Source organism: Narcine bancroftii, chromosome 5 (assembly GCF_036971445.1).
Source record: "Narcine bancroftii isolate sNarBan1 chromosome 5, sNarBan1.hap1, whole genome shotgun sequence".
Taxonomy (NCBI): Eukaryota; Metazoa; Chordata; class Chondrichthyes; order Torpediniformes; family Narcinidae; genus Narcine; species Narcine bancroftii.
Window position 1 is genome coordinate 109827793 of NC_091473.1, and position 1052500 is coordinate 110880292.

Below are 1052500 nucleotides of genomic sequence, written 5' to 3' on the forward strand. Positions count from 1 at the left end.
TGATTTCATTGAAATATTTAAGAGGGTTTGATAGCATGGAGGCTAATGGGCTCTTTCCCCTTGCTGAAAACCCAGAGTTAGGGCCTTCAATTCAGGAACAAGAGTTACTGTTGCTGCTGGGGTCCTAGGGACCCATCCTCCTTCAAGCGGTTTTCTCAGTTTAAACTCCATTCACCTCTCACTAGTCACTGCCAATATCCTCAGGGCATCATCAATTGCAAACATTTTCCACCAATCTCAGCTAAATTGTAGCTTTGAGCAAACCCTGCCCAATATGATCCACAGGTAATTGACTCTCTTCTCTCACTTTGGACCAACAGAGTTACTATTGGTCAATTGCATAGTGCACAAGGCCAAAAGCTTTGCGCGTTACAGGATATGGTTGTCAGTAGGGAGCTTTCCACAAAATCTCGTGATATAGCGTGAGAGTAACAACCTGAGTCTCCACATGGACAAGATGAAGGAGATGATCACAGACTTCAGGAGGACCTGGAGTACCCTCCACCACTCTGTAGTGGTGAGACTAGAGAGCACCAAGTTCCTTTGAGTTAATTTAAGAAGTGACCTACTTGTCAGGATGGTGCAACAGTGACTACACTTCCAAAGAAGACTGAAGGGGCAAGTCTACCAGCCACACTTACATTAATTTCTACAAGAGCTCCCTCAAGAAAATCATGGCTGGCTGCATCACGGTGTGGTATGGTTGCCTCAGAGAAATGGATCAGAATTAAATGCACAGGGCCATAAGAGTGGCAGAGCAGATCACTGGAGTCTCCTACTGGGATTGTTGCCTGAAGAGGGCATGCAAAATTATTGAGGAACCCTTTCAACATGCACACAGCAACTTTAAGCTCCTTCCATCTCAGATCAAGTTCACAGCATTCTCAGGAGGGAGGGTGAGCAGCCAGATGCCAGGGTCCATATAGTGACCAATGACATGGGTAGGAAAGGAGAGGAGGTCCTGCAAGGAGAGTTCAGGGAGTTAGGCACTAGGTTGAAGGACAGGACCTCCAGGGTTGTGATCTTATGATTGCTACCTGTGCCACGTGCTAGTGAGGTTAGAAATAGGAGGATAATGCAGCTTCACAAGTGGAGCAGAGAGAGATTCGGGTTTCTGGATTATTGGGCTCTTTAGGCCCCAAAAGGGCAAAAAATGTGTAAAGAATTTACTTATCTTGTTAGGTTGGCATTCTGTTGGTCCTTGTGTGGTCATTGGAGGCATCCTGAATTAGTTTTTAGATTTCGCAGACATCTTTGATAAGCGCATACAAAGATGCAGTGCATTCGAGGTTTGCGAGCTGGCTGGAGCATGCACGAGCGGATGTTGTAGTGCCAGTAGGAGCATGCATGGTGGGGCAGCATGCAAATCTGGAGTTTTAGATATAATGTTATAAAACATGGTGGCAACATAAAGAAGGGTGAGTGAGTTCACCATAACTTTAATTGACTGTGATCATAAATGTTACTGAAAGTTTATACAGATGTTATTTATGGATATTTCATTTCAAGGTTAAAGAAGATTATGTCAAGTTTATGTGTTGGAATAAAGGATTTAATACATCTGGACTTGTATTGAAACAAATTGAAAACATGTCACTAATAAGTGTCTCTCTTAGCCTTCAAGCGACTATTTATTGGATCAAATTCACTATATTTAGTCAACAAAATGTTATTGTTTGGGACAGAAGATTAAAGTTTAGAAGATAGAAGAAACTCCCTGTGGTTTGGATTGATACTGAAAGTTATATGTAGCCATCTTGGAAAGGCCTCAACTTGGGGGCAGTTTGTAATGCACATCCATCCTTTATTAATATTGGCCAGAGGATAATTTAAAGCCTCTAATCTAATAGCAAAGCATCTTATAATCAAGTTGGTGAAGCCATTTCTTTAAAAATCAGCAATATTATTGTTGGATGGTCCAGTGGAAACTCGTTTGTTAATAGGAAAAGAGAAGTATGGAAGGTTATGGGCTGGATGTGGGTCAACGGAACTAGGTGGGAGAAGGTATTTGGCATAGAATAGAAGGGATGAACTGGCCTTTTTCTGTGCTGTAATTGTTAAATGGTTATGGTTATATGGTTATCAGTACATTACAGCCTTTAGAAGCACTAGGCTTGTCGGTGGATTCCTTCTGTGTATTTGTGTAAAGTCTAAATACAGTTTGGATTTTGCTGCCACTAGTCCATTGGGGTTTGTGTAGTGTGAACTCGATGGACAGTGGAACAAGATGAATAAAAATAGCTGAAGCAGCTGCAGACTTTGGTATTAAAGAGTAACATATTAAAGACATGAAGGTTGTAGAACTTGGAGAAGAAGTGAGGATTGGAAATTAGATGCACGTGTTCTCATTGAAAGACTGAAGCTGGTAAGAGAATAAAGCCAAGGCTTTGGTTGATGGGAATGAAGACATTGCAAAATCATTGCAGAAAGGAACAATGGAATATGAAAACATCAATGTGGATTTGGCTGAATAAGTACCACCAAAAGATGACAAAAAGGCTGAAGATGCAATGGATGTACTATTCAAATTAGATAAAGAGGTAAGTAAGGAGACAACAATCAATCTGCAGGAAGAAATACAGGCAGATGACAGTGCGTCAAACGTGGAAAGCAGGAGAAGCAAACAAAGTTCTTCTAGAACAAGCTCCAGAATTTCCAGTATAACATTAACATGTTTAAAATTAAGAACTGAAAGGGCTACTATTGTCAGAAAAGATAAATGGCTTAAAGATAGATATGGCTTGGAAGAAATGGAGGAAGTGCAGGAGCAGTTGCTATGAAGTGAGCACGAGCATCTACAAAAAGAAAGGAAGCTGAAACAGGAGCAGCTAAGGAAGAAGCTAAGAAGGCAAAAGTAGCAAATTAAATTGAGAAAAAGAAGAGTTGTTATTGATACCTTGTTGAATGCACTAGAAGGTTCAGAGGTATCTGGTGCTAGAAGTAGAGTACCTAAAATGTATGATGGCATGGAATCATATTTTAAGAAAGTATCACAGGAAACTAGACCAATTACTAAGGTATCACAGGTACAAGACATGTATATACAAGAACAAATCCTTCCAGAGCATGGTGTAGCCAAGCCACATGTACTAGTGGTAAAATCTGCTGACAGAGCAGCGGCTTGGGTTCAGTTAAATATCAGAAATATGAGTGGACCTACTCCAGTGAGGTTTCCAGATACATTACCTGCTACAAGAGGTGGTTAACAGGACAACAAACTATTATTCATGAGAAGAAACAATGAAATAGCTGCATCATTGATCCAGCTACAGTCTCTCACTTCTTTGCCCAAGGAGATTCAAACTTTTGATGGAAACCCACTTCAGTACCAAGTATTCATGAGATCTTTTAGGCAATATTGAAAACAAGTGTCTAGACCTTGAAGATTGTCTTTATTATTGTAAAAATACACGGAAGGACAGCCAAAGGAAATTGTATTCAATAGAGCTAAGTGTTTACTAGAGAAGAATTTTAGCAACAAGCATCGAATTGCTTTAGCTTATATAAATAAAGCTCTTAAATGGTCATCAATAAAACAGAATGATGCAAAGGCTCTACAAACATACATTTTCTTTTTAAGAAGATGCTGTAATGCGATGGAAGATATAGATAGTATTTGTGATCTTGAAGTGCCTGGTAATATGCATTTAAATTTGTATTTAAAATTTAAGAATTATAAAGGTTAATAATCAAAAAAGGAGCATCATATCTCCGAGTCCGTTCACCGCATCCAATCATTTCACAGGCAGCAGAATCAAAAGGTCAACTCAAATATTGGCAGCACAGTCTGAATGCAATAATTCAGCAACCAAAACAGGTGTGAAAGGAAATAAAAATAATAAAAACATCAGCACCTTTTAATTAAACATTAAAGTTAGTTGAAGGGAGAAAGAAAGCATCAGAGTCACATTTATGTTAACTTAGGGAAGCAAAATGTTATAATCCTACAGAATTAAGCTGTTCTCTGTAGAAACTGCACGAAAGAGATCCACAGCATGGGGTGATTTGATGGTTATATTCGTACCTAAATTTATTGTAAGAATTTCAGTATTTCATAAGTAAACTGCCCATAATGCAACATAAAATCTAATTTTAATTGAGCTACTGTACTTAATTTAGTAAGTATTATGTTTAGATATTTGATATTCTGGTTTGAGTGCAAGAGAAATTTAAATAATCTTATAGTTTTGTAAGATGGATTATGTTAAATCAGGAAAGTAGAATGGGAAGTAACATCTAAATGTAGCATTAAAAAAATCTGCTGAAAGAACTCAGAGTTGAGCAGCAGTAGGAATGTAGAACCAAGAGCAGGGTGAAACTGGGTGATGTGTGGCTGGAGGGGTGAGGATAGGAGAGGGGATTAAAATGGGAGGATCAGATGTGAACCAGAGAAAGGGAGAGAGTAGCGGATGGGGGAGCACAGAAGGTGTGAAATTGAATAATTTCACCGTTCAAACTATTGAACCATTCATTACACCATTCCTCCCCACTCAGTCCCTCTCTTGATTTCATCCATCTACTCTCCACACATTAAACTCACTTGATCATCTGTCAATCTATTCCAAATCTGGTTCCCTCTGATTCCCACCCCGCACCCCCCTCCCCCAAATATGGTACCATCTGCTCCTCACCTCTCCCCTTGTGGTTCTCATTATCCCTGTGGGTACCCCAATAGGCCCCAGCTATGCCTACCTTTTTGTTGGCTATGTGGGGAAATCCATGCTACAAGGATCCTGAACTCTTCCTTCACCGAAGATTGCTTCGGTGCAGCCTCATGTACCCATGATGAGCTTGTTGACTTTATTTTAAAGTAAGTAACTTCCACCTTGACCTCAAGTTCACTTGGTCCATCTCGAGCGACACTCACCTTTCAATCTCCCTCTCAGGAGACAAACTGTCAACAGACATCTTCCACAAACCCACCAACTCCCACAGCTACCTCAACTACACCTCTTCCCACCCTGGCCCCTGAAAGGATTCCATTCCTTTCTCTCAATTCCCCTATCTCCATTGTATATGGTCCCAGGATGAGACTTTCCATGCCAGAACATCAGGGGTGTCCTCTTTCTTCAAACAACATCACTTTCCCTCTACCACCATCAACTCGGTTCTCATCTGCATATCCTCCATAGTCCCAACTTCTGCCCTGGCCCTCACATTACAGGATCTCCCTTGTCCTCATCTACCATCCCACCTGTCTCTGCATCCAATGCATCATCCTCTGCCATTTCTGCCACTTACAACATAATCCCATCGCCAGATATGTCTTCCTTTCTCCTCCTCTCTCTGCCTTTCACAGGGACTGCTCTCTCCCTGACTGCCTTGTCCACTCCTCCCTTATAACTAATCATTGCCTTGGCACCTGTTACTACAGGAGATGCCTCCCTTGTGACCATATCTCCTCCCACACTGCAATTTGAGGTCCCAAACAGTCCTTCCAAGAGAATCAACACTTCACTTGGGAATCTGCAGGAGTCATCTACTGTATCCAGAGTTCCTGTTGTGTTCTACTCTACCTTGGAGAGACTGGATGAAGACTGGGAGTTCACTTCATTGAGCACCTCAGCTTGGTCCACCATAAGAGCACGGATTTCCCAGTGGCAACTTATTTCAATTCCCCACGCCATTTCCTTGTCAACATGTCTGTCTATGGTCTCATGAATTATCAGACTGAGGTGACTCGCAAAATGGACGAACAACACTTCGTATTCCATCTGGGCACCCTCTAACTAGATGGCATTAACATCGACTTCTTTGGTTTATACCCCCTATCCTTCTCTATGTGTCCTTTCCTCAAGGTCTGTCTCTTCCCTTTTCCCTCTATCTCCCTTCACAGAACCAAAAACTATCCCCCTGCCCCTATCAATTCTCATCTTTCCTCTTCCCTGTCCTCTTATCCTATCAAATTAACACCTGTTGTCTGTTGGTCTGTACTCCTTCTCATCCTATTCTTCCCTTTGCACCAGCCTTTTACTCTAGGCCCCTTGCCCGCTACTTGCTCATACCTTGAAGAAGGGCTAAAGCCGTAATGTATCGTTGCCTATGGACACTGCAAGACCTGATGAATTCTTCCAGCATCTCTGTGTTTTTACTCCCATTATCACTTTCCTTGAATATCAGATTACAGCTTTGTTAGCTATTTTGTTCTTGCTGTCTCCACCTTCACCCTCCCCTTCCCTCATCTGGCTTCACCTACCTTTATTCGTCCCTTCTTCATCTGTCTGCTTCCAACTATCATCCCCTGCCGGTCTCCCAAATCCATCCCTCTGCCACCCTTCCTCATTCTTTCTTGGTCCACCAATCACTTCATGGCCCTGCCTCATCCTGACCTGTCTGTTCTTTATACTGGCTACCTGCCCTCTCCACACTCGGATATGATGCAAGATCCTCACATGTGCTCCCCGACCCACTGTGTTCATCCATTATTTGTTTTTTTAAAAAAATTGCTCTAGAGGCTCTTGGTTTTGCAAGTTAAATGGAGTTGGGAAAACAAGTCACGTCAGACATTAGTTTTATTGAATTGCTGCCAACAAGACAATCTTAATTTACAGACTGGGTTCAAATGAACTGTCTGATGTTTCTTTTTATTGTAATAAGGAAACTTGGGTTCTGTTAAAACAACTATACTTAATTAGCTATAGGCTCAAGTCCGTGAGGAGGCATCCATCTTAAATCCAACTCAAGCTGCCACAAATAAGTTTCCAACTCCCTCTATTGATCAGGAAGATCACTAGGCACTCTAATATTACACACTGAAGGTTTTTTTTTGCCAAAAATAGATTTTATTCAAAATAACTTAATTACTATAGAACACCATTCAAAGTTTCTTCATGCCCTTAGTTTTGTATCCATACATTTCCATCATTATACACTGTTACATTCATTTTTATGTAGCAGCATTGCTAACACTGTGGCACCTTGTCATTGCTCCTCTCTGTTGTTTAAGGGGCTTCACCGGTCTCAGTCCCTCAATGTCCAGTGGCAGAAGGACTCCAGATTGTGCACCCTTGTGTTGGCTGCACCAAGCCTCAGTACATCCCTCAGCACATGTTCCTGCAGCCTGGAATGTGCCAGTCAGCAGCATTCCCTCACCGATATCTCCGCCTGCTGAAAGACCAATATAACCATGGATTCAAAAGGAGCAGAAAAGCAGGAAGACAATATACGACTTGAATTTATCTTATGGTACAAAGACCACAGTAAGATAATGAGCCACATGATTATCCTTTAATGGTGAATTGTTCATGTTTTTACTTTTACCATTGTCACTGTATTCCTTTCTGCTAATGTATATTCTCATACAGCAACACGTCATCATAAATACCTGCAACGTGCAAATGTATATAACTAATTGAATAACAATGGTGAAGGAAACAAGATAATTTTAGAATTGGAATCTTCCGAATGAAGGTATTACTTTGTGTTCCTCTTTAAAGGCAAGGTTTTAACATTGCACATATTAAGTGGTCAATGAAGATTTCTCTTCCCGAGCACTTTTGGGTGTATTTAATGGATTTTGGCTGTTGAACACAAAAGTCTCCTGAATATTCTCTTATCACATACTGTTTTTCAGATATAACATATTTTTGTGATTTCCTGTCATATTTTAAGTCCACTTCAAGCATACAAGATCACAAAGTGCAACATGTCATTGAAAATTCATATTCTGCATTCACACTTGGACGTCTTCCCTGCTGATCTTGTAGACAGTGATGGACATAGCCACCATGGAAAAGTGGTATCAAGGCCACTGGAATCCATCAATGCTGGCTGACTATTGTTGGACACAGACACAAGGGGCATCAGATGCTGAGTACAAAAGAAAATCAGTAGGAAAACATTTTTAGGTCAGTTGAACTAACGCAATGTGTCAGCGTCATTATGTGGTTAAACATGTTAAAGTCAATAAAAGTTAATTTATTGTTTCCCCAACTTCCTACGTGATACAGCAAAACTGAAATTATCCTTGTGTTCAGCTTGAAGTTGTCTACCATAATCTACAATTTTATTTCAGGAAGCAAATCTTTTGGAAAAAAAAGAGTTTTCCATTGTTTTTTTACAGCCTGATATTAAAATAATTTTTACTAAGTAAGTGGATTACTGCTAATTGTATGTTTCCCTTCTAGTTAGCATTTGAGACTAGAACTAAATGGTTGACTCGTGAAACTTTGAACGTGAGTAAAATCATCTTTGGTGAGTACTTACCATATTTATTTCCGATTATCCAAAATGGTCAGGACCAGGCTATTTCGGATAAATTATATTTTTGTAGAACTGGTCATTTTTAAAAAAAAGCCCAGTAGCAACAGTAAATTACTTACATAAATGTTTAAACAACAACAGACAACAAGGGAAGGCTTTTCAAGCATGAAATAACATTTAATTTTCACCTAAAAACAACCTGAACAAAATAAAATAAATCCAACACCAAAAACTCGAGATTCTACTCAGAGGTTTTCCAGGGTTTTTTTCAACCTATGATGACAGTTTGGCTCTGAGAAAATTCAGATAACTGAGGGTTTTTTATTTGTTTCAGATATCCTCATTTATTCAAAATTTTTGGAGGCTAAATGACATCATTTCGGCTTTGAAATTTTTTGGATAAATGAGGATTTCTGATGATTTTTGTTCTGAAATCCTCAATGATCCAGAAAAAAATTTTGGAGCTGAACAGATGTCACTTCACTTCCAGGACCAAAAAATTTGGATAACTGAGGATTTTGGATAATTGGAGTTGTACTGTAGTATTCATTGATTCACTTAACAATATCTTTATTTTTATTTTTAGTGCCAAGTATCCAGTTTTTTTTAAATCAAAATGACTTTCTTTCTGATGCATTACACCAGATTTTTCACATTTCTGTCCCAAATTTAATGAGTATATAATTCTCAGCATCTCTTTGACCACATAACTCTGAGTCTCAGCATGGACAAGATGAAGAAGATGATTGTGGACTTCAGGAGGACCAGGAATGACCATCCTCCACCACATATCTCTAAATTTGTTGTAAAGAGAGTGGAGAGCACCAAGTTCCTTGGAGTTCACTTAAATAGTGACCTATTGTGGACACTCAACATCTCCTCAATTGTCACGAAGTGGCCACAGAGACTGCACGTCCTGAGAAGACTGAAGTGGGCAAGGGTACCAGCCACCATTATTTCAACCTTCTATAGGACCACTACTGAAAGTGTCCTGGCTGGCTGCATCACACTGTGGCATGGTTGCTGCAGAGAAATGATTTGAAAGTCAATCCACAGCACCATGAGAATGGCAGAAAGGATCACTGGAGCCTCCTTCTCCACCATCAAAGTGATCTTTCATTATCGTTGTCTGAAGAGGGCGCACAAAATCATTGAAGACCCCTACCACCCTGCACACAGCATCTTTCAGCTGCTCTCGTCGGGAAAGAGATACAGGTGTAGAAGAGCCAGCACCACCAGGCTGAGGAACAATTTCTTTCAGCGGGCAGTAAGAATGCTGAACAACTGCTCACACTCACCATCCAAGACCCTCATTTGTACAAAACAATATTTATGTATTTACTTTTATAGATAAAATACTTGCCTTGCATACATGTATTATTTGTCTATATATGTGTTTTGTCTGGTTGTGCGTCTACACGTTTTGCACTGAAGACTGGAGAAAGCTGTTTCATCGGGTTGTACTTATCCAATCAGATGACAATAAACTTGACATATTTAGAATGCAGAATATTCAATTTGAATTGTGATTTTTTTTCAGAAGGTGCTGAAACTTTGGAATTCCCTATCCTAGAGGCTATGAGACTCAAATGTTCTGTTCATTCAAAACAGAGATGAGGAAATAGTGTAAAAACTATCATTGAGGTAGAAGATCTGCTATGATCTTTATAAATGGCAGAGCAGGTTTGAATGTCCAGATGCCCTTCTCTTGATCCTATTTCTTTCATTTTTAATGTGTTTAAGCTTAGATAAGATGATAACATATGTACCTGGATAATATACATGTTCCCCATTTTATTCACACTCTGGTTCTGATCTAAACTTTCTATCAAAGTTAAGAGGCTTTCATTGAATCTAAGCACCTGCCACTCAACTCAATGCTTCACTTTGTGGTTGAACTGAACTTGAGACAAATCTTTGCAAAAAAATGCAGTATATGATTGCTTTAAAATACTTGGGGTCTCCTTCACTCCGTGCAATGAAACAACATAAGTGCAACTGCCATCCTAAATTCAACATGCAAATGATGTATCTTATATTGAGAAAATATGAAATCATATTAAATAAATCAATATATCAGGAAAGTTGGTCAAGATCAATACGTATTAGAGTTCAGTGCGCATGCACAGATGACATAGTTACATTTGGTCAGTAGTCCATTCATAACAGAAGGCTTCTTTGTAGAGTACACAAAAACATTATTAACTACCTTTTGAATGGAGAATGAGCTTTATAATTGCTGTAATTAAATGATCAAGAAAATATTGTCAAAGTATTGTAAATGTCAGCTGTTCAATCATTGCAACAATGATTACTCTCCTTGCTCAACTGGAATAGAAAAGAGCTAATTATTTGCTATTGCATGTCTCCTTGCTGCCAAATAGGAGTCATGGACACAGACTGATTTTTTTTCCACTTTAAAATTTGTAGTCTGAATTATAGTTAATTCAATTCCAAGAGCAGCTATCCCACATTTTGTAGTTAGTTTCTCTCTTTCTGTATATTCATATATTTTTCACTATTCATAACTAATATTGACACGGCATTATTCAATGCATGCAATTCACTGTTGTCTGGAAATATCTCAATAAGCCAGGTAAATTCCTTAGAATTTTTATGATGTCCTTGTTCAAAACCAAATATGTGTATACACTTAAATCAACATATACTTTACTCACAATACAGTTTCCATATCAGAAAATGCAGATGCATTTGGGGGGATGATGGAGAGGGGGGATGATGGAGAGGGGGGATGATGGAGAGGGGGGATGATGGAGAGGGGGGATGATGGAGAGGGGGGATGATGGAGAGGGGGGATGATGGAGAGGGGGGATGATGGAGAGGGGGGATGATGGAGAGGGGGGATGATGGAGAGGGGGGATGATGCATATGGTGTTCCTAAATATGTCATTGATATGTGCATCCAGTGTAATTTTTTCATGATACCAGAGTCACACTGTTGAACAAAGTACAGCTGCTGGTACATTCTATGAAATGGCATATTTCCAATTTAAATGGAATCAACAGTTAGTGAAATGCTCATTGTTCCTTCTCATTTTTTTTCTCTCCAGCATATTTTTCAGAAGGAATTGAACCACTCACACCACTCCACTCTTGCAATAATTTCAGAATGACATGGGATATTTGGAACATATCCACAAAAGTTTTGCATGTCATAAACTAGTTATTAAGAGGGAATAACTGAATTTTATGTCATAAATTAGTTATTAAGAGGGAATAACTGAATTTTATGTCATAAACTAGTTATTAAGAGGGAATAACTGAATTTTAAATGAGTTGAATGTTTCCCCATTTACCTTGCATTTATACATCTTTTCCTGGGCTTTGGCTTGAAGTGAAGGTTGAGCTTGCAGCGAACCAGCCCCCAGAAAGAGGTTCAATGTTGGAAACCTGCAGTTAGACGAAGCGAGAGGAAACTTCCAGGCAAACCTCAAAGCAAAGCTCGACGTTGCAACCCGCCTCACGGACCCGTCCCCTGAAACCCTCTGGGATCAGCTGAAGACTGCCATACTGCAATCCACTGAAGAGGTACTGGGCTTCTCCTCCAGGAAAAACAAGGACTGGTTTGACGAAAACAGCCAGGAAATCCAGGAGCTGCTGGCAAAGAAGCGAGCTGCCCACCAGGCTCACCTTACAAAGCCGTCCTGTCCAGAGAAGAAACAAGCCTTCCGTCGTGCATGCAGCCATCTTCAGCGCAAACTCCGGGAGATCCAAAATGAGTGGTGGACTAGCCTCGCCAAACGAACCCAGCTCAGCGCGGACATTGGCGACTTCAGGGGTTTCTACGAGGCTCTAAAGGCTGTGTACGGCCCCTCACCCCAAGTCCAAAGCCCGCTGCGCAGCTCAGACGGCAAAGTCCTCCTCAGCGACAAGATCTCCATCCTCAACTATTGGTCAGAACACTTCCAATCTCTTTTCAGTGCCAACCGCTCAGTCCAAGATTCCGCCCTGCTCCAGCTCCCTCAACAGCCCCTAAGGCTGGAGCTGGATGAGGTTCCCACCCTGGATGAGACATATAAGGCAATCGAACAACTGAAAAGTGGCAAAGCAGCAGGTATGGATGGAATCCCCCCAGAAGTCTGGAAGGCTGGCGGCAAAACTCTGCATGCCAAACTGCATGAGTTTTTCAAGCTTTGTTGGGACCAAGGTAAACTGCCTCAGGATCTTCGTGATGCCACCATCATCACCCTGTACAAAAACAAAGGCGAGAAATCAGACTGCTCAAACTACAGGGGAATCACGTTGCTCTCCATTGCAGGCAAAATCTTCGCTAGGATTCTACTAAATAGAATAATACCTAGTGTCGCCGAGAATATTCTCCCAGAATCACAGTGCGGCTTTCGCGCAAACAGAGGAACTACTGACATGGTCTTTTCCCTCAGACAGCTCCAAGAAAAGTGCAGAGAACAAAACAAAGGACTCTACATCACCTTTGTTGACCTCACCAAAGCCTTCGACACCGTGAGCAGGAAAGGGCTTTGGCAAATACTAGAGCGCATCGGATGTCCCCCAAAGTTCCTCAACATGATTATCCAACTGCACGAAAACCAACAAGGTCGGGTCAGATACAGCAATGAGCTCTCTGAACCCTTCTCCATTAACAATGGCGTGAAGCAAGGCTGTGTTCTTGCACCAACCCTCTTTTCAATCTTCTTCAGCATGATGCTGAACCAAGCCATGAAACACCCCAACAATGAAGACGCTGTTTACATCCGGTACCGCACGGATGGCAGTCTCTTCAATCTGAGGCGCCTGCAAGCTCACACCAAGACACAAGAGAAACTTGTCCGTGAACTACTCTTTGCAGACGATGCCGCTTTAGTTGCCCATTCAGAGCCAGCTCTTCAGCGCTTGACGTCCTGCTTTGCGGAAACTGCCAAAATGTTTGGCCTGGAAGTCAGCCTGAAGAAAACTGAGGTCCTCCATCAGCCAGCTCCCCACCATGACTACCAGCCCCCCCACATCTCCATCGGGCACACAAAACTCAAAACGGTCAACCAGTTTACCTATCTCGGCTGCACCATTTCATCAGATGCAAAGATCGACAATGAGATAGACAACAGACTCGCCAAGGCAAATAGCGCCTTTGGAAGACTACACAAAAGAGTCTGGAAAAACAACCAACTGAAAAACCTCACAAAGATAAGCGTATACAGAGCCGTTGTCATACCCACACTCCTGTTCGGCTCTGAATCATGGGTCCTCTACCGGCACCACCTACGGCTCCTAGAACGCTTCCACCAGCGTTGTCTCCGCTCCATCCTCAACATCCATTGGAGCGCTTACATCCCTAACGTCAAAGTACTCGAGATGGCAGAGGTCGACAGCATTGAGTCCACACTGCTGAAGATCCAGCTGCGCTGGATGGGTCACGTCTCCAGAATGGAGAACCATCGCCTTCCCAAGATCGTGTTATATGGCGAGCTCTCCACTGGCCACCGTGACAGAGGTGCACCAAAGAAAAGGTACAAGGACTGCCTAAAGAAATCTCTTGGTGCCTGCCACATTGACCACCGCCAGTGGGCTGATAACGCCTCAAACCGTGCATCTTGGCGCCTCACAGTTTGGCGGGCAGCAACCTCCTTTGAAGAAGACCGCAGAGCCCACCTCACTGACAAAAGGCAAAGGAGGAAAAACCCAACACCCAACCCCAACCAACCAATTTTCCCCTGCAACCGCTGCAATCGTGTCTGCCTGTCCCGTATCGGACTTGTCAGCCACAAACGAGCCTGCAGCTGACGTGGACTTTTTACCTCCTCCATAAATCTTCATCCGCGAAGCCAAGCCAAAGAAATACATCTTTTCCACTAAGGCAGGGGTGTCAAACTCAAATTCACCGAGGGCCAAAATTAAAAACTTGGACTAAGTCGAGGGCCGAACTAAATATTTATTGAACATTTTCAACAACATTTGCATGTTTTCTCTCAACATATGTAATGTTAAACTTTTTCTTATTAAAATAAATGTTTAATAATAGTTTTGTTTAAACTCTTTCCATAAGAAGCATTAACAAATAAGAAATAAAATATTCAATAAATAATATTTCTCTCTAGCCTTTAAGCTCCTTTTAAATGTATTGTTTTTCACAACCCAACAAGTCAAAAAAATAACAACTTGCTTCAATGAAAATCCAATCTTTCAACTATGAACAGTCCAAAGTTAACCAAAGAAAATATTAATCCAAGCTTAGCTTGCTACACTGTGATTTACTCTGATGCACCTGGGTCTAAACCAGATACTTGGCATCTCTTCTTAGATGCAAGTTCATCAAACTCTGGTGTCAGACTCTGAGCTGAGGAAATCCTCAGGACTGAATGAAGGTGCTCGTCAGTAAGACGACTCCTGTGTGGTGTTTTGTTTATCTTCATCAAAGAGAAGAGTTGTTCGCAGAGATACGTGCTGCCGAACATTGACAACATTTGAGCAGCTTGTGTACGGAGTTGGGGCAATGTGTCGGGAAGGAACTGTGGGAACTGCTCAGCACCGACAGAGTCATACTTTGACTTGAGTGTGTCATTACACTGGAGCTCAATCAGCTCCATTTGGAGGTTGGTTGGAGCGCTTGTCACGTCAACCGCAAACGGATTGCTGAGTAGTTCAAATCTGCATTTCTGGGCTTCAAAGTCAGCAAATCGTCGGAAAAACTCCGCACGAAGTACGCTTAGTTTTTCAGCAAACTCTGCACTGGGCAACACGGCAGGTGAGATCTGTTCTTTCATAATTTGGCAGCACAGAAAATGAGCCATGTTTCCCTGCAGCATCTGAGTCTCCCACAAGCACAACTTGGTTCTAAAAGCCCTCACTGCACTGTCCATGTCTGTAATGATGAGCCTTCGTCCCTGAAGCTGCAGGTTTAGCACATCGTGATGGCTCACGATGTCACACAGGAATGCCAGCTCACATTGAAACTTTTTATCCCTGAGCTCTGTTGTATCTTTGTCTTTGCTCTCCATAAACAGACATATTTCTTCACGTAGCTCAAAGAATCTCTTCAGTACTTTTCCTCGGCTAAGCCATCACACCTCTGTGTGATAGGGCACGTCTCCGTATTCTGACCCTAACCCCTCCAGAAAGGACTTGAATTGGCGGTGATTTAAACCTTTGGCTCTTATGAAGTTAACTACTTGAGTTACAGTGTTCATAATATGCTCAGTTTTCAAGGCTTTGCCACACAAGGCTTCCTCGTGGATTATGCAGTGGTAAACTGTAAGCTCACCTGCATGATTCTCCCACATCTTCTCCCGAATCCTGCCCACCAGTCCATTTTTCTGACCACGCATCGCAGGTGCACCATCTGTCGTTAGTCCCACAAGTTTATCCCAAGGCAGCATCATTTCATTGAGACATTTGGACACCTCCTCAAAGATTTCTTTTCCTGTGGTTGTGCCATGCATGGATTTTAATCCTAAAAGTTCCTCTGTAACGGAAAGTTTAGTGTCCACTCCACGGATGAATATTGATAGCTGGGCAGTATCTGATGTGTCGCTGCTCTCGTCTACAGCAAGTGAGTATGCCATAAAATCTTTCCCCTTCTCCTTTAGTTGTTCTTGTAGATTAGTAGCAAGTTCACAAGCACGCGCAGCCACGGTGTTTCAACTCAGGCTCACATTTAAAAACGTTTGCTTTTTATCTGGGCAAATGACATTACAGACTTTGAGCAGGCATTTTTTAACAAACTCTCCCTCCGTAAAGGGCCTGGCTGATTTGGCGATCTCTGCGGCCACAATAAAACTAGCCTTTATAGCAGCCTCACTTTGGGATTCTGCTTTGGTGAACATAATTTGCTGTAAAACCAGACTTTTTTTCATCTCCTCCACCTTCTGGAGCTTTTGCTTCTCGTTCAGATCCTTATACCTGTCCTGGTGTTTTGTTTCATAGTGTCATTTTATGTTATATTCTTTAACCGCAGACACACTGGCTCCACACACAAGACAAACAGGTTTCTCTTTTAAAATGATGAACATATAGTCAGCCTCCCACTTGTCTTGAAAGGTCCTGTTTTCTATCTTTCGTTTGGCCATTTTTTGTAAGGGGTTTATTAGATGTGAGTTAGGCAACAGGACCTCGCAGATGTTAATGAAAATAAACAGAGGAGGTGGGGGCGCCAACGCATTTGCAAGGCATTCTGGGATTCAATTCAAATTCAATTCAAATAGGTTTATTGTCATTGTACAAAGTATACAACGAGATTAAAAGACAGCAGTTCAAGGTTACCAATGCAACAACTCAACCACAGAGAGCACCACGGAAGTTAAATAAACAAAGAAAAACGCCGCAGTTCTTAACATAACGGTCATCAGCCACCCGAAGTTCCAGCTCGTCCATTTTGCCTGCCAAGGATCGCACGTTGCCGAGAAGCATGCCAGGGAGCGGAAGTCTGCAGGGAGCCCTCCCCAGACCAGCCAGCAGGCCCGAGCGGCATCCCCCCTGCCCCCTCTCCCTCCTCTGCCCTCGCCTCCGCCCGCCGCAACCACCGCCAACAACCCAAGGAGTCCCCGCTGGTCTCGCCACCTCACTGGGAATACTGTGAGAGTGGTGGAACTCATCCGCGACCTCCAACCCAGCGGAAAGTCCGATGCCCAGCAGCACCCGCCCACAGATGAAGCTCAAGGAGACGCGGAGGTGACCTACCACGTCCAGCCACATGGAGCTAGGCGGCGGGTCCGTTGTAGCTAGGCGGCGGGTCCGTTGCAGCTAGGCGGCGGGTCCGTTGCAGCTAGGCGGCGGGTCCGTTGCAGCTAGGCGGCGGGTCCGTTGCAGTTAGGTGGCGGGTCCGTTGTAGCTAGGCGGTGGGTCCGTTGTAGCTAGGTGGCGGGTCCGTTGTAGCTAGGCGGCGGGCCCGTTGTAGCGAGGCGGTGGGTCCGTTGTAGCGAGGCAGCGGGTCCATTGCAGTTAGGCGGCCGGTGCTTTGTAGCTAGGCGGCGGGTCCGTTGTAGCTAGGCGGCGGGTCCGTTGTAGCTAGGCGGCGGGTCCGTTGTAGCTAGGCGGCGGGTCCGTTGTAGCTAGGCGGCGGGTCCGTTGTAGCTAGGCGGCGGGTCCATTGCAGTTAGGCGGCCGGTGCTTTGTAGCGAGGCGGCGGGTCCGTTGTAGCTAGGTGGCGGGTCCGTTGGAGCTAGGCGGCGGGTCCATTATATCGGCGCCGCTGTGAATATCTAATTAACGTTCCCGTTAACTATATCGGTGTACTGCTGTCCCTGCTGTGGAAGTGCTAAAAACTACTACGGTAGTGCTTGCTGCTGTGCATGTGCTATACTTGCGCGGCGGCCAGCAGGCCAACTCTAATATATATTTAATATGATCTTGCGGGCCAAATATAATTATATCGCGGGCCAAATTTGGCCCGTGGGCCAGAGTTTGACATGTGTCCACTAAGGAGAGTAGCTGTAACGCAATGATTGGTAGCTGTTAAAGTTTAATCTGTGTTGCTTTTTGTAATCAGAATACTGCTTGAATCTACACTCTGAACTTTATGATAAGTAGCAGCTGGGATTCAACTTTGTCAATTCAACCATTCGCAGTCTTGTCTTTAGAAGCAGAAGCTTGTTCCAGTCCCACTCTCGAGGCTTGATTTCTAAACTTCAGTGCAATGCCAGAGAGAGTGCTCAATTTCCAATTGTCCTCATATGGACAAGATAGACTTTATATATTTATTTATTTATTTAAATTTAGATATACAACACGGTAACAGACCATTTCAGCACATGAGCCCGTGCCACTCAATTACACCCAATTAATCTACAACCCCCCGGGACGCATTGAAGGGTCAGAAGAAACCAGAGCCCCTGGGAAAACTTCATGCAGAACAGGGAGTTTACAGACAGCGAAGGATTCAAAATCTGGTCCTGATCACTAGTACTATAACAGCATTGGGCAAACCGCTATGCCAACCGTGCTGGCCTATTATTTCTTAATGTTGCGGTACAGTTTGGCTGCAGCAAAGAATAATTTTGGTGTAAATCTACATTGTACTTATGTATATGACAATAAATTCATGATCATTATCATTTTGATTCCAGTACCCAAGAAGTGTAGTGTGAGCTACTAATAGCACTAACTTCTACTGTGACAAAATGCTTTGAGAGGCTGGTCATGGCCAGAATTAACACGTTCCTCAGCAAAGATCTAGACCCACTGCAATTCGCTCATTATCATAATCATTCCATGGCAGATGCAATATCGCTGGCTCTCCACTCGGCTCTGGATCACTTCGAAAACAGCAATTCATACATATAACTGCTCTTCATTGACTACAGCACAGCCTTGAACACCTTTATTCCGTCAGTGCTGGTCAAGAAGCTATAAACTCAAGGCCTTTGTACCACTCTCTGCAACTAGATCCTTGACTTTCTCATTGGAGACCACAGTCAGTACAAATTGGAAACAAAGTCTTCTCCTCCCTGATTATCAACACAGGGCCTGTACAGAGCTCTATTGTTCTATGTTCCACTACAGTCTGGTTTGGAAATTTAAGTTCCCAGGAATGCAGAAGGTTTAAAAAAATAGCCAAGTCCAGAACAGGCTCTGACCTCCCAATCCATTGAAGACCTCGATGTGACACACTGCCTCAGGAAGTCAGCCAACATCAAAAAGGACCCCCACCACCCTGTTCATAACCTCTCCTCACTGCTACCTTCGTGAATAATGGACAGATGCCAGATATCCAGCCCCAACAGGATCAAGTACAGTCCTTTGCACAACTGAGATAAGGCTCCTGAACTCCCATTACTGGCATCTATTACTTCTCTCTCCTACTGGCCACTATTACTTCTCCCCGCTACTGGCCAATATTACTTCACCCTGCTACTGGCCACTATTATTTCTCCCTGGTACTGGCCACGATTACTTCTCCCTGCTACTGGCCACTATTACATAACCCTGCTACAGGCCACTATTACTTCTCTCTTCTACTGGCCACTAATACTTTACCCTGCTACTGACCACTATAACTTCATCCTGCTACTGGCCACTATTACTTCACCCTGCTACTGGCCACTATTACTTCTCCCTCCTACTGGTTATTATTACTTCTCCCTGCTACTGGCCACTATTTCCTCACCCTGCTACTGACTACTCTTACTTCTCCTTCCTACTTGCCACTATTACTTCACCCTGCCACTGGCCACTATTTCTTCACCCTGCTACTGCCCACTATTTCTTCTCCCTCCTACTGGTCACTATTACTTCACCCTGCTAGTGGCCACTGTTACTTCTCCCTCCTACTGGTCACTATTACTTCACCCTGCTATTGGCCACTATTACTTCCCCCTGCTACTGGTCACTATTACTTCTCCCTGCTACTGGCCAATATTACTTCCTCATTCAATATCACAAACAGATCCACTGCACATTATCATTTTGGTCTTTATGGGACTTTGCAATGTTTGCTTGCAAAATTATAATAAAAGACTATATTTCAAACTGTTGCATTCAAGGCATTTTTCCCCCTGACTTTTAATGTAAAAGTGCAATGTGAATGGATGTCATTACATTTTGGAATAGGTTCAACAATTGCTCATCTACCTTAGAATGCTACAGCACAGAAAACACGCCATTCGGCCCTTCTGGTCTGTGCCATCCATTATCTCGCTAGTCCCATTGACCTGATCTGATTCCATAATCCTCCAGACCTCTCCCATCATATCTATCCAATTTATTCTTAAAACACAAGGTCAAGCCGCATTTACCATATCAAATAACAGCTTATTCCTCTTTGGAAAGAATACCTGGTAGAGACTGGCTATCCATCTTCCTCTGAATTCTGCACATAGTCACTTTTAAATCCATGTTGGTCAATCCTCTATTGGCTCTATGTGCTGTTGATCATCAATTCCAAAATTCTCTTTCAAACCCCTCTATGGCCACACCACTTCCATTTTCTGTAAATTCTTGGGCTCCATATTTGTCAAAGTTATTTACACTCTTTTAATTCTCGTCTCTTGATCGTCCCCGAATTTAGTTTCTCTGCTAATGGTTGCCATGTTTTCATTTGCTAAGATTCTGTGCTCTGGAATTCACTGTCTGAAACTCTTCATCTCTCTCCTATTTTAAGATACTCCTTGAAGCCTTCCTTCTTGACCAGGCTCATGTTTATCTGCCCAAACTTAATATCTCCAAATGAAAACCAGTGGCAAATCTTGATGGACTGACATTCTCGTGAAATGATTTCAGCTGTGTTGCTAAATTTAAGATACTGATATAAATCAAATTGTTATTGTGAGGGCCTTGCATGTTTTACTAACAGTAATAGTTTCCATTGCTGTGAACTGCCAACCAGATTGGAGAGTAATGCAAATATGAACAGATGTTAATAATACAATCAGTAATAGTTTACAGAAATTAACCCTCTGGTAAGCTGCTATCAAATCCACATTAATGTTCACTCAGCTAACATATTTTGCTTGATGCACGATCTCACCATACAACTCTTTGCTTTGTAATGCTGTAGATTGAACTTTCTCCAACCTTTTGAAGGTATTTCTTAAATATATTTTAAACAGTGTCTTTTTCCTCTTAAATTCAGACAAATTAATACCATGTCTAGCCAAGGGAATGCAGACACCTGTTGTGCAGGATTTTTCATTTGTGGCATGTCAAGCAGACATCCTTCAACTTGTGGTCCTGTATGAGGAACATTGACTTTTGGTTGTAATACACTGATGAGCACCATCAAATACAAAGTCTTCTCTCTGATTAATTGCATCAGTTGAAATTAAATATTTTCATTTTAAGATACAGTTTGATTCCTAAATGTGTGAATATGAGTGTATGTGTCTACATCAATGTATGTGTGTGTGTATGTATTTTCTTAAAGATTGTAACCTTCAGCTTACACAGAAATGTCTGAGAATCTTGCTTTTGTCTGCTGAAATATTAAAGAGTGTAATTTAGCAGAAATTTCTATCTGAGAAATAATACCATACATGAAAATAACAAATTGAATATCATCAAATATTTTTACATGATGATTTTGAGTGTTTATATAAATACAATGTAAGTATTGGATGAAGCTTTGTCTATATAAAGGAAGTTGTTGTTGAAGGTTTTTATTTCTTGATATTATCTTAAAAATACAAATATTTTGTTGGTCTCCAAGAAATATAGTTGGATTTGTTTGTATGTCATTGCAAAATTAAACCATTATTTCTCTATAACATTGGAAGGCTCTTGAAGGATGTTGGCTAGAAAAGTGAATAACAGAGATGGCTCCATCAACACAACATTCTTTATTGAAGGCAGCCACAGTCCGAGACAAAATCAATATCACATGGTACATTTTTGTTCTTAAAAACTTGGAGACAGGAGATTGCAGCTGCTGAAATCTGCTGGAGGAACTCAACAGGTCAGGCAGTATCTATGGAGTCAGAGGGATGGATAATGTTTCAGGTCATAATCCCGCATCAAGAGTGAATGTAGAGGGAAGATAGCCAGAATAAAAAAGTGAGAGGAAGAGACAAAATGGATGGGTGATAGTTGTCACCAGGTGAGCTAAGAATAGTGGAGAGATGAAGCCAGGTGAGGTGGGGGTGGGGGACGGGGGGAAGGGGGACATTTAGAGACAGAAGGTAATGGGTGATAGGTAGAAATTGATAAGGCAAATAAAAGCAGTGGACAGATGGAACCAGATTGGAGACAGAGGCAAGAAGATAAGGGAGGAATAATGGGCAATTGCAATCTAATGGGAGCATGATGGGAAGTTGAGGCCATGAGAGAATAAACACAGGTAGATGTTTGTTGGTGATGGGTAGATGGAAATAGGAAAGGAGACAGAGAGAGAAGGAAACTGGATACACTTGTTGCTTCACTATTATTAATGGAGTATATGTATGGAAATACTTTCAAATATTCACCAGAAATAGAATCCTGAGCCACATCACATCTAGAGTAGTAAATATGAACATATATCTATTCAGAAATGGCATCCATGCAAAACTTTTGCATTTCTTGTGTGAAGGGATGGACTTAGTTCAAAGAATGACAAGGGATTTTGGCAGAATTTACATTGAACTCATACAAATCATGGCAGAAATATGGGCTGAAATTTAAAATGCCTGAATATCATTAATTCCCAAATATGCTCCACTAGTTTGTCAGAAATCTGTTTATAATAATTGCTTTATAATACCAGCTAGGTTTGCATTGACAATCTGGCCCTTGCAAGCATAGTTATTTAAATTAAAAGCACCATTGGTTCTCCTTTAATTACATTTTTGATCAGTGCATTAAGGAGCTGTTGAGATGAGCTAGTTATTTAGTTCCGTTAATAGATCACTTAAGTTAGTTATTACCTTAGAAATGGTGGCTTTGCACCTTGGTGACCCAGGCAAAAAGAGGAAAGAATATTTACCTCTACATAATATCTATTCGGTAACAAAAGCAACAGATAACAGAACAAAGGATTGCTATGTACAGTATAGCATTATATTCAATTGCTAAGCAATCCATGAGTAACCTAGAAGATTTATGGCATTAATATTGATTATGCAATCAATTCTATATTATTAGCAAATGTTTTATATTGATTGTTCATTGTTTACCAAAACAAATGGTGGTAATGCCAGCTTCCATTAAAAATGCATTATTTATTCAGTAATTTTATGAATTCCTCTCAATTTCAGATGGCACATAACAAAATATGTTGTAATATATCAAAATTGGAATTGAAGTATATCACTTCAATGAGAGCATGAAAGAGAGGGATAGAGCCAGTAGGTGTCTGCATTCCTGTCAGAGGAGAAATCAGTCCAAATGAGGAGGCATTCTGTAAAAATGAAGGATGAGATATTATAGAAATTCACCATCTCTTACCCCATCAGAGAAAAGGGAGAACAGGCTCAGTTTTAATTACCAAAGAGGGATCTTGCTGACGATTGAAGTATCTCCACACCTAACCTTGATCTACTATAGAATTAGCTATGGTGAGTAGTATCAAAATAATTAACTATCCTTGGCTATCTTGCCTCATCATAATGTTGATGCCAATCCTTGTTTAGTATTTTGAGTGCATTGCATAATAAAATTCATGCCAAAAAAGGGAAGTAAATGACATTCTTGCATAAAGCAATGACACCAGGTTATATCTTAAATTTTTGGAAATTTTAATTCATTATAAGCTGGAGGGTGAATCGAGATTCATCCAAGATCAACAAAAATAGTTATAGAGCAATAAAATGCCAGAAGGTTTTTGGTCTTGTAGTGTATGTGTAGTGTTGCATTGAAGTTTCATCATGGACCATTACCACAATCTAAAGTTTTAGGTTTGTTATAAGCTTCCAGGTTGTTTCCGCTTGATACATCCGTTAGTTTTTAAAAAAAATCAACCTTGTTTAGTGGTAGGGGATTTGAATTTTTTTGTAATTTGTATCTCAATATATAATTGTATTGTTTAATTTTTGTTTTATTGCAAACTTCAATAAAAATATCATTAAAAAAGTTTCATTAGTCTATTATTCACAGTGACTTAATTGAAGTTTTTTTAATGCAGAAATTGACTTAAAAATTAGAGGGTTAAGACATTTTTTTAGTCCAGCAGAGCAGAATTACTTCACTCATTTCCTTTTCCAAAATGGCTGGTCATCTAAATAAATTTGCTGTACTGCTCCATCGTCATGAATTTATAAAAGATGCTGGGTCCCTCTGTGCTAGGAATTATAACATTGTTGAAGATGTAGGTTCTGCAGTGTTAGAGTCTTTTGAAAAAGACGTTCATTCCTAGAAAACTCATGTAACTGCCACCTGAACTCACGTTCACTCCAATGGAAGGGCCCACGGATCCATTGCTAAATGCATTAACAAGTTAAAATCCCTCTGTGCAACCTGTGAAGCAGACTAGAAATTGATGGGAGGACTGGAATTTAGCAGGCCATTCCTGTCCATATTAGCAAACAACCAAATTGAAATTTACGGGAACCTTACTTGTAGCTATGAATGTTTTAGTGATTTGTGGTAAGATTCTGTGGATGACTGTTTATCACCGAGTTAGATTTCTGCAAAAGTACAATGCTGTTAACTAAACGATAGAAGGTTTGGTAATGCCTGGAAACTGGCATGTAATCCTTATATAATGCAGTCTCATATCTGAAACGTGTCCTTTAACTGTACACAGATGGTTTAGGAATTTGAAGGGTCTGTTGTTAAGTGTTCACACATGTAAAATAAAAACAAAACAAAGGAAAATTCACAGCTGTTCAAGTAAAGAAATGCTACTTTTATTGATCTGCATTCTCACGCATCAGAATGTGTTAAAATATTTAAACCTATATGAAACAGTCAAATTTGGCTAAAGGCCAACTTGGCGCTGAATGTGCATCTGTGCACTGTTCATTGGAGTTCAGATTTTTCGCATCTGTAATACTTTATTTCCATAACTTGATATTCATTTATATTTCATAATTACATTAAAATAATGGCTCTTTCTGTTCAACAATGGCAGTGGTTATTACTTCTGAAATTCAGCAATTTACTCCATGTTCCATGAAACATACCAAACTATAAAAGCTGTTAAAAATTGATCACAGAATTAACACTTCTCAAAATATTTGAATACAAGAATATTACATCAAAGAGAAAAGCTGAAATAAATGTTGATTGACTAGTGGAATGGCAGAGACCTTGAATAAACACGTTGTATCTGTCTTCATGGTACACAATACTCTTTGAATATCGGGGAGCAAAAGGGCAGGAGGAGCTTAAAGCTCTCATTTTTGCAAAAGATAAAGTACAAATTAATACAGACTGGCTGCAATTAATTAGCAGGGTCTGAGAAGAAATTATTGCAAAGCCAATTGATTTCATTGGTGGTGGTCTTTTAAAATTTCCCAGATTCTGGAGGGTCTTTGTCTGGAACTGCCATCTTCTCCATATGACTATTTGTAAAAATTCTGTGGATAGCATGTCCATTCGGGCATGATTGGTATGAACGGCATCTCAGAAAGTATTAAGAACTTAATGTTAAAAGTGAGATAGTGAAATCAGTCGAAAAGTTGTTAAGTGATAGTTCCTGGAAGGTTAAACTGATAAGACAATTAGATGTGATCCACTGAAACACCACATAAAATTGTGCCTTTTAGAGGAAAAAAGTTGATTCTTTGATAAATCAAAAAAATAATCAAATGTATGAAATATCTAGTTTTGTAGTGCCCCTATGTGACTTTCTCAGGCCAACTGTATTTGTGATATATTGGGTAAAATATTCACATAGGAATTCTCTCAATGTTAATCTATGTGGAAAGAGAGAATTTGCTTAAACGTGATCATTCATCCTTCCAAATCAGCTAAAACATGGTATGAATATCAACTTTCCACATGTAATTTTGACACCTGGCTCAGAATAAATACCACTGCAATTGTTTTGAGTGATCCATTTGTGGTACTTGCTTTTAATGACTGGTGATCAACATATCAGCCAAAGGAGGAGTATTGCACACATCAATACAATAAAAGTTTATTTATTTTACATTGATTAACTCTTTTGAAACAGCTTCATCATTCATTCCAAAATCTATCAATGCAATGATTTGTGGCAATTAAAGAACAGGATATTGCTCTGGCAACATGCTGTAATGTTCTATTGATTTCTTTGCAATGGCTGAGTTGGGCAAACTTCTCTGAATGGCTATCAGTGGAAGGTTGTAGAATTAACGATATGATTCACATTACGTTTGTGGACAGTTCATAGTATCTATGAGTCACTAAATTAGGTGATTTAATTAGCCAAGGGTGCTTTGATTTACCAAGCTGGTTTCCAAAATACACTTTGATCTGACTAACTTTAAAAAGGTATACTGGCAGATAGTCAGTGTTAATCTGAAAAGTATTATTTTAAAGGGTCATGTTAGAACTACTCAGCAGATCATGGGGATTGTTGAATGGATAAGAGAAGGATAAGTTAACGTTTCAGTTTGTTCATCTTTTTCTGCAGATACTCTCGGTTTTCATGATTTCACTGTCAATTTTTTGCTGGATTATTTTGCAGTATTTTGATTTGATGAAGATGAGATGTTGAGAGTGCAGATTAGTGCGCACTTTTGCACAGGTTTATACTTGGTGCCTGCCACATTGACCAAAATCGCCTCAAACCATGCATCTTGGCGCCTCACAGTTCGGCGGGCAGCAACCTCTTTTGAAGAAGACCGCAGAGCCCACCTCACTGACAAAAGACAAAGGAGGAAAAACCCAACACCCAACCCCAACCAACCAATTTTCCCTTGCAACCGCTGCAACCGTGCCTGCCTGTCCCGCATCAGACTTGTCAGCCACAAACGAGCCTGCAGCTGACGTGGACATTACCCCTCCATAAATCTTCATCCGCGAAGCCAAGCCAAAGGAAGGAAAGGATACTTTGATGCATGAAAATATTTTATAACAGTGGAACTTTGAGCAAAAATGCCATATTATGGTCAAAATAGATGGACCATATCATATGGCTACAAAGTTGCTTCGAATGACTATAAATGGTATCTTCGTAAACAACTTTTGTTCTAAATTATTTAAATTTGCAACTGACATTTATACTGCTAACTGAATCCAAGTTCAACACTCCTATTACAAAGGAACATATGAGTTCTGTGCAGAAAGTCACAGCCCCTCAACTCTGCATCAAGCTTATCTCATTGGGGCCATGACTCTGTATTCTCCTGATATATCAAGAGTCTTTTGTTAGAATAGTCACAGAATTCTATAGCATGCCAACAGGCCATTTGGCCCCCACAGAACTACCCTGACTATCAAGCACCCATTTACTCTAATCCCAAACTCTTCCTCCCCGTTGTCACCAATCCAGATCCAACCACTCACCATCACACTAGGGACAGTTTACTGTCTCATCGTTATTTGAGTTCAAACACGAGAATCTGCAGATGCTGTGATTGCAGTCAAAACGCAGAAATGCTGGAGGAACTCAGCCAGTCTCGCAAGGTAATTGAGGAAGGGATCAGGCCCAAAATGTCGCTAATATATCTTTACATCCAATGGACACTGTGAGACTGGCTAAGTTCGTTTCATCATTATTTGACGCCTATCCCCACGACTGTGGTGTCATCAGCAAATGTGAAGGTGGAGTTGGAATGGTGTTTAACTGTACAGTTTTGGGTATAGAGGTAGTATTGTAGGGGACTGAGTACAAATTAATAAACAATACCTTCCATTTATGAACAAAAAGTTCATATTTTTGAAGATTTTGTAGTCATTCATCTCTAACTACTGTACAAAGACACATCTGGAACATACAGCACACATGCTGCGTGCATCCTTAACTGAGCTACTGCACATTGACAGTGAAGGATTTGCCAAATGTGTTAAATGTGACAATGGCACCTCAGTTCTACAGTTTTGTGTGAAAACAGCTGCAATTCTTAATACCCAACAGCTGTGTGAATTGGTACATTTAAACAATCTTCAGCCATTTAATAGCCCAAAAACTTTTAATTAACATCTTTTCAGTTGATAGCCTTTCCTACAGAAATATGTGCCTAAATATGGGTTATTCAAGAGCTTAAGTTACATAGCTATTATTTCTTATTCATCAGAAGATTGTAATTCAGCAATACAACCAGAACACAGATGAGAGTGCACAGCATCAGTCAACCAAGAAAGATTGCAGAGGCTGGAAAACTGGAGCCACTTACAAAATGCTGGAGAAACTCAATGGGTCAAGCACCATACAAGACCATACAGTCAACATTTTGGCGCAATCCTTGACTGTCTATTGTCTTCCATGGATATTGCCTAACCTACTGAATTGCTTCAGCATTTGGAGTGTACGACATCATCAAGTCAAGTTGCGTTTATTTGTCGTTCATACCATAAACCTTGCAGTGAACAGTGAAAATGAGGTAGCATTTCTCCATTCCATGGAACTGGTTATTTACTCAGCTTGAGGTCAATGTATGTGGAACATTATGGATCATAAAAGCGTACAGCATAGAAGAGGCCACTTGGCCCATAGATACACACCTTCCTTTTTCAAATATTTTCCTTTCTAATTCACTTTTTAAAGATGCTGTTAAATTTACTCATGCTTCTTTAATCTCGCACATAACAGATCATCACCATGCCTTTCCACCAAGGAGAACATTATCAGCTTCTGCAATCTTTCCACATTGCTGACCTTTACCACACCAGATATTCTCTTTATAACTCCATAATATCCTTCCTTCATGTGTGGTACTCAGAACTGGAGATGATATGTTATCCAAGGCCAGTGATTCACAAAACTTCAACATAATATCCTCATTTTTGTGTCATCAATATTCCCATTTATAGAGCCATCAATTCCTTATTTTAAAAAAAACTTTATTAACATTCTATCATCTGAATGGATTGGTATTAAGTGAGCCTTCAATCTTCTTTGGTATTAATTTATTTTAGTATTTTAACATTAAGCTTAAGTTGATTCTTCTCAATATTTCAAAGTTTAATTGTTAATATAGCATATTAGACATATGGCATGGTAACCCTTATCTTAGAAGGGGTGTAATTATGGAGAGAGTACAGAGGAGGTTTACCAGGATGATTCCAGGAATGCAAGGGCTAAGATATGAGGAATGCTTAGTGGCTCTTGTACTCTATTCATTGGAGTTTAGAAGAATGAGAGGGATCTCATCAAAACATTTCGAATGCTGAAAGGATTGGAGAGAGTAGATGTGAATAAGATGCTTCACTTGATGGGTGAATCCACAACAAGAGGGCACAGTCTTAGAATTAGAAGTTACCCATTTTAATTAGAGATGAGGAGAAATTTCTTTAGCCATCGATTTGTGGAATTTGCTGCCACATTCAACTGTGGAGGCCAGATCGTTGGGGGAGTTTAAGAGGGAGATTGAAAGGTATCTAATTAGTCAAGGTACCAAGGTATATGGGGAAAAGGCCGGAACTTGGAACTGGATGTGAGAACAATTTAGCTCAGGCTGGATTTGCAGAGCAGATTTGGTGGGCCAAATGGCCTGCCTCTGTTCCTTTTTCTTGTGATCTTGTGATCAGGCCCTTTTAGCCCATGAGCCTTTACTGCCCAATTGCACCCAATTGACCCACAACCCCTGTATGCTTTGAAGGGTTGGAAGAAACCCATGTAGACACTGGGAGAATGTAGAAACTCCTTACAGACAGTGGATTTGGTGCTGTAACAGCACTGAGCTAACAGCTACACTAACTGACCTGCCCAAACTGCATTATTCCAAAATGCATTATTTCACATTCTCTGCATTAAAATGGAATCCTAAATTTTTACTCTGCTTTTTATCTGCACCATTATTCCACCTGAAATGACCAGATATATTGATTTCACTGCCAGTTTGATCAAGGTTTGATGCCTTCCTGCATGAGTCTGGTGGAAAGCCCTGAGCTGTGTTTTCATGGTGCAAGTCAATCCAGTTGAACCCTTGTTTTCCTCCCCATGAATACATGTGTTGTGCACCACTCATGTCAGCTCTGGCTCAATGTAGTCCCATAAATCCAAAGAAGTCAGTTTCCACTTTCAGTCCTGTTGTATAAGCCCTTGATCTGGACTGATTCCAGTGCAGTACAAAGTGAGTAATTCAAAGGAAGAGATGCTGTCTTCCACACTTCAACCTCTTGGTGAATATTAAAGATCCATGCCTCTATTTGGAGGAGAGGTTTACTATTGCTTTAGTCAATTATATTTATACTCTGAACTATGGTCACTAAAATTGACTATCAGATCATTCATCTTGCTACAATTTATTAAATGAGGCTGTATTTCTCTACTTTTCAACAATCTTAGCACTTCACAATTACTTAGTTTACTGTGGGGCTCATTGGGATGTCCTGAAGTCATAGAAAATATGAGCCCTTTCCCTTCCTAACCTTTTCTGTAATTAGATCTGCAAGATATTTCCATATTCAGTTCCATTTATTGGCAGAACTGCAGCAGTTTGTGTGATTCCACTGTAACTGCTAATCTCTCAAAAGGTTTCTGCACGAGTCTGCTGACTATTACCCGAGCTTTACTTGGCAGGATGTGATTTTTTTTAATGCATTGGCGAGAACATGATGTTCCTGGAGAAATGTAATCTTTCCTTTTATTTTAGGATAATGACCCCTCCATTTCAAAAATGTTAACTGCGGCTAGTGTAGTGTTTTTGCCATGCTACGTTGCTTGCATTGTCACATGGTTAATCCAAACAAAAAAGCAATGAATCTGCAATAAAATATTGTAATTCTGGCAAATGTACGATTCTCAAGTTGTTTACTTTTAATGACAAGAAGGCTAGATTTGAGAGAGTGATTTGAGTTAAAAAATAAGGGTAAATAAATAAAGTTTTATTGCAAAAATAAATAAATCACAAATCCTATGTTAAATGCCTTAAAGGTCCATGGAGTGGTGCAGCTTCGAAACAGGCCTTGGAACCCAGTTCTCTGGCAACCAGAATGTCAGTCTAATCACATTTGTCTGAATTTGGCCCATATCTCTCCTAACATTTTCTATCCTGTCCAAATGTCTTTTCACTCTTATCATTGTACCTACCCACCATTCTCTGTGTGGAAAAACTTCCCCTAAATTCACTTTTAAATTATTCCTCATCTTAAGCCCATGCCTCATGATTTTAGAGTCCCATACCCAGGGAAAGATTATGTGTATCTACCCGATTTGTGCTTCTTGTTATTGTCTCTATAAACCTCTATAAGGTCACACCCTAGTGAGTTCTACAGCATGGAAACAGGCCTTTCAGCCCAACTTGGCCATGCCGACCAAACTGGTCTCATTACCCTACATTCAGCCTATCAGATCTCCCCTGAGAACTCTTGCCATCCAGTAGAGGCAACATTCCTGCACTTTTACTAGCTTAATAACATCATCATTAAGTGTGGCAATGACAATTGCACACAATACACTGACTGCTGCCTAACCATTAATATGTACAGGTGTAACATAATGTCTCAACTCCTGTACTCAATGCTATGGCCATTAAAGATAAGGATACTACATGCCTTCTTCACCACTGTCTCCTTGTATTGGTACATTTAGGGAACCAAGATCTTCTGGTTGAATAACATGCTCCAGAGCCTTACTATTCATTGTGTTGTATCTCCTCATTTGACTTCCTAAAATGCATCGTTGATCTTGTCTGAGCTAAAAACCATCAGCCATTGCCCTTTTCCACATTCATCTAAATCAGTGGTTTTCAAACTGCCCCCCTGAATTCACATTCCACTTTAACCAATTCTGATGCCATAAGTGCTCAGTGATTAGTAAAGGCTTATTTAAGGTGGTACGTGAGTGGTAAGAAATAGTTTGAAAACCACTGTTTTAATTGCATCTTATTGACTCATTATGTGCACCGTTTCTTAACTCCAAAGGAAATGGGCCTATGACAATTATTCTTGAACAAAATATTTCAGTAACAATTGGGTCCAGATCAGTGATTCTTAATTTTCCCTTCCTACTCACATACCACCTTAAGCATTCCCTTACCATTCACAGAGCACTTATTTCATAGGGATTGCTTAAGGTGGAATGTGAGTTTAGGGGGCAGTTTGAAAACCACTGATCTAAATCTTCTTGTAACTTTGAAATCTTCTTCCCTTTGCACTATATGACCAATGTTGTTGTAATCTGCAAATTTATTAATCATGGCACTCAAATTCTCTTTCAAGTCACTAAAATATGGTGAATCTTGTCTGCACTCTATCCAGTGCAATCACATTCTCCCTATAGTGTGGCAACCAAAATTTGCTGGAAATATCCAATAGGTCAGGCAGCATGTTGGAAGGAGAAACAGAGTTAATATTTCAAGTTAAAGAAGCTTCATCTAAACTATTTTCTGTCTTTATTTAAGATTTTCAGCACCTGCATTATTTAAAATGTTCAAACTGTATTTAAAATATTCCAGTAGGATTTCACATAATGTACTGATCTGCTAGGTGCAGAAGCCATTCATTGACCAGTCTGTGGATGGACCCATAGTGACCCAACCGAAGCTGAAATTATTTGTACATCCCCAAATAGTTATAGAGACATGCAACTGAGAAAGAGGATCTCCAGGAGTCATGTCAATATTGACCATCAGCCACCCAATTATACCCATCCTTCAGTAGTTCAACATTTTAAGGATTCATGATGAGATCTGATCTTATAACATGACTTACTAAAAGTTCACAATATATGCAAAAATATATAAAGAACAGCTACTTTAGGAAGCAAGGAGCATCTCGCCTTCATAAGTTGATTTGAGCACATTATATGGCTATTACAGTTTTCTTTGGAACACAGAGTAGCTGTTGAGGAAAAGGTTTGGGTGTAAATATTATGTGAGCTGGCCAACCAGTGACGTCAGCAGTCAGCGCTCTGACAGAGATTCTCAGAGGTTTTGACTCTGACATTCCACAATTATACAGATGGGAATTGTGAATGTGTATACAATTCACAAACCTCTTTAACTGATTGTCAGTGACATATCACACAGAAAAAGACAATTTGGTTCACTGTATCTATGCCAACATCTAGCCCATAGCCGTCAAATGATCATCTAAGTACTTCTTAAATGTTGTGAGAATGTAACCATGGAAAACTACAGAACAGAAAAATGGGCCATTCATCCCTTTTAGTCTGTGCCAAAACATCATTCCTCTAGTCCCACTGACCAGCACCCATTCCATAACACTCTAGACCTCTCCCATCCATGTATCTATCCAATTTATTCTTAAAATTTAAGAGTGAGCCCACATTTACCATGGCTGGTAGCAACTCATTCCAAACTCTCACCACTCACTGACTGCCCCCTAATGTTCCCCCTAAACCTTTCAACCTTCACCATAAAGCCATGTCCTCTTATATTTACCTCTCCCAATCTGTGGAAAGAACCTACCCAAATTTACTCTGTCTATATGCCTTATAATTTATCAAATCTCCCCTCATTCTTCTACACTCTAAGAAATAAAATCCCAACCTGTTTAACCTTTCCCTGTAACTCAATTCCTGAAGTCCCTGCAACATCCTAGTAAATCTTTTCTCCACTCATTTTTTTCTTACTGATATCCTTCCTGCAGTTTTATGACCAGAACTGCACAGAATATTCTAAATTTGGCCTCACCAATGTCTTATACAACCTCACCATAACATCCCAACTCCTGTACTCAATACTTTGACCTATGAAGGCCAAGATGCCAAAAGTTTTCTTTAAATCCTGTCTACCTGTGACTACCACACTCCTCTGTCCTGTAATTTACTATGCATGTCCTACCTTGGTTTGACCTTCCAAAATGCAACACCTCTCACTTGTCTGCATTAAATTCCATCTGCCATTTTCTGGCACATTTTTCCACTTGGTCCAGATCCCACTGCAAGGTTTGAAAGCCTTCCTCGCCATCCACAATGCCTCCAATCTTAGTGTTATCTGCAAACTTGCTGATTCAATTTCCCACATTATCATCGAGATCATTGTTATAGACAACAAACAACAATGGTCCCTGAGGCACACCACTAATCACAGGCCTCCAGTCTGAGAAGCAAACATCCACTACCACTCTCTGTCTTCTCCCATTCAGCCAATTTCAAAACCATTTTACAACCTCTATGGATACCTAGTGTCTGAACCTTCTGAACTAACCTAGCATGTAGGACTTTGTCAAAGGCCTTACTAAGGTCCATGTAGACAACATCCACAGCTTTTCCTTCATCTACCTTCTTGGTCACTCCTTCAAAAAATTCTATAAGATTTGTTAACCACAACCTACCACACACAAAGCCATGCTGACTATCCTTAATCAGTCCTTGGCTGTCTGAATACTTGTATATTCTTTCTCTCATAATACCCTCCAATAACTTACTGATGACAGGCTCACTGGTCTGTAATTTCCTGGTTTAGTTTGGAGCTTTTTTTAAACAACAGAACTACCCTCCAATCCTCCAGCACCTCACCCTTGGCTAAGGACATTTAAAATATTTCTGCCAGGGCTCCTGCAATTTGTACGCTAGCCTCCCTCAAGGTCTGAGGGAATATCATGTTAGGTCTGGTGGATTTATCTACTTTTTATTCACTGTCAGGCAGCAAGCACCTCCTCCTCTTTTATCTCTATATGTTCCATGCCACTATTGCTTGTTTCCCTTCCTTCCTTGTGCACAATGCTAATTTCTTGAGTAAATACTGATGCAAAAAAACTGTGAGGGTCCACACATAGACGACCACGTTGATCTTCTAGGGGACCAATATTGTCCGTTACTATCCTTTTACTATTAACATATCTTTAGAAACCCTTTGAATTTACCTTCATATTGTCTACCAAAGCAACCTCATGTCTTTGTTTTGCTTTCCTGATTTCCTTCTAAAGTATTTTCTTACATTTTCTATACACTTCCAGTACCTCATTTGCTCCTTGTTGCTTATACCTGCTGTACACCTCGCTCTTCCTCTTTACCAGATTGCTAATATCCCTTGAAAACCAAAGTCCCCTATGCTTGTTAATTTTGCTTTTAATCCAAACAGGAACATGCAAACTCTGCACTCTCAAAATTTCGCCTTTGAAGGCTTTCATTTACTGAACATATCTTGCCAGAAAACATCTTTTCCCAATTCAGTCTTCCTCGATCTTTTCTCATTTCCACAAAATTGGCCTTTCTCCAATTTAAAATTTCAACTTGAGGACCAGACCCTATCCTTGTTCAGAATTAATTTCAAACTAATGATATTATTGTCACTGGACCCAAAAATGTTTGCCTACGCATACTTTTGTCACTTGTCCTGTCTGGCTCCCAAATAGGAAATCAAGTATTGTCCTCTCTCATTGGTACCTCTATATATTGATTTAGAAAACTTTCCTGAACAAATTTGATGAATTCCAAGCTATCCAGCCCTTTTATAGTGTGAGAATCTTGATCTCCAACAGGCATCCAGGACATTTTTCAGATTGCAACCATACTCTGGGTGAACAAATTCTTTCTCAAATCCCCTCTAAATATGTTGCACCTTAACTTAAACCTACACTTTATGGCTATCGACATAACTGAGAAGGAGAAAGATTTCTCAAAATCTACCCAATTAATGCCCATATATTTTTGTTTACTCGTTGATGAAGATACTCCAGCAATCTACAATGACAGATTCTGTGCACAATTTTATTACCTTCTGATAATCTGATGCACATTGCAGCCACACTGAGTTGTGCAGATCTTCCGAAATTGGCAACAAATCATAGAAATTGAATTGGAGCTGTCCTTGATTTAGGCCAACAAACTTTGTTTGTTGCCTTGTTATAAAAACTCACCAACCATTGGTGACCCCTGCACTGAAATACTCATTCTGCATTTATTGAGCCCTTTTCAATTTATGGATTTTCATCTGACAGCATTTTTCAAGAATGCAAATTTTGAGGCGGAGGATCTGTCCAAGGTAACAAGCAGTTTGAGGGGTGTTTGGCAGATGTGCAGTGGAAAGTGTACTGACTGGCTGCATCATGGCCTGGAATGGGAGCACCTATACCTTAAAGAAAGCCCTTCAAAAGGTAGTGGAAACAGCCCAGGACATCATAGGCATCCCTCCCCACCACTGAGAAAATCTATATACGTTGCTGTCAGAGATCAGCAGCAAGCATCAAGGATCCACAACACCGAGGTCATGATCTGTTCCTGCTGCTGCCATACATGGTTCAAGACTCGTACCACCAGGCTCATGAACAATTACTGCCCCTCCACCATCAGACTCTGGAACAAGAAACTCAGATTAATTTAAGGACTCTTACTTTGCAATATTTATTTTCTGTATTGCATTTGTTTGTTTGCTTTCCTTCCTGTTTTCATTTCTATCTTTTGAATACGCATCTTTGCATAGCAGCTTTTTCTTTTGCACTACTGTTAAGTAGAAAATTTGTCGAGCCCACAGGGCTGCATGTGATGTCATGTATGTACTCTGACAATAAATCTGAACTTTGAACTTCGATGTTGACAATCTACTGCAAGGCACTATTATATTTTATGGCAAGAACTGCATGCAGTTGATATGAGAGGTAACAAGAGAACAATTAAAATCTCCCATGCCGTTAGGTATTGAACTTTTATGTTCAGGATGAGCTTAGCACTTCTGTATGATTGTTTTTCAGAGCGCGGGATTAGGTTTGCAGAACTTTTAAGGGGAGAACTACTCATGTGCTTATATCTGGAAAAGAACAGCCTTTTACAGAGAGCCTTTGAAATTCTGCCCTAACAATGTAGAACTGAGTAACTTTGCACCTATTGTCATGGGTGAGGATCTGAGAGAAAGGTTTGCTAGCCAAAGCATCTCAGAGACTTGGTGTTGGATCAGAGCTGTGTATTGAAGCATAGTCATTTATTTGAAGTAGTTCAGTTGCATAAACATTAATGCATGTAAGCTTCGTTGAGAATACTAGAACACCGGAGTATTTGTCTTCATTGAATGTTGAACACACAGAAACAAATACAGCCACTCCCTGACTATGTGGCTTACGAAATTCTGTACATATGACAGGGAAAAAAACAAAACATTCGTGACCATCTCTCAGTTGCAATTCGGTGAGCACAGTAGGCTCTCCAAAGAAGATGGCGAGCAAGAGGAAAAACCCATCCCCTGCTGATAGATCTTGGAAGATGCTTGATTTGGAATTGAGAATGACTTGATTCACGACTTCCACTTGCCTTGCTAACGTACTTCCGACTTACGTCCGTTTCGAGATACGGCCAGTTGGTCAGAATGGAGCTCAGGCTTATGGCAGGGAGTATCTGTAATAAAGAAGGACTGTAAAACTATGTACAGAACCTAACATGGCCTCATATCAAGAGAAATAGTAATCATCAAGTATTGCTCGATCATTGGGTACTGCCAACTCGTTAGTGATCCATGAATAATAATAACATGACTCATTGAAAACCTGCAGAATGTGACAGGATGTTCATTATTTAAAGAAAGGACAGTTACTAGAGGCAGTGAGCTGCAAATGTGATAAAGACCAGGTAAATGCTAAAGAAGCAAGAGAGATTCAGAAGGAATTTCATCACTGCCAGGAAAGCATCCAGAATATGGTTCTGCTGCAGCCAATAGGAATGGATGTGGAAAAGGAACTACAAGAGAAAAAGAAGCCACAAATCTTGCTCTTTGCTATAGAGCCCTCCAAACCCATCTTAATATTTGATGGACCAGGAAGAGATGCATTCACGTTACTCATTCCAAAGGTTCTTGAGGACAGCATGGCTGACATAGCGATTGGGACATCACCTTTCCAGTACCAGCGATCAGGAATGGGGTTCGAATCCCACGCTGTCTGTAAGGAGTTTGTACATTCTCCCCGTGTCTGCATAGGTTTTCCCAAGGGCTCCAGTTTCCTCCCACCATTCAAAATTTACTGGGGTTGTAGGTTAATTGGGTGTAAATTGGGCGACATGGACTCAGAGGCTGAAATAGCCTGTTAGCATGATGGATGTCTAGATTTAGACTTTAGAAGATTATATTGCATGGTTTCCAGGCAAACCAGCCAATTGGATACAAAATTGGCTTCCCAGTATGAGATATGGGACAATGCTGCCGGGTTGTTTCTCAGAATGATGGCCCGTGATGGTGGTACACTGATGGCCCACGACGGTGGTACACTGGTGGCCCATGGCAGTGGTACGCTGGTGGCCCGTGATAGTGGTACATTTTGGTTTATCATTTATATTAATGATCTGAATGAGAATGTAAGTGGTATAGTTAGTGAATTTGTGGAGGATATTTAAATTGGTGCTATAGTGTAAAATGAGGAAGGTTATCTAAGGTCATGATAGGATCCTAATGAACTAAGCTATTGGCAAGTGGAGTTTAATTTGGATGAATTACAGCTGTTGCATTTTGTTAGACAAATCTGGGCAGGACTTGCACAGAAAATGGCAGTGTTGAAGAACAAAGAGATCTAGGAGTACAAGTACATAGTTCCCTGAAGGTGGCAGCATAGGTAGAGAAGAAAGCATTAGGCAAGCTTGCCTTCATTGTTCAGGATATTGAGTACAGGAGTTGGGGCAACATGGTACTGCTGTATAAGACCACATTTGGACAGTTCTGGTCATCTTGCTATAGGAAGGGTGTTATTAAACTAGAAAGAATGCAAAAGAAATTCATGACGACATTTCCAGGACTTGTAGGTTTGAGTTATAAGGAGGGGCTGAATATTTTTCCCTGGACTGTAAGAGGCTGAGCAGTGACCATATTGAAGTCTATGGAGTCATGAAGGGCAAAGGTAAGATCATAGCCTTTTCCCCAGGTATAGAGAATAAAAAACTAAGGGTATAAATGACAATGTCTTTATAGAATGAGGAGCTAGAGAAAGCTGTGGAGGTGTGTACAATTATAACATTTCAAAGCTATTTTGACTGGTACATAGAAAAGGGAGGTTTAGGGGGATATGGGCTAAATGCAAGTGGATCTAGCAACTTGATTGGCGTGGATAAATTGGAACAAAGCCTATTTCCATGCTCTATGTCTCTGTAACACTAAGGTTCACTTATCATCAAACTTAAGCAAGAGGATGAACTCAATAACATCCCCACAGATAGGCAAACTGATTGGAAGACCACAGAACAAGCCATCATCCAGAACTTCCTGTCCTCTACCTTGGAAGTTTTAGATGGCAGCAAGAGGCAAAGAATGGATCAGCCATGCATCCAATCAGGTCTATCAGTTCCTTTGAGGCAAATAAATTTCCTGAAATGAATGACATATTGGCTGAATTGTAATTTGCTCTGTGGAATTGGATGGCCCCAGTCCTACTGAACATGTACAATGCAATGATGCTTTCATCTGGCATTATGTCAGAATGCATAACAAAGCTGTAGGGGTAGATGGAAAAGATTAGAACTGATGACTTATTGTGTTATTTGAGACTGTCCAGGGCCATTGCCAATCAAGTTAAGTCTGCATTGGGGAGATCAGACCTACATTGTATTCACCAGGGAGATATCTGACCGACAGGAGACATAAAAAACTGCAGATTACATAATTTGAAGTAAGAAACAAACTACCGGAGGAACTCAGTGGATCAGGCAACACAAATTATTTTCTTATAACTCATTCTAATCCACTTGCTTTTCAGTGGATGCATGCATTATGTTTGGCATCACTGAAGGACCAAATTTGAAAAGCTATCTCCAGAAAAAATATCAAAGTATAATCTACGATCACTTACTGAAGCATAAGATTTCTTTGTTTAATCCACATTGAATAAACAAACAAACCCAAATTTGTGTCTGGGCCTTGATCTAATTGTTGGCCCTGTGGAAAGAGGTTGAATATCTCTGCAAATCATACAGCAGAGATGGGCAACTCATCACAGAGAGAGAATTGGATCAAATCATTCAGTGATGTGCCACTACTTCTCGTTAAAATAATGCAGCACTCACTGTTTTATCTTTTTTCCATTTACCAAGATACATTTATTGGATTTGGGGAACTAAATAGGGCATCAGAATATAATGTTACTTTCAAGAATGTACTTAAATAGAGGGTCCGGAGTGCAATGGCGTAGGGGAAGGAAGTGGACTTACAACTCTCCTGGAGGATTAAAATATTAAGCCCAAATTGAAAATTGATTTCAAATTTAAAATATATTAAAATCCTTCAGAATCTACCTGGAAGCTGTTGGATTTGGCATCTAGAGGGAGGAAAGCAGCAAGAGAAAAGAAAATTGTAAGTAAAGAGACTAAAAAAATCAAGGAAGAGCAGCCTACCTTACAGTGGGAGCCTCGGCCTCAAGTTCAGAAGCCTCCACAACTAACTCAGGCGATGATGGCTTACTTTCAGCCAAAGCCAGCACCAACTCCTGTGGATACTGGGAAGGATGGTGCCGGATTGATCCAGATCTCCCCTGAAGAATATACTAACCTTATGCACATGAACAAAGGTTTACCTCCACACATGCCTGGAGAGGAATATTATGCTTTGGAATGGTTGCTCCATAGCATCATTCCCAGTAGTGCTGGACGAGTGATGGAACTGCAGGCAGATATGCCAGTGTGCAATTTTTGATAGTACTTGCAGTTTTGACAGCTGGTGATCAAGAGAAGAAGGGAGATCAAGAAGAAAAAGACCAAGATGAAGATGATCAAAAAGAAATATCAGGGGCTTCAGGTCTTGGGAAAAAAGAACCAGCTATGAAAGATCTTTACTGAATAATAATGGGTCAATATCAAGTTAAAAGGGCTGATATTAAATATATCTGATCTGATATGAAGAAGGTTAAAGGTGAAATGTTGAGGTGTGTTCCAGAAGTGAAGGAAGTTAAAGCAACAGTGCAAAGAGTTGGATCTGCAGAGAGTTAAAAATGATATGAGCATCTACATGGATAGAATTGAAAGGGTTGAAAATTCAGATACACTTTGGGAAAAGCAGAGGAAAGAAATGATGGATGAGATGGATATGTTGGAAAATTAAAGTAGACGGGATAATATTAAGATTGTAGGACAAAGAAAAAATTGAAAGAAGGGGCGATCCAGTGGAATTTTTTCAAAAATGGATTCCAGGAATCTTAGGATAAGAAATTTTTACAAATGGAATTGAATTGGAAAGAGCTCATAGGAGGAAGCCACTGCCATTAGAGCTATATTGATTAAATGTCTGCAATATCGAGACAAAGAGAAAATTTTAAGATTCGCGGTCCAAAAGCTAGGCAACACATGGGACCTTTGGTCAGTGATGGAAATAAAATGTTCTTTTATGCAGATTTAAATAAAGCAGTGGTGGATAGAAAAAAACAAATCTAGTGAAGGCAATTCTTTGGAAGAAAGGGCTATATGTTTACTTTCAGATATCCAGCTACGTTGAAGATGCTTTTGGTAAATGAACAACCTAAGTTCTTTATGAATGAAGAAGAAGGACAAAGATTTGTAGGGTCACTTCCTACTAATATGAAAGAGCAGCAAGAATTGTTGAATTTAAGTCTTCAATGAGAAGTTCAAAGAGAGGTGCTACAGATCCAAATGACACAGAAGAAAGATGTGCCAAAGCAGATTGTAACCTGTCAAAAATAGTCTCAGTTGAAGCCAGAAACCCAGATGGAAACATCTTTAATTGACGATGATCAAGTTAATGTGTACCTTGTCTTGGTGGATGATTTATTATTTCCTAATGTGTAATTAATTGATTTTTTCCCTTAGGTGGGTTTGGATGTTTGTCCTTGCTTGCCTGAACCATTATGTGCCACAACTAGTACAGAGGAGGAAAGTAGTGTTGTGATAATTTTATTCAGCACTTTTTGCAGTTTTCAAATAGTTTTAAAAAAATTATATTTATTTTGATTGATAACAAATGAATTTTTCCTTTTCTAATTCTTTTTCATTTTTTTCTTAAGGGACGGAGATGTACACAGGAGTCAGTTAGACTTGATAAAGAGACCTGGGAGAATTGGATTGGAAGAGATTTTGGTCTGGGATAACAGATGATAAAAAGAAATTAAACTTTTCTAGTTTTAATGTTAATGGGCTAAACAATACAATTAGAAGGAAAAGAGTATTAAGTTATATGAAAAAGATGAAGGTGAATATTGCATTTTTACAAGAAAACTTTGACAGAAAAAGAACATTCTAAATTGAAAAGGGATTGGGTTGGCCAAGTTATAGCTTCATCTTTTATTCTAAAGCAAGAGGAGAAGCTATCTTAATTTAAAAAAATACCAGTAAAAATATTTGATACTATAATTGTTCATGTGGGGAGATATGTTTTGATTAATTTCCAGATATATTCTGAAATGTGGACTCATGAATATTTATGCACCAAATGTAGATGACAAACATTTTATAAAGAATACTTTTACTTTTGGTGGAAGTGCAGGAAAAGGTTTTAATAGGAGATTATTTCAATTGTTGTATTGATCCATCATTGGATAAATGAACTAAAACAGTACTAAGAGCTAAAGTGGCAAAGGCTATATTAAGTTTTATGAAGCAATTAAATTTAGTTGATATTTTGTGAAAGCTTTCTCCTAGAGCAGGGGTGTCAAACTCAAATTCACGGAGGGCCAAAATTAAAAACTTGGACTAAGTTGAGGGCCGAATTAAATATTTATTGAAAATTTTCAACAACATCTGCATGTTTTCTCTTCTTTCAACATATGTAATGTTAAACTTTTTCTTATTAAAATAAATGTTTAATAATAGTTTTGGATAAACTCTTTCCAGAAGCATTAACAAATGAGAAATAAAATATTCAATAAATAATATTTCTCTATAGAGGATTTGTCAAATGTTGCTAGTGTGCTGTCGAATAGTAAAATCTGAGGGCTATTGAGAATGTGGGAGAATAACATGATTCCTGAAACAATCAAATTGTTGACTGATTGTGGGCATGAACTCTAGCAGGGTTATTTGCCATGCCCTTTTTCCATTGGTACAGATATCCTTCGATTTACACACTTTTCAAGTTTTATGCCTAATGAGCTTGTATCCAGGTGCAGGACCATTTTTAACCAGGAATATATTTATCACTGTGACATGAAACTATTGGAAGATCATTTTATCCTGAGATTAAAGTTCATAATCCTTACTCAGGCCTGTGTGTGGGAGGGTGGGATTTGTGGGCGGTCGGGTTGGACAATGACAGTGTGGGGGCATCGGCTCTCGCTGCAGGGCGGCATCTCGGCGGATCAGCGGCCCCGTCACCGTGATTCACGGGTCGGCCTGCGGCAGGGAGGGGGAGTGGGCAATGGTCCTGGCGAGGTCAGGCCCGAGGCCTCCGGTTCTGGGTGCTGGGAAGCGGCCTTGGCTTCCCCTGACACCGGCCAGGCCCCAAAACCAGAGTCCACGGTGAGACCCTGCAACGTAAACAGAGGAGGTGGGGGTGATTAGCGGGCTGACGCCAATGCATTCTAGGATTTGTAGTATTAGCTGTGCATGCGCTATACTGACGTAGTGGCCTGCGGGCCACCTCTAATACATTTTTGAAATGATCTTGCGGGCCAAATATAATTATATCGCGGGCCAAATTTGGCCCGTGGGCCAGAGTTTGACATGTGTGTCCTAGAGAAAGAAATTATACTTTTTATTCTCATAGACATGACTCTTATTCAAGAATAGATTTTTTTATTATCAGCACAGTTACAAGGAAGGATTAGTAAAGTTAAGTATAAAGTAAGAATACTTTCTGATCATTCACCACTTTTATTGACATGTTCAACTTCAGAGGAAAAATATATACCTTATAGATGGAAGTTTAATACTGCATTATTAAAAAGAGTAGATTTCTGTGATCTTATAAGAATGAAAATTCAATTATTTTTGGGTGAATTTTAATTCAATAGATAATGTGTATTATTTGGGATGCATTAAAAGCATATATGAGATCAAATAATAAATTACTCAGCTAAAATTAAAAAGGAAAATATAAAAGAGACAAATCAATTAGAACAGGACATAGGTAAATTAGAAAAATGTTTACAAAATAATTCTTCTGAAGAAAATAAAAAGTAATTGATTAATACAAAATGTCAATATAATACTATTCACACATATAGAAGAGAAAGGTTAATTCAAGGAACTACACAAATATTATGAATTAGGAAAAGAGCTCATAAAATTTTAGATTGGCAATTGAAAGCAGAAAAGATATCTAGAGTGATTAATGCAGTTAAGAAAAATCTTCAGGAACTATTACATATAAACCACAAGATATAAATTGTGTATTTAGGGAATTTTATTCTGAATTACATCATTTGGAATCCGTACAAGATGAAAATAAGATTTACAAGTTTTTTTATCTCAGTTTGAATGATAGGGAGCAGAAAGATTTGAATGTGGTATTTACAGCAAGGGAAATTTGTGAGGTAATGAGTTCATTGCAAAATAACAAATCAACAAGAGAAGATGAATTTCCTGTAGAATTTTATAAGAAATTCAAAGATCTTTTAATACCTCCTTTTATGGAGATGTTAAATTATACTGCCTGAATCCTTCTTAATGGGAATTATTACAGTAATTCTGAAAAAGATACAATGAAACCAGTATCTTATAGACCAATTTCATTATTAAATGTTGATTATAAAATATTAGCTAAAATATTAGCAATTAGATTGGCAAAGTATTAGCCAAAATTAATACATAAAGATCAAACTGGATTTGTTAAGGGTTGGAAATCTGCAGATAATGTAGCGAGGTGATACAATTGGTTCAAAAAAAGGGGAGACCTGAATGTGGCAGTGACTTTGGATGCTGAAAAGACATTTGATAGTTTAGAGAAATGTAGATTGGGTTCAATGTTTATAGATTGGATTAAAATGTTGTCTAAACAACCTATTGCAAAAGTAGTGACAAGTGGACAGACTTCAACACCTTTGAATTACAAATTGATAGTTTAGAGAAATGTAGATTGGGTTCAATGTTTATAGATTGAATTAAAATGTTGTCTAAACAACCTATTGCAAAACTATTGACAAATGGACAGATTTCAACATCTTTTGTATTAACGTGATCAAGTAGACAAGGTTGTCCATTGTCACCAGCCTTATTGTTTTAGCAATAGAACCATTAGTGAATTAATAAGACTAGATTCAAAGATTGTGGTTATTAAGGTGAAGCAAGAAGAATATAAAAAAAAAATTATTGCAGGTGATGTTTTGATTCATTTAACAGATCCTTGAAATTATTTGCAACAACTTAAAATTAAAATAAAAAAATGGAGACTTATAAGGTAATAAAATTAATTGGGAGAAAAATGAAATTATGTCTAGTGAATGAGATTATCAAAAATGTAAGGAATTAATTGAATCTAGATGCTCAGATCTTGGAATAAAATATTTAAGTATTCATATGCAAACAGATTTGACAGTTATTTAAATTAAATTATTTATCTTTATTGAAGAAAATTAAATAGGATTTTAAAAATGGAATATGTTACGTATTACTTGGAAAGGTACAGTAAATTGTATTAAGATGAATGTTTTCCCTCAAATACAATATTTATTTCAATCAATTCAAATTTGAATTCCTCAAAAATGTCTTAAGGTATTAAATGTTTGTGTTAGAACATTTTTATGGAGAAATTGATGTGGAAATATGATTTAGGAGGTTTTTAGCTCCCCATTTTATGAATTATTATAAAGCAGCACATTTGAAGTTTATCAATGATTTAAATAATGTTCCCGCATGGCTAAATAGAGAACTTGGTAAAATAGGAGAAACATTCTTAACATTTTATTTATAAATGAAATGCAAGATTGTAAATAGCTAAAACATTTAATTTGAATGTTGGAATTAAGTTGATAAAAAGATTGAAGAAAGAGGTTTAATGTCTGGAAGAACATTTTTATTTCAAAATAGATTTATTCCATTTTCTATGGAAAATATTTTTTTTTAAATTTGGCAAAATTGCAGTATTAAGAAAATTAAATATTGTTTCGAAGCCAGAAAATGTATTACTTTTAGTGGAATGAATGAAAAATTTAAGACATTGTAAAATACCATATTTTGTTATTATCAAATAAAGAGATGTTTTGTGAAGTACTTGTTCAAGATTTAATATTACCAGCAGAGAAAGAAGTAGAACTATTATTAAATAATAGGGAAGTAAATAAATTTATTTTAGAGATGTATAAATTATTATAATAAAAAGCTTGAGAAGTTCATAAATCAAGACATAAATTCACTGACAAAAGACAAAGGAGGAAAAACCTTAACAATGTCACCATCTGTGGCCATGACCTGCAGGACCATGACGCCAACCTCCAAAAATTCCTCAAAGCTGCCAGGCTCCTCAATCTCGCGTACAATAAGGCCAAGTGCATATCTCTCACAACCCACCTTATGTCATTGAAAACTGAGACATTGTCCGGACCCTGACCATATGCACCCATTTTTGGAAATCTCCCTCCCCCACAGCCTTAAGGCCCTAAAATGGTGCCTGGGCTTTTTCTCTTACTATGCCAATGGCTTTCCAATTATACAAACAATGTCTGCCCCTCATCAAATCCACCACTTTTTGTTTGATGCCAGAGGCTTGTGCAGCCTTCAGCCGCATCAAGGTAGATATTGCCAAGGCCACAATGCAGCAGTAGATGAATCCATCCCATTCCAGGTGGAAAGCAATGTGTCAGACTTCACTCTGGTTGCTACCCTTAACCAGGCGGGCAGACTTGTTGCTTTCTTTTCCCATACCCTCCAGGGTCCTGAAATTCAACTCTCCTCTGTTGAGAAGGAGGCCTAAACTATTGTTAAGGCAGTGCAGCATTGGAGACACTACCTGGTCAATAAAAAATTCACCCTGCTAAGTGACCAATGGGCTGCTGCATTCACATTCAATAATCAGCAGTGGAGTAAATTCTAGAATGACAAGATATTGAGATGGAGAATCGAACTGTCCACCTACAATGACGATATCCTGTCCAGGCTCGGGAAACTCAATGAGCCTTCTGATGCCCTTTCTCACGGAACCCGTGCCAATGCACAGATTGACCACCTACAAGCCCTTCACGATGATCTCTGCCAACCCGGTACCAGGTTCTTCCACTTCGTTAAAGCCCGCAACCTGCTATACTTCACTGAAGGTATTAGATCAATGACCAAAAGCTGCCGGGTCTGCGCAGAGTGCAAACCACACTTCTACTGGCCAGACAGAATGCAGTTAATAAAGCCCACCTGCCCCTTTGAACACCTGAGTGTCAACTTCAAAGGACCCCTGCCCTCCACAGACCACAATATGCACTTTCTCAATGTTATTGATGAGTACTCCTGTTTTCCATTTGCCATCCCCTGCTCTGACATGACAGCTGCCATAATCATTAAGGCTCTATGCAGTCTTATCACTCTATTTGGCTTCCCCAGCTATATTCATAGTGACCAGGGGTCCTCTTCCATGAGTGTTGAGCTGCGCCAGTACCTGTTAGCCAGAGGCATTACGACGATCAACACCACCAGCTATAACTCCCAGGGGAACAGGCAAGTGGAAAGGAAGAACACTATGGTCTGGAAGGCCATCATCCTAGCCTTATAGTCTTGGGGCCTTCCAGTCTCTCACTGGCAAGAGGTCCTCCCAGAGGTGTCCATTCCATCAGGCTTCTCCAATGTACTACCATGAATGCCACACCGCATGAACATATGTTTTCCTTTCCCAGGAAATCTGAGACTGGGACCATGCTGCCAGCATGGCTGACGTCCCCAGGGCCATTCATAGTCCAGAAAAGCCATAAATCTGACCGTCTGGTTGAAAGAGTCCACCTCCTCCATGCCAACTCCAAAAGTGCCTACGTAGCGTATCCTGATGGACATGAGGACACTGTCTCCATCAGGGATCTGGCACCCTCAGGGGCTCTGGAGACCTTCACTGATCACTCCAAACACCCCTCACCCCTACCCATCCATGATGCACCAGGGCTATGACACATTACCTCACCCCCAACAGAGAATACGCCAGACTTGTCGCTTCATAGCCACCAGCCCAACGCTGATGATTGCACACAGATGCCCCAGACTGCAACCGCAGCCCAAATCACGAAGGTCACAGTGAAAAACCAGACCACCTGATAGATTTAATTTGTAACTGTATTATCACCACTTCACCCTGCAAAGGGGTCAATTTAGTAAACCACTGTAGGTATATGTTTTTCTGTTTGGGCACACCCATCGCCCGACTGTGCCTGAACTTGCTCCAGCAAGTTCCACAGCCCCCTTCCCAGTGCAGACCAGTCGAGCAGAATGGACAAGCTTTTTTTCAAAAACTTAAAAAAAGCCTATCAGTTTGTTCTACTTCAGTCTTTTGGAGTAATTGATAGTGGATCAACATTTTGTTTCTTTTCAAGAGCAGAATGATTTTTTTCTTGTGAGTGACTGTTACCATCTCAGCCATTTTGCTTTGCACTCTGCAGTGTTGTGAATTGTAATTCAGCATCATGTATGACATAAATTTATTGAATTATCATGGCTCATTTTGTTTTGACCTGGAAATATAATGTCCATTTTTATACTGTTTTCATAATTTAATTTTTTTTCCATAATTTCTTAATCTCTATGTTTAACATAATGTATGTCTCTTGATTTTGCATTTTGAAATTATTTTGTCAACTTATTTAAAATTAATCGCATCATTATAATGAAATTTTAAATTGTAATTATATTTTTATTGATCAGTTTAATTGTATCAGTCAAATGTTCATATATTCTTAGCATTCTGTATCTATTGATAAACTACACACTCAGTAAAATACAAAGGTAAATGTAGGAAATCTTAAAAATGTCCCTTTGCAGTTAAAAAATATATATTTTAATAGTTTTATAATTTCTTAGGAACAAGTGAAGTTAATTCTAGATCAACCCCATCTTTCTTTCATTGAATTCCTTTTCTTTTGATTATCCATCCAAACAATGAGACGTTTGAAAACCACTGGAAAGCATTGAATGCCACAGGATGTCTTTGTTCCACTGGAAAGGAAGGATACTATTTACCTGCTTTTTTGTTACACTATGACCTTCATCTTACTTTGGTTCATAAGGGATATTAATTTTCTCATTTTAATGTATTTTCCTCATTAATGCTAAATCATAATTCTAGCAAGGTTTCTGTGCCCTGTAAAGGCTTGTCAATCAATGGAAACCTTTTTGTTTATCTGCACAATAATTACAGAGCTTTTATCTGGAATGATCCTCATCGAGGCCCAGTTTGAGTGCAGCTTGAAGAAAACATAGTGCTGTTACCCAGTGGTAGCAATTTCCCAGCTCTTCCAACACCTTCTGACCCATCCAATCCTTTAGTTTCACTTCAGTATTGCTCTGTACCTCTGACTGTCCTCTCAGCTGTTTACTGAATAGGGGAATAAGTTATTGGCTTAGTTTGTCTTGAGAACAGTTTGAATTATTGGCCTTGTACTACTATATCTTTATGCAAGTGAAAGCAGAAGAATCATTGCACATGTAATGTTTATGATAAAATACACAGTTTGGAATGAAGAGTAAATGGAAACCACAAGTCATTGATAACGTGTCTTTGCCTTGAAAAAAGGGGGGAGAAAAAACAGAGCATAATTCAATTTTTTCAGAATCTGAATCAGAATTTTATGTCTGAACAAATCCCGAAACTTGGTGGTTTGCTGCAGCGTTACAGTGCGGACATTCATATTTTATAAACCTTCTTGCAACACTAATCTACAAAAAATTTAAAATAATCTTGCACAAAATGTAGGGCAGTGTTTTCACATTTATATGATGCTTTTTATTTGCTTTCAGGGCATTCTGGCCATTTTTATGTGTTATTGATTCTTGTGGCTTTAGTGAGGAGCTTGATATCTTTGGAATTCTATAAAGAGTTTAAAGACTTGATAATTCCTTAACTTCTGCAAGTAATAGAACAAGCTTCAAATTTACATGTTCCTTCAGAGATTATTTTAAGTTATAATCAAGGTTATTCCTCAAAAAGAGAGATCCATTAAAACCAGCTTCATAAAGACCTACTTCATTGTTGAATGTTGATTATAAAATTATAGCAAAGATTTCAGCAAACAGAATTAATAACTGTTTACCTGAATTATCTTAGAGCAAAATTGTGTGAACTTATCCCACTCCCAGGATGAAAGGTGCTGATTACCTCAGTTCATTTTATTCTCTCTGTATTGCAGTCAGTTTGTTTACATTTGTTATCTGTTTACAGTTCTTTATTTGTTTACATGTAAATGGCGTGTACAGTTTTTTTTTACACTACCAATAAGTGGTAATTCTGTCCCATCCACAGGGAAAAAAGAATCTCAGGGTTGTTTGTGATGTCATATACGTACTCTGTCAATAAAAATGAAATCTGAAATCATTTATATATAAAAATAGTTAATACACACACCAAAGGATTTACACTTGAATTAAAATTAAAACCCAAATAAAACTTGTTAAATTAAGCCAGATATGCTGTTAATAATTCACATGAGTCTATTTTCCTTAGTCAAGAAAGGTTGGAATAAAAAGAATAGACTCAAAAATAGTTAATATTCTAGAAGGGGCACACTCCTCCTTTGCGATAATCCTCTCCACACCCATCCAGTGACAACTGTACACAATTAATGTTATGATATTTGATACATTATCAAATCTGGGCACTTCATTACTTTGGTTCCAAAATACTTCCCTGAAGGGTTTAAATAACAAGAGAAGGACACATGCATGAGAGCTAAATAACTGATGGTAGTACAAATCCTCCAAAATTTTGTAACACTGAAGATGAGATTGTGGTTGGTTTTCTTAATGGGAATTTAACACCAGTAACTAACATTTTTTTCCACCATGCTCCCTTCAATTTATTTCTAATCTTTTGCATTTAATATCTTAAATTAGATTGTATCTAAGATTTTTAATCTTTGAATATATGAAAGAGCAACAATATCTTCACTGAAAACACATTTGTGGTAAAAATGGGGATTCTCTGAAACAGTTTTACATTACTTGATTACATGGCTAACCTACTCAGAGGTCCTGATGGAGACGGGCAACTGTATGTCAGACATGAAGTTACAAAAATCTATACGGGCTGAGATGACCTGGGATGTATGTGATGCCATGTATGTACTCTGACAACCATTATGTTGTTGGCTGAAATATGCCATTTCTCGTTGAACTTCTAATGAATTAATATTTTAGAATTTATTTAAACAATCTCTCTATAGTTTGAGTGAGTGAAAGGCACTGAATTAAAACTCAGAGAAAATTTAGTGTTAGGAGACCAGGCAAAGTCTTAGTCCAGAGCAACTGGAGATGCTTGTCTGATGTTGCACTGCTGTATCTTGTAACCTTCACATTCTTTCTTCCATCTTGAACCATCCTAGCCCTAGATTCCTTCTCAGAACAGGCTACTGTAACAGAAATTAAATACCAATGACCAGACTCCCTATCTAGTCTGTATCTTGTGCACAGCCCTTTAGCGATTATAAATAATTATTTATATTATCAAAACTGGAATACGAGTTGAAGTCGACAAACTGCTCATGCTAAAAACTTGCAACAAAAACAGAAAATAGTGGGAATGCTCAATAAATCAGGCAGCATCTATGGAAAGAGAAACAATCAATCTGTCAGGTGTTAGTATGGAAAGTAATAAAACATTGGCTTTCACTAGAAGAGAAGGTGAGAGTGGGATGGGTAGAAAAAAAGGAGAATTTCTGATAGGGTGAGACCAAATGAACAAATGTGGCAATGGATATCTTCAATATCTCACTCCAGCAGGGTGTGGTATCCACCTTTTTCAAACATGCATCAATCCTACAGGTGCCCAAGAAGAGTGCAGTAACCTGCCTTAACAACCAGTAGCACTTACATCTACAGTGATGAAGTGTGTTGAAAAGGTGGAGATGAAGCATATGAGCTCCTATATGAGTGGTGACATGGATCCATTGCAGTTTTCCTATCGTGGAAACAAGTCTATGGTGGACGCTATCTCACTGGCTCTACACAAATCCCTGGAACACCTGGACAGCAAAGATGCATACATCAAGATGCTCTTTATCGACTACAGTTAGGCATTTAACATCATCATCCCCTTAAAACTGATCAGCAAATTCCAAGATCTGGGAGTTAACACCCCACAGCATAATTGGATCATGGATTTCCTTGCCTCCAGACCACAATCAGTGAAGATTAGTAAGAACTTCTCCTCCTAATCTCCATCAGTACCGGAGCACCACAGGGTTGTGTTCTTACCCCTCTGCTCTACTTACTTTACACCTACGATTATGTGGCTCAATACAACAATAACACCATCTACAAATTTGCTGACAATACCATGGTAGTGGGTTGTATAAAGGAAAGGAATGAGTCAGAATACAGGATGGAGATTGAAAACTTGGCTGAATGGTGCAACAACAACAACCTTGCACTCAATGTCACCAAAACTAAGGAACTGATTTTTGACTTCAGGAAAGGAAAGCCAGAGGTAAACAGTGTTAGGTCTGCTTTGTTCGAGAATGAGTGAGTCAGACACCAGACTGAGTCGAAATCAAGGTTCTTTATTACTGGATTGTAACACTTGCAACTAACAGTGTTAGTTGGAGAAGGCGCATTCTCCTGATATCAGCAAGTGGTGTTTTTTTATACCTCAGGACACACACTTAGTAAATTATCATACCATTACACTGTCCAATGAATAAGCTGTTGCTACCCTTCACTGTTAGTCTGCTGCTCATCAGCTTGTTAGTGCCAAACTTATCTTGAGCGTACAAGGTCACACCTGCATCCTGTTACTCCTTAGTACTGGGTGACTCCTTCTCCGGTCCCACCTCATGATGTTTTTACCTTACAATAGTCCAATGATTAATGGGGATCAGAGGTGGAAAGGGTGAACAAATTTAGTTTCTTAGGAGTCAATATCTTGGAGCATCTTTCCTGGACTGAACACACTAATGACATTGTGAAGAAAGCTCATCAATGCCTCTACTTCCTCAGGAGTTTGCAGAGGTTTGGTATGACACTAGAAACCCTGTAACATTTCTACAGAGGTGCAGTGGAAAATATGCTGACTGGCTGCATCATAGTCAGGTATGGGAACCCCAATACCCCTAAGCGTAAAACCCTCTAAAAGATAGTGGATACAGCCCAGGACATTACAGGCAAAACCCTCCCCATTATTGAGTACATCTACAGAGAACGCTGCCGTTGGAGAGCAGTAACAGTCATCAAATACCCACACCACCCCGCACACACTCTGCTCTCACTGCTGCCATCAGGAAAGATGTAAAGGTGCCTCAAGGCTCACACCACCAGGTTCAGGAACAGCTGTTACCTCTCTACCATCAGAATCCTCAATGACAAAGTCAATCAAAGACTCATTTAAGGACTCTTACTTGTGCACTTTATTAATTTTCTTTGCTCTCTCTGCATTCCATAGTCAGTTTGTTTACATTCATTATCTGTTTGCAGTTATTTTATTTGTTCACATGTTTATGCTGTGTACAGTTTATTTTTTGCACCACCAATTAGTGGTAATTCTGCCATGCCAGCTGGAAAAAGGAATATCAGGGATGTATGTGATGCCATGTATGTACTCTGACAATAAATCTGAAATCAAAAGTAGCAATTAGAATAGGATTATGCTTAATTTATGATTAATATGTTGCTCTTTATTAATGTAACGTGGAATTAATGAGGATTTTTATGTCTTTAGATTACAGTATTTTTTTGAGTTGCAACTTTGGAGCAATGGAGGATGAGAGGTGACTTAATAGAGGTTTCTAAGATTATGAGAGGCACAGATAGTCTGCACAACAGCATCTTTTTCTTGGGGTGGCAATAGTGAATATGAGAGGATATCTGTTGAAGGTGAGTGGATGTGTCAGAGGTAGTTTTTTACACAGTAAGTGGTAGGTGCCTTAATGCATTGCCGGGGTGGGGGGGGGTGGTGGTGAGGGAGGAGGTCTGTGGAGGTGGTGATTACTGGTACAACAGTGATATTTAAAAGAAAAAAATAGAGGTTTATGGACTGTGAAGTTTGAAAGGGTTAGATTGATACTAGAATAAGTATATATAGATTGGCACAGGATTGTGGGCTGAAAGGCCCATACCGTGCTGTCCTGTTTTGTGTTCCACGTCCATAACATTATTCCTCCAGTGTTCATTCACATTTCCCCTACTCATTCAGCAGAAAGGTATATCACATGCTGGCTTGTCACTGCTTCTCCTTGGAACAAACTCTCCATTTATTCTATCGCCAAACCTTGAAGCATCAGCTGCCTGTTTTAATACATTATAAATTCTGACCATAATCAGTATATTAACAAAAAAATATGGTGAAAGTACGTGATATAAACTTGATATTTTCAATAGAATTGGAGCATCAAAGCTTGATTTAATGCAAGCGTTAAGGCGCTGTGAGGATAGATGATTGTGAGTGAGATTGTGGGAGACCTTTCCTGGACCCATCATGAAGAAAGCACAACAGCACTTTTACTTTCTAAAGAGTTTGCTGAGGTTCGGTATGTCACTGGAAACCTTGGAGAACTTCTACAGATGTGCAGTGGGACGTGTGCTGACGGGCTGCATCACAGCCTGGTATGGGGGCACCAATACCTCTGAATGGAAGGCCCTGTAAAAGATTGGATACAGTTCATCAAATGCAAAACTTGCTTCACCATCGAAAACATCTACATGGAACGTTGGATTCGGAGATCAGTAGCAATCATCAAGGATCTATAACACCCAGGACATACTCTGTTCTCATCAGGGAAAAGGTACAGGTCCACAGGATTCGTACATCCAAGTTCAAGAAAAGTTACTACCCCCCTAACTATCAGACTTTTGAACAACAGACTCCCTCAAAGACTTATTTAAAGACTGTTGCTTTGCTCATTGTTTATTTCTTAATATTTATATTTCTGTATTTGCAGTCAGTTTGTTTACATTTCTCTTTTGTTTTCAATTTATTTCTTTTGCATACATTTCTTCCTGAGTACAGTTTACAGTTAACAGTAATTAAAAATTCTGCCTAGTCCACATTTATGTATTCTGACAATAAATTTGAATGTTGAACTTGAACTTTGAGAAAAGGAACTGACTGGCTACGAGGTGAAAGTAAGGGAAGTGACATCAGAGCCTCAATCAGGATCATTTTCAGCAATGAGTGGGGCATCAACTCTTGGACAAAGTCAATTCTCTGGAACAGTGGGGTGTTTTTGTTAATCATTGATGCTAGTGAAGCCTGCCAACTCATGTTGTAAATAAATTTGACCTTTAGGGCCAATAAAATTCTAAGCTATAAAGTTGCTTGAGCAGTTATAATGACCTTAAAACATTGTCACATTTCCTAATCCAATAGTTGCTTGCTGACTAAGTGATTGAGTGCCAATATAATTCCCTCCACTATATCCATGGAAAATTAAATTGATGCAGTGCAATCATCGAGTGACCGCAAAACAAGACCAAATTGACAGCCCTCACTTGGTAATGGATTAATGCTCTTGTGGTTCAACATCAATTGAAACACCAGTGTTACATTCTACACTGGTTGCTTTAATATGAAAGCTTTGCCATCTACTTTCCACTGATCTATATTTATTTGGTTCCTTATGTATCTGACAAGTAATTGGCTAAATGTGTTTTGATGGATGTGGTGCAGTCTCTCTTCTACACGAACAGTCCATAATAGGAGCAGAAATAGGATCTTACTCCACCATTCAGTATGAACATGAATAATCCAGCATCAGAATTTTTGTCATGAACAAGTCACAAAATTTGTTGTTTTGCAGTAGTGTCATAGTCCAGACTGTTAGTAAATTTTATTGTTAGTAAAAGAGTGAAGGGAGCATGCCTAGGGGAGGGGGTTGGGGGTCCTTGAGGTTAGAAGCTGCTTTCTTAAGATACTGCCTCTTGTCAATGTCCTTGGTAGAATGAGGACGAGTGTTTGTGATGACACAGGGTGAGTTAACAACCCTCTGGAGTTTTTCCTTCTCCATACCAGACAGTAGTACAACCAATCAGAATGCTCGACACCTGTAGGAGTTTTCTAGAATCTTTAGTGACATACCAAATCTCCTCAAACACCTCACATTGTGATTGCATCGACATGGAGGCTCTAGGACAGATTTTTGTAGATGTTGACACCAAGGAATTTGATGTTCTTTTTTTTAAAATTTTTAAAATTTTTCACACTATACACCATACTGACCAAAATACATACAGACATTTTTCTCTTGAATATATACAGTGTCATTTTTTTCCCCTTTTCCCCCCTCCCTTCCCTCACTCCCTCATCCCCCCTTCCCATTTATTCAAAGTTCAATCTATAAGATACATTAAACCCATTAAACAATGTCATCACTTAATAAAAATAAACAAGAAATTTTTGTCTTACTTTTATATACTGAGTCAGTTCATTTCATTGTCTTCTCCTTCTGTCATTTTAGGTGGTGGAGGTCCATGGTAGGATTTCTCTATTGTGTTTCATGTATGGTTCCCATATTTGTTCAAATATTGTGATATTATTTCTTAAATTATATGTTATTTTTTTCTAATGGAATACATTTATTCATTTCTATGTACCATTGTTGTATTCTCAAGTTGCCTTCTAATTTCTAGGTTGACATAATACATTTTTTTGCTACAGCTAGAGCTATCATAATAAATCTTTTTTGTGCTCCATCCAAATCGAGTCCAAATTCTTTGTTTCTTATATTACTTAGAAGGAAGATCTCTGGGTTCTTAACCCTTTCCACTACTGAGCCCTCTATGAGGGCTAATTCATGTTCTCCTGACTTCTTCCTGACATCCATAATCATCTCCTTGGTTCTGCTAATGTTGAACGCAAGGTTGTTGGTGTCACACCACTCTATAAGCTAATCTGTGTCTCATCTTGTCTTATCCAAGATGATTTATCCAATTGATCTATCCAATCTTGGCTTCTTGTATTCCCTGCCTGATGCCCATAAACTTTGACCTGTATATGCTAAATATCTCATCTCAGCAGAAATTCAATGCTTCAATCTCCACACATTTCTGCAGCAGAAAATTCAAAAGGTTCAGAACAACGAAATACACATTCTTGTGATAGAAATGAATTCTTCTTGCTCTCTATCTGAAATGGCTATTTACTCTGGAACTAAGACTTTTTTTGGCAAGACAATTCTATGATAGAAAAACTGAGTAATCCATTAACTTGATGCTTAAGATTGATATAGAACTAGAAGCTAGAGGGGGGTAGGGTTTGAGACAGTGTGAATCTCAGGCTTGCAACTCAACTCAGGACTAAATGGATGTTAAACATTAAATCAAGAAAATTGTGGTCAGGTGAGTTTCTCGGGTTATGCAGTTTATTTTCGATTTTTCAGTCTAATTGTTGGAAGTTGGAGAGGCACAATGTTGTTTTGAGCCTGAATATTTTTAGCTGGCTGGAATTTTATGTACTTGTAGACTGGCCACTCTCACCTAATGGCTGGATGTGAAGCAAAAGCAAAGCTCTAATACTATTTGAAATATAAAACTTTGGATTAATATTTTGATTCTAATTTTTAAAATTTTAATTCCAGTAGAATCTTCATCCTCATTATAATAATCAAAGCCAGTGGTTCTCAACCATTTTTTTCCACTCACATACCACTTTAAGTAATCCCTTACTAACCACAGAGCACCTATGGCATCCAATGGATTACTTAAGGTGGTATGTGGGTGGGGAACAAAGATTGAGAACCACTGATCCAAGCAAAGTTGGTGCATCAGACATGTCCTTCCATCTTGTAAGATAGTCACTCATTGTATGTATGATGTTTTACTTAAATCTCTTAATAATTCTGATCATACAGTGTTCCTCCTCTAATTTCCTCTTCTACACTGTACATTTCACATTGGCGGCTCATTATATTTCTTAAATAGAGTTGCTTTTAAATAAAACTGCAAGGCATCTAAAGATTAAATATATATTTTCCTCTGATTAGAATTATAATCTTTTGCACATCCTAATACTGTATATTGAATGATGCATTCATCTTCCTTGTTAATAAATGCAAGTAAGCGAATAGTCTTGTAGAGCTAATGATGAAACGGCAGATAGCCAGGGACTGCCAGGATTGAATGGTCATGGTGGCATTGAATGAGGATGGAAATATGTGCTGCTTTTATTTGTTCATTATTGGTATTTTAACTAGTTTTGGAGTGTAAGGCTCAAAAATTACATACCCCAAAATGGGGAGGACAAAATGATTTAGCAGACCATCACTAACCCGAAACATACGCTTAAAAAATGAATAAACTTTTTAATGGAGGTATCTTAAAAAGGCTTCGTAAATATTTTTGAATAGGTGTTTAGGTAGTGAAGAATTAATAGATTAGAAAGAGAAAAATTATCATATTTCAGAGAAATAGCCATGAATTGATCAATTCTTATTGCTTGCTGTGCTGTGGAGCACAAAGCACGTGGTGGTGAGGATACCAAGAAGCCAACATCCAGGAGGATTTTGATTTGGAAGAGGGAACTCTCCTATCTGCCAGAGATGTTTACGTGTTCATTGAGTACAGTTTTTTTGTACTACCAATAAGTGTTAGCAATGCCTCGCCCAAAGGGAGAAGAATTTGAGGGTGGTGTGTGATGTCATGTATGTCCTCTGACAATAAATCTGAAATCTAGGCAGATTATTAGTCTGATGTTTTCATTGAATGCATCCCTTCCTCTAACTACATCATCACAATTCCTGAAATTTCAGGGCTGTCATGAAACTTTAATGTGAAAAGATTTGTCTTTTGTTCTCCTGGGTCATCAAGATTCTGAATCCAAACCCGGAAAACTAATAAACTAATTTAAATGCAGAAAACAGTAACTTCTGTTAAGATGTTATCCTAGAGGATTTGTTCCACAAAGTAAATCACTGTATTTTAGTTATTTAGACATACAGCACAGTAACAGGCCATTTTGGCCCACATATCGGTGCCGCCCAATTAACCTACACACCCTGGTACTTTTTGAATGGTGGGAGGAAACAGAAGATCCCGGAGAAAACCCACGCAGATGTGGGGAGATGGACAAACTTGTGACAGATAGCGCAGGATTCGAACCCTGGTCCTGATTGCTGGTGTTGTAAAGGCATTGCGCTAACCGCTCTGCCAACTTTGCCGCATATTTTCACTGGGTGCTGAGGTGCGGCCAAGTGGTATCTGGAATGGCAGCTGGTAACCTCTTAGAATCACTTACTGCAGAAATTAATCTCCAGTGATGTTTAATGCGTGCACAAATGAAGCCAAGTAATCAGCATTAACTTCAAGAGTTTCTCCCTTCTTCTCATCAAATCCTTGTGCATTGGATACTCTTACGTTTAGGTATCAGCTGTGGGTTCTTCGAAGCAATCTTATCTCTGACTCGGAAGGTTTTGAGTACCAATCCCATTTCAGAGCTTTGAGCGGCTGCTGAAGAGCAAGGGGATCCACTTTTTGAGATGAGATATTAGGCTAAGATTTCATGTTCCCTCCAGTGCGAACATAAAAAAGAATCCTGCTGTGGAGGCTAATTCTGAGTATCCTGACCAACATTTATCTTTGAACAAAAGCATCTTATCTGATTGTTGCTTCTTTGCTGTTTATGTCATACTTCCTGCATTTAAAGACTACTTAACTGATTGTAACTATTGAGGATATCCTAAGGTCACAAAAGGCATAATGCAAGAGAAAGTACTTCCTTCTTTCTTTTCTAATCCATATAATTCCAATAGGGATCAGCAGTTTATATTACTAAGGATGTACTTCAGTTCAAAGCATTTGCATATTGACTCATGAACAGCATCCATGAAAGCCCAGAGATATACTTGTAAATTTGCTGTTTCAATATTTCATTTTATTCCATCTTACATAGAAAGTTGCTTATAAACTGGTTTGTCAGATCATTAAATATATATTCATGTGGTGTCCATCTAAAGGATTAAAATAAAGCTGACAACCACTTAATTCCAATGGAAATTAGCTGCCAGCTCCATAAAGTATATTCAAACCTATTAATGTCCGTGGAATAATGTCTGTGATTTTACAATCTGCTATGAATTTTTTTTTAAAGTTCACACATTGAGGAAAATTTGATCTTAAATTCAAACAGAAATTTCAAAGGCTGGAAGTGTACATTGTTTCAAATTAAGCTTTAATTCACCTTGAGAACATGTTGTTGGCACTGTTGCTTGGAAACTAATTCAATACCTCAGTGTATAGAGAAAAAAATAGTTGCAATGTGCACTTTAGTTGTTGAGACACTAATAACATTCTTGTCTTTGAATGAAGGAAATCTGTTTGGTTGCACAATAATTCTTCTTGTAAAGTAGTCCCCCCTTATCTACGGTTGATATGTTCCAAGAACCCCGGCAGTTGTCTGAAACCATGGATGGTACCGAACCCTATTCTGGGTATGCTCTACTTATGTCCATGATACATTTTGTGAAATTAGGCATAATGTGATGTGGACGTTGGGAAAACACCATATTATATACTATATATACTAGTGTACCTGTAAACTTTATATTTGTAACTAGAGACCAACATGGAGCTGTGGTCAGAGTGTACAGCATTGGGATCAGTGTGGGGAATGTCTCGGGGCTGTGGGGAGAGTGTGGGGCAGTGGGATCAGTGTGGAGACCGACCCATGGCTGTGGGCAGTGGGATCAGCATGAGGACAGAGCGGGACAGTGGGATGTGGGGGACTGAAGCAGGGCTGTTGGATCAGTGTGGGGACTGACACAAGGCTGTGGGGAGAACACGGGGCAGTGGGATTAGTTGGGACTGATACAGGGCTGTGGGGAGAGAGCGGGCAGTTGGATCAGTTTCAGGCTGCAGTTGACCGAAAACTGAAACCATGAAAAGTAAAACCGCAGATAAGTGGGGGGGGGGGGGGGTTAGGGAACCACTGTACTTGATTCTTTACCACTTCATCAAATGATGGATGATCAATTCATAAATAGCACCAAACCAATTGAGTTATAGAGATCAGCTTTAGGTTTGTAGACATGTCATTTGCCAGTGAAACTGTTGATGTACCACCACACAACAGCTGTGACTTTAGGATTTCTGCTTTTGTGTCAAAATGTGGTGGTCATGAGGCTCCTGTCAGCAAATAGTCTTCATTTTGTGACATGGAACTCAGTTATGGACTCATTGAACAGGTTCCCTACCACCTACTATGGGAAATCCACAGATTGGAGATGGGACAGGGAGTGCTCTCATTCATTCCATTGGAAGAAAAATGCCATGGACCTCATACCATGTGGGAGTCTCGATCTTATCTATAGAATCTTTTGCCTCTTGTGTGTGGGAATTTATAAATGCTACCTTTCAATCAAAAGGAGACGATGACCAGATGGGATTAGTGTATGTTGCATCCTCAGCTCATGACGTATTTAATATTCCAAAAGTCCCTTGTCCTTTTTAGTGGAGTGAGCAAATTAGAAACAATATAAATACCCAGTCTCTTCTCCAGTTTAAACCATAGCACCCACCTACAGACAAAATTCCATGTTGTCCTTTTTAATTATTGCAAAAGGCTAGTGCAGTTGCTCGTGGATTTAAAAAAAAAACTATTGTTAACCTTTAAAGAGATTTCAAAAACAGGGTTTTTTTTTGTGAAAGCTTAGGGCAAGGCAGGAAAAAATGGTGATCAAAGCAAAAAACAAATCAAATGAATACTGATACTCTAATGCCGGCCACAGCATGTTGTCATCTACTTCACATCGACTGGATTATTATGCACCTAGAATATCATCGGCAACAAGAACAACAAATCGACAGATTTGATAGATATAACATCAGACTACCATTTATGTTATCAAGATTGTTTACCTACTCAGGTATCCTACTTTGCATTCTTTTCCCATTTTTTTATTTATCTTATTTAAATGCAGTTCAATTTTTCATTGAACTGCAGTGAGTTCTCCTGATCTTATCCTCATGCTCTCATTATATTAAGACGAAGGTTTTGTGCGCTAATTTATCCATTGTTTCCTTTGTTACATACCAGACAGCAGCAATAGAAATGAGCCCAGACTAATATTTTTAATTAATAATAAACAATAATATTGCTCTTTACCTAATTTAATTAACTTATCTAAATGTACCCAACTATGTGCAAATATACTGGGGTAGGTGTGTGGGGTGTGTGTGTGTTTGTGTGTGTGTGTGTGTGTGTGTGTGTGTGTGTGTGTGTGTGGGGGGGGGGGGTGGGGTGTGTGGAATACCCCCAAGCCACTCTAGCTCAAGACACAATTCTTGGAAGGCAGTTCAAATTTTAGTTTCAGAAATTCAGTGTTGACACATGGGTTTGAAATTGATGCGGCTCGCAGGCTTTAGATGGATGAAAACCACAGGCCTTAGATGGATGAGAAGCAGTTCATGGAGTAGGTTGGAGAGACCGGGGGGAGGAGTGGGTGACAGAATGTTTATTAACTCATGAAATCCTTGTTGAGATGCTTCCAGCGAGATGTCCTTTTAAGATGAGTGACAACCAAAACTCCCTTCTTTTTTGGCATCGAGGACACAAAGTGAGTGATGCTCATGATGCTAGCAAAACCCTTTTCATAGGTTAGCGAATTCAAGTAACATTCACAATGGTCACAATCCAAGCTCAGTATTTATTCTGGTTCGAAAACCCTTTCCGTGGGTCAGCTGATCAAAGTGACCTTCACTTTTTTCATCACAGAGTGGTATTCTCATTCCCATATAATTTGATGAGATCAGACAGTTTGTCTATAACCACATGCAAGGACACAGTCAGCTGAGTATCCCTTCAAAGGATGCTTCTCCAACTACTGACTCCTCAAAATGGCCACACTCATTCCCCTATAACAAGGGGAAATCAGAGAGATTGTCCAGTATTCTCATTTCTCTATAATAGACAAAAGGAAATCAGGCAGATTGCCTCTATTCATATGCAGCTAATCTTGCGCAGTATTTCTTCCAAGAGCTGTATGGTTCTGTGCTGTCTCCTTAAAATGGCCCCCAAACAAACCTGGTACTCAGTCTTGAATCTGTAGGTCACGTCATTTCTGCACCTGGGTTTTTCTCTCACTGCCAGATGTATTCAATTTAGGAATATGCTGTTCAAAGCCTGCTGCCAATTCACAGTCAGTCTCCAAAAGCCTGCAGGGCTGTCCAAAATTTATTCTCTTATAGTGACAGACCCACACAAATAAAAGAAAACTGTTAAATGGGAGCACATGGGAAACTCAGAAATTACCCGAACTCAGAAATCACCCGAACTTTCACCTGGACAGGCGCCAACTTGCCTTGACCAACAACATTACCACAATATGTCATAGTAGCATGGCCACACATTCACCTTTCACTAAATTAACAGTAAGGTTGGTTTTTGAAAGTTTGTCAAATAGTTTCTCTTGAGCCTATCTACAGACTTTCTGCAAACGATCTTTAAATTTCAAGACGTACTGTAACAATTTCAACTGGAAATCCTCATTGTTCCTTCAACCACCCTAACAGTTCTCTAACTTGCCGTCCAAACCCAAACTCAAAATTGCTAAAACCTAATGACTCTTGTGCAGACTCTCTTACTGCAAACAAGAGCAAATTGACTCCCTCATTGCAGTCCTTCTCATCCTCAGCACAATAGGTCCCCCATCATGGTTTTGAGAGTCAAATGAAACCTCTCCAAGTCCCCTTGAGAGTCTGGATGATGTGCAGATGATGTGACCTGGTTAGTTTGCAATTTATAAGCTAACTGCTGAAACAGTCCCAACATAGAACTATTTCCTTGGTCTGACTAGATCTCTTTAGGCAAACCGAACAAAAGGAAAAACTTGACAAGAGCTCTTGACACAGTCTTAGCTCTAGTGTCATGTGACACTTTCTTAATTTCCTCCTCAGAGACAGCCTTATCTCTTACCTCAGCACGATCAGGATCTCCATTTTTCCCCACGCAAACTCTTTCCAGGACAATGATGAGTCCTTACTATCAGATTTTCCACCAGAATTTTGTCCAAACTATCTGCACAGGCTGGATACATACCCGAGTCATATCCACAATGACTGGCTTGGCAGTCGACTTTACTGCCGGGACAACTTTAACTTCTGCAAGGTCATTTCTCAATTTGCTTTCTAACTTGCATGGGCATTCCACATTACCCCTCTGGAAGGCTTCACCTAGCATAAACTTTACCCTGTGAGTTAAAGCATGCTGGTCCACTGCTTCAGCACATTCCTGCCAAATTTCCATTTCTTTCTCAAGCTGTCTTGGTTTCTCAGCATCTCTACATTTTCCTAATTCTAACTGCCGTTGTCTCTCATCTTTCTCAGCCTCAAATCTCTTTTGTTTCTCTGCATACTTAATTTTTTTCAAATTCATTTTGCTTTTTCTCTCCTCTCTGCATTCGCTAATCTAAGTTTTTTCAATTCTAGCTCAAACTCCAATCTCCTCTCATGCGTACCAGAGAGGAAGATACAGCACGGGACTCAAGAAGACCAGGTCAGATGAACAATTAAGAGTAGGTGCATCTAGGTTATGTTTAACATGTGGCTGCACCAATTGAACTATTGCCTACACAACCTGCTTATTAGAATAACAATTGTAATCATCAAGGTTGCATTAATGAAACCAAACCATAAAACTGGCTTGGGACTAACTTTGACAAAGGGGAAAAGTGGGACAAAATTAACTATTTATGTTTAATTCAAAAAATATTCTTACTTTGTGCTTATGGTGAGTTACACTGAACAATGAAGATTTTATTTCCTGAACACTTCTGGGTGTATAATGGATTTTGGGCTGTTGATCATAAAAATCACCTTAACATTTTCTCATCACATACCATTTTTTACATATAACCTATTTTTGAGATTTCCTGTCATATTTTAAGACTACTTCAAGCAGACAAAGCCATGAAGTGCAACAGATCATTGAAAAATAATTTTCTACATTTGCACTTGAACATCTTCCCTGCTGAACTTGGTGCAGTCAGTGTCAAACATGGTGAAAGGTTTCACCAGGTCATTGTGACCATGGAAAAGCAGAATCAGAGCAACTGGAATCCATCAATCCTGGCTGACTATTGATGGACAGGATAGGCATCAGATGCTGAGTACAAACAAAATTTAATGACAAAACATGGTTTAGGTCAGTTGAACTAATGCAATGTGTCAGCATCATTTTGCGATTAAGAATGCATTATTCAATAAAAGTTAATTTAATGTTTCTCCACCTTCCTACATGATAAAGCAAATCTGAAATTATCTTTGTGTTCAGCTTGTAGTTTACTATCATCATTCCCAATTTATTTTCAGGAAGCAAATCTTTTGAAAGTTTTTGGTCTCCTCTCCATCGGAGAGACTGGACGCAGACTGGGAGATCGCTTTGTTGATCACCTTGGCTCTATTCACCACAATCTCCCAGTGGCTACCCATTTCAGTTCCCCATTCCATTTCCTTACTGTCATGTCTGACCATGTTCTCATGCACTGCCAGACTGAGACTACCCCCAAATTGGAAGAACAACACCATATCTTCTGACTGGGCACCCTCCAACTGGATGGCATTAGTATCAACTTCTCTGGCTTTCATTAACCACCCGCCCCAGTCCCCTCCCACTTCTTCCCTGGTGCCTTCCCCCAGCTCTGTCTCTCCCTTCCTTATCTCCTTTTGCACAAAGTCTTACCTCATCCCTTATCATATTCAGTTATCATCTTTTGTTGGCCTGGATTCCTCTGATATTACCTGATTCTGGCCCTTTCTGCTTATTCCTTGAAGAAGGGCTCAGGCCCAAAAAAATTAGCAATATATCTTTGCTTTTTATGAAAAGACCAGCTAAGTTCCCCATATTTTTACTACAATCACAGCGTCTGCAAATTTTTATGTTTCACCCAACATTTTGAAAAAAAAAAGTGTTGTCCAGTGTTATTTGTAGTTATTTAATGAGATTTAATTTCCAGAATTTAACTGTGTTTTTTTTAAGCACATTGCTGAGACTCAAGTTCACCTGAGGAAAGCCAGAAAGCTCCAAATTATATTTTAATAGATTTGATAAAGATGAGTTATTTTTTTTAAGATTAGTAGAGCCAGGCAAGAAAGATTAATGTTTACACTTGTTTTAAACAAAATTGAACAGAACCTTTTACAATAATGATTTTTCCCATGCATTAACAGTGCATGTTCTTGTGCAGCACCATCTGGCCTTCCTTGGCCAGAGGCCACAATAATCATTTTAAGCTAACACATCTAAACAGGCATTCATTGTATTATAGAGTGTGATTTGTTGGTGCAGTTAATTTGATTATGTTCATGCCTAAATATTGCCTTGACTTTATAAACTAAATATTTACACCAACACTGATAGCTTTTCCATATTCCATAAAACTAAATTTACATCCATGTACTGATTATCAAGCCAGTTAGCCAGTTGGCCAGATAGTTCTAAAGGTTGTCATAGCTGAAGGGAGGTAGTGCGGACGAGCTCCCACTACTACACAAATGCTCTTCATGGCGTGTGTCTCAAACAGTCTGGCACCAAACTGTATCGACTTTCGTCACTCCTTTGGACCTGTCATTAACATGGAGAGGGGGCACCCACTGCATGGGCAACATATGGATCTCCATATCAACTCTGCCCTGGCTTGCACCCTGGAGAGGTTTGGCGCAATGCCTATGGTCAACCATGACCAACAGATGCCATGAAAAAAGAAGTTGGCCAGACTCCTGAATTACTCAAATCCAAGTAGCATTGCTGAGATTTAGGAAAACTGCAAGCATGTATTTTATTGAATTGTAAAATTTGCTTCTAGTGCTCCATTTGGCCTACTGATTTAACATGTAATGTTGCACAGTTTAAGACCAAAAGTGCAAAGATAATTAAAGCAAAGAATGCATCAGCCAGAAATGAGCTTTTGCATCGAGGTCAATTTACTCTTCAATGAAGCATATTGCATGTACTGTAACTACAGATTTATTAATCAGATCTTTTATTTGAAAACAGGCATATACTTCACATATTTAAAACAAGTAATGTGGAGTCAGTCATATTGCACAGGAACAAGTCTTAAGGCCCAAGCCATCTATGTCAATCAAATTGTCTGTCTGAGCTATTAGCAATTGCATGCATTTGGCTCATATCCCTCCAAACTTTTCCATCCAAGTCCCTGTCTTAATGGCTCTTAAGCAAAACAATTGTACCCATCTCCATAATTTCCTCTGGCAGCTCATTCCATATAGCCAGACCCTCTGTGTGAAAAAAAAAGATACCTCTCAGCTCTCGATTTTTTATCTTCATTTTAAGCATATGCATATTTGTTTTGGACTCTCCTGCCCTGGGAAAAGGAGTATGACCAATCAACTTATCTATGCCCTTTGTGATCTTACATACCCCTCTATAAAGTCGCCACAGCCTCCTGTGCTCCAGGGTAAAAAGTCCCAGCCCATCCTTGTAATTCAAGCCCTTCAGTCCCAGTAATATCCTCATGAATCCTTTCAGGCTTAATGATATCCTACCTGTAGCTGGGTGACCAAAATTTCACAATACTTCAAATATAGCCTTTCAGATATCTTGTGTAAAGTGATAGCCCAACTCCTGTAATTAGTACCCTGATCGATGAATAGGTATGTGCCAATGGCCTTTTACGCCACCCAGTCCAGGTGTGTCACCATTTTAATGGAAGCATGTATCTGTAGCCTTCTTCATTTTTACTATGCCACTAATTGTGAAGTTATTTTCACACTTAATAACTATGCTAACTGCATTTTTATTCAAATCATTAATGCAGATTAGTGACTATGGTGAACTCGGCTGCAATCCCTGCAGCATTCAAATGCTCACAGGCCTTCTATCTGAAAAACAGACCTCCACCACAACTCTCTGACTCCTTTCACCAAGCCCAATTCTGAATTTAATTCATTAGTTCATCCTGGATTCCATATGACCTAACTTTCTAAACAAGCTTTTCATGCATGGCCTTGTCAAACCTTTGCTAAAGTCTGCACAGACAGTGTCCATCTCCCTGCCCTCATCAATCATGTTCATAACCTCTTCAAGATAAATTGTGATTTCCTGTCCTATATTCTTCATAAGTCCCTTGAAACTTATAACCGTTTATAGTGCAGAAACAGGCCATGTCGGCCCTTCATGTCCGCACCGGTTCACTTGAACAACTCCACTAGCTCAACCCTCCCACTCTCCGCCCATAACCCTCCAACCCCCTCACCTCCATGTACACATTCAACCTTCTCTTAAATGACAGAAGGAACCCTGCCGCAACTATCTCTTTTGGAAGATCGTTCCATTCTGCCACCACTCGCTGAGTGAAAAAGCATCCCTTAATATCTCTCCTAAAGATTTGTCCCCTTACCCTTAACTCCTGCCCTCTTGTTCCAACATCCCCATGCAGATATGTCAATTTGGTTTCCCTTCAATTTGTATTGAAAGCATTCTCCTTAAAAAAAGTGTATTTGCATTTTTAAATTTACACAGTAACAGGTCATTTTGGCCCACGAGTCCATGTCACCCAATTTACTCTCAATTAACCTACATCCCCAGTACATTTTGAACGGTGGGAGGAAACCGGAACCCCTGGGGAAAACCCATGCAGACATAGGGAGAGCATACAAATTTTCAGAGAATAGGCATCAGTTGTTATGGTCTCAATTATTTCTCTTTCCTTCAGGCAGATTATATCAGCTTTATCCTGAAAAGTTTGCAATAGCATTGCTTTCAGATTATCTACCGATGTGGTTAGGCTGTGCAATATTAAATGTTGATTGTTGTTATAAACGTCTAAATTTTCACCTTTAGTTTCAGCTTCACTATTTCATCAGAGGCTTTGTTTAAAAATAATGTGTCACCTTCTGCTTAAAGGATAATTTCTGATGCTCTCCAGTGAAAAACTGCTTATATTTGTCTCCTGCTGTGGAGTCCATGTTAACACTAATGGAACAAAAGTCTTGGCTCTGTGTTCAATATGTTGTGACTTTAGTCAGGTTAAATACAGGTTCATGTGCATTAATAATTGGCCAACTCTCCATGGATAGAAACAGTTTCTCCTTCAAAGATAGACTCCACGTCTTGTTTAAAATTTGATAATCTTGTGATGGATTTGATCAAATAACCTATTGAGGATCCCACAGAGACCATCATTTGTCAGCCACTAAAGCTGATCTGGATACAACTCAGAAATTCAGTAAGGAACATTTTGTCAGTATTTTCCTTCTATTAGTCTGCGTGCAGATAATCAATCAGGTGAGTGAGATCACTCAATGGCAATTTTAATGTGATGCCATTAGCTGAAAAAAATGAGGCATGATTTTTTTCAAAAATGTTGATCTGCTTTTCTTTGTGTTTGCAATCACAGTATTATAGAGGCCTATCATTTGCAGTGTACGCCATCAGGTTCTTATGTAATCAGTTTAACAAAATTCTGACAAGCACACTGTCAGCTTTCTCCCTCAATACAACTTTTTCAGCTTCTATTACAATTAGCAGTGCAAAAGTTAATGATTGTCTCCTTTTTTATAGTTCGGAAACAATCAGTCATACATCATCTTCCTGTTTTGTTAAAACCAATGCATCTTTTTCTACTTTAATGGATTACTTCATAAGGTCCGATGATCCTAGAATGCCCTGGTTTTCATAATTTTCAATCCCTTCTGCAGGATGTTTAAATATCAAACTTGATATGATTTATCCGCTATTTTGTGATTGTTAGACCAAGATATTTATCAATGCCTATGCATAGGTCCATTTATTAAAATTTCAGTTGTGGTTGACGCCTGAAGCTGCAGACCAATCTGAGCTCTGAAAACCTAACTGGCACAACAACAGTCGCATTTCAGAAATATATCCGCACAGATGGTGCAATTCAGTGACTTCAAATGACTGTAATTATGTTCCACTTTGGAAAACATATTGCTACATTTTCAAATTTCTGGGTTAGAGTCCTTGGTTCTCTGGACGTCCTGCACAGAGCAGATGCAAGGCAGACGGAAAGGAATTAAAAAGCAATCTGCTGAAGAATGTACCATATCGGGCAACGTCAGTGGGAGGAAAAACATTGTTGACTTATTATGACTGATAGATAGGCACTATGCAACCAATTAAAAGAACACACTCAATTGTCTTCAGCACAAAAATTGTCGTCATGGATGTGTCATCAGTGGCGACCGGGCCTACTCAAAGTCCACATAAGTATAGAGTCGCTACGCAACCGCCCACCACCCCCTCCCCTCAGCGTCTGCGTCATGCAAGGAGGTGACTGTTTGGATCTGTCCTGCTCCATAATAGTCTGGTGGGTTGACATTCTGGCCCATGCAGGTCCGTTACATTTCTCAAGCGCTGGCACGGATGTGTCACCATAGGTAATCGGTCAAGCTCAAAGTCCATTACAGACTTTTTGGGTCGGAACCCTTTATCATGACTGAGCATGCAATAGGGGATAGCCAATGTGATAAGGACAGGGTGGGAGGGTTAGACAGGGGCTATTTGTGGAATGGTGAACCAAGGAGGTGTGAAGGATGATGGATAGGTTGGTAGGGTGAGGAAGAGGATTCATTACATGACGTCTTAATCCTTATTGCATGGGGCTGACGTACGGATGCATTTAAGTAGACAGAGTAGTTTTTTAAAATCTCTCTGCTCATTTTGTTGTCACTTTATTTGTTAAGACAACCAAAGACCAGACACTTCTGAAGAATTTATGTCTTGAGAACATAAAAAACAGGAGTAGGACTAGGTCATCTGGCACATCAAGACTGTTCTGCCATTCATGGCTGATCTGATGATAGCCTCATCTCCACCTCCCTGCCTTTTTCTCAGATCCCTTAATTCCTTTACTATGTAAAAATCTATCCAACCTTGTCTTAAATATATTTTATGAGGTAGCCTCCACTGCTTCAATGGGCAGCAAATTCCATAGATTCATCAACCTCTGAGAAAAGAAGATCCTCCTCCTCTCCCTCCTAAATCTACTACCCTGAATCTTGAGGCGTTGTCCTCTCGTGTCGTGAATTATCCCAAGATTCCAAAAAGTCCTCTGGGACTTTGGCCAAAGATAAATCTAGATGGTTTTAATCCCTCCATAAGCTTTACCTGAAAACACTGCCTAAAACATTGCCAATTTCCATTTATTCAGGTCTTGTAGGTGCCCAATAGAAAATGCATGACTACCTCGCAACTGAAGCACATGATGATCTAATGCCTTTAAACACCACTTATATAAGAGCATTATAGTTGGAACTCAACTACTTTTGAGAGGCAGAGAAATGTTTTTAATGTCATGGTTTGGACTAAAGTCTGTGTGACTGGATAGGCTGACGGAGCTCTGGCATTATATCCAGGGGCACTCAATGACTCTGGGGGGACTCTCTTTTGTTTCTCTTTCTTTGACTGTAAGGCACGTCTTGCAATTTCTGCTGATGGTGAATCTTTGTCGCAATTTTTGTGTAATATTAAGTTTTCTGTTTTTTTACATGACAACAAAAGAATCTTGAATTTAATCATAGGCCAACCATTCTCAACAGGGGCCACACAGACCCTCCTGGGGGGCATAGCACATTTAAGGGAGGTCACAGACTGAAATCATAAACTATTTTTAATGTGCTTTATATAGTTGGTAGGAAAGAAATACAGGTAAGAAGAAACCAACTAAACTTGACTGTTTCATAGAGAAAGGGGCCTATATGACCAGAGTTCTAAGGAGAACATAGCCAAAAAATGTTTAAAAATGACTGGTCTAGGCCACACTTCTGATCCTCTGTGCAGCAAGTCAAGCATATCTGTGGAAAGTAGGGCTATTAAATAGCACGTGCAGGGAACAGTACCTACTGCTAATGTTAGATCTCATATGATCTTAACACTATGTGGTATGTTCATTGGTGTGGTCCAGTTTTACAGAGCTGGCAACAGTTCAGGATTCCATGAGGGCTGATGTCATCCATTAGCTTCCATCTGCAACTGCATTTTCCAAATGACCAGTCGTGATTTGTGGTGAAAATATCCACTATCTATTTGCAGATACAATTAGATTCATTTCAGCAACTGGAGCATTGATAAAACAAATGAGAAGGAACCCAATTTCTCTCTCAGAAAGTTGAATGTCAGGAAGTGGCCACGATACATAAAACCTTGTCACTGCTTTGATGTTCAGACAACATGTTGCTGGATAGTTCACTTGTTCAAAAGACGGCAGTAAGAGTTGATTGGACTTCGTGAAACTTGAAATGGCATTAATGAAATCCGGACTGAATATGTAGGCCTCTGCTGAAGTTTTTGGTTTATTGCTCTCATTAATCAGCTTTCACAGGACAAGAACACTTCAAGTTAAACCAAAATGTAATGATTAGCCTGTCAGAGATTTGATGACTAATGGTGCTGAAGATGATGATTTCTGAGAAGCCCGCACATGAAGAGAGGCTAATCCTGGAGCAGCAATTGAGTCTGGTGATGGGATGATGGAAAGAAAAGCATTCTAATGGAAGGGCGAGATGAAAGGAAATGAATGCGTGGGTGGTTTAAGGAAAAGTAGCCTGTCACCCAATTCAACAAACCACATTGTGGCTTTGTAACAGTGCACTCATTTCTGCTGAATCTGGGAGAAATGGTGGAGCAGCAGTAGAATTTTATGGCTCACTGTATCATTTTTCATAAGCGTTCTCATGTTTTTTTTCCCCATCGTGGTTTTCCAACAACTCTTCCAAAACATTGCAACTCAAGGTCTGGAGGAATCTGCCAAAAAACAGGCAGAATATGTGATGTCTGAATCCTATGTGCCTCAACCAGCAGAAATTATTTATTAAATTGAGCTATGTATTAGGTCTCAGCAGTTTGATTCCAGAGATGAAGGGTTTAGCTTATGATGACTGAGAGACTGGGGACCACACTTGATGGAATTTAGATGAATGAAAGGGGATCTTATGGAAACATATAAAATTAGGAAAGGGATAGATAAGATCGAGGCAAGAAAGTTGTTTCCACTGCTAGGTAAGACAAGAATGAGGAAACATAGCCTCAAGATTAGTGGGAGGGGATTTTCGGATGGAGATAAGGAGAAATTGCTTTTTGCAGTGAATAGTGAATCTGTGCAACTCTCTTCCCATGGAACTAATAGAGGCTACCTCATTGAACATATTTAAGATATAGTTAGATATAGTACAACATAGCTCTACAGCTCTGGATGTTGTGCTGACCCATACATTCCTTAAAAATGTACTAAACCCTCCCTGCCGCATAACCCTCTTAGGCAATCTAAGAATCTCTTAAATGCCCCTAATGTTTCTGCCTCCACCATCATCCCTGGCAAGGCATTCCAAATACCCACTACTCTTTGCATAAACAACATACCCCTGATGAGTCTAACAAACTTCTCTCCCTTCATTTTGTGCTCATATCCTCTGGTGTACGCTGTTCCTGCCCTAGGAAACAGGTGCTTGGCTGATCACCTTATATATGCCTCTCATAATCTTGTAGATCTCTATCAAGTCTGCTCTCATCCTTCTTTGCTTGCAAGCTTTGTTAACCTTGCCTCATAACACTTATTTTCCAATCCAGGTAACATCCTGGAAAATCTTTTCTGCAGCCTCTCCATACCTTCCACATCCTTCCTGTAATGAGGTGGTCAGAACTGAACACAATACTATAAGTGTGGTATCACCAGAGATTTATAGAGTTACATTGACCTCTCTACTCTTGAACTCAATCCCCCTATTAATGAAGCCCAGCATCCCATTGACCTTCTTAACTGTCCTATTAACTTGTACGACATCCTTGACAGATGTATGGATTTGGACCCCAAGGTCCCTCTGTTCATCCACACTCTTTCATAACTAACCATTAACCCTGTACTTATCCTTCTATCTTGTCCTTCCAAAATTCATTGCCGCACACTTATCCGGATTGAACTCTATCTGCCCACCGCTTTCTGCCCAACTCTGCATCCTGTCTATATTCTCTTTTAACCTTTGACAACCCTCAGCTGCATCCACAACTCCTCCAACCTTCATGTCATCTGCAAATTTACTGATCTATCCTTCTGCCTCTTCATCCAGGTCATTTATAAAAATCACAAAGAGCAAGGGTCTAGGACAGATCCTTGCAGTACCCCACTAGTCACTGACCTCCAGGAGGAATACTTTCCTTCCATTACTACTCTCTGCTTTCTACCTGCAAGCCAATTTTTTGTGCACATAGCCAAGGTTCCTCTGATCTCGTGCCTCATGGTTTCTGGACGAGTCTCTCATGGGGGACCCTGTCAAATGCTTTGCTAAAATCCATGTCGACAACATCTACCACCCTCATCAATTTATTTTGTTAACTCCTAAAAAAACTCAACTAGGCTTGTGAGGCATGATCTTCCCTTTATTAAGCCATGCTGATTATCCTTGAGTAGATTGTACTTCTCTAAATGATCATAGATCCTATCCTTAAGAATCCTCTCCATAAGTTTGCACACCACTGATGAAAGAATCACCAGTCTATAATTCCCAGGTTATTCCCTATTACCTTTTTTAAACAAGGGGACTATATTGCTATTCTCCAATCCTCCGGCACCTCCCCTGCAGCCAAAATGGATTTTAAGATCATAGCTATTGCCCCAGGTATCTCTTCCCTCACTTCCCACAGCAACCTGGAGTATATCACATCTGGCCCCGTGGACTTATCAATCTTAATGTTTTTAAGAAGATCCAACACTTCCTCTTCTTTAATCTCCACATTGTCCAGCACACGAGCCTGTTCTATCTCAATCTCACCCTTATCAAGGACCTTTTCTCTTGTGAATACTGAAGCAAAGTATACATTTAGGACTTCCCCAACCTCCTCTGCCTCCAGGCACATGTTGCCTCCTTTATCTTTTAGCAGACTACTCCTTCTTCTTGTCATCCTTCTGTTCTTTATATATGCATAGAATGCCTAGTGGTTCTCCTTAATCCTACATGCCAAGGCCTTCTCATGTTCCCTTTGAGCGCTCCTTTCTTAAGCTCCTTCCTAGCTACCATATGCTTTTCATGAGCCCCTCCTCTTTCCAGCTCCTTGCACCAATTCTTCAGCCACATATTCATCTGTCACAACTTCGTATTCCTACCCTCTCTGGTGCATGGTACAGGCAGCAAATCCTAAGGTTACAACCCTTGAGGTCCTGCTTTTTAACTTCTTTCTTAACTCCCTCTTCAGGACCTCATCACTACATCTGCCTATGTCGTGGGCCACAACATCTGGCTGCCCACCCTCCCCCCTCCAGAATGCCAGGTTCTCGATCAGAGATGTCCCTGACCCTGGCACCTGAGAGGCAACATATAATCCAGGAGCCTCGATCACGTTCACAGAACCCCCTATCTGCTCGTCTAACTAATGAGTCCCTAATCACCATAGCTCTCCGCTTCTCCCCATTTCCCTTTTGAGCTGAAGGACCAGGCTCAGCCCCAGAGACTTGACCATCACTACTTGTGCCTGGTAGAACATCCCCTCCTTCAGAATTCAAAACAGTAAACTTAGTGTTGAGGGAAATGGCCACAGAGGTGCTCTGCATTGTCTGCCCATTCCCCTTCCCTCTCCTAACCATTACCCAGTTACCTGCCTCCTGACATTTGGGGGTGTCTGTCTCCCTCAAGCTCCTCTCTATCATCACTTCCATCTCACAAATAATCCGGAGTTCATCCAGTTCCCTAACTCAGTCTCTCAGGAGCTGCAGCTGAACGCATCTCTTGCAGGTCTAGTCATCAGAGACAATTGTACTGTCCCAGATTTCCCACATGCTACACTTGGAGCATTCCATTGCATTAGCTACTGCCTCCATGAACTCTTCCTAATGTAAATACAAAGATTGTACCTGGCCTTACCTCACTTACCTCAGCTTCTGCTTGCCAAAGCATCATGAACCAAAGCTTCTAAGTCCCATTCCTACTCTGGGCAACTCACACTATGGACACTCTCCACTCTATTTTTATGTAGTATGGTGAAGTAAAGTTTTTGGGGGAAGGTATGTAGGTAGAGCTGAGTCTACAGCTAGATCAGCCATGATCAGTTATCTATTCAAGTTTGTTTATTATCAAGGCTGGCATAATTAGCATGGTGGTTAGTGCAACGTGGTTACAGTACCAGCAACTGGAGTTTGAATCTGGTGCTGTAAGGAATTTGTCCATTCACCCCATGTCTGCATGGGCTTCCTCCGGGTGCTCAGGTTACCTCCCACCACACCACCCCCCCCACCCCCCCACAAAATGTATCAGGTTTTAGGTTTTAGGTCAATTGGCTTGTGGGCTGGAAAGGCCTGAAACCGTGTTGTATGTCTAAATTTAAAAATACATTTATGTGAATTTGAATTAATTTGACCATGATCAAAGAGAAGACAAGAATTTAAAAGATGAAGGTGTATAAGGTAAAATATAGGAAAATTGAAATCCCATTAGGGAGATTTTTCTGATTTAGGATTTCTCTACAATAGCCTTATACCATGTTATTTTTAAGATTCAGATGGTTTGTTGCTTACACAGAAAGGGAATATAAATGCAATCATTTTTTTACATGATAAAACGATGTGTGTATTGCTTTGAACAGCAAAGCCTGCCCAGATTTTCTGGCTCCAGTGTCCATGGCCTGCCACTGATCTGGCATAGGTCCAACCATCAATTTCTTTGTATCTGCATGTTCATCCAAGGCAATGTCAGGAGGGGGCAGATGGGTAAGTTTTTATTCAGCTTCAACATTGTGTGCACACCATTGATCGCTGGAGTTCCATGATTGGACCAAAGCCAGATCCTTCTCTTGTTTTGCTTTCATTCATCCAGTACATATTATTGAATTTTCCTTTCAAATGCAATCAGTATATTAAATGTTATTTTGCCATTTTTTCGTTTCACTGACATACTTTTTCAATTGCTGAATTATTTATTTTTACTTTTTAGTTTGATGTTTTCCATAAAGTTAATGCTGGCACTAGGGTTTTGAATTCAACCAGCAAATTCAAACCAAAAGCTGCAGTGGCACATACTGTTCAACACTCCCTTCATCCTGCAGCATCTACTCACTCCCACACAAACAAACCATTACCCTTTCCCAATGTTTGTTATTAATCTTTATTGCCTGAGAAATGTTGTGAATTTTCTGAAGCTCTAAGTATGTATTGTGCAATCTCTGTTTCTTAAAGGAAATCACTAATGCTATTCCTAACCCTACCTAGGCTGATTGCATTGGCTGGAAAGTATACATATCCTTTATTGCAAGAATTGGTCCCAATTCTTTTCTGATACTGGGGTATGATCTGATTGGGTGGGATTGGTTGAAAAAAATTACCTTCACTTGGTAGGCTGAATTAAACTCTTTTAATCAAAGTACAATTTATCGATAAAAAGGGAGCATTATTTTGTATCCTACTGAATAGGATATCATCTTTAACAAGTTTAAAACACAGTAATTTGACCACTTACATAAAATGATCATTAAATTGTTTGTATTTATTTAAATGCCATGCTTTACCTAATCAATTTATTATTTGGACCATGTAATGGTTACTTTCACATGATATCAGTGCAACTGTTACCTTTTTGGTTTGTTATTTTCAAAGTCTTGATTTTGACATTCACAGACCCATATATGTTGCCCCAGAATTATGTACCACGTGTTCTAATGTAGATGAAGAATCTGCTCCATTTATTCAACCAAGTGGCTCAATCTAAAAAAATTGTCCCTCAATTTTTTTCACATTGATTTGCAATGATACTGCACCCATCAAGAATTTAAAGCCAAGTAGAACACATTAAAAATAAACAATAAATTGGTCTAAAAATGACTTCAGATTGTACCTCCACTGCAAGAATTCTAAAATAATAACAAATTCTTTTCAAACAATGCAGTTAAACTATAATCTGTTCCATTCTGAATATTGTTTCTGTCTTTGCCACATGCCAATGGGGAACACAGCAGTGGAGATGCAGAAAGTGCTATTTAAAACATCCAATAAAAAAAAAGTAGAGTTGGTGTGCCAACATCTGAGTCTAGATTAGATACATGGGTGAAGGGAAATGTAGTGAATAGATCTGGGATCAGTGGGTGAGGATTAATGCATGTGTGGAGGTTAATCACCAACATGCTCTGGATGTGCCAGACTGCCTGACTCCATGTTTTAACTTTAATGTGATTCTATGTTAAGCACTGGTTATGCAACAAAGCTGGAATGTTTCAGTTTGTAATCAGTATCAGTGCTGGAAAATTGCCAATATTATGGAGTCACTAACTGTAAAATCTACCAATTACAACTGCGGGATGTTTTCTTTCTTTTAAAAATATTTTTATTGAGTTTAACATATAAGCTTACATACAGAGTTTTAGAAAAGAAAGCAGATAGCAAATCATTTGTATACATGTAAGCACACAAAAAAAGGAAAATAGATGAAACTAAGTCAAGAATTCCTGAATAAACATAACAAAAAATAATTTGAATTGATCTGTACAACCATGTTAAACCAGCTTGCTGAGTTAAGCCAATTTTTTTTTTAATGAAAAAAAGAAAAACTACATCTAATCTACCTCCTTCCTCTAATCAAGGCTACCTTGTATAATAAATAAAAATGAAAATATGGATTCATTGGTGACACGATGCTTTCTGATTAAGCGTGAGAAGTTTTAAAATGGAATAAAAATTATACAGTGGATCTTATGCAATGACAGTATTGGTGAAAAGTACTGCAATTCTGGCCGCCAGCACCTGAACAATGCTGGTCTATATTTGATGTTCTTCCAGGTTACCAAGGCTCTGATCTCTTGGTGTGGAGATCTCATGGACAGAATAGAATTTGATTGATTTGTGTTACTGGAACAGCACAATCATGTAAAGTTCATGTTTATTATCATATGTACTCAGATCCAGTGATAGTTTTGCGAGCAGACCGATAGATATCTCATACATAGTACAACAAGTAAGACACAGTACAAACATGTGGTGTTACAGAGAGAGATCAATTAGAACAGAGCTAGATACAACTTTATTAATTTGGGGATCATTCAAGAGTCTGATCATGACAGGAAAGAAACTGTCTTGAATCTGGTGACACATGATCTCCTGCTTGTGAATATTGATCCCGATGGGAGGAGGGTGAAGGGAGTGTGGTTGGGGTGGGCTGAGTCCTTTAATTTGTTGGCTTTTCCAAATCAGCAGGAGTTACAGATGGAATCAACAGAGAAGAAAGGGCTATGCATGTTGTACTGAGGGTTCACAATCCTCTGCAGTTTCTTACAGTTTTGGGAGGAGCTGTTCCAGTGCTATGCAGTAACAGGATGCTTTCAATGGTACACTTGTAGAAGTTGTTAAGAGATACAGGTGATTGCCACAGTTCTGCAATCATCAGATGAAGTAAAGATGCTGCAGCACCTTCTTGATCATTGCATTGTCTTGGGGGAACCAGGATAAGTCACCTCTTTGAACTTAAAGCTGTCTACTATCTTCATGTCATCCCTGTTGATGCAGATCAGGAAATGAACTTCACCCCTCTTCCAGGGGTCTGTGACCAGCTCATTGGTCTTATCAACATTGAGGGAGATGTTTCTGCCCTGGCACCAAGGTACACATTCTCTCTTCTGTGCTCCATCTTTTAAATTTTATATTTTAAATTTAGATATATAGCATGGTAACTGGCCCTTTTAGCCTACAAAACTGCTGCCCAATTACACCCAATTGACCTCCAACCCTTAGTACATCTTGCACTGTGGGAGGAAACTGGAGCAGCCGGAGGAAACCCACGCAGACATGAGGAGAAAGTACAAATTCTTTACAGACAGCGCTGTAGCAGAGTTACTCTAATCACTAAACTAACCATGCTGCCCTTGTTAGAGATCCTGCCAAAGCAGTAGTGTCATCTGTGAAAATATATATGGAGCAGGACTGGCATTTGGCCATGCAGTCATGGTTGTACAGGGAATTCAGTAGGGGGATGAGTACACAGCCTTGTGGTGTCCCGGTGTTGAAGATGATCATGGAGAAGCTGTCATCCAAACCTCATTGGTTCTGGCCTGCAGGATAGAAGATGAGTATTCATTTGAGTGGGGGATGTTTGGACCAATGTCATGTAGCTTGCAGATTAATTTGTTTGGTAGTAATGTTTTGAAAGTGGAGCTGTACTCGACAAATAGTAGTCCAAGCTGGGTGTTCTTGTTTTCCAGATGTTTCTGGGCTGTGAAGGCCAGGGAGATAAGATCTACCACAGCCTTATTTTGAAGATTATACAAACTAATGTGGGGCAAGAGTTGGTGGGAGGTTGGAGTTAATGTGAACCATGACCAACCTCTCAAAGGGGGGATTTTGAATTAAAGTTGAAGGTAAATTTTTGTTAATAAAGTAATTGTTCATCTTTACCCCTGTGTGATATGCCTTTTTTTGTGGTTGCTGGTTTGATCTTGTAACATAATGTGGATTCAAAATCCCATCCCCCCCTTTTATAACAATGCCCACTGGTTACTATGCAAATTTCTATAACAGTGTAAAACTAATAAATTCCCCAGCCTAAATATAACATACGTAATTAAAGTCTCAGTTATATTTCCAACCAGCCCACAGAAAAACTTGGACACAAAACAATCACAAAACACACAAGACTCACAAAACTTCAATCTCAACCGAAGCAAAGATCATAAACAAAATTCAGTTTGTTTCCTTCTGGCTGCCTTTGGAATGTTCATCCTTTTTGAAATCCCAATATTCTAAACTGTCCTCCAGACCATGACTCATGCTCTGGGCCTCCTTCCACTCCACACCACCAACCAGTGGTGGTTTATCGTCCAAGTTCAGAAATTTTTAGATCAGTTTCTGCACATGCTCAGTCCATCTCCCACTCTCTCAACAGTCCACCTTCACCTTGGTGAATTGTCACTTTTTAACATAAAACCACACAACACATTGGCCAATACACAACACAGAACTCTGTAACAGATATGCTCTTATTTGAAAATAGCAGAAGATTGTGTTGTTAAGAATTCTGTACTTATTTTTTAATTGTTCAAATAACATCAATTGTCCCCACTCATAACAATCTTGAATATATCTGATTCCTTTATGAAACCAGGTTTCAAAAGTTTGATTGCCCATTGTGCAAGGTATAACCCTGTAATTGTCAGAAGAGTTTTGGAAGAGAAGCCTCCACTTGTTCCAATATCACTATTTATTTTATACCAGATATTGATTAAGTGTTTTAGCAAAGGGGTTTCTCTCTCACCAGTTATTAATCTCACATCCCATTTATATATCAAGTCCTCTGACATTCTCTCTCCTATTTTATCCAATTCTATTTTTACCCATGCATGTTTATATCCTCCTCAAAAAATAAAATAAGAAACCTCATTTGAGCCACGATAATAATTTAAAAAAATTGCAGTTTATATTTCCTGATTAATTTTTTCTATGGAGACCCTCGACATCTTACCTTTCCAAATAAATTTTCTGACATATTTATTTAACTCCTGATAAAACTTCTGAGATAATGGTATGGGCTGTGATTGAAAGAGATATTGTACTTTTGGAAATATATTCATTTTAATACAATTGACGCATCCCACTTGTGCTATAGTTTAAATCTTCAATCTTTTTGAGATTGAATAATTCAATTTGTATAATTTTTAAAAGTTATTATCTGTACTTATTCCTAATTAGTTTATCCCATTTTCTGGCCTTTCAAATGGGGTATCTCTTTGACACTGAGTATAGTCTCCTCCTGTAATGGGCATAATTTCACTCTTATCCCAATTTATTTGCTAACCCAAAACATTCTCATAATTTTCCAATTTTGAGTACAATCTCTGAAATGAGTTTGCTGCTTCTGTCAAATATCATTATCATCAAATAAATTAATTTTATTTTCTTCCTGGTTAACCCTAAATCCCTTAATGACTGGATCCCAACAAAGTTTGCCAGTATTTTTGGCATCATACCAAGCCTCTGTAAACTCCTGAGGAAATAAAGGCACTGATGTGCTTTCTTTACAATGCCATTAGTTTGTTAGATCCAGGAAAGATCCTCTGAGATAGTGACTCCCAAGAACTTAAGGCTATCTTGCCATTTAATCAGCTCAGGATGGTCATGGAAACCTAGTAGGCACTATGGCTAAAACTTTGACTGCCTGGAGGTCTGCACTCATAGCCAACCTGGACTGTCGGTATCTTCATGGCATGAAGGTGAATGGAGAATCAAGATCCTGGCACAAAACACTGGACAGGGTGTTTCCCCACCTCTTCATCCGAGGCATTCAACTACGAGCAAACACCCTGGGTACTAAAGTCCGGAGATGTCAAGCTTGTCCTGAGGGTGCTGCTCCCGAGTCCTTGCATCATATCATGCAGGCGTGCACTATAACCCATCATGCACACTGCTCAAGGCACAATCAGGTGGCTCACTTTCTGGTGAAATCCATTCAATGGGAGGGACTTGAGGTGCTGGAAGAGCCCACGATTCTGACAAGGAGAACATCTTGTAAGCTGGACCTCATTATCCGTGATGATCTGACATCATTAGTGATGGACATCCCTATCCCCATGGAAGAATGGATGTTGGGGTCCCGGGACAGTAAAGTTCTTAAATACAGTGAGTCCTCAGTTCAGGAGGCCATCTTGAACTTCGTTAAGAGCATTGGCTGGGATATCCAAGCCATAAAGCATGGGCCAGTACCATGGGTTTTTGGCATCTCGCTCTTCTTCAGTGCTTGCAACCTTTGGGCTATCATGCACGGTTTGAGCTGACATCACCCTCCTTGTGATCCATGGGTTGTTGATGTGCTATGGCACCTACATGCGGGACGCAGGGGATGGGTCCTTCTTGATTCTGGATATATGATTGTGATAATACAGATTCTATCACCAATGTGTATATGTATAGATTGTGGTATAGGATGGTTGTGATTGGCTGAGAGTGTAGCCACGCCTACTAGCAGGACTTAAAGGGTTGCTCCTAGCCAGACCAGATCATTTTGGACTGGTCGACCTACATGTGATACACTCCAGTCTTCTAGTTAATAAAAGCCTTGGCTTGGATGAACAAGCCTTTGATTCTTTTGACGTGCTCTACAATGATTTCCGGATGAAGTGGGCCCTTGACAGGGCCCCTGATTGGTCTGGTACTCTGGTCGTTAATACATTTAGGAGTCTCTCGGGGTAAATGTTCTTTTTGCATTGTTGAATCACTGCCCCGAAAATAAATGTTACTTGGTCACCCTTTCCACCCCTTATCCCCCAATTATCACTGCATCATACGCAGTTTGTACATTTTCCCTTCCTGAAGTCAACAATCAGCACCTTGGTTTTGGTGACATTGAGTGCGAGTTTGTTGTTGGTGCATCATTCAGCCAAATCTTCCTCCTGTATTCTGACTCATCGCCCCCTTTTATATCACTATGTGAATTTCTATATGGTCTTGTTATCATATTGAGCCACACAGTCATAGGTGTAAAGTGAATAGAGCAGAGGACTAAGAATGCAGCCCTGTCATGCTCCAGTACTGATGGAGATTGTGGTGGACATGTTCTTAACAATCCTCATTGATTGCCATCTAGAGGTGAGGAAATCCAAGATCCATTTACACAGTGGGCATTGAGTCCCAGGTCTTGGAGTTTGCAGATCTGTTTACCTGGCCTTGTACCGGGTCTCTTGTATCGGGCTGGCTTCAGAAGCCAGAATGCCTCATCAGCAACTGGAGACAGGGGGTTGATGGGGTGGTGGGGGGGGGGGGGGGGCGGGGGTAATGGTACGCAGATTGTTGACATTGGTATGCAGTTATCTACATATTTGCTGAAGAACAGTCATGGTGGCTGAGTCCTTGAATAGTCTACTGACTCAAAGCAGTTAGGCAGAATGGAATCTCTGCTTAGCCCAGTGATGCACTACTGAATCTTCCCATCTTAGCTTCTCCTTATCTCAGGAAGGAGTCAGAGGTACCCATATCCAAGAATTGCAAGTAATTTTTTTCATATTGGTTGCTGTTTGAGCTTAAGACAAGCTCATGAAGTACAAAAATAAAATTAAATTAGGGGAGTACAACAAAATCAAAAGACATTTTCAAGTAGTTCAAGTTTATTTTTCATCCAGTTGCACCAATACAATCTAACGAGCACTGTTCTCTGGTTCATGGTGCAGAACAGTGCAAAACATGCATACGGAAGACAGATACATGTACGCAGTACATATCTACATACATTAATATTCTTGCCAAAGACCAGAGTCTCAGAGTTGTTTGAGCAGTCATTCAGAGTCCCACTACCTGTGGGAAGATGCTTTGTGTGAGTGGTTGGGATCCTCTTGTTTTTGCGAGTCCTCTTTAAATAACAGTCACAGTAAATCCAGCTGATAGGATAGAAATCCAATTGATTACCTGAATGAGGAATAAGATGACAATGAATTCCTTGACGCAAGTTAGCAAATGCACTGTCCTTAAGTGACAAGCAGATTGAATACATTGGTGGTTCTCATCCCAGGGTGTGTGAACGTCTTGAGTCTCAAGGAGATCAACATTTATTGGCAGTTCTGTGATAATGTTTAGGTTGTTTTGGAGTGAGCTCACCAAATAAATATATATTTGGCATTTTAATTGATCTGATCATAGGGCTATCAGCAGATAGCAGAATTTTTCAAAACAAGCCCTTGATGCCAAAAGGCTTTGAAGATGGAAATGAAAAGGGAAGTTGTGTTTTACCAAGGTTGGGAGCCTGAGGCAAAATCTTCGACACAGACGGTGCCTCACCCGATGTCAAGAATGGAGTCACCGTCACTAACTCCAGCTGCAGCCGATACTGAAGATTTGGACCCAACTCTGTTTGGCATATTCCCGGCCAGAAGCAAAGATTTCATTTTTTTCTTACTGTTATTGTAATCACTTGCTTAATTTACAGGTTTATTACTTGCTGATTGGGGTGTTGAAACAAAGTTTGGGTTGTTTCCGGGAGGCCAGGACACCAGTTTCCAGCATGTTCCTTGCAGGAAATTGGCAGGTCATCATATGCAACTGATGTGAGCTAAATCTATGGAATTCAGGATGAAATTGGGGTCCTGTCTTATCTGCTAAAGTATATGGAGGGTGGATTTCGAACCCTTCCCTGTTATTCTGTGATGTTGATTAACAACAAGGTTACTTAACCGATCTTGATTTAATCCATAATGCTGTACAATCTGGACAGATTTCATTTGGAATGGGGATGGAGTGACAGTGTTATTGGTATTACAGGCTTGTACTGAAATTTCGCTGGTCAATTTTTTTCAATGAATGCTTCTGCGTTAAGGTCAGATTAAATAAGATCCTCAATCTTGATGACTTCATGGAATATCTGCACCAAATTCATCAAGTGAAATTGTTAGCATAGCGGTTAGAGCAGTGCTGTTACAGCATCAATGACTAGATTTTGAATCCGACGCTGTCTGTAAAGAGTTTGTACATTTTCCCTGTGTCTGTGTGGGTTTCCTTCGAAACATACCAGTGCTGTGGGTCAATTGAGTGTAATTGGGTTCGTGAGCCAATAGTGCCTGTTACCGTGCTGTAGGCCTACATATAAATTTAAAATTTAAGTATGGATTAGATGCAACAGCAATAGCAACTTCACGTCCCTTTTGCATATGAGGTAAATAAAATAGTGCTGATTTTAAGCCATTTTATGAAGGTAACAGAAAATCATTCTCTTGACATTAATGAACAACTAAATAATATTAATATATGAATGATTAAATAGATACAATTTACATAAGTTGGAGGTGTAATTTAGCTTGGTTATACAATAAAATACAGTTTGAGAGAAATTAGATGAAAAAGAAACACAGCACATGAACTGCTTTCAGGATAATTAAACCATAAACTAGAGAGATGTCAAGAATTTGCCTAAAGATCCTAGAAATAGCTGTGTTCTCAATAGACATAAATAATGAAGATACTATTTTGCTTATTCTATGAGCGTAAGAAAAAGTGCTAACAAAGCTAATTGTCCAGGCTGTCACAGGGTTCACAGTTGTGGATTCGAGAGCAAGAAAGAGAAAGAAAGATAAATAGATCTTTCTGTTGTGCTTTAATCCTGTGAGAATGTAGTTTTGGAACGAATTCTTTGATGTTGGCACCCAAACATCCCCTTTGAATGAATTAGTAATTGGCTCTTGTAGTTGCCAGTGACATTATTTATGATTTTGATGAAAGGTCATTGTCTTAAAGCATTACCTTCATTTTTCTCTCCACATCTGTGGAATATTTCCTGCATTTTCTGCTTTTATTTCAGATATCCAGCAGGCTTTTAAATTTTGTTTTACATTCTACTTATGTGTGGAACATTTATGATTAATATCCCATTTTATTTAATAATTAACTCTTCAGTTCAGAACGACAGCCAACTTGTTCCAGCTCGCTGGCTTACTCCTGGGAGAATTTTACCTCAGAACAATATTTCAGTTTAAATAATTCAACACAGCCAGTACAAGCAATGCAAGCACAGTTTGCTGGAGAATGGAAGAAAAAGTGATTTGGTTCATGAATTATTTTAAGCGTAAATAAAAGAGTAGACCACAGTTTAGCAGCCAAAGAAGTCAGTTTGATGAAAATTCTTAGAACTCTCATTCTTAGTAGTCTAAGCTATCAGGAATGTATTGTTGATAAACAGCACTGATTTAGTGTTGCATATCAGTATAGTTCCAAACTAGTAAATTTCTTACCACAGGTCCCAAATTATACAGTATTGTTTGATTTTTAATCATTTAACTGTAATTTAATATATTTTCAAGGGTAATAGATTTAGGACAGAGATGAGGAGGAACTGTTGTTGTCAGAGGGTGGTGAATCTATGGAATTTGCATTGAAGCAGTGGAGGTTACCTTAGTAAATATATTTAAAACAAGGTTTGATAGATTTTTACATAATAGGGGAATTAAGGGATATGGGGAAATGGCAACTCTGTGGAGATGAGCATATCATTAAATCAGCCAGGATCTCATTGAATAGCGGAGCAGGCTCGACTGGCTGAATACCCTACTCCTAATCCCATTTCTAATATTCTTATGTTCAAAATTTTAAGTAATTGTTATTTTAAAAATTATTCCATTTATTTCAAGTGTCTCGAATCTGCCTGGGACCAAGTGGCCACTTGTCACTCAGGGCAGCAGCCTGAGCTGAAGAGGGTGAAGGCTCCAAAAGCCAGTACAGTCACAGGTCTAGTGTGGGAGGGTCTATAACATGTGGGCTGGATCAAACACAGTCAAGACCAAAAGCTCCAGAAGTTGCAGTGTGGGGAAGGAGAGAGGTTTTGATGCTGTTTCAGGAATTTCAGATTGGTTGGTATTCCCAAGTCTAAGGCACAATTGACTTTCTGATTAACCTGGTAAAGTTATAGCACCCATATCATCCTTCACATCTCTAACAGGATAGCCCAAACCAATTTACACCTAATTTACATGATAGAAAATCTGTCTCATTTCAAATGGATCAGAGGTTCATCCACAGTACCATAAGAGTGGCAGAGAGGATCACTGGAGTCTCTCTCCCTCCCATCCACGTGATCTATCAGGATTATTGTCTGAAGTGGGTGTGCAAAATCATTGAGGACCACTTCCACCCTGCGCACAGCATCTGTCAGCTGCTCCCATCAGAAAGTGTTAACACAATGATATAATTTATTATAGAGGACATCAAGAACCCTGCCGTCAATGTTTAAGGTCACTGTAAACTATCAGTCTTAGGTTTGCTAATCAAGGTTGTCTACTGATTAAACTACATCTGATTTTCTTAAATGTTCATTTTTATTTTCAGTCCTCTGCACAGTCTTATCCTTCACTAATTCTTGTGCCTTCTCCAGACCTGCAATGCAATGTGGTGAGATATCTGCACCCTTCTGCTCTGGCTTATTGATCAACCTTGAATTTAATGTCTTTACCCTTGGTATCTGTACACTTACCTGTCAAAATCCAAAGATTTCCCAGACTATGTGGCAAATTTGCCAAGTAGACCATTTGCTGAAGCATTGTAGAACTTAGCAATTTACACGGTATTGGAACTGACTGAATGTTAAGCAGTTCTACAAGTGGATAGATAGCAGTCAGTCATAAGATAGAAGGGCTGATGATCTCTTACTGTATAGAATGAAGCAAGAGTTAATGGGTGGTACTTCTTTCCAGGGTTAAGGGGAGAGGGTTGGGAAATGGAGGCCATTAGATAGCGTTTCCTAAAAACTGGGATAAGCATAATCCAACAGTCTCTTTCCATACCATGAACTTCCATTATATGAAAATCACCAAGCAACAACAAACCTTCGGGAAGAAGCTGCAAAGTTGAGCCGACCTTAACTGCTGTGAAGACCAAGCTGGCTGCTGTGAAGATGAAGCCTATGCTGTGGGGATGAGACATTTTTGTGACGACTGAGCCTCTGCCATGGGGACGAGGCCTCCAGTATTCAGCAATGCTATAGGGACTGAGCCTCTGCCGTGGGGTCGAGGCCTCCAGTCTTCAGCAATGCTATGGGGACTGAGCCTCTGCCGTGGGGTCGAGGCCTCCAGTCTTCAGCGTCGCTGTGTGGACCAAGCCTCTGCCGCGGGGACGCCTCCAGTCTTCAGCGTCACTGTGGGGACGAGGCCTCCAGTATTCGACGTCACTATGGGGACCGGGGCTCTGCCATGGGGTCAAGGCCTCCAGTCTTCGGCGTCGCTGTGGGGACCGAGCCTCTGCTGTGAGGATGAGGCCTCCAGTCTTCAGTGCCACTTGTTGCTGGTGGCCATAGTGGGGATGTCCTGGGGTGTTCTGTGGAAGTTGCGCCATGGTGTATAAAGCGACAGTGTTGTGTGCCTGGTTCGGGAGTTCTGGAGGTTGCACTGTCTTGGATCGTGGAGCCCTGTGGCGGATGGTGTCAAGGCTTTCGGGCTCCTATGGATTGTGAACTGTGTGGTGGTTTCTTCATTTAGCTATAAGACTTTTAAAATTTGAAAACCTGATCCAAGATGGTGGCATGGCAGCAGCCTGCAGCAACCTCTACAGACCAGGTGGTGGTTTCTTTACTCAAGCTATCACTCTTTTAATATCCAGAGTATTATATTGTAGGTTGTTTCTACTGTGCCTTTGGTCTGGTTTTTTGTTAATTATTGTATTGTTGCATTGTTTTTATTCACTTTACATAGCTTTGTCTTGTGCTGAAATAGTGTAATCTTGTGTTGTCTAACGCTGTTTTTGTGTAGTCTCGTGTCGATTAAATGTAGTACCATTGTGTTTGGAGGAACATTGTCTCATTTTTTAACTGTGCACTGCATTTGTAGTTGGGTTTTCAAATGACAAATAAAGGGGGCAAACTTGGACTTGAACTCGAAATACTGTTTAGTGTAAAAGTACTGTACTTAGTAGGGAAAGGTTAAAGTACAAGAAAAGCCGATTCATCATAAGTAAAATGATTAATTTAATTTTAATTCAAATATTTTAGTCCTTATGTTTACTTTGAATATAATAGAATCATGTTATTTAGTTTTATTTTCATACCAAAGGTATATAAAATAAGAAAACCCTGATGGACTCGAAGGCCAGTGAATTCCCTGAAGCTGAATGTTTATATTATACTGCACAAGAACAATTTATGGGAAACTTTGCCTCAAGTAATTCTTCTCGTCACATTCTTGAATGGGGGAAGAGCTTATTCTCTTTACTGGAGAGAGGGGTTTGTTTCATGAACAAGTGACATTATAAATCAAAAAAGTATTTGTAATTAAGACCGTGACATAAAAATTTTCTGGGCTTATTTTGGTAAAGTCATTGAGCCAGTTGGCATACTTTGAAAAAACAGTTCTGATATATCTTTGTGCACTTCACCAAATTGATATTATTCCATATTCTTTAGTGAAGAAGACAGAATTGCATGAATTCAGTGACTGGGGTCTAAAACTTGCTAAAAAGGTGCAAGAGTAAACCTTTCAAATGATAAAAGTTCACTCTATCCGAGCGAACATGTATTTCTCTTTTTCTACAGCTTTCAGTTTCAGTGCTCGCCCTCCTGAAAGATATAACAAAAAAAAATGGATAATCTCTGGAACAATTCTAATTAAGTCCTCTCCAATTCTTGGAGATCATAATTAAACATAATTATTATCTAGGTGACTTAAGCTAACCACCATGCCACATGAACACTAATTTCTTACAAAAGATTACTTTAAAACTATTGATGCAACCAAATGTTTAGGACCATTTCTTTGTTCTAAATTGGTTGCCTATTCATAATGTCATGATGAAGTCAATTAAATCTATCTCTTAAATACTTTATAGACTTCAATTATATTTCACTGTCCATTGCACAGAAATAGAACTGCTTTTTTTGGGTATTTGGCATCAACAAAAAAATCAAATTTGCAACAGGGGTTAGGGGGCACAAAACACAGGAAGATATGCTTGAACAGGATCCAGATAGTTGCTGGTGGGGAAGGCTCAATTGAAAGCAATTTCTGACACTTTGCTGTAAACACTAAAGGCACACTCGCCACTGCAGCCAGATGGCAGCAACTCGTAAAGTGGATTCCATAGCAAGCAATAATACCATCTACAAATTTGCTGACAATACCACAGTAGTGGATTGTATAAAAAATGGCGATGAGTCAGCACACAGGAGGGAGATTGAAAACTTGGCTGGATGGTGCACCAACAATACCCAAACCAAGGAGCTGACTGTTGACTTCAGGGAGGAAAAAAACGGAGGTGTACAATCCAGTGAGTATTGGGGGAAATCAGAGGTGGAAAGGTTTAGCAAATTTAAGTTCTTGGGAGTCACTATCTCGGAAGATCTTTTCTGGACCTATCACACTGCTGGCATCATGAAGAAAGCACATCAGCACCTCAACTTCCTCAGGAACGTGCAGACATTGGAAATCCTGCAGAGGTGTGGTGGAAAGTGTGCTGACCAACTGCATCACGGTCTGATATGGGGACACCAATACCTGTATGTGTAAATCCATACAATAGGTAGTGGATGCACCCCAGGACATCACAGGAAAACCTCTACACCATCAAGAACATCTACAGGCAACGCTGCCATCAGAGAGCAGCAGCAAACATCAAGGATCCACACCACCTAGAACATGCTCTGTTCATGCTTCCACCATCAAGAAAGAGGTATAGGTGCCACAAGACTCATACCACTAGGTTTAGGAACAGCTGCTATCCCTCCACCATCAGACTTTTGAACAACAAACTCAATGAAGGATTCTTACTTTTGGACATCATTAATTTTTTTTTCTCTCTGTACTTCACAGTCAGTTTGTTCACAGTTCTCTATCTGTTTACATGTATGTTGCATACTGTTTTTTTGCAGTACCAGTAAGTGGAAATTCTGCTTCCCCCATAGGAAAAGGAATCTCAGGGTTGCATGTGATGCCATGTATGCATTCTGACAATAAATCAAAACCTGAATCTAAAGTCTAAAGAGACTGCTGGCAAGATTGTGACCGCTTCAACTGTTTCTGAAACAGATGTAGACATCCTCATTAAAGATATTTTACACTCCTTGCAGAATTCCTTCCCTCCACAAACTCTTTCACTTCTCCTGAAGTAGCTTTTAAACACATTTTTAAAGATTTCTGGTGTGGCATAACCTCTCTGCTAACATTGCTACCAGCAAACTAAAATTAAAGTGCATAAGAGGAAGTATGATTAGGACAGGACAGACTAGGTGCAGGAAGAATACTCCTAAAGTCTGGAAATAGGAGACATTTTATCAACCAAAAAAAAAAAATGAAACTGTGGAATTCTCTACACAGAAGGCCAAATCATTTAAGAAGGAGCTAGATGTAGACTAAAGTGATCATGGGATGTGAGGAGTCATCTAGAGCAGAGTATCGAATTTGAAAGATGTACAGTAGGGTCTGTAGAGTGCATTAAAAGAATCAAAGGCTTGTTGATCCAAATCAAGACTTTTATTAACTAAAAGACTGGAGCATATCACAAGTAGGTCGGCCAGTCCAGAATGATCTGGCTAGGAGCAATCCTCTAAGACTTGCCAGTAGGTGGGGCTACGCTCTCAGCCAATCACAGTCATCCTACACTACCATCTGTACATATACACATTGGTGATAGAATCTGTACTATCACAGGCTCAAAGGGTCAAATAGCCTAATCCAACCCATAATTTCTGTTTTAATGATACTGTTTAAAGTGTAATTTTGGCACCAGGAGAATCCCACTGGATTTCTTTGTAATAACGTCATCAACCAAGAGGTCAGACGATAACTCAGTTTCACATCCATCCACTGCACTGAATTTCAACTCATTAGATGGTTAAACTTCGTTGCCCAAGTAGTTCAAATTATGGCAGCAACAATTTTCTTTTCTTATTATGATTCTTATCATCATTCAGTTAAAAGAAAGCAGCACTTCCATGACACTATATTAGTGTTCGGAGTCTGGCGCCCTAAGGGTACACAATTACAAGTAAGACTTCTGTAATAACTTTAACTGTGTACAGTGTGAAGGAAAAGCTTGCAAACTGAAAGCCGGAAGGAAATTATTAAAAACCAAAAATCCGCAAGCTATTTTACTTCCTCTTAAAACATAGGAAGCAATGTAGATGAATATGTTTAGGAAGTTGATTATATAAACAACGCACTCACTAAGTGAAACTCTTGTCATGCATTGGTTAAGGTTAAAATAAATCAGAAACAATGTGTCCAAATGGTGCTCTAACTCAGCCATTCTCAACCTTTTTTCTGCTCTAGCCTCCTGATACCCTCACACCAACCCCCCCCACCCCCCACCCCACCCCATCCAGGACTCTGCTCAAAGTTTATGGGGCCTTTTGCCGTGAAGCAGTCAAGTTTTGGTTTCTTCTCTACTTCTCTCTGACCGACTACACACAAAAAATATATATTTATGTTAAGTGAGGGGAAGAGAAAACAAGGCTTTTATTTAAATGCGCTGTAGGGCTGGAGGGCCTCCATTTAGAATATTACTCTAACTGGTGCTATCTTGTCACCTTATAATGTATCTTACTGGATTGAAGTACATTAGCTAGCCACAGGTAGCCTTACTTTCATGGCATGCTTGGGTGGAATATTTCAATTTCCCACTTAACCAAGAAGTGTAGATGATATTTCAAACCACGAGACACACGTGGCATTGAGGCACTGGAATTAAATTATCGCCCTTTCAAATCAAGGCTTGGAAATAATTTCCTGGAATGTGGTCATCTCATAGGTTTGACCATATTAACTATCTGGATAAATTCCAATTGGAAATTTGATCTATTCAGTATTTAAATTATTGAATCGAAAGACTAGAAATAAAGCACACATTGTGTGCTAGACCAATATTCCATTCTTTATATCAATCTCTGATATCTGTGTCTTCAACATGTAAATAGTTAAATATTTAAATTTAGACATACAACACGGTAGCAGGCCCCTTCGGCCCACGAGTCCGTGCCACCCAGTGACATCCAATTGACCTACAACCACCGGTACATTTTTTTGAAGGGTGGAAGGAAACCGGAGCACCTGAAGAAAGCCCATGCAGACATGGGGAGAACGTTCAAGCTCCTTACAGATATTGAGATTTGAACCCCGGTCACGATCTCTGGTGTTGTAATAGCTTTACACTAACCGCTAAACTAACCATGCCACCATAGTCATGTTAAAACTGAGCATAATTCTATATGATTTATTAAAACTGCATATATTTTCAGAAATAAAATGAGCTGTTATAACAGGGATCATTGTGCATGTGTACTTCCTACTGCTGTAGTTCGGGGCTATATCTTTGACTTCATGACCTGGGGAGAAGATGGAAAGTCAAGTGGGCAAAGGCACAAGCCTTTAAAATCCCTAGCTGATTTTCATTCGAATGAAATAACATGAAATTGAGTTGCTTCCATAAAATAAATGCACAAGTGTGTGTATGTTGGATTTCTGTTCCTTGAGGAGAGCATTGATTCTGTTGGTCACTTTTATCTGTCTATCTGTCGATCTTACCACCATGAATTGATCTCTTTGCTTGGGAAGCTGAAACACATCAGCCAAGGGGAGGACTCCTGCCTTTCTGCCTCTTACCTCCTCTGAGAAACAGCCCATGTAGCCAGGCAACATGACTGCTACCTTAAGCTCCTCCACCCCAGTTTCAATCCTGATCTCTTGGGCTGTACATGTGGAACTTGTGTTGGTTTCCCCAGGATAGTCTGGTTTCCTCCTATATTTGATGAGCATGCTACCTGATATGTTAATTGTTTGCAACTAATTTACCCTAGTGTTGGTGAGTAGTGGAAGAATTGAAACAGTTTTGATTGGCATTGAGAGAGTTTAGTGGGGCAAAGAGATTGAAGGAAATGCTTTGAGAGCTGGATTGAATGTCTTCGATGTGCTCAGGAATTACAAGAAAAAGAAAGAATATGAATTTGCTGGGAGGAGATGATGGTTTTGGTGACATTTTGTTGACACCAGACATAAAATGAATAACTGCCCCAGTGACCCTATGAGGCACAGTGCAGACACCATCTTCCATCCATTTTCTCTATCTCCTTACACTGATGGGACAATTCTTCCCCAGGTCTGGCTTCTACTCTTCCTTTCTGCAGATGCTCACAAAGGTGGAGAGTGTAGGAAGAGCAAGATGATGGAGGGGATAATGAGGGCCAAAACAATCTGGGATTGTGGTTGCATAGTTTTTGTGTAGAAAGTAATACTGTAACAATCAGGTCCATGATAAACTGGGAATTGGTGTCTATTTCACACAGATGGAAACAGTATTTTCACCAAACTACTTCCTGCCACAGATTAATTTTCAATCAGGACAGTAAGGAATCTAGCCCTGCACAGTGTATGAGGAGGTCAGTTGGCTCATTGCAAACATGCAGGTTCCTTCAGAGAGCTCTTTGATTTGGCCCAATCCCTTGCTTTTCCCAGAACCTTTTAAGATTGTCCAATACCTCATTCATTTCTCGTGTGTACTTTACATTCAATTGTTTTTTTTATATATAATTCCAAGGTTAAAAGGAAATTATTAAAATTTCCAATGCTTAATTATATTGGTTGGATGGTTAAATAAAACTATCATATCAACATCTATTATTATGAATGTCAATTGCAAAGGAACTAATGAGCTTTCAGTATATGACCCTAAATTAGACCTGTCTGCAAATTATTGCACAAGAGAAATATAGGGAAATAGAAATATTTTAAATTGATACATTGGATAATAAGGTTTTTATTTAGATTTTTTTCATTCATTTTAGTGGACATCAAATGTACTTAACAATCTGAGATCACATTTTCTTTCTATCTTTTTATTGTTGAAACCCATTATTAATAATCTGGTTACCTTCAACTGGACATGGGTTTCCCTGCCACTGATAGATCTGTTGAACCCTCAACAGTGCAGAAGCCATCCCACAAAATCCATTATAAAAAAAAGATGTTTCCATGTGGCTAACATCTTGTTGAAAGATGTCATGATTTCAACATTGATACCTTTTCGGTAGGATGCAGTGAATTACCCCAAGTGTTGGTGAGTAGTGGAAAGTTTGAAGTTGTTTTGTTAGGCATTGAGAAAGATTCGTAGAGCAGTGGGATTGAAGGAAGTCCTCTGAGAGTTAGGAGAGACCTGATGGATTGAATGTCTTCGATGTGGTAAGGAAATACAAGAAAAAGAAAGAGGGTATAAATATGCAGAGAGGAAATGGTGGTTTTGATAACATTTTGCTGACACCATATACTGAAAGATTAACTCTGCCCCAAGCTGCCCACTTTTTCCAAACTCTTTTTTAGTTAATTTTCTCCAAACTGAAAGTACAGTAGAAAAAAAAAACACTTCTCAGAGTGTCTAATTGGTCACATGGACACTCGTTGTGGAATTGTTGAAGTTGTCATCTTTGGGTTCTCTGTGAGTTTTGTATTTAGTTGCTGGTCAAATGCTGATACTGTTTTGGGATGGGTAGGTATGAGGATAACTATGTGATGGGTCATATCATATTTTTGATTATATATAAATATGTATTTTAAAGAGATAAATTGTGGGGGTTTAGAGTAGGTCACTTCACAAACAGACATTAATACTTCACAAAAGAGATCTCATTTAAAATGCAAGAGCTTTGTTCAAGCTGGACACAGAGGCACCAGTGATTTTGCAAAGACAATGAAACTGCTTTGCTAAAGAATGTCAAAAGCAGGTGCAAATAGAAGAGTCCAGGCTCAAGAGGGTGATAAGCTCTTTCAAACATTGGGTCTGGAGCCTTGTGGGTAATGTGGCTTTTCAAGCAGAGATAGAGGGAAAAGACCAAACAGGCTTTCTCTGTGAGAGAGAGAGAGAGAGAGAGAGAGAGAGAGAGAGAGGAAGCTGGCAGCTTGTTGAAGACCCCATTTTGGAAGATGGGTTGTGAGTTCTGAGTTCAGCCTGTTGAAAACCCATGTGGTCCTTACAAAAGGAAATGGCTGGTTAGAGTGTTTCACCTGAAATTAGGGAAACAAGAGGAACTCTGAGGTGACCTGGAAGAAGAGTTTATCATTTGGAAAACCCTGATGGGGAAAGTTTCTTCGGTAAGACACTGAAGTGACTGATGGAAGTAAATCAGTTTGTGTGTGTCCAATGAGCAACGGATTTCTCTCTGAAATCAACATGAATCTTCCTGAGCAGTAACTATTTAACTTCAAGCACCAGAATAAGAATTTTCTGATACCGGTGCACTTGGAGAAGTAAGAAGTGAGATTGAAATGTGAATCAAAGAACTTTCCTGAACAGAGACAAATATTACATACACATGGGCTTAGTATTAGAAGCGAGTTAATTTAGGCTGATTTAAATGAATAATAATGTTAAATTTTGATCTTTTATTTATGTTTAAGTAACCATTTTTCTTGACTAACTATTATTGCTGCTGGGTGTTGGGGTCTTCTGGACTCTAGCATTTCAATTGGCCTCAGTATTCTCAAAATAGAGAAAGGACCTGCACCTGATGGCAAGAAACATCTGCTGGAAATCTGCTACTCCTTTCAATCAAGTAGCCTGGCAAGGCTCAAATGTGAATAGTTTGCAATAGATATTCTGATAATAAAGGGTTAGAAGACAATTGGCAAAACAAGTTATTGAATTCCCTGAGAGCTGTTCCATTAGTATGGTGACAGCTAAAACAAATATTCCCTAGTAATCCACAGAAGAGAAATTTCACCACAATTGGTACTCCACCCTACACTACTTCAGGGATAATTTCATGTTAAGATAGCTTTAAAAAACTTCAGAGAGATTTATAGCAAGCAGTAGTTTTTACCCTAAATGTGTCATATGATTCAGACTGAAAATTAATCACCCAGTACTGAGAAAATTATCTCAGTCTGCTAGCCATATGACAGATGGATTAATTGTCTGATATAAAAAAAGTTATTGTAGAATAATAAAGAAACTTTTTACTAAGAGAAACTCCTGGAGTGAGCTACATAAAATAAAGTAACATTTGCCGAAGATGAGTTATACATCTATCTTCCATTAGTTGCTTAGACACTAATGTAGTGAGTGCCAATGAACGTGGCTGGTTTGCTCTTCTGGAATAACTTGATAAATGTCTGCAAAAGTGATTATCAGCAAGAAGCATTCGGAACAAGGTAGATGAATTAGCTGTGGAAATTGAGATAAACAAATATGATTTGATTGGGATTACAGAAACATGGCTTCAAGGATGGCAAGCCTGGGAACTTAACATCCAAGGGTATACAATATTTAGGAGGGATCGGCAAGAAAGAAAAGGGGGTGGGGTAGTATTGATGGTGAGAGAAGGGACCGATAAGATTGACAGGAAGGATGTTAACTCAGAAGATGCGGAATCTATATGGGTAGAACTGAGGAATAGCAAGGGGTGGAAAATGTTAGTGGGGGTGGTATTTAGGCCTCCAAATAGTGTAGAGGTGACGGGAAGGCATTAAAAGAGAAATTAGAAAAGCATGCAATAAGGGAACAGCTGTCATCATGGGAGATTTAATTTGCATATAGATTGGACTAGTCAAATTGGTAAAAATACAGAGGAGGAGGAATTCCTTGAATGTTTACGGGACGGTTATCTAGACCAATATGTCGAGGAACCAACTCGGGAGCAGGCCATTTTAGATTGGGTATTATGCAATGATAAGGGGCTAATCAGCAATCTTGTTGTGCGAGGCCCTGTGGGTAGGAGCGATCACAATATGATCGAATTCTCACTGGACATGGAGAGTGATGAAATTAAAACCGAGACTAAGGTCCTGAATTTAAATAAAGGGAATTATGATGGTATGAGACGGGAGTTGAGTAAGATTGATTGGGTGGTGTTTATGGGGGAGTTGACTGTGGATAGACAATGGAAAGCATTCACAGATCTAATGGAGAAATTGCAAAAATTGTTTATACCGGTTTGGCATAAAAATAAACCAAAAAAGGTGACTCAACCATGGATAACAAGGGAAATTAGAGACAGCATTGGGTCCAAAGAGAGAGCATATCAATTGGCCAAAAAAAGTACCGCAACCGAAGACTGGGAGCAGTTCAAGATGCACCAAAGGAGGTCAAAGGGATTAATCAAGAGAGAAAAAATAAATTACGAAAGTAAGCTTGCGGCAAATATAAAAACCGACTGCAAAAGCTTTTATAAATATGTCAAGAGGAAAAGATTGGTGAAATCCAGAGTAGGTCCTTTGCAGTCGGAATCAGGGGAATATATAATGGGGAATAAGGAAATGGCAGACCAATTCAATTCTTACTTTAGTTCTGTTTTTACAAGAGAGGATACAAATAACCTCCTAAGGATGTTGGGAAACATAGAGACTAATGCAAGGGAGGAACTGAAAGAAATCAGTATCTCTAAGGATATGGTCTTGGGGAAATTGATGGGATTGAAGGCAGATAAATCCCAAGGGCCTGATAATCTACATCCTAGGGTACTCAAGGAAGTGGCCATTCAGATAGCAGATGCTTTAAGAATTATTTTCCAGAACTCAATAGACTCAGGATCAGTACCCATGGATTGGAGGGTAGCTAATGTTATCCCACTATTTAAAAAGGGGGTAGAGAAAAAGCGGGGAATTATCGGCCGGTGAGCCTTACATCAGTAGTGGGCAAAATTATGGAATCCATTATTAAGGATGTAGTAGCGGAGCATATGACTAGCAGAGAAGGGATCGGACGGAGTCAACATGGATTTACAAAAGGTAAATCGTGCTTGACAAATCTATTGGAATTCTTTGAGATGGTGACAGGTAAAATAGATGGGGGAGAGCCAGTGGATGTGGTGTACCTGGATTTCCAAAAGGCCTTCGATAAGGTCCCGCATAAACGACTGGCTTCCAAAATCAAGGCTCATGTGATTGGGGGAAAAGTATTGATGTGGATTGAGAACTGGCTGGCAGGTAGAAGACAGAGAGTTGGGATAAATGGCTCGTTTTCTGAGTGGCAGGCGGTGACCAGTGGGGTGCCACAGGGATCTGTACTGGGACCCCAGCTGTTCACAATTTACATTAATGATCTGGATGAGGGGATTGGATGTAATATCTCCAAATTCGCAGATGACACTAAGCTAGGAGGGGTTGTGTGCACAGAAGAGGGGTTTAGGAAGCTCCAGTGTGATTTGGATAAATTGAGGGACTGGGCAGACACATGGCAAATGCACTACAATGTGGATAAATGTGAGGTTATCCACTTTGGTAATACAAACCGGAGGCAGATTACTATTTGAATGGCAATAGATTAAGAGATGGGGAAGTGCAGAGAGACCTAGGGATACTTGTACATCAGTCTCTGAAGGCGAGCATGCAGGTACAGCAGGTGGTTAAAAAGGCAAATGGTATGTTGGCCTTCATATCAAGAGGGTTTGAGTATAGGAACAAGGATACCTTACTGCAGCTATGCAGGGCCTTGGTGAGACCCCACCTGGAGTATTGTGTGCAGTTTTGGTCACTTTATGTAAGGAAGGATGTTCTTGCAATGGAGGGAGTGCAGAGGCGATTCACCAGGCTGATACCTGGAATGGCAGGAATGACTTATGAGGAAAGATTGCGCAAATTGGGATTGTACTCCCTGGAGTTTAGAAGATTGAGAGGGGGATCTCATAGAGACATATAAAATTCTGGCAGGACTGGACAGAATGGATGCAGATGGGATGTTTCCAATGATGGGAAAATCCAGAACCCGGGGCCATGGTTGGAGGATAATAGGCAAACTATTTAGGACCGAGATGAGGAGGAATTTCTTTACCCAGAGGGTGGTGAATCTGTGGAATTCATTGCCACAGAGGGCAGTAGAGGCAGGTTCATTAAATATATTTAAGAGGGAATTAGATCTATTTCTTCAGTATAAGGGTATTAAAGGTTACGGAGAGAAGGCGGGGACGGGGTACTGAACTTTAAGATCAGCCATGATCTCGTTGAATGGCGGAGCAGGCTCGAAGGGTCGAATGACCTACTCCTGCTCCTATCTTCTATGTTTCTAAACATGAAATACACAGAAATCGAAGTACGAGACAGGGTAAGGACAGAAAGCATGTACTCTGACGGAAAGGGCATGGTCACCAGCAATTTCTACTGCCTCCTTAACTGTTATCAAGATATAGTAATAACTTTAGGAGAGAGTTATACATCCAAGTTTATACATTGAACACCTGTCTTATCCTTTACATGCTATGAATAGGAGTCAACATTTGGCTTATGTTTAGATACTAGGGGGTGGTTAAGCTGTCTATTTCCTCCTCATGAAATAGAAACCTATTCCTGGCCCTTTTTAATAGCGCCATGGGCATTTCCTTATGATGGTGTTCCACATGGTCTGTTCAAAAAACAATCCTGCTGTTTTCCTTGGTTCTTGTGATAAGAATTCAGTTTGTATTCCTCCGTTCCTCATTTTCCCTCGAGCAGAGCCAAAAAGTAACAAGTATCAAATAAATTATTTGATATGAATAGATTGACCGAGAGAAAATCTTCAAATCTCAGGAAAATACTAATGCTTCCTGTCTAAGAGCAAAGCTCTTATAAAATGTTGCTAATATTTCTCTAGAAGGAGATGTGCATTTATAAATGTACCGATTGAATAAATAGCAATTGTTCTCCTTGGGAGTTGAGTTATGTTCCATAAAACATAACTGGTCTGATCTAATGTACAAGTTGTAAGAATTACATTATTTTTGCCTAAAATGAGATTAAATAACAAAACTGATGTCTGCATCTGAACTAGACATACAGTGCCCTCCGTAATGTTTGGGACAAAGACACTTTTTTTTCTTTATTTCCCCTCGTGCCCCACATTTTTAAATTTGTAATCAAACAATTCACATGTAATTGAAGTGCACATTCCAGATTTTATTCAAGGTTAATTGTATACATGTTGGTTTGATCAAAAGCTTAGAAGCTTAGAAGCACTCTTATACTTGCATGAATGAAGTAATTAAACATACCTGAGTCCTCACAAACACGTGTGAAGCCACATGTCCCAAACATTTTAGTGACCAGAAATGAAGGGGCTATGTACAAAAAGTGCTGTAATTTCTATATGGTAAAACTAAAATGTATACAAATATCCTTGAATAAAATCTGGAATGTGCATTTTAATTACATGTCAATTGTTTGATTACAAATTTAAAACTGTGGGGCACAAGGACAAATAAAGGAAAAAAAAAGTGTCTTTGACCCAAACATTATGGAGGGCTCTGTATTACCAGTGTTATCAATTATGATGCAGTTACTGCAAAAGATGCAGTGTCCTATATTATTGGCTGGGGTATCCATTGAAGAGGTTGAAAGTAGCTAAATCCATAGATTTTTATGAGCAACCCAGAGATGGCAAAGATAAATACGTGAAGAAAGAACAATTTCAAACTTAATTGATAAAAGTAATTAAATCTATTGTGACGTACTCCCATTTTTCAGTTCATTTTCATTTCTTTGGAACTGTCACTTTAAGAGAATAGACTTTTTATTAAAAAGAATGCAGGTTTTGGAAAATGACTGTGAAATGGCAGCAGGCTTTTAAGACAGCATGTTCCTAAAGTTGATACATTTGCAGAGGGATGGGAAGAAGCCCTGGAGAAGCCAGGTGCAGAGGCCATGTGACCAGCTTATTGAAAAGACAATGTACAGTTTACTCTGGAGGCCATTTTAAGAAGGCAGCACAAGACCTCTTTGTTGGAATGATAAACCCACTGGGTCTCATTGTGTGGTGATTGACAAAGTGTCAGATTTCCTCCTGCAGTTACAAAGTTATGAGTACATTGGCAACCTGTCTGATTCCACCAGCGTTGTCTCTGCTCCATCCTCAACATTCATTGGAGCGACTTCATCACCAACATCGAAGTACTCAAGATGGCAGAGGCCGACAGCATCGAATCCACGTTGCTGAAGATCCAACTGCGCTGGGTAGGTCACGTCTCCAGAATGGAGGACCATCGCCTTCCCAAGATTGTGTTATATGGCGAGCTCTCCACTGGCCACCGAGACAGAGGTGCACCAAAGAAGAGGTACAAGGACTGCCTAAAGAAATCTCTTGGTGCCTGCCACATTGACCACCGCCAGTGGGCTGATATCACCTCAAACCGTGCATCTTGGCGCCTCACAGTTCGCCAGGCAGCAACCTCCTTTGAAGAAGACCGCAGAGCCCACCTCACTGACAAAAGACAAAGGATGAAAAACCAAACACCCAACCCCAACCAACCAATTTTCCCTTGCAACCGCTGCAACCGTGTCTGCCTGTCCCGCATCGGACTTGTCAGCCACAAACGAGCCTGCAGCTGATGTGGACATTACCCCTCCATAAATTTTCGTCCGCGAAGCCAAGCCAAAAAGTTATAGAGGAATGAGAGGACCACTTTGCGACCAAAAAGAGTGAAGATCACTTTTGTTCGGCTGACCCACGAAAAGGGTTCTACTTGCAGAAGAAATAATGTGCTTGGATGATGACCAGAGTGGGAATCACTTGAGTTCGGCTGACCCATGAAAAGGGTTCTGGAAACTTTGTGAGCATCACTTGCTTTGTGTCCTCTATGCCAAAGAAAAGGGGAGTTTTGGTTGGGACTCATCCAAAAAGGACATTTTGTTGGAAGCATCTTTATAAGAGTTTCATGAGTTAATCAATATTCTGTTCACCCCTGGTCTCTTTCACCACTTCATGAACTGCTAATTTCATCTAAAGCCTACATGTCGTATCCAACTAAGGCCTGTGTGTTTCATCCATCTAAAACCTGCGTGTCGCTTCAATTTCAAGCCTACATTATCAACATTGGGATTTTCTTGGAACTGCCTTTCGAGAATTGGGCCTTGAGCTGTTGTGGTTTCGGGTATTTCACATGTACCAGTATATTCACGCATAATTTGGAGTTATGTTAGCTAAGTTAGTTAAATTAGACAAAGTGTTATATTATTGTTTATTGAAAGTAATATTTTAAAAATAGCACTGTCTGGGTTTATTTTTATTACTGCTGTCTGGTATGTAACATTATACATTGTTAATTTTAATAATGAGGAAAATAGAACAAATGGAAAATTGATAGAACAGTTGATCCCAATAATCGCATTAATTAGTATAATCTTGATCCCAAAATCTTTAGGAATTAAAAAGCATTTTTTCTTTCTTCAACAGTAATATAATTGAATAGAATGTTTTAGTGGGCAGCCAAATGATCTTATGGTCACTTGATGGTTTATAACTAATATTATTGCCTGTCCTATAATGTTTGAAAACTTATATTTTGTGCGTTTGCCATTGAAAATCTCGCTTGTGAGATGAAATGCTAATAATGCTTTTAACATGGAAGCATGATGTCATTCTGCGAGTGTGCTTGCAAATCAGATTATCTATTAGGCAAAGTCACCAGGAGACAATAGTACAGCCTGGGAATATCAATTAATCAATTGAAATCTATCAGGCATTAATGGACTCCTCTCATACATTTTGCTTCTAATTATTTCTGTTCTTTTTTTAAAGTTTACCTTATACATAATTTGTTCAATGTATATAGTTAATCAAGCACAAAAATTGTATCAAATTCCTCCATATCCCATTCCCCTTTCACAAAGCAACCTCTAGGGTGACAAGAATCTGAAAAACAGAATCTGAACACAGCCGATCTGTAATTGCAACAATTTGTGTATTTTCACAGTTTCATTTGTTGAGTTTCTTGAAAACTTGGTTGGAAAGCACCATGGTATAATTTATTCTCTCTTGATATTTTCTGTTGTGTACTTGAATGGTAACTGCTGCTGTCCTCATTGGGCGTATTAGCTGGGGAAAGGAATTGATCCTGCTGTTTGAAAGAGATGAATTACAACATCCTTTTAGCAACTGCAAGTATCCAAGCAACTTTTATCCAACCATATTAAATATCTTTGTGGCACTGTCTCACTTATTCAGTCTTGATGAAGAGTTCTGACTGGAAAGTCGACAATTTTTCTTTCTTCCACTGAGTTCCTTCACAGATTATTTTTTTTGCTCTTTTTAATGATTTAAATTTTATTGAGTTATTTAAAAAAGCTTCCCCAAACCCTTGAGTTATGTATATCATAAGTTACAAAACATAAACTTATCCATAAAATAGAAACAAACATGGCAGCAAAAAATATCAATATAAAAACCTTCTATGTCTATTTAGACCTCTAATTAGAGAAAAAAAAACCATTAATATGTTTCATCGCAACATCCACCACTGTTTCCCCCTGGGAAACCTAGATTTTTTCCTTATTTTTGTGTTAAGATGTCCAATTTATCAAACTGTTTGTAAGGCATGCATTCAAATACTCCCACTTTGGCCATTTCTGAGCCCTACTTCTGAAATGATGGTCCCTTCCCAAATTCTTCCAACCTCTAAGTACAATTTGTCTTCCTACCATTATATACTTGTCTGAATCCGATATTGTTTGATTGTCTTTATCCCCTAAATAACCCAAGTGTGTTTCCCAAGACACAGTGTCTGGGGCTAAAAGGAACTTGAATACCTGAAACTTCACCAATATACTTGTGTATCATAATCCAAAATTCTTGAATTCTGGGACAAGATCAAAGCGCATATACTAAGTCCTCTTTATCTGCCTCACAGCACCAGTACTCAGGGGTATCTTAAAACTTAATCTATGTAACCTTGCTGGTGTCCAATAAAAACGATGCATAATTTTAAAAATTGAATTAGGCGGACTCTCAGGTCTCTTGACATTATTTTGATATTTTTACAAATTTTGTCCCATTCATCCGTCTCAAAAAACATACTCAAGTCTATTTCCCACACTCTTTTAAGACGCAAGAGAAGTTTATCCACTGATATTTCTGTTAAAGCTGAATAATAAAATGAGGCTCTGTGACCTTTACCATATGCAGCCAGTACAGTAGAAAATATCGTAGCAACTTGTGGGGGTAGCTGTGCAGTTATTTGTTTTGCCCATTAGTATATTTTTAGCAGGCTGAGCGACCGTGCAAGTAAATGGGCCAAATTGCCACAACACACAGCTGGTCCAAGATGGCGCAGGCTCCCTTTCACTGCCAAGAAGGAGCCTAGCTCTCTACTTCCATATAGCAGCCCGCTGGCCAGAGATTGACACCATAATGCGATGATGTCACTTCTGGAAGCCGGCAGGTACATCACCGGAATTCAAACTGTGATGATTATAATATTTTGGGGAATTTGGTAAGATTTAGAGTAGGTTACATACATACACACATTTTAAAACAGATCTTATTTGAAAGACTAAAGAAATATTGAAGATCTCTGGAGAATGATATGCACCTTTCACAAGTAGGTATTAATTGAACTGACGTCATAAAATGAATGACCATTGTTTGGAACTGGAGCCAGGATAGCTACAAGTACCTTTCTGCAGGATGCTTACAGGAAGGTCACCCCTGGGTTTTGTTTATCTAACAACAGCTTGAGCAGAAGAAAGAACTCCTGTTGTTTGCTGAAGAAGGTGGGGATTTTGCAAGTGAGTGAATCACATGTTTTTGGCTGGAAGATTCAGTTGGAGAGAGAGGGAGGGAGAGAAAAGAAGCCCTCTCAGCTTGTGTGTGTGTATGAAACAGTGCAAGCCTGGAAGAGCTGGTTGAAACTGATGAAACTGATGGCTGGAAGTGCTATCTGCATGATATTTCTCTTGGAATAAGAAGAACAGAAGGAGCTCTGTCATAATCTGAAAGAAAGAGGTTACCATCTGGAAAACCCTGATGGGGCAAGTTTCATCAGTAAGAGATTGAGGTGACTAATAGTGGTACTTCAGTTGTGGAAATCCTGGAACACCAAATATCTCTATGCAAACCCTACAAGAACCTTCCTGAGCGGTAAACATTTACTTTCCAAGCACAAAAGCCTGGTGAACTTTATACATGTTAAATTCTGTGCACAGTATAAGCATTGCCTGCATCCAGAGAACATGGAAGAAGAAGTGAGATTGAACTAGGAACCAAAGAACTTTTCTTAAATTTACATAAAAGTGCACTTAGAATTAGAAGGGGGATAATTTGGGTTAGTTAAGTATAGAGTTAAGTTAAAGTTTGATTCTATTTTCATGTTTAAAGTTGATTTAAAATAACTTTTATTTTAAAAACCACTTGTCTTGGTGAATGTCTATTGGTGCTGGGTTTTGGGGTCCTTTGGGCTCGTAACAAAACCAATAAAGTTATTCTTTGGTTTACCCTTGCACTGTGTGGACGTCTCTTTACTTGGTAGCGCTGCCGCAGCAGTCGCTATAGTGGTGACCACGACAGTTCCAGCATTTTGGAACCGCATCAATCACACGAGAATGCAGCAACCAGCTGAATTCACAGTCTCAGCGCCTTCGACCAATGTGGTGGGCGTATATCTCCCGCCGTTCTGGGAAAGCCAGCCCAAGAACTAGCTACAGCTGGCTGAGTCACAGTTCCACATCAGGGCAATTGTTTCAGAGGACACCAAGTTCTGGCATGCTGTCAGTACCCTGGACGCTGCCACAGCTGCCAAAGTAAGCTCCTTCATAAAAAACCCACTGATGGAGCGTAAACACGAGCAGTTCCGAAGTTTCCTCCTCGACACCCTAGAGCTCAGCTGGCCGAGTGCAGCATCAGAATTCTCAACATGCAGGACCTGGGCGACAGAAACCCCTCCAAACTGATGCATGAGATGGTGGCCCTGGCAGATGGGCTGACAGACCGTTTCCTGTTTGAGGCCCTATTCCTTTTAAAACCATCAGTACACATATCGTCAGCAATTTTGAACATGGATTTCAGCGCCCAGCACCTTGTAGCCAAGGAGGCAGACAGGCTGTTCTGCACGCCACAGCATGAGGCTACAGGGCTGCAGGGTATTCTCCAAGGTGCACCTGTGAAGGGGTACCACCAAATCCTGGTACACCCCAGCGACATCCAGAAGATGGCCACCTTCAGACCCTTCAGCCTCTTTGAATTCCTAAGAATGCTTTTCAGACTCAAAAACGCGGCCCAGACATTCTAGTGTCTAATGTATGTGACCTAGACTAGATGACATCCTCATGGCCAGCCCCGATGCCAGCACCCATAGGACGCACCTCACCCACATGTTCGACAGACAGCAGCAGTTCAGGCTTATGGTGAACCTGGCCAAGTGCCAGTTTAGCCAGCAAACAATAGACTTTTTGGGGCACCGATCATCCCAGAGGATCCCACGCCACTACCCAACAAGGTAAAGGCTATTCAGAACTTCCCTAAGCCGAGCATGACCAAAGAACTACAAGAGTTCCTGGAGATGGTAATCTTCTACCATTGCTTTCTCCTGGGAGCAGTCACCCTCATGCAGACCCTGTTTAGCCTCATCAAACTGAGCGACATGATGTTGCAATGGACAGTGGAAGCCATGGAAGCCTTCTTCAGCAGTGGCAAAAGTCATACCTGGATCCTACCTCCCCCCTGGCCCTCACAACGAACACTTCAGACAGAGCGGTGGGCGTGGTGCTAGAGCAATGGGTCAATGAGCACTGGCGACCTCTCACTTTCTTCGGTAAGCTCCTTTGAACACCAGAGCTCAAATACAGCATGCTCAACTGTGAACTGCTGGCCTTGTACCTGGTGATACAGCATTCCGCTACATGCTAGAGGGGAGAGTGTTCACCGCCTACACAGGCTACATATCATTGACCTTTGCACTGAGCAAGGTCTCGGACCTATGGTCAGCAAGACAACAAGAGCACCTTTCCTATGTATTGGAATTCACCAGGAACATCCGCCACATCGCTGGCAAGGCTAACATAGTAGCCGATGTGCTGTCCCGGCCCACGGTCACCACAACCTGCAGAGAACTCAACATCGCCTGGTTCATCAAGGACCAGAGGGAGGATGCAGACGTCCAGGCATACTGGACAACCATCACCAGCCTGAAGGTCAGAGATTTCTGCCCCACACCAGGAGAACCGAATTTGCTGTGCAACATCTCCATCGGGTCCCTAAGTCAATCCTACATGTGGCCTGGTGATGGCGGGTTTTCAACCATATCGATGGCTTATTGCACCCCTCCATGGTCCGCCTGCTCTTGGACAAGTTCATGTGGCATAGACTCTGCTGAGATGTTGCCCTGTGGGCTCGAACCTACTTACAGTGCCAGCGTGCCAAGGTGCATCGCCAGACCAAAGCCCACCTACAGACTTTCGAGCTAGCACAAAATAGGTTTGAACATGTCCACTTTGACATTGTCAGCCCCCTTCCAGTGGGCCAAGGTATGAGGTACCTGTTCATGACCAGCAACAGATTCACCTGCTGGCCAGAGGCAATACCCATGGCTGCGTGTGACACAGAGACATGCACCTGGGCTTTCCTCGCCACCTGGGTCATGCGTTTTGGAATTCCGACCCACATCACATCAGACTGAGGAGCGCAGTTCACTTTCTCCATCAGGTCAACCCGGTGAAATTCTGCGGCAGCCAAGTCCACCATACGACAGCCTACCATCACCAAGCAAACAGACTGGTCGAGTGTTCAACCACCACCTGAAGGTCGCATTGAAAGTCCAACTTCACCGGGCTGAACTAGATGGTCGAGCTCACATAGGTACTGCTCACTCAACCCCCCCCAGCATGTTAGACATCCTTCACAGGCTGACAGAGCAAGCAAGTGAACAATGCCCCACCCACCCCCCCCCCCACCAGCCATCGTCCAGCTACGTTCCAGTAGATCTGCAGTTCACCCACTATGTTTCCATACACAGAGGACAGCAGGGGACTCCCCCCAACAGTGCCTGTAAAAAGGGCCCTTCAATGTATTGCGGAGAGACAGCGTGGTGTTTACATTGGACATTGGTGGTCGACTGGACAGATTCATAGTCCACCACCTCAAAGTCACGCACCTGGACCCTGACCTGCCAGCCCCGGACCACGGTTCAAACAGAGAGGTAGACCGCCCAAAGACTATAAGTCAGACCGCTCGGAGAGCAGCAGCGATTCTGGGGGTGGAAGGTGGTGGTGTAGTGGGCCGAGCGACCACACAAGTAAATGGGCTGAATCACCACAACACGCAGCCGGTCCTAGATGGCACGGGCTCCTTCTCAGCAGTGCCTTGTGCAGGCTAAGGAGCCCTCCACTACCGCGCAGTAGCCAGCCGGCCAGAGAGTGACACTGCAATGCGATGACGTCACTTCCGGAAGCCAGCGGGTATGTCATCAGAAGTGGGTGGGTGTGGTGAATCTCTGCTAAGCTGCCTGTCTCCCTCTGGCAAGCCTTGCTGTACTAACATTGGCTGTGCATTATCTCTACAGTTAAAGACACTCCCCTTGGGTATAACTGTGTATGCACCCATTGTTTTTCATTATTGTACCATAAGTTTCTGCTAATAAAAGCCATGAATATTGTTTGACCACATCATCTTTGTCTACTTCATCAACTGGCACTATAGTGGGCCAGCCGGAGACGTGGCGAATTCAAACTAATAAATGCATTCTTTGGTTCACCCTCACGCTGTGTGGAAGTCTGCTGCAGCAGTTGCTACGTTGTTCATTAATGTTTAGTCTGGATTGCAAAGGAAATAATCATTCCTATTGATGTCTCCTGTTCTTCCATGGTTTTTTCCTCTGATTCCGTAACCATTTCAAATTTTCAGCACAAAATCTTGACTAACACTTCCATGTCTTTTGGAAGAGACAACAAAATGAATGAAGAAAAATAAGGAGAGATTGGATGAAGGTTTACAAAATTATGAGGGATATAGGCAGAGTAAATAGAACATTGCAGCATAGAAAACAGGCCTTTCAGCCCTTCTAGTCTGTGCCGAACTATTATTCTGCCTAGACCCGCGGACCTGCACACAGGCCATAGCCTTCCATACCCCTCCCATCCATGTAACTGTCCAAATTCTTCTTAATGAAATTTCTAGTCTCTTTTACTTTACTCATGCTCATCTCTTAGTAGGTCTCAACTATTAATTTGACATCAAGCCCTGATGGTATACCTGGCAGGTTTCTGAAAATCTGTGCCAACCAACTAGCTAGACATTTTCAATCTCTCACTACTGCAATTGGAGGTTCCCACTTACTTCAAAAGGTAACCAATCATATCATTCCCAAATAAGAGCAGAGTGAGCTGGGTCAATTACTATTTCCCAAAAGCACTCAGATCTATTGTGATGAAATGCTTTGATAGGTTGATCATGGCCAGAATTAACTTATACCTAAGAAAGATCTGGACCCACTGCAATTTCCCAATTGCCAATCGTTCCACAGCAGATGCAATCTCACTGGTTCTCCATTCAGCCCAGGAACACCTAAACAACAATTTGTACATCAGGCTGCTTTTCATCGATTACAGATTAGCGTTCAACACCATCATCCCCTTAGTACCGCGGTTAGCAAGCTTCAAAACCTGGGCCTCCACATCTCCCTCTGCAAATGGATCCCTGACTTCCTCATCAGAAGACCACTGTCAGTACAGATCGTTAACAATGTCTCCTCCTCACTGACAATCCCCAAGGATGTGTGCTTCACCCACTGCTTGACTCCCTCTACAACCATAACTGTGTAGCTAAGCGCAATTCAAATGCTATCTACAAATTTGCCGACAGCACCATGGTTGTTGGCAGAATCACAGACATCAGTGAGGAAGCTTGCAGGAGTGAAAAGGATCAGCTAGTTGAGTGTGTCACAACAACAACCAGACTTCATCAAGGGGTCAGCAGTGGAGAAGTTAAATTCCTGGGTGTCAACATTTCTGAAGCTCATGTCGATGTAATCATGAAGGAGGTACACCAGCAGGTACATTTCATTGGGAGTCTGCGGATATGTCAGCATGGACTCTTGCAAATTCTACAGCTGTATCGTGGAGAGAATTCTGTCTGGTTGGACAGGAAAAGGCTACAGAGGATGTTAAACTCACCCATGGGAATAACAAGCACCATTAAGGACATTTTTAAGAGGCGGTATCTCAAGAAAGGAGTCTCTACTATCAAGGCCCCTCACTACCGAGGCCATGTCCTTTTCTCAGTGCTACCATCAGGAAGGAAGTACAAGAGCTTGAAGACACACACACATTTTACAAAAACAGCTTCTTCCCTTCTGCCTTCAGATTTCTGAATGGACAATGAACCTATAGACACTATCTCACTTTTTTCACTTTTTTGCACTATTTATTTTTTAAAACTTTGTATTTACAGAACTCCAATTTACAGCAATTTTACACCTGTAACGCACAATGCTGCTGTCACAAAACAACAAATTTCAAGACACGTTCATGACAATAAAACTAATTCTGATGGCTCTGAAATAATTTGTTACCTGGACAACCTTGGTTTTCACCCTTTTGTTCTCTCCACCTATTCTTCTCTCTGCAACTTAAAATAAACTAATATTCTCAATTTCCTAGTTATGATAAAGAATTATTGACCCAAATGTTAATTGTTTTTCTCTCTTTCCACAAAATGGTAATTTTGTTCCCATCTCTTTTGAGCACTGCTTGTGGAATTTTAGTGTGTCTAACTTGAGTCTGGCATGTAGGCTCTTTCCACTAAGATTAGGAAAGATAAATATGAGAAGACATGGCTTTAGGGTGAAAGGGGAAAGGTTTAGGGGGAGCTTCTTCACTCAGCGAGTGGTGGGAGTGTGGAACGAGCTGCCATCTGATATGGTGGGTGTGGACTTAATCTTGAGTTTTAAGAATAAATTAGATAGATACATGGATGGGAGAGGGCTGGAGGGTTATGGAATGGGAGCAGGTTATTGGGACTAGCTGAACAATGGTTGGCACACACTAGAAGAGCTGAATGGCCTATTTAATGTGCTGTAGCATCTCTTGGTTCTATGGTCCTATATCAAATACTCCATGGCATTTTTCCAAGAGAGTAATGGAGCTTTATCCAGGGCAATATTTATTCTTTAATCAATTATCTTTACACTATTCTGTTTGCAAGACAAATAGCTGAAGTGTTTCCCGTGTTACAACAGTGACTTTGATTCTGAGGTATTTCATTGATGCAAGTGTTCAAGATATCCCGAGATTGATGAAAAATACTGATCTAAATTCTTCCTGAATATCCTGAATTTTAATTTTTGTGGCTGAAAATGATGTCTTTGCAGTGACCCAACTCAGTTTGAATAGGGCATCTGTTTTTATCATGTTCGATTTGATTTGAGAAGAGATGAAAGTTTATACATTCAGTGTACAGACACAGTGAAATTATTGCTGCAGCTATATAAATATGAAAAGCACATCAAGAAAAAAAAATATAAATATGAAAAGATATATAAATATACACAAAAATGTGCATGTTAGCATGTGCACCATGGTCCAGAGAGTTGTCAGGTTGCACATGTAGTCAGATGATAATAAACTTGATTTTGTTATACTGCTACTGACTTATGAGTTTATTGATCATTTTAGAAATGTTTCCTTCTGAATCTCAGTCAGTTGAAATCAAAGTGCACAAAATTGTGTGAGCTTGAAATGTACCTTTACAGTAAAACTATTATTTAAGAACAAAGAGAAATAATCAACAGCTAAAGACTGGATTGTCTATTAAGTTGATTTCAAATCTGGTGCCTTGCATCTTAATTATCATTTTACTCTCACCTCTCCTCTCCATTCATGAAGAAAAGTACAGCTAATGTATTACAATTTAAGTTGTAGAAAGAAGAAATTGATTGCCAAAATACTATGTTCATTTATATTTCACTCTTTTAATTTTATTGCAATCAGGTTCCTTGAGGATTGAGATGCCTTGCAACAATTTTGCCAGTAATTTAAATCAGTCAAGACAATGCACTCAATTTCTGTGGCGATTTGCTGGCCCAAAGTGTTCATTGGTTTGAGTGCGACCAGGACTTCCAATAGCACAGTGGACAATTACTTCACCTGAATGTCATCTAACATCTTTCCCAGCAGCCAAAGCTCATGCAATGTTTTAATATTTGTCGATGTCTCTGACTTTCAACAATATTCAAAACAATTACAAATAAATAAGGAATTTAAAACTAAAAAAAATGATATTTAAACAAAATCATCAAAAACTCAAAATGCTTCCCAATAATTAAAACAATCAAGAAACTAAAAAATAACAGAGAAAAATGGACCTAACCTAACCTAGCCTAGGTCTTCTAACCTATCTTCTCCACAGTTTTGTAAACTCCGATTAAATCAGTGGACTCACTGATTCAGCAGCAGGTCTAACCAGATGCAAGGTTTGAAAGCTGATTTCTAGGTGTAAGTTCTGGGGATCCTCAACAAGATCTAGTTATGTGGCTGAAGTTTATCTGGTTATTAAGTGGACAAATGAACAGTTCCTTTGGAAATGGCTAGCACTTATCAGAAAAGAAAATCCAGGTTGTTGTAACATTCCACATACAGATCTGAAATATTGGTATGTTATTTTACTGTGACGTCTGTATATATTTTTTCTTTTCTCAGTTAATGGCTCTTATTTTAAAGATCCCATAAGTGGCATTGTTAGCTTTCGGATTCATCTCCTTAATGTATCATTTTGTAGAAAATTGGCTTTGAGGTAAAATGGGGGAGAGTAGACAACAGTCAAATTGTTCATACTTCAAGGAAAAACATTAAACATGGTTTATAATGTGGTAAAATACATCCAAAAGGACTGGGCAATGGTAGATACAGTGTAATAAATTAATTTTGAAAAAGCATTTGCTATTTTGCCATTATATTGTCCTTTGCCCTAATACTGCATTTGGCCATGCACTTCAATGTTATTCTCAGAGCTGCAGCAATTATTGATGCAATAATCTTGCCATAATTGTTTTTCTCATGGCTTTTTGTCACAATCCTCAGGTAGGGAGAGATTAAAGCTATCATCTCTTTCTCAGTTAATTAGGAGTGTACTTTTCGAATTATATGAACATGTGCCCTTGATCAACTCTTGGTCTGTATAATTGATATTCCAATTGCTTTTAGAAGAATTCTGTGTGCTTAATTGCTCTGTTATTTGATAAGTTAGCAGTTTAGGCAAAGTACAATTTATATTTCATGCCATTGTCATTGCAAGGCTTGACATCTATTCACTTCTGTGACATGTTAAAATAGGTTCACAGTCAGGAGTTTACTCTAGGCACTGTGGAAGGAGAGACATGGCAAATTTGGCATTCTAATAAGTGTTACAGGTTATAATAGCATGGTTATGGATAAATATATCTTTAGAAGAGATTGTGAGGGTTTAGTATAGGTCACTTCACAAAAAGAGTAACACTTCACAAAAGACATCTCATTTAAAATGCAAGAGATTTGCTAAAGCTAGATGTTGATTTTGCAGAGACAATGGAACTGCTTTGGTAAGAATTTCAGAAGTAGGTACAAATGAAACAATGACAGGCAAAGATCAGCATAAGATCTTTCAAAGATTGGGTTTGGAGCCCTGTAAGATCTGGTATAGTTTTTACAAGCAGAGAGAGAATAAATAGTCAGATGATTTCTCTTTTGGGGGAGAGAGAGCGGGAGAGAGAGAGAGAGAGAGAGAGTGAGAGAGAGAGAGAGAGAGAGAGAGAGAGAGAGAGAGAGAGAGAGAGAGAGAGAGAGAGAGAGAGAGAGGTCAGTTCTACAGTAGCAGTTGAGGCTGCAAAAATGGCAAACTGGCAGGTTTGTTGAAAAACCCCATTTTGAAGATGGGTTGAGAGTTCTGAGTTCAGCCTGTTCAAAACCCTTGTAGTCCTTACAGGAGGAAACAGCTGGCTAGAGTGTTTCTCCTGAAATAAGGGAAACAAGAGCAACTCTGTGGTGACCTGGAAGAAAAGGTGAAAAAGCACACAAATGCTGGAGAAACTCAGTAGGTCAAACAGAGCCTTTATGTAGCAAAGATACATCACCAACATTTCATCAAGGAGTGGGGGAATGTGAGAGATGTCGGAACAAAAGGGGGAAGGGGAGGGGAAGGAGGGATAGGTGGAGGGGGGACACTGCAGGAGGGTGGAGAAGGAGTCCAGGCTACGTGGAGAGAGAAAGGAAATAGGAACTGGAATAACTAGTTAGGTGGGGAGGGGGGAAAAGGCTGTGGAATGCAGTGAACTCAATGTTCATGCTCTGGGGTTGGAAGGTGCCCAGACAAAAAAATGAGGTGTTGTTCATCCAATCTGCGGGTGGTCAGGGTGGGGTAGTGTGAAAAGCCATGGACAGACATGTGAGCTTGAGAGCGTAACTCAGAATTGAAATGGTTGGCTATGGGGAGGTCGGTTTTGTTGCAGATGGAGAGGAGGTGCTGGGCAAAGTGACCTCCTAATCTGCGATCTGCCTCTCCGATGTAGAGAAGGCCACAGAGGGTCCACCGGATGCAATAAATTAGTTCTTGGGAGGCACAGGTGAAGAGTTGCTTCACCTGAAAGTTCTGTTTAGGACCTCGGACGTGATGAGGGAAGAGGTGTGGGTGCAGGTATTACACCTCCTATGACCACAGTGGAAAGTGCCGGGGGGGTGGGGGTGGTGGGCAGTGGGTGGGAAGGGAAGCATTATCATTTGGATGGGGCAAGTTTCTTCAGCCAGACACTGAAGTGACTGATTGCAAGAAATCAGTTTGTGGGTGTTCAATGAACAACAAATATCTCTGAAACCAACAAAAACCTTTCTGAGTGGTAACCATTTAACTTTAAACACCAGAGCCTGGTGAAAATTCATAAATGTTAAATTCTGTGCACAGTAGAAGAATTGCCTGATACCAATGAACTTGGAGAAGTGAAAAGTGATTGATTGAACTGTGAAACAAAGAACTTTCCTGAACATATACACATTACATATACATGGACTTAGAATTAGAAGGGGGTTAAGTTAGGTTAAGTTGATAGTCATAAGTTAAAGATTGATTCTTGTTATTATGTTTAAAGAAAATTAAAAGCAAATTTTGTTTAAGTATTCATTGTCTTGGTGAATTCTATTGCTGCTGGGTTTTGGACTCCTCTGGGCTAGTAACATAAGTAATATTAGTTATCTCAGTTATTGCAACATTTAGAACTCATTACCCATTATGGGCAATCCTGATACAGCTTATGTATCAAGATAAGAGAACACTGTTTATGCACTCAACACCAGAACTAATTTTAAATTGTCATATTGAAAGGCACCTCAAACCACTTCACCAATGAAATGGTTTTGAAATGAAACATATCTTCAGATAATCTCTTTAAGTATTATATAAAAACTCTAGAGGAAACTTTTCTGGTCTTAAAAATACACTAATCTACTTTTTACAGTCACTTGAGATGATAGGTTGACACAGTAACCTCTTCCAAAAGACACCTTTCCTGACAGCACAGTTTTTTTCTCTCTTTCTCTCTTCCACCTCTCTTTTTCCTCAAGAATCTCTTCCAAAATATAATTCTTTGACTAACCTTTAATTTAATTTATTGCTTGGCTCAGAACAATTTTTGATTTGTTTCACTCCTGGGATATGCCTTTGGTGGGTCTACCATATTAATGATATTAAATAATCTTTTGCTGTCTGGGTAAAGGGAAAGCAATGATACATGCCAAATACTCAATAGTAGAAGAAAATATAATTTTACTCTTTCTCTTTCTAAACATAGAGTAAAACAGGATCAGGCAAGAAAAAGACTGATGGTAAATATTTGTTGACTCCTTTTCCCATCATTAAAATGGATATGGTCTTCCAACACATTACATATAAATTTTGTACTGCATTAACCTTACCAAACTATACACTATTTTTGCACCTCCACGACAGTCATCTTGAACTTGTTACAAATAAATGTGATTGTTGAATCGTCCATTATCTTACTGAATCTTTTAAACCTGCCTATGCATTTCCTACTGCAGAGTTTCTTGATCTTTCTTTAATCCTATTACTAGGTGCTGGTTTTGAGACATGATAATGTGTATTGTAAATTCTGAAAAGCCAGATCAAGGCCAAGTCAGTGCAGTCATATATATGCTTTATTCAGTGCAGGATTGGGTCATGTGCAATGAACCTGGGGTTATTAGGGAGTTAAAGGTCATAGAACCTCTAGAAAGCAGCAAGTTGAATTTAATTTAAAATTTCAAAAGGAAAAAAAATTATCAGATTTATCAATTTTTCAGTGGAATAAGGGAAATTACAGTGGTATGAGAAAGGAACTGGCTCAAGTAAACTGGGAAAGCAAACTAATTGGACGATCAGAGCAGAACTGGAAGATATTTTTGCAAGTAATAAAATGCATGCAGGATAGATATATTCCAAGGAATATTGTCCAAGGAAAGATGGTATCATTGTGGCTAACAAAAGAGGTGAAGGCTAAGATAAAAGCAAAGGAGAAGGCATACATGGAAGCTAAAATTAGTGGGAAATCAGAGGACTGGAATTCCTTTCAACAATTCGAGAAAGAGACAAAGAAAGTCTTTAGGAAAGAAAAGATGAGCTATGAAAGGAGATTAGCTAACAATATTAAAAAGATACTAAGAGCTTTTTCAAATATATAAGAAATAAAAGAGAGACCCGTGTTGACATAGGACTGATAGAAAACGATGCTGGGGAAATTGTAATGGGTTATAAAGAGATGGCAGAAGAACTTAATCAAAATTTCACCATGGAAGACATTAGTAATATCCTGGACAGTCAGAGGCTTCAGGGAGTAGAGTTAGATCCAGTTAGGGTTACTAGAGAAATTGTGCTAGGCAAACTAAACAGATAAATCTCTCGGGCCGGATAAGATGCGTCCACGGGTTTTGAAAGAGGTGGCTTTGGAGATTGTAGATCCATTTGCGATGATCTTCCAGAAATCGATGGACTCTGGAGAGATTCCAGAGGATTGGAAGGTTGCAAATGTGGTTCCACTGTTTAAGAAAGGTGGGAGACAGAAAAAAGGAAACCATAGGCTGATTAGTCTGGCGTAGGAGGTTGGGAAGATATTGGAGTCAATCCTCAAGGATGAGGTGATGAAATACCTAGAGATGCATGACAGATAGGTCCAAGTCAGCATGGTTTTTTAAAGGGTAGATCCTGCCTGAACAACCTATTGGAGTTTTTTGAAGAAATCTCAAGTAGGATGGACAAAGGAGAGGCTGTGGGTGTTGTCTATTTGGATTTTCAAAAGGCTTTTTCGATAAGGTGCCGTATATTAGGCTGCTAAATAAGATGAAGGCCCATGGAATTACAGGGAAGTTATTAAACTGGATAGAGAAGTGGCTGAGAGGCAGGAAGCAAAGGGTTGAAATTAAGAGTTCCCGTTGTGGATGGCTGCCTGTAATTAGTGGTGTTCCGCAGGGGTCAGAATTGGGGCCGCTGCTGTTTACAATTTATATTAATGATTTGAACTGTGGTATAAATGGTTTTGTGGCCAAATTTGCAGATGACACCAAGATAAGTGACGGAGTAGGAAGTGTAGTAGAGACTGTAAAGTTGCAGAAGGATATAGACAGATTAGGAGACTGGGCAAAATTATGACAGATGAGATTTAACATAGATGTACATTTTGGCAGTGGAAACAAATGGGCAGAATACTATTTGGATGGGGTGAAAATTCAGACCTCAGATGTGCAAAGGACCTGGGTGTCCTTGTGCAAGGAAACCTAAAAGTTAATGACCAGGTGAACTTGGTAGTGAAGAAAGCGAATGCTATGTTGGCATTTATTTCAAGAGGAATAGTTTACTAGAGTAAACATGTGTTGATGAGGCTCTATGGGACATTGGTGAGACCCCATTTGGAGTAATGTGTGCAGTTTTGGGCCCTCTATCTTAGAAAGGATGTGATGTTATTGGAGAGGGTGCAGAGGAGATTTACTAGGATGGTTCCTGGAATGCAAAGGCTAATGTACGAGGAGCGTTTGGCAGCTCTTGGGTTATATTCATTGGAGTATAGGAGAATGAGAGGAGATCTCATAGAGCCATTTCGTATTTTGAAAGGTTTAGATAGGGTGGATTCAGGAAAGATGTTTCCCTTGGTGAGTGAATCGAGGACAAGGGGTCATAGTCTGAAAATTAGAAGTTATCCATATAAAACAGAGATTAGGAAGAACTTCTTTAGCGAGAGGGTGTGGATCTGTGGAACTCGCTGCCGCATACAGCAGTAGAAGCCAGATCACTGGGAGTATTTGAACAAGAAATAGACAATATCTCATAAGTGAGGGCATCAAGGGATATGGGGAAAAGGCCGGAAATTGGAACTAGTGTAGAATAGCTTAATGTAAATTTACGGAACAGACTCGATGGGCCTAGTGGCCTGGTTCTGTTCCTTTGTCTTGTGATCTTGTGACTGAACTCGAGAGGGGCTGGATGTGTCTTATATCCCGGGCGGCTGATTAGCAGCCGACGGGTGGGGTTTGGTCAATTCAGGTTGACTGATTGACAGCCGGCCAGGTGTTGCCTGTCCTTCGGTGATCTTCCTGCAAGTACAGTGGTTGCCCCCTGCAGTAGGCTAGTGGTGTATCAGTACATCCCTCTTTCCTAATCCCTATGTTTTCCATAATCACCCCTTTTTCCTCATTTATCCCACACAATTCCATATCCTTTTCCCTAGTGAATACCGACGAGAAGAATTTTGATACTATTTATGATGAAATCAGTTGTGAAGTAAGTCCTCAGGTTGTTTGGGCTGTGACATCTACAAATGTCAGACTCTGCTGCAGCTTGAGGCTTGACAGTGTAAAACCTGGATGAATTAATTATTTAACAGAGCAGAGTCAGATCATTTTGTGATTAATTGGAGGCTCCAGATGATTTTTCATAATGGACTTGAACCTTCATTTCATATATTATTGCTGAATCCAGCAAACATCAGAAAATACATACCACCCCAATAGCAAAGCCTCAGGAAAATTGTTGAATTTACTAACTGAAAGGTGATGACCTCAAGTATAGGACTCCACGAGCAGGTTAGTGTTTTTTTGCTCCAGCTTACAGCATCTGCAGTCTCTTGTACCTCCCTATTTTTGTTAATTTGCATGACTCTCTGATTTCCTGCTTAATTCCATTCCATACATCATCATTGCTTTTGGATGCAAATGATTCCATGGGATAACTGGAAGGCCAGGGAACTAAGCACACGTTCTCAAGGACACCAACCATCCATGCCATCTTCACACTGCTACCATCGGGAAGTAGGTATACGAGCCTGAAGATGAACACAAGGACAGGTTCTTCCCCTCTGCCATCAGATTTCTCAATACACAATGAACCATAGATACTTTTTCACTTTCTACTTTTATTGCACTATTTATTTATTTTGAACTGTAATATATTGCAATATTTACACTGTGACGCTGCCTCAAAACAATGAATTTCATGACACAGACATGACAATAAATTCTGATTCTAAAACAGCAAATTGATGGAAATACTCTTAAACTTAAAACTTCTTTTGCTCCTAATTTTCCATGGTTCTGACAAAAGATTACTAACCTGCAGCATTGACTCAGTTTCTTACTCCACAGGTATTGTCATATACATGGCATATGTCCCCAATTTTCTGCTCTATTTCTGAATTACAGCATCTGCAGCATTTTAATGGAAGTACAGGTACACAATCCTTTATCTGGAACTCTTGGGAGACAGTGTGTCCCAAATTTCGGATCTTTCAGGATTTCAGAAAGCCAGATTTAAACACAACTAAATTGTGCTGCCGTATCCACCCCTACCCCCTTCCAGTGAGCTGCCATCTCCCCTCCCTCCACTCGCCTGCCCAACTCGCACTGCTGGTCTCTCACCCGCCCGAGTCGTGCTGTTGTCTCTCTCCCCACTTGCCGGATTTTGGAGCTTTCCGGATTTAGATGTCCGGATAAAGGATTGTGTACCCTGTACACCCAAAATCTGGGTTGATACTTATCCCTCAACTAACATTGAAAGGAATAGCAAATTGCTGGTCATTGTGAGATTGTTGGAGTTTATGATGGTCTTATTGGCTGATGTTTTTTTCTATATCACAATTGGGACTAAACTACAGTAATTGGATATAAACAGGAATTCAGTTTCCATTGCATCAAGGCAGCAAATGTAACAGAGGTCAATTATTTACAGAGCAAAGTACTGTTGTTGATTTGGGAAACAATGTCCAATCTGGTACAGGCTAGAAGGGCCAAAGGGCCTGTTTTATGTGCTGTAATGTTCTATGGTTCTATGGTTCAAGGTTACTTTTATTGTCACACATTAATACATAAAAATGTAATTATACATTATATACTTCAACTTTGCTGTAAGCATTGCCTCGTGCCCCTAACAATAAAAGAAAGAGAAGCTATCTGATTACAGGTTCCAAGCCTACTTAATTGGAACAAACTATCTTCTTGAATATTTCTTATGTGTCTTTTTTTAAATTAAATAAACCTTCAGCATTTCATTTCTGCCTACATGGTTTTAAATTAGTCTCATTTTTATACCTTTCTTGATAAAGAGGCGGCATTAAACTGGGAATTAGTACTCCTCCTGAGCACACTTTCCAAGCATCACCATGTGAAAAGATCAAAACCTAACACAATGTTCCAGCCTGGGCCCAACCATGATCATGTACAGTCTATTCAATGCATATAGTATGTTGATATTACATGAACCATATTCTTACAAGAGTTCCGTATAAAGAGAAGTGGAATGCTTTATATGTTGAACAGTGTGACAGATTATGTGGTGTTTGTATTGTATATAGAAATGTTTTTGGGAGATAAATTGGGGCAGGGTTTGTTAGTGTAGGTCACAGACAAACACTTTAAAACAGATCTTATTTAAAATACTGGAGCTCTGATATGCTAGGCACATCGGGGCCAAGATCCTTTGCAAAAGCTTTGGAGAGTGCCCAAGAGACTTCACTAATGGATTGTTGTTTACAAAAAGGCAACAGATGAAAGAGCTTGTCAGAGCCACAGGTTGTCTGGAGTGGAACTTGCTGTTCTAAGAGGGTCATGTGGTTTTGCAAGCAGATAGAAAAACAGGCTTTTTCTCAGGGAAAAGAGAGAGAGAGATCAGTTCTGCAGTTTTACAGTCAGCAGCAACAGTTGGGACTGGAATAGAACAAGCTGGCAAGCTTGTGGAAAATCCCATTTGGAAGATGGTTTGTGACTCCTTAGTTCAGCCTGGTCAAAGCCCTTGTGGTGCATGCAAGAGGAGAGGACTGGCTGCCTAATGTTTCACTTGGAATAACAGAAACCAAAAGGAACTCTGTGGTGATCTGAAAAAAAGAGGTTATCATCTGGAAAACCCTGATGGGGCAAGGTTCTTCAGCAAGACACTGAAGTGGCTGGTTACAAGGAATCAGTTGCGGGTGTCCAGCAAACAACAAATCTCTCTCTGAAAACCAACAAGAACCTCCCTGAGAGGTAACCATTTACCTTTCTAGCACCAAAACCTGGTGAACTTCAAAAATGTTAAATTCTGTGCACAGTGTAAGAATTGCCTGCAACCAGTAAACTTGGAGGAATGAGAAGTGAGATTGAACTGTGAATCAAAGACCTTTTCTGAACTTACACACACATTGCATACATGTAGGCTTAGAATTAGAAGAGGGTTAAGTTAGGTTAAGTTAAATTAATAGTAATAAGTTAAAGTTTGATCCTGTTTTCATGTTTAAAGATCATTTAAAGCAACTTTTGTTTAAGTAACCATTTGTCTTGGTGAATATCTATTGCTGCTGGGTTTATGGGTCCTCTGAGCTGGTTTACAGATAGAAAAATAATTTAGATAAATGACTGGAGTTCTTTAATTTTTTGCAGAACATAATAATGAGATCTGATTAGCATTAATTCAATTCCAAAGAAGCTAACTCTGAAACCTACACAAAGGGACATCAATCCTCTATTTCCTACAGAACTTGATGGCTGTATTTTTGACTCCTGGAGTTTATTCAGATTAAGCCAAAGGTATTTGGAAGAAAAAGCTTTCTCAAGGCTGTAATAATTAACATGATTTAAGTTAGCATTGAAATTTTGAAGGAAAAATAAGAACACTTTACTGGGAGCAATTTTGACTGCAGTTGATTCTTAATGATATATTTGAGTTGGCATTGACAATGTGGCATTTCTTTCCCTGGGCAATTATGCCAACAGTTAACAACTTTCGCTTTAGAGCAAATATTATCTTTCAGCCCTGGTATTTGTCACTGAGTAGAAAGTGTATTGCTTTTTGTCAGCATGTAATGACTTTGATAAAAGAAATCTTTTCTATAAAAGTGTTGAATAATCTGTGAGTATCCAATCCTATTTTGTGTTCCAATTACTGTATTCCCACTGACTATTTTTAAATCTGTCAGTTTAAGCTGTACCTTTCCCATGTCTCACAAGGTTCTAATGTATCAGGTGAATAATATGAGTCTATTTCTGTTGAAGGCTAATGCTCATGAGGTTTTAGAGCTGGCATGTTTACAACGGCTGTGTAGAATTCAACAGTTCCTTCTTTAACTGACATCAAGTTCTATTCACCCTAATTCCTGTCCTGAGTGGCTTCCATTCTTCAAATAACCCCAAGTCCCCAACCCCTATTAGAATTTACAGCAATATGTTTTAACTCCTTCATTGCAGTACCCATCTACTTTTATAACATTTCTATCAGATGTAGTATTTCCCTAAAAATCTGCTTTTTGAATGGTTCTCATTTTGGTGGCCAGCCCTAGATGTGCATGAGCTGAGAACTATGGGATTCCATCTTCAGCAGGAGGCACTGAGTGGATGAGCCATCTTGGGTTCTGAGATCCTCACTTTGCAAAATTTGATTCAATCATCATTATCAAGAAACAGGTGGACACATCAAAGTCTATGAAAGCAGATGCTATCCCATGTGTAAAATGAGACACTTGTTCTCTGGTGGTAGCCACACCTCCAGACAAACTGTCCCAGAATCATTATAAGACCTGTAAAACATTGCTTATCTATGTCTTTAATGAATCTGCCAGTTTCCGACCATCAGAAAGGTGATGGAAGATGTTGTCAATAGTCAGATCAAGTGCCTATTTTCTCCAATTACTTGCCCATTCTAGATTTCACCGGCACCAGTTAGTTCCAGAATTTACCACATACTTGGTCAGAATATGAAAATGAGGGAATTAAGGCATATGGGATTGGTGCATTAAAATGGTGCTGAGGTACAAGATCAATTATGATCTCGATGAACACAGTCCAAGGAGCTGAATTCTACAGTGAGGGACTAGTAGCTACCCTTGACATCAAGGCAACATTGACTGAGATTGCCCATGAAGAATTCTGTTCATGGGTATTAGTAGGCAAACATGCCCTAAAATGGGATTATACCTCACATAAAGCAAGACATTTGTAAGGGTTTGAAACCAATGATCTGCACCTCCACTCCAGGATATCTCTATAGAAGTTCCACAGAGCCTAAATATCTTCAGCAAGATTTGTACTTTCATTGTAAGGTCAGAAATACCCTGTAAAGCTACTGAAAGTAAGAATTTCAGTGCATCTCTAAATTGTACTTCAAAGAGTGGGGATTGTCACAATTAACCTACAGCTCCCTATATTTTGAAAGGTCAGGGGGAGCCCACACAGACACTCGGGCAGAATGTAGAAACTCCTACCAGGGTGTGGGATTTGAACCCGGGTTGCTGGAGCTGTAATACCTTTGCACTAACCACTAGGCCAATTGTGCCACACAAAAATAGACCAAAGAACTAAAGAATTTAAGTTTATCTGTCGCAGTGAGGAAGGTTCTTCTGTGATCACTAACGTTCATGCAGTCATGTGATGAGCACAATTTACAATGGAAAGAGAAATTGATCAGTACCAATAATGAGGGGCAGATGAGGGCACTATTATGGGGTTCAATCGAGAGCCTGACAGCTGCACAGAAGATACTATCATTAAGCCTGTTGATACATGCTTTCACTCTCTTGAACCTTCTCCCCAATAAGATAAGGGAGAAGAGAATGTGTGCGGTATGTGATGGATCTTTCAAAATATTGGCTGCTTTTCTTAGGCAGAGGTAGACGTAGATGGAATCCAGAGGGAAGGGAAGTTTGTGTTATGTTCTGAGCTGCATGCACTACCTTTTGTAGCTTTTTCCAGTCTTGAGCAGAGCAGCTCCCATGCCATGCTGTGATCCACCTAGCAAACATGCCATCAGTGGGGCACCTTTAGTAGATATCCCTCTCTATTATCATCATAGATACCGTGTACATATCTTTTTCTCCTATGGATGCTGCGTGACCTGCTGAGTTCCTTCAGCTTTTAGTGTTTTTACAGCAATCACGGCATTTGCAGACTTGTGGAAGATTTTGTGGGATAAGATTATATGCTGGGCTTCCTTAACCTTCTAAGGAAGTAGATGCAATGGTGTGCTTTCTTGACTATTCTGTCAAATGGTTGACCCAGGTCAGGATATTCTGAAGTATTTCTCTTTCGACTGTTACGGGTCAGAGGACCCCAAAACCCAGCAGCAATAGAAATTCACCAAGACAAATAGTTACTTAAACAAAAGTTGCTTTTAATTTTCTTTAAACATGAAAACAGGATGAAACTTTATCTTATTACTATTAACTTAACCCCCTTCTAATTCTAAGCACATAGGTATGTAATGTGTGCGTGGTGTGCTATTGGTTAGAAGCAAACAGACAAAATCAAAAGACTGTACAACAGGCTTTATTTGACGTAAACTCCACAGAACCAGCTGTGAGGAGAGCTGCTGTAAACTCTGAGAGTGACTTCGAAGGGCTGGCTCAGGCTTATATCCCAGAGGGTGATTGACACCTGACCAGGTGGGGCTTGGTCCATTCAGGGCGGCTGATTGACAGCCGGCCAAGGGTTGTATTGTCCCCATGCTCTTCTACAGGTACAGAGGTTTCCACCTGCATTAGGCCAGTGGTGTACCACCACAGTGAGTATAAGTTTAGAAAAGTTATTTGATTCACAGTCCAATCTCACTTCTCCAAATTCACGGGTATCACGCAACTCTTATACTGTGCACAGAATTAACATTTATGAATCTTCACCAGGCTTTGGTGCTTGAAATGTAAATGGTTACTGGTCAGGAAGGTTCTTGTCGATTTTCAGAGAGAGATTTGTTGCTCGTTGGACACAAACTGATTCCTTGTAATCAGCTACTTCAGTGTCTTGCTGAAGAAACTTGCCCCATCAGGGTTTTCCAGATGATAACCTCTTTCTTTCAGATTACCACAGAGTTCCTTTTCTGTTTCCTTTATCTCAGGTGAAACATTATGCAGCCAGCCATCTCCTCTTGTATGGACCACAAGGGCTTTGACCAGGCTGAACTAAGAACTCACAACCTATTTTCAAAATGGGGTTTTCCCACAAGCTTGCCAACTTGTCCTGTTCCAGTCCCAACTGCTGCTGCTGAACTGTAGAACTGAATGCTCTCTCTCTCTCTCTCTCTCTCTCTCTCTCTCTCTCTCCCTCTCTCTCTCTCTCTCTCTCTCTCTCTCTCTCTCAGAGAAAACTATATGACCCTCTTAGAACAGCAAACTGTAATCTATTACTCCACAGCATGTCCAATTAACACCTACTTGTGAAGTCTCTATAAGCATTCTTCAAAGTTTTTGCAAAGGCACGTGGAGGCTGGACTGTTTGGTTTGAGCAGAGCTCTTGCATTTTAAATGAGATCTGTTTGGAAGTGTTTGTATCTGTATGTGATCTAACTAAAAACCCCACAATTTATCTCATTTAAAACATATCTATATACAATATAACATATAACATAATCTGTCATACTACTTCAGTGTCACTGTTGAGGACAGGGATATGGCTTCTTCCCCTCTCCTGAAGTCAGTGGTATTCTCCTTCATCTTACTGATGTTGAAAGAAAGGTTTTTCACCTTGGCACCATGATATGAGATTTTCAATTTCTTTGCTGTATTTCATCTCATCATTATTTGATACCCAGCCCACTGCTGTAGTGTCATCACTGAATTTAGAGATGGGAGAGTATTTGGCTGTACAGTCGTTAGTGTAGTTAGTGTAGTACCAGACCAAGCACATGTTCTCGAGGAGCACTGGTGTTGAATATGATCGTAGTAGAGATGTTGTTTCCACCTGACAAATGGGAAACAATCCAACTCAAAAAACTGAGAATTCTGGGTTAATGTGTTTCCTGTGGGGATGTAGGACAATGACAACAAGTGCAAGGAACCCTGGATGTCAATGGATGTGAATGATTGAATAAAGATTTAAAAAAAGGAATAATATGGCATTCCCTTCAGGAGAATCATCAATATAAAATTGAGGAAAAGAAAGGGTATATCATTGGTTGAAATATTAGGGAAAATGTCAGAGCAATTTATAAGTACATTAATGGCAAGAAGGTAATCAAGGATAGAATAGGCCTTCTTGGCATCTCGGGGGAAATCTGTCCATAAAGCAGGAGGGTGTAGATGAGGTATTGTGAATACTTTTTATCTATATTCACTCAGGAGAAAGATGTGGTATTTGGAGAAATGAAGGAGAGGGATGGTGAAATTCTTGAATATGTCACCATAAAGGGGTGATATTAGATGTGTTAATAGGCTGATAGGCAGATACTGTAAATCCCTAGGGCCTAATGAGATATATTCCAGGCTACCATGGGAGGAGATTGATGGGATGCTGAAAGAGATTTTTACATTTTTTTATGTCAGATAAGGTGCAGATGACTGGAGGGGACAAAAAATATGGTATTTATTCAAGAGATAGGCCAGGAAACAGTGGACAACAAGGATTTTTCTTCCTGAACACTTTTGGGCATATTTTATGGATTTTGGGCTGCTGATCTCAAAAATATCCTTAATATTTTCCTATCATGTACCATTATTTTAGATATCACCCTTCTTTGTGATTTCCTGTCATATTATGTCTACTTCAGGCGTACAAAACCATGAAGTGCAACGAGTCATTGAAAATTAATTTTCTGCATTCGCACGGACGTCTTCCCTGCTGATCTTGGTGCAGTCAGTGATGAACATGGTGAAAGGTTTCACCAGGACATTGTGACCATGGAAAAGTGGTATCCAGGGCAACTGGAATCCATCAATACTTGCCAACTATTGTTGGACACTGACACAAAAGCCATCAGATGCTGAGGACAAATGAAAATCAGCGGCGAAACATTTTTAGGTCAGCTGAACTAACACCATGTGTCAACATGATTAAACATGCTACATTCAATAAAAGTTATATTAATGTTTCTCCAACTTCCTATGTGATACAGCAAATCTGAAGGTACCTTTGTGCTCAGCTTGAAGTTGTCTAGCGTAATCCTCAATATTTTTCAGGAAGCAAACCTTTTGAAAAAAATTGTTGTCCAGCGTAATTACAGGTCATCAAGTATGAAAAGTATTGGGAAGAAACCTAGGGGAGAAGATTAATCAACATTTGGAAAGGCAGGCATTCAGGAGGGGGGTGGGGGTGGTGGAGGTGGGGGGTGGAACAACAATCTTAGCATAACTGGTTGGCTGCTTCATAAGAGGATGTAATGTTAATTCAAAGGCTTGTGGATATTAGGAGTTTTCTACCCTAGAGGGCGGTGAATATGCTCATTCACTGAATATATTCCTGACATCAATCCATAGATATTTTGATAGTCGTGGAATTAAGGAATATGGGGAGATAAGAGATTTCCATTGTCTTACAGAGTAATGTATGCTCATAATGCCTTATAGCTAATCCTCTTTCGACTTCAAATGTTCTTACTTTTTAGCATTGATATTTTACTAATCCACAAAGGCCTGAGAGATAGATTAATGTCATTTTCTTTACAAGTCTGAAAAATTATGGTACTAATATTATTTTTTCCCAGTAATATTTTAGGATTCAAAACTTGAAACGATTGTATAATACCACTGGGAAGAGAACTATAAAACTCTTCAGGCAAGGATCTTTTTTAAGACATCAGAATTATGAGGATTCCATCAGAGAACGGTGAAGCAATTGGCAATTCGGAGCAATCAGGACTATCACGCCACAGAAAGATTATTGAGATTATCTGACGCAGTGTAGTTTCTGGCATTTTGAAATCTGATGTTACATGCCATCAAAAGAAAAGTTTTCAAACAGATTTCAGAAGTTCACATAGGAGGGTCATTGGAAATGCTAACCCTGTATATGCTGAGCTGATTTGTTCCCTGATACTTTTTACATAATGTATTTAAAATAAAACCAACTGTGGAAGGGGGCCAATGGACTGTAATAAACTAAATCACATTAAACTTTGATGTTGGCACTGATCTATCTGTTTTAAACCAAAGAAAATTAAGATACTTAGGGATGGATGAAGTGGAAGAACTGTGGCAGGTATGTGGACAGATTAAGTTATCCACAGCAGTTAAAGCTAGCTGTATTCACATTTAACACTCTCATGTTTGCTGACATTATAAGGAGCAGAAAGCCCACACCTAGATCTGTTATGTGCAAATGTAATGGTTCTGCATTCAACATAGAAAATAGAGGGATGAAAATAAATTGTAGCCATTATTGGAAACATCAAGAAATTGCTGTGTTTTAGCTCCAATGTGCAATCAAATCCTTCACAAAAACAAAGTGTAAAATTAGCCAATTTCCAGTTTTATATGGAATTAGCATGGTTTCCAGCCCGGAAAATTGCAAAATTAGACATTCATATTTTCTGAGGAAATATTACCTACTTTTTATGCAATGCACAGTACTTTACAGTCAGAGCCAGCCATCAGCCTTTTAAGGCAGAATTTGCTTGATTCACATTCAACAGAAGTGTCTTTCAACAGAAGTGTCTGTCATGGAATAAACAGAGTCAGGGGCCAACAGCTCCCACAGTCATTTAAAGGGACCTGAAGGTACTGGTCAGCAACATGCATACCACGAGGAACGCCCTTTGCATCAGTGAGACCAGGAAATCAGGGAACACCCACCAGAAGAATAATCTGGTAGGAGAGGGCTTAGTTGTTTCCTCCAGCCATGACAAATCCCACAAATTAAAGCTTTGCCGAAAAGGCATTTCACGATCTCACTAAATGAATCAAGGTGATCTGCACACCACCCTTTGCACTGCAGAGTGCAAATCCAAGCTCAAAATGCCCTTTAATGTAGAGGTCTAAGTACTTTTAAGAAAGGTGTTGCACATCATTTAGTTAAGAAATGTTCCAGAAGGCCAATAAAAGAATCAAAAGCTGGAGTCATTCATGGACGTGGTTGGCCTCAGCTTGCCAGTGGACGAAGCAGAGAACAGAGTTTGAAGTGGGGCTAGGAAGTGGAGTTAAAGTAGCTTACAACATTGCAAGTGACTTACTGAATTCAATTTCTCGCCTTGACTCTTTTGCAGAGATACAGACTGAGAACATTTTACCATGGTAAAAAACAGATGGTTGTCATATGTGGTAAGGGTTTCCCAAACTCTTTGCCATTAGCTAGGTTTCTGCTTTGCAAAATGTTCTCTCACTTCTTCTTATAAAAGCAAAGGAATAGAACACAACCATTTATTTATTTTACTCTTTTCATGGCTTTCAGATATACTTCACAGGCCTTTTAATGGTTTTGGTGTGAATGTTTGAACAATTGGCTTTCTAATTCCAGAATTAATATCTTGCATAAAGACGGTCATGACATTAAGTTCCATGACACTTATTCAAGCAATTATCCAATGAAAATTTTTTTTAATGGTTCAATTTCTAGAACCTGTTTTGTGACACGCAATAATAACTTGCTTACACTATATTTTTATTTTAAAAAGAAAACAGCTGCATATCCAATGACTGAATGAATGAATTTGGCTGCTGTACCGAGCTTTACTATGCAAGTTGATTCAGTCTCAGACCACTGGAGAAGCAATGTGCATATAAGTCGATTGTAAAAGGCAAATGAGGAAAAACCCAACACCCAACCCCAACCAACCAGTTTTCCCTTGCAACCGCTGCAATCGTGTCTGCCTGTCCCGCATCGGACTGGTCAGCCACAAACGAGCCTGCAGCTGACGTGGACTTTTTACCCCCTCCATGAATCTTCGTCCGCGAAGCCAAGCCAAAGAAGAAGAAAAGTATGGGAACCAATCCTAAAATATGATTCAGCAGATCATAAACTAATAGATCATGAACTGAGGGTAGTGAAGCGAAATGGCCTTCCCTTTTAGTAAAAATAAACATTCTGACTGAAAATTAGTCAGTAAATATTTTATCCAGGCAGAGAGAAATGAATAGTGGGAGATTTGAGTGCACCTGTTAGGTAGATAAGGAGGCATGTCTTGTGGAAATAATCAGAGAATTGTAGAAAATAAAGAGCGAAAAATATAATTAAAATAATCAAAAGTAATAAGAAAAAAGTTAATTTTAAAATTCATTGACAGGATATGTATCATTGATAAGGTCAACAGTTACTACTCACCTCTGGTAGAAACAGAATGCTGGAGAAACTGAACAGGTCAGACAGTGTACTTTATGTAGTAAAGATAAAAATACATAACCAACGTTTCGATCTTGAGCCCTTCATCAAGGTATGAGCAAAATGTTGGCAGGTGCCTGAATAAAAGGTTAGGGGGAGGGGCAGAATGAGGATCACAGGCCCACAGGCAAGAGGTAATAGGTGGATAAAGGAAGGAGGGCACAACAGTAAACAGTAAAATTGGTCTATCTCCAGCGACGCTCTCCCCTTTCTTGATCTCTGTATCCATCTTGGGAGACAAACTTTCTACAGTTTTTACATACCTCCCAACACCCACAACTACCTCAACTACACTCCTTCACATCCTGTCAGGATTCTATTACTTTCTCTCAATTCCTCCATCGTTGTCGTATCTGCTCCCAAGATGAGGTCTTCCAGTCTAGATAATCAGATATGTCCTCCAAAAAATGTGGCTTCTCCTCAACCACCATCAACGCAGCCCTTTTGCATCTCCTTCATTTCCATACATCTGCCCCATACCCTGCTCCCCTAAGATGCAACACAAACAAGATTCCCCTTGTCCTCACCTACCACACCACTAGACACTGCATCCAATATATTATCCTTCACAATTTTTATCCCCTACAACATGATCCCACCACCAGATGTATCTTCCCCTTTCTGCCTTCTGTAAGGATCATTCCCTCCATGACTCCCTCATCCACTCATCCCTTCCTACTAATCATCCCATTGGCACCTTCCCCTGTGACCTGCTGGAAGTGCCACACTTGTGCCCACACCTCCTCCTTCACTACCATTTGGGGTCCCCACAATCCTTCCAATTGAAGCAACACTTCACTTGTGATTCTGCAGGAGTCATCTACCGTATCTGGTGATCCCGTTGTGGCCTTCTCTACATCGGAGAGACTGGATGCAGACTGGGAGATTGCTTTGCTGAGGACCTTGTCCGCATCAATGACAGGGATCTCCCAGTGACCAACCATTTAAATTCTGCGTCCCACTCCCATGCTGACATTTCTGACCATGGCCTTACGCACTGCCAAAACCATAAAGTGGACGAGCAACACCTAATGTTCCATCTTGGCCTTCTCCAACCAGATGGCATTAACATCAACTTCTCCAGTTTCTGCTAGCCTACTCCCCATTCTCCCTCTCTTTACTATCTCTCTGTCTCCTTTCCTCCAGCTTTCACAGTCATTCCCCCTTCCCCTGTATGCCGGTGTGCCCTCGTTCCCTTATCTGCCTACTACCTTCTGCCTGTGAGACTGGACTGTACTCCTCCCTCCACCACTTTATTCGGGTGCCCTTCTACATTTTGCTCATACCTTGATGAAGGGCTCAAGCCCAAAATGTTGTTGATGTATCTTTATCCCTGCCATATTAAGTATGTTGTTTTCCCTTCTGAGTTTCTCCAGCATTGTGTTTTAACTTAAATCACTGCTCCTGCAGACTTCTGTGTTTAACCTCTAACTGCCCTTCAGAAACCAGTGATGAACTGCCTTCTTTTGAAAATATTCCCTCTTGGCTGTTGGATGGAGAGTTTCAGGATGCATGACAGTGTTAATGTGCAATTTATCCTGAAAATGAAATGGTGGCAAAGTTGTGAGAAAATGGTCACAAAGTGGTGAGAAAATCAGATGGAATGTCATATTTGCAAGAACAAATCATTCTGTCATGTAATGCACAAACAATTGTACTGCTATAAATTCAAATTCACTTTCCAGCTAACTTATGTTATGTTTTCTGCTATTGCTTAATGTATGAACATAGGTGTAATTGTATTTTTAAAATCAGCATTATGGTAGTTTACCCATGTTCTAGAAGAAAACTGATGTGTTCCATTTGTGTCTTCACTGCACAGATTACTGGGAAGAGAATCTCCTCATGATATTTGCAGCACATCTGAAATACAAGCTCTGAATTAGAAAACAGAATCGCCAGGAGGATGGAAACGTGGTAATCTCCTGTGTGTTTGGCCACCCTCCATACCACCAAGAGGCACAAGTTCATCTTGGGGCCAGTGACAACAGCATGAAGCTCAGATGCAATTCGAGAAAAAGTCTGGAGTCAATTAGGATGTAACCCAATGATGAGATTTCCATTATCCTGAGCTGGGAAAACTAAGACTGTTAAATGCAGATAAATGTTGTTAAATGTTCATTTAATCGATGGCTAATAGGGAATCCAGAAAACATTAAAGGATGCCCCCAAACCCTTCAATTTAAGCCAGGAATGATAGAAAAATAGGATGTGTGACTTGTTTTTATCATAGGTGTATGACTGATACTGAGAAGATATCAGCCACATAAGATGTAAAACAAACGATTCTGTTGACACCATGGTTAAGTGAAAAAACACACAAATGCTGGAGAACAGTGCCTTTAAGTAGCAAAGGTGAAGCAACATCACCCACATTTCGGGCTTGAGCCTTGATGTATCTTCACCTTTGACTTGCTGAGTTTCTCCAGCATTTGTGTGTGTTTTTTCAGGCAGCCACATAAGATGACTTGTCCAGGCCAATTTACCAATGGGCACGATTTCACATGGAAATGATGGCTAGCACAATATTCTGGCAAAATGACTTTCATGTGTAATTTATGCACTTTAAGTCAATCCAATTTCTAGGCATTCGTGTCTGTTTCCTGCAAGGTTTAATAAAAAAAGTAAAACACAAAATTTTTAGACACCATGATTGAAGTAAAAACACAATGCTGGAGTAACTTAGTAGGTCAAACAGTGTCCTTTATAGAGCAAAGCTAAAAATACATAAACAACATTTCAGTTTGATCCCTTCACCACGGTATCATAACTGATGCTTCGGGCTTGAGCCCTTCAGCGAAATATCAGTTTTGTATTTTTAGCTTTGCTACATAAAGGACAAGGTTTAATAAACATTGGGTGAGGTCACAGCAAAATCACTAAAGAAGCTGCAGAAATTCTGCTTCTCATAACTTCCTTGCTTGGATTTATGGCCTTGCCTTTTCCTTCTGAAATATGGTACTTGAAGTCTGACAAATCAATCATGTGCACTCGATACACTACTTATATAATGGGGATGGATGAATGTGAGTGAATTTTCTTTCACGCAGTGTCTGTGAAAATACTGTTAGGTTATACAGTATCTGATAAGGTTAGGAATGCTTTACCACCAGTTTTTCTGTTGTTAAAATACGTTGCATTCCTGAGTACCAAAAAGTTTCATTCAATTCTGAATCTTGGGCCAATTAACATTTCATGATCTTTATGGAAATTGTAACAAATAAATCAACGAGCATCTCTAAATTTGAAGACATTTCTCATTAATTTTTCATTCAAAAAAAGGACTTGAAAATTGCCTAGAAACTTGTTGCAAATAAATTTGATTATTCTTAAAGAGAAGAAGAAATGTAATAATGCCAAGGGGCAGCAAATTAAGCTCACACACATGCACTACTTTTTATTGTGGGTATATAATCATTCATCTTCACACAATATCCTCTTCTTTGGCAATTATCAGAACTGAGCATGTTATTTCTGTACTGGTTTAATGGGTTCTGAGTTGGCTAATGAGGCCAAAGTGGGAGGTGCAGGCTGTTCCACAGATGAAGACGGTGGTGATTATTCTCCTTCCACTGTTACCACCATTTCTACTTCATGCACTCCCAAAGCATAGATTCAAGATTCTTAATACCCTTTATTTTTTACTACGAGTGGTCATAGATTAGAGATTCTTTGGAATATTGTATTTCTTCAAGAACAATTTGAATGCATCTTTGAATCTTTTCCTCTATCCAGTTGATGATCGCTTCCCCTTACAGCGATCAGAAAATAGAGTTTGATTCTAGAGTATATGAATGATATGGCTTGCCCAACCAGGACAAAAGAGTGTAACCAGGACCTTGATCATGTGGATTGTTGACCAGGGAGAGGAGACTGACATCATTGCTTAACCTTCCAATAAATTTGTGAATTTTTTCAGAGATAGTATTGGCTGTATTTATCCTTGCTTTGAAAGGCCTATTTAAGTAGCTTTGTCTCAGAAACATATCAGAAGACAGGGTTCACTGTTGCCTTGTAGACCATGTGTTAGGTATCTGGTTTGATATCTTGATCTTCATGTTTACTTTTCCTCAATCAACCAAAAGCTGTTCTGGCTCACAGAGGGTGAATTTTGTCACCGTTATCCACCTTTACTGAGGATCTGGGAACTATTCCTTGATTTCTAAGGTTGCACCATGAACCTTTATTTTTAGAAAGCAATTGGTAGAGAACTTTGAGCAAATTACTGGGGTAACACAACAGGCAAAGCAGCTTCTTTGGGGCGGGATGGGGGGTTGTTGTTGCTTTGGGTCAAAAGACTGGATTGTTCTAGATTCCAGCATCTGCAGTCCCATGTACCCTGGCAGAGAACATTTATTTTGTGGATGTTGACTGTAAGACCCACCCTGTTGTGTGTTTCAGTGAAAATATTAATGATAACATGGAGCAAATACAAGAATCGAGATTTAAGTAACCTTGGTTCTAGCGTATCAGTTAAGTAACTTCCCATTAGTTCCAAAGAGTAACTCCACTGTTGTGGGAATTTTGTTGGAGGTGAAGTGCAACAAGTAAACCACTGGGGAGATGGCAGTGTTTGACACCAGTTTTTACTGAGACCGGTTCTGTTGTGGATGGAACAGTTAGTAACATGACACATTGTGGAATAAAAAGGGGACATGTTTCTGTGGGCAGCCAAATGTGAGGGGAGTGATCCATAGTCCCTTCCGTTAAGGTCAAAATGACAATGTACAGTGGGCAGACTGCTCCCTGCATCTTTCTTCGACTTGTGTGGAAATGATCATGATTCACAATATAGGAGCCTGTAACAGCAGTGATTTGCCACAGCTTACAAACAAATAAAGAATACACTCATTAATTTCTTTCAGCATACCATGAAGTCAACTTTCTTTTTTTATTTTTCACTAGACAAAACATTTCATTCTTCAACTCCCCAAACACCACCCAACTAACCTTTTCATTGGTTCACTGCCACACGGGTGATCTTGACACTCACAGTCTCCTCCTCCTGCATCTGAGATTCATCACCTGCATTACTGACGCTTAACACACCTGTGCATGCATGCTATTGTTCCTGTGCATCACATCGCTTTCATCCTCAGCGGCGGCTGGCTCCGCTCCCTATGAAGATATTGTAAATACCCGACTGCGACATGCCTAATACACTTTCTGCAAGGATCTGATTGTTACATCCTTTTTACTGCTTTGATTGAGGTTGAAGCCTGGAGAAATGTATTTAATCCTGAATATAAATGATTGAGGATCATTATTGATATCAGAATAAAGCAAATAAATTTGTCTCAGAAACAAGGTGAATGGATAACTTGTTCCAACCTTAATTTAAATTCATAAAGACATAAGCAGGTACATAAATTCTCATTGGAGCATTATTCACCATACAGGGTCTTTCACATTGAAGACAGCCGATCAGTTTTAGTTGATGTGAAAATCAACAGTATAGCTGCTACACCAATCCATGCCTACCCAGTTATTGTAAGTATATATTGTCGACTCCAACAACATTTCCCTTTTGTGGCATCTGAGGAATGTAAATATAACTATCAGATGACATGTCCATCAATGTCCAGTGAAATCCTACATGTACATGAATATATGGTAGCAAATACACTTAAAATTTTTGTGGTCTGACACCACCTGTTACTGGCATCTTGTTTAAAAGTCTCCAGCAGTGAACATTCCTAAGATTAGTGAATCCACTACCTAGTGTGTATTTGTAAATGTCTCTTAAATTTCATTAAATCATCCCTCAAATGAAATCTCAGAGGACCACCTATTAATTCTTGATTAATAGCCATAATCTGCACCAACTAAATCTATTTGGTGGTCATCCCTTTCTTGCTGAGATGATTGAGAAATATAAACTGTACTTGTCTGATCTTGCATCTGGTTTTGGATCTCTGCAAGAGAATTGTGAAATGATTGACCAGATTGTCCGTAAGTGACAAAACAAATAGAAGCAAATGAAAGGAAATACAGGGCAGCAGAAAATGGGCTCAGACCCAGAAGAATGAGAATTCAAAATAAATTATTTTAAGGAATGAGATTTGAATGTCCTAGCATGAGTGTTGATTTTTCCACAGCTGCTTAAAATACATCTAAATGGATTATCTTATTAAAGGCTCCAAATTTCTCTTCCACTTTGCTAGCAGAGGAGTTCACTGAGATGAAGAAATGCTGATAAATCAATGTTTCTGTCAGCTCAGAGATTTGCCAAAGCACAAACATTGTGAGGCCTTCTGGCCAGGGAAGAAAACTGAGATAATTTGTTCAGTACAGGAGAAAGAAAAAGGCCAATGTCAACTTCTGGAACATGTAACTGTTTTTGAATGATGCAGGATGCAGCATCAATTATTGTGCCAACTACATGTTGTTCTGCCATAGTGTTTGTGCATCAGAAATTAAAGTGACGATTTACATTTCATTTCTTGATAAGACACAGAAATTTCTCTTTCTTTATGTTTATTTGTAAATTACTTATTGTCAATGTATACTGAGATGAAGTGAAAAACTTTGTTTTCATACCATCCAGGCAAGTCAATCCACAACAAAAATAAAACCAAAGATTGATGATGTGTTCAAAGCTTCCTTGAAATAATTGTCACATTTACACTGACTCCTTGGGATTCCTGAAGCATGAACATTAGTAGTGCAGAAGGAACATCTCAGATTTTAGAGTCCATTTTAAGTGCATCCAGAAGCCCTGTGGAAGTGGAGGAAGGAGTGCATCATCTCGCAACCATCCCCTGTCCAACCAATCAACTATTTCCTGTCCTATTGGTGGAAGAACGGAGAAGCAGCTCACATGCTCTTTGAAGCAACTTTCTATTAGATCTTCCCAGCAATATTTCCTTGTGACTCTGGAGCTTTCCCATGCATGTTTTTCTCTCTTTGCCTTTTGAACGTTACTTTTCAATCTGATCCATCAGCCATTCAAGTAGTTCTTCCCAGATCTTGACACGTTTCTGCATGAAACAAAATTGTTCCTCTTCCTTCTCCTGACTATCTACCTTATATATGGCATTGATAAAGGCACATAGTAGGAACAGGCCCTGATACACCACCAATAACTTCAAAGACTAAAAGTTGAGAGAAATTGCTAGGCTTTTATGTAGAACAGAATGGTGGCATGTCCTTGCTGGTTGACTTCCTGGACTGAGGAGGGGGCTGTGGCCTTTATTCAGGGGTAAGTGGGCAGAGCCTCGGGCACAGTCAGCAAGGGGGCGTGTCCTAACACATCCAAACATATATACAGTGGTTTAGCACAGGCCCTTAGGCCCAACTTGTCCACGATGACTAAATTGGCATTTTGGGCTGTTCTCATGTGTCTGTATTTGGTCCATATGCTCTAAAACCTTCATATTCATGCATTTTCTCAAATGTCTTTTGAATATCATAATTATACCCACATCTATAGCTTCCAGTATATTTCATTCAAGATACAGGCCACCTTCTGAGTGAAAAGGTTATCCCTCAGGTCCCTCTTAAATCTCTCCTTTCTCATGTCAAACCTATACCCACTAGTTCCAGAATCATGTACCCTGTGAAAAGATGGTGCATATTCACTTTATTCATGCAGTTCCTCTGAAAGGTATCCACATCCTTCTTCAGCCTCCTACCCTCCAAGGAATAAGACAAAGCTTCTCCAACCTCTCATTATAACTCAAACTCTCCAGAACAAGTAACATGGTGGTGTTGAAAACTGCACACAGTGTGGTCTCATAAAGCCTCGTATAGTTGAATCATGAGATCCCAACCTGTCCAGTGAAGGTAAAAGGGCAAACACCTTCACCATGCTGACCACATGAGTTGCCATTTTAATGTGTTTCTATCAAACCACCATGTCCACCCTCTTCATTTAGCTGATACTTTCTAATCCAGGCAGCATCCTGGTGAACCTTTTCTAACTATCTCCAAAGCCTCCATATCCTTACTGTGATGTGGTGTCCACACAGTTTTGTAAAACTGCTGCAAGACTTCCTGACTTTTGTATTCAAAACCCCAAGCAATGAAGGGATGTAGATTATGCACCTTCTTTAACACCTTTTTTACTTGTGTTGTCATTTTCAGGGAGCTTTGCCCAAGATGACTCTGTACCTCAATGCTACTAAAGTGCTGTGCGATGTAGATCTTTGATGATTGCTCTCTGATGACAACGTTACCTGTAGATGCTCTCAGTGGTGGGGAGGGTTTTACCTGTGATGTCCTGGGCTATGTCCACTACCTTTTGCAGGACTTTATGCTCAAGAGTATTGAAATCCCCATACCAGACCATGTGCCGGTCAGCACACAGTGTACTTTCCACTTACATTTAACCTCCCTCAAACCAGTAGTACAATACCTTACACTAGTCCACATTAAATTCTATCTGCCATTTCCCACCCTCTCTGTGTGTGTGTGTGTGTGTGTGTGTGTGTGTGTGTGTGTGTGTGTGTGTGTGTGTGTGTGTGTGTGTGTGTGTGTGTGTGTGTGTGTGTGTGTGTGTGTGTGTGTGTGTGTGTGTGTGTGCATATATATATATATATATATCCACTTTACAAAACTAGAGTGTTACGACAGAACTTTTTGTAAACCAAAATGGCATAAAGCGAAGAAGTGATTTCTAAGGGAAATTTTTTGAGCTTTCCCAGATATTAAAAAAAAACCTACCAAGTCATATCAAATAACACATAAATCCTAAATAACACTAACATATAGGAAAACCAGAAATGAGATGATAAATACACAGCCTATATAAAATAATGTATGTACAGTGTAGTTTTACTTTCCAGAATTCACCAGTTTTGCCGGCTGCCCTGTGACTGCCACACCGGCCACACACTGACAACCCCACCAGCTGCCCTGTGAGCGCCTCACCAGCCACATGCAGACAGTTCTGCCGGCCTCTCTGTGACTGCCACTTGGCCACGCGCTGACACCATTGTCGGCTGCTCTGTGACAGCTCCACCAGGTGCTTTTTCATAAAAGTGAAAAACCTTTCATAAAAGCAAACACAGGTTTCTTCGTAAAAGCAAATTTTGTTATTCAAGTATTTGTAAAGTGGATATACCTATATGTATATATATATATATATGTGTGTGTGTGTGTGTGTGTGTGTGTGTGTGTGTGTGTGTGTGTGTGTGTGTGTGTGTGTGTGTGTGTGTGTGTGTGTGTGTGTGTGTGAGAGAGAGAGAGAGAGAGAGAGAGAGAGAGAGAGAGAGAGAGAGAGAGATCCCAGCAATAATCTCGGTTCATTTGTGTCACTTCTTTTAAAGCAATATTTTAAAGGGCATCGCCAAATCCAGATGTCACTCATTCCCCTACATAATTTAATAACATCAAAAATGCATATCATTATACATATAACATTGTTCAGTCAGAAAGTGCAGAAATTATTCAACAAGAGAAGCATTATCTGTAAAGGGTGAAAGAGTGTTTAAGTGTCCCATTTCTAATCATTCATCTAAAACAGAACGAATTAAATTTAAAATCTCCCAAGAAAGGAGAAAATAAAACTTGAAATTGATTTAATTTAATCAGAAGCTAGGGTCACCAACTTGAAAGAAGTAAATTTGAAGACAAGATGTGAGTTGACTATGCTAAATTGGAAAATACATGAAAATTTATGACACAAAAAAAGCAGGGGTAATCTTTCAAACAATTAATAAGAAGTTTCCCAATTATAGGTATCTTTAAAGGCAGCAGGAAAATTGGTCCAGCCCAATGATAAGAAAATGTAAAGATATAATTACATTTTAAAGAAAGCTTTCCAACTTTGCATGAGGATTGGAAAATTTCAAAAATTAGCAATGGATGATTAATGGATGGATTAAGGAAAGGGGCAATAGAAAACAATCAGTGGTTGGGCACCTGGTTAGCATAACATGTCCTTGATCATGGTGGGAACACCCAGTGCACCTTCTCCTCCCACCCAGAACAATTATAGGGCTTACCCTTGTTCTCAAAATCTAACCAACCAGATTACATATTAAACAGAACATCTTCCATTAATTTTCATCATTTTCAACAAGATTCCTCCACTCTTCCCCTCCTGCGCTGGCCACTTTAACTATCTATACAGCTGTTATTCTGTCCTCTTTTGTCTTTGGCCTCTGACATGAGGTTTTGTGAGGGCGACTGCTTTCAAGAAAGGATGTTCTCTTTTTAACTCAATCCCTATGCTTTCAACCTACTGACACTACAGAGGTCATCCTTGAAGATTATCTGTAGCTTCTCTATTCTATCTACAAATTACCACCAGCTCTGCTGTAGCCACTGGGAGACAGCTGTGTCGATGAACACTACAGCCAATAGGACACTTGACGACAACTGAATACACGCTTCAACAGCTCTCCTGCTGCTCTAGCTATGTATAAATAGATCTTTCTCATTGTAACCCTATGCTCTATAACTCTGCCCTTGCCTTGCTACTTTTATTGTCTGTATAAATTCTGGAGTTGACTTGCTCAACTTCTCATGTAAGAACCTTCCATAGAACACTACAGCACAGAAAACAGGCCATTTGTCCTTTCTAGTCTGTGCTGATCTGTTCCCATTGTATAACCCTCCAGACCTCCTATTCAATTTATTCTTAAAACTTAAGATCAAGCCCACATTCACCACATCTGATGGCAGCTCATTCCACACTCCCACCACTCTCTGAGTGAAGAACTTCCTCCTAATGTTCCCCCTAAAACTTTCTCCTTACAGCTTAAAATGATGTCCTCGTGTATTTATCTCCCCCAATCTGTGGAAAAATCCAAGTTGCACCCATTCTGTCTATATCTCATAATCTTGTAAACCGCTATCAAATCTCCCCTCATTCCTCTTTGCTCCAAAGAATAAAATCCTAACCTGTTTAATCTTTCCCTGTAACTCAGCTCCTGAAGACCCGGCAACATCCTAGTAAATCTTCTCTGCACTCTTTCAATCTTATTGATATTTTTCCTGTAGTTAGGTGACCAGAACTGCACATAATATTCCAAATTTGGCCTCACCAATGTCATAAACAACTTCAACATAACATCCCAACTCCAAATCTCAATACTTTGATTTATAAAGGCTAAGATGCCAAAAGTTTTCTTTAAAACCCTGTCCACCTGCGATGCCACCTTCAGGGAACATTGTATCTGTACTCCCAGATTTCTTTGTTCTTCCTTACTCCCCAGTGCCCTACCATTTACTGTGCATGTAGTATACTGTGTATGGTTTTCCATTCTAAAATGCATCACCTCACATTTCTCTGCATTAAACTCCATCTGCCATTTTTTGGCCCATTCTCCCAGTTGGTCCAGATCCCTTTGCAAGCTTTAAATATCTTCCTAGCTGGCCACAGCTCCTCCAATCTTTGTGTCATCAGCAAACTTGCTGATCCAATTTACCACATTAACATCCACATCATTGATATATATCTATATATAGATGTATATATATAGATATATATAAAACAAAAAACAATGATCCCAACACAGATCCCTGAGGCACACCACTAGTCACAGACCTTTCTTCCTGTATCATATACAATATGACAATAAATCTGAAACTATATCTAAAGTTTGAATTTCATTTGACCCAATGGAGTTGCAAAATTCAGGGCAACTCTCTAACCATCTTATTAAGTACAGAAGAACAACTACTCAAAGCACATATATTTTATTGTTTCTGCCTGGATAGGTATTGGATGCTCATGCACCTTTCCTCATGAAAGACTTTTTCCTCCCCTTTTCATTGATGAGATTTAATCACTTTAATTTAGGAATGAAAGAGACGAATGCCCATCCTACCATTCCCCAATTGTATTACTGGGCTATTGAATAACCTACTCTTCGAAAGGTACAAACAGTTGATTAGTCATAAGAGGAATGTTCTTCCATTCACGCCATTTGATTCTGTAAAAGCAATTAAATACAATGATGGTTGTTTGTGCAGTCTGTTGGATGAGAACTGCACAGTCAGCTGTTGAGGGCCTTTGTGAGAGATTCCATCACAGCATTCAGCATCAGCCAGATTTTAAAAGCAAGGCTGTAAATAATGCTGGCTTTAATGTATTTCAAGTGACAGGAAGGCACAGTTAAGCTGACATCAGTGGTTTGCTGCAGAGGCCACTCTCAATTCCCTTCTTGACAGTAAGGCTGTGCAGCTTGGAAAGATGCACGAGAATTTTCTGCTGCAGTTCCATTTTACTACTTGCCACCACATGTCAGCTGCACTGTTTTGTAGCTCAGTAAGAGAGTTCAGAGAACGTTGTGAAATTTCGTATTAACCATTTTTGTTGAGGTTTCCATTGCCTCAACAATTATCGCCCAGTAGCACTAAAGGGTCTATCTCACTGGCCTGGAGACTAGGTGGAGACCTGCTGGCGACTCAGGTCTCTAGGGAGTCATTGGAAAATCGGACAGTGTGATCAACAGTCATGATTATGCTGAACCCATAGGATTCCTGCTAAGTTTCCAGAGAGTGATGCAATAATTGGATGTTAACCATTGAGAATGGGTGGATTTCGTGGCAGGTGGAAGATTAAATTGGAGAAACAATCAGCAAGTTGGAAACCTGGCAAACCAACATGTTTCTATATATATGTGTAAATCATGATTGAGAACCCCTTGAAGGAGAGGTCAGCTGGAAATGTTAATGTTAATGGTTCTTTAACAACAGCCTTAATTGCAGTGTTGGGATTTAACCCAGCTTGCACCGCTTCTTGAATGCTATGAAAATGCCAGTGAAACCCGCTAAAGAGCAGAATGCTCTGAACAGATCCTGAGACACTGGCAATACAGTCTCCTCCCCAAAAAAGAGTTTAATAATGGCTCTCCTGCGTAATGAATGAAAGAATTTCTTTAAGATAAGTGCTATCAGTTCATTCTTCAGCAAATTTCAGCTGAAACCTTTAGTCATTTTTCCAATTGTATTGTTCAGCACTGACCTTTCAAGGCTGCCCACCCGTTTATTGAGATTACCAAATCATCACAGAGTCCTGAAGATGATATTACTTATATGGCAATGTTATGGGGACCCAAAGAAGAAGCACATGGGGCAAGCTCCACCTCCATAGGCAAATGATAAAAAAGTCTTGCTGGCAGCTCTGGCACACCACAGAAGGGGAGGGCCAGGTCCACTGGATCAATGAATTAATAGCACTGATCAAAAGTCCCATCACCATTCATAGCTCATCTAAACTTCTTATCTTGCAAATGGAGATGGATATTTTTGTTTGAGGTCGACCAGAACAAATGTTAGAGGGGTGTGTCAGTGTGCTAGGGTTCAGCAGGGGAGTGGTGCTATCCGGGACCTACCTGAAATTAACACCATCCGCCCCTCAGACAGGGGAGACAAGGGCACTCCTTTTATTGCGTCAAGTGTCACTAGACACTATAGATGCTTGATGCAGGCTAGTGACGAGGCCGGGGGAAGGTGGAGAGTCGCTAGCGTGCATCAAGCTAGACGCTAGTGACATGGGAGGGGGTGGGAGCCAGTCTGATGGCCAGTGATGGGTGCAACCATATGGGGGGGGCACAGCACCTCATTTGGGGGCCAATGCCCATGGATGCTCCCCTTGGCACCAACCCTGCAGGTGAGTGGGGTGATGAATGGTCTCAGCTGTGAGCACAGTGATCTCTTTTCCTATTGAAGGTATGATTTATTGTGTAAAAGTCCCTGGCAAGACTCTTCATGCTTTCAATTGATTGTTTCTCCTTAGTAGAGATGAGTTAGTCCACTGCTGTGATGGCTTTCCATCATTGCATCATCTCTTCATCATGTCCCTCAGGTTTAAAGCAAAACCCTTCATACTCTCAACAGGGTGAAGAATGCAGCTGTGCTGTTTGCATACATCTGCCTTGGTGGATTTATGAATCATTCTCCCTCAGCTTAGATTGTAATTTAGTTTCTTCCAGTTTTCTCCTCTTCATCATTTACTGTCTTGACAGCTTTGATGTCGAGCTGGGCCACAGTAAGAAAGCCCAGCAGCCCCTCTACTGCCAGTGAAGGCTGAGGAAATTTCATCTCCCACCCTCCATCCTCACTACATTCTACAGAGGATGTATTGAGAGCATCCTGTGCAACTGCACACCGCCTGGTTTGGAAACCGTATCTCCTTGGACCGCAAGACCTTGCAGAGGATAGTGAAGTCAATGGAAAAGATCATTGGGGGATCTCTTCCTACCATGAGGGACATCTACAATGCTCGATGCAGGTGAAATGCAATTAACATTGTGAAGGACTCCACACACCCCTCATGTAAACTCTTCTCCCTTCTGCCATCTGGTAGAAGGTACTGCAGCACTCGGGCCCTTACATCCAGATTCAGCAATTGTTTTTTTTCCCCAGCCATGAGGGTCCGGAATTCCCAGAACATTTATGAATAGTGTACATCTTAATATTTTAATGTGGTTAACTTCTATTCTAACTTACATTTATGTAAATATGCTCCATGGTCGTGGAGAAACACTATTTTGCCTTTATCGTGAGAGCATGTTATGAATGATAAATAAAGGTGACTTGACTTGACAGTTTGTTCAATTAGTTCTTCTGACATGTAAATTATTGGAGATAAAATTCAGTGACCAATACAACGTATCAAATAATTCATTATTTCTAGCAGGGAGCTCAGTAATTCGACTGAAGCCAAGCGTTTCACTGCAAATTTGGAAGACACCAGTGGGAAATGGGCAGATGGTTTGAATTTATGTTTCACTCTGATAGGAGCTGCAAATCAGGGCCCTAATTGACTTCATAAAAAAAATCATAATTCGGGGCATCATGGTTAGTGTAGCAGTTAGTGTGATGCTATTGCAATGACCTAGGTTTGAATCCGGCACTGTCTGTAAAGAGTTTGTACGTTCTCCCCTTGCCTGCACAGGTTTGATCCAGTTTTCTCCCACCTTTGAAAACATATAGGGGTTATAGGTTAATTGGGGTATATGAATGGCACAGGCTCGTGTGCCGGAAGGACCTGTAACTGTGCTGTCTGTCTAAATGTGAAGTTTAAAGATTTCAGTCAGAATGCTTGATATGTTTCTAACACTCACTCAGAGGCTTTCCTTGATGTAGTTCGGCTTAAGGTCTGGCTCAAGAGGGTCTCCCGTTTGTCTAAATTAAATGAAATGCATTCTGAGACGGAGCCATACATTTTCTACTGGACTGTTTTGGACAACAAAGGATGGCTTGCTTAAAGCATCAACTGGAAAACTCAGGATTGGAGTAACAGTGAATTTTCAGGTCATTTTGCCAAGTAGCCTGTTGTGGCCATAGGTTGCCGTGTAGTAATGTGGGCATGGTGTCTCATTGACAATAACTTTGAAGCAATAATATGAGATGGGGGTTGAGTGAATAGAAATAGGATCATAGATCGTCTCGTGAAAGACGCATGTTCCACTAGTCTTTGACAAACTGATAAGTGCAGCTTAAAATAGGGGGCAGCTGCCTGCCTTGTTTATGCAAAGAGAAGAATACCTGAATAGGGTTAGCAACAGTGATGCCTATAAAGTAACTAATATAAATAGGTGGTCACTTGAATAGCAAGTATTGATTGGATGTCAAAAATCAAGCTCTCAGAGACATACAGTGCAGAAGCAGGATCTTCATCCTGGCTGAGGTATTTGCTAGGGCTACTCAGGATCCTTTAAACTAGAATGGTTGGGGGAAGGGAACAAAATAGTACAGAACAGTAAGAAGGTTAGAATGCAAACAAAGAAAGTTTGTAGTAAGTATTTGAATATGGATGGGCAGGTGATAGAGAAGGGAAATGCTCTGGAAGAAGATGAAGGGCAATTGGCAGGAAAAGTAAATAATGTTGTTCTTAAAGATGAGGGAAAACAGGGATTAAAAATTGGGAAATCTCTGAAATTCATATATTTTAATGCCAGGAGTATTGTAAAAAAGGTGGATGAGCTGAAGGTGTGGATTGATACTTGGAAGTATGATGTGGTAGCGATTAGTGAGACATGGTTGCAGGAGGGATGTGATTGGCAACTGAATATCCCTGGGTTTCGTTGTTTTAGGTGTGATAGAGTCGGAGGGGCAAGAGGAGGTGGGGTTGCATTGCTTGTCAGGGAAAATATTACAGCGGTGCCTAGGAAGGATAGATTAGAGGGCACATCCACGGAGCCTATTTGGGTGGAACTGAGGAGTAGGAAAGGAGAGGTTACACTTGTAGGGGTGTATTATAGACCACCCGGAGGAGACCGAGACCTAGAGGAGCAAATCTGTAGGGAGATAGTAGATATTTGTGATAAGCACAGGGTTGTAATTATGGGAGATTTTAATTTTCCACATATAGATTGGGAAACACATTCTGTGAAAGGACTGGATGGGTTAGAGTTTGTGAAATGTGTGCAAGATAGTTTTTTACAACAATATGTAGAGGTGCCGACCAGAGAAGGAGCAGTGTTAGGTCTACTGTTGGCAAATGGGATGGGTCAAGTGACGGAGGTTAGTGTTGGCGAGCACTTCGGGTCCAGTGATCATAATGCCATCAGCTTCAATGTCATTATGGAAAGAGAGAAATCAGGGCCAAGGATTGAGGTTTTTGATTGGGGAAAAGCTAGATTTGAGGAGATGTGAAAGGACTTGCAGGGTGTGCATTGGGACAATTTGTTTTATGGGCAGGATGTAGTAGAGAGATGGAAGTCTTTTAAAGATCAGATTTTGAGAGTGCAAAAGCTTTATGTTCCTGTTAGGTTAAAAGGAGGGGCAAAAGGTTTGAGAGAGCCGTGGTTTTCAAGGAATATTGGAAACTTGGTTCGAAGAAAAAGGGAGGCGTACATTAGATATAAGAAGCATGGAGTTAAGGAGATGTTTGAAAGATACATTGAATGTAAGAGGAATCTTAAGAGAGGAATTATGAAAGCTAAAATAAGGTACGAGAAAACTATGGCAAGCAGGGTGAAAACTAATCCAAAAGAGTTCTACAAATATGTTAATGGTAAGAGGAAAGCTAGAGACAAAATTGGTCCCTTAGAAAATCAGAGCGGAAAACTGTGTGTGGAGCCTAGAGAAATGGGGGAGATATTGAACAGTTTCTTTTCTTCGGTATTCACTAAGGAGAAGGATATTGGGAGATGTGAGATAAAAAAATCAAATTGGGTAAATATGGGGAATATAGAGATTACAAAAGGTGTAGTTTTAAGGCTTTTGAAGAATATAAAGGTGGATAAGTCTCCGGGACCAGACGGGATCTTCCCCAGGACATTGAGAGAAGTGAGGGAGGAAATAGCAGAGGCTCTGGCAGTAATTTTCCAAATGTCATTAGATATGGGGATAGTGCCGGAGGATTGGCGCATTGCGCATGTGGTTCCGTTATTTAAAAAGAGTTCAAGGAGGAAGCCTGGCAACTATCGGCCTGTAAGTTTGACGTCTGTGGTAGGTAAATTAATGGAGAAAATTCTTAGAGATAGTACTTATAAACATCTGGATAGACAGGGTCTGATCAGGAGCACTCAACATGGACTTGTGGGAGGAAGGTCATGTTTGACCAATCTGATTGAATTTTTTGAAGAGGTGACTAGGAATGTGGATGAGGGTAGCGCAGTGGATGTTGTCTATATGGACTTCAGTAAGGCCTTCGATAAGGTACCACATGGAAGGTTAGTTAGTAAGGTGCAGTCTTTAGGTATAAATTTTAAGATAGTCAAATGGATTGAACATTGGCTGAAAGGGAGAGGCAAGAGAGTGGTAGTGGATAATTGTCTGTCAGGTTGGAGGCCGGTGACCAGTGGTGTGCCTCAAGGATCTGTATTGGGCCCATTGTTGTTCGTTATATACATTAATGATCTAGATGATGGGGTGGTGAATTGGATTAGTAAATATGCAGACGATACTAAGATAGGTGGAATAGTGGATAATGAAGAAGTTTTCGAGGATTGCAGAGGGATTTGGACTGCTTAGAAAAGTGGGCTGAAAAATGGCAGATGGAATTTAATGCTGATAAGTGTGAGGTGCTTCATTTTGGTAAGAAGAATCAGAATAGGACATACGTGGTAAATGGGAGAGCATTGAGGAATACATAAGAGCAGAAAGATTTAGGAGTAATGGTACATCGTTCCCTGAAGGTAGAAACTCACGTGAATAGGGTGGTGAAGAAGGCTTTTAGTATGCTGGCCTTTATCAATCATTGCATGGAATATAGGAGTTGGGAGGTGATGTTAAGATTGTATAAGACGTTGGTGCGGCCTAATTTGGAGTTCTGTGTGCAGTTCTGGTCACCTAATTATAGGAAGGATATAAACAGAGTGGAGAGAGTGCAGAGAAGGTTTACCAGAATGTTACCTGGGTTTAAGCATCTAGAGTATAGGGAGAGATTGGACAGATTAGGTCTTTATTCTTTGGAGCGTAGAAGGTTGAGAGGGGATTTGATAGAAGTATTTAAGATTATGAAAGGGATAGACAGAGTGGATGTGGATAGATTATTTCCGTTAAGAGGAGGAAAGATTAAAACAAGAGGACATGAGTTAAGAATTAAGGGGCAGAGGTTTAGAGGTAACATGAGGAGGAACTTCTTTACTCAGAGAGTGGTGGCCATGTGGAATGATCTTCCGGGAGAAATAGTGGCGGCGGAGTCAATTGTATTATTTAAGAAAAGGTTGGACAGGTATATGGATGAGAAGAAGATGGAGGGTTATGGGCATTGTGCAGGGAGGTGGGACTAGAAAGGGGTGTTTGGTTCGGTGCAGACTAGAAGGGCCTAATGGCCTGTTTCCGTGCTGTAATTGTTATGTTATGTTATGTTATATGACCATCAAGTGCCCATGTTCCAACACTTGGTCCTATGCCCTGGTAATTCAAGTGCTTATCTGGAAACAAATATTTTGAGATTACCTACCTCCACTAGCAACTCAGGTGATACATTCCACAGCCACCATCCTCTGGTGAAAACAAGCTCTTCCTCAGATCCCCTTTGGATCTATGCCCCTGAGATCCAGATACTGAACTAGTTCAAGAGTGACATGGTTAGGTTAGCACAAAGCTGTTACAACACCAGCAACTGGGATTATATTTGGCGCTCTCTGTGAGGAGTTTGAATGTTCTCCCTGTCTCTCCGTGGGTTCCTCTGGGTGCTCTAGTTTCCTCCAACTGTTCAATATTGTATGGGGTTGTAGGTTAATTGGGTGTAACTGGGCAGCACAGGCTCGTGGGCCAAAAGGGGCTGTCACTGTGCTGTGTGCCTAAATTTTAAAAATATATAAGTGTAGCATCTCAAAATATCATAGGTTGATAAAAGATCATAAAATTATGAGTGATATTGATAGGGTGGACAGTCAGAATCTTCTCTCCAGGATGAAAATGCAAAAAATTAGATCTGTGTTCAAAGAAAGGGAGAGGGGAGTTTAAAAGTGATATGTTTGGCAAATCTTTTACATAGAGTGTGGTGGGTGCCAAGAACAGACTGCCAGGACAGTGGTGGAAGCAAATACAATAGTAGCATTTAAGAGATTTCTAGATAGACACATGCATATACAAGGATGGACGGACATAAATCATATACAGGCAATTTTAGTTTAAATTTGGAATCATGTTAGGTGCAGACTCATGGACTGAAGGGCTTGGGCTGTGCTGCCATGCTTTATGTTCTATATACCTCTGCTATGAAGAAAAGTTTCTTACTATCTACCCGGCCTGTTTCTCTCCTAAATTTTGTATAGCTTTTTTCATGACCCACCTCCCCCCACCCCCAGCATCTATGCTCCAGATTTTCCAGTCCCTGCTTGTGACTGAAGCATTGTATTGCAGGGAACATTTCAGTAAATCTCCTCTGCACCATCTCCAGGTCCCTTTTCCAGGGTAGTGGCTGGAACTGTACACAATGCTTCAGCTATTGACTCACCAATCTCTTATACTCTTTATTCTTTATTCTGTGCCTTGGCTAATGAAGGTGATTATCTCATTTGTCTTTTTCAACATCTTTTCTATTCATGCTGTCTACTTTATGAATCTTTGGTCTTGTGGTCTGAGGTGCTGTAATTCTTCAATATCAGAATTTATTGTCATAAAATTTGTTGTTTTGTGGCATTATTACAGATGCAAATATTGCTATAAATCACATTTTTAAAAATCAACTATATTGCAGGGATTCTATCTTCCTATCTTTTTGAGCACCCTGATGAATTAACTCGGATGTGATACCCCACTGGTGCCGAAGAAGTGATATCAGTAACCATAGCGATCCCCCACAACTCCTCGCCGGCTTTGGGAGACCAGGTGATGCCCTATCTTATCTTCATTGAGATCTAGCCTGCCAAGCCAGCTGACCGGCATGACATAGCTTGCCAGACATGATGCCAAATGGCTGAACCCCTGATGGTCATCAGTCCACCCAAAGATTTTATAATCTGACCCCGGAGTCCCTTCCCTATCTGTAGGTTGCCTCCTGCTGCCCCTGTTGGTGAGTAGGTACACAATCACACACGCAGAGTTACAAAAGAAGAGAAAGTGAGGTGGTGTCTGTGGTTCATTGTCCATTCAGAAATCTGATGACAGAGGGGAAGAAGCTGTTTTTATAGCACTGGATGTTTGCCGTCATGGTCCTGTACCTTCTTCCTGAAGTTAGGTGGGCATGGCCTTGGTAGTGATGTTCTTGAGGATAGAGGGTTCTTTCTTAAGACTCTGACTTGTAGATGTCCTCAATGGAGCTAAGACTGGTGCCCATGACGTCACTGCCTGAGTTAACAACTCTCTGGAGTTTATTCCACTCCTGTTGCATTGGCAGTCCATACCAGACTGTGATGCAATCAGACAGAATGCTTTACATATAATATTTGAAATATTTGAGTCTTGGAAGACATACCAAATCTCCTCAAACTCCTCATGAAGTATAGCTGCTGGCAAAACTTCTTCATGATTGTGTCAACATAGAGGCAGGCCCTAGGATAGATCTGCAAAGATTTTGGAAATGAGGATCTGTGAGTGAAATTATTGGAAGTGCAGAGGAAGCTACGTCTGACATGACTTAGTGACTAAAGACCTTGGAAATGTTAAACTCTTTCCCCAAGAAACTAGGAGACAAGACCGACAGATAATTATTGATAGTGCAATACACAAAGCACTGGAAAAACTCAGCAGGTCATACAGTGTTTATAGGAAGCAAAGGGATATCACCAGCATTTCAGGTCTGAAGATTATTGAGAAAGTATGAGAAGGCAAAAGAAATCATGGTGAAATTCAGATTTAAAACAATCATTACTTGCTTAAAGGATCTATTCTTGCTTCTGTGGCCTTAAAGCAGGGGAAAAATTTTAATTTTTATGAGTTGCTTGAAAGAGCATAGGTACTTATCTAGGAAAGTTTTAAAGAGGTTTATTTAGCAATAAATAGTTCAACAAGCCTTAGGTTCACATCTCAAATCCATATCCACAATGTTTTCTTTTTCCATCTTTTAAAGTGCTTTTAAGCATTTTGCTTATCTGTTTATCATGCAAATTAATCTGGTTTTACAAATTGGAAAAAATGAACACACTTTCTCTTTCCTTTAAATGCACTGTATTATTTTCACTGAGGTCATCAAAGATGATTCTGTCCTGAACTCCAGAGGATTAAGTGTGTGAGTCAATGGCAGATGAAAGAGTGATGAGGTTTGAAAGGCATTGGAAAGAAAAGGGTGGTGGGGGGGGAATAGAGAAAACCTGAGGAGATTGAGAGAGGAAGGAACATAGGGACGTGGGTTACCTGAAATTGGAAAATTCAGTATTCATTCCATTGAGTTGGAGACTACTCTGTTGGAATGTGAGGCGTTGCTCTTCTTGTTTGAGTTTTGCCTTGTCACAGCAGTGGAACGGCCAAGGACAGACAAGCCAGTGTGGGAATGGGAAAGGAGGTTGAAATGACATGAAATAACATGGGAGCTCGAGATGGTCATTGTGGTCAGACAGCAGGTGCTCGGCAAGACAATCTCCAATCTGCATGTGGTCTCGTCAGTGTTGAACAAACTCTTTATTTGGGAAGACTAAATGAAACAAGGTACTAAAAGGTGAACATGCTGTTAATGTTTGAAATGTAGAGGAGGCCTCTTTGGCTTTCCTTAGAACAATGCAAAATCAATTCCCTGTTCCTGCAGCCCTGTTCCAGATGTCCATCCAGTATATGATCAGATTATTTAACTGGATTACACTTGCACAACTGGATGAGGCATATAGTGAGCAGTGAGTAGAGCTGAACCCTTCAGGGATACAGACATGTGTGATTGAGTTACAACAGAAGCAGCTGATTTGAACAGCTGGATAAATAACTTATTTGAAATGAGCTTGAAGATGCTTGAGACAGGTGTAGATTTATAGTCTGGTTCTTCTTGGTCGCTGAGAACATTTTCTCACGAGCAAACTTAATAGCCAAGTTTAAAAACAGAAATTCAATATCAGATTTTTTGAAATGTAGTCACCAGTATTAATGAGCATTAGCAGTCTGTTGTATCCGCTCCAGATATTCTATTTGGTTCTTGTAATTTTTACCAGAGGACTGCAAAATAGTACATTCTTCTTGGTCAGAAAATTATGGTGTTTATTGAATGATTCAACAAATTTGCACATATACTCTGCAAAGCACTCTAATGTAATTTATAATTGACTATACCTAACATAGGGCCCAGGTTTGAAACATTGGTTACCCTTTACTTCCTATGACTGCTGCACACCTGCTGAGTTACACCAACGCATTTGTGTATTGTGCAAAAATGATACTAAATACATTAATCAGACTTAAACTGGACTGATCACAGGGACGTGATGAATTGTATTCAAGAATTATTCTCTAAAATGAGTAAGGACCAAAGGTTTCCCAAGTCCTATTAAAAAGAGAAGCTGGAATAGAGCAATAGAAACAAGTGAATAAGGCACCCATATTCAAAACAAGAATCTGACTCAAGGCCAAAATAATTACAGTTCTTCCAGTGTTAATTCAGATCTTTGTAATTTACCGGATTCCAAAAGGAAAACTTACTAAATACTTAGGGAAACATGTCAAGTCCACTGGGATCTGATTTGAGCAATTCTTGCTTAACTAAGAATCTTTGAATCGATCGGAGAGGATTCAAAATATGACTGGCATATGGTTACCTAATCAAAGCAGTTCTTTCTTAACCCACCCAACATGATTCCGTGAAGCAAAAAGAGGATATTTTCTTATTGAAGTAACAAGGAAATAGGGATGAGGGTAAGGCACATTGGAAAACAATTAGAGTGGTTTCTCAGCATAGAAAATGTAATTCACGGGAGTTCAACGGGCATCCTCACTTGAAATGACTTTGCTTATTGTATACTCCCAATAAGGGAACTTTGTTGAAAGTTTGATGAGGGGCAGCACAGTCAGCGTGATCCTGTTATAGTGCCAGCGACACAGATTCAAACCTAGTGCTGTCTATAAGAAGTTTGTATGCTCCTCCTGTAACCTGTGTGGAGTTTCCCTGGGTGCTCTGGTTTCCTTCCACCCTCCAAAATGCATGGGGTTCTAGGTTAATTGAATGTAATTGGGTGGCATGGGTTTCCATGGCCAAAATAAGCTTGGACCATGTTGCAAATATATATATATATATTTTTTTTAAAATTTAAGACATCTATTGATAACTAGAAGGATTATGAGGTTATGAGGTCTTGCTGTTCTATGTAGAGGAAGGTGAAATTAGGAAGGAGAGGATTCCATCACATGCAGATTATTCACTGGAGGCATCAATAGGAATCTATAGATCCTTTCCATCCAGCCCACAGTATCTTTGATCCACTACCATCAAGAGGGAGGTACAGGAACATTAAAATCAGGACTGCCAGGCTGGGAAATAGCTTCTTTCCGCAGGCTGTGAGATTGATGACCAATATCCTGTAACTGAGTAAATTATCCCCAAATATTTATATATTTATTTTAAATTATATCTTTATGTATACACGAGGTGTGATTATTATGCACTGTGTATTGTTTGTGTACTGTGGTCTGGATAAACGCTGTTTTATCAAGTTGTACAGCTACAGGTACAGTTAAATGACAATAAACTTGAACTTGAAACCAATGCAATCACACAAAATGATAACAATAGGTCTTTGCGTTAGTGGGCAAAAAATCCAGACTGGAAGTAAAATTAGATGGACACATTGGTTAAAAATGCCAACAAGGTCATTCTTAGTAGTCGTGTTTTGCAAAATGTCTCTGGGCATGGATTTTTGTGTGAATCATGTTTGACCTCACAGCCATTTGGTGAGATGGAGCAGGTCATGAGTGTAGATGGAGCAATTCAGGAGGTGGACCATGGGCTCTTCTCCCAGAACAAACTCATGACCATTTGACAGCTCATTAACAGTGACATTTAAAGCAATTTAAGTAGAATAATATATATTTAAATTATGTTAAAAAGAAAGCAGTGCAACAATACTTTTTCTTAAAATAAATTAAGTGCTGGAAATTTATGAAAAAGTATAAATTAAATACATCATTCTCAAACATCTTCCATTTTAATCAAGGAAAATGGATGTACCTCTTCAAAGGAATGGACGAACTGTAGGACTGAATGTTTCCTTACTCTCATACATCAATGTCCTGATTGCTGATTCCAGTGATGGTAAAGTAAAGCAATAAAGCATCAGTAAAGGGATGTTATTTACAAACAAGATCAGCCAGTCGATATAGCTTTGCATTACGTCGCAATACATACAAAGTAAGAATTGTGACTTCCGATTTCAGATTTGTTGATGGAGCATATACATGATATCACATCCAACCCTGAGATTCTATTTCCTGTGGGAGAAGCAGAATTGCCACTTTCAGTAGTGGAAAAAGAATGTAGACAATATACACATGTAAACAAATAAAGAAATGTAAACAAACTGACTGTGCAATACATAAAAAAACAAATGATCTATAAAGTGCAAAAGTACGAGTCCTCAAATGAGTGTTGTTGAGAAGCCTGATGGTGGAGGGGTAGCAGATATTCCTGATCCTTGTGGTGTGAGTCTTGTGGCACCTATACCTCTTTGCTGATGGTAGCAGCGAGAACAGAGCATGTGCTGGGTGGTGTGGATCCTTGATGATTGCTGCTGCTCTCTGATGGCAGCAATCCTTGAAGATGTTCTCGATGGTCCGGAGGGTTTTGCTTGTGATGCTCTGAGCTGTATCAACTACCATTTTCAGGCTTTTATGCTCAGGGGTATTGGTGTCCCATCTCTGATTTTACCATGATGCAGCTGGCCATCACACTTTCTACAACACATCTGTATAAATTTGCCAGGGTTTCTGATGTCATACCAAACCTCCGAAAACTCCTGATGAAGTAGAGGTGCTGATGTGCTTCCTTCACAATGCCATTCATGTGTTGGGTCCAGGAAAGACCCTCTGAGATAGTGACGCCCAAGAACTTAAATTTGCTCACCCTTCCTTCTCTGATTCCCCAATGATTACTGGATTGCATACCTCAAGTTTTCCCTTGCTGAAGTCAACAATAATCTCCTTAGTTTTGGTGACATTGACATCAAAGTTGTTGTTGGTGCACCATTCAGCCAAGTTTTCAATCTCCCTCCTGTAGCTGACTCATCACCCCCTTTTTAAACAATCCACTATCGTGGGATCATCAGTGAATTTGTAGATGGGGTTGTTGTCGTACTGAACCACACAGTCATAAGTGTATAGTTAGTAGAGCGGGAGGGGGGGGGGGGCAAAGAAAGCAGCCCTGTAGTGCAGTACTGATGGAGATTGTAGAGCAGGTGTTCTTACCAACCCTTACTGATTGTGATTTGGAGGTGAGGAAATCCAGGATCCAGTTACACAGTGGGGTGTTGGGTCGCATGTCCTGGAATTAAGATTTTAGAAATGTCAAGGATGGGCATTGATCTAAATGACTGCATAAATCTAGTTGATGCAGAAATAGGTTGAACAAAAGCAGATGAATTAATCTTTTATGTTCTTGAAAGAAAGGTGTCAGCACTGCTCCAATTGTGCCAAAGCTGGGAGGAGTGGAGACACATCTTCCAGCTTTCCTTCGTAGGGTACTACAACCTGGTCATTATACCAGATGGCTCTTTAAAACGGGACGGGTGATGTTTATATTACATTGGAGAATCCTTGGAGGTCCATGCCCAAGATTGTGACACCCATACTTAGCAGCCCAGAACATGAGGGTTTTGGGCTCAGGGGAGCAGCAGATCAGTACAGGGGTCCAGAGCAGGTGAACAGCACCTACTCAAGAAGGAGAAGAGTGTGAGAAGTCCCTCAATGTAGGTGGTGACAGCAGTGGACTAGCACAGGGCTTGATGATCGAAGCACTCACACTTGGCCACTGATGCTGGAGACTGGCTCATTCGAACCAGGTGTCGGGACTGTCTTTCAGGACGGTGTTGATGGAAAGCCAGATGCCCAAAAGGCTTTGGGCTTTGACAGTTTTCTTAGTGTATTGGGATTCAGAACCAGGGGTTGAGGATGCTTGGATCTCAGGTTGACCAATGAAATGGATAAGAGGCTGTGCATTTATGGGAGGGCAGGAGTTGGTGGCATCAGAGGAGGTGGGATCCATGGACACTCAATGTCTCTGAAGGGATCCTCTTTTGCTTTTCTTTCTCTTGTTGGTAGGGACCTAGACTAGTGTCACCTTTTTTGTGTGCCTTTACGAGCAAACTAAAGTTAACACATTTTGTGTATTTATGCACATGAAAAGAAAGGGACCTTGCTGGGAAAGTTGTTGCTTGATCGTGTGCCTTTTTCAGCTGTATAATAGCTATCCATGAACTTCAAAGTGTGTCATTATGTGAAATGCTTTCAGATGTCTTTGATGAGATAAAGTTGAATTGAAATGCAAGCAACTATTTGAGGACTGGGAAGTGGAGTGAAGAGTTAATTGTTTCGCTTTGGAGACGAAAATACAGTCTGATTTGGAGAATGAAAATATCCTTTGCTGGTTTTAAAGATGCTTCACGAAGTGATGACATAATTCTGACTCCTTGCAATCTAGTTTTTAGAAAGATGACAAATTTGCTTCATTTAGTTCAAATAGGTAACAGCACCTCAAGGTGAAAATATAGCTGGTCTGAAATATGGGAAGCTTGCCAGATTATTCTCATAATGCTAAACATTAGAGGCCATGGTCTTTTGATAGGCAGAGAAAGGGAGGCTTTACGTTGAATCTGCCTTTGACATGCTTGAATTTGGAGCATTTAATTCTGGCACTGGTACATAACTTCCAGTTAGAACAATTGGGAAAGTTATCTTTTTTTACTGTTAAAGAGTCTCCTTAAGGCCAGATTAATATCTAACTAGTTCGTTGCCTACCCATGTTAATATAGTATTGGACCAGACTTTGTACTCTGGCCTCTCCTGCATCACAAAGGAAATATTTATATTTAACTTTTGTGATTGCTGCTGAGAAGTTAAAAAGAGTCTGGAGGGTCCGAGTAGGTCAAATAGCACTACTGAAGAGAAATGGAAAGGCAATGTTTTGGGTCAGGGGGTTGTTAGGAGAAATGTTGACTGTCCATTTCTTTCCATGGATGCTGCTTGACCTGTTGATCCCCCCCCCCCAACCCCACCATCCTCCACCCCACCCTCCACCCCCACTCCCCCACCCCAAGCTTCTCTTTGTTTGCTTGAGATTCCAGCATTTGCCGTGCTTATGGTTCTCTGCTGGGAATTGAGTTGGCTGGCAGATTAACATTTCTTGTTACAAGCCCAGAGGACCCTAAACCCAGCAGCAATAGATATTCACCAAGACAAATGGTTACTTAAACAAAAGTTGCTTTTAATTATCTTTAAACATGAAAATAGAATCAACTTATTACTAACTTACTTAACCTAACTTAACCTCCTTCTAATTCTAAGCGCACATGTATGTAATGTGTGTTTAAGTTCAGAAAAGTTATTTGGTTCACAGTCCAATCTCACTTCTCATTCCTCCAAGTTCACTGGTTGCAGGCAATTCTTATTCTGTGCACAGAATTTAACATTTATAAAGTTCATCAGGCTTTGGTGCTTGATAGGTAAATGGTTACCGCTCAGCAAGGTTCTTATCGTTTTTCAGAGAAAGATTTGTTGTTCCAGGACATCCACAACTGATGCACTTCCATCACCCACTCCAGTGTCTTGCTGACAAAACTTGTCCCTTCAGGGTTCTCCAGATGATAACCTCTCTCTTTCAGGTCACCACAAAGTTCCTTTTTGTTTCTCTTATTCCAAATGAAACATTAGACAGCCAGTCCTCTCCTCTTGCATGAACCACAAGGGCAGCAGCAGCTCCAGCATGCTCTTTCATCTGTTGCCTTTGGTAAACAATAATCTATTAGTGAAGTCTCTTGAGCACTCTTCAAAGCTCCTTCAAAAGCTGTGAGAAGCCAATATGTCTAGCATTAGCAGAGGTCATGATTTTAAATAAGATCTGTTTTAAAGTGCTTGTTTGTGACATACTCTAACAAACCTTTCCCAATTTATCTCACAAAAGCATATTTATATTCTCTATATACTCTGTATACTCTGTCACATTCTCCATTGGGATTCTCTTTGAGTTCCACAGCTCCAGCCATCCAGGACAAGGGTTCAAATCCTGCACTGTCTGTAAGGAGTTTTTATGGTCTTCCCGTGTCTGCATGGGTTTTCTTCGGGGGCTCCAGTTTCTTCCCACCCTTCAAAAATGTTCCGGCGTGTAGGTTAAGGGGATGTAAAATGGGTTGCACAGACTCATAGGGCCTGTTACCATGCTGTATGTCTAATTTAATTTAAAAAATAAAGTATACTTGTGAGATATCTACCTGTGTGAAGCAGGCATCTGAGCCACCAACATTAAAACTGACAAAGGGCATCATTAGATTGATTAAAAAGACACATTCAATTTGAACTCTCTGAGAACAGTTAAATAATTCCATCCTGTTGCTCAAATTAGGTGTTTCATATGAGTAGAATTTATTTTCCTTACACTAACATCTATCATCCTCCATCACCATCACAAAAATGGCCACACTGTCAGAGCTGCTGTAACAGCTTTGCTGCAACTGGTACAGGTAGTGAAGTTCAGCGCTCCCCCGAGGGATACATTCACCCAGTACGACCACTGTTGGCTCTGTTAAAGGAGCTCTGTTAAAGCAGGGTCTGGGCCCAAGGTGGCAGCACCTATGATCAGCAGCAGGCCACAAGGAGATGCAACCTTTGGGGAAGCAGATGACTGGCACTGGGCACCAGAAAGTGGGGAGCCCACCCTCTGTAAGAAGAGCAGAGGAGATGACCCACAGGGCAGTGACCTTGGCAGCAGACCAGTAAAGGTCTCTGAGGCTGAAGAACACGAAGGCTGTTGGCACGTGAGGCGAGGACCCACATAGGCTGCGGGCTGTTGGCGACTGCAGTCAAGGCTCTCACATCAGGCTGCAGATTGCTGTAGACTGGCTTGAGACTGGCTGAAGGGGTAGAGGTTTCAGAACCTAATTGCGAGAGGGTGCAAGAGGCTTCCTGATCATGTCGGAGGTGTACATCTGGAGCTCGGGCTTGCTGATGGTTTGGACTGGAGGCTGCAGGAGGACTGAAGGTGAACCATGGACATTCAGTAACTTTGGGAAAGCTCTCTTTTGCGTCCCTTTCTCTGGCTGCATGGGGCACTGGGCAATTTTGCTGATAGCGAATATTTGTCTATTTTATGGTAGATTAAAGAAAATTTTGTGTGATATCACATTTTCTGTTTTATTACAGACAATAAAATAATATTGAATCTTAAATCTAAGTATATGCAATTGTTAATAAATCTGATTGTTTCCATGCCCCATAATAGTTAACCAAGGAGGTTGGGCACCATGTGACAACTAACTGAATGGTCTTGAAAACATTAAATGTGTAAATATGTACCTGTAAATATGTACTGGTTTTAAATAGGAAGTATGAACGGTTCAGTCCTTTCCTTGGTGCTTTTCAGTTGCCTCAAGTCACAGTGTCATGTTGTTACATAATACTGTATAGGATAGACAATCAGAGTCTTTCTCTGCAGGTATGACTGTAAAGACTAGGGGATATTGGTTTAAGGTGAAAGTGTTAATATTCAAAGGGGATTTGAGTGGCAAGTTTTTCCATACAATAGGTAGTCGGTATATGGAAGTAGTAGAAGCAGGTACATAGAAGAGCACAGCCCATTTGACCCACAATGATGTGCAGACCTATATAAACCTATTTCAGCATCAATTTAACCATCCCCACTTTCACAGACAGTAGCCTTCTATGTTTCTTTATGTGTCTATCTAGGAGTATTTAAATATCCCTATTTATCAGCCTCTGTTACCAACTCTGGCATCCACCATTCTGTGTCAAAACGATACCTCTGACGTCTCCCCTAAAGTTTTCTCCATTCACCTTAAGCAGATGGTATTGGCCATTGCTGCCTGGGGAAAGATGCTAACTGTCCACCCTATCTATTGTACACCCTAATGTTGTACAATTATACAATTAAAAAAAACATTGGGACAGGTCTTTGGAAGGATTTAGGCCAAATGCACACAAATGGGGTTATGCATAGATAACTTGGGCTGTAGGCCCTGTTTCTGCGCTGTATAACTCTGTGAATCTACAGCTCGTAAACACTTTTTCAACAGGGTTGTCAGTCTATCAGGATAACTTCTGCTTTAGTAAGAGCTCAACCCACACCTACCCCAAGTAGGAGTGACGTTGGAACATTGCGAATTTAATAGGAGAAAACTTCACTAACTCTAGGTTCTACAACTATTGAGAAGTGCCATCAAAATACTGGAGTTACAGAAAAATAGGCTTTTATTTACAATAAATGAAGCTCATCCTGTTCTGCGACCCAGGCTTTGCTGGGTATGCTCTTTGGGTGCCCCTGCGCATGTGAGGTCCTGGATGGAGACAGTTTCCTTGTTGTTGGACCCTTTATACAAGGTCAAGAGGGAGGAGCCAGGGGTAGAGTCACAGAATGGGGAGGACCCAGATAAATTAGTATTCAGCAGATCACCACATTCATCTCTTGTTTTTTTAAAATTTTGTCCAGCAGGGTGTCATGGGACACAATGTCTTACAGATTAAGTATGTCCATTGTGATCAGCAGAGAGCTGGTTGCTGTGCTGAATTGGCTGCTGTTGTTTAGTCCTGGACTTCCAGCGCTGTGTCAGCCTGCTGGGGACGTGGCAATTCAACCAGAGTGACTGGGGTGGGGGTGGGGTTAGGGAGCAATGGTATGTAGTGTGCATCCTTGAGAGGAGAGGTGCTGTTTGCTGGGCACGCTCTTTGGGTGCCCCTGCGCGTGTGAGGTCCTGGATGGAGACAGTTTCCTCGTGCCTATCCAAGTAGGCATATTGGGGGTTCGCATGGAGGAGATGGATCTTTTCGACCAGTGGGTCAGTTTTATGGCCCCTCATGCGTTTCCATAGCAGGACCAGCCCTGGGGACCAAACAAGATGGCAGGGTAGTCCTCAACTTGGACTTCCTGGGGAAGGAGAAAATTCATTCATGAGGGGTAGCATTGGTAGAAATGCATAACAGCAACCTGACAGTGTGGAGCATCTTGGGAAGGACCTCCTGCCACTGAGATACTGGTAGCCCTCTGGACTTAAGGGCAAGGATGATGGCCTTACACACAGTGGCATTCTCTCTCTCCATCTGGCCATTCCCTCGGGGGTTATAACTAGTGGTCCTGCTGGTGGCAATACCTCTGCCCAGCAGGTATTGGTGCAGTTCGTCACTCATGGACAAGGACCCCCAGTCGGTGTGGACATGTGACGGGCCTGAACAGGGTGAACAAGTGGTGGGGTCATGTCCAAGCAGGGAATGGCAAAGGGGAAACATGAATACTCATCGATGACCTTGAGGGAATACACATTGCAGTTGGTGGAGGGAAGGGGGCCCTTAAAGTCCATACTCAGGCTTTTACCAGGTGTGCTGTTTCTGGCTGGCAGAAGTGCAGTTTGCACTCCACACAGACCCAGCAGTCCCTAGTCATGTCTCTGATATCCCTGAAAGAGTACAGCAGATTACCAGATTTGATGAAGTGGAAAAAGCTCGTGACACCAGGGTGGGTGGCAGAAGTTATTGTGGTAGGTTTTGAGGCATGTGGGGGCATCTGGGGGCTTGTTAAGCTTCCCCAGCTGATACAGAATATCTTATTTTTAGGTGGAGAGTTCAATCCTCCACCTCAAAATGTTATCATTCTTTACCTTACCCCGCTGTTAGTTGTTAAACATGAATGCCACGACCCATTGGTCTATGAGTAGGATAATATGTCTACCATCTAGGTATTTGCCTCCAGTGCCACACTGCCTCAACTATTGCCTGAGACTCCTTCTCAATGGAGGAGTGTCGGACTTTGGGGTCTTGAAGGGTATGGGAGAAGAAGGCCACGTGCCAACCTGCCTAATCAAGGGTGGTGGCCAGGGTGAAATCGGACGCATCACTCTCTACTGGAAATGGGGCAGATTCATCTACCACATACATTGCGGCCTTAGCGATGTCTTCTTTTCTGTGACAGAAGGCTGCCCAGGGGGAAGGATGTGGACTTGATAAGGGGATGGGCTTTGTCCACATAATTAGGGACCCACTGGCCTCAGTAGGATAAGAACCCCAGGCACCCTTTCAGGGACTTGAAGCTGTGGGGGAGATGAAGCTCTAGTAGGGGCGCTTGTGATTGGGGTCAGGGCCAATGACTTCATTCTCCACAACACAGCCAAGGATCGCCAGGCGTGTCATGCGGAAAACATATTTATCCCTGTTGTAGGTTATATTGTGGTGTTTGGCAGTTGTGAGGAATTTCTGGAAGTTGGTGTCATAATCTTGCAGGTTGTGGCCACAGATCGTGATGTTAACCAGGTAGAGGAAGGTGGTGTGCAGGTCATTTTGGTTCATATTCCTGTCCATCTCCAACTGGAAGATGGAGACACCGTTGGTAACACCAAAGGGTACACTGAGGAAGTGATACAGATGGCCATCTTCCTCAATGGTGGTATACTGGCAGTCCTCCAGGTGGAAGGGGAGCTGGTGGTAGGCGGATTTCAGGTCGATCATGGAGAAAACAAGATATTGGGAAATTTAATTGACCATATCCGCAATGCAAGGGAGGGGATACGTATCCAGCTGCGTAGAGCGGTTAAAGGACTGGCTATAATCAATCACCATTCTGTCTTTATCCCCACTTTTGACCACCACTACTTGAGTTCTCCACAGGCTGGTACTAGCCTCAATGATCTCCTCATTCAAGAGTCAACAGACTTCCACTTTAATGAACACTCTGTCCCCTTCACTGTATCACCTGCTTTTTGTAGCGACTGGTTTACAGTTGGGGATGAGGTTCGCGAACTGCAGTGGGGGATCGATACGAAGAGTAGAGAGACAATGCATCAGCTGGGCCAGCTGGGGGGCGTGGGGAGCAGGGCGATGAACTCTGAGTTGCCAACTGTGGTGGGGGGGAGAGGACCGTCATATAGCATCATAACTCTCTTGAGATGGCACTAAAAGTCCAACCCCAGAAGCCTGCGACGCAGAGCTGTAGAATGATGAAGAGTTTAAAGTCCCTGTAAGTCCGTGCCCTGCATGGTCAGCATCACGGTGGTGTAGCTGTGGATCTCGGCTGAGTGGGACTTTGAGGCCATGTATATTTTATTAGCTACTGGCCTTGCTTAAAAGGAGTAACACTGCACCATATCGGGGTGAATAAAACTCTCAGTTCTCCCACTATCAAAAAGGCATCTTGTCACCTGATTGTTGATCGAGATGTCCACATAATTAGGGACCCACTGGGCTCAGTAGGATAAGAACCCCAGGCACCCTTTCAGGGACTTGAAGCTGTGGGGGAGATGAAGCTCTAGTAGGGGCGCTTGTGGTTGGGGTCAGGGCCAATGACTTCATTCTCCACAACACAGCCAAGGATCGCCAGGCGGGTCATGCGGAAAACATATTTATCCCTGTTGTAGGTTATATTGTGGTGTTTGGCAGTTGTGAGGAATTTCTGGAAGTTGGTGTCATAATCTTGCAGGTTATGACCAGGAGAGTTGATATGGGCTGTTCTGATCCAGTACCACAGAGGCCAGTGTCGGTTTGTGGTCTGCTCCGTGCTGATTCGTAGTCTGGGAGCATAATTGCGGTGCCCATCCGGGGCCTGGTTATCCTCAGATGTTGACATTGTTCATGATGGTGGTCCCCATGTTGTGGTGTGGTCACCTCGGGAAGATGACGGTGGTTAAAGTGATAGCCCCCATGCTGCACACATGGCAATGCTGGGACTGGAAGGCAGCTGTAATCGACATACCTTCGTGTAGTGTCCCTTCTTTCTGCACTTTGAGCACATTGTGTCTTTTGCTAGGCAGCTTTTTCAGGGTGTTTTGATTGGCCACAGAAGTAGCAATTTGGGTGCTCCTGGGAGAGCATGGCTGTAGTGGGTTCAGTCATTGGACAAAGTAGTGGACTGCTGGCCTATAGACCCATGTCTCAAGGTGGTGGCCCCTGTGTGGACCCTGCGCCATTCACTGAGTAAGCTTCCATGTTACAGAGGGCGATCTCCAGTGATTTCGTGAAGTCGATCATCCCTTTTAAGTCCAACTTACTCTGCTTGAGTAGCCTCTGGCTCACTTAGTCTGAGGCCTGTGACATAGGCATCCCGGATCATGTCCTCAGTGCTTTGGGCGGCCAACACCGACTGGAAGGGCCCAGAGGAACTCATCGCTTGATTCACCAAATCGCTGTCTGCGGGTAGCTAGCATGCGCCTGGCATTGGCTTTTTTCCTCTACTGTCCTTAAGTATGTCTATTGCCTTCAGGTACACTGAGGCATCCCTGATCATCAGGGACACGATGTCCGACCTGGGAAAAGAGTAGGTGAAGCTTGTTTGCCTTCATGGTCATGACTCCGGAGGAATTTTGCAGAAAGATCTCAAACCAGTGTAGCCAGAGTTCAAACTAGTTTGAGGCTTCTGGCAATTGTGGATTGATCTCCAGCTTATCAGACTTTGAGAGTTGTTTCATTGTTGGAAAAAATTATTGTAAATAAAACAAAAGACTGGAGTTACAGAACAATGGCCTTATATTTACCATAAACAAAAGTCATCCTGTACTGTAACTCAGGCTTTCTGGGGAGGGGTTATGGCATTAGAGGGAGGAGCCATGGGTACAGTCACAGAGCAGGGCAGAGCAGTTCACCACATACTGTGAATCTTGTCCACGTGATGTGTACACCAAGAATCTGCAGATGTACTAACTGGAACCTTGAATGCATTTTGCCTGCTTCTAATTTGTAGTTAACATGGGAATTGTATTTCTTTTAGACTAAGGGTTTTCAATATGTTTTTTGTTCCTTGACATGCAGGATTCAGGATTTAATGTCAAAGTTTTTCAGCATGATGAATTTCTCTAGGCAAACATCAGCCCAGCACCCAATTTATGTCAATGTATTGTGGCATTTAATTTACCAAGTATTTGGTGGTCCAAAGCTGATCCATTAACTCAGAGACAGAACATCTGAAAATTCAGCTTGCTTCAGAAAAGATTGTTTTGCTTAATAAGGTATTTATAAAGAAACCAGGAGTAGTCTGATATTCAAGGGAACAGAGACAAGTCAATCACATGCTTGAGCCTGAACCTCAGCTCTATGGAGCTGCCTATGTTCTGCATCCCTTGTTGCTGTTATTGAACAAGTATCTACGACTCTCAGTGTTGGAAACTCCCATTAAACCAGGATCTATATACTGATCAGTTGGGCAGATTAAGTTCCAGATTTCCCTGAACCAGTGTGAATAAAATCGCTTAATGAGTTGAAAAAATTCCTTAGAGTCTGTGCTCCAATTTTACAATAATGTTGCCTCATTCTTTAATTTCCCTCACCTGATTTGCCTCATTATCCTTGATAAAATGCATGGAAAACAAGGCAAGGTTATGCAATCTATCCTATTAATTAAGACCTTAGGCTTTGCCGAATATGAATCCTTCTCAGAGAACATTGCCAGTATTATAGCATCTTCACATATGATCAATATACAGCAGAGGAAACCATTAGAGGACACATTCAGAGATAGAGTTGGATGTATAGAGCTGTTGAAAAGGCAGTAAATTCTTACTTTATAACCTGGATTTGAGGGTTTAGAGTTTCCACTCATAGCATTGCAGTTCAGAGACTTATTCTCCAAGGGACGAACACTCCAAAGCCAGAAAAGGAATGAAACATGGCCACTTCCAGTGTTGATGCAATTTCAAGTAAACCTCAAATCAAAAATTACTTCTGCTAAGAACAGAGAAGTCCCTGATGCTTTTGCACTGCTGGGCAAGATCTGAAGAGTCTTAGTTCTAACATTCTGTGCTGCTTCCTACTTCATTTCTCCATGACCCTTTGCAAAGATGGGGGTCATTGACAACAAGCTTGTGTCAGCCACACAGTTCAGTTACTTAAATTCCAGACTTTTTCAATTATTGTTAGAACAAAATTTAAGCTTTTCTGTTAAAGGAACTTTTGAAGTTACTTTCTTCACTAATGTAACTTTGCATTCACAAACCAAACAGCCGAAATCATACAATACAAGCTAATTATCAAATGATTTACATAATTGCCGGTTTAGATTGATTCTTCCAGTGTCTTGAACAAACACATGAAATCAATGAGCAAAAGAGAACTTTTACAGGAAAGACACAAAAGAAAACAGAGGAGGGAGAGAATCAGGAAGGTAGAAAAATTAATTGGAAAATAGATCAATCAACTGATCAAACCAGGTTATGAGGAAGAACAGAAATGGAATGAGGTGGAAGGAACTAACCCTGATCACTCCAAATCACTGCCTGCCAAAGGGCGCCTGTCAGATGAATACAAGATCACAAGATAAAGGAACAGAAGCAGGCCACTAGGCCCATCAAGTCTGTTCCATGACTCTACCACTAAGCTAAACTATGCTCACACCTAGATCCAATTTCCAGCCTTTTCTCCATAACCCTTGATATCCTTACTAATGAGATACTTATCAATTTCCTGTTTAAATTCTCCCAGTGATCTGGCCTCCACCACTGTATGCGGCAGTGAGTTCCACAGATCCATGACCCTCTGACTAACAAAGTTTTTCCTTATCTCTGTTTTAAATCGATAACTTCTAATTTTAAGACAATGACCCCTTGTCCTCAATTCATCCATCAAGGGAAACATCTTATCCGCATTCACTCTGTCAAAACTTTCAATATTTGAAATGTCTCTATGAGATCGCCCCTCATTCTCCTATACTCCAACAAATGCAACCCAAGAGCTGCAAATGGTCCCCATATGCCAGCCCCTGCATTCCAGGATTCATCCTGGTAAATCTCCTCTGCACCCTTTCCAACAACATCACATCCTTTCTAAGAAAGGGGCCCAAAACTGTACACAGTTACTCCAATGGGGTCTCACCAGTGCCCCTCAGAGTCTCATTAACACCTCTCTACTCTTATATACTATTCCTCTTGAAATGAATGCTTGCATAGCATTCTCCTTCTTCACTACCAATCCCACCTGGGCATTAACTTTTAGATGACTCTGCACAAGGACACACAGGTCTCTTTGCACCTCTGAGGATTGAATTTTCTCCCCATCCAGATAGTCCTCTGCCTGTTGATTTCCACTGCCAAAATGTAGAACCAAACACTTCTCAACATTGTCCTTCATCTGCCATATTTTTGCCCAGCTTCCCAAATCTGTCTGTATCCTTCTGCAATTTTACAGTTTCTTCAACAGTTCCTGCGCTGCCACCTATCTTAGTGTCATCTGCAAATTTGATCACAAAACCATTCATTCTACAATCCAAATCGTTAATATAAATTGTAAACAGCAGCGGCCCCAAGTCCAACCCCTGTGGAACACCTCTTGTTACAGGCAGCCATCCTGAAAGGGATCTTAATTTCAACCCTTTGCTTTCTGCCTATCAGTTGATTTCTATCCAGTCTAATAGTGTCCCTGTAATTCAATGGGCCCTCATTTTATTTAGGAGCCTAATATGTAGTGCCTTTTGAAAATCCAAATATACAACATACACAGCCTCCCCTTTGTCTATCCCACCTGAGATTTCTTCAAAAAACTCTAATAGGTTGGTCAGGCAGGATCTACCCTTTAAAAAGCCATGCTGACTCAGACCTATCCTGTCATGCATTTCCATGGATTTCATAACTTCATCCTTGAGCATTGTCTCTAACATCTTCCCAACCACCGACATAAGACTTACAGGTCTATAGTTTCATTTTTTCTGTTTTCCACCTTTTGTGTACAGTGAAACGACATTTGCAACCTTCCAATCCCTTGGAACCACGCCAGAGACTATTGATTTCAGGAAGATTGTCACCAATCTCCAAAGCTACCTCTTTCAAAACCCACGGGTGTATCTCATCCGGTCCATGAGATTTATCTATCTTTAATCCATTCAATTTAGCTAGCACAAATTCTCTAGTAATCTTAACTGTATCCAACTCTTCTTCCTGAAGCCTCTGTCTGTCAGGGATATTATTAATATCTTATTAATACTGATGTAAAATATTGATTTAATTTTTTCTGCCATATCTTTGTAACCCATTATAATTTCCCCAGCATCATTTTCTATCAGTCCTATGTCAACACGTGCCTCTCTTTTATTCTTTATATATTAAAAAAACCTCTTAATATCTTTTTTTAATATTATTTACCAATCTCCTTTCATAACTCATCTTTCCTTTCCTTAGGACTTTCTTTATTTCTTTCTGTAAGTTTTTAAAGGAGTCCCAGTCCTCTGATTTCCTACTAGTTTTAGCTTCCTTGTATGCCCTCCCCTTTGCTTTTATCTTGGCCTTAACTTCTTCGGTTAGCCACATCGGAACCATCTTTCCTTTGACTACTATCCTTTTTCTAGGAATATATCTATCCTGTATGCTTTTTATCATTTGCAAACCTGCTCTGTTCTTCCTACTAGTTTGCTTTTCCAGTCGACTTGAGCCAGTTCCTTTCTCATACCACCATAATTTTCTTTATTCCACTGAAAAATTGATACATCCGATAACATTTTTGTCTTTATCAAATTTGAAATTGAATTTGACCATGTTATGGTCACTGCTTCCTAGAGGCTCTAAGATTTTTAACTCCCTAATGACCTCAGGTTCATTGCACACGACCCAATCTAGAACTGTGGATCCCCTGGTGGGCTTCTCAACAAGATGTTTGAAAAATTAATCTCTTAGGTTTTCTACAAACTCATTCTCCTGTGATCCAGTAATTTCCTGTCCTTCCCAATCCCCTGCCATGTTAAAATCCCCCATAAATTATTTTGATATTATCTTTGTGACATGCCCTGTATCAAATTATCCACTTCCCGACTGCAGTTTGGGGGCCTATATATAACTGCTAATATGATCTTTTTACCCTTGACATTCTTAATTCGACCCATACTGATTCTACCGCTTTAGACCCTATGTCCCTTCTTTCTATTGATTTAGTGACATTACTTATCATCAGAACCACCCCCCCCTCCATCTCTACCCTCCTGTCTATCTTTCCTATAGACTGTGTATCCTCGGATATTGAGCTCCCAATCGCACACCTCATTAAGCCACGTTTCAGTAATGGCCACCTTTTTAGTTGAATCTGAGCAACCAGTCATCCACTTTGCTTCTAATGCTACGTGCATTTAAGTAAAGTGCCTGTAAGCCCGTTATCAATGTCATTTGTGCTGGATTCCTCTTGAACATCTCTTTCTGCTGTCTGCTCACCTGCCTTTCCTTTATGTCATTATTGACCACCTCTTTACTATTAATTTCTTCCTCTGATGTAACTCCCTGACTCGCTGCTATCCTATTCTCTTTCCTCTCATTATGATTTCCCTCCCCCTGCAAAGCTAGTTTAAGCCCTCCTCAACGGCTCTAGCAAACTCTCCTGCCAGGATATTGGTCCCTTTCCAGTTAAGGTGCTGTCCATCTTTTTTTTGAGGTATGACCTTCCCCAGAAGTGATCCCAATGATCTAGGAATCTGAAGCCCTGACCCCTACACCAACTCATTAGTCACGCATTCATCTGCCATAATTTCCTATTTGTATCTTGTCTAGCGTGTGGAACAGGCAGCAATCCGGAGATTACCACTATCGAGGTCCTGTCTTTTAACTTTCGATCTAACTCCCAATAATCCCTCTTGAGGACCTTGTCTCTACCTCTATTTATGTCATTGGTCCCCACGTGGACCACGACATCTGGCTGCTCTCCATCCCCTTCCAGAATGTGCTGAGATGATTTGACACATCCCTGACCCTGGCACCTGGGAGGCAACATACCATCCAGGAGTCTCTATGCATTCCAGCAAACTTTCTGTCTGCCATCCTAACCAACGAGTCCCCTATTAATAATGCTCTCCTCTTCTCAGCCCTTCCCTTCTGAGCTGAGGAGTCAATCTTTGTACCAGAGATTTGACCACCTTGACTTGACCCTGTTAGATTGTTGCCACTAGTGGTATCCAAAGCAGCATACATATTGGCAGTGGGAACATCCACAGGGGTACTCTGCATTACTGGTCCCTTCCTTTTACCTCCCCGACAGTCACCCATGTATCTGCATCCTGCCTATTTGGGGTGACTACCTCTCTGTAATTTCTCTCTATGACTGCCTCAGCCTCCTGAATAACCCGCAGTTCATCCAGTTCCAGCTCCAGTTGCCGAACTGTTGTGTCTGGAGGTTGGTGTCAGGGAGAGACTACTGAAGATGGACTGAAAGGGCATAGGGCATCAAATCTGAGCAGCTGGATCTTGAGGTAGGGATACATCTTAGATGAAGAGCTGGAACAATCTTGTCAACAGGTCACAGGTCCTAGCAGAAATCGACTCATAATTCTGGGAAGAGAGGCCATACCATAGGCCTGAAACTTGAGAAGCAGCAGTTTCCATTGTGATCCCAACAAGCAATGAATCTGCAGACACTAATATCAGCTGCTGGCTGAGGTCTGAAGTCAGCTGCAGCCAAGGTCTAGAGACCCCAAGTCATCCAGAAGTTTAGTGCACTCTTCAAATTTCCCACCATAATCCAATCTTGCCATTAACTCCATGAATACTCTCTGAGCTCAGATAATTGATTAGTTATATTCCTGATAGTACTTTGAATGCATTTAGAACATTCATCTTCAGAGAGGCAAACACAAGGCCATATCTTGAAGGATAGTTTTGAGGTGAAGTGAAGAACCATAGCTTCAGTGTGAGGTTGATGATAGTGTTACGCTCTCTCACTGTTTTGGAAATGCATAATGCATATCATCGGGTTTTGCAGGTATCCTGATAGGGAGATATTTATGTGAATTTAAACTGCAAACTGATTGACTTTACAGCACATCTAGTTCGCTTCTAATTGGCCAAATCAGATTATTGTGTATTTAGGTGAGTTTCTCCTAAAACTGGCACAGTTAGCACATTCTGCACTGCTTGCACTGTGAGGGCAGCAACCATCTCGCAGTAAAAGGCCTGTTATCAGACACTCGCCATCTGGCTGTTTTTAATAAGACTGCTCCTCTGTCAGCAGTTTGAACATTTGAGTATCCAAGTCTATCCTGCAGAAGAGCATTATCAGTGACTGTCCTGGTCAGGTTTGTTATTCTGTACAAAGTTGTTCTGGGATCCATATGTTGACAGAAGTTGCAAGTTCTCACTGACAACATCAGTGGCTGATAAATTACTTACGTAATAAATGCCTTTAAAAAGCTGAGTAAAGATTGAACTGGGATATTACGTTCATTTGTTTGTTACCTGCAGGCAGGCTGTTACAGTCAGCTCAATTAAATACAAGGCAGAAAAATGTCTCAATGCAATGTCAGAAAAAGAAAAAGAAGCCTTAACAATTTCATGGACTGTTTTGATTTTGAGGAAATTATTAAGTGGATGGATGAAGATAACCTGTTTTATGTCAATCAAGTTTCAATGGGACTACCATGTTCAGGCCATTGTCAACTGTGTAAACAGGTCATCAACTGTGTAAAAAAAAAACCCTCTTTTGGACAGAACCTCCCTGATCTACAAAAATCTGATTTGCATCCCCCACTTGCATAACTGTAGCCAATTGGGGAGGAAGATGATGTGAAGCAGGATTTTGGCCATTTCCCTTCACAGATGCTGTTGGGTTCCTCCAGCAGTTTGTTATTTACTTGAGATTCCAGCATCTGCAGCCCTTTGCTCCTCCATTAAAAGCATGTAATCCCTTTTTGTAACTTTGAAAAGACGGTTCCCCAAATCCTGAAGTGAATGATTCACTTCTTGATTCTCCACCAAGTACAAGGCACAAGACAAGAGTCTAATGGAATAAAATCCTCCAACCTTTTTGGATCCAACATCAACACCACTCAAAGGGTTTCTGGTGAAATATTTTGGCCCAAAACATTGACTATTACCTCCCATTGAGTATCTACTACCTGACTCTTTGATTTTCTCCAGCATTTTGTGTGTTGCTTTAAACACAAGGGAAAAACTTTGACTCACACCTTGTATCTCAAAGTAGCTACTGGAAATTATACTATTTTTTTCTGTTCTACTTCAAGGAGCTCTCACCATTACAAAAATTGAGCTGAGCTTATTGATAATTGTAGGAATGAAGAAAACTGCAATGTTTATTCCTTGGCTCTGAAAATTTCCTCCCTGCTGTTATATTGACAAGACATTAATAGTTTAACCAAAAACTGCCTTAACTAATATGAAAACACTAGTATGTAATGGAACTATAGTTACAGAAACCACCTTTACGTAACAAAGCAGGTTCTCATTAAAAAAAACAATAAGAAACTCCAACCTCTTGATGTAAAGTGAGCACAGTTGCTGATCATTTCCTGAGACAAGGACATGGACTCAAACAATTTTCAGTGCCATGGTTGATTGAAATGCATAATTGGAACCATGTTTTGTTCTGAGTACTTTTGCTGTGATTAATTTGATAAGATTGATGAGTGATGTGCAATGTGCCAGGAAAGCATCAGCAGATCAGGGGAAGGAATGGAATTTGGTGAAGAATTGGGTTTACCGGCACCGTGCCCATTTCTTGTTCGATTATAATCCAAGGCTGGATTTCTTTTGTTGAATTGAAACACTTGCTCCAGTTTCATTCCATGCCGAGGTGGTTGAACTGCATTTTGTCATCTTTCTACATTTTGGATTTAAGAACATGATCCCTTCCCCAACTCCTGTTCATTTCATCCTTCAAAGTGCTGCTTAAAACTCACCTCTTATCCCTATTCCTCTAGCTCTTTATCCATTAACGTTGGCTTCCCTATCCATGAAATCTGTTGGAAATTTTCTTCTCCTTCACTGGCACTACATTTGCATTTGTTGTAACAAATATAGTCCATGACTTGTGGATTGACTTCCAGCCACTTTAACCCCTGTAGATGCATCTAGGACACAGTAACTTTTATCAGCCATACAACGAAAACAGGCTCCAGGAAACCTGGAGATAGATCTTCGTATTAGCTATCAAGGCTGACGTGTGGCCTCAGAACCTTTAGCATATCCCTGTGCTGCATCCATGCATTTTAAATAGTTCCCACTTTTTATAGCATGAACTTTGTACCCACTGAGGGCAAGCTTGATGGTGAATATTACATTGCCAATGGTCATGTCACAGGACTGGAGCTAATCTGTGGAACTAATGGAAAACTGTTCAACCTATGACAACAAAGCTCCAATGTGACCTGCTGAGTTCTTCCAACAGATTGTTGCTTGAGATTCCAGCATCTGAAATCTCTTGTGTATCTATATATAGTTAATACATTTAGCGAAGCAGGCAATCAAACAGATTAATGGTCACCATTTTGAAAATGTTAAGACTTATAAGACTTTGATAATCGTTTTAAGAATAAGGTTCAGCAATCTTGAACTGTGACAACTTGTAATGCAGTATTTGAAAAGACCTCCTTTATCATTATTTAACCATTTAAGAAGCTGGTGCTAAGGCTAATGTATTACAAGTTAAAACACACATCACTCTGATAAGTATCATACTACATGTCCAGCATGAAGCATTCTCTCTCAGAACTTGGCTTGGAGATTGTCTGAGGGTTGTCTGGATTCTATTAGACTGTCAGTGGGTTCACATCTAAACTTACATACAGTTAAAAAAAATCCCTGATATTGGCACCTATGTGGATAAGTGAATTTTCCAGTTGCTGGAGATTGCGTGCGATGTGATTGGCAAAGTAACGGCAAGACACGCCAATTTTAAACTTTCGTATTATTTACCTAATTATTTTCCGTGAATTATTTGCTGATTGCTTGAATTCGAGAGAGCAGAGGTTTTACTGTTTATCTATTCCTTTCTGTGACTATGGCTTTATTTACACAAAATTTATTTATGAAAGCAATATACTTTTCATTATAAGCTTCATCTAATTCCTACCATTTTTTTTTGTCAACGCTAATGAAAGCTCACTTTCAATCTAATTATTCTGAAGCTAGTTTGTTGGTTAAATAGTAACAGAAAATTATGAAAATAAATTAGAAGGTGTGCAACATCTATGGAGAGACGGGGTTAATATTTCAGGATCTTCTAACATTTACACATTTTGTGTTTTCATCTCATATTTGTAGCTGAAGTACTTTAACATTTCCATAAGTAGTTCAAGTTCACTGAACCATTTTTAGTGTGCTGTTGACTTTGACCTTGTGTGCGTGTGAGTGAGGAGGAAAAACGGATGAATACTAATAATACTTTGAATCTTTACTCAACTTTGTGTACTTTAAGGATTTCTCTGCCAAGATGATGGTCAAAGTGTCCTCTAATGTTGTTTAAGCTTTCAGTCTCCAATGTTATCTAATTCAGAACACCTCTGATCAAAATTCTAATTGGCTGACCTATCTCAGAGCAATAACCCTTTATACACAAATCATGTCATTTTAAACCGTATCAGAATATGAATGACAAAGGCACATCACTGACTTTCAGTGTTGTGAACAAAGAAGAAATACAATTCGGTCTAAAATTGCATTGTAAATTTTTAATGCTCAAAAGTGCTGGAAAAACTCAACAGGTCATGCAACATTCTTTATGGGAAAGATACAAAACCACCATTTCAGGCCTGAGCCCTTTGTGACGGAATGAGCAAAAACCTAGGCAGGTGTCTGAATAAAATGGTGGGGGGGGGATGGGCAGGAGGAGGAGGAGGAGGAGGAGGAGGAGGAGGAGGAGCACTGGCCCACAGGCAAGAGGATATGGATGGGAGGGCAGAAGAGAAACAATTGGTATTTGATAGGGGTAGGGAGGGATCTGAATTGGGAGCGAAGGGTGTGGGGAGCAGGAGGAAAGGAGACAGAGGGATTGAGAAAGAGAGAGAGAGAGAGAGAGAGAGAGAGAGAGAGAGAGAGAGAGAGAGAGAGAGAGCGAGACAGAGAGACAGAGATAGAGAGAGAAGAGGAACCTAACAGTCGATGTTAATGCCATCTGGTTGGAAAGCACCAGATGGAATATTAGGTGTTGTTCCTCCAATTTGTGGATGACTGGTTTGGCTGTGCATAAGGCCATGGACAGACATGTCAACCTGGGAGTGTTGCACAGATTTGAAATGGTTGCCCACAAGAAGATCCTCACTATTGTAGGGGACAAAGTGAAGGTGCTCAATTAAACAATCTCCCAATCTGCATCCAGTCTCTCCGACGCAGAGGAGGCCACAACAGGAGCATTGGATGCAGCAGATGATCCCTGCAGATTCACAAGCGAAGCATTACTTTACTTAGAAGGACTGTTTGGGGCCCTGAATGCTGGTGAGTGAAGAGGTGTGGGTGTAAATGTAGCATTTCCTGCGGTCACAAGGGTAGGTACCAAGGAGACAATGAGTGGGAATGGATGAGTGGACGAGGGAATGGTCCCTGCAGAAGGAGGAGATGAGAGTAGAAGGAAAACTGTCTGGTGGTGGGATCCTGTTGTAGGTGATGGAAATTGCAGAGGATAATATGTTGGACACAAAGGCTGGTGGGTGGTAGGGAAGGACAAAGGGAATCTTGTCCTTGCGACGGAGGAGGAAAGGCAAATGTGTGGGAATAGAGGAGGTATCGGTAAGGTAAGGCAAGAAATTGTAAATTTCAAAATATTTTTCAACCAGCTCGGTGAAGAAAATGAATATATTCATTCTCCTAAACACAATGAGAAAGTTGTTTGTCAATTGAGTGGTTTTGCATGATTTCCAGTAAAAGAGGTACTTATTTCCTTCATGAGTCTTGGACATTTAGCTACTCTTCACACTGAGTCCGTTCATTCATCGCAACCTTGAGAGTTTCAAGTTATCGTGGTATTTAATTCCAATAGTACTAGAGTACGGTTCATTGTGTAACTCATAAATATTAACTAATTAAGCCAGTTCTGTATCTCATGTAATTTATAACAATTTTACCCCTGTAATGTGGGTAAAACATACCATGTGACACAAGGCACAACAAATTTCATGACATGTCCATGACAACAAATTCTGATTCTGATTATGGTGTTGAAAGAGAAACAGAAAATGAAGAAACAAAGATCATTAATATCTTGGTTTGAATAAGTAATTTTGGGTGACAAGCAAAAGGTCCAGAAATTCATTCAACAACAAGCATTGAAGATTACATGAACACAATGTTCTACATGTTTCTCTGTATGTAAGAACAACCTCTCTATTTTTACAGTAAGGTTTTTCATGTTTTGGTTTGCAACTTCACAAATAATGTCAAAAATTGTCAAATTTATTCTCATCTGAATGTCCAAGTACATTCTCTGGTCCTCGATGCAAAAGCATGTAGACACACAACCAGATATAACACACATACAGGCAAACAATACATATGCAGGACAAGTAACTACATCTGCAAAAATAAATAAACAAATATTGTTTTGTATAGATAAGAGTTTCAGGTGGTCAGTGTGAGCAGTTCCTTTGGTTGTTCAGCATTCTCTTTGCCCGTGGGCTGCCCGTGGGAAGTTGATCATCAGCCAGAATTCAGAGTTTTCTGCCCATTCTGATCTGAAAAATGACACTTCCATTAAAGGTGACCAGTTGTCTGTCTCTGAACCCTGCTTCAATCCACATTCACAGGCAGGCAACTGCATGGTGGCCTGTAAGTCTGGACACTGCTTACACAGAAGAATGAGCCTTCCTTGCACCTCCCAACCATTGTTGCTCAATTATTGGTGCATTATAGTGGGAATTTGTGCAGTCCTGCCTTCTGTGATGGACAACAGGGACCTTCGACTGAGACCTCTGAGGGAGCAAATGTACTCGCAGTGACCATGTGAAAGGAGGCATATGACATCCACACCTCATGCACCCATGGTTTACAGTGAATCATAGAGTCATATAGCACAGAAGGAGACCTCTCCATTGATCAAATCTGTGGCCACCATGAAGTTCCCATTTAGACTTACTCTTCCATCAATCCCCACATTTCCCTAAACTTACCCAGATTCTACTATTCACCGACAAGGACCTATTAAAGTACCAACCCACGCATTTTTGGAATGTGGGAGGAAACCTGTGCAGTATCAAGGAGGGTGGGATCGAGTCTGGGAGCTGTGTGACAACAGCTCTAATCATTGCATTTTACTGGAGCACCCTGACAGCTATCCTTTTATAAAAATCTCCAAGGAATAATGTTAGTGCTTGCTTATATTTCTATTGTATTTATACTTGTGATCCATGATCTCATAAAGCCCCAAATACAAGCTCACAGAAGTTATTGTCTTGCTTTTGCTGGCAGAATCTCTCCTCAGTCTCAGAACGAATGTTCTGAACCGCAGCCACAAACCGATGTCACCTTTTCTAGTCTTCATCATATTACAGGTCGTCATTGGCACTCTCTGCTCCAATAGTGAAGACTCACTGATTCTTCCCACAGCAGACAGGAATAGGCAGACCGAATGCAGATGTTGATGGCTAATTTTCCCAAACCACAGGCACTTGTATGTCTCTCATTCACGGCCCATAGATATTGGCTAACGGGGATGCAGGCCATCCTCACAAAATGCCCCAACGTGCAGTGGGTAGTAGTCACTGGAAAACCATTCAACCAGTCAGTTTCATGCATTCCGTCAGTGCACAAGTGTTACAAACCAACAAATTTTGTTATGAATTAAGAAAAGAGCATCTGACAATGGTAAATTCAAAATAATAGTTTTGATTAAATGATTAATAAAATAATGTAAAATGTGTGTGTGTGTGTGTGTGTGTGTGTGTGTGTGTGTGTGTGTGAGTGTGTGTGTGTGTGTGTGTGTGTGTGTGTGTGTGTGTGTGTGTGACTCTCTGTCTGTGTTACAGTTTAGGCATAATTCTAAAAAGTCAACTTTAAATTTCAGCATCTTATGTCGAACTTCAAGATTATTAAATTGCAGTTCAGAAGTAATTATGAAGCATTTTGAAACATTGTGTCTTCAGACCTCTTTAAACTCGCGATGAGCTATTTTTCAGAGAGATATTTCTTCATGCGAGTGATTTCATAAACTCCCTCTGATCTTGCCTAAGAGTTACAGAGTCTGTTTTCCACAATGATTTCTTTCTTAATCAAGAGTGACCCTTTTTTTTCTTGGCACACAAGGCCGCCCTCTTTTTAGAGGCAGTCAGAGTGGCTGGTTCTTTTACAATACCATTTTTGGTGTTCCCCCTTTTATTAAGGAGAGAGTACAGGCAGCTTTCCTTCTCTAAAGGAAACATTGCTGCTTTTTCAATCCTGTGTCTCACAGGATGGCCAAGTCTTCTTCATCAGTTTCAAAAATGACTGCTTTTGATAATATCTTCCACACAAATCTTTCATGTCACATGGTATGACAATATAACATTCTTAGAAGTTTTTCTGAACCTTTTAACATCTTAATGCTAAAAAAGCATAATTTAATCTTTGTCCTCTTAAATGCAGAATCAAAGTAATTATCCTTGTTTGAAAAACATTGCTTTTGAGATGTCTGGTATCGACCAGGAAAATGCTTCTCAAGTAAACAGTCCATTGTTCTACTTCTCCAAAACTATCATAAAAATCTTTTCATCTCTCTGCTTCAGATGCAACCAGCGGACTTTCTGACTTTCAGAATGGTTTCTGTGTGTAATTGTGTTTAAAATGCAAAGGCATCTGTTGATAATGAGGCCATCTGCCATTTTCAAAGAATCTTTCTCTCTCTCTCTCTCCGTGTTTTTAAAATGCAAATATGTTGTTTTTGTGCCCCTGAAACCAATCCCACAAATAATTCATTCCTAGGTAGTCACAGCTGCCCATCATCTTTCCATATCCATGTTGGACCATGGGATTGCATTTGGGGGAGAAGGCAATTCCCTGCTCATATGGCTTCTCCAACACAGCACATGGCCAGCACTGCAATGGCAGCCACACCATAAGTGTAGTGAACCTTGCAGTGGGGTTGCTGGGATGTGATTTCACTGTCTGCACCACTCTGGCAGAGAGTTGGTCAAAAGTCAATTCTTTTACTTTTGTCAAAGTCTGCTGTATCTGCATTATTTAGCCATTGAATGATCTCAGCCATTTTCTGTCTAGGTAGGAGGAACATGACAGGGAAAAAAGGGGAAAGGTCAGCTAGGAGGAGATGGTTGAGAGGAAGAAGAAAAGGATGTGGAGCCATTTGGCTCAGAACCTCAATCACAGAAACCTCATGCCATATTTCCCAGAATATCTTTCTGGGTGACACACAGTGCTATTTTGAACCCCCCCCCACTCCAAAAAATTTCCTGCACACCCGTTCTCAAATTGTTAACATATTTCCAGTGCTAAGTAGGTCAAAACAGTATCTTAGAAATAGTCCTCACAGTGGAATTCAATTAATTACTACTGCCTTTGCACTAGATCCTTCTGGAGCGATTAATGCTTTGAATAAAATTACTCAACTTGAAATATATGCAAACATTCATAAACAGTGGACGGATGCAGAAAGGTTCTTAGGCTTAGCCAGACATTATCACATCGTGTTATTCAAACATGGATGTAAATAAGTCAATATTATCATCCCAGCAAAACCTGAACAGATACTAATGTATTCTTCGTTCTCAATAATCTGCCTTCACTTTTTGTGCAGCTTCTTAAACCCATCTCATCAAAGTCTGAATAGTGTTGGAGCAATGGGCTTTCTAATTTATTCATCTTACAAGTTTGCTCATCAAATATCTCAGTATATTTTTTAAATCAGAACAATAAATAGTTACTGTTTAATGAGTTCGGAAGGGCACAATAATAATCTATCGATTCAGTGGAATCATTAGGAAGCAGCTGTGAATGATCATATATTTTATTTAATCGAGAAATGCAGATAGCAGCATTATGGTCTCATGTGAAGCTGCAGCCAGATGTCTCTCCTGCAGCCTGCTTGGCCAACCAATCAAAGCAAATAGGGGCCCCTCGGTTAGTGTCGCGGTTAGCGCAATGTTGTTACAGTGCCAGCAATCGGGACCGGGGTTCGAATCCCGCACTGTCTGTAAGGAGTTGATGTGCTTTCCCTGTGTCTGTGTGGGTTTTCCCCGGGGGCTCCGGTTTCCTCCCACTGTTTAAAATGTTGTAGGTTGTAGGTTTAATTAGGTGTAATTGGGCAGCAAGGGCATATGGGCTGAAAGGGCCTGATACTGTGCTGAATAGCTAAATTTATAAATTTAAATTTCAGATCATACTTTGACAATCAAGTCCAGGTGTTCTGACTGAACCTCTGCAAAAGAAATACTTCATTGTGGGTGTGCAATGACATGCTTCCAGCACATCTATCTACTTCTAAGCAAAAATAACTCATCTCCTAACAATGACTTTTGAATGACAGGTATTTCTTAACCACCCAAGCTTGAAGCATGGTCGCGGCTTTAAAATTTGCAATGTCAAAGCACAATTGAGTCCATCCTCATTTTTCAAATGCATTTTAGTCACTGGCTAGTTTCTCTGCCTGTAGGATTGGGTTCAAAAGTGTGCGATTCTGTACTGACGGAACCTAAGAAAACACCACATCCAAGGAAAGACACAATGAAAATCTGCATGAGTCCTGAATTATTTCTGATATTAAGTCATTCAGTAGGATAGCTAATGGTACCATTCTGCTGCTGTCAATATAGATTGTCTTCTGATGCAAGGCAACATCAAATAAGCTGGGCTAACTTTATGTGGCACCATAATATTCATAATAGATTCGCTTCACACAGCGAGACACGCTAGCATCTCCCACAGCTTATCTGTGGAGCACGCAAGAGTGACCTGGGAATGAACTTCACGTGCATGAAGACAGAGTGTGGTGTTGGGACAATATGGATCAATAAACACTTAATTTGTGCTTTGCTGTGACAGATACACAGATTCTACAATGCAATCAATTGATGTGCCCTGGTTTTTTGGAAAAGTAAGAAACTGGGGCATGAAAAAAATTAAAACGATCAAGAAGTCAAAACACTCAAAACTTCAACATTCAGGGCAGCTTGGCTGTATGACATGCCAATGAACAGTAATGAGGGCAGGAAATCCCACTTCAGTTGAATTGACTTTTGAACAATAACCTTTGACCAGATTTTACTTAAATATATTTTGTGCACAAGGAAGCCTACCAAATAATTTACCATTTTTTTGATCAATCTTTCCCCTCCCACTTTAAATTTGTGCTCTCTAGTTTTAGATTCCTTGGGAAAAAAAAAGATTATCACTTATCTCTCTACTTCATCATTTGATAAACTTTTATCAGATTCTCCTTGGTCTCCTAAACTCCAGAGGAAACAGTCTCATCCTATCAGGCCTCTCCTTATAATTCAAGCCTGGCAGAATGGCACCATTCTTGTGAATTTTTCTGCACCTTTCCAGGTTCGTGTATCTTCCTTGCAGCTGGATGATCAAAATTGCACTCCAAGGGTGGTTATTTCTATGGGTAAATAGGCAGATGAGTAAATAAGGAGGGAGATTTATTGTTCTCTGATCCTCTGATGAGATCCACGGCATTTTTTACCTTCGCCTGACTGAGGGTCTCAAGTCCACATCTTGTCTGAACAATGGCAATAGGGATTTATTAAATTACTGACCATTGGTTTTGATTATGTTCCTGGATCTCCGTAGTTCAACTGGACAAAAATAACATTACACTCAGAGATGTGAGTGCTACATCATGATACACATATGCTTTTGAGATCCCAATAAAATCTGTGAGCACCAAGTTTACACTTATTTTTAGCTTTTATTAAATTGCCTTGAGGTGTAAGTAGTTCTGCAGCCTGCCAAAATGAACTGCTCGCAACATTTCAGCATTCGTGCTGGCAGTCCATCTGTTCTGATAATCTGATGTCCAATGATTTCATGGTGGGGGGAGAAGTGGGATATTGGGGGGGGGGGGAGGGACGTAGGAGAGGCAGTGGGACATGAAAGGACAGTGGGATATGGGGGGAAGTGGGATGTGGGGGGGCAGTGGGATGTGAGGGGAAGTGGAATGTGAGGGTGGTAGTGGGATGTGGGGGAGCAGTGGGATGTAGGGGGTGTGGAATGTAAGGGGGAAGTGTGATGTGAGGGTGGCAGTGGGACGTCAACAGCAGCGGGATGTGAGGGTGTCAGTGGGATGTCGGGGGCAGCGGGATGTGAGGGTGGCACTGGGATGTGAGGGGGGTGTAGGAGGAGGCAGTGGGATGTGGGGGAATGTGGGGGGCAGTGGGACTTGGGTGACATGGGGGTTAGTGGGATGTGTCAGGAGGACATGGGGCAGTGGAATGTGGGGAGTGGTGGGATGTGGGGGGACATGAGGGGCAATGGGATGTAGGGGGTGTGGAACATTAGGGGGAAGTGGGATGTGAGGGTGGCAGTGGGATGTCGGGGGACAGCGGGATGTGAGGGTGGCACTGGGATATGAGGGGGATGTAGGAGGAGGCAGTGGAATGTAGGGGGCAGTGGGTCTTGGGTGACGTGGGGGTCAGTAGGACGTGTCAGGAGGATGTGGGGGCAATGGGATGTGGGGAGGACAGTGGGAGTGGGGGTGGGACATAGGGGTGTAGTCAGACATGAGGGGGATGTGGAGCTGGATGAGATTACAAAGATAGTGAGCTGAGTCCAATAGGAAATTAGGAAGAATATGGGCCATAGTTGGATGCTTTGTGTGAGCAGGTCAAAGGACAAGGGAAGATGAAATAAGCTGGTGCGCAGGCAGCAGTATTTTAGAGTCTTAGAATATTTCAGGATTCAAATAGCTGTCAATGTAATTATCACCTTTGTACAATATCCCTCAATCTTTCTATGAATGGCATCCAGTGCCTCCTGAAATGAATTTCCAGTGGCCTATTTCACAATACTTCTGATCATTTGGGTAAAGGCGTACCTCATTTCCGTCTTTCACACAATGTTCTTGTCTTAAATTTGTGTAAAAATCACTTAATCATAATTATTATCAGAAGCGGGTCTCGCATTTGGACACAGGCTGTTCCATATTGATCAGCCATAAAAATAAAACTTCATAAATATGTTCTTCCATATTGTGGATGATAGGATTGCAGTAATGTGGGCCATCACCAAAACAATTCCTGAAATATGGAAATCTGTTTGACAGATGTGTAATCAAAACATGTAGGCCAAAACAAATAAGGAGAGGGTGGGGTGGCCAGAAGTTTGGACCGAATAGGAATGTTAGGGCTTCTCTTGAGGAGAGAGAGAGAGAGAGAGAGATAGTTTAGGACACACATGTCAAACTCTGGCCCGCGGGCCAAATTTGGCCCGCGATATAATTATATTTGGCCCGCAAGATCATATTAAATATATATTAGAGTTGGCCCGCTGGCCGCTGCGCAAGTATAGCACATGCACAGCAGCGAACACTACCGTAGTAGTTTTTAGCACTTCCACAGCAGGCACAGCAGTACACCGATATAGTTAACGGGAACGTTAATTAGATATTCACAGCGGCGCCTAGCTACAACGGACCTGCCGCCTAGCTACAACGGACCCGCCGCCTAGCTACAACGGACCCGCCGCCTAGCTCCAACGGACACGCCGCCTAGCTCCAACGGACCCGCCGCCTAGCTCCAACGGACACGCCGCCTAGCTCCAACGGACCCGCCGCCTAGCTCCTTGAGCTTCATCTGTGGGTGGGTGCTGCTGGGCATCGGACTTTCTGCTGGGGTGGAGGTCGCGGACGAGTTCCACCGCTCTCACGGTATTCCCGGTGAGATGGTGAGACCAGGGGACTCCTTGGGTTGTTGGCGGCGGTTGCGGCAGGTGGAGGCGGGGGCGGAGGTGGGAGAGGGGGCGGGGGGGGGGGGGATGCCGCTCGGGTTTGCTGGCTGGGCTGGGGAGGGCTCCCTGCAGACCTCCGCTTCCTGGCATGCTTCTCGGCAACGCGCGATCCTTGCTTAAAGGCTAGAGAGAAATATTATTTATTGAATATTTTATTTCTTATTTGTTAATGCTTATTATGGAAAGAGTTTAACCAAAACTATTATTAAACATTTATTTTAATAAGAAAAAGTTTAACATTACATATGTTGAGCAAAAACATGCAGATGTTGTTGAAAATTTTCAATAAATATTTAGTTCAGCCCTCGACTTAGTCCAAGTTTTTAACTTTGGCCCTCGGTGAATTTGAGTTTGACACCCCTGGTTTAGGAACAGGATTCAGGGTGGTGCAACATGGTTATCAAGACAGGCAGTGGGAAGAGCTACAAGAGGTTGAAATTAAGGTGACAAGAGGGATGCAAATGGTAAAGATGAAAAAGTTGAAGAGGCAAAGGAGTGGAGAAGGACATTAATTACAAAGAAAAGAAAATTAACGAGGCACAGGGCTACTGCGAGTCAGGGGGAACATCAGTAATGGATGAGCATGCTTTCGCGTGGACACAATGACTTGTAGAAAATAATCTATTTCCCATTTACAGCTGCTCTCTTCAGTATGTTCGCTAAACAATTGGCAGTCAGACTGAACCAAACAGCCAGTGCTAACCAACACAATAGACAATGTCCTCCTCACAAACTCTGAGGCATGAAACATCAAGGCCATTATGATCAGAGACAGCTTGTTCAAGATACAAAGTTACCATTGAAACTATGAAGGCTCTTTGTTAAAAAAAGAAAATAATCAGTTCAGGAATTGGGTGGGAGAGGTGAACACCCCCCCCCCCCACACCAATCTTGTCTGGATTGTACAGTAACTGCCGCTACAATAATGCCAAATTTGTCCTTATTGTTGGTTAGTCTATTGGTAGATGTGAATCACCTTTAGCCACCTTGAGTATATGGCTCTTTGACCCATTGTTTCTTTATTCATTCATGTTAAAATCTTGAACATTGATAAATTGCTGCCTCAAGCAGTGTAACCAGTGGATTCTACTGTTTCATAATACTCTTTCATTGTTTTAAACAAATTTACTTGTATCTGTTCTTCTTGTTAGAATCGTCGGGTCATAGAGAGATACAGCACAGAAATGGCCCCTCACCCCATCGAGTCCATGCTGACCACCAAGCCCCTATTTTTCCAAGACCTACTCCCCAAATTCCCATCAACTCCCCCCAGATTCCATCACTCTCCTGCATGCCAGGAAAAATTCATAGTGTCCAATTAACCTACCGAACTGCACATTATTGGGATGTGGGAGAAACCTTAGCACACAGAGGAAACTCAAGTAGCCACATGAAGAATGTGTGAACCCAGATTGCTGGAACCATGAAGCAACAGGCTACTAGCTTTGCCATTGTGCCATTCATTCTTGATTATCAATTCGTGGAAATAGTCTGCTACCAAAAAGCTCTGTTGGAATTTTGGCAGCATATTATGTAATTTTCCACTATAAATTCCCACTTCCTTTTTTGATTCTATAAAACTTATTTGCTCAATATTATCTCTTTCTCAATTTCAACATTTTTTTCTTTACCACACAAATGGGGCAGTGCCTTCCCACTGATTTATCAATTTATCAAATACTTACTTGAACATTTTGCACTCTGTGGGTTTACATCTTAGTTTTTCAACCAAAGATATTTTTATCACTTTGCAGTTTTTCCTTGATTAAGTCTGATACTTTAGCAGGTGGCTATGGTTATAGCTCGAGGAATGGTGTGGTTATAGAAAGGAGACTCTCATATGAAGGGAGTGTAGTCGACACAAGTTTATTGAGATCCAGCTCTGCATTTTATAGGCAGCCGGCTGCGTCACCACCAGGGAGGACGTGGCTTGAGAGGACCTGGCTGCCGATTGGCCATCTCGGATCCGCAGGCCTGGATTGGACCCATAAGATCCGCTGAGGGTGATTGGTTGATTCGACCGGTATTACTGAGGCCTAAGGGAGTGGGTCTCTCATCCCGTGTGCTGCTTGCTCGATTGCCGTGTTCGACAGCCATTTCCTGTGTCGGCCCAAGGAGTGGGCTGCAGGCCGCTACAATACTTTCATTTCAGATTCAGTTTTCACTTCTCAAATCTCATATCAGATTCAATTATTTCATTGCCATTATTTACAAGACACTTAGAATACTCACAGAGTGGTGCAGCATGGAAACAAACCTTAGGGATTTTAAATTGGCTGCCCCATAGATGGCAGGGAGAGGTGGTGAAAAGGTGTTGTTCTGGCTGCTGCTCCAAGACTAGTGGTGTTCCACGGGGATCAGAACTTATCTGCAGAGGGATCTGAGGGTCCAGGTTCATAGCTCCTTAAAAATGGCCATGCAAGTAAATAGGGTGGTAATGAAGACATTGAGGATAAAAGTAAGGAAGTCATGTTTCAGCTGTATAAAACTTTGGTTAGGCTGCTTTTGGAATATTGTTCTTGCTGCTACCATCAGGGGGGAAGGGGTATAGGTGCCACAAGATTTGCATCACCAGGTTCAGGAACAGTTGTTATCTCTCCACCATCAGACTCTTAAGCAACAAACTCAATCAGAGACTCATTTAATGTCTCTTTTTTTTTCAATTTTAAATTTAGATATACAGCATGGTAACAGGCCCTTTTGTCCCACGAGCCCGTGCCAACAAATTAAACCCCCCATTATATTTTAAAGTTTAGGAGGAAACTGGAGCCCCAGGGGAAAGCCACACTGACACAGGGAGAATGGCAAACTCCTTACAGACAGCACGGTATTTGAACCCCAGTCCCGACTGCTGGCGTTGTAACAGCATTGCACTAATTGCTTCACCAACCACACTGCTCCTGACTGAATGCTTATTTTCTGTATTTCACAGTTTGCTTGCAATTCTCTCTTTGTTTCCATTTCTCTCTTTGTTTCCATTTCTCTCTTTTGTATACATATCTTGAGTTCAGGTTTTTGCATTACTGATAAGTAGAAATTCCACTTGGACTGCAGGAAAAAAGAATCTCAGGGTTGTCATCTATGTATTCTGACTACAAATCTGAACTTTGAGTTCTGGTCAGCCACTTTCATGAAGGATATGGAGATTTTGAATAGAATATGGAAGAGATATGCCAGGATGTTGCCTGGATTAGAGGGTATGGGGTGAAGTCGGCCAACTTGCTTACTTCCTCCAGAGCATGTGTCCCTCACTTAGATGAATGGCCTGATGAGGCTAACGAGCCCCATCTGCCTGTGATTGAAATCAGAGTTTTCCTTCTCTTGGGCTGGCTTCCAACCAAGACTAACAAGCCCAGTCTACACATCCAGTTATTCCACCGTACACTCGGTCACGCCATGACATAGCAAGCTCAGTGAAAACAGAGGTTACCAATTAAAAGGTGTTGTTACAGATGCAGCAATATAGGAGAGGCCATTTTGCAGTCACCTCCTGCCTAACAAGCCAGACAGTGGCCACATGGTGATCACTACTCCGAGAAAGGAGAGGCAATGTTCTACATGGCCATTTTCCCTGAGTGAGCAGGATATCAGGCCCAGACTTCAGCAACACCCCCCCCCCCGCCCCCTATGTAGGGAATAGAGGCATACATATCATGTGCAAGTAATTTATTCTGGGCATCATGTTCAATGTAGAAATGTAGGTTAAAGGGTCTATTCCTGTGCTCTACTGTTCATCTATATTCTATGACTCCATTCCCACTGAGACACCTATCTACACTAATCCCACTTGCCTTTATCCTGCTAAACCTTTCCTGACCATTCACCTGTCCAAATGCTTTTTAAATGTTGTGATTGTGCCTGTTTGTACTACCTTGCCTGGCAGCTTGTTCCATACACCCATTACTATCTGTGTGCAAAATGCCCCTCACATCTCCTTTGAATATTACCCTCTCACCTTAAACCCGTGTCCTCTAATTATAGACTCCCCTGACCTTGAAAAAAATACCATGACTATATACCCTATCTAGATTTCAATGAGGAAGGTTATCTCAGATTACAATGGGATCTTGATCAACTGAGTCAGGGGTCGAGGAATGGCAGATAGGGATTAATTTAGATAAGTGTGAGGTATTGAATTTTGATAAGATCAAACCAGGGCAGGACTTGCACAGTAAATGGTAGGGCCCCGAACATTGTGGTGGAACAGAGACCTAAGGTTTCAGGTACATAGTTCCATGAAAATGACAATGTAGGTCGACGGGGTTGTAATGCGCGTCGAAAGAACCAAAGACTTGTCGATCCAAACCAAGGCTTTTATTAACTAAAAGACTAGAGCATATCTCAAGTAGGTCAACCAGTCCAGAATGACCTGGTCTGGCTAGGAGCAATCCTTTAAGACATGCCAGTAGGTGTGGCTACACTCTCAGCCAATCACAGTCATCCTACATTACCATCTATACATATGTACATATACACATTGGTGATATAATCTGTACTACCACAGGGTTGATGAAGAAACTGTTTAGCATGCTTATCTTTATTGATCAGGAGATTTATTACAGCAGTTAGAATGTCATAATGCAGCTGACATTGGTAAGGTCACATTTGGAATACCCTCAACAGCTCTGGTCACCTTGCAAGAGGAAAAATACCATTAAACTGGAAAAGGTTCCAAAAAGATCCACAAGATTGTTAGTGAGATTGGAGATCTTAAATTACAGGAAGATACTGGATAGACTAAGACTTATTTTCCCTGGAGTGTAGGAGGCTGAGAGGTGACCATATCAAGATATAGATCATGAGGGGCATAGATAAGGTAAATAGTCATATTATTTTCCCCAAGGTAGGAGAGTTTAAAACTGAAGGACATAGGTTTAAGTTTGGGTGGTGGGGGAAGTCTGCCCAAGGGGAAAGCTTCTCACACAGAGGGAGGTGGTATTTGGAGTGAGCTATCAGAAGAAGCAGATTAGGCAGATACACTAGAATCACTTAAATGGGACATGGACAGATAGTTGAATAGGAAAGGGTTGGAGAGATATGGTCCACCACAGGCAAATGGGTCTAGTTTAGACGGATGTCAATCAGTAAGGAAAAATTAGGCCAAAGGTCTTGTATGATTTAATGAACTCTATGACTAATCTCTCCTTGTGAGTAAAAGCACACCATTCCAGACAACATCTTGGAGATCATACTTTGTTATTGACTTTAATATGTGTTTATGAAATTCATGTATGTGACCAGATTTTTTTTTAGAATTACTGAAGTGTACCATTCAGAGATCTGGATCATAAAGGTAGACATAGAACTATATTTTGTTTGTCTATACAGTCACGACTCGCCCAGTTCTTACTATCTTTGCTTTTACCCAAATTAATAACAATTACTTTCATTACATAGTAATTTCTTATGGGTACCCGTCACAAAATCACTCATTATTTTTGTCTCAAGTACCGAACTGAAACAGAATCAGAATTTATTGTCATGAACGAGTCACGAAATTCATTGTTCTGCATCAACATCGCAATGCAAACATTCATATAAATCACTTTTACAACAATTTTAAAAAAAACAAAAGAGAGCATGAAAAGTAAGGCAGTGTTCTGGGGATCCTCAACACGATCCAATTATGTCGCTGAGGTTTATCTGGTTACGAAGTAGACAAATGAACAGTTCCACTGGGAATTGCTAGGACTTATCAGAAAAAAATCAACGTTGTTGTAACAATTTCACATACACATCTGAAATATTAGCATGTTATTTTTCTGCGATGTCTGTTTATATTTTACTTTTCCCAGGTAGAGGCCCTTATTTTAAATTAGAATCAGAATTTATTGTCATGAACAAGTCATGAAATTTGGTGTTTTGCAGTGGCATCACATTCATATAACCCACTTATACAACAATATTTTTTTTAATAGTGCACGACAAGTAAGGCAGTGTCTTTAGTTCATTGATTATTCAGGAATCTAATGGCAGATGGGAAGACGCTGACCTTGTGCTGCTGAGTACTTGTCTTTAGGCTCCTGCACCTTTTCCCTGATGGTAGTAGAGTGAAGAGGGCATAGTCTTTGGGGATCTTTGAGGTCTGAGGATGCTTTATTAAGCCATTGCCTCCAGTGCTAGTGCAGGCTGAGTTAGCAACTCTCATGAATTTATTCTTGCCTCGAGAGTTGGCACCTCTATACCAGACAGTGATGCAGCCAGCCAGAATGTTCTCCATGGTACACCTCTAGACGTTTTCGAGAGTCTTTGGTGACACACTGAATCTCCTCAAATATCTCACAAAGTATAGCCACTGGGGAGCCTTCTTCATCATTGCATTGACATGGATGGTCCAGGACAGTTCATCGGAGATGTTAACACCCAGGAATTTGAAGTTCTTGACCCTCTCTACTATTGACCCCTCGATGAGGACTGAGTCATGTTCCCCTGACGTCTTCCTGAAGTCCACAATCATCTCCTTTGTTTTGCTAATGTTGAGAGCAATATTGCTGGCATGATATCACTCAATGAGCTGATCTGTCTCCCTTCCTGTGCTCTTACTCAGTGCTGTTTGTGATTCTCCCAACAACTGTAGTGTCATCAGTAAATTTGTAGATAGCATTAGAACTGTGCCTGACCACAAAATTATGGGTGTATAATGAGTAGAGCAGTGAGATAAGCATGCATCTTTAAGGTGCGCCTATGTTGGAGACATTGTTTCCAATTCGTACTGACTGCAGTTTTCAGATGAGGAAGTCAAGGATCCAGTTGCAGAGAGGGTTGCAGAGGGCTAGAGTTTGACCAGCAGAAAGGAAATAATGGTGTTGAAGGCTGAACTGTAATCCTTGAAGAGCAGCCATATGAAAACATCCATGAACATTCCGGCTAGTTGGTTGGCACAAATTTTCAGTATACTGCCAGATATGCTGAAAGGTTCTGAGGCCTTGCGAGGGTTCACCCGCTTGAATGATGCTCCTCAGAGTCAGATATCACAGGGTCCTCAGCCTTTGCAGAGATTCTAGAAGGCACTGTTTGGTTCTCCTTCTCAAAGATGTTCAGCTCACGAAGCATCACAGCCATCTATGGTGTTCACCCTGGTTTTTGTAGGCTGTAATGGCCTGCACTCCCTGCCATAGCTGATGTGTATTTGTCTCTCGCACATCTATTGGGTCTATCCAGAAATTCAATGATCGAGCAACAATATCCAGGAATTTGAAGCAATTGGCTGCCAAATAACATCAATGGATATAATTCTATCCAGGGAATGGGCGTTTTTCCATAATACCCATTTGACCAGTTTTTATGTGGCTCTGATGCCAAAAGTGCTTTGATGTCAAGGATCATCCTTTCTTTCTATTACTAAACTCTTATTCTTGCCTGGATATCTGCATTTAATTCTAGTCTTTTTTATTGCTAAATTTAATTTCTCTGCCTACATCCGTTAGTGGTGAAGACTTTAAGCTCTGAAAACCTTTTCTCTTTTTTGTCTATCTTTAATGTGCATAATAAAATTTGCTTCATTTATTAAAATGTTGGCCTTAATAACTCATTCCGTTCAGTGTAATTAATTAAAAAAAAAACTTCTCAATGTTTTGAGAATGTTTTGCTACATTAAATGTGCAGAAGCTGTATTTCACCGCTGGAACCTCATCCCTATGTTTGGCTCCAGGCTGTGATGAGCTGTATTCCTTGCAGAGCTCCAAATTGATTGGTCTGATGGGGTTGGTGGTAAATGGCTCAATTGATGTTGTCCAGGTTTTTGTGGGCAGTAAATCCTTGGGAATTTTACTCATCATTACATAAATACCAATCTTATGGTGGTGATGAAACAGATGGTTACACATGTTCCATACTTGGAACATGAATTCAGGATAACAAGAGAGACATCCTCAAGTCCCATTGCCTTTTCTGAATGCAGAGCTGTCTATCATTTCTTTAAGTCGCACGAAGAGAATCAGAATCTGTTTGAATAGTTACAGTGAGGTCAACAAACATCCTTTCCCAGAATGCATCAGTGAACCTGATATGCTTTCACAGTAATCCAGAGATTTAACTGCCATTACTATTTTTCAATTATATTTTATTTAAAAGCAATTAACTAAATTGTAATTCCTCAGATGGCCTGGTAGGATCCGAAGTAGTCTTTACAGAGCTGGCTTCTTAATCTTGCAAAGTATAGGAGGCTTAGATAGGGAGATAGGGTTCCATCCTGTAACATTACATTTTTCATGAAACTAAAACCTGCACATGCATTTTCTCTCAGTGGTTGTTGCACAGGTTGGTAGGACAATTGAGTTCAAGTGCAGCTCTCGAAAACTCGAGTTAGAACACAGTTGAAATATTGTGTTCAGTTCTGGCCACCTCATCACAGGAAGGATGTGGAAGTGATGGAGAGGGTGCAGAGGATGTTTCCTGGATTGGGTAATGCATCTCACGAGGCAAGGTTAACAGAGCTGGGGCGTTCTCTTTGGAGTGAAGAAGGATGAGAGATGACTTATAGAGGTCTACAAGCTTATGGACAGGCAGCACCTTTTTCCCCAGGCCAAGAGTCGTCAACACAAGGATATTTATACAAAATTAAGTTTAAGGGTGACATCAGGGGTATGATTTAAAATAAACAATACAGATACCTGGAATGAATGGTCAGAATGGAGGTGATAGGTGATAAAATAGGGACACAAAAGAAGTGTTCAGGTTCTTTAAAAAAAATAGGTCAGAATAACATGATGGAATAAAACAACTGTGTTGTAATGTTCTCTGTTAGAAATCTAAAATAAAAACCGTAAACGGTGAAATACTCGGCCAGTCAGACTTCATCTGAAGCAGAGTTAACATTTCAGGTTGAAGCCTATTGGTCAGAATTTCGATGCATCTTCCACCTCAAACGTCAATGACACTTGATCTTCTCATGGATGCTTTTGACCTGCTGATTTTCGTTGGGTTTTAAATGTTGATTTAGTGACCGTACAAGCGTTTGTGCTGTGACTTATACAGTTTTAATTAGCAGATGCTCACGTTTTGGTTTTTTTTGCCCTGAAAACACTTTAATTACAAATCTTTCCCCAATTAAAAAAAAAACCCCAATCTTGCAGATGATTTTGCCGTTTCTTTTTCAAGACCCCAGAAGTTGACTGAAGTCTTCGTCCACGGTTCAACAGGCTTCCACACAGCTGCAGCAGTGGCTCCACCCCAGTCGGTGAACCAGATTCTGCTCCTTCCCGGGGATGTATCCACGGATCCTGCAGCAATGCAATGAATGGCAATTTATCACTGGCAGGAGGAGGGGGGGGGGGTGTGGTTAGACACGTCACGGTATAAATACTGGCACTCTGGCTGGGTGAAAGTGACTGCAATGAACAGTCCAGGCAGCGGAGTTTCGGATGCATCAGCCAAGGTACAATTGAAATAAAGCAGCCCCCCCACCCAAGAAGACATGGAAAGGCAGTACGCGTCACCTCCAACACACCGTGTGAAGAGGTCTTCTCGCTGAATCCCCTCCAAGAGGCACTAAACAACCCAACGATACACCGCCCTGGCACTTGGAGAGGTAAATATTTCAAGCTCAAATAAAAAAAATGGTGAAGGTCCTGGAATAGTTTTATTTTAACTTGGTGTTTCTGCTCGCACATTTAAATAAAAAGGGACTTAATCGGCGTAATTGTTCACTTTCTCTTTGTATTTCAATGTTCAGTTTTTGGAAAGGGCGATAGATTGGTGGGATTTGGCTTGAACCCCCGCGTGTGATTGCAGAGAGCCGAGTTTTGTTGTTCCCCCCCCCCCCCCCCCCCTGCCCAGCTGTGACCAAACGCCGCTCCCCTCCGGCTTCTGGTGCCTTGGTCCGGAGACTGTAACAGCCCCTCTCGTCCCCTCCTCGGTCGGGGACCGCACGGACTCCGTCGGGGCTGAGACCGAAAAGACCACCACGCAGTCGGCACACTTGGTGGAAGTTTCACCGCGTCGACCAACTCTTCAGCCCCGCTGAAGAGGATGGAATCCGCAACAAGTGGACCAGCGGGCATCTCACACGGGACGGTCTTGGTCCTCAGGAAGTCCTAACCTCTTTTTAAAAGACATCTATCCATATAAAACCTTGGTTTTCTTCCCTAGACCAACAATGGGCACCGAGGGTTTCCAATACCGGGCTCTGTTCGAGTACAAGAAGGAGAGAGAAGAAGACATCGACCTCCTGCCGGGTGACCTGCTCACCGTGAACAAGTCGGCGTTGCTGACCGACACTTATCGAGAAGGCGATGAGAAAAATCCCAAAGGATGGTTAAGCGGGGTTAACGAAAGGAACAAAGACAAAGGAGACTTTCCTGGAACCTACGTTGAGTTTGTGGGGCCGATCCGAATAGTGCCTCCAACTCCGAAGCCCCGGCCAAGACCTGTCCCACCAACACCAGGCGGCTCGGCGGCGCCGTTCTCCGGTAGGTCCCTCCTCGACCCTTCCCATTTGCCGTGGGAGCAGCAGCGGGAGCTTGGGGCCGGCCAGTGGGCACGGCTGTTTTGAAGGTTTACTGCAAGCTCTCAATGATGGACCCACCGATGTTACATAGTGGTTTAAGTAACATGGGCTATGTGCTCAATTCAAAATGATTTCATGCTTTGATTTCTTTTCAAGAATATTCCTTAGTTGGCTCAACTGAGCATGAAAGATATTCAAAGTTTCATGTGAGAGAGAGGGAAAAAAAACCTTTTAAATTCACTTCTGATCTTGTATATTCTGGGTTTTTTTTTAAACAAAAACTTGTGCTTTGGAAATGGTGGATTAAATTCCATTTAATAACTTCATATTTTTCATATGTAGCTTCCATATATTAACCATATAACCATTTACAGCACGGATATTCTTAATGAATGTTCTCAGATGGGCTGGAATCAGATGTGTGGCCTGGCCCCCCCTCCCAGTTTTTAGATGAGGCAAAACATACCATTTGTTATATTAGAATGGTCATCAATGTTGACCATCATCGGGAAATCTGAAGGAAGATTGAATTTTATTTTTGGCGTGTCCTGCTGAGTTTCTCCAGCAGTGTGTTTTAACTTCAACAGTGGCATCTGCAGACTTTCATGTTTTACTTTGCTCAACACTAAGTGTACTCATTTTTTAAATAAAATGAAATTGGGGTGCATTAACAATGAGTTAATGCTCTTCAAAGTTCACCCAGATGAAACCGGTAAAATAATACAAGGTTTTCGGATGTAATTGCAAGTGTACTAATAAGAGTTACAGTTTGTTTTCATAAACTGATGATGTAACTGTCTCCTCTTTTTCTGCCCAGAGATTAATCCTGAGCATCACTGCTTGGGTCTGGTATACTTGACTCTCAATTACTGCAGCACAATGAAAATCTCTTTCCAAATAGTTTTGAAAATCCATCAAAGTTGAAGTTCAAGTCCTGAATGTAATGTTTGGTGGTGTTTTTAATTGACAAAGCTTGCAATGCTGCAGGTTCAAACCGTCGCAATTCCCCAGCAAATATAAAACAAGCCAATTCCTCTCGAGAGAAAGGTGTAACAAAAATATTTAAAATGTGCTTTTTAATATAATTAAATTTCAGTAGGTGCCTTGCATCAAAAGTTACTAGACTAAAATTAATGATTTCTTCTAACAACTTGATAGACAACTTTTATTTGAAACAAATTTAATACTCTTTTGATTTGGTGTATATTTGACTGGATCCATCAAAGCTTTTAATTGCTGTGAAATGTATTGTAATTTATTCCATCAACTCTGCAGAAAACGTGCATTTTTAATGGAAGGAGAGTTTTTATTGTAAACTAAAAGCATTAGTGGCAGTCCTAGAGGCCTATTTATGTCTATGGTGTTGATCACAATCCAACTTTTTAAATGATTAGTTTATTGTGTGTGTTTACTGCTTTACTTAAGAATATTTATGCGAGAAAAACTAATTGTTTTTTCTTTTTAAAAAAAATGCTGGGTAAACTCAGCAGGTTAAATTGTGTCCTTTATAGAGCAAAGATAACGATACACATTTGAGCCCTTCAACAAGGTATCTTTGGTCTATAAAGGATACTGGTTAGACTTGCTGAGTTTCTCCAGCAGTGTGTTTTAACTTCAACAGTGGCATCTGCAGACTTTTGTGTTTTACTTTGCTCAACACTAAGTGTACTCATTTTAGCATGTTGCTAATTTTTGAAAGTGATTAATTGGGACATGTGGGGAATAATTATACCAGTGTGACAACCATGGAAAAGAGTGCAGTAGTTTATTGGAGGGGAAAAAATGGGTTAAAGAGAGTTGGATTATGTTAAAGGTGGTACCTAATGGGTATGAAACGCTGGCATGTGCACACAAGATACTGAGCTGTTGTATTCACGCATTTAGTATTTAAAAAGAAAATTGTGGCATGATGATTTATAACAGGTCTTGTTTAATTGAGAGGCAAGTTAAAATACATATGTTATCAGAAACAATAAATAAGTGAAAGAGTTAAGATTTGTGCTGTTAAAATGCATGGAAATGTCAAAAAATAAGTAGAGCTTTTCAGAGAAAAGATGGAAATGGTATGTTTTTTGACATTATAAATTTTGTGGTTAAAATTTGTGGAACCAAGATTTTTAACTGCACAGTTCACATTTAGAAGCCACTTTTCTTTTGAAATTGAATATATATAATCCAGCATCTTTATTGCTGGACAGGTATTTTGCATACAATTTAACTTTAGATTATGTGAATCTTTGTTTTGGATAAAAAAAAAATGAAGTAATAAATTTTATTTGGCATCTTTTCTATAGTGGAGCTTGCAGAATGTTTGACTGCAGAATATTTTTGTATTTGTGTCCTTGCATCTATTTCTATTTTTCTGACTGGAACAAAACTGGAAAATAATAACATAGTGTTTCAATAATACCCGTTTGGCATGTGTTGACGTTTCAATTTTTAAATATATTTTCAATTCACTCCAAGCAAAAGGTTTTCAACAATACGTGGCTTTTGAACCGATCAATAAAACAGAGCGTGAAGCAGAGGAAATGGCTTTCATTTGGCTTCTCTTTTTAATAGTAAAGAACTTTTGAGGAAACCTTGGGGATAGGTTCTCAAAAACGAATTAAGAATACTTAACAGAAGAGAATAAAATACGGAGTAAACAATAAAATGCTGGAGCCACTCAGCAGATGTGGCAACGTCAATGAAGACAAATGGGCAGTTAATATCTTGGGCTATGTCCCTTTTTCAAGACTAGGATGGGAGGAGGAGATTTTGAACATAAAAAGGAGGTGGAGGTCAAATGAAATATTTGCCTATTAGGAAATGAGAAATATTTCTGCTGAATGCTGTTGGGATTGCATCTTAGCACTTGAAGCAGATTTGTCTTTCTCTTCAGCAGACAATTTAAAGTATTTTCCCTATGTAATTTTTGTTGCTTGGAAGAAATTTAGTTTGTGAAATTGGTTTTAAAATGAAATGTTACATTTGTTTTAATTTAAAATCAGCAGCCCTTTATATTAAAAGGACTTGTTAATAATCATGCTCTAATAGATAGGATTTCTTCATTTAGGGTTCACTTGGGTAATTTTTCTCCTGGTTCAAGAGATATTTATTGACATTACTAAATTTTGCATTGTTAGTTTATCTATGGAAAATGAATCAGAATTTATTATGAACCTGTCACAAAATTTGTTTTGCCGCAGCTTTTACAGGTGAAAATGACTATAAATTACATATTAGAAAAAAAAAATTGGTGCAAAAGAAGAGAAGTGATTTAGTGTCTGGTTCATTGTCCATTCAGAAATCTGATTGCAGAGGGGAAGAATCTGGGTTTTTTTTTTGTATTGCTGGGGGTTCCTCTTCAGGCTCCTGTACGTCTTTCCTGATGGTAGCGGTGAGATGAGGGCATGGTCTTTGAGGATGGAGGCCGCTTTGAGTCACTGCCTCTTGTAGACATCCTTAATAGAGTGAAGACTGATGGCACTGGCCAAGTTCACAGCTCTGTAGACTTTTCCTGTCCTAATCATCCATACCATAGTAAACCAGTCAAAATGTAGAAATTTATGATACACCAAATCCCAAACTCCTCATGAGTATCACCATGGGTGAGCCTTGATTGCATTGACAAGGAGGCCTCAGGACAGATCTCCAGAGACTTTGGCACCCAGGAATTTGAAGTTCTTAACCATTTCCAGTTCTGACCCCTTGATAAGGACTGGTTTGCCTTCTCATTTTTATCCCACCCTCCTGAAGTCCACAATCAGTTTCTTAGTCTTGCTAACATTGTGTGAAAGGTTGTGGCACCACTCAAGTGGCTGATCTGTATCACTCCTGTACACTTCCTCATTGCCATCTATGATTCTGCTTGATGAGCAGAATTTGTAGATGATATTTAAATTGTTCCGAGCCACACAGTAGTGTGAGGCACAATGCATTTACATATTCAGAACAACTTTTGAATCATTTTGTGGTAAAATGATACAAATTGAGCAGTCTAAAATTTAAAAATTCTGTATTGTCGGAATTGAATTTTTGACTTTCTTGGCCCATTGTAGCTTAGGGAAGTGGGATTGTGTAGCAGCAATTTATGTCCTAATATGTAAAATTGTATTTGACTTAATATTTGAATTTCTATTATGAAGTTCCTTTCTCAGTAATGAATACATTAGAAGTCCAAAATGTGTGAATGCCAGAAATCCTGACCACCCGCGAATCGGGAGTTTTTTTTTGGAAAACTTTTAAAATTTATCAGGCTTTTGTGTTCACGCATAAACACCACAGTGGCAATAAGTATTGACTTTATTTTTCTTTCTAACTGATCCTTTTGATAAATAAAGTGTGCTGGGTTTGTTAATTAACAAGCTATCAAAATTTACCTGTTCACATCTCTCTACTCCTCCTTAAATTTGATTTTTAAAAGTACTGCCTGAGAATCTGGACTGACCCAATCCCCGAGCAGTCTGTATTTTCAGACTTCTGCTGTATTTTAATGGGAATGTTATCTGTTGTAACTTAACTATTGTTCTAAATGTCATGGTAATGCATATATTGACTCAATCTCAAATATACGTTGTGTCATTCTTTTATTTGAATAAATCTGACCAGTACAGTAACCAAGTGATTTCAACCAACATTTTAGCATTCTCACAAAAGTTCGATTCCCATTACTATCTAGCCTTCTTCCTCTGCTGCATTTTGTGGTAAAGATCAGATGTTTTGATTGGCCTGATTCTAACTTGTAAATTTTGAAATCTAACACTAGCTTTTTACCTAAGTGATTAATTTTACATTTTAAATCATAGATGTTGAAATAATTTAAGACCCTTGCAGTCTTGAACTCCATTTTGATTGAAAATCTGTGTTGTACTTGGTAGATGTTTCTTTTATTTCTATTGCCAAAATAATTTCAAATCTGAAGTCTTTAGTGTTTTAAGTTTTGGTGTGAAAATGTATAATATTAAAAAAATTCTAAATGGTGACTTGCATGTGCAAATTGTGTTCTTTTTTGTGACTTTAGGAGGAATGTGCTGATGTTAGTCTGCATGTTATCTACTTTGGCTTGGTATAGATGTTATTAGGAAATTGCATTCACAGATAACTTATCTACTCCTTAGTAAGAGCCATCTGACTAGGTTAAAAATTAAACTAGCTTGTAATTTACTAAGTTTGTTTGTTTAATGAAATATTTTGCTGTTTTTATTTTGCTTCAAATAGAATATCATTGTTATGCTGGATGACTGCCAAATTCTGCAAATAGTAATAAGATTTCTATAGACTTGATCCTAGACCCATTGATCAGATTCGGCCTCTGCAGTCTTGGTAAATTCAGTCATGAATAGCAGTGAATGACAACTAATGGGCGAGGGGGTTTTCCTGATAGTTTTGCCCAGCAAGTGAATGCAAATATATAGAACATTTGAAAATCATTTTAGCTAAAATGGCTCAAATTTGTAATCTAGCTAAGCTTTTGCTGAGGTCACCGCATTCAGAGAAATGAGATTGCAAACTTACTAAAGATAGCTTTAGATTATATGACAGCAAGACCTGAAAAGACACCACTTCAAATTTCAAAGATATTAAGACTTTTAAATTATTGTCTATTTGTCCTAATTTCTGTATCTATTCAAAATGGAAAGCAACCCAGAAGTAATACAGATTGAAGACTCAGAGGGGAGCGTATTACTTGAAAAAGGATGTACTGGCTTTGGAGGTGGTACAGAGGAGGCTCACCTGCGTAATTCCGGAGATGAGGGAGTTGGCCTATGAGGCCTATTTTGTTCTTGTTGTGAACACAAAATACAGTACTGAATGTGTCTAAGCTTTTTATAAATATTTAAATATTTTGAGGGCTAACCCTAAGAACAAGATTCTGAGATGTGGAAGTATTTACTTTTAGCAGATGCTGAGACGAGTAGCAGAGTCACCTGTGACTATACTTGCTGGAATTCAGATGAATGGGAGGGGATTTTGTGGAAACGTATAAAATTATGAAAGGGATAGATAACATGGAGGCAGGCAAGTTGTTACCACTGGTAGGTGAGACGAGAACCATGAGACGTAGACTCAAGATTCAGAAGAGCAGTTTAGGATGGAGATGAGGAGGAACTGTTTGTTGCCGAGTATCTGTGGAACTCTCTGCTGAGGAAGTAGTAGAGGCTGTCTCATTAAGTTTATTTAAGACAGAGTTGGGTTTTTCATAGTAGGGTAGTTAAGGGTTATGAAAAAAGGCAGGTTGGAGCTGTGTCCATGGCAATTGGCCATGATCTTATTGAATGGTAGAGCAGGTTTGATGGGCCAGATGGTGGCCTCCTATTATGTTCTTGTTGTGAACACAAAATGCAGCACTGAATGTGTCTAAGCTTTTTATAAATATTTAAATATTTTGAGGGCTAACCCTAAGAACAAGATTCTGAGATGTGGAAGTATTTACTTTTAGCAGATACTGAGACGAGTAGCAGATGTTGAGCTGATTAGCATACTGAAAATCCCTCTTCGTTCGCCTGCAAGGCGATATCCAATAAAGAAAATCAAAATCAAGTTAAGTGCTTGTATTAAGAAATAAGCACTGAAAGAATTGTGTAATCAACTAAATGCATATGTTAATTTGATTTTGAAAATTATTCTTCAATGTATTAGTTAAAATTTTGCCCATGCTTCATGAACAGAGCAAGTCTCGGCAAGATTTCTTGGAATTGGCATGCCTGTTTTCTGCAAGAAGCAATAGCACAGGTCAAAGGTTACTGCAACATCTGGCTCAAATGGGTTTGAGAAACCTATTCTTAAAATTCATAGAAGCAATTACCGATTTTTCTGTTGAGTGCTGGTTATTTTTTTCACTAGTAATGTCCGCTGACATTGTACTGATTGTGGAATTTGACATCTCTCTTAACCATAACCTTATAACCATAATGGAATGATCTTCCAGAAGAGATGGTCGCGGCAGGGTCCCTTTTGTCATTTAAGATAAGGTTGGTTGTGTACATGGATGTGAGGGGGTTGGAGGGTTATGGGTGGAGAGCAGGGGGGAGAGCTAGTGGTGATTGGGCATACCCTTGTGCTGCAGGGTAATTTAAAAATGCAGAATTTTTTTTCTTAGTAATTTTGCTGATTTTAGTTGCTCCTTTTGCTTAGTTGTTTTAAGAGTGGCTGGTCATCTTTCCTGGAGTGGAAACAGCCAACTATCTTTTTCCAGACCCAGGTTCCTTTTGTTGTCATGTAATAATACACAAAAATGTAATGTGTGTGATATACTTCAATTTTTGTAAAAGGAATTTTCCCTTAAGATAGAGAGAGTTGCCATGAGTTTTGCCTGGCACCCTGAACAATAGGAGAATGAGAAATGAGTCCCTTCAGAGTCACTGAGGCCTCTGTGGTCTCAAACACCTGTTCAAACCACTGACAACCTGAGTTCCAGATCCAAACCTCTGATGCTCTCAGCACCCTCTTGAATTCTGGTACATGAGCTAGTCGCCAGCAGCCCACAGCCTCAGTAGGTCCTACGTTCATGTCACCTGCAGCCTGTATGAGTCCTTCGACCGCAAATCACCAACTGCCCAAAGCCTACATGGGTCCTTCGGCTGCTGATTCCCTCACTGGTCCACTGACGAGTCACCTACACTGTAGGATTGTCTCCCATGCTTCTCAACAGAGGGTGTTCTTTCTGTTTCTGGTGCCCTGCACTGGTCCGCAGTTCCCACAGAGTCTGCAATTGCTCGTGGTCTGCGGGTCAGACACTGCCATTTTGGTCAAAGGCCTCCAGAATTGCAAAATTTTAAAAATCTGCCCTTTCAAAGGCTGTTTTAAAGCCTGTATAAAGCCATAGGATGAAGATCTGGCCAGTAAGTCCTTGTGGACGTCACTGTCTTCACTCTCTACTCTTCTGGATCTGCACCAGCAGCTCTGGCATTGCTGCATTTTTTTTTCTTGCTTTATTTATTTTCCTTTTGAATGGATTAATTTTTTTTATATAAACTGCTCAAATGAAAATAAAATTTAAGAACGATTAAAGGATAGATTGTTTTCACTTATTTTGCAAATTGATCACATTTTGCCATCACCAACTAAAATTTAGGAGATTTTTAAAAAAAAAAAATGTCCACACATTACACATGTCAACATGAATATCAATAAACTGATGAGCTTTCAATTCAAGCTTTTTTTGGTGATTGCAAAATACTGTTGAAATATGAAAGGGCAGTCAAATAAAGTTGAATTTGTAATACACATTTCTCAACCTGATTATGCAAAAAAAGCTGGCAATTTTGAAGGGCAAGTTCAATTGTACTCTGGGCTCCTAACATGCATAAAAAAATAGTTTTTTTTTCCCCTGTAAAATCATCCTTGTCATGTACACATAATTAAATACTGCAGGTGACGGAGCCTTTTGAAGCACATGGAGAATTTGCTGCTTATCATCATTGTTACAGGGATCTTTTGCATTCACCTGAGAAAGCAAATGAAGTTTTTGTGTGACATACCAATGATGCTATATTGTGAAAGGTTGTGGCTGTCACGTGACAGCACTGCCCACTACCTGGTTGGAAGACATACTAACTGCCAATCAAGGTTTGTCCCTGCCCCTTCCATTAGTGCACACTTTGCCATTGGCCAATTTAAATTCCTTTGCACCTGGCCTTTGGCCATTGACTGCTGTAATTAGCCATATAACCATATAACCACTTACAGCACAGAACAGGCCAGTTCGGCCCTACTAGTCCATGCCATAGCAAATCCCCACCCTCCTAGTCTCACTGACCAGCACCCGGTCCATATCCCTCTAGTCCCCTCCTATCCATGTAACGATCCAGTCTTTCCTTAAATGTAACCAATGATCCCGCCTCGACCACGTCTGCCGGAAGCTCATTCCACATCCCCACCACCCTCTGCATAAAGAAATTTCCCCTCATGTTCCCTTTTAATTTTCCCCCTTCAATCTTAAACCATGTCCTCTAGTTTGAATCTCCCCCTTTCTTAATTGAAAAAGCCTATCCACATTGACTCTGTCCCTTTTAAAATCTTAAACACCTCTATCAAGTCCCCTCTCAATCTTGTACGCTCCAGAGAAAAAAGCCCCAGTCTGCACAACCTTTCCCTGTAACTCAGACCCTGAAATCCTGTCAACATTCTCGTGAACCTTCTCTGCACTCTCTATTTTGTTTCTATCTTTCCTATAATTTGGTGACCAAAACTGTACACAGTACTTAACCTTGCTTACACTGAGCCATTATTACCCCTAAACATTGTTACCCAGCCCTCCAGCTCCATAAAGGGTACCATGTGTGCTCAAATTGCCCTCTTTTCCATCTTTGAGGGATCACCCTGCTTCACTCTAGGCTGAGAACCATGGAGCAGTGCTGGAGAAGTTGTTGGTAATGTGTGCTCTGTTCAAGGGTTGGAAGTGCTTTAATTAGTGTCCCTAGTAGCATAGAGCCATCCCAGCACCGAATCGAGGGGTGGCAGGTATTATTGACTTTTCTTTGATTATTGTATGTACAGTTTGCTGTGAATGTTTTTCATCCCCACTGCAATTTTCCCCCCCATTTGTCTATAAATTGTACAAGTGTCTTTTATTGTCGGTGCAACTTTCCCACACTCGCTATAAACTGCGTGTGTGTTATCCTGCTACCATTTTCCTACTCCTGTCTTTTGTAAATAAAATCACTTACTACAAAACGGCATTCAAAGTCCTTGCTTTTGAGACTCACCAAATCTGTTTTCTCACTCATGACAGCCTGCCTTTCCTGAAAAAGCAGGAAGGGGATGATGTCTCAGCCTTCATTTTGTGCTCTTGGCTTTGCGGTGCTGTCTGAACTCTAACAAACATTTTTGATCTATCCCAAACATATAAGGAAAGTGATCAGAATCAAATTTACAAACTTCTCAGGGAGGTGGTGCTGCTCCAATTAAGGCATGTCTGGTTGCTCTACATTAGTGTAAATGCTCTGGAATTAGATGTATGAATTAAGGTATTCCAGTTAAAAAAAAATTCGGATGCTAGACCTGCAGAGATTTAATTTGCTTTTTTTCCACTAATTGATGCAAGTCTTGAGCAGTTTCACATGCGGATTCCTATTATTATAAATTTAAGGCTATTTCCTTCTTTCTAACGAGTTCAATTTTGTAAATGTGGGGTAAAAATTGAATTCACAGTCAGAAGTTGATCTGAAATATTGCATTTATCACCACAAAACCCATCTTTTTTTAATTCCATTGTTAATATGTGAACAAGTCCTGTATAGATTCAAGATGGTGAAACTGTGAAGCTCAAGGTTCAGGCTATTGTTCACGGGAAGAATTTTCAACAGTGAGTTGGTACTATTTCACTGAGTGTTGATTTTGGTGTGGTGGGGGGGAAGGAGGTAAAGACCTATGAATTTCTGGTCTTTTGTATTTTCATATATTTCTTATGAATTTAGCTGTTAATGCATGCCTAGCTGATGGAATCTAATTGCACATTGTTTTTGATCAATAGAACAAGTGAGTGTATGAAATTTTGTTTAGGAGCTGAATAATTTATTTATTTTCCCCTTAAACTGAACATTAAATTACTTTTCTTAAATGTAGATTAACATTGCAGTTCCTGTGGTTGTAATTTTTAGCTGACAGCATGGCTCAGGATCCAACCTATGCTAAGGCACCTATGAAGTGCCAGTTGATGAAGTAGACAAAGATGCTGTGGTCAAACAATAATCGTGGCTTTTATTAGCAGAAACTCATGGTACAATAATGAAAGACAATAGATGCATGTACAGTTATATCCAAGAGGAGTGTCCTTAACTGTAGAGATAATGCACAGCCAATGTTAGTACAGCAAGGCTCACCAGAGGAGAGACAGGCAGCTTAGCAGACATTCACCACCATCTCTTCCCCCATCCCCCCGGCAGAAGAAGGGTTAAAATCAAAAGGGCAACTGCTGGGAAAGACTGAAGCAACAATACATCGATACCAAGTTGGGCCTTGAGATACTCTAACAGCCAAAATATCCCAGTATCTAGCAAGCAATCGAAATAATGAGATGTTCTATAAATATGTCAACCTATCAGGTTGTTTACAAATTCTGGTGCTTCTTCTCAAAACAGGTGGCTCCTTTGCAACCTTGGGAACTAGTACAGTCCCTGGGTCTGTAGTGTGGGAAGAACTGACTTCTGGACCTGCTCCAGAATTGCCAGCGTGAGGCAGTGGAGCCTCAGCATAGCCATCTGAAAGCTTACTAGGGGTCTCAGGCTTGGGGGGGGGGGGGGGGAGAGCCCAATCTCTCAGGGGTGCAAGGAAGGGGCAAACCAGGTGAGGCCAGATTTCTTAGGGGTACAGTGTCAGTACTCCCGTCTGGGAATTTAGCATGAGTGTAGTTGGGGTTGGTATGCAGTAGCTGAATTGGTTGGACTAGGGGGTCTGTTTTACGCACCCGAGCGTGGCTCTTTAGCAGCACGGTTCCAGGCTCAGATAAACAGGCTGGCCAGTCAGTCCATCACAGTTCCTGATTTCTGGAAAGGCAAGCAAAGGTTCATGAGATGTTTGATTTGTTGCAGTACACAATAATGATCGAATAGAATGTAGCGCCTCAGGCAGCACCTCCTGCCACTGGGTAACAGGATAACCATGTGCTTTTAAAGCAAAATTAATAGTCTTCCAGACTGTAGCATTAGCCCTTTCGACCTGCCCATTGCCCTGGGGGTTATAGCTCGTGGAACAGCTGATGGCAATCCCCTTCCGTAGCGGGGCTCGCCGCAGTTCAGTGCTCATGAATGTTGAGCCCCTATCGGTATGAATGTAATTAGGAAAACCAAAAATGCTCAAATTTCTGTCAAGTGACTTCATGACAGACGCTGATGAGATGTCAGGGCAGGGTATCGCAAAGGGAAACCTGGAATATTTGTCACTTACAGTAAGAAAATGTACATTTTTGTTGTTGGAAAGTAACGGCCCTTTAAAATCTAAGCTAATCCTCCCTAAAGGTTGGGTTGCCTTGAGAGTGGCCTCCAGAGCTTTGAAGTATTGCAGTTTGCATTCTGCGCAAATGGGACAACTTATAGTCAGTTTCCTGATTTCCAGAGAGTAAGGAAGGTTGTTAGCCCTTATGTAGTGGAAGAACCCTGTGACTCTTGGGTGACACAGTCTGCTATGGATCTCTTTTAGCCCCTCCAGCTGAGCACCAGCAGCAGATCGTGACAATACGTCAGAGGGATCATTTAAACTGTCTGTACTGGATCTCATAATTATAAGTTGAGAGTTCTATTCACCAGTGTACCATCTTATCGTTCTTGATTTTACTTTTGTGTTTAGTACTGAACATGTAAGCTACAGATTTCTGATCAGCGACCAAAGTAAATTTTCTGCTGGCTAGAAAGTGTCTCCAGTAGTGAACAGCTTCAATAATAGCCTGGGCTTCTTTTTCAAAAGCAGGATGTTTAAGTTCAGGTCCATGTGACGTGCAGGAGAAGAATGCCACAGGTCTGCTCTTTTGATTAAGGGTTCCTGCCAAGGCACAATCTGAGGCATCAGTTTCCACTTGGAATGGGACATCCTCGTCAATGGATGAGAGAGCAGCTTTGGCAATATCAGCTTTAATTCTCTCAAGCTTTCAAGGCCATTGGAGAGAGAAGAAAAGATTTAGTGTCAAACAGAGGGCGTGCCTTCGTGGCATAGTCCCAAACCCATTTGCAGTAGTAGGAAAATAAGTCTATCCACCTTTTAAGGTCTTTTGCTGAGTCTGGGGGTGGTAACTTTTTAAGATTTCATCCTTGCGGACAATGTAGCTCAGAATGGGTAGTCCTGTCACGTTGAACACACATTTGCCCTTATTAAATGTAAGGTTGAGTTATTTAGCTGTTGCCAAAAATTTCTTTAAGTTGTTGTCATGCTCAGCCTGTGTTTTCCCACAGATAGTGACATTATCCAGATAGGGAAACATACCCTGTAACTCATACGTCCTAACAATCTTATTCATTTCCCTCTGAAACACGGATACACCATCAATGACCCCAAAAGGTACCCTTTTAAACTGGTATAACCCTCCATCAGCCTCAAAAGCCGTATCGGGCCGTTCCCTTTTCCTAATGGGGATTTGGTGATGAGCTGTTTTGAGGTCGATAGTGGAGTACACTTTGTATTGCGCTATCTGATTAATCATTTCATTGATGCATGGCAGGGGGTAGGCATCCAGGTTAGTGTAACGGTTGATTGTCTGGCTGTAGTCAATAGCCAGTCATCTCTTAGTATGATTTTTCATGACCACCACTTGGGCCCACCACGGACTTTTACCTGGTTCAATTACTCCCTCTTTAAGCAATCTCTGGGTCTCCGCTTTGATAAACTCACGATCCTCTTTGCTGTAAGAATGGCTCTTAGTGGCAATCGTCTGACACTCGGGAAAAGGGAAGGAGCTTTGATCTTTAATGTGGACAGATCTAAGTAACTAGCGCGGGGGACGGTAAGTGTGGGTAGTGGCCCACTGAAATTTAACACTTTACTGTTCATCTGAGATTGAATATTTAACTCCAGTAACACCGGGGCACAGAGCTCTGGCATAATAAAGAGCCACACATCAGCAAGGCAATGTCCTTGCAAATTTAAAGTAACTTTTCACTTGTCCCATACAGTTTTTGTAAGTTCATTACAAGCCATTGATAACTTTCGGTTTGCTGGATATCTCTGCAAGTTTAAGGCTCTGACAATTTGTGGATGTAACTGACAGTCCTTCCCTGAGTCTATTAGACAATAAAGAGTCTCACCATTCACCTCCCACTTCATAGTTGACCACTCCAGTCCATAACATCCCCCAAGCTTTACAGTCAATTGAGCTATCACAGGATCTCACCTTGCTGTCACTTGAAGTTGATTCAGCCTGCTCGTCTGAAGATTCCCCCTTTTCACAGTTGTCTTCCATTCTTGTAGCTCCAGGATGCATTTTCTTGGTGCTTCTCTTCTTATCAGTGGGAGTACTTTTTGCCTTGCACACTTTAGCGAAGTGGCCGAGTTTCCCACAATAGCTGCAGGTAGCAAATCAACCCGGGCACTTCTGTCTGGGGTGCCAGCTCTTATCACAGAATTAGCATTTTTCAGGAGTTTGTCCTTTTCTGTCCTTCGGGGTTCCAGCACTTCTGGATGTTTCCTTTTCGGTTTCTAGCATTTCACTGGACAGCATGGCACTTCTCAGTGTTTTGGCTAGAGTGACTGCCAGTCGTAGGTTAAGGGCTCCATCTCCAGCAGCCTCTGTCGGATGTAACTGGAGTCAATCCCATTGACAAAAGCATCCAGCTTCAAAGCATTGCGGTGTTGTTGCACATTGATTGCCCTGACATCACATTCGTTTGCCAGTGAGTCGAGGGCCAATGTATAGGCAGCATCACTTTCCGCGGGTTTCTGGTGTCTAGTCAGCAATTGGTGTCGAGCAAGCACCACATTCCGTGGCGCCGCATAGTAAGCAGTGAGACTTTCCCGGGCTATAGTCAGAGTGGTAGCTCCTTGTGTTACAGCGAAAGGGACCTCACCCAGCAGGGAATTCAGGTGGCCCCACTGTATCACCTCATCGACCACATTGTTTCGAGTGATGTAGTAATCGAAACAAGCAATCCAGTGGTTGAAAATTTCTCTGGCCCTTTGATTATTGCTGGTTGATTATCAGCCGCTCTGCCTTGAGGGCTACATCCACTTCTGCTAATAAAATTGAAGTGCCAGTTGATGAAGTAGACAAAGATGATGTGATCAAACAATAATCATGGCTTTTATTACAGAAACTCGTGGTATAATAATGAAAGACAATAGGTGCATATGCAGTTATACCCAAGGGGAGTGTCCTTAACAGTAGAGATAATGCACAGCCAATGTTAGTACAGCAAGGTTTGCCAGAGGGGAGACAGGCAGCTTGGCAGACATTCTCCTCAACCTAATAGAATTTCTTATTCGATTGAGTGCAAATTATTATCCAAATTTTTTTTAACCTTTCAAGTAAAAAATCTTGGTCAATTTCGTATGAATTTCTCCTTCGGAAAGATTCCAATGTTTTGTGAGAATCTGTGCACAAGTAACCCAGAAGTCATGAATTTAAAACCCATGATGGCGAATTATGAAAATTAACAAAAGGAAATTGTAATTTATGGGAAAATACCAAAATAAATTGGCCATGTGCAAAAGTGCTGGATTATTGTAAAACCTAGAGTGGTTGAATATTATTTTTCAATGAAAGCATCTATGGCATGTACCTTGCCTGCTCCATATGAGACACCAAGATTGCAAAATAGTTCTAAAATGTGGTGTTACATCCAAGAAATCTATAATATGTGCTAATTTAAATACTCACTGTATTAACTTTTGGATTGTAGTTTTCACCTGGAATCTTTATGGAATTAGAAAATAATTTTAACATTTAAAGCTCCAATTGCCTCTAAAATAGCAATTCATACAGCTGCTCTTCATCGACTACAGCTTGGCCTTCGATCCCATTATTTCCTCAATGCTGGTCAAGAAACTACAAACTCTAGGCCTCTGCACCCCACTCTGCAACTGGATCCTTGACTTTCTCATCAGAAGATCACAGTCGGTACGAATTGGGGGGGGGGGGGTGGAAATAAAGTCTCCTCACTGATTATCCACATAGGCACACTCCAAGGATGTGTGCTTATACAACTGCTCTACTCATACACCCATAACTGTGTGACCAGGCACAATTCCAATGCTATCTACAAGTTTGCTGATTATATTATAGCCATTGGCAGAATCACAAATGGCAATAAGGAAGCATACAGGAGGGAGATAGATCAGATTGTTGAATGGTGTAACGATAACAACCTTGCACTCAATTTTAGCAAAACCAAGAAGATGATTGTGGGTTTCAGAAGGAAGTCAGGGAAACATATCCCAGTCCTCACTGATGGCTTTGTAGTGGAGAAAGTCAAGAACTTCAAATTCCTGGGTGTCAACATCTCAGAGGATCTGTCCTGGTGCCTCCATGTTGATGCAATCACAAAGAAGGCTCGCCAATGGCTATACTTTGTGAGGTGTCTGGGGAGAGTTGGTATGTCACTGAAAACTCTCAAACTTTGACAGGTGTACGGTGGAGCTGTAGGTCAGGTCATGGTCTAAGTGCTACTGGTACCACATAATCCAGTACTACCTGTCACGTGGTCGGGTGTTTGGTGACTAAACTGGCTCCCCCACCAGACTTGCTTAGTGCAGAGGGTGGTGAGACACCATGCAGGATGAAATAAAAGACCTGTGAAAGGGTGGACAAACCCTCTGGAAGGGTCAACAGCCATCTAGCAAGCACGCACAGTGAGGTGTGGAAAGGGCATCCCTTGCATCAAAGCTTAGTTTGGCCATTCACTACAACAGAACTTCACTACCGTCTTAGACCTCATCATACCGCTGGATCTGGGAGGGGATGTTGAAGGTAGGTCTGGACCTGTGGGAAACCCCCCCCCCCCCCCACTTGCCTAAAATCCATTCATGCACATGCTGCTCTTTTCTGCAGAGCAGGGTATCCTTCCCACAAACTGACAAAGGATTATCATCCTCTGGGATGGATAGCTAGAAGAAGAACCTTGGAGACCATTCTGGCTGTTTTCATCCCTGGTATGGAGACGTCAACTCTTGAGACAAGAATAAAATCCAGAGGGTTGTTAATTTGACCTGCGCCACCATAGGCACTAGACTTCACTCCATTGAGGACATCTGCATGAGGCAGTGTCTTTAAAAAAAGCAGCTTCTATCCTCAAAGACACCCACCACCCAGGCCATTCCCTCTTCACTCTGCTACCATCAGGGAAAAGGTACTGGAGCCTAAAGACTAGCACTCAGTTGCACAAGTTCTTTCCGCTACCATCAGATTCCTGAATAATCAATAAACAAAAGACCCTGCCTTACTTTTCATGCACTTTTTTTTGTTTATAGTGATGTTGTAAGATTATTATAATATGAATGTTTGCACTTTGAAGCTACCACAAAACACTAAATTTCATGACTTGTTCATGACAATAAATTTTGATTCTGATTGAGTTTAAGGATTAACTATTTTTCACAGGAGGGCTATTAACCACAATTAAATAAGCAAAGTTTCCTTTTATACTTTTCATGCAAGGGTAAAATTTACTGCCTGTAAAGAATATTTGAGGCAAATTCTATAAGAATTTTTAAAACGGGATTGGAAATGTACTTGAATTTTCTTATTGGGAAAGGCTTAATGAGAACTAATTGGTCAGCTCTTCCAATGTATAGCAGAGGGTCATGGGGTTAAAAAGTCTACTTCTGTGATGTGGAAGTTTATGACGACTAAGTTTAATTCATTTTTTTTTATTAGTGGATTCACTCTTCTGCTGTTCAGCTTGGTTGTTATCAGGAAAAAAAATTATATGGTCACTTATTTGGATTGTTTTAGTTCCTTAATGCAATTCTTAATCTAAGAACAATACCAAAATCTCAGACACTATTTTAAAAATAAGCATTAAGCAGGCAGTGAGAAGTGTTTGAAGTCCTGGCAACGGAGGTGTTCTACGTCAATGATCATGGAGTTCTCCATTATGTAAGACAAGTGCAAGTTGAGAAATATTTTTCAGAATTGAAGGGTAAAGTAAGACAACAAAGCACAATTTATTAATTTACTACATAGGCAATGACTATTTTCTATATTAGGGATGGCCAAACTTGCTTAACACCAGAACCAAATATGATAAACTTGAGATGTTTGAGAGCCGCAAGGCATGAAAAAACATTATATACAGGTTTTTACTCTTGTATGTGTTTTTTTTACAAACATTTTGTAAATGAAGAAATTCCTGTATGTAATATTTATTCATGTATGTATTTTTAAACTGCTAATTTGTACTAGTTTCAATAATCAAAATGTGAACATATGACATGTACTCATGTTACAGTTGAATTGGGTGGACAAATTTTAGGGGAAAATTTAGGGGGATGATTGTTGCACACAAATTTTGACCATGTTGTTTGAGACATTGGGAGCTGGGATGGCAGCTGGGACCAGGTGATAAGCCTGCTTTAGAGACAGTGGGTGGGAGGGTGGCCGGGACATAGACAAGAGTCTGCGGTCGATACGTCAGGAGCTTTGGCAAGTGGCAGGGGCCTAGGTTAAAGTCTGTGGCCGGGGTGTCAAGAGCTTAAATGGGTGGGAGGCCTAGGTGAGGATCTGCAGGCAGGACACCAGGGAGCTTGGCTGGACGGGAGTCCGGGGCACTGGGGGCTTGGCTGAACAGACGGTTGATGTGAGTATCTGAAGTCAGGATGTCAGAAAGTCCGGTGGGCGAGTGGCTGGGGTGTCAGGAGGTCGGATGGACAGGTGGTATGGATCGCATTTGTGCTCAATGAATTCCACGTGCACCACAATCATGTGATCGCAAGCCACACCTACTAACACTACACGTCCAAAATACCTCTGCAAGCCGCACATTCTTGACAAAGAGCCACATGTGGCCTGCGAGCCGCAGTTTGGCCTATATAGTAAATCAAATATTTAAAATTATTTCTATAATTATTTTGCTTGCTTTGAGTGGTTATAATTCTTAATTAATGGAAGCATTTAATCTTGGTTATGGTAAAGAACTTGCCAAACCCAACTATGATTTTTGAAAATGAATCAGCATTCTTTAGCAGATAGCTTGTTTTGATTGTTACCTTTCGCTGATGTTTGTCTGAGATTGTCTGCTACATCACTTGACACTGCTGTGTGCTGAAGCAATCATGGATAGCTGCTGAATGCTGCCATTGTACAGCTTTGTACAACCATGGTATGCTTTGGCTGGCTTCAGTTCTATCTCACAGAATGCCAAATTATGCCAAAGATTGATCACTGCAACTGTCGTAGAGTGAAAGAAGAGCTTGTGTTTGCATTCGAACATAACTTTTGGACAGGGCATAATTGTTCTGTCACTTGCTATCATCTTGCATTTTACATTGTATATTAAAATGTTTATGCTTTTAATCAACCCAATCATGTAAAATAAGTACTTCGTACAAGTATCAAACATGATACCTTATGACTAATTCCATAAAAGTCTGGCATGAATTTAGATCAAAGGCGATGGTTTTCCAAGAGGCTATTATAATCACAGTTATATCTCAACATTGCTCTTTCCTAAATTTGTCTTTGTTTGCACATTAAATTATCTCTTGATCCTGAGAATAGGGGACAGAAAGATTGAGATGCAACTTTAAATCGATTGAAATGTCAGTGATTTGGAGAAAAATGCACAATACCTTGGTTGCTGGAAGTCTGAAATGGAAAATTCTAGAAATAATCAAAGTCAATAGGCCTTTCATTAGAATCCATATCTCTGGGTTTAATAATATTGAATAATATGGCTTTGCACTTGTCGAGATGTAGTGGTATATTGAATGTTGTCTGAGATGTCTCCCTCTCTCTTATTCTGAAGTACAGAAACCAAAAGTATATTTGGTTTCCAATGTGCACTGGATAGAATGCCCGGAAGCTTTCTTGCATTCACTTTCTAGAAAACATGAGGTTTCAGATCACACACCATATTCCAGTTTGTTACTTGGCCTTCAACGGGTTTGGAATTGCTTAACTTCTTCAATTTCAGCAGTAACCTGCTGAGTTTGGAAATTACTGATTGAATTTACTTTGTGTCACTTTACCAGTTTCTTTTTTTTTGTCCTTGAAGTTTCTATTGCATGATATATGCACATGATTGGCTCTGCTAGAACTCGTGCTTTCTAAAGGCCCTTTCGGGTAGCCTGAACACCCCAGTGTAAAGCTGTATAATCTTCCCCCTTGTGGCTAAAAACATGCTCATCTGAATGCAGCAGAAGCACCGACGCCAACCCTCGGGGAGGGACCTGAATGTGCAGCTTCTTACAGAAGCTGCCTGATGGTGAACTGATGACTCTATCAGGTGGCGATCCAACTCCCCGCTGCCTAACAGCTCCACCCCCCACCCCCACCCCCACCCCCCCCCAGGCCTGGCTGGCTGCTCCTGCACCAGAGCCGTTCTCTGCGGCTCAAAATGCGGCACAGCAATGGCAATCTTTCCTACCCATAATCCCCATTGCAGCTGGAACTGTGTGAGAAAAAGCAGTTCCACCTGCATGGAGGATTGAGTAGGGAAGACCGTCATTGCTATGCTGCATATTTATATGGGTGGCGCTGTGGTACCAGTCGCCTCGCCTCCATCAGATCAGGAAGCTCTCCTGGATATGAATAGACCCTTTCAGGTGGACCAAGCGACGCTGCAAGCGGCCTTTTAGGGCTGCCACCTGAAAGGTGAGTTCACAAGTTGAGATCTGCTCCTGCTGCTGCCCTCAAAGCTGAGGGTCCACTTGAAAGGGCCTTCTGGTTCATACCAATAATTTAAACAAATGTTTCACCCTTATTTAAAAAGTTTGCAGATGAAAGCAAAGATGGCAAGATAATTGGTGAGGAAGAAAAACTACAGTCAGCAGGCAAATATCAATGGACTTGTAGGGTGAATAAAAAGCTTGCTGATGAGACAATGCATTAGGAGAAGGCAAAGAAGTGGTAGACTAGCTTTCTAGAAGAATATTAGGGAAAGTTGAGGCAGAGAATATTAGAACAAAGTGTTCATGCACCATTTGTGATGGAGTCATTGAGTGCTGTGAACCAGTCTGGTTATCATATTCCAAAAGATTATAGTAGTACTGCAAAAAATGTAGAAGGAATTTAGGTGACCTTGCCAGGGCGAAAGAATTTCAGTTCTGCAAATAAAATGTCCAGCAGAAGCTTTTTTATAAAAAAAAAAGGATGATTTGATAAAGATGGGTAAAAATTCTGAGAAATCTTGACAGGATGAACAATGAGTATGTATTCCTCAACACAGGACTCCATAATTGGGGGATAGATTGCAGAACAAATAAAGGAGAACTGAAGAAATATTTTTCATCCAATGTGGTGGGGATCTGGAACTTGCTGTTTGAAAGGACAGGGGCAGAAACTGTACACCATTTAAAAAAAAACGTGAGTATTGGAGGTGCAATAACCCACAAAGTTTCCAACCAGAGCTGAAAAGTGAAAAAAGTTGTCTCACTTTTTTTGACAGGTTCAAAAGAGGATCTTCTTGCTGCAAGATTCAGCAATTCACTAAAATTTTCATCTTTAGAAATCATGCTGAAATTATTTCATGTATTTTCTATGATTATATCTGATACAAATCCAGACCATGGAAAGGGGTACAGATTAAAACACCACGACTAAAGGGTTTGAGTTGCAGGGATTGGCTGGGTCTTTTCCCTGGAGAGAAGGAGGCTGTGGGGTGACCTAATGGAAGTTTGTAAAATCATGAGGGATTTGGATGAATTAAATGTTCAGTCTATATCCAGGGTACATGATTCTGGAACTAGAAGGACATAATTTGTGGTAAGAGGGCAGAAATTAAAGAAAGACCGGAGGGCAACTTTTTCCACTTGGGATGGGCTGTTTATTTTTAATTAACGCAAAATCCTTTTTCTTTTTCCAGTCTTATTTACTCGGAGTTTTTCGTCTTTGTTATTCAACACATTCAGAAAGAAATTGAGTGGCAAAAAATAATTCTGATCGAACTGTGTTTCGTGATTCTGTGCCTTAAAGTGTAACTGATGCACATGTAAAATAAAAGGAGCGGTGATGTTCAGCTACTGGATTTAGTCTATTCTTTAGAAACATTTTATACAACACTGTATACATTTTAAAATTAGGTATTTTTGTTGATAGTGTTGATTATCTGAAAAGTCCTGTTGTAAGCAAACTTTTATTTCTGTTGAATATATCCACAGATGATGCAAAATATTGGCACAGCTGTTGGATTGACTTTCACATTTAAAATGTTTTGCATTCAAAAGCAAAGATGCAATTGGACAGAATGAGACCTATTCAGAAATTTAAGTCCAATGTAATGCTTGATTAACTCTCTGCTGAACTTTGTTCTAAGATTTGCCTGAACGCAAGTGATGTCATTGATAAATTTCAGATATTCTCTTTAGCTTACCAGTAATTCAATTTGAAGGATTAAAAGCAGTGCTTGGAGTCCATGTGGGGATCTGGCCTTAATAGGGGCAGCACAGTTATAGTAGCAGATAGCACAACGCTGTTAGAGTACCAGCAACTGGTGTTCAAATCCAGTGCTGTCTGCAAGCAGTTTGTATGCGTTCTCCTCATGTCTGCATGGGTTTCCTCCCACCATTCAAAACATACTGGGAGTGTATTTGGGTGGCATGGGCTTCTGGGCAAAAAGGCCTTATTGCAATGTTGTATTTTAAAATTTAAATAACATTGTGGCATCAATTCTTCCACTTTGATCCTGCGCAATGGATGTGGAGGATCACTGAGCTTCTCCTGTAACTTATGGTATACACACTCAAAATAATCTTCTATGTACAGATTGAACAGGAAGACAAGAACTTTAATTTACCTCAGTAAATCACCGTGTGGCTTTCCAATGAAATTTAATAGTTTTCCTTCATTTTATTCAGTTTGACAGAAATATTACTTTTGTTATCTCTATTACATAACCATTTGATTTTTTTTTCTAAAGATCTGCTGGTTTCCCGGAGAACATTTGTTATGAGAAATATCAAGAAACACTGTTGTTTTGGAATTGAAAGACCTTCTAAAAAATTTCTGCATAAATTTGATTTGAACATTTTCAGTGTGTTTCGAAGCAATTTTTCCACCAAGAAAAGGAGACTCTGTGGCGGCCTGCAATTGCGGAGATCGGGCCGGCACATCGCGTGATAGCAGACGCGGACAGAGATCGTTAAAGCGACTCCCAGGACAATGAACTGGTGGGGGTAGAAGCTGGGGCAGCATCAGACCAACAGCCCTAAAATGGCGTTGGTCAACCTGCCCAGCTAACTCAGCAGAAACAGGCTGGGGAAGAAGGGCATTCATTTGCATGGAAGTTCCCACCCGATATTTTTTTTTTCATATGGACGACTCAGTCAATCTGCAAAGATGGCGGGAACTTGAACAGTATGAAAGCAGCCTTTCCAGCCCTAATAAAGGAGTGAGTTTAATCTGCCACACTGTGTGTGAGTGTTTCTTTGTTGCGGTCGGCTACAACTCCATCATTTACTCATCTTAATAAATACACTAAATTTGGCTGTTAAATTGTCTCTCTTCTAAAATGAATGTCCCTGTGGTAGACGTTTTAATGCACTGATTTAAAAATACTCTTAATATTTCACAATTATTTCATGCAGCTGTTGAGCATGGTGGACTTGTTCAATTCATCACAACTGTGGGATCTGGCCGTAATTCACAGAACATCTGCTTGTAATTCTTGAAGAGCTTGTATGAATATTTTTATTGGAATTGTATTCTAATCAACAAAAGGTGATGCTGTTTGTTTTCCCTTCAGTCAGTCAACAATCTTCTAAAAGCATAGTTGGACTGTCATTTATGTGACCTGTGGTTTTTGAACAAATTGAAAATAATAATTTCAGAAAATGTTCCTATAAACACATCTGAAGTGCATATAGAAAATGCTTAATGCTTGGTCTTTTAAAATGCACAATGTTGCTGTAATTTTACAAAAATGACATTTTGACAAGTGTTTTTGGGACGAGGAAAATGCAAGGCTCTCTGATTAGAAGTAGTGGTTGATATTAGACTTTCCATTTACATTACATTGGCCAGAATACCAAGAATGTATTCACTCAGGAAGCAGGCACAGGGTCAAGGGAAGTAAGGAAAACAAACAGTGAGGTCATAAAGATTAAAGAGGAGGAGGTGCTTACTATCTTAAAACAAATAAGGATGGATAAATCCCCAGGGACTGACGAGATATTCCCTTGGACCTTGAGGGAGGCTAGTGTAGACATTGTAAGGGCTCTGGCAGAAATATTTAAAATGTCCTTGGCCACATGTATGCTGCTGGAAGATTCGACGGTTGCTCACATTTTGTTCTGTTGTATAAAAAAGGCTTGTAACCCTGGAAATTATAGGCCAGTGAGCCTGACATTTGTAGTAGGTAAATTATTGGAAAGTGTTCAAAGAGATTGGATACAATTATTTGGATAGTCAGGGACTGATTAGGGATAGCCAACATGGCTTTGTGCATGGTACATTGTGTTTATCCAATCTTGTTGAGTTTGTTGAGAAGGTTATCAGGAAAGTTGAAGAAGCTGTGGATGCTGCCTACGTGGTCTTTAGTTAGGCCCGTGACAAGGTCCTACATGGGAGGTTAGTCAGGAAGTTTCTGAAACTAGGTATGCCTGATGAAGTAGTAAACTGGACTTGACAATGGCTGAACAGAAGTCAAGTAATGGTGGATGACGGTTTCTCAGATTGGAGGCCTGTGACTAGTGGTGTGTTTCAGGAATCAGTGCTGGGACAATAGTTTGTCATCTAATGTGGTAAATTGTATCAGCAGGTTTGCAGATGACACTAAGATTTGAGGTGTTATGGAAAGCAAAAGGTTTTCAAAGCTTTCAGAGGGATTTGGACCAGCTGAAAAAATGGGGGTGAAAAATGGTAGATGGAATTTAATTCGGACAAGTGTCTGCTGCATTTTGGAAGGACAAACCAAGAAAGGATATGCATGATAAATGGTAGGGCTCTGAGGAGTGCGGTAGAACAGAGGGACCTGCGAATACAGATGCATAATTCCCAGAAAGTAGTGTTACAGGTAGATAGGGTTGTAAAGAGAGCTTTTGGCATATTGGCCTTCATAAATCAAAGTATTGAGTAAAGGAGTTGGGATGTTATGGTAAAATTGTACAAGACAAAATGTGGAGTATTGTGTGCAGTTTTGGTTACCTAACTACAGGAAAGATTTCAATTACAGAAAAAAGTGCAGAGAAGATTTACTAGGATGTTGTGGGACTTCAGGAACTGATTTGCAGGGCAAGGTTAAACAGGTGAATGTAGAAGAATGAGGAGATTTGATAACAGTATTTGAAATTGAGGAGGATAGACGGAGTAAATATAGGGAAGTTTTTCCCACTGAGGGTAAGTGAGATACAAACCAGAGGTCATAGGTTAAAGGTGAAAATGGAAAAGTTTAAGGGGAACATATGGGGAAACTTCACACGGTGGTGGGAGTGTGGCATTCCCAGTAGAGTGCTCAGGGGATGTTCTACTCAGCTAGCAGAAATTCTCATCGACATTTTAAAAAACTTCCTAATAAGCGCCGAGGTCCCAACGTGCTTCAAAGTTGCCACCATTGTTCACGTGCTGAAGAAATCATCTGAATCCTGCCTCGATGACTACCAACCAGTCGTGCTCACGGGCATCCTCCTCTTGCACCTTTCTGTTGATAGAAAAATATCATTTGGTTTCACTGTCTCCTGGCCACTGATTATGTTACACATCTCCTTGTTCTCTTTTGTTGCAGAGAAAACTAACTCTGCCTTGCCACGCCCTGTTATTAAGATTCTCCTCTTCTGCACAATTTTTCATCATTACTGCTGCGATGTAACCAAATATACAAAGTACAGAAATGATCTGACTGATGCTCACGTACCTGTAATGAGATCTTGGTTAAATAAAAGCAAGTATTCTGCAATCTTCACCATCTAATCTGCATATGCATTCCAGTTTCTCATTACCTACATCTTTCTTGTTTCCACTTCTCAACAGCATTACCTCACACTTCCTTGAACTAAATAAACCCAGCATATTTTAACAATCAAATTGATTTGTCACTCTCTGATAAATAATTCAAGCCATTGGCTGAGTTAAAAGTTTGCATTTTTGGAATGATCTATTCAACCATTGCTCTCCAGTTTCTGTATTTCTTTATGTTGGAATGGACCCAATTCTAAATCATCTTATTTAATAATGTTGAAAAACAGTCAGCAATGAACTAAATTATCATCTCTTCCTTGGCATAAGCCCTAACTGCACTGAATGTAAACACTGAGGTATGTGTTCTCCTGTATTTATTCCTTTAGCCATGGTTCTACTTTTCATGTTCCCATTTTTTTCATGTTTCTATTTGATACAGTTTAGTCTAGAAATAGCTATCAGTATATATAATTGTTTAAAAAACGTTATTTTAGTGGAGCTCCATAGCTTTTCAGCTAGTAGCACTTCACATCTGGGAGACACTACTGCAACTCTAAACCCATTCCTGAAGCTTTAATATACAACAATGCAGCTGAGGGAAAGTGTTGTACTATTGGATGCCCTCTTCCATTCCACAACAATATTTTGCTGGTACTTGTCTATCAAGTAAATTATTTTAGCTTTGACACTTTGATATTTGGAAATTAGTTGCCATGTTGCAAAGAATATAGAAGTGTTTCGATGACACAAGATTTTCATTTATTGTTAAACATATCAATATGTTCTGAAGTTAGAAAAAAAACCCAATGGATTCCCAACTTGAAAAGTTGACTGGCAATTTCTCTCAATCAATGCTACCTGATCTGCTGACTTCATTCTGCTTCTCATTGTTCACTCAGATAAAGGTTATAGCCTTAGGTGAGACTGGAAAAGATCAGGGCGATTCTATCAGACCATGTCTATTCAGTGATCCAAGCTTTAAAAAGTGTTAAGAAATGGCTCTGTGAGTAGACTGGTGAAATTCACTCTTCTGAGTTGAATGCAACAGGAGTGGGATTCTACAGAGGGGGGAAAAAAACATTGATTATATTTGTCTGGAAACCTAATTAAAATTGAATATTGGATTTGACATTGCCTTTGGAAAAGCGAGAGAGTGGTAATGGATGATGGCATCTTTGACTGGAGGCCTATAACTAGAGGTGCGCCTCAAGTATTTGTGTGGAGTCCATTGTTGTTCCATATTAATTATCTGTAGATGAAGTGGTAAGATTTGAGGAGTTGTAGGGAGAGAGGAAGGCTTTAAAAGTTTGCATAGGGATTTAGACCAGCCAGAAAAGTGGGCTTCAAAATGGCAGATGAAATTTAATATAGACAAGTGGAGATGTTGCAATTTGGATGGACAACCCAATGTATGACATGCACAGTAAATGGTAGGAGATTGAGGAGTACAGTAGACGAGAGATATCTGGGTATACAGATACACAATTCCCTGAAAGGGTTGTGAAGGGAGCTTTTAGCATATTGGCCTTCATGAATAAAAGTATTGAGTATAGGAGTTCTGATATTGTGGTAAAGTTGTATAAGACTTGGGTGAGGCTAAATTTGGAGTAATATTTGCAGTTTTGGTAGCCTACTACAGGAAAGATGTCATTAAGATTGATAGAGTGCAGAGAAGATTTATTAGGATGTTGCCAGACTTCAGGAACTGAGTTACAGGGTAACATTAAACCAGTTAGGAATTTATTCTCTGGAGGATAGAACAATGAGTGGAGATTTGATAGAGGTAGACAAAATGATGATGGGTGCAAATGGAATAAATGCAAGTCGACTTTTTCCACTTAGGTGAGATACAAACCAGAGGACATGGGTTAAGGGTGAAAGGGAAGGTGTTTGGGAGTAACATTAGGGAAAATTTCTTTACTTGATGGAGCTTTTGTAGAAAGTTAATAAGATGGTGGCCAGTACCCTTGCCTGCCTCAGTCTTTTCAGCAAGTGCTGACACTGTTGAGCCTTCCAGACAAGTGACTTGTTATGTGTACAGGATAGGTCACTTAAGTGGACTCTGAGGAACTTTATGCTCTCTACTACTCTCCACTACCGAGCTATTGGAGTATAGTGCTGGGTGGTCATTTCTGGTCCTCCTGTCATCCACGACCGTCTCCTTCATCTTGTTCACATTGAGACTTAGGTTGTTGCTGATGAGTCCAACCACTATTGTCATCTGCAAACTTGATTCTAGAGTTGGATCTGGTGTCAGGTGCATGCTGAGCATACAGCCCTGATGTGTGCCAGTGCTCAGCGTAATACTGCTTGATGTTCTGTTACTGACCCAGACAGACTGTGGCCTTTTTGTTTAGGAGGTCCAGTTACAGAGAAGGGTGTTGAGTCCTAGCAAGGATAGTTTGCCACTAAACTCTGGGGAATGATTGGATTAAACGCCAAGCTGAAGTCTATGAACAGAAATCTGGCATAAGAGGTGTCATTCTCCAGGTGGGTCAGGATGGAGTGGAGGGACAATGCTACAAGCATCATCTGTAGAATGGTTCTGACAGTAGGTGAATTGAAGTGGGTCTGTATGTGGTAAGTGCACTTTGCAGAATTCTCATCTTGCAGAATGTGGGTCATCGTGGAAGCCAGCAGTATCCTTGGTGACTTCATCTGCGAGAAATGCATCCAGCTACAGCTCCTGACAAGCTGACTTGAGGAATTAGAGCTGGACTTGGATGAACTCCTGATCATTTGGGAGGCAGAGGGGGCGATAGATAAAAGTTGCAAGGACACTATTACACCTAAGAGGCAGGAGGAGAGTAGATGGGTGACAGTCAGGAGAGGCAAAGGGTACAGGCAGGCAGTGCAGGGCACCCCTGTCGTCATTCCCTCAATAACAAGAATACCATTTTGGATACTGATGAGGGGGGCAACCTGCCAGGAATAAGCCACAACAATGAGGTCCATGGCACAGAGTCTATTCCTGTGGCTAATGAGGGAAGGGAGAAGAAGAAGCAAGCTGTAGTGATAGGGGATTCCATAGTTGGGGGGGGGGGGTGGGGCAGGTGGGATGGATAAGAAATTCTGTGGAAGAGATGAGTATCCTGGACAGTATGTTGCCTCTCTAATGACAGGGTTGAGAGAGATCTCAGATCGAGTTCACAGCTTTCTCAGGAGGGAGGGTGAGCAGCCAGATGTCAAAGTCCATTATAGGGACCAATAATGTGGGTAGGAAGGGTGAGAAGGTTCTGCAGGGAGTTAGGCACTTGGTTGAAGGTCAGGACCTCCAGGATTGTGATCAGAACTTATTGTCATGAAGTTTAGTGTCTTGCAGCAGTATCATAATCCAAATATTCCTATTATAACCATCTTACAACATTGCTCTTTAAAAATAAATGGATAGATATAAAATAATAGTGCATGGGAATGAGGGCAGTGTCTTTGGTTCATTGATTCATCAGGAATCTGATGACAACTGGGAAGAAGCTATCCTTGTATCGCTGAGTGCTTATCTTCAGTCTCCTGTACCTTTTTTCCAATGGTAGCAGAGTGAAGAGGGCATGGCCTGGGTGGTGGGGGTCTTTGAGGATCATAATGCCATTAGTTTCAAGTTAATTATGGAGAATAGGTCTGGTCCTTAGGTTGGGATTCTAAATTGGAGAAAGGCTAATTTTGAGGAAATGAAAGGGTATAGAATACGTAGATTGGAATAACTTGTTTTCAGGCAAGATAATTGGATGACATTCAAAAGTGAAATTTTGAAGATAGAGGGTGCTTTTTTCAACCTTATGTAGATATCCTCTATGAAGTGAAGTCTGGTGCCTGTGATGTCACAGGCCGAGTTAACAACCTTCTGGAGTTTATTCTTAACCTGAAGTTGGCACCTCCATACCAGGCAGTGAGGCAACTAGCCAGAATGCTCTCCACAGTAAACTTTTGGAAGTTTGAGAGTCTTCAGTGACAGACCGAATCTCCTCGGACACTTCAAAGTATAACCACCAGCGAGCCTTCTTTGTGACTGCATCAACATGGAAGCTCCAGGACAGGATCTCAGGATTGTTACTTGTGCCACATGCAAGTGAAGTTAGAAATGGGAGGACACGATGCAGGAGGGAAGGCTTCGGGTTTCTATATCACTGGGCTCTCTCAGGGAAGGTGGGGCCTGTTCCAACTGGACAGTTTGCATCTGAACTGGAAGGGAACTATTATCCTTGCAGAAAGGTTTGCTAGTGCTGCTCTGGTGGGTTGAAGCTAGAGTGCCAGAGGAGTAGAAGAGGGAAAAGATGTGAAAATTGCATGAACTGTAAGAAGTTGATGGGAAAAGTAGATGTATGAGAGCATGTGGAATTATGACATTGTGACTATTAGTGAAACTTGGTTGCAGGAGGTGCAGGACTTGCAGCTCAATGTTCTGGGCTTTCATTTCTTTAGATGCAATAGAAAGGGGGGTTGAAAGGGGGAGGAGTGGCATTGCTCATCAGGAGAAATATCACAGCTGTGCTTGGGCAGGACAGATCAGAGGGATTGGATTGAGGTTATATTGGTAGAGCTGAGGAATGGGAAATGTATGACCACACTCATGGGGTTGTATTATATACTGCCCAATAATCAGTGAGAATTGGAGGAGCATATCTGTAAAGATGAAGCAGACAGCTACAGGAAACATAAGGTTGTGATAGTAGGAGATTTAAAATTTTCACACTGACTGCAAGAAAGTCTGGATGGCTTGGAGTTTGCCAATGTGTCCAGGTAATTTTTATAAATCAATATGTAGAGGTACCAGCTAGAGAGTTCAATACTAGATCTCCTTTTAGGGAATGAGACAGGGCAGGTGACTGAAGTATGTGTAGGGAACATTTTGGGTTCAGTGATCCTAAATGCCATTAGGTCTGGGCCTCGGGTTGAGATTCTCAATTGGAGAAAGGCCAATTTTGAGGAAATGAGAAAGGATCTAGGATAAATTGTTTTGGGGCAAAGATGTGCGAGGTAAGTGGAAAACCTTCAAAGGTGATATTTTGAGGGTGCAGAGTTTGTAATTTCCTATCAGGTTTGAAGGCAAGGTTAAAAGTAATAGAGAACCTTGGTTTCTGAGGGATATTGTGGATCTGGTTTAGAAGAAGAGAGAGGTGTATAACAGATTTAGGCAACATGGAGTAAGTGAAGTATTTGAATATTTAAAAAAAGCAAAAGAAACCTCAAGAAAGAAATCAGGAAGGCAAAAATAAAAAGACGAGCAATGTGAAGGATATTCAAAGGGTTTCTATAGGTATATTGAGAGCAAGAAAAATAGTAAGGGACAAAATTGGTCCTCTTAAAGAACAGAGTGGTCAGTTTTACATGGAGCTAAAAGAGATGGGGAAATATTACTTTTTTTCATTAGTTTTCACTTAGGAAATGGGCACAGTTGTTGGAAGCAAGGAAAATGAGCAGTGAGGCCATGGAATCTATACAGATTAAAGAGGAAGAAGTGCTTGCTGTCTTAAAGCAAATAAGGGTGGATAAATCCCCAGGGCCAGACAAGATATTCCCTCAGACCTTGAGGGAGTCTGGTGTAGAAATTGCAGGGGCTCTGATTGAAATATTTAAAATGCCCTTGGCAATGGGTATGGTGCTGGAGGATTGGAGGGTAGCTCACTTTTTTTTTAAAAAAAAAAGGCTTCAAACATAACCCTAGGAATTGTAGGCTGGTGAGTCTGACATTAGTATTAAGTGAATTATTGGAAGGAGTTCTAAGAGATCAGATATACAAGTATATGGATAGCCAGGGACTGATTAGGGATGGTCAACATGGCTTTGTGCATGGTAGGTCGTGTTTAACCAATCTTGTAGAATTGTTTGAGGAGGTTACCTGGAAAGTTGAAGGAAAGGCTGTGGATGTTGTTTACATGGACTTTATTAAGGCCATAGACAAGGTCCCACATGGGAGGTTAGTCAGAAAGGTTCAGAAGCTAGGTATTCATGGGGAAGTAGTGAACTGGATTTGACTTTGGCTACACAAGTGGAGCTAAATAGTAGAGGTTGATGTTTTCTTCTCAAACTGAAGGCCTATAACTAGTGGAATGCCTTGGATTGGTGCTCAGACCATTGTTGTTTGTCATCTATATCAATAATAATGTATTCAATTGGATTTGCAAGTTTGCAGATGATACTAAGATTGGAGATGTTGTGGACAGCAAAGAAGTTAGACAAGTCTGAGGTGTTGCATTTTGGAAGGGCAAACCAAAAAAAGACATGCATGGTAAATGGTAGGGAATTGAGGAGTGTGGTAGAACAGAGGGATCAGGGAATACTGGTTTTGGCATAATTGGCTTTCATAAATCAAAATATTGAGAATAGTAGTTGGGATGTTGTGTTAAGGTTGTACAAGACATTGGTGAGGCCAAATTTGGAGAATTGTGTGTAATTTTGGTCACTTAACTACAGGAAAGATGTCAATATGAAAGAAAGGGTTGAGAGAAGATTTACTAGGATGTTGCTTGGACTTCAAGAACAGAGTTGCAGGGAAAGGTTAAACAGATGAGAACTTTATTCTCTGGAGTGGGTTAGGGTGGTAGAAGAATGAGAGGAGATTTGATAGAGGTATTTAAAATTGAAGCGAATAAACAAGAGTAAATGTAGGCTTTTTCCACGGAGGGTAGGTGACGTATGAACCAGAGGACGTGATTATGAGTGAAAGGAGGGAACGTGAGGGGGAACTTCACACAGATAGTGAGAGTGTGGTGTGAGCTGCTATTTGAAGTGGTGAATGTGGACTCCATTTTCACTTTTTTTTTAAAGAAGACTTTGGTCAGGTATAAGGATGCGAGAGGTGTGCACTGGGTGTAGGTCAGTGGGATTAGGGAAAAAAAATGGTTTGGCACAGACTGGAAGGGCCAAAATGGCTTGTTTCTGTTCTGTAATAAGACCTACCTACAACGATTTCTTTTGTTACCTGCTCAATTAGGCTTGTGAGGCATGGTCCTACGTTCACAAAACTTTACTGGCTATTCCTGAGTGACTGTATTTTCTAAATGCTCATAAATCTTTCCCTAAGAAACCTCTCCAATAGTTTGCCCACCACTGACATATGACTCACTGTTCTATAATTCTCTGGATTCTCCCTATTTTCTTTTAACAGAAAGCCACATTTTGCCATTCTTCAATCCTCCGGAACCTCCTCTGTGCCAAGGAAGATGCAAAGATCACAGCCAATGCCCCAGCAATATTTTTTCCCCCTTCCCAGAGAAACTGGAGGTGTATCTCATCCGGTTCCAGGGACTTTTCAATCTTGATGCTTTATCTCAACATAATTCAGCACATAAGGTTGTTCTATTCTGCCCTCACCTTGACAAAGATATTTTACTCTGGTGAATACTGAAACAAAGTATTCATTTAGGACCTCTCTAACCTCATCTCGTGTATTCTTCCTCTTAACTTGCTGCCTCCCTTGTTTTATCAGCCACTGTTCCTTTTCCTACCATTTTGACTCTGTGAGACAAACCTCCTGGCAAATTCTGCCCCATTACTCCCTCTTGCAGTAAGGAGATGCCAGTCAATATTTGAGTAGTTGAAGTCTTCCCATGACAGCAACCCTGTTATTTCTTCTTTTTTCCAAAATCTGCCTACCTATCTGTTCCTCAGGTTACTTGGGGGCTGGCAGACTACTCCTAATAAAGTGGCAATTCCCTTCCTATTTCTGCAGCTGTGATACTATCCCTGACCATGTTTCTGTAATAACTGGAGAGCAGCAGTTCTTTCTGGTTCAGATAGAGCCTCCTGTAATCCATTTTCTTGTCTAGCGATTTTTTTTTTTTTTTTATTTTTTTTTTTGGGTCATTGAGAGGGTGGGTCTGAAGGGATTAATTCTCAATCTCCCCAGCATACATTTGTGTGGAACCATTAATACTGTGGAACTTGTGCAGGACATTGGATAACTTTGGGAATTGCTGCTTTTCTCCTCATTTCAGCATGGAAGGAAGTGCTTACTACAGGTCAGAGACGATGATGAAGCTCCTGTGAGTCTTGCATGTGGCCCTAACATTTGTGCACAAATCTGTGTGGCATTCCCATTTCTGGTCAGTATTGTGACTTGCTAACATTGAGTGCAAGGTTGTTGTGTTGCCACTCAATTAGCTGATCTTTCTCACTTCTGTACTCTTCCTGATTTCTATCTGTGATTCTGCCAAGGACCATGGTGTCATCAGCAAATTTGTGGATGGCATTTGAAACCTCTTAATGCTTCTTGTCTATGTAATATATCTACATCTTCCACAGGCTTCTTTGAATTCTGAAAGTTTAACACTTTCTAGAATCCATATTTGTTATGCACATTTCATAAAACTTGATGTTTTGCAGGTGCCATAATGTACATTTTTTTAAGAATTAGTTGGTGCAAAAGGAACAGCAAGTGAGGTGGTGTCTGTGGTTCATTCTCCATTCAGAAATCTGATGACCATGAAAGAAGCTGTTTTTGTGCCACTGGGTGTTTGTCTTCTGGCTCCTGTGCCTCCTTCCTGATGGTGGCAGTGTACAGAACCATGGCCTGGGTCGTGAGAGTCCCTGCGTATAGAGGCTGCTTTCTTAAGACACAACTTCTTGTAGATGTCCTCGATGGAATGAAGATTGATGCCCATGACAGATGAGTTCACAACTCTCTGTGGACTTTACATGTCCTGTGCATTGGCACCTCCTTACCAGAGAGTCCTGCAACCAGTCAGAATACTCTTCAAGATACACTGTAGAAATTTTCAGGAGTCCTTTGTGACATCCCAAATCTCCTCAAACTCCTGACAAGATAAAGCTGCTGGCAACCTCATTTTTAAATAATGGTCTTTTTGTTATCCTTACCAACGTTGACGTTGTTGTTTGGTAGGAGAGTCACTATGATATTGAAGGAAATTAGGCTGCCAGTTTGTTCACTTAAGTTCTACACAATAATGTAATAATAACCAAATAATCCATGCTACTGCCATTAGTGAGGGCAAGACGCTAGCTTGAATATAATACATGTTAGCTTGAATATAATGGGCGGCAGGATTAGCTCAGCAGTAACATTGCAGCGCCAGCAACCCGGGTTTGAATCCAGCACTGTCTGTAAGGAGTTTGTATGAGTTTACCCTTGGTGCTCAGGTTTACTCCCACCCTTCAAATCATATGAGGTTAAAGGTTAATTCAACTGTAATTGGGTGGCATGGGTTTAAATGGCTGAAATTGGCTTCTACTGTGCTGTAAGTAAAATAAATATTCTATCATAAGTTAGCTACCATGATTATTAGGAGATAAAATGCTACATCTTTGAGTCCCTAAAGAGCAGTAATTATATCCCACCATAAAACTGAAACAAAATGCGCTTTTGAACAACGTTTCAATTTGTAGGGTCTTTTTTTTAAAAAAAAGACCAATTGTTTGTTCTTCCCCTACGATATTCCACTTTGGACAAAGTATTCCCATAAACTCTGCTTTGGGCTTGATCTTGCCAACTTTCTATATTTACTCAGATTCCACATTTAATTGAGCTTAATTAATGGGTAGAGGCTGGAAAGGCTCTATGAAAGGAAATGCACAACAAGGTTCAAAGTTCAGACTTGTTGTCAGAGTACCTACAACCTGAGATGATTTTTTTTTCTGTGGGCCAGGTAGAATTTCTATTTGTCAGTTGTGCAAAAAAATGTACTTAAGAAAATGTATGAATACAAAAGAAATATAAACTTTAAAACAAACTGCAATAAGAAAAATACTTATTCAATAATAAATAATGTGCAAAATCTTAAATGAGTCTCCAAGTCTTGCTTAGTAGTAAGGTGGAGAGGTAGCTGAATCTGGTGGTTTGAGTCTTCAGTTATGGCATGATCAAAATATTTAACTTTTTATGGCACAATAAAACTTCAAGCTTGATATTTGATGCCAATGTTTTATATGATTCAGAAATAAATGCATCTGTCGTTGCATTTGTCAGATTAGTTAAACTTTATGTAAGTGGCCTTTAAATCTTATCCATGTCTCTCAATTCTCCTTCATAAGCCACTTTCAGGTACATTCTCTGCCAAGAATGCACCTGCAGAAGTGGATTCAGACCTGTGGAATGGTCGATCAGGTGGCAGCGCTAAAAGCGCAGCGCTGAAAGAGACAGCTGCACGGGAGGGGCCTCGGAGCGCAATCCGGCTCCTTTCGGGATGTCAGCACTGGGGCGGCTACCCCTGCCCTGACCTCCCGTGCCGGGGGGCAGGGGCAGCGGGGAGGGGGGCTGTCAGGTGCTCGCCAGCTGATTGTCATCCCCATAACAGCCGCTTTCAGGCGGCTGCATTCAGGTGCCTAGGGGGACTTCAGTGCTCCGGCGATTATCCCTCTCGGAGGAGGGTTGGAAAGTGCGCCTCAGAAGTGCCTCCTGCTCTTTCAGGTGGCCTCCCGACAGCTGCATCAGGGTAGAATATGTGGCTTTATATCAGACTATTTTGGCCACCTGAAAGTGCCTGTAGTCTTTATTACTGCCTTAGGTTTTCATATCTTTGGTACATGTTCTATTTATCTAGACATTTATTTGTTCTTAGAAAGTTCTCGCCTTTCTGAGACATTCATGTCCTTTAGTTAGAAGTGACTGATTCTGCTTAGGTCTTCAGATATTAATGAAAGCAGGACTAAAGGAAATAGCCCTTCACTATATTAACTAATATCCATTTTATTTGTTCCTGACACATTTTGCTTTCCTCAGTCCTTTGTTTCTCTCCTAGCCTCTGGGTGCTGGCTGGAATCTTCCTGGTAATTTACCTTTTTTAAATGATGCAGGAATGTAACCACTGCACCTGCACTTTTCAAATTCTGAAGCCTTGGAACATTTGACAGTTCTGTCAGATTATGTTGCTCTTGGACTCTCCTTCTGGAGCCATGGTAGACTTGTGGCCCTAAGTGCATTCATTTCCACGGGGATTAGGAGACGATGTTCACTTTTTAAATCATTTCATTGTGTTTCTTGGGTGTTCATAATTAACAATTTTCATTGAATGAATTCCTTTTCAATTACTCTTGATTGTTTTCAAATAGCTACAAATCTTAAAGGATGGACATGCTCAGTGCAATTGCCAGAGGGATTGTTGCCCCACTTTTGAAATTCGGGAAGCTTCAGGTTAATGATGCAGACCCTCCACATTCATAGCAACTGGATATGTCTGGTCTTTGGAATCCACAGGCAACAATTCCAAGTGAGAGGATTGGGCCATCAAGATCTGACCTATTGCCTTGTATCTGCACCTGTACTTTCTTGTTTTCTTTATTTCTCCAGTACCCAAAATGTTGATTGATAGCTTTTTTTTGGATGCTGCTCACTTGCTAATATACTCCAGCACTTCTTTTGTGGGTGGTAACATCTAACATGATTTTAGAGGAATGAAGGGCTATATTATTTAACTCCTCTGCTCCTTTTCCACGCCTATTTCATGCCTTCAACATTTCTTCAATACTCCCAATGATCCAACCTCAGTAACCCTGTTGTAATGAATTTAGATACACCATCCTTTGCAAGAAGAAATTCTTCTGCCCTTAATTTTCAATAACTTTCCCCCTCATCTTGTAGCTATATTCCTTGATTGATGGCTCTCCAGTAGAGGAAACATCTCCATCTTTAAATAGCCCTTTGTTCCTCTAAATTTGGAAGAATATAAGGCTTATTTTAAAAAAAACTGCTTGTAATAAGACCACCCTCTTGTACAAGGAACTTGCCTCTTTTGTACAAGGAACTTGCCTCTTTTGTACAAGGAACTTGCCTCTTTTGTACAAGGAACTTGCCTCTTTTGTACAAGGAACTTGCCTCTTTTGTACAAGGAACTTGCCTCTTTTGTACAAGGAACTTGCCTCTTTTGTACAAGGAACTTGCCTCTTTTGTACAAGGAACTTGCCTCTTTTGTACAAGGAACTTGCCTCTTTTGTACAAGGAACTTGCCTCTTTTGTACAAGGAACTTGCCTCTTTTGTACAAGGAACTTGCCTCTTTTGTACAAGGAACTTGCCTCTTTTGTACAAGGAACTTGCCTCTTTTGTACAAGGAACTTGCCTCTTTTGTACAAGGAACTTGCCTCTTTTGTACAAGGAACTTGCCTCTTTTGTACAAGGAACTTGCCTCTTTTGTACAAGGAACTTGCCTCTTTTGTACAAGGAACTTGCCTCTTTTGTACAAGGAACTTGCCTCTTTTGTACAAGGAACTTGCCTCTTTTGTACAAGGAACTTGCCTCTTTTGTACAAGGAACTTGCCTCTTTTGTACAAGGAACTTGCCTCTTTTGTACAAGGAACTTGCCTCTTTTGTACAAGGAACTTGCCTCTTTTGTACAAGGAACTTGCCTCTTTTGTACAAGGAACTTGCCTCTTTTGTACAAGGAACTTGCCTCTTTTGTACAAGGAACTTGCCTCTTTTGTACAAGGAACTTGCCTCTTTTGTACAAGGAACTTGCCTCTTTTGTACAAGGAACTTGCCTCTTTTGTACAAGGAACTTGCCTCTTTTGTACAAGGAACTTGCCTCTTTTGTACAAGGAACTTGCCTCTTTTGTACAAGGAACTTGCCTCTTTTGTACAAGGAACTTGCCTCTTTTGTACAAGGAACTTGCCTCTTTTGTACAAGGAACTTGCCTCTTTTGTACAAGGAACTTGCCTCTTTTGTACAAGGAACTTGCCTCTTTTGTACAAGGAACTTGCCTCTTTTGTACAAGGAACTTGCCTCTTTTGTACAAGGAACTTGCCTCTTTTGTACAAGGAACTTGCCTCTTTTGTACAAGGAACTTGCCTCTTTTGTACAAGGAACTTGCCTCTTTTGTACAAGGAACTTGCCTCTTTTGTACAAGGAACTTGCCTCTTTTGTACAAGGAACTTGCCTCTTTTGTACAAGGAACTTGCCTCTTTTGTACAAGGAACTTGCCTCTTTTGTACAAGGAACTTGCCTCTTTTGTACAAGGAACTTGCCTCTTTTGTACAAGGAACTTGCCTCTTTTGTACAAGGAACTTGCCTCTTTTGTACAAGGAACTTGCCTCTTTTGTACAAGGAACTTGCCTCTTTTGTACAAGGAACTTGCCTCTTTTGTACAAGGAACTTGCCTCTTTTGTACAAGGAACTTGCCTCTTTTGTACAAGGAACTTGCCTCTTTTGTACAAGGAACTTGCCTCTTTTGTACAAGGAACTTGCCTCTTTTGTACAAGGAACTTGCCTCTTTTGTACAAGGAACTTGCCTCTTTTGTACAAGGAACTTGCCTCTTTTGTACAAGGAACTTGCCTCTTTTGTACAAGGAACTTGCCTCTTTTGTACAAGGAACTTGCCTCTTTTGTACAAGGAACTTGCCTCTTTTGTACAAGGAACTTGCCTCTTTTGTACAAGGAACTTGCCTCTTTTGTACAAGGAACTTGCCTCTTTTGTACAAGGAACTTGCCTAATTCAATACCAGCATAACCTTTTTAATAAAGCAACCAAAACTCTGCACAGTAATCCCGATGCAGTTTGCCAGTTTCAGGGTTGTGCTTGCCAGCATTAGAAAACTTGGTCAATAATTAGGCACAATTGATCTATGTCTGAGATGTGCATTGAGTCACGAGTGGCAAAAATTAACGAGATCAGCTGAGGTACAAGACCTAAACAAATGAAATGTTTCACAACCAAAAACTGTGTTTCAAGAGTCTGAAGAAGACGGGTAAGACTAGATAAGTGAATGTACTGACTGAAAATTCTACTGTCGATTCATTTGATGCAGCTGTAGTCTTAAATTTTATACATGGCTGCATAACATGATGATTCTTCAGTTTTCTACACTTTGATTGCAGATTATTGCTGGTACTGAATCAGCTTGGAATGTTGAGCCTTCCTTTGAAGGGTCTGGTGTGATTCAATGTGTAAAGCGCGGCAGCTCGTTAAAAGTCCAAGCCAAGGTAGAATATAGATCCTGCATTCAGGATGGAATTCCACAGCTACCCTGCTTAGTACAAATTTGCTCAGTCCTATGAAGGAAATGTGCAACTTGCAGCTGGCACAAGAATCCATTCCTTTTATTAATTCGTGGACGTCTAGTGTATAGTTAGGGTTTATACTTTAGAGGCCTGTAACTACAAATAGGCTCAGGGTATTTATCTTCGCCAGATCTTAGTTTTGAATCTGTAGGTTAGCAAGTATGGATGCTAAAGCTACCTTACAACAGGACACTAATCAGGTTAATGGACTTTACTTGGTTGATGAGAGAGGGATAATTCATTCAACCAGTCATTTCCTACAGAACCACAGTTGGAGATCGGGTTAAAGAATTTTGTGTTGCTATATTTGCAGGTTGCCTTGATTATATATTAAACTCTTCTATTCAAACTGTCTCATTATATTATATCAGATAATTTTGTCTTTGTGTCTCATTTTTCATCTAAAAGTAATGTTGGCCAAAATGTTTTAGATGAGTTGCAAGGAACATGTCAGCGTTTTACGTTCCACGATTGCCAAAGCACATTATTTTAGCTCATAGTCTTGTATTCAGATTTGAATAGCGTGGATGCTTAAAAAGAACTGCTTAAAAAAATCAGTGCATTCCTTACAATCTCCAAAAATTGAACTGTGAGTTTGTGGGGTTTTAATTTGTTGGAGGGTCCAACGCCTTTTGGTCTTCTGAATTTGATTGCTCTGTCAATGGTGACTATATTGTAAAGCCCAAGCTTTACAATTCACTCAATAAATATTTAAAAAAAAAAGCTATTTCCTATTGTCTACTACTTGAGCTTTTGCCCTGGTATGTAGGTTGGTGTTGCATTATATTTGATAATGTTTCAATGAAGAGGCTGGAGATGTTGAAGGCAATATATTGAAGTACAAGCTTATATGGTACAACTTGTATATAAAAAAGCAAACATTCTATTCTTTAATGTATCCACATAAAAAACCGTCTATTACACAGTGATAATTGAGTGCAGTATATTCCACACCAGGTACATGTGCACAAAAGCGAATGGAATTAATGGCAAGTACTCAATACAGTAGTTTTGTTTTGTAAATGAAGTCCCTCTCAAGTGAGAAAGCTATGTGAGGAGCATTTCTTGTGAAATGCCCAACCTAGACACAACAGCAAAATCTAGGGAGGGGTAATTTTTGTCTGAGGTGCCAAAGTTGATTTTTTTTAAATGCTGCAATTCTGTAATGCACATTAATAAGCTAGCACTTGGAAGACAAATAATGTATCTGCAGATGCTGAGGTTCAGTGCCGTACACAGAAGTTCAAAGGTCCTAAAGTGCTCAGGACAAAAATGCCCACTGTTTTTTGGTTTCTATGTACACTGCATGACCTGCTGAGTTTCTCTGGCACTCTGGATCTAGTTCACATTAATGATTATGTATTCCCTCTCATTTTTTAATCTGCATTTTCTTTATTAGCTGTACGATGGATATGGAGGTGACCAGTACAATGCATAAACTTCTGGTTGATTTTGCTTGAAGCTTCAGATGCTTGGAGAGTATTGTGTGCTGAGCGCAGGGAACATTGAATATTTCATATAAAGTATTGTTTGTATCTGGACTGCATTATATGATCTTTTAACTCCAAAAAAAATGTTATTTAGAACCATTCCAGGTACAAATATGGAGATGGTATTGATGTCTGTACCATTTACAGGAGTTTTGATTTTTGGTTGTGATTTCATTTCTGAGAAATATGAAATCTTCTAAAAATGCATCATTTTGCAAGAAAAACTGAAAGCCGGTTTCCAAACTTGTACTCTTTGAAGCCTGTCAAGCCTCTGCCCAATGAGAAGATTGAGGAAGTGTTGGTGAGGAAAAACAGAAACCCTAACGACATGTGCTTCTTTCTGTGTTATTGAGCCAGAAATCTGAACATTTCTACTGTGATTTTGGATAAATCTCTATAGCAATGCCTGATTTTGCTCTATGGAGTAGTGGTAAACTTGCTTTCTCCAGTCCAAGGAACATCACCCAGATTTAGATGGGCTCAGATCAGAAGCAGTGCACTTCTGAGGATGGCTGCTATCTATGTGGCAGGATGGGGTAAAATCAACTGTTGACCAGTTCATGTACAGGGCACTGGTATTTGATTTATTTAGGATATTGTCACGTGCGTGAGTACAACATACAGATGTACTGAAAATTTGCAGTAGCCACACAAGCAAAAATGGTACACCAACAACAATAGTACAAATTATGTTACCATAATATGCCATGGGATGAAAAAGATGATGATATCTATTCTGCAGGCGAATACCACAAAATATTCTAATGGGATTTTTGAACAGATTTCCTATTCATATATCCTTGTTGATTCTGTGCAATGTGTTTTTTTCCACGCACATTCTTAAAAGATTTCCCTCTGTTTCCCTACCATTTGAGGAAAAGTGGTCTTTAGTCCTTTTTCTTTTCTCTGACCCTCTCTTTTCTTTAAATAGTGGAATTACATTGGCCACCTGCCAGTCTCTGGCAACCATTGTAGAATCTATAGCCACTTTCAGGTGACCAGAATACACCACGCACCTGAAATTGGAGAACCTGGCCAGGAGGAGCACTTACATAACCCTTCTCCTGTAGGTATATTCTCCAGCTCTGAGAATCCCCCGTTGCACCTGAAAGCAGCAGTGGGACTATGGTCACAGGAGCAGGTGTTTGCTCTGATGCGGCTCTCCTTTAGCCGACATATTCAGGTGATAGAAATTCTCTGTGGCCACCTGAACGTCCCAGCTGTACTCCCCCAGCCGCGCCTGCCTGTGCATTATCTGCATCCGAGCTCCTGAAAGCGGCTTATAGAAGTTTAGAAGATGACTCCGAGCATCTATTATCTGCTAATATTTCTTAGATATTATGATACAGTTCATTATTGCCTCTGAATCTCATTATTTTTTTTCAATACTAGTTTGTAACTAGTGCACATTTCATTTGAGCTCATTCTTTTGAGACCTGCAGTCCTCTATTCTCCTTGGGGAGTGTATTGTTTGTTTACTTATAATGTTCAGATTCTTTGCTATTTCTTTATTCCTTGGTATTATTTCTCCTGAGTTGATGTGAAGGATCCACATTAGCATTTGTTAATCTTTTCCTTTTGCATATTGTGAGAAAATCTTACAAAAGTTTGTTTCTTCCTAACCTCCTTTGTTCCTTGATCCTTGTTGTTCCCCAATCTGTAGGCTTATTGGGATATGTGGAAACTTTTTCTTTTGTTGCAAGGGATTTAAAAAAAAATACATAGCATATTATTAATTGCAATTTGTCATTGTTAGTTAACTATAATACTTTTAATCTTTTTACAGTCTTCCATAACTATTTCATTTTCATCATTTATTTTATTTAGATTTGAACCATGGTTTCAGATTGAATTTAGATTGCAATGAAATTTTAGAACAAACTAAAGCACTCATTCCCTCGCAAACCTGGCAAATTTCTACTGATGTGTGGTGGAAAGTGTGCTGACTGGCTGCATCATGGTCTGGTATGGGGGATCCAATACACCGAACAAAACGTAGTGGACACACAGGCCAGGACATTGCTGGCAAAACCTTCTCTATGAGTGAGAACATCAACTGGGAATGCTGCTGTCGGAGAGTAGCAGCAATCATCAAGGATCCACATTACTCAGCACAAGCTCTGTTCTCACTGCTACCATCAAGAAAGAGGTATAGATGTCACAAGACTCTCACTACCAGGTTCAGGAACAGCTGTTATCCCTCCACCATCAGATCCCTCAACAATAAACTCAATCAGGGACTCATTTAAGGACTCCTGCACTTTATTGATTTCCCCACCCGCCCTCTCTGTATGGCACAGTCATACATTTCTTTAAGGCGGTATATGAGTGGGAAGGTTGAGAATCACTGCTCTAGACCCATTTGTTAATGAAATATTTTGCTTGAGTAAAAATGGTCATTGGCCCATTTCCTTTGGAGTTGTGAAACTGTGCACATAACAAGTCAATGATGTATGATTAAAATGGTATGTGAGTGGAAAGAAAAAGGTTGAGAACCACTGGAATAGACCATGAGGAGAAATTTCCAGCATATGTTTCCCTTCCAGACCTTTATCTTGTCCTATGGTAACAAAAATTAAAACCTTTTTTTTCTGGCATTTTCAGGGAAAAGAACAATGTCATCACCTTGTGTGTCTGCAGAATGTCATCAGAAAGTTGCATGCATTTCTGTTCTCATGGAAAACGTGCCACAGAGTTTATGGGAGGGGTGTAAGTAAAATTGAAACCAGATTTTTAAAGAACTTTAATCTGAAACTCTAGAACAGTTATCGTCTCCTGATAGAGGGACTGAACTCTGCACTGTTTAGTGAAAGAATGAAGGACTTTGTTTCCAGTTTGTGTAACAGCTCCAGTATTTTATAATAAATTGCCAAGAACTTGGGATATTATAAACTCTCAGAAGGGATATCATTCATGCTGTACTTGTTATAGTTTGTGGGATAAGTAATTTTTGCAATCTTTGAGATGAATGAACAATATATTCTGACTGTTAGCTGGGTCCCATTTAAATTAAAAATTAGCAGTCACCCAACTTCCCCCCCCCACCCCCGACATTGGGCCAAAATCTAGCTCCTAAAATTCACAGCCGTTTGAACCACCACTGTATGTTGGAGTGGAATTTTTTTCTCGGTCCATTTTCCCCATGGTGAACCTGTTAGAAATCCAGAGATCAGCTCATTAGAATAAAGTTGGGCCAGACACATGGGAGTCCTGCCAGCCATTGAAGAGTCATGCCTGGGAAGCTTGAATGTGTTGGAGTGTATTATTTGTGGGCAAAATTCAGATTTCCAATGGAAGAGTCAACATCTCATAAAAAGGTGAAAACACAGCTCAGTGGACAGAAACTCGCATACACAAATCTGACAGTTGTGAACATGGGAATTTCAATTAGATAGCCTTGATCATTTGTGTTGATTAGAATGCATTGATTTTCACTATCTCTGCTGGAAACTTGAACTTGTCATGGATGTGAAAAGATATTAAAGATCCTGAGAAACACAATGATCTGGCACTCCTGTAATGCATGCTGTATTCTGAAGTGTAGTGAATTTAAATTTTATGGTGTTGTGCTTATTATACATGCTTCACAGCTACAGTTGACAATGACAACTGAATTATTCTTAAATATTTTATGTCAGAGCTAAAATCTTGCAACTTACTGTTAGTTACTGTTACCTAGTGAGGATTGGTAAGGGCATTTCTTCCACAATCTCCATCAATACTCCAGTACTGGAGCATCACAGGGCTGAATTCTTAGCCTCCTGCTCTACTCACTTTATACCTATGTCTGTGTGGCTTGATGTGACAATGTACTGACGATGCCACGGTCTTGGGGTGTAGAAATAAGGGCAATGAATCAGCATAACAGGAGGGAGATTGAAAACTTGGCCGAATGGTGCACCAGCAAAACCTTGCTGTCGATTTCAGCAGGAGCTGGTTGTTGACTTCAAGAGGAGGGAATACCCCTGGCTGTCTCCTGCTCTATCCAGGTTTGTTGGAGGATCAGAAGTGGAGAGGGTGAGCAAACTTAAATTATTGGGAGACACTATTCAGATTATCTTTCCTGGCACTGGACCCAACACACTAATGGCATTGTGAAGAAAGCTTGTCAATACCTCTTCTTCCTCGGGAGCTTGTGAAGGTTTGGTATGACATGAAAAACCTAGCAAAAGATATGTGGTGGAAAGTATGCTGACCAGTTGCAACATGGTCTGGTACAAGGACACCAATAACCCCAAGTGTAAGGCCCTGCAAAAGGTAGTGGACACAGCCCAAGACATCATGGGTAAAACCCCTCTCCGTCATTACAATATCTATGGGCAATGCAACCATTGGCGTGCAGCTGCAATCAAGGATCCACACCAGCCAGCACATGCTCTGTTCTCACTGCTACCATCAAGAAAGAGGTAACGATGCCACAAGACTTGCTCCACCAGGTGCTGGAACAGCTGCTACTCCTCCACCATCAAACCCCTCAATAATAAACTCAATCATGGACTCATTTCAGGACTCTTACTTTGCACTTCATTGTTTTTTTTTAAATTTTCTGCATTGCACAGTTGGTTTGTTTACTTTTTTATTTGCACATTGAGTACAGGTTTTTTTGCACTATCAATAAGTGGTAATTGCACCTCACCTGCAGGAAAAAGAATCTCCAGATTGTATGTGATGTCATGTATGTATTCTGACAAATTTGAAATCAGATCCTGGTAAATACTTCACCTATCCAAGTACTCCTGAATACATTGGATCATTTTCTTTGTTTTCTCAGTAGGATTTTTTTGAGAGAATTAAATTCCAGGGAATGCAGAGAGACACCATAAAGCATAAGGCTGTCTCCTGCTCTATCCAGGCATCAAAATTGCTGTATAAGCATGCAAATATCCTTATTAGTTTTAAACTGACTCTGGATCACTGGTTTTCTTGGTGCAAAAGTATCTCCAAAAAGTGCAATGAACCCATGCCCTAAATTGAGAGTAATTTAGGAAACTAGATGGCGAAGGGACAAAACATTGTGATAACTGCCTTCTGTGATGCAAGCAATGGCTATTACTGCACTCCTGTGGAATCACTTTGTTGTTTCTAATTTTCAGGACTAGTTGGCCATAATAGTACATTTATGACTAAGTACGGATTGAAGCCCAGTGATCTGATCAAAATTGAATGGTTGCTCACTCAGTCGGCTCCTGTGTCAAATGCATGGAAGTGGCAGACAGATTATTATTGGCCTTAATGCAAGTTCTGACACCAGCAGTCACTTGTTGTTGGGAACTGAAATGCTGGGACCACCTTTTTTTTTTTAAAAAAAAAAGGAATGATCCAGTTTCTTAAAGTTTGCATACACACTGCCAAACATCATTTAGGCCTGTCAACTCAAGAAAAAAAAATATCATGAAATAATATTTGCTGATGACTTGATATCTGCTGAAGGTCTAGATCTCCTTTGCTGCCACAGCAACTCAATTTGTTGAGTTGTTGACAGTTTTTCTTTTTCAACTATGCACAGTAATGGGAGATGGATTTTTGAATAATAGGGGAATTAAGGGTTTTGAGGAAAATGTGGAGCTGCATCCATGGCTGGATCAGCAAGCTCGATGGACCAGATGGCCATTTCCTACCTTCTGTTTCTTATTCTTAGTATCTAAAGGGAAACCTCCACTGGGATGTAGCTAAAAAAAAATCTCCAAGCGACATCCTCATTGGGGTGTATTTGAGGGTTCTTTCTAAAGAATGTTTTAAGTTGGACTCTCGAGTAAATCTGAGCCTTTGAAAAGTTTTGACAAAAGGCTTATCCAAAAGGAAGTTCAGAATTTGGATCTCAAAAAAAAAGAAAGACTAATTGATCCTTAAGATTGGCAGTGCAGTTAATAGTATTGCTATTCTCACAGCTCCTTTAACTGGTTCAATTCTAACCTCTGGAACTGTTGTGTGGTGTTTGTACATTCTCTAAGAGCATGTTGACTTCCTATTGGTTGCTCTGGTTTCCTTCCACTTCCCAATGATATCCAGGTGTGGCTACAAGTTGCCCCCTAGTTTGTACTTGAATGTAGTAGTGATGGTAGAACCTGAAGGGAGTTGATGGGGATCCTACGATGGAACGTGTAAATGGGTGTTCAATGGTTAGCACAAACGTAGAGGGTTGTAGGACTTATTTCAGTGCTGTGTGACTCTGTGACTCTATCTCAGCATTGGGTTTCACTGGCTAAACTGTTTCTACTTTAAAAATATAAATTTAGATCAGCAGAAGTGATGGAAATTGTGGCCTAGGCTGTTGTCCAAGGGTGAGTTCATTCTTCCTGCCCTTTCTGCTGGCAGAACATAGAATTTACCTTAAGTCAGATCATTAAAAGGATTTTTGATGTATGTGTAGGGGAATTTGGAACTTGTTGACCAAAATGAAGCAATCATTGTGCTCTTTTTGAAATATTGGAGCCTGCACGCTCAGGTTCCCTATGCTTATCCACTGTGCTGGCAGTAGATGCGTGGGAGAGCTTCTACAAAAAATTAACCCGGCAGTATCTCTTTACCTGCTGTATGACACTAACTCGTTCCCAAATCATTGTAAAAAGATATCACAGCCTCATGTGTGTGACTTTTTAGTTTCCTGTAGGAAAAGGAGATGTGAAAAATCGTGTTACATTGAATTTATAAAGGGAAGAAAATTGTAACCATTAGAGTTTTTGATTTAGTAGCACAGGTACTGGAACTACTGCTTAAAATAAAATCAAGTCTTGCTACTGCCTATACTATCTATTAATGAGGCTACTTGTTATTTGTGAAGCAAGTTCCCTTTATAGATTTCATCTAACTTGCCTCTAGCTTCTTCACACCTCACAGTTTGGCACTGACAACATATGGGTACAGATTTAGAACCTCATTAAAATTCCAACTGGCATCTATGCATTCACCCTTTTTGGCAACTGAAAGCTCTCAAATTTAAACTTGGGACACTGGGAGAATTCAGTAAGTGTCTTTGTATCTCAACATTCTCTCTAATCATTAAATTAACTGTCAGAAGCTCATTTGGAAAGATTTTTTTAAATGGTCTTAAAATGGTTCAAGTTTAATTGTATCCTGACCTCAGTGCTGTATCAACTTGTCAGAAAGTCTTTATATAAAAAAAAATAGCTCCAAGACTGAGGGAGAAAAGTGGAGGTGTTCTATAGATTGTATCTTTGGTTGCAATAAAATACTGTATCTGATAGTTTAACTCTTAGATTGGCAAATATGTTGTAACCTCTGAACTCTATAGCATTTCTCTGGATTGTTATGTAGACTTACAAAAATGTATGTAAAGTAAAAAGAATAATAGCTCACATTTTAGGGGTGACTATTAAATAACAAAAATGTTTAATATTTCAAATGGAAATAATAGAAATAATTCTTGCAACTTAAGTGGATTTAGATATATCTACTACAACTTGAGACCCTTGAATGCCTTAGAAATGCAGCAAATATTTCAATTTCCACAAATGCGCACTTGGGGCCCTATCTTGTGGTTATTACCATGGACATCCCAATAAAGAAAAAATGACTTTGGAGGCTGTGGGGAATTTGAGAATTCCTGATATATTACACACGCTAATCTTCCCCACTCAAGCCAGCCATATGGACATCTGGCATCCCTTTCTGAGATAGGGATTCAACTGTCAAAAAGGAGGAACTGCAATCTTTTTTCTATTATTTTTATCCAGCCTTGAACCTGGGACTCTAGTCTTTGTAACTCTGTGGCTTGATGCTTGAAGGATGACACCACAGGTTGAAGTCTATTTTCCCCAGTGGCAAAGCGCCTCCTCCTGGTTTGGTTATAAGAGGAGGGATAGGAATTGTGTCCTACACTCGAATACTGCACGGTGCTGCCAAACAAATCTATTTCCTGTGATCTGGGTTTGATTCTGACCCACTTGGTATGTATGGAAATTGCATCATCTTGTGATTACATGGGTTCTTCAGTATGCTCCAATTTCTCTCTGATCTCATTGATGTCCTAGTTGGTTGGTTGGTTAATTGAAATGTTTAAATTGCCCTTTAAGTAAGTGAATGGCAGTAGAATCAGGGTGGATTTGATGGAAATACTTGGGGAATGGGATTAATGTGATGCTCTGAGAGCTGGCATACTTTTGGTGAACCAAATAGCCTATGCGGCAAGAAAATATGAAAACTATTCAGAAGCTGTCTTGGTATTCCACTCCCTCCCTGTATATGCACACAATGCTGATAACTTTTAACTTGTCATTCTCTGGGAAGTTAATGTCATTTTGAAACTGCATCTTCTGTGCATCATGCAATAGTCTTCAGTTCGTTTTCTATGTTGCAGATGTGTATGTGTGGGTTTTTTTCTTAACTATTAATAACATGCATTGGGAATTGAGGTCAAACAGGATTGCTCTGAGAAATGTTGACCCCTCCCAGATATTTTTAGCAAATCCCAGTTCAGTTATGAATTTTGCTTTAAAGTTGCATTTGAAAAAAGAAAAAAATGCAGTTAGAAGAGAGCTTGGTTGTAAAGAAGAGTTGCATCCAAACGATCTGTCATTTTAAATCAGACCTGTGAAAATGTCACAAGTTCACAAGGTAAACCGCTGCGACCACGTCTGCCTGTCCCGCATCGGACTTGTCAGCCACAAACGAGCCTGCAGCTGACGCGGACATTACCCCTCCATAAATCTTCGTCCGCGAAGCCAAGCCAAAGAGAAAGAAGAGAGGTCCAACAGCCCATCGAGTCTGCTCTGCCATTCTTTTTAAAAATATTTTTAATGATTTTAATAAAGAACATGCAAACAAAAAGTACAATTCAATAAGATGCCATGAATATTTACACAAACTAAGACATTCTGTATAACACAAACCTAAATTGTAAATCATATCCATAATTCATTCTAAATAGTAAATACCTTTTTAGGAAAAAAACTCTAATGCAAAAAATGTGAACAGCTCAAACTGATGCTTTTTAAAATTTTAATCAATCAAATGAGAACATAATGGTAGGAGGGGACTTTAATTGTTGTTTGGATCCACTGTTGGATAAATCTCCAAAAATTGTTAAGACTAAGATGGCTAAAAGGCTGATAGAATTGATGGAGGAGTTAAATTCAGTTTAAATATGGTGACATATTCATCCGACCGAGAAGGATTATTCATTTTATTCTGCTTGTCATTATTCATTTTCTAGAATAGATTTTTTTTTGGTTTCAGCTCATTTACAAGGAAGGGTTGACTATGCAGAATATAAGAGTAGAATATTGTCAGATAATTCATTGTTGTTGATTTCTTGTGAGATTGTGGAGAAAGTTGAAATAACTTACTGTTGGAGGGTTAACAAGATGTTACTTAGATGACCTGAATTTGTTTTGATTTTGAGAGATCAGATTAATTTTTTTCTGGAAATGAATGAGGGGTCAGTACAAAGTAAATTTATGTTGTGGGATGCTTTGAAAGCATATTTGCGAGGTCAAATTATTAGGCATACAGCTAAAGTGAAAAAGCAATATACGGCGGAACATTTGGAGTTAGAGAAAGAGATTGCAGATTTAGAGAGAAAGTTTCAAGAAAATGCAATGGAAGATTAGATAGTTATCTAATTTGAAACTTTGTTACAATATGAAGCAAACTTATAATTATGAGAGATTGCTTTTGAGATCAAAACAGCGTTATTACGAAGTATTGGCATGGAAATTGAAAATTGAACAAACTTCTAGAACAATTAATGCAATATGGGGAAATTTAGGGGTCACTTTTAAACCACAGGAGATTAAAAAGCACAAAATTTCTCATTATCGAGATTTGAATGCATCTAAAGGGAATGTAGATACTGAACAGATTGATACATTTTTGTCCAAACTGAATTTATTTTCTTTGGAGGAGAATGATGCAAAATTGTTAGATGCTTCATTTATGGATTTTGAACTTAGAGGCGCTACAATCTATGCCGATTGGTAAATCACCTGGTGAGGATGGATTTATGGTAGAGTTTTATAAAGAATTTCATGATTTGTTGTTCCCAGTATGTATGGATGTATTGAAGCAGGTTACGGATACAGGGTTGTTTCCTGAATCATTTTCAAGAGCATTGATAACAGATTTAAATTTGGACCATCTTTTATTGGCTGGGTTAAGGCATTATATACGAATCCTTCTGCATGGGTGGGGACAAATGGTCAGATCTCAAGTATTTACTTTATCTAGGTCAAATAGACAGGGCTGCCCATTGTCACCAGCGTTATTTACGTTGGTTATAGAACCTTTAGCCCAGGTAATTAGACAAAATATGAATATTCAGGGTATTATGGTATTTGTGGATGATGTGTTGATATATTTATCTCAATCTAAGAATTCTTTAGAACCTTTACAGGATTTGTTAAAATTTTATGGATCAAAGTCAGGATATAAAGTAAATTGGTATAAAAGTGAGATTTTCTATATCTGTTGCAGATTATTCAGATTGTATTCAAATTAATAAATTTAAATGCTAAGATAAGATTAAGCAATTATGTGTAATTATTAATGAGAAGTATAAGGATTTATATGGTTCAAATTATTTACTATTGTTAAATAAGATTAAGTCTGACTTATTTCAATGAAAGGATCTACCATTAACATTAATTGGTCGGGTAAATTTTATCAAAATGTATACATATTCATGTATTCAGTATCTGTTTCAATCAATTCCATGTCCTATACCAGGGAAATTTTTTAAAGAATTAAATAAAATGATATGTTCTTTTTGAGGAAAGGTAAATTATCTTGAGTATCGATGCAAAAATTGACGGACATTGATTTGGGAGGCCTTCAGTTACCACATTTTCAAAATTATTATCAGGCAGTGCAGTTGAAAATTATTAGTAGATTGTTTGATATTGATCAATCACCAATGTGGGCTTGTGTGGAAATGGATCAGATACGGGAAAGATCAATATATCATTTTATATATGAATAAAGTTTTTTTGGCTTTACAAACATACAAGTTACCCGTATTGAGTAATTTCAAAGGATGTACGTTCAATTAAAACTCCACTATATCAAAATCAGTTGATTCCATTTTCTATGCATAATTCTTATTTGAAGGAATGGGATTCAAAGGGGTTGGTATTAATTGAAGATTGTTTTGAGGCAGGTTTATTTTTTCATTTGATAGAGAAGTTTGGAATATCACAAAATACATTGTTTTGTATTTTGATTTTGATTTTTTTTAATGAATAGTTTTAGTCGGGAAATGATATTACCAACACAATACAAGTTTGAAATATTACTTGTGGATAAGGGAAAGAAAGGGTTTGTTTCAGAAATGTATTTGTTGTTACAGGTAAAAATGAAGAAGGTAGGTGTATTGAGATAAGAGATAAATGGGAACAAGAGTTATCTACTTCTATTTCTGAGGAAAAATGGTCAGATCTGTGTTTGCATTGTGTTACAAAATTAGTTAATGTGTATTATAGTTAATTATAATTTACTACATCTGTTATATTTAACTCCTGAAAAATTAGAGACAAGGTTTTAGTGGTTCTGGTTTGTGTTTTCAGTGTAGAGATCAGATAGGTACGTTTCGTTCATTCTGTGAGGAATTTTGTTACGTTTAAACCCTTTTGAGAAAAGATTATAAAATTTTTGTGAGATTCATTCCAAATAGATTTGTATGTAGATCTGTGGTTGTGTTTATTACATTATAGGAATCCATTAACAGCGTGCCTGGATAAATTTCGGATTGCATTTATTCGATTTAGTTTGGCAGTGGCTAGGAAATGTTTGGGTTAACCTGGAAAAATGATGTGGAGTTGAGTATTGTAAGGTAAAACATCATGAGATGGGAATGTGTAAGGAGTTACCCTGTACAGGGCTGTAACAAGATGTGAATGCATCCTTGTACTTACAAGATAAGAGAGACATTGATGGATTGAGAGGCAGGAAGCTAGCAGGGAAAGGATAGCAACAGTTTTAGTCATTGGACAAGTAATGATATGATGATGTTCTAAGCACGTATCCAAGGGTATAAAAAATCACCATTTTGCTGATAACGGCAGAATGCATTCTCCGACTAACATGGTTAGTTGCAAGTGTTACATTCCGGTAATAAAGAACAAAGAACCCTGATTTCGACTCAGTCTGGTGTTTGTCTCACTCATTCATGAACAAAGCAGACCTAACAGTATACAGAGATGGCATAATGAAATTCAATCATGTTTATGTTTATAGAAAATTACACATAATTTGAGAAATAATTATTCTTTTTTGAAAAAATGTTGACACCATATTTGAAATGTATGAATTTAGATGTCAAGTAATTTTTTTATTCTTGTTTAAATTGTTGAATTGATATATTGCAACCTAACCCACATTGTTTGTTTTTAAATACTCTTCTGTGTGTATGTTAAGCTCTGGGGGTGGGGGGAGGGATAGTAGGGGATGGGGGTATAGAGGGTAGACTTGGATGTTTTTTGTATTTTATATTTCTGTAAAATTTTAAATAAACTTTAAAAAAAAACCCATACTAACAAAAAGTACAATTCAATAAGATGCCATGAATATTTACACAAACTAAGACATTCTGTATAACACAAACAAAAATTGTAAATTATATCCATAATTCATTCTAAATAGCATATACCTTTTAGGAAAAAAAACACGAATGCCAAAAAAAAAGAAAAGCTCAAACCCCTTACCTAGCCGCATTGCTAGACGCTATATATAATTGGTATTAAAAGAAAAAAAGTTTAAAAAAAATAATATAAAGAACATGGAAAAGGGGCAAGTCAATTACATTGGAGTAAAATTTATAAAGTAAAATAGTCATAAATAATCTCCATAACTTATGGAATCTTGTATCTGAATTATTAATTGAATAATGAATGTTTTCCATATTCAAACAAGACGTGGTTGCGCAACCACTGATCATGAGTAGACAGGGCAGTATTCTTCCATTTAAGTAAAGTTGCTCGCCTCGCCAAAAGAGAGGCAAAAGATATGGTGCAACTTTGAATCTGAGATGGTCCTTCCCTCCCATTGAAGAGGCCACCAAAAGATTCAGTGTAAAATCTAGATTGAAAATGTTTGATAAAGTATGGGAAAAACCTCTCTCCAGTATTTTTCTAGACTAGGACAAGTCCTGAACATATGAATTAATGGCACTTAGGAACATAGGAAGTAGGAACAGGAGTAGGCCAAAAATGGCCCATCGAGCCTGCTCTGCCATTCAATAAGATCATGGCTGATCTAATTTATGACCTAACTCCACCTACCTGCCTTTTCCCCATATCCCCTAATTCCTCTATCATGTAAAAAAAATTATCAAACCGAATTTTAAATATGTTTAATGAAGTAGCCTCAACCACTTCCCTCTCTTGCACCTGTCACACCAGGGAGTCAGATTGGAGTAAAGCAAGATAATTTGGCCTTAGACAAATGTGCTCTTATGGATCACTTAGAATTGTAAGAGACAATGTCAAGCACATAATGAAGAGCTATTAACCAACTTAAGAATTGTGTCCCAATCCACATCTGATATAAATCCTGTTCCCAAACATTTTTGATTTTAACTAACAAAGTCTGATTTAAACATAACAATTTCTCATAAATAAGAGATATTAAACAAGAGCTTAAAAGTTAGGGGGCAAAAGTTTAGAAATAACATGAGATGGAACTTCTTCACTCAGAGAGTGGTGGCTGAGTGGAATGACCTTCCAGAAGAAGTGGTCACAGCAAAGCTAATTTTGTCCTTTAAGGAAAGGTTGGATAGGTATATGGATGAGAGGGGATTGGAGGGTTATGGGAAAAGTGCAGGTAAGTGATTGATACGGGTTAGAGGGACTGAGATGGCCTGTTTGTACTGTAATTGTTATATATCATTATAATATTCTGATTAATGAGATTCAATGCCCCCCTAGCTTTAGCTTGAAAGGAAGAATGATATTGCTGCCCTTTCCTCCATGATATGGGGGCGAAACATCACTGCCACACATAGGTTTCTTGTTTAAAAAAATATATAATCACAGCGTTAAGTTGTTTTAAATGTGAAGCCACTTTCCTTAGTTTTACTGGATGATTTTAATCCTTTCTCATTCCAACTCAGGAACTTAGTAGGATTAGTCATGATCACTGAATTATAAAAAAATATAGACTCAAAGTAAAACTAATTTCAGAAATCCCAAAGTGCAAGTGCAATGCTGACTTCCTTCGGTATGTACAATGACCTCCAGCCTGCAGATAGCCTCATTAAACTGTAGAATACATAAGCTGGAACCAGAAAAATATAAACAATTAAACACCAAAACACCCATGCTCCCTCCCTCATTCGTCTCCAGTCCCACCACCCCCCCCCCCACCCCAGGCTGATTAATTCTAAAAACTCACTATCTCCCAATTTTGATTAGATGTTCTTGCTCAGAAGCAAAACAATAGCATTCTCAAACCCCTGCAGATGTTCATAGTGAACCAAAGTAAGTCGTGTTTAATCTGAATACGTTAAACATTGGAAAAAAAGTTAAGTATTTCTCATGCGTATAATATTTTTTTTAAACAAGATATACAAAATTGATTTTTATCCCATTTTAATTAAGTAGACTTATCTGTAAATAGAATCAAAATGTGTCAAATTCTTTTCCTAACCACTCCAGATTAATTCAACTCACACTAACAATGCTTTATTTGTAAAAACTGTAAAAAAAAAAATCAAATGACTGAACCTTTAAGATATTAAATTCTCGTTTAACAGCAATCATTCAACAGAAAAAAAAATGATTCAGGAGCAGGTAGGTTGTGAATGAACCTGATGCAAACCACTGATGATTCACTGATGCAAACCATTTCTTACTCCTGTAGGGGAGAGAGAGAGATTCTAAGATGAGCTGGAGACAGCAGAAAAGGCTTCCACCTACATTGATATAACTCTGACATAAGTTCCCTGTAGATGGCCCATTTTATTTCATAACTTCAGGAGAATAATCTTCTATGTTCCTAAATGTTTTGCCTTGGTATTGCAAGGAACCTTTGCAACAGTAATCAGTAGTTCCTTCGTTTGATAATAAGGGTGTGGAGAGCTGAGTGGCTGTGTAACGCAGTGGGCCAAACTGCCACCTGTGTACCTGGCTGTGCAGTCACACAGTGCCACGGGCCTAATTGCCACTCACTCAGCTGGCCTAAAGGCTGCACAGTGCTGCGGGCCAAATTGTACCACACTAGGAGTTGGGTACTTACCTACAAGATGGTGTAGGGCTCCCATTGTCTTCACTTTAAGCCATGTGCCATTCGAGCGCATTGCAGGGATGTGATGACATCGTTTCTAGTCCTGGGTGTCCGGGCCAGAAGTGATACAAGAGGAGGAAAGTTTGAATAAACAGTCTTTGCTGACTAACCACTATGTCTGGTGAATTGCTTTAGTAGTTCTACTGGTGGCAGCGCTACAAGGGTCTATAATCACAGAATGGAGTTTTTGCCCTGATTTAGACTTGGGCAATAATGATGAATGTGTTCTATCAAGCTCAGGTGGTTTCAGAAATCACATATTTCCAAACAGTGTTGCCAACAAATCAGAGAAATATTTAGTTAGGACACTAGACTCAATGTCTTCAGCTAAGCCTGCAATGCACAGATTTTGTCACCTACTTTGACTTTCCATATCAATAATTCTAGTCATTAGCCTCTCATTATTGTCTTCCAGGTGGCGGACCTGTTCGTTCATTTCCTTTAAAGCAGATTCTGCTATGGTCAAATGCTCACCTTGTTGTTCTATGAAATCACAGATGAGTGCAAATTGATTTTTCCAGTGCCAAAGCCTTTCACCTAGACATTTAAATCCTACATCAATAGATTCTTTAATTTGTTCAAGTACATGGGAGGAACTCTCAGCAGCCGGATTTGCTAGTGGAGTAGGTAGAGTTTCCTGTTTCTTTCTGTTTTTCCCACTTTTAGCCATCTTTCCAGCTCTTGTATCTATTTCAAATGTAGAATATGCCATTCGAAAGTTACAAGAAAACTAAATGGGGAAAATATATACTGAAAGTGAGGATCTAGGATAAGGATGTCTACTCCATACCATAGCCTATCCAGAAGTCCTGCTCTGATGAGCTGATCCATCCTCCCACTCAGCCCCATTCCCTGGCTTTCGTCCAAAACTATTGCTGCTTTTGGAGCAAAATGCACTTTCCCTCTTCTTCCCCATATAAGATTTCATATTGTAACTTGCCCAACTTCTGTTTAATCTTTAAAAATGACTTTATCAACCATAATATTTGAAATATTTACAGTTCACTTTATTTTGTAGTAACTCTCTGTCTCTTCAAGAATTCTAATCATAAATTACAAAGATTTTTCTGATTTGGTAAACGACTTTAGGGATTCTTTCTTTGGGCTCCAAACACTAGGCTACCCTTTTACTTTGCCTAACCCTAATATGGCGTATAAATATAATGCTGGTGAGATTTGTATTTTTGATTTGCCATTTTTGACCCTAATGGTATTTATATGTATTATTCTGACTCGTGTTTCAAAATTAATTTGGCAACATTCCCTTTCATTGCAATGACATTAAGTAGGTTTCTTTAGGGATTGACCTGATCCTCATGTGGCACAGTTTAAATATATGTTGTCCAGTTCTTGAAATAGAACTGTTTCCAGACATTGAAAATATATCCCTCTTATACCAGTATCGTTTAACATTAACTCAGCTAATGTCAGCTCGAGGTCATTTCATCAGTTTTAAACAAATCCCATCCACCAGTCTATCAGTGGTGTGCAGGTTTTATCTTATTGGCCCTAAATTTGCTGAATGTTTCTTGCCACTTATACTTACGATTGAGATCATGCACTTAACTGGTTAACATTTGGAAAGCTTAACTTGCTGGATACAAATATTCAGAGGGGCCCTATGTGGTGGAATGGCTTCATGTGAAGGAGTCTGATTATGGGTGTTGGACAGCAAGAGTGCTGCCCACAAGATAGTTGTGAAAATCATTGACAGAATGCAATGCACCCCACCTTGTCAAACCTGTTGGCTTCTGATTGATCCTGGTATTCTGAAACATTCCAAAAAAAAGTGCAAGGAGATTAAAGCACTTGTATATAACTACAAATATTCTGAATACAAATGATTAACAGGATTTTATTTTGTTGCAAAATCCAGTAGGTTCAGGCTCTGCCCTGGGGTTCCATGCAGAGCTCAGCATCAACTTTGGGTCTTAACATATTGGACTGGCTTTCGCTTTAAAAGCAGATCATCTGGAGCTTCATCCCAGTTTCCAGCCAAATATTTCAAATAGTTTTCCATGCCAAACTAATAATAGCAGTAACTGAGTTTGATCACTGGTGATTGAAGCGAAATTCAGCATTTCCTGAAAAGATCACTAAATGAACATTACACCTGTCCTAATCCATACTATTACCAGTGTGGAATGGACATAGGAAACCATAGGTGTGTCCACAATCTCTGCTGGGTCCACTTTTTTTGTTGTTGAGAATATGGACTGGAGATCAGGAGTTGAGTTGGAGCTTCAGTTGATTTGGATCAGGCATTGCCCAGGCAGTCAGCTTGGGTCAGTATCCCATTTTCTGGCCAGTCAGGGATTGGACTTGGGAGTTCAGTCATTCCAGGAGCCAGAAGGCATATAGGTCATGGTTGGGGTTTGGTTAACGATTGGAGTGAGAGGCCAATCAGAGTAGTTGTGAAGGTCAGTGTCCTGTAACAGGGGAGTTGGGAGTGAGGTTGGTTGAGGGGAGGGTTGGTACTGCAACTATTCTGGAGGCTGAAATAAAGGAGGTACTTTATAAATTAAATAACTGTTGATTTCTTTATATTTGGCATCTCAGTTGTTTATTTTACAAAATCTGTTTACTTGTGTAAAATTCAAATTTCAATAAAAATATTTAGAAAGAAAATAAACAGTATTGTGGGGAAATTTCCTTGATGGTCAACTGTTCTGAAATGTCAAATGGTACAATAGGAATGTTTTTTTAATTTTAAAAATTGTCACATTTTTGCTTTTGCTATTATAAGCTGACATCTTCTGAATTATTATTACAGTCCCTCAGTCCATAGCATAACCAGCAGTACATTGCTGTGGTGCTCATTTACAATATTTTAAAATCTGTACATATAACCATTAACGGAGCGGAAACAGGCCATGTTAGCCTTGCGAGTCCGCACCGGTTCACTGATTTTGTGCGCCCTCTTCAGGCATTGGTCTTGGTAGATCTTCATTTTTAAATGGTGATAAAGGAAAGGAAATGTGATATTAATCTGATGTTGCCCATTTTCCACCCTGACAATTTCAGCTTTTCTGTCTTCGATTCTAAGAATATTTCTTTAGATTGCTACAAGTGACCTTTGCAATTTGAATGCGGTCAGCAGTAGTTGTCAGTTGAGTTTATAAATCTTTCCATGGGTAAATGGCTGGAGGCTTGATCTTTATCACTTGTCAAGTGTCTGCAGAAGTGTATAGTTTTCAGCTTGGTGATGAATTCCAGTGCATGGATCCAGTTATAGAATATTACAGCACCTAAGGAAGCTGTTCATTGTGCTCTGCTGGCCTTGTGAGTATCCAATTAATTCAATTCACCTACTTTTTCCTTCTCAAAGTAGTTAACCAATTCTTGTCTTGACATTATAATTAGATGTGCTTCCACCAGTCTTTAGGGTCATGTTAAAATAAAAGCTTCCATTGTGTAATCTCTGATTCTTTTGTCAGTCATCATAGATCTATGTCACCTATCGGAAAAACACTCCCTTTATTTTATTAAAATGTTCATTTTTGTAAGCATTTGCATCAAATCTCTTAATTGCCCCATTTCGCAGAATAGCAACTTTAAATGATCTAGTCTCCCTAATTAACAGAAATCTCTCATATCTCATAACAGAAACCCTCTCTATCTCCTTCCAAGCATATGGCCCAAGATCTTACCACAGTCTTCCCAAGATAATTTCATTCCTTTCTGCCCTGAACTTTCATTAATAAAGCCAAAGTCCTTGTACTTTTGGAACACTCTTGTCAAATTATCCTGCCAATTTCAATTACACATCCTGGGCCCTTTACTAATAATGAACTCTATCATTAATTGGAATTGATTGGAAGAGTAAAACTCAACTAGAATTGCATTGTCATAATATGAAATTGATCGACCTTGCTGAGGAAGCATGATGCTGTACGTACTGATGCATAGTAATCGTTGGTTATGTGGCTTTGATGTTTCTACCCTACACTAGACTTTGGCTCATGACTGCTCAAAATAGCATTTGGAATGGGATTGCAACCTCAGATCCATGTTCTGGTAACAATTAGGTTAACTCAAATTAATTAACTCAATTCTACTTCACCTGCAACCCTGGTTCGGATCTGATGCTGTCTGAAGGAATTTGTACGTTCTCCTCATGACCTGCTTGGGTTTCCTCTGGGTGCTCCAATTTCTTTCTATCCTTGGAAATGTATAGTTTTGGTAATTGGGCAGGACAGATTTCATAGGCCAGAAAGGCCTTCTGTATCATTAAATTGAAAATACAGCAGTCATACGAAGTTGATGGAAGGAGCATATCTCTGCCAAAATGCTGATGCCCAATGCACAATGAACTGAGCATTGGATTCATGGATTGGAATTCAAAGATTGCTTTCATTGGATGACAGGACATTTAGAGTGGATGTGGGTGGGGTCCTTGGAACACTGAGAAAGTAAATGAGTTGCTGGATTTGTACTTGGGTGGCACAGCTTGCAGAAATTGATGTTAAAATAGCAAACATCAAACAGAAGAAAAGCAAATCTCCAGCCTCCCATACAGTGAACATTTGCATTTTGAACAGATTTTGTATGTTCTGGACATCTCAAAATCACCTGGTTGCTTTCATTTTGTGGGGAAATAGAGCGCTCAGGCAGTGTGCACACAGCCACGTTTCAGCATGTATTCTTTATGACTACTACTGTTGGTGAGGACATTTCCTTTTAGCCAGGGGAATGAGAAAACTCCTAGCCCTTGTTGAATTTTGCAATGTGATCTTTACTTTAACAGTCCTCAAAAATAGAAGTCTGTTAGGGTTGCAGTGCAGGATCAGCAGAGCTGGTGGTTTGAACTTAAAGTCTGCAGTAGATATGTAGACAGACTCTCTGACTGGAAACTTAAAATATCCCTATCTTGACATGCAATGTTGTTGAGAGGTATGGCATAGAAAAGGCTCCTCCTCTTTGACCTCAGCATCATAGAAGTATATTCCCTGATCAACCATTTACTACAATCTTTGGGGAATTTTTAAAAATTATATTTATTGAGCCATTCCTGATTATGTTGGAAATTGAATGCAATCAAAGATTTCTGCATTTTAAATTTTTTTAATATTTAGCAAGGAATTGTTAAAGAGAATATAATTTACAACATGAATTAACAAATTTAAAGGATAATTCCAGAAATGTATTTATTCTATGTGATTGCTTTGATCTAAAAAATAATTTAAATACTGCACACTTTGCCACAGAGGCAAAGTTGAACAATGACTTTAGTTTGCTGTAGTCAAATAAATCAGCTCAGAAGGTGACATTTCTCTATCAACTCAGCAGAGAGGAAGGCCATCTGCATTTTCACTGCACACCTGGAACACACAAGTTGTCAGCGAAGCATTTGAATGGACTTTTTTTAAAAGAACTTTATTTATTTGTTCAAAATACAGATAATAAGTAACATATATAACAATAAACAAAGCATGAAGGATATATTATATCCTTGTATATTAAAAAAAAAGAAGAAAAAAAGGAAACCCCCCTCCCCCCTTTCAGCCAACTCTCCTAAGGAGAGCCATAAAGAGAGGAAAAAAAATTAGATCTTAATATGTATGCATAATTTTTCTTTAATCAATGTAAATCAAAATGTAAATATTAAGTATAACAACCACTTATTAATAAAAAACTATAGTTATCACGTGAAACGTGTAATTTTTTTCCATTATTAAATGATATTTCATCTCATTATGCCATCTATTAATATCAATCATATTTGTATCTTTCCACATACTAGCAATACATTTTTTCACTACAGATAATGCTAAATATACAAAAGCAAGTTGAAATTTATCTAATCCCAGACCTTTCAGAGGTTGCAAACTACCCAATAAAAATACTGTCAGATCTAAAGGTATTTTAATCTTATACAGGTATTCCAGAAACAATTGTACTTTCTTCCAAAATTTTTGTACCATCCTGTAATATTTGATACATAACTGAACTATAACCCTTCTCTGGTACCTTCATAAGAAAAGTCTCAAATTTAGTCATTTCAGGTAAAGTCGTATCTCTACCAAACACATGCTTTACCAAAGATCGAATTTGATAGTAAAGAAACAAAGAATTCTTATCAATACCATAACTATCCCTCATCTGATCAAAAGATAAAAATTTACCTTTTTTAAAACAATCTCCCAAATTTTCCACAGCTTTAAATCTCCAATGTAATAGCATTTGAATGGACTTTCAGAAACATTAGACATGGATGGAATTAAAATTGTTTTATTTTGCATGTTGCAACATTGAGAGCATATCAGGTATCAATCTGTTATTACAAAATACTGTTGTTGAATGGCAGGTAAACAGATGCAACTTTTCCAATTGCCGCTGTTTTTTAAACAGCCATTTAAAATATAGTCATAAATTGGAAACTATCAGAGTATACAGGATCAGTTTTCAATAAGTTGTACAGAAATTGGCAGGCATTGTTAGAGATAAAGTTGTAGCAATGATATTGAATCTGTAAGTATCTAGCTTTGTAATGATACAACATGTATATGAAGCTGTAGCGGCGAACCGCAGAGGCTTAATCGAACCGGCTCGAGAGGTTCTAAGTGATGTCATGATGTTGCAATATGATGTCATTTGGAAAGTGTGGGGTTTTAAAAAGCTGCACGAGACTGCTTGAGTAAATGACTTTTACCGAACTTTGACTCTATTTCATCTGATCATTTTCTCGTTCTTCATTTCTCACTGTGACACAGTTGCTACAAAGCAAAGAACCATAGAATATTACAGCACAGAAACAGGTTGTATGGCCTTTCTAGTCTGTACTGAAATATTATCCTGCATACTGACCTTCACCCATTTCATATCCCCACATACCCCTCCCATCGATGTACCTGTCCAAATTTTTTTAATATTAAAATTGAGCCCACATTCATAATTTCAGCTCTAACTACACTCTGTGTGAAAGAATTCCCCCTATTGTTGCCTCCAAACTTCTTCCCTTTCACGCTTAACAGATGTCCTCGCCTAACCTCAGTGGAAAAGCCTACTTGCATTTATTCTATCTATACCCATCATAAGTGATCACTTTATCAAATCTCCCCTAATTCTTCTATGGTCAAGGGAATAAAGTTCTAACCTGTTTTACCTTTGCCCGTAACTCAAAGTCTGGAAACATCCGAGTAAATTTTTTGCCCTATTACAGTTTTATTGGTATCTTTCCTATAGTTGGGTGACCAAACCTGCACACAATTCTCCAAATTTGGCCTCATCAATGTCTTATATGACTTTATCATAACACGCCAATTTCTAATACTCAATACTTTGATTTATGAAGGCCAATATGACCCTATCTACCTGCGGTACCACTGTCAGGGAATTGTGCATCTATTTTTCAAGATCCCTCTGTTCTAACTCACTCCAAATGCCCTACCATTCACTATTTTTCCTACCTTAGTTTGTCCTTCCAAAATGCATCATCTCACATTTTGTCTGCATTAAATTCCGTCTGCCATTTTGTAGCCCATGTTTCCAGCTGATCCAGATCCCTCTGTAAGCTTTGAAAGGCTTCCTCACTTTCCATTACATCTCTAATCTTTGTGCCACCTACAAACTTGCTGAATTTACTACATGTAGATCATTGATATAGATGACAAGACAGTGGACCTAGCACTGATTCTTGCAGCATTCTACTAGTCTCAGGGCACTAGTCAGAAACAATCATCCACTACCACTCTCTGGCTTCTACCAGAAAGCCAATGCCAAATCCAGTTTACTACATCATCTTTACTACTTCATTCTGAGCGACTGAACCTTCCTGACTAACCTTCCATGTGAGACTTTGTCAAAGGCCTTATTAAAATCCATGTAGACAACAGCCTTACCTTCATCAACTTCCCTGGTAACTTCCTCAAAGCTCTGTTAAGCACAACCTACCAGCCATGTTAACTCTCCCTAATTAGTCCCCAGCATCCATACACTTGAATAATTTATTGAACACTAATGTCAGACTCACTGGCCCATAATTTCCTAGGTTACTTTTGGAGCCTTTTTTGAACAACAGAACAATATGAGCTATCCTTCAATCCTCTGGTGCATCACCAGCGGCTACGGATGTTTTAAAAATATCTGAGAGGGCCCCTGCAATTTATGCATGAGCCTCCCTCAAGGTCCAAGTGAATACCTTGTCAGGTCCTGGAGATTTCTCTACCTTTATTTGCTTTAAGACCACAAGCACCTCCTCCTCTTTAATCTACATAGACTCTATGACTTAACTCTGCTTACCTCTGCCAGGGAAACAAGCAGTAAAGAATCTACTCCAACCATTATTATTATTATTATCAGTGACTTGTGTTGAAATGAGTCCTTTGATGCATTTGCTGCAAAAGTGATTGACCTATCTTGTCTGGTGGATTTCTGGGTTGACGCTTTTCCTGGGATTTAGTTGATATTCAAGCATGCTTTTATTGGTGGAAATTTATCTCTGCTTTTCTTGGATGGAGCCTCAAACCTTAACTCATTTTGTGATGACTCTTGGGACGTGGATCAAAGGTACTCTCATTTTTGCAAGATTTACCACTAAACTGGCAGCTTAGACCCCCTCCAAAAAACCTGCAGATGATAGAAAACTGAAATAAAAGCGAACTACTAGAAACTCAGCAGATTATGCAGCATCTGTTGAAAGAAAGCAGAGTTAACATTTCAAGGTGCATTTTTTCTCTCTCTCTCTCTCTCTCTCTCTTTCTCTCTAATTTCCTCAATGTATTAGAGATAGCTCAAAAAATCCCTCTAACCATAGCATCATCTGACCAACTACTTCCTCATTGACTTACCCATCCCTCCCCTCGCCCTCTCTGCAATTTAAAACTATTTTCTCACCTTAGCGGATCTGATGCAAGGTCATAAATCAGCTGGGTATTTCTGTATTGATTGTTGTCAACATCATCCACGATTAAGCAGGTTATGAGGAGAATGGAGGAGTTACAATGCTACATTTGTGGGATTCTTCTAAAGATCTGGGTAAAATATTTCTCTCGTAATGTGGTTGTAATCATCCATTTTAATTTTTAAAATTTAGATGTACAGCATGGCAACAAGCCTTTCTGGCCCACAAGCCCGTGCCACTCAATTACACACAATTGACCTACAACCCCCGTATTTTTTTGAAGGGTGGGAGGAAACCAGAGCTCCTGGAGAAAACCCATTAGATACAGGGAGAATGGACAAACTCCAAGACAGTGCTGGATTTTACCCCAGTCACTGGCGTTATAAGTGTTGCACTAACTGAGCTTCCCTTGCAACTTTAAAAAAATAAATAATTTCTGTAGGAGTTTAGAATTATAAATGCTAATACTATGTCTGATGTAAATCATCATTCATTCTATTCCCTAATTGTGTCCAGAAATGGATTTTATCCCATTTTTAATCATTCCACATTTTTCTTAAAGAAAAAGGAATCCTATTTCTCGTTCTCAGTTGAAGAGCTGCTGAACTTCCCTTGCAGACATGGATTCAGACAGATGCCCTTAAAGCCCACCATGTTTATGGCAACCTCTTTGTTCATCTGCAGCACTTTCGAGGCATTAACAGATCCCTTTTAAAACTACTTTATCCACTGTGCCCTTTTGTTGTTAATAGCTCTGGAATGTGGAAACTATCTGTCCTATTTATGTCTCTACCTTGACTACATTGCCCTCTCAGCCTCCTTCACTCCAATGAAAATAAACCCACCAATCCAACACTCTTTGTGGAAGTGGTGAAACTAAATTTTTGCTCTGCTATTTTAATTTCTAGAATTATTTTTATTTTGCTTCTGTGATTGCCATTTGAACATGGTATACTAATTTCTGGTGATGAAACCTATCTTTTTATGAACAGACGTGCTCACTTTGTTAAATCATTTTATGATCTTTGTTTATGTGAGACAAATGTATAGTGAGCCAGTTATCTTAAGAATAGGAACAGGTAATAGAAAAATATTGGAATATGCAAAGCTTGATATTTCTGTTATTCTCTCTATTCTTTTCACCCACTTCACAACATTTGAACTGATTAATTGTACCTGTTCCTCCTCTCTATCATCAATTCACTGGTGTACTCTTGTCTGATTCTACTCTAATACCAGCTAATGATTTACTCCAGAGATCTATAGTTAGCCCCTCTATTATTTTCATTTTGTGAACTATGTTATTCCACATATATTACTGCAGCCTCGACCCAACCTTTGCCATTTACTCAAATTCACAGCAGATATCAGCACTGCTGCTATGGATGGGAATTTCCATCATCTGTTTGGGCCACAAAGTCTGGAATTCCTTCCTTCAACCTCTGGTAAGAAGTGACCAGACAAATTTCTATTGGATTCTTTCTCTCTTTGCTCCTAGATCATCTTTCTGGCTTTCTCCATGAAATTAAATTGTCATTATTAGGGAATGTGATTTGAAAATTCATTCTGACCTTTCTTTTTGTTTCAGTAAAACTCTACCAAAATTTTGCATTTTACTTGCTAGTCATTTCATCTAATTTGCAAAACTGTGTATTTTTGGTATACAAATTCAGAGAATTGATCTGTTCTGATCACTGGGATTTAATTTTTATGGTGATTCTTTCCATTATTTGGTGGATTATGTGAAGATCCTAGGAAATTGCAGAGAAAATTGTCCACATCATTTGGGAAAATTACCCAGTTGTATACCCATAAAAATGATGGCTCCTTCTCTCCCCGTCCTCTCTCCTAAACACCTGCCGCAACACCCACGTCAACTTTGAAAAATGTTTTTTGGCAAGCTTTTTCTTTTTAAATATTTTTATTGGTGTTTATAATACATTATAAAAACTTAAACAGTACAGTTATATATTGTGCTATAAGATTCAAAATAATATAAGAAATTAATACAAAAAAGTTTTTCATGTTAAAAAGAAAATTCAAAGCACAATGCTGTTGAAAATGGAATTAACCACAAAAACCATCCCAAAAGGGAAAAAAAACAAAGAAAATAAAAATCCCCTACCACTAAGCAAGGTTAAAAAAGTTCGGCGGGCAGCAACCTCCTTTGAAGAAGACCGCAGAGCCCACCTTACTGACAAAAGGCAAAGGAGGGAAAACCCAACCCCAACCAACCAATTTTCCCTGCAACCGTGTCTGCCTGTCCTGCATCAGACTTGTCAGCCACAAACGAGCCTGCAGCTGACGTGGACATTTATCCCCTCCATAAATCTTCGTCCGCGAAGCCAAGCCAAAGAGAGAGAAAAGAGAGATAGGAATCAGGTGACAACTACTTGGAAATGGACAGCATATTTAAAGTTATGATAATAGTCCATAAACGGGCCTCATGTCTTTTGAAAATTTGTATTTGAATCTTTAGTGGCATATCTATTTTTTTCTAAACTTAATCAAGACACAATATCATTTAGCCATTATGTAAGTATAAGTGGAGTATTGTCTTTCCATTTAATCAAAATTGCACATCTGGCTATCAATGAAATGATCATTAAATTTTGGTTTTGCGTTGGAATCTGTGACGAGTATTTAGAAGTGGTTTGGGAGGAATTGTTAGAGCAGATTGCACACACTTTAAAACATAGAATATTTGCAGGACTTTTGCAGAATGCTTTTTGCAGAAAGCAACAAAGTAGACAGCAGCTTGCCTGGGAGAGCATGTGTTCTTTGCAGGCAGAGGAGAACTGTTTTGCTCTTGGACAGGGAGGGTGTCAAACAGAGAGAGAGGACACAGAAATCAGTTCCTGAAGGACAAGCTGGCAAACTTCGGAAGGCTGCCTGATCAACGGAGAAGACTGGCATTGTGAAAGGTGACCTGAAAGAAAGGATCATCTGGATAACCCTGAAGGGGGCGAGTTTTGTCAGCAAGACTGATTGAGAAGGAATCTCCTGGAAAAGGAATCTCTCTCTGAAAACCAACAAGAACCCTCTTGAGTGGTAACCATTTGCCTGTTAAGCACCAAAAACTGGTGAACTTTGTTAATGCTAACTTCTGTGCACAGTACAAGAATTGCCTGCAACCAGTGAGATTGGACTGTGATCCAAAGAACTTTTCTAATCTTAAATATACATTACACACCTGTGCTTTGTATTAGAGGGGGGGATTAAGTAGTTAGGTTAAGTAGGTTAAGTAATAAGTTCAATTCTGTTTTCTTGTTCAAATATAATTAAAAACTACTTTTATTTAAGTAACCTATTGCTGCTTGTTTTTGGGGTCCTCCGTAACAAATCAGTAAAACATCATCAACTTGAAATGAACCAAATAGAGCAATAAAAGGACAAAGTTCTAATTTAAACTTGAGAATTACCACTAAAGTTTGAAAAATGTCTTACCAACATTTTTCTAAACCAGAGCACATCCAAAACATGAGAACCAAAGAAGCTTCACCAGTTTTACATTTGTCACATAGATGATTTTTATCTGAATAAAAATGAGACATTGTAACTTTTGACGTGTACTTTATGGACCACTTTAAATTGCAACAAACATTGTCATGCACGATAGGAGGTCGTATTAATCACATTACAAATAGAGTCCCACACCTCATCTGAAATAAAAGGTTAAAAGCTTGTTCCCATTCATTCTTAATTTTAACTAATGAGACTATCCTTCAATCAAGCAAATTATTATAAATAAGAGATATTAAACCTTTGAGAAATGCAGTAAATTAAAAAGTGTGTCAAGAATGTTTGCCTCGGAAATTTGTGGAAGTCAGGAATCTGACACTGAGCAAAAGGTCTAACTTCTAAATATCTTTAAATTCTCGTTTGTTAAGTTGCATTTTACCACCAATTGTTTAAAGGAAGCAAAATTTTTTCAAATAAAAATGTCTTTAAAACATTTAATACCCAATCTATGCCAGCCATTAAGGACCATAAGCAAGCTTTTTTTTAAATGTTATAATAGGTATCTTGGAACTCATTCAAGGTTGGCTAATTTACCATTTTACTTTGCACATCTGCAATATTATGTGTTTTGAGAATTGGGTACTGGAGTGAGCCAAGTCCCAACTGGTTCCAGTGAATAAAGTCTTAAATTGAAATGCAAAGAATGATGTACAGCTGGGCAGACTGATCTCTTCCCCCCCCCCCCCCATATAGGATCTAACTGGTAAAAATATAAACATTTGCGAAAACTACAGATTTATTATGCTACAAACATGTCCATAAGGACAAACTAATGGATGTGTGTGGTGTTTGGAGGTGAGGGGGGAAGAGAGAGACTTCCTCATTTATGTTATATAACTTTTTTTCTGAGTGGAAGGCTAAACAAACAGATTAGGTTTTTTAGAAAAAAAATATGAAGGACAAGGTCACTGGGGCTTACACTAAGACAAAATGAGAATAAAAATGACAACATAAATTGGCCGGGCATTATTTGTTGCCAAAGCATTTTCCAAGGTGCTTCATAAAACTTAATCAGTCAAAATGTATGCAAATTAAAGGAAATCTAGCAATGAGGATTACTTGTTCTTTGTTGCTTGCAATGTAGGAGATCTGTGTTTTCTGTAGATTTTGAATGAGGAACAACAGAGGAGATAGAGGATCATAATCCTTATTCTCAATCAAATCTTAATGCTAAGGGGAAATTCCTGGATTTGAATATTGAATTTAATAATTTCATATATTCGGATTCTCTTGAAGTTAGAGCCTGAATGACTAAAAGGAGTCACTGACTGAAGAGTGAAAAGATTGGGAAATCTACAGGAAGCCAGAATTGAAGGAGTTGAAATAATTGTTCAATGTTATAAAATTTTTCCAGTTGTGACAACTAATAGGTATAGATCCTTCCTTTGCTGTGAATTCAGTATCAGAGATGGATCACGTAGAACAATTAATTTGTCTTCAAAAGTTTCATGGTAACCTTCCAAATTGGGCAAAATTGTACCGATGAACCAAATTGGCATTAAATCTTAATACTGGATTACAAGTTGAATTGTTTGGGAACTTTGTATCTTCAAATGTTTTTGGCATTTTTACAAAACTTCAGCAGCTGTGGAATAACTTTTGAAAATCTCACTGGAGCCAAATTACAATTTACTGTTGATGGTTATGGCCAAGTAAATTGTCATCCCAAAATCCTCTAGGTATTCCCAAGGATGCAGTTGGATATAATGGATTTACGTTCAACATCTGGTCCCGAAACTCTAGCTTGTTTTATCTGTATCGATTAACAATATTTCTTCAATAGCATCATGAGTCTGAATATGATTCTCAACATGGACAAGACAAATGAGATGACTGTGCACTTCAGGATGAAGGTTGACCATTTTCCATTACACATTAATAGTTTCATGGTAGAGAGCACAAAGTTCCTTAGCATGCATATAAAGGACAACCTATCCTAGACCCACAACATCCTCATTAGTCAGGAAGATGCTGCAGCAGCTAAACTTCCTAAGGGGGTTGAGGGCACCCATCTTGATAACTTTTTACAGGAGGCTGCATCATTGTGTGGTACTGTAGCTGCAAAGCATCAGACCTGAAGTCAATGCAGAGGATCATCAAAATGACTGAGGGGATCACTTGAGGTTTTCCCCTCTCCTCCATTAACAACATTTACTGGGAGTGTTGATTAATAGGGCTCAAAGAATTATAGAAGACCCTTTTCATCCAGAACACAGTATCTTTGACTCACTACCATCATGCTCCCTCTTGTTTTTTTATTTTCTCTTGGTTCTGTTGTCTCTTAATTAATGGGGGTGTTGAGGAGAAAATGGGGGGAAAAAAAGTCACTAGAATATATACACGTACAAAGTTTGTATAAATATTGTATACATATTGTTAGAGATTGGTTATATTGTGACCTATTAAATAAAAAAATTTAAAAAGGTACAGGAGATGGTACAGGAGCATCAAAAGCCACTTTCAGGTGCTCGGATGCAGATAATGCACCGGCAGACGTGGCTGGGGGAGTGCAGCTGCGACATTCAGGTGGCCATGGAGAAGACGCCTTTCTGTCACCTCAACGTGCCAGCTGAAGGATAGCCACGTCTGAGCTAATACCGTCTCATGTGGACTTTGGCCGTAGTCCCACTGCTGCTTTCAGGGGATTCTCAGAGCTGGAGAATATACCTACAGGAGGAGTGTTAGGTAAGTGCTACTCCTGGCCAGGTTCTCCACTTTCAGGTGGCCACCTGACAGCTGGATTGGGGTAGACTAGGCAGCTTTACTGTCGAGTATTCTGGCCACCTGAAAGCAGCTAAAGTTAGAATTGCAAGGGTGGGAAATAGCTTCTTCCTCCAGGTTGTGAGATTGAATAGTATCCTGTAACTGAGTAAATAATCTCAAAATATTCATATTTATTTTAAATTCTATCTTTCTGTATTGTATGCTTTTTATATACTCTGATGTGTGTGCCTGTGGACTGGAAAAATGCTGTTTTTGGGTTGAATATGTGGTCAGATGATAAAGTTGAAGATGATGCATGTTTCTTCCTTGATGCATTTTCTTTCTATTCCAATAGCAAGCATTAAAACAGCAGGAAGTGGGTTAATCAACAAATCAAACATTGATCTATTGCTGATATGAGCTGAATTAACATACAGGGATGAATTGGTACATGTTGAAACCACAGTGCTATTTATTCCATTTATTTATCTCTCAGAGCATTCTGAATACTTGTTGGCATTGCTGTCAATTGCTGATCCAAACATTTATTTAAAAAGTTTAAATATATATTTTTTAAAAAAAGTGTAGAGAAATTTGTGTGTGGTCCAGGTCAAGGATTATCCCTCAATTTGGAATATCACATCAGATTATAGGCGATTTATTTCATTGTTTTATGTGTGAATTCTGGGCAATTGGCTGCAATCAGAATGTCAGAATTTATTGTCATGAATATGTCACAAAATTTGTTGTTTTGCAGCACCTTTATGGTTGCAAATATTGCTATAAATTATATTTTAAAAAATAAATAAACATCTGCAAAAGATGATGAAATGAAGGAGTGGCTGAGGGAAGAAGCTGTTTTTGTGCCACTGGGTGTTTATCATCAGGCTCCTGTACCTCCTTCCTGATGGTAGCAATGTGAAGAAGGCATGGCCTGGGTGGTGAAGGTCCTTGATGATAGGCTGCTTTCTTAAGACTCCACGTCTTGAGGATGTCTTTGGCAGAGTGAAGTCTGATGCCCGTGATGCAGCTGGCTGAATTTACAACTCTCTGTAGCCTTTTCCTGTCCTGTACTTTGGCACCTCCATACCAGACAGTGATGAAACCGATCAGAATGCTCTCCACTGTACACCTGTAATAACTTGCAGGAGTCTTTGGTGACATACCAAATCTCCTCAAGATCCTCATGATGTATAGCTGCTGGCGGGCCACCTTCATGATTGCATCAGCTAGAGGATCGAGGACAGATCCTCAGATATCTGAAGATGGTGATGGTGCTTGAAAAGACATTTATTAACTGTGAATCTTAAGATGTACTGAGCTATGATATAAATTATTTCTGTGGAATAAAACTTCAAAAAAGGAAGTGGTCAATTGTAAATTAGAGTTCATAAGAATGAGAATTTTATTGAAATCTTGGGGGCTTGACTGGATAGACATGAGGTTTTGATGAATAGCCATTTAGTAGAAATGTTAACTATATTTCCTATTCCACAACAGAACCTAAAACTGCTGCCAATTTCTAGCATTTCTGCACCCTTCAAATTCCGTTATCTGTAGAACTTTGCTTTTCATTGCGAGGATGCTTCCACTTGTGTGGCAATTTGAGGGGCAGACTTTCTGAATGGGGGTTCAGTCCTTCAAGTCTGAGATGGGGAATTACTTTTCCCAGGGGATCTTTGAATCTTTAAGAGTTCTTCACCTAGAGTTCTGCAGCGGCTGAATTCAAAGCAAAGCTGGGCAAAATATTTCATAAGAGGGAAGTTAAGGAAATGGGAATAGGTAGGAAAGGAAATTTGAGGATATGATTGAATTGCGATCTTAGAGTGGCTTGAGCGGAGTTGTGGCCAATTTCTTATCCTATTTCTTCATATGCCAAATATTGTGCAAATCTTGCTTCAGCTTACCTTTTTCCTGAAGGATGAGGAGATAAATGATATTCAACCTATTCTGTTGGACCTGATGAGCCAAATGTTGAAGAGCCATGGGAATATATTCTGTAGCCCTACCAGATTACAAGTCATTGCACTGAATCCATTTCACAAGTCCCACACACAGCAGATGCATCCCTTTGCAGTTCCCCACATTCTAAATCATCAATATGTTGTCTCCACATAATGCAGATGCATTAATCTGCAGTCCTCTCTCACTGTGGACACATCACACTCCGAAGTACTGACCCTGCTCCAACATAATGCTTTGCCTTGTACTGACATCGGAAACCCTGGCAAATTTATACAGATGCATGGAGGAAAGTATGCTGACTGGCTGCATCACAGTCTGGTATGGGGACACCTGAGCAAAAAGCCCTCCAAAAGGTAGTTAACAAAGCCCAGAACATCACAGGCAAAACCCTCCCCATTATTGAACATCTACAGGGAACGCTGTCATTGGAGAGCAGCAGCAATCACTCGTATTCAATGGTTATATGATATCATGTCTTATCTAAGTTTGGAAAAATATATTGGAGGGTTGAATTTGAGAAGTGATGGGAAGGCAGTGACACGAAACGGGGTAGGATTGGACCTCAGATGCAATGTGGCAATGTGAAGGGAATGCAGATAGTATTTTTACAGATTGAGAGGTGTGCAGAGAATTGTACATTGCAGGACATTGAACTTGAAATCTTTACAAAGATGTAAATTTTGAATTTGATCAAATGTGGGGTTCTTTCATGGATTATTATCACAACTTTTAAGTTTTAAGATGTACGGATGCTCTGGAGGCTCTCTGGTATCTGAAAGTCATTATTCGATAAACCTTGTTTAGAGGAAGAGGTTGGATTATTAGGGTTTTTTTTCTCTTTGCTTTTTTTCTTTTTATCCATTGAGATAAACTAGGTTTAATTGGATTGTTAATATTGATCATATCATAAAATTAGATGAAAATACCTGAGTAGTATAAAACTTTTTAATATAAAGGAATCTGTGGTTCTTAATTTGATCCAATCTATTGACTATTCAACATTAATTTTGGCCACATTGTGAGGAATGGATTAACTGTTAACTCCTGCATAATCATAGAACTCGATGCATTGAATGGAATAAGTAAATAATTATAGTTATACTTCTGATTTGCAATTTTAAGGTAATATTGTATATGATTTGATATTAATTAGAAGACCATGTAGAAAGGAGTTTTTCTATTAAAATATTTTGAAAAGAAAGAAAGGGACTTGTTTAAGACTCTGACTTTTGCATTTATTGATTTTTTAAAAATTCTCCCTGTATTGCAGTTTGTTACTTTCCTTTATCTGTTTATAGTTCTTTATATGTGGACATTGTGCACTTTTTTTGCACTACCAATAAGTGGTAAATTTTCCTTGCCCGCAGGAAACAAGAATCTCAGGGTTGTATGTGATGTCATGTACGGTATGTACTTTTATCAATAAATATGATTACATGAGCCACGCTGTAATCCTATTGTAATTCCAATGCTTGGCAATCTGCTCCTTTTGCAAGCCTTGATTTCCACCCACATTGCAATCCAACATTCTAAACTCAATTCCCATTGGCATTCTCAGCAATGTTCGCTGCAATATCCAAACAAACTCTGACCCGTCACATTTCAAGTTCAATGTCCTGCAATGTACAATTCTCTGCACACCTCTCAATCTGTAAAAATACTATCTGCATTCCCTTCACATTGCCACATTGCATCTGAGGTCCAATCCTACCCCGTTTCGTGTCACTGCCTTCCCATCACTTCTCAAATTCAACCCTCCATACTTGACTCAAATTGCAAGCAGGACAGTCTGCTCACATGGCCACTGCGAACGTCTACTGTCCCTCACAACATAACATGAACAAATTTGGCCACTGACTGTGATGTAACATTGTGTTAAATTGTGTTTTATTTGATGGTTATAATATGTTTTTGTTTCAGATTGAGACTTTTTTAAAATAAGTGAATTGTCAGCAATGGCGCAAGGGTTAAAACACCAGGAACTTCAACCTTTGGGCTGTCTGCATTGTTAAACGTGTTTCTTACTGGTTTTTTTTGTTTGTTTCCACCCAGTTAGTCTAACACCGGGCTAGTTGTTCATTAAATTAAAAAGAAAAGCAAGGACATTCCCAATTTCCTTGAAATGCTTCAATGTATCACACACCCTATTTGCATAATCGATTACATGACTGGTAATGCTCATAGCTTAACATGAACCTGAACCAAATTTAGCAAAGCAACTAGGCTTGCCTTGTAAGTTGTGTCCCAAGTGCTTTGATCATAATTTATGGAAAACAGCTTAAAAAATAATTTTCATTAAAGCAGAAAGATGAAAATGGAAAATGTTTCCTCTGTTGTCGGTTAGTTCTCTTTGGGTTAGATTTAAATAATTTTTTCTCCTTCATTACAAACAGCAAACAATAAAACAATTCATAAAGAGTTTACATTAACATGGACAAAGAGATAAAATACTGAATGTGTTGTACATTAGTAGAGAAAGCATTTGCCACAGGCAGGGATTTATAGATTGCTCAGCATATGACATTGTCAGAGAGAGTCTGGCATAATACACTCAAGCAGTTAACAATCACATCAATTTTTGACTGCAAATAATGAAAACTGTATTTAAATAGCAAGTTTAAAAATATATTTTTCATATTTTGAAACCAGTGCTGAATGATGCTTATTCTTGGTCAGTGGTTCTTAACCTTTTTGTTTCACTCAAATATCACTTTAAATATTCCCTATGCTATAGGAGTTCTGTGATTAGTAAGGGATTGCTTAAGGAGGTATGTGGGTGGAAAGAAAAAGTTGGAAAACCACTGTTTTAATTGTATCTAATTAACTCGTTATGTGCACAGTTTCATAACTCCAAAGGAAATGGGCCAATGACAATTTTTCTCATGCAAAATATTTCAGTAACAATTGGGTCCAGAGCTGTGGTTCTCAACCTTCCCTTCCCACTCACAAACCACCTTAAGCAATCCCTTACTAATCATAGAGCACCGATGGCATAGGAATTACTTAAAGTGGTATGTGAGTGGAAAGAACAAGGTTGAGAATTGCTCTTCTAGGTTGTACTTTTGAGAGCAAGTGTTTACGATTTATGCTAGACTGTTAACTAAAGTCAATGAGTAATTCGGTGCAGGTACCTAGAGTCCTGGTATGGTCTTAGCAGTATCTGAATGCGGTCTCCCAATAGCCCATTTAATTAGCTTCATATTGCACAAAATTTAATTATATATTTTCTCTGCTGAGGTCTTAATTTTCAGTTCTTTGTTCTTGGCCATATTTGAAATTTCATATTTGGATCTACAATTAGATATTAAATAGTTAAGCTTCAACATCTAAACTCAATTATATTATAATGATATGGGTTAGTGGAGTTGGCACTTCAGTTAAATGTTTCTTGTTTGTCTCCAAATATCTTTCATTTCATTTCTTCATAACATGATTCACAGTTCAAGGTTTTAACCAATCCATTTTTGCCCCTAGAAATTAAAGACCTATCTAATTCAAACTGTTGGATGGCTTGTACATTGGTGTTTCTATGTTCATGCCAATTCAGAAATTCCCAGTCTTTGGCATGCTAATAATGAAAGGCATATTGATATATTTTCAAGTCAAAATGGTGTCTGATGTGAAGAGGTATTAATGTATCCAATACATTACGGTTCTTCACTCTCTTTCTTGAGGACATATGTCATTAGGCCAGAGGTGCTGTTGAAATTAACTTGATGAACTCAATCATATCGAAGCAATTGTGCATTAGGAACAGAGAGGGTAGATATTGAGTCGAGTGGCTGAAATAATCAATTTAGAAGTCTGCTTAACCTGGATGATCTTCTGGGCTTTCTTGAAGATTGTGGTATTACACTGTACATGCAGGTGGATGTTCAGTCACACTCATTGATGATACATTGCAGTATCAAAGGTGCTGTGAAGGATGAGAAGGTGCTGGAATTAGCATCAAATGAATGTTAATTGAGCCATAGAGTCACTTTAGAGCGAAAGCAAGGTTTTAATTTACCAGAGAGAGAAGATCAAGTGAAAATAAAAATGTTTTTAAGGATGTATCAGGGTGGGCTACCTTTAATTTTTTTAATTTAGTTGTGCAGTAACAGGTCATTTCAGCCCACGAGTAGTTACTGGGGGTGTAGGTTAATTGGGCGGCACGGACTCGTGAGCTGAAATGGCCTGTTACCGTGCTGTATGTCTAAATTAAAAATAAAAAGGTTGCCCACCTCGAGTAGATGGTGTTTTTTTTCTCTTCAGAAATCAATTATAGATTTATCCATATAGAATATGGAAACTCAGATCATGCTATGGTTAGTCCAATCAAGATTTTAACCAGCTGAGAATTCCCAAATGCAGAGCAGTTGCAATGTAGTTGAACACTGTAGATACACACACGTTACTCCATTCCTTGCATTATTATGGGAGTGGGTTGTTGAAGTGGTTGATTGACTTGCCTGGACAACATGCAAACCAAAGATTTTGTACATGACTGATAAACAATAGTTTGGTCATGGACAATTCCATGAAGAACTTTGATACCACACATTTTTGATGATTTGTGAAACTCAGGCCACAGGAATTTATTTTTATTTTTTCAAACTTTATTTAAAGATGGAAAAAACATAACACAGTCCAATAATAATCAAAAAATAATTTTACAAATGTATATAAAACAAAAACAAAAAAAAAGACAAACATCCAATAAAAAAAAACCCAGACCAGCCCTCCCACCCCTTCAGCCAACTCCCTTAAGGGGAGGCAAAAATATAAATTATATACAAAAAAAATTATAAATGTTGAGAACAATTCAAAGTATATCTAAATGCATATATTCCAAATACAGAGACCATTTGCTAACAAAAAAAGAATAATTATCATGTAAATTATAAGAAATTTTTTCCATAACAATACAAATTTTCAATTCATTTTGCCAACGTAGTATATTAATCTCTGTATTGTCTTTCCAAATACTCGCAACACATTTACGCACTACTGATAACACCAAATGTACAAAAGCAATTTGAATTTCATCCAAACCTAATCCCCTCAACGAAATCAAATTACCCAGCAACAAAATTGTTGGGTCCAATGGCAATGTAAAATTATACAGTTTTTCCAAAACCACTTTAATTCCTTGCCAGAATTGTTGAACTTTTACACAAGTCCAAACAGCATGTTAAAAAAAGTTCCAATATATGAATCACATCTACAACCTAAGTCTGAATTACTAAATCCATATTTTTAGTTTTTCTGAAGTCCAATATAATTGATGTAAAAAAAAAAAAATATATATATATATAATTAACCATTCCATATCTTACATTAGTCAATTTGATTACATTGTCCTGACACATATCCACCCAATCATCTTCAGGAAAAATTAGCACTAAATCACTCTCCCATTTAAGTTTAGATTTATCCCAATCTGGTTTATTCATATTATCTTGTAACAAATTGTACATAACCGAAATATAACTCTTCTTTGGTACAGAGGAAATCAAAGACTCAAATCTCGACAAAGTAGGTAAATTCATCTCTCCACCATAATTATCCTTTACCAAGTCTCTAAGTTGGTAATACACAAACATAAAATTTACAGATATATCAAATCTCACTCTCAATTGATTAAAAGAAAGAAATTGTCCCTCTTCAAAACAATCCTCTATTGTCTTTATACCCTTTAAATCCCATCTCTTTAAATAATTATTAAACATTGAAAAAGAAATAAGTTGGTTATTATACAATGGAGTTAAAATTGATAATTTATCTTTTGATCCCAAAACCCTTTTTTTAAAAATCCAGATCTTTAATAAATGTTTCAATGTTGGCATATTATATTTCTGTAACAAATTCAAGTTCCAACAAAATATAAATTCATGTACCTCGACCTCAGAAATACATGCCATTTCCACCTTAGCCCAACTAGGAGGTTGATCTAGATCCATCAACCTGCTAATAAACTTCAACTGGGCCGCTTCATAATAATTTTGAAAATGTGGTAACTGAAGTCCACCTAACACATATTTCCATTTAAGTTTATACAATGCCACTTGAGCTAATTTACCTTTCCATAAAAACTCCCACACTACCTTATTTAAATCCTGAAAAAATCTTTTGAAAGTAAACAAAGTATTGACTCAATTAAATATTGAATTCGGGTGAAAATATTCATTTTAATACAATTGACCCTACCAATCAAAGTCGATGGAGGATCTTTCCACTTAATCAAATATGCTTTAATCCATTTTAATATAGGCACAAAATTTAACTGATAAATTGACTGATAATTAACATCTACAAGCACACCTAAATATTTAATTTTATTTGTCCACCTTAATTTTGTAATAATTTTAAATTCTGAATAATCTCCTATTCCAACTGTTAAAATTTCACTTTTATCCCAATTAACTTTATATCCTTACAATTCTCCAAATTTTGACAAACACTCTTGTAACTGCTTCAATGACCATTCTGGTTCTGTCAAATATATCAATACTTCATCTGCAAATAAATTAATCTTATATTCTTCATTCATAGCCTTCATCCCTTTATCACTTTGCCTAATCTGAGCTAATGGTTCAATAGCCAATGTAAATAAGGCTAGTGACAATAGACAGCCTTGTTGAGTTGAACAAGTCAACCTAAATGGTAAAGAGATCTGATCATTTGTCACCACCCTAGCAATCGGGTTTGTATGTAAAGCTTTAACCCAACCAATTAAAAAAAAGAACCAAATTTAAACTTTTCTAACACCTTAAATAAAAAGTCCCAGTCAACCCTATCAAAAGCCTTTTTCTGCATCTAGTGCAACTACCATAAGATGGTTAGGCTGCTTTCGGTATGCATTGACCAAAGTAATTAATGGAAGAATATTATCTGATGCATTTCTGTTCTTACTAAAACCTGTTTTATCAATATGTATCAACTTTGGTAAGTACATAGCAAGTCTATTAGCTAATACCCTGGCTATAATTTTATAATCTACATTTAATAAAGAAATAGGTCTATAAGAAGACATTTTTAATGGATCTCTATCTTTTTTGGAATAACAGTTATTAAAGCACTTGAACAAGATTCCAGCAACTTATGTTCTTTATTAATTTGTTTTAACACATCTCCAAATACATTAGATAAAACATCATTTAAAAATTTATAAAATTCTGCAGGAAATCCATCATCCCCTGGAGACTTTCCATTTGGCATTTCCTGTATAGCTTCCTTAATTTAAAAAATCTATAAATAGAGATTCTAATTCCTGAATATCTTTCTCATCTAGTGCCGGTAACCTTAATTTAGATAAATAGGATTCAATAGAACCATTATCCTGCTTCCCCTCAGAAGTATATAATTTTTGATAGAATGAATAAAACTGATCATTAATTTCCTGAGGCTTCTAGGTAATTATTGAATTCTTTTTAATGGCATTAATAATCAGAGATGCCTGTTCAGCTTTCAATTGCCAAGCAAGTACCTTATGAGCTCTTTCTCCCAACTCATAATAACGTTGTTTAGTTTGATTAATTAAATGCTCAAACTGATAAGTTTGTAAAGTATTATAGCATAATTTCAATTTTGCTAATGCAGCTTTTTTTTTTACCTTCAGTCACATCCTTCTGAAAATCTTTCTCTAACTCAGCAATCTGGTTTTCCAACTTTTAACTTTCTGCCATATGTTTCTTAACTTTCGTAGAATAACTAATAACCTGTCCCCTCAAATAAACTTTTAATGCGTCCCACACTACAAAATAACTATCCACTGAATTAATATTCTCAGTCAAAAATAAAGAGATATGCTCTTTAACAAAAGTAACAAACTCTGTTTTTTTTCAATAACATTGCATTAAACCTCCATCTATACGATGAACTTCCACAGGAAAAAAGTAATAATGAATGGTCTGATAGAACTCTACTTTTATATTGAACTTGCAGTGCTCTACCCTGTAGGTGTGCTGATACCAATAGAAAAATCAGTCCTAGAAAATGAATCATGTCGTGATGAATAAAAAGAAAAATCTTTATCTGTAGGATTAACTTTCCTCCAAACATCTACCAGATTTAAATCTTTCATCAATGCTTTAATCTATATTGCCATCTTTGAATTCCTTATACTCTTGGGTTTCTATCCAATAAAGGTTCCAAAACACAATTAAAATCTCCACCAAATAAAATATTTTCATTAGCTTGAGTTAACAATAAAAAAGCTGAAATAACCGCTCATCTTCTATATTAGGCGCATAAAGATTAAGCAAAGTCCAAGATTCAGCAAAAATTTTACAATTCACCCATAAAACTCTACCTAGATTTCCCTCTGAAGTTTCCAATTCAAATGATATTTTTTTACAAATTAAAATTGCCACCTCTCTTGGCTTAGAATTAAAAAAAAAGAAAAAAAAAAACACATGTCCAACCCAATCTCTTTTCAATTTCAAATGTTCCTTTTCAGTCAAATGTGTTTCTTGTAAAAAGCCAATATCAATTTTTTTTTATATATAAGCCAATACCCTCTTCGCTTAATTGGATTATTTAATCCCTGAACATTAAAAGTTGCAAAATTCAAAGTAGACATTTTTACTAACTACTAATATATTTACACTCTATAAAAATTATGCTCCCCTTATAATCCTTCAAAAAAACGCACAAAAAACCAAAATGCATTCCTCAATAAAATTTTTTTTTAAAAGACCATCCAAAGGTAGTAACACCCTAAAAATTTGGGTGTGGTAAGCCCATTAGTGGCAGATGACAGTCAAAGCTTTCAGTGTCATCCACCACCCCTCCCCCCAGCCAGAACACATTCATTATGTAATTAAAAACAATCAAATATAGTAAATATATTCAACCCAATGATTCCACGCCCAATGATTGTTCCGGATCTTCAATTTCAAGAAGACTTTGTATCATCTTTCTTTCCATTTCCATTTACCCTCCTCTTAGGAGATGATGATGAAGACCACCCATTTCTTTAGAATTCTGGTAATGAATTAGCAAAAACCAAAGCATTGTGATTGTTCTCAAAAAATTGAGATTGAAAGTTTCCATAAAAAAACCTTCAAAATTGCAGGATAACAAAAAGCAAACTTATAGCCCATTCGCCATAAGACATCTTTAGCCGAATTAAATTTCTGCCATCTTCTAATAACCTCTTGACTCAGATCGACATTAAAAAAACTATTATTTTGAATCATCAATGGGGATTGACTCTGCTGCGCTTTCTATACCACCATTTGTAGAATAATTTCTCTATTTTGATATTTCATACAACGAGTCAATACTGCCCTCTGTGTTTGTCCTGGAAGTGATTTTTTTTCCTCAATGCTCTATGGGCCCGATCCAGTTCCAAACCTTCAGGAAAAAGCTCTTTACCCAGTACCTCTGGGATCCAATGCTTAAATTTTTTTTCTTGGATCAGAACCTTCAAAGTCTTCTGGAAGACCAACTATTTTCACATTATTTCTCCAGCTTTTATTTTCCAATAAATCAATCTTCATCAATAAATCCCTTCTTTGAATCCCCCAATCTACAAAAGGACCTTCTACTTTTTCTTTATTACATTCCATCTGATTTTGACATTCAGAAAAGGCTTTCAGTTTTTTTAAAGTTATCTTGTAGAATATCAACAGATTTTATACATCTGTTAATATCACTCTTAACTATAGTAATTTCTTGTTTCATAGTTGACATTTCTTCACACAAAGTATTTATTTTTGTTTTCACCTCTATAAATCTTTGGGTCATTTGAGTTGACATTTGTTTTGACATATTATTGCATTTGAAAAGCAATCCTTTTCAATAGAGTAAATACCAAGTCCAATCCAGATTCCATAACCATTTTTTGAGATCTACCTTCTTGAACTGCAGGCTTCTCCTCCTGGGCAAATTCCAATAAGGTAAATTGCTCTTCTCCTTCAGTCACCATAGGTCCTTTGACTGTGCGGCTGCGGGTCTTGGCACCCCAACTTCATCGGGGCACCAGCGCTCAGGCTCCCCCACAGCCCACACTTTTTCCAGAAGATCACGGACCCAGGATGCTCCGCGCATGCCTGGCAGAACCGCCGGACGCGCAGGAGCATCCTCTGACGCTACACTGCATGCCCCCGTGCCACCCAGCAATGTTACGGGCCCCTTTGTCAGTCGGGCCACCCGTGCGCATGGCTTCACATGCATGCAGGTCGGCTACGACCGAACTCACCAAAGAGCCGGCGCCATCTTGCGACTGCAGGATCGGTGCCGAGGTCAAGCTAGAATGGGCAGGAGTCCTCTGAGGTTTGGAGACTCCCGACAATGACTCCGTGGATTCAGCTGTACAGGTAGGCCTCAAATCGTCTGTACTTATATATGGTAATTTCTTCTGAAGTTGAGTTTTAGATTTCTTCACATTGGTAGCCATGATGAATCACTGTAACTCAAAAAATTGTAAATATTATTTTTAACCACTTTTACACTTTTTAAAATTGGGTATTTAATAATCCAGCTGGGGAAAGGTGGAACACACGACTTTCTTTTACGCCATCTTGCCACACCCCCAGACCACAGGAATTTGAACCAAATGTCATTGCATGTTTAGGGCAGCTAACATTATCTTTCACCTGGCATTCATCCTTTGAATGCTTCTGTTTCTAGACTGTGCAAATTCTGGAGCTGTGTGCTTTGGGCAGGTCAAACTGTGTAACATCAAACAGTTTATTTAAGACATTGACCCTGCAGCTTTACATGCTCATTTTTGATTCTGACGAAGGGTCATCGACCTGAAATGATGATTTCATTTCTCTTTCTACAAATGCTATGTGACCTGATGAGTATTTTCAGCAATTCATGTTTTAGTAAAACAATGCTGGATATTCCTCCAGCATTGTGCTTTTACTTCAATCGCGGTGCCTGTGGACTTTGGTGTTTTACAATTTGTTTTAGTTTTGGTTTTCCATCATCTGTAATGCTTTGAATTTCACAAGCAGTTTATTGGTGCATTGATACCACCTGGATGACTACTTTACCCATTTTTATTAGACTGGTAGGTTAGGATTCTTGTACGCTGCTATAAAAATGGAGCTGCATTGAAATTTTAAAACAATCCCACCTACAATGTTTCTGGTGAATTTTCTAATTTTTCCTGAATGATTATTTTATTTTTAAAAAGTAGAAATTAGAATTAGAAACAATTAGAAAAATAGGTAGAACATTGGGACAGAAAGGATACTTAAATATCAGGTCGTTATGTATCAATCATGGGTCTGCGTTTAACATCATAGTCCCAAACAAACTTGTCTCCAAACACCTGGACATAGGACTCAGTACCCCACACTGTAACTGGATCCTTGACAGCTGACCTGTAGATTATCATCAATGAGGAGTGGCAACAATGCCACCTCTAGATAATCATTAACACTGGTGCCCTGGATGGCTGTGTATTCAGCCTGTTACTCTATTCCCTACATACGCGTGACTGTGCTCCAGCCAAATGTTACTCAAACTCCACCAGCAAGTTTTCAGAAGACACCATCATTTTAGGGCCGTTCTTAACTAATAACAAAACCAAATACAGCAATAAGAATGGGAATACAGTGGCAAGATGTCAGGTCTTCAAACTCTGCCTCAAAGTCAACAAAACAATAGAGTTGGCCTTAAACTTCATAAAATGGAACGAAACACACACCGTGGTTAGTAGCAATGGTGTGGAGGTGAAGATGCTTTAAGGATTTAGGTGTAAACATTACCAACAATCTGTCCTAGTCTATCTGCAGTGAAGCTACAGACCAGAAAGTGTGCCAACACCGTTTTGGAAGCCGAAAGAAATTTGGCATGTCCCCAATGACTCTTGCTAAGTTTTTAAAAATGAAAGTATCCTGTTTGGATGCATCCCTGTTTGGTCTGGGAACTGCTCCCCCTTCCATTGACCACCCCCCATCATAAGATTTGAAAATGTGCACCATCAGATTCAAGGACAGTTTCTTTCCCAATGTCATCAGACTAGTGAATGGACCTCATCAATAAAATGATGTTGCTTTTGCACTGTCTTAACAGAACTTTTATCCTGTAACATTATACTCTGCACTTTTGTTTTATTTTGCACAATCTGTTGTACTCCGATAGGTTGACTTGCCTGGATAGCACACAAAACAGTTTTTCACTGAAGCTTGATTATTTTTATTGCTTATTGTCATCTGTACTAGGATATAGAGCCGAGGAATTGTGTTATGCCACTTATGTGGTTCTTTCTATGTAACACTTCTTGATATCCTCAAATTGTGATAAAATGTTAATAATACATTACTGTAAATTTGCATGATGGTGAAGTGATGGAGTTTGTGATATTTTTTAAATTATTAACATTAATTGTACTTGGATGACGTGCTGAAATGGCAAACCAATACCAACCAGAGTGAATCAAAGGCCTAAAGAAAACATTAGCAAATAATATCTGCATTTAAATCATTGATTTAGTTGTAGATCAGCTGTTCTTAATATCTTTGTGTCTCGCTTAATATCATTTGATTATGTATTTAGTAAAGGAATGGTCAGCAGCAAGAAAATTAAGATTGAAGGTGATTTTGATTGGACCTGTTGGAAAGAGGACATGGATGCCATTCTGGTTTCCATAATTGTTATGGAAATATTAATTGTTCTGGAAAAATACAAAAGAGGCCTAATATAAGCAGAATGCAACAGAACTGAGAACTCTGAGATAAGGCTTGCGTTGTTTTGTATAAGATAAGTGCCTCATTATAATTTGGCTTTCTAACTCTTTAGTATTGTGATTCTGGATAAGTCAAAGTAAAGTAACAAATTTTAAAATTTCTAAATCCTTTGTGCTGAATAATTTGTTGTAACTTGCTTTGAAGATGTTGGAAAGCATCTTATTTGATAAATAACAAAGAAAATTTAGTTAAATATAATGTAGATTAAAATAATTTACAAAATGGAACATTCTGAGAGTAGTTTGCCTCAAAATTTTACATTACAATCAAGATTTTAGTAAACGAGTAACAGTGTAAATCCTAACCTCTTTGCAGAGCACCTTTTGTTCAGTTTGCAAGGGTGATCCTCAGTTTTTATTCTCTGCCCACTTTCAATCTGAACTTTGTCTCTGACCTCAGACTGTTCCACTGTTGCCCATTATGAGTTAAAGGAACTTTTTTTGACTAGGGCACATTTTAACCCTGAGTATTTCCAAATTTCAGGTAACTAGTCTTTTCATTTTGTATCATATCTGGTAAATGTGTCATGTTGCTCCGGTGTTTCCTTCTCTCAATGCTGTCTGACCTGCTGATTATTTCCAATATTCTCCATTTCAGATTTCCAGCCCCTGCAGTGATTTATTTCTCAGTTCTAATATTCTTTTTCCTATCTCTCCTCCAACCTCATTCATCCCCTCCTATTTATCTCTTTCAGATGGATCGACAACTGATATCAAGCCTCACTACCTTTCTCAGAAGGAACCAACACCATCCATGACATTCAGTCACTTGGGCTTCTCCTAATCACAAGCATTCCCTTTTCTCTCTTTACCTCCCTGATTGAATTCTACTGTTTCTTCATTCTGAAGAAAAGTTATGGATCTAAAACATTAACTTTATTCCATAGGCATGGCCTGATCTACCGATTTTTCTGTTTAAACTCCGGGATTAACTATTTCAATTAGCTCTACTCTTTACAAATTTGAAATCCCCACTTTTTATCTTCAGTAAATCCACTCACTGTCCCACTGACCTATTTTGCCTCTTGGGTTGATTTTAAAATTTAGCCCATCACATGATCTTGTACCTCTCCATCTCTAATCTCTGTATATTTCTACTTGGTAAATTGAATATTTCTATATTTTCACCCTGAACCCTGGAATTCCCTTATGCTTTACAGTTATTTCCCCTCTTAACCTCCTTCTACCCAAAATCTACCACCTTGTCCAGGTTTTGTCATCCAATATCCTCTTTTGCATTTGGCTTTCCTGTAAAAACACTTTTGGGCAGTATTTTGTGCATTAAAGGTGCCACATATATTCAAATTGTTTCTATCATTATTGGTGTATGTACAGACTAATTGCAAATCTCCTTTAAGGTGTTTAAGAAGGCTTTAATAAACCACAAATGTGAATGTTTCTTTTGAAGATACTGAAGAGGGAGGAAAAAAAATACAGGGAGGTGAGTGATAATCTCCAAAAGTGCATTAGATTTCAAATTCTTAAACTGGAAACAGGTTATTGTTAAAAGGACACAAAATCAAGGTTGGTTTCTGCTCATGCATTATTATCACAGAATGAATGATCAGCAATAAAAAAATAATCTGAAAGATAGAGGATCTTTGTCCTTAATTTGGCCCCAGATGAGTTTGAACTGCAGAATATCTAATATTGGCTGTAAATAACAGCAATTACATTTAAGCTGTTTAACCATGTTCTCTTTAAGACTATTCCATGGACTCAGGACTGTGACGAGCTGTATAGAAAGATCCTGAGACTACAGGGGAAATTGCTCACACCCCAGGTGGAGCTCCTAATGTTCCCCATAAGGCTGCACTATACAATGGTCTTCATTTAAGGTTGAGAAGCAAAGAAGCTCACATATTTTACAGACATAGTAAAAGATACCTGAATAGTTTGATTTATTTATTTGGCATGATGCTGGCTGCTACTGCCAAATGTATATGGAGTATAGGATTAGAATTTCCAGCCCCAAGTGATGATGTGTATTTTATTTTGCAGAATAAAATACTTTTGTTATTTTGCTAATACAAGTTTTCTTTCTTGTCTTGGTGGAAACAATAGTATTGACTTATTCACATCCAAAATAAAAACATGTTTCAGTAAGTAACATTTTACACTATAGTATGTGAGGCAATTTAAGGTGTATAGCAAGCTTGAAAGAGAAAATTGACATTGGATCTATAGCTGCAAAAACTCTTTCACAAATTGGATTTTCTTTTCTAATTTTTGCTGCCTTTGCAGTAACATTGTCAGTGGATTATTCCCTTGATTAGTCAATAGTTCTGTAATTGTTGTACAGGCAATTACTAGGATGGTGAAAAGAATATAGGATAAATTGTTTGTTCCTATATCTTTAATGAATCTTAGCAGAGTGTATACTAAAAATATTTCCATCTCATTAACCTGGTCCATGACCACATCTGACCATCTCAAAGAATAAGAAGTTAAAATGCTACGAAAAGCACTTTCAAAATATAATGTAAATATCTTTGCCATGAACACAATAATCCTGTTAGGTCTGGAAATAGCACACAACGTACAATTTCTGTTTTTAAAAAAAAACATTTTTTTTCAAAGGGTATGAGGGTCAGGAGCAGCGTTTTTTTCCCCAAAGAAAGAATAATGTGTCTCACTAATATGTTGGGTATTATAAATTAACATGTGTGTGTTTTGCAGTGTCCTGTCCCTGCAGTGAAGTCCTGAAGGTGTCATTCAAATTCAGTTTCTCAAAAAAAAATTTTTTATTGCAATATGTCCAAAAGAGAGGTCATTAGCCTTAAGAACTGAATAGAGGATTTATTTAGCTGAGATTAGAGATGTTTCTAATTTCCCTCTGGACTATAATTGGCTAATTAGTTCTATTTACTTTCATTAACTACTGAAGTTAAAGGTTTTTAAGCAGGTGTCAGGTGGAGAAAAGAACGAGCTGCTGATTTTATTTTCAAATGATGCTTTAGGCCAATGCAATAATTCATGAGGGGACAGTAATAAATTGTTTATTAAAGCTTTCCCTACAAGCTGATAGCAATGACATTCAGCATTTCCTACTGTAATTAACCTGGATTGGAATGACCTTCTGTTTCAAAACATAAACACTTATTACAGTTCTGTCTTTCTCACCACTTTAATCCAATAAAACAAGGATAAGGAATGTAATTCAACAAAATTACTGATTAGAATACATCCCAGAGAGATTAAAGGGACTTTCCTCAGCTCCTGTGGAAGATCACAAATGAGCAGCAAAGCACAGAGTGCAGGACAGTGATGATTTGACTCTTATTAGCTTTAAACACATCTCATTAACCTGGTAATTTACTGCTCATCAAAATCAAGACATCATGTAAAATGGGAAGGTCCTGGAGAGTTATGGAACAAATAAGCCTAGGAATACAATTGCATAGTTCCCCGATTTTAAATTGACAAATCGCACGGTTACAGGCCCTTTTGACCCACCCAATAGACCTACAAACCGGTATGTTTTTGAAGAGAGAGAAGAAACTGGAGCACCCGCAGAAAACACAGACACAGGGACAATGTACAAACTCCTTACAGATAGTGCTGGATTTGAACCCTCTTGCTGTCGCTTAAACAGTGTTGCGCTAACAGTTTCATTTTAAGCTTATTCTGTAAATTGTGCTCTTTACTCGACTCTCAATGATGTCCGAGATAAATTATTGGTCTGTTTGCTGAAGAGCATGTAGTGATAGAGAGCTATTGATCCTCCTGACCAGTAGACAGATTTGGAGACTGGTTTATTGCAGCTTGGCTCTATTCAAGATGGGTGCCTCCACACAGTCCAGAGTGAATTCTTTAGCTAATAAGGTATAGTTGTTTTAAATGAACTCCAGTCACTCGGGACCAGGAGTGTGCAATGAGCACAGGAGTGGAAGAAATACCAGGAGTGTGCTGAATATTTATCAGTCGATGGCAGCAGAGAAATGGAAATGTAAAGGCACTTGACGCTGTAAATTGGACTGGAAATGTTGACTATTCAAACAAACATTTATTCTGTACTTGCAAGCCTCAGGTGTCTATTAGCAAACCTAATATACAGACGATTACACTGCTGTTTACCATGGTAGGACCTCAAGCACTAGAGGTTTTCAATACATTTGTTTTTGCCAAGGCAGAAAGACCAGGGCAAGTTTGACAAGGTTATCAAGATGTTTGATGAACACTGTTCACCAAAGAAAAATGAAACATTTGGAAGATGCATGTTTAATGGACTTGAAAATTGAAAGCAAGAACACGTAATTTTGGATTGCTGTCCGTGATCAAATTGTGTTTGGGTTTAGTGATAAGAAAGTGAGAGAGAGGTTGCTGCGAGAGACAGATCTTAGCTGGAGCTGTGAAGATATGCCACGCCAGTGAATTAGCTCTGCAGCACGTGAAAAAGTTCTGTGAGAGTGCAAAACCCAGTGAAAATGAAGGTGTAGCCGTCACCACAGTCTGTGTCCATGCACATAAACAAAAAAGGAGATATAGGAAACAGCAAAAAGATGGAGAGACATTCAAGTGCAAACAATGTGGCACTCAACATGCAACAAAACAATGCCCAACCTCTGGAAAAATCTGTAATAACTGCAAAAGGCAGAATTACTAAATGCAAAGCAATGTTTTTCTGAAGGAAAATAAAACAGTCATAAAAGCATGCACACTGTATACACTTTAGAAGAACTGCCCTCAGTGATAAACTTTTCATTGGTATGGTAGCGCAGGAAGATTATGAACCAACAGACACTGAACAGAGTCAATCAAGATTAGTGTACTGTCATTGCATACAAATGGAGAAAATATTCCTTTCAAATGGGACACAGGGCAAAGGTCAATTTGATCTGTGAGCATGACATCAGGGCAATGAAGATAAAGCCTTACATCCATGCAAATCCTGTTCAGCTCAAAGCCTACAATGGACAGAGCATCAATACAAAAGTTGCGTGTAAACTCAAGGTGAAAGTGAAACCCCCACCCCCAGCTCAGGTTCACAGTAGTCCCAGATAGACATGAATCACTGCTGGGTTACAAAGTGTGTGAAAACTTAAGACTACTCAAGAGGGTATACACACCAGGGAAACCTATTGAGTTAGGTGATGGGTTATCCAGGACAACGATGCAGAGTGAAGCACACAATGAGAGTTCCACAGAGACAGATGTGAATATCCATGTGAATCTGATCACTGAATCTCTTCCCATATCTGACGCAAAATCCAAGCAGATCACAGCTGAAACAGAAAAGGAAATAGTTCTACAGAAGGTCTTCAAGAATTTGAATGAAGGATGGCCAAGAGGTGAATCTCAGCCAAACTACAACATCAGAGCTGCTCAGACTGAGCAGAATTGTCATTCCTCAATCACTGTGACAAGAGATGCTGAAAAGGGTGCACGAGGGGCTGTTTATTGGCCAGGGATATATATTGACCTTAACAGAATGGTTTAAATCTGTGAGATCTGTTTGAAACATCACACAAAGAAGACAAAGGAACCCATGATAATAACAGATGTACTAACAGAACTATGGCAGAAAGTTGGGACTGATCTGTTCCACATGGATGGAAAGAATTACTTGCTGGTTATTCACTATCGAACTATCTAGAGATTGCACTGCCTCCTAATATGTCTGCTGCTTGTGTGATCAAATATGTTAAGTCAATCTTTGCAAGCCATGGAATGGCACAAATTGTCTACAGTGACAATAGACCATGCTACAGCTGCAGAGAATTCTAGAACTTAGCAGAAGGGTATAATTTTTGACATGTGACCTCAGGTCCTCTGCATCCAGTTAAATGGTAAAGCAGAGAAAGGAGTTCACAAAGTTAAACAGATGCTAAAGAAAGCACTAGGCAGTGGCTCAGATCCGTATCTAGCTCTTATGTGTTACAGAGCTTCACCACCTGAACATGGCATGTTACCCACAGAGCCTCTGATGGGATGTAAACTATGCACTATACTTCCCTGCTTTGCAGACCCACACTAGAACATGCATCTCGAATGGAAAGAAAGGTGTTTGCAATGGAGTCAAAAAGCAAGGTGTGACAAATTAGCAAGAAGTTTATGGTCCTGGCACAACATGACACAGTGAGAGTCAGAGATTCCAACACCTGGGCCAAAAAGGCCACTGTTCTGGAGGAAGTAAATCCAAGATCCTACATGGTCAGGACAGAGGATGATCAAATACTGAGGAGGAATCAAAAAAGCCTGCAAGAGATACTGCAGGAACAGACAAATGCAGAAGATCCAGCCTGTACAGCAACAATGGAAACACCACCAGTGCTAGACAGTAGTGAACCAGCAGAGCCAACACAAGCACCTGTGTTAAGAAGATCCATACATGTTATCAATGCACTTGACAGACTGAATCTCTAAAAGAAAAACAACAAAAAAAATTGTGCTTTTTGTGTTGAACTTTAAATTAAAATGAATATTGTATTAATGTGCCATGTTGTTAGATTAAACATCTCAAGGACAGATGATGTTGTAAAAGAGTGCTAGTGATCCTCCTGACCACTAGAGGGAGTCAGACTAGTTTGTTGCTGCTTGGGTAGATTCAGGATGGATGGCTCCACATGGTCCTAAGTGAGTTCTATAGCTAATCTTTGGCTTGGCTTCGCGGACGAAGATTTATGGAGGGGGTAAATGTCCACGTCAGCTGCAGGCTCGTTTGTGGCTGACAAGTCCGATGCGGGACAGGCAGACACGGTTGCAGCGGTTGCAGGGGAAAATTGGTTGGTTGGGGTTGGATGTTGGGTTTTTCCTCCTTTGCCTTTTGTTTTAAAAGGACCCAAGTTTCTGTATTACAATGAAAGAAACATCACAGAGCCCTTCTCATTATGCTAGGTATTTTTTTATCAAATGTACTTAAAATTGAAAGTGATGGCACAGGTATAATGGTGCACGCTTGTCTTCATCAGTTGTAGTACTGACTGCAGGACTTGAGATGTCTACTGCTGTACAAGATGTTGATAAGGCCACATTTGAAATACATTTGCAGCTCTGGTTGTCTTGCTAGAAGAAAGATGTCATTAAATTGGAAAGGATACAAAAAAGGATTTATGAGGATGTTACTGAGACTGGAGCGCTTGAGTTGTAAGGAGCATCTGGATAGATTTGGATGTTTTTACCTGGAATAGGAAGCTTTGAATGATCTTACGGAGGTACCAGCTGGCACTCGTGCATGCACGATGGATTTGAGTACCAGTGCCAGCCAGCGCATGTGTGGTGGACCTGCACGCATACAGGGAGGAGGATTCAGGTTGGACATTTAGCACATGGGCCAAGGCACAGGTGTGTACTGTTGGCGCGAAAATTTTTCGCTGCGCGTGATAATGGTAGTAAAATCATTTCAAGTGTATGTTGTGTATATAAAGGTCTGTTAAATCTTAAAACATACTCGACTTCATACATTAAAACAAGATGGGAAAAGGAAGGAGTGATAACTCTGAGGAAGAATGAAAAATTATATGGAGCAATGGAGTTATCAATAGAAGGTAATATGCAGAATGATAAATCATTGAATAGGAAAGCAGATCATTCCTGATTTATGTTGAACTAGCAAGGTTTTGCTAAATTTTTAAAAATTTTCATGTTAGAATTTTTATTTAATAAAATAACTAAGATGATCATCTGTTTGCATTTGTTGTTTTTGCCATACAGTTTAAATTTTATAAAAAAAATCTTTTCGGGAACACACTGTGCGTGTATATATCTATATATCTCGACACACATATCTAGCTATATATCTATGGTAATCTATGACCATGTCCTCGGGGCAAGTGCCAAAGGGGGGGGGCATTCACCAAATGAGTTAATGTGCCCCCCACCCCACCCCACAGCACTAGTGTCAGCATGCAACATAATCATATGAGTTCTATCGGCGGGAGGGGTAACTGTGATGGTGGTGCATGGAGGTTCATGGTGGGTAAAGGATCTGTACTTCCCCCCCCCCCCCCCCAACTTCTGCTGAGACCCTGCATGTCCTCCTTTTTGGTAGTTTGGAAACGGTCATCCTACCTAGCGATGCTGCTTGACCTGTTCCTCAAGCGGTTCTTCCAGTTTTCTTCTGTCCAGGATCTGCAGTTTAGCAAACGGACACCCATTCTTCTTTAACTGAGGTGTACCAAGCTGAGAATCTTCCAAGGAGCTACCAAGTCTGTAAGATTATAAACAGGAGGAAGCAGGCTCATGGGTTTTGATTTCAACACATTAATGCTGTCAGATACTGCCATGCATCAAACAAAAAAGTTTATGGTGCCTGTAGACATAGTAAGGTTGTTCAAAATGTTGACAGCAGTGACAGGGCCAGGAAAGTTTTTCTCGAAGACAGAGAAATAATAAAATTTTGAGTTTACAGAGAATTAAGGTTTGCTGAGGGAAAAAGAATTGTTTGAAGCAGGTCCTGTATCTAAGGCACTATTATGAAAGTGGGTGATTCAGTTGGCGTACTCTGTTCCTTCAATAACATGCATGGGAAGTGGTATTTTATCTTACTAGCCATTGCATAGCCTGCACTGAGACATTTGTAATTATTGTTACAGGACAGTTTATTACTGTTCACGTCTCAACAAGGGACATTTGATACCACAAATCCAAAATACTACTGGAGTTGCAAGTTTAAAATTGAAACAGCAAGTGCTGGATGTCCTCAGTACGTCTCTCTGAAGTAGGGATGGTGATTCAAGCACCTTTTATTTTTTTAATCCCAGAGTTGTGACCAAAATGCTACTGCTGGTTTTATATTTTTATAGGGTTTTCAAAATGAAAATGCTAAATATTGTCTTTTTGAATACTCATCAAGGCCACTGCAGTTTGAAAGTAATTGGTAATGCAGGGAGTTGGAACCCTTTAAGGAAATACAAGGAAAAATATACTATTTATTCACACAATGCTCATTTAATGAATCTTTCAATTAGTGTGAGGAAAGCCCAGAAACCTTGTTAAACTATAAAGGAAACTGTCAATGTCCGTGTATCATTAAAGACGTGATACTGTCAAATGTTTCTAATGGCAAACGTTATGTTACAGATCACTAAATGTGAGTTTCATAGTTAATTATTTTACGTCCATGTTGATCTATAAAATTTAATGCTATATATACTTGGTGAGATTCCTTTTGCTCTTCATCTGTAGGAAGCTGGCTTATTTGAACATATGACACTTGCAATGTGAGAGGGGAATTAGAAGGTAATGAAGTGTATCAAGTGTATTTGTTCCACTGTGATTTCTTAGCATGTAGAAAAATAAAAGAACTTTCAGAAGTCTGATTCATAATTGTTGTGTAATGATTCTCACCCCCTTTGAATGTCAGAGGTTGTGTGGGTGGGAGGGGTGGGGGGGGGGAACCCTTGAATAAACTACCTTGTCTAAGCTACTTGTATCTCACACAAATCGGTCCTGACTCTATCAGAGGGCAAGAACTAAGTGAGCGCATGTAGATAAAAGCTTATCAGGAAAGAGTTCTGATTCCTTTGGTTAAAATTGCATGAAGCCAAGAGGGAGTTTGGTTAATCTATTTGATAATAAACAGTTCCCAGTATAATTTAGGCAGTTATTATTGCTCTGCAACAGCATATTGATTTAAAGTGGAGTGCAGCACAGTTGGACAGCTCGTAAAATTGATGCCTCACACCCCCCCATCGACCTGGGTTCAATCCTGAGCTGCAATGCCACAGAGTTCTCCCTATGACAGTATGGGTTTAATTGGCTGCTCCAGTTTCCCCTCGCATCTGAAAGAAGTACAGATTAGGAGGCTAATTAACATTGTAAATTGTCCCAGGTGTGTAGGTGAGTTCATAGAAACCAGGGAGAATAATAAGACATCACTGTAGGATTTGTGAAGGTGATCAGTGCCGATTTACTTGGCCAAGAAACATGCTTCCATGCTGTACTCCGCAGAAGTGAAGTTCAGTGCAAACTCGTACATTTATATTTAAAATGCACACCAACAACTTATCACGGTAAAGCTTCTAAGACCCAATTGAGTGTTGAAGGATTTACAACTGTTAGGAAAGATTCTGAAGGATTTCTTTAAGACCCTCTCGTGACCTTGCAGAATAAATCCATAATTTCCTGGAAGGTTGGTCCAAGGCAATAACATAATCTTTACTTTGTTTAGCTAGATTATAAGAAAATAAATTAATCATTCAGTGAAATAGTGTACATATTCTTGTTCTAATATATTCACATCAGGCATTTGGTGTTCATGCACAGTTTATGATTTTAAACTACAATGTCCCTGAGATATAACTTGCAGGCAGGTATTTTTTACAGGAATAGTTGAGCATATGTTGGCATTGTTGAGGGATTATGTTATTTTTTGATTTTGATAACTGCCCCAAGTTAACACTGCTCAAAGCTAAAGCATTAATTCTCTGCTTCATTCAGAGGATGCTGAAGTCCTGCACAAAATGAATGGATCCATTCATTTCAGTGCAGTGGTTTTTCCTCGCAAGGTTTGGCTGTGCATTGCAAAAACTTAAGTCTATTCAGACTCACCATTGTAAATGGGCTTCAATCAAATAAACCACTGATTTATTGTACTAAGAATAGCAGCATGAAAAATCAATGGCTGTGCACTGTTTATCGCCGATTGAAAATGATGTTTTACCAGAGAGAAATAGTATAGCTACATTTCCGGGTCACTTTCTGTCACTATGGAATCTAAATCTTACTTCATAGAGTAGTCCTAGGATGTTTTGAAAGATTCCCTATTTGGAATGCTGTGGGGAAATGGGCACACATTGTCATGGGACTTGCCCAGGGCCGCCATGTCCTCTCAGTTTATTTTCAGTCTAGGAACCCACTAAGGCAAGTCCCATACTTTCTGTCTACCATTTGGGCTTCTGTAACCTTGCCTCCCTCACGAGCCACACCACCCCTATCCCCACATAGCCCATCCTTTCAATTTGATCAGGCAAAGTCCAATGTCTCTGGCCATAAAGCTGTCCTACTCTAGACATGATCCTCTGCTGATTTACCCAACCCTCTCTGATCATTGACCATTCCTTCTTGCCAACCCATCTTTTAGTATGATGGTCCATCAGGCCATCACAAATTCTTTGTAGATTTGTTTTCAGAGAAATGTTTCTTCAAACGAATGCTTTTCCACATATCCCCCTCTCTTGCATGGAGGTTTTGGAATCTGTGTTTCATGTAATGATTTTGCAAACGTAGGCAAGGGTTAAATGAAGTGATCATTACAAATAGAACTGCCCTCTTTTGACAAAGAGACAGTGAAGTGGCTCTTCTTCATTGCCACTGATTTTGTGCATCTCCCATGATAGGGAGAGCAGCACAACAGGACCTCTCACTGAAGATGTCTCTGAACTTTCTTGACTTCAGGGCAATAATAAATATGCTTTCCTGTCATTGTAATCAGATGACGTGACATCACTGCTGGCCTCTGTTTCACTTCTCCAAAAGCATGACTCATGGTAAATGACCTCTTGCTTGCTTATACAAATTATACAAGTGTCTCTGAGTGTTTAAAGTTTCAACTTTTCCAAAAGTTAATAAGAAAATACTTCTGGGCTGTCTACTCAGCTAACCAACAGATGACTTCCTCGTTTACACAGGTGTTTCTCTGAGTAAGTGGCATTGTCTTTAATTTCAATGGACAACCACTTCAGTTTTAGAGCTGTTTACATAGTTTCCACTAAACAATAGATTAGCAGACATTTAATGGTTTTCCATGTACAAATGTCTTTTTGTTTGTCCCTGTTCAACCCACAAAATAACTTCACTAAAATAATATATTTTGTAACTAAAGATTAATAATAACACAATTCCATCACATCCTGGAGAACAGATGAGCTCTGTTGATGCTATTCAGACCAAACCGAACAGTGGGAGGATCATCACAAGCAGAGGTGGGGATAACAGTATGCAGAGATAGCATGAGAAAAGGTAGAAAGGGGGGGGGGGGGGAAAGAGCATCTTCCAAAGGATTCTCCCGATGGCCAGAGGTGGCCTTGACCCTCCACCATCAAACACAGTTCAGAAGTTCACAGAAGCCTCCATTTAACTCTGTGCTGCTGGCAACAAAGCTTTAGATGAAAGAAATGTAATCAGGGATGAGTTTCAAATAAATGAAGACGATATTAGAGTCATAGCATTTTATAGCACAGAAATGGACCCTTCAGCCCAAACTTGTCCATGCCAACCAAGCTAGTCCCCTTTGCCTGCATTTAGCTCATATCCCTCTAAACATTTCCAACTTTTATGTATGCAGTGACTTGAAAGTGTAATAATTATACCTACATCAACCACATCCTCACACAACTCATTTCATGTACCCGCCTCCTCTGTAAGTCTCCTTTTAAATGATCATGCTTGTGTCAGAGATTGGAAGAAACTTGTTTGGGGTGTTTCACAACTCGAAGCATCTTCCAGCCAATTAAGTATTTTTTTTAAATTCTGGTCATTTATGTAGGAAATGTTCTGAGGAGACACTTTAAATCATGTAGGTTTCATTATTTTAAGTTTGAGGTCATCCTCCTTGAACAGTATGCTCCTAATTCCTATCATAAATTCCACATTTCTGATTTATTTCTTCCAAATAAATTATTCAAATTTAAAAAAAAAACTATTTGTTGATATCATTCATTGTATGAAATGACATTTGCATTGGTGTGGATCATGCCAGGAATTGCTCATCCCAATTTCTTGACAGGTGGGACTTTACCTGGATATTTCTTCAAACACTGTAAACATGTCTAAAATTACATACTACGCACTATTTGCACATACAGAATGACCACAGATTGATTTCATGTTATCCAGTTTATTTTTCCACCTGGCTATGAGTGTAATTTCTTGGAGAATAAATAAAACATTTAAAATAAGGCTGAAGTGATATAGTGTTAGGGTTCCAAAAGAAAATCTTTTCCAGAGTAGTCTTGCAATCTAATTCTCTGCCTGAATGTTTAATATTGTGGTCTGCACGTAGATTAAGATGAATCATTTTACAACTCTGAATCGGTCTCAAAAAAATCCTGTTTTCTCAGATTTTTATTTAATTAACATAAAACACTACAGCCCTTTGGTTATTCCTACCAATAAAATACTAAACCCTTCCTACTTCATAACCCTCTTTTTATTTCAACCATGTGCCTGTCTTAGAGTCTCTTAAATGCCCCTATTTTCCAAGCCTCCACCAACAACCCTGGCAAAGCATTCCAGACATCCATAGCTCTGTAAATTCTTAGGTGTGGTAAGAACATAAGAAATGGGAGCAGGAGCAGGAGTAGGCCAGCTGGCCTGTCAAGTCTGCTCTTCCATTCAATGTGATCATGGCTGATTTGATGATAGGCTTATCTCCACTTACCTGCCTTTTCCTTATATCCCTTAACTCCCTAACTATGTAAAAATCTATCCAACATTGTCTTAAATATATTTACTGAGGTTGCCTCCACTGCATCAATGGGCAGCGAATTCCACTGATTCACCACCCTCTGGGAAAAGCAGTTTCTCTTCATCTTTGTTACTATACCCTGAATCTTGAGGCTATGTCCCTAGTTCTGGTCTCTGCTACCAATGGAAAGAACCTATCTACTTTAATCTTATCTATACTTTTCATAATTTTATATGATTCTATCTCATTCTTTTAAATTCCACTAAATTTCAACGAGTACAGTCCCAAACCACTCAATCTCTCTACAGAGGTCAACCTCTTCATTCTTGGAATCACCTGGTGAACCTCCTCTGCACTGCCTCCAAAACCAGTACATTCTTCCTAAAGTAAGGAGACCAGAACTGCATGCAGTACCCAAGATGTACCTTGTACAGTTGCAGCATCACTTCTCTGCTCCAAATTCAATGTCTCTAGCAAGGAAGAGCAACATTCCATTTGCCATCTTGATAGCCTGTTGCAACTGCAAACCAACCTTTTGCGATTCATGCACAAGTACCGCCAAGTCCTTCTGTATGGCAATATGCTGCAGTCTAATGCCATTTAAATAATATCTTGATCTTTCATTTCTTCCTTCCTAAGTGGATAACATCACATTTGCCAACATTGTACTTCATCAGCCAGACCTTTGCCCACTCACAGAACCTATCTATATCACTCTGCAGACTCTCTGTATCCTTTACAAAATTTGGTTTTTGACTCAATTAAGCGTCATCTGCAAACTTAGATACACTACACTCTTTCCCCTCTTCCAGGTCGTTGACATATACTGTGAACAACTGTGCACCCAGCACTGACCTTATGCAGCACACCGCTCGCTACCGATTGCCAATTCTAAAATCAACCCTGCAACCCAACTTTCTGCTTTCTATGGTTTAACCAATCCTCTATCCATGCTAATATAATGCAAAGATCTTGGTGAAGAAACCATTCATCACCTAAAGCAGCATGCCCAAATCATCTACTGCCTATTGCTTTCTATAAATATGGCATGTCCTGCTGAGTTGCTCCAGCATTTTAGTTCATGGAAAAAATTCTAAATACTTCCTCTCTTGACTCTCAGAAAATCACTAACAACGTAACAGTAAAATGCTGTGGTGATAATTCTGGTGCTCATGTTGTTATTGGCTATTTAGCGCAATCGTGTCTGCCTGTCCCGCATCGGACTTGTCAGCCACAAACGAGCCTGCAGCTGACGTGGACTTTTTACCCCCTCCATAAATCTTCGTCCGCGAAGCCAAGCCAAAGAAAGAAGAAAGAATGCTTATTTTTAATGACTTGTGCCATCTATAGATTAAAGAATGGAGAATATGGGTTCCTGAGTGGTCACGTACTTACTGGCTCAGCAAATAATTTACACAACAACACAACTTTAATGTTGTGTTCATATTTTGTAAATCCTAATTTGTATGTTCCTACTTCTGGTAGTTGATGTTTGAGGTTTTCAGACTACTGGACATTGGCTATCGCCATTCGATCAGAGTGATTCAGGGGACCTCAGAGATGACTTGGAACAGGATGAAAGGAATAGGGTAGTTTTGTTAATTGTGTCATTCAGATTTTGACAATTAAAAAGAGAAATGCTGAGAAACGTGCGCAGCTCTGGTGCCATTTGTATAAAGGGAAATAACGAGTGTTTCAGATCTAACCTTTAATTTATAAGCAGTTTTTGCTACGAGTCGTTCTCATTGTATAATAAGGAAAGAGGCCATTCAGTCCACCGTATCCACTTCTGTCTCCTGTTTGAAATCAAATCAGAGTTTAATAATTTTAATCTTTGAAGACAGCAATTAAATATTTGAGGGGCCTGATTTTGATGCAGATGAATAAAGAAAAGTTATAGGACACAGATGGTGATTTGGCCCATTGATAAGAAGAGGACAATGGTGACTGTGGGAAATATGCCATGAAATCTTGTGTGGAATACTAACACTGGCATTGGTCAGTCTGCCCTGTTACTAAACTTTGTTTTATTTATATAAAACTTTGACAATGAAGTCTTTGTCTTTCCAGCATTTTCTATTTAAACCTTTTTGTAAAACACTGCCCAATTTTTGCTTTTGCGTAGTTAATTGAAGAAACAAAATTTAATTCTAATTCCACCCTATTTCAGTTGATTCAGTTCGAATCAAGACCAAACGAGGACCAAAATGTATGAATCATTTTTGGGAAAGAAAGTTTCAGGTACTTTCATTGTCTCCAACGAAAATGACAGAAAGCCTTCATGCCTTAATGGGCGGTACATTCATTGCCTGAATCAATTGCACTTTGTCATGGGCATTCATGTCAATTAGTTTAATCCGTGTCAAACTGTACAGAACTTCACCCATTGCTCTTCTATACCTGCATAATGAGGTCATTAGATGCATGAGGATCTCAATGTAAAAGAACTCATTGCGTTCAGATTCTAGAATTTTTGTGATCGAATTGCAATTTCTTTGAACATTTTGCTATAATCGACTGGCTTGTTGCAGTCTCAGCCCAAGCAAATAGAGGGGGTGGGGTGGGGTGGGGGGGGGGGTGGAGTGGGGGAGGAGGAAATTTGAGTAAAATACATAACTTTGTCTGAAATTAAAAGTTAAATGCTATCTTTTGAAAATAATTGTTTTCCATGGCATGGTGCATGTTTGAATCTGTATGTGGACCTCAAAAAATAATCCAGAAAGTAATTATAATGCTTTCAACAAAAGTTACTCAAAATCAGTTTGAAACTCATCATAGACTGAGAAGTGTCAGTCACCAACTGCAGGCAAATACGGTAGAATCAAGGAACAGGCAGATCTGGAAATAGAGAAAGACTTCTAAACAAGTATACATATACAACCAGATGAAACAGCATTTCACTGGTCCAAGGTGCTCATAGACACACACAGTTCTCAGCGCATAATCACCTAAGTGCATAAAGATATAATTTCAAATATATTGGGGTGATTTATTCATTTATAGGATATTGTTCATCAGTCTCACAGCCTGTGGGATGAAATTGGCAGTCCTGATTTTTATGCTGCTTTACTTCCTTGATAGTAATTCTATGGGATATAATTAAAAAAAAATATTTGTTTTAGTAGAGTTAGTCATAGGAATTGTACATACATATTCAAAGAACTTCTGTTTTACCATTCCTCAAAGTAATGCTTTAAACAACATTCCAGTTAATTCATTGTTATACTTCATTGTTTGATGTTAAAGCTTTATAGATTTTCCTAGTATTAGTTCAGTGATTCTGCATGGCACATGACAGTTGGACAATTGGTCATCAAGCATATATCATCAGTTGGACCATTCCCACTACTTGATCCACCTTGACCAGCATTGATCAAATGAAACTGCTCCAAGCCTCAATATTTCCTGCTTCAATTCCACCTCCCCACCCCCACTCCCCCCCGCCCTCCTCAACCCCCCCCCCCCCAACCAAGGTGATCTAGGAGCAGAAATACAATGCCAGTCATCTATGACTTCATGGTCCCATCTATTTCTTTTTCCAGGCCATGGATAACCTGAATACCATAAAAGGAGTCAATGAATCACCAGCTTCTTCTCTAGTGCTTAACTACAATTGAGCATCTGTTTCACAAAATCCTTTCTTCCCATTCTCTTGTCTGAGGTGAAACCATTACCTTTAACTTGGGGGGTTGGGGCAATTGGAATCCAACTCTCTCATCTGTCTTCTGCCATAGATCTGAGCCCAAAGTTATCTTCAACCTAATTGAAGCTACAGCTCTTGCTCCCTTGCTACTACTTCCAATAAACTTCATCAACCAACTCCTTTTTCTCACCTCTATTGTAGCTGATACTGCAATCTGTTAATTCTCCTCACAACTCTGAATATATGAGCATTGGAGTGGTTTAGAGGAAAATGGGCCAAGAGCAGGCAAATGAGACTAGCTTGGTCAGTGTGGGAGAGTTCTGCCAAAAGTTCTGTTTCGAAGCTGTACAATTCTATGACATGAAGGGAACACTGCAGGACAGAATGCTGGCCTGTGAATTCGCTTGCAGAAGCCAAGCCTTTTCCAGTGTCCTTGTCAACATTTATTTAGCGTAAGGTTAGAATCCCGCGGCGTCTGTAAGGAGTTTGTACAATGTCTGAATGGGTTTTCCCCAGGGACTCCGGTTTCCTCCCACCATTCAAAAATTACCACAGGTTAATTGGGTGGCACAAACTCATGGGCCAAAATGCCCTGTAACTCTATATAAACCAACATTGACAAAACAAAATAGATGAACCTATTGTTATGTTATTGAGTTTCTAGGCATCAAATTACCAACCACCTTTTACTGCAAACATCTGCCTTCATTGAAGGTCCAAAGGCAGCAAGGGCATGGAAATAATCCTCTGCACATTCCTCTCTAAATAATATACCATGCTAATACACAAATACATTGCTGTTTCCTTGTTGCTGTTGGGTCAAAATCCTACAATTTCCCATCTTGCATCACTATCACCAGAAGGACTGTGTCAATTCAAAAGGCAGTTTAGCTTAATATTCAGGTGGCCAGTTTGTGTTGGGCATAAAATGCTGGCCTCGCCAATAATGTCCAAATCCAATGCATAAATTTTTAAATTAAAATATGAAAACAAATGTGACTGCAGTTGTTGGGATCATGAACAAAAGCAATATTGGAAGAACTCAGTGGGTAAAGTAGCATGTGCAGAGACAAAAGATGTATGTCAACATTTTGGATTGAACTGTTTAAATGTGATTATCTGAAATTGGATTCTCAAATCCTCATTTATCTGAAATATTTAGAAAAAAATCTCAGATAAATGAAAATATCCGAAACAATTAAGAATCCTCATTTATCCAAAATTTTTTCAGACCCGAACTGACCGGGGGCCTTGGGCTCTGGGGCAGGAGTGGGGCCTTGGTGGGGAGGTTTTGGTGATTGTCAGCAGCCAGCATTGGTGAAAATTAAACATTATTTTAATACTTTTAATACTGTTGTTTGTTGTATTTTAAGCACTGCTACAAATTATTTGCTGTTGCTACTGGACTGTTTTTAAAAATGATCAGTTCTCCAAACAAAATGTTTACCTGACTTCGACCTGGTCCCGACCATTTCAGATAATCTGAGTTGTACTCTATGTTAGTTCTAGTTGCCCATTCAGGGCCAGCTCTCCAGCGTATGACATCCTGATTTGCGGAAACTGCCAAAATGTTTGGCCTGGAAGTCAGCCTGAAGAAAACTGAGGTCCTCCATCAGCCAGCTCCCCACCATGACTACCAGCCCCCCCACATCTCCATCGGGCACACAAAACTCAAAACGGTCCACCAGTTTACCTATCTCGGCTGCACCATTTCATCTGATGCAAGGATCGACAAAGAGATAGACAACAGACTCGCCAAGGCAAATAGCGCCTTTGGAAGACTACACAAGAGTCTGGAAAAACAACCACCTGAAGAAACACACAAAGATCAGCGTGTACAGAGCCGTTGTCATACCCACGCTCCTGTTCGGCTCCGAATCATGGGTCCTCTACCGGCATCACCTATGGCTCCTAGAACGCTTCCATCAGCGCTGTCTCCGCTCCATCCTCAACATTCATTGGAATGACTTCATCACCAACATCGAAGTACTCGAACTGGCAGAGTCCGCAAGCATCGAATCCACGCTGCTGAAGACCCAACTGTGCTGGGTGAGTCACGTCTCCAGAATGGAGGACCATCGCCTTCCTAAGATCGTGTTCTATGGCGAGCTCTCCACTGGCCACCGAGACAGAGGTGCACGAAAGAAGAGGGACAAGGACTGCTTAAAGAAATCTCTTGACCATTGACCACTGCCAGTGGGCTGATCTCGCCTCCAACCTTGCATCTTGGCGCCTCACAGTTCAGTGGGCTGCAACCTCCTTTGAAGAAGACCGCAGAGCCCACCTCACTGACAAAAGACAAAGGAGGAAAAACCCAACACCCAACCCCAACCCACCAATTTTCCCTTGCAACCGCTGCAACTGTGCCTGCCTGTCCCGCATCGGACTTGTCAGTCACCAACGAGCCTGCAGCAGACATGGACATTACTCCTCCATAAATCTTCGTCCGTGAAGCCAAGCCAAAGAAAGAAGAAACATTCCAAAGCGTAATCAATTAGGTTGTTGGCACTGAGAAACTGCATCCACTATTCTTGCTTAATTAATGTGCTGAAATATGGTTTGAAGGAACCAGCCCAAATGTTTTGGAATTTGAAGGCCAATTCCTCTTCTATGTAGACCACTGGTTCCCAACCTTTTTCTTTCCACTCACATCCCCTTTAAGTATTCCTTACTCCATAGGTGCTCTGTGATTAGTCAAGGATTGCGTAAGGTGGTACTTGGGTGTAAAGAAAATGTTGAAAAGGCAGTGTTTTAATCGTACCTCATTGACTCGTTATGTGCACGGTTTCATAACTCCAAAGGAAATGGGCCAATGACAATTGGGATGACTCTATCACTTCTGTACCCCTACTTCAGCTTCTTTCCCCCTTTATATATGAAAGACCGCAGAGCCCACCTCACTGACAAAAGGCAAAGGAGGAAAAACCCAACCCCAACCAACCAATTTTCCCCTGCAGCCGCTGCAACCATGTCTGCCTGTCCTGCATCGGACTTGTCAGCCACAAACGAGCCTGCAGCTGACGTGGATTTTTTTACCCCCTCCATAAATCTTCGTCCGCGAAGCCAAGCCAAAGAAGAAAGAAAGTCTTGATAAAAGGTTCCCATTCCAAATCATTGACCATTTCTACCCAAGAATATTGTTTGACCTGCTGAGTTCTGCCAGCAACTCCATGTTTGCTCAAGATTTAGCACCTGCAACTTTTGTGTGTCCCAGTAATATCTGGGACAACACTGAAGGAAGATGATGGCACTTAGTATACTCAATTCTTAGAGGTACATGACGTATATAAATAAATAAATATATATTGAGATATTTATATATCTATATATATCTATATATATCTATATATATTTATATATCTACATATAAAAATCTATTTATTTATTCATTTATTTATTTATATATACATAATGTGCCTTCCATTTTAAAAAGGCATCAATACTTTGTATATACGAAGCCAAACAATGTTGATATTTGCACTATATCTTGTCCAACAATGTTTTAGGAAAGTATCCTAAAACTCAAATCGGTGTTTGTCCTGTGCATCCTGTTCTTGAGCACCATCTTCCTGAGTATTATGAGCATATATCAATTGGTCTCAAGAACCCATTGAATGATATAGCACAGATATAGATGCTGACCATTGTACCTATCTATACTAATCCTATTTGCCTATACAATAAGTTTCCCCTTATCTAAAGTTTCGTTAAGCAAAATGATCCATTAACCAAACTTTTTTTGTGGTGTCAACATGATGTCACAAGTTGAAAAAAATGTATTACCCGACTTGCCCATGTGCAGTTCTTATTTTGTAAGCAGAGATCAAGTATTTTTTTTGGCATATATTAAAAATTATTTCATGCTCAAATCCTGCTGTTGCATTTTTATTGCTTAACTGCTGACGCTACTGAGCTACTGAAAGCCATTGCTCGGTTAACCGAAAAAACCCAAAACCGTCCAGTCCCAAGCTTTTCATATATGGGGAAACATACTGTATTTGGCCTGTAGCTTACTATGCCTTGATTCATGTGTCTGTCTGGACACTTCACAATTGGCCTTTTGTTGCCAATCTTTCACCATATATCTTCTGACTGGCCCCACGTCTCCATTTTGAAATTCGTTTGTGACCAGATGAATGGAGCTCTCTATCAGTGTCTCCCACTTCTGGATCAATGAAAAGCATTCATGGTTGCTTTGCCAGTGGACAAATTAAAAGGATATGGCATGGCTGGCTGTTAAAACCTTTTGAGCTTTTTTTGTGTGCAGGACGTGTTCTGGCCTTCCCACTTAATGGTTGTTGTGTATAGAAGGCACCACACTGTGCAGGCCATGTTTGGTCTCTGCCAATGGATCTGTACAGACTAGGTATAGATGTTATGGGATGATGAATGGCAAGTTGGTTTGTCACTGCCATGAAATTCTGACCTATTTATTTCTAAGGTGTAAAATTAACTAGTTGAAGAAAGGTGAATTGGTGGTGTCAACTATGAAGCCACATTTTAAATGCTGAGATTCTGAATTCTGAGCAGCTGAGAATAAATGGTAAAGCATTCTTTGACATTAAATAATCAAATGTTATTGACAGTGGACTGACACCTAGGAGAACAACTTAACCTGTTTGTGTGGTATTAAATGATCAAATGTTATTGACAGTGGACTGACACCTAGGAGAACAACTTAACCTGTTTGTGTGGTATTAAATGATCAAATGTTATTGACAGTGGACTGACACCTAGGAGAACAACTTAACCTGTTTGTGTGGTATTAAATAATCAAATGTTATTGATAGTGGACTGACACCTAGGAGAACAACTTAACCTGTTTGTGTGGTATTAAATAATCAAATGTTATTGACAGTGGACTGACACCTAGGAGAACAACTTAACCTGTTTGTGTGGTATCTGGCCAAGAGCTTTATAATCGAGAGTTATTTTGCTGGAATTCAGCAGAAGAAAGAAAAAAATGTTTTGGCCACTGGCTCCCAGATTGTGTTGTGAACAGGTTCTTCCTTAGTCAAAGTAAAGAGGAATAATTGTAGGAACATTATGTCAAATCTCTGCTTTGTTCACAAAATATTAATAAAATGGACTGAAATAACACTGGGGACTGAACATCTTTCAGATTGTAAAGAACGTGGTTACTGAAAACAAGCTCTCTCTTTAAGCAACTCAGCATGAATTCTGCAGTATTTTCATACATTAATAACCCTGTGACACAATAATATTTTGGCTCCCAGTAAAAGTCTAGATTATGTTCTCATTAAAGTGTCAGTGCAATTTCCTTTGAATAGAGAATATACAAATGATTTTGTTTCTAAATTGAAACCAACTGTTCCAAACCTAACAAAAAAAAATCCCTTAAGAATTTTGGGTGACCCTAAATGCCAATTGTTTAGTTATGTCATATTTTATCCACAGTCTGAAGTAAATCTTCTTGGAGAATGTTGAGTTCATTCTTCCCATTGTCACAGCCCCTGTCCCTGACTAAAAGCTAATAGTTCTCTTCAGCCTACCTTTTGCCATAATGGGGTTGTTGCAACTTTATTGAATTGTTGTTTCTGGCATCTTATTAATAGCCTCCCATTTATTTCATGTCACAATGTTAACTGCATTTTAAAAAGGTTTGCATTATTGGTAAAGGATGTTGCGAATGATAGGATCAATTAAACACAAACTTGTGCCTTATTCCTTTTGACTCACTGTGATCCATAAGGTGACTTCACTGGAGAAGTGAGGGAGGGTGATATGTTCCCTGTTAGCTCTATGGATATGAATACTTGAAAGCATAAACTGAGAAGGCTTTGTCAGTTAGCTTGAAGCAGTGAAGGAGTAGGTGCAGCAAATTCTACCCAAGTCCCTGTTGCGTATGCACTCACACAATTAAGACTCGGAGACGTGATGCTTTCTCATCCTTTACTTCTATTAGACTAACGTGGCTAACGTGACACCGCAGGATTATATATATGGAAGGATTACATCATGACTCTGGCATCATGATATCCAGCAGAGGGTGGGCTTATGCCCAACAGTCCACCTCCCATGGGTTTGAGGACAGGATGCTAAACTCTCTGTTCTATATCTGAGTGTTATTCAGCATCTCCAGGAAGTGCATGAATATTAGGGGTGCAAACTCTTCTGGATTTTCCAAGTGGTTTGATCTCCCAACTCAACCAAAGGTTTGCTTTGGCAGTTTGAGCTGATAGGATTCTGGAGCACTGAAGGAATACAGATTGCTCACTCCAGGTTTTTTTTCTTTCTCTCATTGTGGGAATCAAGTCACAGAAATATGTTCAAACCATCATACTGTTGAAAATAGTCAACCCAGTAATTTCATGAACAATATGGACTATTTTGGCATCCATCTAGAAATTTGCCCTCAATTTTTAGTACACTTTTCATTATTAATCCACTCTAGAATTTGTCAACACTTGGGCAAGAGGTTATAATTCTGATCCAAAAAAAGAGTACAGCTTGTATATTCTCAGAACTAACAACCCTTAATAACCCTTTTCCTCTTAAAACCAATCTAATTTCAGATCCAATGCTCAATCTGCATTCTTTATATTGACTAAGAGATGTGATTTCCAGGAAACAGTTCATACCTTCAAGACAGGTGGTGAGAAATTTGATGATTTCACTTTAAAAGATGCTGTACTCTTCAAATTTGCCATCTACAATATTGCTTTCATTGGTACTTTCTACTCAATGCATCTAATCCTAATAGTAAATGCATCAAATGCAGAATTAATTTAGGACTTGAGGTTGAAAATTGTTCTCATTTGCTCGTAGAGATAGAGGTGCACCTGCATTTTGTATTGTTTCCAAAATTCAGATTTGGGTACTAGAAGTGGACTACAGCAAGGAGAAATTATTTAAATATCGCTCTGGACAGATTTTCATGAAAGCAGGAAATTCAATTTGTTTTATTTTTGCTTTGATCACTTGCAGTTTGCTAATTTTAGGGCTTTATTGTGTGATAAAGAAGCTTCCATCCATCCTGTATGTAGCTATCTGAAGTCCAGCTACTTTTGCCCGTGACAGTTCGGACAATGAACCATGTTGCTGGGACTTTGTCTCATAAGTAACTCGCCACCTTTTGACAGTGTTAAAGGTTTTACTAGTCAATTGTGCAATTGTGCATTTCAAGTAAATAAATTCATGCATATGAATATAGAGGGGGGATAGATTCCTGATTCATTTGTATATAATTGTTGGGAACATTACTTTCTGCAAAAAAAAAACTCTGCTTGCAGTCATATTTTACATTCAGCTACGTTTCAGGAATGAAATGTGGTTTAGGGATGAGTTGAAATGGGGATTGAGGATTTTTGAAAGATATAGTTCCTGAAGTCAGGTTGCCTAATACCATTTTCCCAGACCAGGGTGTGACTTGTTTCTATTCTAGCGCAGTAGACACTTATAATGTTGACATAGTACTCAGCAAATCATCTTGTGTTGTGAATGGATTGCACACAGATGCACATAGAATAAACAGGTGACGTTGATCCTTGTGTGGTGCTGATTGGAGACCTGCATGGGCTATGGTGGCCCTGCATGTAGACACCATGTTTGACATGTGGCTTTAGTGGGATGCCACCCATCCCGTGTCTCCACATCTGTGCAATTTAAAGAGACCCCTTTTAAATTATGAGGGAAAGTACAAACTGCAGGAAGAACTCAGCAGCTCAATCCACATCGACATGCTGTTTGATCTGTTGATCTTCTTGAGAAGTTTGTCTATTTTCTAATAAATTCCAACAGCTGCAGTGTTGTATGACTCAATAAATTGCAAGTGGGCTGAGCAATAATTGGGAATAGAGTTGATATGCAAGAGCGATCAGATAATTGGAGAAAGTGAATGCATAACCGTGTATCTGTGGTGTTGGCGGGATAATAAGGGTTGCTTCATCTTCAACATATTGATGCATTGGTACTGGACCCACTGAGCCGGAGGCATAAAAGAGAGGAGTAAGTCCAAAGTCCAGGTCGAGTGGCCAGGAGGGTACAAGCATGGCTGTCCAACTGGTAAATTGGGGAAATGTTGTTATTATGCCCCTTTCTAAAGAGCAGTGCCCTTAGAGATTGATGTTGTTAAAGGAGGTGGTCCCAGAGATTTTCCATTTGATGTAAAGAGTGCATCTCTTTACATCAAAAAAAATTGAAGATGTCAGTGGTCCCTAATATTTATGCAAATAGCTTCTTCCAGTCAGGAGCTGCAGCCATCATGCTGTTGTGTAAAGGGGGCAATAGAGGTTCACCACAGTTTATTTCCTACTGGGACACAGATGTCCCTGCCATTATTATCCATTCTTTACTGAGTGAGAAGTCAAGAATCACCAAGCTAGTGATGCCGGAGTCACTAATAGCTGAGGTGTGCAAGGATGACCGATTTCTTGCTATGAAACATACTGGTGAGCCAAGAGGTTTTAACAGCAGTTACTGGATTTGTGTCTGAAACTGGCTTTAAATTCAGATTAATTAAGTTTCTTGAAGTGATATTCGCATGTTCCTCGGGTAGGATACAAACTTGCGTCTCTGGATCAGTGATGGGCAACTCTGACTACTTGTACTGCATCATAGCTACAATGCCCCTGTTTAACCCATACAAGTTGAGAGGGAATTCAATTGCTTCTAAGAGAGCAGCAGGTAGTGCAGGCATGAACTTCCTGTGTACTGCGGGCAAATCCATTTGTGTAGGATTAGGAACAATTGATTAGCTCAGGGGTAATTAAAACCAGAAGGATTTCACCTCTTGATTTACATATTGTGCGTAATCACCCTCAGGAAATCTTCACATGGCATTTGGGGATTTATATCCAAATTGGATTTCTTATATTTTCTATGTATTGTGCTACAGCTGTGATTTCCTGGATGAAGGGTGGCTTTCTCTTGTAAATCTGGCCACTGGTTGGTTAGAGTTGCTGAAGAGTGCATTTTTACAGTGTAGACCTCCACCGAGCTAAGGTTGAGATACCAGGATAAATCTAGATGTGAACTGCAGAGTCCCTTGTTGCATTCTATGCAATGAGGTCATGATGTGGCCACAGGAGGAGGTGGGAAGGGAAGATGGGACAATGAGAGGCCCATTTTGAATGTGCTGTCAGATTCTCTTTGCTCTTCATCTCCAATGAGAGGCCTGAGTTACATCAGCAATTTCATTATCATCCAATTGTACAAATACAGTCCGACAAAATGTCCGTTCCTCGGTGCAAAAACATGCAAACAAAATCGTTGGGGTCCTCAATGATTTTGCGGTCCCCCTTAAACAATGATTCTCGTAGATCATGTCAATGAGAGGGAAGGGAGACCCCAGCGATCCTCTCTGCCATTTTTATGGTCCTGTGGATTGACCTCCAGTCCAATGCTCTATTGCAGTTGTACCAGACTGTGATGCAGCTGGCCAGGACACTCTCATTAGAGCTCCAGTAAAAAGTTGATAGAATGGTGGCCAGAAGCCTTGTTCCCTCAATCTCCTCACCAAGTGCAGTCACTGTTGTGCCTTCCAGACAAGTGAGGAGACGTGTGCCCAGAATAGATCACTATTTAAGTAGGCTCTAAGAAATTTGGTGCTATCTACTCTCTCCACTACCATATTATTAATGTGTAGTGGAGGGTGGTCATCTCTGTTCCTCCTGAAGTCCATGATCATTTCCTTTTTCTTGTCCATGTTGAGACTCGGGTTGTTATTTTCTGCACCATATCATGAGATATTCTACCTCTTCACTGTAGTGCGACTCATCATTGTTGCTGATGAGGCCAATTATTGTTGTGTCATCTGCAAACTTAATGACTCTGTTGGAACTGGATATGGTGTTGCATTTGTGGGTCAGAGGTGGGCTGAGCACACAACCTCTAGTGCTTGGCGTGATGGTGCTCAACATTCCGCTGCTGACCCTACAATCTGTCATCTTTCCATTAAAGTCCAAAAAAAATCCAGTTTCAGATGGATGTTGAATCCAAGTAAGGACAGTTTCTCCACCAGCCTTTGAAGAATGATCATATTAAATGCAAAGATGAAGTCAATGAACAGAAGCCTGGCGTATAAAGTGTCATTATCCAGGTGGGAAAGGAAAAGCTTATTAGCATCATCAGTGGAACGGTTTTGTCTATAGATGAACTTAAATTGGTCCAGTTTCTCTGGGAGATGGGCTTTGATGCATTGCATCACCAGAAGCTCAAAGTATTTCATAATGGTGGTCAGTGCATGGCACGGTAGTCATTGAGACCTGTTACTGTCACCCTCTTGGGCACTGGAATGATCATGGCTGTCTTGAAACTCATGAGGACAATGGAGTGGTGCAGTCATGTTTTAAAGATGTCCTTCGTCAGATGGTCTGAGTAGTCCCTCACTATCCGACCAGGTATATTTTCTAGTTCTGTGGCCAGAAGCAATCTATCAAAGGAGCTGAATTAGGCCATTTGGCCCATTCAAATAAAGGCTCATTTTTTCTTTCCTTTCAACCCCATTCTCTTGGATTCTCCTTAAAACTTTTGACACAATCAAGAAATTAGCATCCTCCTCTTTACATGTATCAGTGAATGATGACTTCAACTTCCTTCTGCTTTTTGTATCACCATTGCTAAATATCTAAATAGGGAAAGATCAATTTGGAGTTCAGGTTGGGATTTGGATTAAAGGGGGCAAGTTGGGTCACTAAGGTAATTTTTCTTTCGTGTTTGTAATTAGAGCGGAGAATGGAGCAAACTAAAAAAAATTTCTCTGAAGTTGCATGTATCAAAATTATGAGCAGCTCTTTTTGGTCCTCCTACTGCGATGGTGAGTTTCAGGTCTTACCAACACTAGGTTTGTCCAGTGTAGATTTATCGCTTTACCTCTCAGTTCGTATTTTCCAGTGCTGTTCAATTACTCCCACATAACTTTAAGTTTGATTTTGAAACAGTCTGAAATGTAAAGATTACAATTTTGGCAAAATTCATTGCCAGGATGAAATACTGTGCTTGCAGCCATGAATGGTCCAGTAGCTGCAGTCTGTACGTTGAACATATGGACTATCGGACTTGGAACTAAAAATTCCTTTGGGAATCTCCCACTTGGATGCCTGGTAAATAGGATTCCTGCCACATTTTTGCTGTCAATCAGCAAGCAAACATCTGGCATGTGTTTTCAAAATCAGACCCTTCTAGGACCCAAATATTTGTGGTTGATTTTATATCCTGCTTTAGAAGCATGATTAAATAACAAGTAGCTGCACACAAGGCATTTAATAGTGAAACATCTTGCATCAGTTTCTCTACCCCATTGACCTCCTCACCTCCAGAAGAGTTCAAGCTTGGGATCAGAAATTGGACTAACCTTTCCATTCACTCTCTCCACCCACCACAACAGAGCCTTAATAGTGGCAGAATGAGATAGTAGGCCTTGGTTCCTTCTGTTAAAATCATTCATCCAAACTTGGTAGATTTCCTTCACTGATCAGTCAGTCTTCTTGGGCAGAGTAAAGTGGTTTAGTTTGGAAATGTAGGATAACACAGCTAATAACAAAATGTATTTCATTTTCATATCTCTGTTGTGTGGTGCAAGTAATCATTGTGTTGAAGCAGTCTATGTAATTAATTACACCGGGCAAGGCAAAGTTATGAAGCTGAAATCCTTCTGGACTAGCTTTATCCAAATGCTAACTTATAAACATGACAGGGAGATAAAAATAATTAAAACATGGTCTGCACTCATGATTAGTCACTTTGCAAACCCAGAACCTGGGACAGAATAAGATGCTCAAAGCTGATAGGTTTATAAAATTAACAGAAGCATAGCTGGAGTAGACATAATTGTTTTCCCAGGGTAAAAGTCTCATGTACTAGAAGACAGGCATTCAAGGTGTGGGGGAGAGTTAGAGGAAACTTATGCGGCACTTCTTCCATCAAGAGCAAATTTGTCCAACTGCTAGTAGAATTAAAATGTAAGGATCCTTTAAAACATGGTGGCACTGTTGATGTAGTGGTTAGTGCAACACCTTTACAGCACAAACGATCGTGACTGGGGTTGGAATCCTGCGCTCTCTGTAAGGAGTTTGTATGTTTTTTCTGTGTCTGTGTTGGTTTTCTCTGGGGCTCCGGTTTCCTCCCATTGTTCAAAATGTACCAGGGTCTAGGTAAATTGGGGGCCACAGGCTCATGGGTTGAAAGGGCCTGTTACCATGCTGTATGTCTGGAAAAAAACCAAATCACCAGTAATTTTAAAACTCAAATTATTGTAACCTAGCAGTTGATTGAGGTCGAATACCATCTACTTTGCAATTAAATTTCACTGGGATGCCAATTACTAAATGTGATCCAGGACTCACCATATTTGCTTTGCAATTCATGGTTTTGTTTCTAGGTTGCGAATGTGCATAATGTGTTAATGCCTGGAAATTATTGAACTTGAAAGTGTGCAGTGAAGGTATGAATGCTAAGTTCTGCAAAGTTTCTTTACAGCCTGTGGAGTATCTATCTGAGAACCAGCTGCAGAGTTAAAAACTTGTGCCTCAATGGGACTCTCGCTCAGGAAACCCTGATATTGTCAGCAGAATTCAAACTCCTGCTCATTCACACATTTGTAACATTAACTACCTCCTCCATCATCCATCCTCATCCCTCCATTTGCTTTGTAACGGCAAAACAGGAGTGATTATGTATCTGGAAATCAAAGATGTGTAGCGGCGCTATGGTGGCACTACAACTCCCAGGAGGCATCGAACTGGCCATATGATGTAGTGTGATGACATCAGTGTGTGTCGAGCATGTGATTCTGGCTTTTAAAAGGTTATGTGGATGATGAAGAGTAAATCTGTTTGATTCACTCTAGAAGTGCCTTGTGTGGTCATTTTGTCATGTCCACTACGATTCCAGTGACCACAGGTGCATGTAACATCGCCATAAATTGACTATGAGGAAGTAATGACTGACATTTAAAGAAAACACAGGTTTCAAATAACATAAATCATTTTAAATCCAACAGATAACGTTATCCAGCTACAGCTGGATAGTAATATAAAAAGAGATGTTTTTTTTAGAGTTTTCAGAAAATTTCAGAACATGGCAAAGGAGGGTCAAGGCATTGGTTAGAAGATCAGAACTAAAAACAGAAAATTCTGGAAACAGCAGATTCGGTAGCAAGGGTGGAGAGAATTATAGAGGCAATTGTAAGGGTTAAAATGAATTGCAAGTTGCAAGCAGTCTAAGTAGTGACTGTTTACGTTTTCTTTTGAATGTCATCAAGCCAAGGTTTGTTCGAGATTGCACATTAGATTAGTTTCCTTTGGTCTATGAAATGGAAATAATTTGTTTAGTTCTGACAATTTTATTGACTGTTTAACAAAGTTTTAGCAGCATTTAACAAAGTTTTACTGGCTTGTAACAACGTATAGCAACTGATTATAATACTAACAATGTTAAACTCTGGAAAACTCAACTTTAGTATGGATTTGTTTGAATGAGTCACAGACAACAACAACAACAGCAACATTCTAATATCCTCTAAGTGATTATAAAGGGAAATAGTCTTCAGGTTGAAGACCCTTTGTCAAAATTGATATAGAAAACTTTCCAGAAGTGATCTTGATGAGAGTTCATTATCAACTGCACATATACAATGTGCAGATTTTTGCTTGTTAGAGCTACACAGGTTTATAAAACATACTAACAAACAATAAGTATAAATTAAATTCACACAATGTGCCATGAAAGAAAATAAAAAGATAATAAATATAAAAGGATAAACAGGTGAATATTGCATAGTTGTAGTCATGCAAAAAATGTGCTGTTTTACTCATGCAGGCGAATCTGTGATGGTCTTGGAATAGTCAGGATCTTTTTCCAAACAAAAAAACATTGGTGAAAAGGTAGTATTGGAGAAATAAATGGCACTGAAGGACAATAAATAAACAGGTACTGTTAACCTGCATCCTGGAGAATGCCATAGCTATGGAGACAAAGGAACACTACAAATGGAACACTACAATATAGTACAGTCCCTTTGGCCCTTGGTGTGCCAACTCATATATTCTTTAAAAATGTACTAAACCCTCTCTACCCCATAACTCTCTATTTTCTTTCATCTATGTGCCTGTATAAAGGTCTCTTAAATGCCTCTAATGTTTCACTCTCCACCACCATCCCTGGCAGGGTATTTCAGGCACCCACAACTCTTTTTAAAAACTTTCCCCTGATGTCTCCCCTAAACTTCCCTCCCTTCACTTTGTACATGTGTCCTCTGGTGTTTGTTATTCCTGCCCTGGGAAACAGGTGCTGGCTCTCCAGCCTATCAATACCTCTCATAATCTTGTAGACCTCTCATCCTTCTGCACTCCAAAGAGGAAAAAGTCCCAGCTCTGCTAACCTTGCCTCTTAAGACTTATTTTGCAATCCATCTGCAAACTTACTGACCCATCCTTCTGCCTCTTCATTCAGGTCATTTATAAAAATCACAAAAAGCTGGGGTCCTAGAATAGATCCTTGCGGCACTCCACTAGTCACCAACCTTCAGGCAGAATACTTTCTTTCCACTACTACTCTCTGCTTTCTACCTGCAAGCCAATGTTTTATCCACACAGCCAAGCATCCCATGCCTCATCACATTCTGAATGAGTCACTCATGGGAAACCTTGTCAAATGGCTTACTAAAATCCATATAGACCACATCTACTACCTCACCCTCATCAATTTCTTTTGTTCCATCCTCAAAAAGATGAATTTGGCTCGTGAGTCACGACCTTCCCTTCACAAAGCTCTGCTGACTATCTTTGAGTAGACTGTACTTCTCCAAATGCTCATAGATCCTATCTTTAAGAATTTTCTCCAATAGTTTGCACCCAACTGATGTAAGACTCACTGGTCTATAATTCCCAGGATTTTCCTTATTACCTTTTTAAAACAAGGGGACTACATTTGCCATTCTCCAATCCCACAGCACCTCTCCTTCAGCAAAAGAGGACAATGATCATAACTTCTGCCCCAGCTATCTCTTCACTCACTTCCAACAGCAACCTGGGGTATATAGGCATCTGGCTTCGATGACGTATCGATCTTGAGTTTAAGAAGATCCAACACTTCCTCTTCCTTAATCTCCACATTGTCCAGCCTGTTCTATTCCATCCTTTTCTCTTGTGAAAACTGAAGCAAAGTATTCATTTAGGACCTCCCCAACCTCCTCCACCTCCAGGCACATGTTGCCTCCTTTATCCTATAATGACCCCACCTTCATTCTCATCATCCTCCTGTTCTTCACATATGCATAGAACACCCTGGGGTTCTCCTTAATCCTACATGCCAAGGCCTTCTAGTGCTTCCTTTTAGCTCTCCTAACTTATACTTCTCATGGGCCCTTCCTTTTTCCTATAATCTAACATATGCTTCCATCTTCCTCTTGACTAGCTGCCTCACCTGCTTTGTCAGCCACAGTTTCATTTTCTTACCATATTTTCCTTGTGTAGCTTGATGAACATTTAGACATGAAACCTCCAGCACATAACTACATGCTTCAAGGCCGGATCCAAGGCTGGAATTGAAGGAGGAGACTAGGGCTCTCAGCCTTTATTGGGAAACTATGGAGGGAGAGTTACCAGGTTAGAGGTAGCCAGTTCAGTGAGGTCCCCACCTGCATTACCGCATTCCACCACATTCACCCCTTCATTTTTGGATGAAGTCTTGCGGGGTGAAGTGGCACAGTGTCTATTGATTCCTGTTATGTAGTTCACAGATTCAGCTGGTCTAATGGCTTTATCTTCTGCTGCGATCATCGCAGCACTGGTGGTGTTATCATCGGCACCTGCGGTGCGGCGACACATCTGGTGGGCTGAGCATCTTGGGGCTGAGCTGTGGCAGTGTGGGATCATGGGTTGTTCCACTGGGAATTGCAGGCACGTTGGGGGTGGGGCCTGAAGGGCCGAATGGTGATGGCGGTGGTTGTAATAGATCATTTACCTGGATGGTACCTGGGGCCAGCTGGTTGCTGACAAGGGCTTCTGACTGCACTTCCTGTGCTGGTGCCCCTGCTTGAGCCAGTACTGGATGGACACCTATCAGGGTACTGTACGTGAGTGTACCGGGGGTTAGCATTCGTGACTTTACAGAGTAGGGATCTGGTGATGTGTTGCCATTGCGGGAGATGGACATTCCTTTTGACTTGAGGGCCAAGAGGATTGCCTTCCATATAGTGGCATTCACCCTTTCCATCTGCCTGTTCCCGCAGTGGTGGGGGGGTGGGTTGTAACTGGTGGTTTTATTTGTGGCTATCCCCTTGGACAGGAAGTATTGATGCAACTCCTCACTCATGAATGAGAACCCTCAGTCACTGTGAATGTAACTGCATTATCCGAACAAGGTGAAGAGGTTGCAGAGGGCTTTAATGACCGTGGGAGTGGTCATATCAGGGCAGGGTATTGCAAATGGGAAGTATGAGTACTCGTCCATGATATTCAGGAAGTATACATTCCTATTTGTGGAAGGAAGGGGGCCCTTTGCAGTCATACTGAGATGTTGAAAGGGACAAGTGGCCTTGATCAGATGAGCTCTCTCCAGCCGGTAGAAGTGCAGCTTGCACTCCACGCAGACCAAGCCGTTACGGGTCAGCTCCCTGATCTCCTCCACGGAATAGGGGAGGTTGTGGGCCCTCACAAAGTGGTTGAGCCTGGTGTCCCCAGGGTGGCAGAGGCTATCATGGGGGGGGGCTTGGAGGCGATCTACTTGTGCCCTGGTGCAGGTCCACCTGGACAGAGCATTGGGTTGCTCATTGAGCTTCTCTGGGTGATACAAAATCTCACAATTGAAGGTCGACAGCTTAATTCTCCACCTCATGATCTTGTCATTTTTGATTTTTCCCCGCTGTTTATTGTTAAACATAAAAGCGATGAATATCTGGTCCATCAGCAGGGTGAAGGGTCTGCCAGCCAAATAGAGTTTCGAGTGGCACACCACCTCCACTATAGCTTGTGCCTCCTTCTCTATGGCTGAGTGTCTGAGTTGAGGCCCTGGAGAGTTTGGGAAAAGAATGGTTATAGGGCTGCCTGCTTAGTTCAGTATGGCAGCCAGGTCTAAGTCAGAGGCATTGCTCTTTACTTGGAAAGGGATGGATTCGTCATGGTAACCTTGGTAATTCCCTTTTAATGCCTTCAAATGCCTCTCAAGCCTGTGCCAATGGAGGAAAAGTAGTTATTTTTACTGGAGGTGGGCTTTATCTGTGTAGTTGGGCATCCACTGGGCATAGTATGAGAAGAATCCCAGGAACATTTTAAACACATTGGGGTTCTGGGGCAGTGGGAGTTCCTGCAGGGGGTGCATGTGCTCAGGGTTGGGGGCAATGACACCCTGCTCCACCATACCCCAGTATTGCCAACTGTGTGGTACTGAACACACTTTTTCTGATTGTATGTTAAGTTCAGGGTTCTTGTGGTGTCCAGAAACATTTGTAGGTTCTCATTGTGTTTCTCTTGGGTACAGCCACAGATGGTGACATTATCATAACAGGGATATGTGGCTTTTAATTTGTTGTCATCCACCATGCAGTCCATTTCCCCTTGGAACACGGACACTCTATTCGTGAGGCCGAATGGGACATGCAGAAAGTGATAGAGGCAGCTGTTGGCCTTGAACGCCATGTAGGGACAGTCTTCTGGGCGGATCAGGATCTGGTGGTACACTGACGAGATCTATGGTGGAAATGGGCAATCTTGTTCACCGTGTTGCCTCTGCCGGAAGGGGGTAGGTGGGGAGTAAGGTGAATCTATTGACGATCTGGCTATAATCGATGACCATCTGGTCCATCTCCCCACTCTTAACTATCATCACCTGTGTCCTCCAGGGGCTGTTACTGGGTCCTATGATGCCCTCCGCTAGTAGCCACCCCACTTCAGCTTTTATGAACTCCCTGTCCCTGGGGCTGTATCATCTGCTTTTTGTGATGACAGCTTTGCAGTCAGGGGTGAGGTTCTAGAACTGTGGCAGGGGGAGGAGGATGGAGTGGAGCGACCAGGAGGGAAGCCAGCCCACAGATCAATTGCCCTTGACCGTGTTCAGGTGTGTGTTTGGCCATATTTGGAAGTGGGGCCGGCCCTCCAGAAATTGGTTATTTCTGACCATGATTGGGAGGAGGGGGTGTAAACGTTAAAACCTTGTGTTTATAATTCTTAATTAGTTTTGTGCCTGTCTCTTTAAGAGACTATTTTTTTTTGTAGTGTTGCCATACTATGATATATGTCATAATTTCCGACCATACTAATGGCTTGCTCATTATTCAACAAGATGTAGTGGAAGCATGAGCATGAGAATTTTTTCTTTGCATTTTTTTGTCTCTTTAAATACTTTTCTGTGATTCTCTTTAAATATCATTATGTATCTCTTTAAAGTTTAAGCTTTATATGCATTTTATATCTTTATCATACAGTAAATGCTTTGTTATTCATCATTATGAAGGTCTTAATGTGAAGTTATGCAAAATGTGTATCTGTTTTATCAACTAATTGACACTACATAAAGTAATAGCCACAAAGTTTGATTTGTTGGATTAAAGAGATCAAAATTTGGAATATTGTAGCTCATGCTTTTGGAACATGGTATTTTGAAATTAGGATATATTAGAATAAGGAAAGTGTAGTCTAGTGGGGCCCGTCAAACTGCATCAGCGCACTCTTAAACTGACACTGGAAATCTAGCCCCAGTATGACTGGCATGCAGAGATGGGGTGTTACTAGCAGTCTGAAGTTTTTATACAGTTACGAGCCCAGAGAATGCCAAAACCCAGCACCAATAGAAATTCACCAAGACAAAAGTTACTTAAACAAACATTGCTTTTAAATTTCTTTAAACATAAAAAGAGGATCAAACTTTAACTTATTACTATTAACCTAACCTAACCCCCTTCTAATTCTAAGTGCACGAGTATGTAATGTATATATGTTCAGGAAAGTTCTTTGATTTAATAGTCCAGTTAATTACTTCTCACTTTTCCAAGTTCATAGGTATCAGGCAATTCTTATACAGTGCATAGAATTTAACATTTATGAATTTTCACCAGGCTCTGGTTCTTAAAGGTAAATGGTTACCTCTCAGGAAGGTTCTTGTCGGTTTTGGAGAGATATTTGTTGCTCGTTGGACACACACAAACTGATTTCCCCTGATCAGTCACTTCAGTATCTTGCCGAAGAAACTTGCCCCATCAAGGGTTTTCCAAACGATAACCTCTTTTTCCAGGTCACTATAGAGTTTATCTTGTTTCCCTTATTTCAGTAGAAACACTCTTAGTCAGCCATTTTCTCTTGTAAGGATTACAAGGGTTTTGAAAAGGCTGAACTCAGATCTCACAACCCATCTTCAAAATTGGGTTTACAACAAACCTGCCAGCTTGTCATGTTGCAACCTCAAAAGCTACTGTAGGACTGACTTCTCTCTCCCTCTATGAGAAGAATTCTGTTTCCTTTCCTCTCTTCCTGCTTTTAAAATCCAGAACCCCTCTCAAGGCTCCAAATCTAATCCTTGAGAGATCTTTATCAGCACTTGAGCCCGGACTTTGCTCCATTTGCACCTACTTCTGAAGTTCCTTCCAAAGCAGTTCCATTGTCTTTTGCAAAGCCACTGGTACCTGAATGTCAGCAAAGCTCTTGCATTTTAAATGAGATGTGATATGTAAGTATCTGTTTGTGAAGTGACCTACACTAAACTCTGCACAACCTATATCTTTTAAAAACATATTTATATATTATGTAATATATAATATAATATAACCCATAACAATACTTCTATAGTGGAGAAGACCCAGAACTGGGTGATCTCGTTCACCATGTCAGCTATATGGGGGAGGGTGTAGGCATCGAATAAGGCATCCTAATGGTTAGCGTCATGGTGCAGCACCTGCAGATTTCTGTGAAGTAGGACTTCGCTGGCCATGCTACCTTGCGCTTGGCAGTGGACACAACAGGATGCAGTGGTGGACTGTGGCCAGGTGTATAAATCTCTAAGTACTCCCTTGTTGAAGATCCATCCCATGGTGAGGCCATTTACCTTGCTGTTCATTATCGATTGCACCAGTTGGTGGGGCCTGTTCTGATCCATCACGATGGAGGCCAGTGTCAACTTGTAGTCGGAATAATGATGGCCACCTTGGGGATCTCGAAGATGGCCGCCACCAAGGATCGGATGCAGAGGGGTTGGAAGGGAAGCCAGATATGATGATAGTCCATTTTGTTGGTCTCCCATTCTCACTGTTTGGTTCTCGGCTGCCAGAAGTGACTCCGAAAGAGAGTCGAGCCAAGATGATGACGAGGGTTGCGGGCCGCATGTGGCACTGCTGGAAGAATTTTGGAGTGGCATACCTTAGCGTAGTGCCTCTTACTCCGGCAGCTCGAAAAGGTCGCATTACGGGCCAGGCAATATTTTCTCGGGTGTTGGGTTGGCAACAGTAATTGCACTTTGTGCACTTGACGGCTGCAATGATAGTTAGGGTCCTTGAGTCCCAAGATGGCAGTGCCTGTGCACCCCATCTGGCAATGCAAGGTTTGTTAAGTAGGCCTCCATATTCTTTTGGGCTTTTTTTTAAACTATCGAGCCAGCTGTATGACTTCCTGGTGGGTCCGGTCGCCCTTCTCCAGGAGTTACTTGTGGTTGGAAAGGAGACAGGCCATTAACCTGTCATGGATGAGTTCTTCTTGGTAGGCTGCATCCTCCTCTGTGCTTGCCTAACCAATGAATCCCCAATCACCATAGCTCTCCCTCTTCTCTCCCCTTCCCTTCTGAGCTGAGGGGCCAGCTACCACAATCAATATACTTATTGTTGAGGGAAAGGCCTCAGAAGTGCTCTGCATTGTCTGCCTTTTGCCCTTTCTTCTCCTAACAGTCATCCAGTTACCTGCCTCCTAACATTTGAGGGTGACTGTCTCCCTGAAGCTCCTGTCTTATCACTGCCTCAGCCTCCTGAATGATTCAGAGTTCATCCAGCTCCATTTCCCTAACTCAGTCTCCCAGGAGCTGCAGCTGGATGCATCTCTTACAGGTCTAGTCATCAGGGACAATGGTGCTGTCCCAGATTTCCCACATTCTACACTTGGAGTATTCCACTACCCTTTCTCCATTAACTCTTCCTAATTTAAATACAAAGATCTTACCTGGCCTTACCCTGCTGGAAATAAGCTCGACCTCTGCCTCTTCTCATCGAAGCCTCATGCATTTCTAAGTCCTGCTCATACCCTGAGCCACTCACATACTTGCCTCTCCTCGTCAGTGCCTCTTATCTTTATTACTCCTCCCAACAATCACCATTCTGTTTAACCCTTAACTTGCCATCTACTTCCTTTTTAAATGCATTCACCTCAAGCTGGTTCTCGACACTCACAGCTCTCCCAAGTCCCACGCTCCTCCTATTCCAGTAACAGTCCTGAGATGACATCTCCCAGTATTTCCCAGTATAGCTGCTACTTCACAGTTCCAGTGACCCAAGTTCAATCGTGACCTCTGGTGTCTGCGTGGTGTTTGTATTTTCTTTCTGTGACATGTGCAATGTGGGAGTGGCCCCAGATCTGGGAGAGGATGCTGAGAGGCTTCAGGCAATGTCGACAGGTTAATTGAATTGACAAATAGATACAATAGTAGGTAAAAGAAAAGGTAACCCACTTTGATCAAAAAATAGAAAGTTGCAGTATTTTTTAAATGGTATGATATTGAAAAATGTTGGTGATGCGTGAACTAGGAATTCCTTGCGCACAAATTGATAAAAATTAGGATGCAGAAATATTGAGAAATGGAGAAGGTATGGTACGTTGGCCTTTATCACAAAAGAATTTGCAGACAGTAGATGAAATATCTTGCTCCCATGCAGAGAGCACAGGCAAAACCACATCTGGAATATTGTGCATGGGTCTGATCTTACAACACACATAAGGAAATATTTAGAATAATGGAAGGGTGGTGTATGTGTACTGGGTAAAAACATTAAGCATTGAGAGATCCTTCACCTGTGCGTACAGTAATACCATGTATTTCTGCTTTTGTTTTGGAGGACAGCTTGTTCTTTGATGTGACATTGAAGTATCGATCACCATTATAGCAAAGCTAAAAAGAGCGTCCCCATGTCTGAGACAGATCAGTTGGATGATTCTGCTGTTTTGAGTGTGATGGCTTCTGGGATTCATTTCATTCAGGTGCCTTGCAGTTCAATTTGGGTGATCTTGTCTCTCCATCCGTCACGATCTCTGACCCTTCGAATTGTAATTGTTGCCTCTCCTGTTCTTCTTCGGTGAAGGCTCCATCTTTGACCAGAGACCGTAGTCGATGTTGAGTTCATGATTATACAAGGAAAAAAATACTGCCTCCTTCCGTTGCAGTGTCAATACTTGATGGGTAGTCCTGGCCATTGATCAGCAGATTCATCTGCCCAGAGTTTTTAGTTTTACAACCAGAAATTCCAATTTATAGAATCTGCTTGTAAAACCCATCCACCATCTGCTTCACGTCACCCTAATTGGGAGGCTAAACAGGTACTACACCTTGCCCAATGGCTATTGTGGAGCAATTGCATAGCACCAACACTGACATCTGGGATAAATCCTTGTATTTTGTGCAAGACTTTTTTCATAGTGAAGAGATTTTTAGGTTTTGCAAAGGATAACTGGAGAAACCGTCCCTGCCAATTTTGCTCTGCATCCTTGGGTTGCTCTTCCCTGTTTCTGATCTCCTGGTTGATATTAGAATCTCTGACCATGGAAATTCACATGGCAGAGCCATGCCATATTTAGCACAATTCATCAGGTCAACACACCGTCAGGTTGAATCATCATTAACTTTGCTATTTTGGGTAATCCTATAGCTTCCTCCCTGCTTGCAATGTCACTCCAGCATCATTGCACATTACTGCAGATTCCCAGGGGAAATAGTGAATCTACAAAATGCCATGGATTGGCGAGGAAAAATCAATGTAAAATAATAATCAACGGACTAATGTGTGGTTAAGAAATGCAATCAAGTCTCCTACTACATGCCTCATCACTGGAAAGATTTTGGCCAGTACTATGTTGTAACTTAACAATATTTCAGGAGTCTATTAGCTCATCAACTACATTGGAAACATTCTGTTAATGTGTTCCGTCGACAGCTTGGGTGTAGTTTCTTTCTCTCTCCAATGTATAATTAAAAAGATCATAAGTTGTACCAAGAAAGGTTGGTTGTAAAAACATAAAATGGAAGAAAATATGCAAAACTCAAATGAGATGTTCTCTTTTGTTTTATGATCTCTGAGGAACATTAAATTAAATTTATCCATTTTATGACACCAGGACAGGCAGGAGTAGGCCTGTACACATTGATTTGAAGCATTCTATTTACAGCTGTCTGCTTTTCACTGAGTAATTAAATAAAAGCTTTTGAGTTTGACAGATGACAATGGACCTAGAATCTCTCAAATGTCTGCTGACCTGGGTTCCCTGCACAGATGAGGCACACTTATTTAGTGTGAGAAGATATATGTGCGATTTGAATTAGTTTCTGCTCATGTATGGGATGCTTTGGTTAGTCCTTAGAAACACAAAGGAAGTATTTCCAACAGGGATGGGGGGGCGGGGGGGAGGGGAGATGTGCTATCCAGATAGGCCTGAATCGGGAATTTGATATGCTGATAATTTCCAAATCAAAGATTATTTTTATGCTATTTGGTCTATGTGTTTGTGATGGTGGGGGGGGGGTGTCATTAATATACTAGTATATATTTACAAGTGAGTGCACACACACATGGATTGAACTCTGGGTAGGGTTTGCATCATCATTTATAAATTCTTAGCTATTCTTGTTGCACAGTGGTGGTTATTTCTGTGTCATTTGAATAAGATCCTAATACATGTGAACTGTTGCCCTGTAAGTGCTTTGCTTTTCACTTGAAAAGTCACTATAAGTCAGCTTTCGCAGCTAGCCTTAGTGATGGTAGACATTAGCTAAGAAGTTAAATTTGGAATCAAAATGTATAAAAATACTTTGCTAAATTCTAAAAGATATTAATAAGTCTACTTGTGCCATGGTGGCCTTTTAAATATGCTTCACAAGGTTTCATGTCATAATATGATACCATGTTATGATAAAAATGTTAGTCCCTGAGGAAGTGGGTGGCTCACATGATCATTCACCTTTTGTGCTATGCTTGAATCCAGAACAGAGCGATCAACTCAGAACCTAATTCAACCTTTTTGGGTTGAAGCCCTTCATGGAGTCTTGATAAAGGGTTCAACCTGAAATGTCAACAATTCTTTTTCTACCACTGCTTCTGCTCCACCCACTAAGTTCCTGCAGCAGGTTTTGTTTTCTTTGTTCCAGATTCTAGGATCTGCATTTTCTGGTGTCTCCTCAACACTGATACAACTTGTCCTAGTGCATTTTATGGAAACCAAAAGGGGGAAATATTCATCTCCAATTAATTCTAAAGAATTTATCTAAAATCACTGATCTTGTACAGTAAATGAATGCACTGAACCAAACAGTGTCAAGTTTAAAGCAAAACATTTGTAGAGAAGGATGGGCCAAGCAAAGCTGAATTTTTGTTGTTGCTGGGACTGTGATAAACAATGTTTCACTTTCAGACATTTTCTATATTAGATGCCAAGGATCATGCCTTATTTTGCTTTGAAATAAGGTTTTAAGGGGAATGTTGTAGAATACAACCTGATGAAACACCCTTCTCCAGTCAACAGTGCAGAACAACATATGACACACATACGGACAAACAATACAAGAGGAAGTAGAAGATCTTACTGATAACGACAACAAGCTATGAAGTATTGAACCCACCTGCATTGAATTCGTCCATCGTTATTGAATGAAGATCTACCGGGACCAATGCCTGAAGAGGGCGCACAAAATCAGTGAACCGGTGCGGACTCGAAAGGCCAACATGGCCTGTTTCCGCTCTGTAAATGGTTATATGGTTAACAAAGACTGGGTTCAGACACGCAGTGCCACGAAAGTGGCTTCAGATGACAGGGAGGTGAAAAATGTGTTTGGCTAATTTTCCTTCATTGGTCAGCACACTGAGTGCAGGAACAGGGATGTCATGTTACAAGGAGTTGATGAGACTGCATTTGGAGTACTGTGTGTATGGTTTTGATCACCCAACTACAAGATATATATCATTAAGCTGGAAAGGTGCAGAAAAGATTCATGAGAATGTTATTGGGATTGGTAGGCTTGATTTATACACTAGGACTTCTCTCCCAGGAATGTAGGAGTCTACATTTTTAAAATTTAATTTAGACGTTCAGCATGGTAACTGCCATTTCGGATCACAAGTCCATGCTGCCCAATTTACAGCCAATTAGCCTATACTCACAATACGATTTGAATGGTGGAAGGAAACGGAGCCCCTGGGGAAACCCCACACACTCACGGGTAGAACGTTCAAACTCCTTACAGACAGTGCAGGATTCAAACCCAAGTCCCGATCACTGGCACTGTACAGGCATTGTGCTAACTGCTATGCCAACCACACCACACTTTATAGAGGTTTAGAGATTAAAGAGGGGCACAGATAAGATAAATAGTTATAAGCACTTTTGCAGGATAGAGGAATCTAAAATTAGAGGTCATAAATTTAAGGTGAGGAGGGAAAGATTTAAAATGGCCCTGAGGGCACCTTCTTCTCACAGAGGGAGGTGAGTATATGGAATGAGCTGTCAAAAAAAGTGGTAAAAGCAGGGGCAATTATGACCTTCAAAGGACATTTAGACAGGTACATGGATAGAAAAGTGTTAGAGGGAAGTGGGCTGAACTCAGGCAAATGGGACTAGCTTGGTCAATATGAATGTTGAACTGAAGGGCCTATTTGCATGATGTAGAACTGTAAGTTTGGAAGAGCTAAAGCTTGCTATGATTTGGAATGGGCTGCATTTATCAACTTTATAGTGAATGGCCCTGGACTTTATAAACTAACAGGTCATATCAGTGATTCATGTTCCATCTCTACACTTAAGCTTAGTACCATCACTCAGGAGTTAGATTCCCTGAGAAAATGCTTCTTAATATATACAATAGTTGTATATATGTCTAAATACAATCTGATAAAATCAGGGTAGAATCAACCTCAATGTGAAGCTTTCTAAGAAATAAATAATATAACATGAAATTGCTGGATTAGTGCATCATTTACATTCATCTTGGCAATGGTTATTTATAGTTGGTAATTCATGCTTTGAAAGCTACCAGTCAACCTACTCAAAGTCTCAAAGACAGCAAATTGTTGTTTGAGGTTTAAAACTTCTCTGTCAACTTTGACAACATTCTGCCACAGAATCCATCTTCCCAAATGGTAGAAGCAGAATTAAGTTGATTGTTCTCATTTCTTGTCTTCAATAACCAAGTTATAGTTGAAACTGTTGTTCCTGGTGATGCTATTTCAATATGACATGACTGAAGAATGTTTCTGCATTTCATGCGCATTCCTTGATATTCATTCACAATCTTAAGCAACGTTTTCCCCTTTTCTTTTAAATGTCCACCTTGCTTTTTTTTTTAATCCTTCTTGTTGAGCTCAATATCTTGCTCTTTAAATCCCTTCCTGATTTTTACTTGTGGACTTCGCAGTGGATCTGATTTAGATGAACCGAACTTGGTTGAATGAGTTTCCTTTATCTGTAATGGTATGAGCTCTTCATTTTAATTCGGAGCAGTAATACTCCAGAAGTTTGCATTGGTGGTTGAAAGGCAAGGATTCAAATTTTACCATGTTAATAAATGTGTCTACTTTTTCAGTATCTGGTGCTCTAATATTCATGCAGGCCACTTGATTTCGGGGCAATCATTGACAAGGTTGAGTTACGTTTCCTACCAATGATCAATATTCATGAATTTCATCACTTAGATTATCTTGGTTTCTACTGATACCCTTTGTTGGTAGCAATTATGAGTAATTTTTTTACTGGGCATTTCATCCTTGTTTTGTTCCTTTGGCAAGATTGGCATCAAATGGTTGAAATGAGGATGAAGAGGGAAAAGCCAAAAAGGAACATTTGATCTTAGTGAGATCCTTTATCTTTCATCCTTGGCAAGGAAAAAGGGTGTACAACCTACATCAGTGGACTTCAAATTTTCTCTTTCCACCCACATTCCACCTTAAGCAATCCCTTACTAATTACAGAGCACCTATGGCATAGGGAATAATTAAAGTGATATGTGAATGGAAAGAAAAAGTTTGAGAACCACTGATCTAAATGATCAATCGGGATCACGTCGAATAATACTAAGAAATGGAATACAAAATTTTAGGATTTTAAATTTAGACATACAGCACAGTAACAGGCCCTTCTGGCCCACAAGCCCTTGTTGCTCAAATACCCCAATTAACCGACAAGCTCCATTTGATTTTGAAGGGTGGAAGGAAACTGGAGCATCCAGAGAAAGCCCATCCAGACACAGGGAGCACATACAAGTTCTAGAGAAAGCATTGGATTCGAACCTGGGTCGCTAGCACTGTGCTAACAGCTAAATTAACCTTGTGACCATATAGTGCTCAAAGGAAATTTGTTGTTTAATCTCAAAAGTATATTTAATGGTAGAAGCAAATCTGACCAAATAATTCTGCACACGGATTTAGAAAATAAATAGTGTGTGTTTGAGATAAGCTGACTTTTTTGCCATTAAGTGGATGTTGAAATGCAAAGCGGAATGTTTTTTTAGATAAACTTGGCAGTCTTACCCTCTCCACCCTCCGTACTTATAAATCTGATTGGCTGAAAGAAAACTCTTAACAGCAGAAGAGAATGTTAATTATAGCATTGTAACAGTCTCGATGCCTAGATAACTATGTCTGTTTGGCAGGAGTAGAGGGTGCTTGGCACTGGTAGTTGGTGTGAATGCTTTATGATTTCAGGAAAAAGACACTGAAGAAATCCTTTCATTTTCATTAATGGCTAAAGTCAATTGGTGTCAGAACACCTTCCAGATCTCCAATGAACTTGATGTTAAATAGCAAAATGGTAATGGTGAAAGACCCATTAAAACTCTGATAGTCCAGGACTCTCAGGCTTTTGAAGGGTTTCCTGATTATCAGATGTTACTTCTATTAATATCCAAATGGAGTTTTTACTAATTTTAACACGTAACATGATAGTATAATTAATTTTCCAGTGAACCTGATGGGTTTAAAGGGTGTGGGATAATGAATCCCATGAGTTTCAACTTGTATGTAATTGATACATGATGATAAAATCAAGTTTGCACATAATGGAACTCTAAAGCAAAAATGGAAAAGGCAGAAATATTTAATTGGTCAGGCTGCATCTGTGGGAAAAAGAAACATGGTGAAAGTTTCAAGTGATGGAATGTTTTGTCAGAACTCCTTCCCAAGCTACAGCTGCACACCTATCCTACAGTGCAGACTCCAGCCTTGGATGCATCCTGCGTCCCAGTTCTTGCCATATTGGCTTACACTCTGGACCAATAAGTAAGCCAGATGCCAAGCCATCAGGATTTCCAAACAATCAGGTGCCAGATTACAAGAGTTTTACTGCAGTTCCAGATCATCACTGTCTTGAATCTGTTTGAGATGAGTGCATTTGTTTTATACTGAAGGAATCAAAGTCAAACAAGCCTTAATGTGCTTTTTTAGACTAATGACAGTTTGTCTTGTTCATATTTGTTGAACATTTTCCCAGTATTTTTGGGATAATTTTAATCAGACATATTCTACTATCTCAAAAAAATTTTTAAATAGAATGAACTTGGATAATTAAAGCCTGGATTTAATTCCAAGGTTGGGTGGGGGGGATTGATTCTGAAAATGGCAATTATTAATTAACAATTTGTATTAAACCCTCATATCCAACTCCAAGGGATTAGACTCCGCCAAACTGCAAGTATTCAATTTGAGCTAGTGAAAGCTTCTGTCTCAGAGCAATGCATTAGATAAATGGGGTGGAATACTCAGTACTGTATTAGCACAAGGAATAAAAGTAGAAAATATTGATCCATTCTCCAAAACAAACATAAAACCAGAACTCGGTAAATCTTGGATTTTGGAATGGTAAATCTAAGGGAGAAGATATTGTTACATGAAACAAAGTGGCAAAGATTATTACCCAGAGTGAAATTTCAGTGATGTGCCAGTGGCCAAGAATTTGTTCTTCACTTGTGATATATGATGTTCCCATTGATTTTTTTTTGCCAAAAATACATTTTCATTCAAAGTACTTCTCCAAAAAATAAAAACAAATGACTTCTAAATTTAGGCCCATGGTTCAGTAGAACATCAAAGATTATGATACAGTATAGGCCTGTCAGCCCATGATGTTGTGCTAACCCATACATACCTACAAAAAACTAAATCTTTCATACTTCATAACCCCCTATTTTTCTTTCATCTACCTGCCTAAGAGTCTCATAAATGCCCCTATTGTCCCATCCTCTACCACCATCCCTGGCAATGCAAGTATACCAAGCATAATAATAATTATTAATATAGTTGATATTAATAATTTTAAAAATTGTGGAGCAAACAAATCTCTAATTTATAGCTGTAAAAATTTCATTATGATATAATGTTCCAGATTTACGGTGCATTCATTACTATATTTTCACTCATATAACGTGCACATGCATATAATGTGCACAGGCATATCATGCGTCGAAATTTTTAATCCATGTAAAAATATTCTTGTGTAGCATGCACTGTGTGGGTGTAGTATTCTGCATTCCAACTCACAAGAGTAAGTTGCATTTACTTAGTACGGAAGACAATACACATTCCATAGTCCCACTATCTGCCACAGTTAATCTCCCATGATTTATAACCCATTCAACCTCCTCCAGGTGTCAATTGTCCATCATACAGATGATTTCCTCCTACCTTTGTCTGAGAGGCACTTGATATATTAATCTCCTCCCTCAGGGGACAGGTCTGGACAATTAACATTGATAAGGTGCAGTGCCCTAGCCAGAATATCCTTGTTCTCAGAATATCATGTCATGCCCATTAAAAATTGTATGCATGTGTTTTATGGCCACTATCAATTTCCCATGCTTGCTATAAATTGTGTACATTGTTTTATTGGCACCACTGCTTTCCCATCCCCACAATAAATTGTGTGCATTGTTTCAAATGTCAAAATTTCTTGTATAGTGCATGCATGAATTTAACACGTGGTGGGTTATCCAGTTTGAAAAAAAATGCATATAACACGCACGTTATAAGCATAAAAATATGGTAAATAGGTCACAGATGTGTTTGCTTGCTAACACTTTGGATGGTCACAACTGGGAGAAATGAGAAAGAGTGATCTGAATTGTAACAAGAACATTTATGTTCTGTGTATGTAAGGTTTCCTACTTTACATCTTGCTACTAAGGTGAGTTGCTGACTGCAGGTCAGGTTCCTTCTTGCAGGAAGTCACAGCAACAGTTGATGGTCCCCAGAAATGACTGACTTGTTCCAATCCTTATTGAATGATGCCTGTGCAAGGATAGAGATGAAAAAAGAGAAAAAAAACTAGCTTCCCAATGTTATGAAATAAAATCCATTATAATCTTTCGTAGTCTCACACCTGCTCATATTTTATTCCATTCAGTCTGGTGGAAAGTGCTACCCAAATGCAGACAGCTACAACCTGCCCTCTCCCTCTTTTTAACTCCCTTCCTCGTACTCTTATTCTCACAAAACTTGCTTTCTTCTCCTTTCTTCTTTTCACACACCAACATTGACACATATTCCGCCATCTCGCCTCTCACTGATACAACTGGGGACAGATAAAGAAGTCCAGGAAATTTATGATTAATTGACATCTGTAGTGATGAAATTGACTTTTCATTCACCCTGTCGCTATACTAAGTACAGAAAATAAATATTAATGTCCAGACATACAATTTTCAATTTATTTAATGGATTTACCTTCAAATATGACAAAGAATGCTGTAAAGCATGTATCCACCATCAGCACATGGGCAAGCTCTATATTTACCACTTGGAAATCTATTGTGTAATTTTATGTAAAGAATCTCCACAATTTGGGGAATGCATCTAAAAAATGTTTACATTTGTATATCAGGATTTCCAACCCTTCAGTTGTATCCCAAACTGGTTCTCATAATGCAGGTAATGTGGCAGCTAATCAATTCAAGATTCAAATTCTGCTTATTGTTATATACCTGAAATACAGACAGTTTTTCCTTTGTTTGCCCTGTAAAAGTGCAGAAAGAGGCACCATCAATATACCAGCACTATCAAGATAAGAAAGAAAATAAAATGAAAGTCCCTTCAGAGCTGTTATGTATCACATTGCCTTCAATGCTTCCATCTCTTTTGCCTCCTATCCCATCTAGGGGTAAATCAGACCTTGAAGCAATTAGGAAACTGGTCATACCTGAGGCTCTTTGAGAGTCCTGTGCTGAATTACATCTGTCATTCCTTAGCTCAGTCGCCCATCTGATCTAGATCATGTTGCAACCACAAGAACCTTTATTTACTGTTCACCATAACAAATATCCTCTTTCTTATTTTATTTTTATCATGAATTCCATGAATGCAGTGACAACTTGATGTAAGTCAGCTTCCACCAGACTTGTGCATTTTAAAACAGGAGAGGAAAAAGAATTAATCTCAGCTGATTGAGGCAGAGCATTCAAGCTGACTAGATTAGCATTCTGGACCAGTCTCATTTACCTGCATTTGGTCTGTATCCTTCTAAACTAGGTATAGTTTTTACACACCTGCTGCATAATGGGAAACTTTCAAAAAATTCCTGAAATGCAGGCTGTGTAAAAAGTTCAGAAAGGGAATGAGCGACTCTTAAGTATATTTTTTCAACTGTCTATAATTGATTAAGCATTCTCTTTTTAGAAAGTTAAAAGAATAATTTTCAGATTTTTTTATAGTTTGTAGCTTAATGTTGTTTGAACAATTATCCAATAAATATAATATACCCAAGCCATTTTTTAAAATATTTCCAAATTAGAAATTTACTGTCTTAACTTTCCAACATTGTACCAACCAGATTTGATTTATACTTTTTATTTCTCATTTGAACCCTTCTCATAAGGGTTTAATAGGTAATATTTATAACAAGTTATTAAGATTGAATCAAATTCTAATGACATTAAAAAGGCCTAGGAAGAGGAACTTCAGTTACATCTTCTAGAGGAATTATGGGAGAAGATTTTTGGATTGGTTAACACCTCTTCAATATGTGCTTGTCATTCTTTGATTCACTTTAAAGTGGTACATCGGGCTCATATGTTGAAAGACAAATTGGCCCAAATTTTTTCTAATGTTAGTCCTATTTATGATTGATTTAAATCAGAAATGGCATCTTTAACCATTATATTTTGGTCATGCCCTATGTGGAGAGGTATTGGATAGAAACTTTTAATACTTTGTCAGCTATATTAGATATTAGTTTGCAACTTAACCCATTAACTGCTATTTTTGGAAGTATAGTTCCAGAAGTGGGACGAGTTCCCACTTCCACACATCGGGTGTCGTCTTTTCCACATTGTTGGCTAGAAGAGCTATTTTATTTAAGTGGAAAGATACTTTGACTCAATGGCTTTCTCAAATTATGTCCTGATTAAGTTTAGAGAAAGTTAGGAGTCATACATTGGATACTTATGTTAAATTTGAAAAGGCTTGGTTACCTTTTATACAATATTTCCACATGACTTAGTATAATTATTTTTCCTTCCAGGATGGGCTGCCCAGTCTTTTTGTTTGTTTGTTTGTTTTTATTTTAGATTAGGTGGGATTTTATATATATTCTTTTTTGTTGAAGATTTCAGTTTGAGGAGATGAGAACATATTTGTTAATTGTGATGTAATACAATATGAAATATCATCTGATGTCATGTTGTAATTTTTTTACTTCTTGATTACGTACTCCCATTCTCCTCATGTATATTTTACCTGTAGTATGATTAATAAAAAGATTAAAAGAGAAAGAAAGAGAGGTCAGGATCTGAGCCACTCACTGCAGAATCCTTGGTCTTTGCTCTGATGCTTAGTTGCGATACTAAGAGAGATCAGCAATGGTAAAACCAATGAAGATTTGGATGGGAGGTTGTGTGAGTGTTTCCTTTTAGAAGTGGTTAGCATCAAGTATATTATCTGCCAGTTCTCCACTTGAATTATTCAAAATCCATTGTAGAATGTACGAGGTGCTTTCTGATTGGAGTTAACCATGTGGAACCATCATTGCATATCCTGACTCCTGTGCCAGTAATGGATGTATTCACTGGGCTTTCACTGATATTCTGACAAAATGTACTGGACTATCAATGTGGCTGAAATAATTTGGCTTCTGAATACATGATCCTCTTCCTATTAGTGCAACAGTGCCAGCATGAACTATAATCCACCAATGTTAATGAGAAGTAATTCTCAAGGGCCATCTGAAATGGTTCCAGACAGGCTCATGTCCTCGATAGTTTGCTTTGCCACTACAGAGAGCCAATGAAAGTCCAGTATTTTGTGTCAAGGAATCAAATGTGGGCTAAGAGGCAATGGTTTAATATTCCCAAAGTAGCATTGTAATGACTTGCACAGCTCAAACCAAGCAATGACAAATTTATTGAACTAATTTCCTCCCGTGTCCATAAGAATTTGAATTCTCAATCTCTGAGGTAGTTGTCCAGTTGCACAGTCTCCACACCACTTGACCCCTGCAATGTGAGCATTAAAGAGCTTCATGTTTTATCTGTACTTCAACGTATGCCTCATTAATCAAAAAAAAAATCACTGGGCCATTTACTCCTAATGTTTTCTAGCTGCAAATCCTTTTAGCACGTCAATTTTTAAATTTAACATATTTTGCAATAGCATGCTGTATCTTGCAGCATATTACTGTCTGTATTCCATGGCTGATTGGAGAGCGAGTTCACAAAGGAGCTGCCTTGGCAATAATAGAGTATGATTAAATCAATGATATTTTTTGTGTTGGAAAATTCCCTATAAATGTAAAGCATAAATCAGGAAACAGCTGGGAATTAAACAAAATTTGGGTTTTAATGATATGACTTCAGCTCCTGTCACCAGCTGAGCATTGGTTAAATGTAAGATTTTCTTTTAAAAAGTGATGAGAGCAGCAAAAGAGATCTGTGATGGAATTTTTTTTTTCAAAATAGCAATATTTTTGGCATCTTTCCATGGCAGGGGATAAAGGCCCCTATTTGAATCCTGTTAGCATATGTTTGCGTGCTGGGGCTGCTTTAATTTGCTGCTGAATGCCATTTGAGGTTTGTTTTCCCTGAAACTGATAGTGACTGGGTGTCCTTGGCACAGCAGGGCAGCGAATACTGGCATGAATATTTAGAAAGCATATCACCCAGTGGAGTGTGAGAAAAAAGCTTTCTGGCAGAAGACAGCTGAGAAGAAAAATAAGGCCAAGGACACACAATCACTTGTATGTTTTGACCAAGAGACATGTTTGTGAAAGGTAGCTTTATCAAATACAAATGTTGTCAAGATTTTATAAAATAGCAGCTTTATTTTCCCACTGAATAGTCCACAAATTCAGCACATCTGGACAACTCAAAGCATGTTTGTGTATTGTTATGTCGTTTTGAATGTTTCCACCTTCAGAGTATTTGTTCACATTTCTCTTTTTCTTTGTGGTCGTATACATATTTTCAGGCCCCACATGGTTCTCTCTTTTCTTTATGTTAATATTTATTCCTGCATCCTTATCTAATAACTGCTACAGCAGTCTCAAAATTAAAATAACATAATTTACCATGTATATACACGCATGTTGAATATGATCCCAATACTGAACAAATATGAAACAGTCACAAGAATTGAACAGTTGATATGGCTGTGAAACGAGACATGGCAATGCAGAAAAAAACATTCTCTTTTGCCCAAATCAGTGCTATCCAGAGCCAGAGGAGAAGAGGGAGTCTGCTCTTCACCAAAGCTAATCCAGAGCAGATGGTTCAGTTTATAACAGCCATCCGGGCCAATATTATTAAATGTTATTGGGTTCTGTGAGCTTGAGTTTGTTGTACACTGGGGGTTGATTTAGAATGCTCTGCGTGAGATCACTGACCTTTCACCTGTCAGATATGGCAGCACAACAGTGGATGATCATTTTCAAGACATTGTTCAGCAAAAATGTCGACAAAATGCATTTGAAAACATGAAGTGCAGGATGATAAACGACAACACTGTAACTAATAAAGGAACAATGTCAAATATGTAGTCCAATGGTCCCTAAAGCTCACTATACAACATTCTGATAGAAAATTGCATGCGCTGGCACATAGAAACATAGAAAATAGGTGCAGGAGTAGGCCATTTGGCCCTTCAAGCCTACACCACCATTCATTATGATCATGGCTGATCAGTACCCTCTTCCTGCCTTCTCCCCATACCCCCTAATCCCTTTGGCCACAAGGGTCAAATCTAACCTACACTTAAATATTGACAGGGAACCAGCTTCAGCTACTTCCTGTGGCAAAGAATTCCACACATTTACCACTCTCTGAGAAGAAATTTTTCCTAATCTCAGTCCTAAAAAACTTCCCCCTTATCCTTAAACTGTGACCCCCCCCCGGGTTCTGGTTTTTCCCAGCATTGGAAACAACCTTCCTGCATCTAGTCTGTCTAAACCCTTAAGAATTTTATGTTTCTATAAGATCCCCCTAATCCATACAAGCCTATGTGAGTCCCTCCATCCCCGGTATCAGCCTAGTGAACCTTTTCTGCACCCCCTCCATGGCGAGGATGTCCTTCCTCAGATAAGGCGACCAAAACTGCACGCAGTACTCCAGGTGTGGTCTCACCAAGGCCCTGTCCAGCTGCAGCAGGATCTCCCTACTCCTGTATTCAAATCTTCTCGCTATGAACACCAACATACCATTCACCCTCCCCATCGCCTCCTGCACCTCCACGCCCACTTTCAATGACTGATGCACAGCAACACCCAAGTCTCGCTGCATCTCCCCTTTATCTAAACAGATACCATTTAAATAATAATCCTCTTTCCTGTTCTTACCTCCAAAATGGATAACCTCGCATTTATCCACATTATATTACATCTGCCATATCCTGGCCCACTCGCCTAACTTGCCCAAATGACCCTCCACTCTCCTAGCATCCTCCACACAGCTAACCCTGTCACCCAACTTCGTATCGTCTGCAAATTTTGAGATACTGCTATCTATTCCCACATCTAAGTCGTTGATATATATCGTAAACAACTGCAGCCCCAGCACTGAGCCCTGCGATACCCCACTAGTCACTGGCTAGTTGCTGCTGGGAAGTAGATGATGATTTGTCGGGTTGTTTTGTGTTACATACAGGATGAATGTAGCTCAATGGAAGCCGGTTACAAAGTTTTCACATTTTTATAAATAGACACTACATTCTAGAAACTTGTTGACAAAACTCTGAAAAAAGGTTGAGCTGTTGAAAATCACCTTAACTAAGAAAAAGACAACTTCACACATATTTCTGTGTCCTATCATTTATTCACAATGAGTCTCCTCTTATCAATGGGATTTCTGTTAGCCCAAAGGATTTTCCCCAGAGAATGATATCGCCTGTTGTTTTAAATTTTAAATTAAGACATACAGCACGATACCAGACCCTTTCAGCCCACAAGTCCATGCTGCCCAAATACACGCTGGGAGTTGTAGACCCAGTACATTTTGAACGGTGGGAGGAAACTGGAGCCCCGGGGGAAAACCCATGCAGACACAGGGAGAACATGCAAACTCTTTACAGGCACTCCAATCCTGATCGCTGGCCCTGTAACACCATTAAACTAACCACTACACTAACTGCGAAACACACAAAATTCATCCATAGAGATTTTCAACCCCACTGACCTGAAAGGCAACTGTAACCGGCCCTGTTCCCCTTGAAATGATGCAATGAAATGGTTTAAAACTCAGCCTTCTTTTGCCTCACAGATCTGTAGACATTTTTGACTCAACTATGATTTCACAAATGTGCCATGACTGCTTGATAATATTGTGAATCATTGCTAGGTTATTCTACCGATCTCTGCTGCATCTCCACAACTTGCTGCTCACTGATGCATTAGGAAGCTATCCAAAGTCAACACTTGACGAGAGGAGGCCACTTTTTCCCTTCAGGAGCAGCTTTCATAGAACTCGCAGAGCTGATGGGCAGCGTGGTGTCTCTTGATACTCTGGCCTTGTTGAACCTCTACTTGCAAGGCGGCTGAAATCTTTCACACCATTTTGAAAAAGAATTGAGGAACAATCTCTGCAATACCAGCTAATACCCTATCCCCACTCAATCTCACCAACGGTGTCTAGTCAGGATGCTATGTGCGCATTGGCTACTGAATTTCCTACAATGCAACAGGGCAGAGCTTTTCATTGGCCATAGAGCACTTTGAGACAACCTGAAGGTGGTTTCACAAACCTTCAGAAGGCCGGAGCAGAGGACTGAGTGAATCTTTCCTCTGCCCTGCATTGAAGTTGCAATCTTTCTATGTGAATTAATGCCTCTACCTTGCTTTCAGATCCAGTTCAATAAGGAGATGAGCTGGCTCTAGTGGCTGGTGATTCTTTGCCTCTCCAGGAAATCATGCTTATTTATTTGGTGCTGGAGCTGTTGTGGCTCCACTGTGTGGATACTGAAAGCATTGCAGATGCTGTGAGTCGTGTGCCACAAATTTCGAGGATACCAGATCAAACACTTTCTGCTCTGTCACCAAGTGACTCCTTAAAACATGCCAAGTTGCCGACAAGAATGAAGATAAACTCAACAGTACATTGTGGGGTACCCCACAATGTGAGAGGTACTGTGAGTTTATCCTAACCATAAAAAAACAGAATCATCAAATGTAAGGTAATACTGTCCTATCCCTATTCTCCCATTCTTGAGTAAACTGAAAAAATGTCAGCAATAAGGTGTGAGCAGACACTTGGCTAGTAGTAGTTTATTCAGTGACGATCTGTTTAGGATTTAACCCCGCTTCAAATCTCACCTGTTACAGCACTGATTTACCAACAGCTTACAAACAAATAAAGAATACACTCAATCTTTTCACTACGAAGTCTACTTTATTTTTTATATTCACTAGACACAACATTGCATCCTTCAACTCCCCAAACACCACCCAGCTAAGCTCCTCTGACCCTTTCATTGATTTACTGCCACATGGGTGATCCTGACACTCACAGTCTCCTCCTCCTGCATCTGAGATTCATCACGCGTATACAGACCCTTAACACACCTGGGCATGCGCGCTATATCCCCTGTGCATTGCATCAGTTACATCATCAGCGGCGGCTGGCACCGTTCCCGACAAAGGTAAGTATGTGACCGTGACACACCTTGAACTAGATACGGGCAAGAAGAGAAGATTTAAAGGCCCAAGAAAATCTTACAGCATTTTGATATTTTTCAGTATAATTGGGCATTAAGGAACCATTAGCAAACATGAGAATCTAGCACAATCCAGCACCAGGCAAGATCGTTAGGAGTATCTGAACTAGTCAGGGAACCACAGATGGAGTATCTTATCCAGCCATTGAACCACGGGGCTTCAATGCAAGAGTTCCTAAGCTGTATCATTGCCAGACTTCAGCAGGTGGTAGCTTCCTGATAATTCAACACTTTTCAAACATTTACAATCCTTGGATAATGAAGTAAGCTATGCAAACAAAAGGATAAGATTAGGTCTAGAAATGTGCAAGCATGTGTATAATAATATGTACATGTAGACTATATAAGAAAAGACTATCTTCAATGAGTCCTTCTTTAGCAGTCAGCATTGATCAAAGGCTGAGCTGAGTTATTCCGATCAATACTATGTCTGCAACAGCAGTACAGGTTGAAGCTACCTGACAAAATCTGGCGTGTGTTCCTGTCCTCTAAAATTTCTTCAATGTCTTCATCAATCACTCTGGAGAGCTCCAGCCACAGCACTCGTCAAGCTTAACTTCTCCCAGGAGGGAGCAACTCAGTTGACAGCTGTCCCTCAGTAATCACCTCCACTAGTTGTGCCTGCAGTCTCTGGTACAATATGTAACAACTTCATCCCTGTGACTCATCAAACAAATCTAGACAAATGATGGTGTAGGAGCACCTCTATACATAAGAAACGTGAGCAGGAATAGGCCATCCGGCCTGTCAAGCCTGCTCTGCCATTCAATGAGATCATGCTAATCTGTTGATAGGCTAATCTCCCTTAATCCCCCTACTTAATTCCACTATCTTGAAATTCTCTCCAAATCACACATTGTCTCACTTTGAAGATGTCATCATTACTGGGCTAGTATTTTGGAATTCATTTTCATTTTGGAAATACCATTACATCTTAGAAAAGTGCTTGTGTCATATAGTCATATAGCTCAGAGCAAGACCTTTGGCCCATGGATTCATGCTTACCATCACTACCTGTTTACATTAATCCCATTTTAGTTTTATCTTGCCCACGTTTCCATAGACTCTCCCAGATTCTACCACCGACCCACACATTTAGGGAAATTTACAATAGGCAACCTGCATATCTTTGGCATGTATTTGGAAACCAGAGCATCTGGATAAAACCGACACAGTTACAGGAAGGACATGTGAACTCCATATTGACAGCAATGGAGACCATGATCAAATCTGGGTTGCTGGAGCTGTGGGGTAGCAGGACTATGGTTACCAAATTATAGTGTGGTCATTGTTTTAATTCAATAATCATTAAGGACATTGTTATACCACAAATGTGATCATAAAACTGTAGTGATTTTAATGTTAGTGTATTGTAACAAATGGCTAATCAATCACACTCCAAAATAATTTCTCCCAGTGACCCGATTTGCAAAAGCAGTGAATAACAAGAGTCTGCAGACCAGTCAAATCCCAGTGTCTGTTCCTGCATTATGCTGAGTTCATTAAGGTTCTCATTCCTGCTCCCTTCCAGTGACCCCTGCTGGAACTCCATTGTGATGTTCCTGTTCACTGAGATGCCAGCCAAACCTCAGCAACAGTTAATGCACAAAAAACAACCAGTTCAGCAAAAAATTTGGAGCCTTATCAATTGCCATGGAACTGGACTCCAGCCAAGAGTCGAAATTTTTAGGCAAGTAATCACCACAAAGGCATTAAATAATTGTATTGAACAAAAGGCAGCGCAAATAACTTTGGTTTGGTCTGTTGTAGTAAAATAGAGTAGAAGAATACCTTCTGCTGTAGGACACAAGTCCTGTTTTGATTTGTAAAGTGTGTTTTCATGTGTTTCCAATGAAATCAAAGTGGCAGAGCAGGAGCAGCTGCAGGGAAAATTTCCTGTCTGAATAAACCAACCCTTTGATAGTGGTGAGTAGCAAGTGCCTTATACAACAGTGTGGCAACTTGAGACTTTCAGAATGAGCCAAACAGAGTGTAGGTGAACTGCACTGATCAGAAAGAGAATTAGTAGTTGTACAGGAATGTAAATTGGAACATTATAATTGGTCTTACTCACTAGGTGTTAAAATTTGATAAGATCTTATAAAGGGGTTGTCCCCTCCAATTTCATGTTTTAAAGCACAGTGAACGTTGGAGGAACTCAGCCGGTCTCACAGTGTCCATAGAGGTAAAGATATATTACCGACATTTCTGGCTGAGCCCTTCTTCATACCTCCTATGGATGCTGCGAGACCAGCTGAGTTCCTCCAGGATTTACTGTGAATTTTTACTGCAATCTCAGCATCTGCAGACTTCCATGTTTCACTCCCCTCACGTTTTAAATATCTGTTTATGTGGTTAGCAGTTAGTGTAACACTATTACACCACCAGCCACCTGTCCGTATGAAGTTTGTACATTCTCCCTGTGACTGAGGGTTTGCCCTGGGTGCTCCGGTTTCCTCCCTTTTCTCAAAATGTTCAGGGTTGTAGGTTAATTGGATTTAAATAGGTGGCAGGGGCTTGTGAGCCAGAAAGGCCTGTTATCATACTGTACGGCTCATTTAAATGTGGTCTGTTTCATTTCACAGTACTTGTAAAAACAAATACATTTTTAAATATAATTTCAATTTTTTATTTAAATTGCTATATTTATAGCAAATCTTTTTGTGGTGGAATTAAAAGCAGTATGATAGTATAAGTTGAGGTGAGCAGAATTTTATACAGATCTTCCTCATCAATAGGAGAAAAATTGTGAAAGCATCTCCTCGTACTGGCTCCATCGGGATAGTGGGAGTTATTGTAGTCCCTTTCACACCAAGCCTACGCCTGGAGGCCGACTACAAGTGTGGATGGAAAAATATAAATTTACCTTTCATGGAGCAGCCCTAAAAGGCAGCTCTTGCATTGCATTCATGTTGAGTGGCACCTCATAGTGCCCTCCGGAGATGTCGAAGGCGGAGCGACTGGTGCAGTGACGCTGCCTGTCATAAATACGTGGCAGAGCTATGGCAGTCTTCCCTACCCATAATACCCCATGCAGCTGGAACTGCTCTGTGATTCCCAGAATAGTTTTAGCTGTGTGGGGATTATAGTTAGGGAAGATGGCCATTGCTTTACTGCATTTTGAGCCACTGATAAGTGGCCCCGAAGGTCCAAGTGGCCCGGTGAGGTGCCAGAGTGGCCAGCGGGGCTGCCCGCACTGGCCCTCACCCTGAAGGCTCCCGCCGGCTGCCCCTGCCTTGACGACCCTGCCTTGATGACCCTGCCCTGACAGCTCCCACCTGCTGCTGATGCGCTGACAGCCCCCACTGCCCTGACAGCTCCAACTACCCCATTTCCCCCCCCCCCCCGACTTGACAGCTCCCACCTACCATCCCTGCCATGAGGGTGTCATGGGGTGAGTGGGTGGGAGAGAGAGGGGAGATAGGTTTCTGGTTGACAGCATCATCGTGATGTCATCAGCCCACCCCTAGCCATCCGCTTGCATTCAGATGGGGTGGCAGAGTGCAGCACTCCACAGATGATTCTTCCCCAAGAGGGATTGTAGCCGGCACCTTGGAGCAGGCTTCAGCGTATTCATAGAGGTAAGTCTCCCAATGTAAGGGCAGAGAATCTCCGCCTTTACAGTCGAGCTTTTTCACTGCATGAAAGGGCTCTCTGTGGCATCAGGATAATGGGACAACAGGAAATGGAAGGTGGTTCAGAGGCCCAAAATAACTGGTAGTATATAGATCATTTATCACCAACCCATCCAGATGATATTCCTATTCAAATTGAATGCCACTCAAAAGACCATTTCTCTGAAAGCATACTTACTAATTCATCCCCTAATTCCTTGTGTGTCCGACGTACCAGCAGTAACATCAGGCATGTGTCTTTCATTTTGCATTTTCACTGCACTCACCTTGTGAAGTTTCCCTGGAGAAGGTGTAATGCCAGATACTTGGGGTTTCATGGACTGAGCTCAGAGATCCTTCCCAGTTTATTGTCTCCGACTTTTATTCAATGTTGTGTTATGATTAGCACTGAAGCATTGACTTGAATTTGTTTGTTGTTATAAATTTTTGAAAGTATTCCAAGTGGTTGGTCCTTCAGGGTACCAGATGTATATGTCTTGAGAGTCCAAGGACTTGGCTTTGCTTGAAATCTCATTAATGCTATCTTGAGGGAATTGAATGTATGCATATATTGTGAACATGCTGAGAAATGATAGACTGAAGAAGAAATAATATGACACAGAAAAAAAAAATCCTATCTTGTTAAAGGACTTTTTTCTCCAGCATTTTTTTAATTGATGCACGTTCCAGCAACTGCCGTATCTTGTGCCTCCATTAATAATAGCCAGTTTATTTTATGTAATTCTTTAATTCTCCCTAACCCTAATCTAATGTGAAGACTTTGGAAAGGTATAGAAGAAATTTGCCAGGATATTTCTTGGTATAGAGGGTCTGAGTTATGGAGAGAAGCTGGACAAGCTTGACTTGTTTCCTCTGGAGTGTTGGAGTCTGAGGGGTGACCTAACTGTCCCGCATCGGACTTGTCAGTCACCAACGAGCCTGCAGCAGACGTGGACATACCCCTCCATAAATCTTCGTCCGTGAAGCCAAGCCGAAGAAGAACCAGACTGTGTCCACTACCTTTTGCAGGTGTTTACACTCAGCAGTATTGGAGTCCCCATATCAGACCATGATGCAGCTGGTCAGCACACTTTCCACCACACATCTATAGAAATTTGCCAGGGATTCCAATGTTATGCTGAACCAATGTAAACTGAGGAAATAGAAGTGCTGACGTGCTTTCACAATGCCATTAGTGTGTTGGGTCCAGGAAAGATCCTCCGAGATAGTGACTTCCAAAAACTTAAATTTGCTCACCCTCTCCACCTCTGATTCATAGCTCTGGTTTTCCCTTCCTGAAGTCAACAATCAGCTGCTTGGTTTTGTTGACATTGAGTGTGAGGTTGTTGTTGGTGTAATATTTGGCTAAGCTTTAAATCTCCTTCCTATATGCTGACTCGTCACCCCTTTTTATACAACCCACTACCATGATATTGTCAGCAAATGTGCAGATGTTGTTGCCGAACAGAGCTACACAGTCATAGGTGTAATGCAAGTAGAGCAAGGGGATAAGAGCACAGCCCTGTGGTGCTCCAGTACTGATGGAGGTTGTAGATAGATGTTTTTACCAACCATCACTAATTGTAGTCTGGAGGTGAGGAGATCAAAAATCCAATTACACAGTGGAGTGTTGAGTCCCAGGTCTTGGAGTTTGCTGATCAGCTTTGAGGAGATGGTGGTGTTAAATGATGAACTGTAGCTGATAAAGAGCACCCTGGTGTATGCATCTTTGCTGTCCAGTTTGCCAGGGCTTTGTTTAGAGCCAGTGAGATGGCATCCACCATAGATCTGTTGTTGCGGTAGGCGAATTGGAACGGATCCACGGGAGCTGAAGATGCTTCATCAACAGCCTTTCAAAACACTTCACTGTTGATGTGAGGGCCACTGGTTGGTATTAGTTAGACATTCAGTTGTAGAATTCCTCTTTTAAACCACCTATGCTGCTAGAAGTAGCCAATCAGGTTACTTGTCAGGAACAATAAGAATACGTGCCAGACGACAGGATGTTTTGAAGCTTGTTAAATAATGGTCATGATTAAATATTCAGTTCAATTGATGGTCAGAGGAGGCTTCAGGCTGGCATAATTGATAGTCTTTCTCTGTTCTACATTGACAGTTCCCTCGGGGCAGGAGCTAACCGAGCTGTTAACTTTGACGGATCAAGCACCACAAATTGTGATGAAGCTGATTGAGGCCTTGGAGAAGCAAGGTATGGACATTAAGAATTCTCTCACTTACTTTGTTTTGGTAAATTGCAGATGTATTCTAGCACAGACACAAACCAGTAAGGTCATCACCAAAATATAACTTAATTGTTTATTTTTTTGCATCAACGTTAGAGGATTTGTGCTCCATTCCACACAGAGGGCTGCAACACTGGTCTTCAAGTTAAACCAGGAAGTGCTAGAAGCCCTCAGAAGTTCAGCAGGTTACCCATGAAAGGAAAAATAGAGTTAGTATTTCAGGTCAAAGATTCAATCAAGTTGGGAACACCCACTTGGCCCCCACTAGATCTTTAAAGGTCAAAAAAAAAACAAAGCCATATGGCAACGTGACTAAATTCTGCTGAATGTCTGGGCCGCTGAAAGATTTCTGCCATTTCTTGCCTTGAAGAAAAGTCTTTACCTGGACAGGAAGTGCATTACAAGGTTTTGTCACAAAATGATGGAGCCAAAAGTTCCCCGCAAAAACTAAAAATTGTGAACATTTGTTGTGTTGGGAAAATATTAGGTTCGGTGGGTTCACAGAGAGACGGGTCTGGTCACCAGTGTTACAAACAAAGTTAACTTCATTCAACATAAAGGAAACAAACAGGAGACATCAAACATTACAATTACTCTACTACATATAAACATTCACGTCGAACCCAAGTTGGACTCTGATACTAGTAGCCGCCTATCTTCTACGTTGTGCAAGACAAAAACTATAACGGTGTCTCCGATACCGGTGACTGCTTACCCTACCACACTCTCCTGCATGCTCACAGACAGGGACTTCAGCAGGCACTCCCAATCCCTGTACCTTGGTTGTAGTTCAGTATTGATTAATATACAGTTACTATACTCTAACAAGACAGGGACTTAAACGCACGCTCTTGGTTCTCTGTACCAACTGGGGGGATGGGGGTGATGTGCTGGGACAGCAATGCCATAGTCCCTCTCTAAGTGTAGAGCACACCTTACCAACTACTCCTCCAGCAACGTCCACAGTTAAGTGTCCTGGGGTGTTCGTAGTCGGGACCAAGGTGCAGAGAGCACGAACTGTTGCATGTGTTAGGATTTAGATAGATCTAAGCTGGGCGTATGGCCAGTGATGACGCCGCATCATCCAGATGAGCCAATGGTAAGGTGTGCGAAGTCAAACCTTGATTGGTAGGTGATGCGACTTCCGACTAGGGAGGTCATGTGATGCCTTGGAAGACATACCAATCACTAACACGCAATTACTAAAGGGTTTCTAAACTACAAAATCTTAATGAAATGCTGTAATTACAGAAAGTGTGCCTAAAACTGTGCAAATTAAGAGAAATGGTATATGTACAAGTGCCTTCTGTATGAGCAATAAGGTGCATTATCAAACTAATGTATTTGAAAATGACAACACCTCACCAGCTCCCCCCACCCACACCAAACAGGGTCATTGTGTTCCCGTTGGAGCAGGGTGCTGGGAACTGCTCCCCAGTGTAAGAGGGGAGAGGAAAAGAAAGAAAATGGTCTGTTCACATGCCTGGTTTCTCCAGCTTAGCTGGTGTATATGTGCACCTGTGCGACCAACATCTGTAGTCATCCATGAGGTGGCAGAGACTTCTCTTGGTCAGCGCATCCCACGCTTTGGCTTCACATTTTGGCATTCCCTTGGCACAGATCACAGGTGCCCATCACCGTAATATCCCATGGTGAAGCAGGGGACAGGCCAGCTAAGAAATGAAAGTGACGATGTTCTAACAGGCCACAGTTTGCCTGTGGTAGTTTGCCAACCCCTCCATCCCGAAACAAAGGCCTGCCCACTTGAAGCACCCATCAGCAACCTGTGTTCCTGTATCTCCTGGGAGAACCCCATCTTTCTGGGCTGTTGTCTGATACCAGGATGCTGCTCCTGCTCATGTTCCCTTTCAATGGATGCCCTATATGCCTGTGTTGGTTCTCTGTAATGATAGCCAGGAGGAGCCAGGGCTGCGAATTGGCTGTGAATAAAGGTTCCTGAAGCACCCACCCCATGAGGAAATAGTAACGAGGCCTTTTCAAACTGCTGTGTAAAGTGGGGTTAACCAGGCAGTTAGAAATGGTCTGACCCAGTTAACCCCATTGGAATCTAACCAGGTTCCTGACCTACCTCAGAGGTAGTCAGGGAACTCGGTTAAACTTAGCTAGGTCGCGTCCACAGCCGATTTGAAAACAAAAATTGCTGACTCGCTTATTCCTGAGACATCAGCGCTTACGTGCGTCACCGGGCAGCTAGCATCCAAACATCCAGCAGTACTTCCAGTGAATAAGTGACACATCATTGCCAGGTTGGTGATTTAATTGGTAGATCCCCCTGCAATTTAAACTGTTATGGGGAGGACGGGAGGGATGTTGCCATTACCAAGTGGTTACTATATATATATATATTTACAAACATTTCCTGGTAGTGGATGATCTGCAACATGGTAATTAAAAGCTGATATTACAAGTTCCTGAGACTCAGCTGAGGTGAAAGATGTTAGTGAAGAATAAATGCCACAGCTCAGGTTTCAATTAAAAAGCTCCATAACAAAGGCTGTAATTAAAAGGTGCAAGACAAAGGATGTGAATGTGGTTCAGCTGAAAGAGTCTGTGAAGTGAAGTTCCTGTGTAAAAGGTTCATACCAACATCTTCTGCTGCTAGCTGAAAGTTTCCTATACAGTTCATAACAACAGCAGCTCCTGCTGCTATAATGAGCTGGGGCTGATGGCTGGAAGATCATGAAAATCAGTGAGGGAAATCACAGCAGTCTGTTTGGTGCTTGACTCTCGAGCATGCGCCAACTGAACGCCAATATGTGAACCCACTGAGCATGCACCAACCAAAGACTCGCACATTTTGGCTTTTACATTCCCTGTATCCCTGTTATAGTTTGTGAAATACAACATTTGATTAAAAAGTTTGCTTTAAGTCTTTGGTGCTCCACGCGCGTGGGCAAAATTTCGACTTATGTCCATTTTGAGATGTGACCGCTCCTTCGGTCCCATTTACAGTCCTGACTTGTGGACTACCTGTATAGACATTCACCTTGGACCTAGGTTGGACTCTGATACCATTTGCTGCCTATCTTCTACATTGTACAAGACTAAATTATAATGGTGTAAGCGGGCACAAGGACTCTGATACTAGGGACTACTTATCCTATCACACTTTCCTGCATGAGTACACAATCACAGACAGGGATTTCATCAGTCTCAATCCCTGTACCTCAGGGTACAGCTCAGTATTAAGTAATATACGGTTACTATCAACAGGGACTTAAACCCACACACCCGGTTCCCTGTACCAATGGTAGGGCAGCTCAATGTTAAGTACTGCCAAACAATACTGTAGTCTTGCTCTAAGTGTAGTGCACAGCTTACCAATGACTCCTCTTGCAATGTTCACAGTTAAATGCAGTATTCGTAGTCAAGAACAAGGAGCAGAGAGAGCAAACTGTAGCATGTGTTAGAATTTATAGGGTTCTAAAGGAGGCCTGCTTCCTTCACCTGCCATGTGCCACTGGTGGCATAACACTGCTGTTGGGCAAAGGTTGTGAGCATTTTCCACTGCTCTGGTCCCAGGCTCTACCAGGCTTTTTGTATATCTTTGTATTGTATATACGTAAGGAGCACTATGTTTGTGGAAGTGGCTCACTAAGATCTGAGTTCATACCACAGCTCTGCAGCTGGTTTCTGGAAAGTGTAATTGTGGTGCGCCATCGGGCATAAAATCAGACACAAAACATAAACTTCCACAGAGCTGGCTGTGAGAATGGCTGTGCTGGCTCTAAGACTGACCTCGAGGAGCTGGATCGAGCTTATATCCCGGAGGGTGATTGGCAGCCAACCGGGTAGGACTTGCTCCATTCAGGTCAGCTGATTGACAGCCAGCCAGGTGTTGCCTTGTCCTGCAGTGTTCTTCTGCAGGTACACAGGTTGCCCCCTACAGTAGGGTAGTGGTGTAGCACCACAGTAACATGTTTAAAAACTCATTGTGTTGGATGGATGAAATTTCTTTGCCAGTTGTTAGAAGGGAATTATTGTGCCCATACATAGTAGATAACCTGGCATTCTTCCAGCATCGCTTTTTATCCCTTTTCTAACTGAATTTGAGCTTGACAGCAGCACCCATTGCGTTTCCTGGCTGCCACCTTTGTGAACTCACGTTTCACTCCTTTCAAGATTCAAGAATAGCCATGCTAATAAAACAAAAAATGTGATGTTACACAAATTTCCTTTAGTGTACCATAAGATGGACAAAGATTTGCTATCAGTGGTTATTGCACAGTGCCCCTTGCAGCCAGAGAAAGAGAAGAAAAAGAATGTCCACCCACCGCCCAAGTCACTGAATGTCCATGGCTTCACCTCCAGGGCTCCTGCAGCCTCCACAGCCTTCAGTCCAAACCATCAGCAATGCAAACTCTGGACGCAAACCTCTGATACAAGCCTCCAATACCCTTGGCACCCTCTTGTATCTCGATTCTGTTACCTCATTCCCTTTCAGCCAGTCTCTAGAAAGATCAGAGCCTGGTGTGAGTCCTCTGACCACAGTCGCCAGTAGCCTGCAGCCTGTGTGGGTTTCCTACCTTGAGTCACCAAGAGCCTGTGAGGTTTTTCAGCCTCAGAGCCCCTCACTGGTACTCCGCCGAGGCCACTGTACTGTAGGTCGTCTCCTCTGGCTCTCCTTCTCAAACAAGGGGGTTGTCTCCCCACTTGCTGATGTCCTGCACCAGTCCTCTGCTTCCCCGAAGTCTGCAACCCATCATGGCAGCTGGTGAACACAGGAGCAGCCATCTTGGGGCCCAGACCCTATGATAGCGAGATTTTAAAATAAACCACTGTCAGCTCCTTGATCATGCCATTTAGAGTCTTCACAGAGCCAATGGCTGACGGACTGGGCAGTTGGACCCTTCAGGTGAGCACTCTATCTCCGGTTCTTGCTATCTATGTGTCTGTACCAGCAGCAGCGCCACCATTTAAATTTTTTTTAACATTTATTTTTCCTTTAAATATCCGTAAACCAAATTGATGCCATTCTCTGATGTCTGTGATATAAAGAAAACAGAGAAGAGCGCTGACAAATTGACAATCCTCAACAATGCAGTGTCTCAATAAAAAATCCTGCAGGTGTTACAAACCATTGAGGTTGTCTGAACTTCCATCCTCTCAATGTTGTGAGGAGAGATACTGAAATGTCATTTTCTGCTTTTTCCCTTCCTTAATTTTGCATTTTAAATGTCAGTCTGTGTGGAATTTCTCTAAACGTTAATGTAATGAACAGGGAATTCTCGATCGACTTATTTTCTTCCTTCTGCTTCTCCTCGTATTGTCTGTTCTGCCATGGACCTGTCCCTGATGGGATGCTGAACAACTCCCTCAGTCCTCTGAGAAAGATGTGTCAGTAACTAGCAAATTTATAATCATTTGTTAATCTGTTATGTAATGTCTTACTGAATTTTCAGTAAGACATTGCTGAATTTTCACTCTCCTTTTTGATCTTCCTATTTATGATCCCAGACAATCAGTCCTTGGTTGCGACTTCATTGTTATTCCCCTGTTTCCTCATCTCAGTGATGTCTGACCCTCACGGTACTCCCTACTTCTGAACCTACAGTATTCCAGTCAGCAACTACTAACACTAGCACTTCCACTACCACCAAGTTTTCTGACAAGAACAATGCTGTTGTAATCTGGTAAATTTACCTCTACCTCACTGAGGCTGAAGACCAACTCAATGACATGCCCTCTTACCTCCCACTAGACCATAACTCCATCATTGCACATCAGGCCATTGCCTCCTTGACGATGACTGACATTTCCTCTGGAGATCCCACCTCCTCCACAACCTCCTGCATCATGTTATCCTGCCCCACACAGCTTCCCGACAGCGTTCACAAGCAGGACTGTTTGGGTCGACACACCACTTCTTATTCCACACATAGAACTTTGGGAGACAGCTATTTGTAGTGAGATACAATTTTAATTATAATGGTGTGGTGCACTGTTAGACAGAATCAGACACACACAAGATAAAGACTGTACAACAGGCTTAATCCACAAAGACTTCCACAGAGCCAAGCTGGCTGTGGCTGCAGCAACTCTGTGCGAGGCCTCGGGAGGCTGGCGCAGGCTTATATCCTGGAGGGTGATTGACATCCAACTGGGTGGGGCTTGATCCATTCAGTTCAACTGATTGACAGCCGGCCAGGTGTTGTCCTGTCCCCTTACACTCCTGCAGATACAGTAGGCCGGTGGTGTACCAGCACAAATGGATAGGGCTGGTGTTGAGGTGACAATGCAGAAAAATATTCATTTGCTGTTTCCTCATTTCTCTCACAAAAAAAAACAAAGACATGACAAAGTAAATTTTAACCAGCTAATTCAATTTTCTGAGAAAATTTGAAAGGGGGACCTAGGTCTCATGTCCAAAGTTATAAAGTGGAACTGTGGTGCAACAAAAGTGCATTCCAATTGTCTTAGAATATATATGGGATCCACCAGAGACTGTTCCCAAACACAAGACACTATTGTAGTTTTTCGAATACATTGCCGTCAGGAAGAGCAGTCAGTTATGTTTTTTTTTTCTATTTTGAAAGAACAGTACATTTTGATCAAGTTTATTTCCATCATGTGTCACTTTATAATTGTGTGGGGTTAGAGGTTTCAGGTAGAACAGTGGATGGATCAGATTCTAGACTTGGACCTGAGCTGGAAACTTAATGGAAGAATTTTAAAAGGGAAATTATTCTGTTCATGTGCACCTGAATCAGTCCCAGGGGCGCATCCATGCATTTTCATTGACATAGAATAATACGCTGTGAATGTGTAATATTCTAAGATGTAGATCTGCCGGATGAGATTCTGTGCCAGAAGAGCAGAAACAGCTGACATGCCCTTCAAATTCTTCAACCAGTCTGAGATTCCAGTTCAAAAAGTCCTGAAGGGAGAAGGCTCCATCTGAATGACTGCAACGCCCACTCATATGGGCAGAGACCTTTCCAACATTTAGGGTGATATGGGTAATTATTTTAACTTGTGGCAATTTGAAGTGGTTTCATGAAATCCTTATAATGGCACATTGTCTTCCTCATATTTATTATGTAGCTAATCTTGAGTGCGAAACCTACCCTTAGAGGTCATTTCTTTGGAATCAAAATACTGCACATTCAAATAAATGGACCTGCAGGGTTCAGACTAAATGGCAGACCATTGAAATATAGTATCTACTCCGCTGTAGAAATCTTGTAGTTGACATTGCATCCTCTGTTCAATTGATTATTTTCTCGGTGACATTCATTTTTAGAAACCGAAACAAGAAGAATGAATGTAAAATGTATTTATCACTTTCAGATGTACTGTAAAAGGTAATTTGAAGTCAATGGGGACTTTGAGCGATGTGACAGAGCAAGTAGTATATTGAGTATTATAGCATAGTGCGATCATATCTAATAATCAAATATTTCCCACTGTGCCAATAATCTGTGGGCTTATTTGCCCCAAACCTAAATGTAGCCTCAATGTAAAAGGAAGTGGTGATGACTGGTGTGAGGGTTTCCTACTTTCCCATACTTCACCGGAACTATCCAAAGTGAAGGACCACAGTTCAAGCCTGATAAATCCAGGCAAAAGACTGATTAATCCTGGCTGTCTATCCCAGGCACCCAAGGAGTAATTTAAATGTGCAGGCACCCGTCAGAGGCAGTGAGCTTCATCTATCTAATTGTGGAAAGTTCATGGTGATGGTGACTGCGGGTTCAGTTGATGTTCTTATTTCTATTGTTGCTCCATGTATTGATTTTATTCTCACAAGAATTGAACTTTGTTCACTTTCCCTGATAGGTGCAGACAATGAAAGTCTCTACAGACCTCCTCCTGGATCACCCAGTGGTTTGGAGATCAAGGAAGCTCTAGAAATTGGTAAGGTATTAAGGACTGCAAATCAGCTAAAACTGATTTCTTTAATTTTGTAAGGAATCAAACTGGCCCTTAAAATTGGATTTGCCTCTGCATTGTTCTCCTCCTTGGATATAACACCATGCAGGTTAAAACCCTTCCTGTAACTTGTCCAAAATGGCACTATTTAATGTTTGAACCTGATCATCAAATCATCAAATTTGTTGATTTAATAACCTTTATTAATGCCAATTTAAACCAGGGTTGATTGTCTCCTGTATGATGTTGTTCATCATTTATTCTTGAGTAAGACCATGATATCTCATGTTTAAGCATTGGGATGTGTACAAAGGTGACTGATGTGGGTAGAAAGATCTATGCACATCCATTGGCTCCTGTACAGCTATCCTGTAGCCATCTGGATTAACAAAAGTGTTGTCGTTGCTCAAGTCTTACAATGCACAGAATGAGAAGCAAAACTAAGCCCCCCAGTATAAACTAAGACCCCAGTATAAACTAAGCCCCCCAGTATAACTAAGACCCCAGTATAAACTAAGACCCCAGTATAAACTAAGACCCCAGTATAAACTAAGACCCCAGTATAAACTAAGACCCCAGTATAAACTAAGACCCCAGTATAAACTTCTTTGGCTTGGCTTCGCGGACGAAGATTTATGAAGGGGGTAAAAGTCCACGTCAGCTGCAGGCTCGTTTGTGGCTGACAAGTCCGATGCGGGACAGGCAGACACGGTTGCAGCGGCTGCAGGGGAAAATTGGTTGGTTGGGGTTGGGTGTTGGGTTTTTCCTCCTTTGCCTTTTGTCAGTGAGGTGGGCTCTGCGGTCTTCTTCAAAGAAGGTTGCTGCCCGCCAAACTGTAAGGCGCCAAGATGCACGGTTTGAGGCGATATCAGCCCACTGGCGGTGGTCAATGTGGCAGGCACCAAGAGATTTCTTTAGGCAGTCCTTGTACCTTTTCTTTGGTGCACCTCTGTCACAGTGGCCAGTGGAGAGCTCGCCATATAACACGATCTTGGGAAGGCAATGGTCCTCCATTCTGGAGACGTGACCCATCCAGCGCAGCTGGATCTTCAGCAGCATGGACTCGATGCTGTCGACCTCTGCCATCTCGAGTACTTCGACGTTAGGGATGAAAGCGCTCCAATGGATGTTGAGGATGGAGCGGAGACAACGCTGGTGGAAGCGTTCTAGGAGCCGTATAAACCAAGACCCCAGTATAAACTAAGCCCCCCAGTATAAACTAAGCCCCCAGTATAAACTAAGCCCCCCAGTATAAACTAAGCCCCCCAGTATAAACTAAGCCCCCCAGTATAATCTAACCCCCCCAGTATAAACTAAGACCCCAGTATAAACTAAGCCCCCCAGTAAAAATACTTGATACTGAATTGAATGACCTCAAGATTTCACTTGCGATATTATCTTACTTGATTCAAAAGTCATTTGTAGAAGATAGTTGTGGAATAAGTGCAAGTTCCATGATGTCTGCAAATTTCTGCTCAGGTACCCCCATACATCTGAAGAACCCCTCAGAATTAGAACTTATTGCCATGAAATTTGGAGTTTTGCGGTGGCAATCACAGTGGAAATATTGATATTATAACCATCTTATTGCATTACTATAAAAAATAAAAATAATAGTCAATAAGGGGTATTATAGCATAGTGCGATTATTTAGGAATCTGATGGCAGTGGAAAAGAAACTATTCTTGTCCCACTGAGTACTCATCTTTAGGCGCCCGTATCTTTTCCCCGATGGTAGCAGAGTGAAGAGAGCATGGTCTAGGTGGTGGGGGACTTTGAGGATAGAAGCTGCTTTTTTAAGACATCTCCTCATATAGATGTCCTTGATGAAGTGAAATCTGTTGCCTGTGATGGCGCAGGCCGAGTTAACAACCCTCTAGAGTTTTTTCTTGTCCTGAGAGTTGGTGCCTCCATACCTGGCAGTGATGCAACCAGCCAGAATGCACTCCACGATAAATCTTTAAAAGTTTTCAAGAGTTTTTGGTGACTTACCGAATTTCCTCACACACCTCACAAAGTATAGCTGCTGGCAGGCCTTCTTTGTGATTGCATTGACATGAAGGTTTCAGGACAGATCCTCAGAGATGTTGACACCCAGGAATTTGAAGCTCTTGACCCTCTCCACTATTGAGCCCTTGATGAGGAATGGGTCGACTTCCCCTAACTTCCTTCTGAAGTCCACAATCATCTCCTTGGTTTTGCTGAGGTTGACCGCAAGGTTGTTGTCATGACACTATTCAATGAACTGATCTATCTCCTTTCTGACGCTTCCTACTTACATTTATGATTCTGCCAACAACTGTGGTGTCATCGGCAAACTTGTAGATGGCACTGGAATTGTGCCTGGTCACACAGTCATGGGTGTAATAACAAGAAGAGTAGTGGGCTAAGCATATATCCTTGCGATGCGTCTGTGTGGATGATCAGTGAAGAGGTGATGTTGTTTTCAATTTATATTGACTGTGGTCTTCCGATGAGAAAGTCAAGGATTCAGTTGCAGAGTTAGGTACACAGGTTTAGAGTTTAAGCTTTTTGACCAACACTGAGGAAATAATGGTACTGAAGGCTGAACTGCAGTCAATGAAGACCATGTATGAGTTGCTGTTTTCGAGGTGATCCAGAGCTGAGTGGAGAGCCAGTGATCTTGCATCTGCCGAGGAGCGATTGTGAAGATAGGTGAATTGCAGTGGGTCCAGATCTTTGCTTACGTATGTGTTAATTCTGGCCATGACCAGCACCTCAAAACATTTCATCACAGTAGAGGTTAGTGCTACTGGGCGATAGTCGTTGAGGCAGCCCATGCTACTCTTCTTGGGTGCTGGGATGATTGATGCCCTTTTGAAGCAGGTGGCAACCTTTTACTGCAGAAATGAGAGGTTAAAAATGCCTGTGAGCACTCCAGCCAGTTGATTGGTGCAGATTTTCAGTACCCTGCCAGGTACGCTGTCGGGGCCTGATGCCTTGTTAGGGTTCACCCTCTTGAATGATGTTCTGACGTTGCCTCAGAGACAGATATCACAGGGTCCTCAGGGGATTCTAGTAAGCACTCTTTGGTTCTTCTCAAAGCGGGCATAGAAGATGTTCAGCTCATCGGGTAGTGAAGCATCACAGCCAACTATAGTGTTTGCCTTCATTCCTTGCCATAGCTGGCGTGCATCCATCTCCACTTTTAGCTTCCTCTGGAATTGCCCCTGATAAGAACAGTAAAATTTGAAAGCTAATAATAATAGCTAGAAGCCATGGAAGTGATCCCCACATTCACCACTACTCCTGGATGACCATCCCTTTGATAACTAGTCTGGTCCTGTCCGAGACCAACTCTGATTTCCACTCCTTATCCCTTGCTTACATTTATTATTAAGCTTCCCTTTGCTATCTCTGCCTCAAGCTCCAGCAGTCAGCCCATAAAAAGTAGGAAGAAACCAGAACACTAAGCAGATGCCCATGTGTTAGTATAAATAATTGCAAACTCCACGTGGACATCATTGAGGACAGTGTGGTGACTGCCAGATAGGTGCTACGTTAACCATTAAAAGAACACACTCATCTGTTCTTCACTACAAAAAAAGCATTGACATTTGATTATTCTCTTGATAATCACCTCCTTCTCTCTAGACCCTGTGTAAGTGTGTAAACTCTATGCTGTTCGAACTCCCTATGCCAGCCTATTTACATTTCTTGCGTGTTGCCCTGTGCAAGTCATCAGCGGCAACTGGGCATGTGCATTATAGCAGTGACAGGCTCTGCTCTAGATCCATGCAATCCCGACAGCTTCCCACCCCCACCCAAGTCTCCAGGTCATGCGACAAGGCAACTGACTTGATCTGTCCCATTAGATAACAGTCCAGCAGGATGACATTCCAACCCAATTTAGTCCAATACCGCAAGACTGCCGGGGTCCAGCTGTTTCTTTGGAGTTAGTAGTGACGAAGTAAGCTGATGGTCAATATATGCTGGCTTCACCTGATTAATGGAGACAGTCAGGCTTCCCATTCCACTGGATCATAAAACTTTTTGGGTGACATTGTATGCTCTAATAAGGGCCTTGGTAAACAGGTTGGAGGTGCTAGCGAATGGTGTCATGTCTAACAAACACATGTGCAGCATTGTAAGTCATCCAGCACCTACACTGCAGTTGATGCATGTGGCATAGGTGTTGCTCTGAGCAATCTCATGCACTCCCATAGTTGGTCGACATAATTGGATGGTTCATAGAATGTAGTTACAGTATACAGTTCAACAAATTCACCAGGCAGTCATGCACCAGTTCTGCACCAGTCATGAACCAGTCCACATTGCGCATGCCAAGGAGGACCCAGTGGGCAAAGTGCTTGCTCTACAGAGACACATCGTCTCCTACTGTCAATGCTGTTATTAATTGGAGGTGGAAACACTCAATGAGGCCATTGTCCTGCAGGTGGTAGGCCATAGTTTGATGATGGGTGGTGCCCAAAAGATCAGTGAGAGCTTGGAACAATGCTGACTCGAATTGAAACACTTGGTCAGTCTTAATGATATCTGAAACACCAAAAACTAGAACCAAAAATCAACCAAGGCCAAAGAGATAGTCTCCACAGAGATGTTGGTGACAGGAATGGCCTCCTGCCATCTGGTAGCTTGGTCTTCACTCACGAGTAGATAAGTTAGCCTCTTGATGGTGGAAGCAGACTGACCCCAGTGAACATGATTGAAAAGAGAATCTGGAACAGGAAAATCTCCAAGTTTGGATTTCATGTGTCTGGAGACTAGAACACTGACATGGCAAGCAGGTCCTTGTCCATAATCCAACATCCTGCTTGATGTGAGGCCAGGTAAACTACTCAGTAGTTACTTGTCTGGATGAGACAAGTTATGAAGGGCACAGAAAACCTCCTGGTGCATTGTTGCAGATACAAAAGGCCTGGGTCCACCTGCGGAAAAGCAACAAACTACTGTTTCACCTGAGCCACTCAGGCATAAGTCTTTCAAATGAAGCCCTGTGTTGAACTGGTGGTACCAGATGAGAGCAGGATCAGTTGAGCCATGGTAGTAAAGTCGATAATAGTTGTCATTTGTAAGGCCTTTGTGTCTAACCTGGAAAGTGCGATGGCCATTGGGTTCACCTTCCCTTGAATGTGCCATATGTCCGAGGAAAATGATTGGATGAAATCCAAGTACTGGAATTTATGTGGAGCACAGTAGTGTGCGCTTGTTCATGAGGTTTATGTAAATTTGGTGGACTGAATAAATGTAAAAGGATGGCCTTCCAGCAAAATACAAAAGTGCTTCACTGCGAGGTAGATGGCTAGGAGTTCGCACGTGAGCATAGTGTACCTGGCCTGTGTAGGTGACAGCTTGGCTGAAAAGAACGCCAGAGATTCCAACCTCCCCCTCTACTGCTCCCATGGTGAGAAAGAACAAGGCGCTGGGTTCTGGTGTACAAGCATCTGCAAGTGCAGTCTTCACATTGTTGAAAGCACAATGGCCTTTTAGAAGCTGATTTATCTGAGCCCTTGAGTAAGAGAGACACTGCCTATTTGGTAAGAAACAGCAGTAGAAATTCATCATCACTAGAAAGTGCCATAATGACCAAACGTAATGGGAGTAGTAAAATCTTGAATTTCCTGTACCCTTTGTTTCTTCTGACAGGGTGTCATTCTTTGTAACTTTATGTCTGAAGAATGTAAGCTCAGCGGCATCAAAATCACATTTAATCGGATTGATTACAATGCCAAACTCAGCGAGTCTCGAGAGAGTCAAAAGATGGTCCTTATGTTCCTCCATTGGTGTTCACCACAAAAATATCATCAATCTAGGTATAAATAAAATCAAGGCCAGAGAGGATATGGTCCATAAACCGCTGGAATGTTTGAGGTGCATTCCACAAACCGAATGGCGTTCAAATGTTCCAAAAGGAGTAATCACCGCTGTCTTGGGAATATCGGAAGGTTCCACCAGAATCTGATAATAGGCCTACACCAGGTCTATTTTTATGAATACCGTTTGCCATGCAGGTTCGCTAAGAAATCCTGTAAATTTGTCATGTTGTATCAATCTGGAATGGTGGCATTGTTCAGTGCATGAAAATCACCACAAGGCTGTTAGTCCCCTGGAAACAACTTCAGAACCAAATGCAGCGCAATGCCCAGTAACTGTCAGATGAACTATTCACAACTCGTCCATGCGATCAAACTCAGTTTTTGTGATGTTAAGGCCATCTGGAGGCAGCCTACATGCAAATGCTGCAACTGGAGGACCATGGATCTCTATGTGGTGAGTCACTGCATGCTTGATGTCCCTGTGTAAATGTGAGGGAAATGCTTGAACAAACCTCAGAATGAACAGGTGTTAGGTTGGAGAGTGCTCAGGTGGGTAATAACCCTCGAGGGATGACATATGCAGCTCACTTCCATACAAGTGTGGTGGTCTAATATGTGTCGGTTCTTCACGGCCACTATCAGGGATAAGTGTGACACAAAATCTGCTCCAACAATAGAATTCACTACATTTGCGACTGTGAAAACCCACTGAAAAAACTTACTGAGACCGAACTCCAGCGTAAGCGACCTCTGGCCATATGTCTGATTATGAGAATTGTTTGTGGTGGACAGAAAGCCTGACATGTTAGGGTGTCTGTGTTCTTGAGGAATTGGAGGGACGACTGAAATTTCTGTACCAGAATCGTCAAGAAATTGAGTATCCGAGAGACAGTCCTTGAGGAAAAGATAGTGGCTGATTTGCCAATGGGCAGCAGATGCCACTACTGCCGGGCCTCGCTGTTTCCCAGGGTTCTAGTACATTCAACAAAAGAGCTGACCCTCATTTCTGCAGCATCCTCAACCTGTACATTTCCAACAAGGCTGGAAACGGGGGTAATTCCGTTGGGTGGTTAAAGCCTAGACTTGCATACTGAGGGCTGCCATTTGTTGCTGCAGCTCACTTTTCTCCTGCTGACTGGGGGTAGTTGCCTCCAGCTATACTGCAGAGGTCATGGCCATAAAGAGGTTGGCATGTCACACTCATTCTTCAAGGGTGGACACCTGAAAGACACTTACCTTGAAGTCAAGGAGGAAAACGGTGGTGGAATGTCTGCTTCCATGCTTCCCCTTCAATAGGCTCTTCTCCAGCCAGCGTGCACCATCTTCTCAGCATCTGCGATGGCCTCCTGTCTCTGAGGCGGTTGTCGCCTAGCAGCTCTACAATGCAAAATTCCTGGGACAGCTGCGCTTGCTCCAAAATAGCAGCCTTAAGGATGTCATAAAGGAAGTTGTCGGCTGGATTAATTAGTACGTCTTCCACTTCACAAGCAATCTGCTCTGGAAGGCATGCTGCACGCACATCAAATTTTGTCTTCTGACGTCACAGTTAATGAGGAGAAGCGTGCCTTTGGGATCAAAAACCATGCCTGCACAGTGATTGTAAAAAGTGAGGAAACTTTATTTGACTTTGCTGACTGCTTTTATTGATCCTCATGCCTCTCCATTTTTACTTAGAAGGTGCTGTTCACCAATGGTATCACCACTTGTAGTGACTGCCAGATAGATGTTAAGTTAACCATTAAAAGATCACACTTACCTGTTCTCCAGTACAAAACAAATGGCATTGACATTTTATACTCTTCACTACCACCTCCTCCTTCTCCCTGGACCCCGTGATACATGTAAACTCCATGATATTCAAACTCCCCATTCAGCCCCGCGCATGTTACATTGCTTGTGCATCAGCCTGGGTGAGTCATCGGTGGTGACCAGTTCGCGCATGCGCTTTACATCACCAGTGATGTCTGGCTGTACTCTAGGCCCACGCAAGTATGTGATTGCAACAGAATCGAACGTGTGTGCCTGGAGTTGTGAAGCACTGATCAAAGTGTCACCATCTTGCCCATCCCTACTCCAGATGTCTGGAGACAGATCTCAAATATGTGCTGGTGTGTTAATTGGCCACTGGAAATGACCACTAGTACAAGTAAATGGGAAAGGTATTTGGTCAATATATTTCATAGGAGTGTGAAGTTGCAAGGCTGCAGGGAAATTAGAACAGGAATTGACTGATGGAATCAGTCTTTTCGGAGCTTATGTAGTCCAGACTAGCAGATTGGCCTCCTTTAGGTCACAATAAGTAAACCCCCACTTTATTTACTCGTACTGTTTCTTGCACTTGCCTCAACCCCTGGAAGGCCTCATTACCTGGGACTTTCAAACTACCCCTGCTAACCCTAATTTATTCCTCCTCTTTTCTGCATTTGACACAGTTGTTTGACTAAATTTCTGTAGCTGCAGTCATCAAATAAAATGTTTCTTAACCTGCTACCTGCTGCAGTTTACTTATTAATGTATCTTTCATCTCTGCAATTTAATTTTGACACCATTGGCTTTAAAAACCATCTTCCTTGACCTGTCACATTTCATCAGAAAATGTATTTTTTTGGTTTGAAAGTACTGAAAAAAATGTGGTCCACGTCACGATGAAAAGCTATGTTTTAATTTAATATGTTAACAAAGATCCCTTGTTTTTCTGACAAGCTAGAGTAGAATGTTTGTGGGACACCTATCAATATCCTGCAGTGTCATCAATTTGAAAATCGAGAGAAACAGAATCAATGGCTATTTGTTTGCCTACCAGAGTCGCTGGGAAATCAGGCAATCCATAATATTTCTGAGTTGCTGTATAGAACAAAATCATATTCCAGCTTTCATTATTTATGATTGTGCTTGCATTTGTGGTAAATTCCAATTTATTCACTCTATTATCAACTGAGTAAGGCAATTGAGTTGGATACAATGAAGGGGAGCAAGGCACAGCTGCACATTTCCAGCCACCTCAGTCCTGTTGAGTGACACAGAGTGGGAGACAGTTGTGAAATAGGTGCAACATATTTGAATTAGAAATATTTCTTCCTGTAAAAATCTTCCTGTTAACCAAATGTTATTTATAATTGAGAACTAGTAATGCACCCATCAAAATGATAATGCAAACAGCACATGATGGTGCTTGATCACACGTGAGGTTGGCATTCCAATTACCATAAATTTTGGCGTATCAGTCAACCTTCAGATAAGACAGGTTCCCATTTCAGCCTAATTTTCATTGTTTTATCATATAATTCGATTCCCCAAAAATCACATTGACTGAGCTGTTGAGCATTGTCGAAAGGTGGCTGTTATCATGGAGCCTCCAGCAAAATGATAAAAGTATGTAGGTTGGGTTCTTTTTTGGTGTTTCGGGTCGTCTTATAAGCTGAATCGACATCGAGCGGTTTATTTCTGAGTTTTTTTTTGTGTCTGGCATATAATCGACCCCTAAATTTTGAGTGCTTTTTGAGGGTTTCAAGACAACTTATATGCCGAAATATACAGTAATTACAAAGGGAGTGGCACCTTGTTGGAGCAATTTTTCAATGAGAGATGTTTAATTGTTTGTGGACAGCATGTTCCCCTGCCCCACACATGTATTCAGGATCCCTTCCTGCTTAAAGGCACTTGCTGGAATTTAAATTTGACAGCTTTGGAAGGACATGTACAGCATGCTTCCAGGTTATTAGATAAGTGGTGTCGCGAGTAACTATAGCCTCGTCATTCACATTGTTGAAGTAAGACATTTGCTCCTTACCCTTTAAATGTGATGCATTCCCATTATTAATATACCAAATATTCAGGTGGCCTGAACTACATTTCTCTGTTGAAAATTAACTTCTTTGCTGCTTTTGGGATCCTACCATGTTAGTACCTTACAGTAACTGCATTTCCAGTACTACATTCTTATATGTGAAGCAGGGTCGATGCTACAAGAAGTCTTAGTGGGGGGCATTAGGGGAACTGCAGGGGGCACAATCTGACCTTCAAAAACTTGCTCAGCTCGCACTTGTCTGTATTAAATTCCATCTGGTATTTTTCAGCCCATTTTTCCAGCTGGTCCAGATCCCTCTGGAAGCTTTTAAACCTTCCTTGCTGTCCACCACGCCTCCAATCATAGTGTCATCAGCAAAATTGCTGATCCAGTTTACCACATTATCATATAGATGACGAGGTACACCACTAGTCACAGGCCTCCTTCCAGTCTGAGAAGCAATCATCCACCACTACTGTCTGGCTTCTTCCATCCAGCCATTGTCAAATCCAGTTCACTACTTCTCCATGAACACCAAGCTTTTGAACCTTGCTGACTAACCTCCCATGTGGGATCTAGTCAAAGACCTTACTAAAATCCATGTAGACAACATCTACAGCCTTTTCTTCATCAACTTTCCTGGTAACCTCCTCAAAAAACTCTACAATTAGTTAACAGACCTTTAAAGGTCCTCCACTTACCTCACACATCCTTGCCCTAAAACATTTATCCCAATCCAGGCATTCTAAATCCTTTCTCATTTCCTCAAAATTGGCCTTTCTCCAATTTAGAATCTCAACCTGAAACCCAGAACAACCCTTCTCCATAATTAACTGAAACTAATGGCATTATGATCACTGGATCTAAAATGTTCCCCTACACCTACTTCTGTCACCTGTCTTGTCTCTCTAGTTGCCACCTCTATGTATTGATTTATAAAGCTATCCTGAACACATTTGACAAACTCTAAGCCATCCAGCCCTTTTACAATTTGGGAGTCCCAGTCAATAGGTTGAAAATTAAAATCCCCCACCATCACAACCTTATGTTTCCTACAGATGTCTGCTATCTCTCCATAGATTTGCTCCTCCAATTCTCGTTGACTCTTGGACTTTCTAAAATACAACCCTATGAGTGTGGTCATACCTTTCCCATTCCTCAGCTCCACTCGTATAGTCTCAGTAGCTGAGCCCTCTGGTCTGTCCTGCCTGAGTACAGCTGTGATATTTTCCCTGACAAGCAAAACAGGTGCAAATATTGTTATAAATTAGATTTTTTTAAATAAATAAATAAATTAGTGCAAAAGAAGAGAAAGTGAGGTAGTTCATTGTCCATTCAGAAATCTGATGACAGAGGGGAAGAAGCTGTTTTTGTTCCGCTGGGTGTTTGTCTTCAGACTCCTGTACTTTCTTCTTGATCATAGCAGTGTGAACCAAAGGTCTACAGAGAGATAAATTAGCTGCTATAAGTTAACCCATTGTGCATTCAATTGACAAAATAATCAAAGGGGAGTTGGTGGGCATGGGTGAGGGGTATAAGGAAATAGATACAATGGGACTAATGAAGTTAGGATGTTGGACACCATGGGCTGTATGAGTTCCTGCATATCATGACTTGCAAACTAATATCTACAACTGCAGATTCCTGTCACATTACAGTAGCAGAGGTCCAAACACATCCAGAGTTGTAGAGGGCCCAGTATCACCCCTTGTTACTGTGGTCCTGATCACATCCACTGAAATAGGAGTCCCGTGATTGGCCGTAACTCTAACTGTGACTTGTAATTTGAAACTGCAGTATTTCCACGCTAACACCCTATTGATTCTATCAATCATTTCAGAACCTCTTCCAGTATGGTTTTTGGCATTTGATCACAATGAGCTCATTAAAAATGGAAGTTGCAACGTTAGGTTGCTACTGCTAAATTCCCATGACCTATCTGTCTCCTTCGTGGTTGGGTTCCTGCCTTGTGCTGCCAATATAATTTAAATGAGCTGACTCCAGAATTCCTGACCAAGCCAGCCTCCTCCACTTTCAATGTACAGACCTTCCAACTGCCAGAGAAGGGACCCAAGAGTAATGAGATTTAAAAAAAAATAGCATGTGTGTCAGATATTTTTCTTGGTCGCACTACATGGTTAGATTATACAGAATTGTATAAGATCTCAAAATCTCGGAGGAAAAAAGGTTCCTTGTCTGCAGTTGTTTTGGCTTTTGCTGAGGAGCACAAGTTTATTGGATTCAACGAAAAGGTCTGTACCTCCAGCAAACTATTTGAAATTTGCATTCTTTTGTCAAGAGGAATGAGAACTCTGGGCTGTTAATATTCACTGTTTCAATCCTGAGGGCATTCTTATAATTCCAATCAACGTTTCTAACTGCTGGAGCTGGATGCTAAGAGTTGCAATGAACTATGTATAATAAAAACCATGGTTACCTTTCACTCCCTCTAATTCAATATATTTTGTTACTTGCTGGATTTTTGTAAATAATGAATTTGATTTGTTGCTCTAGCCTGCCAAATCTTTGCATTTGTGCAGTACCTGTTTGAAAAGACTATAAATGTAGATTCCAGTTTGCAATTTATGACAATTCAGATAATTATTGATCCAGAGATCTATTCCAGCTGCAGGACTGAGAATGATACGATTAGAAGCAACACAGACTGCAAATGGAAACTAATCATACATTCTTTCTTTGGCTTGGCTTCGCGGACGAAGATTTATGGAGGGGTAATGTCCACGTCAGCTGCAGGCTCGTTTGTGGCTGACAAGTTCGATGCGGGACAGGCAGACACGGTTGCAGCGGTTGCAAGGGAAAATTGGTTGGTTGGGGTTGGGTGTTGGGTTTTTCCTCCTTTGTCTTTTGTCAGTGAGGTGGGCTCTGCGGTCTTCTTTAAAGGAGGTTGCTGCCCGCCGAACTGTGAGGCGCCAAGATGCACGATTTGAGGCGATATCAGCTCACTGGCGGTGGTCAATGTGGCAGGCACCAAGAGATTTCTTTAGGCAGTCCTTGTACCTCTTCTTTGGTGCACCTCTGTCTTGGTGGCCAGTGGAGAGCTCGCCATATAACACGATCTTGGGAAGGTGATGATCCTCCATTCTGGAGACGTGACCTACCCAGTGCAGTTGGATCTTCAGCAGCGTGGATTTGATGCTGTCAGCCTCTGCCATCTCGAGTACTTCGATGTTGGTGATGAAGTCGCTCCAATGAATGTTGAGGATGGAGCGGAGACAACGCTGGTGGAAGCGTTCTAGGAGTCATACATGATGCCGGTAGAGGACCCATGAATCGGAGCCGAACAGGAGTGTGGGTATGACAACGGCTCTGTATACGCTAATCTTTGTGAGGTTTTTCAGTTGGTTGTTTTTCCAGACTCTTTTGTGTAGTCTTCCAAAGGCGAGTCTGTTGTCTATCTCGTTGTTGATCCTTGCATCCGATGAAATGGTGCAGCCGAGATAGGTAAACTGGTTGACCGTTTTGAGTTTTGTGTGCCCGATGGAGATGTGGGGGGTCTGGTAGTCATGGTGGGGAGCTGGCTGATGGAGGACCTCAGTTTTCTTCATGCTGACTTCCAGGCTAAACATTTTGGCAGTTTTTCGCAAAACAGGATGTCAAGCGCTGAAGAGCTGGCTCTGAAAGGGCAACTAAAGCGGCATCGTCTGCAAAGAGTAGTTCACGGACAAGTTGCTCTTGTGTCTTGGTGTGAGCTTGCAGGCGCCTCAGATTGAAGAGACTGCCATCCGTGTGGTACCGGATGTAAACAGCATCTACATTGTTGAGGTCTTTCATGGCTTGTTTCAGCATCATGCTGAAGAAGATTGAAAAGAGGGTTGATGCGAGAACACAGCCTTGCTTCACGCCATTGTTAATGGAGAAGGGTTCAGAGAGCTCATTGCTGTATCTGACCCAACCTTGTTGGTTTTCGTGCAGTTGGATAACCATGTTGGGGAACTTTGGGGGGCATCTGAGGCGCTCTAGTATTTGCCAAAGCCCTTTCCTACTCACGGTGTCGAAGGCTTTGGTGAGATCAACAAAGGTGATGTAGAGTCCTTTGTTTTGTTCTCTGCACTTTTCTTGGAGCTGTCTGAGGGCAAAGAAAGACCATGTCAGTCGTTCCTCTGTTTGTGCGAAAGCCGCACTGTGATTCTGGGAGAACATTTTCGGCGACACTAGGTATTATTCTATTTAGGAGAATCCTAGCAAAGATTTTGCCTGCAATGGAGAGCAGCGTGATTCCCCTGTAGTTTGATCAGTCTGATTTCTCACCTTTGTTTTTGTACAGGGTGATGATGATGGCATCATGAAGGTCCTGAGGCAGCTTTCCTTGGTCCCAGCAGAGCTTGAAAAACTCATGCAGTTTGGCATGCAGAGTTTTGCTGCCAGCCTTCCAGACCTCTGGGGGGGATTCCATCCATACCTGCTGCTTTGCCACTTTTCAGTTGTTCAATTGACTTATATGTCTCTTCCCGGGTGAGGACCTCATCCAGCTCTAGCCTTAAGGGCTGTTGAGGGAACTGGAGCAGGGCGGATTCTTGGACTGAGCGGTTGGCACTGAAAAGAGATTGGAAGTGTTCTGACCATCAGTTGAGGATGGAAATCTTGTCGCTGAGGAGGACTTTGCCATCTGAGCTACTCAGCGGGCTTTGGACTTGGGGTGAGGGGCCGTACACAGCCTTTAGAGCCTCGTAAAAACCCCTGAAGTCGCCAATGTCCGCACTGAGCTGGGTTCGTTTGGCGAGGCTAGTCCACCACTCATTTGGGATCTTCCGGAGTTTGCACTGAAGATGGCTGCATGCGCGACGGAAGGCTCGTTTCTTCTCTGGCCAGGACGGCTTTGCAAGGTGAGCCTGGTGGGAAGCTTGCTTCTTTGCCAGCAGCTCCTGGATTTCCTGGTTGTTTTTGTCGAACCAGTCCTTGTTTTTCCTGGAGTAAAAGCCCAGTATCTCTTCAGTGGATTGCAGTATGGCAGTCTTCAGCTGATCCCATAGGGTTTCAGATCATACATTACAAATGTAATAAAAACACGAAGTTTGTAAGTTGTGATCTCTGGTAGCTCGCCAGAACCTCAATTTTTTCTCAGGCAATCCCTTAGGATTGAGGATGATTTCCCTCTGCCCTGGTTTGGTTGGCTCTCAAAGTGTCAAATAATCATACAAGGCAGAAACAGCTCCTTCACAAACAGAGTCCATGCTGGATATCAACATAGAACAGTGCCAACCATTAGACCCTGCCTTCCACATAACATTCCACCTTAAATTCAATCTTTTTCAGTATTTTTTAGTGGTTTCTAATAAATTAATGTTACATAGATGCATGACAATAAAATATTAATAAATCTTGTATAGTAATAAAAATGGTACATTGAAAAGAAGTTTTTTTTAAAAAAAACCACTATACTAATTATCGATCTCCTCCCTTTGGAGACGATTGGCTTAACACAAACAGTCCACCACTATTAATACAAAAAGGTAAACAGTGGGGTAAAAAACCAGAAATTAACTAATCTTAGAAAGTTTGAAAATAATTAAGAAATAAATCCCATAAAGAAACAAAGTTAAGTAATGGAACATCTTTTTTTTTCCAAAGTCATACATGCCATCACCTCAGAGATCCACTGAATATGAGTGGGAGGGACAGCATCTTTTCACCTCATTAAAATGGGCCTTCTAGCAATAAGGGAGGCGAGGGCAACTACCTGGGATTGTGAAGCAGTCAATATAAAACCCATTGGCCAACTTATTCCAAAGAGAGCAAGAAAAGGATTTGGAGTCAAAGTAATGTTAACAACTAAAGGCAAGGTATGAAATACCCCTTTATATTGGATAGAGAAGGACATAACCAGAACATATGATACAATGTACCTTCTTCAGTTATACATTTATCGCATTTAGAAGAGAGATTATAATAGAATTTAGCCAATTGGACTTCGGAATAGTGGGCCGGGTGTACTATCTTAAATGGTATTAATGAGTGTCTAGCATAAAGAGATGATGAATGCATTCGCTTCAGAATAGAATCCCATGTAGTTTCCGAGAATAATTGTTGAAAATCTTGTTCCCATATTTTTTTTAAATTCTGTCCGTGGAACTGTCCCATGAATGTAGAAGTTATTCATAAAGGCCAGGTACCACCACTTTATAATTAAGTTTGAAATTATATTAAGTTATATCATATTAAGTTCCAGATCTTTAGGGAGCTTCAAAATTAAAGAATTCAATAAGCTCCTAACCAGTAAATAACAAAAACATGATATCTAGTTATTAGAATTTTAGTGAACTCAAAAGAGGCAAGATTTTCATCAGTAAAAATATCTTAAAAGAATTAGCTACCGAAATTTGACAATAATGGTAACTGATGTCTTAAAAAGAGTTACCTAAAATAGGACTAATTAATAAGAATCTATAGTACTCAGCCCCTACTCATACACAGAGACTATATGATGTAATGTCCTATTAAAATCTAGAGAAAATTAGATATAATAAAGATAGAAAGTTTCAATTTATGACATTATGCAGCCCATTCTGAGAATTTTTTTTATAATTGGAAGAATTAACAATCATTGCCTGTTCTCCAGGGGTCAACAGTGGTTCCACATTATTGATTTTTAAAATTAATTTATAAGGTAATCTTGATCAGAGGGCGGGGGGGGGGGGGAGGGGGGATAGATTAGATTTAGTTTTACTTTTTAGCTTTTTTTCACCCCTTTATTTTATACAAGTTATTTCAACAAACAGGTTTAACATGGTGGCATAGATCATTTCAATTAAATGCTTTTGAGGTATAAGCAATTATTGATGTAGTTTTATCTTTTTTTCATTGTTTTTTTGTGTGTGCTTACTTGTACACAAATGAGTTATTATGTAAATGTAAATTCTGTATTTATACTTAATAAAAATATTTTAAAAAATCCATGGTACTCAAAATGTTTCCTAAATTGAAACCAGATTCTCAGTGTATGACCAACAACAAAACTATCAGTTAATTTGGAGGCCAAAAAAAGGTAAAGGTGCTCCAATTATCAAAAAAAGAGAATACCTTTTGGCAGATTTAATTTCTAAATGAATCCATCTTGAAGCATGTAAATTTTCCTTGTGATGAATTAAAAAAATAATGTATCTAATATTAGCTGCCCAATAATAAAACCTAAAGTTAGGTAATGCCACACCCAGATTCTTTTTTAATATTTTGAAGGAAAACTTTTTAAAGATGTGGTGCTTATTTTTCCATATAAAAGAAGATATTGTGGTGACCCACTTACCAGCAAGCGAACTGGCTCTCAAAATGGTGGGTGTGCTGTGGAAAATGCGGGAAATTGACTAGCATCCAAAACAAATTTTAACTGGACTGATAATCTCACTTCCTGTCCATGTGACAGAAGCAGTGATGTATATAGCCCAGCATGCCAGTCTGGAAGTGTCAGTCTTGCATTAGATTCCACAGTGTGTACATTGGCTGCACTGTGTATGCATCAACTTGACAATGTGTACAGTGATCTCTATTAGTAGCTCAGTATAGAATATTTTGTTACATTATGATGGAATCCAATGAATTGAAAAAGGATTTGAGAACATAAACAGCTTAAAAATATATAAAATTTTAGGAAAGATATTCATCTTGATAATATTGATACATCCAATTAATGCCATTGAAAGAAGGGACAACTGTGTCAAGGACTTATTTCTGTGCTGAGAACATTTTCTTTAAACAAATTATTGAATTTTTTGGTAAAAGTAGTACTTAGATAGTTGAACTGATTTTTAGCTATTTTAAAAGGAATAGAGGAATCTAAGGAGCAGGAAGAACCCAAAATGAACACTTCACTCTTCTGCAAATTCAATTTGTATCTGGAAAATTGCCCGAAGTGATAAAATAGATGGAATTGATCAGACAGGATTTGATGTATACAATAAAAGATCGACTGCATAAAATCAGACCTTATGAACACTTCCTGTTCTTGTGATTCCTGAGATACAATGTACAGCAGAGCATCCTTAAACACAACATTCCCCCCCTCCCCAATGTGTTGACTGGGCCCCCTCTAAGTCCCATTACTATATTGGGCCCATGACTACTAGTGAGAATTAGGGTACATATACTGAGTGATTATAATACAGAAAGGAACTTGATAGTTGTGAACGTAGTCCTTAAAGCACTCGGGTGGTCTTCTTTCTCTCTTGGAACTCCTCGGCGTGGCATGCTGGATCGGTATTTAAGGGCTGTTCTGGGTGGCACTCATAGATGGTCGGGTTGATGACGACTGATGAGGTCCGGCGTTCTCTGTGCTGGGCTGCTTGTCGCTATTACTGGGCTACTTGTCTCTGCCCCTCTTTCACTTGGCCCAAGGGGTTGGATTGCTGTGGCAGGCCACGACAGGTCTGGTTCTACCTCCTCCAGACCATGAGGTAGTTCATGACAATGAACTAGTGGTAGTGTCAGACAATGCTTGCAATTGGTCAATGTGTCATTTCACAATCTGTCTCCCACTAGAACAGAGTATGTGCACGGGCTCAACTTTTGTAGGATCACCCCTACCACCCATGGGTCTTTGTATTGTCTGTAATCTTGTGCCAGTACTCTCTCACCCACTTCCAGCGCTCTAGGTAAAGTTTGCAGTGATGTGGATTTTTCTAAACAGAGGCCCAGATCTGGCTGAACTGTGGACAGTTTTGTCCGCAACTTGCAGCCAAACATCAATTCTGCTGGGGTGCATTTTGTGGTAGAATGTGATGTGCTTCTGTACCCTAATAGGAAGTCTGCCTTCTTGAATGCACAAAGCGTTCTGCATCCACATCAGTACTTGGGTGATAAGTGTGCCAATAAAATATGTCTGATATTGTTGTTGCACATAAGTCTCTTTAAAGGTTTTGATGTAAACTGGGGTCCACTGTCCATTACTAATTCGTGAAGTAGTCTGTATGTGGCAAACATGGCCCTTAGACGTTCAATTGTGGAATTGGTTTTGGTATTTTTCATATGTGACGCTACTGGCCATTTGGAATGTGCGTCCATCACTATAAGGAAGGTTTCTCCCATGAATGGCCCTACAAAGTCTACACAAATCCAATGCCAGGGTCTGGAAGGCCATTTCCATGGGCTAGCCAAAGCCTGCGGCATTTTTGGATGCATTGTCTGACATATTTTGTATTCTCTCACTGTTGTTTCAATGTCTCTGTCTATTAATGGCCATCATACATGCATCTGGGCCAGCGCTTTCATTCGTACCATTGCTGGATGGTTGTGGTGCAGCTCTGATAATATGGTGGCTTGCCATTTGGCCGGGATAATTGTACAGGTACCCCATAGTAAGCATCCTTCCTTCTTCATCTGATAGTTCATGGCGGCGTGTGAAGTAAGTTTTCAGGTCTTCTGGTATGACCTCAGATTCTGGTCATCCATTAAGGGTGAAGTTTAAGACTTTGCTTAACGTTGCTTCCTTTCGGGTTTCTTTGCTGATCTCCTGAGCTGTAATGGGGAGTTGTAGTTGTTCTTGGTTGATCGCTGCTGCTTCCGCTGTCCATTTAATAATTTCTTCTTTTTGTTCTGTTTCAGTTAGTGGTAAGTGTGATAAGGCATCTGCATGGCTGTTGAGTGTTCCCGGTTTATGTTTTACCTTGGAGTTTTATGTGGCCAGAAGCATGGCCCATCTTTGAATTCTGGCTGCAGCTAATATTGGTATCCCTTTGTGGGGGCCCAGAATTAAACTTAGAGGTTTGTTGTCAGTGATTAGGGTGAAAGTTCTTCCGTAGAGATATTGGTGGAATCTTTTTACACCAAAAGTTATTGCTAATCCTTCTTTTTCCAGTTGCGTGTAGTTAATGTCCGCGAAGCAGATGCCACTGGTTGCTCCTCCTTCTCTGTGATTGGGATAATATTGCTCCAAGTCCTACTGTTGAAACATCAACAGCTAGAGTCACTTCCTCGTTTGGGTCGTAGTGGATCAGAACCTCATTTGTTGACATTAATATTTCCTTTAGTCGGTCAACTATGTTTTTAGTCTTCGTATCCCAGTACAATATCTGATCTTTTTTGAGTAAGCGGTTTAGGGGGCTGCATAGTGTTAGGGATATGTTTCCAATAGTGATTTATAAGCCCTAGAAGGGACTTTAATTCCGACGTTGGTTGGATAAGAGGATTTGTAAACTATTTCTGTGGCCGCTGGATCCATTCATACCCCCTCCTTGTCGATTGTAAATCCCAAGTATGTTACTGAGGGCAGCATGAAGACACACTTATCCTGTCATCATCATACATTGGGCTGTTGTAGTCTGCTTAAGACCTTTAACGTTTTGTAAGTGTTCTGTGTTGTTTCGGCCCATGACGATGATATCATTAAGGTAACATCCTACTGAGATTCCATGTAGTAATTTGTCCGTTTGTAGCTTTAAAAATTGCAAGTGCTGCTGAAATTTCGTATGACGGGTCTGTGAATAGGTGAACAGTCCCAGATGGGGATTGATTATTAATTCTTTGTCCAACTCTATTTATTGGTATGCCTGTGACAAATCTAATTTTGTGAACTTTTGCCCTCCATTTCGTGCTTGGAATAGTTATTCTGTTTGGGTATGGGGTGTTCTGGTGCCTGATTGATGGTGACTTTGTAATCGCCGCAAATGCGAATCTCACCGTTTGCTTTCTGTTCAGATATGATGGGCGCTGCCCAATCGCTGTATTCTATTGGTTCTAATATGCCTTCATCTTTTAGTCTATTTAACTCTGCTTCAATTTTTCCTTTAATTGCAAATGGAACTGTTCTGGCTTTGATGAACTTTGGTTCCACATTCTCTTTTAATTTCAGTTTGGCTTGAACCCCATTGATCTTTCCCAACCCTTGTTGGAAAACCACTGCGTGGTTGTTGAGGATCTGGCTGAGTTTGGCTGGTTGTTGCCTGTGTGGTTTACATTCAGTATTGAACCAATTTCCAGGGCAATGTGTTATAGCCAGTTTCTTCCAAAAAGTGCTGGTCCCTGGGTATCTACGATGTAGAAAGTTAGTGTTTTTGGTTGTTGTTGCTTTTATTGTACCTTGACCTTACATTTCCTAAACACTTTGATTTTGTCTCCAGTAAAACTCCAGTTGTTTTCACTGGAAGGTGTGGTAGCAAGCGCTGCTTTAAATGTAATGGTATTAGAGACACTTCCGGATGTAAACAGCGTCTTCATTGTTGGGGTCTTTCATGGCTTGGTTCAGCATCATGCTGAAGAAGATTGAAAAGAGGGTTGGTGCGAGAACACAGCCTTGCTTCACGCCATTGTTAATGGAGAAGGGTTCAGAGAGCTCATTGCTGTATCTGACCCGACCTTGTTGGTTTTCGTGCAGTTGGATAATCATGTTGAGGAACTTTGGGGGACATCCGATGCGCTCTAGTATTTGCCAAAGCCCTTTCCTGCTCATGGTGTCGAAGGCTTTGGTGAGGTCAACAAAGGTGATGTAGAGTCCTCTGTTTTGTTCTCTGCACTTTTCTTGGAGCTGTCTGAGGGCAAAGACCATGTCAGTAGTTCCTCTGTTTGCGCGAAAGCCGCACTGTGATTCTGGAAGAATATTCTCGGCGACACTAGGTATTATTCTATTTAGTAGAATCCTAGCGAAGATTTTGCCTGCAATGGAGAGCAACGTGATTCCCCTGTAGTTTGAGCAGTCTGATTTCTCGCCTTTGTTTTTGTACAGGGTGATGATGGTGGCATCACGAAGATCCTGAGGCAGTTTTCCTTGGTCCCAACAAAGCTTGAAAAACTCATGCAGTTTGGCATGCAGAGTTTTGCCGCCAGCCTTCCAGACCTCTGGGGGGGATTCCATCCATACCTGCTGCTTTGCCACTTTTCAGTTGTTCGATTGCCTTATATGTCTCATCCAGGGTGAGAACCTCATCCAGCTCTAGCCTTAGGGGCTGTTGAGGGAGCTGGAGCAGGGCGGAATCTTGGACTGAGCGGTTGGCACTGAAAAGAGATTGGAAGTGTTCTGACCATCGGTTGAGGATGGAGATCTTGTCGCTGAGGAGGACTTTGCCGTCTGAGCTGCGCAGCGGGCTTTGGACTTGGGGTGAGGGGCCGTACACAGACTTTAGAGCCTCGTAGAAACCCCTGAAGTCGCCAATGTCCACGCTGAGCTGGGTTCGTTTGGCGAGGCTAGTCCACCACTCATTTTGGATCTCCCGGAGTTTGCGCTGAAGATGGCTGCATGCGCGACGGAAGGCTTGTTTCTTCTCTGGACAGGACGGCTTTGTAAGGTGAGCCTGGTGGGCTCTTCAATCTGAGGCGCCTGCAAGCTCACACCAAGACACAAGAGAAACTTGTCCGTGAACTACTCTTTGCAGACGATGCCGCTTTAGTTGCCCATTCAGAGCCAGCTCTTCAGCGCTTGACGTCCTGCTTTGCGGGAACTGCCAAAATGTTTGGCCTAGAAGTCAGCCTGAAGAAAACTGAGGTCCTCCATCAGCCAGCTCCCCACCATGACTACCAGCCCCCACACATCTCCATCGGGCACACAAAACTCAAAACGGTCAACCAGTTTACCTATCTCGGCTGCACCATTTCATCAGATGCAAGGATCGACAATGAGATAGACAACAGACTCGCCAAGGCAAATAGCGCCTTTGGAAGACTACACAAAAGAGTCTGGAAAAACAACCAACTGAAAAACCTCACAAAGATAAGCGTATACAGAGCCGTTGTCATACCCACACTCCTGTTCGGCTCCGAATCATGGGTCCTCTACCGGCATCACCTACGGCTCCTAGAACGCTTCCACCAGCGTTGTCTCCGCTCCATCCTCAACATCCATTGGAGCGCTTTCATCCCTAACGTCGAAGTACTCGAGGTGGCAGAGGTCGACAGCATCAAGTCCATGCTGCTGAAGATCCAGCTGCGCTGGATGGGTCACGTCTCCAGAATGGAGGACCATCGCCTTCCCAAGATCGTGTTATATGGCGAGCTCTCCACTGGCCACCGTGACAGAGGTGCACCAAAGAAAAGGTACAAGGACTGCCTAAAGAAATCTCTTGGTGCCTGCCACATTGACCACCGCCAGTGGGCTGATATCGCCTCAAACCGTGCATCTTGGCGCCTCACAGTTTGGCGGGCAGCAACCTCCTTTGAAGAAGACTGCAGAGCCCACCTCACTGACAAAAGGCAAAGGAGGAAAAACCCAACACCCAACCCCAACCAACAAATTTTCCCCTGCAGCCGCTGCAACCGTGTCTGCCTGTCCCGCATCGGACTTGTCAGCCACAAACGAGCCTGCAGCTGACGTGGACTTTTACCCCCTCCATAAATCTTCGTCCGTGAAGCCAAGCCAAAGATTAGAGACACTTCAGCTCCTGTGTCAAGCTCCATTTTCAGAGGTTCGTTGTTTATTTTCAGCTGAATATAGATTGCTGTGCTTTTTCCGTTTATTTCTCAGATGTGTTAGACTTCAGCTGTTGTTTTGTTGTCCTCAGAGCTGTTGCTATCCTTGTTGCTAGGGCTGCTCTCTCTCTGCTAGTGCTTTGACTTCGGCTGATGATCACGATTTGGAGTCCACCTGTGTTTTACTGTTTCTTTAATTGGTGGACATCTAGCTTTGATATGCCCTTTTTTTGTTGCAATGGTGGCATTTGGAATCTTACAATTTTCTGGGTGAAGCGGAAGCATTGTTGGTGGGAAAACCTCCCAACTTTTGTCTCCCATTTCTGAGCTGCAGGCAGTTCTATAAGTGATCTCGAGCGTTAATTCATTGTCCATTGCCAGTAATTTTTGCTTTGCCTGGCGATCTACCAACCGCATCACCAATCTGTCTCAAAGTGCTTTGGTTAGAAACTGCTCAAAATGACAGTGCTTGGACAGTTTACGCAATGCTGCCAGGTATTCACTTACTGCCTCCCCTGGCATTTGTTTCCTTTCATAGAATTGTTGCCTTTCTGCCATAGCCGAAGTGCTGGGGCTTAAGCGATTTCCCAGTGCTGTGCATAACTCAGTGTAGGTCTTCATCCCTGGGTCCTCCAGGGACAGCAAAGTTTGAAGAAGATCAAATGTTTTGCTGCCCATTATACTGAAGAATAGGCCATGTTTTTGATTTATTGGGGCTTCAATAATATTATGGGCTAAGCAGTAGTGGTTAAACTGTTCTACTGCTTCGTTGAATTCTCCAAACTTTCCCTTCACCATCTTGGTGAGCTTTTGCTTTGATCTTTTGGTGGGAACTCATTTAGCTCATTAAGTAGTCCCCTTTTACTTTTATCCTTTTGTTTCCTTCCTCCGCTGGGTGGATGGAACACACATAGAGTTCATTTTGTTCCTTGTTGCCACTGTGGTGTATGCACTTACATAATTAGGTCTTGGAGATGTGGTGCTTTTCTCATTCTTTAATACCATCGGACTAACATGGCTATTGACAGCGCTTGACGTTCTGTTTTGCGGAAACTGCCAAAATGTTTGGCCTGGAAGTCAGCCTGAAGAAAACTGAGGTCCTCCATCAGCCAGCACCCCACCATGACTACGAGCCCCCCCACAACTCCATCGGGCACACAAAACTCAAAACAGTCAACCAGTTTACCTATCTCGGCTTCACCATTTCATTGGATGCAAGGATCGACAATGAGATAGACAACATACTCGCCAAGGCAAATAGCGCCTTTGGAAGACTACACAAAAGAGTCTGGAAAAACAACCAACTGAAAAACCTCACAAAGATTAGCGTATACAGAGCCGTTGTCATACCCACACTCTTGTTCGGCTCCGAATCATGGGTCCTCTACCGGCATCACCTACGGCTCATAGAACACTTCCACCAGCGTTGTCTCCGCTCCATCCTCAACATTCATTGGAGCGACTTCATCCCTAACATCGAAGTACTCGAGATGGCAGAGGCCGACAGAATCGAATCCACGCTGCTGAAGATCCAACTGCGCTGGGTAGGTCACATCTCCAGAATGGAGGACCATCGCCTTCCCAAGATCGTGTTATATGGTGAGCTCTCCACCGGCCACCATGACAGAGGTGCACTAAAGAAGAGGTACAAGGACTGCCTAAAGAAATCTCTTGGTGCCTGCCACATTGACAACCACCAGTGGGCTGATATCGCCTCAAACCATGCATCTTGGCGCCTCACAGTTCGGCGGGCAGCAACCTCCTTTGAAGAAGACCGCAGAGCCCACCTCACTGACAAAAGACAAAGGAGGAAAAACCCAACACCCAACCCCAACCAACCAATTTTCCCCTGCAACCGCTGCAACCGTGTCTGCCTGTCCCGCAACGGACCTGTCAGCCACAAACTAGCCTGCAGCTGACGTGGTAACTCCATAAATCTTCGTCCGCGAAGCCAAGCCAAAGAAGAAGAAAAAGATATGGAGGGGTGACATCATGAAATGGGTGTTATGGTGTACAGCAGGGTGGGCTTATACACAACAGATTTAGTAAAGATTGAAGCTGTAGGAGAAAAATATATCCGTTTAATCCAATTTATAAATTGGGGACCAAACTTAATTTTCTCTAACACACTGAATAAGTATTCCCATTCTACTCTATCCCAGTCTTTTTCAGCATATAAATAAATAATACATTCAGAGGACAAAACTGTAGGAGAATAAAGGATATCTAATAAGCGACGAATATTAAATTATAAGTAACGTCCCTTAATAAACCCAGTTTGATCCTCAGAAATGACTAGAGTCATGATATTCTCTAACCTATTGGCTAAAATCTTAGATAGTATCTAAGTGTTAATATTTAAGAGGGAAATTGGTCGGTTGGAAGAACGGTCTAATGGGTTCTTATTCTTTTTAGCAATAAGAGAAATTGAGGCTTCATAAAAAGTTTCTGGCAACTTCCCACTAAGGTTTGAGTAAAGACAGAATCCAAATGGGGTATCAATAAATGGGAAAATGATTTATAAAACTCTGCTGGGAAACCATCAGAACCAGGGTCCTTTCTGGACTGCAATAAGTTAATAGCTGCTATAATCTCCTACTCAGAGATAGGCTGTTCCAGCTTTAATTTATTCTCTGAAGAAACTGTGGAAGTAGTCAAACTATCCTGAAATTGGTGTATAGACTGTTGGTCTTTGATTGAATCAGAGCTGTGAAACTTAGAGTAAAACTAAGAGAAAGTGTCATTTATTTCAACATATCATTGTATCTTTGAATCTCAGTAATAAGCCATTTCGCTGAATAATTTTTAATTTAGCTATAAGTTTTCCTGCCTTTTCTCCATGTATGTAGAACTTAGATTTACTCTTTAAAAGTTGTGTTTGTATAAGGTAAGCCAAAAGTAATTTGTGCTTAATTTTAAATTTGACTCTTCTTTTAAAAATCTCAGGTTTCGGAGTTAAGCCTGATTGGCCAAATAATCTCTCTCAGAATTAGCCTTCTTTTTAACGTTAGGCATAAATGAAATTATTTGACCTCTACTATAAACTTTAAAAACATCCCAAATTACTAAAACAGAAACCTCCAGAGAGGAGATCAAATTCATCCATATGCTTGTCTAGTAATCTTTTGAATTTCACCTGCCTCCACCACTGGCCCAGGCAGTGGATTCCACACACCAGTCACTCTCTGGATTAAAAAAAAGCTTCCTCTAATATCCCCCTTGAACTTCCCATCCTTTACCTTAAAGCCATGTCCTCTTGTAATGAGTAGTGGTGCCCTGTGAAGGAGGTGCAGGTCCATGTCCTCCTTTAATCCCTGCTCATAATGCATACTCTCCAAACCAGGTAGCATCCTGGTAAATTATTCTGCACCTTTTCCAACACTTTCACATCTTTCCTATAAGAGGCGACCAGAACTGAACATAGTACACCAAGTGTGGTCTAACCAGAGTTTTGTAGAGCTGCATCCCTTGATTTATGAAAGCAAACACCCCACAGATCTCTCTGCTCTTCCACACTACCATGAATCCGTCCATTAACTTCGTCATTCCAAAATGTTTCATGTCACACTTCTCTGGATTGAACTCCATCTGCCACTTCTCAGCCCAGCTCCGCATCCTATCAACATCCTTCTGCAATCTTTTACATTCCTTTACACTGTCCACAACACCACCAACCTTTGTGTTGTCTACAAAGTTGCTAACCCACACTTCTACCCCCTCATCCAAGTCATTAATAAAAATCACGTAGAGCAGAGGTCACAGAACCAATCCTTGTGGGTCACCAGTAGTCACAGCCCTCCAATCCGAATATACTCCACCACAACCCTCTGCTTTCTACAGGCAAGCCAGTTCTGAATCCACATGGCCAAGCTTCCCTAGACTCCATACTTTCTGACTTTCTGTATAAGCCTACCATGTGAAACCTTGTTAAATGCCTTACTAAAATCTTTGTAGACTACATCCACCTCCCTACCCTCATCAATATGTCTGGTCACCTCCTCAAATAACTCTATCAGGATTGTGAGACATGATCTGCCCTTTACAAAGCCATGCTGACAGTTCCTGATTAGATTATGATTATCCAAATGCCTATCAATCCTATCTCTAAGAATCCTTTCTAACAGTTTGACCACCACAGATGTAAGGCTCACTGGTCTATAATTAACTGAACTTTCCCTACTACTTTTTTTGAACAAGGGGATAACATTTGCCACCCTCTAATCCTATAGTACCATTCCTGTGGATAATGAGGACACAACGATCCTAGTTCAGCAATCTCCTCCCTTGCCTTATGGAGCAGCCTGGGAAATATTTGATCAGTCCCTGGGACTTATCCATCCTAATGCATTTTAACTGCTCCCACACATTCTCTCTCTTAATATCAATATGTTCTAGAACATTTTCCCCACCCATATTGTCCTTATCGTCATCAAGCATCCTCTCTTTGGAGAATACTGAAGAGAAGTATTCATTGAGGATCTTACCCAATTCCATAGCCTCCAGGCACATCTTCCCACCTTTATATCTGATCGGTCCTACCTTATAAATTTACTTGCCAAGGCGATCTCATGTCCCCTTCTTGCTCTCCTCAGCCTCTTCTTAAGCTCCTTTCTTGCTCCATGACATTCCTCAAGAGACCTATCTGATCCTTGCTGCCTAACCTCATGTATGCAGCCTTCAATAGTAATCCCAGTTGACAGCTCTAAAACAGAGGTCTTTTGTACCATGGAAATTTAAATAGACAGCTAGATATTTCTTGAATGTTTTGCATGATGAGTACATATGTCTGCACCAGTCGCTTGGACAATGTGTTCCAGATTCCAACCTCCCTTTGTATGGAAAAGCTCTTCCTCAGATCCCCTTAAAACCTCTTATTCCTTAAATCTATTACCTCTATACAGGAAAAGGTTTCTCACTCTACCCTATCTATGCCCCTCATACTACCACATAGTGCAGCTCCACAGAAAACCAACCCACCCCATCTAGTTGCTCCACATAACTGAAACATTCCATCTTGGCAAATCTCCTCTGCAAGAGCTAATACCTTCTTCCCATAGTGCGGGAAGGATGTAATTGTTTTGGGAAGGCTGCAGAGGAGATTCGCCAAGATGTTGTGACCAAAACTCCACGCAGGATGCCAGTTGTGCCTAACTAATGATTCATGTAATTGTAGTATAACCTTCCTGCTCTCCTTTTCTATACTTGCCTCAGTCCCAAAAATGCCACTTTAACCATCTTACCTTTTGGGATCCTTGGGTGTGTGCACCAAGGACCCACTATTCTTCAGAAATTACAAGGGCCCTTCCATATGCAAAATAAACCCTCTAAAATGTATAATTTCATCCTTACACAATTAAATTCCATCAACCCACGTTATCAACAGACCAATGTTATTACAGGTACTCCCCAACACATGTTCGAGTTCCGTTCTGATGAACGGTTGTAGCTCGGAATGGTTGCATGACGGAATTGCCCTACCTGTAAATTTCCCCACTTCTCCTCAGCCTCTGCCAACCTTGCCTCAATATTATCCAATCTACCATGTCATCGGACATATGAAGTGTGGAATGTTAACTTCCCTTTGTGAGCAGTTCTAGGCTCATTTAAGAAAAGATGTGCTGAAGTCAGAGATGATTTGAAGAAGATTTGCTAGGATGATTCCGGGAATGAAAGGGTTATCCTATGAGGACCTATTTCCAGCTCTTGGCCTGTCTTCTTTGCCATTTAGGTGAATGACGGGGGATCTCACTAAAAAATTTTGAATATTGAAAGGCATGAACAGAATAGATGTAGAAAGGTTGTTTCCCATGGTGTGGAGTCAAAGACAAGAGGGCACAACTTCAGGATTGAAGGGTGTCTGCATAGAACAGAGATGCATATGAATTTCTTCAGCAAGAGGGTGATGAATCTGTTATATTCATTGCCACAGGTGATTGTGGAGGCCAGATCATTCATCAATGGTTGTGGGGAGAAGGCTGGGCAGTGGGGCTGAGTGAGAAAATCAATCAACTCATGGTTAAATGGCAGGGCAGACTCAATGGGCTGAATAACCTACTTCTGCTCCAATGTCTTATGGTCTTTGCTATAATTTTCACCAGATTTGCATAGATCTTCACCTTCCTCCTCCTGTAACTGATGTACAAGCTCTCTGTGTTCGTCTTCTAAATATTTTAAAAATTGATTGCATTAGCTCCATAGCTGAGTCCGTACTTTAAAAATTAATCTCTGCAAAGTCTGAAATCCTTTTGTGATCTTGTCATTTTTGTCACCCATCAGGATTCCTTAAGAAATTGGCATTACAGATGCTGCGTGGGCAAAATATGTGGATGTTTTAAAATGCCTCAAGGCACAGGCAGAGATCGCAATTTAAAAAGCTATAAATCTGTTGATTCGTGAGAGGAGAGTGGGGGTCAGTGAAAGCGAATGCTGTGTCAAATAATTTTGAAAGGAGAGCATTCGTTGGCCTACAGCATGTGATGGTTTCCTCTGTTTCCAAGTTGTATCTCTTTCCTTTGATCTGTTCTCTTAACTCTAGGTCAGCGTTATAAACTCTAAATCATCAATACATGGTTCTCAGCAACTAGAGTAGCACAGGAACAGAAATAAGGGAACCAAGTTCATTACTGAATTTAAAAATAACATACTACAGCAAAGGAGAAAATGGTTGGTCAGTGCCAAGATTTTGCCAGTGCATCAAACAACAGTGCAATTCAAGATCACTGTTAAGTCCTGTATCTTGTAACATTATTCAAAAATCCACTCCAATCTACTATTAATTCATATGCAGTTTTCTCGATGGTGGAGTTTATCTTCTTCGTCCGCGAAGCCAAGCCAAAGAAAGAAAAGAAGAGTTTATTTATTTGGAAGTAATAGATGGTTATCTGGGGTTCGCCACTAGGGGTTGCTGTTTTACCAGTTTTCACCACCCTTTCCGCCACGTCAGGTTGTAATCTTGAGTTCCAAATAAAGCTCAATTGTGTGATAATTAAAATGTATTCCCTTTGCATTATTGTTACAGTAGAAATTCCCCTTTGAATGTGAAAATAATGTTTCTGATTATTGCTTGTGTGAGCCACTAGTGAGAAGTATATATCCCTGTAATTGTCTTGCTTTCCCATCTGCCACCTACAAAAACAGGAGACCATCTGGGGATTTTAAAACATACCTTTGATCTTTTTTTCCCTTAGTATATATTTTTTTTCCTTTACCATGCACTTTTGTCTAATAAATGTATGTCTAAGATTTCAAGAATGTGATGATGATATATATTACTGCTGCCAAATAGATTCACTGACTTACTTGAGTCTCTGACTCCAAAGCTACTGACTACATAGGGTACAGATAAGGTTAATCAAATGGTCTTGTGGTTTAAAAGATGATAAGGAGTCGAGACATCAAATTAATGAACATTTTTTGTGATTTTAATTGTGACCTACATCCTCTGTAAAAATAGTTTTAGTAGCAAATAAGTAATCACTTACAAATTGTTAAACACCTGCATTTGTTACACTGAAATTATAATAATGCACATCTATATCTGGAAAGGCTTTTTTTTAATGTGTTTAGTGCCAGAAATGGGTGTAACTTACTTGCCCTGTTTTACTGCTGAGTAGCGCTAAATCTTAATTTCTTGCAAAGCTTTTTTTTCCTAAATGTGTCTTTCAAACCCATTAAACACCAATATAAATTGCATGCAAGTGTCAGAAACGTGCTCTCACATATCCAAGTTAAGGGGAAAAATGTTTCTTAAAAATTGGTGCTCTCTGTCTCAAAGGGCAGGTTGTGTCAGTAGGGAACTTAATTATTTATTGCATTTGAAAATAAGAAATAAATGAGCCAACCTGTTGTGAATCTCAATATGATTCAGTCAATAAATTATTTTCTGAAGGTCGTTGATACTGTTGATCATTGTTGCTAAGAGGGAAATAATATGCTTAGCAAGGTCCAGCTAATGACAGTGTTTTCAATGGCTGCTTCATTTATTTTTTTAAGGTTATAACTATGGGGCGATCACTGGCTGGGGAAAAAGAAGAGGGAGATGCACAGATCCTCAGACCTGATGATAATTACTCTTTCATTATACACTGTTGCTTATTGTTTACTTTCAGATTGGACCATGGATAATTCCCTTGCTAAGGTGAAGCTTTGCTCCTTGAAGCTTACATGATCTATTTTTCTTGCTAAACAAATAGAGGTTTCAGTCAGTCAAACTTTCAATTGATATTTGGCTAGGGAGCTTTATGGATTCAGGTTACAGTCCAGGAGAACCTGGGATTTTCAAATTATTCGGCATCTGTAACAGGACATAGCCTCTGGAGTGCACTGTGTATAAAACAGTTCCACACATAGACGTTAAGTCCTTATTTCTCACAGAGGGCCTAGGCCTGAAATGTTGAATGCCTTTTACACTTGCTATAAATTTTGCATGACCTGTTGAGTTTTTCTAGCACTTGTGTGCTGCACTAGACCCTAGCATCTGCATATTTTCTTGTTTACTTCCTGAGTTAAGTCCTTAGTTAATCCCTCCAAACAAAAACCTTTTGTTGATTTTTTGTAACAACTAGCCTGTCAAAATTCAAACTTTTATGAGGTTAATTTTAAAGACAATATATAGGCAAATGCAATCAGTATGGATTTATATTGTCCTCAGATCATGAGAACTGAATACAATCCACAGCTTCCCCTGCAAAGTCTTGGATAGTGGGAAAATAAGAGGTTCAAGGACCTCTTGATCAGCTCTTGCATCTTTTGCAATAGCATGAAATAGTAAGGACCAAGGGAGCTCATCTTTGCCCTGTTGAGATGGGTGAGAGTAGAGAGGCGGAATGAAATGGACCTGTTTGCACAATGCTGCCTGTGGATGTTGGACAGTAGGCAGAAAAGGGCTGCGCAGGTTGAGAGACCAATCGGCTGTGCAAGGAAAATCTCCCAAAGGTTTTTTTTTAAAAAGAGGAAGGCAGCTGCTGGTCCTTGTTCAGATGAAGGAATGGCTGAGAGTTGATATTTAGTCTCTGTGAGATCACTCAGTAGGTGATTGATGAAATTGACTTCTTTATTGATCCTGCTTTACACTGACTAGGAAAGGCCAGCATCATTGAAGTTGGGTATTTAACAAACTGACAAGGCAGCCCTGTCAATCAAAGGGACAACTGTGGAAATATCACAGTAACATACTTTTAAAAAATACAACTGGACCCTCCTGGGGTGAATTAAATCATGACCTGAGTGAAAATGAAAATAAAACTATTAACTGATGGCCCAAATAGCTATCAACATGGCTGAAATTAAAACAACAGTGCAGCAATTAGTGCACAATCTTCTGGGCTGCACAGTATTTTGGGGCCTACAGTTCAGAAGTGCTTGTTAATCCCTTTGAAATGCTGCCAGGTTTATAGTTTGTGCCAATGGGCACTGACATAATGTAATCCACTATTCTGTGCCTACAAATGAAGACACGAGGTTAGATGAAGACACACTGTTTATCATTGCATCAGCCCCCAGCTTGTCAATGCAGTCATGGGTGCGCATTGCTGCAATTCCTTTAACCCACCCACAGTACGAACAATGAAACATCCAAGAGTGATGTTCCACATTTAGTAAATGGATCAACTTTGTTGCTGTTTTATCAGATTACAGAATAACTCTGTGGGGTGTAGTAGGAAAGGCTTAAATGTTGATGTGAGCTGTTGAAGTCCATCAAGTAGGTAATTAATTGGTGACTAGAGATTTTTGTAGTGCAGGTATGTGTTGAAGCTGCTGGTTGGAGCTAGGAGTGCACACAAAGGGAAAGGGGATGGTCAGCAGAAGCGAGGACCCCCAAGAATCGTGATGCACGTTGGGGACATCCACCTGTGTGAATAATGTCTTTATATAAGTGGCTCTCCTAAAGCAATCAGATTTAAGCTCCTGTTCAGGTCTCGCGTTGGGGTTTCGGGTCAAGGTTATGTAACACTGATAGAGGAAGATCCTCCAAACATCCATGGCAAGCAGATTCAAATACCAGCCATCTCCGTAACCCTGTAGCTTTTTAATTACTTCCTTGAAAATTATTAATAAAACTAGCATCCTCTACTTTTTGTCAAACAGCATTCCACTCAGCTCTCAGCCCATGTGTGAAGAGCTGTTTCTAATCTTCTTTCCTGAATGGCCTGCCTTTAATTTTAAGGTTCTGTCAGACACAATTCAGCTTGGCCCTTGTCATTTACTTTCTCTGCTCTCAGTGGAAATATTATTCTGTTTCTAACAAGTTGGGCGAATGGCTCCTCGTAAATAGAGGAATTTAACAAATGTATTTATTTAGTATTATTTTACATTATGCAAATTTATTTTTTTATGTTTGTGGAACGCAATGCAGTCCATAGGACAGTTGGCTGTTTGCAGGATAAAACACAAACTCTACCTTTGGATGTCAGGCTTCAAATGCATTGGGGTTTCTGAGGGTCAGATGACCATTAGCGATAGTGGATGGCTGACTTTGCAAGATTCTAGTTAGATTGCAGGGGCTGTCAATCATGATTGATTTTTGGGGGAAATCTGAGATATTCCCAGATGCATATGTGCATTCATTCTTTTAGGCAGCTGACAAGTGTAAAATCTGGATAATTGGTGTCTAATTCTCAAATCCACAACTTTAATTTGGTCTACTTGTTAAGGATATCTATTGTATAATATATATGTTGTGGGTGGGTGAAATTTCATTCTCCTTTCTTTCACAGTCCACATGTTTTCTCATTGAGGCACTGATTCATTGGGAGCCTCCTTCAAATGGTATGAGTCTGCCAACACACTGTGAGGAAATTCCCGTCAGGAGTAACATCTGATGCTGCCTTTCCATGACAGCTTTCTCACAAACAGCACCAATCACGGGGCGTAATATCTCTGAGGCAACGGCGACATCTCTGACAACTCGTCAGCTGAACAGAGACCTTTCATTTAATCCCTGCAGCTGAAAGCATTTGCGAACAGATACTGGGCTGCCCTCTGCTTTTTTTTATAGCCTCAACTTTGCTGTCTACTTAAGCATTAAGGAGGGCACCCTTGTTCCTTCAGCAGAAGAGACGTGTGCATTGGCAGTTAGGAATGATGATGCCAAGAGGAAACTTAAGGCTTCAGTCTGAAGTTTGTTCACTCCCACCAGTTATATGAATTTCTCCCAAAATAAAAACAGAAGAATTCAGATTCTACAAACAGACTAAATCTGTGATTTCCTGCAGCAAAACTGTTTATGGCCTCATGGAACTGACGGGGGTGAAGGCCTAACTATCACAGCCATTCTCCAAGGCAGATTTGGATCTGAGTGATGACGAAGCCTCAGATGGTGGAGCCTTGAGACCAGTCGCAGATACGGTGGGATGTACCTGATAACAGGCATTTGAATGCAGATCAAATGGATTTAATAGTTTAAATAATAAAAGTAACAAAATTACAGCACTTAACACTAAAGTACTAGAAATTATACATGAATACAAAGGTGAAGTGAAATAAAAACGAAACCTTTTTCTTCTCTCTACTTGGCACTTTAATCAAAGTTAGCAGGCCCTATCAAATGAATGGTGTAAAGCAGAGAGGCCAGATGTATGTGCATTCAACCGTCTCTGCACAGGAACTGTCTCTGAGTCAATATGGGAAATCAGGTGCCGTGACCTTTAACATCCAGCTCTTTTCCGACTTCTAAATGGTAAAGCAAGGGCTGGCATGGAGATCAGGAATACAGTGACCTGCGAAGAGGACTTCACAGTAACATCACAATCAAAAAAGTTAATACATTTAGGCCCATTATAGAAATTGATTTGTTGAGGAAGTTCTAAGATATATATGTATCATACTTGAATTGATTGAATTATTTAATGTTATTCAAGTTATCCCAAGAATACTATTGCTGATTTACAGTGAGTACCTTGTATGTGGATTTGGCCAGGTTTGTATCAGATCGATGCTTTATTTTATATATGTATATCTATATAGAGAGAGAGAGAGAGAGAGAGAGAGAGAGAGAGATATTTGTCTATTTATTTATCTCTCTCTCTCTCTCTCTCTATATATATATATATATATATATAGATATTTTCTTTTTTTTCTTTGGCTTGGCTTCACGGACGAAGATTTATGGAGGGGTATGTCCATGTCTGCTGCAGGCACGTTGGTGACTGACAAGTCCGATGCGGGATAGGCAGGCACGGTTGCAGCGGTTGCAAGGGAAAATTGGTTGGTTGGGGTTGGGTGCTGGGTTTTTCCTCCTTTGTCTTTTGTCAGTGAGGTGGGCTCTGCGGTCTTCTTCAAAGGAGGTTGCTGTCCGCCGAACTGTGAGGCACCAAGATGCACGGTTGGAGGCGAGATCAGCCCACTGGCGGTGGTCAATGTGGCAGGCACCAAGAGATTTCTTTAAGCAATCCTTGTACCTCTTCTTTGGTGCACCTCTGTCCCGGTGGCCAGTGGAGAGCTCACCATATAACACGATCTTGGGAAGGCGATGGTCCTCCATTCTGGAGACGTGACCCACCCAGCGCAGTTGGGTCTTTAGCAGCATGGATTCGATGCTTGCGGACTCTGCCAGCTCGAGTACTTTGATGTTGGTGATGAAGTCATTCCACTGAATGTTGAGGATGGAGCGGAGACAGTGCTGATGGAAGCGTTCTAGAAGCCGTATCTACACACACAATTAAATATATTCAAAAATGAATATATAATTTCACAGTAGAGATGTCATGCCACCAATCTCTCTATTGTCTTCTCAGCAAGGTATATTTTGTATCATCAAATCAAAATTCCTTGTGTACATCACCAGAGACACATGACAGTGGAACTGCTGTAGTTACAAAGTGTGCATGTGTGTCGTTTGTGCAAACCTCATTTAGCAGTGAAGAGTGGAAGACAGTGTCTGCAGAGCCAGACAGTGAGCAGGCAATTTAGAATTCTTACATGAATAGTGGTTGAACCACGAGTAACTGGAGGCCTCCTGGTACTGTTAAAGAGAGCATATAAAATTCAAGCCTCAAGGGCATCAGCTTTCAGACACAACACCCAGTTTCTAAGTTTGTTTTAGCAGTTGAGAATATTTGAGTGTTTTCATTATCACTTCTATAAATCTGCCTGTTTTCAAATAAAGTCAGATACCTATTTTAATTATGTACTGCAAACAATTCTGACCTGACTTGAATAACTTGCATTTTCCCACTAACTGGGACTAATGGATTATTATTGGAAATTCCCTACTGAGTATGGGACAATATTTTCACCTTGCATGCAGCTACTCTTGTGTTGTAATAATTGTCTTTAAATCTGGGGCAAAAACTCAAGAGTGGAGGGAAGGTAGGAGATATCACTCCAGCTGTGCATAAACCAAAATTCAATTTAATGTTATTTTTATATTAAGAAACTATTTTATACTTCCTCACTCATGTGTATTTTTTACAATTATCATCAATAAAACCAAAATTCAGAGGGCAGATATGGTACATGTTTGATCTTTATATCTTTAAGAGCACATCATAATGATGTAAGGAATAGAGAAAAAAAGCCATAAGATTTACATATTGATAAACTTCCCTTGGTGTAATTCACAATCCTGCACACAGCATTTCAACAACACGACCTTAGGAAATATTTAGACCTCACTCTATTCTGGCACTGCACCAATTTACTTTATTAGCTCATTGATGCATTTATGGAAGGCATGCTGTAATAGAAGACATTTACTATAGAATGATAAATTGTACAAGTAGGATGGGCAGGAATGATGAGGCATTGAACAAATGAAGAGATTTCACTATGAAAACATAGAACTTTATTTTTGGCAGTAGATCAATTGAATTCATTCAGGTTAGCAATGTAAACTTTCCACACTGTCTTAAACACTTGCTAAAAAAAAAGACACAAGCTGATATTGGTTAGAAATTACACACAATGCTGTTTTGAGGCCATGATGCAATCCCAGATTACACCCCTGTCATTTATTTAAACTGGGTGATTAATAGGTGTAATTACGGAACTATCAACTTTTCCTTTGGAGTTGATGGGTGAGCAATATCTTTCCGTGTGTTTCTCTGGCCAGAGTTGAAGGTTCTCAAATTAGTGACTGCACTGCTTGCATAATGCATGCTATTGTGCCACAAAATAAATGTTAGCTGTTGGTCAAGATCTTTTAATCTTTGAACAGTAGAAAAAATATGGTTTTAATAACCACACAAGTCCAAAAATATCTAGGAAAAAGAGAATTCGGTGGTCTCCTTTAATTGCATATAAATAATTTAATTAAATAGAATGTCTTCACTTTTCCAACCTCTCTTCCTGCTGGTTTCACTGAGGTAAATTTCCGTGACTGGTAACTTCCTTTCTTTTCATTAGCTCAAGGTGAAGTGAAGAGGCAGCTGTTTGTGCGATTGGGGGAATATGGCCAAGCCCATTCCTGCCATCACTGCATGATGCTAAAGCAGGGGTTTTCAAACTTTTTCTTTCCACTCACATACCATCTTAAGTAATCCTTATGCCATAGGGATTAGTAAGAGATTGCTTAAGGTGGTATGTGAGTGGGAAGAAAAAGGTTTTAAAAACCACTGTTTTAATCATACCTAATTGACTCGTTATGTGCATGGTTTCATAATTCCAAAGGAAATGGGCCAATGACAATTTTTCTCAAACAAAATATTTCAATAACAATTGGGTCTAGAGCAGTGGTTTTCAACCTTTCTTCCCCACTCACATCTTCTTTTCTTTTCTTTGGCTTGGCTTCGCGGACGAAGATTTATGGAGGGGTAATGTCCACGTCAGCTGCAGGCTCGTTTGTGGTTGACAAGTCCGATGCGGGACAGGCAGACACGGTTGTAGCGGTTGCAAGGGAAAATTGGTTTGTTGGGGTTGGGTGTTGGGTTTTTCCTCCTTTGTCTTTTGTCAGTGAGGTGGGCTCTGCAGTCTTCTTCAAAGGAGGTTGCTGCCCGCCGAACTGTGAGGCCCCAAGATGCACGGTTTGAGGTGAGATCAGCCCACTGGTGGTAGTCAATGTGGCAGGCACCAAGAGATTTCTTTAGGCAGTCCTTGTACCTCTTCTTTGGTGCACCTCCGTCTCAGTGGCCAGTGGAGAGCTCGCCAAATAACACGATCTTGGGAAGGCGATGATCCTCCATTCTGGAGACGTGACCTACCCAGTGCAGTTGGATCTTCAGCAGCGTGGATTCGATGCTGTCGGCCTCTGCCATCTCGAGTACTTTGATGTTGGTGATGAAGTCACTCCAATGAATGTTGAGGATGGAGCGGAGACAACGCTGGTGGAAGCGTTCTAGGAGCCGTAGGTGATGCCGGTAGAGGACCCATGATTCGAAGCTGAACAGGAGTGTGGGTATGACAACGGCTCTGTATACGCTAATCTTTGTGAGGTTTTTCAGTTGGTTGTTTTTCCAGACTCTGTGTAGTCTTCCAAAGGCGCTATTTGCCTTGGCGAGTCTGTTGTCTATCTCGTTGTCGATCCTTGCATCCGATGAAATAGTGCAGCTGAGATAGGTAAACTGGTTGACTGTTTTGAGTTTTGTGTGCCTGATGGAGATGTATAAGGCAATTGAACAACTGAAAAGTGGCAAAGGAACAGGTATGGATGGAATCCCCCCCAGAGGTCTGGAAGGCTGGCGGCAAAACTCTGCATGCCAAACTGCATGAGTTTTTCAAGCTCTGCTGGGACCAAGGAAAGCTCCCTCAGGACCTTCGTGATGCCATCATCATCACCCTGTATAAAAACAAAGGCGAGAAATCAGGCTGCTCAAACTACAGGGGAATCATGCTGCTTTCCATTGCAGGCAAAATCTTCGCAAGGATTCTCCTAAATAGAATAATACCTAGTGTCGCCGAAAATGTTCTCCCAGAATCACAGTGCGGCTTTCGCGCAAACAGAGGAACTACTGACATGGTCTTTGCCCTCAGACAGCTCCAAGAAAAGTGCAGAGAATAAAAACATCACCTTTGTTGACCTCACCCAAGCCTTCGACACCGTGAGTAGGAAAGGACTTTGGCAAATACTAGAGCGCCTCGGATGCCCCCCAAAGTTCCTCAACATGGTTATCCAACTGCACGAAAACCAACAAGGTCGGGTCAGATACAGCAATGAGCTCTCTGAACCCTTCTCCATTAACAATGGCGTGAAGCAAGGCTGCGTTCTCGCACCAACCCTCTTTTCAATCTTCTTCTGCATGATGCTGAAAGACCTCAACAATGATTACGCTGTTTACATCCGGTACCGCACGGATGGCAGTCTCTTCAATCTGAGGCGCCTGCAAGCTCACACCAAGACACAAGGGCAACTTGTCCGTGAACTACTCTTTGCAGACGATGCCGCTTTAGTTGCCCATTCAGAGCCAGCTCTTCAGCGCTTGACGTCCTGCTTTGCGGAAACTGCCAAAATGTTTGGCCTGGAAGTCAGCCTGAAGAAAACTGAGGTCCTCCATCAGCCAGCTCCCCACCATGACTACCAGCCCACTCACATACCACTTTAAATAATCCCTGACAGTGTATGTATGGCATAGGGATTAGATAAGGTGGAATGTGATTGGAAAGAAAAAGCTTGAAAACCACTATTCTAAAGGAAGTCAAAGCAAAATTTTTCTGTGGTCTTGAGTCAAAATGCAGAAATTGCTGACCTTGATAGACAAGCAGTGAACTCTGTGACCTGTGACGCACATTCATTATTTAGGTGTGCTTGCTGTTGGGGGAGCTGATTGTTAATTTCACAATAGACCAACATCTGTTTGCGCAGCACATGAAGCAACTTGAATTAAGTATGAATATGATTTTACCCCTGTCATCACGAAGGCATTTTGTTCCATCTTTGTGGATGATGAATAGTACATTTACAGTTTGGTTCAAACAGATGGTTTCCATGGTGTAATTTCTATGTAATTTTGGAAGATGTGAACGTTGCCATTATTAAGAAATTGCAGGGTTGTAAATTCATAGCCACAAACATTTATATTTCCTAACAACATAGAAGGACATCCAACAAATCTTTGCTGGCTCTCAGAACAATCCCATTCCCACATTTATTTCCCTATAATTCATTAATTTGCCTCTCCATTTTCCCACCTAATACTGGACAACATTTTTTTCAAATGGTTTACTTCCTGAAATAAAATAGGGGATTATGATGGACTGCTTCAAGCTGAACACAAAGATAATTTCAGATTTGCTACATCACATACGAAGTTGGGCAGCGCGGTTGATGTAGTGATTAGTACAAAATCTTTAATGTGCCAGCGATGGGGGCCGGGGTTTGAATCCCACAATGTCTGTAAGGAGTATGCACGTTTTCCCCATGTCTGTGTGAGTTTTCCCCAGGGGCTCCAGTTTCCTTCCACTGTTCGAAGCATACCAGGAGTCGAGGTTAATTGGGTGTAAATTGGATGACATATACTTGTGGGCCGAGTGGCCTGTTACTGTACTGTAGGTCAAAAAAAGTGGGAGAAACATTTAATTAACTTTTATTGAATTTAGCGTGTTTAATTGCATAATGATACTGACACATTGCGTTGTACTCAGCATCTGATGCCCCTTGAGTCAGTGTCAGACAACAGTCAGTCAGGATTGATGGATTCCAGTGGGCCAGATACTGCTTTTCCATGGACACAATGTCTTGGTGAAACCTTTCACCATGTTTGTCACTGACTGCATCAAGATCACCAGTGAAGAAGTCCAGGTGCGAATGCAGAAAACAAATTTTCATTGATGTACTTCATGGTTTTGTATGCTAGAAGTAGACTTAAACTATGACAAGAAATCACAAAAATAGGTTATATCTAAATAAGTCTATATGCTAGGAAAACTGTAAGGCAATTTTCGTGATCAGCAGCCCAGAATCCATAAAATACACCCCAAAGTGTTCAAGAACAAAATCTTCATTGTGCAGTGGTCAATTAACTGACCCCTTTGAGTAGTGGAAGGAAATTATATCACCCTGGGGGAAACCCTCGCGATAGCAGAAAAAATGTTCAAACTCCACATAGACAGCAGCAGAGTTCAAAATTGATACAAGTCATGTAAAAGCAGGGAGAGCATCTCAGCAATAGTGAGCAAGATAACAAGTGGAAGTCAGGAGAACATGACCCAGTCCTCATTGAGGGCTCAGTAGTAGAGAGGGTCAAGAACTTGGGTGTCAAAAATTCTGAGGATCTGTCCTGGAGCCTCCATGTTGATGCAATCATAAAGAAGGCTCGCTAGTGGTTATACTTTGTGAGGTGTCTGAGGAAGTTCGGTATGTCACCGAAGACCCTCATAAGTCTATATAGGTGTGCCGTGGAGAGCATTCCAGCTGGTTGCATCACTGCCTGGTACGGAGGCGGCAACTCTCAGGACAAGAATAAACTCAAAAAGGTTGTTAACTCAGCCCACGACATCACAGGCACCAGACTTCACTCCAATGAGGACATCTACATGACGCGGTGTCTAAAAAAAACAGCCTCTATCCTCAAAGACCCCCCACCATGCAGGCCATGCCCTCTTCACTCTGCTACCATCAAGAAAAAGTACAGAAGCCTAAAGATGAGCACTGAATGGCACAAAGACAGCTTCTTCCCCGGTGCCATCAGATTCCTGAATAATCAATGAACCAAAGTCACTCCCTTACTTCACATGCACGATTATTTAAATTTGCAATAGTAATGTAATAAAATAGTTGAATTTTGCTTTATGATGCTGCCACAAAACCCCAAATGTCATGACCTGTTCATGAAAATAAATTCTGATTCTGAATTGAGAATTACCATCTTTGACAGAGACAGTGTAGCAGATAGAAGAAAAGTTATAGGCCAAGATGAAGAAAAACAATGAAAAGCATTTAAATATATTAACATCAATATTACCATGGATGAATAAAGACCTTAAGGAATAAAATAGCAGAGCTTGACCAGAGGGATGAAGGAATGATTGCAAGAGAAGTCAGAATTCACTTCCAAAGGCAAAGAGAAACTTGCAAATGCACATACTAGGCACCTTAGAAAAATCGTGAATATTTATAAGCTCTTAATTTAAAACCAAAGAGATGGGAATTGGGTCATTAACTGATGAACTGGTTAAAATCATAGGCAGGTAGTAAAATTCATTCCAGACGGCAACCCAATCCCTACTTTGGGGGGTGGTGGGGGGGGGGGGGTAGGGGGAGTTAACACTGAGGACATTTGCAACAAATTAAAATAATATTTCAAACTTGTAGAATAGGTACATAATTTACGAAGTAAGTTCAATAAAGGGAAAGCAAATTTTTGATTTCAGATTTATTGTCAGTACATACATGACATCACATACAGCCATGAGATTCCTTTTTCCTGTGGGCACAGCAAAATTACTACTAATTTGTAGTGCAAAAAATAAACTACAGAGTGTAAACAAATAAAAGAACTGTAAACAGATAATGAATGTAAACAAACTGACAGTGCAATACCAAGAGAACAAAAGAAAATCTATAAAGTGCACAAGTAAGAGTCTTAAGTGAGTCTCTGAGTTTGTCATTGAGGAGTCTAGCAGCTGTTCTTGAACCTGGTGGTGCGAGTCTTGTGGCACCTATACATCTTTCCTGATGGCAGTAACGAGAACAGATTTGATGATTGCTGCTGCCCTCAGACAGCAGTGTTCCCTGTTGGTGCTCTGAATAGTGGGGAGAATTTTGCCTGTGATATCCTGGGCTGTGTCCACTACCTTTTGGAGGGCCTTATGCTCGGGTATTGATGTTCCCATACCAGACAGTGATGCATCCAGTCAGCACACCTCTGTAGAAATTTGCCAAGGTTTCTGGTGTCATACCAAACCTCCACAAACTCCTGAGGAAATGGAAGCACTGCCGTGCTTTCTTCATGATGTCATTAGTGTATTGGTCCAGGAAAAATCTTCTGAGATAGTGATTCCCAAGAACCTAAATTTGCTCACCTTCTCCACCTCTGATCCCCCGACGATCACTGGATTGTATACCTCTGGCTTTCCTTTCCTGAAGTCAACAATCAGCTCCTTCGTTTTGGTGACATCGAGGGCAAGGTTGACACCTTGATGAAGGGCTCAAACCTGAAACATTGGTGATGTATCTTCACCTTTGCTACATAAAGGCACTGTTTGACCTGCTGAGCTTCTCCAGCATTTGTGTGTTTTTTTCACTTAACCATGGTGTCAACAGAATCTTGTGTTCTACCTTGAGTGCAAGGTTATTGTTGGTGCACCATTCAGCCAAGTTTTCAATCTCCATCCTGAATGCGGACTCATCCCCTTCCTTTATGCAAACCACTATCGAGGTATCGTTGGCAAATTTATAGATTGGTGTTATTGTTGTACCTAGCTACGCAGTCGTAGGTGTGAAGTAAGTAGAGCAGAGGGTCTGTGGTCCTCTGATACTGATGAAGATTGTGGAGGAGGAGTTCTTAATAATCTTACCAATATTTAAACGGATTATTACTTTAAAATAATTACCTAAAAGAGGTAGAGGAGCAAAGAGATATGGGATTGCAAATACAAATCACTCAAATCTGTAACGTAGCTCGGATGAGGCAATGACAGAAGCAAATCCATCCCTGGAGTTCATTTACGGAAGGAATGGCAACATTGGAAAGTGGAAACATGATGCCAATCTGTTGTCTATCCTTGGTGGGATCATGCTTCAAATACCATTTGTAGCTCTGGGTTGTTACAATATAGGAAGAGTGTTAAAAGGCATAGAAGGGAGTTACAAAGTTCTGTTCAAAATGTGATGTCAGGACATGAAAGAGTAAACTGGCTAGGTCTCCTTCAAAAATAGACAAAAAATAGAGTTGATCAAAAGCACTTTATTTTCTGAAAAGCTTGGCTTTAAGACTAATTATGGCAAAAGGCAAAAAGGCCATGCTATCCCATTAGGATTTGATTTGGATGAAGGCATTTAAAGCATTAAACATCTTAAGTAATGCATTATGAAAAATTTACAAAGAAAGGTGAGTTCTGCAATGAGGTGGTGAGGCAATTTGATCAATAGACACAATGGAGTGTTAGATGGGGACAAGACTTACCATTCAGGGAATTTATTTTCCACATGGAAACACATGTCTGTCACTTTAAAAACATGCACATATATAAGATTAAGATACTAATTACAACTGATAATCTGACTCACAATAAGGAAGTTAATGGTAACAGCATGGTAGCTCGGATAATAAAAGGTATGGTAGTCAAGTGCATGTATTACTCAAGGTTAGATAATAGCAAATAGCTTACTATGAATGCCAAACATTGCCTAGGATGTTATCCCAGATATATCATCAAATAAGTCTCATGCCATTTGTGGGGAAATGCTATTGAAAAAGAAGCAAATTAAATGATGCTAAATCAGATTTGAGATTCGGCAGAGAAAAGTAGAATGAAGCAATAATTTGTCCTCTCGTTGTGATGCTTTTCCAAGAATAAATGCATTATGTTTAGACATAATAGATCCTTTACTTCTATGTCATTACCAACTGAAAGGAGAATAATCCTGAAGAAGCATCTGGGAATGTAGAAGAAAGCACTCAGTCTTGAAAATGAATAGGAAGGGGAGAAATGGGTCAAGAGATCACTCTCTGAAACGGGCTGTGGATAATGTTTTGATGGATGTGTGAGACAAGATCATTAAAAGGCACTGTCCACCTTCACTTTGCTTTGTCATATTCATTTGGATTGATTACTCATGTTCTTTAATAATCCCGGCAATTGCTTGGATAGAGATAAACAAAAGGGTAATTATGAAAATGATGATTCTTCAAAATAGAACTAAGACATTTGTTTGAGAATCATTACCCATAAGTATTGCATCATAAAATGGTTAATTAGATGTTGCTATATCACCAAGATTCAGTCCGTGACAGCATTTTCATCAGACGTTATTTTGCATAGTTTCTAAAGCACGAACTTCACAAAAGACGTTAAAGGTCCGGGGGGGGGGGGGGGGTCTCCTTTTAAAAAGAACCAAACTTACCATTATTTTGCTGTGTATTGTGTCATCTCTCTGCTTTACCATTTTTGCAACATCTTGACATTCAATGCAGTACTTTCATATAAATATCTAGATGGCCTGTGGTAACAATATAGCAATTATCAAGGGATAAAGCCTATATATGGCAATAAATCAACTGAACTGAAGCATAATTGAGAACTCGAGGTTGTGAAAAAGTGAGGAAAGTACATTCACATCAAACTGTACTATCTTTTCTTAAAATTTAAATTTAGACATACAGCACAGTAACAGGCCCTTCTAGCCCTTGAGCTTGTGGCCCCCACAAATACCCTAATTAACCTACAACCTCCAAATGTTTTGAAATGATGGGACGAACCCATAGCACCCAGAGGAAACACACGTGAAACACGGGGAGAACTTACAGAACATGGGTCGTTGATGCTGTTAGAGCATGTGCTAACCGCTACACTAACCATGCTGCCCACATGCGCATTAGATTATACCCGATGCACATTAAATCAAGACACCCAGAGGTACCTGAGCTCAGGAAGAACTGAAAATGAATCCATGGACTTTGGAATCAACTCAGTAACTGAATGGAACTAAGAATTGGTGTAAATAATCTCCATATTTTGGCAAAGAAAAATTAATTTTTTTATCATGTAGAAATACACAAAAATATTGTTTATGCAAGTTTGTAAGCTGTCAAGAATGTCAGAAAAATTGAAAGGCAATAAAAATCAATAACCTAGACAGTATGGTTGTAAAAAACCTGCAGTGTTTTACTGTTGATTACAAGCACACTGGAGAAAGGTTCAAATCTGCTTCAGCATTTTCTAAGGTTCTATGTTTGGTTAATATTACCATTGTGTTCAAGGTTGAATTCAGCAAAGTTAGGGCTACACCATATATGTTAATACAACTGTTTACCTGGAAACCAGCTGTTAAAAATTGATAAGATGCAAGCAAGTGTTATTTCATCACACGTGCTTAATTACTGTATTTAAAAAGACAATCAAATCAATTCATTCAAAACTTTATCTCAGAGGGCGCTATTGCAGAATGTCCTATTTTTAATACAATATAAGTCAGATCCTGATCAATACTTAATGCTACTTTAAAGACATTTAATGCAAAGATTTTGTGATTTGCAAACCCTCCTGAATTAGTCAGTTGATTTATTCCATTTTCTTCAGCCAAATATTATCCCACCATTCTTCTCCACACCATTGCAGTAACTGCCTCTCGGCTCTGCCCCTATCTGCTCACATATAACCCTGGTTTCCCGCCTAAACCCAGAACCCTTCTGAAGACTCCTGTGAGACCCTACCCTTAGTTACAAGCTAATAAAAGTGTTTGTTCTCCCTCCGATTGTGATAGCTTTTTTCCATGCTACAACCATTTAACGCATTGCACTGCAACTGCTTGTCTTACGACACCAATACCTGTCAAGCTATTCCCAATGGCAGTAGGTGAGAATTTGTGGTTGCAATGATGGAACCTCAGCAAATGCTCTTTGTCACTCTATGTAAAACTAACTGCAGCTTTTGGCGCTAATAAACGATAGGCAGTATTCTATCAGGAACAATCCAGTCTTCTATGGTGCTCTATATTGAACATCCTCTCTAGTTCTGAATAATTACATCAAGATTCAAGCTTCAATTTATTTTCATAGTAATAAAAAAGTGTCATATTACATAAAATTTCTTTTTGACTGCGGCTGCCTTCTGCAAGGCAGACAGATTCACCACTGGCAGAAATTGCCTAAGCATCTCATACAGTCTGAGAGAGAAGCAAAAGAGAGTCCCCAGAGTCACTGAGTGTCCATAGATTCACCTCTAACGCCCCCACAGCTACACAGAGTCCAGTCCAAACTATTGGCAACCTGAGCTCCAAATCTGAACCTCTGACATGTACAGGAACTTTTCAGTGCCCTCAGCACCTCCTTGCAATCCAGTTCTGATACCTGGTATTCCACCAGCCATTTTGAGCTAGCTTCTAACAGTCTGCAGCCCAGCATGAGTCTCCCAATAGTCCTCTCCAGCAGCCCACAGCTTCCGTAGGTTCCTCGCCTCGAGTCACCAGCAGCTCACCACCTGCACTGGTCCCTCAGCCGCAGAACCCCCTCACTGGTTGCCACCGCTGTGGTTACCATCCCTGTGAGTCATCTCCTCTGCTTCTCCCTCTCAGATGGGTGGGATAATCTTCCTGTCCTCTGGTGCCCAGCTCCAGTCCTCTGCTTACCCGGAGTTGACAGCCCCTCGTGGTGCTGCTGATTAATAGGCGCCGCCATCTTGGGCACAGACTTCAAATAAAACCATTGTCAGCTCCCTCAACGGGCTGTTCAAAGCCCATGCGGAGCCAACGGCAGTCGAATGGGTGGCTGGACCCTGTGGGAGCGCTGGGTCTCTGCTCTCTTGCTCTCCACGGGTCCGCACCAGTGGCAGCGCTGCCACTACAGTGGCTTCGGCAGTCCCTTCGTCTTTTTTCTACTATGTATGTGAAATATCATTCCCACAGAACATGAACACATGAAAAATTAACTTTGAAATTAATGATTTAATCAATTAAATCTTATCTTTTAAAGTTTGTCTCAGTTTCACATTTATTTTTAAATTTTTATTTTTGGTTTATGATCATTAAAGTGATTTTATATCACACATTTAACTTCCCATTTTGTTGAATGAGAATCATTTAATCTGACTGGTCAGATTATCAGGCTGCCTGCTGTCTCTCCCATTGCTGGGAGTTTGCAATTTAGCATTTTTTGAATCACTGAGGGCATCTATTATTGGGGCCAGAAGTAAACTCAGTTATATTTATAAAAAAATAATTGATCTTTAAATAACTAACTAAATAAATAAAATTATTTTATTACATTTTATTTGATTATAATTATTTATTGTTTATTAATATTAAAATTGTCAGTATATAAACTCAAACAATCTTTGGTTATGTATAATTAATGCTTGCTTTGTGCAGAAAAATTATGTATTGGGGAATTCTGGTTCCACGTCCTGTTATAATAGGTGCACCATTTGAACTTGAACGTGGACTGTTCGAAAGGAAGCAGGCTTTCCCAGCCTCTTGTGCTATTTTTTAATGCTAGCCCTTGTCATATGCATTGACTTTTATAATTGATTTGATTTTCTCTTATGATTCAGCTGTGATTAAAAGCTAGCAAGAAGATTTGGAACTAATCTAGACACAGTTTTTTTTAATGCATTTGCATCAAGATCACGTGCATTACTTCAACAATGTCATTAACTTGTTAATGTCAAAGGAATAAATTTTCCAAAAAAACGCACTCGAATGTCAACTCTGTGCTTTTCTTAGGTGAGAAGAGAGAAACTTATTTCATCATTAAATTGAATTTCAGAGATTGGTCTGCTATCCAAGAGGGGATTAGAAATGGAGCTATATTTCAAAAGGAAGAGAGTGGCAACAATTGTCAAAAATATAATTAGGGGAGGCCGTTCATCATAATGTATTATTTGAAGTCTTTAATAAAAGCACTATTTCAGCAGTAGAATATCTTTATGCTTTCACAGGAGTGAAGAAAGTTGATACGAGGCTTCTCCTTGAAATGAAAATTTCATGCAGTTATTCTCATCTCTCTCAATTGAGTCAAATATCAATGGGCTTCTTGTAAACATTTACAAAATGTACCTTTACTACTCCAGGCTTATTTTCTCATAATGATAAATAGACATGTGTTCATTTCTTTTGGAGTTAAGAGAGATTCAGATGCATGTTCTATTAAGCCATTCGGAATCCAGAATCAATTTCGTGAAAATTAACGTAGCAAAGCTGAATGTGAAATGTTGAGATTGCAAATGGCAATGACAAATGCTGATCTAAATTTTATTGATTGGCTTAAGTATACAGATTTAAAAAGCATCTATCTTTATGGTAAAATAATTGTGTTTTTTTTTAAAACGTGTCAGAGGAGGTTAGTGGTATGTTGTACAGATGCATACCAAGAATTTCCCAAATTAGCCTAATCTTTGTTTTGGTCATGTTAATGGAGGCATTGTTTCATAATTTAAATTATTTGAATTATAGTAGTCCACTTTAAATTTTGTTCCCGCTGATTTGCATTTGTCATAAGGAGAGCTTGAGATACCCACTTCCCTGTGTGAAGTGTTAAACCTGTCATTCCTGCACAAACATGATCTGATTGCAAAACACAGAGAAGCTACGCTGCCAACTGCTGCATCATATAATTAATCAAATTAAGGCTAAATGCTGAATAACACAACCATATAGGTCAGAGTATTGCATTTATATTCAAGATTAGGTGGCAAAATAAACTCATAAACTCATGACAGAGCATGCACCTGGAAGAGCAGCTGAAGGGGCCTGTTCCTTCATATTATATTCAGGTGCAGGAGTTATCATTGAAATAATTAATAGCAACTTTCTGGTGTTCAGTTTTTCTCTTTCAGAAGCTAAAGTGCATCTCATATAGTGTATTCATATAGTGTTTGTGCCACTTGCGTGTTTTACACCAATCTTTATGAAGGTGATCTGGAGGCAGGTGCATTTGACTCTGACAGCAATAGTAGAAGTGAGCATTATTCTGGCCATGTGTAAATGAAATCCCACCATCATGGTTAGGCCACTATCCATTGCCTTGTGTTCATTGACAATCACACTAAATATAACAGATTCAGAACAAATCAGACAATTCAAAAATGGGCATCCAATGAGCTGTTGTAATTAATCAACAGCAGAAGAACTGTTCAATATGGCAGATTGTCACTGATGGTTCAGTATAATCTTTCACTCTATTCAAACCAAGAGGACAAATTAAGTCCAATAGTAATGCAGAAGGACATACCAGCAGCAAAACCAGGCAAATCTTAACCAAGAGGTAACAATCTTCGATATAGCTGCACAAAACTACATGCAGGTTACAAAAAAGCAGCTTGCTAAGAACATAATAATCTCTTCACCAAGAGATCAAATTGAAACTTTGCAGTCGTGCCTCATCAAAATATGGGGTCACCAGTGACCAGAACCTCAACTAAATCAGTCTCTGTGGCTGCAAGAACTGGATGTACTGCAGCCAAATGTCTCAACTCTTGAAGATCCCAGAGATATCCCATCATCTGGAAGGCACAAGTTAAGTGCTATGAATGGTGTTAGGCCATTACACAGATTACAAGGCTCCACGTACTTCCCTAACCACAACAGTGGGAGGGCACTCAACGTTGTTCAAAGTTCCTTTTGTTGTCACATAATAATACATTAAAAAATGTAGCATACTTGATATACTTTAATATTTGTCTGTGCCTCCAGCACTCCTGCAACCTTTGCAGCCATAGACTCCTGTTTGATCCAATGGCAACCAGAGCTCCAGATCCAAACCTCCAATGTGATCAGGAAACCCCCACGGCCTTTTGGGAGCCCTCTTACCCTCAGCACCCCCTTGATTCCTGGCTTTGATACCTAGTTCTCATGAGCCAATCTTCAGCAGCTTGTGTAAGTCCATCTTAGGATAGACCATTCATAATCATTTAATTTAATTTTTTTTTAGATATACAGCACAGTAACAGGCCATTTCGGCCCATGGGTCTGTAGTGCACAATTAACCTATACCCCCCCCCCCCCCAGTACAGTTCAAATGGTGGGAGGAAAATCAGAGCACCCAGGGAAACCACAGAGACATGGGGGGAACGTACAAACTCCTTGCAGATAGCGTGGAATTTGAACCCCAGTCATGATTGCTGGCGCTGTAAAGGCCATGTACCAAGTTGATGATACAACTTGACTTTTTCTCTAGATTCACACAATCACATAATCCAGTATTTACTCAATTTGATCAACTCCATGTGTTATCAGGAAACATCTGAAAGTGCCAATTACAAAAAAGCTATGGGTCCAGGTAATACCCCAGCTGTAGTGTTGCACTCTAGAACTAGGAATGCTTATAGCCAATCTGTTCCAGTTCAGTTACAACACACGCACTTGCCTGACAAGGTAAAAGGTTGTCTTGGTGTATCCAGTTCACAAACAGATCAAATAGAATATTCTAGCACCCATAGAATCAGTCTGCTCTCAATCTTCAGCAAAGTATTGCTCATGTCATCAATTGTACTGTCAAAAGTATTTGCCTGCCTATAACCAGCTCACCCACATAGAGTTAGCATTTACCAGGACTACGTAATCCAGATCTCATTGCAGAAATGGTGCTGATATGGACCAAGAGATTGAATACCAGAAATGAGCTGAGTGTAACTGTGCTCAACATCAGGCATAACACTGAGTATGGTTCCAAGAAAACTGAAGTTAATGGTCATCAAGGGACTACATTTCAATAGTAGAGTCATATTAGAAAGATTAGCTCAGCTCAGGATATCACTGCAAGAGTTCCTCAGGGCAGTGTCCTCGGCCCAACTATCTCAACTGCATCATCGATGGCCTTTTCGTTCACATTCTACTTACAGCTCCATTCAAGCTCGCAGCAAGACCTTACTTACATTCATGCTTGGGATGATGACAAGAAAATAAGATAAGTGGCAAACCATGACTACTTTCAACAAGAGAGAGTGTGAACAACCACTTAACTATCGGCATTCAATGGCATTACTATTACTAAGATCCGCTTCATCAAAATATGGGGTCACCAGTGACCAGAACCTCAACTAAATTAGTCTCTGTGGCTGCAAGAACTGGATGTACTGCAGCCAATGACTCAACTTTTGAAGATCCCAGAGATATCCCATCATCTGGAAGGCACAAGTTAAGTTTGTGAAAGAATAATCATGGTTGTCTGGATGAGTACAGCTCCAACAGCATTCAAACATTTCAACATCATCCAAATTATGAGAGGCATTAATAGGGTTTAGTTGGTGGTTATCTACCATCCTGAGCATTTATTCCCTCCACTATCAGTGGGAAATGACTGCAGGGTATACGTTCTGCAAAATTGCACTGCAGTCAATCGCCTACATTAGCACAACAGAACTTTCCCAAAACCCAGCAGGACAAAGGCCAAGAATGACAAGAGCATTAAGCAGACACAGTGATACATATTCGTTGTCCAAATTGCACATAGTTCTGACAATATGTTGATGTTCCTTTATCTTCACTGGATCTAAATCCTGGAACTCCCTGTTTGACCACCTAAGTACCCTGAGCAGAAGGTCTGTAACAGTTAAAAGAAAGGCTCACTATCACCTTTCTCAAGGTTAATTATGGAAATGAAATAAATGCCAGTAAAATCAGATTTTAGAAAGTTATCCCTGGGCCAAGATGAATTCCAGGTTGTAGTTTGGATCACAGTTTTACTTTCATATGGAGAATGCAGACAACAAATTGTTGGGTCGGATGCAACATTGTCACACTTGCTTTTCGAGGCTTTTGTTGCCTTGACAACTGTGCCATGGGTCAAAATGCTTGTGAGCTGTGACTAAACCTCAGATGGCAGATCCTGAGACCCCTCCCCAAAAATATCCTGATGGGCTATCAATAGATCTAGAACATATTTAGAACAATGAAAAGTATGGCACTGGAACAGGTCCATGGGCCCAAGAGTCTGTACTGAACCTAATGTTCAAGCTAAATTTTAAAAAACTACCTCTTGCACTTAATACATATTCCTCTGTTCTCTGCTTTTTTTCATGTGTCTATCTATAAGCATCTTAAACACTATTATTGTATCTAATTTCACCATTATTCATCTCAGGCATCCATGCACTCTTTTTTAAAAAAAAACACTGTCCTGTGCATCTCATTTAAACTTTTGTCCTGAAGTATGTGAAATTTTACCCTGGGAAAAAGATTACATAGGAACATAGGAAGTAGGAACAGGAGTAGGCCAAAAATGGCCCATCGAGCCTGCTCTGCCATTCAATACGATCATGGCTGATCTAATTTATGACCTAACTCCACCTAACTCCACCTGTCTTCTCCCCATATCCCCTAATTCCTCTATCATGTAAAAATTTATCTAACCGAATTTTAAATATGTCTAATGAAGCAGTCTCAACCACTTCCCTGGATAGAGAATTCCAAACATTCACTACTCTCTGGGAAAATCTATTTTTCCTCATCTCTGTCCTAAATCTACTCCCCGAATCTTGAGACTGTGTCCTCTCATTTTAGTTTCCCCGGCCAGCTTAAAAAACCTTCCTACATCTATCCTATCCATACCCTCCATAATCCTATATGTTTCTATAAGATCTCCTCTCATTCTTCTGAACTCGAGCGAATACAATCCTAGATGATTTAATCTTTCATCTTAAGTCAACCCCTTCATCCCAGGGATCAACCTAGTAAACCTCCTCTGGACCGTCTCCAAAGCCAGTATATCCTTCCTCAAATATGGAGACCAGAACTGGACACAGTACTCCAGGTGCGGTCTCACCACTACCTTATACAGTTGCAACGCCACCTCCCTACTCCTGAATTCAATTCCTCTAGCGATGAAGGCCAACATTCCATTTGCCTTCACCTGCAACCTAACTTTTGGCGATTCATGCACAAGCACTCCCAAGTCCCTCTGCACAACAGCATGCTGTAGTTTTTCACCCTTTAAATAATATTCAGCTCTTTTATTTTTCTTGCCAAAGTGGATAACCTCACACTTACTAACATTGTACTCCATCTGCCAGACCTTTGCTCACTCATCCAGCTTAACTATATCCCTCTGCAGACTCTCCACATCCTCATTACAATTTGCTCTTCCACTCAATTTGGTGTCATCCGCAAACTTGGCTACACCACATTTTGTCCCCTCCTCCAAGTCATCAATGTAAATGATGAACAGTTGTGGGCCTAACACTGACCCCTGCGGCACCCCACTTATCACTCTCTGCCAACCTGAAAAACTCCCATTTATCCCGACTCTCTGCCTCCTGTCAGACAACCAATTTTCAATCCAGGCCAATATACTTCCCCAGACTCCACTTTCCTATAACTTACTGATAAGTCTCTTGTGCGACACATTTTCAAACGTTTTCTGGAAATCCAAATATACAACATCAACCTGTTCCCCTCTATCCACCGCACCCATTATATCCTCAAAGAATCCTAACAAGTTTGTCAAACAAGATCTTCCCTTTCTAAAACCATGTTGCGTCTGTCTGATTGAACCCTTACTTTCCAAAAGTTTCACTATTTCATCTTTAATGACGGCTTCAAGCATTTTTCCAACTACAGACGTCAAGCTAATTGGCCGATAATTTCTAGTCTTCAGCCTACATCCCTTCTTAAAAAGTGGCGTGATATTTGCTGTCTTCCAGTCTGCCGGGACCTGCCCAGAATCCAAGGAATTTTGGTATCTGATCACCAATGCATCAACTATAACTTCTGCCATTTCCTTCAGAACCCTTGGATGCATATCATCAGGACCAGGTGATTTGTCTGGCTTTAGTCCCATTAGTTTCTCCATCACTACTTCCTTTGTAACAACTATTTTATCAAGGCCCTCCCCAACATTCGCATCCTTAACTCCGCATTTGGGCATGCTGGACGTGTCTTCCACCGTGAAGACTGACACAAAATATTTGTTTAATGCCTCGGCCATTTCCTCATTTTTTGCTACTAGTTTTCCTTTCTCATCCTCCAAGGGTCCTATGTTAACTCTGGCCACCCTCTTCCGTTTTATATATTTATAAATTTTTTTGCTTTCTGTTTTTATATTTTGTGCCAATTTACTTTCATAATCCTTTTTCCAATTTCTTATTACCCACTTTGTAACCCCTTGTTGTGTCTTAAAGTTTTCCCAATCTTCCAGTTTCCCACTGCTCTTTGCAGCTTTGTACATCTGCGCCTTCAATTTTATACTCTCCTTTATTTCCTTTGTTAACCACTGTTGGTTTTTCCCTCTCTTGCTGCCCTTTTTCCTGACCGGAATATATTTTTGTTGAGCATTACAAAATATTTCTTTGAAAATCTTCCACTGTTCCTCAACTGTTTCATCAATTAATCTGTGCTCCCAGTCCAATCTGCCCAATTCCTCCCTCATCCTATGGTAGTCACCCCTGTTTAAGCATAATATATTAGTTTTAGATCTATTTCCCCTTCCATCTGAATGAGAAATTCAATCATGCCTCTCATAATTTGGTAAACTATCAGATCGCCCTTCCACCTCTGAAGATCCAGAGAAACCACCCAGGTTTTTCCACCCTCTCCTTGTAGCCTCTAATCCAGGTAACATCCTAGTAAATCTCTGTGCTCTTTCCAAAACCTCCATGTCCTTCCAGAATTGCACACAACACACAATATATTTACAATACACAATAGATATACTTACAAGAAGCTTGAGCTCATAGAAATTATTTTAAAATATGAAGATAAAGTAATAGTAATAAACTACGGTATTTAGCAACATTTGCAATGCACAATGATCTGGAGAAACTCAGCAGGTCATGCAGTATCAATAGGAAGTAAAGTGATACTAAGCACTCAGGCCCGAAACATTGGTTAACCTTCATTTCCTGTGGAGGCTGCGTGACCTGCTGAGTTTCTCCAGCACATTTGTGTATTGCAGTTGATCCCAGCATCTGCAGACTTGTAATAAAAACAGTCATACTACACGAAATTGCTTTTTGTCTGCTGTAAGGCAGACAGATTCACCAGTAGAAGAAATTGCCTGAAGCGCCTATTACAGTCAAGGAAGGAGAGTGTGCGTGGATTCACCGCCAACCAGTCCACTCCAAGCTATTGGCAACCCGAGCTTGAGATCCAAACCTCCGGCACAGATAGAAACCCTTCAGCTCCCTCAGCATCTTCTCTTCTCCCATTCCAATACCTGGTACCCCTTCAGCCAGTTTCAAGCCATTCTCCATCAGGCTGCCACCTGGAGTGAGACCCTTGACAGCAGTCTCCACCATCCCACAGCCTGCATGGGTTCCTCTCCTCAAGTCACCAACAGCCCGCTGCCTGTGTGTTCCTCAGCCGCAGAAACACTGGTTCACTGCTCTGGTCATTGTCCCGTGGGTTGTCTCCTCTGCTCCTCCTTCTCAGATGTGGGGGGTGGTCTCCTGTTTTCTGGTGCCCTGCACCAGTACCCCGCTTCCCCGGCATCTGTAACCCCTGTGGCTGCTGCCGATCGTAGGTGCTGCCATCTTTGATGCCAACCAAGCAGTTGTGGGATTTTAAATGAAACCACCATTGGCCCCTTTAACATGATGTAGTCCACCAAAGAATTGAATGTCCAGATCATACCACCAGTCAGTTCAATACATTCAAGTTCCCACCTTTGAACTCAATGGAGTGGGAGGTAAGAGATATCACCATTTTGCAGTGCACAGGTGGGGAAGTTGCATTGCATAGATGGGGAGGTTGGAGGCAAGCTGACCTTGCAGAAGATGTGGCTCTCTATGAAACTGTTGGCAAGATCCAGCTCTTCATATATTTTCTGTTTTGAAATATATAGAAGTGCAATAGTTAAAGTAATTCAAAGCTTTATGCAAGTTGCTGTCTTTACTTCTAATAAGAATGGACAACACATTTTTCAAAAGGTTTGCTTCCTGAAAAAATAAATTGGGGGTTATGATAGACAACTTCAAGATGAACACAAAGATAATTTCACATTTGCTGTTTCACGTTAGAAGTTGAAGCAACATTAAATTAACTTTTACTGAATTTAGCATGTTTAATTGCATAATAATGGTGACACATTGAGTTAGTTCACTGACTTAACAATGTTTTGCCACTGATTTTCATTTGTACTTAGCATCTGATGCCTTTCGTGTCAGTGTCCAAAAATAGTCGGCCGGCATTGATGGATTCCACGTGCTCTGACATTGCTTTTCCATGATTGCAATGCCCTGGTGAAACCTTTCACCATGTTTGTCACTGACTGCACCAAGATCAGCAGGGAAGACGTCCAAATGTCATTTTCAGTGACATCTTGCACTTCATGGTTTTGTATGATTGAAGTAGACTTAAACTATGACAGAAAATCATGAAAATAGGTTATATCTGAAAAACGGTATGTGATAGAAAAATTTTAAGGTGATTTTTGTGATCAGCAGCCCAAAATCCATAAAATACACCCAAAACTGTTCAGGAAGAAAAACCTTTATTGTCCAGTATAATTGGTGATTCATGTCTGAAATATACTCATGAAGTATATTTCTGCTGTCTCATCTTTAAGGAATCAGAGTCAAATCCAATTGGCTAAATATAGTAACAAGGCTTATTGATTGATTCCCGGACAATGCCATATTACCTGTGAAAGTCCGAGCTTTTGGTGTCGGCAGGCAAATGAGAAATAGTTAAAGTAGAAAAATCCAATAAAATGAGAAATTCAGGTTCAAATCATGAAGCTCCAATTTCTACCTTTTTCTTTCCTGGGCACCTGTACAGTCACTTATCAAGCAATAGCAGAAAACCAGGAATAAACAGGGCTGAACCAAGAGTAATGTTTCTGAACTTGTTTGTTCACATGGAGCCCTGTTCACTTTTAATGTGAGGTCCACAGATTCGATTACACTCTGAAACCATCGTGAGAGATTCACTATTAATGAGTGACAGCGGCAGTGAGGGGATGGGGCCCAGTGCCTGGCTTACTAGCAGTCTTGGCAGAAACTAAGAGCAAATTGCCTTCTCCCCCTCAAACGAGGAAATCGAAGTGGGATGGAGACAGGAAAACAAAAGGGGAGTTTTATTTTAATTTTCCCAATCTACATCTGGCAAAGCTCTGCACAGGTCTTGGGAGAGAAAAATAATTTGGTAAGGTGCAGCTGTCCTTGGGATTAGGAAACAGTTGATTGTCTAATCTTGATCCAACTGAACTGATGCCAAACGCCCTGAACAATCTCCCAACAAAGACACATCTTTGGGGTCTCAAGCCACATTTAATTGTGTTGATTTCTGGTCCAACACAGTAGCCAACTAAACAATCAGATCCTTTTGAGCTAACACCTTCCATTAAAGAATTTACAACTTCTTTCAGTTAGAAGCCATGCACAAATGTATTGGGGCAGAATTTAACATTGTCATTTCACTGTGTGTCATCAGTGTAAATAAATGATGAAACAGGCTCAAAGAAATAGCTTCACACCGGGCCTGATGTTCCGAAGCTATTTCCAGCTTTCATTAGCTGCTACAAATTTTCCATTCTAAAACAAATATGCTAGAATTTGCCCATATTTAAGAGCTGGGTCAATTCTTGACTTGTTTTATAGAAGCAGGCTGATTACCACAATCAATAATTTAACATATATCAGGTTTTAATAACACGAGAAAGAAAAACAGAAAGAGGCCATTTGTCCCCTTGAGCGTACCCCACCACTCAATGATCATCACTGGTCTTCAACTTCAAATGTCATTTTCCAATCTAACCCCCCATTACTTTAAATATTAAGTATTCATTGTTTCACCATTTGAGATCTCAATAGTAATTATGTTTTCAGAAATAACCAAAAAATATACCTTAAAATATAAAAAATCTAACAGGCTCTTCTGCCTACCATGTCTGCACTGACCATGATGCCAAATTAAATTAACCTCATCTGCCTGCACATGGTCCATTACACTCTATTCTTTACTGTTTATGTGTCTATCTAAATGTCTCTGATGTGTTGCTATCATATCAGCTTCTACTACTTCCCCTGGCAGCATGTTCCAGGCACCAACTGATCTCTGTGGAAAAAAAAATGCTCTGAAATTTTTAAACTTTCCCAATCTCATCTTGAATTTGTACCCTCTAATTTCTACATTTGGTAAAAAGACTATCTCCCGTTTTACACCTCTCTCAATTTTATATACTGCTGCACCTCATCCTTCTGATTGAACCATTTGCTATTATTTAATCATGTGATCATCAGTAAGACACTGTCCTCATTCCTTTTATTCTTCCCAGCTATTTGATCTCTTTTGGATTGATAGATTTCAAGAAAATTGCATCTCCTATATTAATCTTTTCAATTTAATTAAATATATTTAATTTTAAATATCTTCCCTAGTACATTTGTTCTTCCACAGTTCAATCTTTATTCCAGTTGATCTCCAAACCTCCGGTTGTCCACAGTTGTAGCAATGTGTTAAATAATCCCTCTGCTTTTAGAATGTGAATTCAAATTTTTCTCAAGCTCACAGGATGAATGTCTCCCTTTTTTTTTTGCCACTGCAAGAGTCCCAAGTGAAATGTGTTTGGGACAATTAAAAACCAGTTACTGGTGAGTTTGTGAACACAAGTCAAAATTCCTCACAATTTGGCACAAGATTGATCATCACATTTTGGAAAACATAGCCGAGGCGATGTAGAGAGAGGAAAAATATCACAGAGTGAGCTATGATCAGTGTATATCCAGAATTACTTTCCTTCTAAAAGATTTAAGAAGTAATGGAATATTACTGCTGAAGATTTAGGGCATGAATTGATACTTTATAAATGCAAAATATTTGCCTTTCCCTTTTCTCTCTGATTCCAATGAATAAAAGCAGAAGTTGAAACTTCAGCCTTCAAACTGCACTTGCCTGAGATTACGATCATGCTTAAAGCTGTTCTTTTCCCAAAAGGAAATATGATAATGACCATTTCTGGGTTGCTCTGTTTTACTGTGGAAAAGCAACCTTTCCTGACGTGAGTAACAATTGTGTATCTGATGGAATTTCCATGCAACACTCTTTCTATGAGTGAGCATTATTGGGTATTCCCAGGACAGCCAGGTCCAAGAATTCTGTGAAGGAATGGAACTCTGGAAAGCTCTGTGTTAAATTAAAAAAGGATAAAACAAATGAAAGTAAGTCCAATCCAAGCTCCCAAACACTGGCCCAGCAAATTGCCCTGAGGTCATCAGTGAAAAACTTGATCTCCAACCATAGCCTCGGCCATTTAACTGATTTCTGCTTACGATACTTTGTACACCACCCCAGCAATGTATTGGTCCATCAGCTTGGTGCACCATGTCCTAATCAATTCTCTTACCATTGGCCCTCATCTTGTGGCCTCAGTCCCAGGCAGCACAATACTTGTGATCACAAAGAACTGGAGAAACTCAGCATGTGACCCAGAATCCATGGAGAGAAATGGATAGTCCCTGTTCACGTTGGCACCCTTTTTCATGAGCAAGGATAAAGGGTTTCATAAAAGAGTCCTGATCTATCAAAAAGTGAAAGGCATCAATATTTCTGGAGACAGGAGGGTGTGGGAAGGGAGAAAAGGAAATGCCCCAGGAAACTGCCCAAGGCCAGGTGTGCTGACAAGGTTTCCATATTTTTTCCCTGTTTCCTGTGGCCAGGCAAGAAGCTAGCAGTGACAGCCTGGTGGGAATGTCTTGTCCATTTTACCAATTTTACCTTGCTTTTCCCCTTCTTGTGCTCTCCTGCCTGTTACTATCAAGGCCACAGCTAACACTGAACTGAAACAGGGACTGTGCCCTTCCCTTTTATGGAGAGTATGTGTGGAGGTGGCAATTATTAGTCTTAATGATCATCAGTGGTCAAATAAAGAACTAATCCTGTCAGAAAATGGTTTGAAATTCCAGTCAGCTGTTTAGCTTTTTCTCCCCTGAACTGAAAGCACACAGCTGGATGCTTCAAAAATGAAAAGAGATACTACTGTACTGAGATCTTCCTTGGATGTTAAAGGTAATTAGTGCACTTGGTGAAGGATACATAAATGTGGATGATCTTGTATGGAGTATGATGAATACATTTTTTTAGTTTGTTAAATAAACTCTGAAGTACAATGTCAAGTTGAAGGGCTATGTGCTAACCCCTACGATAACGCCCCTGAGCATTGGCAGTCAGGGAAGACCTCTATTTTGTTGATTAGCAAGGGTCAAGACTCCCACTCAACAGGAAGTAATGAAAGATTTGCGATGAAATCCCAGAAACTAATGCTCTTGAGTTATAGTTTCTCCTGTATTCAATACGTTAATAATGTCATTTGATCAAGTAAGTGTGAATTCCATTTACAAAAGATGGCATATGACGTGCTCAGATTTTCATGTTTCAGCAGGTTTGGTTTTTGCACTTTTCCATCTATTCAGCAATTCTTTTACAAACTTCACACAAATATGTATGAAGATCCAACTCTGTTGAATTCTGCTGTTGCCTTTCCTTTTGATGGGTATAGAGGTTTCTGTTCCATTCTGTGGCATCCATTAAATCAGAGGTGAGATTGCACATGTCCTTGGGCAGCAGCTGAATTTCTTGAATCCAATCTGGGTGGTTGCTTCATGCATTTCTGTGTAAGGGCCCTTAAAACCTGCTCAGGTGCCTATGCCACAAGTTAAAGCAAGGCCTAGATTATTTTGAAGCCACCAGTTGCCTTCATTTGAAGAGAATTGACATGCTCCCTTTTGTTGCTACCTTATTCCAGGCCAGGTCTTATCTCTTCAGGTCAATGCTGGAGATGGAAAGGATGCAGCATATTGATGAAATAATTAATTTTTCATTCTTGGTGTGTGTGGCATCACAATCCAGCACAGATACCGATATTTCTGGTTACGTTAAAACATATAAATGCTACATTTGTTATTGATCATTCACCTCCTCATTGCTTCACTTGTATTCCCCACATTACTTGACTCAGTCCCCTTGTTCTGGTCCTGTTGCTACATCTTCACTGCTCCTTTCCATCTCCTTTCTGATCTAATGTTACCAGTCCAGAACCCCAATGTTATGCTGTGATAAACCTATGCTCACCAGTACTGTACCACAGAGTTTTGCAGTGATAAACCAATACTCACCAGTACTCTTCAGCAGTGTTGTGCAGTGATAAACCTATGGTCTTCAGTGCAGTACCACAGAGATAAACCAATATTCACCAGTATTGTACCACAGTGTTATTCAGTAGCAGACGAATCCTTCAGCTCTATGCCCAAGAGTCAACATTAGACCTGTACCCACCAGTACTGTATTCCAGTGTTATGCAGTGATCAATCTGGGCTCACCAGTACTCTTCCTCAGTATTATACACTGACAAAAATTAAAAATCAAGAAACCACAAATTGTGGAAATCTGAATTAAAAACAGAAAACATCAGAAACACTTAGCAGTTCAGGCAGCATCTGTGGAAACAGAAATAGAGTTAATGTTTCAAAGTTGATAACCCTGTACTCATTGGTACTGATTCTGCTACTAAACAATAGCAATTCTGAGGCAACCAGTAGAAGTTTACCCTGTCTTATGAAAATACACTTTTACGAAGAAACCTGAGTTCAGTTTTATGAAACAATTTGAATGGGTTTTCACTTTTACAAAAATAACCTTCAATAGCAGTAAATAGGTCTTTGCTTGACATCACTTTGGCTTACAAAAGGCTTCATAGGAATGCTCTAGTTTCGTAAAGCATGGTATACCTGTACTGTGCATTATCAGGATGTAATGACAAACCAGTCCTCATAAATACTGCACTTGTTTGATAAAAATAAACATTTACCCCTTGGTAAAATATACTTGGTTAGTCCCAGGGACCAGTGCTAAGTGTTGGATGGGTTCAAGGGACCTGGGCTTAGACTTTTTTTGGGCCCAAGTAGATGGGCTTGGTCTTATGAATATCTGGGCTCAATGATGGTAGGCACTTACAAGACTGGAGTTCATGTTGTTTGAGTCCCGGGGACCTGAGCACAGTGTTAGATTGAACCCATGTTCCTGGAATCCCCCATCTTTTGGAAATGTTTCAAGGGAAAATCACAATGTATTGAACTTTAGCTGTTGCATGTATTCCTTTTAACAGAGTTCTAAACAATCCAAAGACAGGGTCTTTTATGTAATTGCATAAATATTTTGTACTTGGTTAGTGCAATGCCTTTTCAGCGCCAGTGATCGGGACTGGTGTTCGAATCCCGCACTGTTTGTAAGGAGTTTGTACGTTCACCCTGTGTCTGTGTGGGTTTTCCCCGGGGGGGGAGGAGGCTCTGGTTTCCTCCCATCAATCGAAATGTACTGGGGGGGTGTAGGTTAATTGGGTGTAAATTAAGCAGCACGGACTTATGGGCCAAAATGGCCTGTTACCATGTGTTTTTTTTTTAAAAATTGCCATATAAAGCTAGACGCCAGGAAGAGATACTTGCACAATTTGCTGGGATACATTCAAAGCCAGCTGCCAGATGTGAGAACATGAAAGAGTTCATATTTTCATGTCAAAGCAAAGTAGGCAGAGCCCAGACTTGTGTTGGATCCTTTGTTTCAGTCACTTTTCCTTTACAGTGTCTATGATGTAAGAACTGGCGCCAAGCACTGGGCAGACAAGGGTAAAACATTTTAAGAAGGGTGGAACAAAGAACTCTTGTGGTTCAATTGATGACATCAAGACCTAATTTTAGAAATGGTCTCCAGCCTGATTTGTAAGATCATCTGTTTGGGTTGTATTTCCTACATTGCATGCACACCAGAGGAATTATTGATTTTTATGTGTATCTTAGTAAAATTCTGCACATTATGCTATTAACATTTGTCCACTTTTGTTTGATTCACTCTGTGGGATGAAGCGGTCATTGGCAATGCCAATATTTGCTTCCAAACCCCTATTGTACAACTCCTTGAAGTTGCAGGTGGTGAATGAGAACCAACAGATAATCCTCTGATTAATATCAGAGATCCAGCATGTTTTCATGAAGCATTCATCCTGAGGCAGTTTACTGTGCCCTCCATCTGCCAGTTGGAAGAATGTCTCTTGCGGGCAAGGTCTTTCTCATTTTTCTTTAACTCCTCACAGCAGCTTGGGCACCTGGTCACTTTGGTAAGGACTATTACAATTGCAATCTTTAGGGATGCTAAGAGATTAGAAGAGGGTTACTGGGATTTATGGGCTACTACAATTCCCCAGTCTGGATTGTTGAAAGAATGGTCCAGGGTACTCTGCCAAAAGGGATTTCAGCTGTTTTGTCTGTAGTTTGGCATCATGTCTATTGTGCAGCAGTTGATAACAGGAGAAGGTGAAGGGAGAACATGTCAATCCTATGCATGACATGATGTTGGGACATGCTTTACACCTCTACAATTTACTTTGGATTTGTCTCACTAATTCCAGGCATGAGCAAAGAAGTAACTAAATCCAAAATGTATCATGACCTTTGCATATATTGGACATAGCATGTTATAAATTGCTTTACAGTTGTTCTTGGGAATGTCGGTCGAATCAAGTGGAAGTTTATTGCTTCTCCTTGATGTTCTCTGACATTACCAATGGTCAATTCTCCAAAATAAATATCCTGACAATCACCAATGATCAGAAAATGCTCTGTACCAGGCATTTAATTACCTTGACTGGAACAGTATGTTGGAGATTGTAAACGTTTCAGTTACGAATCAACACCTTTTTTGGAAGCCATTCCACCATCTGAATGGTTAAAAAGGCTTGTCTGCATAAGAAGTTGTTTATCGATCCAGAGACGGTGAACAATGCTCTACCTTCTATAATGTTGTTTATCGATCCAGAGACAGTAAACAATGCTCTACCTTCTATAATGTTGTTTATCGATCCAGAGACGGTGAACAATGCTCTACCTTCTATAATGTGAAGCTGCCATTTTATTGGAAACCTGCACTCACATTGTAGTCCATCATTGATGAAATGCCTGCAATGTGTACCATTTCCTGACTTGGTATAGTAGTTCAAACTGTAAAACTTTCCTCCCCATCTTGAGAAGAAAACAACGTGGATAAACTTTAACGTGGGGAAGGATCATTCTAATTTGGACAACATACATAGTTAGAAATATTTTCCCCTTGTGCTCACTCATTCTCTTTGTTGGTGCCGCCTGTGGCTATAGAGCATTCAGATGCATTGCCAGTGGCCAGTTCCCATAAGTTATGGCACTTATCAAATGCTAATGGGGATAACCTCATAATTGGCCCTTCCAAAAATTTTGTGCTTGATTGGAATTTCCAAGTAAATGCTGTCCACCACCAACCCTCGTAAATGACTGGCGCACATTCCTGCCCCCAAACCATTTTAGTGCACAACTTCAGCATCTCATGAATTTCTAGTTTGCTTTATTTTTTTAAATGTAATATATGTTGATGTTCAACTAATTTTAATGATTTCTGATACTGAAGGAGAGGAGAAAAAAATGGTTCACAAGAACACATTGTTAAAATTCATGGAAGTCACAATAAATGAGGATCCATTCAAGCCATCTGATAATGACATCTTGATCAATAATGTGTGTGGCAGTCAATTTGAAAGAATTCAGTTTATAAAAATGTTTAAAGCCAGAAAAATTACTTGTCAATCATTCAAAGAAAATATATGGGTACTTATTTGTTGGCAAGATGAACACGTACTTTTGAACTTGCACAATGGGGAAAATCACCACTGTATATACGTAAAGATCATCTCAAGGAATTCAGTTTCCCAGTTCATCTTTAACCTCTGTGCAATACCTCCTCAAAGCTAAAGTTCACATTTAGAATACTGACAGATGAACCTGATTCAGATCTTGACCCTTTCCGGATGTCATCATGTGTGTGTGCACGAGTGTGTTGTGTGAAAGTGTATGAGGGGTTCACGTGCATGTGTGTGAGGCTGTGAATGTATAATTCTGATATTTTATTATTACCATAATATTTACATTTAGTAAGGAAAACTTTTACCTCAATAGCCTGGCCTGGTGTGGCATTTAGCTTGATAGACTAGAAGTTTCATGTGTGTGCTGATTTATGCCTTCCCCTTAACTCTAATGGCAGCTGCAGTGCTAAATTTGGGCTCCATAAACAGTATAATTCTTGGCTGCGGTAGGGTACAAGGTCAAATAACATTACAAACATGCATAATAGCAGCTGAAGATCTAACGTCTCCAATGATGCAGCAACATTCATTCCTTCTGTGACTATATGTAACATCAGACATTGAGATTATAACAACAAACGGGTTGCTTCTGATTGATCATTGCCAAACATTGTTTATTGTCATTCTTCAGCCAGGAATTTATCACTCTTCCCCAATAAACCTATTAGAAGTGAAGGATGCTGAAAAATTGGATCAAGAACTTGTCAAGTTTTGGGTCACCTTTTTTTTCAAATATTATTTTAAAGATTTTTAAAAAAACAAAATACAATCAAATAACAGCAAGAAATTTTTAGATGCATAAAGAAAAACCTTCCCCTCCCTCCCAACCCTTTAGTTACTGTTGTGACACATAATCTCCCAATTGTCTTCAGGAAAAATATAAGTTAAATCACTTTCCCATTTAAGCCTAAATTTCTCCATTCCAGTTTATCCATACTATCTTGTAACAATTGATACATATCCAAAATATAACCTTTCTTTGGTACAGAGGAAATCAAAGACTCAAATTTCGTCAACATAGGTAAATTCATCTATTTACCATAATTAACTTTTATCAAAGCTCTGGGTTGATAGTAAATAAAGAATTTACAGAAATATCAAATTTCTCCCTCATTTGATTAAAGGAAAGAAACTGTCCTTCTTCAAAGCAATCCTGAACTATTTTTATACCCTTAGAATTCCATCTCTTTAAATGATTATTAAACATTGAAAAGGGACTAAGTTGATAATGGTATAATGGAGTTTGAATTGATAGTTTACCGTTCGACTCTAAGAACATATTTCTTTTACCCCATATCTTTAACAAGTGTTTTAATACCAGCATATTACTTTCCTGCAATAAATTCATATTCCATTTAAATATAAACTGGTGTACCTCAACTTCAGAAATACAAGGCATTTCCACCTTCACCCAGCTCGGAGGTTGGTCCATATCCATCAATCTACTAACAAATTTCAACTGAACTGCTTCATAATAATTTTGAAAATGAGATAATTGAAGACCACCCAATGCATATTTCCATGTAAGTTTATGTAAACCTACTCATGCTAATTTCCCCTTCCATAAAAATTCCCATACTGCACTTTTCAAATCTTGAAAGAAACTCTTTGAAAATAAACAAGTTATTGACTGAAATAAATATTGGATTCGAGGAAAAATATTCATTTTAATACAATTTACTCGACCAATTAATGTTAATGGAAGATCTTTCCATTTAATCAAATCCATTTTAATCCTTTTTAATAAAGGAACATAATTTATATAAAGATTGGTAATCCATATTTACTCTTACTCCCAAATATTTAATTCTATCTGACCATTTCAATTTTATAATATTTTTATATTCCGAATAGTCTCCTTCCCCAAATGGTAATATTTCACTCTTCTCCCAATTTAACTTATATCCAGATAACTCCTCGAATTTCAGCAAGGAATCTTGCAAATATTTCAAAGACTGCTCCGGTCCTGTCAAATAGACCAACGCATCATCTGGAAATAAATTAATCTTATATTCACCATTTGCAATTCTCATCCCTTTAATCTTATCATTTCATCATATTGTCTGAGCTAACGGTTCAATAGCCAATGCAAACAAGGCTGGTGATAATGGACAACCTTGCCAAGTCAACCGTATAAATTTAAATGGTAAAGAAGTTTGAGGATTTGTCACCACCCTAGCAATTGGGGTTTTATATAAAGCTTTAACCCAACCAATAAAATAAGGGCCAAAATTAAATTTTCTAACACCTTAAATAAAAAATTCCATTCAACCCTATCAAAAGCTTTTTCCGCATCCAGTGCGGTTGCTGTCTAGATGCATTGACCAATGTGATCAATCTAAGAATGTTATCAGACGTATTTCTATTCTTAATAAAACCTGTTTGACCTACATGTATCAACTGAGGTAAATATTTAGCAAGGCTCTTCGCTAATACTTTTGCCATAATTTTATAATCTACATTTAGTAAAGAAATAGGCCTATATGAAGATACTTTCAATGGATCCCTATCTTTCTTTAAAATCACAGTAATTATAGCACTCGAATAAGATTCTGGTAACACCTGATCCTCAGTTATTTGCTGTAGAACATCTCCAAATACTGAGGATAAATCTTCATAAAATACTTTATAAAATTCAGCTGAAAATCCATCATCCCCCGGTGACTTCCATTCGGCATCTCTTGTATAGCTTCTTTAATCTCAAAATCTGTAAATGGAGCTTTTAATTCCCTAACCTCCTCCTCTCCTAAAACAGGTACATTTAATTTAGATAAATAAGGATCAATAGAACTAGCTTCCTGCTTTCCCTCAGAAGTATATAATTGTTGATAAAATGAGTAAAACTGGTCATTAATTTCCTGAGGTTTACAGGTAACTATTGAATTTTTTTTAACAGCCTTAATAATTTGCGATGTCTGTTCTGTTTTTAATTGCCATGCGAACACCTTATGAGCCCTCTCACCTAATTCATAATAATGTTGCTTAGATCAATTAATTAAACGCTCATACTAATAGGTTTATAGTGTATTATAACATAGTTTCAACTTCACTAAAGCTGCCATTTTATCTTCTGTAAAATTTTTCTGATTCCTTTTAGTAACTCAGTAATTTGTTTCTCCAATATTAAGCTTTTGTTTTTTTAATTTTTGTAGTATAACTAATAATTTGCCCATGCAAATATGCTTTCAAAGCATTCCATAATACAAAAGTACTATATACAGTATTAACATTCTCAGGCAGAAATAAAGCAATCTGTTCCTTAACAAAAGTAACAAATTCTGGTTTCTTTAATAGCATTGTATTAAATTGCTATCTACAAGATCATTGCACCACTTCCGGACTTGCACAAGAGAAAAACAACATAGAATGATCTGATATGACCCAGCTTTTATATTCGGCTTGGATAACTCTACCTTGTAAATGTGCTGATACCAAAAAATCTATTCTAGAAAATGAATCATGTCTAAATGAATGAAAGGAGAAATCTTTCTCTATAGGATTTACTTTCCTCCAAATATCAATTAAATTCAAATCTTTCATCAAGGCCCCTAATTGATTTTGATTTCCTTATACTTTTTGGAGACCTATCCAACAAATGATCTAAAACACAGTTAAAATCTCCCCCAACCAAAATAGTTTCCTTGGCCTGACTCAACAAGACATAAACCTTTCATCATCCACATTAGGTGCATAAATATTTAACAAAGTCCATGATTCAGCAAAAATTTTACAATTCAACCTCAAAACCCTCCCTGCATTACCTTCAAAGAATTCTAATTCAAACGGTAATTTCTTATGAATTAAGATTGCTACACCTCTCGCCTTGGAATTGAAAGAAAAAAATACATGACCAACCCAATCTCTATTCAATTTCATGTGTTCTTTTTCAGTCAAATGTGTCTCTTGCAAAAAAGCAATATCAACTTTCATTTTTTTTATATAAGCCAATACTCGTTTACACTTAATAGGATTATTCAATTCCTGAGCATTAAAAGTTGCAAAGTTCAAATTAGACATTTCAATAAAAATTCTACTATAAAATATTATTCCCCTTTCTAATTCCTTAAATATTCTAAACCCTCCCCTATATAAAAATACCACAAAAGCAAAATAAATATATAAACTTCCCTCAGTAACCTACTAAAAAGTAGTAACTCCCTAAAAATATGGGTGTGGTAAAACCCACTAGGCCCTTTGGACCTATCAGGTCTCCGTGTCATCCAGCATCCCCCCAATCAGACTTTCACAAAGTAATTATTCAGACATATTTAACCCGGCTATTCCAATCCCAATTATTGTTTTGGGTCTTCAATATCAAGAAGACTTTGCATTTACTCTCCTTTTAGGGAACGATAATGGCGACTGACCACTTCTTTGCAAATCTGGCAACGAATTAGCAAAAATTAATGCATCATGATCATTTTCAAAAAAATTGAGACTGAAAATTTTCATAAAAAACTTTTATGTACAGCCGGTTAATGAAAGGACAACTTGTAACCCTTTCGCCACAACACTTCTTTAGCTGAATTAAATTCTCGGCACCTTCTAATAATTTCTTGACTCAAATCTGCATAGAAAAACATTCTGTTATTTTGAACCATCTCGATGCCTTCTGCACCGCAACTCATAATATAATTTCTCAATCTTGATATTTCAAACAACGAGTCAAAACTGCCCTTGGTGGTTGACCTGGAAATGTTTTTTTTCCTCAATGCTCTATGCGCTTCATCCAACTCTAAACCATCCGGAAAAAATTCCTTGCCTAGTACCTCAGGAATCCATTTCTTAAAAAACTCTACTGGATCTGAACCTTCCATATCTTCTGGAAGACCTACTATTTTTACATTATTTCTTTGACCTTGATTCTCTAATGAATTAATCTTCTTCAATAATTCCTTCTTCTGAATCCCCCAATTCATGAAAGAGTCCTTCACTTTTTCCATTTTTTCTCTATTACGCTCTACTTGATTTTTACATTCAAAAAAAGCTTCTTCAATTTAAAAAAAATTATCCTGTACAGTATCTACTGTTTTTATACATCTACTAACATCACTTTTAACTACAGTTATATCTTTCTTCATAGAATTCATCTCTTCACACATATTGTTCATTTTAGTTTTCACTTCCATAAATCCTTGATTTTTCTGAGTAGACATCTGCATTGACAAGTTTTCCATTTGATGAGCAGTCCCTTCTATTATTGTAATCACAGAATCCAGTCCAGGTTCCATCACTTCCCCTTGAGGCCTACTTTCTCTGGTCTCAGTCCCCATTTCTTCCTGTGTTAATTCCAGTAACGTTGAGCTCGCTTCCTCCCCTAATGCAGTGGCTCCTCTTCCAGTGCGGCTGCGGGTCTGGAAACCCATCAGTGGCGTTCCGACCTCGTCAGCCCGCCATCTTTCAGGCTCTCCCACAGCCCACACCTTTTTCAATAACTCATGGACCCGTGACGCACTGCGTATGCCCGGCAAAGACACCGACCGCGTAGGTGCGTCTTCTGACCCTATACTGCGTGCCCCTGGACCACTGGGCAATAATGCATGCTTGCGAGTCTGTCCTCGCTCAGCTGATCTGCGTGCATGCCCATGAACCCTGGTACGTGAGTCAAGGCCAGCCGAGTTCATCACTGAACTGGCGGCATCTTGCGAATGCGCGATCGGCGCCAGTGTAATACTTAGCCGAGCAGGAGTACTCTGAAGCTTGGGCGCTCCAATCGACAGCTTCAGCTGTCCTACACTGAACCTGAGTTTCCTCCCACGTTCCATAGACATACAGGTTCAGTAGGTTAATTGGTCACATTGGTGTTATTGGGAAGTGTTATTGAGAGCGGGGGGGGGGGGGCATAAACTTCCGTTTGCTGTGAGTTGCGCTCACTGAATCTGGTCTGTAGTTGGGTGGGGGTGGCACAATAACTCATTTGGTGGGGGCCACGGATGCCCCCCTATGATGCTGACCTTGGGCTAAATTGAGGGCAATGAGATTAGATGGGCCAAAGGACCTTTTTGGTACTGTAGTGCTCTATGGTTTTATATCAGGCACACAGTAATTATGGAATTTTATGAATAAGGTGCATTCTGCATCTGAAAGATAAAATTGAATTGTTTATCAATGTAAAAATGCAGGGTATCGTGTCAAACAGTACAAGGCATCATCTTTTACTTCTGAGACATCAGTTCAAGAGTCTGATAACAATTTACCAATTATATAGTTTATGATTTTAGTAGATTATGTCACTGTCATCTAGATCCAAAAGACCTACAGTATAATATTATATAAACCTTATAACCATATGATGGAATTTCATTGTCTGTTGTACTTCAAAATGATCTTCAGTCAACTATTTTGTGAATATTTTAAAGAAATAAGATAACTAAAAGAAAGTTGCAGCTAGTTGCTTCCATCCTTTTAAAAAGATATTGAACTCTGCATTAGGAATGGGATAAGCTTAATTTCTGGAGATATGCATATGCATATATACATTTCTGGAGGTCTGCAATTGGAGCGGAGAAAGAAGGGATTCTCATATTTGGTGAGTGGCTTTGGAGATGATTCAAGCACAATAGGAGAAAATGGGGTAAGTCATCTGGTTGGTTTTGGGAAGATTTAAAGAGAGCTTCAAGAATGAATGGCTTTCGTTAAAAGACGCCAGAAAAAATTGCAACTTTTTATTAAGGCAAAGAAGCAGGGAGAGATAGTTAAAGGACGTGGACAAAAAAATGCAAGGCTTTGATTAAAAACATTATTGACATAATTTAAGAACATCACCAAAAAAAAAAGACAATTTAGGAAATTTTTCATTTATACGGTAGCAGATTAATAAAAAAGCACTCTGAATTAATGATGAAAGCAGAATCCTTCATTGATCTTCCAGATAAATGGTGGAATGTTTATAAAAAGCAATTTAGAAAGATGCAGAGGAAAGATCAGTATTTACATGGAAACTTCCAGACGGTTACCAGTTGTTCGTCATTTTAGAGCATGATAATGATTAAATATGACAAAATAATTTGCACACAACAAATTTCCATAAAAAGAAATGTGATCATTATCGTGGCCTGTGATTTTTGTGAGTGTGTGTGTGTGAGTTGTTATGAGCCCAGAGGACCCCAAAACCCAACAGCAATAGATATCCATCAAGACAAATGGTTACTTAAACAAAAGTTGCTTTTAATTATCTTTAAACATGAAGACACAATCACACTCTAACTTATCACTATTGATTTAACTAACCTAACTTAACCCCCTTCTACTTCTAAGCGTATGTGTTTGTAATATGTGTGTGAGTTCAGAAAAGTTCTTGATTACAGTCCAATCTCACTTCTCATTCCTCCAAGTTCACTGGTTGCAGGCAATTCTTATACTGTGCACAGAATTTAACATTTATAAAGTTCACCAGGCTTTGGTGCTTGAAAGGTAAATGATTACCACTCAGGAAGGTTTTTGTTGGTTTTCAGAGAGAGATTTGTTGTTCCTTTTTAATCAGCCACTCCAGTGTCGTGCTGACAAAACTCCCCCCCCCCCCACCCACCCCCCCCCCAGGGTTCTCCAGATGATAAACTCTTTTTTTCAGGTCACCACAGAGTTCCTTTTTATTTCTCTTATTTCAAGTGAAACATTAGACAGCCAGTTCACTCCTCTTGCATGAACCACAAGGGCTTTGACCAGGCTGAACTCTGCACTCACAACCCGTCTTCGAAATGACATTTTCCACAAGCACCAGCTTGTCCTGTTCCAGTCCCAGCTTCTGTTACTGACTAACACTGTAGAAGTGATCTGTGTATGTGTGTGTGTGTGTCTCTCTCTCTCTCTCTTTCTCTCACTGAGAGAAAAAACTTCTTTGAGTCTCTTGCTTACAAAATCACATGACCCACTTAGAACAACCATTTCCTCTCCAGACAGAAGGCGGCTCCAACAAGCTCTTTTATCTGTTGCCTTTTGTAAACCACAATCTATTAGTGAAGTCTCTTGGGCACTCTCCAAAGCTCTTGCAAATGCTGTGGTGTTGAGATGTCTAGCATTAGCGGAGCTCCAGTATTTCAAATAAGATCTGTTTTAAAGTGTTTGTATGTGACCTACTCTAATAAACCTTTCCCAATTTATCTCCCAAAAACATATCTATATACTCTGTCACAGTGTGCATGTGCACACATATGCACAAATGCGTGGGAGCAGGTGGTAGATTGTTGAAACTCTTTGCTAGTAGGGTCAAGCTTGCATTTGGATTTGACACAAACATGACCTCTCATCTGGATTCAGAGCAATGAGGAGCGAAAAATGGAGATGAGAGAGAGGACCACAGCATTAGACCCACCTAAAGAACCTTCCCAGTGCCAGATGCCTTGATTTGTGATCTACTCAGGCTTATCTCCTTTAACCAGTTTTGGAGTAAGCTTCATATGATGTAAAGGACTACTTCTGTATGAAAGGTTAGCAATAAACAGTAAACCACGTATGATGGGAAATTATGGAATAATAGTAAACATCGGTATGCCCCTCTGGACACCTATGTGCATTAATATGTCATATTCAGACGAACAGAATAGAAATGACCATGTCCCTGACTTTCTTTCACACAGTATTTTTTAAGAAATGTTTTTGTGTGGTGCATTATAGAATTTCTCGGCCTCTGTCTTTCTTAATTTTCTCAAATAGTATCACTTTATATTCCACCCAAAATTCCAATGACCTATCTGCTAATCTGTTTATAACACTAATCTGTTTAAACTTACTAAATTTGGGTTACATGTTAATATGGATGTAAGTAACCCCGAAGAGAGGCCTGCTGGATTTACACTCCAATGAAGTCAAAGCTAAAAATCCAAACCACACCTTTGCATGTGTGTCCTAAAATTATTGTAGACCACCTAGATCAGTGGTTCTCAACCTTTTTCTTTCCATGCACATACCACTTTAAGTAATCCCTATGCCATTGGTGCTCTGTGATTAGTAAGGGATTGCTAAAGGTGGTATGTGAGTGGGAAGGGAAGGTTGAGAATCACTGCTCTAGACCCAATTGTTACTGAAATATTTTGCTTGAGAAAAATTGTCATTGGCCCATTTCCTTTGGAGTTATGAAACCGGGCACATAACGAGTCAATTAGGTACAATTAAAAGAGAAGTTTTCAAATTTTTTCTTTCCACCCACATATCATCTTAGGTAATCCCTTACAGAGCACCTATGGCATAGGGAATACTTAAAGTGGTATCTGAGTGGAAAGAAAAATGTTGAGAACCACTGACCTAGATAGCAATGTATCAACTACCTGGTGAAAAGCTATGTGCACAATGTGGGCATTATTTAGAACTTAGATTTGGGGAGGCCATTAAACATATTTTGCCATTCATTAAGATTATGGCTGTTCTTCTACCTCAGCACCATTTTCCAGCATGATCCCCAAAACCCGTAATTCCTTTGATGTCCAGAATATTAACATAAATTCATTGGCTGGCTATAGTTAAAAAGATTTTAAAATTAATCTTGAAAGGTGTGAGTTAAAATATCCTGAGGTTTTCCAACTACCAATGTGAGGTTTGCTCCTTCTGTGTGCACTTCTTCACTTAAGAACAAAAATGAAGCTCTCATAACTGTTGTCGTTTTCCCCACTGTGTCCCGAAAGAAGGAATAGACATGGACGGGCTGACACAGAAATGGCATCAGTTGCAAGAGTGACTCCATCGGAATGTACAAACTTGCAGTTTAAATTCACCAGGTCATGCAGCCTCATGGGGCCTTTGTCAGGTGTAAGCAAATGCAAGCAGGTGCTTGAATAAAAAGGAAGAGAGTGGAGAGGAGGTGGCGGGAGTGGGAGCGCAGACTAACAGGTTCACAGGTGGATATGGGTTGGAGGGTAGAAGAGAAAGCACTGAGATGATGGGGAAGGTAGCAAACTGATAGAAGAGGGGGGAAGGGGCTAAGGAACTAGAGAAAGGAGATTGAGGGATATGGAAGGAAGGGAACTTGGGGGAGGGAACTAATGGAAATTAAAGAAGTTGATGTTAATGCAGTCTGGTTGGAGAGTGTCCAGAAAGAATATAAGGTGTGGAAGATGAAAGTATCTCTATCTCTCAATACTGAAAGATCTGGTTGGAGTTATAGGTGGACAAATGATCCAGGAATATTCATTATTGAACCTTGGTGTGGGTAAAGCCCATTTTCCAGGCCTTAATTTCTGCATTGTCCTTTGTAAACTTCCACTAATATGAGGAAAAGGAGGTTAGAAATCCTTTAAAAGTACAAATAACTAAACCCAGGCAGGTAACATCTTGCTACAGAATTGCCAGTTAACGTGGAATTCATAGTTAGCTTGGCATTTCACTAGCAAGCCCATCTCAAGCCCAGGCGAAGCTTAATTATAACCATAATAATCAGGTTCTTCATTTGCTGCATCTAGCGCTCCAGATGTCTAATCATCCAGTCCAATAATGCAGATAATGGCTAAGTTTAGGATGCTTTATGGATGATTAAAAAAAAATCAATTAATCCCTCAGCAATCCTTTTACCATTTTTAGTGGTAGGATAAACATGTAGGAATGTGAACCTGTTTTCGTCTCTCTATGTGAAGATATAGGAAACAAGAATAAAGGTTTGACCAAAACAGAGACTGCACTGGAAACAAAATTTGTCATACAGAGACTAGACCGATAATTATCATAAGCTGGAACTTCATCTAAACATGCCAGCAGTATATATTGTGAAATCTTGCAAATATTAAGAAGTGATGTACTCTTTAAAGAAAGGAAATTCTCAGAGGTTTAGATGAGGATAACCATGTGCAGGGATGAGAATGATGGTGCTGGTTTTTGGAAGTAGTAGATCCTGGAAGCCTCACTGTATTTCACACAAATGGAAGTCTAAGTCAGCAATAAAATGGCAAAAAAGCCCTTGTAATTATAAAAAGTCATCATAAATTATTCGTGGGATTATTGTAATCAAACTAATAACCCTTTGTTACAATGGTGACCATTAAGACATTCGTTAACAATCAGTACCAATTTCCTCTGACTGAGAAAAACACATCAAAGCATTCTTTTGGATATCCATGTGCACAAATCACTAAAACCTGGTGGACATGAACAACAAATAACCAAAACGGCTAAGGATCATCTTGATCTCATGAAGGTTGGAATACAGAGGAGGAACTGTCGCGATAGCAACCTTTCCCTTAATGTCAGCGAAACAAAAGGACTAGTTAATTTATTTCAGGAAATAGAGAGGAGTGCAGATCCCTGAGTGCATCAGTGGTGAAAATGGTGGAGACCTTCAAGTTCTCATAAGTAAATATCACCTGGTATAAGCACATTGATGTTACAACCATGAAAGCACACTAGAGATTCTGAAGCCTGAGGAAATTCAGCAAGTTCCTGAAGTCTCTTGCCAACTTTTACAGATGCCTCATGGAAAGTATCCCTCCCAGATACATCACCACTTGGTACAGGAGCTGGTGCAGTTGAGGCCATCACAAACACCAACACCATCCATTGACTCTGTAAACCCTCGCTGCTGACATATAAAGGGACCCATGCCACCCTGGTCAAATTCTCTTCTTTCCCCTTCTGTCAGGCAGAAAATACATGTGCTTGGAAAGAAGAACCTTCAAATGGAGGGACAATTTATTTCCTGCTATTATCAGACTCTTGAATGGATCTCACACTGGAAAAAGATAATGCCCATGCACTGCCTTTTATAACTGTAGTTTTCTCTATGCCGTGCACTATGTTTTTGTGCCTCTCTCTATGTCCTGCAATCATGGACTATTGTATCACTACTCCCTGCACGTCTGCATTATTTATTTATTTGTTTGTTATTATTTGCACTTCCCACTGTACAAGTTGCATTGCCTGATAGCAACAATACAAAGCTCTTTACTGTATTTTGGTATACCTACAGTAAAACAATTCAATTCAAGATTTGCTAGGCTGTTGGCCTTAATTAAGGCCCACTTGCCTTTATCTATTTAAGAGAAAAATTAAGGATTAATGATTGAACATCAAATTTCTTGCTTGACATCTCCTTGGACAAAGAGGAACAAAGGTGGCAAGCGACAAATGCTACTGTACAAGAAAATCAAGGTCTATGGGATAGTGAACAGTAGTCATAGAGCAAGGGTAAATTCTGATCACTAGAGTTTGAATATAACACATGACCACAGAGTGCAGAGTCTCTTCTGTCTTCCATCAGATCAACATTTATCATCAATCCCTAAAATAGGCATCAACCAGTGGCAGGTGAAATCGAGCATGATGCAAGAAGAATTTGTATCACCTCCTAACCTTATTTGATCCAAGAAGGCTCCCCTTCCTAAATCCTCCTATGTTTCACCCAACCTTGTGGCCCATTAATTGCTTTCACATCAGGAAAGAGCTGATTCTTGAAAGAATACGATCAATGTAGATATGAGGCTTTGAAGATGCAGCTTTGATTGAAATGTTCAATTCCGTATATCAACATCGGGTGTTCCTGGCAAGCAACATCTATTTTAATGTAGAAACAAGACTACCATAACAGTAAAACTTTTCCTCAACAAAAAAACATACTTTTGAGATGCCCATGATACTGATCAGAACAGATTCCTGATCTGTTATGATGACATAGTTATGATTTATTAGTTTGTTTCTGCAGATTTCATCAACACATCAACATGGTATCCCTAACAACAAGGTAGCTAGTCAGTGAAGCAATTTCACTGCTAAATGCTGCTCGATATTAACTACTCCTGATGATGAGCAATTACAGTGTCTACAGATTTTGTGTTTCACTCCGTGCAAGTCACTCTAGTTTGTTGGCCTACAAAGTCATGTTGCCTATGGTCAAATGCTTATATGAAATGTTTAGCAATATTCAAAACAGACTCAGACTTTTTTTCTGAATTTTGTTGAACCATATGAAACGTTGGGCATGAAAAAATCCTGAAAACAATGTAGCATAGTAAGCTTAGGATATGATCTTAAGTCAACTGTTTCCAGTGAGTGCATTTTTATGCTTGTTAATCCTTGTTAACTGAGATGTAGGAGAACTGCAAATATTCATGAAAGAGCAATGTGCTGACTGATATGTTCTCTCATTAAGCTCAAGTAACGTCAGCAATACTGGGTAAACACACCCTTTGTCCTGTGTTCATCTGAAGATCAGGCAAGTCTATGCAGGTCCAAAAGTTTAACCAAAATAGCCAAAACAAAAATATTTATTTTCATGTTTAGCTCCTTTGAGTCGTGCTTTAATTTGCCTTCTGTTAGGCTTCGTAGATCTTTATTTGTGATTACCATTAACTAATTTCTTTGCCTCAGTTTTTTTTCAACAAATTTCAGGTTTGTCTGAATTTCTTTTTACTGGGGGTACAGAAGAGAACCCATTAGAATGGCTGGTCTCTCAATTTTGCAGAGTGCCTTTTATTCTGAGGAAAATATTAAAACTTCATCAACACCAACACTGAAGAGTCCTCAGATGTTACAAGCAGTGGCTAAATCTGCATGTGTGTTTGATATAATCAGGGCCGTTTTTCCCTCTGAGAAATCAAATCAGCAATACAGAAAATGAAATTCTGAGTTGTAGAGTTTGCTTTTTTTTTGAATATTTTATTTATAATTTTTCAAACTCAAACAATTTCCATATTCAAATATTTACAAATTTAATCAACCGCTAAGTTTGTCATTTCACCCCCCTCCCCCTCCCCCCACCCCTCACACTCATACCTCGCGTACAGGACATCTACAACATAGGTAAGGGAATCAGCACTGGAAGATTCCCTGGCCTCTTATTCCTTTCAAGTAGCTTCTTTCTGTACTCTTTCTGTACAAACTAATCTGTTTAGGGGCAGATACACATCAAGACATTATTGGACATCCACAGTCGCACACCACACCCAGACTTACAGGAACAAAGGAGAAAATGTAAAAGAAATTAACCAATAAATAAGGTTCTTGGATTTGCCACATCTCAGCAGCCAGTGCCCAGGCTGTCACTTTTCCTTGGCTGTTGTTGATTGTGGTATGATGGAACAACCTCCCTAGATCCCCCCACCCCCAATGGGAGGGTAGATAGGTGGAGTAGGGGGGGGGGGGTGGAGGCACATGGGCCCACACTATATCTGTTCTCCAATGTAATTTAAATATGGTTGCCAAATTTTGAGGAATGTACTAGTTTTCCAAATTTTTCATTAAAGCGTGAAAACACATGGGATTGAAAGGCCTATTTGATGAAAAGGCATAGAGTTCTGGAAATTTATTATCCGAATCTGGAAGCTCTTTTAAACAAAACTCTTTCTGAATTTTCTTCTATACAGATTATATTGCTTCAAACTTCATAAATATCTTGGATTTTAAATTATTTCAGATACTTCTTATAAAGTCCCAGGTAAGTGCAGGAGTAAATCCCTTAGGTGGGAATGGTGTGGGGATGGAGGAGGGGAACAAGCAAAAAGATGCAATTGGGGATTATGCCATCCTGCATAAGAAACTAGAGAATTCAGAAAGTCCAGCTCTAACAGAAGCAATGTTTTTGGAACAGATATTTAAATGATAATAATTATTAAAAGCTAGAGCAGGGGTTCTCAACCTTTTTCTTTCCACTCATACCTTCTTTGGCTTGGCTTCGCGGACGAAGATTTATGGAGGGGTAATGTCCACGTCAGCTGCAGGCTCGTTTGTGGCTGACAGGTCCGATGTGGGACAGGCAGACCTGGTTGCAGCTGTTGCAGGGGAAAATTGGTTGGTTGGGGTTGGGTGTTGGGTTTTTCCTCCTTTGTCTTTTGTCAGTGAGGTGGGCTCTGCGGTCTTCTTCAAAGGAGGTTGCTGCCCACCGAACTATGAGGCACCAAGATGCACGGTTTGAGGCGATATCAGCCCATTGGCGGTGGTCAATGTGGCAGGCACCAAGAGATTTCTTTAGGCAGTGCTTGTACCTCTTCTTTGGTGCACCTCTGTCACGGTGGCCAGTGGCGAGCTCACCATATAACACGATCTTGGGAAGGCGATGGACCTCCATTCTGGAGACATGACCTGCCCAGCGCAGTTGGATCTTCAGCAGCGTGGATTCGATGCTGTCAGCCTCTGCCATCTCGAGTACTTTGATGTTAGGGATGAAGTCGCTCCAATGAATGTTGAGGATGGAGCAGAGACAATGCTAGTGGAAGCGTTCTAGGAGCCGTAGGTGATGCCGGTAGAGGACCCATGATTCGGAGCCGAACAGGAGTGTGGGTATGACAACGGCTCTGTATACGCTAATCTTTGTGAGGTTTTTCAGTTGGTTGTTTTTCCAGACTCTTTTGTGTAGTCTTCCAAAGGCGCTAATTGCCTTGGCGAGTCTGTTGTCTATCTCATCGATTCTTGCATCCGATGAAATGGTGCAGCCGAGATAGGTAAACTGGTTGACCGTTTTGAGTTTTGTGTGCCCGATGGAGATGTGGGGGAGCTGGTAGTCATGGTGGGGAGCTGGCTGATGGAGGACCTCAGTTTTCTTCGGGCTGACTTCCAGGCCAAACATTTTGGCAGTTTCCGCAAAACAGGACGTCAAGCACCGAAGAGCTTGCTCTGAATGGGCAACTAAAGCGGCATCATCTGCAAAGAGTAGTTCACGGACAAGTTGCTCTTGTGTCTTGGTGTAAGCTTGCAGGCGCCTCAGATTGAAGAGACTGCCATCCGTGCGGTACCGGATGTAAACAGCGTCTACATTGTTGAGGTCTTTCATGGCTTGTTTCAGCATCATGCTGAAGAAGATTGAAAAGAGGGTTGGTGCGAGAACACAGCCTTGCTTCACGCTATTGTTAATGGAGAAGGGTTCAGAGAGCTCATTGCTGTATCTGACCCGACCTTGTTGGTTTTCGTGCAGTTGGATAATCATGTTGAGGAACTTTGGGGGGCATCTGAGGCGCTCGAGTATTTGCCAAAGCCCTTTCCTGCTCACGGTGTCGAAGGCTTTGGTGAGGTCAACAAAGGTGATGTCGAGTCCTTTGTTTTGTTCTCTGCACTTTTCTTGGAGCTGTCTGAGGGCAAAGACCATGTCAGTAGTTCCTCTGTTTGCGCGAAAGTCGCACTGTGATTTTGGGAGAACATTCTCGGCGACACAAGGTATTATTCTATTTAGGAGAATCCTAGCGAAGATTTTGCCTGCAATGGAGAGCAGCGTGATTCCCCTGTAGTTTGAGCAGCCTGATTTCTCGCCTTTGTTTTTGTACAGGGTGATGATGATGGCATCACGAAGGTCCTGAGGCAGCTTTCCTTGGTCGCAGCAGAGCTTGAAAAACTCATGCGGTTTGGCCTGCAGAGTTTTGCCGCCAGCCTTCCAGACCTCTGGGAAGCTTCCATCCATACCTGCTGCTTTGCCACTTTTCAGTTGTTAAATTGCCTTATATGTCTCTTCCTGGGTGAGGACCTCATCCAGCTCTAGCCTTAGGGGGTGTTGAGGGAGCTGGAGCAGGGCAGATTCTTAGACTGAGCGATTGGCACTGAAAAGTGATTGGAAGTGTTCTGACCATCGGTTGAGGATGAAGATCTTGTCGCTGAGGAGGACTTTGCCGTCTGAGCTGCGCAGTGGGCTTTGGACTTGGGGTGAGGGGCTGTACACAGCCTTTAGAGCCTCGTAAAAACCCCTGAAGTCGCCAATGTCCGCGCTGAACTGGATTCACTTGGCGAGGCTAGTCCACCACTCATTTTGGATCTCTCGTAGTTAGCGCTGAAGATGGCTGCATGCACGACGGAAGGCTTGTTTCTTCTCTGGCCAGGATGGCTTTGCAAGGTGAGCCTGGTGGGCCGCTCGCTTCTTTGCCAGCAGCTCCTGGATTTCCTGGTTGTTTTCATCGAACCAGTCCTTGTTTTTCCTGGAGGAGAAGCCCAGTACCTCTTCAGTGGATTGCAGTATGGTAGTCTTCAGCTGATCCCAGAGGGTTTCAGGGGACGAGTCCGTGAGGCGGATTGCATCCTCGAGCTTTGCTTTGAGGTTTGCCTGGAAGTTTCCTCTCTTCTCGTCTGACTGCTGGTTTCCAACATTGAACCTCTTTCTGGGGGCTTTACTGTTCCTGGGCTTTGGCTTGAAGTGAAGGTTGAGCTTGCAGCTAACCAGCCGGTGGTCAGTGTGGCATTCCGCGCTGGGCATGACCCTGGTGTGGAGCACATCTCGTTTGTCTCTTTCTTGCACCAGGACGTAGTCTAGGAGGTGCCAGTGTTTGGATCGGGGATGCTTCCAGGTAGTTTTCAGGCTGTCCCTCTGCTGAAAAAGGGTGTTTGTAATGACAAGCCACTGTTCTGCGCAGTAATCCCTATGCCATAAGTGATTAGTAAGCGATTGGTTAAGGTGGTATGTGAATGGGAAGGGAAGGTTGAGAATCACTGCTCTAGACCCAATTGTTACTGAAATATTTTGCTTGATAAAAATTGTCGTTGGCCCATTTCCTTCGGAGTTATGAAACCGTGCTCATAATGAGTCAATTAGGTATGATTAAAACAGTGGTTTTCAAACATTTTCTTTCTACCCACATACTGCTTTAAGCAATTCCTTACTAATCACAGAGCACCTATGACATAGGGAATACCTAAAGTGTTATGTGGAAAGAAAAAAATTGAGAACCACTGAGCTAGTTAAAGAATGGACCTTGTAGTAGAATGTATATGGACCTTTCAGAGTATTGGAATATATTTGAAGTAATCCCTATGCCATCAGTGCTCTGTGGTTAGTAAGGGATTACTTACAGTGGATATGTGAGTGGGAAGGGAAGGTATTTTGGTATTTGAAGAGTTGAGCTGGAGGGAAGCACTGAAGAATGCAAAGAAATTGGGAAGTTTAAAACTGTAGAGTCTCCTCACCTCCTCGTAAGACATTGGGCCATTTTGTTAGATAAATAATGGATAATGTATCAGGTTTGGAGAGACCCATTGGTAAAAATTAATAACATGAGAGTGGAAAGAAGTACATTTCAGGATTGTTTATGGATATATAAACATTTACATGCACATAGATAATGCATGTAACCAGACATTTGCCATTTGTCAGTCTGCTTCCGTCAGTTGACTTTAGAGTGACTGATCCCAGACTTAGGAAAAAGGCTCTGCTCAACAGTGAAGAGACATCAATTTTATGTTAATGACCGTATTTCCTGGGCATGTAAATATACTAACAGACAACTGCCTGGATATGCAAAATAAAATTAAAATCACAGAGTGCACTTTCCCAAGTTATAGGTTCTGTATTTCATATTTCCCCAAATTTTATATTTTTCTGCAACTTTACCATCAAGTCGTATACCTCACCACACTTCATGCAAATCCTACTTTCAAAGGCCAATTAAACAACCTTCATCATTTTTCATGTTGTTTATATTTAGAGACATGCTAATAGAATTAGTCGACAGTTTGAAACTTGCAAAATTCACCTGTTTCTGAATCTCCCTCATCATCGCATTCAACCTTCAATTTTTTTGTCTTCTACCAGATACCACACTAAAAAAAATATACAATTGAGATTGTACAAACTACGTTGTCTTGGGTTCAAGCCAATCGTGATTAAAAATCCAGTCACACCTGCAAGAACTTAAAACAACTCTGCAGATAATTTCACGTCCTCCCAGAGACAATTGGGTAGATATAAATAGGATTTCCTAGTGTGCTATCAGACTGAAATAGAACTTTAGAGTTGTATCATGAGTTAATTTGTTCAGTGATGGGGAATGCTTTGCAAACACATTGTGGTGATGTCAGGTACTGGTCATGACTTTCCTATATCTGTCCAAATATCACTGGACGACAAAGATTTTGCTTCCTGATCACTGTTAGGTGTATTTTATGGATTTTGGGCTGCTGATCATGAAAAACACCTTAAAATTTTCCTATCACATTTTTTTTTATATGTAACTTATTTTTGTGATCTCCTGTCGTATTTTAAGTCTCTTTCAAGCACACAAAACCATGCCATTGAAAATTAACTTTCTGGATTTGCACTTGGACTTCTTCCCTGCTGATCTCGGTGCAGTCAGTGATGAACCTAGTGAAAGGTTTCACCAGGACATTGCGTCCATGGAAAAGCGCAATCAGGCATCAATGCTAGCTGTTGTTGGACATTGTAAATATGCAGACGATACTAAGATAGGTGGAATAGTGGATAATGAAGAAGGTTTTCAAGGATTGCAGAGGGATTTGGGCTGCTTAGAAAAGTGGGCTGAAAAATGGCAGATGGAATTTAATGCTGATAAGTGTGAGGTGCTTCATTTTGGTAAGAAGAATCAGAATAGGACATACGTGGTAAATGGGAGAGCATTGATGAATACAGAAGAGCAGAAAGATTTAGGAGTAACGGTACATCGTTCCCTGAAGGTAGAAACTCACGTGAATAGGGTGGTGAAGAAGGCTTTTAGTATGCTGGCCTTTATCAATCATTGCATGGAATATAGGAGTTGGGAGGTGATGTTGAGATTGTATAAGGCGTTGGTGCGGCCTAATTTGGAGTTCTGTGTGCAGTTCTGGTCGCCTAATTATAGGAAGGATATAAACAGAGTGGAGAGAGTGCAGAGAAGGTTTACCAGAATGTTACCTGGGTTTAAGCATCTAGAGTATAGGGAGAGATTGGACAGATTAGGTCTTTATTCTTTGGAGCGTAGAAGGTTGAGAGGGGATTTGATAGAAGTATTTAAGATTATGAAAGGGATAGACAGAGTGGATGTGGATAGACTATTTCCGTTAAGAGGAGGAAAGATTAAAACAAGAGGACATGAGTTAAGAATTAAGGGGCAGAGGTTTAGAGGTAACATGAGGGGGAACTTCTTTACTCAGAGAGTGGTAGCCGTGTGGAATGAGCTTCCGGGAGAAATAGTGGCGGCGGAGTCAATTGTATTATTTAAGAAAAGGTTGGACAGGTATATGGATGAGAAGAAGATGGAGGGTTATGGGCATTGTGCAGGGAGGTGGAACTAGAGAGGGGTGTTTTGGTTCGGTGCGGACTAGAAGGGCCTAATGGCCTGTTTCCGTGCTGTAATTGTTATGTTATGACATGAGAGGCATCCGATGCTGAGTACAAACGAAAATCAGCAGCAAAGCATCTTTAGATCTAACGCTTTGTGTCAGCATCATTGTGCGATTAAGCATGCAAAATTCAATTAAAGTTAATTTAGTGTTTTCCAACTTCCTACGTGATTCAGCAAATTTGAACTTATCTTGGCATTCAGCCTGAAGCGTTCTATCATAATCCCCCATTGTTTTTCAAAGAAAATCTTTTTGAAAAGATTGTCATCCAGTGTATTCAATTATTGTGATTTCTGTATACCCAATGCAAATATTATCAGAAAACAATCCAGAATCATTTTTGGTGCAGGCTTTGGGCTTTCCCCTACCTGCAGTTGCTTAATGGATAGAAAATTCAGTTATTGCCATCATTATGTCGCGGTGTGAAATGTTGAGCATTTTCACTCACCGACACCAGATTCACTCTGCCGCTCAGTTTAAAAGTAGTTTTGTCACCTCAAGGCAACCGAAGACTGGGAGCAGTTCAAGATGCACCAAAAGGAGGACAAAGGGATTAATCAAGAGAGCAAAAATAAATTACGAAAGTAAGCTTGCGGCAAATATAAAAACCGACTGCAAAAGCTTTTATAAATATGTCAAGAGGAAAAGATTGGTGAAATCCAGAGTAGATCCTTTGCAGTCGGAATCAGGGGAATATATAATGGGGAATAAGGAAATGGCAGACCAATTAAATTCTTACTTTAGTTCTGTTTTTACAAGAGAGGATACAAATAACTTCCCAAGGATGTTGGGAAACATAGAGACTAATGCAAGGGAGGAACTGAAAGAAATCAGTATCTCTAAGGACATGGTCTTGGGGAAATTGATGGGATTGAAGGCAGATAAATCCCAAGGGCCTGATAATCTACATCCTAGCGTACTCAAGGAAGTGGCCATTCAGATAGCAGATGCTTTAAGAATTATTTTCCAGAACTCGATAGACTCAGGATCAGTACCCATGGATTGGAGGGTAGCTAATGTTACCCCACTATTTAAAAAGGGGGATAGAGAAAAAGCGGAAAATTATCGGCCGGTGAGCCTTATATCAGTAGTGGGCAAAATGGTGGAATCCATTATTAAGGATGTAATAGCGGAGCATATGACTAGCAGAGAAGGGATCGGACGGAGTCAACATGGATTTACAAAAGGTAAATCGTGCTTGACAAATCTATTGGAATTCTTTGAGATGGTGACAGGTAAAATAGATGGGGGAGAGCCAGTGGATGTGGTGTACCTGGACTTCCAAAAGGCCTTTGATAAGGTCCCGCAAAAAACAACTGGCTTCCAAAATCAAGGCTCATGGGATTGGGGGCAAAGTATTGATGTGGATTGAGAACTGGCTGGCAGGTAGAAGACAGAGAGTTGGGATAAATGGCTCATTTTCTGAGTGGCAGGTGGTGACCAGTGGGGTGCCACAGGGATCTGTAATGGGACCCCAGCTGTTCACAATTTACATTAATGATCTGGATGAGGGGATTGAATGTAATATCTCCAAATTTGCAAATGACACTAAGCTAGGAGGGGTTGTGTGCACGGAAGAGGGGGTCAGGAAGCTCCAGTGTGATTTGGATAAATTGAGGGACTGGGCATATACATGGCAAATGCACTACAATGTGGATAAATGTGAGGTTATCCACTTTGGTAATACAAACCGGAGGGCAGATTACTATTTAAATGGCAATAGATTAAGAGATGGGGAAGTGCAGAGAGACCTAGGGGTACTTGTACATCAGTCTCTGAAGACGAGCATGCAGGTACAGCAGGCGGTTAAAAAGGCAAATGGTATGTTGGCCTTCATATCAAGAGGGTTTGAGTATAGGAACAAGGATACCTTACTGCAGCTGTACAGGGCCTTGGTGAGACCCCACCTGGAGTATTGTGTGCAGTTTTGGTCACCTTATCTAAGGAAGGATGTTCTTGCAATGGAGGGAGTGCAGAGGCGATTCACCAGGCTGATACCTGGAATAGCAGGAATGACTTATGAGGAAAGATTGCGCAAATTGGGATTGTACTCCCTGGAGTTTAGAAGATTGAGAGGGGATCTCATAGAGACCTATAAAATTCTGGCAGGACTGGACAGAATGGATGCAGATGGGATGTTTCCAATGATGGGAAAATCCAGAACCCGGGGCCATGGTTGGAGGATAATAGGCAAACCATTTAGGTCCGAGATGAGGAGGAATTTCTTGACCCAGAGGCTGGTGAATCTGTGGAATTCATTGCCACAGAGAGCAGTAGAGGCAGGTTCATTAAATATATTTAAGAGGGAATTAGACATATTTCTTCAGTATAAGGGTATTAAAGGTTACGGAGAGAAGGCGGGGACGGGGTACTGAACTTTAAGATCAGCCATGATCTCGTTGAATGGCGGAGCAGGCTCGAAGGGTCGAATGACCTACTCCTGCTCCTATCTTCTATGTTTCTATGTTTCTATCCAATGCCACATTAGATGAATGCTGTTGTAAGCTTCGAAGGACCAATGATGTGGTCCCCATTGTTATATTCAGATAACACAATGTAATTGTTGCTCTAGGAAATTAACTTTCTGCAGGAATAGAACTTTTAAAAGAAGATCCATTCTGTTGCCATGTCAGTGTTTCATGCCTTGTGCACATAATTTTAGACATGAGTTCCAGTCAAGCTAATCATAGAGTTACATATTAATGAAACATCCTTTGGCCCAGCTCAGCCAACTAAGTTGCCTGTCTGAGATGGTCCCACTTACCTGCATTTGGCCCATGTCTCTCTTAACCTTTCCCATGCAAGTACCTTTCTAAAATCTTCTAAACATTGTACCTGCCTTAACCACTTCCTTTGACATCTCGTTCTACATACCTACCACCCTTTGTTCCGAGTACACAAGCAGATATCAGAAATAACATTTTTCTCCTTTCCAAGTTGAAGCACATTTTATTTACCCTGGCCAGTGTTTCTTGCTTTCCATGCTAGAAACAGGACATGCAAACCACCAGTTCTGCTCAGACATGAGACAATTTTTTGTAAAATAGAATAATCCCTTGAGAGAATACTCCTCCTTGTATGCTTGTCTGCAATAACATTTCTTCTTCATTTCCCAATTTGTTGGTGAACTACATTGCCATCTAACTTGCTTGAGCGTAGTTCTGTGGCATTCATAAACAGCAAACTCACTATATATATTGCTTAATATTGATCTTAAGATTATAATAATTGTATTTAAATAACACCTTATTGCCATAAATTGTCATAAATTGCCATTGCTAAGATGTTTTTGATTTGTTCTCTACATTTAGGCTTTTATGTACCTGAAAGATTTTGTTGTTGTTTATATTCAATGACTATGGTAGAACATAGAAAGGAATAAATAGACTAGACATAAACAGACTCTTTCCCCTGGGGGCAGGGGAGGTTGGAGCAAGAGGGCATGAATTAAGGGTAAGGGGGCAAAACTTTAGGAGAAATATTAGAGGTGACTTTTTCACTCAGCAAATGGTGGCAGAATGGAATGATCTTCCGAATGAGGCAGGGTCCCTTTTCTGTCATTTAAGAAAAGGTTGGATGTGTACATGGAGGTGAGGATGTTGGAGGGTTATTGGCAGAGAGCAGGAGGTTTGAGCTAGTGGAATTCTAGTGAACAGTGCGGACTCGTAAGGCCGACATGGCCTGTTTCTGCTCTGTAAATGATTATATGATTATATGATTGCAGTACATGTCCTTTGGCCCACGATGCTGTGCGAACCTATTCTACCAGCCTCCACCACCACACCTGGCCATGCATTCCAGCCACTCACTATTCTCCATGTAAAAAAAAAATACTCCTTATGCCTTCCCTAAACTTTTTTACCCTCACTTTATACAGATGTCCTCTGGTATTTGCTGCTGTCACCCTTGGAAAAATATGGTAGTTGTCCACCCTATCTATGCCCCTCATAATCCTGTAGACATCTATTAAATCACTTCTCATCCTTCTTCACTCCAATGAGAAAAGCCCTAGCTCTGTGAACTTTGCCTCGTAAGACATGTTCTCCAATCTAGGCAACATCTGAGTGAATCTCCTCTGCACTCTCTCTAAAGCTTCCACATTCTTCCTGTAATGAAGCAATCAGAACTGAAGACAGAATTGCAAGTGTGATCTAACCAGAGTTTTATAGATCTGCAACATTACCTCACAACTCTTGAACTCAATTCCTGGATTAATGATGACCAGCATGCCATAAATATTCTTAAGCTACCCTATCAATTTGCATGGCAACCTTGATATATCTGGGATTTGGACTCCAAGGTTCATCTATTCCTCCACATTGTTAACAATTCTGCCATTACCCATGTACTCCACTTTCAAATATGAACTACCGAAACTCTGAATTATTCGGATTGAACTCCATCTGCCACTTTGTGGCCAAACTCTCCATCCTGCTGTAACCTATGACAACCTATTCACAACACCTCCGACCTTCTTATCATCTGCAAACTTACTGACCAAAGAGCAGGCGTCCCTAAACAGATCTCTATGGAACTTCACCAGTCTCTGAGCTTTGGGCAGAATATGTACTGGCTACTACTACGCACTGTTTTCTGCAGCCTGACTATTCCTGAGAAGACTGTGCTTCTCTAAATGTTATATGGGAGTCATTACTATTCCTGAGAAGACTGTGCTTCTCTAAATGTTATATGGGAGTCATTATTTTCATCGATGCATTGAAGCATAATATATAAGGGCTGCGAGCAATTGTGATGAAAGAAAATATGAAAGGAGTGTTTAAGAGGCTTTGTTAAGAGTGTGGGATAGAGGTTGGTTCCTTCTTTCACTCTACCTGGCTCTGCACGAAGGTGAGACCCTTCTGGTATGACCTATATGATACCCTAACCCCTCTAAGATCACAGGAGTGACGTTCTCAGTAGACCCAGAGCTATATCTTCTGTGGAATTTTACAAATGTTAGTAGATCACTAACTAAATTTCAAATTAAATTCACAGAAATTGCCTTCTGTGTGGTCAGGAAATGTATAGCAGTAACATGCAAATCTGACTCCCATCGCCTCATTGATAGGTGGTCTTCAGAAATGAACAGCTGCATTCCTCTTGAAAAGGTCACATACAGTCTTAGGAGGGGATATAATGCCTTCCTAAAAACCTGGCAGCCCTATTTAGAATATATAGGTAACTCACTGGTGCCACCATAAGGTTATGACCACTACTGACTAGCCAGCAGACCTCTGTAAAGATTTTAACATTGTGATACCATCATGTCTCTATGTGTTTTATTCTACGCACAGATGATAGGATTTTTCTGCTTCTTTTTCTTTTTTTTCTCTTCTCCCTGTTTAACTGGACAGGGAAGGGGAAGGGGGCGGGGTGGAGGAATGGGTTTTCTTGACGTTTTGTATTTTGTATGGTTGTTGATTGTTAAATATATTTAAAATGACAAATAAAATGTTTCAAAATAAAGCTTCTAGATATATACAAGAATATGTGCAGGCAGCGGAGATTTATTTTAATTTGGTACATATGGTGCAGACTGTGGGCTGAATAACCTGTTCCTGAGTGGCACTATTGTATGTTAGAGTTATTCTGATATCTTTGGCCCATCTGTTCCTATTCAATTCTAAAAGCTAAATTTAATCCACTGGGCTCATGTGTTTCTAGTCAGAGTCACAACGTCTGCACCACAGAAACAGGCCATTGAGCCTGCAGACCCTTGCCAACCATCAAGTTCCTATCTATATTCAGCCCATTTACCAGCACTTGGTCCATAGCACACCATGCCTTAGCAATTCAAGTGCTGTGAACGTTCTCAGATTGTGGGTTTAGATTGCGGCCATCGTCAGGGTGAAACAAATCTTTCTCAGATCCTCTCTAAACCTCTTGGCACCTTAAACCTATGCCTTTTAGGTGTGAGATATTTCTGGCATTGAATAAAGTTCTTTACAATCTATCCCATCTACACCTCTCGTAATTTTGAATGTCTCCATTTAGTCGCCCCCTCAGCCTTCTTTGCTGGAAGGAAAACAAACCCAGTCCAGTCTCTGTACATAACTGAAGCATTTAAACTCATTTGTCAGCTTTTATCCATCCTGTTAATCTCTGTTTTGGCAACTATTTCAACATTGAATTCTTAGGAGTCTTCCCTATGATTTTGGATGCAATTGCTGCAATGTCATCATGAGTCCATTTAGGTGTAGATCCCAATTTCACCTCCAACATCAGAGTTTGTCAGTGGTAACTGAATAGAACACCTACAGTGCCATTCTGCGTGAAATTCCCTTATACATTTGCAAAGTCCTGTAGTCAATAGGATTGTCCAGTTTGCATCTTTGGTGCCACCATATAGGATAACACTGATTGGGGACTTAATATAACCACTAGGTTGCAATGATTAAGGGTTCTGCCTTGTTCTATGTCATTCATTTCTTTCTAAAGTTGACTCTTTAGACCATGTTGGACTAGTCCTGGCTTCCAGAGTTTGATTTTGTCTCTAGTTATACATTAAATGCTGTTTTGCTGATATAGGTTTACCTTCAAATGATACATTGAGATCCAGCTCCATGTCATTAAATGTGAACAGAGAATGCTGGAAACTTTCTCGAATATTTTAGCTATATCTTGTTGCTGCAATGTTTCTGTTTTTCACTCTCTATTCTCATTAATCTATTTACATCTTCTCCAGGGAAAATTAACAAGCTCCTTTAGCATTGTCTGCTCCATTGAATCTCACTTTGTCTTCATCCTATCACAGACATCACCTTTGTTCTCTTCATTCTTCCACAATCTCTACAACATAAAGCAGGATTGATTTCTAAAAGTTCATTGATATGAAACGTGCTGCATGGCCTGCTGGATATTTCTAGCATTTTCCATTTTTATCTCGGTTTTCCAACATCTGCACTTGCATTTTGTTGGTTGTAGCCTATTTTGAAAGGAAAAAGATTGCTACAACAAATGGTCACTGTATTCACTGTACATGATATTTCACTGTCCACTCTTTTTGCACCATTGCCTGTAAAATTTTATTAGCATTGGCTTCAATAAGACAGTATTTTCCATGAGTTCTATCAACACCTTCACACAATCACAGATCCTCACTGTCTAAATGCACTTCCAAACAGTGGTATTCTCTTTTCTGTTGTCATTTTGAAAATTTGTGGGAAGAGTTTTATTGGTGTCTTAATCTTAGATCTGCAAACTGTCAAAATGCGACACTTTTGGCAGTTAAGACACTTGGCTGTTCTAAACTGACAATATTGTGGTGAGTGATGGCTTTTGCAATAGTAACAACTGACTGAACTGGTCTCATGCCTTGTTTGGGAGCCCTGGACTATGCTCTCATTCTCTAACCATGGACTGCAATTATACCAGTCACATGTGGCTGTAATTGTCCAGTATCCTTGGATGGCATTTCATCGACTGTGTAATGTTGCATGCAAGTTTGAATAGGAAATTTTGCTTGCCCAACAACATTGATATACTAGTCCACAAGTAAACCTATTATATATGACATGGCCCAAAAAGGTACCACTTTTGTGAAGCAAGCACAAGCTCTGTAATGAAATAATTATTTACTAATCATCTCACGCTCCCTTTGGGTCCTAAACTTTCAGTTTTCAGCTTCTTCTCATGATTTCATATTAAATTATCTTTCACTTTTTTTCCCTACGGTATATCTCTTTTACTATGCATGGCACAGGAAGATGCATCCATATCCTCGAGTCAATTTTCAGCATGAACATTACATTCTTATCATCACATGTCACATTGTTTTAGGCCTCATTCTGAAACCCTTTCCTTCAACCTCCAGTTTATTGTTCACTTCAAAGAACGTGCCCATTTGTTTGATGAGCTCAATCAAACATGTTGAACCTTGAGAAAAAAAAATGTGGTCCCACTCATAGCCAAATTTCACATAGCAACATTTCTTCAGTAACAAATCCCTTGCTCAATGGCTCCTTGTCCTATGTACATTCTCATTCTTCTCATTGCTGTGTCTTACAGTCCATGACAGGAGTTGCAGTCCATAAAAATTTGGTGCTCAAAGTCTATTAAAACTCTCCAGTGAGAATCATACAAAGTCCTTCAAAGGTTTTGGTATTGTTACGAGCCCAGAGGACCCTAAAACCCAGCAGCAATAGATATTCACCAAGACAAGTGGTTACTTAAACAAAAGTTGCTTTTAATTATCTTTAAACATGTAAACAGGATCAAACTTTAAATTATTTCTATTTACTTAACCCCCTTCTAATTCTAAGCGCACACATTTGTAATGTGTGTGTAAGTTCAGAAAAGTTATTTAATTCACAGTCCAATCTCACTTCTCATTCTTCCAAATTCACTGGTTGCAGGCAATTCTTATACTGTGCACAGACTTTAACATTTATGAATTTCACAAGGCTTTGGTGCTTGAAAGGTAAATGGTTACCGCTCAGGAAAGTTCTTGTTGTTTTTCAGAGAGAGATTTGTTGTTCCTGGACACAAACTGATCCCTTCTAATCAGCCATGTCAGTGTCTTGCCGAAGAAACTTGACCCATCAGGGTTTTCCAGATGATAACCTCTTTCTTTCAGGTCATCACAGAGTTTCTTTTTTGTTCCTCATATTTCAAGTGAAATATTAGGCAGCCAGTCCTCTCCTCTTGTACGGACCACAAGGGCTTTGACCAGGCTGGAGTAAGCACTCACAACCAGTCTTCAAAAAGAAGTTGTTCGACAAGTGTACTTGCTTGTCCTGTTCCAGTCCCAGCTGCTTCTGTTGACTGTAGAACTGAATTCTCTCTCACTCTCTCTCAGAAAAAAAACCTGTTTTTTGTCTCTCTGCTTGCAAAACCACATGACCCTCTTAGAATAGCAACCTTCACTCAGACAGATTGTGACTTTGAACTTAATCCTCCGAGTCCTTTCATTTGTTGCTTTTCAAAACATCAGTCTATTACTGAAGTTCCTTGGGCACTCCCCAAAACCTTTGCAAAGGCCTACAGAGCCAGCCTGTCTAGCTTGAGCAGAGTTCCAGTATTTTAAATGAGATCTGTTTTGAAGTGTTTGTATGTGACCAACACTTAAAAAAAACCTGCCACACTTTATCTCCCAAAATCATCTATATACAATACAAAATACAACATAATCTGTCACAATATGACCATAAGATACAGAAGCAGAAATAGGCTATTGAACCCATCAAGTCAAATCATGAGGTGATCCATTTTCCCATTCAGTTCCACTGTCCAATATTTTCTCCATAACCATTGATGCCCTGGCTAATCAATACATCCATTGACCTGGCCTCCATAACTGGCTGTGACAACAAATTCCACTTGAAATCCACACTACAGCCAGTTTTTTTTTAATGTTTTCATAAATATATGTAGGCTTGGTGTACTTTTGTCAAAAGAGGTAGAGGTTTATTTGCAAGGCAAAGCACTTAACCTACACACATGTTGAAATTTCAAACTTTTGTTACAGACTAGGATTTCTAGTCATTGTTATGTTATGGCAAAGTAAATCACCAGAAGATTTTGCATGCCCAGAAGATCAAAGGATGCCCACATGCATAGATACACAGATGGATGCAATGCCTTGGGAAATTAGCAGCTTGCATTGGTGCTGGAGATCACTGTTGTTATTCTTCACTCCTCTGCCAGAATTTCAAACTGAATTCAAAATTTAATGTGGGGACCTTGGCTTAAGCTGAAGTCAGGAAGAAGATAGCTTTAAAATGAATTTAGTTCCCAAAAATGGAATGTTTCCATTCTCATGGTTGTAGACCCAGGGGAGCAGAGAGCGGGGACACAACACTCCTCCAAATAGTTCAACTGCCTGGTCCAAATGCTGGGGACTGTTTTTTTAAAAAATTCTGCAACTGTGCCCACGTTGGGGACACCTATGAACGGTAGTAGCCTTGAGAGGTTGCATATTCCGGAGGTCCAGCATACCAGCAGAGGGCACCAGAGAATGCCCTCCCGCAACCCCTTCCCGCATTGAGAAGAAGCAGGAGATGACCCTACAGGTCTATGGTGGTGAACCAGCAAAGGGCTCAGTGGCTGAGGGATGTGGATGACATGTATCGGGCGATCCACAGGGGCTGCAGGCTGCTGGAGACTGGCTCAAGGGAGCCAGGTATTGGAGCTGAGATTCAAGAGGGTACTGAGAGCAACATGAGCTCCTGAAGGGCTCTGGGCACTGAAGGCTTCATGATTGTGTTGGAGGTTTGGATCTGGAGCTTGGGTTGCCAATGGATCTGCGCAGCTGCAGAGGCTGCGGGAGGTCTGGAGGCAAATCCACGGACATTCAGGGACTCTGAAAAGATTGTCTTTTGCTTTTTCTGACTAATGTGACATACAACTTTGAAAGGGGCACTGAAGAACACAGATAGCGAATCTTTGTCTGCCTTATGGCAGGCAAAAGGCGATTTTGTGCAATATTGCATGTTCTGTACTGTTGCATGACAATAAAGGAATCTTGAATCTTGAACTACATTACTCAGTTATCTGACTCCTGCTTATCTCTCCCCGTTCACTTAATTGCACTAACAAGCTTGCTAGGAATTCAATTAATCTGATTTGGAACAAAATTCCAATTTCTCCAATTTTGGATCTGTTCTTCATTGAGGGCAGAAAAAGCTGAAGTCCATAAAAAGTTCAAGCCCTGGGAGTGATGAAGCTAAACTTGATGTACATTCTGTCAAGTTGAGAACAGCCAGCTCTAAAGAGCAAGGAACAAGGTCATTATAGAGCATACATCATTACTGAGTACAAGTTGAACTTCTCTAAGAACACTCAGACATATTCTGTTAGGTATGAAGTTATCAGTGTGTACAAGTACAAATTGCTTATTAGTTTTTGCTACCATCTTCCAAGCAAGCATTCCAAAATGAAAGTCCTTTATTTTTAAGGCATCATTATAAATAATCTAAAAAAAATTTTTTATATTTTCCCTTCCTCCCACCTTTTCCGCAAAGCTAGTTGCTATATCTAATCAAATTTTTGAAGGAGTAGGGTTATAAATGATGCATCCGGTAACACAACTGAGCCCTCATTGGAGAGCACATCACAGAAGACAAATAGAATACAGAAAGAGCCCTTTCAGCTCTCAAGTTTATTCCACGCCATTATTAATTGTATTTGTACAGGAGCCTATCATGTGTCTCAGATCATTTCCATAATAAATTGCCCTAAGCTATGCTTGGGACCCATGAGCAGTTTTCTCATCACAATTCATAATGATGAAGTGACCCATTAGCACTGATATTCAGTGGCAGAACTTAGCCTCTGCCTTACTTATGAAAGTTTTGCTTTGAAATCATCCAAAGTTCAATGGATGCATCTGTCACAGTGACATCAACTCCATCAGGTACGTGATTGAAATAGGCAGGAAGGGGCAGAGGGGTGAAGGGAGAGAGACATTTCATTCAATTTATAAACATTCATAAACATTTTATAAACACTATCCCTTCACAAACATCATCAGAGCAAATTATAGTGAAGCATTATAACATTAACAGATTGGAATCAAACCAAGGCACTTCCAGGTATTGAAGCCATAGTTTGCTCACAAGATAAGTTGCTAAATATCAAGAATTCCTTGAATGTAGAGAAACAATCCAGGATAAAGCTTGTCTTTCCAGTGTAATTTATTATGGAAATATTCTGAGACAATAGTGGGGATCTCCCAGTGGCTATCCATTTCAGTTCCCCTCCCCATTCCCATGCTGTCTTGTCTGAGCATGGTCTCATGCACTGCCAGACTGAGGCCATCCGCAAATTGGAGGAACATCACCTTGTACTCCGTCTGGGCACCCTCCAACCAATAGAATTAACATCAACTTTTCAGGTTTCTGTTTGTTGCCCCACCCCACCCCCCACCCAATTTTCCCCTTCCCCTATCCATGTGTCTCCTTTCCTCTAGCTCTGTTTCTCTCTCTCACTCTCTCTCTATCTCTCTCTTGTTCCATCTCCTTTCCTCCAATTCTGCATCCACTGTGCCACTCTCTCCCTGATCAATTCTCAAATTTTCTCTCCTGTCCTCTTATCCATCCAATTATCGCCTTTTACCTGTTGCCTGTGAGCCTCCCCCTTCCCTTTCTTCCATCTTCCTCAGTCTTTTTATTACAGCACCTTCCTGATTTTTTTTTTATGTTGCTCATACCTTGAAGAAGCATTTAGGCCTGAAATGTTGGTTATAGATTTTTACCTCCCATGGATGCTTTAAGACCTGCTAAGTTCCTCCAGCATTTTTGCATTTTTACTACAATCACAGCATCTGCAGACTTTTGTCATTCACTCTTGTATTCCAAGCTTTTCCCCTCCCATTCCAAAATCATAAGATTTAATTTGCATTGAATCTAATTCCAGCACAAGATCCCACCCACTCTTTGCTCCAACATCCTCTCCACTTGCCTCTCAACCCCTACAGCACCACCACCAGAGCCCTACCTCCCAGGTCGATACGTGATCATGGCCATTTTTTTTAATTTTTGTTTGGATTAGATTAGATAGTTGAGACTTTACTCAGCTGTTGAGATTGTTTTAAATCAATATCAATTGGCAGAAGACTTCCATTTACAGAAAAGAAACTTATTCATTTTAATTCCCCATGATGCATTAAATATTAATATACAGTAATTATTGTCTACCAATAACAAAATAAACATCAGAATTCAAGTCACAAACACACCAATTCCTATATTTCTATCTAGCCTGGAATATGGTGAATATTGAAGACTTTTAACACATATATGCCTCTAAATTCAAAATGTCGATGAATTTACTTTTATTTTCTAAGTATGACCCAGAAATGAGGTTTAGAACTGAAAGATGTGTGTTAAACAAAATCAATGTGTTGAATGTCAGTCCTTGAAAACTAAATACAATCAAAGAATACTTAAAATATTCAGCTTATTAGGCAGGTGTGGAAAACAAACTGTTACCATATCAGGTTGATAATAATTTCTCAGAATTGGAAATACCAAGATAAAGCAGTCGGGACAGAGAAAGAGAAGGGCTGTGATACAGTGGAGTGCTTTGGAGATTACATAATAAAATGGATGATGGTCAAAAGCCAAAATGTGGTGGGAATGGGACAAGTAAAAGGTTGAAATGAAAGCAGCAAAAATATTGGCCCTAATCATCCTGGCTCTGCCATGCATTGAGTCATTTAAACTGAAGGCAGTCTTGCAGCTATAAGCTGTGAGTCTGAGACCAATTCTTTTGCTGTCCGCTGTCACAGGACCATCCATTACTTTTTTCACTCAGATCCTGCCCCAGATTATGGCACCTGGCAAAATATCTCCCGACTCTATTGATTTAATTAGGGATTTTGGACCAGCAAATTAGGAAATGAAAGAGAAGGCAATTCCTTTCATTTTTTTTGTAGTTTAAGGTTTGAGTTAGTTCTAAGTCCTATTGCTTTTAAAAGTTAATTTTTTTTCTAAATTATTTTTTTAATTTCAATATTAATTGGCTGAAATGTCTCTGAAAGTCATTTAATTGAAATTAGTAGCAGCCTTCAGAGAGGCCACAGCTTTGCATTCTACTGGGGCCACAAACATCCTAGTTGCGATTCAGACCTCACTGCTGAACTGGAGGACCATGAGAGTCAATAGGATTGGGCCTCCACATCTGGGTCAGATGGGGTATAGCGCAGACAGTTGGTATAATTCTGGCCTGTCAACCATCCTGCGATTACACTGGACAATGAAGGTTTTACTTTCTGAACACTTTTGGGTGTAATTTATGGATTTTGGTCTGATAATCATGAAAATCACGTTAAAAATTTCCCTATCATGAACTGTTTTTTAGATATAACCTAGTTTGTTATTTCCTGACATATTTAAGTCTACTGGTACATTGCCCACAAAGCAAGCTGATTTGATTAGTCCAAGCATGTCTGGGCATGCACTCAGTGCAGGAGTTATGCAAATGTTGTCTTAGGCATGCACATGCTTAGTCAGGATAGATGCAGACAGGCTATAAATGCAGCTCTCATATACAGATGCTGTGCATTACATTGATATAGACCAAACACATGTTGATGCATAAGTTCTGCAGGCAATAGCATAGTGAGTGTACTTAACAATAGCATTTATTGTCTTCATGAAGATTAAATACAGCAGAAATGTCTTGTTAAGGTTGTAACAACTGGGATACATTTTGTTACATTTGTGACAAGTACACACTTATGGCTCAGAGACGCAGCTAGACTGGACTTATTAAGAAAGCCTACTTCAGTTATAAAATTGGTGACCAAGACAAAGCCTGGGCTCATCATTTGTTGCGCAACATGTGCAGTTTAACTAATGAGATGAAATTCAATAAATGCTAATTTAACATTTCTCCAATTTCCTATGTGATACAGGAAATCAGAAATTATCTCTGTGTTCATCTTGAAGTTGTTTACCATAATCCCCAATTTTGAAAAATTTTGTTGTCCAGTATTATCTGTCATTTTTGGGAATGCAAAGTCTGGATTGCTGTGTTTTGCAAGATTGGAAGATGAGTTGCTGTTTCTGGAACTTCCATTGAGATTCTTTGGAGAAGTGTGATTGTTGAATCAACCTGATTGGGCTAAGATTTTTTTTTCCTCGACAGCAGGTGGGGAAGGGTGGAGACATACCTGGTGTCAGGACAGTGCTCGAGGTGGAGAAATGGTAGAGCATGATTTGTTGGATGCTGGAGCATAGGATGATGTGGTGTGTCGTGTCAAGGGGAGTCGTGTTGTGCGATTGGAGGGAGAGCAAGGGGTGAAAGCAGGAGTGTGTGAAATGAGGCTGAAACTATTGAGTCTTCTGTCAACCACTCACTTTAGCTGAAATTAAATCCGTCATCCAGTTTTAAACTGGAAGAGCATGGGCAGGCAGCCAGAGGAGGAATGAAATCCTCCAGTCTTTTGTGCTGCAGAGTTGATGGTAATCAACACAAGTAAAATAAAGCACTGACAAAGTCTGAACACGTCAAGCTTAAGTGCTTTGGGGTATTACTTGAGAGCACTTTCCCACAGCTCTGAGATTTGCTGATGAAGCCAGAAGGCATTTAGTATTAGTATTTCATTTATGTCAACAGAAAACATTAAAGGAAGGTCAGGATACCAGGAGTCCAGTTGGGGAAAATACTAAATTCTGGAAAATTAAACAGTGATATTTGTTGCTGAAAGTCCTCTACCAGCTATGAAGGATTGCAACAATTCAGCCTAATGTTAAGACCCAGTAAAGTATTAACTTGCAGTGGGGATGCAGAAATATTTGCTTTCACTTCACCCAGCACATTGTACAATTACTGTGACTGTCAGTGAAGGAGACCACTGAAAACATCACGGACATATATATGAATAAACAACTTGGATTAACAACGGTCAAACTGAATTTAAACTCAGAATTACGGTCATCCACACCTCCATTGTAGGATGTTTAACATTTTAAAATCAACGTTTGGAGGGAGAATATCAAGAATCCATCAATTATATTGTTGATCGGTACTTGTGAATCACCATAATAATGTAGGCATGGGGAGCATTTAGAAGTTTTGCTGCCAAAAAATATCATCATTGCTGCACTGAAGTCGACTTTCAGCCACCTGTCCACCCTGGAGGAGCCCATCACATGTGGCAGAGGAAAGGTCTGGGGGTCTTTTGAATACTACCAAATCTCATTGACTCTGAGGACTCTGCCTTGGTCCCAGTAAAGAATGAGGAGGGAAAGGATAAAGGGACATTAACCCTTTATGGTTGTTCCATCTGCAAGGCAGCTGCCTCACGGCAATGTTAGTAAAATACAAACCTAATTTCCTGCACAGTCGCGTCATAACTTCCCTTCATCACTGAAAGACAGCAATGCAAACTAAATCCAACCCTGACTTAACAAATAGTGATTCTGGAGATTGTTTCTTGGACTGGCAGGCTTGATTTATAAGAGGAGGCTGCATGGGACTGTTGGGGATCTTATGGAGATAAGATCATGAAGGGCGTAGATAAATTAAATAGTCATAATCTTTTTCACAGGGTCAGGGAGTCCAAAACTAGAAAGTGTAGGTTCAAGATGAGAAGGGACATAATTAAAAGGATGGAGGGTATATAGAACAAATTTCTAGAGGAAGTAGTAGAGGTGGATATAATTGTAATGTTTCAAACACATTTAGATAGGTACATGGAAGGAAAGGTTAAGAGGGATATGGGCTGAATACAAACAAATGGGACTAGCTTGGGTAAACAACCTGGACGGTAAGAACAAGGTGGGCCAGAGGGCCTGTTTACATGCTCTAAAACTCTGACTCCAAAATGTATCACATATATGAATGAATACATGTCAAACTGCATAAATCAAGCAATTTTATCTGGGCACCTGTGTGCTTTTTTGCAGATACCTTGTTGAAGGGTTCAGCCCTGATCTGTTGGTTATGTCCTTTTGTGTCCTATAGATGTTGCATGACCAGCTGTTTCTCCAGAAATTTTCTGTCTTGTAAAATGGTCAACCAATCACTTTTAGTTGCAGTCCCCTCTGTGCCTCTCTCTGTTCTTGAGTTCCATTGCGTCGCTGTTCATGTGGATGGAAGGTAGTAGAGACTGCAGATGATGTCGTCCAGGCAGCTGTCCACGCTGGCAACAGCGAGGGTGTTAGCAGACTGATAGGGATGGGAATTTGACCATCATCTTCCTGAAAAGTTCAGGAACTTAATACATCATGGAGGCTTTGACAATCCCAGGAGGTTCCAGTGGTTTGCGGTGAGATTCTACAGACCCCTTTACACTTATAATCTGCTGCTTTGGTGAATGTAATAGAAAGCTCTTCTTGCCTAAGAGCCATCTGTGCTTCCAGCAACTTCTCAGACATTGAGAGGTTGCTGTAAGTGCAGCACAGGAAGCAACAACATGACTGGGACCAGGAATTGCCTGCCACACTAGAGAGAATGGGCTTCAACTTCTGTGGAAATGCCAGGAGCCATATTGTTGTCAGAACCTACCAGTCACATTGACATGGGCCATCTTTAGCTATACTGGAAGTCAGCCTGAAGAAAACTGAGGTCCTCCATCAGCCAGCTCCCCGCCATGACTACCAGTCCCCCCATATCTCCATCGGGCACACGAAACTCAAAACGGTCAACCAGTTTACCTATCTCGGCTGCACCATTTCATCGGATGCAAGGATCGACAACGAGATAGACAACAGACTCGCCAAGGCAAATAGCGCCTTTGGAAGACTACACAAAAGAGTCTGGAAAAACAACCAACTGAAAAACCTCACAAAGATAAGCGTATACAGAGCCGTTGTCATACCCACACTCCTGTTCGGCTCCGAATCATGGGTCCTCTACCGGCATCACCTACGGCTCCTAGAACGCTTCCACCAGCGTTGTCTCCGCTCCATCCTCAACATCCATTGGAGCGCTTTCATCCCTAACGTCAAAGTACTCGAGATGGCAGAGGTCGACAGCATCGAGTCCACGCTGCTGAAGATCCAGATGCGCTGGGTGGGTCACGTCTCCAGAATGGAGGACCATCGCCTTCCCAAGATCGTGTTATATGGCGAGCTCTCCACTGGCCACCGTGACAGAGGTGCACCAAAGAAAAGGTACAAGGACTGCCTAAAGAAATCTCTTGGTGCCTGCCACATTGACCACCGCCAGTGGGCTGATATCGCCTCAAACCGTGCATCTTGGCGCCTCACAGTTTGGCGGGCAGCAACCTCCTTTGAAGAAGACCGCAGAGCCCACCTCACTGACAAAAGGCAAAGGAGGAAAAACCCAACACCCAACCCCAACCAACCAATTTTCCCCTGCAGCCGCTGCAACCGTGTCTGCCTGTCCCGCATCGGACTTGTCAGCCACAAACGAGCCTGCAGTTGACGTGGACTTTTACCCCCTCCATAAATCTTCGTCCGCGAAGCCAAGCCAAAGAAGACATTAGCAGGCAGCATCCATTCAGTGAATATGGATGGATTATGTTTCATTATCTCTAGATCTATTTTCAGGAGTGAATGAATTATACCTCCAGAGATCAATAATTGTCAATAGAAATCGTACCAATATATAGTTTTGTGCAGGTTCTTCCAGACCAAAGTTACATAGGCTGATCCTTTTGGATTTCGCTTCTTCTCCAGTCTTTTTATGAAGGCTGAATTATTTAATAAAATTTATCTTGATAGTGATCAGTGGGTTCCAACTATTCTTTCTCCTTGGGGATCTGGTTACAAATCTAATACAGATTAATGGGAGAATGCAGTTTGAGAAACTGCAAATAAAATAGGTTTGAACATTTCTAGTTCACAGCACATGTCCACAGAACAGAGCTACAGGTGACTTATATGACTGTCATTCTTTTAACATAGCCACTGGGAGATCCCCACTATTGTCTCAGAATATTTCATATGGTGGGAACTACACTCTGTAACATTGTGAGGCACATTCCATTCTCACTTGTGGTAATAAGCTTTATTAACCTGTACATTTACAGTTAGTTGGCAAGTCACAAACTACAGCTTTAATTTCTGGTCAAGGAAGAGAAATCTAAGAGCAAAAACAACTGCAGATGCTGAAAATCTGAAATAAAAACAAATTCCGGTGATGTTGATCAGGTCAGAGAACAACAGGGGTGGGGGGGAGGCGGGAGAGAGAGACAGATAGATTTAATGTTTTGGGTCAATGAAACCAGTTCCATTGAAGGGCCATTGACCTGAAATGTTAACTATGTTTCTCTAATGGCTGACCTCTGGAATGTCTCCAATAGTTTTTTTTCTTTTGCTTAAATTACATTTAAGGACAAAGATTTTAAAAAAACAACATATGATGAAAATCTGAAATATAAACAAAAACGCTGGGAACATTCAGCAGGTAAGGCAGCATTTATGTTGAGAGAAGCAGAGTTAGTCTCAAGCCTGAGACCTGAGAATGGATGTCGGACCTAAAGTTGAACTCTGTTTTTCTTTTCAAAGATGCTGCTTGACTTGAGTGTTTCCAGCATTTTTTTCTTAATTTCAGATTCTCTTTCTAGCCTAAGATGAGTTTGCAACCAGTTCTATTTCCCACCAGCATTGCTGTTACCTCCAGAGGCACCAAATGATGGTGTTTGTTGACACATCTTCTGCTTAAACTACATGACGGAACCCTGCAGATTTAGATAGAGACTTCTATGGCCTGAATTAGTCATTTTTGTTCTTAAATTTATTTTGGCTCTTTTATAAATGTGATGTGATATTTTGATGCAAATGTTTGTCGTGATTTTTTAATGGGATTTTCTCTCCTGTTCAAAATGTGAATGTTGTCACCTCCCAAATCTTTCTTCAAACTAGATTTTTTATTCTCTCTAATTAGTTTTCAAACACACTTGGGCATTGAATCCATTCAAACTCAAAATAAATAAAAAAAATTCTTGGAATTGCTTGTGCTACACCATCCTTTCCCATGGTTTGACACTGATGCCATCTGTCTCCAGTTTCCTTATTCCAGTCATAATTTCTTGCTCAGTTTCACTACTGCAAATCTGTAAGAGGCGGGAGATTGATCAGAGGAGGGAAGAGGCAGAGTATCCTCAGCAGTGGCTCCCTTTATTGTCCCTACACTTTTATTTCTGATCAACTCAAGATGCATTCTTTGTATCTAATGCTGTTGCATAGTGGCTTTATTTTTGATACCCACTTCAATCTGTCCAATGTCCTGTCGTTTTTTTTTAAGTCACGTATTCTTCCAGTAGAAAGTAAGGGAAGCTACCAGGTGCCATGACAAACTTTAACTAACCAACCTTATTCCCTCTTCCTTGGCTTTGATTTCACATTGAACCAAAAAAAAACATTAGGGGATTGATGCAGAAGCTTTCATTGACTGAAAATGTGGCAAAGTATTTTTGCACCAATTACGTACATATTTGCTAAATGTAGTTACTGTTGTAATGTGGAAAACACTGCAGCCAACTTGCACAAAACCAACACATATAAACAGCAATGCGGTTATCAATCTGTTTTAATAATATTGATGGATAAATAATGTCTAGGACGGGAGGAAAAAAATCTCCCCTACTCTAGACAGCATCACATGACCTTGTAGTTCCACCTGAGAAAGCAGATGGGTCCTCAATTTAATATTTCATCTCCAACAAGTGCAATATGTTCTCAAAACATAATCACTAGCAATTCTCAAGCTTGTCAGCTCCTAAAATTATCAGCCATGCATTTGTCACTTTATAACTGTTCTAATGCTCAAAGAAAAATGCAGATAGTAGACCTCAAACAAAAACTGAAAATCCCCTAAGTAGTTAGCAGGTCAGGTTGCATCTGTGGAAACCTAATTAACAGTTCATGTTGATCACCAACCTGGAACATGAAGCATCATTAACAGTCTATGACCTTGCACCTGAATCTGGAGATCTGAAGCACACTGGGAGAGTGGCTATCTGAAATGTTTAACTCAGTATTGTGTCCCAAGCATTGAGTGCTTAGATGAAAACATGGTCTTTGAATTTACTTTGGCCTTTATTGGAACAGTGCAAGAGGCCAAACACAGAAAGATTTTGGTGGAATGGGAAGTAGTATGTAATGTTAATGTTCTTCTCATGCTTTCCTGGCTAGCCTCCTTTCATCTTACCTTTAAATTTATGATCTTCCTAAACTATCTCACACCAACACACTCACCCATTACTACCTGTAGTGCGTGTTGAAAGAACCAAAGACTTGTTGATCCAAACCAAGGCTTTTATTAACTAAAAGACTGGAACATATCACAAGTAGGTCAACTGGTCCAGAATGACCTGATCTGGCTAGGAGCAATCCTTTAAGACCTGTCAGTAGGTGTGGCTACACTCTCAGCCAATCACAGTTATCCTACACTACCAACTATACATATACACATTGGTGATAGAATCTGTTCTATCACACTACCATCCCACCAGTTTCTGGTTCCAAATGCCCCAAATTTAAAATTGTAATTTTTGTGTTGAAAATCCTTGTCTCTCTTTTCCCTTGACTTTACATTTCTCTGCCACAGTAAAACCACCTCATGCTTCCTTTTCTCACAACTCTACCATCATTTTTCTCACCATTATTTGACAAGATCCCATATGGGAGGTTTGTCAGGAAGGTTTAGATTCGAGGTATTCATGGTAAAGTAGAGAACTGGATTCAACAATGACTAGACGGGAGAAGCCAGAGTGTAGTGGTGGATGATTGCTTCTCAGACAGGAGGCCTGTGACTAGAAGTATGCCTCAGGGATCGGTGCTGGGATCATTTTTGTTTGTCAATTATTTCAATGATCTGGATGATAATGTGATAAATTGGATCAGCAAATTTGCAGGTGACACTAAGATTGGAGACATTTTGGTCAGCAAAGAAGGTTTTCAATGCTTGCAGAGGCACCTGGATCAGCTGGAAAAATGGGCTGAAAAATGGCAGTTAGAATTTAATGCAGACAAGTGTGAGGTGTTGCATTTTGGAAAGACAAACCAAGAAAGGATGTACGTGGTGAATGATAGGGAATTGAGGAGTGCGTTAGAACAGAGGGACCTGGAATACAGATGTGTAACTCCCTGAAAGTGGCGTCACAGGTGGATAGGGTTGGAAAAAAGAGCTTTTGGCATATTGGCCTTCATAAATTATTGTGTATAGGAGCTGAGATGGTAGAGTAAAGTTTTATAAGACATCGGTGAGGCCAAATTTGGAGTATCGTGTGCAGGTTTGGTCACCTAACTCCAGGAAAGGTATCAACAAGCTAGAAAGAGTGCAGAGAAGATTTACTAGGATGTTTCCTGGACTTCAGGAACTGAGTTAAACAGGTTAGGACTTTATTTCCTGGTGTGTAGAAGAATGAGTGGAGATTTGAGAGGTATTTAAAGTTATGAGGGAGGGTATACAGAGTAAATGTAGATCGGCTTTTTCCACTGAGGGTAGGTGAGATACAAACTAGAGGACATGGAAGTTTAGGGAAAACATGAGAGAGAATGAGAGTGGTGGGAGTATGGAACCAGTTTCCAGCTGAGGTTGTGAATGCAGGCTCAATTTTAACATATAAAAGGAATTTGGACAGTTACATGGATGGGCGAGTTATGCAGATCAGTGGGACTAGGCAAAAAAAAAGTTTGACGTAGACTAGAAGGGCCAAAGGGGCCTGTTTCTGTGTTGTAGTTTTCTTTGGTTCTATCATATACAGAGTAAATACACCAAAATACTGGAGGAGCTCAGCTGGTCTTTTCAGCATCTATAGGAGACAAAGATATATTGCTGTTATTTCAGCACTGAGGCCTTCCTCAAGGAAAAATCAGAAAAGGCTGAAGCAGGATATATTAGAAAGTCTCATTCAAACAATGGGGAAGGAGTCCAGACCAACAAAACGTGTTAATTAGATATGATAAAGGACTAGCTAGAACTTATCATGTCTGTGTGAAAAGAGATAGGGAATGGAGAGAAGAAGGGGTAGGGGGCAGGGGTTAACAAAAGCTAGAGAAGTTGATATTAATGCCATCTGGTTTGGTGGGTGCTCAATCAGAAGATGAGGCGTTGTTCCACCAAGTTATGGGTGGCCTCAGTCTGGAAGCGCATGAGACCATGGACAGAAATGTCGGCAATAGAATGGGATGGAGACTTGAAATGGGTGGTGTGACAGATTATGTTATATTTTGTATAGATGTGTTTTTGGAAGATAGATTGTGGGGTTTTAGTTAGGTCACAAACAGATACAAACACTTCAAAACAGATTTCATTTTAAAATGCAAGAGTTATGCATAAGGTGGTGCCTATAAGTCTGCAAAGACAATAGATTCCTGTGCTGGAAGATTTTCACAACGAAGTGCAAATAGAAGGGCCTATCTCAGGAAACTGATAAGATCTCTCATGAATTGATTTTGGGAGTCAGCAAGATGTTTTGGTGAAGTCTGCTAATTTAGGAGGGTCATGTGGTTTTGCAAGCAGAGAGGATCAAACAGATTTTACTCTGTGTGACAGAGAGAAAGAGCGACTGCTGGTTTTCTGTAGTGGCTTTTTCAAGCTTGTTTGAAACCCCTTTTTGAAGATGGGTTGTGAGTTCTGAGTTCAGCCTGTTCAAAGCCCTTGTAGTCCATACAAGAGGAGATGGCTGGCTGTATAATGTTTTGCCTGAGATAAGGGAAACAGAAAATGAACTCTAAAGTGATCTGAAAGAAAGAGGTTATCATCTGGAAAACTCTGATGGGGCAAGTTTCTTTGGCAAGACACTGAAATGACTAATCAGAAGGAATCTGTTTGTGTGAGTCCAATGAGCAACAAATCTCTCTCTGAAAACCCACAAGAACCTTCCTGAGCAATAACCATTTACCTTTAAAGCACCAAAGCCTGGTGAGGTTCATAAATGTTAAATTCTGTGCACAGTATAAGAATTGCCTGATACTGGTGAACTTGGAGGAGTGAGAAATGAGATTGGACTATGAATCAAAGAACGTTTTTGAACTTGTTTGCACATTACACATACGTGTGCTTAGAATTCGAAGGGGATTAAGTTAGGTTAAGTTAATAGTAATAAGCTAAAGTTTGATCCTGTTTTTATGTTTAAAGAAAATTAAAAGTAACTTTTGTTTAAGTAATCATTTATATTGGTGAATTTCTATTGCTGCTGGGTTTCGGGGTCTTCTGGGCCCGTCACAGTGGCCATTGGGAGATCCACAATATAGCGGTGGACTGAGCCAAGATGCTCAACAAAGTGATCTCTCAGTCTGCGTCACGTTCAGAATTAGATTTTGTTGTCATGAACATGTCATGAAATTTGTTGTTTTGCAGCATCATTACAGGTGCAAATATTGTTCTAAATTACATTTTAAAAAAATAATTTGTACAAGAGAAGAGAAAGTGCAGTTATGTCTGTGGTTCATTGTCCATTCAGATATCTGATGGCCGAGGGGAAGAAGCTGTTTTTGTGCTACTGGATAATCAGGCTCCTGTATCTCCTTGCTGATGGTAGCAGTGTGAAGAGGGCATGGCCTGGGTGGAGAGAATCCTTGAGGATAGAATCTGCTTCCCTAAGTCACCGCCTCTTGTAGATGTCCTTAATAGAGTGAAGACTGATGCCCATGATGCCACTGGCTGAGTTGACAACTCTCTGAAGTCTTTTCCTGTCCTATGCATTAGCACCTCTCACTTCCATACCAGGCAGTGATACAGGCAATCAGAATGCTCTCCATGGGGCACTGGAAAAATCTGCAAGTGTCTTTGGTGACATACCAAATCTTCTGAAACTCATTACGAAGTATAGCCATTTATGAGTCATTTTTGTGATTGCATTGATATGGAGGACCCAGGATAGATCTTCATAGCTGTTGACACCCAGGAATTTGAATATCTTAACCCTTTCCACTGCTGACCACTTGATGAGGACTAGTTTGTGTTCTCTTGATTTTTACCCCTCCTGAAGTCCACAATCAGTTCTTAGTTTTGCTAACGTCGAGTGGAAGGTAACCTTTGTTACACCATTGAACCAGCTAATCTATCTCACTCCTGTATGCTTCCTCATTGCTATCTGTGATTCTTTTTATTTAATTCAAATTTAGACATACAGCATGGTAACAGGCATATCATCCCACAAGCCTGTGCTGCCCATTTATACCCAATTGACCTACAACCTCTGGTACATTTTTGCTGACAATCGTGATGTCATCAATGACGCGCTCAACTCGTATAACCAGGAATAGCTATGCCTCCAGCTGACTCAATCCAACCTCTGGAATTCACCTCGAAAACCTTTCCATTTCTTTATTTTTTTCCAGGATCTTTCTTAAAACTCACCCTTGACAAAATCTTCAATCATCAATACCAATATCTTTTTTTGGCTTATCTTTTTTTCACAGTTCATCTCTGTGAAATGTTTTGCTGCATTTTCTGAGTTGAAGGTCCATATAAATACAAGATGTTCTTATTGGTTCCCGACGAAATACTGAAAGATAGACAGACGTATCTTTGTGAAAACATTTTGGGCACATTGATTCCATGAGCTCTTGATAACGTGATGCTATAAAGTATTGTTTTGATAGAAAGATCAGAAATAGGGAATGGTGAAAACTGCATCTGATCCGGCAAAAAAAATGATAAATTTCCTATGTCCCCAGGGTCTCAGATATTATGGGAATGGAACGTGTTCTGTGGTTGTGTTGCAGAAATGATTTCCTCACTTACAAGTCTCTCCATCCATGTGTGGCCAAACAAACTTGGTTCTGAACTATGAAAGCAAGGTGTCTCTGTGGTGAATTTTAACTGTACGAACCGTTGTAATTACTTTGTGCTTCAAGTTCAGCAACACATCTGCTTCTGATTGATCTGCTATAATAGCTGCTGGAGATTATTCTGCTTCTGACTGTGACATCACTTAAGGCACCAATCATGGTGCATACATTAGATAAGCAAAGGAGAATACATTAAAGGGAGAGAGGCAGAAAAAGTACTTTGTACTTCACTTGTAAGTGGTTAATATCACCTCTAGTTTGACTGCTTGGTTTAATTCAGAGGTTCTCAACCTTTTTCTTTCCACTCACATACCACTTTAAGTATTCTCTATGCCATGGGTGCGCTGTGATTAGTAAGGGATTGCTTAAGGTGGTATTTAGGTGGAAAGAAAAAGGTTTGAAAACCATAATTTTGATTGTACCTCATTGACACATTAGGTGCCCGGTTTCTGAACTCCAAAGGAAATGGGCCAACGACAATTTTTCTCAAGCAAAATATTTCAGTAACCATTAGGTCTAGAGCAGTGATTTTTCAACCTTCCCTTCCCACTCACAGACCACCTTAAGTAATCCCTTACTAATCACAGAGCACCGATGGCATAGGGAATACTTAAAGTGATATGTGAGTGGGAAGAAAAAGGTTGAGAACCACTGATTGAATTGTATTATTTCTCAGCCATATTGTCATGGCATATTAATCTAGTCAATCATTGAAAAAGTAATAATGAACTAATGAAAACCAAGTGATTACAGAAGAAAGGATAATAAGGCAACCCAATGAAAACAGAAAACCCGGCCATGCCTTCAGCTGGGTGACAATATACTCTGAACCTGTTGGCAAACAACAAATTCTACACTTAGTCCAATGAGCACATTTGTAAAGAAATTTGCTCAGGGAGCAGTTTAGGTAATATTAATCCTTGAAACATTGACACCATCTTTAGCCTCTATTCTGATTATTTGACTGATATCTGCCATTCATGGTCATTGAAGATAATATATTGGATTTGTTGCCCACATTCCAGAACAAAAATCACATGAACCTGAAAACTCTGGCCTGCAGTAAGGATATATGTACATTCAGAGGCTGAGCACCAGGATGTCATCCACCTGATATTGAAGCTTGTGAGGGGATGGGTTTCAACAAACACAAGTCTCTGACAATTAAAGTTGTAGACAAGACCCTGGAAAACTTCTACATTGCAGCTAAGGTGATGAAATTCAATATCAGCTTCAGCGTGCCAGCACAACCTTTGACCATGCAAGGAAAAGAGCTTTCAAAGATCAGGACCTCAAATGAGGCAGGAATGTCCATCAGACAGCAGGGACACCTGTCTTCCTATATGCTGGTGAGATCAGGGCCATCTAGGACATGCAGTTCAAGGTATCGGAAAGACACCATCAATGCCATCACTGCAAAATTCAACAAATCCACTGAATGGATTAAGGTCTTCCTTACGGTAGACAAAGTTAAAGAATTTCATGTATGTCATGTTCTAAATGTAGTATTATGTGACAATAATGGAGCCTTTACTTTTTTTAAACCTTTAGTGCCCTCTCCCAGTAACTGAAACTCAGTAAGACTGCAAGTTTTGTAAATCTAAAATTAAAAAATAAATCCTATGCCTTCTGGAAGAAGTTGGTACATTCTACCCATGTTGGCGTAGGTTTCCTCCCACTGTTTAAAAATGTATTGAGGGTTGTAGGTCAATTGACTGTAATTGGGTGGCATGGGCTCATGGGGCGAAAGAGCCTGTCTAAATTTAAATATAAATTTAAAAACAGAAAATACTGGGAATACTCAGCAGGTCAGGCTGAGTCTGTTTGAAGAGAAATAGAGCTAATATTTTAGGATGAAGATCTCTTCCCACTGATCCAACCTGACCTGCTGAGTATCTCTGAGTTTTATTTCAGTGTCCTCTCCCAATCTGATATCCCCAGTATTAATTACACACAATTGAATTGAGTGGGCAGACCCTGTTGGGTGCATGCTGGACTCCTGAACAAATTCAGTCACCAAAGTGGAGGAGTATTCAGGCTATCATTGAGTGCTTCAAGTCAATATATTTGGAGCACAAATGCCCAGCATAAACAGAAGAGGGAGTGCATCACCTCAAACATTACCCACCCATCCACCTCTTGTCTCTACCTTTGGCAGTGTTTACATGCCCTGCTTTTATACATAATCTGCAGAACAGGAGTGAATGCAGCTTTCCTTCAATTTTGAGGGACTGCTAAGAAAGAAAGTAGATGTTCCAGATCAGTTTTGGATGACAGTGTCATTCTTATTGTATCTTGAATGATTAAATCAAAAACAATGGATTAAACTCAGTTTATGGCCAACAGAACAAGAAGATACCCTGGAGACTTTAACCCCTTTTACAGAGAACCTTCAAGACAGCCTTCCTCTGGCTTTTATATGCTCCACTTACCTTTGTGAACGCAGAAAAGGTGGATTGGCGGGTCTGTTCTGATCTGGGTTTCCTCCGACAAGGGTAAAAGGATTACCGCTGAAAATGGCTCGAAAAGGGGACACCTGATGATGTTGCGATGACATCATCAGCCAGCAACCGAAGAGCACAAATTTTAAACTACCCATCTGTGAAACGAGGCGCAGAAGATCTGCTTGAGCTCTAAGACTGCTGGAAAAGATTTTCATTAGCGCTCGTACCTGCTGTTCAGTTGGCAATATTGTGCATAGGGTGCTTTCACTTCTCAGCTCATATATTCCACATCGCAGTGTTGCTGTACTACATGCTCCCCCCCACTTTTGCTGTGGGAAGTCGGGTCACGAATCTCAGCTATGTAAAAGGACTGCTGCCTTTTCAGCTTTCAGCACAAACGGTAAATCCAGCACTTTTTTTTTTGCCTTTTACACACAACATGAGCAAGCAATAACGTGGCTTTTCTGTGTAAAACAAAACTCTTCTGAATGTCCTGTGATTCAGTGCTTTGCATTTCAGCAAGCTGCTCTCCATCCGGAATCAACAGTGGCATTCGTGCCTCTTCACTCTACTTCTTGGGCACAGAACCTAGGCTGACAGCTCAGTGCAATGCTGAGAAAGTGCTGTATTGGTTAAAGATAGCAGGAAAAAAATTAACTCTGATCTTTTAACTTTAATGTGCTTTATTCAATAGATCCAAGTGGATGGGAGGATAATAAATCTTGTTGCTCACATGCACACATATGATTAATGCTATCTTCCCAAAGCAAAATTCTTTCTTGGCTTTTTTTTTAACCATGAAACGTTTCCCATTGTCTCCTTCCTCGGGTATATAAAAGACCTTGCAGCATTATTTAAAGGAAAACAATGGTGCTGGGCTAACTCAGATAGCAAATATTCCTTGACTAACATTTAACTTCTTCATCACTAGGAAAGATTAGCAACTCAACAATTTTCTCATTGCCTATGGAATCTTAGTGTGTATAAATTTCCCAACCCCTACATTGGGCAGGGTAAAGGCTTTATTCAGTACTTTATATCTGTAAACAAGTCACTCTATTTCATTTTATCATAATTTATTCAGCACTAAATTCTTCAAAACATTTGGAAGAAATTCTGAGGCATGCCATAGAGGAAAGCCTTTCTTGTTCACAAACAATGTAGAAATACAGCCCACTGAATTCCATATCCTATGAAAAGTTTTCACTGAGCTGCTAGAGAAATAAAATATTCAAAGTCCATTTTTGTGACTTTTCAGCTACATTCTCCCAGCATCACCTCCAGATGAAAATGCCAAAATGTCCCATCATTTAAATGTCAAATCCATAAGCCTTGTTTTACTCAAATAGTAAAAATCTAATCTGATGGGAGAGCAAGCATGGGTCCATTTTTGTTGATGTTGTAATCCCAAGAAGCTTGCTCATATTTTGATAGAATTTTCATTAAAGAAGACAATGAAAAATCTATTTATTTAAGTTTCCCAGTATTTTGAACCTTGTTGGTTCCTATCCAGACAGTGTTCTAGAATGTCAATCCTAAAAATACCATTTTATGCCATTCAATTAAAGAGTAATGGTGATCTATTGAAATTGAGCTGTGCAGTACTGGGTTTCAATGATCATGTCCAAATGGCACATTGTATCATGGGAACCAGGTTGCAGTGGCTGCTATAAGAGAGAGCTGCATTACCACAATGCTGAGTGCCAACTTAGCTCATGTAATCAGATATTCCCTCTGTAATGTGTTATAGACTATTTTCTCAAAGAGAAAGTGAATTACTAAGAGAAGCTTGATTGGTCGTAGCCATTGTCGAGCCAAGATCCATAACACTGTGAAAGGCAGTTATTAACTCATTGTGCTGACTGAGTTAAGAAAATGTGATCTCCTCTGATGTACCCTTGAGACTCTTCATGAGAGGTTCATGGGGAGATATGTCAGTCTCAATGTATAATTCCATAAAAGAACAAGTTGGCAAAATGATTTGCAAGTTAATTGATATATATTAAGTGTAATTCAAAACACAATGGATGACCTCGAGTTTTTGTTTTGAGTGCAAAAGTTATCTGGGAGAATTGCTCTCAAAGAAGTGTTTATTCTCATGAGTTTTTTATAGCTTGTATTTCACTGCAACACATTTGATTATTGCCAAATGCAAAACCTAGCAGAAATTAGCAAAATCAGGCAGCCTTTTAAAGGCAATTATTTCAGTTGCATTTTAGCCTGGTGTTGATATGCACCAATGACATTGCCATCCATCTTGTACAAACAGATAGCTGGCTGAACTGACTGAGTTTTGTCCTATGAGGGTTTCACCTTAATGGTTTTAATTTCCAATAAAGAATGGCCTTTAAACTCTTTTCAAATGCCCCCATAGGTCAAAAATATTCAAAACTGTTTTTTAAAAAAAAATTAAATACTTTTTAAAAATTATGATAAAATCTTGCAAATGTTCTAAATTAGCAGAAAACTTTTAGGTGATGAATTAATCATTGAAAAAGGTTTAACCCTTCTGTGGGTAGAGCCATTTTCTGCTGTGATGTTCTCCAATCCAGTAGAAAAGGTTGAAGGACCCAGCCCCAGCTCGCAATCCAAGTAAGGTGAAATTTACCAAAAAAGGTGTACTTGCGAACTGCTGCTTCTACATATGCTCATTTGTTTGCTGGACACATGTGCCATCTGGTGTAGCAATGAAGTTCTCAATCTCAGTGCATAGGCAGGATATGTTACATTTGAACTCATTCACATCGAGAAATCAACTTGGATTCTTACTCCTGATCATTAACTAAAAAGTTGGAAAATGGACATACAGGTATAGTCTGCTTTATAAAAACTAGTTCCTCCAGAACCTTTCGTAATCCAAAATAACATAAAGTGAAGTGATTATCCTAGATTTCTATGGGAAAATATTTTGAGCGTTCCCAGACCCAAAAAATGACCTACCAAATCATACCAAATAACACATATAACCTAAAATAACACTATTTATTAAAAGCAAAAATGATATGATAAATGCGCAGCCTTTAATGTAGAAAAAATGTATGTACAGTGTAGTTAAGCTGAGTCTTCAGAGGTTGGGGTGATAGGCGACTGAGATGTAGAAGAGAGAGGAAGAGCTGCTCAGGGTGTGTGTGCAGTCTCTATAATGGTTCGCTGCTTTCGTAAAAGCGAAAATCCTTTTGTAAAAGTAAAAATTCTTTCGTAAAAGCAAACATAGGTGTCTTCGTAAAAGCAAATTGTATAAAGCAGGGTATACCAGTATGTGATTGTTAGACCTAGTGGTATTCTCTTCTGTGTTTGATTAACTTAGGAAAAAAAAGAATCTCAGGGTTGTATATGATATTTATTTACTCTGACAATAAATCTGAATTTTGAACATGAACATTTGCAATCTAGGATCATACATGCCTACTCTGTTAAGAATGTTGGAAAACTACTTTTGATACCTAGTCAACTGAGACATTGACTTCATGAATGTTTCCTGCATTAATGTAATTTAAAGTAATTTAACTTCTCCATTAACAAGCTATTAGCAGATCATAAGTGGACTTTACCACCGGTTTAAATCCAGTTTTATCATTAAATTATCTTTGCTGTATTATCCAACAAATGGTGCTCTCTTCTCTGCAATGACAGTACATAAGTCATGATTCAGATCCAAATGGCTGAAAAATATGTTTTGCTTGAAAGCTTATGAGAATTCTGGACTCCTTAATGGTAGTGATTGGGGCTGATTTGCAAAGGCATTTTTATCAGTCGGGGTATGACATGCAAACCAACAGTGAGCAAGTCTTCCATTCTTTAAACTAATTGTTCTTTATGGTTGAAGTAGGGCAGCCAGCACACTTGCCGTGGATAGATTTTCTCCAGAATTTTTTGTTGCATTCAAACATCTTCCTGTTGTTGATCCAGCCTAAGTAACCACTTGGCAAGGTTTTCCTTTACCATTCCATCTCTCCTTTACTGGCTGCCTAGAGTAAGATCTGGACAACATTCAGAACTGAGCTGACAAACAGAAAGTAATGATCATCCACCTCTTCACAGCCTATACTCTGTAAGGATTCCATTTCTTTCTCACAATTCCACTGTCTCTGTCGTGTCTGCTCTCAGAATGAGGTCTTCCAAGCGAGGTCATCTGAGATTACCTCTTCCTGTTTAAAAATGTGTTTTTCTTCTACATGGAGAATAAAGGAAGATATCAGAATTGGAGAAATCATTGTTAAACGTTGACTACAAAATCCTGTCCAAGGCTATCGTCAATTGAGTCAAATCTGTCCTGGGACAGATGATCCACCCAGACCAAACCTGCACAGTTCTGGGCAGGAAAATCTGTGGTAGTCCTGCACTGCTCAGAGATACCACTGCTTACATGCAAGATAGGTGGATGGACACCTGACTTGTCAGCTTAGACCAGAAGAAGGCTTTCATCCATATATTGCACATGTAGATGATAGACGTGCTCTCTAAATTGGGCATTGGGGAGAGAATCCAAAACTGGATTAAATTGCTGTACACAAACATCCATAGTGCAGTCTAAATCAATGGGTGGGAAACAAATAGCTTCCTCATTGTCTGGAGTCAGGCAGGGTTTCCCGCTCACTGCGGTCTTATTTGTGTGCTTCATAGATCCCTTTGCTGAATCCATCAGGATGGACGAGAGGATAAGAGGAGTGACATTGCCAGATAGTGGAGGCTCTCAGGTCAAGGCCTACCTCTACATGAAGAATGATACTATCTTCTTTTCTTACACATAATTGATCTGCAGATTGATCAGCATCTGTGATTCTGAGCTAAAATAAACTGGAAGAAGAGCAAGCTATTGCTCTTTGGTATTTGGACTGATAAGGGTACCATCCCCTTTACTGTCTCATCTGACTACCTGAAGGTGTTGGGAATCTGGTTTTAAGGGGTCAAGTTGTGCAACAAAAATTGGTTGGGGCAGATCACAAAGGCCCTCTAGAAATTGCCTCTGTGAACTTGGCACACCCTCTCAATAACAGGGAAGAATCTAATCATCAGGTGCGAGGTGCTCTCAGTACTGCTGTATGTGGCATGCATGTGGCCCATTCCCTGCACCTCCACCCTGGCGGTGACCAGAGCTGTCTTCTGGTTATATGGGGATCCAATATTGAAAGGGTCTGAAGGATTGCCAGTACCTTTGCCAGACAATGGGAGCAAGGATGTAACCAACATGGCCCTCATCCTAATGTGTGTGGCTGCATCAGGCTGCACGTGGATCCTAGGTATGAGGGCATCAAGTGCCGCTATGAAATTTTCAGGATGGGGGCCTGGCTCCATTGTGTACAATGTCCCAGTCAGCTAGAGTTTGTCACACCACGTATCCTTCATAGAACAGTTTTTTCCAGACAAATGCCTGGCAATCAGGCAGTGGTCAGCATGGAATGTCCTGCAGGTACAGAAATATGAGGACTCGATAGACACGGTGAGGTAGTTCACAGAGGAGACCATCCAGCAGGTCATCTGACAGAATGCCTCATCGCCAGAACTCACATTCAAGCCCTTGGACTTGCCTGGCTGGCAGTAAGAGGAACCTTCTTAGTTGAATCTTTCCTGCACTACAGAAACGTCACCCACAATGCTCGTTATCCCCAAGGAAACTATGGGGGCGTGAAGACAGTTGCCCACCTCTTTGCAGAATGTAGATTCACTAAGAATGTGTGGAGAAGGATGTCATGATTCATCCCCAGCAGCAGCATATCAGAGGACTCTCATTTCCGAGCTGTTCCCAGAACTGCTAGAAGGTCATCAATTCAGTGAAAGGCCCACTTTGGTCTGCCCAAAACCTGTTGGTCGTTTAGCACTTGAAGATGTCGGTGTGGGAATGCTGCCAACTACACATTCCAGGCTGCAGGAGTACGTGCTGAGGAACACACACTGAAGCTCTGAGCAGCCAACTTAAGGGTGCTGTGGGGACGGACAACAGGCTAGAGTTCTTCCATTATTGGGCTGAGAGTGAAGGGAAGCCCCTCAAACAACAGAGGAGGGAGTAATGACAAGATGCCACATTGGCATCAATGGTGAAAATAGAAATGAATGTAACAATGTTCAGTGATGGAAATGAATTTATAAGAAGCTAAGGGTGGCAAGAGACTGAATGGTTTTCCTTTCTAAATAATTTATTGAGAATAAAGTCTATTTTTGGTTTAAAACAAACTTGAGCTATTATGGATGATGTGAGACCAGCTGAGTTCCTTCAGCATTTTGTGTTTTTACTAAAATCACAGTATTAGCAGACTTTCGTGTTTCACCCCACGATCATCTTCAATGCAATAGAAAATCACCACATTGTCTGTTGTCTAAGTTTTTGAGGGGAATTGACAGGGTGGATAATGAGGAGGTGTTTCCTCTGATGTGGCTGTCAAAGGAGCACACTATCAGAATAAGTGATCACCCATTTAAGATGAATAAATTTATTCTCTCATGAACCTCTTGAAAATCACTACTCCAGAGAGCTATGGAGAAGGCATCACTGAATATATTTATGTTAGGTGTTGAGAGATATTTAAACAGCAATGGAGTCTAAGGGTGTCGGGCGAGAGCAAGTACATAAAGTTGAGAGCTAGATTGGATCAGCCATGGTCTTAATGAGTGGCAAAATGGGCTCAAGTGTTTAGTTGTTTCCAAAGGCGAGGCTGATAGTGCTTTTCAGGGACTCCCTTGCCCATGCTGGCTGTACAGAACCAGTCTGCAGCTTCATTCGAGCTTCAACTCCTAACGTTGTGAATATTATTCAGGCTGACATCTTTGTCACTTAGCTGCAGCCCAGTTGGAACCCGTCCATGTTGGGCAGTAAAAGTGACTGTGATTGGCAGGGTCTATGCTCCACCCACCAGCAGAAGTAAACTGGGCATCACACATCAAGGAGGGCAACAGCCACAGTGGGTATAGTGGAGCACAGCAGGATCAGGGTGCACAGTCAAAGTAGGAGCAGAGGGCAGGAGGAGAGAGTACAGTCGATAGCAGAAGGAGTAATTGGTGCGGTGAGCTGAACAAAGAGCTCTTGATTGGAACAGGGGCAGAAGGTTTCCCCTTTCATGGAGCACTTCCATGATGAGCTTACTCACTGCACGTTTACTTTGTGATGTATTCACACCTGCATATTTGCAGTAACTTTATATACATTCACACAGAACACAATATATGTTTTCCTTTGACACCTTAGATACCATGCTAAAAGTGGTTTATCCTGGACAGGGAGTCATTTGCAATGCAGTGTGACTTGCAGCATGAATAAAATTAAACTGAGGGAAATGTGCTATCAGTACACTGTGGCAATGATAGAGTCTAACAGCACCGTCTTATAAACTGTTTTGAGGGCCTTTAGGATAAGGTATGAGAGGCTAATTCATGGAAAGACACTTGGATAGCCACCCTTGATTCAGACAGTCCTGATCCACAGGGTCCAGCCTTAGTCCAGCAGTCTCTCAAGCCTCATCAGACATTGTCCCCTTCCCCAGCTCTTGCCTAAGGTCATAACAGGGAAATAGAAACAGGAATGCTGTTTCCACTGAAGATGAAGATAGAACCAGCAGATGTGGCCTCAAGATTCTGGGGCAGTGGATTAGGACTATGACCAAATTTATTTATAAATAGAATTCAAGATTGTTAATTGGTAAGGATCCACTAATTTTGAAACTTTTAATTGAAATATGTAATAAAATTTTATCTGGCGATAAAATTGATTATGAGATTGGTGAAAAAGGAAAGATTTCAGCGAAAATGCCTTTATATCCAAATAAACTTATTCCTTTTTACTGTAAATAATTAGTTTTTAAAGATATGGAATCAATTGGGAATTTCAAAAATTGAAGAATGTTTTGAAGCAGGGAAGTTTTTATCTTTTAATCGAATGAAGGAGAAATTTCAAGTTTCTAGTAATACTTTATTTTTGTTATTATCAGGTTAAGACTTTTTTTAATTGGAAAATTGGGTCTATTCAACCATTGACCTGAAAGCTGCTTATCACCAGCTGCCAATCCATTCTGATGACTGTCCATTTACGGTATTTGAGGCTAACGGTCATCTCTATCAATTCCGGAGGGTCCCTTTCAGTATTACTACGGGGTTTCCATCTTCCAGAGATAGATGGACAGAATGCTCAATGAGTATGGGTTGAAGGCTACCTTTTCCTACCTCAATAATGTCACCATCTGTGCCCACACCTTGGAAGACCATGACGCCAACCTCCAGAGCTTTCTCCACATGGTGAAAGCCATGATCCCCACTTATAACTGTGCTCAGGAATGTCTGGCTATCCTCCGCTACGTGGTGGAGAACGGCATCATTGGCCCCAATCCCGATAGGATGCACTCTCATTAGAGCTCTGCGTTCCCAGGACCACGAAGACTTTGAGGAGATGCCTTGGGTTTTTCTCATATTACACCCAGTAGATCCCTCAATACGCTGATAAGGTTCACCCTCTCTTAAAAGCCATTCTTTCCACCTCTCGGGTGAAACCCAAATGGCTTTTAACTACCTCTGAATCACATTGCGAGAGCCGCCATGCATGCGGTGGTCGAGAATGTACCTTTCCTCATGGAAAACGATGCTTTGGACGTAGCCCTGGACGTTACTGTCAACCAGGTGGGCAGGCCAGTTACATTCTTTTCTCAGACATTGCAAGGCCACAAGCTCCGAAGCCCCTCTGTGGAAAAGGAGGCTCAAGCCATTGTAGAAGCCGTGAGGCACTGGAGACACTACCTGGCGGGTAGAAAATTTACGCTCCTCATTGACCAGCGCTCTGTCGCATTCATGTTTAATAATGTAAAGACAGGCCAAATCAAAAATGACAAGATTGCTGGGTGGAGGATTGAGCTCTCCACCTACAATTATGACATCGCCTGTTGGCCAGGAGCCCTTAATGACCTTCCAGATGCCTTATCCAGAGGAAGCTGTGCCTCTACACACACTGGCCAACTGCGTTCTCTACATAATGAGATCAACCATCCAGGGGTTACCTGCATGGCTCATTTTGTCAAGGCCCGCAATCTGCCCAACTCCATGGAAGACGTCAGGGAAATGACCGGGTCTTGCCAGGTCTGCGCGGAGTGCAAGCCACACTTCTACCGCCCTGCAAAGTCGCACCTGATCAAGTCATCCAGGCCTTTTGAATGGCTCAGTGTCGATTTTAAGGGATCTCTCCTCTCCACGAATGGGAACACCTTCTTCATCTCTATTATTGATGAGTACTCTGCTTCCCGTTCACCATTCCATGTCCAGACACGTCCACTTTGTCAGTCATGAAGGTCCTAGACTCCATTTTCACTCTGTTCAGGTATCCCAGTTATATTCATAGCGACCAGGGTTCATCCTTTACATAAGTACCTGCTGGTGAGGGGCATCGCATCCAACAGGATTATGAGCTACAACCCCCGGGGGAGCAGGCAGGTTGAAAAGAAAAATGTCATGGTCTGGAAGGCTGTCAAACTGGCCCTGAAGTCGAGAAGCCTTCCAGATTCACGCTGGCAGGAAGTCCTTCCTATGGCGCTCCATTCCATCCGTTCACTACTATGTACTGCAACCAATGCTACTCCTCACGAGCTCCTATTTAATTTCGAGATAAGGTTGGCATCGGGAACTACACTCCCAGTCTGGCTTTCAACTCCTGGTCCGGTCCTTCTCAGGAAGCGTGTGAGGAGAAGCAAGACTGATCCCCTGGTGGAAAGGGTGAAACTGCTCCACACTAATCCAACATACATCTACATGGAGACTTGGATGACAGGGAGGACACCATCTCCTTCAGGGACATAGCACCCACCAGAACAGAGGATCCATTGCCTCAAGTGCCCTGCGAGCCACAGAGCTCATTCTCGCCACCCCCCATTCAGGGCCTTTGGATCCAGTTTAGGAAGAAAGTGCATCCCCCTCCACTGTAGAGCCGGAGACCCCACCTGCTTCTCCTACCTCACAAAGGGACCATGAAACTCAAGGATCTCAAGGCCCTTCTGTCCTTGGGCACTCCACCAGGATCTCCAGATCCCTCAGACCGATTAAATTTGTAAATAATTGTATATTTTTTTCCCAAATCAATGTTCTCTGTCTTCATCCACAGACCGTAAATTCTGCAGGAAGGGGTGAATGCAGTGAACTGAGATTCACTGGTGATGTGTTGTACTGATCGCTGGCTCTGTCCCCATCTACCCATATATAACCCTGGTTTCCCACCTAAACCCTGAGCCCCTCTGAAGACAACTGTAAGACCCTACCCTCAGTTATAAACTAATAAAAGCATTCTGTTCTCCCTCCAGCTGTGAGAGCTTTTATTCATGCTACATAGAGTGCTTGGTCAAATGCTTGGTATAACCAACATTGGCGGTAAACTTCCTGCTGCGAAGGCTTCAGGGACCCAATCTCTCTGCACCATCAATGAAAACCTGGCCATGATGCCATCTATCGGCTCTGAACTCACCAGCATTAGGCATCATAACCGGTAGTGTCTGAAAAAAATACTTTGAAGAAATAAATTAGTTGTACTAGAACGCCAATTCGCAGGCTGCCTTTATTGCTCTCATCGATCAAGCCATAGCATAGGTAGAACGTAAATAAACTTGGTTTACATTGACAATTGAGATCCTCTATTGTATAGTGGCATGTTTCACCCTTCATCACTTTACTAAGTCTCATGTCTGAAGCAATACAGTAAAATCCCCGTTATCCAGAATTCAAGCAACCGGCAGTCTCAATCAACCAGCATAAAAATCATGGAACAAAAATAGGTAAAAAAACAAAAGTTTAAAATTGATTCCCCCCCTAGTGGTTAGTTCACCAATCATGCAAAATTGTCATCTCAAGCAACTGACAAATTCACTTACCCAGCATTTACCAATCCCCATAGGTGCTGGATTCCAGGGATTTTACTGTATGAAGCAGGCAAACTCTGGAGGTGTAAATACCAACTCGTGCTGTTCAAGTTTAGCAAGGAAGAACAGCCCATTTTGTGAGGAACTCGGGAACTGATGTTGTTCATGGAACCTTATCCAGGAGAAGTCATAAGCTGAGGAAAAGAGAAAAAAACCTTTAATGCAACGCTTAATAGTTACGGAATTTTAATACACTGGTTTCAGATGATGCTTAAATATTGTTACCTTAGATTTGCAGATGTCTCCAGATTTATATTACCAGTCATATTGACACGTTATTCTTTTTTAAAAAATCTAAGTGACTTGAAGATTTTGGAATCTGGAGTAAAAGGTAAACTGCTGAATGAACTCCGAGAGTCAGGCAGCATCTGCAGAGGGAAAGATACAGTCAATATTTTGGGTCAAGACACTGCAGCAGGTCTGCAGCCAGTACAAAGGCGAGGGGTAAGGCAGGAGGTTGCAAGCAATAGGTGGATTCAGTTGAGGAGGGGAGATGGAACAAGGTGGGGGAGGGAGTGACCAAGTTGATTGCAGCTGTAGTCCAGTACGCAATTTTCCTTTGTGTACTCTGTAAGATTGCCATCAGTCTCCCTGTAATTCATTTTTTTTTAAGCGGCATGGTCTAGCTACCCCAGTGTTTTTTTTTAAAGCAACATTATAGTTTGCATGAGTTGTAGCTCAGCAGTTGAAAGAGCAATCTCACCTCTGCATATGGCTTCTTTAATTTTCCATTGGCCTACATTCTCCTTGGTAATGACAAACATGACCATTGTGTGTGTTTTCTGTGAAATGATCTGTCATCACAATGCAAGGCTCTGCAGCTGAGCATATCAGACCGCGGTCAAAGTTCAATTCTGCACAGCACATTTCAGGCTTCCGACTTCAATTTCAAACGAAAAATTATATTTGTCCATGCTGGTAGATTATAATGTTGACACAGTTAACGGAATCTAATTGGAATGACACGTTCTTCCTCTTTTGTGCTGTACCAACCAACAGTATTTTATAATACTTTAATTTTATTATAATTCTATAATACAGTAGATGATTTGGATTGAGATCTTCTATTTAATTCTAATGGAAAAGTATGCAGCATTGATTGGGTGTTCCACTAAATTCCTTAAGATATTCTCACATGTTTAGCTTCCTCCTATCAAATTCTCCAAGGTCACACTTACCCTGGGCGAGTTTGTTCTCCATTTGCAATACATAACAAAGCATAAAATTAATTTAAAAAAAACCCATGTTTTTTTATTCATGTCATCGTGATCTTTCTATAGGGCTTCACAGTAGTGTCTAGGATGCCATAGGTGCTCTGGCGTTAGTAAGGGATTACTTAAAGTGGTATGTTAGTGGATAAAAAGGTTGAAAACCACTGGTCTAGGGGATGAGTTTTTAATTCCTGAAGACGCCAATGCAATCTTACAGGATTGACCACTGTCGCATTCCACGACCCTTTAACCTCTGGCCAGCATTGTGAGGGCAGGCTCAGTTATTTCAGAAAGGCTGCTAGGGAATGGTAGAGCAGTCTGCTGAAGCTTGTGTTGGTTGCCAATCCCTGGAGCAGACAAAGAAGAGAGGTAAACAAAGACTTTTCCAAATAATGGGGTGAGTCACCCTTCTGAATCAATATGTGACACCTCCCTTTACTACTAAAAGTAATATTGGTCATCAAGAAGCAGGAGTGTGCCTCAGAACTCAGGTGGTACTATGAAACAGCAGACAAAAAGACAGTGCTGCAAACGTTGTATTTTATGCCTAAAAGTTCACTCAGCGGCAAAACTGACCAAGGAGCTCTTTCTCTTGCCTGTCCCATACAGTGAGAAGGACAGATTGAGGCTGACTAAGTTGCATGGCTAAAGTCCAGCTTGAACAATGTACCATAAAACCTTCAGTATCTGACATCTAGGTAGATGCCGGATAAATGAATTTGCTGGTTGCTTGAGGTCACATGTTTCATGATTGGTGAACTAACCACTAGGGAGCGCCAATTTTATTATTTCATATTTTATACCTATTTATTTTCTGCAATTATTTTTTGCCAGTTGCTTGAGGCTGCTGTTTGCTTGAATTCTGGAAAATGGGGTTTTACTCTAATAATAAAATGGGACATTAGGAAACCTGTTCCTTTACAGAAAAATCAGTCTTGTATCTTGATAGATCTGTCACCCAACCCAAAACCAGATTTCACATTTTCCTTAAGAAACACCAAGAGAATATGCAGATGCTGGAATCTTGAACCAATAAAGAAAAACAGATGGACACTATCCTGGGCGAGAAATGGAGGATCAACATTTGTGGTTGGGACCCTTTTTCAAGACTGAAGTGGAACGGGAGATACCAAGCATAAAACAAGTGGGGAGGGGGAGAGGACTGTGGAAGGTCCAAGAGGTAATAGGATATGAGAAGAATGAAGAAGAGAGAGGTGAAGTAGGAAGGCAGTAGGGCAGGATTCCATTTCCCTCATTTAGTAGAATTGTCACATCTCTTTCGGTATCATAAATTACAAATGCAAAGTTCATCAGCCATTCCTTAGTTACATCTTTTTTTTAAATATAGTATAAAATTCTGGGATATATCTGAGCAAATTTATGCAAAGGTCAGCTTCATAAACTGTGCAAGTTTAAAACACAAGGCAGGACACTGTTAAAGTGTTCAACAAAATTCAAGTGAATCAATCCTAATTATGTTTTAGAAATTTATCTTGTGTTCTTTGTCCAATGCAGCAATATATGAACTTTGAAAACCAGATTCTGAAGTTCACTTCCATCAAACAAGGGAACAAGTTTCAAAGGCTGAGCTCAATGCAGATATGTCATTTCACCATACATTTAGAGAATGCAGTTGAAGATGAATTTCTCCCCAAAATTTTACAGCTTAAACCTGACTTATACCACTGGGGCCTGGGCACCTTTCTCCTTTGATGGACCCCACCTTGTGTGCATTCCCAGATCTAGTAAAATTAAGGTGGTGCTGCAGTGAAGCGATCACAGCAGCACATAATGAGAGAGCTCTGCTGACTTCGACAAGTCTGATCACTTGGCTGTACTTCTACTCGTGGCGTACAAGCAAGAATTGAGAACCATAGTATCACTAGTGAAGACGGCGAAATTATGGTCGAGGAAGGCAGAGGAGCATCTGCAGGACTGTTTTAAATCGGTGGACTGGAACATCTTCAAGAATTTATCCTTAGAATTGAACGAATATACAAAACATGTCACCAACTTCATCAAGACCTGCGTGGATGAGTGTGTACCCACATGCACATACCAGGTGTTCCCCAAATAGAAGCCTTGGGTATTAAAGTGGATTAGATCAAGGGCGTTTAAGGCTAGGGATCTAGATTTCTACAAGAAGTCCAGGTACGACCCGTGGAAGGCCATCTCTGAAGCAAAGTGGCAATTCTGGAGGAAACACGAGACAGAGACAGATACACGTGAACTATAGTGGGGTGTACAGGCCATTACAGCCTATGAAGTGAGGGCGAATACCATAGATGGCTGTGATGCTTCATTACCCAATGAGCTGAACAACTTCTATGCCCGTTTTGAGAAGAAGAACCAAACAGTGCCTACTAGAATCCCTGAAAAGGCTAAGGACACTGCGATATCTGTCTCTGAGGCTAACATCAGAACATCATTCAAGAGGATGAACCCTCACAAGGTGTATCTGGCAGGGTACTTAAAATCTGTGCTAACCACCTAGGCTGAGTGTTCACGGATATTTTCATTGTCTCATTGCTGCAGTCAGAGGTTCTCACCTGCTTCAAAAGGGCATCAATCATCCCGGTGCCCAAGAAGAGCAGAGTGAGCTGCCTCAACGACTATCTCCCAGTAGCACTAACATCTACTGTGATGAAATGCTTTGAGAGGCTGGTCATGCCCAGAATTAGCATGTACCTAAGTGATACACCACCAATAATCACAAAAGATTGGAGATGTGAAATTATCAGGCTTTTATTAACTATAGACGGGAACAGCCATCAACCTCATCGACTGATCGAGGCAGATTGAAAAGGGGAGCATGCAAGGGGCTATGGGTAGGATTGGTCTCAGGAGGTGTGTCCAGCCGGCAGCAGCCAATCACAATAGAACAGTAGTTTATCCCTCCTTTTTAAGAAGAGTCCAGCAGGGTGAGAAAAAAAAGATGAAAAAAATATACATATTTACATTTTACAGATTAACTTTGTCAGGGGGTCAGCGAACTATGTGATAATGGTTGGGGAGCTGCCACAGCATCCTGAGCAGCTTGTAGTTTTTGCCTGCTATCACCGGTTACAGTTTGTTAAGGTGGGATGCTGAGGGAGACAGGTGAAAGGCCAAGGGATTGTGCTGCTGGTGCATCATGGGTGACAACAGAAGCCATGGGTGGAGAGTGGTCAGCTGCAGGCTCAGGGACCCCTAAGGTAGTAGTGGAGGGAAGTGTCTGTCGGTGGTCAGTGGCAATTGGAGGGGCGTCTGATGGTACCAGATCCTGGATTGCGTCATGCAAGACAGCGTACGCAAACTGGGAGTTAGCGTTGAGGAGCCGGACCCTCTCAACCAGTGGATCAGCCTTAGATTGCTTGGCGTGCTTTTGAAGCAGGACGAGTCCTGGGGAGGTAAGCCAGGTGAGCAGTGCGGTCGCTGACACAGACTTTCTAGGGAAAGCAAACATCATTCATGAGGTGTGTTGTTAGTGACTGTACATAAAAGTGACCGGACAGAGTGGAGTGTGTCTGGGAGGACTTCTTGCCATTGGAAGACACAAGTGATATCTTGTGTTTGGGGGTCCGTACTTTTTAAGGGATAGGTGCTTAGCTGCATCAGAGTGAATAAAACTTTCTGTATTCCCGCTATCAAATAAACAGTTTGTAACATGCCTGTTTACCTGGATGTCCATCAAGGAGTTTGTGTGGTGCCTCTTGCTTCTGGCTGATGGAGGCCAGTATAGACTCACTGTCTGAGTCCAATGAATACTTATGATCCCAAAATGGCTGCCTTTGCTGTTCCCCCTTGGTGTCATATGCTTGAAAAGATGGTATTTGCTGCACGGTCCAAGATGGCAGTCCTCATGACTCGCACACGGTGTCACTGGCTCGTAGAGGAGATGGCGCCGATTGTGCAGTCTGGAGTGGCAACTGTCTGTACGCAGCGCTGCTAGGTTTCGCAGATGGTTCTGACTGGTAAACTTTGGCATAATATCCCTTTTTTCTGCACCTATTGCATACCAACTCCTCGTCAGGGTAGCATTTCCTCGGGTGCTTACCCTTCCTGGAGAAGTAGCAATTGGGACAATCACCCGCAACAGCAACTGAGCTAAGGTCCCTAGAGGAGTGGGATGGTGTCAGCGGCCAGTCGCTCATGGCATGGGATGATTCCCCGTCCCAAGATAGTGGCACCCGCGGAAGCCAAGAGGTGACTGAGTAATCAGCTGAGTTTTGGAGGGTCACCTCCAGTGTTTCAGTCAGCTCAACTGTTCTCAGTCGATCAAGCACCTTTTATTCCAGGAGCCTCTGCCTTATGTACCCGGAGTGCATACCGGCCACATAAGCATCCCAGATGAGGTCTTCAACATTCTCGTGGCTGTCATGGCCTTACAGTTGAATGTTCTGCATAGCTTCCAGAGGGCCTGCAGGTACTCAGCACTTAACTCACTAGGTTACTGCCTTCTGGTGGTCAGGAGGTGCCTGGTGTAGATCTTATTTACCTCCTTGTGATATTGGGCCTTCAGAATCTCCATGGTCGCTGGGTACGAGCTGGCATCGTTGATCATCGGGAATACCAGGGGTCCGACTCGTGAGAAGAGGAGCCTCAGTCGGCTAGCATCCATGGTGATAATATCCATGGCCATCGGCAGGAAGTCTTCAAAACATCGTAGCCAGAGTTTGAACGTTTTTGGGGTGTCAGATGATTGAGGGTCAATGTTGAGCTTCTCAGGTTTCAGGAGCCATTCTATCTTCCTTGAAAAATTATAGTTAATAAAACTGATGCACCATCAATAATCACAAAAGACTGAAATTGTGAAATTGATAGGCTTTTAGTAACTATAGACTGGAACAGCCATCAACCTCATTGATTGAGCAAAGCAGAGTGGAATGGAAGCATGCATGGGCCTATGGATAGGATCGGTCTCAGGAGGCGTGTCCAGTCAGCAGCAGCCAATCATAGCATAACAGTGGTTTACCACACTAAGCAAAGGACTGGGCTCAATACAATTCGCCCGTCATCACGATCGCTCCACAGCAGATGCAACATCATTGGCTCTCCACTCAGCTCTAGATCACCTCAAAAACAACAACTTGTACATACAGCTGCTCTTCATCTATCGCTCAGCCTTTAACGCCATTATTTCCTTAGTGCTAGTCAAGAAGCTCCAAATCCTGGGCCTATGCATCCCCTCCCCTCTTCAACCAGATACTTAACTTCCTCATCAGAAAACAACACTCATCACAAATTGGAAACAATGAGTCCTCCTCACTAACTATAACACAGGAGCACCTCAGGGATGTGAGCTAGCCCACTGCTCTGCACACTATACATCCATTTCCGTGTAATCAGGGAAAATTCCAATGCTACCTACAAATTTGCCAATGACACCACAGTTGCCAGCAGAATCACCAACAGCAATGAGGAAGCGTACAGGAGAGAAATAGATCAGCTCATTGAGTGGTGTCACTGCCAACAACCTTGCCCTCAATGTTAGAAAACCAAGGAGATGATTGTGGACTTCAGGAGGAAGTCAGGAGAACACGAACCAGTTCTCATTGAGGGCTCAGTAGTGGAGAGCATCAAGAGCTTCAAATTATCTCTGAGGATCTGTCCAGGTACCTCCATGTCAATGCAATCATGAAGAAGGCTTGCCATCAGATATGCTGTGAGGTTTTTGAAGAAATTCAGTATGTTACCAAAGACACTTGTACCTTGGAGAGCATTCTGGCTGGTTGCATGGCGGTGCCAATGCTCAAGCCAATAAAAACTCCAGAAGGTTGTTAACTTGGCCAGTGACATCACAGGCACCACACTACTGCATAGAGGATATCTACAAGAGGCAGTGTTTTAATAGAGCAGCCTCTATCCTCAAGGACCTCCACCACCCAGGCCGTGGCCTCTTCCCTCTGCTACCATTGGGAAAAAGATACAGGAGCCGAACAACGAGCACTCAGCGGCACAAGGACAGCTTCATCCCCTCTGCCATCAAATTCCTGATTGAACAATGCACTGCCTTCCTTTGACTTTTTGTGCACTAATTTTTAAATTTGCTTTAGTAAGGTGGTTTATCTGAACGTTTGCTCTATGAGGGCTGCTGCAAAACATCAAATGTTGTGACTTGTTCATGACAATAAATTCTAATTCTAAATTCTGACTTGCCTGAAGACTGCATTTGCCCAAGTAGGTTGAGTATTTATGAATGAATTAGAGCAGCGATTTTCAAACTTTTCTTTCCATTCACATATCACTTTAAGTAATCCCTATGCCATCAGTGCTCTGTGATTAGTCAGGGATTGCTTGGTCTCTGAGTGGGAAGGGAAGGTTGAGAATCACTGCTCTAGACCCAATTGTTACTGAAATATGTTGCTTGAGAACAATTGTCATTGGTCCATTTCCTTTGGAGTTATGAAACAGTGCACATGACGAGTCAATTAGGTACGATTAAAACAGTGATTTTCAAACTTTTTCTTTCCACTCGGATACCTTACTAATCATCGAGCATCTATGGCTTAGGTGGAATATCAGTGGAAAGAAAAAGCTTGAACACCACTGAATTAGAGGGATATAGTATGCTACTAGAAAAATCAAATTTGCTGCATTATTGCACCTGATTTTATGACTGCTATTCCAGGGTTGACCATCAGGTATCACTCAATATTTCTTGAGACCATGGTTTAGAAGGATGATGCATGGATATACCTTGGACAGTGCTTGTAGATGGAAGGCTGGAATAAAGTATCTAATCTGCATGGTTCTGACACAAATAATAGGAAATATCCAATTTTTCTGGTGAGCTATGGTGTTCTCTATCTGACTGAAAATCATGACTGAATATCAGGGCCATTTTTGTACATTTTGAAACTGTTTTTTTTTTTGAGAGTGGATATGTTAGACTTGAAATTTATTGAGGGAGATGTAAAAATGTGAAGCTGAAGTCTGTGTTGAGGACAGATCACTCAGTATGAGAAGGCGTAGTGAAAATAAAGGTGAGATTAGAAAGAAGAATATGAGAGGACTGTGAAAGGGAAAGAAGATCCAGAGGGGGATAATGCATGAAAACGTTGTTTAAGATTGTGACCCTTGACATCTGAAAAGAAAATTAAAAAAAAAATATTTGGTTGAAGAGCAGATGAAGCAAATATTAAAGTGTGACTATGGACTAGAATCCAGTGAGATTAAGTGATTGATGACATGGATTTGAGGGCAAAAATTATTTGACACAATTGGGGGACATCCACAAACACAAGCAAATTGTGGATGGTTTCAGAATTGTACTGATATTTGCATGAGTTACATTTTAAGCCTAAACAACGAGCACAGAAACTAGCAACTCAGAACATTTTGTGGCTTATTCACCCAATTGCCCTCATCTGGTGTGCATTCCACTATGTAAAGATTGAGGGATCAGTTCTATTCCAGAAAGCATCAGTTTTAAAGGGGGTTTTATTGATATGAGGTCATGTGAGTCCACGCTTCATAGGAGGAAGGTCGAAACTATATTGGTGTGTCATTCTCAGAGAATGGAACATCAAAGATGGAAAGGGAAACAGAAAGCAAAGAAGCTGATCAAGATGAGAAGGAAAAAAAATGGAAACCCTGTCAAAGAGAAGAGCTGAGTTACTTTAAGTTGGGCATTCCTGGAAGAGAAACAGCATTGAGCTCAACAATAATCTAAAAATGAAATACTACGGATTTTAACTTAATGGTTAAAATACTCAGCAGGTCAGGCAGCACCTATGGAAAGAGAAGGCTCTATGGGTGAATGACTTTGCAGATCTGAACGAAGCAAATAGTAGCTCTTTTTTTCTCTGCTTTGGGTGCTTGCTGGACTTCCAGCATTTTCAGCTTTCATTTCAGAGTTCCAGCCTCTGCAGCATTTTATTTTTGCAGCTTTGTTTATTTAGTTTCAAATTATTGATATTTTCTCGTTTACGTCAGTAGTTCAGCCAACTAATCAACTCAGCATGCTTGTTTTTTTAAAGCATAATGGCATCCATTTAAAGCATGACCTTTTGTTATTCAATAGTTTGGTACGTATTTTCCTCTTTCTGTAAGACATAAATCCCCTGAGGCATAGAGGGAGAGGAATGAAATTTTTGGTCATGGTGCAGTGAAACAGATCACTGGGAGAACTGCAAGAGCCATCTACAAACAATCTGTAATACTTGGCAAATAGAGGCAAATCCATCCTACAAGATTTGAGCCACGGCAAAATTATTAGCAAATTATAGATGGTTTCAAATATATTTTTAACTTTTCATAAATTATATAGAATTATAAACAAAATACAGTTTCAAAACAGATCTATCAGGCCATTTTATTGTTGATTCAATCAGTCCTCCCGGCCTTAACTATTAACTTGGTAAATTAAAATATTGGACCCATTATAGGTTATATTCCTTTTTAAGGTGGCTTTATTTAATAGTGGGTAATGATATTAAAGGGTTGTCAGTGGCTTTGGATGAAAGGAAAGGATTCCATCAAGGCACCCAAGTGAGTGAATGGTATCTAGGAGGTGAGCCCAGAACAACGGGATGATTGCTGATACCTCTGGAGGTGTCATAGGTCTATCAAAGAGACACTGAGGAAAGAGGGCATCCCAGAAGATGCCACCACTCACTTGGCTACCTCGCAGAGTCTAGACAGCAAGTCTCAGGAGTGTAATAAGGGATATTAACATTTAGTCCTACATAACATATCAGGAGAATATGTTTATAAAACAAAGCTCTAATTCCAGCTGCATAAATAAAGCACCGATGTAGGTAGGGTGGCCAGATGTCAGCTTTAGAGCCCTCTGGCCTCTGTTCAGTGTCATCTCAAGCCGTATGTAAATTTATGCTCCATTTGAGGGTGTAGGTCCTACACCCCCAAATAGAGGACAAATTAAATGGCAGAAAAGGCACTTACCCGTTAAATGCTGCATACTTGGCCATGTTTCTTTTCGCGTGCATGTGCGATGAGAGGGAAGTGTGACGGTAGCGGCTCCAAGAGCGTTTCTGACACTGACCTGCCCACATCACTAGTGTGCATCAAGTATCACTAGTATCTAGCTTGACGCACGCTAGTGACTCTCCGTACAATAAAAAGCAACGCTTTCATCTGCTATGTTGGAGGACATTAACGCTCGTTCAGCAGGTAGATACCAGCACACCCACCCCCCACCCCGCGCTCCCCCCCCCGCTAAATGAGTTTACAAGTGTATGACTGTGCACCCCAACTCCCCCCCCCCCCCCCAGATCCCGCTATAAGACTTGTTCTGGCATCAACCCTGCCCTACATGTTCTCTGCTTTGGTAAGTTTGAAATGGCCACACTAAGTGTAGGTGATCCAGGGCTGAGTGGAGAACCAATGATATTGGATCTGCTGTGGAGCAATCGTGGTGGTCAGCTAATTCCAGGTCATTACTTAGGTACGAGTTATTCTAGACATGCCAACCTCTCAAAGCAATTCATCGCAGTAATGTAAGAGTAACTAAGTGATAGCCATTGTCAAGTCCAGTTTATTGTCATCTGATTGTACAAATACAACCCAATGAAACAGTGTTCTCTGGTCCTCAGTGCAAAAACATGCAGACATACAACCAGACATTACACACATACAGACAAAATAATACATATGCAGGACAAGTATTATATCTATAAAAATAGATAAATAAATAGATTTTGCTTTATAGAAATGAGAGTCTCGGATGGTAAGTGTGAGCAGTTCCTTTGGTCGTTCAGCATTCTCACTGCCCATGGGAAGAAGCTGTTCCTCAGCCTGATGGTCCCTAGCTCTGATACTCCTGAATTTCTTCCCCGATGGGAGCAGCTGAAATATGCTGTGGGCAGGATGGCATGTTGGTGGGGGGGGGGGAAGGTGGGGAAGGAGACTCCAGTGATCCTCTCTGCCACTTGTATGGTCGTGTGGATTGATCTCTGATCTATTGAGGCAGCTCACTCTGTTTTTCTTGGGCACCAGTATAATTGATATCCTTTTGAAACACGTAGGAACCTCTGACTACAGCAATGAGAGACTGAAAATGTCCATGAACAATCCAGCTAATTGGTTGGCAGAGATTTTCAGTATCCTGCTAGGTACTCCATCAGGGTTTGATGGCTTGTGAGGGTTCACCTTCTTGAAAGGTGTTTTGACGTTGGCCTCAGAGAAAGATATCACAGGGTCGCCAGCTTCTGCAGGGATTCTCATTGGTATAATTGAATTCTCCTTTTCAAAATGAGCATAAAAGGTGTTCAGCTCATCGGGTAATAAGGCACCACAGCCATTTATGATGTTAGGCTTTGCCTTGTAGGATGTCAAGGCTTGCAAGCCTGCCATAGCTAGCGAGGATCTGACTCTGTTTCCAGCTTCACTCAGAATTGCCGCTCTGCTGCTAAGATAGCCTTCTGTAAGTCGTTTCTGGTCTTCCTGTAGAGATTTGAATCACTGGCCTTAAACGCCATCAATTTATAATATCATGAATGATACATAAGGTAATTAGTCTTAGTCTTTCTCTCAGACTAGACAATTTGGTGTAGACAAGTTAAGCTCAAGAGCTGTTTTCATATTGGAAGACTATGATTCTGACCCACCAAAATGCAACCAAATGAAACTTGTCAGAATTCAATTTCGATTGCCATTCCTTGGTCCACTTTCCCAGTTCATCTTGATTATGTTGTTATCTGAGATAACCTCCTTCACTGTCCATTATTACCACCAATTTTGCTGTCATTCTCAACAATGACCCAAGTGCAAGCCCCCGACACACCATGTGAATAACAGCCTCCATTGCGACTCTCTGATGCCTACCATCATGCCAATTCCATTTCTAAATGATCAGTTCATCCTGGTTCTCATGTGATCTGACTTTCTGGACCATCCTACCATAATCTTACCAGAGGCTTTGCTAAAGTACACATGGACAGCATTTACTGGTCAACACTCATCAGTACAATTTGACACCTCTTCAAAAAAAATCCATCAAATTTGTGAAACACGATCTTCCACCTTCAGAACCAGACTGACTCTCTCCAATCAGATCTTGCCTTTTGAAATTCTGATGGATCCTGTCCCTTAGAATCCCCTCAAGGAACTTCCATTCAACTGATGTTGCACTTACTTTCCTGTTGCTCCCATCCTTGTCCTTACAGCCTTTCTTAAATAAAAGCACCACATTAGCCAGCCTCTTAATGAAGGGTTTCAACCTGAAATTTTGAAAAAATACTGCCTTCCATATCTGCCTAACCCAATGAGTTCCTCCAGCATCTTTGTTACAAATAACCATCCTCTAATCTTCCAATACCTCATAGTTAGCTAACAAAATTATTCAAATATCTCTGCCAGGGATTTTTTTCCTCTAGCTTCCCACAATGTCCTGCAGAACACTTGATCAAGTTCTGGGAATTTATCTACCTTTAATAGCTTTAGACCTCTAGCACCTTGGCATTTGTAATCCGTCCAGTGCTGGATTAACTATCATCGAGGACCGAGGCTGAGCTTTAGTTAAGGCCGCCCCCCCCCCACAACTTTGCTCCCAGCCCCACGGCCCCCATCCACCCTTCATCCAATGCTGTAACTGTGGTAAAATGCAGAAATACTGGAGGAACTCAGCTGGTCTGGTAGCGTCCACAGGAGGTAAAGATACTTTGAAGAAGGGCTCAGGCCCGAAACATCGGGAATACATCTTTACCACCTATGGATGCTGCGAGACCTGCTGACTTCCTCCAGCACTGTGATTTTGCAACTCAATTTACAAACTCGTTTGTTTTGCTGAGATTTCATTCAAAACAAAAACAATTTATCCCTTACACATTTTCTACAACTGTCACACAAATAATAACAGACCAAATATCCCTGCAGTGAAGGAATGAATTAGGCTTTCATTTATTAATAAAACTTGATTATGCAAAATCACTGGTTTAAAAATCCAGACATATTAAAGTTCAAACAATTGCTTTCACCTTTGGTTGTATTATTTGAAGATAAATCACTGATTTAATATAAATCCAACAATTAATTTAATGTGCAACATTCTTTTACTGACCCTGCCAATTTCAACAAAATGTTAAAGAGGTCGGCCCATCCTCTGACCCGCTGGGCAGGGAGAGGTTGCCATCCCCGATCCCCCATCCCACTGGGCATGGAGAGGTCATCAGCCCTATCCCCCATCCTGCTAGGCATGGAGAGGTTGCCGTCCCCTCGCTTTGTCCCCATCCCGCTGAGCAGGGAGAGGTCACTGTTCCCTGGCCCCATCCCCTGTTCCATTGGGCAAGGAAAGGTTGCCGTCCCTCAGCGCTGATGTCCTGCTGCGCAGGGAGAGGTTACATCCCCTGGCTCTGCCCTCCATCCTGCTGGGCAGGGAGAGGTCACCATCCCCTGGCCCCATCCCACTGGGCAGGGAGAAGTCACTGTCCCCCGTCCCGCTGGGAAGGGAGAGGTCACTGACCCGCAGCCACATGGAAGCCTTTAAACAAGTATCCCTGCCCTGTTGCACCTCCACTCCCCATGGACAGGAGAAATGGCCCTGGTATGAAGGTCAGACAAAATGGAATTTTAAAAAAATTTTAAAATTATATGCCTGTCAATTTTGAATAATACTATACCCTACGTTTCGACTTTAATTTACATTATTCTTATCAATGAGGCTCATAGGTATGTTTTAATTAGCAGAATTAATTTTGGCAGCCAGAGTTCAGTGTGCTTTCTGTTCTTTACCTTCACCAATCTTGTGTAAAACCACTGTTTGCTTTGAATCAGGTGTAAATCAATGGCTTTGCCATGGGGAACGACTGGAAGTGAATAGGATACTTCAGGTTTCACGCGAGAAGTTTCATGTCCCAGTAAATCCTTTCTCTGAAAGGCAGTTACTTCCTTCAACTTTGGCACTTTGTATTTACTCAGTCCTGTCCAATATATATTGTGCATTGTAGTGGTGGTATAGATAGTCCACAACTCCCAGAACTCCAGCGACATTATGACATGGTGCGCGTTTTAAAAAGAATACGCATGTGACTCAAGTAAACGAGTTCTGATTTACCTGCAACTGTATGTGTCGTTATTTTGCATTCATCAGCCATAATGCATTTTCAGTGGCTACAATTGGTGACCTGATGGGTCCAAAATGAGCCATTTCTGAATATTCCAGACTAACCACTGTCAAAGTTCTGCAAGACTCCTTTGTCATGGTAAATTTTTTTTATTGCCGATTCCTTTCAACTGTAGCTCACGTTATGAAGCCTCTGTTCAATCTGATGTCCGGTAATGCCAAATCTATTCAGTGGACAGATGAAAGTCAAAATGCTTTCATAAAGACAAAGGATCTATCCAGTCCCAAATGTGGCCACCGTCCTTTCAAAAGATGCATCTGATGGGGGCGGGGGGGGCACTCTGCTGCAGTATGTTGATGCACAATGGAAGCCATTGGCATTCTTTAGCTGCCACCTCCATGAGGCTGATGAAAAGTACAGCACCTTTGATAAAGAGCTCCTAGTCATATATTTGACCATCCGTCACTTCTGTTACTTTTTGGAAGGTAGTCACTTCACTATGTTCACAGATCATGAACCTTTGACCTTTGCATTTTCGAAGGTGTTGGAGCCCTAGTCAGCTTGACAACAATGGCAGTAATCCTTCATTTTGGAATTCTCCACCAGAATAATACACATTTCTGGAAAAGAGAATGTAGTTGCTGATGCACCTTCCCTTTCAGTTGTACTCAAGTATCAGCTATGGACCACGGTATTGACTACATGACTCTCGCCGCTGCCCAAGCACAAGACGGTGACATGGAGTCGTATTGCACCTCAATAACCAATGTACGAAGGAAGGATGTGCAATCGATGCCAACGGCAAGCTGCTCTTTTCCGATGTTTCAACGGGACATCCATGGCCAGAGGTTCCAGCTTTGTGGAGACATCACATTTTTAATTATCTCCATGGTCTTTCTCATCCATCAATCAGATTCATCGTTTGTCTGATTTCAGACAGATTTGTTTGGCACAGTCTAAAGAAAGACATCACACAAATGGCCAGATCTTGTGTAGCTTTCAGAAACTCAAAATCCATCGGCATATGAAAGCACCGCTACCACCCTTCCCACCGGTAACTTGCCGCTTTGGCCATGTCCATTGTGGAACCTATTTCCAGTTTCACAAGGCTACTGCTATCTCTTAACGGTGATTGATAGGTTTATGAGATGCTTCTTCAGACACTTGTGCACAACCATTCCTTAATTCCTGGGTGGCTCGCTTCAGCCTAGCAGCGCACATTACTTCTGACAGAGGACTTCAGTTTGCACCTTCGTTAAGGATGGCCTTATCTCGGCTGCTCGGCTCTAGATTTCATCATACAAGCATCTATCACTTATAGTCCAACAGGATGGTTGAGTAATTCCATCGTCACCTTAAATCAGCCTTAATGACCTAGTTGGATGGTCCCAACTGGGCAGATGAATTACCATGGGTGTTGCTTGGCATTAGGACACAAAAGAGGATATTCACCCTTTGTCTGTGGAGCTTGTATACGATGCACCTTTGGTGGTCCCACGGAATTCGTTCCAGCAAAAATGAAGATCCCAAAGAGCTGCTGAGCAGACTAAGGGATACCTTAGGCAAATTATCCCCTATACCACCATCATCACATGGCAAACATGTTTCTTTTGTACCACACAAACTGAAAGACTGTCAATACGTGTTAATATGTAGAGGAACATATGGATAGCCCTTGCAGGTGGCATACAAGGGGCCATACAGGGTGATAAGACAAACGAGGTCAACCTGTATCTTGGACATTGCCGGGCAGCCTCTGTCATTCACAACTGACAGGCTCAAATGTTCCTATGTTGACAAAACTGTCCCTATTCAACAGCCAGGGGTCGACACCTGAAAAACTACCATGTGATAGTGCCAGGTTTTTTTGGGGGGGGTGGGTTTGCAGCATTATAGATAGACTACAACTCCCAGAAGTCTAGGACAGGCACATCAGCCTCACTGTATTTTCAGTGGCTACAGCATTGTGGCCTTTTTGAAATGTTACTATCCATTAAAGGTGCCATACCTGGAAATGGACTGGGTTAAATTCTGTGCAGAGGAGTTAAAGAATGCTTGGCGGAGTTGCAGCGTTTATTCGCGGCACCCAAATCACTGTGGATTCACATCCCTGCCGCAATGCCTCTTGCCCTATCCAATTCCTCGTCACCGATCATTTATACAAAAGACCATAGAGCCAGCCTCAGACGGTTCCACCCAAGGTGTGCTTCCAGGCCCCTAGGCTTCAACCTAATGGTCAATCCACCACTGAGTACAACTGAGTTCCATGTGTTCATTTCCCTTTGCTTACAAGGCCTTATCTGTGGTAAAGGCAGATGCCTGTCTAAATATCCATTTCCATTAGTTCTCCACTAACCTGGAGCAAATCTTCCTTCATGAAACCAACTCCAATGTGTTTAGGAAAGCCTTGGGCAACACAGGCCTATTGGCTGTAAATGGCATCACTCTGAGAGCCCATCCCAGAAAGAGTGTGACTATCAATGCCATCAAAGAATTTTAAAATTTATGAACAAAATTGAAAAGCATTGAAGTCTTACAGAAATTACTTCCTCCTCAAAATTAAAAATTGATTTTCAAAGAGGAGTTAAAACTAGTAGAAATTGCTTTTAACTATTCCAACATCTGCATTTTTTGATTCTCATTTACTGCCACATCTTTCCCAGGAACATTCACTTCAATTTTTTGGCAAGATCTCCATCTCTTCTCTAACCTGAAACATTAACTCTGCTTCCATTTGATTAAATGCTGCCTAATCTACAGGGTTTCCATCATTTTCTGTGTTTATATTTCAGATTTCCAGCATCTGCAGTTTTTTTAAATGTTCAAATACAATATCGTTCATTATTCAAAAACCATCAGAATCTTGCCTCACCCTATCCTGCTGCCATTTGTCTCCATTGAAGTAACTGGAGACACTGCTTGTACAAGCTCTAACCTGATATAGGCTTTGCAAGCAGATATCCCAACGCACCTGATGGGTACAATGCACAAAGTCAGTGCTCTGTCATCCAAATCAATGAGGAGTCAAAAATTGGGGGACAGTCTTGAAATTGTTGCCAATAATCTTCCAGGAAATTCGGAACATGTTCATCCACGCACGCATGTGTCATAAATTTCAGCTTCCTGACAGTTATGCAAGGCTCCTAGACCTGCACCACCAGTCAACCCATGGCAGATGCATCTGTGCATGATGCTGCTGGTAGAATTGACATCCATTCATTTCTTGGAGTGTTAAAGCCTTATTTTTATTTGGGAGCATCCTTCTGAAGGGCAAACCAAAATGCTTACCTTCCAGCGATGATCAGATCCTGGAAAGTGAACAAACAAACAAATGCATATCAGTTCAAGCTCTGGAGCAGTTCAGAATCCTGACCGTGCAGCCCAGTGTGGCACCCTTTAGAGTCTGAGGAAAGAAAATAAAGTCCTGTTTCCTGCCAGTCTGATGAATGATTTAAATGTATTTGTCAGTATTAGGTTGCGATCATGTACAAAGTCAAATATACATTTCCCCTATATCTTTTGTGACAGGGGACTAATTTTATAAGAACCTATCCAAAAAAAGTTAGAGGTTTGTGGAACTAAAATGGTTTTGCTGTGAAGATTCAAATTGCCTGAATTACTTGTGGGAGTGTTGAAGATGTTTACCACTAGTAACATTTTAGATGAAGAACAAGGCAAATCTAACTCAAACAGAATTGTGTATTTTTAAACACATTTTTTACTAATAGTCAGTACAAGACCAAATAGGAGATTATTTTCCATGTGCCTATTCCAGTGAACAAGGAAGCTTCTATGAATTGCTCTTTGTAATGTCATGGCAAATGACCTCTTAATCTTGCTGATTATGCTTCATGTAACCATCTCCCCCATCTGTCATAAAAAGTATTAGGTAAATCCCTTTCAGGAGAGAGAAGTATTTCCAACATCTCCTACTTTGAAGAATTTATATTTCCCCTTGTAATAGCAAACATCAGAAGACCTGGTTTGTTCCTTTTGAGGAATCATTTTGATCTTCCAGGCAGTAGTTTTGCTATTTATCCCAGTGACATGGTACACAAATATGCTTACCCCCAATTCTTTACTGACAATCGTTGAAGCAGACAGAATGCCTAGACAGCTAAAGGGCTCCCATATATTCTTAGAAGTAATCAACCAATTCTTTTATTGCACTGTATAGCAACAAAAGCTGTGACACTGATGTAGTTGCTCATTTTTCCATCTGTTCAGAGACTGTTAATTACATTGATCGTAGACTGATGAATTGTTTAATAAACTGCTGGGATACCGAGTGCCAATGCACTGCAATGATCTGCTGCTCATTATACTTTATTTATCACTGTACTTGCCATTTAATTTTCTATAAAAGGGGTATGTGCAGCTCCTATGCCTTTAAGGAAGTTGCAACCTAATCATGTGGAAAGATAGTGGTGACATAATGCCAAAAATTTTACACAAAAAATTTATATAAGGAATTTCAATTGTACTGAAGAGACTTGCATGATCCAACATTTTCCCCTGAGATCCTTCCTTAATATCTGCTTCCACAGTGTTCTCAATCTGCCTATAATGAAGTGTTTGGTCACTTCTTATTTATGGGGCATGACTAATCTCAGTAACCTGCTGCATAATCACAGTTTGCATAAGACCAAACGATACCACACAGAAGCACTTCATGTTGGGACACCAGCAAGTGATACACCAGCTTATTACACTCGAACCATTCCCCTGACATCAAAGACATTTCTAAATTCATAAGGTTGTCACTATGACAATAGCAGACTCTTAGTGCTTTCTTGTTAGACTCTTCCATTCTGCAGTCCCATTTCACAGTTACATTATTAATATTAGGACAGAAATCAGTTTGCATGGCAAACATTTCTGGAAAAAAATATTAAATGTGTGCAATCCATTATCAATGTATGTCAATAACTCAGTAAAAGGGAAAGAGATTAATAAAATTGTAACATTATTTTCTGTGCTATAATTGTCCAATAACCACACAATTAACATGCACAAATGCTCATTTGTAAATCAGGAGTCATATCTGAACATTCTGTATGAAGATAAAAATCTGCAGTCATTGTACAAAATTTGGAGTTAATCAAAACAATGATACAAATGGCTGTGAATCACGGAGCAGCATGGCATTGTTATCCACCCTGGATCATTCTCATTCTCAGCTGGACTGCTGGGGAGAGGAGAATGGAGGGCAGGAAGCACAAAATAATGTTAAGATTTGTTCTATGGAGCTGGGAGAAATATTCTGAAACTTACAAGTTCAGAATGTTTATTGAATTTTAAGCCTTTCATTATTGGTGTTCTCTGAAGGAAGTTTAAGGCATCACACATGTCATACAAAGAGTTGGACAGAAAAGGACGAAAAATAAAAATTAAAAACAAAGCTAGCTTTGAATTGGCCTGGGTAGATTGTAGTGTTATAAGTCCAGAGGACCCCAAAACCCAGCAGCAATAGAAATTCATCAAGACAAATGGTTACTTAAACAAAAGTTGCTTTTAATTATCTTTAAACATGAAAATGAATCAAACTTTAACTTATCTCTATTGACTTATTTAACCTAACTTAACCCCCTTCTAATTCTAAGCACATGTGTATGTAATGTGCTTGTAAGTTCAGAAAAGTTCTTTGGTTCACAGTCCAATCTCACTTCTCATTCTTCTAAGTTCACTGGTTGCAGGAAATTCTTATACTGTGAATAAAATTTTACATTTATAAAGTTCACTTGGCTTTGGTGCATGAGATGTAAATGGTTACTGCTCAGGAAGGTTCTTGTCAGTTTTCAGAGACAGATTTGTTGTTCGTTTTTAATCAGGCACTTCAGTGTCTTGCTGACAAAATTTGCTCCTTCAGGATTCTCCACATGATAACCTCTTTCTTTCAGGTCATCACAGAATTCCTTTTTGTTTCACTTATTCCAAGTGAAACATTAGGCACCCAGTCCTCTCCTCTTGCATGAACCACCAGGCTGTCTTCCAAATGGGGGTTTCCGCAACCTTGCCAGCTTGTCCTATTCCAGTCCCAGCTGCTGTTGCTGACTGTAACACTGTATAAGTGATCTCTGTGTCTGTGTGTGTGTGTGTCTCTCTCTCTCTGTGATAAAGCCTGTTTGACTCTCTCTGCTTGCAAAACCACATAACACTCTTAGAACAGCAAATTCTCTTCCAGACAGCAGCGGCTCCGACATGCTCTTTCAACTGTTGCCTTTTGTAAACAATAATCCATTAGTGAAGTCATTTGAGCACTCTTCAAACCTCTTGCAAAAGCTGTGAGGCCCTGATATGTCTAGCATTAGCAGAGCTCTAGTATTTCAAAAATATATCTATATGCAGTATGCACAGGGTTCACTGAGGCTGTTGCTTGTGTCTATATGATTCATCAAATGACCTCCAATTAGTTTTATTCAGTTCAATTTAAAGTAATTTCAACTTCAAACTGCCTGTGTATCTGAAGTGGAGTAAAACATAAAAGTCTAGAGACACTGTGATATAAGTAAAAAGAAAAACTCAGCAGGTCAAACAGTGTATTTATGTAGCAAAGATAAAGGATACACAACGAATGTTTCAGGCTGGGCCCTTCATCAAGGTATGAGCAAAATGTAGTCAAGCCTTCTACTGACATTTTTTAAACACATACCAACTCCCACAACTACCTCAATACACTTCTTCACACCCAGTCCACTGCAAGGATACTATTCCTTTCTGTCAATTCCTCCATCTGCTCCTAAGATGAGCCCTTCTATTCCAGATCATTCAAAATGTCCCCCCCTTCCAAAAATGTGACTTCCCCTTCACTACCAACAACTCAACCTTCACACACATCTCCTCCATCTCTCACTCATCTGCCCTGGCCCCCTCTGCCCCCCAGACATAACAAAAACAGGGTTTCTCTCATCTTCACCCATCACCCCACCGGCATCCAAATCCAACACGTTATCCTGCATAATTTCCATCACCTAAAGCGTGATCCCAGGACTAGACACATCTTCCCCTCTACTCCCCTCTCCACTTTCCATAGGGTGCATTCGCTCTGTGACTCCCTTGTCCACTCATCCCTTCACCCTTGGCACCTTCCCCTGTGGCTGCTGGAAGTGGCACTGTTGTGCCCACACCTCCTCACTCTCCTCCATTCAGGGCCACAAACCATCTTTCCAAATGAAGCAACCCTTATTACAAGTTAATCTATAAAGAAAGATGCTAATTTTCCAATGTGGTAACTTACTCGGCAGGAGACAAGTTGGTTTCCATCTTCAACATTACTTGGCTTCATTAAACAATACCAAATCGTGTGTGTGGTGTTCAACATAAAATTATGCCTCCTTAGCTCTATAGACCTCAGAAAAAGAAAAACATACTGCATTGAAGTAGCAATTTTCCATTTTTAAGTATCATGCATGCACACAAGATATCCTGTTTAGTTTCATTACATTGCTAATATATGGGCGTTTTTGTGGCATGCAGCTCACCTATACAGCCAGGATCTAACCCATCTTACAGGAATATTTTATATTACATACATGTTGTGAATGTTTCAATGCATTGCATGATATTTTTGCAGAGCATAGGAGAGTTCAGCCCAGAATCGAGCCTTTTGGCTCATCTTATCTCTGTTGACCATGATGCAATCCAATTAATCCTACCTTTGTCACTTCTTTGAAGTTCTGTGTCAAATCAAAAATCAATTGTGCACACACAGTGCCTTGAAAGTACTGAGCTTTAAGACGAAAAGGAGAGTTTTACACACTGTTAAAGTATCCAACCATTAACCCTGTACTCAGCCTTCAGATTTGACCTTCACCTGACATCTTGGATTGAACTGAATCTGCCACTTTTCCATCCAACTCTGCATCCTGTCTGTATCCTTTTGTAACCTATGACAACCTTCAGCACCATCCACAACTCTTCTAACCTTCGTATCATCCACAAACTTACTGACTCATTCTTCCACTTCTTCATCTGGCCTATTTATAAAAATCACAAAGGGTAGGAATTCCAGAACAGATTCTTGTAGAACTCCACTAGTCACTAAGCTCCAGGCAGAATATTTTCTGTCCACCACCACTCTCTGCTTTCTACAGACAAGCCATGAAGAGAATTATGATATGGTTTTGGTTTTCTCATTTTATTTCAACAATGATACTGGTGTCCTAACAATTCAAATTCATTACTGTAAAATAATAAACTGCCTGTTGTGTAGATATGTGCTTGAAAGAACATAAAATAGTTAAATAATTTAGGATATATGCCAAATTAATAGACTGTCACAAACATCCTATACAAGGTCATATTTTATATGCATTGATCTGTTTAAATTTTCTGGATACTGTAAACATTGGTATAATGATGACTACATTAGCCTCTCATTCAAGTTTCTCAGTGATTTGACTGTAATATTGGTCTGCCCTGGGCTTGGGAATGTTGATTGCCTAAGCTCTGAAAATCCATATTATTTCCATCATAGCTGAAAGTGATGGAGCTCTCCACGAGATGCAAGGGGTCACTTAAACAAATCACAGGCTGGTGTCAAGATTGTGAAATTTTGAAGGGTAATGTTTACAAAACTGTCCTCCTTTTGGTACTTGTGCTTGGCTTTCTGTTACATAGTTCTCACAGCGTTTGTGACTGGGTGCCAACATTGCATATCTTCATTTTATTACATTAGTAGCATTTCTATGTTTTTCTCAGACAACGATGACCTTCCACTATGCACTTTGACATCGTAATACATCTCACAATTCACGGTTGTGAGGTGTCAGGGCACAACTGTCATTCAATGCTCAGTGGCACTAAAGGTGTTCGACCTAAAAAGATATAAAACCTTGAAAACAATATTTGAGGGAAAGGGTTACATTAACATAACCACTTTTTGTACCTCACCAAATTTTCCACATAATGGAAGTTGTACAGTTAAACATCTCTCTAGTTTATAAATTCTACCTGAATCCATTACTGTTTATGGAAAAGCTTAACTTTATATTGTTGCAGAGCTCTTGAGTGTCAAGCTAATAGTGCCATAGAAAGGCAAGTAAATCATTAATTTAATGCACATAGTTTTTGTTTACCATATCTTACAAAAATTTCATGCAGGCAAACAAAATTTCTATAATTTCAGATTTGTTTAAATAGTTTTACAAGTTAATTGAATAATGTTAGTAGAAGAGATGCAATCTCCATTCAGTTTGAATTGAATTGTGTTATACGGGCTTGTTTGATTTACTTCATAATAAACTGTGTGGGTGGCAAACTAATCTATATTCAGTGCAATAAACCTAACCTAGATTAAGTCACTTCTAATAGCAAAGCTGATAAGTAAGAAAAATCAATATTCTCACTGTAGCACTTCTCAGGATGAATTTTAAATTAATATTTTTGGAACTGTTGTCTCAGTTGCATTGATAATGATTCCATTACACCTACTGGCTAAGATTAAAATGTTTTTGATGATGCCCCTAATTCATGCGCAATATTATCACAGTCTAACAGCAAATACCTTGTCCTGAAGTGTTTGGTAGGCATGATAATCAATATATCTTCATTAACCAGCAACTCGAGAAGTTTGTAACCATAATATAGAAATTAACACATTTGCTTTTAACTCCCAGTTAAAGGTGGGGCAAAGCCAAGACCAAGTTGGCTAGGAGATGTGAATTAAAATCCCCTGACAGGAACAATGAGATATAGGGGTCTGTATGTACCTGCCTGAGATTTTAATATTCTATGTATTTCACACATCATTGCTGGGATTTATTACAGCAAGGATATATGCTGCAAGCTCTGCAGGGTAATGAATAGTGTGGAACCACTCATGGCCCAAGACTCGATCTGTGCTGACAATCACAGGGGGTGGGTGGTGTGACACCCATTAATTGCATGCCCGTGTTCTCCCTCACCTCCATGACAACCTTGTATGCTGCTGTAACCTGGTTGTCGCTGAGGGAGCACTTTTAGATTGTCTTATATTCCATGATTCCTAGTGGAAAAAACAGAGCAGCTGCAATCTCCGCAGCCAGCTAATTGTAAGAGCCATGCAGGTCATGTCTTAACATAGGAATCATGCTGAAAAGCTCCCTACTGATTTTTTAAATGTTTCCAATCGCATGATCATTAAGGGGTCACTAGACAGGGTATGAGCACAGACACTACACCCCTTTAGCACACCAATTAAGGAGGAAGTCCAGCTCTAGGAATACATGTTCAAGTTACTGGTTTCCCTTCTTCAATGATGCTGAAGAAAAGATCCTGAAAATGTTCAGAATTGTTCGGAAACACACAAAATTGAGCTTTAAAAAAAACCTAACAACCTGACCACAAAGAAAGTACTTTGAGGCAGTGGGACTGGCAGATTCAAGTATCAGGCAGGCCTGGAGTGTTAATTTATGACTATGCTTTAACAGGAGGGAAGAGCAAATTAAATGTATTGTTGCTTCAACCTGGGTAATCACAGCCAAAGCCAGTGAGAAGCTGACTATTGCTATCTTGGTGCAGTAAGAAATCTAATGAATTGTACTAATAAAAGGCACTCTGGTCTCTAACCTCCTTCATTATGTTGCAGATATGGCAGCTGTTGATATCGATCAATATGACATCCACACCATTGCTGATGCACTGAAGTATTACTTACGAGGGTTGCCTTCACCTGTGATTCCACCAGCTATTTACAGTGAGCTAGTCTACACTGCTCAAGGTAAAATGCTCCAGCTATCTGCTTCTAAGCATTTTATGATTCCGTAAATAAAAATCTGTTCAAAAATTTCCTGGTGATAAATTTGTAATGGCATTCAATTCTCATTCTGCAAAAGTTTAGCAATTTTTCATTCTTTTGAGTGCATTGTTTTGCTATCAAGTTTGCTTGCGAAATATAAAAAGATTTAAAATATCTATTTTTATATAACGTTGATTGTTGCAGGATGTTTCATTCCTACCCTGCATTGGCTGAATGCAAATCTTCAACAGATATTGATTTAAATTGTGACATTTATGTGTGATTTTTTTTTTCCCCGAAAATTCAGGTTCAGCTTTCAATCAGAACACTACAGTTTACCTTTATTAAGACAGAAGCAAAGTGAATAAGTAGAAAAATGAATAACTCTATATGTTTCTCAACAATTTATATCAGAAATATTTTGTATTCATTCTTTGTAAGGGTCTAATAAATAGTAGCCAGTCTTGAGCCACAATAAGCCCAACATACCGAAACGTAGGGTGAATCGCAGGAATCTTTGAATCGTTACAGCGTAGACAGAGGCTATTCATCTTATCATGTGCATGCAAACTCCTTGTCAAATAATCCAATCAAATCCAAATCTAACTGCACAGCTCTGCAAATTAGTTTTACTCCAGTGCCTGTCTGATTCTATTCTGAAAATCTTTGTTTCTGATGAAATCAGTCACGATGTCTAATTCACTAGCCAAATGTATCTCACAGATTAAAATATTAAGTGAGAGCAGGATGCGGCTTTGACCCAACCGTGATGCTACCCCAAAACTGAATGTTGTGAGTTATTGTCAAGCCCACCTAAAGGATGGCAGGTACAGGTTACTGGTGCCCACAGTACAAGCAAGGGTTTTAGAGTGATGAATAGGGAATAAAAATGGCAGAATTTTCAACTTGGTGCATTGCGATTTGGCCTGCTGGATCAGCATATCTTTACTTGTACTTTAAGCCATTCAGAGTTAATAAAAGATAAGAGATCATCGTCAGGTGGAAGTAAATATGTGACAAGGGGGAAAAAAAAAGACACTGTCCTACCTTGTGAATCTTTTTTACACTTTTTCCATTTAATGACATCCTTCTTATAGCAATCAGTTACAGTGTTCCAAGCATGGTACAGTTGTAACATGATGACATTTTAGTATATGATGAGCCAAGTCCTGTCATCAGTGGCCTGACTGATAAAGGCAAATGTGCCAAACTACTTCATGACTCTGTGTACCTGCAACACCACTTTCAGGGAACTAGTACTTGTACCCAAAGGTTTCTCTGTTCTACAAGATTTCCCATGGCACTACCATTTATTAAGTAAATTACTTATGAAAATGCAACACCTTGCACTTATCCGAATTAAACTATTAACCTCCCTTAGTTCCCTGACATATCTTTCCTTCTTCACAGTAAAAATTTGAGCGACTGAATTTGTTTTTTTGCAAATTGAAGTTAAACATGGGACAAATTATTTGAGAGATAAAAAACAGAATCTTCACTTTCATGAAAATATTGCTGAAGGAATAAAGGCATCAATCAACTCCTAAGAGTATTATAGGTGTATGTTTAACTGGAACAGATCAAAAGGAAAAGCATTGTTGAACCAAATAAAGCACCTAAGCTTAGAAGTAGGATTTCCATGCCTGATATCAAAAGTTAATAAAATACTAACATAAGCAGGCCAAGCTAGGTGAAAGATAACAAAGGACTGTCACCCTGGGCCATGGTTGTTTTGTGGAAAACTCTGTGAGGATCTTGACATCCTGTACGATGACCTGGTGTGATTTTCTGGTGCGTGGGCAGGATTGGCTGCTTGATGGTCTAGGACAGGGGTGTCAAACTCAAATTCACGGAGGGCCAAAATTAAAAACTTGGACTAAGTCGAGGGCCGAACTAAATATTTATTGAAAATTTTCAACAACATCTGCATGTTTTCTCTTCTTTCAACATATGTAATGTTAAACTTTAGGATATAACTTTAGGAGGATAATGTTACAGGTCAGGAGTAGGTAGCTCAAGTTCACCCTTTGCTTGACCTGAGGGAAACATATTTGGTCCCTGTGGAGATGTAGTCAGCATTCACAGGCTGTGTCCATTTTGGCCTGCATCAGGACTCAGCATTTCCTGCTCACTCCTCAGGCTCTAGGCCTCTATTCACCCTCGACCCACCATCCCTCTACCTGACCAGTCCTTTACCCAACCTCTACTCACCCCTCACTCCACTCGCTCTGCCTCTACCCACCCCATCCTATACACGCCCCTCTACTGTCTCTCCCCTCAACCTGTTCCTCCCTCTACCAGTCTCTCACCCTCTAATCACCCCTCCCCTACTCGCCCTGCCCCTCCCCTTTTACCTCTTCCCTATCCACCCCTCCTTCTACTCATCCCTCCCTCTAACTGCCCCTCGCACCACCATAACTTCCCCTGCCCATTACTCCTCACCTACACCCTCTGCCCACCCCTGATTACCCACCCACTCAGGCTCAGTGAGCTGCCGATCAGCCTTTGCGGACAGCCACCATCTCTCTCTTCACGTGCAGGGCCGAACCAGCCGTCCATGGGGTCCGCGCGGGTGCAAGCGCTGAAGGCCGTGGCGACCGGGAGAAGTGCGCTCGCGCTGTGGAAGGGCCGTCCGGTGCCAGTCGCGCGGGGCTCGCGCTGCCCGGGGGCCATGCGCAGCCTGCCATGCCCATCGCGCCGACAGGAAATCACAGGCGCTCGCCCATCCGCCGCACCGCTCGACAGGTGGGAGAAGTGACTGGTTGTGCGGGGAGCCTTCCAACTGGCTTGCCGGCTGATGACATCGACAGACTTCTCGTGCTACAATTTCTCGTGTTACAATGGGGAAGGATGTGCAATGAAGGGGGAGGATGGTGGGTGTGACATTACCAAAAAACAGCATCGGCTCTCGCTGCAGGGCGGGCCACCTCTAATACATTTTTGAAATGATCTTGCGGGCCAAATATAATTATATCGCGGGCCAGAATTTGACATGTGTGCTCTAGGATTTAGATATTTCAAAAGGGCAAGGAATGGAGGTAAAATGGGAGGGGGAAGTGGCATTTCTAATCAGGGAACGTATCACAGCGGCAGAAAGGTATGATGTTATGAAAGAATAGACAACTGCAGCCATTCTCAATGGGGGTCACAGCACATTCAAGTAAAAGCCTTATTTTCATTTCACCTTGTATAGTCAGTAGGAGAGAAGTATGAAAGAAAATAAAACTTGACTGCTTCAAAGGGGAGGGGGCCCATCAATTTTGAGCAGTTTTAGGGGGCTATAGTTGGAAAAAGTTTGAGAATGGCTCAAACTCAAACTGAGCCAATGTGGGTGAATGTCAGAAACAAGAAAGGAGCAATCTCTCAATTGGGAGTCTTCTACAGGCCCCCAGCACCCTCTAGGCAACTGAGGGACAGAGAAGTAAGCAAGTTTTGCAAAAATGAAAAGAATAATAGTTATTGTCCTTCAACTTCCCCAACTGATTGGCACCTCATTAGTGCAAAAGGGTGAGATGGGACAGAATTTGTTGGGTGTGTCTCAGAGAATTTCTGACATGGTATGTGGGAAGGACAACTCGAGGAGAGACCATAATGGATCTAGTACTAGGCAATGAACCTGGTCAGGTGACAGACCTCTCGGTGGATGAACATTTTGGAAATAGAGACCTCAACTTCCTGACCTTTAGTAGAGCTATGGCTAAGGATGGGAACAGATGATATGTCAAAGTATTCATTTGGGAGATGACTAATTATGATGATATTAACCTGCAATTTTGGAGTGTTAATTGAAAAGAGATGTTCTCAAGGAAATGCACAATATTCAAATTGTTTCGGGACCTCTTGCAGGGTGTTGTAGTTAGGTTTGTCCAACAGAGATAGGGATTAAATGGTGGGGTAAAGGTGGAACTTAATCGAGGAAGAAGGAAGCATTCTTAAGGTTCAGGAAGCAAAAATTAGGCAGGGCTCATGAGAATTATAAAATAGCTCGGAAGGATACAGGAGAGCTGAAAGGAGGCAAGAGAAGGCCTTGGCAACTAGGATTAAGGAAAACCCCAAGGAGCATGAAGAACAGGAGAATTAAATGAGTGAGTGTATGCCACTCAGGGATAAATGGGATAATGTGCCTAGAGGCAGAAGAGATGGGGAGGTGCTTAATGAATGGTTCTCTTCAGGGAGAAGGACCTTGACAAATGTGAGATCAGTTTCGAACAGGTTAATGTGCTTGAGCATGTTAAGAAATGGGTTATATGGGAATTTCTGACAAACATCAGGTTAGATGTCCCCAGGCCTGGATGGGATACACCCATGTTATTATGGGAAGTGAAGGAAGAGATTGCTGGGGCTTTAATGGTGATTTTTCCCTGGCTTCAGGAATGTTCCCTTGTTCAAGAATGGTAATAGAGATAATCTTGAGAATTACAGACCAGTAAGTCATACATCAGCGGTAGGCAAAGGATTCTTAGGGATAGGATATAAAGTATTTAGAGAGAAGCATAATAATATCAGAGGTCATCAGTATGGCTTTGCGAAGGGCAACTTGTGAATTACAAGCCTAATTGAGTTTTTAGAGGAGGTGATGAAACATATTGATGAAGATAGAGAAGTGAATATAGTGGCGTATAGTCATGATCTTTAGAGGTCACTTGGAGTATAGCATTCAGTTCCAGTCACCTTATGTGAGGATGTAGCAGGAAGTAGAGAGGGTGCAGAGAGATATATCCAGGATATTGTCTGGATTGAAGAAAATGTTCAATGAAGTAAAGTTGACAGAGTTGAAGCTTTATTCTTTGGGGCAATAAAGGATGAGAGGTGACTTATAAGATGAATAGGAGCATGGATGGGGTAGACAGACAGCACCTTTTTCCCAGGATGACAACAGCAAATACCAAAGGACATTTGTACAAAATAAATGAAGGAAAGGTTTGGGAGATGTGAGAATTACATAGAAGGTGCTAGCTTCCTGGAATGTATTGCAGGGGTTGGTGGTACAATAGGAATATTTGAAAGTCTCTTTGACAGGCAGCTGGATGCAAGAATAATAGAGGGTTATGGATGTGAGGTTGGAAAGTATTAGGTTGTTGTGGGAAAGGTTTACATGGGTCGGCAAAACATTGTGGGGCAAATGTTCTAATTATTTCTCTGCTATTCTTGTTCTATGAAAACTCAGTAAACTATCTCTTAGTCACTAAAATAAATTCTGCAGTCTAATGGTATGAATTTAGTCCAATTGGAATTTAGTAACCTCTGCTCCTTTAATAATATATGCCCTGTATGTGCACAAACAAAATATGTCATTGAAAGGTGTTTTAATTTCTTCAGTTCCATCATGTTTGTCTAGAATCTCTAGATATATAATTGAAATTGAATTTAAAGGGAAGGGAGAACTTAAAGTGTATAATTCTTCAGTGGAAGAGTGTATTTGTAATTGTTATTCATTACTGGAAAATTAAATTGTGCAGAGGATATGGAGTGCCTGCAGAAATATATAGATAGGTTAAATGAGTGGGCAAGGGTCTGGCAGATGGAGTACAGTATTGGTAAATGTGAGATTATTCACTTTGGAAGGGAAAAGGGATGATCAGGTTATTATTTAAAGAGCAAACAATTGCAATATGCCGCTGTGCAGAAGGACTTGGGAGTGTTTATGCATGAATCACCAAAGGTTGGTTTGCAACTGCAGCAGTCTATCAAGAATGCAAACAGAATATTGGCCTTCATTGCTAAAGGGAATTAATTTAGGAGCAGGGAGGTTATGCTAGTGAGGCTGGCTCTGGAGGCAGTGCAGAGGTGGTTCACCAGGATGATTCCGGAAATGAGGGGTTTAGCCTATGAGGAGAGAATGAGTCATTTGGGACTGTTCTCACTGAAGAATAAGAGGGTATCTTATAGAAATGTATAAAATATGAAAGGCATAGATAAGATAGAGGTAAGTAAGTTGTTTCCACATATAGATGAGACTAGAATTAGGGAACATAGCCTCAAGATTCAGGATGGTTGGAGATAAGGGGTACTGCGTTTCCCAGAGATTGGTGAATCTGTGGAATTCTCTGCCACAGATTTAGTAACAAGTACGAGGGAATTGCTTCATTTGCAGTGAGTCAGGGAACATTTTGAACAAGTTGTAAGTTGAATGCATCAAAAAGTTCCTGGAACTGGCTAGTGGCTGATGTGCTTTCTTCACGATGACATTACTATATTAAGTCTAGGGAAGGTCCTCAGATGGGATGCCATTTAAAAGATTTATAGAGCAATACCCACAGTATATCCCCATTTCAGACCTGAATGTGAGGACCTTGTTCTGTCATTCATTAAAATTGTGGATGGATATCTGATTACTTTCCCTCATTACTTCCACAAGAATTTGTGTGTCTCAACCTTCACTACGTTTAATGATTGAGTACCCATGACTTTGTAGATACACAATTAGAGTCACAGAGCAATGCAGCACAGAAACAGGCCCTTCCACACAATTCATCTATGCTGACATCTGAGCTAGTCCCATTTGCTTGTGTTTGCACCATATCCATCTAAAACTTGCCCATCAATGTATCTATCTAAATAACTTTTAAATGTCGTAATTGTACCATCTCGACCAATTCCACTGGTATCTCTTTGCAATTACCTTGCTCCTCCACTTCCTAAATGTGGAATTTCTTCAAGGCATGACTGTACTTCAACAAATTCACTAGTATCCATATCTTAAATACAAATAAGGTTTCAGATTTCAGACATGCTCATTTAGGACCTCACCTATTTCCTGTAGCTCCATACGTAGAAAATTATATTGATCCTTAAAGGGATCTATTCTCTTCCTGGTTACCTTTTGCCCTTCATATACTTGGTCTCTTGGAATTTTCCTTACCTTATCTGCCAAAGCTACCTCATGTCCCCTTTTGGCCTTCAAATGTCCCTCTCAAATGTACTCCGACATCCCCTATACTCTTCAAGAAATTCCAAAGATTCACTGTTTACTGAACAAAGATCTGTCTCCTCATCTCAATCCAAAAAGCCTGGCCCCTTCTTCTATAGTTCATCACTTTTACAGTATCTACCTTGGCAAGTGCATTGTCAAGTATACAATTCAAAGAAATCCACTCTCTTCTAAATTTGAGAGACAACATTTTCTTTTAATTGGGAACCTTTTTAATCATGCGATCCAAATATATCTTGCCAATAGCCAACAGGCCAAGTCTGTGCTCTTGCCAAGCACAACTAACTCCAAAAGGGCAACTAATTCTTGAACTCCAAAACTCTTTACACCATTCTCCTGGTAATAAAGCTGTCTGTTTTGCTTTCAGGGAAAAAGTCAACAGGATAAAGTAACACAATACTTGCCATGATGCATGATTGCTATGGCATATTATGACCATTGTTATGTGCTTTTCATTGTATTTCCAAAAAAAAGACAGGGAAAATGAAGGAACATCTAAATGAATCTGCTTGAACAGTGATCAGGAAATTTTAACTTGCATTTAGACCAGAAGTCATACAAGCTCAATTAGACCTTGTAACTATAGTAAAACCTCTGGTATCTGAGATTGGTAGATACCCGATAAATGTATTTTCCGGTTGCTTGAGACTTACTCTTTTAATGCCTAACTAATACACCTGCATTAAGAATAAACAGTTTAAAAGGCAGAAATATGATACTGCACTTCCACTGAACAAACTTTATTTGCATGAATTTATAAACCTTAAAGCACTTTATTTTATGTTCATCTCATTCTTTGAAAACATTTAACCGTCGCTGCATCTGCAGATTCCTCCCCCTCCCCGGAACTTCTCAAACTTCCTCCCCCACCCCTCCCCCCCCCCCCCCGCACCCAAGTTTTCAGATAAAGCCTCTGGCTTGGGCGACTCTTACTAAGCAGGGATAAGGAGACAGCCAAGAGAGTCACCCCAGTAGTGATCGGCATCAACCAGTTCTTCATCCAGGGTGATGCCTTTGCTATTTCACATCACTTTATTCAAACAGCTGATCCAAGCAAAACATGACCAAGGCACTCCACTGGCTGAATATTTGCTCCCATCTTCACCAACAGTTTATGTGTTACTTCAGAGAACATTTCCCTTTACAATTTTAAACTTACATAATTTTACATTTTTTAAAAAATTCTTATTTATTTCCCTCTCTTTTTTTGCTGGTTGCTTGAATTCTGGATACTAGGGGTTTTACTGTGTTTTATTTATTCATTTTAAGGATGAGGATGTCACTGGTAAAGCCAACATTTATTGCCCATCTTCAAGTATGTCAGTAACTTGCTTTCTTGAACTGCTGCAGTACTCTGGAGAGGGTGCATACATGGGCTGTTGGAGGGGGGGGGGGGGGGAGACCCAAGATTTGGATTCACTGATGATGAAGGAACAGTGAGGTGATGTGAAGTATATTCTATAGCTGGTGCAATTCTACATGCCTGTTACTCTTGCCTATCCAAGTGGGCTTGGGAGATGATGGAAATTAGGCGAGGTAAGATTCATTTACGGAAGCTTGTTACAATTAAGTAGTTATATAGGAATATTTAAAAATTGACAATGCTGTCATTCCCAACCCTTAAAGTTCGCATGAGCCAAAATCCATGTATGATTATTCCATCATAGTCTGGCCAGCCAACATCATTTATTGATCTTCTACTTCAGCAAATAATACTTTGCTTCACTAGCCTCCTCTGCAAGAATAATGACACCATTAATCTTCTCTAAAATCTTCAATCCTGCTTCTTTATTGATCCAATTTAATTTTAAAGATGCCAATGGAACTCGATAAAATACCTGCCCTTGGAGCTTGTCCACTATCTCACTAAACAGTGTTTTAGTTTTGAAAGCCTGACATGCTCCAATTATCTATGTTGGATTGGGGTTACATTGAGTATAATTGCTCACAAAGCTTCTGGGTTCACTTCATGCCCAGTTGTGCCATGCAGACAGACAAAAAGAGAGAGAGAGTGTGTGTGGGTGTGTGTGCATGTGTGTTCATTGTACAAAATATTACATTCATTTGGGGTCAGGTTGGGCACCAATTTTCTCTCATATTTATCACTGATTTCCTGAATAAATAATTGCTACATCAATTCCCTCTGATTGGATTTGAGCACATAAATTTGCATTGACACTCCTGTGCAGTGCCAAGGGATTGCTGGACATTTGGAGTTGCTGTCATTGAGAAGAGATGTTAAACTGAGGCTTCACCTACACTCTCGGGTAAACATATGACACCCTTTTGGAGAAGAGCACGCAAATTGTCCCCTGTGGCAAAACCAGGATATTATAGGCTGCTGAGCCTTGTTTCAGTGGTAGGGAATCTATTGAAGAGGATTCTTGAGTATAACATTCATTTGCATTTGGAAAAGCATGGGCTTATTCAGGACAGTCAGCATGCATTTGTGCAGGACAGATCATTTCTTACAAAATTATCCAAGATGTAGGGCCGCTGACCAAGGTAATTTTTTTATGACCGACATTTTCACACCACCTGTTCACGGAAGGGTTCCTGGCAATCTCCATTTTTCATCGTGATGTGAAAAGGCCAAGTGACTTTGCCGTTGAGGACTCAGATGGTGGAGGGGTAGCAGCTGTTCCTGAACCTGGTGTGAGTCTTGTGGCACCTATACCTCTTTCCTGAAGGCAGCAATGAGAACAGAGCATGTGTTGTGTAGTGTGGGTCTTTGATGATTGTTGTTGCCCTCTGACAGCAGTGGTTCCTGTAGATGTACTCAGTAATGGGGAGGGTTTTGCCTATGATGTCCTGGCTGTGTCCACTACCTTTTGGAGGGCTTTATGCTCAGGTGTATTGGTGTTCCTTTACCAGACCATGATGCAGCTGGTCACCACATTTTCCACCACACCTCTATCGAAATTTACCAGGTTTTCTGGTGTCATACGCAAACTCCGCAAACTCTCGAGGAAGTAAAGGCACTGACCTGCTTTCTTCATGATGCCATTGGTATGTTAGGTTGAGGAAAGCTCTTCTGAGATAGTGACTCAAAAATACCTACATTTGCTCACCCTCTCCACCTCTGATCCCCCAATGATCTCCGGCTTTCCTTTCCTTAGTTTTGGACATTGAATGCAAGGTTGTTATTAGAGCACCTTTCAGCCAAATTTTCAATCTCCATCCTGTATGTTGACTAATCCCCTTACTTTATACAACTCATTACCATGGTATCAATGGCAAATTTGTAGCTGATGTTATTTTCCCAAGCTACACAGTCATAGATGTAAAGGGAGTAGAATAGGGGACTAAGAATGCAGCCCTGTGGTTCTCCCGTACTGAAAGAGATTGTGGAGGAGAAGTTCTTGCCAATCTTCACTGATTGTGATCTGGAGGTGAGGAAATCCATGATCCAATTACACAATAGGGTATTAACTCCCAGGTCTTGGAGTTTGCTGTTCAGTTTTGAGGGGATGATGGTGTTAAATGCCAAACTGTCAATAAAGAGCACCCTGGTGTATGCATCATTGCTGTCCAGGTGTTCCAGGGCTTTGTTTAGAGCCAGTGAGATGGCATCCGCCGTAGACCTTTTTCTGTGATAGATGGATTGGAATGGATCCATTTCACCGCTCAGGCAGGAGCTGATGTGCAAAGATATGAAAGGTTGAACAGGTTAGAACTTATTCCCTGGAGCGTAGAAGATTAAGGAGATATTTGATAGAGGTATACAAAATTATGAGGGGTAAAGATAAAAATAAGCAGGCTTTTCCCATTGGCGTTAGGTGAGACAAGAACTAAAGGACGTGGGTTAAGGATGAAAGGTGAAATGTTTCAAGAGAACATTAGTGGGACTTCTCGCAAATAATAGTGAGAGTATGGTGCAAGCTGCCAGCAGAAATGGTGAATGCAGACTCAATTTTGACATTTAAGAAAAATTTGGATAGGAACATGGATGGGCAGGGTATGGAGGGTCCAAGTGCACTTCAGTGGGACTAGCAGAATAATCGCTTGGCACACACTAGAGAGGCCAAAGGGCTGTAGTGTTCTATTTGGACAAAAATGTAGGTGGATTGATTATTAAATTTGCAGACAACACAAAAACTGATGTAATGGATAGTGAAGATGGTTTCAAAGTATACAGCAGGATAGAGATCAGTTGAGAATTGGGTGAAAAAACTGACAGGTGGAGTTTAGTTCAGACAAGTATGAGGTGTTGCACTTGGTGATGTCAAATGTAAAGGGAAAGTACACATTAAATGGAAGGCCCTTTAGGAGCATTGATGTATAAAGGAATTATAAAGTTCTAAGCCACAGCTCCCTGCAGCAACCAAATAATAGGGTGGAAAGAAGGCATGGTTGGCTTTGTCGTGCAGGTCACTGAGTATAAAAGTCGAGATGTCATGTCACATTTGTATAACACTTTGGTTTGGCCACATTTCGAGTACTGAGTGCAGTTCTGGTTGCTGCATAATTCAAAAGATGTGGAGGCTTTGGAGAGGGTGCAGAAGAGATTCACCATCATGTCACCTTGGATTGTTTTCTCAGGAATGTTGCTGAGGGAAGACCGGAAAGAAGTTTATATAAACTATGAGTAGATAGGTAGAGACTTTATTTTCCTCCAATGACTATTACTAAAGAGCATAGCCTTAAAGTAAGAGGGATAATGTTTAATGGAGATGTGCAAAGGAAGGTTTTTACAGAGAGTGGTAGCTGCCTCAAACACACACTGCCAGAGGAAGTCACCGTGAAGTGGTGTAAGAAGATACGATAGGGATTTGTAAAAAAAAAAATTGAGACTGGCACAGGAAATAGAAGGATATGGATGATGTGCAATATGTGGGCTTAGTTTAATTTGGCATTGTGGATATCTAATTTATAATTTATCATTTGGCACAAACATTGTAATCCAAAGGGCCTGGGCTGTAGAGTTTTTTGTTCTAGGTTTACATTTCAGCAATACCTCACTGACTGTGACACACTTTGGTATGTTCTGAAGGGAAAATGGAAACTGATATACAAATTATTTTTGAGAGTATTGACATGCAGTAAATAACTCGAGAGGCTGAGACTGTGTCACTGATCTACAGGCTTTTATCCACAATGGACAGGGACCTCATCCTGTGCCATGACCCAGGCTTTCTTGGGCAGGGTCAAGGTGTTAGAGGCTTTGTACAAGGTCAAAGAGGGAGGGGTCACAGGTAGTCACGGGACGGGGCAGAGCCAAGTAATCAGGAATACAGCAGTACACCACATTTACCCCTTGATTTTTTTTATTGACCGGCGGGGTGACGAGGGGCACAAAGTCTTACAAATTAAGCCAGTTCGGTGGTTTGATCTTCCGTATTGACCGGTGGAGTGTCAGTTGTTGGGTTGCAGCCAGGTCCGCTGTCTCGTCCCGGATCTCCAGCACTGTATTGACCTGCTGGGAGCATGACAGCTCGACCGGAGTGACTGGAGTGGAGGGAGGGTTCCACGGTACACTTTGAGTGTCTATGGAAGGGGGAGGTGCTGCTTGGTGGGAGTGCTCTTTGGGGGCCCCTACATGCTCAAGGTCCTGGATAGACGCCATCTGGGTAGACCATGTGCATGTATTGGGGGTCCGTGTGGAGGAGCTGAACCCTTTCGACCAGAGAGCTGGTTTTATGGCTCCTCAAGTGTTTTCGTAGCAGAACTGGCTGGAGATGTCTGCCAGGAGGGTAGGGTGGTCCCTGACACAGACTTCCTGGGGAAGGAGAAAATTCTTTCATGAGGGGTAGCATTAGTGGCAGTACATAGCTGTGACCAAGTGGCATGGAGTGCCTCTGGAAGGACCTTCTGCCTGTGAGAAACAGGCAGTCCCCTGGACTGTAGGGCAAGGAGGATGGCCTTCCACACGGTGCCAACGGGGTCTATAGCTCATGGTCATGATGATGCCGATACCCCTGCCCAGCAGGAATTGGCTCAGCTCATCACTCATAAATGACCCCCAGTCACTGTGGATGTACGACAGGTACCCAAACAGGGTGAACTGGTTGTGCAGGGACCCAATGACTGAGATAGTGGTCATGTCAAGGCAGGGGATGGCAAAGGGGATAACCATAAGGAAGTATATGTTGCAGTTGACGGAGGGAAGGGGGCCCTTGAAGTCCATGCTCAAGAGTTGCCATGCCATCAGGTGTGCCATGTCCAGTTGGTAGGAGTGTGGCTTGCATTCTGCACAGACCCTGTAGATCCTGTTTATGTCTCTGACATCTCCAATGGAGTATGGCAGATTTCGAGATTTGATAAAGAAATTTTTGTGACACGAGGGTGGCAGATGTCATTGTGGAGGGTTTTGAGGCGATCCACCTGCATGCTGCACATGTCCCTCGTGACAGGGCATCTGAGGGACCATTGAGCTGCCCCGGCTGGTGCAGGATGTCATGATTGTAGGTGGAGAGCTCGATCCTCCACCTTAAAATTTTATTATTCTTTATCTTACCCTGCTGTTCATTGTTGAACATGAATGCCACGACCCATTGGTCTGTGAGCAGGGTAAAACATTTACCCAGGTAGTGCCATACTGCCTCAATTATCACCTGACCCCCCTTCTCTATAGAGGAGTATTGGACTTCAGAGCCCTGGAGGGTACGGGAGAAGAAGGCAACGGGGCAGCCTGCCTGATTAAGGGTGGTGGCCAGGGAAAAATCAGATGCCTCGCTCTCCACCTGGAAAGGGGCAGGTTCATCCACCGCATACATTGCGGCTTTCACAATGTCCTCCTTTATACAGCAGAAGGCTGCCCGTGTTTCATTTGTTTGGGGAAGGAAGTGGACTTGATAAGGGGGTGGGCTTTATCCACATAATTTGGAACCCACTGGGCTAATAAGAAAAGAACCCCAAGCACCTTTTCAGGGCCTTGAGACTGCGGGAAAGGGGAGCTCTAGCAGAGGGCACATGCAGACGGGGTCGAGGCCAATGACCCCATTCTCCACAATGCAGCCAAGGATCGCCAGTTGGGTAGTGCGAAAAACACACTTTTCCTTATTGTAGGTCAGGTTCAGGCATTTGACAGTGGTGTGGAATTTCTGGAAGTTCGCGCCATAGACTTGCAGGTTGTGGCCACAGATTGTGATGTTAACTAAATAAGGGAAGGTGACATGAAGGTCATTTTAGTCTACCATCCAATCCCTCTCCCATTGGAAGACAGAAACGCCATTGATGACATTGAAGGGGACCCTGAGGAAGTGGTAGAGGTAACCATCTGCCTCGAAAGCTGTGTACTGGCAATCTTCAGGGCGGATGGTGAGTTGGTGGTCGGCGAATTTCAGGTCTTTTGTGGAGAATAGTTGACCATTTAGTTGACCATATCCACAATGTGAGGGAAGGGGGTACACATCCAGCTGCGTGTTGAGGTCGATGATCAATCATCATTCTACATTTACCCCTATCCTTGACCACCACTACCTGGGTTCTCCAGGGGCCGGGACTGGCCTCGATAATCCCCTTGTCCAGGAGTCATCGTATCTGCGCTTTTATAAATGCCCTGACCTCCTCACTGATTCATTTGCTTTTTTGTGGCAATTGGCTTACAGTGGGGGTGAGGTTGGTGGACTGTGGTGGGGGGATCGACACAGAGGGTAGAGAGACTGCGCATCAATTGGGCCAGCGGGGGATGAAGGGTTGGGGATGGGGTGGGCAGAGCGGCCAGTTGAGGAACTGTGAGTTGCCGGCTGTGATGGGTGGGAGAGGGCCTTCATATTGCATAGTGACACCCTTTAAGTGGCACTGGAAGTTTAGCCCTAACAGTACCAGTGCACAGAGCTGCAGCAAAATGAGGAGCTGAAAGTCTCTATACCTCATGCCCCACATAGTCAGCGACACCATAGTGTAGTTGCAGATTTTGGCAGAGTGAGGATTTGAGGCCAGGGCAGTGGTTCTCAACCTTTTTCTTTCCACTCACATACCACTTTAAATAATCCCTATGCCATAGGCGCTCTGTAAGGGATTACTTTAGGTGAAAAGAAAAAATTTGAAAGCCACTGTTTTAATCGTGCCTAATTGACTCGTTATGTGCATGGTTTCATAACTCGAATGAAGATGGCCAATGACAATTTTTCTCAAGCAAAATATTTCAGTAGCAATTGGGTCAAGAGCAGTAATTCTCAAACTTCCCTTCCCACTCATATCCCACCTTAAGCCATCCCTGACTAATTGCAGAGCACCAGTGGCATAGGGATTACTTAAAGTGGAATGTGAGTAGAAAGAAAAAGGTTGAGAACCACTGGGCTAGGATGACTTTGTAGATGACTGGTTTTGCCTCAAGGGAGTAACTGGATGAATAAAGCTTTCAGATAGCTTTTTCTATCAAAAGGGCATTTAGTCACCTGGTCATTGATGTAGATGTCCATCATGGAGTGGGCGACTTGGTGATGGCTGTTCTGATCCAGCACCACGGAGGTCAGGGTCGGTCCATGATCCAACCCTCACTGACTCAAATCTGGAAGCATAATAGTGGTGCCCACATGGTAGTCGGCAGCGTCCAAGGTGGTGGCCCCCCATGTCGTGGTGTGGTCATTCCCGGAAGATGCTGGCATCCAAGATGGCAGTTGCTGTGCACGCGGTGGCATTAGGGCTGGAGGGTTGTTATTAGCATACTCTTGAGTAGTGGCCCTTCTTCCTGCACTTGAAGTACGTCGCATCTCGCATCGGGCAGTGTTTTCAGGGTTGTTTTGCCTGGCCGCAGAAGAAGCACTTTGGGTGCTCCTGGGAGACAGTGGCTGTGGTGGACTTGTTGATCGGCCACGGTAGCAGACTGATGCCCTGTAGATCCACATTTCAGGATAGCGACTGCTGTGTGCGCTAATTCGCAGAGTACGGTCTGTGTTGAGGAGGGCGATCTCCAGTGACTTCGTAAGACCGATTGTCCCTTTTAAGTCTAATTTACTCTGCTCAAGTAACTTATGGTGCATGTAGTCGGCCTTAATGCCTGCAACATAGGCAATCCGGATCACGTCTTCTGTGTTTTGCAGGGCCCGGAGGAACACATCGCCTAATTTGCCCAGTCGCTGTCTGTGGTTGGCTAGCATGTGCAATGGATATACTCAAGAGACAATACAGGGAGAAAGTTAAAGTATATCCATTGCTTTCAGTCTGTTTGCATCAGTGGCCATGATGCAGACTAAGTTTTGTAGGAAGACCTTGAAGCAGGGTAGCCAGAGTTCAAAGCTGTCTGAGGCATCAGGCAACTGTTGGTCGATTTCCAGCTTGTCAGTTTTCAGGAGTTGGTCCATTGTTGGGGATGAAAACAAAAAATTGTAAATAAAATTGACACGCAGTAAATAAGGCATTTAGTCACCTGGTCATTGATGTAGATGTCCATCATGGAGTGGGCGACTTGGTGAGGGCTGTTCTGATCCAGTACCACGGAGGTCAGGGTCGGTCCATGGTCCAAGAGGCTGAGATTGTATCACTGATCTTGTGATAGTACAGATTCTATCATCAATGTGTATATGTACAGATGTACAGATGGTAGTGTAGGATGACTGTGATTGGCGGAGAGTGTAGCCACACCTACTGGCAGGTCCTAAAGGATTGCTCCTAGCCAAACCAGGTCATTCTGGACTGGTCGACCTACTTGTGATATGCTCCAGTCTTTTAGTTAATAAAAGCCTTGGTTTGGATCAACAAGTCTTTGGTTCTTTCGACGCGCTTTACAGATCTATAGGCTTTTATTCACAATGGACAAGGAACTCATCCTGTGCCATGACCCAGGCTTTCTGTGGAAGGGTCAAGGTGTTAGAGGTTTTATGCAAGGTCAAAAAAGGGAGGGGCCACATGTACAGACACAGATCAGGGCCGAGCCAGATAATCAAGGGTACAGCAGTTCACCACCAGGTATTTGGATATTGGAGAGATAATACATCTTTCAAAAGACTTCCTATTCATATTTTCTACCCTCCTCTTTTTTTGTTATGTGTGAATGAGATATTCAACCTTGGAATTCTGGAGACAAATGGAAATGTGTCATGGCAGAGACGAGCTGGAACTCTTCATGACAGTATTTTTGTTCTTGTTGAAATGTGCTAAAATGGATCATCTTGCAATAAAAACTCTGTATCTGAGGCCATGTAACATGCCAGGGTGCAGCCAGCTAAATGCAACAGAAAGAATATTTTTCACCTTTTGATCTCCAGGTGGCGGTGAAGATAAAAGTCATTTCACCAGTCAACTGATTGAGCACTGCTGGGAATGCAAATTCCTGCTGCAATTTTCTTTCTGATTTCTTGCAATCCAGCAAATCCTATGGGAGAATTCCTTCCTTTTGCCCTCCTGGACAGCCTTAAACCTAACAGGGTGAGCGTTGACATCTCTAATTCTGTCCTCCATCAGGTCTGCACCCTCCCCTAGTTTCTTTTCTTTCTTTCTATCTATCTGTCTGTCTATCTATCTAATTTCACCTATTCTGTTTTCGTCTTGATAAAGGGTTCACATTTGAAGGATTGACCTACTATATCTACTCACAGATGCTGTCTGACCTGCTGAGTTACTTTGTTTGAATCAAGGCTAGCTGTTTGTTTTCCCAGGTCAACAATCATGCATCCAGAGCAGCTTCTTTCTGGGAGCCAGGTTCAAATTCCTGTCTTTGTGATAAATTATGTATTGCTGGCCATTGGCCACGTTGTGCAAGAGTTCAACCAGAACAAGAAAGAAAGTAATGCCACTTAATATTCAAGATTTTAAAATCTACCAATTGCAAAATAATGCAGTTTTCTGAATGCAGATCATTTCTGGGTACATGTCCCTGGATTCTGGGGATCTGGACAGGGCTGCAGATTTGTTAAGGATAGCTTTAATTTTGCTGCTTGGGATCTGCTGTTCTGTGAACCCTAATACTATGCCATTCAGTGCATTCACTCATCAAGCCAAGCAAGGATGATTTCTGCTAGCATCTGCTGGCCTAGACTAAAATAGAAATGGTGCTCACATTGATTAACTGCAGGTTAAAGCAATAATGATGTCTAATTCAGAAATTCTGTGGTAAATTTATCTTTGAATCACAATGGTAATGACTTTTTCAGTGAGAAGCACAGCAACGTCACATTTAAATTTAGCACATGGCATTCCAGTAGATATTTCTTGTATTCTGCAATAGATAGAAGGCATTAATTGGTTCTGATTATAATGTAAATAGAACTAAATGTTGACATAAAATGTACAGATGGGATGAGATTAACAAACTATGTAATATGCTGTACATGCATATATTTAATTTTTAGTATATGGCATCATACATGCCATCTTTGCATTTTAAGGTTTTAATGGCATGTATTCCAACTCAAACTTAAATTAATTTAAATGCAGGTAAACTGGAATTGTTTTCCCATCTTTGTCACAGCACTAAACAAAAGGAACTTTTTTATTTGTTCCCAAAAAGGCTATTTCTAGTCATTCAAATATATTTGGTTGAAATAATTATATACCTATTAATAATCTATAAATAGATTTTGTTTGAATATGCAGATTATTATGAAGGATTGAGTGGGGTCCATCTGGCCCAAGATTATACACACAGGTTTTAACCTCCTGAAGGATAAGGTCATTCAAAGCAGCAGCTGGCTGAGTATAAAGTTCATTGTGAGTTTCCATTGTAGAGCACACATCATTGATGATCACTGCAAGAAAAGCAGCAGGGAGTAAGTAATGTTCCAGTCATGACAAACCATGTTGGATCAAGGGTGAGTCTTTGCATTCTAATTAATCCATACTTGCTGAGATAAGCTTAATGCCCATTCATCATTTGCCAGTTTACCCAATGAGCTGCTGGTGACCTAAGAACTTTAAGTGCTTGTATTATTATAAATACTTCAATGAGATATAGATCCATCAATGGCTTTGTCAGCGTGGCTATAATGAAAACATTCTGTATATCCAACAGAAAAGAAATCAACTACCCCTGATACCTGAGAGCATTATGGTTTCCTTTGCATTGTAACTGACTTATTTCCAATTTAGCAATATGTGGTTTTCCATTCAAATTCATATCAAAATATTGTTGCAGCATTATCAGCTCCTGTGCACTTTTACCTTGTGAAACACATGATCAAATGCATAGAGGTTGAGTCCAAGCCAACACTTTGGGTAGTAGGCGTGGAGCATTGTTCATTATTCCTTTTGCCGCAGACAGGCTTTGTTGCTTCTTTTCTCAGCCACAGACTTTTTATTTATCCCTTTATTCACCTCGCAGTATTTACCATTGTGCGCAAGCTCATTGATTTTATTTTCATTTTTCTCTCTCATACAGAGGAGATATTTCTATTGTTCCTTTTGCTAGAAGCAGATTGTTACAAATACTTGGGCAACACTTGAATTCATTTAAGTGACAATTTTCTGTAATGGACTCCACATCCTCAAGAATCACTTTATCTTGGTGTCCAATGTCTCGTCATATAATATTGTAACTGAGTCTTAAAGATAAAGCTGTTTTCACTGTTAATGAGACACTGTGGTTCTATTTGTAAAGGTAGTCTTGTGAGCACTCTAGTGACCCAAGGCTAATAAATTTTATAAATAACAAACGAATAAGCAGAATCATACTTATATAAATTCTCAGTTGGTTTATATAAATACTAATCTATTTTGTAATTTTCTTTCTGTAAACTGACTTTATAGCAACACATCATACTGTCCCTGTGAATTTGATCAATAGCTTTTCAGATCAATAACATTTCTGATCAAACTCACCAAGGGATTGAAGCCCAATGTCAATGTCTGGAGAAAATGGGTCACTGGATTCCACAAGGATTTTTTTCCAAGGTCTTGAACCCGTCCTCACTTTCAGTACTCTCTGTATCCCACGTTCATTTGTCTCTATTGTATGTCTCTGTTGTAGAAATAATCTGGTACCATTGTCATCCTGATCCACAAGTCTCTTGTGAGTTCCTCCTATCCTGAGTACATATTCATGTCCAACACAGGTCCTGAGTACATATTCACTTCCACCAGGGGTCCTGAGTACATAATCATGTCCCACATGGGTCCTGAGTACATATTCATGTCCATCACGGGTCCTGAGTACATATTCACGTCCATCAGGGGTCCTGAGTACATAATCACGTCCCACATGAGTCCTGAATACATATTCACGTTCAACAGGGGTCCTGAATACATATTCTCTTCCATCAGGGGTCCTCAGTACATATTCAAATCCATCAGGGGTCCTGAGTACATATTCTCTTCCATCAGGGGTCCTGAGTACATATTCATGTCGAACATAGGTCCTGAGTACATATTCACATCCAACATGGGTGCTGAGTACATATTCACATCTAACACGGGTCCTGAATACATATTCACATCTAACACGGGTGCTGAGTACATATTCACGTCCATCAGGGGTCGTGAGTACATATTCTCTTCCATCAGGGGTCCTGAGTACATATTCACATCCAACACGGGACCTGAGTACATATTCTATTCTTTTCCATCAAGGGTCCTGAGTACATATTCACGTCCAACACGGGACCTGAGTACATATTCACGTCCAACACGGGTGCTGAGTACATATTCATGTCCAACATGGGTCCTGAGTACATATTCTCTTCCATCAGGGGTCCTGAGTACATATTCATGTCCATCAGGGGTCGTGAGTACATATTCACTTCCATCCCTTGCCCACAGCACTAGTTGCTGCTAACCCTATTTGAATTCCTCAGATACTTTCCACACCCTTCTTAGCTCTAAACCCCAGCCTGAAATTCTCTTTCTGTTTTATTGTTGGCTACTTCTCGAAAAGTTCAAACTCTTAATGATGCAGTCACTTTTATTGGCAGCCTCTGAGGTTTTGACATCTGCCTGTGCAGTCGTGTGAAGTGAGTGAAATTTATTAGAGTTGAACCAAATTCTGATAAATTTGAATCCAGATGCATCTTTAGAGGTTTAATCTGATGAAAAGAATCAATTATATAGGATATCAAATGCCTTTCAGTGAAATTGGTTAATGTTCCTGCAAGGAAAGATGACTCATACAAAATCACAAATGAGTTTATGTTCATCAAGTCTGCAGAAGCATTGATGAATAAAAAAAGTATTAGAAGTACTGGCATTGAATATTTTATCAATTATACTGATCGTGTTTCCTCACGTTTGAGTATGTCTAGATAAATTTTGTCAATTGAACGAGATGGAGAAACCTGCCTAAAGATCATTGAATAACATTATTTGAATTCAAAGAGTAAAATGCATGGTTGGGCAGGACTGGGATTGGAGTACAATGAGGGATGAACCAACACCTTGAATTAATTGGCGGCACCATGCCACCACCTTAATGCTCCCTGATAATTTGATGAATTCTGATTCAGAGTCTCGACCCATGACGTTAACTGTCCTTTTGTCTCCATGTATGCTGCCTGATGCACTGAGGTCCTCCAACTGTTGTTTTCAGATCCTTTGCTGTCTGTCCGAGCAATCACTCAATGCAATGACAAGGATCATTATCCCTTTGTGCTACTTAAAACTAGTCTGCACTTCCTAAAGGGAATGAATTCTAGATGGTGTAGGTAATATAAGTTGTGCATATTGCAGCAGAAAAAGGAGGGTTCCAATGCTTCTGAATAATGTACTGGAGCACGGTTGAAGTAGTGGAAAGGAGAAGAGATGCTTCCTGCAGAGGTAGAGATGGCCTTTCAATAGGAAGTAGGAGAAGCAAGTTGTGGATATTAATGTGGTGTCCAATGTCTCATCATATAATATTGTAACTGAGTCTTAAAGATAAAGCTGTTTTCACTGTTAATGAGACACTGTGGTTCTATTTGTAAAGGTAGTCTTGTGAGCACTCTAGTGACCCAAGGCTAATAAATTTTATAAATAACAAACGAATAAGCAGAATCATACTTATATAAATTCTCAGTTGGTTTATATAAATACTAATCTATTTTGTAATTTTCTTTCTGTAAACTGACTTTATAGCAACACATCATACTGTCCCTGTGAATTTGATCAATAGCTTTTCAGATCAATAACATTTCTGATCAAACTCACCAAGGGATTGAAGCCCAATGTCAATGTCTGGAGAAAATGGGTCACTGGATTCCACAAGGATTTTTTTCCAAGGTCTTAAACCCGTCCTCTGTATCCCACATTCATTTGTCTCCATTTGTCTCTAGAACCGATGCTCTCAATATGGTACCTGAAGTTTCAAAAACTGAAGATCAGAGGAATGTTAGAACAGGGAACATAGAACTTGCTCCAGCCTATAATGGACCTGTGAATCCCACTTGGAGGCTGAAACATTGGGGGCATTTCAGAAACTCTTAAACAGGTAGATGAATGGAAGAAAAATAGAGTTAAAGGGTAGGGAAGGTTTAGTACTTTTTTAAATGAATATATGGATCGGCACAACATCGAGGGCCAAAAGGCTTGTGCTGCAGTGTTCTATGTTCATTGGACCTGTCCCTGCCCATAAAAGCCCATTAATGTAATACTAGGTTACAATTGAGGCCAATGTGGGATTTGCAGGTTCTGCCAAAGATGAAGTAAGACCTGGTTGATAGGATAGGTGGGGAGATAGTTTGGAAGAAGCTGCAATCCTTATGCCATTTTTTCTGGGCTTTTATGTGCTCCTAATGAATTAACTCAACATTCTTGGTGCCTCCCCAATGATCAGTCTCCTTTTTGGACCAGGTATTCCCACGAGTCAGTGGAGATATTTGGCAGCAGATCATTTCCTCTGTTCACCTAGCAATCTGCTCACATGGCTGAGCTGAGAATATTGTCAACTTCTGGAGTCTGGTGTCAGCCAATGAACAATGTGACTTGTCCATCAGAGTGAACACAGTGTATTTAGGAATCTTGTCCTAGGAGAAGACATGGAGATTGAGGTTCGTTTATTGGATATTATATGGAGAATGTTCTCAAGCCAGAAATACGGGTGCCTCTCAAATGCTCTGCCATGACCTTTATAGCTCAAGCTGCAAGATAGAGAGGATGACACAGTTGATGGACCTGATGCCTCACAACTCCAGTGACTGGGATTTAATCCTAACCTCCAGTAATGTCTTTGTAGCATTTACTTGTACTCGTTTTGATTGTAGGTTTCCTCAAAATGTTCCAGTCTCCTCCCAAATCCCGGAGATCAGTGGTCAATCTGCTGCTATAAATTGCTCCTCAAGTAGGAGAATGGCAGAGAATGTGGGGAATATGGGTTGCATGGAAAATTAATTGGAGAACGGATTCCTCTGTGGGGCAGCAGAGATACACAAGAGGTCACCAGAGCTCTCGTTCAATATGGTCACAATCCTTGCTAACATGGTATCTGAAGTTTGCAGGAGAAATGGGTGCTTTTATCCCCAAATAATGAGTGCTGACAGCTCTAAAGGTATGCCAGTCTTTGGAACTCTCTTTCTGTCAGGCCAATGGTAGCAGAACCTTCGAATATTGTCAAGAGGCAGATAAGCAAGGTTTCAGATTACAGTTTTATTGTTAAAGTACATCCAACCCTGAGAATCATTTTCCTACAGGCCTAGCAGAATTACCACTAATTAGTAGTGCAAAAAAAAACTCTAGAATGTAAACAAATAAAGAACTGTAAACTGATAATGAATGTCAACAAACTAACTATTCAATACATAGAATAAAAAAAGAAAATCAATAAAGTGTACAAGTAAGACTCCTTAAATGAATCTCTGATTGAGTTTGTCATTGAAGAGTCAGATGGTGGAGGGGTAGCAGCTGTTCCTGAACCTGGTGTGAGTCTTGTGGCACCTAGACCTCTTTCCTGAAGGCAGCAATGAGAACAGAGCATGTGTTGTGTAGTGTGGGTCTTTGATGATTGTTGTTGCCCTCTGACAGCAGTGGTTCCTGTAGATGTACTCAATAGTGGGGAGGGTTTTGCCTATGATATCCTGGGCTGTGTCCACTACCTTTTGGAGGGCTTTATGCTCAGGTGTATTGGTGTTCCCTTGCCAGACCATGATGCAGCTGGTCACCACATTTTCCACCACACCTCTATCGAAATTTACCAGGGTTTCTGGTGTCATACCAAACCTCTGCAAACTCCTGAGGAAGTAGAGGTACTGACATGCTTTCTTCACGATGCCATTTGTGTGTTGTGTCCAGGAAAGATCCTCCGAGATAATGACTCAAGAACTTAAATTTCCTCACCCTCTCCACCTCTGATTCCCCCCCAATGATCACTGGATTGTACACCTCTGGCTTTCCTTTCTTGAAATCAGCTCCTTAGTTTTGGTGACATTGAGTGGAAGCTCACAAAGATAGATGAGATTGTGGAGTTGAGGTTACAGTCAAGATCAGCTATGATATTGGTCTGCCATTGCGAGACCTAGTGGCCGATAGATGCTACTAATTATTATGTTTTTACATGGTCTCAATTAATTTTATTTCCTACATTCTTTAACTTATTGTAACACTACATCCTACAGTTTTGTTTTATTATTGCACAATCTGCTGTACTTTATTATGAGTTGACTTGCCTAGATAGTATGCAAAGCAAAGCTTTTCACTCTATCTGGGTATTTTTATTTTTTGGATGGTTTATATAAATGTTTGCACTGTGATACAGCTGCCAAGCTATAGGCTTGTTCGAGACAATAAATGATAATTCTATGATAATAAACAATTCAATTCACTTTTTTTGCATCTTGACCAAAGAAATGTTGGTAAACATTCTGACACTTCTCTCTCATTTCTACACATACCTGTCTCTATCTTGAGGGTAGGCTATTCACGGACATCCATTACAAACCTACTGTCTCTCACAGATATCTGGATTACACCTCTTCCTATTCTTTCTCTTGTAATAACACCATCCTTTTCTCACAAGATCCTGATTGCTGTTGAACTGAGAGATGCCAGTCTTCACCTTTCTGTAGCTTTCTTCCAGAAGGTATCAGCAAAAAGAGAGCACGGGCAAGGTGATTATGTTATTTTATGATGTTGTTGCCTCTTTAAGGCAGCGCCTCGCATAGATGTTGTTGATGAAAGCTAAGTTGGTGTCCCTGATGGACTTGGCTTTGTTTGCCACTTTCTACAGTCTTCTGCATGCTTGGGCGCTCAAGTTTCCAAAGCAGGCTGTGATCTAACCAGTCAGTATACTATCCTCAATAGATCTGCAGAAGTTGGATAGAGTATTTGACTACTTGCTGTACCTTCTCAAATTCCTCATGAAGTAAAGCGATTTGGTTTGCATTCTTCATGGTTGCCTTGATGTGCAGCCTCAGGAGAAGCCCACCGATATATAGACACAGATGAACTTGGAAGGTATGCTGATGACGTGTGGTTCCTTGGCTTCCATTTCCTCAGGTCTGCAGTCAACTCTTTGGTCTTGCTGACATTAAGAGCTAGATTGTACTTTTATAGTGTAGTAGTTCCTCAATGCTACATTGAAGTCCCTGCCAAGGTTATGGATGAAGTCCCAGGATTGGGGTCTGAACCTGTAGTTGGGATTTTTATTTGAGGGGATTACATCTGAGCCAAGGCCATCAATTAAACTCTGAGCCCAAATTCGGAATTTTATATTGTATGAAACATCTGAGAAAAAGTGGAATATTTTCCAGAATGTAAAACTCTTGGTTCAGCTGTTGTCTGCGATAGGGATTCCAAGACTTGGCAGCTGGGTATATTCTTGATGCATGCAACAGGTCAACAGAGGAACTCAATCTTAGTTCAGGCTGGGTTAAAGCAAGGCTTTAATTGTCATCACCAAGACAATTTTCTCAATCATTCTCACTTCACTGCTATAGTTCACCTCAAATATGTTTTCTGGTGGATTAAAGCTAATCACCAAGACAAATCTGAATCTGTTCAACGTGCATCACTTTCACTCCAGAAACAAATGTATGTTAACTTCAGTAATTTTTTTTGTGTAAATTGTATTTTTCATTTGCATCAATACAAGTACAGTATTTATCCATATCATAAAAAAATAGAAAATGATGCCAAAAGAATACATAATTTCATATTTTCACACCCCCACCACCACCCACCCCCTCCCTCCCCAAAAGAATAGGAAACAAAGAAATAAAAACCTGGCTGATAATCATATAACCTCTTGATTAATTAAATTTAAATGTACATAATGATCTTGTACCTTAAATTAATTAAGGTGAGTTGGAGCGGGAATGGCAGACGCTGTAAACGAAGCCATATCAATAAAGTCCATATAAGGTTTCCAAATCTTATCAAATTTTTCTGATTGATTCCATAAATTATACATTATTTTCTCTATACAGTTTAGTAGTTCCGTTTGCCTTTTATTCAACCCCGCATTATTGTCTAATTTTCACGTTATAGCTATACATTTCATTGCTACTGCTACACTTAAAAACTTCTGAGTATATAACTTTAAATCAAAAATAGTTCCTAATAAAAATATTTTGGGATCTTTCAAACTTTCACCTTCATAACTCGTCCCAATAAGATGGAATGCAATTGATGCTTGTGCATGCACATTCAAGTAACTGAAACACATTATAAGTGCTTCCTGCAATATGAAAGATTCACAACAGTCTCTGAGAAAATTAACATCTTTTATTTCAGAGCCATGACCTAATGAATGAAGTCAGATATCAATGCTGACAGTTGTCATTCCCTTCAGTGCACCAGCACAGCCTTTGGCCTGACAAGGAAACTTGTTATTGAAGATCAAGACCTCATACCTGCCACAAAATTTATGGTCTATTAGTCACCAGTAATCCCTGCCTCTTGACATTTGGGTATGTACTACCTACAGCTTGCATCTCCAAGCACCATAGAGATACCACCATATACACCCTCTGCAGAATCTTCCAAATCCATTGGCAAAATAAGCAAGTCAATGTTGTCTTTAACCATGCCAACATCCCCAGCATTAAGTTCCTAATTACAAATCAATCTTTCAAGTGAGCAGGCCACACCATACCCAAGATTTTCCAGAGCTCCATAATGAAACTTCTGTCAGCATCTAAAATTAAATTAAGGAGATTACAAAATGCACTCAATGGATATTCTCATGATCTCCTTAAAAAATGTAATGTTCCTACAAATCTGTTGTCTGAAGTGGGTGTGCAAAATTACTGAAGACCCCTTCCACCCTGCACACAGCATCTATCAGCTGCTCCTGTTGAGAAAGAGATACAGGGGTATCAGAGCCAGCACCACCAGGCTGAGGAACAGCTTCTTCCCACGGGCAGTGAAAATGTTGATTGACCAAAGGAACTGCTCACACTAACCATCTGAGACTCTCATGTCTACAAAACAATATTATGTGGCCACTGGAAATGCAGTGGACATGATGAAATAACCGCACAAGGTGTTTCTTTAGTGAATCAAACCGATTTACTGTTCAAAATGCGCGCAACCATTTAAAAACCCAAATCACGCATTGATGTCATCATGCACTGACGTCACATAGCTGGTTCAATGCCTTCTGGGAGTTGTAGTGTTGCCATAGCACACTACAATTATTTATTTATTTGTCTTTTTTCTTTTTTTTTTCTTTGGCTTGGCTTCGCGGACGAAGATTTATGGAGGGGGTAAAGAGTCCACGTCAGCTGCAGGCTCGTTTGTGGCTGACAAGTCCGATGCGGGACAGGCAGACATGGTTGCAGCGGTTGCAGGGGAAAATTGGTTGGTTGGGGTTGGGTGTTGGGTTTTTCCTCCTTTGCCTTTTGTCAGTGAGGTGGGCTCTGCGGTCTTCTTCAAAGGAGGTTGCTGCCCGCCAAACTGTGAGGCGCCAAGATGCACGGTTTGAGGCGTTATCAGCCCACTGGCGGTGGTCAATGTGGCAGGCACCAAGAGATTTCTTTAGGCAGTCCTTGTACCTTTTCTTTGGTGCACCTCTGTCACGGTGGCCAGTGGAGAGCTCGCCATATAACACGATCTTGGGAAGGCGATGGTCCTCCATTCTGGAGACGTGACCCATCCAGCGCAGCTGGATCTTCAGCAGCGTGGACTCGATGCTGTCGATTTATTTGTATAGATGATATAATTGTCCTGCATATGTGTAGAGCGCGTCGAAAGAACCAAAGACTTGTTGATCCAAACCAAGGATTTTATTAACTAAAAGACTGGAACATATCACAAGTAGGTCAACCAGTCCAGAATGACCTGGTCTGGCTAGGAGCAATCCTTGAAGACCTGCCAGTAGGTGTGGTTTCACTCTCAGCCAATCACAGTCGTCCTACACTACCATCTGTACATATACACATTGATGATAGAATCTGTACTATGTGTGTTATGTCTGCATATTTTGCACCAAGGACTGGAGAACACAAGATCATCAGGTTGTACTTTTACAATCAGATAACAATAAACTTGACTTGAAATTTGTGAGAAATTTGTGGAAGAGCAAAGGAGTATTTGGGTGTCCTTAAGAATCGCATAGCTGTTCATCAGGAACACAGAGAAGCTTTGCTTTAATGGTAGATGGAGTAGACCCTTACAAATCCCCCACCTCTCTGCTTTTCCCATCAAACACATCCGATCTCACCTGTGGTGAGTCTCACAAAGGCTGCATCAACACCTCAAGCTTAAAGAACTGGAATAGAATCTTGATCCTGAGGGTTTATCTTGTGAAAAAGAAAGATTTCACCTCTTTTCACTGCCAGATTTGGGTACAGAACAGGGCATAATCAAATAAAACTGATGTCACATTTATCTTTCAGTGCTGTTTTAAAAAGCAGTTCTGTCATGCCAGCTCAGGTCCTGGAACTTAAAAGTGTCTACATTCTAATGTACTGTAGATTCCATGGTGGCCAGAACAACACAAACCAGCTGCTCATACGCAAGCTTGCACATGTGCATTTATTTTTAACAATGCATCTGGTCGCTGTCCATTCCCAAATGGCACTATGGAACAGAGTTCAGTAAGCAACTGGCAGCAATTAGAAAACATAGCTCCTTCTGACAGTAAGTCTGGTTTCCAATTATGTCAGCACTGAGGATGGCATTACAGCTGAGATGCCTATACTAATGCATATGAACTTCAGAGGTAACAGGATTTGCATTATTATAGAAGCCGTTCATTAAAGAACAGAAGTAGGTTAAGGGTCACATCATTTAGATGTCACGCATCCAAACCTTTAATTAAGTAAATATATTAAAGCCAAACTAATTTTGCTCTTCTAAGAGTAGCAGCAAGTAATGTTCACATCTTGTACCAATAAATGTGCCTTTATACAAGATGTGAAAAAACTACATTATAAAGGAGCATAAATTCAAGAACAATTGACAAATGAGATTTTATTTCACATCAATTCTGTGATATTGGGTCAAACATTCAAGATTAGATTGGATAAATACCATGAGAATGAAGTGGGATGGAAACAGGAAAGTTTTTCCATAGTATAAAGTTATTGTGACATAAAAGACAATTTTCCAATCAAAGCCATGCTGAGTTCCTGTGGAACTGTCCAGTTAATCCTATTCCCTTTAATGCAATAGCTCCTTGAATCTTTAATAGGTTGTCTTTACTTTTAAAAAAAAAATCCATCACAGGTCACCTAGTGGTTTAAGTGTTACTGTTGGGAGCAAATTCTTTCCAGGTGGCCATAATTTTGAGCATATCCAAACAAAAGTAATGTAAAAGAGTAAGCTTCCTTTCTTGCAGGTGATCATTTGCTTTAGTTATCTCGGACCTAGACGTACACTTCACAATACATCGGGGCTGCCTCATGCACCCGCGATGAGCTTGTCAACTTCATCTACTTCGCATCCAACTTTCACCTGACCTCAAACTCACCAGGTTCATTGTCCGACAACACTCTCCCTTCCTGGATCACTCCTTCTCCATCTTGGGAGACCAGCTATCCACTGAGATATACTATAAACCCTCCAACTCCCACAACTACCTGGACTATACTTATTTACACTCTGCCCCCTGCAAGGATTCCTCATTTTCTCTGTCTCCACTGCATCTGTTCCCAAGATGAGTTCTTCCATTCCAGAACTTCTGAAATATCTGCCTTCTTCCACAAACGTGGCTTCCCCCCACCACTATCAAATCAGCCCTCACCCACATCTCCACCATTGCCCGTTCATCTGCCCTGGCCCCCTCTGCCCCCGGACGCAACCAACATAGAATCCCCCTCATCCTCACCTACCGCCCCACCTGCCTCCACATCCAACACATCATCCTCTGGAATTTTTGATGCTTACTACAGGATCCCACTACTAGACACATCTTTCTCGCTGCTCCCTCCTTAGGGACCGCTCCCTCCTCAGGGACCACTCCCTCTGCGATTCCCTCATGCACTCCTCCCTCCCCACCTATTGCATCTCTGGCACTTTCCCCTGTGCCCACAGAAGGTGCAACACTTGCACCCACACTTTCTCTCTCACCACAGTCCGTGGCACCAAACAGGCTTTCCATGTTAAGTAACACTTCACCTGTACATTCCCTGAGGACTTATTTACTGCATCTGGTGCACCCTTTGTGGCATTCTCTACATCAGAGAGACCAGTGACAGACTGGGAGATCGTTTCACTCAGCACCTCTGCTCCATGTCCAACCAATCCATAGTGACCTCTGTTAGGTCTGCTTTGTTCATGAATGAGTGAGTCAGACACCAGACTGAGTCGAAATCAAGGTTCTTTGTTCTTTATTACCGGATTGTAACACTTGCAACTAACAGTGTTAGTTGGAGAAGGCGCATTCTGCCGTTATCAGCAAGTGGTGTTTTTTTATACCTCAGGATACGTACTTAGTAAATTATCATACCATACATTGTCCAATGAATAAACTGTTGCTATCCTTAGTTAGTTTTTCCATAGTCTGCTGCACATCATTCTTGTTAGTGCAAAGCTTATCTTGAGTGGACAAGGTCACATCTGCATTCTGTTACTCCTTAGTACTGGGTGACTCCTTCTCCGGTCCCATCTCATGATGTTTTTACCTTGCACCTCCCAGTGGCCAACCATTACAATTTTGGGCCATACTCCCCCACCCCCCCCCCCCTGGCTCATATGTCTGTACTATCCCACCTTGACACCTGGAGATTTGAGGAACACCTTATTTTCCATCTCGGCACCCTCCAGCCACATGGCATGAACATTGACTTCACTGCTTTCCATTAAACCCGGTTGGCTTTTCTTCCCACTTTCCCCATTTCCTGCCTTTCCAGTTCTTTCACCTACACAGCTCTGCCATTCCACCCACCCCCCACCTCCCTCAGTACTGCTGTCCCCTCCTTCCCTCTCCACCTATCATCTCCTGCTCTCCTACCCCCTTCCCACTCCCACTCTTTTATTCTGATGCTCACTGGCATTTTCTCATACTTTGATGAAGGGCTCAAGCCCGAAACATCAGTTATGTATCTCTGCTTTTGCTACTTAAAGGACACAGTTTGACCTGCTGAGTCTCTCCAGCATTCTGTATTTTTACTTCAACCACAGTGTCCACAGAATTCTATGTTTTACTTCAAACAGTCCAGGCTGGTCAATAATTTGGTTTGCACATTATTGGCCTCTGACGACCTCCTCTAATGTTAACCCTTGCTGACAAATTAATTCAAAAAGCATGGTAATTATTGATGTGCAGAGAAGATTTACAAGGATATTGCCAGGACTTCAGCAACTGAGTTACAGGGAAAGGTTAAAGAGATTAGGACTTTATTCCCTTGAGTGCAGAAGAATGTGTGGAGATTTCATAGAGGTATGCTAAATTATAAAGGCTATAGATAGACTAAATGCAGGCAAGCATTTTTCACTGAGGTTAGATGAGACAAAGACCAGAGGAAATGGCTTAAGGGCGAAATGTTTAAAGGACACATTAGGGGGAACTTCAATGAGAATATGGAATGAGCTGCCAGCTGAAGTGTGGAATGTGGACTCAATTTTCATATTTGAGAAAAATTAGGAAAGGTACATGGATGGGAGCAGGTGTGGATGACTGTGGTCCTGTTGCTTTTCTGACTTCCTTGTACATTTGATATTAATGAAGCACTGAACATGATGTGGGTGGCAAGTTCATTCTTATTTGTTCTAAAGAGAAAGCCCTTTCACAATAGGAAGTGAAAATGGTTAAAAGGAGAAATAGGACTAGGTGGACTAATAGTTTGGTGGAAGGGCCTGGTGTACAGTAGTGGTGTATGATTCTATTGAAGAAATATCATTGAAATAATTCTGGATTTGCAAATCTATGTGTGTGTGTATATATATATATATATATATATATATATCTCAACATTCATTGGAATAACTTCATCACCAACATCAAAGTACTCGAGCTGGCAGAGTCCGCAAGCATCGAATCCATGCTGCTGAAGACCCAACTGCACGGGGTGGGTCACGTCTCCAGAATGGAGGACCATCGCCTTCCCAAGATCATGTTCTATGACGAGCTCTCCACTGGCCACCGAGACAGAGGTGCACCAAAGAAGAGGGACAAGGACTGCTTAAAGAAATCTCTTGGTGCCTGCCCCATTGACCATCGCCAGTGGGCTGATCTCGCTTCCAACCGTGCATCTTGGCGCCTCACAGTTCGGCGGGCAGCAACCTCCTTTGAAGAAGACGGCAGAGCCCACCTCACTGACAAAAGACAAAGGAGGAAAAACCCAACACCCAACCCCAACCCACCAATTTTCCCTTGCAACCGCTGCAACCGTGCCTGCCTGTCCCGCTTCGGACTTGTCAGTCACCAACGAGCCTGCAGCAGACATGGACATACCCCTCCATAAATCTTTGTCCGTGAAGCTAAGCCAAAGATATCTCTCTCCTTTTAACCATTTTCACTTCCTATTGTGAAAGGGCTTTCTCTTTAGTACAAATAAGAATGAACTTGCCACCCACATCATGTTCAGAGCTTCATTAATATCAAATGTACAAGGAAGTCAGAAAAGCTCAATTAGATGTTGTATTCTGATTTACAGACCAGAAATGGGATATGGAGTGAGGTTCTTCATTTGGCACAATATATTTGATATAATATAATAAAATTAAAAAATTTAAATGCTATATGATAAAATATAGTTGTAGTTTTGGGCCAAAATGCTTCATCAGAAATTCCTAATAGAGGGGTTCAGTCTAAAACCTTGACTATAACCATATAACCATATAACAATTACAGCTCGGAAACAGGCCAATTTGGCCCTTCTAGTCTGCACTGATCCAAGAACACTCCTCTTTTACCTTTCATGGATGCTGTCCAATCTGCAGAGTTCATCCAACACTTTGTTTTTCTCTAGTTTTCCAGCATCATTTAACATTTTCATTTCCACTTTTTTTTCCCCAGTACTCTCCAAACAAATCTGTGTTCATGAAGATAAACTCCTCTGGATTGTTTCCAAATGCTATCCTGCAGTGTCTTGCCAACTCATCATCCCTGCCTCCCCAATAGCTCAGATCAAAAAATTTGCAACTTCATATACTAATCCTTCATGCTATATTTCTCCCTTTTCATGCAAGTTTGAACTGTTTATTGTCACATGTACCAAGATGCAGGAAAAATTTGCTTGGTATTCAGGCAAGTCGACTCTTACAGAAGGTAGATCAATAACCACAAATAAAGAACAGTGCACAGAATAGTCTTACAATAAGTCATAGAGTACAGAGAGCCCTCCATTCCAATTACCATCCTTCCCCAACCCAATCCATCACCACTCTAATAACTGTGCTATCTGTGCTAGTCTAGGAGTAGGTCTGGGTTTCCATGATTCATCACAGCTTTGGTGGCTGTTCCTTTACCATTTAGATGTCACTGTCTGGAGTTTCCTTCCAAGATAAAACACTTGCATATAAATAGCATCCTTTCGCATTCCTTTCATTTAACAGCTGGTGAAGTATTTGTAAAATAATTGATGCATGGTAGGAACTGTTGGAAGACAATTTGTGCACTGCAAAACTCTAATAAAAATTAGACACTTACCAGATAATCCGATTTAGTTCTACAACCATAGAAATGTTTGGCCTGAGCGAAGAAATTTCTCATTGTTTCAATCTTAAATAGCCTCATCCTTATTCTCAGACTGCCTCCTCTGGTCCTAGTCTCTTTAGCCAGGGGATATGTCTTTGTTGCATCAAGCCTTTTAGAATTTTAAAAGTTTTGATGAGATCTCCTCTTGTCCTCTAATCTTTAAAGAATAGTCGACTCAATCTCTCCTAAAAGAGGCTTTAATCTACTAAATCTTCCCTCGTAGAACAAACCCACCATCCTGGAACTCGATGAGTGACTTTTCATGTCCTTTCACAACATGCAGCCTGCCATGGATGAGGAGATCAAAATCATCCACAGTACTCCTGATGGAGTCATTTCAGGGCCAATACAATTACAAATATACCTCTTACTCCTGCGATCAAACTTGTACATGATAAAGAATAAATGATCATTTACTCACCTAATTGCTTGCTGTTCTTGAATGTTGCTCTTTGGTGAATTGTTTAAAGGCAGATACAACTTCTTTTGAACTTCAGCTCCACTCATTCTCTCATTATTTGACAAATGCTCTGCTTTCTTATTACATTCACCAAAGTGGACAACCTTACATTTTTCCACATTATTTTCCATTTTCCAGGATCTCACCCTTTTACTCAGTCCATATCCCCTTAAGGACTCATTACGCCTTGTACGCACAGTCCCACCTATTTTAGTATGTCCATATTTGTGAAATAAGAAGGTCAGCTCAGTTATTATTTTAAAGGACTGGCTGGGCATCACACGTAATCAATATTGCCACTCTTCTGATATTTAGGATAATCCAAGCATTGAAGGTTAGCTAAATTGTATATTTCAAATGTCCAAAATTCTTAGTATTCTCCTTCAATTTATCTGAAAATTATAAATCTAGGTTTCATCACAAAATGTCTGTAGGTGGCATTATCTCAGGAATTTATTGCATTTACCTTGGAATGAAACTGCACCAACTTCAATACAATAGTTATGCTTTAAGAATCAACACCCTCTTCCAGCCTTTAGGATCATTTAAAATGACCATCTTTACTCTTTTGACACGCAAAAGAAATACGTTAAATCTATAAGGTTCACCAAGTATATTAATTTTATTGAATGTCTGTTTGTCTGCTCTGTCTTTAATTAATCTGTTTGCTTTTACATATAACTTAAACTGCAGACTGATAGGATATATATTCAATCTGCTTATTAAATCCTAGGAGAATGATGGTAGCATTGATTTTATTTCATTGGCAAAAGGTTTCTAAGGATTACTATCATTCACCTGAATATTAGTTAGGTAAAAGTCCATGTAAGATCATAGAAAACGGAATAGATCGCATGTGAAATGCAAAACAAGGCAGGATTACAGGCCTGACAACCTTACAAGGATAAATTGAAGGGAAATCTCAAAGGTAGGTCATATTCTGCAATATGCAGGAATACAAAGTATGTCGTAGAATCTAGAAGCTTTCAACCTACCCCAAATGTGTTCGATGCAACAAAAAAAAATTAAATTCCGTGAAATAAATTACTGAATTCTGGTCAGCTGAACCCTTCAATTAAGCATAACTTATTGGTATTAACAACCATTGATCTATCCCCTCATTTATCAACTGCTGGAATTACATGATGTGGACACACACACACACACACACACACACACACACACACACACACACACACACACACACACACACACACACACACACACACACACAAGATTGGACTGTTGGCCAACTTGCACTGATCTGACACAATTGTGTGGATCATCTTTGCAATTATGCGTGAGTCAGAGGACAATGCAACTATATGTTCATGAAGGTAGAAAAACAACCAGGTCCATATATGATGACCTCACCCTGTATATGTGAAACTTTCCTCCAATAAAGATGGAACACCCTGAACAAATTTAATAACTTGAAAAAATATTGTTTCAAATCTTGATTTGATAAGGCAACTAGCAATGTGGAACATGAATTCAGAAGTAGAAACATAATTGCATAAAAGCATGTCTGTGATCAACATTGAAGTCACTTCTGAAACATTGCATTAGTTAGAATCTCAAGGGTAGTTCTATAGACCAGTATGGATCACAGCTAGGAGTTGTCTGTCTTAATAGGTCATTACCTATATAGATCTCACATCTCCTGCATTGTAGAATTTACATTTTAACGCTCACTATTTTAAAATTGAATACACACTTGGTGCATTCATTCAAAACTAATTTCACAAATATGATAGCACATAATCTTCTCTCTGTGCAGAAGCGAAGTAACAATCATCAATAAACTAGGAACTCAGTCATTCATTCCAAGATATGACTGAAGATAAAAATCAGCGCAAAAAAAATCAATTTCAAACTAATGAATCCAAAGTAAGCCAGTTTAGGAAATAATAAAAAATTACAAATATTCAAAAGTCTCCAAATATTCTTCCTACATTGTTACCAGTGTGAAGAAAATTACAATAATTACATAATTGAATATTTTTAAATATTGAAGGTAGCTCATTGAAAAGATGTTGTGCAGCTTCGTATTCAGAATTTGTACATCTTATGACAGATAGCTGAAGTACAGACAATGGGAGTATTGTTTTGTTATGCCTTGGCTCCTACTCAATTTATATGGTCATGGTGGGTATGCTCTGATGCCATTTCAGAACCTGATCCTGAACCATATGTCTTCTGATTATGGTACTCTGATTTACAACTGTTCCCAGGGATGCACATAGTGTCTGACATCGAGAACTGCTAGAAGATCATCAACTCGATGAAAGACACACTTTGGTCTGCCTGAAACCTCTTGGTCTTTCAGCACACGAAGATGTTGGTGCTGGAATGCTGCCGACTGGCACATTCCAGAATGCAGAAGTACGTGCTGAAGGACTCACTGAGGCTTGGCGCAGTGTGAAGGACCACAGTCTTGAGTCCTTCAGTTACCAGGCATTGTGGGGCTGAGATTGAAGTGAAGCCCCTCAAGCGACAGACGGGGAGTAACGATAAGGCAACACATTGGTAGTTATGGTATAAATATAAATGAATGTAACATAGAACAGTGATGAAAATGTATGGATAAGAAATTAAGAAAGGCAAGAAACTTAAAACGTTTTTACTTTTGTAAATAGTTTATTGTGAATAAAGTCTATTTTTGGTTGTAAAATAATATGTCCTGTGATTTTAAGTACTTTTCTGCCTTAGGACTCATTTTAATTTTCTTTTGCAAACATTACTGATGATCAGAATTCACTCACTGAGAAAACTGTAGATAACTGCACCTTATGGGGCATCAAATCCTCAAATATGGTATAGAATATACAACCATGAAGTTCATGCCTGAGGTATTACAGGAAATAGACCTTCCAATTTCTTTTCAGAAATCCAAAACCTGGATGAGTGCGTCCAACAAATCAGAAGAATTGTGGAATCACCCTGCATGCCTCTACCACACTGCCTTATACTGCAGTACCTCGTGAAGCATTTTTGTAAGGTGTGTCAGAACGAAAGAACAAACCATCTCACACCAAGGCTTCTGGGTGAAATCTTCAGTGATGTTTTGTTCAGGCATTCACTGTTAAGGTAAATGACTTTAAAAAATGAATAACTTTCAAGAAACATGTTTTTCTTGTATTTTAATATGTCAAACTGTGTAATGAAACCTTTTATGCATCAATTCATTAAACATTTCAATCAATATGACTAAAGAAAGAAATAATTTTAACCCAAAAGTGATGCATATATTTGTATAAAGAAAATACTAATTAGTGAATTGAAAGCCGGGGTCATAGTGACACAGCACATAATGATTACTTGACAGCACGATTGGTGCAGCGGTTAGGCCAAAACCTTTGCAGCCGCAGCAATTGGGGCTGAGATTCAAATTCCTTGCTGAAAGGAGTTTGTATGTTCTCTCCATGGGATTCCCCTGGGGGTTCTGGTTTACTTTCACCATTCGAAAGGTACCAGGGATGTAGGTTAATTGGGCATAAATTTGGAGGCCTGTGAACATAATAAGAAAGACATTTCAAGGAAGGAGGTTTATGTAAGTCTGTGTCAATAATGGAACTGTGACAATATATTGGTGGTTGTAAGCTACTCATATACAAGATTAGAAAAATATCTGATGTCACATGATTGAAAAGGTGCTATTCCATCCTGTTTTAAAATAGTTGATGAGAATGGTTCCTCATTGTTCTGTGATTTGTAGTTGAGAAGTTTGAAGAGTGAAGATTAATAACTCAGGCTTCACTTTAAGCAATCTTAAATATTTTTATCAAATCTTTGGGATAAGTCAGTGTTGACTTTGCTAGTTAAATTGATCAAGTGCTGTATTGAGGGAGAGAATGGTTCCCATTATGGTTTATGTGCTTATCCAGTCATGTGATAGTGATAATGGGATCAATCTGTACTGTAAGAGACCACCCTCTGTCCAAAGGTACCTGTCTTTTTGAGTGGCATCTGTCATTCAATAAGGATTAAGTTCAAATTTATTGTCACATGAACCAATGTGCCATGATAGAGGTTGTCAAGGCTAGTGGTAACATAAGCTGCATTGACCTTTCTACCATTAGATAGAAAATTTCCCTCATTACAAGACATGGGTTGCTTCATTAAATCTTAATGTCAAGAAAATCTTTATATTAGTTTTGCAAAATGTTGAATTGATTTAATGCTCCAGGCCATTGATAATGTTCATAAAGTTTAAACATATATGTTGAATTGTCTATATTTTTTAACTAAGAAGTCTGGTTGAGAGGCCAATATCCAAAGAGTAAAATCTCATAAAGTTTGAATAATGTAGCCAAGAATACAAAGTAAATTTATGTGTGGTAATTCAGTACTGTTGAAGTTAACTTTTCAAAGTCTGTAATAGGATGCAGGAGATAAAGGTAAGGCTTAGTGGAAGAGGGAGGTGGAGAGGAATCAGTCAAATTTATATTTGATCTAGTTCCAGTTCTCTTCTTTGTTTCACTGAGAAGTTAAACTTGATGCAGCAATGTTGAATAAATATTCTTCATTCCTGCGTTGACCACCTCCAAACTTTTCAGTAAAATTCATTGTTGCCCAGAGCACAACAATTGAAATGTACTTGTTGTATTGTGCGGGGTTGGTGCATAATTAAAGGCTTTGGTCAGCAGATCTGAAAAAGCAGAGGAAGCAGTGGGAACAATAGGTTTATTTGAATTTCTCTGTGTGACTTGCAACATTTCCATGTCTTGCCCTTAATCATATTTATTAAACACTTCTCTGTTCAATAAATTGAAGTCATTGGCAGGAGTTTGTAGAATGCTTTTGTCAAACCAAATGTTGTAAATTCCGTTTAAAGCAGACAATCTACCAGGGTGAATGTATACAGAAATATTAAATGCTTGTTATATTTGCTTCCAGTGCTGACGTGAACCCAGAGCATCACATTAAGATCATTGAGGCGCTTATCATGACTGGAGGCTTGGCTGAAGTGCAAGAGGCACCAGGTAGGGATCTGATATTCTCTTCCAGTGTTATGAAATCTTCTTGGCAGATTCTTTTCTCATAAACCAATCTTATGAGGTATGTCTTAGACAGCAGATAATTACAATAGTCTCTTTGTTGACCACTATGCAGAATCCATTTGGATGCAGACATTACCTTTCAATATATCAACTTGTTTTGGATTTCACGATGTTTGTGTGAAGCACTGAAGATTTTACTGAGATGGTACACGTGGGATTTTAAACTATTTAAGAGATACTGATTTCATGTAAAAATACCCAGTGATTTGTTTTTTTTTATGGTTTGGAATATCTTGTCATGGTGGTATTTCACACAACTGGGATTTGAATACATTCTGACACTGAATCCTAGTGGAAATATATTTAATTTGTACTTTTAACTTTCCTCAAACTGCTTCACATTTAAATGATTGAACTGGATTCAAGCCCAAAATAAGAGGAATAAATTATCACATTGGTTAATTTCGAAAACACAAGGGATATTGGAAACGTTCGAAAAAAGAGGGAGACCTATAATAAATATAAGAAACAAGGAATAAAGGAGATGTTCGGAGAATACATTGAATGTAAAAAGATTCTTAAGAAAGAAATTAGAAAAGCTAAAAGAAGGTATGAGGTGGCTATAGAAAACAGGGTGAAAATAAATCCAAAAGGTTTCTACAGATATGTTAATAGCAAAAAGAAAGTGAGGGATAAAATTGGTACCTTAGAGAATATGGTGCTAAACTCGTATGATGAGATTTTAAGTCCAATTGATCCATGTTGAATGAGGTGGAGGCTAATAAATAGCTATTAAACTGTACCCCAAGGGGATGCTACTGCCTGTGGGGAAAATATATGGGAAACAATCAGTTCTTCTACAGAGGAAGACATTTTAATCTTCCAATTTGGATTTGAGTCAATGCCTATTGACTTTTGTGATTATATATCTCTAAAATACGCATGGTGTCTGTCTTATGTTGGATGCATTGTTACATAAGAAATGGAATTGTATTTCTGAACAGAATAATTTTCATTTCTGAGATTACAACTATGTCTGCTTAAGAATATTGAGAGCGGTGTGTTCCATTATTCTATTGTCTACAATCCCAGAGACAAAATTGGATGACACTCATTGACATTTATACAATAATTCTTAATTGAAAAATCATTTGAGTTGCTGTTACCTACTGGCTGCTGGCTTTGTTCTGCAGATGGACAATCAAAACGAAAGCAATTTGTAGTTAGTTTATGAATGAATTTTGCTCAGACACTTATTATTGAAGTTGGAAATTACAGACTCCATTGTTTTATTACATTTAATTAGCCTTAATTGTTTTGCTCTCTTTTGTTGTTGATAATAATTCAAAGAATACTTCAAATGCTGTGCTCCCAGTTCATTAGTCCTTTGGAGGCCATCATAAGAAGGGGGAGGGAGCAATTACTTGGAAATCCAACTCCCCTCTACAGATAGCACAATGGAAGACAGAGATGAACAGTTGTATGCCTATGTGAAAAAATTTACATGTAATCTAAAGAACAAATATGACATCTTTATAAAAATATGGCAACTATTTTTGGATTATATAATAAAAAAATATGTAACCTCCCCAATGAAAATTTTCTTTTTTTAAACCCAAATGTAAGCCCTGACGGTGTACAGATTTATACTGGGAAGGTGGTGGGAGGGAAAGTATGTATATTTATGGAAAAAAATAAAATAGAATAATAAGTACTCTTTGAGTACTGTTGGGGGGAGCAGCCTAGCTGGGGAAAGCAGCAGTGGCTGTGCCTCTGGCACAGGGTCAGCCCCTGTGGCTCAGAAGGGTAGGGAAAGGAAGAGGAAGGGCAGTTGTCATAGGGGACTCTATAATTAGGAGGACAGATAGGGGATTCTGTGGATGCAGTAAGGAGAACTAGATGGTGGTTTACCTCCCTGGTGCCAGAGTCTGTGATATCCTAAAGTGGGAGGGAGATGACCCAGAGGTCATAGTACATGTAGGTACCAATGATGTAGGGAGGAATAGAGAAGAGGTGCTGAAAAGTGAGTACAGGGAGTTAGGTAGGGAGTTGAAAAGAAGGACCGCGAAGGGAGTAATCACGGGATTACTGCCTGTACAACACAACATTGAGAGCAGGAATAGAAAGAGATGGAGGATACATACATGGCTGAAGGGGTAGAGCATGGGGCAGGGATTCAAGTTTCTAGATCACTGGAACCATTTTTGGGATAGATGTGACCTGTACAGAAAGGACGGGTTGCATTTGAATTCCAGCAGGACCAGGATCCTGGGAGGGATATTTGCTAAGGCTACTTAGGAGACTTTAAACTAGAATGGATGGGGAGAGGGAACCAAATGGAAGAGAACAGCAAAGAGACGGTTAGATTGCAAACAGAGAAAGCTTTTAGACAGTGTTTGTGGGTGGAAAGGCAGGTGATAGAGAAGGAAGATGCTTTGTACAAAGATGGAGGGGAGATGATAGAAAAAGAACAAAATAGAGTTGTTTGTAAAGATGTGGGCAAGCAGAGAGTAAGAGGTGGGAAATCTCTGAAATGCATATATTTTAATGCTAGAGGCATTGTAAGGAAGGTGGATGAGCTGAGGTTATGGATTGACATAACCAGTATGACCTGGTAGCAATTAGTTCAACATGCTTGCAAGAGAGATGTGATTGGCAGCTAACTATTCCTGGATTTTGCTGTGATAGAATTGGAGGGGCAAGAGGGGGTGGTGTTGCATTGCTTGTCAGAGAAAATATTACAGTGATGGTTAGGCAGGATAGATTAGAGGGCTCGTCCAGGGAGGCTCTTTGGGTGGAATTGAGGAATGGGAAGGGGGTAGTTACATTTATAGGGGTTAACTATAGACCACCTAATAGGGAACAAGAACTAAAGGAGAAAATTTGTAGGGAGATAGCAGATATTTGTAATAAGCACAGGGTTGAGATTGTGGGAGATTTAAATTTTCCAAATATAGATTGGGAAACCCTTTCTGGAGTTTGTAAAATGTGTGCAGGATAGTTTTTTGCAGTAATATGTAGAGGTACCAACTAGAGAAGGGGCAGTATTGTATCTAGTGTTGGGGAATGAGATAAAGCAGGTGATAGAGGTATGTGTTGGATGGGTTTTTTGGTCTAGTGATCATAGTGCCATTAATTTCAATGTAATTATGGAAAGGGATAGGTGAGGGCCTTGGGTTGAGGTTGATTTGAGGAGATTCACAAAGATTTACAAGGAGTGGATTGGGACGATTCGTTTTATGGGCAGGATGTAGGAGAGAAATGGAGGTCTTTTAAAGGTGAGATTTTGAGGGTACAAATTTTTTATGTTCCTGTTAAGTTAAAAGGCATGGTCAAAAGTTTGAGAGAGCCATAGTTTTCAAGGGATATTGGAAACGTTTGAAAAAAGAGGCAGACCTATAATAAATATAAGAAACAAGGAATAAAGGGGATGTTCGGAGAATACATTGAATGTAAAAAGATTCTTAAGAAAGAAATTAGAAAAGCTAAAAGAAGGTATGAGGTGGCTATAGAAAACAGGGTGAAAATAAATCCAAAAGGTTTCTACAGATATGTTAATAGCAAAAAGAAAGTGAGGGATAAAATTGGTACCTTAGAATCAGAGCAGACAACTGTAGGTGGAGCCAAAAGAGATGAGGGTGATCTTGAACAATTTATTTTCTTTGGTATTCACTAAGGAGAAGGATATTGAATTGTGTGGGGTAAAAGAAGCAATGAGGGTGATAATGAAGACTATAGTGATTAAGAAAGAGGAAGTAGTGGAGCTTTTGAAGCATATTAAGGTGGATAAGTCTCCAGGTCATGACAGGATTTTTCCCAGGACCTTGAGAGGTTAGTGAGGAAATAGCAGAAGCTCTGACAGTGGTTTTTCAAATCTCATTAGAGATGGATATAGTGCCGGAGGATTGAACTATAGCACATGTTATTCCTTTGTTTAAAAAGGGTTCAAGGAGCATGCCTAGTAATTATTGGCCTATAAGTTTGATGTCTGTGTTAGGTAAGTTAAAGGAAAATATTCTTAGATATAGTGTATATATAAATTTCTGGAGAGACAGGGTCTGATCAGGAACACGCAGATGATACCAAAATAGGTGGAATTGTGGAAAATGAAGAAGGTTTTCAAAGATTGCAGAGGGATTTGGACTGCTTAGAAGAGTGGGCTGAAAGATGGCAGATGGAGTTTAATGCTGATAAGTGTGAGGTGCTTCATTTTGGTAGGAATAATCAAAACAGGACATACATAATAAATGAGAGGCTATTGAGGAATGCAGTGGAGCAGTAAGATCTAGGAATAACAGTGCATCATTCCCTGAAGGTATAAACTCTTGTGGATAGGGTGGTGAAGAAGGCTTTTAGTATGCTGGCCTTTATAAATCAAAGCATAGAATACAAGAGTTGGAAAGTGATGTTGAGACTGTTCAAGACATTGGTGAGCCCAAATTTAGAGTACTGTGTGCAGTTCTGGTCACCAAATTATAGGAAGGATATCAACAAGGTAGAGAAAGTGCAAAGTAGATTTATGAAAATGTTACCTGGATCTAGATTACAAAGAAAGATTGAGCAAATTAGGTTTTTATTCTTTGGAGCGTAGAAGGTTGAGAGGGGATTTGATAGAGGTATTTAAGATTATGAGAGGAATAGATAGTGTTGATGTGGATAGGCTTTTTCCATTGAGAATAGGAAAGATTGAAACAAGAGGTCATGAGGTAAGAGTTAAGTGGCAAAAGTTTACAAATAACATGAATGGGAACTTCTATACTCAGAGAGTAGTGTCTGTGTGGAATGAGCTTCTGGGAGAAGTACTGGTGCCAGGGCCAATTTTGTCATTTAAGGAAAAATTGGATAGATATATGGATGGGAGGGGAATAGAGGGTTAAGGGCAGAGTGCAGGTAGGTGGGACTAGAGGAGAGTACTTAGTTTGGTGCGGACTAGAAGGACCAAATGGCCTATTTTCGTGCTGTAATTATTATATGGTTAAAATATTCAAAATAAGATACCGCCTTGATGGAACAAAGACTGATGCCTATGAGTTTTTTCTTGTCCTGAGCATTAGTACATCTGTACCAGACAGTGATGCAACCAACCAGAATGCTCTCCATGGTACACCTGCAGAGGTTTTGAGAGTCTTCAGTAACATACCAAATCTCCTCAAACTTCTCACAAAGTATAGATGCAGGATGAACCAATGACCAGGACTTTGTGCTGAGGGACAAATGAAAGGGTGGTGTCACCACCACAAAGGGTTAGTGGAGAAAAGATGCAGGGGTATCCTGCAAACCAAGGAGCAGAAATCATTATGAAAGCCCTTCTGACTTATTGTTCGGCAAAGTTCAGGGAAAGAATAAAATGTGAACCTTGTCAGAAAATGGAATGTTGTTTGTTTATGTGAATGATGACAGTGGAGTGCACCTGTATATTATATACCTGTAAAGTTTATGGCTGGGAATTACCATGAGTCATTACTGAGCAGGAAATTAATTGGATTCTAAGAGTACCTCAGAGGCTGCATGAATGACAGCTCCTGACTTCCAAAACTTTTCGAACATTTACTGTCATTCTCTGTCCAGTAGTATTGACATCATGCAAATGATCATCCTGTGAGAAGAGAGCCAGCTCAATTCTGTCTCACTACTCAGGCCAACACTGCAGTTAGCTGAGCAATTTGTTCGAAGCTGTTGTTGGATTGACATGATCTGTCTTTTTAAAAAAATGTTCAGTTTTTCTGTATGCTCAAATCAGAGATTGGTGGATTTTTAGATTTGAAATTAATTAAGGTTTAGTGTAGGAAAGTGCCATCAATGTTAAAGATTAGCATTGAGTGACAAAGTAGGCAAAAGAGAAGAATGGCTAAATTCCGCTTGTATTTTTTGATTGCTTCAGGCTCCACACAAAACCATGTGCAAGGTTTGAGTTGAGCTTCCTGATGCTGCCCAACATTTCATGCTTGTTTTCCTGAATGCCTCACAAGCATTTTGTTGTGAATGCATTTTTGCCTCCAAAAATCGGAATAGCACTTTTCTGGAGGTAATTCATTATGTGCTTATCTTCGAACTTGGCCACATCCAAAAGTGTTCAAGAGCCAGTAACCAAACAGATGGCTTTGCGTTAAATGGTGTATCTCTGTGATTTCATTGCTGTTGCCAGATCCACATGGATAGTGGAATAGGCAAGTCAGAGATACAAGATGGTAGCATATTTAGCTTATAGATCATAAGAGATTGTGGGATCATGTAGCAGGGAGGGGGAGGAGTAGGTATGGACATATCCCGTTTTCAAAGGTCTCTGTGCTACGATCGCAAGAACGCTGTTCAACATGGTGTGAAGGCTAGGATTTGGTGTTCATTGGAGTCACACGTTAACCATCGAATATCTTTTTATGACACTTTAGATAGTCAAAAGAATGGACTAACTCTGGTATTTTCTTTGGTTAATGTACGCTCCTTGGATGCTGATACCCAACTGCTGTGCATGCTATGGGCTATGAAGACATAGGCTGTAGACAGCATTATAACCTGAGGAGTTACAAAAGGAACTGAAACACTGTCAATATCAGCAAACATCAAATTTCTGACCATATGGCAGAAGGTTTATTGATGTAGGGCATGGTTCAGCTAAAATTTTATCCTGAAAAGGCAATATTGTGCATGATGTTGATGTAAATGTTTGAGCAATAGAAATGAGAGGCTGGAACATACATTTGGAAGTTAAATATGCCCATTGATTAAGTTAGAATACACTATGAAACAGCATTTAAATTAGAAAATGATGAGTGACATGGATAAATAATTGACTGCTGAGAGGAGGAAGATCAGCTCTATCTGACTTAAGCCTTAAGTCAGATAGAAATTGAACTTGGTAAGAACATCATAGACCTGAGCAATAGAAGATATAATTGCATTTAATAGATTTTTTTTCAAGAAGTGTTCAAATTGATTTCTAATTATTTAACCAACACTTTATTGCATCATGTTTAAATTGCTACAAAAGACATTTGTGCTCAATTTACATAATCAAGTGTAATTTGGCTGTAATCATGTATTAACAAAAGGTGCATAATCCAAGTAAAACAAAGCTTATAAAGGTTACAATAGGGAAGCTGTAATTGCTTTCTTAATTTGTTTGCTTAGTACTCTCACAATTACAATAATTTTACTGGGCCGGAGACTATACATAGGACATTATGAAAGATAAACATTGGTGTTAACCCTATGATATTCCACTCCTAGATTTGGAGCTGCATCAGAGATAATTGATTCTTTAATTTATTTTTGTTGGGCATTCCTGTTATTTGAAATGTCTTACACGAAATGGTTATTTTTCCCCTCTCTTTAAATGACACAGGTGTAACAGAGCGTTAACTCTAAAAGATATGGCTCTCAGATCCAGTATACACCTTGAGGAAGCACTCAGGCCCCAACGTTTACCGAGGGGCGCTGGTCAAAGTGGCGACTCTGTCTGCCTTAGAGGAGACAAAAGTTAAAGAATTTCATGCATGTTGCATTCTAAATGTAGTATTATGTACCTTTATCTCTTATGAACGCTGCGTTCATAATTCATTTCTGCATTTTGACTACAGTTAGTGTCTGCAGAATTTCCTGTTTTATTCTAACCTGGTATCAACCTATTAGCACTGCACGTGATGGTCTTGAGCCAGATTCTATAACGTGTCAGTTAGTGAATTGCCAGCTAGCTAAACTTTCAGTATGCATGATACTGCCGAATAATATGAAGGAAGGAAATTATTCTGGATATTGTTTAGTTTATATTTCGATTTCAGAACTGTATGTAGTCTTTTAAAACTTTTATTTGTTGCTGCCCATTATTCGTTGTCAGCCAGAATTGTGAACTCCAGACCTCCTCCCCCACTGCCTAATTCAGTTTTGCTGTACTCTGCATTAAGGAACTCTTTGGTCTACAATTCATTTCCATGATTGTTGTTAATATGCAGTTAAACAACCATCTGAACTTCATTGCATGACAGACACATTATTTTTGACTGTGACTGTGTGACAAAAGGAAGTTTAAAAAAAAATACAAAGGAGTTTCTATGTTATTATGTAGCAAAGTGCTAGTTTGGATAATTAAATGCAGAGGCCACGTGGTGTTGCTTCTGCATTTTCCTGGGCTTGCACAAAGGAAGGTCACTGCTGTGGCTGATGTCTCCTGTAAAGAAGCCCACACTTTCCATGTGCTGTTCTTCTGGAAATGTTAAATAGCATTTGGGATACTGCATGTTGCTTCACAGTTGGTGCAGATTCAAACTGGACCCTGCTGGCATCTTTGAACTGTTTTGCTGATGGCTCCACCAACACTGAGTCAGCTGATGGCGAGATGGCTAGGGAACAATGTCCCAGGTTTCTGCAAATGATTGCTCTCCTGCTGTAACATGAGCACACATAATGGCAGCTGAAAATAGAGCCTCTGTGGTCCTCCCCGCAGTTATATAAATAGATGTGCACTATCCTCTTACCCTCAACCCTGACCCTTTCCCCCTCTCCATCACCTGGATTTGCACAATATTATTCAGGTTGTGAACTAATTACCCACATCATGTACCAATTGGAGATAGGCTCCTGGGTGAAGTAAGAACCCTGATCTCTGCTTAGCTGATCCTCAGAGGGATGCTGGTTCCATCAGGAATTCAGAAGAAAAGAATAATGAAACCAATGAAATAATATGTCATCACATATTATTGATGGACAACACTGCTGCCAACCACAAACATAATCAGATTTTCATTGCTCCTCTAATTCAAATCAGAACATTAAACCTTGTTTTTTTTAATAAAAATATCAAATTAAATTGTTTAACCTTTTGAATGTTAATTCTTGTAATTCAGTCTTCATTGTTCAGTCATAGTTCTTCTGATGGCATGATGCACCACTGTAAAATATGTGCCTGCTGGTCAATCTTTTCCTAACTTCTCATTCATTTGAGCAAATTCATGTATTTACTATTTGGATAATAAATGTTAGTATGTTTGAATGGTTAACTGTTGAAATTTGGATCAACTCCAGGTACTCCCGACTTATGACCTACTCAACCTAACACACGTACGACCAAATTATTTAAAAATAAATAAGAAAAATATAGATTTATGTTGTATTTGACAAACTATAGCAGGGATACAGGGCATGTTAAAGTCAAAATGTGTGCACTTGCCTTGTTATTCAATATCCCGGGGTCCAAAAGTTGGGCGGGGCCATCTTGATTCCGGTGCACATCCATTGGTCTTCGATTGGCGCATGTGCGGTGTGTTCGGATGTGGAAGTGCATTTGGCGCATGCCTGGTGGGTTCGGGTATTGGAGTTTGGTTGGCGCATGCGTGGTGGGTTCGCGTATTGGAGTTTGGTTGGCGCATGCGTGGTGGGGTCGCGTATTGGAGTTTGGTTGGCGCATGCTTGAGAGTTAAGGGTGTGAATTCTACATCATCATGGTGCTTATTTTATTTGTTTGGACTAGAAATATTATTGGGCTGCACTTCCCATTTTGGTAGAGGTATTGCCATGTGGTTTATGCATATTAGACATTTCTTTTTTTATATATTAATAATTATTTCTAATACATCTTTGGTGATTTCACTTTCAATAAGAAGTTAGCCTGAAGAAAACTGAGGTCCTCCATCAGCCAGCTCCCCACCATGACTACCAGCCCCCCCCCCCCCCCACATATCTATCGGGCACACAAAACTCAAAACGGTCAACCAGTTTACCTATCTCGGCTGCACCATTTCATCAGATGCAAGGATCGACAATGAGATAGACAACAGACTCGCCAAGGCAAATAGCGCCTTTGGAAGACTACACAAAAGAGTCTGGAAAAACAACCAACTGAAAAACCTCACAAAGATAAGCGTATACAGAGCCGTTGTCATACCCACACTCCTGTTTGGCTCCGATTCATGGGTCCTCTACTGGCATCACCTACGGCTCCTAGAACGCTTCCACCAGCGTTGTCTCCGCTCCATCCTCAACATTCATCGGAGCGACTTCATCCCTAACATCGAAGTACTCGAGATGGCAGAGGCTGACAGCATCGAATCCACGCTGTTGAAGATCCAACTGCGCTGGGTAGGTCACGTCTCCAGAATGGAGGACCATCGCCTTCCCAAGATCGTGTTATATGGCGAGCTCTCCACTGGCCATTGTGTCAGAGGTGCACCAAAGAAGAGGTAAAAGGACTGGCTAAAGAAATCTCTTGCTGCCTGCCACATTGACCACCGCCAGTGGGCTGATCTCGCCTCAAACCGTGCACCTTGGCGCCTCACAGTTTGGCGGGCAGCAACCTCCTTTGAAGAAGACCGCAGAGCCCACCTCACTGACAAAAGACAAAGGAGGAAAAACCCAACACCCAACCCCAACCAACCAATTTTCCCCTGCAACTGCTGCAACCGTGCCTGCCTGTCCCACATCGGACTTGTCAGCCACAAACGAGCCTGCAGCTGACGTGGACCTTTACCCCTCCATAAATCTTCGTCCGCGAAGCCAAGCCAAAGAAGAAGCAGACAGATCTCCGCTTAAAAAAAACATTAACAATTGGATATGCAACAAGCCTGCTCTTGTTAGCCATGGTAATTTTAGACATAAATGCTTTCAATGTGACAGTTTGACTGTACACAGACTCACCAAAAATCTGGAAATCCAGCTCATAGCTCAAGCTTGGCAGGGACATTGATACACTGGATACAGAGTTAGAGCAAGTCCAGGTAGCCAGTCAGCCCCTATCCTATGTCAAATGCAATGTGGGATAACACAGCAGATGCTCAAATGTGTTTTAGGAGGCTATGCTCTGAAACGAGTGGAAGAAATTGAATCTTTACCCTTATTCTGTGCAGCTGAGGTGAGCAGATACTGGAAAATATATTTGAATGGCACTGTCTTAAACTAGCCTAGGCTTTGGAAAGTTTATCAAATGACCTTTATCTGATCAAAGATCATTCAAAAATGTCTGGGGACCAGGATGTGTCATTGGTGTATTGGATGACAAATACGAGTGAGGGCTAGACATTAATTGTCCCTGTAGATTCAAAACTGGTGGAAAACCAAGCCTACATCTGAACAATTAGCGGCCTCCTTAGATTTCTTGCTTATCTTTACTGCTGAGAGAGGTTGCACTTTATTTTAATGTTAATTCATTTGATTTCAACATTAAAAAATGTTTCTTATTGAAGAATTACTACTTCAGAAAGATCTGTGCTTCATTATTTCAGATTCAGATTCAAGTCATGAAATTTGGAGGTTTGCGACAGCATCACCAGTGCAAACGTATATGTTATAACCATCTTAAAATATAATTATTTTTTTTATAATAATAACTATAAAAGTGCGTGAAAAGTAAGGCAGTGCCTTTGGTTCATTGATTATTCAAGAATCTGATGGCAGCGGGGAAGAAGCTGTCCTTGTGCTGCTAAATGCTCGCCTTTAGGCTCCGGTACCTTTTCCCCAATGATGGCAGAGTGAAGAGGGCGTGGCCTGAGTGGTGGGGATCTTTGAGGATAGAGGCTGCTTTTTAAAGACACTGCCTCATATAGATGTCCTTGATGGAGTAAAGTCCGGTGCCTGTGATGTCGCAGGCCGAGTTAATTTTCTGGAGTTTATTCTTGTCCTGAGAATTGACACCTCCATACCAGGCGGAGATGGGACCAGTCAGAATGCTCTCCATGGTACACCTGTAGAAGCTTACGAGAGTCTTTGGTGACATAGTGAATCTCCTCAGACACCTCACAAAATATAGCTGCTGGCAAACCCTCATTGTGGAGGCTCCAGGACAGATCCTTGGAGATGTTGTGCCAGGAATTTTAAGTTCTTAACCCTCCTCACCAAGCCGTCGATGAGGACTGCGTTGTGTTCCCCAGACTTCCTCTTGCTTTTGCTGACATTGAATGTAATGTTGTTCTCGATGTACCATTCAATAAACTGATCTATGCCTCTCCCTCCTGTATGTTTCCTCATTGCTATTTGTGATTTTGCCGTTTATGGCTGAATATTAATTTGTTACTGAATATACCTTGCTAGGAGCTTCAGTTAAATATTCTGAAGATTCATCATTCAGATTTGATCACATTATTTAAATATAAAACAACATTTAACATTTCAACTTTGTTGCCAAGGTTCCAGCTTGTTTTCTAGTTAAACAAAACTGTGCTCTACTAAATTAATACAGAATGCACACAATTATGTTTAAAATCTGTTTCCGGAATAAACCGCTCCTTTGATTTCATTGAAGAGCAAATTAAATATTGCTGGCTGACCTTTGATTAAGGCTGAATATAAATGATGCTCTAACTTAGCAGCTAGGAAAGTTCATTCCTTCATTAAACTTGTTCCAAATTGAACCATAACAGTATGCTCTGCAAAATCCTCTCACAGGGTGCCATTTAATATGGATTGGATTAATTTCAAAAGATAGTCCTATCTGAGATGTTCCAATAAAGAGAGTAACTTTATTTTGATGCAATCAGAGTTAATTCTACTAGCTTAACATGTAAAGGTAAAAGCACACTGTTTCAGGAAGCTGTCCACACCAGAAAGTCCCAGGCTGTGTTAATTCACCTTACATGGGGCAGCAGTCGGGTTGCTGAGCTGAGGAAAGAATAAATTATAGAAAGACTCTACTGCTAATTGCTAACTTCAGTTTTCTCTCAGAAGTGAGTATGTTTTGGTGTTGGTTAAGATTATAATGCATTAAAAGGTCACAAGGTGCTTCATAGGAGCAATTTTAAATGAACAAAATTTGATGCCAATGCACAGAAGGCGGTAGCAGGAGTGGTTAAGTAGGTTTTAAGGATTGTGTGAAAGGATTGTGTGGAATTTCTGAGCTTGGGCCCTTTGCACCTGAAAACACATCACCAATCATTCAAAGTGGGAATTCTCAAGGGGCCGAAATGGGAAGAATATAAATATATATTGAAGAGATTAGAGAATTAAGTGAGATAGGATTATGGAGATATTTAAGAAATTTAAAGTTGGTATTTGGTCTGGCTGAAACATAGAACATGAGATTCTGACTGTCTCCCCTATCAATACCTCTCATGATATTATATGCTTCTTGCAAGCAACCCCTCAACCTCAGACACTCTAGAGAAATCACTTAAGTATATCCAGCCCCCTCCTTGTACTCTCTAAACCTGGGATCTTCCTATTGAACCTCCTCTGCATCCTCTCCAAGGCTTTCAAATCCTTCCTGCGCTTCTGCCACCAGAATTGCACATGATATTCTAAATGTGGCCTAACCAAAGTTTTATGCATCTACAGCATGACTTCCCAACATTAATCCTCTATGCCAATGTAGAGGGTTGCTGGTTAAATGGGACTCAATTTGAGTTAAGAAATATGCATCATGGTTTTACATTGGATGATCTCTACCTTTAGAAAGGAGTAGAAAGGGAGATCCACTGATGCGTATTGGGTTTGTCCAATCTAGATGTAGCAAAGAGATGTATGAGAGCTTCAGCAAGAGATACAATAAAGCTATAGTGAAAGAGAGGTTACAGATTTATTTTTACTTCTCACTGGAGTTGGCCATGGCTGTTAGGGACTTTCCTGGCCAGTTCAGCACAGGCTTAGTCGGGGTAAATCATCTGTTCCAGAACAGACTGTATCCAGATAACCTTGGGCAGAATCTTGTGATTTGCTTTCAACAGTAATATTCTGCAATAATAGGTCATAGGAACATAGGAAGTAGGAACAGGAGTAGGCCAAAAATGGCCCATCGAGCCTGCTCCGCCATTCAATATGATCATGGCTGATCTAATTTATGATCTAACTCCACCTACCTGCCTTCTCCCCAGATCCCCTTAATCTTCTATCATGTAAAAATTTATCTTACCAAATTTTAAATATGTTTAATGAGGCAGCCTCAACCACTTTCCTGGTTAGAGAATTCCAAACATTCACTACTCTCTGGGAAAAACTATTTTTCCTCATCTCTGTCCTAAATCTACTCCCCTGAATCTTGAGACTGTGTCCTCTCGTTTCATTTTCCCCGGCCAGCTCAAAAAACCTTCCTACATCTATCCTATCCATGCCCTTCATAATCCTATATGTTTTTATAAGATCTCCTCTCAAGGTCTACAATAATGATGTCTACAATTCCTCATGTTCTGCTGCCTTTCAGATTGCAGATTGGGGTGATGATGCCCTTAGTCATGGGTTCTAATGTGCTTCCAGCCAGAAGCATAGATGCACACTTCCAACAGGTCTAAGCCAATCCAGTCCCACAGACCTGAGTACAACTTAGCCGGTAATCTGAGAGTTTTATTCCGCTCAAGAGCATGGATGAAGCCTATCATCTCCTCCAGGCTTGGTGGATGCTCCAGATTCTCCCTTCACTGCATTGTCTGAAACCTCCATGGAAGAGGATAGCAAGTCCAGGAGATTGTGAAGTCTATGGCCTTTCTATCAAGAAAACTGGCTGAGAAGGATTTATTGATCTTCAACTGTGAGGACATTACTGAGCTCCATCTTCATCAGGTCTGTGGGTTACAAAGATCTCCCTGTGAATCTTTTGGAAGAAAAAGTGTCAGCATGTCTCATTCTGCTCCATGGAGTCAGCTCTGCTTCAAAAGAAGATCTTGGGGGATTCTGAGAGAACAAGTGAGGCTTGGAAGCTCCTGAACTACAGGAGAAGGTTCTGTGGAGTTGACACAGTTTCCTCTGATAAACGTCTGGCTTTTTGAACTGCTGTGTTATGCAGATGGAGATAGCTTGTTGAGTTGATAGTAGCAACCTTGAATGTAAAGGTTTGCATGCTGCAATTTATTGAAAAAGTTGTCCTTTTGGGTCATTCTGGGTAACCCATTTGAAAAACATCCCAGTATTCTACCTTCCATAATGTGAAATGCCGGTAGGGAACAAAAGGCATTTTAATGCTTGTTCTGAGCCCTTAAGGTTCAATATGAATTTAACTTTGATTTACCCAGTTACATTGAATTCTGTGCTGTTTTGTCACAAATGGGGTAAAATAGCAAACTGGACAAGAAGAATTATGTTTCATCTGATCCTAGGGTTATGCTTTTACAGGCAGCAAAAGTATGATGTGCCAATTGAAGAAGGCTTTTTTAATGGTTAACTGAGCCAAGTAATTAAAATATTCACTCATGGCCCACAAAAGCTCATAAAATATTACTGTTGCTAGTCAACTCAGACCTCCAGCAACTTTTGAGGAAGGTACTGGATCCAAATTAGAAATAATTTTACTGCACAAGCTTGTTAAAAGTCCAGCATGCTGCTGCTGTGGAAAAAAAAACCCTTCCCTGTAATTTCTACATCAATGGAAATGACAACCAGAATCAAAAAAGTGCTTCAGGAAGCAGTTCTGTAAATGCAAATACAGTAAAGGCAACTGGGCAAGTGCATCCCAGTTAGAAGAAAGAAGTGATTTATTAAAAAATGAGACAGCTGGGTAATGCTTTGAGTCAGCAAACTGGCTGGAAGGAAAGACTGGCTCCTATGATCTAGAGCACTCACTGCCTGCTTCCTGATGGAGGCAAATCACAGAATGGTCATGCATGGAAGGAGGCTACTTGGCTGCAGGGTCCATTTCAGCTCTGAGCGAGTGTAATCCAGAGTCCCAGTCCCCCCCACTTCCCTACACAGTCTCACCATTTACCAACAAAATTGTGATTCCCTGCACGTAGTATTGCAATCAAATCTGCCTCCAATATACAGCACAAACTGACCCTAACTCTGCACTAGATGGGCATAAAGTTAGAATCTCATTCTTAGAAGGCCTATCAATACGATACTGTTTGAAATAGACTGTTCAAGCAGCAGTGTGGTTGAAAAGCTGGAACAATACATACTGTAATCTAACAAGGCTCTACTCTACATCTTGCCTGTGTTGAATGTTCCCTGGGATGCTTGACCTTAATTCTAAAAGTGGAAAGCATTTCCATTCTGCTATTGCTCACCCTGGCGAGCATAAGAATTATCAGAAAGTCAATGTTTCATAAAAACAGAAATTCCCATTTCATATACTTGCTCATATGCAGTGCATGGAAGACAAATGATAATATTTTGTTAAATTAAAATACAGTTCTAAAACCAACTGCAACAGAATGGATATCACAAACTTATTTCTCATACATTCTGATAAATATGGATTTTCTTAATGGGTAGCACAGCAACATAGTCCCGGGTGAAGGGTTCAAGTTTCAATTGTTGTGCAATCTCCATGCTCTCCTCCTCAGGCTGTTCAAAGATGGGGGACATCTTGCTTCCACTTCAATTCCATGGATTATGAAGTGAATGGTCAATGTCTGATTAGCAGATTCTTCTACAGATGGGGCAAGAGGTGTTTGGTAGGATGGGTAGGTAGGTATTTGTCCTTCCACCCTTTAGACTGGCCTTTTGTGCATTTCTAATGCATGGTCTTGAGTTTCTCAGTGTCTTCTCCACTTTGAGCGTACACAAGCCTCAGACTGCCTGGAGTTGGTGAAGGTCTCGAAACTATTGTTGAATCATTTCCTTTATCCGAAAAGGTGGAAGAGAGGCAAGAGAACATTATACCTTAGAGAAGACTCAGCTTTCACAATGAGGGCACAGGGCTACTACTGGAGAGATCAGTCCTGCACTAGGAGTCAGTATGCTATTTTACACAACCTCAGCACCAAGGGTGATTCCCTTCATCTCTGGGAAACACCTTCACTTCATTTTTCCTCTTCAACATTCTACTTGATAGATCTTGGGGAGCAATACACTGTCATCTGTAGTCCAATTCTCTGTGGGGTATGGCGTGTAACAACACACTCTGCTTCTACCAGTAGTAAATTTTAATAAAATTTTTTCTAAATGTGTTTCATTGTTGCTTAATTCTAAATAGCTGCCAGCAAGCACTTTCCCCTTTCTGCCCTTCAGGCAATTTCTGGAAAGCAGGTTATGGACTGCAGTTTGCACATGTTGGAAAATGTCTGTTGACAGCCATCAACGCTGACAGATTGCTGCAAACTGTAATGAATCCTCATGGCAGCTTTTGTTAGCTCACTCTTCAGATGCCAAAATGAAAGCCCTAAAACCTATTCCAGCTAATCCCTTGTGCAAGCATTCTCTGAGAGAAAAGTGCTTTGATAACACCACAGTGACACTGAAAGATGGGTTTACTGTGGCCTGCTTGAACCACCACCTTGTGATTGAGATGCTAAACACAGAAGATAAAAATTAAGGACCAGTAAATTAAAAATGCTATAAATACTGCAGGGATAAAGAATGGTATCACCTCATTTCCATGAACTGTAATTTCAAACGTCTTGCTCCTGAAGCTCATGTATTGTGCAGCAGAGCGGGAAAAAAATCAATAGGATCAGTCAATGTGTAGAAACATTGATAAAAGATCACGGTCAAATGCTTTATTTGATGCAGTTCAGAGAAAAAAGCAAAAGGAATGAGTGAAGTTTCATCAGAGAATAGGCCTGAAAAATATATCAAAGTTGGAATGTTCTTCCTTATTGCATATCAATCTTGCATATTTCAGTATAGTTTTTTTTTTCAGATCTTCTCAAAGGAAATTAGTTAGAGAACAGATTGTGATGTAACATTGACTGTTGGAAATGACGCCACCAGTAGCAGCTAATCACGTGCTGATAAAAGTATATGTTTGTCACATAAGTACACAACCTGCATTGTGGTGAACAGTTAGAGTTAGTTTTTTCCTCTTCCTGCAACTTTAGCCTAACAGATGCAATGAAAAGAATCAACATACATTCTCTATTCAGTTTTTTTAAAATCGGTTTAGTGCCTAGGTGGCTTCAATTGGTCTCATATACCTGAACACAGAAGGACGCTTTCAAGCCAGCAAGTATGCAGGTGGCCCGATGAACTGCCAACAACACTGGTGAACCATGAAGCCACCCAGCAAATTTGCTCTCACGAGGTTCTCCATCTCTCTTCTTATTGCATGGAGTCCTGTCATGGGAGAAAAGTTCTTCCTTACGTGAGAAACAGTATTAGCACAGCAGCTCACTGCCATATTCTGCACCAACCTGCTCCACCCCACCCCTCACTACATGAGCCAGAGAAAGTTAAAATCCTTTCAAAAAGAAAAGTAATTTACTGTCAATGCTGCATGAGTTGCAAAGAGGGTGAAGAGAAGAGAGGGAATGGCTCTGTAGTTTGTTATGCTTCTTTCCTGACATTTCTAGTTCTGAAGAAGAGCCTTAACTCAAAATATCATCCTCCAAAGTATCAAAAAAAATGTTGACAAAGATATATAACTATGTCAACAACATTGAAAAGTTCCACATAACCCTGTGAAAGAAATCCACAAAATCTCTGAATAATGCAAATTTGTATAATAAAATAAAATGAATGGCTTTCTGTTGTGCTTCTTCAGGACATATTTCAAGCATGTTTCAAGGCACCTCATACAAAATTTGTAATAAAGTACATCTGCTGGCTCAGTCATTGTGCTTTAATGACACTAATTGTGACCATACATTGGATTTTGTACATTATTGGATACTACAAACTCAATCACAATTAATTTCTACTTTAGCAACTTCACAAGGCTCTACAAGTCTACAACATTGTGCTTCTGCCTCAAATCCTGACTCAGATAAAGTCCACAAAAGTGCTGCGAGAAATTCAATAGGACATGCAACATCCAGAGGAAACAAAAGGCAGTCAACATACTCTCATATCATCATGCACTGTTGTCTGGTCGAGCCTGGATCTTTTAATATCAACATGACTTTCAGTCTGGCTACATTGAATTCGACTAGTATCAGTGAGTCCATTCCTCATGTGACATCTCACATAGTGTCTGGCTACATTGAATTCAACTAGCGTCAGTGAATCCATTCCTCGTGTGACATCTCACATAGAGTCACTATGCTGCAAGACATCCCGAAGAGCATCAAATTTACTGAGGTCTACGATTTGAAACATTTACTTATTCAAAGATGCTGCTGAATATTCCCAGTGTTTTTTTTTTTGTTTTTATATCCCTCTATTCCCTGCATATTCATTTGCCTATTTAGAAGCCTCTTTAAAAACTATCATATCTACTTGCACCACTACCCCTGTAGCCCAATCCAGGCATATTGAGTTTAAACTTCCCCATCTCACCTTAAACACATTTCACAGTTTCATTTTATCCATCTGTGTCAGACTCGCTTGACGAAGGGCTGAAGCCCGAAACGTCGGTTCTGTATCTTTATCTTTGCGACGTAAAGGACGCTGTTTGACCTGCTGAGCTTCTCCAGCATTTTGTGCTTTTCAGTGCATTCAATACTCACTTTAAACAGGGGCCAATGCACTAATGGAACGCGCCTCTCCCATCTTGAGCACACCCACATCCATGGTCACTGACGCTGACATTTGATTGGCATTCTGGATAGTGAACCCACCGAAAGCGACTGGAACAGATGGAGTTGCTGGATGTGCCGTCCGTGTCCTTGCAGACCAACTGGCGGCTGTACTCACAGACATTTTTAACCTCTCTCTCCACTTGGCTGAACTACCCACCTGCTTCAAGAAGGTTATTCTAGTTCCAGTGGTGAAGAAGAATGTAATGACAGGCCTAATTGACTAATGGCTGGGACACTGACATCTATCATCACAAGGTGCTTTGAGAATTTGCTTATGGTTCACACTAACTCGAACCTCCTCCCACTCCAGTTTGCATACCACCAAAACAGGGCCACAGCACATGCCATCTCCCTAGGCCTTCACTCAACCTTGGAGAACAAGAATGCTCAGGTCAGACTATATATTATCATTTCAACACAATAGTTCCAACAAACTAATCCCTAAACTATGACCTTGCTCTCAGCACCCTTCTCTGCAAATGGATCCATGACTTTCTATCCCGCAGACTGCAATCTGTGAGGATTGGTGACAAAACCTCCTCCATAATCGTCATCAACACCAGGGCACCACAGAACTGTGTTCTCTGTTATCTACTCTGCTCCCTGTTGACTGTGTCTGTGTGGCCAAACACAGCTCCAACTCAGGGTGACACCACCATCATAGGCAGGATCGCTAAGTGAAGGGAGTTAGTGGACCTTGTAGTTTAGTGCCAGGGCAGCAACTTCTCACTCAAAGTCAACAAGACCAAAGAGCTGGTTGTGGACTTCCAGTGGAGGTGTGTCTGGACAAATGGTGCTGAGATGGAGATAGCAGACAGTTTTAAGTTCCAAGGGTAAACATTTCCAGGGACTTGCCCTGGATGTCCTACAAAAATGCCATAGCCAAGAAGCCACACCATTGCCTCTTCCTCTTCACATGTCTGAGGAAATTTGGCATGTCATCCCATGACCCTTAACAGCTTCCAAAGGTGCACCACTGAAGTCATCCTATCAGGATCCATCACTGCAAGGTACAGAAACTGCTCTGATAAAGGCAGCAAGACGCTTACTTGCTAATATATGAGATGTCGACTTGTCTGCCCCCAAAACAACCCCTTTCACAGCTTTGTTGATACATCTGACAATAAATGAACACCTGAACAGCCAACACTACAGATCCATTGCTTTTCAAGAATGCGCACAATGTTGTTTTTATCCCATAATATTCCTAACTTGCATTACAAATACATCATTGGGGTATTGTATTTCTGTCCTTCATAACTCAATTCCATATTGCTCATTTTATTCCTCAATCTCCACAGCATGCTAGTTCTTGCTGCAAAATCAATCTTCTAATAGTTTATCTTGATCATCATTGCTGAGCTTTGCTACATCTTCATCTTGGATAAACTTTTCATTTTCCATCACTATTTCATTGTTGCTGTAGGCTGTAACTCTACCTGTTTGTGTTTTTACACTTCTTATCACCTCTTATGCCCACCTGACCTATGATTAGTTTGGAAGATTCCACTGCACCCTAAATGGTTCCTGGGATCACTTTACAGTCCTTTAGATCACTCAACCTGAGTGATTCAAGCTTCAATGATCGCTGGTGCATGCTCCTGCAATTGATAGCAGGATCATTGGTCTCCATTGGTGATTTATATCTCCACATTACTCAATTAATTTCTCCTTGATATGGGTCCAAAATAATTTTACAGGCACTGCCATTAAGAGAAAGTTTATTATCTTCAAGCAAGGATGCTTGGTTGGTAACGTAGTATTTACTTTAGTCTAACCTAGAGCTTCTCACCTGCAGGGACTGTGTAGAGTCCAGATCTTTTCACCATTTTTATAAACAACAGATAATGGGGTAGTTAATCAGCTATTCATGCTTGTTAATAACATAGAGGAAGATCAATTAAAAACATTGTAGATGGAGATATTAAATTGCAAAGGTATTTAATAGATTAAGAGAATAGTCAAAATTGGAGCAAACTAATTTCAGTGCAGACAATAGTAAGGTCATTGACTTGGACATAAAAAAAATTGACCTTTTTCTTTCTTTTTAAAATATTTTTATTGAGTTTTAACAAAAACCCTTTACACAAGGTATATTAATAACATAAATCAAACCATATATACATATCAATTGTAAATTAGAAACATAACCATAATTATTACATAACATTTCATTCGCGACATCAGATTCTATAATTATAATACTTAAACAATTAAATCATAACTTGTACTATGTCCAAAAATGATACATGTAATGTTCCCTTATAAAAGATATCTGATACTTCCCTGATATGATCATGTTGTTCTGTGATATGATCCATAATTTGTAGTTAAACTCCCCTTTGCTTATTTGTCTTAAAAAGGAAAAAAAAATATTTTTTTAAATCTCTACTAATCTACCCCTCCCTCTAAACAAGGTTATCTACATATATTATAAATATGAATCGAATAACAGCCCCCAGATAGGGAATCCCTGGAGCACCCACACCACTTAAATCCTCAGATTATGATAATAATCCATGAATGGGCCCCACATCTTATCAAATTCAGACTTTGCATCTTTAATATTATTTTTTTTTTCCAAACTTAAATAAGTCATGATATTGAATCTGGGTGGGTAAAACATTATGTTTCCACTTCATCAAAGTTGCTCGTCTAGCTATCAATGAAGCAAAAGCTAGGATTCACTTCTAGGTTGAGGACAGAGATATATTCTCTTCTAGAGAAAAACTGAATAAAGCCATCAAAGGGCATGGTTCTAATTTAGTTTTAAGAATTGTTGATAAAGTTTGGAAAATATCTTTCCAAAAATGTTTTAAGTTCGGACACTCCCCAAACACAAATCAATGAAGCTTCACAAATTTTACACTTATCACATAATGGATCCATGTGATAGTACAGACCTATCACCAATGTATATAGTTACAGTATCTAGAGTGTAATGACTGTGCTTACAGCGATTGGCTGAGAGCTTAGCCACGCCTACTGTCTGGGCCTTAAAGGGTTGTGTCCCTAGCCAGGTCGGATCATTCCGGACTGGTCGGCCACCTGTGAAGAGCTCCTGTCTTTTGCTAATAAAAGCCTTGGTTTGGATCAACAAGTCTTTGGTTCTTTCGACGAGCTCAACAATCCATATCAGGATAAAAATGAGATAATTTAACTTTAGATGTTGCATCACTTTAACTGTGCATCACCTTAAATTGCAGCAAACAATGTCATGCACAAAATGAAGACTCATTGATCAAATTAAGAGTTGTGTCCCAATCTGTTAAATGATTTGAAAAGCTAGAAACTATGGAGGTCAATATACATAGATCTGATGATGACATGAATTATTAAAATAGAATGTGAACTATTCTTTCTGGAGGACTCAAGTACAAGAGGTTAGAAGTTATGCCACTGCTGGTTGAAGTCCCAATTTGGCCACATTTAGAATATTTACACATCTGGGTGCTATGCCCTCGGTAAAATTTAGAATTTAGAAGCTTATGATGAATGGATTTAAATATTTAATGTATAAAAGGAGTCTTGAGAGGGCAGAGAGGGTGAAGTTATTTGTGTATTCAGAGAATGCAGGTTCAGAAGACAAATGTCTCAGGGAAGAAATCAGAAAATTCTTCTCTGTGCAGAGGGTGCAGTAAATTTGAAATAACCACATCTCAATTGATGTCGGGTCAAATATTAACATTAAATACATGAGATGGATAGATTTCTATTCTTAAGTTAGAGTATGGGAAAAAGTTTGGTATATGAACAAGTCAGATAATACTCATTATCTCATTGATTAAGTGAAAATATGATGATAAGAGCAGCGTACTCCTGTTCCTAGGTTCTATTTTTAAAGATTGAATTGATATTTTATCTTTCAGAAATCATTCAGTATAATCTGAAAATATGTTTAAAGATAACTTGTGTCGACAAGACTAGATCGACATCTATCTCTGTCCACAACATTCTCTTAAAACCTCAACTGAAGTAGCGCAATGCTACCATCAGAGTGCATTTAATAAAGACCTTGTATTATATATTAGATTGAACCTTTCAACTCACAGCTTCCACTGTATTTACCTGTGCCAGATGTGAAAGGCCAATCAATTCTACCCCCTGTACTAGAGGGTGTAGACTCCAAGTGAGACCAAGTTCATCCTCAGAGTGAGCAGTCTACCACTGAAAGCATGTCCCCAATCCTCCCTGACATCCCCCTGACAAACATGAGGTGGTGCCTTGCTTTTGTATAAAAAAAATAAATAACAACAATAATAATTTGAATCATTTATTTACAACACGGTCAAAACTAATTCCGTCCCATGAAACCTGTTCCGCTTAATTGCCCTCCATTAACCTATCAATCTTGTACATTTTTGGAGGGTGGGAGGAAACTGGAGCACCCAGGGAAAGCACATCCTGGTCACGAGAGAACAGAGAAACACCTTATGAACAGCAATGAATTCAAACCTTGGTTCTTATAGTGTTGTGCTAACCGCTATACTAACTGTGCCCACTCTGCCACCATTTTTAAACACCAGATCATTCGGGAGGCAGAGGGGTGAATACAGGAGTTACAGGGACACTATCACATCTAGGAGGCAGGAGGTGGATAGATGAGTGACAGTCAGGAGAGGGAAAAGGAACAGGAAGGCAATGCAGGGCAACTCCATGGCCGTTCCCCTCAATAACAAGTACACCATTTTGGATACTATGGGGGGGGGGGGAGGGACCTACCAGGCACAAGCCATGGCAATCAGGTCTCTGGCATAGAGTCTGGTCCTTTGGCTAAGAAGGGAAGGGAAGGGAAGAGAAGAGGCGAGCTGTAGTGACAGGGGATTATGGGGACAGATAAGAGGTTCTGTGAAAGAGATTGAGTATTCTGGATGGTATGTTGCCTCCCTGATATCAAGGTCCGAGATATCTCAGATCGCGTTCACAGCATTCTCAGGAGGGACAGTGAGCAGCCAGATGCCATGGTCCATAGAGGAACAAATGATGTGGGTAGGAAAGGTGAGGAGGTCCTGCAAGGAAAGTTCAGGGAGTTAGGAGCTATGTTGAAGGACAAGCCCTCCAGGGTAATGATCTTAGGATTGCTACCTGTGTCACATGCTAGTGAGGTTAGAAACAGGAGGATAATGCAGCTTAACCTGTGGCTAAAGACATGGTGCAGGAGGAAGGGCTTCAGGTTTCTGGATCATTGGACTCTACTCCAGAGAAGGAACAACCTGTTCTGATGGGATGGTTTGGCTCTGAACTAGGGAGGGACTAATTTCCTTGTGGGAATGTTTGCTAGTGCTGCTCCGGTGGGTTTAAACTAAATTTGCAGGGAGATGGGGCAGAGATGATAGAGGAGTGAAGGAGGGAAAAGATTATGTGAAAAATCACATGCATTGTTAGAAGTCAATGGGTTGTACATGGTGGAAATTTTCTAAAGTGCATCTATTTCAATGCAAGGAATATTGTAGGAAAGACAGATGAGAGAGTACGGATTGGTGTTCAGAATTATGGCATTGTGGCCATTAGTGAAATTTGGTTGCAGGATGGGCAGGACAGGTAATTGCTTATCAGGGAAAATATCACAGCTGTGCTCAGGCAGGACAAACAAGAGGACTCATCTATATGGGTAGAGATGAGGAATGGGAAAGGTATGACCAAATTCATGGGTTTGTCAATGGGAATTGGAGGTGCAAATCTGTAGAGAGATAGTAGACAGCTGTAGGAAATATGTGATAGGGGGAGATATTAATTTTCCACATATTGACTGGGATTCCCACACTAAAAAGGGCTGGATGGCTTGGAGTTTCTCAAATGTGTTCAGGATAGTTTTCTAAATCAATATGGAGGGACCAACTAGAGAGAATGCAATCCTGGATCTCCACGGAACAAGGCAGGACAAGTAACAGAAGTAGGTGCATTTTGGGTTAGTGATCATAATACCATTCATTTTAAATTAATTGTGGAGAAGAGTAGGTCTGTGCCTCGGGTTGAGATTCTAAATTGGAAAAAGGCTAATTTTGAGGATATGAGAAAGGATCTAGAATGCGTGGATTGGGAGGTTGTTTTCAGGCAAGGATGTGCAAGTTAAGTGGAGGATCTTCAAAGGAGAAATTATGAAACTACAGTTTGTATGTTCCTGTCAGGATAAAAGACAAGGTTATCAGACATAGGGAACCTTGGTTTTCGAGCCTCCCCGACATGTTTCCAGCAGCCCACAGCTTCTTCCATTTCCTCCCCTCCAATCACCAGCAGTCCATGCATAGCCCCCTCACTGATGTATAGAAAGAGAGGGAGGTGTAAAGCAGGCATAAGCAATAAGAAGCAAATGAGGTACTTGAGGAGGATAAAATGCAAGAAAACCTCAAGAAATGAGCAAGGCAAAAAAAAAATGATGTTGCTCAGTAGACAATGTGAAGGAAAATCCTAAGGGGATCTACAGGTATATTAAGAGCAAAAGGATACTAAGGGAAGATCAAAGTGGTTGGCTTGGTATGGAGCCAAAAGAGATGGGGGAGATCTTAAATGTTTATTTCATTAAACATGAAGTTTATGAGTCAAGGGAAGTAAGAAAAACAAGCAGTGAGGTCATGGAATCTATACAGATTAAAGAGGAAGAAGTGCCTGCTGCCTTAAAGCAAAAAAAGCTGGATAAATCCCCAGGGCCCGACAAGATATTCCCTCGGATCTTTAGGGAGGCGAGTGTAGAAATTGCAGTGTTCTGGCAGAAATATTTAAAATGTTCTTAGCCATGAGTGTGGTGCTGGAGAACTGAAGGGTAGCTTACATTGTTCTGTTGTTTAAAAATGGCTCCAAAAGTAACCCTGGAAAATTATAGGCCGGTGACCCTGATATCAGTAGTAGGTAAATTATTGAAAGGTGTTCTAAGATATTGGCTATGCAATTATTTGGAGAGCCAGAAACTGATTAGGGATAGTCAACCTGGTTTTGTGCATGGTGGGTCATGTTTAACCAATTTTATAGAATTTTTGATGTGGTTACCAGGAAAGTTGATGAAGGAGAGGCTATAGATGTTGTCAACCTAGACTTTAGTAAGGACCCACATGGGAGGTTAGTCAGGAAGTTTCAGACGCTAGATATTCGTGGGGAAATATTGAACTGGATTCAGTAATTGCTGGACGGGAGAAGCCAGAGAGAAGTCGTGGATGATTGCTACTCAGGCTGGAGGCCTGTGGCTATTAATGTGTCTCACATCGGTGGTGGGACCATTGTTGTTTGTCATCTATATCAATGATCTGAATGATAATGTGTAAATTGGATCAGCAAGTTTGCTGATGACACTAAGATTGGAGGCGTTGCGGAGAGCGAAAAAGGTTTTAAAATCTTGTAGTGGGATCTGGACCAGCTGGAAAAAGTAGGCTGAAAATTGGCAGATGGAATTTCATGCAGACAAGTATGAGGTGTTGCATTTTGGAAGGACAAACTGAAAAAGGACACACATGGTAAATGGTAATATACTGAGGAGATCGGTAGACCAGGGGGACCTGAGAATACGGATACATAATTCCACAAAAGTGGTGTCACGGGTGGATGGGGTAGTAAAGAGAGCTTTTGGCATATTGGCCTTCATAAATCAATGAGTATAGGAGTTGGGATGTTATGGTAAAGTTGTATAAGACATTGGTGAGCCCAAATTTGGAGTATTGTGTGCAGTTTTGGTCACCTAACTACAGGAACAATATCAATAAGGTAGAAAGAGTGTAGGGAAGATTGACTAGGATCTTGCCCGGACTTCAGAAACTGAATTACAGGGAACGGTTGAACAGATTAGGATTTTATTCCCTGGAGCAGAGAAGAATGAGGGGAGATTTTACAGAGGTATTTAAAATTATGAGGGAGATCAACAGAGTAAATGTGGATGGACTTTTTCCACTGAAGGTAGGTGAGTTACACACCAGAGGACAAATTAAGAGTGAAAGGGGAAAAATTTAGGGGGAACTTGTTCACACAGTGAGTGTGCAATGAGCTGCCAGCTGAAGTGTGAATGTGGACTCAATGTTAACATTGAAGAAAAATTTGGACTAGGGAGAGGTATGGAGGGCTATGGACTGAATGCAAATCAGTGGGATTAGGGGAATCAAATGGTTTGGCACAGACTAGAAGGGCTGAAAGGGCCATTTTCTGTGCTGTAATATTGTATGATTTTATGTAATATCTAGTACAGGGGAGGCCAAACTTTTAACCATATAACCACTTACAGCACAGAACAGGCCAGTTCGACCCTACTAGTCCATGCTGTAGCAAATCCCCACCCTCCTAGTCCCACTGACCAGCACCCGGTCCATACCCCTCTAGTCCCCTCCTATCCATGTAACGATCCAGTCTTTCCTTAAATGTAACCAATGATCCCGCCTCGACCACGTCTGCCGGAAGCCCATTCCACATCCCCACCACCCTCTGCGTAAAGAAATTTCCCCTCATGTTCCCCTTTTAATTTTCCCCCTTCAATCTTAAACCGTGTCCTCTAGTTTGAATCTCCCCCTTTCTTAATTGAAAAAGCCTATCCACATTTACTCTGTCTGTCCCTTTTAAAATCTTAAACACCTCTATCAAGTCCCCTCTCAATCTTCTACGCTCCAGAGAAAAAAGCCCCAGTCTGCACAACCTTTCCCTGTAACTCAGACCCTGAAATCCTGTCAACATTCTCGTGAACCTTCTCTGCACTCTCTCTATTTTGTTTATATCTTTCCTATAATTTGGTGACCAAAACTGTACACAGTACTCCAAATTTGGCCTCACCAATGCCTTGTACAATTTCATCATAACCTCATAATTTAGACATACAGCACAGTAACAGGCCATTTCGCCCCACGAATACATACCGGGGGTGTAGGTTAATTGGGTGGCACAGACTCGTGGGCCGAAGTGGCCTGTTAATGTGCTGTATGTGTAAATTAAAAATTAAAAGGTTGGCCTCCCCTGATCTAGAGTCATTCAAAGGCCATTGAAATTATTTTTAAAAATTCAAAATGATTAAAAGTATTTCGAAAGTTGAATTAAAACACATTTGATCTCCAAGAAACAGTCAAAACATTTAAATAAAGTACAATGTGCAAACAAAATAAAATTGAACAACAGCATTAAGGTCACCACTACTTTCCACTGGGTCTGGCTGGTACAGACTCAGGGAGGCAGGTTCTCCACAATAATGTCCTTGATATGTTACATTGGTAGGCGTCACTTGGCGTAATCCAGACTTACCCAGACTGGAAGCAAATGATACCTGGGTTTTTCCTTCTGAATCATTGGTCACCACCTACTGAATTCACCTGATATTTATAGAAAGCAGAGTTTTGTTGAATGTCAATTAATCAAGTTTCCATTGTTCACATCTCTACTTATGTAATGACACCTTTGCCCTTCCAGAGGAAGGCACGATGGGTTAGACATCAGTACTTCTTTTCACGGGCTGAGTAAAGTTATGATATGATTTCTTTTTTCTATTACTGAAGATCAGATGATGAAAGTCGTGTGAGGAGAAGCATTGTCAGATAAAATCTCTCTGTATCTGGACGAAAAAATAATGCAACAGTCTCGCTTTTCTAAATGAAGGCATTGTGGGAACAAGAAAAGAATATTGATGTTTTTCTTTCAGTCTGATTTCCAGTCATAGACATTAGTCTTTTTCTTTCAGTCACCCACCTCAATGTGAGTTTGCATCAATAAAAAATAAATTCTATTCATTTAATTTGAACAATACATGTCCCAACAAAATATTTTTTTTGTGTGCAGTACAGCAAGTTATACATAAATGTTGCAAAATGTTTCTTGGATATGTAGTTTATGAAATAGAGGACTATACCTTAACTGGTATATTTTCGTGTTCCAGGATGAGCTGGATATTTCCAAAATTGTTTATTTTATTGATAAACATCCTCTAGCAAATCTGTGCAATTGGCTCTCAGTGCTTGGGTGGTATATTTTTAAGTCCCTTCACTCAAAGTTTTTATTTAGATTTATTCATCTATTTATTTATTTATTGTCAGAGTACATACATGACATCACATACAACCCTGAGATTCTTTTTCCTATGTGTGAGGCAGAATTAGCCACTTATTGGTAGTGCAAAAATAAACTGTACACAAGGTTCACATGCAAACAAGCGAAGAACAGTAAACTGATAATAAAATATAAACAAACTGACTGTTCAATACAGGGAGAATAAAAAAAATCAATAAAGTGCAAAGATAGGAGCCATAAATGAGTCCCTGATTGAGTTTATCATTGAGGAGTCTGATGGTGGAGGGGTAGCAGCTGTTTCTGGCCATGGTGGTGTGAGTCTTGTGCCACGTCTACCTCTTTCCTGATGGTAGCAGCATATGCTGGGAGGTGTGGATCCTTGATGATTGCTGCTGCTCTCCAACGGCAGCTTTCCCTGTAAATTTTCTCAATAGTGGGGAGGGTTTTGCCTAAGATGTCCTAAGCTGTATCCACTACCTTTTGGAGGGCTTTACCCTCAAGGATATTAGTGTCCCCATACCAGACCATGATGCAGCCAATCAGCATACTTTCTACCATATATCTGTTGGAATTTGCCAAGGTTTCTCATACCGTACCAAACTTCTGCAAACTCCAGAGGAAGTAGAGGTACTGACGTGCTTTCTTCAGCAAAATGCTGATGTCAGTAGGCTTCAACAGCAGCATTTTTGAAGAGTTCATAATCAGATGATCACAGCTGTACTTTTTTATGCTAACTTTCAGGGTCAAGTATGATTTGCGGAAGCTAATGAGATTAATCTGACTGATGAGGCATAAAGGCCTTGATGGGACATGAAGGAGAATAGTAAACAGTGTACTTTGTATGTCATTTACACCAGACTTCTGGGCACCCCCAACACATGGAGTCAAGGTTCTCAATGATAACCTAAATGCTGCTTCTCTGTTTTAAGCAGTCGTGGGTCAAAGTCACAACATTCTGTAGTTTAATGTGAGGGTTTTAAGATAATCTTTTCCTCTGTTCACTTAGTTATCTCTTGCTAGGATAGAGCTTAGAATTGAATATGTGTATTGAGGTTCAGGTCTTAGGTCAATGAACAATGTGTTCAGCCCAATGGAGGTGAACAAGTGTAATTGGTCCTAATCTCTTGGGATGTCGGCCTGGTCATGGGTGCTGATATCAATTCACTTTTCCTTCCAATGAGCTTGATGGATTTTACAGAAACAGAGATTGAACATTTTACCATTTGTCATGGATTATCACAGAGGATGATATTGGTGAGCCTCCCAAAAATACTCATGATTATGATGTCTTCAATAGCCCTTATGTCTTCTCCACTTTCCAGTTATGGATGATGAAATGGTGCATTAGTGGCAGAAGTTTGCCACCAAGTTTCAAAACTTCATCAGTCTTAAGAAAATTATCTTAGTCCAATGTTGGGATAAGTAGACTCATATCAATGTCCTTTCCCAATACAATCCCCAGCATTAAGGCCCTGATTTTACTCAACTGTACAGATCATGTCATTTGCATGCCTCACCCCAGACTCCAGAAACAGATACTTCATTTTGTGGCCTATTATAGGAAGAGATTTCAAAAACCTATTGAAAATAACTCCACCAACTTCTCAGAACCCCAAAGGCATGAAAACTTAAAGTAGAGACGAAGCCTCATCAAGAATAGCATTCCTACCGAGTCTGACAGGTTTCCACTTCACCTGCAACTTCTTGGCTGGGTTGATCCAGGTAGTTTGCTGCAGAAAGCAGTCAATTGTGGTCATTTCAAAGACAGAATTACTCTTTATATTTCAAAGCTAAACTTAATTCATGGCTTTCTTTACAATCATATTATCGCCCAGTCTACACATTCAAGTGCTGTCAAGTCGATGTATTCATAGCATCTTCAAGTTAATACATTCCATGTACAAAGCCCCAATACCACTCATGTGACTTCTTTGGACAATACATTCTTCAAGTATTTGCAAGGCTCTTCCTCATGTCAACCCCCTCAGTCACCAATGGAGAAAGGACAAAGTCACTGTCTTGAGCAATTTTTCAAAGTGGGCTCTGACTGCCTCCGTGTACCTCATAAGTTGTTATAAAATGTAGTCATGTCAGAATATAGGTGGAAGACTAATACAAGTGAAAAGTGGTGAGGAAGAGAATTTATGGCAACCCTCAAATATTAATATTTTTAATATAGATGTTATGATGAAATGCTTTGAGAGGCTGGTCATGGCCAGAATTGACACATAGCTAAGCAAAGATCTGGATTCATTGCAATTCGCCAATCATCAGAATTGCTCCTCAACAAATGCAATATTGCTGGCTCTCAACTCAGTTCAAGGATCACCTTGAAAACAGCATTTCATACATACATTATTGCCTCAGTGCTGGTCCAGATGCTACAAACTCTAGGCCTCTGTAACCCCCCTCTGCAACTGGATCCTTGACTTTCTCATCAGTTGACCATAGTCAGTATGAATTGGAAACAACATCTCCTCCTCACTGATTATCAACACAGGTGCACCCCAAGGATCAACACTGCTCTTTCCATTATTCACCCATGACTGTGCGGCCAAGCACAATTCCAGTGCTTTCTACAAATTTGCCGATGACAGCACAGTTGTTGGCAGGATCACAAATGGCAATGAGAAAATGTACAGGAGGGAGATACATCAGCTCTTTGAATGGTGTAATGACAACAACCTTGCGCTCAACATTAGCAAAACCAAGGAGATGATTGTGGACTTCAGGAGGAGGTCAGGGGAACACAAGGGCTCAGTAGTGGAGAAAGTCAAGAACTTTAAATTCCTGGGTGTCACCATCTCCGAGGATCTGTCCTGGAGCCTCCCTGTTGATGCAATCACAAAAAACGTTCACCAGTGGCTATACTTTGTGAGGCGTCTGAGGAGATTTGGTATGTCACCGAAGATCCTCAAAATCTTCCACATGAGGCAGGGTCTTAAAAAAAGCAGCCTCCATCCTCAAAGACCCGACCACCCAAGCCATACCCTCTAAACTCTGCTGCCATCAGGAAAAAGGTCCAGGAGACTTGGTCACAAGTTCTTCTCCCTGCTACCTTTTGGCAGAAGGTACAAAAGCCTGAAACCAGCAGCTTGAGGTTCAAGAACAGTTTCTTTCCAAGGGGAGTCCAACAGCGATTGGAAATAAACTGTTTTTAGGCAGCGCCACACAGAAATGTTTGCAATGGATGGGAGGTTTGAGCTGCTGATGAACTTGGATATATTTGGTACCTGATGCAGCCTTCTGTGCTCCTGGGCAGTCAAACTTCCCAAACCAGGTTGTGATGCAACTAATCCACATACTTTCTACAGTGCACCTGTAGATGTTTGATAAGAGTACCGATAACATGCCAAATCTCCTCAGATTCCTGGAAAGTAGAGGTGATGGCATGGCTTTTTCATGGTTCCCTTAATGCGCTGGCTCCAGAGAAGTTTTCTAAGATAACTCCCATGAACTTGAAGGTTTTGACACTTTCCATCTCCTTCCAAACAAGGAAGACAGTGTGTGGACCTTCAGCCACTCCTTCCTAAAAATCAATAATCAGCTCCTTGATCTTGAAGGAAAGATTGTTGATTTGGCACCACCCAACCAAGTTCATGATCTCCATCCTGTATCATTTCAGCTATTTGGCAAACAAAAGCAACGTTGTTAGTGTATTTGTAGATTGAGTTGGAGCTGAACTTGGCTGCACAATCATGGTGTACAAGGAATAGATTCAGGGAACATGCACACAGCCTTCGGGTGTCCCCGTTCATAGTCAGAGAGGAGGAGGTGATGTAACCAATCTACTGATTGGGCTCTGTCCATGAGGAATGGACAGAGTAAGGTAACAGAGAAAATCCTCTATGAATCACACAAATATTAATCAATTAAGGAGTTTGGAGTGAAGATGAAATAGTCTTGTCAAACATTCCCCTTTGAATGAAAGAAATGGCTCCAGATATAAACAATCACTGTCAGGCAGCACCTGGTACATTGTGAAATTTTGACAGGACAAAAATGCACCAAGTCCATGTGATAAATCTGTTTCATTAATTCCCTTTGGGGGGAAAGGAATGAGCCAAGTTTTATCGTTCAGTCCTGAGCTGAGTCAGATCTTACTGACAGATTTAAACACTGGATAGTTTTTTTTTAAACACTTTACATTGTTAATGACTGTAGAATTATTTAATGCAGAATTCTCTGAAGTTAACATCTTTTGCCATTATTCACACGTTGCATGACTCATTAAATAAAGCATCAGGAGGAAAAATCCAATAAATCTCTAATCTGTCTTTATTTTTACAACAACTGGTTAAATTGCATGCTATTGATTTTCCATGGGCATTTGCTGTTAAATGCTTTGGAACAGTCGAAGACACAGTACACAACTAAGATATTTTGTTTATGCTTTGGGAAGTGTTAACCCTTCCAAAATATAATAACGTTGAAAATGGGCTGGCAACTTTGCATTATGGTAAATGTCCTTCAGTAGAACCATTGTGTTGGAGGGAAAATACCTGAATTATGGTGCTAAAATCTGATTATTTGAAGTTGTGCTTGAAGTTCCATTTGGTTTAGTGTTCTTTTCTATGGAAACACCCTCTGCATAGAAGCTTAACCAGAGTCGGCAAACAGGAGAATATTTTTAAATGAAGATTCTTGAGTCTTACTGCCAATGTGATGCTCTAGCTGTGGTATCTTACTTTTACTAATATAGTTTGTTAATCTGTTTGATTAGTCTGGGAATATATTAATTACACAATTTGAGAATTGTAACTGATCATCTTTATCACTTTTTTACAGCTCAAAATAAATGTTATTTAAGCTAGATCCTTGACCATCAAACTTTTCCTTATATGCTGTACAATCAACTTTTTAAACTTTATTACTTTTAAGCAAAATGATTTTTAAATCATATTTGTGCAGGCACAAGGTGCTAAATGCATGATATATTTTCAAAAATAAACTGTGGCTTACAAATAAATAAATATTTAAAGTGAAAAGCAGGGTGCATGTGCCAAGTACACAGAGCTACAGTTTTCCTGAACAATAAAAATGCAGAAGGTTTATCACATTGATAAATGGATCTTGGAGGTTTTTCCAAGTTGCTGTCAATCTGGAATGAGATTAGTAATAGTTCTAGGTAATTGATTCTGCACTGAGTTGCATAAGTCATCTGCACACATCAACTACAGGTGAGAAAAAAAACAAATTACATCAACAAACTCTCACTCTTTCTTTCTCTCTTGTTTTTTTTTTCTTTTTCTCTTTTTTCTTTCTTTTGTTCTATGCCTCTTTCTTGCTTTTTCATTTTTTCTCCCCCTCCTAGTTGTCTTTATCTCTCTTACTCTCTCTCGACCGAGGAAGGAAAACCCTGAAGGCAGCCAGATAGGTATTGGTAATGAAAGTTTGGAGAACTAAACACCCGAACTTCAACAGAAGTTGTTAATCTTGAAAAAATCTTGCAGACAATTTTAAACACAGATTTGACCCTTTCTAAGTATATTCTGAGATATGATGTGGTGGGAAATAAAGCAGGAATTTGTGTTTCTGGGATAGTGGTGACCTGTTCTTCACTTTGTATGGCAAAGAAGAAAGTTACCTTGTTTAGCACATTTGAGGGCATACTTCAGTAATAATAGTAGGACCACATATCTGTCAAGAGATGGTTACACAATGCTCACTGCCTTTTGTATAGGCTGCCAGGCATGGGAACAGACTTGGAAACTGGCAGATCTTAAAGGAACTGGTAATCAAAATCAACAGTGATTCCATTTTCAAAGTTCATGGTCTCTCTTTAAATGATGCAAATTGTTTCCGAGCAACCTCTTTCAAAATTTCAGTTAGTATCTTGGAATGCAAGCTGTGTCTCTGAATTTATTTGGGTCGCAATATCGTTACACAGGTCCATCTTCCATCATTCTAGGCACTGCCTTTGTGGGCCAATTCATGACAAAGCACACTGAAAATTCCTCAGTCAATTTTGCAAAGAAGCAGAGGCAGTTAGCAATTTGGAAAACAGCCGTGTGTCCGCATTTGATAACTGTGTTCTGCTCCTGTAGCCATTTATCCAAAAAGCGGCCTCTTGTCACTTGTGTCTATGGAATCCCGATGGCTGCTGGTGCCTGGCGAGGAAGGAGGTGGAACTAAAGCCAGTGACTAAGCCACAGCTACACAATTTACAGATTTTTTTGTACGTGAGAGACAGGTGTTTCTGCAAATCAGTTTTATTGCCCAAACTGTTGCTTTTCATTAGGTAATGATGAGCTACCTCCTTGAAGTTCAGCTCTTCCTTGAGAGAAGGTAGTGATATAGTGTTGAGAGAAGTGGGCTGCAGGATTTTAACCAACAATTATTTACAAAATGTAATGCATTTCCAAATCAGGATGACATATTAGTTTGGGTTGGAATTTCAAGGTGCCTTCTTTGTCTAAGGAGGGCAATAGGGATAAACCCGAAAATTATAGTCTGGTGAACTTTGTATCAGTGGTAGGGAAATTATTGGAGAAGATTTTTAGGGGTAGGATTTACCCACATCTGGAAAAGCAAGGTTTATTAGGGATTTTCAGCATTGTGGGGGCAGAGTGATGGTGGCTGTGGGTTATGTCTGACAAAGGGTGTGGAAAATATTCACAAGGATATTGTCGGGCTTGAGCTGTAAAGAGAGGCTGGATAGGTTGGAACTTTTCTCATTGAAACTTGAGAGGTTTACAGAGGTATATAACATCAGGACCAGTACAAATAAGGGGAAATAGTCTTTTTTTCAGGGAAGCGAAATCTATAACTTGAAAGCATAGTTTCAAGGTGAGAGGATGAAGATTTAAAATTGTCCTGAGGGGCACCTTTATCATAGAGGGTGGTGGGTATGTGAAATGAGTTGCCAGAGAAAATGGTAAAGGCAGGTATAATTGCAATATTCAAACCATATTTAGACAGATAGATGGGGAGTAATAATTTAAAGGCAAAATACAAGGGCTAGCATAGGTAGAGACTCTGGTTGACGTGGACCATTTTCCGCAATGTAAAATGCAATGACTATGGTTAAGTTTACTGAGGAGCTAACAAAGATGGCTGATAAGGGTAGAGCTGTGGATGTTATCCACATGAATATAAGCAAAGCATTCAACAAGGCCTTTTATGCCAGGCATTTCTGGAAGATTAAGGCATATTGGATACTCAGGGACTTCAAGTGAAGTCAACTTTATTTATCATTCATACGATGCTTGCACGGCAGGACAAGATGGCATTTTCCAGGGTTACGGAGCATATTTACATAGATGTAAGTTAGGAAGGCAGTTAACACATTAAAATATTAAACTACCAAGACTTGGACACTGAAAGTCCACAGCACACTATCCACAACCTGTACTGGGAGTTCAGTATCCTGACGGCTTGGGGGAAAAAGCTGCTTCCCACTTTGGATGTAAGGGTCCAAGTGCTACAATACCTCCTGCCAGATGGCAGAAGGGAGAACAGTTTACATGCTGGATGTGTGGAGCCTTTCACAATGTTTATTGCTTTCTGCCTGCATCAAATGTAGTAGATGCCCTCCATGCTAGGAAGAGGTTCCTCAATGATCTTTTCTGCTGACTTCACTATCTTCTGCAGGGTCTTGTGGTCCGAGGTGGTACAGCTTCCAAACCAGGCAGTGGTGCAGTTGCACAGGATGCTCTCAAAACCTACTCTGTAGAATGTAGTGAGGATAGAAGGTGGGAAGTAGGGGAGCTGCTGGGCTCTCTTGGCTATGGAGCTGGTGTTAAGGGACCAGGAGAGATTCTCTGCCATGTGCACTATGAGGAACTTGACAGCCTCAAAAGTAGAGCCATCAATGGTCGGGGACCATGATCTTCCCAGGTTCTCCTGAAGTTGGCAACCATCTCTTTTGTTTTATTAACCCTCAGATATAGGTTGTTTGCTCTGCACCAGTCCATTAGTGTCTACACTTTGTCTCTGTACACTGCCTCATCATTCTTACTGATAAGGCCCACCACTGTCGTGTTGTCAGCAAACTTGCTGTGTTTGGCTGTGTTTGGCTACACAATCATGGGTCAGCAGAGTGAACAACAGTGGACAACAGTGAACAACAGTGGACTAAGCACAGAGCCCTGGAGGGCCCTGTGCTTAGTGTGATGGTCTTTGAGATGCTGTGACAGATCCGGACTGCCTGTGGTCTCCTCATCAGAAAGTCAAGAATCCAATTGCAGAGGGAGGTGTTTAGACCCAGTAGGTTCAATATCCTCATCAGGTACTGATGTATGATCATGTTGAATGCCGAACTGAAGTCAATAAACGCCATTCAAACATACGAGCCTTTATTTTCCAGATAGGAGAGGGCTAGATGTAGGGCGGTAGCAATAGCATCATCCATGGAATGGTTGGATCTATATGCAAACTGCAGGGAGTCCAGTGAGGGGGGGCAACAGGTGCTTGATGAGCCCCATGACGAGCCTCTCGAAGCACTTCATGATAATGGATGTGAGTGGGTAATCATTGAGGCAGGACACAGGCGACCATACATTGGATGCAAAAATGACTCATCATAAAACACAGTAGGTCATTATAAAAGGGTGTTATTCTGACTGGAGGCCTGTGACCAGTGGTGTTCTAAAGTGGTCAGTGCTGGGACCTCTGTAGTTTATGATATTTACAAATAATTTGGACTAAAAGGAAGGTGAGCTGATTAGTAAGTCTGCAGACAACATAAAAATTAGTGGAGTTGTGGACATTGAGGAAGCTAATCAAAGGATACAGCACAATTAAAATCAGTTGGGGATATGGATGGAGAAATGGCAGGTTGAATTTTATTTGAACAAGTATAAGGTATTGCACGTTGGGAGGTCAAGTGTAAGAGAAAAATATGCAGTGAATGGCAGGAACCACATGTGCTCCTGATGTAAAGAAGCATTTTGATGAAAATGGATAGGGTGATAAAGAAGATGCATGGTATCTTTACCAGTCAGGGCGTTGAATATAAAAGTTGGGAAGTCATGTTGCAGCTGTATAAAACTTTGGTACGCTGTATTTGAAGTGTTGTGTGCAGTTCTGTTGCCACATTACTGAAAGGATGTGAAGAACTTTGGAGAGGGTGTGAAAGGTATTCACCCAATGATGTCTGGATCAAAGAATAATAGCTTTAAGAGGAGAGGTTGGACAGACTTGGATTTTTTTTTCTCAGGAGCATCAAAGGTTGAGGGGTGACTTGACAGAAGAGTATAAAATTCTGAAAGGCATTCATAGGGTAGAGTTTTTCTTTCCCAGGGTGGAAATGTCAAATAATTGAGGGCTTAGAGAGGGAAAGTTGTTTTTACACAGAGAATGTTAAGTTCCTGGAATGTGCTACGATGGGAGGTGGTGGAAGCAGAAATGTTTGTGAGAAATTTGGATAGGCTCATACAGGCAGAGGATGGAGGCATATAAACCTTGTGTGGGTAGATGTGATAGTTTAAATTAACATCATGGATATTGTGGGTAATAGGCCTGTTCTTTTATCTTTCTATTAAAAATACACTGAAATGCCGGAGGAACTCTACCATAGGAGGTAAAGATATATGATATTTCAGGCCTGAGCCCGAAATAAGCAAAGAAAAGACAGAATAAGCAAAAAACAAGAAATCTCAGATTAGAGATAGCACTGGCTGGGGGAGGAATCCAGACCAACAAAAGGTGTTAATTGGATATGATAAGGGGAGAGGTGAAAATTGATTATACCTGCGTGAAAGAAGATAAGGAAAGAGGGAGAGAGTTAGAGCTGAGGGTAGGTGATGGGGAAAGAAGTGGGGGTGGGGGGGTGGTGGTGGAATTTAACAAAAAGCCAGAGAAGATATTAATGCCATTCAGTTGTGCAGTCGGAAGATGAAGCGATGTTCCTCCAATTTGCAGGTGGTCTCAGTCTGGCAGGGCATGAGATCACGGATAGACATGTCAGCAAGGAATGGGATGGAGAATTGAAATGGGTGGCCAATGGGAGATCCATGCTATTGTGCTGGGTAGAGCCAAGGTGCTTAACAAAGTGATCTCCCAGTCTGCGCTCAGCTCTCCAATGTAGAAGAGACCACAACAGGAGCACTATATGCAGTAGATGACCCCTGCAGATTCACAAGTGCAATGTTGTTTCACTTGGAAGGACTGTTTAGGGCCCCGAATGGTGGTGAGGGAAGTGGAGATCTCATGCGGGCACAGGGGTAGGCCCCAAAGGAATGTTTGGTGTGAAGGGAGGAGTAGACCAGGGAGTCACAGAGGGATCAATCCGTATGGAAGACAGAGAGGGGAAGAAAAGAGAATATGTGTCTAGTGGTGGCGGAAATGGTGGAGAAGGACGTTTTAGATGGTAGATGCTGGTGGAGTGTAGGTGAGGACAAGAAAAATCTTGTCCTTGCTGTGCATGGGGTGGAAGGGGAGGGCATATGTGCAGGTAATGGAGGATATGCAAGTGATGGCCGAGTTGATGGTGGTAGAAGTAAAAGGAGAACTGTAGCAGCAGTAATGTATCTAGTTTGCATACAATTAAAGAACACACTTACTCATTTCTTTCAGCACAAAATGGAGTCGACCCTCTTTATTATCTTCAGACACAACACTGAATTCTTCATCTCTCTAAACACAAGCAGCCAAACCCCTCTTATCTTTTCATTGGCTCAACATCACACAGGTGATCTTGACGCTCTCACTCTCTTCCTCCTGCGTCCAAGATCCATCCCACGTATGCAGTCTTCTTAACTAACTTGCACATGCACGCTATTACTCCCGCACATCTCCTCGTATTCATCATCAGTAGCGACCGGCACTGCTCCTGACGCAAGTAAGTACGTGACCGTGTGAGGACATCTCTGATGATCTGGCATGGAAGTCCTCGTCCTTGATGCAAATGGGATGGAGACAGAGTAATTGAGAGAATGGAATGGAATCCTTACAGGGGACATGGTGTGAAGAGGTGTAGTCAAGGTAGCTGTGGGAGTCAGTGGGTTTGGTCGGTTTCTTCTATGGAACCTGAAAGACCAGCTGCATCCCACCAGCATTTGGTTAATTTTTATTACAATTACAGCACCTGCAGACTTTCGTGTTTCACTTTTATCCTTCGATGTTGTCTGTCTTTGTGAGGGTGATGCCCAGTTTGTGAGGTGCTTTTGAAGAGCCTTGGAGAGTCGCATAGTATGCTTTAGATCTGCCCTATGCCTCCCCCCCCTCCCAGAGGCACAGCTTAATTATGTAAAAGCCTTGTTTTCTTTTCACCACATGTAACATTTTTGTAGTTGATAGGAGAGTAGAACAAAAGAGACTAAAATTTGACAACTTCACGAGGAACTTAGAGCAGAGTCCTAATAGGATCACAGCCAAAAAAAAAGAATGTCTGCTTTAGAGGGTATTCATTGCAGCCATGTCAAAATGGTGGGGAGGAACTGAATGTTTATGATGTTGATGGGATGCGAATGAGTCAGACTTCTTTCCATAAGAATAAGACATAGAAGCAGAAATAGGCTATTCAGTCCATCTAGTCTGCCCCGTTCAGTCATGAGCTGATCCATTTCCCAAGTTAACCCCACTGCCGGTTCTTCTCATCGCATTTGATGCCCTGGCTAATCAAGAATATATCAATCTTTCACTTAAATATACCTAATGACCTGGCATCCACAACTACCTGTGGATTTACCATGCTCTGGCTGAAGAAATTCCTACACATCTCTGTTCTAAGCGGATGCCCTTCAATCCACATTCTTGTAGATTACATTGAGCTTTTTGGGTGTTGTTGTAGCAGTATTTATCTGTCAAATGGAGTATATTGTAGCACAGTATTTAAACACAACGAGTTCCTTTTTGAGTCAGAAGTGCACTTCCTAAAATTACATCCAGATACATGGTAAAGAGGATGAATGTTGAATGATTAAAGAAATCTTCACTGGGAGATGGCAATCTGATCAAAGGGATCACTGTTTGGGAACTAGGTGAGTGCTTTCTTGGTCAGGTACACTACCTCACCGACCCTCACCAGGCTACAGCATTGCTGTTAATGTTCTCTGTTTCCCACCATCATCAACTCAAACAAATCTACAGAGTGGTGAAGAAGGCCTTTTGCATGCTTGCCTTCATTGGTCAAGGCATTGGAGTTGGGTTGTCATATTACATCTGTAAAAGATGTTGGTGAGGTTACATTTGGAGCATTGGGTGCAGATCTAATTGCCTAGCTCTCGGAAAGATGACATCAAGCTGGAAAGGCTCCAATTATCTTTTCTGCTAACCACTATCCTCCGCAGGGTCTTGCAGTTTGAAGAGGAACAGCTTTCAAACCAAGTGGTGATGCAGTTGCACAGGATGCTCTCAATACATCTTTTGTAGAATGCAGTGAGGATGGAGGGTGGGAGGTAAACTTTCCTCAGCCTTTGCAGCAAGTAGTGGCACTGCTGGGCTTTTCTGCTGGTGTTAAAAGACCAGGTGAGATTCTCCCCATAGTGCCCTCCAAGGAACTTGATACTCTTGATATTCTCAATGGTAGAGCTGTCAATGGTCAGCAGAATGTGGACTCCAGGCCTTCCTGAAGTCGACAACCATCTCTTTTGCTTTGTTATCATTCAGATACAGATTGTTGGCTGTGCACCAGTCCGTTAGCGACTGCAACCTCATCTCTGTACGCTGACTCCTCATTCTTACTAATAAGGCCCACCACAGTTGTGTCATCAGTGAACTTGATGATGTGGTTCGAGCTGTGTTTAGTTGTACAGTCATGGGTCAGCAGAGTGAACAGCAGTGGATTAAGGACACAGCCCTGGGGGGTGGGCATGCTCAGTGTGATGGTCTTGGAAATGTTGTTACTGATCCGGACTGCTTGAAATCTCAACACAAAGTCAAGAATACAATTGCAGAGGGAGGCATTTAGACCCAACAGGTGAAACTTCCCTATCAGGTACTGAGGTATGATTGTGTTGAATGCCAAATGGTCAATAAATAGCATTCAAACATACGAGTCCTTATTTTCAAGGTGTGTGAGGGCTAGATGAAGGGTGCTGCCAATGGCATCATCCATTGAGCAATTGGATCTGTATGCGAACTGCAAGGGGTCCAATGACAGGGGCAGCAGGAGTTTGATTTGTCCCATGACGAGCCTCTCAAAGCATTTTATGACGAAACATGAAACATGTCATTGTTTCAGTGAAATTGTATAATGAAATGGTAGTTTTTGCCCTAATGTAGATGATGTGGTGTTTTTAATAGTTTTTTTTTCTTCCTTACCAGACTTGCGTTTATACTCTCTGGTACTCAATGGGATTTTAACTGTTGGTTAGACCCTGCTTTGGATCATTTGTCTCTTAACTTTACCACAATGAATAAATCTGCCTCATTAATTCATTCTTTTTTGTAATCAAATACAGTATTTCTGATGTTTGCGTTTTCTTTATCCAAATAGGAGAGAGTATTTTTTTTCTTTTCACATTTATCAAACTTATTCGCAAAATGATTATTTTCTTATTTATTTATTCTTATATATATTTTATATATCGACTGATTATCAGAATATATTAATATCAGATCATGCCCCTATTGTATTATTTATGACTCTTCCTGGCCTCTCTCAAATTAAAAGACATTGGCTTTTCAATTTGAGTTTACTATCAGATAATGACTGTGAAATTTATGGAGGAGCAGGTAACTTTTCTTTGTTACAAATACTTCATCAGAAACTTCAAGTTTGATTGTTTTGGATGCTTTGAAAGCTTTTCTGAGGGGGAAAATTATTTCTTATACAAGGCTTATAAAAAGAAAGGCTAATAAAGAAAGATTAGAATTAGTTAATCAAATTAAACACATATCAACAATACAATCAAATTAAAAATCTTTAGTTATATAAAAAGTGAGTTGAACTTCAAACTAAATTTGATTTCCTTTCAACGTATCCGTTGAATGCCAACTGTTGAAGAGTAAAAGTCAGTTTTATATTCATGGTGATAAATCTGGTAAGATTTTTTTCTAATCAGTTGAGAGGTTTCAAAGCCAAGCAACAAATTTGAAAGGAGGATGGTAACATTATTACAGTGTGATGTAATATTTGGAAATGTATATGGGAGATAAATTGGTAAAATTAGAGTATGTTACATATATACACACATTTTTAAATAGATCTTATTTGATATTCATATTCAGTGACTTTACAGAAACTATGGAGAATGCTATGCACATTTCACAAGTAGGTGCTAATTAAAATTATGTCATGAAATGAATGGACTGGAGACAGGTTGTCAGTGTTGAACATTTTTACAAGATTTCTGATCTTTCTGCAAAGTGCTCACTCAAAGGTCACAATAGATAGGAGCAGAAAACTAGCTCCTATTGTTTGCTGGAGAAGAAGGGTGGGTGTATGTGTGTAAGAGAGAGAGAGAGAAGGACATGTGGCTGACAGTTGGAATCTCAGATGGAGAGAGAGAGAGTCACAGCTGAAACAAGCCAGGAGAAGTTTGTTGGAACTGAAACAGAAAACTCCAGAATGGCAAATGGGTGAAAGTGCTATCTGTCTGATGTTTTTCTTGGAATAAGATGAACAGAATAGAACTCTATGATAACCTGAAAGAAAGAGGTTATCATCTGGAGAACCCTGATGAGGCAAATTTCATCAGCAAGACATTGAACTGACTAATGGTGGTACCTCAGTTGTGGAAATCCTGGAACAACAAACCTCTCTCTGTAAACCCTACAAAAACCTTCCTGAGCAGTAAACATTTTTCTTTTGAGCACCAAAGCCTGGTGAACTTTATACATGTTAAATTCTGTGCACAGTGTAAGAATTGACTGCAACCAGAGAACTTGGAATAATGAGAAGTGAGATTGAACTGTGAACCAAAGAACTTTCCTTAAATTTACACATACTTTACCTTCACGCGCACTTAGAATTAGAAGGGGATTAAGTTGGGTTAGTGAAGTTAATAGAGATAAGTTAAGGTTTGATTCTGTTTTCATTTTTAAAGATAATTAAAAACAACTTTTGTTTAAGTAACTACTTGTCTTGGTGAATGTCTATTGCTACTGGATTTTGGGGTCCTTTGGTCTTGTAACAACAAATTATTCTGAGATAAATGATACAGTCAGAAAATTTTATTCCCAAGTTTATACTTCTGAATTCACAAATGACTGCAGTTCAATGAATAGTTTTCTGGACCATTTAAATATTCCTTTGATTTCTTTAGATGATCAAATGAGAATAGATGAGCCTATATCACAAGAGTATATAGCTGCTGCTACTTCTTCATTGCATTCTGGAAGAGCTCCAGGCCCAGATGGGTTCCCTGTGGAGTTTATCAAATAATTTTCTCAATTGCTTTCACCTCAATTAAGTTCTGTTATCTGATTTGTTTAGGCAGGGTAATCTCCCGGCAACATTATATATCTCTCGTAGTTTAAAAAAAAGGTAACGATCCAACTGAGTGACCTCCTACAGGCTAATTTCTTTATTACATGTTGATGTAAAAATTTTGGCTAAAGTATTGTCCCATAGATTGGAGAATATTTTATAATCTGGCATTTCTGAAGATCAGACTGATTTTCTTAAAAATCGTTACTCTGATTTTAATATACATCGCCTATTAGATATTTTGTATTTATCTCCCAGTGCATCTCCTGAATATGTTCTTTCCCTTGTGGCAGAGAAAACGCTTGATCAAATTGAATTATGTATTTATTTACGATCTTAGAAAACTTCAATTTTGGACCATGTTCTATTTCATGGATTAAATTATTGTAGTCATGTCCTATGATTTCAATTCTCATTAATTTTCAACAGTCACAACCTTTAAATCTTCAATGGAAAGCCATAAAGTGTGTCCTTTATATCTTTGACTTTTTGATTTGGCCATAGAGCCATTAGCAATTGTATTTTGAGATTCCAAGAATATTTTAGTGATTTGTAGGAAAGGAGTTGAACATAAAGATTCCCTCTATCATCTTTTGCTTTTCATATTAAGCCCTGACACTTCTTACTGTCCATGCTGTCAATTCTTTGTCAATTTAGTCAGTTTTCAGGATATAGATTAAATCTGCATAAAAGTGAACTTTTCCCTTTGAATACACCTGCATCAGTGTACACTAATCTTCCTTTTAAGATTATGGAAAATCAATTTAATTATATCAGTCTCTTTCTCTCTTTGGCTTGGTTTTGTGGACGAAGATTTATGGAGGGGTAATGTCCACGTCAGCTGCAGGCTCATTTGTGGCTGACAAGTCTGATGCGGGACAGGCAGACACGGTTGCAGCGGTTGCAGGGGAAAATTGGTTGGTTGGGGTTGGGTGTTGGGTTTTTCCTCCTTTGTCTTTTGTCAGTGAGGTGGGCTCTGCGGTCTTCTTCCAAGGAGGTTGCTGCCCGCCGAACTGTGAGGCGCCAAGATGCACGGTTTGAGGCGAGATCAGCCCACTGGCGGTGGTCAATGGGGCAGGCATCAAGAGATTTCTTTAGGCAGTCCTTGTACCTCTTCTTTGGTGCACCTCTGTCTCGGTGGCCAGTGGAGAGCTCGCCATATAACACGACCTTGGGAAGGCGATGGTCCTCCATTCTGGAGACGTGACCTACCCAGCGCAGTTGGATCTTCAGCAGCATGGATTCGATGCTGTCAGCCTCTGCCATCTCGAGTACTTCGATGTTGGTGATGAAGTCACTCCAATGAATGTTGAGGATGGAGTGGAGACAACGCTGGTGGAAGCGTTCTAGGAGCCATAGGTGATGCTGGTAGAGGACCCATGATTCGGAGCTGAACAGGAGTGTGATTATATCAGTATTACAGTTACAAAGAATCATAAGTATCTTTTCAAAGAAAATTTCCTTAGATTACTAAAGCTTGTGAAACAGTCTTTAACACGATGGTCGCTCCTTTCTATATCTCTGGATAGTCATATTAATTCTATTAAAATTAATACCTTCACTAAATTTTTATATGCTTTTCAATCTTTTTAAATTTTCCTTCCCAAATCATTTTTGACTCGCTCGATTCAATTATATCGTCTTATAAATGGAAGGGTATGCGCCCTCATAGAAACAAAGTTCATCTTCAAAAATCTAAAAAGAACAGAGGCATGGCGCTAGCTAATTTATGTTATTATTGGGCAGCCAGTGTTTTGGTTACATTTTCATAACCGAGTGGACCTTCCAGTATGGGTAGCAATGGAGCTGAACTGCAAACTTTTCCATTTCACACTTCTTGGATCTTCTTTTCCCTTCTCTTTAAATAAATCAATTGATAATCCTGTTGTCAGGCAGGCTGTGAGAGTATGGCTGCAGTTCAGAAAATACTTTGGACTTCATGTTTTTCTCTTTCAAGCCCTATTTTATCCAATCATCTTTTTCAACCTTCTTTGCTTGATCTTGTTTTTCATGAATGGCAGTATTTCATGAATGGGTATTGAATGTTTTTTTTAATTGATAACAGCTTTGCATCATTTGAACAGCTTTCTGAAAGTTTAATTTACCATATACTCATTTTTTCAGATTGACGCACAGTAAATAACTCAAGAAGCTGAGACTGTGTCACTGATCTACAGGCTTTTATTTACAATGGACAAGGACCTCATCCTGTGACCCAGGCTTTCTGGGGAACGGTCAAAGTGTTAGAGGCTTTATACAAGTCAAAAGAGGGAGGGGGCCACTGGTACATTCATTGGATGGGGCGGAACCAGGTAATTAGGAATACAGCAGTTGAGCAGTTCACCACAAAGATATCTGTAAATCAGTCATTTGCTTCCTGAGCACCTGATGCAAACATTGTTGATTTATTTTTTTAGTTTACAACATTCTCGCAAAGGTTTAATATCCATTATTTATGATAAGTTGGCGAGTTTGAGCATGCCCCTCTCATTAATATTAAAAATGCCTGAGAACGGGATTTAAACTTTTCATTATCGGATGAGGTTTGGATTTACTTTTTAAGGTGAAATTAAGTAGCGCCATGCCTCTGTTCTTTTTAGATTTTTGAAGATGGACTTTGTTTAGATGAGGGTGCTTACCTTTCCATAAACAAGATGATATAATCAAATTGAGTGAATCAGAAAACAATTTGGGAATGAAAATTCATACAGATTGAAAAAGATTGTGCCTTGTCCTTGTTTGTTCTAATTTAAAGTTGTACATAGGTTCCATATGTCTAAAGTCAAATGATCTCATATCTATTCAGATGTAATGTCTTGTTGTGATAAATGTAAGAGTGGAAAGACTTATTTAATTCATATGTTCTGGACTTGTCCCAGCCTTGAAAAATACTGGAGGGATGTGTTTCAAACTTTATCTTTAATCCTTAATGTAAATCTAAAGCCCAATCTTTTGGTTGCTCTTTTTGGAACTACTGGAGAGGATGAGGTTCTTTTAACTCCAGTCAAATGTCATACTCTGTCTTTTTGCCGCTCTTTTGGCCAGACGTGCGATACTGTTTAGACGGAAGGATGCTGCCTTGCCCACTCATGCTCAGTGGCTGAGGGACATTATGTCCTGTTTAAATTTAGATAAGATCTGTTACTCAATTAATCTCTCAAATATAAGGTTTCAAATGCTGTGGGGAACATTCCTGAATTATTTCCATAACCTCTAGGCCTAATATTCATGCCGAATTTCAGTACCTTGCCATTTTATTTTAGGAATGAAGAATAATTTTTCTTTAGTCAAACAACGATGTTTTGGGGATGGGGTTTAGAGTCATGCTTATAAGTGATAGAATTTTCTTTTTGATGTACTTTTGTATTATGAATGCGCTGTATGTGCTTTTATATTTTATTGAGTTATTTAATTTGTCATCATTATTGGCATTGGATAAATGTTTTGTACATATATATTATCTAATAAAATCAATAAAAATATTTAAAAAGAAAGTTTTATGGAGAGGCTGAATAGATGGGGAGTTTTCCCTCTGCAGCATTGGAGGCCAAGGAGTTACCTGAATGAGGATATAATGTTATGAAGGGCATCAATAATGTGAATATCCACAGTCTTTTCTTCAGTGCAAGAGAGTCTAAATCTAGAGGACACAGGTTTAAGGCAAGAGCGGAAACATTTACACCCAGAGGGAGGTGTGTATGCAGAATGAGCTGCCAAAGGAAGCTATAAAGGCAGGTACAGTTACCACATGGACAGGGAAGGTTTGGAGGTATATGGATTAAACTCATGCAATTGGAATGAACTGAGAAGAGCAATTTGGTCAATATGGAAAAGTTAGGCTGAAGGACTTGTTTTCCTGCTATACAACTCTATGGTTTCAGGACCAAATGTTCCCAATATACTTTTTTTTGCCAAATCCTCTCTTATGTTAATGAAATTGGTGTTATCCCAATATCAGACCTTAATTACCAGTTCATCCCTCTCCTCTTCCACAATCACTAAAATATAGAAGGTTAGAACATAGAACAGTACAGCTCTGCAACAGGCCCTTTGTCCCATCTTGTCTATGCTGACCATGATGCCTGCATATGGTTTATATACTCCATTCCCTGAACCAGTGTTGATCTAAATACTAATAATGTTCATAAATTTACTTCATCTAGTTTCCCTGACAGCACGTTCCAGTCACCTACCACCCTTACCTTCTGCATAAAAATTTGCCAAGTAAATCACCTTTCTGTTTTCACCCTCTTACCTGATGTCTATTCCCTTTAGTATTTGACATTTGACCCTGTAAAAAAGACTCTATTTGCCCAATCTATACCTCTGATAATGTTTTGTTTCCTTAGATTACTCCTTAGCTGCCAACATTCCAGAGCAAACAATATAAGTCTTGCAACTAATACTATCCAATTCAGGCAGTGAACCTCTTCTGCACCCTCTTCAAGGCCTCCATGTGCTCTCTGACCACACACAATCCTCCAAATGTGGTCTGGGCAAACTTTTATGTGGTTGCACCATGACTTCTCAATCATTATGCTCAATGTCCCTCAACGATAAAGGATGCTGCATGACATCTTTACGACTCTTTCTACTTAGGTTAACTTTATCTCCAAAATCTTCCTCTGGTGAAACTCCCTCCATGGTGACCAGCTACATTCCCAAGAAAGATCTACTAATCCTCTTTCCATTTGCCTATCTACATTCTGATCCAGAAGATGAAAGCATATGGGGTGAGTGGATGGGGAGCTGAGCAAACAGGCTTCTATGTCCTATCTGGTGTCAAGTTTCTTAAGTATTGGTGGAACTGTTTGCATTCCTAACGAGTCTTATAAAACAGGTTTTGGGGAGTTTAAGGATGAGTTACTTGCCACAGGATTCTGGCCTCTGAAGATGTCATGAAATGGGTGCACCCCTCCTGACTTTCCTCTATCCTTTAATTCATCTGGCAGGAAACTGAAATGTAGGTGAGCTTGTCATCTAAATGTGGCATTTTATTCTTCAGTTGTGCAGATTCACATAGATTGTTTATGCCATATAATTATATAGGCTGCTTGTGTGGATGGTCATTAATTTGTAGCTTTGAGTCTCTCTCTCTCTCTCTCTCTCTCTCTCTCTCCCTCTCTCGCTGGTATTTCTACCACACAAGTAAATCTAGGTCAGAAAAATAGCGTCTTTAAAAAAAATAAGACTCACAGTTTAGAGCTGTTAACTCATTAATACACAAAGTTAGGCTGAGCTTCCAAAGAACCCTGTCTTCTTCCACTCATTAGTCTGACCTAAATAACCTTTATAAGATTAGCCACTATTCATTGTTAGATATGCACAGTTTACCATGCAGATTTATCATGTGATGTACTCCCTGATTATCATTTTAGGCGTAAGTGGAGCATTTCAGCTTTGTTTTTTTTCTCTCTGTCTGCGCTTTGTGGGGTTTTTTTTATTTAATCCTACATAATTTCAGAGCCAAATTAATTAGAAATCTTACAGATGCATCAGGCATTAATAATTTGTAGGTTGCCACTAATTACTGTTGTAAGGGCAAATGATAAACATGTTTGTCTCTCTAAATGGATGAAAAGAGGGCTTTTAATCGAACAAAGTCCTTTATTTATTTAATCTGTCTCCTTTTGTCACATGGGTTCCAGAGTTAGATAGTAAATAGTAAGTACAGAGTCTCTATAGTTTATCTGTCTCTGTTCTGCATTTGACTCGTTCACAATCTCTTTATCTTCAAAGCACCTGGACATTCTGAGAGCCTTTCAGACAGGGGTTCAGCGCTGCCGGATCTCACTGGAGTGCCACTGCAGCACCTCATGGGGCAGCTCCGGCACCTCATGGGGCAGCTCCGGCACCTCCTTGTTGTTGTTTTTGGTGAGCTCCAGCACCTAAAAAAATTAGCCCTGCTCCCCTGTTTTCAGGTAGGCAAAGTCCACGGTAGACTGCATTGTAACACAATGTGCCTTGCAAATCCAAGAAAGTATGAAATGAGCTGAGGGTAAGATCACCGGACCCACTCCATCATCACATTTTTCAATAAAGTTTCCAATAGTTTTTGTTATATGTTTGTTTCAAATAAAAATTCAAAACAACAAACTATTGTTTGCTTACACATAGAACAACACATCACTGTGCTGACCTATGAAAACCTACTCCATAAATTTAATCCATCCCTTCCTCACACCTGTTAACCTTCAATTTTCTTACATTCATGAGCTTATTTATAGGCCATTTTATAGAGTAAAAGAAAATGCGAATGTAAAGACGTCGCAGACCCTAGCTTCATGGATTCTCCAAGAGCGACTCCAAGGCGCCAACTCTGATCCCACTCCAGGCTGTGGCAGAGGTGGAGCCTCCCCTGAGGTTGTTGCTCCTGCGGCTACCTGTGCAAGTTCTCCCCCCTTGGCCCACCCCTCCACCTGACCCCTTTCACCCATGTGCACAGGAGAGTTCGCCTCCTCTCGGGGATGCACAGCTGGACACCACTTTTGGGCTGACTTTGTGCCACAGTCCTAGTCTCCAACGATCCCCCCTCCCCCTATTCTCTCCCTCCCCCACCAGTCACCCCAAGAAAGAATTCTGCAGTTGGGGGTTGGAGGAGGAAATGGAGGGCAAGCCCAAGGAGGAGCACCCTGTCAGCTTCACACACTGGAGAGGTGGTGCTGAGAGGGTGCGCAGGCACTCTGTTCTCCTCTGGCTGGTGGTGGTTGAACTATGAATCTGCTTTCTCCCTCCTCCCTCCATCCAACCTAAATTGTGTGGTCAGGGTTAATTACCCCCATCAGCAACATTTCACCTGTCAGCTGGGGTGCAATAGGAATGAAATGAGGTACGGTAAACAGCCTTCCCTTGAGCTCATGGATGAATCTGCTTCCCCTCCCCCTCCTCCCTTTAACCATCCAGCCTAAATCTTGACTGTGGTGCCTCCCTCCCTCCCCCACCAGTCATCTCGTCCCCAAGAGAGAGCTCTGCAGTTGAGGGTTGGTGAGAGAGTGCGCCGATCTCGTGGTCCTGGTTTTAATGACTCTTCCCCCACCCCCTACCCCCATTCCCTGCCAGAAATTTAGTTGGGCAAAAGAATAGTCAATGGCTGCATTTCCCAGAGCGGTTCCAGCTGTGTGGGGGATTAGGGGTAACGAAAATGGCCATGGCACATCACGTGTTTATGCCATCATGTTGCTGGGTGGCACCATGGCAGCAGTCATCCCACTTCCATCAGCTCCAGAGGACGCTACGAGGTACCGCTCTTCATAAAAGTGACACAGGAGCAGCCTTTTAAGGCTGCTGTATAAAAAGGTAAGTTCAAATTTTTCTCTGTGGATGGAGTTGGCCTTGAACCTGAGGCCCAGCTTAAAAACATCTTATGAGTCTTTTAAATGTGCATATTGTACTAGCCTCCAACACCACCTCTGTGAAGTGGGTACATTCCTCCTAACTTCCCTCTATCCCTTATTTCATATAATATTTGAGTCTTATAAATGATGGACAGGCTTTAGGGAGCTTAAGGGTGAGATACTCCTCAAAGCTTTCCTTCACTCACAGATGCCCTCTGGTATTTGCTATTGTCACCCCAGGAAAAACTACAGGCTGACTACCCTATCCATGTCCCTTGTAATCTTATATACCTCTATTAAGGTACCTTTCACCCTTTGTCACTCCAAAGAGAAAAGCCCTCACCTGTTAACCTTGACTCACAGGACATATTCTCCAATCCAGGCAACATCCTAGTAAACCTCCTTCACACCCTCTCTAAAGCTCCATTCTTCTTGTAATGAGGCAACCAGACTGAGCCCAATATACCCAAGGGTGGTTTAACCAGAGTTTCATGGAGCTGCAACATTATCTCACGACTCAGGTACTCAATCCCCTGACATCTTAACCACCCTATCAAATTGTGTGGCAACTTTAAGGGATCTATGGACTTGGACCCAAAATCCCTCCTCTTTTCCACTCTGTTAAGAATCCTGCCATTAACCATATAATTTGCCTTGCAAAGAGTATTACTTATGTGGATTAAACTCTTTCCCCCACTTCTCTGCCACTGCACCCTGCCTTTTTCTTGTTGTAATCCATGACAACCATTTACAATATGCACAACACCTACAACTTCGTGCCATTTTCAGACTTACTCACCCACCTCTCCAGGTCTTTGTTCAAGTCATTTATAAAAATCACAAAGAGCAGAGGTCCCAGAACAGATCCCTGAGGAACGCCACTAGTCGCAGACCTCCAGGCAGAATACTTTGCATCCACTGCCACCTACTGCCTTCAGCATTGTGTTTGATGATATACAAGTACAGGAAGGTATTGTAATTGCTTACTAAATCTTCAGTTCTGAAGAAGCTTTAGTACAAAGCCCGAGGTGGAATCAGAATTCCAGCAACACATCCTCGAAAAGACCAACTGAAAAATGTATTGTTCATCCTTGCCCAGACATGTGATTAAAACCAAACCAATAAGTGCTGTTTGTTTCAGTGCACACAGTTTCCAAACATATGACCTTGAGATGGTAAAGCCAACATAACATCAGAAGATACAGATCATATGTGCACTGATGAAGCCAGCAACACTTTGTCTAGAACTGTGGTGCAGCCTGAGATTCTGTAGAGGTGTTCGTGAACCGAAACCTTGTGATGGGAGGCTTCTGGTTTCTTATGGACGTCAGGGTTCTGTTGTCCAGATTGTTATACGCTTGGCACTATCACTCCTGGTGAAAAAAGGTGAATTCCAAACTAATGGTTTCCAACCTTTAAAAAAAAAATTATGATCTATCAGAAGGAAAAGATGTCAATGGCAATGAAAGGTCATGATTGTTTCATAATTGGGAATTGCCAGTTGTCTTGAATTGTTGTTGTCAAGTTGATTTGGACATTATTTTCCACAAGTTAAAACAGCCATGACTCTCAGTCTCATAAGTAGACTCATAAGTAGTCTCATTTGCATCTTGTGATGCAAATGTAAATGTAGACAACCTCAGCTGGTACAGTAGAGGAATTTTGTACCATGATAGTTGGAAATGAGTTTCATTTGGGATATCTGTTAACACAATGCCAACTTGGTGACTCTCAAACAAAGATAAAAGCAAAGGCTGGAAATTCACTGCAGATCAGGCAGTAGCCATGGAAAGAGAAACAAAGTTAATCCTTCATTAAAGATCTCTTATCAGAGCTGAAATATTCATTCTGTTTTTCTCCTCAGAGTTTCTGCTTGACCTGCTTTGTATTAAAACAATGTAGAACATTACAACACAAGAAAATGGCCTTTGGCCCATGTCTCTGTGCTGAACATAATGCCCTATTTAAACTAAAACTTTGCTGCTTGCACATGGCATATATCCCTCTATTCCCTGCATATTCTTGCGTCTAGCTAGAAAACCTCCTTCACACCCTCTCTAAAGCTCCATTCTTCTTGTAATGAGGCAATCAGACTATTATGGAATCTGTTTCCACCTCAGTCCTGGCAGCTTCTTCCAGGCACTTGCCACTCTCTGTGCTTAAAAATAACTTGCTTCACTGGTGAGATTTAAATATATGTCCTCATGTGACATTTTTACCCTACGAGAAAGATCCTGCCCCTAATCTGACCATGTCTTCCCAAATATGCATATATTGACGGGCAGTTTCTGGGGAAGAACATGGAGTTAGACATCTAAAACTGTTGGAAGACAATCAACTCAGAGGAAAATACACTTTTGTCTGCCCAAACACTGATGTCGGTGCAGGAATACAGCCGGCTGCCACATTCCAGTCTGCTAGAATACATGCTGAAGGACACACTGTGGCTTGGCGTAGCCAACGAAAGGGTGCTATGGGGAAAGACCAGTCTGGAGTCCTTCTGACATCGGGCATCGAGGGACTTAGACCAAGGGGAAGCCCGTCAAACAACAGAGGGGAGTAACAAGCTGCCACAGTGGTGGCAATGGTGCTCAATCAAAGTGAATGTAACAATGTACAGTGATAGAAATGTATAGATACAAAACTAAGGGTGTGAAGAATCTTTGAACATGTTTCTGCTTGTAAATAATTAATTGTAAATAAAGTCTATTTTTGGTAAACAAAATTAATCTTATCTCTAACTAGCATCTTCGATTAATTACCCACCATTGATATGATGCTCAGCACCATTCTGTTTTAATTTTTTAAATTTAAATTTAAATTGAGACATACAGCACCATGCAGACCATTTAAACCCACGAGTCTGTGCTGCCTAATTACACCAAATTAACCTGCACCCCAAGTACGTTTCGAATGGTGGGAGGAAACCGGAGCACCCTGGGAAAACCCACGCAGACACAGGGAGGATATAGATACTCTTACAAACAGCGCAAGATTCAAACCCAGTCCTGATCACTGGGGCGGTGAAAGCATTGCGCTAACCACTAGGCCAACCGTGCCGCCCTGCTAGATACTAAACTGTTTATGCTAAACTGGTGGCATCAGTGAAATCTTCTGACAGTTTTCAATGAATGGTTTGATTTTCAAATTCAAAGATGTTCCACATTGCCTTCAATACAAATAAAGAACTCTTGGTTAAATATTTTTTGAGATATTTAGAGAAAACTGAAGTCACTGCAGATTTTAAAATAAACACAATCAAACCCATTCCAGTCACCAGGCCCCATGCCCTCCCAACAACCAGAGTTTGTGACTGATTGAAAGTGGCTTCCATCTTTAAAGTCAAAGATATTTGTCCTCATAAAGATAGTGACTGATCAAAGCAACAGGACGTGAAAAGTACTGCTGAATCTCATGCACATCAAATGTCAAGATTCTTGAACAACGGAAAAGGAATGCCTATATTTACAGTTTGACAAAGATTAACTATTTGTACTGAATTTGACTAGCTTTCACTAGTAGATTTTGCAGGTTCCCATAAGTACCTCTCACTCGAACAATCCTGTTAAGAATTGGATAACTAAAAGTACATTAGCAATTTGTAAAAGAAAATGCTTCCATGGCTTTTTTTAATGCATTTCTTCAAATTCAGATCCTAATGGAAAGACCATAGTCTGTCTAGGTCATTAGCATCATCAGGGCTAAGCACTGGTGCACATCATGGCTGTGTGCTTAGTCCGATCCTATTCATGCTACTTGACCCATGACTGCATCACCAGATCCAGCTCCAGCAGTGTCATCAAGTTTGCAGATAACATAACAGTAGTTGGCCTCTTCTGCAACAACCATGATATAAAGCAAGAGTAATAACCTGAGTCTCATTGCGGACAAGATGAAGGAGATGATTGTGGACTTCAGGAGAACCACGAACCACTACCCTCCACTACACAAAAATAACTCTAGAGTGGAGAGCACCAGATTCCTTGGGATTCACTTGACTAATGGACACTCAAGATCTTCTCACTCCTCAGGAAGGCGCAACAGTGACTGCACTTCCTGAGAAAACTGAATCAGGCAAGGCCACTGGTCAGCATTATGTCAACCTTCTACAGGACCTCTATCAAGAGTATCCTGGCCTGCTGCATCTCTGTGTGGTACGTTTGCTGCAGAGAAATGGACTGGAGGTCAGTCCACAGGACTATAAGAGTGGCAGAGAGGATCAGTGGAGTCTCCTCCTTCTCCCCTCCCCCCCCCCCCCCCCCATCCCACTTTGATCTACTGGGATCGTTGTCTGAAAAGTGCATGCAGAATCATTGAGGACGCCTTCCACCCTACATATAGCATCTTTCAGCTGCTCCCATTGGGAAAGAGATACAGAAAAGATACACCAGGTTGAGGAACAGCTTCTTCCTACAGGCAGTGAGAATGCTAAACGCCAATGGAACTGCTCACACAAACCATCCGAGACAGTCACCTACTTGTCCTGTAAATGTGTTGTTTGTCTATATGTGTTTTATGTCTGGTTGTGTGTCTGCATATTCTGCACTGAGGACCAGAAAACACTGTGTCATTGTGTTGTGCTTGTGTAATCAGATGACAACAAACTTGTCTAGATCTCCAAATAAACATGACATGCATCCACAGAGAGTTCAGGGTGGCTGCCTAAGTTATGTTCATTGCCTGCGACCTGGGATAGATCAAACTTGCTTTTTTATGGTGATTACAACCCTAGTTTCTCTGAGATCCAGGCTAGAACTCTCTGTTCTGCTTTTCTCTCATATTCCAAAGACATGGGGTTGGTAGGGGAGAGGGAGAAGGGCAGTGAGAATGTGGGCCAAATAAAAACATGCACTAAGTGCTTGATTGTTCATGGGGATTCATTGTCTATCTCTGTGACTCTAAATTGATAAAGATTTTGAATGAAGTAGCAGAGTGGTTCAGTTAAGGAAATACAATTGCTGTGGTACGCATGGACTTTCAAAAGGTGTTGCTGAAGTAGTATGGAATACAAAGTGACCTGGGTGTTCTTGTGAATAGTTCACAGAAGGTTGCAAGGAACATGCTGCAGGTGATTAAAAAGGCAAATAAGGTATTGGGCCATATTTGCAAGAAGCTTGGCATTTATAAATCAGGCAATATTGTTATTATTGTACAGGTTGCTAGTGTGGCCAGACCTTGAGTGTTGCACACACTATTGCACCCCTTATATAAGAAAAGATATGCAAGTATTGGAGGCAGTCCAAAAGAGATTTGCTAGGCTAATTTGTGGTGTGAGAGGGTTGTCCTATCACTTGGCTAAAGAAATTAGATCCATATTCGTTTGAGTTTAGAAAAGTGAAGAGAGATCTCATTTAAAAATATTTGACCTTGAGCAAAACAGGGCAGAGGTTTTCACTAATGGAATAATCTTGAACGAGGGGACATAATTACAAGATATGGAGGCTGTCATATAATGCTGAGGTGTGTTGTAAGAGCGTGATGAATCTGAATCTCTGGAATTCCTTTCTCCAGAGGGTTGTAGAGATGGATCATTAAGGGTATTTAAAGAGGAAGAAGGATCAGGGAATTGAAAGCTGTGAGCAGCTGGCCACCTCTTGTTCCTGTTTTGTTATTTTGTTATGTCCCTTGAAATTTATCCTCCCAACTATGGCATTCAGGTCACACACTATTAATATCAGAAATCTATGATTTAAATAAATAGTTGGCTGATTTAATACTAAATGAAATATTTCATGATACATGTGTATTGGCACATGGAGCTAATGAGGTGATTAGAAGTTGATTGCATTGTTTCAAACACTCTTCCATGTGTTCTAGGCAATGAAACATTGAGTCAGTTAAAAAGTTGTTTTTTCCTCTCTGCTTCATTAACTCCAATCCATTCTTGATTGTCAGGATGATAAGGAGTTTATTGTCATATACATTGTACAATGCACATATGCACCAAAATTCTTACTTGCTGCTGCTAAGCACGTACTTTGTAAAAAAAATAGTATGCATTAAATTACCTTGAAAAATAGACAGGTCCAAAAGATAGATAGATAATAAATATTCAAATAAATAAAAACCTCCTTCCTCCATGAATTGTTTCCCCACAAGACCCATACCATGTAAAACCCATCTAGAATTAGTTTGGCAAATTACCTTCTAATCCAGCACCAAGTCCAGAAATCTTTTATATTTTTTACACAGCTGCTGCATTCCAGGAAATTATTCCCAAATTCCCAGAATGTAGTCTGTGTAAAAAGATTGGAACGGAAATGAATGACTCATTCTCATTCCAAAAGTTTAGCCCTAGACATTATTGCAGTCTGCCTTCAGTCTAAACTGAACTGCAGGCGTTCCGCAACAATGGGCCTGCTCACACACTATAAACACACTGTTTCACTTAGGCAACAATATAGTCATTGACCTCTGACAGCGGTACCTCTATTCAATCCCACTCACACACTATAAATGAGGACTCTTAAACATCCTCCTGGTTCCCTGATCAATGCAGCTCTACTGCAAGTATTGATCTATCGCAATACTACATGTAGTGCACATTAGGGTTAGGGTCAATGAATACGACATAATGGGCAACGTCAACCCATGTCCAACCTATGTACTGCACATCAGGTACTTAGTCTAAACACGCGGTGATATCCATACACAGGTTGTTCTGTGTGAATGGCTACTCCGGAAGGTAAGTATGAAAATTGACGATGGAAAAATAATGTTATTTATAATTTGGCTTTGCTATGTTATGTTCAAGAAGGTGAAAAAGTTGGATTATCAGATGGAGCTTTCGAACCCTATATGTTTTTATCTTTTCAGCCTTTGTTTGCACTATGGGCTCATCTGAACCATGACTATTTGTGATACAGAGTAGTTAGAAAAACTTGTAAGAATTCAGCAAACTTCAGGGTTGCTGTGATATCCAGAGTCTCTATAGTTCTGTTCTTCAAAAAGTAAATAATATTATTTATCAAGAAAGCATTACTATATAGTGCTGTGGACATTGGCAAGGATAAAGCTGTATGGTAAACAAACTGAGGCTAAAATAACTGCTTCTGACAACATTTGATCAGTGAAACATGACTTTGAGCAGCACATTTAGAGCAGGTGTGAAATAGCCTGGATCATCCATGCTATTCCTCCATTGTTTGCCTGTTGAAAGGAACTGTTGTCAGTAAAAGCAAACATGTAGAATTAGGAGCTGATACCAAGAAACTAGGGTAGTGTGTTTGAACAGAAGGGGAAGAGGGCAGGAACAGCTAAGACCTCTGTGTGCAGACAATCATGGCTTCAAGGCCTGAAAGTCATATTTAACCCTCTTCATGGTTTACAAAAGAGCAGATGCAACAGCAGGATAGAAAGCAGTAATAGATCATTTGTATCAGGACGAAGACTGGGGCCCATTCTTATAATGTGTTCTTGGAAATAAGAGAGAGGGATTATTTTGCTCAGGATCCTGAAGATTTCCTTTAAAATGTTTTTTTTTAAGATTTATGTATTTAACTATCAATCTCTTTGGGCCAAATTTAAAAGTTAGATTCCAAAATGCATTGCATATGGTTACGTTTGAGACAATCATGTTTTGGAGATTAGCTTTATTCATTTGAGGATTTAGTTGCTAATTGTTCAGTAATTCTTAATCAGAATGAGTTTGCTTGACAACTAATGATAATCTGATTAAAGCATCTATTGATTTGTCGAGATTGCTAAATATCCATCTGCTTTGCATTTGTCTATTTTTACATCTGTTGCTGTGAATATATATACTCTAAAGGAATATTTCTTGGTAAAATACAGACCTATGTTCAGTCATATTTCTTTCTTCTTTCTTTGGCTTGGCTTCGCGGACGAAGATTTATGGAGGGGGTAAAAAGTCCACGTCAGCTGCAGGCTCGTTTGTGGCTGACCAGTCCGATGCGGGACAGGCAGACACGATTGCAGCGGTTGCAAGGGAAAATTGGTTGGTTGGGGTTGGGTGTTGGGTTTTTCCTCCTTTGCCTTTTGTCAGAGAGGTGGGCTCTGCGGTCTTCTTCAAAGGAGGCTGCTGCCCGCCAAACTGTGAGGCGCCAAGATGCACGGTTTGAGGCGTTATCAGCCCACTGGCGGTGGTCAATGTGGCAGGCACCAAGAGATTTCTTTAGGCAGTCCTTGTACCTTTTCTTTGGTGCACCTCTGTCACGGTGGCCAGTGGAGAGCTCGCCATATAATACGATCTTGGGAAGGCGATGGTCCTCCATTCTGGAGACGTGACCCATCCAGCGCAGCTGGATCTTCAGCAGCGTGGACTCGATGCTGTCGACCTCTGCCATCTCGAGTACCTCGACGTTAGGGGTGTGAGCGCTCCAATGGATGTTGAGGATGGAGTGGAGACAACGCTGGTGGAAGCGTTCTAGGAGCCGTAGGTGGTGCCGGTAGAGGACCCATGATTCGGAGCCGAACAGGAGTGTGGGTATGACAACGGCTCTGTATACGCTTATCTTTGTGAGGTTTTTCAGTTGGTTGTTTTTCCAGACTCTTTTGTGTAGTCTTCCAAAGGCGCTATTTGCCTTGGCGAGTCTGTTGTCTATCTCATTGTCGATCCTTGCATCTGATGAAATGGTGCAGCCGAGATAGGTAAACTGGTTGACCGTTTTGAGTTTTGTGTGCCCGATGGAGATGTGGGGGGGCTGGTAGTCATGGTGGGGAGCTGGCTGATGGAGGACCTCAGTTTTCTTCAGGCTGACTTCCAGGCCAAACATTTTGGCAGTTTCCGCAAAGCAGGACGTCAAGCGCTGAAGAGCTGGCTCTGAATGGGCAACTAAAGCGGCATCATCTGCAAAGAGTAGTTCACGGACAAGTTTCTCTTGTGTCTTGGTGTGAGCTTGCAGGCGCCTCAGATTGAAGAGACTGCCATCCGTGCGGTACCGGATGTAAACAGCGTCTTCATTGTTGGGGTCTTTCATGGCTTGGTTCAGCATCATGCTGAAGAAGATTGAAAAGAGGGTTGGTGCGAGAACACAGCCTTGCTTCACGCCATTGTTAATGGAGAAGGGTTCAGAGAGCTCATTGCTGTATCTGACCCGACCTTGTTGACCTTGTCATACTTAGTCCCAGACTAACTGACTGGCTCTGCTAGGCCGACTTGTCCATATCCCTTCCCCCATTCTCTCTGCATAAACACATTCGGACCCTATAATTCCCCTGAGGAGAGTGCGTGAGATTCAGCAGTGTTCTTCATTAGTCTTTACTGAGAGAAATTAAGGAAACACTACAGTGGAGATATTCCATTCCATAGTACCTCAGTTGTTATACACCCTGTTTGCTGTATTGCATTGGCTGGACTCGTCTGAGCTCTGGATCGAGTCTTTGTTTCTCCTCAACACAGTGAGAAAGCAGTGCTGAATGCTGGCATTGACAAGAGCACAATGATATCTAATGTTTACAGGGTATCACTTTTAGATGGGTGGATATTATTTCGACTGCACCTGGGGTTGCATTAGTAAATCCAGGGTGAAGAATAGGATTGACATTGGCTCTTGTGATGAAAGATGGTGTCACGTGGAACAAGTTGAACTGAGGTCACCAACTTGTGTCACTTTAGAACAATCAGCGTGAGAGAGCTTGTAAAGAAATAGAGCTGTTAAAAAAAATAAGTTCAACTACCAGATTGTTGCATTTATCAAGAATTTTGATTGATGCTAGACCCAATTTACCTTTAAACTTTATATTGGTGATATATGCGATGAGTCAAATATGAAACCAATTTAGAACATATTACATGCCATATGGAATAAATATTCCTTTATGAACATTGTTGAATCACATTAGCCCAATTGAAAATTCCAAATTTTATGGTTGCTTTAAATTGTACATATTAGCACATATTCTGTTTGCTTCTTTGTCTGTACTAATTTAAGCTGGTTTCCAAAGGTGCAGAAAAAATAATTTTGAGTCCCTGATTGAGGGGTGTGTAAAAGATAAGCTGCATGTCTATCTGCAGGCTACATGCTTGATTGTATCTGGCCCTCAGTTGAATAGTCTGTTACACAGAATCATCTATAACATATGATTGCTTGAGCAAAGCAGCCACATTAAAATATGAAATCAGAAGATACAGGATTAGGCCATCTGGCCCTTTGAGCTCAAGATCATGGATGATCTTCTACCGCAATGTGTTTTCCCTATCTGCACACCCCTTGGATCCCTCAAAATTCACTGTTTTGAATAACTTCAACAACAGTCTCCAGAGTCCTCTGGGGAAGAATATGTCAAAGTTGACCTTTCTCTGCAGAAAGACATTTCTCCTCATCTTTGCCCTAATCCTCCTACCCAATATTCTAAAGGAATAACTCCTGGTTCCAGACTGCCTGGTCCTCCCTGCATCGAGCCTGATGAGCCCTGCAAGAATATTGCAAGTTTCAATAAGATTTCCTCCCATCCCTTGAGAATAGAAGGATACAGGTCCTGGTAATTTATTCTCTCCTCATAGCACAAACATACCATCCTAGGAACCCATTTTTGCAGTGCAGTAAAAGCTCTGACAATCTGGCACTTTGTGGCTTTGGTAGCGCCAAACTACCAAATTTTCCCAGACTATTGGCATGTAACTTTTATTAATACTTTGAAACTGAACTCGAGAGACACCGAGGAGACTGCAGATGCTAGAGTACGGAGGGACAATACAATTCAAGGCATATTGAATAATTGCTAGAGGAACTCAATGGGTCAAGCAGCATCAGTGCAAGGAAAAATAGTCAACATTTCAAGCTGGAGTCCTTCATCAGGACTTTTATTGTTCAGTACACTTTGATTGAAAGGGAGAGCCTGAATCACAGCTGTGGTACGGAAAAAGAATTCAGCTCCCAGCAAGTTGATAGGGAGTGGGGGAATCCAGGGCTCCAGTGATTTCAGAATCAGAATTTATTGACATGAACGAGCACAAAATTGAATGTCTTGCAGCAGCATTCTGCAAGCATTCATATTATAAACCATCTTACAACAATAAATATATTAAAAATATAAATTATAGTGCACGAAAAGTAAGGCAGAATTTTTGGTTCATTGATTCAGGAATTTGATGGCAGCAAGAAGGAGCTGTTCATGTGCCACTGAGAGCTCGTCTTTGGGAATCCAGTACCTTTTTCCTGATGGTAGCAGAGTGAAGAGGGCTTGGCCTTGGTGGTGATGGGGGGGGGGGGGGACCTTTGAGGATAGAGGCTGCTTTTTTAAGACACCGCCTCATGTAGATGTCCTTGATGGAGTGGTATGTTGCCTGTGATTTTGTAGGCCGAGTTAACATCCCATTTCCTTGTTCTGAGATTTGGTGTCTCCATACCAGACATTGATGCAATCAGCCAGAATGTTCTCCACTCTACACCTGTAGATGTTTTTGAGAGTCTTCAGTGACATACCAAATCTCCTCAAACACCTCACAAAGTATAGCCACTGATTGCATACATGTGGAGACTCCAAGACAGATCCTCATAGATGTTGACACCCAGGAATTTGAAATTCTTGACCCTCTCCACTACTGAGCCCTCAATGAGGACTGGGTCATATTCCCCTGACTTCCTCCTGAAATCCACAATGCTGTGGACGGTTGATGTTGTGACACCACTCAATGAGCTGATCTATCTCCCTCCTGTTCACTTCCTCGTGGCCATTTGTAATTCTGCCAACTGTGATGTCATCAGCAAATTTGTAAATAGCATTGGAATTGTGCCTGGCCACACAGTCATGGGTGTATAATGAATAATATTGTGTAACCTTTGTTAGATCAATTAAATTAGAAGTAAAATTTCAATTTAATTTAGAGGCATAGTTACAGGCCCAGAAATAAAACACAAAAATTTGCAGACCCCCCAAGGTTGAAGTAAAAGCACAATGCTGGAGAAACTCAGCATGTCAAGCAGTGTCCTTTATATAGCAAAGGTAAAAATACATAACTGATGTTTCGAGTTCTTCCTCAAGTTATGGAAAAATGTCAGCAGACATCTGAGTAAAAGAGTGGGGGGGGGGAGAGGAATGGTCACAAAGGCAGGTGATAGGTGGAGAAGGGAGGGAGAGGGGAGCAGCAATCAAGGGGTGGAAGGATGGCTGGGTCAAGGAAAGTGGGAGGAGGCCCTCTGGACCATGAATCCATGCCACCCAGTTACATCACTGTTAATTATAGACAAGTTGAAATTTTCATACATATGATTCAACCGCATCTTGGAAGCAAAGGGTAAACATAGAAACATAGAAGATAGGAGCAGGAGTAGGTCATTCGACCCTTCGAGCCTGCTAAGATTTTCATTGGGGAAATTTAGATTTTGAGCAGCTGGTGACAGAGTTTGACATTTACATTGTGCAGAAGAGAGCTAGATAGGTATTTGAAAGAAATAAAAAGGACAAATGGGGTGAAACAGATGACTGAGACCAGCAGGAAAGCTATTGCGGAGTTATCTGCATGGAGTTGAGCTGAATTTTCATGCATTCTGTAACTATCCTGTGACTCATGCACTGGCACTGGTAATATACTACAACAAAGTTACTCCAAAAAATGTGTAACTCAGAGTATTAAGGGGTTAAGCTTCCACTTTAATATTTTACATTATGTTGATTTGTGCCAAGAATTTCAGTAATAATAATTCTAAATGACTCCATAAAACAATGGATTTTTCTACAATTAAATAAAAACAATGTTTCTTTAATGTCTGGGAATTTCAAGTACAAATTCCAATTCCTTCTTTATTATTAAAATATTAATTTCATTCATAGAAAGTTGCACCACACAGTGAGGTTCAAGATTACAAATTGAATTAAGAAAACATCAATATTAACGGAGTGTCTGAATCAGGCACAGAGCTATACATTTGAAGAACAGGTCAAACAAACTTGGAAAAATAGTTTATTGCAGAGGAAGGAAGGATTTGAAGGATGCTTCCAGTGTTACTCAGTGTTACTCAGTGTTACTCAGTGTTACTCAGTGTTCCAGTGTTACTCAGTGTTACTCAGTGTTACTCAGTGTTCCAGTGTTACTCATTGTTACTCAGTGTTACTCAGTGTTACTCAGTGTTCCAGTGTTACTCAGTGTTACTCAGTGTTACTCAGTGTTACTCAGTGTTCCAGTGTTACTCATTGTTACTCAGTGTTACTCATTGTTACTCAGTGTTACTCAGTGTTACTCAGTGTTACTCAGTGTTCCAGTGTTACTCATTGTTACTCAGTGTTACTCAGTGTTCCAGTGTTACTCATTGTTACTCAGTGTTACTCATTGTTACTCAGTGTTACTCAGTGTTCCAGTGTTACTCATTGTTACTCAGTGTTACTCAGTGTTCCAGTGTTACTCATTGTTACTCAGTGTTACTCAGTGTTACTCAGTGTTCCAGTGTTACTCATTGTTACTCAGTGTTACTCATTGTTACTCAGTGTTACTCAGTGTTACTCAGTGTTACTCAGTGTTCCAGTGTTACTCATTGTTACTCAGTGTTACTCAGTGTTACTCAGTGTTCCAGTGTTACTCATTGTTACTCAGTGTTACTCATTGTTACTCAGTGTTACTCAGTGTTACTCAGTGTTCCAGTGTTACTCATTGTTACTCAGTGTTACTCATTGTTACTCAGTGTTACTCAGTGTTACTCAGTGTTCCAGTGTTACTCATTGTTACTCAGTGTTACTCAGTGTTCCAGTGTTACTCAGTGTTACTCAGTGTTACTCAGTGTTCCAGTGTTACTCAGTGTTACTCAGTGTTACTCAGTGTTACTCAGTGTTCCAGTGTTACTCATTGTTACTCAGTGTTACTCAGTGTTCCAGTGTTACTCAGTGTTACTCAGTGTTACTCAGTGTTCCAGTGTTACTCATTGTTACTCAGTGTTACTCATTGTTACTCATTGTTACTCAGTGTTACTCAGTGTTACTCAGTGTTACTCAGTGTTCCAGTGTTACTCATTTGCAAGGTTAAACTTTAAAAGAAAATCACAATTTTTGGGCTGAAGAAAGTGGGCAAACTACATCTTATTGATTAGATATTTTTCTTCCTTTTTCCTGTGTTTCTACACCGTTGCTGCATATATGGTGATTGGTGAGGGGGGGGGGGCGGGGGAGGGAGGGGAGTCTCTGTAAGACATCAGCGTGGGACTGATTGTCTCTATTGCCTGTTCAGCAGCAAACCATTGTGCATTTTTTGGATTTGGATTCCTCATGGGATGCAGCTGACACACTGTATTCATGGAAATTTACTTGCTTCTAAAGCTTGGAAGAAATAGATTTTTATCAGTCAGCGGAGAGTGAAGTTGACCAATGTTCTTTTACTATGTGGACAGGGATAATGTAATTGCATTTGAAAACATGACTTCAAAGAAAGTTAGTTAAAACGGAAGAAAATATATAACAGAAGCTAGTATCATTATACTCCAAAAGGCCATTATCCTCTGCTTTTCCTTGTGTTTTGAGTCACATTGAACAAACAAATTCCATGCAGACAAGCAAGACTCCCATCAACACAATTCTTTTGAAGAATCAGTAATATTGAAGTGCATAGTGGATCTCCAACCTACTCTGCCTAAGGATGGTACATTGTGACTTATCACCCTGCATTCTTTACATTGTGAATCACTGAGATCAGTTCGGACATGCTTTCCATTCAAGTGCCAATGGAGTATAATGGGTATGGAAAAGGCCTTCATCAGTATGCTGCCTTGGTCTTTATCAGAATGCTTCCAGCAAGCTGTAGATGCCAAACAGCCTTCCAGAGGCAGCTCCCTTTATGCTGTCGGACAAGATTTGCTTCAGTGAGTAATGAGAACCAATTTCCACCCTTGGACTGAATCCTTTATTGTCTTCCAGGAAAAAGGAAAACTTATTTAGTTGAGTATTAGGACCATGAAAAACTGGGAGATAATAGAATCTTAAATTATAATCTTTTTATGAATCATGAGACTGGTCTCCATAGTGTAGAACAGGACACTATGGAGAGAATTATGATGTAATTCTGAATCCTGCTGTAGCACATGGATTCACCAGCCACAATCCCTAAATGCTTGCACTTTGCTGGGCCAGGTGCATTGGCCTGATTGTGTTGGCCATATGTGCCCTCAGATCAGGAGATGGGGTCGGGATGGCCACCACGAAGGGAGGAACATAGGGCAGAGACTTTGCTCCTAAATCTTTCCTGGCAGGTTGGATAGAGATCAAATCTCAGGCAAAGCTTTGTCTTCTAACAAAGCTGCTGTAGATTTCAATGCCTCTGACAAGAGTACAAAATAATTATAAAAAAAGGAAAAGTCACAAGTAGAAGTTAATTAGAATCATATAAAAGCATAGATAAATAATCAACATTATAAAAACAAACAGAGGGACACTGGGGTCCAAATTCATGCATCTTTCAAGGTTGCCAAGCAGGTTGCTAGGATAGTTGAGAAAGCCTATGGGATGCTGAGCTTCATTAGTTGGGGACTGAGTTCAGGGTTCAAGAGGTCATGTTGCAACTCTATAAATCTCTGGTCACTTAGACTATTGTTCAGTTTTGGTCACCTCATTATAGGAAGAATGTGGAAGCTATGGAAAGGGTGGAGAGGAGATTTATGAGGATGTTGCCTTGATTGAAAAATAAGTCTTATGAGACAAGATTAGCAGAGCTCGGACTTTTCACTCTGGACCAAAGATGGACGAGAGAAGACTTAATAGAGGTCCACAAGATTTTGAGAGACATACATGAGGTAGACAGCCAGCACCTTTTTCTAAGGGAAAGAGTAGCAAATGCTAGAGGATATCTGTAAAAGGTGAAGGGACGAAGTTTAGGGGAGACATCAGGGATAAGTTTTTTCATACAGAGAGTTGTGGGTGCCTGGAATGCATTACCAGGGGTGGTAGTGGAGGCTGAACATTAGGGGTATTTAATAGACTCTTATGCAGGCACATGATTGAAAGGAAATAGAGGGTTATAAGGTAAGAAGGATTTACTGGGTAGATTTTATTTGGTATGTATATGTGGGTCAAAATTTATGGTCAAAGGGCTTATACTAGACTGTATTGTTTTATATTCAAAGCAAAATAATTAAAAAATATGACCTTCCACTTCAGACATCATAATTTCTATACCTAGAATCTCTTGATTTTAACAGGCATCTCACAATCTCCTCCACATGTCTAACTGATGTAGGGTATGAGAGGTAAATCCCAGAAATAAAGTCTCCCAAATCAGTACTGTACATAAGTCTTGTGCAACATGCACACATTGGTCCAGAACGTGCTTAATTTCAAATGGCTGAGTGCCAAGAATTGCCTTTGAAAGAAAAACCACATCACCAAGGTTCACCCAAAATGGTTATGACATCATATCTGTGATGTTAAAAGCTAGGAGATTGTGGGAGGAAGTGAAGAATTCACGTGTTTATCAGCCAGCAACCATGTTCATTTATTTAATTGGCTCTGGGAGGAAATGGAATGGTTTCTCCTTTAAATAACTGGTTACCATATAAAATTAACTACGGCTGTGGGATAGTGGGATTAAATGTAGAACGGTTGTTCTAGTATTCCCAGTGCATGTATGAACATAGACTGCTACACATTTAAATAAACTTTTCAAATAATAGTGCATTTAGTGAAATCATCAGTTTGAAGGAACCAAATTAGCTGAAGCTTCATATGGGGAGTGATGCTTGCCTATGAGTAACCTCTGTCACAATAGATGTCGTTCACGAAGAGACCGCATAAAGTCATTTTGCTTGTTGTCAGTGGAATTTCCCAGTCAAAGAAGAGAGTGATTTTGCATCAGTCATCTTTTCCATTTGTAATTTGTCGGTGTGGAAAGATTGTATACGCTAGGTTTGATTTCTTTAAAACAGAAGTGGCTGAGGAGAGACTTAATTGAGGTGCAGAAAATTATGTGGCCTTGACAGGGCAAGTAGGAAGGGCCCATTCTCCTGTGAGTAATTGGTGAAAGGCCCTTGAGGGAAATTCTTTCCACTGAACGATGGTGGAGACAAAAACCTTCACATTTAGGAAATACTTGATGTGTACTTGAAAACCCATGACCTGCAGTGCTGGAGACATGGAACTGGTAGATGAGATAAGATTGGGTAGTTCTTTTATTTGACCAGCAGACATGATGGGCTCTATGACCTAAAAGCTTTCCTCTGTTATGTTCTCTCTACTTTAATGATTTATTTGTATATTGATGGACAAAATGTTAATTTCCCAAGATACCAATGGGCATTTTTTTATTATAAAGTCCTGTTTATAATAAATGGCCTTGATCTGAAATTATGAACACATCACCTTGCTATGAACATTATTGTGTTAACTAGCTGATAAACAAGTAGTCTGAACAATCCATTTTTTCCTCTTGAACAATTCAGGCTAACTGAAAATCAAATTAACTGTAACTCTATAACTAATGCAGTTATAGTAAATGCATTTTCTGAACCTGCCATATCCTTTTTTTTAATTATCCTAGCTTCACTATCCTTTGACTCAAAGGGTTTCTTGGACTTGATCTTACTTTTCACCCTCATAGCATCATATTTGCCCAGAACACTCAGTATTTCATGTTTGAATCACTCCCACTTAAAAAATGGAGACGTCTTACTGTATAGTAGACAACTGTTCCACAATTCAGAACCCTAATTTCCATCTATTCTTTCACTTTTTCATAACTACCTTGAAACTTACAGAATTATGGCTACTGACTAAAAATATTCTCCCACTAATAGTCCAGCCACTTGCCAGGATACATTCCCTAATATTGTCCCTTCTCTAATAGAACTGTTCACAGGCCCTGATGTAATGTATCCCACACTCCAATGAGTGGCATACTGGGGTTCTCGTAGATATTTTTACATCTTCGAAGGCCATAAGTGAGATATCCAATGACTGGAGGACAGAAAATATTCAAGAAGGGCAGTGGGAATAAGCAAGATAATGACAGATTGCTGTGTCTCATATTCGTCTTGGGAAAGTTATTTGAAAACACTCTATATGTGGACTAAAACAATGATAGTCATTTTGACTATGTTAGTAGGGGATCTGTCTAACCGATGTTTTGAAGAGGGCAGTGTGATCTGTTTACTAATGCTTAAATGTACTAAATGGCAAGGAAAATGGGAGTAAACCTTCAAGCACAGTATGCGACCAGTTTGCTAGGAGGCAGGGATGGCACTATTTTTGGGACACTGCTATCTATGCCTAATTGGTACCGTTAATAAAATTATATTCATTTAAATTGGAGCCAAAATTTTGATAAATGAGTAAGTGGCATCAAGTTTAGATGATCTAAGAGCAACATGTAGAAATTATGGAAAAAAAATAAAGCTCTTCCATCAAGCAGATGGCTGATTGGAGGTGCAGCTGCAGCCTGCTTCCTGATTGGAGGTGCAGCTGCAGCCTGCTTCCTGATTGGAGGTGCAGCTGCAGCCTGCTTCTTAATGCATTTGGGTACATTGTGATTGGTGCTCTCAAACAAAGGCAGGAAGAGAAACACACGGAGGTATGTGGGGTTAAACTAATGCTGCCTCGAATGTCCCGAGAACACCAATTAAAAACTCATTTGTCCAAGCTCACCAGACAAAGGAATTAATTATACTGCTTGCAGTGTATTTAAGAACAAAAATATGGGATCATTTTAACATTTTTATCAGAAATAATTTATGTGATTATTTTCATTTAACTAACAATTTGAAAATAAAGTCAATCACAAAAGGAAGAGCCTTCGATAAGCATTGGGAAACATGATAAAAATTATGCTTAATGACACGACCGGCAATTGTAAGACGCATGAGAAATCCAATGCTGAAATAATGGTAGTAAATCATGAAAATCTGTAGATACTGTGGTTGAAGTTAAAACACAAAATGCTGAAGAGGCTCAGCAGGTCAAACAGTGTCCTTTATGTTGCTAAGGTAGAAAAAGATAACCGTCAAGTTGGGCTTGAGCCCTTTATCAAGGTATGAAAGAATGCCGGCAAACATCTGAACAAAAAGGGAGGGTGGGGGGGGGGGGTATTGGCAAAGGCAGAAGATGATAGGTGGAAATAACGGTGCTCAGTCTTCAAGGCGAGGTTCTTGTGGGACTGTTGAGAAGGAAGGACACTTGCAAAACAGACATCAGGTAATGAGAGGGAAACAAAAAGTTTGCAATTAAATTTAACATTAGGCAAAGCTGATATTTCTCCATCTTGTTCATTTGCTCTATTCAGGCAGGTTGTGGTTAAAAGAGGGATGATGATCCAAGCAGTGGATCTGCTCAGATCAATCAGTACATGTCCATGGACAGCACTGCATTCTCTTTATATTCATTGTTGGTCTGCAGATTGCTGAGCAGCGACAACCAGTTTGAATTGCCCCTGTGGGCCAGAATAAATTGTAAAGAAACAAGAGAATGGAGAGGGAAGGGGTGGAGATCTGGTGGAATAGGTGTCCTGGGATAGGAAGCCCTTTGTTCTGATTCCACTGGGCCACCCTTAACTGGCACACAACTCATCCCCGGGGATCGGAGTGTTCTACCTCCAATTGGAAATGGGTAACTTTCTGCTGTCCCTTTTCCACTGGTTTTATCAGATAATGCCAGGGATATGAGTAGGAGTCGAGGAGGTTAATCCCCTGCGAGAAATGACATCATTTGACGCCAGTGTGCTGACAGTTTTCTTTTTCTACTGGACCCTGTCCCAGTTCATTCCTGGGACCAGGTGCTTGTGGAAAAAGGGCTATAGGGATGGGGACCTGAGCTGACTTTCTCTTCCTCTGGAAAATGAAAATGGATTATGTCTGCAGAGGTGCAAATGTACAAACCTCCAAAGGAAGGGGGAAGAAATGTGGATCTCATTCTGATGCCTCTATTTCTTAATGGTGGCATTAAGCTTACAAGCACTCAGTGTAAATATGTTCTAAGGTGCTATCTGTCCACTGTATTGCAAAGAATGGATAGGCCACATCACTCACTGCCAACTGCTTCATTCATATGGATTATATTACATTAACTATCCCTCATAGCAAAGTTGGTACAAACTACATTTCAATTAGTCAATGGCTGCACATAATGTTCTTAATATGTTGCAAGAAAAGGAGAGGGTGAATGCTGCCTGAACACCTGTCACTGTATGCTGTTCCTTTGGACTCTACCCTACAGAGAGTGCAAGGGACATACAATGAGGCAACATCATCTGCTGCTGGAAGATTATCAACTCGTGAAAGATGCCCTATAGCTTCCTGCCCTTCCAGTGTTATTAGCTCTCCATGATCAAATGATGGACATTAGCACATTACCCAGTCCAGAGCTATATGGTGTGCTTAAGCTTGATGCAGCTCCCTCAATACCTCCATGGGGAAAGATCAGAGTTTAAATTCCTGCCGTCATGTTAAAACCTCACAACTGTTGCTCCAGGATCAAATGCAAAGATAGATTAATGTCAAGTTAATAGTAATACTGTACAAGGGTGTCCTTCAATTTATTTTATTCAAATTTTATGAATTAAATATATGTTTGAAAATAAAATTATATAAGAACAACACAATGCATTAATGAAGCAAAAGTAAGTAGTAAAGCAAAGATTATAGATAGGTTAAGAAAGTAGACAAAAATTTAATAGATAAACTATAAAGTGAGGAAATATGAGGTATCCACATTGGTAGGAAAAACAGTAATGTAAAATATTGATTAAATAGAGAAACACAAAAGAATTCTCTCCTCCCAGGGGATGTGAATGTCCTTGTAAATGAAACATTATTAACATGTGGGTCAGGAAGTAATTAAGAAGTCCGTTTTTCTTTTAAAGAAGTCAGAGCACAGGTATAAAAAGAGTCTTGCAGTAACTGCACAATATTTAATCAAACCACACCTCAAAAGTTGTGTTTATTTATGGTTTCCTGAATTAGAGAGTGATTATAGAACATAAAAAAATAGGAACACGAGTTGGCCATCCAGCTTTGTCTTCATCGCATCATAGCTCATCTAATGTTCTCCTGCCTTTTTCCTTTCTTCTTCTTTGGCTTGGCTTCGCGGACGAAGATTTATGGAGGGGTAATGTCCCGTCAGCTGCAGGCTCGTTTGTGGCCGACAAATCCGATGCAGGACAGGCAGACACGGTTGCAGCAGTTGCAAGGGAAAATTGGTGGGTTGGTGTTGGGTGTTGGGTTTTTCCTCCTTTGTCTTTTGACAGTGAGGTGGGCTCTGCGGTCTTCTTCAAAGGAGGTTGCTGCCCGCCGAACTGTGAGGCGCCAAGATGCACGGTTTGAGGCGAGATCAGCCCACTGGCGATGGTCAATGTGGCAGGCACCAAGAGCTTTCTTTAGGCAGCCCTTGTACCCATTCTTTGGTGCACCTCTGTCTCGGTGGCCAGTGGAGAGCTCGCCATATAACACGATCTTGGGAAGGCGATGGTCCTCCATTCTGGAGACGTGACCTACCCAGTGCAGTTGGATCTTCAGCAGTGTGGATTCAATGCTGTCGGCCTCTGCCATCTCGAGTACTTCAATGTTGGAGATGAATTTGCTCCAATGAATGTTGAGGATGGAGCGGAGACAACGCTGGTGGAAGCGTTCTAGGAGTCGTAGGTGATGCCGGTAGTGGACCCATGATTCGGAGCCGAACAGGAGTGTGGTATGACAACGGCTCTGTATACGCTAATCTTTGTGAGGTTTTTCAGTTGGTTGTTTTTCCAGACTCTTTTGTGTAGTCTTCCAAAGGCGCTATTTGCCTTGGCGAGTCTGTTGTCTATCTCGTTGTCGATCTTTGCATCCGATGAAATGGTGCAGCCGAGATAGGTAAACTGGGTTGACCGTTTTGAGTTTTGTGTGCCTGACGGAGATGTGGGGGTGCTGGTAGTCATAGTGGGGAGCTGGCAGATGAAGGATCTCAGTTTTCTTCAGGCTGACTTCCAGGCCAAACATTTTGTCAGCTTCCGCAAAACAGGACGTCAAGCGCTGAAGACGATGCCCCATATCCCAGGCTTCTCTTAAGATCTAGGTAGAACCACTCAACAACTTCAAGCACAAAAGAACAACTTTATCTGGAACAGCCAAACTATATATATCCTTACACACACATCTTCTTCCTCTGTTGTTTCTCCACTGTACACAGCATATACATAAGCCACACAGGAAGTAAAGAAGATAGACTGGAAGTAAAGCCCGCCCACCCAGCCTCACTTTAAAAACAGCTCACATTACAACACTTCTCTCCCCTTAAAATCAAACATGCTACAAATATATAAAAACAATAATGCCATTGGCTTGTGTACTCCTAAAACTTATAACAACACCTCAGCAACACTTTAATAATATAAAAACATCTCCCCAAAAAGTGGCAGGTTCCACATTCAGTCTACTTTAAAAAAAAAGCTCCAATCAAAGATTTTCTCTCTGCCCACCTTTATTCAATAATTTAGTGCCAGAATTTTCCTTTTTGAAACAACTTTTTTTTTTCCCAGTCTGAAAAGAATATATTATGTTGGTCACACTGTTCGTGATTAAAAAGACTGTGGAAAATAGACATTCCTCAGTACATCCAAACCACAAATATTAAATAAATCCAACCACTAAATGCATTTTACTTATCCCAGATTGTTCAGCCCAACAGCCAAAGCTTTCTATGCCAAAAAATGAGAGTGATGCCTTAACATTAACTTCAACAGCTTTTGTGGGCCTAAGGATTGCTGCAAGGATTGAAAGAAATGGCATTTTAACCTTGGGCCTTCACTTTCCAAAGGTCTTGATCTCACCCTGAATTCCTTTTTTTGGAGCCCTGACCTTGTATTGTGAGCTGTCTCCAGCTACAACAACCTGTTGACAGATTTTTCAGGAAGGAAACCGTCACTTCCTAGCTGGTGTACTGGAGTCATGCAGGAGCATATCCCCAAACCCAATGACCATCTAAAGGAAAAGCAGAAAATTCTGGAAATAATCCATAGCTCATGTCAGGTCATACCTGTGGAAAGAGAAACAGTCGATATTTCAGGTTGTTGACCCTACGTGAAAAATGAGACAGAATGAAAGGAATCTGATCAACTTTCAGAGAGAATGAGGGATGAGCAGGATGGAAATTAATAGCCGCTGCAATGAAATTGCTGAATTCTGCATGAGCACAGGAGGCAGTACTGACCAATGCAGTCTCAGTGAGTTGAGGAAGTGGGCCTGGTTAGGATCTATCCAACCAAAAAGTTAGGGTTGGCCTCAATAGGATGTATTTCCAAAAGAGGCGGACACAGCTTGGACCCATGTGAATTCCCTTACCTATATTTTCAATATGGAGGAAGTAAGTGGACGAGAGCGAGAAGTTGTTCAATGTATGTCCAGGTAAATGGTTGGTTGGTGGAGGGCACTCAGTCTGAACCTCGACTCATGGAAGAAGTGGAAGTCTTCAGACCATCCTCGTGGGATTGAGATGAAAAAGGATTGCATGTCCATGGTAAAGATGAGACTTCAAGAAATAGTCAAACTGGCAGTGGGTGTCAGAGACATCACGGACATAATCAGGAAAGGACTGGAAAAGAAGAGAAAGGATTTTTACAATATAGAATGTTTGGTGGGACAAGAACAGGCTGAAACAATTGGTCTGCCAAGGCAGCCCTGCTTGTGAATTTTTGGCATTAGTTAAAATTATAATGTGGTGCTATTGTATAAAACAGGAAGTAAAAACACAAAGCTGGAGTAACTCACCAGGACAAACAGTGTCCTTTATACAGCAAGGGTAAAAATACATAATCGACATTTCGGGCTTGAACTCTTCATCAAGATATATACTCCAGGATTGTGTTTTTACTTCAACCACAGTGTCTACAAATTTTCATGTTTTACTTCTATATAAGACAGGAAACTGTGGAAGGAATTTCTCCCAAGGAAATGATGTCCACTGCAGTCAGCAAGACCAAGGCTTGCTGTTTGGAGGAAGAGTGAAGATCCAAAGAGTGGTATGTTCAGGTGTCAGAGAGTTGGTGTCTGGTCATTGCAAGATAGAAGTGAGTTCATAATCACAACTGCATTATCTAGATTATGGGTTTAATTGTATTATCAGAGTTGATTCTCTGCGAATGGAGTGTTGCAAGTTTGGAAGAGAGCAAGTTGGAGGGTGAGGGAGAGTAGAAAATTCAAAATGGTTAATGTTGGCCAGCAGTTAGTAATGAATAGATCAAGAGTGTATAAACAGCCAGAGGAAGGGGTCCAAGTGAATTGGGAGCACAAGATGTGTGAAAGTCTCCACAGTTTTGGGTGAAGGCTGAAGTAAAAACACAATGCTGGAGAAGCTTAGCAGGTCAAACAGTGTCCTTTATGAAGCAAAAATACATAACCAGCATTTCAAGCTTGAGCCCTCATCAAGGTATGGAAAAATGCCAACAGGCATCCGAATAAAAATGAAGATAGTGGGAGGGGGTGGATGGCAAAGGCAGGAGATGATCGGAGGAGAAAGAAGGGAAGAGACAGCAGCAATGAGAGGGAGGAGGGATGCCTGGGTGGGTAAGGGGGAAGGGAGAGGAGAACTGGAAAGACAGGAAAGGGAGAGGGGACAGAAAAGCTGAGCAGGATTAACAGAAAGCAGAGAAGTCAATGTTAATGCCATCTGGTTGGAGAGTGCCCAGATGGAAAAATAAGGTAGTGTTCCTCCAATCTGCAGTGCCCAGGGTGGGATAGTACACAAGGCCTTGTGGGCAGACATGTGAGTCTGGAAGTGTGACTCAGAATTGAAAGGGTTGACTACTGGGAAGTCGCTGTTGTTGCAGACAGAGAGGAGGTGATCAAGCTCTTGTTTTTAGGGAGAAGGCTCCTGGCCAAAGAAATAGGGACCAAAGCAGAGGTGCAGAAGAAGAGTTCAATGCCATCGTGAGCTTAGAAATAATCAAGATGAAGGCACATGGGGACAAAGCTGAGGACTGACTGAGATCAGAAAGAGTAAGATCAGAAGGAATGGTGAAAATGGCATGGGTGTAATACCAGAGGAAAGTGAAGGGGGAGTAGATCTGGAGAGATAAGGAAATGCAGGAGCTTTTGAAATTTTTAATCTCTAATGCCTGAAAAGAAGAAAAGTTGACTAATAAATTACCAAATGCTCTGAAAATTAAGGTGGGACTGTGTAAGGTGACAGCTTTGAGGTAGAAGGAGCTGGTGTTGTTGCAGAGAGGGGTTAGGAGCATGCAAGTGCTGACACGTCATCGAGTGTGGATGCAAACCAATGTCATCTCAAAGAAATCAGAGCCCATGGGCAACCTATGACATCTGGAAAACTTCATGGCTCTCCAATAATTACACAGCTTAAAACTTGTTCATGGTGGCAGCCAGCACATCCACCTCACCTTTATTCTACATTTAAGTTAAAAGTGCATTCGAATAATATTTGCTTCTTTTGAAATCCAGCAGTGCTTCATTTTATCTCAGATAAGTTTAATTTGTATTTTTTTTTCAGGTTTTTGATGGCTGAAAATAATCTCTTATTTTGTCCATCAGTCTCTGGCTGAATTTGTAAAATTTTATTCTATCTGCTCTGGGTAAGACAATACCTCCAATTTATGTTACTTTTGTTCATTTCTGAAGGAACATTGGCCTGTTGCAAAGACCAACTTCGTATTTTTCTTTTCATCGTGAGCCAGAAGCAAACAGTTTCAGTAGAATAGCTCCTTGGACAGTAAAACTTGGGTTCTTTATGACTCAGTAATAAGTCTGTTTATATAGACATGTTTTTCATGGATGAATGCCTACTTTTTAGAACTCTGGGAATAAGTCTCCTTTGTAAATGTTCCTTTTTTCTATTTTCTTTGGTGTGAGTTATGAATTCAGTGACACGTGAATATTGGGTTATCTAACTAAAAGCAATGCCTTTAAGTCTCTGCATTCTTTCTTGAAATGGTTAACTGCTTCATTGACAGATGACTGTGTGCCCAATGTGTTGGATCAAATGAGTTATCGTTTTGAGGCATGTTGTTGCTGTAGGACCTGGCTGGAGAAATTGTGTTTGGCAAAATATAACACCAATTTATGTGACATTGAGTCTCAATTATCTTCAAGGAGAAGTTTCATGAAGAAGCTTACAATATTTAACTATAAAGCTTGCCCTGTAGTGACTATTCTGTAGTGACATTGGTGTGAAATATGCAAGTTAGCAACATTTGTACTTTATACTCTGCTTTTAAAATAGAATTCCAATGACTTTGAAGCCAAATTTGACAAGTATAAATATGTTATGTATGCATATTTAGTCACTTAGTACAAGAAAACAAGTAAAAAAATCTACTACAATTAAAAATATCCACCAATGGAAGAGCAGTGATTATTAAGTCAGGTCGTGCATTCCTCATTTTGGCCTGATGTTCGCTCATACTTTCTGAATTACATTTTAATTATCTTGAAATAGGTGATGTTTTAAGTGTGTGAGCTATCTTAATGTATTTGGTTCCTTTTACATTAGTCAGTCAAAGTCCCTTTCAGGCCAGGCCTCCACCTGGAGGCCGGCTACAAGCTCAGAGGGAAAACATAAACTTAACTTTCACGGAACAGGCCTAAAAGGCTGTTCCTGCGTCACATTCGTGTTGAGTGGTGCCTCATATCATCCTGCGGAGCTGATGGAGGTGGGGCAACTGGTGCTGTAGCGCCACCTGCTATAAATATGTGGCAAAGCAATGGCCATCTTCCCTACCCATAATCCCCCATGCAGCTGGAACAGCTCTATATTTCCCAGAACAGTTCCAGCTGCGTGGAGGATTATGGGTAGGGAAGACAACCATTGCTCTGACATGTTTTGAGCTGCTGACAAGTGGCCTCAAAAGCCAAAGTGCCCCAATGAGTTGCTGAAGTGGCCAGTGGGGCTATCACACCCCACACTGGCTGCCCCCAGTGACCCCCGCTGGCCTACCCTGCCTTAATGCCCCCACCCTGACAGCTCCCGCCTGCCCTGATAGCCCCTACCCTGACAGCTCCTACCAGCTGCCCCTGCCCTGACAGCCCCTAACCTGACAGCTCCCACTGACCTCCCCTGCCCTGAGGAGGGGTCATTGAGATTGAGGGGTAATTGGGTGGGAAAGAGAGGGGAGATGGGTTGCTGGCTGATGGCATCATCGTGACGTCACCAGCCTGCCCCTAGCCAACCACTTGTACTGGCTGTACATTCATGTGAAGTGGCTGAGCGCAGTGCTCCACCAATGATCCTTCCCCGAGATGGATTGCAGTCGGTGCCTTGGAGCCAGCCATGGCGCATTCATAGAGGTAAGTCTCCCAATGTCAGGGTGGAGAATCTATACCTTTACATTCGGGCTTTTTCACTTCATGAAAGGGTCTAGTTATGGTTTCTCACACATCACCCAAATTTCAGCTGTATCATTTAAATCACAAGAGTTCCCATTTGTGCTTGAGTACCATGTTCTGGGATGACTAGTCAGTGGGAATTACAGCTGTGCGTGTTGTACAGTTGTGTAGAGTGAAACCCAAATGTCTGCAGACAATGTGATTGTAGTTAAAAACCCAAAAATGCAGGAGGAACTCAGTAGGTTTTGCAGTGGCTATAGGAGATATACAGTAAAAGCCCTGTTACCTGGAATTCAAGCAAAGGGCAGACTCAAGCAATCAGCAAAAAAAATCAGGGAAATAAATAGGTAAAAAATACGGGTTTAAAATTGACTCGCCTCACCATTAGTTCGCTAATCGTGCAAAGCAATCTCAAGCAACCAGAAAATTCAGTCCCCAAGCAATCCCCATAGGTGCCGGTTACCAGGGATTTTACTGTATAACCAACATTTTGGGACTGAGCTGTTCCTCAAGGTCTGGTTGTGTGAACAATAAAACATTATCAAAGGATAGCAATTAAGGGGTAGCTTGCTCATTTCCTCTCCTCTGAATTCAACACCTGCTTGAATCTCATGGTCTGGCCTACAAACTTTTGTGCATTGTTAAATTAAATTGATCTCAGACTATCTTATCTCAATGACAAAGAATAATGTTCCTTAGTTCAAAATACTTCTCAATATTCAATATTTGTCAAGGCAATGTGAAGAAATGAAATACTTTTCTTTCTTTTGCAGTACTCTATCATGTACAACCAACAAAGTCGTTGGTCCAAGAAATGAATATCATCAATTGGAAATTTGATTTTTGAACCAACTCCTTTATTCTGGTGCCATGTGTGGCAACAGCCGGTTTTAATGATTAATTGGACCTTTCTGTATCCATGTTATCATCAAGTGGGTGACGATCAGTCTGACTTTATCAAAACTGTCTACAGATATATAATAGACCATCTGTGCTCGATCAAGGAGGTTACATGCAACTCCACTGCTGTTAATGATTTAACCAACAATAGTTTGATCTTGTGAAATATTTATTCTCAATGGTCTGCTTAAATTAACCCTTTCATTTTCCACTACCATCAATAACAACTGTAGTTTTCTCTTACACTTCACAATGAAACCATGAAAGGATTTATGCCATGGTGAAGAAGCTTGAAAGGCCACCTGATGTATTCTAGGTTCAATTTAATCTTAGGTAGCTGATTCCCATGGCCTTGCTCCTCATAAAATGCAGAATATTAATTTTGCAGTTTAAATTTTAAATGTTAAATTTATTCTAATTTACATTTTTTAATTTAGATTTTAATCTTTTTTAAAATTTAGACAGCATGGCAACTGGCCATTTCAGCCCACCCAATGGCATCCAATTGACCTACAACCCCTGATACATTTTGAAAGGTTGGAGGAAACTGGAGCAGCCGAAAGAAACCCATGCAGACACAAGGAGAAAGTACAAACTCCTTACAGACGTTGTGGGGTTCGAACCCTGCTCCTTCTTACTGGCGCTGTAACAGCATTGTAACTACTACCCTAACAGTGCCGCCTGGTTTTTCCCCAAAAAATGAAACACATTAGGAAAATTCCATAAGGCAGAAGAGTTTTAATGATTTCTCTGCACTGGTAGGTCAAAAGAAATGTTGGAGTAGAAATGTATCGTCTCTGAATGTGCAATATAATCGTGGAACCTCATATTGCAAACAGCATCAAGTCTGCTACTCCAACTTTTTGTGTTGAGTACACAATGATGGACACATTTCTACCCATTGGGTTTGTATCTGTCTCTGATATTCTAGAGTGTGATTATTTGCCTTCCTGAAGTTCCTGCTCTCAGTACTTTGGAAATTCTTCTGCTCATTTGATTGAATCTATTTGATTCTGTGTTCAATGCCCTGTTTTATTTCTGTTTCTTTTTTTTTTGTACTTTATCAATATTGATTACATTCAGTCCACCGTTCATCTTTGAAATGATCCTCTCTTGGTTACCAACATTTCTTGTGTTTTCCTCAGATTTCCTAACATCCATTTTTTGAATATTTTATTTATGATTTTCTAAACTTCAACTCAGTTATCAACATTATCAGTGTGAATGTTAACAGTATCAATATTGACTACAATTAACAGTTATCCATATTTTACAGTTTTCTGCAGAGTTGAAGCTCTTTTCATCACCTTCCCTCTCCAACCCCCACATTTAACACAACACAGTTGCACACAACATTCAAGACACTCACAACATAGGTATAAAACATATATCAGGGTTTTATGGGTTTGTCACGACATGGTGACCAGTGCTCAAGCTGTTTTTTTTCTCTTGACTTTTCCTGGTTGGGATGGGATGGAAGCTCCCACCCCCACCCCCGCCAATTGAGGGATAGATGGGGAAGGTAGGGCGACGAGGCGCGATGCTCTACACTATAATCGTGCTCCTAAGGAATTTAAGTATGGTTGTCAAATTTTTTAAAAAGTATTATACTTTTTCCTCCAGGGGAACACAGCTTTGCATTTCTGTGTTCCAGCGAGTAATGCTCAGGCAGGAATTGGATTTCCAGGGAACCACTATGCACTTCCTGCCCACTGCGAATTGGATTTGAGATTTGGACAGATTCATTGTAAATCTCATGTTCTTTATGTTTCCCAACAGGAACAACTTTGGGTCCTGTGGGAATTCTTTACCAATTTTTTTTATCAAGGACTTCGCCTAGTTCCACCCAGAAAGGTCTCACCTTGGTATATGTCCAGGTTGTGTGCACCAAGGTTCTTGTCTCAACGCCACATCTAAAGCACTGGTCTGACAATTCTGATTTAGATCTGTTCAATTTTTACAGCACCAGGTACAGCTGGTGCAGAAAGTTGTATTGCACCAGCCTGTACCGCGCATTAATGATTGCAGACATACTGGTCTGACACAAGTTGGACCAGCAGCGCTCATCAACTGATATTCCTACATCCAACTTCCACCTCTCCTTTGATTTGTGGAGGCCTGGTTTAGGTTCTCCCGCTTGGAGCAAGAAATACATTGGTGAGATGAACTTCTGTGCATTTCCCCCTTCGAATCATGGCCTCTATATCATTGCATGCTCGTAGGGCCATAGTTGGACCTAATTTGTCCTGCAGAAAATATCTCATCTGAAGGTAGCAATGGAATGTCATATTTTATAAATCATATTTATGCCTGAGTTTTCCAAATGATATTAGTTTCCCCCATTCATAATAGCATCAGGTGCGCAGAGGACTATTATGATGCCATGTGTCTAGGATCTTGTTACCTACTGTCAATGGTATTATTCTATTTGGAGTCAGAGTTTTTTGGGGGATACCCCCCCCCCCCTTTCAATTCCTAGATGTTGGTTATTTTTATTCCAAATGAAGAAAATTTGTTTTAGTATAGGGCTGCCTGTTTTCCCAGATAGCAATTTAGCATTCCATTTATGAATGAGGTCCTCTTTTACTCTCTCACCTACACTTTGCAGGTAATTTTGTGCCTAGGATGGTACATCTCTCTCTTCAAAGAGTGAGACGATGTATCTCAACTGGGCTGCCCAATAGTATTTCTTGAAGTCTGGCATTCGTAATCTGCGAATCTGAGGTCAATTTTTCCATAGAGACCTTGGCTACCTTTACATTTCATATTAATGAGAGTAAATTTTGGAAGAAACACCAATGAGACCCCACAGGCACAGTCTTGGCAACATTTTAACACATTTGACCCTGCCCACTAAGGTTATGGGCAGGGACATCCATCTATTTAAGTCCTCCTCAATTCTTCCAAGCAGGTGATATAATTTAATTTGTATAAATCATTCCATTATTGTCTATTCTGGCACCTAGATATTTAATCCCATTTCAAAACAAGCGTCGCATCACCCTCATCAGTGTCTATGCTCCAACCCTCCAGGCGGAACCAGCAGAAAAGGACAAGTTCTACACTGACCTGCGCAACCTCATTCAACGCACCCCTACAGCCGACAAGGTTGTCATCCTTGGCGACATCAACGCTCGCGTCGGCAAAGACTCAGAAACCTGGCCAGGAATCCTGGGCAAGCATGGTGTCGGCAAGTGCAACGACAATGGGCGCCTCCTGTTGGAGCTCTGCGCAGAACAGCGGCTTGTCATTACAAACACCTTTTTTCAGCAGAGGGACAGCCTGAAGACTACCTGGATGCATCCCCGATCCAAACACTGGCACCTCCTGGACTACGTCCTGGTGAGAAAAAGAGACAAACGAGATGTGCTCCACACCAGGGTCATGCCCAGCGCGGAATGCCACACTGACCACCGGCTGGTTCGCTGCAAGCTCAACCTTCACTTCAAGCCAAAGCCCAGGAACAATAAACCCCCAGAAAGAGGTTCAATGTTGGAAACCTGCAGTCAGACGAAGTGAGAGGAAACTTCCAGGCAAACCTCAAAGCAAAGCTCGATGATGCAATCCGCCTCATGGACTCGTCCCCTGAAACCCTCTGGGATCAGCTGAAGACTACCATACTGCAATCCACTGAAGAGGTACTGGGCTTCTCCTCCAGGAAAAACAAGGACTGGTTCGACGATAACAGCCAGGAAATCCAGGAGCTGCTGGCAAAGAAGCGAGCTGCCCACCAGGCTCACCTTACAAAGTCGTCCTGTCCAGAGAAGAAACAAGCCTTCCGTCACGCATGCAGCCATCTTCAGCGCCAACTCCGGGAGATCCAAAATGAGTGGTGGACTAGCCTCACCAAGCGAACCTAACTCAGCGCGGACATTGGCGACTTCAGGGGTTTCTACGAGGCTGTAAAGGCTGTGTACGGCCCCTCACCCCAAGTCCAAAGCCCGCTGCGCAGCTCAGACGGCAAAGTCCTCCTCAGCGACAAGATCTCCATCCTCAACCGATGGTCAGAACACTTCCAATCTCTTTTCAGTGTCAACTGCTCAGTCCAAGATTCCGCCCTGCTCCAGCTCCCTCAACAGCCCCTAAGGCTAGAGCTGGATGAGGTCCTCACCCGGGATGAGACATATAAGGCAAATGAACAACTGAAAAGTGGCAAAGCAGCAGGTATGGATGGAATCCCCCCCAGAGGTCTGGAAGGCTGACGGCAAAACTCTGCATGTCAAACTGCATGAGTTTTTCAAGCTTTGTTGGGACCAAGGAAAACTGCCTCAGGACCTTCGTGATGCCATCATCATCACCCTGTACAAAAACAAAAGCGAGAAATCAGACTGCTCAAACTACAGGGGAATCACACTGCTCTCCATTGCAGGCAAAATCTTCGCTAGGATTCTCCTAAATAGAATAATACCTAGTGTCACCGAGAATAATCTCCCAGAATCACAGTGCGGCTTTCGTGCAAACTACTGACATGGTCTTTGCCCTCAGACAGCTCCAAGAAAAGTGCAGAGAACAAAACAAAGGACTCGACATCACCTTTGTTGACCTCACCAAAGCCTTCGACACCGTGAGCAGGAAAGGGCTTTGGCAAATACTAGAGCGCATCGGATGCCCCCCAAAGTTTCTCAACATGGTTATCCAACTGCATGAAAACCAACAAGGTCAGGTCAGATACAGCAATGAGCTCTCTGAACCCTTCTCCATTAACAATGGCATGAAGCAAGGCTGTGTTCTCGCACCAACCCTCTTTTCAATCTTCTTCAGCATGATGCTAAACCAAGCCATGAAAGACCTCAACAATGAAGACGCTGTTTACATCCGGTACCGCACGGATGGCAGTCTCTTCAATCTGAGGCACCTGCAAGCTCACACCAAGACACAAGAGAAACTTGTCCGTGAACTACCTTTGCAGACGATGCCGCTTTAGTTGCCCATTCAGAGCCAGCTCTTCAGCGCTTGACGTCCTGCTTTGCGGAAACTGCCAAAATGTTTGGCCTGGAAGTCAGCCTGAAGAAAACGGAGGTCCTCCATCAGCCAGCTCCCCACCTTGACTACCAGCCCCCCCACATCTCCATCGGGCACACAAAACTCAAAACGGTCAACCAGTTTACCTATCTCGGCTGCACCATTTCATCAGATGCAAGGATCGACAACGAGATAGACAACAGACTCGCCAAGGCAAATAGCGCCTTTGGAAGACTACACAAAAGAGTCTGGAAAAACAACCATCTGAAAAACCTCACAAAGATAAGCGTATACAGAGCCGTTGTCATACCCACACTCCTGTTCGGCTCCGAATCATGGGTCCTCTACCGGCATCACCTACGGCTCCTAGAACGCTTCCACCAGCGTTGTCTCCGCTCCATCCTCAACATTCATTGGAGCGCCTTCATCCCTAACATTGAAGTACTCGAAATGGCAGAGGCCGGCAGCATCGAGTCCACGCTGCTGAAGATCCAGCTGCGGTGGGTGGGTCACGTCTCCAGAATGGAGGACCATCGCCTTATCAAGATCGTGTTATATGGCGAGCTCTCCACTGGCCACTGAGACAGAGGTGAACCAAAGAAGAGGTACAAGGACTGCCTAAAGAAATCTCTTGGTGCCTGCCACATAGACCACCGCCAGTGGACTGATATCGCCTCAAACCGTACATTTTGGCACCTCACAGTTCGGTGGGCAGCAACCTCCTTTGAAGAAGACCGCAGAGCCCACCTCACTGTCAAAAGACAAAGGAGGAAAAACCCAACACCCAACCCCAACCAACCAATTTTCCCTTGCAACCACTGCAACCGTGTCTGCCTGTCCCACATCGGACTTGTAGCCACAAACGAGCCTGCAGCTGACGTGGACATTACCCCTCCATAAATCTTCGTCCGCGAAGCCAAGCCAAAGAAGAAAAAGATTGAGACTGAAATAGCTTTGTTTCACCATGACAAGACTTTTAAATTGTAATATGTTAATTTAAGTATTTTGCCTTCATAATTCCCAATTAACATTTTTGTTTAATGTTCAGAAATGCTTTTGTGCAACATTTACTGAGGTAATGCCACATACGTTCTGGCTCCAAGAACAGTGGGTCACAGAGAAAACCAACCTTAAATAAAGATACAGAAAGTCTTTTCAGGCAGAAAACTGGCCACCTTGGCAACCTTGCTGAAGTGAACAGCTGTGTTTTAGTAATGTAGGGCCCAACAACGTAAATGTCATATTAACCATATTAAGGTCACATAAAAATGCTGTTCTAGGATTGCAGTTGTAACAAATTATCCAATGTTTATGTGAACTCCAAGTCTTCTAAAATAAACTGTGCTGGGCAATGAACTCAAGTTACCTCTTTCACAGTGCAAGTGAAAATAATAAGACTGTTATGGTTACAGCTACCACTCTTTCAGTTCACTCCCCTCAGAACAGCTGCCAATAGTTCTGTTCTGCTGTCCTTTCATTTAAAAAGTTGTATCATCATGGTGGCTATTTAACAAATGTTCTTTAGGGAAATGCTGTAACTTACTAGCTGTAATGAATTTAAAGGATGTGCTTTTTGGGATTTTAGTATAACCTTTACTGAATCAATGCTGTTTCTTCATCATTTTGTGCCTAAATTATTACTGGTCATATGATGCATACATATAAGTTTTTCATTATTGCATGAATACCCAAACTGCCCTTCTATGAATGAAATACAGGACCTACTCTCTTAAATTGATGGATGCAATTGTATGCTTATTGAGCTGACCTATGTCAAGGCCCACAAGTGGAACCCTGCTAAATTTTAGGGAGCTATTGTCAATGTGAACAATATTCAGATAAATTATGTATCTACTTAGGACACACTCAACTCACCAGTGTTGTGTTGTAGCATTCCTTTCTTAATTTTAGTCATTTATACCACCTCTGAATGCGGTTTCACTGACTGGTATTAACTTCTGGGCAATTTTATCTTATCAACTGGTACACCAAAAACCATTTTGGCCTAAATCCCACTTATTTTAATTAAACTTTCTAATGAAAGGCCAACAAACTAAAACTTTAACTCTGTTTCCCTCCCCAGAATGCTACCTCAAAAATTAAATTAAAAATTTGTAACTTCACTCTGTCATCAAAGTCTCTTTCCTAGTCACCCTCACTGGTTAGACCATTTTGAGAAATCCTATTAACCCTTTATTCTGAAGGTCATATTTTATGCAACTCTTGCAAATACTTATCAAAATCCTTTCTATACTTTTTCCAATATGTCCAATGATATTTTAAAAACAATGGATAATTATCTTAAAAGCACAAATGTTTTGGTTCAGTTGGTTGTTTCTTTCAGGAAATGAAATGATAATCTCCAATGGTGTGGACAAGAAGGGTACAATGCTCTGCTTAAGTTTGTAACCCTGAGGACTGGGCAAAAATTTGAGAGCCATTAAGTTCAAACTCTATCTTAACAGGAACAGAAATAAATTGTTAATAATCTGGATTGAATAAGAGAGTACCATGAAAGTTCCAGATAGTCATGGAAAACTAAGCTGCTTCTCCAATGCTTCTAAGGAGAAGTCATCTTCTCCTTTAACCCAATATGCCCCATCCGTGATTCCAGTCTAGCAGTAATGTGGTGGATTATTCACTAAACTAACAAGCCACTATGTTCAAGCAGGAGGAAAGAATAAGTACATATCATCTAGCAGCAGCCTTGGCTTGGAACATGGGCATGGAAAAGTTGCTCCTTGCCCAATGACCTTAGAAAATCTCCTCTTAATCATCTCTGGACTGATATTGAAACTGAGGGGGCTATGCTCCAGACTAATCAAAAACAGCCTGACATAAATATGCTCATGGAATCATACTACATAGACATTTTTTTCAGATTGCTTAATCACAATTCATGGTACCCTGGTAAAAATGTAGACAGTGATCTTTCACAGTTTGAATTTCCCTTGCACAAAGAAAGATGTTTGTGCTTGTTGGAGGTCAATCATCCTCACAGCAGGACATTTCTGAAGGAGGTCCTCAAGGCATTTTCTTGGCCCAGCTGTCTTTATCCCTTTTTATACTGCAAAGCCATGGTATTCCCATAGACATGATCTGTCTTAGGAAGCCATCTTATGTGTTCACACAGAACTGAGAAAATCCAGCTCTGTGAGTTAATTACAATCCACTGCTGAGACTACTACCACCCCCCCCCCTCCCCCCCCCCCCCCAGAGGATCAAACATGGGTAAGTCTGGACCACCCAATACACCTTCAATTTTTTTTTACACACAGAGCTTGAAAGGAGATAAAACCAAGCCCTAAAGCTCTGTGTAAAAGGGGCTTTCAGCTGCTTTATCAAAGGCTATTCCTTTATCATATTCAAAAGTGAGGATGTTTACAGATAACTTGCATAATGTTCATGATATTTACATCTTCTCACCATGTGAAAGCCAACATAAAAGCAAAAGAGAGAGCATAAAATGAAACAAAAATTAGTGGGGAAATAGAGGATTGGGAAGTTTTTTAAAAATTATAGAAAGTAATTAAAAACACATAAGGAGGTAAAAGAAGAAAGTAGGCAAGCAAATAATATAAAAAAGGATACAATAAGCATTTTGAAATATATAAGAGTAAAAGAGAGGTGAGAGTAGATATAGGACCATTAGCAAATGACACTGGAGAAATAAAAAATAGGAAGAAGATGACAGAAGAACTAAACAAGTATTTTCATCAGTCTTCACTGTGGAAGACATTAGCAGGGCATTAGATATCAAAGGGTATCAGGGAAGGGAAGTGAGTACAGTTACTATTTCAAGGAAGAAGCTGCTCTGAAAGCTGAATGATCTAATGGTAGATATTCCTCCCAGACTAGATGGATTGCATTCTCAGGTTCTGAAGGAAGTATCAGCAGAGATTGTGGAGGCATTGGTAATGATCTTATAGGAATTAATAGATTCTGATATGAAACAAGAGGACTGGAAAATTGCAAATGTCACCCCACTATTCAAGAAGGGAGGGAGGCAGCAGTAAGGAAATAATAGACCGGTTAGCCTGACATCAGTGATTGGGAGTTGATTGTTAAGGATGAGGTTATGGAATACTTGGAGGCATATGACCAGCTAGGCCAAAGCCAGCCTGGTTTCCTGAATGGAAAATCTTTCTTGACAAACTTATTGGAATTCTTGGAAGAAGTGACAATCAGGCTGGACAAAGGAGATGCAGTGGGAAGTTGTGCATTTGACAAGGTGCCTCATATGAGGCTATTTACAAGATAAGAGCCCGTGGTATAACAGGAAACATATCAGCATAGGTAGAGCTTTGGCTGATTGGCAAGAAGGAGAGATTTGAAATACAGGGATCCTATTCTGGTTGGCTGTCAGTTGCTAGTGGAGTTTCACAGGAGTTGGTGTTGGAGCCACTTTTTTTTATGTTGTATATTAAAGTTTTGGATTATGGGATGAATGGCTTTGTGGCCAAGTTTGCAGATGATATGAAGATCGATGGATGAGCAGGTAGTGTTGAAGAGACAGGGAGACTGCAGAAGGACTTTGACAGATTAGTAGAATGGGCAGAGAAATGGCAAATGAAATAAAATGTTAGAAACTGTAGAGTCATGTATTTTAGTTAAAAAAAATAAATGGGCAGACTATTTTTTCAATGGGTAGAGAATTGAAAATATCCAGATGTAAAGGGACCTGGGATAACCTGAAGGTAAATTTGCAGGTTGGGTCGATGGTGAAGAAGGCATTGCTGGCATTCATTTATAAAGCACTGGTACAACCTCACTTGGAGTATTGTGAGTATTTTGGGCTCCTCATTTGAGAAAGGATGTGTTGATTTTCGAACATTGACCACCACTAAACCACCCCTCCCACCCCCTTCCTCCCCAACAACAACCCTGGGAGTCATCACTGACTAGAAATTCAACTGAAACAGCCACTGTGGCACAAGTGCAGGTCACAGGCTGGGTATCCTTTGGCAAGTGTCTCAGTTCCTGACATTTCAAGGTTTCCCCCCTATTTACAAAACAGATATAATTTGTGTGATGAAGCATCTTGACTTGGCTGGATGGGAGCAGCTCCATCAATATTGTCCAGGAAGAAACAATCGACTTGACTGAAATCCCAGGAACAACTGCTTTATCACCACCACTTAATTCACTGCAGTTGCTCACCCAGGCCACTCCAACAATGACTCCCAAATAGGGAATGTTGATTGCACAAGTTCAAAAGTAACAGGTGATGGGATCATCATCTCTTGCGTGAACTGCTCCAAGACGCACACCATCCTGGAAATACGTTGTGTTCCTTTACCATCGCTGGACCCAAATCCTGGAACTTGTTTCCTAACAGTACTGTGGGAGTACTTTCAGCACAGTCTATTCTCACTGCTGCCATCAGGAAAGAGGTATGGGCCACAAGATTTGTACCATCAGCTTCAGGAACAGCTGCTACCCCTACATCATCAGAATCCTCAATGACAAAGTCGATCTGAGACTCGTTTAAAGAGTTGTGCACTTTATTGATTGTCTTTGTTCTCTCTGTACATTATTGCACAGTCTATTTGTTTACAGTTCTTTTATTTGTTTACATGTTTACGCTGTGAACAGATTACTTTGGCACTACAAATTATTGCCGCACCCGCAGGAAAATGGAATCTCAGGATTGTATGTGATGTCATGTACGTTCTCTGACATGAAATCTGAAATGTGGCGGTTTAAAAAGGTAGCTCACAGCTGTTCTTTTATGGAAAATAGAGATGAGCATGAATATAATACTGGCCTTGTCATAATGATCATGTGCTGAAATATAGATTAAGAAATCTGTCTATATTGAGAAAAATATGAAATAGTTCTCAAGGAAATTTGGATGGAACTGAAGACCATGAACCCCAAAGCTTCATTAAAAATGCAGGGGTTCATAAGGGAAAGGAAGCTAGAACTTTTGATTTTGACATAATGACTAAACAAAGGAAATAGAATGAGTTGGGGATTGATGGACTTTTAGATCTATGTGAATGCAAACTGATATACTAGCAGTGGTTATCCTGAGAAAGCTTTTATCCCTAACTCCAGCACTGATAGCCTGTTATATTTGTTCATATTAAGTGATTTGCAGACCTGTACTAAAGCTAATAATGTTCTGAAAAAAATATTTTGTGTATGTGTGAGAGAGTGTGTGTCTGTGCCTGTGCACATGGTTGGCCAAGCAGTTAGCACAACACCTTTACGGTGCCACCGATCAGGACCGGGGTTTGAATCCCATGCTGTCTGTAAGGAGTTTGGGCTCCCTGTATCTGTGTAGATTTTCCCTGGGGGCTCCGGTTTCCTCCCACTGTTCGAAATGTACCAACCGTGTAGGTTAATTGGGTGTAAATTAGGTGGCACAGACTCATGGGCCGAAATGGCCTGTTACCCCAAGCTGAATGTCTAATTCTTTTTAATTAAAATGTGTAAGAGACAATGACGGGGAAAGTACATCACAGGTGAATATATGAAAAGATGTTAAAGAATTTATAAAATAGAGCTTTCATTCTCCTTTAGACTTGGGGCTCACATTTATGAGTTGAATTCCAAGACAAAAGCAAAGGCAGTTTTGTTTCTAATGCAATAGCATACAACTGACTATTTGTACAGCGTAACTTTAGCTGTATCCCAAGGGAGGGTGATGAGATTGATCAAATGAAAGTAGTGTTCACATAAGCAAGATGGACATTGAATGACCCCTTTCACCTTGTGTTCAACATGATTAGATCATTTTTTGACTGTGTTTTTTTTTAAATATTGCAAGACATTATGCTAGAACCATAAAGTACACAAAAACGAATGAATAAAATGTACAAAAGATTAAATAATCCCTTTGATAAATATTTTTACTTTAATTTAACCTAACAGTATGAATCATTAATTTTGTTTGGAATTGGTTAGAACTCATCTTTGATTTAGAAATTACAGTGCAATATGGTTTTAAAGCTAACTTTTCATTCTGAATGTCTTGTCATTTTCAGGTCACTGGAATTGTATATAAAATCAGCAACTTACTGTGAAATATACATCAATAACTGCATGAAAAAGTAATAGTGTTTAGCAGAACAAATGCGAATGTGTCCTTTTTGAATGTAAACCTATTGCAAAAGAATATTATAAAAACAATCTTACACTTTATTTAAATTCAGTCCAAGAGCAAAGCTGCTGTCATTGCAAGACCAATGCATAAAAGTGCTGTAGAAATGCAACAGGTCAAGCAGTCTCCAAAGGAAGTAAAAGGCAGTCATCATTTCTCCCCTGAGCCTCATTGCAAGAGACCTGAGTGAAATGAATTCCTCATGACACTGGGATTTAAATTAATTTTGAACAGTATGGCAAGAATATTAATAATGAATCCATTGATGTAAATTGAATGAGTTGTTAATTTAGTATTGCCTATTTTTGTAGTATTGGCAAAGAATGTTTCCACCTTTTATTTTGATTCAATGTTAAAATGTTTCCCTGGATCACTTTAATTTATTATCTATGATTGGATAATTAGAGATGTTTATGGAGGCAGAGGGGCGACTGGATGAAAGTTTATAAAGTCATGAGAAGCATTGACGGTCAGAAACTTTTTTCCCATGGTAAAAGTGTCACATAATACACATGTGCTTAAGATGAAGGGGTGGGGAACTTAAAGTGTGGGGCAAATACTTCACTTGGAAAATGATGTGTGCCTGGAAGGGAATGACAAGATTACTGGTGGAAGTAGAACGGCAGTAGAAATTCAGAAGCTTCTACGATGACATGAATATGAAACATAGAAACATAGAAGATAGGAGCAGGTGTAGGTCATTCGGCCCTTCGAGCCTGGTCCGCATTCAGTGAGATCATGGCTGATCATAAAGTTCAGTACCCCATCCCCGCCTTCACTCCGTAACCTTTAATACCCTTATACTGAAGAAATATATCTAATTCCCTCTTAAATATATTTAATGAACCTGCCTCCACTGCCTTCTGTGGTAATGAATTCCACAGATTCACCACCCTCTGGGTAAAGAAATTCCTCCTCATCTCGGTCCTAAATCTTTGGCTTGGCTTCGCGGACGAAGATTTATGGAGGGGGTAAAAAGTCCACGTCAGCTGCAGGCTCGTTTGTGGCTGACAAGTCCGATGCGGGACAGGCAGACACGATTGCAGCGGTTGCAAGGGAAAATTGGTTGGTTGGGGTTGGGTGTTGGGTTTTTCCTCCTTTGCCTTTTGTCAGTGAGGTGGGCTCTGCGGTCTTCTTCAAAGGAGGTTGCTGCCCGCCAAACTGTGAGGCGCCAAGATGCACGGTTTGAGGCGTTATCAGCCCACTGGCGGTGGTCAATGTGGCAGGCACCAAGAGATTTCTTTAGGCAGTCCTTGTACCTTTTCTTTGGTGCACCTCTGTCACGGTGGCCAGTGGAGAGCTCGCCATATAACACGATCTTGGGAAGGCGATGGTCCTCCATTCTGGAGACGTGACCCATCCAGCGCAGCTGGATCTTCAGCAGCGTGGACTCGATGCTGTCGACCTCTGCCATCTCGAGTACTTCGACGTTAGGGGTGTAAGTGCTCCAATGGATGTTGAGGATGGAGCGGAAACAACGCTGGTGGAAGCGTTCTAGGAGCCGTAGGTGGTGCCGGTAGAGGACCCATGATTCGGAGCCGAACAGGAGTGTGGGTATGACAACGGCTCTGTATATGCTTATCTTTGTGAGGTTTTTCAGTTGGTTGTTTTTCCAGACTCTTTTGTGTAGTCTTCCAAAGGCGCTATTTGCCTTGGCGAGTCTGTTGTCTATCTCATTGTTGATCCTTGCATCTGATGAAATGGTGCAGCCGAGATAGGTAAACTGGTTGACCGTTTTGAGTTTTGTGTGCCCGATGGAGATGTGGGGGGGCTGGTAGTCATGGTGGGGAGCTGGCTGATGGAGGACCTCAGTTTTCTTCAGGCTGACTTCCAGGCCAAACATTTTGGCAGTTTCCGCAAAGCAGGACGTCAAGCGCTGAAGAGCTGGCTCTGAATGGGCAACTAAAGCGGCATCATCTGCAAAGAGTAGTTCACGGACAAGTTTCTCTTGTGTCTTGGTGTGAGCTTGCAGGCGCCTCAGATTGAAGAGACTGCCATCCGTGCGGTCCTAAATGGTTTGCCTATTATCCTCGAACAATGGCCCCCACCATTGGAAACATCCCTTCCGCATCCATTCTGTCCAGTCCTGCCAGAGTTTTATATGTCTCTATGAGATCCCCCTCTCAATCTTCTAAACTCCAGCAAGTACAATCCCAAATTGCGCAATCTTTCCTCATAAGTCATTCCTGCCATTCCAGGTATCAGCCTGGTGAATTGCCTTTGCACTCCCTCCATTGCAAGAACATCCTTCCTTAGATAAGGTGACCAAAACTGCACACAATACTCCAGGTGTGGTCTCACCAAGGCCCTGTACAGCTGCAGTAAGGTATCCTTATTCCTATACTCAAACCCTCTGATATGAAGGCCAACATACCATTTGCCTTTTTAACCGCCTGCTGTACCTGCATGCTCACCTTCTATGACTGGTGCACAAGAACCCCTAGGTCTCTCTGCACTTCCCCATCTCCAAATCTATTACCATTCAAATAGTAATCTGCCCTCCGGTTTGTATTATCAAAGTGGATAACCTCACATTTATCCACATTGTAGTGCATTTGCCATTTATCTGCCCAGTCCCCCAATTTATCCAAATCACACTGGAGTTTCCTGACCTCCTCTTCAGTGCACACAACCCCTCCTAGCTTAGTGTCATCTGCAAATTTGGAGATATTACATCCAATCCCCTCATCTAGATCATTAATGTAAATTGTGAACACTGGTCACCGCCTGCCACTCAGAAAACAAGCCGTTTATCCCAACTCTCTGTCTTCTATCTGCCAGCCAGTTCTCAGTCCACATCAATACTTTGCCCCCAATCCCATGAGCCTTGATTTTGCATGTCAGTCATTTGTGTGGGACCTTATTGAAGGCCTTTTGGAAGTCCAGGTACACCACATCCACTGGCTCTCCCCCATCTATTTTACCTGTCACCATCTCAAAGAATTCCAATAGATTTGTCAAGCACGATTTACCTTTTGTAAATCCATGTTGACTCTGTCCGATCCCTTCTCTACTAGTCATATGCTCCGCTATTACATCCTTAATAATGGATTCCATCATTTTGCCCACTACTGCTGTAAGGCTCACCGGCCTATAATTCCCCGCTTTTTCTCTACCCCCCTTTTTAAATAGTGGGGTAACATTAGCTACCCTCCAATCCATGGGTACTGATCCTGAGTCTATCGAGTTCTGGAAAATAATTCTTAAAGCATCTGCTATCTGAATGTCCACTTCCTTAAGTACCCTAGGATGTAGATTATCAGGCCCTTGGGATTTATCGGCCTTCAATCCCTTCAATTTCCCCAAGACCATGTCCTTAGAGATACTGATTTCTTTCAGCTCCTCCCTTGCATTAGTCTCTATGTTTCCCAACATCCTTGGGAGGTTATTTGTATCCTCTCTTGTGAAAACAGAACTAAAGTAAGAATTTAATTGGTCTGCCATTTCCTTATTCCCCATTATATATTCCCCTGATTCTGACTGCAAGGGACCTACTCTGGATTTCTCCAATCTTTTCCTCTTGACATATCTATAAAAGCTTTTGCAGCTGGTTTTTATATTTGCCGCAAGCTTACTTCCGTAATTTATTTTTTCCCTCTTGATTAATCCCTTTGTCCTCTTTTGCTGCATCTTGAACTGCTCCCAGTCTTCGGATTTGGTACTTTTTTTGGCCAATTGATATGCTCTCTCTTTGGACCTAATGCTGTCTCTAATTTCCCTTGTTATCCACAGTTGAGTCACCTTTTTTGGTTTATTTTTATGCCAAACCGGTATAAACGATTTCTGCAATTCTTCCATTAGATCTGTGAATGCTTTCCATTGTCTATCCACCTCCCCCCCCCCCCCAATAAACACCACCCAATCAATCTTACTCAACTCCCATCTCATACCATCATAATTTCCTTTATTTAAATTCAGGAACTTAGTCTCGGTTTTAATTACTTCACTCTCCATGTCAAGTGAGAATTCGATCATATTGTGATCGCTCCTACCCAAAGGGCCTCGCACAACAAGATTGCTGATTAGCCCCTTATCATTACATAATACCCAGTCTAAAATGGCCTGCTCCCGAGTTGGTTCCTCGACATATTGGTCTAGATAACCGTCCCGTAAACATTCAAGGAATTCCTCCTCCTCAGTATTTTTACTAATTTGGCTAGTCCAATCTATATGTAAATTAAAGACTCCCCTGATGACAGCTGTTCCCTTATTGCACGCTTCTCTAATTTCTCTTTTTATGCCTTCCCTCACCTCTACATTACTATTTGGAGGCCTATATACCACCCCCACTAACGTTTTCCTCCCCTTGCTATTCCTCAGTTCTACCCATATAGATTCCGCATCTTCCAAGTTAATATCCTTCCTGTCAATCGTGTCGGTCCCTTCTCTCACCATCAATGCTACCCCACCCCCTTTTCTTTCTTGCCGATCCCTCCTAAATATTGTATACCCTGGGATGTAAAGTTCCCAGGCTTGCCCACCTTGCAACCATATTTCTGTAATCCCAATCAAATCGTATTTGTTTGTCTCAATTTCCACAGCCAATTCATCTACCTTATTCTGAATGCTTCTTGCATTAAGATATAAAGCCTTCAGATTTGCTTTTTTCACCCTCCTTGCTCTTTCTGATTTTTTACTTTCGCTGCCTAATGTAACTTTTCCTATTTTATCTTTCCTGTCCCTTGCCCTATCATACAGGTTCCCATCCCCCTGCCAAATTAGTTTAAACCGCATCCAACGGCTGTACCAAACCTAGCTGCCAATATATTGTGCCCTTTTGGGTTTTGGTGTAACCCATCCTTCTTGTAAAGGTCATGCCTTCCCCAAAAGAGATCCCAATGGTCCAAGAAGCCAAAACCCTGTTTTTTACACCAGCCCCTCAGTCACATATTCATTTGTCTTAACCTTCCATTTTTGTCCTCAGTTGCACTTGGCACAGGTAGCAATCTAGAGATCACCACCCTGGTGGTCCTGTTTCTTAGCTTCCGTCATAGCTCGCTGTAATCCTTTTTCAGTACCTCCTCCCTCTTTTTATCTATGTCATTGGTACCCACATGTACCAAGACATCAGGCTGCTTGCCCTCTCCTTTTAGAATACTCTGGACTCGATTTGAGATATCCCGTACCCTTGCACCAGGGAGGCAGCACACCATGCGGATATACCTATCTGGCTCACAGAATCTCTTGTCTGTACCTTTGACAATGGAGTCCCCAATGACCACTGCATTCCTCCTTACCTTTTTTACCACCGTGCCAGGCTCAGTGCCAGCCACCTGGTCACTGCGGCCAGCTTCTGTCAGGTCATCTCCCTCAACAGCATCCAACACAATATACCTGTTGCTGAGAGGGGTAGCCATTTTCCAGGCATTTTTCTTCCCTCCTCTGACAGTTACCCACTTACCTGACACATGTGGTCTCGGGGTAACTATCTCCCTGAAAGTTGAATCTATTAACTCCTCACTCTCCCTTACCAGCCGCAGGTCCTCAAGCTGCAGCTCCAGATCCCCAACTTGGTCCTTAAGGAACTGCATCTCAGTGCACCTGACGCAGATGTGGCTATTTGGGAGAGTGGAACTCATCCATGGTTCCCACATCTGACACCCAGTACAAAGCACTAACCCCATAGGCATGACTGAGTTAAAATAATGCTGCTTACCTTTCTCCTCGCCTGCTTTCGCCTAAGCCTGTTGAGCCAAAGCCTGGAAGTCCCACTCCTTCACCGCGTCGCTCGCTCGCCAGGCGACTCACCGCCGCTCTCCAGGCTGCTCACCTCCCCTCACTGGGTCGCTCACCTCCGCTCGCCGGGCCGCTCACCTCACCTCACCTCGCTGGGCCGCTTTACAGTAAAGTTCTCAGTGGCAACATTTTTCTGCTAAACAAGCTGTTACCATGATGTACTGAATCCAGGGATAAAGGAGAGGAGGGGTACCCATCATGTGTATGCAACAGTTTTAGTTTGATTTGGACGACATATTTTGGACTGATGGGCCAAGAATCCACAGCACCCAGGATATAATCTCTTCTCACTGCTGCCATCAGGAAAGAGTTATTGGTGCCACAAGACTCGTACCACCAGTTTTGGAAAAGTTGATACTTATTTACCATCAGACTCCTAAACAACAGTCGCAATCAATGACTCATTTAAGAATTCTTACTTTGCACATTGTATATTACTGAATATTCACGTTTTCTGTATTTGTACAGTCGGTTTGTTTACATTTCTTTCTCTGTTTACATTCCTCTCTTTTATCTTGAGTACACTACCTATAAGTAGAAATTCTGCCTGGCCCACAGGAAAAAAGAATCTCAGAATCATTTGATGTCATGTATGTACTCTGACAATAAATCTGAACTTGAAGTGTTCCTGTGCTATTCTATTTTATGTTCTGTTTTCTATGTCCTGAGGGATGAAAGAGGCCAATTTATGCAAACCAATTGCCCAAAATCAGAGGGTTAAATAGTATTGTCATCTTACAGACGAATAATGTGAGTACATCAATTTCATGGCTAAATGCACAGAAAATGTCATTCTGATTTGCTGCTAAGGGCAACTTAAAAAGGTAGATCTGAAAAAGTGCTTGAGAACATTTCCTGAACCAATGATGCCAGGACAGACAAAAGGATTGTGATGTGAAAGAAAAGAATGATTCTCAATAGCAGTGCAGTGCTGTATCATCGTCATTCAGGTGTCTTGCCGTTCGGCATGGATGATCATGTCTCTCCATGCGTCATGATCTCTGACTCTCCGAATTGTAGTTGTAGCCTCCCCTGTTCTCCTTCGGCGAAGAGTCCATCTTTGACTTGAAACCATAGTCGATGTTGAGTTCATGATTGTACAAGGGAAAAATACTGAAAAGGTTTCCTGTTGCTTTCTTCAGTTGCAGTATCCATACTAGATGGGTAGCCCTGGCCATGAATCAGCAGATTCATCTGGCCAATGTTTTTAGTTTTACAACCAGAAATTCCAGTTTGTAGAATCTGCTTGTAAAAACCATCCACCATCTGCTTCATGTGAACTTGATTGGAAGGCTAAACAGGTACTACACCTTGCCCAAGGGTGACCTGTAGGCTATCAGGCAGAAAAAAAACACCTTACACCTCCTTTTGCTGAGCAATTGCACAGCACTGACACCCATATATTTTGCCCAATAATCAGTTCATGCAATATTGCCATGGACATTGTCTGAAAGTGAAAGACATACAAGAAAGGTTAAGCCAGGCAAAAGGAAAGGAAGTCATGCTATTGAATGGAACACTTTATTGTTACTGGAAGCTAACATCTGTTTGTTCTTTGGAACAATAGAAGCATCATTTAAGCAATATAAAGTTACAAGATTATTTGCATTAATTATTGAGTCACTTTCTTCAGTATCTGCAAGCTTCTCAATGGATTCATTTTAGAAAATGAGCTTGTTGAACTTTTATTCTTCCTTAAGATTCTTGTTGTACAGAGATCTTGGGTTAGTGAGGTTTCATTTATCCTGAAACTAGGTCAGGGATATTTTCTGGCTACTCGGGTGCCTGAAACAAGCCAACATATACAGTTGATATATTAAGCCATTTTCAGGCATTGATGTAATGCTCTGTATGCCATTGCTTGAGTTCCAGCATTTAACATTCACACATACAGACCAATTGATGCCAATTGATGCTATAGCTGCTGCAGTAGATGAACATGCTGACCAGTATGTTATGCTTTACTTGTGCATTTAAACAAAAGCTGTGTGCTTTTAAAAAAAAGTACCAAGGGTGGATTTATAATCACACAGGAAATGGTGTACATGCATTTGGAAATAATCTGTTTATTGACTTTGGAAGTGACTTAAATTTGTCAACACATCGTTGTTGAGAATGCACGGCTTGTTGAAATCTTGGGATTGACTCCGCCCGCAGACACAGTATGCAAAGTGTATTATGGCTTGTGTATTGAGTAACCCTTTCCAAATGACCATATCCCTCTAAATATCTTTTGTTGGAGTTTAGCTTAGTGTTTACTCTGTAGATTGCCATACATGCCCTATTTGCATCACGTTCCCTGTCCTCCGTGACCAGTGTTGGCTTCCCATTCTCCAACAACACTAATTTTAAATATGCCTCCTTGTTGTTCAGCCTTTTCGTAGTCTTACTTGTCAATCGCTGCAGGACCCTCCCAGACTATTGCTTAGCTTGCACCAGAACTTTTGTGGTACTACTGACTTTGCCTCATTTAACAGCAAAGCATTCATTCACAAGCAACCTTTTCTATGAAATCTATCCTCTTAATACTTTTAATTCAAATTTTACTCTAATTTGTAGCACAAAATGTACTATGTAAGTTGACATGCAACTTAAATTCTTTGTATTGAAGTCAAAAGAACTACATTTTGGTAGTAGTTTTAATAGATTTCCACTATCATATTTAACGTTACCAACGAAAAATAATTTTCTAAGATTTCTATGTTACAACAAATTTCTTTTTACAAACCCTTTCCAAATCAATCTGATTGACTGTGTTAGTTTAGATGTTTTTGCATTCCTCCCTTCTTTTGTATCTGTATCTGAAGTACTAGTATTTATTTTAGGTTATATTCTGGACATTAGAATACAAGTTGCTATTTTTGTTGCAGAAGTAGAGTGCAAGAAAATGTTAAAAAAAAAATGGTCGCTGACCTTTCAACATTTCTTTCACTTCATGAAGTCAAATTTCCGATTTCTTTTGGTCAGAATACGTACGTGACATCACATACTTTTTCCTGTGGCCGAGGCAGAATTACCATTCATTGGTAGTGCTCAAGAAGATATGTTACATGTAAACAAATTAAGAAATGTAAATAAACTGACTGTGGAATACAGAAAGAAAATAAAATCAATAAAATACAAAAGTAAGAGTCCTTAAATGAGTATCTGAGTTTGTTGTTGTGGAGTCTGATGGTGGAAGTCCAACACCATTGTGAATACATAGCTCTAACAAAGACCAACTGATTCATTCAGTTTATTTTCTTCAGACAAATTATTCCTATATTAGTTCCAATCTCAGGAAGTTAGATAATCATTTGAGAGAGACATTTAACACTGCAACCTCTTGAATAAGAAAGGAAAATACAGCTTGAGCCTGCATTCTTGGTTGTCATTGTCCAAAGTTATTTTCTTTTAAGGATAAGCCTATATCCATCTCTGGTGTCCATCACTGACCAAGAGATTCCTTTAGCTTAATACTCACATATACCCCTGAGCAGGACGTCTGAGGGTGAAGCTACACATGGGAGGTTATTGGAGGGACCGTGTGCTGGAGAATGTTGGAGGATGCAGCCATGCATAGAAGGATATTAGAAAATGGAATCTAATGCTAGAGGACATTAGAGGGTAGAACTTTTCAGAGGTGGATTATGGAAAGTGGAATTGTATGTAAGATGATATTTTTGAAGAGCCACATAACAAAATATGCCCGAAGGATCTTTTCCCTTTACCAGTTCAAAACTACTTGCCTTTGACAATTTTCAATAGGAAATGTATTTCTTGTCCCTACATTAAATATGGAGTAGCCACAGTTTTCTTCCAAAAACCAGGCCAGATGGGGGTCAAATCCTATCTGTGTTGACTTCAGTCAGGATTTGACAATAGCAGAAATTACATTTGTACCTTCATGTGAGTCTCTGGGCAGGTTGAAAATATTTTGACATTTTTAGAAATGCAAGTATCCCTCCAAAGTTGAGCAGTGAGTTTTCGAAGAAGGATTAGAGTCTCAACTGAATATGTGAATTCAATCTTCAATTAATTCTATTGAGTCTTTCAAACTCCATGCAGTTTAATTGATGATACTAAATAGTTCTGAATCATTTGGCTGAGCCAGTAAGTGTGAAGGGTGAAAAGCACCAGTTTTACAAGTCCAAAGACCAAAACTATGCCTTTTCACTAACTACACTTTAAATCAGTGTAGTTGCTCTAGCATCCATTTTACTGATGGCACTTGATTTTATTGAGCTCAGTGGAACCTGTGGTGCGCTGTTGGACAGAATCAGACACACACAAGGTAAAGACTGAACAACAGTCTTTAATCCACAAAGACCTCCACAGAGTCAGGCTGGCTGTGGCTGCAGCAACTCAGTGTGAGGCCTCGGGAGGCCTGCTCAGGCTTATAGCCTGGAGGGTGATTGACACCCAACCGGGTGGGGTTTGATCCTTTCAGGCCAACTGATTGGCAGCCGGCCAGGTGCTGTCCTGTCCACTTACACTCCTGCAGGTACAGAGGTTGCCCCCTGCAGTAGGCTGGCGGTACACTCCTGCAGGTACAGAGGTTGCCCCCTGCAGTTGGCCGGCGGTACACTCCTGTAGGTACAGAGGTTGCCCCCTGCAGTAGGCCGGTGGTACACTCCTGCAGGTACAGAGGTTGCCCCCTGCAGTACACTCCTGCAGGTACAGAGGTTGCCCCCTGCAGTAGGCCGGCGGTACACTCCTGCAGGTACAGAGGTTGCCCCCTGCAGTTGGCCGGCGGTACACTCCTGCAGGTACAGAGGTTGCCCCCTGCAGTTGGCCGGCGGTACACTCCTGCAGGTACAGAGGTTGCCCCCTGCAGTAGGCCGGCGGTGTACAACCATAGAACCAAACTTTAAGAAAGGGCAGTACAGAAAGATGTAGCTATTCGTGCAATGTTATTACAGTGCCAGCAACCCAGGTTAGAATCTGGCACTGTCTGTCAGGAGTTTGTACAGTCTCTCCGTGTCTGCGTGGGTTTCCTTCGGGATTTCCTGTTTTCTCTCGCCCTTCAAAAGCGTACGGGATTTGTCGGTTAATTAGTGTATTTGGGGACATGGACACTTGCTAGGAGGGCCCTGTTACTATGCTATGTCTATGTTTTAAAAAAAATGAAGTGCAACCTGATATTCTGGGGCCTGTTTAATGCAAACAACAAGACAAATTCAGTGTCTTCCTTTGTTACTTTCATTCAGGTGTAAAAACATGCAGACAGATTTTAAATGGATCTGCTGGAAGCAGTAGAATGTGTAATCTCCACCCCCACTCTCGCCTAAATTCCCCAGCACACTAAAAGCTTCAGTCTGCACTTTATCGGACTCACAGAAAGATTGAATTCTTGGGAAGATTTTGATTAGAAAGGGGTTGATGTTATCTGCTTTTAAATGATTTAAGTGCTGGGTGAAACACGACGGCTCCTCACTGCCATTCTTGTTAGTTGTCATCAGATAAGTCATTGCACACAGCATTTGCTGAGAATACTTCACTATGCTGAGAGTTTCAATTGCAGTTATCTTCCGGTTCCTTGCAAGTGCAATTGTGTAACTAAAGAAGTGTAGACCTGATCTTGAAGAATCCACCCTTTTGAGTATCCATGGGCTGCTGATGAGATGACACTGGAAAGTCTGGTGACTGGTAAGTTCTAAAGAAGCTCAGATTTTTTTCTTGTTCTAACAGTTGCTCAAGATTGAAGAGACTTTCCTTGCTTTAGCCAAATATAATCTGTGATTAAACATCACACAAGACTGTCACTCACAATATGAAATCAAATCTCTTCCTGGACCCTCTGGCTAATGGCTTTACAGCAGTGTACAGAGAAACTTGTTAGCCTTTTGTATTATATTATGGACCCATTGTTGTCATATTGGGTATTGCTGTAGTTTTTATGACTCTGGAGTCACCCAAAAGACCTTACTATGACTGCCGATGTTCCTCAGATTAGTCATAACATAAGAGCTTCAAGACAAATGGTAACATCAACATGTGAGTGGACCCAATACACAAAAGTCATCATGAAGAAAGCATGTCAGCACTTCTACTTTCTCAAGAGTTTGCAGAGGTTTGGTATGACATTGAAAACCTTGGAAAACATCAATAGATGTGCAGTGGAAAGTGTGCAGACTGGCTGCATCACTGGGCCTTTTCAAACTGCCGTGTAAAATGGGATTAACCGGGCAATTTGCCTGGTGAGCGTCCCAGTTACATGGAAATTTGAAAGGGTCCAACGGGTCTCTAACCTACCTCAGAGGTGGTCAGGGAATCCAGTTAAGCTTACCCAGGTCTCCTCCATGGCCGATTTGAAAACAAAAATGGCCAACTCACTTACTCCGGTGATGTCAGCTCTGCAGAGTTGCAACGCCAGCATCTGAACATCATGAACTTACGGTGAGTGTGTGACATGTCATTCACCGCGTTATCATGGGGGCAGGATCTTCTTAAATTGCCAGGTTGGTGATTTAGCAAGTAGGTCTGCCTTTGATTTGAAAGGTTCACCTTGCCCCCAAGACCCAGTAATCGCTATCCTGGTGCTGCAGTTTGAAAGGGCCTACTTGTGTGGTATGGGGGCATCAATACCTCTAAGCAGAAAGCCCTGCAAAAGGTACTGGACACAGCCCAGTACATCACAGAGGAAACACTTGCTACCATTGAGAAAATGTACATTGAATGTTGCTGAATTCAATTTAAATTTTTAAATTTAAATTTAGACATTAACAGGCCATTTCGGCCCATGAGTCCATGCTGCCCAATTACACCCGATTGACGTACACCCCCGGTACGTTTTTGAATGGTGGGAGGAAACCGGAGTGCTTGGGGAAAATCCATGCAAAGACGGGGAGAATGTACAACTCCTCACAGGCGGGATTTGAACCCTCGTCATGGAAGCTGGCACAATAAAGGCATTGTGCTAACCACTACACCAACTGTGCCACCCTTCAGATAAGATCCCAGTAGATCATGTCAATGGGGGTGGGGCAGGAGGGGGAGGAAGACCCCAGTGATCTTCTCTGCCACTCTTATGATCCTGTACATTGACCTCCGATCCAATTCTCTACAGCAACCAGACCCCACTGTGATGTAGCCGGCCAAGATGCTCTCGATAGAGCTCCTGTAGTATGGCGACATGATGGTGGCTGATACCTTCCCTGCCTCAGCCTACTCAGGACAAGTGGGGAGATGTTGTGAGATAGGTCATTGTAAAAAGCACTCGGTGTTCTCTACTCTCTCCACTACCAAGTTATTGATGTATAGAAGAGAGTGGTCAATAGGAGAATTTTGTGTTCAGGTTCTTACTGTAAGTTAGGAATTGTGGGCAGGGGTTATGTGGATAATATTGGTCAGGTATGGGAACAATTGAGGAATTAATGTTGGGGAAATAAATATTGGCTGGGAGACCCTGAGCACATGATCTTTTACATCCACCTGAAATTTCCCACGTTATCCAAAAGATAGGATTCAGGCGTTTACATCAGCCACCATGAGGCTTCATCTTTGATCATGAAATCCAGTCTTCAGAAAATGCAGGCAATTAGGGCATCCCCAAAATACCAACTTTCTCGGCTTTACGGATTTAGGCTGAAGAGCCTGTTCCATTCTGTATGACTCTGTGGCTAAGGGTATAGTCAAGATCAACATCATTCAGTTTAGCTGGAATATGATTCCCTTTAGCCAGTCCAAGGCCATCTCAGAGAAACAATGCATATTAAGTTCAAGTTTATTGTTACATTACACCTATTAGAGTGAGATTGATTCTTCCATGAAACTGTCCTGCAAGTCAACATTCATCCAGTCATACAAGTAGTAGGGAAAAAGCAGTAGTGGAGCATGGAGCTGCAATGAAAAAATTCAATTAGTACAAAGGAAGAGAACTGTTGTGCGGTTCATTCAACAGCTTTATGACTGGGTAAGAAACTGTCGTTAAGCTTGTGGATGTGGTTACGAACTAATACCCTCTCAATTTTGTTAGGGACTAAAGAAACATTGTTAGCACTAACAAAGGAAAAGCAATGGCAAAACCAGGTTATTAAACCAAAAATATGAAATTTCTTAATTATCTCTAACTTAAACTCTAACTCAGTGGTTCTCAACCTTTTTCTTTCCACTCACATACCACTTTAAGTAATCCCTGTGCCATCGGTGCTCTGTGATTAGCAAGGGATTGCTTACAGTGGTGAGTGGGAAGGGACAGTTGAGAATCACTGATCTAGACCCAATTGTTACTGAAATATTTTGCTTGAAGAAAATTGTCATTGGCCCATTTCCTTTGGAGTTATGAAACCCTGCACATAACGAGTCAATTAAGTACAACTAAAACAGTGGTTTTCAACCTTTTTCTTTCTACCCACATACCACCTTAAGCAATCCCTTACTAATCACAGAGCACCTATGGCATTTGGATTACTTAAAGTAGTATGTGAGTGGAAAGAAAAGGGTTGAGAACCACTGCTCTAACTTAAAGGCCCAATATGCACAAATGTGTGTGTGTGTGTGTGTGTGTGTGTGTGTGTGTGTGTGTGTGTGTGTGTGTGTGTGTGTGTGTGTGTGTGTGTGTGCGAATTTGTGTGTGTTTTAAAGTCCCAAACACTGAAAAGTCAATTTTAAAATTTTAACATTATTTTAGTCTTGCTTGAAGGTCTTAAATCATATCTTTATATTTTCAGGCCTCTTTAACTCACAATTCTTTTGATGATATGTCTTTCAGAGAAGTTTTCTTCACACGAGTATTTTCTTCTCTTGAATGAAGACTTTCCAACTGCCCTCTTTACCTTAAAGAAACAGTCAGAAGTGAACTTGCTTATTTCAAAGCCACTTATTTTGTGTTCCCCTTTTTCAGGAGTAACATAGGCAGCTTTTCCCCTCTCTGCAGGAAATATTGCTGCTTTCAATCCTGTCTGAACAGGATGGCGAGTTCCCTTAAACTGCCATCTTTGTCTCTCATTTTGATAATATATTTCTTGCAAATCTCTCATGTCACATGTTAAGCAATAATTCCTGTCTTTGACGGTCATAACGTCTCTTGGCACTTATGTGCTAAAAGCATCTCTCTCCACTTACTTGCAGAATCAAAGTAATTAACTTTGTTTGATGTTTGCTTCTCGGAAACTGTGATGCTGCCTTCAGAGCAAATGACAAGGTAGCCCTAGCTATTGCAAGAGCCAAGCTGTCTAAGGCCATCAGGGAAGCAAAGCATGCAGATGCCCAGCACATTCATTGTTACTTCCTGGACAGCAAGGACATGTGATGCATGTGGAAGAGCATCCAGGATATCACCAACCACAACACTACACAATCTGCCTGTGCCAGTGATGCCTCCCTCCCAGATGCACTGAACAACTTCAATGCGTGTTTTGAGGTAAAAAATGACATGGTGGCGAATAAGACCACCTATCCTCTAAATGATCAGGTACTGTGACTTGCAGTGGCCAATGTGAAGAGAGAGTTAAACAAGGTCAACCCACGGAAAGGTGCTGGATCAGACAACATTCCCGCCAGAGTGCTCGGGATGTGCGGCTCAGCTAGCAGATGTTCTCACCCACATCTTTAATATCTCCCTGAGAAGCACCCTGGTCCCAATGTGCTTCAAAGCTGCCAGTGTTGTGTCTGTGCCAAAGAAGTCATCCATGTCCTAACGCAATGACTACTGCCCTGTCGCACTCATGTCCATCGTCATGAAGGGCTTCAAGAGGCTCGTCATGGGAACATCAAGCTTCTGCTGCCCCTGTCACTGGACCCCCTGCAGTTCACATATAGACTTGACCACTCTATGAACGACGCCATCACCACTGCCCTCCATCTAGCCCTTACCCATCTGGAAAATAAAGGATTCATATGCTCAAATTCTGTTTATTGATTTCAGTTGGGCATTCAACACAACCATACCTCAGTACCTGATAAGGAAGTTGAGCCTAATGGGTCTAAACACCTCCCTCTTCAGTTGGATTCTTGACTTCCTGATGGGCAGATCTCAAGTAGTCCGGAACAGTAACAGCACTTCCAAGATGTCACACTGAACACAGCCCCCCCACCCCCTCCAGGGCTATGTGCTTAGTCCACTGCTGTTCATTCTGCTGACCCACGACTGAGCAGCTAAACACAACTTGAACTGCATCATCAAGTTTGCTGGTGACACGACCATAGTGAACGTTATTATTAAGAATAAAGAGTTAGAATACAGAGATGAGGTGCAGTTGCTAATGGACTGTTGTAGAGCCAACAACCTGTATCTGAACGTTAGTAAAAGAAAGAGATGGTTGTCGACTTCAGGAGGGCCCAGGGAGGACCACACTGCTGACCACTGACGGCTCAACCATTGAGCATGCAACTTAATATTTCAATGTGTTTAACTTCTCTTCTAAATAATATTTATGTAAATATGCTCTGTGGTCCTGGAGAAACATTATCTCATCTTTACCCTGTGAGCATAGTATGAATGATAAATAAAGGTGAATTGATTTGACTTGAGGGGGGAATATGTCTAGGGTGGGATGGGTCCATCGAAATGATGGGTTGCCTTTCCTAGAGAGCAGGATGTACATTCCTAGACCAGTCTCAAAATGGAGAACTTTTAGGGATCATATTTTAGGAATATAGGGGTTGTTTGCTTGAGCATTCAAATCAATTCTTACTAGTGATATATTTTGTGGAAACATTATAACAAAAATGGTAGAATTGAGTCATAAATAGTTGATTTTACCTTGCCAGTATGTGCAATCGTTTTCCTTTTTGAATCTTTTGCAAACTTGCATTGAACATTGACGTTGAACATTGACATTTTCATATTTGAAGTTTAGTCAGTCCCACTGATGATGTACAAGGTCACCCTAATGTCATCGCACCCCCCACCCTTTTCCTATCAATAACCTGCTTTTCTGCGATTAGTTCCAAAGTGGATAACAGCACATTTATCCTACATTTATCACTAACCCAGTTTGTATAACTCACAACGGAGGCTTCTTTGCATGTCCTCCCCAGTCACTTCCTGTCACCGAGTAAAAGACTTGCTTATTCTATTCATTTCCTATGTGCCAACTAGTTCTGCATACTGGTATGTTGCCCTTAATCCCTTTAATTTTAACTTCTAACCCCTCTATGGAACTTTATCAAAGGTTTTCTGTAAGTTCAAATGCACCACATCCAATAGCTCATCCTCATCTATTCTGCAAGTTACAACTTTAAAGCATGATTTCAATGTCATAAATCCACACTGTAGTGTCCCTTCCCATGAAGGAATTCCAAATTGCATTTCCCCCACTGCTCAAATTAGGTTTTTTTGTCTGTAATTCCCTGTTTTGTTTCCTCCTCCCTTTTAAACAATGGAAAAAATTATTTGCTAGATCATTAGGAGGACTGCTCTGTTGGGAAATACAGATCAAATACTGTACTTTGTACTGTTGTACCACTGTATTTGTCCTTTAACATTTGCCAGGGGAGCTAGATGTGTAGAATCTAGTTTCTCTACAGCATCCAGCAGATTCCTCAACAAACATATGGCACCAAAAGGACTGATTTTACTTATCACATACTGAGCTTCTTTGAAACAATGGTCATAACTTTATCATTTTATGCTCTCAAAACAGCTTTGTAATGGCAGGAGAAAGAGAATTCACCACAAAAAGATTGAAGTACCTCCACATTCTGCAGTGCTTTGAACTCATTTACAGCAGTGCTGGAAATTGCATGTATTCATCAGCTACAGTATAGTGGGCTTTGCTGGTGGTAATGCATCAGTCGTGAGGTTTTGCAATGTCCTTCTCCAACCGTTACAGAGTAAAGGTGAAGGTTCCATTATTGTCACATTACACTACATTTAGAATGTAACATACATGAAATTCTTTAACTTTTGTCTACTGTGAAGCAGACAGAGAGTCGCCACTTTGTTCAGTGCCCTTCACAGAAATCTACAGCACCTAGGGTTCCTAAGTTGTCTCCCCTCCAAGTACTGATCAGGCCTGAGCCTGCTGAGCTTCCAAGATCAGACAATCTCAGGCGTATTCAGTACTCTTGCATTATAGAGATGACAATGAAAACATTGCCATGTTTTAAAAAAAATCCTTTTGAATAGTGTCCAAAATGTAAACAGTGAAACCAATACAGAGCTATTTAAAAAAATTTTTAGACATACAGCACAGTAACAGGCCCTTCCGGCCGACAAGCCCAATTACACCCAATTGACTTACAACCCCCATACATTTTGAAAGGTGGAAGGAAACCAGAGCACCCAGAGGAAACCCACGCAGACAAGGGAGATGTACAAACTCCTTCCACACAATGCCAAATTCGAACCTAGGTCCCTGGCACTGTAATGGTGTTGCATTAACTGCCGTGCTAACCTGCCACCCTTCACGGTTTCATTGGCTTCATTCATATCAACTTCTTTCCTCCCCCATATATTGGTGAAACTGAGACAGACTAGAGAGAAAAATGTTCTGGGGAACTCCAGTGATTCCAGTCATTTCTATTTTTAGACTCGACTGAACCTGAGAGTCAAACTGTAAGTCCATGTATCAACAAGTATTTTATAATAACATTCAAAAGGCAAAAATAGATTGTTCAATATATTTACTGTCACTTGACTCAGCATCTTAAAAGTTTGAAGACTGAAAGCCAAGCAATCTATCAATCACAGTTGTTAGATATGTATGTTATTCTTATTTTTGATAAGGTTGAACCAACAACACAGAAGTTGCTGGTTGCCTGCACTGTGAATAGCCTGTCATCTCCACCTTTCCAGTGGTGAAGGCAACCAAAAACAAGGCTGGCAAATTGGCCATTGCATGAAGCCTGTATGTGTGACGGACAGAAGAACTTTAATATGAGAGAGGCACCACTATTCCACATGATCCAAATATCTGGGTGATTAAGGAGTGTTCACAATGTAACAGACTTACTGAAATCCAGTTAGAGGTTGAGGGAACTGTGAGGCAAAGTATCCTGATTTAAACCCAATGCTTTAGATAGCATTAAGACAGAAACTCAGTTCATCGCATTATCTGCAGTATGCCAACAAACTTTTTTTTGGCAAATATCTAAATACTTGGATCTCTGCCTTTTGTCTTTCAAAACATTTTTGGCAAACACATTGATTCTTCCCTTGCTTGTTAGTGTATTTCAATAAATCTGTTCAGTTCACATCACATTAGTAGTTCCCCTTTCTGCATTAATGCTGATTTTCTGTGCATGGGTTATCTTAATTGGGGAAGAGGTGTGGGGGAGGGGGAAATGGAGAAGAGACGTTTGCGAGCATACAGAGAAAAACTGAATTCTGCTTTGTATCACTATGTCAATCCTTACCATTACTATAAGCTATAAATGTCACATAAAACTTTTTTATTAAACAATCCCAATTTCCAAGCAGTGCATCACGATTAAAATGTCTCTCAGAAAGAAGACCTTGGCAGGAGTTCAGAATCATTATGTGACTGAGCTTTAATCAGAGGGTTTAGATATTAGACACTGCAAACAAATGCAATTTAACTTTCCTGCCACTCTTCCACCACTGAAAAATTATTCATTTCCCACTTGCCATAGAGACAAAGGTAAATGTATCTACCTCAACTTTATTTTTTTTGGGTCATTTTTGTTGAATGGTTCAAATGAGCTTTTCCCCATCTTGTCGCTTTTGTGCCAGGGAATTTCTTGAGGAGAACATTTAGTCTTAAAAATGTCATAATTGAAAATCACTTTGTTCAGCATTCACTATATGAAATGCATGAAAATCATATGTGATTCAGGCCTTACTATCCTGTATTTATATTATATATAAACTTTATCTATCAATTTATGTACAGCCAATTCATAACTTCACTATGAAAATGCACTCGTAAATAAAAGATTTTCAAAGGTTGATTGATTACAGAATAAATGACCCTGATTAATTGGCAAGTGACCTGATATTTCAACTCCTCCTTCTCTCTCAAGTTTCACATTTTATCTAAGTTTCAAGTGAGATTAACTTCAGAAATATTAAATGGTTGCCATTAATTCTACAACCATCAAAAAATTGCAGATGCTGGAAATCTGAACTAAAACCAGAAAATATTGGAAAAACTCAGTGTGGTGGAACATGGTATTCAGACATGTTCCCCACTGAGCTGGGCAGGCTGGCCCACCTGCTGAACCGGTAGCCCCTCCCCCTAAGACCCCTAACAAAGGCCGAGATCCCCAGTCTACTCCCTCATACCTCCCCTTGGACTTGAGCCAGCAGCATGCTGAGGCAAGCTTGGATCTTTAGATCAATAAAGCCTTTCTTTGGCCCTTACTTCGTGTCTGTGAGGAGTCATTGATCGCGTAACACTCAGCCTGGTCAGATAATATTTGGGAAAGAGATTTAGATTTATATTTATTGTCATGTACCGAGATACATTTTGCATGATTAAAAAAAAAATTGCCACTCTCTGGTGCCACTTTGGATTTAAAAATTCACAGAAAAAAAGAAAAATAGCATTTCAGTTCTGGGATCCTTATTACTGAAGTAAATCATAATGAAAAGTCCCAAATCCATAAACCATTAAAATGTTTTTATTCCACAAATGTGAAATTGAAGATACCCTTTGGAATTTTGAACATTTCCTGCATCATGTGATGGTAACCTAAAACTCTCTTGTGCCTTATATTCATACTTTTATTTCCTTATTGATACATTTGCCATTATTTTCAATTTAAATTTAGATGTACAGCATGGTAAAAGGCCATTTCGGTCACAAGTCCGTGCCACTCAATTAACCTACACTCCGGTATGTTGTGAACAGTGGGAGGAAACTGGAGCCCCCCCCCCACCGAGGAAAACCCACACAGGCAAGGGGAGAAAGTACATGCTTCTTACAGACAGCATGGAATTTGTACACCGGTCTCAATCGCTGGCGCTATAAAGGTGTTGCACTGACCGTTATCCCATCCATGCCACCCCTATATCAACCATGCTGCCCCAGTTACTTTTCCAAAACAAATGCAACTCATATAATTGGCATAAAAATTTCCAATGCAAGAAGCATTGAACTACAAAGCTGGAAAGTTGGTACATCTTATGTATATCAGCTGTAAGAAAGTTATTCCACTTTATTTTGTTGATGCAGTCACTAAGATTTAGAAGATAAATAAGCGCTGATGAGGAAAAGTCAGCATGGATTTGGAAAGACATGTTGAATTCCTGGAGGATGTTTTTTTTTAATGTGGGCTTTTTTTATACATAATTTAATAAATTACCAAAGGATTTCATATGGGCTCCTACCAAAAATAACCACATGAAATGAGAGGCAATCTATTGGCATAAATTGGTAATCTGATAAGGAAATAGGAGCTAAGAAAAATTGATTATGGATAGGTACTCAGATTTGAAGGATGTGGTCAGGGGGGGCTCAGGGATTAGTATAAATTGTGCAATTTTTCCACCAGAATTTTAAAATAATTCAGATAAAGAAATCAAAAATCACAAATACAAAATTGCTGACGATACAAACAAAATAAGGCACAACTTGGTGTGGTGCCCTTCGTAAATCAGCGTATTAAATGCAGGAATTGGGATGTCATGTTGAAGTTGTATAAGGCATTGGTAAGGCCAAATGTGGAATATAGTGTGCAGTTTTGGTCACTGAATTATAGGAAGGATATTATTACTGGCCCAGAGGACCCCAAAACCCAGTAGAAATACAAATTCAGCAAGAGAAATGGTTACTTAAATTAAAGTTACTTTTAATTTTCTTTAACCATAAAAACAGGATCAAACTTTAACTTATTACTATTAACTTAACCTCCTTCTAATTCTAAGTGCACGTGTATGTAATATGTGTAAAAGTTCAGAAAAGTTCTTTGATTCACAATCCAATCTCACTTCTCACTCCTCCAAGTTCACCGGTATCAGGCAATTCTTAGACTATGAACAGAATTTAACATTTATGAATTTTCACTAGGCCCTGGTGCTTAAAGCTAATTGGCTACTGCTTAGGAAGATTCTTGTTGGTTTTCAGAGAAATTTGTTGCTCATTGGACATGCACAAATTGATTTACTTCTCTCAGTCACTTCAGCCTTGTGAAGAAACTTGCCCCATCAGGATTTTCCAAATGATATCCTCTTCTTCTGCAGGTCACCATAAAGTTCTTTATGTTTCCCTTATTTCAGGAGAAACACTCTAGCCAGCCTTTTCCTCTTGTAAGGACCACAAGGTTTTTCAACAGGCTGAACTCAGAACTCACAACCCATCTTCAAAATGGGTTTTCAACAAGCTGCCAACTTGCCATGACTCCAGAAACCAATTCTCTCTCTCTCTCAGAAAAAAAACCTGTCTGGTCTCCCCTCTCTCTGCTTGCAAAACCAAGGAGAGTGGCCGATGCCTGAGATCTGACTCCAAATCTTCCCCAGGCCTACCGCGCACACAAACCGGGGAGTCTGTTCTTAGAACAGCAATCTGCAATCAGACAGATTACGGCACTGGACCCAGACTTTTGAGTCTGTTCATTTGTTGCTTTCAAAACAATAATCCATTACTTTACAGAATGTCCAATTAACACCAACTTGTGAAGTCTCTATAGGCATTCTTCAAAGACACTCAAACACTGGACTGTCTGAGCAGAGCTCTGGCATTTTAAATAAGATCTGCTTGTTGAAGTGTTTGTGTTTGTTTGTGACCTACACTACCCCCACAATCTATCTCCTTCAAAAACATATCTATATACAATATAAAATATAATATAATCTGTCACAATATAAACAGAATAGAGAGAGTGCAGATGAGAGTTACAAGAATATTGCATTGGTTTCAGGGTTTGAGTTACAGGAAAAGGTTGAGCAGCTGGGACATTATTCCCTGGAGTGTAGAAAATTGAGGGCAAATTTGATAGAGGTCTTTAAAATTATGAAGGGGACAGATAGAGTCAATGTGGACAGGCTTTTTCCACTGAGAGTGGGGGAAATTTAAACAAGAGGCCATGGATTGGGATTGAAGGGGGTAAAGTTTAGGGAAAACATTAGGGGGAATTTCCTCATTCAGAGGAGGGTGGGAGTATGGAATAAGCTTCTCGTTGAGGTGGTACATGCGGGTTCGATTTTAATATTTAAGAAAAAGTTGGATAGGTATATGGATGAGAGAGCTGTGGAGGGTTATGGGCTAGGTGCGGGTCAATGGGAGTAGATGGGAGAAGATGTTCGGCATGAACTAGAAGGGCTGCACTTGCCTGTTTCTGTGCTGTAATTGTTCTATAGTTTATATAACTCCGATTATCCAAAATGGTCAGGACCAGGCCTACTTTGGATAAAATTGTTTTTTCGGATAACTGGTAATTTTTTAAAAACAGCCCAGTAGCAACAGCAAATTACTTGTATCAATGTATAAACAAAAACAAGCAAAAAGTGAAGGCCTTTTAAGCATTAAAATAATCTTTAATTCTCACCAAAAAAAATGCTGGCCACAACACCAATCACTGAGACCTCCCAACCACAAGGTGCATCGGCGGGCTCCTGTCTCCCTGGTCACTGGAATTCCCGATGCCTGAGATCTGACTCCAAATCTTCCCCAGGCCTACCGCGCACACAAACCGGGGAGTCTGGTGTGCCGAGGAGGGAGGGAAGGGGATAGGAGAGAAGAGCAGGGGAGAGAATGCCTCTGAGTCCCAGGTCTGTGCAGTGGCCTGGGAGGCCACTCTCCTTGATGTCACAAGGACAAGGGATTCTTCTGACTGCTTGCAGCTGGGAGACAGTGGCATGAAATTTGAGAGGGAGATTTGGAGAGAAAAGTCAAAAGGTAAAGAAAAAATGGAACAAGAGAGGGGAGGGAGTTAGTTATCTGAAATGAGGGCAACACTCATTCTAATTTCATATCGAGTTAATTTTTTTTCAATCTGTGAGGCCAATCCGGCTCCGAAAAATTTTGGATAAATGAAGATTTCTGACTTGTTTCGGATAGTCTCATGTATCTGAATTTTTAAATAAAATCTGGATAAATGAAGATTTTGGAGAATCCAATTTTGGATCATCAAAGTTGTACTGTAGTAACATAACAGAGCAAATAGGTAGATGGTGCAGAAAGTTGAAAAGGGATGTTATTAAATTGGGTAGGTGGCTAAAAATTTATCAGATAAAGTTCTGTGATGGTGAGTACAGATTACAATTTATAAAGGGGAAATGGAAAACCATAAATCAGCAGGAAAATTCGTGGGTCTAGTGGTGGAAATCATTAACAGATTGCTGGTACATAGTAAATATAAAGTCTACACTTCATCAGCTCTTCGAAATTATGAAAGAGCTGCAATACAAAGGAATCAGAAAGATTAAATTTTGAAGACAGTCTCCAAAGATAAGGTTTATTTTTACTTGAATAGAGAAAGTAAGGTGTGATCTAATTGAGATGATTAAGATGATTGAAAGGTTTTCAAGGGTAAATGAAGCAAATGATGCACAAGATAGAGAAAATCCATCTGCCCTCTCACCCTTCTCAACTGATAAGATATGGCATTTCTACCAGCTGGAATTATAGAATTAAATTAAGATGAAGATCAGCCATGACATAATCAATCAACAGCATTGATTTGAATGAATGGATAGCTTACTTCTGTTTCTGTGTCACAGGTCTTTTATGCAAAATCTTGATCAAGTTGAAGAATGATTGGGTAGTACCTTTCACACTACCATATGGAGTGCTTACCAATATTAACACAATACAGTGTTTGGCATTATTAATATGATACATGATCATCAGTCAGCATCATGCTTCCGGACATAAGACTTTTTAGTGCAACGATTTAGAACTTGCGTATCAATGTTCAGCTTCCAAGCTCCAAAACACCTGTTGTGACACATTGATCAAAATCTCTGGGATAATTGACAAAGGAGCATAAATGAAATATTTAATGCATTGGGGTGAAAAGAGAGACCCATATCTTCTCCACCTCAGCCCAAACTTCCAAGCACCAGTAATCTGTTTATCGTGGAAGAGATTAAACGTGCATTCTGTTTTCATTCAGAGTGCTCCCAGGGTTAATCTTAAGGAGGATTTCTCTTCTTGGTCACAATATAACAATTAAAGTGTTGCTTGGACAAATGGCACATTTATGGGAACGGTTAAGGAAATCAAATCACAACCATGTAACCCAGTTGCTTTTGCTGCTTTCTATAATCTATCTACATCTGGTGACTCATGGGAGGCCTATCGTATGGCCCAATCAAAGTGATGACACCTTTGTTCTTTCTGATCTCTACCCACACTGCCTCAGCAGTTAAGCCCATCTCTCAACTGTGACACTCTCCCTAATTAGCACTGCTCTGGCTCCCCCTCATTTACCTCCTCCTGCATCTCATCTAAAGACACAAAGAAACACAGTTTCTGAGCCTGTCCCTCAGCCTGATTTTTCTTTCTCTGCTTTCTTCACCACCTTCTCTCTTTCTCTCACTCACTCACTCTCTTTCTTCTTCTCCCCTTCTCACTTTCTGTGCCCCTCTGTCTTCAACATTGAGGCAGGCCCTTTGGCCCAACTGGTTCTTACTGTCCGAGCTCATTCCCTCTGCCTGCATTTGACCCCTTATCTATCTAAGCCTTTCCTCCTCAGTAAAAATATTCAATTATATTTTGAAAATAGAAAATTAATTTAAAATTAAACAGGCATCCATATATTTTGGAAGAATAGAATGTAAATGAGTTCAGAATTTACACTGTTCCTGAAAGAAGGCTTGGATTTGTTTAACTTTACAGAGCTTTTTAAATTCAGCTGGATGACTTTTCACACATTTTAACATTACAAATATCCCCAATTTGAAAAGAGATATTCTAAGATGGAAACATCTCTGCTCTTGTTAACCTCACAGGAGAAAAGAAAAGATCCATCTTGGCCTTTTCTCTGTTCTGGAATTTTCTCCTCTCAACCCTCATTTGAAATTATGTCTGACTTTCCAACAACACACAGCCATAACAAAAAGTCTTATTAATTTGGCTAGTTTTTTTTTAAATATAAAAAAAAATCTTTATTCATGAAATATATATTCAAGAAATACAAAACAGTATTTGGCTTTCTTTATATTCATAGTACCATCCATTCTATTGATTCATAGTGTTGGCGTCAATGCACTTTAAGTATCATCAAATTGATACATTTGATGTACAATGCACCAAGGCCAGTCTTTGAGCAATACACCTTTCAAGTACTTGCAGGTCGCTCTCACAGAACCCTACTCTTTAATATCTAACAGTGGCAAATTCTTATATTGCAGTTCTTCCCCTCAAAGTGTTTAGACATACCCCAGCAGCCTGTAATATGCCAAGTGACAACTTTTCCTTATTGAATTGGAAGATCAACAAGTTTTTAATGAACCAAAGTGCAACTTTCACAAGTAGATGATTTTGAAATTTGTACTTGGGAACAGCCCTCTAGATCACAGAGTCCTCTGTTAACTGGCTGCTCGAGATGAGGCAAGGACCTTCTTTGAAATGCCACAGTTCATAAAGCGATGGATGATCATCTCATCTTCATCACCACCATTTTGATAGCAGCTTGTGTTGGGAATGAGATGAAGGTTGTGTGCACGGAAGAGGGGGTCAGGAAGCTCCAGTGTGATTTAGATAAATTGAGGGACTGGACAGATACATGGCAAATGCACTACAATGTGGATAAATGTGAGGTTATCCACTTTGGTAATACAAACCGGAGGGCAGATTACTATTTGAATGGCAATAGATTAAGAGATGGGGAAGTGCAGAGAGACCTAGGGGTACTTGTACACCAGTCTCTGAAGGTGAGCATGCAGGTACAGCAGGCGGTTAAAAAGGCAAATGGTATGTTGGCCTTCATATCAAGAGGGTTTGAGTATAGGAATAAGGATATCTTACTGCAGCTGTACAGGGCCTTGGTGAGACCGCACCTGGAGTATTGTGTGCAGTTTTGGTCACCTTATCTAAGGAAGGATGTTCTTGCAATGGAGGGAGTGCAGTGGCAATTCACCAGGCTGATACCTGGAATGGCAGGAATGACTTATGAGGAAAGATTGCGCAAATTGGGATTGTACTTGCTGGAGTTTAGATTGAGAGGGGATCTCATAGAGACCTATAAAATTCTGGCAGGACTGGACAGAATGGATGCAGATGGGGTGTTTCCAATGAAGGGAAAATCCAGAACCTGGGGCCATGGTTTGAGGATAATTAGGCAAACAATTTAGGACCGAGATGAGGAGGAATTTCTTTACCCAGAGGGTGGTGAATCTGTGGAATTCATTGCCACAGTGGACAGTAGAGGCAGGTTCATTAAATATATTTAAGAGGGAATTAGACATATTTCTTCAGTATAAGGGTATTAAAGGTTACGGAGAGAAGGCAGGGACGGGGTACTGAACTTTAAGATCAGCCATGAACTCGTTGAATGGCGGAGCAGGCTCGAAGGGTCGAATGACCTACTCCTGCTCCTATCTTCTATGTTTCTATGTTTCTATGTTTCTAAGGCTATGCAGGAAGAATATAACCAGAAAGGCCTCTCTCCCTCTCTCTCTCTCTCTCTGCCAGTCAAGCTATGTCTTGGTGCTTGTTGGTGAGTTCTAGTGATGAAACTAAATAGTTTTAGCAGTATGCTTAGGGAACCATTCCACAGAATCCACAGGATCATATTTCCTGCTGCTTGCCAACTGATGAAGTCTGTGATCAAAGGCATTTTTCTGCAGAAAGGCAGGCCCATCCTTCACAACACTAGAGGTAGAATGTGAGTTTGTAGTAATACATGTTGATGGAGTTTGATTCCTCACACAGCTTGAAGCAGCCACATACAAAGGTAGGCAGCAGAATGAGGACAATGTTGAGTGCATTTTTCCACCCATTCTCTGGAGATGAATTCACCATGAGCCATTGGACTCACTAAATCTTGGATTTCCAGGTATAATAAACAATGGCTTGGGTGACTGCTACGGTGTAGGAGCATGATATATACCACACCTGTGACACGTATAGTAATGTGCTAGCATTTTAATGACCAGGTTACTTCTCACCATGAAGATGGAACTGAGCTACCATAGTCTTAATTTTTGTTGGACCATGCCAATCTGCTTGAGCCATACATGCTGGCTTCTCTGAACCAGATCTCAGCACCACTCAAATGGTCAGACTTGACATTGAGAGAAAGAAGGATCATTTGGGACAATTGCCAAAAAGCATCACCTCACTCATACTGCAGTTGACACTGGCTCTCAAGGACAGTTAAAACTGTTTTCAGACTCCAATCAATCTCCAGACTGACCTTGATCTGAGCAGAAACATCTCTGCTCTTGTTAACCTCATGGGAGAAAAGAACCATCTCGGCCTTATTTAGTCCCTGGAATTTTCTCCTTTCAACCCTCCTTTGAAATTGTATCTGCTTCAGAGGAGCCACCATGTCTGGTTGGAGCAGATTGACACAGTCCAAACTCTCCCATTTATTATTGCCTTTGACCTTTGTGTAGATTAGCATAGAAAGATTATGTCAGTTTACAAGGATGTTATTGAGCCATCCTTTTCCTTAATACTGTGATGAAGTTCAGGTCCACGGACCAGAATATGATTTTGGAGAATTCTGAGGCAAAGAATGAGGCTTATCAACTCTTTGCCTCATAGGGGTCATTCCTCACATTCACCTTTATTGACTGAACTGAAGAAGGAGAAGATCTCACAGCTTTGTCTGGGGTTTACAGAATTTCTTTGCTCTTGCTTTCTTCTCATATTTGAGGATGAAGTATTTCCAGATTTTTTCTTTATATGCTTCATCAGGGAATCAAAGAGGTCATTTTAATTCCTAGCCTTACTTTAGGTGACAGTCAGCCAAAAGAGACAATGGTATAAGAGGAACTTTGGCATGACATTGTTGAATCTGACCTCAAGGAAGTCTATCCAGGACCATGCGGTGCTGCTTTGTCCTGAACAAGTGAATTACTCCATTTGCTGGGTTGCTAAGATCTTCACACCAGTGGCATCTTTGACTTGATCCATCAGGAGGTACAGTCAAGTCTGTTCAGCACTGATGGATAATCCAGATGCATCCATCTGAGATCATTGTCCAGAATAACTAATAAGGGTCCTGTCGGCAGCAAGGACAAGAGAGTGGGACAACACTCTAGTGGCACCTCTTTATGTGCCTCTACTGTAAGCAAAAGTGACAAATTTGGGGTATTTATGTACATGATAATAAAGGAATCTTGAATCATGGAATTTTGGAATAATCACAAAAAACAACAAAAAACCATAGCGGGGGAAACGTTGATAAACAAGTACAAAATGCTGCATGGAAAATAGATTTCAAAATTCAATTCAAGTGTTGGTCAATACATTGAGAACTCCTTCTAATGCGGATTCATTGGGAATTGAGGTGACTCATGCAAATGAGCAATTACTCCACTGAAAAGGCAGATCATTATTACCACAATTGCTCTGACACGTAACCAGTGGGGCATTAGCATCATTTCCACAGAGAATTCAAAGAGAGTTCCAGAAATAGATCGAAAATATTCAAATTCATATGACTAGTGATATAATCAATGCTTCATTAAACTTTTAAACATGCAATTTTTTTTACAAGTTTTTTTAATTTATGCATCTTTAGTGGATAACATCTGGAAAGTAAGATGTAACTTAAGCATTAAAAGCAAAGGAGTTTCAGGACATAGCAATTGAAATTATGCGGTTAGTATATACATCCACTTATAAACAACCAACTACTTGTGTTACTGGGCATGTGAATAAAATTCTGAGAAATGGGAATTATTTTCCTTGGGACATTATCCTCTTCTTCATGTGATGTATTAGTCATATGCTTGATCAACCTTGAATGAAGGTCTTTGTGAAGCCAAAATTCTAAGTTGACCCATCTAATGAAGCTTAAAAGCTGGCTTCGTTCCTTTTTTTCTGGCAAACTGTCAATTTTGGGCTCAAAGTTTGTATTTCAATGGTGAGAATATTTTTCCATTTATGGCATCCTGAGAACTATTATCAATAGGTCCAGTTTATACAACAGCACAGGTTGAACCCCATGTAAAATGACCTCCTTCTTCTAATTATCCACATTACCCACATTCTCATAACTGTATTGCATATTTTACTGATGTGGTCACTTTCATGTTTAGAGTTGAGCAGCATTGGAGTAATTTATGCCTTGATGAAGGGCTCAAGCATGTACATTGGTTATGTGTTGTTATCTTTGCTATATGAAGTGCACTGTTTGATCTGCTGAGTTTCTCCAGCATCGTGTGCTTTTACTTCGATCATGGTGCCTGCAGACTTTCGCGCTTTTCTCCTGGGAGCAGCCTCAACAGTTTTCTCTGCACTGGGGTTCCAAAACTTAGATATCAATGTAGTTTACGGCATTCCAGAGCTTTAGTAGGAGTAAAAACAAACAAACTTAACAACATTACTATTCATTGTCAACTTCCTCATGACTTCTGTGGCTAAGTGAGCGTAGGCCCAGAAGTTTAAAGTTTGGGCAATATAAGAGACTGGGGACATTTGGTTACATGTATGAGGCCTTTGCACATTTGTACAATGCAGTTGAGATCCCTCAATACTTTGTACCTCATGGTGCAATTGCTGCTTAGGTCCTCTTCTGCTCCGTAACACAACATTCATTAAAGAAGGTGTAAAAATGTGTTTCTTGCACTTCCATTTGCTATAAATATAGTGCAAAAAAATTAGTTGTGATTGGATCCAAAATCTGCAATTCCACTCATACATTTCCAGATATTTCTGATATAGTCATAGAATCTTGGGTGTGTTCATTTATAGTGCTTTAGAAAATATGGGCACATTGCAAGATACCCCATAAAGATAATGGCTTGATCCATTGCTGGTCAAGTAAGTGAAAATGATGATTCAGGATGGAGATGAAGATTCTGCTTGGATGGTGCCAGAACTACAATCTCAACATCATTAAGATTAAGGAGGTTATTGTTGGTTTTAGGAAGGAAAGGCCTACGGACCACCCATCACTCTGGATTGATGAGAAGGTGGTGGACAAAGTCACAACTTTCAAGTTGCTAAGAGTCCATTATCTTTGAAGACCTTTCCTAGAGTCAAACATGAAAATTTGCAGATGCTGTGATTGTAGTCAAAGGACAGAAATGCTGGAGAAACTCAGTGGGTCTGATAGTGTCCACAGGAGGCAAATATGTATTACTGACCTTTCGGGCCTGAGCCTATCCTCAAGGTATGAGATATAAAAGACAGGTGTTTGAATTAAAGGCTGGGGAAAAAAATGGGGGGTTAATAGGAGGGGGTGGAGTACAGACCAACAGACAAAAGGTGTTAATTAGATGTGATCAAATGAAAGGTGCAGATTGATTTTGGCTCTAGAAAAGGAGACAGAAGGAGGCAAAGCTTGAGGAAAGAGAGGGAAGAGTATGTCCTGTTGGCATTAACATTGACTTCTCCAGTTTCCATTAAACCATCCTCCCCCCCCAACCCTTCTCCCTATGTCTTTTCCTTTAGTTCTCTCTCTTCCCTTTTCCACCCTGACTCCTTTCACAAAGCCAAAATTAATTCTCACTTTTCTTTTTTATCATATCCAATTTTAACACCTTTTGTCTCTTGGTCTGTACTCCTCCCCCTCCAATTCTTCCCCGTTTCTTTCCCCAGCTTTTAATTCAGGCACCTGTCTTTTTTTTTAATACCAGGCCTTGAGAAAGGGTTCAGGCTGAAATGTCATTAATATATCTTTCCCTCTTCTGGATGCTGCAAGACCAGCTGAGATCCTCCATCACATCATTTCTGTGTTTAGACCTTGCCTGAAGTTAGTTAGGAAGATGACTCCACTGCCTTCCAAGTGGTAGCATTTGAATTCTGCAACCAAAAGAAATTTGTCTGTTTTTCAATAAATTCTGGGCTCCAGTTAATTACAAATGGATTAAATTTGAAGCCGAAATTATTCATTAAAATTGTATGAGTCACTTCAACCTTGATACAATATGAGTGTCTTCTTAACAAGAATGCAATTAATACAGGTTGAATCGGAATGAAACTGGAACATTAAATTGAGAATTGCAAACCAATTTCACTCATTCTAAAGGAATTAGAATCCCATCTTCAGCTAAATATGTTTTATAGGGAAGCATAGTTTATCTAACTGGCATACCAATTATAGTTTGGAAATTGTTGAGTACAATTATTTACAAATCGATCTAATTAATGTCCTTACAAAGCAAAATTATACTCAACTCTATATTAATTGATGTTCCACTGCAGTCAATAGGCAAAACTTTAAAAGAACTCATCCTCTTCGCAACAATAGAAAAAATGTTGTCTGTTACAAATCACTGGCAAATATAGGGAAACAAGGATTTAGTGATCTGTTGAGGTATAATTGAACAAGTTGACACAGTGATATCGGTTGTGTGGTTCTTACCCCTCAATCTAACCTACACCCCTGCTTCCTTTTCATACTCATCTCCACAGAAAAAATGTATTTGTTACCAACTCTAACAACTGCAATTTAATGATGGCATCCATCTTATCAATGTTAATATATTTTTGGCCATTTAAAATTAATTATGTTTCTAATGAAACATTCCACTGTTGTAGCAAGGGGCAAGGAATGATGTGCAACATCACCATAAATAAAACATTATTTCACATCACCTTCCTTGGCAACTGAATTAAGAAAGCTCTCAGGTAATCACCACATTTTATATAATTCAATAGCATTAGACATTTTATGATATGATTTTAAACCAATGTCTGAGTTGCTTTCCACATAAATATTTCACAGAGATTGTGAAGAAAGCCATCTCTAGGTCGCAATTCTTCCAAATACTTCATTGCAAGTGATAAGCAATATGGTAAGAAAAAGTGGAAAGTTAAAAACAAATTAACTTTGTTATCATATAATTTTCAATTCTTTATGTAATTTTCTATTATAAGAATAGGTGGAATACATTGAAATGTTCATTTTAAAATGTGTCTACATAAAGAATTAATTATTATTGGTGTGGGTGTAAATGCTAGCAAGGGTCAAAGTTCAAAGGTTCATAGTTTGAATTTATTGTCAGAGTGCACACATGACATCACATACAACCCTGAGGTTCTTTTTCCTGCAGGCCAGGCAGAATTTATACTTATCAGTAGTGCAAAAAAACTGGACTCAAGAAAAGATATGTTTACAAAGGAGAGAAATGCAAATACAGGAAAAAATAATGCACAAAGTAAGGGTCCTTAAATTAATTGTGGAGATTGAAGGTGGGGGGGTAGCACCTGTTCCTGAATGTGGTGGTATCAGTCTTGCGCGACAGATACTGGTACCTCTTTCTTGATGGCAGCAATGAGAACCAGGTGGTGAGGGGATCCTTGACGATAGCTGCTGCTCCTCGACTGCAGCATTCAATACAGATTTTCTCAATGTTGGGAAGAGTTTTGCCTGTGATGCATTGGGTTGTGTCCACTTCCTTTAAATTTAAATTTAGAAATACAGCACGGTAACAGGCCATTTCGGCCCACAAATCTGTGCAGCCCAATTTACACCTCATTAACGTACACCCCGTAGATTCTGAACAGTGGGAGGAAACCGGAGCCCCCAGAGAAAATCCACACAGACACAGGAAGAACATACAAACTTCCTTACAGTCAGCGCAGGATTTGAATCCTGGTCAGGTCCCGATCTCTGGTACTAACCACTATGCCAACCTGCTAGTATCTTCTAGAATCGTGGCCTACATTATAGATTTTGGCTTTCTTTTTCTGATTTATTTAATTAGCTAACTTTATAACCCCTCTCTGCTACAATCAGTTATCACTTGTCCAGGTATTTTGTTTGCTAGTTCAGTAATGTGAAAACTATGCTATAATTCCCAGATGTGTAAATGTGAAGGAAATAAAGAATTGTACTTACAGATCTCTGAATTTTCTCAAACACTTTGATAATACTATAGTATTGATTGATAGATAGATAAAGTAGGTTCACATATTGGTTGGAACAATGAGATCAGTCCGTTCGCTTTTGACTGCACTATTTTTATTTCAATCCACCGACGGGCACATTTAATGGGACCATGGCAGGTATTAGCTAACATTTCCCCTTAAAGGTAGTATCTTCCTCAAGTATGAACTAATTTTTCAGACTAGACTGATTGCACCTCTGCACAGGATTTGAACACCTAACTTTGATGCTGAAATGGTATTGCCAAGTTAACGTCAGATTCCTGTTAATGTTGCAACAATTTTATGCTACACTAAGCAATTAAAAAATCTACGTAAAATAATACAAATTTTTTAAAAAATCAAAACGGAGGCATCTAAGCTGAAACAAATAAATCTACAAGGTACTTGCTCTGTATGATGCTGAAGCATGGTTCACAGAGCAAATCAAATCCAACGCCGTGATATACTTCTATAGGTCATGGAAAGTAACCTTTACAAATTATTCCAAAAATGTGAAAGTTTACCCTCATGAAATTTATATTGAAATAATGCAAATTACTGATTACCAAATGTGCTTTTTCAACTCATGAAAATTGAGGCACAGATATATTGTAGGAATGCAAACCTCTGTAATGTGGGGATTGCCTGTATGTATTGGTTTGACTAAAGTTAAGATCAAATAATCAAGGACATTGTATGCTTAATCTTATGAACATTTTTTGCAACCCTCTTGTGCTTTCATCTTTCCCCGTGTGATCTGAAGTTAGTTATTTGTCTGCATCAACAGTCGTGACTGGAGATGATGCATCATTAGATTTGTGCTTAGGCTGGTTGACGGGAGCAAAGATAAGGTCAGTATTAAACCCAAAACCAAACATCTCTCTTGAGCTTAGCCATGATCAAGAAACATAATTTGAGACGATTTGTGAACAGAGCAAATAAAATCGAGATGTTCTAATGCAAAGCATGAGTAATTTCTTAACTAGTTATATTTTTACAAACCCAAATTTTGAAATGGGTTGAAACAATTTTGGTTTCTGTGTTTCAGGCAAAGTTGCCTTCCGTTTTTTCACCATCACATGATTCTTTCTCACAGAGGGCACTAGTATGGAGCCAGAGAATAAGACCTAGAAATAAAATCCAGCAACAAACACAAATGATAATCCAAGGGAATGAATAAATGGCATGTTAGGCAACATGAGGTTTATTTTGGAAGTTTTCTTGTTTGTCTGAGATACATGCTCCACAATTATTGTGTAAGCTTTGATGTGAGGAGTATTATTTCCTTAGCATTTATTTTCCTTTTCTCACCTTAAGTGGAAATTATCTGGTGTCTCTTTGTTCCAAAAAGACTAAATAATTTCAAGCATCACAGAAGCACTGTGAAGTCAGAAGTTATTTAAATTCAACAAAAGTTAAACAAAAAGACTATTTGAACAAAGCATCATAATGCTTGAATTTAAATTACATGTCTAGCAACACTGATTTAGCAAGAAAATGTGAGCATATGAACTTGGCCATTTGGGATCTTTGTACACAGGCTGCAAGTTTTTACAGAACACTTTTCTTTCCAACATACTTCTACATGCATTTATGTAGCATGTTTAATTACCTTAATATGTTGATTTTATAACATGATCTTATCAATAATGCTATTTACAGCAATGAGCTACAGTTGAAATTTTGTGCAGGAAACGTGGCAGCCAAGTTTGCACACAGCCAGCTCATACAAACGGAAAGTAACAAATAACTGAGATTATCTGTTGATGGAGTTTAAATTTCAGTCCTGTCGAAGGATTACTCTCTGAGCTTCTCCAAAATTATGGCTTGGGATCTTTTACACCCACCTCAGAAAGAAGCCAGGTCTTTGTTTAAGAACTTAACCAAAACAAAATTGCAGCTGACTGTCATTCCTGCTGAGGGATTTCAGCCTTGATTTTAATATTCCTACCTTCACTGTGTGATCAAACCCATAAAACCAGGATTCCAACTAATTGGCTGATTGTATTCCTTCTTCCAACAAAAAAAAACAAGCAATTTCCCGTGTACCAAAATTTAAATTAGTGATTAAAAAATTTATGAACCTACTTTTCTGCCTTTCTACTAGCTTCTATTTGCCTTTAAAGAACACCCCCACCACCACTTCACACAAGGGTAAATTACACATGGGAACTCCTTCGTCTTCTTGTTCCTTTCCAGTTGTTCACCACCTAACATGAAAATGTATTGCCAATCATAAAGTGTAAAACATGAGAGTCTGCAGACACAATGTTTGAAGTAAAAACACAATGATGGAGAAACTCAGCAGGTCAAACAGTGTGTATATAGCAAAGATAAAGATAGATAACCAATGTTTCAGGCTTGAGCCCTTCTTCAAGGTGTGGAAAAATGTCAGCAGGTGCTCAAATCAAGGGATAGGGGGAGGAGCACGACCCCGAAGGCAGCAGGTAATTGGTGGATATGGGAGAGAGGGCAAAGCATCAAGCAGGAGGAGAAGGGATGGCTCTGTGAATCAAAAGGGAAAGGGGTGGAGAGCTAAGGGAAAGAAGACAAGGGGAATGGGAAGGGAGAGAGAATAGAGAGTAGATTAGCAGAAACTGGAGAAGCTGGTTAATGCCATCCCGTTGGAGAGTACCCAGACGGAAAATCAAGTGTTGATCGTCTAATTTAAAGGTGGTCTTGGTGGGATAGTACATGAGGGCAAGGACAGACATGTGAGCAAGGGAGTTGGATGCAGAATTGAAATGGTTCACCACTGGGAGATCCCTGTCACTGATGTGGACAGAGTGAAGGTGCTCAGTGAAGGGATCTCCAAGTCTGTGCCCAGTCTTCCTGATGTAGGGAAGGCCACAAAGAGAGCACCGGATGCAGTTGATCACTCTCATGGATACACGTGAAGTGTTGCTTTGTGTGTGCTGCTGTGTGAATGATTCTGATGCAAAGTCCATAGACTGTACAACAGGCTTTAATTAGCTTAAACTTGTACACACCACTCTCAGTGTACTGCTGGTTCCACGTGTCTGACTGTCCCTGAAGGGCCCAGCTCGAGTATTTATACAGGCTGGTGATTGACAGCCGGCATGTGGGGCCAGCCTCCCATGTTTCCTACCTGCAGGTACAGTGGTTTCCCCTGCAGTAGGCTGGTAGGAGTGCAGCCAATGTTGTGGTTGTATCACCACATTCACCCCCTTCTTAAAATGAGTCCTGGTGTGGGGGGGGGGCAGTGTTCTTGGTACCTTATCTACAAGTTTAGGAGGTCCTCTGGTCGTCTGTGCCTCTGGAACTGTCGCAGGACCAGCTCCTGGTCAATAGTCAGTAGGGGCAGGGCTGCCTGAAGGTCAGCTGAGTCCAGGGCAACTGACAGTGTGGGCAGGATGGTGTCTGGCGTGTGGGGGTGTAGGTGTGGGGTGGCGCCACGGGGAATGGGACCCTCTGGAGAGGCATTATCAAAGGCATTGCCCTCCACCTGGAATGGGGTGGTCTCGTCCATGGCATGCATTGTGGCATTGGCGGTGTCCTGTTTGATGTGGGCGAAGGTCGTATGCGCCCCCACAGGGAAGGGAAAGGTGGTGGCTTGGGCCAATGGGTGGACCTTGTCTGAGAAGCGGGAATAGTAAGAGAAGAGCCCTAGGGATCTGTGAGGTCCTTGAGCATGTGGGGAAGGGGTAATTCCATTAGAGGACGCATGGATTCAGGGTCAGGACCGATGACACCATGATCCACGATGCACCCCAAGATGGTGAGGTGGGTGGTACTGAACACTGACAGATTATGTTATATTTTATATTGTATCTTGATATGTTTTAAAGGAGATAAATTGTGGGTTTTTTTTAATGTAGGTCACAAGCACTTCACAACATAGATCTCATTTAAAATGCCAGAGCTCAGCTCAAGCCAGACAGACCAGGCTCTGAGTGCCTTTGTGAAAACTTTAAAGAATGCTTATAGAGACTTCACAAGTAGGTGTTAATTGAACATGCTGTGGAGTAATGGATCATTGTTTTGGAAAGCAACAGATAAACGGACTCAGAAGATTGGGCATGGTGCCGTAGACTGTCTAAATGCAGTTTGCTGTAATAAGATGGTCATGTGGTTTCCCTGAGAGAGAGAGAGAGAGAGAGAGAGAGAGAGAGAGAGAGAGAGAGAGAGAGAGAGAGAGAGAGAGAATTAATTTCCTCAGTTTAGCAGCAGCAACTGGGACTGGAGCATGACAACCTGGCAAGCTTGTGGAAAACCCCATTTTGAAGATGGATTGTGAGTTCTGTGTTCACCCTGGTCTAAGCCCTTGTGGTCCATACATGAGGAGATAGCTGGCTGTATAATGTTTTATTTGAAATAAGGGAAACAAAAAGAACTATGTGGTGACCTGGAGGAAAGAGGTTATCATCTGGAGAACCCTGATGGGATAAGTTTCTTCGGCAAGACACTGAGGTGGCTGATCGGAAGGAATCAGTTTGTGTGTATCCAATGAGCAACAAATCTCTCTGAAAACCAACAAGAATCTTCTTGAGCAGTAACTATTTACCTTTCAAGCACCAAAGCCTGGTGAAAATTCATAAATGTTAAATTCTGTGCATAGTCTGAGAATTGCCTGATATCAACCAGTGAACTTGGAGGAGAGAGATTGGTCTGTGAATCAAAGGATTTTTCTGAACTTAAACACACATTACATACACATGCATTTAGAAGTAGAAGGAGGTTAAGTTAATAGTAATAAGTTAGAGTTTGATGCTGTTTTCATGTTTAAAGATAATTAAAAGCAACTTTTGTTTAAGTAACCATTTGTCTTGGTGAATTTCTATTACAGCTGTGTTTTGAGGTCCTCTGGGCCCATCACAACAACACTTCTCCCTGTTATAGGTAAGGTTCAGTGCCTCTTCCTTATGGAGAAATCTCTCCAGGTTGGCATCGTGGTTCTGCTGGTCGTGGCCGCAGATTGTGACATTCTTCAGGTAAAGGAAAGTTGCTCTTAGATTGTGCTGGTCTACCACGTAGTCCATCTCCTGCTGAAAAACTGAGACTCCATTTGTGAAACCAAACAGAGCCTGGCAGAACTGGTAGAGGCATCCAATTGCTTCAAAGGTGGTATAACACTTATCCAGACATGGATGCAGAGCTGATAATAGTCCAACTTCAGGTAAATCGTGGAGAAAACCCTGTACTGGGCTATCTCGTTGACCATGTCGGCAATGCAGGGCAGTGGATAGGCATCCAGCTGGGTGTACCGGTTGATGGTCTGATTACAGTCGATGACCATCCTTGGTTTGCTGCCCCTTTTTATGACAAGGACCTGGGCTCTCCAGGGTCTGCTGCTGGGATCTATAACTCCTTCCACCAGAAGCCGTCTCACCTCTGCCTTGATAAAGGTTTGGCCGCTATAGGCTTACAGTCCGGCGTCAGATAGATGGAGGGGGCACATATAAGGTGGAGAGCCCTCAGGCGGACTGGGGGCGGTCGCTGAACTTTGTGCTGTGGATGGTGAATGGGGGTAGTGGGTCACCAAAGGCAAAGGTGAGACTGTGGAGGTGACACTGAAAGTGTAATCCCAAGATAACCGGGGCACAGAGCTTGGGCATGACCAGGAGCCTGAACCTTTGGTATGTTTCCCCTCTCCCCCACTGTCAAGTTCACCAGACAGCACCTAGTGCCGTGTTGAAGGGGATAGAGAAGTTTGCTGGATATACATTTAGTTTCAGTGTACGGACCACGTTCGGGTGCACAAAGCTCTCAGTACTACCGCTATCAAACAGACATTTTATTACCTTCCAGTTGACAGCGATGACGGTCATCAAGCGCCCGAGTCCATGGGGATGACCTTCCTTAGCATGGTGAATGCTGGGACCTCCTCAGGGTCTGAATTGCTGTTCCCCGATAGTTGTGGCGAGTAGCAGCCAGTGGGTGTCTTTAGGAGCGTGGAGTGCAATGAGTGTGCGGTTTTGCATGAGCGCGTGTTGTCCACATTGCCTGGTCAGCGAGTTGGGGTGCATGGAGATTGGCTAGCCCATAATGGCGATATCCAGGAGATATACATGGCAACGGTGTGGTCAGGTAACCTGACCGGAAGTGACATCATTGATGCAACCGGAAGTGGTGTCATCAGTGCAGGCGGAAGTTGGACAATGAAAGATGGCAGTGCCCGTGGTAAGCACATGGCTTTGGTGTGGATGAACAGCCGGACTGGAAGAGATATCGTCAGTGCAGTTGTAAGTGGTGGGCAGATTAATGGTGCTGCCTGGCATTCGCACATGGGGGTGTCCAGAGAGTCTGAAGGGGTTCCCAATTGATCGTGGAGGGCCGCACTCCTGGTGGGTTTGGAGAGGTACATTTTAGTGAAGTGGCCTTTCTTGCCACATTGGGAGCAATGCGAGTTCCTCGCAGGGCAGTTCTTCTGGGAGCACTCGCCTGACCCACACTGGGGCCCGTAGTACCTTGTCTACTGAGGCTATATGGGTGGAGCTGAGGAACAAGAAAGGTCTGTATGGGGTTGTATTATAGACCGTCCAATAATGAACGAGAATTGGAGGAGCAATTCTATAGAGAGATAGCAAACAGCTGCAGGAAACATAAAGTTGTGATTGTAGGATATTTTAACTTTCCACATATTGGCTTGGGCTCCCATATCTTAAAAGGGCTGGATAGCTTGGAGCTTGTCAAATATGATCAAGAAAGTTTTCTAAATTAATATACAGCTCAGGGAGTCCCCAGGTTATGAACATCCAACTTATGGACAACTTGTACTTATGAACAAATAGTTCCCCAATTTGTGCACATTCATAATGTTAGCTCACAAATGCCCATTCCAGAATGCAAGACATCGATAGAACAAGAGAAAGTGTTAACCTTTAATAAGGATCTCTTTTTTTCTTATCTAAACTGTTTTAAGAACTGTTTCTTTAATTTTTTTTACAGTACTAAGACAAACATTTGACTAACTGACACCAAATAAGAATCGCATGTACCTGAAAAGAATTACCTACAAATTCTACTTAAAGACAGATGTAGGAACAGATCTCATTCATAACCCAGGGACACCCTATATAAAGGAACTAATGAGAGAAAGAGAGCAATTACAGGATCTCTTATTAGGGAATGAGGCAGGACCAGTGACCGAAGTATGTATAGGGCAACATTTTGGGTCCAGTGATCATAATGCCATTAGTTTCAAGTTAATTATGGAGAAGGATAGGTCTGGGCCTTGGATTGAGATTCTAAATTGGAGAAAGGCCAATTTTGAGGAAATCAGAAATGATGTAGAATGTGTTGATTGGGATAAGTTGTTGTCTGGAAAGGATGTACTAGGTAAGTGGAAGACCTTCAAAGATGAAATATTCAAAGTACAGTTTGTATATTCCAGTTAGGATTAAAGGCAAAGTAAACAGGCATAGGGGAGCCTTGGTTTTTGAGGGATATTGGGGATCTGGTTCGGAAGGAGAGAGAAATGTATAGCAGTTATAGGCAACATCGAGCAAATGAGGTACTCGAGCTATGTATGGAGCCAGAAGAGATGGGGGAGGGTTAAATGGCATAGAGTCTAAGGAAGTAAAGAAACTAAAGGCCATGAAAGCTATGCAGATTAAAGAAGAGGAGAAATAAGTTAGGACTTTATTCCCTGGAGTGTAGAAGAATAAGGGGAGATTTTATAGAGGTATTTAAAATTATGAATGAGATAGACCAGAGGACATAGGATAAGTGTGAAAGTGGAAAGGTTTAGTTCAGTGGTTCTCAACATTTTTCTTTCCCCTCACATACCACTTTAAGTATTCCCTATGCCATAGGTGCTCTGTGATTAGTAAGGGATTGCTTAAGGTGGTATGTGCGTGGAAAAAAAAGTTGGAAAAGCACTGTTTTAATCATACCTGATTGACAAACATTGACAAACAAAGGAAATGGGCCAATGACAGTTTTTTCAGCAAAATATTTCAGTAATAATCGAGACTAGAGGAATGGTTATCAACCGTCCCTTCCCACACACACACACCACCTAAAGCAATCCCTTACTAATCACAGAGCACAGATGGCATAGGGGTTATTAAAGTGGTAGGTAAGTGGAAAGAAAAAGGTTGAGAATGACTGGTTTAGAGGGAAAATTAGGAGGAACTTCTTCACACAGTAAGTGGTGGGAGAGAGGAACAAAGTGCAAGTGGAAGTGGTGAATGCAGGCTCAATTTTAATTTTTAAGAAGAATTTGGATAAGTACATAGATTGGAGGGGTGTAGAGGGCAATGGTCAAGGTGCATGTCACTGGGACTAGGGAAAATAATAGATCAGAACAAACTGGAAGGGTTGAAGGGCCTGTTTCTGTGCTGTATTGTTCTATGGTTCTAATAGTAGGATCATGTTGTCGGTGGTGGAAATTTTGAACAGCAGCAATACCAGCAGGCATTTCACCATCACATTATCAAGGTAATTCATGATGGAGGCTAAATGCTGATCTTGACAGCATCATTCAAGTTCGTTAATAACCAAGATTAAATTGAACAAGATGCATATATATTGATACTTCTCCATTTGCAGCTTTCTAAACATTTTGCACTCAATTGCTCGTTCAAGTTGATATGTTTAGTTTCCTTTCTTGAGAAATTAAAGTGACAAAATGCTTTCCTTGGTTATCATGTTCCCATGAATTATTTCATTGTAAATTTGGATGCCTTCAGTTTGTTTGGGAAAACCATTGGAAGTAATCTGACAGCATTTTAAACACACATTAAGCATTTATGAGAGACAATGTAAGGATCATTGTTATGCATTGATTGAAGAAAACAGTTTTAAGTTTTATTAAATGGGAGTGTTTGATGCTTGATGCTTGATTTCTTTGATGGAGGGCATTCCAGATCAGATTTCAGATTTATTGTCAGAGAACACACAGGAAGTTCCCCATTTACAACCGTTATTCGGACCGAAGAATTGGTCGCATCTCGGAATGGACGTATGTCGGGATTGCATACATTTGTTTAAAAAAATACAAAAGAAATATAAAATTTACCCGATTTATATTGTATTTGACAAACTATAACATGGATACAGGGCATCTAAGAGCCAAAATATGCGTACTTTGTAGTCGGCATCCCGAGGTCCATAGGGTGGGTTCAGCCATCTTGATTCGTGTGAACATGTATGGGTTTCGGCTGGCGCATGCGTGTTTTGCGTATTGGAGTTTGGTTGGCCCATGCACGAAAGTTAAGTGCGCTAACAATTTTGAATTCATGCCTTTAACTCTTGCACATGCACCAACCAAACTCCAATACATGAACCACACATGCGCCAGTCGATGACCCATGTGTGTGCACAGGAATCAAGGTCGTCGCGCCCAGCCTACAGACCCTGGGATGCCGACTAACAAGGTAAGTACACACATTTTGGCTCTTGCATGCCCTGTATCCCTGTTATAGTTTTTCAAATACAACATAAACCACATAAATGTTACATTATTTCTTTATATGTTTTAACAAATTTTCGGTCGTATGTGCGGATGGGCGTAGATCGCAAGTCAGGGAGTATGGCATCACATGCAATTGTAAAATCCCCTGTTTGTAAACAAAAAATATATATTTATGTAGCACAATATTTCAAGATGTTCCACAAAAAAATGAGAGACCGAGTGAGATATAACCCAAAGAAAGATATTAGAAAAGGATGAAGAAATATTTTGTTAAAGAGTAGTTCATTAATGAGAGGCAATGATAAAGAAAGGCTATCCAAGTTGATGAGGAAATACCTGACTGCTGGGCCTGGCCAGTGAAGGGCACACCTGCCTGTGATGAGTTTGTCTTTGGCTTCTCCAGTCTGCCTTTGGACTCTAAGAAAATGTAAACATCTTAATTGCTGCTAAGAAAACACAGGTTATAATTAAAGATTCTCCTCTTGCTCTAAACATGCTCCTAATTTGTAAAATTAGCAAAAACTCTTGATAAAAGAAGAAATGTGCAGTCTTTTGTCCCCTCTCTTTTTCTGCATGCAGTATTTTTTCATAAGTTTTAGAATTAGAATGTATATCCTCAGAATTATCGTGTAATAATCAAAGACCTTCTGCTTGCTTGCTTCAGAATTAAAATTAGTATTGTGAAACATACAATTTCCCCAACCCCACTGTGTTTTCTCAGTCAAAGTTTTAGAAAACCAGACAAAAATCAACACTGTTGGATAATAAGTTGTTTGCCCTTTGCATTCTGGCCCATTCATGGACCTCCTTCCATTCTGAATTTATTCCTGATAGGTAGGTTCAGGTAACATTCAAACACAATTTAATAGAAACTGTTATAAAAGAAAAAATTAGCTGACTGAATACAGCCCAGATGTTATAGGGCCCCACTGCTGATTATTTCTGAACAGCAACCATTGTCCAAGCATCATTCAACAAGGACATGTACCTCCAATATTTTAGTTGTAATTCCTGGAGTTTCAGTGAGTTTCAGTGAGCTTTGCTATGGATAAGTCCTTGATTCATGGGATGCTGTGAAGATGTCAGTTGCTGCATGAAGAAATATCATAGATCATTCTTAAAATGTGTTCCCCTTGTTGGTAATAGATACCAGCAGGAGATGATTCTGCAATAGAATCACTGGCAATTTCAGATAGTCGCATTCTGACCATGAAACAAAAGAGAAAATACTTGAAGCATGCAGCAGGTCAAGTAGTGAACAAAGTAACAATGCAAGTTTTTCTATGTAAGTCTCTTCTCCAAAACAGAAGGATGTCTTTGAAGGAAAACATGCAAAAAAAGAGGAGAAAAATAAGGGAAATTTTAAAAAAAATTAAATAATCTGTGGATTGAGAAACTGGAAAAATGGAGGTGATAGAACAATAAAGTTGTCAAGCACTTCCATGAGAAATGAAACATATAAAGAAAAATGCATATTAATGTCAATAGATTAAAAAATAATGAAGACATACAGCACGGTAATGGGCCATTTCAGCCCCGAGTCCATGCCACCTAATTTGTACCCCATTAACCTACACCCTCTAGTACATTTTGAACTGTGGGAGGAAACCGTAGCCCCCAGAGAAAACCCATGCAGACACGAGGATAATGTGCAAACTCCTTACAGACAGTGCGGGATTCGAACCCCTGTCCCGTACCGATTGCTGGTGCTGTAACGGCGTGGCACCAACTGCTAAAAATGTTAATTAGAATAAGCAATCCAAAAGAAGCAAGGAAATCTGGCAGCCCAAGTGATCCTGAAACCAGAAAGACAAAAAAAAGCATGCACCAAAGTTGCAAACCATCCTACTGACGTGTTTCAAACAGCTGACCCTTGCCAAAGGATCAACTGCTCCCTTCCTCCATTTCAGAAAATGCTCACACACAGCCAAATTGCAAAATGTTCTTCTATAGTGAAAATGGGAGGTTTAGTCAATGGCTCAAATTGTTGTTGAACATTCAGGACTGCAAATTGTCAACCAACCAATAGAAAAGCTTCTGCAGTTTTGATTGAACTTCATGTAAATAGAAAGAAGACAATACATGTCCTCCACAATATCCATTGGTACTGAAGCACCACAGGGCTGTTCTTAGCTCCCTGCTCTTCTCACTTTATACCTACGACTGTGTAGCTTGCTAATACAACAACACCATCTACAAATTTGTCGACGATTCCATGGTAGTGGGTTGTATAAAGGGGATGATTCAACATACAGGATGAAGATTGAAAACTTGGCTGAATGTTGCAACAACAATCTTGTACTCATTGTCACCAAAAATGTTGACTTCAGGAAAAGAAACCTAGAGGTATAAAAAACACTGATCATTGGGATCAGAGGTGGAGAGCATGAGCAAATTTAGGTTATTGGGAGTCACTATCTTGGAGGATCTTTCCTGGTCCCAACGCTCCAATGGCCTCGTGAAGAAAGCACATCAGTGCTCTACTTCCTCAGGAGTTTGCGGAGGTTTGGTATGACAACAGAAACCTGGCAAATTTGTACAGAGGTGCGGTGGAAAGTGTGCTGACTGGCTGGATCACGGTCTGGTAAGGGAACACCAATACACTTGAGTGTAAAGCCCTCAAAAAGATGGTGCTGCACAGCCCAGGACATAACAGGCAAAACCATCCCCCCTATTGAATACATGTACAGGGAACACAGCTGTCGGAGAGCAGCATCAAGCATCAAGCACCTACACCACCCAGCACACGCTCTGTTCTCGCTGCTGCCATCAGGAAAGGTGCCAGAAGATTCACACCATCTAGTTCAGGAACAGCTGCTATCCCTCCATCATCAGACTCTTAAACAACAAACTTAATCAGAGGCTCTTTTAAGGACTCTTATTTGTGCTCTTTATTGATTTTCTTTTCGTCTCTCTGTATTGCACAGTCAGTTTGTTTACATTTGTTATCTGTTTACAGTTCTTTTACTTGTTTACATGGTTACACTGTGTATACCTTATTTTTTGCACTACCAATTAGTGGTAATTCTGCCGCACCCACAGGAAAAAGGAATCTCAGGATGGTATGTGATGCCATGTATGCACTCTGATAATAAATGTGAAATCTGAAAACACAAAGAACAGAATGGAATTTAAATTGAATGCAACCCAAAGGTGAGAATGGAATGTGATCATGTGGCGTCCATGAGTTTACATTTAAAGGCAGTACAGTATGTCTAAAATTTCAAAATTGTGATTTCCAAATTGTCACTTAAATTGATTGATACTTATTTTCTCAGTTTAGATATAACTTATTTTCTGAGAGGTAAATGGAGGTATCATGGCACTGGTGTGCTGGGAATTAAATAATTATATCAGGCTTGGAGGAAATACTATACAGCAGCTCAAAGTCTACGGTATGGCTTGATCAACTGATTGGTAACAATTTGATGTTGCACAGTGTATTCATACAGAAATCTCATTTGTCTAAAATGTATTCATAGCATCTGCAATATCCAGACTGCCAGGTGTTAAGAGATATCAGGATTCATTATGCGAGGATTAAGTTAAATAGACAGGGACCCAATAATTCATTCAGAATCTGCCTAACACTGGGAAGAACAATGCCTGCAAACATATCCAAAACCAACTGTGTCCAATGATGTCATCATAAGGTACTTTTGAAGGAATAATCTTGAAGGGATTAGGTGGATGCGGATTGTTGCCATGCTGAACTGCCTTCCTGTTGTACTTCATTATTTTTTAATTTGCAAATGCCAAATAGGGTTTTGGATCAGAGGCAGTGAAGCAGAAAAACATGTGCAAGTCATCGTATTTTGAGTTCCTATTTCCAATGAGCTCGTTTAAATGCACGTTATTCCAAATCTCTGTGAGAGCTCCTGTTAATTTTGGCAGTATCATACTGAGCCTTATCAACATGGAAAATGTTTTAATAGCATCCAACGAGGGTTTCAAAAGTACGGTTACTTTCCAAGCCCGTCACTCTTCTCCTGCTTGTGAGTGTGCCACTTGGTTCCCTGTTAGGAATTATGTTAGATCTCTTTTCTGTTAGTACCATTGTCCAGTGGCCCTGGTACTAAATTGTGCTGTTGCAATATAATGACTGCCCTCAAAGTCACTTAACTTTTATGTAATTGTGCCATCCAGAGACTTCCCTCACAACCTTTTCAAATATTAGCCTTGCAGTTTTCATATATTGGAAGCAATCTAAAGAAGGCAAACTTTTCTAGTGCCTGGGAACATGTTTAAAAATCAGCCGGGAGAACAGCAAGAAAAGCTACCACGGGAACTGCATAGTATCTCTCTGAAAGCTCAAAGACTAGGTTCCTGCTCTTATCCGTGCATGTTCTAGGACCTACAAAGTTTCCCTATGATTAATTATGCACTCTATACAATTTATAAACATGTTTACAGGACTTGATTAAGCATTAAATGGAGTCTTTAGTATCAGAGTATTTATCTTTAGATAAACCCCAAATAATCAGTTCACTCCAAGAAAATCAATTTGTTTGAATATAATTTGCAGGCATTCATATGTTCATTGGGGCTGATTTTACATTGTGACATGGAAAAGGCTTGACATTATGGATTTTTAATGGGCACACTTGGAGCTCTTTTGAGTCCATTTCAGCTGCCAGTTTATCAAATACCGTACTTGAATTGTATTCATAATGCTTAAGTCTGCTAGAAATCATAAGCTAAGTTAGAAATTTGGATGCCTCGCATAACCTGACAAAAATAGCTTCACTGGACAATTTCATAATTTGTAAAACACCAGTGTTAACTGCTGTTAGGAATACTGAGCAGGTCAGACTGCATATGTGGAAAGAAAAAAAATGAATAAACGCTCAGGTTAAAGTCTTCTTCTCTCACATCAATGTCCTGAAATGTTAACTCTCTCCAAAATTGCTGCCTGGACTACTATTTCCAATACCTCCAGGTTTTATTTCCAACACTGGTTTATTGTGTTACTGGTTGTTGGACTTGTGACTAAGCAATAGCCTTCAAGGCAAAAGGCCACAGGGTGAAGTTTCTCTCGCGCTACTAGACATTAGCAAGGTTGACAGCCATGCAGAAAAATTAAGTTGGCAAAGGTGCTGTTTTTCAGATGAGGACTTTAATCTGAGCCCCAGCCAAACCTCTCATCACGTAGACATTCAAGGATATTCAAGTTGGTTTCTCCAGTGCCAAGATCAGCATTCATCTCTCAATCTATTGATATCAAAATAAGTGATTTGTTTATTTCATTATTGCTTCTGGACCACATTTCCTTCAAGACCTCTGAGTATGCAAAGTGCTGATATTCATTAAAGGTGCTATATAAATGAAAATTTCTTCCTTTGGATTTTATTCTCCAGATGAAAACCACAGTCACAAAGGTGTCTGTTTCTCTATGATTTTGAATGTCTTTGACATTCAGAAAACATTAATTATTTATTTCCTATTTAAATTCCACTTTCAAAAGTAAAACACTTAAAGTCATTCTTACATGCGATGTTTCTTTTATTGTCATAAAGAAACCTGGGTTCTTTTATAACAACTATATTAGGTAAAGCACTCACAACCTCATGGAGGTATCCATTTTGAATCTAATCCAAGTTATGCCTGCAACAACTCATCTCTGACTCCCTGTAGTGGTCAGGATTATCACTAGCACACTATCATTACATCCCCTTTCCTTGAGATGTTTAACAATGTGACCCACTAATACAGTATTAATTTCAATTTAAAGTTCAACACAAATGTAACACAAACATCAGCAATACTATCTTTTTAAGCATGCAGTTCTTTTTCTCTTAGATATTCAGTCTGTCATGCGTGTGGATCTTCTTAACACATGTTGGCTCTGCTGGTCCACTACTATCTAGCACTGATGTGCTTCCTCTGATGCTGTACAGGCTGGATCTTGTAGTGTCTCTCACATTTTCAGCAGGGCCTTTCAATTCCTCCTCAGTATTTGACCATCCTCTGTTCTGACAGTGTAGGTTCTTGGATTTACTTCCTCTAGAACAGTATCCAAAATGTTGGAATCTCTGAACCACTGTCTTGAGCTTTCTGGAACAACTGTTTAACTATGTGAACTCTTTTCTCTACTTTGACTGTGGATGCAGAGGACTTGAAGTTACATGTTGAAAATCATTGTCTTAGGCAAAGTTCTGGAATTCTCTACAACTGTAGCATGGTCCATGGTCACTGTAGACAGTTTGAGGAATACCATGTCTTGCAAAGATTGATTTTGTACATTTAATCACTCAAGCAGCAGACATGTTAGAAAGCAGCACAATCTCTGGATAGTTCGATAGTCAATAACCAGCAAGTAATTATTTCTATCCATGTGGAACAGATCAGTCCCAACTTTCTGCTATGGTTCCGCTGGTAAGTTTATTATGATCATGGGTTCCTTTGACTGCTTTGCATGATGTTGCAATCAGGTGTCACAGCTTGAAACCTTCCTGTTAAAGTTAGCTTTTATCCTTGGCCATTAAACAGCAGTTCTGGCCCTCCTCTTGCATTTCTCCATTTCAAGGTGCCCCTCATGCTCCCTTTTCAGCATATCTTGTCACATTGATTGAGGAATGATAATTCTCTTTTGTCTGAGTAGAAGCTCATTGACAGCACTCAAGCTCAGCTCTGATGATGTAGCATGGCTGACATTCACTTCATTCAGATTCTTGATGACCTTCTGTAGAACTGTGTCCTTTTCTGTTTCAGCTGTGATCTGCTTGGATTTCAAGTCAGATATGGGAAAAGATTCAGTGATCAGGTTCATCTGGAGATTCACATCTGCCTCTGTGGAACTCTCATTGTATGCTTCACTCTGCGCCATTGCCCAGGATAATGGATCAGCTAACGAAATAGATTTCCCTGGTGTGTACACCCTCTAGACTAGATTTAAGTTTTCACATGCTTTGTCACCGACCAGTGGGCATTTTTACACAGAAACTTCAGAATTATTCTGAAAAAAATTAGCATACTTACCTCTTTTGTGTCCTGATGTGGTCGTTTACACAGGCACACTTTTAGGGCACTTTTACGCAGTCTTCCTATGTTGTGGAATTTGTCAGAGGGGGAACATCGTATTCATTAGGCCTGTTTCTTATGGAGAGGCTGCGGTCAATTTACACTGCAGCTGCTCCGTAAAAATGTGTAAAGGTCCCAGTGGAAAAATTATGCGATGGAATTTGCATAAAAAACTCCATCTGACATTTTTACACTGCCACCAGAGCAGAAATTTTCCTGTGTAAAAGTGCCTAGTGATGCATGTCCATCTGGGACTAATACGAACCTGAGGTACATAGGAACAGGAGTAGGCCAAAAATGGCCCAACAAGCCTGCTCCGCCATTCAATACAATCATGGCTGATCTAATTTATGACCTAACTCCACCTACCTGCCTTCTCCCCATATCCCCTAATTCCTCTATCATGTAAAAATTTATCTAACCAAATTTTAAATATGTTTAATGAGGCAGCCTCAACCACTTCCCTGGTTAGAGAATTCCAAACATTCACTACTCTCTGGGAAAATCTATTTCTCCTCATCTCTGTCTTAAATCTACTCCCCCGAATCTTGAGACTGTGTCCTCTCATTTTAGTTTCCCTGGCCAGCTCAAAAAACCTTCCTACATCTATCCTATCTATACCCTTCATAATCCTATATGTTTCTAAAAAGGTGGTGCTCTTTATCTTTAACTTTCACCTTGAATTTACATGCACCTTTCATATCAATGCTCTGTCCATTTTAGAGGATTTGCATAAATGTTTGGCTTTATCTTCATTGCCCTGATGCCGCACTCACAGATCAAATTGACCTTTGCCGCTATGCCCATCTTGAAAGGAATATTTCTTCCATTTGTATACAATGACACAGTACACTTATCCTGCTCAACTCTGTTCATGCTTAGCTATTCAGTGTCTGTGGGTTTATAATCGTTCTGCACTACCATGCCAACGAAGAGTGCATTACCGAGAGCAGTTTCTTCTATCATATGTATCGTGTGCATGCATTCACTTCTGTTTTGTTTCCCTTTGGAAAAGCATTGCTTTGCTTAATAATCCTGTCCTTTGCATTTATTATAGACTTTTCCATTGGCTGAGCATTGTTTTGGTGCTTGTTGAGTGCCATATCATTTACAATTGAATGTCTCTCCACCTTTTTACTGTTTCCTACATCTTGTTTTTTTGTTTGTGTGTGTGTGTCTAGACATTGTGGCTACGACTATGCCTTCATTTACACTGGCTTTTGCACTATCATTAAATGTTTTCATGTGCTGCAGAGCTAATTCACTGGGTGGCCTATATTCACAGCTCCAACTGAGGTAAGCTCTGTCTCTCACAGCAACCTCTCTCTCACTTTCTTATCAATAATCCCAAACACAATTTGATCACAGATCATTGAATCTTGCACTGATCCAAAATTGCATGTTCTTGCTTTTAGTTTTAAGTCAGTTAAGAAAGTGTTGAAGCTCTCTGCCTGCAACTGCGTACATCTCAAACATTTCATTTTTCTTTGGTGAAGAGTGTTCGTCAAACATCTATATAACTTTGTCAAACTTGCCCTGGCCAGCTCCCTCGTCAAAAACAAATGTTTTGAAAACCACTAGTGCTTGAGGTCCCACCACAGTAATTAGCAGTGCAATCTTCTATGCAGAAGATTTGCCATTGAGTTCAATGGCTTGCAGGTACAGCATAAATCATTGTTTGAATGACACCCACTCATGGTTGATAGTTCCAGTCTAATTTACAGCATCAGGAAACTTTACACTCTCTATGTTTTCTGGTGCTATTGACTGGTTCTCTGCATGCTCCTGATGTGTCTTTTATTGTAATAAAGAAACTTGTATCTTTTATAACAAATATACTTTATTAGCTAAAGCACACACAATCTCATGGAGGCATCCATTTTGAATCTACTCCTAGCTGCAATAACTCATCTCCAACTCCCTCTAGTGCAGGGGTGTCAAACTCAAATTTACGGAGGGCCAAAATTAAAAACTTGGACTAAGTTGAGGGCTGAACTAAATATTTATTGAAAATTTTCAACAACATCTGCATGTTTTCTCTTCTTTCAACATATGTAATGTTAAACTTTTTCTTATTAAAATAAATGTTTAATAATAGTTTTGGATAAACTCTTTCCAGAAGCATTAACAAATGAGAAATAAAATATTCAATAAATAATATTTCTCTATAGAGGATTTGTCAAATGTTGCTAGTGTGCTGTCGAATAGTAAAATCTAAGGGCTATTGAGAATGTGGGAGAATAACATGATTCCTGAAACAATCAAATGGGTGACTGATTGTGGGCATGAACTCTAGCAGGGTTATTTGCCATGCCCTTTTTCCATTGGTACAGATATCCTTTGATTTACACACTTTTCAAGTTTTATGCCTAATGAGCTTATATCCAGGTGCAGGACCATTTTTAACCAGGAATATATTTATCACTGTGACATGAAACTATTGGAAGATCGTTTTATCCTGAGATTAAAGTTCATAATCCTTACTCAGGCCTGTGTGCAGGAGGGCGGGGTTTGCGGCGATCGGGTTGGACAACGACAGTGCGGGGGCATCAGCTCTCGCTGCAGGGCGGCATCTTGGCGGATCAGCGGCCCCGTCACCGTGAGTCGCAGATCGGCCTGCGGCAGGGAGGGGGAGTGGGCAACGGTCCTGGCGAGGTCAGGCCCGAGGCCTCCGGTTCTGGGCGCTGGGCAGCGGCCTTGGCTTCCCCTGACACCGGCCAGGCCCCTAAACCAGAGTCCACGGTGAGACCCTGCAACGTAAACAGAGGAGGTGGGGGCGATTAGCAGGCTGACGCCAATGCATTCTGGGATTTGTTGTATTACTGTGCATACGCTATACTGGTGTGTCGGCCAGCGGGCCACCTCTAATACATTTTTGAAATGATCTTGCGGGCCAAATATAATTATATCGCGGGCCAAATTTGGCCCGCGGGCCAGAGTTTGACATGTGTGCTCTAGTGGTTAGGATTATAACTAGCACTTTATCATTACATTACGTACTTAAAACTATAACACCTAAAAATACGAAATATATTGCAGCTTAACTTTATTTCTTTGCTTAAACCCTCAACCCTCATTTAACGAATGGGCTTATAGATCTTGCATTAATTCTAAGGATCCAAGAGCAAATTGCCAGTGTAAAAGCTGGGAATCCTTAACAAAGTTCAACACTGCCACTGAACTGTATGTGGTCTAACACCAGAGCATAGTGTGAACATAGCTAGCCAGTGATTTGGGCACTTTTTCATGCCCATGGGTGCCAAACTCTCAGCCATTAATGCTAAAATAAATATTAGTAATTCCCAGCTTTTCACCAGTAAGGCAAAATCTCACTCAGCAAAATCAAACCAATGTCGGCTGCAAAATTATCCACTTCATTATCAGTTGACCATGATGGATGGGGTGAAGTGTGGCAGTAAAATGAAAGTTGATTGTTTAATGCAAGATTTCCCTCTTAATTACAATTATAATTAGTTAGGACATAACTCAATGATGATAAAAATAAATTATTTTATCAAGAAAACAATTATGGTACAAAATCAGGGTTTACTGCAGGGATTTTTTCTGGGATTCCTGAATGTGCAGGTGTGCTCCCACTCCACAGGGGCTCCAGCAACATCCACTACAATCACCATTCCTGTGATTCTTAGTTTCTCTTACTGACGACCTTGAGCCACTTGCGCCAAAGCAAATTTTCATAATGGATCAAATAAAGGGGATCCGCCTTAGCACTGGCCAATTCCGTGAACTATTTCAGGTTAGGTCTTTAATTTAGATGCTTACCTCTCACAACGGCTGCCCCCGGGCCTCCCAAACTTCTACCTTCTTTTACCCCAGTCATAAGCCCCACTTTTTTTCAGCACAGCTTTCTCCATCCCTAATTACAAGTTTGATCCCTGCTGTTCCTGGTCATCATCAGCACTCCATCTGCGAGCCTGACCTTTTATCTATCTCCCTAGGCAATTTAAGGTAATCCTCACCAACCAATTATGAAACACAATTATGAAACACCCTAACTTTATAGATAGTCTGATTTTTCGCCTGTGCTTCCTTCTACCCATCCCTCGGATCCAGCCCTGAAACTATCACTTAATTATTTTCTTTCAAGTAAATAAAAGCTAAATCGCACAAAGCAGACAACACGTGCCTCATTGACTAAAGAGTTCTGTGGCAGTGGGCCCCTGACTAGAATGTTTCATGATTCATTCTAAATGTGTAATGTAATATTGCACATAACCTGCAATAGTTTGCTGAAAGGCAGACAGATTCACCATCAGCTAAAATTGATGGGCAGAGGGGCAACTCTTACAGTCAGACAAAGAGAAGCAAAAGAGAGACCAGAGTCATTGAGTGTCAATGAAATTTCCATTCACAAGCTAGTCCCCAACAGCCTGGTGTGAATCCTTTGACCGCAAGTCACCTGCAGCCTGCATCGGTTCCTTGCCTAGAGTTGCCAACAACCTGTGTGTTCTTCAGTCGCAGAGCCCCTCACTGATATGCCACTGTGTTCACCATCCCATGGGTTATCTCCTCTCCTTCTCAAACATGGGGTATTCTCCCTGTTTTCTAACCCACCGGGCTCTAGTTAATTATAATGTCTTTACAATGCCAAGAGAATTTCTTGGCTTTGGATTTTATTGTTTGTTAAGGACTGCTCTAAAGCCCACGATTGGCAAGAATTAAGGGGCTAAGTAATTTAACTCAAAACTACAATCTAAAATAATTTCAGAATTTAAGGTGGAATTTCTAATTTTCCTTATGTATGATTTCATATGAAATTCCAGGTTTTGTTAAGATTATAAGTTTCTGATTATTATTCTGGTGAGTAGAACAAATTTCTCAATTGGAGTTCAATCAATTAGAAAATCTGCATCCTCCATCTGCATTGAGGATGAAGACACCAGGCTCAGAGAACACCACGTTCTTCAGATTTCCCTCCAAGATTTTAACCCTGTGATGTTGAAGAATATCCATATTTCTTCTTTTTCACAAGGTCTAAATCTTGGAACATCTTAGTTTACAACATTGAAGCACCTTTACTAGGACTACAATGTTTGAAAATTGCAGCTCATTATGAATCACTCCAACTCTACCACCTTCTGAGGGGCAATTTGGAGTGGATGAAGAATGCTGGATTCATCAGCAAAGTCCACATCCTGCAAGCAAGTGAAGTAACATGGCATTGTGACAATATAAACTGTTTTCAGCATTTAAATTTCTTCTGAGTACAATACTTAATTCTTATCTTATGGAATACTTTCAGAAAAACACTGCCTTCAAAATGGTTTCTTCAACTCAAAGTTGGAATATTAGCTTCTGTTTTTTTAAGCATTGCATTAAGTATGTCAGAGACAAATGAGATAAGCCAGTTCTGTTTACTAAGGGATTTGTATGTCTGGGAAAGTCATCTCTGAGTACATCCAAGTACATGAGGCACCGGTTTATTAAGCAACAACATAATCTAATCAGAAGAGTCTGAACATTGCACTTATCCACTACCGGAAGTGGACATTGCTGTACTCCTTTAAAACCGTTCAGCTCATCAACTTGTATGTGTGTTGCGGAGTTTCTTCTTCAAGTGGCGCTGCTTCTCAGATTGATTCCTCAAGGCAAGACTGTTTTTCGAAAGGCCTTGTGGTTAAATGGATGGACAATGTTTTACTTAACCTGGCAGCCACAGATTCAGACTTGACATGAGTCCATGGTAGGAAAGTTGCATGATTTATAAAGGTCTAATCTCTTGGATATAGGCAGCTGCTACCTTGTTGATCATTTGTAATATCTGCAAAGAGAAAAATATTCAAGGGAATCCAACTGGTGGGGGTGTGCCAGACTGACCCTTTCATGAATTGAATCGAAGTTGGTGTGCTGTTTGAACCAATTACAGTAACCTGTTTCTTGTAACTGTAATCTCTCCAACTCATTTTGCAGTGCATTATAGTTTGAGAGTGTATGAACTGATTGTTATTAGCAAATGTATGATGAGATGGGAAGCCCATGGAAATCCTCAATCTGAAGACAATAAGCACATCTTCCATTTACCAAGCCATGCTATCCAGACAGCATTTCATACTAAATCTTGTCTTGTTTCACAGAAAGCCAGGCTTAGACACAAGATCCAAGTTTAGTGTGAGTTGCAAAATATTTCCAAAAGAATTAAAATTGTATAAACGTCCACAGCAGTGCTAATCATATAGCATAGAAGGAGGTTAGATTTGTTCTTGAATTAGGATCTTTTGTATTCAACATAATAATTCTATCATAGTTTAGTATTCAGCTACTGTAAAAAATAATAAAATTCAGATCAAAAATTAAGTGTTTACTTAAGGTGAAAAGGAACCCACACCCAAGTCTCCAAACTACTTGTGCAGAATTTTACAAAATAAAATGGAGTTAAGAAAGTAACAGATACACTTTGATTATTACTGAGCTATATTTTTCTTGAAGGCTTTCTTCTGCTTTTCACAATACAAAATACTTTTGAGAATTTAGATTTCAGATTCACATTTTAGATTTATTATCAGCGTACATACATGACATCACATGCAACCCTGACATTCTTTTTCCTGGTGGTATGAGCTTTGAGGCACCATTACCCCTTTCCTGATGGTAGCGGTGAGAACAGAGCATGTGCTGGGTGGTGTGGATCCTTGATGAATGCTGCTCCTTTCCAACGGCAGCATTCCCTGCAGATGTTCTCGATGGTGGGTAGGGTTTTGCCTCTGAGATCCGGGGTGGTGGCCAGTATATTTTGCAGAGCTTTCTGCTCAGGGGTATTGGTGTCGCCATAGCAGACCATAATGCAGCCAGTCAGGACATCTATAGAAATTTGCCTGGGTCTCCGATGTCATACCAAACCTCCACAAACTCCTGAGGAAGAAGAGGCGCTAACATGCTTTCTTCAGTATAATACTAGGTTAAAAAGATCCTGTATAACATTTTGTTAAACATCAGATGTTTGAAATCAAGTATTCATTGTAGTGATGAGGGTTGTTTGGATCTCAGAACTGGAATACTAACCTTATATTCCACTGACAGTTATACAGTACCTCAGGATTGTGAATTTCAACCTGTGTGGCATATGTGGCTCAGTGTATTTAAACTGTGTCATTCTGAAAGATAAATACACCACTTTTGGAAGATTTCTGAGTTTTGCATTCTTTAAGAAGTGTTATCTAAAATTTATGAATGAAGGAAGGTTGAGCAGGTTGAGTCCGAACTTAGTTGGACTGTAGAAGAATGAGACGTGATCTTATTAAAACATGTAAGAATCTGAAGGGGACTTATGGAATGGATCCTAAGAGGATGTTTCCCTTCGAGGAGGTTTGTATAACCAGGGGCACACTTTCAAAATAAGGAATGACTCATTTAATGCTGAATTAGGAGAATTTTTTTCTCTCAGACTATTGTAATTTTTTTGGAATTTTTTACCCCATATCTGCAGTGGTGGAGTCATTGAACATATTCAAAGTTGACATTTTCAGACATTTGAACTTTAAAATAATGGAGTATGCAGAAAGAGGGGGAAGTTATGTTGCCAAGGTTGGATCAGCCATGATACTTCTGAAGGGTGGAACAGGCATAATGGGTCAATTGATTTGTTCCTTCTGTTTCTTACATTCTTTTGATGTTATTTAAATTAAATCCATCATTCATACAGCTACATTAGTTGCCTACCTTTTGGTATCAATGGTGAATGAAATAATCATTGCAACTTGAATCTTGCCCTACCTTGCCAAACGTTTTGAAACCATTGGATTAACTCCAGGTTTCTGGGATATGAGGGAATGCGAGTGTGTGTGATATCTGGACAAAGAGTTTACTTACTTAACTGAACTTAAATAATAACAATTAATAGGAATGAATACTATTAATTAAACAGATCATGATTTGGTTTGTGCTTGGAATTTATTTTCTAATTCTCTTAACAGAAGTGCACATGTATCAGTTCATTTAAATTAAACTAGTTAATTTAAAAAATTACTTTAACTTATATAGTGGAAAATATATGAATAATTATCAGACACGGCTATGATTTCAAGGGAAGATGGAAACAGCACTCAGTTCGTGTTCCAACTTTTGTGTTCATTATCACGTGCTCTCATAATATATTTGACATTTACATACAGATAAGTGTAGTTGCATCGCTCATTTGGGCATTCTGAAACTTCACATTGAATGTAAATAGTTATTTTGTCATTTTAACTTACTAAGGTTTTTCTGTATGATGCCAAATCTTCATTATAAGCTTTAAATGATCTTGTTCTTTGAAATGAAACTACAGCAGCATTGGTTTGGGAATGATTATGCAGGTGGAAAGCTCATAGTGCATTATGTGATCCACTTTCCATTGATTATGGTGTTGAAGTCTTTGACTCACCATCTACCAACCTCATGGTGTTAATCCTCTGAACAGTTAAGTGGATGTAAGTGGAAAGTTTCTGAATTTAACGACGGTCCTTCTTTTGCTAACAAATGTGCAATCGCCAGGGTATATTTAGTTGCAAAAGGTCCCTCTCCCCACAGCGCTGGCCTCCAACTAATATGATTTCTGCCTTGAGTGATTGAATTCATGACAGCACATATTCAGAATTATTTTAACCATCATGGACATTACCTTGGTCAAAGAAAAATAATTTGAAAGTGTTTTTCCAAATAATTGTCCCTGCTGTGGTGCAAATCCACTACTCTTTGAATCGTTTGTTGGGTAGATTTTATATATTGTTGCAATTTCTTTGCTAGTGGTTTAACCCATTTTGTACAGTAGCCAAGTCACTTTGCAGCCTGCTTTAACCACCTGACTTGGCAAATGGGGATCTGAATATTAAAATCAGAATATTAAAATGAGGAGAAACAGATCCAAAAGAAGTTGAACTCCATCCACTAGATCCTATATCATCTGAGCAAACCATTTTGAAACTTGTATTCTTTTCACACATAAAGCTTTGTTTTTTTTTCAACATGTTGGAAGTTAGGTGATGGCAGTCCTGTAAATGAAGCGAGATGTGAAGGATATTTTCAAATCATGCAAAACATCATAAAGTGTTTCTGCTACTCCATTCTGAGTGGAATTATGTTGCTCACATCATTTTTGACTCTCAGCAAAACCAATTGCTCTTTAATAGATGACATTTTAACTAACTTTTTGGGAAAGGATGCACAAATTGTTATAAAGATACATTTTAAAAGTATACAGAATATAAACTGCTAGATAAAGCACATAGACTACTTTTTCAGCTTTTAATGAGAAAATGCTAATGAGTTAATGGAAAGTGTTGCTTTAACATTTGTCCAGATGTTGTGGACGCCATCAAAATACATACATTACCTATTTCTTGGCTTGGATTTATCACTAAGCCTTTGTGATTGAAGGAATAAAATGAACATTAATAAACAATCATGACCTTACATAACATCATAATGTCAACTTCGCCAGTTGCTGCTAGACTACTCCCCTGCTCTTTCTCTCTCTCCTATCCCTTAGTCTCCTTTCCTCCACCCCTTCCCTCTCCATTCACACAGCTATCCCCCCTTCCCCTGTTTCTCATGCTCTCCCTTCCTTATCTATGACCTTTTGCCTCTGCTCCTCCTCCTGCCCCTCAGCCCCCCCCCTCCATCCCAACATTTTATTAAGGCATCTGCCTACATTTTTATCCAAGCCCAAAACATCGGTTATGAACTTCATCTTTGCTATAAAAAGTACGCTGTTTGACCTGCTGAGTTTCTCCAGCATGGTGTTTTTACTTCAATCACTGCATCTGCAGACTTTCATGTTTCACTTCAGTCATTGCCATGCTTTTGCTTCAGATACAGCCTTTGCCATTTATATCAAAATTGCCAAAAAAATTATTCAATTGTAGTTAAACATGAGTACAGAGAGAGGATTTTCAGAGTACACAATACAGTAGGATCATGGAATAGTGGTCATCTTTCTTCTGTTCCTTATAGTGAACAGCCTGTCACATTATTTTTTTTCTCTCAGTACACACTTACCAAACAATGTCTTTGTGTTTTTTGTGAAGCTTCTTAAATAACTTAGAGAAGTAAGATTCAAATAACAAAAGAGACTTTACTTACTGATGCCTTCCACCATCTCAGAAAACTGTTCTCTCTCTCTCTCACACACACATACACACACACACACACACACACACACAAACACACACACACACACACACACACCACACACACACACACACACACACACACACACACACACGAACATATACATATGCCCCACAGTGGTGCACTACAGTTTTCTTAAGCAATTACAAAATAGTTCACATTATCCTGACTAAACAACATTTCTCTTTCTCAAGATAAAGAAAAAATTAGTGTTCTTTATCACTTTCTTTCAACTGCAACTTAGGTAACTGAAAATGTACACTAATTTATTTATACAACTATTTTTAAATAGTTCTTATTTGCTCTGGCAGCAGTGTGTTGCTTTGCCATCTTGTGGATTTTGCTGCAAATGTTGGGCTCTGTGTTGCTGGTCCATGTGTAGGTGATGGAGCTTATCCTGCTTCACCTGACAACTGCTGTGTTGATGTTTCGGTATTAGTGGTTGTGGTCTCTTCACTTGATACCTCACTTAATATTGGTGTTGCAGGCTTTGCTGGTATTAAAACTTTCTGGTTCATCACATCTTGCATCGGTCGGATGTGAAATATGTTTCTCCTCAGCTGACTGCCAGCGTCTGTCTCGACATTGTAGGATTTGGTGTCTCAGCTTCTCCGATGACCTTTGCTGGGGTCCATGTTTTCAACATCAGCTCTTGAATATGAACATGCTGCCCTCTGAAGAGTTCTGGCAATGTTTGTGCACATTTGTTATAATGCCTTCCTTTTCGCATGTCAGCCAGTCTTCTTCCGGTTTCCTCCTGGTCTTCTGGAGGGTGTATTTTGCTTGCCAGAGTTGTTTTATATCTCCTGCAATTTAGAGGTTCTGCTGGGGACTTCATGTCAGTATTTAAAAGATGTTGCTCATAATTAGAGAAGAGCTAGGTATGTGTCTTCTTTTGTTTTACGACACTTAAACAGTGTCTGTTTCACAGTTTGCACTCATCTTTCAATGAACCCATGACCTTTGGGGTAGTATGGGGATGATGTAGTCATAACAAACCCATACTGTGCAGCCAGCTTTCTGAATTCTTGTGACATGAACTGTGTTTCATTGGGTAATCCTTGTTCAGGAAAGAGCGATCTCATTTCTGAGGTCATAGTTGACATTCTCAGGTCTTTCAGCCTTTTGACGAATGGAAACTTGGAGTAGTAACAAGCTACTATTAAATACCACTCTTGATTCTTGGTGAGTAAGTCTGCTCCCACTATGTGCTATGGCCTGGGAGAAATCATTTCTGTGGAAATCATTTCTTCTTTTAGTTGTGTGTTTCTGTACTTTAGGCATATTTTCTTAATCTGGATCTCATAATTGATAGAGATCACTTGCAACTCCTGGCAGCTATCAAGACCTAGAATTGCTGGTCCGTCTGCATCTACCATGTAGAATGTACAGAGGATGTTCTTTCCCTTATGGCAGCCATTGATCTTAGCTCTCCTTAGCTGCTTGATCATGGGTCCACCATAGGCCGTTAATGTGTCATTTGCTGTTTCCAATGCACCGTCTTTTGGATACCCTTTTATTATGTTCTCTGGGAACATCTGGCAGTGGAGTCTGAGTGGAAGGATGTTGCTGTGTGATCCAGTATCTAGCTTCATCTTTAGATTAAATATCATAGGCATGTTCTGGATTGTCCTCTGTATTTGGATCCTTGTGTGCAACTTGCTTCCTTCCTTCATCTCACCCGACATCTCATGAAGGTGTATGGATTCTATGTCCAGAATCCGGGTGTCAGAGTCCTCATTGTTGTTTCCTTTTATGTGGTGGATCTTGTTCTATTTCTCCTCCCCCACCCCCCCCCCCCCCCCACTGGTTATTAGTTTTCTTCATCCCAGACTTGCACATCTTCGCCCAGTGGTTTGCTTTACCACAGGCTCTACATTCAGAACCGTATGCGGGGTATTTGTTTCGGTCATCAAAGGGGTGTTGTCTGCTACACTTCCTGCAGGTCTTGGGGGTTTGCACTTTTCTGATTGTGTTCTTTATAGCATTAACCCTTCCATCTCTTTGCTGTGGGTGGGTCTGCATAGATAGGGATTTCATTTACATCCTCGTGGCTTTGAAGGCTCTGGCTGTGTCTATAGCTTCAGCCAGCTTCAAGTTCTCCTTCCCTACAAGAGACTATTGCAATTCAGAATGGGCACTCCCCCATATGAGTTGATCAATGAATCTTTTCTCTATATCCTTAAATCTGCATTTTGCAGCAACAATTTTTAGTCTGGTGAGGAAGTTATCAACATTTTCATCAGTCTCTTGCATTAAGCCTTCAAATTCATAAGCTCCCAGCTATTCAATAAATCAAGGCCTCGCTCCCCTGTCCAGAGAAGTACATAACTGACCTTCTCCTCCGCTGATGTATTTTTAAAATAGCTCTTGCATGCTAAATTTCACTTCTGCTGAAACTTTTTAAATGATTGAACAATGTCTTCAGCCTCCCGGTCCATCACTGGGTGAACTGCTGTTTCTCCAGCCATTTTTTTTTCAGTAATGTTTTTTCTCCATCCCCCTCTTCTGCAATGCTGATTTGCAACTAACAGTTTCTTTTTGTTAAAGGAGTAATGGCAGCTCAATGGAAGATTTAACTATGAACTTCCTTGCTTAAAGAAAATAATCTCTAAACTGTAAATGCCAATGCTCAGGATATGACTTTAAGGGAATGTCATTTCCAGTAATTACTCATTTGACAATTCTTGTTCAAAAAAGTTTCTATTTAATATTTTTTGCCATTAGCATTGTGTACTGTATGAAAGACAAATAAAAGACAACCATTCTTTTTGTAGGATCATTGAGAGTTCAGTGGAGTTACTCATCATTAATTAAAAAGCTAATTAAACTGCAGCTCTTATTCTGAATTCAGATAATTTTCTTTGACTAAATTGCAGAATGTGGAGTGCAAATATATCAAGTTCGATCACCAAGTGAAGTGATGAGAGTCTGCCCTGCAGTAACCTGCCATTCCAGCATTACAGTATAGAGTCTGTCTGGCACGAAGCTTTAATGGTCTTAGGATAAAGCCTTCAGAACTACAAATACCAAACAGTATTTATGTATGCGATTCTACAGACCATGCTTGTTATGAAAAGGGAGTAAACAATTTATTTTTTAAGATGTTCAAAAAGGGGAGTCCTCTTTTATGCTCACCGAAAACAATACTCAGAGTTCAGCTCCTATTTAATTAAAACTCCCATTACCACAGTTTCTCTCCACCTTGATCTTTCTATTGTGGTTCTGTCAATTCAACAGCAATAATATACAAACTCAAAAAAAAAGGGAATAGGCTATTTATCGCCTCTTTCAAGCTCCATTATTATAAAGAAGTAAAACCCAAAAATCTGCAGGCACCATAGTTGAAGTAAAAACACAATGCTGGAGAAACTAAACAGGTCAAGCAGTGTCCTTTATGTAGCAAAAGTAAAAATATATAACTGACTTTTCAGCCTTGAGCCCTTCATCAAGGTATGGAAAAATGTCAGCAGGTGTCTGAACAAAAGAGTGGGGGGGAGGGGTGAGCATAAAGGCAGGAGGTGACAGGTGGAGCTGACCAGTCACCCTCTACAACCACCCTCCACCGCCTGGCAGAACTGGTCCTCACTTTTAACAACTCCTTTAAATCATCTCACTTTCTCCAAATCAAAGGGGTAGCCATGGGTATCTGCATGGGTCCCACCTGCACCTGCCTATTTGTGGGTTTTGTGGAGCAATCCATGCTGCAACCTACACAAGCAAGACCCCTCAACTCTTCCTCCAGTACATTGACAACAACATCAGGGCTGCCTCATGCACCCGTGACGAGCTTGTCAACTTCATTCACTTTGCAGCCAACTTCCACCCTGATCTCAAACTCACCTGGTCCATCTCTGGCTACACTCTCCCCTTCTTGGGTCTATCTGTCTCCATCTCGAGAGACAGGGTCGGCGCCAGAACAAGTCTTAGCTGGGGGCATTAGAGTAACCGTGGGGGGCACAATCTGACCTTCGAAAACTCACTCAATGTTGGTGGGGGGGGGGGGGGGTGGTTGGTGGTGCTGCTCTGCGCATGCCTGTGAGCTCCCTTCCAGCATCTGGTCTTTGAGCATGCACCCTGGTCTCCTTCAGAAGCTTTAGGGCATCTGCAGGATTCCAGTGCTGTCCGAAGTGTACACTTCACGGAGCACGTCTGAGGGTTTCTATGACTCCCATTAGCATTGTGTGGTAGATAGCAATAAACAATCCCACTGCGATTCAAGTTAAGTTCATTATCACCTGTCTACACATATACAACCAGACGAAACAACGTTGCTACAGACGATGGTTCACACACATACACACACCCAGAACACACACACTACACTGTGCACATAATCACACATATACAAAAAATATGAAGTAAAAATACAGACTATCAGGTACCTACCTGCCTACCATGAACCATCTCCGTGAGCCTCCCCAACATGCGGTAGGTAGGAAGGCAGTGCAAGGGAACAGCTTCCATCAGTGTAAAGATTGACGGCCAGTTCAACAGGCACTCGGCACCGCAGGGTGGATGCGATGCTGCAGGCCATTGCATGGACCCTTCCTGCTCCATGCTCCCCACCTAGGGGATTTTTCCTGTTTTGTATCGTCAACCTTGCCGTGATACATTGCGGACGACAGGCATGTGCGTTTCCCTGGTGCTGGCACTGGCAGAGAGGTCCCAGCTGCATGAGGGATTGTGGGCAATGAAGATGGCTATTTATCCCGCTGTAATGCTAAACTCTAGTGATGCTAGACTGCAGGTCACAATACCCCATTTTGGGGGGGGGGGCAATGACCACAAGCAGGTGGGGTCACAATACCTCATTTGGGGGGCAATGCCCACAAATGCCTCTCTCCCTTGGTACTGACCCTGCTGGGAGACAAGGTTTCCACCGACATATATTACAAATCCACTAACTCCCACAACTACCCTGACTATAATTCCTGTCTCCTGTAAGGATTCTATCCACTTCTCTCAATATCTCCATAGCATCTGTTCCCAAGATGAGGTCCAATCCAGATCTTCCAAAATATCTGCCTTCTTCCACAGACGACCTCTCCACCACCATCAACTCAGCCGTCACTCGCATTGCCTCCATTTCCTGCTCATCTGTCCTGGCCCCCTCTGCACTCAAGTGCAACAAACATAGAATCCCCCTTATCCTCACCAAGCCCCACCAGCATCAACATCTGTAATTTCTGGAACTTACAACAGGATCCCCCTACCAGACATATCTTCCCCTCTCATCCCCTCTCCCCCTTCTGCAGGGACCGCTCCATGACTCCTTCGTGTACTCATCCCTCCCTATCAATCGCACCCCCTACCCCCAGCACCTTTCTCTATGGCCGCAAGAAGTACCACACACGCCCAAACCTCCTCCCTCTCCAAGGTCCATGGCCCCAAACAGGACTTTCAAGTGAAGCAGCACTTGTATATTGCATAGGACTGATTTACTGCATCCTGTCCTCCCAGTAGTTAACCATTTCAGTTCTGTGTCACACTCCCATTCTCACATGTCTGTCCATGGCCTTATCGACTATCCCACCAAGACCACCTGTAAATTGGAGGAACAACACCTGATTTTCCCTCTGGGCACTCTCCAACCAGATGGCATTAACATTGGCTTTTTCGGTTTCTGCTAAACTGCTCTCCTCTTCTGCCTACCTCCTCTCCTCCCCCTTTCAGGTTCTCCTCCCTCCCTTCCCCATCCCTTCACCTAGCCATCTTCCTCCCCTTCATTGCTGCTGTCCCCTCCCTCCCTTCTCCACTATCACCTCCTGCTTATGCGATCACTCCTCCCCCTCTGCTCTTCTGTTTGGACACCTGCCAGCATTTTTCCATGTCCCAGGGCTCAACGTCGGTTATGTATTTTTACCATTCCTATATGACCTGCTGAGTTTCTCCAGCATTGTGTTTTTTCTGCATTATTATTCATTTAGTTAATTTAGTTTGGATACATCCATTTAAAGTATTATTCTGAAATCTAAGAGACATTTCATGACACCTGATGATGTTTTGTAAACCCTTGAAGCACCTTGAATGTAGGAGTAGAAAGTGCTTTTGTTGAATCTCTGAATTCTTTGCAGCTACGACTGTGCCATCTTCCACAGATGTTGAAGATATTTATGTATTTTGAAGCATTCCTAAGATGCTTGAAAGAAACCAAATATATCCTCCAGAGAGAGAAAACTAGGAATTCATCAGATCCATCGTCAGTTTGTTTTAGATAAATTTTATTTTTTTCCTTGAACCATAACCTCTTCCAGTTCTCTGTTGGGCTAACAATTTCTGATAGCAGCCGTTAAACTTTCTCTCCATACCACTGCAAGAAAAAAAATTGGGAAGTGGGTTGGAACATTGCTTGTCTTCAATCTGCACTTGCACTGGAGTCTCATAATCCAAGAGGCCTGATTCCTCTTGGTATTCACCTTCCTTCGATAAACGAATCTCCTTCGTTTTCAATAAAGAAGTCACATTTTCAGACAGGTGCAACCTTATTAGAATTGGGCCTCAGGCTGGTCATAAAGATTGTTGTGCACAATACTTTGAGTTCTTCTGAAGAGCAAGTCTTGTGGAACAGGTTATTTTTGTTTTGAAGGGAAGGCAGCATAAGACATTCTGTTGCAATAATAAGCTATGCATCCTGGTATTCCAAATTTCAAATCTCATGCAAATATTTTATGAGATCTTTATTTTATGCGGATTAGTTAACCAAAATGTCATCCATTTTCATGAATTGGTCCATCAAGGGATTTAGGTAGGCACATGGATAGGGGTTTGAATGTATATATGGGCCAAACACAGGTAGGCAACTGGGCCAGCATGGAAAAAGCCTGTTTCCCTGCTGTATAACTCTATAATGAATCATTACCTATCAAAAGTGGACATGGGGGATTGATGAAGCCTGGTGGTCACAGTTGTAAGGTAAATTTTGATCATCTTTTATTTTCATCTTCTTTCCTTGATTATTTAATTCATCAGGTTGAATAGTTCTGTAACTATGACTGACATTCATATCTTGCATTGAGAAGTTGAGTTTGGTGGAGCCTCTAAGCACTTTACAAAATTAGCTCAACGAACAGAACTTTCTAAAGGATGAATGATACAGCTTCAACAATCCCCAAGGCACCCCAACTATATCTGTAACTCACTTCAATCTTCAAACAGAGCATGGACATGTCATGGAAAACTGCCCCTCCCCTACTTCAAGGGCATAATTTGCACAAAATGGTGCCATCTGCTGCACCATGATCAGTGTACAGAATCTGGACAAGGCAGATCTCTCAGTCACCACAGAATGTGGAGGGATTAGTGAACTTTTCCAAGCCACTCCACAGTAGGCAGGCGGCATAGTGCCGGAGATTCAAGAGAGCAAGAAACAAGTGGTGGTGCTTATGTTGGCCATTTGGACAGCACACAGCTTAAACATTGCGAATCAATCGTTGATGTCAGTAGTGATCACATCAAACCCATGATGTTCATGAAGAGGAATCATTTGTAAAATATTATGATGTTGACCACATAAACGTTATTATGCCTGTGAGTGACCATTATCTGAGAAAACCACAAAAACTCTTATGAAGCTCGTGTTATTTGCAGAAACACCAGGTGAGTGGGACTGAAGAGGAAATCATTATTTTCTTATGGTTACTGGCCCAAATAAAAACCACCTTATAAACAGAGAAATTTTGATTCTCCATGATTTCAACCGCCTATGAGTTCAGATAAAAGGCTAGCAGTTGTGTAATGGTTGACATGCCATGTCCCAGTGGCTAACACAATCTCATGCCATGCCTAGTGAGCCCGCAAAGAAATTTCTATGACACCAAGGAACAGACACCACTTTACCCGAATTCTGATCTTGATCCTATCCACTCATCCTGTAAAATTAACCTTTCCTTTTTAACTAGTGAGAGGCTCAATACCCCATGCTTTAATATGTCTTATGCAGTCAATCCACCGAATCTTAACTAATAATAGAGAACATTGTCACTCATTTGTACTTTCAATGCAGATGTAATCTATGATACCAACTTTCAGCCTGTATTGTTTTAAAATATAAATTTAGACATATCGCATGGCAACAGACCCTTCAGATCCATAAGCTCAGGTTGCCCAATTAACCTACAGTCCTCATAAATTTTTGGACGGTGGGAGGAAACCGGCACCTGGAGAAAACCCATGTAGACATGGGCAGAATGTAAGAACTCCTTACAGACAGTGCCAGATTCAAATTCAGTTCACTGGCACTGTAACAGCGTGGTGCTAACCGCTACATTGACTGTGCCGCCATTAGGGAGGCATATGGTGTTTTGGCCTTCATTGGTCTTGGGATTAAGTTCAAGTGCCATGAGGCAATATTGCAGCTCTACAAATCTCTGGTTGGACCACACTGAAGATTATTGTGTTTGTTTCTGGACGCCTCATCATAGGAAGTATGTGGAAACTTTGGAAAGGGTGCAAAGGGGATTTACCAGGATGCTGCCAGGATTGGAGAACATGTCTTAGGAGGAAAGGTTGAATGAGCTAGGGCTTTTCTCTTTGGAGCAATGGGAGATGAGAAGCAGCTTAATTGGGGTGTATAAGATTATGAGAGGCACAGATAGAGATGACAGCCAGTACCTTTTTTCCCAGGGCCAATACCAGAGGACACCTATTTAAGGTGAGTAGAGGAAAATTCAGAAGAGTTGTCAGAAGGAAGCTTAATACACAGAGTGATGGGTGCTGGAGTGCATTGCTGGAGATGGTGGTGGAGGCTGGTTACAATAGGGGTGCACAGTTATCATAGAGGTTAGCGCAATGCTCGTACAGTGCCAAGGACTGGGGTTCAAATCCAGCGCAGTCTGTACCTGTGTCTGTGTGGGTTTCCTTTGGGTGCTCTGGTTTCTTCCCACTGTTCAAAACATATTGCAGGTTGTTTGTCATTTGGGTTTAATTGGGTGGCACGGGGACATTTTAAAGAATCTTAGAAACATGTATGTAAGAAAACTGGGGGGTTATGGACTGTGAGGGTGGGAAGGGTTAGAGTGATTGTAAAGTGGGCCTGCATTGCACTGTACTCTCCGGGGAAGGTTGCAACACTTTTTAAAATTGCGTTGATTAAAGTTCTCATCATGTTACCTCCCATCTTCCACTGCCTTACTCATTCAAACTAACTTTCACTGGTACTTCAATTATGAGCAAACAAATGTTATATATTATGAGCTCCTGTCTTAGTAAAATGGGATTATCACTAAGGGATTGTATAGACAGGAGGAACTGAATGGTCACAGTTAACATTTAGCATTTCACACAAGCACCAAGCACAACACAAGTCACATGCCACTAATGATACATTGGAATACGGAGGGAAGACTTGTCACAGTCTGTTCCAGAATTTGATACATTTGCAAAAACGGTGTGATTTTGCAGGAGAGAACCATACTGGCTGCTGGAGAGGAAGTGGCTTTTTGAAGCAGCTCTTGTGGCCAGCCATTTCTGTGGAAATCAGAGCAAAACATGCTCTGTGAATAACTGGGCCTTTTCAGTGTGTTAGGAGGGTCTTTTTGGGAAGCAAAGTGCTTCATTTCGATTGTGACTAACAGTGGAGGTCACTTGGAGAGACTGCTTCATCTTAAGTGAAGTTATTGGTCTTGGAAGCTTCGTGGAGGCTGCCCAGTTCAAGTCTTACTTGCAAAAGGAACAGGAGTGTTGTGATCACAGTTCGTGTAGATGGACATTTCTTCAAAGGAAATGCAAGAAGAATTTGTGAGTCTAGCAGCCACAACTCCAATCTTCCCATCAGTTCAACATAATTCTGGGCATCAAATTTCAAAGGTCTGCGCTTCAACACTGAATTGAAAGACTGAACTTTGAAGTAACTTTCTAGATTTTGGCCTGGACTTCAGTGGTGTGGGTATATCACTCACACACGCGCGCACATGCACTAGACACTGGTGCATAGCTGGGGATAGGCTTAGTTGAAGAGTTAGAAATAAAATTAGTGTTTTAAAATTAAACACTGACTGGTTCATTGCCTATTGCTGCTCGTTACGCACGTTTCGTAACACATAAAACTGTAAAAATACACTAGAGATGTGGGCTAACTTTGCGACATGATATGGAATGCTGAATTGCACTATGTTTCTCAGTTTTGGTTCCATTGCTTTTGACTGGAAAATATTACTGCATCACACATTTATCACAATCCCCCATGTATTTGAAAACTCTTACAGTTCTTGCCAGAGATTAATTCCTGGGCTATCATGATGAAAGTTAGTGGCCAGATAGATTTTGTGTGACTGATTAAGGTCCAGCTGCAAGTTTTTCCTGTTCCTGCACCTTGTCCATATTCAAATAATTGACAACAGACATCTCTTCTCCCTGCAACTAGACTTGGATTGCAACTGAGGCACAGGCATGTGCTCTCTCAATTTATTTTAATCTAAAGATCCAGCAGTGCAACAGGCTTTTGCAGCCCACGAGCCCACGCCACTCAAATGCCTTTGCAAGAACAATTAACCCTGGATGTTTTCAGAACATGGGAGGAAACTGAAGCACCCGGAGGAAACTCACGTGGACTTGGGGAGAAGATACAAACTCCTTGGACTGTGACGGATTCGAACCTGATTCACAGGTGCTGCAAAAGCTCTGAACTAACTGTCTCTCTAATATCAGGACCCTAATATTAGAGCTTAAATGTTTGATGTGGTGTGGCTTAGGTTTTGTACTTCTGAGTTCAAATTAAAAATTATTTTTTTTAATTCCAGTACCTTCACAGTGAGACAACCTGAACACAGCTATACCATTACATCATCTTCCACATAAGAGCATTGCCATGACAACAAGACATTCTGAGACAAATGATAGGAAGGTGAACAATGGCTTTGGTCTGGTCTCTCTGCAACAAGTTAATATCCTGTATTATTAACAATTGTTGATCACTGTAGCTTGTACAATATTGTGGGACCTGCAGTGTAATTGTTCATAATAGTAGATGTATATCAGAGTTAAAGTGCACAAGATCGCAAGAACCAGAATTTCCATTTGCAAGGGTTATAATGTATATTTTTAAAAACTAGTCATGTGAAATCCTGATTCTCAGTGCCATTTGAAATTCTCAGCCTATCATAGGTGGTATTCCTACACTCCACAAATATGTACTGCTGATTGAGGGCAAACTATGGTTCAGACACCGTGGCTATCTCTCTTCCTCTCCTTCAGATCAGTGCCATGGAATCTTGTTCAGGCACCTGCTAAAATACATAGGCATTTAATTTAGATATATTGTACGCACTTAATTTAGATATATTGTACACGAGCATGGTCTAGAATCATGAACAGCATAGAAAAGTACTGGAAAAGCTCAGCGGGTCCCACAGCATCCATCAGAACAAAAAAGCAGTGGATATTTTAGGCAAATGTCTGAATGCAAATTGGGGAGGGGGGTAGGAGATTGTTGGGGGAAGGGGGAGAAGAGGAGGAGCCTAGGCTAACAGGTAAGAAGTAATAGGTGATTACAGATAGGAGGGTCTGAGAAGGAAGCTGAGAAGCGATAGGGGAATGGGCAGAGGGCAAAGAAAAAGCCCTGTGACGGGAAGGAAAAGGAAGGGGTGAGAGTGGAGGAGAGAGAGAGGGATGAGGGAAAGAGACTGAGGGAGAGAGTTAACAGGAATTGAGAGGAATGGAAGGTGATGTTCAATGTGAGCAAATGTGAGGTTTGGAGGCACTAATAAGAGAGCCGAGTATTATTTAAATGGAGTCAAGCTAAGGAGTGGGGTAGTGCAAAGGGATCTGAGTGGACTCATTCACCAGTCACTAAAAGCTAGCATGCAGGTTCAGCAAGCTGTGAAGAGGGCAAATGACATGTTGGCCTTAATAAAGAGGGGATTGGAGTATAGGAGCAGAGATGCCCTCCTGCAGTTGTACAGGGCCCTGGTGAGACCTCACCTGGAATATTGCATCCAATTCTGGTCCCCAAATTTGAGGAAGGACCTACTTGCTATAGAGGGAGTGTGTGCTGATTTACAAGGTTGGTTCCTGGGATGGCAGGATTGTCATATGCTGAAAGTTTAGAAAGACTTGGATTATATGCGATGAAGTTTGGAAGGATGAGAGGAGACATGATTGAGGTATATAAGATTATCAAGGGGCTAGACAGGGTAAATTTGGATTTCATGTTCCCAATGTTGGGACAGACTAGGACTAGAGGGCATAGTTTAAGAATACAGGGAAAGCCCTTTAGGACAAAGATGAGGAGAATTTTTTTTACCCAGAGAAGTGTGGATCTGAGAAATGCTTTGCCGCAGAGGATGGTGGGGGCAGATTCACTGGATATGTTCAAAAGGGAGTTAGATAAGGCTCTTGTGGGCAGGGGAGTTAAAGGTTATAGGGATAAGGTAGGGAATTGATACTGACAGAGAATGATAAGCCATGATCTGAAAAATGGCGGTTGGTGCTGGCTCCACAGGGCAATTGGTCTACTCCAGCACCTACTGTCTATTGTCTAACAGCAAGTTCCATGCATCTCTGTGAATTCCAAGAGTTGAACATCTGAAATTCTTCTGGAGATCCACATAACTAAGCAAGTATTCACAGATCAGTAATGTTGTCATTGGAATTTAAGCACTTGTCGGTGCTCTGTCCTAGGAATTTTCTGGCTCCCCACTTTGTATAACGGTGTAAAACCAACACCTTAGCACCCAATATATTTTGTGCTATGCACCTGCCTCTGTTGTGCAGCCAAGGTGTGAAGCAGGATTTCTATCCCTTGCAGGTGCATTAGGCACTTGATGCTCTCTGGAAGATAATTTTCCAAAATTTGCTGTGTGACCTGTCCAGCCCCAATTTCTTCTTCCTGCTTCTCCTTTATGGATTACCTAGTTGTTAGATAAACTATGGTAGAAAAAAAACCCCAAGGATTTTGCAGGAATGTTCAGAATATGCACACATTCCTTCAGTATTTGGAGTCTCTAAACTATTTAGAGATACAACAACAACAAAAGTAATTTGCCAAACTGTTTACATTTAAGAGAGCCTAGCAGTGTGCTTCTTTTAACTCGTGTACAATTTAAAACCAACACAGAAAGCACTGAAGCTCAATCTTTATGGGCTCGTCAGCAGGTGATGTCATTTGAGAAAATCTAAATTAAAACCCTCTAACATTCATTTCCCTGTCATTTGGATTACTGTGAGCTTGCAGGAGAAATGAAGAAGTTTGTGCTCAGTCCTACTGAAGATCAAAATGAAAGCAAAATAATTGGCATCAATTCCTTCAGATCCTTTTTGGAAGGAGAACGAATTTGGCTGTTTTATCCATTTTGCTATAAACTCCCAAGTCTTAAGCCCATTGCAGATACAAGTGAAGAAGCGAGAGACCAAGGCCAAATATGTAAACTTTATGATACAAGCTGTTGATGGTTTACTCACCAATCAGACACATAACTAAAGACTACACTGCCACCCGTCGCCCACCCCGCCCCCCCAACCTCACCAATCCAGCTAGGCTCAATTGGCAGCGATCGCTTTCAATTTGGGTCATTCCGACCTCGTACTGAATATGATCAAGCATCAGTTGCATCATGAAGTGCTTTTAATGTTAATCTATCCAGTACACAGACTGTACTTTGAAAACATCTTAATAAGAAGCAAAATCACCCTAAATATATCACTCAAGACTAGAACAGTAGGACTTCCAAGAGACAAGTTGTAAGCTTTTATGAATCTTGCAAGTTTCTATATCAAGGTTTTTTTTTAATTAAGAATCATTAACAGAAAATTAAGTAGTATTATCATTAAAACAAATCTTTATATTTAGGAAATGAGTCAATCCCTTGCATTTAAACCAAAAACTAAATGGTAATCTGGCCTAGGAAGTCAAATACATGTCAGGTAATTGAACAATGTTCACCTGTTTCAACCATTGGGTCTCAATGCAGAGACTGTTCGATGTTTTTGTTCATATTAAGTGAAGGTCTAGTTTAGTTTCCTGATAATTCATGGAGAGTGAAGGAGATTGAGACGTTCAGAAGATAGTGAGGTGTAGTCATGGAAATCAAGTAAGAAACTGATTTCTCATAGTACCCCTGAATTGATTCTCACACGTCTACAAATTTAGACTTTAAGCATTTTTGTTCCACACAGTGGGTGCTGCATAGCCCACTAGTACCACATTCAAAATCACCAAAGATCATTCAAGGAAAGCAGTCATATGTTCCATCCACAACTTTTAATTAGCCTGTATTCAAAAGTCCCAGGAAAAATGTCATGTGAATTCTGTCATTTGTTCAAATGATTTAACGCAGCATTAACTTCTTGGGAATCTTATACAGCTCTGCGAAAACATTGAAGAGTTTGTAATTATCCTTCTGCAATCACCCAATCCTACTCCGTACCCTCCACCCCTAATTGTACATTCAAATAAATGGCAATAATTATTTTTCAGGCTTTAATTAAAATTTGTCACTGCAGCTTCCTAAACTAAAAAAGATAATGACACAGGTGAATGTACATTCATTATGCTTAAATAACATTGTTGCTTGAACTGCTCTTGAATGATGCAGACTGGCATGTCCATAACTAACACAATTTTATGCAATTCAATATTCTTTGACTGACTTTGTGCCAAGATTGAACTGCTTAATTGATGCAAATGAGATGTCAGCAATTGGCGACAAATTTTCTGAGATCCTTGACTGGCTGATCTCTATTCTTGCTGCAGTAAAATCAAATTGCTTTTCCAGAAAATGTGGGAATACACTGAGAGAGAGAAAATTAGGACATAATTGCTTGCTTTGTGCCATTCCAGGAAATTTAGGGTTATAACTCCCTCTGCCCATAACTGTAATTGAAACTGTAAATTTGTGACTTTATAATTACATCATCCGTCATTGGTGGCATGGTATTTGTATGTCTGAGCTATTTAATGAGTGATGTAGGTGAACTTTGTTATTCCACCATAAATTAGAGAGGACAATGAAGAGTTTGCTTCCTGAATACTTTGGATGTATTTTATGGATTGTGCGCTGCTGATCGTGAAAATCACCTCAACATTTACTTATCATGTACCGTTTTTGAGATGTAAACTATTTTTTTGTCATATTTTAAGTCTACCTCAAGCGTACAAAACCATAAAGTGCAAAATGTAATTGAAAATTAATTTTCTACATTCACACTTGGACTTCTTCCCTGCTGATCTTGGTGCAGTCAGTGATGAACATGGTGAAAGGTTTCAACAGGATATTTCGACCATGGTAAAGCGGTTTCAGGGCAACTGGAAGCCATCAATGCTGGCCAACTATTGTTGGACACTGACGCAAGAGGCATCAGATGCTGAGTACAAATGAAAATCAGCAACAAAACATTTTTAGGACAGTTGAACGAATGCAATGTTTCAGCGTCATTATGTGATTGAACATGCTAAATCCAACAAATGTTTCTCCGTGATACAACAAATTTCAAAGTATCTTTGTGTTCTGCTTGAAGTTGTCGAACGTAATCCCCAATTTTTTTTAGGAATCAAACTTTTTGAAAAAAGAAATCGTTGTCCAGTATTATCACTAACGTTCTAGGTATTATACAAATGGTAGAAAGAATAATCTTAAAATAAGATCAGATATTTCACCCTTACAGACCATCAACATCCCTATTCTTTGAGCACAGGCTCTGCTTATTCATATGTAGCAGCATTGGGAAACACTATAATTACTTGAATTATTCTCAAAAAACATAGATTTTAAGTAATTTATGAATTAAGGTAAAAGAGGGTTGTACTTTTGCTTAGATTCGAACATTCCATTGAGAAATTAGAGATCAGAAATACAGGGTGGTTATCCCCTCAGATCGTAAGAAATCTGTCTCCAATAGTGGCTGTTGTGGTTTCCATCATACCATAAAACATTTTGGGGGAATTGATTAATTGGACATTCTGCTCCAGCAAAGTTCAGTCAACTTTTACAGCCGTTTGACACCATCATTGATCCTACACTCACTTCATCCTGCTTTGACTGAGTTGACTACATTGCTCTCCAAATATTATCGATGCCAATATCAATACAAATGAAGCTTAGAGGCTGTGCATTACGACCTGTAATATAATGCTCCAGACAATTGATTAACAGGATTCTGGATTTTGCAGTATGAATTGGGAATTTTGCAAATATAGTTGCTTTCTTAGTTTTCTTTTATTTGAGCTAAGCTGATTTAATTTCATAAAGAGTTGCTATATTCTTGTAAAGAAAAGGCACCTCATCAAAGAGTGGCAGAGAGGATCACTGGAGTCTCCCTTCCCCCCCCCCACCCCGCTTTGATGTGATCTACCAGGATGCACAAGAGGGTGTGCAAAATCATTGAGGACCCCTTCGACCCTGTACACAGCATCTTTCAGCTGCTCTAATCAGGAAAGAGATACAGGAGTATCAGAGCCAGCACCACCAGACTTATCCTGTACATGTTTTGTTTGTCTGTGTGTGAGGTATGTCTGGTTGTGTGTCTGCATGTTTTACACCAAGAACCAGAGAACGCGTTTCATCGGGTTGCACATGTACAATCAAATGACAATAAACTTGACTTGCACTGATCTCATGTAATCACTTTAATTCCCCACAATGTAGAACTCAATGCAGAAATGGTATTGAAACCAGTTTAACTAGGAACATGTTAAATATATTCTCCACTGTAAATAGTCAGGAAATTGTACAAAATCATATTCCTCCATGGGACTGCAGAAGGAGCCTGATCCAGGAGAGTAAGCAAGTAAACACCGGTGAAAGGGCAGCATAGTTGGTGTAGCAGTTAGTGCAATGACTTTACAACACCAGCGATTGGGATAGGGGTTCGAATCCCGCGCTGCCTATAAGGAAGTTATACGTTCTTCACTTGTCTACATGAATTTTCCCTGAGGGCTATGGTTTCCTCCCACCAGAGTGAGGGTAAATTGAGTGTAAATTGAGTGGCATGGATTTGTGGGCTAAAATGGCCTGTTACTATGCTGTATGTCTACATTTAAATTTAAAGAGGATCTGGAATTTGGGGCTTCTGAATTTAGAGTGGACTTGGCGGAAAACCTCACCTGGCCCATCAACAACAGCTCCATAGCCAAGAAAGCCCAGCAGCACCTCTACTTCCTGCAAAGGCTGAGGAAAGTTCATCTTCCACCCTCCATCCTCACTACATTCTACAGAGGATGTATTGAGAGCATCCTTTGTAAATGCAGCACCGCCTGGTTCGGAAGCTGTACCTCCTCGGACAGCAAAACTGCAGAGGATAATGAAGTCAGTGGAAAAGATCATTGGGGGCTCTCTTCTTACCATGACGGACATCTACAACACTCGATGCAAGCAAAAGGCAAGTAAACATTGTGAAGGACTCCACACACCCCTCACCTAAACTGTTTTCCCTTCTGCCATCTGGTAGGAGGTACTGTAACAATCAGGCCCTAATGTGTAGATCGGACGACAGCTTTTTTCTCCCAAGCTATCAGGCTCCTGAATTTCCAGAACATATGTGGATAGTGCACAGTGGACCTTTACTGTACACATCTTAATATTTTAATATTTCAATGCGTTTAACTTCTATCCTAACTTATATTTATGTAAATATGCTCCTTGGTCCTGGATTAATCCTATCTCACCTTTACCGTGCCAGCATGATATGAACGATAAATAAAGGTGACGACTTGCTTCTTTAACGTGTTGGAAATGGCCTCAGTTGCATGTGGAATTGCCATTATCCTGAACAGTTTGATGTACGGATTGGGGCTGTGGATAAAGAAGAAACCCAAATATGAATGTAAGGGGGAGAAAAATCCATATATGCTAGAGGTGACAACCTTCAATGCAGTTGAAAAAAGAGATCTCCTAATCAAGTCTTAATCCACCTGGAGAGGGCAATGCTTGTTTAAAAAAAAAGAATGGCTTGTCATTGCAGACTGACTTTCTTCTAAGCTGAAGAGTTGAAGTAATTTTGTCAATCCTCCTGAATTCGATGCTTTTTCTTTAAATATTTGCTTTTTGATGAGGGCAATACTGACAAGAATGCATTTATTGCTTGAGCTTGGTTGGTCTGAGAACATGGTTGTGGTTCCATCTGATCTACTCCAGTCTTTGTTGGAAGCCAAAATTAAAATAATGTAGATGCTGTAAATTCAGAACAAAAATTAAAAATTACAGTAAGTCCTGGAAATGCTCAGCACGTCAAGCCAGCAACAATGCTAATGTTTCACCAGAACTTTCCCTGTGGCAATGATGTGGTGCACATCCAAGATCACTGGCTTCCACTCTCTTATGATAGAAAATAACAATTACATGTTTGTTTATTTATTGCTTATTTATTTTATGAATGCTTTGTTTATTTTTTTTTTAAATAGTATCACTACCGGAGCTGCTGTAACAGCACCAGTACCATAGGTGTGGACCACGGGAGACTGGGAAGCAGAGTTGGGTCCTGCCGCCCAGTCTGGCTACAATCAGTCTGGGTTTAAATGGCCGTAATAAATCAGCCGGCGATGTTTTATTTAAAATCCTATGCGGGCTTTGGGCCCAAGATGCTTGGCAGTTGCCACAAGCGATTGCAGACTCTAATGGAGAGAACACTCCCCATTGAGAAGGAGAAGAGAAGAGTCAAGGTGACCAGGGTGGCGGATGGGCTAGTGGCCCTGCGGCTGCAGGATACACACAGGCGGTGAGCTGTTGGCAACTTGCAGATGAGGAACCTATACGGACTGCAGGCTTCTGGTAACTTAAGGTCAAAGGATTCGCAACAGGCTGTAGGTTACTGGAAACTGGCTCAGGAGAACCAGGTATCAGAACCGGGATTCAAGAGGGCGCTGAGGGCAAGAGGGGTGCCGAAAGGCCCTGGGTGCTGAACTCTTCCTCATCGTGTAGGAGATATGGATCTGGGCCCAGGTTGGCAATGGTTGGAACAGAACTGGAGTCTTGTGGAGCTACAGAGGTTGTGGGATCGGTGGAGGTGAATCTGTGGACAAACAGTGACTCTGAGAGCACTCTGTTTTACTTCTCTTTCTCTAATGTAAAGAGGTGCTAGACAATGCTCATGGTCAATCTTTGTCTGCCACTGTGGTCACTATCCTTGAGGTTGTCTTCTCTGTTTCTCAACAGAGGGTATTGACCCCATTACTAGAGCCCTAAGCCCTGGGCTGCTCCCCCAGAGTCCACAACCTCTTGTGGCCACTGCCTTATGGCAGACTAAAGGCACTCTCATGCCATATGTTGTTCCTTTTTTATTACATGACAATAAATAGTATCTGATTTGATCTGATCACATGGCAAGGTAATCATAAAAGACTGTATCAAGAATACTGACCATTCTATTCTGGGAATAGTGCAAAAATAATAAGGTTAATTAAAAGCCCAAAAATCTGGTGGTTTTAATTGTACAGGAGACTTGATTGTTCAAAATATGAAAGCGTTACCAAGTGTGACTCAAAGCCACTCAATTATTATTTTAACTGAGATGCAGTAAGGATGGGTAATCAAACCATTCTTAATAGCCCAGCTGGTAACTGAAATAAAAGCAGAAAATATTGGAAGCTTTGCATTGAGAATGTGGGCAGAATAGAAAAAGGGATTAATTTAGAATCTGTGTAAACAGGTAGTTGATGGTCAGCCGAGATTCAGTGAGCCAAAGGACCTCTTTCCATGCTTTATGACTTTATTACACTGTAACACTGTACGACCACATACCGTCCTTATGTTTTATACAGTAAACTGCAGCCCTGTCCCAGCAATGTCCTGCTATCATCAGCTAGCACCCTTCCCATTGCATCCTGATCTCGACCTCCTCATGTATTCCTCCCCTAACTCTTTCACCCTCAAACCCCTCGACCCATGCCATACTATTTCCACCAGCTTTACCACTAAAAGCACCTCATTTAGTAGTGCCCCGTGTCACAGGCTTTCTCTACCTTATGGTCAATCTCGGCCAGTGTTTATGTGGATTCTATTTAGAAAGTAAATGCCTATTCCATGAAGGCAAATATCTGAAACCCAGTCCCAGGCCATGGTGAGAAATCAACTCCCACTGCACTGACATTTCTCCTTCATTTAGTTTCCAATAGTTACTGCTGGATTTCTTCTCTCCAGGTTGTTGATGACAACTCTCTCCACTGGATTACTGTACAGCATTTACTACTATCTTCTTCAGTCCACATTCCTGATGCCACTGTAAAATCTCTCTTGATCCAGGAATCGGCAATCACTTTTCTTCAATCGAGATTCCTGACTAAGTCCTTCTCCTCTCCTTGATCTAGATCCACCAAAAATGGATCCCCAGATTTTACTATTCTCTCTCTCTCGCTCTTCATCCCCATTTTGTGTGCTGTATCCTTCCTCTTCAACAATTGTACAAACCTCCGTACTGGAACACTCCAGGCATTTGAAGGGAGAGGTAAAGAAAGAGACAAGTGCTATTATTTGGATTGTTTTAATGTGGTTTCATTTTTTAATAATTGCACTAAAACTTCTGCTTGGAACTTGCTTTAAGGTAAAAAAAAAAGCCCATCACTCTTACTTCAAGATGGGTGATAAAAAGATTTAGAGGTCCATATTCTGGCATGCGTTGGACTCAACAGAGTGATGTCTTTTGGCTCAGATTGCTCTTCAGACAACAAATCTCAACAATGCCAATTTTAACTGTTGCGAGCAGGATGCATATTTAACGAGCCCCATCGTCTGTGGTCTGGGATACTGTATCCCTCAGACTTCATCTCTGTAACGGTACTGGGTAGGAGGGAACCTGAATTGAGAGGGGTGTCAGACCATACAAGAGGGCGAGGAATGCCCCTTATGGGGCCAGGGGAGCAGTTTTCATCTATTGTCCTGCAGCACACATGTCAAACTCTGGCCCGATTTGGCCCGCGATGTAATTATATTTGGCCCGCAAGATCATTTCAAAAAAGTATGAGAGGTGGCCCGCCCTGCAGCGAGAGCCGATGCTGTTTTTTGGTAATGTCACCCCCACCATCCTCCCCCTTCATTGCACATCCTTCTCCATTGTAACACGAGAAATTGTAACACGAGAAGTCTGTCGATGTCATCAGCCGGCAAGCCAGTTGGAAGGCTCCCCGCACAACCAGTCACTTCTCCCACCTGTCGAGCGGTGCGGCGGATGGGCGAGCGCCTGTGATTTCCTGTCGGCGCGACAGACATGGCAGGCTGCGCACGGCCCCCGGGCAGCGCGAGCCCCACGCGACTGGCACTGGACGGCCCTTCCACAGCGCGAGCGCACTTCTCCCGGTCGCCACAGCCTTCAGTGCTTGCACCCGCGCGGACCCCAGGGACGGCTGGTTCGGCCCTGCACGTGAAGAGAGAGATGGTGGCTGTCCGCAAAGGCTGATCGGCAGCGTGCTGGGCCTGAGTGGGTGGGTAAGCAGGGGTGGGCAGAGGGTGTAGGTGAGGAGTAATGGGCAGGGGAAGTTATGGTGGTGCGAGGGGCAGTTAGAGGAAGGGATGAGTAGAAGGAGGGGTGGATAGGGAAGAGAAAAGGGGAGGGGCAGGGTCAGTAGGGGAGGGGTGATTAGAGGGTGAGAGATGGGTAGAGGGAGGAACAGGTTGAGGGGAGAGGCAGTAGAGGGGCGGGTATAGGATGGGGTGGGTAGAGGCAGAGCGAGTGGAGTGAGGGGTGAGTAGAGGTTGGGTAAAGGACTGGTCAGGTAGAGGGATGGTGGGTCGAGGGTGAATAGAGGCCTAGAGCCTGAGGAGTGAGCAGGAAATGCTGAGTCCTGATGCAGGCCAAAATGGACACAGCCTGTGAATGCTGACTACATCTCCACAGGGACCAAATATGTTTCCCTCAAGTCAAGCAAAGGATGAACTTGAGCTACCTACTCCTGACCTGTAACATTATCCTCCTAAAGTTATATCCTAAAGTTTAACATTACATATGTTGAAAGAAGAGAAAACATGCAGATGTTGTTGAAAATTTTCAATAAATATTTAGTTCGGCCCTCGACTTAGTCCAAGTTTTTAATTTTGGCCCTCCGTGAATTTGAGTTTGACACCCCTGTCCTGCATGAATAAAAGACCTGAAATTGACTTGACAGTCTTTCTGTTAAAGTTATGCTCATGAAATCAATAACCACAAGCAGACATGAAGCGAGTGATTAAAGGCTTTAATATCCAGAAACATCAGATGTGACTCCACATGCTGCTGGCCCGGATCCAAGGCTGGTGTGGAGGATGGAGACTAGGACCATCAGCCTTTTCTGGGAATTTATGGGGAGGAGTTACAGGGTCAGAGATGGGCCAGCCTGTACAGTCTGGTGAGGTCACACTTGCACCACAAGACCCAAATAACTACCTATTTTTAAAACTGGATTACTCATGCTGTGGCTGTAACTCAGTTCGGTGAACAGGCTAGATCTGCAATCTCTGGAAATATGGCAGGATGATTGAGAGGTGGTCAATATTTTCTTGCATGGCCACCCAGATTCCATTGGTTTTAATGAGCCATCTAATAGAGGGCAGTGCAGGCATTTCCTACCACAATGTATCCATCATCCTAGATTACGTGCTCAGTCTCAGTGCAGTTTGAACACACAAGCTTCTGGGCAAGAGTTGACCATCTCACTGAGCTACGTTTAATATTTAAGTACAAAAAGGAATTTGAATCCAAAATTAAATATTTAATCTTGTTTAGGAGGAACAATAAAAGCTTAGACCAAGATTCAAACTTCTTCATGCTTGTGTGGGAAACATTAATTTTTATTGCTAATGTATTATGACATTTTAAATCTGAGTTCACTGTACTCTCAATCTGAAAAAAAATAATCATTTGAAGAAACATATTAATAGGTCTGTCACAGATGAAAAAAAATTCACTTTTTTGATTGCTGAAATTATAGTCAATATATCAGGAAGACATTGATATACTTGAACATCTACAAGGTAAATGATGCACATGGATATTTGTCCTCGACATCTTTTTATAAAAAAATTTTGTATCTGTAACAAGGAATAGTCCGTAATTGTGACTGCAATTTGTCATAGTTGTAGATCCCTTTCCCTATTCCTATTCCCCATTTTGTGCAACTTAACTTTAAATCTGATAAAGCAATCAATTTTATGATGTATTTGGCAAGAGAGGTTCTGTTGTTTCGGCCAATTGCAATGATTTGAGCTCCTTAGAAATTTTTCTGAGGTAAAACCGAAGAAAGAGCACAAGATACCTAGCAACACTGATCTGTGAGTCCTTGATTTTTTTTTTCAAATATATCATGTAAGTTTACAATTAAAAGTACTGGTAAGATTATGGTTTATTACTTGATCATGAAAAATAATCTGATATTGTAATATTATCTCATTCCAGATTAGTTAACCAGAGCATTCTTTTGCAATCTAGTTCAAAAAAAAATCTATTATTTGCTTCCAAGTTCTTGGCCAGTACAATAAGATTTGCTACTTTCTTCTGAAGCTCACAAAATGTTCTAAAAATTTTAATTCATGGATGAATGCTGAGATGTTCTCTAAAATTATATTTACCTGCAAATATACCCTTGTCAGTAAATAGTGTCAGGTAAATAGAGAGAAAGTCATAAAGGGACATATTACAGAAACCATCACTTCATGCTCATGCCCATTTTCACACTAATGTGATTCGAACATATTTTATTCTCCCACATTTCCACTAACCCTTGCCCAGATTTTATCAATCACCAATAAATTGGGAACAATTAAACTTCCAAACCACATGTTTTTTTGTAATATGGGAGGAAACCAGAGCACCCATTCAGAGGAACCAAGGCAGCTACAAGGAAAATGTGCAAACCCCATGCAGCACTTCAGATTAGGATTGAAACTGAATCAATGGAGGTGTGAGGCATCAGCTCTGTCTGCTGTGGCACTGCATAATGTTATGTTTTGTCATTTGAATGCCAGAAGAAAACTTGGGCTGCATACCCTTACACAAATATGAAGATTTATTTTTTCCTATTGACTTTCATGGTATACACTTAAATTGAAAGACCAAGAAATTCCCAAATAAGTTTTTTTTTAACATTCATCAGTTGCAAAATTAAACCTGTGACCATAGAAGACCTCCAAAGTCTATTCAATTATAGTTTAACACAACAGGTGCCATTGGACAATCAAACAACCAAAAATGCGATAGACTTCTTAGATATTTTCCAAGTGATTAGTATATTGAAGGGCATGATCTTGTTGCCAACATCTTTATCACAATTATGCTGGTAGGAGATATTCAGCCATTTATTTAAAAACTTCAATAAACTTCGGTACTGAGTTGAAATAAAGTTGGATCTGATCATAGTTTTGCCACAAGAAACAGTCATTGTGCGACTAAAGCAAAGACCCTTGTGAATCAGTGAGTTCAGAAAGATTCCATGCCTAAAACAACAATTACATTCTAAGTCAGGGAAAATATCACAGCTGTGCTTAAAAAGGATAGCCCAGAGAGTTTGTCTAAATAGGCCACATGGGTGGAGCTGAGGAATGAGAATGGTGTGACTACACTGATAGGGTTGTATTATAGATCGCCCAATAGTTAGCAAGAATTGGAGGAGCAAGTTCGTAGAGAAATGGCAGACCAATGTAAGAAACAGAAATTTGTGATGATAGTGGTTTTTAACTTTCCACATATTTTTACTGGGACTCCTATACTGTAAAAGGGTTAGATGGCTTGAAGTTTTTCCAAATGTGTTCAGGAAAGTTTTCTAAATCAATATATCAATATATAGAAGTACCAATGAAAGAGGATGCAATATTTGATCTCCTATTATGGAACCAGACAAGTCAGGTGATAGAAATATGTGTAGGCCATCATTTTGGGTCCAGTGACCATAATGTCATTAGTTTTAAGTTAATTATGTATAAGGATAGGTCTGGTCCTCGAGTTGAGATTCTAAATTGGAGAAAGGCAAATTCTGTGGAAATGATAAAGGATCTAGGAAGTCTGGATTAGGAAAAGTTGTTTCCTGGAAAGGTTGTGTTCAGTTAATGAAGGCCTTCAAAGACAAAATTTTGGAGAGTTTGCATGTTCCTGTCAGGATTAAAGGCAAAATTAACAGATATAGGGAACCTTGGATTTCAAGGGATATTGGCAATCTGGTTAAGAAGAAGATAGAGGTGTAATGCAGGTATAAGCAACAAGGAGCAAATGAGATACTAGAAGAGTGTAGAAAATATAAGAAAATAGTAATTATTATGCATTTGTCAGAATGGAATGATCTTCCAAATGAGATAGTTGCGGCAGGGTCCCTTCTATCATTTAAGAGAAGTTTGGATGTGTACATGGAAGTGAGGGGGTTGGAAGGTTATTGGCGGAGAGCAGGAGATTTGAGCTAGTGGAGTTGCTCTAGTGAACTAGTGTGGACTCGAAAGGCCAACATGGCCTGTTTCCGCTCCGTAAATGGATATATGGTTATATATTTAAGAAGGAAATCAGGAAGGCAGATAATGTGAATGTAAACCCAAAGGGTTTCTACAAGTATGTTAAGAGCAAAAGGTTAATAAGGGACAAAATTGGTCCCCAAGAAGATCAGAATGGTCATCTATGTGTGGAGCCTTATGAGATGGGGAAGATCTTAAACTATTTCTTTACATCAGTATTTACTCAGGAAACTGGCATGATGCATAAGGAAAGAAGGGAAACAAGAGTAGTGTCATGGAATATACAGAGATTAAAGAGGAGGAGGAGGTGCTTGCTGCCTTACAGCGAACAAAGGTAGATAAATCCCCCAGGCCTGACATGATATTCCATTGGACCTTGAGGGAATCTAGTGTAGAAATTACAGGGGCCCTGGCAGAGGTATTTAAAATGTCCTTACCCACAGATGAGGTGCCAGAGGATTGGAGGGTAGCTCATGTTGACCTGTTGATTAAAAAAGACACTAAAAGCAAAGCAGGAAATTATAGGCCAGTGAGCCTGATGTCAGTAGGTAGGTAGATTATTGCAGGGTTTGCTGAGAGATCTGTGATTAGTGGTGTCCCTCAGGAATCAGTACTGGGACCATTGTAGTTTGTTGTCTATATCAATGATCTGGATGATAATGTTGTAAATTGGATCACCAAGTTTTCTGATGACACTAAGATTGGAGGTGTTGGAGACAGCGAAGAAGACTTTCAAAGTTTGCAGAGGGATCTGGACCAACTGGAAAAATTGGGGAAAAAATGGCTGATGGAAGTTATGCAGATAAGTGTGAGGTGTTTCCTTTTGTAAGGACAAACCAAGAAATGACATACATGGTAAATGGTAGGTTCACTGAGGAGTGTGGAGGAACAACGGGTTCTTGGAATACAGATACATAATTCCCTGAAAATAGCATCACAGGTAGACAGTGTAATAAAGAAAGCTTTAGGCATATTGGCCTTCATAAATCAAACTATTGAGTACAGAAGTTGGGATGATATTGTAAGGTCAAATTTGGAATATTGTGTACAGTTCTGGTCACCTAACTACAAGAAGGAAATCAATAAGATTAAAAGAATGCAGAGAAGATTTACTAGGATTTTGCAAGGTCTTCAGGATTTGAGTAACAGAGAAAGATTAAACAGGTTGGGCTTTTATGCCTTGCAGCGTAGAAGAAAGGGGGGGGGGGATTTGATAGAGGTTTACAAAATTATGAGGGGTATAGACAGAGTAAATATGAGTAGGCTCTTTCCACTTAGATTGGGAAAACTAAATACAAGAGGACATGGCTTTAGGGTGAAAGGGGAAAGGTTTAGGGGGAACATGAGGGGGAAGTTCTTCACTCAGAGAGTGGTGGGAGTGTGGAATGAGCTGTCATTTGACGTGGTAAATGAGAACTCACTCAAGTTTTAAGAATAAATTGGATAAATACATGGATGGAAAAGGTCTGGAGAGTTATGGAATGGGTGCAGGTCAGTGGGACTAGTGGAATGATGTTTTGGGACAGACTAGAAGGGTCAAATGGCCTGTCTTCTGTAGTGTTCTATGGTTCTTAAGTGCAAAATTATTTGTAATTGAGTTGTTTTATTCCAATATACCATATTCCTGTTAAATATATTCACATAAACCACTCTTGATATTATTTCTTTATTCTACAATGATGCAATGATACTCGGCAACAAGTAAATAAAGATGGACACACATGTGAGACAGCAGATGCTGGAACCTGGAGAACAGACCAATCTACTGGCGGGATTCAGAGACTGAAGCAGTACCAGCACCTCACTGACGCTGCTTGGCCTGCTGACTTCCTCTAGCAGACTGCTCCACTTTAAGCAGAACATTGTTTGGAAAAGAGCAGTTTTTAAAGCCCAAAACCTAGTATTTGACCTTTTCGCTCTGAGGAAAAAATTCTGACTCTTAATCTGTGCCTCTCATAATTTTATCAACTTCCATCGGTCTCCAAAGCTCCAGAGAAAACAATCGAAGTGTATCCATCTTGTTCTTAAAGAGCCTTTTACCTTACAGGTTTTTAAAGACTTTTTGTTCCTACTAAGTATCTTACTCTTTGTGCCACTGTGCAATTGCCAAGAGACTATTCTTATTGAAGGATTGGAAGGTGAACGTTGGCTATCACATCATGTAATTAATCATTTGCTCTCTTTGGCTGTACCCTGTTAGGTTCCATTCATTCATACAATGAACATTTGACAAGATTGTCAATCCAGTTGATACATTATTTAGACCATGGATGCAATGTTTATGTGAGTGAGATTGACTCAATGTGGTTTCTGGTTTTGATATAATAATTATTTAAACATAGTGTTTCTAAAGTACTGGCAACTTTTCTCACCAATGCAATCCAGTGCAAATTACCTTTTGCAAAGCCGTTTCTCCAGTTCATTTTAAGGACAAATCAAATCATGCACCAGGTTGTGAAAAAAATCTGAGGAGCCTTTAAAATGTAGATTATTTTCTTCCACTGACCATAGAACAGGATACACAAATGCAATTACTTTATAAGGTTCACACCTTTCACATCTAGACTTTAAATTGGTGAGCTGCAAGCTGTTAACTTAAGTCAGGTCTGTTGATGTCATAGTTTATTGAAAAGTGAGCTGACCTTTCCATTGTGTTTACAATTAGCCAGTGCAAGTGAGCTGCAGATGCTGGAATGTGGAGCAATAGACAAAGTGCTAGAGAATGCAGGGTCTCACGCACAATGTTGGCCACCTTTTGCCTCGATAGTTGCCTAATTAATTGTATTCTTGTTTGGAAGTGAATTTTGGATTTTCCTCATTTCCAAAATTCATTGGGTCAAAGAGCCCCTGAACAGAACATTATTAAAATCAAGCAAAGTATGATTACATTCGTATTATCTGGGAATGAACCAGACCATTGATTAAGGAATGGGTTGAAGCTAATGTAACAATTTTTCTGTTACTTTTTTTTTACTAAATATTCAGAAATACTCATTAACTGGCCTAAGTCCTGCAATGGGCCTTACACTGTTCTAAAATACTGTAAATAGTTCAGCTAATAAATGCTCATTTCTCACTTTCAGTCTGTAGTGTCCATATTTTCCAGCCTGTATATTAACCCATCTGTTGCGATAGTTAGATAATCTACCTTCTCCACTTTCAGCCCTCCATTTTTTATGGTTTTCTTGCCTTTTCTTAGATACATTAATAAAATACTGTAATAAAATCTCAAGTCTGTGTGTGTGTGTTATGGCCAAAGAATTCCATCCACAATCTAACAAGAGATGAAACAGCTACATTTGCAAAGCTGTTAAGCAAAGCAATTCCATGGCTTACATTTACCATCCATTCCTTCATCACCAGCTACGATTGTCATCCCTGTTAAGGTGTGATTTCTGCTATGCCTGGTCAAAGATGTATTCCAGATCTTCCTCAACTGAACTTCTATCTGTACCACTAATACATCTGTGGACCATTGATTTTTCAATACAATTCATCTTTGTGCTACTTAAGTGGTGATGGGTAACTTCTATTTATCATGCAATAGGAGTGCTTTATGGACAAGATATTTTGACAAACAATTTGAATGTTATTTAGGATGGATTTGACACTTGGGTGGATCATCCATTGCTCCATATTGGTCATTTCAGCATGGTCTCCCACTCCTTCCTCCGAGGGAAGCCCAGCTCCATGGGCTTTGTAAGGCCCAGCACAATGGCTGCCTGAGTACATGCAGCTGGGTGCATGCACGCGCGCGTGTGCACACACACACACACACACACACACACACACACACACACACACACACACACACACACACACACAACTATTTTTATCTTAAGGTGGGTAAGTAATTTCAAACTGTCAGATTTAAGTATTTATCTGCAATGGATTATTTATGCAAATAAACAGTTAATTATATATTAAATTCAAGAAAAGTGGGGACTGACAACAGGAAACTTGGCAGAACTGACATTCCAAAAGGAAAAGAGGGCTTTGGGCCTGAATTGTATATTAGCTCCAATGTTGATCATGTGCTATCAGCATTTCTACTTGCAAAGCAGCAGCATTGACAGTGCACTTCATTATTATTATCAGGGTTTAATTACTACATCAGTTCTAGAAAGCAAATATAGCTGTTTAGTCAACCTTTCATGAGTGTAGGCCAATTGCCAAGGATACTGAAGGATTAGTTTGGTATGGTAAGGTCTGACTTTTTTTCTTCAGTACAGTCTCTCCTTTCTTGACTCTACCGATGCCTTATTTTGTTGAAAGTTACACATTTTCAAAAACTCTTCTGTGATTTTCTTCACTTCTGTTCTTCATAAGGGTGCCAGCAAATATTGTCTAATTTTAAAGGGCTTCAATTCTTAAGTGGTGATTTCTCATGTGTTATCTTAGGCAGTGACTTCTGTAAATCTGTTTGACCATGAAGAAATATCAATACTGAGTCGACCAGAACATTATCATTGTTTCATGTTTACATGAAGTATACTTTCTGGCATGGTCACTGGATAATGATCAGGAGCAGGGAAGGAATAGAGAACTCTGTTTATGTTTGTCTTGTTTCTAGCCAAGGCAAAGAAATGTGAAATATTGTCTCAGATAAACAGAGCAAAAGAGCAAGTGTTAAAGGGGGGTTGTCATCTTTGGAAATGGATGAATCACGAAAACCAAATGAAATACTTCCTATGATGTTAAGAGAATCAAGGGAATAAATTGTAGATGTTTTAATCATTTTTAATTAACATTACTAAAATAAGTGGTGCTGAAGGATTGAAGTACTTCTCAGTTTGCACAAACAAAATGCTGGAGGAACTCAGCAGATCAGGCATCATCCATGGTAAGCAATAGATAGTCAACATTTCAAGCCAAAATCTTTCATCAGAACTGGAAAGAATGGTCTGATTCCACATCTTTTCTTTCTCTTTCCCCTCCTCTGCCCCCTATACCTACCTGTCACTCACATCTCCTTCCAGTCATTCCTTAATCTACAGTTCTGTCAAAGGGCATCTTTGATCTCTGCCTATTCCTCCCATCACCTCATAGCTTCTCATATTTTTTCCTATTTCCGATGCCTTTGGAGAGGTACAAATAGGTAAGGAATATAAAATAAATGGGATATTATACATACCTCCAGTTAGGCCTGATCTTGAATACTGTGTGCTTTTCTGGTCATCACATTTGCAGAGGAGTATTGATTTTGGTTCTATGCGATTGCAAATGTACTTACTGCAGAGTGAAACAATGACATCTGCATCATTTATCATCCAGACATTCATCTGCCACAACTTAGTTTGAGGTACTCTTGAATCTCTGTTCCCTGAACAGTATTGCTTTTGGAACATTTTGAAGACAATTAAACCATTTTGTGGAATGGCCACTACATTATTGTAATGTGAGACCCATTAGTCTTTAATCCTCTGCTACCAACATTGCATCATCCCTGCCACACCCCTTTCCTAGTTCAATGAGTAATCTTCCAACTAGGTTTCTGTTTGGCCAGGCCAGTGTCCTTCCCACCACTCTGCTGGCCCTTTGAATCTAGATCTTATCCAAACTCACATCCTGATCACCAAAAGACCTCAATCACTAACCTTCCCACTCACACACTCTGTTGACCAAATTCCAGTCAGGCCTTCTAACGCCCACCCTCTCAATCCTTCAAACCAAAATCAGTCCCAATTGGCACTCTGTTGTTGATAGTCGTAATGAGTTCATTGTTATGCTATTGTACATAGTATAATTTACATTGCACAAAATTCTTACTTGCTGCAGCTGAGCAAGCACTTCGTTAAAACTACAATAGTATGTGTTTATTAAATTAAAAAGAGACAATAGATAGAAAAGATAGATGGATAATAAATATTCAAAGTTATCCTAGTTTCGAACAAAGTGACTGAAGGCCTTAACTGCAGTCTGGGGCCATTGATGTGCTACTGCTATAACCCTTCAGAGAATACTTACATTTTCACAATGATTGTATTTGAGTAGCACCTTTTTTCTCCCTGATGCTTGAACAAGAGGAGGGAGCATTGTAGTAGAAGAATTTGGAAACATTTCTGAAGGTTTCTAATGTGGAATTGGTGTTTTTTTTCTTTTACATGTCAGTAAGTTATAGTTTTAAAATGTAAATATGTTATTTATAGCTTTTGTAACACACAAAGTAATGTGCAATAATTACTAACTGGGCCATTTTAATCATCTCATCCTATTATAAACGTGCTGCAGTGTTATATGTCAGCTTGGTTCTTGCCTTTGAATCTGAAAGTTGTGGTTTGATCATGACTCCAGGATTTCATGTGAACTAAACTACCCTCTCTGTACAATATTTAAGGTAATATTGTCTTGCCAGAGGCGTTGGTTCATGGATGACATTTTAATTTGAGATCCTGTTTTCTTTTCAAATGAATGAAACGGATAGGATTTTGCATAAACCTGATTCGCCCAAAGGCCTCCTTCTGTGATGTAACAATGATGTGATTCCATATTTCGCAACACTGTTGAGAGTTCAGAATTGTCCCAGTGACCTATACAACATTCATTCTCGTTTGTACCTCTGCGATTGTTCATTGAACACGTTACTGCCCATGAGACTCTACTGTTCTGTTATTTTGTGTCATTCACTAGGTTAAAGCCTCCTGGGACATAACAAAGATCTGAAAGACACTATGTAAATGAAAATAAAAAGTTTGTAACATCCCTTAAGTAAAGTTACCAAGTAGAATAACAAAATTTGGCATTAATGGAAGAAATATATTCCAGTAAAAAGTACCTTTCATGAAAAAAATTAAAAATAATACAGCTTACATCAATTTTTAAATTAATATCTGAAACTACTTAGAGTAAAACTTCCTGTCAATTAAGATTTGCTTTCATGAATTATGATGTCATGCATATCCCTCCTTGTATTTGGATATGTATTAGGATGCTTTTAGTATGCTGGCCTTTATCAATCATTGCATGGAATATAGGAGTTGGGAGGTGATGTTGAGATTGTATAAGATGTTGGTGCGGCCTAATTTGGAGTTCTGTGTGCAGTTCTGGTCGCCTAATTATAGGAAGGATATAAACAGAGTGGAGAGAGTGCAGAGAAGGTTTACCAGAATGTTACCTGGGTTTAAGCATCTCGAGTATAGGGAGAGATTGGACAGATTAGGTCTTTATTCTTTGGAGCGTAGAAGGTTGAGAGGGGATTTGATAGAAGTATTTAAGATTATGAAAGGGATAGACAGAGTGGATGTGGATAGACTATTTCCGTTAAGAGGAGGAAAGATTAAAACAAGAGGACATGAGTTAAGAATTAAGGGGCAGAGGTTTAGAGGTAACATGAGGGGGAACTTCTTTACTCAGAGAGTGGTAGCCGTGTGGAATGAGCTTCCGGGAGAAATAGTGGCAGCGGAGTCGATTGTATTATTTAAGAAAAGGTTGGACAGGTATATGGATGAGAAGAAGATGGAGGGTTATGGGCATTGTGCAAGGGAGGTGGGACTAGAAAGGGGTGTTTGGTTCGGTGCGGACTAGAAGGGCCTAATGGCCTGTTTCCGTGCTGTAATTGTTATGTTATATGTTATGTTATGGACAACCAAGTAGTTGCAACTTGAATTGGGTGTATTACCAGTGGTTTAGTAAAGAAGCAATTTACATAAGCAGGCAAAAACATGAAATAATTTGCAGAGAATAAATATGTGGATGCACAAATAGGCAGAATGCCAATGACAGATGACCAGATATTCTAATATCTGTTATATTGGAAGTGATCTCTGCTAACGACCTTTATGTGTAGAAAAATTGAGTCATATCAATTTCTAATGAAATGCCAGGTCCTGTCAGAACAGTGCAACAATTGTTTTCAGGGAATATTGTTTTATGCATGGAAACAGACCCTTCTGCCCAAATGTCTAGTCAGCAAAGTTGTCTGCACAAGCTAGCCCAATACCTTGATGAAGGACTCAAGCCCAAAACAGTATCTTTGCTATATAAAGTTCACTGTTGGACCTGCTGACATTCCCCAGCACTATATTTTTTACTTCAAACCCGGTGTCTGCAGACTTTCATGTTTTACTCCCATTTACCTACATTCTGCCCATATATCTCCAAACCTTTCATATCCAACCACCTGTCCAAATGACTTCCCAATGTTACAATTGTATCCAGTTCTACCACTTCCTCTGGCAACTCATTCTTTTTACCAACCACCCTCTGAGAAAAAAGGTATCCCTCAAGTCCCTTTTAAATCTTTCCCTTCTCACCTCCATATTTTTCCCTATCCTGAGGGGAAAATAATGTTATTTACCTTATCAATGCCCCTCATGATTTTCATAAACCTCTGTCAGGTCCCCCCTCACTCTCCTATGCTTCAGGGTGAAAGGTCCAAGCCTTTCCTTAGAATTCAAGCCTACCAATCCCAGTAACTTTGTTGTAAATATCTTTGTGTTGCTTGTTGGTCACCTGTGAAGCAATCTATTCATTTTTTTCTGCTGTCAATAGAAAGTAATATTGAACAGGATACATATAGAGTGATCAAGTCATGATTGACCATAGTGAAGTATCTCTCCTCATTATCCTTGAAATCTGTGAACATATCTCCTTACCTTTACCCAAAATTTTTTTTTAAAAATTGCTGGGGGTAACAAGGAACTGCTTGATGAACTTAGGAGATCAGACACCATCCATGGGTAAAAAATGACTAATCAAGGATTATCTAGGTTAGTGGTTCTCAAGCTTTTCTTTCCACTCACATACCACTTTAAGTAATCCCTATGCCATAGGTGTTCTGTGATTAGTAAGGGATTGGTTAAGATAGTATGTGGGTGGCAAGAAAATGTTTCAATTGACTCATGTGCGCGGATTCATAGCTCCAAAGGAAATGGACCAATGACAATTTTTCCTCAAGCAAAATATTTCAGTAACAATTGGGTCTAGAGCAGTGATTTTCAACCTCTCCTTCCCACTCACATACCACCTCAAGCAATCCCTGACTGATCACAGATCACCGATGGCATAGGGATTACTTAAAGTGATATGTGAATGGAAAGAAAAAGGCTGAGAACCACTGATTTAGACTCAATAAAGGGTCCAGATCCAATACAAGTACTGACCATTTTTACCAGTGGATGCTGTCTGAAAAAGACAGCAGATGCTAGAATCGATCAAACAAAGATTAGTTCTTCGCGCTAAAATCTTTGTTCAATTCTAGCATTCTTTTCTCTAATTTTCTGGAGGAATTCAGCAGATCAGGCTACATCATTGGGAGATAAAGGATTGTCAAAATGTTATACTTGAGTTCAGGTTCTCCTTTCTGTGTTCCCCCTCTTTAACTGCCCCTATTCACTCATTAACCCAATGACCATATCGACGAAGTGTTCTGACACATATCGTTGGCAATTCTTTCTCTTCCACTTAACCCACTGAGTTCCTCTAGCAGATTGTCTGTTGATCCAGGTTCCAACATGTCCTCCCTTTTCCTTTATCTTTCCAATAGTTTCAAACCACTCCTTAGAATATCTAAAACTAAAATAGATGTTAACTGGGCATCCTTTGTGAGAAGAGAACCAGAGTCAGTCCTTTTGTCAGGACTGAAAGTGGGAAAAGTAAGAAGATTGTAAAGCGATAGGGAGGGTGGGTCTCTGATAGTGACCACACAAATAATGGATATCTAAATAATGGATTATTTTTAAGAACTTTGAGGAGATGGGTGAGAGCAGAGGTCTGCGAAATGGAATGGGATACAGATACAGTCAAGGGCTTTGGTAACATTGGGAAGTTGTAGTTCAGAAAGAAAGAACACATTTCCGAGGCCACCTGTCTAGAAAGTCTCATTATGAGAGTGAATACGAAGGAGATGGAGAAACTGGGCAAATAAAATAAAGTCCTTAGAGGAGTTGAGGTAATTGTAGGAGTCAGATGCGGTCAGATCTGCTGGTAATTTCCAGCACTTCCTGTTTTTGTTTCAGGTTTCCAGCATCTCCAGTTGTTCTGAATATCACTCTTTGGGACGTAGTTTATTGACTTCATTCCCTTCCCTTAACATGTTTCTTAAAACCCCCTTTTTAATGTTTCTCCATGGAAACACAGTTGGAATGAGCATTTGACAGATAAACTCTGTATGTTAGTTTAGGCACACTCTGATAATTCGGCCCTGAAACTGCCCTAGCAGTTGTCCTAATGTCACTGGAATGTCCCTTCAAATGGTGAAAATAAATAGTCTAAAGTGGACCCCGTTTGACTGAGACTTCTCCACAATGATGGCAGCTTTCAATTTTGAGCTCCAGTTTTTTTTTAATGCTCTAGGCAAGGTGGATTTAGCTGTGACTAATATTTTCAAAGGTGCTTTCTCTGAGGAACATTTGAAAACCCATATATCTACAGGTTGAGTGGCCAATATGTGAGTACAGATATCATTGGGTGCAACCTGATTTTGAAAAAATGTTAGGAGCACTAATGATGAAGTGCACAGTCTAATTTCGCAAAAAAACATTTGCTATAAAGCGACGATTTGGGTAGAAGCTTTGGATCCAATATTTAGGCAATTATTCTCACAAGAATACCCTAATATTTAATAATATTGTTCCATTTACATACTGGATACATATGCAACCTGTTGATTCGTCACAGCTAGATCCACCTTGCCTATAGCATTAAAGTGGGCCCACAAAATCATCTGAGTTTTTCCTTGGTTCTGCCCAAAAGTGCTGGAGAAACTCAGCAGTTCACACAGCATCCAGAAGTAAAAGACAGTCATTATTTTGTACCTGAGCCCTTCTTTGTCAGGAATCTCATTCATCAGATTTCTGACAAAGGGCTCCAACTTTTGCTTTTTACTTTTTATGGATGACGCATGAGCGGCTTAAAGTCTCCAGCACTGACAATTTTCTTGTTTAATCTATCTTTTTTTTAGTTGCTATACAGTTTAATTAATAATGGAGCCAATATGCCAAGTTGAACAGAGAGACTTAAGGGCACAAGTACATAAGTCCATGAAAGTGGCACACAGGCCGACAGGTTGGTAAAGATTATGTTTAGCATTCTTGACTTCATAGTCAAGACATTGTGTTTAAGACCTGGGATGCGATGTTGCAAGTACCCAAGATGCTGGTGAGATCACGGTGATATCATTAAGCTGAAAATAGTGCAGAAGAGATTCACGAGAACATTACCACAACTGGCAAGCTTGAATTATGAGGAGAGACTAGATTGGCTGGAACTTTCTCTCTATAGCCTAGGAGATTTATAAAATGATAAGGGACAAGGATAAGGAAAATACTCATTGATTAAAACTAGAGGGCCTAAATTAAAGGTGAGGGGGAAAGATTTGGAAGGATCTTGGGGACTTTTTCACACAGAAGGTGGTAGGTATATGGCACAAGCTGCCAGAAGAAGTACAATTACAAGTACAATTGTAAAATTTAAATGACATTTAGACAGCTACGTGGATGGAACAGGTTCAGAGAGGGATATAGGCCGAATGCAAGCAAATTGGACTCATTTGGGTAGACATTTGGAGAGCCTCTATGCATTGTGACCATCCTGAGGTCCTAGATGCATACCATTTCAACTTTCCTTCCCATTCCCACACAATCTACAGCCTTTTTTACACTGGCTAACCAGTAAATGGGCCATACAGTGAACCGGTTAAGGAAGCCATTTTCTCCTTTCACACTGGGCCACTGTTAACTGGTTCTCTGTGTCCTTTCACACCCATCGCACAGCATCCCTGGGGATGGGGGATGGGGGATTCTATCCTCCACCGGAGGAGTCTGAGTGACTCATTGAACAATAATGGACCTGCCCTAAATCCTGAACAAGGTATTATGATCTTGTATTTAAGCAAAATTAATCATGCCTAATTATAACATAATCAAGCATTATGTACAACACAGTATGAACCCTTCAGCCCCTATTGTTGTGCCGACCTACATAAACCTTTCTTTGGCTTGGCTTCGCGGACGAAGATTTATGGAGGGGTAAAGTCCACGTCAGCTGCAGGCTCGTTTGTGGCTGACAAGTCCGATGTGGGACAGGCAGACACAGTTGCAGCGGTTGCAAGGGAAAATTTGTTGGTTGGGGTTGGGTGTTTGGTTTTTCCTCCTTTGTCTTTTGACAGTGAGGTGGGCTCTGCGGTCTTCTTCAAAGGAGGTTGCTGCCCATCGAACTGTGAGGTGCCAAGATGCACGGTTTGAGGTGATATCAGCTCACTGGCGGTGGTCAATGTGGCAGGCACCAAGAGATTTCTTTAGGCAGTCCTTGTACCTCTTCTTTGGTGCACCTCTGTCTCGGTGGCCAGTGGAGAGCTCGCCATATAACACGATCTTGGGAAGGCGATGGTCCTCCATTCTGGAGACGTGACCTACTCAGCGCAGTTGGATCTTCAGTAGCGTGGATTCGATGCTGTCGGCCTCTGCCATCTCGAGTACTTCGATGTTGGAGATGAAGTCGCTCCAATGAATGTTGAGGATGGAGCGGAGACAACGCTGCTGGAAGCGTTCTAGGAGCCGTAGGTGATGCCGGTAAAGGACCCATGATTCAGAGCCGAACAGGAGTGTGGGTATGACAACGGCTCTGTATACGCTAATCTTTGTGAGGTTTTTCAGTTGGTTGTTTTTCCAGACTCTTTTGTGTAGTCTTCCAGAGGCGCTATTTGCCTTGGCGAGTCTGTTGTCTATCTCATTGTCGATCCTTGCATCCGATGAAATGGTGCAGCTGAGATAGGTGTGGTTCTGTGTTTTATACAACTTTCCCATGGTCTTTTATAAATTTATAAATGCCTAGCACCAATTGCGCATAAATTATAAAAATGGTGGGAAAGAGCAATGGCAGACCTGCCTTCCCAGAATTCCATGCGGCAGAGAAAGAGCTGTATGCTTGGAGTACTGGTAAAGGAGTTTCTCTGCCATACGGAATTCTGGGAAGGCAGATCCACCATCTCTCTTTCTCCCGCTGCAACTTTCCCACAGTCCTTTAGACATTTATAAAGGTTTGTATAGGTCGGAAAAGCTTATACTTTTTAATCTTTTGTTTCCTTCACGTTCCTGCACTCGTGCAAAAACTTAATCAACGTGCCACTACTTTATCCCAGGATACCCTATGTCCCTTTCACACTGGACTAGGTAATATCATCCCTGACATCTGATGACACTTGCCTGCCGATTAAAGAGCTTTCACACTGGACCCTTAACCAGTAGATTGGCTGTCAATTACTGGGACAAAGTGCGAGTGTGAAGGGGGCTCATCTCTCCTGTTCCATGCCCACTGCCAGAGTGAGGCTCAACATAAACTGGGCAGTCTACAGGAAGCTTACCTGCGATGACTGTCAAAGGGGATGGGGGTGGGTGGAGGGAATTGGGTGGCAGAAGGGCCCAGGAATGGAGGGTGATCAGGGATCATGAGGGTATCGGTATCCAGTCCTCGGTCCCGGGACGACTTGCTTCCACTACCCTGAAAGGGCTCTGCAACAGGTTCCCTCCCACTGTTCACTGCCGCTGTTTACCGCCAAGCGCTGGTAAGCCTCCAAAGCCTGTAGTGCCATGTCAGTCAGCTTGACAAGATAGAGTGACAGACGCTGTCCCTAGTGCAGGGTTTTGCATGACAACCCAAAGCACCACTCCTCGTTTCATAATAAATATAATAAGTGAATAAATTGTTGTAGCCTAACAGTCATCATCAAAGTGTCCAGCGCCAAACGTCATTAAAATCAAACAAAACTTCACCTTACAGAAACTGTCTGCTAGGCCCAAATAATTTGAAAAGTCTGTTGGTTATAAAAGGATAAATAAATCAGTTCTAATAAAGCAGTCTCTATACAAAATAACACAGGAGAAGGGAGTGTGAGTCTTTACCTTCTGTGGACAGTGCAAGACCTGCTGAGTTCCTCCACCATTTCCGTGCTTTTGTTTTGCAAATGAAATGCAGTCCCTGTCCCCATTAGGGGGCGTGCCCAGTGCACAGGGGCGAGGGAGCATAGTTGAGAGTTTTTGTTTGCCGAATGCATCGAGGAGAATGGGTCACATGGTCACAATTGGCCTGGAGGCGGGTCCAAGTGAGTGACTGTTTTCGAAGTCGATTATTGGTGGAAGATGGGCAGCGGGGATGAGTGAGTGGGCACTGAGCACAATGATGCCACTACAAGAGATCACATGGTTTAATTGCAGTTCATGTATTCTTTTTAAGATGGGCTAGGTAGAACAATTTCTGCACTGCTTCGCATTGTGGGTAAAAATGCTGACATCTCTCTTGCTGTGCCCCATGTTAAGAATCCTGCTCCAACATCACAGCACTGGCTTGTGACGGGCCCCCTTACCTTCCGACCCTCTAGGGTTCAGCCTACTCAGCCTAATGGTTAATCCGCCACTGCATTTAGTTCACAGGTCAAGGTACAACTTGTCCAGGATAGGGCAGAAATAAAAAGTCTACACACCTCTTAGTGTCAAATGAATCATAAAACAACCTTTATTATTGAGCAATATGGAGAAAGCCCCAGACTACATGATCTCTTAATTAAGGCAAAAAGCATTTTGGATGATTTTTGTGCATCATGGATTACAGTTGAATAGATTGGTTTTGCAGGACTTCTGGGCAACTCAGAAACAAGGTCTAGGTACATTAACTTTAAAAGTCCTCATTAACTTCTAAAAAATATTATGTGATGCAACATTTTTACAGGTCATTATTATGTTTGTTAACATCTTGAGTTGCTGAATGACAATGAAACCTGTTTTGAGTGAGGACTGCTTCAATAAAATCCATTCTTGGAGGTTACTGTTGACTCCATGGAAGTTTATACTTGCTTAGTGTGCTGGATGTGCAGTGAAAATTGTTTGATGTTGACCTCGTTGAACCCATCCAATCTGGCACTGTATCTTGTTTTAATTCCATAGAAGGTAAATATACTGTATGCCAAATTAGTATCTCTGTTCTTTATTGTCATACAGTATGTGTATATATATATGAGGTTTCATTGATGTACTGGTTAGGTGGGTTAATTGGCTGCTGTCAATTATCCTCATTGTCTGTGGGTGGTAGGAGAGCCAAAGTGGAGTTGATAGGCATGTGAGAAAGAATATGTTACAGTCCAATAAACAGAAGAATGGAACAGATGGGATTAATCTGAGAACCAGCATAGACTCAAAGTGCCAAATGACCTCCTTATAAACTCTAAGAAAATTTATGCCTAAGTACAACAGGCAGTGTTGCCAATGTTGGTCCACAACAACCCTCCCTGTTCCTCCCCCCTTCTATAACAACTTTTAGCCTCACCAAGGAAAACAAAGATATGTTAAATCTCATGGTCTAGCCTCAGGAAGGGAGAATAATCTTGGGTAAACTTTGAGAAAGCAGCTCGCCTTGCATGAAATCATAATTCAACAAAGCCAATGGGCCTACAACCACCACAACATAGGAATTATGTACAACACACACACACACACACACACACACACACACACACACACACACACACACACACACACACACACACACACACACAATGATAAAGAACACGATTGCTAGTAGTAGAAACTTTGGCATCTTTTTTCTCTTCATAGCAAATCTAACACTTTCCTGAATCCTTGTTGCATTTGCTTTATCAGCATTGATTAATTTTTCTGCTTTGGAGGTGGGGTGCTCATTCCTTGTTGATGCATGTATGTACTAATCCTACTGGAACATTCCTTTACCAGAATTTTAGAATAGTTGTAGCAAAAAATATAAATGAGACTGAATACAGGACCCATCTTCAAAGCCAGCATTCTCACTTCATGCTCATTTATTTAAAGTTAAAAAAGCAAGGCATTGTAGCCCAAGACAACATTTAGGTTAGTAATTGGTAATAATGCAGTGGAAATAAATGGGATGACGTTAACACAGCCTGGAAACTCAAGGGGTGAGAATTATTAGGAGGGAATGATCTGATAAAAATATTAGCTATGTAAATGGAACAAAAGCAAAATATTGTGACCGGTCAGAATTTTTCTAATATTGCAGCTGGCTCTGATAACAACAGAATTAAGACCTACATTATAATTTTCTTCCTTTGCTTCAGATGAATAGAACCAACATTTCTTCACAGTGCTTGCAGCTGATAATAGCTCAGAATAAGAATGACTTGCTTAAAATGGTTGGCAGACTGTTGCATCGGGCAAGTGCAGGTCACATTGCAGTTAAGCATGACATCACCTAGTTGGTTGAAGCTGGTGTGAAGCTAAGTATGCAGTAGCTGGAACAAGGGATTTCCACAATTCACAGAGGTAATTCAGAATAATGTGATGAATACATCATGACTTTGTTACTAACCCAAAGCAGTGTGGTATTTTTGCATTTTCTTGAATACATAAAAAAATTATTTGCCTTTTGAATATCTAACAATTAAGGTATTTTAAATAATCCTGAAATACAATGTTATGTGTAGAGAATATCATCATTTGTTGCTCCCAAGCTTAGTCCTAATTATCTCTATCAATGTTATAAAATTGCTTACATTTTATATATGCTGATTGACTTACTCACTTAATTTCTCACTTCCAAATGATTATACAATAACCAGTGCCGGCTTTGATTTAAATTGATGAAATTGACATGTGAATAATTAGAAATGGAATGCTGAATTGACCTCATCAGGTATTAAATCCAGAGCAAGATATACTTGACCTCACTAAAAGAGCTGTTTTTTTTTTAAACTCCATTTTAACTATTGAGTTGTCATGATCTTCTTCTATGAATAACAGTCCAAGGTTGTCCAACAGATTTCAGATTTATTGTCAAAGTACAAATATGACATCACATACAATCCTGAGATTCTTTTTTTTACCTGTGGGCCGATCAAAATTACCATTTATTGGCAGCAAAAAAAAACTAACTCATGTAAACAAATAAAAATGTAAAGAAGCTGTGCAATACAGAGAGAGAAAAAAATCAATAAATGCAAAAGTAAGAGACCTTAAATAAGTCCTTGATTGAGTTTGTTGTTGAGGAGTCTGATGCTGTAGGGGGTAGCAGCTTTTCATAAACCTGGTGGTGTGAATCTTGTGGCACCTACACCTGTTTCCTGATGGCAGCAGTGAGAACAGAGGGTGTGCTGGGTGGTGTGGATCTGTGATGATTGCTGCTGCTCTCTGATGACAGCGTTCCCTGTAGTTGTTCTCGATGGTGGGGAGGGTTTTACCTGTGAGGACCTAGGCTGTGTCCAATGAGTTAACATTTCTATGGAGGGAAGTGAAATTAGAGTTGGTGAACCTTGAGGAATAGTTGTATTATTAAGGTAACAAGGCCAGTAGCATTTAAAATGGCAGAGAATTTTGACTATATAATTTAGTTAGGAAATGCTGGCTTTGAAGAACTTTGAAGTTGTTCCAAAGGAAAGTGCTGGAAAGCCATGATCTGTAGTTTGTTTCCATTTGTATCATACCCAGTCTTCCAGCACCTCAAAAGAAACATTTGTAGACCACTAGGTTTCTCTTCTAATGTCATCCTTGTGACTCAGGAACCATATGCACTGCCTTGAAAGTACAATGGTGTACCAGACCGTGATCAGATACCCCACCTAGTGGAAAGTCTGAGATATATAATTTTTTTAATGAACTAGTTCAGCATTCAACTGAGTTGATAATGTCACTGAATCTAACCCAATTTAAGCTTTTTTTTCCTCTTTGTGTTTAAGCAAGTCATTTTGGTGGATTAGAATCTTGTCTGAGGTATGAGCAAGGATGATCCTATCACCCATTTGAAAATACTACTATTGGAATTGCTTTATAATGATTTTAAAAAAAGGGATAATTTCTTGTTGAACTCAAAAGCTGAATATTGACTTTAGTGTTGGCCTAACAGGAGGTTATATTTCTGTTTTGACAAAGGTGCACAGCCTATTAATTTCTTGCATAGACTTGTTCTAAATTGGCTTGTTAAATAAATGAAAGATATCAAGCCAAAGTTTTTCCTTTGTACAGAACCAATACCAGAGCCACTGACAAAATGGATGCTGCTTAGTGGGGGGGGGGGGTTTCTTATTTCAGTAGCTTCCAAAGATTAATTTTTCTTAAGTTTTGCTGTTTCTGTAATTGTATTGGATGATGTGAAATTTCTGTGACTGTAGAAGGCAAAGAATGACTCATGTGAATCTAAATTTAGATTAGTATTGTATTAGAGGCATTTTGTTAAATGAGCGTTAACACTGTGATCACCATTGTGGCATTCAGTCAGCATAACCCCATAATCTTTTCTCTTTCCAATGAGTTCGAGAGATAATAAAGCACTGGTTCTCCGCTGCAGTTTAAAAACAGAGTAAATCTTCAAATTGTACATTTGCAATAAAACAATTAATAATTTTTAGCTGATCTGAACTGAATTGCCAAGCCTCTCTGTTTCATAGAAGCCTATGAATTTTTGGCTTCCTCGCAGTCCATTACTTTTAAAATATGTTGTATTCAAGAATGTCATCAACTGGGACGGTGTTTTAAAGGGCAGTAACTTGCAGGATTTCCATGCCTATATTAAAAGGTTTAGATTGAGTTTTATTTCACGATTTGAAATGCTAAAGAGTTGGATTGGCTGGGGGGGGGGGGGGGGAATTCAAGGTCTTCTGCATATTCTTGGCATTCCAATCTTGCAAGCAAGACTTCTGGGTTCCTAGGTTATTGATTTCTGGTCGGATGGCTTCGGATTGTGTATTCTGCTAGCACCAGCACAATGGCAGGAAGCCCCTGTGCAATGACTAGCAAGCAGGGAAGTTGCCAGATTTCGTTTGGCTCCTGCACTCAGCTTTTCAGCCATCTGTTGGTTCCCCCTTGCAGCTGAGCAGAGAAAGAGAGCGATGTCAGTTCTATTTCAAATCAGCCTTCCCTTTGTCCCTCTTAGTAACTGTGGGACCAATCAGCCTGCGCCTGCCAGGGCGGCTGGGAGGGGGTTGGCTGAGGCTGCGAGCCCGGTGCACTGGGAGCAGCCTGGGAGGCAGCAGACAAAGCCTGAGCTTGGCAGCAGTTGGAGGGATCTTGTGCTCATTTGCGGTGCAAACCCAGGGCTTGCGGACCAGCCCTTGGCAAGGAGGCGACCCAGATTGGGCCGTACCACTAAGAGGAGGAGGAGGGAGCTGGAGGAAAGGAAATGACAAGGCAGGAAGCTTAACTCCATGTGCTTTATCTCCATGTAAACATTTCTCCTTTTAGATATAGATCTAGAGAGTTCAAGAGAGCCCTGTCCTTTTGCATGCACCGACTTGCAAGCGAGCTGGTGCCTTTCCATGCAGCCGAGAGCTAGTTCTGCCCTCCCCTCCTACCCCCCTGCCTGCTGCAGTGGCACTGCCTTGTGATGTCAAAGGTGACTGATCAGCCCCTTCAGCTCTTAAAATGAAGTCTAGCCTCTTTGCTTGAAGGGAGCCCGGAATCGTAGAGCTGGTTTCTACATTCATCTGATGACTGTGCAACTCCCCCCCTTTCTCCTTTGAATCATGAGTATTTAAAGTCAGCAAGTCATCACAGCAAAAAAAAAGAGAATCAAAAATAGGGTTCTCTTGAAAGAGCACATCTGAAGCAGGCTCTCAGAAATACTGTCAAGTGGAAGCTGGATGATAGCATTTTATATAGCAGAGTAAATATTAATACTGCCTAGACAATGTACAACACAGTTTGGAATATGGACAAATCTGATGCAGATTGGAGAGAAGTGATGATGCCCTATTCAACAGAGCTCATATTCTACATTGAAATGGATCCTCCAGGTAACACATCTTCATATTTTACCTTGGACTGTTTTGTTCTTGGGCTAGTTAAAGCCTTGATTTGTTGGGTCTCTCTCTCCCTCTCTCTCTCTCTCTCTTTGTTCCTTTGTATCCCCTTTGTGGTTAGTATACTGTCTGATCCTTTCTGGATCGGGCCTGTTCCCCCCTTCAGAGCTTGAGATTGATTTCTGCTTTCTCTTTCATTCCTTGAAAAACCTTTTGGCTTTATTCAACTTGGAAATCAAAGGTGCACGGATGTTTTAGCTGTCGAAATTAACAATGCTTTCTTCTTCTCCTGGAATGAATGCATGCTGCCTGAAACTTGGTAAAATAAGCCAGTCTGTTGGATTTTTGTTAGTAGAGCTGGCCTGTATGGGATGACAGCAACCCTCTTTATCATAAAGCAGGGGAGCAAAAGTTTGGCGTGCAAAGGAATCGTGTGAGCCGCATAAACGACAAGAGGAGGACTTTGTAAGCCATCTCAGTCGTGAATAAAGAATTAAAAAGGGAGCTGCTTTGCAGGCTCTAAACGCTGTTCCAAAGACTAATGTTGGAGAAGAGAAAGATTGGGAGAAAATGAAGAGATACATTTTATGGATCATGAATAGAAACACTCAGCCTCATAACTATATTCGATGATTAGATTTTAAGAAAGTGTGCAATTACGATCATTGACCCTTCAAGTCATGTGGGTTCTTTTTAAAATTGGCAATAGAATATGGAGTTAAGTTTAAAATCCAGATTTTTTTTTAATCTGTGAAAAGTAGCATTTAATTTGACCCTGCCATCACAATATCCTTTTTTTTTAAAGCAGTCTTGGTGAGGAAGGTATTGAAAATTGACAGAATATGGTTCTCTTGGAGTCAAGAAAAGATAAAAGTTGAAAAAGCCCCTTTCTTTGAAGTGGAACTGCTGGCTTTTAGACAAAGAATGCCAGCAGAATAGGAGACAATGGAGAGGGGGGGGGGCAAGGACCTAACCATGTTCAGATTGGGACTGGGGGTGATGGGGTGAAGGAGGAGGACGAGGAGTTCCTGCAGACTTTCCACTTCAGTATTTCTTGAAGCGAAACTCGAGTCTGCTTGAACTTGGCATCGTTTCGTTTGGAAGCTCTGTATGAGCTTCGAATGCATAATGGGTTGTGTGAACTCAACACTACCCCCACCATCCACTGGCCAGCCTCTTCCCGATGAAGTGCCATATACACCATGCCTGCTAGCATGACGACTGCTAGATGTGATCTCAATGTTAAGAGTTTGACCAGACTCTGTTCTCGCCAACTCTCCCACCAAACCAACCCACCCCCCTCCTTTTTTTAGACTGCAGATCACATTGCAGTGTCTGGGGATTTTTAGGTGAGATTATAGAGGCAGCAGCTATTTTTGCAACCTTTATTTTATACTTGGTGATTCATTGCAGTAGATTTGTCAAGAGCAAGTTAAAAATAGTTGATGTACCCATTTAAAGCCTCTTAATCCTACGAATTCCAATGGAATTGGTTTGCTGTCTTGTATCTAAATTTGTTGAGCAGTATCCACAAAGATATTTGTGAAAGATTCAAAATTGATCCAAATAGATTAAACGTGGGGCATAATCAGTTTATTTTTTTTAAAAATAAAATTACACCCATGTTGCAGTTTGGGAACTTGCGCTTTATTGCTGGCAAGATATCATTTGCTTTCTGAAGATGCACAGCCTTCCGTGTGCTTGCAAGTGATGTCATTGTATTTGAGAAGACAATAGCTCACAGAGCAAAACTCCAAATGACTAAGTATATTTCCCTAAGACCTCTCAAAGTGTGAAAAGTTGACTGCAATTGTATCAGATCTGTCGCCTATTTGTAACCACTATTTTTATTTGCATACCGGTACTAGATTCAGTGTAATAGGAATTAACACCACCTATATTATATTATTCCAGCCTTCATATCCAAATGGGACTTGGCTGGGTACGTTATTCAGCTAATATTACACAAGCAGTGAAGGGGGTTGTTGATGGTGGTGGTGGCATGTGTGTGTGGTGGGGGGGTGGGGGGGTGGTGGTGGTGATGGCTGGTGTCATGTCTCAGCCACTGATAATGTCACAGCAGCAAGTCTCCTTTAATGCAGCTGGGCTTTGTGTTACTGTGTCGCTTAGCTGCATTTGATTCACTTTTGCCATTCCTGGTGATGAATGTTGAAGGACCAAGTCCAACATGGACGGAAACATAATTTGTATTGCACAAGTGCACTTAAGAGCGCTCTAGAAAATCTTTAAAAGAATTTTATTCAATTTATTTTCTGTTTAGCCGAATTCATTTTCATTGTGGATGTGAAAATATAATTTAGCAGGCCAATTTTACTCCTTCTTTTGTATTGTCAATTATTATTCACAGCAGCAATTAATGATGTTTATAACAAATAGAATCTCCTCAAATCATCACCACAGAAAAAAATGATCAAATACTAGTTTATGTAAGTAGCACAATGTTCAAAGTGCTAATTTTCTCTGAGAATTAATTAATTCCGCCACCTGAGTTTTCATCTATACACTGCTTAAGTGGAAAGACTGCTTTACTGTGATTCACAGCACCAATATTGTTAAACATAATTTGCAAACAGAAGTCTTCCCATTATATACAGAGTCAGAAGGCTTAGCAGGGTTAAAACTTGTTAGTTTACTTGGTCAGTTATTTGACACATTTAATTAGAGATGAAAAAGTATGATCTTTCTACAATGATGTTACTTGATAAATGTGTCTGTTGGAAGCACTGTGCTCAAGATTGAGTTGAAGTCAGCTAACCAAAGTAAATTAATCAAGCTGTTTGGAAAGCGAGTCAACTAATTATGTTTCCAGCTTCTGCAAATTTACTCCCTTTTATTTCACCTACTTTCTACATTAACGTGACATAATTGCCCAGCTAACCCAAGCAGAATGTTGTCAGCCCGCTGGTTGTGTAGAGGTTGGGTGCTACTGGCGGCTATTTGGGGTGGGGAAGTGGTCATTGTTGGAGTGGGATTTAGGAGGCCGTGTGGTAGTGATGCTGATGGGTTCGTGTATGACAGCTGTAGTTCAATAAGATTGGTATTTTTCTTGTCTAAAGGATATAAGCAAGAAACTGACCAAGAAAGACCTGTCCTCAGAATAGCTGTCCTCAAGGGTCCTGTTGGATTAAACTAGGCAGATCATTTATGCTTACTGGCAGTAGATATCTTCAGGGATAACTAACACTTTTATCCTTTTCTTCAGGTTTTGAATTATCTACACTTCAGACTCCTGTGTTAGGCTGATAATAATTGTGACTGAAAACATTTTGTTGAAGGGATTTTGGAAAATATCCAAATTTTTTAAACTGAGAACTTTTTGTGCTAACAAAAAGTAATGGTGCCAGACTATGAAAGTCTGGGTGCTCAATAGCACAGCTGCCTCACAGCTCCAGGAACTGGGTTTGAGCCAGTCTTGGGTGCTATCTGAGTAGAGTTCGTACATTTTCTCTGTGATCTCGAGTGTGCTCCTGGATACTCTGATTTCCTCCCACCTTTTAAAGACAAGCTGGTAGTTTATCTGGCACCTATAAATGACCTCAGTATATGTGGCAAAAACAATCAAAAGGTGTGGCAAAAACAATCAAAAGGAGAAAATGATGGGCATGTGAACAGAGAATACGTTGCAACAGACAAAATGCTGGAGGAACTAAGCGAGACAAGTAGCGTCCATGAAAGGTAATAGGTAGTATGGGGCATGGAAGAAATAGTGAACTGACAGGCTGAATTGCCTGCTTTTGTTCTTGTTTGTAGAAATTGTGCAGCAAAAAGGGGAGAAATGGAAAATGCTAGTCGACCACTTAATTGCCTAAGTATTCGAAAACAATGGGTCAAGTGCAGAAAGATAGCTTGGGTGCCCACCAATTAATATGGATGTGGAGGGCCAGATGGTCTCTTTCCATGCTGTATGACTGTAAGATCTGTTCCATTTATCCAATTATGTAGCCACAGAGAACAGAATTCAGCATTGTCTTCCCAATACTCACTTAAACTTAAAAAAATTGGAGGTACTGTATGTAAACTTAACTGAAAACTGTTCAGGTTATTTGGGATGCAATTCGATCTTCTACATACGAAGGATGCAATGTATTTCTGATTAAAAAAAATTACCAAATCAACCCATTGAAGCAATATTTAATCCATGGAATTAAATAAGAACTGATGCAGATTGAATTAGGTTAATGGGCAGAATATCCTCATGTCTTGCCTATTTTGTTGTAAGTCAATTTAGAAACCTAATTTGTATAATTTATGTAAATATTTCAAATCTCAAACATGTTAATATTTCACAGATAAAGCCAATTCTATGTCATACTTTTTTACTGCTTATAGACTAGTAGTCCTTTTCTTCCAAAGCAGGTAGAAAAACAATGAAATGATTAAAATGTAAGAAAAACATAGAACACTACAGCTCGATACAGGCCCTTTGGCCCTCGATGTTGTGCCAACCTATATATTCCTACCAAAAAAATTCTAAACCCTCCCTACTTCATAACCCTCAATTTTTCTTTCATCCATGTGCCTGCCTAGGCATCCATTAAATGTTCCTAATATTTCAGCTTCCACCACCACCACTGGAAAGACATTCCGGGCACTCACATCTCTCTGTGTATTTATTTAAAAAAACTTAACCCTGGTGTCTCCCCAAAACTTTCCTTCCTTCGCTACTCCTGCCTTGGGAAAAAGGCACTGACCATCTACCTTATCTATGCCCCTTAGAATTTTGTATAACTCTATGAAGTCACCTCTTGTCCTACGCTCCAAAGGGAAAAACCCTAGCTCTGCTAACCTTGGCTCGTAGCATTTATTTTCCAACCAGGCAACATCCTGGTAAATCTCTGCTCCCTCTCCATAGCTTTTATATCCTTCTGGTAGTGAGGTAACCACAGAACTGAACACATGATGGAGATTTGGTCTTTCATTAATTTTCAAGGTTTGAAAGTAGAAATATCTCTTTCACCTTATCCACTCCATTTTACTATACCACTTACCTCTGATGCCTCCACTCACCTTCAACAGCTGTCTTCTGGTTCTTGCTGTTGTTGTCCTTTGAAAAAGGTACTGGCTGTCCACCCTGTCTATGCAGTTGAAAGATCAATGCTTATATTGTGATACAATTTAAGGATGAAGCTGGACATTATTCTAGTGGAAGCCTCCTACGCAGCATGACTTTTTAAAGCATAGAATCAATGTGTGGTATGTAATGCTTGTCACATCTGAAGTACATTTTCCAAAGGAACTATGACCCGATTGTACTTCCTGCATATTTGAGGTATTGATAACTGTTTTAAATTTTGGGAGTTGGTGCTAAAGTAGAAATCAGACAGTTTAGATTCCTTTTCTGGTGAGCCAAACCTTATCTATATATACACTTAAAATTGCACTGTGGTTTCTTTTACTGAATTTCAGGTTGATTCTAGGTGATAAGCAGGTTCAATTTTTACAGATGTTCTTGTGTTGATTTTTGTCTTTAAATTGGATTTTGTCCTGAAGTTGGAAAATACACAAAAAATACTCGATAATACTCGTTAATGGAATAAATGACATTAAAATATATGGGACTGATCAGAAATAGCAAGTACAAAGAGTGGAGAGAGAGAGAGAGAGAGAAGAAAATAGATCTGTGATCCATAGGATCAAAAGTTTGTATTCACTTTGGACTTTTGAGTGTGATGATTTTTATGGGAGTTTGTTCATATGTACAGGATGGCCTAGACCCTGAACCATTAGGCTGCTCGAGATTAACAAAATTAGCTGTTTTAAAAGAAAAGCTTTGGGATTAATTAAAAGATAGAAAAATGATGACCAGGTTCTAAAAGAGTGAAACAAAACCTTGTGTGAAGGGATATGTTTCTAAATATCCACTTCTCATGATATGAAGCAAACATTATGAGTTAGTTCTTTTAGAAAATAGATGGACACAAGAAAATTTTTTAATGGACACTATTTGTGCAAGAATTCTTAGAAGCTAACATAGTTATTAACAAATTGGACTAGTTTTGCTGGACAACTTGGTTGCATGGACAAGGTGGACCAAAAGGCCAGTTTCTGTGCAGTAAAGCTGACTTTCTGATGGTCTGATCTGCTGAGAGAGAAGGGTTTGGAAATGTGTTCCTCAATATTTGTGGCTTGCTATTTTTGGTGGGGGGGAGGGGTTATTTTAACATCAGAACATATGATTCTTATGCAGTATCCTGATGGGATGAACATTGTCTTTATTCAATATTAGAAATGCCAGGTGGTTCAAATAGAAGGCTTAAAATTCGGCAAATGATGAATTATGTCTAATTAGCCAGCCTGATACTGTACAGGGAAGTGAATCCAACACAAATAAAGGAACTGACCATGTATAAAATATATATACTGAACCTAGTAATATGTGCCAACCTTCTATCAGAAATGTTTGCCATACACAATTAAGCAGCAAATATATAATTCTGAACTATCTATTTGAATAGAATGCTAATTGGCGGGCACATTATAAGGGAATAGGGATTAACAAAACAAGATTGGGTGTTACAATTATCTAACTGGATATTAATTTCAGTTGCAGTTCTGTATACTGCTAATATATTGGTTGTATGGTAATAATTCAATTAAATCTGTATTTTTTTTAACCATTTTACCAGTTAATTAAAGTTGCTGTCAGTCTTGTTTGGATAGCTTTTATGTAATATTCTTATTTATTTCTTAGTAAGTGTAGTCTTTGCTTTTAAATAATTATTACTCAAAGTATATTGAGGTTTAAATTTAAAAAAAAAACCTCTTTTCCTGGTTTTACAATATGGCTTGTTTCTTCATTCACTGACCTGGTAAATCCATTAAAACTCTGTATATGAATTTCATTCTGCCTTATTCTAACGTGCATTTTAAGAAATGGGTTTAAATTGTATTGAAATGATGTGATGGTTGTGTTAAAGTAGAGCTTATGAGGCTCTGGAGTCCACCTCTGGATGGTTTGAAGACAGCTGATGCTGTTTTCAGATAGTGGGCCAGTCATTCATTTTTTTCTCTCTTCTGTAGTACTGTATTTAAATGTATTTACGTTCCTGCAGATAGGATATTACTGTTTTAAATTGAGCTGTTAATTGGTACAGGTATTTTGAAGTTTTGATAGTATATTTTAACTGACAATACAAATTTGAATATGAGTTCACAATTAAATTTGTAGGTATGTTAAAAAGCAAATTTGGGTGCATTTTTGATTTAAAAGCAAATATTTATATAAAAATACTTCAGGCTGTTCCCATCAGTACAGACAGCTGTATTTAGGTGCAAGGGATTAAAATATGTGGTTTTGTTTGGTTAAAGTAGCTGGGAGCATGAAGTATAAATCTAATAAATGCATTAAAACCAATCTTAATTTAATAATCTCAGGATTTATTAATCACACATAGTTGGAGTCGATTTTGTGCCATCACATCGAATGTCTTGTAATGGTAAATATTTAGCCTAGGTATTGTAATGGGCTGCAAGGGGGCACTGCATGGTTGTTGCATGGCAAACACTAGTAACAGTTCCAATTGTGGGTAGGCCTGCTGTAAGAAAATTCAGTAATGCCTGAGGTATAAACCATTACTGAATTAGGTTGTTCAGAACCAAGTTGTGGATGTAGGAAGCCTTTCTGGTGTTTTGGTTGGGAGGGAAGTAATTGTGATGCTGACATTTGAGACCTGTTAAGGACCTTGGAAAGGATTTCTAATCTTGTGCAGTGCATTGGGCTGGAGTTGAGGGCCTCCCATATCTTCTGGAAGAGATAGTTTTGGCAGGGTCAATTCTGTCATTTAAGAAGAGGTTAGATGAGTGCATGGATGTGAGAGTGTTGGAGGGTTACGGGGAAGGGAGTGGGTAAATGGAACTAGTGGAGTTTCACATAAATCGGTATGGACTAGAAGGGCCGATATGGCTTGTTTCCATACTGTAAATTGTTATATGGTTATATGTATTTGGGTGAGTTGGGGGGGGGGGGGTTGCAAATAGATTTAAAGGTAAATAATGGGACTTGACGATGTCTGAGTTTGACGTGGTTATTGAAATGTTGTTGGTCAATCCTGGAGCATCTACAATTGACTCTTGGAACATTACAATCTCATTTCCCCACGACAGTTGTGTGTCTAAATTGGAAATCATATTGGACATATTAGTATAATTTGCATTCGGAGTTGACTGATTCCATTTCCAGACTTGTGTGACATATTCCAAAAATGTTTGTGTTTTACTGTGGGAATAGGTTTATTTGTTAGCCTTAGGTTACTTTGGGTATGATTTTTTGGTATGAATATCCAATCATTGGACATATGCAGGACAGTTGTGGAAAGAATAGACATGCCACCATCTGACAGATGTAGTCGAGTCAAATAATTCTAACATCTTCCTGGGCTCTGTAGGCCATAGCCAATCACAGAGTCCACCTTGGTGACAGCAGCAATATTTAAGTAAGGTAAAATACGTTTGTACAGTTTACTCAGATGAGAGGCGGTGCATTTCACAAGTAATTTCAAAAGAAATATGGAGGTTTAGGGAAGGAACCAAACAGAAGAGTGACCTTCTTTAGAGTTATTTGGCAGTCTTGGGGTGAAAAAGTACATTGTGCCATTTTGATACCAAACTCTTACGTTTTTAAAAAAGTTTCTTGTATTGATTGCTCTGACAGGAAGACGGAGGCACATTTCAAACTTAGCTTTTGATGAGTATGACCTGGAATTTATGGTTGTAATTGCACTTACAATGTGCAATTTGAGAGCAACCTCCTCTGACTCCACATGAACAATTAAAAGCAGATATCCAAATATTGCTGTTGCTATAGTCTTTACAAATATAATTAATAACTCTTTACCAAGCCATTCCTGAATACAAAAATTGAGGTGCAACTGAGCTTTCAAGGCGCACCACATCACAATTACTGCTGAACTATTCCCCAGCCCCAGTTTATGTCCATTTGATTTCCTTAGGAAACGTATTCTGAAATGTCATGGTTTCTAATAATTTTTAAATTTCTGTTTCTATTTGGTATTCCAAATGTCACATTCTTTAAAATAGTTTGAGCTTTTTGTTTTCTGATTTGCTGCAGAATATATTGGTCTGATTGGCATATTGGGATATCCAGGGCACAGAATGCACAGTATTTTTTTTTAGCAAGTTTCTTTAATTGGAAATCTCTTGCATTATATATTTACCATATATGCTGATGTACAAAATGACACAAAACTTAAAAATATCACCCCAAAACCAGGGGTTGTCTGACAGATCAAGCATAAAATCTGAACCTTGACAGCAAAGTCTCGGCGCTCCCCGCAGGGTCCTTCTGCCCACTCTGATTGCCGTTGGCTCTGTACAGACTTAAAGTGGCCTGTTAAAGGAGCTGATATTTTAAAATATGCTGATTAAAATGTAAACCTTTACTGAGTAATTTTATTTAAAAATATTGGAACAGCATCACTCCACTGGTCACTGGTAAGTGCCAGACTTGGGGTGGTCTTGTACAGTGAGAATAGCTCAAAGCTTACATGATAAGTGAAAATTCTGGAGGTTGTCTTGTACAGCAGCATGTATGGTATTCTTTTGGCACTGGTTAAAAATGTTAAGAAATGCAGAGAAAGTTTTTGTTATTTTTTTAATGTAAGCATCGCCATGCAAACACAAAATAGAGGTGGGGAATCATGGCTGGTTGTACCATCTCCCCACTAGCCTTCACCATGGCCATTAGAGCATCTCGATGGGTGGATGGAGGGCAGCGCATAAGACCTGGTTTGAGGCTGCTGCCAGTCAGAGCTAATATGGATGATCTCACAACACTGACCACGACTAAGGCTTGTATTGTACACCTGATGAGGAAGCTTCAAGGAAATATCGAGCAGGTTCAGATGAAGATCAAGCCAAGCAATTCCAGAAGCATCTCCATCATCAAGGGGAAGCTGGTAGATCAACGCTTCTATGTGGGCAATGAGACAATTCCAACAGTCTTTGAGAAACCTGTGAAAGGCTTAGGTCAGTGGTACAACGCATCCCTCAAAGATACAGAGCAGGTGCATCAGCTCAGGAGAGATGTCATCAGTGGCTTTGAGAGCATCGACAGAACCACACTATCTGGCAAATTGAAGCTCTAGTGTATGTGGTTTGGGCTCTTTCCACACCTCATGTGGCCACTGACCCAATACGAAGTTTCAGTCTTGAGCATGAAAAAGCTAGAGAGACTGATTAATTCGTACGAAAGGAAGTGCCTTGGTCTTCCCAGATGCCTCAGCAGCATAAGGCTTTACAGCAAAAGGGTCCTAGAGCTACCCATTTCCAGTCTTTCAGAGGAGTATAAGTGCGCCTAAGTAAGACTGGAGATGATGCTCACAGAGCCGAGTGATCCATCATCCTGGATACTGGAAGGAAATGGATTCCATCAGAAACGACTAAGCAAGCAAAGGTGGTACTCAAGCATAGGGACATTGTGGGCCAACCACAGCAAGAGAGGAATGGTCTTGGTCTTGGGGCCATTACATCAGCCTGGAACGAAGCTGCTCCATCTCAGAGATATAGGCTTGTGGCAGGAGGAAGCGGCAAGGAACCTAAAAAGCCATCACTCAGGCAAAACAAGCGCAATGGACAAGATGGGAGGGAGTGGAGGAAAGGAAGATCTCCCATAGCTCTTTCCAGACCTTGTGCCATGGTCGGCCTCACTCCATCTAGTTTACATCATCAAGCTTAGTGTCCGAGGAGGAGGCCTATGAGCACATGAAACTTAGGTACGCTGAGCTTGCAGCTGATGTGCAGCAATGTGGCTGGAAGGCAAGCGTCCGACCGGTTGAAGTAGGCTGCAGAGGATTTGTAGCCACATCGAGGCAACTCCAGGAGTTGGGAGTGTGAGGAAAGTTACACCGATAAGCAGTCAAAAATCTCTTCAAAGCTGCTGAAAAGGGTAGTTAGTGGCTCTGGATGAGGAGAAAGGATTCCACCTGGGCACCATAGTGAATGAATGGATTCTAGGGGAGAGCCCAGGATGCCAGGATTCACTGGTAAACCCTCTGAAGGTCTCGTGGGTCTATCAGCGAAACGCTGAGGAAGGAAGGCATCCAGTTGATACCCAGAAGATACCATCACACACTTGGCCACCCTGCAGAGTCCAGGCAGCAAGTATCAGGGATATTGCCAATCAGAGCTTATATGGATGATCTCACAACACTGACCACGACTAAGGCTTGTACTGTACACCTGATGAGGAAGCTTCAAGAAAATATCGAGCAGGTTCAGATGAAGATAACATAACATACCTGATGCTTGCTTACACATCTCTTTGGAATGTTGATCTTGAGTATCCTTGCTCAAAATTCCTTTGTTCTTTGTCCTCTCAAATGCAGAAAAATACCCAAGCACTTACCATGCAAGGAAGCAAAGAGCATAAAAGTCCTGGTTTAACTATGCCACAGAAATCACAATGAACTTAATTTGAATCTTAATTTTCCTTGTATTCTATTTATGTATAATGTAGGTCAGAAAACGCTGTTTCTCGAGCAAATTAACATGTTCATTTTTGTTCAACAGTGACCAAGAATGCAATTGTTAAAAGCACTTTAGATTGGTTAGTTCCAGCCCAGAAGACTTTAGAGTTCTGTAATATCTTACAGTTTTCTCTTGTTTAGTAACTGATACTAATTTAAGGATTAACTGTTCTACTCTCTGCGATCTTAATACCAGTGACATGATGTTGCCTTGCAAATGTTTGACTTGCTTTTTTGAACTACACTATAAATGTAAAACATTGGTTTCATTAAAATAATCAGTTTAATTATTAACTAGAGAGAAAAAGAGCCTAAAATAATGGATATCTAAATAATGGATTATTTTTAAGAACTTTGAGTTGGATGTTCTTGCACTTTCTTTTTGTTATCTGTCAAAATGCACCAAAACTTTGTTTCAAAAATGATTGAACCTTAATTCGTTATGGTGAAATTAACTTTGAGCTATCCTAGAGAGAGTACAAGGTTTTCAATCAATAGTGCATTAGTAATAATTGTCTAAATCCATGTGTTATACAGCGAACAAAATCGATCAGGATGTGAAACCAAAACTTTTGCTCGTTTGCAGTTCTGCTTTTACTGCAGAATAGTATCAAGATAACAAAAATAATCATCTAAATCAAGTTGATAGAGGAATGCATTTACATTCATTTGCTTGCTTACTCTTAACTGTGAATCTGAGGTGACATTGAGCAATAGATACAAAATTGTCCATACATCTTAAATGTATGCCCAAGATATAGGTCTTAATGGGGAAAAAAAATAATTAAAAGTCAAGACAGGACAGACACGAGAGATCTCTGTCCAGTGATCAAAGCTGAATGCTTAAAGCTCCATTAAAACTAGCTCAACAAATGATCATATCTAGATCTCTTTAAACCAATTAATATTTCTGAAAAACATCCTTGTGGCCTCTTTACCTGATCGTTACCAGAAACAAATTGTTTCATTATTGTTCTTTGGATTTACGCCAACTCCAAACTTGAATAGGATTACCCTTGCACTACTTTTATTCGAGGGTCAAGAGGAGGTTTAACAGAATGATCCTTGGGATGAGAGGGTTAATGTATAAGGAATATTTGATGGCTCTGGGCCTGTGGAGTTTAGAATGATGTGGGGGGGTATTTCATTGAAACGAACCAAATATTGAATGGGCTGGATAGAGTGAACGTGAAGATGTTTCCAGTATTAAAAGTCTAGGACTGGAGGGCGCAGCCTAAGAAGAAATGGATATCCATTTAGAACAGATGGTTTTTTTTTAGATAGAATTTGCATGATTTTACTGGTCTGAAGAATGTCCAACATCTCGGCGTTGGACGTTTCACGCGAATGACCAAAACTCAATCTCTGTTTCCTTGCATGACTTTAGACAGCATACCGCAATGCACGTCATCATTACGTGCTATTCATTAGCTCGTTGTTCACAGAATGCCTAGAATTAACTTTAGACTGCAGGCATTCCAGGAAATTTACTAGGGTCTAGGAGGTAAAATATCGAATTGGAAATGGCACCCTCATTCCCGTTCCGACAGCGTGTGTTCCAGAAAATGCCAATTATTTCCTGGACTGCAGTGGCTGTATTTTTTTTTAATGAGATGAGGAGAAATGTCTTCCGCCAGAAGTGGTGAATCTGTGGAATTCATTGCTTCCGGCAATCCTGGAGGCCGTCATTGGGTATACTTTTAAAAGTGGAGGTTGATATGTTCTTGATTCATGAGAACATTAAAGGTTATGGGGAAAAGGCAGTAGATGAGGTTGTGAGAGAAAAATATATCAGCCATGGTTGGAATGGTGATGCAGACCTGATGAGCCAAATGGCCTAATTCTACAATTGTGCCTTATGTAATATGTTTATTACATTAGAGTGGGCTGAAGTTTAAACTCTAAATTTTGGGGTTAAACTAGACATTGTTGGCACACTGGTTGCTATCCTCCCCTGTAAAACCTCTAACAAAATATTGGTGGGTACAGGGGTTTGTTTAGCTAGAGTCAATAATCTTCTGAAAATAACCATAACCATATACAGCACAGAACAGGCCAGTTTGACCCTACTAGTCCATGCAGGAACAAATCCCCACCCTCATAGTCCCACTGACCAGCACCTGGTCCATACCCCTCCAATCCTCTCCCCTCCATGTAATTATCCAGTCTTTCCTTAAATGTAAATAACGTCCTTGCTTCAACCACCTCTGCCGGAAGCTTATTCCACATCCCAACCACCCTTTGCGTGAAGAAATTTCCCCTCATGTTCCCCTTATAATTTTCCCCCTGCACTCTCAAACCATGGCCTCTGGTTTGAATATCCCTGTAAATTTCACTGTGGCCTTTCACATTCCTCATTTCATTTCATAGTTGGACGTCACACCATGAAATCAAGCTTATTCACAGCTTTAGGGGGTTCTTATTAAATTCCAAGAAAGACAAAGTGAGCTTGAGGAACCAAATTCACCGTTGGACCCTGCATTTTGTGGGGATTTTTTATGTTCTCCACTAACTTGGTTCTCTATCATTTTTCACCACTCTCCACCATTGATAATGAGGTCAAACCCCTTTCCAGACCACTGATGTGGACTTTCGCTTTATTTTGATGGGAATATTTTCTGAGAGTTTTTGTGATTAAATTTGCAACCTTGTTTTATCTATTAACTGATTATTACATCAGTAATATCTGCCTTTACTGTGGACCACATAACAAAACCACAGACTATTAGTTTAATATATTTTTTAAATTGTGTAGTTAAACCAAATCCATGCAATTCTAATTTGCTCTCTGAGTTTTGCATAGTTTCTGATAGTTGGATCTTGAACCAAACAGCTCAGCAATCCAACTCTGCCCACGAGAACTTTCCAATGTATGCAAGGAGGTGCCACAAATAAAATAATGAAAGATTCTGCTCAGTGTCCTTTCATGTGGAGAAAATAGATGTAATGAGTCCTACAAGGGGTTTCTTTATCATTTTACAGCCAGAACCACATTATATAAGAACAAGAGATAGATAGTTCTCTATTGGAAAATCCAGTACTGTTTATTTTCAATACATTATATTTTTTTTACTGAATAGTTTTTGGGGAATAGAGCTACATAAACCATATACACATTGCCAAACAGAGTTGGCGTTGTATCTGCCAATACCTGAGACATTTTACTGCAAAGACTTATAATCTAGTTTCTAGAGTGCCACAGACAAAATTAATGAGATGTAAAAAAAATGAAATACATTGGAAAAACAAGCCAACACCAAAAATATATCCTAATTATGTTGTTTATTTTCCATTCCATAGGTATTTAATTATGATACAAAAAAGTGCTGAGTACTATCTACTTTCCCTGTGTAAAGTTTTTATTTTCTCTGTTGCTTGTAGCTCTTCCCCCAAAACCACCTAAACCCATGATGTCATTATCCGCCAATGGAATTAAAGATGGTGGAAGCATATCTCTGCAAGATGCTGAATGGTACTGGGGAGACATATCTCGGTGAGTTTTCTTTAAGCCTGTTGTTTTCCTGCCAGGTTTGCTATCAATAGCCAGTGACTTGATACCTCAACCTAGTTCAGTTGCTCCTGCTACTCCTGATATTTCAACATTTGTGTCTGTGTGTATGTTCTGGCAAGCAGTGGCTTGCCTATTAAGTCTATTCATGCAAGCTGAATTTTTTTTAAATCTCAGAATTTTGTTGGGATGCAAAAAATTGTTGTTGGAAGTAGCCACACATAAATTTTTGAACAAAAGAAATTATTCGGAATATCTATAACTCATCTTGTTGTGGTGGTAATATAGTTTTGGTAATGACAGTTTTGCGCAAGTATATCAGCTGTTCGGAACCTTCTTATCCTCCACATTTTTATCCACAGGGAAGAAGTGAATGACAAATTGCGTGACATGCCAGATGGTACATTCCTAGTGCGAGATGCTTCTACCAAGATGCAGGGAGATTATACTTTGACCCTCAGGTATAAAATAAGAATAATGAAATGTTTGCTGGCAAAACTTTAATATATTTCACATTGTTAATGAAGTGAAGTGGATTTTATTTGTTAGATTTAAAACTTTAAATTTTGCGTGTCACCTTTTAAGCCAAAAATCGTACAAAATGATGCAAAGGTCATCCCACAAATTGCAGCACATATTTTGAATCCATATGCACACAGCCTCATGCTGCACCCCTCCTAAAATCTCCAAGGAAATAGTTGATAATCATGTAAAGTATACTATTCAAATTTAACTCCCATGTTCTACCGTCTCCACTTAGTCTATTGGATGAGACCAGAATAGCTCATATGAGGAGGTGGAAGGGAAAATAGTGAAAATTCCTTTCCAGCCTTTGAAGGCAAGAATTTAGACCAGAAAACTTGGTGATTGATGATTTAAAGAAAAACAATGCAAAAAAATAAAAATAAACAGTCACCTTTGTGATATTTCCAACTTATTTTGCTATTCAGTAAGATTAAGAATCAGATTTATTGTCATGAATGTGTCATTAAATTTATTGTTTTGCGACAGCAGCTTTGTGCATTACAAATAATTAGTGCAAAAAGAGAAAAAAGTGAAGTAGTGTCTGTAGGTTCATTATCTGTTGAGAAATAAGAAGACGAAGGGGAAGAAGCTGTTTTTGTAATGTTTCAAGTGCATTGTCAGGGTCCTGTACCTCCTTCCTGATGGTAGCAATGAGAAGAAAGAATGGCCTGGGTGGTGAGGGTCCTTGATGATCGAGGCTGCTTTCTTGAAAGACTACCTCTTAAAGATGTCCTTAATGGAGTGAACACTAATGCCCATGATAGCGCTGGCTGAGTTTACAACCGTTTGTAGCCTTTTCCTCTCGTGGGCATTGGCACCTCCATACCGGACGGCGATGCAACCAGTCAGAATGCTCTCCACCGTTCAGTATTCGAAATTTGCAAGTGTCTTTGGTGACATACCAAATCTCCTCAAGCTCCTAATCAAACATAGCTGCTGGTCAGCCTTCTTCATGTTTGCATCAAGATGGAGGCCCCAGGGTAGGTCTTCAGAGATGTTGACACCCAGGAATTTGAAGTTTCTTACCCTCTCCACTTCTGATCCCTTGATGAGGACTGGTTATTGTTCTCCTTCCTGACATCCACAATCAATTCTTTAGTTTTGCTAATGTTGAGTGCCAGGTGGTTGTTATGACACCACTCAACTAGCTCATCTATCTCCCTCCTGTGTGCTTCCTCGTTATCATTAGTAATTCTGCTGACAACTGTGGTGTCCTTGACAAATAACCTTTGAATTCTTAGCCACAAAGTCATGGGTGTAGAGAGAGTAGAGCCGTGGGCTAAGCACGCATCCTTGAGGTGCGCCTGTGTTGATTATCATTGAGGAAGAGACATTGATACCAATCTTCACTTACTGCAGTCTTTCAATGAGTAAGTCAAGGATCTAGTTGCAGAGTGAGGTGCAGAGGCCCTGGTTTTGAAGCTTGCTGACTGGTTCTGAGGGTATGATAGTGTTGAGCTGTAATTGATGAAAGTAGTCTTGCTGTTGATCAATGGTATTGTTGATCAAGGATGAATCCTTTATCATATTCTTTTATCTAATCCTTGTATCCAATTTTATTGACCTCCAAATATTTGTTCATCTCAGCCTGGACCACACTTAATAATAGAGCATCCACAACTTCTGGAGAGGAAATAACAATTTCATTCTTAAATGTCCAAAAATCTGCTCTGAGGTTGTGTGCAGGAAATCCAAGCACAGGAACAACCTCTTAAAATCTACTCTTAATATTTACTCCAATATATAAGATAACTTCTACTATTCTCTAGGAATTTCCTGATCCCGGAATTAATTGAGCAACTCCACACAACTGTATCCATAGGATATTTTTCCATGGATGTCAAAACTAAATTCATGTGCTGCTGTGTCAACAAAACCTTGTATAAATAAAGCTAGCCTTCCTAATTCTCATGCAATCCTAGTAAAATACAAAAGTCTCCAGACCCTGTGGTTGAAGTAAAAACACAATGCTGGAGAAACTCGGCAGGTCTAACATTGTACGTTGTATAGCAAACATAAAGATACACAATCAACATTTCAGGCTTGAGCCCTTCATCAAGGTATGGGCTAAATGTGGGCTGGCGCCTGTTGGTTATGTATCTGCTCCATAAAATATACTGTTTGACCTGCTGAGTTTTTCCAGCTTTGTGTTTTTATTCATTCTGTCCTCTTGGTATAAAGACTAACATGCCATTTATTTTGAAAAGCAAGTTTCTGCAGATGCTAGAAATCTGAAAAAATTGCTTGATAAATTTGTTTAGTCGTGAAGAATTTTGTTTATGTCAGCAGCGAGAATGCTTCTCTAATATTAACTTAATTTCTCGCTCACTCATGAAAGTTTTGGGAAAATATATTTGGTTACACTCTTTATTGCTTCCTAATAAGAAAGTCAAAGGTTGGGAAGAGAATTGTGGGCCAGTTTCAATAAAACCTTTTGTCTGTCATGTGGCTTGGATTTTGTGGTTCATTTTCACTTATTTTGATAATTTGTAACACATTGCAAGTAGATTATTTTTGGCTTTTAAGAAGATCTTGTCAACTGGATATTGTTGACATCTACTCTTGATACTCTTAACATTCGGTATAACCTGGTGTTGGATCTGATTATCTGAGTTTTATATTACAATAGAAATAATTCATTAAAAGTCTACCTGAATTAAAATTGCATAGGCAAGCTGCTTCTCTGTATTGAAACCCTCATTTGAATCCACATCCATTGAAAAAAATGTTTTTTTTCTCTTTAACTTGAACTTGGGGGCATTAACTTGGATAACTGGCCAACCCAAACCCAAATCCCAAAACTGACATTGGAAACTTTCTCAGAAATGGAAATGTCAAGCCAGGCTGGGAGTACTCTTGTGGCTATTGAAATTTACAGCACTTTGTAGTAGAATCTGTAATGCATTGGACTGCATATATCTATCCTGGGGTTAATAACACTAGACAACTTTTTTTTCCAAAAAATTTGCTTCCTGAAATAAAATTGGGAATTATGATAGACAACTTGAAGCTAAACACAAAGATAATTTCAGATTTGCCGTATTGCGTAGGAAGTTAGAGAAACATTACATTAACGTTAGTTCAACTGACCTAAAAAGTTTTGCTGCTGATTTTCATTTGTACTCAGCATCTGATGCCTCTCATGTCAGTGTCCAACAATAGTTGACCAGCATTGATGGATTCTAGTTTCCCTGATACCGATTTTCCATGGTCGCAATGTCCTGACTTCACCATCAGTAGGGAAGTCGTCCAAGTGCGAATGCAGAAAATGAATTTTCAAAGATATGCTGCACTTCATGTTTTGTATGTTTCAAGCAGACTTAAAATATGAGAGGAAATCACAAAAATAGGTTATAGCTTAAAAAAAAAGGAAAGTGTTGAGGTGATTTTCATGATCAGCAGCTCAAAATCCATGAAATACCCGCAAAAATGTTCAGGAAGCAAAATCTTCATTGTCCAGTGTTATTGCCTCACACTTTCTATGGAGGTATTTATAGTTGGTTTTCAATGACGTAGTGTAATGGCATAAAAACATGGCTGAATTTAGATAATAAATGGCCTGGACATTGCTCCCAACTACTCAAGATGTATTACATATATTGTACTATAAGTTTTCTTCTCTTTTCAGACTGTCTTCATCAAGTTCCTTAATCTCAACAAATGTTCAATGTCACTATATAAATTGAAGTAGAGGACTGGAATTGAGCTCAAACTCTAGTGTGATTGTCTAATACTTTACCACCAAAGCTGCTCAGCTGTAACTTAGTTTGTGGTGCTGGTTTACCTTAATGTATTCTTTAAAAAGACAAGAACCTTTTCTGAACGTACAGTAAATTCCCCATTATTAGGCACCTATGGGAATCGTAGATGCCGGATATGAGAATTTTCCAGTTGACTGAGACTCACTCTTCCAACGCCTAACTAATACACCTGCATTAAGAATAAACCATTTAAAAGTCAAAAGACAGTTCAAAGTGTAGTTTGGAAAAATATCCATATTGTAATCTTTAATTATGTAAAGTTCACTTTAATCAATTAATTCCTGTAACTTACAAAATTTAAATGCAAGCCCCAGTCACTGGCGTTGTAATAATGTTGGATTTATTCATTTTAATGTTTTACTTTAATCAGGTAATTCTTATAACTTAGAAAATTTAAATTTCTATTCAAAAATACTGAACAAACTTAGCTATCTGTGCAACCTGACTCACCTCCACACGAGTGTCCCAGTCAGGCCTTCGGTGCACTTTCCTCACGCTGACAAGCAAACTCACTTCCACGTAAGTGTCTGGTCAGGCCCTTAGTGCACCTTTCTCATGCTGACAACCCAGCTCGCTTCCACGGAGGTGTCCTGGTCAGGCCCTCAGCACAACGTCCTTGTGCTGTCAACCCAGCTAACCTCCAGTCAAGTGGCAACAGCAAAAGGAATCCGTGCCCATAGAGTTGCAATGTACGTTCAGTGGAGCAAACCTGTGTGTGTCCAACAAAGTCTCAGCACTCCCCTGTGTGGTCTATCCACCCAGTCTTATTTATTTGAAATTTTATTTATTTCCTAGGGTTTTTTTTTGATGGTGATTTGAGTTTCTGGTTGATTGAATTCCAGATAATGTGGATTTTACTGTAATTGCAACCTGCTTAAATATTTCCTTGTATCATTGCTCAAATCACCTTTTTGTTCTTGTATTTTTATAGGAAAGGAGGCAATAATAAACTAATCAAAATATACCATCGAGATGGGAAGTACGGCTTCTCTGACCCACTCACTTTTAACTCAGTGGTAGAGCTCATTAACCATTACAGACATGAGTCTCTTGCCCAGTACAACCCAAAGTTAGATGTTAAGTTAATGTATCCAGTCTCAAAGTTCCAGCAGGTAAGTTAAGCCTTTATATTTCTTGTATTTAATATTAGAATCTTTCAATCTGGTGTCATGTTGATCGGTTGATAGCGTCTATTTATTTATTTTCGGGAGTGTAGAAGAATGAGGGGAGATTTGATAGAAGTATTTAAAATTATGAGGGGTATAGATAGAGTAAAAGTAGGTAGGCTTTTTCTACTGAGGGTAGGTGAGATACAAACCAGAGGTCGTGGCTTAAAGGTAAAAGGGGAAAGGTTTATAGGGTATATTAGGGGGAACTTATTCAAACAGATACCTCTTTTACCCAGAGATCCCACTAAAGTGGCATGTCAACATCCCATGTTTAAAGCCAGGTCAGGTCAAAGCATTCACACTGAACCAAGAAAAACTGGTTCAATGAGACCTTTTACACAGCAACCCGGCATCCCGGGTCAAAAGGTGCAGCATTAGAGCATCGGTGTCTGGAAAGGCAGGTAAGCCTTTTATACTAGAGCCAATGCGAAACACATTGGCTCTGATACTGCCTACTGAAAATGACCCCCATCCCGTGTTCGTTGCGTTCACACATGGATGGTAGGAGTATGGCGGGGGGGGGGGGGGGGGTTATAGACTGGGTGCAGGTCAGTGGGACAAGGCAGAATAAGTCAGCACAAACTAGAAGGGCCAAAATGCCTGTTTCTGTGCTATAATGTTCTCTGGTTCTAATCTGGTATTGGAACAATTGGAAATAAACATTATTTCTAATTAACAATAAAAATATCCAGAGTTAGCACTTGTTTATTAGAATTATTTCGGGTTGTAGGTTATCAGAGGGAGTATGAGATTTAGTATAACTCAATACTCAAAAGATTTTTTTTAATGCGACGTACTTATTACATTTAACCTGTCTGCAATTTTACAAATATTAATTAAGGATCTGCTTAAAAAAAGAAAACAGACATAAATAGGTTATTTTCAGCATAACAGGGGCTTGAATCATTAATGTGACAAAGCTGTAAAACTAGCTTTTTACATTCTATTCGATAACCTGGATGATGATCCAATGTAATGGTGCTAGCTCCACTAACAATAGATATCTGGGTCGGAAGGGATACAAAGAGGAGCAGGCAAAATGGCTACAAAAGGATATGGATGAGAAGGAAATATTAAAGTAAATGACAGAGTCCTTGGACACAAATCAAGGAGATAATATGCAGGTATAGCAATTCATTAAGAAGGCAGTGCTGTTTGGCCTCATTACAAAATGATTAGAGTATAATTGCAAAGAAGTCGTTATTCAGTAGGCTTTTGGTAGGACTATTGCCCATGCTCTGTGTATAGTTTTGGACTGAAGATGATGAAGAAGAAGATGAAGAAGTAGAAGAAGAAGAAGATGAAGACAGAAACGTAGCTCCTTACTCAAGGAATGATTTTACTGAATGCTGAAATACTCCTATTAGGCCAATGGACAAGCTGAATGATCTAGTCCTATTGCAGTTTCTCATGGGAGTTGCTTGTGAGAGTGTTCTATCCTCAGAGAGGTTACTGCAACAGGCTGTCCACCATTTAAAAGGCTGTCCATTAAAAATGCATGCAGTCAAAGTAATCAGATCAATCTGTCATAACAAGCATTTCCTCATAAATCTAATGCCTCAGGTGCTACAGGAATTTTGCCATTATTTAGGATAATTATTTGATACAAAATTTTGTGCTGACTTGACTCTCTTGGAATACTATTTTGAATTAGCTCTATGCAGAGGAATTTACACTGCATATTGTAACATATAATGTGTTATATTTATTATAATTTGTGTTTGGTGGGAAGAAAATGATTATTTACAGAATAAAAGTTTTCTTTTTGGAAATATAACTAATTACATTGTATGTGTAATATTCAGCTTTGTCTTCATTATTTAACAAATCTTAATGAGAATATTGTTCTGTTCACTTTATCAGGATCAGGTTGTGAAAGAAGATAATATTGACGCTGTTGGCAAAAAACTGCAGGAGTACCATAATCAATATCAGGATAAAAGTAAAGAATATGACCGGCTTTATGAAGAATACACAAGGACATCACAGGTGTGTGCACTTATGCTGGGTGGGGTAATAATTTTTGTATTCCAGAATTTATTTTAATGTTTTACTTTAATCAGGTAATTCTTATAACTTAGAAAATTTAAATTTCTATTTCAAAAATACTGAACAAACTTAGCTATCTGTGCAACCTGACTCACCTCCACACGAGTGTCCCAGTCAGGCCTTTGGTGCACTTTCCTCACGCTGACAAGCAGACTCACTTCCACGCAAGTGTCTGGTCAGGCTCTTAGTGCACCTTTCTCATGCTGACAACCCAGCTCGCTTCCACGGACGTGTTCTGGTCAGGCCCTCAGCACAACGCCCTTGTGCTGACAACCCAGCTAACCTCCAGTCAAGTGGCAACAGCAAAAATAATTCATGCTGGTCTTTTACTTTTTTCATTGGTTCAAATATCAGTAGTGATCTTCTGGTCATTTCAGTTGATAAAAGGATTAATGATAATAACATGGAAATAAATTGCAATTCCACTTAGGCTTTTGCAAAAACAACAAATCGGTTCATCTTTCATCATCACTTCTACCCTCCAATGTATCTATTTATATGTTGGAAATTATTTGCTCCTTTATTTTAAAGAGATGTTAAGATACAGGTACACAATCCTTTATCCTGAACCCTTGGGGGACGGTGTGTTCCGGATTTCAGAACAAAAGCCAGCTGGCCAAGATTTAAGCCCACCCAAATTGTGCTGCCACATCCACCTCTTTCCAGTTGCCCTGCCGTCTCTCTCTCCTCCCCCCTTGCCCACCCAAGTCGCGCTGCCGTCTCTCTCTTCTCCCCCCTCGCCCACCCGAGTCGCGCTCTCTCTCTCTCTCTCTCTCCCTCCCCTGTACCAGTACCAGAAAAATATGCCCGTTTTTGGAGCTTTCTGGATTTTAGATCTCTGGATAAAGGATTGTGTACCTGTACCTTGTTTATTTTTCTTGATTCGATTCAAGTTGTGCACTTTGCAGCCTTGTTTTGATAAAAACAGTTTTGAATGAAATATGCTAACTTCCAATTCTTGGTTTAATTGAAATAAATTTGCTAAAATGTTCAAGGATTAGATTATTTCACACTGATCTTAAAAATTCTAATTTTTAATAAGAAATATTTGAGTGCCTTTTAGTTAAATCATAGAGGTGCTTGGGCAAGATTTTGCTGTCTGCTTTGGCAGGGTTGTGATGTTCAAAGTGGCCTTTTCATTGTTGAATTCATTCTTAGTTGCATTTCTCAGAGTACAAAGTTTGTCCAAAAACTGGCTAGGGATAGAATATTAATGCATTGTATAAATGTTAAAAGTGGATGGCAGCAATTAATTTCATCCTGTGTCCATCACATACAGTATATGCCATCGTAAAGGACGACTCTGTATAGGGTTATGACTCCCCAAATTTCCACCTAAGATGTTGGTTTTGTGCAATAGCCTTTGTATAAGAGCTCTAACCCCTCCCCCCACCCCAAGAAAAAAGAAATCTGACACTTATGGCTGTTTTTAAAAGCAAATCACAATATTTCAATAACAATTTACCTTGGAAAGATTAAAATTTTATTTGGATATTTTAAAATAAATCACTGTCAGCTCTTGTAAAGCCTGCGCAGAGCCGACAGCAGTCGAACTGGGCTGATGGACTCCACGGAAGAGCTCAGAGACTTGCTGATAACCAACGGCACACATGCGATTGAGTCGGAGCCGGTTGGAAGATTAGCGGTGCTGAGACTGCACTGTCAATGTTCAGATTTTAAACACGGTGTATAGGGCAAACCCTAATTTTAAGGTTACATTTTTAAGTTCCAAAGATCATCCTGTACACTGGCATGTATGGTATTGAAACTATAGTACTATCTGTCAAATGTCACAGTAACTGAATTTCTTAAATTCAGTTTCTTCTTGTAAAATAGTTCAGTTTTTAAGCTTTGGTATACAAATGACTTGGAAATGCAGATCCTTGACCAATAACTCTATGGTTGACATGGTTCAGTTCCACCACACTGGGACCTCTTTCTTAGCAGGAACAGTTAGATTGTTGCTGGAGCAATTGTCAGTGGATACAACTATTGAACTGTTTGTAACTTGTAAATTAGTCACTTAAAGATAAAACTAACCTGACTCTTAACAGGAAATACAAATGAAGAGAACTGCAATTGAAGCCTTTAATGAGACTATAAAAATATTCGAAGAACAGTGTCACACTCAAGAGCGTTACAGCAAAGAATATATTGAGAGGTTTCGCAGAGAAGGGAACGAGAAGGAAATTGAACGGTACATTGCTTTTTGTTTTCTTTGAGTGGGTCACAAATTTACGAAGTAGTACTACTCTTAATAATGACCTTCCACTAAAAGTTGCAGAGCAGAAAGTGGTGAATCAAGTAACCTGTTCTGAACTTTTGTTTATGTTCCAAACTTGCTGCTTTCAGCTTGGAAGGACAAGTTCACTTCATCCCCTTGTTTCCTTGCCTTGCTATCTCTTGGATCCAAAATAAAATAAAAATTGTAGGGAGTTTATCTCCAGTCAAAGCACTTCTAAAATGAGAAGCAATTAATATTTTAGATCAATGAACATTCATCAGAAATTATGTATATTTCTGTTTTGTATTTCCATTGAGTCTGCTTGTTTGAAAATTAATTTTCTAATATGCATTTGTCTGTGCATTGTATTAGATCAAAGTTTTCTACTGTATTCATGAAACAGATTTTGTGCCATTATCAAACTTTAATATATTAAGAATGTACTTCACAGTGAGAATCTTCTCCATAAGGCACCCAAAAAGATCAGGAAATATAGGGGCAAAAATAGTTCATTTCGCCCCCTCCAACTAATCCTGCTATTTAATAAGATCATGGCTAATCTGTGAGCTAGTTTCATTAACCTCTGACTATGCCCCTAAATCCTGACCACTCAGATAAGTGGAAATAATTTCTTGCCGACTTCTGTTAATATCTGAGATATTTATTTGTGTCGTTAAAATACTTGTCCTTCATATGTTTGTATGTGAGTTATGTCTGCATATTTTGCTCCGAGGACTGGGAAATGCTGTTTCATTGGGTTGTACTTGTACAATCAGATGATAATAAACCTGACATCTTGACAATAACTTTAAACCAAATATATTGAAGACACAGGCTAATTGGGAAAATTTAATCTTCAGAAACCACACCCTGTCTAAATCCAATTTAAGTTAGCAGAATCCTCACTTTCCCTACAGCAGGTTAGAAAATATAACAAAGGTGAACACCTGTGAATTTTGGACAGAAAAATAGAATTAAATATGACATAGCATGCACAATTTTACTTATGATGAATAAATGTAAAACATTTGCAACATCTTTGTTACAGCCTAAAGTTCTTTATAGTCACTATTTCTGAAAAATAACTTTCCTTGAATGCAGGATAATGATGAATTATGAAAAACTCAAGTCTCGTCTTGGGGAGATCCATGACAGCAAGATGCGCCTGGAACAAGACTTGAAGAAACAAGCGTCTGATAACCGAGAGATTGACAAGAAAATGAACAGCATCAAGCCAGACCTTATTCAGCTGCGGAAGATCAGGGATCAATACCTTGTGTAAGCAGAAAAAAAACCCAACATAAATGGCATTGAATTTACTTTCAGGGTCAATACTTGGCGGGTTTAATTAAAAGTAACATTTTTTTAATGTCTTCTGTCTTTGTCTCAATCTTTGCAGATGGCTCAATCACAAAGGGGTGCGTCAAAAACGAATAAATGAGTGGCTTGGAATCAAAAATGAAAATGCAGATGAGTGAGTGGAATTGTTAATATTTTTAAATCTTAAACTGAAATAGCAATAAGGTTAACGATATCCTTAAAATCGTAGAGGTTTTCTTGATTAAAAATTCCAATGCACTCTTTTAAAATCTGTACCTATAGGATAACTTGGAAATGTATTGTCTCAGAGGTGAATTTCATATAAACCTCATGCTATTTAAGTTTCAGTTTCAAGAGTTCCCATTTGTTGTAATAATGTGACAAAAATAGCATTACCGATATAATGAAGGCGATGGATATTTGCAACAAAAATAAGTCTTATGAATAAAATTCTGCATAATGAGTTTATTGCCATATATATTTTACAATGTACATATGCACAAAATTTCTTGCTTGCTGCAGTTGAACAGGTGCTTATGAAGAAAAACAATGACAGTAGTATAGATTAAATTAAGAGATAATACAAAAGGTAGATAGAAAATAAATATCCACAGTTCCCATATTTCAAGAAAAAAAAGGTGATGACTGTCCTTTTGTGGTGTTTGGGAAATCCATTGTTAATGTATCAAGGAGAGGTTCAAGAGGCTTAGTGTCTTTGGAAAGAATGTGTTATTAAACTAGAGGTGCCAGTGTTCAGGTTTCTGTTCCTTCTACCCGAAGATGGCAGTGAGAAGAGGCTGTGTCCACAGTGATGGGCTTCCTGCTTTCTTTCTTTTTAATAATTTTTTAAATTTTTCACACCATATCAACCAAAATACATACAGACATTTCCCTTCTTTCTTGAGGCAGTGCCTCACTTGGATGTCATCAATGTGTGAGTGCTCTGTCCATGCTGAATGTCTCTCACACAGAGCTATTTACCGAACTTTGATGTATTTTGAGTGCTTAAAGAATGGAAATCAGTGGCAAATTCATTTGCTTTTTTGAAACTAGATAAAGGTTAATGTTTTATCAGGAATGCTGTATCAGAACAGAGCACTGAGTATATTTACAATATTCTAGTTTTGTCTTGACTTTTGTTAAGAGGATAAATATTCTTTAAAAATATTTTGTTTCTTCAGGAGACTTCGCTAATCTTGGAACTAGTATCTAGTTTCCAGGAGTCGAGATATAGTGGTGCTGGTTCTCATTACATTTACAAAGCACACTTTAGAATATGTCTTTGTGATATATATTTAAATAAATAAATATTATTTAAAGGGTGAAAAACTACAGCATGCTGTTGTGCAGAGGGACTTCGGAGTGCTTGTGCATGAATCGCAAAAAGTTAGGTTGCAGGTGCAGCAGGTTATTAAGAAGGCAAATGGAATGTTGGCCTTCATCACTAGAGGAATTGAATTCAGGAGTAGGGAGGTAATGTTGCAACTGTATAAGGCACTGGTGAGACTGCACCTGGAGTACTGTGTCCAGTTCTGGTCTCCATATTTGAGGAAGGATATATTGGCTTTGGAGACGGTCCAGAGGAGGTTTACTAGGTTGATCCCTGGGATGAAGGGGTTGACTTATGATGAAAGATTAAATCGTCTAGGATTGTATTTGCTCGAGTTCAGAAGAATGAGAGGAGATCTTATAGAAACATTATGAAGGGTATGGATAGGATAGATGTAGGAAGGTTTTTTGAGCTGGCCGGGGGAACTAAAACGAGAGGACACAGTCTCAAGATTTGGGGGAGTAGATTGACGACAGAGATGAGGAAAAATAGTTTTTCCCAGAGAGTAGTGAATGTTTGGAATTCTTTAACCAGGGAAGTGGTTGAGGCTGTCTCATTAAACATATTTAAAATTCGGTTAGATAAATGTTTACATGATAGAGGAATTAGGGGTTATGGGGAGAAGGCAGGTAGGTGGAGTTAGCTCATAAATTAGATCAGCCATGATCATATTGAATGGCGGAGCAGGCTCGATGGGCCTTTTTGGCCTACTGGTGTTCCTACTTCCTATGTTCCTATGTCAGTTGGCAAATTATAAATTAATCATAGTTTCCAATCTGAAAACATTGTTGCTAGTATGGTGAATAGGTGGGCCTATAGTCATATATATATATATATTTTTTTTTTAATATAAATATTTTATATATATTTTTTATATATATATATATATATATATATATATATATATAAGCTTGTATATAAGCTTGAAGCAAGTAGACAGAAAGCAGCAAAGGGAAGAAAGTAATGGAGCCAAATCTATTTAAATGAGCTCATTACTCAATTGTGTAGGGAAACCACTTATGCTGCCATATACCCATTTAATTCGATGAAAATGCTGAAGGTTTGGTTTCCAGTCACAGCAATAAGTATTTAAAAATGTAATGACAGAAACCAAGCTATATTACTTTTTTTTTTAAATGTGCAATTGAAATTGAAATTTGGGTACAAAATTATAAATATTGCTTGGGTCACGGATTAAATTCAGGGCTTGGCAAAGTGACTTGTTTATATTCAATTTCATCTCAGTACGTATTTCCTGAGTGAAGAAGATGAAAATCTCCCACACTATGATGAGAAGAGCTGGTTTGTGGGAGCTATTAATCGAACACAAGCTGAAGATTTGCTTCGAGGAAAATTGGATGGTGCCTTCCTAATCCGAGAAAGCAGTAAAAAAGGCTGCTATGCTTGTTCTGTGGTGTAAGTACCTTTACTATTAATTTTTAAGGAGACATTTTGCCAAGTCAAAAGAAAATTAGGATTGTAATCATGTTGGATCAGATTTTTTTCTCTAAAATTTATTAAAATGATATGATTATCCTGGTAATATGGAGGAATTTTTGGCCTTCATGTTTGCAAAATTTCATATTTTAGCAGTATTTATTAAGAGTCCTATTCTGCATCCTTCACTTCATGCCAAAGGCCTTCTGATATTTTCTTGAATCATTGGGCACCATTGGTAAAACAGCTTATCTGGTGGTATAAAAGGGAGAAAGAGGGCACAGCAACAAAACTTCTGATTTAAAACTGTTCGCAAAGAAAGAAAGGCATTGAAAAGATTCTATTCACTGAACAATGAAATTGGCATCAAATTCGTAGCATTGGTATGGAAGAGATACTTGCGATGGAGATGTTATTTGAGATGATGGGATGTGAAAATCAGTTGAACGTTAGAAGTGAGTGCTCAAGTGATTTGCAATTTTCTCTGACGTGTCTTTAAAATGTTATTAATGTCGCAATACAATTTTTCAATTCCCTCTTGTTCTAAGAAGTCCATTTCCCTTCTGCCAAAATTTTTTTTCCTAATTTTATTTTCAATTGTTCAATTTCCATAGTCTAGAGCAAGGCTAAGATTTCAGAGCAGGAATCAAGAGATGGATTGAAGGTTCTTTGTCTGCAAGATCTGGCATGAGATCAGTATTTGGTGGGACAGACTGAACAGTTCAATATGCTTCAGAAGACTGATTGTATTGAAAGAGAATGCCCTTCTGCTACATTCACAATAAACCACAGTAAAAATCCAAAATCTCTGTCTCAATGAATTAAAGCAGTCTTTCTTTTGGATGGAAGACATTGGTGGCACTTTGACCAGCTGCGGGGATAAATTTTTATTTATAGTTGCCGATGTAACACATGAGCATACATTTATCCAAAAAAAAGCTATAGTTGTCCAAAAGCATCTGAATTTAAATTGCCTTGAAACCCTTCTCAATCACCAAGCAACTTAGCTAGACATTCAAAGTACAGAAAAATTATGAAAATAACAAATTCCAAAGGAATATTAAGTCCTCGTTTGGATTTCAATAAATAATATTACTTGAACATTGAGTCAAGAGAAGCGTCCTTTTGTAAAATTTGACCACTATATTCACAAGGACCAAAAAAAAACTGTTAGTAGGTTAATAGGAAATAATACTTACATTTCAATATATAAGTGAGATCTTTCATTTGGGATCAGTGGCTGTTCATATACATAATCAAGCATGATTGCAAAAATTGACTGCTAAATTTAAAAAGACCTGTCAAGGAAGGAGAATTTTTTTTTGTATATAAAAGTTAGCAAAGGAATGTTAAAGTTTCCTTTTTAAAGATTTGGAAGGCTGTTGATTCTTGAGTTTCAAATTATTCATGAAATTAGAGACTTTTTAATTGGTAATTTCAGGTGTCTGGGATGCCACTGTGAGTAACTGATAGTGATCTTTGAAACATGAATTAGGAATAAATAATATTTGAACCAAAGAGGATGTCACTTTAAATTCTTTTGCCTGCAGACTAAATTTAGACTACTTAATAAATCATGTGGAGTGAGGAGATCTAAAAATGATGAGGGGGAAAAATAAATATAGAAGCATTAATGTAGATTTCTCTACCTTTTAGGCAGTGATTACAGGATATAATGCATTTAACTATTGAAATGTATATCAGTCATTTTAAGATATAGTGTTGAATGAAAGGAATGTTACTTGACTAGTGTGGTGCAATGGGATTTTTCTCTTGCTGATATCTTTTTGCATCTTCCCTTTATAGTGCCGATGGAGAAGTGAAGCACTGCGTGATTTACAGCACGCCGAGGGGTTATGGATTTGCCGAACCATACAACTTATACAGTACACTTAAAGACCTGGTGCTGCATTACCAACAAACTTCACTGGTCCAGCACAATGACTCGCTGAATGTGAGACTGGCTTACCCTGTCTACAGTCAGATGCCCTCTCTGCGCAGATGAATGTTCAAGAGTAGACCATGAAAGATTACAGAATACTGAGGGCATTGTACTTGGCTGCTTTTGCACAGTGAGTACAGAATGTGAATCAGGACAGTGGAGTACTCAGGAGTTCAGGTGACCTGGTGCTACCTAAACTCCAACTGTGACTTGTTTTCTGCTTTTATTTCAATCAGAGAGAAACACAAAAAAAAAACTGGAAATGTATCTAATTTTTTTTTCTTTTGGTTTTTGTTTTGATGTCATTCGTGTGGAGCTGATAGTTTCGTCCAAACAATCTGGTGCTGATGGCTCTGGGCTATTCATCTTGAGAGTTTAAAATTCTCCAACTTTCAGATGTTCTTTTTCATGGAACAGCCAATAAGAACTGTCAGTCTTAACTTCAAATCTCTGCGACATCTAGTGCAACTCTCACAAGAGACCCAGTGAATGAAGAAGACTTCTTTACTTTTTTAGTTTAGTCACCATTTTCTTCTTGAACTAGACGCGACCAGATTATCTGATTTCTTTCACTTGTTGGATGACGCTGAACTCGGTGTGAAAGAAGACCAAAGGCATTCAGGAGAGCTTCTGACAAAAAAAATTAAAACTTGCAAAATTTGGAGGAAAAGAAAAGTTGCACAAAGGGTCGTTTTTCAATGTACTGGAGTACAAGTAAAAAAGAAATACAAATAAAGAACATTTTATGGCTTCTGTGACACTAGAGCTCTTCACAAAAAAATAACCAAATTAAAAAGACCAGGGCATCTTTTGATGTTGACTTTAGCACTTAATTTTCGGTCAGATGTCTGCAGTCGCACATATTTGCACCAAAATTTTAGTGTTTTTAAAGAAATAAAAACACTAATGCATAATGTTATTAACATAACCATGACATTTTGCAATTTTATTTTGACTAGTCATGCATAACCCAGAAGGTAAGAAGACGAGTACTTTAAACGAGACTAATGAGGGAAGTTGGCTTGGCTCGCAACAAAATACCTTTGTTGTTCAAGAATAGAAAGTGCAATTTGCAATGCTTCTGGATGGCAAAGAAAGAGCCTGTTGCTTAAAGGGGATATTGGGAAGAGTGGTTGTTGGAAGTACTGAATGGGAGGGTAGTTACTATTCTAATAGAAAACACAAGCTAAATTAGATGCTTTTCATATTTATTGAATCAGATTTATGCATTATGGCAGTAACTTTTTGAGAAGTTGGATAGAGGTCTTTGTAGATTTGTGAACTGTTTAATTTGAAATGAAGCAAGAGACTACTTGTTAAGTCCACTGAACATGTTCCCTGATGTACCATGTTTTAAAAATATGGTTAGTCCAGGAAATAAGGCCCCATGATTACAGGGCATTTTGTTTAGATATGTGCAATTCAAATAAAATAACATTTTACAGATCTTTTTCCAAAAGAATAAAAAGATGGCAGCTAATTTTCTGCAATAATGTCTCTTTCTTGAATCTAATATTTGCTTTAAATGCTTTTTTAAGGAGCTGGACCAGCCATTTCATAATTACAAGTGATTTTTGACTTTTTCCTGTCTCCCAGCAAAACCTTTGAGGCCCAGCGCCAGTTAGTTCGTTTTCTTTAGAGCAGTAATTTGCTCCCTCCACTTTTTCCTCCCCTGAGCCATTGCTCCACTTATGCACCAACAAAAATGCTGAAAATGTTGTTCCTTTTTATGTCTGGGAAGCACAGAGCTCTCTATGAAAAATGTAATTCCTGTGATAATTTGTCCCAGCATTTTGAGAGAGCCAAGGTAAGTTCTTTGCAAGTCTCATTCTTTTCTCAGATAATTAAGAATTTACAAAATCTTTTAAATGGTTAGGATTTCTTCTAGCCATCCAGTTGCAATTGATTTTAAGTATGTAGCAGTTTTTGATATTGCAGACACCTGATGCACTATTTGTCGATTTGTACTAACATTGAAGTTGGCAGAAGTAGGGCACGCTAGGTCTTGAAGGCAACTTGAAGTAAATGAAAATATACCATTTTGTTTTGTATGGGTCCCTGCTTTTAACAGCAGGTAACGGCAACAATGGAATCAGCATTTTAATTCTTCACTGTGAACAAGCTGATGCTTATCCAGCATATGTCATAGATGCAGCTCTAACTGTTGCCCACTTATTAAAAAAAAATCTTTTCTTGGTACTTGAGCAATTTTATTTCCGTTAATTGAATGTTTTTTTTGTACTGGTAAAGCAAGTTGAACCCTGGAATGGAGTTGAACAGTGTATGTTTCTTGGGTGGGGATGTTATTAGTGGTAGTGGATGGTTGTTGATAAGTACTTCTGAAAGGGTTTAAAAAAGCAGACAAGAGGCACTTAAGAAACAAGTGTTTCTGCTAACATTCAGATTTTTTTTACTGAATATGTTATATTTTACCCTTTTCTGAGAAAGGCTGTTTAAACTAAGTCTGGGTAATATGGTCAAATATTTAGGAAATGTTTAAAATCAAAAATTTTCAAAACGAGTCCTTTGGGAAAGTTGCAGGAATATTGTTCATTGTGTTGATGTTATGGAAGCCATTGCACATTTAGTTTATCCCACACCACACCTAGTGTCTTGCATGTTTTTTTTTAAATGCAGTTTGTGATAATAAACATTAATAGGAGTAACATACTGTACGACCCTCACCAACTCTGCCGGTAAAGTGTTGGGCTCTGAGGTTGTGGATCAGCCACAGTTGGGATTCCCTGCATTGCTAAGTCTTCAATTTGGAATACTTCAGCAGTAGGAAATGAAGTAGACATTGAGAACAATCTTGCATCTCATTAAATGCACTTGGTGTTTGTTAATGGCGCCATTAATATAAAATGAAAAAAAGCAGGACATTTTTCAGGGTGCAGTTGTGAGTGGGAGGCAAGGTAGTGGGGTGGTTTATTGGTAATGGAAATTAGAAATGCCATCTTAAAGATATTTAATAAGATGGCTCTAAATTAGCATGCAGACTGGTCTAAATGCATGTGCAATTTATGATCAGTTCAATTAAAATTAAAATTACAATATTTCATCTGACTATTCAGATGAATATTTCAATTTCTCATTTAAATAATTTTCATGTGTTTAGAAGCCAACAATTAAACTAAATTTGAAAGAATCATAGTTAAAGAGCTAAAATATGTAGTTTTCTTGACCTATATTTTAAAGGGTTGTAATTTTACTTTCCCATTTATCCCTTTTTCAGCCTGTCCATCCCAACCTCATTTAGAATTTTATTGCTTTTAAGAGGGGGGGGGGACAAGGAATGTGAAGTAGGATGTTTTTATCATGGCATCTTATTCCAGGTTGCTCCCTTGGAACAAACTAAAGTCTTTCAAGACATCTTGAAATTAATAAGCAAAGTTTGTTATGAAACTACAGTACTTAAACTGGAAGGCTTGGATAATTGTTCTGCACTGGGATTAAAGTTCTCAATTGTTAATCACTGAGTGGGTTTCGGGAAGGAGTACCTAACATTTGGAAGTGGAGCTATACAATTATGAAAGCCCACTTTTCAAATTGGCATCGACCAAAAATTACCAATATCCTTGATTAAAGGGTTTATTGTTGCAGTAAAATCTGGTTTATGAAGTGCTTTCAATTTTATTTCTAGGGTTAAAACATATTTGAAATTGCATTGGTTTTGTTTTACCAGAATTGAAAGGGGGAAATTGAATCAATTTGTGCTATGTGTTTAAAAACCATATCCATACATAGACTAATTGAAACTTCTTGATTCTGTTTTTTTTTAGCATAGAATGGACTTTATTTAAAAATTGGAGGGAATAAAGCAATTTTAGGATTATTTTACCCTTTCAATTCTGAGCCCTGATTTGAAACTGCAGACTGGTAGAATGAACACTCCCCCTTTTCTGTGTCCTAGCACCCAAAGTAAAATGGGTTTTATTAGTTAATGCCTAGTTCCTAATAAACAAAAGTTTGCAATTGAGAATTAATTGGCACTAGATTAAACAGTTAAAAACTTGGACCATAAAGGTGGTGATGTAATTGGAAATTAAATTCCAAAATGTTCATACTGATTGTATAGGAGGATATAAGGAAAGGGATGTTAATGAAAGCATAGCAACAGAGGCTTTGCTATAAAATCTGGCAAGTTGTGCTCTATTTGAATGCTTGATGCTCTTAACAAAAGAAGACGGTCTTTTTCATTCCTGTCACGAAGGCTACTTTATAACAGAAAAGGTGGTACAGTCAAACCTTCTTAATGCCACAATTCCTTCCAGAAATTGCCTCACAACTGTCTGATTTATATGTAAAGTATGTGCATAGCTTACCAAAATGAGGTCCTGCATATATACCTGAACTAGGAAATGAGAAAAATCACAAAATAGCATGAAAACCTCTGTTTAATACAATGGCCATGTCAAACCTGACCAAGATTGTTAGAAATAAGAAGTCCATCTGTGGTGTTCTTGTTGTGGGTTTTTTTTTAAAAATCCAACATTAAGTTGCTAATTTAAACAGTATTGAGGCGATCCAAATTGAATGTATTTGGACCTATTAACACTAACTGCAGATTTATTTGGGCAAGGGAGGAAGTAAATTTGCATACTTTCCATAACTGCCCTTTCCTGGTTCCTAATCTTTTGTAGCATTATATTCCTACACTTGAAAAAAAGCATATTATTTGTAATTAGTTGACAAGAATTCCCAGCCTTGGTAGAAACTCCTAATGGTGGAGCATTGCTCTGATGCCATAGTCACCAGTTCCATGATAACTTTTTTTATGCCTTTCTAGTCAGTATTTACACATTTATTTCAATAAAAGCTAGGTGTGCTTTCATGTTTTTGTTAAAATGAACACTTTAAAATTCTATCCTGATGATACTTGCTTCATTTGAATGACTATATTCTCTGATCATTTTAATTTTCGTTATAAATTGGATTGTTTAGGTTCTCTGCAGGACAGAAGGCTTACATGACATGTTCCAGGCAGTGGAGTCTAAAAAAAAAGTCCTTTATGTGCATTTTTCTTCTCATTTTCATTGTCACAATTTTTTAAACTCACTCCTGCTCTTTGTTTTTTTTCTCTCTCTCTCTCAGAAACATCATGTGGAATTTCATGCACTTTTCAAAGACAAAACCCAGCATGTAACTTAAGTATGTTGACTGTTGTATCCGTGTAATTCAACTTTGTTCTGTCTGTAAATGGTGTAGTTTAATATGAACTTATGTAGCTTACAAGAAAAGGTCACATCGTGCATTACAACTAATAGAGTAGCATTTGCTCCCATTCCTGGTAATGTTATACTTTACAGATAACTGTATACTGCACTAGGTTGTATCAATTGTGCAAATCTGTTCCTAGTCTGCAGCTGAGTCTTTTGTGACACCAATAACCGGTCACAGCATGTATGGGATTTTCTGCATATTATAAGCATTGACTCTGTATTTCACTCTCCACACAGTATCTGCTACTGTCTTCACAACTGGTGAATATTTTTCCTTTTTTTTGTCAAGTTGCCATAACTTCATATTATTCATCTATCTTGCAGAATAAAAATGTATTTTGTTGAGAATCAGTGTGAAGGGTTTAACTTTTTAACAAATAAAACCTATTCCACCTTCTAATTTCTCCTTTTGCACAGTTGTTTATCGTGCCCTCTACACTGGAAGAAATAATACAATTCCTGGAGAATTTGCACCAAACAAGATCTCATGAGATACTTTTATGAATCCATTAGATTCTATAACACCAGCAGGACACTGCGTGGAAACACAAATCCTCACTGCAAATTGAAGTTCACTATTTTGAAAATAGAGCAAATTCATTGAATAATATAAAAATCTGATTTCTTCAAGTTTGTATATGCATTTGGAAAGTTTCAGAGGAATGATAAGATAAATGAGAACTGTAACCTAGAAGGATTGGCATTTGTTCAAAACCTTTTGATATATTTGCACACCGATTAAAAATGTGATACCATCCAGGATTACTGTGTATAAATTAACTTGTAAAGATCTAGTTTTCTACAGTTTTGTGACACTGAAATCACATTTGTAATATTTCTTTGTCTTCCATAATGTTAAATGGATAATAGGCCTTAGCTAGATAATGGCATTAACATTTATAGTAAAAATATACATTGGAAACAAGTGCTCCCAAGAAATGAGAGATACTTTACATGCATTGGAAAGACAACTAGATTCAAAAGAAGGCTATAAAATCAGTTTGGGATATTGTATCAATACAAGGCTTTCATGCAGCAAAAAAATAACATGTTGAAATCATACTTTCACTGGTAGGCCATCTTGAGCTGCAAATCAGTGGTTTGAACTCACATTCTACCTTAAGCAATCCCTATGCCATAGGTGCTCATTGGGATTGCTTAAGGGTGGGAAGAAAAAGTTTGAAAACCACTTTTAATCGTACCTACTTGACTCATTATGTGCACGCCAAAGGAAGTGGGCCAATGACAGTTTTTCTCAAGCAAAGTATTTCAGTAATAATTGGGTCTAGAGTAGTGATTCTCAACCTTCCCTTCCCACTCACATACCACCTTAAGCAATCCCTTACTAATCATAGAGCACCGATGGCATAGGGATTACTTAAGGTGAAATTTTGAGTTTGAAAACCACTGCTCTAAATGGTTCTTTATCCTAAATAATAAACTCGGTTTCAAACCATGCCATAGATTTGTAGTTGGACAGCACAGATATGAGCCTTTAGGGCCACAGTGGCCCTCTTGCCCAACTACACTAAAATCATTTACTTGCATTAAGTTTGCAGTTCTGAACATTTTTTATCTCTCAAATGCAACCTGAAGTAATCCCTTACTAACCACAGAGCACCTTTGGCATCCAATGCCATATATGCTTTTTGGTTAGTAGGCAATTACTTAGGGTGGTATGTGAGTGAGGTGAAAAAAAATGGTTGAGAAGCACTGCATTAGGATTAAATCCATTTAAAAGCCTGTCTAAATGTGTTTTCAGCCTTATGGTTGTACCCGACTCTACCTCTGCTAACTAATTTCAGAAATCAATCATTCTGTGTATCGTGGGGTGACTCCAGTCACCCCACAATACTCCCAAAAGCATCCAAACTGGTATTATGTCTTTTTTGGCTTGGCTTCGCGGACGAATATTTATGGAGGGGTATGTCCACGTCTGCAGCAGGCTCGTTGGTGACTGACAAGTCCGATGCGGGACAGGCAGACACAGTTGCAACGGTTGCAGGGGAAAATTGGTTGGTTGTGGTTGGGTGTTTCCTCCTTTGTCTTTTGTCAGTGAGGTGGGCTCTGCGGTCTTCTTCAAAGGAGGTTGCAGCCCGCCGAACTGAGGCGCCAAGATGCACGGTTGGAGGCGATATCAGCCCACTGGTGGTGGTCAATGTGGCAGGCAGCAAGAGATTTCTTTAAGCAGTCCTTGTACCTCTTCTTTGGTGCACCTCTGTCTCGATGACCAGTGGAGAGCTCGCCATAGAACACGATCTTGGGATCTCCCAAAATACTCCCAAAAGCATCCAAAATTACAACATAACACCTCAACTTTTATAGTCTAAGCCCAACTTATGAAGGCAAGTCTTGTTGCCACTTTTGGGGAGTTACAGTTTGGAATCCAAAGTCTTTGTTCATAAACATTCCCATTGCCCTGCCAATATTTCACTTTTGCTTGTTGAGATTAAGTTCCATCGGCCAATGTTATACCCAATCTTCCACCTGATCTATAACCTGCTGCAGCTTTAGACACTTTCCTCACTGGCTACAACACCACCAACTTGACATCTGCCAATTGATTAAACATGCCTCCTGCATTCACATCCAAGTTGTTTATGCACAAGTACAAATAAGGGTTACAGCATCCATCACTGCAATTCCTCTCTGGTCACACACTTCCAATCAGAAACTCATCCTTCTACCACTACTTTCTATATCCTATCACCAAGCCACGATTGGATCCAATTTAAAAAATCTGCTAGGTCCAGATGAGAAATATTGACTGACCATTTCTACTGCTGTCTGGCCTGCTAGGTACCTCCAGCTAGTCTTTGCTGCTAGTTCCAGCAGCTGCAGTTTTTATGTTTCGTTTGGATCCAATTAGCCAGCTTGACTTGGATCCCTTGTGCCTTAACTGTCTGGACCAGTCTATCACATGGGACCAAAATCTTTAACATCTGCCACCCTGCCTTCATTGGTAGTTTCCTTTTCAAAAACTTGATCAGATTTAGGTGACAGTTCCACCCACACTAAACGATGCTGACTATCCTTTCCAAATGTACATATATTCTCACCATGAATTTCCCAACCATTGACCAAAGGTTCATTGTCTTATCCTGTGACCATTATTAAACAAAGAAAAAACCCTAGTCTATTGGCACCTTTCCTGCAACTAAGAATGGTGCAACAATTGCTGTTAGGCCCCAGCTTTCTCTTTCATTACTTCCCATAGCAATGCAGGATAGATTTAATCTGACAAAGGGATTCATCAACCCTTAAATATCCCATGACATTAACATCTCCTCCTCAATACTGACCTATTCCACATTATCAATGGAGTCATTCTCTGTATTCATTTTGTTATGAATTATTAATTTAGAAGCTCACACCTACCTCTTGGCTCCACAGAGATGATCCCTTTGGTCCACAATGTACCTACTCTTTCCCGGTCATTCTTTTATCCTAATATAGAAAGTTTTAGGATTCTTCCTAACCTTACTTTCCAAGAATATTTCATAGCTCCTTTTTCTCCTTCTAACTTCAAGTTCTCTTGCACAGTTTATATTCCTCAGAAGAATTTCAGATATTATTTATTGTCATCTAATTAAAAACAATTGGCAGACAGAGATTCACCATTAGCATTGCCTGGCATCCCTTAGAGTTGGAGAAAGAGAAGCAAAAGAGAGTCCGCCAAGTGTCCATGGATTCATCTTCAGTCCTTATGCAGCCACACAAGACCCTGTTCAAACCATCGGCTATCTGAACCCAGATTTAAACCACTGCCATGATGAGGAAGTCTCAGCACCCAGGGCCCTTCGGGACCCTTGTCCGCAGCATCCTCTCAAACCCAGGTTCCGATACCTGGTAAACTAGTCCTCACCAGCCCACAGCCTGGTGTGAATCCTTTGACCTCAAGTTGCCAGTAGCCCGCAGCTTGTGTGGGTTCCTCACTGAGAGGTTGCCCATATCTCTCCACCTGTGTGGGTCCTTCAGCTGCAGAGCCCCTCACATGCAGGGCCAGCATGGTCGCCATCCTTAGGGTCTTCTCCTCTGCTTCTTTTCAACGTGGGGTGTTTCTCTGGTTACTGGTACCCTGCGGCAGTCCACTGCTCTCCCAGAGCCACTGCTGAACACAGATACTGCCATCTTGGGCCCAGGCACCACAGTTGCAGGGTTTTGAATAAAACTCTATTGACTCCTTTAACAGGCTGTTTAACAGGGGTTTGGCTTTTCACACTTGACCACTTCTAATCGGGACACTTAAACACTTTCACACTTGCAAGGAGTCATCTCCAGGGTTAGGACTGTTCTACCTTCTACCAGTGACATCATGACACATCGAGTGATGGTGGACTTGCCCTAAATCCTGATCAATGTATTTTGATCTTATATTTGAACAAAATTAATTTTAACATAATTAAGCTTTATGTACAGCATAGTATGAGCCCTTCAGCTCCTGAAAATCTTTATAAGGGATCATGGAAAAGTGCTAGCAATAAATAGCAATAGTGGACAATTTTTAAATAGGTGGGAAAGCTGTTTGTAGCACTATAGGGCACATTTTATATAGCATGGGAAAGTTGGTAGCATGATGCATGCAATTTTTAAATACCGTGAGGAAAAAGCAATGGTGGACCTTCCCTCCCAGATTTCCATGTGGAAGAGAAAGGGCTGTACGCACAGCTGCATGCATGGAGCATTCATGGAGAGGGTTCTCTGCTGCACAGCATTCTGGGAAGTCAAGTCCACCATTACTTTTTCCACAGTCTTTATAAATTGTACACTATAGGACTACCAACTTTTCCACGCTGTTTAAAAATTGTCCGCTATTGCTACTTATTGCTATTTATTTCTCCCCTCTCTCTCCCATGGTGTGACTTGCCTAACCAAAGTTTATACTTCATTTTAATCTTTTCTTCCTTCACGTTCCTGCACTCACGCAAAAACTTGCGTCATATCAATCCCACAATTACCCATTTCACACTTGCCTGATTGCAATGTCGGAGTCTGTAGATGCCGTGGATTGTACTAGGGGTCGAGGCCGTCATTCTCCAGCATGAGATGACATCATCTGACGTTGGCGTTGAGCTGATTTTTCTTTCACACTAGGCACTTTAAAGGCCGATTGGCGGTTAATTCCTGGAATCACTTACGAATGCAAAAGCAGCTATTCTCTATCTCAATAGCTGTACTTGTTGCATCTTTCTTTTCCCTAATCTAACATTGAATATCCTTTGCATTCCAAGGTTCTGTTATTTTGCTATCTTTGCCTTTCACCTTGTTCCAGTGAACCTGAACTCATACGAACCCTGACTGGCCTTTCTCATGGCACAGATCATCAATATATTGTCTAAAATCATAAGGAGCATTTCATGATCTGATGCTTTTTTTGGTTTTTTTGCAAGCAAATACTGTCAATTAAGAAAGGGGGAGATTCAAACTAGAGGACATGGTTTAAGATTGAAGGGGGAAAATTATAAGGGGATCATGAGGGGAAATTTCTTTACGCAGAGGGTGGTGGGGATGTGGAATGAGCTTCCGGCAGACGTGGTCGAGGCGGGATCATTGGTTACATTTAAGGAAAGACTGGATCGTTACATGGATAGGAGGGGACTAGAGGGGTATGGACCGGGTGCTGGTCAGTGGGACTAGGAGGGCGGGGATTTGCTACGGCATGGACTAGTAGGGCCGAACTGGCCTGTTCTGTGCTGTAAGTGGTTATATGGTTATATGGTTAGTGAGGTTACCCATCTTAAGGGCTGGTGCTGGCAATGTACTGAAACCAAGCACTTGGCAATGAATATTTCATTGGGGTATATGAATGGGGTTGACTTGTTAGATGACTAGGAACCCCTCACATAAGTTTTTAAACCTTGAAAAAAACAAACCATCTATAAGTGCAGCATAAATTAATGTGGGGAAACTGATAACCTTTGAAAAATGCTACAACCCCCACCAAAGTGACTGTTAATTTGCCATCTGCTTAATGATATATTTTGAGATAGCCTGAGTGGATTCAATCGGCCAAATAGCCACTTCTGCTCCTATATCTTACCTTCTATAACAATAGTGATCTCCCAGTCCAAGATACAGTACCAATGATTGCTTATGTAAAAGTTGGTAATGCTGGAAGTAATCAGGACAGTTAGAATCTGTGGAGAGTGAAGCTGTTAACTTTTCAAGTTGGTAGTCAGAATTTTTTAAAAGTTAGAAATCAAGCATGATTTTAGTTGCAGAGCAGAAAGGACAGAGAGCAAAATATTTGATAGTAAAGCAACCAAGAGACACCGAAATGCTGGATGAACTCAGCCAATCTTTTCAGTGTCTATAAGAGACAAAGATATATTGCCGATGTTTCAGGCCTGAGACCTTCTTCTGAGCCCAAAGAGGGGCTCAGGCTCGAGACATCAGCAATGCATCTTTTCCTCTTATAGACACTAAAAAGACTGGCCGAGTTTCTCCAGCATTTTGGTGTGTTTTTGCTCCAATCACAGCATCTGCAGACTTTCGTGTTTCACTTAGCAACCAGACGAGACTGAATCACTCATTGGCTTGATGGTTTATTTTGGGATTATAGCATGGTAACAGGCTCGATTCATGAGCACACATTGTCCAATTGAACCAATGAACATACAGACCTTGTACATTTGGAATGTGGCAGGAAACATGAGCATTCGGAGGAAACTCTGGCGGACATGGAGAGGATGTACAAAGTGGCACTGCAATGACGTTGTGGTAACCATGCTGCTAGATGCCAGCTATCAGAGAAAGAAGGCTTGTTTTTTTTATATCAGGTGCTTTTTCAGAAGGAGGTGTAAATAGAGGGAGATGAATAAGAACAACAGAGAAGAGAGAAAATAAAGCCCTGGTGGACTGAGAGATACAGAAAATCAGAGCTACTGGAAATCTGGAATAAAAAAGGGGATGGCACACTTAGCACAACGCTGTTACAGGATCTGTGATTGGGACCGGGGTTGGAATCCCATGCTGTCTGTAAAGAGTTTGTACATTTTCCACGTGTCTTCGTGATTTTCTCCCACCCTTCAAAATGTACCGGGGGTTATAGGGCAATTGGTTTTAATTATGTGGCACGGCCTTGTGGGCCGAAATGACCTGTAATCGTGCTGCATATAAAATATAACTATAATATATATAAAATACATATATATGTAGAGGAGAATTGGGAGCATTTAAAGGTGAGATTTTGAGAATGCAGAATCTTTATGTTCCTGTCAGGACAAAAGGCAAGGCCAAATATTCAAGGGAGCCATGGTTTTCTAGAGAGATTAGGAAGTTGTATCAGGATAAGAGGGAGGCCTATGTTAAATACAAGAAGCAAAGGATGGATGAGATGTTTGAATGATGCATAGATTGTAGAAAGAACCTTAAGAGGGAAATTAGAAAGGCAAAAAGGTACGAGGGGGCTATAGCAAATAGGGTGAAAGCAAATCCAAAAGATTTTTACAAATATGTGAACAGCAAAAGGAAAGTTAAGGACAGAATAGGTTCATTCGAAAATCAGAGCGGTGGAATGTCTGAGGAACTATATGAGATGGGTGAGATATTGAACAAATTCTTCTCACCAGTGTTCACAAGGGAAAGAGATATTGAATTGTGTAGGATAAGTGAGGCAAAAGGGTTAGTTATGGAAAAGATAGGGATTAGTAAAGAGGATTTTAGAACTGCTGGGGTATATAAAGGTAGACAAGTCTATTGGTCCTGATGGGATTTTTCCTAGGACCTTAAGTGAGGTCAGGGAGGAAATAGCAGAGGCTCTGAAGGTGATTTTTCAACGGTCTTTGGAGGAGGGTGTTGTGCCGCAGGATTGTGGGTTGCAAATGTGGTTCTGTTGTTTAAAAAGGGCGCAAGGTGTAGGCCAAGCAATTATTGACCAGTAAGTTTGACATCAGTGGTGGGAAACTAATGGAAGGGATTCTTAGGAATAATATGTATAAATATCTGGATAGGCAGGGATTGATCAGGGACACCCAACATGGGTTTGTGAGGGGAAAGTTGTGCCTGACGAATCTTGTTGAATTTTTTGAAGAGGTGACCAGAAAGGTTGATGAAGGTAGAGCAGTTGATGTGATCTATTTTGATTTTAGTAAGACTTTTGATAAGGTTCCACATGGAAGGTTAGTAAGGAAGGTTCAGTCGCTGGGGATTAATATAGAGATAGTCAGATGGGTTCAACAGTTGCTGGAAGATAGGCATCAGAGAGTCATGGTGGACAACTGTCTGTTAGGATGGAGGCCGGTGATGAGCGGTGTGCCTCAGGGATTGGTGTTGGGTCCTTTGTTGTTTGTTATTTATATTAATGATTTGGATGATGGGATGGTAAATTGGCTGAATAAATATGCAGACAATACAAAAATGGGGGGAGTTGTGGATAGTGAGGAGGGTTTTCATGGACTACAGAAGGATTTGGAATGTTTGGAAAGGTGGGCTGAAAGGTGGCAGATGGAGTTTAATGTAGATAAGTGTGAGGTGCTTCATTTTGGGAGGAATAACCAAAATAGGACATATGCAGTGAAGGGGAGGGCATTGAGGAATGCTGAGGAACAGAGGGATCTTGGAATAACAGTTCAACATTTCTGGAAGGTGGATTCCCATGTAGATAGGGTGGTGAAGGTGGCTTTTGGTCTGCTGGCCTTTATAAATCATAGCATAGAATATAGGAGCTGGGGGGTGATGTTGAGACTGTTTAAGGCATTGGTGAGGTCAAGTTTGGAGTATTGTGGGCAGTTCTGGTCTCCAAATTATAGGAAGGATATAAATAAGGTTGAGAGGGTGCAAAGAGGTTTACGAAAATGTTGCTTGGATTGCAGTATCTTGAATACGGAGAAAGATTGAGTAGACTGGGACTTTATTCATTGGAGTGTAGAAGGCTGAGAGGGGATTTAATAGAGGTATTTAAAATTATGAAGGGAATAGATAGAGTAGATGTGAATAGGGTCTTTCCCCTGAGGGTAGGAGAGATTGGAACAAGGGGTCATAAGTTTAGGTTAGGGAGCAAATCTTTAGGAGTAATATAAGAGGATGCTTCTTCACTCAGAGAGTGGTGGATGAGTGGAATGATCTTCTGGAAGAGGTAGTTGTGGCAGGATCAATTCTGTCATTTAAGAGGAGGTTAGATGAGAACATGGATGTGAGGTGGTTGGAGGGATATGGGCAAAGGAGTGGGTAGGTTTCCATACTGTAAATTGTTATATGATTATGTTATTAGTCACAGGCCTCCAGTCTGAGAAGCAATCATCCACCACTACTCTCTGGCTTCTCCCATGTAACCATTGTTAAATCCACTTAACTAATTCACCATGATTACCTCGTGTCCTGACTTACCTTCCCTGTGGGACCTTGTCCATATAGACAACATCCAGAGCTTTTCCTTCATCAACTTTCCTGGTAACATCCTCGAAAAACTCTATAAGATTGGTTAAACACGACCTACCATCACAAAGCCATATTGACCATCCCTAATCAGTACCTAGCTATCCAAATAATTGTATATCCGATCTCTTAGAACACCTTGCAATAATTTACCTATTACTGACATAAGGCTCACCGGCCTCTAATTTCCAGCGTTACTTTTGGAGCCTTTTTTAAACAACAGAACAACACGAGCTACCCTCCAATCATCCAGCTCCTCACCAGTGGCTAAGGACATTTTAAATATTTCTGCGAGAGCCCCTGCAATTTCTACACCAGCCTCCCTCAAGGTCCAAGGGAATATCTTATCAAGCCTTGGGTATTTATCCACCCTTATTTGCTTTAAGGCAGCAAGCACTTCTTCCTCTTTAATCTGTACAGATTCCATGACCTCACTGCTTGTTTTAATTATTTCCCACAACTTTGTTCCCATTTCCTGAGTAAATACTGATAAAAAAAAAACATATTTAATATCTCCCCAATCTCCTTTGGCTCCATACAAAGCCGACAACTCTGATCTTCAAGGGAACCAAATTTATGCCTTACTATCCTTTTGGTCTTAATATATAGATATCTTTCAGATTTTCTTTCAAATTGTCTGCCAAATTAATCTCATGTCTTCTTTTATGTTCCTCATTTCTTTCTTGAGGTTTTTCATTTGCTCCATGTTGCCTATACCTGCGAGACACCTCTCTCTTCTTCCAAAACTGATCCCCAATATCCCTTGAAAACTAAGGTTCCCTATGCCTTTTAACCTTGCCTTTAATTGTGACAGTAACATACAAACTCTGTATGTGAAATTTTAGTAGAGACTTTATTTTGTCTCTATTTCCCTCAACAACTACCAGCCAGTAGCACTAACTTTTTCTGTGATTAAATGCTTCGAGAAGGTGGTAATGGCCAGAGTTAACAAGTACAAGATCTGCTCCATAGCAGATGCTCCAGCTCTGCATCACTTTGAAAACAGCAATTCAAACATACAGCTGCTCTTCATTGACTACAGCTCAGCCTTCAATACCTCAGTGCTGGTCAAGAAGCTACAAGCGGTAGGCCTCTGTATCCTACTCTGCAACTGGATTCTTGACTTGCTCATCGGAAGAGCATAGTCAGTACGATTTGGAAACAACATCTCCTCCTTACTGATCATCAACACAGGTGCACCCTAAGGATGTGTTTAGCCCACTGCTCTATTCATTATACACCATAACTGTGTGGCCAGGCACAATCCAATGCCATCTACAAGTTTGCTGATAATACCAACAGCAATGCGGAAGCATTCAGGCGGGAGATAGATCAGCTCATTGAATGGTGTAACGACAACAACCTTGCGATCAACATCAGCAAAACCAAGGAGATGATTGTGGACTTCAGGAGGAAGTCATGGGAGCATGATCCAGTTCTCATCGAGGGCTCAGTAGTGGAGAGGGTCAAGAACTTACAATTCCTGGGTGTCAACATCTCCAAGGATCTGTCCTACAGCCTCCACATTGATGCAATCACAAAGAAGGCTCACCAGCGGCTGTACTTTGTGATGAATCTGAGCCAGTTCGGTATGTTAGCGAAGACTCTACAACTTTTACAGGTGTACCATGGAGAGCATTTTGGCTGGTTACATCCATGCCTGGTATGGAGGTGCAAATTCTCAGTACAATAATAAACTCCAGAGGGTTGTTAACTCGTCCTGCGACATCACAGGCACCAGACTTCACTCCATCGAGGACATCTATATGAGGCAGTGTCTTAAAAAAGCAGTCTTTATCCTCAAAGACCCTCACCATCCAGGTTATACCTTCTTCACTCTTACCACCATCGGGAAAAAGGTACAGGAGTCTAAAGACAAGCACTCAGTGGCACAAGGACAACTTCTTCCCCCAGTGCCATTAAATTCCTGAATAATCGTGAACCAAAGACACTGCCTTACTTTTTGTGCACAATTATTGTTATTATTTTATTTTTTATAGTAATGTCATAAGATGGTTATAATATGAATGTTTGCACTGTGACGCTGCCACAAAACACCAAATTTCATGTCTGACTCTGATTTGTTTACATGTATTGAGTGTATTTCTTTATATGTTAACATATGTACTTTGTATTTTTTTTGCAATACAATAAGCGTTAATTCTGTCATGTCCACAGGAATAAGAATCTCAGGGTTTTAAGGGATGGCAATAAGGTTGATATATCGGACTAGGTGTTACAAACCCTAATATTTCAGTATTGGTTTGATTGATCCTCTCTCATTGAGTTATTACAGTAGTTTACCTCAATTATAATAATGGAAGATGACCACGAGGGAATATCAACCAGTATCGGATACATCTTTAGTTGTATTCCCATGTATCATCAGGTGTTTCGACCTTTTAAATACAAGACACCCTCTACCAAGGCAGGCCCACCACAGGCTGATCAGACCTGTGTGCGCCTTCCCAGATATGGAGCTCTCCTTAGCCAGAGCCAGTGACTGCTCATTTCATCGGAGTCAAATAGAGATTTAATTGCTTTTATGAGGGTCTGCCCTGTGATTCCTACTTCCCTCAGAAGTTTGGTCATGGATTTGGCAACTGGGTGCACCCTAACTTTCCAGCCGTTGTCTGGAACAAAGAACATAGAACACTGCAGCACAGTACCCTGACCCTTCAGCCCTCGATGTTGTGCTGACCCATATATTCCATTAAAAAATGCTAAGCCCACCCTACCCCATAACCCACTATTTTTCTTCCATCCATGGGTCTCTTAAATGCCCCAAATGTTTCAGCCTCCACTACCATCCCTGGCAAGGCATTCCTTGCATCCACCACTCTCTGCGTAAATAAACTTACCCCTGATGACTCACCTAAACTTCTTTTCCTTCACTGTGTGCATATGTCATTTGATGTTTGATATTCCTGCCATGGGAAACAGGTGCTGGCTATCCACCCTATCTATACCTCTCATAACCTTGTTGACCTTAATCAACTCTCCTCTCATCCTTCTACACTCCAAAGAGAAAAGTCCGAGTTCTGCTAACCTTGCCTCACAAGACTTGTTTTCCAATCCAGGAAACATCCTTGTAAATCTCTGCATCCTCAGCATAACTTCCATGTCCTTCCTGTAATAAGGTGACCAGAATTGAACACAATACTCTAATGATGGTCTTACCAGAGATTTGTAGAGTTGCAACATGACCTCTCTACTCCTGAACTCAATCACCTATTAGTGAAGCCTAGAAACCCATGGCCCTTCTGTTCATCCCTACTTCAAAGTAACCAACCATTAACCCTGTACTCAGCCTTCTGGTTTATCCTTCTAAAATGCATCACCTTGCACTTATCTAGATTAAACTCCATCTGCCATTTTTCTTCCCAACTCTGCATCCTGACTATATCCTCCTGCAACCTTCATGTCATCCGCAAACTTATCGGCCCATCCTTCCCCCTTTTCATCCAAGTCATTTATGAAAAATCACAAAGAGCAGGCGTCCCAGAACAGATTGTTCCAGCACTCCACTAGTCACTGTTCTCCCGGAAGAATATTTTCCTTCCATTAATACTCTCTGCTTTCTTCCTACAAGTCCATTTTTTATCCACACAGCCAAAGTTCCACTGATCCTGTGTCTCGTGACTTTCTGGATGAGTCTCTCATGGGGGACTTCGTCAAATGCCTTGATAAAATCCACATAGACCACATAAATTTTTTTGTTACCTCCTCAAAACTAGTGAGGCACAACCTTCCCATATAACTATATAACCATTTACACCACAGAAACAGGCCAGTTTGGTCCTACTAGTCCGTGCCGAACATAATCTCCCACCTAGTCCCACTGACCTGCATTTGGCCCATAACCCTCCACACCTCTCCTGTCCATATACCTATCCAACCTTTCCTTGAAATATTAACATCGATCCTACCACTACTGGCGGAATTTCATTCTGTACTTCCACCACCCTCTGCGTGAAGAAATTCCCCCTTATGTTTCCCTTAAACTTCTCCCCTTTTACTCTAAATCCATGCCCTCTTGTTTGAATCTCCCCCACACTCAGTGGAAAAAGTCTATCCACATTGACTCTATCCATCTCCCTTATAATTTTGAATACCTCTATCAAATCACCCCTCAACCTTCTATGCTCCAGGGAATAAAGTCCTAGCCTGCTCAACCGTTCCCTGTAACTCAAACCCCGAAACCCCAGCAACATTCTCATAAACCTTCTCTGCACTCTCTCTACACTGTTTATATCCTTTCTGTAATTCAGCAACCAAAACTGCACACAATATTCCAAATTTGGCCTCACCAATGCCTTATACAATTTCAACATAACATCCCACATCCTATGTTCTACACTCTGATTTATGAAAGCCAACATACTAAATGTCTTCTTCACCACCCTATCCACGTGATTCAACTTTCAGTGAATTATGTACCATGACTCCTCAATCTCTTCACAAAGAGTCCTCTCCATTAGTTTGCACACCACTGACGTAAGACTCAACGGTCTATAATACCCAGGATTTTCCCTATGATCTTTTTTAATCAAGGGGACTACATTTGCCATTCTCCAATCCTCCAGAACCTTCCCTGTGACCAAAGAGGATTAAATGAATTAACTACTTCCCCAGCTATATCTTCTCTCACTTCACACAGCAAACAGATATATCACATCCAGCCCCGGGGACATCTTGATGTTTTTAATAAGACCAATGCTTTCTCTTCCTTAATCACCATATTATCCAGCACACAGGGCTGTTCTATTTTGTCCTCACCTTTATCAAGGTCCTTTTCCTTTGTGAATACTGAAGCAAAGTATTCATTTAGACCTCCCCAACCTCCTTCGTCCCCAGGCACATGTTGCCTCCTTTATCCTTTAGCAGCCCCACCTTCATTCTCGTCATCCTTCTGTTCTTCACATATACATAGAACACCTTGGGGTTCGCCTTAATCCAGCATGCCAAGGCCTTCTCATGCTCCCTTTGAGGTCTCCTAAGTCCTTTCTTAATCTCCTTCTTGGCTATCATATATTTCTCAAGAGCCATTTCCGTTTCCTGCTTCCTTCTTGACTCACTGCCTCACCTGTTTCATCAGCCATGGATCCCTTTTTCTACCATCTTTTTTTTGTTCCAGTGGGACAAATCTATCCTGAACTCTGCACAAGTGGTCCCTAAACTTCCTTCACATGACTTCTGCGCTTACACCATTGAACATCCGTTTCCAGTTTACTCTTGCTAGTTCCTGCCTCATCCCTTCTTAATTAGCCCTTCTCCAGTTAAGCACTTTCCCATTTTGTCTGTTTTTATCCTTTTCCATAGTTATGCTGAAGCTCAGGGAGTTCTGGTCACTCTCACCAAAGTGCTCACCCAATGAGATATTCACCACTTGACCAGGTTCATTACCAGAACTAGATCCACTATGGCCTCGCCTATTGTCAGCCACTCCACAAGATTTCCACCCTTGAGGTTCTGCTTTTTAATTTCTTTTTCCGTATATTCCCTCTTCGGGACCCCATCCCTACTCCTATCTATGTCATTAGTCCACAACATCTGGCTGCTCCCCCTCCCCCTCAAGAATGATATGAACTCGATTAGAGACATCCCTGATCCTGGCACTTGGGAGGCAACATACCTTGATCTTGTTCACCAAACCTCCTATCTGCTCTCCTAACCAATGTATCTCCAATTACCATAGCTCTACTCCTTGGTAGTTAATTCCCCTCTCCCCCAACTGTATCCAAAACAGTCAGCCACATGGGTGCTCTGCACTGTCTGCCTCTTCCCCTTCCTTCTTCTAACTGTCACCCAGTTACCTGTCTTCTGACTTTTACGAGTGATTGTCTCCCTGAAGCTCCTCTCTATCACTACCTCTGTCTCTGCCTCCCAAATGATCCTGAATTCATCCAGCTCCAGTTCCTTAACACGGTCTCCCAGGAGCTGCAGCTGGTTGTACCTCTTGCAGGTGTAGTCATCAGGGACAATTTCCCACATCTGCAATCAGAGCATTGGACAGCTCTAGCTGCTGTCTCCATGAACTCTTCCTAATTAAATTCAAATATCTTATTGGAATCAAGCTCACCCTCAGCCTCCAAAGCCGTCAGCCAAAGCCTCTAAGACCCTCTCCTACCCTGAGCCACCCCTGTACTGGCCGCGCCGCTTGAGCAAGCTCTCTTTTTTATATGTCACCAGCCCTTATTTTAATTACTCCTCCCACCAATCACCATTCCGTTTAACCCTTAACTTGCTTTTTAAAGGCACTCACCTCCAGCTGGCTCCTGAGGAGATGCTTAGTGCAGGCTTTTGTTGTTCTTAATGGGGTCATGTATGCTCTTATTTGGAGGACGATGTACCCCACTCTTCAGGTCCTCCCCTCACAACACCCAACATGATGCAGAGATGATGAGCTCCATTGTCATGGTGAAAGCAAGCGGAGAGATGGCGCCACCTGCCATGACACCTATTTCCTGGTGCTGCCAAGTGGTGGTGTATTCCTGTGTTGTAATGGGGAACTGGAGATCCTGTGTGACAGAGTGTATAGAGGTGTTTGAGAGATAAGTTGGGAAAGGTTTGTTTACAGCAGGTCACACACAAGCACTTGAAAACATAGAAGTTTTACAGGAGCTTTTGCAAGAGAGCTCAGACTCATGATGGATTTATTTGCAAAAAGGGCAACAAACGTAACAACAGGCAGTGGCAGCTTTTTCTGGAAAACAGAACATGCTGTCTGGAAGGTCATGTGATCTTTGCAGGCAGAGAGCGGAGAAAAAAGCAGGCTTTTCTCTCAGAGAGGAGGGAGAGGGAGGAGACACTAGCTGCTTTCAGGTGGAATCGCCTAGAGAATGTGGCTCAGAGAGTCTGTGGCGGTGTTTTGCCACCTGAAAGGTCTGAAGTGGGGAGAGGTGCTGTGGAGCAAACACCAGCTCCTGAGTTGGGGCATCCATCTGACAGCTTGCCTCCCAACTGTGGACAGCCCCTACCTCGCTGCCTCACAGCCCCCCCCCACCCCCCCGGTGCGGGACCTCAGGGCCTTGACGGCCTACACTGGGAGACTGTCAGGCAGCGGGGACTGCTAGGCACTTGAAAGCTGTGAGCCGCTTTGCCTGGTATTGCTTTCAGGTGCAACAGGGGATTCTCCGAGCCGGGGAATATACCTACCTGAGGAGCTAAGTGCTCCTCCTGGCCGGGTTCTCCACTTTCAGGTGGCCATCCAACAGCTGCATTGGGGTAGAATAGACGGCTTTACTGTCGGGTATTCTGGCCACCTGAAAGCGGCTACTGACATCGGTTCCAGAGGGACAAGCTGGCAAGCTTTGGAAGACGGCCTGGTCAAAGGAGAGGACTGGTTGTCCGGTGCTTCCCTTGGAATAGGAGAATCAGAAAGGAACTCTGTGGTGATCTGAAACAAGAAAAACTCACTCTGTGAAGACCAACAAGAACCCTTCTGAGTGGTAACCATTTATCTGTTAAGCATCAAAGCCTGGTGAACTTTATTAATGTTAATTTCTGTGCACAGGACAAAAAGTACCTGCACCAGTGATATTGGACTGTGAACCAAAGAATTTTGCTAAATTTACACTCACATTACACACACATGCACTTAGAATTAGAAGGGGGTTAAGTCAGTTAAGTAAGTCAATAGAGATAATTTAAAGTTTGATTCTGTTTTCATGTTCAAAGATAATTAAAAGCAACTTTTGTTTAAGTTACCCTTTGTCGTGGTGCATATCTATTGCTGCTGGGTTTTGGGGTCCCCTAGACTCGTAACATTTGAAAATACTCTTGGATGAGATGCACGATGACCTCTGGAACCTTGAAGAAGTGAAGGCTGTCCAGAGCATCCTATGAGAGACTGATCCAAAGGCATTGGTTGGATCTAAAAATACTACGTGAAAGTCTTTGCTTTCCCTCCTGGCTGTTTGTATCTGGTGCCAAATGGTGGTAGCATGTTCTAAACATCCCAAGAATCCCTGTACCTGTGCTTCTGCACTCATGTATCAACAAACTTGTTGTTCATCAGGAATGTAGTGAGTCTTTATGCCATGACACTGAAGAAACACTTTCCTTCTACTTTTAAAAGACGGTTCTGTCGGAATTGACTGATGGCTGAGGAGTTCTTTTCTTTAGGAATCAATATCCCTCCTATTCTTCGCCAGACCTTAGCTATGATACCTACCCCCATACAATTCTCATCAGATTCCAAAGGAAATTCAGGACACCAGGAGTGTTCTTATAGACCCTGTAGAAAAGAGGCCTCTCATCCAGCTGATGTTCTGGTTGGTGAATTGGTGGCATGTCAGGGGGGGATGCTAATTGGATAGTTCCTCAGGCTATTTGCATAGGTCTTCAAGTGTTCCTCATTTCCCTCCTTGGCACTGAGTGTCCCACTCTTTCCTACAGTAAAAATGCCTTTGATGAACTTGTAAGGATCTTTGTAGAAGCTTGCTCTTGCCTGATCTTTCTTTCTATGCTGCAATGCTGCAAGATGCTTCTTTATCTCTGTAACACATTGTTCCTCCCTTTTCCTTGTCTGATGCCTTCCCCCATTGTTTTCTCAGTTGCCATCTTTCTTTTATGTCTTTGGATTTCCTGCTTCCTTCTTGATTTGAGCCAACTTAGTTCCTTCTTTTTCCTCTTTCTCTTTTTCCTCACTCCAAATCTCTCTACTCCATAACTGCATATGATGTTTTCCATCTCTTCCAGTTTCTTTCCCACAGATCCCTTCATCCCTTTTAGTAAGTGAACAAGATCTGGCTTGATGGACTTCCACTCTTATTTTTTACAGGATTTGAACAACAATATATCTAGTTTGTGCCTGTCAATCTTCCTTTCTATTGCTGGTTTTGATTGGTTGCACTCGGTATACCTAGTTGTTGCTGGGTCTGCTTGTGGTTGGGTTATTGATACCCTGTGGGCTGTGGGGGGTTCTCCTGCCACTGAGCTTCATTTGACTGATTTGACCTATTTCTTAGAAAGCAAGGGTCAATGCAAGGTCCCTCATTAAATGCTCTCAAGCATTTTTTTCTTGCCTTAATGGATCTTAAAGCCCCTCTCCGAGATTACCTTTGTCCAGCCACAGATGCCATTCTGGCGTTTCTATCCTACGTGAGTGGCTAATTTATCAGGTCCAATACTGATCATCTGGCTCATATCATTTCCGTTCCTAGCTCTTTGGCCATGTGGTCCACCAGATAGTCATCTTTCACCCCTGCTTTCATTGACTTCAGATGTATTCTTTATTTTGACACTTTTGTAGCTATTAGTGGGTGGATCCAACATGCTATACAGCAATGTCTCCTGCTCGCCATGCCAGCAGCTATCCTTTGGGGGTCTATTCCCTCCTGTCAGCCATCTTTCCTGGCTGTCACTAAGTCTTTCCCTGGTTGTCAGCTGCCCTTTCACAGCAGTCACTGGTTCACTTCAGTTATTCAGGTTAATGTACAGGACTAGGTGTTACAATCCTTGATGTTTCAGTATTGGTTAGATTGATCCTCTCTCATCGAGTTAGTACAGTCGGTTGCCTCAATTAAAATAATGGAGGATGACCACTGGGAAATATTAACTTTGAATCTCCTCTGCACGACCTCCAAAGTCAGAATATCATTTTTCAAGTAAGAGATCGGGATTACATATCGTGCTCCAGTTGTGGCCTCAACAGTACCCTGTTCAGTTGCATCTGAACATTTAGTGATGAAGACTAAATGTTCCTTTATTGTCTGCTGCAGCTGCAAACTAACATTTTGCGATTCACATTCAAGCACTCCCAAGTTCTTCTGAAAAACAGTACATTACAATTTTTCACTATTTAAATAAGTGGTTCACTATTTTTCCTTCCAAAGTGGATGATACACATTTAACAGCACTATACTCCCATCTGCTAGATCCCTGCCCCCTTATTTAACTTATCTACAGGTATATCTCTATGCAGACTCTCTGTCTCCTCTACACAATTTGCTTTTGCACTCAACAAACTGAGATATACTATACTTGGTCTCTCACCCCACTCCCCACCCCCCACCCCCCCCCCCAACATTTCTGTGCATTGTGAATGTATGCCGCACTCCACCAACCATTAATTGCCAACCAGAGAAGCACACATTTATCCCACCTCTCCAATCCTGTGTGTTCATACATTATCTTCAACTCTTATTCAAGACTTATCTGATGCACAAATTTTTCATGCAGCAACTTAGTCAATGCATTATTCACCCTTTATCCATTGCCCTCATTCTATCCTCAAACAACTTCCTTTAAACATGGTTTGTCCTTCTCAAATTCATGCTTCCTCTACTTGATGGATTGATTTCTATTCTGACATCTCACTATTCCTTCCTTAATGTTTACTTTAAGCATTTTCCTGACTACAGACGTTAAAACTAACCTGACTTTGTCCACTGCCTATAAACAGTGACTTTACTTTTGCTATCTTCCCATCTAGTGGGGGCTGTCCAAAATCAGGAGAATTTTGGTAAATTATCACAAATGAATCTGCTATGACTTCTGCCATTTCTTTCAGTGTCGTGGGATGCATCAGGACCAGAGAGTCTGAATACAGGGATCACATTCTGGTTGACGGACAGTTGCTGGGGGTGTTCCATTGGGGGGGGGGGGGGCAGGGGTCAGTGTTAGGGCTGCTTCTCTTTATATTGAATATTAATGATTTAATTTCTGGAAAGAATGGCTTTGTGGCCAAGGTTGCAGATGATGCAAAGGTAAGTGGACGAGCAGGTAGTGTTGAGGAAACAGGGAGCCTGCAGAATGACTTAGACAGATAAGGAGAATAGGCAGAAAAGTTGCTTAAGAAAGCACATCAGTGGCTCAGATCCGTATCCAGCTCTATTGAGGTACAGAGCTTTACCACTTGAACATGGCACATCACCTGCTGAAGTCCTGATGAGATTAATACACTTACCTACTCTGCAGACTCGAACAAGAACAGAGATGTCAAACAGAAACTAAGTTGCAATGGAGACAAAAAGCAAACTAGGACAACTCAGCAAGAAGCTTAGGGCCACTGTCATAACATGACATAGTGAGACTTAGAGATTCCAACACTTTGGACAAGAAGGCCACTGTTCTGGAGGAAGTAAATCCAAGATCCGACATTGTCAGAACAGAGGACGGTCAAATACTGAGGAGGATTCGAAAGAGCCTGCTGAAAACACAAGAGACACTGCAGGAACAGACAAATGGAGAAGATTCAGCCTGCACAGCAACAGAGGAAACACCACCAGTGCTAGACAGTAGTGAACCAGCAGAGCCAACACAAGCACCTGTGTTAAGAAGATCCACATATGTTATCAAAGCACCTGATAGACTGAATCTCTAAAAGAAAAACACTACACATTTAAAGTTTGTGCTGCTGATGTTTGTGTTTACATTTGTGTTGAACTTTGAATTGAAATGAATAATGTATTAGTGTGTCATGTTGTTAGATTAAACATTTCAAGGAAAGGGGATGTAATGATAGAGTGCTAGTGATCCCCCTGACCACTAAAGGGAGTTGGAGATGAGTTGTTGCAGCTAAGATTAGATTCAAATTGGATGCCTCCATGAGGTTGTGAGTGAGTACTGTAACTAATAGAGTATAGTTGTTATAAAAGAACTCAAGTTTCTTTATTACAATAAAAGAAGCATCACACTCGGTATTCATGGGGAGGTAGTAAACTGGATTTGACATTGGCTCTACTGGAGAAGCAAGAGAGTGGTAGTGGGTGATGGCTTCTCAGACTGGAGGCCTGTAACTTGTGGTGTACCTCAGGGATCAGTTTGGGTCCATCATTGTTTGTCATTAATATCAATGTTCTGGATTATAAATGTGGTAAATTGGATGAGCAAGTTTGCTGATGACACTAAGATTGGAGGCAGTGAACAGCAAGAAAGGCTTTCAAAGCTTGCAGGACCAGATGGAAAAATAGGCTGAAAAATGACAGATGGAATTTAATGCAGACAAGTGTGAGATGTTGCATTTTGGAAGGACGAACCAAGAAAGGATGTGCACGGTAAATGAAAGGGCACTGAGGAGTGCGGTAGAACAGAGGGATCTGGAAATATAGATACATAATTCCTTGAAAGTGGCATCTCAGGTAGTTAGGGTTGTAAAGAGAACTTTTGACATCAACCTTCATAAATCAAAATATTTAGTATAGGAATCGGGATGCTATGTTAAAGTTGTATAAGACATTGATGAGTCCACATTTGGAGAATTGTGTGCAGTTTTAACTACAGGAAAGATATCAATAAGATTGAAAGAGTAGAGAGAAGATTTACTAGGATGTTGCCAAGACTTCAGGAACTGAGTTATAGGGTAAGTTTAAATAGGTAAGGTCTTTATTCCTTGGAGAGTAGAATAGAAGCATGAGGGGGGATTTGATAGAGGTATTTAAAATTATGAGGTGGATAGACATAGGCAGGATTTTTTTTCCACTGAAGGTAGGTGAGATACAAACCAGAGGACATGGGTTAAGGATAAAAGGGGAAAAGTTTAGAGGGAACATTAGGAGGAACTTATTCACACAGAGAGTGGTGGGAATGTGGAATGAGCTGCCAGCTGAAGAGGTGAATGTGGACAATTTTAATATTGAAGAAGAATTTGGATAAGTACTTGGATAGGAGGAAAATGGAGGTGAATGGTCACGTCCCTTTGGAATCAACAACAAGGCTTCTGACTTCCACAGGGAGATGGACCGCATAGTCGACGACTATGGGCTCAAAGCCACATGGACAATGTGACCATCTGCGGCCGTGATCAAAGGGACCATGACACCAAACTCCACAAGTTTCTCCAGGTGGCCCAAAGCCTCAACATGGCCTATAATCAAAAGAAGTGCGTCTTTAGCACTTCATGGGTGGCCATCCTAGGCTGTGTGGTGGAGAATGGCATCATTGGGTCAGACCCAGATTGCATGTGCCCCCTGTTGTAACTCCCATTACCCCTGACCTTCAAGGCATAGTCAGTAAAAGATGCACACGTTTAAAACTGTGAAAATTAATGTCCTCTGAAGGGAGCAACTATTCAGCCAGTGAAGAGCCTTGGTTGTGCTTTGCTCATAGCAGCTGTTTGAATAAAGTTGAGTTTGAACAAAATGGTGTCACCCATGATGAAGAGCTGGTTGATGCTGCTCGCCTTTGGGGTGACTTTCCAGTGTCTCTTAGTAAGAGTTGCCCAATCAGAGGCTTTATTTGTAAACTTGGTTGGGGGGGGGGGTGTTAATGAACTATAATGTTATTGTTCGTCTTTCAGGCGGCTCTGTGGAGGGGAAGAAACCTGCAGAGGCAGCAATACTTGAATGTTTTCAAAGAATGTGACTAAAAATAAAGTAAAATGTTTTAAGCCTTATATTCGTTCACATGAAGTCTGATCAGTGTAAGTACAGTATAGTATTTTAGTCTTTTGCTTTTTAAACTGTTTATTCTTAAAGCAGGTGTATTAGTTAGGAGAAAGTCTCAAGCAACCAATGAATGCACTTATCTGGCATCTATCAACCCCCATAGGTGCCAGATATAATACTGTACATTACTCTCAATTCCATATGATCTAACTTTAACTTTTAGCAGTTACCACAACACCTTTACAGTTCCAGTGATCGGGATCTGACCGGCGTTCAAGTCTTGTGCTGTCTGTAAGGAGTTTGTATGTTCTCCTCATGTCTGCGTGGATTTTCTCAAGGGGCTCTGGTTTTCTCCCATCATTCAAAACGTACAAGGGGTGTAGGTTAATGGGGTGTAAAATGGGCAGCACAGACTCATGGGCAAAATGGTTTGTAACTATGCTATATGACTAAATTTTTTTTTAATTAAAAAAAATGAATACCTTCTGAAAGTCCACTACAGCACATCCATTGTTTTTTCTCTTATCTAATCACATCCCCCAGAACATTAGATTAGTAAAGCTTCATTTACCTTTCATTAGTGCATGTGGACTCTGCTCAATTGTATGATTCTATTCATGGTACTGTTGTCTCATCTGTTACAGATCAGCATTTTTGGTATGACTGAATAATACACATAACATTAAGGAAAATCCTTGCTTTCACTCTTCCACCTTTCTTCAGCTACCAGGTCACGTTAGCTGGCCTCCAATCCAGCAGAGCAACTCCAGAATCTATACAATTTTGAATAGTATTCATTATCTCTACACCGCAGGCCCTTGAAAGAAGCAGCTATTGGTAATCCAGTCCTTGAGATTTACTCATTTTTAGTGTTCATAAATTCAGTAGTACTATTTTTAAACTAATACATATTTCCTTTATTATCTTATTCTTAGTAGATTTATGCTTCTCTACTATTTCTGGTAGACTTGTCTCTTTTATTACACAGCACCTGTTTAATTCCTCTATTATTATCTTCTTGTCACTACTTGTGAGTGACCCAAATTTATCCTGGTTGTTCTTTTCCATTTTAGATACCTTCAGAAACTTTTACATCCTGTTCTTTTGTGTTCCTTGCCAGTTTACTCTTGTATTTTACTTATCTTTCTGTATCTAGGATTGGTACAGTTAGCACAATGGTGTTACAGCGCCAGTGACCCGGGTTCAAAACCGGCATTGTCTATAAGGACTTTGTATGTTCACCCCATATCTGCGTGTGTTTTCCATGGGTGCTCTGATTTTCTTCCTCCATTCCAAATGTAGGGGTGTTTAAGTTAATTGGCACAGACTCATGGGCCAGAAGGGCCTGTTACCATGCTGCATGTCCAAATTTAAAATGAAGAAAATTAAATTTAAATTTAAATCTATATACGTAACGATAGCTTAGAGAACATTCATAAGAATAATTCCCAATTCCAAGAGGCTGTCTGATTAAACAGATTGTGCCTATATTCATTAGAGTTTAGAAGATTGAGAGGTGATCCTACTGAAACATGCGTAAAATTTTGATAGGGATTAATTGGATAGATAGTGAGAGGTTGGGAATCCAGAACTGGGGTCATGATTTAAGAATTAAGGATCACCCAATAAAATGGAAGAACATTTGCTCGCAAAAATAAAATTGAATCTCAGGACTATTCACCTGCAGAGAGCTGTGGAGGTTGAATCATTACATTTATTCAAAGTTAAGATGGCTTTTGGGACTGTCGGGAAGATGATTGATATATAAGGAACAGGCAGGAAAGTGGAGCCAAGATCAGATTAGCCACTTCTTAATTGGAAGAGTAGGTTGAAGAGACTATATGATCCCCTTCTGTGTATGTTCTTTAGTTTAAAAAGAAATAAACTAAATAAAGACAAAATACAGTACAACTCTGATTATCTGAAATGGTCGGGATCGGGCCTATGTTGGATAAACATTTTTTTGACATAAAACAGTCCAGTTGCAACAGTAAGTCACTTGTATCAATGTTTAAATAACAAATAACCTGATGGTGGATATATTTTTAAAATTGGAACAAAATAAATGTAAGTACTACATTCACTTTAGAATAATGTTTAATTCTTACCAAAAAATTGCTGGCCGCCACTGCTCACTGAGACTTCGTTGATCCCCGACACATCCCCGTTGCTGCCGCTGATCCTCGGAGAGGCTTCCTGGGCCAGTGGAACACTCACTGGTGAGTCAGTAGGCTTAATTAGAACAAAATAAATGTATGTACTGCATTCATTTTGAATCCAATAGTAAATTTTGCTACCCGTCCACCTATCTATCCTCAACTCAATGAGAGATCAAACTGCATTTTTTTCCCCAACAAACATAGCATCATTGATTGCTTTATATAAAAACATGAGCTTAACATTTTGGGATAATACACATCCCTTTGTGCAGAGATTAATAGAAAATTTGAAGAAATTTTGAGAAAATGTATTACATTTTGATTTCATCAGTACTTTTCATTTGAATGAACAGCTTACTGTCCAAAAATAATGACATTTAGGTGAGAACTTGCCTTCTGATTTAATAATTTTTTTTGCTGTTCCTCACTCATTCTTGAATAAGACTATGGCATCTAGTCTATAGTGTTGCAATGTGTCTGAAGGTGGCTGATTAAACAAATCTGGGTTTGAGAATTCCTTTTACACATGTGCAAGAAAAGTAGAGACATTATAATATTTGTAGTGCTTTGTGTTTGAGATTCTCTTTTTTCTTTTCACTTCCTCCATTCTACCTTCTTTGTATGAATGAGCAGTGCCCAAACAGGACAATCCAATGCTTGTTGTTCCCAGTGTGTGTGTGTCAATGTTGAAGCTTTTCACTCATCTGCTAAGAGAGGTTTTGAATCTCTTTTCTGTCCACTACATGACTATTTTCCCTCCAATAATTCTCCATAGTTATTGCTTTATGATATCATCAGATGTTCTTCTAATACATCCTGATCATTTGATCTTTGATTCTTTCAACAGTTTGTAGATAACGTGAAGGTGTATCTGCAATCCTGTCTTGCCATTCGATATGAAGGATTCTACCCAGAAAGATCATGTGAAAGTGATTAAGCTGTCTGCTGTACACTGCCCAAGTCTTGCAAGGATGGAGCAAGGTCATCATGACAACAGCATAAACACTTCAGCTTGGTCTTTTGGATGTTTCTTCATTCTCATACTTTACTTCTCAGTCTTCCAGTAGCAGAGCTGGCTTTTGCAATCCTGTTGTTGACTTTGTCATCATTTTTTCAGAACCATAGAAAACTAATTAGTTTTTAAACTTATTTAATATCTTGTCAATTTGAAATTTTGGAATACCGGTTTTTAATTTGTAAGCATTGTACACCTAAATTTTAAATACAACTGGGAATCTAATAAAAGTCCGAAAGAAAAAAAAGCTACAGGACAGAAAAAAAGGCCATTCAGCCCTTCTAGTCTTTACCAAAACATAATTCCTCTGGTCTCACAGATCTCCACCCATTCCATAACCCTTCAGGCCTCTCCCATCCATGTATCTATCCAATTTATTCTTAAAACTTAAGAGTGAGCCTGCATTTACCAGCTCATTCTAAGCTCCCACCACTCTCTAAGTGAAGAGGTTCCCCTAATGTTTCCCCTAAACCTCTTCTCTTTTACCCAAAGCCATGTCCTCTTGTATTTATTTTTCCCAATCTAAGATGAGCCTACTCTCATTTACTTTGTCTATTCCCTTCATAATTTTGTAAACCTCTATCAAATCTCTTCTTATTCTTCTACGCTCTAAGGAATAAAGTCCTAACCTGTTTAAACTTTCCCTCTAATTCCATTCCTGAAGTCTGGGCAACATCCTAGTAAATCTTCTCTGCACTCTTTCGATCTTACTAATATCCTTCCTATAGTTTGGTGACAAGAGCTGCACACAATACTCCAAATTTGGCCTCACCATAACATCCCAACTCCTATACTCAATATTTTGATTTATGAAGGCTAAGATGATAAAAGCTTTCTTTACAACCCTGTTTATATGTGACACCACTTTCAGGGAATTATGTATCTGTATTCCCAGATCCCTTTATTCCTCTGTACTTCTCAGTGACCTACCATTTACTGTGTATGTTCTACCTTGATTAGTCCAATAGAAAACACCTCACACTTGTCTCCATTAAACTCCATCTGCCATCTTTTGGTCTATTTTTTCAGTTGGTCCAGATCCCTATGTAAGCTTTGAAAGTCTTCCTCACTGTCCACAATGCCTCCAATCTTAGTGTCATCAACAAACTTGTTGATCTAATTTCCTACATTATCATGCAGATCATTGATGTAGACAACAAGAACAATGGTCCCAATACTGATCACAGAGGCACACCACTGATCACAGACCTCCAGTCCACGACCACTCTGTCTTCTCTCATTCAGCCAATTTTGAATCCATTTTACAACTACCTAGTGACTGAACCTTCTGAACTAACCTCCCATGTGGGACCTCGTCAAAGGCCTAACGTCCATTTGACAACATCCATAGCCTTTCCTTCATATACTTTCTTGGTAATCTCCTCAAAAAACTGTATAAGATTCATTAAACATGATCTACCACATACAAAGCCATGCTAACAATCCTTAATCAGCCCTTAACTGTCCAAATATTTATAATATCCTATTTCTCAGAACACCGTCCAATAATTTTCCCACAACGAACGTCAGGATCACTGGCTTGTAATTTCCTGGTTTACTTTTGAAGCCTTTTTCAACAACAGAACAACATGAGCTACCCTCCAATCCTCATCTGTGGCTAAGGACATTTTAAATAGTTCTTCCAGGGCCCCTGTAATTTCTACACCAGTCTCCATCAAGGTCCAAGGGAATAGGCAGCAAACACCTCCTCCACTTTAATCTTTCTATGATCCATGCTACCACTGCTTGTTTCTCTTCCTTCCTTATGCATCATGCCAGTTTCCCAAGTAAATACTGATGTAAAAAAATACCTGGTTAAGATCTCCCCCGTCTCATAAAGCTCCACACATATATAACCACTCTAATCTTCTCGGGGACCAGTTTTGTCCCTTACTCTCCTTTTACTCTTAACATACTTGCAGAAACCCTTCACATTATCTGCAAAAGCAACCTCATGTCTTCTTTTTGCCTTCCTGATTTCCTTCTTAAGTATTCTCTTACATTTTCTCTACTCATTTGCTCCTTATGGCCTATACCTACTGTACACCTCTCTCTTCCTCTTAACCAGGTTGCTAATATCCCTTGAAAACCAAGGTTCTCTTTTCCTGTTAATTTTTGCCTTTAATCCTGACAGGAACATACAAACTCTGCACTATCGAAATTTTGCCTTTGAAGGGCTTCTACTTACTGAACTTATCCTTGCCATAAAACAACTTATCCCCATCCACCCTTCATAGATCATTTTTCATTTCCACAAAATAGGCCTTTCTCCAAATTAGAATCTCAACTTGAGGACCTGACCTATCCTTATCCATAATTAAATTGAAACTAATGGCATTATTGTTTCTGGACTCAAAATGTTTGCCTACACATATTTCTGTCACCTGACCTACCTGGTTTCCTAATAGGAGATCAAGTGTTGACTGGTCATGAGAGAGTGCTGCTTAGGATTTGTCCACTATTGAAAGCCTTCGATCATTCACAAGGATGTTTGGTTCTGTGTATGAGGTGTTTAGTGCATACCTTGTTTTCTTTCTGCTAATTGTGAGGCTACAGTTGTCACGGACATTGGCAAATTTATCCAGCAAATCTCCTGCATATCAGCTTCTGAGGCTGCATTGAATTCACAGTCATAAGCACAGAGAATGTTCCTCAAGGTGGGTTATCGTACTTTGGTTTTGTGTGATTGTCTCCTTAGGTTGAAAAGAGCATAACCAGTACTGTACTCCATCTTCTTTATGAGAGTGTGTATCATACAGGGTTGCCAAGCAGTGTTGAACTCTGCACACAGCCTTGTTTAACACCCACTGATGATTGAAGAAATGGGACTGAAGACTCTCCATCAACCATCACTCTGGCCATCTTATTGTCACAGAATTGTCGGAAAACTGATGAACCCTTCGGGACAGCTGTACATTTTCTTGAGGGCTGATGGAAGATATTGCTGAAAGCACTGATGAGATCAACAAAGGTAGTGAACAGGCGGCAGATTTGTTCCAGGCATATCTCAGAGTGGTCTTGCTGTGAGGCTAAGGTTCACTCCCCCATTGCCTTTAACAGGAACCATGTTGACTTTATGGAAATAGGTTTCCCACAATATGGAGTAAACAGCAGGAGGGCTCAAGTGATGATTTTTTTTTAACCAGCAGTCAAATGAAAAGAGATACCTTTGATTATCACTTGATAGCTTGTGGTGTGTGAAATCAAAATATCCTTGAAGCCAGTAGCACCTGAAGTAGGTCTGTCAGTTTCTCATCAACAGCTACATGCTGTTTAACAGCCTCACTCAGAGCTTTTCTATGTAATAGTTGACCTTCGTACTTCTGCCAGGTGCGTGGGTTCAGCAAGATGGAGGGTCATTGAAGTCGCGGCATCTGATCTCATTTGAGGTAGTCTAGGACAGGTTTGAAATGCCTAATCCACCTCCCTCAGATCTGCTTCTTTTTGGTGATGTGTCAGTCCATCCACACTCAGTAGAATTGAACCTGCTGAGGGGCACATTCAGATTTTAGAGCAGCAATGAAGGTATTAAGAGTCCTTCCAATCAGCATAGTTCTCATCCTCGCATTTACTCTGCTTTATTGTTGAGCCACTGATCCTGCACCTTGAGGGGCTTCTTCTCAAACATTTGGCCAATGTTGAAAAAGGCGTCCATTTGAGCAATGAATGTGGGGTCACTCTGTGAAGTTTGTGTTCTTGTGATATACTCATCATGTTCATTGAACCAGATTGGTTGTTTCTTTGCCTTTGATCTAGGCTTTCCAATTGGCAGTTCTATATACAGAGCCCAATTATTCTCAACAGTATCTGGACTGAGGTTCAGATTAGCTAACTAGTTGTCAAGTTCTGTAACAAATTCTTGCTTCACTGTTCCATCCTGAGGTTTGTTTGCAAGTTTGTTTCCCTGATGGATAGAGAGATTCTAATCTGACTTGAGATAATCATATTCAGGGATGCAGTATTCTGCCATTTTTTTGAAGATGTGCAGAAAAAAAATTCCTTCCTTAATGAGTAATTATTATACAGACTTTATGCTGTGGGAATGCCATTTGGTCTGGGTGTGGAGATAATAAGCCTGTGATACATCCAGGAATCTGCACCACATGTAGTCTTAGTCACTGTTATGTTTTGCTGACATTTTTCCTGACAGTAATATAATCCATTAGTGCCTGAAGTATGGATACATCCAAGAGATTTTGCGACAATTTGATTGACAAAAGATGGTGTTGGTTATGATCAGGTTATACACATTTCATATTCCAACTTCATTTTCACTTGTGCCTCCTTGATGCGCTATCAATAACTCGAAAGACTGGAGTTACAGAACAATAGGCTTTTATTTACAATAAACTTGAAGGTCATCCTGTGCTGTAACCCATGCTTTCTGGGGAGGGTATATGTTGTTGGAGCCTTTATACAGGGTCAAGAGGAAGGAGCCACGGGTACAGTCACAGAGTGGGGTGGAGCCAGATAAATGAGTATACAGCAGTTCACTACACTTCCTTTCAAACTTGATTGGCTCCTTCAATCCATAAATTAAAGATATCAAGAATGATGACTTTGTTTCACAGCTGAGATTATGGAAACCAGATTTTCATAGAAATTAACTTTGGCTTCATTGTCATATGTCATTGCGAGATCAGAGGACACTGATCAGAGGAGTATTTTGCTGTTCCTCAGTGTGACTTGTGGAAATGTTAAACTGCCGAGAATTTTAGTGTTGACTTTGAAGCCAACACTTGCTTCCTTACACACTTCATTACGACAACCTGACCAGAAGAGCATCAAATGTACAGCTATTCTCTGTCAGTTGCCCCTCACCTGCCAGATGAGTTTCACTCAGTGCAGTCTTGTCAATGTTATATCTAGCTAGCTCCCTTCCAATCAAAGTAGTTCTCTCTGGTCCGTTTGCACCTTTAGGGTACGCACATCCATGTACCAATGGTGAGTGAAGTCATTTTCTATTTCTTTGTTGTTAAACAAGAATGTCTGCTGATTCTGTGATTGTAGTGTAATGCACAAAAGTGTTGGTGAAACTTGTTGTGTTTCTCCAGCACTTTTGTCTATTCCACCCTTTTTCTTTGTGCTTGTTTGAATTAAAAAGAGTAGACTTTTGGCTGGCGCCTTGCTATCATGGCATAAAAGTTCCAGGAACGATGGCATCCTATACACAACTGTCAAACTGAAACAGAACTTCCAGAGTGGGTTGAATTTGTTGTGCAAGTGTAAATGGCACTACATTTCTAGGTAATTTCACCCAGCAAGTGGAAACTGGCTCACATTTTGGGTGTGACTTTTCAGCAGGTAAGATTTGAAGTAGAACTTTGAAAAGGGAGCAATATTTGGCTCAGAATTATATTTGTTCTGAACCTACCTCTATCAGTGGCCATCTCGAAACAGTAAATAGATTTGAGTTTGAAGGTGAACAACTGCATTTAACCTTAATGTGTTGTTTCGGTAAGATCAAGCAATATTGCTCTAATGTACCAAAATTTACCTCCTGGATAGAAAGATTCTAATCTGACTTGAGATAATCATGTTCAGAGATATTCTGCAATTTTTGAAGATGTACAGAAAAAACAGCCCACAAGCATGAAAATAAATTTTCCTCGCTTAATAGGCAGTCATATTCTGTCAATGACATTGACCTTCATTTGAAATATATTTGAATAGATGGAATTTAATACCTGGGAAAAACAGTTCACAAATAAGCTATAAAATTGAAATAACCATTGGCTTTCAATCTACATTATGACATCAATATTTTAAATCTGATCATGGACCAAGACTAATTAATACATTGTTATTTCTTCAATCCATAACAAATTCCACCTATTCAGTTACTCTGCAGTAACAGCAGGCAGCAAATCAGATCTTTGGCAAACTTTTTAGGAGTAACTACTGAAAACTATGCAAGTGACTATATTTAAGGGGTTCAAAAATCATCCACTTTGAAAAACAAATTTATACAGTGCAATTATCAGTCCCCATGGTACTAATCACACATGCAGCCCTATTTTATGGACGTGGCAATGAGAAAATAGGCAAAGGGGTAACCCATATAGGTTGATCTCAGAATCAGAATTTATTGTCATGAACAAGTCACGGAACTCGCTCTTTTGTGCAGAATCATAGTGCAGACGTTCATATAAAAACCACCTTACAAAATAAATAAAGATAGTGGAAGAAAAATTCAAAGGAAGGCAGTGTCTGTGGTTCATTGTTCAGTCAGGAATGAGATGGCAGCGGGGAAGAAGCTGTCCTTCTTCCGCCGAGTGGACATCTTCAGGCTCCTTTACCTTTCTCCCGACGGTAGCAGAGTGAAGACGGCCTGGGTGGTGCGGTCCTTGAGGATAGAAGTCGCTTTCTTAAGACACTGCCTCTTGTAGATATCCTTGATGGAGTGAAGACTGGTGCCCATCATGTCCCAGGCCAAGTAAACAAGTCTCTGAAGATTTTTTTTTTGTCCTGGGCATTGGCCCGTCCATACTACCAGAATGCTTTCCGCAGTACACCTCTAGATGTTTTCAAAAGTTTTCTTTGACATATCAAATCTCCTCAAACTCTTCATAAAGTATAGCCACTGGCAAGCCTTCTTTCTGACTGCATGAATGTAGAGGCTCCAGGACAGATCATCAGAGATGTTGACACCAAGGAATTTGAAGATCTTGACTCTCTCTACTAGTGTGCCCTCGATGAGGACTGGTTTGTGTTCTCCTGACTTTCTCCTGAAGTTCACAATACTCGCCTTGGTTTTGCTAACACTGATTGAACACTTCTTGTTGTGACACTATTCAACTAGCTGATTTATCTCCCTCCAGTACGCTTCTACATTGTCCTTTGTGATTTTGCCTACAACCATGGTGTCATAGGCAAATATGTAGATAACATTGGAATTGGGCCTAGCCACACAGTCATGGTATATAGTGAGTAGAGCAGTGGGCTAAGCACGCATCCTTGAGGTGTGCCTGTGTTGATCGTCAGCAAGGAGGAGATATTGTTTCCAGTTTGTACTGACTGTGGGAAAATAGCTGTGAATCAAGGTGCTTGCAAGTGGTCCAGCATTTTAAATGAGATCTCTTTTGAAGTGTTTCTGTCTGTGTGTGACCTACACTAAAAGCCCCACATAAATTATCTCCTTTAAAACATATCTATATACAATATAAAATATAACAATCTGTCACACAAGTAACTCATCTAACTTTTTCAAATATGATGAAGAGAAATATGAGGAGAAATTAAAAAATCAGATGGTGCAGTGAGTTTTCAGGTCAATGATAGTCTTAAGAAAATTACAAAGAAAAATAGTGGGCAGAAAAATCAAAAGAAAAGGTTACAGAAGTCACTAGATATTAAAAGGACAAAGAGCATAAGGGCACTTTACCTGAATGCCCGGATTATTAGAAATAAGGTTAGTGAACTTGAGGTGCAAATCGGTACCCATGCCTATGATTTGGTAGCCATCACGGAAACATGGCTACAAGGTGACCCTAAATGGGAATTAAACTTTCAAGGGTATCAGGTGGTGCAAAGAGATAGACAGGATGGTAAGGGGGGTGGAGTTTCACTCTTAATCAAAGATGAGCTCCAGGCAGTAGAGAGGAATGATATAAGATCTAAAGAGCATAATGTTGAGTCCATTTGGGTAAAGATAAAGAATAACAAAGGGAAAAAAAATTATTGGTGGGTGTTATCTATCGTCCACCAAATAACAATAGTTTAGTGGCACAGGAAATAAATAGAGAGATAAGTGAGGCATGTAATAATGATACGGCAGTAGTCATGGGGGACTTTAACTTCCACATAGATTGGGAAAATCAAGTTGGTCATGGGAGTCTGGAATGCATCCGCGATAGCTTTCTTGAGCAGCATGTTAAGGAACCCCACAAGAGAAAATGCTCTCCTGGATCTAGTGTTGTGCAATGAGATAGGTAGAGTAAATGATGTAATAGTCAGAGACCATCTGGGAAATAGTGATCATAGTATGATTGAATTTCTCATTCAGATGGAAGGGGAAATAATTAGATCTAAAACTAATATATTATGCTTAAACAGGGGTGACTACCATAGGATGCTTGCAGCTTGTCCAACATATCTATGTCACTGTGTGTGGAAGAGTCGTCTAATCAATCTGTTATAAATCTTTCCTTGAACCCATAGTCTCTTGCTATGGATCTTGGGAAAAATGTTATGACTATTTACTCATCTCTGTTCCTCGTGATTTAATATACCTCCATAAGGTCATCACTCAGCCTTCAATACTCCAGGGGAAAAAAGTTCCAGCCTATCCTTGAAGCTTTCCCATCCCGGCAAGATGGGAAACTTTTTAACACTGCACACAATACTGCGAGTATGATCTCATGTGCATTCTGTGGCTAGAAGCAGAAAATTCTTTTTTTTTTAACTTTATTTATTCGTTCAAAAAACAAATAATATGACAATTAAACATGAACATGAACATTTTTTTAATATATATAGAAAAAAAGAAAAGAACCCCCCCCCCTTCAGCCAACTCTCTTAAGGAGAGCCATAAAATAAGAAAAAAGAAAGAATATTAAAAAAAAGTTAAATATACATATTAAAATCTAATCAATATAAATTGAAATGTAAATATTCCGAGTATTACAGCTGCTTATTAACAAAAAAATTATAATTATCATGTGAAACATGCGTAATTTTTTCCATTATTAAACAATATTTCATCTCATTATTCCATCTATTAATATCAATCATATTTGTATCTTTCCATGTACTAGCATTACATTTTTTTGCTATGGATAAAGCTAAATATACAAAAGTAAGCTGGAATTTATCTAATCCCAAGTCTTTCAGAGGTTGCAAACTACCCAATAAAAATACTGTTGGATATAAAACTATTTCAATCTTATACAGATATTCTAAAAACGATTGAATTTTCTTCCAAAAAGATTGTATATGTATACATAACCAAACAGCATGAAAAAATGTTCCAACCGTATCGCCACATCTAAAACACAAATCTTAATCATTAAAACCATATTTTAAAAATTTTTCAGGTGTCAAATATAATTGATGTAAAAAATTGTAATTAATCTTTGCATAACGTGCATTTTTCAATCTAATTACACTATCATAATAGATATCTAACCAATCATCTTCAGAAAAAATAAAACCAATATTGGTTTTACATCTATCCCAACCCTTTTTATCCATACCATCCTGTAATATTTGATACATAAATGAAATATAACCCTTCTTTGGTACCTTCATAAGAAAAGTCTCAAATTTAGTCATTTTAGGTAAAATCATATCTCCACCAAACATACATTTTACCAAAGATTGAATTTGATAATAAAGAAATAAAGAATTCTTATCAATATCAAAATCTTCCCTCATCTGATTAAAAGACAAAAACTTACCCTATTTAAAACAATCTCCCAAATTTTCACACCTTTAAATCTCCAATGCAATAAATTTTGATTATGTATTGAAAAAGAAATAAGTTGATTATTATACAATGGAGTCAAAGCCAATAATTTACCCCTAGAGCCTATCATTTTATTTTTCTTTATCCATAATTTCATTAAATGTTTTAGTATAGGCACATTATATTGTTGTAACAAATTTGTATTCCACCTAAACAAAAATTGATGTATTCAAATTCAAAAATACTTGTCATTTCAATTTTAGCCCAACTAGGAGGCCGTACCAAATCCATCAATTAACTAATAAATTTAAGTTGGGCTGCCTCATAATAATTTTGAAAATGTGGTAAACATAGTCCCCCTAACTCATATTTCCAAGTTAATTTATTCAAAGCTACTTTCGAAAATTTACCCCTCCATAAAAACTCCCTAACCATTTTATTTAAATCTCGAAAAAACATTTTATCAAGTAAATACGGAATAGATTGAAACAAATATTCATCTTAATTGTATTTATCCTTCCCAGTAAATTAATAGGTAAATCTTTCCACTTAATCAAATCAGTTTTAATTTTTTTCATTAACGGAGCATAATTTAATTTATATAAAGATTGATAATTAACATTCAAAATTATACCCAGATATTTAATTCGATCAGTCAACTTCAAATTAATAATATTCTTATAAACTGAATAATCTCCTTCACTTACTGGTAATATTTCACTTTTTTCCCAATTAACTTTATATCCAGAAAGATATCCATATTGTATTAAACATTCCTTCAAATGCAAAAGTGACTGAGCTGGGTTTATTAAATACACCAATACATCATCAGCAAATAAATTAATTTTATACCCCTCGTCTAAAACTTTCATACCTTGTATCTGTGTATTTTGTCTTATTAACTGTGCTAAAGGTTTAATCACTAATGCAAACAAAGCTGGTGATAAAGGACAACCTTGACTAGTTGATCGAGTTAACTTAAAAGATTCCAAACTCAAACCATTCATCAATACTCTAGCTACCGGTTTACTATATAGAGCCCTAATCCAACCAATAAAAGGACCAAACTTAAATTTCTCCAAAACTTTAAACAAAAAATTCAATTCAACTCTATCAAATGCTTTTTCTGCATCTAAGAAAATCACCATCGGATGATCCAAAGATTGTAAAAATCTATTAATCAAACTAATCACGTGCAAAATGTTATCTGAAGCATATCTATTCTTTATAAAACCTGTTTGATCAATATGAATCAACTTTGGTAAAAGTTTAGCCAATCTATTCGCTAATATTTTAGCTATTATTTTATAATCTACGTTTAACAACAAAATTGGTCTATATGAAGATACTTTCAAAGGATCTTTATTTTTTTTAGGAATTACTGTAATTAAAGCACTAGAACAAGACTCAGGAAATTCATAATGTTCTCCAACTTGACGTAATACATCCCCAAACACTGTAGATAAATCATCATTAAAAAATTTATAAAATTCAACCAAAAATCCATCATCACCAGGCGATTTACTGTTCGGCATTTCCAGCATAGCCATTTTAATTTCCAAATCAGTAACTGGTTTTTCTAACTCCTGTATATCTCCATCCTCTAATATCGGTAAATTTAACTGTGGTTAAAAAAAAATCAATCGATCCAGTTTCCTGTTTTCCTTCAGATGTCTATAACTTTTTATAAAATGAATAAAATTCATCATTAATCTCACAAGGTTCATAAGTAATAAGAGAATTCCATCCCACAGCATTAATAGTTCTCGATATCTGTTCTTTCTTTAATTGCCACGCCAGTACCTGATGTGCTTTCTCTCCCCATTCATAATACCGTTGTTTAGTCCTATCACACATTCAAATTGATAAGATTGCAAAGTATTATATTTCAATTTCAGCCTAGATAATTTTATTTTCTGATCTTCTGTAGCATCTTTCTGAAATTCCTTTTTCTAACTCATTGATCTGTTTCTCTAATTCAAGACTGATTTAATCGATTCTTTTTTATTTTAGAATTATAACTAATTATTTGTCCTCTCAAATAGGCTTTCATAGCATCCCATAATACAAACTTACTTTGAACAGAATTAGAACTTTCTTTAAAAAAAATTAATTTGTTTTTTCAAAAAATCAATAAATTCTATTTTTTTAACAACATTGTATTAAACCTCCAACGATAAGCTATTTGAATTTTCTCAGAAGTCTTAAATGTAAAATATAACAGAGAATGATCTGAAATCACCCAACTTTTATATTCCGCTTGTTGTATTTTCCCTTGTAAATGTGCCGATACTAAAAAGAAGTCAATCCTTGAAAACGATTCATGTCTAGATGAATAAAAGGAAAAATCTTTCTCTGTCGGATTAAGACATCTCCAAATATTTACTAAATTAAGATCTTTTATCAACGCTGGACCTGAATTGCCATCTTGGAATTTTTAACTTTCTTCGGAGATTTATCTAATAAAGGTTCCAAAACACAATTAAAATCACCACCAACTAAAATATTATCATTAGCCTGACCCAAACATAAAAATGCATCTGAAATAAATACTTCATCATCTGCATTTGGAGCATAAATATTAAGTAAAGTCCAAAATTCACTAAAAATCTTACATTTCAATTTAAGAATATATCCTGCCTTTTCCTCCATTGATTGTAATTCAAAAGATAAATTTTTATGTATCAAAATTGCTACACCTATAGCTTTAGAATTAAATGAAGAAATATATATATGCCCAACCCAATCCCTTTTTAATTTCACGCTTTCCTTCACATTCAAATGTGTTTCTTGTTAAAAAAAAGCAATATCAATTTTCATTTTCTTAATATATGAGAAGACTTGCTTATGTTTAATCGTACTATTTAATCCTCGAAGATTAAAAGTAGCAAACCTCAACTTTGACATATCTATTATTATTACTAAATACCAATAATATCTTTATATAAAAACTCAAATCAACATGTATAGGCCCTCCAATAAAAAAAATCACAAATTAAAAGCTAAAAAAAATTTAAAAATAAAAAAAACTAATAAATAAAAAAAAAAGAAATCCCCCAAAAATCTCATAAACAAAAATTGGGTGTGGGTCACCCACCAGTAGCTGATGACTAGTAAAGAACTTAGTGCAAATCTCTCCCTCTCCAGCCAAACAGTCAATAACATCAAAATATAATAACAAAAGAAAAAATAGAATAAAAAATTCTTCTTTTCATCCAGAAGATTCCATTCTCGAAGATCCCATTTCAGAAGGAGGTAGACTCTTTCCATTCCCGTTTTTCCCATTTCTGCCATTTCTTCCATTTCCAGAGCAACCAGATTTTTCTTTAGGAGATAATGGTGGACTAGGTCTTTGTTGTCTTATATCTGGCAATAAATCAGCAAAAATCATTGCTTCACAATCAGTTTCAAAAAACCGAAATTGATAGTCTCTGTAAAAGACCTTCAACATTGCAGGGTAACGAAAAGTAGACTTATAACCTTTAAGCCACAAAATTTATTTAACTGGATTGAATCGACGTCGATGTTGAATGACCTCTTGACTCTGATCAGGATAAAAAAAGACTCTGCTATTTTGAATCAATAATGGGGTTTGTCATTGTCTCGCATTGTGTACTGCAAGTCGAAGTATTGCTCCTCTATCCAAATAACTCAAACATCGAATTATTACCGGTCTCGGTGGTTGAGCAGCTGAGGGTGTTCTTCTTAAAGCTCTATGGGCTCTTTCCAGTGCCAATCCCCCAGAGAAAAATTCTTGCCCTAATATTTGTGGAATCCAGTCTTTGGCAAACAAACAAACAATTTTCACATTATTCCTTCTGCTTTGATTCTCCAAATAATCTGTTTTTCTTCCTAGCTCCTTCTCACGTTCTCCTAATTCTATGACTGATTTTTCTACCTTCAACACTTTTTCTGTGTTAGAAGTCACTTGTTGTTTACAGTCCAAAAAAGTAGTCTGAAATTTTTTAAATTCTTCATAAGATGCATCCACACGTGTCTTAACCATATTTAATTCTGAACTTATACCAGCATTCATGTGAACCATTTCATTCATTTGAGATATCAACAAAAGTTTTATAACAGCTTGAATAACTGCATTCAATTGCATACACTGTCAGTCAGTAAAGCTCAGCTCTGCTCTCTCTGACATAGTGGCATAACAAGGTAACTGCAGCTCCTGCTGCAACTCAACAGAAGGCATTTTAAAAGTTTTACTGCAAGTCTGGACTCCCAGCGACGGCACCGCGACTGCCTCAGAGATTCGTCGCTGGTCTCCCCCAGTATCTCGTTTTTTCATCAATTCACGAAGAAAAATTATTTCTTCAGATTGAAATGCTACCTGATGCATTTCCAACAATGGAGTCTTCTTCCTGTGTGCTTCTTCCATCGAAATCGAAAGGCTTTCCAAATCGGGGTTCACTTCTTGGGAACACGCACCTTCTTCCGGAGAACGGGTAATTCCAGCGCCATCCTTCATTTGCTGAGCAATAGATTATTTTTTCAGCCCCCACAGGCGATCTTTGGGGTTTATACAATGAAGAGATTGAGCCTGGGGCTGTTTCAAGTCGTCTAGGCCCCAAATCTTCAGCACTTTGAAAATGTAATTTCTTATGAACTTGAGGTTTAGTCTTTTTACCATTAGTGGCCATAATAATTCCTTAATAGTTTAAACTAAAATTTAAAAAGTTTAAACTTGATAACAAAGGCTTAAAAAACAGGTATTTAAAAATCTGGCCAGAGAGGTCGAGATTGCACGTCTAGACTCTACGCCATCTTGCCACGCCCCCCAGAAAATTCTTGCAAATAAAATATTGGTCCATAGTATTAAAAAAGAAATCTCAATTAAATAGCCAAAATATTAAAATAGAATGTTACAAATGGTCAGCAGCTATAGATGGGAAAAACCAGTCCCACTAGCTGTCATTTTGTTTAAGTATTACAGTGCTTTTTAATACTTCAATTAGTAAGGATTGGTTTTACCACAATTTTCAATATATTTCTTACACATCTCTTAGTTTCAATTCATGACTGTTCTTTCAGTTTTGATTGTGTTAATCAAGCTGTTTCAAAATCAATCCCAGTATAAAACCATGATTTTACTCTCATATTTTGGTCAAAGATTAACAAAATAAAAACACGAGTACAAGATAAGGTGGACTGTACGGATTAAATTCAAGCCTTCTCATGTAATTATTTCATATCAATTTCTAACTGCCTGCAAACATTACACTTCCCACATCTCTACAACATTTGCCATCATTCTCCATTAGATATTGAACTCCACTGTTCCAATGAAAGAATTCATTGACGAACTGGCAATGAATGCACAGCATGCTTGCACCATTTCAAGCATATTGTATCTGTAGTAAGACAATGACGATGTAGTGACACTACAGAACCAGCAAAAATAAAAGTCAAACCGCTAATATTTATGATGCCAGGGAATCCATTTGACCTATTCTATCCAAGACAACTAAAACCTGGAATTAACCTAGTGAACCTCCTTTGCACAGCCTCCAAAGTCAGTATATCCTTTCCCAATTAACTGGACTGGAATTACACACAGTATGGCAGGTGCAGTATCCTGTACAGTTGCAAACAGAACATCATTGCTCAAACTTCCTTTTTGTGTGTAGGCACTCCTGGAACTCTCTGCATACCAGCATGCTGCAATTCTCATCATTTAAATAATTGTTCAATTTACTCTTTTGCCATTGAAAGTGGATGACCTAAAAAAATTATACACTACAAGATTTAAAAAAAAACAAAGGGCATTAAAAAGTTGAACCAGTTTTAAAAGAAACTTGTACAAGATCTGCAATATTTGTGAGTAAATAAAAAGGTTACTTTGTAGCGAGGTCACTAAGGCTACAGCCAGGTTATAGCTCTCGGTTATACCCCTAAAGCTGAAGCTCGAATTCGCAGAAGACACACATACACACCAGTAGAGTCTATTTGACACTGAATTTATTCAGTGGTAGCTCTTCCTTTTATAGTCAGCTTGGCCGTGCCACCACAGGGGCGTGGCTTGAGCAGGCTGGCTGTTGATTGGTTACCTTGGATGCCCCTGATTGGGCCCCCTGCAATCCACCAGCAGTGAATGGCCAGTTTCACCGCTCTGCCGGCGGCCTATGGAAACTGGCGTTTCAGCACGCTCGATGTTTTGCTGGTCGCCGTGTTCGATGGCCATTTTCTGTGTCGGCCTGTGGTGCAGGCCACGGGCCACTACAACTTAACAAACTTGATGAATAAGAAACAATAGTTGCAAAATGATGGCTCAGCTAACCCCACAGGTGGTTCCAAAAGTTTTTTTTTAAAACAGATAGCTATTCTCCTTTATTTCCCTCAATCTTCTAAATTGCATGACAAGAATAATAGAAAAGATTGGCAATTATTTGAACACCTGCTAAATAGTTAAAATGTAGATTGTCATCCAATCCTTGTAAATGTAAAATATTCAAACTTCCTATAAACAATCAAAATTACTCTATCTCACAACACTGCAAATGTGGAACCTTGAATTTCACCTTTTCCTACAACATCTTACTGCACTCCTAAATTCCATGCTCCAACGCAATCCATGAAACTTGTCAGAGGAAAATCTCCCATCTGCCCATTCTGTTTAGGAAGGAAAATATAAAGCAACTTCCTCCCTATTGCCACATAATGTTCCTTCCTCTCTCTCCTTGTCTTGACTAGAATCTTAAAGGCAAGACCTGCCTTGATTTAGCTTACTAAATTGAAGCATCTCACACTTGAATGAGTTAATTTCCATCTGGTTGTCTTGAGATGACCTTCCTTGTCTCATTCTTCTCAACACCCCGTAAATTAATTTAACCCTTTCTTGCCATGATATCCCAATTCCAATCAACACCTTTCATCCATCAGACTCATTGGTGTAATAGAAAAAGGTACCAGAAATTCTTTGGCATGCTAAACACCTTTGAATCCCACCAACCAGCTCGAAGACATCAACAGGCTTGACAACACCAGCGTTCAAGGTTTGTAAATAGCACAGATCATCATCTCGAGAGCCTAGAATTGCTTCAATATTAAAAGGAACAATTTTGTACACCACCAAGGAGTACAAGGTATCCATCAGCTTGCAACAGGATACTTAAAGCACCCACCAACCATGTATCTTCCTCCTTCCCATTAAACAATTGATGCCCCCAATTTCCACAACTTCAAATTAAATGAGTACATCTCTCTCCCTCCAACTCACTCCACATTCATAGCAAATGATGACTTAATAAAAGTAATTGTACAATAGTATAACTAATGGAGAAGAGACTTTAGATTCACATATTTGTGTCTATTATATTGAAAATGAAATTTGGATCTCACTGAGAATATACATGTATTTTTGCTGCAGAGAATCCTTGAACAGAATTGGCATTGCATCCAGATTAACACTTTAACACGCCTATATTGCTCTTTCTGGGCCAATATGTTCTAATGACTCATTTGGATAATAATATAGAAGAGGAACTAATAGTGCAATACATGATCATTAAATACTAGGTATAGACAATCATACATAAATTAATATGGTGGTATAATGTATAATGAAGAGGGTTATTTGAGATTGCAATCAAATATAGATGAACTGGAAAAGTGGGCCAAGGGATGACATGAAATTTAACTCATACAAGTGTGAGATGTTTCAATTTAGTAAGCTAAATCAAGGCAGGTCTTGCCTTTAAGAGTTTTGTCAAACAGATCTTTGAAAGTGGCAATGCAGGTAGACAAGATACCATATTTGACGGCAGTATAAGGCCCATGGGCATATAAGATTCCCCCCCCCACCCCCCACATTTCAGCAAGGAATATTAAGTTTTTTTTTAATGTATTTACGGGTAAGCATTTAAAACTTAGACAAAACAAGCAACAAGGACAGCAGTAAAAATCCTTTTAATAATAAAACTGCTGTAATTTAAAAGAGACCACAAAAGTGGCTTAGCTATAGCAGAAAACATTTTATAAAACAAACTGCTGCTGTCGGTCCCTGATCCCACTGCCCCGCTCTCTCCCGGTGGCCCGCTGTCCCGTTCTCTCTCCCAATGGCCCACTGCCTACTCTCTCCCAGCGGCTCACTGTCAGTTCCCACGCTGGTCCACTGTCCTCTCTCCTGGAGGGGAGCAGGGTGATGGGACCAGTGCTGGGACCGACAGTGGGCTGCCAGGAGAGTCTCCCTCCAGACTGCCACCAGACCCCATTCTGATCCCGCCGCCCTGATCCCCGCCCAACAGCCCACCACCAGCCCCAATTGAGGCAGGCGGCGACATGGGTTATTGTTAGCATTACTCAACATTATCACCCTAATTTCAACTTCGCATACAAGACCCAGGGGACATTTTAGAGCCATTTTTTGGGGGAAAAGTGGGTCTTATATGCCATAAAATATGGTAATTATGAAGGTATTTGACACTGAGAATATGATTTACTTATTCTAAGCTTATAACCTTGGTTTAGAAAATAAAGCAGCAATTTACAACACCTCAGATGTGTCAACATGCTTCAGGAATTTTTGAAGCTATCTCAATGTTGTAAATACACTACAGACATAAGAACATGAGAAATAGGAGCAGGAGTAGGCCATCCGGCCCATTAAGCCTGCTCTGCCATTCAATAGATCATGGCTGATCTGAACATCACCTCAACTTCACCTTTTTCCCCCTCCTTTACTTCCTTTTTTTATGTAAAAATCTATCTAAATGAACCTTAAATATGTTTATTGAAGGAGCATCAACTGGTTCCCTGGGTAGAGAATTCATCAGATTCACTACTCTCTGGGAAAAACAGTTTTTCCTCATCTCAACCCTAAATCTACTCATTTGAATCTTGAGGCTGTGTCCCCTAGTTCTGGTCTCACCTACAAGTGAAAACAATTTCCTGCCTCTATCTTATCTATCCCTTTCATAATTTAATATGATCTATAAGATCTCTTATTCTTCTGAATTCGAGTGACTATAATTCCAGACGAATTAATTGCTCCTCGTAGGTCAACCTGGTGAACCTCCTCTGGACTGTCTCCAAGGCCAGCATATCCTTCCTCAAGTATGGAGGCCAGAACTGCAAACAGTTCTCCAGGTGCGGCCTCACTAGTACCTTGTACAGTTGCAGCATGACCTCCCTGCTCTTGAATTCGATTCCTCTAGCGATAAGGGTCAACATTCCATTTGCCTTCTTAATAACCTGTTGCACCTCCAACCCAACTTTTTGTGATTCATGCACAAGCACTCCCAAGTCCTTCTCACGACAGCTTGCTGCAGTTTTTCACCATTTCAATAATAATCTGCTCTTCTATTTTTCCTGCCCAAGTGGATGACCTCACATTTACTAACATTGTACTCCATATGCCAGACCTTTGCCCATTCACTTAACTTAACTTTATCCTTCTGCAGCCTCTCCACATCCTCTGTACAATTTGCTTTTCCACATAATTTAGTATTGTCCACAAACTTGGCTACACTACACTCTGTCCCCCTTCCAAATCATCAGTGTAAATGGTGAACAGCTGTGGGCCCAGCACTGACCACTGCAACACCCCACTTACCACCGTCTGCCAATCAGAAAAACACCCATTTATCCTGATTCTCTGCCTTTGTCAGTTAACCAATCCTCAGTCCATGCCAATATACTTCCCTCACTCCATTCGCCTGTATCTTATGGAAAAGTCTCTTGTGCGGCACCTTATCAAACACCTTCTGGAAATCCAAATATACAACACCAACCTGTTCCCCTCTATCTACTGCACCCATTATATCCTCAAAGTACTCCAGCATGTTTGTCAAACAAGACCTGCCCTTTCTGAATTCATGCTGCATCTGGAACCCCTTCATTCTAAATGTCACACTATTTCATCCTTAACGACAGACAATTGTTACCATGCTGTGACCATACTGCAGAACAATTTCTGTGCAGTCCACACTTACATCAAAGTTACTGAAGTTGCATATTCCTTCACTGATTCTTCATGCCACCACCACCCATGCCCAGAACCATACGGGTAGCTATTTTCCAGCAGCCCTTCAGAGGATTCTCAGCTGCTCTCAGGTAGCACTCTATAGAGAACAACATTCTTAAATTAGCTTGTATGCTTTTCTTCACTGTAGTAAGTTTAGTTCAAGTTTATTCATCATCCAATTGTACCATTACAACTTGAAAAAAAAAGCAGAACAGTGCAAAACATATGTACAGATAGAATACACACACAGAGACAAATGATACATATATACACTTCTTTCTTTTCTTCTTCTTCTTTTTCTTTGGCTTGGCTTCGCGGACGAAGATTTTTGGAGGGGTAAATATCCATGTCAGCTGCAGGCTCGTTTGTGGCTGACAAGTCCGATGCGGGACAGGCAGACACGATTGCAGGGGAAAATTGGTTGGTTGGGGTTGGGTGTTGGGTTTTTCCTCCTTTGTCTTTTGTCAGTGAGGTGGGCTCTGCGGTCTTCTTCAAAGGAGGTTGCTGCCCACCGGGCAGAGCCACAGAGGGTTGGTTTTTTTTGTTGCAATCATTCAAAAGTCTCACTGCTCGTGGGAAGAAGCTGTTTCTCAGCCTGTGGTTCTGGATTTGATACTTCTGTGTCCTTTCTCTCCCCCAACCCCTGATGAAAGATGTCACATAAGGGTTTTGCAAGCTTTCTTTAAACAATGGTCCCATTGATGAGGGAGGGAAGAGCAACCTCAGTGACCCTGTCTGATGCTTATGGTCCTGTGGATTGTCTTCTGATGCCATGCTTTACAGCAACCGTACCACATTTTGATGCAGTCAGCCAGGAGTATCCTGGCTGACTGGAGCTCCTGTAGAAAAGTTGACAGAATGGTGGTCAGTAACCTTGCTTGCTTCAGCAAGTGCAGTCAATGTTGCACCTTCCTGACAAGTGAAGAGATGTTTTGAGTCCAGGATAGGTCACTTCTTTTTTTTTGTTGAAAATTTTATTTATTGAATCATATGTTAGAACATACAATTAATGAACAAAACTTGAAAAAACAATACACAAGATACATGATATTTTAAAACTAATCCCCTACAACTCCCCATTCCCTAACCCCTCTAACCTACCCCAAAAGAAAAAAAAAGAAAAAGAAAGAGGAGATCACATAACATCAAAATTCATCAATTAATTACCATGGTTTGGAGCAACACCACTACTGTGTGGCAAGGAGATTTAATAATTCAACCCCATATAATCAAACTGCGGGCTCCAAGTTTTACCATCAAAAAGATAATTATCACATAAATTATAAGTTGTCTTTTCCAATGGAATATAAGACTTCAACTCCATATGTCATCTCTGAATACTCAAATCAGTCTCATTTTTCCAATAATTGTCAAACATTTTCTTGCCGCAGCTAATGCCAATCTCAAAAAAGCGATTTGAAATCTATTTAATTTTAAATCTAAACTAATCCTTTTAATATTACCCAACAAAAATACTAAAGGATCGAAGGAAAATTTCACTTACAAAATAACTTCTAAAAATTCCTTTATTCCAAAATGGTTTCACTGTTTCAGATAACCAAGTAGAATGTAAAAAAAGAACCTACATCTTTATGACACCTAAAACATAAATCCAAAGAAATAAAATTATATATCCTTAATTTTTCTGGAGTTAAATATAATTGATGAATGAAATTATAATGAACCAATCAATACCTTACATTTATAATTTTAGTCATACTATCCCTACATAAATTCATCCAGTCATACTGAAAAATAAGTATACCATAGTCTTTTTCCCATTTGAATCTAAATTTATACATCTGGCTTAAGCATTTTATTTTGTAGTAAAGCATACATCTCAGATCTAAATCTAAGTAAAATTTCAAACTTCAACCATCTAGGTAACTGTAAAGTATTCCCCAAATTATATATATCATATTTATCTTTCATTCTTTAAAAATAAGTAAAATATCCTGCTTCATAACAATCTTGCGTAAACTTAATACCCTTTTGATCCCATAACTTAAAAAGTTGATTATTAAGTGTAAAATGGAAAAGCTTATTTTGGTACAATGGAGTTTTACCTGAAAACTTGCCTTGAGTACCTATAGCTTCATTTTTTTATACCATAAATCCATTAAGTATTTCAAAACAGGTAAATTATAATTACTCAATAATTCAGGATTCCATCTATAGATAAACTGATCAATCTTCTTCTCACCAATTAGAGATAATTCAATATTAGTCAATATCAAAGGTTTATCTATTTCAAACATCCTATTAATGCATTTCAATTGTGCTGCATCATAATAATTTTGAAAAGTAGGAAGTTGCAAACCTCCTAATTCATATTTCCAAGTCAATTTCTGAAATGATACTCTTACCATTTTATCTTTCCATAAAAAAATCCTCACCAAGGCATTTAAATCCTTTAAAAAATTTGAGGAATCTTTCAAGGAATAGACTGAAAAAAATACTGAATTTGAGGAAAAATATTCATTTTAATACAATTAACTTGTCCTATTAATGTAATTGGTAAATCTTTCCATTGATTCAATATTTAATTTTAGACAATAAAGGCAAATAATTTGTCATACAAATGACTATAATTACAATCTACCTTAACCCCTAAATACTTAATCTGATCTGACCATTTACATTTCATAATATGCCTACATGAGGAGTAATCTATTTCAGCTAAAGGCATAATCTCACTCTTTTCCCAATTAATTTTATAACCTGATATCTCACCATACTGTTTCGATCTATCATGTAAACTCCTCAAAGAATTCTGAGGTTCTGTTAAATATATCAAAGTATCATCTGCAAACAAATTAATTTTAAATTAATCAGATTTCATCTTAATATCATTAATATTACTATCTTGTCTAATCACCTGAGCCAAAGGTTTGATAACAAATGCAAATAGAGTTTGTGACAAAAGGCAGCCTGCCTAGCTGATCTAGTCAACATAAAAGGTAAAGATAACTGACCATTTGTCACAAGTCTAGCAGTAAGTCTTCTATATAAAGCCTTAATCCAACCAATAAAAAAGGGGCCAAATTTAAATTTATCCAAAACTTTTTTAAAAACTCCACTCTACTCTATCATAGGCCTTTACTGCATCCAATAAAAGAACCATTGGTAGTTTGGATCCCTCCCGAAAAACATTAATTGAAGAAATCAACTTGACAATATTACCTACCAAATAATGATTTTTAATAAAACCTGCCTGATCTAAATTAATTAAATCTGATAAATATTTAGACAACCTATTAGCTAGAACCTTCACCACAATTTTATAATCAACATTTAATAATGAAATTGGTCTATAAGACCCTGCTTTCAATGGATCCCTATCTTTCTTAAGAAGAAGTGTAATAATTGTTTGAGAAAAAGAATTTGAAAAAAAATGAACTTCTGTCACCAATTTCAATACTTCCATTAATAAAGGAATTAATAAATCCTGAATTTTTTATAAAATTCAGAAGTAAAACCATCATCCCCTGGAGACTTCCCATTTGGCATAGATTGAAGTGCATCTATTACTTCTTTAGTAAAGAAATCTCTTGGTGCCTGCCACATTGACCACCGCCAGTGGGCTGATATCGCCTCAAACCGTGCATCTTGGCGCCTCACAGTTCGGCGGGCAGCAACTTCCTTTGAAGAAGTCCGCAGAGCCCACCTCACTGACAAAAGGCAAAGGAGGAAAAACCCAACACCCAACCCCAACCAACCAATTTTCCCCTGCAACCGCTGCAACCGTGTCTGCCTGTCCCGCATCAGACTTGTCAGCCACAAACGAGCCTGCAGCTGACGTGGACATTTACCCCCTCCATAAATCTTCGTCCGCGAAGCCAAGCCAAAGAAAGAAAAGAAAAGCAGTAAAAGAAGCATCCAGATCTTTCATATCCTTACCATTCAAAAAAGGTAAATCCAAATCAGATTTAAAAATTATGAATTTTAACTTCATTCCTCACTACTTTGAAAAATACAATTTTTCATAAAATTTTTCAAAACACATCATTAATTTCCTGAGGTTTATATGTAATAATTGATTCATGTCCAATAGCATTTATTGTTCTAGAAGCTTGTTCTGTTTTTAACTGCCAAGCTAATACTTTATGAGCTTTTTCCCCTAATTCATAATACCTCTGTCTAGTTCTCTGTAGTAACTTTTAAAATTTATAAGTTTGTAACAAATTATAACATAACTTCATATTGGTTAAACATATTTTTTAAAATTCTGTTGAATTTTGCTGTAAATCCTTTTCTAAAATCTCTATCTCTTCCAATTTACTTACCTCAGCTACATGTTATTTCTTAATTTTAGCAGTAAAATAATTTGTCCCCTCAAATATGCTTTTAAAGCATCCCATAAAACAAATGTACTATTAACTGAATCATATTTATTTTCAAAAAATCTGTATTTGATTTCTTACAAAATTACAAAATTCAATATTTTTCAACAACAAAGAATTAAATCTCTAGCAATATATATTGTCAATTCTCTCCAAACCAGAGAATATTATTAATAATAAAGAATAATCAGACAAAATCCTACTCTTATATTCAGCCTTCAATACCCGGCCTTGTAATTATGCTGATACCAGAAATAAATCTATTCTAGAATAATAATCATGTCGAAATGAATAAAACAAAAAAATCTTTCTCTTTAGGATTTAACCATCTCCATATATCTACTAAATTCATATCTTTCATTAACACCATCAATTGTTTAGCCATTCTAGTCCTAACTACTGTTTTTGGAAATTATTCTAATAATGGATCCAAACAACAATTTATATTGCCTTCTACCATAATTTTTTCATATGCTTGATTTAAATTAAGAAAAGAATCCAACATAAATTTCTCATCATCTATATTAAGACCATAAACATTAATTAAAGTCCAAGACTCAGGAAAAAAAAATCACAATTAACAACCAAAAGTCTAACAACTGACTCAATAATGGATTCCAATTTAAAAGATAACTTTGCAGCAACAGCTCCACTGCTACTGAAAGAACACACAACCAGACGGGTTGAGCTCAGTGAGCAGAACTGATTTATTGCAGGCTGCTGGGCTGGACTTATACTCCAAGCCCAGACTTGGCTGAGAACCGCTCTGGGGGGTGCTGATGTCACCCGGGCATCACATGGTCCCCCATCATGGGCTTCTGAGCCCTGTGCTGAGAAGAAGGGGAAACCCCCGACGGCGCCATTTTGGCTGGCTGCCCTGCCACATGGATGACAAGCGGGGCCGGTTCACCTGCCTAGTGGTGTGCCGCCTCAACTTTATAATTCATCAAAATAGCTACTCCTCTTGCTTTCTAATTAAACAGAGCTGCTATAACTTGTCCAACCCAATCTCTTTTCAATTTCTGATGTTCTTTCTCAGTCAAATATGTCTCTTGCAAAAAAGCAACATCAACCTTCAATTTTTTTAAATATTTGCCATTACTTTTTCTCTTAATTTGATTATTAAGTTCATTAACATTAAAAGTAGCAAAATTTAAATTAGCCATCATTACAATTCACTTTAAAAACTACCTTATCACACATGATGAAACTGCTTACTATGGCAACCATGCAAAAAAGAATAAATAATCTCCTCAAAAGAAAAAAAAGAAACCCAATATATTAAAAAAACAAAAATAATACAGTATTATGCCCCTCAATTATAGGGGAGTGACCAATGCCACAAAGTGGCCAACAACTTCAGGAATTCACTTCTGAAAAAATTGAACCAGATCCGGACCTTAAAAATCTTCTGGACGACCAACAATTTTAACATTATTCCTTTGAATTTGATTCTCCAAAGCATCAATTTTTTTCAATAGATAATTTCTCTGAATTTCCCAACCATTCAATGAATCCTCCATCTGACCCATCTTTTCTTTACATTGTTCCACATCTTCCTTCCAGTCATGAAAATCCTCTACAATCTTCTTAAATTTATCTTGCATCTTGTCCACCATTTTCACACTTACAAGATCAAACCAGCAACCACAAAGGCGGCACATCACACAGGGTTAAAGATGAACAATTACTTTATTAACAAAATTTCACCTTCAAACTTTAATTCAAAATCCCCCCTTTTATAACAATGCCCACAGGTTAATATACACATTTCTATAACAGTGTAAAACTGATAAATTCCCCAGCCTAAATATAACATATATAATCAAAGTCTAAGTTATATTCCCAACCAACCCACAGAAAATTTTAGACACAAAACACATAAGACTCACAAAACTTCATTTGCAATCGAAGTAAAGATCGTAAACAAAATTCAGTTTGTTTGGTAAACAAAAGACAAAAGATCTTTTAGAGAGAGAGAGCGCACAAAATTTGAAGTGGTCTTCTTGTGTTGTTTGCAGAGAAATAAACTATGGCTTGGTCCAGATCCTTCTGGCTGCCTTCGGAATCTTCATTTTTAAAAATGCCTAAGATTCCAAGCTGCCTCTTAGACAATGACTCATGCTTGGGTTTCATTTCATTCTACAGCCACATCCAGTCATGGTTTGTCTTCCAAGTCCAGAAATTTCTAGATCATTTTTTGCATATGCTCAGTCTGTCTCTCACTCTCAGCAGTCCATCTTTATCTTGGCTCTCAAAGGCAAACTCACTTTTTAAACATAAAACCACACAACACATATACAACACATAAATCTAACACACACACTTTGCCACATCCAACTTAATCGATGATATTTCCCCCTTCATATCAGCAAATTGTTCCTTCATAGATGAAAAACCTTGACCCAGTCTGTTTAGATACATCAACTTGTGATGGTAGATCTGAATAATGAGGGTCAGATTTAAACTTTGTTAAAACCTGTTTTAGATATGGGCCAACACTTGAATATAACAGTCTCTTCTTCCTCCGTACCTGGATAAATTTCTTCTTCTTCCAATCTCCCTCCAATGTCACCTTCTTCCTCCTCCGTCGATGCTAAAAGCATTTCAGCCTGAATGCAGGTTTGGATCCTCCCCCCCCCCCCCCCAACCCCATCAGCCCAGAATCGCTGAGCCGAGAGAAGTTGGGTCTCCCCGCAGCCTGGGCCACACTCAAAATAACGCATATGCAGAAACTTCACACATGCGTAGTTGCTCTTCATGGTCCGGAGGAGGATGTTGTCAGGTATCAGTGCCATCTTCTGCAATGCTGCGTGAAGTTGGCACCAGAGTCAAATAGATCTTACCCAGGGACTGCCATTGTGGCCTTGGGTGTGGAGGAATCAACTCTGGAGGCTCCACTTTGAAGGTAAGCCCAAGTTCTTCTGTACTTGATAGCTGTTTAGAAGTCATTTCTTTTGTTTTCCTCACAATTGCTTTCAGGATATATCAGAAATATATTCAATATTTTCTGAAAAAATGTAAAAACTTTAAAATTGGGTTTTTAATACTTCTGCCATGGAGGGGTGTTTCTCCTTCCAAGGACCGGCTGCTCCCTCTACCCTTGTCCTAATGGTTGTCGCTTCCCATGCTACGGAGTGCTTCTGCACTAGGGAGTGCTTTTACTGCGGCAAGAGCTAACACCCCCAATCTCAATGGCTTGCTAAAGACTCAGTGTGTTCCAGCTTTTGCAAGCATGAACATTGGGAGAGGGTTTGCCACATGAGGGGAAGCCCGGGGAAATCCATGGCTTGCACCACTCACGGATCAGATTCCAGCCCAAAGCCGTTGGCCCCGAATTTGCCTGAACCCACTTGCTGCATTACACACCAAAGGTGGGTGGCTGCGAGAAAATGGCACAAAAATACTTGGCGTCCATCTCACTGCAACTCAAATTCAACCTCAGTGCCATCATCGTCAGAGGAGGAAGGGGGGTGGCCATCTTGCTGCACCACAAGGTCAACGCCATCTAACCCACAGGCAACTCAAGACAGTGGGGGGCATTTGAGTGAGGAGTATGGAGTCTCAAGAGTCCCAGCCTCAATGTTTCTAGATCAGACAGACCTCACCAGGTTAGCAACTCCACAGAGACTGTGAAGATAAACAGACACTCCATTAAATGCCTAATCAACACAGGCTCGACTGAAAGCTTCATAGATGCACAGACTGTACAAGAATACAACCTAAAGATGTATCCTTCCAATTATGGTATATTCCTTGCATCTCATTTGCACTCAACCCGTATTCAAGAACCTGCATAGTACATTTGTCATGGGGGGGGGGGGATTGGGGAGGGAGAAATTTTGTTAAATACACCTGTATGTACTTAATGAATTGTGCGGTCCGGTGCTGTTGGGTCTGGACTTCCTGTGCCATCTAAAAAGTGTGACCTTGTAGTACTCTGGTCCCCTCCCCCATATAACAGTTCGGAATGGAGGGCCTCTAAAATTAGAACCCACATGCAGACTCTCCACACTGAATATTGATCCCCCAACTTTCTTCCCGAATATGTCCCCAGACTGCGAGCATATTGCTACCAAGAGCAGGAGGTACAGCACAGCAGACCAAGATTTTATCAAGTTTGAGACACATCTTCTCAATGAAGGAATCATCAAACCTAGCACTAGCCTTTGGAGAGCGCAAGTCGAGGTGGGCAGGCCAGTTGCATTTTTTTTCCTCGGACATTGCAAGGCCATGAGCTCTGAAAACCCTCTGTGGAAAAAGAGGCTCAGGCCATTGTAGAACCCATGAGTCACTGGAGGCACTACCAGGCTGGGAGGAAATTTACATTCCTCACTGACCAGTGCTCTTCGCATTTATGTTCAATAACATCAAGAGGGGTGTGGGGAGGATGGGGTGTGGGGGGAATGGGGTGTGGGGGGATGGGGTGTAGGGGAATGGGGCGTGGGGGTGATGGGGCGTGGGGGTGATGGGGCGTGGGGGGATGGGGCGTGGGGGGGATGGGGCGTGGGGGGAATGGGGCATGGGGGGATGGGGCATGGGGGGATGGGGCATGGGGGATGGGGCGTGGGGGGATGGGGCGTGGGGGGGATGGGGCATGGGGGATGGGGCATGGGGGATGGGGTGTGGGGGGAATGGGGCATGGGGGGATGGGGCATGGGGGGATGGGGCATGGGGGATGGGGCATGGGGGATGGGGCATGGGGGGATGGGGCGTGGGGGGATGGGGCGTGGGGGGATGGGGCGTGGGGGGATGGGGCGTGGGGGGATGGGGCATGGGGGGGATGGGGCGTGGGGGGGATGGGGCATGGGGGATGGGGCATGGGGGATGGGGTGTGGGGTGGATGGGGCATGGGGGGATGGGGCATGGGGGGGATGGGGCGTGAGGGGGATGGGGCGTGGGGGGGATGGGGTGGGTGGGATGGAGAAAAGAATGAACAAAGTGATGTCATAGTGAGAGGGAGGGACAAATCCAGGTTGGAGGGAGACCTGGCCTAGAAAGATGCAAGAGATGCAGGAAAGTGAGAGACATAGAATAGAAACAATAAGAGTTGTGATCTGAGGGTTTGGGTGAAGGTAGAAAGAATGGTCAGGAAAGCAAGAGGAAGGAACAAATGAAACAGAGTTCCAAGAGGCAATCCTCACAGAGAGAAAGAGTGACCAGGACAGACAGACATAGAGAGAGAGAGAGAGAAACTCATGATGTGGAAAGACAGGACAAACTCAAGGTATATATAGAAAGAGCTGGTGTAACGGCTCACCAGTAATCGAAGCAGCTCAGGAGGTTCTGAGTGACATCGTGATGTTACAATGTGATCAGGGGAATATATAATGGGGAATAAGGAAATGGCAGACCAATTAAATTCTTACTTTAGTTCTGTTTTTACAAGAGAGGATACAAATAACCTCCCAAGGATGTTGGGAAACATAGAGACTAATGCAAGGGAGGAACTGAAAGAAATCAGTATCTCTAAGGACATGGTCTTGGGGTAATTGATGGGTTTGAAGGCAGATAAATCCAAGGGCCTGATAATCTACATCCTAGTGTACTTAAGGAAGTGGACATTCAGATAGCAGATGCTTTAATAATTATTTTCCAGAACTCAATAGACTCAGGATCAGTACCCATGGATTGGAGGGTAGCTAATGTTACCCCACTATTTACAAAGGGGGGTAGAGAAAAAGTGGGGAATTATAGGCCGGTGAGCCTTACATCAGTAGTGGGTAAAATGATGGAATCCATTATTAAGGATGTAATAGCGGAGCATATGACTAGCAGAGAAGGGATCGGACAGAGTCAACATGGATTTACAAAAGGTAAATCGTGCTTGACAAATCTATTGAAATTCTTTGAGATGGTGACAGGTAAAATAAATGGGGGAGAGCCAGTGGATGTGGTGTACCTGGACTTCCAAAAGGCCTTTGAAAAAGTCCCGCATAAACGACTGGCTTCCAAAATCAAGGCTCATGGGATTGGGGGCAAAGTATTGATGTGGATTGAGAACGGCTGGCAGGTAGAAGACAGAGAGTTGGGATAAATGGCTCGTTTTCTGAGTGGCAGGCGGTGACCTGTGGGGTGCCACAGGGATCTGTACTGGGACCCCAGCTGTTCACAATTTACATTAATGATCTGGATGAGGGGATTGGATGTAATATCTCCAAATCTGCAGATGACTCTAAGCTAGGAGGGGTTGTGTGCATGGAAGAGGGGGGTCAGGAAACTCCAGTGTGATTTGGATAAATTGAGGGACTGGGCAGATACATGGCAAATGCACTACAATGTGGATAAATGTGAGGCTATCCACTTTGGTAATACAAACCGGAGGGCAGATTACTATTTGAATGGCAATAGATTAAGAGATGGGGAAGTGCAGAGAGACCTAGGGGTACTTGTACACCAGTCACTGAAGGCGAGCATGCAGGTACAGCAGGCGGTTAAAAAGGCAAATGGTATGTTGCCCTTTATATCAAGAGGGTTTGAGTATAGGAACAAGGATACCTTACTGCAGCTGTACAGGGCCTTGGTGAGACCCCACCTGGAGTATTGTGTGCAGTTTTGGTCACCTTATCTAAGGAAGGATGCTCTTGCAATGGAGGGAGTGCAGAGGCGATTCACCAGGCTGCTACCTGGAATGGCAGGAATGACTTATGAGGAAAGATTGCGCAAATTGGGATTGTACTCCCTGGAGTTTAGAAGATTGAGAGGGGATCTCATAGAGACATATAAAATTCTGGCAGGACTGGACAGAGTGGATGCAGATGGGATGTTTCCAATGATGGGAAAAGCCAGAACCCGGGGCCATGGTTTGAGGATAATAGGCAAACCATTTAGGACCGAGATGAGGAGGAATTTCTTTACCCAGAGGGTGGTGAATCTGTGGAATTCATTGCCACAGAGGGCAGTAGAAGCAGGTTCATTAAATATATTTAAGAGGGAATTAGATATATTTCTTCAGTATAAGGGTATTAAAGGTTACGGAGAGAAGGCGGGGACGGGTTACTGAAATTTAAGATCAGCCATGATCTCGTTGAATGGCAGAGCAGGCTCGAAGGGTCGAATGACCTACTCCTGCTCCGATCTTCTATGTTTCTATGATGACGTCATTTGGAACGTGTTAGGTTTTTAAAAGCTCCGCGTGACTGCTTGATTAAACGACTTCTACTGAACTTTGACTCGACTACTTTTGATCATTTTTCTCGTTCTTCATTTCACACTGTGACACAGTTGCTACATTGGTGACCCCGATGGGCTCAAATGGATTTTTGACCCAACATCAACAACACACTGGTTTTGCTCAAACTACCTATCTTTTGGACCACTCAGCCTGAAGTTTGGTTCGGGCAGGCTGAGGCCCAATTCCACATTCACAAGATAGAAGTGGATGCCACTAAATCCTATCATGTGGTAAGCACCCACAACCAGGACATGGCCCGTCGAGTAATGGATTTCATTCGGGACTCTCCAGCTCTAGGCAAGTACAAAGCCCAAAAAGCCCTCCTTCTCCGGATTTATGGTCTCGCACAGCATGAGTGAGCTGCGCGGCTCCTCCATACCGATGGTCTGGGGGACTGTGCCCATTTTGATTAATGAATGAGATGTTGGTACTGGCAGACGGCCGTAGGCCTAGCTTAATCATCGAGCAGTTGTCTTTAGAGCATATGCCAAAAGACATCTGCCTCATGTTGGCCGACAAGACCTTGATAACCCTCGAACAGTGGCCACCTTTGCAGACATTCTGTGATGCGCGAAATAGCAAGGCGCAAGGCCAGAAAGGTTAGTGCTGTGTCACACCCAAAGGGCCAGGCTTCACAAGTACCGGCAATGAGGCTGCACGTTCCCCTGGGCAAGCATGACTCCATGACAATGGTGTTGTGCCAGTTGATGAAGTAGCTGGCCATTGTAACATCTGGGATGAACTCTCCCAGCACAAACTTCCAGTCGATACGGATGTGGAGGTTGGTGTCCTTCCTCCTTCGGGCTTTGACACCCGTACCTGGAGCGCGGGTCCGGCACACGGACTATACCGCTGAAATTCGGCGACAATGTTCATATGGAAGTTCATTCTTGCTGCTGTGTCCCAGTCTTGGCTGGGTGCTAACTTCTTCAGAGCCCACTCACTGATAGTGGACTTAAAATGGTGCCGGTTGGTTAATACAACGTTCCAGATATTCCACCTTGGAAAATCCAAACTACCCGCCTCGTACCTAAACACCGTGGATGTACTCGAACAATGAATTTGCCAAACTTCTTGCGGAGTTTCCAGACATTTTCACTCCCCAGTTCTCCACTGCCACACCCAAACATGGCGCCGCACATCACATCCTCACTCAAAGACCTCCTCCACAAGCCCAATCCTGAAGCCCGATAAGTTGCGGCTTGCAAAACAAGAGTTCCACAAAATGGAGGAACTTGGAATCATATGCTGGTCAGATAGCCCTTGGGCCTCCCTGCTACATATGGTGCCCAAAGCCACGTGAGGCTGAAGACCTTGCGGGGAATTACAGGTGTTTCAACGATGCTACCACTGCAGACCCTACCCTGTGCCCCATAAACATCACTTTACAGCTAATCTTCAAGGGGCCAGGATATTTTCTAAAATTGGCTTGGTGCATGGGTGCTATCATCATAACACTGTTCGGCCTCTTCAAATTTTTGAGAATGCCTTTTGGGTTCAAAAATGCTACACGAGCATTCCAGCGACTAATGGATGCAGTGGGGCATGGGATAGACTTCCTTTTCGTATACTTGGATGTCATACTCGTCGCCAGCCACTCCCACAAAGAGCACCTGCAACATCTGCATTTACCCTGCTGCTGCCTACAGGAGTTCGGGCTAAGTGTGAACCCTGCCAAGTATAAATTCGGGCAGTCCTCTATTGAGTTCAGCAGCCGGGTGCCATTCCATCCTCAAATTCGTGAGGCCCGATTTCCATCAAAGGACTCCAAGAATTTGTGGGGATGGTCAATTTCTATCGTTGCTTTCTAACCTCTGCAGCTCGTATTATGAAACTCCTCTTTAACCTCATGTTCAGCGATGCCAAAGAATTCGACTGGACAAAGGAGATGACGATAGCATTCCAGCAGACCAAAGATGGCCTAGCGAAGGCAAAATTGCTGCTCCATTCACAAGTGGATGCACTAACCACCTTGATGACAGGCACGTCCAACGCAGCAGTAGGCGAGGTCCTGGAACAGTACATCAATAGACAACGGAAGCCTCTAGTGCTTTTTAGTAGGCACCCCCCACCCTCTGGAAATGAAATAGAGCACATTCGAAAGGAAACTACTGGTGCTGTACCTAGCGGTCAGACACTTACACTTTTTTTTGGAAGCAGAGGTTTCACAGTTTTTACTGACCACAAACAGCTAATGTTCACTTTCGCAAAGGCATCAGATCCCTGGTCAACCTGCCAGCAGTGCCACCTATCTTAAATATCATAGTTTTTAACCAGGATTAAACATACCTCCACTAAGAGTAATGTGGTGGCTGATGCCCTGTCCCACTCCTTCGTTCAAGCAGTTCATGCTCTCTCTCCGGGTATAGACTGTATGGCTCTTGCCAAAGCTCAGTGACAGAATGACAAACTCCCAGCTTATACAACTGCTGTCATGAGCCTACAACTCGAGGATGTAGTCTTTAGGCCGCAAGGTACCACTCTCCTGTGCAATGTTTCCACAGGGCAGCCTCGTCCTATCATCTCTGCTGCTTAGGGACATTGCATTTTCGATGTCCCAACCCTTCCATTGAAGCGATGGTTTGCGTGATAGCCAACAAATTTGTATGGCATGGACTCAAGAGCAGGTCACGTACTAGGCAAAGATGTGTATGGACTGCCAATCTGCCAAAGTGCAAAGGCATGTGAAGGTGCCGCTTCAGCCTTTCCAGCCACCGCAGCGCAGATCTGAACAAGTGCATTTCAACATTGTCAGCCCGCTTCCGGTATCATGAGGGTCTAGGTACTTGTTAATGGACCTTGACAGATTCACTAGGTGGCCGGAGACAGTTCTTATGATGGACTCATCAACCGATTCATGCGCCAGAGCTTTTATTTCTACCTGGGTATCTCGGCTCAGCCTACCCACGCACGTCACCTCCAACAGAGGCCCACAGTTTACCTCTGCACTCTGGGACATTTTCTTGTGTCTGCTGGGAATACAGCTCCATCACATGATAGCCTACCACCCATAGTCGAATATCCTGGTGGAGCGGTTCCATAGGCATATGAAGGCTGCACTGATGGCCTGTCTTCATGGACCTGATTGGACAGACGAGCTTCCCTGGATCCTCCTGGGTATAAGAACGGCATCCAAAGAGGATCTCAACTCCTCACCGGCTGAGTTGGTTTATGGAACCCCACTCATTATACCTGGTGAGTTTATGCCTTCATCACGCGGACAGGAGGTGCCACTGACTGAAGTCTTAGGCAGACTGTGGGAGCGGCTCAAAGAATTGGCACCAGTTCCCACATCAAGGCATGGAACAAAGACACCCTTCATCCCAAAAGAACTCCGTAAAGGTGCACGTGAGCCACCCTTACAGAGGCTGTATGAGGGTCCCTTCAGAATGCAATGAAACAATCATACAACTTGTGTTCTGGACGTTGGGGGACATCCAGAAACTTTTATGATTGGCTGACTAAAGTCCACTCATCTCAACCTTGATCGGCCCTTGATATGATCCCTTAATGTGAAGGCACGGACGACAGCTCAAGTGTGGTGGACAGTATTGGCACCAGAGGTTCGGGGAGGAAGGGGACATGTAGCAGCTCACCGGAGGCTTAATCGAACCGGGTTGGAAGGTTCTGAGTGAAGTAGTGATATCACAATGCGATGACATCATTTGGAATGCGTGAGGTTTAAAAAGCTGCCGGTGATTGTTTATGTAAGTGACTTTTACTGAACTTCGACTCAACAGCATCTGATCGTTTTCTCGTTCTTCATTTCACACTGCGACACAGTTTCTATCATGGCATTTTAAAGAGAGAAACAAAGGAGAGACCTGAGAAAGCAAGGGCCAGAACATGACACATTTTGGGGATTAGACAATCCTTTCCTCACGAGTTAATCTACCAGACTTCTGCAGATCATTAGTGAGGGCAACTTCCTTGCCCCATTCATGTAATGAGCAGGTACAAAAATTGGGTGTGACATATGTAGAGAGAGGATATAGGAAATGGCAGGGATTTCGTCAGCTCCATCACTTAAAAAATTAGCACTGCATCCCTGCCTGTTTCTGTCGCCCTCTTTGGTACTGGGATGTTGGTGGTTAACTTGAAACTTTTGGTGACAATGGACTGATGCAATTTCATGTGAAGATCTCAGTAAGGTCTTCAATCATTTGGTTAGCACAGTCCTTCAGTACCTGGCCTGGTATGCTGTCTGGTTTTGCTGGGTTCACCTGGATAGGATTCTCCTCACCTCAGCCATAGCTATGCAAAGGGGCTGTTCTACAGGGGGAGATGGAGCTTTCTTTGACATCAGCCTGTTCTTCTCATCAATCCATGTGTTGATGTTTAGTCTGTCCAGAAGGAAGGCATCATCATTTACTTGCAAGGTTTTCTTGTGATCTGTTATTGTTTTGATACCTTGTCACGTGCACCTCATGTCGCCAGTGTCACACGGCTGTCTATGGATCCTTTGTGAGTGTAGTTGTGGTTCAGGTTTGGATTTCTGAACTACTTAAGGGCTTCTCAAACGGTCTGGCAGCTGTTCTTTCCTCAATGTACATTAAATGTGTCAGATATGGCTTGTAGGTTGGCAGAGTTTTTGCAACCTTCTTTCAGTCCGTAGACATCATTGATTCCACCCAGGAACTCTGTAATTTCTTTAATCCCCACTCCTTAATTGCAAGGACTATAATAGATGGCAGACCAATTATCGAATGTGAGTGAGATCTGGGAGGCTTTCTATAAGACACGCCATTTCCCATATGTAAATTACACTGCTACTGTTGCACTTTGACAGTCCAGAAAGAACTGAATTCAAAAGAGTTCACTGGTGCAGCATGCATAACTGTGCGAGTTAGAATCATAGAAGAATACAGCACAGAAATAAGCCCTTCTAATCCAGACCAAACTATTATTCTCCCTAGTCCCACAGACCTGCACCCAGTCCATGACCTTTCATACCCCTCCAATCCATGTACCTGTCCAAATTCACTTAAAAATTAAAATTGAGGCTGCATTCATCACTTCAGCTGGCCACACTCCCACCACTCTCAGTGTGAAGAAGTTCCCCTCATGTTCTCTCTACCTTTCCCTTTTCACCCTTAACCTATGTTGTCTGGTTTGTGTCTCCCTAACCCTCAGAGGAACTGCATTTACTCTTTCTGTCTCCCTCATAATTTTAAATAACTCTATCAAATCTCTCCTCATTCTTTGATGCTCCAGGGAATAAAGGCCTAAGCTGTTTAACCTTTCCCTATAAATCAGTTCTTGAAGTCTGGTCAACATCCTAGTAAATCTTCTCTGCACTTTTTCAATCTTACTAATTCCCTTTCTGTAGTTAGGTGACCAAACTGCACAAAATACTCCAAATTTGGCCTTACCAATTTTACCATAACATCACAACTCAAACTCATTACTTTGATTTATGAAGGCCAAAGGTCTCTTTATAACCCTATCTACCTGTGATGACACTTTCAGGGAATTGTGCATCTGTATTTCCAGATCACTCTGTTCTATTGCACTCCTCAGTGCCCTACCATTTACTATGTATGTCCTTTCTTGGTTTGTCCTTCCAAATAGCAACACCTTATATTTGTCTGCATTAAATTCCCAACTTCCATTTATCAGCCCATTTTTTCAGCTGGTCTAGATCCGTCTGCAAGCTTTTGAAAACCTTCCTTGCTGTCTACAGCACCTCCAATCTTAGTGTCATCTGCAAACTTGCTGATCCAATTTGCCACATTATCATCCAGATCATTGATATAGATGAGAAACAACAAAGGTCCCAGCACCGATCCCTCAGGCACACCACTAGTCACATGCCTCCAGTCTGAGAAACCATCATCCACTACCACACTTTGGCTTCTCCTGTGTAGCCAATATCAAATCCAGTTGACTATCTCCCCATGAATATCTAGCATCTAAACCTTTCTGACGAACCTCCCATGTGGGACCTTGTCAAAGGCTTTACTGTCATGTAGGTGACATCCAGAATCTTTCCTTGGTAAACTTTCCAGGAAACCGCCTCGAAAAACTCTAAAATTGGTTAAACACAACCTACCACACACAAAGCAATGTTGACTATCCCTAATCAGTCCTTGGCTATCAAAATAATTGTATATCCGATCTCTTAGAGAATCTTCCATTAATTTAACTACTACTGACATCAGGCTCACCGACCTATAATTTCCAGGGTTACTTTTGGAGCCAACCCTCCAATCCTCTGGCACCACATCCATGAGGACATTTTAAGTATTTCTGCCAGAGTCCCTGCAATTTCTACACCAGCCTCTATTAAAGTCCAAGGAAATATCTCATCAGGCCCTGGGGATTTATCCACTCTTATTTGCTTTAGGGTAGCAAGCACTTCCTCCTCCTTAATTTATATAGGTTCCATAACCACTCTGCTTGTTTTCCTTACTTCCCATGACTCTGTGTCTGTTTCTTGAGTGAGTACCGATGCAAAAAAAAACTGATTTAAGATCTCCACCATCCCTTCTGTCTCCATACATAGCTAACCACTCTAACCTTCAAGGGAAACAAATTTGTTCCTTACTGTCCTCTTGCTCTTGATATACTTGTGGAAACCCTTACGATTTTCCTTTACATTATCTGCCAAAGCTTTTAGCCTTCCTTATTTCTTTCTTGATTTTTCTTACATTTTTTATACTCACTAATTCTTCATTTTCTCTGTGTTGCCTATACCTGTTATACACCTCTCTCTGCTTCTAAACCAGATCTCCAATATCCCTTGAAAACTAAGGTTCCCTGTTTATTTTGCATTTAATCTTCACAGGAACATACAAACTCTGTGCTCTCAAAATTTCATCTTTGAAAGTCTTCCACTTTCCTAACACAGCCTTGCCATGAAACAATTTATCCCAATCCACACATTCTAGATCCTTTCTCATTTCCTCAAAATTGACCTTTCTCCAATTTAGAATCTCAACCTGAGGCCGAGATCTAATAGTGTCCATAATTTACTTGAACGTAATGGCATTATCACCACTGGATCCAAAATGTTCCCCTACACATATTTCTGTCACCTGTCCTGTCTTGTTCCCTAATAGGAGATCCATTATTGCAGTCTCTCTTATTGATTTGGAAAACTTTCCTGAACACATTTGACAAACTCAAAGCCACCCAGCCCTTTTACACTATGGGAGTCCCAGTCGATAAGTGGAAATTTAAAATCTCCTACTATCATAATTTTATGTTTCCTGCACGAACTCTCACCATATTTGGTCCTCCAATTCTTGCTGAATATTGGGTGATCTTTAATACAACTCTATGAGTGTGGTATTACCTTTCCTGTTGCTCAGTTTAACCCATATATCCTCAATAGACGAGCCCCCTTGTCTGTCCCATCTGAGCACAGCTGTGATATTTTCCCTGACGAACAATGCCACTGCTTCCTCTTTCATTACCCCCATTCTATTGCATCTAAAACAATGGATGCATGGAACATTGAGCTACCAGTCCTGTCCCTCCTGCAACCAAGTTTCAGTAATGGCCACAGTGTCATAATTCCACTTATCAATTCACATTCTAAGCTTGTTAGTCTTTTCTACAATACTCGTTGCATTGAAATAGATGCACCTGAGAAATTTGCCAACATATACAACCCTTTGTCTTCAGACATTACCTGCAATCTTCACTTCATCTTTTTCTGCCTCCACTCACATATCTATTCAGGTACTGTGGTTCCTGTCCCCCTGCAAATCTAGTTTAAACCACCCCCTCTCCTCAGAGCAGCACTAACAAACATTCCTGCAAGGAAAGTTTTGGCTTTTGCCTCAACGTCTTTATGCAGCTTTCCATCTGTGGTGAATCTCTGCTAAGCTGTCTGCTTTCCTTGACTAGCCTTGCTGTAGTAACATTGGCTGTGCATTATCTCTAATATTAAAGACACTCCCCTTGGGTATAACTGTGTCTGCATCCATTGTCTTTCATTATTGTACCGTCAACTTCTGCTAATAAAAACCATGATTATTGTTTGACCATATCGTCTTTGTCTACTTCATTAAATGGCACTTCACCATCACCTTTAAGAGTGTTACCCCAATGGCAAGCGGCATCAACCAACTCTTCAACCTGAGCATCACCATTTTATTCAAACACATCTTTATTCACACAGCTGGTACAGGCAAAGCATGACCTAGGCACCCCATTGGCTGAATATTTGCTCCCATCTTCACCAAAGGTGTCTGTTACTTTACATTTACATTTACAATTTTAAACTTATGTATTTTTACCTATTATTTATTTTAATTTTTTTCATTCATTTTCTTCATGGTTTGGCCAGTTGCTGGAGGCTGCCTGTTTCTTGAAGCAGAGGTTTTACTGTATTCTTTCTTCAAGCTTGCTTTCCAAAATGCATCACCTCACACTTAGCCGGAATGAACACCATCTGCCAATTATCCTGTCTATATCCTGTTGTAACCTACAACAACCTTCAACATTATCCACCACACCTCCAACTTTCATATCATCCACTCACTTATTGACTCATCCCTTTACTTCATCCAGGTAATTTAATAAAATCACAAAGAGCAGGGGTCCCAGATCCGATCCCTGTGGAACTTCACCAGTTCTTGACCTCCCATCCACTGCTACTTTCTGCTTTCTATAGTTAAGCCAATTCTGAATACATACAGCCAAGGTTCCATAGATCCTAGGCCTCGACTTACTTTATGAGTGAGTCTCTCATGGTGGACCTTGTCAAATGTTTTATTAAAATCCATACACACTACATCTACTTTCCTACATTCATCAATTTATTTTGTTAACTCTTCAAAAAACTCAGTTAGGCTTGTGAGGCATGACCTTCCTGTCATAAAGCCACACTGTCTATTCCTGAGAAGATTGTACTTCTCTAAATGCTTGTAAATCCTGTCCTTAAGATTCCTCCCCAATAGTTTACCCACCACTGACATATGACTCTTTGGCCTATAATTTTCAGGATTATCCCTATTGACTTTTAAAAAAAACAAGGGATCACATTTGTAATTCCCCAATTCTTTGGAACATCCCCTGTGGTTAAGGAGGACACAAAGACATTGCCACTGCCCCAGCAATCTCTTCTCTCCCTTTCCATGGCAACCTGCAGTACATCTTGACCAGTCCCAGGGACTTACCAATGCTATTATTTTTAAGAAGATCCCACACTTTTTTAATCTCAACCAGGTCCAGCTGGTTCTGTTCTGAGCTCACCTTGTCTAAGGTCCTTTTCCCTGGTGAATACTGGAGCCAAGTATGAAACTAGGGCCTTCCCAACCTCCTCTGCCTCCAGGCACGCGTTCCCTCCTTTTACCAGAAGCACTTTAATCATCCTTCTGTTTTTTTCTTTTCAGCTTTTTACTCTTCTGCCCTCCCATCCATATCCATCTCTGATCTATTGGCCTGTGCTTCTCCAACCTTTTTTTATTCAGTCACCTGCCTGCTTTTTGCTCATACCTTGACAAAGAGGTCAGTCTCTAAACATTGGTTGTTTATCTTCGCTTCCTATGTACACTGCCTGACCTGAGTTTCTCCAGCACTCTTGTGTATTACTCTTGCCCTATTGATATATTTCCTCATAAACTGCACGAGCCTGTAATTTATTAGATTGTGTTAAAGTGTATTCCATTTCCTAACCTCCATCTGAACAGATAAAATGCTTAGCAGCTGATTAATGGAGCTGATTTCCCACTGAGATGTGATCATAACAATTCTCAGATTTGATAAATCTAACACATAATTGACTGTCATAAGAGAATAATTATTATTGCAAATTGTGTGTTTTCATGGGGTTTTTTTTAGAGAAAATGTGAGTTCTGAAAAACTTCCAGAGTCAAACCTATTTATCATTTATTTATTTATTTCACAGACATTGGGGGAAAATAAGTGCTAAACTGTAAATAGAAATTTCCTGAACACTAAATAAATTACATAATTTACAAAATTGAGAAGAACCATATGAGTCGCATATTTGTTTTCAAAATAGTAACTGCATATTGACAAATATTTAATGAATAATCCTCGCCTTTTTCTAATGAATGGTAAAGCACTATCTATGGATAGTTCTGTTCATAACTAATTTCAATTACCTTGTGCAATTTTGCTCTGACAAGCACCTATTAAGTCGATTCCAGCTGTATCTCCCTGAAGAAATGTCTTAATTACATAAATTTCCATTGGCGTAACGATAAGTTTTACAAGTCCAACAGAAACCTAATTGCTTATGTTTATGGAGTCCATCAGCATTTCCCGTGATTTATTTATTCTCCTTATTCCATCATATTTAATATATCCATGCATCCACCCTGTGCTCATTTTACTATCCATTAATTGCAAGCGTTACGAGTTTACATATAGTTCGTATTCTGCAAAAACTGCATTGTTTCATTTTACAGAAGTGAGTTTTGAATTTTGATCAGCAAGCATCTAAATGAAGTTTACTGATCCAAGCCATTGAAGAAAAAAAAACAACCAAGATTCCCTTCTGTGGGCAATTATAACTTTTGTCTATGATATTACCCAGGAAGTATATTCACTGAAAAAAGGGATGGCAAGGTTAAATATGGAAATGGATTGGAGGTTACCATCAGAATGACCAAATTGTTATTGTATGGCAGAGCACGTCTGAAGGACTGAGTGACGGACTCCTGTTCCTAGTCTCAATCACATGCGAGTTCAATTACCTTCAGCAATGAAAACCACGTCCTGCAAATATGATCAATATACTAGTCAAGTATGGAGAAAATTGTACAATGGATGATGACCTTTCAAATGGTGGAGTCTCTGAACTATGGCCCTTCTAAAAATGGGGATTGTTGAAATGGAAGGGACTTGTGAAATTAAGGGGTCTTTCAAAGAGGGAGTAGGGGTTCTCTACTATGTAGTGCGAAGTCCTAAACTGGTCAATGGATGGTCTATGAAACGAGAGGTTAGTGAATTAGGAGGATGGACCTGTAAAACGGAAGAGGAACTCCTAATTCTTTTTGAAAAAATCATGTGTTGTACAATTTGCCTTCTTCTTGGCAATGGGAAAATCTGTCTAAGAATACATTCATGTTTGCACGAATGACATCCACCTCATGAACTAAGCGCACCATGGCTCTTGTCTACTTTAAGCCAATTATAATTGCTTAGTAAAATTAATAAAGTCTTCTTCCCTCAATAATAAGTATAATAAATATTCTACAATGGGTTATGCATTTAAAGAATCACTAAATAGTACAATGCTGAAAGTTTTATTGAGGAGCTCATGGCAGTTTTCTCCTTCAAGTACTTATTTATTTGCCCTTCTGTAAACTAACATTTTCCACCATCCCATCAAGCAATACATTTCAAATATTAACCACATACTGCATCTGAAAGGTTTTCTTCATGTCACCTTTAGGCCTTCCGTCAATAATCTCAGATTTGTGCTCTGTGCTTATTGACAATTCGTCCTTGGAAAGAGTTCCTGTTTAAATTAATCCTTCATTAATTTATAAATATTTATTAAAGCTTCTCTTAACTTTCTCTACTCTTAAAAAATAATCCCAGCTTCTCTGTACTATCTATATTGATTTTCTTTTGTTGGTGGAATCGTTCTAGTCATTTGACTGTAAAAAAATACTTTCATGGCACATCAGCAATAATAGTAAATGCATTTGTCCCCCCCCCCCCCCCCCCCAGTCTCCTCTTGATTTAAGATTACTGTTTCACGATCCATAAGACATAGGAGCAGAAATAAGCTATTCAGCCCATTGAGCTTGCCCCACCATTCAATCATGACCTGATCCATTTTCCCACTCAGTCCCACCGCCTGGCCTTCTCCCCGTAAACTTTAATGCCTTGGCTAATCAAGGAGATCTGCCTTAAATACACCCAATGATTTTGCCTCCACAACTGTCCATGGCAACAAATTTCACCACCCTCTGGCTAACATTCCAGTATTACCAACCTATAAAACACTGGTTCCATTGTGGTTACTTGTACATTATCCCAGTATCTTGAGTTACAAAGTACAACTATCAACTGAAACAATAAAAAAGCTGAAATATTGTTAAGCATTATGTTCAATATCTATCATTTAAAGAAGCAGTATTATCTTATCCTTGCCTTTTTGAGAATTTTTTATGTGCATATCTAGTGCTTGCATCATGCACTTAATGGAATGGAGTAGTGAACAAAAATATTTTGAAACAGTGAATCATATTACTAGGTTAATTAACCATATGAGCTGCAGACCTCTGGATGAACAGTGGGATATAAAATACAAAATCTGTCATAATCTGTGGAATGGATTAAAGAACAAAAGATCACCACTCCCTTAAACCACCAACCTCCCCCCTCCCCCTGCCCCTCATCATTTTACCATGCCACCAACAAACTCAGGACAGTGCCAAGTTTCATGACAGTTTTGAGAACAAAAGAACTGATGCTTGCAGGAGCTTCATCAGAACAAATGAATGTCATCATTAACTTCAGAGTTTACCATTGCAATATCACAATTCATAAATGCAAAACGGTAGCAATTTATAAAAAGTGGTGTCAGGTTAAGTGATTTGGTTCCTAAATCCCAAAGAAGCTTATTTCAGAAGAATATAACTTAATATTTTATGAAAGAAAATTTATACCACATATATGGAGCAGAGTTACATTAAAATTTAAGGTAACAAGATTTTATTTCCAAATGATTATGGACATCTAAATTTTAAAATCAGGCGAATAATACACTGAAGTGAAAAGATAATCCTATCATTTTTAAAATGTATTGAATTTTGCATATTACATTAACCCTTTGAACTCCGTGGCCCAGTTTTCAAAGACTGCCAACAAGCACATATACTCCATGTCCTGGTTTACCGGGGCTATCAACAAGCACACATACGCCGTGCCCCATTTTTTCTGGGACTGGTTTTATACTCAACCAGCAGCTGGTTTGTACTGATATTCGTACTGTACTTTACCCATGGACCCAGTCTGGAGTATATATTATGAAAGGTTAAAAATGACTGGAGTCTAAAGGGTTAAGTTTCAGTTACTCTCGGTAACCTGCTTAGGTCACTAACACTGGTGATTAAAGGGTTTTAGCAAAAGGGGAAGTAAGAAAATGAGGTTCTACTTAAAATGTGTAACATTGAGATGAATTCTGATCTTAGTGTTTAAAGTAAATAAGAAAATATATTTTCATAATTCCACCTTCAGCAAAAGAACAAAGAAAGAGAATGAAGGGAGTTTTTAATAATACGCCCAATCTCAAACACTGGTGGAAACATAATCCATGAGAGTTTTGAAAGGATAAATATTTTTTAAAATGTAGAATAATATGGGAAGTTGGCAGGAATGAAAACTAAATTTTCAGAGGATAATTACAGCACAATTGATTCAATAGTTTGTGAATGCTAGGTCTATGATTCAATAATTGCATAACCTTGAAACCTTGGACAGGAAGATCCTGGGAACATCAAGCAATAAATAATGCAGCATAAATCATCAGAAATACTGGTAAATTCACAAGATAAACAAAAAACATGTAAAATCCCAAACCAGATCTCCATTTGCTGCAATTAAAGAGAGGTACGTGATTAAAACTTATGCTTTTTTTCCCCCCTGAAATTGAACTTTATGGAAACACATCGAAAAATTCCCTACGTTCATTTACAGTGGTACTTCCTGCAGATTTAAGGACTGCTACACCAAAATAATACACAATTTCTGACCAGGAGGTGCAGTGACTATTTTTCTGGTAAAACATCTCTGATCATTTTTCAAACTGCTCCTAGTGCATTAACAATGTAAAACAAAATTGTGCAACAAGCTATGAGCTGTTGGAGTACCTCAGTGGGTCAGACAGCATCCATGTGTAGAAATGGACAGCCAATGTTTCTGCTTGGGGCCCTAAACTTTTTGTTCATCCTGAGTGCCTTCCAACTTTTAATATATGCCTATCATTCAGGTAGCATTACCAAATCAGAATGTTAACTATTCAGTTGGAAAATTGTTATGTTGCATATCACCACAAAGTTAATTTTCTCTTTATAGCTTTGCTGTCAAACTTCCAACAATCAAAGTCTGTCATAATCATTTGGTCAAGGACAGTGATTATTACTGATACTAGGGTCAATGAATGCAACTTAAATTGTGTCTATATGGCCACACACAGAAATGTTTCATGCATTAATATACAATGATCTGTTAACATGCACCCTGTGTCCAACTATCTTCACAGAGATACTGAGAAGATTGAAAATCTGAATAATTTGGAAGGGATAATTTTAAGATAAAAAGCATGAAGTACAACCACATCACTGGCTGCATTCTTACCAGCCTACTGCAGGGAAGAACCTGGGAGGCTTGCCCCACCTGGCCGGCCTGTATATAGACTCGAGCCAGCCCCTCACAGCATCAGTAGGACACGTGGAGCCAGCAAAGAACTGCCAGGCGCACGTGGAGCCAGCAAAGATATTAAGACTGATGTGTACAGAGTTTAAGCTGATTAAAGCCTGTAGTACAGTGTTCTCGTGTTTTGTGTCTTGTTTGCTGCACCACTGAACATCACAAAATTCATATTTGAAATAGATCAAAATCTGTAAGAACCAAGATATGGTTGAATTATCATCTAGGTTGTGAAAGGATGCATGAAAAAGAGTACCAAAAAAAGTTTTAAGAACTTCTTATTAGGAAAGGAACAGAATAAAGTCAAGGGAACTAAAAAGACATTCCTGCTCCTCCTGGATTCAAATTTAGGCAGACCTTATCTCAGACTATTCACCAAGATCATGGCTGACCTTTAACTTCAACTCCATTTTCCTGCATCATCCCAATACATTTTGATTCCACGAGAAACCAGAAATAAATAATTTTTCAGGGGACTTTACAATGAAGAGAGAAAGATTCTATTGGTCAAAACTAGAGTGCAATCTGTGCCTAAGACAAAAATATCTTCCTTCATTATAACAAAATGTAGTAAAATTATTAATAAAAGAGTTTTTTTTAAACTTGTTTAGAAATTAAGATTATTTGTTACCAAGTAGAGTACTAACATTGATGACAAAATTATTATATATCTATATATATATATATATATTAATCTTCTTTGAATAACAATAATTTTATCTGATTCAATTGCTTTGCATCTAGGAAAGAAACTAAATCTGTGAGAAAATATTGATTTCAGCGATGACCTGTAATTACATATTTGTTTAATGTGACAAAGCATTAAAAACTGAAAGTGGTCAATAAAAGACTGAAAATGTACAGTGATTCAATTTTCAAACAATGATTTACAGCAGAATGCAAAGTCACGATGACATTTCTTAACAGATCTTTTTTCAGTGCAGCTCACTTTCGAGGTTTTCTTTCAACATGAGTAAAAGCAATTTGATTGGTGATAATGAGGATTGGAGATTTTAAAACTTCATGATTGATAGTGTAATTTGCTTCATTTTACTCCAAAATAAATATTGGTACGGCGATTTATACTTTTCCATCAATTCTTTTCCAATGGTTGTTCACAATATTAAGAACACAATTCATTACACACAAAAAAATTATGTGTGTAAATTTCTAAGACCTATACACATGGCTGGCAGTGGCATTAAACTACAAAGTAATAAAAGGTCAAATCTTGAGTTTAGAACCAAATGATTCAATATACTGATGTTAGGATAAAGCCGCAGTCATGTGATGAAAATAAACAGAATTCATCTTACATCTTTATAATAAAATTATAATGTATGTTACTTGGCAAGTGAACCGGCACTCAAAATGGCAGACTAACGTGGAAAGCCCACGTGCACTAATGGTCTTCACTGGCCAGGTGCCTGCATGGAAGGAACCATGGCCAATCAAAGGCTAGCTCACCATTGATGTTACATCTGCCCACAGTGGCGGGAATACCGGGCCCAGAGTCAGGAAGCTAGGTCGATAAAAACAGGGCTGTGGAGATCAATAAATCAGTCTTGTCTTGACTTCACACACCCATGTGTATGTCATTATTTTCTTGCTCTGCAGTAGCACCTCACTACATTGGTGTCTCTGACTGGTCCAAACAACCAGGCATTCATGAGGAAAGAGAAACCATGTATTGGGGAGCTCTGAAAAATTTAAGCCCAAATCATTAGCTCTTTCCAAGCATATTACACTCATGGCATACCATATCTCTGGTATTTATATTCTACTGTATATCCCAAATTATTGTTTTCTGAAAGATATCCATCTCATTTGGATTTGGTTTTCATCAACTCCCCAGGCAATCTGTCCTTTATATTCACTTCTCATTGACTTCAATAATGTAACACTAGTAATGTTCTCCCAGGTGGATGACAGCCCATATATCCATCCCCTTGGGGTTTTATTGATCAATCAATCACAAATCTATTGTACAATATTTTGACTGCTTCTACATTTCTTCTCAGAACCTGCCTTTCCAAAATGCTTACGCAAATCACAGTATTTCCTCATTTATTGCATTATTATTTTTGTAACTTAATTTGATACAAACAATCGAATTGTCTAGGCCAACTCCATTTTTCTGACTCAATTAGAAGAGAAATCTATTGAAAATATCGAACTGCATAGCTTCTGAATTAAATCCATGGAGTATTTTTTTGAAAAATCATTATCTTGACAGATCACAAAGGCTGCAGGTGTGATTTCTGATTTAAACTGAATTAGCTCGATTTGTTCAAGAGGCACTAAAATTGGCACAAGTTTTATTAAAGGCAGCTAACCAGCAGAAGACAGGCACAGATGTATGACATTAGCTGCTTAGAGAAGACAGTACCTGACATTATTGAGAGCATGGCAAAGAGATGGGTGCAAAACTATAGTAGACAAAGATATCCTTCACACCTGGAGCTCCTTCTCCCAACCAACTTCCTCTCATCTTTCAAACTATTTCTGAGCTGAATATCATATAATTCTTACTTTGTTCTTTGTCTCTTTGTACTTTGTGAAGCTGAAAATCTAAAACTGCTCAGGCAATGATGGTTAAAAAAACAAACATGATTTTTTTTCCCCTAAACTGTTCATTTTTCAGATCTGGGCAGTGTTGACTATTACCCACACAGAATAGTCCTTGAATTAGTAGTGGTGAGACACTTTCTTGAATTACAGCACTTTTTCTGATTGATTTCTCCCACTCTGTTAGTGGCCTGGGAGTTCTAGGACTCAGATTCAGTGACCTCTTCAGTAATAGAGAGGTTGCAGCTTTGGGAGATGCTGCCATCTTAGCCCAGATTTATAACCATTTCACATTTTGTCTATGGTACATACTGCAGCCACAACCTACCTATGGTGAGGGGGATTAATGTTTAGGACAGTAGATGTAATCATAAACCAGATTGTCTTGTCCTGGTTGATGTTGAATGTCTTGTGTGTGATGGGAGTAGCACTCATCAAGTTAACAACTTTCTATTTTGTCTTGATTTGTATCTTACAGTAGGTAAAACCTCATTATAAGGATGTGGAAGCTGTGAAGAGGGTACAGAGGTAATATACCAGTCTTTTGAGGTAAGGTTAGCAGAGCTGGGACTTTTCTCTTTTGAGCAAAGAAGTATGATAAGAGACTTAACAGAGATCTACAAGATTCTGAGAGGCATAGATAAGGTGGACAGCCATTGCCTTTTTCAAGAATAGCAAGAATAGCAAAAACCAGGGACATCTCTATAAAGTGAAGGGAGGAAACTTGCAGGGAGACATTAGGGGTAAGTTTTTTTTTATATAAACACAGAGAGCCATGGGTACCTGGAATGCCTTGCCAGAGATGGTGGTGGAGGCTGAAACATGAGGAGCATTTAAGAGACTATTAGACAGGCATATGGATGAAAGAAGTAGGAAGGGTTTAGTATTTTGTTTGATAGGAATATTTAGATCAGCACAACATCAAGGGCTGAAGGGCCTGTACTGTGCTATGACCTATCATCCCCCATTCCTCTCCTCTGACTGTGAAAGAAGGTTCCTTCATGAAACAACTAGAGATGGTTGAGCCTTGGGCACAGCCTGAAGTACTCGTGTAGTGATTTCCTGAGCCTGGAATGATTGACATTCCACAATCAGAATAATCTTCCTTTCTCTTGTGAGCCAGGAGTCCATCCATTTGATTATTTTCCCCTTGACCCACATGAACTTCAGTTTGCCAGAGCTCATTGAGTTACAGGGGACTAACAAAATGCAGTTCACCTATCAACAACTCTCAAGAATCTCAACTGGGCCCTTAATAGACACCCCATCAACCACCACAAACATTCATCCTCTCCACCATGGTACACAGTATTTGCAGTGTGTACCGTGTACAAAATGTATTGTAATAATTTAGAATGGCACCTCCAAAGCCCACAACCCAATCATCAAAAAAAGGATGAGGTCAGAAAAGGCAGTGGATCACTATTTCTTGCAAGTTATTTCCAGGCCACACAACATCTGGAGAAATACACTGATCCTTTAGCTTCACTGTGTCCAATTCCTGGAACTTCATACCCAAACCATCATGAGAAGATCTACATCAGAAAGCTGCAACTATAATTTAAGCTATAAAGGTTGGCTCGGCAGGTTCCAAAAATTAATGTGAAAATGCCACATTTGGCAAAAAAATCCCTTGATGTCAAAAGCATTCTATCTCATCTCACTAATGGAATTCAGCAATTTGATTCACATTTGGATGCAGGCTGCAATGAGGTCTGGAACTGAGCTGTTCTGGCAAAACCCAAACTGAAGATCAATGAGCAAACTATTGATGAATAGTACCTCTTGATAGCACTGTCAAGGATACTTTGCACCACTTAGCTAATGACTGAGATGAGACTGCAGCCAGTAATTGGTCAGATTCAATTTCTCCCTATTTTCTTATGGACAGGACAACCCTAGCAATTTTCCACACTGAGAGGTAGATTCCAGTGATGTAATTGTTCGCTTAGAGCTGTGGCTCCTCCACAGCGCAGGTCTTCTGTATGACAGCTAGAACATTTTCTGGTCTTATAAACTTTGGCCTCAGCCATTTCTTGATGTCACTTGGAAAGAACTGGATGAGTCAAAGATGACTTTTTAATATGGAAGACTTCACACATGTCAGTATTGAAGAGTAGGGCTGAACAGCCTGATTCTATGATACTTGCCATATGGGTAGCATCAAGGACTGAGGCAGCAAGAAGGGAGGCTATGCACCATACAGCAGGCCATCACAGAATGTGAGCCTTCTTTAGCTGCCTATTTGAGAGCCCAGTGGGGTGACAGAGACACACAATCATTGGTGAGCACACAAATGATCTGCAGTGTGATACTTTATGTGGCCTTCATTGTGAACATGCTGAACACATACCCATGAGTAACTCACTGAATATAAGAGATGTTATTAGTGAATCACTTTCAACACCCAGTAGGAATTCATTAATTGTCCACATAACTCAAAGTAGAGAGAGAAGCAAATAATGATCATAGGGTATCAGTGACTGTAGCCAGGATACCATGAAGCACCTTTTATGATTGCACAACTACTAGAAACTCTTCACCTTGTCCTATATCTCTGAAGTGGTATAAGCTACCTGCTTGACCTGCAGCTTAGTGAAGCCAACAATCTTTACACTGCCACTCCTCTCTGACAAATGTCTAGTTAGTTGCCCTTGAATAGAGATAGTCTTGGACTATATACTAATAAAGACTTACTGAGCAGCAATAGGGAGACACTCAGGGAGAGTCACCCCCACCAACATCAACCAGCTCTTCATCCTGGGCGACGCCATTTTATTCAAACAACTTTATTCAAACAGCTGCTGCAGACAGGGCACGACTGGAAAGCTCCGCTGGCTGAATCTTCATCTGAATATTTATGGCTCCCATCTTCACCAAGGATCTGTGTGTTGCTTTGGAGAACATTTACAATTTTAAACTTTTATTTTTTTTATCATTTATTTTAATTTATCATTATTTATTAATTTCATCTTTTTTTTTGCCGGTTGCTTGGGGTTGCCAGTTGTTTGAATTCTACACAATGGGGATTTTACTGTATATACATTGGATGTAAACTGCGAGGTTTTGCAGGATCTCCAAGGTCAAGTCTGAAGGAGGCCAATGTATTCAAGTTCATGGATTTGGTCGCTTTAGCAGGCCAAGATACTCCAGTGTTTGCCCTGAGGATGCAGGAACAGATAACATGAACAGCATCTGACACATTTCTGTGCTAAGGTTTAACAAGGTGAAATATTCCATGTATATAGTGGTGACATATGAGAGGTGGCTTTAATTCATATTCCAATGTATAGCGTTTAAAGAAAGCATGGTCTGACTCAAATTCAAAAATCAGTGTTGATTTTAAATTAGCATTGCACATCATAAATGTGCACTTGCATTAGACACCTTATAAGAACCAATGTAGCAGAAGCTTGCAACAAAGCTGAATTTGGTATCTCTTTTGAGTTAGAGCTGGAACACCAAAGGAAAGCAAATGGCTTTAAATCAGTACTCAAAGTTGCATTATCCAAATAGGTCACACCAATTTATCAATGCAAATCTGCAAATTTTGCTATTAGGTTTCCATTACTTAACAACCATGACAACCTTGGAAAAATGAGCCTCAGGAGACTAATAAACTCAAAGTTTGAATTATCAGCACTTTTATATGCATTTCAATACAGCATAATTTGGAATTAATGTGACAAATTAATGTTCTGAGGTGAGTAATAAAGTAGAAAAAGAAACAAGTAAGCATAAACTAATCTGATAAAATGGCCTTCAAAAAGTGTCTGCAAAACATTTATTTTACTTTCTTCTATTCAATGCTGATCAAACTGAGTTAATATCCATATTTCTTAAACTGGTACTTTGTTCTGCAATGCTCTGTGCCACCAATATTCATTATGAGTTGTAGACAGATAAGAGGTGGGAAGAAGGGAACTAATGAATACTAAAGCAATTATTATTTTGGAATTAATTATTTTCAGTTTATACTGCAAATAAATCACAGTGCCCTCAATATAATGATCAATTTGGCATTTTGCATAATACAAATTAAATGCTTATAATGAGAGTCTAAGTCTCATATTTTTCAGGACCCTTTCTCAGCATGGAATGTTAATTTGGTCCATACAGTGCATACCTGATTTCGGCAAACACTTTAGCCAGAGGAAATGGGATGATTTCAAACAATGGACTGTCTGGAAAGTCAATTTACCAGCAGTGTGAGGCCTCATTTGCACTGGGCTCACACGACTCAATAGGATCTGAGAGTTGCTCATCATCCCAGGCAGTGAAAGATTGATAGATCCATTGCAAAACAAAGCTGACAGGAAACTGAGAATTGTATATGAGAAATGTGACATGTCTGAATTCTGAAGTCTGTATGGGGTAAGTGAGTTTGAGGTTGGTGTTGAATGGTAAGTGTGTGTTGTATATTCTTGCATGTACATTTGAGGAGAAAGGCGTGACGGTTTATAGTATGTGTGAGTGAAGTCTATTATGTAGTTAACACTATTATGAGGTTAACAAGAGAAACTGCAGATGTTGCAAAAATGGAGCAACACAAAATACTGGAGGAACTTGGTGACTCACTCAGTATCCATGGAAGGAAATAGATAGTCAATGTTTTGGGCAAAACCTTTCATCAAGAGCAAGACATCATCAGATGTCCGTTTGAAAGAGGGGGAATGAGAAGCATACATTGATAGGTCAATACAGGTGACGGAGAAGGAAGGAAGGTGTGGGTGGCAGGGAGATAGAGAGCATGAGAGAGGGGTAAGGAAATGAGAAGAGGAATGGGTCAGGGAGATAAAAAATGTAAAAGTCTGAGAGAAAACAAGGGAGAAGGTTATCAGAAATTGGAGAAGTTGATGCCATCTGGTTGGAGACTGCCAAGATAGAATACAAGGTACTTTTGCTCCAATATGCAAGTGGCTTCAACCTGGCAGTACAGCAGACATGTTGGTATCGGAATGGAAGTGGAATTGAAGAGGCTGGCCCATTGAGAGATCCAAGATGTCTGGCTGATACTTTGTATTGGCTACTGGATGACTTAAACCCATTATTGAAGCAAATCACAGTTAAAAATGGTTCTTTATTATGTGACATTCAATTTTTGAATCAGGCTTGACTCAACTTTTGCGAATTGAGAGTATTTTGCTATTTCCTTAGTTTATTTGGTGTTTTAACTGTCAACACAACATGCCACTTCAGAGGAATGCTTTTCAGACCCAGGAGAGGTAGACATATTGCATCTGTTGATTCCAGATCTATAATTCTGTTTGTCAACTTCTGTCTGCCTGATTAACAATGCAGCAGTATGAAGTATACACATAGGATCTGATGGTCATCTGATGGTCAACCTAATGGTCTTTCAAGTCAATCATGGTAAATTCCACTGTATTTGCTTAGATCAAGGCCATCCTGCCAACCTCATACATATCATACTTATTTTCACATTACATGGATCATTGCTGAGCATGTTTAAACAAAGTCAAACCCTCTCATATTTCTTTGAAATTAGTACTCATGGCAATGCTCCCAGTCCCTAGCTCCCTGCCCCACACCCCCAGTGCTCAACAACCCCACAAACCTCAGAGCTCCCATGCGCCAGCCCCAGAGATTAGAGTTCCCAACTGAACTTGGACAGTTTTCAAGTGTAAATTCATCAAACTCTTTTGGACGTTTGGATAGAAACACTTGTTGGATTTCTGCCCACTTTTAGCTATGTCCAATTTAGCTCTGCAAATTTTCAGTGTGCAGGAAGCACCTGTCGATTTTTATGGATGGATGGATGCAATCGAGAAAAAGAACATGCAACTTTCTGCAATTCTCTAATTGACGCTGTTTTCATTTTTCTCATCTGAACCAGGCAGTTATGTTTGCTGACAATGGAATTAAAATTTGCTCAGGTAGAGATAAGTTTCTTTTGGATGCCTCCCTAAACGTTCACCATAAATCTAGGCAAATGACTAATCAAGACTGCATTCATACAACAACATGGCATAGTTGTGGTCACTCCCCCAAAAAAAAATTCTTGATGATTGAGAGAAATTCAGAGTTCTGCAGAAGAGGACAAAAGGATTAATTACAAAAGGTAAAAGTGATTATGAGAGGAAGCTGCCAGGGAACATAATGACTGTAAAAGTTTTTATAGATACGTTAAGAGAAAGAGGTTGGTTAAGACAAATATGGGTCCGTTGCGGACAGAAACAGGTGAGTTAATCATGGGGAACAAAGATATGGCAGACTGTCTGAATGACCACTTTAGTTCTGTCTTCACCAAGGAGGACACAACTAATTGTTGAGGATCAGGGACATAATGTGAGGGAGGGTATAAGGGAAATAATTGTAAGTCAAGAGGTTGTATTAGTTAAATTGCAGGGATTAAAAACTGATAAATCCCCAGGGCTGGATGGTCTGCATCCAAGAGTACTGAAGGAAGTAGCCAAGGAATTAGTGGATGCATTAGTGATAATTTTTCAAACCTCTTTAGATACTGGATTAGTTCTTGAGGATTTGAGGGTGGCCAACGTAACTCTGCTCTTCAAAAAGGGAGGGAGAGAGAAACTGGGAAACTACAGACAAGTTAGCCTGACATCAGTCATAGGGAAGGTGCTAGAATCAGTTATTAAAGATGCAATCGCAGTACATTTGAAGAGTAGTGGTATCATCAGACGGAGTCAGCATGGTTTTGAGAAGGGAAAATCATGTCTGATTAATCTAATAGAGTTTTTGAGGATGTAACCAGTAGAGGGGATGGGGGGGGGGGGAAATCAGTGGATATGGTATATCTGGGCTTTAGTAAGGCAGTAGATAAGGTTCCACACAGAAGACTAGCATACAAACTTGAAAAGCACTGTATAGGAGGTATGGTATTAAGGTGGATAGAGAATTGGTTGATGGACAGGAAGCAAAGAGTAGGTATAAATGGGTTCTTTTTGGAATGGCAGCTAGTGACTAGTGGGGTATCGCAGGGACCGTGCTGGGGCCACAGTAGTTTACAATATATAACAATGACTCTGATGCGGGAATAGATAGCAATATCTCAAAATTTGCAGATGACACGAAGTTGGATAGTAGGGTTGGCTGTGTTGAGGATGCTAGGAGGGTGCAGAGTGATTTGGAGAAGTTAGGCGAGTGGGCCAAGATGTGGCAGATGCAATATAATGTGGATAAATGTGAGTTTATCCACTTTGGAGGTAAGAACAGGAAAGAGGACTATTATCTAAATGATTATCTGTTTAGGAAAAGGGGAGATGCAGCGAGACTTGGTGTTGCTGTGCATCAGTTGTTGAAAGTGGGCGTGCAGATGCAGCAGGCGGTGAGGAGGGCGAATGTATGTTGGTGTTCATAGTGAGAAGATTTGAGTACAGGAGTAGGGAGATCCTGCTGCAGCTGGACAGGGCCTTGGTGAGACCACATCTGGAGCACTGCATGCAGTTTTGGTCACCTTATCTGAGGAAGGATATCCTCACCATGGAGGGGTGCAGGGAAGATTCACTAGACTGATACCAGGGATGGAAGGACTTGCATATGAAGAAAGGTTGAATAGGCTAAGCTTGTTTTCTCTGGAATTTAGAAAATTGAGGGGGGATCTTATAGAAACATAAAATTCTTAAAGGGTTTAGACAGACTAGACTCAGGTAGGTTGTTTCCAATGCTGGGAAAAACCACAATCAGGGGTCACAGTTTAAGGATAAGGGGGAAGATTTTTTAGGACTGAGATGAGGAAAGATTTCTTCTCTCAGAGGGTAGTGGATCTGTTGAATTCTTTGCTACAGGAAGTAGTTGAGGCCAGTTCCTTGTCAACATTTAAGAGAAGGTTAGATTTGGCCCTTGTGGCTAAGGGGATCAAGGGGTATGAGGAGAAGGCAGGAACCAGGTACTGATTATATTGAATGGCGGTGTAGGCTTGAAGGACTAAATGGCCTACTCCTGCATCTATTTTTCTACGATACAGCAAATTAATCCCACTTTTTGCCTCTCTGAAACTTTTCATTTTACCTTTTATCCATGTTCATCTCCCTTTTTAAATATTGTTGCTGAATCTGTTTTCACCATTGTTTCACACAGTGCATTTCAGATCCTAAGAACTTGCTGCATAAATTGTTTGCAAGATCTCGCTGATTCCCTTATCAATGACCTAAAAGCGATGTTATTAGTTCAGAAGTCTTGTACTGCACTAAACAATTTCTCTTTGCTCTGTTAAAACCTTTTATAATTTTGGAAACATCCAATCACTTCTTAACCTTCCCTGCGACAAGGAAAGTAATCCCAATTTCTCCAGCAAAATCAGGTTATTACCTTCACCTACATTATTAGAAGCTGTCTCTATTCTGGTTCTAAGGGCTTGGATTTCTTCTTGTGTCTTTACCTTTTTTTATACATTTTAGAGATACAGCACAGTAACAGGACCTTCAAGCCCACATGTCTGTGCCACCCAATTGACCTCCAACCCCAGTATGTTTTTGAAGAGAAGGAGGGAACCCATGCAGACACGGGGAGAATGTACAAACTCATTATAGACCACATGGAATTTGAGCCCTGGCTCTAGTCACTGGCGCTATAACAGCATTGCACTAACAGCGCTGTCAGAAGCCCAGAATTGCTCACAATACTGTAGCTGATGATGTACCACTGTTTTGTAACAGTTGAACATAACCTTTATTGCCACTATACACAAAGTCCAGAATCCGATATGTTTTATCATCTGCTTTGTTAACCTACACTGTCCATAGTAAACTGAGGACAAATGCTGATGCAATGGTGGCTATGGGAGATTCAATCAGTGCAGGGGTTGGGGGAAGGAGTGCAATTTGCAGTACAATGAAAGTGTTAATGATCATGAGGTGACATCTTATGGAGGGAGGGAGAACAAAGGTAACATATTAATTCAAGGATGGCCAATTCATAAGGAGACGAGATTGTGGTAATCTAGTTTATTGGGTGGTGTAAGATGGTGCTCAGGAAGAAGTTGGATCACAGGAGAAACTGATCACCATGGAACTCTGAATTGGGGTTCAGAAAAGCCCAAAGTGCACTGGGATTTTAAATGTAATTAGAGTGCTGATGGGGTTCCAGGAGCAATGCTGGTCAGAATGATTTCTCAGGGAGCAGAGAAGGCAGATCTCCGTGGTGAGGTTCCAGGTATTTCTAGCACCTGGTGAAGTTGTAGGGACAAGTGTGTTTGCTGCAGGCCTTTCAAACCATCCAACATCTCCCAAATTTGGCAAATTGGATTCCTGTTTAGTATTTTTACATTTAAAATGATCTAAAACCTGTTTTGGGGGATGAAAATTCCCCATATAAATTCTGACAGAAATGAAAATAATGTGGAAAGTCAAATACATCATAGGATAAAGGAGTGGATGAGCAGCGCAAAGGCAAGAAGGGTGAATAAAGAGAACGAAGCAGCTCACTGCATGAAGAGAGACATTATCTACCTTTTTGCTCATCCACAATATTTCAAAATAACCAGTGCTTTTAAATACAAGAAGATTCTGGTCTGTGATGATATTACACATAAAAACTGCTGGGGAATCTGGTTCAAACAATGCTTGGTTCTCATGCCCAGACAGCACAAGTGCAAACGTATTTAGCGGTGATACGAATGTGTAACTGCCGATGGATAGCTGGCCTGTCCCCCACTGCTCACTCACTCCCCTTGTGACCCTGGAATAAAGGCCGACCTCCCTCTCCCTGTCCTCAGTCGAGCACGGAATTGGGCCAGCTACGTCTAAAGTATAATAAAGCCTATCGTTCCTCACTCTACAGCTTTGGCATCATTGATAGAGCCTATCAGGAAGCACTGATCGTGATGCTTTCAAAATTAATAAACATTTAGCAGCAAAGGGAGAGGGGCTGCAGGAGGTTTATGTAAGAGGGGGCCATCTGTTTGCAGGAGGTCAGAGGAGATGATGGGAATTCGAATCCCAGTTGGGAGTAGTTCGCAATCAAGGTGGGAAGGTTGCTGATAGGCAAATAGATGCTGGCTTTGGAGCAGACGGGGGTGATTCTGAAATCCAACTCTGCAGCCTGAGAAAGTCCATTGAAAATAATGACACAGGAATGGTAGTAGAGAGGCAGTTTTGCTGTCAAAAACTACAAAATCCTAATGGAAGACAATTAGAACCCAGGAAAAGGGATAGATATCTGGGGTGAGAGATCCAGAATTTCATTAGAAGTAGAGAGAAGCTGAACTGGAAGATGAATCCCTAAGGTGACTCCTTGAAGGCTTGGTCCCTGTGCCAAGTCCCAACTTACACATGCACACGCCAGGTTAACATCAGTGAAAGCAGCCACGAATCTTTCGCGCTCACGATTATCATTCTTGCTGTGCTTACATCTGCCACACTTAAGCCCAAGAGCCATGTCACACACACACTTTGCTCTCCCTTGCAGGAACAGATCACATGGGCAGGCCATAGCGGCAAACAGGCTGCCTTCTCTGTGCCCACAGGCTCAGTCATCAAGAGGCGAGTGTATTGTTGATTATGACTTAGGCTTCCACATAGCCTGTGTCCAATGGACACCAAAGGAGGATGCCCAATCCTCCCTCAGTCATAGCCTTAACTTGTGACTTGCAGGAGATGGAGCTGCATCAGTAAGAAAGGAGTTAACCCCCTCGTTATGTTTTTTTAATGCTTTCATTTTGTTTTTACAATTACAGGAATTTAAATGATTTTCTGGTCAATGATGAACCCCAGAGTGTTGTTATCAGGAAAGTGGACAATGGTCATGTCACTGAATATCAAGCTGTAGCAGATGATCATTACTAGGGTTGAGTGGAGCACCATTGGGACTTGTCTATTATCAATGCCAGTCCAAATTAAGGCAGGTCCTTGCTGCATTCAGGCACACATTGCCTCTGTTTGTGCTCTGAATGACCAGATTGGGCTCCTCACATGTCTATCAGGGGTTTAAAGCAGGTTCTAACAACACATCTAAAGCTGAATTTGCTGCACTGTTACTTGGTGCCTTCACTTGACTCTTGCTGTTGAACTGCACAGAGGAATGAACCCTGACAATTGCTAGAATATAGCAAAGTGCAGAATCACTCCTATTCCTGAGCAGCACTGTCCGCAGAATCACATGGAGGACCACAACTATACTACCCACTAAGCTCCTCATATCCCTTCCCCCCTTGGCTCTCCACCATAAGCAAGAATCTCGGCAGGTTTGAGGAGCCAATGAAGAAACACTCCTGAGCCATTCATGGCTGAAATAAAATAAGGTGGTATTGATTATGACTGGTTTTAACATTGGTTACACAGAATAGGGACTATCATGGGGAGTATTCTGGATTTATGTATCTTGTTGGTGCAGGCTCTTGCTCTCTAAACCTTCAATAAGTGCAGTCAATGTAAACCCTCACATCAGCTCAAGTAACAGGAGCTGAATTACACTGTGACTTGCCATTGGCAGAGCCCCAAAACGGAAGATGTGCCATGCATGCATAACCAACACACCAGGGGCTTGGCACAACTCCAGGGGAAAAGTCCAGGCACAGGTAAGTGGCCAGACCTCCACCTACACAGGGTTACAGACTTATAAAATGTAAAGGCTGTTCATGAATTGCTCCTCAGCAAACTGGAGATAGGATCATTACTCCATGAAGTTACATAGTCTTGCCCAAAGCCACCTGATTCCTCCTCAAAGTATATTCTACAAGATAACACCCCCATGACTCTGCTCCTCCTGGTCATTCTCAAGGCCCTGTGGCATTAAATGTCGTGATTAATTAAAATGCAACTTTCAGCTCCAGTTTCAGTGGGGAAAAAAAAAATCACTCAGGACTTCCAGTAACATTCTTCACGTACTGTCACCACAACATCCAGCTCCACATGACTCCTTGACAATTCTTGGAATTCCCTTAAACAGCACAGGGAGGGGATCATGGCATTCAGACCCCCCTCCCTGTCTGGCCCACAATTAACCCTGGTCATTCTCCCAAGAGATGTGTATGTACATTATGTGCTCAGTACTTTTCAACAGTCCCATTATGCTTCATGTGAGTGTGTGATAAAATTCTGAGTTGTTTTAGGGAATTAAATTGTAACAGTTGAAACTTTTAAAAATACTCTGTTCAATTGATTTTCTTGGCTATGATTTCCTCTAAAATGTACTGCTTTACATTTCACTGAATTGAGTCGTATGCCGTTTACCCACAGAGTTAATCTTTGCTTTCTCAAAGTTTCTACATTGTTTTTCACTGTGGAATTTTTTTTCCACTCCACATTAATTTGATCCCATCAAAAACTTCAGTATCAACTTGAGTCACTGTCTAAATCATTTATATAAATGAGTAATGAAGAGTTCTGGAACAGATCCCTGGGATGCATCCATAAGCATTCATATCCTGCCAATTTGTGAAACATCTATTTACCCCTGATAATTAAAAATCCAAAAACGTAACAGGATGAGAGCAGGAATGGGTCACCTGGTGCCTCAAGCCTACCCTGCCATTTAACGCGATCGTGGTTGAACTATGATGGCCCCCCCCCCCCCCCCACTTCTTTGCTGTTTCTCCATAATCCTCCATTCCTCAATTTTTGAAATATTTATTCAGCTCTACTTTAAATAGATCTGGCCTCCACCATCCTCTGGGACAGAGAATTCCAGAGATTCTGTACCCTCTGAGAGAAGAAATTACTGCATTATTTTCTGTCTGCATTATCAGTTTTAGAGACCTGTTCTTCACCATAGTTTGAAGTTTATGTTCCTATTTAATTTTAATTTTTTTTGGTGTACATCTAAAATTTATAACTCTAAAACTGAGAATGCAGACAGAAAATCTAAAAAGATAGGACTTCTGGGATGAATGAAAAAGTGATGTTCAATCTGTGCAAGGTAATGGCTTCAAAATATTGCACAAAATTCTAGGTGTCCTTTATAGAGAAGTTAATAAGGCGATTATAGTGAGCCCAGCCTTTGGAATTACACCAGAATGAAAAGTTTTGGTTATTGTGTCATATATAATTATCTGGTCAGGTATATCTTTTGGCCCGTTGTACCCGTGACCCCTCCCCACAGGCTCCTGTATAAAGATAACTGTTCCACTGCCCCCGCAACTGAGTGCAGGACAACCAAAAATTTGAGATAATTCTCAAGTGAATTAAAGCCTATTGATTTCTGCACCATAGCCTCCTGAGTGATTGGTGGTGCATCAGTTATCAAAAAGGATTTGAATCAGCAAGACATTTTTCCCTGAAACTTTGCAGGTTAAGGGATAAATCTCATTTTGGCTTTTAAGGGAATGAAGAATCAAAGATTATACCCATTGATTGGTGAAAGTGGTGTAAATTAACAAAAACTCTCTCCACCCCCCCCCCCCCCCCCGCCACCCCCATATAGGAAGTTTTTTTTGGTGAAATATATCTTTTCAATATCTCCAGGGGAATCTAGAAGGAAATTAAGGCATGAGGATTTTCACACACCAAAATGATCCACATTTTGACCTAGATCTTCCTCTGATCATGGACAAGGCAAGTGGAAACAAAAGGAACTTTTGAAAAGCAATTGGAAAGGAAGAATATAAACAAAGTGAGGAAACTGAAATAACTTCATCAGTTGCCTGAGGGCAGAATTAACAGGGCAAAAAACTATTTTCATTGCATAGTAAAAGGTCATTTTAAAGCTAAAATCTCTGAACTCCCTAAAATAATAGGAGGTGATCTGTGCAATGTACTCCAAAGTAGGCTTATATGAGTGAACTATGGCCTATTTATTTATGTGTAATCAATGTCACCATGGAGGATGAACAAGTTAGGTTTGTATAGCAAGACCCACACATACAAAAATATTTTTTTGTTGAATTTAACTGATTGGTATAGGCTCTGTTTTCAAAAGGTTAAAGCACACTGGAACACCCTGAGATCATGAAAGTCAGCAAATAAGTGCAAGTCGCTTTCAAAAAAAAATTGCAAGGAGTCAAGTCTTGGGAGTGTACATTCCCCTTAGTGTGAAATCAATGCCAAATTCCTTTTTAGAAGTTTTATTGGCTGGTACTAAAAGATGAAGGGCAAAACTTCATCATGTTTATCAGGGCTCAGCACCACTTTGCTCAAAATAAAACGTTCATAATTCAGGCAAGAACAAATGTTGCCTTCATTTTAAAAGCAGCTCAAATAAATTAAATAAAAACTTTTAAAGCACGGTGCAAGGAAGTTTTCTTTGATTCTGCCCAAATGTTGGTTGCTTTTAGTTTCCTCACTTTCAATCCTAGCCATACATGGTACACAGTAATTTTTATGCAGCTACATTATGTTTTTTCAGATGCAAGTGGTTTATTATTACCGTAGCTCAGAGCTGGCCAGCACTCAAGAAAAACCCCAGATAAATATCCTTGCATTGCAGGATCACATCAGTGAAAGGTCTGAAAATACCTTCATTATTATTTTGGAGAATTTGAAACATCTGCATACACAAGTGTAGCCCCATTTCTTGGCACTGAACCCTCTGATTCTTCAGCCCACTTCCCTCCCTTATTCCTTTATTAAGAAATAAAAACACTATGTAAAAATTGATGGAAAAAAAATCTTATTTTATTAAGTGATTGGCTTCCCTGTGGGTCTGACTAGTGCTTCAGGCTGTCACCTGTGCTGGGAGGTTGAATTGTAGTCTGTGATATTTTGTAAAAGAAGCAAGGTGCCATTAGTGCAGCTCATAATAAGCCCATAATTTGATGGAGGAATGAATCTAATAGCATCAGTTAGACTTGCTCTTGTTTATATTTAAATATATAGTCCTTCAATCTTCCTTGCATGAAAGTTATTAAAAGAGAGAGAGAGAGAGAGTGTCCTTATTCACTGAATCTGATGGATTATAAAGTTAACAGGTTGGAACTTGCAAACCCCAGTTTTGCATGCCCAAACTTGCATCATAGCTCTTTCCCTTGCAATCTCCACCATTTGAGGGGATGTGGCAGAGAGAGGAAAGGGAATCAGGCTTCAGGAGCAGATGAAATGATCAGTTTGGAGAAGATTATGGAGTGAAGAAAAGGCAAAGGAGATGATTGGTAACAAGAATGGGAGAGGGAACCGGAAATCACTGTCTATGAGTAGTTCAGGTGGCTGGCTCCACCCTCACCTACCCCAATATAAACCCTGGTTTTCCCACCTTACCTCAGATTCACCAGAGGACTATTAAAAGCATACTTGTACTCCTCATTTGTCTCTGAGTGTAATCAGTAATGTTACAATTTTAATAGCTTAACTTTGAAGCAGGATGGAAGCCCTGCTGAACCCAGGTATGCTCCAGATCAACCCTCTGTCCCCTGAGGCCCCAGAGGAATTCACCTACTGGCTGGAATGCTTCCAGTGCTACCTGATGGCCACACAAAGTCTTCAACTCGAATAGTCTCCAGAGATCAGCATTTCTCTCTCAAGTTGGCTCCAAAGTGTACGCAGTCATCAGAGACTGTGCTACCTACAAGTCAGCCATAGAAGGCTTGAAGGCCCCAGAATGATGTGCTGGTGAGGTACCATCTCTCTCAACGTTGGCAGCTTCCGGGTAAGTCCCTGACCAGAAATTGCCACTATGAAGTGGTCACAGCCTGGGTGAGAAAGGAGGAACAAATCTGGGATACCCTCATGGCAGGAGTGAGGTTGAAGTATGTGAGGCAGCAATTACTAGAACTAGCGAAAGCACTCAAATGGGCCCAACTAGGAACTGATACAGTCATGGATGAAAGCGGCACCCTTTCAGAGGACCGGGTCATTGGGGCACCTGTGACCCCCACAGCCCAACACCAACCACTGCGGCCACACACAACCGGGGATGCTTCTTCTGTGGACAAGCACAGCACCCCTGCACCTGAAGCCCTGTGAAGGATTCCATGTGTGCATGAGGGCACTGGGTGAAGGTCTGCAGGCTAAAGGGAACCCAGAGAGGGCGACCGTGTGTGCAACCCCCAAATTATCACTCAACCCATGCCCGAATCCCGAAGGGCTGGCCTCTGCCTTGCTGCGCCTCATGGTGGGACCCATCACCGGAAGTGAAGCATTGCGAGAACCCACGGTAGCCATTTTGCCACACCTCGAGGTCAGCGCCACCTAATCCTTCATCGGATCAAGATGGAGGCCGGCCATCTTCCCATGCCTTGTGGTCGACACCATCTTGTCTGCCCACAGGCTAAGAGGAGAGAGTCGACATTAGCATGGAGACCGATGGGGTTTCTGAAGCACTGGCATCGGTCGTCCTGGATCAGGCAATATCTCACCAACTGAATAACTCGACGATGGAGGTGGGGTAAATGAACATTTGACTGATTGCTTAATAGATACTGGCTCCACTGAGAGCTTTATAAACTCTGCGACGGCTCTGTGGTACAACTTAAAAGTGTATCGAACGGACTATCATATTTTCCCAGCTTCTCACTTGCAATTTCTGATGATCCAGGGGTATTGTATAGTACATCTAACTGTAAAAGTGGGGGGGGGGGGGGTGGGGGGGGGGGAGTTTTGCAAGTTCTGATTATATTCACTGAAGGATTTGTGTGCTCCTGTGTTGCTAGGTCTGGACTTCTTGTGTCGCCTTAAAATTGTGACCATGGAGTATTCTGGCCCACTCCCTCAATCACGGTGCAGAACGGAAGGTCCCAAAAGCTGGACTCCACATGTGGTCTCTTCACCCTAAATATTCATTCCCTTCCCCCTCCCCCCCACCCCCAAATGTTTCCGAACCTGACTCCCAATTGCAAACCAATAGCTACAAAGGGCATGCAATATAATGTGGGGATCGGGAATTTATCAGAGCTGAGACACAGCGGCTGCTCAAAGAAAATATAAATGAGCCCAGCAACAGCCCATGGAGAGCCCAGGTGGTAGTCATGAAAGGGGAAGTCCAGGCTAGTGATTGACTATGGCCAAGCAATTAATCGTTTCACACTCCTGGATGAGTACTCCCTCCCTTGAATTTCGGACATGATAAACAAAATTGTGTAGTATGGGGTCTATTCAACCATCAACCTGAAAACAGCATATCGATCCGTTCTGAGGAATACTCCTACATAGCATTTGAGGCAGACAGAGGCTCTATCAGTTCCAAAGGGTCCCTTTTGGTAACACCAATGGAGTCTCGGTCTTCCAGAGACAGATGGACAAAATGGTCAATGAGTACAGATCAAAGGCCATCATCCTTTATCTCACCAACATCACCATATCTGGATATGGATACTCTCTAGAAGACCATGACGCCAACCTCCAGAGGCTTCTCCACATACAACCTCAAATACAACTCCAGTAAGTGCGTGTTCTAGATGAAACATCTGGCAATCCTGGGCTATGAGGTAGAAAATGGCATCTTTGGCCTTGACCAAGATCAAAAGCACTCCGTTAGACCTCCCGATCCAGAGGACCATGAAAGCCTTAAGGAGGTGCCTGGGCTTCTTCTCCTACTAGGCCCAGTGGGTCCCTCACTATGCAGATAAGATCTACCCCCTCTTAAATTCTACCTCTTTCCCATTGTCGGTCAAAGCCCAGGCAGGTTTCAACTATATTTGGAGCTACATCGCAAAGGACACCATGCATGCGGTGGTCGAGAACGCACCCTTCCAGGTGGGAAGCGATACCTCTGACGTAGCTCTGGCCACTACCCTTAACCAGGCAGGCAGGATGGTTGCCTTTTCTTCCTGCAGCCTACAAGGCCACGAGCTTTGGAACCCATCTGTAAGAAGAATGGGAAAGTGAGGAGATTGGCTGGGCAAAGATAAAGAGTGTGAGTGTGAGATGGAGCAGTGGAATAGGTCGAACAGCACCAAAGAATTGACCATGCAGAAAATTGGTCCAGTATCACAGGGGAAATGTAGGGACGGGGGCAAATTCAAATAGAAGTACTAGTCATCCTAGGGAGAAAGACAGTGGGAGAGAAGTGAGGAAGACATGGGTAAGAAAGAAAGGGATTGTGTAGGAGATCACATTGAATACCTCGATAAAAGAGTATAATGGGGACGCATGAGAATGTGGGGGTGAATTAAAACAAAAATGTGAAAATTATAGGATTGGAGTAAAAGGCCATTTGATGGTTGACATGGACTTGCTGAGCTGAAGGATCTGTTTCTATGATGCCTCAGTGACTTTAAGCCTGATGCATCCTCAGAAAACTTTTCTTTCCTAGTAACAAAATAGGTAGGGGTGGAATTGCTAAGGCCGGAGTAGCCTTTAATCCTACAATTGAATTCCTCTCCAAAGTTTGATACATGCCCGTTTGTCAGCCGCGTACAATATAAAATGCCATATAAATGACATCAATAGTAGAGTGTAAAATGCCCAATGACATCATTGTATAAAAAGCAACACTCGGCATAAGAAGACAAACAAAAGGCCTTAGAGATTGAATTTATTGATCAAGTTTCAGATTAAATTCTAATGTACTGTATAGTACATAATAACTTTAAACTACACAATAGAATTTCTAGGTCAGTGAATTCAATGTCAAATCTGGTGCAGAAAGGAGACAAAGAGTGAAAGAAAGAATAGATTACAAGAGACAAAATAGTGCAGAAAGATTAAATGAATATTTCAATATTGTATTTAACAATTAAAATTTGATGGATAAAATCTAACCTGTAATCAAATATCATTAGTGCTAGAAATAGTGTCTGCCAGTAATTTAAATCAACGTGCTCCTAAAAAGCTTACTTTAACTGTAATTACCAAGATTTAAAATCCTGGAAAAAGGAGGTCTCCCTCCCCAAACACATTTTGTGTTAATCCAGCAAATTTACTCCCTTACCATATTTTAATAACAGAGAATAAAGTATACTTTGTTCAAAGCTGATAGAGGCGTGACACACATCTGCCAACCTGAAGTTACTTCAACACTTGTGCATCAAAAATAACTGCCATCATTTTGATGAGAAAATTTGAACCAATGATTTTTGAGATAGATTGAGTCACGTTTTTTTTATTCCTATGGTTACAGCTCTATTTATGGTAACCTACACATGGTTTGTAATGCACCATCCTCAGTCAGGCAGATAACAGAGCAAAGTACAAGGATTTTTGAAAGGATTCAGATGGAAGAGCATCGTACAAGATATGAAAGATACCTAATGCAATAAGATAGATTGGGTAGACTTGAAGTGAAAATATGTTCATAGGATCTGAGGAGAAAAATTAGTTCAAGGCTAATATCAGAAGCATATCACTATCTAAAGAGTGATTGCAGAAAGAGGCCATGCACAAACCTTCAGTTACCCCTTTAGTTGATGGGAAGAATAATTCCCCTACTTGCATTCACCTGTTCCTAGAACTTGCACAGTTTCAGACAACCCACTGTAAGCCTATGGATTTCCCCACAGCGGAATCGAAGTTGATCCGCAATAGGAACGTCTTGCTGATTTTACATAGACCCAGATGTTTTTGAGAGCTGCATACATTGTGGGTACCAATGACCTTAAGCACATCGACGTGGTCAAAGCAGGCTAAAGAATCTCCTGGATCTGATTGGCAAGTTCTGGCACCATACGCTCAAGAAAAGTTCCAATCATATGAATACGACACCGAAAGGCAGATACACTTTGCACTGTTTTCCTTGGTATTTAATTTTATGGTGTATAAAGTTTATTTTATTTAAAAAATCAGTTGCACAGGTATGTTGGGGCAAGACCCGCTCATGAAACTGAAGCCTTGAGATAGTAAAGCCACAGTCTTTTCTTTTGAATGTCCCTGACATTTAGCATGCACAAACTATTTGATCTAAATAACAATTAAAATGTTATAACATTACAAAATAAAATCATATCCATAATTAAAAACATCAGCGTAAACTCTTTGTCAGAGCCAAAAAAATCTTCATGGTTTTGGGAATTCTGCTCCAGTTTTAAAAGATGGGAAGTCCTGAAAACTGTTTTTTCACTGGTGGGTCTTATCCAAACCATTCATCATAAAGCATTTGTTAACAAGATCAGAACTTCTCCAGATTCTAAACCTGTGAGTAATTATGCAAATAAACAATAGCAGTTCACCATAGAACTGTCTCCAAAACCCAGTAAAATCTCAGCATTTATTGAACTTGAACTAAAAGTATTTGGTGAGGTGACAGCTCTTTCTCTGTTGAAAAGGTGGCACATCAATTAATGCTTCTGTTAAGTTCCCATTTTCTGAAAATTAGCCAATGGTATAAAGTCACACATAGGGGCTGGAAATTGAACACATCATGACTGTTCAGTCTATGAAAACCTTGTTTAGTGATGTTCAAATTCTTGATGACATGATGGTGCAAAAAAAAATATGAATTTAAATTCAGTCGTCTTCGTTACTCAATGTGTTTAGGGCACTCTAATATTTCAATTGTGAAAGCAGTTTCAGGAGTCCTGGTTAGTTAAAAAAAAAAATTGGATAAAGTAATTTAGATATACATCATGTTAACCGGCCATTTCAGCGCATGAGTCCATGCCACCCTATTTACGTCCAATTAACCTACACCCCTAGAATGTTTCAAAAAGTGGGAGGAAACCAGGGCCCCCAAGGGAAACCCACACAGACACAGGGAGAACTTATCAACTCCTTACAGATAGTGCAGGATTAGAACCCCAGTCCCAATCACTGGCACCATAAAGGCATTTTGCCACCCATGCTGTCCCAAAGATTTTCATGTTAATTTTTACATGAAGGGACATGGAGGAGTAGAAGAGCCTCTCTGGATCCTGCAAGAAGCATAGAGGACAAATTCACTCTCAAAGATGTTTGATAACTGTTGATATAATAAACAACACCAGGGTAATGTCTTCATTGTGGATTTATTCAAATTGAGAACGTTCCCCACATTGCTTTCAATGTCTGTCCCACTACCTCCTGAAAGTTTAAGATATGTCATTAGTATAATGTAGCATTCCAGCTGAGATTTCTTATCTCGTGTGCCATTCCAAAGGAGGACATGGTTATGGTTAGATACCTAAATGCATAGTGTTTAAAAAATTTTTTAAATATAAGATTTAAAAAACAACAAATGCAAACTGCGTGTGTGAATGGCCACCCACGCAACCCAAAAAAATCCTCTCCAATGCTTTTCTACACCCCCCGCCCCCCCCACCCCCACCATTAAGGATGTAACATTGATATTTTATTTTAAAAGTACTTCCTTTAAAGAGATTCAGCCTGTAACTTTTTGGTACAAGAATATCATTTGATGGTAGTCAAATGGATCTTGAAAGCAGAAACTCGGATGCAATGAAGTCCTTTTGCAATCATTCTCTTTACTGCATGTTTATCTGGTTTGGGGCAAGGGTGAATACTCATTAAATATGTAGCTATCCACAACCATGAAAGTCAAATCCATTATATATTCCAATCTCTTCATAAAACATTGGCTAATAACGTGGGTGAGTTACTCAAGAAAAATATCGGCATTCTGAGCTCTCTCTCCATCATCTACCTACTGACCTATCTCATTAACTGCTGGTGACTGGATGGGATACAATTACTGGGCAGTTATTTGAAGCCATGATTAAAAACAGTTATCTTCCCAAGGGCACTATCCCCTTTGTGCATACTTCCTACTTCAACTCTGCAGGATTCACAGGAGTTATCGTGTCCACCAGTTTAATTGTGTCTTTGAACAATTAAGTCACTTTTTTGGTCCAAATCCTAAGTTATTCTTCAAATGCTACTTCTGTCCCCTTAAGAGCTGCACGCTTGCTTGCAGGAGTTTCCAATTTCAAGCCCCAGGAAAAGCTGCCATAAGCAGTAGACCCTGCTGCAGCAGGCCTATTCAATTCACTGGAGTGCAGCTGTCAGAAAATTGGACCTGGCCACTTCCTGCCATCTATTAGAAAACTGGAGCTTTAGCATAATCCTGGGACAAGGTGCCCAAGCATTTTAAGGCAAGAGGTGGCATTGAGTCTACACCAGCTTCTCATGGAGAAATTCTGCACTAAGCTTATGTTTCTTTCCATCTCCCTTCCTGCTATTACACCTATCAAGTCTGTTGTTCAACTTGCTAAAAGGGAAAGCATCTCTGCAATGACTGGAATCTGCAGTAGCTAGTGAAGCTCACAACATGTAGTGCACTAATACTCTGAGAATATTGCTTGACATACTAATTTATATTAATGGCGCAGTAAAAGTTATTACATTACTTTAATCAAGGGTATATTAGATTGAAGCAGTATTGTGTACTGGTAGTTATCTACATTTCAAAATGTCACATTTACATTTAGACATACAGCAAGGTAACAGGAATTCAGTCCGTGAGCCCACGCCATCCAATAACACCTAAATGAAAATACACCTTCAGTAAGTTTTTGAAGAGTGGGAGAAAACTGAAGCATCCGGAGGAAACCCACACGCACATGGGGAGAACGTTATTAATAAAACGTTTGTCAGCGACAGGTTACTGATTTAAGCTGAGCTACATTGCTCTCAAAGCGTTGCCACCTGGAACTGGTGAACAAATTATATGCAATTGTATTTTCAAACAAAATTCAGAACTAACACTGAACGTACAAATCTTGCCCTCCTTGGTAAACACTGCTGGTTGATCTTGAATCTGGAACCAGAGACAGCAAAAGGACAGCAGTTGCATGAGATTTGTTTTCTTCATTATATAAAGAATTGCAGACAGTCTGTCAATGTTGCATAAATAATGCTTGGGAGTTAAGATCACATGGAGAAGTTGATTAAATTAAAGGAGATGTGCAGCTTTCTCCACCAAATTAGCCATAATCGTTGAATTACCCAATGGTTTAGAGACTTTAAAAAAAAAATGACCAACTTGTGGTCAGCTGTGGCCAATCATATTTTCTTGAAAATAACTTCCTCTTTAAGTGCATTTTGCAGGAAACTGATGATGGTTGAATCATAATTTGGATAAATGTCTTTCAAGAATGCGGAGGATAGGAAAATTACCCACTGCTGCTAAAGACTTTAAAAGTTGAAGGAGCAGGGACAAATGGTGTAGTAAACAGTGCACTGCAGACCCTTAGTGTGGATTTACATCTGAAATTATCCAGTTGGTAATTTCCAGACTGCAGCCAGAATGTCTGGAGGAGGATACTTAAAAAAAGTTAGGTATTCCCCTCTGGGGAGGCATGTCAAAGGACATTAATTGGCAGCTGATGGGACATACAAGGGATAGCCATGAGTTAACATTATGTTTTGGCTAGACATCTGCTGAGCCTTGTGCCTGCTAGTACAGGTTAATACTTTGTTTTCACCATTGTTAAACAGAATGGAACTTGACCTGTTAATCGAAAGAACTAATACTGAACATAAATATGATAACATGTTTAGATGTCATCCTCCTATCTCTTTACATTGGGAACAGTGGATTCAGAAAAAAATAGAAGATTGGTAAATTAATTGACTCATCTCAAGTGAAATTTAAATTTTCAATGAACATCATTCAAAATTAATATGAAAAGGTCTAATCCTGAACAAGTTTTGTTGTCTACTTAATCTCCTATAACTTCAAGTGAATGTCTCAGATCCTTGTGTTTACAAGCAAGGGCCTTCCTGAACCAAAAGACAGTTTGACATTGCATTAGAATTACATTAAAGTCTAAAAAAATATACCAGTAAATGGCAAAAGCTCTTCATTGAACCACCCTGAGGAAATCAGGTATGATAAGAAAAATCTTGTATTGTAGAAGATCAGATGCTGCAAATGTCAGTGTTACTCGAAGGTCTTTAGAAATCCAAGGTTCTGTGTTCCTTTAAATTCATCTTGTACTGGCAATTATTGATCCATGTACTATTTACTCAGACTGTATTGCAAAAGTAGGCCACCTTCTTTGTGGTAAATACAGATTCCATTGATAAGGTTTTAGTTCAATTAATCTTGGCCATGTTTCAAACCTTTATGCACCATCAGTGGATTTATTTCCCCTTTCATCATGCCCTTCCCCTTTCAGAGCAGTCAGGTCTTGTTGACTATTTTAATAGAAGTGAGCTGTTCTACTCAGGACGCCATTAAGCCCATTTCACCAATTGTGGTGCAGAAAATGCTGGCTGTGAACCAAGCTAAATGCTCAGTTCTCTACCCTCAACCCAAGCATTTGAGTGAGCCGACGATAAATTTCATGACATCCAACAATCCATCTTATTGAGCCATGGAATGCAAGGCCTCCGACTAAATCCAGATCAGCTCTTCACTAGGAATCTTGCAGAGTGGTGTTTGTTAGAACACCCCATTAAAACAAATCCAACAAAATACTGAAAACTCAGCAGATTGGACAGCCGAGTGGAAAGTAAGGCAGAGTCAGTATATCAGGTAACCTTCGAAGAGCTTGACAACTTGAAACGTGAACTGCAAATCTGTTTCCGCAGATGTTGCCTTTCTTGCTAAATGCTTCCAACATTTACTGTTTTATCTGTAATTCCTGGCATAAGTTTCTTAACTTGCTTGGAGCAAAATAGATTTTAGCTGTTGAATAAAGAACTATGATGGGTTCCCTGGAATCTGCAGGCAAATGATATTAGTAGCCCGTTTCAGATTGCTAGCTTTTAACCTCCTACCTGAATGAAACTGATGTGGTTCCCAAAGAAAACAAGATAATAAGTAGGGCATTTGTCAATAAGAAGCCTTCTGTTTTTTTTAAATGGAAGAAATTATCTGCCATTACCACAGAAGGTGTGATGGTTGGTGCATTTTAAAAAATCGCAGTGCTTACTGGAACTGCTGTAATGGCAACACTGCTGCTGGTATGGATCTGGGAGAGCGGGGATCGGAAAGACAACATAGCTTTGTAGGGTCTTTCTTCCCAGTTGTGGTGCCAATGGCTCCGTACAGGAGCCTGTTGAAGCCAATTTTTTTTTATATCTTGTTATCACAGAGGTCAGTGCCCAAGATGGAAATGCCTGGTCTGGGCAGTGAACACGAGGGGTTGCAGGGGAGAAGTGGACAGGCACGTGGCGCCAGAAATGGGAGAACATTCCTCGATGAGAAGGTAAAGCCTGGTTGACAACCCTACAGGGAAGGTGACCACAGCAATGGACAAGAAAGGTGCTCAGTGGCTGAAGGACCCACATGGGCTGGGGGTTGTTGGCAACATGCATTCGAAAAATTCACACAGACAATAAGCTGCTAGCGACTTGATGACAAAGGACTCAGACCAGTCTGTGTGCTGCTTGAGACTGGTTCATGGGAACCAGTATCGGAACTGGGAAACGAGAGGATGCTGAAGCCAAGAAGGCTTTTGATGGGCCTTGGGTGTTTGAAGAAAACCAATGTCATGCTATGATTGGCTGCTGCCAGCTGGACACACCTCCCGAGACCAATCTTACCCATAACCCCTTGCATGCTCCCCATTCCACTCTGCCTCAATCATTCATGAGGTTGATGGCTGTTCCAGTCTATAGTTAATAAAAGCCTGATAGTTTCACAACTCTATGATTATTGATGGTGCATCAGTTTTATTAACTATATTTTTGAAAACAAGCATGGAACAGTACCTGAAACCTGAAAAGCTCAATATCGACCCTTGCCAAATGCCTCAAACACGTTCAAACTCTAGTTAAGTTGTTTTAAAGACTTCTAGAAGCAGCCACGGTCATTATCACCACGGATGCTAACTGACTGAGATCACTCTTGCTGTGAGTCAGTCCCAAGTATTCCCGATGAAGTCTATGCCAGCTACCTCCTGGCCACCAGAAAGCTGGGACCCAGGGATTTAAGTGCCAAGTACCTGCTGGGAACAACCTGCAATTTTTATTACATCAAGCATCACACGATGCTACTGATGCTTGACATACACACTAGAGGTGCCGCCGTGGGCAGGAGGTGAGTCACTAGCATGTGTCAACCTAAACACTATTGAGGTGGGAGGGAGTGGACAGGGTCTGATGGCCAGGGTGGCTGTGACCGTATATGGGGGACACAACACCTCGCTTGGGGGGTGGGCAAGTACTTCGTTTGGGGGCAATGCCTGCAGATGCCCCCCCCCCCCCGGTACCAACCCTAGAATGGACTCTTGATTCTCTTATTGTTTGGGGCAGCGGGTAATGCTAATGGTGACCTTTTATTTTCTTCATAGCAGGCAAAAATTAACAAACCTTTTGTATATTACATTCTTTGGAATATTACATGATAATACAATGAATCTTGAATAATCTGGTACCTGTGATATTTGAACAGTGGTACAATCCCCACATGACACACCTCCTGTCCATCATCTGTTTATTTAATCCAAACAAATTATATTCACCTAATCTTAGCCTGTAGCCTTCATGCTTATTGATAAACTGAAGCCATGGAAATTGGATTTAAATACGAGGAACCAAAGAAAGATAACGGTGATGCATATGATTAAGTAGTAAAAAGAATAACTGGAACATCCACCCATCCCCTTTTGTTCTGCTATAACTATTGTGCTATTCACTTCAGCCATTGCACCATCTGCCTTTATTATCACCAATAGTAGGTGTCACAGTTCGGAGAGATTTGCAGCAAAACCCTGGATGAGAGAATCAATTATGACCCTGACATAATCGATTTTCTAGCTACTAACTCCATCTCTTTCTATAACAAATATCTGAAATCAAACAAGATTCTTTACAGCCTCGGTGTTCTGGCTCTGAACTACATATCCACATTGTTGCCCTGGTAACACAGACCAACTCTGCCCATACCTCCATTCAGTTGCAACAGAAACCCTGGTCCTTGTTTTTGCTATCTTCAGTTTTGATGGTTTTTTTAAAAAAGCACCAGAATAGCCTCCCACACTTTACTCTCTGTAAACTCAAAGCTACCCAACCCTCTGTTGACCGTATCTGATGACACAGTCATCATTCATCATGATAGGGCAACAACCATTGCTGCATGATCTGTTCTCTGCCTGTACACAAGAAATAGAGGCAGGAGCAGGTCTCATGGCCTTACAGCATGCCCATTCAGTACAGCTGTTCTGCCCCAAGCTTCATCCCCTCTCTGTGCCAGATTCACATGGCTCTCAATTATTTCAAAATGTAACTACCTTCACTTTAAATAGCAACAGTGATCTGGCCTCCAAAACCCTCTGATTTTAACTATATGTCTCCTTAACTGAGACTCTCCCACCAATAAAAATATTTTGACATCTACCTTGTGATGCCTGGTTAGTATCAGGTTTCATTAAAATTATCCCTCATTCTTATGAATACCAAAGAACACAGTGCTAACTCTTTTAGCCATTTATAAGATAAATCTCTTATGCCAGAAATTAGCTGATAAATCTCTTCAGCACTCCCTCCAATGTTGGTACATCTTCTCAAGTCAAGTGTATTATCATCTGATTGCTCAAGTACAACCCAACAATACAGTGTTTTTCCTCAGTGCAAAATATACAGATACACAAACAGACATAATTCACACAAACAATACATATAGTGTGTGTGTCTGTGTGTGTGTGTCTGTCTGTGTGTGTGTGTGTCTGTGTCTGTGTGTATCTGTGTGTGTGTCTGTGTGTGTGTCTGTGTGTGTGTGTGTGTGAGTGTGTGAGTGTGTGTCTGTGTGTGTCTGTGTGTATCTGTGTGTGTGTCTGTGTGTACATACTTATACACACATACACATTAAATATTGTTTTGTAAAAAAGAAAATCTGCATCAAGTGCAGCCTCACAAGCACTTTGTAAACTCATAATTACTTCTGCTTCTGAATTTCAAATCCCAGGGCCATTTCCCCTTCTAACTATATTGCTGTACCTGCCTGCCAATGCACTGTCAATCACACACAAGAATGCCTAGTTCCTGTGTATAGTCTGCCTTTTGGTTCCTCCTACTGAGGTGAATTACCTCACACTTTCCTACATGAATCTTCATTTGCAAATTATCAAACTCATTTAACCCATGTACTTTCTATTTTTAAAAATGTAATAACAACTTCCACTCTATCACCATCAGCTCAGCCCTTACCCGTATCTCTTCCATTGCTCACACATCTGCCCTGGTCTCCTCTGCGCCAAAAGATAACAAGAACAGGATTCCCCTTGTCCTCACCTACCACCCCACCAGCCTCCACACCCAACACATTATCTCCCTACAATTTCTGTCAACATAATCCCACCACCATACCTCTTCCCCTCTCCTCCCTCCTCTGCCTTCTGCTCCATCCATGACTCCCTCATCCATTCATCCCTTCCCATTAATTGCCCCTTGGTACCTACCCCTGGGTCCTTAGGAAACGCCTCACTTATGCCCACATCTCCTCCCTCATCACCATTCAGGGCTCCATATAATCCTTCCAAGTGAAACTCTACTTTATTTGTGTTCGCAGGGATCATCTACTACATCCAGTACTCCCATTGTGGCCTTCTCTACATCAGAGAGACTGGATGCAAACTGGGAGATTATTTCACTGAACACTTTTGCTCGGTTTATGGCTATAGTAGGGATCTCCTAGTGGCCAACCATTTTGATTTAGAGTCCCAGTCCAACGCCACCATGTCTGTTCATGGCCTCATGCACTACCAAACAAAAATCACACGCAAATTGGAGAAGCAACACCTAATATTCCGTGTAGGCATAAACCAACTTTTTGTTAGGGTATTCCCGTCTTCCTCATCCTTGTCTTCTTTCCTCTAGCTCTTTAGCCCTTTCCCTCTCCATTCCGAGCTATCCCTCCTAGTATCACTTCTCAGATTTTTTTTCTCATGCACTCCCAACCATATCTCTTGCTTGTGGGCCTATGTGGGCCTATGCTCCTCACCCTGTACCTCACCCCACCTGCCTGCCTTTTGTTCATACTTTGAAAAGGGCTCAGGCCAAAAACATTGGTTATACAGTATATCTTTGATACATAAAGAATGCTGTGTTTATCTAGCCTCCTCACCCCTTTGGGATGCAGGATTCTAGAGAATTGTCACCTTCTGCAAGAGGAAATTCCTAAACTGTTCTCTTTTTAAACAATGTTTCTTTATCTTGCAACTATACTGGCTCACTTAAAGCTCCTCATTAGTGGAAATGTCTCAATATTTATCATTCCCTGCCCTATTAAAGCTTGTGTGTTTTAGAATCAGAATTTATTGCCATTCACGTCACAAAATTCACTGTTTTGTGGCAGCATTCCAGGCCCAACTATTGCAGTAAATTACATTTAAAATAAATAAATTAGTGCAAAAAGAAAAAGTTAAGTAGCCTCTGTGGTTCACTGTCCATTCAGAAATCTGACAATGGAGGGGAAGAGGCTGTTTTTGTAATGTTGGGTATGCTTCAGGCTTCTGTACGTCTTTCCTAATAGTAGCAGTGAAAAAAAAACATGGCCTGGGTAATGAGGGTCCTTGATGATAGAGGGTCCTTTCTTGAGACACCAATTTTTAAAGATGTCCTTAATGGAGTGAAGACAAATGCCAGTGATGGCGCTGGCTGGGTTTACAATCCTCTGTAGTCTTTTCCTGTCCTGTGCATTGGCATCTCTGTGGTGTGCTGTTAGCCAGAATCAGACACACACAAGGTAAAGACTGTTCAACAGGCTTTAATCCACAAAGACTTCCACAGAGTCAAGATGGCTGTAACTCTGAATGAGACTTCGGGAGGCCCGGCACAAGCTTATATCCAGGAGGGTGATTGACACCTGACTGGGTGGGGCTTGATCCATTCAGGCCGACTGATTGACAGCCAGCCTGGTGTTGTCCTGTCTCCTTACATTCCTGCAGGTACAGAGATTGCCCCCTGAAATAGGCTGGTGATGTACCACCACAATCTCCATGCCAGACAGTGATCCAATCAGTAGGAATGTTCTCCATGGTACATGTGTAGAAATTTGCAAGAGTCTTTGATGACATACCAAATTTCCTCAGGCTCCTAACATAATACAGTTTCTGGCAAGCCTTCTTCATGATTACATCAATATAATGGCCTCCCAGGTTAGATTTTCACACATGTTGACACCCACAAATTTGAAGCTTTTTACCCTCTTCACTGCTGACCCCTCGATGATGATAGGTTTGTTTCCTCCTGATTTCCATTTCCTTTTTTTTAAATTTTTAAAATATTTTTCACATTATGAACCATATTAACCAAAATGCACACATACATTTCCCTCTTGAATATAAACAGTGTCATTTTCTCCCCTTTTCCCCCCTCCCTTCCCACCCTCCTTCCCACCCCCCTCCAAACCCATTAAATGTTCAACATATACAATACATTAAACCCATTAAACAATGTCATCACACAATAAAAATAAACAAGAAAATTGTGTTATCTACTTTTACACACTGGGTCAGTACATTTTGTCTTCTCATTCTATCATTTTAGGGGCTGGAGGTCCGCGGTAGGCCCTCTCTGTTGTGTTCCATGTACGGTTCCCAAATTTGTTCAAATAATGTGACTTTATTTTTTAAATTATATGTTATTTTTCCCAATGGAATACATTTATTCATTTCTATGTACCATTGCTGTACTCTCAGGCTCTCTTCTGATTTCCAAGTTGACATTATACATTTTTTTGCTACAGCTAAGGCTATCATAATAAATTTTTTTTGTGGTTCATCCAGTTTGAGGCTTAATTCTTTACTTCTTATATTACTTAGAAGAAAGATCTCTGGATTTTTTGGTATGTTGCTTTTTGTGATTTTATTTAATACCTGATTTAGATCTTTCCAAAATGTTTCCACTTTCTCACATGCCCAAATTGCATGTACTGTTGTTCCTGTTTCCTCTTACAGCGAAAACATCTATCTGATAATGTTGGGTCCCATTTATTTAACTTTTGGGGCATGATATATAGCCTGTGCAACCAATTATATTGTATTACGCATAACCTCATGTTTATTATATTTCTCATAGTTCCAGAGCATAGCTTTTCTCATATTTCATTTTTTATCTTTATGTTTAGATCTTGTTCCCACTTTTGTTTGGGTTTATAGCTTATTTCATCATTTTCTTTCTCTTGCAGCTTGATGTACATGTTTGTTATAAATCTTTTAATTATCATTGTGTCTGTAATCACATATTCAAAGCTGCTTCCTTCTGGTAATCTCAGTCTGCTTCCCAGTTTGTCCTTTAAGTAGGTTTTCAGTTGGTGGTATGCAAAGATTGTACTGTGAGTTATTCAATATTTGTACTTCATTTGTTCAAATGTTAATAAATTATTTCCCAAAAAAACAATTTTCTATTCTTTTAATCCCTTTTCTCTCCCATTCTCTAAAGGAAAGGTTATCTATTGTGAAAGGGATTAGTTGATTTTGCGACAATAATAATTTTGGTAGTTGGTAATTTGTTTTTTTTCCTTTCTACGTGAATCTTCTTCCAAATGTTGAGCAGATGGTGCAGTACTGGTGAACTTCTATATTGCACCAGTTTTTCATCCCACTTATAAAGTACCTGTTCTGGTACCTTCTCCCCTATTTTATCTAGCTCTATCCTGGTCCAATCTGGTTTTTCCCTTGTTTGATAAAAATCTGATAGATATTTTAATTATGCTGCTCTATAATAATTCTTAAAGTTTGGTAGCTGCAAACTACCTTGTTTATATCATTCTGTTAATTTATCTAGCGGTATCCTCGGTTCCCCCCCCCCCCCCCCCACTTTCCATAAGGATTTCCTTATTATTTTCTTTAGCTCATTGAAGAACTTCTCTGTTAAGGGAATTAGTAACATCTGTAAATTCATTAACTTAATCCATGCAGCACAAGGAAATAAGACGCCAACAGTGGCTGTTGCTTTAGACGCAGAGAAAGCCATTGACAGCGTAGAATAGAATTATTTATTCAAAGTATTACAGAGGTTCAATCTACCAGAGAAATATATTAATTGGATTAAAGCATTATATAAGGGTCCAATGGTGAAGGTGACAGTAAATGGATATATATCGAACCAATTAAGCAGGTCAACTAGGCAGGGATGTCCACCATCTCCCTCACTGCTTGCTTTAGCAATAGAACCATTGGCAGAACTGATAAAAACAGAAAATAAAATAAAAGGGATAAAAATAAAAGAGAAGGAATATAAAATAAGTCTATTTGCAGATGATGTCATAGTATTATTAACAGAACCAGAATTATCAATAAAAGAATTACATAAGAAATTGAAGGAATATGGAGAAATATTGGGGTACAAGATCAACACAAATAAAAGTGAAGTGATGCCAATGAATAATGCGGATTTCACAAAGTTTAAAAAAGAATCACCATTTAAATGGCAAACACAAGCAATCCGATACCTAGGTATTAGACTAGATAATAACCTCGGCCATCTATACAAATTAAATTATCAGCCATTAATGAAGAAATTACAAGATGACTTAGAACATTGGAAAGATTTACCACCAACACTGAGAGGAAGGGTAAATTGATTTCCACTTCCTGAAGACCACAATCAATCCTTTAGTTTTTCTAATGTTGAGTGCAAGGTTGCTGTTCTGACACCATTCAACTAACTGATCTCATTCTTGTACATGACCTCATTACAGATTCTGCTGACAACTGTGGGGTCATTGTCAAAATTGTAGATGGCATTTGAATTGTGCCTGGCCACACAATCATGGGTGTAGAGCGAGTAGAGCAGTGGGATTGAGCTACACCTGTATTGATTCTCAGTGAGGAGGAGAGGTTGTTTCTGATTCGTACTGACTATGATGTTCCAAAGTTCAAGGATCTAGTTGCGGTTGTGGGGGGTGGAAGCAGAGGCCCAGGTTTTGGAGCTTGTTGACCAGTAATAAGATGGTGTTGAAAGCTGACCTGCAGTTCATGAAGAATAACCTGGTATACATGTTGCTGTTATCTAGGTGATCCAGAGCTGAACAGAGAGCCAGTGAATTGCATCTGTTCTGGAGCAATTGTGGCAGTCGGATATTTAGTGCATCCATATTTCCATTTAGTTATGTGTTAATTCTGAACATAACCATCCCTTCAAAGCATTTCATCACAGTAGATATGCATGCTCCTGGGCAATAGTCACTGAGACAGCCCACTCTGCTCTTGTGATTGATGCCCTTTTGAAGCAGGAGGGAAACTCTGACTGCAGCAACGAGAGATTAAAAATGTTGTTGGCTGACACAGATTTTTAGTACCCTTCCTGGTACAGCATCAGGGCCTGACGCCTTGAGAGGGTTCACTCTCTTGAACGATGTTCTGACATTGGACTCTGACATATCACAGGGTTGTAAGCTTCTGCAAGGATTCTCATTAGTACTGTTCAGTTCTCCTTTTCAAAGTGAGCATAAAAGGTGTTCAACTCATCAGGTAATGAAGAATCACAGCCATTTTGGTTTTCAGCCTCACCTTGTTTGATGTAATGGCCTGCAATCCCTGCCATATTTGGGAGTATCTGACTCTAGCTTCCCTTGGAAATGCCTCTTTGCTGCTAAGAGAGCCTTCCTTAGGATGTACCTAGCCATCTTGTTAGAGATCTGGATTACTAGTCTTAAATGCCATCTATCTCACCCTCAGCAAGATCTGATTCATCCTATTAAAGTCTTATATATTTCAATCACATCATCCCTCATTCTTCCAAATTCTAAATAATGTCTTGTGGAGTTCTTCTGGATTGCCTCCAATGCTGGCATATCTTCCTCTAAAAAGACCAAGACTGAACAGTAATCTTGTTATGGCCTCAACACCTTCTACAATTGTAATGTCTCACCCTTGTTTGAGTTAAATTCCATTTGCCATTTTTTGTGCCACCACTTACTCAAGATCCTATTGTAATCATAGCTAACCCCCACCAATTTTGGTGTCATCCACAAACTTACTAACCACGCAAACTACATCAACATCAAAGACGTTAAATTAGATGACAATCAACAGTGGATCCCACAATGATCCCTACAGTCATAGGTCACAGACATCCTGTCCGTAAAATAACTCTTCAACTACACCCTCTGTCTCCCACTTCTGAGCCAATTGTGCACCTAAATGGCCTGCTCACCCTGGATCCCATGCAATCGGACCTTCTAGACCGGCTTTGTCAAAGGACCTGGACATTTATTACTTTTATAATAAAATAATTTGTTTTCTTAACTTCATCATCTTACACATGGATTGAAAAGGACACTTCAATGTTGGCAATAGGACAATTTCATCTTGCTTTCAAATTCCTAATGACATTACCTTCCCACCTTTCCCCCCGGCCCTGCCACCAGGATTAATGGGCTTATCAGTTCCAACTTTGTTATAATCTCCACATTTTATTTCCTCACCACAATGTGCCTTCAGCTGCTAATTTCCACATTTTGGAGTTATCTGCCCCCTCTCACTCCTTCATCTCCCTAAAACCTGCCATTGCGAGCTGATGTCCAGTGGCCCTAAAATCTCCTCTCACAGCCTTGTGACAAACTGCTTTCGATTGTGCTTCTGTGAAATGCCTAGGGTCTATGTACATTCAAATTTGCTTTATTGCAGCTGTGAAAATGCCAGTTATTAGAAGTTATACTGTTTGCTTTAGATTTTCATGGACAACGTGATGCAAAACTCATTCAGGGTTCTAGAAAAGTAAGGAAGACAATTGTGATTGAGGAAAAGGGAGAATGAAAAACTTGCATTTGTCAGTTCACTGAACCCAAGACCTTGCACTGACAATCTGGATCACGTTTTGCTTCTGGCCTTTTGACCACCACCATTTTGAGTTCTTCCATTCTTCATGGCCCCATCCATTGCACTAGGACCTCCGCAAGCATTCAAGAAATTCACAACTTTATTCTCATGTCTTCTTCCAATTCACTGATACTGACAATGGATGAGGATTTTTTTTCAAAAAATTCAATACAACTCCCTTGCAGAGCAGCATTCCTGCTTTTGATTTTGCCCAGAGGCTTTTTAAAGCTTTCCATTCCAGTTGGAGTAAATTGGGGAAGGAGATAGAGAGCGAAGTAGCATGGTCCCAAGAAACCATCAATCAATGAAGGAGCTGGTCCTCGATATGAGGAAATAGGGTAGAGTACAATAGTGCTGAGATGGATAGCTTTGAGAATCTCAACGTAAACATCACAAATTTTCCCTGGTCCAATTACATTGATGTTTATGGCAAAGAAAGCCCAATAATTCAAACCAGTCTTTATGGATATCCCATAGAAAGTATCGTGTCTGGATGCATCACAGCTTAGTATGGCCACTGTTCTGCTCAAGACCACTAGAAACTACAGAGTCATGAATGCAGTCCAGTCCATCATGAAAACAAGTCGCCCACCATTGATTCTGTCATCACTTTCCACTGCCTCAGGGAAGCAGCTGGCATAATAAATAGCCCATCCCCATTCGGTCATTTGCTTCTCTCCTCTCTCCCATCTGGCAAAAGACAAGAATTTGAAAACTTGTACTAACAGATTCTTTCCTGCTGTTATCAGATTCTTGAACGGAGCTCACAAACCTACCTCATCATGACTCATATTTTAATCTGCACTTTCTCTTTCACCCTGTTTTCTGTTTCTCACACTACCTTTTGTACTTGTATATAATTTATTTGCCTCGATGGCACTCAAACAAAGCTTTTCACCATATCTCAGTATACATGAAAATAATTAACATATCAAACAATTAATGATCAAACTCAAAATAACCTAGAAAGTTTTGTCCTGCTCCTCTGTTCCTGTTACTAGAAAAGGGTTTCATACTAATTTCAAGGCACCAAAGCGAACATCGCTTCTTTTCCTTTTATCTCTTGATGAAAAGCCATTTTAAGGATATTTGCTGCCAGGAGGATGTTTTTAATGAGTGATGGCAATGGGTAGATAAGTAAGCTCTGCCTTTTCATCAAATTGGTTGAACTATTAAGGAATTTTGCCCCTCTACCAATTCTGGACTTCATTTACAACCCTGATTGTCTAACATGTCATTGACCGGAAAGATCCAATGCTTTAAACCAATCATTAATTGTTTAAATGAGGTGAGGGGGGTTTGGAAGGTTATTGGCAGAGAGCGGGAAGTTTGAGCTAGTGGAATTGTTCATTTGAACTGGTGTGGACTCGAAAGGCCGACATGGCCTGTTTCCGCTCCGTGAATGGTTATATGATTATTATATGATATCTCACTTGAAATCCTGCATTTATTGAGCTCCTACCAATCTGACAATCATTCTGGTGGAGGTAGATAAGGGGGAGATTTTTCCCAAAAAGACCTTTGGGACTCTGACATCTGGGCCCCATGGGAGTCAAAGGAACTTCTGCTTCACTCCTTCCAGATAAGAACAACCACAGGTTTTCGGAACTTTGTCGAAATATTTCAGTTATTTGCAGGTGTGCTACATTTATTGGAAGGTTAGATAAAAGGCATAACAATATTGGACAATGGTTTTCTTGTTACAGTATGCAGTGGACAAAAAATGTAAATGGAAGTGTGAAACATGGCAAATAGGAACAAATAAAACAATTATGTACACGATTAATGACAGAATATTGTGAATTATGGAGAAATAGATGGCGCTTAGAGTGCGTGCTCCTACATCCATAAAGATATTGAAGCAGAGAGATATGGTGGGAAAAAGGTCTATGGGATGTGTTCTTTCATTTAAGAGAAGTAGGAAATAAAATCCTGAACAGTTAGAAATTATCTGAAATACTGAATGTAGTTCTGATTCTGCAAGTCAGTTTATCAGGTTGTTCTGATGCTACCTGCATACAAATGATAACTGAGGGAGGGAGTCCTGGCAGTGACATCCTACATGATAGCAGTGAGATGGATGATTGATCCATATTTAAGGATTTAATGAACAACTTCAAAGAATACATCACAACCGCTCCTGTCTTTGTTTGTAGAAGACTGCGTTACTGAGCCAATAATAAAGGTATTCCCCAATCAGAAACTATATATGAATCAGGAACTTGCTTCAGTCAGGTTAGAGGCATTCAAGTCAGGAGGCTTGGCCCTCTGTTAGAAATTCAAGTATAAACTTCACAAGGCCATTAAGGATGTCAAGAGCAAGTACCGCACCAGGCTCGCATCCAAGGACTTCATAGACAGCGGTGACTATGGCAGAGTATGAATTATATCACAGACTACAAACCAAAGCCCAGAAGCACTGTGTGCAACACTCCCCATTGAGATAAAAACATGTTTTATGCTAATTTTGTACAGAGGCCCAACAGAGAGGTGACATCTACGTCAACTACTCCAAGCACTACTGCATCCATGGTCACTACTGCTGAAGTCAGGTTAACCTTCCAGCATGGGAACCAGGTAGAGTCCCAGATATATCTGGAGAGACTGCATTGATCAGCTGACTGGCACATTCATGGATGTCTTTAACCTCTTCCTACAACAGGACACAGATTCGTGTTGCTTCAAGAGGCTATCATCATACCTGTACAAAACAAAAGTGCAATAATGGGCCTAAATGATGACTGACCTGTGGCTTTGACCATGCACCATCCCAAGACACTGGGATGACTCACAAACTCAAGTCTACCAGCTAGCCTTGACCCATTTCATTCTATTGCCCAAGCAGGTATGTGGCAGATGCCATCTCCTCATTCTACTCGCAGCCCTAGAACACCTGGACCCCCATGTTAGATTATGTTATCTAGTCTATTTTACTGTTTATAGACCATAGCTTTGCTTTCAATACCATACACCCAAGCAAACTCTTTCCAAAACCTCAGGGCCCTGGCTTCAGTGTCCCATTCTGCCACTAGATTCTTGACTTCCCAACTAACAGAAGTGAAGATGGATAATAACATTTCTGCCATGATCACACTGGGGATCCTAGAGAATGCTTACTCAGTTCCCTTTTATACCCTCTCTACACCTGTGTCTGTTCAACCAAATACCATTCCAACTCCTCCTTGAAATTCACCTCCAACATCACAGTACATCAGATAACAATGAGGTGAAACACACAAAGGAGATTGAAAGACTAATGCAGGGTGGCAAGATAACAACCTCTCAACACCAGTAAAACAAAGGAGATAATTATCAACTTCAGGAGAGGGGGCAGAGACCACACCCCAGTCAGCATCAATGGTGCTGAACTGAAAAGTGTAGTCTCCAAAGAGCTAGACGAAGCACATTGATACAATGGTCAAGAAAGTATTCATTTTTTTCAGAAGGATGAAGTTCAGCACATCCCCTCCCCTGTCCCTCAACTACTTGTGCAGGGACACCATAAAAAGAATACTTGGTGGAAAAATCTCCCATTGGGAAGAGAACTCAAGAGTGTGAAATCATGCACCAATGAGGTTAAAGACAGATTTATTTTTCCTGCAGCTATCAGGTTCCTGAATGAACCTCTCAAAACTGCCACCATGCTATCTTTGCTTGGTACAAATTGATTTTTTTTCATTGAATCTATAATTTGCAATTGTGCTCCTGTTCTACTTTATACAGCTGTGTGCATGTTATAGAGCTAACATTTTAGACTGCTCGCAGAAGACCTCTTGTCACAGTACTAGATAATAATGACAAATAAACAAGGAAGTTTACAGAAAGGAATGTAATAATGCAAGAAAAGGTTCCAAGAGACTTTAAAGGAAGCTGTCAGAGATGGCCAAAAGATTAACTCAGGAAAGATTAGGTCATATAGTTTTATTTTCTTCAGAAAAGACTGATTGGTGTATTAATGGGAAGAATGCATTTTCTACACCAGGGTGCCCAGTGCATTCCCCAAACAAATTGAACCTGACTGCATCTTGCAATATAGACACGCTTCAAATCAGTATCAAGAAATGACACCTTTGGGTTAAATTTGGACCCAAAGTTTGTGAGCCTATGAGACTTGGGTCAGATTTTAATGTTATATTCAAGCAGATCGCTGGGGCACAAAACCATCATTTCATTACTAGCCTGAAGAGCAACAGGTACCTGAGGGTCACTGCATGAAAGGGCAGGTATAACAGAAAACCTCATCACCCTTGAAGAATATCCTGAAGAGGCAACATTTACAAAACCATGAAGTGAGAAATGTAAAGTGGAGTTAGATTCAATAATCCCTTTTAACTAGGATGGAAATGATGAATATTATGACCTCTCGTCTTTGCCACGAATCTATTATTCAATGATAGAAGTTTAATCCAATGTTATTAACTGAGAAGTGTCAAAATAAAGCAAAAATTGAGGTCTGCAGTTTCCATGAATTGCATTTATACATTTTGAGTTGAAAATAAAAGTTGTATTCCTTGCAAATTTTAATTATAAAGGAATTATAAAAAAAAATTGTAAGAGATCTACTAAATAGTTAGCAATGAACAGAAGATGCAAATCTGAAAGGTGACAGAATCATCTGGTCAGCAGCCCTATTTTTATATCCAGGAAAATAATTGTGTTTTGGAAAAAAAACAATAGTTTGACCTGCTCCCTCACAATTTCAGTGTGACTTGGGTTCAATCCTAAACCTGATCCTGATATCCTGAGCTGTCTGTGTGGAGTTTGTATGTTCTTCCTATGACCTGGTGGGCTTTTGAGAAAGTTTGTGAGAGGGATCAAATGCAGTAATCCCTGTCTTCTCAATATTTAGTTTATCTCAGAATGTTTTTCTATGGCATACCTACTGAAAGATTGCCAAGACAATGTGGCAACTATTCAATAACTCTGCTTTTAAATTTGATGATCTACAATTGCCTCTTTTATACTTAGTAATAGAGGCTCACAGGCACTTATGCTGACAGCTTCATATACTTAAATCCAGCTCCATTAAGCTGCTTGACCTTTAAACTCTGTTACCATGGTTACCATCTTATTTTTCACATTACTGCTGTGTTTAATACTTCCTGGATGTTTGTGCATCTTTGCTGTTAAAAAGGCATTTATTATATAAAATAAAACAATGTTAAATACATTGAGGGGTAAAACATACTACGTTCATTAGTTGGTGCTCTGGTTCTACAACATAGTCACATAATGCATAAGGCTACTAGATGATGAGACATTCAGTCACTTCAAGATTTCATGTCTTGGCTGTGTAATTTGGGGCAATTTCAACAACAGTGAAATGCTTCTCCAGCAGGAAAAAAAATGACCAGTAATGGACTTAAGTGAATAAATCACGTAAGTGGAAGAAGTAATAGTTTGTTCTGGATGTTGGGCAAGTCAGAAGAGGAAAAGTACTTGCAAATTGCCTGGTAGATATTTGATTCAGTGCATTCATGCAGTAAGGCGGTGATATGGACTGAGTTCCTATAGATAGTCTTTTACTGCAAGCACAGAAATATAAAGATTTTTTACATTTTATGATACATTTTTAATTACAAAACCATTGAGATACAGCCAGATATAATTTGTAAGACAACACACTTAATGATAATGAGTCTATTCTCATTCATGGGTTGGCTTCGCAAATGAAGATTTAGGAAGGATTATAGAAATGGGCATGTCCTTCAAATCTGCACAATGGATTTTTTAGATGGAGTGTAGTAATGGTCCTGCCTTTTACACCCGGGGTTTATCTGCCACAGCCTAGCACTCTAGGACAGTGAGAGGCAGGTCCTTGGGTCGAAGGTGTTACACCAGAGTGTCCTCTCCTAGATGGATGGCCTGGCGAGCCCCATCTACTCGGGTTTGAAATCAGAGTTTTTCTTCTTAGGTTGGCTGCCAATCAACACTAACAAGCCACTCAGTCATGCCACGACATAGCATACTCAGTGAAAACAGGGGACACCAATTAAAATGTGTTGCTATGGATGCAGTAATATAGGAGAGGCCATTTACAGTGACCTCCTGCCTGGCAAGCCAGGCAGCCACATGACGATCACTACCCTGAGAAAGGAGAAGCAATGTATTACATGTGCATTTTTCCTGGGTAAGCAGAACATCAGGCCCAGACTTCACCCACCATTTTATACATTGTACAATGGACATATGCACTGAAATTCTTACTTGCTGCAACTGTACAGGTAGTTCATAAAAAAAATACAACTACTATAGTAAATTAAATTAAAAACAAATACAAAAGATAGATAATAAATATTCAGACAATCCTTGTGTGAATAAGAAACAGTCCATGATAAGTGTAGCAAAGGGGAATTCAAGACCTTGATGGCCATTGGAAAAAAAAACTGGTCTTCAGGCTTCCGTACCTTCAACCCAAAGATAACAGAAGAGATTTTTAACAAGGGTGTTTGGGGGGGTGGGGGGTCATTTATGATATTGGCTGCTTTCTTGAGACAGAATCTTACATTGATGTCTTCACTGGATGGGAGGTTGAAGATATGAAGGACATGGCTATGTTTGTTATCTTCTGTGTTTCTGGGCACTTGAATTGCTAAACCAGGCTGTGATGCAACCACTCAGTATTCTTTTCGCAGTGTACCTGTACAAGTTTAATAGAGTATTCAATGACATACCAAATCTCCTCAGACTTCTTCGAAGGTATAGGCATTGGTCTTCTGCTTCATGGTTGCCTTGATGTTGGCTCCTGAAGGAGGTCTTCGGAAATAAAAATTCCCAGAAACTTGAAAGTATTAACCCACTCACTTTTGTCCCATCAATGTTCTTCAACCTCTCCCTCCTAAAATCAACAAGAATATCCTTGGTCTTGTTGAGAGAAAGATTGTTCACTGGCACCACCCAACCAGATTTTCTATCCTGTATTCTGACTCATCATTTCCTGTTATTTGGCCAACGTTGGCAATGTTGAGAACAAATTTATAGATTATGTTGGGGTTAAACTTGACAATACAGTTCGGAGTTTACCGGGAATAGAGCAGGAAATAACCACTTGGTTTCCCTTGTGTTGATGTTTAGTGATGACCATTGATAATGCTGATTGAAAAAAAAAAATGCCTTTACAAAACTCTGAATAATTTGAACAGAATTATTAATCTGACAAGAACAGATAAAGATGTGAATGATTATATCAACTTCAGAACATATTTAAATGAAGTAAAAACAAAAAAAAAGGTTAAAAATGCTGGACTACAAAATACGTGATCACGAATTAGAGTGAATGGAACCGAAACTGCTCATCAGATGGAAGAAGCTGCATAAGGAAAAGTTCACATGGTGTAGCTGAACTTTGTTGTTACTGATTAATGTATTTAAGTGCTAAGAATGGTATAGAAACCTCGAATGTGTAAGCATGCTTTGAGTGGGTGTTTGAGAGCACTTAGTATAGTGATATACTCCATGTTGAAATCTGACCACTCACGTCAGACAAAGTAGTAAAGAAACGTGTTGTTGTCTGTTTTCTAAGAATGAACTTCTGTATTGGCATAGTTGGCAGGACTTTGCTGGAAAACGGATACCAGATTGAGTAAGAGACTGTGGTGTTCTTAGGATCGGAAGGGGAAAATTGAACCCTTTGTGATTGACCTCCCAAAGGAAACACCCAGGAACACTGTGGTACCTCATCAGAGGAATTTGGTTTCTTGCCGAGATCCTTAGAAAACAGACCGAAGGTTCGAAAAACATGTATAAGGTATTATGAATGAAAATCTTATATTAATGATTGTTTGATTTTTGCAAGTCAGAAAAGGACTTGTCATTCACAAATTAGTTGGGTTGAGGACAGAACCTCATGATAATGGGAAATAATTTGGATAAAAGAGACAGGGGAATTCCTGTTCACCAGATGTGTTATTTGAACCCTAATAATAATAAAGATTATCAAATGTTGAATTACAAGTTGACAAAATGATTGGGAAACAAAGCTTGGCCAGTAGGAGGTATGTGGAATATAGAGACTATTTAAAAAGCAGAGATGTTAATTTGGGAGAAAGATGCAGGAAAAAAAATGGATTAAGGAATGGAAGGAGGAGGCACAAAAGAGATGGGAAAAGATTAGGAATAAAAGTTGGATAGACAATGCCCGTCAAAGAGGGATAGTGTTGAGGTATGAAAGGTAAAAGATTGGAAGTCATTACAGGCAGGAGGTAAGTTGGTTGAAGGACAGGAAAAGAAACACCAAAACCAAAGTTCAGAAAAACAAAGATCTCAGACAAAACAAATGATAGCTAAAAAAGGATAACTAGATTTTAAAAATTCTCCAGAGACTCCATGTCTGCCATGGCGACCCAACCTGTTAGTGATGAAGAGGCTGGATCAGTAGGGAGACCACCTCCCTACTTTCCATTATATCCCCCCTTACATGGTATTCCAGTACTGGAAACAAATTACTTGGAGGTCTAGGATGGTCTGAGAGTTATTTGAGCCATCTTCCCCCATCAGCATAGATTGACCAATGCCTCCTGGCCATAGCTGAGAAAGAAAATGAAGGATTTTGCAAATGAGAACTGTCCCAACCCTCAAGCAGGAACAAATGGTCAACAAATAACTATGGAAATATCTTCTTCTTTGGCTTGGCTTCGCGGACGAAGATTTATGGAGGGGGTAAATGTCCACGTCAGCTGCAGGCTCGTTTGTGGCTGACCAGTCCGATGCGGGACAGGCAGACACGATTGCAGCGGTTGCAAGGGAAAATTGGTTGGTTGGGGTTGGGTGTTGGGTTTTTCCTCCTTTGCCTTTTGTCAGTGAGGTGGGCTCTGCGGTCTTCTTCAAAGGAGGCTGCTGCCCGCCAAACTGTGAGGCGCCAAGATGCACGGTTTGAGGCGTTATCAGCCCACTGGCGGTGCTCAATGTGGCAGGCACCAAGAGATTTCTTTAGGCAGTCCTTGTACCTTTTCTTTGGTGCACCTCTGTCACGGTGGCCAGTGGAGAGCTCGCCATATAATACGATCTTGGGAAGGCGATGGTCCTCCATTCTGGAGACGTGACCCATCCAGCGCAGCTGGATCTTCAGCAGCGTGGACTCGATGCTGTCGACCTCTGCCATCTCGAGTACCTCGACGTTAGGGGTGTGAGCGCTCCAATGGATGTTGAGGATGGAGCGGAGACAACACTGGCACCACCTACGGCTCCTAGAACGCTTCCACCAGCGTTGTATGGAAATATACTCTGTATGGAAAACCCAAGAATTGTGTATGATCCGTGACAAAGCCCCAGATAAGACCATGAGCACTCAGGGATTTATGGATTATGTGCGATTTACCATGGAATACATATGGACCCTAACCACATCTTTACTAACACCAGCAGAATAGACTAAATGGAAAATGACAATGAACCATCAAACTTGAGATGCTTGTAAGATAATAGCAGCACATAATGGACAGGCTAAAGAGGCAAGCTGGGTATCCTGTTTTTAATGCTGGGAAAACATCAACAGCTTTTAATACTATACTGATGAGTTGTCTCCATATTAAAATTCAGATCATGATTAAAACCAACTTAAATTGCTCAGACAATGATGTTACCCAGATGAGATAGGCAGTAGGGACATTTTGGAATGATGGAAATGGAGGTACCAAATGTCACAGGGGCACAGGTGAAAAATGAATATTTCACCAATGAATATGGGGAAGCAGGAAATTACCAAAATCTTGCAATACAATCACAAGGTGAAAGAATAGTGAGGGGATAAGGAGGTTCACAACCCAGGCCATGATGCAATAATGGGGTAGATAACAGAAGGAATGATTCAAAAGGAAGTATAGGGGCATATTACAAATGGACACTGGATGAGAAATTATCCCAGCCAAAGACAAAGAGCTGATGATTGGAATGCCTCCTGCCAAACCCCCTACACCACTAATGATCCCTTCCGCCAGTAACACAAGGAGACCCCTGTTCAGAGGCCCTTTCTCCTGATAGCATGTCCAAGTGAAGAACCTATGGTTGAGGTGCTGCTGGAGGGTACCAGAGTTCCATTTTTGATTGATATAGGGGCCTCATCCTCAACAGGAGCTCGTGAAATATCTGGATATCCTCACATTTGATGGGGAGACCTATCAGGGTTCAATGGAAAGACTAGAATTTACTATCAAACCCAGCCCCTCATGGTGAATTTTGCCAACAATGCCACACTGTGGCTTTTTCTGTCATGCCTCACCAGCAGGAAGAGACCTGTTGATGGGCCTCGAACTGGACATCACTTGCTCTGAAAATGGTATCCACCTACCGACCCACCGAGTCTTCACTGAGTCCCACTCTTCAATGGTGGAAATTGACCTCCCGCCCTCCCCTTTTTTTGGCGTCATGCCAAACCCTCATGTGACTCTTCTATGACGCTACTGGCTGCAATGCTGAAATGAGCTATTTCTCTGAGCAACATTTGGGTAAGTCCACCCAAGTGAACATGATGGGCATGGTACCAGATATCCCAGCACAGCAGTAATTGCAAAATTACATGGGGGTGGGGGGGTTATGGCCACAGGGAGCTTCATGACAGCTCCACATGTTATGACATCAGTCAATGAAGGCTTAAACTCAAAGGAATTAGGCCATTTGACAATCATTCTACAGAAGAAGTGAAAATGGATGTGTTAATTATCCAACACTTGCCCTAAAGGTCGTTATTGGAAAGACTGCTTAACCATACAGGGAACTATTCAGCACAATGAACCACAATCTCGAAAATCAAAGGAGGAAGATCGAATCAGGTATCACCATACAAGGTTTATTGGTTATTATCACATGGCAATCTGATGTTCATTTGCCAACAATATCCCTGTAACCATTAAAGCCAGAAGCTGTACAAGGAATCTAAGTCCTTATTAGGTCTTTACTCCATCAAAGAATATTAGTGCCCGGTCACTCACTTTGCAATACACCTAGATTCCCAGTTTCCAAACCAGGATGATCTGAATGGCAATTGATGCAAGACCTGCAGACAATTAATAAAATAGTGACACCTATGCGTGCCAAACCCAGTCACTATTTTATATCAAATCCTAGTGATAGCCCCGGTTTTTGCAGTGGTGGATTTATAGCACGCCTTCTTTGCAGTCCTATTTCACACTGATTGTCGGTACTTATTTGCCTTCACTTATGAAGGACATCAGTATACCTGGATGCACCTATCCCAAGGTTTTCTCCATTCACCCACCATCTTCTCCCAGGTATTGGCTAAACAATTGAAGACTTTACAGCTGCCAAAAAGCACCACAGTAATTCAGTATGTAGATGACCTGGTTTTGGCCAGTACCAGCACCAACAAAAATGCTCAAGATTCTGAAATTTTATTGGAGGCCTTGCACTTCAATAAAAACGAAAGGTGGTGCAAGGCCAAAAGACTAAAGTTCTTGGGTATGATGCTCAGTCCCATGGAAAGACAATTGAATCCTTTAAGACTTGGCCCCATTGTTAATCACCAGAAGCTTCAAACTCTGAAACAAATGCTTGCCTTTCTGGGACTGATTAACTTTTGCCGACAATGGATTCTGAACATATTTACCAAGCACATGTCTTCCCTAGCCTTGGAAGAGTCTCCTCGACACTTCACACTCAATTAACAACCTACCAAAGAAAAGGTACAAGGACTGCCTAAAGAAATCTCTTGGTGCCTGCCACATTGACCACCGCCAGTGGGCTGATAACGCCTCAAACCGTGCATCTTGGCGCCTCACAGTTTGGCGGGCAGCAGCCTCCTTTGAAGAAGACCGCAGAGCCCACCTCACCGACAAAAGGCAAAGGAGGAAAAACCCAACACCCAACCCCAACCAACCAATTTTCCCTTGCAACCGCTGCAATCGTGTCTGCCTGTCCCGCATCGGACTGGTCAGCCACAAACGAGCCTGCAGCTGACGTGGACTTTTTACCCCCTCCATAAATCTTCGTCCGCGAAGCCAAGCCAAAGAAGAAAAAAAGAATAGGATGACTACTGTTTGATAGACCATTTCAGTTGTATGTCTGCCATACTGACACAGCACCATGGGGATGTTCAAAGACCAGTGGCGTACTTTTCTATATATCTTAATGAAATGGCCAAAGGATATCCACTATGTATGTAAATCTTACCCGGCATCCATGCTACTGTCTGTGCACCTGCCAACATCATTATGCATCAACCTGAAGCACTAATAAATGCAGGACCAATAAAATTTCTTACTCCTGCCAGGTTGGGATGCTATCAATTGTCCCTTTTAAGTAATCCCAATTTATCCTTCCAGCATTTTCCACCATTAATGGCCAGATTTTCTCACCCCACCACTGAAGGAATGCAGTATGCCTCCATATGACTGCGAGCTAGCCAATGACCTCTTGACCACCGTCAGGGAGGAACTTTCAGATATTCCACTACAAACCACTCAAGCTACTTGGTTTGTGGATGGTTCCTCAATGGTTCTGCCCAACACAGGACAATGAGCATCTGGTTACTCCATAGTCAATGATGCCAACATCATACTGGAAGAGGAATGTTTCTAGCACCTCCTATCCACACAACAGGTGGAGTGGTCTGCGCTTACCCATGCCTGTCTCTTGGACGAAGGGAAAAAGAGTAAATATCTACATGGATTCCCACTATGCATTCGGAGTTGCCCACGACTTTGGGGCACTATGGCAGCACCGTGGCTTTCTGACTTCTGCTGGCACACCCATCAAAAATGCCCCATGTGTAAGGAACATTTAAAAGTCCTCCAATTACTTAAGAATTTGGTTGTAATTAAATGTAAGGCTCACACCAAGGGAGACAATCAAGTCTCCAGTGGAAATGCATTTTACTGATTAAACAACTAAAGAAGCTGCTCGCTACTCCATAAACCTGATATCCCCAGGAGAAAGGGTCCTAACTTGTAGAACAGTCATGCCAGACATGGAAGAGGTTAAACAATTACAGAGGGACACCTCTGTCGCTGATCAACAACTATGGATACAAGAAGGCTGCACCCTGGACCACACCATGGGGCTTTGACTCATCCCTCTCAGTCAAGTTTGTGTATCTGATGCATTCTTACTGATGCTTTTAACATGCTTACACTCGCTTACCCATGCAGGAAAGGAGGAAATGGTATGGATGACAAAAGAAACATGGTGGCATCCTAATATTCATCAAGAGGCATTACGACAAGCCTCTGAGTGCAAAATTTGTCAAAAGACCAATCTGGGCAAGTCTATTTGAATACCTGCTGGGACTACATCAATGCCATCATGACTGTTTGAATGCATAGATAGATTTTATTGGAATGCTGCGGGCCCATTGCTATAAATGTTGCTTAGTAGTATTAGAGTTGTTTAGTAGATGGAGCGAGTTTTTACCTACTACTAATACGGCTCCTAGAACGCTTCCACCAGCGTTGTCTCCGCTCCATCCTCAACATCCATTGGAGCGCTTTCATCCCTAACGTCGAAGTACTCGAGATGGCAGAGGTCGACAGCATCGAGTCCACGCTGCTGAAGATCCAGCTGCGCTGGGTGGGTCACGTCTCCAGAATGGAGGACCATCGCCTTCCCAAGATCGTGCTATATGGCGAGCTCTCCATTGGCCACCGTGACAGAGGTGCACCAAAGAAAAGGTACAAGGACTGCCTAAAGAAATCTCTTGGTGCCTGCCACATTGACCACCGCCAGTGGGCTGATATCGCCTCAAACCGTGCATCTTGGTGCCTCACAGTTTGGCGGGCAGCAACCTCCTTTGAAGAAGACCGCAGAGCCCACCTCACTGACAAAAGGCAAAGGAGGAAAAACCCAACACCCAACCCCAACCAACCAATTTTCCCCTGCAGCCGCTGCAACCGTATCTGCCTGTCCCGCATCGGACTTGTCAGCCACAAACGAGCCTGCAGCTGACGTGGACTTTTACCCCCTCCATAAATCTTCGTCCGCGAAGCCAAGCCAAAGAAAGAATACAGCTGAAACTACGGTAACACTTAAAGGAAGTAATTCTGAGGTTTGGACTACCAACGGTGACCAGTTCAGACAATGGCTCACATTTTATGGCTACAATAAACAAGGAACTTTGTCAGTATTTTAAAATCAAACAGCAGTTTCATTGTGTACATCATCCACAGACTCTGGTATGATAGAGAGAGAGAGTAAATCCACATAGCGTGACTAAGCTGTCCCCAACTGAAATTATTTATGGAAAACCATTGCACACTCCTTGGGGTGCTAGCAAATCGTGCAAGGGAACTCTAGACTTACATGCCCTCAATGTTGTAATTTTAACTTGTGTCCAGCAACTAAACAACATATTGTCAGCATTACATTTGCAGGTGAGCCTGAGATTGGCAGGGGTCCTTCAGCAACCACTAATGAGACAATGGACAGTACCCCTGAGATGATGGAGAACACATCTGCAGGATGAGGCATCCCAAACCTCCTCATCCAGAGAGGGCTGTTACAAAACCACTGCCTGAAGGAATAGAGAAATATCCATTACAACCCGGAGATTACTTGCTGATAAGAAATTGGGTCCATAAGAAGTTGGGAAATTGATGGAATGGACCCTTCCAGGTCCTGCTCTTCATATCGACGGCAGGGAAGGTGGAAGGAACTCTGAGGTGGATTCAATAGGATTGCTGGAGCAGTGCCACACCACCCATGTAATGAGGTGAACATTTATCTGCAATGGACTAACATGTCTGGATGGTATCATGGACTTGTGCTCCACAGCACAACTTATTTTTCCCAAATGCATAATCTTTTATCTGGTAATCGTACTGTATGGTACAGTAGCTAGATCAGTAAGGTTATTGTTTACAGAAACCCCTACTGATAAACACTTCCTAGAAGTTGAGGAGAGTTCAGATAGAAGCTGCCGAGGGGTAAAAGAACCTTCTCGATGGAAGGGGACATTGTTGGTCCCTAAGACCTTGGGGAGATGAATCTTAAAATAACTCTTGCTAACTAGGTTATCAAGTGACCTCTTTCAGAGTTGCCAACTATTCAGGAATTGGGCATACATTAAAGAAGGATCCTAAGTGTCAATTTCAATACAAGAGCACTAGCTATCCCTTTTGCCACAATGGCATTGGTTGGGCCTGTGTGACCGTTGACATCACACGGAACAACTCCTCTGTCAAGCACAATTGCCAACAACATCAGTGCAGCACACACAAAGATTTGTTCTGCTGTCGCTGCGCATATTGGACCAGTTTGTCTCTTTCCATGGGATTGCAGATTGTTTGCAGCCTTAGCAATGGCACTCATTTCTTCAGGGGAATTGAACCTTCGCCTCACCTTGGTGGACTTCCTTCCATTTCCAGTATAATCAACCATACCCCACTCCTCATCCTGTGCTAAGGAAGGTTGTGTTTCTCTTTAATGGTATTTCTACCACAGCCACAAGATGATTGCCTACTTATTTCGTCATCGGAATGATTGGACCCTCACAGTACCATGCCCTACTAATTCTTTAGTCTAGCAATGTATAGTTGCGAGATCTGTGAGACAAGAGTTTTGCGAAGACTGGAAAGATTCCAATACCTTGGGGGTCACCAATTGATTACGGAATTCTGAGTACAATAACCCATGGTGGATCTGCCGGTATCATCTCCGCCAGAAATAGTGATTACCTCGTATGCGGTTTAGCTCTCCTCAGCAACGAAACATCTAGCACACTAGATGACATTAATGAAGAGCTTTTCGAGCTCCGCTTATATGCCCAGTGGAACAGGTATGTCCTTAATTACCTACTTGCGCAACAAGGAGAAGGTGCATATGTACCATAGTAGGAGACAATTGTGTTACTAATGTAAAGGACCACTTCCACAACATTACTGAGTACAAACTACATCAGGCCTTTATTAAGATCATCAACATATTACCCAACGGGATGGTGGCCCTTCAGATGGCTAGGAAATATTTGGGGAAACATTGTTTACTATGGAACTATCTTTTTACTCATCATCGTAGTCCTGTTTTTGCTTTTCTGCTTGTTGCCCCTCTAAACTTTTCTCTGATGTAAGGGGTTTATAGTTATCATTTAATGATAAAAGGGGGAATGATAATGTGGATTGATAAAATGCCTTTACAAAACTGTATGAAGAATAATTTGAAGAGAATTATTGATGTGACAAGAACAAATAGATGAGAATGATTTATATCAACTGCAGAAAGTCTTTAAACAAAGTAAACAAAAAATCAACTCCTTATAAGGAGAATGCTTAAATAGGTTAAAAATGTTGGACTACAAAATGGAACCAAAACTGCTCATCAGATGGAAGAAGCTCACAAGTCCACATGGCACAGCTGAACTTTGTTGCTACTGACTAATGTATTTAATTGCTAAGAATGGTACAAAAACCTCGGGATGTGTAAGCATGCTTTGAGTGGGTGCTCGAGAACACCTTGTATAGTGATATACTCCGTGTTTAAATCTCACCATTCATGTCAAACAAAAGTAGTAAAGGCATTGCCTTACCAAAGGAAACATGTTGTTGTCTGTTTTCTAAGGGTGAACTTCAACACTATTGCTAAACACAATCTGCTGGAGAAATTCAGCAGATCAAGAAATATTTCAATGAAGTGTGCCAGGCTGCAGCTTTGATCATTTTTTCTCTCCCACTTGCTGAGTTTTCCAGTGGATTGTGTTTGACCAGGAGACTGCTACTGTTATACAAAGTGTTTGTTGGACTGCCTGTGGAGTATTATGTGCAGTTCTGGTCTCCATGCTAGAAAGATGATTAAGCTAGAGAGTGCAGTAAAAGATTCACAAGGTTATTATCTGACTGGAGGGCTTGAGTTGCAGAGAGACTGGATCAGCCAGGAAACCAAAAGACTGCAGATGCAAGAATCTGGAGCAAGAGAAAAATAAATCAATCTGCTGGAGGAATTCAGCAGGTCAAACAACATCAGTGGGTGAAAAACAATTGCCAGAATTTCAAATCAGTGCTTTGACCCACTGAGTTCCTTCAACGAATTGTTTTTTCACTGGATGAGCTGGAATGGTTTTGCCTGCAGTGAAGAAGGCTGAGAGGTCACCTTTTATTGGTTTATAAAATCATTAGGGGATAGATACAATAGGCTGTCACAGTCTTTTCCCCAGATAGGAATATCTAAAACTAGAGGGCATAGGTTTAAGGAGAGAGTGGTGTTCGATATCGTGTGCTGAATAACTAGACGAGTCGGCAGAGGAGGTGAACTAAGCAATTTTTCTATACACAAAGAGAGAGAGGGAGAGAGAGCATGGCATCTGCTCCCTGCCAGTACTCAATTCAACTAACACACCCCATGGAGCTCGTGCATATGCAGTGCACTGTTGCATGTACAGTGGCTGCAATGTGATTGCACAGTTGCGTGTACAGTGGCTGCAATGTGATTGCACAGTTCCGTGTACAGTGGCTGCAATGTGATTGCACAGTTGCGTGTACAGTGGCTGCAATGTGATTGCAGCAGGGGCGGCTTTCTTGAGCAAGCCCCCAAATACCAGTATGAGTCAATTTTAACATTTTAAACATTAAGTAGGTAACATCCAATCTCGTTCAGTACTGGTATTTTGGGTTGGGTTTACAGATGCACCCAACATGTGTCTTGTGTTAAGAGCCCAAAGGACTCAAAAAACCAGCAGAAACAAAATTCAAAACAATCACTACTTAAACAAAAATTGTTTTATTTTCATAATACATAATAATAAGATCAATATTTAACTTATTATCAACTTAACCCCTTTCCAATTCTAACCATACATATACTTCCTTTTGTTCAGGAAAGTTCTTTGTTTCACTGCCCTATCAATTACTTTTCACTTCTCCAAGTTCACTGGGTATCAGGCAATTTCCCATGCCATGCACAAAATTAAACATTTATTATCTTCATCAGGCTCTGGTGCTTTAGCTTAAGTTATTACCACTCAGGATGGTCTTTGTTACCCCTTTTAAGATTTATTTTATTAACCTATTGTATAACACTTGTAACAACCCTCTCTGGATGAGGAGGTTTGGGATGCCTCATCCTGCAGATGTGTATTGTCCATCATCTCAGGGGTACTGTCCATTGTCTCATTAGTGGTTGCTGAAGGACCCCTGCCAATTTCAGGCTCACATTCGAAGTCCAGGAACACCGACTCATCTGGGTGGGTTTGAGATGGGGATGGCTCCCTTACTGTCAGGATGTGCCGTCTTCTGTATACCCTTCCTTCTGAATGCACCAGGTATGACCTGGGTCCCTGGCAGCTCCTTTCAACTGTGCCAATGCAGTCATGGCCCTGTGGAGTCTGCATTCTTAGGATCTGCCCTTCTGCCAATGGCTCAAGCAGTCGACTTGTTCTGTCATATCATTTCTTTTGCATCAGCCTTCTGTTCAGCAGCTGCGCTTTGACTTCTTGATTGATGCTCCAGAAGTCTCCTTCCCTTTGGTAGTCAACCCTGGTGTGTCTTGACATTAACCATTGTGCCAGAAAGCCCAATCTGGTGTTGCGAGAGACATTCCTTAAATTGAGTAGGTCTTTTCCATGTGAGACTTTTCCATGAGCTGTTTTGCACTTCTTACAGTTCTCTCAGCCAACCCATTTAACTGTGGCTATTCTGGCTGCTGGTGAAGTGGGTACAGTCCTTTGCTGTTGCAAATTCTCTGAATCTCTCGCTGGTGAACTGCCTGCCATTGATAGCAGATTTGAGGCACTCCATACACCAAGAACTGTTGTTCAACTTGGTTATGACCAAGGCAGCAGAGATGAAGGTCGACACAAGAGGTCGCATCGTATGTCTATCTTGAACCAATTAGTACCAAGTATTGCTGTTCCCACCTTTCAAAAATGTCCATTGCCACAGTAGGTCAGGTAAAGGGTGCAGCTGCAGTGGCTCTTTTTGCTGGTGTGGCTTAGAGTTGTTGCACACTGAGCTGTACCACTTGGTCTATGCTTTCTATTTTGCCTGGCCAGAAAGCAATGACCCTCACCCTGCATTTTGTCACCCAGGTGTCCTCCATGCAGGATTTCAATATATGTATTCTGCAGTGAGCTCAGGATCACAACCCCCTCGTCAATGAGAGGCTTGTCGTGGAAGGGAAAGTAGGGTTGTATTGCTGGTAGCAGACTGCACTGCTTGTTCGTCCAGCCGCCCTTGATGAAGGTGCCTAGCATGTTTAAAGTACCGATTTCCACCGTGTGTTTTCTTAGTTCCTCCAGCCAGGCAGAGGATACGTGGGTGACCGTCATAACATCAAAACTGTCTTCTTTGACCTGCTGGACCGTGCATTTTCTGGGAGCACGCGATACCCATCAGCTAAGTGCATCACCTTCCCGCACGTGCACTAGAGTGATGTTGTACTTCCAGAGTCTGAGCATCATCTACTGTAGCCTCACTGGCGCTACATGTATTGATTTCTTCAGCAAGGGTAGGTGGTTGGTTTCTATAGTCATTGGCCTACCATAGACGTAGTCCTTGAACTTAGAGCAGGCAAAAACAACTGCTCATAGTTCTTTTTCAATTTGTGCGTATCTGATTTCCGTGTCAGTGAGTGACCTTGAAGCGTATGCCATTGGTTTTCCACCTTGCAGGCATGCTACACCTAGGCCATACAGCAAGGCATCGCAGGTCAGCATCACTGGTCTTCATACATTGTAGGAGTGGGCTGGAGGGCATGACGTATCTCTTTAAAGCATTGAAAGCATTTTGCTGTTGTTCGTGCCAGGTCCACTCTACGTCTCTGTGCATCACCAGCCTCATTGGGGCTGTCAACTTGCTCGAGTTAGGAATAAATTTGCCCAGGTAATTTATCATGCCAAGGAATCTTTTCAGAGCTAGCACATCCATTGGCACCAGTATTTTGCTAATGGCCCTCGTTTTGGAGGGGACCACCTTCAGGCCTTTTCTGGTGAACATGTGGCCTACATAGCTGACTTGGTTTAGGCAGAACCTGCACTTCTAGGAGTTGAGCCTCAAGTATACCTTCCATGCTTGGTTGAGTACCTTCTTAAAGTTTGCATTATGTTTCTTGAGTCTTACTGCCTACTATTCTATCATTGATTATGATGGCACAGGGGTACCCAGTGAAAATTTGCTCCATGGATCTTTGGAATACTTCACTGGCCAAATTGATTCCAAATGGCATCTGCAGGAACCTGTACCGACCAAACTCAGTGGTGAACATGGTCAGTACCAATAAGTTACAGTCAAGTGAGGCTTGCCAGAGTACGTTTTTCACATGTAGGATTGAGAATACCGTTGCACTGCCCATCTCTGCTGCAACAACTTCTGCAATGCGCATGGCTGGCGCGGTCTCTTTAGGGCTGCGTGGAGGTCTCACGGGTTGATGCAGATCTGGATCTCCTGTTAGTCTTTCCTCTTGGTGGCCACCATGGAGCAATTACACCCAAATCCTGCATTCTGTCCAGCTCGGCCTCAACCTTGTCCTTCATCGCCACTGGTATGCAGTGTGCCAGATAAACTACGGGTCTTATCTCTGGGTCAAATCACATGGAGTATGTCACTGTTAGCTTCCCCACCTCAACTGTGAAAAGGTCGCTGTATTGGGAAAAAATTCTCTGTGATAGGTCTTCTTCAGAGGGGCGTATCTGGTATACCTCTCTGCCGAACGAAACTAGCCCCATCTCTATGCATGCGCTCAGGCCTAGCAGAGGCAGGACATCCTCATGAACTATGAAGATCATTAATATGTGTAACAGTCCCTGTATATAGCACCATAACCGCACTATGCCGTTGGCTTGAATTCTGCTGCCTCCGTATCCCACCAGACTCATTGACCTGATGTATGTTTTGACCTGTTCCACTTCTTTTCCATCTGGTTGAATGTCTTTAGTGACATGAAGTGGCAGTTCACTCCTGTGTCGACCTTCATCTCCGCTGCCTTGCCATTGACTTTCTCGGATACTAATGCCTCGCTGTCTCCTCTGATACTAGGTTCTGCTGGGTTGCCTGCTATCTGTGGGTTAGCCCATCGACATAGGGGCTATCTCCCTGCTGTTCCAGCTCCAACTGGTCCATAGCCCTTCTAGGTCTAGTCCGTGTGTTGGTTTGCTGCCTGGATCTGCAGCATCTGCTGGAATGGTTCCTTTTCCCACAAGTTCTGCCAAACACTGGGCCTATTTCTCTTCTCGGTACATGATCTCCTCTGCAGTTGCCACATCCTGCCCTGGACAAGGGTGCAGGTTGGCCTGCCTGGCTCTTCCTCCTGGTCTCCAGCCACCGTCTGCTCGCCGGTCCTGCACAGATTGCGTTTATGCTGGTGGCCTGCTGTTGTGGAGAGAACAGCTTTTTGCTGTTTTCCTCAGTAATTTCATATGCTAGACAGGTAGAGATGGCCTTTGCTAGCGTTAGCTCGCTGTCGCACAGAAGACTTTCCACATTCTGTTGTCAAAAATACCACAAACCATCCTATCTTTAATTATCCCTCACAAAACCTTCCAAAGTTACAGGTCTTCACCCTGATTTTCAGATCGCTGATGTCTGAATGGATTTACTCGTTATGCTTTTGGACTCTACTATTAAACTTGTGACTTTCCATCACCACGTTTCCCTATGGATTGCACATTTCCCTGAATTTTTGTTTTAAACATTCGGGGTCCTCTCTCGACTCAGCGGGCTAGTAACAAGTTCCCCTTCACACACTTCATCTGCGTAAATGAGTGACCTCTCCCTTTCAATGGCTTCTGGGCCTGCCAAATTTAACAAAATGTGCACTCTGGGGTGGGCAGGCCCGTCGCTGTGCGCTGCTGCAATAAATATGTCGTATTCTTGCTCAAAAACTACACCATTTCTCTGCTACATTTCCTTCAAATGCGAGTGGATTGGGCAGTCTACATCTGTCCATCATTAAGGAGACTGTCGAAAACGTGATTCTAGTTACTCACAGTGACTGATTGGGAGCATCCCAAGCCTGATGCCTTCCAATCATCTTTCTGACTGCATGTTCGTTATGACATGCTGAATAACTAGACGAGTTGGCAGATGAGGTGAACCAAGCAACTTTACTGTACACGATCAAAGACAGACGGAGAGAGAGCCCATAGCACGGCGTCTGCTCCCTGCTAGTACTCATTCAACTAACGCGCCCTCGTGAGGCTCACCCAAGCACAGTGCGCTGTTGCAAGTACAGTGGCTGCAATGTGATTGCAGCAGATGCTGAGCAGCAAATGGCAGTCTACAAGTGGAAAGCTTAATAGGAGATCTAAAGGGAAAGTAATTCCCTCACACAGCGTGGTGAGCACATAGTAATGAGCTGCCAGTAGTAGAAGCAAGTACACGGGTCTTTTTCTGTGCTTTTCTTGTTGAGATTTCAATCCCTCAGCAAAATTAGTTTCCCAAGGTGCTTCCTTAACTACTCTGATTGATATCTTTGATGCCTTTTTTTGAAACTAGAAGATATGAAGGACCCAGAACATGTTTGACACCATTAAATTTCATAAATTTACAAATTGGATAGATGAAAACTTGACTCCATAGTCAGAAATTAGTTATTCAAGTAAACCACAACATGCAGAAAGAGCTTTCAATTCATCTATGGAGCATTAAGTATTGGTGTATAGGTCCAATTATTTCAATTCAATCCACTTTGAATGATTATCAATCAGTGCTTTGGAATTATCTGATCAGCTGGGTATAAATGCCACAGATATTGGTTAACACTTTATGGTGGAAGGTAATATTAGATTGTGCTACAATGTCTACCATTCTCATTGACTATTCATCCAGCAGATTCTTATCTATTCTTTTTGGCACAGATCCTGGAATTCTCTGTACATGAGCACTGGAACCAGTTTCTCCTCTGACCCATCAGTGCTCACAACTATGGTCTATTGCAAAACTGCTGGCAGTGTATCACCAAAGAACATCACTGAAAGTAAATACACTGATATGTCTGTCCATGGTCGCATGCATTGACAAGCTGATGCCTTCATTGAATGAACAACACCTTGTTTTCCTATTTTGGGAGTCTCCAACCAGATGGCATAAATATCAACTTCAACCTCTGTTTAACCCCCCCACCTTCCCCAGTATTTCTCTTTTCCTCTGATTCCCTTCCACCATCTCCGCAGCCCATTCCCTTCCTTCTCCCATCAGAGAGCAATCTTTCTTAGCCCTCTAGCTTCTTGCCATCACCTCTTAATTGTTTCCTCTTCTATCCTCTGACCTGTATCCACCTGTTATCTGCTAGTCTGCATTCCGCCCCAATGACCCCTCCCCCCCCACAATTACTGATGTGTCTTCTGAATTTCAACACACTTGAAGAAAGGTTCTGACCCAAAACGTCGAATGCCTTTTGCTTTTCAAGGAGGCTGCGTGACTGTGTGTGTCTGTGTCTTTTGAGGAAGGACCAAAAAGGCAATAGCTTCAGGAAATGAGGTCCTTTGATTAGGATTGCTGTTTAGTTAACCCAAGAGCAAACATCCTATGAAAGCAACAACTTGCAACCACAACAGAGCTGCATAAAACACTCAAATGACAAAAGAAAGACCTTAAATCTTATGAATGCAAGAGCCTGCAAATGATTACTGATCATGTGTTGAAATTTTCCAGATCGTGAATGCACAGCTTCTATCAAACACTGGAATCATCTGGCATAGGCTTATATATTAAAACATGTTATTCCAACCTTGCGCAAATTACAAACGAGGCCAAATTTAAAATATTCATGTCATCTCAGGCCCCCTCCTATTAATGGATACTGGCGCTTTGAAGTGGGTTCAGAAGAGAGTGTTTTGCATCCTCTGGGAGAAAGACTATTTTGAAGTCAAGGCCCTCAGTTTTGAAAAGAGTTGAGGTTTAGCCAATTAACTTTCTAAAGTTGCTGGATAAATATTGGCCTGAAACAGTTCCCGGGCTTATAGAACTAAACTAATTACAAGACAAAAAGGACCAAGGAATGGCCTGATTTAAGTCTTTAACAATATTGTCCATTGCATGTGATACAAGTAAAAGCAAGCTATTTTGGCATTAATCTTGTGGCAGAAACATTCTATATGTAATTGGAGAGTATAGATTAAAACACTTTTTTTCATCCACAGGCTAACAAATTCCAAATGAAAACAGCTGAGGTTTAGGCAGTCAGCTCCTGTACAAGGGAGCTGGATAAATATTTGTTTGGGAGGAACATTAAACTCTTATCATAACTTAACTTCAAGCTGATACAGTGCATTCAAGTACTCCATGATTTCTGCTTTTGGAATTTGTGGAGGGTGGGCACACCAGGGCAAGGTTAAATCATGGGGTCATGACTATTTTAGAATTCTGCTTAATTATTCTTGGAATCAGTGGATCTTATTCAGAATCCTTTGGGGATTAAACAAATGGATATAATTTATGGATTGTGGAAAGAGAAGGCTTGATGATCAGAATTATTCTTTCTGGTTCAATCCTTTGACACTTTTCTACTGTTCCCTACCAATCAAATCCACAATGCCAGAACTCAGCAGCGAAAAGTAAAGATGACCAGCATGAGAATGCAAATAACATCTCTCTGGAAGTGAGCAGCCAATACAAATAATTTTCACCAATGATTTGGGCATTAATGAATGTGTTCCCCAAACCAGTGAAGCATTTGGTACGTACACAATCTTGCAGCTCTAATTTTATTATTAAATGTGTCTTCTGGTTGTTTCAGATTTTGCTTCTGTGGCAGTCAGCAAAAACATTTTGTAATTAAATTTGTTGGGAGAAACCTTCAGATTTGCTCTGGAACAATAAGGAATGGAGGCAAAACCAGCCCAAAGCCCATCAGCGTGACAACATGGAAGGGAATAATAAAGCTCTTCACCATTTCTTCTTGCCCCAAATGGTTGTAGATAACAGCCTGTTTGCTAAGAATGGTATGGCTGGATCGTTAGTTGCTTCACTATGAAAAGACGCCAGCTTTAGAGTCATCTAAAATTATGATATTTGCGGCAGGGTCCCTTCTGTCATTTAAGAGAAGGTTGGTTGTGTACATGGATGTGAGGGGTTGCAGGGTTATGGGCGGAGAGCAGGAGGAGGAAGCTAGTGGAGTTGTTCAAGTGAACCGGCGTGGACTTGAAGGGCCGACATGGCCTGTTTCCACACCGTAAACAGTTATATGGTTAGTTATGTTGGCTAATGTTTATATAGCACCAGCCTTAAGTAACCATTGCACAATTTGTTTTAGGGTTAGATTTTAAACTTAAGTGGATAATTACAGAAACAATGGAGCAGCTTGTTTTATAAATGGAGGAAAGGAAACATGAAATAAGATTGAACTTGCTTTGGAAGGAGGAAGTCATTGGAACAAAGTAGCCTTGCCTTTCTGATTCATTAAATCTGAACCAAATTGATTTTATTTCCCACGTGCACTTTTGATGCAACAGTAGAATTTTTATTAAAAAAAACAAAAAATTAGATGGTGTATGTGCCAAATGTTACCAAGAGATAAACAAGGTTGGGAGGAGGTGACTTCAGTAAAGATCTCTTTGGTTATAAATCAGAGTTACTGTATATTTTGGCATACAAGTCAAGTCTTGAAACCCTCAAAAAGCATGGGGGGGGGGGGGTGGAAAAAACAGGGGCCGACTTATAAGCCAGATACAAAAATGACTTTAAATTCACCTAAAAACATTTGACGTAGATTCAACTTATAAGATGACCCTGGAAGCACCTCCCCTCACCCCCATTATCCATCCAGACATTTTATAATTGTAGAGTCCGCAACCCCTGCTCCTGCCTGGGAGCCAACACATAGCTGTGATTCCTGCACCAAGCATACTCGGGCAGCGAGGCAACCAATGTTTGGAATGGAGTTACCATCACCAACTCAGGCTGCAGCCAATGCTAAAGACTTGGGACCAGCACCATTTGGCATCTTCTTGGCCAGAAGCAAAGGTTTTTATTTAAAAAAAAAACTGATTTTTACTTGCTTGCTAAATTTACAGATTTTTTTTTACTTGGGATTCGGGGTGTTGTAAATAAATTTGGGTTGTTGCAGGGAGGCCTGGACACCAGTCTCTGGCAAATTCCTGGAAGAAAATGTGGGAGGGGGGGAGGGGGGGGAGAAAGGGGTTGACCTCCTATAAGCCTGATTATATGATAAAACCATGAAAGCGAGGCTGAAAATGGGGTGCAAACTTATCTGAAGGTTGACTTACATGCAGAAATGTACAGTAATTGTAGTTAAATCTAGGGGCATTTTATAGACTACCCAGTCAACACGTGGAAGAGGACAGTTTGTTTTGAACAGACAAAAAAAATCTTTCCTGCACACAATACTCCAAATGCAGCCTAACCAAAGTTTTATATAGATGCAACAGGAAGTCCCAAACCCATGCTCACACCTGTGCACTTACTTTTGTATCAATGCCCGACACAAGAGGCAAACATTATTTTTTCTGTTTATTATATCAAATAACACCATTAATTATTCCAAGATCAGGTATCCCTGTATAGATTTAATGCCAAGTAATATTTCCTTTAATTTTAATTACAACCCCAGGTGGCTGCTTGCATTTGATCAGAATAATATCACCATTACTATAAAGAATCACAATTATGGCCTTTACAATTAAACTGTCAGTCCATTGGGAGCAGATGCTAATTATGGAGAACTTTGCACTGTGGACTTTATCAAGAACAGAATTAAAGCTATCCATTCTCATTTTGCTTAGGAATCTCACAGTGAAAGGAGTCAAAATATACTTTAATAGATTTGAGGTCAATTCTAAAACACAAACAGTGCTCACAGTATACTAGCAATCTCAATCAGAATTGTTACAGAATGCCAAGTATAGGAGAAGGAATTGTCCAATTTGATGCAGTCGGTACTATTTTGAGGGCTTGTGGGTTGGTTCACTTCAGCAGAGCTGAAGGAGGTTTGTAAGGCATTGCACAATGAAACCCAGAAGCTATCGATTTAAAGGAGCCAGAAGGGAAAAAAAGAAAAGTGCTTTATTCTCAGCCATAAACCTCTTTGATGAAGAGAAAATGTAATGAAAGTGCCTGCTTGTCAGGAGGAGGTCACATTGAACTATTTATTTTAGTTTGTTGCATGCTTTTTAAATGGTAAGATTCTCTTCTAGCATATTTATATTTGGACCTTGCTGTTTGGTAAATTCTTGAAGCAACAGAAGAAATTAATGATAAAAAGCATTTTGCATGGATAAAATGCACAGATTGTTATACATGTTATGAAGGATAATACTAATTAAACTAAAAATACAAATGTATATTGCTATCGTGCAGCATAATAGGTGACTGAACACAAGATTTCTCCTGTTCCTGGCAAGGTAACTTGCTGCTGAACTCTTCCTGTCTTTGCGAAGGACCTGAGCTTTCTCCAACTACTCTTACTGTCCGAGACACAAATAGAATGTTAACAAAGCAGAAAGAGAATAACCCCAATGAATAGAATAGGTACAGAATAAGTAATTTCTGATCACCTAACATTTAAAAGTTTACGTTCAGTCAAAGTACAAAGTAGATTACTAGAACATAAACCATTGCTGCCAAAAAAAACACTTCAGTGGTCAAAGCTGAAATTGTAACAAAACAGATCAACATTGGTGTTAATAATGAAGGAGATAACTAAGCCATTTTAAAGAAAATGCTTACTCTCAGACATATTTTGCATGCCAGAGCACTTCCGAATCTTGATGAATTTTATGATCTACTGCAATTGCAAAATTTAGTCTTTTGGAAGCAAATCTGCTGATATTTGCTGGAAAAGTCATGAAAAGACATTTGACTGGGAAAGAAATGGACCTTTCCTTACAACATGTAATAAAGGCGAAGGAGATTAAATCAGATTAACACTGCCTTTCCTGAAGCTAAAGCTATGAATGAAGGAATGCAAGAAGGTACAAATGATTTTGGGCCATTTATCACATTGATCTTCACTTGGGTTTGGCACACGAAACAATCCATAAAGAAGGAGTGCTGTCTGCTACAAAAGGCTACATTCTACAAATAAAAATGTGAAAGGAAAGCTAAAAATACTCAGTATGTCAAGCATCATCTCACAAGTAACACCCAGGATAACAGAAAGGTCAGGATTATGCTGCAGAAAAAAATAATGACCAAAATATTAGGATGGAACATTACAATTATGGGGAGAAGCCGGACAGAAAGATTTAATTTCCTTAGGGTGCTGAGAGAGGACCAGATAAGTTTTACAAAATATTGAAGGGCATAGATAATGCTAGGCAGTGAGAAACCTTTTCAGTATGGCAGAGGTATTAAAACTAGAAAGCAGTAGCTTAGGGTGAGGGCTCAAGAGTTTAGAGGCGATCCAATCTTTTTACCCAGAGGATGGTTGGGATCTATAGGCTTTGTTTGAGTGGGTGGTGGAGGCAGGTATTCAAGTATCCAGATGAGCACTTGAATCAATTGACAGAAAGCTCTGAAACAAGTAGTGGTAATGGAACAACTGGGTACAATGATCAGAATGGGTGTGGTAGACAGAAGAGCCAGCTTCTGTCTGGCTCCACAAGTCTGATATCAGAGGTCAGCGACCCCTGTTTCAATACTGACCAGAAAGTCAAAGCTTGAAGTTTTTAATCAGGAGATGACAAGTCGAAAAAGGAAGGTTTGTGCTAGAGTGTTTATATATGGCAAAAAGCTTCAGTATACAATGCCAAAAGAATATGGTAATAGGAAAAGTAAAGAATTAGTCAAATGCTGTGAATAGCAACTGCAAAAATCAATATCCATATCAACGGTCTGCACAAGAAGTAAAAATGCTAAACGCTGAAAGTTGTAATAGTTAAAACTGCCTGTCTTGATATTGTGTCTATATCCCCCCCTTTTGAATCAGTATCCAGTAAGGGTGAAGCTGTGAACTGAACCCGATCTGGGTTGGAGACTTCCAACCCTACCAAATTTAAACAGGGTTAATTCCAAAAACGCAAGACAACCAGTAAATCCCCTCTCACCCCTGACCACCCCCCAGCCCTGGCCCCCCCACCTTCACTCATTTCCCCTTGAACACGAGCTTTACAACCTTCTGTCTCTGGTTCTTTCAAAGTAATAATAGTTGAAAAATAAAAAAAACTGAATAAAAATGAACTAAAAACAAGCTGTTGGATAAACTCAGCAGGTCAAGCAGAATCTGTGGAAGGAGAGATTAATACTTTGGGTCATGACCATATACCAGGTCTAATGAGCTGCACTACTCAGTGAAATATTTGTGTGTGGTGTGAAGTTGCTAAAGAGACATTTGTTGGTTTTACCATTATTCCTTTCAGATTCTGCTGCCCATGTCCACCTTACTGCTTGTTACTTTATGGTCTTTCTTTGAATTCAAGGTGAAATCTGTTGAAATACTGAACCATACATGCCTCATTATCATTTACTCACGTTGAGGTGAATAATATGTTTATTAATTCACTGGGAAGTGGTTAAGGCTTACTGCAGGGGTTAGCTGGCAGGTATTCGATACCATTTCCCATCATTCTCTTCCCAGAAATCATTCGGCAAAATTACAAAATGATGGAAGTTAAGGCATTGCCATTTAATCCAACGTGCATGTAAGTGACAAATAACCTGTCGCTCACAATGATAAGCAGGATACTTTTTTTTTAAAAAGTCATTCACACCAAATGGTGTTCAGGTTACCCTCTAATCAAATGCAGCCTTTTTTGAGCTATTGTGATGTTTAGGGGATAGTTAAAAATTAACTACATTATTATGCATGTCACAAATAAGTCACTGTGGATGCACTTAGTATATTTCTTTCCCTCAAGGCCATTAATGGACCAGTTAGATTTTCAAAAGGATCCGTCAACTTCACAGTTTTGTTTCCTGATAACAGCTCATTGTAAAATTTCTAGATTTTCTTGTTAAATTTCATTGAAATTTTCAAAATGCTAGCATAGGAATTGAACTCCAATAAAGTAACAGATACGTAACTTGATAAGGGGGAGGGGTGTCAAAAATATGATTAAACTAGTATTACCTATCTTGTTTCACTGACTCCTGTGAGTGTCTCAGTGTATCACTGTTGACAGCTGTGAAGAAGTTTTTACTCAGATGTCCTGCCTTCTTGTCTGGAGGGGGATGATTGGTGCTTACTTTAACATGAGCACTTGCAGTACACAACATACATTTATATCTCACTTCAAGGCTGGACTTTGGTTTCTTTTGACAGCAACTGCAGATTACTGTTGGCACACGACTCCCACACCACCTGCATATTTATCCAAGGTTGTGTCAAGACTGATGAAGTTACCCATTTTTTATTGAAACCCCTGTAACAAACCTCGCAGATTAATTCAGTGAATTAAATAGGTCTATAAATATGCAAATTGATTATGGGACCATTATTTTGAATTCCAAAATCATATTTCCAATGGAAAATTATTTTTTAGAGTACTTAATTTTAAAATATTATTCTTTTTTTTGCACTCCTATTCAACACTAAACCACAAGATTTATCAATAGGGCAGAGAGTGGATATCTTATTGTACTTTTTCAATTAATTTCCTTCAGCTTAGCTGGAGCATTTATATGTGATGCAGCACCATGTGTGAAATGCAGCTAATTGCCACATTAATGTGCAGGTGTATGCAGCCAAACCAGTGGCTCTCAACCTTTTTCTTTCCACTTACATAGCACTTTAATAATCCATTACTAACCACAGAGCGCCTGTGGCCTCCAATGGCATTGGTGCTCTGTGATTAGTAAGGGATAACTTGAGATGGTATGTGGAGAGGAGGGGCAGAGTTTGAGAACCTCTGCTCTATAGGTAAAGTACTGAAAGCTGTTCTAAGAGATCGGATATACAATTATTGGATAGTCAGGGACATATTAGGGATGGGTTTGTGTGTGGTAGGTCATGTTTAACCAATGTTTTAGAGTTTTTCAAGGAGATTAACAGGAAAGTTGACAAAAGAAAGGCTGTGGATGTTATCTACATGGACTTTAGTAAGGCCTTTTTCAAGGTTAGTCAGGAAGATTGAGACACTGGATATTCATGGGGAAGTAGTGAAGTGGATTAGACAATGGCTAGACAGGAGAAACAGAGTAGTGGTGGATGATTGCCTCTCAGATTGGAGGCCTTCGTTACTGGAACCATTGTTGTTTGTCATTTATATCAATGATCTGGATGATAATGTGGTAAATTGGATCATCAAGTTTGTGGACGATGCCAAGATTGGAGGTGTTGTGGATAGCAAAGAAGATTTTCAAAGCTTGCAGAGGGATTGGACCAGCTGGTAAAATGGACTGAAAATGGCAGATGGAGTTTAATGCAGACAAGTGTGAGGTGTTGCATTTTGGAAGGACAAACAAAGAAAGGAGATATATAGTAAATGGTAGGGCACTGAGGAGTGCAGTAGAACAGAATTATGCAGATACATAATTCCCTGAAAATGGTGTCACAGGTGGATAGGGTTGTAAAAAGCTTTTGGCATATTGGGCTTCATAAATCAAAGTATTGAGTACAAGAGTTGGGACGTTATGATAAAACAAGACATTGATGAGGCCAAATATGTGTGCAGTTTTGGTCACCGAACTACAAGAATGATATCAATAAGATGGAAATAATGCAAAGAAGATTTACTAGAATGTTGCCTGGAATTCAGGAACTGGGATACAGGGAAAGTTTAAACAAGTTAGGACTTTATTCCCTAGAGTGTAGAATAATTGGGGGTGGGGGGGGGGGTGATTTGATAGAGGTATTATTGAGGGGGATACATAGAGTAAATGTAAGACAGGCTTTTTCCACTGAGGTTGGTGAGATACAAGCCAGAGGACATGGGTTAAGGGTGAAAGGGGAAAAGTTTGAGGGAACCCTGCTATGGGCAGGGTGCAGGTCAGTAGGACTAGAAAAAAAAAATAGTTCAGCACAGACTAGAGGGGCCAAGGTGACCTGTTTCTGTGTTGTAATTGTTCTATGGTTCTATACTAAAAATAAGTTCAGGCAATTAACTATTAATATGTGGTATCATCAAACATACACCAACTCTTTAAAGGTCAGTCTGATTGACACTAAGAATTGAATCCACGCGGTGAACTTATACCATTACACACCTGAGAATATGCCAGAAGCTCCATGAATAAGGCTCGGACAGATGTTTAAGGGAGTGTAGTTTCCTGGCTCTCATCTTTGGCTCGTTCTGCCAACATTGTGGCAACCAGTAGATGGAGAAGGAAGTTATATTAATCTGCAAAGATTCTGCTGATGCAGCTGGGTGATGAGAACAAATATGGCAAATATATATTTTTTATTATTATCACATCAAGCAAATTTGCTTGTTTTTGGCAGTCACTGTTATTATGTAAGAAATTGCAGCATTTTGCAATGCTTCCTTGAAAACCATGGGCAGTTCATGCACTTTTGCCACTGACGATGGAGTGAAAAGTATCAACCAGGAGATGAGAACAACTCCTTGCTCTTGAAGCCTTGAATCAACAAAGATAAGCCAATCATCTATTAACTGGAAGTAACACTCAGTGCTGGTCTGAGAGGATAAATAGATTAAACGAATCATACTGTGGAGTGGGTTTTCAACCAATCCCTTTCACACTTCCGGGAAAAAAATGTAACAAGTCGAGCTATGTGGGACTTGGCCTGCCAATGCAATCCACGCCCAAGATTCAAGAAAATAAATCAGTCAGTGACATGCGTGGCATTAGCAAGCTGAGCAATTAGGATCAATTATGCTGTTGGCACTTGCTGGTATACCTTGCGTGCAAAGAACAGCAGGCCCAACGGTACTAATTCCTGGCAGAGATGGTACCTCTTCAGCTGCACAGAAAATTAAGAGGCGGGTGAAATGATTATCTGTTTATTGTGCAACTAAGAATGAAACAATAAAGGTGGTGGTAATTGTAGTTCTAGAACATTCATAAGTTTCAACTGCTACCTGATGTTTGTAGATTCAACAGTAAATCAATGCAGACTGAGACAGGCTGAAAAGACAAGTGACAGTATTATCTGGAAACGTGATTATCAAACAAACATTACTGCAGACCTTTATAATCTTGATTCCAAAATGTTAGTCTTAAGAGGCTTATTATTCATATCAAGTGGGCTTTGTCTGCTCTGCAGAATGTGAATATAGAGCTGAAGAGGACAGCTACGTTATCAGTGAATGTAATGGCCATCATCTGGAACGTTCAAACATCTAATGGCATAATCAAATGTCGAATGGCATATTTATCACTCAATTAAGTGTCATTTGTGCACATTTAAAATTCATATTTCAGCATTTTATAGCTTTTACCTACTTGGCACTTGAGTTTGCTGTTTCAGTTCAAAACATTCCACAATGACAATTTGGAATTTCCTTGCCCATTATTTAAAACAAAAATCAGTTGGACAGGTACCTGGATATGAACCATTTAGAGCAGTGGTTCTCAACCCTTTTTTATTTCCACTCACATACCACTTTAAGTATTCGCTATGACATAGAAGCTCTGTGATTAGTCAGGGATTGGCATGTGGGTGGAAAGAAAAAGTTTGAAAGCCACTGTTTTAATCGTACCTAATCGACTGGTTAGGTGCCCGGTTTCAGAACGCCAAAGCAAATGGACCAATGACAATTTTTCCCAAGCAAAATATTTCAGTAACAATAGGGTCTAGAGCAGTGATTCTCAGCCTTCCCTTCTCACTCACACACCACCTTAACCAATCCCTTACTAATCACAGAGCACCGATGGCATAGGGAATACTTAAAGTGGTATGTGAGTGTTTAATAAATAACATAACAATTACAGCACGGAAACAGGCCATTAGGCCCTTCTAGTCCACACCGAACCAAACACCCCTTTCTAGTCCCACCTCCCTGCACAATGCCCATAACCCTCCATCTTCTTCTCATCCATATACGTGTCCAACCTTTTCTTAAATAATACAATTGACTCCGCCGCCACTATTTCTCCCGGAAGCTTATTCCACACGGCTACCACTCTCTGAGTAAAGAAGTTCCCCCTCATGTTACCTCTAAACCTCTGCCCCTTAATTCTTAACTTATGTCCTCTTGTTTTAATCTTTCCTCCTCTTAACAGATATAGTCTATCCACATCCACTCTGTCTATCCCTTTCATAATCTTAAATACTTCTATCAAATCCCCTCTCAACCTTCTATGCTTCAAAGAATAAAGACCTAATCTGTCCAATCTCTCCCTATACTCTAGATGCTTAAACCCAGGTAACATTCGGGTAAACCTTCTCTGCACTCTCTCCACTCTGTTTATATCCTTCCTATAATTAGGCGACCAAAACTGCACACAGTTATACAACGTCTTATACAATCTCAACATCACCTCCCAACTCCTATATTCCATGATTGATAAAGGCCAGCATACTAAAAGCCTTCTTCACCACCCTATTCACATGAGTTTCTACCTTTAGGGAACGATGTACCGTTACTCCTAAATCTTTCTGCTCTTCTGTATTCATCAATGCTCTCCCATTTACCACGTATATCCTATTCTGATTCTTCTTACCAAAATGAAGCACCTCACACTTATCAGCATTAAATTTCATCTGCCATTTTTCAGCCCACTTTTCTAAGCAGCCCAAATCCCTCTGCAATCCTTGAAAACCTTCTTCATTATCCACTATTCCACCTATCTTAGTGGAAAGAAAAAGGATGAGTACCACGGATTTTGAGGGATATGGACCAAATACAGGCAAACTGGATTAGCATAGATATCAGGAGGTCTGCAATGCTGGATGCGAATCAAAAGAATCTGCTGGATGAACTCAGTGGATTGATCAGCATCAGTGGTCTGGGTGGGGGGAGGGGCAGGGTGGAGAAAACATTGTGTTGAATCCTTTCAGCAAGATGTACACAAAAGTGCTGGAGAAACTTAGTAGTTCTTGCAGCATCCTTAGAAAAGGCAGTTGGTTTAAGGCCTGAGCCCTTCTTCAGGATGCCATAGATCTGGCAAACACAAATAAAAGGGAGGGGAGAGGGTTAGGGGAAGAATGCAGGCCAACAGGTGGATGCAGGTGTGAGGGTAGTAGAAGAAGAAATTGGGAGGGCATAAGGTGAAGAAATGTAGATCTGATTGGAGAATTTGTTGAACTCCAAATGTATTTTCCTGTGAAATTTTGAAGTTGTAGCATGAACAAAAAAATGGCATGATTCAAAAATACAGAGAGCAGAAGCCATTTTTGTAAGCACTGAACAAGAATGCCAAATTCATTGCAGAACAGAAATTTATGGTGTCAGAGAGGAGATGGCAGCTATTGATATTGCCAAGATATCTATGCTAATCCAGTTTACCTGTATTTGATGGTGGAAGTGGACATGCATCAAGAATATATGTCATAATTTTTTGCAAATTTGTATAGTGACTGCACCTCCTCCTTCAAATTATTCCTAGGATTTCAGACCTGAAATGTTAACTGGGTTTCTCTTTCCACAGATGTTGCTGAATTCTTTCTGCATTTCCTGTCGTTTCAGATTCCAGCTTTAAATCCGCAGCTTTATTTGTTTTCCTAACAACCGCACAGGTCTTTCATCACTTTAAATGTGTACATGTTCTACAGTGGAGATCATGAACAGTAAAGAAATTACAATTGGAATCAAGCTATATTTGTAACATACATTGAGCAAAGTTTCACTGCTTTTTATGCAATGAGGGATATTCATTTTCCAGACAGATACAAAGGTCCTCAGAAATCAACATCTTTGCTTTCAGGAAAAGTCAAAAAGAGTAGGAGGGAACAAAGGTGCTCACTTTGAAACTGAGTGCTTTTGAAGAGACAGTCCTGGAAATCTTTGATGATAACTGCAGGTAGAGGTTTGAGATCTATGCCTTCCACATTATGAGGCCAAGCACCAGAGGCTTTTTACTTGCTTTTCGTCATTCAATGCAGGTAATTTTCATGTTTTGAAAAAGCATAGAATTTATTACAGCAAATCACCAGCTTGCAGCACAATTTCAAGCTAACTGTAGCATCAGAAATTTTTTAAAGATTAATTTAATTTTAACAATACAGCACGCTAGAAGTCACTTCCGTGACAGAATATAGATATGTTTTTGGGAGATAAATTTGGGAAGGTTTGTTCGTGTAGGTCACATACAAACATTTCAAAACAGATCTTATTTAAAATACTAGAGCTCTGCTCATGATAGATATGTCAGGGCCTCGGAGCCTTTGCAAAAGCTTTGGAAAGTGCCCAAGAGATTTCACTAATGGATTGTTGCTTACAAAAAGGCAATAGATGGAAGAGCTTGTCGGAGCCACAGATTGTCTGCAGTGGAGCTTGCTGTTCTAAGAGGGTCATGTGGTTTTTCAAGCAGAAAGAGTCAAACAGGTTTTCTCAGTGAGAGAGTGAGCGAGCGAATGAACGAACTGGTTTCTGCAGTCATGGCAAGTTGGGAGCTTGTTGAAGACCCATTTTGAAGATGAGTTGTGAGTGCTTAGTTCAACCTGGTCAAAGCCCTTGTGGTTCATGCAAGAGGAGACGACTGGCTGTCTAATGTTTCACTTAAGAATAAGAGAAACATAAATGAACTCTGTGGTGACCTGAAAGAAAGAGGTTTTCATCTGGAGAACCCTGAGGGGGCAAGACACTGAAGTGGCTGATTTAAAAAAAGGAATAAGTTGAGGGTGACAGCGTACAACAAATCTCTCTCTCTGAAAAGCGGCAAGAACCTTCCTGAGCATAAACCATTTACCTTTCAAGTACCAAAGCCTGGTGAACTTTACAAATGTTAAATTCTGTGCACAGTATAAGAATTGCCTGCAACCAGTGAACTTGGACGAATGAGAAGTGAGATTGGACTGTGAATGAAATAACTTTTCTGAACTTACACACACATTGCATACATGTGTGCTTAGAATTAGAAGGGGGTTAAGTTAGTTAAGTCAATAGTGATAAGTTAAAGTTTGATTCTGTTTTCATGTTTAAAGATAATTAAAAGCAACTTTTGTTTAAGTAACCATTTGTCTTGGTGTCTATTGCTGCTGGGTTTTGGGGTCCTCTGAGCTCATAACACTTCCATGCCATCCAATTACACTCAATCAACCTACCAACCCCATACATTTTGAAGGGTGGGAGGAAACCAGAGCATCTGGAGAAAACTCAGGCAGGTCATGAGTAGAACGTACAAACTCTTTACAGATGGCACTGAATTTGAACCTGGGTCGGTGTCTCTGTAATATCATTGTGCTAATTACTACCCTAACAGTGTTGCACCAACTTCATTCCCCAGTATTCCCACTGCAATTTCAGAGGACTTCAATTTCAAAGAATAACAAACTACCTAAACTAACAAAGAGCTGGTAAAATGGATTAACAATTTGATTATGCTAACGTTCCCTTCATTGATGTCCAAAGGTTTGCTCATATACAAACCAATAAACACAAGAGAATACTCCACTAAAGTTGTTGTCTCAAAGCATTATTATAAACAAGCTGTTTACTGCCAGTCAGCATGTTAGAAAGTCACTATATTCAAAAAAGGACAAGGAGTATTTTGGTTCCAAGGTGCTCTGATTAAGTACGAGTAGACAATTATTGAACATATTCAGCCATCAGTCATATTGAGAGCGTAAATTAATGAATGCTGGCTGATAGATGGTATTTCCAGCACTTGTGGTTTTCATTTCCATCGTCTGCAGTTCTTTGATTTTCAAACATTCTTCTTTCAGTCAACCTAATTTAAAATAAATATGAATGCAATTTATTGCCCAATGCCTCAAATTTTCCTTCACTTCATTTCCCACCTTATTTGTGACTTTCCAGGATGTTTCTCTGTGTTCTCTCTGGGCACTTCCTTGAGTGAATTTGGGCATGGGTCACCCTCAGCCTTGACTCTTAGTGACAGAACTGCTTAAAACACCTTGAACTTGAGGAGACAGGACCAGACAACATAGCTGGTCAGATACAGGGGGACTATGCAGACCAATTGATAGAGGTCTTCACGGACATCTTCAACATCTCACTACAGCTGCCCATTATTCCCGTAGGGGTCAAGATGGCCACCATCATCGCGATATCCAAGAGGGTGACAATAACAGGCCTCAATGACTACCACCCTCCACCATTGTGAAATGCTTCAAGCATCAGATGAAGGATCACATCAAAGCACAATTTAAATTTACCAATAGAAGAAACCATTCCACAGATGATGCTAGAGCCTTGCCACTTCACTGTCCTGGCCCACCTGGAGAATGACACCTCATATCCCAGGCTGCTGTTCATCGACTTCAGCTTAGCATATAATATGATCATTTCACAGAGGCTGCTGGAGGTATTGTCTTCTTTGGGACTCAACAATCCTCTCTGTAACTGGATCCTGAACTTCTGAAATAGGTTAGTAGCAGAATCTCAAGAACCTTCATGCTGAGCACTGGTGCACCTCAGGGCTGTGTGCTCAACCCACTCCTCCTCACACTACTGATCCATGACTGCAACACCAGATCCAGCTCCAACAGTGTTATCAAGTTTGCAGATGACACAACAGCAGCTGGCCTCATCAACAACAATAACTCATAGCACAGAGGTGGAAAATTTTGTGAAATGGTATGAGTAACAACCAGGATCTCAATATGGAGAAGACAAAGGGGATGATTGTGGACTTCAGAGGGTCCAGGAATGACTACACAACAACTCTGTAGTAGAGAGTAGAGAGCACCAAGTTCCTTGGGAGTTTACTTAACTAATGATCTATTGTGATTTCACAAGACACTCAACATTTCCTCACTTGTCAGGAAGGCGCAACAGCAACTGCACTTCCTGAGAAGACTGAATTGGGCCAAGCTACTGGCCACCATTATGTCAACCTTCTATAGGAGCTCTGTCGAGAGTGTGTTGGCCAGCTGCATCACATTGTGGTACAGTTGCTGCAGAGAAATGGATCAGAGGTCAATACACAGGACCATAAGAATGGCAGAGATAATCCCTCCCACTCCCCCCCACCCCCCAATCAATGTGATCGACCAGGAACATTGTCTGAAGAGGACACACAAAACGATTAAGGGCCCCTTCCACCTTGCATATAGCATATTTCAGCTGCTCCTATTTGGGGAAGAGATACAGGAGTATTAGAGCCAGCACCACTAGGCTAAGGAACAGCTTCTTCCCATGGGCAGTGAGAATGCTAAACAACCAAAGGAATGGATTACACAAACTATCCAAGACTTTCATGTACAAAACATCATTTATATACACAGATGAAATACATGTTCAGCATATGTATTGTTTGTCTGTCTGTGTGTTATGTCTGGTGGTGTATCTGCATGTTTTGCACTGAGGACCGGAGGGCACTGTTTTGCAAGGTTGTACTTGTACAATCAGATGACAATAAACTTGACAAGTCCATTATCTTAAGGTCTTTTTGATTTTTTTTTGGGTGGGCAAATAAAGAAGCATTGGTTTCAGTAATGGATCTAGGCACCGAAAATACAGATTGAACTTGGCTTAAGGTTCAAACTGATAGAGGGTTTGACTGACATTGGGAATGCTGCCATAGTGCTAGAGATTCTGTATGCCTCAGCTTGATGAATTTAAAAAAAACATCATGAATTACCCATCAGATTTTATGGTGGAATCAATAACAAAATCCTAATTAAGCATGAATAAAAAGCCAGGAACTTTAGTTACTTATGTACATGTTCACTTTACCACCTGGCTCACACTGAAGGTAATTTAACATTTATTTAGGATGATCATTTTTTTTGTTGTTTTTTTTCCTGTTGGCAGTTAAGTGTTATTTTTTTTTTAATAAATTTTTTTTCTCCCTCTTCCTCTTGCCAATTTAGAATGTAGAATCAATCACAGAAGAACTTTACTGTTGCTTTCATTATTTTGTTGGCTCTTTAAAAATGTAGGATTTGTTCCCATAGATTTATTTCACCAGGAATTAATTATTTTTGGCTAGATATAACTCAAACATGTATTAGTAGCTGTAACAACTCACTTTGCATGTATTAGTTCTACAGAGTATTGGATTGCTTAAGCAATGCTTTGCAAGTTTGACTTTCTGATAGCAAACTTCTAACAAGAACTCTGCATGGACTCATCTACGTATGACATTACTTAAGGTTACTTTGCTGTAACAGTGTTAAAAAAAAAGGCTCCAAATAGCCAGTGAAATAGCTTGGGGAAAAAAAATAGGAAATTTGTCCATAGATGATTTTATGACTGCTTGTGGAAAGTCATTTTCATTCTAGGCTTACAATCATCCAAAAAAAGGATTGTTCAACCATTGTAGAATGTGTTGTATTTAGCACACTTTGTAATAAGACACAGCAGGCTGTTGATTTATTTATACTTGGTCGAGGCCCACCTCAATTGCAGAATGAACCTCATACTTTTGCAGCTGAGTTGAGGACAAGGCAACAAAATTTTGAAAAAGGAACACCAATGTTTTATTAATAGAGATAATTTTCAAAAGTCAGTAGAGTATTCATTTCTGAGGAGAAAGTAACCTAAAAATTATGAAGTGTTCACAGTGGTGGTGCCATACAGGGAGCTAATGTCTTGGAGGGTTGCCTTTTGCATTTGTCGGAAGTAGGATTTGTCTGCCTGCTTCCTTCTTAATCGGAATTCATTTGTCCTTGCCATTTTAGGCAATGAAGTAAAAAAAAAATTACTATCTTGTTGTGGATCTGAGATTAAAGTTTGTAGCAGAATTCCTCTTGGATCCTGTTGATTGCTTTCATTGTAGTAGAACATGTGCTGATGACCTGGGCATACTGGATCTGTGATAGTGTCAGTTATACAGTGTGGCCCAACTTGAATGCACCAACCAAAAGGTCCCACCCATGCAGGATCCAAATGCTTGTGTTTGACCTTCTAAACCCCTCCTATCCTTGTAACAGTCCCATATTTTTTTTCCTTAAACATTGCAATGGTACCTGCCTCAGCCACTCTTCCAGAAGCCCATTCCATATGTCCAACACCCTCTATGTAAAAATGATATGCCTTTTAGGATGTGGAAGCTATGGAGATAGTGTAGAGGAGATTTTCCAATCCAGGTAACATCCTGGTAACTAAGTCATGTGAGCAAGATTAGCAGAGCTAGGACTTTTCTCTTTGGACCATAGAAGATGAGAGGAGACTCAATAGGAGTCTACAAGATCAATAAGAGACATAGATAGGGTGGGCAGCCAATAGCCATTTCCCGGGCAGGAATAGAAAACACCAGAGGAAATGTGTATAAAGTGAAGGGAGGGAAGTTTAGGGGAGACATCAAGGGCAAGACTTTTTTTTTTAAATGCAGAAAGTTGTGGGTGCCTGGAATGCCTTGCCAGGGATGGTGGTAGAGGGTTATGGGTTAGGGAGAGTTTAGTACTTTTGTTTTAAGGAATATATGGGTCAGCACAACATTGAGGGCTGACGGGCCTGAATTGTGGTCTAGTGTTCTATTCTCTGTTAAATCTCTCCCCCTTACTTTAAACATGTCCTCTGGATACCGATTTCCCTTTCTCTGGGCAAATAGTCTGCCTTCACCCGATCTCTTCCTCCCATGGTTTCGTACACTTACAGATCCTGTGCTTCAAGGAATAAAGCACTAGCCTGCTCAACTTCACCAATAGGGTTTGAGGACTATGAAACATCTGTTTATTCCACAGGGAAGTCACTAAGACACCAGACCAGCCCAACCTTTGTGACTAATACAAACACAACAATGTTCCTCTTTCATTTGGACTTGCCGGAAGATTGCACTTGTTTCTATGAAGTGGCCATATATTGCCTCTTGTCTCTCACAGAGTATGGAAAATATATTGACTGGCTGCATCATGGCCTGGTTTGAAAGCTCAAGTGCCTAGGAATAGAGAAGGCTGCAGAAAATGACAAACCAAGAAAAGTTCCATCATGGATATTGGCCTCCTAACCACAATATGAGGCAGTCTCAACATAGCCCCATCATAAGGGATCTCCGTTACCCTGATCATAAACTCTTTCCATAGCTAACCTTTAGGAAGAAAGAGAGGGCAGATTATTAGACTTTTTCCCAATGTAAGGCAGTCTACTACTAGAAGACATTGGTTTTTATGAGAATGCAAAGATTTCAGGGAGATCTGAGGATCATGTGTTTCACACTGTGGATATATGGAATGAACTACCAAGGGATGTGGTAGAAGTTAATGCATTTGAACAGTTACAGGAATATTAAGAATTTTGAGGGATATGGGACAAAGACAGGCAAATGGGATTGGTGTAGATTGCCTGGATGAGTTGTGTCATCAGATCGGATTCTGAGCTGTGTTTCCATGATGTTCAGGACCGTCACTTTTGAGGGTTGTCTATGGGGCTCTCCACTTTTCTGGTTCTACCCTTCATTTTGAAGAATCAAAATTCCTGGCAGGTGGTTTATTTTAAAAAGGAATGGCCATTACAGATCAAGCCTATATGGGCTTGACTAAACAAGGCTTTATTCCAGTGGCAAGCAGTCATTTCAAAGCAAAATTTATTTTAAAGATAAAGGTAATTTTTTTTTAAAAAGCAAGTCGATGAAGCAAACAGGATATAAAATGGTGCAGCATGCCTGGTGGAAGCTATAAAACTTGACAAGACAGACAGCATCTTCCAGAACTTGTGGCATAAAATTTTTGCCCCCCCCCCCCCACCTACCATCGTGTTTGGTTGTATTTGTGATGTTAGATGCAGGTCTATGTACGAGAACAGACCAGACACAGAAAGGCTGAATTGGAACCAACCTCATCAGTAACCCTCTATTCATCTCCTTACTGGTTTCCAAGAAACACAAGAATAAATGAGCACAAATACTGGACCTATTTTCACAACTTCAATTGTTAACAACTCATCTCCAAGGAATCCTTCCTAAAATTCCATCTGGTAGACTAAACATAATCATAAAAGTTGAAAAAACATGTAGTTTGCAACTGATGGCGTCACGATACTTCCCATCTTTTGCACAAACTGCATCAATGTTATCAGTCTTAATAGACTGCAAAACTTCCCCGTTCAGGCCAAGCAAACAGCCCAGAAACCCTGAGGCAACATTGACTTGTCCACATGTATTTGGCACCCTCCAGTTTTAGGAGATCACCAGTTATTCCACCTTGAATTTATTGGTCAATTTAGTTGGATCATTCAATGCCATGGAGGAACATTGAAATAATGTGAAGAAATATGCATATTATGGTTCAAATTTGGTATTTCTCAAGAGGAGGATGCCAATTATGTTGAGAATTCCCCCTGAATAATCAAGTTATGAAAATATAAATGTTATTAAGGTTAGCAGTATAATAAGTCAAAATAAGATCTGCTCCAAGCAGAAATGGAGAAATAAACATGTTTGGAAAATATATCATGGCATCATATGATCTGTAAGCTACCTAAAAATCAAATCTTTAGAACCTCTCCAAATCGGCACATGAAGCTAATGTATAAAAACTCATTTCCTAATAATGGCTTCTATGTGGCCTAGGATATTTTGCTGTGTCAAAATTTCTGGCAGCATGAATCAGTACACAATAGAAATTGTGATTTTGAAGCTTTGGTTGCAAGCACATTCCCATTTATGTTATCAAGCTAAATGATCAATACCAGCATCATAATAAGAAGATAGAATGAAAATTATCTGATAACTATATCAAATTAAATTCTTACCATCATAAATATTGCATTACTCTCAGGGGAAACAGTTTCAAACATCAAGGACAATTTTGCCGTAGAGTGATGCAGGAATACGTTTCAACATGATTTGTGTGTAAGTACACCTTCATTTTTACTGAAATTGAATAAATTGATACAAGAAAATATGTTGAAGTAACATGAGAACAAAGTAATTGAATGTAATTAAAATTACTTGCTTGTAAATTAAAAGCAATGCTAACACCACATAATTTGCCTCCACGTTGAGACAGTCTATTATGGTAACGCACTTGAAATATACACTAATAATTGAATTGATATGGTTGGTTCTATGTTCCTGAATTATCAGAGCTGAATAGTTAATTAGGCTGCCAGCATGAAATATGTACAAATCCTTGGAAAGATAAAAATGAACTACACGGGCAGGTGCTTTAACATGCAGAAGAGAAAAATCCGGATGAACTATCCAGCCGAGCACTGAAATCCTGTGGTGACCACTTGGCCAATTTATTCATGAATGTTTTGGCTGGCACGGTGTGGTACCTACCTATTTCAAACTGGCATCATTCATGCTGGTGCCCAAGAGTGTGGCCATCTGCCTTAATGACCACTAATCAATGGCACTCACATTCACAGCAATGATGTGCTTTGAGAGGCTGATGTTGAAGTGTATCAGCTCCTGTCTGAGCAGTGACATGGATCCTTTCTAATTTCCCTACCACAGCAACAGGTCGATGACAGATGCCATCTCACTGGCTCTGCATAAAATCCTGGAATACCTGGACAGCAAAGAAACATATAACCAGAATACATTTTATGGACTTCAGTTCAGCATTCAACACCAACATCCCTCCAAATTTAATGACCAAACTCCAAGACTTGGGCCTTAATACCCACTGTGTAATTGGATTCTGGATTTCCTCATCTCCAGAACTCAATTAGTGGGGATTGGTACGACATCTCCTCCACAATCTCCATCAGCATTGGAGAACTACTTAGCCTCCTGGTTTACACGTTTTACACCAATGACTGTGTGATGTGGCTTGTTACACAAAAAACTGCCCTGATACAGATTTCCTGATGGTACCACAGTAGTGGTCTTTATTAAAACGGGGTGATGAGTTAACATACAGGAGGGAGATTGAAAACTTAGCTGAATGGTGTACTAACAACAACCTCACACTGAATGTTACCAAAACAAAGAGGGTGATTATACACCATTGAAAGGAAAATCCAGAGGTGTACGATCCATTCATCATCATTCGAGGATTGAGAGGTGGAGAGCATGAGGAAATTTAAATTCCTGGGAGTCACTAGCACTGGGTACATTTCTTGGACACAACATACTAAAGTCATCATGAAGAAATCATATTAGCAGCTTTACTTCCTCAGGAAGTTGCAGTGGTTCAATAATGACATAGGAAACCTTGGCAAGTTTCTACAAGTGTTTAGTAGAAAGGGTGCCCATGATGAGCTCATTGACTTCATCCACTGCTGCCAACTTCCACCCAGACCTGAAATTCACTAGGTCTGGTTCCAACAACACTCCCCTTTCAATCTCTCCATCTCCAACTCAGGAGATGGAATTCTTAACAGAGATCTTCTACAAACCCATTAATTCCCACAGCTACCTTGACTAGACCTCTTTCCAACCTGTCCCCTGGAAGAATTCCATTTCAAGTGAAACATTATGCAAACCAGTCTTCTCTTACATAGATCACAAGGGCTTTGAACAGGCTGAAGAAAGAACTCACAACCAGTCTTCAAAATGGGGTTTTTCCACATCTCTCCCAGTCTACCCTCCCCCTCCCCCTCCCCCCACCCCCATCTCTCTCTCTCTCAAGCCTGCCACAATTTATTTCCTTTAAAACATATTATTCAATATAAAATATAGCAATCTGTCACAGCACCCATTTCAATTCCCCATCCCAGTCTCTTGCTGAATGCTTATCCATAGTCTCATGCACTACCAGACTGAGACCACCGCAAATTGGAGGAACACCCCCTTATCTTCCAACTGGGCATCCTCTGATCAGATGGCATTAATATCAACTTCTGTGGCTTTCATCAAAACCTCCCTCACCTCTTTCCCCCACCCCCCCACCCCCATCTTCTTCCCACAGTTCTGTCTCCCTTCCCCATTTCCTATCACATAGACATGATACATTCTCACCTCTTCCCTTATCAACACCTTTTGTTGGTCTGGATCCCTTCCCCAGCCAGCATTGCCTAAATTCTGATATTCCCTGCTTCTGGCTCAATTCTGCTTATTAATTGAAGAAGGGCTCAGGCCTAAAATGTCAGCAATAGATCTTGGCTTTTTATGGATGCTGAAAGACCAGCATTTTGATGTGCTTTTTAACTACAATCCCAGCATCTGCAGACTTTAGTGTTTCCTTCAAAAAGAATCTTGGAGTTTTATGTTCTCTGATGATAAAGTTGAACTTTTAATTCTATCAACAAATTTGGTATAGCTTTTTCTATTTTAACTTGCTTAGAATGAAGCATGAATAATTAATTGATTTTTATATAAATTTTAAAATGAGATCTTCCTGCTTAAACCAATGGTTCTCAACCTTTTTCTTTTCCACTCACATACCACTTTAAGTAATCCCTATCCCATCGGTGCTCTGTGATTAGTAAGGGATTACTTAAGGTGTACGTGAGTGAGAAGGGAAAATTGAGAACCACTGCTCTAGACCCAATTATTACTGAAATATTTTGCCTGAGAAAAATTGTCATTGGCCCATTTCCTTTGGAGTTATGAAACCGTGCACATAACTGGTCAATTAGATATGATTAAGGCAGTGATTTTTCAAACCTTTCTCTTTCCACTCACCTACCACCTTAACCAATCCCTTACTAATCACACAGCACCAACGGCAGAGGGATTATTTAAAGTGGTAGGTGAGTGGAAAGAAGAAGGTGGACAACCAAGGACTTAAACTTTTAATCTTCTGTTTCACATCCTGGTCATCGATTTGATTTTTTGCAAATACAGTCATTTCAAAAGTATTCTACTTCTTTAAAAAAAGTTCTCTTGCATTCAATCTTGATTTAGTCCACAAAATTAAATGTTTCACCAACTGACAGGGAGCACAGATTCAAGTATTTTATAACACACACGTTAACCATGCCGCCCAGGCTTTTTTTTTGTTTTGGGGCTCCCCGGGCCGCCCGGGCTCCTCGTGGGGCTCCCCGGGCCGCCCGGGCTCCTCGTGGGGCTCCCCGGGCCGCCCGGGCTCCTCGTGGGGCTCCCCGGGCCGCCCGGGCTCCTCGTGGGGCTCCCCGGGCCGCCCGGGCTCCTCGTGGGGCTCCCCGGGCCGCCCGGGCTCCTCCTGGGGCTCCCCGGGCCGCCCGGGCTCCTCCTGGGGCTCCCCGGGCCGCCCGGGCTCCTCCTGGGGCTCCCCGGGCCGCCCGGGCTCCTCCTGGGGCTCCCCGGGCCGCCCGGGCTCCTCCTGGGGCTCCCCGGGCCGCCCGGGCTCCTCCTGGGGCTCCCCGGGCTCCTCCTGGGGCTCCTCGTGGGGCTCCTCGTGGGGCTCCTCGTGGGGCTCCTCGTGGGGCTCCTCGTGGGGCTCCTCGTGGGGCTCCTCGTGGGGCTCCTCGTGGGGCTCCTCGTGGGGCTCCTCGTGGGGCTCCTCGTGGGGCTCCTCGTGGGGCTCCTCGTGGGGCTCCTCGTGGGGCTCCTCGTGGGGCTCCTCGTGGGGCTCCTCGTGGGGCTCCTCGTGGGGCTCCTCGTGGGGCTCCTCGTGGGGCTCCTCGTGGGGCTCCTCGTGGGGCTCCTCGTGGGGCTCCTCGTGGGGCTCCTCGTGGGGCTCCTCGTGGGGCTCCTCGTGGGGCTCCTCGTGGGGCTCCTCGTGGGGCTCCTCGTGGGGCTCCTCGTGGGGCTCCTCGTGGGGCTCCTCGTGGGGCTCCTCGTGGGGCTCCTCGTGGGGCTCCTCGTGGGGCTCCTCGTGGGGCTCCTCGTGGGGCTCCTCGTGGGGCTCCTCGTGGGGCTCCTCGTGGGGCTCCTCGTGGGGCTCCTCGTGGGGCTCCTCGTGGGGCTCCTCGTGGGGCTCCTCGTGGGGCTCCTCGTGGGGCTCCTCGTGGGGCTCCTCGTGGGGCTCCTCGTGGGGCTCCTCGTGGGGCTCCTCGTGGGGCTCCTCGTGGGGCTCCTCGTGGGGCTCCTCGTGGGGCTCCTCGTGGGGCTCCTCGTGGGGCTCCTCGCGGGGCTCCTCGCGGGGCTCCTCGCGGGGCTCCTCGCGGGGCTCCTCGCGGGGCTCCCCGGGCCGCCCGGGCTCCTCGCAGGGCTCCTCGCGGGGCTCCTCGCAGGGCTCCTCGCGGGGCTCCTCGCGGGGCTCCTCGCGGGGCTCCTCGCGGGGCTCCCCGGGCCTCCCGGGCTCCTCGCGGGGCTCCCCGCGCCGCCCGGGCTCCTCGCGGGGCTCCCCGCGGGGCTCCCCGCGCCGCCCGGGCTCCCCGCGGGGCTCCCCGCGCCGCCCGGGCTCCCCGCGGGGCTCCCCGCGCCGCCCGGGCTCCCCGCGGGGCTCCCCGCGCCGCCCGGGCTCCCCGCGGGGCTCCCCGCGCCGCCAGGGCTCTTCGCGGGGCTCCCCGCGCCGCCAGGGCTCCTCGCGGGGCTCCCCGCGGGGCTCCCCGCGCCGCCCGGGCTCCCCGCGTGGCGTTCCCCGCGCCGCCCGGGCTCCTCGTGGCGTTCCCCGCGCCGCCCGGGCTCCTCGTGGCGTTCCCCGCGCCGCCCGGGCTCCTCGTGGCGTTCCCCGCGCCGCCCGGGCTCCTCGTGGCGTTCCCCGCGCCGCCCGGGCTCCTCGTGGCGTTCCCCGCGCCGCCCGGGCTCCTCGTGGCGTTCCCCGCGCCGCCCGGGCTCCTCGTGGCGTTCCCCGCGCTGCCCGGGCTCCTCGTGGCGTTCCCCGCGCCGCCCGGGCTCCTCGTGGCGTTCCCCGCGTCGCCCAGGCTTTTTTTTGGCTAACCGCGCGCCCAGGCTTTTTTTGGCTAACCGCGTCGCCCAGGCTTTTTTTGGCTAACCGCGTCGCCCAGGCTTTTTTTGGCTAACCGCGTCGCCCAGGCTTTTTTTGGCTAACCGCGTCGCCAAGGCTTTTTTTTGGCTAACCGTGTCGCCAAGGCTTTTTTTGGCTAACCGTGTCGCCAAGGCTTTTTTTTGGCTAACTGTGTCGCCAAGGCTATTTTTGGCTAACCGTGTCACCAAGGCTATTTTTTGGCTAACCGTGTCGCCAAGGCTTTTTTTTGTGGTCTGTATTAATAAATTAGAACAACTAATCCTCATTTGCCACCAGGTTTCTTTTTCACCATCCCTGGTTTTGTCCGACAGCTCGTGGAAAAAATAATTAGCTTAAATATATAGCTCTACAACAAGTAACATTGCATGAACTCAACAACTTTCCATTTTGGAATTGGGCAGTCAATCAACATTGAATTTTCACTGGAAGGTAACTCAATGTCCAAGACCCTAGATTTGAGTGATGGGGTGAACCAATGTATTTCAAATTGACACAAATTTGGTTCTACCGTGTCACTGATGTTCCTCAATGTCTCATATATTCCTCTCATTTTTAACACCAGAGGATAAAAATGACATTGGCTTTTTTCTTCCGACGTAGTGATGTCATGTTGAACAGAAATTTCCATCCTCATTTCCTGGACTGGACACAACAAAGTCAATCGCCAGTGGAAACTGTTGAAAAGGGAAATCAATGCCCACAGTAAATATACCCAAGGTGATTTTTTTTTTTTAAAGACTGAAAGAAAACATGAAGGAGCCTAGTCAGAAGCAGACATTTCACAGCAAAACTTGACAGGTTCATTGATCGTTTCAGGCATTTCAAATTAATCTGATGTCACTCTTCATTCTTGACCAGATTTCATGCACTTGTGATCATCACTAAAGAACTGGGTGGAAAATTTGTAATCTGTCAGCGACATTTCTGTTGGTTAAATTGCTTGGGCAGACAGGAAATTAGAATAGTTTTTTCAACAGCTCAGGTTGTGGCCTTTTATAGAACTGGTGCCATGCAAACACTGAGCTAAGCACATGAAGTTAAAAAATGAGCGGATGTTGTATTTGGCTCTGCTTGTATTTAACTGCAGCTGTTAAAAAATGCGGCAGAGCTAGAAAATCCAAGCCAGGCATCTGGATTTAATTAGAAGACTATACAAGGTAGAAAAGAATATTTAAACTACTTTGCAAAAATTTGCCAGAATCAATCCTTTTTGCTAAACAAAAAATGAGGACATGAATGAGGTTAGCATACAGAATAGAAATGAATGACAGGGTCCTTGCATCTGTTCTCTCAGGCTGACCTTGCTGACTGAGATATGCAGTCAATAGTGGTACTAATTGCCCAGGATACTAAGTAAACCTATTCCACAGCAGGTGAGTGCAAAAATAGAGAGTTGTGCACTATACAAAAATAGGTGCTCACTTATGAAGTTATTGTACATTAAATAAAAATGGACAATTTTTTGAGGGAGACTATAACTTGACCTTGTTTTAAGTTTTATTTTGCTTAGACCAATTTCAATGCACCTTCCCCACATCTACTTTGATCATGCTGTCAAAAAGAGATCAAATAGATTTTAAATAAAATGCTTGTTCAAATTCCCTTCCCCCATCCACACCGATGTTACATTATGGTAGTGATATTCTGCCATATGGTGAAAGACACACAATAGACCAAGTAATATTCCATTGTGTTTAGCTGCAGAAACAAAATTAATTTCCAGTGTCTCATCCAGTTTCAAACCGACTTTTGTCAATTGTAATTGAAGTTAGATGTTAAAACTCTGAGAAATAGGCAAAATAAAATAATAGGTGACTGTCCAGCTTGTAGCCTTGGAAACATTGATTTACTCAAGAATGGAAATGCTAATTGATTGCTGTTTGCTTCACATTAATAAAAAGGAAATTATTTCAGGTTAATTTAACAGATTTTATTTGCATGACAGCTGATAATCTATGACAATACAGTGAAACCTGTTTGCACATTTAATTCTTGCAGACTTTTCAAGGTGATTTTTGATAGCAGGTGTTCAATTATTGTGTTAATGTCTGTTTTATTCATCTGTCATTAAGGAGAAACATTGAATGAAAGTGGGTTAAGTACAAAGTTCACCAATTTAAAGGTATGGAATATTAATTTATCTTGATTTTTGGTTAACAAAACTTCCATCTTGCTGTTAAAGATTTTAAAGCAATCTGTGGGGTTTGTTTCCTTGCATCCAGGTATTGAATAGCTATAACAACTCATGAATTAAGATAATTCATCCACAAGTTCATTTTAATCCTCACAGATGGCAATGGTAATACAGGTGCAAGTAATAATCCTTGATAATATGGGAGCAAAAGATCATATTGGTGAGTGGATTATAACAGAAATGACGTCTGAAAACAAATAGCTCTGAAATTTCCAAAGGAGGATTTAGTTTCTTAACATTCCAACAGCCTGGCCATAAAAAGCAGTTAAACAAGAATGTTTACAAATGCTGAGGTAGTGTTAAATACACAAATGTGCTGGAGAAGCTTAAAGTCTTATTGCATCCATACCTGATGAAGGGCCCAGGCCCAAAACACCCATTACCCTTTACTTCCTATAGAGCAGTGGTTCTCAATCTTCCCTTCCCACTCACTTTCCATTTTAAACAATCCCTATGCAATCGGTGCTCTGTGATTAGTAAGGAATTGCTTAAGGTGATATGTGAGTGGGAAGGGAAGATTGAGAATGACTGCTCGAGACCCAATTGTTACTGAAATATTTTGCTTGAGAAAAATTGTCCTTGGCTCACTTCGTTTGGCATTATGAAACCGTACACAAGTCAATTAAGTACAATTAAAATAATGGTTTTCAAACATTTTATTTCTGACCACAGTTTACAGCGCAGAAACAGGCCATATCCACCTTAAGCAAACCCTTACTAATCACAGAGCATCTATGGCATAGGGAATACTTAAAGTGGTATGTGAGTGGAAAGAAAAAGGTCGAGAACTGATATAAATGCTGCAGGTCCTCCAGAGTTTCTCCAGCACCTTTGTGTATTGGGCACAATGGCACCAATGGAAGTGAGAAAACCAAAGATAGCTCTATGTGCAGAATCAAGAGTCTGCATGAAAAATAATTGGAGCCAAGGGTAGATACAACTAGGATTCTAAATGCAGAGGATATAGAAGCAATTGTAAGAAAAGCATTGGTAATAATACCAGTGCATACAGGTACTCACTGATTTATGACCTACTAGACTTAAGTCCATCTGTACATACATTCGAATCTTTAAAAAATTTATACAAGGAAAAATATACGCGGTTTATGTTGTATTTGACAATCTAGAGCAGGGTTAAAGTTCATGCAAGAGCCAAAATTACCTACCTTGCTAGCCAGAGGTCGAATAGGCTGGGCATGACCATCTTGATTCCCATGTGCATGCAAAAGTCTTTGGTTGGTGCATGTGCGAGAGTTAAGTGCCCTGATGATATTGAATTTGTGCCCTTAACTCTTGCACAATTAGCATCCAACCATAAGTTAAAAAATAGTGCTACAAACAAATAATTACGTGCAAAAAAAAAAGTGCATTCAGCAAGCAAACAATTATAAAACTACTGACAGTACAATATGAGTACTGAACCATTGAGTGCTGTGATTTAAGGTTCAGCAAGGTCACAGCCTCAGGGGAAACAAAGATCTTCTTGGGCCTGCTGGTTCGAGAACAAAGGCTCCAGTAGCACAAACCAGATGTAAGAAGAGTAAAAAGTCCACAGTTAGGGTGAGATGCATCCTTGATGATGCTCTTCACCCTTCCCAGACACCATTCCTGATAAATGTCCTCAATGGTGGGCAATTGGATGCCAATAATCCACTGGGAAGTTTTCACCACCTGCTGAAGTGCTTTAGTCTGTTATGAGACAATTGCCATACCACACTGAGATGCCATAGGTAAGTATGCTCTCAATGGCACAGTGGTAAAAATCCATCAGTACTGGGACAGGAGGTATATTTTCTTCATGCTCCACAGGAAATAAAGGTGCTGATGTACCTTTTTGATCAGGATGGAGGAGTTCAGGGACCAGGTGAAATCTTCAGAAATGTGGACACCAAGGAGTTTGAAGCTTAATACACATTCCACCACAATGCCATTGATGTAAATGGGGGCATAAGTGTGGTTTTCAGCATGTCTGAAGTCCGAATGATTTCATTGGTCTTTTGAGTGTTAAGTGCCAAGTTATTGTTGTATACCATGCAGCCAGGTGCTGGACCTCATCCCTATAGGCTATCTTATTCCCTCTGATCAGGCCAACCACCATGCAAACTTCATGATGATCATTTAAAATGCTAAATTTAGCCATTTAGTAACAGGCCATTTTGGCCCACAAGTCCAAGCTGCCCTATTATGTCTCTGTGTGTTACTTGGGAGGGTTCTTAAATAACTTAGATGCAAGATTCAAATAACAAAAGAGAGTTTACTAACTGATGCCTTCCACCACCTCAGGAAACTGTTCACACCCTCCTATACATAAGTCCCATATTAGTGCATTACAGTTACTACAGTGAGAAGGGTGTATTCTTATGTGGTTATAATAGTTTACATTATCCTAACTATATAACATCATTCCTTCTCAAGATAAAGGAAAATTTAGTGTTCTTTATCACTCTTTTCAATGCAACTTAAGTAACTGAACTTGTACACTAGTTTATTCACATAATTATTTTTAAATATTTATCGATATGTTCTTGTGGATTTGGCTGTGACCATGGTCTACGTGTAGGTGATGTAACTTCTTGTGCTTCACCTGACAACTGCTGTGTTGATGTTTCAGTATTAGTGGTTGTGGTCTCTTGACTTGATCTTGGTGCTGCAGACTTTGCTGGTATTAAAGCTTTCTGCTTCAACACATCTTATGTCAGACGCATGTGAATTCTGTTCCTCCTCAGCTGATTGCCAGAGTCTCTCTCAACAATGCATGATCTTGGTGTCTCAGCTTCTCTGATGACCTTTGCTGGGGTCCATGTTTTCAACATCTGCTCTTGAATATGCACATCCTAGTCTCTGAAGAGTTCTGGCAAAGTCTGTGCAGAAAATCCCAGAAATATGGAATTGAGTTTACAGTCATTGTTATAATGCTAGCGCCCTTCTTTGTTGTCAACCAGTCTTTTTCTGGTTTCCTCCTGGACTTCTGGAGGGTGTATTTTGCTTGGCAGAGATGTTTTATATTTCCTGCCATTTAGAAGTTCTGCTGGGGACTTAATGTCAGCCCTTAAAGGTGTCGCTCATAATGAGAAAAGAGCTAGGTATGGGTCTTCTGTTTTATGACACTTAAATAGTGTGTGTTTCACAGTTCGCACTTGTCTTTCAATGAACCCATGACCTTTGGGGTAGTATGGGGATGCTGTAGTGATAAACCCATACACTTCAGCCAGCTTTCTGAATTCTTGTGATGTGAACTGTGTTCCATTGTCACATATTACTTGCTTGGGTAATCCTTGTTCAGCAAGGAGCACTTATTTCTGAGATGATAGTTGACACTCTCAGGTTTTTCACCCTTTTGAAGGATTCTCAGTGAACAAGTCTGCTCCCACTGTGTGCCATGGCCTAGCAGGTATTTCTGTGGAAATCATTTCCTCTTTTTGTTGTGTGTTTCTGTTGATGCTTTTGGATATCTTCTTTGTCTGGATCTGCTGCAACTCCTGGCAGCTATCTAGACCTCGAATTGCTGGTCCATCTGAGTCTACCATGAGGAATATACAGAGGATGTTCTTTCTGTTATGGCAGCCATTGATCTTAGCTCTCCCTAGCTGCTTGACCATGGATGCACCATAGGCCATTATTGTGACATTTGCTGTTTCTTTTGGATAATCTTTGATTATGTTCTCTGGAAACATCTGGTGATAGCGTCTGAGTGGAAGGTTGTTGCTTTGTGATCCAGTATCCAGCTTCACCTCTTAGTTAAATATTGTAGGCTTGTTCAAGATTGTCCTGTGTATTTGGATCCTTGGTGTGCAACTCGCTTCCTTCTTTCATCTCACACATCATCTCGTGAAGGTGTATGGATTCTATATCCAGCATCTGGATGTCAGAGACCTCATTGTTGTTTCCCCCTCCCCCACTGGTATTACTGTTTTCTCCATACCAGACTTGCACATCTTCGCCCAGTGGTTTGCTTTACCACAGGCTCTACATTCAGAACTGTATGCAGGTCATGAGTTCTGGTCATTGAAGGGGTGTTGTCTGCTGTACCTCCTGCAGGTCTTAGGGGTTTGTACTTTTCTGATTGTGTTCTTTATAGCATCAACTCTTTCATCTCTTTGCTATAGGTGGGTCTGCATAGATAGGGATTTCATTTGCATTCTTGTGGCTTCGAAGGCTCTGGCTGTGTCTATAGCTTCAGCCAGCTTCAAGCTCTCCTTCCCTACAAGAGCCTTTGGCACTTCAGAATGTGCACTCCCTAATATTAGTTGATCAACTAATCTTTCCTCTATATCCTTAAATCTACATTTTGGAGCAAGTTTTTAGGCTGGTGAGGAAGTTATCAACAGTTTCATCAGTCTCTTGCATTAAGCCTTGAAATTATAGCGTTTAATTTTATGATTAGACCTGGGTTCAACGCAAGAAGCAAATTTTGCAAATATCTGTTCGGGATCATTTTTCTCCACTTCTGTAAGCTCCCAGCTATTAAATGAGTCAAGGCCTCGCTCCCCTGTCCAGACAAGTATAGAACTGACCTTCTCCTCTGCTGTTGCATTTTTAAAATAGCTCTTGAATGCTAAATTGCATTTCTGCTGAAACTTTTTAAAATTATTCTTCAATGTCTTCAGCCTCCTGGTCCATCACTAGGTGAACTGCTGTTGCACCAGCCATTTTTTTCAGTAATGTTTTTTCTCTTCTTCCCCTTCATATTTCAGTGACTTACAATCAATTGTATGGCTTTATTCTTGTTCCCTTATACTGCTGCCACTATGTCATATCTTTGTGTTACTTTTTAAGTAACTTACAGATGCAAGATTCAAATAACAAAAGAGACTTTGCTTACTGATGCCTTCCACCATCTCAGGAGGCTGTTCACATCCTCACACATATATCTCACAGTGGTGCACTACAGTTACTACAGTGAGAAAGGTTTATTCTTCCGTTGTTACAAAATAGAACACATTACCTTGACTATATAAAACTACCCAATACACCCAATTTACTTACACTTCCAGAAGGTTTTCAATGGTGGGAGGAAACTGAAGCCCTGGGGAAAACTTACGCAAACATGGGGAGAACATATCAACTCCTTACAGACAGCATGGGATTCAAACCCCAGTCGTGATTGCTAGTGTTGTGAAGGTTTATTGATAAGCAAGAGGGTGAAAAGTTACTGGAGGTTGGCAGAAATATGGAGTTGAGTTACAGTCAGATCAGCTGATGCTGTAGAACAGCTGAGCAGGGTCCTGGGGCTGAATTACCTGCGATTAATTCATATGTTTTTAAGTGTCATCTTGGAGAATTTCCCTGGTTTTTCACCTGCCAATCTTAATTTTGCAAACCCATTAAAATATCATTTTCCCAAATCACAAAATTTTAGGTAGAACATCATTTTGTTCCTTAAGGTTTATGACAAAATTTTGAACTATTAATTTTCCTAATTCTTTATCCATCCTGACATTATTCATTCTATTTTTAATGTTATACCCAGCCTACATGCTTTAAGGTCAGATAACCTTTTAATAATCTCAAGTTCCTTTCTATAAAGGTAAGGCAAGTACAATTTTTAAATTCCACTTTCCCCCTCTTATTTTGAATCATCTGTTCTTTAATCCTTTCTATGACAGCCATGTTTTTGTTCATTTTCCCTCTTCCTGACATCAAGGTACAGATTCAGCATGAGCATCTGTTGCAATCTGGTGTCAGGTAGTTATTACAGATATCTGCTTAAACACACAGCTTTTCACGTCCATGTGTCATTAACAATATCCACAGCAGTTTAAACCAACTTCCACTCTTCCACCCTCTAACAGCTACTCTGTGTAAACTCTCTGACCTTTCGTGCAGATCAAGATTTTAACCCTTTGGGAAAGGACACACGTATGCATATTTCAGCATATTTAATGAACAATTTATCTGATAATATATACTATAGAGGGCATCAACTTCCAATAACTCTATTTAGCCTGTTTGTTGAGAATAAAGGTGGTGATTTTTAGATACAAAAACCTGTCCTTCATCCTAATTATCCTTGTACTTCTGTTTTACCAGAGTCATACAGTCAGCATGGCTGTTCAGCCTCTAATCTGCTAGATTTCATAAGAAACATCAATTGCTCCTTTAACAAGCTATTCAAGGCATTGGCAGTCTGACTGGGCAGTAGGACCCCATTACAGCAGCTCTAGGAGCACTCCCTTTTTTTGGTGGCATTGTTCCATATTACTCTGGAGGAATACAGTATATGCATATACATACAATCAAAATGTCAAAACATTTCTCCCCAATAGAGCTGAACATATCTTTTAGCAACATTATGTTATGTTCTTCTCTTGAAATTGAGCACCATTAGCTCCCATGCACTTGAAAATATTTGCAATCTCACACCAAGATGCAACTCCATGTGGCTTTGGGCTCCTGCTTGAATACACAGGTCGCAGAATTTGAAGGGTGAGCTGCTCTGGTGATATCCTGGCTGTGGTCCAGCAGTGGACTCCCTATGGAATACTAATTTCCTTTTACCTTTGCTGGAGAATCTGCCGGCAGGTTAGGCCTGCTGGCAGAACAAAGAGCCAATTCACTTGTGCGCTTTGAATGGTTACATTTTTAAACTTCCAGTCTGAGGTAGTTATTGTAGAATTCATGGAATTTTGGAAGATGACAACCAGTGCATTCACTATTTTCATAGCCAGTTCCAGGTGGCAGGTCATGAGGTCCTGATGATTTATTGCCTTTCAGACCCATTAATTTTCCCAATATATTTTCATATATATTAATTCTATCTTCAATTTTTTTTTATACATTGCTCCATCAATTACTCAAAGATGGAGGTTGAGAAACAATTAGGTTTTTATTCACTAAAGAACAAAGGCACATCCATACTGCCCGACTGTCCTGCATGGAGGAGGGGGCTGTAAAGCCAGCCAATAGGTGTGCCCAACCAGACAAATACATGCAATAGTGGTTTACCACATTCACCCCTCATCCAGTGGGTGAAGTGGTGCTTAAAAAGTCATAAATTAAGTCTCTCAGGTGGTCTGGTTATTCGTTGTGACCCTTGTAGTACTGGTTGTGCCTGTGGTGCAGCAACGAGGGCCTGGGCAGTCTCGGATGCCTGTATGTGCTCATTGGTGCTGCGCTGGTGGGTAAGCGATAACAAGTCTGATATCCTCTATTGGGGAAGAGGCTTCAGGTGCATCATGTGTGGTCAGAGGTGAGGGGGTGTGGGGTAATCAGTGGAGGTCTACAGGGCCCCTGGAGGAACCAGCTCCTGTTCATAGAGGGGAGAGGTCCCTTAAAATCGATGCTGAGCCATTCTAAGGGCCTGGGTGACTTGATCAGGTGTGCCTTTGCAGGGCTGTACAAGTTCAGCTTGCACTCCACGCAGTCCTGAGAAGATGTGGTCATTTCCCTGACGTCTTCATGGAGTAGGGCAGATTGCGTACCTTGACAAAATAAGCTGTGCAGGTAACCCCTGGATAGCAGAGTCCATTATGCAGAGACTGCAGTTGGCCTGTGTTTGCAGAGGCACAGCTTCCCCTGGATAAGGCATCTGGAGGGTCATTAAGAGCTCCTGGCCGATAGGCAATCTCATAATTGTAGGAGGAGCTTGATCCTCCACCTAGCAATCTTGTCATTTTTGATTTTTCCCCTCTTGACATTATTAAACACGAAAACAACAGAGTGCTGGTCAGTGAGGAGCGCAAAATTCCTACCAGGCAGGTAGTGACTCCAAAGCCTCATGGATTCTACAATGGCTTAAATCTTCTTTTCCACAGAGGGGCCTTGTAATGTCTGAGGAAAAAATGCAAACGGCTTGCCCGCCTGGTTGAGGGTAGCGGCCAGGGCTACATCCGAAGAGTCGTTTTCCACTTGGAAAGTTACATTGTCGACCACTGCATGCATGGCAGCTTTCGCAATGTGGTTCTGGAGATAGCCCAAACGCCTTTTGACTTCAGCCAAGAGGGGGAAATTAGTGGTTTTTAAGAGAGGGATGAATCTTATCAGCATATTGAGGAATTTACTGGGCGCCATATGAGAAAACCTCCAGGCATCTCCTCAAAGCCTTTGTGGTCCTTGGAATGGGGAGCTCTAACAAGGGGTGCATCCTATTAGGATTGAGGCTACTTCGTGGAGAATGGAATCATTGGTCAAGGATAGCTAGAGGTTTAGTCCTGAATATACACTTGCTAGAGTTATAAGTGAGGTTCAGGGTTTTTGCCGAGTGGAGAAAACTCTGGAGGTTGGCGTCATGGTCATCCAGGGTATGGCCACAGATTGTGACATTATCAAGGCAGGGGAAGGTAGTCTTCTACCCATACTCATTGACAATTCTGTCCATCTGCCTCTGGAAGATAGAAACCCTGTTAGTGATATCGAAAGGGACCCTCCAAAATTGATAGAGATGACCATTAGCCTCAAATGCCATATATGGACAGTCCTCAGAATGGATTGGCAGCTGACGATAAGCAGCTTTCAGGTCAATGGTCGAATAGACCTGATACTGCGCAATATAATTCACCATGTCTGAAATTCGAGGGAGGGGGTATGCATCCAGGAGTGTGTCCCGGTTAATGGTTTGGCTACAGTCAATTACTAGCCTGGTCTTGTTTTCTCTTTTACTACTTGCACTCTCCATGGGCTGGTGCTAGGTTTGATTATATCTTTGTCTCGATCTACTGCACTGTACCTCCTGCTCTTGGTAGCAATAGGTTTGCAGCCAGAAGACTGATTCGGGAAGAGAGGTGGCGGGTGTCAGCATTCAGTGTGGAGAGGCTCCATGTGGGTTCTGATTTTAGAGGCCCTCCATTCTGAACTGTTACAGGGGGAGAGGACCAGAATATTTCAAGGTCACACTTTTAAAGTGACACAGGTGTAATGATGGTGATCATGGTTGCAAAGCATCTAGCAATGCCTTACCATTTGATTAGGCAGCTGCCAGCAGGGGGCTGACACACAGTTTGTTATGTGTAATGGAGACTTGCAGCCTCATGGCATTTCTCATGTGCTGTTCATATCAACTTTATTTTAAAGAATTTTTTTCCTTCATCTATGTGTTTCTTAAGAACTCACACATACGAATATAAAACATGGTGTCAAAAGTGAGGTGAAGGAAATACTTTAAAAAGTAAAATCTAAAGTCAGCAACTGATCAGAGAAGAGAAGCTAAAAAAAGTAAAACATGGAAGAATTACATCCACCAACGAAACTTTAGTGGACAGGTAATGTGGCCGAAAATTGGAACATTTTGGATTGTATTTAGTGGCAGTCGGAGCTGACGAGAAAAGTGATAAAGTGAAAGCGTCAGTTTTCTTACATGTCGTGGGTGATGAACCCATGGAGGTATGCAATAACTTCACATTTGATGCTGAAGGAGACAAAATGAAACTGGAAAAAAATAATCGAACAGTTTGAGGCATACTGCATACCTAAACATAATGTGACATTTGAGAGGCACAGACTTTTCATGTGTAATGGAACAAAGTATTGATCAGTAGGTGACTGAATTGAGAAACAGAAGCGAAATGTGTGAATTTGGTGGACTGACCAACTCACTGATAAGAGACAGACATGTATTGTTTTCCAGATAATAGTCTAAGGAGCAAAATTTAAACATGGAAAAAGCCATAGCACTCCACAGAGCTGCAGAAACTGTAAATACGCAGGCAAAAGAGCTGTTCAGTGAAACTAGCTGCAACATGGATGCAGTGAGCAAGAACAGACAAACCATTTAACAAAAAGCACGCCAAAGTGAAAAGAGCGGCATGGCCAGTGAGCAAAAATGAAAGGGACAATCGAAAGCCATGTCGTCGATGTGGTGCACAACATCTACCAAGAAAGTGTCCAGCATATGGTAAAACATGCAATATATGAAACAACAGCAACCATTATGGCCTTTGCTGTAGGAACTAAGTGCAACAAAGCAAGGTTCATGCAGTAGATGAAAGAGAGATAGAGGAATTCTATGTAGCTGTTGTAACTGAAAATAAGAAAGAAAACAGAGACTGGATGCCGAGATTAAAAGTGAATGACATATTCCTTTCAATTAAATTGGATACTGGAACACAAATTAATGTAATATCAGAGATTGATTTTAAGATTAGAACAAGACCAAAGATTATATGGAACAAAAGTGAAGGTGACAGGATATTCAGGTACCGATATACAAGTGCAAGGAGAATGCATGGTCAAAGTGAAACACAAGGACAAAGAACACATGCTAGCATTCATCATGGTACCAAAGGATGTACAGGCCATACTAGTTTTAACAACCTGTGAGAAATTGGACCTGGTTAAAAAAAAAAGTTCTCATTGTGTAAAGCGAAGGAGAGACAATCTATGATGAACTCATGAAGGAGTACAATAACCTATTTCAGGATCTAGGCTGCTTTCCAGAAGAACACATGATCAGAGTGGATAAATGTGTGCCACCGATAACACATCCATGCAGAAAAGTTCCATTTGCATTTCAAAAGCAACTAAAAGCAGAGTTGGACAGGATGGAAAGACTGAACATGATTCAGAACATAGATGAGCCAACGGAGTGGATGAGTTCACTTGTCGTTGTGGATAAAAAGAATGGAACGCTTAGAATTTGCTTGGATCCAAGAGATTTAAACAGAGAACTCTTTAAGCTTCTGATGCGTGAAGAAATCATGTCACAGCTTGCAAATGCAAGGTTTTTCAGCAAGTTAGATGCATCATCAAGATTTTGGCAGTTAAAATTGGATGTAGTAATTTCAAGACCATGCACTTGGCAGATACAGATTCCTGAAGTTACCATTAGGAATTGCCTCAGCATCTGAAGGGTATCACAAAACTATCCATATGGTCTAAGAGCACGTGGATGGAGTTGATACCTCAGTGGATGACATCATATTATGGGGAACCACAAGTATGGAGCATGATGAGAGTCTAAGGAAAGTGCTGGAAGCAACAAGGAAAGCAAACTTGAAGCTGAATAGAAAGAAATGCCAGCTTGGGGAGACAGAACTAACATTGTAGGAGACATTATTGGCAGTGAGGACATCAGACCAGATTCCAGAAAGGTGTCCACCATTGGGAACATGCCAAGGCCACAATGCAAAAAGGACATACAGGGGTTTAATGGAATGGTCAACTATATGGGTAAATACATATCCAACCTCTCAGAAAATATGGCTCCATTGAGAAGACTAATAGAAAAGAACATTGAATGGGAATGGAATCATGAACAGTCATGGAGCGAACTAAAGAAACTGCTCACAGAGGAACCAGTTCTGAGGTTTTACAACCCAGTGAGACCCATCAAGATATCATCAGACGCATCACATAGTGGGCTCGGTGCACTTATTCTGCAAAAATATGATGACTGGCAACCCATTGCGTATGCATCATGCTCAATGAAAGGCGCGGAGAAGTGATACACTCAAATTGAAAAGGAGTTACTCAGCATTACATATGCCTGTGAAAGATTTCATCAATTTGTGTCAGGACAAGCAATCAGTGTAGAGACTGACCATAAGCCCTTGATTGCATTGTTTCAAAAGCCATTAAATGAATGTCCACTGAGAATACAAAGAATGATGATTAGGCTGCGATGCTGTACATGGAATGTAGCATACACTCAGGCTAAGGTAATATACACAGCAGAAACATTGTCTAGAGCAGTTGACACGAGAGAGCCCGCAAAAACCAAAATGGATAAAGACATGAATGCCTTTGTGCACTGCCCATATCAGATGCAAAAATGGAGCTCAAAGTCAGAGACAAAGATGAAACACAGACAACTGAGAAAAAACATCTCGGATAAATGGCCCAACGTGAAGCAGGACCGCTTACCTGACATTTCAGAGTATTGGAACTGCAGGGCAGAGCTATTAACGGTTGAAGACATCATCTACAAAGGAAGTAAAATCCTTATCCCAACAAGTCTGAGAAAAGAGATGCTAAAAAAGGATCCATGGAGGACATCTCGGAATCGAAAAGTGTAAGAAAAGAGCACGAGAAGTGATGTACTGGCCAAGAATTAACAAATGAAGTGTCAAACTGTACGATATGCCAGAAATATCAAGCAAGCAATCCTCCAGAACCACTAAAGCCACACCCAGCACCATACAGACCTTACCAGAAGGTAGGCACTGACCTATTCGAATGTCAAGGGAAGGACTATCTTGTAGTCACAGACTATTACTTCCTGTATCCAGAGGTGTGTAAACTGAACACCACCACTGCAGATGCTGTAATAACAGGTAAAAAGCCAAATTCTCCAGACATGTCGTGGCAGGTAAGGTCTTCACAGACAATGGACCCCAGTTTTGCAATTTAAAGTTCCAACAGTTTGCCAAAGAGTGGGACTTTGTACACACCACATCAAGTACTCATTTTCCACAGTCCAATGGTCTAGAGGAAAAATCAGTACAGACAGTATAAAGACTGATGAACAAGGCAAAAGACAATGGAGCAGACTTCTACCAGAGCATACTAGTATACCTCTCAAGTATGGTATGTCACCGGCACAACTCCTCATGCAATGTAGGCTAAGATCAAACCTACCCATTCAGGAGAACCTCCTAAAAACAAAAGAAGGGAAGAAAGTGAGGAGTTTCAAAGAACAACTGAAAGAAAAGCAAAAGTATTATTGTGACAGAGGACCAAAAACCTACTCCACACTGGTGACCATGTAAGGCTAAAAGACAAGACAAACTTATAGACTCAGAAGGGAAATCTCCTGAGTGAAGTCCAGCCAAGATCATACACCATTCAGACAGATGAAGGTGCTGTTCTGTGAAGATATAGTTGAGATCTTCAAATGGGACCAGCCACAGTAGATAGAAAGACGGGTACTGTTGAACAACTTGAATGCACAGCTGAGAAGACATCATCTGAGGCAACAACTCAGATTTAAAGACAATCAATCAGGAGATCGTCAAGACACGTAAATCCTCCTAGAAGACTCAATGAGCAAATTTAAAGTTTCCTGCTCTAGAATGAAGTAGTGTTATCTTATTTGCTCTTCAAGTTTTAGTGTATGTAAATGTGAACACACAAAACAAGTTTTAAAAATGTTAATAGCAATGAAAATGTAAGTTCTTGCTGTTAAAGTTAAAATTGCAGAGATTTACAAAGAAAACCTGTTAGTTAAAAGTAAGCTACTTTTGTTTTAAGAAAGGGAGATGTAATGACAGCGATAATGGTTGGAAAACAACTAGCAATGCTTTACTGTTTGATTAGACTTGGCTGCCAGCAGGGGCTGAAACAAAGTATGCTGTATCTGTAATGGAGACTTGCAGGCTCATGGCATGCCTCATGTGCTGTTCATATCAACTTTAAAATAAAGAACCTTTTCCTTCATCCATCCATGTGTTGTCTTAAGAACTCACACACACAAATAAAAGATGAAACAACAGACCCAACAACACCGGAGCATACAATTCATCAAGTATATACAGATGAAATTTACAGAATTACCCTGTTCAAATGACAGATGTACTATACAATGTTGTTGAACACCTGTAGAATGTGAATGAGATGCAAGGAATATGCGTTAATTGGAAGGACTCATCTTTAGGTTGTACTCTTGCATAGTCCACGAGTCTATGAAGCTTTCAGTGGAGCCTGTGTCAATTCTGCATTTGTCTGTTTACCTTCACAGTCAATATGGAGTTGCTGAGCTGGTGAGGTCTGTCCTGATCTAGGACCCTGGAGACTCCATTCTCCTCACTCTGGTTGCCCTGCATGGGTAAGATGGCATCGACCGCATGGTGTGACAATATGGTTGCCCTCCCTCCTCTGACAAGGATGGCGCTGAGCTTTAATTTTGGTCACAGTTAGATGGCAGCCGAGCCTTTTCATGCCTTTTCTTCACTGCCAACCTCCATTGGCACATAGCACAGCAAGTGGGCTCGGGCGGAATTTGGTGCAGATGGCTTGAAATCAGATCCAGGCTGTGGACTTCCCCAGGCTTCCCCTGGAATGGCAAACCCCCGCCCAATGTCCTTTCTTCCTACAGCTGAAACATACTGAGTCTTTAACCATTCAACAAGATCAGGGATGCTGGCTCTTGCCACAAAAAGGGCATTGGTAGCGGCAGCCATTAGGGCTGGGGTAGTGGAAGCAGCTGTTCCTTGGAAGGGGTCATCCAGGTGAGCGAGCTCGCTGGCTTCAAGGTCGTCATTCTCAAGCTTGGCTATTCCAACGATTTGGTCAGTTGAACATGACTAGCCAGGTCCTTCTTACCCGATGAGTAGTCACTGCCTCATGTATCTCGAATGGACCCCCACAACTAGAGTGTCCTGGATCTGTTCTTCCTCACAGACACGGCCCGTAGCCACTTCGTACCTAAACCTCTTCGCAAGTGTCCACAGATCCAGCAGGTAGTCATCGATGGTCTCTCCTGGCAGTTTGCAACACAGAGTGAGTCGGTGCCTCACTAGGACCTCATTTTGTGACTTCCGGTACAGAGCCTTCAACACCTCAATAGCAGTGTCGGTACAGAGCCTTCAACACCTCAATAGCAGCGTCGGTACAGAGCCTTCAACACCTCAATAGCAGTGTCATATGTGGAGCAGTCCCTGATGACTGCTTGTCCTTTTGTTCCTACCCTTGAAATGAGCACAGACCTCTTGAGTTCATCAGTGTGGAAGACATCTCCGGTCGTGTTCAGGTAAGCCTGGAAACAGTCTAACCAGTACGTGAACTCCTCAGCAGTGTTGGGAGCAGCATACCTGGCTTGAGTAGGTAGCACTTCCATTGTTTAGGGAATAAGCTAATAAAATTGTAGTGTGAATAAAAGCTCTCACAACTGGAGGGAGAACAAATGGTTTTATTAGCTTATAACGATGGGTAGGATTTCACAGTAGTCTTCGGAAGGGTTCTGGGTTTAGGCATGAAACCAGGGTTATATGTGAACATATGGGGGCGGAGCCGGCCATCAGCATTACATACTACCAGTAAATCCCAGTTCACTGCAGGCACATCCATGCTGCTCAACTGCCTTCCACTGAGGAGGGGGCTGTGGAACAGTCACCTTTATTTTGGTGTCTGTGAGAGGGGCCACAAGAACAGCCAGCCAATGGATGTGCCCAACCAGACAAATACTTACCACATACATACAGCATGGTAACAGGCAATTTCAGCCCACGTCCATGCTGCCCAATTTACACCAAATTAACCTACATCCCTAGTACATTTTGGGAGGAAACTGGAGTCTCTGAGGAAAACTCACACAGACACGGGGAAAACGCACAACCTTCTTATACAGAGAGCACGGGATTCAAACCCTGGTCCCAATCACCAGCGCTGTAAAGGCATTGCACTAACCACTACGCCAACCATGCTTTGTTTGACTTTTGATTCTAGATCTGCAGTCTTCCTGTTTCCAGCAACTTGTCTGTCTTTTTCTGCAAGGACTGAAAAAATATTTTGTTTATTCGCCTCTTTCTTATTTCCAAAGATAATTTCTCCTGTCTCAGTCTGTAATGGACCATGTTAACTTGAATTAATCAATTCCTTTTTTAATAATAGAAACTCTTACCATCTGTTTTAGTTTCATGTCTAATAAGGGAAGGCCATTTTAATATTAGATTTTCAAGATTAGAGAGGTTCTTCTGCAGTAATTATTATTTAGCGTTCCATTTAAACAACATTTGCATTTCTTTCACTGAGGTTTGTCATCCCATAATTTTAAAATGTCAGAATGTGCTCAATGCAGGCTTATTCCTTGAAGAAGGGCTCAGGCCTAAAACATTGACAATATACCTTTGTTTTTTATGGATACTGAAAAGACCAGCTGAGTTCCTCCAGCATTTTGATGTGTTTTTAAAAATCACAATTCATTTAGACCATGAATTCAGATCCAATACAACAATACATACATTTTTAAAATCAATCTGCAGTAGTTAAAGTAAAATATTGGAGTAAAATATTTGTCTTGCATCTTTCCAGCCAATACTTCTAAGTAAATTTAGACTTGCAGCACGGTAAAAGGCCTTTCTGACCCACGAACCATGCCGCCCAATTACACCCGACTAACCTACATCCCCGGTACGTTATGGAGGGTGGGAGAAATCCCCACACAGACAGTTGAAAATGTACAAACTCCTTACGGACAGCGCTGGATTCAAAACCAAATTACCAGCTCTGTAGCAGCATCATGTTAACTGCTACACTTACCGTGCCCCACTTTTGTAGTTTTACAAATTTTTAGATTACTAAATTAGTTTTCGATCAACTCAGGTGGAAGGTAAATTTCATGTTACTCTGGTCTAATTATGGCCTTGAAATCGATCCTTGCCAGTTTTCCCCCCTGTAGCAGTCTATAAACCCAATGCTGCTTATAAATTCCTTATATCCCTTCATTATATATGGAACAAAAACAGAAAAGTGCAGACCTGAAATGTTAATTCTCTTTTTCTATTACAGAATAGAGAAACATTCATCTTATTTGATTCTTGACACTTCCCTGTCAACTTCCCTCAGAATCTATGTAACTATACACCAGGGACAATGTACAGTGACCAGTAACCAGCCGATTATCACATCTTTGGAATATTGGAGTGAACCAGCCAGAATGCATTTTTTTTAAAAATATAGTAATGTTGTAAGATGGTTATAACATGAATGTTTGCACTATATGATGCTACCGCAAAACCCTAAAATTCATGACTTGCTCATGACACTAAATTCTGAAACTAGCAGGAACTGACCCATTCAAAGGAAGAATATTCATGCTCTGCCAAGGCAGATCAAGAAGATTGAATCAGCCTCACTGGAGTTGCAAAGCAGTAGCTCTATTTGCTACCTTCCAATATGTGGAGCCATTCTAGAATACAGGGAATTTTGGAAGATGACAAACAGTACATCTACTATCACCAATGAAGCCTCAAAAACAACAACAACAGTAGCAGCAATGCAAGTCATCAGGTCTTGTGGCCTTTCAGTTGTATTAATTTGTCCACCAATGCTAATTGCTTTGAGCACCTTGATCCCCCTTGCCTTCTATTTCTCCACTATTTCTGAAACAGAAACGCACGTTAATTTCAGCTCGTCATGTTTTACATATATACGTAGTTGCTTTAAAAATCTCTGCTCACATTTTTCACTGACCTATTCAGGTATTCCACGTCCCTTTTCTTGATCAATGTTTCAGTCCTCCTTTGCTAAATGTGAATTTTTTTCCAATTCTCAAATTCACTGCTTGTTTTGGCAATATTGTCCTTTTCCTTTGATCTGATGCTATCCTTAACTTCTCTTGACAGGCGTGACTGCACCACCTTTCCTGTTTTTTTAAAAAAAAAACATTAAAAGGGATATACATTTTACCTTCAAAGTCTATACTAATTCTTTAAGTGTTAGCCAATGCTTGTTTACTCTCATAACCTTTCATGTTTCCTACTCTCCCATGGCTGACACAGTTGCCTTCACAGTTGCATTATTCAGATTTCAACTGATCTAAATTACTTCTAATATTTTTGCCATAAAAGTATTGCATTATGTGCACTGCCGCCAAATATCTTTCAACTACCAAGTCATCAATATTTAAGATATCCCTTTCCATGTTAAACAGATCAAATTAATTTAATTTTAAGTTAAAGTTGGTATGATAACAATCGCTTTTGACTTGGATCCACTGAGAAAAATGCAGCAAAAGCCTTGAATGTGAACAGAAAAATAGGAGGCTCCGGCATGATACAAGACTAAACCAGTCCTCAATATTGTCCAACAAATGCAAAAACAATACTGCATTTACAATGAAGGTGCATTTTGATTCAATCTAATTTATCCATTTCCACATTTGAAGATGACCATATTTTCAAAATAAAGAAACAAGTACACAAAGGAAGACCAAGCAATGAGAAGCTGGAAGGCCTGAATGAATCAGGCTGTATCCATGGAGAGAAATGGACTGTCATCTCGTGTCTCATTTAAGGTTTATGTTAAAACATCAATTATCCTTCCTCCACCCCCACCCCCCAAAAAAAACCAAAAAAAATATGCTACCTGGTCTCTCAAGTGATTATCGAACTGTGAAAGTTTAGAGCTTAAAAGCAACATGTAAAACAATTACTTGCCTAAGTCCCTGCTAAATACGTGACCTCCGCAATAAGGGAGAAGAATAAGGGAGACTATAACCTCTGTTAAGAATGCATAAATTTCAGAGTTGCAGAAGGCAATAGAACTCTGTATATTCTTGATGTAGGAAACACATCTTGTGTCCTTGTATCCAGGAACAAAGCTTTAGAAACTGCAATGTAATACTGGAACAAACTGAGAATGTCTAGATAGAACCCTGGAACAATATCCAGGCAAACTATATTTGGGATTGGAAATGGACAAGGGGTGGGGTGTATCCAGGAACGAAGCTTTAGAAACTGCAATGTAATACTGGAACAAACTGAGAATGTCTAAACATAGAAACATAGAAGATAGGAGCAGGAGTAGGTCATTCGACCCTTCGAGCCTGCTCCGCCATTCAGCGAGATCATGGCTGATCTTAAAGTTCAGTACCCCGTCCCCGCCTTCTCTCCGTAACCTTTAATACCCTTATACTGAAGAAATAGATCTAATTCCCTCTTAAATATATTTAATGAACCTGCCTCTACTGCCCTCTGTGGCAATGAATTCCACAGATTCACCACCCTCTGGGTAAAGAAATTCCTCCTCATCTTGGTCCTAAATGGTTTGCCTATTATCCTCAAACCATGGCCCCAGGTTCTGGATTTTCCCATCATTAGAAACATCCCATCTGCATCCATTCTGTCCAGTCCTGTCAGAATTTTATAGGTCTCTATGAGATCCCCTCTCAATCTTCTCAACTCCAGGGAGTTGAGAATCCCAATTTGTGCAATCTTTCCATCTTTCCTCATAAGTCATTCCTGCCATTCCAGGTATCAGCCTTGCGAATTGCCTCTGCACTCCCTCCATTGCAAGAACATCCTTCCTTAGATAAGGTGACCAAAACTGCACACAATACTCCAGGTGGGGTCTCACCAAGGCCCTGTACAGCTGCAGTAAGGTATCCTTGTTCCTTTACTCAAACCCTCTTGATATGAAGGCTAACATACCATTTGCCTTTTTAACCGCCTGCTGTACCTGAATGCTCACCTTCAGAGACTGGTGTACAAGTACCCCTAGGTCTCTCTGCACTTCCCTATCTCTTAATCTATTGCCATTCAAATAGTAATCTGCCCTCCGGTTTGTATTACCAAAGTGGATAACCTCACATTTATCCACATTGTAGTGCATTTGCCATGTATCTGCCCAGTCCCTCAATTTATCCAAATCACACTAGAGCTTCCTGACCCCCTCTTTCATGTACACAACCCCTCCTAGCTTAGTGTCATCTGCAAATTTGGAGATATTACATCCAATCCCCTCATCCAGATCATTAATGTAAATTGTGAACAGCTGGGGTCCCAGTACAGATCCCTGTGGCACCCCACTGGTCACCACCTGCCACTCAGAAAACAAGCCATTTATCCCAACTCTCTGTCTTCTATCTGCCAGCCAGTTCTCAATCCACATCAATACTTTTCCCCCAATCCCACGAGCCTTGATTTTGGAAGCCAGTCGTTTATGTGGGACCTTATCGAAGGCCTTTTGGAAGTCCAGGCACACCACATCCACTGGCTCTCCCCCATCTAGATAGAACCCTGGAACAATATCCAGGCAAACTATATTTGGGATTGGAAATGGACGCAGGGTGGGGTGTATCCAGGAACGAAGCTTTAAAAACTGCAATGTAATACTGGAACAAACTGAGAATGTCTAGATAGAACCCTGGAACAATATCCAGGCAAACTACATTTAGGATTGGAAATGGACAAGGGGTGGGGTACCCTAGAGGCAATGTTAATGCAATTGAAAGGTGGGGTTCAACACACTGAATCCCAAATTCCAAAATAAAAAGGTTTTGTTGACCATATAGTAAAGAAAAATGTTCTCATAGTCATTACAAAATTATGTTAATTAACAAAAGTTGGTTCCATAATTAAAGCTGTATGGCCCTTTACAGAATAGATTCATTTTGAGCATGGTCAAGATCCTCAAGTGTAAAGTGAACAAGGCTTCCTTAGTTCTATCTCTCAGTATCTTTAAATGACCTGGGCCACATATCAAACGAAGTTAAGGCACGTACATTTCACTTTTTGTTTTGTATATCATATACACAATTATACATTCACCCTCCTGAGAAAAATGCCATAATTTTTTTTATACACCAAGAAGCATCTACCACTTTAGAGCACAATTAAAAGAAAGGATGGTTTGCACAAGTATGCATTTATTCCATATGAAATATTGATAATTAAACATTAAATTGAACTTACAAACATGTTGCTCTTCAGTCTGGCATTCAGTAGAAGTGCTCACATGATGCTGAAACAGTAGCTTTTTTTCCTTTCTTGTTGTATTATGTTTTGAAAGATTCATGATAGGGTTCAATACTGTTAGGCATTAAGTTTAAACTTTATCTATAGAAGACCAAAGCAATTGTCAATTAGCTCAAGAGTTGATTGAAATATTTTTCCAGTTTATCCAATTAGGTGTGATAATCACACCCACTTTCAAACTTCATTTTCTTTATTTACTCTTTATAAATTGGAGTAACAGATGTACCTTCCCACTAAGTAGTCCAGGCTTCCTGTGACAGTGCCAACTTCTGGATTGGAGGAGGCACTACAACAAGGATGAGATCAGGCAGGAAGTTGAATGGGCTGTTTACTCCACTGACAGAAACAAATGCTGAAGCTGTGAAATTGTACATGTTGGGTGAGAACAAAAGCATGCTCAGTTGGAATTCTCCTCTAGCAGACCACCAGATATCTTGCCAAAGCATAGTTAAGATCACTTACTCAAAATAATTACTTTATGAAATAAGTTTAGGGGGTCTTCCTGTGGAATACAGATTAGACATTGATATAATTGGGCTGTTGATTCACCAATACAATTTAACATGATCTTGCTTTCTTTTGTTCTTGGGTAATGACACAATCTCAATAAAGGGTCCTGACCCGAACTATTGACTGACTGGTCCTATCCATGGACATTATTTGACCTGTTGAGTCCGTCCAGCTTCTCTCTGTTCACTCAAGATTCCAATGTCTACAATTTTTGCGTATTTTCTCATTTCCATTCCATCAATGAAGAGGCAGATAGATTAGATTTGAACCATTATGGGCATAGCATTGCCATTAAAACTTTTATACTTACTAAAAGTAATTCTGTTTAGCACATTGTTTGAAGATCCGTTTTATTTCACAAGTACTCAATTAAATAGCCGGATTTCAAGTGTGATTTCAATGGTCTTTGAATATTATTTTCACCTCAACAACCCAGAATTTTTGATTGGTGGTAACCTTCCTGCTAATGAAATGATCACTCAATCTGATGCAGACCTTCTGTGGTTACATATTGAAAATTGCCCTTCTAAGTTTGAGTTAACCTGGCGACCATTTATTCAATATTTTCATTTGTGGTGAGTTGATCTGGCTCTGTTTTCTTTCTATGATTATGTATGATAATTGGGCTGTAAGATGAGATCGGAGTGATCGGCGTGGTTTAGCTATATCTGTAGGTTTTTTTTTAAAGTTTTTTTTTAAGTTTTTTTTAAATTCAGATTTGTTTTTTCTCTTTTTTGGGGTTGTTTTTTTTTTCTCTTTTTTCATATATTGTTATTAATTATATCTTTTTTTTTAGAGATAGTTCACACCCTAAACTGATCAAAATTTTTTTTATGATATATTTTTATTCTGTAATATTATTGTTTAATATCTCTGTATTAATTCATTACTTACTATGTAGTTTTTTTTATATCTCTTTGAACTGTATGTGTTTATAAATTATAATAATAATAAAAAGATTGAAAAAGAAAGAAAGAAAATTGCCAGCTTCAAACTTATCAGCAAAGCACTTCTCCATGATCAGTCTTTCTACAACTATATCCCATCACACAGTGGCCTGAACAAACCCCACCGTGAAAATGTGAAAAAATCTCTGAGGAACATCTATGCCAGGAATTAAGATTGCCAAGGCACTATGAATAAAAATTTCTATCATTCAAAACATTCAAATATTCAAACTTTTAAAAATGTATACAAAACTTAAGGAAACATATAATTAAAATGCAAAGTACAGTATATTTGTCTTAATAGCTTATTAATATTTTATTATTAATATTTTATGTCTTTAATTAATTATAAATATACATATAACAATACCTGTACTTACCTTAATCCTTCATAGGCGCATTTCTGCTTTGAAACTAGTGGAGAGGATGCTGCAACAGACCTGCCTTGCCCCACTTCTGTGAGAAATTCCCCACTGGGCAACTGTGACAAATTTACAATCCTCTTCATAAGGAAGTCAGTATCCAGAACCCAGCTGGTAAAATGTCAACAACTACCACAAGTTGGCAGCGGCTACACCTATACATGCATGGTCAGAAATCCTAAACTTAGAATGGCATGGTTAATGTAGCAGTTGGCATAATGCTGCTGCGGCGCCAGCAACCTGACTTCAAATCCGGTGACGTCTGTAAGGAGTTTGTGCATTCTCTGCCTGTCTGTGAGGGTTTCCTCTGGGTGCTCTAGATTCCTCCCACCCTTCAAAACCTACAGGCTTGTCAGTTGATTGGGTGTAATTGGCCAACATGAGCTCATGGGCCTGTTACTGTGCTTTAAATTTAAATTTTAAATGCCGACATTTTCTCTGCAGATTCTGGCTTGGTGGAATCTCTGATCTCCCTCTTGGGTCTTTTAGTTTAGGTAACTCAGTAACTGAGCCTTATTTTAAACACCCCAACCCTAGTTGAAACAGGATGGAAGAGCAGTGTCAATAAATCGAGTAAGTTATCTTCAATTACTGTATCTGTTTTTATTCTCATTGTGTTGGATTCTCCATCAGACGAAACCTATCAGTGATTGGTTCCAGATCAAGAAGAAACCCAGAAATGAAGTTCTAAACATGTTCTTTTCAGGTTTCATTGTGAGGAAACATGGTTGTGACTCATGTGCAGGCTTTTTCCCTTCCTCACCCATATGCTAAAGTGAACATTATCCACCAGAAATCCTTAGATTTATCAAGAAACTCTCTGTGATTTACTGCTACTGCTAAGCACCACCAGAGATCCCAGCATTAATCAAACTACCACTTTTGCCCACTTTCTGACAACTTTATTCAAACAAATTCTTGCCATTAAGATCAACAATGTCTTGCTGTGATTTCCCTCTGATTTTCCTTTTCCTATTTCTTCATTTGGACTGAACCAGCAAGGAAATCTTAATCTACTTTTCCATAACCACCTACCTTACACATTGTCTTTTGTCTCTCGGTCAAAAGTTAATCTGATTAAATTAGTTTTTACAGATCTAGTAAAGATGAAATAGCCTCTTCCTTCGCTACAGAAGGTAATATCCATTGCACATTCACTGGGAACCAGTATGCGCTGAGATCTACTGGAGACCATTTGATTACAGTTTAAAATCTGACAGCTCGAGGGAAATATGTTGGCCTTTTCTTCAGCTGCATCACAGTGATAGAGACCTGGATTCAATCCTGACCTTGGGTGCTGCTTGTGTAGAGTTTGCACCTTCTCTCTGTGACATTGTGTGTTTCCTCCGGGTGCTCTGGTTTCCTCCAGCATCTCAAAAACATGATATTAGTAGGTTATTAGCCACTGTAAATTCTCCCCATAGTGTGTGTTTGATTTGGTTGGGGGGTGGGGGGGGAGGGAGGGAGCGTGGAGGAGGTGAGGAAAATTTAAGTCATGTGATTATTGAAGGATTTGTGCAAATGTACGGTTGATAGTTGGCATGGACTCAGGAGAGCAAAGGACCTGTTTCCATGCTGTACGACTTCATTTTCACACTGAGGCCTGATTAAATATCATCATCTAACTTTTGTTCCATTCCATGATTGGGAGGCTCAAAGTCTCTGTAGCCTAGATGATATCCAAAAGTCCATATTTGTGTCCTCCTGCATTTATGATCAGAAATGTACTTCTAAGGGCCTCTTTTGGCTCAGATTTGATCCCAGGCAAGATTGGTCAAGCAGAAAAATAATTGGCAATTTCCATTCGGACCTGCTGATTGCGATTGCTGTTGGACGCCAGTTAGACTAACGGGATTGCTGTTCACGCAAAGAAAGGAAGAAATAGGAGTGATCAAATAACTTGACAGATTTTATTTGCCCATCTGGCATGCTTCCATCAGGGAGCTATGAAATATCCATGGCTTTTTGCTTCAAACTTTGATAAAGTTATCAACTTAGTAAATCACATTGCAATGATGTTCAGACCTATTGTGCCTACCTGTGGGTTAGTTGTTCAGCACAGAACCGTTGGCTATATCTTACATGCGGGCCAGATTGTGTCTGACTCTCGACACATGCGTTGAGCCACAGAAGTAAGCTGAGGACTGACAGATCCCCTTCACTCTGTTGGACTCAGCAGAAATACTCTGAGTCGAGGATCCATCACACTACACATCTGGGACTCCAATTAACATGGCCATATTGATTTGAAAGAAAGCATCAATCTTGATTTAAAAACATAAACATGGGTTGTGATTATCGACACAGGTGCACCCCAAGGATGTGTGCTTAGCCCACGGCTGTATTTATTATACACGCATGACTATGTAACCAGACACAATTCCAATGCTATCTAAAGTTTGCCAATGACACCACAGTTGTTGGCAGAATTACCAATGGCAATGAGGAAGCATTTAGGAGGGAGATAGATCAGATCATTGAATGGTATATCGACAACAACCTTGCGCAAACCCAAGGTGATGAATGTGGACTTCAAAGAAAGTCAGGGGAATACGACTCAGTCCTCATCCAGGGCTCAGTAATGGAGAGAGTCAAGAACCTCAAATTCCTGGGTATCAACATCTCTGAGGATCTGTCCTGGAGGTTCCATGTTGATACAATTACAAAGAAGGCTCGCCAGCGGCTATGCTTTGTGAGGCATCTGAGGAGATTTGGTATGTCACTGAAGACTCTCGTAAACTTCTACAGGTGTACCATGGAGAGCATTCTGGCTGATTTCATCACACCTGGTATGGAGCTGCCAACTCTCAAGACAAGAATAAATTCCAGAGGATTGTTAACTTGGCCTGTGATATCACAAGCCCCAGACTTCACTCCATCGAGGACCTCTTCATGAGGCAATGTCTTAAAGAAGCAGCCTCTATCCTCAAAGACCTGCACCACCCAAGCCATGCTATCTTCACTCTGCGACCATCTGGGAAAAGGTACAGGAGCCTAAAGACGAGCACTCAGCAGCACAAGGACAGCTTCTTCCCCACTGCCATCAGATTCCTGAATAATCAATGAACCAAAGACACTGCCTTATTTTTAATGCACTAGTATTTTAATGTTTTTTATAGTAAGGTTGTAAGATGGTTATAATCTGTATGTTTACACTATGACGCTGCCACAAAACACGGAATTTCATGACTTGTTCATGACAATAAATTCTGATTCTGATTCTGATACAGTAATTGTTCTTTAATTCTTATTATATCCATGTTTTAATGAAGTGCTACTAGCTTAATCCATTTTAATTAAAAAGTATGATATTTTGTACATAATTTTTACTTTTTTTTCTTTTTTTAAATTTGACTTTTATTTCCTTGTGCAGTCATATCATGTGAGCATACAAACAAAATACATTGATCACATAACAGATGTATACTGCGCATCAATCTCTTTGATTCAAATTCTGTTCATAGAAGCAATACAGATTTAGGCACCTAATTAACCTGATTCTAACCCAGTGGTTCTCAACCTTTTTCTTTCCACTCACATACCACTTTAAGTATTCCTTATGCCATCGGCGCTCTGTGATTAGTAAAGGATTGCTTAAGGTGGTATTTGGGTGGAAAGAAAAAGTTAGAAAGCCACTGTTTTAATCATACCTAATTGACTTGTTATGTGCCCGGTTTCATAACTCCAAAGGAAATGGGCCAATGACAATTTTTCTCAAGCAAAATATTTCAGTAACAATTGGGTCTAGAACAGTGATTCTCAACCTTTCCTTCCCACTCACATACCACCTTAAGCAATCCCTGACTAATCACAGAGCACTGATGGCATAGGTATTACTTAAAGTGGTATGTCCGTGAACTACTCTTTGCAGACGATGACGCTTTAGTTGCCCATTCAGAGCCAGCTCTTCAGCGCGTGACGTCCTGTTTTGCGGAAATTGCCAAAATGTTTGGCCTGGAAGTCAGCCTGAAGAAAACTGAGATCCTCCATCTGCCAGCTCCCCACCATGACAACCAGCCCCCCCACATCTCCAACGGGCACACAAAACTCAAAACGGTCAACCAGTTTACCTATCTCGGCTGCACCATTTCATCAGATGCAAGGATCGACAACAAGATAGACAACAGACTCGCCAAGGCAAATAGCGCCTTTGGAAGACTACACAAAAGAGTCTGAAAAAACAACCAACTGAAAAACCTCACAAAGATAAGCATATACAGAGCCGTTGTCATACCCACACTTCTGTTCGGCTCCGAATCATGAGTCCTCTACCGGCATCACCTACGGCTCCTAGAACGCTTCCACCAGCGTTGTCTCCGCTCCATCCTCAACATTCATTGGAGCAACTTCATCCCTAACATCGAAGTACTCGAGATGGCAGAGGCCGACAGCATCGAATCCACGTTGTTGAAGATCCAACTGTGCTGGGTAGGTCACATCTCCAGAATGGAGGACCATCGCCTTCCCAAGATCGTGTTATATGGCGAGATCTCCACGGGCCATCGTGTCAGAGGTGCACCAAAGAAGAGGTCCAAGGACTGCCTAAAGAAATCTCTTGGTGCCTGCCACATTGACCACCGCCAGTGGGCTGATAACGCCTCAAACCGTGCATCTTGGCGACTCACAGTTCGGCGGGCAGCAACCTCCTTTGAAGAAGACCGTAGAGCCCACCTCACTGACAAAAGACAAAGGAGGAAAAACCCAACACCCAACCCCAACCAACAAATTTTCCCCTGCAACCGCTGCAACCGTGTCTGCCTGTCCCGCATCGGACTTGTCAGCCACAAACGAGCCTGCAGCTGACGTGGCCATTTACCCCTCCATAAATCTTCATCTGCGAAGCCAAGCCAAAGAAGAAAGAAAGAAGAAGATGTGAGTAGAAAGAAAAAGGTTGAGAACCACTATATAACCAATATGCAGTTACCTATATACTTAATCATACACCTCTTCATATGCCCATGTTGACACTTTCGAGGTTAAATAGGAAGGGTAAGAGTGAATCTTATTGAATTTATCACTGTTCTCTCACTATATATGCACTTGGATACTATCACAATCTCATCTGTATATATTATTCCAATTACATGTCGAGTGCACTGGTCAAACTCTTCCCCACCACTGAGATTACAGAGAGGTTATATCTTTAATCAATCTCAGTAACTATAGTATTACCCAGTGACCACTTGATGTTGAAATCATCAGTCCTTAGCTGGAGTTTAGCTGTTAGGCTTTCCATCAAATATACACTTTTTAATCTTTCCCTCCATTGTTGGACAGTTGGTGGTTTTACATTTCTCCATAATACTGTCAACATCTTCTTTGCAATCGACAGCAACACCCCAAGTAAACGTGCCTGGTTTTTGTTATCTATAATCCTCTAGAGTCACTCCCAATATAAAATATGCTGGCTCCTAAAGTAGGTCTAACACCCCCCCACCATGATTGTTTAATTTCCTCCCTGAACATCTCTCCAATATTGATATAGTTTGGGACAGTCCCAAAAAATATGGGGATATCCTTTAATTCCCATTATCTCTATGTTTTAATGAAATACTGCTCTCTTAATCCATTTTTATAAAAATGTATGAAAATGTGAACATAATTTTTGTTTATTTTTAAATATTTAAATCCATTTGAACTGTTATTAAAAGTCCCTGATCAGCAAAGATACTTAATTAGTCCAAAGTCTTTGACAGTAGCAATAGTATGGGGCTTAATTTTACAGGTCCTGCTTTCTAGTCATTGCTTGTGGACCACACTATTTTGCAGGATTACTCAGCAGTCAACCTTAAGGTCAAAAGGTATCGTAATGCTACAACTGATAAAATTTGTTAATAGTAAATTAGACCATGATTATAAATTTTCATTACAATAAATTTAATAATCTGACTTATTTTGTGTTCTTTAATGATATTTATAAATATGGATTTGTGGGTTTAAATTCATTTTAATGCTATATTATATAATTGCTTGCATTATATAAAATGTTAAATTTGGCACTAAAGTTACTTAAAATAGTTGCTTGGAACAGTTTTGATAAGTTTTTGCCCAGACCCTTTGCAAAATGTATAAACCTAAATCAGCTTTTGCGTTATTGAGTATCAAAGGGACTGCTTAAAATCAAAAGATAAAATTCTACTTTTTGTTACAGATGAATCGAAGTTTCATATCAATCATGGAATAGAAATCAAAGGTCACTCTTCCTTCCTTTGAAAAATAAGATACTCTTTCTCTTTCATTTCCTCATCAAAGTGATAAACCCTTTTTACAAATTGACAAGAAGGGTTAACATAAATATACTAACAATGACCGGGCATGGTTCTCCACTTTGATTTTTAGTAGGTATTTTTATGGTGTACAGTGTCTTTGAAGAGATACACTGAAATCTGATATAATGTTCCCAGCTGGTGGCAAATGCGTACAGTTCGTGGATTACATTGACGGGAACTTGAATGTTCCAGCCATTAAACGAGCTTTAAATTTCAGTCTAAATCAAGTGATTTTCAATGGGCTTAGATTGAAAAGAGGTAAATATTTGAACTATTTTTTGGTGACCAAATTCTTCTGGTATTATTACCAGTTCCAATTATTGTGAAAATACAAAACACAGAATTCTGGAGAAGCTCAACAGGTCAAACCATCTCCTTTATGTAGCAAAGGTAGAAATACATAACCAAAGTTTCGGGCTTGAGCCCTTCATCAAGGTGTGAGAGAATGCTGGGAGGCATCTGAACAAAAGGGTAAGGGGGGAGGGGGTGGAAAAGGCAGAAGATGATAGGCAGATGAGGGGAGGGAGGAGACAGCAGCAATGAGATGGAGAAGGGATGGCTGGGCTGGTAAGGGGAAAGGAAGGGAGAACTGGAAAGACGGGAAAGAAAAGGCAAGCAATCAATAGAGAAATCAATATTCATGTCTTTTGGCTGGAAAGTGCCCAGACGGAAGATAATGCGTTGTTCTTCCAATCTGCAGGTGGCCAGGGCAGGATGGTGCAAAAGGCCATGGACAAATAGGTGAGTCTCTCACTGATCGCAGATCAGTCCCAATTAATGTGGACATCTACTGTCAGGACAATAGGATTTCAAAGCCTGCTCCATAGAGCTGGGTATAAAATGTAAGATGGCATCAGACAAAATTAGGTTTGGTTAATGCAGTTAAAAACTGTCTTTGGCTCTACCCTGGGACAAGGCCTATTGCTGTTCTGTAATTTCATGTGCATTTCTGGCCATCCCATTACTGAAGGAGACAGGGAGGCTGTCACAGAAGAGATTTGCTAGGATGTTGCTTGGATTAGAAGTTATGAACAATAAGGAGAAGATGGACAAACTTGGGTTGTTTTCTCTGGTGCATCAGAGACTGAGGGGAAGCCTGAAAATGTTAATAAAATTATGAAAGCCATTGATAGGTGATGCATCAATAAGGGCCATTGATGGTGTGTTAGCTTTTCTTGGGATAAAGGAAAGGAGTCACAAGCCGGCCACTGAGAGCAGGGTCAAACATGCAAGGTCATGTTATTTGCATACAACAGTGGTTTTGCCACATCCACCCCCTCTTTTTAAAAGAAGTCCCGGGGAAGGGGGGTGCAGTCAGGTGCCCTCATAAGTTCAGTCTGTCTGGTGGCCTCCTTTGGCCTTGTGACTGGTGTGCCCCAACAGGGGTCTGCAGCAGTCACCGTGGGTTGTGGCTGCTCCATCTCGGTTAGACCGGCCAGGGGGATTGGTTGCATCAGGGTGGTGGGTGTGTCAGCTGGCGGGTTGGCTGAGGTGGTAGGGGCAGGGATCTGGGGCCCCAGAGAGCTAGGGAAGGGCATACCTGATGGCTGGTTGGAGGGGGGTCCAGATGCTCCCACATGTGCCAGGTCCTGGATGGATACTGTGTTCTCGTGTCCATCCAGGAATGCCACATTGGTATACTGCAGGTTAACGTGGACCCTCATGACCAGGGGGTCGGACTTATGGGTCCTCGCATGCTTGCAAAGTAGGATGGGCCCAGGGAACATCAGCCAGGTGGATAAGGTGGTTTCCGACGCCAATCTTCTGGGGAATGTAAAAAGTATCTCATGAGGTGTCTCATTTGTGGCCGTACACAGGAGGGACTGGATAGCAGGGAGGGCCTCTGGGAGGACTTCTTGCCATGTGGGGACTGGGAGGCCCTTGGTCTTTAAGGCCAGTAGTACTGCCTTCCAGACCATGCCATTCTCCCCCTCCACCTGGCCATTCCCTTTGGCATTATAGCTGGTGATCCGGCTAGAGGTGATGCCCTTGGACCCTTGGACAACAAGTAGTGATGCAGCTCATCGCTCATGAAGGATGAACCCCTATTACTGTGGACATAGCAGGGGTATCCAAAAATGGTGAACAGATTGTTCAGAGCCTTTATGATGGTAGCTGGGCAGGGGATGGCGAAAGGGAACTGTGAATACTTATCGATGATGTTGATGAAGTACATGTTCCAGTTCATGAAGTGTAGGGGTCCTTTGAAGTCCATGCTTAAGACATTCAAAGAGGCGAGTGGCCTTGATCAGGTGTGACCAGTCGAGCTGCACTCCAATCAGACTCAACAATTTTTGGTCAGTGTCCTGATGTCCTTGATGGAGTAGGGGAGATTTCTGGCCTTAATGAAATGAAAAAAAATAGGTGAACCCAGGGTGGCAGAGTCGGTCGTGCAGTGCCTGCAACCGGTCCATCTGCACACTGGTGCATTTTCCTCAAGAGAGGGTGTCAGGAGGCTCATTGTGCTTTCCGGGCCGGTACCATATGTCATAATTGTAGGTGGAGAGCTTGATTCTCCACCTCAGGATTTTATCGTCTTTGATTTTACCCCGCTGCTGGTTGTTGAACATGAAGGCGACTGCCCATTGGTCAGTCAGCAGGGTAAAATGTTTACCAGTGAGGTAATATCTTCAATACTGCATTGCTTCAATGATAGCTTGGGCCTCTTTCTCAATGGAGAAGTGCCGGATCTTGGGGCCTTGGAGGGTGTGCAAAAAAAATGCTACAGGCCTGGTTAAGTGTGGTGTCCAGGGCAAAGTCCGATGCATTGCTCTCCATGTGCAACGGGATGGACTCGTCCACTGCGTGCATCGTTGCCTTTGCAATGTCAGGTTTGATCCAGTCGAATACCTTGCAGGCTTCTACTGAAAGGGGGAAAATGGTGGTCCTGATGAGGGGACGGGCCTTCTCAACATAGCTAGGCACCCACTGGTGATAATAAGAGAAGAACTCCAGGCCCCTTTTCAGGGCCTTGAGGCAGGGGGGAGAGAAAGTTCTAACCCTGGGCACCTGCAGTCAGCCTAGTATAGCCAGGCGGCATGTGCTGAAGACACACTTTCCTGTGTTATATATCAGGTTGAGGCGCTTTGTGGTTTGGAGGAATTTCTGGAGGTTCCTATCATGGTCCTGCTAGTCATGGCCACAGATAGAAACATTGTCGAAATATGGGAGAGTGGCCCACAGCCTATGAACACCCACCATCCGATCCATCTCCCTTTGAAAGACAGACACTCCATTCATGACCCCAAAAGGGACTCTAAGGAAATAGTACAGGTGCCATCTGCCTCAAAGGTGGTGTATTGATGGTCCTCAGGGCAAATGGGGAGCTTGTGGTATGCTGACTCAAGGTCGATGGTTGAAAATACCTTGTATTGTGCGATGCGAGATAATGGGTAGGCGTCTATCCAGGTGAACCTGTTGATAGTCTGTGACCATCTGATGCTTCTCCCGCTCTTTATCACCACTATTTGGGCTCTCCAGGGGCTTTTAATCTGCTCTATCACCCCTTTAGTGAGGAGGCATCTCACTTCTGACTTAATGAATGTCCTGTCCCTGGTGCTATACCGCTGATATTTAGTGGCGACTGGCTTACAGTCAGGGGTGAGATTAGCGAACAGGGGCAGGGGGAGTCTGGAGCATGGAGAAGCTGCCTGTCGGGTGTGATGATTTGAATTGGGGCTGCTGGTCGACCACATGGTGGGGGGGAGGGTGCGAGGGCAGTTCACAAATTTCTCATTACAGACTGTGGAGGGATGGGGGGGGTGTGGTGAGGCATGTCATACTCCATGGTGACGCTCTTTAAATTGCATTGAAAGTCCAACCCTAGGAGGATGGTAGAGCTGTGGCAGTACAAGGAGGGTAAAGTCAGTGTATACTATGCCTTTGACTGTTAGGGTTATTATACAGTTCCCGCGGACTTTTGCCGATTTGGAATGGGAAGCTAGGGACATGCTGTATTCTGCAAGCTGTACCTCCAGGGAGTATTGATGCACAGTGTTAGGGTAAATAAAGCTCTCAGTGCTCCCATTGTCAAATAGGCAGGTAGTGGGGTTGCCCTTTATATGGATGCACTTTGTGGCCCTCGAGATTTGGTGTGGTCAGCATTGGTCCAGGGTTACTGATTCCAGCATCAGCTCATCGTCCGAGGAGTTCTGTTGGCTTCTGGTGGTTTGACAAGACCGCGGTCATGATAGCGGCCCCATGGTGCACTCATGGCCTTGTTGTCGCTCACCGGAAGAGAAGTGGGAGAAGGTGGAGATGACGTCTTCATGGTTGGTGATTTCCTTGGTGCATGTGCATGGGCATCCCAGTTCCCCGGAAGTGACGGCGGAAGTGCTCGCACCAAAGATGACGGACCCCGTTTGCACGCGATGCTGCTGGGCTTGGGTTTTGCTTTGACCTACAGACCTTCGCAAAGTGTTCCTTCTTCCCACAATTGGTGCAGGTGGCATCCTTGGCAGGCCAACGTTTCCTCGGATGCTTGCCCAGCCCACAGAAGTAGCATGTTTGCGTGGTCACTGACGGCAGTGGAAGTTAGATCAAACTGGGAAGGGGTTTTGCGATCCTGCCTCCCAAGATGGCAATGCTTGTGTTCCCCACGAGGCGACTGTGTGCTTTCTGGAGAACGATTCGGTGTTGCAGATGGCCACTTCCAGGGTATTCGCCAGTTCAATGGTTTGAGGTAGGCTCCGTTGTTTCTGTTCTAGTAGGCTTTGCCTCATGTAGTCGGAGCAGATGCCCATGCCCATGTATATGCTGTTCTGCACTCATAGCCTGGTAGTTGCAATCCCTTATAAGCTCCTGCAGGGCCCTGACAAAGTCAAAGTCATTGAATGTCTCCCTGGGTCGCTGCCTGTGCGAGTGGAGTATGTGCCATGCTTAGACCTTGTTCACCTGTACCTTGTACTGTTCTTTTAGGATGTCTGTAGCATCCCCATAAGTCTAATAGTCCTGGACCATCTGGTAGACTCAGTGCCTGATGTATGAAAATAGTAGATGGTGCTTGTCTTCGTCGTCCTGGACCGCATTTGCAGAGGCTGTGAGGAATCTTTTGAAGCAGCAACACCAGAGAGGAAATTTGTTGGCAGCTTTGGGTTCCCTCAAGGTGATTTCTAGGCAACCCAATTTCAGATGCTTCTCCATGTTTTGAGGAAGCAAAACCTTGCTAATAAAATTGATGCACAATCAATTAACCAAAAGACCGAAGTAACAGGAAATTAAAGCTTTTATTAGCAAGAGATGGACAGCATCTCTTGTGTCGTTGGCTCACACTGACCTGGGCTCAAACTGAAGTCAGGGTTGTGGCATGTCAGCCTTTATGGTGGATAAAGGGGAGAAGTCATGAGCAGGGTAAAACATACAATGTCATTGTTACAGAGTTCTGTGTTGTGTATTGGCCTATGTGCTGTGTGGTTTTGTGTTGAAAAATGACAGTGTGCCTTAGACAGCCAAGGAGAAGGTGGACTGCTGAGAGAGTGGGAGACGGACTGAGCATGTGCAGAATATTATCTAGAAATTTCTGGATTTGGACGATAAACCACTACTGGGTGGTGCTGTGGAGTGGAAGAAGACCCAGAGCATGAGTCATGGTCTGGAGAACAGTTTAGAATGTTGGGATTTCAAAAAGGATGAACATTCCGAAGGCAGCCAGAAGGATCTGGACCAAGCCAGTTGTTCCTCTCTCTGCAAGCAACACAAGACAACTTTGAATTTTGTACTCTCTCTCTCTCTCAAAGATCTTTTGTGTTCAGTTTACCAAACAAACTGAATTTTGTTTCTAATCTTTGCTTCAGTTGAGATCAAAGTTTTGTGAATCTTGTGTGTTTTGTGTTTGTTTAGTCCATTGACAATGGCATGAAGCAAGGCTGTATCCTCGCACCAACCCTCTTTACTATCTTCTTCAGCATGATGCTGAAACAAGCCAATAAAGACATCAACAATGAAGACGGTGTTTACATCCGGTACCGCACGGATGGCAGTCTCTTCAATCTGAGGCGCCTGCAAGCTCACACCAAGACACAAGAGCAACTTGTCCGTGAACTACTCTTTGCAGACGATGCCGCTTTAGTTGCCCATTCAGAGCCTGCTCTCCAGCACATGACGTCCTGTTTTGCGGAAACTGCCAAAATATTTGGCCTGGAAGTCAGCCTGAAGAAAACTGAGGGCCTCCATCAGCCAGCTCCCCACCATGACCACCAGCCACCCCCCCCCCCACCCTCCCACATCTCCATCAGGCACACTGAACTCAAAACGGTCAACCAGTTTACCTACCTCAGCTGCACCATTTCATCTGATGCAAGGATTAACAAAGAGATAGACAACAGACTCGCCAAGGCAAATAGTGCCTTTGGAAGACTACACAAAAGAGTCTGGAAAAACAACCACCTGAAGAAACACACAAAGATCAGCGTGTACAGAGCCGTTGTCATACCCACACTCCTGTTCTGCTCCGAATCATGGGACCTCTACCTGCATCATCTACGGCTCCTAGAACGCTTCCATCAACACTGTCTCCGCTCCATCCTCAACATTCATTGGAATGACTTCATCACCAACATCAAAGTACTCGAGCTGGCAGAGTCCGCTAGCATCGAATCCATGCTGCTGAAGATCCAACTGCGCTGGGTGGGTCACGTCTCCATAATGGAGGACCATCGCCTTCCCAAGATCGTGTTCTATGGCGAGCTCTCCACTGGCCACCGAGACAGAGGTGCACCAAAGAAGAGGTCCAAGGACGGCTTAAAAAATCTCTTAGTGCCTGCCCCATTGACCACCGCCAGTGGGCTGATCTCGCCTCCAACCGTGCATCTTGGCACCTCACAGTTCGGCGGGCAGCAACCTCAGTGACAAAAGACAAAGGAGGTAAAAACCCAACACCCAACCCCAACTCACCAATTTTCCCTTGCAACCGCTGCAACCGTGTCTGCCTATCCCGCATCGGACTTGTCAGTCACCAACGAGCCTGCAGCAGACGTGGACATACCCCTCCATAAATCTTCGTCCGTGAAGCCAAGCCAAAGAAGTGTCCAAATTTTTCTGTGGGCTGGTTGGAAATATAACTTAGATTTTAATTACATATGTTATATTTAGGCTGGGGAATTTATTAGTTTGACACTGTTATAGAGATTTGCATAGTAACCAGTGGTTATTATTATAAAAGGGGGGATTTTAAATTAAAGTTTGAAGGTGAATTTTTTGTTAATAAAGTAATTGTTTATCTTTACCCCTGTGTGATATGCCTTCTTTGTGATTGCTGGTTTGATCTTGTAACAGTCATGTTATTTACTTACAACAGTGGTTTCACCACAATAGGGTAGAGAGTCAGAATCTCTTTCCCAGGGTAAAAATGTCACTTTCTGTAGGACGTGCTTAAAGTGATGGGGTACATTTAAAAGAGATGTGCAGGACAACTTCTTTGCACAGTGTGGCCGATGCTTGCAACGGGCTTCCAGGGGTAGTGGTGGAAGCAAATACAATAATAATGTTGAAAAAGCTTCTTGACAGACACACAAATATTGGAAAGAGAAAATGTGCAGGCAGAAAATATTTAATGTAACCTGGCATCATGTTCAGTGCAGACATGTGGACCAGAGGGTTTGTTCATGTGCTGTACTGTTATATAATACAAGTCATGATAAAATTTGTGCCAGGGTGATTTAGGATGGAACTAAATTTCTCCGAGAATTACAATATATTGCAACATAGCTGTACTGCTGAACACAATTGTTGCTGTTAATGAAGAAATCTCCAAATCCTCTGTTTATTGCCTTCAACTTTAAATGCAAGTTTATTTGTCACAAAATACCGAATGCAGTGAAAAAGGTTCTTTTGTAAGCAGGCTAACAGGTTATCTCTGACATTCATACAGCAATGTAACGATTACAGATATAGTACATGATTGCAATGAAAAGAAAGGGGAATTAGTGCCAACCAGGGCAGCGTGATAGCACAGTTATGGGATATTTTCAGAAGCTTGATGGTGGCAGGCTTTCTCCCTTTTAAGCTTTTTCCCATATGGGAGGAGGGAGAGGCGAGCATGTCCACAGTAGGCTCTTCAATACGTTGGCTGTCTTTCCTAGGCAGCGGAAGATCTAGATTGAGTCCATGGAGGAGAGGGGTTTGCATAATGTTCGGAGCTGTATCCACTACCCTCTGATCTTGAAAAAAGCAGTTGCCTTACCATGCTGTGATGCATTGAACAAGTATGGTTTCAATGTGCACTTGTAAGATATTGTTGAGGGACAAGGATGACATGACAAACTACTTACATTTTCTAAGAATGTAGAGACATTGATTCATTTTTTGACCATGGCCTCGTGAGCTTGTTCTTTGTTTTACCCAATGCTTTGGTTGCGGCTATTTTAAGATGAGCTAGTTGAGGTGAATAATCAATTTGTATGCATTTATCTGCACAGATTTGGAATTCTCCACCGGAGGAACAAACAATTTGGTCAGAGTATTTCACCAGAATCCACCAGAATCTCACAAGATGGAGAATCAAGGCATAATGAAACAGCCTTCCACAAGGCACAGACTGACAACACGTATAATATGCAAAACAATGACAGGTTAGATCATCAATAACTTTTGGAGTAGGAGGTATAAAAATAAAAGGTAGTATAGGTTTAAGATGAGAGGAAGGAGTTTTAAAGAGGATGCTAGGAAGATGTATTTTACACAGTGAGTGGCTGATATCTGGAATGTGGTGCCAGTGGATATGATGGAATATGATATAATTACTATGTTTAAGAGGCATCTAGACAGACTATTATGGCATAGAAGGTTAAAAGTCAAATGCAGGTAATTTGCAGTAGTATAGATGGATAAAAAGGTGGGCAAAGGGGCCATTTCTGCACTGAATACTTCAGTCACATTGATGGCACTATGTTTATCCCCTTCAACAACCAATGGGTTTTGATGAGACAAAAAATGAATTCACCTCTTTTCACTTCTGGAACATTTCTGGACCAAGTGTCCCTCTAGTCAGACAGGCCAATGGCTTTTGTGCAGAGTCTCTATTCATCTTCAGCCCCCAATGCTGGCTATGGACCATAGCTTAAGGGATTGTCCCTCCATGCTGTGACCATGACAGGTTCTATGTCCATACTGTGGTGTAATATGTTTTTTTTTGTTTTGTGATATTAGATCCACAAGTCAATTGAAATCAATAAACCAAAGTTCAGAGGAAGATTTCATGCATATTATGAATTTGGCAAAGTTTACACTATGTCTTAAAAATACCTGGGATGTGGATGCTCTTTTGTCCTCTCAAAAGGGGCTTTTTCAAGGTCTAGATCAGCTTCAGAAGGGGTAATGTTAAGATATTTTCTTGGTTGCCCTTGTTTTTAATTTCACTTTTTAAGCAGAGTGTGATGTTGATTTCTTGTTCATTTTTATTGTAATGACAAAATACACCAACATCATCTAAATATCATTATTTTTAGAAGCCAGAAAGCTAAAAAGATATAACCATATAACAATTACTGCACAGAAACATGCCAGTTCAGCTCTTGTAGTCCATGCCAAACACTTTCTCCCACCTAGTCCCATTGACCTGAACCCAGCCTATAACCTTCCATACCTCTCTTGTCCATACACCTAACCAACTTTACCTTAAAAAATCGAGCCCGCATCTACCAATTTGGCTGAAAACTCATTCCACACTCCCAATCACCCTCTGAGTGAAGAAATTCCCCCTCATGTTTCCCCTATACTTTTCCTCCTTCAATCTCAGTCTATTTGTTTGAATCTTCCCCCATTCTCAATGGAAAAATCCTGTCCACATTGAATCTGTCTTCCTCATAATTTTAAATATCTCTATCAAATCACCCCTCAATCTTCTACATTTCAGGGAATAAGGTCCTAGCCTGTTTAACCTTTCCCTGAACCCCAAACTCTGAAACCCAGGCAACATCCTTGTAAATCTTTTCTGCACTCTCTCTATTTTGTTGATATCTTTCCTATATTTTGGCGACCAAAACTGCACACAATACTCCAAATTTGGCCTCACCAATGTCTTATACAACTTCAACATGACATCCTAACTCCTATACTCAATACTCTGATTTATGAAGGCTAACATACCAAAAGCTTTCTTCACCACCATTTTCAGGGAATTATGCACCAGAATTATGTACCAGATTCCTACATCCCTTTATTCTACTGCACACCTCAATTGTCTATCATTTAATGTGTCTGACCTTGCTGATTAGTCCTAACAAAATGTAGCAACTCACAGCTATCAGTATTAAACTCCATCTGCCATCTTTCTGCCCACTCTTCTAACTGGTCTATATCCCACTGCAAGCTTTGAAAATCCTTCCTCACTGTCCACAACACCACATTCTTAGTATCATCCGCAAACTTAATAATCCAATTTACCAACCTATCATCCAGATCATTAATATATACGACAAACAGCAATGGACCCAGAACCGATCCCTGAGGCACTCCACTAGTCACTGGCCTCCAATGTGACAAACAATTTTCCACCAATACTCTCTGGTATCTCCCATCCAACCACCATTGTTGAATTGATTTCGCTACTTTAATATTAATACCTAATGATTAAACCTTCCTAACTAACCTCTTATGTGGAACCTTGTCAAAGGCCTTACTAAAGTCTATATAGTCATGATCTACAGTTTTCCTTTCATCAACCATAGTAACCTCCTTAAAAAACTATAAGATTTGTTAAAAATGATCTACCATGCACAAAACCATGTTGACCACCCCTAATCAGTCCCTGTCTATCCAAATAATTGTATAGTTCATCTCTAAGAACACTCTACATTAATTTACCTACCACTGACATTAGACTCACAGGCCTATAATTACCCAGTTTACTTTTGGAGCCTTTTTTAAACAGTGGAACAGCATGAGCTACCCTCCACTCCTTCAGCACCTTCCCTGTGGCCAGTGACATTTTAAATATTTCTGTCAGAGCCCCCATTATTTGTACACTGACCTCCCTCAAGATCTAGGGAACATCTTGTCAGGACCTGGAGATTTATCCACCTTTATTCTCTTTAAAATAGGCAGTACTACCTCCTCATTAATCTGTATATTTTTCATGACTTCTCTACTAGTTTTCCATATATTTTTTTTTAATATTTTATTTATAATTTTTCACACAGCCCTGTACAGTCATATACCGCGTCCTGCCAACGATGGCAGTTCATAATCTCGTATACATGTAGATGTACTCCTTTTCTGTATGACTGTATGTACAAGCTCGCGTCATTACCCAGCCCCTCCCCCACCTATAGAACTAAACGATTTATTCATACTACAATGTGAATAAAAATAACACACATTAACATTAAATAAATGAATAAGAGTACAAATAATTTAAAAACTCCAAAAAAATAAACAGGGACTATCACGGCTCAACAGACGGCTTCTGGGTTGGTGCTCATTCTTGACTTTCCTTGATCAGGATCAGTGAGGGAGAGAGGGAGCTGCAGCAGGAAATGGTAGAACAATCACTTTCATGCACCTATGTAGTGCTGTACTTCCGAAAGGTGCTGTACTTGTTTCTCAGATTGCAAGTTATTTTCTCCAGGGGAACGCAACTTTGCATTTCCTTGTTCCATTGCTCGATACTAAGATTAGAGTCAGACTTCCAAGTCACCGCAATGCATTTCCTGGCCACTGCCAATGTGATTAACACAAATTTGATTTGAAATTTGGAAAGCTTAATTGTAAGCCTTATGTCCAATATATTTCCCAACGGGAACAACTCTGGGTCCTGAGGGAACTTTTACCTATAATTTTCTCCAGGATTTGGCCTAGGTTTACCTAAAAGGGCCTCACCTTGGCACATGACCAGGCTGCATGCACAAACGTCCCGGTTGCAACACTACACCTAAAGCATTGATCCGGGAGTTCTGGTTTTGATCTATTGATTTTCTGCAGCATGATATACAATTGGTGCAAAAGGTTATACTGGACCAGCCTGTACCTTGCATTAATGACCGTGGTCATGCTTTCCAAGCACAGGTCGGACCAGCACCTCTCACCAATTGTAATGCCCAAGTCCAACTCCCATCTTTCTCTCGACCTATGAAGGCCCGGTTTGGGTCCCTCTGACTGGAATAGGCAATACATTGCTGAAATAAATTTCTTGTCAATCCCACTTCGAATCAGGGCCTCTATGCTGCTGCAATGAGGTAGGACCATACCTGGACCTAATACGTTCTGTAGAAAAGACCTTACTTGAAGATAGCAGTGGAATGTTTTATTTGGTAAATCATATTTATTTTTGAGCTGTTCAAATGACATTAATTGCCTTTGCTCATAACAGTCCTCTTTACACCTGACTCCCTTATGGAGCCAGATGTCCAGAATCTTGTTACCCACTGTTAGTGGTATTAATTTATTTGGAGTCAAAGGCATTTTTGGGGATAACCCCACTTTAATATCCAAATACTGGTTGATTTTGGACCAGATACTAATCACTTGTTTTAATATGGGGCTGCACTTCCCTGTCAACAATTTAATGTCCCATTTATAAATAAAATCCTCTGCTATCTTCTCCCCACCAAGTGCAGGTCAATTTGTGCCCAAGATGGTACATCTCCTCCCTGAAAAAGAGAGGTGATGTATCTCGATTGGGATGCCCAATAATACTTTTTAAAGTCCAGCAATCTCAATCCGCCTAGACTATAATCCCATGTTAATTTTTCCATAGACACCCTTGGTACCTTGCCATTCCAAAGAAACCTCCTAGCCATATGTGATAACTGCTTGAAGAAACCCTGGGACAATATCACAGGCAATGTTTGGAAAAGATATTGAAATGTTAGCAACACATTCATTTTGATGCAGTTGACCCTGCCCACCAGTGTGATAGGCAGGGGGATCCACCTCTTTGTCCTCTTCAACTTTTCCCAGCAAGAGAGCATAATTTAACTTATATAAGTTATTCAGGTCACTATCACTTGTATTTAATCCGCTTCTATGGCCACTTTAAATTACTAATTCCTTTAAAGTGACTATAATTACCCTCAGTGTGTGACATCACCTCGCTCTTATCCCAATTGATCTTATACAGTTCCCCATAGTCCTCAAGTACCTCATGCAGTCTAGGCAGAGAAATCGCAGGGTCTGTCAAATATATCAGTACATCGTCAGCAAACAAATTAATTTTGTTCCTCCTGGCCCAATCTATAACCTTTGATGTCTGGATCCTGATGAATGGCTTCTGCCAACGGTTCCATCGCCAGCACAAAGAGAGCCGGAGAGAATGGGCACCCTTGCCTACTAGATCTGGTAAGTGGGAAGGCTGAAGAGGCCTGCCCCTTGGTTACAATTTTCGCCTTGTGCACGTGGTATAGTTTTGAAAAATTGGTCCCAGCCCTGCCTTTTCCGGCACTTTGAATAAAAATTCCCACTCCAGTCTATCAAAGGCCTTTTCTGCATTCAAGGAGATGGCCAGATCCTTCTCATTTCTAGATTGTGCCAGATGCATAACACTAAGCAATTTGCCAATATTATCTGCTGCCTGCCTTCCCTGCACAAAGCCTGTCTGATCCTTGTTTATCAATTTTGGCAAATGCAATGCCAATCTATTTGCCAGGGCTTTGACTAGGATCTTCTAATCAATATTAAGCATAAGCAGATCCTTACCCTTCTTCAAAATCGTCGTAACAATTGCCACTGTAAAAGATTCCGGCAGGGACCTTGTTTCCGTAGCCTGGTCTTTCATCTCCATATACAGAGGCATTAATTAAGTCCTTAGATTCTCGATAGAACTCAGGCAGGAAACCGTCCTCCCCTGGAAACTTGCCTGTTTGTAGTGCACTTCATGCTTTACCCAGTTCTACCTCAGTTAAAGTAAGATTTAATCCTGCCTGATCCTCTGGGCTCAGGCAGGGGAGGCCAGGAACTTGTCCTTTTGATTGATGTCCCCAGACAATTCAGATTTATATAATCCTTCATAAAATTCCCTGAAGGTCTCATTAATTTCCTTTGGTTTGTACGAGACCTGTCCATTCCCCATTCATATTGCATTAATTGTTCTAGAAGCTTGTTCTGCCCTCCACTGCCACACGAATACCTCATGAGCTCTGTCCCCCAACTCATAATATTTTTGTCTCAACCTCATAATAGCCTTTTCCATACTATACATCTGAAGCATATTATATTCCAATTTCTTATTTGTGAGTGCTCTGTAATGTTCTTTTAGGTCTGATTCCTGAAAATTCTTCTCTAATTGGGTAAAAAATTCCTCCATTTCCCTCATATAATTTTTCTTGATCTTCTTTGTATACCCAATTATCTGACCCCTCAATTACGCCTTGAGGGTGTCCCATAGAATAAATTTATCTGGAGTAGAATGGCAGTTGTCCTCACAAAACTGAGTTATTTGAGATCTTATAAAGCTACAAAACTCCGTTTTTTTTTCAATAGCAAAGTGTTAAGACGCCACCTGTATGTCGTGACCTGCTTATCTGGCATGTCTATAGTCAAGACCGGGGGAAGTGATCTGAGAGGAGTCTCACTCTGTACTTGGCTTCCATCTCAGGAAGAAAGATGATGGGGAAGGGGGGTGGCAAACTGCTGGTGGTGGGTTTCCATGAGATTGTAGAAATCACACATTTGATAGCTGCTGTCAGATTAAACCAGGTGAGTAATGGCATTTTATAGATGGTACACAGTGTGGTGGTGAAAGGAGTGAATGATTAAAGCAGGTGGATGTGCTGCCACTGGTTGGTTTGGCCTGAATGGTGTGTGCTTCTTGAGAGTTACTGGAAGCATACTCATCCAGACAAGTGAAGATTATTCAAGTATTTCATCAACTTCCTGGCTTGCAGTACATGTAAATATCTTTTTCAGTGAAACCCATAAATCCCATGCTAGAAAAACAATTAAGTCTTGGATTAAATGAAGCAATGAATGTAGCCACAAAGCTGTTTCTGCTTTGAGAAATATAGAATGTAGAACAAAGAGTATTACAACAATATACGGGCCCTATGATCCACAAGGTAGTGCCAGTCGATTATACACATACCCCAAAAAAACCTAAACCCCCCAACTCATAACCCCCAACTTTTCTTTCATCCATGTGCCTGTCTAAGAGTCTCTTAAATGCCCCTATTGTATCAGCCTCCACCACCACCCCTGACAATGCATTCTGAACATCCACAACTCTCTGAGTAAAAATCTTACTTCTGATATCTCCCATAAATTTTCCTCCCTTTATTTTGAACTGATGTCCTCTGGTGTTTGCTTCTCCCACCATGGAAAAAAGGTGCTGGCTGTATACCTTATATATTCCTCTCATAATCTTGTAGACCTCTATTAAGTCACCTCTCATCCTTCATCGCTACAAATCGAAAAGCTCTAGTTCTGCTAACCTTGCTTCAAAAGATGTATTTTCCAATCCAGGCAACATCCTGATAAATCTCTTCTGGACCCTATTCATAGCTTCCACATCCTTCCTTTAATGAGATAACTAGAAATGTCTCAGTGGGCCAAACCTATCCAGAACCCCATGCAATGTTGGCTAAACATCCTCCATGTTACTTCTATGCTTTCTCCATGAATATCTGTTCCCAGTTAACTCTCTCTAGTTCCTGTCTCTACCCATCATAATTAGCCCAATTAAACACTTAACATTTTGCCTGCTTTTATCCTTTTCTTTACCTATGCTAAATCTCAATGAATTGTGGTCACTATCACCATAATGCTCCCCACCGAGAGGTTTGTCACCTGACCTGGTTCATTTCCTGATCCAGTATGGCCCCTTTCTAGTCAGCTGATCTACATACCATGTTAGGAATCCTTCTTGGACACACCTGATAAATTCTGCCCAATCTATCCCTCTTTCAGTCAGGAGGTGCCAGTCAATATTTGGGAAGTTGAAGTCTCCCATAACAACAACCCTGTTATTTCTGCATCATTCCAATATCTGCCTATTTATCTGTTCCGTAGTGTCCGAAGGACTATTTGGGGGGCCTATACTCCTAATATTGTGATAGCTTCCTTAATTTCTGAATTCCACCCACACTGACAATAGTCACTCCCTCTACATCTGTGATGCTATCACTGACCAGTTAATGCTACCCCTGCCTCTTTTATTCTCCCCCCATCCTATCCCCTTTAAAACACCTAATCCCAGTGCTTGCATTGGCCAATCCTGCCCTTCTGCCAGTCAAGCTCTGTAATGGCAACAACACTGTAGTCCTGTGTACTGATCCATGCTCTCATACCAAATACTCCTTGCATGGAATAGACACATTTAAATTCTCCAATTGATGACATTTATGCTTCTTCTCCTGCCTGTCCTTCCTCACAAACACACAATGCATTGCATTATCCTTTCCACCTTCTGCTCTATTCTCTGTCCTCACATTCTAGCTTAAACTCAGTTCTAGCAAACCTGCCCACCAGGATATTGTACCCTCTCCAGTTCAAGTGCAACCCCTTCTTTTTGTATAGGTCAAACCTTCCCCAGAAGAGATCCCAATAATCCACAAATCTGAAACCTGCACCAAGTCTTCAGCCACGCATCCATCTGCCACAACTTCCTATACCTACCCTCACTGGCACATGGCACAGACAGCAATCATTAGATTACCACCCTGGAGGTCCTGCTTTTAGCTTCCTTCCTAACTCCCTATATTCCCTCTTCAGGATCTCATCCCTACTCCTATCTATGTCATTGGTACCAGCATGTACCCCAACATGTGGCTGCTCACCCTCCTGCTTGAGAATGTTGTGGACTAATTTTGAGATGTCCCTGACCCTGGCACCTGGGAGCAGCATTCGGTGATCTGAATCTTGTTCATAGAACCTCCTATCTATTCACCAAACTATTGAATCCCTAATCACTATAGCTCTCCTCTTCTTCCCCTTTCCCTTAGCCAAAGGGCCAGACTCTGTGCCAGAGACCTGACCACTATGACTTGTCCCTGGTAGATCATTTCTCTCCAACAGTACCCAAAACATTATACTTATTGTTGGAGAGAATAGCCACATGGATGCCCTGCACTGCTAATCTCCTAATAGTCATGGAGTTTTCTGCCTCTTGCACTTTGGATGTGACTGTCTCATAGCTTCTGCCTTCTGAATGATCTGGAAGTTCATCCAGATCCCTAACTTGATCAGTAAAATTTGCAGCAGTATGCACCTCTTGCAGGTATAGTAATCAGGGACAATTGTGTTGTCCCAAATTTCCCACATCCTTCATTTGGAACATTCCACTGCCCTAGCTGACATCTCCACTACTCACTCTTTGTAACCATGCAAAGACCTTACCTGACCTTACCTGTTGTAAGTCCTCAGCTTCTGCTCACCAAAGCCTTTCAAGTCAAGCCAAGGCCTTTAAACTCCCACTCCTACACTGGGCCACTCACACACTGGATGCTCCACACTGACCATTCCACACGAGCTTCCCTTCTTTTAAAATGCCGCAGGCTCTATCTGTAGCCCAGACTTGTCAGGAAGGGACAACAGCAATTGTACTTCCTGAGAAGACTGAAGCAGTCAAGGTTAATGGCCACCATTCTGTCAACCATCTGCAGAAGCTCTATCGAGAGTGTCCTGGCTGGCTGCATCACAGTGTGATATGGTCGCTGCAAAGAAATGGAATGGAGGTCAATCCATAGGACCATAAGTGTGGCAGAGAGGATCTTTGGAGTCTTCCTCTTCCCCCCCCCCCCCCCACCATCAACGTGATCTACCCGGATCATTGCCTGAAGAGGGTGCGCAAAATAGTTGAAGGCCCATTCCACCCTGCACACAGTATCTTTCTGGAGTTTCAGAGCCAGCACCACCAGGCTGAAGAACAGCTTCTTCACACAGGCAGTGAGAATGCTGAATGACCAAAGGAACTGCTCACACTAACCATCCAAGGCTGTCATATTCATGAAGCAATATTTATTTATTTGTATATTTGTATATTTTATTACATATGTATTGTTTGTTACGTATGTGTGTTACGTATCTGCATGTTTTGCACAGAGGACCAGAGATTGCAGTTTCATTGGGTTACGTGTGCAATCAGATGACAATAAACTTGACTCCAACATTCATCGCTCCAGTTATTTTTTAAATGCTTCTGAACAAAGCCCAGTCTCACCTCTCACCAGATGCAAAGTACGAGGTAATACCATGAAGAAGGATTCATTGGTTAGGTATCTTTACCTCCTATGGGCACTGTAAGGCCTCAGCAGTTTTGTGTTTTTACTGTAGTGACTAAAATTGTTTTGGACACATTTATCTTGCTTTTATTTTAAATTAAAACCCAGTTCAATCCCACATTTCTGACCTTCCTGTGGTGGGAAATGAGCTTTGAGCTGCTGTTTAACCATTTGGGTGTGTATTCATTCTAGTCCTCTGTTCTTGGAGATAACAGGGTACAGAATCATGTGCAGTGGAAAAATTTTTAAATCTAATGTAGCAGGCCTGTGAGTAATGGTTAACATATGTCATGTTTATAGCCATTAAACAGTATTTTTTTAATTTTCTGGTTTCAAATTATAGTACAGAAAAGCCACAAACCAGGAAATGCTGCGAAAATGTTGCAGCTGTTGAACAGTAACAGCAGGAAGGTCAATGACAGACATTGAGTTAGCCAAGATTTTTGATCGTAACTTTGGCAACCCTGACGGCTATGTGATCTGGAGAGTTTGTTTAATGAGCATACAGTGTAAGTGAATCATTTTCCAGCAAAACCTCCAAATTGTGGGTCAATACCATTGCAGCTCCATTCACCACCACCCATTCCCATTCCTCCATCCTGCTTCACCTATTGCCACATCATGGGCGACTACATTTCAACCTCCCTCCCAAACTGCTTTTGTCTTCCAGCTGTCTCCTTTAATCCTTCTTCCCAGGTGTCCTTTCCTGCCTACTTCATTCTTAGTCCTCCAATGCTCCTCATTAGTGTTTCTGCTCTCTCATTTTGCCACTTGCTTCCTGCGGCTCCCTTCTAACTAGCTACATTCCCAGTGCCACTTCTTCAACTTCTGACTGGCTCTTCTCTCCCAATGGCCTCCTCCTAATTATTGTCTTGCTTCCGTGCTTCAATCAGTGAAGGCAAGCATAGAACATAAACAGGCATGTAAGCCCAATGTTGTCCGTCCTTTGTAAACCTACTCCATACAAATCTACTCTTGCCATACCACACACACACATAACCCTTTATTTTTCTTTCATCCATGTGCCTATCTAAGAGTCTTTCAAATGTACCAGCCTTAACAATTTATTCCAGACACTCACCACTCTCTGTGTAAAAATACTTATCTCTGATATCTTAGAAGCATTGAACAATAGAATGCTACAGCTCAGAAACAGTTCTCTTCAGCCCTTCAATCCATGCCAAACCATTTTTTTGCCTAGTCCCACTGACCTGTTCTCAGTCCATAGCCCTCCATACCTCTCCCATCCATGTACCTGTCCAAATTCCCCATCAATTTTTAAATTGAGCCCACATTCACCACTTCAACTAGAGGATCGTTCCACACTCCGAGCACTGTCTGTGTGAAGAAGATCCCCCTCATGTTCCAACTACACTTTTCACCTTTCACTCTTAACCCATGTCCTCTGGTTTGTATTTCACCTACCCTCAGTGGAAAAAGCTGATCAACATTTATTCTGTCTATTCCCCTTATACTTTTAAATACCTCTATAAAATCTCCCCTCATTCTTCTATGCTCCAGGGAATAAAGTCCTAAACTATTAAAACTTTCCCTGTAATTCAGTTCCTGAAGTCCAGACAATATGCTAATAAATCCTCTCTGCACTCTTTCCATTTTATTAGGTGACCAAAACTGCACACAAAAGTCCAAATTTGGACTCAACAATATCTTGTACAACTTTACCATACCAGCCCAAATTCTACACTCAATACTTTGATTTATGAAGGCCAATATTCTAAAAGATCTCTTTACAACCCTATCCACCTATGACTCCACTTTCAGGGAATTATGTATCTGTATTCCCAGATTCCTCTGTTTTACTGCACTCTTCAGTGCCCTACCATTTACTGTGAATGTCCTTTCTTTGTTCGTCCTTCCAAAATGCAATACTTCACACGTCTGCATTAAATTCTTCCATTTTCAGCCCATTTTTCCAGCTTGTTCAGATCCCTCCTTAAGGTTTGAAAACCATCTTCGCTGTAGACAACACCTCCAATCTTAGTGTCATCTTCAAACTTGATGATCCAATTTACCACATTATTATCCACATCATTGATATAGATGCAAACAACAATGGTCCCAGCACTGATCCCTGAGGGACACCACTCCAGATTCTAGTCTGAGAAGCAATCATCCATCACTACTCTCCCGTCCAGCCATTGTTGAATCCTGTTTTATACTTCATCATGAATACCTAGTGTCTGAATCTTCCTGACTAACTTCCCATGAGAACCTTGTCAAAGGCCTTACTAAAGTCCATGTAAGACAAAACCAGAATCTTTCTTTGGTAAACTTTCCAGGAAAATTCTTTGAAAAACTCTGTAAGATTGGTTAAACATGACTTAAAACACACAAAGCAATGTTGACTATCCCTTAATCAGTCCATGGCTATCCAAATAATTGTATATCCAAACTCTTAGAACACCTTTCAATAATTTACCTACTACTGAGGTCAGGCTCAATGGCCTATAATTTCCAGACTTACTTTTGGAGCCAATGTCAGCTATTCTCCAGTCCTCTGGCACCATACCCGTGACTAAGGACATTTTAATTTTTTCTGCCAGACCCCCTGAAATTTCTGCACTAGCATCCCTCAAAGGTCTGAGGGAATATCTTGTCAGTCCCTGAAGGTTTATCCATCTTTATTTGTTTTAAGATAGCAAGCACTTCCTCCTCTTTAATCTGTGTAGTTCCTGTTTGATTATGCTTGGCTGCCAGCAGGGGGCTGACACAGACAGAGAGACTGTTGTAGGAGAGATCTGTAATGGAGGCTTGCAGCCTCATGGCCTGCCTCATGTGCTGTTTACAACAACTTTAAAGTAAATAAATTTTTCCTTCATCCATGTGTTGTCTGAGAACTCGCACATATGAATACAAGGTTAAACATGGTGTCAGAAGTGGGATGAAGGAAATACTTTAAAAGGAAAATCTAAAGTCAGCGACTAATCAGTGAAAAGAAGCTAACAAGGAGAAAAATGGAAGGAATACATCGACCAGTGAAACTTCAGTTGACAGGTAATGTGGCTGAAAATTGGAACAGATTCAAACAATGTTTTGGATTGTATTTAACAGCAGTTGGAACTGATGAGAAAAGTGATAAAGTGGAAGTGTCAGTTTTCTTACATGTCATGGGTGATTGCATTGTTCCAAAAGCCATTAAATGAATGTCCACTTAGAATACAAAGAATGATGATTAGGCTGCAACACTATACACTGAATGTGAGGATGTCTTAGAATCGAAAAGTGAAAGAAAAGAGCACGAGAGGTGATGTACTAGCCAGGAAACAACAATGATTAACAAATGAAGTGTCAAATTGTACAATATGCCAGAAATATCAAGCAAGCAATCCTTCAGAACCACTAAAGCCACACCCAGCACCATACAGACCTTATCAGAAGGTAGGTACTGACCTATTCAAATGTCAAGGGAAGGACTATCTTGTAGTCACAGACTATTACTCCCTGTATACCAGAGGTGTGTAAACTGAACACCACCACTGCAGATGCTGTAATAACAGGTATGAAAGCCATATTCTCCAGACATGGTGTGCAGGTGAGGTCTTCACAGACAGTGAACCCACTTTTGAAATTTTTCACAGTCCAATGGTCTATCAGAGAAATCAGTACAGACAGTGAAAAGACTGATGAACAAGGCAAAAGACAGTGGAACAGACTTCTACCAGAGCATGCTAGCATACCGCACAATACCTCTCGAGTATGGTATGTCACATGCAACGTAGGCTAAGATCAAACCTACCCATTCTGGAGAACCTTTTTTAAACAAAAGAGGGGGAGAAAGTGAGGAAATTCAAAGAATAATAGAAAGAAAAGCAAAAGTATTTCTTTGACAGGGGAACAAAAAATCTACCAGAACTCCACACCGAAGACCAAGTAAGGCTAAAAGACAGAATAAACTTAGGGACTCAGAAGGGAACTGTCCTTAGTGAAGTCCAACTAACATCATTCCAAAGATGAAGGTGCTGTTCTGCGAAGGAATCGTCGAGATCTTCAAATGGTACCAGTTGCAGTAGATGGAAAGACGGATACTGTTGAACAACCTCAATACACAGCTGAGAAGACATCAGATTCAAGGACAATCAATCAGGAGATCGTAAAGACACAAAAATCTCCTGAAGAGACTCTTAGAGCAAATTTAAAGACTCCTGTTCTGGAATGAAGTAGTACTATCTTATTCACTCTTCAGGTTTTAGTGTATATAAATGTGAACACATAAAACAAGTTAAAAATATGTTAACAATGTTGATAATAATGAAAATGTGTTCCTGGTGTTAAAGTTAAAATTCCAGTTATACAAAGAAAATATGTTAGTTAAAATTAAGCTCCTTTTGTTTTAAAAAAAGGGAGATGTAATGATAGTGATCATGTTTGCATTGCTACTAGCAATGCCTTAAGGATTATAGTTCCTGTTTGATTATACTTGGCTGCCAGCAGGGGGTTGACATAGAGAGAGAGAGAGAGAGAGAGAGAGAGAGAGAGAGAGAGGGAGAGAGAGAGAGAGAGAGAGAGAGAGAGACTGCTGTAGGAGAGATCTGTAAATGAGGCTTGCAACCTTATGACATGCCTCAGGGTTCCATGTGTTGTCTCAGAACTCACACAAGATGAAACACTCTTCATCTTTCCTACCCACATCATTAGTCTCCTACATCGACCACGACATCTTGCTGCTCTGCCTTCCTCCTGAGAATGCCATGAACTCGATCTGAGATATCCTGGCCACAGGGAGGCAACATACCATCTGAGATACTCAATCTCTTCCACAGAACCTCTTAATTGTCGCCATATCTATGGAATCCCCTATCACTACAGCTCGCCTCTTCTCCTCCCTTCCCTTCTTAGTCACAGGACCATACTCCATGCCAAAGACCTGATCTCCATGGCTTGCCCCTGGGAGGTCATCTCACCCAAAGGATTCAAAGTGGTATACTTGTTACTGAGGTGATCAGCCACAGAGTTGCTCAGCATTGCCTGCCTGTTCCCTTTCCCTCTGCTGACTTTACCTGTGGTGTAACACTATTGGTGGGATATCAAGCAGGCTGATAATATCATGGGGTGGGACTTCTGCATAGGGGGAGAGAAGCTCGGAACTAGCAGGGAAAAGCTTGTGCATGTAGATATTCATTAAGTATATGGTAAAATAAAGCAAGCTACGAACACAACTCCAGGCTCAAGGTTATTTTTATTACGAGGGTGTTTGAACCCAACACGGCATGATGTCAGAAGTGGAGCTTTGAGCCACAGAGAGAAGGACAGGCTGCGAAAGGATAAAAGTGAAAGAGGTGAGCTAAGATGGAGGATGGGCCAGAACATGTGGCGGCACCCCAATTGGTAGTGGCGGCTCCTCCAATGGCGACTTTCACAATAAAACCTCCAGAACCCTTCGACTTCTCAAATCCACAGGGGTGGGAGAAATGAATAAGATTTGAGCTCTTCAGACTGGCAAGTAATTTAAATAATTCCTCTGAAGCTAACCAGGTGAATACACTGGTATACTGCATGGAGGACGAGGTTGACGACGGGCCTAAACTTAATGGGTGCGCAACAGCAGCAGGTACGATGCAGTACAGAGAGGGATCAATTATTATTTTGTGCCTAAGAACGGAATTTAGCCTGGAGAAACAGTAGATGTGTTCATCACAGCCCCGTATGCACTGACAGAGAACTGCAAATATGGGGATCTGCACAACAAATTTTCACGCGACAGACTAAGAGATTCGTCACTGTCGGAGACAACTCGACAAAAACCTCACCCTCATGAAAGCAGTCACAATGGCTGGACAGTCAGAGGCAGTAAAGCAGCAGCAAACCAACTTGCGAGAAAAGTGTGCAAAGCAGTAGACTCAGTGCAACTTAAGAGAGGAAAGCAGCAGAAGTTTAAAGGCAAAGGGCAGACACCAGGACAACAAAAAGTTAAAACAATGACACAGAGCAAAGTAGAGCACAAGACATGCCTCAAGGGCAGAAAATTACCATTCCACCCAGCAGTTCAATGTCCAGCCAGGAGTGCAGAATGCCACAACTGCGGCAAATGAAGACACTACGGAAAAGTCTGTAGGTCAACCTGCATGGTGAATGAGGTAGCGGAGGGCATGGACAAATTGTTCCTCGAAGAAATAGCATCAGGCGAGGAGCCCTGGATGGCCAATGTTAACATAGGAGGCAGCAAAGTGACCTTCAAAATTGACACAGGGGCCAATTTTACACCCATTCCCGAGCAGGTGTTTAAAAGAATTATACCTGGAGATGGCAAGCTAGGAAAAATACAGAAGCCACTCTACGGTCTGGGGGGAGTGAAATTGATGGTGCTGGGATCGGCAAAAGAAACGCTCTCATACACAGAGAGAGGAGCACCATAGAAGAAATGTACATGGTGAGAGATTTACAAGCAGCTCTTTTGAGCAGACCAGCTTCAGTGAGACTCCAGAGAGTGGCCAGATTGGACACCCTAGACCAGGAGAGGGTCAGAAAGGCATACCCCGAACTTTGCAATGGACTTGGGCTAGTATAGAAGGCATACATCATTAAACTCAAGCCTGATGTGAAACCATTTTCACTGAAAGTACCTCAAAGAGTCCCTTTGCCACTCATGGGCAAAGTCAAGAGAGAGCTTGAAAGAATGGAAAGCTTGGAGTTATTGGCCACATAGAGGAGCCTACAGAATGGTGTTGTGCCATGGTGGTAGCACCATAAAAGAATAAAGATGTTCGCATTCGTGTGATCTTGACACCTTTGAGTGGATCACCTTTGAGTGCAGAGAAAAGTTTATACTTCCATTGGTGGATCAAACCCTAGGCATGCTGACTGGTGCACAATATTTTACTAAGTTTGATGCAAACATGGGATTTTGGCAAACTCCTTTGTGCAAAAAATCAGCTCTCTACACAACATTTATCATGCCATTCAGGCATTACTATTTCAACCGCCTACCCTTTGGTATCTCCTCTGCCCTTGCACATTTCCAGAACAGAATGGTGACTGAGGTTACCACAGGCTTGGAAGGAGTTGTCTGTCACATGGACAATATCCTCATTTGGGGGACCACAAAGGACCAACACAACGTGAGGGTCCATGCAGTCCTAAAATGAGCAGAAAAGGCAGGGGTCACTCTCAACATGGTGAAGTGTGAGTTTGGAAGGAGGCAGGTGAAATTTCTGGGGTACATCATCTCAGCAGATGGCATGAGACCAGACCCAGACAAGAGCTGTGCAGGACATGAAGGAGCCAACAAACGTTAGTGAGCTCAAAAGTTTCCTCGGTATGGTGAACCAACTAGGGAAGTTCATACCATATAACCATATAACCACTTACAGCACAGAACAGGCCAGTTTGGCCCTACTAGTCCATGCCGTAGCAAATCCCCACCCTCCTAGTCCCACTGACCAGCACCTGGTCCATACCCCTCTAGTCCCCTCCTATCCATGTAACGATCCAGTCTTTCCTTAAATGTAACCAATGATCCCGCCTCGACCACGTCTGTCGGAAGCCCATTCCACATCTCCACCACCCTCTGCGTAAAGAAATTTCCCCTCATGTTCCCCTTATAATTTTCCCCCTTCAATCTTAAACCATGTCCTCTAGTTTGAATCTCCCCCTTTCTTAATTGAAAAAGCCTATGCACATTTACTCTGTCTGTCCCTTTTAAAATCTTAAACACCTCTATCAAGTCCCCTCTCAATCTTCTATGCTCCAGAGAAAAAAGCTCCAGTCTGCACAACCTTTCCCTGTAACTCAGACCCTGAAATCCTGTCAACATTCTCGTGAACCTTCTCTGCACACTCTTTCACCCCTGGCTGAAAAGTCCTGTTGTCCAAGAAAAGCTAGTGGAGCTGGGGACATGAGCAATAGAGGACATTTAGAAACCTCAAGCAGGAGTTAGCATCCATACCGATACTTCAGTTGTTTGATCCAAATAGGCAACTGGAATATCAGCTGATGCTTCATCATGTGGACTGGGAGCAGTATTAATACATAAGGATGGAGACAATTGGTCACCAATCACTTATGCTTCCAGATCATTAACAGAAACAGAGCAATGGTATGTGCACCTGGAAAAGGGACATTGGCACTGACTTGGGCTTGCGAGAGAATCAACAATTTTATTTTGGGACTACAGTTCGAGTTGGAGATGGACCACAAGCTACTTGCGAGTCTGCTAGGTGGGCAAGTGCTGGATTCGCTGCCACCACGGATACAGAGGTTCAGGATGAGGCTGATGAGATACTCATACATGATCTCACACACACCTGGGAAGAACCTCAGAACTGCGGATACACTCTCTCACTCCCCATTTACAAGACGGAACCACAGGTGCTTACAAAGACCTCATGGTGGACACCAATATTTATGTCAAGACGGTGATGGAAAATCTCCCAACGAGCAGCAGATCCTGACTGAGCTCCAAAAGCAACTACGCGCTGATAGTGTGAACGCGCAGGTCATGAAATACTGCATTGGAGGCTGGCCAGACAGAAACCAGTTACAAGAACCAGTCAAACACTACTGGCAAGAGAGGGCTGTTCTGAGTGTGCACAATGGACTACATTTGTGTGGTACAACTTAAGTTATTCCAGATAACATGCAGAACAAGGTACTCGAGAAAATACATGAGGGCCACCAGGGGGGTTGTAAAGTGCCAGGAACTTGCCAATCAAACAGTGTAGTGGCCAGGTCTGAGTAATCAAATAAGCGAGATTGTCTTGAGGTGCAGAGAGGGCATCCATGAAAGGACATACGTAAGAGAACCGGTAATGCCGAGTAAATTTCCTGTCAGGCCATGGCAAAAACTTGGTGCAGACTTATTCACTCTTGGAGAGAACACATACTTATTAGTGGTGGACTATTTCTCTAGATTTATAGAAATAGCACAACTCAGCCTGACACCAACTACCAATGTAATTGTTCATTTAAAATTGATGTTTGCACGGCATGGCATTCCAGAGTCGTTAGTAAGTAACAACAGTCCACAAATCTCTGGACAAAACATGAAAGCCTTTGGAGTGGATTACAGGTTCGAGCATGTGACCAGTAGCCCTAAGTATCCACAAAGCAATGGAGAGGCAGAGCAAGCAGTACAAACCGTGAAGAATCTGCTCAAGAAAACTCCCTTAACCGTGCACTATTGGCGTTCTGAGCCACATCACTGAGCAGCGGCTACAGTCCAGCTCAATTGCTAATGAGATGTCCCCTTCGCATGACTCTACTAACCCTTCCAGATAGGTTGCAGCTGGAACTCCCAGACCTACTACAACTCCAGAAGGAGGAGAGGTGTAAGAATATGAAGTGGTATATCAAGACACAGAATGAGCGACCTGAAAAAGCTGGCACCAGGAGATGAGGTGTGGATCTCTGATGCAAGACAGCAAGGTACAGTAACTTCCATTCACCACAGCCCATGGTCGTATGTGGTTAGTGGACCACAAGGGACACTGAGACGGAATCACCAACATCTCGTTCCTATACCAGAGTCTTCAGGTGAAAAGCAACAAGAGCATAGGCCAGAAATGGACACTCCTGCAAAGGCAGGTCCAGAGACTGTGCCGACAGAAACACAGAGTTTGCCTGGCACAAGAAGAACGAGATCTGGGCGAGAAGTAAAGAGACCGCAGAGACTGAATCTGTAGAGACTGTAAAACACCCAGAGTCAAAAAAAACTTGTGTATTGTAAATATCGCATGTGTATTTGTTTCAGAATGTGTAAAGGTAACTGTAGTGAGCAAAACCACAGAAAAGGGGGGCTTCGAACGCAAAGTAAGGGGGATGTGGTGTAACACTATTGGTGGGAGATTGAGCCGGCTGATGACATCAGAGGGCGGGACTTCCGCATTGGAGGAGAGAGGCTCGGGACTAGCAGGGAAAAACCTGTGCTAAGTGTATGGTAAAATAAAGCAAGCTACGAACACGACTCCAGACTCAAGGTAGTTTTTAATACAAGTGTGTTTGAACCCAACATGGGATTACCCAGGAGCTGCCGGAGCTCACCAGAGCATTATTCTGGCACCTCAAAGGGTTGCTCCAGCACCTCAACGCTCTGGGCCAAATTTAGAAAGGACGATATTTTCTAGAATGGCACAGGATCAAAAACTTTCAATTATAATAGCGAGACTGAAGAAATTAGGGCTGTTCTTCTTAGAGCACAGCATGTTAAGTAGAGGGTGAATACTGGGATTCAATATGAAAGGTTTTGATGGAATAATTAAATGGACATCATTTCCCTGTTAACCAGAGGTCATAGATTTAAAATAACGAGTAAACAAACTAGACGGAAAATAATGATTCACAGTGGGTTGTAAAGATGTGGAAACACACGACCTGAAAATGCAATGCATGCAGAATTCAGAGGAACTTTTCTGAGATAAGTGGATGTGTGTTTGAAGAGGAACCTTGTAGGATTACGATGAAAAAGGCTGATGTGGAGTTAGATGGATCCATTATCACAAAAATAGATAAATATGCCAAAGCTGAGTGTTTCCCTCTTTACGGTAGATTTCAGAGATTCACTTTTCATTCAACCCAGGTGACCTTGTTGTTGACAATGACCATGCGTTTATTGTTATATGCATTGTATAATGTACATATGCAGCAAAGTCCTGATTCCTGCACCCACAGATAAACTACAAAATTAAGAAAAACTACAACAGTATACATTATAAATACAAAATATCGATAATAAATATTTACAGTTACCATAGGGCAAGAGAAAAAGCATTGTTTTTATAGGGCAGGTAGTCCTTTAGTGGTGTAGAAACAGTCCATGATGAGCGTAATGAGGGGAGGTACAAGGCCATTGGAAAAAAACTGTCCTTGAACTAAGAGATGCTGGTTTTTAGATTTCTGGATCTCATTCTCCAAGGTAACAGCAAGAAGAGATCATGACCATTCCTTTATGATGTTGACTGCCTTCTTCAAGATTCAATTTATTATCATAGTAATAAAACAGTGTCGTATTACATGAAATTTCTTTTTGCCTGCTGCAAGGCAGACAGATCTGCAACTGGCAGGAATCACCTAACCACCTCTTACAGTCAGACTTAAAGAATTACCAAGTGTCCATAGATTTGCCTCCAGCGCTTCTGCAAGCTCCATAGCCACACAGAGCCCAGTCCAAACCATCGCCAACCTGAGCTCCAGATCCAAACTTTTGCCACAGTCAGAAATGCTTCAGAGCACTCAGCACCTCCTCCACATCCTGGCTCCGATACCTGGTACCCCTCCAGTTAGTTTGAACTAATTTACAGCAGTCTGCAGCCCGGGGTGAGTCTCCTGACAGCAGTCCTGACAGCCTCCATGCATTCCTTGCTTCCAGTTGCCAGCAGTCTGCTGCAAGCACTGATCCCTCAGTCACAGAGCCCCCTCACTGGTGCACTGCCATGGGAACTGTCCCATGGGGTCATCTCTTCCTCTAAGACCTTGGGGGTGTCCTTCCTGTCTTTTGGTGCCCTGCTCCAGTCCTCCTCTTCCCCAAAAACAGCAGCCCTTCGAGGCTGCTGTAAATTAATAGGCACCGCCATCTTGGACACAGACCTGTGGGCGTAGGATTTCAAATAAAACCACCGTCAGCACCCTCAAAGCCTATGCGGAGCCAGCAGCAGTTGACTAGGTGGCTGGGCCACACAGGAGTGCTGCATCTCCACTCCCTTGCTTCCCGCAGGCCCACACCAGCAGCGGCATTGCCGTTACAGTGGCTTTGGCAACGCTGCCATGTTTCTATAGAACATCATTTTACTATAATTTTATTTTGTATGTATTATGACTTTCTTTCATTGCATAGGAATATCAGAAATTAAGAAATTACAATATATAAGGTATCTCCATAAAATGGCTTGGAAATATAAATGGCCATGTTATTTTGAAAATTCCAAAATCTAAATATTCGGCATTTGGAAGGCTTATTTCTCTTTCTCTCTGTCAGTCCTACCCTTTGACCATTGCCCAACATTTCCCCACCCCTCATCTCTAGTGATCATTTTCTGGATATGAAAATGCTCAAGGATTATGGCACATTTTCAAATAAACTTCAATCTTCCTGAGATAAACACACTTAAAGTTACTTCCTTGTCATGAAGGTAATTACAGAAATTATAGGTTATAAATCCTACCAATATTAGCACAAATCTGGGGGAAGAAATTGTGATTCAGTTATAAAAAAATCCCATGTAATCAACAAATCAATGCAATTAATTTGATTTTTTCCTCTAACCTTTAAGAAATATGAATGAAATTGATATGAAGCTGTTCAAAATCCTTTCAATTGAAATTTTGCATCCCCTACAACCCAAGAAATGATTGCATCCTTGATCTTCTTGGTTCTTTTTGTTGTTGGTGTTGTCTAATGCTTCTATTCTCAAAGCAAGAGTGGGGTTCAGTTCTGCCCAATAAATCATTCTACAAGTAAGGAATAAGTGACATATCAGGCAAGGACATCAAAGAACACTAACTCTTTGATGTCAAATTTTGTCCTTTGTAATGCTCATTGATTTGGCATTTTACTTTTTGTTAGTCAGTAAGAGAAGATCAAAGATATCCGAAAACTTTTTCTTTGTAATCACCCCTGGTATTTAGACAGCTACTTAAGTGAATAAATCTGATATGAAACTAGTGATTGAAGATGGTTACGCACAATTTTGTCAATAAGACTCTCCGCAGGCACTTGTTTGTTCCTTACTACTGAAACCACGTGACTTCAGTTCATTGAGAATTGAGTATACATGGATATTTAACGACAGTTGTAATTCACTTACTTGATAAACTCATATCGTATAAAAGAGCTATACAATTTTTAAGTAGTAGTTCACATAAAAACACATCCTAGAAACATAAGACTTGTTGCATTTGCAATTTTACTCCGGTCAATTTCATATCAGCAAGCCCAATAAAACTTCTTTAGCTCAGTCCTGTCACCATAATATTAATATTATTTGTTATTATGGATTAAATTCTGCATCAACACTTCTTTGATATTGATAACAGTGATTAGGCTAGAAAATCAGACAGCGATCATGCAAGGCCCAATATTCCTCCAGTGTTCAAAGGGCTGGCTGGTCATATCGCTAAGAGAACTAAGATTGTTGTGGTTCCTCCTAAGGCAGTGAGTCTATGGAGAACAAACCTGCTGATGCAATGAAATCATTAATGCTCCACCACCGTTACTCCACGAGTCCAATAACTGTTGCCTGTCAACGCATGATGGAGTACCTGCAATTAAACAGTATGATCTGCTGCCATAGTTCACACAAGAACTGGCTGTAAAAGTGTGCAATTAATTTTGTTCTTGTAAATGATAGAATTGCCATGATCCCTGTTACAGCCACTGGCAATGCACCCCTTATCCTGCAGTGAAATTATAGTTGTAGTGACAGAATGGAGATTTCAGCGAGCTTGTTTTTACTGAAAAGCAGATATCTCATCTATTTCTCCCTGCTATTTTGATAGAAGAATTCTTCTCTGGATGAATATGACCTTCTCCCTTCTAATTCATCTTTTTTTTTTCTGGCAGTTTTTACTTTCTGTGTTCTCTGATCATTCTAGCGATCGTTCTTCAATTTAAGGTGGGCACCCACTGCCGCACCCATCTACAAGCAACTCACTTGTACAAAGACCGTGAAATCACAAAATAGACTCAATAGCACCTCCCCCACCAAGCCCTGTAGATTCCAGCATGACGCAGTTATGTAAAGCATAAAATAAGTAATATTGTTGGAACAGCGAAATTACATTATCCAGAAACTACAATTGCAAATACTGTAAACACCTGTTATCTGAAATTCAAGCAATCGGCAAAAAAAAAATTGTGGAAAATAAATAGGTAATAAAATCAGAACATTAAAATTGGCGCGTTTTGTTCGCCAACCACGCAACACAATCTCAAGCAACCAGAAAATTCACTTCCCTGCATCCAAAGGTGCTGGATACTAGGGGTCTTACTGTAATTGTTAATTTCTTTAGATAGCATTAATTGTTCTCTGGATTTCAGATTTTGGAATTGTTCTTCTTCATGGGCAATCTGTTGAGGTTATATTCTGTGGGATTTGAGGATCCATAGACTCTGGCAAAGAGAAGACAGGGTTGCTTAATAAGATACATAGATAAAAAAAAGTCAGTAATAAACCATGACAGCATCAATGTATAGAAATAGTTAACGTTTTGAGTCAGAACCCTTTATCAATAGATTTTTAAAAAGGTGAAATTACACATATAAAGTGGGAAAAGAATGGGGTGGTAGTATAAGATAGAAGGTATGAGAGGTAGAAGGAGGCAGAGACAGGGGGAGGGGGGCAGGAAAAAAGTTAGACAATGAGAGAGGAAAAATTGTAAGTTTGAAAGAGTACAGGAATAGATAAGGAAGGAAACAATGGAATCAGATCTGGGGGGAGGGGGGGTTACATAAAATTGGAAAAATTGATGTTATTGCCTGTGTTTAGTCTCACCGATGCAGAGGAGGCCACATCGACTATTCCAAATGCAGTACATTAGATTGGACGATGTGCATGTAAAGTACTGCCTCAACTGGAAGATCTGTTTGTGGCCCTGGATGGAGCAGAGGGAGAAGATGTAGGGAGGTTTTTCCTTTTTAAGAGGGTTGAAGGGTGAGAAAGATGGGAAGGAAGGGAAGTAGGGGCTAAGGAATCTAATGGAGATTTATTCCTGTATAAAGCAATAAGGATGGAGGGGGGAAATGTGGCTGGTAGAGGGATTGCGCTGAAGTTGTTGGAAGCTTTGGAAGATAATGTGATGGATGGACAGGCTGGTAGTTTGGAAAGTGAGGATCAAAGGGACTCTGACCTTGTTCTGCCTGTGAGGTGAGGAAAGAGCAGGTGTACGAAAAATAGACGAGATGTGGGTACAAGCCTTATCAATGACAGTAACATGGAAACAACATTTATTAAAGAAGGACGATGTTTTGGATGTCCTGGACTGATACGGATGAAACCAGTAGGAAGAGGTTTCAGCCAGTTAACTGTGAGAGTCAGTGGGTGTAGAATAGTTGGGAATGTTATGCATTCCCCCCACAGTTGTTGACAGTCTCTGTATGCTTGCCATCATAAAGAAATGAGGTACTCAATTACTTCTTGGAAGTTCTTTCACAATGTTGCATGGTCACTGGCCAGGGAACCCATGTGTCAGTAAGGATGCGACATTTTTCAAGAGAATACCAATGAAGCATTCATCATGTCTTCCTGCAAACCTCTCCCTGAAATAGAGTTTGGAGTAGAATAATTGTTTCATATATTTAATGTTGGGAATGCAGACAGTGTGGCCCAATTATTGGAGATGGTGAAGTATTTCGGGAAATTCAGAGGGTTGAATGATGGCCTGGGAAAAGGTACTGATATTTGCCTAACTTACCAATGGAGTTGGATAATTTTTTTGAAGTCACCATTGATTTATTTAGTACTACTGAATGTTCTCCATTATATCAAAATGTATTGTACTTGATACTGGATATGAGAACTGTTTTTGAATGCCTTTTTCCATTAGATTAGCACATCTAGGGTAGTGCATTGAAGGCCTTGTCAAAGTCTGTTACCAAAGCCTGCCTTTGGTAAGAAGTGATTCCTGATGGATGAAAACTGATCCACATTTTGATTGTCTTACCATGGATCTTGATTGTTGGAGATGTTTTGTAGCACGGCCTGTCTGAAAGAGGACCTTAACAATAAAACCAACCCTTTCATTCACTTCAGTGAAGGAGCCAATGCTGCCCAGGAACAGTGTCCAAGAGTACATTTATACTTCATTCAATAATATGATGACTAACATTGGGTGATCCTGGTTTTGGATTAGAGATAATGTAGATTGGACAGCATTTACTTCAGTATTCCTACTCCACTCCAGTTTATTGACAGTAAATTAAGGTACTTCACTGAGGAAGATAAAGAGGACTGGACATAGAACTTGCTTGATCACAGTGAGCAGGTGTGAGTGAGAATGTGGTTGACCCATTGGTCAGCACTACAGTTTGTATGTCATCCAATATAGGTATAATTTGAGAAGGATTCTCCATCATTTTTCTAAATTGACAAGAATTGAATGCATATGCTAAACCCTATATTGGGCACGAGTTAGAACAGATGTGAGTATATACGCATCAAACGTCATTTTGGCCCACAAAAAAAATGAGTGGATGAAACTTTGAATTTGCACTTATAATTTTTAGTTTTCCCATATTGAACACCAAATCTCTGCACACACCCAGGTCGTGAAAAGAGCAAAGTGATGAATATTTGGATAAGCACATTGGATCCTAGTTCAAGATCCTTGTTTCAGTCTTTATAGCACCTTTAAAGCTATCTACTATTCCTGAATCCATTTGTAGGCCCATTACCTTTTAACAACAATTACGCTTAATGAAGTATGGCTTATTTTACTCCTTCCCCCATTTCCATTAGAATTCAGTTCATTGCTCTAAAATGCTGCTGTCTAGTCTCTAACTCTACCCATTAACTAAAATTTCAGTTAAGGAAGATGCTAAATTAGCACTCTTTCCCTTTTTTTTTTGGCAAGCTGTTCTGTTACAGTTGATGCCTGTTGCTTCAAATACATTTCATTGCAGGAAATTAAAAAGGTCTATGTGCAGGACTGGCTTCCAAAAATAATTCTCCAGTGCAGGTAATACAAAACTACTCCTGTGAAAAGGTTCCTTGAGTTGCCCTACACATTGGTTTCATTTACTTCAGGGAGAGGTGGTCATCCAATTTTGTTGTGCAAATGAAAACTGCTGTGTACTGCCAGGCCACTGCGGTTAAGACATCCTAGCTATAGTTCTATGTTATGTTCACATTGCTCTTTTTCATCAACACTGAAAGAATCCAGATCAAACATTAACAAACACACCCATTATATTGGAAAACATTTAAAACCAGGTGAAGAGAGATAGTAAATATTGAGTCAAAGGAGGTTTGCACAAGGGCAAAAGACATTATAATTGGAATATTTCTGTGTGCACATATATTCTGCAGAACATACTATAAGGTCTTTGATTCTTGTTGATATACTTGTTGAATTCAAATGAATTCTGCATCTTTATCATACATCCCCTCTCTCAATCCCAAAGCCTTGTTTATTTAGGGCTGTCTATCTATTTATTTAAACAAAGATTGTTCGGAAATATCCTTCAAATTAGATATTTAAATATTATTAGGTCTTTACTCTCCTTCCTCAAAGCCATATTTGTAATTAAATACATTACCTTGCAAGAATTTGGGACCTTTTTGTGGCATAGAAGGTCACAAAGTGTTATTTCAACACAATATAAAATGCATCATCTATCAAATGCTTGGAATGAAAAATAACTAAATGATCAAAATAAATTATGAAAATACTGTTATTCTGTTGAATTCTTTGCTAAAAGAAGAAGTGGTGGCTGCCTTATTAAATATATTTAAGACATAGATAGATTTTTGCATAGTAAGGCAATTTAGGGTTATGGGAGGAAAAGTATGGCAGGTGGAGCTGAGTACATGCCCAGATCAACCATGATTTTATTGAGTGTCAGAGCAAGCTGGTGGACTATTCCTGCTCCTATCTCTTTAGATCTTAAGAAGTTGCAAATGGGCACAATTTACTGCAGCAATAATGCAGCACAAAGTGTTACGTACTCAGAATACAGCAATAGAAATTAGCTAAACGTTATATTTAAAATAATATTTTCATTTATCACCAAATATCTAACACCTTATCTAACTTATCTAAACATAACCTCCAACTATGCACAACTATACTTACATATCTCTTTGTGTGTGTGTGTGTGTGTGTGTGTGTGTGTGTGTGTGTGTGTTTGTGTGTGTGTGTGTGTGTGTATATGTAAAATATCCAAAACTATTACAGTTCAGGCCCAATTCTGGAACATCAGTTTGAAATCCAGTCTCAGAAATCCAGTCTTGACACAAAGACTCTTAAATTGATGCAAAGAAGTGTTACGAATGAGGTAGGAGAAAATGGGATGACAGACTATTGTAAACTCACAAAATCCTTGTTGAGTTGCTTCCCAACAAATGTCCTTTCAGACGAGTGGCAGTTAAAACTCCCATTTTCTTTTTCTAGGGGAATTGAAGTGAATGGCTTTCACAAAGCTTCCAAAACCCCTTTTGTGGGTCAGCCAAACTGGGACCTGGTCACAGTATGGTACACTAAGTCCCCTGCAAAAGTCACCTTTCCTTTGGCCATGGTGGGGCATTTTCATCCCGCTTACAGGGAGATATCAGACAAATTGTCCATTACTACATAAGGCCACTTCAGCACAGTATTACTTCAAAGAGATGCTTGTCCTAGAGGTGCTTCCTTAAAATGGCCCCTGATCAAACAGTGAACTGTTTCTTTGATATGTTGGACACATGGTCTCTGCACCAGTGTTCCATGGCCTTCCTCTCTCTTCGGAAGTCATGAATTTGAGTGCACGCTGTCCCAGACCTGTCAGTCCACAGTCAGTCTCCAAAGCTTGCAGCTTGATTTATTCTCTTAAAGTGACAGTCCCACTCAAATGAAGATGAACAGGGAGCACATAATAGAAGCAAGACACTCTGTGGGATAACAAATTTCAGTTGGACCATAGTCAGAAAAAGCTACTGTCTGCCAGGTGAAAATAAATATGATTGAATTTTGACAGGATATTTCTTTATAATAGAACCACAGAAGCATGGAACATTACAGCACAGAAAATAGGCCCTTCAGCCCTTCTAGTCTGTGCTGAACTATTATTCTACCAAGTCCCATTGACCTGCATCCACATTGGATGTATCTGTTCAAATTTTACTTAAGTAAAAGTTAAGCCACCTCAGTGGGAAGCTTGTTTCACACTTCCACTACTTTCTGAGTGTAGAAGTCCCCCCTAAAACTTTTCCCCTTTCAATTTATTCATTTCAATAAGAATAATGACTGATAGCTACAATTATGAAAAGTATTTAAATTTAGACATACAACATACAAGCCCATGCCCACAAGCCCATACCGACAAAATACCCCAATTAACCTGTATGGCCTCTGTATATTTTCAAAGGTGGGAGGAAACCAGAACTCTTGGAGGAAACCAATGCAGACACGGGGAGAATGTACAAACTCCTTATAGACAGTGCCGGATTCGAACCCAAGTCATGGCACTGAAATAAAGTTGTGCTATACCCTATGCTAACCAGGCCTCCCTGCATGGTATGATTTCTCAGCAGAGGCCAGTTGGTTTGTAAACATGCCAGGACAGGAGCTAGGTCATTCACTATTAAATATTATCATTTAATTTTTTTCCCTTAAATTGCAAGCCTTTCACCATTAATTAATAAGCAACATAAATCTTCCTTCATATGTGTTATTATTTTCTAAGTAAGCATTCTGCTTTAAAATTTAAAATTAATTCACAATACAACACACGTGAATTTCTTTCATCAAATTTAATTTTAATTATCTATCTTCTAATACCTCTGAATTCATGTTTGAGAGGAAAGAATCAAATCCAATCCACTTTGTCAATTCCCTTCATTATTTAAAAAATGTCAAACAAATTCCTTAGCCTCAGAAGAAGATTGGTTAGATATCGGTGATAGTGTAACTAGATTGATAAATCCACGTTATGCAATGATTAATTACAATTTTTTACATCAATTATATTTGACACCTGAAAAATTTTAAAAAATATAGTTTTAATGAATCTGATTTGTGTTTTAGATGTGGTGATACAGTTGGAACTTTTTTTTCATGTTGTTTGGTCATGTATACATATACAATCTTTTTGGAAGAAAATTCAATCATTTTTAGAATACCTGTATAAGATTAAAATACTTTTAGATCTGACAGTATTTTTATTGGGTAGTTTGCAACCTCTGAAAGGCATGGGATTAAATAAGTTTCAGCTTGTTTTGTATATTTAGCTTTATCTATAGCGAAAAAATACATTGCTAGTACGTGGAAAGATACAAATATGATTGATATTAATAGATGGCACAATGAGATGAAATATTGTTTAATAATGGAAAAAATTATGTATGTTTCACATGATCATTATATTTTTTTTATTAATAAGTGGCTGTTTTATTCAGAATATTTACATTTCAATTTACATTGATTAGATTTTAATATGTATATTTAACTTTTTTAATATTTTTTTTTTCTTTTTTATGGCTCTCCTTAGGAGAGTTGACTGAAGGGGGGGGGTTCTCTCTTTCTTCTTTTCTTTTTTTTCTTTTTTTTATATATATAAAAAATGTTCATGTTCATGTTTAATGGCTGTATATGTCATATATTATTTGGTTTTTTTTAAAATTCCTTAGCCTCATCATCCATGAGGAATTTAGTTCAAGTTCATTTGATTAATTGGTTAAACATTATATGTTAAATCTAAATTTCACTCATTTCATTGTAGATTTGAAATTGTTAAGAGATTTTATGAGGAAAATTATGTTTGTATCTTGTCCTTTCAATCTCTGATAAGTTGATTAGCTTTCGCTTTACTCCACTGTTTATAGAATTTCGTATTGGCATGAGTTTGCACATTCTTCACCAGGATTTTAATGAGGGTCTCCACAACACTCGCCATTATTCATAGGAGCCGATACTAGTTTAGGCCTGAGGGAAAAGAAAAACACAAGATAGAATAACATAGAATATAGAACTTTGCAACATAATACAGGCCCTTCAGCCCATGATGTTGTGCCAAATCTAAATAAACCTATTCCTCAATCAATCTAACACTTCCTTCCCTCACAATTCATAATTCTCTATTTTACTTTACATCCATTTGCATATGTAAGAGTCTTTTAAATGTCTCTATTGCACCAGGCACCATCATCACCCCATCAAAGCATTCCAGACACCCACCACTCTCTCAGTAAAAAAAAACCTACCTCTAACTTCTTCCCTAGACTTTCCTTCACTCACCTTAAACATATGTCCTCTGCTATGGCCATTGCCATTGTGGGAAAAATCTGCTGGTTGTCCACCAAATCAATGCCTCTGATAATCTTATACTCTTGTATTAAGTTGTCTCTCATCCTCCATCACTCCAAAGAGAAAAGGTCCTAGCTTGCTCAACCTTTACTCATAAGATATGTTCTCCTATCGAGGCAACGTCTTGGTCAATCTTCTCTGCAGCTTCTCCAAAGCATCTGCATCCTTCCTGTAATGAAGCAACCAAAACTGAAAACAATACTTCAAGTGGAATCAAACCAGGGTTTTATAGAGCCACAAGATATTCTTGTAGCTCTTGAACTCAAACTCTTGACTAATGAAGGCAAGCGCACTTTATCAACTTAGTTAGCAACTTTGAGGGATCTATGGACTTTAATCCCAAAATACCTGTCCCTTCACATTGCAAAAAAATCCTGCCATTAACCATGTACTGTACTCCACCTTCAAGTTCCATCTTCCAAAGTGTATCACTTCTCACTTTTCCAGTTGTAACTCAGTTAGCCACTTCTCTACCCAACTCTGCATCCGGTCTATAAGCAGTACCAATGACAATCTTCTATGCTATCCACCACACCTCCAACCTTCGAATCCTCTGAAAATTTACTAACCCACTCCTCCCCTTCCTCATCCAAGTCATTTATTAAAATCACAAAGAGGAGGGGTCCTAGAATGGATCTCTGTGGAATCCCACTAGTCACTGACCTCCAGGCAGAATACACTCCATCTTCCAGCACCCTCAGCCTTCTGTGTGGTAAGCTAATTCCAAATCCATGGATACACTCCCTTGAGACTTTCTGGATAAGCTTACTATGAGGAAATTTGTCAAACTCCTTACTAAAATCGATAAGTACCACATCTACCACTCTACTGTCATCAATTTATCAACTCCTTGAAAATCTCAATTTGACTCGTGAGGCACAGCCTGCACCTCACAAAGTCTTGCTCACTATCCCTCATAAGACTATGCTTCACTAAATGCTCTTAAACCCTGTCCCAAAAAAATCCTATCCAATAATTTGTCCACCACTGACGTAAGACTCACTGGTCTATAATTTCCAGGATTATCCCTATTAGTAAAGGGAGGAACAGACCCATTGGGAAGGAAAGGCAAGGCAGAGGGGACGGTGACAGGGTGGCCAGACCTGTGAGGGATTCGGTGGCTGATGGTCACACACAGGTGGTGAGCTGTTGGCGACGTGTGGGCAAGAAACCCACACAGGTTGCAGCATGTGGGCAACTTGCAGTCAAAAGACTCACAGTTGGCTGTGGGCTTCAGGAGACTGGGTCATCTGATATGAATTTTCAAGAGCCATGGCTGATTTTTGCTTCTTATATCTTAAGTGTGCTTCCTTCTTCCTCTTGAATAATTATTGCACCTCTTTTGGAAGTACTGTCCTTCAGGCCTCTTGCTGTAGGGTTACTACTGCTTTGGCACCACTTACTGAATAACAGTTCACCACTATGGGCCCACTACTTTGTACAATGGTTTCACCAGAGAACTGCAGCTTTAAGAGCTCTGGCCACACTTGGATGTCTCAAACTTTACACATGGATTGTATTAATAACTATGTGGATGAGCTGTGATTTAGAGGACACTCACATGCCATGACTACCTTGATATGTGCTGTGTAAATCACTCTGCATACACACACTGGATCAAGTCTTTCATTCACCATTGCTTTTACATGAGAATGAATTTCTAAGTGATACTTTCAATATGCATTGAAATGTCAGCTAAACTATGACCATATCTTCGGAGCAAGGTTTGAATTCATAACATTCAGAGTCAGGGGTGAAACTGCTAGGACTGAAGCAACAGTGATACTTCTCATAATGACAGAAATAAAATGTAAAGTAAAAACCAAGAAAAATAGATCACGGGAAATACTGGCACTTGGGGTATAATTTCAAGAGAAGGAGGGAAAAATCCAAGCAAAGTTAATAACTTACATGAACTGAAGCTATTTGGCAGAATTCTAAGGCTTTTAAGATTAAACTTAATAACTTCTAATTTTTCTCAGAATATTCATAGATAATTTTTGGGTTTTTTTTGACACCACACAGTAATAGGCCCTTTCGGCCCACGAGCCCGTGCCACCCCATTACACCCAATTAACCTACAAACCCCACCCCAGTACATTTTTAATGGTGGGAGGAAACAAGAGCCCCTGGGGAAAACCCACACAGACAGGGGGAGAACGTACAAACTCCTCACAGACAGCGTGCTATCCATGTTGCCCACATTCTTCCGAAATATTTCTCAAATCAAGTATTTGTTGAAATTTTACTTTAATTTAGATGTAAATTATCTTACTCCTTTTTGCACTTGAGTTCACTCATCCAACTGAGCTAGATTTTGATGGTATATATTTTAAATCAGGCACATCATGTTTTACCTGTTTCAGTTTGGAAAGGGCATTCATTCATACTGAACGTGTTCTGGCAACTGATCAACAAAATTGACAGACTCTTAAAAAAATAATCCCTCAGGCAGAAGAATAAACGCTGTACACAATGGGCAGCCAGGCCTTCACGCACAAAGCTGCTGCTTGTAAAAATGGAATCTGCTGAATAATCAGTTTTCAATAACAACAGTGTGTATAAAGGCCCTGAAGGGAGCTCAGCTTCCAACTGCAAAGCACTTTCCTTAGAACTATCAGTAGTGATTAGAGCCAACTGGGTTACTTCAGGTTTTAATAAATGAAAATAATTTGATAATGATTTTATAAGTCTCTCCAGCTTTCTTTTTACAAAATGCAGTGGTCTTTCTGCAGACATGAAAGAGTTGTATATTATGCAATGAACTTTCTTGCATTTGCTTTGTTCCTCCTTGCTCTGATTTCCTCAGCCATTGGCCATATCAATCACAGCAAAATCATAATACCAACTGTCAACATTATATCTCAGCAATTATCTGCCTCAGAGAACTTGCACAACTCTGCAGAAATGCTTAGATTGTGCCTGCATGGTTTTATTAAAATTTATAAAAGATATGCATTCAAACATAAAGACTTGCACTTTTAGAAATTAATTATCAGTCACAGGGAGATTGGTTGGTAAATGAAATGTTTACCATTTAATACAGTTCCTACTGCAGCTTCACTCTCTGTACTGTTTTATTTTACTGTTGTAGCGGGCTGCGCTGATCCGCAAGAGAACCGGATCACGCAGATGCAGGCTCGTGCGGGGCTGAGAGCCCCAAGACACTGGGAGCGTTCCCAGCCTTTCGGGCTGATGTTACAATGGGCCCAGAGGCAGCAAAGCTTCATGGGGGCTGTGCTTATAAGCTTACACGAGTGTTCCAGTAAAGTCAGTTAAACCACGCTCACACCAACTACTGTATCTTTGTTCGCTACATTTGGTGACCCCAACAGACCAAATCAACAATTTGGAACTCACAGTGAATTATGCTAATGCAGTCTCCTTGAAGCTGCCTACATTCTGGTCCTCTGAGCCTTTTGTTGGGTTCCAGCAGGCTGAGGGTCTGTTTCATGTTAGGGAAATCACTGCTTGACCAGGAGACCGCCAACAGGATTGTTGATTTCCTGCAGCAGGCCTCTCACCAAAGGCAGATATGAGGCACTCAAAGTGCTTCGCATATGCGCTTTTGGGCTCTCCCACCACAAGCCAGCAGCTAGGCTGCTGAATATGGATGGCCTGGGTGACCGCACACCATCCGTCCTCATAAGCGACATGCAGGCACTGATGGATGGTCACAGACGCTGCCTGCTGTTTGAACAAATACTCTTAGAACAGATGCCAGTAAGTGGTGCCTGTTCCTGGCCAACCGGCATTTTGATCAGTGTTTCCTCGTTGACACAGAAGAAATCAGCATATTGCCTCCCATGAGCCGGGACACTCATGCCAGAAAGACAGGGCCTTGTCTCGCTGCTGCTAATGGCAGCAATATCCAAACATACAGAGTGTGGAGCATCCCTCTGGGATTGGCCCCTGCAGGCTTAAATGGACTTACACATTGGCAGCAGACTTCCTCCGAGCCCAATGCCTCTTTTTGGACCTGAAGGGGTGCCGCTTAGTGACTTTAAGACCTTCCAGTCCCTTGCCCTATGCTAGGTCACTCTACTAGCACCTCGCCTCGACTCGGTGACTTTCTTTCACGATGCTCACCCCAAGATCTTAGCGGAGCTTCTGAGCATAGTCAGCCCCCAATTCTGCAAAGCCATCCCGAAGCATGGCATCCAGTCACATCCTCACAGAAGGACCACCTATATATGCCTGGGCCCACAGGTTGTCTCCTGACAAGCTGCAACTTTCCAAGGAGGAGTTCCACAAGATAGAGGAAATGGGGATAGTGCGATGCTCTGACAGTCCATCCCCCCTGCACATGGGACCCAAGGCATCTGGTGGCTGGAGAGCTTGTGGAGATTATCGTCGGCTTAACGACACCGCAACAGTGGACAGATACCTGGTTCTTCATATTCAGGATTTCACCTCCAATCTTCGATTTTTGAATATTTTATTTTTCACAGACTTACAAAGTCCAATAAACAAAGCCATCCATTACATATTCATACCCAAAGTCCGTTTTTGTCCCCACCACCTGACCTGTCTCAGCAAATACATTCCAAAAAACTTATCTCCATCTCCTAATGAAACTTGTAATGAAAAGAAATAATGGTGGCAATGACTTTCAAAAGAAAACACTAAAAAGAAAATAAGAGAATTCAAAAGAAAATGAAAACTAAGGACAAAAAGAAAAGGGCAGCTGCGTCGCCTGCACCAAGTCCCATTTTCGTAATCAGACTTCTGGCCTTACTGGGATAGCTTAACCTTATCCATATTTAAAAGGGGGTAATCAATCTATCTGAGTATCACTAATGAATGTGTCATGTTTCCTCTGTAGGTTATATGTGATTTTCTCCAGGGGAATGCAACTCTGCATTTCCATATTCCATCATGTGGTATTCAGCTGGGAGTCGGACTTCCACCAAACCGCTATACATTTCCTGGCTACTGCCAAAGTGACCTTCACAAACAAAATTTGGAATTTAGTCTGTTTAAACTGCTCTTCTCTAATATCACTCAAGAGGAACATCTCCAGATCCTGTGGAAAATCCACTTTCGTAATTTTTTTTATAATGTCCCCTAGCTCTTCCCAAAAAGACCTTGTGATAGTACAGATCTATCACCAATGTACATAGTGTATATAGTTACTGTATCTAGACTGTGCTTACAGCGATTGGCTGAGAGCTAAGCCACGCCTATTGTCTGGGCCTTAAAGGGTTGTGTCCCTAGCCAGGTCGGATCATTCCGGACTGTTCGGCCACCTGTGAAGAGCTCCTGTCTTTTGCTAATAAAAGCCTTGGTTTGGATCAACAAGTCTTTAGTTCTTTCGACGGGCTCTACAATTTTATTAGCAAAAAGAATTTTTTTTGAAAGGGATGGAGCGTTTAACTCGGCCAGAAAAACTTGATATCAACCCACAGTCAGCTACAGCCTTCAAAGCCTTTAAGTTCTGGCTGCTGAACTTTGAAAATTTCCTGAGATTCATTGAGGTGGAGGAGGATAACCAGCATCTAACAGCATTGCTGTCTATGGTGTCCTTGAGAGTCTACGAAAACATCCAGGATGAGACCACTTACACTGCAGCCATAAAGGTACTGAAAGAACTGTATAATCAACCGGTGAACAGAGTTCATGCCCGGCTCGTGCTTGCGTCGAGGAAGCAACAGCCCGGTGAGTCCAGCAGGGCATATTTACAAGTATTAAAGGATTTGGCAAGGACTGTAACTGTGTGGACAAAACTGCTGCCGAGATCACAAATGATCTCGTCCGGGATGCCTACGTGGCCGGGCTCCGATCGAACGAAGTGAGGCTGCGCTTGCTCGAGCAAGGGGTAGAAAAACTAGAGGACGTGGCCCGGATTGCAATCACAATGGAGGATGCAGCCTTAAAGTCCACCGAGTTCTCTAAGGACTGGACCCCACGTTCTGATGTGAGTAGAGTGCCCTTCTACCCTACCACTGATGGCCTGTCGGCTGCTGCTACACTGCCCCCTGCGAACCCAAAATGTTATTTCTGCGGGAGGGACAAACACAGCAGGTCCCAGTGCCCAGCAAGAAAAGCCAGGTGCCAGAAGTGCCTTAAAAAGGGCCACTTTGCTGCAGTCTGTAGGTCTAAAATGGCCGCCGGCAAACACAGTGCCTCGTGTGAAGCCCAACCACCACTATCCCATTCAAACTCTTCTTCCCCAGAGCTCTCGTCCAATGAGAGCGAGGGGTCCCCTGCACGGCAAAGCCTGACGTCACGGAGACGCCGAACCCGGAAGGGGCAGCCCACCCTCGCAACCATGGTGTCGGCCCGCCTCTCGCCCCCGTGCGGAACACTCGATGCTACCGCCACTGCTGCCGCCACCACAGATACCCCTGGGGCCGACGCTATCGCCGCTGCTGCCGCCGCCACAGCCACCCCCGGGACCGATGCTACCGCCGCTGCTGCCGCCGCCACTGACACCACCGGGGCCGACGCTACCGCCACTGCTACCGCCGCCATAGCCACCCCCGCGGCCAACCAGGTACTCACCCTAGCGTCCATCGCCGACGACCGGCAGGGCCCGACTGCCGCGACCAACGACCTACCCACCGCCAATCGCGAGCAACTACAAACCCCACTACTTACCATTCACCCGCCGACGCCGCCACAACAGCACTTCCGGGAGGTCCTCCAACCTGCTCCTCGAGCGTTGACTACGTCATCCCGTTGCGTGACGTCATCCCGTTGCGTGACATCATCGCGCAAAACTCCCCTGTCAACTGCTTCAATAACATTAAACCAGCAATGCTCTCATCCCCTCACCAGAGCAATGGAACTGATTAAAGTGCATAGACACTACACCAATTGCTTATTTGACGCTGGGTCAACTGACAGTTTTATCCAGCCAGATCTGGCCCTCCGTTGGGGACTTGACATTATTCCCACTACCCAGAGGATCTCATTAGCGACGAGATCGCACTCGACTGGGATAAAGGGATATTGCATCGCCACGCTGGAAGTACAGGGCGTAACGGTCACCCACTTCAAATTATTCATCCTTCCCCAATTGTGCACCCCAGTGTTGCTGGGATTAGACTTCCAGTGTCAGTTCCGAATGGTGTCCCTACACTTTGGGGGACCCCACGCCCCCCTCTCGGTCTGCCATCGCCCCAACCCCGAAGCACCCGAGCAACCCACCCCCGTGCCCCAGGGCCAATCCTGCGGCCTTTCCACACTCCGGATTGCCCCGCCAGCACTCTTCGCAAACCTCACCCCTGGCTGGAAGCCTGTGGCCACCAAAAGTCGGCAATATAGTTACAAAAACAGGCAATTCATTAGGAGTGAGGTGCGTAGATTGCTGGATGAGGGCATCATCGAACCCAGTTCAAGCCCCTGGAGAGCCCAGGTGGTGGTTGTCAAGAACGGAGAAAAACTATGGATGGTGGTCGACTATAGCCAGACCATTAACCACTTCATGCTCCTGGATGCGTACCCCCTGCCACGCATCACGGATGTGGTGAACCAGATTGCCCAATACCGCATTTTCTCCACCATTGACCTACGTTCGGCCTACCACCAGCTCCCGATCCGCTGCAAGGACTGACCATTCACGGCCTTTGAAGCGAATGGGCGGCTATATCAATTTCTCAGGGTACCATTCAGGGTCACGAATGGTGTCGCGGTCTTCCAGCGGGAAATGGACAGGATGGTGGACCAGAACGGGCTAACTGCTACCTTCCCGTATCTGGACAATATCACCATCTGCGGCCACGACACGCAGGACCACGACGCCAACCTAGAAAAATTTCTTCAAACTGCCCGTCGGCTGAACCTGACTTAAAATTTGGACAAGTGTGTCTTCTGGACCACACAACTCGCTATTCTAGGTTGCGTGGTGGAGAACGGGATAGTCATGCCAGATCCTGACCGCATGCGTCCCCTAATGGACTTAACCCCCCCCACCCCCCCATACCCAGAAAGCTCTCAAACGCTGCCTGGGCCTTTTCTCGTATTACGCCCCATGGGTTCCACACTACGCCGACAAGGCGCGTCCTCTTATCAAGACCACCTCCTTTCCCCTCTCAACCGAAGCCACAGCAGCTTTCGATCGAATCAAATCCGACATCGCTGCTGCGACACTGCACGCGATCGATGAGTCTGTCCCGTTTCAAGTCGAGAGCGATGCATCCGACTTCGCCCTGGCAGCCACCTTGAACCAGGCCAGTCGGCCTGTAGCCTTCTTCTCCAGAACCCTCCAGGGTCCGGAGAGTAGACACTCCTCGATCGAGAAGGAGGCCCAGGCCATAGTTGAAGCGGTGCGTCGTTGGAGACATTACCTCGCTGTGAGGCACTTTACACTGTTGACTGATCAACGCGCGGTCTCCTTTATGTTCAGCAACACCCAGCGTGGTAAGATAAAAAACGACAAAATCGCTAGATGGAGAATCGAACTCTTCGCCTTTAACTATGACATCCTGTACCGGCCTGGTAAGCTTAACGACCCGCCTGACACGCTCTCCAGGGGGACGTGCGCCAGCATACAGATGGACAGACTACAGAAACTCCATGAGGCGCTCTGTCATCCAGGGGTCACTAGGTTTGCCCACTTTGTCAAGGCGCGCAACCTACCCTACACAGTTGAGGAGATCCGCTCCATGACCCGAGCCTGTTCGGTGTGCGCTGAATGCAAGCCCCACTTCTTCCGTCTGGATAACTCCCACGTTATCAAAGCCACCCGCCCCTTTGAGCATCTTAGCGTAGACTTTAAGGGGCCCCTACCATCGACCAACTGTTATACCTACATCCTTACGGCCATCGACGAGTACTCCCGCTTCCCGTTCGCTGTGCCCTGCCCAGACACCACTGCCACCTCAGTGATACAGGCCCTTCACTGTATTTTCGCCATTTTCGGATATCCCAATTCCATCCACAGTGACAGGGGGTCCTCATTCATGAGCGCGGAGCTGCAACAGTACCTTCTGGAGTGTGGTATCGCTTCAAGCAGGACCATGAGCTATAACCCACGCGGTAACAGCCAGGTCGAGAGGGAGAATGCCACCATATGGAGAGCGGTTACACTGGCTCTCCGGTCTAAAGGTCTCCCCACCTCTCACTGGCAGGAGGTTCTCACTAGTGCCTTACACTCCATCCGCTCCCTCCTATGTACTGCAACAAATGCCACCCCCCACGAAAGGATGTTCCTTTTCCCGAGGAAATCCAAATCAGGAACCACTCTACCGGCATGGCTCACCGTCCCTGGCCCCGTCCTTTTGCGACGCCACGTCCGGCACTCAAAGAATAACCCCTTGGTCGACTGAGTGACTCTACTCCACGCAAACCCACATTACGCCTACGTTGAGTTCCCAGACGGGCGGGAGGACATTGTTTCGGTGCGGGACCTAGCTCAGCACGCGGTAGACCCAGCAAACCCCCCAACCCAACCTTCCCCAACTCTTTATGCCCCACGCCCCGTGCTGCAACAGAAGGACCAACAGAACCCCAACGACCCGGGCCACCCTGCCGACAACACGACTGGGGAATTGAGCGACGGAGCAGTCGCACCCGACGAGCCCGCTGGCGACACCATCTCAGCGACCCCAATCCTGGCACCACGGCGGTCACGCCGGATGTCAGACCCCCTGACCGCTACAGTCCTTGACTTACCCCTTCCTTTCATTCTCTCCCTCGTTTTTTTTTGTTTTTGTTTCCAGGGTCAGTTCTCCAAGAAGGGGTGAATGTGATAGTACAGATCTATCACCAATGTACATAGTGTATATAGTTACTGTATCTAGACTGTGCTTACAGCGATTGGCTGAGAGCTAAGCCACGCCTATTATCTGGGCCTTAAAGGGTTGTGTCCCTAGCCAGGTCGGATCATTCCGGACTGTGAAGAGCTCCTGTCTTTTGCTAATAAAAGCCTTGGTTTGGATCAACAAGTCTTTGGTTCTTTCGACGAGCTCTACAGACCTCACCTTTGAAAACAGCCAGGTGGAGTGAACAAAAGTTCTCACCACCACACCAGATCTGAAACACATTCCTGAAATTTCCAACTTTGACTTATGTAGTTTCTGAGGTGCAAGTTACAACTGGTGCAAGATGTTATAGTGCACCATCCTGTATCTGGCATTGATGACCCCCGTCACACTGTCTAGACACAGGTTCTGCCACAATTCTTCATTGATTGTTGTGCCCAAGTCCGACTCCCATCTCTCCCTCGACCTTTGTAGGCCCAGTTTCGAGCCTTCATTTTGGAATATGTAATACATCTTAGAAATAAATTTACACATGCTCCTCTTTTGAGTTAGAATCTCCATATTGCTACATTCAGGCAGTGTCATAGCTGGTCCCAATTTTTCCCTCAAAAAATATCATATTTGCAGATAGCTGAAGAGTGTTCTGTTGTTCTCAGTTGCTCATATGAAATAAGCTGCCCTCCTTCGTAACAATCCTTGATACACCTGATCCCACTCTAGCACCAGATCTTATTACCCAGAGTCAAGGGTATTAAATTATTCTGAGTCAGGGGAATTTTGGGGACATCCTCACTTTCCATCCAATACCTTGTTTTATCCTTTTGCACGTCTGAAGTACGTGTTTTAGGATGGGCTCATTTGTTTTCTTTGAGAGCAGTTTTACATCCCATTTATAAATAAATTTTCAGCTATCTCTTCACCTAATGAATGCAGCCCAATCTGAATTCTCACTGGGGCCCCACTCTCCCTCAAAGAGCGAGGTGATAAAGCACACTTGGGATGCCCAATAATACTTTTTAAAGTTAGGTAATTTTAAATCTCCCAATTTATAATCTCATGTTAACTTTTCCATGGAGATTCTAGACATTTTCCCATTCCACAGAAACTTCCTGACACACTCATTAAGCATGTTTAAAAAAAAAGCCAAGGTCTTCTTTGGCTTGGCTTCGCGGACGAAGATTTATGGAGGGGGTAAAAGTCCACGTCAGCTGCAGGCTCGTTTGTGGCTGACAAGTCCGATGCGGGACAGGCAGACAAGGTTGCAGCGGTTGCAAGGGAAAATTGGTTGGTTGGGGTTGGGTATTGGGTTTTTCCTCCTTTGTCTTTTGTCAGTGAGGTGGGCTCTGCGGTCTTCTTCAAAGGAGGTTGCTGCCCACCGAACTGTGAGGCGCCAAGATGCACGGTTGGAGGTGAGATCAGCCCACTGGCAGTGGTCAATGTGGCAGGCACCAAGAGATTTCTTTAGGCAGTCCTTGGACCTCTTCTTTGGTGCACCTCTGTCACAGTGGCCAGTGGAGAGCTCGCCATGTAACACGATCTTGGGAAGGCGATGGTCTTCCATTCTGGAGACGTGACCTACCCAGCGCAGTTGGATCTTCAGCAGCATGGATTCAATGCTGTCGGTCTCTGCCATCTCGAGTACTTCAATGTTAGGGATGAAGTCGCTCCAATGAATGTTGAGGATGGAGCAGAGACAACGCTGGTGGAAGCATTCTAGGAGCCGTAGGTGATGCCGGTAGAGGACCCATGATTCGGAGCTGAACAGGAGTGTGGATATGACAATGGCTCTGTATACGCTAATCTTTGTGAGGTTTTTCATTTGGTTGTTTTTCCAGACTCTTTTATGTAGTCTTCCAAAGGCGCTACTTGGTGAGTCTGTTGTCTATCTTGTTGTCGATCCTTGCATCCGATGAAATGGTGCAGCCGAGATAGGTAAACTGGCTGATCGTTTTGAGTTTTGTGTGCCCGATGGAGATGTGGGGGTACTGGTAGTCATGGTGGGGAGCTGGCTGATGGAGGACCTCAGTTTTCTTCAGGCTGACTTCCAGGCCAAACATTTTGGCAGTTTCCGCAAAACAGGATGTCAAGTGCTGAAGAGCTGGCTCTGAATGGGCAACTAAAGCTGCATCGTCTGCAAAGAGTAGTTCACAGACAAGTTGCTCTTGTGTCTTGGTGTGAGCTTGCAGGCGCCTCAGATTGAAGAGACTGCCATCCATGCGGTACTGGATGTAAAAAGCATCTTCATTTTTTAGGTCTTTCATGGCTTGTTTGAGTATTATGCTGAAGAAGATTGAAAAGAGGGTTGGCGCGAGAACGCAGCCTTGCTTCACCCCATTGTTAATGGAGAAGGGTTCAGAGAGCTCATTGCTGTATCTGACCCGACCTTGTTGGTTTTCGTGCAGTTGGATAACCATGTTGAGGAACTTTGGGGGGCATCCGAGGCGCTCTAGTATTTGCCAAAGGCCTTTCCTGCTCACAGTGCAATTGAACAACTGAAAAGTGGCAAAGCAGCAGGTATGGATGGAATCCCCCCAGAGGTCTGGAAGGTTGGCAGCAAAACTCTGCATGCCAAACTGCATGAGTTTTTCAAGCTCTGCTGGGACCAAGGAAAGCTGCCTCAGGACCTTCGTGATGCCATCATCATCCAAATCAGACTGCTCAAACTACAGGGGAATCACGCTGCTCTCCATTGCAGGCAAAATCTTCGCTAGGATTCTCCTAAATAGAATAATACCTAGTGTCGCCGAAAATGTTCTCCCAGAATCACAGTGCGGCTTTCGCGCAAACAGAGGAACTATTGACATGGTCTTTGCCCTCAGACAGCTCCAAGAAAAGTGCAGAGAACAAAACAAAGGACTCTACATCACCTTTGTTGACCTCACCAAAGCTGAGGTAATGCAATGGGTAATGACTGAAAAAGGTATTGGAGCTTTGGCATCATCTTCATTTTGACATAGTTCACTCTACCCGTTAATGTAATGGGCAGAGTCCTCCATCTGGGCAGGCCCTCCTCAATCTTCCGGAGCAAAGGGATATAATGAAGCTGATGCAAATTACATAAATCCTTATCTACTTTGACCCCCAAATACCTTATGTCTTCCCTCGGCCACGTTTATACTGATCATAATCCCATTTGTCAAAGGGTCTTATCCAAATTTACTCTGTACCCTGAAACCTTTGCATAATCCTCCAGCTTGGCCCTCAGCCCGGCAGATGGTCATCAGCAAAATGGTTGATTTTGTGTTCCACCTGGCCCACCTTAAATCTCCTTATGTCTGGATCCCATTGAATGGCTTCCACCAGCTGCCCCATATTTGGTGTGAATAGCACTGGGGACAAAGGGGAACCCTGTCTACTTGACTTGTTCAAGGAAAACACTGGAGGTACCTGCCCATTTATAATAATTTTAGCTCTAGGTTTATGGTAAAGTGCCATAACCCAATTGATAAATGTTTATCCCAGACAGAATTTCTCCAGCACCTTGAACAGAAAATCCATTCCAATCTGTCAAAGGTCTTCTCCACATCCAAAGCTATGGCCACACCCAGATCTGCCCTTGACTGTGCTAGATGTACAATACTTAGCAGTCTAGCTATATTATTTGCCAATTGCTTCTTTCCTCCAAAACCCACCTGATCTGGGTTCGTAAACTTCAGCAGGTATTTCACTAGCCTGTTCACCAATGCTTTTCCAATGACCTTGTAAATCTGCATTCAACAACAAGATAGGCCTACATGAGGCAGGTTTCAGGGGATCACTGCCTTTTTTTGGTATTACCATAACGATCGCTGTTGAGAAAGATTCCGGGAGAGTATGTGTCTCTGATCCAACACCTTCATAAGAAGGGGCAACAAGAGGTCCTTGAACTCCTTGTAAAGTTCGACAGAGAAGCCATCTTCCCCCAGAAACTGGCCTGCTGTAAAGAGCCCAGAGCATGTTCCATTTTATCCTTAATAAACAGGGCACTCAGCCTCTCTTGCTCCTCCTGTCTGGCAGGGTCTCCCTGACTCCAATTTATAAAGTTCTTCATAGAATTCTTTAAATATGTAATTTATCTCTTTTGGTTTGTATGAGATCTTGACTCCCCCCACCCTTCCCCCCCCCCCCCCCCCCGTCTGAATCGCGTTGATTGTTCTGGATGCCTCCTCCACCCTCACCTGCCAGGACAAGAGTTTATGAGCCTTCTCCCACAGCTCATAGTACTGTTGTCTAGATCTTAAAATTAACTTTTACATCCTATATGTTTGCAGCATATTGTAGTTGAGCTTCTTATTCATTAAGTTTCTATACTTCTCTTCCATGCCCACCCTCTGATATATCTTTTCCATTTGTGTTATCATTAACCTTTTTCATATACTCTTTGTTGACATTCTTGGTATACCCCTTTATCTAGCCCCTTAAATAAACCTTCAATGTGTCCCAACAAATCTATCTGAGCTCTCACAAAGCAACAGAATTTAGGTTTTCTCGACCACTATTTGCTGGGGCCAATTTATTCGGCATTAAGATCAATACCACCAAAGGCACATGATCCGACAGCAGCTGCATCCTGTCTTCAACTTCCACTATTTTACCCTCCAGTTGGGCTGATGCCAAGAAAAATTCGATCCGAGTGGGAGTCGTGTTCTCGCAAATAAAAAGTGTAATCCCTTACTCTTGGATTCAGCTTCCTCCAAACGTCTGTAAGATTCAACTCCTTCATGGAAGACTTGGGTGGACTTGGCCACCCTAGCCCTCATGACCTTCTTCACCGATTTATCCTTGGGCAAATTCAGATAAAAATTGAAATCCTCTCCAATCAATACCTTCTCACCCCCTTCAGATGCTTTCAAAATATATCCTCTATAAACTTCTCATCATCATAGTTCAGGACATATACATTCATCAGGGTCCAGGATTCTGAGTATATTTGACAATGTACCACTGCGTCTCCCCATGGGATCCAGACCACCACTGGAATGTTATTTCCTATCAGCATAGCTATTCCCCTGGCTCTGAAACCAAAGGAGGATGACACTTGACTCACCTACCCACTCTTCAATTTTATGTGCTCTTGGTTTGTGAGGTGGGTTTCTTGTAAAAATACTATGTCCACTCTCTTCCTCTTTATCAGACCATTAATCACATTCACATTCATACTTACCACGTTAATTATCTCATCCATTAACTCAGGTCTCGGACCTTGAATGTAGACTTCCACACCCACACTAAAAATACAAAATTAAAGGAAATTAAGAAAAAAACCGTATTCAGCAAATAAAGATAATATAATGTATTCCCCAAATTTGACCCGTCCTCCACGTTCTGAACCCTTAAACCCCCTACCCTTCCCAGCACCACTAACCCTGTGGTTGACACCAATTCTCTTACCAAACTGAGGCATGCCCGCAGCACCCATCTTGCTTCCTCCCCTCCCGCGTCATCCCTGAACTCCTCTCATATATACATCTCCAAAGAGACAGAACTAAATAAACAATACAGTATATTTACAATAATAAATATATATGTGTATACATATATAGATATATATATATAGATATATATATATCTATATATATATAAAACACACACACAAGCATAATCCCCCAACCAGCAATCCTCTACCCTGGCTTTCTTCCCCTCCTCCTGACAACCTCTAGGGATCTGGCAAATCTCATTGCCTCCTTTGCCTCGTGTAAAACATTTTATCCCCCGAGGCAATATGATCTTTAGCACTGCCGGGTGTAACAGCTTATATTCCACCCCCCTTGACTTGCAAGACACTTTTCACCTGATAAAACACTGCAGCAACATCACGCTGATGTCGGAAATAAAAGGCTCTTTCTACCCCTAAACTCAGCTGGACCCTTCTCGTCCTCACCCCCTCGGCCGGTGCTCGAAGAACCCTTTCCCTGGCCCAGAAATACTCAAATTTCACCAAGACCAACCAAGGTCGTTGCCCTGGACCCGGCTTGGGTAAAAAAGACCAATGAGCCCACTCTATTCTCAAATATCCCTACATTGTCCTCACCCAACACTCCCGGTATCCAATCCTTAATAAATTTGATCAATTCATTCCCCTCCACCCCTTCCTATAATCCCACAATTTTAATGTTTTTTTCTTCTGTTAAAGTTTTCAAATCTATCTAATTTCTCCAGTATTTCTTCCCTTTCCTTGTTCCAGACATCCCCCTGTCTTTCCAGGCATTCCACTGTATCCTCCACCCTCTCTATTCTGTCCTCCACACTGGAGACTCTCCCCCTCAGATCTGCCACTGGCCTCTTTATCTTCCCATTTTTAAAGTCCCTTTAATCTAGCCTCCAAGGCTTCCAAGACAACCTCCAACATGGCCCTTATGCAATCTCCAGTAAGTCTCTCCTCTCCCTCCCAACCTTCACCCATCGCAACAACAGGCCTTTCCTTCCACCTTTCTCTTCTTCCACTTCACCATCGCTCTCCACACCTTTGTTTCTCGACCTCTCAGCCATCTCCCATCGCTATCCACCTCCTCTCCTCACCTGCTACCCACGGGGGTCCGCCTGCTCCTGTACCCACAAGTCAATGTGCCCACGGCCCTCACAGTCGATGCATCAAACAAGCCCTGGAGGAGCTGGTGAATGGGAGTTGGAAGTCACTTGCCTTTTCAATCAGCAGTTGAGGCTACCGGAGCAGAAATACAGTACATTCAATCAAGAACTCTTGGTCCTTTACCTTGCTATCTGCCATTACTAGTACTTCCTGGAAGGGAGGTATTGCACCGTTTTCACAGACCACAAGCCCCTGACATTCACCTTCGCTAAGAGGTCAGATATATGATTCACAAGACAACAGAGGCATTCTCCTACATCTCGGAATACCCCACTACCATCAGTCACATTGCAGGCAAAGGCAATCTCTTGGCAGACGCACTCTCCCATATCAATTAGCTCTTGGGATCAACTACAATGCCCTGGCAGCAGCGCAGCTTCAAGACACCAAGATACCTCCCTACCATACCGCCAGTTCAGGGCTCAAACTGGAAGACGTGAGGTTTGGACTTTTCAGGGCCATGCTTCTCTGCGATGTATCCACTGGACAGCTAAGACCCATCGTACCGGTGGTTTATAGGCATTGTGTTTTCAACACCATTCATGGCTTAGCCCACCCATCCATACCTGCTCTGACATTGTTGGTCGGTGACAGGTTTATGTGGCATGGCCTGCATAAACAGATTGGCCACTAGGCCAGAACTTCTGTACACTGCCAGACCTCCAAGCTTCAGAGGCACATCAAAGCCCAATTCCAGTCATTTCCCCTGACAGACAGGCATTTTGACACATCGACATCGTTGGTCCCATGCCAATCACCAGAGGTGCCACTTACCTGTTCACCATGGTTGACAGGTTTACTAGATGGTCAGAGGCGATACTACTTTTGAACACATCCATGACATCCTGTGCCATGGCCCTCATTGCTAATTGGATAGCCTGTTTCAGGCTGACAGTGGACATACCTTCGGACAGGGTAGTACAGTTCACCTCAACCCTATGGTCAGCTCTCTCCCAGCTACTTGGCACCCAATTACATCACACCAAAGGCCTTGTTGGACTGATGGATGCTATTGAGAATCCGCATGGCACCAAAAAAAGATCTGGCTTCATCCTCCGTTGAACACGTATATAGAGGCCTGCTTACAGTCCTGGGTGAATTCACACCACTGGCCCGAGGACAGGAAGAACCATCCACAGATTTCCTGCCATGACTTTGGGAGAAAGTCGGCCCCCTTACGTCTGTCCCAACCTCAAGCCATGGTCTGACTGCCTTTTACATCCCAAGGGAGCTCAAGGATTATCAGTATGTGCTTCTGCACAGGAGGATGCATTCAACTCCACATTAGCGGCTGTACGAGGGTCCTTACAAAGTTCTCTGACACAATGGAACAACGTGTGCACTGGACATTCGAAGCAGGGAAGAAGCATTCACCGTTGACTGTCTCAAGCTGGCACACGCTAACCTGGAACATCAGATGCCGGTAGCATGCCCATGGGGAGAGGTTGCTCAGTGAAATGAAAGAACTTTATACAATGAATGGGCTCATCACCTCCTGACACCATTTCTGGGAGGGGGGACTCATGTAGTGGGCTGCACTGATCCGCAAAAGAACCAAGTCACAGAGGTGCAGGCTCTCACAGGCTGAGAGCCCCGAGACACTGGGAGCGTTGCCAGCCCTCCCTCCAGGCTGATGTCACAATGGTCCTGGAGGCAGCAAAGCATCATGGGGGCTGTGCTTATAAGCTCACACGAGAGATCCTGTAAAGTCAGTTAAACTGACTATTGTGTCTTTGTTCGCTACTCTGTATTTATATAGACTGATGGCACAGCACCTCTCAGTAAACCTGATAATAAATGTAAGCTTGAAATATGATATTGGATTGGAAAGCCTTTTCCAGGAGGTTGAGAGGTATCAGACAGGTAAGTGCTGAAACATCAGTCCTCTCCATGTACCTCAATGCAAATGCTCAGAGGAGCAAGCAGAATGTTTCAAAAACTCAGCAGGTTTGGAAAGTGAAACAGTTAACCTCTCATGTCTGAGATACTTAATCAGCTCAGAGGAGCATGTTGGTATAGTGGGTGGTTGGGAGGTGAGTACTGAGTAATGGAGGAAGAAGAGTTAGGGTGGAAGATGTTGGCACATTTTTAACATAAATGCTGCCAAGTGGAACTCCCAATACACTCAATTAAAAGCCTGCAAATCTGGGTCTTCCTTGGTCATTTGCAGAAATCCCAACTCATCTTAGGTGCCACTGTGTGTTTCAATGCTCCCTCATGCTCATCTATTCAGAAACATTAAACATATCCTCATGGCTTTGACAGACAGTAAAACTCTCAGGGAATTTTTAGGGGTGAAGCTTCACTATTGCATTGCTAGACACTGCATGCCGTTTAAAGCTTCAATACGGGAATGGGGTTCTTCTGGGTTACAAGATATGCTGTCAACATCTGGACTAAGCAAATTTGGCAATGATTTGAGTGGTGATTCTGGGCAATGTGAATGTGCAAGCTAAAACCTGGGCTATTATTGCTGGTCTGCTTCTGCCTTGAGCAAAGTAACTTGAATTGGAACTACCTGAAATTCATGCTTTACATGCCAGTGTAGAAAATGCCAGTGAATGACAGGAGGCTATTTATTGTCCACTTATTAGATCCTTCAATAAATAACACCAAAAATGTTATTGACTTCATTAGCAAGGGAAATGCATTGAGCCATTTTCAACCCTTTTAAAATTATCAGTGATTGTCTTGATCTAGATAAATGGAATCTGTCTGGGTAAAAAGCTGGTTTGATTTATATCTGGTTTGGCTTGAAATGACCTGTGTTTCAAATATGCAGCAAGGTCCAAGTCTACTGCTGTCTTTTGGAGACAGGAGAGGATCTCCTGTACATTGGTGGAGATAATTGCGCTATAGACTTCCGGTTGTCACTCCAAGCCTTCAGTAGATGGTAGGTTACACTGCCAAACATAGCCAAACTGGAAACAGAGCTGGGGTAGCTTTCTTTCAATCCCAATGTGTCGAGAGACAAATACTGTAGCATTTTTGGCAGGTCAATGATGGGGATGCAGGGTTCATATCATCAAAAAAAACTGGGAAAAATATAGCACCCAATTTCACAATGGTAGTCACGTTCATGATTGTCTGAGGAGACAGAAAAGATAACAGATCAAATATTTTTCTTCCCCATAACTCTTACCTTTTCCATGACATCTTCCCAGTAAACAAGAGAGATTCCTAATGCTGGAAAACTGGTGCAACATACAAAATACTGGAGGAACTCAGTGAGCCAGGCAGCATCCACAGAAGGCAATAAACAGTCAATGTTTTGGGCCAAACATAGCCAGTCCTGAAATAAAACAAGGAAGTCTCCTGACACCATGGTTAAAATAAAAACACAATACTGGAGAAACTCAACAGGTCCAACAGTGTCTTTTAAAAAGCAAAGATAAAAATTCCTATATAAAAGATAGTGTTATAGCCAGTTCTGATGAAGGGTTTTAGCCCAAAACATTGCCTTCTATGGATGCTGCCTAACACACGCGCTGAGTTCCTGCAGCATTGGGTGTGTTTCTCATTGTCCATATAGCAGGTACCTTTCTGAGAGTTTGCTGCATCAGACTGACGATTAAATGGTTGGCAGAGTGAGTGGGCCAATTGTGTGATCCATTGTGGATTGGTATGCACACAGAAAAGGAGATTTTATCAGGGCAATAAATGACAAATGTATGAAGATTAATTGGTAGGAAATTTGGAAGGAGACGCCTGAACAATGAAATGTTGGTGGCTGTAAATATATAGTTGCAGTAATGTCAAGGGACAGTAGCAGTTAGCGTGATGCTATTACAGTGCCAGGGTCCTGGGTTCAAATCCAGCATTGTCTGTAAGGAGACAGTCTCCCTGTGGATTTTCCCGTGTTCTCCAGTTTCCTCCCACCTTCCAATAAATTTGGTGTAATTGGATGGCACAGGTTTCAATGACTGGAAGTGGTTTCCATGTGTTTGAAATAATTTTTTTAATTAAATAATGACACTGCCAAGGGTGTAATGCTGCACGAGAGTGGAGGTAAAGTATGCTCAATGGATAGGGGGTGCAAAGCAACAGTTGATATTCAAATGAATTAATTAATGAATTATTTGTTGCCACGTGTACTGAGATACAGGGAAAAGCTTTGTTCTGCACGCTATTCAGGCAAGTCAACTGCTACATAATGCAGCAATGGTGCAAGAACAAAACTGTTGTGTTTTTCTTGGATTTGTGTTGCGCCAGGAACAAACTTTATTCAAAAAAGGAAAAGACAGTTGAAAGTAGCTCAAAGGCAGGGAATATTTAGAATTCTCTAAACCAGAGGGCTGTGGTTTCTTAGTTGTCAAGTAAATCTTAGTAGATTCTTGAATATTCAAAGAATCAAAGTTTGTGGCGATTGTGGGGAAGGTGGAAGAGATAGAAGATCAGAGAAAAAAATTCTACAAATGGAAGAGCAGGAATATTGGGCAGAGTGTAGTATAGCGTTGCACACATTGTGGCCTCCTCCACGATGGAAAGACCAGATTCAGAGCAGCCTTTCCGTCTCTGGTCCCTTACACTGTTGTTTACATCAATCTTAAAATAAATCTGAGGAACAGTACTTCAACTTCAACCTACATGCTTTAGTCTTCTGTCCTCAGTACCTAGGTCAACACAATCAGGTAATGATTCCAGCAGTCTCATTAACAGCTGCTAGATTATTCTTTGTTTCTTAATCTTTCATTGCACCTCCTCTGCCCCAAGAAATTTGGCCTGGCCTTCTCTGTTTCAAAATATAACAAGGGCAGGATTTCCCCTTGACCTCACCCAACTTTACCTTACAGCATCATTTCTTTTGTTTCTGCATTTTATTTCAGATTTTCAACATCTGCACTATTTTGATGTTGTTCTCCCAATGTACATTGGTGAATTCATTCTAGTTTGTTCCTTCTTTCTTTATAGTGTTGAGATTTAAACACAGGGATGATTGAATTACTAGAACAGTAATAAAGATAAAAACAGGAAACGCTGGTCAGGCATTTTCACTGAGGTGATAAATGGTCTCAGCATTTCTGTTAACTTTGTCCAGAAAGCTAAAAATAATGAAAGGCCTGCTGAGGAAGGAAGGAGAGAAAGAGAGAGACAGAGAGATCAAACAAAAAATTCTGAGATGTGGTAAATGTCAGAAGAAATAGTATAATGAAATAGTCTAATGAAACTAGCATAAAGATTGATCTGAAAAAAATGTAAATGCCACTTCCACCTACCTAACTGATAGCTTAACATTTGTCCATAGAGAATAAACCTGTTAAAAAGCACTTGAGTCAGGACCAATAACTGTATTTTTCCATCAACAGAAGCTCAGTAGCATCACCTATGGTTAAACGTAGAAGTACATAACCTCCTCTGCCCCAAGAAATCTGGCCTGGCCCTCTGTTTCAAAATGCAACAAGGGCAGGATTCCCCTTGACCTCACCCAACTCCCCACCAGCCTCCACATCCAACATATTGCCCTTCACCATTTCCATCACCTGCAACTTGATCCCACCACTAGACACACCTTCCCCTCTCCTCCGCTCTCCACCTTGTAAAGGGATCGCATCCTCTGTGACTCTCATCCATTCATCACTTCTCACTAATCGCCTCCTTAGCGCCTAACCCTGTGATTGCAGGAATTGCTGCACTTGCACCCACACCTCCTTCCTCATTCTGATTTGGGGCCCCAAGTAGTCTTTCCAAGTGTAGCAACACTTCACTTGTTAATCTGCAAGTATTGTTTACTACATCCAGTGCTCCTGTTGTGACTTTCTCTACATCAGAGATTGGATGCAGATTGGGAGATCGTTTCACTGTCTGGAGTAATGGCGGAGATCACCCATGGCTAACCACTTCAATTCCTCACTGCATTCCTGTGCCAACATGGGTAATCATGGCCTCATGCACTGCCTAACCAGATACAATACCTAATATTCTATCTGAGCACTCTCCAACTGGATGGCATTATTATCACATTTTTCATTAGGGCAGTCCCCTGACTCCCTCCCTTCCCCATCCCTCCATCACCATTCCTCCAGTTCTCCACCCCTTCCATCTCCATTCAGAGGGCTATCCCTTTCCCCTATCATTTCTCAAATTATTATCAGTCATATCCACCCATGACCTCTTGCCTATGGGCCTGTGCTCCTCTCTTTGCCCCTCCGCCCACCATTTTATTCAGGTTCTGTAGTGTGGATTGTGGAGGATTATGTGACCTCTCCACCTGGAAGCCAGTGGGAGTGTGGATTGCAGAGGGTCATGTGACTTCTCAGGTTTGAGCCTAGTTGGAAGTCACCTCATCTGCCAATCAAGGATTAGATCTGCCTACCTGTGAGGCTGATGCATGATTGCCCCTGGAAGCTGACATGTGATTGGTCCTCCAGGTGCCAATCAATGGTTAGATTTGCCCACAGGTGGGACTGCTGCACAATGGCTCCTTGTAGGTCACGTTGACTGCTCTCTCTCTCTCTCTCTCTCTCTCTCGTCTGAAGAGCTGCCTGCAAAGGGCCAGTCTCACCAGGTTTATATGTATGTATTTTTTGGTTGTGACCATTGCTGAGCTCTAGGCTGCCAGCAGCTCTGGAGGGCTGACTGCAATGGGCCTGTCCTGGGTCCCAAGCAGGGCTACACTGAAGACCTACTTTTTGTGTTTTATGATATATTGTGCCTTTGGGTGGTAGGTGCTGAACAAGTTAAACTCACGTTTCTTGGTATACTGTGTGCTGTATAGATTAGTCTTGTCAGTGTGTACCCTTTTTGTGAATTCTCGTGTATGTACGTGTTCAGCCTTGAATCTCTTTGAACCTGTCAAATCATTCTGAACACAAGAAGTGCCTGCCTACTTTTGGTTCATATCTTGATGAAGGCCGCAGGCCCGAAACGTTGGTTATGTATCTTTATCTTAGCTACATAAAAAAATGCTGTGTGACCTGAGTTTCTCCAGCAATCACACCATTTGCAGATTTTCTTGTTTAACTACATAACTGCCTTACTAGATATGCAACTAAACAACTTAAAGGATGAATGAAGTTAATCTTGATATTGCCAACCAATTTGTTGCAGCTGCTTCTATCCAAGACAATTTTGGTTGAAATGATTGGTATACGTTTCTTTTGAGCTAAAGTTCAATCAATAAAGTGCATCATGCTAAATTCAGAATCAATTCAGAAACTCTGATTTGGAGCTCCTTCAGGGGTGAAATATATTCCACAATGGTCTGGCATTTCATTCACACTGTCACGGTCATTAAGCAAAGTTCCAACACTGCTCCAATGAGGAAGGTCAAAAAGTAAGCAAGGATTCATGTCAAAATGAGGAGCCAATCTGGTAGAAAGACAGTAGCAGAAGCAGCATAAAATAGGCAGAACTGAATGAAGCCATAACCATTGGATCAATTCAAAATTCTGTGGTACTACTGCATCCAGATGTGGATGGTAGTGGGCCAACAGCTAACGAGAACAGGACATCTCAATCCACAAATCCATGAAAAAAACTCAATCCTGTTCATTACCACTGTTGCAAATCAAGCACCACTGACTAACTGATTACTGACTGCTAATGCTCCAGGCATCAATAAATTACAGGAATGAGGCGAGAAAGACTGTCTTTGACACAGCAACACTACATTTATATTAATTTGGTATCAAGGAGCTCTGAAACAGTACGATTGAAAATTAATCAGGGGAAACTTATAGAAGGGAAAATGCTTGTGGTTACAATGATCTCTTCCACAGGACACGGCTGCAGGAACTCCATAGGAAAACAGGCTCAGCCCAACCACCCTCAGCTGCCACATCCTTTTCTTTCTTAACAGAAGTGGGGGTGTTCACCAGGATTGCCTAAATTTCACCAGATTTAGCAAGCTCCACAGATAATCAAATCCCAATTCATCATGACGTTTGCAAAATGCACTGAAGCAACCTGCAACATCTTCTACATGGAATCACACACTATCTTGAAAAAAATTACCATTATTATCCATCAAAATAACAGAACTCCCCACTTGTGTGTGGAGGAAACGTGCCCCCCCGCCTGTCAGGAATGTGTGTATTGTGGATGGTCATGTGTCCTCCCAACCTGAAACTTATTTGGAAGTCACATCTCCTGTCAGTCAAGGTTAGACTCTGGCCACTAATTAGTACACACCTTGCCGTTGGCTAACTTAAATCATCTTGGTCATTATTGGCTAGAAGGGCAGATTAGCCCTGTATATTACACCAAAGCACAGCACATTCTTTCTCTCTGCCTCATGGTCCAAGCCCCAGACATCGCTCCACGGCAGGTCACTACTTTAGACATCGCTGGAAGTGTCATGAGTAAGATGTGCACTACCCTGAAGCTGAGCCGTAGTATTGCAATAGATCAATACTTCCAGTGAGCCGCACCCCAGTTGATCAGGGAACCGGATGTGTGTAAGAGTCCCTGTTTGTAGTGTGTGTGCTTAAGTGTGTGAGTATAAATTTACCATTGTCGGTGTCCAATCGAAGTCTGAGGTGAATGCCTATATCATCGCTTAAGTGAAATAGTGATCAAGTACCATTTAACGTTCTCCCCTGTCTGTTTTCTGTGTGCTAATAAAAGTTATGTGTGATTGTAACACTTGTGTCCAGACTTCTCTCTCTCTTTCTCTGTGAACCCATTGGACCTGATATCCTTCTCAACATGACACCACTGAACAGTAGTTTTGGAGTAGGTTCAATAAACATAATTGTGATGGTCCAAGAAGGCAGCTCACCACCATTTCTTCAAAGGTAATTACAAATGGACAATCTTGATGACGGGTTCAGGCTCAAAATGCTGACAATTCTTTTCCTCCTTCTGATGCTGCTTGACCCATTGAGTTTCTCCAGCAGTGTTTTTTTTTAGACCAGAGACAAATTTGTTCAGGACAGGCGCCAGCTGCACTTCATATCATCTGATTTCTGTCATAAATGGATTACGAGACCTATTCTTTCTCTGAACAAATAAAACTCAGGAATAAAACTCCAGTAGTGTTTAACTAGAAAAGTAAACGCAATATTAATGACAGAAACATGATGCACAGTTTTATATTACATGCATCTGGTTAAAAAAGAAAGGCCATGGTGAATTGTAACCCTGCTCTTCACACTGTTTAGAAAGTCTGGCAGATTTACTTCTTGAACATAGCAACATAAGAAATAGTAAGATAAATGGTTTCTTGAGTTTACTCCACCATTTAATAAGATGTTGGCTGATCCTTCCTTTTGTGCGCACTTCTACCATATTCTCCTATCTCCTTTTGAAACTAAACGTCCTTTAATCTCTGCCCTAAATTATTTGAGCTCCTTATGGTGACACAATGGGCATAGAACTCCAAAAGTACAAAAATTTCCTTTCACGACTGTTCTGAATGGCTGCAATCTAATCCCGAAACTATCCGTAATTGTTTTAGACTCTCCAACCTGACAAAACAACCTCTCAGCATCTACTTAGTCAACTTCTTTCTTACTTTCTTGAAATATAAATGTTGAAAATGTTATCAGCTGAGCAGTTCAGAGCAGGTAATGAGGATGAGAGGAACTAACTGTTTGGGTGGAGGATTGGCTGTTTCAATGCAGAAATCAAAACTGCACAAAAAGAGTATGAATCCTCACACCAAAGAACAATGAAGGGGGGGGGGGGTGGGGGTGGTGGCATACAAGGCTAAGTTAAGGCCTACACTGGTTAAATGAGTACATAATCCATTTGCCTTTGAAGATTTTTACTTTATCTCAGGAAACAGTGTGTACATGTTTCCCAGGATACCCAGACAAGCAATTAGTCCCTTCACCGTGCAACCCTAAGCATCTTGAGTTCTTGAATGGTTTAATTTGTCAAGTCAAGTGGAAGGCCTATTTGAGACAGGTGAATGAAAACTATGCATCAGGGAAAATGCTAATGAATCAGTATTTAATTCTGAGTCAAGAAGTGAAGGAGGTGTATGAAGAGCCATCTATGTATTCAACTTTCACTAGGGAAAAAACATTCACTTTGGTTTTCATCACCAAAAACCTTGGGGCTTGTATCCAAACCAGGAGATTAGTCCCCAGTGTGATTTGGTTCAAGAAATACTTGATGCCTCTTTCTGGGCAGCATGGTTGGCATACCAGTTAGTGCAATGCCTTCACAGCGCCAGCAATCAGAACCTGGCTTTGAATCTCACGCTGTCTGTAAGGAGTTTGCATGTTATCCCCTGTGTCTGCGGGGTTTTTTTTCCAGGGGCTCCAGTTTCCTCCTATTGTTCAAAACGTATCGGGGGGGGGAGGGGTTGTAGGTTAATTGGGTGTAAATTGGGTGGCATGGACTTGTGGGCCAAAATGTTTAAATTTTTTAAAAAAAGAACCACTTGTTTTGGGCACAGTCAGGACACCACATGCTAGGAAAGACACGACAACTTTAGATAGAATATGAAAGACATTTACTAAAATGCTTAAAATAAACAGGGAATAGAGAGAAAAATGTGGTGTCTAAACTGGCACTATTGCTAAAGGGTCTGTTCCTGTGCTGAGTCCAAGGATAAGGGCTTTAGTTATGTGGAAAAACTGAAGAGTTTGAAAGAAAATCCAATAGGAGAAATGAACCTTTGAGAAGTATGGAGAGTATAGTTAAAGAGAAACTGTTCCCCTTGTTAGAGGGATCAAGAGTCAGAGAATGAAGATAGCTTGCGAAAAGACCAATAGCGATAAGAGGAAATTGTTTTACTACAGTGGGTGGTTATTGTGTGCAGAACATTTCCAGGAGTAGCAGTGGCAGCAGATTGAATTGTAGCATTCAAAAGGGAGTTAAATAAGTATCTGAAAGGAAATAATTTTCAAGATTATGGGGAGAGGCTGGTAGTGGAAGTACCATTGAATGAATGTGGACAACGGGCCTAATGGACCAATTTCCATTGTTGAAACTATCCTGTGAAATTACAGAATTTTACCAACCATTCTAGACCTGTCATAAGTGCATCCAGAACACGCATGTGCTAGATCCACCCAAGGGAATAGGTAACATGTGCAAGAGGCATAGCTTTAGTTTAACTTAGGCATTGTGGTTGGTGCAAACACAAGTTGAAGGGCATGTTTCTGTGCTTTTCTATGATACGTCTGCACCAACCATGTTGCCATTCTAAACTAATCCCATTGGCCTGCATTTAATCCATATCCTTCTATTTCTTGCTGGCTCATGTATCCATTTAAATGTCTCTTAAGTGTTGCTATTGCATTCTCTTCTACTACCTCAATCTGGCAGTGCATTCAAGATATCAACCACTTAACATGTAAAAAAACTTGCCTTGTAAATTTCCCCATCACCTTAAATCAATCCCTTATAGTATTTGATATTTCTTCTGTGGGGAAACAACTTTGAATGCCCAGCCTTAATCTTTATCTCATAATCATTTTTATTTCTATCAGGTTTTCTAGTCAACCTCTGATGCTGCAGTGAAAACCATCCAAGTTTGATCAGCCTCTCCTTATGGTTAATACACTCCAATCCAAACAACATCCTGGTGAATTTCTCCTGCACCCTCTCCAGAGTGTTGTGCTCAGAATTACACACAAGCTTCCAAATGTGGTCGACCCCAAAATTTATAAGTTCTGACATGGCTTCCCAACATTTCTACTCAAAATTCTGATTGATGAAGGCAAATATATCATATGCCTTCTTTAACACGATATCCATGAAGTGCCAGTTGATGAAGTAGACAAAGACGATGGGGGTCAAACAATAATCATGGCTTTTATTAGCAGAAACTCATGGTACAATAATGAAAGACAATAGGTGCATATACAGTTATATCCAAGGGAAGTGTCCTTAACAGTAGAGATAATGCACAGCCAATGTTAGTACAGCAAGGCTCACAAGAGGGGAGACAGGCAGCTTGGCAGACATTCATCACAGTCTCCCCCCGGCAGAAGAAGGGTTAAAATCAAAAGGACAGCTGCTAGGGAAGACTGAAGCAAGCGATACATGAATACCATGTTTGGCCTTGAGAATACTCTAACAGCCAAAATACACCAGTATCTAGCAAGCAATCGAAATATAATGAGATGTTTTATGAATCTGTCAGCCTCTCAGGTTGTTTACGACTTCTGGGGCTTCATCTCAAAACAGGTGGCTCCTTTGCAACCTTGGGAACTGGTACAGGTCCTGGGTCTGTAGTGTGGGAAGGACTGACTTCTGGACCCACTCCAGAATCGCCAGCGTGAGGCAATGGAGCCTCAGCATGGCCATCTGAAAGCTTACTAGGGGTCACAGGCTGGGGGGGCGGGGGGGGGTGAGCCCAATCTCTCAGGGGTGCGAGGAAGGGGCGAACCAGGTGAGGCCAGATCTCTTAGGGGAACAGTGTCAGTACTCCCGTCTAGGAATTTAACATGAACGTAGTTGGGGTTAGTATGCAGTACTGAACTGGTTGGAGTAGGGGGTCTGTTTTACATGCCCGAGTGTGGCTCTTCAGCAGTACGGTTCCAGGCTCAGATAAACAGGCTGGCCAGTCCATCACAGTTCCTGATTTCCTAGGAAAGGCAAACATATGTTCATGAGGAGTTTGATTCGTGGCAGTACACAATTAAGACCGAATAGAATGTAGTGCATCAGGCAGCACCTCCTGCTACCGGGTAACAGGATAACCATGTGTTTTTAAATCAAGAATAACAATCTTCCAGACTGTAGCATTAGCCCTTTCACCTGCCCATTGCCCTGCGGGTTGTAGCTCGTGGTACGGCTGGTGGCAATCCCCTTCTGTAGCAGAGCTCACCACAGCAGTTCAGTGCTCAAGAATGCTGACCCCCTATCGGTACGAATGTAATTGGGAAAACCAAAAATGCTAAAAATTCTGTCAAGTGACTTCATGACAGACGGTGATGAGATGTCAGGGCAGGGTATTGCAAAGGAAAACCTGGAATATTCGTCAATTACAGAAAGGAAATATACATTTTTGTTGTTGGAAGGTAACAGCCCTTTAAAATCTAAGCTAATCCTCTCAAAAGGTCAGGTTACCTTGAGAAGAGTGTCCTCAGGAGCTTTGAAGTATTGCGGCTTGCATTCTGCGCAAACAGGACAGCTTTTAGTCAGTTTCCTGACTTCTTCCAGAGAGTAAGGAAGGTTGTTAGCCCTTATAACCATATAACCATATAACCATATAACCATATAACCATATAACCACTTACAGCATAGAACAGGCCAGTTTGGCCCTACTAGTCCATGCCGTAACAAATCCCCACCCTCCTAGTCCCACTGACCAGCACCCGGTCCATACCCCTCCAGTCCTCTCCTATCCATGTAACTATCCAGTCTTTCCTTAAATGTAACCAATGATCCCGCCTCGACCACGTCTGTCGGAAGCTCATTCCACATCTCCACCACCCTCTGCGTAAAGAAATTTCCCCTCATGTTCCCCTTTTAACTTTCCCTCTTCAATCTTAAACCATGCCCTCAAGTTTGAATCTCCCCCACTCTTAATTGAAAAAGCCTATCCACATTTACTCTGTCTGTCCCTTTTAAAATCTTAAACACCTCTATCAAGTCCCCTCTCAATCTTCTACGCTCCAGAGAAAAAAGCCCCAGTCTGCACAACCTTTCCCTGTAACTCAAACCTTGAAATCCTGTCAACATTCTCGTGAACCTTCTCTGCACTCTCTCTATTTTGTTTATATCTTTCCTATAATTTGATGACCAAAACTGTACACAGTACTCCAAATTTGGCCTCACCAATGCCTTGTACAATTTCATCATAACCTCCCAACTCTTGAATTCAATACTCCAATTTATGAAGGCCAACGTTCCAAATGCCTTCTTCACCACACCATCCACCTGAGTATCAGCCTTGAGGGTACTATTTACCATCACTCCTAAATCCCTTTGTTGCTCTGCACATCTCAATAGCCTACCATTTAATGCATATGACCTATTTAAATTTGCCTTTCCAAAATGTAACACCTCACACTTATCTGTATTAAATTCCATCAGCCATTTCTCAGCCCACACCTCCAGCCTTCCTAAATTACCTTTTAATCTATGGTAATCTTCCTCACTGTCCACACACCACCAATCTTTGTATCATCCGCAAACTTGCTTATCCAATTCTCCACCCCTACTTCCAGATCGTTAATATATATAACATGTAGTGGAAGAATCTCATGACTCCTGGGTGGCAGTCTGCTATGGATCTCTTTTAGCCCCTCCAGCTGAGCACCAGCAGCAGATCGAGACAATGCATCAGAGGGATCATTTAACCTGTACTGGATCTCATAAATTATAAGTTGAGAGTTCTATTCCCCAGCGTGTCATCTTATCGATCTTGATTTTACTTTTGTGTTTAGTACTGAACATGTAAGCTACAGATTTCTGATCAGTGACAAGAGTAAAGTTTCTGCTGGCTAGAAAGTGTCTCCAGTAGCGAATAGCTTCAATAATAGCCTGGGCTTCTTTTTTCAATGGCAGGATGTTTTAACTTCAGGTCCGCGTAACATGCGGGAGAAGAATGCCATAGGTCTGCCCTTTTGATTAAGGGTTCCTGCCAATTTCTACTTGGAATGGGACATCCTCATCAATGGACGAGAGTGCAGATTTGGCAGTAACAGCTTTAATTCTCTCGAAAGCCTTCAAGGGCATTGGAGAGAGAGGAAAAGATTTAGTGTCAAACAGAAGGCGTGCTTTCATGGCATAGACCTGAACCCATTTGCAGTAGTAGGAAAAGAATACCATACACCTTTTAAGGGCTTTTGCTGAGTTTGGGGGTGGTAACTTCTTAAGGGAGGCTATCCTTTCCAGGTCAGGGCGGATTTCGCCCTTGCGGACAATGTAGCCCAGAATGGGTAGCTCTGTTGCGTTGAACACACATTTGCCTTCGTTAAATATAAGGTTGAGTTCTTTAGCTGTTGCTAAAAATTTCTTTAAGTTGTTGTCGTGCTCAGCCTGTGATTTCCCACAGATAGTGACATTATCCAGATAGGGAAATGTACCCTGTAACTCATACGTCCTAACAATCTTATCCATTTCCCTCTGAAACACTGACACACCATTAGTGACTCCAAACGGTACCATTTTAAACTGGTATAACCCCCCATCAGCCTCAAAAGCCATATAGGGCCATTCCCTTTTCTTAATGGGGATTTGGTGATAAGCTGTTTTGAGGTCGATAGTGGAGTACACTTTGTATTGCGCTATCTGATTAATAATTTCATTGATGCATGGCAGGGAGTAGGCATCTAGGTAAGTGTAACGGTTGATTGTCAATAGCCAGTCGTCTCTTAGTGTGATTTTTCACAAATACCACTTGGGCCCGCCACGGACTCTTATTAGGTTCAATTACTCCCTCTTTAAGCAATCTCTGGGTCTCCACTTTGATAAACGCACAATCCTCTTTGCTATAAGAACGGCTCTTAATGGCAATAGGCTGACACTCAGAGGATAAATCACTGAAAAGGGAAGGAGCTTTGATCTTTAATGCGGACAGACCACAGTAACTAGCACGGGAGATGGTGTGGGTAGTGTCCCACCGAAATTTAACACTACACTCTTCATCTGAGATTGAATATCTAACCCCAGTAACACGGGGGCGCATAGCTCCAGCATAATAAAGAGCCACACATCAGCAAGGCAATGTCCCTGCAAATTTAAAGTAACTTTACACTTGTCCCGTACAGTTTTTGTAAATTCACTACAAGCCATCGATATCTTTCGGTTCGCTGGATATCTCCGCAAATTTAAGGCTCTGGCAACTTTCTCGTGGATGTAGCTGTCAGTACTCCCCAAGTCTATTAGGCAATCAAGAGTCTCACCATTCACCTCCCACTTCATAGACGACCATTCCAGTCTGTAACATCCCCCAAGCTTTATCGTCAATTGAGCTATCACAGGGGATCTCACTTCACCGTCACTTGAAGTCGATTCACCCTGCTCGTCTGAAGATTCCCCCTTTTCAGAGTTGTCTTCCATTCCTGCAGCTCCAGGATGCATTTTCTTGGTGCTTCTCCTCTTATTATTATCAGTGGGAGTACTTTTCGCCTTATACGCTTTATTTAAGTGGCCGAGTTTCCCATAATAGCTGCAGGTAGCAAATCGAGCCGGGCGCTTCTGTCTGAGGTGCCAGCTATTATCACAGAAGTAGCATTTTTCAGGGGTTCGCCATTTTCTTTCCTTCAGGGTTCCAGCACTCCTGGATGTTTCCTTTTCGGTTTCTTGCATTTTACTGGAGCGCATGGCACTTCTTAGTGTTTTGGCTAGAGTGACTGCCTGGTCGTAGGTTAAGGGCTCCGCCTCCAGCAGCCTCAGTCAGATGTAACTGGAGTCAATCCCGTTGGCTACAAGGCATTGCGGTGTTGTTGCACATTGACTGCCCTGACATCACATTAATTGGCCAGCGAGTCAAGAGCCAGTGCATAAGCAGCATCACTTTCCCCCTGTTTCTGGCCTCTGGTCAGCAACTGGTGTCGAGCAAGCACCACATTCCGTGGCCCTGCATAGTAAGCAGTCAGACGTTCCCGGGCTATAGTCAGAGTGGTAGCTCCTTGCGTTATGGCAAAAGGGACCTCACCCAGCAGAGAATTCAAGTGGCCCCACTGTATCGCCTCATCGACCACGTTGTTTCGAGCCATGTGGTAATCGAAACAAGCAATCCAGTGGTTGAATATTTCTCTGGCCCTCGGGGCAGACTGGTCGATTATCAGCCACTTGGGCTAGAGTGCTGCATCCATTTCTGCTAATAAAATTGAAGTGCCATTTGATGAAGTAGTCAAAGACGATGTGGTCAAACAATAATCATGGATTTTATTAGCAGAAACTCATGGTACAATAATGAAAGACAATAGGTGCATATACAGTTATATCCAAGGGGAGTGTCCTTAAGAGTAGAGATAATGCCCAGCCAATGTTAGTACAACAAGGCTCGCCAGAGGGGAGAAAGGCAGCTTGGCAGACATTCACCACAATCCATTTGTGTTGTAATTTCTATGGAAATATGGACTTGAACCTCAAGATCCCTCTGTATATCAATTCTCATCAGCATTATTCCATTTACTGTGTACTTATCTTCTGCATTTGTCCTCCAAAATGCATCACCTCTCTCTTGTCTAGATTAAACACCATCTACCATTTCTCCAACTAAATTTCCAAATGATCTATAGTATATCCGTTGTATCCTGTTGCAATTAGTTTTTTTTATCTACAACTCCACCAATTTTGCAAATGTACTTATCAGACCACCTACACTTCCATCCAGATTATTAATCTTTATTGCAAACAATGATGCTCAACAGTGATCCTTGTAAATGTCACTGGTCACAGACTTCCAGTCAAAAAAAGATCCCTCTACAACTACCATTTGTTTTTTCCAACCAAACCAATTTTTTGTCCAATTTACTAATTCCCTTGTGACTTAATTTCCCTGGCCAGCCTACCATGAGGGACCTTGTCAAACGTTCTACCAAAATCCATATAGATAACATCACTGTCCTACTCTCATCACTCATCATCATCACATTCTCAAAAACACAGAATCAAATTTGTGAGATGGGACCACCTCATGACACAAAGCAATGTTGACTAACCTTATGAAGCCTAGGTTTATCCAAATATGCATAAATCCTGTCCTTGGGAATCTTATCCAATAATTAACCTTCTAGTTTCGGAAAGCTCACTGGCCTATAATTTAATTTTTACCCTTTTTACCCTCCTTGATCAAAGGAACAACAATAGTTATTCTTTAGTCTCCTATCATCTCACCTTTAGCTAAAGAGGATGCAAAGAGCTTTGTCAAGGCTACAGCCATCTCCTCCTTTGGTTCTCTCGGTATCTTGGGATCAAATTTATCAGGCCTTGCGGACTTATTCACTTTAATCCTTTCCAAGACACTCAACACCTCCTTATTTTGAGATACCCTCAAATATTATTATATTTCTCCCTCATCCCATCATCATCCCTGACCTCCTCAGTGTGCTACCTGCTTCCTCTGGCTCCATGCAAAATTCCCACTTTCATTCCTGAATAGGTCTACCCTTTCCCCAGCTCCCTTTTTGCTTCTAATCACATTTACAATGTGGTGGGGTTCTGTTTTATCCTATTTGCCAAGATATTTCATATTCTTGACCTCCTAATTTCTTAAGTTCTTTCTGCTCCCTTTATATTTTTCAAGTTCCTTATCTGATTCAGCTTCCTGTACCTTACAAATTCTTTGTGGAAGGAAAATAAAGTGCTTGAAAATGTATCAGCAAATTTTAATTGTTTTAATTAAAATTAGATATCGTGTGATAATAAAATTACATCATATGATTATAATGTTGTGTAACATCGAGAAGTAATTGACTAGTGGACTTTTGGTCATTGCATCTTCTGAAATCTGACTGAATTATATTTTCCTTTAAGTAATTATTACTTAAATTTCAGATAAACTAACAGTGATAAAAGGCTAAAATTCCACAAAGAAGATGGCCAGGATTGTCAGTATTGACAAAATAATTGCATCCCCTCTAAATTTTCTGAAGAGGCAGTTTTTGGTTCATGAGAAAAACTATAATCTTCTTAAACATGCTTTTGATAATATTGTTAAATGACAACAAGGCTTAAAATTTTTTCTTGCACCAATAGTCAAGCTAACAAAAATGGCAGCATCTTGGGCCAACATTTCACAGAACTGACTGAGTTGTCGAATTTTAAACTTAAAAAAAAGGTTACATTAAGAATATATTTTAGCAGTGGTGTTGCAGCAGTAATTCTTCTTCTTCTTCTTTGGCTTGGCTTCGCGGACGAAGATTTATGGAGGGGTAATGTCCACGTCAGCTGCAGGCTCGTTTGTGGCTGACAAGTCCGAAGCGGGACAGGCAGACACGGTTGCAGTGGTTGCAGGGGAAAATTGGTTGGTTGGGGTTGGGTGTTGGGTTTTTCCTCCTTTGTCTTTTGTCAGTGAGGTGGGCTCTGCGGTCTTCTTCAAAGGAGGTTGCTGCCCACCGAACTGTGAGGCGCCAAGATGCACGGTTTGAGGCGATATCAGCCCACTGACGGTGGTCAATGTGGCAGGCACCAAGAGATTTCTTTAGGCTGTCCTTGTACCTCTTCTTTGGTGCACCTCTGACACGATGGCCAGTGGAGAGCTCGCCATATAACACGATCTTGGGGAGGCGATGGTCCTCCATTCTGGAGACGTGAGCTACCCAGCGCAGTTGGATCTTCAACAGCGTGGATTCGATGCTGTCGGCCTCTGCCATCTCGAGTACTTTGATGAAGTCGCTCCAATGAATGTTGAGGATGGAGCGGAGACAACGCTGGTGGAAGCGTTCTAGGAGCCGTAGGTGATGCCGGTAGAGGACCCATGATTCGGAGCTGATCAGGAGTGTGGGTATGACAACGGCTCTGTATACGCTTATATTTGTGAGGTTTTTCAGTTGGTTGTTTTTCCAGACTCTTTTGTGTAGTCTTCCAAAGGCGCTATTTGCCTTGGCGAGTCTGTTGTCTATCTCGTTGTCGATCCTTGCATCCGATGAAATGGTGCAGCCGAGATAGGTAAACTGGTTGACCGATTTGAATTTTGTGTGCCCGATGGAGATGTGGGGGAACTGGTAGTCATGGTGGGGAGCTGGCTGATGGAGGACCTCAGTTTTCTTCAGGCTGACTTCCAGGCCAAACATTTTGGCAGTTTCTGCAAAACAGGACGTCAAGCGCTGAAGAGCTGGCTCTCAATGGGCAACTAAAGCGGCATCATCTGCAAAGAGTAGTTCATGGACAAGTTGCTCTTGTGTCTTGGTGTGAGCTTGCATGCGCCTCAGATTGAAGAGACTGCCATCCGTGCGGTACCGGATGTAAACAGCGTCTTCATTGTTGAGGTCTTTCATGGCTTGGTTCAGCATCATGCTGAAGTTCCTCAACATGGTTATCCAACTGCACGAAAACTAACAAGGTCGGCTCAGATACAGCAATGAGCTCTCTGAACCCTTCTCCATTAACAATGGCGTGAAGCAAGGCTGCGTTCTCGCACCAACCCTGCAGCAGTAATAGGACTAATGCAAAAAAACAATTCTTGATCGCAACAAATGCATTACATTTTATTATGCAGTTTGAAAAGAATAAGTATCACATTTAAATCAGTTAAAACTAACCCAAATGTACTAATTAAATTGGAAGTCTCCAGAGGAAATTATTGTGGTCTCTTTTGTGGTTTTCTGTTGCCTGGGAAGTATTCAATGTATGAAATTTCCTTTTCCTTACAACTTCTATTAAGAACCACAGCTTTAGTAACTAGTACATGTAATTCAGACTGTTGGTTTCAGTTCATTTAACTTCATTAAGCAGAGAGATGCTGTGATATCATATGATTTTTCAGATAAAGAATGTTAAATCAAAGCATGGCGAATTATTTTACTCTTAAACCAGACAAACGCATTCATCAGTATTGCACAAATTGACAGCAGAAATGTGTTATGGATTTCTTGTAACAATTTTGTAAAATTACTTTAGCAATATATTTTTCATTGCTAACCAGAAAATAAGAAATATGTAATCTCCATCTTGATTTGCCATCTAAAATAACCTATTTTACCTGTCTAGTTTCCCCAGTATTTTGTTTCTATTATTCTACTCTGTTCTGACTTTTATTTTATTTGTTCTTCACAATTGCCATTTCTGTACCTCTGTTTATAAATGGATTTTTTTTTCTTGTTAAATCAGAAATAATTTTCTATAGCTACAAAGCTTAATTTAAATCAAACATCCTGACTATCTGAAGTTATCCATACAACCACAATGCAATTTATTGCATCTACCAAGCTACATTGCAAAGTTTTCATATTTGCAAAAAATAGAATAATTAAACTAACATGTGCTGTAGTTCTTTAATGGATTTCCAGTGCACTTTACATTACAACCAAGCTCAAAAAGATTTATATACATCATTAGATTCTATGATGAAGTGGCATCTAAAATCAGGTCCAAAATGAGTTTCCTTACTGTGCATATTTTTATGACACTGTTCATGAATGAATTAAATCAGTGATTATGTATGCTAACTTAAACTTCTTAAGTAGATTTTTATTTTCATTCAGTTGGAGAAACAGAGTGTCAATTTGTTTTCACCCATTTTACACAATTACACCAACTCAGATCGATTAATTTCTAGCTTGCATTGTGTGTAGAACAAAGTTCCTGTAGACAGAAGAATATAAGACATTATTTTCTGAAAATGTAAAATAAAAATGTGTGCACAACAATGAACAAGTGGGCCTGGGGTGCTGAAGGCTTCTCGATCATATTGGAGGTTTGGATCTGGAGCTTGGGTTGCCAATGGACAGAACGGGAGTCTGTGCAACTGCAGAGGCTGCGAGAGGGCTGGAGGTGAATTCACAGACACTCAGTGATGCTGAAGGGATTGTTTCTTGTTTCTCTCTCTCTTATTGTTAGGGGCACTGAACATTTCTAATGGTGACTCTTTGCCTTACAGCAGATAAAAGTTGATGTATATCATGAATATTATTTTTTAAAAAAAATTATTTAAAAATTTTACTTACATGTCCTACTGGCAGCGGAGGGGTGGGACATCATTCTTGAATTGTCCCCGTGATTCCAACCGACTGCATGTTCCGTGGGTCCGCACTAAGATGGAGCTAGACCACCTTCGTCTCGGGGCTGAAGTCAGCATACTGGGGAATTCGTCAGGCAAGCTGTGACGCCACTTCTGGTTTCGGTATGGTTGAACCAGAAGTGATATAATAGTTGCCTGTAAAACCAATTAAAGCAGTTTTTTGGTGACCACAACTTGAGTCAGACATTTTGCTTGTAGCTCTGTCCTTAAGGTGCCACATTGGTGACCCCGATGGTTCCTACATCTCTGAACCCTACACAATGGCAGATGAACCAGCTCTGAGTGCCGTTGCCATTAAGTTGCCAGCGCTCTGGTCACACAGACAACGTGCATGTTTAATCCAGACAGAACCACAATTTCACCTCCGCATTTTTACCAGTGAAGCTACAAAGTTTTGGTACGTTGTCCTGTCACTAGACGAGGAGTAGCCACTAAAGTCATACTGTTCCTGAGCTACCCTCTAATAGAATGTCAGTACCTGTACAAGGCATTCAAGACCCAACTCCTACAAATTATCTCCACGACTGAGTTGGAAAGAGCGACGTTCCTCCTCAACTTAGATGAACTTGGGGACAGGTCCCCTTCCAAGTTAATGACTGAAATGCTAGCATTAGCCAACAGACTCTCCAAGTGCCTGCTGATCAAAGCCGCCATTTTACAGAGCTTCCCCTGTCATATTACCTTCTTCCCATCCAATGCGGATTTTTCTGACCCTCATGCAGTAGCAGCCAAGGCAGACAGACTATACAGGTTTCCCAAGTTCTCTGTCTCGAAAGTCCAACAGGTACCCGCAACCAACAGAGCGACTACCTTGTCCACCTCGGAAACTGCCCACAATCCCAGATAGACAGAGGGACCCAACAGCCGACAAACAGGGAAACAGCACCGCCAGCCACCAGTAATGGCTGCAGTGGTTGACGAGCACACAGGCCTCTTCTGCGCCATTGACTGGATCTGCAGATAAATATTTTTGCTCCACACAGGAGCCAAACGCAGCATCCTGCCACCGAATGCCTTTGAACGGGAAACACAGGCCAAACAATTCAACCTACTCACGGCAAACAGAACAACTAGACCCATCTGCAAGAAATCGAAATGGGCCCAGAGGGAACCACACTGCTCTGCAACTTTCCCACAGGTACAGCCTGGCCTGTAGTATCAACAGCATGGCGCAAAAGACTTTTTAACCAGGTACATGTGCTGTCATACCCATCGATATGATGACAATCAAACTTATGGCATCCAAGTTTGTTTGGCATGCATCAAAAAAACAAGTCTTCCAGTAGACAAAGACCTGCCTTTCTTGTCAAATGGCCAAGGTTCACAAATATACCAAGTGCTCGGTGCAGGACTTTCCCCCAACTGCCCAGAGGTTCCAATGCATACACATTGATATCATTGTGTGGTGGCCTGCAATTGTGGAGATAGGGCCGGCACATCGCGTGGGAGCAGATGTGGACAGAGATCGCTAAAGCGACTCCCAGGAGAATGAACCGGTGGGGGTAGAAGCTGGGGCAGCATCAGACCAACAGCCATAAAATGGTATTGGTCAAGCTGCCCAGCTAACTCAGCAGAAACAGGATGGGGAAGAAGGGCATTTATATGCATGGATGTTCCTGCCCCTATTGTTATTCATACGGCTGACTCAGTCAATCAGCAAAAATGGCGGGAACTTGAACAGTATTAAAGCAGCCTTTCCAGCCCTAATAAAGGAGTGAGCTTAACCTACCACACTGTGTGTGTGTGTGTGTGTGTGTTTCTTTGTAGCGGTCGGCTACAATTTGTGACCCCAACAGTTTAGAAGGAATCTAAACCTAGCAATAAAGAATAAAGCAGCAGTCAGCACAGTCGGCCTGAAGCTCCTGACCTTCTGGAGAATTTGACCCGGCATGTGGTTTGACCAGGTGGAGGCTCAGTTCCAAATCCCGGGCATCACAGCAGAGACCACCCGGTAATACCATGTGATCAGCACCCTCGATCCGCAGACTGTAGACAGAGTGGCCAACTTTATCCACAGGCCACCTTCGGAAGGCACTTACACTGCCTTCAAAGAGCTATTAACCGAGACATTCAGACTCTCGCAACGAGAGCGAGGAGCTCATTTGCTCCACCTGGATGGGCTTGGAGACAGATCCCCGTCAGCACTCATCAATGAGATGTTGGCCCTCCTGGGAGATGAGCAGCCTGGTATCATGTTCGAGCAGGAATTCCTGGAACAGATACATGAGGACATCCAATTGCTCCTGTTGGATGCAGATTTCACCCACCCCTGGAAAAATGCAGCACGGGCAGACATTCTGTGGAAACAGAAACAGAAGTGCTTGGCTACTGTGGGGCTCGTAAGAAGTCCCGCAATCAGACCAGACCAGTCCCAAGCAAGGAACTGCTTGTGAATCCAGCGACAGGTGGTGCTTCCACCACCAGAGATGGGGCACTGAGGCCCACAGATGCCAGTCCCCGTGCAAGTTCCAGGGAAATGACAAGGCCTGCCATCGCTGATGGCCATGACGGCTGGCCACCAAGAGGGCCTCCTGTACATCTGGGACCGCTTGTCTGGCAGACGGTTCCTGTTGGATACAGGAGCAGAGGTCAGCATGATACCCCCAACAGGGTTGGACACTAGGTGCAGGCTAGCGGGACCCATATTGAGGGCTGCCAACAACAGCACAATATGGACCTATGGCACTCATAGGGCCGAGCTGCAGTTCAGGGTCAGTCATTTCTCGTGGGAGTTCACGCTGGCTGCAGTGAACCAACCACTCCTCAGAGTTGATTTCCTGTGATCCCACAGCCTCCTAGTGGACCTTAAAGATAAGTGACTCGTCTACACCGAGACCTACCAGACCATCGCACTGAGGGGCACTTGGTTTCTGACTCCGTCTACAGCTCAGAGGATGAGTTCTCCAAGGTGCTAGTGGGATTCCTGGCAATCCTTTCCCCTTAGTTCACTGCGGAGATGCCTCAACATGGTGTCAGACATCACATCCTGACTAAGGGCCCACATCTCCATGCAAGGGCAAGACAACTTCCCCCGGAGAAGATCCGACTGGCCAAGGAAGAGTTCCGCAAGCTTGAGGAATTGGGCATTGTTCGACATTCAGACAGCCCATGGGCCTTGCCCCTGCACATTGTGCCTAAAGCAACCAGGGGCTGGAGACCACGTGGTGACTATCGCCAGCTCAACAAAGCCACCACTCTGGACCATTACCCTGTGCCACACATCCAGGATTTTACAGCAATCCTGCACAGGGCAACAATATTCTCAAAAGTGGGCCTCGTGCAAGGATATCACCAGATTGCAGTGCATCCTGATGACATCCCTAAGATGAATATCATCACTCCATTTAGCCTGTTCAAGTTCCCGAGGATGCCATTCGGGCTCAAAAATGTTGCACAGACATTCCAGCAACTGATGGACACAGTGGGCCAAGCCCTGGACGGCATTTTCGTCTACCTCAACGATATCCTCGTGGCAAGTAGAGCCCAACAAGAACACCTTCAGCACCTCTGAAATCTCTGTAGTCATCTGCAGGAGTTTGGTCTCACCATCAACCTGGCCAAATGCCAGGTTGGCCTGAACACCATTAACTTCCTGGGCCACAGGATTACAAAGGATGGGGCCACACCACTGCCCATCAAGGTAGAGACCATCCACAACTTCCCGAAGCCCAGTACAACCAAAGGTCTGCAGGAGTTCATGAGGATGATAAACTTTTATCACAGGTTTATTCCAGCAGCTGCACGAGCGATGCGCCCTCTGTTCATCCTGATGTCCGGCAAGGAGAAGGACCTGACATGGACGATGAATCTGCATGTTCATTTGTGGAAATCAAAGAAGCCCTAGCCAAAGCTGTACTCCTGACCCACCCCAGACCAGATGCGCCAATGGCCATCACAGTTGATGCCTCAGGAACAGCGATTGGTGGAGTCCTGGAGCAGCAGATAGAAGGAAGTTGGTACCCACTAGCTTTCTTCAGAAAACATCTGTGGGCCCCTGAACTAAAGTACAGTGCTTTCAATAGAGAGCTGCTGGCTCTGTACTTAGCCATCTGCCACTTCCGGTACTTTCTTGAGAGAAGGGCTTTCACGGACCACAAACCACTGACTTTCGCCCTGGCTAAAATTTCCGATCCCTGGTCAGCCCGCCAACAGAGACACTTGTCTTACATCTCAGAGTACACCACCAACATCAAGCACATCTCGGGCAAAGACAACGTGGTCGCGGACGCCTTGTCAAGATACAGCATCCACTCCCTGGTCAATGGTCTGGACTTCGCAGGACTGGCAGGGGCACAGCAGCAGGACGATGAGATTCCCCAGTACAGGACTGCTGTCACAGGCCTTTGGCTTCAGGACGTTCCAGTTAGCACAGGTACTACCACCCTCCTGTGCAACGTGGCCACCGGGCAGGTTCGACCTATTGTCCCAACGGCATGGAGGCAACAAGTTTTTGACTCCATCCACGGACTGGCACACCCATCCATCAGGACTACAGTCCGGTTGGTGGCCAGCAAGTATGTGTGGCATGGATGCAGAAACAAGTCCAGGGTGGGCCAAACAGTGCCAAACAGCCACACCACAGCCTTTCAAGCCAACAGAATGGAGGTTTGACCACATTCACGTGGACATAGTGGGACCCTTGCCAGTCTCTCAAGGTTTCTACTACCTGTTTATAGTGGTTGACTAATTCATCCGGTGGCCTGAAGCAATTCCCCTGGCCGACACATCCACCATGTCCTGTGCCAAAGCACTCCTCTTGTCCTGAATTGCAAGATTTGGACTGCCACAGCACATCACTTCTGACTAAGGTGCACAGTTCATCTCTAGTTTGTGGACCAATATTGGCAACCTGTGGGGTGCTCAGCTACACCATAAGATGGCATATCACCCACAAACCAACGGCATGGTGGAGCGTTTTCACAGGCACCTCAAGGACCAGACTCAAAGGCCCCAAGTGGGTGGACGAGCTACCATGGACACTACAGGGCATCTGAACAGCACTGAAAGAAGACCTTCACGCATCCTCCATTGAACTCGCCTACGGAGTCCCACTCACGGTTCCTGGGGATTTCGTTCCACAGGCCAGAGGACAGCAGGAGAGGACAACCACCTTCCTGGACAGGCTACACGAAAATGTAGGTAACCTGTCTCCGATCCCACCCTCCAGACATGGACAAGCCAATTCCAACATCCCCAAAGAACTCAAGAACTGTGAGTACGTGTTTGTACGCAGAGGACCCCACCGTTCACCACTGCAGAAGCCATACGAAGGTCCCTTTCAATTCATCCAGAACAACGGAGCCACCTTCGAGCAAGACATAGATGGTGAATCAAAGGTCTTCACTATAGATAGACTCAAGCCTGCCCACACAGACCCAGCAGAACCTGTGGAGACACCAACAGCTCGATGAAGAGGCAGGCCATAAAAGACTTTGTGAACTATACCTACAGACACTATAGACTGTAACGCTGGTTCTAGAGGGAGACATGTGGCGGCCTGCAATTGTAGAGAATAGGCCAGCACATCACGCAGTAGCAGACGTGGACAGAGATCACTAAAGCGACTTCCAGGTCAACAAACCAGCGGGGGTAGAAGCTGGGGCAACATCAGACCAACAGCCCTAAAATAGCATTGGTCAAACTGCCCAGCTTACTCAACAGAAACAAGCTGGGGAAGAAGACATTCCTGCCCGCTGTTGTTATTCATATGGATGACTCAGTCAATCAGCAAAAACGGAGGGAACTTGAACATATAAAAGCAGCCTTTCCAGCCCTAATAAAGGAGTGAGCTTAATATGCCACACTGTGTGTGTGTGTGTGTGTTTCTTTGTAGTAGTCAGCTACAATTGGATCCCTGCCCACATCACATGGCGACAGATACATCCTCAGTGTATCACTGGCCGAAAGCAGCACCCATGGACGATATAACAACCAAAACTCGCACTAGGACTTTCCTATCTACCTGCGTGGCATATTTTGGGGCACGTTTGGCCTATTACCTCCAACACTGTGGACCACCTTGTCACACCTCTGCAGCACCCAACTCCATTTCACTATGGCCTGTCACTCACAGTCTAACGGAGTAGTGGAGCGTTTTCACAGACACCTGAAACAGGCCCTGTGTGCACGACTCACAGGATCGCATTGGCTGGACGCGTTACCCTGGGTGATGCTGGGGATACAGACCGCTCCAAAAGAGGACTTGCAAGCTTCATTAGCTGAGTTGGTTTACAGCACACCCCTGTTCGCCTGCCAGTACCGACACAACAGCATCAGACGAGTTTCAGCGCTTGCGCCAGCGACTAGGGGAGTTGGCCCCAATGCCAGCCACAAGGCAGGGTTCAGCGCCCACGCATGAACTGGTGGACCTCAACTCAGCGGACTTTGTGTTTGTCTGTCAACTGACAAGGGAACACATCGGTCTGCACAAAGTGCTGAAAAACAAAATTGTATTGAACTAATGTTTATCTAACATTTATTGTATCTGTCATACTATCCCGGGACAACTCTGACCAATTTACTTCCTCAATATTAAAACTAAATCTGTCTCCCAACGTTGTCTGGACTTGTGCATCCCCTGTTTAATAATTCCCTTCTGCAATAAAGTGTACATAGTCAAAATAAATTTCTTAATACATCTAATGTGTATCAATATTTCTACACCACATTTCAGTAATGACATTGTTGGACCCAGTTTATCTCACAAATAAACCCACAATTGATAATAACAAAATAGCGTATGATTTTGTATCTGATATTTATTTTTTAATTGATCAAATGTGATTAATCTTCTGCCCGCAAAACAATCTTCTATATATCTAATTCCTGTCTGAAACCAAAAATTTTAAAATTGATTATCATTGAAAATAGAATAAGCCAGTTTTGCATCATAATATTACATTTTTAATGATTTATTACATGACAATAAAAGCGAACATAAACCTGAACCTTGAATTTGAATGATCCAGGGTCAATAAAGACTAATAAATTACTTTCAGTAGATCAACCATTACGTGAATGAGACAAATAATTTCTATGATAAAAATGTCTGGAAATAAAATTTGGAGAATTAAGGCATGTTTTGCAAAGTCTGCATTTTCCATTCTAGTCGTCACACATTTGAAGCTTTGAGGCACAACACTTTAGAGATGAACTGTATGCCATACATAGCTGGATGCCTCTTCTATGATTTTCTTCCATGCAGCTCCCAGGGAATCGAGTCTGGTACCTGGGACCTCATTCTGGTAGGACCTCTTCAAGTTAAATACTTCCCCCTTGCAGTAACTCTCCCTTGTTTTCCCTTACCCCATCCTGCCCAACACACCCAACTCATGTTTCACTCAACTTCTTCATTATCTAACTTTCTCAAAATAAATGTGCTTAGAAAGAGGGAATGCTTTAAATTGGTTTACATTCAGAGAGGGTATTCACAACATGCATTTTGTTGTTTGCATTAAACTTGTTCAGAATCCGATAGCACTACATGGACTATTACGCTCACTATTTGAAAGACCTGCCCAGTTTACTCCACACCTCACTTTCCTGATATCATATAGTGTGTACACATTCTTATACAAATATACATATATATATGTACTACCTGTTTCTAATTGGATAGATTAATCTACCAGCCATAACCAACAGCTAATTGTTGGCTACCTTCAGGAAAGAATGCGTTGCTTGCCTTAATGAACTCTAAAGAACCTATGGGGAACTATATTTATAATCCAGTGAATTAGTTCAAGTCGAGTTACGGTAAAGATGAGATAACGTTTCTCCAGGACCATGGAGTATATTTACATAAATATAAGTTAGAATGGAAGTTAAACACATTAAAATATTAAGACATATTATCTTTATGTAGACACCCTTGTGGCTTTTTAAATTTCATATTGAATATGCTTCAAGGTAAAGTATTTATCTCAACAACTCTCTCAATGAATAAAATGTATTTCAGTTCCCTCTCTCACTCTTTGGAGAATTATGCTTAATCTGTGGTCATTTGTTGAACCACCTGATGAAAGGGGATCTGACATGTTCTATCAAAACACATCATGTTAAGCATATCTATAAAATCTTGCTTTAATTGCCTTTGTGCTTTCAGGCAGTGCCCTCCTGGTCAGAACACTCATAATAATCCACATTTGTGATGTTACTGAGTTAAGATAGTTGGGAATATTGACGCAACATGGTGCAGGCAATGGAAGAGGATTTGGTCATTGTCAGTTGAAGTCATTTATCCTCACAGAATTCTGAAGTTTGTCCATGAATGCTTAAGGTAACACATGCACATTTCCATGTCAAAATTTTAAAAAGAAAAAAAAAATCAATGATTTCCATTATGTGGAGAAATTTTGCAACAACAGAAACCATTTAATTGACCACAGGGGCCTGGATTTCCTTCCTGTTGGCAAGTTTACTTGGACTTTTGCCAACCATTGTCAAACCACTGATGACTTTCTGCAACTTTTTGCAGAGGCCATTATTTCTGAGCAGTATGAGATTGGAAATAGACATAGAGCACAACTTCCAGCTTTAGTCTGTTAAATGGTTGCAATGTGCCCAAAGTAGTTAGAAAAAAAGAGGCAGAAAAGTCGAAAAGGACAGCAGCTGCCTGATCATTTGATTGCATGCTGAAGTGAGGAAGTCTCTGTATCTGAATGGTCAGAAAACGAAACAGAATTTTCATTCAGGGTGACACCTTCATCACTCCCTTGATTCTCTTTTGTGGGCCAGTGAAATTATTCACCTAACTGCAGTGTCAATCTAATTACCGACTGACAATGTAATCTAAGAAGTTGCAAAGTTGTACAGATCTGTTATCACCATCCCTGGAGGTGAACAAGCTCTCTAGGATTGACTTAAGAGTACTGCTGTCCTGTGGGATGGGATGACAAAGAATGAAAGCAGATCCTTCCAGTTTTCAGCCTTTACAGTGAACCATTAAATGGTTATTCAGTTCTCAATAGAACCATTCATATTGGTTCCCATCAAGAGTGTGAAATTGTGCACCATCAGGCTACTAAATGAACCTCACAGCAGTGCTCTCATGGTACCCTGCGTAATAACTGATCTCACTGTAATACAACACTATAATTGTGCTCTTACCCTTCAACATTGTTTGCATGTTTGAATTGCTATACTTCTCTGTCTGTGTGTGTGTGTGTGTGTGTGTGTGTGTGTGTGTGTGTGTGTGTGTGTGTGTGTGCATGTTTTGTATGTGTGTGTGGGTGTGTATCTGTTTTGAGTGTGTGTGGGTGTGTGTGTGCAACTGTTTTGTGTGGGTGTGTGGGTGTCTGTGCATGGGTGTGTGTGCACCTGTTTTGTGTGGGTGGGTGTGTGTGTGCATCTGTTTTGTGTGGGTGTGTGTGTGTGCATCTGTTTTGTGTAGTTGTGTATGTCTGGGTGTGTGGATGTGTGTGTGTGCATCTGTTTTGTGTGTGCGTGGATGTGTGTGTGTATCTGTTTTGTATATGTATTTGGGTGTGTATCTATTTTGAGCTTCTGTATGTCTGTGTGTGTGTGTGTGTGTGTGTGTGTGTGTGTGTGTTTCTGCATCTGTTTTGTGTGGGTGTGTGTGTGTGTTTCTGCATCTGTTTTGTGTGGGTGTGTGTGTGCATCTGTTTTGTGTGGTTGTGTGTGTGGGTGTGTGGGTGTGTGTGTGTCTGCATCTGTTTTGTGTGTATATCTGTTTTGTATGTGTATGTAGGTGTGTATCTATTTTGAGCGTCTGTGTGTGTGTCTGTGCATGTTTTGTGTGTGCGTGTGTGTGCGTGTGTGTGTGTGTGTGTGTGTGTGTGTGTGTGTGTGTGTGTGTGTGTGTGTGTGTGCATCTATTTTGTGTGTGTGTGGGTGTTAAGTGCTCCCATTTGTCAGATCATTTTATTTGTGTTGGATTGTCACTTTAAAAGAACAGATTTAACAAACTTTTCAGGCTTGGAGTGTCTGTGAAACTGAGCTGCCAGGCTGAAGACATCATATTCCTAAATTGGATACATTTGGAGAGAAGCAAGGCAGTGTCCCTAAAACCCAGGTGGAGAGACGATGTGACCAACAGATTAAGACTAAATTCAGAGTTTTGTTCAGGGGTCATTTTAAGGAGACAGCAGAGAAAAAAAGCAGCTCTCTGAAGAAGAAATATTGTACTGGATTGGCCTTGTAGGTATAGACAGCCTGATTTCCTTCAGTTAGCTATAAAGGAATGAGTATATTCGAAATCTATCTGATTTCCTCATGTTTGTTATGGAAGAATGAGAAGACCACTTTGTGACTGAAAAAATGAAGGTCATTTTTGTTCAACTGACACACGAAAAGGTTTCTATTTGCAGAAGGAAAACTGCAGTTGGATAGTGACCAGAGTGAGAGTTACTTAAGTTTGGCTGACTCACAAAAAGGGTTCTGGAAACTTTGTGAGCATCACTTGCTTCATGCCCCCCATGTCAAAGAAGAGGGGAGTTTTGGTTGGCACTCGTCTAAAAAGGACATTTTGTTGGAAGCACCTCAACAAGGGTTTTGTGAGTTAATCAACATTCTGTCACCCTTGGTCGCTTTCACCCATTCATTGAACTGCTAATTTCATCTAAAGGCAGCATGTCTCATCCATCTAAAGCCTGAATGTCACATCCATCTATCACCTGCGTGTCGCTTCAATTTCAAATCTACGTGTAAACAATGAATTTCCGAAATTGAACTTTGAACTGCCTTCCGAAAATTATGCTTTTAGCTGTAGTGGCTTGGAGTATTCCATACACACACGCACACCAGTACATCATGCATAATTCAGGGGTTAAGTTAGATACATGTAGATAAGTTCAGATAAGTTAGTTAAATTAGATAAAGGATTATATTATTGTTTATTAATAATTGAAATATTATTTTAAATTTAACACCATCTTGCCTAATTTCAAATGCTGCTGTCTGGTGCATAACAAAATAGGGGTCTCATTTGGGATCACACCAAATTGGGAGCTGAGTGATTGATTAATTTTCAATCTTTTTTAAGCCATATTAAAGGCTTGTATGTTGAACAATAGCAGCAATGGACATTGATAAGTTTCTGGGATCACCCACCATTGCAGATTTGCAGGGGGCAAAAAGACTATCGCACAAAAGTTGGAAATTGCGGTGGTAAAACCAGTGATGAAGATGACAGAGATTTAGAAAGTTATAAGTGACCATTATATAATAAAAGGTAAGTTTGGATAGAATTAACAAATGTAGTTTGAGTTGGAAAAACTTAGAATGGAGTTTGACAGAGAACAAAAGCAGGCTGAGCTAGAATTGGAAGAACTTAGATTAACAGTTTCAGAGAGGGGAGAGAGAGAGAGAGAGAGAGAGAGAGAGAGAGAGAGAGAGAGAGAGAGAGAGAAAACAAAATGTATTAGAAAAACCTAGGTTTGCAGAGAGGCAAAATGAGTTTGAGGGGAAGGAAGCTGAAAGATTTCAATTAGAGAACCTTATAGATGCAGGGATGCAAAGGAGGTTTGAGGAAGAAATTGAAACTTGGCATGAATCTGGTGAATTAACAGATGAGTATGCTTTAACCCATAGGGTTAGGTTTGTGCCAAGTGGAACCATCCAGACAGTTGAATATGTGCCAAGTAAAACCTTCCAGAGTGGTAATGTGGAACATATCAGGAAGTAATACTAGAGGTGAAGATGAAGGAAAGCAGGAAAAGGAAAAACCTTTGTGTCCCCATTCTACAATTGTAAGAAGCCTCGTCATGTAATACCAAATGATCCCGTGTTGAGGAAAAAGAGAGAAAAGGAGGCAGTGCCAGTTGCCTATATTCAAAAGTTGGAAAAAATGGAAACTAAGAGAATTCCTGACCTGCTGGTAATATGAAGGAGTTCAAATCTTTTGTGTTAGAGGTTTTAGTTTCGTTAGAGGAAATGTCACCACAAGTGGCAGTCCTGCCAGTCACTGAGGAAACAAAGACAGATTCAGATTCATATCTGGCCTGTACAGACAGTTTGGGCCAGAGTTCTGGTGGTCAACTGAAGAATAAGGACTTGTCGTTGTCCCAAGAGGAGTTTGTAGTGGGGCAGAGAAGAGATCCTGATCGTGCTGAGGTGAGAGATAAGGCTCTCACTGAAGAGGAAATTAAGGAAATGCCATTTGGAAATACTGAAGCTAAAGATTGTGTCAAGAGATTTTGTAAAGTTTTTCACTTTGTTTGGTTGGCCTGAAGAGATCAAATCAGACCAGGGAAGTAGTTTCATATTGGGATTAATTCAGCAATTAGCTTATGGATTGGGAGCAAACCAGGTCATGTCATCTGCTCATCATCCAGAGTCTCAAGGGACCTCGGAGAGATTATTTGAAGGGATGCTTGCATGTGTGTGTGTGTGTGTGTGTGTGTGTGTGTGTGTGTGTGTGTGTGTGTGTGTGTGTGTGTGTGTGTGTGTGTGTGTGTGTGTGCGTGTGTGTGTGTGTGTGTGTGTGCACATGTGTATCTGTTTTGTGTGTGTGTGTGTGTTTGGGGGGTGGGTGTGCTGTTTTGTTCTTTTTCAATCTTTTTATTAAGTTTCAGATTAATAAACATAAGAATGATACAAGGAAATCAGGATTGCATTAGCAACAGTTAACATACACAAACACAGATATCGAAGAACATATGTAAACTGAACCTCCAAATCTCTTAAGGCAAAACATGAAAAGAAATCAAATTTTATTACAAAAATATCCCCCTAACTAAGAAACAAAACAAAACAGAAAACAAATGCTGGGCGACCATGTTTCAGCAATTAAACAATTATTTCCACTCCTCTACACCCACAAAAATATGTTGAAAAGAATTCAGAAAGCATAAACTTACATCATATGAAAATGTTGAATAAATGGCCTCCACTTTTCTTCAAATTTAACTGAAGGGTCAATAGCACCACTTCTATTTTTTTTTCTAAATTTAAACATGCTATAGTTTGGGAAAACCATTGAATCATAGGAGGTGGTTCAGGGTTTTTCCATTTCAGTACAATGGATCACCTGGCTATGAAAGTAACAAATGCAATCTCACAAAATGTGGAAGAAGATAAGTGTCCAGAGTCCAAAACTGGTCATCCAAAAAGTGCAGTAATAGGATGAAGTTTTAGGTCAATGAGCAAAACTGGTGAAATAATATCAAAAGTATCTTTCCAATAAATTTTCAGGGAAGGACAGGAGCAAGACATGTGTCAGGGAATCCACCCCAGAATTACATTTGTCACAGATAGGGTTTATAAGGAAATAAAAACAAGCTAGCTTGTCCTTGGACATAATGGGCCCTATGAACCAACTTAAACTGTATTGAAGTGTGTTGTGCCTGTTTCATCTTGTATTTGTATGTCTGAGTTCCTAGACAACACATGGATGAAGGAAAAGTTGTTGTAAGCAGCACATAAGGCAGGCCATGAGGCTGCAAGCCTCCATTACAGATCTTGCATGCTGTTCTCCTGCTCTGTGTCAGCCCCCTGCTGGCAACCAAGTCTAATCAAACAGTAACTATAATCAAGGCCTTGCTAGTGGCCATGCAACCATGATCACTATCATTACATCTCTCTTTCTTAAAACAAAAGTAGCTTTATTTTAACTAACATGTATAACTCTGCAATTTTAATTTTAACACCAGGAACTGACATTTTCATTATTATCAAAATTGTTAACATTTTTAAAACTTGTTTTGTGTGTTCACATTTACATACACTAAAACTTGAAGAGCGAATAAGATAGTACTACTTCATTCTATAACAAGTGTCTTTAAATTTGCTCTATGAGTCTCTTAGGAGGATTCACGTATCTTGATGATCTCCTGATTGATTGTCCTTGAATCAGTTGTTGCCTCAGAAAATGTCTTCTCAGATGTGCATTCGGGTTGTCAACAGTATCTGTCTTCCCATCCACTGTGGCTGGTCCTATTTGAAGATCTCGACAATTTCTTCACAGAACAGCACCTTCATCTGTCTGAATGATGTATGATCTTGATTGGACTTCACTAAGGACAGTTCCCTTCTGAGTCCATAAGTTTGTTTTGTCTTTTAGCCTTACTTGGTCACCACTGTAGAATTCCGATAGGTTTTTTGTTCCTCTGTCAAAGTAATACTTTTGCTTTTCTTTCTGTTGTTCTTTGAATTTCCTCACTTTCTCCCCCTTCTTTTTTTTTTAGGAGGTTCTCCTGAATGGGGATGTTTGATCTTAGCCTATGTTCCATAAGGAGTTGTGCTGGTGACATACCACACATGAGTGACATTGTGTGGTATACTAGCATGATCTGGTAGAAGTCCGTTCCAATGTCTTTTGCCTTGTTCATCAGTCACTTGGAATACTGTCTGTACCAATTTTTCCAATAGATCATTGGACTGTGGAAGTGAGGACTTGGTGTGGTGTGTACAAAGTCCCACACTGTGGCAAACTGTTGGAACTTTAAATTGTAAAACTGGGGTCCACTGACTTTGAAGACCTTGTTTGCCACACCATGTCTGGAGAATATGGCTTTCATACTTGTTATTACAGCATCTGCAGTGGTGGTGTTCAGTTTACACACCTCCAGATACAGGGAGTAATAGTCTGTGACTACCAGATACTCCTTCCCTTGACATTCAAATAGGCCAGTGCCTACCTTCTGGTAAGGTCAACTGTGGCTTTAGTGGTTCTGCAGGATTGCTTGCTTGATATTTCTGGCATATTGTACAGCTTGACACTTCAATTGTTATATCTTTGTTGATCCTTGGCCAGTACATCATCTCTCATTCTCTTTTTCTTACACATTTCAATTCTGAGTTGTCCTCCATGGATCCTTTTTAGCATCTCTTTTCTCAGACTCTTTGGGATAAGGATTTTACTTCATTTGTAGATAATGTCTTCATCCACTGATTTTTTCACCCTGTAGTTCCATTACTCTGAATCGTCAGGTGAGAATTCTTGCTTCATGTTGGACCATCCATCTAAGATGTTTTTTCTCAGTTGTCTCAGTATTTCATCTTTGTTTGTCTCTGACTTTGTGAGCTGCATTTTTGCTTTTGATATGGGCAGTGCACTTATGATCATGTCCACAAAGGCATTCATGTCTTCATCCATTTTGATGTTTGCGGGCTCTCTCGTGTCAACAGCTCTAGACAATGTGTCTGCTGTGTACATTAGCTTACCCAAAGTGTACACTGCACTCAGTGTATAGCCTTGCAGCCTAATTATCATTCTTTGTATTATCAATTGACATTCATTTAATGGGATTTGGAACAATGCAATCAAATGCTTATGGTCAATCTCTACACTGATTGTTTGTCCTGACACAAACTGATGAAATCTTTCACAGGTGTATGTGATGCTGAGCAGCTCTTTTGCAATTTGAGCGTATCACGTCTCTGCATCTGTCACTGAGCTTGATGCATATGCAATAGGTTACCAGTCATCATATTTTTTTGCACAAGAACTGCACCGAGCCCACTATGTGATGCGTCTGATGATATCTTGATGGGTCTCACTGGGTCGTAAAACCTCAGAACTGGTTCCTCTGTGATCAGTTTCTTTAGTTCGCTCCATGACTGTTCATGATTCCACTCCCATTCAATGTTCTTTTCTATTAGTCTTCTCAATGGAGCCATCTTTCCTGAGAGGTTGGATATGAATTTACCCATATAGTTGACCATTCCATTAAACCTCTGTATGTCCTTTTTGCATTGTGGTCTTGGTATGTTCCCAATAGCGGACACCTTTCTGGGATCTAGTCTGATGCCCTCACTGCCAATATTATCTCCTACAAATGTTAGTTCTGTCACCCTGCTTCAGGTTTGCTTTTCTTGTTGCTTCCAGCACTTTCCTTAGTCTATCACCATGCTCCATTCTCATGGTTTCCCCATACTATGATGTCATCTATTGAGGTATCAACTCCGTCCAGGTGCTCATAGATCATATGGATAGTTTTGTGATACACTTCAGGAGCTGAGGCAATTCCGAATGGTCACCTTAGGAATCTGTATCTGCCAAATGGACTATTGAACATGCACAGTCTTGAACTTGCTTCATCCAATTTTAAGTGCCAAAATCCTGATGATGCATCTAACTTGCCGAAAAACTTTGCATTTGCAAACTGTGACATGATTTCTCCATGCGTCCGAAGCTTAAAGTGTTCTCTCTTTATTGCTCTATTTCGATCTCTTCGATCCAAGCAAATTCTAAGCTTTTCATTCTTTTTGTCCACAACGACAAGTAAACTCGCCCACTCCATTAGCTCATCTATCTTCTGAATCATGTTCAGGCTTTCCATCCTGTCCAACTCTGCTTTTCGTTGCTTTTGAAGTGCAAATGGAACTTTTCTGCATGGATGTATTATCGGTGGCACACATTTATCCACTCTGATCGTGTGTTCTCCTGGAAGGCAGCCTTGACCTTGAAATAGGTAATTGTATTCCTTAGACTGTCTGTCCTTCACTTCCCACAATGAGGACTCTTTTTACCAGGTTCAATTTCTCACAAGCTGTTAAACCTGTATATCCTTTGGTTCCACGATAAATGTTAGCATGTCATTGTGTTTCACTTTGACCATGTATTCTCCTTGCACTGGTATATTGGTACCTGAATATCCTTCCACCTTCACTTTTGTTCCATACATCTTTGGTCTGGGTCTAATCTTCTTAAAATCTGTCTCTGATATTGCATTAACTTGTGCTCCAGTATCCGATTTAACTGAAATACATATGTCATTCACTTTTAATCTCAACATTCAATCTCTATTTTCTTTCTTGTTTTCAGTCACAACATCTACATAGAATTCCTCTACCTCCCTTTCATCTACTGCCTGAACTTTACTTTGTGGCACTTAGTTCCTACAGCAATGGGCATAATGGTTGCTTTTGTTGCATGTATTGCATGTTTTCCTATAAGCTGGACACTTCTTTGTTAGGCGTTATGCACTGGATTGACAACATGGCTTTTGATTGACCCTTTCATTTTTGTTCACTGGTTATGTCTCTCTTTCTACTTTGGTGCTCTTTTTGTTAAATA

The 1052500-nt window shown here is 40.7% G+C and overlaps 2 protein-coding genes and 4 long non-coding RNA genes across 25 annotated transcripts in view; 3 read left to right on the forward strand and 3 right to left on the reverse strand.

Moving 5' to 3' along the window:
- Window positions 1-184876: 184876 nt before the first annotated feature.
- On the forward strand, window positions 184877-767574 carry pik3r3b (phosphoinositide-3-kinase, regulatory subunit 3b (gamma)). Of its 15 annotated transcripts, none has more exons than XM_069938742.1 (17): window positions 184877-185086; window positions 195239-195558; window positions 239091-239195; window positions 342467-342559; window positions 350394-350471; window positions 498736-498867; window positions 536025-536226; window positions 538036-538121; window positions 750211-750322; window positions 750700-750798; window positions 755555-755735; window positions 757656-757781; window positions 759896-760038; window positions 761167-761343; window positions 761465-761539; window positions 763961-764131; window positions 765959-767574. In XM_069938742.1, the coding sequence occupies exons 2-17, from the start codon at window positions 195246-195248 to the stop codon at window positions 766155-766157; spliced, it is 2292 nt and encodes a 763-aa protein (XP_069794843.1). In that variant the 5' UTR covers window positions 184877-185086; window positions 195239-195245; the 3' UTR covers window positions 766158-767574. The 15 variants fall into 15 exon arrangements, with proteins under 15 accessions (XP_069794843.1, XP_069794847.1, XP_069794842.1 ...); XM_069938746.1 differs by lacking the exon at window positions 195239-195558 and adding an exon at window positions 216389-216525; XM_069938741.1 differs by having other exon boundaries at window positions 184877-185078.
- On the reverse strand, window positions 704552-722006 carry LOC138763863 (uncharacterized). 3 transcript variants are annotated; one of them, XR_011357864.1, is made up of 4 exons: window positions 721582-722006; window positions 720749-720846; window positions 707883-708009; window positions 704552-704585 (listed from the first exon to the last, which is right to left on the reverse strand). It is a non-coding gene; the product is annotated as an uncharacterized lncRNA (long non-coding RNA). The 3 variants fall into 3 exon arrangements; XR_011357862.1 differs by lacking the exon at window positions 704552-704585 and having other exon boundaries at window positions 706892-708009; XR_011357863.1 differs by lacking the exon at window positions 704552-704585 and having other exon boundaries at window positions 706892-708387.
- Window positions 764256-842049, reverse strand: LOC138763864 (uncharacterized). Of its 3 annotated transcripts, none has more exons than XR_011357865.1 (5): window positions 841892-842049; window positions 796131-796254; window positions 787850-788090; window positions 786957-787212; window positions 764256-766724 (listed from the first exon to the last, which is right to left on the reverse strand). It is a non-coding gene; the product is annotated as an uncharacterized lncRNA (long non-coding RNA). The 3 variants fall into 3 exon arrangements; XR_011357867.1 differs by lacking the exon at window positions 841892-842049 and adding an exon at window positions 822808-822962; XR_011357866.1 differs by lacking the exon at window positions 841892-842049 and adding an exon at window positions 816541-816798.
- Window positions 831818-842572, forward strand: LOC138763865 (uncharacterized). The gene is made up of 2 exons (XR_011357868.1): window positions 831818-832043; window positions 842284-842572. It is a non-coding gene; the product is annotated as an uncharacterized lncRNA (long non-coding RNA).
- Window positions 842573-847939: 5367 nt separating this feature from the next.
- Window positions 847940-911499, reverse strand: LOC138762778 (uncharacterized). Its single transcript, XR_011357135.1, has 2 exons — window positions 911421-911499; window positions 847940-848179 (listed from the first exon to the last, which is right to left on the reverse strand). It is a non-coding gene; the product is annotated as an uncharacterized lncRNA (long non-coding RNA).
- A 103395-nt stretch (window positions 911500-1014894) lies between these two features.
- The window catches only part of LOC138763866 (uncharacterized), a 46293-nt gene continuing 8687 nt past the window's right edge, over window positions 1014895-1052500 (forward strand). The window contains exons 1-2 of one of the 2 annotated variants that reach the window (XM_069938758.1): window positions 1014895-1015847; window positions 1043627-1043800. The gene's annotated coding sequence lies outside the window, so the exon portion shown is untranslated. The remainder of the gene's footprint in view (window positions 1015848-1043626; window positions 1043801-1052500) is intronic. The other variant, XM_069938756.1, reaches the window with a different exon arrangement.

Bases quoted from the DNA above. Each gene is read 5' to 3' on its own strand.
- pik3r3b (XM_069938742.1), top strand. From the start codon at position 195,246: ATGGGCACCGAGGGTTTCCAATACCGGGCTCTGTTCGAGTACAAGAAG. The intron at 239,196-342,466 runs GTAAGTAAAATT...CTACATTGACAG, and splicing joins ACAGAGTTTATGGGAGGGGT to TTCCCTCGGGGCAGGAGCTA. The intron at 761,540-763,960 runs GTGAGTGGAATT...ATTTCATCTCAG, and splicing joins AAAAATGAAAATGCAGATGA to TACGTATTTCCTGAGTGAAG.